Source organism: Eumetopias jubatus, unplaced genomic scaffold (assembly GCF_037043125.1).
Source record: "Eumetopias jubatus isolate StellerSeaLion01/CBP00866 unplaced genomic scaffold, mEumJub1_p1.0 scaffold_5, whole genome shotgun sequence".
Lineage (NCBI taxonomy): Eukaryota > Metazoa > Chordata > Mammalia > Carnivora > Otariidae > Eumetopias > Eumetopias jubatus.
Genome location: NW_028274811.1, coordinates 96,457,504 through 97,610,936, shown reverse-complemented (window position 1 = coordinate 97,610,936; position 1,153,433 = coordinate 96,457,504). Strand labels below are relative to the sequence as shown.

At 40.1% G+C, this 1,153,433-nt stretch overlaps 1 protein-coding gene and 3 pseudogenes across 6 annotated transcripts; 1 reads left to right on the top strand and 3 right to left on the bottom strand.

The window, feature by feature from the left end:
- Window positions 1–215,121: 215,121 nt before the first annotated feature.
- TENM2 (teneurin transmembrane protein 2) lies at window positions 215,122–1,139,848 on the top strand. 6 transcript variants are annotated; one of them, XM_088023679.1, is made up of 33 exons: window positions 215,122–215,347; window positions 291,131–291,406; window positions 367,502–367,510; window positions 521,519–521,545; window positions 544,059–544,087; window positions 631,024–631,042; window positions 770,927–771,136; window positions 846,769–847,003; window positions 877,243–877,481; window positions 928,857–928,979; window positions 941,630–941,835; window positions 963,637–963,832; window positions 969,721–969,822; window positions 992,840–993,034; window positions 998,310–998,510; window positions 1,000,194–1,000,406; window positions 1,030,463–1,030,609; window positions 1,054,253–1,054,463; window positions 1,058,415–1,058,534; window positions 1,061,718–1,061,979; window positions 1,062,775–1,063,042; window positions 1,068,477–1,068,620; window positions 1,069,269–1,069,518; window positions 1,077,334–1,077,354; window positions 1,080,300–1,080,532; window positions 1,081,754–1,081,908; window positions 1,083,143–1,084,017; window positions 1,091,373–1,091,548; window positions 1,093,043–1,093,278; window positions 1,124,176–1,124,472; window positions 1,125,909–1,127,523; window positions 1,137,278–1,137,408; window positions 1,139,087–1,139,848. In XM_088023679.1, exons 1-33 carry the CDS (start codon window positions 215,122–215,124, stop codon window positions 1,139,846–1,139,848), a joined length of 8,409 nt encoding a protein of 2,802 aa, XP_087879805.1. The 6 variants fall into 6 exon arrangements, with proteins under 6 accessions (XP_087879805.1, XP_087879806.1, XP_027958527.1 ...); XM_088023680.1 differs by lacking the exons at window positions 367,502–367,510; window positions 521,519–521,545; window positions 544,059–544,087; window positions 631,024–631,042 and adding an exon at window positions 287,616–287,690; XM_028102726.2 differs by lacking the exons at window positions 367,502–367,510; window positions 521,519–521,545; window positions 544,059–544,087; window positions 631,024–631,042 and having other exon boundaries at window positions 1,000,194–1,000,379.
- Window positions 268,172–268,637, bottom strand: LOC114208651 (ubiquitin-conjugating enzyme E2 L3 pseudogene; annotated as a pseudogene).
- On the bottom strand, window positions 449,136–449,350 carry LOC114208652 (phosphatidylinositol N-acetylglucosaminyltransferase subunit Y-like; annotated as a pseudogene).
- Window positions 1,041,804–1,042,280, bottom strand: LOC114208712 (small ribosomal subunit protein uS17 pseudogene; annotated as a pseudogene).
- Window positions 1,139,849–1,153,433: the final 13,585 nt, after the last annotated feature.

The following is a 1,153,433-nucleotide window of genomic DNA, read 5'->3' as shown; positions in this document are numbered from 1 at the left end:
CCTTTGTGCTTTTGAGCTTGAATGGATATCTTCTGTTTGTAATATGCATATTTTTTAATAATTTGTAGCATGAACAATTGACGGATACAGCCACTTATGTCTTCCATATATTATGACAAAATATATAACTCATTTATAGATGATGCTTTGCATTTTAACCCCGTCTTAACTGTTTCTCTTATAATCATCAACTATATCAATGATCGTTATTTAGAAAATAGGTAGAGGAGGAGAGATGGAGAATACCCCAAGAATAGAATTACACTAACATTTATGATTATGTGACACCTTGAATTCCACCCAATACTTCAGTTTTACTTACTCCCTGAACTTTCACTATTAATGATATTCAGGCTGAAAAAAAAAAAGGTTGAAATGCCAACATCATATTGGAAGATAAATTTACATTTCATTCCCAACACCGTAATTTAATAAAAGTTTTATGGTGTTATGGGTACTTAATTATGCTCAAAGCAGAGCTGGAATTTAACAGTGTTCCACATACAGAAGAGTTGGTGGTGCTTTATTTAAAAAAAAAATTCCTTTGAAAGAGCATTGTAGTGTATGATATACCAAATATGCTGCGTTTAAAATACACTTTATAAAATGCTGAATTAGTTAAATTATAGTTCATTTCTGTTGCAGAAAATAAACTTTTATAATTCACTTAAGGTGATATATTATACTAGGTTACTGGATTATCAGGCTTTGAAATATTCATTCCTCTCAGAATTGCAGCTACGTTAATGGTACTGTGTATGTAGCTTTTACATTTTAAGTCCCAGGCATGAGTTTTCTGACTTTTTTTCTAAGTAAGCATTATTAATTCTCCTGGGCACTCTTGGTGATAGTTTTTGTCTATCTACCCCCTTCCCTCTTCTCTTATCTCATCAAAGTCCTGTTGATTAGATCTTTTTAAAGCTCATTGAGAATCATGTTATCCTCCTCTGCTTAAAATTGTTCCAAACCTCCTTCCTCAGTGTTGATTGAAAATCTAGTCTAAACTGTCATTTACAATTCTACAGTCTGGCTTCTACCTACTTTCATTTGCATACCTCACATCACAGCCAAACTCTAGTCCTTCGAACAGGACCCCTTTCTCACTCCCTTTACTTCATGCTGTTCCCTCTGGTAGAATTCTCCCTTTCTTCCCATTTCCACCTGGTGATTTTTTCATCTTTCAAGACTCAGTCCATATGCTACCTCTTTCCCAGACAGAAGTTTTTCTTCAGCATTGGCTTCCTTTACTATATACTTTATTTTCCTTTACATTTAGACTTACAAAATGTGTTTTTTTCTTCTACATGTGACATTTCCCTGTTAGCTTCCACGATCCTTATTAGAAGGTTCTACATCTCATTCATCCCCTGAAGCTCTTGTACAATGTGTAGTACATAGTAGCCACTTACTCAATGTTTGTGCAATGAATGGATTCACTTTTGGAGGGGATGTTTGTATGTGTTAGAAGTGACTGAGGGGTCACACCTCTTTTCCTCCAAATACATTTTATTTAATGTCCCAATTTAAACTGGTTATAACCTCAAAAATATCAGCTGTAAACTACCACCCATGTCTATCCATGAACTCTTCCACCACTAGGAATTCCTACTTGGTTGGAAATATCAATTTTTCCATCCACTTTAAACAACAGGGTACTTATCTTTTATGTTAACCACCTCATCATTTTGTAGGGTTGCAGTAACTTTGGTATTCCCAAGTTTCCCAAGTGTAGCACTTTATTTTGAGAGTCAGAGCTGAGTTTTTTTGTTTATTTGTTTTAGTTAGCTAACTTTATTTTTAAGAGCAAATTCAGTTTCACAACAAAATTGAGTGTAAAGTACAGAGAGTTGCCATAAACTCTCTGTCCCCACACATGTATAGTGTCCGTTTGCTGTCAACTTCCCACATCAGAGGAGTGCACTTGTTAAAATTCCATGAACCTAGATTGACCTATTACCACACACATTAGAGTTCACTCTTGGTGTTTGACATTCTTTGGGTCTTGACAAATGTATAATAACATGTATCCACCATTATAGTACCATGCAGAATAGTTTCACTGCCCTAAAAATCCTCTGTACTCTGCCTTTTCATCCCTCTTTCCCCACTAACCCCTGACAATTACTAATCCTTTTACTGTCTTCATAGTTTGGCCCTTTTCTGGAATGTAGTGTGAAGTTTTTTCAGATTGGTTTCTTTCATTTAGTAATATGCATTTAACTTTCCTCTATGTTTTTCCGTGGCTTGATACCTTATTTCTTTTTACTGCTGAATAATATTCCATTGTCTGAATGAACCCCCATTTATCCATTTACCTACAAAGGACATCCTAGTTGCTTCCAAGTTTTGGCAGTTATGAATAAAGCAGATGTAAACACTCGTTTCAGGTTTTTGTATGGATATAGTTTTTGGTTCATTGGGGTAAATATGAAGGAGTGTGAATGTCATATGGTGAGTATAAGTTTAGTTTTGTAAGAAACTGATAAACTGTCTTCCAAAGTGTCTGTACCATTTTGCATTTACAGCAGGCATGAATTAGATTTCCTATTGTTCCGTATTCTCACCAGCATTTGCATTCTAATAGGAGTAGTGTTATCTCATTGTTTTAATTTGCAATTCTCTAATGACATACGACATTGGACATTTTCTCATATACTTACTTGCCATCTCTATATATTATATACATTTATAATATATATGTATAATATTATATACATATAAATTTATATATACTTACTATCTATATATATCTGTATATATTATATACACCTATATATATACACATCTATACATATATATGTATATAATATACATATATAGATGTATATATATAACATTTTTTCATATACTTGCCATCTATATATATATTATTGTCATCAATGTATATATTCTTTGGTGAGGTGTCTGTTCAGGGCCTTTCCTATTTTTTTTTAAAATCTGGTTGTTCATTTTCTTATTGTTGAGTTTTAAGAGTTCTTTGTATACTTCTGATAACAGTCTTATCAGGTGTGTCTTTTGCAAATACTTTCTCCCCAGTCTGTGACTTCTCTATCATTTTTTTGACACTGCCTTTCATAAAGTATAAGTCTTTAATTTTAATAAGGTCCTGCTTATTACTTCTTTCATGGATCATGCCTTTAGTGTTGTATCTGAAAAGTCGTAGTCATACCCAAGTTCATCTAGGTTTGCACTAAGCCTAGGAGTTTTATAGTTTTGTTTTATCATTAGTTCAATGATCATTTTGAGTTAATTTTTGAAGAGAGTAAGATCTGTGTCTAGGTTATTTTTTTCCATGTGAGGTCCAGTTGTTCCAGTACCATTTGTTGAGGAGGCTGTCTTTGCTCTGTTGTATTGCCTTAGCTCCTTTGTTAAAGAGTAATTAGCTACATTTATATGAGTCTATTTCTGGGTTTTCTATTCTGTTCCATTGATCTGATTATCTATTCTTTCATGAATGCCACACTGTCTTGATTACTGTAACTTAATGAGAAGATTTTGACTGGAATTCCATTGATTCTGTAGAACAAGTTGGGAAGAACTGACATCTTGAGTCTTCCTACCCATGAACATGGGCTATCTCCCCATTCAATTAATTCTTATTTGGTATCTTTTAATCAGAACTCTATAATTTTTCTCATATAGCCCTTGTACATATTTTGTTAGATTTATACCTAATGATTTTACTTTTTGGAGGGGACGCTCATGTGAATGGTATTGTGTTTTTAATTGTAAATTTCAGTTGTTATTTGATAGTATATGGTAAAACGATGGACTTTTGTATATTAATCTCATATTCTGCAATCTAGCTATAATCACTTATTAGTTCTAGGAGGGTTTTGTTGTTGTTGTTGTTCTTGTTGATTCATTTGGGTTTTCTCCATAGATCATCATATCATCTGTGAACAAAGTTTTATTTCTTCCTTTCCAATCTATATAACTTCTTATTCTTCTCTTACTGCATTATCTAAGACTTCTAGTATGATGTTGAAAAGCAGTGATGAGAAGGGACATCCTTACTTTGTTCCTAATCTTAGTGGGAATGCTTCAAGTTCCTCACCATTAGTATGATGCTAGTTGTAGAGTTTTTGTATATTCTTGATGAAATAGAAAAAAATCTCCTTTGTTCCTAGTTTCCTGAGAGTTTTTATCATGAATGAGTGTTGGGTTTTATCAAATGCTTTTTCTGCATTTATTGATATGATTGTGTGATTTTTCTTCTTTAACCTGTTGATATAATAGATTACACTAATTGATTTTTGAGGATTGAACCATCCTTGCATACCTGGTTGAATCCCATTTAATTGTGGTATACAATGAATTCTTTTTATATATTGTGGATTCATTTTACTAGTATTTTGTTGAACATTTTTGCATCTGTGCTCATGAGCAATATTGGACTGTACTTTTCTTGTAATGTCTTTTCTGATACTGGTATTAGGGTAATGGTGGCCTCATAGAATAAGTTAGAAAGTATTTTCTCTGCTTATATTTTCTGGAAAAGATTGTAGAGAATTAGTATAATTTCTTCCATAAATGTTTTGGAGAATTCACCAGTGAATTTATTAAAGTGTAGAGTTTTCTGTTTTGGAAGGTTGTTAATTATGGATTCAATTTCTTTAATAGAGATAGATCTATTCAGATTGTGTATTTTTTGTGTGTGTCGGGTTTTGGCAGATTGTGTCTATCAAGGGATTTGTCCATTTCATATAGGTTATCAAATTTGGGACATAGTGTTGTTTATAATATTGCTTTATTATCTTTTTAATCTCCATGAGATCTGTAGTGATGTCCCCTCGTTCGTTCTAATATTAGTAATTTGGGTCTTCTCTCTTATTTTCTAAGTTAGCCTGGCTAGAGGCTTACTAGTATTGTTTCTTTCAAAAACAACCTTTTTGTTTAGTCAGTTTTCTCTATTGATTTCCTCTTTTCAATATCATTGATTTCAGCCCTAATTGTAATTTTTTTCTGCTTACTTAGAAGTTTATTTGCCCTTCTTTTTATAGTTTGTTAAGGTAGAAGCTTAGATTATTGATTTCAGATCTTTCTTCTTTTCTAATAGATGCATTCAGTGTTAAAATTTTACTGTAAACATTGTTTTTGCTGAATTTTCATTTTCATTTCATTCAAAATCAAGGTGACCTTTGAACAACACAGGTTTGAACTGCATGGATCCAATTATGTGTGGATTTTTTTTTGTCAAATACAGTACAGTACTGCAAATGTATTTTTTTCTTATGATTTTCTTAATAACATTTTCTTTTCTCTAGCTTACTTTATTGTAAGAATATAGTATATAATATATATAGAAAATACATATTAATCAACTGTTTATGTTATGTTATCTTATGCTTCCAGCCAACAGTTGGTTATTAGTAGTTAAGTTTTGGGGGAGTCAAGAGTTGTATGCAGATCTTCAACTGTTTGAGGAGTCAGTGCCACTAACCCCTGTGTTGTCCAAAGGCCAACCTTACTTTTCAATTTCTCTTGAGATTTTTTTTCTTTGACCCATGTGTTATTTACAATTGTCTTATTTAATCTCCATGTATTTTAGGATTGTCCAGATATCTTTCTGTTACTGATTTCAAGTTTAATTCTATTATGGTATGAAAGAAGACATTGTATGTTTTCTGTTCTTTTAAATTTGTGAGGATGTGACTCAGAATGTGGTCTGTCTGTGTGGATGTTCCATGTGAGCTTGAGAACAAGGTGTAATCTGCTGTTAGTGAATGAAGTAGTCTATAGATGTCCATTTTAACTAGTTGATAGTGCTGTTGAGTTAAACTATGTCCTTACTAATTTTCTGCCTGCTAGATCTGTCGATTTCTGTTAGAAGAATGTTGAACTTCCAGCTATAATAGTGGATTAATCTATTTCTTCTTGCAACTCTAACCAGTTTTTGTCATGTATTTTGATGCTCTGTTGTTATGCACTACACATGAAGGAATGTGTTAATCCCTTTATTATTATGTAATGCCCCTCTTTATCCCTATAACTTCCTTGTTCTGAAGTTTCTTCTCTTCCTCTATCTGAAATTAATATTACTACTGCCACTTTGTTATGATTAGCATGTTAGCATGGTGTATCTTTCCACACATTTACATTAAATATATATATTGTAAAGACTATATAGTCTTATTTTTTTATTCACTCTGGCCATTTCTGTCTGTTAATTTATGTATTTAGACCATTTACTTTTAAGGTAATGATTAATACAGATTAATATATATTCTATTTTTTGTTCTTGTTCTTTATTTTTTTGTCTTCCACATTTTTCTGCATTTTGTGGTTTTAATTGAACATTTACATGATTTCATTTTCTTTCCTTTCTTAGCATATTAATTGTGCTTTTTTTTTTTACACTTTTGGTTTTTTTAGTGAATGGTTGCCTAGAGTTTGCAATAACATTTACCATATCCAAGTCTGCTTTCAATTAACACTGCATCCCTTCATGAGTACTGTGAGTACCTTAAAATATATATATATATATGTGTGTGTGTGTATATATATATATATATATATATATTTCTAATTCTTTCCTCCAGTTCTTGTATCATTTCTGTCATTCATTTACTTATACATAAACTTATATAAGGACCAAAATACGTATATATGTATATATATACATATATATAAAAGCATATATAATCAAATACATTTTTGCTATTATTATTTTGAACAAAGTGTTATTTTTTAGATCAATTTAGAATAAGGACAATAATTTTTTTTATTTTATTTTCATTTATTAATTCTTTAATGCTTTTCTTTTTATGTAGATCCAAGTTTTTAACCTATATACTTTTGTTTCTCTATGAAACATTTCTTTCTCTTTTTTATCATTTCTTACAAAGCAGATCTACTGGTAACAGATTTTTATTTGATAAAGTCTTCAGTTCTCCTTCATTTTTGGAGGATAATTTTGCAGAGTATGGAATTCTATATTATTTTTTTCCCTCGTAAAACATTAAGTTTTTCACTCCAATTCATGCTTACATGGTTTCTGTGGAGAAGTTGGACGAAATTCTTATTTTGCTCCTCTGTAGGTAAAGTTGTTTTTTTTTTTCCTTCCCTCTAGCTTCTTTCAAGATTTTTTCTTTATCTTTGATTTTCTGAGGTTTGAGCCTTATATGCTTAAGTGTAGTTTGTTGGGCATTTATTCTGTCTGGTATATTCTGAGTTTCTTGGATCTGTGGTTTGATGTGTGCCATTAATTTGGGGAAGTTCTTAATTATTGTTGCTTCCAGAACTGCTTTTGTTCTTTTCTCTCTATTTGTCTTTTATTCCCATTACACATATGATATGCCTTTTTAATTGTCCCACAGTTCTTAGATATTCTGTTCATTATTTTTTCTAGACTTTTTTTTTTCTCTTTGCTTTTTAATTTTGGAAGTTTCAGTTGTCATATCCTCAAGTTTAAAAATTCTTTCTTCGGTTGTGTCCAGTGTAGTAATGAGCCAGTCAATGGCATTCTTCATTTATGTTAGCATTTTTTATTTCTAACATTTCTTTTCAATTCTTTCTTAGGATGTCCACCTTTTTGCATGCATTGTTCATCTATTCTTGCATATTGTCCATGTTTTCCATTAAAACTTTTAGCATATTAATCTTATGTTTAAAAAAAAAAAACATGGTTTAATAATTCTAACATTCTGGCCATATCTGACTTTGGTTCTGATACCTGTTCAATCTCTTGAAGGTATGCTTTTTACCTTTCAGTATGCTTTATAATTTTTGTTGTTGAAAGGCAGACATGATGTGCTAGGTAAAAGGGATAGTGGTAAATAGATCTTTAATAGTGTAGTGGTAAGATTTAAGAGGAGGGAAAGTGTTTTGTAGTCCTATGATTAGGTCTCAGTAAACTTGGACTCTGAACCTCATCAGTGCTTCTCAGTTTTCCCATCTTGGTGGAACAGGATGACTAGAGGGTGCTTGAGGTATGTATTTCCCTTCTCTCATGTGGAAGCCTGTGAAGGCTGGAGTTGGGTATTTCTCTTCCCCCAAAGGTAGGCTGGAGGGAACTGGAATTGGTTTTTCCCTTTCTACAGATAAATTAGATTCTGATAAATACCTGTCAGGTTAAGCTCTGGTAAAATACTTTCTCCTGAGATCAGGCCCTGTTAAAAATTACAGAATGCTCTGGCATATTTCAAAATGGTTCCTTTAATTCTCCTTTGCTAGAAGCACTAGGAAATTTTGCTCCTGTATTCACTGTGAGAACCTGATAGAGCTCCTAGAGGTAAAAGTCACAAAGGTGTGTGAGACTCTTTATGACTGAGTGCCCTTGGAGTTTTCAACTGTGAGAATTGTCCACACTGAGCCTCCAGCAATTTGTTAATTTCAGTTAGCTCTTCTTATCCTGGCCCTGGTTCCCATAGAGATTTCTAATTGTGGGTTTCTGCTCTGGTTAAGTTGTGATTCTCTGTATCTACTTCTCTGTTTTTCCAATATTTGAGGGCAATGATTTGCCTTTGACCTTATTTCTCTGATATATCTAAGAAGAGATGTAATTTTTCAGTTTGTTCAGTTTTTACTTGTTGTCAGAACAGAGTGGTTACTGAAGAAATTATATACCAGAAAAGAAACTGGAAGTTGAGTCAGTTTTTAATTTTTGTTGAGGCTATCATTATTTGAGTAATGACCTCTATCTGTGCTCTTAATATGAGAGCAACATTTTGTTGAAAATACTGTTTTTTCAGAATTTAATAAAATGCCTTAACCATCACAAGAAATTTTAATCATACGTTAATGAATAATAATAATAAATAGAATAGAAAAAATTTAGAGGACACTAATCATTTGAGACCCCTATTTGAGAGAGCCATGATATTAAGATATATCTATAGATGAATATAGGATATAAGATATTTGAGAGTACTGACTTGAATATATAATAAATATTCTATAAATACCTGTTGACTGTCAACTGATTGATACCATCTATGCTAAATGTCACTTATCCAGTGGTGCAATATACGATGACTTTTATAAACTCTAATAATTAAAATGTGTTAAAAGAAACAAAGCGTTAAATAGCTATTGTATTAGGTGTATTCTTTCCCTTAGAGGGTTTAAAATTTTGCCTTTTACTTTCTAGACCATTTAAAACTATACAGTCCTACAGTTTTCAAACTGGGCTGGAGCAACTGTGAACCTCAGCAAACTCACTTGGAATCTATGAGATATTTTAAACATTTAAAAGAAAGCTAGAAACATCCACGTAAACTACTACTATTAAGTTGTTTGGTTCTAACTACTGAATAACTGGAACTGTTATGTAATTCTCTTGCCCTAGGGGCACCATGAAAACATCACCAAGACACTAAGGGTACTGTGAACTGAGAATGTTTGGGGGCCTCTAATATAATCCATCATCAGAATATAAGTATATAGCATAAAAGTCGGGAAAGTCAAGATTGAAATTTGCTTATCATCATTAAACCATGTAAAATTCTATGAAATAAATGTATGGACCTCACTTTAGTAGAATAATAATGGATAATTTAGGAGTATAGGTAGTCATTCATAACATGTTGATTTCAGAAACTTTAATTTATGTCAGCACTTTAGAATTCATAATACCTTGGTCATAGAGAGAATAGTAGCAAGGGTGATTATGTTCCCACCCACCCATACAAATCTATTTATCTCATTATATAGTTATTGCCGGTTAAAATAATACTGGATTATACTTAACACTTTTCTTGACAAATATTTCTATTATTCTGTGAATGAGGCACAAAATGAAAAGTCATACTTTGTGGTGGGCTGTAGAAACAGTGTCCATAATACAAATATACAAACATACGTATATTATGCTTCAAGGAAATTAAAGCAAACACCAACCACACATGGGATTTGATAATCATTGAATGCTGGTTAAGGATAGTTAATGCTTTTGTTTGTTTGTTTCACTAAAAAAAAAAAAAAATTGATGTAGAAATTTATTGATGTGGCAGTTTAGTTGATGCATATATATCTTTGTCAAATTTCTAAAAATATTCAAAGAAATCTTACATACTAACACTGTTGTTATATGTAACTTGGTCCTGGTCTTAATTTAGAATTCTTTCACTACCTTTGCCTGGGAATTAAAGTATTAAAACCTTATTAAAGTATTAAGGAATTAAAGTAAAGATACTTTAATGCTCAAAAGAAAAATAAGTCCACATAGAAATATAATGTCCAATAGAAATATCAATATAAGCTACACATATAATTTAAAATTGTATAGTACCCACGCTAATAAAAGATAAAAAGAAATACATGAGATTAATTTTAGTAATATGTTTTATTAAAGTTAATATATCTAAAACATTATAATTTTAACATATAATCAAAATAAATTATTAATAAGATATTTCATATCCCAGTTTTCATACTGAGTCTTTGAAATTCAGTGTGTATTTTTTTACATTCAATACATGTCATTTTGGACTAGCTGCATTTTAGAAGCTTAATGGCTATCATACTGGATAACACAGGTATGAACTGTCTGTAGTAGAATCACCTGTTGCTGCTTGTTAAAAATTCAGTTTCTGGACCTCATCCCACAGTTATTGAATCAGAGTCTCTTAGGAAAGCCTAGTGATGTGATATTTTAAAATTTTCCCAGCAGATTCATTTGCATTTTAACATTTGAGAACCATTTTACTTTTTTTTTTTTTTTTTTTAGTATTTTATTTATTTGACAGAGAGAGAGAGAGCACAGGCAGGAACACAAGCAGGGGGAGTGGGAGAGGGAGAAGCAGGCTTCCCGCGGAGCAGAGAGCCCGATGCAGGGCTCGATCCCAGGACCCCAGGATTATGACCTGAGCTGAAGGCAGACGCTTAACGACTGAGCCACCCAGGCGCCCCGAGAACCATTTCGCTTCTAAGGGTGGTAAATAATTAACCCCTTCCCATGTCCTCATATACACCTAGCCCCTCCCCTGCTACACACACATATTGTGCTAATCTCCTGGAAAAGAGAGTAAATGCTCTTTCTTGTCCTCTTTCCCAGATATGTAGTGCCAAAAAAAAAACAAACCCAGAAAACAAAAAACACACACTGTGTTGGCTAGTGATAAAGACAAATAATGTGACAATTTATAAATGGAAGGAATACTAACAAATATATCTTAGGTCAACCTGAATTTTGAGTAATTGTGAGTCCATTTTATATTTTCAAAACTTAAATCCATGTAATTTTTACTATAAGAATACATGACAGTCGTTCGGTGACTTCATTAGAGTGCTTTTCTATTTTAACTAAAAAGAACTCAGATGGGGCTCCTGGGTGTCTCAGTCATTAAGCGTCTGCCTTCAGCTCAGGTCATGATCCCGAGGTCCTGGGATGGAGCCCCGCATAGGAATCCCTGCTCCACGGGAAGCCTGCCTCTCCCTCTCCCACTCCCCCTGCTTGTGTTCCCTCTCTCGCTGTGTGTGTCTCTCTCTCTGTCAAATAAATAAACAAAATCTTAAAAAAAAAAAAAAAGACTCAGAGAATAGACATCACAGAACAGTGGTGGCTAAGAACCTGGGGTTTGGTATCAGATCCAGATTCAAGGTATGGCCTTGGACATAATGTTCAATAATTCTGTGCCTAGATGTTCTCATCTTAAAATAGGAATGGTGGGAATTCTAACCTCATAGATATGATTGTATCAATTGAATGGAATAAAATGAAGACATGCACAGTGTTTTAACATGTCATGGCTCTTATATGGTTAGCATATCATCCTTTTTTTTCCTTTATGCCAGACAGTGAAAAAATAAACCCTAATCCTCTTTTATACTTGTAGTTATTTTTTTTGAAATATATTTGTTGGTAGAAAGAATTCACTTGTTTTCTTGAAAGAGTTCAAATTCTGAGAACCTCTGCTAGACAAGAGCAGCGTCTCAGCCATGCTCAGCTGCTGCTAATCCTGAATGAAGTTGGGCAGTTCTGTTCTAGTCAATCGGTGGCTACTTAATGGGATTTACAACGGACACAGATAATTTAACAGACACAATTTATTACACCCCCTTTTTTAAGTGTTAGAGCATTTTCAGTCAATTTTATGCTTAAGGTTTTTCAGTCATTTTGCTTAAGTCAATTATGCTTAAACATTTTCAGTCAATGTTTATGCTAAACATTACTCAGTACTTCCTGAGCGGGTCTGGGACACACGGAGAAATTGTAAGGATGGTCATAATATTTTTTCTCAGAGATAATTGATTATCACATCCCCAGAAGTGACAAATGGTAATGAAAGTAGAAGAAAAGAGTAAAAATATTAATGTCTCAAAAGAATCATCCAGTCACTTTTCTAGAGGCAGGTGACTTTTTACACACTTCCTGTTGGTGAAGCAAATACAAACTGAATTCTTGTGTTAAATGTGTTTACTTTTGCACCAAAAACAGTAATACCGACAGTGTGTTTCAATTAAAAGGAACCCTGGAGCAAAAATGTGTTCCAGTCAGGGGTAGAAGCAGAGTGTATCATTATCTTGTAGGCACAGCAGTCAAGATAATGAACAGCTAAGAAGACTGGACAAGGGAAGGTGAAGTATGACTTGTCATGAAACTGTCAATAGAATCTGAGTTCACTTTCTATTAGTAGGTGCCATGAAATTGCAGGGATGTGCTGAGCAGCAGAAGAAAAAAACTCAAGTAAAAGTGGCCTGATACTACTTAGTAATTTTAAGCCCGATTTAATATTTTGCCATTATTATCAAAAGCCTTAAATCAGTGATTTCATTGTTTAATTCCTCTTATTCTGAGTTGATGGCCTATGTTTTTCCTCTGTTGCCTTGACCTTGAAACAGAAATGCCTCAGGTACTTTTCCTTTGAGGGGATTTTTGCTGTTGTTGTTCTTCCTTAGTAGTAGGTGGTGTAAGATTTGAATAAGGTTTGGAATTCTGTCCCTGCTGAGGGGCAATAGGATATTTTATAAATTATAGGAGAGATGGGCAGAAGATGTATTGGGCTTGCATAAAAATGGATTGCTGCTGAACTGAGTCCAAGTGTAAACATCCTCAATGAATAAAGCTAGATAGCAGATAGGCCAAAATAATCTTGGAAGAGAATCAGGTTGGGCTTCAAATGAAAAAATCACTAATACTATAAATCCAAGAAGATACATTGAAAAAAAAATCCATGTATGGTGATAGAAGGGATCAAGAAATTTTAAGTATAACTTTTTTTGTCCACTGATGTATTGATTCAACACGTATTTGGATACCCACTTCATGCTAGGTGTGTTTCTAGGTTCTGGGAACAGGTGAATGATAGGCAAGGCCTCTGCTCTGATATAGGGAGACAGATACACAAATGAACACAATAATTTTATATAGCAGTAAGTGAGATGAGGAAGATGGAACAGTGAGAGGGAGAGAGTGACGGGGGTCCAGGACAGCGGCTCAAGGACATCCTCACTGAAGAGAATATTTTCATTACAGAGGGAGAGGAAGCTAGAAGAAGGGAGAAGGTCTAAACTGATTCTAGTGCAAATAAAGGAAGGAATGCAGAAAGAAGCTACAGTCTTCCCAGCTTCGTCCTTATGCTTAAATTCAATCTTCTTCCCCTAATCAAGTCAGAGTCCCTCCTGGGCATAGATGCTAATACCTTTTGTAGGAGGCCTGGTGGTTTCTTCCTTCCCAGATCTTCTTTTTTTTTTTTTAAAGATTTTATTTATTTATTTGAGAGGGAGAGAATGAGAGATAGAGAGCACGAGAGGGAAGAGGGTCAGAGGGAGAAGCAGACTCCCTGCTGAGCGGGGAGCCCGATGTGGGACTCGATCCCAGGACTCCAGGATCATGACCTGAGCCGAAGGCAGTCGCTTAACCAACTGAGCCACCCAGGCACCCTTCCCAGATCTTCTTGAAGTGTCCAGTTGGTAGACATTTTGTAAAATTCTGGAAAGTATCTCTGGGTTTTTTCATTCCTTTTAGTTTGTGTATAAGAATCTCTCTGCCCTCATAATATTAGGCAGCCTTCTGTCTGTACCTAGAGCCATGTATTGACTCTGTGGAGATAAATCCTGGTGTCTTAGGGATTCTGTGTATACCAAATGCCCAGTGCCAGGCACAGGGTAGACACACTATAAATATTTTCTGTGTAAAACAAAGAATGGAAAAGAAAGTCTCAAAAAGTCAAGCTGTTAAGTCATGTTCTCATGAATAGTTCCTGAATATGCTGCCAGGATATGCTCAAGGTCTAGGATTGATTTCAAGAGAATTAACAAGGATGTTTTCAAATTCCTGGGTCATACCCTTGGAGTCTCATTCAGGGGCTATGGAGTGACACCTGTGCAGATGATCTTTTGCTTTAAGTTCTCCAGTTGACCCTCATCAGTAAGCAATTTTATGGGGCAAGGAAGAAACTAAGATTTACTCTTCCCATGGCTTCTTTGACTTTTCTTGTCCGTTTACTAATTTTTACTAAGTGGTGTATTTGAATTGTAACCAACAAGCAAGATTGTTCTTACTGTATTTAAGAGTATAGCAGATAATGTGAATGTAAATTTTGTTGTTTAAATTAGAAGTGCAGAATGCAGGTCTTCTCTTGAAATACGAGCAAAATCTGCCCATCTGTACCAGCTTTCAGTCCTACAATGAAATCAGTTCTCTTAATAGCCAGAAAGTTAGACATGTTGAAGCATATTTAATAGTAGATACGCTCACATCCTGAAAGCTTTGGATAGTTAGGATTTTAGATTAGAATTCCACTTTTTCCCCCTATTAAATGCCAGCCAGGCTAGATGCATTAATGACTGTGGTTATGTTTGAATGTAAATGGGGGACATCTGGCAATATCAGGAGATCAAACGTTGGGAGTCTGCATGATGACTCTCATCTGTTTGTCACCCAGCAGGTGTAATGGATGGCAAGCATGTGGGCTCTTTGCCCAAGTTAATGTACAGACCTAATATATGGAGGGGAGAAGTTTTTAATTTGCGATTTTAAAGGATCACAGCTCAAGATAGGTGTTTGGGGTGGGGGCAGGTGGAGTAGCTATTTTCCATTGCACCAATTTCTTTAGTAAAATCGCCGCTTTCTAGCCTACAGGCATTTCCCTTGTCCCGTTTCAACAAACTTCCACAGCCCAATTTGTTATTCAAAAATTTATGGAAAATGTATGTTAAAGTGAAAAGGGTACATTGTGCAGAAAAGGGAAGCAGCTTGTAAGCATATCATTATGCGTGAGCCATGGGGCCCGCAGATGGCACTTCTACTCAGAAACGAGAGTGGTGCCAAAAGCTAAACTCTAAATACATTTAAATCACATATCTTTACTTAAAAATGGAGTATTTTGGAAGGAAAAGCAGATGATATTTAAGTACACAAGTGGTATTCTTTTGTTCCTCATATAATAGAGCCCTTTACAAAAGTCCTTGCCTTCTAAGTGTGCAGTAAGCCTTTGATTCCTCAAATTCCCCAGAGGATTTAGTCGCAGTGCATGGCTCAGTTCTTAATAGGATTAACCATTGAGGTAGTACCTTGCTAGGAGAACAAGTCTTCAAGTATCCTTACAGTTACTGAAAATTAAAGGATTTGTTTTGATTACTATGTTCAGTGCTAATAGCAAACCTTTGTTTGGCACATTAGAAATAGTAACAAAAAATTATCATGACATACGGACTTCTTTCTTTAATTGAAAATAAATTTAGTTCTTAGACTGTGCCAATCTTTAATTAATTAGGAGGAGGGTAACGGAAGGGATAAAGACATTTGTTTGCTACTTAATATAATGATTTTGTGGAAATAGATGCTTTTTAATACAGTAATCATGCTGATTTCTTGTTTAGAGAGTGGTTATATTTACACTTTGTGGAAAAATTATATTTTAAAGGACACAGTTCATGTTGGTGAGACTAACACAGTAAATAACCAGTTTGTTTTTATTTCTTCTTTTGCAAGAGTGGCATTGCTTCTGCTAGCACCTGATACAATGAGTATTTTACCTCTGAAATTGTGAATGTGCATCCTTAATTTTTATTGATGCCGTTAGATCTGACAGCAGTATGACTAAAACAAGCATTACTTATATTTAAAAATTTAGAACAACCTTTTATTTTAATATTCTAACAGCTTCATCTGTTTAGTGATTGTACTTTTAGGAAATCCGAAAGTATAATTATTTCTGTATGACATTTGATATATGGGATCTTTAATTTTCAAAATATTGCAAACACATATTATTTCCTCACTTCTCTACCTCCTTTTCCACTCTCGTATTCTGAAGTACTGAACATAGAATAAATCCCTGCCAATTCTAATGACCTGTATTGAGTTGACGTGTATGTGTGTGGGAGGCAAAAAATACGTGTGTGCATGCGCGTGCATATGTGCACACCTCTAAGTAGTGTGAATGAAGGGGAGAAGTATGAATTGTTTTTTAAAGAAATGCATTTTCATTGTTTTTAGCCAACTACAAATAACAGATAGTGATGGTTGATAATGTGATGGTAAATAGAAGTCCACTGGTAGTTATTCTTGATGCAAATATATGAAGCAATTATGAATTTTAATAAATTGATCATTTCAAACTGAGTACTGATAAAGCAAATTTAAAGGTGCTTCAAAAGTTTTTGTATGCAGATGGGATAGCTGTTGATTCTGTTAATTTTTTTTTTTCTGCACAAAAATTCCTTGTCTTTACTGTGAAAATTTATCATAGACCACGACTGGTCAGGTCAATGTCCATGCACTTGGCAACCAAATTCCTTATAAACCTAATGCCTCAAGCTTTTTCCTTTATATAGCATTTGGTGGAATGCTGTGGCTATTTGTATTCTGTGGTAGTTCATTGTTCTGGATCATGCTCTCACCAACAATGACTGTTGATACAAAGTTCAGATAGTTGGCTCACTTTACCACTTGTTTATGTGCTCTCTTGAATAACCCTCCCTGAGTGGTGAGGATGCAGGCCCATGAGTGAGCAGGGAGAGGTTCAACTGTCCCTATAGCAGGGAGTGAATATGATGAATAACCAGGTAACCCTTGGAAGGTATTGTGGGCGATAGTTGATATGAACAATTAAGTAGTTTGTTCATGGACAGAGGTCAAATATGATAATTACTATATCACAAAACCAACTGGGTAGGTTAGGGTATCAGTTAAGAGATGGCTACCATACCCAAAGGTCAGACTCTTTTTCAAAAGTGTTCTTATTCCATGGGTTAGTTCTCCCTCTCTCCATAATTAAAAAGAGATGATGATAATTTTACAAAGTTCTTTATATGTTTCAGTGCAAATCCAACACCCCAGAATGTTTCAGTGTAAATGAAATCCCAAGCAATGTCTTTTCGGCAAGTTTTTATTTTTTTTTTAATGATCTAAAAATTTCTCAAAAGGACCCATGTACATTCCTCAAAACAAAGGAAATAATCAGTAAGAGATTCACAGTTTCTGATGTGATCTACAGGTTTCTGCTTATACCATTTTATCTTCAAAACAGTCTATTGTATTCTAAAGCTATTCAGCAAATAAAAACAGTCCTTATATGATCTGATACTCTTTTGCTTGTACTCTGGACTTCTATATGAGTACTGTTATATACTTTAGCCAAAGTAAATAAACCCCAACTGTCTATGAATTAATTATAATTAGTGACTGATTTAATGTTTTCTTTTGCCTTCTTTTTTATATGTATCCCTTTGAAATATGCTAGACTGTAATACACAATTATTATTAGTTCAAGTTGAAGTGATTCTGTATAAAATTGGCCTCATATTTATTCATTCAGAAAATGAGCAGGGACAGAGTGCATATTTTATAAAACTCCAGTAATTTCTGTATCAGATTACCCTTAAGCAAAATAAGATTTGACCCTTCCAAAATTGCTTAATGAATTGGCATTACATGGAGTATCTTTTTAAACTTCTGTAATTTGTTTTCCTTTTATTAAAACCTTCAAACATAAGCTTTGGACCACAGATCCTGCATTTAAATGTTGAAAATATGATTGTGTTTTGATTGGTTTAGTGCATCTTTATGATAGAAACCATTTATTTGGAGCAAAATTATGCCTGAATTTGACAGATTATTGTGGAAATTTCTGTGTGAGAGATAAAATGACTTAAATTAATTGAAATGTTATCCTAAAGAGTGAAAATTCAAAGATTCCATATAGAAAAGAAGACTTCTTTGGCCTGAAATGGCTTTGGAGGGAATAAAACATACTGTAAAAATAGAGATAAGTTATTTTAAATTTATTCTAAGCATACCTTGTCGTAACTATTTGGCTGCTGCTAATTTCTTTGTGATGTTGATCAGAGCCACCAGAGATAATACTCTGCTAATTAATCTCTACCATATATTTGGCAGTTCTGTAATCTCTTTGTCACAACCACAGTGGGCCTTCAGATCCTTAGGGAGGCTCTGGGGACCTCTGGATGTTTTGAAATGTTTTCTCCTGGCTCCCTCCTAAGATCCAACTTAGCTTGCTTGGGGATATCAGTGGATTTCAAATAGCATTTGTGATGAGGCTGCTCTCTTGATCCATTGTGCAAATTTGCCATTAAAAGCAAATAAAATATGAGCTCCTCATCCCCCTCCTGAAGGCTGAGAAGCACATCCCCAACCCCAGCAGTTGCCGAACAGCAGATTGGCCTAATGCTCCCCTCATGATAAAAGAAGTGAGATGTATTGAACAACCATAACTTTATTAGAGAGATTTCTCTGCATAAAGCAGTGTTATATTTTAGGTTAGTGTTATGTAATGGCTTTGTGATTATGTGCCTTTTCCTGTCTTTCTGGTGCGTATTGCTATATGGCAGAATTTCAGGGGTTGGCATGCACCTTATACTTTAATGCACCTTCCTCAGCATCTGACACAGGTCCTTGAATGGCATTAGTGCATGACTACAAGCACACAAACATGAATACAAAGACCTGTTTTCCTTATTAACCATTATTATCACCTAGAAAAGGGCTGTCCATTAGAAATCAAATGCAAGCCACACGTGTTATTTGAAATTTGCTAGTAGGCACATTAAAAGTAGTAAAAAGAAGCTGGTGAACTTAATTTTCTTAATATATTTAATCTAACTCAATATATCAAGTAGTATTTTTCAGTGTGTGCCCAATATAAAAATATGATTGAGATAGTTTATTTTGTTATATTAAATCTGTGCAATCATGTATGTGTTTCACATTTATACATGTCATTGCAGACTATCCACGTTCTAAGTGCTCAATAGTCCGCGACCACTGGTGGCTACTCTATTGGACAGTATAAACCTAGGGCTTGAAGTAGTTTCTGGAATATGGGCACCACTCAGTTAAATATTAGTCAAATAAGTAAATGATACTAGCTGACTGGTTTTTGTATATCCAGATCAATTAGTAATTTTCTATGTTATAAAATCATTTTATTGCTGGTCTTAGTGCCTCATTGTCAAATTGCCTTGTTAAGAAACAGAGAGATCGTTTATTTGGACTTAGAATATTCTTTTTTCGAAGAAGGCTACAGTTCCTAAACAGTTACATGAGTACTAGAATGCAAAATGGCTTGCATATTCTGAAAGTCATTCATTCTAACTCGTCATTTCATTTTCTGCTTTGTGGAATGAAACTCATATTTTTATGTCTCTGAAATCTTTATTTTTCTTCATTAGAAAGAAGTCAATTAATTTGCATTTACTAATCTCCCATTCCTCACACCAAAACATCATTCTCTTTATATCTAAAGGGAAAATTGTTAATATTTCTTTTATGCCTATAAACTTAATTTCCATTAAGCGAACTGGTAGTTTGAATGAAAATACAACATCTTGCAAGTTTTATTCCTATTGTCTGGCTTTTTATAGGTTTGTCTATATCACTTCATTTTGTTGTACTTCCTATTGTGTAAAATATGTAGGCTGGTATTTGCTTAATTTTTCTGGTTTATATGTTTAATGATAGAAAAGTGTATTTAAAAGACACAAATTGAGACAATCCTAAATTATTCCTCAGATGTCAGTAATATTTAGTTAAATAGTTCATTTTTAATACTTTTAAATACGATATTTAAATTTCTCAAATATTTGATAAACATTAAATGAAAAGTTAAAATAATTTGATAGAATCAAAAGTGGACCCAGATTAACTGCATCAGTAATCTAGAAAATGCATTTCTATTATGGGAAAGGGTTTGGAATAAAAATAGGTGGCTGGCATTGTCCTATTTATGCATAATTTTGTCTCTTCCAGGTAATTTTATTTATAGATATCTAGAAGGATGCCCACCAAAATGTAAGCAGCAGTTACTCCTGGCTGCTGTGCTCTTGAATGACTTTTACTTTGTTTTTATTTACTATACAATTTTTTAATGATGATGTGCAAAAGAATATTTGAAAATACAGGTCTTGTAGTTATATAAAATCCCATGTGTAAAATCTAACAGAAATGTATATTTCAGAAAAAAATGTAGTTTGAGTTTTTAGTTTTATTATAATTTAATAACATATTTAAGTTCAGTCAATATGTGTTTTATCTGATTTATCTTAATGTAGATGAAAACCTAATAAATAATAACATTGGCAATAAATCTATGCCTTAAAGCATGCATCATTTGTTACTGAATATTTGATGAGTGACATACACTCATTTGACAAATATCCATAATACATATAACAAAATAGGGGGTAAGTTCCATACTTCAGAAATCAGTGCACTTTGATGTAATCATATTTTACTAATAAAAACAAACAATAATAATAGCTAACATTACTATGTACCACTCATTAAGTGAGTTATGTATGCAATCTTTATAATAACCCTATGAGTTAGATACTGTTATCATCCCTATTTTACCCAAGATTCTAAGGAACAAAGAAGATTAAAAGTTGTCTTGGACCACGTGGCTATTCAGTGTTTTCCTTCCCTAGGCTGCAGAGTGTAGCAAGGTGATCATTACGTGGCTGTCCAGTGTTTCCTTCCCTAGGCTGCAGAGGGTAGCAAGGTGATCATTACATGGCTGTCCAGTGTTTCCTTCCCTAGGCTGCAGAGTGTAGCAAGGTGATCATTACACGGTACCGAATATACTCTGTATACTGACCATACCTGTTCTTATTTTACATTCCAGCAGTGGGCTTTTCGATTTACAATTAACATGATGTAAAACAACAAAGCAAGTACCGGATTTGTTGCCTAAAATTTACAGCTGTCCTATTATAGTCTTGTTATTATAGAGAATTCTTAACTTTAAAAATACTTTTGTGATCTAGCTGAGACAAGTATCTGACTCAAGTGCAGGCTCATCTACAGGTCCAAAGAGGAGGGTTAGTGACGAGCCCAAAGCTGCACAGCAAGTCAGTGGAAAGGCATAGAAGCTTTCTACGCTTCTATATTGAGGCTTACTTGTATGATTTTGTACTACTCCTAATTATAAAAGAAATTTTTAGATTCAACCCATTGGTGAATCTTCTTCAAAATATTCTTGCAATTCTATTTAGTAATAAAATTGTTAAATTGTGGCTTTTTATAGCATTAGAAACTAATATTCAGGAGAGATTAAAGGATCAGAACTGCACAAGTGAGTAAACAGACTTGATTATAAGGACACCTAATTATTACAAGGTAGGATATAATTAAGTGCTAAAGTTGTGCGATACAAAGACTTTGGCCGCAGAGTTTCTCAGGAAGGAATCAAAGAACCATATTGCTTTGCTGGGCTCTGATTGCCCAATTGAAAAGTTGAAAAAAAAAATTTAAACAAAGCAAGGTGACATAAGGTCTTATAATTCTGTCTGGTCTTGTCAGTTTGTCAAGACACACGGTCTTGATTAGACAATTCTATTTCCTTCCCTTATAATCAGGTAATCAAGCTTCCATCATAAGCAAGATAGCGATGACAAGGAAAGCAGAGATTGTGATTAACGTTTGTTGTATGCCTACTGTGTGCCAGAGACATTCTTTCCTTATTACTCGATGTAATAGGTGTTTTATCTCTGCTCCCATTTTACAGATAAGAAGACTGAGGCTCAGGGGTCTGAGGAACCTCGTATGAGGTTGTACTTATTAGTGAGAGAGTCACAGTTTAAACTCAGGTCTGCTGTGATTTAAATTCCATACTCTCCACTGCATTGTACCAAGCCTTCTTACTGTCTGCAAGATCAGGAGGCTAGTGCCTAGTATTTAATACACATTTCCAGGACTTTTTGAGGAGGGCAGAAAGGCTTTTCAGAGTGGTCAGGAAGATAGAGTCATCCATCTGAAAATACTGCTTTCCCTTGTGAGGAGGGTGTCCAGAAGTGTGTTATCCAGCAGTGGCCATATATGGGAGCTGGAGATGGGCTCAGCCAGACTGAGGCTCCAGCTCACCAGGGGACCTTACACCCTTCCTTAGCATCCTGGTTGAGGAAGGTCTCCTTTGTCCTATATGTGAAGGCATACATTTAATACCCAAGATGAGAATGACTTGAGCAAAACTTGGCGATTAAAGCTATTTGTTTTCAATTGTTGTCACTCCTTCTTTGTTGACCTCTTTTCTTTTTTGCACTAACACCAATCCCTTTGTGAACTTAAGAAATCACCCCTTGCCTCCCTCACTTGTTCCAGTTCTCCTGGCCAGGGGAGAAGAGAACATAATGAGGACCCAACATCTTAGCGTGGATTCACTTAATTATGTGGACTTTTTTGGTGGAAGGAAAGATGTTTGTATTTTTCAAAAGAGTTAATCATTAGGATGTGAGCTCAAAATCTCTGTTGATGCCATTCCAGGTATAGCATTGGAGTGTTGGTAACAACAATGACAGCAGTGACACGTGATGTGTGTTGAAGGGGTACTATGTGCCAGGCCCTGTACTAAGTGCTTTTGATGGATTTTTATGTTTAATCATCACAACATTTCTATGAAATAGGGGCTATTATATCCCCATTTTAGATGATGAAAGCTCAGGTTATTTGCTCAAAGCAAGTTGTATTGCAGTCAGGGGACTTTCCTGGTATATAATACTACTCCTGTGTTCTGTTGACCATGGTACTAATTAGCAAGTATTTGAATTTAAAAGTTGGCCAAATAACGCTTAAATCGTATGGATGAGCAAACTGTAAATTTGAAGATGAAACAAATCATTTGTAAATGTGAAGAGCCGCTTAAAATCTATTGCTAGAAAGATGCGCTTAAACTATTCTCCCATTCTAATACTGTGTATTTCGGTGTTTAGATTACAAACAGCATCACAGTTGAAGGATAACCAATGGGAATAGTATTGTGGTGATTTTATATCTTAACGATAATGGTGTGCCATAGTCAAAATGACTGATTTAATTAATATGTGTTCTACCATATTTTACATTTCTCTATTGAAAGGTATTCTAAAGGGTAAGGTGTGCAGTTTAGCTTATTTAGCTCCCAATTCCAACTTTCCTACATTTGGAAGATATATGGTATTTATTTGCATTTTTATTCTTTTTTTGTTTTATGTGCTCATTTGAATCTTATCTATTTTCTTTTCTTTTCTTCTTCTTCTTCTTTTTTTTTTTTTTTAACAGTTACATCCAGCTTTTTATCGCCTAAGCAGACTGGGGCTTGCTTCGTCGCTTGACTTTGCTGTGGCGCACTCCTGTAAAGCCAGCTGAATTGCACACTGAAGATCCACCCTTTCGGTAAGTGTGGAATCATAGCTACAATTTTGTGTTTTGCTCTGCCTCATGTTGTTTGTATTGTTGACCAAAGTGCTTTGATACAGAGCACAAAAATAGTGCTTTTCCAGCTCTGTGCAGGAAAACTGGCTTCTTTTCTTTTTCTTTTTTTCCTTACGGACACAAGTAATTTGTACTGTCATTTTCTCTCTCTGAAATCTGCTATTGTCTCTCTCTCTCCCAACCCAACTGAATGACTACAATTCTTCACTCATGCATCTGCTTCTTCTCTACCTGGATGTGTCCCCCTCTGGCACCCTTTCCTCATCCCCTGGCCTCTTCAAATAATTTGGTTATCACATTCCGTATTTGCTGTGTATGCGTGGAAACAAAAAGTGATAGTTGTGGTCAGCTGGATCACATAGTATTCCACTGTAATGTGTAAGACATTATAGATTAAAAAAAAAAAAACTTGGCCCCCTTGATCTGTTTCATGTTGTTTATCTGTGCATGTCGTAAGACAAGCAAAAAGGAAACCGGCAAGCCTTTCTGATGTTCCTAATAAAATCCTCTCTGTTTTTATTGCCCCTGAACTGGCATCCTCAATATATTTCTACAGCATCTAGTACCATATATCAAAGGTCTTCCCAAGGCTTTTCTTGGACCTTCTGCATCCATTTTCCCCAAGTCTTTTGCTTTTCAGATCTTGCTTTTATATTTTTAAGGTCACGTATTACCAAGATGATGCACCTTGGGGAATGAGGCAATTAAAGGGTCCTATGGGTACAATTATAAATACATTTTGCAGTTCTAATTTGGAGATGGATCACCTGACTTAGCTAAAACCTCAGTTATAGAATAATTGTAGTAATTTGAATATATATATGGAGCTATTGTGACCAAGGATAGGGTATGAGAGGAGGTATGGTGGACACTTATAAGTGATTAGATGGATAAAAGGAACAGGTATCTGGATTAAATCTTTTTTTTCTTCTTTCTTCCTTTTTATGTCTGGCAGAAGTTTTGTCTGTGTGTGTGTGTGTGTGTGTGTGTGTGTCTGTGTGTGTGTCCTGTGAAAATGAGGCAGTGGCAAAGGGAATGAGAATGGGCTTAAGGGCAAGGGTGTTGACATGAATACTTTCATGAAGGTGTGCATAATGCAGTAATCAGCCTGTCTGGAACAGTCAGTTTAGAAAGTACTTATGAAACAGATAATAATGTCTGGATGGGAATCTCATGAGGCTGTGGTGAGAAGTAGATGATGCAATTAGGTACTTAACCTGGTACTTGGACATGTAGTTGGAGATAAATGAATGTTATCAGCAGTTCTGGTTCCATTTTGCTGGTGAAGAAACTGAAGTCCAAGCAACTTGTTGGAAAACTACCTTTCTACTGTGGCTAGTTTTCCACATTTTTTCTTTCCGTCCCCATATGTTTTCTTGGGTATGTGGTCTGAGCTGAGAGAATCTTCTATTAGGGTAGTAGTGACTTCTTTTTGGATTATATTGTTCTTGGATTCTGAGAAAGGCACTCAGTGAGATAATGCTCAGCACACTTTAACTTTCTCTGAAGCATAGATGTTCCTCATGTCTTGGAGGTCACATCCAAACTAGGCTGTGTAAGGAAGGCTCGAGTTTATTATAGCACATCTCTGACGTCAAGGACGCTAGCACACAGATCAGGTGCTATCCTCTCCTAGAAATATCCCCCAGTACCACTTTCCTTCTTGGAAGCTTGGACCCATCATTGTTTTTGTTCTTAAGGAGATATCACTGAGTGCTTAGGAAATCCATTATAAACATAGAGTTGTCAATTTTAGAAGAAATTGGAGGGTGTATGGTAAAACAGACCTAAGACTCTGAAATAGCCTATGCTCACCCATTTGTCCTCCCCCAAAGCAAATAATAGATCAGAACACTGCAGAGGAGGAGGAGGTAGGTTAGGTGGGGCAAGACCTGGAAGAATAGAACCTGCCTTGAAGAATGATGTCCGTGTTGAGATTCCTAGAGGATTTTCCTGAACTTGTTAAATTCATTGGTCATCCCATTTTTCTCTTTGTTGCTCATCATCCTAATCTTCTCATCTAATTTAATTCTGTGACTCCATTTCCTGGAAAAGATGGGTCTTTGGTACATAATAGGAAAATAGGTAGAGGAAAATGAGGAATATTGTGTCGATGTGGGAAGAGAGAGAAAAGGCTACATGATCTTAGGAACTACCTTGATAAAAAGCAAATCTTAGAATGCCGGTGATTTGCCTAACATGCTGGCCGGAAAACTCAATGAGAAAACTCAACACTCTCATCAGGTTTTGCCATCATTTAGTTAAGATGATTTACTATTGCAACCACAAATGTTTTGAATTTTGGCTAAATAACAAGGCCGCCAGTGAGGCAGGGCTTGGCTTGCAGAAAACTGCTGTCAACTTTCAGAAGTTCTTCATGCTAACTGTCTGGCATTGTATTTACATTCTATGGAACCTGTTCCCAAGAAATACCTACCTACTTTGAAAAGAGCTCTGCAAGACTTCTGCCCTCTGCTGTTCAATTTAAAGTGTCATTTTCAGCCCTAATAGAATAAATAAGAGTGGCTTTACTAGGCAATAGGCTTTAGCAACATTAACTGGTGTTTGCCCAAGTTTTTAGTTCCCATCTGTACCATCTCTAGCTCCTTTTCTTTTCACTTAGGCTTATGCCTGAAGTTTTAAATGCTACTCTCTTTGCTTATAAGAAGAAATAAATATATTTATTGTAATTTATGTAATTAATTTACTAAGTAATAGCTTATCATACCATATTCTTAATAAAACCTAGGCTTTCTCTAGAATCATCCCATATTTTTGCTTGTTCACAATAGTTCAATTAGTGCATCAGTACCTTAAAAATTTCTATGCAAATCTTTTGCTTAACTGGAAGAAGTGTATAAAATGGTTTTTACTCTGTGTTGAATTCATAGAAAACACTAAACTTAAGTGTAGATTCTCATAGTTCTAGGATGGTCATATCTGCTTTCAATCAGAGTAGGATGAAATATAAGATATGATTCTGCCATCACTAAAATATGTTTTTTTTGGCTGTTTTTTTCACTATTTAAGAAATGAAGATAAAAAAGAAAGAAACTTAAAAACAATAGAAAAAACCCTGATACTTTGAAAGATTGCCATTGATATGGGAAAAGTAGAACAAATGTTTTTCAACTTCTGATAGTATTAAATTGAAACCCTACTTTAGGTAGAAGTTTTGGGAAAATCAACAGATCTACATGAAGGCTGTGTTTTCAGCAACACATCCTGCAGTGGGTGATGTGTGGATTTAGTTCCCTATCAGTGGAATACAACTTGACATTTTTCACTTTCCTTCCCATTTTAAAGAGTTTGTAATAATCAGTATGTACTGAATATATAAGTGACCTAGTCTCTTAAAAAATAAGATTAACATTTTTTACCTCTAGTTTAAAATTCACTTCTGTGTAAGAACTGAACTAGTAGCACCATGTTGAAAGTATTACCTTGAGATTTTTTTTTCCCTTTTTTGCCAGTATAGAAACACCCTTTAATACTTACCATCTAACCTTTAAGATGAGATCATTTTGAGATTTTTTTTTTTTCTACACTACATGCCTGAATTGCCTCTTAACATCGTGAGATTTACGACAGGTTTTCTTTAAACATTACAAATTCTCTCATATAAAGTCGTGCAACATTATATATTTCACAAAATATTTCCTTGGAAATTTAAAGACTAAAATAGAACTTATGTAACCAGAGCTAATATATGATGTGTGTGTGGTGTTTTAATATAATAATTATGAAGGGAGTAAAAGTAGAAAGGAACAGTTATTAAATACCTGCCATGTGCTACATTTAAACATTTTTTTCTCTGTAATGTAAATCATTTTATTTAACATAAAAACAAACTCTTCTTTACTCCTGAAAACTGAGGTCCCAAGAGGTTAAATATCTTACTCAAGTTTGCTCAGCTAAGAAGAACCATATTTTTTAGCCCAATCTATTATTCCAGATACTGATCCACTAATTGAAATATTTTGAACAAGGAAAAACATGGATGATTCTAGAGAAAGCCTAGGTTTATTATGAAGAATATGGTATGATAAGCTATGATCTAGTAAATTAATTACATCAATTTTTAAAGTATGGATTTTTTTATAAACTGTTGTCACTTAGGCTAAAGTGTGAATAGTGTGCTTATCGATGTTTGCCAACTATTATTGGATGTAGATTTTGGTTTTCAAATCCCCGAGTACATAAATAAATGAGATATTTGTAACACAGAATAAGAAAAGTAATTGTAAAATGCTATTTAAATTTTGGAGTAGCTCATTTGGAAAATTGGGTGGGAATATCTTTGAATGGCTTAGTTTACTATTACAGAACAGTTACAAAAGAAGAAAAGTAGTCTGTAGAGGTTTGTTGTATCATTAGAACTATGTAAACCAGGATGAACAAATAGAACAGAATTTGGGTAAAATCAAACATTTTAATGGGGTACTGAGAAAATATGGAGATATTGTAGGTTCAGTTTCGGACCACCACAATAAAGTAAATATCACGATACAGCAAGTCAAATTTAGTTGGTTCCCAGTACATATAAATGTTATGTTTCCACTATACCGTAGTCTATTAAATGTGCAATAGTATAATGTCTAAAAAACCAATGTACATAATTTAATTTAAAAATACTTTATTGCTAACAAATGCTAACCACTATCAGCTTTCAGTGAGTCATAATTTTTTTGCTGTTAGAAGGAAGGTCTTGCCTCGATGTTGATATGTGCTGGCTGATCAGGGTGGTGGCTGGCAAGGTTGAGTGGCTGTGGCGATTTCTTAAAATAAGACAATGACATTTGCCACCCTGACTGACCCTTTCCCTAACAATTTCTGTGTAGCATGTGACGCTATTTCATAGCATGTTACCTACAGTAGAACTTCTTTCAAAATTAGAGTCAATTCTCTCAAACCTAACCTTACCACTGCTTTATCAACTAAATTTATGTAATATTCTAAATGCTTTATTGCCATTTCAACAATCTTCACAGCATCTTCACCAGAAGCAGATTCCATCTCAAGAAACCAGTGTCTTTGCTCCTCCACAGGAAGCAACTCCTCATCCATTAAAGTTTTATCATGAGACTGCGACAATTCAAATATAATAATGAAAAATTTGTAAATATTGCAAGAATTATCACAATTTGACAGAGACGTGAAATGAGCAAATTTTACTTGGAAAATGGCATCAGTAGACTTGCTAAATGCAGGCCTGCCACAAACCTTCAATTCATAAAAATGTGGCATCTGTGAAGTACAATAAAATGAAATACAATAAAATGAGGTGTGCCTGTATAAGGAAAATAAGCCATTATATTATGATGAGTCCAATTTGCCTGAAAAACTAACAGATAAAAATATATTAAGAGGTCAATTTAATATAAATAAAATATCATCATAATATAAATTATAAATAAGTCAAAATATTACCGTTACGGTATTTGAATGGATATTTGCTTGTGTGTGTGTGTGTGTGTGTGTGTGTGTGTGTGTGTGTGTAGGTCTGTGTGTGTGTATTGTACATCTGCATGCCATATCTAGGTCCATAGAAAACGGGTTACAAATGTAGGCATCTTAATAAAAATGTAAGAACATAGAGCCACAATCATACAAGGAATAAACTATCAAGAACATAGGGAAATAAATATAACAGTTGATCCTCCTTCCTTGTGGTAGTCGTGTTCTATCAAGTTGCTGGACACTGAATTAGCAAATACTGAATCATTGCCCCAAGGGGAAATACAGGATTAGATAAGTGCAAGCCTCAAGTCCCAGCATTTTCATCAACCAATCAGCAGATCAATGTGTAACCTTGTTTTATGTGTGTTTCTGTTTAAGAACATCTTATTTAATATATGTTGTTGATTCATTAACGTTGAACTCATGGCGGACAGCACTATAACTCCTGCCTGACCGAAGCTTCTCTAGCACATGTATTTTCTCCGTAAGGCACCTGACAGCCTTCTTGCACATGGGATCACTAAACAGCACTTAAGTACTATGCTTGGGAGTCATTTAAAACAGCAAAATCAGCAAGAAAAAGCACAAAAATGTATAAAATGTGGCACCATATAGACAATGAAAAGGACTTGTTTATAATATGAGCACTGAAATAAGAAGGCAGGGCATCTCATTATTACATATCAACCGGGAACGTGTATTAGGCAACTCAAATTATTCACTGCTCTGCATGACTGTAAAAGTGCTGGGAGTCTTGATTATGGGATTACAAATAAAGAAACGCCCAAAGTGGATAATCCTCTGGTCAGTAGTTAATGTTTCAATATTTTATCTTATTTGGAAATAATCTAGATATTCAATGAATATCCAATATTTAACTTATCTCAGTATACCTTTAAAGTTTTTAGTTACCAAAAAAATTTTGGAAACTATTTTTAAGTAGACGTACCATAAGCATAAATATTATTGAAAAATATATTTATAAACTTTCATGTTACTTATATCTTTTATTTGTTAAGAATTATGGTTAGGTTATTTATGAAAATTTTATGAGATATTAAATGTCTAACCATCATCTTGTTCTGTTATCTTTCTTGCTGACAAATTCTGTAACAGAGACAATATGAGACTGACTTTTAATAAATCTGGGTAGAATAAAAGTATTATATTTAATGCTGATAACTCTTAAGACAGGCCTGTTTTAATTACACCAACAAACTTAAGTTAGCTTTTATTTACCAAACATTATCCTAGATCACATGAACTCAAAAATCATTTGGGTTAGTTTCTACATTTATGAGAATATACTTTATTTATATAAATGCTTGTTTATAATCAATTTTGGTAATACCATCTGGAAGTGGAAAAATATCATATCTATAACATATATACATAGACATATGTAATATGCAGACACGTACAGGGATCTCAGAGCTTTGATTTTAAAATTTTAGCAATGAGACAAGTATGATAATGGAAAACTCACTAGTTTATAAAAGAACAGTTGAATCCAAAGTGTGTTCTGGCAGATAGAATAAGTTAAAGCTACCTGCTCAGATGGCTAAAAGCTTTTACTAATATTCGTGGAAAGATTTTTAAAATTTTTTATTCATCTAATTTCCATATAGCTTTCTCCCTTCCCTTCTCTTCCCCTCCACTCCCCTTCTCTTTCTTTTCCTTTCTAAAAATTTCCTCCTTGAAGTTTGCATATTAAGAGATGGCTCTGGGTTCCTAGCGAAGAGCAGGTAGAATACCCATATCTCAAAGGCACAGAGAAAGTATGTAAATTTCTCCAAGAAAGGCTTTGTTTCTTAAATCCAGATCTTTCACAATATGTGAAAGCCTTTTGAGATGAGTAGGGGAGATTTGGGGATTGGCAAAAAGGATAGGTGGTGTTTGAATTGTTTCTAGAATCATGTTTCTGTTTTTATAAAGACTCAATTTGTAAGACAAGTACATTTTTTAAGTCCTCAAAGAATTGGGTTTCAACCTGAATGATATCCAGAAGCTGACCACAGCCATCTAACTACATTATCCTTAATCTGCTTCTTCATATCAGGGAGAAGATCTTCAACTAAGATCAAAATCAGAAGATTCCTATATTCTAGATTTAGAGCTCTTTCTTTAGAATGGTTTGATAAATCCTTCCACAATGGCTTCTGAATGTTTTTCTTTTCCTCTGTGTACAGATTTTCATTTTAGTTCTGGGGAGAAGGCCTAAAAAAAAGTTCCTATCAGGCTCTGATATCAGCTTCCAATTTGGCCAACTTCTGATTATAGAGCTACTTAAAAAAATCCTTTCAAATATCTTGCTAGGTGTGAGCCAGGACCAACAGTAAATATTCCTGACAGTATTGAACAACCCCATGGACACAAGAAGTGTCCCCAAAGAAAGTACAAAAGATACTCCCCTCCCAATGAAGCCGGGGGAGCGAGGTTCTTGTCTCACAGAGTCTAAGAGTGAATCTCATAGACAAAGGAGAGTGAACAAAGTGATAGAGTTTTATTAAGCAAGGATACAGAAAAACCTCTTAGGAGTTAGAGGGGTCCCAACCGCCTTGCCAATGAGGGCTTTTCATCTCTGGCCTTTTATTAGGACTTTAGCAGGAAACTTGCCAGTGGTTAGGTCAGTGGCCTGGAGCTAGACATGACGCTTATACCTTGTGTGTGAGTTTTTGTCTCTGTGACATCTATGATCTATAGATATGTTTTGCTAGGTCTGGTTAATCTCTATAGTGAACTTTTCCTTCGAGGCCTCGTTAGTTTCTGTGGTTATTTTTATTTTCTGGGGTTACAGTGTAGTTAGTAGAAAAACATTTTAACCCTAAGAAGTGGGATAGGGTGGTCTAAATTTTCCTGATCTTTGTTCTGTCTCAAGGTCTGCGTACCTGAAATAGCCTCAGAGCCTAGTTGGGGCCCCTCTTCTTTCCCTACCTAAAGTCCCATCCTTTCCCTATTTACCAAGATCCGGAGCCACTCCCGAAGATAACCAAAAGAAATACTTAAACAATTCCCCTGGAGAGTTGGCAACACTTGGGAGGACCCAAGCTGAAATTGTAGTACAATTCACATCTCTATCTAGCTGTATTTTGGGGACGCCCCTCCCCCAACCTCATGCTTGCCAAACCAAGTTCCTAGGACACAAAATCAGACAAACAAGGCAGTAGCTGTTCCTGGGTAAGAAAGGATTGATAATCCTTATCTTTTCCTGCCAATCTGAATTTGGAAAGGAACAGACATGAAATTTTACCTTCTCTCTACCAGGTCCACAGGTGGAAATCTGGGAGAGCTGAGTTGTTATTTATTCTTACCCTTTGTAGGCTTCTGCCAGTTTTCCTAGAATGCCGCCATCTGCAGGTTCCAGAGAGAATGGGGTGTCCCAGTGAGTCCTTGTCTTGGTCACCAGAAACGATAGAGAAGGAAAAAATAATTTTCCCTCTATCCCTTATAGTGAGTGCTTGGCTGAGACCCCTTTCTCTCTAGGGCACCTCTTAAGTGGATAAGCTTATCTGGGATGGTTAAATGTTCTCCACTGTGGCCTCTGTAATTCAAGATTACCTTTGGTAAGATGACCTACTGGTTTAGCCTTAAAACAAAATTTTATTCACCTGTGCCCTCATGCTCGCCCCAGACCTGCTTAACTCAGACCCAGTGCAGCTCCAGTCCCAGTCTGGTTTTTAAGTCAGACCTGAAATCCGTAGGGTTGCTAAGTTGGACCTGGTCCACTCTGTCTGATTTTCGGAACACGTGGCACGAGTAGGGGTAGGGGGAAGAAATCACACGAATGAACTCTGAAAGCTCATAGCGCAGAAGCTGCAGACCTAGGATCCAAGAGAGATGTTCTTACCACCCCTGCAGCGGCCAGAAGCATCGAGAAAACAGCCAGCTCAAGGGGCCAAACAGGTAGCTATGCCAGGTTGCTCATTGCTTCCTGGGGACTGTCAGGGGTCTCCTTTGGTTCCGTGTTCTGACATCAGAACTGTTGAAAGAGAAACTGAGGCACATTAAAAATTTGAAGAGTTTGAGTAAAAATCAACTTAAATTGGGCAGCGCCACAGCGAAAGTGGGTAGGAGCACTCTACCAGCCGGAGCTCAGGGAATAGAGAAAAGGCAGAAGCAAAGTAAGGAAATTATTGATCGGCGATAGTGTAAAGCCTAATTGGCTGTTGGTGACTGGGGGTCCTTAGCATTTTAATTTTGTAACCTTGAGGCATTTATAGGCTTAGAGTTTGGTTTGCTTGTGTCACTTGCCACAGCATTAGAGCCACGCCAGTCTTATGTCCTCCTTATGTAACTAATTTAGTACTGATCATCTTCCATAGATGAACTGTTTTTGATTCGGAAGTCATTTTTGTAAGCTGCTGCAGAAGATAAAATGTCAAGAGCACTGATACTGTCTGTTCATGATTAAGCAGCATGTTTTTGAAAGTCCGTAAAGCATGTAATACCAGCATTTGTCTTCTAGGCAAATTACAAAAGATTTTGAAAACTCACTGTCCTTGGTATTGGCAAATGTGTGGTGTTGGGGGGGTTACCAATCACTGGGAGTGGATAGTGCTGAGGATCTTAAGAGGCTTATAAGGTTTGACCCTCTTCCTACACATTTAACCTTTTATGCTAAGAATTATGAATTATCACTGGACAGAAAGATACATTTGGAAGGATGTTACTTAATGAATCATTTAAAATAAGGGCCATTTAAAAACAATTGTCTACCAATAACAGTTTAATGACATTCAAATGTTGAAATACTTTGCAGCCCCGAAAAAGTAATCTTTTTAAAGAACATGTAAGAATAACGGAATATTGTATTTTTAAAAAGTATATATAGCCTGATCCTAGTATACTTATTTTTTAAATGTACCAAAGAACATTAAGAAAAGGGTGTGAGGGACATATGAGGAAATGTTAATAGTGGCTATTTCTGGGGGAAGAGACAGCAGATCATTTGTATTTTTTTTATTTTCTTTCTGTATTTTTCTAACTTCCTACCATAAATTTATGTTACTTTTGTAATTAGAAAGTAAATAAGGAAGAAAACAACTGAAGAGATATTAGAATGTGATACTCCATCTCCAGATGCAGTCTTAGATGTTAAGCCATCTTATTCTTACCAAAAATATGAAGATCTTCTTGTTTATGAGGATTTAATATCCTCCAGCAGAAGATGGTGCTGTTTATATCAAGTATTACGGGCAGCCAACATGAAGGGGAAAAAAATATCCTCAGAAAACAAAAGACAGTTTATTTTTTTCCCCTACTACCTAGATCACCTTTTTAGATTCTGTTGATGAAACATTTCTCATTTCATGTAATGATTAATTTAAAAAAAAATTACTAAATGTTTTTGGCCTTTTAGGCAAGTACAGTGTGTTAAATAATTTGTGGTAAAAAGAAGTTTGTGAGTCTTGTTTTCTAAAAGCTTCAATTACTTTGGAAGAACAAGTTGGTTCTTTAAAAAGAAATGAAATAAGTGATACGAAATTCAGAGGAAAGAGTTATCATTGTAGTTATCATTGTGGGCAGAACGCATAAGGGAAAGCATCAGAGAATGGATGGCACAGAATGAGCCGTGAATAATGGCTGGGGATTTGATAAACACACTGCAGAATAATAACAAGGACTGCTTATTGAGGGCCTATTACATACCAGCTACTGTGCTAGACTTTCACTGTAGCCACTTCAAACATTTACCACAGTTATCCAGGAGCTGATATCATCTCATTTTACAGATGAAGAAAAGTAAGACTCAGAGATACTCAACAACCTTCCCAAGGTTAAATAGCTAATGAGTAACAGCAGAAAGGATTCAAATACCACCCTCTTCCTGCCCATCCCCCCTCTCCTCCCCCTCCTCATTGAGTCCTAATGCCAGGCATATGTTTTTTGGTTGTCACCTCTCAAAATGTTGGTTTCTTCTGCAGAAATGGTGTTAAAGTGGCTTGCCCAGGGATGCAGAGTGTCTGGTGGTGCTGGGAACAAGGTGTGTTTGACTTAGAGCTGAGGTTTGATTAATGACGGCTCTTAGATGTGACAGCTCTATGAGCTTGAGCAAGTTACTGAACTTTTTAGGGCCACTGGATCCCATGTGCAAAAGTGCTTTCTTCATGGGTTATTAGGAAGAGTCAATTCGTTATTATGTGTAAAAGTGCTTAAAACAGGGATATAGAAAGTACTTGATTACTACTTTCTTAAGTGATTATTATTAGCAGTGGCAACAGTAACAACATCATCATCATTATTAATGTTATTACTGTAGCTCTGTTACCAAAAAAAGAAATGACTATCACCAGTGGTACAGGAGGACATTTCAGTAGCTAGTAGAACAGTGAAACAAAACAGGGAGAGGTCGCTCCCATTTTACCTTTCTCTGATACATCCATTACTTCAAGAAGAGCATCTTGTGGGGCGCCTGGGTGGCTCAGTCATTAAGCGTCTGCCTTCACCTCAGGTCATGATCCCAAGGTCCTGGGATTGAGTCCTGCATCGGGCTCTCTGCTCCGCAGGGAGCCTGCTTCTCCCTTTCCCTCTGCCTGCCACTCCCCCTGCTTGTGTTCTCTCTCTCTGACAAATAAATAAACAAAATTAAAAGAAGAAGAAGAAGAAGAGCATCTCGGTTTATGTCTACGCTGAACTTAACCACTCTCTCACACTTGCTGATTTCTGTTGTAGGAAAAAGCGGACTCAGACTCAGCTTTCATTAGCCACTGGTAACTGGTTTGAAATTAGGAACATTTTAAACATTACATTTGTGTATACAGCTACCTTCTAATCATAGCCAATACTATGTTTTTTTTTATTTAAAGTTTTTATAATTGACTTTTAAAATAGTGTGCTTAAGAAACATTTCATTAAGGTAAATAAAAATACTAAGGAATAATGCCAATGGTGTGAGATGGTGGCCATTGGGAAGAAATGGAGTTGGAAAATACCACACTATAGGAAGCTGGCAAACAATGGGAGTGAGCACCCTCCGGCGGGGGGGGGGGGAACCACTGCCATCAGAATGGAGGGTTTACATGGAGAATGAGTGGGATAGAAGTTTGGTAAAGCTCTCATATTTCTCATTTCCCTCTGGAGTGCTGAAAACATGGGTCCCTGAGACAGCATGGGTGTGCAGGCTCTCACTGGCGAGTCTCGTCTCTAAACCACAGCACTCAGGTGAGGCCTATATAGTGGCCACTTCTCTTTGTGACTTAAATTCAGGAAATCTTTTTGGAATAGCCAATTTTATTCAGGCTTTCCACATTAGGAATCACAACTCCTGGAGGGCAGCAGCTGTGTCTGAATTCCTTTCACTTAAATCCTCAGTGCCTAACCAACTGCTCAGGATGCAATAGGTGCCCAAAAAGTATTTTTTCTGAGTGAATGAGTAAATTCTATCCATTGAGGGTCTTTTACCGAATTCATTTTACATTTATGTGAGTATATCTAAGGACTTCGATGGGATTGACATAAAGAGAAAAAGTGAATTAATTCAAAATGTAATAGCTATTTGACCTTCACTAAGGGCAGCAGTGCCACTGTAGAAGTGTTTTGGAGACCCGCCACTGTCAGATGAAACATCAGTAGCACAAATTGAGATATTAAATCGATTCAGGAGGCCCAAAGCACATGTAGTTGTCACTCCTAGTGTGACGTATAAAGGGCTTGAGGAGAGGAAGTGTAACTGACCACTGAGTTTCCTTAAAGAACCAGATCAGTTTTAATCATCAGGAGTCTTCATGGATTAACAGCAGTGGGGTGGGAAAACATGTCAATAGGGTAATGGAGAGCAAAGAGATTATGCTTCCACGTAGTGACATTGCTATTTTAACCAACTCAGAGTGGGATGATTCACGAAACAATTTTGTACTCTACTGTGTGTGTGTGTGTGTGTGTGTGTGTGTGTGTGTGTGTGTGTGTGTGTGTGTTCCAAGTTAAGGTTGTCAAGGGAAATTCAGAAAAGTTACTTCGGGGCTCTAGTCTATCCCTCTAGAGCTTCCTCTTTCCATAAATCACATACTAAGGTTCATCAATTTAGAAAAGGACAGGTGAAATTAGCCATTTATAGGACAATTCTGCTTTTGGTGTGCTTCCTAATTCAGGTATAAGAAATAGTAGTGACTTTTGGTAGGGGGTGAGGAATGTTACAGATATTTTGTAATAAAAGATGCCACGTCACACTTTGCCAAATTCTTTGTACAGTGGTAAGTTCCAACTGCCACTATTAACTTTGTCAAACAAAACCCTTATGCCTGTACTGAATGTTTTGAAGGTGTATCTCTATGAAATCCAGGATTTTGCCTCCACTATGCATAGGCTCTGAGTTGTGGGATTGCTTCAGAGAGCCATTTTAACTCTTTATGTATACAAAACAGATTGAGACTGTTCTCAAAATGTAAATATATTTTAGACTAAATGTTGAAATTCAATGACAACAACAATAATAATAATAAAATCTGGAACTTAATAATAGGTAACATATAGAGACTACATAATATCATGGGCCAGCTCTGATAAGGACTAAATGTACATCTCATTTGATTCACACAACACTTGATGGGACATTCCAGACTCAAAACTTCTGTACTCCCTAAAGCTTCTCTTGATCAATGAGACTTACCTAAATATTTTCTCAGCTTCTGTCTCCTAAGCTGGACCCAGCATTGAAATAACACTTATTTTACAGTGTAGTTCAAGGTAGCATTGTATTTAATACAAAACAGAAAGACCCAAATTTGTGTCACTCTCAGAACCCAGACTGATATTACGTATTGTGTATGGTAACTTTCTGAATAAGTGATACCCACTCAATGAATGTCTTGATCAGACATTCAAGGAAGGGGGGGGAAAAGCATTGTACATACATTTTTATTGTATGAGGCTCTTAGTCACAACATCACCTACAACTTCTTTAACATAAAGGTCCTAGTAAATAATTTGCCTGACTCATATACGATAGAATTATTTATTATAAAATTTATCAATTCCAGATCATGAACTCCAAATTGCTCTTTGTATCCTTGAAGGAGACTTTAAGTGATAAAGAAAATCCCCTGACCTTGGAGTGACTCCAAGAGACAATTTAAAGGCAAGACACAGCAGCATTCAAGAAAAGCTCAACATAAATTTGAATATACCCCAAAGAGGGGGTCATTGTTGTCACCATGGTTATTTTATTCTTTCCTGGACTGAGCTCAGGATGAAAGGGGAGGAGTTTTCAAAGGAGAGATGCTGACATAGGTGAATCAAAAATCTAGACACAATATCAAGCTGTTAGTAGAAATTTGGTGCTTGAAGTTTTGAGTCCATGTTTGGGATCAGATACTCAATTAAGATATTTGACTATTAGGTTGCCTGAGAAAGCACCATTCTATCGTTAAAATATTTGTAAGTAATTAGAAAGTTATCTTATTATCAATATTGGCTGAAAAGCATTATACTCACACTGGTCTTCAACAAACATTTGGAATGTATATTATTCCTATGCAATGTACTAAGTGTGTTACATCCATTATTTCACTTAACACTTAAAAAATATATGAGGTAGAGACTATAATTATTCCCATGTTAAAGATGCAGAAGTTAAGGCAAATGAAACATAGAAAATTTCTTTTGACTTTTGGTTTGGGTCTGATTTTAATCTTTTTTTTTCCCCCAATGACATATCCTTAGAAAAAATCAGGTTAAAAATTCCCATCCTCATGGAGCTTGCATTCTAGTGGTTTGCCTAGGTCACACAGCTAGTAAGTAGCCCATGTGAGAGTCAAACCCAAGTGGAAATTCATAAACCCTACCGTAAATAACTAGAATCTGCCTATCAAAGCATATATAAGTATGATATGTTGTTAGAAGCTCTGTTTAAGAATGGCCAAACCTACAAGTCAAATTTTTGAATGATACAGGTAGGGAGACCACTGGCATGAGTCTGGAGTGCTCACAGCTATCATTAGTTGTGTGCCCTATTATGAGAATTTCAGGAATCAACTACCAAGAAGGTAACTTCTTTCCACATGACCCAGAAGCCTATCTGGACTTATGGCAATTTCTGTCAGCCACAAGTGGAGCATGATTCTGTTCTAGTTAGGAAGGGCCTTCTCTTAAACTGAGCATATGAAGCAGAAATTTATCACAACCAACCCTGGCTGCCATTGTGGTGACAGATGTCACAGCTAGACCTCCCTCAAACAATCCTGGAATGACTCTCTGGAATTCTGCATGTGCCAACAGTCATTTTCAAACACAACAGTTTTTTGCTTATGCTTTCCCTCTTGCTTTCCATGTGACCTTCATCACCTAATTCTTTCCTCAGTTACTCTGAATTCTGACTTTTGAAATTGTGGTTTTTCTTTTAGAGAAAAACACTGAGACTCCGGCAAAATGATTATCTTGGTGATGTTTATCAGCATGTGGGCACACTGACCATCTTGCTCATGGCCCATAGGTCCTACAATTGTTCACCTCTTAACCAAAAAACAAACAAACGAACAGAAAAAAATCCAAAATCTTCCTTTGTTTCCTTTTCAAATACTTTGGAGAATTCCTAGCCAGTATCTTCATTTCCCTGAAGGAAATGCATGGGAGCCAGCTGCTAAGGGCTGGTGTTTGCATGCACCTGTTTGTTTATTTTTTAAAATGTAATTGGGAATATGCCTAGAACCATGAGTTTGTTTCTGTAGTGCACTCTAAGCAGATTTAGGCACACAGAAGACAATCACAGCCTTGTATTGTGCATTTATTGCACACATAGTTCTCTAGTTGGCATTTTGCAAAGATATAATGATCAGAAATGCCTGGAACACAAACTTTAAATGGGGAGATGAGGTACTAAAAAGTAACTGAAAACATTAATAAAAAAAAAAATGTAACCATAACTCCTTATCAAGGATTCCAACACTCTTTATCATTGGCTTTTAATACTGGCTGAACTTTAGTATCATCTCGGAAACTTGGAACCCGCCCCCCCCCGCAACACACACACAGCCTGGAATCTACCATTAGTGATTGTGATTTAATGGGTTGGGGGCATGGCCCACACATCCACATTTTGCAAAAGCTATGCAGGTGGGCGTTATGGAATTGGGCCTGGAACCATCTTGATGCCTACCTCTCCCACCTCATCTCTGGGCATCTGCCCCTATAGTCATGCACTGTGATCAGCTGTCCTGCCTTGTGTTTGAGCATACAAAGCCCTTTCCTTCTTTAGAAACTTGTTCTGTCTTCTTCCTGCTACAGAAATGCTCATTACGTAGATCTTTGCATGGCCACTCCATTTGTGCCATTTGGCTCTCAGCTCACGTGTCATCTTATTGGAATCTATACGAGCAGCACATTCTGGACCTGTGCAGTCCCAAATGAGGGTGGCCATAAATAGGGCACCATCTTTCCTGTCAGTACTCTCTCCAAGTCCTCTCAAAACAACTGGTTTTATTTTTTTCCTTTTCTAAGTTACTAACTGAAGCCGATTTGTTTACTCGTACCACTTGTATCACTAAAAGGTAGGGACCAAGAGAGCAGGGACTTTCTCTAACATGTTCAGTATTGTATTTCTGGTACTTAGAATAGTACCTTGCACCCAGTAAACATTTGTTAAATGAATGGTCTGTGTGTGATATATGAAGCTGAGAATCTCTGCCATCAGTCAATAATATGAGGTAGTTGAAGTTCCTCAGGAAATCTTAATAGCTGAGGTGGGGTTCTAAAATTTTAAAAAAGAAAGAGTGGTCTTGATAAGATGTTGGAAGGATGTTCTGTTAGGGAAGCGGTATCTCCTAAGAGCCAAACCTAGTCACCTCAGAGTGGAGCAAGCTCCTTAGCTTGGCTAGGATGAACAAGTTATGATTAAAATTAACCCAGTCTCATGATATGATGAAATCATCCAAAGTGAAGACAGTCTTTGGAAATAGACCACAATTGGTTTCTAATGCAAATATTTCTGAATAATATGATCATAACTGTCATGGAGAGCATACACTGTCCCCAGTTCTCATGAAAGGTTGGAGAGCTATATTTGCTCTTTAATTAATATTCTCAGAAAAGTGAGAAGCAGCTAATAATAATGATGATGATAATAGCAGATAACAACTGCCTTTGATGGAGTGCTTCTCAGTGCTGGACACTGGACCACGTACTTACATCTGTTGTATCATGTTAGCCCTCGAAGCGGGCTTAGGAGGTGATTAATATGCAGTTTACCACCAACAAAAGTGAGACTTAGGAAAGCCAAGAAATTGAAGTCCCATCCCATGTATGTGGTTGAAATGTGATTTGAGGGGTGCCTGGGTGGCTACTGAGTTAAGCGTCTGCCTTCGGCTCAGGTCATAATCCCAGGGTCCTGGGATCAAGCCCCACGTCGGGCTCCCTGCTCAGCGGGGAACCTGCTTCTCCCTCTCCTCCCTGCTTGTGCTCTCGCTCTTTCTCTCTCTGTCAAGTAAATAAATAAAATCTTTAAAAAAAATGTGATTTGAGCCCAGAATTTTGGACCCACAAGCTGCGATATTCATCCAAAATGCCACACTGCTCCATTTGGACCCAGTTTCATCCAGTGTGACTCTGATGATAGTCTGTCTTCCATACTAATTGCATCTAAGTTAGAATTTTACTAAAAAGTGCAGAAAGTCTTCACATTAAAAATTCTTGTAAACTTTTTTAAGTCCACCATTTGGAGCTCAAACTATGCATTCACAAAGGAAGACTGTTAGGAGTAGTGCTTAGATCACCAGGCCATAGAGGCCAAGTGTTGTATAACTTGAAACATTTTCTTAAATAGGAAAAAGAAAGTACTTTTATCTTGTATGTTGTTCTATGTATTATAGGTGATCTTTAAATTATGGCAATAGCATATAACATTTAAAAACAGGTAAATAGTTTGCCTCTGTTTTAATATACTATGCTGATATTTAAGCAAAATATTACTAACCAAAAAGGCCCAAAAAGTCCTCATTCAACTTTTGGTTTATACTTAAGCTGAATATGGATTCCCGGTTAAGATTTAATTAGAGCAAGTATAAAAGATGTTCGGGTGATTTTGGATAGATGCCAAAGTAGATTATGGGCTCTTTCAAAGAATTTAGGTGGATTGCAATTGTTTTTATGACGTGATTTCCTTTCAAATTTGATTAGTTTTTCTTTTCACGTGAAGGTATCATTCCTCTTAAAGCATGCTGATAGAACAAGTAGGTTGCTGGGAGGGTTTGAACAGGACGTGCATGCCCAAGATACATGAAAATGGGAGTGCATCAGGTGTATTCTCAAGCATGAGGCACTAAAGACGGAGGAGGAGGGGTGAGCATGGAGAGAGATTGTAAAGAAGAAATTTGGCTTGAGTTAGGCCCAGTTGCCAAGCTGTCTTGTCTTGGATCACTTGTTTTCCAGAGTCTGGACTACTGGCCAGGGAGGGGGCTGCAGGTGAGACTGGAGCTAGGTGAGGAAAGGGCCTGAGCTCTCCCAGCTCTGCAAGCAAGGCTTGTCTGCAAGGCCCCAGTGTTTCTAACCAGCGGGAGGGGCTGCTTTCTCTTTAGTTATAGAGGATTGACAGATCCTATAAAAAGGCAATTCCTGTTGAATTCAGGTACCAGTACAAAGAAAGTACCAGTTTCTGATAATCAGCCTCAATTGATATTGAGTGCACAGGTGGGCCTATTTTTCTTTTCTTTTTTTTTAATGATTTATTACTGTCAGAGAAGAATGATAATAAACCATTCTAATGTATTTCCTTTAAAAAGTAGAGCTACTGCTGGTTTGTTTTTAAAACAAATAGTTAATTCAAAACTAACAGAATTCTCCTTTTTAAAAAAAGATGGTAGTTGCTTATTTACTTCATTTCAAAGGTTTTTTTTTTTTTTTAATTCAGTCTCCCTAGCAACAGAGACATCTGTCTCTATTCTCTTAGTCATTAAAGCCAAAGAAAGTAGCTGCTTCAAAAATAATAAAGGCAATTTCTATGAATTGGGTAACTGTTAATTGTTGCCAAGAAATCTTAGTGAGATAATGAGGCATACAGCAATTGACAAAGATCTTTTCATTGATGTATGAGCTTCCAGCTAGCCCATGGTGGTTAGCTAATATATACAGTACCATCGATGAGGTATTGTGTGATTCACTATGTAACACAGATAGAGAAGTGATCTTTACTCCTTCTGATTTCTTTCAGAAGTATGCCTTGCTGTGATTTTTCTGATTGCTTAGTAACTAATCATAACTCGGGATTCCAGGGAATGTATTTGCCCATTACATTTCATGAAAGTAGAAAGGTTTGAAGCATTCACAATGGAGATCAATGCGACAAATGTATAGTAGTCGGTGGTGGTGTTCAAACACAATATACTTTTTATTTGAGTTGTAGATTCTGCAAAACCATTTGAGTGAAAATACTTAAAATTGCACTCGATTCTAAAATGTATATTGGCATTTGTGCTAAAACTGTTTGCAGGCCCCTTATAATGAAACCCCAGTCACCTTCTACAATAGCTTCACTAATAAACACAAAACAGTTTGTCAACGCTTTCTGCTTTCCCAGCAGCCAAGGAAGCAAATTATATTAAGTCAGTATTTTTTATTATTGGCCCTATGTTTGGCACATGCCTGGCTGTATGTGAAACTACTGTTAAATGGGTAATAACAGAAGGAGAAACCAAGCATATAAAAACAGCTTTTTGTGATTTTTTTTTTAATCAGGAAATAGGCCTCCAATAACCAAATGTGTAATAGTTCATTGAGTTATTGGCCCCATAAGCCTATTTTAGTTTCTTAAAGGGAGGTGGGGGGAGGGAGGATTACAAATGGGAAATGTAAAAAATGCTGAATCTTGTCTCAAAATTAGGATGTTTATAAAATTTACATATGTGTGGATAACTATCAAAAAATATAATGGATATTAAATGCCTATCAATTTAGTAGAAACTTGGATCAGAATTTTGCTTCTCTTGGGACATGTTGTCATATACTTAAAGTACCGCTAAGAAACAGAGGAACTAAAACATGTTTTTAACCTCACAATGACATTTGTTTCATGTCAGACTGTAGGTATATATAGTTTGGTGCATTATACAAGTAATTAAGGCATCACTGGTTGGAAATTGGGTAAGATTTTGGAATAAAAATGTAGACACAGTTAAGCAAATCTTTTTAGTTTAGGGATATTTTTATCATTTGTGAAGTATTTTCTTTAAAAATCTTCTAAATACAGATATTTCTAGTAAATGCTTATGAATATAAATGAATAAAAGACATTATCTTTTATAAATTACAGTATTCATCTGCATAATTTTGCACTGTTAAGGTGACAAACTGTTAATTTCCTTTCAAGATGCCTTTAATATAATGAAAGTAGAAAGAATTTTTCTAACAACCAAGTAGAAATAGACTTGACTAGCTGTTGGTGACTTTTTGTCAAAAGTTTAAAAAATTCAGTGTAAAGGAAATCTTGGCACTTGGTGTAGCATTTATCACATACTCTGGAGGATCTCAGAGTTACAGTACTGGCTTTGTTGATCAAGTTGTACCATATTGTCTATCAGCATGTCACTTAACAGCAGGTGGAGGCCTTGAAATGAATATTTGCCTCACACAATGGGCATATATAGGATTTATCTCTTTCTCCAGTTGAGAGATTAGGAAACTGTGGCCTGTGGACCAAATCTGACCCACAGTCTGTTTTTAAACAGTCTATGAACTAAGAATTATTTTTACATTTTTCAAAGATTGGGGGAAAAAAAGAAGAAAAACATTTTATAAAATGTGAAAATTAGAGAATTAACATTTCAGTTTCCAGAAGTGAAGTTTTATTGGAACTCAGCACACCCATTGGGTTATATATGGTATGTGGCTGCTTTAATGTTGCAGCAGCAGAGGTGAGTAGTCAGGCAGAAATGACTGGGGCTACTGGGGTGCCTGGGTGGCTCAGTCAGCTAGGCGTCTGACTCTTGGTTTCAGCATAGGTCCTGATCTCAGGGTCCTGGGATCGAGCCCCCTTTTGAATCCCTCACTGACTGAGCTCTCCTCCCCCTCACCCGTTGAGCATCCCCATTCTGTCTCCCTGTTCCTTGAGCCCCATTCAGGTTCTGTGCTTACTGGGGTGTCTGAGGATTTCTCCTTCTCCCTCTGCCCCTCCCCCCAAATAAATAAATAAATCTTAAAAAAATAAAAAGAAATGATTGGGGTTACAAAGCCTAAAATAGTGACTTTGTGGCCGTATTGAGAAATTTGCTGACATCTGCTCTAGGTTTAGTTTATAGTATCTGAGTGAATCTAACAAAATATGACTAACATATTCTAATAGCTAATACATGCAGCTAACATTTCATGAGAACCTTGTTGCGCCAGGGAGTGTGCTAAATATTTTGTGTGCCTCTTCACCTGGAATTTGTACAACAGCTCTGTGAGGTAGACACTGCAATTATTCCCATGTAATAGATGAGAAAACAAACTTAGAGGAAAGGCTTGTGCAAAGCCATACAAATAAGATGTGATGGAGCTAGGATTTGGAACTAGGTTTGTCTGCAGGCAAAATGCCATATTTTGACAAGGACACTGTAGTCATTCCTAAAATTGTGAGCCCTTACAGATCATGCCAAAGAGACAAGCACTTGATTAAAAAGCAAAACAAAACAAAACAAAGAACAAAGAGAATGAGCAGACATTTCCTCAGTGAAGAAATACAATTGCCTTCTTTCCTACATAACTGTTAATTTAGGAAGGAAGGTGAGAGAAATTCCTGAAGCCCTATATGGTTTTCAGACTTGAAACCTGAATTTGGATTTCTTTTCCCCTCAAACTATGGTTAATAATTTGGCAGGGTCTCCAGAATTTCTGAAATATAACCTTCAGGTCACCACCCTGGCATTTCCGCTGACTGGAGCTTAATTGTGTAAGGTAGCAAGGATGGGAGAACTGTGTTACTCTAGTAGACTCTTCTATGAAAGAGAATTCACTGGGAAAAACAAAGTTGCTATGACAAGGAAAAAGAGTGGTCCATAGTGGTTCATAGTAGGACATGATTCTGTGGTGTTGGGGAAGTCACTTAACCCAGATTCACTTTTATAACCTAGGGTTCCATGGAAGCAAGTGCTCATGGGAAAGTTCTAAAGGTCGTAGGTCACTCCTTTACTTATCCCCCTTTTCTGGTCCTGTGCTTTATGCCAGATTGTCTTTGTATGAACTAGAATTCTAATTTATAAGCAACCTAAACAGAAAAGGAACATATTGGAAGAACGTGAGGTCGTTTCTAGAATCATCAGGAAGCCAGGAAAATAAGGTTGATAAAGGAGGTAAGAACAGAAGATTTGGCAACAAGAGCCATAAGGTTGGCCTGACCAACTTTATGGACTGATTGGGACAGTGTCACTAGTATTAATGTTGCCAAATGCTGCCACCTTGATCAACTTTTGACCTCTTCCTCCACCTTTGTGTCTTTTGTAAAAATTCACAGTCATGGATGGTAATAGTGAATTGTCCAAGTTGTTGACTAAGTGCCTTATCTTACTAGCCAGGTGTAAGAAGGAAGGACCATGTGGACTCCTTCCACTTCCAGAGTAGGAGGAAAGGGGTTTGGATACCATGTAGACAAAATGGAAGTGAATTTATCACTATATTTGGTGAGAGCCTGGAATGAAAAGATAATTTTCCTGGTCCTTGCTCATAGGAGAGATTGATCCATAGTCATCAAAGTGTTGTATCTCTGGACATTGTTTCTTGGAAAGTGCAATCAAGGGATTGCTCACTGACCCTGTGGATGATAAGAAATGCCTTCTGACATCTTTATGAGAGTAGGGAATGGTGAGGCCTCAGCTGAGTTTCAGAGGGTAAATAAAAATATACAGGTGAAAGAGAGGAGGTAATAATGCATTGCCGCAGGCTATTGGCAAATATCAGTGTTTACAAAAATTAAAATGCTGCTAATTTGATGGCATATTTAAAGTTTTAAAAAATCATTCCAATGGAGACTTCCTAGTTTATTTTTCTATATTATGGCTTTATTGAGGTATAATAAATTAGACCTATTGAAAGGGCATAATTTGATGAGTTCTAATGAATATGTATACTCCCATGAAACCATCACTATAAGCAGTTCCGTTACCTTCAAACTCTCCTTGTGCCCCTTTGTAATCCATCCCTACCTCCACCCTCATTCACAGGAAACCACTGTTCTGCTTTCTGTCACTGTGTGTGTGTGTGTGTGTGTGTGTGTGTGTGTGTGTATATATACATATATATATATATATACATACATATCTGCACTTTCTAGAATTTCATATGAATGGAATCATTCATTTTATACTATTTTGGGGGATGTGTGATCTGGCTTCTTTCACTTGTGTGAGGAGATTGGCTCATGATGTTGTGTGAATCAATAATTCATACTTTTTCATTGCTCTTAACAATGCTGACAGAAGAAATGAAACAGGAAGCTACATCGCTGGTCACTATCCAAAATCTAAAGCTAATTTTTTCACATGTTTATACAGTCCACTGAGAGTGAATCACAAAACTCCTCCAAAACTGATGATCTGAAATGGTTTGATTAAGCATTATGCTACTTGTGTGGGTCACCTGGAAGGAACCTGAGTGAATTCACTGCAGGTTGAGTTTCTTATCCTTTTAAGTCAGGAAGCCAAAGCTAATCCGCAGGTGGGGAAAGTCCTTGTAAACCTCAGCAGCTATGATTTAAAATTAGCTAAATCAGTGCATTTCTTAGGGGCAAATGAATTTCCTTACAAAATGAAATATTCTTGGAATTTATTGGAGAAGGTGTGTTAAATCTAAATTTAAACATTTATAAGTTCAGCAAGCATTTCATGGGCTTCTAATATGTGCCAGGCATTGGGTTTGGTAACAGAGATATAGAGATGACAAATAGATGGCCCCTGACCTGGAGAGACTTCTAGTGTAATGAGGGTACATGGTTAGAAAAGGTGTATATATTAATTCACAAACAACATTTTGTTGAGCATCTATTATATGCCAAGTCCTGAGTTCCACTCTGAAAATGGCCACCTCCCTTTAGTCACAGAGCTTGCTTTCTAGTGTAAGAGACAACTCAGCTCATAAATGAGCAAGATTCATCTAGATTGTAGAAATTGTATGATGGAAATAAACAGGGTGACATTTTTCTAGAAAGAAATCATTAACTGTTTTGCGGCAGAGCAGGGGAGTCGGGGCAAGAACGTTCCAGAAAGCACGGAGAATTGCAAGCACAGAGATTGAAATGGGCAGGGCTTTCCTGGTGAACAGGACCCAGAGGAGGAGGACTGGGCTGGGAGGGATGGACGGGTGAAGGGTGACTTGAGGTGAAAAAGTTAGGCAGGGGGAGATGCTGTAGGGATTTAGCAGCTATGAGCAGGATTTGGGTTGTTGTTTTTTATTTTATTGAGGGGACTAGGGAGCCCCTGGAGGAATTTAAAGGAGAGTACCTGACTCCCCCCATCTTTTAATTGTTATTTCACAAATGACTTCAAGGTAATGCAATAAAATCAATTAAATTTATACAATAAAATTAATAGATCTTATGTGTTCAGTTTGAATTTTGACAGTTGTACACAATTTACTCCATAACCACCATCGAAACCAAGATATAAGACATTTCAATTCGAGGGAAGTTCCCTTGTTGCCTTTTCTGATTTGCTTTTACAAAGATCAACACTGAGGATTTGGTATGGGGTTCATTCACCTCCATATTGTCACCTGACTAGCATTCTCACTTTCCTCTCCATGATCATGCTTTTCAGGGGTCACCATTCTTCTTTTTCTTTCTTTCTTTTTTTTTTTTTCTTTTCTTTTTTTCTGGACCCAGTGGGCCACGGGCCTTTGGCTCTGATCACTCTCTTTCATATATTCTTAGGTACTTTATTTTCAGGGTCACTTCCTAGTGAGATTTTAGTCTCTACCTGACCAAACTCTATAAGCCTTACCAGCCTCTGCTCAAACCCTACCTTTTCATAAAGCCTGAAGCCTATCATTAATCCATTTCAGACTGGTCTGTGTTCTCTGAACATGATCATGTTTCTCAGCTATTCCATACTAAGTTTTTTATCCTAGGGGAGGAGTAAAGAGAAAGAGATGGCTACAATGAGAATGAGTATAGTAAATAATTTAGAGAAAATAATCATGATAATAATATAGAGAGGAAAAGCAGGTAAATTCTATCTCAGTGCAGCCTTAAAGGGAGAGTCTTATGCAACATGTGTAGACCTGGCCCAAACACATTGCTGTCTTGGTTTCGCAAAACTGCTAAAACTGTTTGGGTTTTTTTTTTTTTTTTTTTTCCTTTATCTTGCACTGTGAGTCGTTTTTGTCCGCAATCTAGTCAGCCAGTCATGAAGGCTTACACACTCCAGAGAACGCTGGATGCCTTTCTGCCGGGTTCAGACTTCACTGTCTGCTGCCTTGTCATCCATCTAAATGCTAACTAATGCCTTTCTTCTAGAAAGTCAAATGCTCAAGGCATTGGCTTGTCAATGGTGGGTGTTTGCCTGTGCTAGTCCTGTGGCCTGCCGAGGTAATGGATCAGCAGGATTTACTTATTTTAAAAATGATTTGATCTAGTATGTCTGTGTGGGTTGATGTGTTAAAACTTCAGGATGCTATTTACAAAGAATTGCAGAGAAACCAAGGGCAAATGGGGCCTTGGCCAAGATTCTCCTCTTTATTGATGCTGCCATCACAAATATTTAATTGGCATCAAGGTAAATATTCAAAGGTTAATGTAGCATGCTGTTAATGGATAATGAAGGTGTGCAATCCTTACTTTGCTTACTGCCTCACTTTGCTCTTGGAATGTAATTATCAGTATAGGGATAGTTAGATGTGGAAGCTGTGTATCATCTTTTGGCATTCACCTACAAGTAGTGTGCACAAGAAATGGTGGTTATTATCCATTTTGTGTATTTTGATGCATTAGTCACAGTGCGTTGTTTGCATTTTTGTGTGTTTAAGATCCAACATCAGTGAATTAGATTGTGCTTTTTGGCAGCAAGACAACAATGCTGAAGATTTATACATTTACTTTAAAGTGGAGTTGAATTTATTTCTTTTTTTTCTTTTTTATTTTTTTAATAATTTTTTATTGTTATGTTAATCACCATACATTACAGCATTAGTTTTTGATGTAGTGTTCCATGATTCATTGTGCATAACATGGAGTTGAATTTATTTCTAATGCAATTCCCATCTTTTGCATTTCAGGGCAGCGGGGGGTGGGGAGATCTTTCTAAAAGTTCTTTTTCATGGCATGTATTTTTATTTTTTATGTTTCTCACATAACAAACTTAGAGAAGAGCCTAGCACGTAAGTGCTTAATAAATGTAGCCCATGACCCCTCCTATTTTCTTGCTTTATTAAGTGATTCCTTTTTTTTTGAGAGCCTTCATGCAAATGATTTGTAATTTTCATTGGTGTTATGGTTGCAGTGACAACTTTTGATTGACATTACTTATCATAAAAGTATCATGCCAAGATTTTCCCTCTATTTTTCCCTTTTAAAAAATTCTCTTAGTCTTAGAATTCTATTCCACACAAATGAATTATGCTGAAATATATTACTTTTATATGGTCATCATCTGGGAAATGAATACAGAGTTAACTTACGCTATTATTTCTGCACGAATGCATTATTTTTAAAACACTTAACAACAATCATGATAAATAACATGTGGAAGTAGGACTATGTGATCTGATGAACCCTACAAAATCTAAGTGCAAGTCACACAAATGACACGTTGGTAGAAGAGAATGGTTATGACCATACAATTCTCCTTCCTTTGTTTCTTGTTTTCCACTTATGTGTTGGTAATGAAGGAGAGCTGGTTTTGAATGGTCAGTCTTAGCTATGCCTCTTTAAACTTAATATTTATAAGAAAACATTGAAATTTGAAACCAGAGGTTGCACGTTTGGGCCACATACCCTGGCGGAACATCAGCTGGGGCTCCTGCTTCCATTGATTACTCCAGCCTTGCTCTCATCTCTCTCAGAGCTTGTCATCCCTGTTGTTTCTGCCTGTTTTCTTATTAAAGAAGAGATTAGCAGCTGTTAAATGCATATTAGAACCCAACTGAGACTTTATTTGAGATGAAAACAGAAAACTTGAAAACACACTGAGCAAAGGGGAGCCCCTGAAGGAGGGCATGGTCAGTTTTAGAAGCATTTTGTCTAAAATAGATTGTTTCTAAGACCCAGTTTTCATGCTTGGGGAGGTTTCTCTATCAATAGATATGAACCAAAGTGATGCAAATTAATTGAAAACAACACTGCCTTGGTAAGCATGACTTTTTTCATTCTGTACCAACTAAGCAAACTCAGTGGTACTAATTCTCTAGCTGTGTCTATGTAGTCCCTCTGCATGAGCATCCCCCTTGGGGATGCTTGTCCAGTACAGACCTCCAGGCCTGCACCAACCTGTGCGAGTAGGACCCCTGTGGTCAGGGCCCAGGGCCCACAATCTGCTACCTGAGATGTTTTCTAAAATTTCTGTTGAGAGATTTCTTTGTCAAAAATATGTATCTTGTGACTTTATTAATATAAAACTGTTAAGAGTGTGGGATGTGGAGCCTGACCAGTGGGTTTTGTAACCCCACTCACTGAGTGTGTGACCTTGTTCCAGTGACCTGACCTGTCACTGTTTTCATCTCTAAATGGGAGATGCGATAGGACCATCACTTACAGTTCTTTGGGGGCTTGGGTGGGACAGCCCCTGTGAGGCAGTTTGCACAGTGCTTGGCAAATATCAAGTGTGCTGTTCAATGTTAATTATAAACATTGCCATACCAGTTGAGGTGTTATTGTTTTATTAATAATAGTAAAAACAGTCACATGGCAGCTCACCTGTGACAGATTTGTGGGACACTAACAGACGCTTCATCTTCTTTTGAGGCATCAAAATTTCAACCTTTGTAGCTCTCTCTCAAAAGGCACTTGAAAATATAAAAATAAAAGCGAATGAGTTTTCTGCAGTGGGCATTTCCTTTCAGTGGCTCTCAGGAAAGACATTCTAGGATATACCTGTAGAAAGCTGCCTCAAGGGCAGGATGACCAGTGTGGAGTGAACCCTGCTGTAGTGTTCATTGACCGAACCATCTGGCAGATCTCCCACACTTCATCTTCCAGTGCCTTCACCTTTGAGGATGGCTCTGGCCAAAACCTGTGAACAGCCTTCCACCCCCTCACACCTGCAGACTGAAGGCTGTCCGGTTCTGGCGATTTAAAATGTGCCCTTCACCTTTCCCCCTACAAAGATGGCCTCACGCTTTCATTGTGTACGTTTTCAGCCAAGTTCCTACACACTGGGTTTTTGGCGATTAGAGGGCTTTAATTACAGCTATTAGACAGACAGTCTGAGCAAATGACAGTGTTTTTCCTCTGTCATGTAGCAAACACTTCAAAGGGGGAAGGCACAGATGGAGATGGTGTGTGAATGATTCCTACTGTTCAGATGCCAGTGGCACCTGGGTGATGTGAGTTGGTGATGCTGTTTTTCTTCTGGTCCCAGGGCACACTGGCCACTGTGTTTCTGGTTAGCACAAGTTGGTTGTGACTGCCTCCAAAGACTCCCTTTTTTTCTATTGTTCTCCTTGCTGGTAGACCACTTTCATTTTCCTTGGGGCCATGTTTTGGAAGATCGTGAGGGCCCTCCAAATTGCTCTTGATAAATGCGTTGAAGGCTCTGATCCTTGGGCTTTAATAGTTGAATATTTTCTCTTTTCTCCATGTAAATAAAACATCTTTCTTTCTTGCCCTTTCTTTTGCTTCTGCCACATCATTTTAACATACCTAAGGCCTGAGAAGAAACTTCTCAAATTTTTTTTTGGCAACAAAATAAGTTTTCCTTTAAAATTATAAAATGCTTCCCTTGTATATCTGTTATAAACAGCAATCCAGAGAATTAATTCAGGCTATTTTCAGACCTATTTCAAACATTTTGATGACTCAGAATCTGAATCAGAGCAAATAGAACGCGATCTAAATACTACAAGGTGACACAAATTCAACACAAGTAGGAAAGGATTAAAAAGGCAGTAATTACAGTTATTCATCTTTAATTAGTTTATATTGAGAGAAGTAATGCTGCAGTTCTGCAGATAGATGTTTAGGTATCACTTGCATCATTTTTCAAATATATAGTCCTTAGGATATAAAAATAACTAAAATTTATGGACCCTGTAACCAAAATACAGAGATTCTCCTTGCTTGAAGTTTTGAATGTCGTTGTTCTGCAGTTAATGAATTCAAGATTTAGATTATGTCCCCACAATAATCAGCAGTATTATAATTGATCTACTTTAATTCTAATAACTTTTTGGCTTTGTTCGGTATATAGAAAGACTATATGGTATAATCCCTGCCTTCAAGAAGACTCTAGTCTAGTTCTGAGGAGAAACTAATATGAAATTGAAACTAATGTGAAATTGTTTGTTTATTCAATAATTATTTATGGAATACCAACTACATCCCAGGCAGGGTTCTACTACTATTTATGTATGAACAGAGTGTTGAAGATGAAATGAGTTTTACACAAATATCACTTGCTGGGAGATTGTCTTTTCCAAAGACAAGGGCAACAGTAATATCTCCCATCCCACATGCTCTTCTGCAATGTGGCCTGACCACTGCCTGTTCAAGAGGTGGAGTGAATTCCCCATCGCCATGATCGGGCTGGTCTTAGGGACGCACTTATAACCAATGTGTTTCTGAGGCTATGTCAAAAAAGGTCAGGCAACTTTTACCTGGCTCTTTTGGAATGCTTGCTTTCCAGACACTCCCTGTCAGGGAATGCCGTCTTAGAACCTGGCTACCATATTGTGGGACATGAGGTTACATGAAGGGGCCCTATGGAGGTATTCTGGCTGTAACTTTTGGGTCTCCTCTACCTCACAATTAGACATAAATGGAGATAAGTTGAGACCCCAGATTTACCAGTCTTCCCAATAAGGGTACCAGACATTGTGGAACAGAGACATTCCAGCCCCTGTGCTCTGCCCAAAATCTTGACTCACAGAATCTGATGTTGTTTTACACCACTAAGGTTAATTTGCTCATGCCAATTTCTAAAGATAGAGTATTGAGCAAAACAGAGATCGATAAAAGAGATGCTGATAATAATAATCAACTACTAAAAGTTCCTACTTATTATTATTGTGTGCCAGATTTGATCGGATGCTTATATAATCCTCACAAGGACCCTGAATTTGCATTATTTCCCTTCCCCACTTTCTAGATGATGGAACTAAGGCACTGGGAGGTGAAATAACACATTCACATAGTAAGTGAAGGAAGAGATGTGGAGCCTTTATGCTTAACTGCTTGTTTAGATGGTATATCTAAGGGCTAAATATGGTGCAGTCTAGCACTGGTGCATGAGTTCAGAGACTGTATCATTCTGAGGTGGGGTGGTTTTAAACTTTGTGAGGTTTTGTGAGGAGATAAAATTTATACTGAGCCTGGTCAGGTGTGTAAGGTTTAGATAAGCTGAGTAGAAGAGGAGAGGCAGGTATTTAGTGTGGAAGTAACCATGGGAACACAGATAGAAGTGAGAAAAGCATTCATGAGTGCATAGATGGAAAATAAACAGGTAATAAGAGAAGCTGGGGAGAAGCATGGTGCAGGGTGTTGGATGGCTTCTTTAAAGATGTAAGCATGTGGGGCATTTGACCTGGGAGGAGTATGTCTATAGATTCATACTTTAGTGGGAGCTTACTCTAGTAACAGTTCCGAGACTAGGCAAACCTGAAGGGGGTGGGCAACCAGAAGACAAAAGAACAGCTCAGATGCTATTTCATTAGTCCAAGAGAATAATATGCAGGTGGCAATGGTAATAAAGATGAAGGCTAAATTTAGAGAAATTTCAAAGAAATCAATGGTATAGCTTAATAACAAATTGAATATAAGTGTTGAAATAATAGGAAGTAGCAAAAATAGCTTCTAGCCAATGAGGTCAGAAGCGTCATAAAAAGATCTTTTACATTCAAATATTGCCAGAAGTGATTAATGCTACTGAAGGCCAGCGTTAAAGGCATTAATGTTAAAATTGCAAGAATCAAGTACTGCAAAGTTGAAAAATCTTACACAATAATATCATAATACTTTATGATTATATTGCCTTGTATCTAGAGGGCTCTTCACTTTTCTTTATGTGACATGCAACTGCACTATTTAATACTCACTACAAGACTATGAGATGTGTAGGACAGGTGGCTATCCTTGTGCAGAGGCTGCAACTGAGTATGGTAGAGGTTGAATTACTGGTTCAAGACCCCATGATAGAAAAGACCTCATCTTGGGACCAGGTCCTTTGACTTACGGTCTACTGCTATTTCCATTTATAATAAAAACTGCCTTTTTGAAAAGATTTTGGACTTGTATAGGTATTTTTTTTTTCTGAGACAGGAGCATGAATATTTCTCACTATTCTGTACTTGTATAATATCTTGTGGTTTCTGATTTAGAAGATCAGCCTTATACAAGTTCTCATTATGTAAGTGGACTTGGATTAGTGGGTAAGTGAAAGAGTAAGTTTTGAGGAGGTTTTGTGAACTCATTCTGTCTGCAGATTAAGTTCAGAGACTTTAAAAAGCTGTAATTATCTAGTTTTCAAATTTTGGTTACTCAGAGCAAAAGCCCAGAAGACACTTTACTTCTTAACCCTTTATGTGCAGTCCTGTTCATTTCATGTTCTAATTATATCTAGAATCTTTGCATTCTTGTTATTCATATTACTACTACTTTTGCGTATACCCTCTACATGTTTCTTGGAGTAACTCAGCAGGCTTTGAATTTGTGCTGTCTTAACTTGGCACACCTGTGATACCCATTCTCTATGTAAATCTGACCTTGTTTGAATTATCAGTGGTTTTCCCAATATTTATATAAGGTTTTCCAAGCTCTTCAGCATAGAAGTCCCCACAAGGCCCTGTCAACCTCTTCAGTGTCTTCTCTGGCAGGTCCCCCTCATAATTTACACTACAGTATTATTGGTAGAATGATGGGTTTACACACACACACACACACACACACACACACACACACACACACACACTCACTTCTTTCCTCTGTATTATAACACCTGTTTTTCCCTTCCTGGAATGCCTTTCTTCATTTGGAGAACTTCTGTTCAGTCTTTAAACCTATTCATGTCAGCTTATCAAACACATCCTGCTTTCCTCCAGTTTAACCATGTTAATGCCTCCTGCATTTGTACTGTGTGTGGAGCCAGCACAAACTTCATATGGTTTGTATCAGCCTGTGTTGTAATTATTTATCTTCATGCCTATTCTCCCTTCTAGATTGTAAACCCTTGAAAGCAAGGACCGTGATTGTTGACCTCTGTATCTCTTGAAATTTGTACAGTGTGTGGCACATTGTAGGTCCTCATGAAATGATTATTGACATGAAAAAAGGCAACATGTTTTGGCAATAAAAGATTTTTGGCTAGAAAAAGTCATTACCATTGTGCCACAGTCATGGATTGATTAAACACCTGTTTTCATAAAGCACTGTGCTGAGTGCTCCTCAGAACAAATTATACAGATCTGCTTCTTGACCTCTAAGAACATATTTATAATTTAATACATATATCAGGTCTGAGGGCAAATATGAAAAGGAAGACAATAATTGAATTATCAACATTAAACAGATATACAAATAGGTTAGATTAAATATTTACCTTGTATGTGTGTTACCCTGTAAAGGGTAATTTCATTTTTAGCAGCTGACAGGTATATGCAAAACCATTTGAGTTTAATGTTTAGACAAAAGGAACCTATCATAATAATTACAATGTAAACTGAATTTCGATGTTTTTTGGCAAAGATGGACATTAATATTCCTTCTGATGTTAATTTACATTATATTGAAAGAAGAAGTCATATACTTAGGATAGAATCCAAATCTAGACACCCCTGACCAATTTAGAGCAAATGGAGCTTATCTGTAGAACTCCACCATTTAAAAAAATATGGATTCCAAAAAATATGTGTTTTTCATCAAAGGCAGGAAATAGGGTATTTGACAACTTGCATTTGTCTACTGAATGTGATGGAATATGTGATGAAATATGTTTTGTCAATAAAATAAATTGCCAAACAAAATGTAATCCTTTCTGCAAATGCACTTAGTCTCCAAAATGAAATAAGCTACTTCCACAAAGCACACTTTTTCTTTGAATTCTTTTAGATCTGCTGCCTATCAAAAACTGTGGAGAAAATGTGTTTTGTCAGACACTGTATTTCCAGGTATATTAAATATAATATATTCAATTAGAAAAAAAAAGCCTCAGTAGTGGAGGGTCAGTAAATGCTTTTAACACCTGGATGTAGTTTAAATGAATCTGCAAGTTTTGGCTGAAGAGGCTAAGTCCTCATCCGGGTGTTGGTTATATTCTTGAGGATGTTCAAGTGATACCCTTGATATTCCTTAAGCATATTCATAACCCTTTTATTGTATCATGTTATCACCACATCACTGAAAGAGTTAATTACATGGCTAATTAGGTTCTTTTTGTTTCATTCTCCTCCTGCACTGTGAATTGGTGCTTTGCCCCAAGCCTCCTGAGGAATCTTAACTTACATAATTAATTAATACAGTTTAACCCTTCAAATGTGACTCTAACACCTCACCTAGTGGAACGTAATTTTAGATCTCTGGTTAACAGCCTGTGGTGCTATACGGTGGACAACTTCAAGTCAAGTAATTAAGTGTTGTTAAGTTCGGAAAAAATACAATGTTTAGAAGTGATCAAAGACTTAGTAGGCGTTGAGGCAGCTTGGAGGAGAGGGGAGTATTATAGATGGTAATGATGTGAACAGGAAGGTTTTCTCTTTTCCTTTTCTCTTGTTTCTTGTTTTTTGTTCTTTGTTTTTTAATAAGAATACACTTACGGTATCTGCTTAATCTTTAAGGATCAAAACAGATAATATCCATAAATCTCTTGGCTCTATGCCTGGCACTATTGCTATATCGATGGATAGTTTTTCATTATTAAATAAACATTGTTCAAACTGTTCTTTTTTTCTGGGTAGAGCTCCTTTATTTCCATTTTATGGAAAAGTAAACTAAGTTTCAGAGGGTCGTAGAGTGATGGACTGAAAAGAGGGATCCATCCCTGCTGCTGAGTGAGACTGTCTTAGAGAAGAGATGACCTTTGAATTCCATCCTGAAAACTAAGGAAATAAAAAGGCAGGAACTACATGGAAATGATGAATGTAGGTAGCATGTTGACTGTACTGACAATAACCTGTATTGCTAGGGAGAGGGCTTAATTTACTGGGAAATGGGCTAGAACAGTAATTTGGAGTCATAAAGTACCTAACGGGCTAAGGAATTTTGGCTTAATTTTAGGGGTACAGAGAAGCTACTGAAAATGTTTGAAGCAGGTGGCTGACATGACTCAACTTATATTTTGGAAAATTAGCTTTGGGGGTGTGAAAAGGGATTAGAGCCGGAAGAATCCAGTGGGCAGGGAGTGTGTTCGTGTATCAGTGCTTGTACTCCAGGTGAGAGACAGTGAAAGCCAGTTTGGGGCTGTGGCAATAGAGATGAAGAAAGTGGGAGAGCGATTTAAGAGATATTTCTCAGGTCTAATCAGTGAGAGGACATGTGTGGTAGACAGGGTATGGGAGAATTGGGGAATAACCACAAAGCTGCATGGGAGATGAAGCCACTGAGATAGGTAGAGAACACAAACAAAACAAACAAAACAAGTTGACGTCGGTGAAACAGATACATTTGGTTTTGAATATAAGGGGCATGTCTGCAGGATCAATAAACAGATGTGTTGTAAATGTGAATCCTGTGTCTGGGAAAGAGGCTGGAAGGAGGAATAAAGATTTGGAGGGTTATTTTATTTGTTTTTGATATTGCTCCAATATATGAATGAAATGCCTTTATGAGAATTTCATTTAATATTCAAAATAATGTATTGAATGAAAGTTAAATATGAAAGCCTAAGTCCCTTATGTTCCTCTCAGTTTTACTAGGTAATAATTCTTGAGAATGTTCCAGGCTCGGGCTTAAGATGTTCATGAATTACCATAGTTAATTCAAAAACCTTGGAGAAAACTGGAGGACTAGGTATCAATATTCGTCTTTCAGTGAGAGACCGAGGCTGGAGAGATGAAATTAAGTGCCCTGTAGAACAAGAATCTAACCCTTGTTTATCTCCACTGTGGTCCTTGTGAACCACACCCATATGGAAACATTCGAGTCCAATTTATCTTTAAGGCATCCAGTTCTTGTTGGTGACTCTTGTCAGGCTTTCATGGATAACTTAACCTCTTCTTTGATGTGAAATTATTCACAACTACCCAGCAGAGGACTTGACCTACAGAAGGCAGCCAAGGGATATTTATTTCTCTCCTCTTTTCACCCTTATCCTTCCCTCTCTCTTCAGCCTTCTAGCACCCCTTCTGGATATCACTTAAGACCCATCATTCTCTCTACCTTCAATGTAGACATTGGGAGAATAATCTTCACCTTTCCCACAACAGCTAGCACAGGGCCTTGCACTGTGCTAAATGCTCTACTTTCATTGCCTCATTTGTAATCCAAAGAAGTTATACTGTATCTCTGCTTTTAGAAGAGAAATATGTAGCTCAATCAGAAACATGCCCAAGGACTCCCAGAACTGAGTCATGGATGAGGATATGAACATCTGTCTAAGCAAGAAGAGTGCTTGGTGACTAGTTCTTTGCACATACTAGGTTTTCATCTTTGTAAGAACAAATGAAGAAATGCAGTTTCCATAGGCAAAACTTTGGGGGCATGAGCATAGTTCCACTGTACTGTAGGTTTTTGTTTTTTTTTTTTAATCAGTGCCCATGGTAATAGGATTCTGCCTAATATGACTCATTTCAGAGTAGGCTTGAATAAAGGGGTTCCATAATAATGCCCAAAAAGAAATAAAACGTTAAGTCAGTCTTCTAGAGTATCTGAAAGGCACACGTTTGTTCCTTAATCTCACCAATCCAAATAATGAACAGGGGAGTCCACAACAGAATTACAGAGATTGTTCCAAAGCTTAATAGTTAATTTGATTTTGTATGGAATGTTAAGACAGGGTTTTAAAGAATTTTTAATGAAAAGGCAATTAACGTTGAAACCTTCATTAATGGAGAGTTGAGAGGAAAAACTGGATTTCTTGCTGAGTTTTTGACTTCACTAAAAGCAAAAGTTTGTGGTATTTTTACTGTATATTAGAAAATGGCAAGGCACTATCTATTTAATACAGCTAAACCTTATGGGCAAATGGAACATTTTTAAGGCTTCTAATTTTTTTTTTAAATAAAGAGAACAGAACCCCCAAGACCTAATTATGATTGAACCGCTCTCATTTGATCTCATGGATGCAGAGTAATGAAATGTTCACCAAGAAACAGTAATTTTGACTCAGCCTAAGAGATTCTTGAAATTCTTATTTGTTCCCCCCCATATTAGCGTACACCGACCAATGTTGCATACAGTAGAAAATGGACATTTTATAAGAAAACTATAAAGAGTAGTCCTGAGCATCAAACAACCACCCAACAGATACTGCTTATGAATGTTGGTTTGCCTGAATCCACGTCCTCTAAACTCTTTAAATAGAATTAATTTCTCACTTTAACCCTAATGATTAAAGTGAATAGAACATCCATTCTTTGGTTTTTCAATATTGAATTTTGGTAGCAGCATTTCCCAAACTTCGCCCTATAAATGCTAATGACTGTCATGTTCCCCACACCCTATCACGTGTGTGGTCCATAGGGCCTTGGAGTAATGGAACTGAAGACAGAAGTCTTTTGGCTGGCAGATTATTAGAGTTTTATTGGCCATATGGTATACCCTCATTCATAGAGTTAAGAAATAATTTTATTTCTTGTCTTTCAGAGCAGTTTAAATAAAGAGTTTTTATAAACTCCAGACTTAGAATAACTTCCTAACTTGTGTTCCACCAATTTCTTTTACCTTACCTGGATAACTAACCACCATATAGCAAGACCAAGGGGTAGGGAGGGGTGAAGAGGCTGAGGGCCCCCAAAGGAGAGGTAGTTTGTTACCCAGCCTTTGCCCTGTGGCTAGTATTTTTCTATGACTTATTGCCCACCACTGAATCTGGTGACAAGTCACAAACATCCTAAATTTTAGAGTTGATATATCAGAAAAAGTAAAACAGTCTTTCTTGGCCTTTTTCATCTCTAACTGTGTTTACTGGGGGGAGGGGTGGCAATGCAGAGGGACTGGAGGCATGTTCCTTGAACCCAAACAGTCTAATTTCATTTGTTGACAATAAAGAAATAAAACAAGAGGCATGTGCCTAACCAGTCAGTGCCATCCCGTCTTGAGAGGATCCATAGTAGGAAATGAAGAAAGAATTGATGTTTGAAAAGTACCCCCTCCCTCTGAGTTCACTGCTCGTTATTTATCAATTATAGAATTTATTTAATCTAATTATGTTGCATGTTTTGGGTATTCAACATATCTATTTCTTTTCTTTTTAAAAAAAGATTATTTAATTGAGAGAGAGAGAGAGAGAAAGCACTGAGCAGGGGGGAGGAGCAGAGGGAGAGGGAGAAGTAGACTTCCTGCTGAGCAGGGAGTCCAATGTAGGGCTAGATCCCAGGACCTTGAGATCAAGACCTGAACTAAAGTCAGATGCTTAACCCACTGAGCCACCGAGGCACCCGACAACATATTTCTAGATTATCTGGTTAATTGATTGGTCAGTTGAGTATATCAAATCCATGAATTTTACAGAATAAATTGGAAATAAGAAGATCTGTGGGCTGCACCTGTGCTACTTACCAGCTTTATTACCTTGAGCATTCTTTAATATATTTTTCTTTCACTTGGAATCTTCATTTTCTAAATCTAGGTTCTCATGAGCTGAAACTATACTGTCTTTTTTGATTCTAACCAAAGCAGTTTTGGAGGCTCAGACAAAGACAAGGGATTTCTACTCAGTGGAAAATTTGTATACAACCATTTTTCATATACCTATTTTCCTGTATTTGAGAATTTGTACTTCAATTCATTATAAGAAAAAGAAAGTTGGTAGAAAAGACAGAAATGTGGCAGGCAAATGCATTCTTTCCTTTGATTGGTTGTTTTGCCCTAGCATAGATTCTTCTCCGTTTTTTCTCTCATATTCTCTCTCTCTCAAAAGAATAGGAGTGATTCCTTGAATAGCCTTCTTTGGGAAGATGCAAACAAACGAATTTTGGCTGACAAAAAAAAATTGCTGAACTTATGTTTTCCAAGAATGTTTTGAATGCATTTTATTATTTTAAATAATTTTGCAGGAATGTTTCTACAAACATCCTCCTCCTATTCTGGTTTATTTATATTACTGTTCTCACTTATGAATAATGTCACTAATTTATGTGCTGCCATTCTTTGATAATCCAGAAGAGGAAAATATTACACTTTGGACCTTGGGCAAGGTTTGGTGATGTTGATTTTAACTATTGATGAGTCTAAGGAGTTGTATGATAATCTGTACTAAGGAATAACTCTTTTCTTTCCAGATACAATTATTATTATTAATATGAAAGTCTGGCATATTCATTAAGTTGCAAAGAGCAAAAAGAAACCAAAGTAACATCTTATGTTGTCAACTCACTTAAAGATCAGTGTTAGAGGAAGGGCTTACTGAACTAAGAAAACCAGTAGGAGTTCATAGCCATTTTCTATGGATAAGGGATTACCCAAGTCCTTTCTCTAGGCTCAGGTTTGTCATCTATCCTATGTTTGGTGTCTACATTTATTGTTTGTATTAACATATATATCCAGCCTGCACTCCAACAACAAATGTAGATTTGGGTACTTTAGTTTCTTTCTTAAGTCACCGAATTCATCCACAGGCTTTTGAGTGAACCTTAATGCTCAAATATAGTCTATTTAAGTGGACGAGGTGTGATAATTTTATGAGACCGTTTTATACACTTGTACAATATAATTACTGAATTAACTTGTCTGTATCAGGTCCTTTATTATTATTTTCATTCCCTTTTACTATGCCTTATCCAAATTACTAATGTAAGTAATGTGTCCCTTTATTTCTGCATTAGATTTATTAATTTGTTCACTTGTCCGTATGTTTGGATGTCTTGACATGAACTGGATATCAATTCCCTTGTCACTTTTTTTTTATTCTGCCATATTGTGAGTTGACACCAAAATACACACTGCAAAATGTATGTTAGGCTGGGACATTAAAATGATTGACAGTGAACTTGCAGGGCAAGGAGGAGGCTAATCCATATATGACACACAGAAGCTGTTTTCCTGGCAACAACTTCATCATTGTTTCTAAACATGAGAGATGAGCCAATGTACCTAGAAAATCGTTCAGGTAAACAGCAAAGAATTTTGTTTGGCAGGGCATGAATACCATAGTCTTTCTCCTTCTCATTTCACTGTGGTAAATGGAAATAGATTGTTCCCACTTAGATTAATAGCTGTTTTAACTCAATAAAAGATGTGTAAATTGTTGGCAGTTTCCTATTGAGTCATATTCAGTCCTTTTATATGTCTGTAATAACATCTCAGAGTAGTTAAGATATAAGTCAGGCCCTTGGGAAAAAAATGTTCGTGTACATTCAGAATGTAGGCTAGATATGTAGACACATTTGGGGGGGAGTAATAAATTGTTTTGAGAACAAGCTGAAATCTGATGATAGCTTCTATCAAATTTTTAGGTCCAATATCTCATAATATTCGATAGTTCACTTTACATGAAGGAAAGAGAAAATAGGAGACTAAGTTGGTTCAAAAAATTATATGAGGCCTAAGAAAAGACTGTTCCCAGATGGAATTCACTGAAGACTCTGTTTCTGTGCATTTTCATTATAATTAATTCTTTAATATTGCCAGTTGAATCTCACGAATTGAAAGTGTTCCAATCTATACAATCTGGCATCATGCTGCTCTTCTGAAATTCCAGGGAGCTTTCCTAAGGGAAGATTGGGAAATTCACAGTATGAATGGAGCAATTAGAGCAGAGGTGCGGCATCAAGAGATATGGGCCAAATTGATATAACATCATGATGATGGCGTCTTTCCAAATGCACCCTAGTCAAATTAGCACATGGTAATAAGAGTAGAAGAAAGAGGGAGAGGGAATGCTGCTCGTTGGAAAACAGTATAAATTAAAAAAAAAAAATTTTAATTCCATGATCTCCAAATCATATCCTAAAAGAGATGTGCATCTTAGGGGGTTGGAAGCAGCATTAGATGAGTTGTCAAAATATGCAGTTTCAGGCAGGGGTGCATAAGAATCATCATGGGAAACAAGGAGGGAGACAAGTCATTGCCTGGAAGATAACTTATTGACCAAGGACCTTCAGCCTTAACTGGGATAGAGAATTAGCAAAGATGGGAACTTAATGGCATGTGACCCAATATGGGGGGAGAAGAAAAGCGTGAGGCACAAAGGGGCTCACATATGCAGGCAGTGGCAGAGCCAGGGTCCATTACTTCATGTCTATCTCTAGGATTGCCCCAAGGCCTGGAGTATTCACCCTTTCAAGAAGTTAAATCCATACGAAGTGTCAGCTTCCTTAAATCTTATGTAAAATTCATGTAATCTTTTATCTTACCTATGACATTTTAATTGTAAAAGTAATCCATACTCATTGTTGAAAACTTATAAAACTTTTAAGGGAATTTTTTTCTCCAAAGACAACCATGGTTAACTGTCTTATCCTTGGTCCTGGAAAACTGGGAATGAGTACAAAGATGGTGGGAATAAAACTCATAGACAACTATCCAGTTTTATTTACAAGCTTTATGAGACATGAATAAGGTTCTAAAAATCAGTATAGAGAAAGGCTACATCTGAGCAAGCTTGTATCCCCATTCTGTTCCTCAGAGGGATGTGGCCAGAGGCATGATTAAGATCTGTATCCTTTGTTAGCCCCAAACAAATGATCCCCAATCTTTAAACATCATGACTCTCTCCCTCCCTCAACCCCCACTAAAGAGCCACCTCAGTTCCCAGAAAGACCATTTTCTTTATTTCCTATTTCTGCCAAACTTTTTAATTCTATCTCTTTACCTATCCATCTATCCATCCATATTGACAAGATCAAACTGATAGTGTATATGCAGTAATGGACTCTGCCCTTTTCATTCATTTAATACTTTATTTCCCATATCAGTATGGGAAAACTCTTCAGAAACATGACTTTAAATTATGAGCTTAATTTTACAAAGGCAGAGGTGGACCCAATTAGATTTTTATTTACTTGGGAAAAATCAGGATTTGATTTAGAAAATTCTCATATTTATTTTTGTTTATTTTTTATTTTTTTAATTTTTATTGTTATGTTAATCAGCATACATTACATCATTAGTTTTTGATGTAGTGTTCCATGATTCATTGTTTGTGCATAACACCCAGTGCTCCATGCAGAACATGCCCTCTTTAATACCCATCACCAGGCTAACCCATCCTCCCACCCCCCTCCCCTCTAGAACCCTCAGTTTGTTTTTCAGAGTCCATCGCCTCTCATGGTTCATCTCCTACTCCGATTTCCCCACCTTAAAAAAAAAAAAAAAAAGAAGATAGCAGGAGGGGAAAATTCTCATATTGAAAAACTCAATTGCCAAGTTGTAAGGGCTAAATTTACTGAACTTCCCACTTGTATTATCAGGAAAATAATTACTAATGTCTGCTAGAGGAGATATCTGTTAAAACTGACTGTGACTGTGAGAGTTTACCTCTACAAGGAAGGAACAAATATGCAGAGGTTTCACTTACATAAGTTAGAATTCTTCATGAAAAAAAATCCACATCTAAATGTTTCTGATTTCTTCTTTGCTTTTTTAAATTTGTTTTCTTTCTTTTTTTTTTTTAACTTTAGCTTCTCTTTTCTCTTGAACCCTCAACAGCATCTGTATTATGTACTAAGTCATGTTAATGGATTCCATAGGTAATTTCCAAAGGTTGAAAAGGCCTTTGGCTTGAGAGAAACTGAAGTAATTTTGAAAGAAGCCAAAGAGGTGTATATTACAATCCTCCCCATGCACATGAATAGTGAGTGACATTTGAATTTGACAGAAAGAGTGAAAAGATCAAGTTGAAATGTGGCACTAGAGAAGGGAATGCTGCCTTATCCGTGCCTTCTCTGTTTGCTGAGAGAAGGTATTCTGAAACTTTGAATGAGAAGTAAAGGGCATTAGCATCAAGTGAGAGTACAGGAGTCAACCTGCATTTGCAAATAACAAAGTCATACGGCTAAACTTCAGGAAGACCTTGAAGCTGAGATCCAAGATCACAGGCTTAAAAATAAGTAACTTTTGTTAAAGAAGAGTGTGTAGGTGACCAAAGTTGAATTTGCACAATAAAGGAGAGATCACAGAAAGGAGACTCTGAAGGAGTAAGGCTACCCGGACTGGTTCTGGGAGTCTAACTCAGGAGGCTGGGCTAGTCTCAGAGTCTATAAAAATGATTTCTGAGAGGTGAGCAACTTACACTTCGGCTTTAAAAAAAAAAAAATCTGAGGACACCTACATAGACATTATCTCCTTTAAAGGATGGACTCCTCACTGCAGTTATATATATTTATTCTTAATAATAAGGGCTGCATTTCCCCTTGATTCTCTTCTTTAAATTTAGGGCACCCGTGGTTCACCACTTATTCACAGCTGAACACCAGGATTCAAATTGTAGGTTCAGATATCACAGAACTAGACTCACTTGGAATGAAGAATAATTCAGATAGGGAACTACTCATTGAAATTTACCTCCTCGAAAGCCATGGTCAGTAGTTAGTTGGTTATAAATAGTATTTCTGCCTCTGTTTTGTTTGATTCCGTTAGAATAAGAACACGTTCATGTATTTGGAAATCTAAAAATAAGTTTAAAAATAGAAAATAAATTATAGTGCAAGAAAAAAATAGCACAGTGGTGCTGAAAAAAGAATTTTAATTAGGGAATGAATTAAACATGCTTTAGTAGTAATGTTTACCTGCAATAAATAAAATCGTTGGGAAAGTGTAGCATAGTGGTTAAGAGAACTTGGGTCTACTGTGTCATACTGTCTAAATTGAAGCCTAGGTTTGCCAGGAAATAGCTGAGAGATCTTGGGATAGCTCTTCATTCACAAACTCGGAATAATAATACATGCACACCTAACAGGGTTGTTTTGAAAATTACATGAGATACTTATACAGGAGTTAGCACATGGCATGGCACATGGTAAGCCCTCTGACAGTGCTTATTCATTTATGAAGCAGAAAAGGCCTGTGTTAGCTCATATCCTTTGAGGAGCAGATGCTGATATGGGGATTATACATGCAGGAGATTTATTGAAGGGAACATCTGTGAAGCATAAAAGGGAGGAAGCAGGAGTAGTAGAGAAAGGCTTCAGACCATAATGTAGGTTTGACACCTATGAAAGAAGAGGAGGAAGGAAGGTAGATTGAGTTCCAGGAAAGTTTGGGTAGTTTGATGCAGGAGTACTCAAGCCAAAGTCATCTGTTGGAGGATTCCTGTCCCACAGCAGTGAACTTGTGCAACAATTGGCAGGGAACATTCCAGGAGAAGTAAGGGCTCTGTGTGAATGTGGTAGTGGATCCAGAGAGACAGCGGCCAGGGATGTTGGGCCTGCAGCAGGAGATGTAAGTGGTCTGTTTCTGTGATTGCCACAGGGGCATGCTTGAGCTAGTACTTTGGTACAATAGCTATAAATCATTAGACCTGATTGATGAAGGCATTCCATCAGTCCAGTTCTCTGGCAGTGTTGGTTCAGGGTACTCTGTCTCTGAACCTTGATTTTATGACCTATGAAATGGGTTAAATAAAAAGCATTATACACTTATTTCAGGATGGATTTAAAGATGTGAGATATTATGTGTAGAATTTTTTTAATGTGCTTTGGGAAAGTAAAATAGCACAAAAAATTCCTTTAGATATTTTATAATTCAAAAAATGTATTTCTACTAGTCTGGCCTTTCAATTAGCCTGACTTTATAAGACTTTATTATAATTAATTCCACATGAAAACATGCATCTGTGAAAACAAATAGACTCTCTTATCTTTGAAATTACTAAGAATTTAAAGTTTACCACCAGAATGTTTTATTTGGTAACTATTATAAGTATGCATGATAGCAAATTGGCCTTCAATGTTCAGTAGACAGCTTGTGGAACCTGAAGGATTTAACCCACTGAATCCAGAAACTAGTTTTAAAGGTGCTGTAGTTCGGACCTCAGGAATACTGTTAAGTGATGTGTCAATTGCTCATAACTATATCATGGGGCCTCACAAAATGATCAGAACACAGAAAAGCTCTCAATAAATATTTGTTGAGTGATCCACTGAATCAGTTAACTTCTTGCCTTTTTAAAGGTTTGTCTCTGTGACCTTTCCTCACAGGGATTAGGGACCCTAAACATAGAAGAAAGCATGATGAAAAGCCAAATCCCTAATGCTTATAGAAATGAGAGAGGTATGGATCTGGTATTTGGACCATACCTCTTAGAATCACAAAGATGGTAGAATCTTTGGATCTTATTTAATCTGACTTCATTTTAGAACAGGTTTTCCCAGTATGGGCCAGATAGTTCTTTCTTGTGGGGAGCTGCCCATGCCTTGAGGGATGTTTAGCAACATCCCTGGCCTCTACCCACCAGATGCCAGTAGCATCCCTCCCCCTATTCTCCAGTTGTGACAATAAAAATGTATTCAGAACTGATAAATGTCCCCCGAGGAACAAAAATCATCCCCAGTTGAGAATGGCTGTTTCAGATACTGGATGACCAATGAAACCTTGGGCATTTAAATAAGTGACCAAAATTCTTGGCAAAGTGAGTATCACAACTCTAATCCTAGGACTAAGTGTCCATCCACTTCTTTTTCTACTATCTGATACCACCTCTCTGGTTCAGTATATGATTGAATGTGCCTCCAACACAGTTGCTGTTATTTTATCACGACTATTTGTATTTATTCATGGCATTTTCCACTTTTAGGCTGTTTGATATTACACATTTTATTGCATGAAAGGCAAGGCTTGATATTCCTTTCTGTACTGGGTTAAAAATGAAGCTCCTTCTGGAGGTGAAAGGGGCATGTTTTTGAAGCCCAGAATTGACAGGGGAGAGAGAGTTCAACAATCTTTCTCTTAGGGACTGACTTGGAAATGCATTATGCTTTCTTTGCCAAGCTTACACTAATATAGAAAAATATATCTTTACACAAAGATTTATTTAAAAAATGCCTGCCAAGTCCAGAAGACACCTCTCTAAAGTGGCAGAGAACAAAATGATCTCGTAGGGATGGTCGAGTGTAATTTCAGATAATTCTATATCAGGTTTCTGAGAACCCTTTTGGAAAGCTCTGTTATGTTAGCGCTGGTTCTCAAAGAAATGGAAAATTAGTATTTTCTTTCTCAGCCTACAATTTATTGATCAAAGAAAACTTATTTTTGGCTTTGTAGTGTTGCAACAGTCTGAAGCATATTAATAAAGAGAGTTGCTTCTTGGGGAGATAACCTTGATGACTGTAATTTTTCTCATGAGTATCACTGCTGCTTATGTGCCAATATATCACAAGTGAAGGGGAAGGGAGGGGAGCAGATGTTGCCTAGCGAGCGAGTACCGAGTTCTGTGTATTTTGCTTTTTCTTCTTCCAGCCTTTCTCAAAGAGCTCTCATCCTTCACTCTTTCTTCTGGAGAAGGTCTGGAAGAGATAGTATTTTAAGAAAGGCTTTTTGAATATAGAGGTGAAAAGAGCTGACATTGATCATTGGTTCTGCCCGATGCAATCTTTGGAGGACTCAACCATGGTTTATTCCTATATATAATGCATGCTTCCGTTCCAAGAGCCACGCGGGTCACATCCTGCTCATACTGCCTTTTCACTGTGTCACCCAGGCGAATGACTTGGTCTCTGTCTCCGTTTTCTCATTTGTAAAATGAGGGTATCAGTAGTACCTAATCCAAATGAAGTTAAAAAATGAATGAATGTTTTAAAAGTATATAGAAAATTGTCCGGTAAATAACTTTGTGTTTATTACATGGAAATAATGTGTTTAAAATTCATTAATGAGTATATAATACATAATGAGTACTCTGCTAGGAGTTGGTGACTTACTACAACAACAGCAACAACAAAAAAAATCTTCATAGAAAGGCCGACCCCCAAAGTAGGGAACTGGTCACATTTTAAAAATTTACGTTTTAGTTCATATTTATTAAACACCTGCTTCATGAAGGCCACTGTGCTAGCTACAGAGGAAGCAGGGGTAAAAGTCAGCATTTCTGTTCTCTAAGAACTCTGCCTAGTGGAGGAGGGAAAATGAAATATAATTATAAGGTAATGTGGTAGGTGATAAGCATAGACACAGTGTAATGTGATTTCATAGAAAGACTCACATCTCTGCCTGCGGATGGGGTTAGAGATGGAGAAGACCCGAAGGGGAGGTGGCCTGTGAGTCTGGTCTCCTTGGCTGAATCAGTCTGGTTAGGACAGGGAGAAAGACACTGAACAGAGAGAGAAGTGAGCCTTGGAGCATGGGAAGGAGGGAAGGAGAGAAGGAGGGAAGTACCAAGGCGTGCCTACATCAGAAGGCCTCAGTGGATCAGGGTCAAGAGTGTAGGCACCACCTTGAAAGAGATAGGAAGATATTGAAACATTTTCAGTTGGGGAGAGATATGGTCCGAGAGGCAAGGATTTTATCTGATAAGCTGCAGTCTCATGCCATGTGGAGGAAAAGTTGAGGGGAGGCCGGACTAGAAAAGGCTGAAAGCCCAAATTGGTAAAGCTCTGTGGAGAGATGATGAGGCTTGAACCTCATCACCTTGAGAGAGGTGAGAAAGTAGAGATGGTTATGCAAACAGTTACTAGTAGGACTCCAACAAAGTCATACTGTTATCCCAGAATGGGATTGGAATTGGAAAAAAAAAAAAAAAAAGCGTGACTGTTTCTTACGATAGTGATAAGTCTTATGTGGCCTTTTTAGACCTTCAGAAGAGAAGGAAAATATGTCATTGGTTGTCATCAGGAGGTGTCTTTCTGAAACATTCATGCCATCTTGTGATGGTATGAACTTAGATTTCCTATTGGTGCCTCTTGCTGCCCAAGGCCTTGGTGTGTGGCCCTCATTTTTTGGCACTCTTGATTTGGCTTGGGAGAATTTTCATATATTACTTTTGACTTAGACACAGAAGTAGAAGGGCCTTTAATGTAGGATTTTCTTTGGCCCTTTTCTTAAATCATAGATATCTGAGCAGAACCTGTGAAAGTATCCTTGGAGATCATCTAGTGAAGTGGTGGCAGAAAACGTTTTATCTCAGATGCCATCAGCAAAGTCTTAATAGTGGCTGCTTGGAGAGCTGTGTTGACAAAGAATGTGAGGCCCATATGGTTTGGTGGAAAAGTGACAAGATCAACTAAAGATGCCCATCATGGGTGCAGCAGGGCGGAGCAGAAGCACATATGCTTCATGTATCCATTTCTAGGACAAAGATTCCAAGCTCTTAGCATCAGTGGATTTGACAAAGGTCACAGATTTAGTTAGGAGTATAGCTGAAAAGAAAACCAGGTCATGTGGCTCCCAGTGCCAAGATACTTCTTTCATTTCCTCAGTAAATATTTGCCAAGGTTGACAGGGTCCAGATCACTTTTTCTTGTGTTTTTGTTTTTAGTGCTGGATTTTCAGCCTTTCGCAATGCAGACCAGGTCCCTGCTTTTGTGGAGATCATCTTCCAGTGGGAGGTGGATAATAAATAAATGAATAAGTAAGATAAGATCAGATGGCCGTTGAAGATTAAGGAAACAATAAAAGCCTGGGTGTGGTAGTAGGAAACAAAACATGGCAGTGGGGCAGCCAGTCGGTGAAAATTGCTTCAGAAAAGAGGACTTTTTAGCTGAGACTTGAATGAGAAGAAAGAGCCAGTGAGGCCAAGATCTGACAGAGGGATACACCAGGCGGTACGGATAGCAGGTGCAAAGACACGAAAGCTGAAAGTAGCTCGAGTGTTTGAGGAACAGAAAGAAGGCCTGCCGGGCCAGGGCACGGTGAGGGAGCGGGACAGTAGTACCTGGGAAGATGGGAGAGTTACACAGGGGCCAGATTACGTATCACCATCTGTTGGGGAAGGGAGTCTTAGGGTCCTGCTCAGTGGCCCCAAGCACTAGAAAAGTGAGGGGCTAGACTGTAGGTCTCCAGTTTCTTAGTGCAGTGTTTTTGAAAGTCTCTAGGAGTGCGTAGCCCTTTCTTTCTTTTTATAGGAAACTCCTTGATTATAACTGCCAAGATCAAACAGCTGATAAGATCAAAAACCTTGCTCTATATAGATTAGAGTGGAAAATAGAAACCTGGAATAAATGTGTTTCCTTCAGGTGACCTTAGTAAAACATTCATGGGGTGCTGACAAGTACTTTGAATTTATACAATGGGGAACACAGTTTAAATACTTTGATATATTGCAAGCAGCTTCTACGGAATCTCAAAAAAGATTGCGAAGCTCATTTAAATCTTGTACCAACCCTGTGAGAATTGGTAGGAAATAGCTATAGCTATTTTTTTTCCAGATGGATAAAATGAGGCAGAAAGATTAAATTATTTGATTTCATATTTCTTCCCATAGTCTTGCATTCAACCTAACGGTTACATTCTACACACCTTATAAATAAATCTGTGGTTGAAATCCAAAATGTGGTAAAGCATCACTAGACTCTTTTGGGTTTTTAGTCCCAAGGTCCTGATTTGTGTATTTACCTTACTAATTATGAGTAACGAATAAAATAAAATGAATCTTTCAGGATTCATGGACGTGAGCAATATGCTGAGCCTGCTGAATTTATTTTATTTGGCAACTTGTTCCTAAATATTTTCTACTAGGGGTTATAGTGGTCAAGTTTCAGGCTGCCCCATTTGATATGTGCATGTATTCCATTAACTGCATTGTTCTTTTCCTTCCGTCCCTTTCTTCACCACTCTCCCCTCCCCAGGCTGATTTACCTGTTCTATGCGTTCTGTTCCTTGTGGGCTGTGCTCTCAAGTGACAGCTTAGGAGCTTAATAAATCCAGGCAAATGTGTAAATGGATGTTAATGGTCCACACTCCCCTTCAGCATAACATGTATACACTTTAATGGTGACCTTTGATGGTTAATACCTAACTCAAAGGAATGACTAATGACAGAATTAGGAAGCCAAGTAGATTTGGAGGTCAGCGTTGTAGCTAATTGAAAGTAATACATTTGGGGGAAGTCAAGGACTTTGTGTGCCCCTTAGATAATCAAGATATGCCTATTCCCAGAGCCAGCTCTCCTCCTAAAAGGTGGGTCTCATTATACAGGATTTCATGAACCTCAAATGGTTTTTCTGATGCGGATATATAAAGGTGTGAGCCGTGCCTAGAATGTTTCTCAACAAACTAACAGAACTTTATATTGATGTGCAAAGTAATGTGTGGACAAGAAGTGAACTTCAGAAAGAATGTAATTATTATCTGCAGAATCGTTTCTTCCTCCTCTTCTTAGAAAATAATTGTGTTTTTAATGAGTCTTTTGTTTGCTACCATAGTCTTTCTATAAGCAGGCCAGATTCTGGTCCTTCTTTCTTCTCTCTTGTTGACCCAGGATCTTAAAGCCTATTTCAAGTTGCAGTGAACCAGGGATATAACTTACAAGGGAGGAGTCCAGAATAAATGGACCTTGAGTTTTTTTTTTTTTTTCAGTGTATCCCTGACGTATAGCACCGGGCTGGATATGTATAGGAAAACTCATCCTAAAGGGACACCTCACATTCTACTTTAAAAATATATCTATTTAACTAAGCTCTCAAAATATTGAATTTCATAATCTCCCTGTACAATATTTTCTTCCTTAAAGGAAGATAAATGAATCTTTAAATCTGCTTTCTATATAAAGGTATATGCAGGTATATGCAGAGAGGAAATGATTCTGCCAAAAGTACAGAAAAAGAAAAATTATATTTATATCCAGAACAAGTTAGGCCATCTTCCAGAGCTTTTAATATCAGCAATGCATGTTCTAATTCTCTTGAGAAAGGTAGACTTGTTAGATCATATTATTCTGAATAAATCTGGTTTGAGCCCTTAGTAAAAGGATTTTTTTTTTAATTTAAACAATGTAAATATGTATCTCTAGGACTGCTATAATTCAGACCAGTAGTGTCTGTATGGAGACTAGCTTCACCTGCCACCACTTTCAGTGGTTAGTAATAACACTAGTCTAGCAACATAGTTTTTTTAAGAAGATTCACTTTGTGATCTTTGGCTCTTTACTTTTCACAGGACTTCGAATTCCTCATCCATAGACCAAATGGTTAGGGAAAAGTTTATTTTCAGTGTATGTCTCATTGATAAAATTCTAGGATTCCAAGAAATAAAGGCAAAAAATATAAATGTTTTTGTAAGGACAGAAGGAGATTTTGTGATGTACTATCCTGGGACCATCTCCCTAATACTAAGTTGTGACTCCCATAGCAATCTGTCTGTATTGTTTTATTTTATGTCCATCTTGGGATATAATTATTTATATACTTGCCTTACTTCCCCTCCTAGATTGCAAGTGAAAATTGGTATAAAATATGACTTTATATAAAACTTTGCCCCTGATAGGCATTCAGTACATCTCTCCTGGAAGGTTACCTCCCACATAATGTTTTTGTGTGGCTTATAGAAAGGGGCACCATTGCTTTATTTTTAATCTCCGATATGGCATTCACTGCTTCCTTTGGTAAAACTTTCCTGAACATGTGTTATGAACAGAGCACTGTGCTAGATGTTATGAGGGTTATAAAGCTTCTGTCTCCTATCCCAGGGAGTTTATAATCCAGTGGTAGTACATGAACACCTGCAAATGAGAGAGTTACCAGTGTCAGGGGCCTTGGCAATGCCTAGCAATAGCCAGTGTTTAATAAGTGACAGCTGGTTTCTTCATTGGCTGCAAATACAATTTCTAGTGTTATTACTATTTTCATTATCTTTAGAATCTAAGGTAATTAAATGTGAAAAACAACAAGAACATACTATCGTGATTAGACAGTGTTGGTGTATCATCATCATAGGCATCTGGATTTGGTTAAAACTGCTTGGTAGTACCTTGAAAAATATATGGCATTTCCTCACAGTGGAACTAAATAGCTCTACTGCTTTAAGGACAATGCACAGTGTGGTTCCTAGAATAGTAATAACACCATCACCTAGGAACTTGTTAGAAATGCAAGTTCTCACTGAGTTGAATCAGAAATTCTGGGAGTGGAGTCCAGCAGTCTGTGTTTAAAGACATCTTTTGGGTGGTTCTGATGTGCCCTGAAGTGTGAAAACCATCTTTCCAGAATGGCTGCAGAGACGTGGTAGATGTACGTGGGGAGTAGCGTGTGAAGGTGAGATGCCAAAGATAAAAATTGGTTAAAAGAAGAGGGATTTCATAACCCCTACTCCCAGAGAGTTTACAGCCTAGTGAGAAAGCAAGTAATCACTAAGATAAGTATGCAATCACAAACTCGGATACATGTTGCAAACACAAAGAGCCCATGCAATCATGACCTGTACCGGGAGAACTGAGGAGTATAACGTTTAGGCAAGACCCACTGAGGAATGAGTTTGAGCAGAGTTTGTGCTGTTGATGCTGTATAGGTGTCAGGAGGTGGCCTAGAATCAGTTATGGAGCCTATTTCACAAAATGCTTTTGTGTGGTTCTTTTCCCTGTATTTTGTAATTTTCTTGGAGTTAGTGGCCATATTCTGATTTTTCTTAAGCTGACCCAGTATTTTAATTATTTACACAGCTATGTATAGATACACATATATACGGAAATATTTGTTGATGACTCTATTATTCAGTACACAACCTGCTTTGTACTAATTGGAGACAATCTGTATTAGGTACCGATGGTGTACTACTCACTGCCCTCAGTCCTTTACACATGACTTTTAAATCGACTTTCACAATATTTCTTCAAGTAGGATTGTTGACTCTATCTATGGTAAGTAAAATGGCTTTGTGAGATGAAATCAGCTGCCCCAGGTCACACAGCTAGCAAGTGACAGAGCAGGGTTCAATCAGGCAGCCTTGTTCTAGATTTCTCTCTTTCAACCACTACATAGAGAATTCATGGGACAGAATGTTTCTTATTAAAAGTATGTGCACAAAAAGGGAAGCTCTGCCTCACGAATTTCTATTTCATCTTGACCTGTGATTTTCCTGTCTCACACTTCTCATGACTTGAAGAGAAGATATCAGGTGCTATAGTTCATTGGATTTGAAGCAACCTCATAAAACCTCAAAAAACATCATATGCACATTCAGAGAAGCTGGGAATTTTAACTTCTACAGATATAGAACTTGAGCCATTTCTGAAAAATGGCAAACCAGGACATAGATATGAGGATATGAGCGTGGGTTTGGGGAGAGGAGCAATATAAATAGATGATCGGGCATATTTCAGGGCAGCAGCCCCTGGGGAAGAAGGCGGTGTCTCTACCAGCTGGCAAAAAGTAGATCCTACATCTTCCCTCGCCAACTTCCAAATTTTTCTCCATTTCTTGGCAAATGGTTAGGGTGTCCTTTCTATTTTCACATATTTCCCTCAACCGGCCCTTTTATGATTCCCCCCTTTCTTTAAATACCCTTGATATTCATTTCATCTTTATGTTAAATGATATAAATAAAATTAGAGGGGTGCCTGGCTGGCTCAGGCAGTAGAACGTGCGACTCTTGATCTCAGGGTTGTGAGTTCGAGCCCCCCACTGAGTGTAGAGATTACTTAAATATAAACCTTTAAAAAACATAAAAAATAAAATTAGAAAGATACATGGTGTATATTGTCCCAACTGCTAATCCCTCTTTATCGACTTAAGATGGAAGAATTATAAGCTAGAAAATAACAAAAGGAAACTTATTTATTTCTAATAGTAAGAATGCTGACGGCATAACAATAATAATAATAAAAAAACAAATACCAGGATAATGACATTACCTTCTGGAACTGCTTTGAATGCCTTGCAAATTATAATTTGTCGATTTAATTTCCAAGCTAACACATATCTGTTTTATTTAAGCTTACACACTGCATTAAGGAAAACCCCAAAGATCATCACTTTAAATTTCAGATGTGGAGTTAAGGAAAGTTTTAGGCAGCCAAGTTTCCCTGGAGTTCCTAACTTACTAAGGTAATTGTGTAAGATCAACTTCTGTGAATAGGTATGGCTCCAGACTACTGTATTAATATTTTGACTTATATTTTCATGCATAGTTATTTCAATAATCTCTAAAATCAGTGTATTTATAGTGGAACCATAAATTCACTAGATGTAGCAACAAATTCATAGGTGCATTTTCTTTACCTGCCTTAACATTTAATTGAGAACTGCCCTATGGCCGGAAGCTTCCCAAGTGGGGTGACATGTAGCCACCAGAAAGACATCTTTAACCAAATAAAACTAGTAATTTTGATTTGGGCTGAGAATAAGAATTTATTTAGTTTAGTGGAAACAGAAATATTTCCCAGATGTGTACCTTCTCTATGAATGGTCCCTTTTAAAATCTAAGCTCTCAGTGAGAATTAGGGATTTTTGAAATGAGCAAAAGCAGTTGTCTATAGGGGATTCAAAAAGCAGTTTGTATGCAGCATTCCATACACTAAATAACTTTAGTGAAAACAGCACTGCTTTTATCCGGTTTCTTTAAATATGCAGGTTATTAATACATTTCAAATTAATCGTTTAGAAAATTTCATACCCTTCCATAACTATTAGTTGGATAGTACATCTCTACCTGCAAGAGTGACTTGATGCATTCATTTTACTACAATGAAAGTGTCATTTAGAAAGCCATTTAAACATAACCTTAAAATTAACATTGTGACCCTACAAGGAAACATTAAATGGGTTGAAAAGGAATGATCTTGAAAAGGAAAGGCCTGCCTTTAGAGTCCAAGTTTAAAAAAAAAGAAAGAAAAAAAAGCCACTAATGAATAATTACTTTAATGAGCTTCTGGTCTCCGAGCCACTCACATTTACTTGCATTAATGCAAGTAATGTTGGATGGTGTGAACACATCAAAATATTCATTTTATTCCATTTTTATACAACAAAGCAGTGGCGTATCTGAAACTCCTCCATGAGGCACCTCTTTGGCAATTAACCTTGTCATCAAAATACTTATGCTGTCCAGGATCCTTCTGGAGGAGTTTCCTAAAACACTAATAGGACCATGGATTTACTTCAAACCCTCTAGCATCTTAGTACCCTCACCCGAGACCCCAATGCACAGGACATCTCTCCATAGAAGGCATTTTAGCAAAGCATTTAATACTGAAGCCTGTGGTGTACAAATATTACTTTTGCAATCTGGGACAAATCGCACAGCCTTCCTGTGCCTCCTAGTTTATGTATGTTAAATGAGCAAAAACATAGTGGTAGTATAAGGACTTACTTTGAAGGGTGAATGAGATGACCTAGGTGCAAGCTTGGCATAGCACCATCTTAATAAGAAAACAGAGACTGTGATTAGCTTAAGAATGATATTTCTCAGCATGGCTTATAAGGCCCCCTGTGAACCGGCCCCAGTTTATTATAGAAGGTTATTTCTTGTCATTTCCTTTTCATCTCTTGCTTCTTCCTTTATGTTCTGGCCCAGGAGAGTCTTCAACTCGAGGGTGCATCACAAGTATCCTGGAGGGCTTGTTAAACACAGATTGCTGGGCCCTGGCTTCAGAGTATCTGAATCGGTAGGCGGGTGATGGGGTTCAAAAGTGCATACTTCCAGCAGGTTCACAGGTGACGTTGATGTTGCTGGTGTGTGGACCATACTTTAAGAACCACTAGTCTAGTCTACCGTTTCTAGAAAATGCCACTCTTTGTTCCCTCACCTGGAAAATTGACACCATGGCCCTGCTCACAGGTACCGCATCCAAGTCTTCAGCCAGAATTGACTGTTCTGTGCTTTGTACCTTTGTAACTGTTATTTCCATTCACTTTCATAGCACTAATCACCTTGTGCTGTAATTGTTCAGTTTGCGTGTTGCATGTTTATCTACCCACCCGGACCATGCCCTCTTCTTCCAAGGGCAGAGACCATGTCAAATTCATCTTTGTATTTTTAGGGTCATATGTGCTACTTTGGTACAAGGTAGCTACTAAATAAACATTGCCTCAATGAATGAACAACTAAACATACACCTCGTGACCTTGGTTTATTCCCTTGCCTTCATAAGAGTAGTTTTGTCCTTCAGAAATGCTATTATTGAGCCTGATAGTCCTGGTCTGTTCTTCTAGACCCTGTGCTAGTACATATTTTTAAAGTCACAAAACCTTCTCTAACTCGCTGGAATAGGCACTCCTTCCCCTAGGCACTCATTGCTCAGAAGTTTTGTTCTTTTCCCCCTCATTTTGACTGAGTTTTGTTAGGACTACAACTATGCCTTGTTGATCTCACTGCCCCCAGAACCTGGTAAAGTGCCTGGAATGTAGTAGACTCCAGGGAAATGTGTGTGGACTAATGGCATGTTGAGAGAGCATGCTCCAGGCCAGAGAAGCCTGGTCTGGGAAGCTGACTGAATCTCTCACTGGTAGCCCCAGCTCTCCACTCCTTTCCTGGGACCCTTTCTTAAGATCTCTCAGAGTCTGACTTTCCACCAACTCTCCAGGCCATAGAAGACATAGAGAGTGCAGTTAGGAAGCTACCACCATAGCTCAAGCAAAATAGGATGAAACCCCAAACTAAGCAGTGGTGCGAGAGCAAGGTAGAGAGGCTGAATGGGAGAGGAGTCATGGGAAAGTGAATCTCTAAATTGACCAATTTGGAATATTGAGCCTCAGGCTCTGGGATGAAAATGACCTGTGTTTGAATCCCAGCTTTCCTACAGATCTGTACTGTAACTTCCTGAGCCTTTGTTTCCTTATCTGTAAAATGGGAATAGCAAATTAGTACGAGTATTAAATGAGTTGATACATGTAAGCTAGCACAGTGCTTGGGATATGGAAAGTATGCAAGATCTAGAACTCTGTAGGGTAACTGCGATAAATTGTCAGTGCTTACTGGGCTCAGGCCGTGTCCTGTACACAAAAGGTATGTGATGTTGTTCTTTATCCACAAATGATTTACAGCAGAGTTGGGTAGGAAAAGCTGATCACACTCGAAGAATCTTTTGATCATGTGTCATCTAATATTCATTACCAAGGAAATAATCCAGTGCAGACTTTCATGTGGTTGGAGTTCATAAAAGATATTGACCAGTGTTGGACAACCTGGACAACACTTATACTCCGTAGCTTTGAAGTAGCTGGGGAGCTGAAGTTTAACAATTTGTTGAAAACATGGGAAATAAAAGGAAGGATCTGGGACCTTAGTAGAACTTTCTTGTATGTAAGGTTCATTGTATATTATAGCATATTGCTATAGGCATTTATCTCTTAAGGTTAAGCAGTGTAAATTCAATTAGATGGCTAGGGCACAGCTAATAACTGAGTTATCTGAACCCAGTGTACAGTCACCCCATGTGAAGAATGACACAGGAATTTTAATGGGCTTATACAGACATAGAAATAAAGATCAGTGTGTGTATATGCGTGTGCTTTTATAATCTACAGATGGTGCTGCTCATGAAGAGATTTCCTAAACATCTTAGTTTGGGCAGACAAAAATAATAGTAGCTAACACATGTAGTGATGACTCTGTGCCAGGCCTAGTTCTGAGTGCATTTACATTTATTAAACCGTATCATCCTCACAACAGTATGTGGTAGGTACTATAATGATTCTTAATTTGCAGATGAGCTAACTGAGGCACAGAGAGGTTGGGTCATTCACAAGGTTCCATGTGACCTCAAGGCATTGTGGCTTCCAAGGTTATGCTCTCCGTCAGATGTCATTGGCAGTCCTGATTCCTGTTTCCAATCTGGAAAACTCTGCCTGCAGCCTGCCAGGGTTAGCGCAGCCAGGGTTAGTCAGGTGGACCACACCCAGGCCCTGTTTGTCTCCCGCCACACAGTGTCCGAGTAGTGCCAGTGATTCAGTAAATCCTGTGCTGAGTTTTTATCACCACCCGGGAGTTTTTATCACCTCCTTCCTCGGGATACCGCACATTCCAAATGCTAGTCCCATCCTCTTATTTGCTCAGACAAGTAGATTTGTCACTTAAAACAATCTTTTAATTGCTTATTTTCCTCTGGCTTCTCTCCAGGGCTTTGTAGCCAGTGTTAAATGCTGTTTAAAAAATGTTTTTCTTCTTGTGGAATAGGTTAGCATGTGTGTTGGTTAACTGCTACATTTTGAACTTCCCACTTGGTAACTGACAGCCCGTAATTAAGCATAACTTGAACTCTGACTATGTCTGCATGTAGTTTTGTAGCCTGTCACCAAATTTCTCTCGAATATTCTCTGTGAAAATGGCATACAACAAAATGCTTCCTGGCTTAGCAGTATCTCAGTGTAGTTAGGTTAAAACCCTGATGAAGGGTTAGATATCTAGAAATTCTCTTACCATGTTACAAATATTTTTATTTCTTCTTGAAAACATAGTTTTTATATAATGTGTCAGTTACTTATTTTCCTTAGGGACACAAACGCTCTAATCAAGGAATAGAAGGTGAAGAGAATTGACACTTCTTGAAATACCTACTACATGCCAAGCTGTGGGCAAATTGTTTTCTTCAGTGTAGAATGCGGTAATGGGGTAATGTACCTCCTACGTGGCTGTTGGTGACAGTCCTGATTGAGAGCCTGTGTCCTAGCACCTTTGACAAAGCATATGGTTCCGACTTGGGGATTTGTCTCCGATACTGCTGTGATTCCTAGGCCACAGTCACACCTATCCTGCACTATAGGGAAAGGTACAGACCAACCAGATCTTTCCTTAGGGGATCCCCATCCCAGTTACTGAGACCCTCTCGAGTAGCACTGAGAAACAGCATTTCAGATTTCTGAACCAACAGTGAAATAAAAAGGTAAGAAATATTAGATCAGAATATCACCCTACTTACTGATAAAACTGATATTAGAAAATAGAAATGGAAAAACATGCCCTGCCAGGGCATAGGCAGAATTTGGAACCCCATAGAAATGCCTTAGGGGGGAAGAAATACCAAACCCCTCTTTTTTAAAATTTTAGTTTTTTGTTATTGTTATTGCTTTTTATTTTTTTACATTTACAGTGATGTATGACTTACAAAAAGTCAAAAATCTTCAACAGCTTGATAACATTTTATATGTGTATGTCCGTGTGTAGCCACCTCCTAGACATAGCACTTTTCCAGCATCCCAGAAGGTTCCCTCCTGAAGGTAAACCCTGTTCTGACCCTCTATCACCATACACAGACTTTGGACAGACCCTTTCAAACATTATGGTCTAGAGAAACAAAGTAGCACTGTGAGAAGCTTGTGTTGGAGAGAGAAAGAGAGAGAGAGAGAGAGAGAGAAAACAGGAGAGAGAGAAAGGGACTGAATGATGGCTGAAAAGGTGTTCCTTTAAAATCCACCAAGCAGATTAAGTCCCTCTAGCCTCCCCTGGGAAGAAATTGGGGGAGGGGTGGTGCTCACATTTGGCCAGGCAAGTTATGCTAATAGATCACCCTTCACATGGGAAGAAATACCAGGATTGGAAAAGTCGACCCCTACGTGGATAAGTGAATCCCTAGAGAGTAGACGATGCTATAAAAATATGCACAAAATATCATAGGATTAACATGACACATCTTCCAGGAGCATCAATTTCACTCAACAAGTTGGGGGGGATATTATTTTAATAGTAACACAAATATGGAGATATTTATGGAACAGAATATAAAATTCACATGAATTTTTAAAACAAAACATAATACCTTAAAGCTCTTTTAAACTTGCTTTGGGCTGCTCTGGGCTAAGCCCCCAGGTCCCCCAGAGGTATATGTTCTTTCCTCTGCCTAGGGTAACTTCAGTGGAAAAAGTCTGGAAGCTCTCCTAGGACCCTGAGTGTGAAACCTTTGTTAAAGCACCGGCATGAACTTGGCAGTGCGAGCAGATTGAAAAGCAAGGAAGAGAGGGATTCAGAATCTGGGGGAGACAGTCATCAGAGAGTCACATGGCCCAGGAGGCAGATACACAGCAGAGCCCCAAATGGGTAAGCTGACTAATGGCCAGGAAAGAAGGGAAGAAGGAACGGAGGATGAGAGAGAGAACATTAAGTCTAAAGACAGAGAGTGGCCAAGATAACAAGGGAAGGGAGAAGGACTTGAAGGTCAGGGCTAAGGCAGAAACAGGCATCCTGTTCTGTCTCCTGCTTTTATGGTCCGGGGAGCCTTGCCTCACAACTCTGCCCGGCTCTGTCAGGGATGCTCTCTGAGTGAGGGAGGTCACCTGGGATTTTGTTTGCAGAATGGTGGTGCTCACTCATGTTTCCTGGCAGTTTAGTTTATATATACCTGGTGGTCATATCCAGCCACCCCATAGATTAGAAGAGAGGAGACCAGAATCCTGATCCTGTCAAGTGGGACTTGTTGCCGGAAGTTGAAACATAGGTTCCTGTGTGGTATGGTATGGCTGCCAGGTGTTATTTATTACAAATGCCAGGGATTGTGTAAATTTGAAGGCGGGTGCATGGTTTAAAGGCATTCAAATGGAAAAACAAAGGAAAAAAAAAAAAACAAAAAAAACCTGGCTGGTTAGCCAGTTCAGCTTTTCTGCTGTATTTGGTTTGCTGGACTTCGGTTTTGTCTCCCTGTCACCTCTAACAGACCTATTTCCCTGTAATCTCAACATATAGGTTTTTTGTTTTTGTTTTAATGCCCCTAATCATCAATGGAAGCCATGCCATTATTCACATTTTCCAAAAAGAGAAATCAAGACCCAGAAATTACGTAATTTTCCCAAGGCCACAAAACCTGTGAAAGTTAGGAACAAATTAGAAACAAAGATCTTTTATTTTTTTCCAGAAGTTTTAAATTGTGATATGCGCTTTGGAGCTTCCAAACCTCTCAAGAATGTTTACTACAGACCATAGAGGTAGAAAGCCATGATCTTCTACAGAAATGTGATTTGCAGAATATTTATCCATCAAATAGTTATCAAATATAATAGTGCTATTTAACAAAATACTGTGACAACTTTACTATTTTAAATAACATGTTTCAAAATAAACAATAACAGCAAAGCTGGGACTCTTGAAAGTCAAGAGAAGAAATGGTTATTGATTTGGAAAAAAATAATTGCTTTAACAGCAGAAACATTTTAATATGAAACTTAAAAAGAAACTGTCAGCTGATGTGGTCAAAGACATTAATAGACAAATATTGGACAGCTTTTTCACTAACTATTATCTTGGTGACATCACTTTATATAATGAATTTTGATTTTTTTTGGCATGTGTGTACAAAATCCAATGAAACACTGAAAGGAAAAATGATAAAAATTAGTGAAGGTGAATGACTTCTCTAACTAGGTGATTGTTCATAGCATTCATTATTAGCAGTAGATTTTTTGCAACTTACGCTTGTTAGGTTCTACTTCATGTTTTATTTGTCTGAGAACTCTTGTCATGAATGTTGATTTCATTCAGCAAGTGGAGAGTTTACAAAATGCCTGTCAAAGCGGAATCAGATTCTGAGCCGGACCTGACTGATGTTGCATATTTCTTTGACTTAGAAGTTGGAGACCTATCATTATTCAACTTTCTTTGATCCCTTTCCCCACTGTTTTAGTAGCCAAACATAGGTTTCTTTGCCTAGTACCATCACCATCTTGGTTGAAGAAAGTATCTTCTAAGAACATATGTCCCCACCTGATTCCCAGCTTTTGGTACCTAGAATTTAAGAATAATAGTATAACTCCACTAGCCACAGAAGCCTCAGTAATGACTTTAAAACACCCCCACAAAAAATTATCTCTCTCCTGGATGTGAAGTCACATAGGAAAAACATTATTGTACCCTCACACTTGTGAACAATTCTGTTGTTAACGATGGTATATTAAGCTGGTAGCCTTATTCATTAATACAAAATACAGCAGAGTACATTTTCAAGTGTGTGCAGTGAATTGCATACACACTGCACATTATTGTTATCAGCGCTGTGCTGAGGGAATTTAGCAAAAACTCTTTAGAGGCACCCCATAATAGTTGTCTGTAATTGTTTCAAAATTGGTTTTCTGGGGTTTAGAGCTCGGTTTTTATTATTGTTGTTATTTATTAATCTCATTCTATGACTGTCACAACTGATCCTAGTTTTGCTAACACTTTCAAAACAGGAACACTATATGATTTCATTTCATCAAATAATTTCAGTACTACACTTCACCTTTAAGTAAGTAGAACCCTCATACACTTTTGAGCTCTTAACAGAATTCCTTACATTTGGCATAGGGTTATAGGTCCACTGAGAGCAAATGTTTGCCAATAAATAGGAAATGCCATTCTACCTCATTTATCAAAGTTCTCTCCCTCTCTCCCTCCTCCCTCTTTCTCTCTCTCTTTTTCTTTCTTTCTTTCCTTCTTTCTTTCATTAGGTAAATCCCTATATCCTTGGTTCTTGAAAGAGAAAGAAACAAATGGCATGTATTTTCACAATTCTTACAGAAGCATTTAATGAACTTGGTTATTTATCCTGGTTCATTGAGAGTACTGTAAAGCACAAGGTAAAAAAAAAAAAAAAAAGGATTTTATTTCTAGTTTATTTCTGGTATTTTATGTTAGTACATAACAGTTTTCCATTTCTTTAAGAATTATTATTTTTAAGTTATCTCTCTACCCAATTTGGACTCGAACTTAGAACCCTGAGATCAAGAGTCACATGCTCTACCAACTGAGTCAGCCAGATGCCCTAAGGGTTTTCCACTTTTAATGAGCTTCCAACTTCACATCCCACCCCAGTCATTAATATATTACACAAACATGGACAACTTCTGAGCTCTGTATTTGATGGAAGAGGGTTTTTAACCTTTAAATGTATTTATTAGTTATATTTTATGTTTTAAACACTTGCCATTAAACCAGTATTTTCTAAATTTAGGTCCTTATGGATTACTTTAAATATTTATCAGATCTGCATATCAATCCACCTGAGCTATTATTCAATTTGTGTTTCTATCTCGTTCCTCCTCACTGTGGTCTGAACCCTACTGGTTGAACTAATCAACACATTGCTGCCATTGCTCCAGCCCCCAGCCTTGGTCCTCAGGAAAGGGAGTCCCAATTCCTTCCCAGGCACTGACACTAGTAGAATGGATGAGAAGTAACAGAATTGCCATTGGGTTGGTTTCTTGGTACTGATTGTGAATAAGCCAGTGGAAGTAACTGGAACACGACAGTTCAGAAGCTCTCAGGGATATAGCCATGTTAAATTCTTTTACTCACTTTTTTTTTTTCTTGTCCAGATTTCTCTCCAGTCTTGCCTTTGGGATGGAGCTAATTAAGATCAGATGTTGCCCCTCCCCTATTTCTTCTTCATTTCCATGTTGCTTTTTTCATTGTAATGGGAAAGGGTTCCTGCTACTAAGATGACCAAGAGTGGTACCTGCTCAGTGCAGCCTCAGGGAGTCCTTCTTCTATCTGATCAGATTTCATTTGAATTCTTAGCTCATCCCAACCTCATGGTGGGCAGTTCTCTTCCTCATATTGTGTCCCTCATCCCAGAGTGTTGGATATGCTTCTCTTTTATATGTGTCCTCTAAATTCTCTGACTGTATTAGTCTTACTGGGCTACTATAACAAAATACCACAGACTGAGTAGGTTAAACAGCAGATACTTCTTAGTTTTGGAGGCTGGATAATGCAAGATCAAGGTGCTAGGTGATTTGGTTCTTGGTGAGGGTCCTCTTTTTGGCCACTCTCTGGCTTGTGTCCTCTCAGGGCAGACAGAAAGGATCTCTCTCTTCCTCTACTTCAAAGCCGCTAATTCCATCATAAGGGTGCTACCCTCATGAACTCATCTAACCCTAATTGTCTCTTAAAGGCCTGTCTCCAAATACCATCACTGCACTGGACGTTAGGACTTTAACTCATGAATCTGGGGAGGGGAACACAATTCAGTCCATAGCACCGACCTGCTCTGTTTTCTTGGTGTTAACTAACCTTGATCTCTTCCCCACCCCTTTTCAACATTACTTAGTGCTTTTACTAAAATTGGTTCCCTTCTTTTCCTTAAAATACTTTTAAAAGGAAATTTTATGCTGGTACCGGAAGTAGAAGACTAATACCGTTTGTCATAAATAAAAGGTGAATTCATAAGTATAAAACTACGGGGGCCAAAAAATATGTGAACCCTTTTCTTAATCTTACATACCATACTCGGGGAACACCAGTGAATAAAGAAAACAGGTGCAGGTTCTAAATTTAAGAATTGCCCCAGGTGTCCCAGATGGGTTACTAATATAGCTTGATAGTTGGCTCAAGCCACGAGGTTTCTGTATGACTGTACTAAAGACCTCTAGTTTAGAACATCTCTGGAGTAGGGAAAATAAGGAAGAATTGTGATTCATATTAATTCCATCACTTTTCCTTTCTGAGTTCATATTTATAGTTGTGAGTAATATATATTTGTTTCTTGATATGAGCTGTAATGGCTACTGGCTTGTTAACTTTAATTGGTGGAACTGTGATCATTTAGGCTATTAACAGAAACTAGTCATGTGTTTTCAAAGAAACTGGTATAAATTAGAATCTTTCATTAAAGACCAATCAGCCATTTTCACATTTCAAAATTTGATGCCATTGCCTTCTTGATGGGGTAGCAAACTGGCCAGAAAATTCATCTAATCCATTTTCTAAGGGTAAGAGTCAAGAAAGTAAAAGTCTATTCATATTAATAGCTTAAAATATTTATATTATCAATTCTGGAATAACTACTTCAAGAGTAAGATTATAAAGTGATTTAGCCAATGTTGCTTGAAAGTTAGACAAGGAAAGCAGCAGCAGAGTCCGCTTCATCACTGTCTGTTCAGATCTCTAATGTTTGCTTTCAAAGATGTAGAAAAGAATCAAAGAAGCGTTTACCTAAAAAAGAATCAAAGAAGTATCTGGCTGAAGGTAAAGTGGCATATCTTGTGTCCCTAAGAACAAGATACAGCACTTAAAAGATAATGAAAAAAATTCATGATTTTTTTTTTAATTGACTCAGAACAAATTTCTTAATGAAGCCCAGCAGTGACCCAGGACTGGCATGATGGACAGGGAATTCAGTGACTTCCTGGAAATGAGTTGATGTTTATATAAAAGACAATTTGGTTGGTTGCAAGAACCTTGAAATAATAGTAGACCGATGCCTTATTAATCCCATCTGCCACTTAGAAACTCTGATCTCAGGCAAGGCATTGAACCTTACTGAGCCTCAGTTTTTTCATCCATGACCGTACTTGTATGGCCAAATTGCTGTGATCCATTGTGCACGTTTATTTTCCCTTTTTCACTTCTGCTATATGTGATCTGCTTTTAAGTGTTGACATTTCCTCAGTCGGTACCAGAGGAAGACAATAAAGAATTAAGATAGTTTTCCTATATTGTAGTTGTTTTGAAAGAAGGGTTTGTAGAATATGTTTTATGTGTGTGAAAATCTGTTTTTCTGTGATCTCTATACCCTCAAACTGTATGATACGTAGATCTGCATCTTGGGTGTATAACCAAATGTCTGAACTTCAAAAAATTCATAAACTTCTGGACACACGCCCTCCTTGTTGTCTGTAATGATCTTGGTAAAATAAATTTTAGGAGGCTTTCTGACACATATACCATATATATACATAAGATAAATGTATTATATGAGAATCACTTTTCCCTGAGTGAAGTCAATCACTACCTAATGTTAGTGTATTATTTTTGTCAAACAGAAAATTTTATTGAAATGTTCTCTAATTCTTTATGTATAATTTATCTACATGATCTATAAAAGATTTACTGCAACTGACATAGTGAACTTTTACAACAGAAGTTACAAATATGAAAAACTCTCTCTCAGGGTGAGGGAAATGTAAGACTGAAAAGTCAAAACCAGGAATTGTAATGACCTCAGAAATGCCATTGATTGCTTTCATGACAGTTGGTTCTGTATTGCTATTACTGGTCAGAAAGAAAGATGCTTGTCACTTTAACGTTAGCTTTACATTTCATCCTAACACTAGTATCATGAAAAGGATTTCACTCTTTCTTTTCCACAGGTGATGAGACTTATTTTTATAAAGGCTGAATGACTTGCCTCAAGTGTCCCAGCTAAAACGTGGCAAAATTCTAAATTGAATGCAATGCCAATTCCAGTGGTGATTTGACATTTGACACACATGACTACACAATAGCTGATTACTATTAATTCACTCTTTATTTGCCCTCTTCACTCCACAGCTAATGCCTGCCCCTCACAACCATGGTTCCCTTATGTAGTTTTAGGTTTTTAGTAGCTGGGGTCTAAATATTTCACATTAAGAAAATCTCAGATTTTGCCTGAGACATAAAGTGCTGTATCATATTATTTGGAGAATATTGGGGAGTTTTGTAATAAAAAATACTTTTTATAGAATCTAATACAGGGTGGGGAATGTGGTAGGCATGCTGACAGAATTGCTGTTGGGCTCTTATAAATCAGAGTGAGTGTCCCCAGCTCTGCTATTTGATTCTTTAGCCAGGCACCTTCTGATTCTTTAGGAATCAGGTGGCTGAAGGGCAGAGTGGCAGCAGATGGGAGCAGGATATATATATATAGTGGGAATGCTTTTAAAATGCTTGTTAACAATGGCTTAATAAAGAATAAAGACAAACACTTAAAGTCAGCATTCAAACTTTGTTCTATGCCTGCCATTAAAACCAGGTGAATTGTAGAGGGCATCGGGGCAGGACTGGGATGTAGAATTCGGCAGCAGTATCCCCTTCCGTATTTACATTGGGACACCTGTTCTGTCTGTTTTCTGTCTCCTTCAGCTTCCGTGTAATGTAGTTTGTAGATGTTTCCATTCAGTTGAGTCAGACTGCCTTTAGAATTTGTATCAACCAGATTCTCCCTGTGTGGGAATGTGATCAGGAGGGAAGGAAAACCACACACTGCGATTTGCTTTGTGCATACACAGCTCTATTTTTATTGTATATCTGTCAATGGAAATTAATTGCTAATTATCCAAACATTCCTATGATAATATTTCAGGCTCTCTTGTAGCAGATGTGGCCTAAACAATATTTGGAAGAGAGTAGATGGTATTGTGTTCCTTGATGGGAATGACTGGGTAGGGCTTTAAAATTTTTTTTCACCATTTTTTATTTTAAAAAGAAAAATGGTTATCATTTTTTTGTAACATCTGTTAAATGTTCATACTGACCAGAGTAATTATGCACTGACTATCTTAGCAAACATATAACTCTGTCAACTTTAATAAGTTGGGAAATTACATTAAACAGGTTGTGGATAATATATTCGGTTATGTGCTCATACAGACATACAGCTTGTTTAAATAACTGACACCATACTGCATTTACAGTCATCAGCGGTGACCGACTTCTCTTATTTGGGGGCTCTCATGCTGAATTGCTCTTTTTTATTGTGTTAGATGTCTGTCCTTCAGTGTCTGAACATTGCTTTTTCATTTCCCCTTTATGAATGCTAATAATATACTGGATAGAGTACTGGCTATTTTTAGTAATTCAGCATTTCCTTATATTTATACTGTGAACAAACTTGAGAGAGTTTAGCTCTGATTGAAACAGATCATTTTCTTCTTTTTAAAAAAGAATAATGTGGGACTGATACATAGCGAGGACAAAAGGAATTTGATGGGCACGGTGTCAAAGCTTAATTGTGTCAATAATTATTTGTGTATTAGTGCCAAGTTTTTAATGAGGAGTACTCACTTGTGTGTAATCATGATCAATGACAAGTAGTTAAAATATCTTCATGAAGTGGCAAATTGGGGAAAAAAAGAAACAATGTTAATACTGCCTACAGTTCCTTATATATTAGCACATCTGAACTCCATGAGCAGAGTTAGTATTAAAGCACTGAAAACCCCCATAATCATGTTACTGTGGGTGTTCAGATACATATGTTTATGTAAGATTTTCCCCTTGCATTCTAAGCTTGTCACGGCCTCTTTGGGGGAAAGACTTGCCACCTTGCTTGCCAAGCGGTCGCTCCTGCCCAGAAACCTAGCGTTATCTAGGTATAGCCCCACTGCTATGCTAGCATAAGAGAAGTTCTTCTTCTCTTCACCTGTTTGCACTTTCCAAGTCATTAGGACTTGTCAGCCACCATTCTGAGAACCTTTGTTCCACTTCATTTAATGTCCTGCCTCTTTCTAAGTGTTTTGCTCTTAACTTTTATCCATACTTTTCAGCTAGCAAATCTGAGTGGCCCACACTGCAGTAAGTCTTGTTGAGAAGGAATGAAGGAACTCACAGGAGTCTGGAGCACCAGTGGAAGGGTTGAGCCCAGATACCTGTGTTCCGTCTCTGCAAAGTGTGATGTGAAGTGTTAAGATGCAGTAGTCACGTGGCAGAAGCTCAGAAACTTGTTACTTAAATCTTTGTCCACACTCTGTTTGCTTGCTGTCGTTGTAAGCTTTAGTTATCTGTATCAACTGGCCTCAAATTGTGAATGAGGGAAATCCAGATTAATGTAGTCCTGTGGCATTGAATGAACTGTTATTTACTGATGAGCATGATGAGGCTTAGATATGACATGGATATGTGTAATTGAGACAATAGCTATAAAATGGTTTGCTTGGCAATAATGTGCAAACAGAAACACAATTTATGGATTTTCCTAATTGTGTTTGCTTTCACCTGGAATTCAAAATTAGCAGTAGTGGGAAATCATTAATGTTTTTTCTATGCCTTACTGCCATTTGGTGGAACGCCTATATTTTATGTCCTTTATTATAATTTCATTCAGTGTGATTTTTTTCCTTTGTGAATATTTTCTGGAGCTGGAAATCAGTATCATATATATCGTGAGATTAAAAGGAAGAAAAAAAATTTTTCACTTCATTTGGTATCTTAACAGTGAACTCTTTCCTGTATGAATATTCACTGAGGGGGAAAAAAAAAAACCCACACCAACCACGAAGTGGTTGCTAGTAGCAGATTTTGAGTAGGCCTTAACCACTGAGTTGAAGTCTGGAGACTTGCTGACATTTTGAAAATAGTTTATAGAACAAAATGTCAGATGATGGGAGCTTTACATCATGCAAGAGTAACGTGTGCAGCTGATGCTAACGAAGCCATATGAGGATGGATGACCACTGTGCTTTTAAAAGAACCAAATATATCCACATATATATATTCAACACTTCACATTTCGCACATGTGTTGCTCTGCCTGCCTTATATATGAGCCACAGTTGACCGACACCTTTGTGGACCAATGCAGTGCTGGCGATTGAGCGTTATTTTTAAAAAGGACCCATTGAATGTGAGACGTCATTACATATTCCAACTTTGAACCAATGGCACGGCCAGCCTTCTGTGATCACTCATCAAGGCAGCTGTGCTGTATTCACATTGAAATTAGGAGATTTTTAAAACCCAAGCAGCTGTATTATTCATACTTAAAATAAAAGCTTAGTTTCCCCAAATGGGTGTGACGTAAACATCTCATTAAATATTTTTAATTTTGAAAAAAAAATATTTTAAATGGCAGTGACTACACCGGCGGTGGCAGCAGTTTGCATTCCTGTGTGAGCTTGGGGGAGGCTTTTTCTTTACTCTCGCACTGCCATAGGGTGTTCTCTTGCTCCTCGCCTGGGGCTGAGGGGTAAAGCTCCAAGCGGCAGGTGGCAAGAGATTCGGAAACGTGGGCTGCACATTCCAGCTATGTGTTAAGTTTTGATGAGGTCAACTGTTGTCTGAGAAGGAAACCCAGGTGCTTTGTTCTGGCCCCTCTTCATTCTCTTGAGTTATGATCAATGTACAATAAGCTATGGCTAAAAAGGGGAAGTCTAGAAAGTTTCCGTTCTCTTAGGTTGTTTCTTGGTTTCTCTCCTCAATGAATTAGGTAGCCTTACGTGCTGCTCATGATTTGCCAAACGGTTAACACTCCCAGCAGGGTGACTCAGATTCCGTAGACCCAGAGACCAACGGGATCCATTAGGACCTCATCTCTTACCCGCAACCTTTGTGAGGAAATTGCTTATTAGTTCCCCACCCACCCAGTTGTATGCTATTAAATAGTTAAATAGAGGTGGCCAAGATGACTTTTGTCCCTTAATGCAAGAGCAGCCTGTTTGCCTGGTCATCGGTTAAGAAAGCATTGCCACTGGATGTATTCGTTTTCTAGCGCTGCTATAACAAATCATCACAAGCTTAGTGATTTAAATAGCACAAATGTATCCTCTTACAGTTCTGGACGTTGCAAGTCCATAATGAGTCTTAGGGAGTTAAATTCCAAGCGTCACCAGCTCTGTTTCCTTGTGGAGTTTTCAAAGGGAGAATCTGTTCCTTGGTTCCTCGACTTCTAAGTGCTGTGGGTGTTCTTTACCTCTTGGCCACATCACTCCCACTTCTGCTTCTGCCATAGCAGTTTCACCTCTTCTCTAGAACCTTCCTCTGCCCCCCTCTTAATAGGACCCTTGTGCTGTTGAGCCCACTGGGAAAATCCATGATCATCCTCCTATCTCATCATCCTTAATCACATCTGCAAGGTCCCTTTTATCTGTATGGTAGCATGCTCACAGTGCCGGGGATTCAGACATGGACATTTTTCGGGGGACCATTATCCAGCCTACCATAGGGTATGAACTGTGGAGTGAGTTGGATCTGGACATGAATTCTTTTATTTCATATTTATGTTTTATTTTTTATAATTTAAATTCAGTTAGCTAACATATAGTACATCGTTAGTTTTAGATGTAGTGTTCAGTGATTCATCCATTGCATATAACACCTGGTGCTCATCACATCACGTGCCCTCCTCAATGCCCATCACCCACTTACCCCTTCCCCCACCTACCTCCCCCTCCCAGAGTCAAGAGCATATTTATTTTTAAATTAACGATACAGGTATCACAGTGGTTTCAATAGTTTCATGTTTACAAGTACTGCATGATTTCTGCTGAAACAGTTCATCTTTCTTTGATAGGAGGTGTTCTTTTGCTTTTAAATAAAATGTTAATTCTAAAAAGAACCCAACAGAGTACTCTTCCCTTCCCCCCACGCCCATCCATCAGGTTTCTCTTTCCTTTCCTTTCCTTTCCTTTCCTTTCCTTTCCTTTCCTTTCCTTTCCTTTCTCCTTTCCTTTCCCTTTCCTTTCCTTTCCTTTCCTTTCCTTTCCTTTCCTTTCCATTCCTTTCCTTTCCTTTCCTTTCCTTTCCTTTCCTTCCCTTTCCTTTCCTTTCCTTTCCTTTCCTTTCCTTTCCTTTCCTTTCCTTTCCTTTCCTTTCCTTTCCTTTCCTTTCCTTTCCTTTCCTTTCCTTTCCTTTCCTTTTTTTAAAGTAAGCTCTAGGCCCAACATGGGGCTCAAACTCACAAACCTGAGATGAAAATCACATGCCTGGACATGAATTCTAACTTTGCCAACTGCCAACCGTGTATCTTTGGGGCAGTTATTCTCCCCGTTTCTCACCTCTACAGTGGAGATAATACTGCCAACTCTACAGATAACGTATGTAAAACAAGAGGCTTTACGTAGCAGATGTTCCATGAATTTAATCCACCCCCCCAACCTCCAAGAACTAAATGGAGAAGGAATGAAAAATTTCACAGTTCTATCAGGCCAAGTTATCGGTCAATAGAAATGGCTAGTCTTTTATTGTTCCTTCGGTGGACTGGATATTTAGAGAAGTATTAATGCACGTAGGGGGTTTAATGCATAATCAATAATGCACATGGGGGTTTAAGACATTCTTATTTTATTAGCACTACTCTGAACCCAGGGCATTTTCACAGTGCGCCTCCCCATATTGGGTCAAGCGCACTAGTGATTTTTGACAGATTCTTTCTGTCACCCAGCTGCCTTGTGTCACGGGATGCCAATGGCACTGAAAATCCTATGACTGATTCTGCCCCTGTCGAGAACAATAGCCATTTGAATTTGATTTGCCCATCTTCTGGGAAGACAGTCAAAGTTCCCCTTCAGTGCGACCGAGTTGACAATAGGCACCCCTTGTACTCTTTACAGCTCGTTCACCTATTATTATGATGATGTCATTATTCACATTATTGCTCTCATCATTATTATTATTATCCAGTGACCTCTGTCCTGGGGTGGGACTCCCTGTGACAGATGGGAGCTTCATTTATTGGACTGCTTTATGCTGCACAATTCCCCTGCCATTCTGAGTTTATATTGAGACGGGCTGCTTTCCGAACAAAGGCAGCCTGATCACAATTTGTCAGTGTACATGGTAGCTATATATCACCAAAGCTCTCTGCCAGTCCTTCTGGGACCCAATTATTTATGGAGCTGACAATATGGGCTAACTTGTCTTGTTATGAATGCCACTATTATAATGAAAGCTTTGCTGTCTTGAATGGTCAGGCAACAGGAGTTCTGGTTGGTCAAGAATTCCATCAACCAAGAGTTAATTCACATTGCCCTCGGGGATCTCTTGGTGCCCCAAGTGAGTTGATGAGATCCATGAAGGTTCCATTTCAATATTCTTCTCCGGTCAGACTTGGGAGATCTCTTGATAACTTTAGTTTCTGTGGCTTCTGTGTTAAACAGCTTGGGTTTTTAAGCTTGGACATAACCTTTCTTCTGAGTACACTATGGACACAGTTTACCAAGTACTGTGGGGAGTAGAAACGAAATGAAAGATTGGGCTCTCTCTGTAAAGTGCTTATAATTGAATAAGGGAACAATCCAACTAGAATCTATATTTACCAACGCAGATGATAGAGAAATAAAATAGTCGCGTCCAGCTCGACTGCCTCAAGCTTGAAAATGGACTCTAACGCCCCAAATGCCATTCCAGTGAAGTGACTCCTTTATTCTCCGATATCCTTCACTAACTCTTGTGTCACACTGATTTGAAAACAAATCCCTCATCTCTGCTTTTAAGATGCCTCAAAAGAACACTGAAGAGAAAGGAAACTAATTAAAACTGGAAGAAATTAAAGTGAAAAAAAAAACACACAAGGAAGAGATAAACAGAAAAATGGAATAGTCATCATTTAATATTAAATATAGGGTATTGTTTTTAGGAGTAGATGGTACACTTGTGGCATTATGAGGAATGGAGGAACCCATTTTTAGTGATACATCATTTGAATTTGATTTTTTTGACTTAGGGGCTTGGCAGAACCTAAGTATAACATCTGTATTTCAAATATAGAGCATATTTACTGACACACCTTTTCCTAAAACATGTGCTTCCACAAGCTTTGATTGTACACAGAATTATTTTTATCCCTTTCTCTTTTATTAAAATGGTCTTTGAACTAGGCATTGTGCTTAAAAGATTAGATCTTATAGGGAAACATAACATATTGTATTTAAATATGCTAATCTCTTAGAGGAAATGAAGGATCTGAGCCTGCTCATTAAGAAATAAATTAATTCATCACCATTGCATTCATCATCAATCATCATCCAGTTGTGTCCAGTTTTCAATTAAGTTTTTCCAAACTGCTTTGTGCCTTTACCAAAAGAACTGATTATCTCTGATGATGATTTTTTGTGGGTATTCGGATGTTGATGGCGGTTGAATTGGCATAAACATGCTGAATGTCTTTTTTATTCAAGTGGTTAAGCAGTAGCTGTTCAGTGCATACAAATACATTATGATGACAAGTAAAAAATTCTTACTTTTAAAGATGTATTTTAGTGGCCAAATATCCAGTTTCTCAGACTTACAGGGAATAGTTTCCATGAGCAAAGCTAACACCAACATACACGTCGAGCGTTTATAATACATCCATTGTCTGTGAACTCATTCATGCATCATTCGCTGAAACATATTTACTAAACACCTATAAGTTTCTAGTACCGTGCCAGGCGCTGGATATACGAGTCAGTAAATGCAATTGATATTACTCCTGCCCTGATGGAGCTTCCGATCCATTTTATTTAAGTTTCCTTATTCTGAGACATATTTTTACTAGATAGCGCATTTTCAATTGTAGTGACTATACACACTCTCCCTTGGGTTGTTCTTTAAAATGAACACCAAAAGCCTCGATTACTTCTCCAGTGACCCTTCAGGTATATACAAACCTCCTTATTCTTGGAGTTAACGAGAATGCCAGAAGAGAACAATTTCTGACTATCTCTTTAAGGTTTTCATGCAGAATGAGGATGTATGAAAATGACTCACCATGCCTGCCACTTATCTCTAGATTCCTATAACATGAAGATGATCACAATCTGCCATCGTGCTGTTAAAATGATGCATAACCCTACCAGCACTCTGAAATGATCGAGTATTATTGCAGCCTCTTACAAGTTGGGCACTGAGATAATTTGGCTAGTGTTGGAGAAAGAATGTTCCACAACCCCTGTGGCTCACCCTTCATTGAATAAATATGGCATGCTGCTGCTTTTGTTCTCCTTGTGTATGGAGAAGCAATTAATGTGTCAAAAAAGAAAAATCACAAAAATGTGCAGACTTTTTTTCCCCTATGATAATTGCACGACTATGTTCAATCTGCCTTAAAATTATTGTACAACATTACAGGATGTTGTTATCTCTGAAATATTAGATAACTTGTGGTTGGCATTACATTTCTTATTGTGGTTTCATGACTTCTCTGTCCATTAAGGATCACATATTGTGTTTATGTATTTCTTTAAAAATGCCACTGGGCTACCAGTGTTTACATAGATCCCTTGATGTATTTTTTTTTTAATATAGATAGTTTAAAGGAATCATTAAAAAATGCAAACATCTGTAGATTTTAGTTAAGAGAAGGGATCATGAATATGACCAGACTGCTGCAATTCTTGCTTTCTAATCAATTATTTTCCTGATACTCAAGTGCATTCTTAGATTCATGAAATCTTTATGATGAGACAGGAATCAAAGATTGTTTTTCTACTGCTAGTATCAGAGGAATGAAAAGGGGAAAAAAAGGAATTCAAAGTTTTTCTTTGCCCATGTTGTTTATGGTTGTAGTCTAAACAAGTCAATTAATTTAATATTCTGTACTATAGTAAGTGCTCAATGAGTACGGGTGAATTGAACGAATAAATAAACTAAATCTCAGCAGTAAAACTTATCACTAAGCTTAGGAAGGAACTTAGTCCCTAACAAATAGTCAACTAATTCACCAATTCTCCTTGATAGTTTAAATTAGAACTACTTCATTATTTTAAAATGAAAATGAGTATTTTCATTTTAGGCTGTTGAACTGTATCTACGTATTTTTCCTCTCTCCTTCTAGGTTATAAGCTCCATCAAACTTGTCTTGTTTACCCCTGGAACTAGTGCCCAGGACGGTCTGACACAAATTAGGTCTTTATTATTTATCTAATAGATTTTTCAGCCAGAAATATGACCTAGTGTGTTTCTGAAAAATGTACATGTTCAAAATTACTAGATGTTTCTGCTTCTACATTATATTATGTGGGAAATTTTAAAGAACAGTGTGTGTTGTCTAAACTCTTGAGCACATTCACAGAGTATGGACAGGCCAGCAACATGGACCTGATTCTCAGTGCCCTACACGGGTCAGTCCAGCACCATGGACCTGATTCTCAGAGCCCTACGTGGGTCAGTCCAGCACCATGGACCTGATTCTCAGAGCCCTTCGTGGGTCAGTCCAGCACCATGGACCTGATTCTCAGCGCCCTACGCGGGTCAGTCCAGCACCATGGACCTGATTCTCAGCGCCCTACGTGGGTCAGTCCAGCACCATGGACCTGATTCTCAGCGCCCTACGCGGGTCAGTCCAGCACCATGGACCTGATTCTCAGCGCCCTACGCGGGTCAGTCCAGCACCATGGACCTGATTCTCAGCGCCCTACGCGGGTCAGTCCAGCACCATGGACCTGATTCTCAGCGCCCTACGCGGGTCAGTCCAGCACCATGGACCTGATTCTCAGCGCCCTACACGGGTCACACAGCTCCTCAGTACCCTGCCTTTGTCAGCTTGCCCCTCTGTGTGGATCACCTGTCATGCTCTCCTGATCCCTCTTCTCCTGTGCCCACAAGCTAATTTCTACTAATTCTTGAAGACTCAACTCAAATCAATTCCTTGTTCAGACATCCTTCTTTATCTCTCCTTCCAAACCTCCTCATTCTACTTCTTCCACATTTTTGCTTCCATCTGTGATTATCTGCCTACTAATTGCATTGGCTGTGACGATCGGCTTGTGTGCCAGTCTCGTCGATGTGTGAGGATCTTGCAAGCAAGGACTGTGTTTGATTGACTGCAGTAGCTCTAATGCCTATTAGAGTGTGTGGCACAAGGGAGCTATTGTCAATGCTGTATGGGAGGGAGGGAAGGAAAAGAAGGAAAGGAAGGGAGGGAGGGAGGAAGGAAGGAAGAGAAAAAGGAAACACTCAAAGAAAACTCTGAATTGACTATTATAAAGAAGTCTCCACTGGAGAACAACCATAAATTAGAAAGGGAGGAAAAAATACAGGATTAAAAAAAATTACTCAAGGTGTTATGATTCTTTATATGAAATACACTGTCCATTTCCTTCTATCTTCTCTTGGGCCTGCTCATTTCTGATCATGCCTGTCCCTCCCTTTTCTTGGGCAACCTTTACCATAAAATCTCAATGCACCTTAATGGTCACCTATATTGTTAAAGTAGTGGCACAGTCTTAATTTCTGCTATTATTAAGATTGTTGGAAGCTTCTGACCGTTCAGAGAAAAATCATCATTATGGGGGGGGAATTATTGCTATGTAACAAGCTTAAATATTCAAGCTTGGGTCCAATTAAATTTAATTAGCGCATCATCTTGTTTTCAAAACACATCTCAAGGCCAGAACAGTGTTATGGTCCTAGACCTGCAAGTCTCTATGAACTGACTTCTTTAAGCTCTCACAATCCTAGCTGAGACTTACATAGTACTTACTATCCCGGCAATTCCTCTAAGTGATCAACTCGTGTGATTCTCACAGCAACCTAATCAAATATAGTTTCTGTCTTTTATAGATGGGGAGACTGAGGCAAATAGAGGTTATGTGATTTGTTCAGCGTCCTACATCTTATCTGGGGTTTAGTTGAAATTCTAACTCAGGTAGTTTAGATTTCAGAGTACCCTGTAAAACCTCTCATAGGATTTTATTCTGCATCTGGATGATGTAAAAGTTCTTTCATGGCCATGTTTGTCAGTACAATTATGTGTAATATAATAAGCCAATATAGTATGATTAAAATATAATTTCCAAGAAAATTATGGTTTAATGGTAATTTTCAGATTTTAATACATAAACACATGATTTAATGTAATTATCAGAACAGTCTTCACAGATTGTTGATAATCTCCCCCAAAACTCACTTCAGAGTAACTCAAGGTCTATCAGGTGTTTGAACCAGGACTATAACTCGGATATTCTTGGAGTTTCTCCTAGTTTATTTTACTAATCTATGGATTTAAAGTTTATTTTAGCAAATCCCTCCTCCAATAGAGATCACTAAGTATTGGAAAATCTTTTATTCCTGCAAAGCAGATTGGGAGGATGGAGAGCAATAAAGGAGATCTTGGGAATCTATGCCAAGTAGAGATCAATTAAAAATGGAAAGTAAGGGAATTTCTGAGCAGTATTTTATTTTTCATTTGGGGAAGTTTTATGAACATGCCTGCTTTCGACAAAGTGTACATTGAGTGAAGTGAGGTGTACCAGTAGATAAATAAGGAGCTGACCATGTGATGCTCTTAAGCTCTTAATTAAGATCTCCTTTTTACCTACACAACACTTCTGTCACCAAATGTGTGGGTTTTCCACACCAAGCAATTCTCTCATTCTCTCTGGACGCAAATGGAAGTATTACAACTTAATTCAATTCTGACACTAACCACCTGGAGTTAGCACAGACTCCTAGGTGAAGGACTCAGTCCCATAAGATTGTCCCTCACTGCAGATGCCAATGGCAGTTCTGGGTCTTCTGTATTTCTGACTGAGGAGTAATTAATTAGGAGAGTCACACAATCCCCTCCTTGGGATTGATAATTTGCTAGAACAGTGCACAGAACTCAGGAAGACAGTTTACTTACTATTGCTCGTTTGTTACAAAGGATGCAACTCAAGAACAGATGGATGAGATGTATAGGACAAGATTCATGGGTAAGGGTACAGAGTTCCCAGGTCTGTCACCTTCCCGGCACTTCAGTGTGTTCACCAAACTGGAAGTTCTCCAAACCCTGTTGTTGAAGGTTTTTGTGGAGATTCCGTTACACATGCATGATTGATTAAACTACATCATTTAAGATTGAACTCAAATCTCCAGCCGCTCTCCCTTCCAGTTCAGAGTGGGATTGTAATCCTGTGGTCGGTTCCCTTGGCAACCAGCCCCACCCTATCCTTAAAGACTTTCCAAAAATCACCTCATTAACATAAACTCCCCTGTGGTTGCAAGGGCTTGCTATGATTAACAAAAGATACTCCTCTCACCCTTATCACTTGGGAAATTCCAAGGGTTTTGAAGCTCTGTGCCTGGAACTGAGGACAAAGACCAAATATAAATTTCTTTTTATATCACAATGGCACAGTGACATTTGGCATTTATGACTTGGGAGGATAATTCGGGGGGAAGTGGAGGAGCACTTGTTCTGAAGCTGCTACCTAAGGCCCATTTTCACAACTTTGTAGTACTAGCTAAAAAAGCCAGCTCTTTTTTTTTTTCTTCAAAAACGTACCTCACACCCTTCGGTAATATGCGGTTGATTCGCTTTACATTCGGCAGCTCCAAGTAAAAGAAAAAGACACCATGTCCATCCAGGCATCTCACACACTATGGCTTTTTCGCATGCTCCATTTAGATACTTTAAGAGTTAAGCCAGTGTAGTGTGTGGGGCTCAATTTTCAAACACTGGCAGGGGCACTTTATACCATGTTTGCTGCTTTTTGTCGGGGAAATAATCACATTGGAAAAACAAGACACTGTATACATGCTCTCAAGCTGTTCTGATTTCTTCTACTTATTTTTGTACCATGAACTCTATTTTTTTTTTTTATTTATTCCAAGGAAACTTACATGGAATGGGGCAGAAATTTTATTATGAAGTTTATTCATTTTTAAGAACGTGAATAAGTGAAGTCTTGGCAACAGCATAACTGAACTTCAGATATCATTAGGATAATAATTTTATGTACATTTGCACACATGTGGTTCAGACCCGCTTGTGAATTTTTCCAGCCATTTGTCGTATGAAAGACTTTATGTAACAGTAAGGTGAAAGCTAATGGGAAGGAGTTTCTTGCCTCTCAAACTGGAAATTATATTTCAGTGTTCAGTTTTATGGATCCAAAATAGGGGTACAGCTTTAATATAGGCCCGGAAATTTTTCAGCTGTTTATACAGTGTTTAACTGAAGAGGAACTTCTCAGATATAGTCCATGTTAAGGACATGTGTGTTAGACATTTCTAGACATGCTGAAAAAGTCCCAATGCAAATAATGTGTCCTAGTTACCAGAGATTAGTTTGCCTTCTCTTGGGAATATTTAGTGACTTGGACTACATTGGAGTGTAATTATTTTGAATGATCTGGACATCACAGCAAATGCATACACAGATGTATTCCTTTTAGCTGCAATATATATATATATATATTTAACACATCAAAATCTGGATCATTTTGACTCTAAGAATGAAGATAGAAGGGTTTTCTTTTTGGTGTTTATTAGACATTTATTAGATAATGAAATGTTTAATCCTCTTTCCCAATTTGTAAAAGACCTTAAATTTTTTTTTGTTGAAATTAATGCAATTATCAGACTTTCCAGAAATTTATAACATTTCCTAGCATTCATATTTTCATCTTTTCTGTTTTAAAATCTAAGTTTTACTTTTAACTTCATAATATCACCAGTGTTTCTACCACTGCTGTAGAAACTGTAACAAATTCAGTTCAACGTGAAATCAATAAAAGCTGCTTTCAGCTCCGTGAAATACAAGGGCAAGGTCTCTTTGTGCATGAAATGAGACTGAGGGCTGAATTTCTTCTGGAGATGAATATTTCTGTTTATATTGACCAGACCAGGCATAGTCTGCCAATAATCAATTGATCTAAAGCTAAATGATAAAGATGACAAATGGATCTGTTCTTGTGGCTATGTGCTAAAGAATAGGGCCTTTGTTTTGTATGTGAAAATTACACTTATTGAAGTGAACATAAGCCAATGACAGATTTTGTTTGAAACATGTATTTAAAAACGTGTGAGCATTTTCCATGTGCTGAAAATATTTATACTTTTGTACTGTACTGGTGGGTCATGAACCACACAGGTAATTATAGAATTGACCACGCCTCTCCATTGCCTTGTTAATTTGGTGTGAATCTGGGCATGTGAATGAAGGAAGTATGTGTGAAAGCACAAAGGATGCTGATATTTCTACTACTGAAAATTACAAATAAAAAAATCACAATAAAGCATAGTGGGGAAGTCATAGCAGCTGATAGTGGGTAAAAATGTTTGACTGATAAACCAATGACAAAAGTCAGATGATGTCTTCCAGAAAGAATAGAAGATTCTTCAACTAAAATAGGGAATTTTCTTTAGGATTAAAATGCTTGCAAATTCAAATCCATAGTCATGGCCAAACTAGACCTGCGTTATCTTTTTTCCATTGTGTTATTTACTAGCTGTGGGGTGACCTTGTACAAGTTACTTAACTTCTCAGTTCCTGAACTGCATTATTTGTAAAATGGGGGAAAATTAGAACCTAATTTTATTTTGCCTTTAGGGACAAATGAAATACTACATATAAAGTAATTAGAAGAGTTTTGGACCCATAGAAAGTGCTGAATAGATAAAAGCTGCATTTATTAAATATCCCAGTCCTATTTGCCTTTAAAAGCATAAAGGTCATGCATACTGCCTTGTAATCTTTCATGGTTTCTTATTGGAGGAACCTAATTACATCATAATCACCTTGATTGATAGTAAAGCTTTTGTCATCTTCTTTGATACTGCTAAGGAAGTGGTCAAGATATAACTGGTTGTGTAACAGGGTCCATTTTGTGGATCCAACAATTCCCTGAAATGTACATAGATTTTGCTCTGTCGAGAAGACCACTGCAAAAAAATGAAACAAAAAGCATTTAATTATTTTGAGACCTGCCCTGTTAGGACATGCTACAATATCTTTATGCTACATAGAGCCAGACTTTCCAAACTGTGGTCTGAGGTATATTGTATCCAAATATAATAAGAAGAAGTCCCCCCCCCCAACCCCAAGTGTTCCATGGTCAAATAACGTTGAGAGAGTAGATTAAACAAGCAGCTCCTGTGATTCAAGAATTCTCAGAACCTTTTAAGGCACTAGCTTGCCCTGAGATAATTCAGGAAGGGGAGGTAGCAGGTTTCAAACTTGTCCTGAAGCCTTTTTTGAAGGGAACCTGAAGAGCATCTTTGCGCTTAATATAATGAACAAAAGGATTTGGGAAGCGCTGCTCTAAATCCATGACCATGACCAGAGGCACAATCCTGGGCTTCACCAGTGATTCCACAGTGCCTTGACAGTGTTCTGCACTATGAGGTTTCCTCAATTAAGTATCGAGATTTTAGAATGATTAACAAAAAGGAAGATAAAAACCGACTCAAGGATATCTCTGTAAGGCTGTCACTGTTACTAATTTACATTTCAGTACATTTACCCCTTGAGTGAAAAGCAGGAATGTTTGGGAAACTGACAGGGATTTTGCTGCCCTTCCGTGGTCATACAGCATGTGTGGAAAATGACGATATGCCTGAGTAGCACTGGACTTCTCAGGCTCTTTCCTTTCGAAATGATTCCCTGGGCCCTGCATTTTACTCACTGCTTCTGTTGTCGCTCTTGCGTTGTCTGGGTAAAGCTATAGCAAAGCACTTTAATTTTATGACTTTCAGCTGTCTTGTTAGTGGGCAAATGAAGTGATGGGGCAAGTGGGTTTTGTCTAGTTGCTAAGGAATAAAAATAACAAGTGCCTTTATTACTTTGCTGACAATCTATTTATAAATTTCTGAAGGAGGTGCCTGCAGAGAAAATATGCATATGTTTTGGACATACCTGAGATTTCTCAAATAAGATGATTTATTGATAGCCCCTGCTCTACACTACTTAGGTGGCATGCACAGATATTGTTCCTGCACTTAAGGTAAGCTTCAGGCCTCGTGGTTTGGTGGCCATTATAGAAAAGACATCCGGCAAAGGCTGTTCCATTCACCTCTTTTTTGGTGTTACACATACTGAATTGCATATGGGATTTCCAAATATTGTAGTGTTGTCACTTCAACCACACAGAATGGGAAAAGAGAAAAGAGGCAAACCTTTCTTTTCTTTCTTTCTTTCTTTTCTTTTTTCTTTTTTTTTTTTTTTTTTAACATTTGCCCTAACCAGTGGTTATTCTGTAATGGAAATTAACCCATGAAGTTTTTCTGTGAAAGCTGTGAGAGTTTTCTTGGTTTTCACATGTTACCGTTCCTCCTCACAACTAGCTCTTCTTGATTTTCAAGTCAGAGAGCAGCCCTTCAGTGATGGGTGCATCCAAACCTTCTACTACGTTGTCAGAGGTTGGGGCCTCACCCTGTGGGGAAGTGGCTAGAAGAGCATTGTGGGGACCGGTGTGCCAATGAGCACTTCCGGTCAGGTCTGTCTCACGCCCTGAGAGACCCAGAGGGCAAAATATGCTTCCGTGGCTGCGTACAGTAAAATGACTCTCAAAATTCCCTGGTCTATGAGCATTTTCAGTAGAGATGGCTAGACTGGACACCTCTTGGTGTCTTTGAAATATTTAAGTTGCATGTTTGTTGTATTTTAAGGGGGGTTAAAACTGAAGGGAAAAGAAATGATAAAATATGGTAACTTGTTATTTATATTTGAGTACTGTAATATTTCTAACTTCTGAAAATCCACATTTTTTTCCAACTAAGCACTGCCATTTGTTTTCATGCAGATGTGATTCTTAATATCTCAGCATTCTGAGTTAATAAAGCAGTTTTGTGGACTCATATACTGTTGATACTGTGATAATTTGGCACTCTGTTACAGTAGGAAAAATATCTTATATAGTAGCCCCAGTAGTTCCATTTACCTTATACAAAGAATGCCTTCCATCCTACTGTTGTTCTCTAGTGTTTTGGTTTCAAAAGGCCTTTCTTTGTTGAATACAGAAAGATATCACATGTTTCAAAATAGAGTAAATCAAAGTGAAATGAGGGTGGTTTGTTTATTGATAAGCCCCTCATTGAGAGTGAGTTCCATTACCTGCTTAGCAGGTAACAATTTACATTTTCGTAGAGTACTCAAATATGAAGTATCCCAATTTCTACCAAATTACTATATCATGAGAGTGTGAAAAGAATTTGTGCTCAAATAACCAAAGATGGCATAATCAAAGAACCTGGAGATTTTCCACAAGTGAAAGGTCTTTCACAATCAGTAAGGACTTTTAGACTTATATGTGTTCCCTTCTGATGTCTGGGATAGAAAAAGGTAGTTAGGGAAGTATTTTATACCTTTATATTGTACATATGTGTTTTGTATGTACACACACACATGAGATGCTGTAGTTAATTACTTATTATCATATTAAAGCCTATCAACTATACTGTAGAATTACTCCTTAGAAATTAAAATAAGGAATTATAAAATTAATTGTCCAGTTTGAGAGGTAAGATTTTTTATAATATAAAAGTTTTAACAGGAATGCTTTCCTGTTGCTCATTTAATTTATACTTTTGTCTTGCTGTGTCAAGATATGGGGGCAGCTAAGTAACATATACATTAATTAAACTCTGTAATGAAATAACAGTTTAATTAGTGATTTATGATATGCAATTGGAAAGGAGAGAAAAATTCCACAGAAAATATGACACTATCATTACTCTCTCTCTCTCTCTGTCTCTCTTTATTCCTATTGCAGGACAAATCAAGTTATTTCGTGAAACCTGAGCTCTGTTTTGTTCTTGACTTTGAAAATTTGTGTCTTGGCCTTGACTGAAATAACTGACATGTAAAATTTATTATTTGTTTGCTCATAATTTCTTCTTGTTAATCATTTATTTTAAAGTAAAACACAGATACAGAACTGAATGAAACAAATATATAACTTAATAAGTTAATAAGAGGCAGCACCCTTGTAACCACCACTGAAGTCAAGAAGAATAATTTGGCCAGCCCCCCCGCCACCCGAACCCTAAGTCTTACACATGACATACCATCACATCATAAATCCCTGGCATTCCTCAAAAGTAACCATAAATCTGACTTTGTACTATCACTTCCTTGCTTTTCTTGATCACACAGAGATGTCTTCCTAAATGCTGAGGTTTAGGTTTGTCAGTTTGGGAACTATTTTTAAGTCTCTTAAATCCACAATTTCCCCCTGCATCCTTTTATTGCCCTTCCAATTAATTTGTTGAAAAAAGTGGATCATTTATTTGTTTTTAAAGCAGTGGTTTTTGACCTCAAAAAGGCCAAGTATCCAAACGGCCAGCATAGAGACTTTCTAGGAGGTGCTTTGTAATTATTCAGTTAGTTTCTGGTGTTCGCTCTACCGCACACCCCCTGCATTTCAGTTCTGCTTGGATAGTCAAACACATTTGAACCCCCAAATTACCATGGTGACACCCTGCGCAATGATGGGATTCTGAATTCATAGGACAAAATTGGTGCTCTATCTCCCACCTGTCCCCGGGAAGGAGTGGTAGAGTAGAGGTGTTCCCTCTGCATGTATTCACAGTGTAGCCCATTTGAAATACAAACAGTCTGAAGAGGCTGTAATTCAGAAAGCTGGATGGAATGCACAAAGTTGGGAGTGGGCAAGTCAATGCAGACCTATGGAAGTCTCTAGATGTGTTTGGCTCCATGTCTCAGGAGAGAAGTGTGAGCAGGAGGCTCCATTTTGGCCCCGTCTCTGCCAAGCTCTTATGTAGGTTTTACCTCTTTCCTATGACAATATGACTTAAGAATTAATACCTAGTCTTGCAGATGAGGAATCTGAAATCCTTATTGAGAAACAATCTTCTAACCAATCTCCTTGTTTTCCATGTACAAACTTTTAAAAAACTTAAATCAGGTGAAACCACTCCAATATCTTTTGCCCTTAGAGTGAAATCCACACTCCTTCATATGAGTACTGGGCAACTGGACCTAGGTCTGACCCCTGCACATTTCATGGCTCTCAACTGCCCCTACTGCTCTCCCACCTCTGCCCCCAGCACTGTGTCCCATCCTAACTGGCCTTCTGGCTGCACCTTGGATACAACAAGCTCATCCATCCAACAAGATGAAGAAAGCTCTAGCTTGGTAGGTTTTACGTTTCATATTTTCTCTCTTGAGGAAAGTCAGCATAGACTCATTCAACACTGGTATGGAGGCCTTCACATTTGCTTTTTTCTCTTTCTGAAACATTTCACTGCCACATTTGCTTAGCCAGATCTTACATCTCTTTCAGGCCTCAACATAATTGTCACTTCCTCGGAGAACTTCCCTGCCCACTCAATCTACATTAGCCTTTCCCTGTAATTATTTCCTCCTCTTTCTCTTTTTTTCCTTTCTGGCCCTTATCAACAGTCTAATTATACATGTATTTGTTTAACATCCGTCTCTTCTATGTGACCCCAAATTACCTTGAGGGTGGGGTACGTCTCTTTCGTTTACTGTGCTGTTTGTTCCCTGTGCCGAGATCGCTCAGGCCCCTGGCACAGCATAGATTCTTAATAAAAATTGGTTGACAAGGAAAACTGAAATGGGTATCAGAGAGGTTAAGTAACCTGTCCAAAGTCACACAGCTAGTGTGTATCAAAGCTAGAGATTTGAAAACACAACCTAAAACCCATGTATTTCCAACTATAATTGGTTTTTCCAAACTGTGTTCCTTCAACGCTAGTGTCCTGATTAATCTTAATAGATGTTTCAGGAAGGAAAGAAAGATCTATGTCCAAATACATTGTGACTATAACTGTTTTTTAAAAAATTGAATATATTTTTTTTCCTGGAAGACATCCAAGAGACTTTAGTATGCAAATATGCATTGTGATTCTCCAAGAAACTGGTAAGGTATTCAGCATTTCTCACTAGGGTTGGGCCATGATTTACTTCTTTCACTGAAACTAGTATCTTGTGGGACACCAGTATTCAGCAAAAGCCAGGATGGGAATCACTCTTATACACTATTCCTCCCTAAGAAATGAGAGAAATTTCTGTTGTAAATTTAGTCTAAATATTCCAGTATTTTTTAAAAAAAGATTTTATTTATTTGAGAGAGAGAGAGAGACAAAACATGCACAACACAAGTGGGGGGAGGGGCAGAGAGAGAGGAAGAGGGAGAGGGGAGGGAGAATCAGACTCCCCCTGAGTGTGGAGCCCAATGCAGCTGGACCCGTGGCTTGATCCCAGGACACTGAGATCATGACCTGAACCACAAATCAAGAGTTAGACACTCAATAACAAGACTAAGCCACCCGGGCTCCCCTACAGTATTTTTTTTTTTTTAATTTTTTGCTTCCTGCCCTCTTCTTCCACTATGAATATTTGGGGAGATTTATCTTAAGAAAAATAAGATTAGAAAGTAGAAATTGAAGAAAGTGAAGTGGCTTGTGATTTGCACTACTGTGGAGAATATATGGAATGCTGTATTTTAAGAAATAAATGATTAGAAAATAAAAACTAAATAAATTAAGTGGCTGGTAACTTAAAATGGTAAGCATTTTTTTTTCCCCACTTCAGCATGCTATTAAAAATGACTGAGATGATCTTAAATGCTGACTTCCCTTAATGGAGAAAGTATGAAATTACAAAATAACCAATGTAATCACACCTTAATCTAGTTAAATTGAAACACTGTAATCTACATTCAAATTTCACATATGGTCAATCTTGCAAGAGCTGGGTAGATGAGCCAGAGCACTATTTGGAATTTTAAATAGAGAGTCTTTCATACCTCTCCAAAGTCCATTTACTCCTGTATGAGAAATATTTCCCTGGGACTGGGGGGAGGGAACCCCAGGCCACAAACAAAGCAAGTAATTTTTTTTCTTTTTTATAATTGAAGGGGAAAAAATAAAGTTTATTTCCAGAAGCCTGACACTCATGACCAATTCCATCATAAAGAAAGCAGAGTGCACTTCAGAGAAATGTGTAACTAAATGAGGAGAAAAGAATTTTCAGCTATATCTTGCCAGAGCCATATTACAATCTGTTGATAGACATGATTTTTAAAAACAATAGCTAAAGTGAAGTGTTTTCATCCAGAGCTGGCTGAATGTGCCTGTCAATTGAATGGGCGTGATATGCTACAAAGCCCTAATCTAGTCATGCATCACACATTTAGGGAGAGTTTCAACAGTAGAGTGCCCACATTTGATTTGAAAAATGGTAGCCCTTGTTCGGTGGGACTACCAAATGAAAGACACTTGAATTTCTGGTGGCCCTTCTGCCATACCTGGCAGATACAATCAAATCATACTGGAAATGTACGTGACTTAAAAAAATTCTTCTGGAGAGAGAAAACTTGAGAATTGTAATAACGAAAGAATAAAAGATAATTCATTTGTTAATTATCTGGACTTTTCTATTCTACCTGTTACAGGCCACCGTACTGGGTTTTAACACTTCCACTGGTAACTTGGAAAGTTACTTTAAGTCCACACTTCCACGGGGATTTCTGAATATGGTAACCACAGGTTATGCTAACTGATGCTCCCAACTACAACATTACCAGGAAGATTTGGCGATTTCATTCGTTTCAGCTGGCTGTTGCTTCCCAGCAAGTCACTTGTCTCTGGAGTATTTTTCTGTGTCTGTAATAAGACATAACAAAGCTTTTTTCGAAGATTTCAGTAGACATCGTCTCCATAGCCAAGTCCTCTGGAGACCCGGAGGGAAAGAAAGATGAGACAAAGCTAGGTCTCCAAATCCTCTGTGAAATGGATGCTCCTGGCATAGCCTTCCTCCTTAGCCTTCCACCTACTGAGAACTTTTAGGGGTTCCCTGCACTTGTACATCCAGCACCCTTGGTGTTAGTGTGTAAGTGTGATTGCCTTAAGAGTGCTAGAAAAAGTAAACCCATTTTTTTCAAATCGGAGAACTGTGTGTCATAGTGTGGCAAGTATCCCAGCTTTAATAGAAGAACCTCTGTTATCTCAGTTGTCACAGGGACAAGCACCCACAAAAAAGGGTCAGAAGATGCCTTCCTCAGTTTAGGAACAGAATCCTGTGTGGCTTTAGGTAAGCCACAGCATCTCTCAGACCCTCTGTTTTCTCTTCTATCAAGTGGGATTGTTGGGACTTCAAATTTTATTCTAAGAGGACCTTAGAGATTATATTTTTATGATGTACCTCCACTATATTTTAACTGTAAAAGGCATGTGGCCAAGTATGGAAAAATAGACTCAATTTCTGAATTGAATGAATGTGTTCTAATATGCTTGATATTATGCTCTGAGGCTAAAATATCCTATTGCTTTTGAGCTTACATAAGCTGACCTCATTTATTATGGGAACATTTTAAGTATTTAGGAATACAAGGGTAAGCACCATAGAAAGAATAACTCAACCTAGATATAAGAGACTCTTTTTTTAAAGCTTCATTAACTGATAATTATTTGAGTGCAAAACAATGCCCTACTGTTTGACATTTTAAATGAATATTAGCCACATGTCATGCTGATAAAAGTCATGACAGAACTAGACCCCTTTGCATTTGCGGGAATTTGTTATTTTGATGCTAATGGATTATGTTCATTTTGGTTAGATAGATAATCTCGAATGACTCAGCAGGACTGCCTTAAATTAGATTTGTCCATCCATGCTTTGCTTATTAGTATGTCCTGAATATCTTGATATCAGTCTTATATTACAGTGTGTGCTTCATAGAATTTATCTATCATGACCTAAAGATTTCTATGATAGGAAAATTTGATCATAAAAATCATTATTTGGAGGGTTTTTATTTGAAAGGGCAGCATTGTGGGGCTTTTCCCCGCTCCCCAACAAAAATGTATTCTCAGAATCAGCAATATGAAATAGCTTATTAAAATCTCTTCACAATGTATACTCTTTTGGATCTGTTGAATATTAGTTCTTTGTAGATATTAGCTTTTTATAATGGAGAGTTGTATTAGTCTGGGTAGGCTAACAGCTGTAATAAATAACCTCCACATCTCAGTGGCTTCACATCATAAGGGTTTCTTTATTGCTCCTATCACACAGTCCAGTACAGGTTGGTGGGAGCGGGGAATGGAGTGGGGAGTGCCCATCATGTGATTCAGAGACCCAGGCTCTTCCTTTATTGTGGCTTCAACCCTTTCTAGGTACTTGGGGTATTATTTATTAAATGGGTGGCTGGGAAAAAGAATGGGAGGTTTCCTTAACTTTCTCAGCTTGGAAATGGTGGGCCCCATTTCTACTCAGTTCCCATTGGCTGAATCTCTGCCATGAACTTCAGGAGAGGAATAGCACGTGGTGTGGCTGAGTGACCGCCAAGAGGAGAGAACAAACAGACTAATGAGCGTTAACTGTCTCTTCCACAAGACCTAGACACCGAATGAATGTCAATTAAAGATCGGTTTGGTGAACACAGTACGTGAAAGCCTTACCCTGGGCCTACCAGAAGTTTGTTGTTGTTGTTTTCCTGCTGTGTTAGTGAAGAGACTAAGAAAAGTAAGGTGTGGAAATAATCATACTGTTAATAAGAAGTAGAATACAGCTTGGCATCCACAGGAGTATGAATACCGTTTAAGGGAGATTAGGGGAGGGGGACATTCTAAATATTCGGGAGAACTGGGATGTTTTCCTGCCATGGGGCTGACATTGGGCTACAAGTACCAGAACTCCAGCTGCCTCCACATTTGCTCGCTACAAAATCCTGAATGAAATTTCTGGACCTCTCTTTTCTTGTCTGTAAAGTAAACATCATAATACCTACCTGTTTCATGTTATGAAAATGAAGTTTGTATTAGGCCGTGAATGGAGAAATATTTTGTAAATGGTCGTTCACATATCAAATTAAAGCTGTTGCTATTATTATTATTATTTTAATTCCACGGTATAAGTGGGACTTATGTCTACAAACCCTGTTTTACACACACACACACACACACACACACACACACACACACCTTCAGATAGAAGGGAAAAAATCAGATGTTCTCCACACCCCCCGCCCCCGCCAGTAGACACCTAGATATTTGGTTTCCTGACCACTGGTAATTTTTGCATCTGTACCAATTTTATAACCTGTCCTTGGAAAGTACCGTCAGTTATCTGCGTCGGCTAAGATAGGCTGGACATGAAAATCTGTCCTTTCTGCCTCATAATATTGTTAAGAGCTTTGGGCAAAATTAAGTTTGTGATTGTGTTCTTTAAACCGTCAAGAAATAAATATATGGAAGGGAGGTTTATTATTTTGATTGTTTTAAGTTCCAAATCTTTTTCTAGTCGATTGGAGTCATCTGTATGAAAAGTTATTTAAATCACACCTCCGTATAAACTTTTTGCCAAAATGTGGTGTACTTTAAATAACACATTAAAGCAGCAAATATGGAGGAGGCATTCAATATCTGCTTTATTTTTGTTAACCTTCTTATTACTGACCATTAAATACCCAAGTAGCCTGTTCTCAGTGATATTATAATGTTCCTCTCTAATAATTTCACATTATTCTGGAGGTGCCAGGCAGAGGGAGTTGGAGTCAGTGAGTAGACATTTCTCAGTAATCTTGAACCTAGCGTGGCTGGTCCTCAGAGTCTAGGATTAGTAGAGACATGTGTCTAGAATCATTGACCAGGATCTAGATCAATCAAAGCCAGGTCATGGATCTGGCCTAAAATTCCTATAATTGGCAAGACCAAACCTTCCTTATCGTTTCTTCATTTTCCACCTGTGGCCACCTGGATGACTGTTTAAGACAAATTCTTGACTGACAAGTTGTCCGAGTTAACACCTGGGAGGTAAAATGGCAATTCTTTAGCTGGCATTATTGACTCAGAGCTGGGAAAATACAAAAGGATAGTGGTTTTTTGTTTTTTGGGGTTTTTTTGAATCAGCAAGTTCTACCTCCAAATTCTGACAAAATGTGGTGCCTTCGACTCTCTAGGACTAGGGAGAACATCACCTGATATAATTAGATAATCTTTTTAATAATAACTTTAAGAAGTACATGGATTTTTTTCCGGTCAGTTTCTACCCCTCCACTACTTAGGTCTCTGTCTGTGGTTTTTCTAAACTCAAATGTAATCACAGAATCAAGTTCAGACACCCTGTGGTAGCTAGCCCCTCTTGATCACTCCCCTGTCTTCAACTCAGCTCTGGATCATTCTTTGTGACAGTTACCCAGATTCCCAGGCATTTGGACATCCTTCACTCTCTGTTAGGAATATCTTTTCCTTTCTGAGCCACCCGGAGAATGGCTACTTATTTTTCATACCTCAGTTAAAAATTCCTTTCTCTGGAAGACGTGGCAGAATGCAGCAGGCCGAGTGAAGGCTTTCTTATGTGTGATCACATAGCACCCTGTATATAGGACTGTTACAGCACTTCAGCCAGCATATTGTGACTGCTCGCTTTTCTATCTCCCTCAAGCAGATTGTGAGCTCTTTAAAGATGGAGATGATATTTATTTTTGTATCTCTAAAGCCTACCACCTGGCCTGACACTTTGTAGGTATTTGGTAAACAACGAATGAATGAACGAATGAATGAATGTCCCTCCTAGCAGGAGCAGGGGAATCATAAGGTCAAGTGACTGGTATGTGTGCCTACTCTGAAAAAAGTTAAGAATTACAAATTTAGATCCACACCTTGAGTAAATGGAAAAAAAATACGTGGTAATTGCAGAGGGAGGGCAGCTAAGCATGTGGCTGCTTTGGCTATTTACTCATCAGACCAGACTGAAGCAGCCTTAATCAGGGAAAATCAATCTGCCTGTTTTTCAGTGTAAGCATAAACATGCTGACAGGCGCTGCCATATAGGTGTTCTGAAAAATCTTACATCAACCCTCAAGTTAGTTGTAGCTTTATTTACTTTCTCTGTATACGTTTGAATTGTTTGTACTTATCTAGAACAGAGCATTTATCTTCTTCAAGAAGTGTTTCATATCATCTCATGGCTGAGGTCAAACATCTCTTCATTTATAGAATACGGTCCACACTCTGCTCATATTTGAACTCGTCTTCAGTTTGCACTGACTCCTCTCTGGGTTTGCCAGCTGTCTTTGCTAAAACTGTCCACATGTCTTTCTGCGTATTCTTTTTTTTTTTTTTTTTTTGAAAGTCCACGTCTCTTCTTGAAGACTGACTGAAGTTTCATTCTGGAAAATTGTAGTACAAATCCCCAGTGAGGTCTTCATCCCCTGAATTTTCTTCTCCATTCAAATAATCACCTGCTTACTTCTGATATGTTCTGAATATTTTTTTTTTAATTATGTTTAACAGAATCAAACCATAAGCTTTTGTGCTTTGTTTTCCTAGCTTTAAGAGTAATGATAGAAGCAACTTCAGGTCTTTACATTCAATTGTAGCAGCTAGCACAAGGCCTTGACCATAGTAAGTGTGCTATAAATGTTTGTTGATATTGAAAATGATACCTGTGTTTAATAATAACATTAAATTAAGCTTTGGAATGGAAGCATCTGTGCAGTGAGATATGGTGCTTTCTTTGGAGTCAGAAGAATTGGGTTTAACTTGCAGTTCTGTTCTCTTGGCAGTGAAAGCCAGGGCAATCTACTTTGACTCTTTATGCCTTAATTTTCTCATCTGTAAAATGGGATGATAGTAGTTGTAGAAAGGAAAATATGGAAATAAAACCATGTCAAGGTTATACTTCATGATAAGTATCCATTAAATATGGGTTAGTATTGGGGCACCTCGGTGGCTCTGTCAGTTAAGCGTCCAGCTCTTGATTTCAGCTCAAGTCATAATCTCAGGGTCCTGGGATTGAACCCTACATCTGGCTCCATGCTCAGCAGGGAGTCTGTCTGTCTCTCCCTCTATCCTTCCCCCTACTTGCACCCTCTCTTTCTCAAATAAATAAGTAAATCTTTAAAAAAAAATAAATATGAGCTAGTATTATCGTGATATTATATCTTGTAGACACTAAGGTCAGCCTGCCAGCATTCACATCCCAGCTCTGCCACTTAGGTCTCTTACCCTGGGCAAGTCACATTAACCCCATGAGCCTCTGTTTCTTTCTGTAAAATAAAAAGGGTAGGAATACTCTCCTCACTCTGTCATTTAAAATAATAAATCAGACTATATGTAATATATTCAGCACAGTGCATAGACCATATTGAAGAATCAATAAATATTAGCTGTTGTTCACAGTATAAGCTATGCTAATTAAAAATTTCACTTTCCCAGGGGCACCTGGGTGGTGCAGTTCATTAAGCAGGCAACTCTTGGTTTCGGCTTAGGTCCTGATCTCAGTGTTGTAGGATGGAGCCCCATGTCAGGCTCTGTGCTCAGTGCAGAGTCTGCTTGAGATTTTCTCTCCTTCTCCCTCTGCTCCTCCTGCTTGTGCATGGTCTCTCTCTCTCTCTAAAATAAATAAAGAGATCTTTGAAAAAAAAACATTATTTTTCCAAAAAGAAATTCCCATTATGACTGATATCCCTTCCTCTTGAAGGGATAAAACTCAAATGGGCTGGGGTTAGAGTTAATATGAAAAGTGTTTGTTGCTTCATATGTTTGTTTTGTGCAGTTGAGCATCTATAGGAATGAACTCCCTATAAAAGAGTAGCCTTGCCTAAGTGATTTATATGTATTTATATATTTTATATTATTTATATGCTTAGCATACTCTTGGTGGATAAGGACATCTATCACCATGGAAAGTCTGTAGACAGGCGGCAGGACACTGCTTACCCACACTAATCAGATGTGGTTAGTCTTGATGCCTCCTCCAGTGCCCATGCCATCTACCTACGACAGGGCTCACACATACTCTTGCTTACTGTTCACATAAAAGGAATGTATATATTCACTGAAGTATTTACATGCAATCTGATTTCCTCTTCTTAGAGAATAGCCTATACTGTTTTTAAGGAGGGATAAAGACACTACAGAAGTCCTTGTAGGAAAATTAACAAATATGATTCTTTTAAATTCCTTCTCAGGGGAGAAATGTACAATCAATTTATTACTACTCTTTTAAAAACCTAGTAAAGCCTCGTTGGTGTGCAGGTCAGCCAATTCTAGGACCGTGAAGGCTCCAAGGAAGGAGAGGAGAGGGAAGGCAGACTGGGAAGAAACGCCCTGGATGTCCCCTTCCCTTTGAACTCTTGCTCTTGCCTCTCTTTAGCTGAATCCAATAGGGCAGGGGTAGCCAGAGCTAGAGTTGAGTTTCCTAGCTTCCAGAGCAGAGCAGGAAAAGTAGAGAATGGATATGGGGAACCAACAAAGACAAACCCACAGAGGATCTTCAAGAGGGCTTATTCTCATTTGGCACTTGGAATTGCAATGTCACACCCCAGGGAACTATTACAAAATCAGTATTAAGTATTGTCACCTCCATTTTGGTAAATCAACCTCCACAGCATCCAAATGAACATGGGCTGAAATCACAAAAAGCCAGCATATCTTCTCCAAACAGCAGGAGTGATAGTCAAAATATTTAACAACATTATAAACAGGCACTCAAAAATCAAAATAGTAGCCCAGCAATTGAGAACAATATAGCATACTAGAATATATAGCGCAGTGTTCAATATACAGCAAAAGATACCAGAATATAAATATTGAAAGGAGAGATCATTCCTAAGGATATTTGAGAAAATGTGCCTTATATCTAGGAATTTATGTGATGCCTGTGACATAGGCACTGTGCTAAGCTCGATGTAGAAACTATCTCATTTAAACCTCTAACAAGCAGACTCAGTAGGTCCTTGTCATTTTTAACATTCATGTGTTTGGATCCCGAGGCTCAGTGAAGGATAATTTTGCCTAAGACTACTCATCCAGCTGTGGTGGAACCGGGACCCACACCTAGACTGGGACTTAACATCCAAAACTCTAGTTCTTGTGTAGTCTTAATACTGGGACTGCCTCCGAGGTGGGGTAGTGGTGGTTCAGGGGCAGAAACTATTACTATTTTTAGCCTTCATTTTTTATTTTTGCTATTCTTAAGAGAAATCCCTAAGAAAGTCTTTTTTTTTTTTTATTTCTGGCATGATTTTTATCTTTGAGAAAGCAATTTGATTCATTTGGATTCAACCAAAATCTAGAGCAGAGTCTGAAGATACAGTATGTTTCTCCCTCTGACCACATCCCTTGCCTCAGTCTCTGTATACAAAAGGTACCTAAAGTATACATGTGAACTGTGGAAATAGATTCCGTTTTGGCTTATTGTCTCTGATGTGGGGCCCAGATTTCTGAAGTGTGAATATTTATAACAGGTGGCACGTAACACTGTTTTGACAGAGATACCTGTGAAGTGTGATTGCTAGGTAGCTTGGAAAGTGCTCTTGTAGAATCTATGTACCACCTTCATAAAACAATTGACAAACCTGAATTTTATTACTTCCCAGTGTTATTGCTACCTTTTTAAACCCCAAATTTCTGCTTCTTTTCTCTCTGCTTTACTACCATCGGTGGCTAGAATACCAAAGAAAATTACTCATTCAAGCACTTCCTTTGCAATAATTATTTTGAATCCTTAAATCCTGACCCAAAGCTGTTGGGGGTCCCGGATGGGCTAGGCTACCTGTGTGGATAATTGGAAGACTCCTCTGGGTACTGGTTTTTCCATCACAGGTTATAATATCTTTGTAAAAATGAACAAACTTTGTGGACTAGAGGAAGCAAAGATGATTATTATGACCAGGAGCATGTTGGAACGTTGTGTTTTTTTTGTTTGTTTTTGTTTGTTTTTTTGTTTTTTTGGTGTGTGTATATCACACTTGTCTGCCTAAGTTAATGAAGGAAGAGTGAAGACTTGCTACTTATCATTTTAATACAGTTTTGAGTTTCCCAAGAGAGAATTTCTTGTTTGTCTCAAGGTGATTTGTGTGTGTGTGTGTGTGTGTGTGTGTGTGTGTGTGTGTGTGTGTGTGTGGCATACTTAAGTTGTCCAAATGATAAATAGTGCCCTAGGTAAGTTGCAGGCTGTATATGTAAGAAAAAGTAATATTGCATTGGAAAGTTTTCAGATAAAGTCGAATTCAATTTTGTTTTGAAAAGCTATGATAAATGTTAACCACTTTTTTGCTGAAATTCTTTTCAGACATATCTTAATCTTTTTTTAATGATCCATATGTGATTTTTTAAAACATAAAATGTATAATGAGGTAGAGAAATTCTGTTATTAATACCATTTGAGGGAATGGTTTGTTCTTGAATTCTTTTCTCCACTCCCTTGAAATAAAGACAGGGCTAAGCATGCAAGGCTATAACGTGAACCGAGTTTTGTAGTTTTTTTCCTTTGTTACTAGAGTTCTGCATCTGAGAAAATTATTTCCCTACTTTCCTCACAATGAAATGCCACATGCTTCATTCAAAACAGCAATAATGGAAACGTACCCTGCATGTAATATGTCTAAACACCCACAAATAAACAGTGATTGAGATTAATGCCACCTTCAACTTGGGCTTATTCTTATGTACTTATGTAGGCATGAAGATTTAATTTTCTCTGTCACATGAAGCAAATGCTTCCTCTCAACGGGCGGATTTGTTTTGGGGTACTCCCTGGTGCCCTCACTTTCCACACTGCTGTTTTGACACATTGTTAGTACTGTTAAATACAGACCTTGTTTCATGAAATACTAAAGAACAATGGCTAGTAAATAAAACTAACATGTGACAAAGTTTTATTTTGTGACCAGTGTAAATATTATAGATGCCCTGTTGCTTTGTTTTAAGATGGACCCTGAGTACTTTCATCCTTTTTAAATTAATTTTTTTTCATATTTGAAAACTATTTCCCCTATATCTTAGATTCCAAATATACCCTGAAACATATTAAGCATCACAGATATTCTGCTTATTTGGAAGTTCATTTTTATCAGTAAATTAATTTTCAGATGGCCCATGGTAGGTCAGCTGGCTTTTTAAGTTTTCAACACTGTAATAGATTTCAGTGAGTGCCAAGCTGACTTATGTGATCCAAAAGCTAATAACGTCTCCAGCACTTATGATTCTTTTCTGTTTAACATTTTGTCACGTTCTTAGATGTCCGCACTTGAAATGCATGTCCTTTTTATTTCTTCCCTTCTTCTGCCATACCCCACATCCAATTAATTGCCAAGTCCTGTATTTTCTACAACTTCAGTGTTTCTCCTCTCGGTCATGTTTTTATTCTGACTGTCATTATTCTGATAAAAGGCCCCTCTTTCCTCAAGCTTAAACTATCCCTGTGCTTCCACCTGCTTGTTGGAGGTCTTTCTCAATTCCAAACTCTTGCATGAAGTTGCCAGATTACTTCCTAAAGATCTGGTAAATGTCTAAAATATTCAGAGATCTTCCTTCAAATAAATAGTAAGTCTTTGGTGATCTTCCCTCAATGAGGCTTTCTCCTAGTGGCCCAAACTGATCATCTAGAACATGCTTGGGGGGTACTTGACATTAACATAGAATGTAGAACGTAGAATAATGTAGTTATTGTTGAAGGTGCCTATTTTTCCCCCTGAGACTCTCCCCACCCCATTCCACGTACCAAACCCTTTCTTTATGACTAAATACAGCCCTTTACCTTCTGTGGTATCTCCTTTGAACCCCCAGCCAGGTAGGGCTACCCCCCCACCTCCCAACTTCACTGAACTTGTCCTATCATTTAAGTATTCTACCTCACTGGGCTGTGTGTTATAATACCTTTAATTATTAAAATAGAAAATATTAAATGTGTATTATTTGGAAGCAATGGACAGGAGGGCTCACAACTGTATCTCATTTGTTCCTCAGCCATCTTTGTAAGGTAGGTACAGTTGTAATTCAGAAATCCAAATTGGCCCTATGCTTCCAAAATAGCAAAGGTCCCATGCTTATCTGACTTCAAAACCTCTGTTCTCTGAAGTGGCCAATTACAATCATTTGTATGTATGACTTCTCTTCTCTGTTAGATTTTATGTCCTTTTGACGGCAAGCCTTACTCTTAGGATTCTATCTTCTATTCAAGGTGTCTTACATGTAGTCTTATATTTTCTGAACACCATACAAAAGTTATCAATTTAATAAGTAGGGGAGAATAATAGCTTTCAGAATGGGAAAGAAAGCAGTCTCTGTGTGATCCCTGTGGCTTGATCTGGATGGGGGAATATATTTTTAATAATTCCCCTCTCACTTTCAGAGGCTGTAGGTAGCTCGACCTAAGAGTTTTATCTGGGACATGGTAAAGAGAAACTGCAATGTTGAAGCTTTTGTAAGTTCTTTTAATTTTTTTTTTAAGATTTTATTTATTTGAGAGAGAGAATATGAGAGAGAGAGCACATGAGAGGGGGGAGGGTCAGAGGGAGAAGCAGACTCCCCGCCGAGCAGGGACCCTGATGTGGGACTCGATCCAGGGTCTCCAGGATCATGACCTGAGCCGAAGGCAGTCGCTTAACCGACTGAGCCACCCAGGCGCCCGAGGCTTTTGTAAGTTCTTAGCATGGCTGAGGGTGTCGGCCCAGGGCAGTTGTCTCTTTAGTTCATCATATTAATGGTACTTTTAGTTATAAAAGTAACAACCAGGTGTAGTCCAGCCAGGGAAAGTTAAGACAAAGGGGAAATAAATTTGTTCTGCCTGATAAAGTGAAAGATCTCTTTTCTCTGGTTTTCCATCTGGCAGCCTCTAAGATTTAATGAGTGGATTTTGTACTGACTGGGTGGTAGTTATATATTACAGTATCATTTGAGATATGTGTAAATATAAGTTACAAAATATTACAACACAGGGGCTTAACTAGTAAGGGAAATAGGTAATTATACTAAAATCCAAAACCTACCCCTCTCTCCTTCTAGAATGGAGAAGGGTTCCCCCAGTTGTTTGAATCTGAAAATGACATATTTAAGCTCATTTTAAATCCCTTGAAGTTAGTTTGCTTAAAGAGTAAGGAAATAAAGTTCTTTGCAGAACCTTCTTTACTTACTTGCACGTATTGTAGAGGAAGGTGTCTGTCATTGTTTGGGTCAGTTATGAAAAGGTACAAGTGACGTGGTTTCATCTTAGGGACTAGAATGGGTATCCAGGCTCAGAGAAAAGATGAAGTCTGATGGGAGGAGTATTTGACATGAGGAAGGACAAGTGGCAGGCAGCTGCCCATTTTCGTATCAGAGAAAGTAGGTAAAATGTGGCCTGAAAGATAATTGGGGCTCAGAAAGGGACTTGAAGTGAGCTGTCGTGTCACAGGGCCCTACATGTGAATTTGTATTACTTAACACTCCCTTTGCCAGAATAACAAAGTGAGGTCTATTGAATTAAATGAAACTCTCAGGACACTTACTAGAAAAAAAAGAAGTGCAGCAGATCCATATTGTCCCTGCTGTACAGCACACAAAGCCTCAAAGAGCGTTTCAGCTGCTCTCCTGTGAACATGGATGGGAAGAGTGTGATCATATCCTTGCACTTTACAGCACTCATAACCACAGAGTTGTAACTTCACTCTTACAGTGACAAATGAAAAATTAAAAACATTTCATTTGGAGGCAAATTTAATGTATTATTCCCTAAGTCTACTTGGCAAGTGAAGGAGGCAATTAATATAAGCTCATTACATTGCAGTGTTGCCTCCCTGCAACCACAATAGTTAGCTTTTTAAAATCACAAGTGACATGTTGAGGTTGAAGAATTGCTACATTTATAGGCCTCCTGCCAAAGTGAAACTTCCTGAATGATGCATACACTTGTCTGAATGTCAAGGCCTATGCCCTCAGACTTCAGGGTGTTTATAGCTTTGTCTTTCAAATTTGAAACTCTTTCTTACGGCATCCAGATTTTCTCCAGCTTTATTAAAGCAGCTCCCGAACAAGGTGAAGGAAGTGAGTTTCTCATCCTCGTTGGAGCTCTTGGTCCATAACTGTGTGCTTTAGTGCACTCCCAGTGGGTAAGGATGGAGTGTTAGCGCAGGCAGCAGCGCTAAGCCGGAATGTCCTGCAGAGACTCACCATCACAAAGGGTAATACTACTTTATCGATCCTTTCCACACTGCCTCCAACCGTTGTGCTAAGCCTGTGGCGAGTACAACCTTTACAAAACGAGATCTGGAGATATGACTTACTTTCTAACTTGAACGCAGACTTAAAAAAAAAAATGGATAAAAGTGTGTTTTGTAGGAATGGCATGGTGTTGGCATTTCAGAGCATAAATGATAAAAATAAAATCAAAGCCAAGTATCTCAACAGAGGGGAAAAAAGTCACATTGAGACTTGCACACATGCGTATAAAATATGACCACTGTCTTCCATTTAAAGCAGAAATATCTTAGATTTGACCATGCTTTATCAAATAATCCAACATTTACTTGTTGCTTCTAGAAAGGCAATACTGTTAGCATTCATTTTTAGATGTTAGATGGTTATTTTAGTCTCAGGCATTTAAACAGGGAACGTTATGTCAATGAGGTTAGGAGAGGTTCTCTACATTTCAAATGAGACCAATAGATTGATTTCACCAGAAATATTGATGATTTATAAGCCATTATACTTTGTGATTCTTTTCATCTTAATAAGGCATTTCACTATCAAGGAGTTAAAAAGAGCATTTGCTGAGAGCTGCACAGAGACGTGTTTTTAATTGGCACTGTCACCCTTCTAAGTATAATGGGAAAAAGCTTATACTTCGCTTGCATGATTTTTGATTTTACCTTTGTTTGTTACAATGCAGAATTAAGGGGGAAAAATTGGCCGTGAGGTACCTTTTCTAAAAAGGCTTTTCCTTTCATTGTACGTACTAATGGGATGAGAGAGAAGTAAAAGATTTATTTTTATGTTTAATCAAGTCCAATAATTATTGCATTGTGGTTACTGCTTTGAGCATTACGTTTTCGGTTAAGTAATTTATCAGCTGCATTCTTTTTTTTTAATTTTATTTATTTATTTCTTCTGGAGAGGATTAACAGTTACCATAGGATTTATACACTGCAGGCATTTTTCTTCCCCTTTAGTAAATAAGGCTTATTGATGGCGTAGGCTTCCCAAGGCCTCCCTGAACTTCTGGTTATATACTTAGACCATCAGTTTTGACTCCTTTTTATTTCTCGCCCTGATTTAATTGAGAATGTGTGAGCACTGGGACCTGAGCACCAGAGAAGAAATGCATGGTTGGGTAGGGTGACCACCTTGCCCCAGTTGTCTGTGACACTTCTGGCTTTAGCCCAGAGAGTCCCGGGTCCCAGGAAGCTTCCTCGTCTGGGGCAGACCAGGACAGCTGGTCACCCTGTGGTTGGGGCCCACTGTTGAGGTTAGAATGTCCTGGTAGCGGCTTCATGTGGAAATTTTTAAAATAATAAAGGTGATACTCTTCCTAGATGGGAGAACAGGAGTGAAGGATGAGACAACAGAGCAGATGTGAAGGCTACTCATCGAAGGCAGCTTTGGGAGAGCTAGAGAAGGAAGTGCTGGAGTCCAAGGCTGTCAACCTGGATACCATCTGACTGGATGCTCTCGCTGGTTCTCCTCACCTTTCCCTCTTCCCTGGCACTTCTCAGATGAAGTGCTTATCTACAATTCCTCTGCTCCTTCCTTTCCTCGCCTATCCTTTACTCCCTCTGGAGAAGTAAATTGTCTGAGCCCGACATGCCCACTTACCTACAGCATGGTTGAGTTTTGCTGTCAGTAGGTGTTTCATTTCCTCAACCCTAGCAATTCGTAGATGCGTAAGGAGAGTCTTCAAGCAGATCAGCAGAGAGATTGGCTGGAAATAACCACGGGCTATATGTGAGCAATGGTTTTCCTAAAAGATTTTGTAGGAGGTTTGGGTATAGCAGCCATAGTATTTTAGAACCTGAGACAGCAAAAATGCTGAACTGGTTGGCCTGATTTTCCCTGAAATCAGACCATTAATGTTATAGAAACAAATCTAGTGTTAGCCCTTTATTCATCTCTGTTCCTTACCATGATGACTTTTCCTTCCTCCCTCCTAACTTCCCTTTTCCCTTTCCCTTCCTTCCCTTCATTCTTTTAAATCAGCAGGAATGTTTGCATTTTTAAATCTTCGATTTTTCTTAGTTCTCAGGTTTTTCTAGGAAGCAGCTCATCTGCATGTGCATGCAAGTATGTATATGTGTGTGTGTGTGTGTGTGTGTGTGTGTGTGTGTGTGTGTGTGCGTGATCCACATATCCTACCTTTAGGTCAGAATAGGTAACTAACATACTGTTGTATAAAGCAGGAAAGATCTGTATGTGCGTTTGGTTCAACATGGGTAAAAGAAATATTAGTGCTTAGATAAAATATCTAAATGAGTTCCTACTTTTGCATATAAATATATTAATGGAAACATTAAAACTCTACATAGTCAATTCTGTATGTAATAAAAATTGTGAGGTATGTTGGAGTGATGGACCAACACGTTAAAGTAATTTTTCATTGTAAAACAGCACACATACAACAATATGCATTGCTTGCATTTTTTTGTCTTGTTGTGACACTCAAAAAATCTACATACTGCATTTTGCCTGAAATCTGGATTTCTTTAGAAGGGACTTAGAATTAAAACACTTCTCTTTACTCTTCCTGTCTAGGTACTAGGTATAGGTAGTCTCTGTTTCTTTCTCCAAAAAAAAATAATTTTAAGTAGGAGATCTTATTTGAGATTTCACCCATAATGCAAGTTAAATTAAGGAAGATTTTTGTAATTTCTGGTAACTAACAACCCCTATCAAATTCAATATGTAGGTGCAGTTTTTTTTTTTCTCAAAATTTAAATAAAGTAGCAAACATTTCAGTTAAACGTTATTTTAGCATTTGCTATTTAGATGCTTACATGGGAAACAGCATTGTTAGTGATAGTGATTTAAATTGGAAAAAAAAAAAGAGTTCCTGCATGGGAGAAAATTCTGCTAATATCTGTATATTTATAATGATTTTTTTGAAATTCATTTGAGTGAATGTGAAATTATTCTTCGAAGATGCTGCGTAGTTCAACGCATCCACTAAATGTTACATAAATCTTTCTTATTTTCTTGAAAGACTTTTGTTGCTTTTTAAAAGTACTCTTTGAATTGTTTTGTATTTTTTTATATTTAATTTGGAACTTCATTCTGATTTTTTTCTTCCATGTTCTACTACACTATTTTTGACAGTATAGAGAAAAACTTGTTCTTTAAAAAATTTTTAGAAATCTTTGCAAAATATTTTCTTTATTTTTTTTTCCTTAAGATTTTATTTATTTATCTGACAGAGAGAGACAGAGCGAGCGAGGGAACACAAGCAGGGGGAGTGGGGGAGGAAGAAGCAGGCTTCCCGCTGAGCAGGGAGCCCGATGAGGGGCTCGATCCCAGGACTCTGGGATCATGACCTGAGCCGAAGGCAGCCGCTTAACCAACTGAGCCACCCAGGCATCCCTCCAAAATATTTTCTAAACTTTTTGTGTTCTTTTTGTTTTTACAACTTTAGAGTATTCCTAAGTGTAAAAGAATGCAGAACTTCTAATTTTCCATTTGCCTTTTTACTCTATCCCCAAATAAATTGTCAGAGAAAGGTCTTCTTATTTTTTTAAGTGGAGGTATGGAAATAAAAGGAGTTTTCATGCAAGTCTACCAACTTCCTATGTTGCTGACATTTCAGACATAAGGTAATCCATGATTCCCTTTCTCCTCTGTTGCTTTTACAAGGAAATCATCCCCAAATTAAACATAATAATAATAATAGCTTTAGGCTGTCTTGCAGTCAAAACTGTTTAGGTGTGCAAATAGTGAAAGGTGTATGAAATGTGTGCATTTCCATTAATATGGATGCATTTAAAAATATACCTAATTTTAGCAATGTGAACATTTTTTTCAACTCAAAGAGATTCTGACAGTAAAGTGTCCCTCTGTTTTGCTTTGTTTTGTTTTTAAAAAAAAAACAAAACCTTATCTCCCATTAGGTCTTTATTTCTGTCCTTCTGCCTCTTTACCACAAATTCAAGCAAGGAGAACTAACATTATTTATACAACTTAGGCAAGGTTGCATTTAAAGGCCCGTTATGTTATTTTTCACCGTGATTTGCTGTAAATCATCACTCATTGTTGTCTATTTTATACCTCACATTCACACACATGATTAGAGGTGATGGTACAAAAGGTCAAGCATGAAAATGATGCTGTTTTGATGATGCATTCAGCTTCACATAACCGATATTTATCCTGGTCCTGACTTGTACCCCTTACTTGATATACGGTTTTTAGGAAATCATCTCCCTTCAATTTCCTGGTGTGCAAATCTGATAGGTCTGATACTTGCTAGTAAACAGTTGTTTAAATTGAAGTTGCCCTGTTAGCAGCATATTTATTTACATAGTAAAGACCTAATAACGTGTTGTTAAACATCTTCCTTGTCAACGAATACTTTCCTTAATTTTGATCATTTATGTGGCCATATCATTGTCTTTGAATACAACTATGTGCCCAGACTCAGGCCAGTGTTTCATACTCAGCAATTATTTGTTGAATAAATATACCATGTTTAGGCTTCTTGTTATTTACAGACTCAGCTGTTGTTTGATTTCCCATTTTGGGGACACTCTTTCCTTCCCTCAAAAATAAGGGATCTGTAGCTTATTTTAGAGATTTTTGCCAGCCTTCAGATTCTATGATTCTGTAACATATGTATTTTATATGTAAGTGGCTCATATCCAAGCAGGCTAACTTGCAGAATCAGCAATATGAGCCACCTGAACCATAAAGAAAAAAATGGCCAGTTACTGAATTTTTAAGACCTATTTCAGATACAGAATTCAGAAATGGAAAGGGTACCAATATAATTAATTTACTACAACTAATCTGGTAAGTTAATTATTAAGTACCCATCTCATTTTACACAGTTAAGGTAATTTTGCATTTTCTTTTTGACTTACAAAAGGACAGAGCTTCCTCACATTTATTTTTTGCCCAGAAGTACACATGCCTTTGAAATCTCCGTGTTCAGAGAAATAGGGTATTTTTAGACCCATTTCTGGCCACTCAACCCGTGTACACAAAACTTACTCAGAAGAACAGATTACTTGGTGTTTTCAAGAATTATACTAATTCCTGTTGTCAAAACATATCCTTTGAAGATATTCAAGAAAATGAATTCTTGGCTCTGAACATACTTTTGAACCCAAAAACAGGGAGGAGAACGCAAGGGGAGGAAGAAGTCAAGTTTATGTTGTTGTAACCCAGAATAGGCAATTTCCTTTCAGCTTTTTTTTTTTTGCCCTGACTGCAAAAACCGAGGTATACATTTTTCCTCTAGCTGAGGCTTGTTAAATACAAACAATAGTTAGCATTTATATAGCACCTTACAGGAAGTTAGGGAAGTGCAAGAAATACCGAAAATGCCATTTATAAATAATACATAAACGTAGTGATGGTAACAAGTTTTTGTTTTCCTTTTTTTGGTTGGAGGGGGTGGAGAGAAGTGTCCCATTTTTCCATATTTGAGTATCTGGGGCACTTAAAGGACTGTCCATGGTAATAGTAGACATGATCAATTTGCATTGATTTGGGATCACTGTGTGCTGCCACTTAGCTGTTCATCCTACTGGACGCTGTTAGCAGAGTTGCTCTGAACTCACAGACCCGAGGAAGCCAACCCATCTCCCCTTCTTATGTCCTCACCTGATTTATGCTTTCTGATTGAACGCCAGTCTGGTCTGCAACCCTCTGGATACCATCTGGTGACTTCTGCCACAAGCTGAATTCAGAAGGGTCCTGTCTGGTCGTAAAGGTCTGAAGAGTAGGCCTTAAAGCTAAAACCTAGAATTCTATCTTGGTCTTGCTAGATAAGATGATGCAGAAATCACTTTTCCCATGCTTGGTTTCCTTGACTCTCTCATGGGAATAATGCTCTAATACAGCCAGGAGCTCAGTTAATGGTGCCTATGTAAAAGAACTTGTATATTAAACATTTTTGAGCATGCACACCAAGCAGTAGAACAATTAAACACACTCGCTAATTGTGTTATATATAAACTAAATACATGTATAACTGTACTAATCTATATTGCCTCTTCTTAAATAAAAATGATTATTTTTCTCAAGAACAAGATAAAGAATTATAAGTAAATAGTAGTTTTCATCTTTTCTCCCCTCCATCCCAGTGATTTTCTTGGGCCCACACTTGAGGCACACCATCTCCTTTGGAGATCGCTGTTTTAAATAATTTGGAAAATGCAAGGCATAAGTGACTTGGTCATGTCTGGTTTAGCAGGGCTGCACACTGAATTCCAAACTTCAGCTGCTTCACTGATTTTGTTGGGACACATAAGTGCTTGTCCACTTCTTTAGCACTCCAAACAGAATTCAGAGCACAGATTCTGCCAGCCGGTCATTAGGCTGATAGAGGAGCAAGCAAAAGGGACTCCGGGACTTCCTGAGTTTTTATCCAATCTGAATGTTATTACAAGTCTGCAGCCCTTTGTAAAAATAATAGCTGACATTCTTACCACACCTAAAAGTCTTCAGATCTCTTTCAGACACATTAACTCATTTAATCTTCCATATCTGCCTGTTAGGTACATTCAACTTACTGATTTTATAGATGAAGAACAGAATCTTCCTCGTTTTCTGAAATACCATCTAGTGCCCATGGAAAAGGTACTGCCTATGGCATCTTGTTACCTTAATTTTTTGCCCCCATTGATTATTTAAACTTTCAAATACATGGATCAGAATCAGAAATCCTTTCTTTGACTTCCTTCCTATGGTAGCAAATTGAGCAAAGCAATATATAACCCTTTACAACTTCTCTACTTCTCTTCCTCCCCTCCCCCCTTTCAGTGTTTCATGATTGAAGCTTTAGACAGAGAAGGTTGATAATCAGGGCTCTTTTCTTGTGTACAATAACCCATTAAATATACCATTTTCCTTCTGCATCTTGAAGCTAAATTTCAAGACCAAACTAAGCTAGTTTGATTTGGGGTTTTTAGTGTGTTGGTATGGCATTGTAAATGAGCAAAATAAGTTATTTATATCTTCTACAGTGATTCTTATCTTTGCCAAAACCCTGAAGTAGTATGCACATCATTATGTATTTGTGAGTACCTGCAATTTTCTGGAGTGAGGTTTTTATATGTTTCTCCAGATTCTCAAAAGCTCTATGACCCACAAGCAGTCACTGTCTTAGGATTCAAGCTCTTCCATGAAATTCCTACCTATTCGCTGTGGCATAAACTTTATGATGTAGAACCGCATAAAAGGCAAGACTGGAATTTCATTTGGTTCCATCTCTTAAAGATCACTTGTGGGCTGCAGTTGCTTAGAAACATGGCATGTGTTCGGATTAACCATAAACCTCCATGCTCCTTTCACCCCCCTCAGAAACCTCCAGAGTGTCTTTGAGGGGCACAGGCAAGGTCCCTCTCACTCCAGATTTGAGGGTTTTGCTATGGTGACACCTGTGGTCTCACCTATGCTTTGTACACATGAAATGGTCCCCGGCTGTTCCCACTGAAGCTACACTGATTGCTGTGAATGTGTCTTCAGACCCCTTTGGTGGTGGTGGGGGTGATTCTTTAGCAGAACATCGGTGATGTCTATCTTCTTCCCACTTTATAGTTTAGGGCATTTATAATTTGGGGTAAGAAGGAGAAACATTTAACAGACTGGAATTCAGCAAATGTCCCAGAGTGTGGCTTTTATGATTATAAAGTTCAATCAACCCTTTTAAAGATTCCTTTTTCTCCCCCTGAATTTCTCTTTGAACATCTATTTCAAGAGGAATCTTTACTTCACTTAATAATACTCTCTAAAGTATTTCAACAAAGAAAATAAAACAGTAAAAAGAAGAGGAGCTATGAATTCTTATGGGTTGATTGTCTGTTATACACTGCATTTCAGGGAGGTGTCGCTCGCCTTTGACATTTAGGCCAAAATTCGAGTTCAGGGGTGAAGAACTGGACATGAGGTGAAGGAAATGATTTCTAGTATAATACAGATGAAACAACAGCTGCTTTCCCCCAGTCTGCCTTCAGTGAGGCTTGCTGAGGCAAAGAAGGAATCAGGTGTTAGAACAAATGAAGCTGTGAAAATGGGTCGGTATTAAAGCAAGCCTCGAGGAGTTTCGCGAGCTTTGGGAGACCAAATTTGGAAACAGCCCTTGGGACAACGTGTGGTTGGCTTCTCTGTCAGTCACGGCAAAAAGCGTGGGTCTTTACAGGCTGACAATGCAAATGTGGGGCATAGCGTCGTGTCCTATGTGAGGAAATAACCTGAATAAAAAAAGAAGCAGGAAATCTAAATTGATGATCCGACCCCTGGCTAGAGATTAAGTTACAGAATTAAACAGATTGTGACTAGAAAGTCCAGTTGTGTGAATAGAAACAGTCGTTGTGAATAGGAGATGCAGACGGTCTGACCTGCCTTGTTTCTTTGAGAAGCCGAGTGTTGATCTTATTCCCGTGCATCAAATCATCTTTGAAAAGTTCCTGGAGAATAAATGATGTGTCTTCTGCTAAACAAAAAAAAAATTTTTTTTCTTCTGTGATGTGAATAATGCTCCCTCACCCTCAGCCACGGCTTCAGACACTTAGTTGTCATTTAACTGGGTTTTCTTAGTTTCGTAGATGTGTCAGTGAGGTTTAGCAGAGAGAGGTACCCACAAATTTTTAAGCAGTCATGAGAGAATCATTCTAATGCTTTGATACCTCAAATCTGCTAGGTGTCAAAATGCTATTTCAGCATACATTTTAGATGTTCTGTGAGACTCAACTATTCTCGGTGAAGTGCTTTCTGATTTAACAAAACATGTCCTAATTAGTGCCTTGCCTTTCAAGAAGCGGATGGCCAAAGGGATGACTGACAGGGGACCACACTGGTCTTCCAGGGCTGCCTCCTCTGATGCTGATGAACAGCACTGGCCAGAACGGCGCTCCCTCACGTGTCCAGTGAGGAAAGGCAATGCCAAGGATATTGGAAGATCTTAGCTTGCTTTTATATGAGACATTTGGCTGTGTCTTCCATCTTAGCTGCACATGACAGATGTTAGGGGCTTGACATTTTCTCCAGCTCAACCTAAGTACTGGTCTGGGGGCTTTTGCATTTGTTTACCGTGAACCTAAAGGTAAGAAGCCAGACCTGATTGTTACCTGGGTCTCTCTTTTCAGCGTAGGATGTGAATCCACAGTCCCATCAGCTTTAGCTATTAGGATTCCTCCTCCTCCTCCCCATCATCCTCCCCATCCTTACCCCAACTTCTTCCACCCTCCTTTCCTTCTACCTCACCCTCCTCCCTTTAGCTGATGTAAGTTGAATTGAAAAGTTAGCAGCAGTGGATTTCTCATCCAACCTGTTCTCCTGGAAACCTGGTTGTTTGGAATTCACAGCCATCCCTGCCGTCCCTCCCATCATAAGGAGGGTCGGGGGTGGGGCTAGGGAGGATTGCTGCGGCTCCTAATTTCCAAGAACAGGTGAAATACATCCTGTTGTGAATAAAACACACCAAGCCATAACTTTTGAGGCTATTTTACATTTTCCCCCCTGGCAGAGGCTGTTGTGTTTTGTTACAGCAGCACAAGGAGTTGTTATTAGAGTGTTATGGAAACCAGGTGTTAGAGCTGATTAGTCACTAATCTTCCATCTCTGGGAGCTTGGCTCCAATCTTCTGTTCATCAGAATCATTCTGTTGCGTTAATTTATTCATCCTGGCTCTAAGAACCTTGTCAAATCAACATGGTGGTCTCTGCTGGGTCCCTAATGCACTATAGCTCAGATCACAAACCTACTATATGACACATAATTCAGGATAATTGGCAGTCAGTGCTCAAACAGCTCTGTGATTAAATGGGTATGGAGATTGAAATAGCCTCTCACCTATTAGAAGGTAGTCTCGCTAGGCCGATGGTGTTCTTCTGCGGAGGCTACTGCTGGAAAGGGCTGCGTTACTTTTCCAGCGTTGTGTGGTTTGTGATTGATGAGATAGCACTTCTTTATCCTCTTAATATTTTACCTCTCAAAACACAAAATGAGCCACTTAACTTTATATTTCCTTTTTTAGACTCCATCTCAAAGTCTTCATTAGTAAATCTTAATGACTGCTAAAATTATAGGAAACCCTTCACTTGGTATAAAAGGGAAATAGACCATTATTTTCCATTTTTTATGCGGCTTTTGCAAATAGCTCACTTTTGCAACTAACTGTTTATAATGCTACAAAGGGAAGAGTTTGACAAGGTTTTAATTTTTGACAAGTAATACGACCAGTTCTATATGCCTTGAAACAATTGCTTGTGATGAAAATAATTTAGCAGAGCCAGAAGGGATCTTTAGGTGGTAAAGCCAAGTTTATGCTCACCCTGAACATTATTTCTTATGCCTGTGTGGTTTTTTAAATTATAGAAATAATATCTTTTTGGAAATTTGGAAGATAGAGGCAAATAAGATAAAAAAAAAAAAACCATGCTACCTCACTGTGCAGGGTGAAATTATTCGGCATATTTTTCCTTGGTCCATTTGTACATAAAGTGAACCCTTAGGATTTGTAGGTCAGATCAATTGTGAATGACCCAAGGATCCCAGATGTTTTTGTTCTGCTGAGGTTTATGTATTTGCTTTTTTAATTTCAACACTTGTTTGTGTTACTCTTTACTCATCTTCATGTATGAAGCAACTCACATCTATAAAAAATTTGTCTCTTTGAATTATTTCCTTCACACCTGGGAAAATGACCACAGTTAAGAAAGTCAGTTGCTACAGCTTGAGGTGGAGTGACAGTACAATCAAGTGGCCCAGGTAAATAAATAAATGAATAAACTGAGGCTTTTTTGCCAGAAAACTATAAACTATTGTAGTTTATAAAATCACCAGTGGTCTGAAGGGGACTTTAAGTTTCCCATTTACATTTACTACAAAGTGAGGGAAGAAAGTATCTGCAATTGCAGTATGTGTGAGTTTAGTTTCCTAGAGCCACAGGGTACAATTAGGGGTCCAGTTTATTATTTTAGAGCTTGTTGAATTTTCTCACTTTATGTTTAAATGTTCACACTCTCAAATCACAGAACCTTAGATCGTAGGATTATTAATGGATACATAGTATTTGCCATATATAAGTACCAAAATTTAAATACCCATCCCCCTATTTAGAGGTGTGAGTGTGTGTGTGTGTGTATGCCTGTATGTATGTATGTGTGTATGTATTTCCTTTTATTTCTCTTTTTCTTTTTCATTGTTTACAGTAATACCTTACTAGGACCATGGGGTATAACTTTTCATTTGTGATTTGAGTTATTTGTGTAGCATAAATTCTCCACGTTTGAATCTGGTGAGACATAATAGTTCTACCAAAGTCTAAAATTAAAGAGATAATTAACAGAAATAAACTAAAAAGAACTTCCAGTATAGCACCCTTTACTTAAACTTTGTCCAAATTCTTCGAGGAAGGCTGCCTTTGAATGTTTGACCTTTGCCTAGTTGTAATAATTTTACATTGGCATGTTTTAGTTCTATTCTTTTTGGCTAATTGAACTGGAATGTCTCTATTAAAGAATCATGCCCCAGATCTTGGAGCTGGGAGGTTATAGCCTCAGAGGGTTGCCTTGGATGGTCACAGCCCTCAATCAACAAGGGTATTAGTGGGAAAGGAAGATAATAATGGTTTCCCTGGGGCAGCTGGGTGGCTCAGTTGGTTAAGCATTGGACTCTTGGTTTGGGGCTCAGGTCACGATCTCAGAGTTGTGAGATTGAGCCCCTCCCTTCCCCCCTGCCCCCTTGGGGCTCCATACTCAGCAGAATCTGCTTCCCCTCTCCCTCTCTTTCTGCCCCTCCTCCCGCCCGTGCACGCTCTTTCTCTCTAAAATACATAAAAATCTTTAAAAAGAATAATAGTTTCCCCAATGTAAAGTATAAACTCTGTGATCTAGGATGTTTAACATATGGCATATGGTATCAAGGGTGAGAAAATTCTTTTTTGAGCAAGACCAGGGTTGTTCTTGAAAGCCATAGCTCTTGTTAAGATTAAGGTTCTCTCCACCTTTCAGTGAAGCTCCCCATCCCCTTTTCCCATGCCCCCTTTAGATAGGGGTGCTAGCAAAGGTACAGCAGGAGAGGAATGAGATTTCTAGGAGGGGAATTTTAAACTTACTATATGTTTTGACCTTTTAATTTTTGACAAGTAGCATGACCAGTTCTATGTGCCTTGAAACAATTTGTTGTGATGAAAATAATTTAGCTCAGCCAGAAGGGATCTTTAGGTGGTAAAGCCAAGTTTATACTCATGCTGTACATTATTTCTTATGTCTGCATGTTTTTTTAATTATACAAATAATATATTTTTGGAAATTTGGAAGATTTATTATTATTATTATTATTATTATTATTATTTGCCAAAATCTTTATCCTTGAGGCAGGCTGGAATCTGTATTTTGCTTGATTCTCATGGTGTGATGTAAGCCATGTGACCAGTAAGATCTCTGAGAATTTATCTAGAGAACTTATTTTTCCCCTTAATATTTTACCCCAGGTTTCTAAGGACCATGGCATGAGAGGAAGAAGGAGCCAGATAGCCTAATACAGTTTCTAGGTCAAAAGCTATAAATATTTTTAAGGCCCACTCACTTCCTCTTTGCTTCACTGTCAGCATCAGTGTTTGAGGGGGCCCATAGCAGCAACTCATACCAACCCATATGTGCTCATTGTTAAAAAAAATTGCTAATTAAACAAGTAGGCAACGCTGTCTCTTTCATATTATTATTTGAAGATTGAGTCTTTCTGCATGAACTTATTAACTCCTTGTGAAATATTTGTTGTGCTTCAATTTTAAAAATCTATACATGTAGAAATATGCTTAAATTACTTTTATGCTCTTCTGTTGTATAACTGGTGATTATTTTTCTGTTTTTCTTTGATTTGTGTTTTGGGCACAATAGTACATCAATAAATACCTCCAGGAATACATATATATATATATATATATATATATATATATATAATACACATATACATGCATATGATACATAGATACATGTACACTTTTGTGAGTGAGATTGATTGCTTATTGAAAACTCTATTTCTGATCATTCCTGGTATTCTTTGCTTAGTATTCCGTTTCTTCATGTGGATGACCATTCATGTGCTTACACATACACTTGAAGTAAGTAGGTTTCTAAGATAGTCCCTAAAATTCCTGCCCCCTCATATATACATTCTGTATAATCCCTTCCCCTTGACTGTGAGTGGGGCCTGTGAATATAATGGGATTTCACTCCCATGTTTAAGTTACCTTCTGTGGCAAAGGTGAGGGGTTTTTCAGACGTAATTAAAATCCCTAGTATGTTGACTTTAAATTAATTTTGGAGTGCCTGGGTGACTCAATAGGTTAAGCATCTGACTCTTGTTTTTGGCTCAGGTCATGATCTCATGGGTCAAGAGATTGAGCCCAGCCTTGGCTCTGCACTCAGCAGGGAGTCTGCTTAAGATTCTCTCCTTCTGCCCCTCACCACCACTCACTCTCTCCCTCTCTCTCTCGTTCAAATAAATAAATAAATCTTTAAAAAATTAATTTTAAGGGAGATTAGCCTGGGTGGGTCTGACCTAATCAGGTGAAATATATGAAAGAAGATCAGGAGAGCAGACATTCTCCTCTTGCCTTGAAGGAATAAAGTGTCATTTTGTGGAGAAGGCTAGGTGGAAGGATACTGCAGGTAGTCTCTAGGAACTGAGGGCCTCAGTCCTACAACTGCAAGAGACTGAATTCTGCCAACAATCTGAATTTGGAGAGGACCTCAAGCCTCAGATGAGATTTCTGGTCCAGACACTACCTTGACCCTAGCCTTGTGAAACCCTGAGCAGAGTATCCAGGTTATGTCCAGACTCTTGCTCCCTAGAAACTGTGAAATACTACATGGTTTGTTTTAAGCTGCTAAGTTTGTGGTAATTTGTTACACAGCCATAGGAGACTAATACGGTTGTCATCCCTAATTCTCCTTCGAGGAATTTCTTGATGAAAATTAAATTCAGATACCTATAACTAACTCATAATAGTTCCTTGCTAATTTAGTGGTTTTTGTACTTAGAATGATCAAAGACCAACCGGGAAGGTAGAAGTCCAGTAAAAGGAACCTTTTTATTTGAATAGAATTCTTGTGTCAGTATTTTTTTTTAATAGCAGCTAATATCCTAGGATAAGGTTTTTTTTAGAGATTTATTTGAGAGAGAGAGAGAGAGAGCAAGCAGGCGGGAGGAGCAGAGGGAGAGGGCGAGAGAGAGTCTTAAGCAGACTCTACGCTGAGCATGGAACCTGACATGGGACTTGATCTCAAGACCCTGAGATCATGACCTGAGCTGAAACCAAGAGTCAGACGCTTAACCGACTGTGCCACCTAAGCACCCCTGTAGGATAGGGTTTAGATCATGGGCACCATCATATTAATTTTATTGTCATCTTTCCATAGAAGAAAATAATGCATATTAGGAGAAAATTATCATTTTGATAACAGGGAGATAGGTGTAGCTGAAGTGTATACAGCGTAGGCAAGGTGGCAAAGAACAAGACATGGAATTTTTGTATATGACATTTACATATGTATATGTATGTATATTATGAAAGATATGCCACTGTGGCAGTAATCTCTTCATTTTAAGGACTTGCAAATACACTTCCAATGGGATCAGATTGGTAATTTGTTCAGGTGTGCCTCTAAAGCAGGGAAGAAGTGGGTGAGACTCAACACATGTGAAAAACTATCCTACCTCTTAATACTTGAATTCTGATTCTTTTACACAGAAATAACATGACAATGTGTCAGGGATAGGGAAGGTGATCTTGCTGGCACACTGACGTGTTTCCAGATCCATTAGTAACATCCATACCTGGCTTCACAGGATTGAAAGTAGTAGTTTTATTCTCAAGAAAAATTCTTTAGTAGCCCTCAATGTTCAAGTTGCATAATACGTTTTTCTGGGCATCATTCAGTTATAACCTAGGTACAGCAAAGCTGATGCTCACTGCTCCCCCTCTTTCCTCCCATCTGAGTGCAGGCAGTACCCCTCAACCATGAGGGCATTTCTGCTGAGTCCAGGTGGCACTACTGGAATCCATTCAACACAGTGATCCACAGAGTAACTATCAGTGGATTGGTGTTGGTAAAAGACATGAAAACTTCAGGAAAAAATTTTCAAATCCATTTACTCTAAGTGTGAAGACAGTGAGGTCTGGGTAACACAAGGAAATTCCCCACATGCCCACAGCTAACCACGGCAGAGCAAGGAGTCCAAACTGATTCTCCAGACTTCTGATACAACTTGCACTGGTCAGGACAAATCACATGAAAAGTATAGTCTTTCCCTGTATCAGTGAGGGAAGATAATGAAGGAGCCTAGTTCTGTCCTGTGGGCTCTGACCACTTCCACCATGGCTGGGAAATCGAAGTGCATTAACACTTTGCTGAGGTGTGAGAGGTAATGATGACTTCTGACTCTGTGGGTTGTACCAACGTGGAGTTTTATTCAGGAAGGTAATGAATGCTGATGCCCTTTGTACCTGTCTGACATTATGGGAGGTTGAAGAAAGAAAGAAAAACAGTGCTATAGGACATTGGTACATGCAGTGGCCGTGAGGGGGAAGGCATGTATGGGATCCAGTTTCCCTTTTGGGCAAGGCTGAGATTAGTAATGGAAAACACCCACCTTTAAATCTGTGCTGTGACCACAGCATAGCGGCAAAGACTGAGCATTTTTCTCTCAAAGGGGAAAATGCCATTGTTGGGCGGGGGGAGTGTGGAATGAACATGTAATATATCTTTTCAGAAAAAGTGTCATTTTAGTGTCAGTTCCTATTTCTTTTAAATCCATTAAGATTCGTACACTTCAGTTGTAGTGAGGAAAGACAGACATCATTATACACATTGGTTCCTGACACCTTGGGGTACATTTTCAGCATTGCGCCCCTGGGAAATCACTGTAGGTGTGCAAGTCTTGCGACTGTTAAATGGAAGTGTGAATCTGATTCCCTATGTACACCCGGGAAACTTAGGCAACGGAAATCTTTATTTTCTTAAGTGTTTCAGCTCACTTTAAGTGGAGCCTGTGAATTCTTTCCTTTGTACACAGCCCGAGGAATCTCTCTACTACACAATTCGGATCAGACAAAAGGTGGGGGGGAAATCAAAACAAAAACATTCTTCTCAACATATAGGAAAGGCTTCTCCATTTTCACATACAAATCCCTCTAACCTTAGTCAGTCAAAGGCCCGAGGGAGGTAGAGTTATTTGTAGGTGTGGGTTTAACTTGTGAAGTTCATACTGTCATTTGAGCCTATTACTGTTTCTATTGGAGGTGTGATAGACGATGAGGTCTATAAAAGTAATTTTTGATCTTGTCGGTCAGCTCTTGATGACAACAGTGACAATGAAGGTGGTGAGGATGATGATAACTGCCCTTTACTGAGTGTTTACTGTATTAAAGTACTCTTCAAGGACCTTCACAAATAATAAGTTTATTTATAGCTTACTTGACAGAAATTGTGCAATGCGCTTTACAGGTACCATTCTTTGTCCTACCAACCATTATTTCTAGCTCTTTGGGAGAGGAGACTGAGACTTAGAAAGGTGAGGCAGTCATCTCAAACCCAAGTTCTTTGCACGCCATCTCCAGGTACGACCACCTCACTGCCAAGGCCACCTCACTGCTTTTGTGTCCAGTGGGAAGGTTTTACCAAGTGTTGCCCCTGGGGCGATGAAACCATAGCGGCCCCCACCACCCTTTGCTAAAGTTGGCATCCTAAACAGGATGCCAAAATCATGGGAAAAGCTGCTTTCCTGGTGATCTTTCAAACCGTTATGTACCAGTGATACATTGGAACATGTATCAGACTCATCTGATTCACAACCATTCCCCTCATCATAAATAATAGAAGATGACACATGAAGCAAAATATCTTCCTTCTCCCCAAACTCTCTGAATTTCTTCTAGTTCAGCATGACCCACTTTAAGCAAGATTTCCACTAATGAACACATAAGCTAGTTTCTGATTTCTAAATGTACATTAAAGCTCATCTAATGCAAAATTAACCTATCTTTATTACTGGAACTGTAGACTATTAAGATAGCATGCAGAGTTACCGAATTATAAATTTGGAAGAGATTTCCATGTGAGGCACCTGTGACTTTATGAAAGCTGTTCCCCTTCTTCTGAAATTGGGTTTTGAGTCAAGGATTAACGAAAGAGAGAAGGAACGGGGGATGGGACAGGGAGCAGCTCTTGAAGGTCACACACACTAACTTTTGGTCCCTGGACAAACCCAATTTAGCAGGGATCATTATCCCTGGGAGGTACTGACATTTGCAACACAAGGTGTAAAAATAGTAATGCTCCATAAATGTTAGCTGTGATAAGCACTTCCTTCGCAATTTCTTATTAATCCTCACAAAACCCCTGAAGATGAATGCTGTCCTCATCCATCCATTGGAGATAGGAATAGCTGTATAGTATACAGCTATTTACTAACAGCAAGGAGTGAGGTCTGCTAGTTGCTAAACACCACGCTCTTAGCAACTATACTATATTCCCATCGCTTATTTCCTAAAAGGGTTTAACTCTTGTAGAGAATTCCGGCTAGCCTATGTGGGCTTATGATATATTTATGCTGATCCGTGAAATTATAAAAATAGAATAAACACCAAGAGCAGCTGGTGGGATGTATTGGAGGAAGTCAGTAAAGACAATCTCAGTGGGGAAAAAAAAGTCCCCTACCACAAAAGAGCTCTGTAATCTTACTTCCTGGAATTGATTTATTAGCTGTGTCCTTGTGCTAACATTTGCATTTTAAGGGGGGCTTTTAGTGTCTTATCTGGGAGTGGTGACATATTAAACCATTATCAGCCATTAGTAGCTTAAATTAATGTGTCCAATTAGTTCTCAGTCACCTACAAGGGACCTGAGGGAACCGGTCTTTTATACAGGAAAGGTGGAAGTTTTTATTGAGCATATATTATGGCGGGAATAAAGGTAGATCAGGGATCTGCAAATTACTTATGTAAAGGGTCAAATATCTTTAGGTTTTGTGGGCAATACAGTCTCTATAGCTGCTCCTCAACCCAGCGTTTGGGGCATGAAAGTAGCTACAGACACTACATAAAGGAATGATGTGTTCTGATTAACCTTTAGTTACAGAATTAGGCAGCAGACTTATTTTTGATAAATGATAGCTATTATCAGTATTATCAGTAGTAGTATTGTTTCATAAAAGAATAGGTATTTTAATATTCAAAAATAACAAAAATCACCTAAGACAAAAAAGATGATCCTTTAAATTAAATGAAGAGTGAATTTAGCTTCATGAAGGACTCTTTATATCTTCTTATTTTCTTGATTTTCCACAGTCTAGTCTGCACACCTGTACTTGGATACCAATTTTTGTTTTATTATTTACAATTTTTATTGCAAAAAAGTTTAAATATATTCTAAATAAACTGAATAGAATAATGAGTCCCCATAAACCCATCATTTAACTTCAACAGTCATTATTATTCTGCCATATCATCTGTATCTCCATTTAGTACCCATTCCACGTAATTATTATTATTTATTTATTTACAGTATTTTATATATACACATATATAAATGCAAAAATCTTAACTGAATTCTGACTGCATTTAATACTCACACTCCTTTGATGTCTGTAGCGTGTATTATCATGCACCTCATGAAGCCATTCGCTGACTTAAGACCGTGAATGCCAAGATGAACGGTAAATTCAGTGAGATCCCACCTGGAGTCACCAAGGAATGGGGCAGTTGCTTCTCTTTCTACTTTTCTAATAGAGAGGAACATTATTTGACCATTTTCATTAGTGTTCTGTATAAGAGCCAAATTATGTAAACTCAGAGAAATTAAGTGATGTGACAAGGATGTGCAGTTATCAGTGGCAAGACCAGGCTTCTGACTCACATCTGTCTCATTCCAAAGCATGGGATTTTTACAGTCTACAGCAAGGGTTGCTAGAAGCCCTAGGTGCATTCCCATGATTTCTGGTGGTAGTAAACCAGATAAACCAAGTAAACCCACCGAATCCATATTACTTGTAACTGGAACAGAACCTAGCTGTAGTATGTGCTCAATCAACATTAGTTAAAAGGAAGAGAGGGTTGGTCTTCGGAGGATACAGAAATTAGATTACAAGGGTCAGTCACCCTCTTAATATTTGTGCCTGGTGCTGGCAGACTTCAGTAGACAGAGTACGTGGGAGCAGAAGCTACTCCTCATTGTAAGATACATTTCTGCTGCATCCCCAGGCAGCAGAACATCAGGACATGGACAAGGAAAATGAATAAACTGTGTCTTGGGACTTCTCTGGTCACTAGCTCAGTACTGTGTACATGGTGAGAGCATATGAATATCTTTCTGTCCATATAATTATAAGCCAGGCAACCTCAGCCCAAACACCTAGAGCTCTTTAAAACAGTTATGTCAGCTTAGACATACTCTAAGTCCCGTTCTATATTATCTATTAGAAAAGGGACTCTCCTAAAGCATTTGTTTCTTCCTGGGCTGTGAAGGGTGGGGGAGAAGCAAGGAGGGACAAAGTAAAGAAAGAGGGAAGACGGAGACTTGAAGGTGTCTGAGAAGGCACTTGCTCATACTGGAATAGTCTCAGGTGATTTAAACTGTTATGATTATCAGATAATTTCCACAGGAGACTGCAGCCTCAACTGTGCAGGGGCTGAGCACAGAACATTATTGGGGGTGTGAACTGAGCGAAGACATGGGAACCAGAGAGCACGTGCATTTCTAAAAGGGACAGTGACTCCTCTGCTCTGGCCAATTCCACAATAGGCCACCGAGGTCCAGTGCTGTGCGTGCATCTCATTTTTAAATGAGAAACCAGATATCCAGATGTTCAAATGAAATATTCTGCTTTCTGAAAGTCAGCCAATAATTTGTGTTTTTGGAAATTTCATAAAATTTTATGCCGTTTACAGGACCAACATTACATTGGCCAAAAGAAATGCGCTGAGAAAGAGAGTTAAGCCCAGGAGCTGCCAGTTTACAGTCTTGGATCTGGGTGTGACTCCTCCCTACTCCAGTCCTGTTGACACAAGGACTAGAATGGGAAATGGCTTGCAGGAAGCCACAGAATGAAGCGGCAGAGTCAGGACTAGAATTTAGAGGACTTCTCTTTCCATATTTTCTTCTTTACAAACAAACAAAAAGCAAATTTCTGGTAGCCAGAGTTTGCTGAAAGAGATCCAAAACAACATCTTATTCTGTGCCCCCTGCTTTGCGAGAAAGATCACCCCCCCTCCATTTCGCATAGGTGGGCACAGGACGCAACTCCCCGTCCCATCCCAGCTGTGCCATTGATCATCCGCCACTAGCCTTGTAGCACACACAGTTGAATTGCTTTTCCCTGAGGGAAGCAATGCCTCCAGGTGTGCTAATAATAAAATTAATAGCTTAGAGAAACTGCTTGCTACAGCAACAGCGGCAAGGAGAAAGGCAGGATCGATTTCAGTGTTTAACTATCCTAATTCCATAGTGTATACCCCACCTCAGCCCCCTGTGAGCTGTGCTGGGTCTCACAGTTAATCAATAGATGCCTGATTTAAAACAAAGAACCAATTTCAAGATTAGAAGTCTTTGTGAATAAAAAGATGTATGGTAAAACTGTCAAAATCCTTCAGTTCCCATCTTAACACTGCAACTTAGAGGGTAGTCACTAGCTGATATGAAAGGAAAAAAATCCCATGCATCGTATCTCCTTCTGCCTATAAACAAAAGAAGGAAACTATCTAGGCATTGCTGCTGCTGATGGCATCACATAAATAAGAATTTATTGAGTTGCTCTGTGTTTAAAGGACTGTGAACATAAAGACATGTGAATACTTTCAGTTGCACGGAGAGTAATATGTTTCTGCTTTAATCGGCCTGCTATCTGGTGGTTCAATTTATACCTTCTTGTAGCTGGCATTCTCATCTTTTCCCTGGAGGGAAGGATCAAATTCATGATCAACTTCTGGGCCACTGTTTGAGTTACCAAGATCTATTGAGTTTCCCAAGCCCGGCACTTAGAGAAGCTTTTAATTCCATATTCCTCTCTCCTCCCATGCACCAAATCTGCCTTCCATCTCCATGACGGTAACTGACTGGATACTCTTGTCATTTTCAGGGGGCGGTGGGCTCCCACTTTCTGTGTTTGGTCTTTCTCAGTATCTGCTCTTACTTCGACTGGCCCGTCTGACTCTTCCACATTGTGTCCTTTCCCTTACTTCATATTTTCTCCCTTCTGTGAAATAAGCTTATTGAGGGTGGTGAGGATTGCCTTACCTCCTTTTGACATGATTCTCAACCAGCTGTCAAATAAGTCCTTAAATTATAATATGAGCTCCTAGAAAGAAGGGACTGCATTCTTTTTCCTTGTCTGTTTACTGTTTTAAATGTCAGTGGAATTTCTTTTAGGCAGCCCTAAAAATAGCCCCATCCCTACTTTGTCCATGGTGTGTAAGTTGTACTTGGGTTGAGGTACAAATGTCTTTCCTTTGTACACTGCTGAGTAGGAAGGGGGATAGACCACTGGTCTGGAAGGTGTTGGTACTTTGAGGTACTTTTGTGCAAGGCTGGTTTATACCAGGCTCCATTTTCCTCACCACCCACTGCCTCCTATGAGGGTGAGCCAGCCATGAAAAGGGTTGAATCTTTTCTCTAATTCAAAGAGAGTAAAGCAGAAATGTCTTCCAGCAAACCTCCCCCCTCCCACCCTTTTTTCTTTTGTGTGAATTCTCCAAAGGCAAAGCATTTAGTTTGAAACCAAAAAGTGGCATTATGTTGGGTGGTGGTGGTTGTTGTTGTTTTTCATATTTATTTTTTACAGTGATGGTGGGAGTTGATTCCCACTATGGGTTCTTTTCAACTCATTTTCCCAGCATGAGAGACGTTTCCATATTAGTTCAGTCTGAATGGAGCCTTTCACTTTCGAGTGAGCCCTTATTTCTGTTACCATTTTATTGCATTAAGTTCTCCCTCTCTTTCTCTCCCTCCCCTGTGTACAGGAGGGGTCCAAAGGCAATGCCAGAGAAACTTTTCTGGAATTTTCTCTCTGCGAAAAGTGTCTCCTAAATTTGGATAAGGAGTGGGAGTGGAGAGTTGTTACATAGAACCAAGGTCTAAGAATAAGACTTCCCCCAATATATAGGATCTTATGGAGATTTAAATCTCCCTTTTTGTTTAATGTGTTTAATTAAAACTTGTCTCCCCAGTGATGCCAAGCAGGGAGAGGCATAGCATGAGAATGAGTGCACACGGGGCAATCTAAGTGCCGCAGGATTACATTTCAGAGATTTTTCCACTAGGTAGTATCTGTCGGAAGGTATACATTTCCTTTTCAGAATCCAAAGACTTGTGAAATTAAAATTAAATTTGTAAAATATCTTCTTTGATTATGAGAACCCATTGGCATATTGAACCAATTTCATTTACACACCAAATACCCAGAAAAATTGGGAAGGCACTGAGGTCCGAGAACCATGCACATTATATCTCAAAGGAATCCTGAGACAAATGAGAAATTCCAGGGAAGGAGGAAAGGATGAGGAAGGAGAGCACAGAGTATTATGCCCAGCATTCCATTAACCTTCCTGCCAACTTCATTTCATCTTCACCAGTGGTTTTCAGTTTCTTTTGAGTATTTTTTTCCCTCTGTGATGAAAGAAGTCAGAGTGGAATTGGGATGTACCTAACAAAAGTATTCACCTTCTAGCCAGATTTGTCAGAAAGTAGCTATTGCTTGAAGTGAGACATACTTGTATGCAGCCGATCAAGCTAATGGCACCTGAATTTTGTTCCCAATAACATAATATTCGAGTAAAGGTAAAACTGTTATTGTATGCCAAGTATTTGATTGGAATTATATTGCCTTTTAAAGACGTAATGCTAGGTAAATGAAAAAGAAAAGGAAAAGTCCAACTTTAATGACCTTCATTTCACATCCTGAAAACGATGGTAATAACCAGAAAATAGAGAAGTTCCAGTGAGTTAGGATTCATAAATATTAAATGTAATGGAGGAAAATCACAAATTTTTAAGAAATTAACTTGAACAAATGGTGATTTTAGTTACGATGTTGTCATTTTGAGTAATGGTCATTAGCACAGTGGATTGTAATGGGTATGAGCTTACTGTATAGAAAGAATGCCTTCTGATTAACTTGGGATTTTTTCTTGATGCTTCAGCCAGTTTACAACTGTACTGTATATCGCTTCATTTTGGGCTGTGATTGGCTCCGGGGGCTCTTTGTTTAGAGATGCGTGTGCTCTATTTTCATGATTAAGCTTTTTTATGATTAGTCTCCATTTTCTTTTTTGTTTTAACTTTTACTCGGAATAATATGCAGTGCCTTGGAGAACTGATTGGCTGACTGATATAATTGAGTTCAGATGCAGTTTCCTTTCTCTCCCCACTGTTTCCAGTCTCTGCTCTGTTCTGGGTTGTTTCTGACTGCCTGGAGACCAGGCTTTCAGAGATCCTGTTTAGCATTTTCTTACAGTGAACTGGTTTCTTGCACAACCCAAATATAATTGTCTTCCAGGCAGGCAATTGTTGGAAGCAGAAAGGGGGCCCCCTCAGGTCTCACACAGAACCTATTCCCTCCAACGCACACACTCATACACACCCCAACGTTCACTCCTAAAGATGCCAGTTGAGGATGTATGTTCTATTGACTTTTCATGGGAAGAAATACCACGTAGCAAAACTCTCTGAAAATTCTGGTAAAGATTTCTTGGGTTCCCCAAATCTCCTCTCTCGATATGGTGGTCATGGCCTTCTTGGACTATTTCCTATCCTTTCGGGTTCTTTTTCTAGATCTTTCTCCAGAATCCCCTCACGTTTCCCTTCAGATCTGTTCTTCCCTACCTCTTTTTCTGTCTGCCTACCTGTCTCTGGACATATCCCTACCACATGGCCACCCCCTCATTTTGCTCAGCAAAGAACCTACCTTCCCCAGGATTCACTTTTCTCTGCAGGGGAAGTGAAGGGATTTAAATGACTAATAATGGTTAATTAAATTTCTTATCAACTAAAATTAACTTTGTAGTTATGTTTAGGTGTCCTGTAGAAGAAAGCAAGAGCTCTTCTTCATTTGCTGGCCTAGATCATCATGTCCACAGTGGAATTTATCCTCCTGCTTTCCTCCCCCAAATTCTACCCATTGACAAGCATATTTCAACTGATGACTCTCGCATTCTCCCAGTCATCAGCGTGGCACCTGGGAGTAGAAGAACCCTAGCGCCCTTGCTTTGGATCAAGTTATCTCTGAGGTGTAACTTGTATTATAGAATCACCTGGGAGGATGAGGTTGAAGCTAATCTCTTTGGGCTTAGTCTGAAACCTTGTTGGGTGTGTTCCCTTTTCCTCTTTCTTGGGGGAAGGAGACAAGTCTCTGCTGGGAGAGCTTCCTTAAGTCACTTACATGTGACTCTTCCTCTCAGGTCTGCTTCCAGGGGACTCGAACCAAGACAAATCCTATGTAGTATTATTTCCACTTGAGGAACCTGAGGTATAGTGATTATATGTAATTTGCCAAGTGCCACACACATCTTATAAAGGGAGAAATTGGAATTGGAACCTGCGCCAATCCAATTCAGAACACATATTCTTTTCACCACACAATATCACCTCTCGGTGCCACTTGAATAATTTTCTGTAGTGTGGTCTTGACTCTGCTTGAAACATTCAGGGGTCCCTGTTTGCTACATTCCTTTCCTTGCCATTCCACACCCTCATACTTTCTGGCTGACGTAATTTCCTCGTCTCGAGTTCTATCGCATCCCTTCTGTTACCCTTTCTTCCCACGTATGAAGGACTACTCCGTGTTCTTCAGATATGGCTTCTGCTGGTCAAAAGCTGCCCCTCTTTTGCTCACACCACAATTTCTCTCTAAAATACCTTTCCTATTCCCTATCTTCCACGGCAGTTCAAGAACTAACCCTATATTCCCCCTCAATAGTGGAGCTCACTTGTCACCTCTTTCATGAAGCAGGCCCGCATCTCCCCAGACTGAAGCAATCGTTTTCTTCCTTGAACTACTGTAGACATTCATGACTTTCTTTCATGTCGGTCAGGTAGGAAGGAAAGTCCTCTGCATTTGAAGAGAGTGGACAGTAGAGACTCTCCTTAATAAAAGGTTAAAGACCATTGATTTCGATAAAGCCCTCAGTGGGTTAGAATATGTCATGCTATCATAACAGGACTGTAGCAAAATGTTATTGGCGGTTATCTTGGTCTTTAGGATTATGGATTTTTTTTTCAAATTTTATTTTTTATACTTTCTTGTGTTTTCTAAAATATGTCAAATAAACACTTTACCTCTGTAGGCCAGATGAAAATAGTGCACTTTACATAAAGAAGGAAAGAAAGAAAGGCAGAAAGAGAAGTAAAGAATAAAGAAAGAGGAATGGAAAGTTAAAAAGGAGCGAGGGAGGGTGGAAGAAAAAAGAGAATTTTAGAGCTATAAAATGTAAGGAGTTATAAAATCTAGGAAAAGAAAATCTGCCATTTTTAAATAATGAGGAGAGGTTAATATTCACAATAGAAGGAGTGAGTAGGTAGTGTACAGTTTTGCATCACACTGTCTTCACTGCAGATGTTATGTTCTCTGTAAGTATTTGCTGATGTTAGAGATTATTATAGGGCCTGAAAGGAAAAAAAAAAAAAAGGCAATTGAATGGAACTGAAAGAAATAAGAAGTAATGGCCTGAAACTAGGGGGTGGAGGGAAAGAGGAGGGTGGAATAAATTAGATAACAGAAAATAAAATTAATAGTAGGTCAATTAGACAACAGAATAATATCCCAAAAAAAGTAATTGAAGCAATAGCATCCAAGCTGTTCAAAATGAGAAGAGATAAATCAGTGAGAAGATTAATGTGGATAAACCACAGTGGAGCAAGATGGACCAGAGTGTGAGAAAATCCCTTTAGCTTTCCAGATGAAATGCACACACAGATTTCCCGGAGCAGATGCCAGAAGATTCTTGCCCCTCGACACAGGAATTAGAAATGCATAGACATCCTCAGTGGAATCCAATTTAGGATTGCTAATCTTCATTCTGGACTTCAGAGGGGCCACGTTTCTAGCATCAGGCACCATATGCTGCAGTGGTCAAATTTACTGTGGTGCCGGGGCCAGGGAAGCTCGGTGTCCTTGTCTGAGGACATTGCTGCAGAGAAAATGGAATAATTACTCGGGGAGAACTACGCCTCCTGCAGATTAGGGTCCTGTTTGCCAAAAGCTTTCTTTAAAAGCTCAAGAATTTTTGTTTCAAGCAGGGCTTTTAAAGTGACCACTCTTGCTGTGTACACATAAATGCAGACAACTATGATCTGAACAACAGACCTCATGCATATATTACAAATGAGCCACAGGAACTTCCTCATCAGGATGACCTGAGTTATTTGAAAGCCTATCCTGACTTGCCCACTGATGAGCTGTTGGTCTTTGACCTATCGCTTATACCTATCAGCCCCAGTCTTCTCATCTGCAAAACGGGAGGAATAATATATCTCTTCCACCACTTTGGCATGATGATTAAATAATAATATAAAGCCCCTTGGGAATGCCCAGTACAGAGGGAATCTTTCCACTAAGTGTGTTTGTTTTCCTTTCAGTACCAGCTCTTCCTTTTTCTCATTTCTACCCCCACTTTAAATAAATGTTAATCTTCAACTGACACATCAGATTTACGTGTAGATAACTCTCCTTTTTTGAACTGCAGGGTGCTAGAGAGGATGAGGAAGAATTTTTTCCTTTACATTATCCCCTAAACTTCTTAATTAAAATGCCATTTTCGTATTCTACTGCTGCCTAACAAGTGAGTGTCAATTTAGCAGATCAAAACAATGCGGGGCACGTGGGTGGCTCAGTCGGTTAAGCGTCTGCCTTCTGCTCAAGTCATAATCCCAGGGTCCCGGGATCAAGCCCCGAATCAGGCTCCCTGCTCATCAGGAAGCCTGCTTCTCCCTCTCCCACTCCCCCTGCTTGTGTTCCCTCTCTCGCTGTCTCTCTGTCAAATAAATAAATAAAATCTTAAAAAAAAATAAAATAAAAACAATGCTTATTTATTATCTCACCATGTCCATGGGTCAGGGGTCTGGGCACAGTATATCTAAGTCAGATCCTCTGTTTAAAGGCTCACAAGGCTGAAACTAAGATGTCAGCAAGGCTGCATTCCTTTCTGGAGCTCTGGGGAAGAATCCACTTCCAAGCTGATCCAAGTGGCAAGGGGAATTTAGTTCTTTGGGGGTGTAGGAGTGAAGTTCCCATTTCCTTGACATGGGGCCCACTTCATCTCAAGCCAGTGATGGTGCTTCTTGGGATCTTTCCAACGTCCACTTCTACCCCTCCTTGGACTTTTTCTAGTCTCTCAGCCAGAAGAAAGCTCTACTTTTAAAGGCTTATGTGAATTATACTGGACCTACCTGGATAATCCAAGATAATTTACCTATTTTAAGGTCAGATGATTAATAACCTTACTTGCTTCTTCAAGGTCCCTTTGCCATGGACTGGATTTGACATGACATCAGTGCCTAAGGGTGAGGGGAAAAGAGTTCTGCCTACCATTGTTACTCACACACCCAGCTGCTCTGCCTAGATTTCAGTGTCCTCAAACCTTATCCCCCTCAAAATGGAACTCATCATCATTCCTGACATGTTCAAAATGTTTCTGCCTTTATGTTGTCTTTTTCTTCTCTTGTCCCCTTTTGTCATGGTACCTATGACACCTTATTTTATTATCTCTCTGCTTACCTTCATCACTAGAAAAGGTCACATGAAGAAAGGGACTGTAAGCTATTGGTTTTTGGATCCCCAAAGCCTGCCACAGTATCTGATAAAATGCTTGGGAGGGGACTGTTTTAATCTACACTAGAGAGAACTAGGCAAATCCCAAATTGATGAAAGATAATTTGGGGCACCTGGGTGGCTCAGTCGGTTGAGCAGCCAACTCTTGACATCAGCTCTGGTCACGATCTCAGGGTCTTGGGATCGAACGCTGTGTCGGGATCCGTGCGTGACAGGAGTCTGCTTGGGATTCTCTCTCTCCATCTCCCTCTGGCCTTCTGCCTATTCTCTCTTTTTCTTTTTCCCTCTCTCTCTAAAGTGAGTAAATAAATCTTAAAAAAAAGATAATTTAGGCAGATCATGTGTCCTGGAGCAAACATATAACTTAGAATTTTAGTTCCAAGCTTTGACAATTGTGCAGTCGTACTAAGTCACTTAATTTGTTTAGGTCACAGCTTTCTCTTCTGTATTCCATAAATGAGGCATTTAAAAAAGTTGATGTTTCCCAATCTTTTCACTAATCAAAGGTTTCGGGGAGGGGGGTTTTGTTTGTTTTTCTTTTGTTTTGTTTTGTTTTTTTAATCTCCCTGGCCAGTTTTGGAAATATTTTTTAACAAGGAAGTATACTCGGTAGTAAATAGATTTCCCCCATGTTTATCTGACAAAATCATGTGTTACTTTAAAGCACACATCATTGAAACATTGATTAGCAGCAACTATAATTTTAGTTACTGTGACTTGAAATAATTATTGCTACATCAAAAAAATAAAGACGAGCCCCTTGAAGATGTAAGATATAAAGAAGAGTATTAGAATCAAAATTTTAAATAAGACAATTTTGTATTAGAAAAAGAAAGCCAATTTAGTGCATTGGTAAATAGATTTTAATATTGGAAAAGCTCAAGGAATTGACTTTTTAAGATTGTCCCAGAGCCCTGTAATACTTGATGGTAAACTTTGAGATTGAATGGAAGTCTATTCCAGTTCTAAAATTCTGATTCTTAAATTTCAGTTCTGCCTTCCATATTCTCTCTTGATGGGACATTGGTGACACTTCTCCATGGACTGGGAATCTTTGTTGTATGACACATGATCAGTGCAGTGTCTAAATTCAAATGCCTCAAGGAGGCTGCACAAAATAAATGGGCAAAGCCAAAACGAGGGAGAGAACACATGAGTGCGGCTACTGAGCACCCGCTCATTGTTCTCTTGAGAGATGCTAGTCTGGTGGTGTCAGATCTTCTGATTTTAAAGTGAACTGGACATAAAGATTTTATTTATGTTACAAAAAAATTGTTCTTAAATATTGGCAAGGAATTCAATTTTTAAAAATTATGTGTGGACCGTGTAAAACACAGCTGTAAGTCAAATGAGGCCTGTGGATTGTGGGTTTGCAGCCAGTCCTGAAGTCAGACGACTGGGGGCCCCTTGGGGCTTTCAGTTACTTAGAGTTCTCTCTGTGCCAGGTGTTCTCAAACACAGGCCACACAACTTCCTCAGACTTGAGTTTCCTTTCAGCAAAATGAGACCACAGGCATAAGCATGCTTTCTAAATTTCCAAAGGGCTGCATAAAAAACTACTAAGGGATATTCTTATTTAAGTCTTAAATTGCACTTAAGAATGAAATAATTTCTTTTAGGGAGTAATATCATTTTTTAATTTGAAATCAACTCATGAGAGAGATGGACATTCTTGGAAAAATGTGTGTGTGAGAGACAGAAAGAGACAGGGAGGGAGAGAGAGAACCGATAGAGATTCTTGGTTGTCTCTGATATTCATGGCAAGTAAACATTTGTTCTTTGCAATGATATATGATTGTCTAAGATAAACTGATACAGCTTAGTGTGTATTTTAATCATTCTAAGCTAATAGTAGATGACTGAGCCTTGAGAAACTTAGAGTAAAACCCTTTACAGTACCAAGTCCTGGAGAAAAAGCAGTTGAATGGTCTCATAAATTTGCTACCTTAGAAGTGAGAAGTGCTGTAAAATAAGTCAGGCATGCACCAAAGAGCTCTAGAATCACATGGACATAATTAATGTTTTTTTAAGGCATAGAGAATGCATATATTACCTGAAGATTTAGATTGCAAGTCAATTTATTTTGGTGTATTGGCTTGAATTAGAGCTCTTTTAAAGCTTTTCATTCAAGATGTAAAGGTACAGGATTTTGCTTAGAGCCTCACTTACCGGCTCCTCCTCTTGAAAATACTCGTGTAATGTAAGGTAAGTTAACGAGGACTTTAATGTTTTCCCATGTCTGGGTTTGTCTGTGTTCTTGAGAGATCTTTTGGCCCTGTAAATGTTGCTCCTGATATCCAAATGTACCTCAGATCATGCTAACATTGAGTGGGAACATGTAGCCTCTGTCTTCCATTTTGGAAGCCATTTCTCTTTGCTTTTTGTTCTATTCAAGTCAGTGGTCAGAGTGGGAACAAAGTTGCTCTGTGGAGATTTCTTTCAGCCTTGGGTAGGAGGGAACAGTGAAACCTAGTAGCTTCTAGTTTTATCTAAGGGGACTCAAAAGGATGAAGGAGAAAGCAATGCCCCTTGCACACAACTTTCTTCATAACTCCTCATGTTGCTCTTACTGGGTTCTTAGTAGGCAGTCATACCCTCTTGGCACCTTGGGTGAATTGCTTATGTTCTTCAGGTTTCCTTTTTCTTATTTATAAAATGAGAGTAAGAATAGCACCTACTTCATAGCACCATTATAAGGAAAAATGAGAGAATGCATATGAAAAGCACTTAGTTTTCCTGGCATATGAAAGAACTCAATAAATGTTATTTTTAGTAATATTATTATTCCTTAACTTATATTGACTGAGTGATTAAGGTTTCTAATTTATGGCAGCTAATGATTTATTTTTACAGTATTTCCTGCTTTTTGTAAAACCACCTTTTTTTCCTCACATAATTCACCCAATTCAGTTGAAATGCCAGAATTTGAAATCCTGTTTTTTTCAGGGTCCAGGAGTAACCCAACCACTAAAAAAAGAGAGAAAGACAAAAAGCAAGGTCTGGTTTTCTGGATAATGTCTGATGCTAATAAGGCTCAGTAAGCATATGCTTCTCTTCCCTTATTCAACTATATCAACTCTCAGCGGCCACTGAATTAATATGGCAATTAGTCGTATGCAATAAACTTTTTCCTTTGTGCCTTCCTTACCTGGTATATTGCAAACTTCTAGGAGTAGGAGATCATGCTTTAATGTCTTAAACTTCATGCAGTGAATAGCACAGTGCTATAAATATAATAGTTTCAAATAAAATTGATGGCCAAATTTATTTAGTACATTGCATGGATTATTTTTCATTTATCTCACATGAGAGCTCCATGAAGTAGGTATTATTGTAGGTATTGTTCCTATTTCACACAGTAGGAAGCTGAGGTTTGGTGATATCATCTACCAGAGATCAAGTAGCCAATAGTGGTGGACATAGGGCTGAAACTCAAAACAGTTGAAACCAGAGCCCATTTCTACCCACCCTGCTATGCTTCTTCCTGAGAGGTGAGATGAGTGAATGCATGCATGAAGGGAAGCAATCATATTGTATGAAGCAGTTCTAAATATTAAAATATTTGTCTAACCTGAAAAGAAATAAATTTCCCTTTTCTTAAATGAATACTCCTTCTTGAACTGCCAAATCTGTTTGCACTTGCATTGCCTTTTTAAATGCCTGCCTTTACACATTTTTTCTATGAAGTTTGAGCAATATAGTTCACACTTCAATTCAGTTTTGTAACAGTATATGGAACAAACACCATGAGTGAAATTGTATGTTAGGCAATATGGGAGAAAATACATAAATGAGAATGTATTACCTTCCCTTCACAAGATTGCAATCTAATAAACCCGGATAAGTAACTAATGATAAGATAAGGTAGACTGTGGTAAGTACTGCAGTCACAAATACCTATGACAACTCTGTGAGGGGGAAAGACTTGGGGGAGTTCCAAGGAGGGTTTTGGGCTTTAAAGGACTTTAAGATTCCATTTCAGTCTCTCTTTTGAAATAATCTCTTGTCCCCTGATTAATTTCTTCCTCAAAATAAGTATCTCACAGTTCTGCTTTTGGTTAAACTGGTTTCCTAGGCCCTTCTGGAAAAAGAAAATCAGTGGCTATTGTGTCTAACTTGTAATCAACCTACTAAGATTTTATGAATATTTTTAATAATTACATCATTTCAACCAACAGGATAAAATTTGGGTGATTGATTATGAATTCTACATTGGCCTAACTCTGAGGATAAGATTCTCTAAAATATTATAAATATTTATGTAAGAACTGATGAAATTAGATGGTTTGATCATCATCTATCACTGAGATATCCATGTGGACTCAGAGAACAATAATTTTTAATGCAATTGGGCATAACTGATGCTGGAGCCCATACTACAATGTGAGTTTCCTTAGAAATATATTTATTATTCACAATGCTGTGTTGAAGTGTACTTGGCTCAGGAATGTGTTTTCTTCACTCTTCCACCTGTATGATAACATAATAATAACTATTTCTTCCATCCAATGCTAAACTGATAAATTACCCCATGTCCCAAAGACTGTAATCCCAGGGGCGGTGGGTATTCTATATTTAGTACTTGCTCGAAAGTGATTTATTATTGACAGCTCTATGCATAGACTGACTGACTGGCCATGATGCTATGAGATTATAGTTTGTTTCTCTTCTTAATAATACTAATGACAGATGACATTAGATTGATTTATATATTATAATATATGTCATATATATGATATATTAGCTGGTGATATGCTTTTCAGTTACCATTACTTTGTTAAGAACTTTACATGTTTTATCTCCTTTCCTCCATAACAGTCTCATGAGGTAAATTTTATGAGTCCCATTTTACAGAGAGTAAAACTGAACAGATTATAGAAGTTACGTCTCCAAAGCACAAATTCTTACTTTCTCAATTTATAGTGCTTACACACCAGAGCCCTTCTTTCTAATAGTTTCAAACATTTATGTCTCAGTGGAACTCCAAGTTTTGTTGAACACCATAGAGAAGTTTGCTTTTAGCTTTTTGGCTTTATAGCCAGGAAGAACATAGTAGAAATTATTCCTCAAGTAGACTAGAAGAGAGAGAAGCCGCTCAATTCAAAGGCTTTCCTTGAAAAGCTTCCACAGATCGACCTGTGGCAGCAGCTCCAGGTGAAAGGATTCTCTCCCCAAGAGCCGCCTCTGCCTCCGCCGCCGCCCTGCCATTCTCTGGGTCCCTGTTCATTAGTAGTCAAGGTTTTCATTGTGCTCAGCAAAACAGTCACAGAAAATAAATGTGCCGCACAGATGGGCCCATAGAAAATCTACTTGATGTATTCTTGAAAATTCACAGCTAAATGACTTTGAAGAGATGGGGGTTATTGTGTCCATGATTAAAATGAGGTGTGGCATGAATCTTTCAGATACAACGCTTCCAACGCTTCCCCTGTGGAGCTTTTTAAGACTGATTAGGTACAAAGTGGTAACTGGCCTTTGGCTCATAGATGTACCATGGCTTATTGAACCATTCCCCAGATGATGAAGTTCATTTCAAGTATATTTGCTTTATACAGAGTTAAACTTGAAGAACTGCATAAAAATAAACCTGCTTTGTTTTATATAAGCTGAAGCCTTTCATTTAAGGCTTTTTCAGCTTGGGTTTTCAAAAAATAGAGAAATTACATCAGTGTTTCATTGGACCACCTATACCACCCATACCAGAATTTTCTAATGTTATCTGAGCTGCTTGTCAAAAATGCACTCTATCCCATATATACGTTGGAGTAGAAAACAGGAATCTTCATTTTTAACAAGTATCCCAGTTTATTCTGACGAGGATGCTACATTTTATGTGAATTTGAAATAGTATAGTTTTAACATAATAAAACAAAATGCATATTGTAGGCAAAATTTGAAACAATGTGATTCCCTCAAATTATAAAAAATTACAGTTGAGATTTGCAATTTTAAAGCTGGCAGACCAGATGAATTATAAACTACCATCAGCAATGCTAGTTTAGTTGGTAATTTCAAATACCTATTTTTTTTTTTTGTATCATCAGACCACATTGGTTTTTTTTTTGTACAAATAATGTTGGTAATTTTTGCTATATCATTGCTATATTCACTGTTCCTTTGTATTTTGTATATTATAACCATGCCATCCAGGTATTCATTAAATGGTAATGCTCTCACTCATGCTGAAAAATGCTAAGCACAGATTTTGAAAAGGGAGTTACATGAGATGATAGTTTTGTTAAAAAGATCTAACAACCACTAATGTACACTATATTATTAATGTGGGACACTGGCCTCCATAAAATATTAGAGGCAATACTGAGAAAATTAAAACTGGAAATAAAACCCATTTATGCTACTAACAGTTGCAGATGTATATTCCTATGGGAAAATTTACCTTGAATTGTATGTCTTGAATTATATGGGGTCTTCAGGAATCACAATTTGTATAAAAGTGAAGTCTTAGTGCATTAGAGTTTGAGAACTACTGCAAAGCTGGTGGCCAGTGTCCTGCCAATTTGGCCACTATAGGCCATTTTTACGAGGATTAATTTTTTGGACAGAAATGGAATAATAAGCCTACAATTCTGGCAAATAAACATCACATAGAAGGATGCAAGATCATCATTGTGATCAACTCAGGAGGAAAATTCACATGGTAGTCTTAGGGGGAGACATTCACATTGGAGTGCCTGTGGATGGCATGCCAGGCATGTCCTCAATGTGACTGGGGTCTTAATGATGGGACTAAGACATAGAGAGGTTAAGCAATTTGTTCAACATCACATGTCTAGTTAAAGATAGAGCCAGAATGAAAAACCAAGGTGATAACATTCTAAAGCTCCCGTTCAAAACTAGAGCCAATCCAGTGTTCCTTTCCCCCATCGTGTGGGAGAGGATTCAGTTTAGATAAAAAGTACATGGATAGATTTATCCCCTGCCCCCAGCAGATCATTTATAGGGGAAGGGTTACACTGGGAGGAAGAAGGAACAGAGGCAAGTCTCAAAGTCTTTTAATCTTCACTGAAGGCTTACCCTGGCCTCTTGAGTCATTCTGTCCAGGCTGCTATGCGCCCTCTTGCAAGCCTCATACTTATTTTCTACCTTGTCGATCTGGTATTTAGTTTTCTCCTTCTATAGTGCAATATCCTTGAGTACAAGGACCATGAATTAAGCATCTTTATTTCCTTCATTGTGCCTATTGCTATACTTAGCCTACATAGTAGGTCTTCATAGATCTTTAGAACAAACAAATGAATAAAGGGTTCCTGTTGATGCTACAGTATGACACCTACACAGCAGGTATTCTAGATTTTTCCACCATTAAAAGATTACTGGTGGGAGATCCGTAAAATTACATATGCATGATATCATAAGTAACAGAAAAATATAGCTTGTTTTATCTAAATAACACATTTTCTGGTAAATTATGGGTATTCGTTTGGTCACTTTAAAAATGCATAATATACACGCTTAGATTAGTCTTGTTTTAGGTTGTTTTTGAAAAATACTGACCTTCAAGTGGCAAAGGCTCTGTCATGACTTCTTGATGAGTTTCTAAGCAAGAACTATGAGTTCCTAATGTATTTTACTAATAATTATACCTTATGATCGTATTTAGAAAAGTCGGTGGCGTGACTCACAAATTCTAGTGGAATCCTTTCGAGAGTTTTAATTACACAGCACTGCCACCTAGCATCAACCACACAGACTTTTTTTTTTTTAAGAATTGAAGTTTCTCTGTATATTATTAAGGGGATCCGTCTGCAATTTTTTTTTTAAGAAGCACGGACTGAGATTACTTCAGGAAGTATTTGCAGCAGCCTCCAACCAGCGTTGTTTACTTGAAAACCCTTGTGATTGGGAGTGAATTGGTGTCAATGAAGAAAGGAGTTGAGAAATCTGCTGAAGAGTTTCAAATGTCAGAGCTGCATATTCATGAGTTGCAGGCACCTGTGGCCGCGCTGTCTTCCTGCTGATTCCTAGTGCTGCAGTCTTTAGAAGGGCACTGGAGGTAGTTTCCAAATGGCATTGTTGTTGATTTGCATATAAATAAATATGTAAAGGAAATAGTGGGGACTGGAGAATGAACACACATGAAATTATTCCGGGGCAGGAAAAAAAAAAAACAACAAAAACCCGTCCTCTTTCAGGAGAATGCCAGCTTGAGCTGACACCCTTCTGGGGAGTTGATGGTGGGTGCCCATTTCGAATCTGGATTCCTTTGGTTGATGGTGTGGTTAAGTGCATTTCCTCTGCCAACCTGAGAAATCAGTGGAGGCTGACTCTGGGGGAGAAGCAGAAGCCATTAGTCTTCTTTGCCATTTCTGTTGGGTGCCTGGCGGTGTGATGGACCATGTGATTGCAGGACCCCATTCTCAATCTTCTCAGTTCCCAAAGTGTGCTTTAAAAAACACATCACAAAAATCGATAGTATTTAAGGGGTGGGGGAGGGAACATCACACTTAGATTGATGCTTTACATAATGAGCCCTTTATGAGATGTAATGCCAACTGTTAATCAATAGACATGCCAGAACTGCCTCTAATACAACCTTGTAGAGTTCTTTTTTAATTAATCCTTATTAAAAATATTGACTTGTTGTGACTTGCTGGGGCCGCTCCCGGCTCTGTTTTTTATCCTAATTAGGAGGTTATGCTACACTGCTTAGGCTGCAGATAATAATGTAATGATTATTGTCTTAAAACCTGAGAATCAATATAAGATATTATCAAATTGTACCAAGTGTCACAATTATGAAGATGACTTGAGATTTTGAAGGTTTACAAGAGCAAGTTTTTTTTTTCTTATACTTTTTTTTCCCTGTTTGCTTATATCTAGTTTTCTCAGGATTGGACAGGTTCAAAAGTTTGTGTGTGTGTGTGTGTGTGTGTGTTTTCCAAAAAGGCTTTGTCGAATCATTATATTTTGGCATGCCATCTTCCAAGGGAGCTGCCCTCTTCCTTGATGTACTCCTTTCAGAGAACCCCCTCTCTCCAGTGCCCCATACCTCAAAAGGCATTTGTGTGTTAAACCTGGCAAAAGTTCTAGTACAAAAGGAAAAACAGAGCAACTGAAGGCTTTACTAAGGGGCTCCACTAATCGAAAGACACGCAAGAGAGAAAGAAAAATAAATGAATAAAAGTGAGAGAATACGTCATTGCTTTCCCAAGAAACTCAGAACATAAAAATGGGAGCGATGGAATAATAAGAATAATAGTTAAGATGTAGGCGGTACTTCCTTCCACCAACCGCATGTCGTTCTGAATTCTTTACGCACATGAACTCATTTTAACACTCCCTGTAGTCTTAGAGGATTGTACTCTTTTCCTGCTTTGCCAGCGAGGCAGTTGAGGCACAGAGAGTTGTATTTCCTTGTCCAAAGTCACTTAGGAAGTGGCAGAGCAAGAACTATGAAGCTGAACCTCTGGCTTCCGTGTCTGTCTGTGCTATTAACCGCTGTGATAATTAAGACCATCTGTCAAGCACAGCCTCCTCATTTTGCCACCGAGGAAGCTGGGTGGAGCTCAGCAAATTAAAAGACTTCTCTCGAGGTGTCAGCCAATAGTAAACTGTTAGATATCCCGTGTTACATAAATTACACATCTCGATCCCCTCCACTGTGCAGGCCAAAGGCTTTATCCCCGAAGGGGTTGAGACCAGTTGTGCAAAGCCAGTGAGTCTCAGCCTCCTGAGTCACCCTGGCATCTGTGTTCCCGGTCTCCTCATGGCCAGCTCTTGACAGAGCCATTGTTCCTATGAAAATCAGGGAGGGGTGGTCATGGAAGGGAGCCCCACTGTTGAGCTCTATGTTTGTGAATAAGGAAAATGTTTTCCTTCTATAGCCTCTTTAGAGACAATTAAGCATTAGCTTTTGTTGGATGCTAAATTATGAGTGAATTTAGTTTAAAGTATGTGAACCATGCACCCTTTGAAATTTGCCTGAAAAGGCTCATTATAAAACTAATGCTATGAAAAAGCACTCCCTTTCAGATTAGGGAAAGCACCTGAATAGTTTTCATAAGTGGCTGCGCATCATTTGAAAGCATTCTAGTGTTGCCTGAAACGCTTTCAACACACCTTTCAACTGGGAAATTTCACATTCAGCATATCTGTAGTTCTACAAGACTTTCAATAATATTTAAATTGGTTAACTGTATTTCTTTTATATCTGTTTTAATGCTTTTATTGATTTGAGGTAGATAAACTTGATTGTGCATGAAATCTTATTTTTCCACACAAAGGAGATATGATTTGAGTGTATGCGAGGAGAACTGTACCTCTAAATCAGGCCAGACCTCTGAAATGCAAGGGTTTGGGTCAGGAACAAGTTTCCTGAGGTCATCAAACTATACTGGTACTAACTCCAACGTTTGTTTCCCCAAAAACCAGTGCTGCGAAAGAGGCCCTGAATGACATCTCTTTAGTAAAGCTCACAGAGAAAAGACTCTCAAATCTCACTATGAGAAAAATGAATGCTTCTTTTAAAAACCCAGAGTTTTTTTCCCTCTCTGTTTTTTGTTTCTTTTTGTAGCTCATAGACACTACGATTCTTACAGTCAATTGTGTTTCTTTCTTTTTGTAGCAAGGAAGCTAAGAACCAAATTTGTAGACATTTCAGCCAATATGCACAAGAACACAGTGTGCAGTATAAATTGTTTTCTTCTAAATACTGTGCATTTTATAAGCCAAACCTGGGACATGGCTCATTTTACTTACGCTCACACATATAAATCCAATTAGATTATCGTATCACAAATAAGAATGGATGTGTGACACATGGAGCCCTAGCTGCCTGAGGGGCATCTAGGTTATTGGAGAAGTTTGCATCATATACAGGGCAAGTAATACATAACAGGGTCATGAGAGCTCTGTAGAAGTGGGTTCAAATCTTAATTCTGCCCCATTAGCCTCATTCCCTTGTTCAAACTGCATCCTCTCTTGGAGCCTCAATTTCTTCACCTAAAAAGTGGGGATGATAACACTAGTGTTATATGAACAAATGGATGAGAAACTCTGTTACAGCTCTTTATTGAATGCCTACTATGTGTCTCATACTTTACAAAGGTTTGGGGAGGCAGCTGCAATCCCAATGGGCATGACTTCTGCCTTCCTGGGACTTACCCTCTAGGGGGGAAAGTGAAATGTGAAGGTCAGTGCCTGCAAGCAATGTGGCAGATCATAAGCACGCAATAAATGGCCAGCTACAGCGAAAGAAAAGAAAATCCATGAAAATAATGTTTTGGAGTTAGGGATGTATTTTGTACTTTATGCTTAGGACTGAGCTGATAAGGTAAGGGCTATGAAAATAGAGCCACCACGGCACTCATGTGCAAAGGTGAGGCGAGAGGAAGAAATCAGATCTCGTGTGTGTGTGTGTGTGTGTGTGTGTGTGTGTGTGTGTGTGTGTGTATACCTACAGGCAGCCGCTGTCCATTGAGTCATAAGATATCAAGCTTTCCTCTCAATCTCTGTGCTAGTGTTCTTTTTAAAGAATCCAAAGAAAAATAAATACCTGCAATTAGCAAGCATTTTATGTATTACAAAAAATGTTTAGCAACAATGCTAAGAAAAATGGTGAAAAAGAGTAAAACACTAATTTTGCATGTGAGGAATGGATTTGCTCAGGGCCATGCAACCAGTGAGTGGTGGGAGGCAGAAATTCAGTTCTCCAGAAGTCTTGAGCTCTGCAGCTTCTCTCTTTTCTGTATCCAAATCCTGTACTTTTGGTTTAATCTCTTAGATTAAATGTACTCACTAAAGACAGACATATACAACATGACCAGATATTGTAGGTCATTTGGAGGTGACCATCACCTCTAGATTTCTATCTGAAAAGCCAGGAAGGAGAGTAAACATAGTAGAATACTTATTGAAACTTCATATTTAAGGGAAAATTCAGTACATAGCTCAACTCTAGGGAATTTTAGGTTATACAATAAGTAGTATTCCAATGTTAAAACTGACTAAGAACTGTTTTCTGAGAAAAAATTTGGCCCACTCAAAGGGAACTTTCTTTTCCAATTGCCACTAGAGAAATGGGGTTTCAGCATCTCTAGCATGTGTCTGAATTTGAATTTTTATTTTTAATAAAAACACCAGATCTATCCCTCTGCACAGATGATGGTCAAGTAAATGACTTTAATTAGCCATAGAGAATATTGACACAACAGACTCCATGTTTGAGGACAGTCTTAAACTTTTACAAATCATTTTAAAAAATACAGTCGCAAGAAATACTATTTATAGAAGATTAACTGAAAGGCAATCATTCTCTAAAATTTGCTTCCCGAGTCATTGAACAGTTTAGGCTCCTTGTCGAATCACTTTTGCAAAATGTTGTGTTGTCATCGTGCCAGCAGGCAGCACTGATGGAAACTTTAAAAGAAATAATGGGAGAAAATACACTGTTGTTTGTAGGGAAGACTGCATGGGAGATGTTGCCTACCAGAGCTACAAGTTCTCCTTTTTATAAAGAGCCATCAGTGTCTGGAAAAGTGAACCACTTTAATATCATGGAAACTGTACAGCAGCAGTGTTTCTCTCTTTGCTTTGGCTGCGAGGAAACACAGAGTTAACCAAATTTGTGGACTGCCGTATGCCTTTAACAGGACACCATGCCTTCCATTCTAGTTTGCAAACATTACCTCCTGTCTTTCTGGAGTTGCTTATTTTCTACCCTCATGTCCCTTCAGCTTAGTTCCCTCAGTATTTGTTTAATTCTAAAATTGTTTTCAAAGCTGCTTTAAATCTTTTTGTAAAGCAGTGTGGGAAATGCAGAAATAGGTCATCTAACATATTTTTTGTTTCATTCACATATTTAATTATTTAAATATTTTATGAAATATTCTATTCACATATAAATTATAACCACTTGATCTGTCTGCGTGTGCCATTATTTCATGTGTGATTTAATTAATGTGTAAAGTCTGAAAAAAATTTGAGGAAAGAGGGGGGGAAAAGGCTATATTGGCAAGAAAATAGTGTATGATTAAGTTTTTCAATAGTTTTCAAACCTGGTCGCACATCAGAATTGTCAGTAGAGATTCTTTTTTAAATGCAGATTTGGGGTCCTATCTCCAAATATTTTGATATTTTAGATCTTGGGTGGGGCCCTGGCATCTTCATTTTTTTGTTTTTAAGATTTTATTTATTTATTTGACAGAGAGAGACACAGCGAGAGAGGGAACACAAGCAGGGGGAGTGGGAGAGGGAGAAGCAGGCCTCCCACCGAGCAGGGAGCCCGATGCGGGGCTCCATCCCAGGACCCCCCGGGATCATGACCTGAGTCGAAGGCAGACGCTCAACGACTGAGCCATCCAGGCACTCCGCATCTTCATTTTATAAAGCTTCAGAGGCAATGTTGATACAAAGCCAGGATGGAGAGCCACTGACAAAAGTGTTTAAGGAGTATAAGAACCTCCTAGAAGAATAAAATATACACAGGGGTGCCTGAGTGGCTCAGTTGGTTAAGCATCTGCCTTCGGCTCCAGTCGTGATCCTGGGGTCCTGGGATCAAGCCCCTCATAGAGCCCCATGTCTATACACAGAAACGTAATGTGAATTAGTTCAATAACTGAATACCAACTTACTTGGACTGTAAGAAAATTGCTTAAAATTAACCAGACATATGCTACGTTCCTATGGCACACAGAGCTGGGTGGTAGATTATAGCAGAAAATGTTCAAGATGCCTTCGTATAACAGGGCACATTGCATAATGCCTCCCCTTTACTGCATCATCACCACCATCGTCCAAAAACATATGTTGAAACTACTCTAGCAAAACCCTTTGCTGTGTGGTGGAGATGTAAAGTGTTTTAAGATACTGCCTTTACGGTCAAAGAGAGTCAGCTATTTGGACAGACAGGACATGTACATAAAAAAGATAATTAACAAAGCTTGGTAGCATACGCTAAGTGCCACGTCAGTGGCAGCAAGAATAAATACTCTGAGTTGGGGGAGGCTGAACATCATTGCTGGCTCTGGGGTTGGAAGCCTGATAGAGAAGGTGGAACATAAAAGCTTGACCTTGCTGTTTGTGTAGGAATTAGATAAATATTTTTCTAAAAGTTCGTATAACTGCAGCTGGCTGCCTGCTTGTGCAGATCTACTGCAACTTGATTTTAAACTAGAAGGCCATATCGTTGTCTGTGTAACTGTGGGTTTTAGCAAAATAATGTCCCCTCCTTCCTCGTCCGCCTTGTCATCAGCGTCCTGCTCCTCCTTTTTCTTGTTCTTCATTCTTCTTTTTCCACTTATAGCTCAGTGTCTGAAGTTATCAAACTTGAAACCAGTTGGAAATATGTATTCTAGGGAATCCATAAAGCCCTGGCCTATCTATGAAATTACATGCACCTATGAAGAGGGTCAGCATTTTCCCTGGGATTTCAACCCCACCTTGGGTTGACTGCTATTTATCAGAGTTTGTTGTATTTCAGTCTGAAAGCAAATCTGCTTTATTACAATTAAGGAGAGTGAAATAGTGCTTAACAATTTTTTGCCATTATAAAAATAAGAAAATGCTTGTTAACATATAATGCATTCACTTATTATGATAAGAAAGCACTTGATTTCATTTTTCTCCTAAGTATAAAAAGCGTTTGGAAGGAGTTGTTGTTTTTTATGGTGACTCAGAAGAAAATATCACAGCCAAGGTTGAAAGCTAGCGTCAATGATTATGAGAGGGAAACATAATTTCTAAGTTTTTTTGGGGGGGGGTGGGGCTTGTTGTTATTTTTGTTTGTTTGTTTTGTTACTCTGCAAAACTTTCAATGTGTGTATGACAGCCTGATAGGGAGGACATGATTTATAGAGTGATCTGAAAATTAATAAACAATTATATCAGGAAGTGAAATGGTGCTTTAAAAAAAAAAAAAAAAGAACCTTATGGTTTTTTTATGAGCATGGGTAAAAATCCATGAAAACACTCAAGAATGCCCAGATGCTTTCTATCAAGAAAGTAAAGAGCACTTTAAAATGTCTCTGATAGAACTCGGTACAGAGAAAATAGCATTGGTCTAACTTTAATAAGTGGAGAGTTGGAAATAACACAGGAGACTGGTTCCCTCGAGTTACCAGCTCCAGCTCGGTCTTTGTGTATCCAGATGAAACATGAAGAAGTTAGTCCGTAATGAGTCCTCACACCCGAGCTAAGGACAAACAAACACAATTTTTAAAATTCTGTTTCAAACGGAAGTTTCTTCTTTCTCTTCCTTTAGCTTCACTTTTACTCTTCTTCTCACTCCCAGACCTGAAGGACTTCATTACAGCAACAGTGAGGAGCATGTTCTTGAGGCTGGGAGGTTTTTGAAAGTTCAACAATTGAGGCTTTTTTGTCGCCGTTGTTTAAAGGCCAGACTATACTTTGTTTCATCAGTGCTCTGTTGTGCACAGACCAAACAGAGCCACATACCATTTTGAAGCAAAAATCAACAATAACCTAATTCTTAGAAGCCAGGCTACTTGAAGAGACCAACTTGAAAATGCCAGATTTCTATCAGACTGCACATCACAATTGCAGGGCTCTTGTGAAAGAAGCTTATTCCCTAAACTTAGCAGGGAGGATTGATTATATTTAGCAGAATTGGGTCCCTGATACATTTCAAAAAACAAATAAGTACTTGGAGACTTGAGTCACAGTGTCTAAACACCGCGCAGTGTGGCTTGTCCTCCCTCATGGACAAAGATATGTGTAAAAGAAGACAGAATGAGACAGAACCAAATCGTGATGAAGGTGACATATGCCATGTCCATTTTTTGCATCCATTTGAACATACTTTACACTATCCCCTCTACCTTCATCTTTGACCGCTTCTGCATGGCCTGATCCTTTATCCATGACGGTCATTCTTCCTGGGAACCTGCCTCTATTAGTTTGCTAGCACTGCCTTAACAAAGTACCACACTCTGGGGGATTGACCAGAAATGTATTTCCTCACAGTTTTGGAGGCTAGAAGTCTAAGATCAAGGTGTCAGTAGGGTTGATTTCTTCTAAGGGCCTCTGTCCTTGGCCTACAGATGTCATTGTCTCCCTGTCGTTTTATGCTCTTCTCTGTGTACATATCTGTGTCCTCATCAGCTCTTCTTATGAAGACACCGGTCATGTTGGATTAGGGCCCACTCCAATGACCTCATTTAACTTTAATCACCTCATCTTATCTCCAAATATAGTCACATTCTGAAGTACTGGGGGCTAAGACTTCAACATACGAATTTTGAGGGAAATAATTCAGCCCATAACAGTACCCTCTGGCTCCCCAAAAATCGATCTTCTCTCACAAGCACTGCCTACACACACCCACTATGAGTAGTCCTTTATATGCAGGAAACAGAATATAATTGAATCTGGCTTTAGTAAAAAAGGAAAGCTTTTGACTCACACATCTGAAAAGTTTGAGGTAGATTTAGTACAATTTCAGACACAGCTGTATCCAGATACTCTAATGATTTTTATCAGGTATTGATCTCACTCTCCATCTGTCAGTTCTGCTTTCCTTTGTGATTGCTCCATTCTCGGGCTTTCCCTCATGGTTACAAGATGGCTGCCATCTGCTCCAAATTATAATCTATTCTATTGGTAACACCAGAAAAAAAAGACTGCTTTTTTCCACGTCTATTTCAGTAAAAGTCCCAGATTCAAGTCTCATTAATCTGACTAAAGTCTTCATCCATTACTAAACCAATTCTGTGGTCAGGTCAGTGGGATGCTCTGATGGGTGAGCCCAGGGTCATATGTGTGGCTCTGAATCAAGGGTGGGGTGAATCTCATGGAACAAGAGTGAGGGAATGGTGAGATCTCTCAGGAAATTGAAGTTGCTGTTATTAGAGGCAGGAGGAAAGACCACAAACTAGGCAAGATCCACAGATGTTTGTTCCACCAGCCTTTCTCCCTCTTATACCATAAACTCCCAGTTATTTCTATTCAGGCATCTCCTCTTCCCTGAGATCATTTCTGAATTTCTTCAGCAGAGGAAGTGTCACGTGTTACCTTATCCACATCTTAATTATTACATGCACTTTTGGCACGCTCTCCTTTCTGTCTGCAGCATAGAGTCTTTAAGGGGAAGACAATCATCATTTTATCTTTCATACATCTAATTCCAAGATAGCGTTTGCCATTCAAGAGTGATATATATGTCTCTGCATGTGTGAGTGTATACAAGTGTCATCTCTAGAATAAACAATAAAAAGTGGCTGTCTAGGAGTATCTGAGACAGAGATGTCATTGAATCAGTGGCCGAAAGACACTGGAGTTGTAATAATCAAATGATTCCATTGTCAGAGAAGAATATACGACAGGAAGAAAGCTGACTGTTCTTAGGCAATTTGCATTCTGTCTCTGGGCCCCGGTTTCCCTATTTCTAAAACAATCTGAAGCTTGGATTAAATTTTGGAATTCTAGAATTCTTTGACGATCCTTTGAAGAGGTCCGTTTGATAATTCTGTGATGATAGTGTAATATAGCAGGAAGTAGGCAGGAGTACCAAATCCAGGAATGTGCATAACATAGGGATTGAGTGGTCCATATCTTAGATATAGGCAAGAAAGTTCTAGAATTTGGGAAGATAACAGAAGCTAAAGGAATATCCATATGGAAGTTAGGATGCCTCCAGTTCCTTTCCACATCACCAGCTGGCTGGTATTAGCAATGTGTCTCTCTCACCCAGCCTGCCTCTACTTGTATACTCTTTTTCTCAATCTGAAAATAGAAATGCCTTGGTTCACTTAGTTTGGTCTGCTCTGATTTTTCTTTGCTCTAAGTGAACATTATCTTAGATTAATATATCTGTTTATTTCCAGAAACCTCTCTGGTTACCATTTCTTCTGCTAAGGGTAGATGGTATCTTGGCAGAATAGCAAATTTTCTCTTGCAATTCCTAGGACTTCTCTTGATCAAGAAATACCTTGTGAGAAACTAGAAACTCCTATTTATGATTAGGCCATAAACTCTAACAGTATATAATTTTAGATCCATGAGTTTCTAAGTCTGTGATTGGAGAAACCCATCCATCTACTTGATCATTTTATGACTCTTATCCATGTGCCTGTCACATGGTAGATACTCAATAAATATAATTTTTAATGACTGATTGAGTAAATAGACAAATGAATAAGTGACTTCCATTGGGAGATCCATATTTCATCAGTTTTAAGAAATTTATATTTTTTACATTTTAACATCCCTGAAACAATTGATGGCAACATTTAATCACTTCACCGAAGACCATTGTAATGGAATTGTCATAGCATACACATGGTAAAAACTTTGATCAAGTCTTATACACCTGAAACTAATATTACACTGTATGTTGACTAACGGGAGTTTAAATAAAATCATAAAGTATGAAAAAAAACTTGTTCAAGTCATGTGCATTATCAGTAATATATGTTGAATTTAATTGCCATCTGCATTTAAATGCAGCAACTTGACATTTCATTTAGGGAACATTTAAAAAGGGAACATTTATCTTAGTTGTTGCCTAATAATCTCCCGTTTAAACCTTCTCCTAAGATCAAGAAAAGCATCAACAATAAAACTTAGAGAATGGATGTCAACAGCTGAGAAGAAAATCACCAAGACCACAGTAGAACTCTGTTTTCGGAGATGCCAAATCATCAACTTTCCAGCATAGGGAGGTTCCATTTGTGGAAAAGCACAGATATTTATGATTCTTAATCAAAATACTAATTCTAAAGAGTGGGATTCCATATATGAAGCAGTGTTAGAAATTTTTTAATATTTGCCACAAAATAATAATACAATAAAAATCTGTGTCTAAATAAGTATTAGGAGCTCTTTCTTTTTTCTTAAGATTTATTTATTTATTTTAGATAGAAAGAGCATGAGCAGGAGGGACAGAGGGAGAGGGAGAGAGAGTCTCAAGCAAACCCTGCACTGAGCGTGTAGCCAAATGTGGGGTTCGATCTCATGACGCTGAGTCACAACCTAAGCCAAAACCAAGAGTTGGATGCTTAAATGACTGGCACCAGGCACCCTCAGGTCTTCCAATAAATTAAAAAAAAAAAAAAGTGATAAAGCACTAGTCTATAGTTTTGTTTTTTTTTTTACATTTTTTATTAGTCATTTGCAAAGTAATGGTAGATCATACAATCAATAGAAGTTAGGTCCTATGAGAATAGGAGAGATATTTTGGGGCCAAGCTCTCAGTTATCATACCTCAAATCTCACCATATATAGAATATTTCCTTTAGTCTCCCTGATACTGAAAGAACTTATTGTCTCTGAAGATAAGCTTGGAATAGACCTGAGGGAGAGTTTCTACAAAGTTAGAATATTCTAAAAAGAAGAATTAGCTATAGAGGGAGGTTGTGAATTATTCACCTCTGAGATTTGCAAAGGAATTTTTTTTTTCCTGTACCAGGGATGGTTAGGTTCTGCCTATGTTTTGTTTTGTTTTGTTTTGTTTGTTTTTTATTTTTTTATTTTTTTAAAGATTTTATTTATTTATTTGACAGAGAGAGACACAGCGAGAGAGGGAACATAAGCAGGGGGAATGGTAGAGGGCGAAGCAGGCTTCCCGCAGAGCAGGGAGCCCAATGCGGGGCTCGATCCCAGGACCCTGGGATCATGACCTGAGCCGAAGGCAGACGCTTAACGACTGAGCCACCCAGGCGCCCCTTGTTTGTTTTTTAAAGATTTTATTTATTTATTTGACAGAGAGACAGAGAGAGAGCACAAGCAGGGAGAGTGGAAGAGGGAGAAGCAGACTCCCCACTGAGCAGGGAGCCCCACGCAGAGCTCAGTCTCAGGACCCTGGGATCATGACTTGAGCCAAAGACAGATGCTCAACCAACTAAGTCACCCAGGCACCCCGGTTCTGCCTGTTTACTTGCATAGAGCAGCTACCTTTTTAAAGTGGACATTTACTTTCATGGAATGACTAGGCAAACTGGCCTTGCCTCCTTCTGATTGCCTAGGCCCAAGAAAGAGAGCAACTGAAATAGTAAGAATTGGAATTTAACAGATTGTCTTAATCAAGGTATCAGAAGCCTGTGAAGAAGAAAAAAATTCAAGTTGTTTGGATTCTCACTCCACTGATCATGAAAAGATGTTCTTGATCACAGATGAAAGTTGCTTCAGTTTCTATTTTAGAAAAGAAGAGGCTGCTATTTGCTTATGATTAGTTATTCTGAGAGAAACGTTTCTGGGGGCCCATTGTGCATTGTATTGAGGTATATAAAATGTAATTAGACAGCAGTATTTGCATACTTGGTTCAGAAACAGAGCAATGGCCTTATGTGCCTGAGTCTATAAGTTTTCCTATAAGCAGATAAAATAAATCCCACAGGAACTGGTATCTGTCATTGCCTTTCACAATGAAAACGAAAAGATCTGGTATCTTCAAGGTGTCCTTGAAACATGTCTTGTCATGTTCATTTATCTAACCATAATTGATAATGTAGAACACCATAACTAATAGACACTTTTCATTTCTTTTCCAATTTGGACTGGGCTGATTGGCCTCTTGTAGACTGAGGGGCAATATGTAAGAGCACCAATTTCAACCAGAGGTAGAATCCGGTTCAGGATACAAGAGTCACACTTCATACTCCAGAGCTATATCACACATCTCTCATTTCTCTGTGTTTGTTCCTTCTGCCAAGAACTTGCTTTCTTCTTTGCCTGTTCTTCCTTAGACATCCAGTTCAGGCATTATTTCCCCAAGACTCTTTTCACGTGGCTCCACTCCTCTAACATTGTGTAGGATAGGTGCTGTAGTGCCAGTACCTGAACCTACATTTGTCTCAGGATTAACCAGACCGTGGTATACCTTTTATTAGTCTGTCTCCCCTACTAGGAGTCTGTAATTTGAGGGCAGGCATGTTGCCTAGATCCAGGATTAGGAAGTGCCTATAATAAAGGTATCTCTCAATAAATGGTGAAACAGTTGAGAACTACATATAAAGTTACATCATATTTATTCATGGGTAAATTAATGAACTTATTCATGGTATTCCTTATTAGAATTTTATTGAGGTTTCTCTCTAAAAATACATTTTCACAGACTCTTATTTTCTGGCACTGGGGCTTCTCTTACGTACTATTGTTCTGATACGATTGAATAATGTGACCAACATCACTCCTCTGAGGAACAGGATAGATAACTAAGTGACTGATAGATGGCTTTTGTTTTTTGCCTTACTTGTCCCTATTTATACTATTCTTTCTAATCATTAACCATTTCTTTATAATGCTAGGTCATTTGTTGCTTCATTCTTCCTATTTTTTTAATGATATTATTCTTACAGTGAACTTGTCCGTTTTCTTAGTTTTACTCCCACTCAATTTCCAAAGCCCTTGCCTTATGCGTATCAGGTAAGAAGTCTTCACCCAAAAGGAGAGAAAAAATTATGTATATAATTTATTAATAGGTTTATTGGGTCATACCAAGAAATAGCAGAACTAAGAGGCTTCAGGGTTTATTGACCCAGCCATTCATGATGTAATAGGAACCCAGGTTCTTACTATCTTCTGGGTTTGTTATTCATACGTTGCCATTTTTCCAAGCATGACTTTCCTTTGGCTGTGCAGAGAATGATCAACGGTAGCAATTAAGGCTATGTGCTTCCTCCATCATGTTCAACAGGAGAGAGGGCACATCTCTTCTTACTGCTCTTTGAACAAGAACACTTTTCCCATATTTCTTAGGAAACCTTCTCTTTGTGACTTCTTGCATTGGGTTGGGCCTCATGTTCATTCCTGAGCCATTCACTGTTGCCACTGAGTGTATTGTACCAATTAGCTTAGACCTGGGCTCACAAACAAATCTCTGACAAGAGGGAATGAGAGTAACGTAAGTAGCTTACTGCTTGAGGGGAGGCCAAACCACTAAGTACTATGGCTTCTACACCATGGAAAAGGGGTAGAGTGGATATCAAGAAGAAGCCACATGTCTCTATCAGTGTGCTATGTCTTTCCTTTAGATGTTTCCATGATAGCTCAAATCAAACATGTCCCTCAAATGGCTCACAGTATTTCCTCCTATAGCAAGTCCTCTTCCAAATTTTCCTGTACTATGAACTTCATTGAAATTTTCCTTCTCACTCACTTACTCCAAAAGACAAGGAGTTACTTTTGACTCTGTCTCATTCAGTCTCAAACATGGTCCAATAAAAAGGGAGCAAAATACCTAGTTCATTTATTTAGCTGCTGTTTACTATATATCAGGCACTAGGTATATAATTATATACAATGTCATTACTGGACAGATTAGTAATATAAGGTTGGTATATAATTGTTAAAAAAATTCAAAAGTCTTATTCCTCACAAACATTAAACAAATTTGCACATATTATACAGATTTGTGACAAAGATTCTGGATGCAAATAGGGTGTCATGAAATAAAAATTGGAGTTCAGATTAAAACAAGTAGATAGAAAAGACTTCTTGGAAGAAGTGATATGTAAGCTCATTCCTGAAGAGTAGGAAGCATATAGGCTGACTAAGAGAAAGGATGAGCATTGCACACAGACAGAATTACATGCAATGGCATAGTAAAGGAACTGGAAGAATCTCAGCCAAGAGTACGATACAATAGAAGTCAAGGGAATTGTGCTTCAAGGAGAAAGGACTGACAACACAGTTAAATACTGCCAAGGGTCGAATGAGTTGGGGACTGAAGAGCAGTGGTTGGATTTGGCAACATAGATATTTTTTGACACCTGAGCTGAAAGAGATTTAGTGGAGTGATGGGAATAGGAGCAAGATTGGGGGGTTTGAAAATGATTGCAAGATGCCAAAGTGGGGATATTATATGTACACCACAATCTGAAGGAGTTTTTCTAGAAGTAGAACAGAGTAATGATTGGTAGCTGAAGAAGACTGTGTGGTAATGGAATTGGATTGTTTTATTTTTATTTTTTGTTTTGTTTGTTTTGAGATGAGACTGGAATTAGCACTAGCAGAGACTAGAACTCCATGGGATTTTTTTTTTTTTTGGTCTGTTTTTTTCTTTTTAATTTATCTATCCCTGACTTATAGAACACCTGATACATAGCAGATACTCATCAAACCTTTGATAATTAAATGAATGATATTCTTGATTATGTTCATGTGTGAGTGAGAACTATCAGTTATAGAATGCGAGACCAAAAGTGCAAAAGAGAAACCTTTCAGGAGTAATAGGACACAGATCCTGTGCACATGTAAAAGTTTTGTCACTTAATGGAAGGAAGAAGATTTTTCTCATTGTAATAAAAGAGCAGGAAAAAAATGGGTGCAGACCCAGTTAGTATCTAGATTTGAAATGAAGTTCCCATCTCATAGTTTCTAGAGATTCTTAAAAGGAATGAGGCCAGATGATCAGATAAAAGTAAGGAGAAGGTGTGAAAATGCTTACCATATTTGCTGAGGGTAGAGATGGAAGATAGCAAAGAAACGTAGTAAAATTTCTGGAAATTTGAAGGCCATGTCTCTTGGATTTATCTCTACATCTTTCTGTCTTACTGGGTAAGACCCATCATTGTTAATGTGCACGGATGCAGTAGGGGTGGGAAACACCTGATGGCTGATTGTGTTTACCCAGGGTTTTGCCAAATAAATTGAAGGGCAAGGGAACTGAGGCTATTTCTGAGGATATTATTCTGGTGGAGCAGGAAAAGGAATGAAGCCTGGAGGGGACTACAGAAGAAGAAAAATGGGTCCTTGGAGATCCGCTCAGAGAATTATTGTAGTGCGCCGAGAGGACTGGAGGTTGTGTTCATTCAAGATGCTGGGCTATCTGAAGTTGTGATTTTGAAGGCTTCATTACCAGTGTCACTTAGTCACCTAGTCTGGACAGTCCATATTTCTCCCAGTATCTCTCTAACCTACAGATTTTTCTCCATTTCCTTTGCCCCCACTTTGGCCTGAGCCCTTGTTACATTAGTCACCTGCAGGATCCTTCTAACACACCTCCATGCCTTCAGGTTCTCTGCTTTCACCTCTTTTTGGAAGTGAAAAAACCCACTTTTTTCCACACTGATACCTGATTGATCTTAAAACAGTGTCCTCATCACACAACATCTCTGCCCAAGGCCTTCATTCTGTGTCTGAGGCATGTCTTAAAGAAACCTTAGCTTGACATTCAAGTCTTCCTATCATTTTGTCCTATTTTAAATTTTGAATTATTTTCTTATAATTCCTTGACAGGAATTCACTTTGCACCCACACTGTTTCTTTATCATCCACTCCCCATCCCCCATGACTTGCCTGGCAACTCCTTCCTCTTTCTTTCCATCAGTGGAAATCATTATTGTGGTTTTAATATAAATCTTCTTACTATTATTTATAGTTTACTAAAGATACAGTTAAGTGCACTTTGTCTGCCAAGGACTTATTTCATCTTTTATGTCTTTTAATGTTCTGATGATTATATCAGAAGTCTTAACATTAAAGCTTAAGAATGCTTTTCTTTTTACATCACATTTTAATGATAAACAGTAATCATGATGATACCTATAATAACAAGGACAACTTCAATTGTCCAAATATGGAAAAAAATGTTCTGTATGATTTACCTACAACTGCATTTATCACATGTTAACCTCACTCCCACACAACAGAACATTAATTATATTTAAAGAAAAACAACACTGCTATTTTTGGTGCTTAGAACTATCAACCATATGGAAATGCATTTTTACTATGTGATCCATAAGCAGTGAAGTGGTTACATTCCTGATGTGTTCATGTCAGGGATATTTCTGCTTTCCGTGAAGATAATTCTCACCCTCCATAGGTGTAACCTTCAAGGAAGTGAGAAACCTAAGAGGTTAGTTGTTCTAGGAAGCCCCTTGCCAGCATTTCACATGTGGAGACAAACAACCAGGAGAAGCCCTGGGCTTTTAGAATGGAGAAAGCTTAGTCACTAGAAATTCCTCCCATGGATAGGTGCTGGACTTTGAGTTAGGGCTAAGGAATAGTGTCTATCAGAACCTCTCAAGGGACAGAGAACCTCTTCCAGGGGAAGAGTGGTACTTCATCATTTGTATGCACCCAGAGTGCCATCCTGTGGCCTAAAATTTGAGCTGTGTTTGTGTGTAGTAACTGCCTGTGGTATGTTAAGGAGTTTTATGAGAAGTGAAAGTATAGTGGAGGTGAGATTTATCAAGGGTTCCTAAAAGCATGACCAAAAGGAAAAAAGAAAAAAAGAAAAAGAAAAATGCAAAGGAACACCTTATAATTCTTGTCAGATTGGTTCCAATTAAAATCCTCATCTGGCCTATTGCTGGTTCTATTCTGATGCCTAATTCTTCCTTGCCATTTTAATTCCTCTGCTGGTTTCCATGGTTTCTTTCTCCTTCCTCCCTCAGATGTACATTAGCAATGATGTTTGCTTTTGTCTTAATTTCAAAACAGGTTTTAAAATGCTAATATTTGTTAATGTCAAGAGATTAGGTAACTTGATTTAAGGAAATATGGCATTTCACACTTGGGCAAACTGTAGTCAAACAGTGCCTTCCAAACAAAGGATGCAGCCTGCCTTTTTTTCCACTACCTAAAGTATGTAAAATCTCAAGAAGTGAAATATGACATATTGTTTTAATTCCATTCCTTAACTCTAGTAAGTGTTCAAGGAAACAGGCACTCTCGTTTACTTGTAAGGGAAGCACAAGATGACCCAAACTTTCTAAATGACAACTTTGCACAGTACTTTAAAAAAATATTTCAAATGTTCACAAATGTTGACCCAGCCAGTGTTCTTTTAACAATTCATCCTCAGTAAATGAAGAGAATGGTATAGAAAGAATACAGTATGTTTATATTATTTGCAAATTTAATTACAGCAACTTAATTTTTTAAAATCCCAATTATTGGGCCCCTGGGTGGCTCAGTTGGTTAAGTGACTGCCTTCAGCTCAGGTCATGATCCTGGAGTCCCGGGATTGAGTCCCGCATCGGGCTCCCTGTTCAGTGAGGAGCCTGCTTCTCCTTCTAACCCTCCCCCCTCTCATGTACTCTCTCTCTCTCTCTCTCTCTCTCATTCTCACTCTCTTAAAATAAATAAATAAATCTTAAAAAATAATAAAAAATAAAATAAAATCCCAATTATCTTATATAAGAGGCTCAATAAGGTATAAAGCATCATACAATAAAAATGCTGAACAGAAATTAAAGATGGAGTTATGGAGGAAAGAATATTTAATGACAAGGGAAAACATTCTTAACATTATTAAGAGACAGGCATCTTGTAGAATAGTAATTTGGATCTCACAAAGGGCATATATAAAGGACCAAAGAATAACCCCATTCTCTTCTCTCAAACTGAGGTGGAAACCAGCAGTGAAAGAGCCAGATAATGGGGCTCAGAATATCACCTTCATAATATTCTTTGTCACCTGTTGAATTTCCCCTCCCCCAGTGAAACCCAGGCCCTCCATCACAAGTAGACCCAAACAACGCGAGGCCTCCCCTGGCATGACTGGAGAGAGAGTGCCCTTTGTTCACTTCCTTTTCCCATTTTCACCAATTAGATGAGTTAGTCTTCCTTCCCTAAGGACAAGTCACCAAGGGGTTGGGAAGGGGTAGATCTGGTTCCTGGAACTAGATGCCTTTTCCCTCTGGGATGTGGACGTTTCTTCTTTTCTACGTCTAGAAGGGAGTAGGGACATAGGCTTTGCCATTTAATACTCTGCAGCTCTTAACTGCTTCTTAATTAGTTTAGGACTCAAGAGAAAAAGAAAGGATTGTTGTTATTGCTACCTCTGTAAACTGTAATAAATATACATTTATTTATTTATGGGTTACCAAAATTTTGCATGGGTGTACTGCTTTATAGGGAATGGCTGGAAACATCCATATATTCATGCACAGTATTTTCTACAACGAACGTTCGCTGCTTTTATGGACTTTATATGTATGTATATAAATATATACTATATGAAAGAATATATATTTATATATACTTTTATATATTATATATAACATATAAATGCATTTAATTACCCTAACCTATCGAACATTACAGTTTAGCCTAGTCCACTTAAATGTACTCAGAACACCTACATTATCCTACAGTTGGGCACAGTCATCCAGCACAAAACCTATTTTATAACTAAGTATTGAATATCTCATGTATTTTTATTGAATACTATACTGAAAGTAAAATGTGAATGGTTGTAAGTGTATAGGTTGTTTATCCTGAGGATCGCATGGCTGACTGGGAGCTTCTGCTTCCTGCCACTGTCCAACATCAGAAGAGTATCAGACCCACACATCACTAGCCCAGGAAAAAAAATCAAAATTCAAAGTACAGTTTTTACCGAATATGAAAGTCAAAAAATCATAAGTTGAACCATTGTCAATTGTGGGCTATCTGTATTCCTTTATATATTTCTTTATAGTGTGTTATATTTTATTATGTTTTCATGTTATGATATTAAATACATATATCTAAATATATATTTCAGAAGAAAAATAAAAGGTATAATGACTAAGTTAAACTGATACATATCATGGCCTAAAACTCTGGGATGTTTTCAAACAAGCAAAGGCAAGCATTCCATGTGGTGTAACCAGGTACCCTTTGTCTTTTAGGTGGAGAAAGTAGTCAGGAGAGAATTGCATGTTACCCACAGATTCCTGAGCAGTAGGGACCTTTCTGCTTACTCGTGTCTATATGATGGAGAGAGTTTTTTTTTTGTTGGAGATGTGGGGTAGGCAAGAGAGGAGCAGGTGGGGGGTACCTGTAGATAAGAATGGATGATTGCTGGTACTTCTTATCCTCAACTTCTCAAGAAAGCTCCCTACTCTAATCTTCTTGGACCCACCCACTAATTTGTCCAGCCACCTATCCATCATTCATTATGACAAGTTTATGGAAAATCAGCTAACACCAGGACAGCAAGTATTAATATACTTGTCCCTAACTGAAAGAACTTCTTATCAAGGCATCATTTCAGAGATCAACCAATTATTAAAATCATATCCCTAAGTATTTGAAACCATGTATCAGGCGTCATGATAGACCTTTTACATGAGCTGATTTATTTGATCCTTGTTAACAACAATCCAAGAGCTAGATAAATTTCCACACACTTGCTATAGATGATGAAATTTAAATATAGAGTTTAAGGAATTGCTCAAGGTCATCTAGTGAGTAAGTGACAGAGCTGAATCCATACCTATGCAGTTTGACTCTCAAGTTTATGCTCTTTGCTACCATGTCAAACAGCTTTCACAGCCTAATCCTTCCAGACATGACATTAATTAACTTTCTGAAGTCATATTGCGGTTTGGGGATGGAAGGATACTTTTGTTTAATATTTTGAACCTTTTGGAGAACACTATAAAAGTTCAAGGGTGCCAAATGATTTTTATTAAAAATAATTAGAACAATATCCTAGTCATCAAGAATACATTTGTATTGGAGGAAAAAATAAATGACTAGTGCTTGAAATAGAAACCCCAAAGCAGTATGTAATCACATACAAAAATAACATGAGGATGCCAGCCCGACTCATGTGATTCTTCCCCTCCTCTCCCCCTTGTGATTCTCGGTTTATCTTATAGTTGAAAAGAACAAACCCCTGGGATAAATCACCTCATTCCATATCAGTTCTTTCTGCTTTTTTGAATTTAAATTTGAAAATGTGAAGCCTGAGAAATCCTAGAATCTAGTCTTTTTAATATGAAGTTTAATTTAGGAGATGGCACGGAAGAAGAGCTGTAGAACCTCTAATGGGTTTTTTTTTTTCTCTGAAGGAACATGAAATTAAATATTGGTAATTATTTGACACGCTTTTAAATGTAGATTCTAAATCCATCCTATCATAGGAACTTCCAGATGTACCAAGCATTAGTGTGACAATTGAAATGGTGAAATGCTTAAAAAATGATGAGAAACCTCATTTTCAAAACCAGATGACAGATACAAAAAGTTGGCAGTATGTCTAAAAGAAAACATAGCATGCGGAGGGAGATCTAAAAATACTATAAACAAAAACTGAAAGACAACTTGGAATCTGATTTCAGAAATGTTGTAGATTTTAAAATAGCCCCAGTGACTTCTTTTCCCCTTTACAATGAAATTTGATGGATTTTCAATTTAAGAGTTTGGGTCTTTTTTTTTTTTTTTTTTTTTAATGCCTGTGCCATTCTTTGTAAATTTCATTTTAGTTTATAGTTTTATTTTTTATCATTTCAAGATTTAAATATGCTCTCTAAATACGTTTCTTTATCATGATACCCTATTTCATTTCCAAAACATAGTGTCCAGTGAGTTAGCTCACTTCTGTTTCTGATAATGTTGCACCCTAGCACAAGGCGAGAGGTTGGCTGAGAGCAGTGCTTTTTAAACTCTGCATCAGAGTGTACACCAGACTCCCCTGCAGGGCTCCATAAAACAACAGATTGCTGGGCCCCATCCCCAGATTCTCTTGATTTGGTATGTCTGGGAGGTGCCTGAAGATATGTATTTCTAACAAGTTCCCAGGTGATGTCTGTGCTGCTGGTACCTGGACCACACTTTGAAGACCCCTGAACTTCCTAGAGAAAGGTTGGGGATGGAGGGCTGCAAAGTTTCAGCATCGACCAACTTAGCTGAATCTGTAGATTGCTGACATAAATTAGACAATGAGTAAAATACGGATTTAGAGGACAGAGATGAAAAAACCCAGTATACGTCATAAAACATTTTGAAGTTTTTGATTGAAACATAAATTTGAAAGTGCATGATATGCATAGATGATATGTTCTAGCAAAAACTAAAAAAACAATAATGAAAAAATCATTGGCCTAAAAAAGGAATTCTGGTGATTAAGTCAGTAAAGAGTGAATAGGCCACTGGAAGGAAATATCAGCGTATCTCTGTAATTAGAGCTAGGTGTGAGCTGCTTATAACCATTCTGTTGATCCTTGGCAAGATGACAGTGGTGAAAGTGAGCCAGCTCCTTTTGAATGCATATTATACAATATAAACTAGATAAAAAAAGTTTTTAAAATTTACTGGAGTGACTATAAAATATATAGCCCCTTCATACATATCTTTAGGACACAACCAGGACTGAAGCATTGTTGAGGTAAATCCAGGAAAACAGCAGATGAAATACAAGGTATAAAGTACCGATTCTGTGGAGCTTGGGAAGATTCAGAAAGGGGTGAATATAAATAAGGTAGAGAATGGTAAATTATGGCACCTAGCTATGCCATTTAGCTAATGAACATCATTGATAGAGTTGCCTCACCTTCTACCAGTTTATATCTCTCTACCGCTCTCTCTTCCTTTCTTTCTTTCTTTCCTCCCTCCCTCCCTTACTTCCTTTCTTCTTCCCTCCTTTCTGCTTTATGTTCAACAAGTATTTCTGCACATCTACTCTGTGCCAGATACAGAGTGTGCTGGGTTGGCTTTGGGATGCAGCAGTGAATGAGATGTTATGTTTGCTCTCGTGGATCTTTACAGTCTATTAAGGTAGATATTTGGCAAATGATTTAAATTGGGAAACATCTTGTGAAGGAAGAGTGTGCACAATAAAAGCATATGACAGAGGGACAGGTCCTATCAAGGAATCAGGCCAGGCCTCTCTGGGTAAATGTTTGTGCTTCCATGCTTTGAAAGAGAGATATTGCCTTGTCCATTCCTTATCCTTTGACCTTAGAACACTGCCTGGAATATTGTGTTCACTTAATAAATATGTGTTGAATAAATAATTCTGAGCTCTGAGTGTGAATAGGCCTAGCTAGTAGAGGATTAAGTGGTAATGGGGATCATTCCAGGAAAGTAGCACATGATGTTGTTCCCAAACATAAAGTTGGTTGTCCAGTATGGTAGCCACATGCGGCTATTTTGCATTTAGAATATAGCTAGTCCAAGTTGAGATGCACTGTGAGTATAAAATGCACAGTAGGTTTTAAAGACTTAATATGAATAAAAAGAATGCAAAATAACTTACTAACAAATTTTAAAATATTGATTGCATGTTGAAATTATTGTAGTTGAGATATACTGGGTTAAATCAAATATATTATTAAAATTCACTTCACCTGTTTCTTTTTTAATTTTTAATGTGGCTACCAGAAAATGTAACATTACATGTGTGACTTATATTTGTGGCTCCCATTATATTCTGTCGCACAGCACTGATACATAGTATGGCATCCAGATGGCTTTATTTGGTGGGAGTATTATGTGAGGGGAGTCTGGCATGTATTGCACCCTTTTGCTCTCTGATCTGAAATACGAGACCATTCCATCCCACTTGTTCCCACACTGAGGCAAGTCCCTGTACAGAGAGAAACATGTCTTGCTGAAAAGCTATTGCGTTGTAAAAGCTTACTGTGTTGACCTGTTATTTGATTGTCACATTGTGCATCTCAATACAAAAATTTTAGCATCTAAGAATGCTGCTGAGTGAATAGATTTAGTGAACAGCTTCTGAGAACTGTAGTGATAGATGTAAATGCCAACCATATTTCTTTCATGAGTCCCATTCCTAGTTTGTTTGCTTGAGAGGTTATGTTGATTGGACAGTTTTGGGTTTATTTGGCCAAGTGGTGATATACCGAGGCAAATTGGTTCTCTCTTTTGAGGAAGAATAAACTTTGAAAAATGGAAATAGAATGGGGACCATTCTCTATGGATACAACTTCAGCTTGTAGATGTTTTAAATCCCTGAATAGGAAACAGTGCTGATGATTAGAATCTTTATATGCTGAATATATTCAGAAGGACTGTGGCATCTGGAAGGAACAGGAATGTGTTGTAAAAGTTAATTCCGAGGTCCAGCTTCGTGTGCCCATGCAGCAATAGAAGCATGAGAACTGGCTGTATATTTGCAATTGCTTTCAGTTGAGAGGGCTCTTTGGTTTCAAACAAATAACTAAATTCAAGAAGAGTGATAGCACACAAAACTATATAAATAAAACAATGATACAACACTATTCTATAGGGAAATCTACAAACACAAACATTAATGTTAATAATCTAGGGGTTAAAACAATGAAAATGCATGCTAATGCCTAATGTTATATATGTGCTATAATTTTAGATGTTTTTACTGTCTCGTTCTGTCCTTCATTCACTTGGAATTGGGAGGGGCCAAGAAGGAGTATTTTGTTTGATTTTTCTTAATGAGGAACAGACACAAGGTAAGGTGCTCTCACTGCTTCCAGATTAACCATTTTGGGCAAATTCATGATATACAGTTTACATTCTCCACCAGTGCCAAAAAATGGCCAAGTGTCTGGGCCTACCTCATCTTAATAAAAGGTGGAGGACATCTCAATGACCCTGTGAATTTTACCTGTGATTTTTCAGTTTGATTAAGAAAATCACATTGACTTCGGACCATAGTTCAGTGAGGCAGTATACTTCTTTGCCCATTGTGTAAATTTTCGAGATTTTGTTTGCTAGCTTTACTTTGGGTATAATTTGTCTTTTTTTTTAAGATTTTATTTATTTATTTGACAGAGAGAGACACAGTGAGAGAGGGAACACAAGCAGGGGGAGTGGGAGAGGGAGAAGCAGGCTTCCCGCAGAGCAGAGAGCCCAACATGGGGTTCGATCCCAGGACCCTGGGATCATGACCTGAGCCGAAGGCAGACGCTTAACAACTGAGCCATCCAGGGGCCCCTGGTGTAATGTTGTCTTGATGTACAAAGCTATAACACTGGAACTTTATCTCAGTCTTCTTGAAGACCTGAAGGATAAATAAAATTTGATAAATATTTGAATGCCTACTATGTGCCAAGGTAAATCTCAGGTTAGCATCACAAGAGATAAAGCATTATCCGCACTTGAAATACAGAAAAATTCTCAGCAAAGATTGCTTAGGAAAGCTAAACAAGGTAGAAAAATGTATTCAGGGCCAAAGTCAGGCCTTTTCTCGGGGCCTAGTGTGATGGAGTTCTCCTGGCATCTGCTCACGTAAGGGTTCATAAGGTTAATTTGCTCCATGCTTCTGAAACACAAAACAGGAAATTTTAGAGGGCTATGAAATACCCTCTCTGAGGTTAGGGAAAACTTTGCAGAAACCAAGAAACCTATAGAATAGAAGTGCCAAAGGTGATAAAGAAAGGTATTGAGGAGGAGGAGGAAGAAACGTTGAGCCCAAAGCTTGGGGAAATATTAGCCTTCCATATAGTTCAACAAGTATGATGGAATCTAGTTGTATTTGTTAAGGTAGGCCAACTACTGTTGTAAAATAGCTCAAAGAAATCATTTATTCCTCAATAACAATAGTAGGCAGGTGAATAACAGTGGGTGGTTTTCTTTCATACTGTTTTGGAGGAGGAAAGGACCCAGGCTGAGAGAAACTCTGCCATCTTCAACACATATCTTCCAGAATCACTTTCGTTTTGGCCTACTATGCAGGGAAAGGAGCATCTGAGAGATTTTTATGGGTTTTGCCTGGGAATGGCCCATATCACTTCTGCTCCCTTTCTATTGGTAGATCTCAATTATACAGTCACATCTAATTGTAAAGGAGACAGTGAAAGATAATCTAGTTGTGCACTGAGGCAGAAGAGGAGAACCTGGAGCAAGGCCAACAACTAGTGATTCTGCTAGATTGGTTCAACTGAACATTGATTCTGTGCACCCTCAACACAATCTGATTATTGCCTTTAGATCGCTCATTTTTTTTTAAGATTTTATTTATTTATTTGACACAGAGAAAGAGAGAGAGCACAAGCAGGGGAGCGGCAGGCAGAGGGAGAGGGAGAAGCAGGCTCCCCGCTGAGCAGGGAGCCCAATGCGGGGCTCAATCCCAGGACCCTGGGATCATGACGTGAGCCAAAGGCAGATACTTAACCAACTGAGCCACCCAGGCGCCCCACCTTTAGATCACTCCTGAGTAGAGTTAACATCACACCTCATGCCAAGTTAACACTTATAACATTTCAGTTTCTCCCAAGTATTTTACATATGTTCAGCTGGATGATTAATTCTGACCTCAAATGTCATAGCTCTCTGGGAAGAAGTGCAATTCAGTATAATATTACTTAATTTTTTCATATTGTGACCATATAGGCAACCTGATGAATGCAAAAAGCATGTATTTTGGAGTTAGACATGGGTTTGAGTCCTTGTTCTTGACTTCATAGTAGTGTATGCTTGGGTAAGTGTCTTAACCTCTTTGAGGCTTAGATTTGACATCTTAATAAGAAAAACAAAACAAAATGAAAATCCTTCTTTCCAAAGTTGTCAGGAAAATGAAATTATTTTTAAATGTAGAGGTAATAAAAAATTAAAACCTTAGCAATTTTTTCATGTTAAAATAGCTGTTGAAACTTATTTCTCAAATAATATATATATTTTTAAAACTAAGAGTAGAAGTTTTCTTAAGTGATGTTTTAGCATCTGTGATGACAGTAATAGTTTCTTTTCTACTCATTATGATGAGTAATATATTAACAATCACTTATATCCTCCCCCCCAGTTTTGCCAACTATGCAGTGTCTAGGGCCATGTTTAGTGCACAGTTAATTGGTGCTCTTTAACTAAAACTTTATTATCTATGCGTTTCCCCAAGCTGCAAGCACTGTTTAACTTTAAATTACATTGTGCGTACACAGCTACAGCAGTTTACATTTACTCAAGAATATAGTTGGTGCTCTTTAAATGCTTGTTGAATGCCTGGCCTCGAATCAATATTCTAGAATTAACAACAATCTAAATTTATTGCAAGATAAAACTTTGAAGATTCTGCTATGACCATGATGTCTACTTTTTCTCCCTCAGATGGGATTATATACAAGGGAAAGGAACTTGGATAGGCACATTTAAAGCTTGCCTGCCAAATCAATTTAAAATAAAGTTGGCAAATTATTTTATCTCTTGCTTTTCCTTTCTCTGAGATTTTTAGTACAAGTTGCTTGATTGACGTATAGGGAAAAGAAAAGACATGTTCTGCACTTCAGTAAGGATTAACCAGGGAACAGTTTACACTCCTAAAGATCAGCTGGCATGGTGACCATGAACTTCCGAGCTTCCAAGGATCACAGTAAAAGTGTGCAGAACCAGGGAGAGAAAGGGTGACAAGAGAGAAAGGGCAGTTTCAGGAACATCTGCTTCTTCAGATCTTTCCCACCTAAGAGTTTCCTCATTCAAAGTCTTCAAACAAAGCTCAGGAAGAAAGCCATTTGTGTCAGAACCATGTTTAGTGCTGAATGCGCAGAGAAAGGGCTCTCCTCCCTGCTGTGCTCCACATGGAGATGAAATGGAAGCTCTCTATTATGCATCTATGTCAAAGTCATTCCTTCATCCAGCTATCCTACTTCCAGGATAGGGTAGATTCTATCTGGGTCAGCCGATTAACCAGCCCTTGTCTTAAATTTTTCTACCTTCTCTTATGCAGTCTGCAAGTATTTACTGGACTTGGAAAATATAAGTCTCTTTCTCTCATGGAGGTTACATTACCCACCACCCCCCCAAAAAAAAGGGAAGGATCTCAGCAGTAAATAGAAAAAAATAAGTGGATTATTAGGGAGAGTAATCACTACTGATGATGAAGTAATAATAATAAAAGGCTATCTGAAAGGAAGTAAGGAGTGAGTGTTGAATTTAGATAAGGCAATCCAGGAAGGACTTTTCTGTGCAGGGGGCATGTGAGCTGAAAGCCAAATGGTGAGGAGTCCAAGGAGCCACCATACATAGCTCTGAGCTCAGACCCCTTTAGGGAGAGGGAGCAGTTAAGTGCTAAGGCACTGTGAGAGATTGTCCTTGGCTGGTTCAAGGAACAGAAAGAAGATCCTTGTGTCCAGAGTGGAGTCAGTATGGCTGATGGGATGGTGTGAGACAGAAGATGACAGATTAACTAGTTCCTCATAGGCCGTGGGAACGAGTGAATTTAGATTTTATGCTATGTGATAAGAAATCATTTGTTCCTACTAAGAAATTATTTATTTTTGTTCGTTCCATGGGGTTAAATATTCTGTGCTGTGAAAGTTCTTTTTCTGGTCTCTTGAGCTCTGCACTCAAAATCGTAGTCCGTAGGTCTGTCAAATTGCAGAAGAAATGGAGAATCATTAAAAGATTTTTAATAATATTTATTGACACTTGGAAATTGCGCACCCGTGAATGGCAAACTTTATTATTTCTTTGTAATTTTTCCACACTTAGAGTAAAGTAAAGGCTAAAATCCTTTTTTTTACTAGATGATTGTAATGAGGACTTTTATTTAATGTGTCAAAAATTACACCATTATGAAGGTCCTCTTTCCAAGGGTGATTACTGAAAGCCATGTTCTTTCTTTAAGGCATGTTTCCCATTTAAAAGCACTTATCTTTGCCAGAATGAATGAAATAGTTTAGGGAATTGGTGCTAATTGGGAATGACAAGCTGACTATAAAGTCCTGTTCCCTTTTACTTCTTGGTCTGTTTCTCTGTGAGCTTTATGCAAACCATTGGTACTTGTAAATTCTTTCCATTTCAAATAGATTTCAATTATGTGCTAGGTTGATGTTTATAGCTACATTTGTTTGAGGCTTGTCCACTTACAAGGAGTAAAAGTGTCTTGAGAGAATAAGAAACTATAGGCTATTTCAGTTAAGGCAAAAACCTCCAACTAGCAAATGTAGAATATGTCGGTGTTGATTTAAATGAAACACTATCTCTGAGGTATATGTGTTTGCAAGTTGAGATTTGGTGTGATTTAAGTTTTATTTTTACTTTGTACTTTGTTCCTCATTAGGTATATGGTGATGCCATTGGGATGCATGTATGACAGTTTTGTTTCTCTGCAGAATTGTTTGGAACTCTGGATTATTAAAGAGATGTTAGGACACAATGAGTTTTTGATCGCAGTTCCTAAAATGTCTTGGGAAACTAGATGAGGCTTGTGATTGCTGTTTTGTTAAATGCTCTTTATTCCCATTCATTATGCATTCTTTTGGCTTTAGCTTTGGCTTTGGTTTTCAGTTTTTGGACGTGATCCTACACTAAGTGGTGCCCACCTTGTATGTGATGAAGTGCCTTTGGGTATGTTTTCTGGAGCTGGCCCACTTGCACTGCATGAGATGCAAGTGAATGAGCTAGATATTGTCTGTGTGGTTTTGGTATTCTCATAGTCCCTGGCTACAAATGTTGCAGGCATTCCGGGTTGGTGACCCTTGACGATGGGTGAGTTAAAACTTTTCAGAGTTAAAACAACTCTCCGGTGCTTGAGGAATAAAATAAATTGATCAAGCATGCTTTGTCAAGAGTAACTGATCCAAACCAAAGAAACAAAGGGCAGAGATGATGGGTGCTTCCCTTAATAGAGCAGTGGGAATAATGGAAACTGCCAGGGAATTTCTGCTGCTGGCATTTATCTTTTTTTTTTTTTAATGGATTACAAAAGTAAGAGATGTTTATAGAAGTCGTAATTGGTACTAAAATTAAAGTATTGTATTAACCTCAAAGTATAATGTAATATAAGGACCATTAGTAAAGTATAATACAGATGTTGAAGAACCAGTGAAATTTTTTTTATAATCAGAATATTTTTTATTATGTTATGTTAATCACCATGCATTACATCATTAGTTCTTGATGTAGTGTTCCATGATTCATTGTTTGCGTGTAACACCCAGTGCTCCACGCAGTACGTGCCCTGCTTAATACCCATCCCCGGGCTGACCCATCCCCCCACCCCCCTCCCCTCTAGAACCCTCGGTGTGTTTGAACCAGTGAAATTTATTCTTTGTCCTCCTATCCCCTTTCTGCCACATTGGTAAGGGAGGTCTCTTGTTTGACTGCTTCTCTATCAAAATTTGCGGAGATATAAGTAGACTAAACAGAAAGAGAATAATGTATTTAGATTGATTTACTTAGTGAAAAAGTAGCTAGAAAGGGAAGGGGACATTAGGAAAAGAGAAAAACACAGAGATAGGGAGAGAAGTTTTGGAAGGCTTTAGGGGAAAGAAAAGAGGAAGTGGAGTAGCTGCTATGTGGTGTGAGATTTGGGGGAGATCAAGTGGTAAAACAACTTTTAGAAAGTTTTCCTCTGTGAAAAGATAAGGAAGTTTGCTGAATATTGTAAGATGCAATTTTCCATTAATACTTCCATATACTCTGAAAACATCTCAGTAAAGATACCTACATTTTTCTTCAATGCTCTCAGAGTTAAAAGTCGTGCTTCTATCTCATGCATCATCATGCTGAGATGGGATCTTTCTATTTCACAGGCATATAGATCAAAATTTTGATGGAAGAGCTTAAGGCACTATATCAATAAATTAGATTATATAGATAAAATAGAATATGCAAAAAGGGTAATACAGCTTTCCTTTATTACCCACCATGAAATAAGATCAGACGCTATGTAATGCCTTATACCCTGCTTTTTCCACTAGCTATACATACAGATATATATCATTGCATTCCAGGTGAAGGTTGCAAAATATTGCATTGTGAGAGGTATTATAATTGATTAATTCATTCTCCTATTTTTGGATAACCAATTGTTTCCAGACACTTGGTTATTATAAACAGTATTGCAACACATATCCCTGTAGCTAAGACTTTGGTTATATCCTAATTCGTTTTGGTAGGACAAGAATTGGTGAGGAATGAATTATTTGGAAAGAAAAGAATCAAGTCATAAGTATCTAATATTTTCCAGGGGTGAAATGCCAAACTAATTGAGGCAAAACAAAACAAAGCAACCAGGCAACTAAAAAAAGTGAAGAGTTTCATTATACAGAAATGAAAATTAAGCAAAGAAAACTCAGAAAAGTATTAGAAAATAAGTCAAGAAAGGGTTCACAGTCATAAACTCTTTCCTCAAGTTTATGCTATAGTTAAATGGACCAGTGAGATGTAAATGTGTCATAAATAAAATGGAAAATATACATAGTACACAGAAGTACAAAGTCATGTAGTAATTAAAACTTGTCAAGAAAGGAGCTAGACAAGACCCAAAGAAGGGCAATAGTTAAGATCTGTGAGAGTAAGTTTCTTTATGGATTCCCAAGATTATACTGTTGCATTTTGAAAGATAAAGACTGAGAGTTTATATGGTCAAAATTAATGGAATTTGAGCCAAGGTGAGGTGAAGAGAAATATACACCCATTTGTTTTCCATATTTCACAAAGCAAGAGATTAAGAATGCCCTTTGAAACTTGATACTGATAATTTTAAGAAAAGAAAGAGGAAATTCCATAGTCTTTTACTAACCATAATTTGGAGATAGTATGTTTTATATGTTTTTTGTATGCAATTTTTTAAATCTTTTTTCATGTATGTGGTGGATGCAGTGTCCATACCAGTTAGGAATGTGTTAAGCTGCAAATAAAACTCAAATGAAAGACCCTTAAAAAATAGAGCTTAAATTTTCTAACGTAACAAAAAGTCCAGAGAAATGTGGCTGCTGATATTGGTTCAGCTGCTCATAGATGTGGTCAGATACTGTGGCAGTCCGTTGCATTGTTGTCTCCCCAGTGAACCACCCTTGTGCTCTCCACACTCTTGTGGCATCCCCTGCTGTTGGATCTGTGCTTAGCCTATGAGGAAGTAGGTGAAGAGATGTGGAAGTGCTACAAAACATTTTTGTCTTAGACTTTGCTGTTTAGAATTCCATGGTATCAGAAACAGGCTCTTACTTCCTCCCTTAGCTTCCTTCTGTCAAAAAAACACTTTGCCATTTAGAAATATGTATAGACATGGATGAAACTTGATCATCGTAACTATTAAAACTTCAACTGGAATACAGAAAACCTAAGCAATAGAGGGTAGTGGCTTTACTCAGGAGACTATGTTCTGTCCCTTTGTTTCAATTTGTGCAATGGAAATATTGCTACAACCGACAAGAACAAAAAGGTTTTTGCTAATGTCCCTACTATTATTGATCCTTCATAGGTTTCTGGAAATGAAAGCAAGCCAAGAATAAATAAGCATCTTAAGGCTTGGATATGCAAGAAGAATGTGCTAGACTAGTGATTCTCAAACTTAAATGGGCATCAGAATCACCTGAAGGATTTGCTAAACACAGAGCGGTGGGTCTTATCTCCAGAGTTTCTGAGTCAGTAGATCTGGGAGAGGGCTGAGAATTTGTATTTCTAACAAATTCACAAGTGATGCTGATGCTACTGGTCTGGGGACCATGCTTTGGGAACCACTGTGCTAGACATATAGTAGCTCAGGGTAAAAAATGTAAATGTCAACAGGAGTCAAGCAGGTAATGTAAATGATGAAATAGGATTGAGTGTCAGACAATAGAGAATACATATAACTAGAGATCTGGAGACACAAGTCCCTGCTTTTTAAAAGGGAACAGCTCCCAACACTGTTCTGCAGATTGTATGTTATGGGTTCAGCATTGCTAAATGATCTGATTTCTAAAGAGCAGCTGGAAATATATATTTTATAAGTATAATTTCTCAATTTGCATATGTTGAACACTACAATATGATTTAAGTAATATGTGAGTCAAATAAATGTATCTTCAGGCTGGCTGTGGCCAGGTAGGTCACTTGTTTAAAACCTCTCCAATGGGCAAAAGGTAACTCTGTCAACCCTACCTCTTCACTCCCCTACCCCATAATAACTCAAACACTTGCTTTGATTGAATGTAGATACTGAAATTTTTGCAGCATTTGCATAGATACAACCTTCAATACCTCAAAGAATCTATCTTTGGTAACACTATTAAAAGAAAGAGTAGCTATAAGATCATGTTTATTACCATCTTTAACTCATCTTCTTTGATTTTTTCCTCTCTTCATACTTCCTGGCCCCTAAAATGTTTTAAAAAGAAAATTCCAGTACATTTCTTCATTAATTCTGATGATTTTAAGGTATTATAGATGGCTAAAGATAACAGTGTTCTACTATCCTTCAAAGTCTCATGCACCTGCAAAGTTAAAGAGTTGGTACCATTTGGAAGCAAAGAAGAAGAAAGCCTGTTGATTTCCATGGGTTACGTTCGGCTTTCATTTCTTGACTCAGTAAAAATGTTTTATTAACCATATGCTCACCTACAGATTCAGGAATAAAACAGTGCCAAAATACATGAAGAAATCTTTTAAACACTTTATATAAAAGAATGAAATAAAACCTGGTCAGTTTATCCATCTTAATTAATGATTCCTTAGATAGTTTTCTTTCCCCACTATGACTAACAAGTATCATCTAGTTATGAGAGGCCATTATACAAAATCATTAAAACATGCTTAACTGTACTGTGTTAATTATGCAATGATAAATTATTCTTTATTTCTTCATTAACAGTATTGTAGCAGTAGAATTAGCATTGTTTGTTCCTTTTTGAAGAAAAAAATCATTAATATTAAAAAATGAAAATTCTGGAAACTTAATGTTGTGGAATGACAGTTTTAATTTGATTTTTAAAATCCTATTTGCTGCTCCCCTCAGCTATAAAAGTGTAACCATTGTGTCACTGTAATTACATTGGCTGTTTATCTCCTCTTCCATGGGTACAGCTGTGTCTGTGCAACAAACTGAGGGCTGGCATTAGACTCTGAATCAGGAGACCTAAGGGATCTTACTAAATCTTCTGCTAAATTGATTCTAATAGTACAATTTAAGTCTCTTCTAGATTCACTCTTTGCTTTTGAATCATTTCATTATTAAGCAACAGTTTAATAAATGCTCATGGAGCACTGTGCTAGGCACTATGGAAGACAGGAAAACAATATAAATTGGCATTTGTTTGCTGCCTTGTAGCATTGACAATATATCATGAAAGTTAAATATCTATATATGCAACATACAGTGAAATGTAATCACTGTACCATCATGTGATGGCACAAGAGCAATATTAAGATGCAGAAAGAAAAATTATTCTGGTTAGATTATTTAGAAAATTTGAGCTTGGCCTTAAACAAGAAAAACAACAATAATGACCAACACCAGAATGTGTAGATCATTTACTCTGCCTGAGATGCTAGCTCCAAGAGCTTTCCATGCACTAAGTTTTTTAAATACTCCCTGGATCTCTATGAGTTTGGTACTAGTATTCTCCCATTGGCAGGTGCAAAAACCCAGAAGATTTTATTACGTGAATGGTTCTTAAAGTATGATTCTAGGACCAGCAGTATCAGCATCACTTAGGAATTTGTTAGAAATGCAGATTCTTGTGCTCTCCCTACCCCACACTTACTGAGTAACAGAGAGTGGGGACAGCAATCTGTTCTAACAAGCTGCCCAGGTAATTCTGATGTTCACTGAAGTTCAAGAACCCAAGCATTAGGTGAAGAGGTTGGTAAGGACAGTGAAGTATATAGCATATGACACATAGAGGTTACAAATAGTGAATTGAAATATTAAAGCTTCAATTTTTATATCCTTCAAATAACTTCTTTGATTAATCCTCCCCCATGGATTCTGTGTGTGTGTGCTTTCCTTGAACATGTATGGATGTAGCCTGTCCTGAATAAATTCTCATTTTTTTAAATGTTACCCTGTAATTGCTCCAATTTGAAAGATACACATTGTATCTCCCTGGAATAAATAGCTAAGTCCCGTGGGCCTCCCATTTCTTTAAAGTTCTCCAGTGGGAGAGTTGAACAGCGCCTATTCTGTGAATCCCAAAACTAGGTTCCACCACTCATGAGCTATTTGACTTTGGACCCCAGGTTCATCATCTTTAAAATGGAATGGCAGAAAACATATTAAAAAAAAAAAAAAGGATTATTGAGATGTTTGATTTAACTTTCAAATTCAAAATAGGGGGATCTTTGGGTGGGATTGTTGAGGATATTGGAAGAGATAATGCAAAAGAAGCTCTTATCTCATTGCCTGGAAGATAAGAAGCTCCCAATAATGATTACCTTTTTTTTTTTTTTTTTGCATTGTTTTCCCTGTCTTTTGGTGCCCAGTGAGTTAAAGAAGGATGCCATTCATGGGTTTGTGAGATTCTGAAATGGTGCATCTCGGCAAGGCAGGCCAGAGAGGCAACGGTGTGTAAATGCCAGTTCTTTCCTTTGCGTTTCCTAGGTGATAAGATGTGTATACACTGGTAGTGGATGAGGATAGACGAGGATACCGTGGGGGAGATAAGAGGGGTGGAGGGTCAAGAGGCAGAATTGCCACAGACCCAACAGCTGCTTAGCAAATCTTGGTGGAAAAGGGGGTTAAAAGAGATATATTTTCTAGTCTCAAATATACACTGGGAAAGATACTCTGGGAACCTTACTGAGTATAATGCAAGGCTATAAGTTTCCTGAGTAGTGTTATGTCTAATGTCTTTTACAGTCCAGTTATGACTTTGGGCAAATTGCATTCACTTCCCTCTTCCATTTTGTTTTAAGTACACGAACAAATTAATGTAGACTTGCTAGCATGTATGAATGCGTACTCTGCATTAGGCACTGTGTTAATGCATTGTAGAAAGGTCTCTCTTAAGTCTTTATAATGCTACCCAGTAAAGTGAGGATTATCATCCTCATTTCACAGAACAGTAAAGAGAGACTAAGACAGGCTGAGAATTTTGCTCAGGGTTCATGGATAACAAGGGGAATTCAAGCTGGAATTCAAACCCATGTGTGTGGAGTCAGAGACTGAACTCCTGCATATTACCCCGGGGGGAAATGAGCAGACTGAAGCAGAGAATTGAGTGTTTTCACGTCAGATGAGAATTCTGTAGATTCCACCCACCCACCCATTTTTACATATCCTACTTAGATTTTAAATATATTCTGGAAATTCCCCATATGCTAAAATAATACATTTTCCATCAATCTTATATTACCAATTCTTGAATATTTCTTTAACACCCTTTTATGTGTCAGCCTTCACCATTCTGGTATCTGCTCTCCTGATTTATAAAACCTTCAGAAATGCTAGGGAATTCTCCTTTTGCAGTGAAGAATAAAAAATATTTTCTTAGTTCGTACTGCATCTGTGGTGGTTGGGACTAGGTCAAACACAGAATTCCTGGTAGCCTGAGTGTCTATGTTAGATGCAAAATTGAAGGTCTCGTGTTCTCCCAAAGGCTTATTTTGCGGAAGGATTGGTCTGAAAATAAAGAGGCTGTGTTTTTATGTTTTAGATATGGTTATTTATTTTGCAGAAGGAATGGAAAGATTGATATTTGGCTATAGGGCTAGCATGGAAATGTTAAACTTGTGAACTCATGCTACTGGCCCAGGGGACATGTTCTCTCCCACCTCCACCCACATCCTCAGCTTCCTTTTTTTTTTGTAAATCTTGATGTGGTAGACGAGATGGGGCATACTTGAAATAATCTGGCTGTGAGTGCATATGGAAATATATTCATGAGTGATTTAGGAAATGTGACAGTTGAGTAGTGTGTGTTTTTTTTTCCTAAACTCTGGGCTGTTTTCCCGTGGAGTATGTGTCACATCCTCCAATTCCCCTGGCAGCTGCAAAGGAATACAAGCCCTCACTGGGGTCTTGGATAGGGAATTGCCACACTGCAGGATCTTGCTCATGACTGACGCAAGCAAGCACTAAGTCAAGATGTTTTTACCTATATGTTTCCTATATGTCTTCCCCTATTCCTATATCCCCCAGTCCATATATCTTTTCCATCTGAATATTATTTCTTTAGTAGTATATATATCACAATCGTTTAAGGTTGTTAACGTTTGCTTAGCAAGTGAAACTGGCAGACAGACTTGTTAGAATCATCAAATTGTACTTAGGCATCTAGATGCCCAAGATGTGTGCAGGGTCAGATAGTAAATGGGTTCCATAGCTTTTGCAGCCCAAGATTGTATTTTCTGAAACAGCTCTTATGTGAGCCAAGTACAAAGGAAAATGGTAAACACTTCTTAAGAAGATGAAGACAGAGTATGGATAAACAAAGGGAAGAGTGGGCATGATGACCATTTTAAAGGGCTTTTGCTAGCAGGGTGCTAGCATATTGAAGATGCAGGGTGGGTTATGAAATTATCAATAATTTTACTTTCTGTAAGTTCAGATGAACTTCTTAAATTGAACTTTCTGGGTTCCAAATATGTGAAACTAACTCAAGGTGGTTTAAGCTGAAATGGGAGATTTACTCTAAAGGTATAGAGGTATCTCTGTGAATCCAGCTGCAGATTTATACCCAGGCCTGGAAGATACTAGAACTAGGAATTGGAAAATTGTGTGTAGACTCTCCATCCTATATCTCCAATTTTGTAGACATATCCATCCTTCTTTATTCTTCTCTCACTCTTCTAATTGGCTTCTTCTGTATCTGCTTATCTGTCAATGAGTAGGGGTGTCTGATCTCACATTTTCCAAGTATGTACATTACAGGTCCAACTACCAGAAGATAGCCTGTTTTAATTAGTCTCTCCTCTACCTCCAAATATTTCTGTATTCCTGGAGAAGACACTTTATTCTGATTGGTCTAGCTTGGTTGATGTGGTCACTCTTGTTCCAGTCAAACTGCAGATATAGGGATTGGGTAACCTTTACAATATGGTCAATATGGTCTTTCTCATGGAACTGACATTGCAATGAACCTACATTAATGATCTGTGCTTGGGCCTGGCTCCCGAGGAGTGGGTGAGATTCTTGGAACAGTCCATGTCTTACTTGTTTTCTGTCCACTGCATTTGGCATAGTTCCAACTTTTTTGGAGGTACATAATAAGTGCTTGTTAAGTGAAACAGCATAGAGACTGAATGAAGTTAAGTCCCAGTTATGGAATGTCTGACTCTTTTCCTACTTGAACCAATTGAGCCTCTCCTTTCAGCATCTCCTTATTACAACGATCATTTATCATGATTGTGAGATTGCAAATTGTCACTAATCATCTCAAGGAGAGGTGCAAAATTCCCCTGGAATGAATTTTAATTCACATTTAATTTTTTATCAAATCACATAAAAACACTTGGGTATAAGGGAAAGGGGGTTAACATAGAAAGAGAGGTCATGGAATTTAACCTTGATTAAGAGTTGGAAGATCATTCATTTATTTTTGAAGTGTCTTCTTACTGAAGATAAAATTTAATTTTCCAAAGTTTAGATAATAAGAAGTAGCTGTACATAGGGTACTTTCTCGGTTCTTGAAATTTGAGATCATTTTTCACATTGTAGAAACTTAACCTGTTGTGAAACAATAGTGGAATACACAGAAGAGAAGCTATTTCCCTTTGTTGGGAAATCTGGATTTAATGCCAGATATATGGATTCACATCCAGCCTCCACTGTTTTTATGTAATCTCAAGCCAAGTTTGTTATTTTATTCCTCATCTGTAAGATGAAGACACAGGTACCTGAATAAAATGGCTATTGTGTTGCTTGAAGACATAGGGGATATGAAATCCCTCACATGGTACAGTCATTGGGACCTTTTCCTTCCTATAAATAAAGGGTTTCAGATATCCAAGTTCATAGATGAATGATAATTCATTCTAAATCATAATCAATGCTAAATCATAAAATGTGAATGTCTCATGAAACATGGTTCACCTTTTATAAGTAGGGACAGTTTCATCCCATCTGCAGTCACTTCACCTGAGTTTTGTAGGACGCGTGTTGCTCTCTTTGTTCTTCCTGCAGTATATTTTGAGTTGCCTCTGCTCTCTGTCATCAACTGGTCCTGCCGGCCAAATCAACCTGTTTCTTTTTAAAATCCTGCTGTTTCCATAAAGTGTTATGAAGTTGTATTTGAGTTCCCACAGAAAATTGCACATCATCCTGCTGGTGAATCTGGGAAGGCATTTGATAGAATCTGCTGGCATTCAGTTCTGGTGTGTGCCTTTCTTTTGTTTGCACGTTCATGCTTGCTTTGGGTCCTTAGCTGTTGTTCCTGACAATCCTGACTGCTTAGGGTTTCTCATAACCTCTACTGAGGACCATTACTAACTTGTCAAGCATGGGCTTCTTTTCCATTTCCAGGATTGAAGAAGTGTATGTCTTCCTAGGGGTTTTGATGACTTCTTTGTGCCTTTCTTTCCCCCACAAGAGTGACCCTCCATTTCTGTAATCAAAAGCCTGGAAGAAGCTAGATTCACTTTCCAGGCAGTTGTACTAGAACACAAGCATTTTATAACACACGGGATGTTGGTAATTGCTTTGGGAGGGAACATTCCCCTCTCAAAAATCAGACACTACCTCTATATTTTAAGCAGTTCATCACAGCTGTCTCCCGTAGAGGATTTTATCTGCATGTATGGAAGAGTTTACACTGTTGTAACATTTGATACTATATTAGACAACAGAGGGTAGTAGGCAAATGTGAGAGACTTTCATTTCCTTGAACCTCTGAGTGATTACACCATTATGTTTCTGGTGAATGGCAGTGCTAATGGCTGTAAAAATATAATAGTATACCTTGAGGGATCACTAGGAAATGCAGGAATGCAAGTACATAATTTTGAGATTGATGTTATTGAGTTATTTTTAAATTTGCACAGTATTTTGTATCAGGCTCTGCATTTTCTAATCTTCTCTATCAAATCACCTATTGATTTATAAGCAAACTATAATAGTAAGCAGAGGCTACAAAGCGTGCTTTTAATAAAGGTGTGTATAAATGAACTCTTAAGCTATTACCCAAATTCTTGCTCTTTACTTCTTGATAAATACCCTTTTCAAGCTAGAATGAAGATGAGCTTCTTTTGGGAGTTTGTGTTCTTCTGGATCTTGAAACTTGAACTGTCAACATTTTTGGTCATTTGGTAAATTGATTATCATCTTCTGTCTCATACATGCAGAATAAGAGAAACCTATAAAACAAAAGAAAGAGTGACATAAGGGGGAAAATACTTTGATATCATCATTGGTGCTTCTTATATTCGCTGGCAAATCTAAATGCCAGAAAATAATTGGCAAAGTAATAATTAGCCGGAGCAGTCAAGCAAGAGCTAAACACATATTATGCAAAAAGGTCAAATTTCAAACTATTGTCACAAGAGCAGTTAACTACAAGTCTATCATCTCAAGAGATGCCCAGCTTTGGCTTGTAACCTAAGACACTGTATCAATTTCAAATCAGCATCCTCCTAAATAAAAGCAATTTTCTCTAGTTATATTGTAGTAGTTATTGCTGCCACACCAGAAATGTCTTGTTTATGTTATTTCCATATTGTCAGAAAGTTTCTGGTCAGGAATTCTGGGAGATCCTTGGTGAAGCATGGTTAGTTTAAAGCTAATAATTAGCCAGAATCCCAAACTTCTTTCTTTTGGTCACTCCCTGTTTACCTATAGCAAGGGCTGTCTTACTGTGGTCTGCTGGTCAAACCAGGCTCTCTGGATGTTTTTGGAAATAAAGTTTTATTGGAGCACAGGCACCCGTTCATTTAAGCATTTTATATGACTGCTTTTGTGCTACAGTGCTAGTGACTAGTTGTGACAGACTCTAGATGTGGAAAAAATTTACTGTCTTGATCTTTATAGAAAATGTTTATTGACTCCTGACATATAGTCATGCTAGGCCTCTACACATACTTTCCAAAACAGAAAGATGTTTTAAAGGTAGGCTATTGATTCTTCTTGTCATAAGAGGGGCTGGTTCCTATTCTTTGAGTACTACTTTAAAATTTCCAAAGCAGTAAGCAATATTTATATTTTGCTTCCTAAAGGAAGTAGGGGCTGTCTTGAAAGAGAACACTTATATTGTATTTGTTTGACAAAGCAGGAGGGACTGTATCACAAAATTTGTATGAAAGTTCTTACGTAAATCGTGCAAATTAACAATAGACTTGAAAAATATGTGCAGAACAGTTAAACACTAAGAAAGACCAAAATAGCCTAAGCCCTTTTAAACATTTATCCCGGGGCACCTGGGTGGCTCAGTCATTGGGCATCTGCCTTCAGCTCAGGGCATGATCCCAGGGCCCTGGGATCCAGCCCCACATTGGGCTCCCTGCTCAGCAGGAAACCTGCTTCGCCCTCTCCCACTCTCACTGCTTGTGTTCCCTCTCTTGTTGTCTCTCTCTCTCTGTCAAATAAATAAATAAAATCTTTAAAATAAATAAATAAATAAATAAATAAATAAATAAATAAATAAATAATAAACATTTATCCCATTCTTTTCCTCAGATGCCTCTATGTAAATGCATAGTTATTTTTAACAAAGCTTTATTGAGTGTTAACAGTGGGTCTCTTCCAGCTCCTGGAGATAGATTACTGGCCGGAGACAAGGTCTTTGCCCTCAAGGAGCATCTCAGATACAGAATAAAATACTGCCCTTGTTCTCATCCCTTCCTGGATTTCATACCTCATTTCTCATACCATGTCATCATTGAAGTAAGCCCTTAATGAATGCTGTCTGCTTTCTTATAGTAGTAAAATAAAAGAAAATTCTGACTCCATTCTCACACACACACGCTATCAAATTTATAACAAAAATGTTGAATGTAGATTGTGCTGTGAATGCCTTCCCCCCAGTCTTTTTTGGGTGAGGGCATGGGGCACAAAGGGTTAACAACACCCAGTTAGCATTCTACTCTGAAAGTCCCCAGGGGATAGCTGCATTCTCCACTCCCTCTCTGAATATGTCTCTTTTACATCCTTCCCCATGTGATGTTTAGATTTCTCTGGGTCCAGTTCCTGCACTTACCTCCTCCCTAAGACCTTCTCGCATCTCTCTTTATTATGCAGAGTACTTTAGAGGTATCCCAAATTCCTCAAAGCCTCTATCTCTACATCCAACATCTGGCAGACCAGTTTCCAGTTACCAGAATCTACTCTTCTGGCCAGCGAGCAAGTTCATTATAAACAATAAATCCTTTTTGTGCCATTTTCTCCTTATATGTATTATCATTTCTGTGGTGAACTTAATATGGTCTATTTAAAATGTGGGGCAAAGTGCACCTGATTTGCTAAAGAATGGGGTGGGGTTACATCATCTCAATTTCACATTTTCAGTGTCAGTGAACCTGTTTCATGCAGCCAAGGTTGAATGCTAAATGAGAATATTAGTGTCTGCGTGTCCATCCTCAGAAAGTGCTAACCCTCACAGATACTGTTTGGAATAGTGGTACTTAACACATACTTTGGGGATCACTAAGCAACAGCTACTGTAATTTTTTAAAAAGATTCTATTTATTTGAGATAGAGAGAGGGCACGTGTGAACGCACAATGAGGGGAGGGGGCGACAGAGGGAGAGAGAATCACAAGCAGACTAAAGCTGAGCACAAGAGCCCAACGTGGGGCTCAATCCCAGATCCCTGAGTTCAGGACCTGAGCTGAAACCAAGAGTTGGACATTCAACCAACTGAGCCATGCAGGCGCCTCCCCCCACCAAACTACTATAATTTTTAATGGCTAGAAGATATTGATGATTGATGGTAGTGATGAGAATGATGGTGACGGTGGCGAAGTCTGTCACAATTTCAACATCTATCATTAGGAGATTCACATGTGCCAGTTTGACATTTTCACATTAACGCTTCAAAGTAGGCATCTTATTTTCATTATCCAGATGTGGAAACTGAGGTCTCTCCCTCACATCTTTCATGAGAATTCTCATGATGTCTCTCTCCTTTGTTTCCATTGTTCATGATATATAAGAGGTGTTTATATATACTGGTCAACTGATCAGATGTTTTAATTATTTTTTAAAGATGTATTTATTTGAGAAAGAGTGTGAGCAAGAGGAGGGGCAGAAGAAGAGGGAGAGAGAATCTCAAGCAGACGCCCTACCACCAAGCACCGAGCTTGATCTCACGATGCTGAGATCATGACTGGAGCCTGAGATCATAACCTGAGCTGAAATCAAGAGTCGGATGCTTAACTGATTGAGTCACCCCAGCAGTCCAGATGTTTTTCTTATTGGATACATCAGGATTGTGATGCAGTTAGTGACTCTCATGACGCAGTTCCATTGGGTTCTCAGACAACTACAAGTGCAATGTTCAAAAGGGACATGGCAGAACATTTTAAGACTGCCTTTTCCTCTGAGTTACTATTTTTGTAATGAAGGTAGGCCTCAGAGTCAGATAGCTCTCAGTCCCCATCTCAGCATGAACACCTATTAGGTATATGGAGTTAGCAAGTCATTTAACCTCTTAGAGTCTCCATTTCCCCTTCTGTGAAACATACATAAAATAAAACAAAACAACAACAACAACAAAAACTATGTTGCAGGATTGTATAATTTGTGATAACTTATATAAAAAGCCTAACTCAAGGCCTAGCACTTTGTAGTCATTCATTAAATAAGAGTTCAACTTGACAATGATTTTGACTTTGGTGTTTTGCCTAGAAACCTGTGGTCCAACATCCCTTACACCCTTTGATGATCTAGTGCTGCTTTTAGTCTCATGTATGAAGAGGACACACTCAACAGGATGAGCAGAGAGTGTTCAGCTGTTTCCTTCATTAGGTTTTGAGGCTGCAGGCTCCTGTGTCTGCTCTGCTGCCTTCCTGAGCTCTGCATGGTAGGGAGGTGTGGAGGGGAGGGACTGTCTTTCCGGTTACGGTAACTTAGCCAGTGCCTAAGGTACAGCCATCTGTTCGACTTCTGATCTCAGGAGTCACATAGGAGAATGGGAAGAGAGCAGAGGGGTCTGTGTGTGGGGAAGGTGGAGCTGAGGAGGCAAAGACTTCACTAAACTTCCACATTTCACATTTAAATTTTAGCAGGAGGTGTAACCATGCTGACTTTCTTGAATGTTAAACAGTTTGGACCGGAGTGGGGGTGGAGGCACAGAATTGGATTAAATACCAATCTGACATAGACTTTGGATTTTTCATTGCTATTCAAATAAGAATATACACAAACATGTAAGCTTGTGCTATGGTGGCAGATCTCTAGACTTATAAGGGTGCATTTTTAACCCTTTGTGGTTTTTGTTCATGGGAACTGCTAACACACAGAATATCTTTGCGTTTCACGATTTATAAAATCCGTAGAGAGCAGGTCTTGGTACTGCTCTCACCATTTCCTGTGCACATGGTTCCAGGGACCCTAACAGATTCTCAAAGGCAGCAACATGTAGCTCTGAAGCTAGAGAGCAAAATATAATTGTGAATTTGCTTATCCTTTCTTGCTCTGGGCATTAACCAGAGTTGGCTTTTTATCCCCAGACATATCAATATAATGGCACAAGGGAACAGAAAGCAAATTGCCTTTGACCTCTTATTTACTAGTGCATTAAATTACTAGGGCGCTGTCTTCCACTTTTGTATATTTTAAACCAGATTTTCTATGGTCCACCCAGAGGTCACAGGGACATTCTGTCTCTAGATATTTTGGAGTATATCTATGTTCAGATGTTCTTAAATGTTTGTAGGAGCAGAGACTGTATAAATCTTTGAGTACATACTCTAGTATTCACACTCTGTCTGTGGGAGCCCTATTTCAGGGTAGGGGTGCAGGCAAGTGAGTGGGGCTCCAACTCCCTCCCCTATCTCAGCCTCTTTCTTTTATATGTGAGGTTCTATATTATATTTCATTTGGTGCTTTAAAGATTTTTTATAAATAAGTAAATAAGATTTTAAAATAAACTGCTTTCATAGAGGAGTTCTAATACACAGGAAAGTAATCTGTGAATGCACTGTTTTTAGGTTGACTTAGCATTTGTGCTTTTTGTAATGGGCAAAACTTGCTGAAGAGTTAAGGATAAAGGGGTCATGCATTATCCATTACATCTTTTTAAACATAGAAACATGGCTCCTGCAATATTTAAGAAACAAGTAGGCAATCCAATTAACATGTTATCGGAAGGAAGAAAGATATTCTACAGGAGCTTTCTGATTGAGCTTTTAAAAAATGTATTTTTTTAACTGCAAACATGCTCACGCAATGAAACTTTTTACTGGATTTCTAAAATATCTGTGACACCAGCTTAAATTAGGAAACAAGACTATTTGATGTTCATGTACTGACTCCCCACTCCCTACTGGACAAATTTATTCAGTGATGTATCATAATTTGAAATGAGGAAGAGAGGTGGTCACATTAATCTATATCAGAATTGACAGAGTCCCAAATCATGTGGACATTTGGAAATGGTTGGTTTTCCTGGTACCACACCTCTCAAAGATCTGCAGTTAATTTATGAGACACACATATTGGAGCACAGTGAAACAATGCCCAGGGTGTGATCAAAGATCAATGATGATGAGAGTGAGGCAAGTTTAATCAACTGCCTGCAATATTAGTTGTAACAGGGAAGGAGTAGCTCTCCATTGGGCGTCCCTAAAATTCACCTATGTATCATTCATGCACACATTCACATACATACACAGGTGCACTCACAAATACAGTAACACACACATCCACACACACATCTCAAATGGTCTGTCAGTGATTAACAAGTCAGCCTCCTTAAGTAGTAGGATAATCTGAAAAGTTAATAGTGAACAGTGTTACAGCTCATAGGATTAGTTAATTAGACTAAGGCTTGCAGGCAAGATCTCTGTAGTCTGTTCTGCTAAAGTGATGGAACCCACTTAGGCAACTGATGAAAAAAGCAGTGTGAACACTCTTCAAGGGAGCAAATGTGGAATGTAACAGAATAAAGCCTCAGCATAGCAGTAACGAGCTGGCAAAGGCATTGCCATCCAATGATTGCCATTTGTCAGTGCCGGAAAAAGCAGAGGCTTGGGGAAAAGATTTATAATTTTGGTTACCATCTTTTCTACTGCTTCAAGGCAATTTTAATTACTTTTTAAAATCAGTCTCTAAACTTGCATTTCCCCACGTGAATTGTTGACCTTCACTTTCAAGGACGACTATGCAAAGAGTGCTTGTCCATAATAGGAAATATGTGCACTTTATTAGATAAAGGATGGATATTTAGCCAGATTTGGATTAAAACCGATATTCTATTACTTTAGAATTGTCTTAAGAAAAATATGTTGGCAAATGCTTCTTCTCACAGTGTAACTGGCTCTTTGTGATCCTTCCCAGTGGCTACAACAATGTTTCTTTTTTCTTTATACTAAAAGTCATGAACATAATGACCTGCATTTTCCAGGAAGGGAGTTCAAATAAGGGAAGTGGACTGGTGATAACATTAAAAGGATAGTAAAATGATAATAATAATGCTAATAACAATGCTAATAATACTAACAATGAGTAATCTCACAGATTAGGTATTTGTTTTCATGATGGACTTTGAGCCCAAGTTTTCTGGATTGCCTGATTAAAATTTAAGAAATTAGGCTTTTTACTTCAATGTAACTGAGAATCAGGTGCAATTTGAAGTAGTACAGAGACATCCCATAGTACCCTTTAGTCAATTTCCAACAATAACATCTTCCAGAGTGTAGTACAGTATCACAACCAGGATATTGACATTGATAAAGCCAAGATACAGAATATTTCCATCACCACACGATTCCTGGTGTTGTCCATTTATAGCCATACTCACTTCCCTCACACCCTCAATACCCTCTTTAATCCTGAAAACCATTAATCTCTTCTCATTTCTCTAATTTTGTCATTTCAAAGCTGTTATAATATCCCAAGTAACCTTTGGGATTGGCTTTTTCACTCAGCATTATTCTCTGGAGATTCACCCTGTTTTTTTTTTTTTTTTTTGTATATCATTAGTCCATTCCTTTTATTGGAGAGCAGTATTTCATATCATGGGTATACTAGAGTTTGTTTAACCAGTCTCCCATTGAAGGACATCTGGGTCATTTCCAGTTTGAGACTGTTATGAATAAACATTCTTCCATAAACATTTGTGTACAGGTTTTTGTGTGAACACAGATTTTTATTTCTCTGTGATAAATGCCCAGCAGGGCAGTTGCTGGGTTCTATGGAAGTTGCACATTCAGTGTTTTTTAAAAAACCATATTTTTCCGAAGAAGACATATAGGCAAGTGAAAAAATACTCAACATCACTAACCATCAGAGAAATGCAAATCAAACCACAATCAGGGGTGCCTGGGTGGCTCAGTGGGTTAAATGTCTGACTCTTGATTTCAGCTTAGATCATGATCTCAGGGTCATGAGATTGAGTCCCTCATCAGGCTCTGCACTGAGATTCTCTTTCTCCCTCTGCCCCTCCCTCCCCTCCCTTGCATGCCCTCTCTCTCTCTCTAAAAAAAACACAAACACAAACAAACAAACAAAACCCCAAGATCAGGTATCATCTCACACTGATCAGAATGACTAATCAAAAAGACAAGAATTAACAAGTGTTGGCAAGGACATGGAGAAAAGAGAACGCCCATGCACTGTTGGAGGGAATGTGTATCAGTGCATCTACTACGGAAAACAGTATGAAGTATCCTCAAAAAATTACAAAAATAGAATTACCATACAATCTGGCAGTTCCACTTCTAGATATTTATCCCCTGCCCAGAATGAAAACACTAATTCAAAAAGACCCATGCACCCCTTTGTTCATCACAGCATCGTATACAATAGCCAAGATATGGAAACAAACTAAATGTCCATCAGTTGGTGAATGGATGAAGATGTGATGTACATACACACTGGAACATTACTAAGCCATTTGCAACAACATGGAAGGACCTAGAGGGTATTATACTAAGTGAAATAGGTCAGACAGAGAAAGACAATGCCATATGACTTCACTATATGTGGAATCTAAAAAACAAAACAAACAAAACAGAAACAAGTCATAAAGAACAAACTCATGGTTACCAGAGGAGAGGTGGGTAGGGGGACAGGGGACAGACAAAATAGAAAAATAGACGAATTGCTAAACTGGTTTCCAGAGTGACTTTGCCATTTTATATCAGGGCAGCAGTGCATGAGTGATCCAGTTTTTCCACATCCTTGTCAGTAAGTCATCTTGTCACTATTTTACTTTTTCTTTATTTTTTTTTTAATTTTTTAACCGTTCTGACAAGTCTGTAGTAATATCTCATTGTGATTTTAATTTGCATTTCTCTAATGGCTAATGATGTTGAATGTGTTTATTTATCATTCATATGTCCTATTTAGTGAAATGTCATTTCTTGTCTTTTGCCAATTTTCTAATTGGATTGTTTGATTTTTTAATAGTTTAATTTTGAGAAATAATTACATATTCTCAATACTTATCCTTTATCAGATATATGGTTTGTGAGTAGGTTCTCTTAGTCTGTAGATTATCTTTTCATGCTCTTAACAGGATCTTTTTCAGAGTAAGTTTAATTTTGTTTTGTTTTGTTTTGTTTTTTAAAGATCTTATTTATTTATCTGACAGAAAGAGAGACAGCGAGAGATGGAACACAAGTAGGGGGGAGTGGGAGAGGAAGAAGAAGGCTTCCCACGGAGCAAGGAGCCTGATGCGGGGCTCGATCCCAGGACTCTGGGATCGTGGCCTGAGCCAAAGGCAGACGCTTAATGACTGAGCCACCCAGGCACCCCCAGAGCAAGTTTAATTTTGATGAAGTTCAGTTTATTAATTTTTCATTTTATAGATAATGCATTTGGTGTCAAGTCTAAAGATTTCCTCCTTTCTACTCTCCAAGTTTTATGGTTTTTTCCTAAACCTTTTCTAAAAGGTGTAGGCTTTATATTTAAGTCACCAAATCTATTTTTAGTAATTTTTTATTAGTAGGGAAAAAAGTCAATTTTCTTTTTTATTTATTTGTTGTTTGTCTGTTTGTTTGTTTTGCTTACTGATGTCCAACTATTTCAGCACCATTTGTTGAAAATGCTACCTTCCCTCTGTTGAATTGCTTTTGCATTTTTAAAAAGAAATCAGTTGAGCATATTATCAGTGGGTGTGTACTCAAGTTCTCTATGGTATTCTCTTTAATTTATGTGTTTGTTCCTCTGCCAGTAACACACAGGATTGATTACTGCAGCTATAGAAGTCTTAAATTTGGGTAGACTGATTCCTCCTACTTTCTTCTTATTAAAAAAAAAATAACAAAAAAACCTTTTAGCTATTCTAGTTCCTCTGCCTTCCTATATAAACTTTAGAATAATCTTGTCTATATAAAAATTTTTGCTGGGATTTGATAGGAACTTCATTCAATTTATATGTAAATTTGGGGAGAATTGATTTTTTTTTTTTTTGCTATATTGATTCTTCCAATCCATGAACATAATATGTCTCTCCATTTATTTAGGTCTTTGATTTCTTTCATCAGTGTTGTGCCATTTTCACCATAGAGTTTTTGTACATGTGTTGTTAGACTTATATCTAAGTATTACTCTCTTTTTGAAAGAAATATTGTAAATAGTATTGTATTTCGCATTCTGGTGTCCATGTGTTCATTGCTAGTATACTGAAATGCAGTTCATTTTTTTTATTATGTTCAATTAACCAACATATAGTACATCATTAGTTTTTGATGTAGTGTTCAAGGATTCATTAGTTGCATATAACACCCAGTGCTCATCACAACACGTGTAATTCATTTTTCTTTCTGAATGTTTATCTTGTATCCTATGACCTCATTAAGTTTATTTATTCTAGAAGTTTTTTTGGGATTTTCTGCATAGAAAACAAAACCATGCCATCTATAAGCAGGGACAGTTTTATGTCTTCTTTCTGCTCTTTAATTTCCCTTTCCTATGTCATTGCACTGGCTAGAGGTTCCAGTTTTGAATAAGAGTGAGGACAGCAGACATCCTTGCCTTGTTCTCATTCATTACCATTAGTGTAATATTAGCTGTAGTTTTTATGTTGTTAAGCCATTACCAAATTGAAGAAATTTTCTCTATCCCTACTTTTCTGAGAGTTTTTATCATGAGTAGATGTGGGTTTTTGCCAAATGTTTTTTTCTACATTGATACTATTGTGTGATTTTTCTTCTTTAGCCTGTTAATATGGTAGATTACATTGACTGATTTTAGAATGCTGAGCTATCCTTGCACCCCCAGAATAAACCCTATTTTGTTATGGTATATAATATTTTTATATATTGCTGAATTTTATTTGCTAATGTAAGGATATTTGCATCTGTATTAATGGGGAAATACTGGTCTTCAGGTTCATTTGTGTTTATTTAGTTGTTTTTGTTTTTTGGTCTTGACTTTGTCTGGTTTGGCTAACAGGGTAACAGTAGCTTCATGAAATGAATTGTCAAATGTTCCTTCCTCTTTATTTTCTGGGAGAGATTTTGTAGAACTGGCATTAATTCTTCTTTAAACATTCTATAGGATACTCCAGTGAAATCATCTGGGCCTGGAGATGTTGTATGTGTGTGAATTTTAAAATTACAAATTAAATTTCTTTAATAGTTACAGGGTTATTCAAATGATCTATTTCATATTGGGTGAGTTGTGATACTCAGCTGTTTGAGAAGTTGATCCATTTCATCTTAGTTGTCAAATTTATTTTTGTAGATTTCTTTGTGGTATTCTTTAACAGTCTTGTTCATGCCATCAGGGTCTCTAGTGATCTACCATTTCATTCCTGATATTGGTAATGTGTGCCTTCTTTTTTTTTTCCTTTGTCAAGCTTGCAAGAAGTTTGTCAATTTTATTGATATTTTCAAAGATAAAACCTGTTTCATTGCTTTTCTGTATTGTTTTTTCTGTTTTCAGTTCCATTAAATTTGGTCCTTTATTATTTCCTTCCTTCTTACTTTGAGTTTATTTTCTTTTCTTTAGATTCTTGACATGGAAGCTTAGATTATTGATTTGAGGCTTTTCCTATTTTCCAGTGGATGTTTTTAGTTCTGTAAATTTCCCTCTCAGCACTGCTTTTGCAGTTTCTCACAAATTTTGATATCTTATATTTTCATTTTCCTTCATTTTAATGTATCTTTTGATCTCACTTGAGATCCTTCTTTTACTCATGAATTTTTTAGGAAAGTGTTGTTTAGTTTTCAAGTATTTAGAGATTTTCTTCTTATCTTTCTGTTATTGATTCAGGTTTGATTCCAATATGCTAAGAGAACATACTCTGTATGATATCAATTCTTTTAAAATTTTTAATTTTTGTTTTATGGCACAAGCTGTGTTCCCTCTTGATATATGTTCCATAGATACCTAAAAAGAGTATATAATCTGCTGTTGTTGGGAGGGATATTCTATAAATTTTGAATAGACCCTGTTGATCGATGGTGTTTTGGGGATTCTTCTATATCCTTCTTTATTTTCTATCTAGTTGCATTATCAGTCAGTGGGATTCCAGTGTTGAAATCTCCAACTGTAATTGTGGATTTGTTTATTTTATTTTTTTTTAGTTCTATCCCCATTTTTTATTTCACATATTTGCAGGTGTTTTTTGGTGCATACCTATTTAAAGTTGCTATTTCTTCTTGGAGGATTTATCCTTACATCACTCTATAATTTCCTTCTCTGGAAATGTGTTGGTTTATTTCTGGGCTTTCTATTCTGTTTTATTGATCTATGTGTCTATTTTTTTAACTTAAGAAACTTTTTTTTTTTTTTTTAAAGCGAGAGCGTGCAAGAGAGAGCAGGGGGAGAGGCAGAGGAAGAGGGAGAGAAAGAATCTTAAGCAGACTCCACGCCCACTCTGGAGTCTGATGTGGGGCTCTATCTCATGACCCTGAGATCATGATCTGAGCCAAAATCAAGAGTCAGATGCTTAACTGATTGAGCCACCCAGGCACCCCCATGTGCCTATTTTTGTGCTAGTACTGTACTGATAAATTATCGTAGTTTTTTCTTCCTCTGAGATGCCATGTTTTCACCTTCATTCTATAAGGATATTTTTACTGGTTGTTAGATTCTGGATTGAAACTTCTTTTTTTTCAGCATTTGAAAAAAAATGTGCAATTTCTTTCTGACTTTAATGGTTTCTGATGAGAAATCCATTTTCATTTAAATTGTTTTCCTCTGTAGGTAAGATATTATTTTTCTTTCACTGCTTGCAAAATTTTCTTTGTCTTAACTTTTCAGAAGTTTGACTGTATGTCCTGATATGGATAAATCTGGATTTATCCCACTTGGTGTTTGTTCAGCTTTATGTCTTTTGCAAATTTGGATGCATTCAGCTGCTTCTCACCCCTCTCTCTTTCTCCTTTCATTCTGAGACTCTGACAACCATAGGTCTTTTGTTACCATTCTACAGGTCCCTGAAGCTCTTTGCATTTTTTTCCTAGGCTATTTTTTTTTAATCTGTTGTATAGTTTGAGTAATTTCTATTTAATTTTCAAGCTCCCTTATTCTTTAATCCTTCCATTCTGCTCTTGAGCCCATCTATTGAGTTTTTCACTTTAGTTATTTCATTTTTCAGTTCGAAAAACTTCCATCAGAGTCCTCTTTATATCTTTTTATTCATTTGCTGAGACTTCTTACCTTTTTTATGAGTCTCTAGTTTTTCATTTGTTTTAAGTGTGACCATAATTGCTCATTGAGGATTTTTATGATGGCTGTTTTAAAGTCTATGTCAGATAATTCCAACATCTTGTCTTCTAAGTGTTGTCATCTACTGATTGGTTTTTTGTTTTGTTTTGTTTTGTTTTGTTTTTTCCCTTCGGTTTGAGATCTTCCTAGTTCTTGGTATGACAGGTTGTTTTGTTGTTGTTGTTGTTGTTGTTGAAATCAAGACATTTTGGGTATTATGTTATGAGATTCTACATCTTACTTAAGTTTTCTGTTTTAATTGGTTTCCTCTGACACTGCTCTGTCAGAAGAGAAATCCCACCTCATTCCTGCTAGATTGGAATAAAAGTCTTGGTTCCCCACTCAGTCTCTGCCGATACCCTAAGGCAGGGATCCCCCTATTAGAAGCTGGTGGGTAGAGAGGAGGTGGGGGAGTTCTGGCTCCCCACTAGGCCTCCACTGATATTTCCCTTGGTGGTTGGGATAGGAGTGCCTCATTACCTGTCATTACTCCCACTGACACCAATATCCAGTGACCCCGACAAACTACCAACAAGAGGCAGAAGGACTGGTTACCACTGGAGATAGTGAAAGTCCTAACTCCCCACTAGGCTTCCTCCTATACCACTCCAGGGGAGGAGAGTGACATCTTACTACTACTCCATGGGAGTGGAAGGCCAGGCTTCCTATGAGGAGAGGATGGCCTCATTATTTTCTGGAAGGGATGAAAATCCTGGCTCCCTTCTTAGCCTTGTATGAAACCACTCTATGAGATTGGGAGGCCTTGTCACCTCAGCAGCTTGGAAATCTAGGCTCCCCACTTGGCTTTTGCTGGTGAAGGTGGGACTGGGACTACAGGTTTTTCCATGTTGTTTGGCTAGAGGGAAGTTGTTACTATCTAAACATTTTCTTTCTTGTTATACTGCCTCTTTGTCCTTTGGCTAGGGGAAGCCTGCTTTTGTTGGGGCTTTTGTTGTCTGTGCCTATTGATGTTTCTGGGTTGCCAGTGTCTTTAGCTCCAAGTCTGAGATATATAGGGCAAAAAGAAATCTCAGGAATTTGCCACAGTATTGTTGCTTGGGTTCTAAAGGCCCTAGTTGGTCTGCCTTCTCTTTCCACCTATCGTATTTTTCTTATATTTGTTTTATATATAATATCCAGGGGTTTTAGTTGTACCTAGTGGGAGGAATAAGTGAAGTACTTTTATTACATCTTTCTGGAAGTGGAAATTTCCAGACTGCCCAGATTTTCATGATAAGCTGGAGATCCAGATTGTAATATAAATTCTCCTATTTTATCTTTTTTAATCTTGAAAATTAATTTTTAAATAACAGGCAGGCTAGGATCAGAACATCTTTTGGCCAACAATCTGTGTACTCTGCTCAGTTCCTTAAAAAATTAGCTTTCTCTGACTAAGATTTGTCATATTTTTTACCTCCTTATATGTAAACGTCTATCATCTGTCCAGAGATGGCATTGCTGACAAACTTAACTATCAAGGGAATAGACAAAAAAGAGGAATTTAGCAAGAAAAGATCACTGGACAACCAAATTAGACGTCAAAATGTCCACCCACTATAGTTCTTGTACTTTATGAATAGGTAATAAGCCTTTAGGCCCCCACTTAGAACATGATTTTTTTTAAATATGTGAAATAAAATCACATACCCACACACAGAAAGTCAGCCCGCTTTCTAAAGCATGATACAAATTAAAGGAGATAGGATTTCATGAGTCAGGAACACTAAAGACATTAAAAAGTAAAAACTTACGGTGAATCAGGAGAGAGAAAAATTATAAAATTCACTCAAAACACCCAACTTCCCAAAGAAACACTGTGATTCTTCAGTGTTGGTGCATACACAATCTTATATACCTTTAATAGGGGCTGAAGGTCTCCCTTTATCTGTGTGTAGTTCAATATTGATATTTATAATTAGAATTTTGAATTCCAGGGATTTATATTATTGTTGCCACCCTCTGTCTTATGCATATCTGTAACTACTTAGCTAAGAAAAAAATTTTCAATTATTTTAGAGGAAAAAAACCTATTTCTTATAGTCTCTACCATGTTTTAGACAACATATTAGGAGCTTTACCACCGTGTTTAATTTTTATAAAAACTTTATGAAATAGATTCTGTTATGTTCCATATTCACTGGTTGAGAAATTAAATTTGAAAGTCCAGGACTAATTTTACAAAAGCTCTGGCTAGTCAGTGGCCATGGTAAGGTTGGCATCCAATCAAGACTTCAGTGGTCAAGCCCCTAACCAGCCTGTAATATGAATTCCAAAATGCTGAGATCACATGTTGTAAACTAAGGAAGGTGATTTTTGGCATCTAGAAATTGCAGTAGTGTTAAGATACTTGGATCAGCTATACAGCCACAAAAATTTCCATGCCAATATTGAGTATTTGTGTCCTTCAAGCAGGTCCTGGGGTCTTGACTTGTAACTCACAAAGATGCTTCTCAGCCTCCTGAGTCAGGAATTGTATGATCTAGGAAACTAAAGATTAGCTCTTTTGTGAGTGATCGTGGCAGCAATACCACTGTGCTTGGTTCACAACAGGTGTACCCTCTTTTTAATTGTCAGTTTTCAAACAAAACTGTCCATGATTATAAGCAGTATTTGATAAAGTATACAAATAATATAGATCAGGAGGATTCATGAGATCCAAAAGGGACGCTTAGTGTAAAAAGACAAGGGAAGGATAACTTGGCTTCTGCCATCTTGAGACAGATGCCATGCACATAGCTTTGCATACAGGCTAGTTCTTTGGTATGAATAGGCATCGCATTACAGTGTGGTAAATAGCCAAAGAAGAGCAGAGGAGTTCAAAACTACAGATCTGCTCACCAAATATTTTCTGACATATTGAGGAGGCAGTGAGCAACAGTAGCCTGGAGAAAAATCATTACGCTGGCTCTGGGTTGTATTTTCCATTTCAATTAAATTTCATATTTGTCCATTCTGTCCAGGCCCTGGCCCTATGGTCCATGCTATTTTGCATGGCCAATGAAATCAGTAAGAGCCTATCATTTGAAACCTGGAAGCATCTAAGCAATTTTGTTGTATTTGCTAGGCAGAAGGCTAGTGTTTTCTGAGTGATGTTTGGCATACACTTTCAGGCTCAGGGTGTCAAGTGACAGACTGAGGGGCTCTCTGGTTGCCAGTTCATATGTTAAAGAGATTCCTTCCCATCAGTGTACCTCTTGCATTCATTTACTCTTCCCCATTTTTCTTTTCAGCATTAGCTAGCCCAGCAATGAAGCCCAGCAGGCTTAGGTTGATGATCAGGTGGTTGTGCCAGTTAGACCTCTTGTGAGCAGTATCTCCTATTGGTAGATAACTAGGGAAGGGAGTGGCCTAGTGTGTTCAAGACACAAATTTGCAAAGGAAAGAAAACTGATTAGGAGTTTGCTGAAGGTTCATTAAAAAAATCAGAGGAGCCGGGTGCCTGGGTGGCTCATTCAGTTAAGCGTCTGCCTTGGCTCAGGTCATGATCTCATGGTGCTGGGATTGAGCCCCATATTGGGCTCCCTGATCAGCGGGAAGTCTGCTTCTCCCTCTCCCTTTGCCTCTCCCCACTCGCTCTCTTTCTCTCTCTCCCTCTCATTCTCATTTTCCCTCTCAAATAAATAAAATCTTTAAAAAAAAATCAGAGGAGGATTGTTTGCATGTCAAGAATGGCTTATATTACTATTCTTGAGACCCAGCTAGGCAATTTTATATTAGTCAGATATGACTTGGTACCATTGCAGAGCTTCAGTAGCATATATGTATGCTTCCATGCACTTTTTTTCTTTTTATTTATTTAATTTTGATATTTGCTTTACCACAGCCTCTCTATAGCAAAAAGAGAGTGCAAGTAAAGATGGGTAAAATCAGTTTTGCTTTGAGCCACTTCACAGTAAAATCTTGCATTAGTGACAGACTTATGTCATCTGTGTACATATAGGAAAATCAAAACATGAGTTATTTTAATACTATTTTTTTCTCAAAATCTATTAACCAGCAAAAGATTTAATTTACTGTATCCAGTTGTTCTATTTAGGCTGATTGTTTAAGTATGCATTAAACATTTAGAAAAGAGATTATACACTACTGACCAAATTCCCTTTATATGTTTTTATCTGAGTCAGAGCATGAGTCAGAACTGAAGGCAGCATTTCTTATCATCACAGTCTTGTTCTTTTCCTTTGATGTTTTTAGGTGGCAAAGTGACAAGTGCCAAAACTCAGGCCTCACTTTTCTGAAAGTGTCGACTTTCTGTCGAACCCGGAATAATGGATGTGAAGGACAGGCGACACCGCTCTCTGACCAGGGGGCGGTGTGGCAAAGAGTGCCGCTACACGAGTTCCTCCCTGGACAGTGAAGACTGCCGCGTGCCCACGCAAAAGTCCTATAGCTCCAGCGAGACTCTGAAGGCCTATGACCATGACAGCAGGATGCACTATGGAAACCGAGTCACGGACCTCGTTCACCGGGAGTCAGATGAGTTTCCGAGACAAGGTAGGTAGAGCTGACCCCACTGACTTTCTCTGAACTGCCTTACATTCTTGGACTGTTGCGTGTCGATCACTAAGGTTGGTAAAACTGGAAGCAAAGCTTGCTGGCATCATCTCTCCTTTAGAGTTTAGTTTAAGAGAACAATCCTTTTATCGACCCATAGCAGAATCCGGTGGGAATGACAGAAGAGTCTCTTTTGTCCTGGATGCTGAATTCCTTGACAATTTGGTGGTTGCTTTGGAGCCCCACAATGGTAGGTTTTGATAAATGTAACATAACAGCAAACCTTTGGCTCTGTAATGGGTATTCCGGAGACCATTATGAATCCCTGTCCTGAGGAACTCAAAATTATCTGTGGCTTTTAAACTGCTCGAATTTCTACTGTTTTACACATTGAGCTTCTCAGTTAGATTCTCTTTGAACAAATGCTATATTGATTAAAGTCTATTCGAACCTCCCCTATCCTGTGTAATATATAATTTCTTTCCTCCTCAGATGTGGTGTTAATTTTGAGTTATACATTTGTCTTTTTGTGTTTCAGAGCATAGGTGAACTGATATATGTTATTACCCAATTCCACAGATATAATTCTCCCTGCTACTTTCACCAAAACTTATTTTTCTTTCGGTATTTTGATTTCTTTGGGGAGGAGGTTATTTTTCTCAAGCACTAACAGTTGGCGTTCTCTTCATATCCAATATCCATGAGGAAGTTTGTTATCGCTTGTCAAGGGTTGCTGTAAATGTATGGACATGTAGACTTAAAGCAAAAACAGTGCTGGGAGGCAGTATGGTGAGGTTGACTCATGAGTTCCATGTCTTGTGCTTTGTGGACCAGCCTTGCCATGTGTGATTTACATAAACAGCTTAGCAAAATTACAAGTGAATGCACAAAACCACAGGGAATCTATCAGCAAGGGTCACTCTGCCAAGATTTCAGGCCCTGCCTGGTAGGTTATTGCATCATTTGTTTATTACATTGATTCTTTATTTCTCGTTCCTTGTTCCTGTTCCTGAATATTGCAACTAATTCAATTCCTCATGAGATACTTTAGCTTGTGTCTTAGTTCTTTCTGGCTGCTATAACAAAATACCATAAATGGGTGGCTTATAAACAATAGAAATTTATTTCGTATAGTTCTGGAGGTTGCGAAGTCCAAGATAAATGTACTAGCAAATTTAGTGTCTGGTGAGACCTAGCTTCCTGGTTTATTGACTGCTGTCTTTCCCTGTGTCCTCACATAGCTGAAGAGGGCAGGGGCGCTCTCCAGGTTGTCTTTTATAAGGGCATTAAACCCACATGAGGGTTCTACCCTCATGACTCAAACACCTCCCAAAAGCCCCACCTGCAAATACCATTAGGTTTCAATATAAGATTTTTTTGGGGGGGGATCACAAATATTCAGTTGATAGCTTGGAATTCCATTCCTGGTGAAAACACCACACATACGTATTCTCTGTCTATGTATATACACACATACACACACACGCACAAATCTGGAGTCCAGTGTTTGTTCTAAAAAACATGTTTTTGTATGCTCCCAGTTAACCTAGCTCCAGTTTTTATATTTAACAGAATATTTTTTAAAAAAATCAGAGAAACAGTTAAATTATATTTCTACTACAATAGTAGACCCTTGCAGGATACAATTTTTATTTAATCTACACTCTCCTTTTCTGAGTTATCTTCATATAAATAAAACACACTTCAAACGGGGAGGGTTGCTTGAAAATTGCTCTGTATCAAATGTTTTTGATCTGTGAGTACCTTCAACAAATGTTTTACTTCACTAAGTTCTCTCCTGACCCCAAAGTGCATGAGTGGGAATTGGGGAAAACAATATGAAGAATCCCAGCTTAATTAATTAAGAGACTGTTTAAATTTCCAATATAAAGTATTAGGGCACTTGTTATTTCCAAGAGCGTCACTAATACAAGACTCAAATATTTTGAAAGGTGATGCACGTTCAGCATGGTTAGAAGCCTTTCATTTTTCTACTATATTTTTGGTTTTATTTACAGTGTTGCTGCATACATTTTTGTTTCTTATGATTCTGTGCGGAAATGTTGAGCTTTCTTCCTAAGTCTCATTAAAGGTGCATCCTGGTTTCTGGATCATTGTGCACTGAGCTGTCGATCCCAGATTGTTGTTGAATTGTGGATTGTCCTGTCACCTTTTCCCTTATTAATATTTACATAAAATGAAACCAAATGCTTGGGATTTTATGTTCAAATATACCTTTATTCTTCCTGTTTAATCTTGTTCCTCTCCATTGATAATAATGGAAGTTGCTTGGCCATATCAAACCCATAGCTTTGCAATTAACAATTCACACATGCCGTGTGTTGTTATTGAGCCCATATTTGTTTGTGTAATGTGTTTGCATGAATTAAAAACTGCAGGCCAAAAGTAGAAATGAAAAGGCATTGGAAAGTATTTGCATATGCAAGTACAGTTCCTTCTGAAGACATCTATGAATTTATGCATGAAAATGTAGTCAGAGTCTGAGTGGATCTACTTTGATGGGTTCTAAAATTGAACTCAGGAAGTAAATAAGCACATATTTAAGGAGAGGAAGAACAGGAGATACAATCTGGCAGGCATCATAGTCAACGTGAAACTTAGCCACTACAGAGAGGGTTAAAATAAATTTTACTCTCAGGAATAACAATAATTTTTAAATGTCATGCATTTCCCATTTTATTTTCTTATTCATGAAATCAAAGAGCAGGATCATCTCAGAACTTATTAGCCTAGAGGTACATTAGCAAGGATCATAGCAGGATCATCTCCTGTGGTATTCTTATTTAAAACCCAAGACACTGATCATAAAACAAACATGCTTCTCACATTCAAGCAAGTTTGGCAAACACAGTTGGATGACTCTCCAGATGCTCAGAGTGGAAAAGAATTGCCAGTTACTAAAAGTGGTGTGGGGCCAGGGTCAGACCCTGTCCAGTTCCCCTGCAAGTATCTGCAAGTCTCACATGTGAGAACCTGCCAGATCCCAGCAGGAGAGAGAGGCTAGGTGTTCCTATGAGAAGTTTATGGAAGTTCCCATCAAATTATACCTTATTCGCTTGCTTTCAACACAAGATCAGCCTCTGCTCCTAGGAAGAGACAATGCAAATTACCTGTCTGGCCTCTATTATGCTGGATCCTCCTGGTGTGAAGGGAGAAAATTGCTGACCTTAGGTCTGTGGCCATTGGAGTAATTAGTAATTAGTAAATGACTAATTCTGCACTAAATAGCATCCTAGTGGTCTGAGAGTTAATGCACCTGACAAAAGTGACCAGTGGTCTAATCCCCGGTCAGACCCAGCCCCGGTCTAACCTGTGAAATAGATGCCACTTCGGATAATGAAGGTCAGCCAAGTGCCCAGGCAGATTGTATAAGCTTGTTCTTTGGGACCCTGAAGTTAGGGTGTAGAGCAGCGTGATACACAAGACATTCCCCCATGGCTTGCGAGCCTCAAGTTAGACTTGAACTCTGCTTTTGCATATTAATGTGCCTGTGACTCTGGTCTACATTTTGTGTTTCACTGGGATTAGTACACCATTTTCAGATGTATTAAACAAGAACAATGAGAACAACAAAAGAATAATGGCTAACGTTCGTTGAGCACTTTCTATATGTCAGGTGTCAGTCTAAGCATTTCGCTGATATTAACCCAGGGGAGTGTTCACAACAGTGTTGTGAGGTGGGTCTTATTATTGCTCCCTTTTTGCTGGGTAAGGAAACTGAGGCATGAAGAGGTTAAATAAATCATTCCAAGGTCACAAATACAGGAATTGGTGAAGACAAGTTTTAAATCCCAGAAGCTGGATTCAAGAGCTGTGTCTTGAACTTGAACTACTGTGTTTGATGCCCTCCCAAATAAATAAATAAACAAGCTCTTAAAGCCTAAGTCAAAGGCTGTGAAGTTCAGTTTATAAACCTTTTTGGTATCAACACCTTTAAACATTTCTTACTGTAGGAACTGCAGTTGCTACCTTGAATGTCCCGTGAGCTGCCACCAGCACTGCTGATCTTGGTTCCTGTGCTCACCCATTTGCCGCCATTTTCACAACTGTCCCAAACTCCGTGTAAGCGTTCCTACCTACAGTAGCTCTCCACCAGCCACCACTGCAGGAAAAAGTTCCTGCTGTCAGAATGCGCGCCAGGCTGTCAGCACCAATTCTTTGCCCTTCCCTCTAGTCATCATCTTTTCCCACAACCTCTCAACCTGGAACACTAACCAAGAGAGGTGTTGCTATCTAAATGATATTGCTCAGGAAAGCAGAACCGACTGGTTTCTGTGCTAGGCAAGGCCCAGTGGGCCAGAGGATTCATCCAGGCTTCTCATGCCTCAAAAAGCCCTTCTTTCTAGTTAGTAGCACAAGTCTCTGGAGAGGGGGCCAAGATTGAATTCTTTCTCTGCTCCTCAGGCTGTCTCTTTGGGTTAAGGATGGAGAAAGAATTGGGGGAAGATTGGATTTTTGAAAATATGCTTGCATCAGTTCTGTCAATCAGTTCTAGCACAGAAATAACTTGCACCAGCCCTTTGATGCACTTAAAAAATACGTAAAGATGTACACACATACACTTATTAGACTAGGTTTGATTTTGGTATTTCATAAACCAGTTTTCACTCTTGTGATCTTTAAAATAATTGGGGCAATATATTTTACTCTGTGTAATCGGGCATAGCATAAATTTAAGCTGTGTTAATGTGCTAGAAATTCATGAGCCACTATAAGCTAAAATGTTAACTGTATTCATTCAGTCAATGTATATAAGAATTGGTGAAATACTTTGGAAACCTGTGAGCATTTCTGCCTATACCAGTGTCTTAAAAAACTTATTTTTACACTGTACCCAAAGCAACAGTTAGAAAGATTCTGTATTGAAAACCCCAGCCCTTTACCTACAAAGAGTTTTAGTGAAGTTCAAAAGTTTGTCAGGTCAGTATTTGGAAGGCTAAAAAGTACCTTGAAAAGATTGTTTTTAATTTATTTTCCCACCTCTAGGCAGGACTTCTTTTCATAACTCAACTGAGAATAACATGCTGCTTCTTATTCTTTGGTTGTGTTGTTGATTTATTTATTTATTTTTTTAAGAAAAAGAGAATCTACGACATTTCAGTGTAATATGATCCATTGTCTTCTTGCTGGCTAATTTGAATCCTTCTTGCTTCATTTGAGAGGTACATAGGAAAGCAGTTAAGAATGCAGACCCAAAGTTCAACTGTCTGTACCCCAGTACTGATGTGTTCCATCAGTGTGAGCTTGATCAAATTCTAGAATGTAGAACCTCTGAATCTCATTTTCTCCCTCTGCAAAAGTTCCCACATTATAGTTATTGGGATAATGTTTTTATGATTATGCATTTATCATGGTATGGATGCCATCTTTCCTTTAATAAGTGCTGAATAGGTGCTAGTGGTTATCATTATTGTCATTTTAAGTCCATTGCCAGCAAAAGTGGTCATCATCAGCTCTCCACCTCTCCTAATACTGTGTGCAAGAGAATATTTTTCCCTTGGATTTGTTTCTTACGACTTGCAAAAATTCTGACATCTTCAAATCCAGAATTTTTCTTCCAGTTGTTGATAGTGTGTTTGACTCCCTGTGCACCATACCCTTTGCTACCAAAGACGAACATAACTCACACATTAATTCCCTATTTTTAGAGAAAAAGGAACAATACCATCTAACAACTGTCAGCTGATGCCAACACACTGTAAGAGAGTTTCTAGTCAAACAACTTTACAAGTAAGCAAAGAAAAAGGATCAGAAAAAAATGCTCTAAGGTAGTGTCATCGGATATGGACTTCGTTTTAAAGATGTGCATTTTATAGCATAAAAATAAATGTGAATTTTAGGGCCGGGTTTAATTAAGAGAAGGTTTTATCCTTATAAACTCTGGAGAAAATTAATCCATTCTCATCACTCTTTAGGTAATAATTGGAAGTCCTTGCCACTTAGTGATTCAGTCTTCTCTGGATTTTCTTTGTTGTGTTCACTGCCCTTCTGGTATTAAATCTATACTGTTCAAATTTTAATCTTTGTGCTTGCCCAATTATTGCCCGTTAAATAATTACCTGTTGTCAGTTCTGCGTTCTACTTTTGATCTTTCTCTGAATTGAATTTCTTTTTTTGCTCTTGTCCTGTGGTTCTTCTCCTGTTTCGTCCTTAGCCCTCTGTTCTTTCTTTTCTGTGGCACTTTCTTTGTAACAGTCCAGTTCCTATAACTTCACATTCACTGTTTCTACTTTTCAAGACTTTTTCAGTTACAAGTGAAAGTAAGATAATATTCCGACTGAAACGAGCTTATGCAAAATATGTGATGCCTTGTGTTACATCACTGGAGAATCTAACAATGCATCTGGACCTACACGTACCGTCTCTTATTTCTCATTCTCTGACTTGACTTTATTCTTTGGAGAGAATCTATTTGAAGATGTCTGTTGATAATCCCACTCTCACATTCTCTGCCCTCCGTAACATTGTTGGAAAGGGTCAGATCCAGATAGGCCTCGCAGGGAACACATGCTGATGCCTCTATCACTCTGACTTTTCTTGGCCATGTCTTTGACTTAGGTCTGCTCTGTGCCTGGAGATGGCTTATGGTGAGCGCCTCCTAAACTGGATGGAATGAATTCCGTATTGGAAAGAAAGGTTCTGGTATCAGAAGTGGGTGAGGAATACTGACTGGCCTCATACAAGATGCTCCCAATCCTGCTGATACTCAAGTCTAACATAAATGGTATTTCCGAGCTCCATTTCTACTTTTCTAACTACTCCTGGAGTATGTCTTCTTAAATAGTCCAGTAGAAAACTTAATTGTCTTTTCCTCAAAATCTGTTTCCATTTTTATTTCCTAGCTTTTGGGAATTGGTATCACAACTCTTGCATTTTGGTCTTCCAAGGAGACTCTTTTTTCTTTATATTGATGTTCATCAAGTTATGATGGTTATTCTTTCTTAATTTATCTTTTGTCCAAGTTTCTCATTCCATGGGAACCTTCCAACATTTCAAGACTGGACAACTACTTCACCATTCAAATTGCCTCCTTCCCTAGTCCTTCCCCTGGCACTTTTTTTTTGGGGGGGGGTATCATAGTCTTGAATTTCTAAAACATTGCCCTATTTTTGCCCCTTCACTCAAATTAACCCAAATATATTTTGGGGTACCCATGAGGCAACTGTGTTAAGTTATGGTGTATAGCAATGAATAAGGCAAACATAGTCTATAACCACACAAAGCCTGGTGATCCTAAAAAGGAAAGATATAATAGACATGTAACTAGGTATGTCTGATAAACACCAAAAAGGGAAAATATCGTGTAATTCTGGAGAGGCATCTAACCCAGAATTGTGCATCAGGAATGTCAGAAATTGTGACGTCCTTTCATACACTTGAAGGATGAGGAGTTGGGTGATCAGATTGGCAAGAAGTTGTCAGGCAAAAGATGTAGAACGTGCAAAGGTCCAGAGATGACAAAGCTTGGTTGTTCTAAGAATCTAAAAGAAGTTCAAGTTAGCTGAATGTGGAGTGGGGACAAATGAGCTAGAGTAGTAGGATGAAAGTGGGTCATGATGCTTTTTGAAGAGATAATGCTGACTTGGGAGACAAGATGCTCAGTGAGGTAGGTTAGGAGAGTGTATTTCATGGAGGCAAGGGAGCTTAGTAGTCTGACTTGGGATGATGGAGATGCTTGAAAAATGTTGGTAAGCCACAAAGATTGTTGTCCTTTTTAGGACTCTGTAAAAGTGGAGGCAGATATATTGTTCTGGGACTCTTGGGCATTGGGAAATTTACCTTTCTGATGTTGAGTTTACTTAAAGAGACCAGGAAAGGTCAATGGTTGTAATTAAGCCCTTAAATGGAAGTGCATAGATTGTTAGTTCAGGTTCCCCTGGAATGGTTACATACGCCTGAGTATAAAAATGTAGCATTGTTACAAGAGTTTAGATTTTTTTTCCCCACAACCTTGTTAGGTTCCTGCCTACATAAAGAGTGGCATCAGCAACAGAAAACCTCCTATGGATCCATGGCAAGAAAAATGCAGAAAAAAGATTATGTTTTATCTACCTCTTTTCTGTGTGACAACAGTACCTTATTCATTCTCTGTCATTGGCTTAATAAATCAGAGACTCAGCATGTGTGTGAGGGGTATGTTGTATGTGCAAGTGAGTATGTATTGTATTCCTGCCAACTGGTAACTTGACTAGCAAAACTGAGGATGTTTAGAATGTGGGGTCAGTACTTCCTGCCAACTGACGCAAGGTGAGGGAGAGAAGAAGATTCAAGGACTGAAGTTTCTGGTTATGGCAACTGTCTCAATGTTAGTGCTAGTCGCTGGGGTTTGAAACATAGGATGAGGTGGTTTGTGGATAAAGATAGGATGTGTAAGTGTGGACCTTTTGAGTTGGAGATGCCCTTAGGCCATGCACATGTAGATATCTAATAGGCAGCTAAACGTACAGGCTCCGAAATTCTGCTGAGAGATTTGAGCTGGATAGAGATTTAGGAGTTGACAGCTAATAATTTCTTGGGACTCAGTGTGATCATCCAGGAAAAATGTACAAGGTAAAGAAAGAAGAAGCTCGCATGGGAACACAGGTAACCAATGGACAGGAAAAGGAAGAAGAAAATCCTGCAAAGAAAGTGGGGAAAAAAAAAAACTTCCTTTACACGTTCTACTCAGTCCTACCTTGACTGCATATTCTAGGCATAAGTAAATCAGACAGGGCTAATTTTATTTCCCACTCCCCTACTCAGAGGTGACCTCCTTTTTATCCCCTAAATCAGAGGTTACAAAGTTAATGCACACAGGCATACTCAGCCCCTACATACGTTTAGTCTGGCTTACAGAGTGCTTTAGAAATGTTGAATCGAGTGCCTGTGGCCAGTCCATTCACATTCCAGTTTGCCACAAGCCACATCTCTTGCCTTTTGTCTTCTCCCAGTTCTCTCTTCAGTCACTGACTTTCTCTACTCAGCCCCCGAAGGCCATAGCAATAGCCGGAAGAGCATGTACTTTCCTCTGCCCATTTCTTCTTTGTAGAATACGTATCTGCCTATTCCAAATCCTTTCTTCCCACAAGGCTTAACGTATGAACCACCTCTTTGGTGAAACCTCTGCCTTCTGAACTCTGGTGACCCTTCATGAGCTGCTATTGTGACCGTTAGCCTCAGTCTGAGTGACTCAGCATACAGGGCCTGTGGATTCAGACTCCCGCGAAAAGGGAGATAAGCGAAGTTCTCTGCAGTGACTCATGGTTGCAACTCCAAGAGAATTTATTCTTATTAGCGGCTTGTTTCCTGTTCCAAGAAGAAGAATTTAAAGCACAGTTCAGAAAAGGAACTTAGAACACGTGGGCTGTGTGTCTGTCCAGCGTGACAGTATCAAATCCCACACTGTGAAATGCCAGCTTGCAAGAGTTTTCTCCAACACACTCTGACATTCATACATTGCACTAACATTTGCTTTCTGGGAGTATTGGTGATCCACTCTGAACTTTCCTAGGCTGGCGCCACGGATTGCAGTTGTGCCTCTGTAGGGACCTACTGTGTCATATGTGTAGGAGGCCTGTGGTGCAATGGGATCTGTGACAAGATATAATTCTGACCGGGAGCTTTAGAGAAACTGCTGTGCGAGATGGAGTAATTGCCAATGTCGGGCTCACCATGCCTTACGGTGTGGGTCCAGGAGGGGTGCCGCCCCACCCACTGATGAATCATTGCACTGATATTATCAAAGGAGACATTACATTTTCAGTGTCATGTTTTAGGTTTATAATTTAATTTTCAGCTCTGGCAATTCCAGAAGCATCCCTATGGACGTATGAAGAGGAGGGGGCTAGTATGTACCTGAAATGAATTCATGTTCATTTCTTGAGCACCTTAATTGGCATGCATATCTCCCAAGCCCTCTCTCCCTGCTGCAGCCAAACTCCCTTGCACCAAGTTACTCAATATTCCTCCCGCACTGATTGCTTTCCTTTTCACTCAACCTCAAGTCAGATCTACTTTAGCAATAAATCTCTGCTGGGAGCGATTAGAACAAATACTGAGTGTGTGCAAAGATATTAAAAATAAATGCAACACAGACTTATTTAATAATGTCCACCAGTCTTTTATAATATTTGGAATATTTTCCCCAAGTTATTATGAGCATTATCTTTAATGTATTTTCTCCAAGATAGAAAGATCTTTTTGGGAATTAAAACAACAACAACAACAACAACAACAACAACAAAAAGAAGCAGAGAAAATCAGATGGGCTCCGTTGTATTCTCAGCTGAATCTGTTATTCTCCCTCCTTTTCAGGTCTTTTCTTTGGCCAGAGCCACAAAATGTGAAGCTTCTCTTTGTTCACCCTGATTTATGAATAGTAGGCATTGGGCAGTTGCTGTCCCAGTGGGATGCATTTTATTTTAAAAATAGTTTGAAGCACTTCCTTTTAAATCCCCCCACGTCTGCTGCCACCTTGGCTGTATAATGTGTGCTTCTCAGTTCGTCCTTGTACAGGTAAAGTCCGCTTCACGTGTGGGAATTAAAGCACTGAATTTATCTGTAGCGCTTTGAACCAAAATGTGGAATTTATTTAGAGAGTAATTCCAGTGGATTAAATATGTTTCTATGGATCTGTTGGCTGGAACATTGAGAGAAGGGAAAAATATTACTTTAATATTCTAAAAAAAAAAAAAAAAAGAAGAAGTCCAGTCAACTGCAGGGTGAATATCCGTAGCCCAAACAAATTCCTCTCAACATGACTGCCAATCCAGGTGACACTGTCAACTTTAAAAAGACCTTGGTTCATCTGGCAGCCTTGGGTTCAAATTCTTCTTAGTTCACAACGACAATTCAGTGAATGCTCACACTCCGACCCCCATTTGTATGTGTTGCAAAAGCCTGGCCTGGACATGACCCACTTCACACTTTCTGCTTCACAAACCCAGAGGCTGAGCAGCAGGGAGGCTACAGCAAGGTGCTGAGCAGTGAGGGGACAGCGAAGGTGGCCACAGCCCCATGCCATTTCTGTCTCTGGACCGGTGGCAACTCGTTAGACTCTTCTGGGGAGTTCTGAAAAGTCCCCATGCCCAAACCCTGCCCAGGACTAATTAAATCTGAATCACTGGGAGGTTGGACTAAGGCATCAATATTTTTATATAAACATCTCAAAGGATCGAGTGTCACTAGATGAACTCTATGGAATATAACTTTGGTAACTGATAGCCTTTCAAACATTCAGGGCCTCATGCTTAGGACAGTGACTTGGAATCTCACTTTTCACGCAAAAGCCCATAATTCTGGTTTCAATAGAGCTTCCTAATTCCTAGAGGGCTTTGCTTAATAAATGCCATGTTGCTGGGAGCTCTTTATAGAGTATTTCCAAACCAATAATGAGCAGCCATTTGCTTGCATAATAGTTGTTGCAAGTCCTTGGTTGTCAGGGTCCACCTCTTTGTTCTGAGTCCGAGGAAGCAAGTGGACTGATTCTTTTAGCACTCCTACTTCCTATCTTACATTCTGCTAAACATTAAATGTGAGGATTTAATGTGAGCATCTGACTTGGAATATAGCACGTAATCAATTAATTATATCCATTGATCTAACATCTTCAACACCAAAGCAGTAATGATGAATTGAAACCTACTATTGGAAGAAACACAATAAAATTATGTCTATTTTGAAAGATGAAGCCAGGGAGGAAAGATAGTATTAATAGTAAGTCCCTGCTTGCTTTTCACTGTGAATGTTTATGAAGTCTAAGAATAGTTCAAGTCAGGGCGAAAAGTCCAACATTCACAGGAGAAGGCAGGTAAGCTCAAGGAATGAAACAAGCTGGGTTTTCAACTATGTGTCAGGGATGGGGACTGTCCTGATTTGGATTATGTAGGTCCAGGCAGTGCCTCTCAGCTCTGGCAGTTTGGTGCCTTTGGGGAATTCAAGTCTAGTGTTCTAGATCTCACAACTTATCAAGAAAATGAGAAATCTGGATTTTTTTTTTTAATAAAATCCTCAGGTTTGAAATGTTGCTGTAATGTACTCTTGGAGCTCTTTAAGTAAGCTCTGCACGACATGCCAGCCTCTTTTCCTGCCCTGGAATTTTCTGACAATAAGGTGCTAAATGCCCTTGAGGATGAGGACAATCAAGTGTAAGCCATCCCAGAATCAGCACCTATAGGGCCACCTTGACCAGTGGATTCAGAAGACAGTGGATAGGAAGCTAATGTCAAAAGCTCCTCTCCTTCATCCTGAGAAGTATAGCCTAAGGCTCCTTGGAAGGTCCCAGCACCGTCATTGCTAGGTTCCCACAACAGTGGCCAACTCTATCGCTCATCCTTATATTGGCTCTTCTCTGTCCTGTTTTTCACCCTGTCCCTCTCTCCTACTCCTCTGAGTCACTTCCCAAATAAAGTAATTATTCACAAGAATTCTTCTCAGCCTCTGCTTTTAGGGCATGGTGGGTCAAGGCCTTTGGCAGCTAAATCATTTGGAGATACACTGTGTAGGCCAAAAGAACACTGTCCCATCTGGGAGACATAGCTCCCAAAGATGCCAGCGTAGGACTTCTTAGTTGGGAATTGATTGATTGAAAAGGAAGGCACTGAGCTTGTGTTCCAGATACGGCCTGGTATTTCCTAGATTTTAGAATGTTTGTGGTTTGTTTTTTATTTTGTTTTACATAAGAAACACTATGATTTCTGTTTGGTTGGTTAGTTTTTTTTTTTTTTTTTTAATGGTAAACTTTTAATTTTAGAATAGTTTTAGATTTGTATGAAAGTTGCAAAAATATAGAAAGAGTTCCCTCGTTGGTTGTCTTTGTTGTTGTTGCTTTTAGTACATGTGCGATTTCTCACTACATGCCTAGGAAACATGGTAGTGCTTTTTCCCCTTAGAAAGCCATCACATCAGATCGCCGTGCAGAAAAGCAAGCTGTAAATATACCCTGTAGGTTCCTTGAGGATGAAGACAGTGCCTCATTCATCTTTCCATCCCCCTTAGTACCAGCTATAGTGCCATTCACAGAGACATTTAATAAATGTTTGCTGAACAGAGATTCTCATCATACATTAGAATTTGGAGGGATCGCATCTGGTCCCAAAGCTCTCCCCCATCCTCCCTTACCCCCTCTGTCCCTCCCCCTAGGGCATCTGTTTGCCCTGTGTTCTTTCAGTTTGGCCACAGTAGATTGGGAAGGAACACTGGAAGGCACAGTTTTTTTACTCAAAGCTGACTCTGCCAGACCCCCTGCTCTCTGCATGATCAAGTGATCTTTGTTGCCAAACAAAGCCAGAGCTGCCTCTTGGCCGCCCCCAGTACCATGTGAGCTTTCTAGGACATGCCTGTGTGCTGCATGTCGGAATGTATTTTTAGCCAAACCCTGAGTGAAAGCCAACGTGCATTTTGTTTCTTTTTTATATCCTCTAAGCACACATCTTACTTGTGTTCTGGGTGACTAACAAAAACAGTAATAATAACACATGCTCTAATTTCAGCCTCAGATTTCAGAGACCTTCAGGAGGTCTTTCATTAACCCTTTTGAGGAAACTCAAATGGCTTGATCTCAGAGTCGTAAGAGAGAGAATTAATATCTGTGTGAACAACTTACTATTTGTTCAACCTCAGTTTACATCTCGGGAGAATGATTTGTCATAGAATGTTTAATTCTGTAGCAGCTTAATACTGTGAGGTACTTGTTGTCGGTCTTCAACAGAATTAGAAGGATTCAGGATGCTGTGGCAGGGACTCAGCACATTTTGTAAAGGGGCTGAGGCAGGGATGAAATGAACAGAAGGAATCTTCTTTCACAGAGGTTTTGTTTGTTTGTTTAATGATAATACGTTACTGATAACACATTGCATCATTTGAAGTGGCACATGCTCAAACCGAAATACAGAGATCATGATCAGAACCAAGAGGACAGTGGAAGCCATTTGAGGATTTTCAGCTGGAGAGCAGGAGAATATCATTACGGCACAAAGAAGTCACTGAATTCTCAGTGAGGAAACAAATCCTAAGGTGGAGTGTAAGCAGGAAGAACAGGTACAAGCCATCCAGGATTACTTTAAGGGGAAACAGCATCCCAAGTCCTAGAGGCTGGTTCAAGTGTGTCTGACAGAAATTTGTGAAGTCTCTGAGTTCATCTATACATGGAAGGCAATAAGCTCACTCCTTGTATTGAATTTGCTAAGAATTACAGAGATGAGCAGTGGATGTTTTGCGGATCACGAAGAAAGCACATTTCAATCAGATCATGGCCCTTATCCCTAAGTCTCGCTTTCTGGATCAGAACAGTGCGTCCAGTCCTTTTTTGCTTTATCTTAAACCATGTATCCTCCACTAGTTTCCACCCCTTGCCACTTCCCTTGGAAGGCATGGTGAATATTGACTTCTTGTTCCTCAGTCATCCTTAGTGGACAGTGATTCGTTCCTTGGCTTTTTAAAGGTGGTTTAATTTAGGTAAGTCATAGTCCTTTTTTTCTTAAGAGGGAAGAATCTTTTTTTTTTTTTTTTTTAAGATCAAAAAACCCTCTGTCATACACAAACATACCCATCCTTGGTTGTATGGAATATCATAGCTTCTCATTCACAGATAGCTTTCACAGGTGGATGCAGGGATGCCAGCTAAGCTACGTGTTGAGGAAACAAAGCAAAGAAGTGGATAGGAGTTCATCTTGCAAATCACCCATTTATGGGACTTATTTAGCCCCCAAGCCAATTATTCTGAGAACTCTGTCTTTTTTGAAGCTTTTTATTACCTTCATCTATTTCTGCAATTCTGTATCACGCTAATGATTGCCTTCTCTTGTCTAACACAGAGGCAAAAAAAAGGAGTAATAGTAATGTTAATAGCTAAAGTTACTGAGGTTCATACCTTAGTATGTGTGCCTCATACCTATGAGGTTCGTAAATAAAAATCACCACCATGCTTAAGGGGAACCAAGGTTTTGAGAGGTTAGTTACCCTACCCAAGGGCAGGCAACTTGTACAGAAGTGGTGGAAAGAAAATCAAACCTAAGCGATCTACCTGTAGTGCTGCTGTTTGTAGGCGCTAAGAACCGTTTGTTGGTTGACTATATAACAACCATTCTTCCCTCAATACTTGCTGGAGGGAAGAAGTCAAGTCCAAATATTGAGATGGTCTGAACAGACAGGCTGCTGAAGAGCAGAGTATCATTACAACTATTAAGACAATGCAGAAGGTTATTTTGGTGCACGGATCTGAGCAGCCAGATGGAAATCATAGTTCAACCTTAGTGTTGTCAGACAGCAGAGGCTGTGGGCAAAGGGGAAGGCATGGGTGAGTGATTTTTGACTGTTTATCTCGAATGTGTGTGGCCAGTGTCACTCCCATCTCTGATGGCTGTGATTTATTCTATTATAGTGTCAGGATTAAACCACCTTTAGCAGAAGAAAAGTAAAGGGAGGGATACAAATACTGTGTCACTGATGTGACAGGTACTATTTCTCTGGAAGCCACAGATGATGAGCGTATGGTAACTCTCCCAAAAGTGCTGGGAACGTAGAATATCAGAACCACACAGACCCTCAGGGCTGATCTATTTCAAACCACTCGCTCGACAGATAAGGAAACTGAGGTCTAGAGAGCGTCTGAGGTGGCCAAGGTCACATAGAGCTTCCAAGTTTAGAGCTGGGATTCTAATTCAGAATTCATCCACTAAACCACCTGCTGGTCAGGTTCCTTGTTCTCTCCCCAAAGTTCGCGGGGTTGAGTTTACATTGACTAAGGAATCTGTTTATATTTAACAATTGTGAAGCGGGAGACATGGGTGGGAAACTCAGTCCTTTGCCTCTCCAGTGTTCATTTAAACATAAAAACCATGGTCTTTAGCTGTCCTCACTTTGTGTGTGTGTGTGTGTGTGTGTGTGTGTGTGTGTGCTATTTCCTTTCCTTTCTCTGAACCCAGAGGAGATAGTTCTCCCCTCCTCACCCCTGTTAAGTGATGGGCTGGACCATTCTCTGACTGCTACAGCCTCCAGCTCCTTGAGGTGTCCTCACCCATCTTTACCTTAGGTTCATCATCCCTGTGTCTCTCTCTCCTGCTGTTTCCCGTGTGAATAAATGGGGTGAATCAGAGCAAGTCAGAGTTCCAGCCTGCCGAGAAAGCCACCTCCTGCTTCCCGCTTCACTTGTTCCCTTGCACACATTTCCAGCAACTCAGCAATTCAGGACACAGAATTTGAAGTAGGGAGACACAGCTTCAAGCCTGTGCTGGACCATGATGAGTCGTGTGATGCTGGGCAGGTCTTGGGCAAGACTCCCTGGGGCAGATGTATTCTTCTGTACATTCAGTGTCCTAGGACCTACTCCAAAGGTTTACGTGTGGGGTGAAGTTTATTAATGATGAAATACTCTGTAAGCAGCATTTGTTATCACCAAATTGTTGAGGTGGGTGAAATGCCTGACAGATTTCTTTGTCAACTCCACAACTCTATTTCAAAATCACACGGGCTCAAACACATTCATGTGTTCACAGCGACCTCCTGGATATGGTCTAGCCCAGGAGACTGAGCCCAGGAGCCCCCAAAACCATGAGATTTCTCAGGTACCAGAGGGAGCTGTGTCCTCTCTCGCCTCCCAGCCCACCGGAGCCGTTCTCCGTCCACCCAGGGCCAATGTCTTCCCCTCTGAATTCCAGTCACCGCTTGGTGGTGAGGCAGCATTTCATGTGGCCCAAATCTCACAAAGTCCCACTTACCAATCCGCCATCAAGCTCTGCCTGTAGTGTTCCTTTTCTAAGAGAAACCTGCCATGGAAGCTTAAAGTTGAGATCACGGTGTTCCTGGTTTCTAACCTGGGGGCAGACACACAAAACTAAAACCAAGGGAAAACCACTGTGGAGGTGAAAGCAGGGACAGGGACAGTGGGGATGTTCCTGCTTAAACAGAGTTCACACTCAGCTCAGACCAACCTAACTGCTCAATACAGTTACCTTTAGAATTGCCTAGAGTTCTAAATGATCTAATTTTTAGGGGCTTGAATCTTTATCTGTATGGGGGGAGGTTTACATTTAAAAATCACCTTTCTGAGAGAATGTTCCTGTCTCCCCTAATAAGTCTCCGACATTGTGTCCCTTACCTGGGGCAGGTAAGCCTGCTATGGATGTAGTACCACACAGGAAAACAGGAAAAACGAGCAGCGCCACTCTCCATCTCTCCGCGAGAAGAATAGAAGCAATCTCTTCCAAAGCTCGAACCAGGGTGTATCACTCAGAAAAATGAACATCTGTAAACAGCTTGAAAGCCTCAGATGCTGTTCGCTTTATTCTCACCCCCATGCAAACCTTAGGACTGTGGAAAGGATTCAGGACCTCAAAGCCTGTCTAGGGACTTTAAACCATGGGGGATCACTCAGTCAATCATCAAAAACTTACCTATGGCTGGCTTTGTCCCTGGTTTTGTTTAAGAGCTAGAAATATAGACATGGAAAAGGTACAGTCCATGCTCTAAGGAAACCCACAAGCTAATGTGAGGGCGATAAAGAGAGTATAATGCTAGCACCACACAGAAACTACCATGGCAAACAGAAGCACTGATTAATGGGAGCAGAAGGGAAGGTTTCCCGGAGCCCACTGCAGGTAGAGATTCTACACTATGAGTCAGGGTTGAGTTTGCTAAAGGTTTCCTAAGATCCATTTAGGTTTGTTCTACTGTGAACTAGATTACTGAAGTAGACAGAGAAAATAGCATCCCGATATTTAAATATATGATTACCCTTTCTTTATGAGTACTTAGCTGAAAGTGTCTTAGGATGAATACTAAAGCGCCTATCTGTGAATGTACACCATATTGGAAACAGATTTACTGTCCCAAAGTGTAATGCTTACTCAGCCATCTGATGAGTTCTGAGCACTGAACAGTTTGAGAGGGATGCATAGAGCTGTTTTATTACAAGATGCTGTTATGAGTTATAGCAGCTTTCCTTATGCTATACGGCTGTCGCCAAACAAGTTACATGAATATAAGCAGTTTTATTTGCAATTTTTTGCTTACATTTTCTTAGCATATTCGGATTATGGCTTCTCACAGCCCAACTCATGCTCCTGTAGCAGCCCCGGTATATTACTTTATTCAGAGCCAAAAGGAGCCTTTAAAAATATTTGTAGAAAGACCTCCTTAGAGTAGGCGGTGTTTGTGTATCTAGAGGCTATCACCTGGCACTTGCTTAAAAAAAAAAAAAAAAAGCATTTTCACTCTTGCATATATGTGTTTATTTCAGAGTAGGCTTAATAAACACATCAATTAGCCTTTCATTTGATGCAACTGCAGTGACCCCTGAGTAGGAGGTTTTGTGTTTTAGGAAAGAAATAAATAGCATTCTGAATTTCATTTGATCAGGACTGAACCCTAAACAACTAAAAAAAGAAAGAATTAAATTCATATGAGAGATGTACACCAGGCTTGGTTGTTACATACAAATTATAGGCTGGAAAATTAGTGTTGTTGATTCCCCTTGAATGTGTGAAAGTAAATCAGAGAAATTGATGACGTTAATAAAAATGATAATAACAGTAAATTAGTTTATACTAAATGTAAATAATTGTTTCACTGGGACCTGAATGAACTTTAGACAGTGAAGGACTTAGTTTAAACCACATTTATTCTTATTTTATTAAGTATCCTTTTCATTAAATTAATTGCATTATTAATAATCAGAGTATTTAACATACAATGCTCAGTACTAGAGTCTGTCTTCATTTCGCTCTATTTTTAGAAAATAGTGAGTTCGTTAGTGCCTGGTTTGGCTCAGCATTTGGGGGACCCTGGATGTTTGAATGTGGCAGCATAACCAAGCTTCACAGAGAAGGGGTGTAGGGCTCAGGTTGCTTCTTGGGGTTTTGGATAATTTGTGAGTCAGTCTTTGAGAGTCTTTTTAAATTACTTTGATTGCATTTCTTTTCTGATTATAAAAACAATGCATATCCATTGTAGAGAATTTGAGGATGACAAATATATAAAGAAGAAAATTAAAACAACCGATTATCTTACCTCTCATTAGCAATTGCTATTATCATTTTGGTATGTTTATTCTCTAGCCTTTTAGCTGCTTGTGCACATATGTAACATATTTTCAAGTATGGAATTATATGAACTTTTAGTACTTTGCTCTTTTTCCTTATTGTGTCCTGAATTTTTTTTTTCTTGAAATATTCTTCTGGAATAAGATTTCTTCAACACCCGTGTGTCATTGCCATGTGGCTCTGTCTATGCTATTCCTTGCACTTAATCTTTTTATTCCAGTGGAATTTTAGTTTTTACTTATTTTTTGTTACTATAATGCTTCAGTGATCATTCTACATAAATCTTCGTGCAGGTTACTAACTTGCTCAATATAAATTTGTGAGTATTTTAAAATTATGCTAATGTAGAGAGAAAAAAAAATCAAGTAAGCTGGACTTTAGTATAAATCTAAATGTTTAGGGCATGCATCAAAAATCAAAAATACTTCATAAGGGGCACCTGGGTGTCTCAGTCAGTTAAGCAACCGACTCTTGTTTTTGGCTCAGCTCATGATCTCGGAGTCCTGGGACTGAGCCCTATGCAGTGGACTCCATGCTCAGCAGGCAGTCTGCTCAAGGATTCTCTCTCTCCCTCTCCTTCTGCCCCTGTGCCCCTGCTTATGCACGTGCTTGCATATGCGCCTGAGCGCACTTGCGCTTGCTCTCTCAAATAAATAAATCTTAAAAAAATACTTCTTAAAACAAAATAAAATTCTCCTTACAAATCATACCCCAGTGTCGTAATCTATAATGTATAATTTTGTTGTACTGATATTTTGTTAAGCCAATTTTAAATTTTATGAATGTAGGGATCCTATGTCTTATTTCTCTAAAGCCCAAGTAAAGGGAGTTATATAAGGCCAAATGACTACCCCTGAAACTTCAGGTTTTTTTGCAATGGCATTATAATTACTAAATCCTACAGTATTTGGAATTGTAGCATTATTATACTTTTAATTTTTTTCAATTGACCATACACACATATATATAGGGATATACATATGCAAAGTACATAAATATTATATATGCATGCTTGATAAATCACATAGAACATATTACATATATTAAACACATTAAAACTTATATATTTGTAAATTTATAAGTACATAAATAAATTTATATATTTATGTTCATGACTATACACAAAAATCGTATGTACTAAATATGTGTTAAATTACTTAAAGAGTTTGTGCACAGAGTTAAGTGATTTGATTGGGTCTGATTGTGGTATATTTTAATCAAATGACCGTTAGAACAAGGAACAATAAATACTGTAGGCTGTGTAGTAATCGGGTATACTATTAGTGTCCATTTACCCTAACTGTAAAGTATTGCTTAGATTTATCTCAAAAGGAACTCTTGCATCTCAGTCCCAAACACACAAATGCCCAGAACGGAAAAGATGGGAGTCAAGAGACAAAGGCAAGATTTGCTGGATTTTTCTATCTCATTTTGAATGTGTCTGTGGGCAGGTTTCCACCTATAGAACAAATCATCCCTAGGGAGGGCAGTGTCATGATATGAGAAGGGAACAAAAAATGAAATGATGTCTGATTCCCATGGGAAAAATAGGTCTTATGTGAAAATTAATCTCAGTGTGTTACAATGTTTGCTACATAAACCTGAACAAAAGAAAAAAAAACTTGCACGAGATGCTTTTTCCCTTGGAAGCTATCTTTCATAACCCTCTCTAGTTTTGGGTGACAGTGCCAAGGTGATGCAGGATAAAGCGTGACATTCTTGGAGGATGCAGCAGCTGAGCAGTGAGCATCTACACTGCTGGACAGGACCCTGGCGAGAGGACAACACTGTCCTCCTGAAGCCTCGACCCGAACTTGGACTCTGATGCTAATTTACTTTGTCACCTTGACATGTCATGTCACTTATCCTCTTTAAGCCTCACTTTTCTCTAAAATGAGGCCAAGGAAGGCATGAATGATCTATCAGACCCCTCTCAGATCACTCTATCTCTGCTTCTGTGTGGACTTAGTCCCGGCTCTTCTGTTTACTTGCTAGATCTTTAACTATGTCTGCTCATATTTAATTTCACATTACTAATACCATAGATTGTGAAATCTGCTGAGTGAGAACTAATGGTGAATGCCATTTGAAGTAAAGAACCTCCAGACTTACCCTGAAGAGAGTGTCCTTTCTTCTCCACCCACTTCCCGCCCTATTGTCATTTTCATGCTCACCAAGATCCTCTACCAGATTATGTCTTCCCGCATTTTTGATCCAAGTGGGTTATGTTTACAAATACCGAGGGACTGACATAGCCTTTCGGTATTACCTTAGAGTGGCAAATGGCGTTGAAAAGACATTGAGCATTTTAGAAAAAATTATATGGATGTTAATTATACACAGGAGGACTCAAAACTCTCTTTCTTTAGGTTTTTACTTCTTGCACTCCTGAGGAATTGGTTGTTTTTTCTCTTATTATGCTTATCAGTAAATTCTTAATTTTGTTAAAGAAAAAAAAAATCCAGGGCAAGTGCTTACATTATCACCATCATCTGCTCGAAGCCTGCATTTCATTAAGTAGGTTGTTAATAAAATGAGGAATGATATATCACAACTGCAATGCTGTGTCTCCCAAAGTTAATGAAGAGTTATAATTTTCTAGACGACAAATTAAAAGGCTGTTAAAATGGTTGGTAAGACTGTCAACGGATTTAGCAACATTCCAATTAAAATAGGGCATTAAAGACAATTAAAATCTTGAATTTGGAGAAATGAGAAAATATGTTTAATATGTGATTTAATATATTTAGGAGCTCTGAAATCTTTACATAAGATGAGATAGATATCATCTTAAAGATGACATGACACAGTTAACAAAAAGTGGGACATCACAATCTAATACAATTTCCTGGGCTTGGTCCATAATTTGCGTGCCTCAAACATGAAAATTATATTTTTAATTGTAGAAATAATATTAGAACAATAATAATAATGTAGCACATGAAATTATTTTAGTACATAAATTATCAGATACATATTACATGTGTAATACTAATATATATATTAATGATATAGACATCTTTATGACACCCATTCATAACAAATCAAGTTTTTATTTTTTTCATTTCATTTTAGCTCCTATCTCATCCATCTGGATACATTTTTACATAGAATAGTTACATTTTTACATCCTTTTATTCTTCAGTTATCCTTCAGACTTGCATACCCTCAGTGATTTTCTTTTTAATCACCAAATACCACACATTGGACTAATATATGAAATTTTACTTAACCATTCCTTGCATGGTAAGTAATTAGATCACTGCCATTTTTTTTACTAAAATAAATAAGATTCACTAAACAAGTGTACATACATTTAGAGTAAGTTTCTAGAAATAGGATTCATGAGTGAAAGAGAATGAACACTTCTGTGCCTCTTGAAAGAGCAAACTTCTGTCAAATGGCTTTTATCATTTTACACTACTACCCATAATTTAGTTCCAGTTGTAATTCAACTACAAGCTGGACAGCATTAGATGGCATCATGATTTTACAATTTTTGCAAAATTAATAGGTAAGATGGTACCATATGGTTGTTAACTTATTTTTAACCAATCTGCCCCAAGATTTCCACAGGTAATTAGAGAACATGACCATTTTTCTCCATTAATTTGGCTTTCTCTGTCTTATTCTTTAACAAGTGGTAATATGTAGGGTGACCTGCATATGATGCCATAATTTTTCATTAGCAGATTTTTGAGATAGTCACAGAATTGAGATTAAGCTTAGCTCAAATGTAGGTACTCATGGAATGAATAGCTCTCTGTTGGCAGGAATATTTAATGGACTAAGGCAGGGATGCCTGGGTAGCGCAGTTAAGATCTGACTCTTGGTTTCAGCTCAGGTCTGATCTCAGGGTTGTGAGATTGAGCCTTGTGTGGAGCCCTGCATGGAGCCCCGCTTTCGGACTCCATGCTCAGCATGGAGTTTGCTTGGATTTTTCTCTCTCTCTCCCTCTGCCCCTCCACCCTGCACTCATGCCTTCTCTCTTTCTCTCTCTAAAAAAATTAAAAGAAAAAAAGACTAATGCAAAAAGTGTTTAGAGAACTATTACAAAAGTCAATAACAGGCATAATGGGGATGATGTTTTTTCAACTGGTACTAAACTTAAAAATTGACCCTTTGTTGATAGAGGGAGGTGGGTGGGGGGTGGGCTAAATGGGTGATGGACATTAAGGAGGGCACTTGTTATGATGAGCACTGGGTGTTGTATGTAAGTGATGAATCACTGAATTCTACTCCTGAAACCAGTATTACACTGTATGTTAGCTAGAATTTAAATAAAAATTTGAAGAAAAAAAGTCGACCCTTCCTATTAGTATTTCAGAAGCTATACAATCCCACCTGTTCCCAAGCAAAGAGGAGGGAAAAACAAAGAAGAGCAAAGAGGCTAACAAACAGAGGGCGTAGCTGGAGTGGACAGACCATCCCTGGGTACATGCCTACCTACTCTGTAAAAACTAAAAGCTGCACTAACCTGCTTGACACTCACTCTCTATTTCCCTTTATCCTGCTTCATGCTTTATATTCTAATGTGTGCTTAGTGTATATACATAGGAATGTAAACTCCATAAGGACACAGTTTGGGGAGGGGTTGTTTGTTTCTGTTTTTATCTTTTTTTAAAAAAAAAGATTGTATTTATTTATTACAGAGAAAGAGATATTAGGGGGAGGAGCAGAGGGAGAGAGACAAGCAGACTCTGCGCTGAGTGTGGAACCTGGGAGCCTGACAGGACCCTGAGATCATGACCTGAGGTGAAGCTGAGAGTCAGATGCTTAACTGACTGAGCCCCCCAGGCGCCCCTTATTTTTATCTCTTAATCACTACGTACCCTTAGGACCTGATAGAACAATGCCTGTCCTCTAATGCATGCTTTGTAACTATTTGCTGAGTGAAGGAATGAACAAATGAATTGTGGAAAATCACAGATGGAGAAACTGTCCAAACTCTAGTTGTCATATCAAATCTGATACAAACACATGACCATTCCAGTATCGAGTTGTATATAAGGAGATGCAGTTTGGGGACCATGACACTCTGCAGAAAATGATGCAGGTTAATGGCAACCAGTGAAGCTGAAGACAAGATGGATCCTGTAGCTTCCTCTAAGTGTCCCTTCATTTCTTTCTGAGAAGGGATCGGAGGCAGATGGAGAGGCTCACTGTATATGATTTTCAGTTAAGTGTGGATATACCTATGTCTCCACATATACTTATGTATATGTCTAGAAATGCGTCTAGCCACAAGTATATATCCACACACATACATTTACTCACACATATGTATGTTCTGGAGTGTATTGTTCAAGTGAACTTTAGTAAATCCTGTGGGGGGTGGTATCAGGTTGAGTGAAGTTAGGTAATCCCAACTAATGTTTTCCTGTCTTTTAAAAGTTTTTTAAAGAACTTTTTGAGATATTGCAATGAAGAGAAGCATGGAACAAGTGAATTTCAATTAATAATTGCAGTCAGAGTTCTGATGCTCATGCTGTGTAGGCCAGAGGTAAAGCATCCTATGAATAGTCATGCTTTTTTAAAATTTTATTTTATTATGTTATGTTAATCACCATACATTTCATCATTAGTTTTTTTAATTCTTTTTTCTTTTTTTTATTATGTTAGTTAATCACCATACATTAGATCATTAGTTTTTGATGTAGTGTTCCATGATTCATTGTTTGCATATAACACCCAGTGCTCCATTCTGAGAGTGCCCTCTTTAATACCCATCACCAGGCTAGCCCATCCCCCCACGCTCAGTTTGTTTCTCAGAGTCCATAGTCTCTCATGGTTCATCTCCCCCTCCGATTCCCCCCCTTCATTTTTCCCTTCCTGCTATCTTCTTTTTTTTTTTTTAACATATAATGTATTATTTGTTTCAGAGGTACAGGTCTGTGATTCAACAGTCTAACACAATTCACAGCGCTCACCATAGCACATACCCTCCCCAGTGTCTATCACCCAGCCACCCCAACCCTCCCACACCAATGTAGTGTTCCATGATTCATTGTTTGCATATAACACCCAGTGCTCCATTCTGAGAGTGCTGCCTATATATATATATATATATATATATATATATATATATATATATAATAAAGAGTGTCATGTGGTGATACCCCCCTTCCTCTGCACACCCCTTATTATCAATGTGTTACTATCAATGTGTTCTTATAGCTGTCTTCTCATCATCCATCGGTTACTTTTTAGGCCTATTTTTTCCCATTATGTCGATGACCTGGGGTACCATTAATCCTTGACCTTCATCCCATCTCTAAACCCCCTGACCCAGTAGACTTCCCTAACTTAAACGGCATGGTCATCGATGGCAGAAAATCTCCTTCCCCTTAGCAGTCCATAATATAACCAGAAAGGATCTCTTCCATAGGCTCATGATTCTTCTTATCCAGGGAATGACCCTTGGTATTTTGCCTTTAAAACCAGTTGATTTTATTTTCATATTTGATTCTTACTCATATTTTAAAAGTTTCTTTTTTCCTACTAAGCTAAATCAGCAGTAAACTGTCTCTGTGGTTATTCTGTAGCTCTTTTTCTATCCTCCCATAGTATTGAGAGTGAAAATGCTGGAAGAGACCAGTGAAAGATCAACTCATCAACCCTACTATTAATCACAAAGTGAATTCAGCTCTTTCACCATCTACCCTTCTACCAGGAAATAGATCCCTGAGCATCTGTCCATTATTCCTTTTGTGTGTTGTGCTGAACAGAAATTCTCCATACCTCCGTTTCTGTGACTCTGCTGTCAAGGGCAATCTCTTAGGCACTGCCTGTCATTGTGATTATTGCCAATATCACTGAATTAAGGTAATCAGGCCACATTCATTGCATGCACTTTGAGCAGAAGCTGAAACCACAGGTAAAATTGAAATGCCCAGTAATGGCCATTTCAGTGTCGGTTTCCTGTTCTTTCCTAAAGTGCATTTGCTTTTGCTTTTCCTTCTTGCCTGCTGAGATCATTGTGTGGGTGTGAGCGTCTGAGGGCTCAGGTTGATAAGTTGCAAAGGGAAAGGGGGGAAAAAAGGCCACACAGCTTGAATAAATAAATACATAAAAATATATGGTACTCTAGCATGCCCTACTGCCATGTCTCCATCACTACACAAGGATGTCCTCACATACTAACTTCAGCATCAGAATTCTGAAGGCAGGGAAGCAAAAGTAGCAGCTGTGGGAGCTCCCTAAAGTGGAGCCGGGCATGACATTCTGAATTCTGAAATTGCAAACCCACAGTTCAGTAGGTTGCAGCAACATAGAATGCAGATGGCGTGTTCCTTTGGGTTGTCAGTGTAGTTCTACCGTATATATAAATGGCTCTGGTTCTCTCCTGTTGGCTCTGTCACTGCCTTTTAACACCAATGTGTCAGTAAAGCCATGTTGCAGTGACAATCATATGTTGGTAATGGGGCTCACAGGAGACTACCTTGGGAAAGTTTGAAATTAACCATTTCAGGATGGAAGACTCTTAAATATGTTACGTGTTAGAGAAATAAACAAATGCTTTACTACATACCTTAGATGACTCTAATAACGTGGATTCATTTAATGTATGTCATGGAATTGAAGAATAGATGAAGTAGTTCATTATTTTCCTTTCTTAAATACAAACGTGTGTATGTTTTTCCCACAGCATGAATAAAATGAGATAAGTGCACATTAAAACCACCTCAGTGATTAAACCATCTTCTTTTCATCTGTATAATAGAGTCAGAGTAAATATAAGGCTGTAATTAACTTTAAGGCCTCTGCTGATATATTGTAAGAATAGGGCCTAACTACTTTTCCAATGGCAGCTGAGCCAAAAAGATTTCTATTTAGAAATCATGTGTAGAGGCGTCTCATTTCAAGAAACATTCGCCTTCTCTCCCCACACAGCCTCACTGGCCAGTTGAGAGAATTAGGTCCCTGTTTGTGATATCCCATGTTCTCCTGAGTGTCCCCAACTTATCAACTGCTTTGTGACTCAAATCTAACAAGTGGGACCTGTGCATGTGAGACTTATTTAGAAAGTGATTTTTTTTTTAATTGTAAACTACATTTTTGAGACTGTCAGCCTAGACTGACTGCAGCTTCCATTAAGCGGAGGAAGAGAGGGGCAACTGGAGAAGAATAAAAAAGTAGTTTCTCAGTAGAATCATTAGCTATGTCTTGTAAAGCCATCTTGTCCATTAAGGCTTTCTTGTGTGGGAAATTGGAACGTCAGTAGCCACACTGCACCTGTCTGGGGAGGGGGGTACTCATATGTACACTCATACCTACAAGCAAATCACACCCATACATGTTCAGAAATGTAGATACTTATTTATCAATCTGTATACAGTTGGCTAATTTAGAGGGATGACTTTACTTCATTAAGGACCAAAAGGAGATTGAGGCCAAGAGTATTTTTGTGGCACAGGCAGAAATTTGTTTCACTGTTGTAAAATACACTGTAGTTAAGTATATTTACTATGAGGTCAGATGTCCTAGATTTGCTTTTTAGCTATAAGACTATAGGCAAGTTAGTAAATGTCTCTAAGTTTCACTTTATTTTTGTTTTTTTGTGGAGATATTAATAATACAGATCTCCCTTGACTTACCATGGGGTTACATCCTGATAAACCCATATCAAGTTGAAAAGATCACTAAGTTGAAAATGCATTTAATACACTTGACCCACTGAACATCACAACTTAGCCTATCTTACACTCAGAATATGCTCAAAATATTTGCATTAGCCCACAACTGGGCATGATCATCTCACACAAACCCTATCTTATAATAAAGTGTTGGCTATCTCATGGAATTTATTGAATGCTGTACTGAAACTGAAACCCAGAATGGTTGTCTGGGTGCAGAAGGGTCGTAAGTGTATAGGTCGTTTACCCCCATGATCACGTGGCTGACTGGGGCCTGCAGCTGCTACCGTGGCCCAGCGTCATGTGGGAATATTGTATCACATATCACTAGCTCAGGAATCAATCAAAATTCAAAATTTGAAGCATGGTTTCTACTGAATGCTTTCTCACCATCATAAAGTGGAAAAATTGTAAGTCAAGCCATTGTAAGTCAGGGAGCATCTGTACTTTATATTGGCTTGTTGTTAGTGTTAAATGAAAAAATACATGGAAAGGCACTTAACTTGCTGCCTGGCATTTAGAAGTCCTCAGACCATGTTAGCAATGATCATTATTGATCGTTACGTAAATGTAATTATGTTAATTACATTTCACCCATACAGCCTAGGAAAGCTTATGGAGGGAAAACCAAAAGCAGATTTGACTTCCCCATCTGCATTTTGTAAAGGCCTTATGGAATCTCACTATGAAAATGATTTAAAATTACAGGCAGTTAATGCTAGAAGGAAACATCAAGAGTTAGTCTAACCCTCCTCATGTTGTAGTCAAAAAAAGGAATGTTCAGGTAAGTCCAGGAAGTGACTTTTCCAATGTCCTATATCTATTTGGAGGAAAAAATCCTGTCAGGTGCTGGCTTTTCTCCATTCTGGTGTGATTTGTGCTATTACACATGGTTCTCATAAATACCAACATATAAATTAACTGGATTTTTTTAAGTGCTTGGAAATAGCATGACTTGAGTATCTACCTCACTTTATATGCAAACATACCCAAAACCTATTAAATGGCTGAACCAAGGGACCATTTAGTGCCATATAACCAGTTGTAATGAGCAAGGTCACTACCATGGTAAATACTATATGCAACCAGTCTTTGACCATTCACTTTGCAAATATCTATTAAACCCCTGGTGTATGCCAGGCACTCTGCTAGCAATAATAATAGCTAATACCTATTGAACATTTATGATACTTCGGGCCATAAGCTAAGAAGTTTGCTTGTATAATCTAATTTGATTCAAACAGAAGCCCGATGGATTTAGTACTGCTGTTATTTTTATTATATGAAGAAAAATCAAAATCAAATAAGATACAAGTCCTCAGTCTATCTTAATAGTGTTTGTCTTCTGGCATGTACGTGATGCTCACTAAAATATTTGTTGAATGGATAGGCTTATTATAGTCTAATGGAAATAATATGTGTATGAAAAAATGGATGGATTGAAACTGTTCTAAGCAGTATAAAAATCAACCCACCAAAGTATAATTAGGGCTCAAAAAGTAAATGGACTTCATTCAGGAAAAAACCTGAATAAATAGATTCTTAAATATACAGATGAATCCTGTCTTAAAGCACATCACAGTTTTGCTGTATCGTTCGGTAGACACAGAAGCAGATCATTCAGGGTGTAGCCCTATAGGAACAGCTTCTTTGGGGGTGGTTCAGACCTTCATTTTCCAGTATCCCTTTTACTTTTAGAGAGACCTCTTCCTCTATTGACGAAAAGACATCTGGAACACATCTGCAATCCTGATTCCCTGTTTTACTCTTTTAACTCACTTGCTTAGGATAAATAGCTCCTCCTCTCTCATTATTTAGGGTCCCTGAAATAAATTCTCCATTTTCAAGTGAGAAGGAACTAGAAAGTTCCTTCCATGTATTGTTTCATTTAACACTAACAACAAGCCAATAAAAAAGACTTATTTTTAAAAACTGATACTCTTTACTAGAGATTATATGACAATTCTAGCAGTGATCCATATTCACAAAATGAAAAAAAAAATGTAATCCAGGAGTAAAATGCAAACTCATTTATTTGGCCAATGCATCAAAACAGGCAAAGAAAAAAATAATAGGGCATTTTGGGGGCATTCGCACCAGCATGGGAAAGGAAATGTATGTCATTCTTAAAGTTTCTCTCTCTCCAGCCTGCTCTTTCCTGTTTTCTATCTGGAGACTGACAGACAGGGATCATCCAGAAGTTATACTGAAGTTAATGTTATGTGGAGTGGGGACTTTTTTTTTTCCCTTTTTGCCGACATGAGCCTTGCAGGATTTATCACAGCTCCCCGGGGTGAGAAGATTCTTTGCCAGGAATTTGTCTGCTCTAACTTTCCTTGACTTTGGTTTGTCTGCCAACTGCTTGCTCCTTGTTTCTAGGCCAATGATTAGGTTATTTGCTAAGGTAGACAGGAATAAAGGCAGCTAAGGCTGGGATGGCCAAGTTATTCTGTTATCCATGCCTTCTTTGTGTTATGCTTTCCTCGTATTTCAGCTCCAGGTGGCATTTATTGGTTTATTTCCCCTTAAAGTCAGCCTGGACATTGAATCTCTTGCCTTCGCTTTTATGTCTTCTTGACTCTCTTTGATTTACTTGTTTATGATGCTCATTCATTCAAGTGCTGAAAAATATTTGTGAAAAACAAATAAACACACTCCCCCCCTCCCCAAGAGCATCTCTAAAGGTCCTACGGTGTGTTATATCTCAGCCTCAGGAGATTCGGATCTCCTGTCCCTTTTAGCCATCAACATCATGGAGAGGGAATGTCAGCATTTTTCTCTTTCTGCGAAGCATCATGAAAACACGGGCTCTAGGAGAAGATAGATCCCATTCAAGTTTCACTGCCTTACTCCCTGGCTAAGTGACCTACCTCAGTTATGCAAATTCTCTTTACCTTTTCCTCATTTGCAAAATGAAGATTAAAATGTTCTTCTTCTGTAGTGTTGTGAAGACCAAATACCATGGCTCATATCAAATGTTTAGGCCCCTTCTCAAGAAATTTTAATTCCCCTTTCACTCCCTTTGTTACTCTCCCCATTCCTCCTTGAAGGTGGAAAATAAAGCCCTGTTGCCCAGAAGAAAAACAGGACGGGTTGAAGGATTCGATGGTTCAAACTGGAATTCGCCTTTTATGTACTTAACTAGTGGGTCATTCAAGGTACTTCACAATTTGTTGAGAGAACCATTAAATACCATTAGTAGGTCATCTGCCACTGACTTCAAAACTATAGTCTTTAAAATTCAGCCAAATAGGGAAATCATTTTAATAGCTCCGATCACTTTGATTTGGGCCATAAGGCCATGGTGACAGATGCAGTAAGCATCTCATAAATACCAGGGTATTTCCTTTAGCTGGCATATTTGCAGAATGGAAATGGTCATGTGCTATCATTATGTAATATGATATATTTAAAAATGCAAAACTGTAGCGGGGGCGTTTTGATCGAGTGGCCCCGAAACTGTAAGCACCTTGTTGAACACCCTTCAGTTTGTTCTGGTCTCATCTAAATGACCCCTAGAAAAATACCTGACATTTGGCCTTTTTTTCCTTCAAATCCTGAGAGGAGGATTTACATTAGTACACTGTATAGAGCTGGACTGAACTTTTGAGACTATCTAGTCTTTTAAAAGTCCTCTAACTATGAGATGTTTGATTCTAGCCCAATCTTTTCAATGTACAGATAAAAGAAGATTTGAAACACTGAATTTACTGGGGACGTTGGGCTGAAAACTGAGCTTTTATCTTTTTTTTTTTGTAGATAAGGGTGTGTGTGCTTGCACATGTACACATACATACATATACATATATATATATATATATATATAACATGTATGTCTGTGTGTATGTGTTCTCCTCCCTAGGAAAGGTGCTGAGATGTTGACACCTTTGTAAATGTCACACTTGGGAGGTTTTTTGTTTTATTTTTTCCTAAATGCAATCAGCTTTCTATTTGCTGAAATTAAAAATTATATGTGCTGAATTTTTAAAAGTCAAACAATTTAGAAGAGTATAACAAAAGCTGAAATTCCAGAGATAATACCTATAAATATTTTGATATATGTTATATTAATGTATCTTAAATTTCATGGGAGTATATATAAAACTCCTGGAATAAGACCAGTATTCAGTTGGTCTTGCTACAAGGTTTTACATTCTAACCAAGAGCATGATATGATGTAGGACAATAGTTGTCCAAATGTGATCTGGGACCAGCATACCTCTGAACTTGAGAGAAATGCAAATCATCAGGCCCCACCCAAGATCAACTAATCAGAAACTGTGGAAATGGGGCCCAGTAATCTGGGTCTTAACAGGCCCATATTCTGCTACAAGACCAAGTTAGATAACCTTTGGTGTAATGGTCAGAAAGATCTGAGTTTGAATTATTCTTCACTGTGATCCTATTAGATTGTGACCTCGAGTAAGTTAGTCACCCAGTAAGCCCTGGGTTTTTTCATGGTGAAGTGATGATAATATTTACCTTGAAGTGTTGTTGTGGAGATGAGAGATAGATTGTGGGAAGTGCTAAATACAGTGACTGGTCTGTTGTAGGCACTCAATTAGTGTTAGCCATTATATGAGCCATCGTAGCTTTCATCCACAGCTCAGTTATACACCTCATGTGTGAGTGATACAGGTGTATGCGCTCTAGAAGAGAAGCACACTGTTGTTGGTGTTTAGCTTTTACAAACAGCAGGGCACCCAGAGCTTTGCGATTGCTTTGTATTTCACAATTTGTACTCCTCAGACACAAGTGGATTCTTCTTTGCCAGTTAAGTCTCCACTTAAAGAAGGATAGCTATTTTTTTCTAAATATTCTAACCTGTACATGTTGAGCTAGTAAGCATGGACGTGAGATTCTCCAAGGAGAACTCTAATTTGATCATAAAAACTCTCAACTGCAGATATGGGAGCGTACGGGATTTCATCCTTCTCTATCTGCCACATACAGAAAGACAGAAATGGGAGAATTAAGAGTTATTTGACCCACACTGTATTTGGGTAGAACCAAGGAAGATATTATTTAAATAAATATGAAATATAAATAAATATGACTGTAAGTGATTTCCATTTTATTTGCAATGCCTTAAGATATTAATCATATAGGTATGACAAGGTAAATTGATCTTAAGAAAGATGATTGAAATAAATTATCAGATAAAGGAAAGAGGATAAACTTAGTAAGATGCCAAGTAACTTCTCTCTAGCTCTCCAGAAGGGTCAAGATGGACTGAATTTGGCCTAATTTGGCGTAAAATGTCAAATTTCAAAAACTGCACCTTTCACCATTATTTAAGCTCTTGCCTGGCTCTAGCAGCCCCTGCTGGCAGTTAGGTATAGTGATGTTTAGTAACTCTGTAGAGGGTTTCCCTCCCATTCCTGCTTTATGTATTTTAATCACCTTAAATCGAGAATGAATTGCTATTAGGAACTTTCAACAGTTTCAGAAAGATTTTTAAAAATAAACCAATAAAATGAAATAACGCAATGACAATGTTTAAGTAGGAATATTATGGCAGATAAATTCTTGGGAGGTTTACTGCTAATGGCCACTTGACATTTTTAAATAGAGCATTTCAGTAAATCACTGGAAATTAGCTGACAAGAATTTATATTCATCTATTTAAATGATACTTATAAATAAGTAAACACGGTTTAAATATAGTTTGAGTGTTGCTGGAGTTTATAGCAGCAAATGTCCTACTGCAGGTTTTTGTTCTAATTTCAGGTCAATTCAACGAGCATCTATTGTAGATTTCCTTTAAGCCAGGAAATGTGCTGGTTCCTAGAGACCCATATAGAGGAGAAAAGCCCAATTCTGCAAATCTAGTAACTAATTGCCCATATTAGGGTCTATTACCCTTCACCCCAGGAAACCTCCTTTCTTCCTTGAGTAACATCCCATACAAGGGGACTTATATGACTTCCAGGTTAGAGTTGAGAATTGTTCTACTTTTCTATTCTTAATCCCATCTTGTGGATTTTGGCTTACACACAAGAGTTGTACATTGGCTAACTATTTGTAATAATGCTAGTGGAGTATTTTTATTATGTATGCATTAATTCATTCATTTCAAAAATATTTGTTATGCCCATTCAACTATATGCCAGACATTGTTCTAGGCACATAAGATCTTAATAGTGAACAAACCAAGATTTGTGCTGCATTAATCTTATATTCTATGGGGGGGCACATCAACCATGACTTTGTAAGTAAATAAATAAAATAATTTCAGTTAGTTGTGTTAAGGGGGAAAAAAAAGAAATAGAGATCTTATAGAGCACTTTGGGTAGGAGTAAGGAAAAGACTCTTTACACAGAGCTTTCTGTAAAGACCTCTCTAAAAGGTGACATTTGAATTGGAACCTGGAGGACGAGGAACAGAAGCCTGCGCTGTGGGGATAGGGCTGAAGAGCATTCTGGGTAGAGGAATGGTCAGTATACCAACCTGAGGAGGGAAGGTACTCAGTTCAGGACTAGAGAAAGGCCAATGTAGCTGGACCTCCATGAATGAGGGAGGAAAACCGCGCCACAAGATGAATTTGGTGAAGAAAGCAGGACATATTCTGTAGGCTTCTAGAGGTTCTGTAGTTTTTGAAATTATAATGGGAAGCCCTTAGCTTTGAAACATGGAAAGTGCATCTACTTTGTTACTATACTTCTGAAACTGACCAAGAATCTTCGTAATTTTATACATATCCTTTTAAAACGGAATAAAGTCAAGTCTCCCAAGACACATTCAGTTGAGCTACTGGGGAAAACCTCAAAGTTCTACCCAGTCATCATTTCAATTCAAGAAGTGTTAATACTTATGAAACTACTAAGCTAGTCTTTTTGAAAGATACAGTAATGATAAAGTAATAGTTTCTGTCTCAGATTAAGTACATGCTATTGAAGAAAGAGCTATTGATAATTACCTGTGATATGAAATTTTAATGAAATAATTTCTACTATAGAAGCCTAAAGGAGAAACCAACAAATTCTAAATAACATTATTCATGTATTCTACAAATGTTTTTTGATTACCTGTCACATAGCAGAAAAAAAAATGCAGTGGTGAACAAAACACACACAGCTCTTACACTTAAGGACTTTGGGGTCCAGTTGGGAAGGCAGGAATTAAATATGAAATACAGTCACAAATTAGAATAAATGCAATGAGAAAAGAATAGTACTTAAGACAGTATCTGGCACATAGGCACTTAATAAATATCAGTTAAATCAATGAATGAATGAATGGTGTATATTAAAAGAATAGGGGGTGACAGACTTTAGATAGTATGTTCAGAAAAAGCCTCCCTGAGGAGCTATCTGAAATGAGAAGGAAGTGAAGGCACTATCATTTCAAAAGACTAGGAGGAAGGGCAGCCTCTAGGTAGGGGGACAACTGCGTAAAGGTCTAGAGATGAGAAAGAATTCCAGAATATGTCAGAATGCCAGGGAGATGATACTAGAAAGGGAGAAAATGGCGAAATAGGGTAAAGCATTTCAGGCCATAAAGAGTTAAGTTATATTCTAAATCAATAGGCTAGCCTTTGCAGGGCCTCCTATATTTAACTGATCATCCTAATTTCTGCAAAATGAATTGATTAAGTGGGGACAAGAGCTATGATGGAAAACCATTTATGATGATACTGTTTTAAATTAGATAAAAAATGATGGTTTAGGCTAAGCTAGTGAGAGTGTAGATGGATAAAAATGGATACAACCCAAGGTTTTACAAATACAGTCACTGGATATAATGGGATGTTGTATTTTCCTTCTTACAATGTTTAAGCTAAAAACTTGGAGTTATCCTTGTCTCAGCATCAAGTGTAATCCTGTTTAAAAAAATAATCAGTCTCGTTTCCCTGTTCAAAGCTTTCCAGTAGTCCTCCATTTCATTCAATAAAATATGTAAATTCTCAATATGATTTACAAGCCCCTAAATGTTTTTCACCCATGTGAGCCCCTGAATCAATTTCCTGCTAGTGTCCTCCCCTCTCAATCTAAGCTAGCCACGCTGGCCTCCCTGATTTCAAAACACAGTAATGCCTCCACCTCATGCTATTCATTTCCCGTTGCTATCCCTTCAAGATGGAATTCCATAGGTAAACATTTGAAGCAGTCTTTCACTTTCTTTGGCTCTTGGCTCAAATATTACCTTTGCACTGAGATCTTCCCTGGTTGTCTACCTACATGTTCAAACCCTTCTTTCTGATATACTGTATCCTTTATCTCTATTTTATTTTTCTTCTTAGTATTTCTCAGTACCTAACAAAGTATATATTTTATTTATTTTTTTAGTTTTTTTTTTGCTTGTTTCTCCACTAAAAGAGAAATTCATTGAGAACTGTGTCTCTTGATTTTTTCTTTTATTTCATTACCATATCCCTTTTGTCTGTAATAATGATCAGTGCACATTGGTTGAGTGAATAAACAAATGACAGTAGTTGCAGAAGGAGTTAGTGCCTCTCAGGATAAATTTTATCGCTAAAGTTTATTGACCATTTGAAGTATCAGGAATATGAGTTTATTGACTTTGTGCGATAACAGCCCCTCTCAGTGTAAGAGTATGGGTAAGTAGATTTGGGACTCCTTGAAAGAATCTTAAATAGCTTGTCAAAGGGCTTAGACATGGTCCTATAGATATTTGGGGTTCAAGAAAAGGAAGATGGCAAATTCTGTCCTGTGTTTTATGTTAATAGTTTGACGAATGGTGTGAAGGAGGAAGTAGGAGTGAGTAGACTTTGGAATTAGGAAAAATCTATTAGGAAATTATTGAATTAATCCAGCTATGTGGTATATGTCAAATGTTCAAACTTCAGTTTTGAAAATGGAAATGTAAAGAAGAGAAAGCAATATGGAGGATGGAAATCATGGGTTCTTACTGAGAGTAGAGATCACTGTTGGTTTTAATGAGCTTCCCCCTCATTAAGACAATTTGTTTAGTTTTTCATAGCCCTAATTTCTCACAAAGCATTTGAGTCAGTTAGTCATTTGGAATATGAAAATCTACCTTAAATCCTGTGATACCACTTATTATAGGAAAAAAAAAAACACGTTATTTTCCTGGCTAAAATATTTGGAATTTTCCTGAATTGTTTCATAATGACAAAGTCACTGGATTTTTTTTTTTAAGATTTTATTTATTTACTTGAGAGAGAGTGAGAGCAAGAGAGATCACAGAGGGAGAGGGAGAAGCAGGCTCCCCACTGAGCAGGGAGCCCGATGCAGAGCCTGATCCCAGGACCCTGAGATCATGACCTGAACAGAAGGCAGATGCTTAAAGGACTGAGCCACCAAGGCACCCCAGAGTCCCTGGATTTTTAGGATATCTCAGTTCTTACTATATTTCTATCATCAACCAGACATATGATCTTGAGCGTGTCACCTCTCTAAACATTGTTACCTGATGGTATAAAAGAACATCATGGAAAGAGAACACCAGAGAGCTGTCTTCAAGATCTTCATTTGAACCCAGTCTCGCTGACTGCAGATCTCATGCTCTTGACTACATAGGCATAATCCATGTGGCCCCTGGGGTAGAAGCAGAATACTCATAGTTCCAATTCCATACAGGGAAGAACTTTCAAAATGCAGAGAGGTAGAGCTGTGACAGTGATCTTCCTGTCATAAGAGAGAATCAAGCAAAGGCGGGGCATCGTGGACATCTAGCACGTTCACTCACCAAGTATTGTCCAACAAGATCCAAGACAAAATAGTAGCTGACTTCTGTGGTTTAATTTTTTCATGCTCCTACCCCTAAGTCTGAGAACAAGGGGTCAGCAACAGTTCATGTTTCCACTATCCACCATCATTTCTGTTTCCTCGTCATTCCTGTAACTTTAGGGTTTTTATCTGTGTCTCCCCCTTAATTTTGAGGGCAGGGATTAGACTGCATTCTTCTTCATGTCTTCTCCAATGGGTAGACCCAAACTTTGCTCAAAATAGGCATTTAAATCATACTTTGCATTTATTATATATAGAAGGATATTAAGAAAAAATAACTCCTTCAATTCGACCTAAATGCCAGTTGAAATAAATTATTTCAAAAATGTATATCTAAAAGCTTCAAGTCCAGTCAACTAGGGACTTTTTCAAAATCGAAAGATAGATAGATGGTGCATAAAAAATGAGACCAATATGACCACTCCCTGCCTGCAGGAGTGATGACACGGGGAGTCCGCACCTCCATAGCCACACCTGAGAAGGATTTGGTTTCAATACATAAAGTTCTGTCCTTGTAAGATAACCAAAAATTATCTTTTTCTTTGTTGAGAGCAAAAGAGAGCATATTTTGTTTTGGGTAAAAGAGAAGAAAGAGAACCTCTTCCATTTGAAAGATGTATTTTTAAAGAGTCTCTGAAAACAGTGGATGTAAAAGTAACCAGCAAGGGAACCGTGGTTGAAATAAATGTGGTAAAAGTGAGACCCGTTAAATGTGAGCACCACTGAGTCAAGCTGCCTATAATTATCATAGAAGACAATACCCAAGCAGAGAATGTTCTTAATGACTTGTCGGAACCCAAGTGGTGTGGAAAACAACGTGGAGTGCATTTACTCCTCCTTTTATGTAGCCTATCACAATGTAAAATTGAGGGGGCACCTGGCATTAAATACTGTATTTACAGAAATGCAGTAAAAAAAAAAAATCAAGATAGCATTTAGTGTATTGTTCTTATACAAAAGAGAAAGAAGGAAAAAAATTGCCTTTATCGACCAACATTTCCAATTATGATGTTTTATTTAAATAATCACAAATGGGCAATTTGTTCAAACTTATTTCTGTATTCCCAGCATGAAATAATTCCCTATCCACTCAAGTTTTTCTATGAATCTAAGATGGGATAAGTAGAACCATAATTACAGGAAAAAATTGGGGCGTTGCAATTGCAGTCCAAAGTGTTGGGGCATTTGCTTTCATGGCCTCTGTGGTTCATTTGTCTTTGTTGAGGCTCTGTTTTCCCCCTCACTTTAGCTATGGTTTCCTTATGGTATTTTAAATTAATTATCAATACCTTTTATGCTTTTTTATGTTGTTGTTCTACATTTGTATAGATAGCTCTTGCTATTCTTTGTCAAAATTGCTTCCTTTGCCTCTAGCGCGTCTAAACTGCCCTTGAATCACAGTGAGGGCTTCCTTTGCTGGTAGCTGCACCCGCCTCAACAGAAGCAGGCTTTGTTCCCTGGAGAACAGCTTTGTGACAAGGCAACCGGAGGCTTCTGTATCGCCGGGAAGGGGGTCAGGAGATGAGAATTCATTTTTTCTGGCACTGGATGCTTGGCTTTGCCTCAGTTTCATCCCCATGAGTAGCTTGCATTCATTCCATAGGATGCTTCATGTGACCTGTCACTTCAGGAGTATCCTCTGCAGTATGTTATTTGCCTGTACTGGGTTGAGTTCATAAACAGTAATCAGAAAAAAAACTAATTAGCTCAACGGTGAAAATGGAAGCACTGAACATCTTATGAACAGTCTTTCAGGGTTTTTGATCCAGTTAGTTATCTTGTGTATTTCATGTCCTACATATTGCAGTCAAATAATAATATTCTATAGAGATGCACTTATCAAGGAAGCCAGGAATAGAAGGTCCTGCGTATAGGCGTTATGGCTGAGTCCCAGATTGAGGAGGAAAACTCATCTTCTGAATGACGTGCAAATACAAGTGTAAAACCAGGTAAGGAGTTTGTTTAAAAGGTAGTGTGAGGCTGAGGAAGAAATGGATGTGATTTTAAACTCCAGAAACAATTGTGCACACAATGGAAACTCCACAAGGAAGCAATAGATCATTAACAAAGATAAAAGAAATCTTGTGTCAGTGATAGAGGCCATAAGTAAAATGGATGAAGAGAGAAAATGTAATTGGAGGAAGCCTTCCCTGGGGAACAGGAAAACTCGGCTGAATTCCTTATGGATTATTGAGGCAAATCCAAGAAAATGGGAGAGGGAACATCCTAGTGGCTTCAGGGCTCTGGTTTCCTCAATTTCGAGCTGTGGAACCCCCAGAACTGTTTACTTCTCTTCTTAGCCTTAATTTCCCCTTGTATAAAGTGGGAATAATGGCATATCACCTTGTAACCTTGTTTAATGAGGTAATCTTTACATGAATTTTTAAAGAACTACCCAGTGTATATTAAGTGGTGGCTGTTGTTGTTGTTATTAATATCACCACTTATTTTCTGTATCTTTGGGCTAGCTAATATACGGCACAGCCTTTTAGGGCTGCATGGTGGTGCTGGAAGTAGGTGGAGTGCTTCTAGTGGGGTTAGAGAGAGATGAGTCTGTTGCTTTCTATTTGGTGGTTGTGTGGAAATGTTTAATATTCTTGCCCCTTTGCTCCAAGGTCAGGGATATAGATCCACTACACAGTGGGGAAAATAATGTCCTTAAAAGTAAGACTCTAAAGAGCAAGGCTGGAATAAGCTTGGTCTCTTCAAAAATCAAGGAGCTTTAGGGGCGCCTGGGTGGCTCAGTCATTAAGCGTCTGCCTTCGGCTCAGGTCATGATCCCACGGTCCTGGGATCGAGCCCTGCATCAGGCTCTCTGCTCCGCGGGAAGCCTGCTTCTCCCTCTCCCACTCCCCTTGCTTGTGTTCCCTCTCTTGCTGTGTGTCTCTCTCTGTCAAATAAATAAATAAAATCTTCAAAAAAAATTTTTTTTAAAAATCAAGGAGCTTTAGAAAATCTTTGTGAAGGTACACCTTCAAGGCTTAATAATCTAGTGGTTTCCTTGGCTTCGCTCTGTAAGGTAGCAATGTTGGAGAAAATAATTTCAATCTAGTTAAAGTCATTAAGTCACTGGTACGGTCTGCCTTATCTACAGCTGATGAGTTGATGTATATACATATTTTATAACAAAATACATAACATTTAAAAATATCTGAACTAGAGCTCTGCTAATAATTACAGCTTATATTTATTGAGTACATACTATGTCCCTACTATGTTAAGTGCTTTTATGAATTGTTTTATGTATTACTTCACTAAAACCTATAATACAGAATGCTTTAATTATCCCCATTTGGCAATAAGAAAACTAAGCTGAAGATAGGGTAAGTAACTTGCAAAAGTTCACATGGTTAGAAAAGAGTGGAGTTGGCTATGGAAAACAGTACGGAGGTTCCTCAGAATTAAAAATAGAATTACCATATTTTCCAGTAGTTCTACTAGTGATATTTACCCAAAGAATGTGAAAACACTAATTCGAAAAGATATACAGACCCCTATGTTTACTGCAGCATTATTTTCAATAGCCAAAATATGGAAGCAACCCAAACGTCCATCTACAGATGAATGGATAAAGAAAATGTGGTATATATATGCAAGGGAGTATTACTCAGCCATAAAAAAGAATGGAATCTTGCCATTTGCAACAACATGGATGGATCTAGAGGGTATAATGCTAAGTGAAATAAGTCAGAGAAAGACAAATACCATATGATTTAGCTCATATGTCAAATTTAAGGAACAAATCAAATGAACAAAGAAAAAAAAGAAACAAAAAAACAGACTCTTAACTATAAAGAACAAACTGGTGGTTACCAGAGGGGAAACAGGTGGGGGGGGGAGGGAATCGTTGAAACAGGTGAAGGGGATTAAGAGAACACTTGTTGTGATGAGCACAGGGTGATGTATGGAAGTGTTGAGTCACTCTATTAAATACCTGAAACTAATATTACAGTGGATGTTAACTATACTGAAATTAAATAAATAAACAAAAAAAGGAGTTAAGTTCTAGCCCAAGAAGTCTAATTCTGGCCCCATAATCTTACCCAAACTTAAAACAACAACTGACCTTAAGCAGATCAGTGGTCACCATCTGGACTCAACTGACAGTGGAACTTCCTTAAAATTCCTTAAATGTACTTGATGAACTTTATAATATGCCTTCAATGTTAATATTAAAAGTTTGTCTTTTGAAAATAAAATCATTGATGTCCAGATACATTTAATGGTATAAAATTATTAAGTAGCATATGCATGAACCCCCATCCCTTTCTCTGAAAATTGGAGTTAAGTGGTACTTTTTTGACTTGGCCAAACAAGCAAGGCGCACTTCCTATTCCAGGAATTTCCCTTCAATAATGCATTCTCCTCTCCTTCTTTTCCTTCCCTCCCTTTTCTTTCTTTTTCGTCTTCACTTCTTTTTTTTTATTCCTTTCTTCCATCGTGTTTATAATTTCTTTCAGACCTGTAACTCTCTGTTAAGATGCTATTAGGTATGTTTCATTTTAACAGCCAGGGTTCCCCTTATCCTACAGGCTTCGATTTACAGGTCATGTTATTTGCAGTGGCAATCTCTGCTGGGATCTTAAAAAGACACTGAATTGAGGCTCTGATTTGCAAGCATTTTGCAATTGTCACCAAAACCATATTTGCCTTTTGAAATCAGAATTTGTGGAGGGCTGGGAGATTTTAAATCTAACAGGAGAGAAAGGTGACAAAATCCATTGTTGAATAGAAATTCAGCTCATGGGTGTTGCCAAATTGGAGCCTTTCAGGTTACTGTGAGCAGGGTTTGCCTATTTTAACTTGGTTGGCTAGCAACCTTCTGCTCTGTGACACCAGTTTTATGAGCATGCCCACTCCCTCCTACCTCCATCACTCCTACCACTTCATTCTGCATACAACATAAGAAAGTCTGGTTTATCCCAGAGATTCAAACCTCAGTGCAACAGATGAGACCAATTGCTTTAACCCCTTTAAAGATGAGGGAACCAAAGCCAGAAGAGTGGTTTGTGAAGGATAATAGAGCTGCTTAGAGGTTCGGCCATGCCTCAAATTCTCCTCTTCCAAATTCCATCCCAGCTATTTCCCCCATATTATCACAACACAGCAAACAAGTCAAACTATTATTAGTTGCTAGTGTCATACCAATGGTGATTAACAACAAAGGCTCAGATCCTATGTATTTGTCTAAGGGGCCAAATAACACATAAGCCTCAGTGGGAGTGAGGTATGAGCTCTGTGCCATGTTCTGTGTTCAGTAGCACACTGAATCACTTCAGCAACATTACCGGGAATCTATCAAGATCCCTTCACCTTCATAAATGAAGAAACGAAGGTTTAACAGGTGAAATAACTTCCTGAGATTCACAAGTGATGGAGTTGGCTTGTACGTCCCTGTCTTACTGATGCCAATCTCTGTGAAGCACTGCCCCTGAAGCGTGTTCAATCTGTTTCTCCCCGCTCCCAAACTGGAACATGTGTAAACATGTATTTGCACCCACAACAGTCTCTCCACGCTCTCATCTGATGTCAATCCTTTTGGTTTCTCCTTTTTTTTTTTTTTTTTTTGTCAGGGTGGGGACCTAGCATCTAGAGTAGGTGCAGTAATTTGTAGTTGCTCTGTTTTTGCTGGCCGTGGTAGCCAGCTGGTCTGGACCATCCCTACTTGGGAGAGCTGCTTGGAGTGTGTGCCAAGTTTAGCCTTTGATTAAGAGCATGAAAAGGCATCTCTGGTCCCTGGCTTTCTTTTCTGCTTTTGTTCTTGCCCACAGGAGTGTTAGAGACGGAGAATGAAGAGGTTCGGTAGGCTGGCTGTGAAGAAAGTTGAGGAAAGCTCCTTTATTACCTAAGGAATATAAATCACATGTCAGAAGTTTGCAAAGGGAAATCTGGACAGAACTGTAAAGACTTCTAAGGCCCCTTATATTCTTTCTAATCAGTGATTACAAAGCATAGTCCAGCAAACTCAAATGCTAGTATACCTAAACTTCCTGTGTTACTTTTTTAAAAGATTTATCCATTTATTTTAGACAGAGAGAGAGCAGGGGGACAGGCAGAGGGAGAGGGAGACAGAATCTCAAGCAAACTCCATGCTGAGCACAGAGCTTAATGTGGGGCTTGATCTCAAGGCCCTGAAATCATGACCTGAGCTGAAACCAAGAGTCAGACACTTAACATACTGTGCCACCCAGGGACCCCTAAACTTCCTTGTGTTATAATACCAGGTATAACAGAATAGAGACAGGAAAAATAAAAGCAAGTAAGCTGACAACCTGTTTCCCTTTGATGATTAAGAAAAAAAATTAAACATTATGAACATAAGTATCCTTTGTTAAGTATCCAACATTTTCAGGCAGAAACAATTTATAATTTGACACTTTCACCCAATCATTCAACAAGTATATTGTAGCTACATAATACAGTGAGAGATGTTTTCAGCTCACTTAGAATTCAAAAATAAAATGAACAGACACATTAACAGGTAAATTATAATTAAGGGGAATAAGTGTCTTAATAAAGGTAGCCATAAAGTGATTTGGAATCTAAAGGAGGAGATAATTGTTGCTAAAGATTTTGGCCAAGATTTTTCAGAGCAGTTGACATGTGGGTGAGTCTTGGAGAATGAGTAGTCATCATCCATATGGGAATGGGGGCAATGAAAACTTTAAGGCAGAGGATGCCCATTGTGTAAAGAATCAATGTTACAAAATAATGTGGTCACAGAGGGAGAGGTAGGTTGTTCACCATGGTGGGGTGACTTCAGAAAGTGGCAATGAGGAAGGAAACTAAGTGTTAGCCTTGGGAATATAAAAGGTTGAGTTATAAAAGGTTCACAACAAAATATGACCAATTTGAAATGTCAATCTTAGTATGTGTTAGGATGTTTTATCATAAATCAAGATTAATCTTCTGTTTACCCTTATAAATAATGAAGACTTTGCAAATAATGTTAAGACTAGATGAAATCGAAATGCTGTTCCAAAATTATCTTGGATCTGGATATTTTTCATAAAAATGTTAAAGCATAAAATGAAATTTTGTGCTTCCTCAGTAGACTACCAAATCTGTTGGTAGTTAAAATATCTACATCGTTGGGCGCCTGGGTGGCTCAGTTGGTTAAGCGACTGCCTTCGGCTCAGGTCATGATCCTGGAGTCCCGGGATCGAGTCCCGCATCGGGCTTCCTGCTCAGCAGGGAGTCTGCTTCTCCCTCTGACCCTCTTCCCTCTCGTGCTTTCTATCTCTCATTCTCTCTCTCTCTCAAATAAATAAATAAAATCTTTAAAAAAAAAATCTACATCGTTACAAAGATCAATACATTTTTATTTAGTATTGTATCTCTAATATATGCCCACTGTGGTTATTCTGTGAGCTACAGCAGAGCATTACAAAGTTTGTTCTTGTTTGCTTCTCCTTTTTCCCTCCTGTAGGACTAAGGGTTTTTTATTTGTTTGCTTGCTTGCTTTACTGTTTTGTTTTTCTTTTACTTTTTTTTTTTTCCTTGCAGAACTAAGTTTGCTATATCAGCCTTAACAGTGGAAAGTCTCAGGGACATAAAACAACACATGTTTATTTCTAACTCACACTGTTTGTCCATTGTGGGTTGACTAGCGTCTTTGTTCCTCATTGTCCTCACTCAGACATATAGCTGATAAAGACCTGACCATCTGGAACACTACAGGTTGCAGAGGCAGGAAAAACAAAACATATGGAGAATCACGCCCTCTTTCTTATTAAAGAAGCTCGCTGAAATTGACAAATGCCACCCTTGCTGACATTTCATTGGCTACAATATATAACTTTTCCTATTTTTAAGGGAGATTTGGGAAGTACAATCTTAACCATATACCTTGAAGAAAGAGAACCCCAATTTTATAGGAGCCACTCTAAGTGCCTGCATAATATATTAGTCAGCATGGGCTGCCATAACAAAATAACGTAGATTGTGTAGCTTAAACAACAGCAATTTATTTTCTTGTGCTCTGGAGGCCAGAAGCTATGATCAAGGTTCCAGCAGAGTTGGGTTCTGGTTAAGAGCTTTTCCAGCTTGCTAACAGCTACCTTCTTGCTGTGTCTTACATGGTGGAGAGAGACCCCTGGTGTCTCCTGCTCTTCATCTAAGGGCACCAGTTCTATTGGACCAGGACTACACCTTTATGACCTCAATTAACCTTAATCATCTCCTTCAAGACCCTGTCTCCAGTTTAAGCACATGAAGGGTCCAGGCTTAAATATATGAATTTGGGGGGGGGGGGAACACAACTCAGTCCACAACACATAATATATTTTTTATCAAGTTTGATTGAATATAAACTTTGAGAATGACACTATCAAAATTATTGGGTGCATATAAAAGGTGGATTGGTGCTACCATGGCATAAGCCATATTGACAAATTATTAAACTATGTGCTCTAAAAATTGTGAGTAAATACTGTCAAGATTGATATCCTAAAATACGCCTGTATAGGCTTTTAAAAATATGTATTTCAACAAAATTCCAAGAAAGACAAGTCAGAAGGACGCAGACATGGGAACTTGCTCAACTGTCACTTCTCATCTCTCCTCCCTTCCCTCTCCAATTACAGAATGGAGGCAGTTCTGCTGACATGCCATAGATTCTTATTCAGTATGAGGCCATCCCTGAAGATCCTGTCAGTGAGCTTCCTGGGTCTCTGCTATTCCTGTTTGGGTCTAACTTTAGATTAGTGGTAGGTGTGCACTGTTTCCTCATGATCAGTTCATGGCAAGCTCGCCTGTGAGTTGTTCTAGTTCAATTGTGTGCTTTATTTTTTCCTTCCCTCTTAATGTTTTAAAATTAGAAAACAGGATTTTATTTTAGGTCACTATTTTAACTATGAGTCATTGGCTTGTCCTAAGGGTAAATTATCTTTCTTCTGTTGCTCCTGATGAAGTATTTTTTAGGGTCCCCTCCCCAAAGATGCCAGGATATCACTAGGTGTATGTATTTAATATGTTTAAACTGAATCATCTACCTATTCATCAAAGAGTAAATTTAACTGCTTGGTTTTTTTATTTATTTTTTGTTATTGTTTCTTAATTTTTCTGTGAACATTTCAATCATCTGGTTACTCCTATGCTGTTAAATGATTCATATGAAGGCAGTACATGATCTTTGATGAAGTACTTCTCATTTCGGGTGATTGAGGAAATCTTCTGTCTTAAATTTCATGAAGGAGTAATTGTGTGTCTATGTGTTATTATTTAAGATGACATGTAGATCTCTTGTTAACCAAAGGTTGGCTCCTGTGCTTGGAGGCTAAGTAAGGAGACATAATTTGGCTAAGTTAGCTGTGGCTTTAAAAAGAAAAATAGAAGAAGAAGAAGAAGGAGGAGAAGGAGAAGGAGGAGTAGGAGGAGGAGGAGAAGAAGAAGGAGAAGAAGGAGAAGAAGGAGAAGAAAGAAGAAGGAGAAGGAGAAAAGAAGAAGAAGAAGAAAAAGGAGGAGGAGGAGGAGGAGGAGAAACAAAGTAAAATTTATATTTCACCAAATAGTTTCTCGACTTCATTTCCCTAAATACTGATAAATTTCCCCCTTTTCTATCACTTTTTTTTTCTTTTTCTGGATGGGATAAAGTTGTAGAACACATTTGGATGAAAAATTTTAAATAAACTTTTTTATTTTAAAAGAATTTAAAATTTTAAAGTGTTTTATTTTACGGATTTATTACAAAGATAGTACAGAGAGTTCCTGTATACCCCAATTTTCTCTATTATCAACATCTTGCAATAGTATGGTACATTCGTTACAGTTAATGGAACAATACTGATACATTGTTATTAACTAAAGTTCATATTTAATTAAAATTTTCTCCATTTTTCCCCTAATGTCCTTTTTCTGGTCCAGGATCCTATGCAAAAATACCACACCACATCTAGTCATCGTATCTTCTTTAACTTCTCTTGGGTGTGACAGTTTCTTAGACTTTCCTTGTTTTTGATGACCTTGGCAGTATTGGGGAGTTTTGGTCGGGTGTTTTATAGAATGGCCCTCAGTTGGGATTTGTCTGATATTTTCCTCCTGATCAGAGCGTTATAATGTCTTTTTAGGAGGAGGACTACAGAGGTAAAATGCCATTCTCATCATCTTATATCCAGAGTACATTCTATCAACATGACTTATCACTATTGATACTAACCCCGATCATCATTGTTTTTCAAAGTTCTCTACTGTCAAGTTGCTGTTTTTATCTTCCTTTCTGTAATGTATTTTTTAGAAGTCATCACTACACACAAATTTCTTTTAAAGTGTTTAGAAGAAAGTGACTTACACTTCAGGATTGAGGAGTTATATTCCACTTCACTGAGTGCAGAGTATCCACATAAATGATTTGAAATTCTTCTGCATGAAAGAGTTGTCATCCTTTGTATTTATTTATTTATTCAACTTTTCATTTACATCAATACAGACTTGGGGGTATTTATTTTACACTTTGGGTTATAAGACAGTCCTACTTGATTTATTTTGCTGAACAAATTGTTCCATTTTGGCCACTGTGAGTTCTTTTTAGTTGGCTTTTGGGTCCCTGGGATACACACAGATCATTGTGGGTTTTTATTTTGTTTTGAGCACTTTCTCACTCTCTGGAGTTACAGGATACTCCAGGCTTTTATATATTTTTTGTTCCAGTCTTAGAATCAGTCATTTCTTCAAAGGGACTGTTTTTTTGGGTTGTTTCCTTGTTTCTTTATTTGAGAAGAGTATTAGAAACCAAGATCTAGGTATGACTTGATGTCTTCAATTCTCTGTTTTAATTCAGCATTAATATTGGCTGGCCATTGAGAGCTTGATGTTTCTCCCACACAATATGGAAATGTCATGTTTTGTTTCATTCTCATTTATGTACTCGATAAATTTTAGATTTTGTTTCCAGATGTTTGCCTTTGCCTACCAAGACCTCTAGAGCCGGATTGATTTAACCATAGCAGAGCTGTGCTTTTGCTGTAGTTCAAGAGAGCGTAGCTTTCTCCTCCACTCTACCCAGGTATGAGGAAAATATCAGAAATCGAACTAGAATTGATAACGAAATGCATTTATTGAATTTTTAAAAATGAACTAATAAAAGGAATTTGTTCCATAATAAAATCATTATTAATTAAATCAATTGTCTGAGATAATTATATTTTGGCTTCATTTTTCTTAAACCCTAAGTTACACTGATCTGCCTTTTGTATAAGAGATGTCATATTGCAGAGGGCATGGGATGGCAGTATGACTGAGGCAAAAAATACTTATCATAACAATTCCTGTCATCATAAAATTTATTAATTTTAGACCTGAAAGGAATCTTAAAAACTATTCTTTAACTGAATCATCTTAATATTGAGTAAAATGGCTTATGTAAACTCATCCATTTAGGTAGCTGCAAAACTCGAACCAGAATTCAAGTGTCCCCGGATGCAGATTCTATCCAGACTAGAAAAAAAAAAAAAAAAGCAATTAATTCAAGAACTTATACATATATATGTGTAATTGCAGAGAGAAGAAACTCATTTGATGAAGCATTTTGGTGGCTGAGGGCATGACCATCTGAATTACATTTGCTATTTTTGCCTTTAAGACTCACTAGGTAGAATCAGGAAATTTTGAAAAGAAATTCAACTCAACTTGGAACTCAGATGTACAAGGGGACATTCATTATTATTAATTAATTATTCCTTTATTTAAAGGAAAATAAAATAGATAGCTTTTGATGATTCACCAAGAATATATACCTTTGAGTGGCACTAAAAATGAAACTGAAGATTTCCTAGGGGCGCCTGGGTGGCTCAGTCGTTAAGCGTCTGCCTTCGGCTCAGGTCTGGTCCCAGGGTCCTGGGATCTAGCCCCGCATCGGGCTCCCTGCTCGGCGGGAAGCCTGCTTCTCCCTCTCCCACTCCCCCTGCTTGTGTTCCCTCTCTCTCTGTGTCTGTCTCTGTCAAATAAATAAAATCTTAAAAAAAAAAATGAAATTTTGTCAGAAGTGGAACAGAAAGACCTGTCCTATTGTCAAGGGACTTCTCTCCAAGTCTGCCTGTCCATCCTTCCTCCCTTCCATCCCCCCTTCCTTCCATCGTTCCTTCCTTCCTTCCTTCTTTCCTTCCTTCTTTCCTTCCTTCTTTCCTTCCTTCTTTGATCCATCCATCCATCTACATTTATGTATGGAAAACCTTCAGTCTATATACCCAGCACTGTTGTGGGTGCTGAAAAACACACAAGTCAGTTAGACAAAATACTCCCCTTGTGGGGCTTAGATTCTAGTCATCAGCTCCCATGCATACGATGCTGTAGGATTATGGTAGAATGAAACACTGAGTGCTACATGAAAGAATCCACTGCAGTACTCACCATACATTTCCTAATGTCCTCTTGAGAACATTTGAGAAGAGAGGAAAGGTTACCTCATCCCAAACTCTAGTAGCAGACAAAGAAATTTCCCCATCTGCCTTTTAAACTTTTTAACAGACTGGGGGTTTATTATTCAGGAATAACTCCATTATGCTGGTCCTGCTTAGAGTTTGGGGAAAATTGTTCAAATCATATGGGAAGTGGTTCTTTGGAAGCCCCAGTAACATGAAAAAAAAAAAAAAAAAAAAAAAAAAAAAAAAACCAACCAGGAGATTTACAATCCAAAGCCAGACTTAATAATACATAACAAATTGCAGCTCTTTTGGGGACTCTCCCTAGGTACCATTCCTAGGGATTCCAAGTGTTTAATTGAAATTTCTTTGGGGACCGTAGTAATCATTCACTTAAGCATTATATTTATATTTGTGCATGAAGGAAGGAAGTCAAAGAGCTAATAGACCAAGTGAGCAGAATGGCTGCTTTTCAGCTGCAGGCCATGACGAGCTGGCAATTCTCGGAGGAGCGCTTATCCCGGAGACAGCTTGCTTCCGTTGTCCTCCAGGGACTGGAGGAGGACAGAGATGTGACTGACAGCTGTTTCTTCCTGGACTGAGACAGAATGCACGATCCCAGTGCAGCCTGTTTAATCAAACTATTTTCAGTCTAGAGGATTTAAATACCTCAAGATAGAAAAGTATTCTGGTATAGATTTATTCTTAGAAAGGCTATTCTTTTTACCCTCATGGTTAGCCTGGTGTTTTACTCCCAGGAGAGCTGTGGCTTCATGATTTTCAAAGCAGAGTTAATGAGTAACTATTATTCTAGGAATATTGTAGCTGCTAACATTTGTGATGGAATCAAAATAAAAGTCATGCTGTTACAATGACTCTGTTTCTTTGCATAGTCAGAGATCCCACCTCCTTTCAATTCATATGAGAATAGTAGATTAGCTTCAAATAGTTCTTTCCACATTCGGTAAATCTCAAGTGTTGACTCTATTGTTGTTTTCTGGGCTTTGCAGGTGCAATTTTCACCTACATGCATAGAAATACTTGCATGCAACTGGTTTAATTTTTTAACAGCTTTATTAAGGTATAATTTACAAATCACAATGCTCCCCTTTCACGTGTCCAGTTGCATAAATTTTAGTAAATCAACAGAGTTGTACACCCATCATCACAACACAACTTTAGAACATTTCTATCCTCCCCAAGGGATTTCTCGGGCTCATTTGCTCTCAGCTCCAGTCCCAGGTAGCACTGGTTTAGTTGTAACCTACTTTGTTATAAGGGTTTATGTTCATCACCTGAACGTCTAGGTTTAGTTTCCTTGGATGTGGACATTAGTGTGTATTTTTTAATACAGGTAGATGTTTAGATTAAAATATTCCTTATTTTATAAATGAGGAAATAGAAGTTTAGAGAAGCCAGGACAATGACCCCCGATCCCAGAGCAACAAAGCTGGAGGATTTGAACTTCATTTAGTCTGATTCCAAAGCCCCTTTACACTGTGTTGCATGATCACTCTTAGTTTGAGAGTGAGCTGGTTGGGCATCTTAACAGAAGTTGGAGATGAATCAAAGATGATTCTTGTTATTCTTGAGCATGTGTATATCACTTTGCTTTTCTAACTTCTCAATTCTCTTATTATTTTCATTACTATATATACATATATACTATATATGTACAGATTATATATATACACACACACTTATACACTAGCATCTCTCTTTTTTTAAAGATCTGTTTATTTAAGAGAGAGAGAACACAAGAAGGGGCAGCGGGAAGGGGAGAAGCAGGCTCCCCACTGAGCAGGGAGCCCGATGTAGGGCTCGAGCCCAGGACCCTGGGATCATGACCTGAGCCAAAGGTAGATGCTTAACCGATTGAGCCACCCAGGCACCCGCATATCTCTTTTTTTATTTGGGGTTGCATTGGGGTTTGATGTCTGACAATTTTCTGATGCTAACTTATGTGATCATTGTCTTCCTTCCTGTTAAAAAACTGTGCTAAAGATTCTGCTATTATCTCTTTTCTCATATGTATGAAAATATCTCATAAAAACATTTGTTATTGAAGTATAATATTGCTGCTATTAGAATACAATATAATGTTACATATTGACCAGGTAGTTCTTTATGTCCGAATGTTTACTTGGAGATACTTGGATTAGTCAAAGCTGTTTTTTTTTAAATTCATAATATAAATAATTAGAGATTTAATATCTGACATATCAGAATGATGCTAAATTTTATTTTGTTGGACTGGTAGGAATTTTAATAAAATCTTAGTCACCAACTCATGATACTGCAACAGAAATTAGTGTAGGGCTGTGAGAGCTTTGTGGAACTGCCAAAATCTGAGTCCAAGTTCCTGCTTTTCTTGACCATGTCCTTCAGCAGTTTGTATCATTTTCCTGCTCCTACAAAATAGCTCTCACTGAATAGTAGTTTCTTTTCATTAACAACTTCCCAACAGAAAGTCAGTGTTTTATGTTTTGAATCACATAGTAGTGTATGTTTCCTATAAAGCACAACTTCAAACAATTCAATATTGGCTGCATTATTTTAGTTAAATCTAGATGATGAGACAAGGAAATTCAAATATATATAAAGGATCAGCCACAATCAAAATTAATTTTTTTTTTTTTAATTTCTGTGAAGCCCAGAATCAGGAATGCTGATGACTGGGTTCATCTCCTCCAGGGGATGACTCTGGAAACACGGTTTCTTTCATTGGTGGCGCCCCCATCTTGAATCTGTCATTGCCGGATCTCCTGCATCACAAGGGAAAGAGAACATGGAGGGGGATCATTTGCTTTTTCAGCTCTCTGGATTTTATTTTATTTTATATTATTTATTTATTTGTTTGTTTGTTTGTTTGTTTGTTTATTTTAGAACATCTTAAATTTTTAATCCTTTCTTTACAGGTTACCTAGACCACTTTTGATTAAGAAAAATGGAAAGTTAGTAACTACCACAAGCAAACGCCAGGCGGCGGCACGTGTCAATTTTCTAGAGTCCTGCTTTGCGGGGTGTCTGACCGCGCTGCTCGGGGTCTCCGCTCACACTCGCTGGAATCGGTCGCGGCAGTTTAGTCCACAGGTCGCTTCTACCCCTATTTCTTTGTAAACTCTTCAGCGCTCTTACAGAATTTTTTACAGCCCTTAGAGTTATTCTTCAGCTAGGTCAGCCCGAAGTGGGTGCTTGGGCTGGGGGTCGTTCACCAGTGCTATGAGGGACTGGATTACTTAGTCGGTTTTGGTTGCTGGCTTCCAGTTTTCGGCACTAATGACTGGCAGAGAGACCTGCCCCTTTTCATCGATGTTCAGGTGATAGATCTTTGTTTTAAATGTGATCTTCGGTGGTTTGAATGGGTACTCTGCTGGAAAGTTGATTTCGATTCTGAAGTCCCCCTTATCATATGGAGGGTTGTCAGGAACAATAAGCCCTTGCCAAGTCAATAAATTAGCTTCATCAACCTGGATGTTAGGGAAGTTTTTCATTCCACATTTGCGGATTTCTTCAAGCTCCTTCATCAGCCTCCTGCTGGCGGCCATCTTGGATCTGGTGCTGCTAGCTCTCTGGATTTTAAATGACACACATCACTTCTGCTTCACTCGGTTGACAAGAACTAGACATGCGGTCTGACCTAGATGGCTTGGGAACAGGGAGTGATCATTCCTGGCTGGGCAACCACCTTCTAGTAGCGGTTCTATACCATGGAAAGGGAAACACTAATTTTAGTAGACAGTTAATTCTCTGTGACTTTCAAGCTAAATCTCTAGGCAGAAAATTAGAGGTGATCTGACTCTGAAACATAAAGGAATCTTGAACCCTGGGCCAATTAGGTGTCTATGGGGGAATGGTGGTAAGTAACTTGGTAACTCTCAGGTGAGGGGATGGTCCCAATTAGCTGTTTTTTAAAGTATCCTGGCCCACACCACTGTATTAAATTTAAAAATTGCCGTTGCTCTGGTTAGAGGGACTTTGGGAAGGGACAGCTCTAGATGGGTCCTTCTCACTTACTGTAGGCTCTCAGCAGAATCCCTAGGGATTCTGGAAAGGTAGATGAAAACCACTAGAGTAGATTAGCTCAGAATCCCTTCCTCTCTCACCATTCTCTGATTTAAGGTTTTTATTCTCTCTCCCTTTCTCTTTTACTTCTTAATAAAATCTTCTTTAAATGATCACTATAGAAAGTCTGGAGCAGAAACTAAAGACTGGCAGCCCAAAGACCTACCTTATTTGGATTGCACTTTTTTAAAATTACATTTTTTGGCCATTATTTATAAATAAGTAAATATTACACAGAGTCTAGATTTAAGGCTTTTTTAGAAAAAAATGCAAAACCAGGCAACATTAGTTCTATCTTTGTGGATGGCAGATATCTACTGGAGTTAACAACTGCCTTACCAAAATTCTCATTTTTCTACAAGCCCCCACTGCTCCTTAATGCCCTTTACACTGGGTGACTTAGCTCCTTTGTGTTAACTGCCTAGCTTCTGTAAGTCATTTGAATTTACAAAATGCGATCTAGTGGAAAATAATATGACCTCATTGAAATTTTTATCTTTTTCAGGCAAGCAGATAGTTATTAAAAACTTGTGAGCAAGATTAAATTGAATCTCCACTTTCAATTGTTCTTCAACCTATTTTTCATAGAAAGTTCTACTGCGTGATCCTCTCCTTTTTGGAAGACATTTATTTATAAAATGAATTTTCCACAATAATTATTCCCCATTGCCTCTGTTACTCCCCATAGCCTTTCGGTCTACAGGATTTTAGACTTCTGCTTTGAATTAATTTAAGTAGTGATTTTCTCTTACCAGACAAAGGGTCTATATAGCAACAATATATATGACAAAAGACATAATGGCACTTTTTTTTTTTAAATTTGGCAATCTATTTCTTAGAGTTGTCGCTAATAATGTCTTTCTGAGGATGTGTAGTGAAACTTTGACATATGTCATGGTTGTCAAAGTCAGCATTAACACAAAATAATAAGTTATTTAATATAGGACTCAACTTTATTATTTTTTCAAGTAAGCTGTCTATCACCAAGTTCTAAAGTGGATTTCTTTAAAGTCTCCCTGTCTCCAGAGAAAAGGGGAAAAGGCAGTGTGTCCCTGGACAGGATCTATGACTCATTATGTCAATCAAACCCCACTTCAGAAGGGAATAAAGAGATTTGTATCTCAAAGCTGTGCATAACGACTCCTCGGCTTTTCATTTCATATTTATGAGCGGTTTACTTTGAAGTGTTTATCAGCCAATGCGCAGAAACATGAGGGAGCCTTGCCTGAAACCATACTCACGCGTCTAATCTGTGAAATGCTTGCTGAGCAGACTAGCTCATCAGCGCATGCCATGCAAAAATAAATACATAAATAAACTTTTTGTTATTTGAGGTCTTGGAGCCATGTCTTTATATGAACTATAAAAAAGGGATAAATGGTGCTGAACATTTGGAAATCGGTGTAACACAGGAAACTTGGCTCTGTGATGTGCAAAAGGAAGAGGGGGTGGATAATTTCTTGCTTGAAATAAAACCTGGTAGAATGCAGAGAAATAAAAATACACAGATATTTGCATATACTTCTCAGATGGTCTAAGGCTTTGGGTCTGTCCAAGTGACCACATGATGGCAGTGAATAGTATAGGTTGTTTTGTTTAAAAATATACATACAGATATATATTTTTTGAAGACAGAATTCTCAGAATGGTTAGAGAGATGGCACTGCCAAGGTGTCAAAAGCACTAAACAGAAAGCTGTTTTACATATTTTATCTGTATTAGTGTCCCATGTGTATTTTAAGATGTATAAAATAGGTAGAAGGAAAAGTCAGAGAAGGTGAAGAAGGGGACGGGTGCATAGAGTTAAAAAAATAAAAGTATACATTCTTGATGAATGACACTGGTACATTCTCTCTATTTTTAATCTACCTCTCTAACTTTCTTTAACTCAACAAATGTTCATTGAGCAGCTACTACACTAGATCCTGATCCAGTGGTAGAGATCAGTCAGCGTTGCTGAGAAGGATCTGGCATGTTGAGCGGGGCTGACAAGTTGACAAGCTAATGTTACTGTCACACATCAGTTTCTTACTCTGACCAAGGGATGCTCAATTCCCTACTTCTTGACATCGGATCCCTTATGTCTGTGCTTCCTTCTCAACTCTTCATAGCAAAAAGGGTGTTTAAAGAAGTAAGCCTAATTCACTTTTATAACCTGTAGATTATTTCATTGATTTGAACAGTTGGATGGACATAAAGGATGGGAATTCAGAAGCCATTCTCTTATAAAAGAGTTAGTTTCCTGTTTTGCCCTTTTTTGTGCAGATTCCCTTCAGTATTCTAATTGGGAAAAGTGTCTCTGATGCCTAGACTCTCACTAGAAATATCTTATAGTCACTTGAAGTTTAAAGCGGAAAGTCTTTAGACTCAACTAGAAAGCATGACAGGTGAGAGAGCACCCAGGCTTGGGAGCCAGAAGGAGAAATGCACTAATTGGGGCTATTCTATCTACTCATCATATGGCCTTAGAAATGTTATTTCTGTCTTTTAAGCCCATACCTTCCTCCTCATTTTGTCTTGAGGATTATATGAGAGTTTACATGTAATGTGTTTATAACTCAGTCTTGACACATACAACACAACCAGTAACTATTAAGCCATAAATGTTTGTTGAGTGACTGAATGAAGGATGCCAACCCTTCTGATCCCATCCTTTTATTTTCAGAGAAAACCTGAGGAGTCAGGGGATGAAGGGGCTTACCCAAGATTGTATGTTTGCCTCTCAGGCTTTCTAGAGAAAAAAAAAAAAATAGAGAGAGTTATCTCCCCCACTGCATCTGCCTTCCCACACCCACCAATGTAGGTAGAGTGAAAAATAAAGTCACCAGGAATAGAGCATGATATTGGCATTGTATATGTATATGTTTATCTTGTTTGTTAGCCTATGGAGATCACCCAAAGCAGGGACACAGCTTTTCCATCTCTGTATCCCTGGTTGGTTCCTAGCACACCTTTTTGTCTGTTTGTAGAACTGCATTGAACTAATCAGTTTGAAACATAAACAGTGGGTGCCCTTGGGTCTCTGTGAGCCATATAATGGCATTGATTCTGAGGAAGAGAGACTTAAGTACAAAGAAGCATAAAACCTGCCAGATATGTAGGAATGTCAACCAAAGCCTTTGTGGGGTGTGTTCCTGATAATGCTGATGGATAGGTTTTCTGAAAAGACTATTTTGATTTTCTTATCCGAATGGAGATTGAGTACACTGCACACAAGAGAAAATGATTTGGAGCCAATTCTAAGAGAGAGGAAATTGAAGCAAGAAATAAGTGTTTGAAATAATAATCTGCTGCTGATCCCTAAACAACCTGAAATGAGAGCACAGGAATTAATGAGGCTCCTAACCCCTTGTGACATAGGCATGTGGGACTTATGCCAGTGAAACAGCAATTTCCCTGGTGGTCTGTTCACAGGCTATGAGCGAGCAAACAAAACCAATGTCCCCTTTGAAAACAAAGCTATCTTAATAAGGGAAAGGTTCTCAGAGGAAGGCTAACAAAGTGCCAGGTAGTGCAAATGTTTTTCATAAAGCACCTGGAAAAACCTCAGCAAAGAGAAACATCTCAGTAGAGAACAATTAAGTGTCACATTGGATTTCATTGCCCATCATTCCAGAGAAGTAGCAGTTTTGCTGGAAAAAAGTTGGCTTTCTATGAAGGAAGCAGTCTACCAGGAGTGACCACTGATTTTTTTTTTTTTTTCTTTTTAAGGCAGGGAGAGGCAAGAGAGATGCATCTCAGTTCTCAACTCTGTCAGAGATATGCTTTGTGATTTCTGGAAAGCTCAGGAACCTCCCTGCTTTTCTGCTACTTGGGGGAGATAATTCTTGCAACTTTCCATGGATGATGTTGATTCCTAAGGCAGTTTGCTTCGAAAATCTTCAATAAATGTGTGCCCTCTGAATACCAAATGGAAGAGATAGATAGTATAATCACTGGATTCTGGGAGATATTTTGGGAAAATGAGGAATGCCAAGGAAGTGGTCTGTAATGACTGAACAGTTGTTCTACTAATTAGAAGAGGCAGGATGATATTAACTCTGGGCATAGCTTTGCCAGAGCACCTGAAAACGGAGACCAGGCACTTCTCCTGTGCCTCTGGAGCAGTCAAGTGGCCAGAGCACTTGATGTCTGTGCAGGGGAAAATGTTCTTTGTGCATTTCAGGATAGGAACACTATTAGAGCACAGTCCTCATTTCATTTTAAAATGCTTTGAGGAGGTTGATGTTTTGATTCATTGTGATTTTGGCCTTCCATACATGGGAAAGGATTTCATGGAGGATGCAGGGCTGCACCATAACTTTCATGGACCTTAGGCACTATTGCCTTTGTTGGCCCCTTCCTCCCGAAAAAAATATTTGATATTATAGTTACAACTATGTAATATAAAGACAAACAAATTATTATTAAAGATTAAAACATTTTCTACAAACTAAAGGTTTTTTTTTCTGATTTTAAAAGAAATTAAACTATTTCTGTGGGCTCTTGAAGGTGTTATGGCCCTAGTGACTGTGTCTGTTGTACCTACTGTGTAAGTTGGCCTTCGGGCTATTGAAATTGACATGTCTTTTTGTCATAGTCATCCATGGATCTAAAAAAGTGAATTTCAGTATTTTGAGGCAAAGACTTCTTGTCTGAAAAAATGGTACAACCATCTGATGAAAAGTAGAAGTTTGTGATATAATGTGAATTAATTTCTATGGGTTCAGAATTTATAGTTACCATTTACACATAAGGAATAAATTGGTCCACATATAACACATCACCCTAATTGCTCTACTTTTCCCCCAACATAAGAACCATTCATTTTAATAACAGTGTTTTTACATTGCATTTAATATTTTCTCATTTTTAAGAACTGAATATAGTCACCATAATGTAATTTTTATGCAAATCAAAGCAGCCCTAGTGAATGATGAGTTCATTGTTACATGTGCACCGTAATAAATTTGTCCCAGAAGTTTTGGAAGTTTGTTAAATTTCAAGTGGTCCCTTACTTCTGCTCTTCAGTTGTACTAAACTGTCTGATCTATGCATGGCCTCACACTCTTAGATGTCTGCTTTATCTCCCCCGCTCTCTCCTAAGCCCCAGGCACCTCCTTCCCATCCTCAATCAGTGGCAAACTCCCAAATCCACATCTACCATCTACCCACTCCCACCAGCTGCACCCACAGGCTCTGCCTTCCTTCCTATCACTATAAATGAACAATCTCTACTCTTATCCCAGGTGAAACCCCCACTTGTATGCAAGGTCAGTGTCCTACTGATCTACTCAAGAATGTTGCATCAAGAGTTCTCCCAACTCTCTTTCCTAAATGAACCATTCTTTCATTCCTACCAGCATACACACATGCTGTGACCTTCCCCCAACTTCTGTTCACTTACTTTTTCCATCAGCTACCACCACATTCCTTCACTCCTTATTGTAGCACATCTCAGATGATGTGTTTGTCTTATTGCCACTGATTCTTCTCCCCTATTTTCTTATAAACACAGTCCAATCAGATTATCACATATACCCCTCCACATAACTCTTTTTGGTGTTTGTTTTTCACCAACATCACTAGTGATTACCATATTGCTATATCTTCATGTCACATTCTCGATTCTCATCTTAGCAATCTATCAGCAATGTTTGAAACAGTTAATTGCCCCTTACTCTGTGATACACTTTCATTACTTAGATTCTGTTCTAGCATATGCTCGTGGCTTTCCTCCTACTGCACTGGTTGTTCATTTTCATACTCCTTTACAGCTTCCTCCTCTTTGCTCCAAACTCTGAATATAAAAGTGACTTAGGGCTCAGTCCTTGATATTCTTTTCTATGTAGAGTTATTCCACACTGCGACGTTGTCCAGCTCCATGGCACTAAACAGAATCTACATGCCAATGACTCCCAAATCTATATCACTTACATATCTATATCTTTTATATATCCAACTGCCTACTCAGCATCTCCATTTATATGTCTAATATGTAGTTCAAACTCAGATATCCAGGATTGAAATCTTGGTCTGTATGTGTCTTCCCCATCACAATTGATGGCAACTCCTTCTGATTTTCAGTTCAAAAACATTGTCACGGGGGCACCTGGGTAGCTCAGTCATTGGGTGTCTGCCTTTGGCTCAGGTCATGGTCCCAGGGTCCTGGGATCGAGCCCCACATCAGGCTCCCTGTTCGGCGGGAAGCCTGCTTCTCCCTCTCCCACTCCCTCTGCTTGTGTTCCCTCTCTCGTTGTGTCTCTCTCTGTCAAATAAATAAATCTTTAAAAACAAAAACAAAAACAAAAACATTGTCACATTCAACTCTTTCTGCCATACCCTACATACAGTCCATTAGGAAATCCCACTCTGCCAACCACTTTGCTCCTTACAACCAGAATAGGCTGTGATCATCTCTTACAAATGCATTCTGAGTGGTCTCTTTGATTCTGTTCTTATTCCTCTCCTTCAGTATTCTAACCTAACAGAACAATCCTTTAAAAATGAAAATTAGACAGTGTCACCCCTCCCGAAAACAATGCAATGGTTCTCTGTTTCCCTCTTGGTAAAGATAAATGTCCTTAAAATCACTCTCGAAGCCCTTTAGAACTCAGCTCTCATTAACTCTCTGACCCTTTCTTATAAGATGGCATCTTTGTTCACTGCATTCCAGCCACAAAGTTCCTCTCGCTCTTCCTGGGACATGCCAGGCACACTCCTGCCTGGAACCTTTACACTGATGGTTTCCTTTTGCCACAGGTATTGGAAAGGCTGACTCTTTCGGCTTCTTCAAGTCTTTGTTTAAATGTCATCTTCTCAGTAAGGCCTTCCTCGATCAAATTATTCAAAACACAAAAGGCTTTCACCCCTCTATTTTCTGTTTTCTTTTCATAGTACTTACCACCTTTGAGGGTACTACACACTTATTCATTATGTTAATTGTTTAATATCTGTTTGCCCCAGCTAAAATATAAGCTCCACTAGGACAGAGATCGTTATCTCTTTTGTTTTCCGATATATCCCAAGCCTGCAGAACAAGGTTTAGCAGTTAATAAGCACTTAATAAATATTGAATGAATGAATGAATGAATGAGTGAATGAATGAATGAATGAGGCTCTTTACCTTTGTTCTACTTGCCTAGATTCCCTTCTTTTAGGTTTATGTCTCCTCTCATGTTTTCATGTGTCTGCTCCCATGAAGTTAGCGGTCTCCATGGCCTTATGAATATAGATATTATTAAACCTATTTTATTGATGTGGAGACTGAAGATCAAGGGTGGAGGAACTAATTAACTTGAACATCATCAGACCATAAGTGGTGGAATAGGGATTCAGATTCTGGATTACTTGCTTCTGGTGTGTTCTTAATCACAAGGATCTAGAGTGTTTCTCCTAGGGAGAAGAGTACATCAGTTTCCTGGCAGTATACCTGTCATGTAATGATTTGTTTGCATGTGCTTTTTTTAAAAAAGTTAAGAATATTTTGTTAAAACAATTATAGGTTCACAGCAAAATTGAGGGGGAAGGAACAGAGATATACCATATACCTCCTTCCCCCACACATGCATAGCTTCTTCCATTATCAGCATTCCCCACCAGAGTGATAAATAAACATTTATTACACCTGATGAACCTGCATTGGCACATCATTATCACCCAAAGTCCATAGTTTACATTACACTTCAGTCTTGATGCTATAAGTTCTATGGGTTTGGGCAAATGTAAAATGACATGTGTCCATCATTATAATATCATACAGAGTATTTTCACTGCCCTAAAAATTGTCTGTGCTCCACATAGTCATCTCTCCCTGCTGAATCCCAGGCAACCACGGATCATTTTACTGTCTGCATAGTTTTGCCTTTTCTAGAATGTCATATAGTTGGAATCATACAGTATGTAGACTTTTCGGATTGGCTTCTTTTACTTTGTAATATACATTTAAGTTTCCTCCATGTCTTTTCATGGCTTGATGGCTCTTTTCTTTTTGTTCCCGAAAAATATTCCACTGTATGGATGTATCGGTTTATTTATCTATTGGTTGCTTTTACTTTTGCTTCATAACTTTCTTCCTGATTGGCTAGATGTTAAATAGACATGCAAGCAGAGGCAGTTCTTTGTAGTTTATTTCAAAATGTAACCATAAAAATGTTGAATGACATGACTTAATAGAAAAATTATGATTTTGCAAATATTTTTAAGTATGTGATAAAAATAGACTGTCCAAGACTTCTATTTTTCAATTATTTGAATTTTTAGAAAAAAAACCTTTAAATCAGAGAAAAGTACAGAGAATAAAGTACACAGTACTCATCCCCTGTAATTAACAAGTGTTAATATTTTCTCAAATTTGTTTCAAATCCTCTTTCCTCCCTCTACTCCCTCCCCAACCACTGCATTCTCCTCTCTGTAGTGACAGAAATAATTGCTATGAAGAATTTGGTGTATGTTTTTCCAGTTCAGATTTATCTTGTTAGTATTATGTATCTAAAAACAACATAGAGCAGCCATTATATTTTTCTTATTATGCTTTTGTAACTTGACAATTGGATTTTGAGGTCTATCTCTATTAAGACCCAAGGCAGTTATTTCTATTAATTCTCTACTCATAAAATTGCCAATATGTGGCTAATGGTGAACAGTATTAAAGGTTTGTATCTCTTCTTGCTGGTTTCTCAGGAGACTTATTTCCTCCAAAAGTAAGCAGTGTATAAACTAAACTACTTGACACATCTAACTTTGGTAACAGTTTTGAGTGGATAGTGTGAAGATTTTGTTTTTAAAGAGTTACCAGTTGATGCCTCTAGATATGCTAAAATCCTTGTAAAGCTGTTGTCTCCATTGTATGTGAATGAATCCATCACTTGTTAAAAGCAATGCTTGTAAGGCCCTTTAGCTGATGGCTCAAACCACATTGGGAATGAAGTATTTTAGTGGCGAGTTAGTCTCTGGTATTGCCGAAACTGATTAGTTACAGCATCACTCACACCATGAACATAATAGTGCTGATGGTAGAGTATTTCAGCTGTGATGATATAAGATTTTTTTACTCCATTGAGCAAGCTTCTGCCTTCTATTCCTGAATTTCCTTTTGACTTTGAGTTTATGTGACTCAACAACTCTCTGTAAGTCAACAGCTGCCAGATGCTAAATGTAATTAAGGCTTTACATGTACTTGTAACCTACGACATGTGTTTGGAACACAGGAAGCAAGGTGGGAAAGGAAGAAAAGGAAAACTCTTGATTCAGTTTCAATTATCCTCTCCCTGTTTAATGATGCTAACAGGCACTAGGAAACTATGGTCTTGCCATTCTCTACAAGCTGTGTGTCTGGATGCTTAACATAGTTTTAAACAAGAATCTAAATCCTAGCAGTAATTGGTAATGAAGCAGTTGATTTAAAGGAATTGATTTACAAACAAGAGTATATCATTAACATTTCTCCCCAATATTTGTGGTCACAAAGTAGACTCTGATTAGTTACTGAACAAAATGTCTGCTGTACATATATTCACCTGGTGATAGACTGCAATCTATCCATCTCACAAGATGTCAGGCTATAGATTAGTTAATTAACTCTTGAGATCTAGAATAATCCTTCAGTGATGGGAAAGTCAAAATGTTTTCAAAACATCAAGTGCATGATAGAGACAGGGACCTTCATGAGTGCTGAGAATGCAAATGTCATGTCTTTGTCAAAATTTAGTTAATGTTGGTAGCGTCTTTACTGATAAATCAAATATTCTCCATTTTCCTTTAAGAAACTAGAATGTTACCTTAATTAATAGAATAAACATTAATTATATCTAAATAGACTACAGTTTAACTGGAAAAGTATTCTGTTTGTGTAGAGGTAGGAAAAATTAGAAAAGGGAATCATGTCCATCATTTTGTATTTCTTTGCTTACTAGTAACATGGTAATAGTAATATTAATAATAGCTAATATTTATTGACTTTTGACTTTGTTCTGGAATATTCTAAATATATATATTCTCTGACACAATGCCCAGAGGCAAGAACTGCTATAATTTCCTCCATTTTACAATTGCGAAAACTGAAAAATAGGAATATTGAATAGCTTGATCAAAGCAAAAAAAAATAGCCCTCACAGTAAGTAAGGCAAATCTCCAAGCAGCTAAAATAAAACAAAATAAAAACCAAAAATGAAGTAAAGCCAGAAATCTGAAGCTTGAACTGCAAGCTTCTGGTAGGTCTTCACTGAGAGCAAGGACTAATACCAGACCTGCATTTGGGACATTGGACCTTGGACTTAGAGCAAGAGGGACATGAAACTGAGATTCTTGCACTAACCAGGAATCCTAAAAAAGGTATGTGATTAATACTACCACATGTCTTAGACAGAAGCAAATACAAATCTTCATCTGAGGCCCTTGTGATTTTAAAAAACTAAAATAAACCAATGTCAGCTAAAATAAATACAATTAAGTACATAAGAAAACAAACCTTCATAACTAAGCAATTTTCATCTTTGAAGTCCTAAAACATTATAATTTGTTGGATCTGTACTTTCAAATGTATAATATGCAAATTAGCAACTAAGATGATAATAGAAAAACTGAACAGAAACATTTAAAAAGCTATGTAAGTTTTATAAATGAAATACATAATTGTTGTTAAAAATAGTTGAGTTCATACAGTAAATATGAGATTAGGCACAATTAAAGAGAGAATTAGTCAACTGGAAAAAATAGCAAGAAGAAATTAGCAAGAGACAGCACAGAGAGAAAAGAGATTAAAAATATAATAGAGACATTTAGAGAGAAGGATAATACTTGTTTAATTAGTGAAGAGAATAAACAGTATACAAGTAAGTAAATATTTAAGAAGCAATGACTGAGAAATTTTTAGAATAGAGAAATGATGAAATCGCAGAAATTGAAGGAACAGCATATTACAACTCTGAATAGACTGACAAGGCATACATATTATAATCCCTAGAGAAACTACTATAAATTATTTGAGGAGATAACTACAATATCAATAGAAAAATTAAAATGAAATTTAAAAAAAATTATTAACCCAAGTGAAGATGGGAAAGGAAATATAGAAAGGAATGGTAAAAAAAGGATGGATAGAAAAAACGTGGCAAAATGATGAACTTACATCCAGCCATATCAATAATTACATTAATATCAATGGACTGTCATACCAATGAAAAGGAAAAGATTGTCAGATAAATAGCAAGTCCCAAATATATGCTGTCTACGAGAGACATATTTTTAAATACAAAAACACAGAAAAGTTGAAAGGAACAGAAATAGATGTACAATATGTTTACTACATACAGTAAACCTAAGAAAGCTGGCTTGAGTATTTTCTATTGGGAAAATAGGCTTTAAGGCAAGCAGTATTACAGAGAAAAAGATGGATATTGGAATTGATAAAAGTGTCAATTCACCCCAGAGATGTAAAAGTATATGTGTCTAATAACAATTTGAAAAAGAAGAGAAAAGAAGAGGAGGAGGAGGAGAAAAATTGACAATTGTAAACGGAGAAAGAAAAAACCCATACTTTGTTACAGATTCAACCCTTTCCTCCGTAACTAGTAGAAGAACTAGCCCAAAATTATCAGTAAGGATCTAGAGAACAACATTGTTATTCCTCTTGACCAAATAGATATTTATAGAACTCTATACACAACTGTAGAATACACTTTATCTTCCATCGAAACACTCAGCAGCATATACTGTATTCTGAGCTACAAAGTAGGTTTCAGTGAATTTCAAGAGGAAATCCTAGAGAGGGTGTTCTCTGTCTGTCAAGTACTTAAGTGAGAAATAAATAATGATAAGAAATCTAGACAAATCCAGATATGTAGAAATAAAATTACACACTTCTAAGTAACCCATGTGATACAAAAGTACAAGAGAAACTAGAAAATATTTGGAATTGAATTATAATGAAAGTACAACATATTCAAATTTGTGGGATATAGGTGAATAGGAAGATTATTAGGCTTGATTGTTTAAGAAATAGTTTTTAAATCAGCGATTTATATTTCTACCTCAAGAGCCTAGAAAAGGAAAAAAAAAAACTAGAAAAGAATGAACAAAGAAAACCCAGTGTTAGGTTAAGAAAAACAGTCGAGATAAGAGCAAAAATTAAAGAAATAGAAAATAAACAATAAAAGAAAATACTAAAGCCAAAAAGCTTGTCCTTTGAAAAAATTGATAAACCCCTAGCAAGAATGATCAAGAAAAAAGAGAGAATATACAAATACTCCAAACCCAGAATAAAATAAGGGCTATTGTTATAGATCCTACACATATTCAAAGGTACTGTCATAAACTATAGTAATTTAGATGAAAGGGACAAAGTCCTTATAAAATATAACTAATACTAAAATCAGCTATTATCTCAAGAATGTTTATTAGAGTCACTACATAGTCATGATAATCAGTAATTGATGGGTGATCAATAATCCACCAGAAAGCTATAATAATTCTAAACCCAAATACATCTATAATAGAGCCTTAAATAGACAAAAGCAAATATTGATAAAACTATGGGGAGAAACACCATTATAATAGGAAATTTTATCATATCTTTCAGTTAGTGATAAGACAAGCAAACAGCAAATGATAGACAAGAATTAGTACCATATAGAGGTAGTGAATACATGATTAATAATTTGGTCTAATTGACATATCTGGAATATTACACTCAGTAATTAGAGAATCTGTGTTCTTCTCAGATACATATATAATACTTACAAAGTTTATCAGTCTATAAAACAAATTTCAAAATTATTCAAAGATTTAGTAACATAAAAATTTTGCTCTCTACCCAAATACAGTTAAATTAGAAATCAAAAACAGAAATATATGCAAAATATCACAATACATTTGGAAACTTAATAAATAGGTGCAGTAGATGTATAAAATCTTTAGATCTAAACAACAATGAAAATACTATGAATCAAAACTTGAGAGATGTAGTAAAATGGTGCTTAAAGTGGTGCTTACAGAAAAATATATAGTCTGAAATATTCATAGTAAAAAAAGAGTGGCTGAACACTAATGACATAAAGATTCAAATTTTAGAGCTATGGAAAAGAACAGTTGAATAAGCTAAAAAGAGGGGAAAGGAATAATTTCTATATATAAGGGTAGAAGTTAATAAATTAAAAACATACACAGAATCAGAAAAGCAAAAATTTGGTTTTTGAAAGACAGAACCAATCATTGGTGAAACCAATTAAAAGAAAGAAAGTACATCCATTTATTGATGGACATTTAGGCGGCTGCCATGCCTTGGTTATTATAAATAATGCTGCAATAAACACAGGGATGCATATATCTTTTCAAATTAGTGTTTTCATTTTCTTTGGGTAAATTCCCAGCAGTGGAATTATTGGATCATATGGCATCTCTAATAAGGAAGATGTGGTGTACACACTCACACACACACATACACACACACACACACACACACGCAAGAATATTATATAGCCATTATAAAAAGGATGAGTTTTTGTGTTTTTTGCCATTTGTGACAATGTGGATGGCTCTAGAGGGTATTATGCTAAGTGAAATGAATCATACTGAGAAAAACAAGTACCGTATGACTTCACTCATGTGTGGAATCTAAAAAACAAAATAAATGATAAACAAAAAGCAGAATCAGATCTATAAATACAGAGATCAAACTGATGGTTCCCAGAAGGAAGGGGGTACGGAAGATGACCAAAATGAAGGAAGGGGAGTGGGAGATACAGGTTTTCAGTTATGAAATGAATAAGTCACAGGAATAAAAGGTACAGCATAGGAAATATAGTCAATGATATTGTAATAGTGTATGGTGACACACGGTAGCCACACTTGTGGTAAGCAGAGCTTAACACATAGAGATGTTGAATCACTATACTGCACACTTGAAATTAATGTAATGTGTGTAAACTATACTCAAATGGAAATTTTAAAAAACATTTTTAAAAAGAAAAAGCACAAATAAGTGACATCAAGAATGAAAATAAAGACAACATTCTACAAATCTAGCAGAAATTTAAAAGGATTCAAAAATACGTGGATAACTTTGTGCCAGTTCATTTGAAAACATAGATGAAATGAGCATATTCCTAGAAATATAGATTTTTCCCAAACTTTCTAAATCAACTCAAGAGAAAATAGAAAATGTTAGTAATTATAATTAAATTATAATTATAATTTTAAAATATAAATTATATAAATTAAATTATAAGAATTATAACTAAAAAATAAAGTTTCTGCGTCTGTAAACTGATGATTGTCACAATAGCTATGTTTGTTATAAAGTTATTCTATGGCAGGCAATATCCTAAGGAGCATTTTTACCTGCCTTGTCTAATTCATTGCTCACAACAGCCCTATGAAGGTGAGTGCTATTTTTATGTTTATTTTATGAATGAGTAAATGGAGACTCATCAGAAGAAATAATTCTAAGAATTTATGGTCAAGTATTTTTAAGACAGACTCTGGAATTCCCACTTTAACCCTTGCCTATATAGTGACAATTTTATAGGGCTGTCATCCTTATTAATTTGAAAACTGTACATGAAAGCATGTAGAACAGTGCCTGCCACACTGTGAAGTCCTCCATAAATGTAAGCTAATCTAGTAGTTGTTCCCAAACAGAGGACAGCTAGACTATTGCAGCTAAGTCACCATTGTCCTTTTATTTATTTTTTTTCTATCCAAAAAAAAAAAAATTTTTTTTTTTTTGTTTGCAGACATGGTCAGATGACTCTACACCTTGGTAATGCTGCTGTTATATAGGGTAACTGATAGGTATAGTCTGTAATACCAGAATTCAATTTTTATCTGGTTGGAATTGTCATCAGCAGAAAAGAATCTCCAGCTAGCTAGGTTACTGGTGTTTCATTTCTATTTATGAACTGGCAGTAGTCCAGCTGAACCTTTTGTTGTGGCTGCTTTGGGTTTTCCAAATCGGGCTTTGTTCAGGCTGGAGCAGTGAAAAGGCCACCATATCAGAGGAGAATGCCACATTCACCTTTCTCTTTGAAGTTATAAAGCTTACAGAGAAACCAAAGATATTGGAAACTCTACTGTCGTCACTAGCTATTTTGATGTTTCCTTGATTCAGAATGTGTTTATTCACACCGGAATGATCCTAGTTAAAAATTATGAAAGTTGTGACATATCATGCATTTAGGGAGAGTTTAAAATAATCTGAAAGTTTAGAATATCAAAATATTAACATGTTAGGAGCCATACATGAGAGAAAAGTGTTATTCTTAGGGTGAATTTTTGAAATATAAACATTTGGCTTAAAATTTTATGAATAATAATGCATGTACACCTCCTCTGTAGTTTTAAGCCACAGGATTTTTCATGAACAGTTTTGTCAACATTTGGGAAAATATCTGAATATGTAAAATCAGATGAACTTTAGAAGGGCATTAAGAAGGAGTTTATGTGAAGAATTTTAGTATACACAAGCATAAAACATTCGAATTCATAAGTAGTCTCTTCAGTAGTTTTCAAAATTGTTATCAATGCATTTATAGATATGTAGATTTTAGATTGCTTGAAAATAATATTTTAGGTAATATTGGTAAGTTTTTGGCAAGTGATTATTTTGTGTAGCTTGAACATATCAATAATTTCTCAAATTTCAAGATAAGGTATTGATATTAAATATAAGGTAACAATTTGGTGGTACGTTTTTGATTAATCAAAAATAAAAATTATCACTTATAATTGCCATATTTTTCTTGATAACTTTCTGTTGCAGAAACTTAGGGTATCAGATCAAATTACTCCACTTACTGTGATAAAAAAAGAACTATAACATTATAATTTATATCATTTTCTTAAATACTTGCTGGAAAATTTGGAATTCATACTCATTTCCGACTTGAAAATATAGACTCTAACATTTGCTCAGGAAAGTGGCCCATGTTTATTTACAGGAGATTCTCTTTTTCTTAGGATAAATGACGCTGAAAAAAGGCCACTTAAAAATGGAATCAATGTTGAAAAAGAATCAACTTTATCTTCAAAAAAGAAAATTGATTATCAATAGTGTATTTTATTTTATGTTTATACAATTTATTATTCCAACTATGCTGTAATTATTCAAAAGGATAAAGAATAACATTTCTTGTGCAAGGCATAATATACATTTTATGGCAAAATTGCATGGATGTACAATACATCCTTCACTTTATATTTGAATTTTACAGCATGATCACAGAGAGTTGTATTTTGCAAAAAAAAAAAAAAAAAGGATGAATTCATTAATTTTCCTAAGGACTGTTCATTAACCTTTTATTTAAATAATTATCAGTCCTCATTCAAGTTGAGATTTTCCTGATTCTTGGTATGATGAGTAATTTTGTATTGTATCCTGGCTATTTGTATTATGTTTTGAAAATCTGGATCTTATTTAAATCTTCTGTTTCAGCAGGCCTCCTCTGACACCAAGCCAGTGGGAAAAATGGGACACTGAGGCTTGACTGCCAGATGGAGGTGCAAGTCCAAGTTGGCCACTTGGCCTACTTTGACAAAGCAGGGCTGGGGATGGGGGATGGGGGGTGAGCGGTAGTGTGGATTGAGAAGGGATGCTGTCTTTCTGCTGAGCCAAGTTGGGATTTTAGAGTCTTCACTAGGGCTCTGCAGATAGCAACCTGGTTGAGAGGGAGAGGGGCACCTCTTTACAGTTCCTCCATGAATCCTTCAGGTGGTGGTGAATTTAGATTTAACATTAATTCTTCTCTGAGACCATCGGGGAGAGGAAGGGATGCCTCATTACCACTGGGTGGGGATGGAAGTCCAGGATGCCCTTATGGCCACCAAAGACACCTTCCTGTCAGGTGTCTCGGAAGGCTCATTCCTACTGGATGGAGATGAAATTCTGCTTTATCACTTGATTCCACCCTGGGGTGTTTGTGGAGGTACGGAAGGACTCTTAACTTACAGGAGGCTTTACTCTGGGCTTATTTTGCCTGCTTCCACTGGTGTTTTTAATTTGCAGATTTCTCCAACACCAGGTCTGGGGCATATAAGGCAAAAAGAAACCCCAGGGAACTCACAACCAGGCCCTTACTCAGGTCCCGGGATCCTAATAGGTCTATCTTCTTTAGACCCCTTTTAAACTCTTTCTATGTAATTGTTCTATGTACTGTCCAGGGGGTTTAGCTGTACTTAGTGGACAAGTAGAGAGACATGGGGAATTCTATCTTGATCCAAAACCAGAAGCCCATCAAGTCATCTTTTGAAGAAGCCATCATCACGCCAACATGCATTTCCATTTTTTTCTTGTTCACGGGTTAATTCTGCCAGATCATGGTAATTATGTGGCCTTGCTTATGATCCTAGTGTTTCTTAGCATCAGTTGTATTGACTTCACAGAAATCTGCATCTTTACAAGCTTTACAACTTAAACTCACATTGGCACCATATTACTTTCTGTTATCAGCAACTAACTGATGATACAGATGTTGATAGGGTGGTTGATATGAGAAGAGATACTAGCAGTAAGTGGGTGGGGATGGTGGGGATTAATTTTATAAGTGATTGTTAGTGACCATTTTCATGTTGTAACAACTTTTGCTCCCATGTGTAGAATTTCATCTCTTAAATTCAGGGGACTTGCATACTGAACATTTAGGTAATACAAGTTTTCTATATTGTGCTCCCCTATTACTAAGTTAACTTTTATCTTCCTGCCCTCATAGTAGAAAATCTGTTCAAATGCTGACATTTCCAGTGCTATTTGTATTCCCTGGTATTACCATGACACGATAATTCTGACTTAGCGACATATGTGCTTCTCCTAGTTAAAGGTTATTTCAAAGTGTGAGAAGTTGGTAAAAACTTAGGAGATAAAGCCATGATCACAATACGCTGCCATATCTTTCCTTTGAATTGTGTCCCCAAACCAAACTAGTTGGTCAAAGGCTGATTTTTGATATTTCTTGCCAAATTTACCTCCAAAAAAGTTCTGAAGAGGATCTGGGTTAAGCACTGAAGTTATGGTCAAGAAAAAGACAACTCAAAGACAAAGAGACTTACCAAGAGAATCATTTTTAAACACTTGCGTTCTGCTATCGTGGTCACCTAACAGTTTTTAGACATTAATGTTCTCTCCCAACACCCTAAATTATACTCCAATTCCATGCTATAAATATGGATTTTTTAAATAAAAATAGTGGCTTTGGCCTTGATAATATAACATGGGGCCACACTGGGCAGTTTATTGGCAGCGACCATAAAAAAAAAAAAAAAAAAAAAAAAAAACCTGAGATGAAACGCATTTGAAACATCGTCCACATTAATATGGTATCAGAGAGACTGGAGGCAGATAGAAGGTAAACATAAGTATATGAATACTGAAATATGATGACTTTCTATCTTTCTGCAAGAAAGTAGAGAAAGAAAGAAATGTTGACTGCTTTCCACTAGAAATCTTAGCTTGGAGAATCACACAATGACTAGTCTCTCTCTTCCATTCAAAGCTGCCATGGAGCTTAATAAAGACATAATTATACAAGATGAATTAAAGCAAAATCAACCTTCCATCAATGAGCAAAGTAAGTGCAAAACAATAAGTTGACATGGTATTAAAACTCCTCTATGCTGTTTACATTCTGAGCAGAAGAGTATGACATGAGGGTTTTGTGCTGTAAGAGGAACTACGTGAAAAACGTTTGTCGGAAATCAATGTATAATAGGGGAATGTTTGGGAGCAGTATGGTAAGAGCAAACTGAAGAGGGCCTAATAATTTCCTGGAGTAAATTCGCAGTCCCTCCAAGTAGTGAGTCTACCACTAGATGAACATCTGCTGGCCAAGCTGTGAGAGGATGAACAGTTGAATCACTAGATAACCTTTCATGGCTCCTTGTCCTTTTCCTATATGGTATTTATCACTTTTTAAATTGTACTTTGTTTATGGGATTCTTTGATTAATGTCTCTTTCCTGATTAGACTGTAAATGTCATAGGCTCCATTTTTATAAGGCTCACTGTTATATCCCCAGTGCTTAGCACAGCACTAGGAACAATGAATATTTGTTGAATGATTCAATAAATGATAGATCCGTTTTTCCTTTCCACTGTGTATGTGGCTCACCAGCTTCATATGTTAAGCCAGCAAACTTGGAAAATGCTTGGGCCAGAACGTCTCCCAGGTACTTAGAATTAAGATTTCTATTCTTTGAGTTAGTTGAGGACAAAAGATACCAAACTAGGCATTGTGAGGAACGGGTAGCATTGGGGAACTGTGGTTCTATTGGAAGATGAAGATGAGGAGTTTAGAAGGTAATATTTTTGAGGAAACTGTTATGAATTTAGGTGAAAATCTGGCTTCCTATAAGCCATTGTGAACATAGTTACTTTTTCCCCCCAGTGGATTCAGTACCTTACCTCCAAGTTTCTTTACAATGTTGCTTGTTTGTGGCTTATGGGGCTGTAAACTTAAAGTTGAAACTCTTGAAATATGCTGTTTCTTAACATTTGTGGTTACTTTAAAAGTTGTGCAAATTTTACCTGATTTATGATGATCTCAAGTTTGTTTTAACAGAAAAAATAATACTTTAATTTCTTCTCATCAAGGAAATTTGATAACCAAAGAAGGGGGACTGTATTTATTCCATGGCTTTCCATGCCCTAGGCTTATTGCCTAGGACTTCGGGTACCCAGATTGAAAAGCACATGGGATGCTCTTAAAACTGAGGCTTCTTTCCTCACACAGATGTTTCTCTTTTCCTGAGGAGGTCTTTGAAGCTAGTTCCCGATAATGAGATGTGGGAAAACCATCAGGAAATTTGCCTTAATACAGACACACTCCGTTTCAAATGGAATCATATAGCTAAAAATTCCCACATGTGGAATAAAAACATGTGTGTTTTTGTTTGACTTGTTTTCATTTATTGTAGGAAAAGGAAACGTTGTATTTCATGCCTGTCCAGAGCAAACATGAGCTCTAAAAACAAGATGGGAGAATGCTCATATTCATTTACTGAAGACTGAGAAAACAAAAATAGAAAAGTATTGTAACATCAGACATATACAAACTTAACTTTCATTTTATAGACTACTAAAATATGCACTTTAGTGTACAATGATGAGACAGTACCTAATTACCAAGGATGCAAACTGGAACAGAGTGCCTGGGCAAGGGATCTCAGACAACATGATAAAATGTGCACAGGGAATAAATAATAGCACTTAGGACTGTGCTGGTGGCCATGAGGACTTCCCTCTTCCCTGCACAGTGAGCAGGAAATCACCCCATCCCCACAGGAAGTTTTGCTTGGGTTAGCTCTCCAATGAATAGGTTTCACTCTGCAGAGGCAATTATGTGTAAAATTGGGTTTGATCCCATTTACACAGCTAACTAAAGAAGGCTGTGGGACTTCAACGTGTAGCAAAGTTGGGAAGTAAAACCTCAGAATAAAAATACATGTCTATTACAAATTAAAGTCACATGACATTAATACAAACAGTTGCTTAACCCTTTCTAAAATAAAAGCTGAGAAATGATGCCATGTATGTGGAGTACCATAGAGTAGTTATGTTACATCGTAAGTTTGGAGATATGATTGATAGGGAATGACCCTAATATAATCAATAAATACAAAGTAAACCAGGGGTTTGGTGTTATTTATAAGGTTTTCCTCACTAATAGTACAAAAGTGCATTTCTTCACTGCATTTTCCCCATTGTCTATAACTTGGTTAAAGACGAAAAAATAAATCAGCTTTATATGTCAGTATATAGAATGTACCACATGATTTCATCTAATTTGCATCGAAAGTTTAAAATTTCTTGTAGGAAACTGTAAGAGTAAAGAACACAGATAGATAGAGCGTTCACTGTGCCAAAATGTTGCCAGGCTGGTTTTTGATTGAGACTGTTTCACACTGTAGAATGTGCAGATGCTTGGAATCTGCAGATGAGAGGTGTATCCTGGATCTGGATCTGCCACTTGCCTAGGAGTGACCTTGGAAATGGTCAACGTCTAAACTGCTGGGCTATTATGATATTTAAATGAGATGTAAAGCCTATACACGGTCTGCCCATGCCAAACACATGGTAACATATAAATGGTCAATAAATGCCTATTTTTCTGCTTCCCATTTGCGCACACATTCACTCTCCATGGGCAAAACCTACTTGTGGTTTTAAGTTGGAGACACTGTTTGATAATCATTTAAAAACATAAGGACTGACTCTTCATCCCTAGGATGCTGAATTAAATAATACATTACATAGTTTATTTTTTTTTAAAAGTTTGGTGTATATTATCACATGGAAGATACACAGTAATCCTGAGAGGAATTTAAGAGATTAATACCAAGATTTTACAGATGAGAAAACTGGGCTCAAGGAGTAGGAGACTTGCCACAGTGAGACTTACCAGTGGGAAGCTGGGACCAGTACCCAGGTCTCCCGGCCACCACTCACATTTATTGGAGGATTAAGGTTCTTTGACATGAAGACAGACTGCTCAAGGATCAGATCCATGTTTTGCTACAATCTAGATGTATGACCTTGGGTAAGTCACTTAAATTCTCTGTTCCTCTGTTCCTCAGTTTCCTTACAAAATGATTACAATAATATTATCTTCTTCATAAAGTTGTTGTAAAACTCAAGAATGTAAAATAGAAGTTGCCAAACAAAAGATGCCCAGAGCAAAGTAAGCGCTTGGTATACGTTCGCTATCGCTATAAATCCCATGTTTTTTCAGCTACATGTGCTACCTAGACAACAGTAAATGCTGTAACATTTTTGAAACAAAATCTGAGCATTCTGGCCTAGGGTTAAAATTAATCTCAGATGTTTACTTTTTTGCTCTCAAATTTACCCCAATATCCTCAACACTCTTGCTCGTATATTCCTGTATGCCATGGAAATCTGGTAGATTTTTTTGGATGGGGAAAAACACCTGTCTGCTCTTTGTAAGAATAAATTTCCACTTTGTAAGGCATTTCACAATTTGTAATCAGTCTCTCTGTTGCTGTCACCTTAGGAACTAACTTCACCCTTGCGGAACTGGGAATCTGTGAGCCCTCCCCGCACCGAAGTGGCTACTGTTCTGACATGGGGATCCTTCATCAGGGCTACTCTCTGAGCACAGGGTCTGACGCCGACTCCGACACAGAGGGAGGGATGTCTCCAGAACACGCCATCAGACTGTGGGGGAGAGGGATAAAATCCAGACGCAGTTCCGGCCTGTCCAGTCGTGAGAACTCAGCCCTTACTTTGACCGATTCTGACAACGAAAATAAGTCAGATGATGAGAACGGTAGGCCTGCTTCTTAAATACCTTTTCATGTTCTGGGTATGGCACAGTGTGGCGTTTGGGATGCCTGTTTTTTTAATAAAGAGGAGTATAAAACCATTCATTTTCTTTTAAATCGACCTTGTTTACCCACTCCGAGCTCGGGAAGAATAAACCAGGAAAACTCAAGCACACAAGAAATGAGGATAGAATTTTAAAATCACATTTTGACGATAACACGGTATGCAGGTATAGTCAGTTGGTCTTATTAGCAACTAAATTACATTGCAAAAGAGACAACTTGATAAACTATGACCTATACCTAGAAGATGTCCTCTCACCACAAGTTTCTAGGTCTTCGTATTGATTTCCCCTTCCCAGTAAATAGCAACCTGTTTTTTTTTTTTTTTTTTTTTTCCATGAAGATCTCTTAAGAATCCTACCTTATCTTAGACTTTCATTTCCAGGCGGCAATGCCTCATATCCGTATTGAAGATCAAACCAGGAACAGATGCTCTGGAGTTTAATAATGACAAATAGGAAGAGACTTGTCTTCAAAAAAAGTATTCTCTTCTCTCTTTACTTTTCTCCTTGGTACCCTATGTAGGTTAATGGCTTCCCACATCTTCTATCACAAATCACTATTGCTTATCCATCAGCTTTGTAGATGGGTTTTAATGAAACTTTGAAAATTAAATGCTTCCGATCATTAAGCAGTAAATATAGGGAAGCCTAAGCAAGTCATTAAAGAGATAAGGTGCTTATTTGTGGATTTCTTCGCGACTCAGAACTGTGTTTAGTCAAGAACATCTTTTAAAAGATAAATTGCATTAGGTACAGCTGATTTATGAAGAAAACATCAAATGCTCTGTGGTTTGTTATGAATATATTGTGTGTTTGCTGAAAGAATTGCCATTAAAATGTTTACAAACAGATCAGTTAAGAATGTTTATATAAAATATTATAAACTTCTACTAGAGCAGCTTTAAGTATTTTCTTGCATTTAAAAAAAGAAAAAGAAATTTGCAGGCGGACAGCTTGTTGTGAATGCGAAAGCATAGCTAAATATCATTTAATCTCAAAACTGTGTTGAAAAATACATCATTTCCTGGGTAAGTCGCATATATTCAAAAAGATGTCACTTTGTGGAATTTAAATTTGTGTTTAATTCTGAAATAATTTATTCTACTGTGGGGACAAGGAGATGTGTCTTACTTATGCCTCTGTTCATGTAGCTAATCAAGGTGTACTCTCAAGGAAAAATCTGTACTTGACTCCTTTTGAATTTTAACAAAATTCTGACACTTGGCACATTCAACACTCTAAGGCACTTATTTGATAGGAAATTACTTTTAGAAGTTTTCATAAAGGCATACATTGAATCCATTTACTGATGTACTTTTTCAACTCCGAGTGTGTCAGATACTATTTAAGTGGAGGCAGTATGATTGCCTAATAAATAAAATCACTTGCAATCCAAGAATTTATGGCACATTTTAAACAAGGTATTTTGGCAAATCTTCCATGGTGGCATTCTCAGTGGTCTCATGGGAACCATCTATACAAAATTTATGCAAATTGATAGACTCCCCACCCTCTCTTTTTAGACCTATATACATCTTAAAAACTTAACTGATAAGGAGTTTTCCAGTGAAGTAAAGGGAGCAAAAAAAAAAAAAAAAAAAAGCTTGCCTTGAATTCACCTAGAACTGTTTGGATAGGTGAATTTCGTAATGAATGATGTATTTGGTAGACCAAAAGTAGTCTCTTTTTTTTCCAATATTATTTGAAACATCACACTTGAACAATTTTCACCTCTGAGGAGTCTATGTAAATCCCTATATATGGATAGGAACTAACCCCTTAAATCTAGTGTCTCAATTTTTTCCTGTAACGCTAGTTATAAGGCAGTCAGAATCACATCAAGAAATCTGTACTCGGAAGTACTGAGCGATTCTTTTGTGCCTGCATCTGGCAGAGCACGAAGGAGGTAAGGAAGCCAGAGTTCAAGCTTCGGTGCTGGCTGGTTATTTTTAAATGTACAGATAAAAATGTGTTTCCTTTTCTCTTTTTTAAATGTTTCAGTATTCCACATAATCAGAAGATGTACATAATGCATGTTCGCTTCTCATTTGGGGCCAAGAATAAAAATAAGGAATCTGACACTCTTTAAGCAAATAAAAAGTGAGGCACAAGCCACTCTGCAGGCTGAGGTGTTAATTTCGGTAAACTTCTTGCTCTTTCTCTTTGATAAATTCGGTTTGGCTCACAAAGAAATCAATGCATTTTCACATCACTGACTTTATGAAGTTTGGGAATGTATTATCATATAGATTGACAGTTGCCCCACTGGTTCCACACCACAGCGTGGACACTTACAAAGCCATCATTAATTTCTCACACTTGTACCCCGCAATGGCTTCCTCCATAATAAACACTCTGTCCTTCAGAACCCAATCAATAACCTTTTAGGTATGTCTCTCTTGGAGAGGAAGTTAAAGAATCTATACTTTGAGAAAGAAACTCTCTGATTCAATTTTAGATTTTAAAGGTATGTGCTCACAAAATGCATCTTTTCTTTGTATCCCAGATATTTTCATTTCATGTTTATGGTGGGATCTTGGGATACCTCGATTTTCACAGTGCTTATTCAAAAATTGCCCTTAAAACATTCCAGTTGTGGTTTTGCTAAGCAAAGTTAGACTGTGAAGACAGACCTCAAAAACCAGATTCTCTTTCTATGATGTGAAACATGTATCCAGCCATCAGACGCATGTAATAAAAACTCTGCCTGCCAGAAGTTCTTCTTGCATGTGCCTGTGACACAGATAACCTACTAGGAGCTTGAAAGTCCCATCACACTGAACACATGATAAATGTGTCCTTTTTTTTTTTTCTTCACAGCTTGGCATCTTACAGTCACTGTATGTATGGCCCCCAAATTAACATTGTGCTGGCTGTGCTCGCTTTAAATAAATAACAACTCTCAGGTTCAAGTGGTTTTAACAGGTCATTTAACTCTATCTTTAAGTTAAGGATGGCTTAGTTAGAAAAGGCAGTGAGAGTTGAAAACAGCTAGGCCAAGTTTTTGCTTCTGTGTAATTTGACTGCATCTATAGAAAGAACTTCCTCAGTGACTTTAAATTAGAATCATCCCTTTTTTGGGGTAATAAATGTCCTACTTAAAATATGTCCTCTCTGAGGCCCTTTGTATCACCTGAGTTATGAAGAAAATGGGGCAGTCACTAATACACAAGAATAACTAATTGCCTCTTTAAAAATGCAGAATAGCACACACTGTAAAAAATCTGGTCTATGTACTCTTGACTCCCTTAGGCGGTTTCTTCACCTTGGGGACTTAAAATATCCTTGAGTATTTTTTTTTCAACATAATTCTAGTTTTAGTTATTTTATTAGGAATCCAGAAAGAAAAAAAAAAAGGAAAACACAAAGAAAAGTAGCTTGTCTATGGAATAGAGAGCCAGAAATTATAGAAAACTAAATCTGGCCTTGGTTAAAGAAGAAAATTTGCCTTCCCTTACCCTCTCTGCTTTCACCCAAAGTAAATAAGGACAACGTTCATTTTCATCTCTTGTCAATTGGGAAATTTATAATTCTCATAATATATTTTGAGTTTGAAAATATAAATGTTGGGTTAATTTCATTGCATTTCACAAAATGCATTTATAAAACAAGCTGGCTCTTGGCACATAATGAATTTGTGTAAAGTGCATTTGTGGAACATAGATTCTGTTAGATTGTGAGTCCTCTTGGCTGAGGTCTGCAAGTGTTCCTGCCTCTTGAGGAGGGCTTGAACCCATCCAGGTACTCACTGCATGTTAACTGAGGTATGAGGAATGAACTCCGAGGGGAGGAAGGATTTTCCTTAATACCAGGGACAATATCTATAGGTTATTGCCACCAACCACACTGCATTCCTTTATTTGTCATGTGAGGTAAGTTTCTCAAGTCTTCTTCCTTTCTCTTCAAAAAGCAACCCCTCAATAAATTCATTAGAGTGCTCTGTATATAAGCACATCCAAGACCTGCTAGTGGGTTTCTATTTCTGACCCACTCTATTACACTTACAGACTTTTAAGTTTATTTTGTTTTATAATCCACTCTACTCCTTTCTTCTTCCCCATCATCTCACATGTAAAATTTACAGAGAATGCCTGGAACAGATATAAAGACTTACTATAAGCACCAGATAATTATAGCCAAAGGCTCATAATTTTGCTCTTAAAGTCGAGAATAAGAATATTAAACAAGCTACAGAAATCATGCAGTAATACTTGACCGTACTTTTGATGTAGATACAGGGATGATTTCTTTTCCAGCCAAACTTTATGGAAAAAACTTCCATAGAAAGAAAATATTGTTTCAATTCCTTAAAAACAAAACAAAACAAAAAACATGGAAGAAAACAAAACAAACTTTAAATCCATTTTGATGACAATTATTTCAAATGGTATTTTTAAGCTTTATTTTTTTATACTTGCAAATTTGAAAGAGCAATATTTGTAAGGAATGTGAAGTGAGTCATCATAGATTGAAAAGTTAAAGACATGAGAGAGAAAAAAATCACCCATCAGAAGGTTCTCATCTTGTCTATTCCTAAATGAAAGGATGATATGATTTTAATAACTGCTCAAGTCCCTAAAAATTCAGATATTAGAGGCTATAGGGGCACCTTATTTTATGAAAGGTTTATTAACAAGAGTCTTAAATATATGATCATCGCAATGCTAAAATACAGGTGATAATAATATAGAACCAGGCGCAAAATTTAGGAATATCACATTGTCACTTGGCTTGGTACATTAGGAAGAAGTGGAAGGATGGATGTTTTGCAAAGGGACCTGTACGAGACTTTAGAGATTTAGGTTTTTGGCAAATGAAAGCAATGCTTACATTACTTAAAGGTAGAACAGATGACTTGAAAGAGTGTCAATACTACATGTTCCAGATCATAAACTTTAGTGGCATGGTTTTTAGTTATTTATATATTTCTTTCTTTCCTTTGGTGGTTTCTTTCATGTTTGTTAATGCTCCTGGGGGCTATCAAGGAATGGCACCATTCAATAAATACAATAAATAAAATGAAGCACTAAGCCTTACTTTTGGCAAGGGCAGCCTGATTATTACACGTGTAATCTCTAGGCCTTCAGGGAGACATTGCGCTTGGTGGATAATCACTCGGTTTTAAGCTGCTGAGTTCCTGATATCTGTACTTTCACTTCAGTTAAGCAGCAAAGGCAGTAACCGGGTGAGAGGCAAACTGTTTTTGTCACTTCACCATTGAAAGCCTCTCCACTCAGAAAACTCTTCACTTTTTTGCTTATTGTTCAGTGACTTTTCAGTTTAGTTGTTGTTCATCAAGGATCAAACTAAATTTACATTTGGGGGGAGAGACACAATCAAATACTAAAGCCATAAAGACAATGAGTTAAAGCTAAGGAAGTTGATAGTATAAATTTTCTATGGACAACTGCATCTGGATGAACCTGCACAAAATAAAATATGAAGCTAAAAAGGGGTTGTGAAGGTGTATGAGAAGTAATGAGACATTTCACTTACCTATTCTGAAACTAGGCCACAGTGAGGGGAAGGAGAAAATTTCAAGTAATAGATTTGTAAGTAGCATAGAAATTACGGACATGTACGTATGATGTATATATACTTATACCAAAGAGGAAAAATGTTACTTGTGTTTAATGTTGAGTATTATCTAGTCTAGCCGAAAGAACTACCTTGAAAATTGTCCTTCCCAGTTTCCCTAAACTCAGTTTGAGGGATGTTAAAGGCGTCCAAGTTCGAGGGAAGAGATTCACAGAATGGTCATTAACATAGAGGCTATGAACTGTAGTTCATGCGTTGTTTTATTTAGTCAGTCCAGTGTTTTAAAAATTTGACATTACGAACCAACATTTTTAAGTAGAAATTTTTATTGTTGGCTTCTTTCGAAGTATACAAGATCCAGTAACACTTGTCCAGCTTTCCTTCTGGACAAATTTGGTTAGAAATAGTCACCATGGTAGTTCTAGATGGGCCCATGTCATCTGGTTCACCTGGTTCACCTGAGTTCCCTTCAGTTTACTCCACTCATTTACAGTCTGCTTAGCCTTTGTAGCACTTGAGTTACCAACCTTGACCTATGTGCACCCTTCAGGGAAACCACAGACAATAAAAATGGTAGAGAGAAAGCCAGAAACCAGCAGTGTTAGCTTAATTTCATGTGTGCTTAAAATAGGGATATTTCTTGTTCTTTGTTAAGTTTGACTCATCTGGAAGATGGGCTTAATTTTGCTAGACCAAATTTCTAAAGTAATTTTAAGGTGTTCTTATAAAATTAAATCAAATGAAAATCAATTTAATGTGGAGATTAAGAAAGTAATTGTATGTGTGTGGGAGGGGACGGTGAGTGCATGAATCGCCAACCCCATCTTCTGCTATACTAAGAAGTTACAGTCAAAATTTTTGATTCTAACACATATACTTAAAGTTATTCTAAAGTGAAAGTATCTAGGTGGACTTTTAGGAAAGAGATGGAGGGAAAACCTACTTTAAAAACTTTAGCTATTTCAGCTGATTGAGGAAAACCCCAGGGCTTTTTAGGAGGAAACCATTTAAAGAGGAGGAAAATGACTTTGTACTAATTATGTTCAGTTTTGATCCGGCAAAGGGTTTATGGAGTCTGTTACAATGAAGTGGAAGACAATAAAGCAAAGGCTAGAAGAGGAAAATGCAGTGATATACAAAGGCCTCCAGTGCCCCAAGAGAGAAAGACTTGGAGCAATGTTGGATAATGCTGAGCTGGGAACAAAAAGTGGAAAACAGTGCTCCACTAACTCAGAAATGCTCCTCTACAAGTGGTTAAGCAGGATCCCTGAGTGTTGTTCAGGGATGGCTCTTGCTCAGATTGTAGTATACTCCCAGTTCTCGTAGCATCCCAAAGATATTTGCAAAGGAGAAAAAGTAATTGAAATACAAGCATGTTTACTAGTGGAAGGGGCTGAAATATCTCAGTTGGCATTCTTCGGGAATTCCATTCATGGAGGCTTACTCTGGCCTGAGGGGAATAGGAAAGATTGACACTACAGCAATATCTCTGCTTGTGTTAAACGTAAAAAAGAGGGGCATGGACTTACACAGAGAGTCCAGGCACAAGAGAGTTGGGAAGTATTTATTTTATGCAAGAAATACGCCATCACACATACACTGATCCAAAAGGGTCTTTGAAATTAATTTTACAAAGACAAAAATTGGTATTTATAAAGTAATGCATATTGGTTAAATATGTATATTTTTAAAAACACACATATAGGATTCTGACAAAACTATGTTCCTTTTTAATTAGAGTTGATGAAAAGTAGCTAAATAATCTCAGATGAGTGACAGTTTAATTTGGAGGATCCCTCTTTTATTTCTGAAAAGATTTAAGGATGGGCTGCTAGATGCTCAGCATTTCACAAAACCACTGTGTGTGTCTCTTTGTGTATCTGTCTGCCTGTTTTGGTTTCATTAGAGGAGGGGGAGGTCACTTGGGAGGAGGGCTATTATTGAGAAGGATAGACATCAAGAAATACAGACTGATCAAAGTCCAGGGAGATGATCACATAAGGCCATACACTAAAATGCCAAAATGAGTACTCTTGACATTGGGTAGTAGACAGTGTTAGGGGAAGGAGAGAAGGAAGACCTGTGCTGACCCTCTTTTGCCTTGAACTCCGATGGTCTTTGACCAAGGAGCATTCCCTTTAAAGCCTCAAGCCACTGTTCAGTTATGCTCCTGTCCACTCAAGTCGGAATGCATGTAAAAGGACCCGCTTTCTCTCTGTAAGAACTCTTCCCTCTTGGGAGCTCTCAACCAGTAGGAGTCTGTCAGAGGTATAATGTTTGCTTTGGTGGGGAGGCTGATTTTTTTGCAACCTAAAATATGTTCTTCTATGTCATTCCTCTCTTCCCAACCCTGATCTCTGCCCTTAGGACTTCAGGCTCAATCACCGCATCGGTGAGCTAATTTCTCTATTATTTCATTCCACCCTCTTGTTAAGATTAGTAGGATTAGGTTTTCAAAATCTGATTTGAGCATCATGGTTCATTGGGGTGCAAAAAATATTAAAATTTCTATTTATATTTACTTTTCTGTACATTTATCCTTTAAAATTTCTATTTTTGAGTATGTTTTATGCTGCATATATTAGTATATGTGCACATACACACACACACACACACACACACATGCACGCGCACGCACACACACACGATAGGTTATATAAATGCAAAAGGGTATACCTTGGATGTGCCTCCAAAAGTTTTATATTGATATAGGTGTGTGACAAAATGTTAAGTGAATATTGTTTTAGACATTTTATTTCCCAGGAGATGAAGTCAAAGCAGCCAGACTCTCCTTGGAATATTTGGAGAATCCATTATCTTGTGGCAACCTGTTAGATTGTCTTTCTTATTGTTCATAGCTATCTGTTCTGATCGTGCCTTACTATTTTTTTTTTTTGATGCCATTCCTCTTTTCTTCTCTCTTTCCTTTTTTTTGATGCAACTCCCTGTGCCAACTTTCATTTCTTATATGGATAGATAAAAATATGTACTTTGCTGTTTATTGAAGAAATCAAGCACCCCTATGCATTTATAGAGAAAATTTCCATCGACTACTTAGTAGGGAAATAAGAAAATAAACATTACCTGTGTCAGCAGACTGGTATAATAGGGACAGCTTTGAGGAGGTGGAGTTTTAATTAGGTTGTAAATGAGGGTTAGAGTTTAAGTGAGTGGAAATCAGATGATGGATATTCCCAATGAAGAAAAACCAATGTGTATGGTGGCTGGAGGATAGGAAGGTGATGTAAAAATGATGATGATTTTTCAGGAATATTCCTTTCCATCAAATTCCAACTCTAGTCAGACTAATGGGAACATAGTGATTTTTACTGGACTCTAGTAGAAATATATCAACAGATATGTAGGGACTAGATGACCAAGAACTTTGACTTTCATCCTAAGGAAATAAGGTCTGACCAAGAAGACATGAGAGAATTACTGGAAGTCTCTTCAAGCAGAGACTGTTATGTTTTAGGAAGCATCCAATTAAAGCGCACATGTACACACACAGATGTTTGGACAGGAAGGTAAAAAAATTACTGGTGATATCAGAGAAGAGAACAATAATCCAGGTAGGAAGCCATAAGAAATTCCTGGATTACAGAGGTTCTGGTTCCTGCTTTTTGGTGTTTCCAGAGGAGAAATTAACCCCTGACTAGCGACTAGCATATGAATGGCGCCTATAGTTAAAATACAAAAATTTGAAAAGCATCTAATTTGAAGCTCACGGAGTACAGGGAATATTCCTGATGGTTGTCTATGGTGCTTACACACACAACACAGTGTTACAACAGTCAGATGCAGCATTTATACTACTGAGTCAAATGATCAAATAATAGCATCTAGGGGCACCTAGGTGCCTCAGTCGGTTAAGTGTCTGACTTAGGCTCAGGTCATAATCTCTGGGTCCTGAGATAAAGCCTCATGTTAGGCTCTACACTCAGCGGGGTGTCTGCTTGTCTCTTTCACCCTTCCTCTGCCCCTCCCCCCCCACTGGTATTTGTGCTCTCTCTCGCTCTCTCTCAAATAAATAAAATCTTTAAAAAAACTAAAAGCATCTAATATTGTTATGTACAAGGAAAACAGGTCATAATGTTATTCTTACAGGAACAGGTGGTGTGTTGTTGTTGATTAACAGTTTCTTGAAGATTCTTTCTGTTTCTATGTCCATATTGCTTCTCCTGGAGTCATATATTCATATACTTTGTTATAAGTTCTCTTGTAACTTATAATAGTGAAGTGATGTCTGCCTTCTCATCCCTAAATTTATGTTTTTATCTCGGGGCACCTGGGTGGCTCAGTTGGTTAAGCGACTGCCTTCGGCTCAGGTCATGATCCCAGGGTCCTGGGATCGAGCCCCACATCGGGCTCCCTGCTCCGCCAGAAGCCTGCTTCTCTCTCTCCCACTCCCCCTGCTTGTGTTCCCTCTCACGCTGTCTCTCTCTCTCTCTCTCTGTCAATTAAATAAATAAATAAAATATTTAAAAAAAATAAAAAAATAAATTTATGTTTTTATCTCTCAGATCTTTTAAAAGTCAGACTTGACAGGAATATATTTACCTTTCTTTCAAGCTTTCTACTTGTCTTTATTACTCTCACTTTTTCTTTTTCATTAAGTTCATTCTTTATTTTTAAATTCCCTCATTTTTAACTGTTAAAGTATATTTTATTGTTTTTGTCTAGCCTTTTAATATGGGTACTAAGTTTTAGTACTTTCAGTCTTCCTTATTTAATAAGAATGAATATATTTGCCAGGTCTGTAACAAGAAGTGGTGTCCTGTCCCATGCTTTCTGAGGAGTCCTAGCCATCTAGACTCCCGAAATAAATCCCAACATTACCAGTTTTTCACTTTAGTACTAATAATTATTGAAGGCCAAATTTTTATCATTAATATTTATGATGTCCAGAGTAAGATATATATATTTTTTTTATATGGTTATATAGATTAACATATTAATACAATACATATGTACTATATACAAATATATATGTCTAAAATACATAACATAAATATGTAACAAGTAAGAAAATATGTTGCGTATGATATTAATAATTTTGTAGAGCTGGCATCATGATTTGCATGCCCTACATAGCCTTACTTTTTTCAGTAAATATAAACATTTTCCCATGGCATTAAATGTTTTCTGCAATAATTAAGGGATACATAGTACTCCTTTAGCATAATACCTGTTTTTCAAATTTCTTTTATAAGACATTTAACTTATTTTTATTTTAGAAGCAGTAAAGAACAGTGTGATGAATAAAATCCTTACAGCTAAATTCCTGTGCACATTCCTAATTCTCATCTTATAATAAATTCATGAAAAATTTAGACATACATGGCTATGCAAAATTGTAATTCTTTTCAACAGTTTCCTGATAGGAAAGTTTATGCTTGCACCAGCACTGTCTGAGAATCATGTGGGACACAGACTGGTGCTCAGGAGTCAATGGAAACTATCTCAATATTTTTTCTATTTCTTGATGAAAATATATTATGGTTTTCATTTTTCTGAGTACGGGTGAGGCTGAGCAACTCTCCATGTTATATTAACTGTTTGTATGTCTTATTTTATGATTTGTATTTCTTCTCCAGATGAGACTATGTTGGATTATTCCTCTCATTTTTTAGTTTGTCTTCATTTTTACAACCCACAGAGTAAGTCCTGTTGTACTTTGTTATCTATACATATGGCTTAAAATCTTTATTTACAGGTGTGAAAATCACTTGGCTACATTCTCAAAATTATGCAGCTTGGCAACTTGTTTCCTATAGGATGGAACACTACATATATATATATATATATATATTGCACACATACACATACATATATACATACGTAATCTTGACCTGGAGATCTCAGAAATTCATTTAATCCATCAGACTAAAGCTAGAAAACAATTTAAAATGGTTGCATTTACCAAAGAAAAATAACTAGCTCTTTGTAGGATAAAACATTTTTTTCCATATTAAATATTTCAGCTGTTGTTCAGAATGCAGGACTTTATTTCAGATTGTTAATTTATAACAAACCGAGGATAGAATTGCATTCTACATGATGAAAGGAAATTCACATCTGCTAAGACAATCTGCAAGGCACCTTGAGGAGATAGAATCGAGTAAATGATGTATTAAATATTCTTAAAACTTTCTCCATCTATATGGTGCCTTTGATTCAATGAGGATAGTAATCATAAACACAGTGGTATCCCAGCTATTGGTATTTTTACAAAATAGGTAGTTTTGCATGCAAGATAAATATCTCAGTATATAAAGAAAAATCTCTGAAAATAATCATGTGGAAGCAATTACTATTATAATAAGCATATGGCTCTGCTAATATAGAGCATTGCTTAATAATTGATGTTATAGAAATAAAAGAGTAGAAAAAGTTCTATATTCTGGGGCATCCCTTTGTACATTCAGAATGGAAAAGACCCTAGTGAAATGCAGAACAATTAAGAGAATACAGGCTGTCTTCCACTTCCGCTGATACACATCTATGGCTATGAACAAAAAGGCACATTGGGAAGGCAGGAAGTATACAAATCAACTTAATCTGTCCCTTTGTGGTATTTCATGCCCTCCACAATATAGTCCAATTTTATGTTTTTAGCCCTTGCTCCCACTTCTCCTCTAAATATATTTTCAGTTCTAGCCCAACTGGGCTACGTATTTTTTCCAGAGCATATTCTTTCCTCCTCTGTGTCTTTGTTTGTACTGTTGCCTTTGCTTTGACTACTGTCCCAAACCCACCCACCTATAACATTCCCATACATTGTCAAAGAATTATCTAAGAGGCCAAATCCTCTTGGACTTGGGCTCAAGACCATTCTGGTCTCTTTAACTATATGTGAACTCCTACACCTTTGGATTCTTTAGCATTTCATTTATCCATTTCTTTTGGAAGTTGGGGGAAATGGTGTAGCCTTTACCAAGGTAGAGAAGTAAATGATTTGAGATTCATTTGAGAGATAAAATTTACAGAACTTGCTGGTGGTTTGAATGTAGGAGATGATGGATAAGAGCTGTCAAGGATTTCTGACTTTGGCAATTGGATGGATACCTAGGTATTCAGACAGGAAATACTTGGCGAGGATAGAATTGAGGGGTTGACCACGAGTTCCATTTTGGATATTGCTAAGTAACATGAGATATTCAAGTAGAAAGGTAATGTGGATAAATGTGTAATTTTTAGGAATGGAACCTAGAGGAGAGGTCTGAACTGGAGACATCAATTTGAGAATGAACATCAGAACAGTGGTTTATAGATATCTCTGGAAGTAGATGAACTCACACAAGGAGAAAGGGAGAGAGAGAGAGAAGAGTAGAGGACCAGGAGCAAACTGAATAGCTCTTAATACTTGGATGAAAGACAAAGAACATACAAAGAGACTGAAAGCATACTGACTTGCACATAGTTCTGTATTCATTCTTGCTTACGTAATTTTCATTAAGGCTCCTAATGGATTCCAGTTTTGGTGTGGCTGCATAATCTCTCAACCCAAAGTCGTTTTGTTTCTTTTCTCTCCATGACTGCTGTTTTAATTAAAGGGGGCAAAACTGGATGAGCTTATACATTTCAGGGGAAAGAGAGAAAGAAATTCATTTAAAAAGGGATAGTGGATCAGGAACATAATTAAGTGAGATAGACTTCCCCATATGCGTGGTAAACAGGTCTCTAGGGTAGTTTAAATGTGTTGAGTAATGAGTAGCAACAACACTTAAGTATAAACTTTTACTGCATTCAGAGTATTTATTGAGCACCTACTATGTATTATGCTTAGGATATATCAGTAGCAAACTGGAAAAAAATTCCCTACCCTCTTGGAACTTTAATTTCACTTGGAGAGATAAACAATAGAAAATGACTGAATGAATGAGAGAGAAAGAAAAGAAAGGAAAGCAAGGGAAAAGGAGGAAAGGAAAAAAGGGAGGGAGGGGAGAGAGAAAGAGAGAAGGAAGGGGAAAGAAGGAAGGAAATAAAAACTATACAAAATGCTGACAAATGTTACGGGAGTCTGTGTTTGCACTTTTGCAGTATTAGACTGGGGGGTGTCAGAGAAGGCTTCCTTGAAAAGCCAACATTTGAACAAGCCAAAACTTAAAGGAGTCAAGGAATTTAGCTGTGAGGGAATATTGACTATGCAGATTTCTGGGGATATGGAATCCCAGGCAGATAGAAGAGCTAGTTCTAAGACCTTAAGGCGGGAGTATTCCTGGTGCCTGCAAGCAAACCAAGGTGATTACACCAGAAAGCAAAACTGGGAAGAATAGTAGGACGTGAGGACAGAGGCAAAGGTGGAGCTAGCTCACATAGAGCATCATAGATCATTTTAAACTACGGCCTTTATTCTGAGGAAAATGAATATCCATGCAGAGTTTTGAGCATAAGAGTGACATGATCTGACTTGCCATTTAAAAATATCACTCTGGCTGTTGTGTTTAGAAGAGAGGCAGGGGTGGGGAGACCAGTTGGGAGGCTATTGCAGTGACCAAGACAAAAGATGACCGTATCTAGGACCAATGGATGTGGTGATAAATGGTCTGATTCTCAACATATTTTGAAGGTAGAGGTAGTAGTATTTACAGATATATTGGCTGAGAAATGTGTGAAAAAGAGAAGTCAAAGATGACTCCCAAGTCCTTTGCCATTTTGTAATTGGGTTATCTGGTTTGGGTTTGTTTGTTGATTGTTTGTTTGGTTGTTTTGTTGTTTTTCTATTGAGTTGTAGGAGCTCTCTATATATTTTTTATATTATCCCTTATCAGATATATAACTTGCAGATATTTCCTTCCACTTCATAGACTGCCTTTTCACTCTGTTGATAGCTCCTTTGCTGTTCAGAAGTTTTTTTTAGCTTGATGTAGTCCCATTTGTCTAGTTTTGCTTTTGCTGCCTATACTTTTAGTATCCTCTTCAAGAGATGATTGCCAAGACTAATGTCATGACTTTTTTCTGTATGTTTTTTTCTAGGAGTTTTACAGTTTCAGAACTTATTTTTAAATCTTTAATCCATATTAGTTGATTTTTGTGTATGGTGTAAGATAAGGGTTCAGTTTCATTCTTTTATATGTGGATATCCAGTTTACCCAACACCATTTATTGAAGAGACTGGCCTTTCCCCATTGTATATTCATGGCACCCTTATCAAAGGTCAATTGACCATATTTGGGTGGACTTACTTCTGAGCCATTGTCTATATATCCATCTTTATACCAATACTGTAATGTTTTAATTACTGTAGTTTATATTTTGAAATCAGGAAGTGTGATGCCCCCAGCCTTGTTCTTTCTCAAGGTTGCTTTGGCTAGTTGGTGTCCTTTGTGGTTCCAAATGAGTTTTGGGATTTTTTTCTATTTATGTAAAAATTATCATTGGGATTTTGATAGGAACTGCATTGAATCTGTAGATTGTTTTGGGTAGTATGGACATTTTTTAAATATTAAGTCTTCCAGTCCATGAACATGGAATGTCTTGCCATTTATTTGTGTCTTCTTTAATTTCTTTCATCAGAATTTTGTAGTCTTCAGTGTGTATATCTTTCACCTATTTGATTAAGTTCATTCCTAAGTATTTTATTCTTTATGATGCTATTATAAATGGAATTATTTTCTTAATTTCCCTTTCAGATAGTTTGTTGTTAGTATATAGAAACACAACTGATTTTTTTCATCTTCATTTTGTGTCCTTCAGCTTTCCTGAATTCATTTATTTCTAACAGGTTTTTTTGTAGAGTTTTCGGCATATAAGATTATGTCATCTGCCAACAGATAATTTTACTTCTTCCTTACAAATTGGATGCCTTTTATTTATTTTTCTTGCCTAATTGCTCTGGCTAAAGGTGAGAGTGGTCATTCTTGCCTTGTTTCTGATCTTAGAGGAAAAGCTTTCAGTTTCACCAAAGAAGATATGCAAGCCAACAAGTATATGAAAATATGGTCAACATCACTAATAATCAAGGAAATACAGATAAAAATCACCATGGGATATCATCTCATACTTGTTAGAATGGCTGTTAGCAAAAAAACAAAAGATAAAAACTGTTGGCAAGGATGTGGAAAATTTGAACAACTAAAGATTTGAACAACCAAGATTCAAACAAAAATTTGAATCTTATACACTATTGGTGGGAATGGAAAATGGTATAACCTCCATCAAAAACAGTGTGAAGTTTCCTCAAATAATTAAAAATAGCATTGCCATATGATCTGGCAATCATACTTTTGGCTATTTGCCCCCCAAAAATGAAAATCTGTATCTTAGATATTTGTGCCCCATATCTGTTGCAGTATTATTCAGTGTAGTCAACATGTAGAAGCAATCTAAATGTCCATTGATGGATGAAGGAATAAAGAAAAAGAGCCACGTAGATATAATGAATATTATTTAGCCATAAAAAATAAGGAAATCCTGCCATATATAACATGGATGAACTTCACAAACATTATGCCAGTGAAATAAGCCAATTACAGGAGAAACACTGCACGATTTCATTTATATGACGTATCTAAAAATAGTAAAACTCATAGAATCAGAAAATAAAATAATGGTTGCTAGGGCCTGAGGGCAGGAAAAATGGGGATTTACTGTTCAGTGGGTATAAAGTTTCAGTTATGCAAGACGGATAAATTCTAGAGATCTGTTGTACGACTTTGTTTTTATAGTTAATGATACTGTTCTTTGCACTTAAGGATTTGTTAAAAAAGTGATCTCAAGCTATCTGTTCTTACTACACTAAAAAATAAATAAATAAAAGAAGAAGATGATGCCTAATTCTTTGGCCTGAGCAACGAGATGTATGGATTTTCTGCCAACAGAAATGGTAAGTTCCATTAACTGAAACTGGAGTGAAACAAATTTTGGAGTGGAAAGTAGTGAAAGACTGGATGTGGTGGCATTAATAGAGAACAGGATGACAAGAACTAAAGACACAAATAAAAACAATTTCCATGAGTTTTGCTCCAACTGTAGGAAGGGTCAAGAGAGTTCTTGTTTTCTTCCTAAATAAGAGAGAACTATATATGTGTGTAATGGTGAGAATGATCCACTAGAGAATGAAAGATCTATTGATAAAAGATGAAAGGATAAGATCTCTTTCATAAGTGCAAGAGGATAGAAAATTCATCTGTTGTAAAGGGAGAGAGCAGTTTATGGTAGATGGATAGATACATGATGGAATTCTGTGGAATTTCTCCAGTGATTGCTTCTGTCTTTTCAGCAACGTATGACCTATGGTCATCAGCTGAGACAGAGGATGGAGAGGGAGGTGTTAAAGAGAGAAGTGTAAAGAAGTTACTAACAGAGGACACTGTTCTTCACTACTCTTCATGGTCAGTGTGTGTGTGTGTGTGTGTGTGTGTGTGTGTGTATTTTGATCCATATTTTATTAACAAGTACAGGCACAAAGTAGGTAGAATTTGATTTAATTGAGGCTATGGTTTTTACCAAGCCAATACCAAATACCAAAAAGCAATAGAGGGGCAAGTGAGTACAAGGAGTAATTATAATGATTACAACTCACCGTGAAAGTTAAGCTAAGGATGAGAAGTGGGTGAGAGAAGGTCATAAAATAAGTTGATCAGGGATGCCAGTGGGTATCAAAAGACTAATGAAGTCAGGTTCATTAGTTCATACCCCTGAGCTTGGAAGGTAGACAGTGGGGATTAGAGAGTGGGTTGAATGAAATTGAGATTGAGGAGGGATTGTAGTTATCAACAATGAGAAGGTAAGACCATGAACATGCGTAGCTGAGTCTGGATGGAAGAGAAGAGCAGTGGCAAAAGCATTTCAAAGAAATGAAAGTGAAGGTTTTAGAAGATGACCTACGTGTGTGCTGAAATGGCCACCACAATGGTAAGTGACAGAGAGCCAGGAATTGAATTTATCCAGACAGAGGAGGAATAATGGCAGGGCTGAGATATGGTATCTGTGAATGAAGGATAATGTGTGTTATGATCAGATGTCTAAACTCAAAGTTGAGGATATTTGCAGAGCATTGAGGGAATGTGGTTTACCAGTGACAAGGAGCAAGTCCCTTTTCCCATCTGCAGTCCTAGTAGTATGAGGGCACAAGAAAGAACAACCGCTACCACTTGAGCACACTTCAGGGGGAGCAATGTCCTTAGGGAGAGTAGGTTTTCTACTGGAGCAAGAATGTGAAAGAAGCATTTGGGGAAATGGTTGAATTTTTTTTCACTAATGAAGTACATAAAAAGGGTTTAAGGTAAATAATGAGGGCAAGGCTTTGGATGTTCGGGTAAGGAGAGGTAGATCTCTTGAGCCTCTCTTAATCCCTGATGATGGGATTAGATGGATCAGGAGAGGTATGGTTTAATCCCAGTGTGTAGGGTCACTGTTGATCTTAAATAAATATTTCTCTCATTTAAGGCAGTGATCAACGTGTGATGCTGGAGAAAGCACAGGGTCACCCCTTATTCAAAATAAATGGTGGTCCTTGGGAAGTACACACCATTTGTAATACTTTGTATCATAAACTCTGTGAGTCTAGGACATGTTGGGGGCAGGGTAGCGTGGCTATTAAGTACAGATAGACAAGGGTCTGAGACCTAGCTCTGTTTTTTATCAGCCCTTGCCACATTACCACTAAGCTCTTGAAACCCTTGTATCTTTTTCTATAAAATGGGGATAATAGTTGTACCTCTCCCTTATTCTTATAATTATTAAATGAGATGAATTATATAACATGGTTAGCAAAGTGCCTGGCACATGGTAGACACTCCATGTCTACTACTGATTATTCGTATATTAGTGTTTTTAAAACAGTTTTCTTTGTCGCCACATTTAATCAATTTAGACTGCTTTTAAAGCTTATAGATTTATCACATGCAAGTGATTTGACATGATTTCTGATGTCTCCTTCATAACCCTTGGCTATGGTCATTGGATGCAAATGTAAATCCCTGTTCTTACATTGATCCTGCAGTAAAAGTGATGGGAATTAGATCATTTTCACTTAGCGTAGCCATCCTCTTTTTCTGGGAACCTGTCATGAGTGGGAGATCTGCCTTGTATATCAAAAAGGGACGATAAAGGGTGATTTCATTTGTGCTTTCATTTTGTTTTTCAAGGAAGGGGAGTTAAATATTAATTAAGAAGTCTAATCCAGTAAATATGGAGATGCAACCATCCTAGATTCACAGAATTTATGATAAAAGGAGCTGTGAAAAGGATCAAAGCCAATAATAAGCCAGGATGAGCAGAGTGAGGGGCAGAGCAAGATGCGGGATGAGATCAAACCATGCAAGACACCCAATCAGAGTCTGCAATGCTGAGTACCTTTAACTACAGGAGGGCACTGTAGCACCGCTCCTCCTGAATACCAGTCATCAAACATTTATTGAATATCTACTACATGCTGGGAACTGGAAATAAAAAGATAAATTTCACATAATCCCTGCCCCCAAGTAATCCACATCCTAGCAGGAAGAAAGAGACCTAAATGGTGACAAGAGGTGGCATAGCGCAGTAATTAAGCACATTTCTTTGAAATGAGACTGTCTGGGTTTAAAGCGCAGTTCTGCCACTTCCTTGCCTTTGGGACATGGAAAATTACTTCATCTCTCTGAACCCGAGTTTCTTTATTGGTAAAATGGAAGTACCTACTCATGGATTTGTTGTGAAGAGTAAATGAGTAAAATGTTGAAATGGGCTTAATTCAGTGCTTACTATCTAATATGGGCAATAATACATAATATTATAGGCAGTAATACATATTTTTACATGAGTAAAGATTTCACAAAGAAGTGAATATTGGGGCTTGGCTTTGAAGCTAGAGGAAGATTGTTCCAGTCAGCAAAGAGAGTGGGTGACATCTTGAGCTGAGGGTACACTAGAACTGTAAATTCAGAGGTGTGACTACACTGATATGGTTAGGGAATGAAGAATGGCCTCATAATGGAGAACAGAATAGTGGGCTAGGAGAGAAATTGTAAGTAAACAAAGAGAAGACTGGCAAGATCGGCATGGGCCAGCTTTTGGAAAACAGAATAGCATGGCAAAGCATTTTGACTTCACCATATAAGCCAGTCGGGGGCCCCTGGAAGTTACTAACAAAAGAGTGGCTTGATCAGATTTGTTTTTTAGAAACACCGCTCTAAATGTAAAATCTATATTGGGAGAAGGAAGGCTTGGGCCAGAAAGAGGAATGAGAGAGTGAGAAGGCTGTCAATAACAGTCCCACCTAAGGCAGTGAGAGTGATGGGAAGAAAGTGTGAAAGCAGAGTTCCCCGACATCGACAGTGGTGAACAACTGACTGGAGTGGGCAGAGCCGGGCCACGAGTGGGCTGATTCAAGCATGATTCGGAGGGCAACTAGGATAGGTAAGTTAGGAGAAAGTCCATAAATGACACAGAGGCAGGAAGGGGAGAACATCTGTCGGGGAGACAAGTTGAGTTTGGGAAAATATGGAGGTTGGATTTTCCTGGACTACTGTATGAAGATATGAAATAGGCACTTAGAAGAGTTTTAATGTAAATAAGGCAGAGTGTGAACCTGGAAACAGAGATAAGGAAACTATCACCCTCTCTCAACTGTCAACTCTAAGTGGGGCTATGTCAGGGGGGTAAGCTCTCTGGGACAGGAAATGTAGAGTGACCAGGGCCAAGGACAGGAATTTAGAAATGCTGCCTTTTAGGGGACAGTCCAAGGAAGATGAACCAGCAAAATTGATGGAGAAAGGGTGCTCAGAAAGAAGAGGGGTGAATCTGTTCTCTTCCTGGAAGAAGAGACCATGAAGAAGAGCAAGGTCAACTCTGCCATAAGCTGCAAAGTGTTTAATTAGGTTGAAGAATGAGGAGAGGCCTTTGGTTTTGGCATTGATAACATTTGACGGAGCATTCTGGAGTGAGGCAGTTACAGATCCTTGATTGGAATGGCTAATGGAGAGAAGAATGTAATGTTGCCATTTGCAATAATGTAGATGGAGCTCGAGAGTACTGTGCTAAGTGAAATAAGCCAGAGAAAGACAAATACCATATGATTTCACTCATACATAGAAATAAAACAAACAAGCAAAGGGAAAAGAGAGAGAGAGAAGCAAACCAAGAAACAGACTCTTAACTGTAGAGAACAAACTGGTGGTTACCAGAGGGGAGGAAGGTAGGGGGATGGGTGAAACAGTTGAGGGGATGAAGGAGTGCACTTGCCGTGATGAGCAGTGGGTGATGTATGGAAGCCTTGGACACTATATTGCGTCCCTGAAACTAATAATTACACTGTATGTTAACTGTACTGGAATTTAAAGAAAGACAAAAAATTAAAAAAAAAAACTCACTAACAAATTACTTTTTGTTGTAGGTAGTTTTGACTTTTTTTAGTTCTAACTAGAGTTTATCTTTGTCATTTCTCTAATGGTAGAAACTAAGGTGGACATAAGTGAACTCTATAGAGAGTTCTCCTTTCCACTCCAGCAAATGCACAGTTAATGACCCTTCCCTCCTTTTTTTTTTTCTTTCGTTAATAGAACATGCCCTCTGTTTTTACAGCTTTTTAGTAATTCCCCCTAAAATAAGACAAGATTGGTAGTACCATTTTTTAAAATAAGAGAAGTAGGTAAAATAACACAAGAGAATATAAATACCTATTCTACAAGGTTGTTGTGGGGATTATGTAAGCTAGTGCATTATATTGTCTTTGCATCTTCTTAGTCCTATATTCAACCAAGAGGTAACATCATAACCATGTATAGAAACAGTCACCCCTGAAAAACCCCTCAAACTGGCTCTAAAGTAAAGAAGGCACAGGTTTGTGCATGCAACCCTATGTGGTAATAAGTACGTATAATAATTTAGTGCTTACAAAAATACACAGAGCATAGGATGTAAACATGTATCAAGCAAGGATATATTTAGTGTATCGAGACACACATATGGTGAGCATTAGGGAGAAATGCCATATCTGATGTATGAGCTGAATCATGCCTCTCATTTCACACTCTCTCTGAAGCATAGATACGCTCTTTCTCCTTCTCCATTCTCCACCAAAAGGGAATTCTCCAATGCACATAATGGGATACCACTATGAGCCAAAGGCATACTACAGTTCCTAGCACATATTAAACACTCAGTAAACAGTCATTACTATTTTTAATGTCTTTGGTTCTCCTAACAGAAGAGTTTTCCAAACAAAAACTGCTCTCTAGCTTACAAAGGGTCTAAAGAGCCTCCTTCTGAGCCAGCAGTATCAGAACCCTGAGACAAGCAGCCTTATTGCTTAATCCACCCTTGGGTGACCATGCTCAGACAATGCAATGCTGCAGTGTGATTGGGCTGCAAAATGATCATTTGACTTAGTTTTGATCTCTCTCTCTCTCTCTCTCTCTCTCTGAAGTCTTCTGAGAGCCTCATAAAAGGAATATTTCCTTAAAGCTAATACAAAGGAAAGCCTAAAAGCCCCAAATTGTGCAGCTTTTGGTGGATTTGAGATAAACCTTTTACAAGGAACAAGGGAGAATGGATTTGGTCACGGTTCTAGTTCCTTTCCTCAAAGAAGATTTCCCAGCCTAGACAGTGTGTATGTATGTATCCATGCATGTATGTGTGTGTGATGGTTTTTAGCTTTGGTTAATAAAATTGCCTTAGAATAATACGTCCTTGATACTGAGAGAATAATGCTATGACATCTGGGTGATTTGTGATTGTTTTCACAAAGAAGCTTTTTGGGACGCCAAACCAAGCTGACATGTCTGCCACCCTTGATTTGGGGAAGTAAAGGACAGTTTGAAGTACCCTAAAGACAGAAACATAAATCAGTGTTGTTCATGGCTTACTTATGTTGTGCTAATATATTTGCCACGGGCAAGAACTACTTCTAAATATTAAATTAACTTTAAACCGTTAGTTTAAGAGTCTGGACATTCATTCTAATGATTCCACCAACCTAAGTTTTGTCTTAGGGTTGCACGGGTCTTCACATTTTGCACCCAAAAGTATGTGTCATGATAAATAGACACAACAAAAAACTTTGATTTTTTTTTTTTAAATGGGAGTCAAAGATCTTAAACCTTGCTTCATACTCTGCTGTTGATTTCTCTGAGGAATAAAATATACGTGGCAACTTCTTCAGAAAGAACATATTAAAGTTGAAGTATAAGGATTTTTATATCAAAAGGATAATGATTTTTTAAAATCTTTACTATGTGATAAATTATTCTGAAGGCATTATAAAGATGTACAAACTGGAACTAGGGAATAACACAGAAAGTTGATAGTGACTTTGAAATTAGTATAGACATCATACTAACCTCCTGCTCTCCTTGGCTGAATTTGTTTATTGCATGATACTGCTACTGTTTAAAGCAAAAAGTCATTTTCTCATAAAAATTTTTTTCCTTTTCATTTTTAAGCAAAATTCATGAGAACAGCTGCATGTTTTAAAACATGTGAAACAGAATGCCCTTGCCAACAGTTTCCTTCTATTTAAAAATAATGGTTTCATAGAGCATTGTAAATTATTTCCATCCTTTACTTACCTTTCATGAAGAAAATGACACCTAAATTTGAAACCAATTTAACTCTCAAAATGTACCATCTGTGCCTTTCCTCTTGTCTCCAGGCCAAGAGAAAGTCATTAAACTTGAAGATGGGTAGAAGAGAGGAATAGCAGGGAGAAACACTATAGTGTTTGAGAGACATGAGGGGAGATGAAAGGCCTCTGAAATTGGAGAATTTCCTGGTGCATTTCCCTGAGAAAGAACTAATGATGGTGATTTGGGGTTATGAAAAGTGACTGACTATCCATCAGCATAGGGTAAGATCAGAAGATGCTGTCATTACAGTGAATGCAGGATTCCTGCAGGCAAATATTATGCTTGACTATCACTTGGGCCTCAAGCGGGGTGAGTTCAAGCTAGTGAAAATGATCAAGCTCCCGTGTAGCCCCTTCAGGAGAGAGAAACCTTTGAAGGAAGTCCTTTTAACCACTCTGGTCAGCAAGGCCACAGGGACTCTCTCCGAAGTTTGTCACAATTACTCTTGCGTGAAACTACGTATTTTCACCACATTCTCCAGTGAAGGGAAACCCAGTGCTGCTGAGTGGTGAATTGGATAGTGACCCTCTGTATGGCTGTTGGGTATTATCCACTCACTTCTTGGTGTCCTTTACCAATTGCTCATGCTTCTTTAAGTTGCTCCTTTACCTTTTTTTTTTTTTTTTGGAACAGCATTATTGAAATATAATTCACATGGCGTAGAATTTACCCATTTAAAATACGTAATTCAATGGCCTCTAGTATATGCAGAGTTGTGCAACAACTGGCACAGTTTTAGAACATTTTTGTCACCTCCCCAAAAGAAACCCAGTACCCTTTAGCAGTCACTCCCACTACCCTCCCCCCCCCACCTCACAGAACCCTGAGCCATTTGCAACCATCACTCTACTTAGTCTACATGGATTTGCCTACTCTGGACATTGCATTAAATGGAATCGTGAAATTTGAGGTGTTTATGATTAGCCTTCTTTTGCTTAGCATAATATTTTCAGTTTATTCATGGCACAGACTATATCAGTATTTCATTCCTTATTGTTGACAAAGAATATTCTGTTGTATGGCTATAGCACATTTAGTTATCTATTTGTCAGTTAATCAACATTTGGGTTGTTTCCACTCTGGCTGCTCCTATAATTTTTGATCATTGGCATCATGCATGATTTCTGAATGATATGGTGTCAAGAGCACAGGGGTTGCCTGCACTTTGGCTCAGAGCCCCGTTCTGCTGCTGATTATCTCTGAGTTCCTGGTCAGGTTGTATCGCCTATGTGATCCTTCCATTCCTCATTTTGTACAAATAGGCATCCTTTGCCACACACTTTGCCACTTTGGCTTGATGTGAGGATTAAATGAGATGACTGTTGAGCAGCTATCCATTTCTTGGCTAGGAAGTCACATAGCATGAGCCTTCCCATGGAACTCTTGTACATTTTATATAAAAGTAATCTGAGTAATGCCAGGCTATTACACTCTGTTTTAAATCAAGCAAGCGAAGACTTCAGAGACATCTCATGGTATTGACAGTGTGCTCTACAAAAGATTCAGCAGAGCTCCACGAGAATTGTTTCTGCTCGTCTTCTCCTCACTCATCCTTACCCTGTAATTCCAGGAAGTAAACCCCGCAAACCTTTGCCTTAGATAGAGTGCAATTCACAAAAGCTAAATGCCGGCAACCAGGGTAAAGGAGAAACTGGCGTGGGTCTTCCCATTTCATAGCGTTATCTGTTGAGGCCAAGAAAGAGTAATTGATTCACTAGGTAATCCAGGATTTTCAAAAACCCAAGAGCTAAGTCTTTTTACATCTTGAGACCTAAAGTGTTGTTTATCATGTGCTGTTAAAACTCTCGCATTTTAATTTCAGCCAGAGAAGAACACACGGGATACAAACGGGACCCTTTGAAGGAGTGTGAGAGTGTGCCTAGAGTTTCTTTGGTAATTGAGTCAAAGATAGTGGCTCGCCAAGTCTTTAAGTAGAAATGCTGGGCCTAAATAAATGCTTCTAAATGAGGTTGCAGAAAACGAATAGACTTTTGTTTAATTAAACTACATTTGCTTGTAAAGTTTGCTTAGAGTGCATAGTAATTCACCTTGTCAGTTCTCATCCAGGGTGTTTCATGACGGGTGTGCTTTAGTTTCCAAATCAAAATCAGCTTCTCCTTCTTTACAGCCTGACATTAGGCAGCCTGTAGAAATTTCATTATTCTTCACATGAATATTCATAGAATTAAGTATTATCGATGGACTTAAAGAGCTCAGTTATTTTTTGCAATTGCATGCTTAGTTGCATATGCTGAAGTACAATAGACTGAATGTTTCAGGGCCCGGTCAAATCCTTGAAATATAAAAAGAAAATGAATATCAGCAGGAAACCACCATCCTTGCTTTTATCAGTTGGATTTTTAAGACTATTACCATCAATATTATTTCTTGATTTATAGCTCACAAAATGTCTTAGATTATAATGAGCACAGTCTTTTCCTCATAAAACTGTGAACAAAAAGTATTTTACAAATGAGGAAACTGACTGCCTTCCAAGAAGGATGTCTTATCTACCATCACACACTTAGTGATTACAATAGCAAGGTTAGGATCTGGACACTTCTGACTTGTTCTTCATTACATCTTCTACTCCCTACTGCCTGCCTGGGGAATGCCTTGTTCCTGTAGGTTTGAAGGTACCTACCTAACCTGAGGTTTTTGTCTTAGCTTGTGTGTGTATATGTTCTGGTATTGTCAATTTAGTTGCCCGGCCACTGAGCCACATGGACATTTGGTAGTGGACAGAATGCAGCATTTCCTGACGCCAGGTAAATGTAATTCTTGATTAATAATTTAATAAAAAAAATAAGGTGTTTGTTTACAATATTAATTAAACATTCAAGAAAAATACACACCAGCAATTCATTTGAGAAAAACACTGAATGCAAATAGGCAAACAAAAGAAATGAAGATAGGTTAATTCTATATGCATTTGAAATATATCACCTGCTTCACCCTTGCTTCTGGGACATTCAAGTTCATCTTCTTTTCCAGGATTATTGTCATTATGTCGAAGTATTACTATTGTAGTGATGGATGGTGGTGACTGGTTTGTAGAAGATATAGGGTACTTGAAAACAGTAGTCTCAAATTTAATATTATCTACCCACTTCCTATAAGCATTTAAATGACTGGGTATATGGTGGTCATAGACACATGTGCTGCATGTGTTCTGCCAGTGGTGGGAACTGTAGAAAACCGAAATATGTGTACTAGTTAACGGAGACGTCTCTTGTTCTGGTTGGTCATTGCCACTTTGACATTAATGTCTGATTTTTCCAGATCTTGTGATTTTCAAATAAGGACAGGAATTAATATGTCTTAAAGTCATAAAGTCTCTTAATATTTGAATTAATTAAATTTAATGAAAGGAAATTCTTTGCAGGACAAACAAAAAGCACAAACTGGCAGGCTTTGGCCCGAAGGACATTCATTTTCAACTTTCACCTAACTGAATTTTCTCTCTGGAGAGAAAACCCATTCCCATTTAATACTGAGGTACTATAAGTGAAAACATTGTTAGTGCTTACATTCTGATCACTTTGGTATTCAGAAATTCATACAAAGAATCAGACTTTATCAAACCTTCATTCTTTTTCTGGGAAACCATCTAAACTCCATTGAATCCCCTTAATTCCATTGTGGCCCACTGTGATTTCCTGTAATACGCAAAGACATCAAATCTAACAAATTTTCATGAAAACCAAACATACAGGGGGAAAAAGTGGAGAAACATGATAGAGAAAATAAATTAGTCTCCACGAAAGTATAATCTTTAAAATTGTTTCCACTCTCAAAATCATGGGGAATCTTGGAACTGGAGTTGTTAAGGAATGTACTAGGAAAAAGAAATGCAATAAATATTGCTCTTTCTCAAGAATGTATCTGTATGTATATATATATATTTGTGACTTACTTCACTGTTTGAGTCCGAGTATTGAATGAACTCGGGATCTTTTGGCAAGAACCGTTAGTAGATAAGGAATCCTTACTTTCATTCTATTTCTCAAGGAATGCCCCTACTTCTTGATAACATTTCTAAGGTGCCAGAGATTCAGGTGACAAATGACATTTTTATTCCTGACATGCTACTTTTTATTATATCATTGAGAATAAAGTTCAATAAGTGACTTCTGATAATACTTTACTGCAGTCTTTATGAAAGATCGATTCCATTAAGTAGGTACATTTCAGTTGCTATTACTTCAAGTGATGCCATAATGTACTTGAAATGCAGTCTTTAGTTAATAATAGCAAGCTTACTGAGTGTGTTAAAGATGTGCTAAAGTACTTACTTTTGGGCCAGGTATCAGCCAAGAAATAGTATTTTAGACCTCTATGCTCTCCGTGTATTTTCCCAAAAATCTAATGCATATGTAATTAAACAAACAAGTATATATGTAATTATTTTATAGGGCGTGAGATCACTTAATGTAATGAGGTAATTTCATCAAATAGACCTTGAAAGACAACTATACTCACAAGTCATTTAGGAAAGATCTTCATGGTCATGCTACTCAAAAAAACGAACTCACATCTACCTACCTAGGTAGGACCTCAGAGACGTCATTTGAAAAGCATTAGGTAGTAAGAATAGGTAACTGAACCAATTCTATTTTTTTTATTTATTCTTATTACAAGGAGTAACTATTGATTGTGTGTGGTGAAAAAAGATGTAACTTCTAGCTTTTAGTGCTCAATAAAAAAAGATGAGGGTGCCTGGGTGGCTCAGTCAGTTAAGCATTTGCCTTCAGCTCAGGTCCCGATCTCAGGGGAGATCGGGACCTGACCCCAACTCAGCCCAGTTGGGCTCCCCGCTCAGCGGAGCGCCTGCTTCTCCCTCTCTCTCTGCCCCTCCGCCTGCTTGTGTGCTCTCTCTCTTTCTCAAATAAATAAAATCTTAAAAAAAAAAAATAAGGTGGAAAGGTTTAGGCAGAACAAAGTGGATAAACTTACAGAAAAGTTACAAAAACAGTACAAGAAACTTCCATATCCTGAAGGGGCAATTTTAAAGTAATTGTGAAATTTTAATAACATAGGGAAGTGCTCACCCATCTATTGTTAAGTTAATAAGCAGTCTAAAAATTGGCATGCCCATTATAGAACCAATTAAGCTCCAAAAAAAAAAAAAAAGATAAACTCATGTGTAAAGCAGACTAGAAGCATGAGTTCAAAACTATTAACAGTGGTATGCATACACAATAGGGTATAGGATTATGGATGATTTTCCGTGTGCTTTTCTGTTTCTCTGATGTGTTAAATAATAAGAATATAATTCCTTTATATAGAGGAAACATTTTAAGTAAAATTATAAATATATTGGGGGTATTAAATGTGCTTATACCATTTTTAGTCAAGTAGGCGTCTTTTGCTGTTTGTTATTTTTAGCACATTGATAGTAAGGGAAATGCTAGTTGTGTGAATGATCCTTGATGAAATCTCTAACACTGATGATGACATTTCCTAATGGAATTTTCTTCCACTTTTGAAATCCCTCTGCTTTGGTTGGCATTTTTAAGTTAAAAGATTAGGTCACAAGGAAAATACCAAAGAATAATTTGGAGGTTAAAAACTCATAATTAATATTAATTTCATACCCCAATTAAGCAATGTATAAATCTATGGTTTTGTTATAATGTAACTTCATTGCTTTGGCATGGTTTCTCTCTTCCATCAGGAAATAAAATTCCTACATTTTCCTTTCTTTTAAATTAGGTATTTATGTCTATATGTATATATTTTTATTTTAATCCCACTGCTGTTAGCATACAGTGTTATATTAGTTTCAGGTGTAGAATATAGTGTTCAAGAATTCAATACATTAGTCAGTGCTCATCGTAAGTGTACTCTTAATCCGCTTCACCTACTTCGCCCATCTCCCCCACCCACCTCCCCACTGGTAGCCATCAGTTTGTTCTCTAGAGTTAAGAGTCTGTTGTTTGGTTTGTCTCTTTTTTTTTCTTTGTTCATTTGTTTTGTTTTTCATTTGTTTTGTTTCTTAAATTCCACATATGAGTGAAATCTTATGGTATTCGTCTTTCTCTGACTTATTTCACTTAGCATTATACCCTCTAGATCCATCCATGTTGTTGCAAGTGGCAAGATTTCGTTCTTTTTTATAGCTGTAAAATTCCTACATTTTCAGCATGGAGTGTGTAGAAATATTTGTGGACAGCAGGAAAGTCTTTCAATGATGATAGCAGCAAACATCTCCAAGATATAATGTCAGATCTGGTTAATCAGTACAGTAAAATATATTAGAATTGGTCTTGATTAGGAAAATAGCAATCAAAGCATTCGACTCTTTTCACTTGTTGGGACAGATGGCCCATCTTTATGAAGGCAAATATCCAAAAACAACAACCCACTACCTTATCTTTCAAAATATGGTGCTCAGAATCATCTTGGAAAAGAGCTATTTAAGCCTAATAAGCCATATGCTCAATGAATTGATTTATTCCATTCTGTGGTATAGACATACAACTCTTCTTTGCAATGTCTTTATTATATCTGCATTCCCTGCAACTCAATTATAAAAATTAACAAAGTTTCCAAATAAGAAGTAAATTATTCTAGAGAATTCAGCTTTTGTATGGGGGGGAGTAGAGTTAAATGCATTTTAAGTGAACAGTCTCTGATTTGCCAAAGATTCTCCCCATAGAGTTCACAGTATGTTTGAAGATCAGATAAACTGACAGCTTCCTTGCTATACATAAAGCAGGCCTAAAATTATTCTAGAAAGAATCCCTGAGAGGAATGCAACTTCCCTGTCATTCTTATTTATTTAAGTTAGAGGTTGACCATGGGCTCAAAAGGAATTTACAGTGTTTCTGGGTTCTTAAACAAGAGAGTTCATTTAATTTCTAATTTAATGTATTTTAAAGTACATTTTTAGTGCATCATGTTTAGTATTGTAAAGCACGGCCCATCAAAATAGGCAGCTACATGTGTATATGATTGAATGGAGACTGCACCTGTGAAACTCCAGCCACGTCAAAGTGATCCAATATTTGAAACCCAAAGTTGGCTAGGTGCTCCTTTGTTTTAAATATTGTGTTCCCCAGAAAAATTCTTAAAAGTGTAAATTCCATGAAAAGATGAACTTGTTTAGTCAATTTAGGGAAGTAGTGTTGTGAAATGAGAGAGAGGCAAGATGGATTCCAAACCTCTGTCCACCATTGGCTTAACTGTGTGAGGTTGGGCAAGTTACTTGAACTCTCTGAGGCTGAGAGAGTGTAGGAAAGCATGTGATGTAAGTCCTCAAAACTAAAGTAAAATTTTAACATAAATTATATTTCACTTTTACATGTATAAATGTATACTTACATAAATGTGGCTATTTCTGGTAAGATAAAACCTAGGGAATTCGATGTGAGATTAGTAGATCAGTTTTTAATTCCTTTGCCCCTAGAAATACACAATATTTGAGAAAATGTTTCTTTGGCTTTTAATTGTATAACACAAACAGAAATCTAATCTTTCTGGAGGATGTTCGGTCTTTAACTGAAAGAGATGGAATATTAGTCTCAGAAGCAAGATCAAGAACCTGATCTACATTATTAGTTTTGGAAAGCTCCCATATTTGTTATCCCACTTGTATCTGTGTGTGAGACAGAGGGAGTGAGAAAGGGAGAGAATGAATGATTTCTCCATGAGGTTCCAGGAGATTTGAAGAGTCAAAATTACGAAGTAATCTAGGATGCATTAATGACTTGCTTGAGTATCAGTCTACTCAATTATGTTACCAGAATTCAAACAATTTGGCAAGAATAATCCTCAGTGGGTAAAATGCACCTGAAAAAATGAGGAATTAACTTCTCATGGCTCGATTATTAGGTGCTCTATTTGCAATATCCACATGCTTATAATATGTTCATATTTAAATGCATCTGTTTTGACTAAGTTACCATTGATCAAACCATATATATGTGTGTGGAAAAGGACAAAATATAGAAATGTAAATGCCAGGAAAACATTTCACTCTTAAGTGTGAGTATTTTCATTAAAAGACATTATCAGAAGGGTGACCAAGGAATGTTTTGTGGGTGCTTGATTGGTACATACATCTCCAGCCGCCAAATTGAGTGTAGTGGGATTTGAAATTTCACCTGGAAGCTATATTGAAACTTTATTTAGCTCTAACAAGTGATCAGAGTCTCTCCAGGTCAGCAAGTTTTTCGAATTTCCAAAGCTCTTACACCCTGACCAAATTTTGTTTTGCAAAATAGTCTCACAGAGGGAGAGGAGTTGCAGTTACTGGGAAGTGTTTTTAGCAGTGGTTCTCAAAATATGGTCCACAAGGCAGGTGGGGCTTAGGTCTGTTCACCAGGGCATTGGTTAGAAATGCACCCACCCCAGACCTCCTGAATCAGAAACTGGGGATGGTGGGGGGCGGGGAATGGGTAGTAATCTGTGTATCAACGAGTTCTCCAAGTGATTCTGATGCTCACTCAAGTTTGAGAACCACTGACACAGTGTCAGTCTTGTGAATGAAATACAAATTTTGCAAATAAAACATGTTTTTTTTCTTCTTTCAGAACCATTTGAAAGATTCCTGAGAGATAGCCCCACAAAAAGCTTCACAGATAAACTTTCAGTAGGAAAAGTGATCACTGGGTGACTTGTACCTAGGTTTGTATGTAAGGTCAGACATTTTTGTTAAAATGAGATTATCTCTTATCAATTTTGGAAGCAATGGAAAAAAATATGAGATACTTTTTAACTTTGTTTCTCCCTTGAATTGGAAATCAAGGAAATAGCATACCAGGAAAAATAGAAAGGTCAGGCAATTTATACTTCCCAGTGGTTTGAAAAAAAATAGTGGCTCTTATGTTTCTGCTAAATGCTGCTAAATCAAAATTGATCATACTTTTGGCCCAACCTAGCATCTTTCCCTCTGAAATGTTTTGTCACGTCTGTCAGTTTAGTCATAGTTTAAGATGTTACATGTTTAACTTAGAAAGATGAGTGCAGAGACTGAAAATATGTCATCAAAAGGAAAAAAAGTGACTTCAATTTACGACAAAAATATAGTAGAGGGACTAAATAAGCATCTTCAGAGAGCATGAGTATTTGAGATCTTGCCAAATGTTCACCATCTGCAATAGAACTAATGGTTAAAAATCTACACTGGAGTGATATCTCTCATGTAGCTGAGGAATACCATTTATATAAAAAAAATTATTATTGAATTTTGCACCATTTTGGCATCTTTAAAAAAAAAAAACTTTTACCCTGGGATTTTTTTTTTTTTTACTGGCTTTGATGCTCATTATTAATTCAGTTCTATCAGTTTTCCACATAAATAAGAAGTTGCTCTATTAGAGCATCGATCTATTCCAATGTTACAACCCATTTTATGGTTTCAAGGAGGTGATGTTGGTATCTATTCTTATTTTTTTAAGCCTTGAAATAAGGTAAGGGTGTCAGCTTAACAATATTATACAACTCTCTCCTAATGAGGTCCTTCCCTTTATATTTACCCAGGTGGAGCCATGTTTGTGTGACTCTACTCACTCACCACAGAGTGAGACCGTGAACTTGTAAGAGGTCAAGGTTCATGCTAGTGATGGCACTAATGTAAAAGGTTGCCAATTTGTGACATCTTGCTATTGCATTATTATCCATGCCTCTGAGGCTGGTTGCAATGAGTTGTCTAATTCAAATTTTCTGAACCATGCCTTTAAAGCTCACAGACCTCAGGTATTTATCCAAACACACTGTAGGTTTACCTCCCTCAAATATCCAGCCATCCATCCGTTTCCTTCTGAGCAGAGCAATAAAAATCAAGCCAGACCCTATGCTTCACGTATGGAACCAGTATGATTTACAGCCAGGCTGAGTATAAAATCATAAAACTTGCAGTACGTGGTTAATATATAACCATCAAAATAACAGAGTGCAATTCTAAATTTATGAGGCTGAACTTAACACTGAATATCAAATAAGAATCACATTGATCTCTGTAGCGGATGACTTAAAAACACATTAGGTGGCATAACTGCAAGACAGTACATTGATTTAAGCATAAAATGCATAGCACTCAATACTTTACCACCTAACGTTTCTCAGTAATGAACAAAGCTGTTGTATATTGATGAAAGGAAAATTATTTGTTTTGTTATATCACAGTGCTCATGGAGATGCCTCGCATTTAGGCTAAGCAAACATGATTTGAATCACATTTAGCGGAGGGTGACATTGGGTGGACATTTTACTGAATTTACACTTGTTTCTCAAAATAGCTATACAGAAGCATTATCATGATGACAGTTCTCACCTTTTTTTTTTTTAACAAAGAGGAAAGATTCATACAAGGTAGGTACTGATTTTCTGGAGAAATACATTTTGCTGTAAATTTTCTGATGCTGATAAAAGCAATCCCACATGGATTTTTAAGGTCGATATCTCTAAATACTTGAGTCTATCTTGTAAAATTATCATCATAGTCAGAATATCTAAAAGCATCTTTTAAAAGAGAAGTAAAAATCTTATGATAAATACATGTTTTATAAACATCCTTGCATTAGAAGAATCTTTGAGTTTAAAAAAGTTTGGCTTGAGGAGAATTTGGAAATTCTAGTAGTTGCAAGTCTGAAGGTAATGTAGATGACATAAATGGATAAATTTGTTTCTATATGAGATGAAAAGTGGTAGTTAACACTCAGCCATTGATTTATGAAGCCGTTTGAGAGTGTTAGGGATCCTGGGTAACTGGAGACTGAATGCCCCACTTCTTGGCTTTGCCATAGAAGGCATACATACAGATTTTTATGTGAACTCTCTTGATTTTAAATTACTAAAAGCAAATTGAAATGCAAAATAAGGGGTACAGACAAAATTTAACCCATCCTAAGTCCATTCTCAGGAAACACGTGGTTGGTTTATGTTGTCTCATCAGGGCCTTTGAGAACATTACTCCATATTGAGGACCAAGAGTCATCCTTTCTGTTGGTAGAAAAATCAGTGGAAGGATCAGATCTATTCCAATGTTCATAACTTACAGGGGAGATATTGCCTTGATAAGATATCAGTTATTATTTTACTGAAAGGACAACGTATTAAAAGTTTCCATCAAGTGAGTGGTAACTTCCTCACTCTCTGGTGAGAAAAGCTTCTTTGCAAGCCGATTCTCCTTCCTTACAAGTCTGTACAGGTAAAGAATGTCAGCAAGACAAGTGAGTAGCACTTAATTAATCCACATGTTAATTTCAAAGCAAATCTAGATGTAAAGTTGGCTGACAGACCTACTGCACTTGAACTTTTCTGTCAATCACTGTTCTAACTATAGGATAGCTAGGCAACTTCTTTTTCACAGAAAGGTGTTCAAGGGAAATCATATTATTCCTTTAAATAAGTGTTCTACAAAAATAACTGCAGCTTTTACTGTATACTTGAATAAGTTATATATGGATACTTGTGACATTTATTTTACTTGTATATTTTCTAGCATTTTCAGGCTATTTTTCTTCATAATAAATTAAGTTATTATTCTTCATGACATGCAAGATGGACTGTGATGTTAAAGAATAATGTTTTCTAATTATCATTGACATTTTCAGAGAAGATTAAAATTTAATAAAATTAATTGTCCATCCTTGAATGGTTCACTTTGCAGTTAATCATAGAACTCTGATTTCTCCTACTCATATGAAAACTTCTGAGTTTCATGTCTTATTAATTCCTAAAATAAACCCTGCACTTAGAAAGAGTTTGGTTTTTTTCCTGTTGACTTGGTTAATACATTTTAGGCCAAACAAAAAAAAAAAAGTATTGATTTTGAAAGAAAATTATGTGGTTGTGATTTCCCAACTGAAATATTCACAGATAACCTCACCTACCTTATTAGACCAACCTAACTTCTGGAGGTTATGTTGAATGGCAAGGAATGTATCCTCCTCACCAAGGTATATCTCTAGTAATATAATTTGAAGTGCCAGGGCCCCTTGCATCCCTTCCTGAATCTATTACTAGTTGATTAAATTAACGGGCTTGATCAGTACAGTGAGAAGAGACGCAGTAATGATATTATAGAATTAGTATGCTATGATGAATTGTCAGGAGAAGTAACTGTGACAGCCCTGTGGCCCATATGCACTTAGCCATGCAATTTATAGTCATTTGGAGAGCCAAGGACTTTTCAGTTTGGGTTAGGAAATTTGTTCCTGCTTTTGACATAGTTTGAGGGATATGTGTGTAAGAGTGAGGGGGCGCTTAGTGGCAATTCAAGATGAAATCAAAAGTCTGTTGTTAGACACTAGCATTTGGGTGGTTTTCAGAGAATAAACCACAGTGTATGGATGTCTTTATTGTAACGGTGCCAATTCCTTTAAATAGATTTATATGATAGTGCAGTTTCTTTATGGTCGCCCAAGATAATGTCACTTTGGGTAAGATAAAAGTAAATGCAATCTGGTATCACAATTTCCCTGGTTATGGAACACTGTAAATTCTCATCTATGTGTTGCATTTACAGCAATCCTGAAAACATTGTTGGGGTTGTTTTGATTTAGATACATTTGGGGCTCCTAATTGCAAGTGGTTTTTAAGCAACTTAAAATATAACATTACTTTTTTTGCTTCGCAATGATTTGCAAGATAAACGGATTGTCAGATGCCTCTAAGAAGCTTATGATGACAGTGGTTGATGATGCAAATACTGGCATAACATCACATTAGGCCAAATTTATTGCAGGATTACCAAAACATGTACAACTGTGAAGTCGCCTCGGTAGACACTCTTGTATGAGAATTATTCCCTTGCTGTTTTTGTTTTAATGATTACTGAGATCATATTCAGTAGTACAATAAAATTGAGTACTCACATTCCTACTCCTAACCAGATTCATGGAGAAAACTACTTTTTCTTTAAGCGAGTTATAGAAATTTGCCATGTGTAATTGATCCCTTTTATTTGTCAAGCAGGATTGTCATTTGAGCACCAAGCATAGTGTTCAATTTTTGCTTCTCTTATAGTCATTGCTCAATCGATCTCAAAATTTCAAAGCAAATCTATAAGAAAATGTAGTCTTAGTGTCTTAATTTATGCCTTAGCCCCTTCACCTTGTCCCTAATTTTAATTAACTATAATTACGAATTTAGAAGAGCTTCTTGATGACACTATCAGTTGGATATTTCAAGTTGAAGGGAATAGGAGGACACCTATTAATCTGCCCCCCCCCCCCCCGCCGCCGTCGCTGTCAGCGGTGTTCTTCTGACCCCTAAAGCTCTTATCTGGGAGTTATTTTTGATTCTCCTCCTTCACTTTCCACATCCAACTTATCACCAACACCTGCTCACTGCTTCCCAGGAGAGTCTCTTAGATCACCCCTTCTTTTCCATCTCTGTAGCTACCATCCCTGTCCCCTTCCATCATTCTTCTGCACCTGCACAACTCTGCCACTCACTCTCCTCATCCATCTTCCTGCACCTCTCTCCGCATGCCAGTAGAGCCTAGGCATGTCACACTGCCAGATGGATCTCTTAAATATTGACTATATCCATTCATATTGCCTCCCCACAGCACTGGGCCTTTTGCTTATTCTTTTTTCAGCCTAGGGAACTTGTACACTCATTTCTTTCCCCACTCTTCCCCTTTCCTTAGCACACATAATTGCCTAATTATGTTTGTCATTTATAATTTTTTGGGCCACACACTGTGCTAAGTGTTTTCCATATATTATCCAGTTTAGTCTCCCAGCATTCCTACAAGATAAGTGGAATGATGTCAAGGAAAGAGGCTCAGAGATGTCAAACAACTCACCCACCAACATACAGCCAGAAGAGGGAGAGCCAAGGTCCAAAGTAGGTGTGTCTGACTTCGTAAGGGTATGTTCAGCAACCCCATACAACAAGTCACCCTTGTTGGATGTGGCTGGACTGCCATTACCATTTTTTTGAATTTGCATTCAGTGCTCATTTTTCTGATAATTCGTCTGCCTTTTCACTTTGTGCACAAAGACTGATCCCACTTTTCATTTGGCGTTTCCATATTTCTTTTTACTGCATTAATTTGCATTGGATAATATATCACTTAATATTTGTGCTCATCCATGTGCATCCTAACCCCTCACCCCCATCAGATTAAACTGTTCTGTAGAAACATATAAAATCAAAATATTGTCCATTCTCTAATACAGCACTCTGTACCCATAGTCCCTGATAGAGGTGAACATCGAACTCACTGATCGTGCCACTTTGTTAAGGATGGCTTTGATGCTATATTAATGTTTCCATTTGGTAAGCCATAGACTAATTATATTTTATTCCATTTTGAAACATGAGAAAAGCAAAGTTTTGCAAACAAATCCCTAACCATCCAACCATATCCAGAACAATAAGCAGTACATAAATAGAATCTGTGACTATTTGGAAGACATGGAGATTTGGATACTTCCAAAATTCTATATGATTAATGGTGGATTCAATCTGTACTTTTCTATACTTTTTTTTCCCATTAAAAAATGTTAATGTGTTTTTGGGAGGAGGAAAAAGTTAATTATTCTTATGGTTTGGTTTGTTTTGAAAGGTCAAAAATGGGGAAATCAAACTTGGTAAAATTAATTGGTGATGAGGATGAGAAGTAAATTATATACTGATCTTTGGTAGCAAGAATGAATAAAACAAAAAAGAAGAATGAATATGAATCATCATATATATGTATGAATAAACACACTTGTGTCATTTTTTAAAAGTTACAATTGCTGGAGCACCTGGGTGACTCAGTTAAGCATCTGCCTTCAGCTCAGGTCATGATCCCAGGGTCCTGGGATCGAGTCCCGCCTTGGGCTCCCTGCTCCGTGGGGAGCCTGCTTTTCCTTCTGCCTCTGCCTCTGCTCCTCTCTCTCTCTCTGTCTCTCTCTGTCTCTCATGAATAAATAAATAAGATCTTTAAATTAAAAAAATAAATAAAAGTTACGGTTGCTTCAGAGTAGTTATTATTAAATAAAATGAAACATTTTGCAGAAATTAAATAATTTGAGTCATGTAGATAACCATGTTAAACAATCCAAACTTAAAATTTTATATATAAATAAATTATATATATAATTTAATATATAAGTAAATTACATATAATTATATATAAATATGAAAGATATACATAAATGTAAAGATAATCATTTAAATATGTTGATACCTAGTTATCTACAAAGGTAAAATTTCATAAACATCATTTTCCATTTTGCTTAGTGCTCTGAAACGCTCTGCTCAGTCAGAATGACTGAAACAAAGAGATGGCTTTTGTAAAGTTTCATTACATATTTTCAATGTATTATATCCCCTGCCTAACATTATAGGAATTGCATTCATTCAAAAGCCAGACAACCTAAGTTACAATCCTGAATTTTCACATCACTTGTTCTGTTTCTCTGGATGAATTATGCAACTTCTCTTCAGTAAACTATGGATAAAAGTATCTATGTTATAAGGCTGGGAAGCTTCAAGGAGAGAGGACCCAGCTTTCATTGGCACTGAAATCAGGTTAAAGGACAAGTTGCAAGTAACAGGAGAGACTCACTCCAAGCTCCATCAGTAGTACTCAGGGCAGGACTTTGCAACAGAGAACATGGTCGGGACATTTCAGTGGCTTTTTTTTTTTTTTTTTTTTTTTTTATGGAGAGAGTTCGAACTAAGTTGAACTTTGAAGGAAAAATACTAGTTAAAATAGTAGATGAAAAGAGTAAAAGTTAAGGATGTAAGAGTACATTCTGTACAAGTACAGAATTTTACATCATGCCAAGTAAGGCTGGTCACATAACAAGTAAAGACACTGGAAGAAAGAGTATTTCACCACCTGGACAGCACATCCAGTGAAAAGTTTTCAGCTAAAGTGTTGCCCTGTGAGAATGAAATTGGAGTTATCAGATTCTCTGATTCTTCTAGAGAGTCCTCAACTTCAATTTTTGAAAACTCCTGATTTTGAATAATGTTCACTTGTTAAAGCATTGTGGGACCAAATAGAATAATTGTGTGGACCACCCTGTGACTACCTCTCTTTATACTGTGAGGACCATGTCTACCTGTAAGAAGCATAATGCACATGTGGTTTAGCTGTCTTTGCAATCTTTTCTGCACTGGGACCCTAGGAGTTCTGTGACCTCACCTTGACCTGTCCTCCCTGCTCCTCTCCTTTTCAGTCATGTTATCTTTTAATGAGACAGACCCACTCCAACTTAGGGAATTTTCTCTAAATGTTCTCCCTGCCTGGAATGTTCTTCCCCCAGACACCTTCTTGTCTAGCACCATCTCCTTCAAGTTCAGATGTCACCTTCTGAATAAGGTTGTTAGGTACAAATTTAACTCCACTGCCACCTCTGCTTTGCCATCATATCCCTTGTCTTTTTTCTATAGTACTATCACCCTTGAACCTACTATATAATTTATTTACTTAATAATACTGCTGCTGCTTATCTGTCTATCCCCACTGGAATGTTCGGGGGCAGGAGTCTTTGTTTTGTTTACTAATATACCTAGAACATAGGTTGAACATACTCAAAATATCAGTTGCAGAAGGAAATGAGTGAATGGGTTTATTTATGGTTTAAAAACCATCAGAGAAAAAGATAGATGTATGTTTTTGAAATTCAAGACTAAACTAAATTAACCAGAGTACAAAGGACCTTGAGATTTAGGACTAGAGGGGCCAGAATAGTAAGAACTGGAAAAATTATAAAAGTACTTTGAGGTCACAGTTAAACAGTAATAATGTCTATGATAAAACTTAAAGTATTTTCTAATTAACTAAACTCATGTTTAAAAAAAAGCTTTGTTGACACCTCAAAAGAAATAGTTTGATTTAGGCCACTGATTCATGCTATTCAGTGTTGTTTTCCTGACAATAGCAATAAAGATAATTATATCTGAGTATTAATGGTTGTTTTGTAAAACATTGTTCTGACAGAGTAGTCATTTAAACCAAAATTAACCTTTCCACTGTATACAAATTAACCTTGCTCTCAACCAGCTAAAATGAAGTACCTATTATAGCTCTATTTAACTAGAGTTCAGACTAGTCTTGGGGTGGACATCTTATCAGGTGTCATCCTTGATGTGTTTAAACAGAGTGAAGTCTATTCAATAGGTGGCCCCTATTTGAAACTTCAGAGAAAGCTTCAATTAATACATAGAGAAATACTCGATGAACAGTTGAATGTGCTAACCCAGAGCACAGACTTTGGAGACCAGTAGTCTGGGTTCAAAATGGTTCTTTCTCTTCCACTAGTTCTGTGAACTCTGTGAACAGTTCCTTGTGAGATTCAGTTTCCTTATCTATAGTAAAGATAATGGGAAAACCTACTGCAGGGGATTATTATGACTATTACGAGCTGATGCTTATAAAATTCCTTAGCACACTGTTCTCAAGTACTGCACTATGCTTTTGATAGTATTCTTAGGAATGTTAGAATTACCTGCTCCATTGACAGAGTATACTCATGTCTTTAATAAGTAATCATCTTACTTGCTTGGCATTGTGATAGTGGCGATGATGGTTTGATGATTAGAAGAGTTATTCTGTTCCAGCTGGATGTAACCTAATATGCTAGTTTATATATATATAAATATATACATATATTTATGTGTATATAAAATATATATTTTTTATATGTGAAAATGTATACATAATATACATGTATGTGTGTATATATGTATGTATATGTATATATATATATATATATACACACACACACATGTATAGATATATGGCTAGCAGTTTCACAATATTCAGAATACTATAGAAGTCCACAATATGCAGTTCAACATCATAACTTTTCACTTCTCCAATTAGCATCCCAGGAGATCTATTTAATTGAGCAAATCAATATATCCATGACTTAAGCTGTGAGCCTTCAGGAACTTCAAAAGCCCAAAGCTAATAGGTGGACAGATATGTACATGCCTTTTTAAGGGATTTTCAACTCTCAATATCTTATATTGCAAAGGGGCTTTGCAGCATTCAGTTACCAGGCAGCCTCTCTGTCCATACTAGCGTGTTCTCTAGAGTGGTTCTGTTTATTTCACATTTCCCTTTGCTGTGATAAGACAACTTTGGTGGAGAGAATAGGGAGATACTAGGATGCATGGCACTGATAGCAATAGTCTATTTGATGTGCTTTTCCAGAAGAAAAATGTAAAGTGGAATGGCTAAAGACCTTCATGTGAGATGCCCCCATGAATCCTAATGTGTCCACGTGAATCCTGGCGTCAGAGATGCAAGGAGCGTGCTGTCAGGGTACAGAGAATGAAGACCTCTCGGCTTTAAAGTTTAAATGCCCTGCTCAGCAGGGAGTCCAGAGAGATTTGTTCAGCTAAAATGAGTTTATAATCAGGCTTTCATCCAAAGATAAGGAAGGACAACATCCAATAGTTTTATGATGCACTCTTACCAGGAAAACACAAATAGATTTTTCTGTGTTGACTCCTGTACAGCATATTTCAAACTTCAATCATGAAAATTTTCCATTTTGGACCACTAAGAAGAGAAAGCCACAATTTGAAACTAGATTTCCCTTTCTTTCTTTCTTTCTTTCTTTCATCCCCTCCCTTCCTTCCTTCCTTCCTTCCTTCCTCCCTTTCTTCTTTCTTTCTTTCTTTCTTCATTTCTTTCTTCCTTTCTCTCTCTCTCTCTCTCACAACAAACAAGGAATATATATTGTTAGTATCTACCATTCTCTTTTATCTTTCAGTTTCTTCATATGATTTGGAGGGTATTCTTTTTTTTTTTTTTTTTTTTTTGGAGGGTACTCTGAACACTTGCAATCATTCAAATAAAATTATGTTAGCATTTTTAGCGGTTGTGGATACATTTCCTCGGCCAAGGTAGCTAGCTTGAAAGATATAAATTAACTGCTAATCAGTGTTTAATGAGAGCTTTATGACATGATGTGTGAGTGCTTGTCTGTATGAATGTATCGATTAGCCAAGCCACCTTTTGGACTTAACTCTTGGTAAACTAGGTTGATTTCTGAGGTGGACAAAGTGCGTAGCTACATATTCTGTCCACTGTGCTGTTGTCAGGCTGTTGCATATCACAGGGTTTTAGTATTCCTAATGAACTGTTAACAAGCTGTCAATTATGGTGTTTGTGCAAATCAGGGAAAGAGACAGTGAAGGATTGATGTGCCTAGAGTTAAAAATGCCTCCTTGAAATATTACAAAGTTAATAATTCCCCTTTTAATAACTGTCCTTAAACATTTGCTCTTTTCTACCACTGAACCATCCCCATGATGTGCACAGTGGAAAAAGAACAGCCCACTTGCTCTTCTCTGAGTGATGCACAGAAAGAACGGAACACATCTATCTCTAGGAAGTGTTTTTGCTTTACGTTAGCAATTCTGGAATCATTTTCATTGAGCCTCAGCCGTAAGTGAAGTTCAATTTTAAGTGTTCTGGAATCCACAGGTAACTATTTTATGTTCTCATGTGGGACATCCATTTCTCCCTCTCTTCCCACTGGAGAATGTCTACTATGGTGAAATCATCGCTCCCCCCACTCCCAATTCTTCAATGCCCCGCACTAGTGGTAGCTATCCCAAATCCCTTGTCTCTTTGTAGGACTCGAGACTGTATCTCTTTAGTACAAATCCTTTTTGTAGTTATGGATTGTCTGACAGGAAATATTTCTCTGAAAAATCTTTTTCTCTGCACAGAGCCCAGAAGAAATACCCCGTTAGCGGCCAGTGGCCTAATTCTTTTAATTTTCTTCATCTCATATGCTCTTGAATTTGTTGACCTAATACACTCGCATGCATCCTTCAGGGACCTGTACAACTGTTGCACTTTCCCTGTAGTTCTTCCTGCCCCCTTCCCCAGGCAGAGGAAATCAGTCTCTTTTGCATTGTCTCCAGAGTACTTTAACCGACTTGAGTGTCCTCTACCGTCACCCTCTGTCCCCCTTCCCACACACAGACTGTGAACTCCCTCAGAACCCAGCCTGCCTCTTGGCGATTTTAATGAATTACGTTTCTCCACGTTAGGAAACAGCCACCTCATGACACTTTTGAAGATGTTCTGTTCAGACAGAAGTTTTATGATAAAACTAAGGTTATTAAATGGTTTCCAATATTTATAATTTGCTGCATTCTCATCTCTTTTATTTTGAATTGTTCTGATCAGAATACTGTCCAGACACTTATTTTGAGAGAGCAGTCCTTGAAGAATGCTTCACCTCACAGTACAATTAAAGTAGACATCTTTTAAAGGCTCTTAATATTCCCCCGGAAATGCAAAATTACATCTTGTTTTGTTTTGTGAAAGTCATGTTTTGATTATATGAAATTGGTATTTTATGTGAAAAAAAAAATCTTCTGTTCAGCTTTGAGCGTGGAGACTTGTGCAGTTGTTAGCATATTACTCATTCAAAAATTATTGAAAATATTTTTCTTGCAGTTTTTTTTAACCTCATACTCTCAGCTCTGGGAGTTAGAGTGTTTCATAAAGGAAGTATCTTTATCTACAGAAAAAATCATGCATTCATATATAGTTGAAGTGATGGATTAAGCTCTTTTATTATAAGTATATCAAAAATGCAATAAATATTTGCCAGTGAAATGTAGTTATCATAAGGTTTTGCACAGTGCAATTTCATGTTAATGTCCAAGAAGAATATAGATGGCTCTATATGTCTGGTTATAATACCTGCTCTGTAATTTGAAAAATCTATTTGTAAGTGTTGAAAATGTAAATATAAGAGCCAAGTATCTATGAGTTATTTCTAAATACCACTTAACTCCTCCCAAGACAGATGAGGGCAGTATAAAACTGTAATTCCTGTGACTGATAAAACAAGTTGGGCAATGAAAGGAAATAATCCAATAAACTAAAAGAAAAAAGTGAATTGGTCTTTTGAGAAGTAGGAGGGCATGATGGAAATTGCTGGGCTCCAAGGTCAACAAGTGTGTTGACCTCTCAGGTCTTTGTGCCTTCATCTCTAAGTGGTGGGAATAGTGCCCGGCTCTTAGGATGGCCCTGTGGATTTGATGGGTTAATCATGATAATAAATGCTTACTGTATGCCAGGCATTGGTCTCATGCATACTTTCATCTGTGTGTTTTAATCTTTACATAGCATACAGCTGTTGATATCAGATATGTGTTCTTGGTTTTTTTCCTTCCCCTTCGTAGACACTTTTAGATTACTTTCCTGAGCATTTGTGCATGCGTTTTATGTAGAAATAAGGTACAGGTACTGTGTTTTATTAGTCCTAATTCTACAATTTTATAACTGTATAAACTTGGGAAACTTCTTTAATCTCTGTGTCTCCGTTTCCTCAGCTATGGAACAACAGTGAGCGCAGCCGCTGTACATGATGATAGTGCCCCTTTCACAGGGCTGTGGGGCAGATTCAGCCTTGTAATCCCTGTCAAGTACTGGGCACAGTGCCTGACACACAGCAAGCGCTTAGGCACCTGTTGTTATTGTTAGTTGCAAGGTCCTTAGCATTGTTATTACTATTAAGGATTGTATGATCTTTAAAAATCTTGCCAGTAGGTTTCCAATCTTGCCAATCACATTCCTCTCATATTTTCTTATTCGACTTCTAATCTTAGCATTCCAGCCTTCAAAACATGGAGGACAGGGAGAACCTGGAGTAACAGAGAGGTGAGCCAGCCTGTTTCCCCCTTGTCCCACAACCTTAAAACCTTTAAAAGTCCTGGGTAATAGTAGCTTTGTCCTTGCTTCCTCTGCCTTCATCATGCTGGTAGAAATGGAGGGGGCTTCAAAATAAATTGAAGAATCAGGACTCCCTTTGGGCTGCTGCTGAACACTGCATCTCAGAGGAGTGCCCGAAAGTCCATCTCTAATGTTCTAATTAATCTACATTTTTTTAAAAGTGTTTTTTAATCCACATCACTCAGACTTTCATGAGCTTCTATACTGTTAGCTGTCGTATTTCCAACCACATGTTTATAGTGCCTCTTATCTATTGACGACACTTCTCGATCCTCCAGGACTCTCAGGAGCTCTAAATGCATCGTTTCCTGCTTACAATGGCACCATTTTCTTTTCTCTTGATCTCTTCCCACAAGTCAGATGAAGAAATTGTTTTTGCTTTCCTCAGCGACTCTTGTAAACACCAGTTCTCAAGGACGACTTATTAATCTAGTGGTTGTTGTAGCTGTGAGATTTTATATCTTTCACGCCAGTGGAGAGACGAGCCCAAAGTCAGCCTCATTTCAGGATTTTCTTTAAACATTATCAAAGACTTCACAAGTTTACAGAATGACCATGTTATGAAAGACATAGTAGTCATGTGGGAGGAATAATGCAAATGCAAGCCATGGGAAAATGTTTACAAAACAGAATCACTTGTTTTTCTGTATATCCTGAGGGCCACAGTCATCCACTTTCTTCATTTACTTTGTCCAACACATGTGTCTGACTACTGAGTCAACCAAGACTTAAGTTCTTCATTGGGATCAATGCTATACTAACGTAACCCAGTACCATTCTTCTCTGCTACTCTTACACCATCTCTCATGTTGGTGTTTTATATCTTCATAAATGGGGGTGAGCCTTAGCCCCGCTACATTAAAAAAGGCATATTACTAATAACTTCTTTGCATTTTATATACCTCTCATCTATCTGCCCGGTATAGCTTTTGCAATGCAGTACTTTTGTCTGAAGAAGATAATATTCCACAAAAATAAAATATTGTCCACAGAGCTGTGATTTATAAAGAGATTACAGGGACTATTCTATTAATGAACCAATTTTAGTCAAATAGTGCCTGTCTCTAGAATCAGGCTGATTTGGTTACAAATTCACTTTGGCCACTAACTTGCTATATGATCTTGGGGAAGTTCTTTAAACCTCATCTAAACTTCTCATGCTTCATAAGTACTGTAGTATTGTACTTTTTTACACATTACCTGGCTTATAATAAATGTTTAATAAATGCACTTATTATTATTGCTATCCCCAAATGTTGTTAATGTGATTTTTCCAAGAATTATGCAAGTCTTTTAGTATCTTTGTGACGTAAATAGCTAGTTACTGTGAGTATTAAATGCTACAAGTCTTCCGGTAGATTTCTAGATTTTTCTAGAATCCTAATATTTGCCACACCATTTAAAATGGCACTACAACATCACTTCAGATATTTGCACTGCTATTCAAAATAATATTTTTTAAAAATCTTGCAAATGTTTTATTTAGAAATATCTAACTGTGAGGATTTTGATAATGTTTCAAATCACAACTATTGTTTTCACTGCTTTGGCATGACTGGGATCCATTTTGCATTTTATTAACTTAGTGTTTAACTGAGCTGATTTCTCAACTCTATCAAAACACAAGCAGTTGTCAATACAGGTGGAACTATTTGTCCCTTATACCTTGAAGCATTTCCTTTTAGAGTTTGTCAGCAAATGTTCATTGAGAATTTGGAGACCTGGCAGCAGGTTGAATTCTAGAAAAAGGGAAGTGTGTTGTAGATTAATTTTGATACATAAATGATTATCTCAAAGATCATTTTCACTACAAAAAGCTCCACCAGTCACATAAATAGCTTGTCCTTTCAAGATCCTAGAATAAAAACCACAGGGGCAGATGTGTTCTCCTTGTCATTTTCCAGCTGGGGCTCTGGGAGTAGCAGGAGTGGGGAGAGGGCAACCTTCAAGCGGGGTGTGTTCACGGTTTGAGTTTTATTTTTAAAAAAGAGAGGGAGAGAGAGAAAAGGAGGGGAAGAGGGATGAGCAAGGGAGGAAGGAAAGAGGGAAAGAGGGATAGAGAGAGAAGAAATGCACTCTAACAATCTCTGCTTTCAACATCTGGTGCTCTGCCGTACTTTTCCACCCACATACACTAATTGAAAATTTTCTCTGTGCTGTTTTTTTTTTCCCATTTCTATTAATTTTTGCAAGTCTTCTATATCTCAATTTTGAGTAAATGCTTTCTCCTTGAAGAAGACAAAATAGTATAGAAATAGAGATAATGCTGTCTCCCAGATAGACGATGGGCTTTTTGAAAAAGCTTTTTTGAAAAAGTTCCTCTTACTCTTATGGCTACATTGAAATGATCAGTAGGAAATGGATCCCAACTGCTCCTAAAGTAATAAGGCCCAAGTGCCTTAGTAACTCTGTGTTTTGGATAGGCACAACCAAATTTCACTTCAGTATTATATTTTTGCACACTTTGACAGATTATTGCAATTCCTAACAAATGTCACACCTCTATTTTGAAAAAACAACGTTTTGGTCATTCAGCACGTGTGTAATCAGTAGCACTGATTCAGGTCAAATACCTGAAATGTGCTAGCAGACCTATGAGCCAGGGTAGCAGCTCAACTTCTTTTTGTATATCATATATGTTCATCCACAGTTGACTACTTAAAGAAGTTTTGAAATTGAGAAAAAAATCATTTGAAATTTCACATGTGCCTTTGCAAAAAAACTAAAAAATGATTAATTTGCCTGGGATACTTTTCCAGGGCTGTCATATTGAAGTCTTGAATGATATATCTGATTTTATCTTGAAATTGAGTAGCCTTGTTTTAGTATAAAACCCTGAACAGTGGAAAAAAAACAAAAACACATGTTCTTTATCCCTGGTCACCCTTATAAATGATATCCACCTTGAATAATTGTTCAATCGAAGCTGAGCTCAGTACATAGAAAAGAAAATATTTCCTCTCTTTCTTAACAGTGGTCAGGTCCTCCAACAAGGTTGTTCCGCATTTTGTTCTTTTGGACTCCTTAATGTTCTTAGTAGTTAGCTGATAACAGATTCCATCACTAATGAAAATCCTTCTTCATCAGTAATGTCCTCTAGGTGGTAAACCCATAACTTTCCACATTCACTCAAAGTATATACACATGCGTATTTTTTTCTCTCTCCTGGCAAATCTGTAAGTGGGATTTTTCAGTGGAAAGCCTCTGATATAAATATCTTTGAAAGCTTTCTCAGAGCTTTACCTGCTTTGCAATCAGCCGTTTTCTCCTTCAGAATCAATGCCTCTCATTAAGACTACTTCTGGCAGGGATGAAGGTCTAGCATCAGTTTATAGAAAAGTGGTCATGATTTTGCCTCTGGGTTTGTTTTAATTGTTCTTCATGCAGCCAGCTTTGTACTTTGAATAGTAGAAAATTCATTTGCAAGCTTGCTTCCTACATTTCTCAAAATATTGTTGTGAGAACTAAATTAACCCATCCCAGACTACCGACTGCACATCTACTCCATGCCAGGCCCCCCTCAAGGTGCTGGAGACATAGGTGTCAACAAGACAGTCCCTGTGTTCCTGGGGTTTCATTCGAGTGGGGGAAGACTGAAGATGAACAAGACAAAAATCGCAAGTGAGGACTGCAGAGTAGAAAACACACTCTGGTAATGTGTGAGTAGAGCAGTGGAGATCTTCTTCAGAGGGTCAGGAAAAGCCCCTCTAAAGATAAATCATTTGAGCAGATAGGCAGATTAAGAGAAGGAGGCAGCCATGGGCAAACCTGGGGGAAAACAAAACATGCCCCCAATTTTGGGAGAAGAATGGATGTGGAGTGTTGGTGGAGGGGAAAGAAAATCCGATAACCCTGACTGAGCTGGATGATGTAAGAGATGAGACAGTTGAGGGGACAGACAAAATCCCATAAGACCGTGATGTGTCAGGAGTTGTAATTTTATTTTAATAAATAAGATAAAGTGGTTAGTAGAGGGGCTTAGGGTGGGAGTGGCATGCTGGAATTTACATTTAAGAATAGTAATGATGTCTGCAAAAATCTACCAAGGTTGAATCCTGACTCTGCCATTTACCTCCCCAAGTCACAATTTTGTTATCTGTAAAATGGGCATTTTTATGATCATAACTTATATGTAAAGATGAAATCAGACGATCATCATAAACCGCTCCATCAATGGTAAGCGTGGTGCAGATGGAGATAGTCAAGAAAACGCTTAGGCCTCTCTTAAGGGCTTCCCTTGGTTCTCTAGCCTGGACCATTCATTAATTTATTTTGTGCTCTCCTCCTTTCCCTTAATATCTGAAATTTTTGACGATTTTCTCTGAGATTCCTGGCATTTGGGCCTCTGGTGATGGCAGGGGGTCTGGTTTACTGTCTGTTAATTTTAGCTCTTCTCTGCTGGAAGCTCCATCACAAGTAGAATAACCAGAGAGAATGGGAGGTGGTGCAGCCTATTAAGTGGCCCCATGGGGCTGCCCTGGCAGCAAAAATCAAAACAAACAAACAGCGTCCCAAAACAGGTTTGGGCTTTAGGGGCTTTAAAACGGACATTTTCCCATTAATAACTTAACAGTTAAACTCTAATGTGACAGCTCTCAAAAAGTTTCTTCTAACAAAAACCATTTCAAATCCAGGCAAATCACTCATTTTGCCTACAAATGTCAGAGCCAAGCAACACTTAGTAGATAATTTGGCCCACAGTTTTCAAGGGTACAGGTAATAGCAAGTAGAAATAAGTGACCTGCCCTATTTCATGCCTCCAGTCTTCCTGTACAGGCTAACCACTTCATTGGACCTGAAAACTTCAGGAGTTTTTAATGATCCAAAATATCTGGTTGAGTGTTTTATAAAGAAACATACACAAATGAGTGAGAAATGTATTTTTGCTTTCTGTTTTATTCAAGGAGTCCCAAACCTAAGGCCTCACAGAAAGAAAGAAATTAAACATTTAAATATGAAACAAATTTTTATTGTTAGCTCGGCCGTAATACTGCTATGAAATTTTTAGAGTGAGGGCATAACATTTAGATTGCAGGTTATTAAGACAAGTACTAATGTCTTTTTATCTGAATCATTGCATACACAGGCAAATGGTATACTTCATTTCAATGCTTAGTTAATATCAGACTATGAAAAAGATGGAAATTTTCAGGAGAGAATTGTAAAGTTGATGAGGTTGGTTTCCCCATGTTTAACTTGATGGCTAGGGTGGCAGGAAAATTTCAGTGGAATGTTAGACGTGAGACAAAATTGTATCCTAATGGTTAAGAAAAACAGTGGGGGAAAAAAAACATTAAAAATCTGATGTAAAGTGAAGAAAATTACTTGAAAAAATGGGATTCTATCTTTACAAACACAAGATTGAGCAAAAAGTTTAAAAGAAACGTAAGACAGTTGTTTTGTATTACATTATATTTCTCTTTCTTCCTTGCCTAGCTAGGGTTTTCTACACAACAGATTGCAACTGATCTTGAAATGCACATGTATACTTCCCTAAACACTTCTATCCCTATGCCCAACTACACATTTATCAATTTATATATCCATGTACATATTTATCATAACTTAGGAAGTATAAGATAAACTCATTTTGCCTACCACCTACTATTTTTAAAAGGACCTTCTCATACAGCCTGCCTGCAAATAATCTTTTCAGTACTATATCACAAGAATAAAATAAGGGTTTTAAGCATTTATGTTATTTACAGTGAGAATCATTACCACTTTACACTTAAGTTATGGTTCTGGGATTTTTTTTCATTATATGTTTCTGCAAACTGAAAGGTTAAGTGTATATCTACACTCGAGGAAAATAATTGCCAGGACAAGAGAAAATATATAGAAGTTACATCCTGATGCAATAAAACCTCCCCTGGAAATAAACTTTTACCCCTGTTCAGTTACTCACTTGCCACTGTAGATTTTTATGAGACATTTCTAGTTTCAAAAAGCACAGTGAGTGGTTTATACCTACAAAACAGCTCATCCAAGGCAGGGACTCACTGTATTTAAGCCTGAATTACGAACATTTGAGTTTTGCAGCATGAAGCAACAAAAGATTGAAAAGCAATGGTTTCTAATATCGCTCTAAATTATCATTTCCACAGATACAGCCCTTATCACTTCTTCTCTGCGCTTAAAAAATAAAAACCGGTGAAGGTAACCCCACTGCATATTTTTCTTCTGCTTGTTGTACACTTCACAGTCTCCAAGTGAATCAGCTTTGCTAAACGTACTCATTAGTGCCCAATTTGTTTCTCTTCGTCTCTTTGAAGAAACCTTGCAAGCAGTTGGAACACTTATTTTATTTTGATTCCACAGTGGAAAATTGTATTCACATAAGTAAGCATATACCAAACAGCAATAAATCATTATTTCTCAGATGACCAATATCAGCGGGAATCTCATATACTTCTCTGCTGGAGTTGATTTCCAAATTCATTGAATAATTATTGGTACTGCTTTTCATAAGTGAAAAGCATTTTTTCCTTTCTATTCCAGTTAACTTTTAAATGCTACCTTTCCCCCTCATTTCCTCAACACTTCTGAGAATTATTTGTAAAGGAGGGGGAAAAAAATGAAACTTTATACTCAGCAAATGTCAAGGTGGTTAGACAGACTGTACTCCTTCACAACTACTGCCCAGCCCCTGAAGTTTAAACTTTCATATTATGAGCCTTTGGACAAAGACTGAATCTTGTGTTAGCCTGTCCATAAATGAAATAAATACAAATTAATGCCTTGATGTTTTAAGGGAGATCTGAGAATTTATTAGGCTGTTCTAAAATGTGATACTTAGATTGGTAAATTTCTGTTTTCTTTTACTCTGCCAAGAGAAAAAAAAATACATTGTTTTACTTCCTGAAGGATTAATTGAATATTGCTAATAAACACTGAGTAAATTTTGAATAATAGGTATATGCATTCCTGCATCTTCCCCCCTTAACAAACTTTATTAACAACAAATAACTCATAATCTTTGCCCCTAAAGTGAATTTGTAAGATACTGACTGCTTTCAAATCAATTTTACCACAGATTACATACTGTAGCCCCATTAGAGAAACTATGAGAGTTCTGTACTCAATTTAGAATTTGAACGAACATTTTTTAAATGGCTAGTGTGCACAGTGTATTATGTTAGGCACTATTGTAGGGAAAACAACCAAATAAGGCTTTAAAATTAAATTCAGAACTTAGATTTGGGAAGGGTAACGGTAGGAGGTTGGGATTCTGACTTAATATTTAGACACTTTGTGTTTATACTACTCCTTTGAGGAATTTTTCTCCTTTTATGCTTTTGGTTGATGTTCTTAAATTTTTGAGCTTCTAATTGGAAGGTAATTTGAAGCAATTTAAGAAATGTTTTTTACTAAACTTATTTTTTCCTTGCGTTAAAGCTTGAATATGATTAACACTTGAACATAGAACAATGTAACATTTGTACTATTAGCATCTTTCCAGCAAATAATCTTTATGTTTAGTTTTACATTTACTTCCAGCTCCTAAAGTGAGAAGATAATATGAATATTAACATAATTCAAAAAATAATAAGATAAAGTCTAAGAAATATTTTGGTATAAAATATAATACACATTATGATCTTGCCTTTTTATTGAAAAAACTCCTAATCTTTAAATCAGTGTATTTGCAAAAAGTACAATATAGTCCAGACCTTTGAACCATCCAGGAATAATTCACATATGCTTGTTTAAAATTAAAAAGGTATCTATGTAGCTACAGAACTATCAGTGTGATAACATACCTTTGAATTATTTTGCCTTGGAATCCCTTTATCTCTTTGCCAAGAAAAAATTTTAATATGAATATGAGTTTTAATTAACATGATGGACAGGGCACCTTTTAGATATTCTGAAATATCTTAATATAAACAGTTATTAAATAAAAACCTATTTGAAATTACAGTAATGCATTAAGATAATCAAAAATTTAATAATACATGAAAACATTTTTAAACTACAAGATATAATATTTTTTCATTAATATTCTATTCTCAAAATATGCAGGACAAATTGTTTCTAAATAAGTCATTATTTAGTATTTCAGATACAATCTCAAAAAATGAATTTTTGTTCAATTACTGAACTTTTGAACCTCATAAAACAATTATTTAAAAAAAACGTAAAAATGATTAAGAAATCTGCAACACAAAATATTTTACCCTGAATTTTATCCAGGTTTGGTATAATGAAGACTCCAGGTGTATTGACAGGACATCTAATTTATGATTCCATATTAACAAAGTCGCTGACATTACAATATATTATTATTTGCTGGCAACATCTACTCAAACACAAAAGGGATGTTACATAGTTAGATGAAGTTCTATGAGTTTTTCTGACCTGGGAGCGGGCGGGGGGGCAGGGTGGAGAAAAGTATAGATAAGTAAAGATTAATTTGAAGGTTGAATTGAATATGCCATTTGACTCAAATACTCTCTTGTCCGAAGGTTAGCAAAATAGCAGATAGAGCCACCTATACCTGTATAGAGGTACTCCAATCTAGATGATTCTTCCATGTGTGTCTCACTTATTGTATAACCTTTATTTTTTTCTTTAAATTTTGTATTGTTATGTTAATCACCATACATTACATCATTAGTTTTTGCTGTAGTGTTCCATGATTCATTGTTTGTGCATAACACCCAGTGCTCCACACAGAACGTGCCCTCTTTAATACCCATCACCAGGCTAACCCATCCCCCAATCCCCCCTCCCCTCTAGAACCCTCAGTTTGTTTTTCAGAGTCCATCGTCTCTCATGGTTCGTCTCCCCCTCCGATTTACTCCCCTTCATTGTTCCCCTCCTGCTATCTGCTTCTTTTTTTTTTTTCCTTAACATATATTGCATTATTTGTTTCAGAGGTACAGATCAGTGATTCAACAGACTTGCACAATTCACAGCGCTCACCATAGCACATACCACCCCCCTACCACTCTGGCAACCCTCAGTTTGTTTCCTGAGATTAAGATTTCCTCATATCAGTGAGATCATATGATACATGTCTTTCTCTGATTGACTTATTTCACTCAGCATAACACCCTCCAGTTCCATCCATGTCGTTGCAAATGGCAAGATTTCATTCCTTTGACAGCTGCATAACATTCCATTGTGTATATATACCACATCTTCTTTATTCATTCATCTGTCGGTGGACATTTTGGCTCTTTCCACAGTTTGGCTATTGTGGACATTGCTGCTATAAACATTGGGGTGCACGTACCCCTTCAGATCCCTACACTTGTATCTTTGTGGTAAATACCCAGTAGTGCAATTGCTGGATCGTATGGTAGCTCTATTTTCAACTTTTTGAGGAACCTCCATACTGTTTTCCAGAGGGGTTGCACCAGCTTGCATTCCCACCGTTAACAAGTCAGGAAATGACAGATGTTGGCGGGGATGCGGAGAAAGGGGAACCCTCCTAACTGTTGGTGGGAATGTATAACCTCTGTTTTTAAACAATTTTCCATTAGAGCAGTTTCCCATTATGTGTCCTATGAATTGTATCATGGGAGGAAAAAGGATGGTATGATCAGAGAGATTTGGGGAATACTATGTATTTAATACCTTCAATACTTTGAAGTTCTCAGAGTTCTGAAAGAGAAGCCATCACTTTAACACATTGTCTTCCAAAATATTTACCAATCATTACTTATTATATTTCTATGGATTAATACAGTGTATAAAATTCCTCCACATAAAATAGAGTCTACTAACTATCTACCTGATAATCTAGGCTAATTATAATCTTTCTTAAATCTCTTTTCCCAATTTTAGTTTCATCAAGAAGTTTGTACTCCAAACAGAATGAACTGTATGCTTTTTTCTTCATGAATCCCCAAGATGTTCTTCTTGCGTGCCTTTGCTCATGTTACTGCCTCCTTGTAGAATGTGTATTGCTTCTCCCTTCTGACCTCTGCCTGTTCAAAACCAAGTACATAGTAGATGCTTCCTCATATGCATACATAAACAATTTGCCAGTATAAGGTTCTAGGTGTGCGGTGATGCAATCAACATATCAAATGAAATTTGAAAAAAAAATTTAATGGCTTCTGAGGAAAATGTATTATGCTGGACATTGTTATGAGAAAACAACCAAATAAGTTTTTATATATGTACCACATGAGAGGGTCAGCACTGGGTTTTTCACAGGAGGCAGAATGAGTGAATTAGGTTTTATGGACAGGATGGGACATAAGTTATATCTCAACAAAATAATGTAGGCTGACAACTCTCTGCAAATGTGATCTGAAGCTCTAAAATCGTAGGACATCTGGCTGTGGTGAGTTGGAAGACTTGGAATGGAAATGGTGTGCTTTGTAAAGAAGGTCTGCCTACTTTTGTGGTAAGGGACATGAATCTCCATGGGTTGCTCTCTGAGCTATGATTTGATGATACAGCAGCTATGAAGAGCACTAAATCCAGTGGTGAAAACACTTTCAACTGAATCCTGTCTCTGCTTATTGTGATACTAGGAGACTTACTTAAGCTTCCTAGGCTGGGTTCTTCCCCTGAAGACTGGAACCATGATACCAGTTTCCTAGAGTCCATGCATGAATGATAATACACTGTGTAAAAATACACAAAAGATTGGCATATGGTAAGTTATCTATAAATGGAAATATTATTATTAATAACATTACCCCTCTTCTTCCTTTTGCTATTCCTTCTTTTAGACTAAGTCACAAAGAATTCTATGGCATTTCATGAATATTCACCACTTTGAGAATCATGAAGCATTCTTAACTACCTATATTTTTCTTGAAAAGAATAAAATATTAAATCATTACCAAGGCCACATTTAAAAAGATAGAACATTTTATCTATAATGCATTACTGCCAATTCAAATTCAGTTACAGTATAACGGCATTATCTAATTTAATTTATATGTTAGACCATCTCTTGTGGCTAGGAGGAAAGTCCTGTTTTACATGGTAGCTCTAACCCTTCCCCAATTACCACTGTCTGGTTTTCAGACATAATTTATTTGCAGTAAATAGATTTTATTTTAAGAAATGTCTACCCAGCTCTTTATATGTTATAACCAGATCCTGTTTTAATGAGATAACTACAGATAACACAGTCATATTTTCATGTCTCTTAAATAATATATTGGGATCATTCTACTTATAACTATTTAATGAAAATGAATGTTTTTTTTTTTTGTTATTGAATAGAATTTCCATAATACAATGAGGTTCCTGAGATAAAAGCTTCGATGCTAAGTGAAATGTAGAAGTCAGACAGTGATCCTAATGGGGAGAGGACAGATAAGCATCCATGTAGTGCGCCAACAGCAGCCCATTGGAAATGGCTTCCTGGCTCCTTGCAGTGGGAAGGATTATGAAGCTTAATTCAGGCTTACATACCAAGAGTGCCACAGTGGTTGTCAGTCTAGGAGTGGGATATGGTAGATCTTGAGCCTGTGTTCATTTTTTCCTGTCCAAATTAGACATATGTGTAATATCTATAGTTACTGGGGAAATATAAAATAATGAAATACCTAGAACACTTTCTCTTCAATATCGTAGTGATTATTCAAACCCCTGACGAGAAAAAGGCACAATGCAGTATTAATCATAGGCAGACCTCTTTCCCTTTTTAGTTTTTTTCCTCTTATGTCTTGTATCTCCATCCTCTCTCCTATTTTTTCCTTCTTTTCCCCTTTGCCTACTCTGCTTTTAGATGCCCTTACCTTCATTTTCTCCTCTTTCATTTCCCTTCCGTCTTCAAACATTTTAAGCATCTACAATGTGCTTACATTTTTAGCCAGGTGCCCAAGTAAATCAACAGCCTGTGCCAAATTAGAGTAGTAGCATTGTTTGGTTGTATCTAATTGGTCATTTGTAATTAGTCCTGATCACACAGAGGGCTCCAGCTAGCTTTTCCTGACCAGCATATGGATGGATGTTCCAAACTGCTATTAGCTATCCCCTCCACAACTTCCCAGCAAGCTAATGACCCAGGAGGCATCCATTTCCCACCCCATTCCTAAAGGTAATCGAGAACTAGCCACTTTGGAAAATGCTGCATGCTCACCCACGCATATAATCTTTCCAGGACTGCTCTCTTTCATGGAAAGTTAATTGCCCTTTGGGCTTCCTAGGTATTAATCTAACATTTACTTGAATATTAACTCTTTTGCAAACCCAGCCTAACGACAGTTTTTGCCATAATGCTGATATGCTGAAAAGTCATGTTAATAACAGAGATCCTTTGTTTTTGTTTGTTTGTTTGTTTGTTTGGGGGGGGAGGCGGTCCAAAGTAATATTCTAAGGCAGTTTAGCATTAGCCACTGGCTATTACCTGTCTCTATATTAGGCAGCACTGATGATAATTTTCTATTCTGTAGACTCTCTCAACTCTTCATTTTTCAAATAAAACTGCTATATAACTCTATCTATGGGTATTTTTGGAACTCACTCATCAAAATAAGTATAAAACATATTATTATGCCTCTTGCACACTTTATCAACATGTGCTTCCTTAAACGTAATTTGGGTTTATTCAGCTATGTTTCTATTTTACTATCAACTGAGCCCCATAAATCCCCTTTTATTATATTCTAATGAGGAAAATCAATTGCAAAGTACTTTTGTTCTCTTTTTCATCAGCAGATAAGTTGCAGTTCTGTGGTATGGTTTTAACCTTCCCTCTTAGGTAGAAATGGGAGGGAGGAAAATGATCTCCACCTCTCATTGGTTGCGTTGGGGAAAGGTGGGAAAAACCTTTCTCTTAATGAACAGTGTCTTTTACTCTACTTGATAATAATTTTATTTTCCCCTTCTGAAAAAGTGATTCTGTGAGCGTCTTGTAAATATGGGTAAGGCAGTCTCGGAGAAAAGTTAGTCTACTTTCTCTTGGAAGGATGTTACAGCTAGAGAGAAGGACCATGCTTTTAACATCACCGGTTGGGTTGGCCTCAAATCTGATGCCTTTCCCGCCACTTACTGACATGTGTCCTCAGGTCAATCTCTTAAGCACCCTGGTCTGCAGATTCTTGTTTTAAGAATTTAGTTATAACAGAGGAAAAAAAAAGGAATGTCATGCGTTCTTCTTTTTTAAAAAAATCATTAAACAATCTCTTCTACTCAGAGAACCCCACATAGGCAAACTCAAGCCCTTTCCTCACTTTGCTATAGCTAATCATATTTATAAATCCCTGTCATTCTTTGACTTGTTTTTTCATCTAATAATGTTTTCTGAGAGGGGGTCATGTCAAAACTAGACGGGGAGAATACATCCCTACGTTTATATCCCTTTTAAATATGTACAGCATTACATCGCATGAATGAATAATGTTTTATGTAACCATTTACTAATGACAAATGTTCATATTCTTTGCAATTTTTTATTATACAAAATGCTGTGATGAACACCCTTGCACACATGTGTGGGTGGCTCTCTAAGGTTGATAACTAGAAATAGATTTGCTAGATTATAAGAATGTCAGTTTTAAAAAATAATAGATATTGTCTAGTTGCCCACAAAATAGCTAGGTCACTTAACCTTCCACCAATAGCATAAGAGATGTCTGTTTCCCTAAATTCCTACCAACACTTGATATTATTGATCTTATGAAAGTTTGACTTTTTTAAATCAGAAAAAAATAATAAAATTTTACTAGTATTTTAATTTTTCTTTTTTTAACTTAATCTAATTTTTATTGAATGCATACAAGAAAAAAGAATTCAAAAGCTGCACATCCGATAAAACCCTGCCACCAACTTTGTCCTTGATCAGTTCTTTTTTTTTTTTTTTTTTTTTTTAAAAAGGGCATGTTCTGCATGGAGCACTGGGTGTTATGCACAAACAATGAATCATGGAACACTACATCAAAAACTAATGATGTAATATATGGTGATTAACATAATAAAAATTTTTTTTAAAAAAGAAACATCTTTAGTATTTTAACTTTTCTAATAAAAAGAATAAAGGTTAGGGGCACCTGGGTGGCTCAGTCGGGTAAGCATCTGCCTTCAGCTCAGGTCATGATCCCAGGGTCCTGGGATGGAGTTCCGCATCGGGCTCCCCACTCAGTGGGGGGCCTGCTTCTCCCCCTGCCTGCCGCTCTGCTGCCCCCCACCCCCAGCTTGTGCCCTCTCTCTCTCTCTCTTTCAAATGGATAAATAAAATCTTTAAAAATAATAATAATAAAAGTTAATATTTTTAAAGAACTTAAAATATATTAGAGACTTAGGGGATCTCTGAGACATTTTTCAAAAATAGTATTATTTGCATATGTCTTGGAATTATTAGGTGGGTGAAAAGAGAAATTGACAAGGTAGTCAAATTTTCAATGAGAGCTCTCATGTCTAACCCCTTTAGTGTGATGGTCCTGTTAGTTATGCAAGCATCCTTGTTACTGTAAGTCAGTTATGAAGACATAGGAATCCTACCTCATATATTCAGATTTCTTGACTTGGAGTTGTTCAAGTTGCTGATAGAGGAATGGGTTATTAAACATTATCCTTTCTGGGTTAAAAATGAAGTCACTGTGTGTACGGAAGTTTGCAGATGCACAAGAGGTCATACTGATTGATGACCTTTGAATATTGGCCATTCAGGTCAAGGAGATGAGGATTAGGTTTCTTAGTCTGTGAATGTCTTCCCAGTGATCAGGACATTTCAACAGCACGAGTTCTCCATCCATTCCACACTTGGAAACAATGAGGCATGAAACCCAAGAAAGTGATAGCTGATAGCTGATAACATGTAGTAACAGCTGTCTTCCACATGGATTTGGTGATGCTGGTCTAGTAGTGGTCCGAAATTTACTTCCTGGGTGCCAAACCCACTCCAGTGCTTGTTTTCATAAATAAAATGTTAGCAGAACAACTAAGAAAAGCCTCCTTGTTTATGTACTGTATATGGCTGCTTGCCCTACAGAGGCAGAGTTGAGAAGTCACAGCTGTGAGACCATCTGATGCAAAGCCTAAAATATTTGCTGCCTGGCCCTTTACAGAAAAGGTTTTCTGACCCCTGATGTACTATATACATAACCTGAAATAGACTACATTCTGAAAGTCTGAGAACTAGTTTGTGAATGGATACATGGGTGTATCCATTCACAAACTAGTTTTTGTTACTTTGAAACCTTTGTTTTTGTTACTTTGAAACCCTTAAAGAACCTTTAAGAATTCTCTTGGCAGATGGATCATAAGTGTGGGAAACTTAGAATCAAATTGTGTTTAGAAAATATTTTTGTTTGTCCTAAAAAAGGTGAAGATTAGAGTACAAATACTTAAGAAAAACACCTTAACAAATTTAAAAAATGCCTTTTGTTTACTATTTCTAATATATTAGTGAAATAATACTTCCTTTAATTTGAGAAAAAGGAGATTATACATAGTCTCTCTTTAGCTTTTAAAAGTAAAAAAAAGTTAAATTATGGTTTATGCATTTTTGTAGTGTTTTATTTAATGGTAAAAAAACCTGTCTTACGATTACTCAAAACATCTGTCTTTTTATCTCAGTAAGTTAAGTCATTAACTTCAAAAACTTACTCAAAATAGCATTAAAATATTAGCATATTTATTGGCAAATAAATGTTTAATAATTATATGTAATATATTTCCTTAATTCATAGTGGCTGGTATTGTGGTGGTAGATAAGATAATCTCAAGAGATTTTGCTAATTCAAGAAAATACTGCCAGCCTCATATTTTTAACAGCATGTCTTAGTCATAAAGAGGAACCACAAAGTGTCAAGAAACGTAATATTAATTTTGTCTCCTATTTCTACACATCCAGTGTCCAGTAGCTCTGTCCCAAAGTCATACACATATGTACACACACACACACACACACACACACACACACACACACACAACATTAACCTTAACTCTGTCTTGGAAAAAAAATACATTGGTGACTTTCATATATAGCAAATGAATAAGCTCTCAACCAAGAAAAGCTAAACATTTGGGGACAATCAAATTTCAATATAAAACTAATGAAATGTCTGGAGACAAATCAGAAATTACTGTTAACAAATAACTAAAATAAAAGCAGAAGTAATCACATCTTAAACACATGCAAGTTAAAAGAGGCAGCCCAGTTTACTCCTTGTGTAGACCAAGAACTTGTCCAGATGTAGGTTACTGCCCCAAAACGAATAAAAGTGGATTTCTCTTCCAGAAGTTGTTACAATTCTACACCTTCCACTGGTTCCTATCATATTATTGGCAGTAGTTTTATTCAGAGAACACACTAGTAAGAGTTTATGCTGACCAGGAAATAGGAGGGGAACTCTGTATCCTCTCTCATCTATAGCCGAAATACCTGCCATTAAGTAAAAGCTCAGTCAACTTTTGCAGTAAATGAACATTTGAGCAAATATTAAAACAAATTACTGAAAATAATTCCTAGAGAAACAGCGACAAAATCAGTATGATCAGACTCCTTACGAACATGGAATTGTTCATGTCTTTCCTCATTGATATTTGTGATCATAGGCTTAAACTTTCTGTGCCTGGGTGTCTCCATTTGGAAAAAACTGGTGTAACAGTGGCTACTGTCTTGTAGGGTTGGGATGAAAATTAAGAGTTATTTATATAAAGGACCTAGAAAGCCCTGCTATATGGTGCTCCATCAGTATCACCAGCTCACAGTGGCAGCAGCATCTCCACTACTAGCAGTAGTAACAACAGGAGTAGTACTGGTTAAAGTAAAATAGTAATAGTGGTCAGAAGCGCCTTTGGATGTCCCCCGATTTCCTACAGTATGAATAACAATACCAATACTAACAAATACATTGCCCCGTGTCTTCATAATGGGAGACAAATGTAAGCCATCCATTTGCGTCTTCATTCTAGAAACACTAAGTAGATTTTGTCCCACTCCTTAGAGATAAGCATAGCTGTGAAGTTGTTTCTACCCTCCATGAGTCTACAACCCAAAAGGGGAAACAAATTATACACAAACGATTTCAAAACAGTTCTATCCAAGACAGAGGTAAAAACTATGAATCATAACTCAGTAGTGAATAACTCGAATCTCTTGTCAAGGGGGCCTTGTACATACATTTCCTCTCAGCCACTCTACAAGGTAGGTCCTGCCGTCCCCGTTTTACGGGTGGAAAAGTCTGAGAGGTCAAGTTTCTAACCTAGATTCATGCAGAGTTCAAAAAGTCTTCAGAGTCCAAAGCCCATGGTTTTCCCACTCCTTAGCCACTGCTCATCTGGTTCAGGAGACCGAGTATGTTGGCGGGGACGTGGCATACTCCATGCCGTGGCTGCCCAAATCGTCCCTCGTCTGGACACCACAAATGGAGCATAAAGAAAAACGGAGAGAAACCATTTCATTTTAGGACTCTTGACTGCAGTCTGTTCAGTCTGGCCCGGTTTCTTCTCGGTGCTTATGTACATGCTAATTGCTGTGGCTAAATGATGCCATTGTCAATAATAATGCTGTGGTGAAACGTTTAATCTTCCCTGGGGTTTGGTGGACATCTTCAGCTGCTGGTCTGGTGATAAGCTGAGCAAGGGGAGTGTAGATTCTTCCTGTTCTCATGTAACCAGTTGTTGCCAATATTAATTAACGACTGATATTTAAATAAAAATGATTGGAGTTGGAATGAAATAATATACATAAACAGTTGTGAAGTCTGCTTTATGCTGAGGTGGGTTTTTTTTGTTTGTTTTTTCCTTTTGGACTCTAAAAATTGAGGGGACATTGAAAGGCCATTTACCTCATTTTTTTGTTTATTAACTGGATCCATTCAGACCAGCCTGAAAAAAAATATGTCTAGTCCACTTCAGCCTTCCCTCCTGGTGCCCTACCTCTAAAGCCCATAAGAGATCTACAAATATAGACAGTGGCACTTTTCCCCATCTCTTCTGTTTGTTTGGCATCAGTTAAATCACTCCACCTTCCAATTTGGAAAGTTTGTAACTTAAAACTCTATCCACACATCTCCTGAGCCAGTTAAAGTGTGTTAATTTCTTATGCTGTTCTAAATATATGACTTGGAACTGGTACACTGCTTTCCACCAGCAGTGTTGCAGGCAGTCCAGAAACCTGCCCTCACCTGCCTTCAGTCACATTCTGCCAGAGCTGTTAGCCCTAATAAGTCCTCAACTTCTTAGTGTGACTGTCTTCAAACATACAATGATACTGTAAAAATTATGCAGTGAACACTAAACTTGTTGAAGAGTTGATAACCATTTGATGCCTAGCTTTTGTGACAGCTATCAGCCTCCTTTTCTTCACTCACCACATCTCGATCTTTAAACACACGTGTGTGCACAACGATACTCACAGGGATTAGAAACAACAAATGGACAAGAGTGTGGGCTTTAGAAGATATGAGACCTGGTTTTACAGCTCACCTGGTGTAGCTCCAGGTAAGCCTGAGAACCTCTCCGATTTCCTACTCCATGAAATGGGCATAACAAACCCCACTCCAGAGATGACTGTGTGGGTTAAAGAAGGCAGCATGTGTTAAGAATTTGGCACTCTCCCGGGCCCATAATAGGTGCTTATTAATATGTGGTAACTTTTAAATTATTACTGCATGACATGTACTTAGTCATTTAAGTAAGATAAAATTACATATAAATTAGTCTGCATTAATGCATGTTCAAATAGTTTGGAGCTGAGTGTTTGGGGAGGCTTCTTCCCCCTAGTTAACAAAAATTTTGATCCCTACCAAGCTACTGAGGTGTTACAACCCAGAGTTGAGCAGGCATCTCTGACCTGAGGCTCAGCAAGTAAAATTTTACTTCCACTAAAGGGGACCAGGGAATGCTTTGCAAACCAGCACCTGACCTGACTGGAATCACATGGAACTGCTTCCCCACGAAAATTCTGGGCTTTCTCCCAAATGCTTCATTTGAAGGTGAAAGCCTTGTGCAAAATGCCACATATGTGACTCTCTGTACCAAACAGTTAATGTAGAATTAAAAAAAAAAAAAGGCCCTGCCCTTGCTGTCTTTCTTAATATATTGTGACAATGCACTAAATTAAGCACAATTGGCCCAGCGTCTCTCATTGTGACAGAGGCGTTTCCACCGAGAAAAGCAGCAAGGGTACTCTGAGACTGTGGCTTGTCCAGGGCTGAGTTTGATTTATGAAATGAGACCTAGGAGCCTGGATTGAACAGATTGGCTTGCAAGAGACAGCTGTACTGGAGGAGCTGCTGCCAGGTATGGGTCGTGGAAATAGAGAAAAATGAACAGTGGGATAAAAATTCCTTTCCCGGTCCCTACTTATCAACATGAAACATCTGTTTCAGCTACAGTGGTTCCCAGTGGCAGTCAGAATTATTGATATGGCAAAATCGCTGTTTCTATGCAGCGCAATGGCATGCCCCCCCCCCCCCCCGGCTGCATTGTAATAATTCATTACTGTGCTAGTGCTACCAAAGACGCGGGGCATGTGTGAGGGCAGCAGTGCTGGGCACTTGTGCAAATGGGGAGGGTGCGGAAGCAAATTTTCCCCAGGAGCAATATATTTCTGCCTGTGGTTCTATTTTATTGTGGATGAACACAGCGGTTATACTGGTTGGAAAATAAGCAATAAGCTTCTGTCTGTCTCCAATTGTTTTTAATATTCTTGTTTAATGGGAGAACGTAGCTTGTATTTAAACTAAACATAATGGATGCATTTTAAGATTGGGATCTTTTTTTTTTTTAATCTTGCCTTCTCATATGTTATGTAAGCACATGCGGCTATAAATAGGAAAACAAATATGCTTAGTTCAGCTTTTTGTTAGACAAAATTTGATTAGGAATGTGCAAAAGCTGATGCTGTCAGCCAACACAGAGCACCAGGGAGCAATACATACCATGTTAGAATGAAAATTAAATGCATTTGTTATCAAAGAAACTGGTTTTGCAGAAACATACCAAGAAAGTTTACATGCTCAAATAAATACCAACTAGAATTCCTTAATTTCGGTAATATCACTTTATAATGCAAGGTGGTAAACTCACATGGGAGTTCCCATGGCAGCTGAAGGATGATCAGAAGGAGATTGACTAACCAAGTTCTTGTGCTTCTTAGGCTATTCTGAGTAGCAGAACGATGCAAAAAGATAAAGAAAAAACAAGAGCTCACCATTTGTAAAGAGGCTTTTCTCTCATTCATATCCTAATTGCCCTTCATCCACAAAGAAATTCTATCTGCACCTTCTTACTTGACAAGGCATATATATGTGTTTAACAGGTGTGGGAAAATAAAAATTTTTAAATTAATTTCCCAACTAAAACTGTTCTGTGACCAACTTAGATGTAAAAGCTCAAAACTATAGGCAGTGCCGTGGCATGTGTTCACTGCCTGTAGTGGGGTACTTAGTACTGGTCTTTGGGATGAGAAGAAAAGAGGGTTTGGTTTTTCAGACAGCAATGAAATGAAGCTTTGGCAAATTAATAAGCAGCTCCTGCCTGTCAGCCCGGGCACTGAAGAGGTTAAGAGACTCCAGTGCTGACAACATGATAATGAGGATTTATGGTGAGCAGGAGGTGAAGGTGGGTGGGATGCTCCCAGGCTCCCACGTGTGGTGGCTCCAGGCCCTTTGCAGACACAATACCTCAAAAGGATTGAAGGTTACTTTCTTGATTGTTAACAACAGCTGAGCTTGTCTCCATTTGTGTCTGAGTGCATGCATAGGAAAGATATATGTGGAAAGGAAAGACAAAATAAAATATTCTCTTTGTCTAGAATAAGACATATGGATGGATGGATAGATGGACGGACGGATGGACGGACGACGGATAGAAAAGGCAGTTCATACAGCTTCCAAATATCTTCATATTCTGGCCCTTGCCTACTTCTCTCACTTCAAATACGTCACTTCTTCTTTTCGTTCACTCTTTAAAACCTATTTTTATGTATAAAACACTCCTTGTATTTTCCCCCAAAATGCAAGCTCTTTTTAGCCCAGGGACCTTCATACTTGCTTTTGCCTATGACTGAACCACTCTTCCTAGCCTTTCCTGAGGCTTGTTTTGATCAAACAACCCACATGTCTCTTTCACAACTTCCTTATCCCTTAACACAGGCAATCACATTTCCCTGCTTTATTTTCCTTAAAGCTCATTATTTTCAAAATGTATCGTGTTTGTTTATCTGTTAATGACCTCTCTCCTGCTAGAATATAAGTCCCACGGGAGTGAGGACCCTGTCTAATTTCCTGTTAGTTCACTTGTACCGAGAACTGTGTCTTTCATTTGATATGTAGTAAATATTTCTTGAATTTATGAGGGGTGGATGCAGAAAGTTAGGCTCTGAGAACCATAAGCTGTTCTCTGACTTTTCCATCTGTGTGTACTCCTGAAGTCTCTGGGTTCTTGTAAGCTGGTAATTTTGAAGAAATAGCTGGTGGTGGGAGCATTAGGGAAGAAGGGAAGTAGCAGTGGGAAAGCAAATGATCTCTGCTCACCAGGGGGGCTCAGGTTTGAAGCAGAATGTGTGTTCTCAACTTTCCCCTCGTTCTCAGCCGGCATTAACTCAGTTTAGTTTTCATGACTTTCACTCTGCGCTAAATTAGATACCTTAATGGGTGGTATGACTTATTAGTCAAAAGCTAAGGATGTTTCTCTGTGGGATATTACTATTAATATCACATCATATTTCACTGTTCTGACTCTTTAATGTGGTGATACCCGTTGTTAATGTAGTATTTTGCGAGAATTTAGGGTTTCCTACTTTTTATTTTAAAAATCACTATTTTAAACATTATTATAATGGCCACCTTTTATATTGTAAAACGAATCACTGAACTGTTTCATAAAATGTATTTTGTCTTCTATAGAGGGTGTCAACAAAATCATAAACATGTAGTTGGGGACAGAAGTATTTATCCACACACACTAAATTCACACCAGTTTTGTTTTCCCTGAGGAAGCAAGTTCGTGTGTCGTTTCACATATTTAAGCGACAATACCTTGACCCCAAATTGTCAGAGACTCCCCACAGGACTCTGCTATGAGATTACTCTGGAGAAGCCTGTAATGAGTCCTGTGCACACACCACATGGTTTCAATTACAGCTTTATATGATCAGACAGTGTGGTGCCAGAAAGGAACGATTGGAAACTAGGCAAAGGGTCTTTGTCTTCATGGCTCATGTACCTGGGCCTCTGTTTTTAGGATCTTCTTCTACGTATTATTATTAACGTTTGTTTTATCTGTGTGAAGGCCAGTCTCTGAAGTCAGGTATTCTGTATCGAAATAAGAGAAACTGAAAAGAATAGACCAGGTCACTATTCCAATCCGGTCCTGCTTTTTTCCTTTACTTTTGCACTTGTCGGAGACCTCTAGGATAACACTGCCTTTCTCAAGGGTGCTTTTGGGAGCAGGCCCAGATAGCAAGTGTTTTCCCACAGGCTGTGGTTGGTGAGCATTTCCTCAAAATTTGGGAGGGGGGATGATATCTCTTTCTATGACTTAAAAAGAATTAAATCAGAGCATAAAACACTACCTACATAGTTCTTTGGAGAAGTATATTAGGGACTTATGAAAAAATACAGTTTGGGTTTAATAAATCACCTAATAGAATTGAATATATTAGCTCAAGTCTGTTATGTGCTTGCTTCTGGCTTCTGGGTAACGTGGCTTGTTGTTGTTATTGTCGTTGTTTAATTTCAAAATTTCCTGAAAAGTTGACTCCTTATAACATACATGCATTGAAAATTAGAGCTTGATGTAAACCTGAACTGGAAGGGTCCATGAGGGAAGGTTGCATTATAGCTCTCTTGTGTTCTCTCACTACTGAATTACACATGCCCAGGACAGAGAAAGAATTCACCGAGTATTTGTCAGATTTATGAGTAAATAAAAATGCCCAGTTTAACTTCTTTTCTTATGGTTGGGAACAGAAATCCAGAGGAAAGATATGGGTACTCAGGGTGACAGAGCTCATTTGTGGCTAAAATGAGGCTAGAACCAGATATGCAGTAGATTTCTACTACATCAGTAACCACCAATGTGTGCTGACAGTGTAATGTGAGAACTGGATAGTTAGACATCCCTCGTTCAAAATGACCTCCCTGTGGTAGAACCCTGATGCATGGATCTGTTTAGCTTCGCACGTCTGTGCTGATATTAAAACAGATTCACTGATAATAAGTTCAGATTCTTATTGTCACAGACCAATATGGCAGCTGTGGAAACGCAAATGAATTTCTGTAGGTGAGTGGGGAGCTGAATGAGAAGGTGAGCTTTCTGACAGCATGTCAGATTTCCATGGATGGAGGAAGAGAGAGAGAGCACAAGAAAAGTGGGGTGAGAAATTGAAAACAGCCCAGAGAGAGAATTTGACAATATATTGTGACCGCCTTTGGAAGCTTCAGTTTCTTATATAACTGAATAAAATAGAAGCTGGGAACAACAGGTTAAATGATTTTTTAAAAATAGTGTTTTAAAAGCTTCTCAGTTCATGTAGAGATTCAGAAATCCTCTTTCTAATGCATTTGTTTTCTTGAAATGGACCACTCTTTTTGTCTCAGAAAACCCATCTTCCACCTATCTGTCATCTTCCCTAATTGAAGAAAGAAATGGCTAAGCATACCCAGTCACTGTTGTTTGAGTAAAAACACATATCTATCCTTTTCCCTTGGTAATGAAACACAGCATTCTGAATGTCTCTGAATCTCATTATGAAAACAAAAGACAGGAAACTTCTGAATGACTTTCATTAACTGGTTGTGTGACTTTGAACAAATCATATTGAACCTTTCCTTTCCCTCAGTTTCTTCATTTCTAAGAGAAATCATTAAATTAGAGTCTCACTGAGGTTCCTTTTATCTCTTAAAATCCTCATGTAGTTCATAGGCTGGGGAGAGAACATGCCCTAGAGTCCAAATTTGCCCTTAATTCAGTATCAAAAGAATGGCTAATTTAGGGACTAGAGTCATGAACTGTAAATTGAGCCAATGCAGAAACATCAAACTCAGTTCAGCCGTCCACCCAACTAAGTGTTCAGTTTTCTTCTATGTAAATTTCAAAAGGGAAGTGGATCTTTTGGTATGGAGGAACTCTGATTCATTTTGGAATATTCACTAGGTGAATCATGCTTTACCAGTTATAACATGTTTTAAAGTCTTCCTCCATCCCTATCTGTAATGGTTTTAGGCTATATAATTTGCCATCTCTCCACTGCTTGGGGACATAGGTAATCAATGAAAATGTGTATTTTAAGAAAATGCTTGTCCCCCAGATTGTAGTTTATCAAAGTCACTTTGAATCATTCCAATTGAATTTTCACTTCTTGTAAATCATCAATGTCTATAATCATATTACAGGGTCACAGGGGATCACCAAGAAAGGTATATTAAAGGAATGGCAGGGGAGTAAGCACAATGCCCTTGAGTGATTCCTCGGTAATGCAAGAATAGAATCTGTTCTTGGAAAGCTGATGGGGGTGGGAACATTCCCTTTCCTTTTCAGCAGGCATACTACTCACTCTCAAACCTCAACAGATACTGGTCAGGATGTTTACTGTTTCAAATAAGGGGAACTGCAGTTCAAACTAGCTTAAACATGAAAGAGAATTTGTTGGCTCATGTAATTAGGAAGATCAAGCAGTGAATATGGATGGCTTCAGGCATGGTTTGAAATCGGGGTTCAAAGAACAATGATACCGAGAATTTCTCCATCTCTCTTCTTCTTTTCCTCTCTCCCTGTCTCCCCCATCCTCTGTCTCTCTCTGTCCCTCTCACCCCCCTTCTCTTCCTATCTCTCTCCTACCTACCCAGCTATTGATTCTATTTTCTTCTATGTTACCTTTTTTCTCAGGCTGGTTCATCTCTGGAATTTTGGCTAATAGTAACATCAGAGCTCTCTTCTACAACAGTTCCAGCAAGAACCCTGGCAATCTAATTGGCGTGGCTTTAGGCAGTTCTCATCCCAGAATCACAATGATTATGATCATCTAGGCTTGGGTTAAATGTCTATGACAGCAACCTGCAATAGAATCATCCCTTCCCAAACACTGTTGACTAAAGTTGGAGAAGGGATGCTTCTTCAAAAAGACCTGGAATGCTGTTAGCAGAAATAAGAGAGGAGATAGAGGAAGAACGAACACGTCAACTGCAATCGTTTCCCTCCAGGAAATAGAATCTGTGTTTTTGGCCCATAGTAGGGTGACACAAAACAATGTATGATCATTAATTAATCCATAGGTCCCTTTCTAACCTTTTGAATTCTCAAAATTATCTGTTCTTATATCCATGCTATCTTTCCAGGTGTTACATAGACTCATTAATGTTGAATTTCTTCCTTTTGAGAAGCCAAAGAAATTCCTACTTATATACAGTTTCTTATTCACTGTGTAAACACCAGAACAAAGGAATTTCTAAGTAGTCAAACTCAAAACATACAGTTTATCATTTAGGTTCTGTTTGGATCTGTAGAGTGAAAATACTGCACAGTAGTCTCTGCTTATCTGTGCTGTCATTTTTCGTGGTTAGAATTACCCATGGTCAACCGCGGTTTGGAAGCGCCCGATCCTCCTTCTGCCATATCGTCAGAAGGTCAGTAGTAGCCCAACACTACATCACAATGCCTACATCATTCCCCTCACATCATCTCATCATGTAGGCGTTTTACTAGCTCACATAATCACAAGAAGAAGGCTGAACACGGTACAGTAAGACATTTAAAAAGAGAGAGGGACGACATTCACGTAACTTAATTACAGTATATGGTTTTAATTGTTCTATTTTATTATTGTGTTTGATCTCTTGCTGAACCTCATTTCTAAGTTAAACTTTAGCATAGCTATGTACGTATAGGAAAAAACACAGTATATGTAGCATTTGGTATGATCTACAGTTTCGGGCATCCACTCGGGATCTTGGAATGTATCCCCCACAGATAAAGGGGGACTACCATATAGTTCTTCTTGGAAACACCAGGTATCTTGTGTCCATCTAATCAAAATATCAGATTTCCTGAAAAAGCCTGTACAGACGGTCTCAGACTTACGATGGTTTGACTTATGATTTTTTCAACTTTATGATGGTGTGAAAGCCATATGCATTCAGTAGAAACTGTACTTTGAATTTTGATCTTTTCATGGGCTAATGATATGCAGTGATACTCTCTCGTGATGCTGGCAGTGACAGTGAGCTACAGCTCCCAGTTAGCCATGCTTTCAGGGGAGTAAACAGCCAATACACTTACAACCATTCTGTACCTATACAGTCATTCTGCTTTTCACTCTCAATACAGTATTCAATAAATTCCATGAGATACTTAACACTTTATTATAAATCAGGCTTTCTGTTAGATGACTGTGCCCAGCTATAGGGTAATGTAAGTGTTCTGAGTATGTTTAGGGTAGCCTACACTCTGATGTTTGGTAGATGAGGTGCATCAAATGAATTTTCAACTCACGATATTTTCACCTTGCAATGGGTTCCTCAGGATGTAACCCCATCCTAAGGCAAGGAAGATCTGTACGTTGAAATGCTTCATTTCTAAATGTCAAAGGCATAGCTTATCCATGTGTTGCTGATATATGTGTATATTTTTCAAATGTATCTCCTGGGAACATTAAAATAAAACATTTCATTATCCATCTTCTTTTTATTTTTTTTCCAAGTGATGTCTCTGCCAGATATGGAATGCATGTAATTCACTGTTGCTTTTAATTTGTCAGTACATTAATTTTAGTTGATAAAGAAGTTAACTGAATCTGCTGTCCCAGTTATCTTTGATAATTCAAGTTCATTTGGCTCTTGCTTTTAAAGGCTGTTCTGTGCCTCCCCAAATCTCCTTGGGTTTATATAGCTTTCAAGTTGTCATTGACCCAAGATCATTCAACGGTGATTATGGTTTTCAAGCTTGTTTGTATACCACAGCCATGACTTTTTTTCAGAAGTCACCCCTGCTGCTCTTAGCTGCACCTTGACCTCCAGCAGACATTTATTACAAATCAATCTCATAGATTCTTCATAAAATGATGTAGAGTGTCTCTGGTAGCAAGATGGTGAGAGAGCACCAATTTATCATCCTTAGGAGGTTACAAAGAACAACTGGATCATGAATTTTGAATGAGTTTTGAGTGGTCTTACTTTTTCTCACTGGCTGTACTTACAAGGGGCCATTGTGCCCTAAATTGGTGGATATCTCTAGTAGATGTAACATTGATCTCTGGGCAGAATGGAGCAGAGCTGTTCATTCTTTGGTTGACAGCTCTGCAATCTCAAAGTTGGCAGTACGAAGTAGGGCATGTCCTTGGAAGAGATGCCCCACGATATCTGGTGGCTTATTTATGCTGTAGTCAAATGGGGACTCCAGACTGCTTTGAGCAACCAAGGGAAAGAGATGAGTGATTTTTGTGGTTTATTATACGGCAGGAATTTATACATGGTAGGTGCCTGATATGTACTGATAAATTGAACTAAATCCAACCTGTTATTCTTTTCCAACTCTATTATTTTAGTAAGTACATTTCTAGTTATGATGTGCACGGGTGCACACACACCTGCACACACACATGCACGCACACACACACAGAGGCTTGTGTTTTCTATGTACTATGTTTTTGTTCCAGAGGTTTTCCTGTGCAGTTGAGGGAAAACATCATTTTCAAACACAATGTAGACTAGATAGAGGTAACTGGGCTTTAAAGTGTTTATGCACTAGGATATTAATTCCCATTTCAGAGTATTCCCTCTTACACAAGATGGATGTTCTGCTTTCAATTTATTAGCTACATAAATGAGCTTATCTATTTCCAATTTTGACTTAATATAAAAAGCATCAAATTTTAGGTTTCATCCATCTAATTTTCATTTTGTATAATTATTTGTGGTAAGCTGATTTTAGTTTATGCCATCTGTTCATCAGGTTCAGGCAGATAATATTAAAGGTACATATTCTCCAATATCTGAATATACACATTCCTAAGTCATGCTGCATCCGAGAGAAACACTATCATTGATTCTTAGACTGCTCCCTAAGGAATACTATTACCAGAGCAAAGCACAAGAGAGAATCCCTCTGTCCCCTCTGCTGTTTCTAGTTGTGTTTTGAAGCATATGGGTTCTTCTCACGGACCTTTCTTACCTTAGGCAAAAATGTAAAAATTATTTTGATATTTCTCCTTAGCCTCCGAGCCATCTTGGAAAGCTCTCTTCTCTCTCCTTTGATATCTCTATCAGTTCACTCTGAAGTGGTGGAGGGTCGAAAGCCTCAGCTACATTAGCCAGTGATTCAGGTAGTAGCATTTCAATCACTTTAAACAGTATGGAATCATACTGCATAGGTGAAAGCTTACACGATTTAGATAATTCAAGTTTATCTGCCTCTTGCTATTAAAGGCTCTTCTCTGCCTCCCCAAACTTCATGCAAAATTGGTAAGTCCTTTTTGAAAGAACCTACTCTTTTTCTTATTAACATATAATGTATTATTTGTTTCAGGGGTACAGGTCTGTGATTCATCAGTCTTACACAGTTCATAGCACTCACCCTCCCCAATGTCCATCACCCAGCTACCCCATCCCTCCCACCCCCCACCACTCCAGCAACCCTCAGTTTGTTGCCTGAGATTAAGAGTCTCTTATGGTTTGTCTCCCTCTCTGGTTTCATCTTGTTTCATTTTTCCCTCCCTTCCCCTATAATCCTCTGTCTTCTTTCGCAAATTCCACATACCAGTATTATGCAGCCATCAAAAAAAAAAAAGAAAGAAAGAAAGAAAGAAATCTTGCCATTTGAAAGAACCCACTCTTCAGTGACTTTGAAAACAGCCTATTTTATACCATGTACACCCCCGCCTTAAAAAAGGCAACTTTTTTTTTTTTTTTTTTTTTGGTCAAGCGAATGAGCATTTGCTTTCGAGACCTGCCATTGGGTTAGTGTAATGCCTCTCCTTAAGTCATGGCATTTTTCCTATTTTCCAAGAAATTTTCAGGAAAAATATTTAGTAAACACACAGACCTCCATAATGGCAAGAGTTTCAAGTGCAATCATTGAAAAAAAGAGGCACTTTAAGTTAAGGCAACTTGAATTTTTTGTTTATATGATGTATCATTTTACTGATGGTCTAAAACTTGACGATATCGTTAGTTCTTCAGGTCACAGAGGTCAAAGTAGGTAGGCTTCTGCAATGACTTTACATTCCCAAACTTCTAAATTATTTTAAAATACATATTGTTTACTACAATTAAAAAAAAAGAAAATAGGAAAATATTCCAGCTTTCTTATTTTAGAGCAATCACCCTTTTTACTTGTAATTGTGAGCAAATTCAATGGCAAGCAAGTTGAAAGGATAGCATTGCTCTGTCTAAGAAGATAAAGCTGACATCATGTAGAAAAGAAGATGTCTTAGCTGAATTTTATTTGCAATATAGCTATAATAGCTAACAGCAACACTTACATCACAATATTTTCCAGATATCTTTCTAAATGCTTTACTATATCAACACCTTAGCCTCACAACAATTCTATGAAGAGAGCACTATTACTATCCTCATTTCACAGATCAGAAAAAGGAGTCACAGAGAACTTAGAGAACCCACTCAAAGCGCACACTGTGGGGGAAAGTTGGAGCCACGAGGCAAAGGCGGGCAATCTCGTTCCAGAATCTCACCACTATGAAATGCTGTTTCTCTAAGCATTAAAAACAACTAATACATTCAAGTTCAAGTCAGATTTTCTTTTTTCAATATGTATTTATTGGCAAAATATACAGAACATAAAATTTACCATCTTAACTATTGTTGAAGTGTGCAGTTGAGTAGCAATGATGCATTCACATTGGTGTACAACCACCACCACCATCCAGCTTCAGATTTCTTTTCATCTGTACCCGTTAAACAGCAACTCCCAATTCCGCCCTCCCCACAACCCCACCAGCTACCGTTCTGCCTTTTGTGTCTATGAACTTGACTATTATAGGTATCTCATATAATTGAAATCATGGAATATCTGTCTTTTTTTCTGGCTTATTTCATCTAACCTAATGTCCTTAAGGTTCATCATGTTGTAGCAGGTGTCCAAATTTCCTTCCAAGTCTGAATAATATGTTTATCCATTATCCATTCGTTTATCCATTCATCATTTGGTAGATACCTGGGTTGCTTCTACCTTTGGCTATTGTGAATAGTGCTACTAGGAACATGAATGTATAAATACCACTTCAAGATCCGGCTTTCGGTTCTACTGGGCGTATACCCAGAAGTGTACTTGCTGGATCATATGAAATTTCTGTTTTGAATTTTGTGAGGAACCACCATACTGTTTTCCACATTATGCCATTTTATATTCCACTGAGAGTACATAATCGTCCCAATTTATCCACATCCTTTTGCAACACTTGTTACTTTCTTTTGTTGTCATTGTTATTGTTCTTTTTAATAGTGGTCATCTTAATGCATGTAAGGTGGCAAGGTTTTTTTTTAATCAGTCACATAAACTGGTGCACATACATTGACAATGTAGCCACTCCAAAATAACTTTCCTAAATATTTTTCTTCCTGTCTGTCCTTTGCAAACTAAATAGGCCCCCAGATCACTCTGCATATCCCTGTATATGAAGATAAATATATCTATATGCAAACATTATATATATAACATATATAAATAACATCATATATTTCACTTTTTATGGTATATTTATTAGATTTCGTATTATATATATATATACGTTAGACTTTTGCATCTCATGGAAAATAAGACTAATGTATTTAAGCATATAGCTTCACTCCCATTTCTGAAGTGTGGAATTTTCAATTTGGAAGGAGTGCTAATAGATACACCCCCTCTTATGTCACAGTTGAGAAAACAAAAGTCCAGGCAGGTTGAATGGCCCCAAGATGCAAATCTAGTAGAGCCTGATCCAGCCTGGAATTCCCATCTCGCAACTCCCTCAATCCAGCACCCCACCCAGCCTCTATGAGGTATTATAATATCTGTAACATCTTATTATAGTATCTACAGTATATAATGTCATGTATTATATTATAGAAATTAATAGGATACTGTCAGTTTAAAGTCCTTTCCTTCCCCCATCTGGAGTTCACATGTGTGCTCTCTCACGCCACTTGTCCAGCTATCTTATTTGCTAGAGGTGTGCTTGTTTTTGGATTTTGAATTGAGATGCATACTTCAGCTTAAAAACTGTGAAAGATTCTTTTACAATTTCATTTGCACTGAAGATGCTGAGTGTGAAAGACATAAGTTCATCTCTATCTTAACTCTCCATAGTTCTTAACGTAGAGATGATGACCCTGACATGTCACTGATATTTTTAGAACTAATGGCAAAGTGTCTTTTTTTTTTTTTTTTCTGCTGAATACACCACAGACAGCCATAGTTCATTGGGCTGGAGAGTTTCAGCTGTATAACTAAAAATAAATTCCTCTGTAAAACACTAGCAAAGACAGCATCACTTTCCCTAAACCAATACCAACAAAAAATGTGCTTTAAAAAAAAATCTACTGAATTTCAGTTGGATAAAATCTCTGTTTTGTTTGCCTCCTGGCTGGGCTTTTATGGGACTCCTTTTATTTTAACACCTTTTGTTTTTCAAATCCATCACTTCAGGAATGTGTGATTTGTACAACTCACATTATTAAAATAAACTACATTTGCTCATCCACTCACAAATAAGTGAAATTGTAAACTCGGCTTCCGTTGCAGTCCACAAATAAGCAACAGATAATTTAGTGCAATGCACCTTTTGGCAGCAGGAAAGCCTAGACTGAATGCAATGTTTTGTTACCATAACCTGAAAATCCTTTAGGCTTATGGTACTATATTAAGCACTATGCGTCACTACTGGTATTTTGTTGTGTTATTTTGGTGAGGAGGGTATAAAATTTTTTAGTCCAAATATGTTTTTGTATTTAAAAAAATTATTAAGATTTGTAGAAATCCAGAAAGTCTTTCTTCTTTCACTTTCCTTTTTAAAAAAAAAAAAGATTGTATTTATTTATTTGACAGAGAGAGACAGCGAGAGAGGGAATACAAGTAGGGAGAATGGGAGAGGGAGAAGCAGGCTCCCTGCTGAACAGGGAGCCCAATGCGGGGCTCAATCCCAGGACCCTGGGATCATGACCCTGAGCCAAAGGCAGCTATTTAACTGACTGAGCCACCCAGGCGCTCCTCCTTTTTTTTTTTTTTTAAGATCTTATTTATTTATTTGAGAGAGAAAGAGAGAGAGCGCACACACAGGGGGATGGGACAGAGGGAGAAGCAGACTCCCCACTGAGCAGGGAGCCTGATGTGGGACTCAATCCCAGGACCCTGGGATCATGACCTGAGCCAAAGGCAGATGCTTAACTGACTGATCCACCCAGGTGCCCCTCACTTTCCTTTTTGTGATACTTGGAGTCCCTTCAGAGATACCTTTGTTCTTTTCACACATTTGGGAGAGAACAAAAGAGAGATGTGGCCTCTTTCCTTTATAGAAGCCACATTATATTTCCTTTCTTGAGTTCTGTGAGCTAGATGGCCTCAAAAGACATCCCGCTTCTGGGAGATTCTTTAGCACATAAATGTGCACCCAACACACGCTGAAGATTCTCAGAAATGCCTACTGAAGTGCACTGTCATTGGAGAATGGTGTGACATCATGATGCCAGTGTGTTTGTTACACTCCAGCAAATTCACCCTTTCCTAGATATTTTATTGAATGCTTGTAGGAGGTATTATATTGCCCTGAGCCTTGGTTATTCAGCACCATATCATCATAGATGGGCATGCAATAAAAATTTTACTGTAAATAAATGTGGTACTTGTACCACATGTGCCATACTTACATCTCAAATACGGTATACCACAATCAGTAGCCAAGGTTTTATGTGGGAGAAATAAACACAGGACAAGTATGGTACAAAGCCTAAGCAAATGCGTCACTATTATAAAATATAAATTATCTATTTCTGGTAATATGGTTCTAATTCATGAGTTTTTTTGTTTACCTAAAAATTAATATTCTTGGTAATTTCACTCATTGCCTACTGATTATGTAGTGTTTTACATTGTACTTTTTTAAAAAGATTTTATTTATTTATTTGTCAGAAGGAGAGCAAAAGACAGCAAGCACAAGCAAGGGGAGCGGCAGGCAGAGGGAGAAGTAAGCTCCTGCCGAGCAAGGAGCCTGATGCGGGCCTGGGTCCTATGACCCTGGGATCATGACCCAAGTGAAAGGCAGGCGCTTAACCAAATGAGCCACCCAGGCGTCTCTTTACATTATACTGGAGACAAATTTATGCTTAACTGATTTGAGTGATCAATAGCCTGTAAAAAGCAGAATAGTTGTAAGTTAGTGATAGAAATCTGCATAGCCCCAAAACAGTGGCTTCTAAAAAAACAGATATGATAGTCAAGTTTCAGAGCTAATTGGTCGACTACTTTCACAGATACACCCACACACATGTACATACCCACTTTCCTGGGACTTTCTTTACACTAGTGCAGTCCACGGGGTACTGAAATAATGAATGCCATGAATCCTTTTGGATCCAAAGTTCCAAAAGTATGAACTATAACGTGCTACTCTTTCATGGACAAGAGAAAACATAGAGGAACAGACCACCTTTTCTAGTTCAATATCTACAGGACATGGATCCTGAAGCTCAAAACAATCAATGGTAGTTTTCCTTTTCTCAGTTTTACTGTCACTTACTGCAAAATAACCATGCATGCCTGCCTCCTAATAATAACGGTAGCTAACATTCATTGATCATGTGCTATGTACCAGGCACCTTGATAAGCCCTTCACATGGATAATTTCTCTCTCTCTCTCCCTCTCTCTTTTTTTAGAGAGAGAGGGAGTACGTGCCTGCGTGCACACATGCACATATATGAGCAGGAGGTGAGGGGGGCGGGTGGGTGGGAGGGACAGATGGAGAGAGACAATCTTAAGCAGGCTCCATGCCCAGTGCTGTGCCTGATGCAGGACTTAATCTCACAACTCTGAGATCATAACCTGAGTTGAAATCAAGAGTCAGACACTTAACTGACTGAGCCACCCCCACACCCTCCCGTGGATAATCTTATTTAAACTTTGTTCCAGTCATGTGAGATACTTCTGTTGTTTTTATCTCCATTTTATACATAAGGAAAACCCAGCTCAGAGATTCAGAGAGTCCAGCCCAGTGTCATAAAGATGGCAAACAATAGAACCAGAATTCTCACCCAAAATTATTATTTCACTCTGGATCATCTTTGCCCATTGTTAACCATCTAGTACTTGCCCAGAGGACAGTGTTTATTCTAGGGTAACTGTTTTGAACTCAAAAGTAAGTGAATGTCTTTTTAGTAACATATGTGTATAAGAGTATTTTTGGATTTTAAAAGACACTTAATTTTGTGCATGGTACATTGGTTTCATTTCAATTTCTCAAGAGTGTTAGTTATTTGGCTCCTTTCTCAATTATTAGAAGGTTAAAGAACTTGTATTTCATAAAAGAGAAACATTTAAAGTGTGAATCTAGAATGTTTACTGTGTGGGTAAAGAATAGGCAGATGCCTAGAAGCTCTGAGTTTGGATCTCACTGAAATTTTAAATGGGAAGGATGAAGATGTACATAAAGTCCCAGGGAGATGCTCCAACTCACTGTTGAATAAGTAGGGGTCAGAACTGCTCTAGAGGATTTAATGGCAATTTTTCATCTTCATTGTATGTGGTCTCATTGCTGACACAGAATAATATTTTTTCTTGGGAGCTTTGCTGCCTATCAGAAATGAGTAAAGAGTTCAATCTATGAGGAAAAGTACAAGTTATCTGTAGAAAAAAAGTGCCGTAGAGAGAGAATATGCATTGTTTTCTTTTCTTCTGTCCCTCTTCTAAAGGGATTAGTGCAGTGTTCATCAGGTAAACCCAAATTCCATCTATAATCTCATGTTCCTGAAGAGTCTATCTTTGACAAGTATGTATCCTTTTTCTATAGATGAGTAATAAAGAAATTAGCATCTGTTGCAATCTAATCATCTATCTGGATACACAGTTTTCATAGCAGTTAGAGGAGAGACAAAAAGTAAAACGCTTTAATGATGAATTACCAATGTGAGCCTCTATCATGAATACAACATTAGGTATTTTTTTTATGTTTCCTGTTATCCAGTATTACTGACAGAAGACTTTGAATTGAACCCATTTTCATTATAACATTAAGGTGAAGAGCCACAAATATGCTCACTGCTGTGAGGGAGACCAAATCATTTACAAGCCTGTTCTGCAAAAATTGAAGACAGACCCTGTCCCTTCACAACAGGCCTGACTGTATTAACTTATAGGAGATTATGGTCATTCACCCTTGTAGAAAAAGATTGGATACCATTTCAGCTTTCAAATCCCTTTTATTGGTATTAGCAAGAGACTCATTTCTCTCCAAGTAAATTCTCTGAAAAAAGCATATAACTGTGCATTTACTGGAAATGTGCTGAACTATTCAAATTTAATTTAGATAATCAGCATGCATAGTTCATACAGTTGAGTCTAACTTATGATCCATAACTTTCCCAATAAAGTGTCTCAAACCTGCCATGTGACATTGATATGGTTACCATGGGAAATATCTTAAAGCCCAGATCCCCCCACATAGTCCACATCTCTCTAGTTTGGATAATCATGCCTTACTAGACGGGCTTAAGTTGCAGCTGATATGGAGTATAATTTCTCTCTGGTATCCGTTGTAAGCATTTTCCATGTTAGGTGCTAACACATAGCCAGTACTGTGGTTTGGTAAATGTTTACATGGGCATTTATTTAAGTGTTCTACATGGCTCTTTTCATGAGGCTGAGTTGTGGAATTAGTGTGGGAACTTACTGAAGGTGAATTTATCTTGTTTTGTTGAAATAAAAAAAAAATCAACAGTTCATATTTTCTCCTTCACACTTTTTGTCCTATTGTTACATGAGGAGAAGAGACAGTGAAAGGGAGATGAGTGAATGGAGCTCCTATCTTGCACCACGTTCTTGCTGGACAATCTGCATGATTTTACTTGAACTTCACAACCCCCCACAAAAGTGTTATTATTCTGATTGATAGATGAAGGCAGCATAGGTAGGGAACTTGCCCAAGGTCACAGAGCTACTAAATTACCAAGCTGGGGCTTATCAGTATTTGTCTTAATCCAAAGTCTACAAATGTCCAGGGCTCATGACTATGTAAAAATTCTGGTTCTTAATGATATTGATCTAAATGTGATCTCCCCTAAGAAAGAAAAAATCTAACGTGATTTATTTCACATCTAGACCTCCCGTTTGGCTATATTCTCTCTTCTGTCAACTATAAGACCATCAAATATCCTTGCAATAGAGATGAGGCTGGAACTTTCCAATATGGTTCCCTTTTCATGGTCCACTGGATCTGAAAATTCCCTTATTTAGGGTAGTTTGACATTCCAGTGTTCAGAGACAACTGAACTCCTTCTCCACTTCTCATTCCCCTGACACAGTCTTCTTGTACAGCCCAAGATTCCTCCTCCCTACCTACTGTCATGATAGCACAACCCCACTGCTCCAAGTTCAGTTGGTTTCTGGAGAGGCAACTCTTCATTACATCCAAACCCAGACTTATAGCTCCACAGTGTCTGTGGAGAAAAGACTAAAACGAATTAATGGAGCCCAAAAATGTACATGTGTCTCAATACATGCAATGTGACAAATTTTTGGTGCACTTTTGTCTCTGAAAACTCATTTATTCTAATTATAGTAGTCAATGACATCTTGCATTGTGATGACATCTTCTGGGGAATATATTTACCAATAATAACTAAGTATATTTTTACTATTCCTGGGGCACCTGGGTGGCTTAGTTGATTGAGTGTCTAACTCTTGATTTCAGCTCAGGTCCTGATCTCAGGGTCGTGGGATCGAACCCCATGTTGGGGTCTGTGCTCAGCACCGAATCTGCTGTAGATTGTCTCCCTCTCCTTCTCCCCCCACTCTCTCTCTGTGTCTCTCTCAAATAAATATATAAAATATTTAATAAATAAATAAATACCCAAATACATAAATAAATATATTGTTACTATTCCTGTTAGGTAAAAATAGATAACCAAATATGATAATTTTCATGTATGAATGTGTTGACTTTCAGTTTTCCCAAAATACTGTTTTTAATGGAAAGTGATCTTTCAAAAGCATCGTTAACTTTCTCTTGCAGGATCATAAAAATTACTTATTTGTGTTTTAGCCAAATTCTGACGTTGTAAAGTGTCACTAATGGTTTTCCCATTTGAGCAGAGGCCCCCCCATCCCCCTTGACTGTGTACAAGGAGGTCTCAGCTGCATGGGGATTCATGTAAAGTAGTTTGGACTGAGGGCATTTTGCCAGTTTTATCCACGTGTTATGTACTGTAATCGAGGCAGGAAGCACACAGTGAAACAGAGGTTGCCCAGGCAGTTCTGAAAAAGTAAATGCTGATTTTGGATGCAGCAGGAAGTTCAGTAAGAATCTTAAAGTTTATTCTCACCATAGGTAAAATAGAATGTATGAAAAGAAAGGAAGATAAGATAGGCCATTCTTGTTTGAGGGGGAAAAATGTGACCTGTGCTTTTTCAGAGGAGACTTCATAGATACCTTTTAAAATACCCACCCCCCTTTCTAAATAGATCCCCTCCTAAACTTCATGAACCCTAGAGAAAGTATCTATTCCATTTCATAGTCATTAAAGCAAAAATAAAGCCAAAATTATAAGATAAGATCATATTTTATAGAATACCATGATACTGAATCAGCTGAAATAAAATTTTATGTGGTGGGTTATTCTACTGGCCCTGCTTGATTTATGTATATGGTGGCAGTTTTTGTACAATACGGCATTCAGAAATCTGCTTTAAAGTTGATTAAATATTTGGTCAAATCTTGTATTTTTGGCTATTTCTGCGGTTCACTAGAAACTTGATCAGAAATATAAACCCATAAACCAGCACTTATTCTATTCACATTTCATTACAGGAATTTTTTCTGGAATGATGGCCCACTATGAGTACCAACAGGGCTTCTAGGAGGTCCAGAATTTTCAGGAATAATAATAGTCTACCTTGCAACACTAGAATGTCTATGCATGCTATTCTAGGAAGCTAAACATAAGACGATCTCTAAAATATTATAAATGGGGGAAAGGAGCAAAAATAAACTTCCATGTATTCAGAGACTGTCTACATTATATTAAAAATCTGAATGAAATAAAGAGGCTCTCTGTAATACATTTACATATATTTTTGATAGCTAGAATAGTTTGCCTATGAGGGCATCATTATTATTTTTTTCATAATTCTTAGAAGTAGGAAACCCAGAATCTACAGAGCTCAGAAAACTATTAGGCAAAGTTATGTTTAATCTTCTTCTAAAATTTGTAGCAATTCTCTTCTTGTGATGGATTCAGTCCTCAAATACAACTATGTACCACTCTGATACCACTTTCTCGCTTAGGCAATTTATAGGAACCTGAACTTCGAATCATTGATTCTTGAATGGAGTATGTGCTGTATGCATTTCAAATTTTTCTTTGTAGTACTCAAATAATTCGGCAGTCTTAACATTTAATATGCACAGAAAGAGCAAGCAAATAGTACTTAAAACTGGTGACACTTCCGCAATAGGAAACATTTCTGTTACTCAGTTGAATGGTCTGCCTTTGCCATATTCAAGTGATGCCACTTGTAAACATCTCTGTCCGCCCAAAGGATGCATAATTCAGTAACTTTAATTCTTTCTGTTTTCCTGTATTAAAAATGAGAAGTGCCTTTGGATTTGCATAGGAACTTTAAACACGATCCTAATCAAATCATCCCATCAGACACTCTACCAGGAGTGTTTAATCTCAACAACAGATAAAAAAGTAATAAAAGTTTGTGTGTGTGTGTTTGTGTGTGTGTGTGTGTTTAATCTGAAGTTAGGGTGATAGGAAGATCATCAAACTAGGGATTAGTCTTCTTAACACTGCATCAAAATGCACATTTTATGTCTGTGTAATTAGGTTTTAATAAACACGTTTGATGGTTACTTAAAAAACATATTTTTCAATGTAGAAATAGTATCTTGTAAACTACAGTGAAAAGAGACTTTTGCAAGACTATTTGTTTTTTAATTGTAGTCTGATTATGATAAGCATTTGTTATTTTCCCAACTGAAGATTAATGTTATAAATCAATTTTCTAAATTTGAAGCTTAAATGCAATATGTTAGACACAACTCTGAATGTCTATTACAGTAAAGCATGGCTTTGCTGGCATTTTCTAGAATATTTATTATTGTGTGTAACCTTTTAATTGGGGCCACATTTTTTAAAGTGCTTACGTACATGGTTTATGATACAAATGTTAGGTTTAATGAGTCATTAGCCATTAGCAAATCACCCTGTGGTTATTTTTCTGATTGCCAGTTAAAGTTTTATTTCATTCTTAGCCCTTTACATTTTTACTTATAATCATTTTTATTGGCAATTGAAAACGATTTTAGTAAAAATATAACATCAGGATTTTTTAGCTGTGTATGTTTATCAGAAGAAACTATACAGAATAGCAACTTGGTATGGAGCATTCATAACTAGAATCTTATGTTTATTCTCCTAAACAAAAACTGTCTTCTATTTCAGAAAAACTGTCAGTGTGTTTTGTTTCATCATAATTCTATAATTTTATATTTGTAGTGTTTGTTACCTTCCTTTCTACTTCTGTCTATACACATGTAATATTTTCTAGAAATCACTCAGTTTACCTAAATGATCTTTACAATTTTATTGTTAAAGTCCTGTTATATCCACAATAAAATATTGCAATGACCAGTGAGTCCCAGTCCACTGGAAAAGATTATCTGTGTCAGTCATTTGTGAATATAAAGCTTTCTGCATGGACTGGAACCAAATGGGCATTCAAATCCCTGCCATAATAAAGCTTTAATAAGCCAGTGATAGAAGGTTTTGCAGTAATAGATGATGACCAACACATAAATTAAGTTAGCAGATATTAAGCACAGAAATTATATTTATCTATATTGACAAATTGCTTATTTTGTATGGCTGCAATGCAGTCAAATTTGTCCTTCCAAATATGTTAGTAGACCCTTTGAAATTCTAGCATGATTCTGAAATTCCATCCTGTGATGCATTCGGAACTTAAAAGCAGTATTCACAGTGCCTTTCTTTTGCTTTTTTTTTGCGAGGGCGGGGGCGGTGTGTGTCTTTCAAAACCTATTTGCAATTGATTTGGTTTGGTTTTTATTTTTGTTTTTCAACTTAAGGAATAAGATTCTTTCTCCCTCAATTGCAAGACTAAAGAACCTAATGTAGAATTTTCTAGCTAATCTGAGAGGATATAGCCCTAAGAATGGTAGTGTATTCCATGGAGGGGAATTTAGAGGAGTTGCCTTAACTTAGTGATCTAAAAAGAGCCTAGGCAGTGCCTTGGTATTCCATCACCACATATCACATTGCCTGTCTTGGAGGCTCATGGAAGCAACACAAGATGCTTAGCCATTTACAATTGAGGAGAAAGGGTCCCTATAATACAATTCAGAAGCTATTCTTTTAAAATTATTTATAGAGGCTCAATGAAGGAACCCCACTGAAAAAAACCCTTCTGGAAAGTGTTTAGCGGTTCGGTTGTGGAAATTCAATGAAAGAGCAGCTGAATGATTGTTAAAGATTCTGTGTTCTGTTTCTGCTGCATCATTAGAATGCTGAGTGATTCAGAACGAATTCTTTAGTATTGCCGGGGCTTTGTTTTCTGAGGAAAAGGAAAAAAAAATGTACCTGGTTTCTCTGGTGAGGATTCCCTAACCCAGAAAGCATGTAGTCCATATTATGAAAAAACTGCTGCTTCATGGTGTCACCTTGTTTCCAACTGTGTATATTGGTGCTAGTTCTTCCTTGCTGTGTTATACACATTAAGGGGGAACGGGGTATTTGAGAGTTAGACTCATAAGTACAGTCATGGTTTGTTGTCTCTGTGGGTATGAGCCAGCCCCCTTTCCCATTAAGTGGGGTTTTCTGAACATTTGTAAAGAAGGAATGGATCTTTAGTACTTTTCTAAAGAGGAAGAAAATAAGATAAGAGCATGGTGGTGGGAAAGAAGGAGTTAATATAGTAACAAAACTAAGAATAAAAGTAACAAAAATGTACATTCCTGTAAGAATTGGAGTTCAATCAGCTACACTGAAGTGGCATTCTTGATTTAAAAATTTCAGTTCTGACGTCTACAGAATATTAAATTTGATAAGATAATTGCAATTTTATTATTTCATGATGGTTGTCACCTCTTAGAAGTGTCAAATAATTACCGTACACATTCAACAGAACCGAGTAGTGAACTATAGAACATGCACGCGCCCTATAACATTGCCACCGCTCTTGGTAGATGGGGAGGGGTATGGTGATAAACATGCAAGTCTGGTACCTACAATGGTGAAAAAGGCAAGAGAGGCTTTATGTTGAAAATGCAGAGGAGGGAAAAAAGTAATGTCCAGTTCACAGCACTGTGGTAATGTGGAAAAGGAACTAGATTAAGTGTCAAGAGGCTGTGGATTGGGTCTCAGCCGTGTGATATGAAGAAAGTTATTTTCTTTGTCTGAGCCTCAGTTTTGAAGAATCTCTTCCTTGATATGCACCTCCATTCCCAGAAAAGCAACCAATACCCTGGTTGCTCACCCATCTTTTGTTCTTTAGACCTTTTGCGGCTTCTGGAAGTTGATGGTAAACCCACCACACTGAGAAGTAATGTCTCTTCTTTTGCTATCTTCCCTGTATTTTCTTTTTCCCTGAGGACATCCAGTGTGGAAATTCTAGTCCCATCCCTCTGTGGCCCTCCTTTGGGCATGTGGTTCTTTAATGGAATGGCTGTAACAGATAGGCTTAAAAGAAACATCTCAGAAGTAGTAATTCCCTACACAGTTTTCACCAAATTCTCTTTTTTTTTTTTTTTACCTCTGATTGGGAATTATAGATAGTGTTTTAAGTGTAAAGTAAAATACTGCTCTGAAGCCTCCTTTTACCAGCCCGCTATTTTTCTTGCTGCAATTGTGTAATCTTGTTTTGACAGTGGACAGAACATTAGAATTTGTTGGGCTTTTATTTCAAATTAGCAACTGTCTCGAATAAAATTTTGTATCTACTATCCATCATGCCAATAAATGGGCTGGTTTGCTTGGCTGAGGATCTTGCAATATCAGTTCAGGAGCAGAAGAGGTCTTGCCATGGTTGCCTTATAGGGCTGGTCAAAGAAGATGGTGGCGGTGACAGGAAGTGATGGCTTCCTCCCTTCCCGTCATATCTGTAATGTTCCATTTATCTTCCTATAAAGGCTGTATCTGGAGAAAAATTAAAAGTTAAAAAAAAAACCTTAAGTGCTAAACAGACAGTTTAATTGGTTCTGCTATTTTTAGAAACTGGAAGATAAATGCTACGTGTGCAGTTAATAAACCATAATTGGAATTTGCTTAAGAGCATACTTTCAGTCCACATGGACCCATATAGTGGAGGAAGCAATAGGACCTAGCTGGGATTCAGGAATATACAAGCCCCTTTCCCAAGAACAGCCGTGACTTTCTGTGTGACCTTGAGGAATTTAATAACTTCTCTGAGTCCCCACTGGACAATAAACAAATTGGAGTGGGAATTGAAAGACAGAAAACAAACACATTAACCAAAAACTGAATGCTTTTCAGTTCTTGGGTGATCTCACTGTCATGTGTGTGTTAACATTTGCCATTTTCCCACCTCTGTGTAGTACTTGCTCCAACATAAAAGACCTTAATATTTTTGTGATTACTTTTGAGCTGTGTACCTACAGAGACCTATCGTTGTGAACAATATGTACCCGTTAGGTTTTGCATGTGATGAAGATATGAATGTCTACCCTGCTCAAATTATTTAACAAATGTATAATCATTCTCACTGTGTTATTGTTGTTAATAATATAGTGTGTGTGCATATATATTTATATATAATAGATGCTGTATATTATACCATATATACTATATATATACACTAAGTCTATTTATTCATAGGTTATTTGTATTGTATATTTATATATTATCTCTGGGATTAAGAGATTCATTCCTCTCCACATATATAACTAAGTAAAAATACATTTATATATATTTACCAGTTATATATGTAGAGAGGAATGAATCTCTTAATCCCAGGCATGACCTGGCACTTTCAGTAACATACAATTTTTTCCCTCAGAGTGTTTTCCTAACTTTAGCTAAACATCTAGTTTTTTTAAAGAGCTAGGAACCAAATAAAGCTCATGCTAAACATCAAGTTTTTAATATTTAAAAATGCCATTTCTGGGGCACCTGGGTGGCTCAGTCATTTAAGCATCTGACTTTGGCTCAGGTCATGATCCCAGGGTCCTGGGATTGAGCCCCACATCGGACTCCTTGCTCAATGGGGAACCTGCTTCTCCCTCTGCCTGCCACTCCCCCTGCTTGTGCTCTCTCTCTCTCTCTGTGTCAAATAAATAAAATCCTTTTTTAAAAAATGCCATTTCTGCTATACTTTTACAGGTGTATACTTGAATCCTTGAAAAAAGTGACAAAATTTCCCATCTGATACTTGTTTCATAGAAATGACTCTGTAATGGCAGTGAGATTAAGCAGATTTTAAAAGCAGTACAAAGTAAGCCAGTAGAACATGGACTGTGAAACCAGACCAGGTTCAAATGTCAGCACTGCTGATTACTGATCTTGTGATTTCACATGTGTCAGTTTTCTTATTTAGTAAGTAGAGCCAAAAGGTTACCCATCCCATGGGTTCTTGTGAGAAGTTATATGTCGTGTGAATATGTGGTCCAAGTTCTGTGAGAACAGTCCCTGGACCATAGGACATACTTCATGAACATCAGAATATAGAAGTATCCTTGGCTTTATAGAGTGGATTAGGCTCCAATCCCATTTTTCATGCTAACTAACTGTGCAAGTGTGAGCAAGTTCTCAAACACTCTGATCTCAGAATCCCATCTGGAAAATTATTTGCCCTTCGAAGGATTTGCAAAGGATTAGAAATCTTGTCTATCCTGGATATAAAGTGATCTCAAGGAAAAGGCTGCCCCATTTGCCAAATAATGAATTTTTTAAAATGTTTTTGGCCAGGTTTATTATGAAAATATTGAAAGACATAGATGAAATAGTCAAATGTTAATTTATAGTCTTTATTAATGTAGCTTTGCAAAATTTTAATTGTGCTGTATATTTGTTGAAACTATAACACAATACCCATGAGATAATTTCAATTTCACATTCATATTCAGTGTCAATGTCTTTGTTACCTAATGCAGGTTTTCAGAGCTTGCACCTTCACCTCAGTCTGAAGGTTTGGGAATATAGCAGTTCATTAATTCATGCACAGTCTCAATTTTATTCCAAGCCACAAGAACCCAGTACAGCTCAGTTTTTTCATTCATTCTATATGCAAATGTTTATCTTCACAGTGAGTGGCTACTATATTGTTTTTTGTATTTTTTAAGGGTTTATTTATTTGAGAGAGAGAGAGAGTGTGTGTGTGTGTGTGTGTGTGCGTGCACGTGTAGTGGGGGGGGCAGGGGCAGAGGGAGAGAGAGAGAGAGATTATCAAGCTGACTCTCCGCTGTGTGTGGAGCCCAATGCGGGGCTCGATCTCATGATCCTGAGATCATGACCTGAACTGAAAATCAAGAGTCAGACACTTAACCAACTGAGCCACCTAGATGCCCCACTATATTGTGTTTGAACTGTGGTATTAAAAAAAATTTATTGGCATGCTTATTTGCAGGCTGTATAAATCCTGGGAAAATCTACATTCTTTTAAAATTTTTGTTTTTTTTTTTTAACCTGATTCCAGTGTAGTTAGCAGACCTTCAAAAGTTTGCAAACCTAGCATAGTTTAAGTTGTTTCAAGCTAATGTATCTTCTCCAAACATATTGTGTTGTAAAAAATGATGTAACTGATGGAGCACGCCCATAAAAATTATTAGTACAAATCTACACAACACCTGTTATCTAAGGGGTATTTCTTTTGGCGGGGACTTACCTTATACTTAGGTATGTATAGAAATATGTTTAATGCAGATGATGTAACTTAAATAATATCTAGACTGTTAAAGAAATAAATACATAGACTATTGCTTGTACCTAGAACAGCATCCCTCAAAAATTTAGTTGCAGAATCCCTTTACACTTTTAGGAATTTTCAGTCCAGAGATTTTATGTACATTATATCCACCAATATTTACTGCATTAAAATTAAGACTGAGAAGTGTTTAAAATTTATTTATTCATTTATTAACTTAGAAATAGCAACAATAAACTCATTACATGTTAACATAAAAACATACTTCATGAAAAGTATTTTTCCAAAAAATTTAGTAGGAAAAATGACATTGTTTTATTCTTTCTAAATATCTTTAATCTTGACTTAACAAAGCTGGGTTCATCGCTCTGGCTGAAGAATATCTGGCCCCCACAGATATGTAGATAGGAAATGGAGACTTTATTAGTTTTTTTCAGTTAATTATGTATATTCTTATCTGAGCCTATACAGAAACTCAACAAATGGTAGTTCCTTAAAAATTAAATAAATTAAAAATTATTTACAGTATGGAAACTTTGAAACCATATAATCAATTATTTTACTCCATTAAATTAAAATCCATTGGCCTTTTTTAAAGTTGGAATGGATCTCTTTTCTAATATAATAACTTACAACATCATGCCTTGGTCATTTGAAAAACATTGGTTCACTGAGATGTGCAGATCTTCACAGATGGACACATTTCATTTAAAAATGTCAAAAATCACATTTGTAAATATCACCATCCATCTCATCAGGAAAAAAAAATGATGTGTTTGAAGTGTTGGAAAGCTATTGTGCTTGTAGCAGTGCATTTGAGTTTTGCACGATGCTAATTTTGCTTGAAAGCTTGAATTTTATCATTAGCAATAAGTACTATTATTGTTGCTTTCCTTGAGGTGACTAAGTCAGTTCATTCATTTTTCTGGAGAATGAGAGAATGTCCATTGAATATGCAAATCTGAATAACCATAGGTTGTCTTTTAAGTAGTTATTTTAAGTAAACATAATGTTCCATAAAAAAGTAGTAGTAGTTCAGCCCATAACTCAAACAATTGCACAAATGCTTTTCCTCAAGACAACTATTATTGGTTTTAGCAGAAAATGTTTCATGCGTCCTTGCCACTTCATTACATAGAATATTGCAAAATGTATTGAAGGGTCTAAACTTAATAAAATTAATATTTTTACCATTTCATCTTCAGTGAGACTAGCATTTCTTCCCTGCAAGTAGATGGTGATGCAAAACACAGTGGCTGCTAGCATGGTTTGATGCCACTGCCTTGATTCATACTAAAACACCAGCAGTTTTACCCTCCATTGCTTTTGCACCATTAGTGAAAAAGATAATAATTTGAAAACATTATGATCAAAATAGGTCTGATCTCAGGGAAAACCACTGACAGAAGAAACTAAATAAATGATATTCATACCTCATAATAATCATAATGACAGCTGAAATCCATTGTTTACATGTACTCTGACATTATTGCACTTTTAAATGTTGATATCTACAAAATAATTTTGGTTACCTAGCCATCTCCTTATTATCATTCTGTATTTCTATTCAGTCAAGTATTTTGTTCAAGGTGTTACCTGCACTGGGCCTTTGTGTCAAAGGTGTTCATTTGTGAGGTTCTATTAGACTTGTGAGTAAAATTCTTTTAAATACCACCTTGACCACACACACAAGATGGTAGTTGATAGATGGGAAGGATGGATGGATAGATGGATGGAAGAAAGGAAAGAAGGAGAGAGGAAAGGAGGAAGAAAAGGAGGGAGGGAAGATGGAAAGGAGGGAGGGAGTGAGGAAGGAGGGAAGGAAGGAAAGAAGGAAGGAAAAGGAAGGAAAGGAAGGAAGGAAGAGAGAAAGGAAGGAAGGAAAAGAAGTTAAGAAACAAGGAAGGACAGGCAGTAAGGAAGGAAAGGAGAGAAGAAGGAGCCAAGGCAATAATGAAGAAATAAAAGATGTGGAAGAAGTAAGGAATTAAGATGAACACTAGGATGCTTTTTATCTGGGTTGAAGCTAAAAGTTGGTCAGAGAGGTCTTTGAAATACTGTTTGTTCAATTCAATAGCTACTCTTGATCATTCTGCTGAATTAAACCTAGATGTCATGTCTGTTATCCCATTAAATATATCCCATTAAATAGGGGAAATATGAAGCTGCAATATAAGGTCCTTGTATACTGTCAGAAGAACAAAAAAGCATCAGTCGCCTTTTTTTTTTTAATACAGACTCATACTTGGAAAAAAAATTCTCTAAATGAAAACATGGCTTGTGAGAGCAGCTTCTGCTCTTTGTCTTCTTTTTTCATTGTTTATTTTTACATAGAAGAATATAGCCGTGGTTAAAATCATTGTACTAACAACTGCCAATGTGTGCCTGTAACTGAACTCTAGGAGAAGGCTCTGCCAGGAAACAGTCTCCTAATGATATGATCTGCATATTTTAATGAGGCTGGAAATGTAGAAAACTGCATAGACTCTGACTCTGCTCATTCTGGGTTTTTCCTTGTCCTTGTAGATAGCACACTGTTTCCCTTCATTAACATATGATAACTGGAATGGGTTTCCTATCACCATCCACCAGCCCTATATGGCTTGACATTTCCAGAGTTCAGATGAAACACTAATAACCTTTCTGTGTTACTCTATTTTGTGCTTATTCTAATGATGGCTGTTCAATCAATGAGAGGATAGCATGGCTACTACATTACATAGCATTGAAGCAAACCTGTATCTAATTATGAGAAAAGTAAAGCTATTTCAATATATTAGGAGTAACCTTTCCTTTTTTTTTTTCATTTTTTTACCTTCCTCTTTCACTTTTCTTATCTGAGTTCCCAATTGTTTGTTGTTGTTGCTGTTGTTTGTTTGTTTCACTCTAACCTCAAATCCCTCAGTTTCTTGCTCTCCTGCCCTCTCTTTCTCTCATTGCTACCACCATTGTTCATTGAGCAACTTCTGTGAGCAAGGCGCTGTGCTAACCTTTGTATAGACATTATTTTATCTTCACAGTTTTGCAAAATAAGCCTGATTACTTATATGACTACTTCGTGTGTGTGTGTGTGTGTGTGTGTGTGTGTAATGCAGTACATGGTGCATATGTGTGTGTATCAGATATGCATGCTGTTGACAGAATTAACCTGTACATTACAAAATCTCATATAAATCTCTTATAGTGAATAAGGTTAAATAAGCTGTGTAGGGACACACAGCTAGTAAATTAGATCCTGAGTCAAACCTAGGTTTATCTAAACTTCTGAGTTATCATGGCCTCTCTCTTAGACCAAAATATTTGGAAATAAGAACTTCTGTTGTGCTATATTCTACTTAACCCCCAAATTATTCACTTAAATTGAATACAGATTGAATTACAGAACAGGAGGACATTTTTTCATATGTTACTGAACATACATATAAAAGTATGTCCGGAGTTCTCCTATCCCAAACTATCTAATAAGAAAATTCCATAAAGAAAAATCTCTTATAACTGGAACTTTTTACCTTTTTTTAATTTAATTTTATTATGTTTTGTTAATCACCATACATTATATCATTAGTTTTTGATGTAGTGTTCCATGATTCGTTGTTTGTGTATAACACCCAGTGCTCCATTCATTACGTGCCCTCTTTAATACCCATCACCAGGCTAACCCATCCCCCCACCCCCTCCCCTCTAGAACCCTCAGTTTGTTTCTCAGAGTCCATAGTCTCCCATGGTTTGTCTCCCCCTCCGATTTCCCCCCCTTCATTCATTCTTCTCTTCCTACTATCTTCTTCTTTTTTTTTTTTTTTTTGTAGTATTTGTTCCAGAGGTACAGGTCTGTAATTCATCAGTCTTACACAATTCTAAGATAAATAAGTCTTGGGATATAATGTAGCACAGTAGCGCAATAACTATAGTTAACAATATTGCTTTGTATGTTTGCAAGTTGCTGAGAGTAGATCTTAAAAGTCATCACAAGAAAAAGAATTGTAACTATGGGTAAGTTTGGATATTAAGTACACTTACTGTGGTGATCATTTCACAATATCTACATATATCAAAGCTTTATGCTGTACACCTGAAACTAATATATTATTATATGTGAATTTCATGTCAATAAGAAAAACAAAGTTTATAAAGGATAAAAAAAACAATCTAGAATAGATTAAGCCTTCAAACTAAGAATCAAAGGATGGACTCATTTGTATCCAGAAAATTTTGATGTAAATTGTTCATAGATTGCTTTTTAGAAACAGCTTCAGAGATAAGGTCAAAGTAGGTAGACTTCAGTCATGAATAAATAATTTTGGATTAAAAATATCATTACCTAGGAAAAATCATCTTAAAAGAATAGATCTTAGTAACCCAAAGGAAAAGAGAACTCTTTACCTGAAATTAACTTTTTTTTGTTTAAGTTTTTCAGAGTTTTCATAGCATCTTGAATTAACTGATGTCACATTTAACACTCTGAATTGTGATAGCCGATTTATCTGCGTTTCCTTGTTAGACTTTGGACTTGTTAGGACTAATACTGCAAGTTCATTTTTTTATCGTGTATGGTGTCCTTGACCATATAGTTCTCTAAGCAGTTTGTTGAATGAATAAATTAAAGAATTTTAACGACTCAAAACAAACATTGGAATCATGTGCCCAAGGAGTGGACCATTTTAACACATTTTAATACATGGCCAACCAGATGGTTTAAAATACACATTTCAGGACACACCACAGAGATTCTGAGTCAATAGGTCTGAGATGATTCCAGGAATCTGAATTTTTAAAAAGTACTTCAGGTATTTCAGACTATCCTTGAAGGAATGTGTTTGTCTTGAACAGTTTCCGGGACTAATTTGGAAAGTTTCTGTTTTGTAGTTAGTTCCAAATTTTCCTTTCTCTGCCGTGCACGTTTGAATGACTGCCCTAGTAGATAAGCCTTGCCCTGGAATACTTAACTCCAGCGGCCACTTGAGTCTTGTTTTCCAACCTAACCTGAGGCTTTCTCTGGCTACCTTCCTTAACTGTGACTGCACACTTTCCTTCCCTCTGCATCACTGATCCTAAAACATCCCCATGGTATGTGTCATACACATGGCTGCCTGAAATAAGCATTGATAGCTTTTTATAATATTTTTGTAAGGATGTACACCTTTTGATTAGGCACCAAAGTGATTTTCTAAGTATTGTCTCTTTTTTGAAAAACTTTACACCTCCTAAGGAGGTGAGTAGAAGAGACAGATTATGTATGTAAATTACTAAAGAGGAAAATCTAGAAATGTTATGCTATGTAAATGAAAACCATACAACATTTGCCTGAAACAACTTCTGAAGCTCTAATTCTCCAAATTCCATGCTTTTGAAAACACCTGGGACCCAGGAATCTGCATTTTAATGAGGAACTCTGATGATTCTGATGTAGATGGTTCATACATTGCTTTTTGGGGGAACTTTGCACAAAAGATATGGCTGAAGGAGGCAGTTAATTTATTTTAACACACTTTTCAGCTTCTTTAAGCTTCCATCAGATATTTTCCTGCTTAAAACTCTGACTAATCTTTCAGAACATCTCTTGTGTTCTGCTTAGGCCTCAAGTTGCCGGTCAGGGGAAAAACAACATATGAACATAAAGTAGGGGAATGGAATTTGTCTAGCCTGGTAGCTTTATTGTACGTTTAAGATTCTAAATATTTGATGTTATTTCTTAAAAGGCTAATATAATGGGTTTGTTTAGCACAGTTTCTGACAACCCAGAATTTCCATAAAAAAATAGCCCGAGGTCTGGTGAATATAACATCGAGTTTGGATATCAGAACCTTGATCTTCTTTCTGATTCTATAGATGTTTCCCTCGGAATGTCCCCATAATGTTTTTCTCTGCCTGGTTGTGTCATTTCTTTACCCACAAAAGAATTCATTCATAGAGAGTCTAGAGACATCATTTTTACATAAAGATATCTTAATTTTTTTATAAAGAATATGTTGATATATCCAGTGCTGTCAGAGATGGTTGTTGCATGAAGTTTACGAGAGGCGTACCTGCTTCTAGAGTAGGATGGTCAAACTTCAACCCGCAAACCAAATATGGCCTGCCATCTATTATCACAAGGTCCATTAGCTAAAAATGGATTTGTCTTCTCATTTAGAACCCTTTATTTTGAAAATGTTTAAGCTTTTACATTTATCAATTATTTAAAATTCAAAAGCAGCATATTTTGTCACGTGAAAATTATTTGAAATTCATGTTAATGTCCCATAAATAAAGTTATTGGCCCACAGCCACACCCCCTCGTTGACGTATTGCCTGTGGTCATTTTCCTACTACAAGAGGCAGGGTTCTGTAGTTGCGACAGAGATCATATGTGGCGCTCGCTTCTTGGCGCACTATAAATTGCAGCGAAGCAGTTACAACTCGACAGTGTTTCAAGTGCCACACGTGTCACCTATCTGTGCGAAGAGCCATTTTTGAAGATGAAATACATAAAATCTCATCATAGATCAGCATTAACTGATGAACATGTGCCATAAACCTGGATGATAGGAAATGCTAACTTTGAACCCCAATTCAGCAAAATGTTATCCACACACATTCAAAAATAATTTCAGTCTTTTTATTAGTAGATGTATATTACAAAAAAAATTATATTTGAGTATTAGTATTGTGTTTTGAATTTTGCCAATAAATACAAGGACGTTTGTTTTCTTTCTTGTTAGATATCAACAGAATATCCTCAATGTTGCTGTTTGGTCTGCGAGTCTAAAATATGTACTATCTGGACCTTTACAGAAAAAGCTTACTGACTCCTGTTATTGAGCATTGACTGCACATAAATTATGAGATGGTTATTTCAATTATGAAAAATATTTCATTGCCATAGAATTATCTTTCACAAATATGATTTGTCCCTGATTATATAAGTAATATGCACTATTGATATGAAATTTGAAAAGGGCTGCAAAGTATAAATGGAAACCCCTTCCCCCCTCTTAAATTTATCTATCTGGAAGTGAATAAACCCTGCTAACATGTCAATATATTTTCTTTCAGACTCTTTTTCAAATACTTTTACATATTTAAAAACTTACTTTAAAAACAATATTCAGTATCACTTAAAACTTTATGAGGGGTAGCTTCCCATGCTGTTTGCAAATCTTTGTAACTGCTATTTTTATGATTTAAAATTATTCCTTCATATGGATGTGCCACAATCTTGATCCTCCTTTAATAGGATCATTGAAATTTGAGGGTTTGACTTTTTCCCCTTTTTTAATGCTATGATGACCTATGAATAATTTAGTTGCTCAAACCTCAGATTATCTTTTTCAGAATTTTTTAAATGATATACTACCATCATTCATTTAATATATATTTCAGTTGAGGAGTTTGGACACCATACTCTAATTTTCATAAACACACCCTATGGGTAAGTCAAGCTACCTATTTGTTGTTTGGTCAAATAAAGTTTGCTTTATCCTATTACAGCCTAATAGTAAAATAGTAGTTATGATGGAAAGAATGAAGGGGGGAAAGTCGGAGGGGGTGACAAACCATGAGAGACTGTGGACTCTGAGAAATAAACTGAGGGTTCTAGAGGGGAGGGGCGTGGGGGGATGGGTTAGCCTGGTGATGGGTATTAAAGAGGGCACATTCTGCATGGAGCACTGGGTGTTATGAACAAACAATGAATCATAGAACACTACATCAAAAACTAAGGATGTAATGTATACTGATTAACATAACATAATAATAAAAAAATAAAAAATAAAAATAAATTTAAAAAATTAAAAAAAAATAGTTATGACACAGCCTGCAGATTAAGCTAGGGCCTTGAAATCCCAACTGTGTGACCTAAGTAAAATTATTAAGCTCTGAAAGTTGGAGATAAGAGTAGAATCTATCTCATAGTATAACTGTCTTCACAGTTAAATTAAACAACATAATATACCTAAAGTGTTTAGATCAGTGTCTGGCAACCAGTAGCATCTCAAGAAGTGTTAGCTACAATGTAATAAAATAGAAATATCCCGCCCTCTTCTCTCACTTACATTGAGGAATACACATTCCTCAAGAAATACCTATCTGACTTTGGAAAGGAAATCTTTCTTCTACTACATTAAATTCAGCTTCTTCCTCCTTCACACTGTCAAATTTTCAAAAACTGCCCCAACACCACTTACGATATTTATATCCCTACCCAGCCACTGAATCTCTATTGAATTCTCCTTTGCCTCACCTTTACTAGATTGTTGTGAGGATTAAATTAGATAATACATGTGAAACACTTAGCCCACCAGTACCTTACTGCATACACCAATAGTAACAAATATGTAAAGGCTGTCATCAGAAAAAGATGCCTCCTTGACTCTGGTGGCCTTCCAGAAATTTCCCTCATCCCGCCCCCGCACCCCCAATGGAGAGTGGCCCACAGGGTTTTACTGGAGCAGTGGTAGACTCAGCTGAATAACCACGAGTGGGCTTTGCAGACAAGCTGGCTAAATTAGCTGTGTGTGTGTGTGAGTGAATTTTAAAAAGTGAAAAAGGAATGTAAATGGGTCAAATGGAAGACATTTAAACTTGAGGCCCACAGCTGTTCTCTGCTACTCTTGGCTTCTGACATCAGTTCCTCCTAATAAAATATTAATTGTTCTGGGTTTTATGCACAAACAATGAATCATGGAACACTACACCAAAAACTAATGATGTAATGTATGGTGATTAACATAACAATAAAAATAAAAAAATATATTAATTGTTAATAAAAAACATGTTAAAGCCACTACTAGTTTTTAAGTCAAGTTCCTTTTATACTTCTGTTTCATTCAAACAGGCCTGTGGTCACCTTCCTATTCTCCTGCTCAACTTGAAATAGTTGCAAACAAATAACCTCTCAAAATGTTTAACCTCTCTGAAATGTATACTTCAGGAATAATAGCTCACCTTTTTTTTAAGCAAAAAAAAAAAAAAAAAAAACAACCAAAAGAGCTTTATTATAATTTGTTAATCTAACTTAGCTGCCAAGTTGACTGTTTTATTTAACAATAAATCGAATACAAAAGCTCCCAGGCAGGTAGGGTACGAAACTCTGAAAGTTTGGCTGTTTAATTGACATTTCCTAGTAGCCTTGTGGGGAAGTCAATTTCAGTGCTGGTCATATCTACACACTTGGTGGCCGCATGGCGTAAGGCAAGTGTACATACATATACATATATCTGTCTTAAGGATTATACTACAAGTAAAGTAAGAGTGATTTTGTTTCTTTTATATATACTCCTACCTGGATCATAAACAAATTCATTTTAGAATTGTGAAAGAAAAAGCTAATCTTTAATGATTTTTGCAGAGTGTCGCTCTTTGGAAAGCTGTATTTTTAAGCTGGGTGAATGACACCAGAAAACTGTTTCACATCCTGTTATGGTTGGAAATGTGTCTCCCTAAAATTCATATGCTGAAGTCCTAGCCCTCATTATCTCAGAATTGGCCTTATTTTGAGATAGAGCTCTTAAGAAGTAATTAAGTTAGGGGCGCCTGGGTGGCTCAGTCGGTGAAGCATCTGCCTTCAGCTCAGGTCATGATCCTGGGGTCCTGCGATTGAGCCCCACATCGGGCTCCCTGCTCAGTGGGGAACCTGCTTCTCCCTCTGCCTGCCACCCCCCTTGCTTGTGCTCTCTCTCTCTCACTCTCTCTGACAAATAAATAAAATCTTTAAAAAAAAAAAAAAGAGGTAATTAAGTTAGAAGGAGGCCATTTGTGTGGGCCTTAGTTCCATAAACCCAGTGTCCTTATAAAAAGGGGAACTTGGACCCAGAGGCGTGCCAGAGAGGAGATGGCACAATAACATAGAGGGAGAAAACAACAATCTGCAAGCCAAGGAGAGAGGCCTGCAAGGTTCTTCCCTCATGGCCCTCAGAGCAAACCAACCCTGTGGTGCCTTGATCCTGGACTTCTACCCTCCAGAACTGTAAGACAGTAAATTTCGGTTGTTCACCTGCGGTACTTTGTCCTAACAATCCTAGCAAACTTGTGCACACTGCCTTAAAGGAAGTGTAATGCCTTACAACAATAATCTACATTAAAACACACTAAGGAAAGACAAAAGAGTTTGTTTATATGTATTGAGAGACATTTGAAAAAAAATTAACATGTGTGAAATGAGTCTTAAATCACCTTATAACACAGAGGCCACACTCAGGAGTCACAGTCCATCATTAACTTCCATCAGAATGCCTCAGCCTTCATAAAGTGTTTAAAATAGGAGCTATGGAAGATGCTATGTGTCAAATGAACCAACTTTTCTTTAAGATAAAAGAAAAACATCTCCCAAACATGCTGAATTACATTGCACATATTCCATTGCCTATATTCTAGTAAAAAAAAAAAATGCATCCCTAGTATTCTGGTGAGTACAGTGTAGTCTGTAGCTTAGGATTCATAATTTTACTTGGGGCAGTTTAGGTCTCTTTAATATTTCTCCCTCAGGGTTGAGGCCTTCATCCATGCTGGTGGCCCTCTTAGGATGTCGAATAAAGGATCGTGAGGCTTTCTAAGTCCTAATGTTTTGGGGGCTGATAATTCATGAGTAGTAGATGCAGAAACCACAGGGAAAATCTCAGAGCACCAGGAGAACTAAAGACAGGAAGACAAGAGTCTCTACGAGCCTCCAGATTAATCTTCCCAGGAAGGAGCGGAGACACTAATGCTTGAGGAACATAAAAACAGACTACAAAAAGCGGTAAGGATAAAACCACATTATAGCTTTTACTTATTTTGTTGGACTTTTATTTCCAAATCACACAATTGTCTGAGATGATTTAATGCACAATTACATAAAAAATGAAATTAACATGTTTTTAAAAGCATAAAAGCAACTGCTAAATAAAGCCATAACATTTTTCTCTGCGCTACCAAGATAATGAACCATATTTTTCATCTCTAACTGTGCTTCTGTGTCATGAGTATGGAATTTGGGATAGGAGGGGGGCAGGGAAATAGACCTCCTTTACTGAGAGGCTGTCTCACAGCTTCCTGGGAAGTGGCTTTTGTCACTTCCAAAGTGCAATAGGTTGAAGAACGAAACAGCAAGGCCTGGGAAGAACTGTGTCACTATGACATGGAATGCCTAAATACTCTTAAGTTACAGGGGGAAGATAAGAGCAAACTGAGGCTGTACAGGGTACGCATTTTGAATCTCGGTACCTATTGGGTTGCAAAATGCTAACTATTGACTCCAGACAGCTTTCCTTTTGATATAGGGTATAACCACCTTAATAATGATAGATACCTAGGTACACAAATATGCACATGTGAACATTGATACAAATTATATATACAATACACATTTGTAAACACACTCATATTAAAATTTTTCCTAATGTCCAGTTGAAATGCCCCCTTATTATTGTTATCTATAAGGTATCCTTCAAGTTTCTGGAAAAAAAAAAAGTAAATCATGTCTTATTTTCAGAATGATTTTTTTTATGTTAATCACCATACATTACATCATCAGTTTTTGATGTAGTGTTCCATGATTCATTATTTGCGTATAACACCAAGTGCTCCACGCAGAACGTGCCCTCTTTAATACCCATCACCAGGCTAACCCATCCCCCCACCCCCTCCCCTCTAGAACCCTCAGTTTGTTTCTCAGAGTCCATAGTCTCTCATGGTTCGTCTCCCCCTCCGATTTCCCCCCCTTCATTTTTCCCCTCCTGCTATCTTCTTCTTCTTCTTCATTTTTTTTAACATATAATGTATTATTTGTTTCAGAGGTACAGGTCTGTGATTCATCAGTCTTACACAATTCACAGCACTCACCATAGCGCATACCCTCCCCAGTGTCTATCACCCAGCCACCCCATCCCTCCCATCCCCCCACCACTCGAGCACCCCTCAGTTTGTTTCCTGAGATTGAGAATTCCTTATATCAGTGATTTTTATAGAAAGCATGGAGTAGCTTAGTGATAAATGAAGAATAATGTTTGCATTCAGAGGATGAAAAACCATAAACATACAAGAGAATCTACCATATTCCAGAGCTATGCTTGTATTTTTTTTTATTTTGCTCCCGCACTCAGAGAGCTCACTCTCTGATTTTTTTGTTTTTGTACCATTCTTTAAATAATATCTAATACAAGTTCCCAGTGCATAGATATATGCCAAGAGAATAGATAACTAGAGGGAAAAATATAATTTAATGTCTTTTTTTCTCTGCTGCTCAACTACTGGATGGTGTTTGGTTTAGGAACCTTTACAACCTATACAGGGTAACAACCCCATCACCTACATTATATGCTCTGCCCATGCAAGATGAGCATTGATCAGAGGACTAAAGCAGCGCCTGATGTACACCTTTTTATATTTTCCATGATTTAAAATGGATAGGGAGAAAAAATATCAAAAGAGCAATTATATTTCACATCTATGAACAAACTAATGGAAAGTTTTTTGTAAAAGTTCAGAAAAATATACACATATACATATGTAAATATCGAGAGATTGTTTTATTAGTTCAGCAGGGGCAACGTAACATACTAGTTAGACTGGAATCCTGCTAGAGTGACCAGCAGGCCTCTCATTTCATGAATTGGTTCAATGTAGTGGTTTGTGGAGATATTTTCTTTGAGGATTCAGTCCAGGATCTAGTCTAATTTCAGTTTTCTCTGGTTTGGGGCCTGAGTATTTGTGTCACTTCAGGAAGTTCTCTGTGAGAATCTTAGTTATTAAGGATAATATCTGAATTTGCACAAACCTGTGGGAAATGGTATGTGAGGAAAGGAAGCACCAGAGAAAACCAAAGACCTTCAGCCGAAACCAGAACTAGACAGACTTGCATGTATCTGTGTGTGTGAGTGAGTAGACATGCTTCCGTGTTTGTGTACGTGTAGGCATGGATGCATGTGTTTGCAGGTATTTATGTGCATGTTTGTATATGTATCTTTGTATGTGTGTGTTTACATGGATGCATGTGGTTTGTGTGTGTTCATGCATGTATTTTGTTGTGTGTAGTATGTGTATGTGATTATGTTTGTGAGCTCTGTGTATATGAATGGGGTTTGATGCCTTTTTAGCAATCTTAAAGTTTTATGTTTGTCTCTTCTTTTAATTAACTGTTTTCGGTCTGTTTGGACTGCTATAACAAAACATCACAGGCTAGATGGCTTAGAAGCAGCAGAAATATATCACTCACAGGTCTGGAGGCTGAAAAATGAGATCAGGGCACCAGCATGACTGGGTTTGGGTCCTCTTCTGGGTTGCAGACTTCTGGTTGTATGCTCACTTGATGGTTGATGCTCACCTGATGGGGGTTGTATGCTCAGCCTGGAGCCTGTTTTGTAGACTTATGACTTCATGATTTAAGCACCACTCATAGGCACCCTCTACTAACACCATCACCTTTGAGAGTTAAGATGTTAACATGTAAATTTTGGAGGGACACCACCATTCAGACCATAGAATTAACTAATGGTATTTCTATTTCCACAAACCAGTTCTGCTAAATTTTTTGGCTAGTAAGTACCCAAATATAAAATGGTAGACAAAAGTGTAGGATTGTTTCTTAGTTGTATTACTCTTGAAAACTTCAGGTGGAACACCATACCGAAGTCTGGGTTACCAATTGTGTGTTCAATCATTCTGCTCTACATCTGTTGCAACAAGATACAATACAAAATTTAAAGAAATGCTCGGTGCTTTCTTACTCATTATTAATATAATATCTTCTCGTCATAAAATATATAATTTATAAAATTGTGAAAATATTGTGAAAAATAGAAAAAATGGAGCTTACATGAGACCCCACAAAATTCACAAATAAATATTTGAATAGGTAAATAGAATTGTAATCACAGCAAAATAAAATGAGCGTTAGATCACATCCTCTTTCTCCTGCTGAATAATGTCACTATAGGAACTTTCCTTTCTCTCCTTTTCATCATAACTTCTCTTTTTCTTGGATTTTAATTCTAAGTATAAAATATGCTGTTATACACAAAACCAAAAGACAACCAACAGAATGGGAGAAAATATTTGCAAATGACATATCAGATAAAGGGCTAGTATCCAAAATCTATAAAGAACTTATCAAACTCAACACCCAAAGAACAAATAATCCAATCAAGAGATGGGCAGAAGACATGAACAGACATTTTTCCAAAGAAGGCATCCAAATGGCCAACAGACACATGAAAAAGTACTCAACATCGCTCGGCATCAGGGAAATCCAAATCAAAACCTCAATAAGATACCACCTCACACCAGTCAGAATGGCTAGAATTAACAAGTCAGGAAACGACAGATGTTGGCGGGGATGCGGAGAAAGGGGAACCCTCCTACACTGTTGGTGGGAATGCAAGCTGGTGCAACCACTCTGGAAAACAGTATGGAGGTTCCTCAAACAGTTGAAAATGGAGCTACCATACGATCCAGCAATTGCACTACTGGGTATTTACCACAAAGATACAAATGTAGGGATCCAAAGGGGTACGTGCACCCCAATGTTTATAGCAGCAATGTCCACAATAGCCAAACTGTGGAAAGAGACAAGATGTCCATCAACAGATGAATGGATAAAGAAGATGTGGTATCTATACACAATGGAATATTATGCAGCCATCAAAAGGAATGAGATCTTGCCATTTGCAACAACGTGGATGGACCTGGAGGGTGTTATGCTGAGTGAAATAAGTCAATCAGAGAAAGACATGTATCATATGACCTCACTGATATGAGGAATTTTTAACCTCGGGAAAACAAACTGAGGGTTGCTGGAGTGGTGGGGGGTAGGAGGGATGGGGTGGCTGGGTGACAGACATTGGGGAGGGTATGTGCTATGGTGAGCGCTGTGAATTGTGCAAGACTGTTGAATCACACATCAGTACTTCTGAAACATATAATGCAATATATGTTAAGAAAAAAGAAAGAAGAAGATAGCAGGAGGGGAAGAATGAAGGGGAGTAAGTCGGAGGGGTAGACGAACCATGAGAGACGATGGACTCTGAAAAACAAACTGAGGTTTCTAGAGGGGAGGGGGGTGGGGGGATGGGTTAGCCTGGTGATGGGTATTAAAGAGGGCACATTCTGCGTGGAGCACTGGGTGTTATGCACAAACAATGAATCATGGAACACTACATCAAAAACTAATGATGTGTGGTGATTAACATAACAATAAAAAATCAAAATAAAAAAAGACAATAAAATATGCTGTTATATTGCATCTTTTTAAAAATCTATTCTTGGTCCCACGTCCAAGGTCCTAATTATTCCCTTCTCTTAATGGAAATATGCCTTGAAATCACTATCGTACACTCACTCTTCTGTCTCACTCTTGAAACACACTCTATTCCACTAAAACTGACTTTATAAAGATCATTAATGATATCCATTTTGCTAAATCCAATTTTCTATTCTCGGTCTCGTCTTACTGGACCGATAAGTAGCATTTGACCTAGAAGATCACTCCCTACCCTGAAATGTTCCATCTCTTAGCTTCCAGGATGGTTCTGCTCATAACTCGTTAACTGCTCTTGCTCAATTTCTTTTGCTGTTGTCTTTCTTCTGTCTGACCTTTGTGTGTTGGTGTTTCCCAGGGCTCACTCACTGGAACCTTCTTTTTACTATGTAATATCTACCTGCTTTGGTGGTCTTACCCAGATTTGTGTCTCTCTTTTTATCAGATCCAACTTTAACTTGATATTTAAATAGTCAACTGATTACTTAATATTTGCACTTAGAGGTCTAAGAAATATCCTAAACTTGACATGTTCAAAATTGAATTTCTGATCTTTTCTCCCAACTGGCCCTAGCTACAGCCTTCCCCATCTCAGTTAATGGTAACTCCATCCTATTTTCTCAGGTCAAAATCTTTAAAGTAGTCCCTGATTCATGCCACACCACTCCCATATCCAGTTCTCTCAGTTATTACAATTTAGAAACATCTCAATAATCTAACCACTGCTAACCACTTCTACTGCTATTACTGTAGTCTAACCCACCATCATTGCTTCCTTGGATCATTGCATTGGTTTTCTTAACAAGCCTTCCTGATTTTACTCTTGGCCTCCTTCAATCTGTTTTCCAACATGGCAACCAGAATGATCCTTTTAAAGATAAATCAAACCGTGCTCCCCTTCCATTCAAATCCCTGCAATGACGCTCTCTGTTTCACTCCAAGTAAAGGCCAAGTTCTTACAATGACCCATGTGGTCTGCCATCTGCGGGACTTCCAGTACTGTTTCTCATTTCCTCTGCGCTCCAGTACACTGGCCACCCTGCAGGGCCTAGAAATCTCCAGGCATGCCCTTCCCTCAAAGCCAGTGTACTTTCTAGTCACTCTGGATTACTGTTCCTCAAAACCACAAAGCTCACTCCCTCTCTATCTTTGGGCCTTTGCTTAAGAATCACTTTCTCAGAGACCTTTCCGGACTAAGCAGTTTAAAGTTGCTACACCGTTCTCCAGGATTCCCATACTCCCTATCTCCTATCCTGCTTTATTTTTCTATATAAAACTTACCACCTCCTAAGGTACTATCCAATATGCTTGTTTATTGCTTTTATTGCACTCTAGACTATATGCTCCATTAACACAGCTTTTTTGTGCATGTTGTTCATGCTATCGATATCCCCAGCGCCAACTACAATAGTGCTCAATATACGTTCTTTTCAGAAATGAATAATAACATAATTGGCATTGTACTACATATATTACATGATGACATGCTTTTTCTCCACCCACTATTACCTGAGAAAACTCTCATTTTGCTAGGTATTTTTACCTACTATGGTATGATTTGTTTCCGGTACAAAATAGTATTCCATTGTATTAATGTTCCATCATTTATTAGATCCTTATTACTGGATATGTACTTAGCTTGAATTTTTTTAATATAATTCTTTTAATATAAAAGAATACCACCTACATAAATATTCACCTACATAAATATCTATACATTCTTCATATTATTTTCTAGGAATTATTTTTCTGGAAGGAGTAATTTGGGACAAAAGTGCTGATTTTTTGGATTTAGATATATTACCAAATTAACCTCCAGAAAGTTAGCATTTCTTTACTCGGCCATCACAGCTTATAAGGGTACCCTTTTCCCAGCACATTGAGCCACATTTTATATTGCTATTAAAATAATCTTGCCAACTCGATACACAAAATGTATATAGTAAGTTTTTTTAATTAACTTTTTATTCTGAAATAATTTTAGACTAGAAACATTACAAAGATAGAATCTTCCCTAATGCTAATACCTTACGTAACCTTTATACATTTGCCTAAACTAAGAAATTAGAATCGGTATATCATGTTTAACTAAGTCTACTATTAATGTTTTGATTTATTTTTTTCCAGCTGAATCCCACCTTCCCGATTTGTCATTTATATGTCTTCTTTCATGAAATGTAACTCAATGTTGCTTGTTAGTTTTTTTATTGTATAATGTATTTTTGATGAATTAATAGTCTTTTAAACATGGTAGACTAAGATCTAGTGAATGCAGTGATCATTATACCCATGTCTCAAAATGTCTATCGTGTTATCACTAATCCCTCCAAAATTTTTAGATGTTATATGACAAAAGGGCTGCATCATCATAAATATTTGGAAAACATCAATATATAATGTAGTATAAGCCTGGCTTTTTAACCAAGATTAATTAGATTCAAGTTATTTTTTGATCTATTAGTTAAATTTTTCTGTTGCCAGTGACAAAACGTCTAACTCAACATGCTTAAACACAAAAGACAATGAATCCTTTGATATAATGGGAAGTCCTAGAATAAGGTAGCTAGTTTCAGGAATCCAATGTTATCATTAGGACTTAGCATCTTGGTATTTCTCAAGTTTGTGCAGTGACTTCATTTGTCACTATCTGCAGGATGCTAAGAGGGCTTTGAGCAAACATCTTAAGGATCACTTATTTGTTTCTGAACCAGTCACAGTGACACAATGAATAAATTATGTTGAATGTTTATTTCCAGGGACAAATGTCCACTCTTAAAGGTGGATGGAATCTCATATACTCAGATTAGGAAGAGAAGAGGCATATCCCTAAATTCAAATTGTGAGCTGTTTACTGGAGTAAGTATAAATGTCCTGAAGTTAAATAATAAATGTCTACTATCGTTAGATATCACACACGATCATTGAGAAATCGACTTCAATTTCAGATGAGACAGGAAGTATCCCAAAACTGTCAGGAACATTGTTTCCAATTACCAGTGAAATAAGTAGGATAAACGCCTTTCTAAGTTTTTATTTTAATTTCTATTAGTTAACATACACTGTTATATGAGTTTCAGATGTGCAATATAGTGATTAGACACTTCCATACATCACCCTGGGCTCATCATAAGTGCACTCCTTCATCCCCATCACCTATTTCACTCAGCAACCCACTCCCCTTCCCTCTGATAATCATCAGTTTGTTTTCTATAATTAAGAGTCTGTTTCTTGCTTTGTCTCTCTCTTATTTTACTCATTTGTCTTTTTTCTTAAATTCCACATATGAGTGAAATCATATGGTATTTGTCTTTCTCTAACTTATTTCACTTAGCAAAATACTCTCTAGCTCCATCCATGTCATTTCAAATGGCAAGTTTTCATTCTTTTTTATGGCTGAATAATATTCCATTACACACACACACACACACACACACACACACACACACACACACACACATATCACATCTTCTTCATCTTCTTTATTCATTCATCAATCAATGGACACTGGGCTGCTTCTAAATCTTGGCTATTGTAAATAATGCTATAAATGTATGTTTATACATAAGGTGCATGTATCCCTTCGAATTAGTGTTCTTGTATTCTTTGGGTAAATAAATACCCAGTAGTGTGATTGCTGGATCATAGGGTAGCTCTATTTTTAACTTTTTGAGGAACCCCCACAGTGCTGCACCAGCTTGCATTCCCACCAACAGTGCTCAAGGGTTCCTTTTTCTCCACATCCTCACCAACACCTATTGTTTCTTGTGTTGTTGATTTTAGCCATTCTGACAGGTGTGAGGTGTTAACTCATAGTTTTGATTTACACTCACTGCTGATAAGTGATGATGAGCATCTTTTTGGGTGTCTGTTGGCCATCTGTATTTCTTCTTTGGAAAAATGTCTGTTCATCTCTCCTGCTTTCAGTTTTAATTGGATTATTTATTTTGGGGGTATTCAGTTTTATAGGCTGTTTGTGTATTTGGATCTCACCCTTTATTGGCTATGTCATTTGCAAATATCTTCTCCCATTCTGTAGATTGCCTTTTAGTTTTGTTGTTTCCTTTGCTCTGCAGAAGCTTTTTATTTTGATGTAGTCCCAACTTTTTTTTTTCTTTTGCTTTTGTTTTCCTTGACTCTCTCCCTTGCTTTTGTTTCCCTTACCTTCCCATACCTAAAAAAAAATTGCTATGGCCAACATCAAAGAAGTTACTGCCTGTGTTCTCTTCTAGGATTTTTATGGTTTCAAGTCTCACATTTAGGTCTCTAATCCATTTTGAATTTATTTTTGTGTATGATGTATGAAAGTGGTCCAGTTTCATTCTTCTGCATGTAGCTGTCCAGTTTTCCCAATGCCATTTGTTGAAGAAAGTGTCTTTCTCCCATTGCATAGTCTTGCCTTCTTTGTCAAAGATTAATTGATCATATAATTGTGGGTTTATTTCTAGATTTTCTATTCTGTTCTATTGATCTATGTGTCTATTTTTGTGCCAGTACCATACTCTTTTGATTACTACTGCTTTGTAATGTAACTTGAAGTCTGGAATTGTGATGCCTCCAGCTTTGCTTTGCTTTTCAGGATTGCTTTAGCTATTCAGGGTCTTTTGTGGTTCCATACAAATTTTAGGAAAACTCTTTTTTTGCCCCATTCTACCTATGGGGGAACTCAGCTCAATGACTAAAAAGTTAACTGGTGTTAAAAGCCATTTTTCATTCCTTATTCACTGATTATTCTTTCCATCAGTAACTGCATTACTTATAACCATTACTTGTAACCACAGAGAAATTTTAACACTCAACATCAGTATTTACAGTGGTATATCAGCCACTATGCCAATTATTAATGCCTTTTGTTCAAACGTTCTAATGACCCACTCTCTGTGGTGTATTTTGTGAACACATCTGAAAAATTTTGAGGCTTTTGCCAAAAAGCTGTCAGCTGTTACTCCAACGATCTACTGCTTAGATCTCCTACTGTGAATCTCCTGGTCTTTCTTTTGTTTTGCTATATACCCACACTGTTGTCAAGGATACTCAGCTCTCTATGCTTTTGTCTAAACAGTCCATGAGGTGTTGTATTGAAAATCCCAATTAAATACGTACAGCCATTCACCTGTATATTCATCTTGTTACTCCCTTGCCCACCCACACTCAACTAACTACCTGGTCTAAAGAATACCAAGGCGTCAGAAGTCATCAGGAGAATGAACAAAGTTTGTGGGATCTCTTAGTATCACATAATAGCTGTGGCAGTGTTATCTCAAGTAATTACTGCCCTAGCAAAGCAAAATAAAACTAAATAGAAAAGATGTAAATAAAAAGAGCAAGAAAGCATGGGGATAATGGACAATTTTTTAATTGTATGTCTATAACATTGTTAGTATTTTAAAGGCTAAATGAGTATTTTCAATGTAAACCTTATTGCTTTAGGTAGAGCAAGAGAGAAGTTAGTGAGATAGCAGAGATGCCTTTATATCATTATAAAATTGTAGAAATCTTTGAAATTCAAATTGCATTATGTACTTAGTAAACATCTATATATCATTTTCAATTAACGAGGCAGTATAGAGTAGTGGCTAAGAGCATAGGTTTTAAAATTAGAGAACTTATTGTTGTTGTCATTCCCACTCACGACTTGAACATCCTTGAGAAGCACATAACTCTATTTGGGACTGAGTTCCATGATCTAGAAAATGAAGTTACCAAAATTATTAATAATAGCACCTACATCATGACATCTTATAAAGATGCAATAAGATAATGCATGTAATGGGCTGAGTACAGCCTCTTCACAAAGTAGGAAAGAATTTATGTTAGCTTTCATTAAATAATACATAATGCTACTAAGGAGGTTTTGAGCAAATAGCTCTTTTTATTTTATATTTAGCTTTTGTAATTTTGTAAAATTTACATGGCTATTTTTAAAAATTTGTACAAAGCTTCACATTATTTTCCAAGAAGCTATCCCTGGTGCTATGCAAAGGTAAAAAAAAACAGTCAAAAGACCTCGGGTTGCTTAGCCTATGGAGGAGAATTCCCAGTGAGATGTGGTGCTAGCCTTTGTGAGGAACTTCAATTTTCCTATGTGATCTCAGGGAAAAGGAGTAGCTATGTGAATGGAATGTTTGGGAAGGCAGATTTTGCTTCATTATAAAATAATTTTGACTCGCTTGAAAGTTCAGAACTATCCGGCAATGCCAAAGTCCACTGCTAGAGCAAGTCCACTCCTTTTCTCTAGAGGTTTCCCAGCAGAAGCTGGACAAAATCTTCACCAGGAAATCATAGAGGAGATGTACTTAAAGGATAGGGATTGGGCATGGGTTAAGTGAGGTGATTGATAGGAATCCCACACCCTTCCTGGTGTGGGATTCCATGTTCTGATTTGTGAAGACAAAAATAAGGTATTTTTGTCCTTGATAGATTCATATTCACAAATCTCATTCACTAAGGAAACCTTTATTGATACAATGGGAAATGTCACGGGACTATGCTCATTAAGAACATAGATTGTGGAGTCTAATATACCTGTCTTCAATACTGGCATTGACATTCAATTTCTTGTGGCGTGGGCAAGTGACTTGACTTCTCTGCAGCCTTCATTTACTCATTTGAAAATGGAGTAACAGTAGTTACTACCTCACAGAATTCTTGTGAGTATCCAGTAAAATCACCTTAGCACAGTTCCTGGGATCTAGTAAACACTCAGGAAACGTTTGCTACTGTTACTGTTGATATTGAATGAATGAGAATGTGAGATATGCAAGATCAAAGATGAATTACCTACTGTCTTAACTTTTAAGGATTTTGTCAGTGAGAAAGATTTGAGCCAAATATCTAGAATCCAAGGGAGTAAATAATATTTGTATATGTTTCTCTAGGAACCCACTCATTTATTGAGCATATATATTTATATACTTATAAACAGGAAATCAATGGTCCCTGAACCATGGAATTGGTGTGATGTTTTAGTGGAAGAAGAATATCAAACCAAAAAAAAAAAAAAATACAAAATAGAGTAATAGGCATAGACGGTGACATGAGTGTAGAAGGTATGGTCAGGACCCACCTGACTAAGGAGGCAACATGATCTGTTACTTGGGTGATGTAAAGGAGTTTAGAGGGAAGAAAGATGATTTCTAGGTGGAATAATTAGGATCACCTTTATGGGAAAAAATGATATTAGAGTTCATTCTTAAAGGATTATTAGAATTTCATGACCCATCCCTTCGTTGATTCACTCCACTAGTATTTTGCGTGTGTATGGAAGAGTCGCTATAATTAATACTGGAAATTCCAGAGAACATTCTCCCATGGAGCATATGATAGAGAACAGGCAGCTGCCTCTATCAGATTAAAGAGAGCAACAGTGGTACCAGAGGTAAGAAGGTATACTTCTTGCAGAAAATTTAACAATTAATTGCCAAGAGAAAAGGCTAGAAAAGAAACTTATGTAAAGTTTTGAAGGTTTAGAGGATGTAGAACTTCACTTTTAGACAATAAGGAGTTAACTTAAAATCTTTTGAATAAGGAAGTAATAGAACTGAATGTTTGGAGAACCAACTCAGAGGCAGTTGGGAAACTCTTTCAATATTTATGTGTGATATATGATTTCTTGTTGATTCATTCATTCATTTATATATCATTCCTCTGCCAGTGACTGATACTGTGTGTCCAGTCCAGAGAAAGAGGATTAGTAGAGGGTTTCCCTACAAATAGATAGAGTTATAAATATAAATCAGTATAAAACAAACATGTTTGAAGCCAAGACATGAAGAGGACTATGATTTCAAGTGAAATGAAGGTTTAAAAAAAAAACATAAATGTGTTTTCTCTATTCTTCATTAGAAAAATAGAAGATTCTTTTTAAAAATCCAATTATGCCATTTTTCTAACTGTCTACCTTAGTCTGTTATGAGCAAGACTTAAAGTTGGACTGAACAGATGACCCTAGATAAAAACACTAGGATAAGAAAAACCTAATATATTCAACCAACTGCAATAATTCATATTTTTAAGATTTCATTTAGACTATTATGAATAATTTTAATATACAGTCTCTAAAATTGTTGAACTGTGGTTAGATGACATTTTCAATCCACAAAGGCAAATGAATTTATTTAGATGATATACAATCTTTATAATGGTGGAACTTTTTAATATAAAGTTTTTATTTTAATACTTTAAGATGAACACCACACACATTTGTTGAGAAGGCCTCAAGGTCAAAATTTTCAAATGCCACCATCAGTTTTCTTAAGCTAATGCAAACTCATAGTTCAATAAACTGGCAAGTAATCATGCTCCTTTTCTTTTAAGACTGCAAAGTAATGTAAAGTGTATAAAGTTAACTGTTCATAGATTTGATAGTGTAGACAGTGAGAATTGACATAAATCTGAAGGCAGCATTGGCCGTAGTGAAATGGGAGTTGTGCTTGCAAATTCTTTGTGGATGTTTCCCTAGCCTACCATATCAACTTCTTCTTCAGCATGGTCTCTGACCATAGGATCACACAGGTGGGCCTAGAATAGCCACGTGTGTTTTATGACCTAGCCTCCCTGGCCACAGATTATTAGAACAGAAGCAAGGTGTGCAACCCTGGCTGGATTTAGCAGCTTGCAGCAGATGTTCTCCTGGAAATCTGGATAATGGGAGTTGGGATGTAGTGCCTATTACGGAAGTTCCCAGAATGTCTGAAGGCAGTACTCTGTGGCAGTGCCTTGGTTGTCCTCCCTTCCTGAATTCCTGATTGTTCCTCTTTCATGTGGGTCCTTGCAGGGGTCCAGCATCCTTAAAATGAACTTCCCGTGTTGTTTAGGATGACTTAAATTAGTTTTTATTGTTCACAACCTAAAAACAAAACAAACAAAAAGAACTTAATCTTTACAGTTCTTTTACAATTACAGTCAATAACAATTTGAATTTGTAAAGTTTTTCTAACATTATGTAGTCAGTATCAAGTGTTTTTCACCTCAAGAAATAATAAGTCATTGGTTGAAAACTGATTCTTGTGACCCCAAAGCCCATGTTACATAGGTTCTCTCCTACTTGCCTCTACCATGTACTAGCCCAGAGTAAAGAGAATTCCTAGTACAAGCAAAGGAAATGCAGCCATGCCACAAATATAGATGATCTTGAACTCTAAATCAATTGGAATGGATTTTAAAACAGAACTAGGACAAGTCCTTTTAGAAATGAAGTTAGGGCAGAAAATAGTACTTCCAGGGTAGCATTGTGATCTTGATGTGATTCATTTCAGCCTATTGCTCGAAATACTCACAAAATTCTCCCTCCTCATTTAGTTCTCTGAACTGTTCAAGGATATGTTTATCAGCAGCAGGAAGAAATGCCTGGTAGCTTTAGAAGATTGCCCTGTCTCTTTGTATTACTTCTTTCAACGCTGATGTTTACTTCGATTTTTTAAATGACACTGAGGAGATCTGGAGGTTCAGATGGATTTTACTAAGCTGAAACAATGTCACAGAGACCAAAACTCTTCCCAAATAGCAGTAATCGGTTATTAATCACTTTCTCTTTGTCCATTATATATCTTCCTTTTTGTTGTTGTTATTGTTTTTCTTTAGTGCCACATATTAAAAATTAATGGCTGCGACATGATTTTAGAAGAGCATCCATTTTTCTTTTGTTAACAGGTGTAATTCAAGAAAAGTATACTGAAGGAACTCACATCACAGTGCCCCTTCCTGACAATTCAATTGAGAGATGCTATTACTATTTATTAATTGCTTGGGCTGCACTGTCATGGTTTATGATGTTAGCACAGACCCTCGATTGAGTTACGTTCTGGTATTCAATTAGAGACTGTGTGTTATTGTACATGTTAACACTGTAGAACCACAGATGCTAGCCATCTGTAGATTTGATTTTTTTTTCCCTCGTAGCCCTCAAAAATGGAGCAATTTAAATCCTAGAGAGACTTACAAAATAAAATAAGCGCATTAGCACATCAGTTGCAGATTTAAAAACAAGAGCAGTGTAAAATTTAAATTTGAAAGACTATCAAAAGTATTTGCATAATTAGAATCTTGGGACATTTTAATCATTCTAGGTGGTCACTTCAAGCTGAAGAGGAGGAAGTGCTGGTTTCTCCAGCCAAAACATTATTCTCTGGCTAAATGAGGACACTGTTACAATGTTACAGGATCAGAGTGAGTAAGTAGGATGATAAAATCAAAGGGGATAAAACTCCTCAGGATGAAAAAAGATGCATGAGTAGCAAACCAGTCCTAGCAGAGCACTTAAGAGAGAAAGAACCTGCTCCTCACTTCCTTCTCCCCTGATGCCTGATGAACTATTGACACTTCCCAATATAAAGCAACTTTTCATAAGGGGGCAGAATAGAAAACATCCCTGGCTTGCAGCAGGGTCTAATTCCTCAGACTCTTTTCATGAAGTATTTCAAATAGATGTTCTCCTACAAAATAGGTCCTTACTAAAATACCTCAGTAATGCATTATCTTACCGGGGCAATCATTTATCTTTGACAACGAAACATTCACCGTGGTCAGTTTTGTCACTTAATGTCAATGTGGATTAAGGATCTCCCACTTTTGCATAATCATGACCTCTTCTTTGAAAACATGAGGCGTACACCCCATTGCTCTGGCCAAATTCCAGGTTAGGTAATTACATTCTGTTACCTAAAGACCCCCTGTGGTTTCAATTAGAAAAATCATTTTGCCTCCTTCTTCTACCTGTGGTGTTGTATAAGATGGGTGCTGCACCGCTAAACAGCAGACTCGTCTCACCCCAGAATGAGCTGCTCTTTATCATCATCCTTAATTAATATTTATCGGGTACCCACAAGGTAAGTGGCTTGGGACGGGGTGACTTGGTAATTAAGTATTCCCGAGTGCCAGTAGTCTCCTTTGAGAATGAAAGTGGAGGACCCAGGTTTGAACAGTCTATTCATTATCACAGAAACAGCATCTATCATTGTGATATGGGGCTACCTTACTGTCCTCTGATATCTGTCAATCTGGTGCTCCTCTAATCAAAAATATTTTTCAGATCATTAGATCCTAATAGCCTCAGGATTATGTCAAGAAGCTGTTTGTGGAGGCTTATCAGAGAGTGTGAGTTGGCCTTTTAGTTCTGACCAGTTACAGATTGCAAATCTCTGCTCTTCTGGGGGTGGGGGAGGGGGTGAGTCTGTTGTCCTAATGAGCCACATGCTTTGAACTTTGAAACATGACCTCTGTTTCTCCGATTACATTGTCATCCTTTCCACCTGCTCTTCTTTTCTTGCTGTATAGCTCTGTTCACAGGATGCAGAGGCACTTGTAACTCTTAGAAAGAGTGGGCTTTGGGGTTTTTATCCCCACATTTCTCCCCACATTGTCTTGATTTGGAGCCTGATTTTAGGTCTATTGAATGACTTTGTACTTCGGTAATCATACTTACTTTTTGCCATGTTCCTAGCACTTTGCTACATTTTCAAGATTTCATGTTTTATAGTAGAACTTCTGAGGCGGTGTGACATTGCTGTGAGGAGTAAGAATTGCAGGGATTATCTTTTTCAACCAAAGAGGGTTCATCCTTCTCTTTGAGACATCAACCATCTGGTCTGAATCCTTTGCGGCGGACAGTCGCACCCTCACGTATGCTGACACAGGCTGGTGCTGGGCAGGTGCAGAGAACAAGCAAAGCAGTGGTTCTCTGAAAGCTCACTCTCTAGCACTAAATAAACAACCCTCCACAGAGAGCCTTTGGGTTCTCTCAAGAACGATGGCAAAACATGAATTCAGAAAAACCACACCTTTCATGTTTTTTAAGTTGTATCCCAAATTTTAAAAAGTCTCACCATCTTCTCTCTTTGATTTCAAGAGAGGATAACTTGTGTGGGAGTGTCATTAGTCAGACGATGAAAATATTCTCTATACTGGGGAGTTACCAAAAAAAAAAAAAGTACCATCATTTCTGTTTTGTTACAAAACCAAGATTGAAAGCTTCATTTACAATTGTTGTGAAAGGTTTTGCTTTTAAAAAAAATAAAATTGAGTCTAATGCAAAACAAAAATTCTGCAAGTGTATGAAAATGTACCAGAGCTGTCAGCATACAGTGACTTCTATCCATGTGCTTTCACCCCGACTTCAACTGATTCCCTTCCTCGCTTGTCTTCATCCTAATTCCCCTCTTCTCATCCCTTCCACTCTGTCCCTATGAGCCTCTTAAGTAGCTTCTCTTCCTATTAGAATCAATTTCATACTTCTTCAGGATGATATCCAATCTACCTTTCTTTTTTCTCTCCAGCCATGTTTGTTCACATGCAGGCTACAGATACTCAGCACCTTAGTAATTTGCTTCTTAAACGTACTGCTTCCGGTCATTTCCAAACCATTTGGAGCAAGTTGCTCTTCCTCCCTAGATGGCCCTTCTTTTTCTTCTTTGCCTTACGAATTCTCACTCATCTCTCTTGATCCAAATCACGTGACCCATGTTTCATTACACGTTAGTTGGGAATCTCTGTGGGCTGGCCTTTACAAACAGTGTCACGATCAGTGAAAGGTGAGAAAGTGAGCTTCTTGAGGGTGGGGACCATGCCCTTCACCTCCACATGTCCTCTCTCCCCTGGCCACCAGAACTGTATGACCCAAACCATGTGATCACTCATTGCAGACACCCAATCACACATGTATTTTCATTTCATGCAATGGTTATATGTTCATTTTGGTTGTGGCCTTTGTATAGATGCATTCACAAAGTTGTCCTAATGGATATCTTATTAGTGTTTTGGTACATTCTCATATTTCATCTTATACTCTGTATTGACTTCTCCCTCCCCATCCCTACACCCCATATATTTCTTCCATCTCCTTGTTTCTCCTAACGCTTTGATAGTTTTCATCTTACCCACCTTCTGGTTGGGAGCTCTTTGGTTATTCTGAACTGGGTTGATACAATGTGAGGACTTGTTAACTCAATTGTTTTCTTCTTCTTTAATGAGGAAGATTTGAGGATTTGGGTTAGCTGAACTTGGACACATACACACCCTTATTTTGGATTTTGGGTGACAGTTCTTAGAAATGAATATTTATTGAATGAATTAATTATTACAGCAGAAGTATTGGGGTAAAAAGGTGAAATAGAAATATGTCAAGAGAAAGCTTGGTTTTTGCTATTATTTGTGTAATTGTCACACCCCTAAAGAGGAACTATTTTTCCAAAGTTGACATTTGACGAAGATAGTAGGGAACTTGGAAGCAAAAAATGAAAAATAAAAAAAAAAGTACTAGGTCATGTTGCTTGCTCTAGATATTTTTGGCATGGCTAGGATGTGCTAGGAATATTTCATTTTTGACATGAACTCTGACCACTTTTCACTTGTAAATGGCCAGAATGCATATATTTACTCAAGACAGGATAGGGTTTGTGATAACGATATTGTGATGCACTGTGACCATATTAAGGATTCGAGTGACTTCTTTGAGCTGAGTGCATCTGCAGCCTCTGGTGTAAGAACTTGAGTGACCTATTTCTTCTTTTTTGTTTAAGAATCAGGGCTATAAGCAGTCAAATTATGAATCAGGAGCTAATAGGATGAATAGATGCAAGAAAACAGCATGCAACAATTTAATGAAAGAAAAATGTGTTATATGCTCAAGACACAAATAAAATGCCACTTTCAGATTACAGTTTTTGCAATCTATTTATTTGCTTCATTTTCTTTTACTGCTATTTCACTCAACTACAACCTTTAATATTCATTGAACAAATGATACAGAAAAGCTCGGTTATTTTCAAATCTTTGTTGGGCTCCTTCCAACATATTTTTATATTTCTCTGTCTATAATGGAGTATTTAATTATAATTGGACATTACATTTTGCATGGTTAAGTTATTTCTTTTCTTTTCAAGATATCTAAGAATATTAGCCTAGAAAAACATGCTGGTTAAATGGTTGATTTTAGTCAAAAATCACTGAATCCCCATTGGAATCCACTGTTTTATGAAGTATGGTCCTTGAATAATTTTATTGGTTTCAGGTGGGAACTCATGCTAAAAATGCACATTCCTGTGTCAATTCTAAAACCAAATGCATTGAAATGTGTGCTAGTGAGCTGAGATCTGGATTTTTAACAACCTCACAACTTTTGAAGACTCCAGGTTTAAGCAGTGAAGGTAATAGTAGCTCCTAATTTATCAAAGTAGGAACTAGCTTTTAAAAATCACTAACATATGTCTGTTGGCCATTTGGATGTCTTCTTTGGAAAAATGTCTGTTCATGTCTTCTGCCCATTTCTTGATTGGATTATTTGTTCTTTGGGTGTTGATTTGGTAGGTTCTTTATAGATTTTGGATACTAGCCCTTTATCTAATATGTCATTTACAAATATCTTCTCCCATTCTGTCAGTTGTGTTTTGGTTTTGTTGACTGTTTCTTTTGCTGTGCAAAAGCTTTTGATCTTGTTGAAGTCCCAATAGTTCATTTTTGCCCTTGCTTCCCTTGTCTTTGGCGATGTGTCTAGGAAGAAGTTGCTATGGCTGAGGTCAAAGAGGTTGCTGCCTGTGTTCTCCTTTAGGATTTTGATGGACTCCTGTCTCTCACATTTAGGTCTTTCAACCATTTGGAGTCTATTTTTGTGTGTGGCGTAAGGAAATGGTCCAGTTTCATTCTTCTGCAGGTGGCTGTCCAATTTTCCCAACACCATTTGTTGAAGAGACTGTCTTTTTGCCATTGGACATTCTTTCCTGCTTTGTCAAAGATTAGTTGACCATAGAGTTGAGGGTCCATTTCTGGTCTCTTGATTCTGTTCCATTGATCGATGTGTCTGTTTTTGTGCCAGTACCATAGCTTGAAGTCCGGAATTGTGATGCCACCAGCTTTGCTTTTCTTTTTCAACATTCCTCTGACTATTCGGGTTCTTTTCTGGTTCCATACAAATTTTAGGATTATTTGTTCCATTTCTTTGAAAAAAGTGGATGGTATTTTGGTAGGGATTGCATTGAATGTGTAGATTGCTCTAGGTAGCATTGACATCTTCACAATATTTATTCTTCCAATCCATGAGCATGGAACGTTTTTCCATTTCTTTGTGTCTTCCTCAATTTCTTTCATGAGTATTCTATAGTTTTCTGAGTACAGACTCTTTGCCTCTTTGGTTAGATTTATTCCTAGGTCTCTTATGGTTTTGGGTGCAGTTGTAAATGGGATCGACTCCTTAATTTCTCTTTCTTCTGTCTTGTTGTTGGTGTATAGGAATGCCACTGATTTCTGTGCATTAATTTTATATCCTGCCACTTTACTGAATTCCTGTATGAGTTCTAGCAGTTTTGGGGTGGAGTCTTTTGGGTTTTCCACATAAAGTATCATATCATCTGCAAAGAGTGAGAGTTTGACTTCTTCTTTGCCGATTCGGATGCTTTTTATTTCTTTCTGTTGTCTGATTGCTGTGGCTAGGACTTCTAATACTATGTTGAATAGCAGTGGTGATAGTGGACATCCTTGCCGTGTTCCTGACCTTAGGGGGAAAGCTCTCAGTTTTTCCATCAACGTCACCTTTTTTAAATTTTAATAAATCAATCCAAGCAAACCCTTCCTCCCTGATTTTGGAGGATCTATTTTATTTTATTTTTATTTAAATTCAGTTAGCCAACATATAGTACATCATTAGTTTCAGATGTAGAGTTCAGTAATTCATAAGTTGCATATAACACTCCATGCTCATCACATCACGTTCATGGAGGCTCTATTTTAGACTCTTAGTCAAACCAACTTTTATGGGGCTGGTCCCTAAACCTGTTATGTCTTTTATTTCAGCAGTGTTGTTTCACTCTTCAAAGCCATTCTGTGTCTTCTCTTTCATTTTCTGATCAAATGTCCAGCTGTCTGATTAATGCAAAGCTGTGATCAACCCACCAACTTTACTTTCATTCTTTCCACTCCTTAAATCAACGCTCATTACTTTATTACATACATTTTTATGTAAGGTGTTTGAGACTCGGGGGCAGAGGGGCATACCTAATTTAAACTTAAAAATAAACATTTGAGAGTTTATATATTATTGTTATTTACTAATTGAAATAATACATTTTACTCTGGGAAATTTGGAAATATAGTAAATGAGAGTTAAGAGTAACTCAGTACTTGCACAATGGAAAAATCTTTACCATTTTTTTAAGTTGAAAGCACATAATTAAAAAATATTAAGAATATAATGTATATGCAGTTTTGCATCCTCCTTTTTGCTCACTTAACAAACCTAAAGTATAACTGTGACAGTGTCATGGCAGAAATTCACTCTTTAGGGAGCAAGGTAAGATAGGGTCTGAGGCAGTAGAGAAGAAGGAGGGGAAGGAAGACGAGATGAGAAGGGGGATGGTGGCAATTTGCAAGTTAAGCCAAATGTGTGTGTACCTATACCTATAGAATAACACCCTCTCCTCCCCCATCCACCCCCCGCCCCTGCTTTTTTTTTTTTTTTTTTTTTGGTGTTTGGCAATGAAGTAATTTGAAAAACTCCACAAAAGATTGTGTGAGGCACTAAAATCTGTCAAAAGCCAGGTGTCTCTAGGTTTGACAAGTACTTTATATTAGAGTTAAGAACAAACCATTGCAAAAGTAAGGGCCCTGAAGTTGATAGCATGCTTTGGTTTAGTGTTCAGGTTCGTTTTGCTTTTCCTTTGCAAAGTTAATTTGGGAACTTCTTCACAGAACTTACTTTGCATGCTTAATATGGAACAGAAGCAGTTTCTGTCAAATGAAAGCAATACTTGAGCTCTTCTAATGAAAATTGTTAAAGTGCAGACTATTACTATTCTGTTATTAGGGTTATATTAGGCAACTGGCATTATTCATTATTTCCAAATAAAGTGAAATGTGGACCCCCATGCATGAAGATATTTATTACTTATTGATATTTAAAGGTTGTTAAATTAATCTTATTTAAATTACTCCTACTGCCAACCACTGTTACAATAATTTATTATATAGTATTACTTGAGGGTTTTCTTTTACTTTAATATAAAACTTGCAGAAGCAATATATTGCCTGTAGATTTTTTCCTACACTTCATTGTAACTGTGACTAATTCATCACAGCTGTTTAGACATGCAAAATCTATAACACTTCACAATGTTGATTTTCTGTTTCTGTTTTCTAAGACTGGAACTTGATTTTAAACCATATAATGAAAAATTACATGCATCTCACTGGAAGAAATATTGCTTTAACCACTTGGAGGCAGAAGACCAGGAACAGCCATGTGATTCTGGAGAGGAAGGTTGTGTACATGCAAGTCTGATAACTTCTCTGAACTTCTTTATATCTCTCCAGAATACTGAGAATAGACCTGCCTTTAATTGTTCAGTCTGGATCCAGAATTAATGTCTAATGTCATTGAGTTATCTTTCCCGTTATTGGCAAGTCTCTTCTAGGTGGCTTAGAGTTTCTTCCAAAATAGAATTCCCCCCCACAATATCTAGGGACCTGATATTCTCTGTGAGTTACCATGCCTCCTCCCTCTTCTGCGTTCCTTCCTTTTCTTCCTTCTCCTTTTTCATAGAGGACGTTATACTACTTTCAGTTACCACTGTTCAAAGAGGTTGGGCAGAGGAAAAAAAAAAAAGCCATAGTTTCTGTCTTCCCACATCTTAGCAGATATTATAATGGGTTAAAGAGAAAAATAAATCAAGGGTAAAGTGAGACTTTGCATTTATTGGTGGGGACGGATTGTATCTATTCCATTAGCATGGATGATTGAATGCTGCCTCAGTATCATTGTGTTTGATATTCAAACTGATGCTATCATTTTCTTTGTGATGATTGAAAGCTGCCTCAGTATCATTATGTTTGATATTCAAACTGATGTTATCATTTTCTTGGTTTGCATGGGGAAAAGACTGATGAATTATTAGTTACATCAAATCTTTAACATGTGCAAATTAGTCAAATGCAAAATATGTTTATAAAATTCATGGTTATTATTCTATCATTAGTATTATTTTTGAGGTTTCATGCAAGGGCAGAAGAATATGTGATGGTCTTAGCTGCTACTTGGTTATGTAGAGTTTAAATATATAAAGCACAGGGACCCCAGAAAAACAAGGGATGCATATGGGTACAAGGAAAACTCGACAAAGGATACCTTGTCAACCAAACCGTTGTTATACAGAAGTTAATGGTAATAGAGTTGAAGATTGCAGGTAAACGTGTTCCTTAAAAAAAGTCAATTTATTTGGACTCTGGATATTTTATAAAGTACATAAAAGACAGGAGTGGTACAAATGGAGTATCCAGTCATTCATTCTTCCAAAAAATACTCATTTACTAAGGAAATATAGCAATGCATAAAATAGAACCAGTCTTTGTCTTCATGGAACTAGAAATGGCAGACATGAATTGAAAAAAACACAGAAGACGTATACTCATTAGTTGTGATAGGTCCTATGAAGGAAAATTAAGGGGGTGATGAGGAAGTATTAAAGGGGGCATAGCCTATATGACCTTAGACAAGGGAAATCTGTTTGAAGAAATTGATATTTAAGCACCGGCTTAAAACATGAGTAGGAATTGACCAAGGGACCAGAGAAAAGAAAAGCATTCCAGATGGAAATGTCAGCATGGCAATGATTTACTCTGATAAGAGTGCCTTAAAAGAGCACTCATGTTTTATGTATTGCATGCTTTGTCCTGTGCTTTTAGAGTAGCCTATAGTCTTTCCCATGGATCCTCTAGCAAGACTCCATGTAAGACTGAATTGACTGTCCTATAGTAAGAACAGTGAGATACATACAAATAATTTCATGCACTTGTACTTACTCTTTCTACCTACCTACAAACACCTTCATGGTTCTTTGAAGAAGGTTCCACTGTGAAGGACATGGAGAGGACTGCTTTAACAAAAGCTAACTTTGTGAAAGTTGGTCTTTGGTCCAGGCTGGAATACAAGATCAGAAAGCACATGTCAATACTTTTCAAAAAGGAAAATAATTTGGTATCTTACTGTTACAAATATGCTGATGTCTGAAGTCATATTTAAAGCTATTTTTAGTAAAGAAGACTCAGCAATCAAGTCAGATTTGCTGGCATAGAGTTCATGTGGTGGAATCACACTTAAGTGTTGCTTGACTTCTGGTCCATTTCCTGATGCTCAGTCCCATCATTAAGGTAAGAGAGTGTGGAAAGAAAAAGGTGACTCTAAAACTATCCATTTAGTAGTTTTGCTTCATTGCATTCTTGCTTAATTTCTTGCAGAACATGAGTGGTTGTATATTGAGGATCATTCTTAAATGGCACATAGAAGTATTTGCTGTACAGTATTTAAAGATCTTTCTAAAGATGAGTTTCTGGTTCTGAAAATTATCTATCATCTAGTGTCTGCTTTTTAAACGTGTCTAAATTAAATCCAAATTAATTTGTTTATGAATGTTCTATCTTCACTCACATAATTAGTCATCAGACTCAAACAACTTTTCTAGTGTAAAATGTCAGTTAATTATTAATACATATTATTAAAGCAAAACAAGTTGCCAGAAGCATTTTTTGAATTTGTAATTGGATTTCTGTATGTTGTTCTTAAGTATAAGAACTCAACTATCAGCTTTCTTAATGGTAAATTAATTGTAATTTTAAGTACGCCATGCTTTCAGATAAACAGAAGAGCACCTACATCTCAAGAAATCAAAAGAAAAAAAATAATTCAGTCTTAGTCTTAAACTGTATTATTCCCAAGGAGTTTTAATTATTTACTTTTCTTAGAGTATCTCATTGGCCATGAGATGTAGTGTCAATGCTTCGTGTCACTGCTCACTAAAGATAAGATTTCTCATCTTTTGATAGTACTCTATCAACATGAAAGGTATAGTGTGTTTATTAAAATATTAAAAATGCAATGTAATCCAGCAAAGATATCTAAGAAATATATGGCGGAATATACGTCTTTTACACAAAATTCCTAACCTCTATAAAAATTAGGACATAGATTGCTGCAGTGCTCCCAGAAGTACCTGTCACCACTACATATCTTCAATTCAGGATGAATGTAGGCATCCCATCCCTAGCCTGGGCTGAGTGACATCATGCAAATTGTGGCATTAGTGTCACAAGTAATAATGGCTTCCCCTTCAGTCCTGTCAAACAATATCAGGTTGCTAAGCTCTAACTTCAGTTGCAGAACTCAATGAAAACTAAAAGAAAAAATAAAGAGGTTGCCGTGGATAGGTTAGTGAGTGATTCACCAACAAATAACAATTACCATAGGAGTGATATGGAATCTGAAATTTTTTTTAAGAACTACATAAAGTTTTTTCTGTGTCGATTTTTTCTTTCTACTATAAAATTAGAACTTGTCACTCCACTATGGAGATCTGACAGTTAAATAATAGTTTGCAAATGTTTAGTAGAATAAGAAATTACTGCCCATAGAAAGCACTCTATGACTCAGCAGATAAAGATACGCAACTCAAATTTGCGAAGGAAACCCCACTGAACACGCAGGAAAATAAAGGCAGAAATAATGTTTTCTGTTGATGCACTCATGCCAGTTTGTTAAACTTCCCTTAATTATCAGAATAATTTTCACTTGGAACTTAAAACCAACTGGGCCCAACATATTTCACTTGAAGCATTTTCCTTCTTTGAAAGGGGATGAGTGAATTACACTAAAATGGCTCTCCACACCCCTTTTCTTTCCTCCGATTTTCTTTAATGGAAAAGGGAGACTGGTAATATCCAGCTATCTTGCTAGTACAGCTCCAAGTACAAAGAAAGGACAGTAGGGGTGGTGATTTTAATTATCTATGTAAATTAAACTATGTGCTACAATCCTGTGATTGAAACTCATTACTTTAACTTTATTGTTTAGTTATGAGTGTAAACCTCAGCTCAATTAAATTATAAACCAGATCCTGATGGCTCCACATATTCACAGAATTTGAAGGAAAAAAAATACAGTCGGGACAAGGGAGTACTTCAGCTGTCTTTTATATGTTATCATGCAAACATATCACTAAAAGGCATAGACTGGCAGGACAATTTAAACTTTTTTGTCACCTGATAACAGTGCGATAGAAATATGCCAATGTTAGGAGCTGTTTCTTACAAATTTAAAAAAAAAAAAGTATGGTAGATGTTTCCCTTTTGTTTTGCCAATTCTACTAAACAAATAGTGGTCTCATGACCCTCTCTCTCAAAATTATGTATGAATTAGAACCTCAAGCTCATTTTCCCTAATATCTGACATATCTTTTAGTATTTTAAGGTGTACTGTTTCTCAGTGTGACACATAAAGGTCATTCTTGTCTATATTTTTGCTACCTCAGGGTATTATCCATAACTGTCAGATTCTGTAAGCTCCATTGACTGTAGACTAATTGTCCTTAAATTAAATATATTAACATTTCTAATTGTGGTGAGAAGCAATGCTGTATTTCCCCTTGAGTCATTGTTGGATCAGTTTCCTCACATGGGAGATTTACTTAGAGATAGTTTTACTTCACTTGAAATAATTGAGGACACTCAAAATGCCAAATTTATTGGATTAACTTGAAAAGTTTTTACTCTGCAGATTTATTTCAAATACGAGGTTTAAGGTAGATGCTTTAATTAACACTTAATTAACACATTTACTTTTGGTCAATTCTTTCTTGGAACTATATTTATTACGCCAATTGTCACATTTTGATTTGCAACAGTTCTACACTTGAGAATCTAGCAATTTGGAATTTAATGGGTAATTAATTATTATTAATTAATTTGCCTTTTCTAGCAGAGGTTATTATTATTTGTGATAATAGTAATAGTAATAAGAGTGAACATTTATTGAACACTTACCATGTGCCAGGAACCATGCTAAGCACTTCACAGGCATTGCCTCACATGGTTTTAACAGTAACACTGTTAAATTAAGATATTCATTATTGATCATCCTATTCTAGGCCTAGGAATGTGGCTTCAAAGCTATTAACTGGCAAAACAAGGATCAGACCTGAGTCTGACTCCCAAGGATAAATAGAATGAAAGAATAAGATATCACACACCTAAAGTACAAATGAGGGTCACTAAAGAATGATATTGAACTATCATCATATTTATCTGCCTTTCCACTATCAACATATTTTTCACTAATTTGTTTTTATTAGGTTTTTTATGGCTTTATTGAGATATAACTGACATACAACATTGTGCAAGTTTAAGGTATACAGTGTGTTGATTTAATTCACTTACATATTGCAAAATAATTACCATCCTAGTGTTAGCTAACATCTGTATCAAGTCACCTAGTTATTCTTTCTTTTTGTGGTGAGAACATTTAATACCTACTCCCCTAGCAACTTTCAAGTATATAATACAGTATTATATTATTATAATATATTATAATAAATATATATATATATACTTATAAATAAAATATATTTACTTATAAGAAGTATTGTTAAGTATAATACCATGTTGTACATTAGATCCCTAGGACATATTCATCTTATACCTGGAAGTTTGTACTCTTTGACCAACATCTCCCCATTTACCCCATTTACTGCCCCTGGTAACCACCATTTACTCTCTGTTTCTATGAGTTCAGCTTTTTTGGATTCCACATATAAGTAATATCATACAGTGTTTGTCTTTTTCCATCTGACTTACCTCACTTAGCATAATACATTCAAGGTCTGTCCATACTGTAAATGGCAGGATGTGCTTCTTTCTAATGGCTAAATAATATTCCCTATATATATATATATATATACATACTGCATATATGTATGTGTGTATATATAGTATACCATATACATCTCACATCTATACATATGTATGTATGTGTGTTTGTGTGTGTGTGTGTATATAATGTGTGTGTGTGTGTGTGTGTGTATCTCACATCTTCTTTATCCATTCAAATGCAGGTCAGTATGTCATGTAAATTTGCATCCAGAGCCTAGCACAGCACTTGGCACAAATAGGCTCTCTATAAATATTTGTTGGAGTTAAGTTAATTGATGTTTATTTTTAATATGTACTGAGATATAAAATGTATTTGCTCAGTTTGGAATGTGCTCTATTAATGCATTAGTAATGCAGCCTCCAAAGTTTACAAGTTAATAATGACTTTCGTTTTCTTGTGTCTTCTAAATGCAACAATATGCTTGCTAACATCTTTCCTAAAACAATTTGGCATGTACCCACTAGTGTGAATTTCTATGAAATAATGTCTGTGACTGGGCCTGTGGCACCTTGTGATGCAATTAGTGAATTTCTAATTTATACAGAAGCAAGCTATCACTAATTTGTAGAGCTCACCTTATTCCCTTTGAAGATGCCATTGCTTCTGGAAGGACACTTTGAATGAAAAGGTAAGTAGGTATAGACGATCGGCATTTTATGTCTTATGTTTTATGTTTGTGTTTTGTGAATATGTCCTGATAATTATTTTCCCCAAACTGTTATTGTAGGGGAAAATATCCTATGTTCATTAAAAGAAAAGATGTTGATGATTTAGCACAGTTTAGTTGTTATTGTTGTTCTTTTTCTTCTGGACTAGGGGACTCTATCTCTGATCATAACTATGTCTCTTAAATTATAATTGCAATACTTTCAATGTATTGTTACATACATATATAGTCCTCAGTCCCATTATATTTATAAATACAAATATTAAATCACTGCCTTTCTTTATCTTTGATTTTAAGATGAAACGGATTCCAAGTAAAGTACTCTGTAGGATGGGAAGAAAGAGAGAGAAATGGTGTTGGGGAAGGAGGTGGTATCATATTTGAACATGGCATCAGTTCCTTCTTGCTTCCATCCCTTCTTTCTTCCACATTTTGTTCTGTATCATTTTTTTCCACAGACGTTTATTGAACATATTCTATAGTTGAGGCACTGTAATAAGGGATTAGCATAATTCCAAGATAAATAAGAATAGCCCTATATCCTTACCTAATCCACAATGTAGTAACAAGGAGACAAAATATAGCCAAAGACAATATTAACTGTCTTCCAAGGAGGAGAGAGAAAACATTGGGAATTCAGAACTAAAGAGTGGGAATTTAGAACTTTGAATTTGGAGACGTTCAAAGGGTAAGGCAAAATTCCAGTGAGAAAATAAAATGTGAGTTGGGCCGTAAGGAAAGAGTAGGGTTTGTGTACTCCTGAGACGGGGAGATGCCAGGAGCAGTTGCACACTGGCCCGCTCCTTCTTCTCTGCTCTAGAATAGAAACAGCTTCTTTCTAATCACTGCCAACTGCTAAGCAAACTTAGTGCCTCTTGGCAACCAATTCCAATTAGAGGACTTGCCATTAAAACAGTCTTAAGGACTCTGCCATTAACCAGGTTTGTGGCAGAGAGGAATTCCTTCTTGCTGAACCTCAGTTTTCTCCTTTATGAATAAGAGAAATGGACAAGAATTGGGATCGCAAGTACCAGCTCCAACCCATTAGTCATGACTGCCTGATATGCCTGGTAGCCTGTGATATTACCATTAGGAGGCCAAACCTAAATCAAATAAAAGAGATTGATGATCAATTAATTATGTCTGCCTTTGGCATAGAATGAAGGAGTGATGGTACATTTGCCATATATATCCAACCACACATTTAATCAGCTCAACTAAAGTGAGATTCCACATTTTGGGTCACAAAATCCCAAGGAAAACCTTTATTTCAAACTTTCTCCATGAGGAGTGAGATTTGAGGTAGAATTTCTCAGTTTAAGCAGTTTGTAAAGGCAATCTCAGAAAGTCATTGTCAACCTTTATAGACAACACACCTAGATTTTGTTTTTTATTTATTTTTATTTATCTTTTTGTTGTAGTGTTCCTTGATTCATTGTTTGCGTATAACACCCAGTGCTCCATGCAGAACATGCCCTCTTTAATACCCATCACCAGGCTAACCCATCCCCCACACCCCTCCCCCCTAGAACCCTCAGTTTGTTTCTCAGAGTCCACAGTCTCTCATGGTTCATCCCCCCCCTCCAATTCTCCTTCTTCATTTTTCCCTTCCTACTATCTTCTTCTTTTTTTAACATATAATGTATTATTTATTTCAGAGGTACAGGTCTGTGATTCATCAGTCTTACACAATTCACAGCGCTCACCATAGCACATACCCTCCCCAATGTCTATCACCCAGCCACCCCATCCCTCCCACCCCCCACCACTCCAGCAGCCCTCAGTTTGTTTCCTGAGACTAAGAATTCCTTAAATCAGTGAGATCATATGATACATGTCTTTCTCTGATTGACTTATTTCGCTTAGCATAATACCCTCTAGTTCCATCCACGTCATTGCAAATGATAAGATTTCATTTTTTTTTTTTTTGATGGCTATAAAGCAAAGCTGAAATACTGAGCACTTGGGGCATGTGATCCTTTGTTTTAGAGAGAGTTTACACAGACAGGTAACCCCAGAATTGGATTGGGAGGCTCTAGATTTGAAAGTCCTTGAATATCATTTGGATTTGTTTATAAATAACTCAAGAGATATCTTGATGATTGGATTACTAGGTAATATAAGGACTGTGACATGAAAATACAGAAAATGCCCTTAAGAGTATGCATACTTGTGTATTCAGATAGTTGGATGTATCCAACAAGAGATCTCTGATATAGACTGAGATATATGTGTGAGTTGCTAAAAGAATTTGGCATGGCCCACATAGCTATTTTGGCAATTCTAAATCTTGCTTATTTAAATTATGAGTTTCATCAGCACTGTTTCAAAATAGTTCATTTAAAATGAATGCCCTGACACCAGATGCTAAGGTACATGATGGTGCTTAATGAGCATCTTTATATTACTTTATACAGACTACAATCCCTACACTTCCAGGGACACACTGAAATCACTGGCTGTAATGGATTTACGGCATAAACACTATCAGTTCCTCTAAATAAGCAGAAAGTAAGAACATCTTTTGTATATGTTTGTTTTCCTTTTACTGATGTTTCTTTGGCAGTATATTTAGCCTCCTAACTACACCTCTTAGGTTTAGAAGTGGGCTAAGATTTATTACAAAATTATTTTTTAAAATATAGTTTATCCATTGCCCTCTAGTGACACCAATGTCAGAATTACCTATGGAACTCCAGGAAATGCAATGTAATTCTTCCTGTGCCTGAGCCTTTCTGGTGTCTGTTTTTATGAAGTAGTTTTCTTGTGTTTTTCCCCTTTTATAATTTCTAAATGGATAAGTTGCTGTATTGCACCTTCCATTGAAGCAGGGATATTAAGAGCGACCACATGACACTTCTAGTTGTCAGTGCTCTTAAATTATAATTGATTAGGACACGAATAAAGAATTGATAGGGGATTGGATTTTGAAGGAAAATGGGACTAGGTATACCTGGTTTGAAGATATGATTTTATTGTGGAAGAGTTGAAACACAAAGGTTTCCCCAAAGTCTCATTTTTCATAGACATGAGATAAAATCTGTAACTCTCATTCCACTGGGGTTTAGGCCATTTGTTGGCTTTAATTTAATTGGATAGAAAGCAAGGAATAATGGTTTACTTTGAGCTCTCTTTTATCTTCCTTAGTAACATGTCACTTACATGACCTGTGGACTCAGAGTTTCTGAAAATACCTCTTTAAAGTATGCCTGTACTTATTTGGGCACTAAAATATGTTTTACTTTGAGATGTTCAGGGGCAATAAAATATAGAATATTATTTTAAATAATAGAGTAACATTCAGTGAAAAGAAAGTAAACAGCAATAACTGAGGTAATGAAAGTGAAGCTTGCTTCCCAGAAGTTAAAGTGCTCTTTTATAGTAGACATAGAAATGCCTTATGAGCCTGTTGGGTAAGAAACACTTAACTATGTAGATCTTCTGTGAGACCTCATTACTTATGTTTCTAAATTTTTGTTTTGGCATGTTGTGCTCTGTCTTTGATATCATGTCTTTAGCAGAATCCACTGGAATGGCCACTTTAGAGCAGGTGTACTTGACTGGATGAACTGAACACACATTTTTTATCTGCTCTAATGAAGTGCACTTATTCTTAGCCTGGGGTAGTCAGTGATGTTCTTTGATTCCTCCGTATCCATTCAGTAGAAGCTTTCCTGTTTCTCAAAATATCTCACCCTAGACATTCAGGAGCCACTTCTATGGGAGGAAAAGCAGTTTAGCCTTCACTGAAATCCTATTGTTAGCTTTGCTATTGAGTTGGCTGACAGTCATCATCCTGCTGACTAAGTCTCTGTTCTCCTGGGTCTCACCATGGTCAAATCAATGCCATAGTTCTCTGGGAAGGAAGAATGATAAGGCACCTAAGTTTTGTCTCCTCTTTAATCATCTACCCTCTGAGCTGTTTCTTTAAATGTCCAGATTACCTGTTCTTTAGGCTGCTGCATTATATAGCTAAGAGTATGCCTCTAGAAAGCCTGCAGATAGGGTTCTTCCTGCTCTTCAACTCACTGACCCCATGACATTTTAGCTTATTAAATCTTAATATTCCCTTTTACTCATTCCAGAAGCTATCATTAAGTATCAATCCATATTTAGTAGGTATTATCCAAAGTACTGGAGATATAAACACATTTCTACCCCACCCTTAAGAAGACAACCAACTTGTAGAGAAGCAAACAGCCAATTAGGACCGGGGCCACACCAGCTGCTTGAAGGAACCGTCAGGCAAAGAAGGCAATAAATGGGTCAGTCCTTCTTTTTTTTCCATTTCCATTGAGAAATAATTGACATATATCACTGTGTAAGTTTAATGTGCACAGCATACTGGTTTGATTTTACATATGTTGTGAAATGATTACCAGGGTAGGTTTAGTTAACCTCCACCATCTCATATTGATACAATAAAAAGAAAAGAAAAGAGAAGAAAATCTCTCCTTATGATGAGAACTCTTAGGATCTACTCTCTTAACAACTTTCCTGTATATCATACAGCAATATTAATTATGGTTGGTGCTTCTTAAGCCCTCTACTGACATATGAATTTCAAGAAGTGTCTGTGGCAATAGTAATAATAATAGGAATTTTTTTCATCCCAACAATGTCTTAAGGGTTTGAAATTTCATTAGAAATACTAGGATTCCCATAAAAAATAAATAATGGCAATAGTCATTTAATAAGAAATGACAAGTGATTGTTAGAAAGTAAGTATTAGAAATATCCAGAGGGTCTACAGCCATACCACCCTGAACGCGCCCGATCTCGTCTGATCTTGGAAGCTAAGCAGGGTCAGGCCTGGTTAGTACTTGGATGGGAGAAATATCCAGAGGAATGAGACATCCCATTGCAAGTTTGGGGAAGGCTTCTGAGAGGAAGTACAGGATCTGAAGGAAACCTTATATAGGTAGCAAACCAGGGGAAAAGCATTTCCTACAACAGGGACAACATATGCCAAAGTGTAAATGGAAGTAACTCATATGAAATGGTAAGGAGAACTGGTCCAGCAAGTTCTTGAAGGTAAATATTGGGAATGAGAATTGGTTATTTTGACTCTCATTCTCATGGTACATAGTTCCTTTTTAATCGCATAGCTAATATGTCATTGGCGAAGTGCACTTAAGCCTTAAACAGCAGCTGTATTCACTTCAGACTATATGCACAGGAACAGACTTGGTAAAGTTATAATTTTTTGACTGACTTCAAAGTGTAGACTACAAGTAAAATATCTCTATAACACAAATAAGAGGAAAGTAGCATTACTTATATCACAGCAAATCTTATAGGTAAAGTACAGCATTATTTTATTCATAGATTTTATGATTCTTAAATCAAGAGACATATAGTTTAGAAACCATATTGTAAACTGCCTTTTCATTTAGTCTTAATATTTTTTTCAGAGTTCTGTATCGTGCATAAACATTTAGTGCTTTTATTCATGCAAATGAATCTCAGTGGAATATTTCCACGGGCTTTGGAGCCAGCACTTTGCTAAATGCTGGGGATACCAAGGTAGATATCTTCAGAGCCCTGCCCTCAAAGAGCCTAAAGTCAACTGAAGAATATAAATAAGGAAACAATAGGGCTTTGTTTACCCTATAAATATGTGGGGCAAGTTCATTTCCAATTTTCTCATTAATTATGATTATTTGAAAGGAAATTTCATCCGTGTGAAAGTCTTGTCCTTTTGATGAACTCTCTAGTAACCTTTGCTTGCTCTGAAGTAGCTAAAAATTAGCCTAAGGACATAGATTTTTTTTCAGAAATTTTTCTTGATAATGACTGAGTATGAGTGTCAGCAAACATTAACAAAATGATAGACACTGGGGAGGGTATGTGCTATGGTGAGCACTGTGAATAAAACAAACAAATAAATAAAATAAAATAAAAATACAAAAAGCAAAAAAATGCTAATATTTGTATCTGAATTATTGATATAAATTATATATAACCATCTCTAAAAAGCGGGGGGGGGTTCATGTAGAGGGAAAGATGTTAGGAAAACCAGATATGATCTAGATTTCTGTTAAAGAAACTAGATAACAATTTCATAGTTAGTGTAAGATACCATGTAACTTAATAGCATGGTCTTTACTTCCCCACAGTGTAAGAGCTGCCTATTTGTAGACTAGTTCTTTCTTTTCAAATTCCATCATACACCTAAAACTCTAAGTACCTTTACACTTGCAGATCTTCTCTAGACATTTTAATGAAAAACAAAAGGTAGAAAAGTATGGTTTCACAAAAAAATCTCTATATAGAAACCTAATTAAAGAAATGGATCATTATTCCTTGATGCCATACTCCTGAGCCTTTTTCCATCTCAAATGACATCTCTGCATCTAGAAGAACTGTGGCTTTTGCTTTCTTGTGGTCTTGACTAGTAACTTCATGTGGCAATTAAGACACATTCTTTGTATATTTGCATATTCACAAAGACTTGGATGTCCTTTCAAATTATACCTACCTTCTCCTTAGGCCAATGCTATATTAAATTGCATTGAAGTGCTAAGGCACCTCAGTGTAATGATTTCCCACATCCCATTTACTTGTTGATTATTAATGAATGCTTTCCGCGTTGTGTTCCTGCTATTTTGTCTTTAAAACTACTTTCAGGGTTTTAGCATCATATTCAAGAGGCCAGTCAGAGTTGTGTGCTTGCAGCTTCATTAAAATTCTGTCCTACACATCATCTGACTCACACTTTATAATCTATCAGAACACCTGTTTTCTTTACAATGGCCACGAGGCAGCTCAAAACACTGTGGTATTTAGCATTTAATAATGAGCACAAGATATGTATTTTTGACACTTTAAATTTTCTTTAGAAAAGTGCATGGAAGAAAGCCAAGTTTGAATGAATTATCTAAACTTTTGCAATTTCATAACATGAATTTTAACCAACTTTTAAAAAAATGTGTATCAGAAAGTGCCTTCTCTCTTTGTCAGTGGGCATTACATTGGCTACTAGGAAAGGATGTAGAGGGAAATAACTTTAAAATGTCACCGCATAAACTAATAGTGATATAGAAAGTATTTTAAGAAGAGTCTGTGCATTATTACTTTCCCTATTTACATACCAGGCTCACAGACACCTCATTGTAATTCTCCTTCTGAGAGGAAGCTGAGAAGCTTAATGTCACTGTTAATATCTAGATATGTTTATAATTTGGTGACTTAAGTAAGTGATGGGATATATACATATATATGTCACTTACATATATACCCCCCACAAATATATATAAGAGCATATAGATAGATGAGAGAAAGAAAGAAAGAAAGAAAGAAAGAAAGAAAGAAAGAAAGAAAGAAAGAAAGAAAGAAAGAAAAAGAAAGAAAGAAAGAAAGATGGATGGATGTAAATACACACACACACATACTTTTAAGTTCAGACATTGTTAAATGGTCCTCAGTGTAATTGTATCTATTTGAAATACTTCAAGAAAGGAATAGGGAGATAATGGATGGTCTCAGAAGGGTGAAAGTCTGTCACTATATTATGTAAATGAAGAAACATCTCCCAGTGCTTATGAACTGCTATAGTTTTAAGCACTAATAGAGGACATACTGCAAGTTGATTATTGTAATCCTACAGCGTTATCTCATCAGTGAGCGGATTAAGGGAGCTCTCTCTGCTGAGGGGTCTGAATAAGCATTTTCATTTACTCCCTGCTGGGTCATTGACAAATGGAGGCTGTAACTGGGAACAGTTAAAAGCATATACAGTAAACAAACCTATAGTTTCTTGAGTAGCTTCGGTCCTTACTGGATTTGTGCTACTTTGGGAAGGCTGATGCCATCTAACCTAGCAGTCAACTGATTTCTGTTGTGTCCCCCAGAGAGTGTTGTGTGCAGGCTGTGGGAAGGGTAGGGAGGATTAAGATGGAGAAAGTCAGGCCTGCCCTTTACAGAAATATTTTATAGTCCTATTTCTCCTCTCTTTCTATTCCTTGTTCAAATCCACATGCTCAGTAATGACATTCACTGTCTAATGACCCTATTAGACGTGCCAATAAAACTTATCTCCAAAACGTGGATTTTTGTCTACCTCGATCAAATTCAAAACCTGCCTTTTATATCCCTACTTCAAAATCCCAAGAGACCACTAACTCTATTCAATTTGATTATAAGATTGGACAAAATATAATAATGATGAAAAATAGATTGATGCAATGTTAGGTTGAATAATATAAAATTGTCATTTTTGTGGGATAAAACAGTTGAATTTTGGTAATTTCATATAGCTCAATCTGAAGTTTTCAGCTAATATATATCAGTTAACTGGGTTTTATTGAGGACAGGAGGTAAATAACATCTGATGACTAGGAAAATTCACACACTCTCCACAATACTTCATATATGTTCCAGGTGATTGTCGTATAGCCTATCATTTAATCTTCTAACAATCTTACTATCAACTAAAGAAAACTAAGACTGAGTAATCATCCCAGGGTCACGCAGTGAAAGCAGGAGGGCCAGGTTAAAACTAAACTAAACTTTTTATGACCTTAAAGCCCACATTTATTTTATATTTTCTCAAAAACGATCCAAATGATTGAATGGTGCACCTGATTCAGGAAAGGCCGAAAGGGAAACCATTTGGAGGATGGGAGAAGAGAGGATTCTTGAGGCTTGAGAATCATATGTGTACGCAGTAAGGCTGTCTGTGTTTAGATTCAGACTTGAGGAAGAAAACTCATATGACTTACAGTGGTGGCTTATTTTATGCAGCGGTGTTTCTGTAGAATGTAGAGAGCACAGCACTTTTTTAACTCACAGCCTTTCCTGTGTCAGTGTAGGGTTCAGATCCATAATGCTCCCTCCTCTCCCTATATAGGATGCGGTAATTTTCCTGCTCTGACGTCTAACAGTTTGTACCCAACAGCCATCCATTTAGATATATTTTGTCCTAGGTCGTTATCTCATGGCTTCTTATACTTAAATATTATCTCCTTACCCAGGTTAGAACCCCTTCCAATGAAGAAACAATGTCTTATCTTGACTTTACATTTTCTACAGGCTTTGTTCCAGTGTTGAGTATATAACAGGTCACTAAATACATTTTGACTGGTTGATCAGTTAAGGTCCTTGAACTAAATTTCACTCCCAGATCTACCATTGATCCCTTTATACAGGAGGAATATCAAGGGCACTAACCATTAACATCAGAATTTCTAAGACACTGAATCATTCAACCTAGAATATCTTTCTCTATGCTAAAATACATTTTCTTGAATAAGGTTCTGTGTGTGTAATACACATTTATTACATGTTGAAGTCAAAGTTTCAAGAGCTAAAATCGTTATATTACTTTCAAAAAAAGAGAAAAATTCAACGTGCCCCAAAGCTCATTGTTTAATCTCATATAACTTTTAAGTAAAAATTTTAGTTCACTAAGAGAAGACAATGGAGATTCAGAAAATTTTAACCAATTCATCTAAATGTCAAAATTGTCTGAATTTATCATTTCTTAGAAATTATTTTTGACCTATAATTCATAACCAAAAGGTGATTGTTTCTTAAAACACACACAACATGGGGCACCTGGGTGGCTCAGTTAAGCATCCTACCCTTGGTTTCAGCTCGGGTGGTGATGTCAAGGCCGTGAGATTGAGCCCCATGTCCACTCCGAGCTCAGCATGGTGTCTGCTTGAGATTCTCTCCTTCCCTCTCCCTGTGCCCTTCCTTCTGTTTGTACCCTCTCTCCCTCTCTAAAAATAAATAATAAAAGCTTTTTTAAAAAAAGCCTGCTGATGGGTATTAAGGAGGGCATGTACTGCATGGAGCACTGGGTGTTATATGCAAACAATGAATCATGGAACACTACATCAAAAACTAAAGATGTAATGTATGGTGATTAACCTAACATAATAAAAATAAATAAAATAAATAAAATAAATAATAATTAATTAATTAATTAAAATAAAAAATAAAATACAAACACACACATGTGCACACACATATCTATACACACATAGCTAGTTTGGATTTAGATAAGCACTCCCAGAAACATGTCAAATTAAATTTTAAGTTAATTTTAACTTCAGTATGACATTTACATGATGAATCTTTTAAGATGTAGTAAATGAGTACGTTAAGATGTTTAAAACCACATAGAAAACATTCTGAAACTGAAGAATCATGTTACAAAATGTTGGAAATTAGAACCTTGATTCACCATTTTGTGAGCGTAGACTAAATGGAGCCTAAACATTTAATTGAAGTTAAAATTAGAGTTAATGATACCAGATATTTAATCAACCAATGCCTTAAAATACCCAGCAAGGAGCAGTTTGGGAAGTGCACATTTGAGCTTTAAAGTATTTTGGTATTCTTTGTAGCCAGTATGTGTCTGTGTTAGGTTAGGTCTTATTGAGCAATGCATATCAAGATGCCTATACTTTAGATGCCCATATAACATCAAACAAAGTGGTTATGAAACAGCAAGACCTCTGCAGGAAGCAAAGAGATATCTCAAATAGTACATAATCAAACCTGGAAAATGGTACATCATCAGATGAATGCTTAAGTTTATATAATGTTTTTAGTTAATCTCTCTCTTGCTTGCCAGAAACAGAGTCATTCATGTTCCTTCAGTAAGGCGTGGGAAGGTGGGATTTTATATGAGAATAATAATATGGAAAGTTGACCCATTAGATCTATGGATGATGAAGATAGAGCTGTTATGAACAAAGGTAGATTCTTCTAGGGACAGACTGTCCTAATTACAAAAATGTACCAGAGACCTCTGCCCAATAGAATTCATGCTTCATCATCCTAGTGCTTTGACCATGATGTAGGAAGCTTGGCTTCTGTGTGTGTGTTCTCTCTACTCTTTGCCATGATTCACTCTTATCTTTTCTCTACTTCATGGCATTTCTTACTCACCGTTCCTTTCACATGGCCTATTATGGTCTGACTAGTGTCTCAATTTGACCTCTTACCTTCAACTCCAATTCTTAACTACTTAATTCTTTTCCTCACATGAATTCAAATTCCCAGAATAGTAGCTCAGTTACATTTTTTTATTGTTTGTTTTTTGGTGCCAGATCTTTTTGCCACAAACTGCCTATAAGTCAGGGCTCACTTCTAGTTAATTAGCCAAGATTTGGTGTGATAGAGATGATGTAACAGTCAAATAGGCAATAACATTGTCAAATAAACCTGAGCATTTGAGAGGGACAGAAGGTGACATAGACAATCATGTGCCATGATAGATAGGTTTCAGAAGCAAACAACATCCAGGCTATTCATAGCCAGAGACAAAGTTTGCCAAAATTAATTTTCAGTATCTCAAATTAAGTGGATTAAAAAAAAATCCCTTGCCTGAGCCAGTAAAAAGCAAGTATTTCTATACTCAGATATTTGATTTTTTTTTTTTTTGCCTTGAGACAGGGTCATGTGGTTTTATCTCTAGTACCTCTGCTCACTAAAAGAGAGAGAGATAAATGAGACTCAGATTCTGAATATTCTGGACTTTGAATAAACAGGCTGTGGCATGGCTAGAACTAGATGTGGCAAAAGCCAATGAATTTATCCAGGAACTCTGGAGAAGCATTTATCATGTATGGGTTATAGTAGGCATTAGTGAATTAAGCTTATCCCTGGGTATGGTGGGTTCTTGGCACAGTCAAATATTGCCATGGCATTTTAGTATGCCTTCTGACTGGTTGCAGAAATCCTTATTATTTCATGAATTAGTTCCAGCAATGCAGATTCCATGTGTTTTTAGGGAGCTTTGGGCTCAGCATTAAAGAAAATATTGCTGTTGTGTTGGAGTGTGAAATTTATGCAGAATAGAGTCCAAATGTGACTTGGCCACCTGAGGCTTAGAAAGGTGTAAAAGTTAGCTAATGCAACACTCTATCAGTCAGCTCTTGCCTTATTGGAGTGTCTGTGATTGCTCTAAAAAAAATTATCTTTAGAAAAAAAATTTAATTAAAAAGCTTTATTTTTTTCATATATCGAAAGAACATTGGTACATGATATTAATTTATAGTATTCTTTGAGTGCTGGACTCTCCATATTCACCCTCAGTTTGTATGGCACAATTGTGTTTTTCATGTTTTCCTAACACTTTTCAAATCTTTCTAATAAGTGGGTTAGGATATATTCTCTTGCATTTCTCTCTTGCCTTAAGAAAGTCACCAGTTGAGTTGTTCCTGTCAAATTTCTTTTAATATCCCTACCCTTTAGTGTATTAGACACTACATATATCATGATGAGACCTTTTAATAGCTAAACATGAAGTGACTTAAATGTTCTGGATAAATTAATTTGCTTAGAAAAAAAGTCCTAATTGGAGCTGGACTTAAAGCATTTTCTTTCGTAGACTGAGGGCATGTCCATACTTACTTTTGAACAAAAATGGCATTCTACTAATGGATCTCACAGTCAACCTTATTTCAGTGATCAAAAAGTAAGAGTTAGGGCTCAGATGGTCATGAAAGGGAGATGGGATGTGAAATGAGCAATGAACCTGGAGTGAGAAGGTCTATGTCTAACTCTGCCCTAATTATCTCTATGACCTTGGGTGCCTCATTTTTCTCCCTGGGTCTAGTTTTCCCCTCTGTAAAATGAAGTCTATAGATTTCTCACTCTCCAAGGATTATTTGCCTATATTATTTATTTCATACCTGATGGGAAATACATTCCTTCTGGCAATTTATAAAGTTGGAATATAAAAATATAAATCTATCTGAAAGCCCAACTTTAAAGTAAGATAACAGTGTCCTGGCAGAGCACAAAAATGAACAAATCTCAACTAGATCTATTCTAAGAGATAATGCCTTGATGTGGAGGATGCCATGCCCTAAGAGATAGGAGTTGTTGCTATAATGTCCCATTTTGTCCATTTTATCCAACAAAAATGTCTATGTCCTAATAGAAAAATGAATGATTTCACCTGTGCAAATCCATGGGCATCTATGTGCAAGTGGTGGTATATTCGTTTCCTAGAGCTGCTATAACCGAAGACCACAAACTGCGTGGCTTGAAACAACAGAAATTTATTCTCTCACTGTTCTGCTGGCCAGGAGTCCAAAGGCAAGGTGTCCATAGGGCTGTACTCCCACTGGAGGCTCTATGGGAGGATCTGTTCCTTGACTCTTCCAGGTTCTGGAGGCTATTGGCATTCCTTGGCTTGCAACTGCATCTCCCTCTGCTCCACCTTCACCACCTTCTCTGTGTGTCTGTCTCACTCCCTTTCTCATGTAAGGATACATGTGAGGGCAGGGAGGGCCCACCCAGATAATTCAGGATAAGTGTCTCCTCTCAAGATCACACTTAATCACGTCTTTAGCTCTATGGGGCAACATGCATTATTTTACCATAAAAGATAGTATTTGCAGGGTCTGGGAATTAGGACACAGACACAGATTTCTGAGGGCCACCATTCAGCCCACTATAGGTGCGATAACAGGTAACTGGTTAGCATGAGTTTCACTACTGTGTGACTACCCATGCAGTACTGGATGATTATTGCACATAGGAACACAGGCTCAGTGTTGCCAGATTTTCAACTTTAAAAGAAAAGCTAGAAGCCTAGATTTTATGTCTATGTGTTTATAAGTTAAATCCCCTGATCCTTGATGTTGGCTCATTGGGAAAGAAGAAGTCTACATGTGCCAAATAAAACCCATGTATGGGCCACATTCATTTCAAGAGCTGCCAGTATGCAATCTCAAAAAAAAAAAAAAAAACCCAGAGTAAAATTTCCTTTGAAAGGGCACTTTGTATGCATATTCATTAACTCAATAAATATTTCTTTAGCACCTAATAGAATAATATTTATTTTTGATTGACCAGGGGAGACCTTGCTGCTTTGAGAAAAGAACCCCCAAAATGCAAAATGCAACTCTCATAGTTCTTAAGAAGAAAAGAAAAAAAAAACATTAGCTCCATATTTCCTTTCTGGGGATGTTACTACCTAGGAATCTGTGGCCTTCACTGAGATCAACGGGGCTTCCTGATCCTGGAATGAAGTTAATATTAAAGTTCAAAATCTTAAATCTGATCTGATCCTTGAGTGCTTTGGAGATAGCAGTGTCCCTAGGTTGCCTAATAGCTTACATTTATTGGGTATTCATCTTGACTATACTGATTGTGATTTTTTTTTAAAGATTTTATTTATTTGACAGAGAGAGACACAGCGAGAGAGGGAACACAAGCAGGGGGAACGGGGGAGGGAGAAGCAGGCTCCCCACGGAGCAGAGAGCCTGATGTGGGACTCGATCCCAGGACCCCGGGACCATGACCTGAGCCGAAGGCTTAACGACTGAGCCACCCAGGCGCCCTGACTGTGATTTTTTTATAGATAATGATGGCAAAACCATTCACATTTCATGTAGACCTTCACTGCTATGGAGTCAGCATTGCTAGCTTAGGCCAGCAGGTTAAAATGTCAAATGCTTCAATTTCATTCATCATTGGCTGCGAAGCTGTGTGTTTTTGTTTTTGTTTTTGTTTTTTTTAATACAGAGGAGAAAGTTCTTGCAGGTGACCAATCTGCTTTCGGTAGCTGTGAGACCTTGCTCAAGTTCCCTCGCCTTTCTCATTCAAAAAATAGAGATAAACAGATATATCTTAAAAGTTTTCATCACAAGAAAATGATCTGTAACCATGTGTGAGTTGATGGATGTTAACTAGAGTTCCATTCCAATAACCTAATTACCTCCCAAATCGCCCACCTCTAGATAGCATCATATTGGGATTAGGGTTTCAACATATGAATTTCAGGGAACAGTCAGTCCATACATAACACCAGGGGAATCTAATATGCTACCAGAGTGGAGAATCATTCTCTTACTATATAAAAATTTTCACACCTTCCTGAAAATTGGGGTAAAAAGAAATTCCAGGCCTCTCTATTATGAATTAAATCCTCATCCCACCTGGAGGAAGCTAGCAGCACAAACAATAACACATCTGAAGTGGTGCCCAGGGCTAGTCTTACAAGTGTCTAATGGGAAACACAATATTTTGGTATTTCCCAACCTTGATGCTATTAACAAGAATCATCCCTTGTTTGGGTTGGTTAATCAGCTTGATGAGCAGTTTCTGTGTCGATCTTCCCAAACTGTGTTGGCCAGTTTCCAAATCAAGTGCATAAATTACACACTGCCCTCTCTTCAAGCTGCTCACCACCCTTTAGAATATCAGAAAGGATTTTCTTTGCGCAAATCTGTGTAAGTGGATTGCTTAGACTGGTACTTTGTGGGAGTTGGTCTGATGTGACACCATAATGTGTCACAATATTATGACACTGTGATGACATATTTTAATGCTAAGGAGTAATATTTTGACCAATATCCAAATGTCAGTCTTTTTATAGGTTAGAATCTGCTATATAAGGGTGTTTCCTCGAGGAGTTATTTATAGGTCTTGAGCTTCCAAAGTACCAACCTAAGCACTCTATTCCAGGAACTAAGGGGTAACATATGGCTCAGCTCTACTGGGATTCGCTATCAAAAAGAATGCAAGAGTATGCTGGTAATTCCTTAGGAAAAGATTGAGTAAAATCAGATTTGAAGAACAGAGAAATTTCTATAGGGTCAACTCCTCCTCTATGTGAAAGACACCCTGGGACTTAGAGGACCAATTCTAACTTTCTTCCATTTCTATATGAACTCATGGCAATTTCTCACTGGCTATCACCTTTTAGACTGAGATCCTTCTCTATTCTCATCTCAGGAACTCTAGTGTAGAAATCACCTTGGACCTGAAATTTCTACCAGATTATAGTCCTCTTTGAGAAGCATGAGGGGAAAATAGGGAAGCAAATAGTGAAACCTACTTATTTATATTCCATAGCGAATATTTTCAGTAGTTATGTGACTTGGTTGACACTGTTAGAAGGGTTTAGTTTGGGGGTTATTTTTATTAGTAGTATTGTATTTCAAAGTATGTCTGTTTGTTATCTCCGAATTATAAGTCATGGATGGGGGGAGTGAATGTGTGTTTCTGCATATTCAAAATGACCAATCCACCTAACAAAGGAAAAAAGACCTGTCCAAGGAATAGTAAATTTATTCATGGCCTTAAAAACAAGAAGAAAACATGAGCAGTAGCCAATATTTGCATAACAGCTTCTCATGCCTTCACGAACAATAAAAAGATACCTCTACTGGAGTAATCCAGAGTTTTAAAAATACCAAAATAGATAAGTCAGTGAGTTAGGAACAGCAGAATAGCAGGGAGTCATCTCTAAAAAAAAATATACAAGATGTGGATGCATACATCCAGATAACAATGTCAAAAACAACCTATGTATTTCTCCCTATCTACGGAATAAATAACACACAGACACACACATACACACACACCCCCCACCCACCCACCCCTACAGACACACATACCTAGAAAAGAAGAAAAGAAGGATGGAATATTCTGCAACAGATTGCTAACAGTGGGGTAGTGGGAATACATGGTTCTGTATTTTTTAAATGTTTCATAACAAGCCTAGATTACTACTTATATAATCAGAAAACAACAAGAACAACTGTTGAATGCTTTGGAAGTACAGTTTATGTTTTTCTTCTTTTGGCTTGTCTGTACTTTGTGATTACTTCGTAGTCAACGTTTATTGTTTTATATCTCTTCCTAAAAAAGTTACTGTAAAAATACCAACACACTTAAAAAAAAACCCAAGAAACATAGAACTTCTCTGAGTCTCTGTCTTTAGGAAGTTAGATATCCTTCTTTCTTATTCTTATTCATTGGCTAATCGGTTGGCTTATGCCCTCTACCATGGAAAATGCTTTCTCTATTAGCATACATTTGGAGCTTTTATTTTCTAGAATAAATCTCAGTCAGTGTCTGTGGAAATCTGCTCCTGAAACGTTCACAGATCTGTCATGTAGAGAAATAAGATCGTGGAATCTTGCTGAAATGTTTATGCAAATATTTCTGAGGGCATATGCTCTACCCTTAAATAACCCACAATACATCAGAAAAGCACAGAGCCCACATGGATTCAAATGCAATCAATCCTCTGTCTCCCGGCATTAAGCATGAACTCTCTGGAAATAGAATCTTTGATCAAGAGTCCCACCCATCTCCCTTCTTATCTGCCTCCAATCCCCATTATCTGAATTGGAAGGAGAGAATTGTCCTTTGCAAAAAGGAGCAACTGAAACTTTGCATTCTCCCAAAGAAAAAAATCATTCTTGAATGTAACTTTTTGATGCAAAAAGGGTATATTTGAAATATTACATAGGCCCCCATGCATAGGCAAGCCCCAAGATCATGTTTAGTCGGCCTAAAGAAACAACAAAGAACAGCAGCTGCCCCAAAAGAAATTCAGCAGACATTCATCATAACTTATATGTACATATTTGGATGATTGAAATCTCATGTTATGAATTTTTCCCTTTTTCCTGCAGTTGTATGACATCCTTTCAAACCTACCATTTTATTTCCCATGTTTTGCATTTCCTGGACTCTCAATATCTACGCTGCTCCCCCTGTCTAGATTGCTCTATTCCTTGTCCCACTTGGTAAACTGATGCTACTACTTCAAAGATAGAAGAAAATGGCTCCTTTTCTCTTAGGGCCTTCCCCGACCCCAAGATGGAAATTGTCGCTTACTCACCTGTGATCCCATAATATTTTCTGCACTTCTCCTGATGATATCTTTTCATTGAATAAATGATTTGTGCCTTATGAATTGTAGGTTCAGAATTCTGTGAGGGTGGAAACCATGAATACTTGTACTCCAACCATAGTGCATAGTAGGCATTCAGTAAATGTTTATTGAATGAAAGTTTAATCTGATGACATAGTGTTATCTTGCTCTGATAAGAAGAAAACAAAGTTTATCTTTAGTGTGCAAAAGGGATGCTTCTGCCCTCTCAAAATGACGGCATCAAGTCACCTTGTAGCTTTTCTAAAACCTCCAGAGAAATCCATCCCTTGGGGGGCGTGGCGGGGAGTAAAAAAGTTTGAGTGCACGTCTATTAAATATCTTTTTCCAGTTTTATTGAGAAGTAATTGACATACACCACTTTATAAGTTTAAGATACACAGCCTGATGATCTGATTAATGTATATCGTGAAATGATGATGATAGGTTCAGCTAACATCCATCTTTTCATATAGCTACAAATAAAAAGAAAAAAAAGAATAAAAGGAAAAAATTTCTCCTTATGATGAGTACTCTTAGGATTTACTCTCTTCACAACTTCCTTATAAATCGTACAGCAGTGTTAGCTATAGTCATTGTGTTGTACATTACATCCCTGGTGTTTATTTATCTTGTAACTGGAAGTTTATACCTTTTCATTAAATATTTTTTAATAAGCTCATATAAAGTATCTAGCATTTGCTTTGATAGCTGTACAAAATCAGTCTTCTGACAAATTTCATGGTGACTTTTTTTTATTTAGATAAACTTCAATAATTAAAGTGTCCAGTGAAATTCTGACAATTTGGAGAGCTGTGAATTAGGAAGCAATGTTGAATGATGCAATGTGACAGCAGTATGCAATAATTGGAAATGTATTCATCTTAGATAAGAAAGGTCATTCCTTCCCAGTTCCACTAGCTCATTTGGAAGTCAAAATGCACGGCAAAATACCATGGGCTAGGCATGAGTGGGGTTTAGTTGAGTATCCTGCCCCTTGCTGCCAGGAGGAAAGGGTACTGGAGAATAAAGCATGGGCACTGCATTCAGAATTCCAGTTTTGTGACTTATTCATTATATTAACTGAGCTAAATTTCTTAATCCGAGTGTGGATAATTTCTTCTTTAAATTTGAGTTATAATAATACCTATTTTAGAAGTTTGTTGAGAGGATTAAATGAAATCATTCATGCATAAATCTTACTGTAATATCTGGCATATACTAAGCCACCTGGGATTTAAACCTCTGTCTGTCTGTCTAGCTGCGTAAATGGACAAAATTATTTAACTTTACTGAATTTCATCCTACGAATCCATCATACACTGTATGGTACTTACCAAAAAATATGATGACATTTATTAAGTGCCCAGCATTTGTAGCTGCTCAATCAATGACTGATATTACTATGTATTAAAATAATCTCTATTGAACTCATTCAAATGAATTGCTGTAAGCTCTTCACAGTCTTGTCTCTTCTTACGGTATGTGTGTAGAAATATCTTAGCCCAATTTGGCTGTCCTTTGTTACCGACAGCTATCTTCAGCCTTTTTGAAAGTCTATATTATATATTCCCATATGGTTTTTCCTGAATTTTTGTTTTTTCGAGTAAGTATTGTAGGAGTGATTGAAGTGGAAGGATTAAAAATAGGAGAAAGATTTCTCTAACAGTACACTTTATACCTGTATCTAACAATGGTAAAGACAATAAGAAAGCCTGGTCCTGACTCGACTTGTTTCATCTGGAGAACTCTGTTCTCTTCTGCATATAGGATTATATAGAGTAGGTGTTGGTAACTGAGTGAATGGAAAAAGGTATATATTTTTTTCAATTTTATAAGTCGGAATCTTAGATGGAGAAAAAGCAATCAGTCAGCAATGGTTTCTGTTTAATCACTGCCCTCTTCCCTTCTGAGCCAGATTCTTGGTCCTGCTGTAGAACGACTCTTGCCCCTATTTTAGTTTTGACATATATAAATAAGGAGATTGAGCGTGATCTTCAGGAGTTTCTTTAAACTTGAACAATCTGTAGTCTTATAATTTTAAGTAATGTTGCCGTAATCAGAATTCATTCCCATGCTTCCTGGTTTAGTATCTCTTTTACATTACATCTTAGTGTATTACCTTCTGTACTTGGGAGAGCTTCGTGTCTTTCATAGAGTTCCCCGCCTACAGCTGAAGCCCAGGGTGTCTGAACACATGGAGTAGACGCAGTAGGAGAGCTGAGATGAAGAGTAGTTTTGATAGGAGGAGCCTCGAAACCTTTTAAAAAGTGTATTTACAGGTACAATCATATAAAGAATTGATTGGGTTCTGTTGATTGGTACAGAAATAAGTGACTAACTGGGCTAGCTTATAAAAGAACAAATGAATCACAGATTTAAAGTTAAAATTCCCTAATGCTGAAAAGATTTTCTTAGCCCTTGTAAACTCTAAAATATCTGTTGTGAGGATCAAAAATACAAGTGACAGAAGTTACAGCCTCCACAGAGCCCAGTATTTGTGGGTCCTCTGGAAATATCCCAACATATTTGAAGCTGAAGAGTGGACTAGCGAAGAAGGGAATGGCTACTCGTCTAAAATTAAATTAGGTGGGGTGCACTTTGTTTGTCACTGACTTTATCTATCACGAACAAAAATTTTTTTATGGTCCTTGACCATTTTTTCGAGAACAGTCCTTTGTACTAAGCAATATAGAATGTACCTGAAATATTGTTGCTTAAAGTATGATCTGCGGAACAAACTGCTACCAATCCACAGTAATATATAGGGAGAAACTCAGAATATTAGAAACTTTTAGAGCACTTTGATATTACCAAGATACCCATTTTGCTAGTAATTCATTTTTTATTTTATTTCTGTGTCAGACTGGAAACTTTAAAAAAAATTACTTCACACAGATAATTTGAGAAACAATGCTCTACAAGGAATAAAATTTAAAAATAAGGAATAAGAATCAGGAACGAAGCTGGAAAAGGCTGGCTGAGTGTTTGCGTGTGAATATCTGTGCCTATGAGCAGTGCGCGTGCGAACTTCAGGCACTCTTTATTTAGTTTTGACTGTCAGGCCCTGAGCACACTTTATTTCCAGTATCTCTCTCACTCCCTCTCTCTCTCTCTCTCTCCCCATTATGATTTTTAATCCTCAAGGAATTCTGGGTGATGGGTGCTTTTTAATTTTTTCGTTTTGGCCCAAAGAGGATTTTCTCACAATACAGCAGTTATCAGAAGAAAGGCCTGATGATTTAAGTTTTTACTCTCATTGCATCAATCTCGTGTTGTCAAAACGGGCTCGTGATCCGTGAGCAAAGTTCCCTCCCAAGCGCGCCCACTGGGAGCAATCCGCCTGGCTCAAGACTCCCATTCCGGTGGATGGAGGCCCCAGCGCGCACGAGTGCTGTTGAGGAAATGGACAGATTTACGGTGCCGTCGCTGCCTTGGGTTTCAGCGGGGCCGCGCGGCTTCTCTGCCGGCAAGCGGACTCAGATGTCTGTTTGTAGCTGCCCTCAAATGTGAGCCCTGCTGCTGATGCACGTCACAAATGGAAGTAATAGCATTTGAAGTAGTCCGGCCAGAAGCCCAGGAGCAATCTAACTGCATTAACTCCCCCGGCTGCGTGGAGAAGGCTGAGGAGGGTACGTGGCTCCACTGAGCTGACGTGAAGAAAGCAGCAGTACGCAAGTCCATGACAGCAAGGAGCGTGGGAGCCTAAAGAGGTTTCACTTACTGCCCTCAAATAAATGACCCCGGAGTATCACAGGACGCCTCATAGCATGGTTGGCAAACCTTGCTAAACATTAGAAGTAGTTCCCTTTATTTTTGAGGGGTTTCTACCATTTTTGTTTCTCCTTCCTGCATCTTCGCGCCTGGATGACAACTGCTTTAGGCACAAGAATATGCTGTATGTATTTTTACTGGTGATTTCAAAGTATGGGGTGAGACCTGAAAGCTTCCTTGATATTGTTTTCAAAGACTACAGTCTATAATTGTTATTAAAAAATAAACTGAGAATCAAAGTCGTTCCCAGTTTATTATAATAAATAATGGCCCAACAAGTTTTCTTGTAATAGTTATTAGAAATCAGGCACTTCGCTCTCTGAATTTGAACTCCAGGAAACCTCATTACCCAGCACTTTGTCTTTTCACAGCCTTGTTTGTGCTGTGAGTTAGATCACATTTCCTAGGTATAGTGGGTACCTAGGTATAGAGTACCTCTCTACCAACATCTTTCATTTATTTAGCACATTTTTACTTAGAATTGTCTTCAAACAGAGCTGTTAAGCTGCCTTGGGTGTTTTGTGTCATTCACTCTCATGGCCACACCATGAGGTGGGAGCTAATATTCTCCCCCATTTGCAGGTAAGCAAACTGAATCCCTTAAAAAAGTAAGTAATTTGCCTAAGATCTAAGGACCATGAAAGTTGTTTTTTGTCTCTTTAAGACATTGAGACATTTATTAGTTAACAAGACATGTGAAATGTTTAGTTTCAACTGATGAGAATTGAAATATATATGTATATACATATAGATTCATTTGTGTATTCATATGTTGTGTATGTGTGTGTGTGCGTATCCTCTAAAAAATGGCAGATAAGCTAATCTGGACAGTGCAAGAAAGGTAAGATATGGAGACCATGGTCCCCAACTTTCCCAAAGTGTGTATCCAATAGGAAGATCAAATATGTATCCAGAAAATGAATGTGCACACTGGAATATGATATGAGATGAACTCTGAGGTCTTCCTCCCAAACTCAAGGTTCTATGACTTCTGATTAGGATAATCAAGGAAAGCCTTCTGAAGGAGATGAAATATGAATAGAGATTAAAGACCTTGATTGTTCAGGATGGGAAAGCAGAGGATTACCAGGAGACAGAACAGGGAAGCAAGAAATGGGAATATTCAGAGAAGATATGACTTGGGTGGAATATGCACACAATAGGGATTCGTATGAGTTAAAGCAAAATAGTAGATGGGGGTCAGAGAATCAACAACCTAGAAAAACAAGCCAAAAATAAGCCAAAAATAAGGTAGGAAGGAAGTTTCCTGAACTTGCAGGGACCACGTTCATGGTGGTTGTGGGGAGATTTGTGATGGGCTTGAGTACAACTGGGGGCCGAGGCTTTGGAAAGACACTGCAGGCAGAGAAGCTGCCCTGGTGGCCATCGCTCCTTTATAGCACATAGTGGGGTGGAATGCATAGAGACAGAAAGGAAAATTCGAAGGAAATTCAGGAAGGGTCAAATCAACAAAAATCAACAGCATGGTTTAAGAATGACACACACTGGGTCTTAATTAAGTCCAAAACCTGCTCTGTCACTTGCCAGACTTGTAGTCTTAGACAACTATTGAACCTCTCAGGGACACTAAGGCTTCAGGTTTAAGCCATGTTGAGTCTCTGACTATATCTGTAAGGAAGGACACATCTAGAGCATGAATGGGCAGACTAGGATAACAACTGAGGTCTTAACCCCAAATGCCACCCTACCAGCAGTGTCAAAATGTTGATAGAAACAGCGTATAGGTATTTACCAAGTGTCAAATGAGGAACATATACATCTCACTGATGTAATTTCTCAGGGGCTAAGTATACTCACTGAGGACTGTGATGTAATACTTTGCTGGATATATAGAGAAAAATAAATAGACATTCCAGGTGAGGGTGCCAGTAGCAGCCTCACTTGGACACCAGAATATTCCTTGTGAAACTCACAGGGCAAGAAAACCACTTCAATGGAATGCAAGAAGATAAAGCTCCAAAGGGAGATTGGGACCAGATTAGAAATGCCTTTGAATTTGCAGATTTAGCAAATAAAATTACAGGATACCCAGTTAAATTTGAATTTCACGTAAACAACAAGTAATTTTTGGCATAGCTGGTCCCAAGCAAAATTATTGTTTATTTGAAATTCAAATTTAACTGGGTATCCTATATTTTATCTGGCAGCCCTACACTGAATGCCATGGGAAAGCAATTGGATTTGATTTTCAGTAAGAACCCTTTGAAGGGTATTTGAGCAATACTATGACATGATGAAACAATTTCTAGGATGATTAATTTGGTGTGCAGGGTAGAGGCGAGACTGTCAATAGGGAGGGTACCTATGATGGTCTAGGGATAATACAGATAAGAGCTGATGAGACTTTCCTGTCCACCTTCTCTTAAACCCTGTTTCCATGCTTCCCTGTCACAGCTGTTGTTCCTTGTTCCTAATGTAGTATCTACCTTCTCAGAATACCTAAGACCTGAACAAGAGTCCCTTGAACCCAACATTTTCTTTGTCTTCAGGATAAAGTTTCTCTCTAATATGATTCCTTCTTGCCCTTTTTTTTCTTCATATTTTGGACAATTAGAAGCATGTTGTTAACATGGCTGTTCTAGGTTAAATTATCACTTCTCTGAGATGAAAATAACTGTCAATTTTCTTTTTAAAATTTTTTAAAATCCAAGTTCAGATGACTTTCCAGTTTCCGTTTTGGTTTACACCAGTGCCTTCTGGATGTGCCTTTTCAGAAGATTCCAGTGAGAAGCCCAAGGGGTACACAACATTTAAGTTACTGTTTCCCTACTCATTTGATCTAGCCACTCTGGCTTAAGTGGGTGGGTAGAATTACTCAGTCTCCCCTCATTTCCCCTCAGTTTTATTGACAGTTGATATATATCACTGAATAAATTTAAGACATACATCATCATCATGATGGTTGATTTACATATATTCTGAAATGATGACCAAAATAGGTTCAGCTACTTCCATCTTCTCCTATAGATACAATAAAAATAAAAGAAAGAAGAAAAGAATGAACATCTCTACTTGTGATGAGAACTCTTAGGATTTACTCTCTTACCAACTTCCCTATGCATCACACAGTGGTGATAGCTTATAATCACCATGCTGTCCGTTACATCCCCAGTACTTACTTATCTTATAACTGGAAGTTTTCACCTTTTGACCACCTTCCTCCAATTCTTCCTCCCCTGACCCCCCACCCCCACCTCTGGTAACCATAAATCTGATCTCTTTTTCTGTGATTTTTTTCTTTTAGATTACACATATAAATAAGATCATTCAGTATTTGTCTTTGGCTTATTTCACCATGCCTTCAAGGTCTATTCATGTTGTTGCAAATGGTAGAATTTTCTCATTTTTATGGCTAAATAATATTCCATTTTTATATCTGTATCTCTATCTATATATATAATCACTCATCTATCTTTATTCATTCATCTATCTATGGACACTTAAGTTGTTTCCACATCTTGGCTATTATAAATAATGCTGTGCTGAACATGCGGGTACAGATAGCTTCTTTAGTTCATGCTTTCCCTACCTTTGGATATAGTCCCAGAAGTGGAATTTCAGTAGTTCATTTTTAATTTTTTGAGGATCCTCCATACTGTTTTCTATAGTGGTTATACCAATTAAATTAAAATCCCACCAACAGTGCACATTTCTCCATATCCACACCAGCATTTGTTTTTATCACCTGTGTTTTTGTTAATGACCATTCTAATAGGCATGACATGATATCTCTCTATGGTTTTAATTTGCATTTCCCTAATGGCTAATGAAGGTGAGCATCTTTTCATGTATCTGTTGGCCTTTTGTACATCTTCTCTGAAGAAATCTATTCAGGTCCTTTGCCCATTTTTTTGTTCATTGGGTTATTTGGTTTTTTGCTATTGATTACATGAATTATTTATGTTTTAGAAATTAACCTCTTATCAAATATATGGTTCACATATATTGTTCCCATTCTGTAGGTTGCCTTTCATTTCGTTGATGGTTTCTTTTGTGTGCAGAAGTTTTTTTATTTTGATGCAATCCTATTTGTTTATTTTTTTATTTTATTCCTTGTGCTTTATGTGTCATATTAAAAAAAAATCATTACCAAGACCTATGTTAAGAATCTTTGTTCCTATGTTTTCTTCTAGAACTTTCATGTTTTCAGACCTTACATTAAATCTTTAATCCATTTGGAGTTAATTTTTGTGAGTTGTATGAGATATAGGTCCAGTTTCATTCTTTTACATGTGAATATCCATTTATCCCAGCACCATTTATTAAATGACTGCCTTTTCTCCCTAGAGTACTCTTGGCTCCCTTGTGAAATATTGTTTGATCATATTTGCTTGGGTTTATTTCTGGGCTCTCAATTCTGTTCCTTTGGTCCATTTGTTTTATGTCAGTACCATACTGTTTTGATGACTATGGCTTTATAGCATAGCTTAAAAATCAAGAAATTGATAACTCCTGCTTTGTTCTTTCTCAAGACTCTCTGGTGATTCAGGGTCTTTTCTGGTTCCATATAAATTTTCGGAGTGTTTTTAGTAGTATTGACATTTTAACAATATTATTTTTTCTAATGGATGAGCATGGATACCTTTCAATTTATTTGTCTCTTTTTCTATTTTTTTTTTCTATCAATGTCTTATATTTTTCAATGTAGAGATCTTTCTCCTCTTTAGTTAAATTTATTATTTGGCATTTTATTGTTTTTGATGCTATAGTAAATGGGATTAATTTATTTCTTTTTCAGAAATATTGTTGTTAATGTATAGAATTGCTACTTATATTTGTATGTTAATTTTGTATCCAGCAATTTTACTGAATTCACTGCTTGGATCTAACAGTTTTTTGATTGAGTTTTTAGGATTCTCTGTATATAAAATCATGTCACCTACAAATAGAGACAATTTTATTTCTTTCTTTTCGATTATGATACCTTTGATTTTTTTTTTTTTCATATTTGATTGCTCTTGCTAGGACTTCCAGTACTGTGTTGAATAGGAGAGGTAAGAGTGGGCACCCTTGTTTTGTTCCTGATCTTGGAGGAAAGGCTTTCATCCTTTCACCATTGAGTATGATGTTAGTTGTAGGCTTAACGTTTATGAGCTTTATTATGTTGAGATATGTTCCGTCTGTGCCTAATTTATTAAGAGTTTTTATCAAAAATGGGTATTAAATTTTGTCAGTTGTTCTTTTCTGTATCTATTGAGGTGATGATATGATTCTTTTATTTCAGTCTATTAATGTGATGTATCATACTGATTGATCTGTTATGTTGATATATTAAACCATTCTTGAATTCCTGGGATAAATCCTGCTTGATTATGGTGAATGATCCTTTCGTGTGCTGCTGAATTCAGTTTACTATTGTTTCATTGAGAATTTTTGCATTTATGTTTATCAGGAATATTGGCCTGATACATAATATAGTTTTCTAGTAGAGTCTTTTTCTGGTTTTGGTATGAGGATAATACTGACCTTGTAAAATGAGTCTGGGAATATTCCCTCTTCTTTGGGTTTCTTGTTTGTTTGTTTTTGGGATTTTTTTGGGGGGGAGGAAGGGCTTGATAAAGACTGGTGTTAATTCTTCTTTAAATATTTGGTAAAATTCACCAGTGAAGCCATCTGGTCCTGGGCTTTTCTTCATTGGGAGATTTTTGATACTGATTCAATCTCCCTAGTGGCTATTGGCCTATTTAGATATTCTATTTATTTTTCATTTAGTCTTGCTAAGTTGTATGTTTCTAAGAATTTTTCCATTTCTTCCAGGTTGTTCAGTTTGTTGGTGTATAGTTGTTAATAGTAGACTCATGATCCTTTGAATTTCTGTGTCATCAACTGTAATGTCTCCTTTTTATTTATGATTTTGTTTATTTGAGCCCTTTCTCTTTTTTTCTTGGTCAGTCTAGCTAAAGGCTTGTCAATTTTATCTTTCAAAGAACCAACACTTAGATTGGTTAATCTTTTCCATTGTTTTTCTGTTTTCTATTTCATTTCTTTCTACTCTTCTTATTTCCTTTCTTCCACTAACTTTGAGTTCAATTTGTTCTTCTTTTTCTAGATCCTTAAGTTATAGAGTTAGGTTGTTTATTTGGTATTGTTCTTGCTTTTTAGTGCAGGCGTTTAGCTATGACCTTCCCTCTTAGAACTGCTTTTGCTGCATTCCACAAATTCTGGTATGTTGTGTTTTCATTTCATTTGTCTCAAGAAACATCTTTATTTCCCTTTAATTTCTTCTTTGATCAGTTTATTGTTCAAGAGGGCGTTGTTTAATTTTCACATGTCAATGACTTTTTCAGTTTCCCTCTTGTTATTGATTTCTAATTTTATGCCATTGCAGTCAGAGAAGATAGTTGGTATGATTTCAGCATTGTTGAATTTGCCAACTTTTGTGGCCTAACATATGGTCTGTCCTGGAAAACGTCCCATGTGCCCTTGAGAAGAATATGTATTGTACTATCATTGGAGAGAATGTTCCGTATATGTCTCTTGGGTCCATTTTGTCCATAGTGTTGTTCCAGGTTCCCCTCTTTGCTGTTCTTTTGCATTTCTGAGGGCTGAGTGAATACAGGTGTAGCTCAGAGATATTATGGGTTCAGTTCTAGACCATAGCAATAAAGTGAATATTACAATAAAACAAGTCAAATGAAGTTTTTGATTTCCCAGTGCATATAAAAGTTATACTGTACTCTAATCTACTAAGTGTGCAATAGCATTATGTCTAAAAAAACTTACATAATTAAAAAATACTTTATTGTTAGAGAATGCTAACCATCATCTGAACTTTCAGCAAGTCATAATCTTTTTACTGGTCGATGGTCTTGCCTCAATATTGATGGTTGTTGACTGATCAGGGTGATGGTTCCTGGAGGTCAGAGTGTCTGTGGCAATTTCTTAAAATAAGACAACAATGAAGTTTGTTGCATTGATTGACTCTTCCTTTCATGAGTGATTTCTCTGTAGCATGCAATGCTGTTTGATCACATCTTACCCACAGTGGAACTTCTTTCAAAATTGGAATCAGTCCTCTCAAACCTGCCTCTGCTTTATCAACTAAGTTTATGTGATATCTAAATGCTTTGTTGTTACTTCAACAATTTCCACACTATCTTCACCAGTAGATGCCATCTCAAGAAACATTTTCATTGCTCATTCATATGAAGCAACTCCTCATCGGCTCAAGTTTTATCATGAGATTGCAGCAATTCAGTCACATCCTCAGACTCCACTTCTCATTCTAGTTCTCTTGCGGTTTCTACCACATCTGCAGTTACTTCTTCCAATGAAGTCATGAACCCCTCAAAGTCATCCACAGGGTTGAAATCAGCTTCTTCCAAACTTCTGTTCGTGTTGATATTTTGACCTCTTCCCATGAAACAGAAATACTCTTTTTTTTAAATGAAAAAGTGTTATTATTACTTATGTAAGCATTTGATGCCAAAGAAACAAAGGTAATTTTATAAACTCAGAATGTTTGCAAGTGCATGAAATTTCCATTTTATTGTAGTTTTCTATCACCCCAGCTCAAATGCATTTCTCTACAACTATTCCAGCATAGCTCCTTTGGAATTATGTCAGTCATCCTTAACATGTGACTCTGCCAAATACTTTGAATCTAAAATAAACAAATAAAATTTTAATGATTAACTGTTTTATTATTTCTTAATAAAGTCATCAGGTGATGGTTGGGACCATTAATTTCCAACAAGAAGCTTTATTGAAATGTTTCTCCTGATATGGTAGTTATAAATTAGAATTTTCAAAAAACAAGGGCAGAACAAAAGTACAATAAAAGAAGCTTCTGCAGCTTAAGCTTCCCATAGTCCTAAACCTCTGAGAGAAGCAAGGCAAAGTACCTTTCCTGCAAATTAAGTGGGTTTCCAGTATTTCCATGTAGTTGGGCTTTCAGAGATAGACAGTCAAGACATATCATTAATATATATACTATCTTGGCTCTGGTTGTATTAATTATGCCTGAGGAGTTTAATACCCATCCAGGTCCAAAGGTGGAAGAATATATAAAATGGCATGGTAATCAGCCTGAGCAGACTGTAAAAGCACAGACTGGTTGTGCTAGTGCAGCCTCTGGGACATTTTCTTCCACGGAGGCCGAGGAGAACAGTCCTGCTAAAGAGACCAGTGGAATAAGGGCAGTCAATGTAGGAAGAGACAGCAACATTCTTCTCCCCCACTTATTACCTGCCATTCTGACTTTTTAAAAGGTAAGTGGTATTAAGAAAATTTAGTTCTGTGTGTTGTTTGTTTTTTAGAGAGAGAGAGCTCTAGCAGGGAGGAGGGTAGAAGAAGAGGGAAAGAGAGAATCTTAAGCAGGCTCCACACCCAGCATAGAGCCCAGTGGGGGGCTCAGTCTCACACCCCTGCGATTGTGACCCTGAGATCATGACCTGAGCCAAAATCAAGAGTCAGATGCCTAATCAGCTGAGCCACCCAGGCACCCCTGTGTTGTTGCTTTTAAATATGATCTAGGGCTGCTCCATTTCTTCTTATTATTTTCATGTGTCATCCTAGTTGCCTGCGGTATCATATTAGGAATCCCATCAATAATTGGATAGGCTATTCCCAACTCTTCATTAATCAACTCATTTGTCAGTACTTCATATCTAAGTGTCTTCTTGAAAAACGGGCACACCAGGAACTTGAGCAGTGCCAGGTCGAAGGCAGGGGGCTGGTCCCCCATCCTCTCGCTCTTCTCTGCCCAGCACCACCACCCCGACGCATGAAGGCACCTACGGGCGGGCAACCACGGACAGTGGCACATGCGTACCCTGGAGTGCTGAGGTGGAATCCAGCTGCACACTCTGCTCAGCATGGTCAGGCAGCCCGTGACCCCACTGCCTGGTGCCCTTGGCCAGCCCGGGTGCTTCAAACCCAAATATTCTTAATGGCATCCAGAATGATGGAATCCTTTCCAAAATGTTTTTGATTGGCTTTGCTTAGATCCATCAGAGGAATCACTATGGCAGCTATAGCCTTACAAAATATATTTCTTAAATAATAAGAGTTGAAAGCTGAAATTTCTCCTTGATCCATAGGCTGCACAATGGATGTTGTGTCAGCAGGCATGAAAAGAACATTAATCTCATTGTACATCTCCATCACAGCTCTTAGGTGACCAATTGCCTTGTCAACGAATAGTAATTTTTTGAAAGGTATCTTTTTCTCTGAGTAGTAGGTCTCAACAGTGGGCTTAAGATATTCAGTAAACCAAATTGTAAACAGATGTGCTGTCTCCCAGGCTTTGTTGTTTCCTGTAGAGCACAGGCAGGGTAGATTTAGTATAATTCTTAAGGTCCTTTGGATTTTCGGAAGGGTAAATGAGCACTGGCTTCAACTTAATGTTACCAACTACTTTAGCCCCTAACAAGAAAGTCAACCTGTCCTTTGAGGCTTTGAAGCCAGGCATTGACTTCTCTCTAGCTATGAAAGTCCTAGATGGCATCTTCTTCCAAGAGAAGGCTGTTTCATCTACACTGAAAATAAGTTGTTTAGTGTAGCTGCCTTCATTACTCATCTTGGCTATGTCTCCTGGAGAATGTGCTGCAGCTTCTACATCAGCACTTGCTGCTTCACCTTGCACTTTTATGTTAAGGAGATGGCGTCTTCCTTTAAACTTCATGAACCAAACTCTGCTAGCTTCACACTTTTCTTCTGCAGCTTCCTCATCTCTCTCAGCCTGCATACAATTAAAGAAAGTTGGGGCCTTGCTCTGGATTAGGCTTTGTCTTGAGAGAATATTGTGGCTGCTTTGATCTTCCATTCAAACCACTAAAACTTTCTGCATATCAGCAATAAGGCTGTTTCACTTTCTTACCATTCATGTGTTCACTAGAGTAGCATTTTTAATTGCCTTCAAGAATTTTTCCTTTGCATCCACAACGTAACAGCTTTTGGCCTATCTGGGCTTTTGATGTGCCTTCCTCACTAAGCTTAATAACTTCTGGCTTGAGATGTGTGACTCTTCCTTCTACTTGAACACTTAGAGGCCATTGTAGGATTATTAATTGGCTTAATTTCAATATTGTGCCTCAGGGAATAGGGAAGCCCGAGGGGGGAGAGAAAGAAGGAGGGAATGGCTGGTTAGTGGAACAGTCAGAACACACAGTATGTATTAAGTTCACCATCTCATGTGGGCATGGTTTGTGGTGCTCCAAAACAATTATAATAGTAACATCAAAGATCCCTGATCACAGGTCACCATAACAAATATAACAATAATGAAAATGTTTGAGATATTACCAGAATCACCAAAATGTGAAGCAGATACCATTGGGAAAATGGTGCCAATAAGCTTGCTTAATGCAGGGTTGCCACAAGCCTTTGATTTATTAAAAAAAAAAAAAAGGCAATTTATCTGCAAAGTGCAATAAAACCAGGTAGGCCTTTTGGGGGGGGGGGTGTTGCTGAGGGAATTGAGGCTTGAGAAACAAGGAGAAGTATGGCAGAGGTAGTCACAGTGATGATCCTTAGAGGAAGTCTAAACCCTGCTTGTTGAAAAGCCAAAATCACAAGTGAGAAAACAGTGCCAAGGAGAAGGTACAAAACATGAAGATGTTCAGTGAAGATGAGGTTAACGCAGAAGAATTGGATAACAGAGTGGTTGGTAAGCTCAACCTGCTTATGGTTGTGCATGAAGCTTGACCACGGAGAAGAGCGAGCCTGAAATCTAGCTCCTGATCCTCTTGCCCAGCAGTTTGCTTCCAACATGAAGGAACACCTTTTAGTTTTTAGTATATAGATGCCCTCTGGGCTAGTAGTGGGCCTGGACAGAGTAAGGTCTGAATCCTGCCTGTTTGTTGGATCATATGCTCTGATACCTGACTATCCTGAGCCTAAGTCTCTTAACCTGCAAAATAGGATAATAATAGTGCCTACCTGGCCTTATTTTAAAGTTTAATAGAATTGATAAGCTAAAGAATATTTTCCACAATGTTTAGAATGCAGCTACAAATAAATAATTATCACTACCACAAACAACCTAAAGCCAGCAACACATACTGTCTGTACAGAGCTATTTAGGACTCATGGAAAAGACCTTGAAGGGAAATTTAACTTTCCTTCATAAAGATCAGGGGTCAGCAAACTTTTACTGTAAAATGCCAAAAAGTAAATATTTAAGGCTCTGTGGGCCATAATGTCTCTGTCACATAGTCTTTTATTTTTTTAAAACAACACTTTAAAGTGGGGGAAGCAAATTCTTAGCTGTGGGCCATACGGAATCGTTTGCAGACTAAATCTGGCCCATGAGTTATAATTTAATGACTCCTGATAATGATAAAATGTGAGAGAGGACAGAGGCCTATGAGTTTGGAAACTTGGGGTACATGTGATTTTAACATGGATCCAGGCAGGAGATAGAACTCATCAGTTACTTGACCTAAGACCTCAGACCAGCTCCTATAATTGGTTTACGTTGTCTTTTTGGCTCAAGATCAGATGCCCAGCCTCATCACAGTGGTCAGCATGCTATATGTGTTAAGTAAATACTTTTGAGGGAATGGACTGAAATGATTTAAAGTTTTCTGAACTGGGTTTCTTCATCTGTAAAATGTAGACAACAGTGTTGTCAGGAATAAATGAGATACTCTATAAAGTATATGCATTACAACATCAATGTCTCCTGTCAATGTGTGCTTAACGATCATTTCAAATTAGTATATCAATAGTTCGATTTGATATAAAATAAAAAATTAAAAGTTCTAAGGATAGGTTGACTAAAAGTAGAGAAACAGGAGCCTCATCCATCAGGAAAAGTCTGGTTTTCTCAGAATGATGATGATTCTTCTTTTTGAAAAACAAATAAATGAACAACAACAAAAAAAACAAGACCACCACATTCTACCTCTGAAACTGAGTGAGAGGACTTATGTAAGCGCTTACTAACTCCCACGACCTTTGTCCTTGTCCATCTTCCCGGGCACATTGCAAAGATTAAAATCTTAGGTGATCCTTGGGGAAATGTATAATTACAACCCAGGTGGCTTTCATTAGGATGGAATGTATGAGGATGAAGATTACAACTGAAATAGATTTCACCAAGGAATGGGATGTATTTGGATCTCAGGTAATTCACACTGTAACATACCTCCTTGATATACCTGCAGAAAAATAAATGGTGATAACAAAACCATGATATCTGAACTATAAAACCAGCAGTCAGTTGACACTTTAAGGAATGAGGAGATCTTTTCCAATGTTTCACTGTAGGATACGGTAGGTAATGGAAAGTTTCCCATGAAGAGGCAATACTTACAGTCTAAACTGTTCACTCTATGTCTCAGTTGCCTCATCTGCAAAATGGGACAATTGGACCTAACCTAGCTAGTGGCATAGATTTTTTTGCAAATTACTTCCAAGTGAGTATCAGTGAATCTCTGATCCTTTAAGACAGCATGTACCATAGGTAAATGAAAAACAAATTTGAGAACACGTGTATAGTTTGGAAGGTGATTTTAAATAATTGAGACATATTTATCCTCTATTTTTGAAATACAGTTCAGAGCTCAGCTGGAATTACAAGTCTTGTCAGATACTTTGAACTTGATACAATTTAAATAGGCTCGTTTGAGCAAGGTACAGAGCGTCGTACATTTCCCAGGTTCAGCCAGTCTGCCTGCTGGATTGACTGGTAATATCTTGATTGGTATGATTCCCCTTGACTCATTTCTCTGTTGTTGGTAATTAAAAGCTGTCTAGTTTTATTCTCATTTAATCATAAGTGAAAGGGTAATGTCTGCCAGACTTTTCCCCTTCATTTCGTGTTTGCAACACGACAGAGGCTTGAGATCACTATGAATTCTAAGCTGAAGATCCTTATAACCGAGTATCAGTGCAGATGGTGTATTGGTGTTTTGCATCTGGGAGCTGATAATCAATCTCCAAGCTCGTTGGAATACACTCCCCAGTGCAAATGGGGAAATTGGCCTGGATCACCTTATGTCCTCTGATTCCAGCTTTGAAAAACAGAACTTCGGTGAGTAGGCAGAAAACACTGTCTATCAACTGAAGTTCCCACAGGTCTCTGGGACTAGAGCAAGTACCTAATTTTATGCTGGCCGGAGAACTCATACTGAAGAGGCAGGATTCAAAATGATAGTTGGCCTCTCTCTAGTCTCGGTATGTTTTGTTCTGATTCTTGGAGCTTTTCCTTCATTATGGTTTTAATCATCTCGATCAGCATTATTATAATCACAAAATGTCAGCCTAAGAAAACGATAATCTCATCGTCATTATGTTTCAATGTCACCTTTGTCAACTTGTGCTTAGCTATCATTTCAAATTACTGTATCAATGCTGTAATTAGATATAATTTGTGATATGACCAGCATTCACAGGTGAGTGGTTTTTCAAAATATCCCACACCAACTGAAATAGTTTATTATTATAGGTCTTTTCTTTCAGAACCAAATATGTTTAATGTAGGCTTTCACTTGAGAAATATTCCAAATCAAAATGTTACATTTTTATGAATACAACATGACTTAATATTTATGACTTGAATATTACAGACTATGTGTGTGAGTTGGAAGCACTGAAACCTCTATCCCATTCTCTACAGTTTCTTTCTTCTTCTTCTTCTTTTTTTTTTTTTTTTAACTAGGATGGCATAAGGAGGTTTCTTTGGATTGTCTTCACGCATGCAATTAATGAAATTCAAATGTCTCTCTTTTACTAGTCAAATTCCTTATTGAAATTGACCATTCTATAATGATTTTTATTATTTCATTGCACAGAATCATAAGTTTAAGATATTTTCCATTCTATTAAGTTTTCTTTTAAACCAAGATGAGATTAGGGTGTAAGAGAGGAAGAGAGGTGATGATTTGGAGAAAGATTTTCTACCTTCCCTTATGGGAAGAAGTAGTCTAGGTTAAAAAGTAGAACTGGTTGATCAAGCATAAAAGTGATTCATGAAATATGACATCTCTTTAACATTGAGGGGGAAAAGTGCTTTCCTTCATTGAGTGCTTTCTCCCATATGCAAAATATTGACACATCCCTATTATATCAAACAAAAGCCTTCGTTCAGAGAGATAATTTTATAGAGCGGCTGGTATCATGTGATCTTATTAATATTTATGAAATATGATAATAATATGGAAAAGGGGGAACTGGAATACAGCCCTATCTTCCTAGACCCTATTCATTTCAGCTTCAAAATGTTTTTTCATTTCACACATCAGACGCTAATTAGCAAATATCTAATTAGTGTTAGAAGATTAATCGCTCATGGGAGTTGTTGAGGCTTTGAGCTTTCATGCATGCAAAAGCAGTGCCACTTTAGGTGCATTTGTTAAGGTACAGTAACTTTAAATGATACAACTTTTATTTTTCTTGGAAAAAAATTTCAAATTACAGCAATGGAGTAAATTTAGGCTCAAGTAAAAAAGAGAACAAGGAATACACAATTCAAAAGATAAAAAATGAGACCATTGAGAACCACACTTTCAGTCCAATCATCAAATGTTAGGCAAGAGCCTACTCCGTTTTAGGCACTGTGAGGAGGTACTCACAAGAGCCAGAGAATCAAAAAATGTAGCCCCTGGCATCCAGATGCTAAAGGAATTAAAGGAAGGGTTTGCAGACTAAGGCCCCTGGACCAAATTTAGCCAGACAATTGGTCTTATATGGCTATAAACTAAAAATGGTTTTTACGTTTTTAAATGGTTGAAAAAAATGAAAGAAGAATGATATTTCATGACATATGAAAATTAAATGAAATTCAAATTTCAGTGTCCATTAAGAAAAGTTTTATTGGAACACAACCATGCTTATTCATGTATGTAGTATCTATGGCTGCTTTCACCTACAAGAGCAGGGTTCAGTAGTTGCAACAGAGACCATATGGCCCTCAAGACTAAAAATATTTACTCTCTGGCCCTTTGCAGAAAAAAAAAAAAAAAATGCGCCCACCCTGAATTAAGAGCTAAACATTTTGATATAGTAGGATCGTTTTTAGCATCAAGTAAACTAACACAGTTCTATAATTTGTTAGCTTGTGTGACTTTGGGTAGGGGATTTAAAATTTCTAAGCCTCAGTTTATAATATAGGAATTATGAATCTCTTCAAAAATATATGAAAACTGAGGCTTTGAGGAATTAAATAGGATTACTTAAATAAAGTGCCTTACTTGGTACTTGACTCGTGGTAGATAATCTGTAAAAGTTACTCCCCTGGCCCCCCTTGCCTCCTGGAGACAAAGTAAAGTTAGGTTTCTCTATTAGTTCCCCTCACCCTCCTTAAGAAGATTTCTAAATGGAAAGGTGAATGGCCCAGGATGGGTGGCAATACTATTTTTCACCCACTTATGAATAAGATGGAAAAGGGGATAGATACTAAGCTAAAATGATCTCACTGGAGATTTTCTGCTCTAATATTGTGGTACATTATCCCCATCTTGTCCCTGAAAGCCCTTAAGCATCAACTCCTTCTTCTAATAAAACCTGAAGGAAGGAAGTAGCCAGGAAGAATTTATTGTTCATGTAAGTTCCAATGATGTTGTTCTTATTTTTTTACTCATAAAATCTCTGTTTATATCAAATTCCTATTTACAATTCATGGCTGTCAGAGCTTTCATTTAAGTACACACATATTAAATTTATTGACTGTATCCTGTGGAGTTAACGATGGGCAACTCATTAAATGCCACAGAGAACCTGTCTTTTATAAGCAAGACTTTTCTTTCAGAGGGTGAGTGTTTTGGGGGAGGAAGGTTTGGGGTAAATTAAAAACTTTAAAAATCATTCTCTAAACTGAGAAATCTCTGTGTTTTAGAGCAGCAGAAATTTTAATCAACACACACAGTCATCAAAGTTTAGTTCTGTAAATAGTAAGATTGGCTTCTAGAATCAATATATCTACATTGAAATTTGACCATAATTCAAATTGATTTATATGTTCTTGTGAAACAAGACTGCAAACTACTAAAGGCATTTAAAGTGAAGCTTAAACTGAGGATATAATGGCTTCCATTTCATCTCTCTGAAGGTTGTGAGCAACATTAATATGTTTTCTCTGAAACCCTGTGCATTAGCAAAATATTTTGAAATTATATTGATTTTAGATGACAGATATATAAGTCAATAATTTAAAGAATAGGATCACAGTCACATATAACATATAATCACATGTTGTGATATATATTTTGTTTACAGATTTTATTTATTTATTTGACAGAGAGAGACACAGCGAGAGAGGGAACACAAGCAGGGGGAGTGAGAGACGGAGAACAGGCTTCCCCCTGAGCAGGGAGCCCAATGTGGGACTTGATCCCAGGACCCTGGGATTATGACCTGAGCCAAAAGCAGACGCTTAATGACTGAGCCACCCAGGCGCCCAACATGCTGTGATATATAAATAGGAATTACTTTTGATGATTGCTATACTGGGGAGGGGGGGAGAGGAAAAGCTGGTGTTCTGGAATAACCCCATATTACTCACTGGTCACTCTGTGTATTTGATATGCCCACTCAGTCTTGAGGTGCTCTGGGATGTGGGCAAGTTTTATTTAGGGAGAGTGACAGCAGGCGGGTTGAGATGGAGTGGGATGACCTAGCAGTAGACAGAAGGATCTACCACCAGTGCATAAAGTGAGCCAGAAGCCCTTAAACCCTCTTAGCAGAGGGTTTTTTACACCATCTCTTAAAAGCTAAGTAGAGAAGGAAGAAGGAAAGTGATTATAACTGCAAATAGAGGAAATCAGTCATAAAGAGTGCTCTCTATATTGAAGAGAAGATGTTCCCAACCAAACAGGTGATTTAACACATTTTTCAAGAGCTTTTCTATATTTGAACTCTGTGAAGGTTTATTAACATTGTCCGGCCCCCAGGAACTTACCATCAGGTCTTTCCTTGGTGTCTGTGGACCTCTAAACCATTTCAATAAGAACCACCAGGTATGAGGGTAGTTATTTTAAAAATGCAGATTACTGGGTCCTTGTCTGCCTCACTGAATCTGTGAGGGGTCATGCTCTGCAATCTGAATGTCAGTGAGCTTGTCAAGGGATGCTTAAGCACGTTAAAGTTTGAGAAAAATATCTCTGGGTCATTGTCAAACAGGAAAAATTAATTGTTCTGCATATGTCTTGCATTGTCTTTACCCATTCCTACATACATAAAGCCATCTCCCTTGTTTTGTTTTCACCCAAGCAAGAACTTCATCACTGCTTCTCATTATATTCTCTAGTTTTCTTTCTGTTAAGCACAAATGGCTTTGTAGTAAAAACTTAAAAGATGTTATAAAACCAATAATAAGTGAGGAGCCAGAAAAACTTGGTGTCATTGTTGTTTCTCACTGTGTACCAAACCACCCCATAACTCAGGAGCTGGTGGGTCAACTGAGAGATCTTCTGCTGGACTTACCTGGGATCAGTCACATGACTAGAATAACCTCAGGGCTTAAGTGGAGGCTGGTTGGTCTGGGGCAGTGATTTTCAAACTGTGGTCACTGGACCAGCACCATTAGCATCACCTGGGAAGTCCTTAGAAATGAACATTCTCAGATACCATCCCAGGACTACTGAATCAAAAACTGGGAGTGGGTTTCAGCAGTCTGTTTTAATAAGTCCTCTAGGTGATTCCAACGCACACTCAAGATTAAGAACTCTTATATAGGGAGCATAAGATAAGAGGGTTTGTCTCTCTTCCAAGTGGTCTCATCCTCCCACAGGGTGGCCTGAGCTTCCTTAAATGGTTGGTACCACGTTCCAGAAGGATGAAAACAGAATCTGAAATGCCTCCTGAGGCCTAGACATAGAAGTTGTCCAGTGTCATTTGTGATATATTCTATCAGGTAAAGCAAACCACAAAGCTAGCCCAAATTCAAGGGGAAGGAAAATTAACTCCACTTCCTATTAAGAGGAATAGCAAAATCACATAGCAACGAGTTATGGATATAGAAACATGAATAAATGTTTTGGCCATCTTTGCATGCAATCTATCATATTAAGTAACAATTTAATAGACCTGATGCCATATTATCAACAAGATTCCCCAACATTATCCTAAAGGATTTTTTTTCTTCTGTGCAAAATACAATGCCAATTGTGTAAGTTTCACAGGATGGACTTAACAAAAATAACCAGATGGCTTAACACAACAGAAATTTAGTTTCTCACAATTCTGGAGTCTAGAAGTCCCAAGTCAAGGTGTCAGTAGGACCATGCTCCCTCTAAAACCTGTAGGGAGGAATCCTTCCTTGTCTCTTCCTAGTTTCTGGTGATTTGCTGACAATTCTCACTTCAATCCAGGACATCCTCCCAGATTTCAGATGGGTAGTTGACTATATTTTATAATATTTAGAATCTAGGAGTAACTCTGTACTAGGAAGAGAGGTGGATTTCAAAGAGCTTCATTCACCTCTTAATTTGCCACATGGCTGTGTTTATGTGGCCCTTTAGTGTGAATAGATACATAAATGTTTCACGGTTTAGTGATCTTGACCTAAAGCCCAGGAGAGAACGCCAGCACGGAATGTGGTACTTATGTATGTTATGATGGAAAAGCCACAGAAGATAGTTTCTTCCTGAGCTGTGTGTTTTAAAGTATCCTTTTACATAGCATGAAAATTAATGGTACCATTTAGAAGGATAATACCAGGGGCACATTTAAAATATCATGTTATAGCTTGGAGATAGTGATAGCTGCAATGGAATATATGTAGTGGCAATTGTGTAAAGGGAAGGTTTTATATCATCTTCCCTGGCACTCACCAGAGATCGTTTTATTCTATTATATCTCTTTGTATAATGAGACTTTGGATTTTAGAACACGTAGACCTGTCTAACCATGTGTATTTATAGATAGGTATCTGTATCTATATATTCATTCATTCACTTATTCATCCATCCATCATTCATCCTTTCATTAAACAAATGTAGACTGAATGCCTACTGAGGAATCAGAAATAATGAAATAATAATGAAACATTGTTTTGCCCTCACCTCCTGAAACAGATATTAGAGAGGGGGACCTAAAATTTTATAAAAAAATAATAATAAATATACAGCATAGAATAAAATTGAGGCAGCCAAATGTGCTATGAAGGAATGTACATGTAATCGGGTGATAAAATTAACATTTATTCAAATAATCTAAGGGATATTTGAAAGCATATTTTATAAAGGTTTGTTTTTCAATATAGTAACATCTAAATACATGGTCCACCATGATCAAGTATGATATAGTCATTGTTCAGCGCCCCTTTGCAAGTTATTGGGAATATTTTCTAATTGACACTGATGGAGTTTAATAATTGAGCTGGTTGGGACTGTTGTCATGTTGTATGAAGAGCATGGATTTGATCCTAAAAAACTTGGGTTTGATCTGAGGCTTGGCAGTATGGTTATTTACTGTCTCTGTGTATAGTAAATGTTCTCATTAACTGAAGATAGTGCCTGATTCTTAGGTTGACCTAAAGCTTACATGAGATAACATAGGTGACACTGCCAGCCATGATCTTTGGCAAGTAAGGGCTTAACATATATTTTTACATGTGTTTAATTTTTCTCTATAACTTCATTCAAGCAATTTGGTCTTTTTGATGGTCTTTGAAAATGGCCACTGAAAAATAGTCTTTTGCGGACAGATCAAAGATCCCCTTCTCTAAAATGATATCACTCGAGTACTTAGTGCACCATGAAAGTCCAACTTTGAAAAAATGGTCTTGCTGGATAAACATATTTCCCAAAAGATTTAATTGCTGTTTTCTACTCAGATAAAGAAAACAACCATAGTTAATTTTTACATCTTCAAAAATGTATGGTTTTCCAATGATGTGTTATATGTCAAATACAATAAAAGGGCATTAACAAAAACCACTTACACTAAAATCTGATTCATGCTTTCACATAATATTTATGGTTTTCTACTTTTATGGGTGCATCTAAAGTTTGTGAATTTTTAAAAAGCCCTCCTTAAGTACCCTGCATTAGGACTGCATTTTATCTTCCTACTTTGGACACAATAATCTTAATTATATCTGCTGCACATGCTGCTGGACAGGGCTCCCTTTTGTACCCTCCATGCGTAAATTATGACCACACTTGTAGTCTTGATAGGTCATATATACCAATAACAGCAATAATCTTGGTAGTGAACAAACTTGGTACTGTCATGTAGGATGCGTCTTCAAATGTAATAATTATTATTTGCAAATGATACAATTATTAGAAAAAAGTTACTTGATACTTACCACGTATGAAGTTGTTCAATGTTCAGAACAATCCCATGAATTAGGAAGTGTTATCATCACCTTACAGATGAGCAACTTAAGACCATGAGAAATTCAATAACTTATCCAAATATGTAAGTTAGAAAGTGAGGAAGCAGAGACCTGAACCCCATAATTCTTCCAGCATCTATTTGCTTCATCACCGTGCAGTACAGACCGTCTGAGGGAGAACACATGGGGCTAAGTGATTCGTGTCACTTGTGGTAGAGCTAGACCTGGAAGGTCCTCAATTTTTTTTTTTTAAATATTAGAAGCTAGTGCCTGGCTTTTTAAATTCTTCTATCGTGAGTCACTGTCTTCTGGAATTATCTCCTATAAATATCACGATCTGCCCAGTAGCCTTACAGTGTGAACTTTATACTGCTAATGTTTCAATCCCTGACCTAAAAGGAAATCTTTATTCAAGAAATGGATCCTGGTGCTTCTGTTATCTCAGAGCTCCCCTAGATGACTAACACTAAGTCTTTGCTAACTGCTGAACTGAACAGTTAAGTGACAGAAGGTTGCACAGAAGGTAAATATTCTTTGAGATGTAAGCCTAAATTAGGAAGGAACGGGTAGGATTGATCATGAATGGGTGCCTACATTTGATAGTCTCATGATTTAGGTGTCCTACGGAGAGATGTTGGCAGGAACTCCAGTTAAAAAAGGGAGGGGTCACTCTTCGAGGCAGAAATAATAACAACTAAGCATCTGATATTCCACGGTCCCTTGGCTTTCTTCCACACTCAAAGACCGAACTAATCTCTCTGTCAACTCCAGTGTGGTAATTTACAACTTAACACCCTTAGGCCATATTTCTATCTCCTTCCCCATAACTGACACCTCAGTCATCACGCTGGCCTTCTCTCTTGGGTAATCTGGGTGCAGAGGCCCCACTTATCTCACCTTCAAAGGGGCAGTCACATCGACTGCTCTTGATGCATTTTTCACGTGTCAGTCCAAAGCACAGGGTCATCTGAATGGGACTTACACTTGAGATCCACTTATTTTGGTAGACTAGCATCTGTCTGGCAGTGGGCTCCAAATTGGAGTATTTGTTCTTCAGGATCTGTTAGGAACAGTGGCATAAGAAGGAGGAAGAATGGTTTTGACATTATAAATGCTTCTCAGCCACATTTAATTTTTGGAAATATTTTGAAATATTTATCTTAGATTTATTTTTTCTTTTTTATCATACAGATACATGCCAAAATACAGAAACCATGTTGGCTATAAATGTGGAGCCACACAATAAATAGTAGAGCAATCAGGGACTTTAGAATTTATAGAATTTAACCTTCTCGTTACAGGTGTGTAAACTGAGACCCGGAGAGGTTATATGCCTAGTCCAAGGTCACATGGCTAACCAATTGTAGTTTCTTATAGTATTCCCTAAGACCCAAAGATGTGGAAATATCCACTAAACTCGTTTTCTCTTTGCACTTTTAATTACTTCTATTTCTCTGATTTATCATATCCCAACATATTCTTCAGTCCTTCCAATTAAAGGGATGAGGGAAAAGGTGGAGACAAGGATAGGAGCAAGAATACATTAGCATATATTAAGATAATTTACACCAAATCAAAAACTTACATTCAATTCATCAGGGCACTTTCCCAGAGCAAATCACAGAATTTTCCCCTAAGTAATTATAAAACAGGTTAAAGGAATAAGGACTCTGGTCATTCATCGATTCCTGATTTTTATTCCCAGACTTATCACTCCCCAGGATGAGAGGTTTGAGAGAAAAGATACATTTGTAAAATGACTAGAATAATTTTACCCACCTCAGGGATTCAGTGAGTGTTTAATACCATAAAGGGCTCGGAGATAGTCAGATGAAAGGTGCTTTAGAAGGCAGACATGATTACTGGATTAGAATTTCAGAGAGTGAGAAAGGAATCTTTTGTGTTGACAGGTTTTTTTCTTACTCTTTTTGCAGTCATATAGTGGTTTAATTTTTTTCCCTACCAATTTTTTCAATTTCAGATCATGTCCTTGACTTGGTACAGCTCTCATGAGAGGGAATGTGTGTTGGTGGAAGCTGTCTACCTCCCTTTTGGATTTTCTTTTCCAATATGCATTTTAGCCTCCTTGAATTTGCAGGGCTAATTTTCCTCATTTCCCATGGTTGTGATGTTTATAAAGTAAAATGGAATTACCTAGGGACACTGTTCTCTAACTCAGTATTTATTACATGTCACAGAGGCACACGCGCGTGCACACACACATGCACATGCACAAGTATACGCATACACCTCCCTGTATTGAATTGTTTGGAGACCAGCCCAATTTTGTTTCATTCTCCAAAGGTTGCCATCATATCATTAATCTCTCTCAGCCCTTAAAAATGGCCTTTTGCTATATTCTGTCAGAAAACAAGATATAGACCATTTACTTTAAATACCTAAAAATAAAAATGCTGAATCAAATAGTCACACACACACACACGCACACACACACACAAGCTATCTAATGTATTTTCGATTGTTCGAAATATCTGTGCATTGGGTAGGGAGGAGCAATAGAATTTGCAGTTTATTGAGAGTGAAATGTTTTATTACATTGGTTGTAAAATGTTCTTTGTTATTAAAGTAAGAAGTGCTAATTAATAATCCTGCAGAACTGTAGAGCCACCTTTGAATGGCAAAAATAAATACTTAATCTTTTGTAGTGGAATTCTCCTCTTCCTTTCTCTCTCCCTCCCTCCTTTTATGTCTTCCATTCTCCTTTCTAGAAATATTTATCACAATAGGAACTGTGCAAGGGCCTGTGTTTATAGTGGTATTTGAATTCAGCCAGTCATACTAGAATAACCTTATGGATTCTACCAAAGAATGAATATCAACATATCTTTTGGTGTGGAAAGACTGAGGATAACACCAATCCAAAATCTGTAAGCTTTGTTTTACTTTACATAGGCTATTTCCCCTATGAGTCATGAGCATTATATCTAGTACACTTGAACTTTACAAAGCTTATGAAGATATCTGTGGCCTAAAAACTAAAGTGTATGGGCTCCAAAATGAAAGTAAAATGACAAAATCCAAATTAATTAAGTTTAATTAAATAGCTACTGAATGCCAAATTTAGCATTATGTCAACTGATGAACTGCTACCCAAGTTAAGTTTATGGGCTTATATATAACTTAGATCTTTATATAACCCTTAACTATTTATCTACATATACTAGATATACAATATATATTATATATTATATTTTATATATTTATATAGAGCTGGAGGGCTAGGGCTTTTTGCAAAGACGCATTCTAGGAACAATGAAGTCTTAAAGCATCCTTTTTCTAAAAATGACTTTCTTTTTCAGACAACTTCACAGTAATGGCAAATTAGATATGATGTGTATGTGTAATATATTTGCAAAAAGAACTAGTTACCACTTAACAGTATGGAGGACGGGGGTGATTTTCCCATACACAGTAACTTTGTGATGTGTTAGCTGTTTTTGCAGTATGAATACATTTCTTCCTGCTTTCTCTCTCCACTAAAAAGTTGCTGTGAGCTGACTTTTGTTCCATTATACCTCGGTGCATTCATGGACTCCTCCTTCAAAACTATTGCCAGGTGTTAGCATCTTCCCTGAGTAATTTCAGGCGTTTTCCTTTGAATGAAAATGGCTCACTTGGAAGGTTGTGAAAGGCATATCCATGTGGAATTGAGAGGATTTTGTGTTGCGATGTGGTAAGAAGACTTGCCAGAAATTGCCCGTTTCAGGCTGATGATGCAAAACTAGACATCTGTTAAATTAACATCTACCTAACGTTTTGCCTTCAGTCAAATGCATTTTTTAAAAAAAATTAAATCTCTCCCACTCTCTCCCGCTTTCTTTTTTTTCCACTGTCAAAACAATCTGTCACAAGATATTTAATTTCTGTGTAATGGGTTACTTAAAGAAACCAGCATATGGCTCAGTGTAAGTACCTAGCTACAAGTGACAGGCAATGGTGCACACTGCTGGTTTGCTCTTCTCCTGAAACATATTGCACCCAGCATCGATTTTATTATGGTGCTGGATTCCCTCGGCTTTGATTTACATTATTGCCAGAGTCTCTCACAACTCTTGCCTTACAGAATTAGAATATCCGTATAAATATTCTTGTTCCACCAAGGAGTCAGAAAGCGCTTTCTGTTTTGGTTAAGTGGTGGTCAATGTATGGCTCTAACCGTTTTGGGGAGGGAGAAAGTGTAACCTCATTACACACAAAGCTTTACACACCCCTGCTTCTGTGCAAACACTTGTTAGTAGACCCAAGCTGATGTGTAAGCTGATGTGTAGCCTGGCTGTTTGCTGTAGAGGGGCTGGTCTTTGTCACAGTGACAATACTCGAAACATCATGCTGAACAAGGGCATCCCTGTCGATGCTAGTAATTTCTACATAGTGAATAACCTTCTTATATAGTGGAGTTGCCCTATTTGGGGAAAAGAGTCTAAAGTCACCGTCACCATGGAGAGCAAAGATGAAGCATGATCAAAATTGCCTATACAAGTCTCTTGAGCCATCCATAAGGTATAAATGGTTGTGTGGGTGACTCCTTGTATAGTAATGCATGTGCATTTATGTGTGGTAGAGTGTAAAGTGCTTATTAATTCAGCAAATAGTGTTCACTATGTGCCAGGCACTTTTCCAGGCCCTGGGAATGAGATATGAGCAAGAAAGGCAAGATTTCTGCTCGCAATCTGCTCATATTCCCATGAGAAAAACCCAATAAACACCTAAGAAATTAGCAACCTGTAAACAAAATATAAGGTTATGGACTATTTTATCTATCTGTCTATTTATCAGTCTAATCCATCGGTAAGCAATAAACAAACATATGTATAAATATATATCTTTTACGATAAACTAATAAACGAATCCATAAACAGAATATAAGTTTACAGATTATTTTATCTGGCTATAAGAATTAAATCTCTCTCTGGGGAACTATAGATATGAATAATATCTAAATTAACACATAAAATATAAGCTTACAGATTATTTCATCTATCTATCTATCTATGATCCGTCTCTGTTTCTCTCTGTGTCTATCGATCTGTCGATCTAATTTTGTACAAGTTAATATTTCACAAGCCTACTCTATTGTATACCTTCTTTGAAGGGCAAAATGTTTATTTCTATGAAATTTGAAAAGTCCTCAGATTGTTCTTCACTGGAACTACTAATCGCAATCTCTGGAGAGCTGGTTTAAAAGTGAGGTCTCCCAAGTGGGGTTTGACCTCTGGGCCATTGGTAAGGAAACAGGAAGTTGGATAAACCTCCGTGAAGCAAAGCACACACCAGCTCCCTGGTGGTTGCTGTCTGATTGTTCATTCACTAAAAGGCTATGTTGGGAGTTTTCTAAAAGCATGATAAAATACCTGCAAAAACTTACTTCAGTTTATTACTTATTAATTCAAATTCTCAAGTGCCCAAGAAAGTATCTCTAGGTCATTGTTAGTGGAACCTTACCGTAAATGAAGGTGCTAGGCAGGGCGACAAATCCCTGGTCCACTTGCACCCAACAGCTTGGAATAGCTATGTGATTAATCAAAACATGATGTCCTAAAGTGCAAGCAGCGTATAGATTGAAGTATACATTAGGCGAGCCAAGAAAATACAGTATTTCTTTTTAGTTCAACAAGAAATTTCAATGGTCACACTTAAGATTATTTTCAAGAATTATAATTCTTTCACATAATTTTTATTGTGATTCTCCGAAGCCTCTCGTATCGGTCTCTGGTTAGAAAGCACTGGTTAGACAAGAGACTGTTAATTAGAGAGGACAAACTGATGGTCACCAGAGTGGAGGTGGGCTGGGGGGATGGGTAAGGTAGGTGATGGGGATGAAGGAGTACACTCGTGGTGATGAGCACTGGACGATGTATGGAAGTGTTAAATCACTACATTGTACATCTGAAACTCATATAACACTGTATGTTAACTAACTGGAATTAAAAACTTAAAAAAAAAAAAAGAAAGCACTGGTTAGAAATCCACCATGTTTAGCTAAAGCTGAATGCCACTGAGATTATTAAGAACCAAAGACAGACCTTTATCCCTTTATCCCCCATGAAATAAGGGGGGGTGTGAACATTATACAGAACCCATTGGCCTCCTAGCCTTGCAATGCCTATTCCCGGTGGTGGAGTTTGCTGCTTTAAGCTTCTAAGATGATTTGCATGTTCCACTAATGTCTGTTGTATATAGGACTGAGATTTCTTCTCGTACTGTCGTTAGGGAGATCAAAACTGATAGAGAAATAGGAGAATTACAAATTTAAACATCCTAATACCATAGCTCCTTGTGGTGTCCTGATATTCATTTCATGACTATTTAGTAAATACTGGCTAGTTGCCAAACACTGTAACAGGTGCTGGTGTGCAATGGTAAGTTAACAGTGAATGAGTGAATGAATGAATGAATGAATGAGAGAGATATGGGTTCCCGCTGATGGACCAGTAGAGAAACAACATTAATCAAATAAGCAACAAATAAAAATATCAAAACAAGCTGAGGAAAAATGCTCTGAGAGACAGAAACATGATTTTAGGGAACACATATCCAAGGAAGCTGACCATAATTGATGGGATCGGTGATTACTCTGAGGAAGTGACTCAGGAGCTGAAAACAAAAGAATGGAGATTGAACTATGTGAAGAGCAGGGAAGAACATTTCAGACATGCAAAACAGTATGAGCACTGACCTGGGGATCAGGGAGCCTGGGGCCACCCCAAGAGCTGATAACAGGGTGGTGTAGCAGAAACACAGGGCTGGAGGAGAGTGGTGTGAAAGGGGCTGGACGGGCAGGCAGGAACTGAAAAACTGGATGCCACGTCAGTAAATAATCTTGATTTTCAAAAGCAAACTCTGAATATATGAACAGGTGTAAAAAGTGTGTGAAAGCACTTTGAGCTCATTGACCCTCACGTAGCTCTCACGTCTGTGTCCAGTTTTGTGCGAGGCCATAAGAGGAGATGGGAACCAGGAGCTCTGTGTTCGTTATGAGCTAGAGTGGTAGATAATGAAACCTTTAAGAAATGTTAAAGGGATCATGGACATCATATGTGATGAAGAAAAGATTGGGGGTGGGGGTCGGAATAAGCTTTCAGGATCAGCATGCCTTCTGCCCAGCTGAACAGTGCCTGGCTAATTTCCCTTTCTAATGAGACCAGCACAAAATCCATCCATTTAGGCTATTCAGCTTTTAGGTAAATGTACCAAGCTGTTGGGGTAGAGGGGAAAGACGGGTTGACATTGATGGATGGAGTTAAATACCAGAGCCCCCTCTTTCATCCAGACTTTTCTAAAGCAGTATTGTGACCAAAAGGCCTGGAAGATTCCAGGTGGGCAGGGTAGGCTGGACAGAGCCCAGCTGTCCCCCTCAGAAGGGGAGGAGGAGGGCGAGATGGGGTCTCCTTCTGTCAGAATGGAAGGATCCTCTTCAGATCTGGCAACAGCGCGTGGTACACGGGGGCATGAGTTCTTCACACAGGGTTTACTTCTCATCAGAACAGCTCCGGGGAATTACTCAATGGAACAGATGGGCTTTCCCCTGACATAATTGAATTTTTTGTTCAGAATTACCACCAGAGCAATATCCACTTCCTCACTTACCTCTGCGGTACCGCCCTCTGCCTTTTTGGACAATAAATTGTTATTTCCCTTTATTCTAAAACAGAATGACATTGCTCTGGACCTGCCTTGAGAATGGCTAAATTGAAGTAAGGAAGGTTACCATTCCTTGACTCAGGAGCTGGGTGTGTTATCCTCTAAACATAAAAGATGTTCACTGAGTCCAGCTCCTTGAAAAGACTTGAGCATTTGTGTTTTTAAAAGGGGTGATGATTATTTCCCATTAGTTTTCTGACAGTTGTTCTGATCAGATGCTTGGAGTCAATGACCTCACTCTGCAGTTTTCAAATGAATCCAGTGGCAAAGGAGATTGGGGGTTGCGGTATTGTTACCAGGGTGGATGTAGCATTGACAGGTACATTCAGAGCTGTGGATACTCAGCTATGGATGAGAGGTATTTAGAATGCTTTTAGCTCTTATAATGACCCTAGAATGTGTATACTGTTTTTTTTTAATTTTTTACATTTTACAATTCAGGAAACTGAGGCACAGAGCAGTAATTTGCCCAAAGTCACTAAGCTGGTAAACAGAGCAGCTGGGATTCAGATCCAGCCAGCCAGGACCTGCATTCCTAATCACTAGCTATATCACCAAGAAATGGGTTGGGTTGAGAGGGTGGCAGAGATAAGAAACTCAAAAGCAGTTGTTTATTTTCAAAGGAGCTTCTATCTTGCTGTTTCTCCTCTTCCTCCTCCAATCTATTCCAACAGCTCAGAGAAGACAGATGCTTGGGGGGGGGGGGGGTGAGTAGCAAAGCAAATCCTTATAAATTATTATTTTTTTTAAACTTAAGGATTAAAAACACAAATTTCCCATCACTTATTTTTGTGGCAACTAATAGGTGGCCATCGAACTGAATACTTCCCTTTCTCCCTCAGCACATAGACACAGGGGCACACACACACACACACACACACACACACACACACACTCTGAGGGGCACTTGGAAAAGGTTCTATGGCTCTCTCTACCCTTTCTCAGATTCACGTCACTTGGGGCTGGCTATGGCAATCAAATATACAAGCAACCCTTTGGAAGACCCCAACAGTTCAGGCCTTAAAAATGATTTTGAAAAGTGAATTTAAAAAAAAAAGCCTTTCTCAGAAATACTGACCAAACAGCACCTTGGTATTTAAAATTTGAAGCACACTGTGGTTCATTCTCTTTATCTTTTCTTTTGCCTATTTACATATTCCATTTTTAATCACATTCAATATATTACATTTAATACAGACTCAGGTGGCCATCCTGCTGTCTGTCAAACCTTGGAAGGGCATCTTAACTTGTAATATTGTCTTCTCCCCACAAACTTTGTTTTTGGACAACCAGTGGAGTCATTTTCCACTTCATCCTTGGAGAGTCAGGCTTCCTTCCATAGGATGACTGCTAGGATAAAAGTAGCCAGCTTGTGTCGTCACCTTGAAAGATAGAGGGGGAAAAGAATGTTTAAGTCAGTCGGCTTGTTCTTTTCCAACATCTTCAAGAGAAAGCACCTCCATTTTGCTACTAAGGAGAATAAATCCTTCCTTGACCTGTTGGGTGACAGTAACTCCTCCAATCGTCAAAGATGGCCGATTACAATCTGACTGACTGTTAGTTAGAACACCTACATTCCAGGCTGGCTGGAGTGCACAAAGACACACAGCACCTTCTGAATGGAGTGTGGACTAGCCTTTTCAAATTCCTTCACGGGAAAAAGAAACTTCAAGGACATGTTTACAACAAGAGGACAGAAAAGAAAGGAATCTTGCTACTAGCATTTCAATCTGCAGGATAGGTTCTGAAATCCTATGTTTGGGGAACCCCTAATGGCTAAACTTACACAAGCAGAAGGAAATTAAATGCCCTTATTAAATTTTCTATGAACATATTTGAAATTGTCCCTTTCTCCTGTCTCCATGTCTCAGACTTTGAGTCATTTTGCCTCTCTCATCTGTTTCCAACTCAGTTGAGTTACAACCAATCAGATATGAGGAAAATTAGATTTTAATGGAATATTTGATTTTCATTGCTTAATTGATTTAATTGCAAGTTTCTATTTCAGACTGGTAGAAATGCAAAGATTTTCAGTCAAATGGAGAAAAGCTCCCATTTTTCTGTGTTCAACAATGACAAAGTTATTAATTCAATGTTAGCCTGCATTCTAAGACTTTAGAGGGAGGAAATAACCGGTGTCTTTCCAAGTAGTTATTCTTAGACTCTATTTCAGTTTCTCTCTCGTGTGTACATATTCCATATCAAAAGCTTGTGTTTACATTTGCTTATTCTGTTTGTATTATTTTCATCTTTGTGTATGAATTTTTGTTTATCAGGGGCAACAACATGTGTGTATCTACATATACCTATACATTGTTTTCAGGGGGCATTTAATGCCACAAAATACTTCTTTTCACTGCTGGTAAGCAGAAGGACGGGTAAAAGAATTAGTTCTCAAGCTACCACAGTAAATGAGTGGGCTTGCCCAAGTGCTCTTATACTAGCCTTGACAAATGGATCCTAGACCATGTCAATGCCTATTATATATATCGGCTGCCTAGGTTCAGTAACCAATGGGGAGTGCAACAGATGCCCCCCTCTTGGTCCTCATCCCTATTTTATTTTATTGATTATTTATGTATTTATTTATTTAGAGAGGGAGAGACAGGGGCGGGGCAGAGGGAAAGGGAGAAGCCTAAGTAGGCTCCACACCCAGCATGGAACCCCATTGGGCTCCATCTCACAATCCTGAGATCATGATCTGAGCCAAAATCAAGAGTTAGACACTTAACCGACCGAGCCACCCAGGCACCCCTGTCATCACCCCTATTTTAGGTTACCATATTGACCCCAGCCTGATTACCCCAACACTGCATCTCTGCAGTTCCTGATTTCCCTAAACCCCCTAGCATACCAGTTCTTGCATGATGTGCATTTATCTGACGTGTAAAGTTCTCAGTGTTTAAATCTCTATCAGTTTGGGGGAAGTTAAGATTTTTCTAATCATTCTGAGAAAAGTGTGTGTGTGTGTGTACACAAACCAGTGGCATATCAACATTTAATTACAGATGATCTATATTTGAATTTCCTATCAGGTACCTTGTATACTTGTCAGTCTCTTTAATTGGGATATAATTTCTCCGTATAAAAATCTTAACCTATGGTGTGTTATGGAATTTTTCAATAATCAACCCGTATTAGGATCATCACCATGATGCCTAGTTTTGCAGAGACTTCCTCCTCTCCAAAGGTAGGAAAACCAAAGGGCTGAGAGCTTGAACTTTAGAGACAAACTACCTTAGAATCATGGCTCTGCCACTCACTGATTGTGGAATTTTCGGTAATTTGTTTGACCTCTCTATCATTTATTTTCCTCATCTGTAAAATGGAAATCATAATAGGGCCTAGCTCACAAGTCATGTGTGGATCCAACAAGATCATAGAGTTAAAGCACTTAGAAGCCTGCCAAGCCTATAGTAAGCAATTAATAAGTGAGGTCATAGTATGGGAGGTCATAATATGTGCCAAATACAAGGCTGAGAAGCTTACGTGGTTTATTTATTTAGTTCAGTCATATTCCACTGGCATTGATTGTTTCCCCCAGAAGACATCTGGCGATGTCTAGAGACATTTTGGATTCCCAAGACTGAGGGTGGGGGGCTGCTACTGGCATCTGGTGGACAGAGGCCGGGGGTGCTGTTAAATATACCATGCAGAGGACAGTAGCCTGCAACAAAGAATTATCTGGCCTACGATGTTAATAGCAATGAGATTGAAAATCCCTGATTTAATCCATGAGTTGGGGATTATTAATATTATGCACATTTTACAGAAGAGAGAATCTGAAGCTTGGAAAAAAGTATAACTTCTTATGCCACAGATTCAGTGTCTCTAACCACTATGCAATAGTCTTTTGGAGCAGAAGGATTTATTTTTGTTTTTTGTTTTTGTTTTTGTTTTTATTTATTTGAGAGAGAGAGAGAGAGAGAATGGGAGGGGGAGGGAGATAGAGAACCTCAAGCAGACTCCCTACTGAGCACAGAGCCCGACACAGGGCTCAATCTTATGACCCTGCGATCGTGACCTGAGCCGAAATCAAGAATCAGAAGTTTAACTGACTGAGCCACCCAGGAGCCCCTATCTTGTTTTTAAGATGAACATGTACACTCTCTAAAACCCCACAAAACAGAAGCCTTGAGTGTTTTGTGGAAGCAAAACAGTTAAGGGAAGGGGTCACACCAGTCAGAACAGACACTGTCCAGAGTATAGTATTGGAGTACTAGAGACCCCCTCCTGTACCAGGCCTGACCCCTGTGATGTGTTGTCTGAATCACTGGCAGGAGGATCTGGGAGCTAAGCCGGGTTGGCTGGTGTGGCAGTGACCACTCCCAAGCTGGCGCAGGCTTCATGTGCCAATAGTCACAGAAGTGAGTATATGTTAGTAGTTGAACTACGGGTTTGGTCAGCCTTGAGAAGCAATTCCAATATATAATTTCATAGCTATCATTGCTTAAGATGAGGCCAAGTTACAACTGTGAAAAGTGAGATTTTCTTAAAGAGAAAATATTGAATAAATACCAGAATAGGCAGTAGTAGGTAGGGCAAAAATCATGAGGGTGTGACACAAATGACTCATGAATGATAAACACTTGATCCTAGCTGACCCTTGAGGACAGGGATGACGGTTCCTCTCTATGTCCCAAGGTCTGACACATATCAAGTGCTCAGGAAACACATGCTTATTGAATGAACCTAAGTTCACAATCTTATTCCAGGGGTATGATGCAATCTGAATGGTGGTGATACCTGTAACTTCAAATATATACAATCTTTACCCACTTTATATCTGAGTATTAGCAATAACTGGGTGGTTCCAGCTCTTAGCCTCTCAGCCTTTGCTTCAATATGGCTCCTCTCTACACCCCAGGGAATCATTTCACTCCTGTGTCCTCCTGAAATCTGGTTGGAAAATTAGCTGAACGTGTCCCCTTCCTTATGACCTTACGGTCAAACCCAGATGTCACAAAGCAGTGCATGATCTGCAGCAGTCCCTGGGGTCTGGGTGAAGAGGTCACAACCGATAATGGAGGTCAGTTCCTAAACCATTTCTTTGTGAATGTTTATTACAGGATTCGATTCTGTCTCTCTGAGCACAGTTAAAATAAGTGGCGGTCTAGTTTATAATCCTCATAATTGTAATTTTAATTGTGACTTTCAATGGATAAAAAAAAATCCCTTTTTGGTTTTGGCTTCCTATATACATAATTTTTCCTTGTTGCATAAGTTCTTGGCCAGTTGCAGTTCCAATAGTCATTCATGTCACAGAGTCTGGAGGGGGAAATGATGTATGTTATGTAGCCGACAGCCTAGAAGGTTGAAGAGAGAGAAGTATTCTCTTCCGAAAGTAAAAATTCGATCATAAGAATGTAATCTGTTTGCAGAAAGAAGCTATGTTCAATGGGTAGGTGTTTTCGTGCTTCAAATTAATATTTGTCCTTTAAAATGGCAGATGTTTAGCTGCATATGTGGGCAGTCAACATGAGTAGGCATACCGTCGATGTTCCAAGTGAAGTGCTGAGAGACAAGCAAGGCTGTCATGGCCAAGGCAATCCCCACTGCCTCCGCCTACCCCTTCCACTCTGTGGGGATGATTTCTTGGCATGTCACATATACACTGTTGGGCCTCACTTCTCAAACGCATTGAAGCTACATTTTCCTAGCACAATAGAGACTACCGGCTCAAAGCAAGGTCCTCAGACCAGCTGCCTCATCACCCAGGAGCTGGTTAGAAATAAGAATCCCAGGGCCTAGTCCACACTGGGTCTGAACCTGCATTTTAATACGACCTCAGGTGATTCCTACGCACCCTGAGGTCTGAGAAGCACTGACCCAGAGCACTCTGACCTCTGCTCTCTTTCTGGTGGCTCTTACCCCATACTTCTCTTATTAATGTCTGTATTATACTTTCTATTTTTCATACTTTATTTGAGGGCAAGCATTGTCTTAGGTTTTTAGAACTTTTTAGCTGGTAGGTGAATTTCCTAAACGTAGTGGTGCTTAATCAACTCCTAAATTTAATTTAGATACTTAGATTATAACCACAAGGAGAGTAGGCAAACCAGAAAGAGAGGCTGGTGCATGGACCTCTGGGTCTATGCATACTTAATTGTTCCACTTTCCAGCTCAGGAGTCTTGGGCAAATTATTTAACCCCTCTAAGCCTCAGTTCCCTTAACTGTAAAATGCAGCTCATAACAACTACTTCATAGGTTTGTTTTAAGGATCAAATGAAATCAAACATATAAAGCAATTAGCATAGTGCTAATTAGTGAGAACTCTAGTGAGTTCTCAATACCTGTTAGCTACTATTATATTAATTACCATTTAAGCCAGTCAATTCTATACATTTCAGAATCCCAAAATGACTCCCCACCACCACCCACCATTTTTTCAGTTAACCTTGTGGTTCTCAACTAGGGTTGGTTTTGCTCTCAAGAGGCTATATGGCAATATCCGGAAAGAGTGGATTCTCATGAATGGCGGGGGGGGGGGGGGGGGGCAGGGGGGATGCAGGGCGGGGCTCACAGGGGAGTGGCCAAGGATACTGCTAAACATCCTACACAAGGCAGCCCCCTACAACACAGTGTGATAGGGCCCCAAATGTCAATAGCACCAATGTTGAGAAACCCTCTATTACCGACAGAGGGACTGAGGTAATCAAATTAACCATTTTTCTTAAGGATTCAGGTACCTCAGTCTATTTATTCTCTCAACCAATTAACATTGGTTCCCGTTTTCAGAATTCCTTGACGAGGAATCCAGTCCTTTGCTTTGGAACAAAACCACATTCTGGAAAACCTGATGCAGGTCTGATTAACCTATGAAAGGCCAGAAAACAATTAACAATTACATTGCACATTCCGTTCTTTAATATCAAAGGGAGCTAAGTTCTTTGAAATGTAAAACATCATAAGTGAAAGAATAGTGCCTGCAATTTCCCCGGGAGCACAAGGTCATTGTAGAAATAACACTGCTTTCCCTATTAATTTGACTCCATTTCAGGACATGCAGGAGGCCACAGTCGCTGGGAAGAGAAAAGAGGCCAAAGAAGGCCAGACTCTTGCTGCCGGTGACTGAGGTCAGGCAGTGCGGCTGTGGCCCACAGTTCAAATGAGAGGCTGGAAACAGAACAAAAGAAATGTTCCCACAGTTGGTAGAAGGATCAAGCACGAAACTCCTATCTCTTGTTTCCTGAAGAAATCAGAGATGCTGCAAGAGCATATATAAATTTCCCAGGTACTACTTCAAAAATCAGGGCGAGGAGGCGAGTGTTAGGCTTTATTCCTACTGTGAACAGATTAAGCAGACACCAATTTACACCTCGTTGTTAAGAGTAACTTTTTTTTTCCCACCAGTGAGACCACATTTACATCTTTTGTAATTAAGTGAAAGGGATTTTTTTTTAAATGGCATTTCCCCCACCACAAATCATGAAGTAAATATTTTACATTAACTGGGATCAAATGCTGGAATATATACATGAGACCCACAAAAAAAGAAAAAAAAATGATACTGAGTCCCAGCACTACCATCAGCCTCCTCATCTGCTGGGCTGGCATAATCGCTCTGCCTGTTGGTGTTTTGGTTCTGGAAAAGGCTATGAATGACTAACTGAAGCAGTTAAAGAGACAGTGGGTGGGGGACTGACAGCAAGTGCTCCCAGACATTCAGGGGGCACCATCCATCAGCGGGAACGTGAAGCTGTAGTAGCATCCAACCATACAGCTCCTGCATACTTTGCTTTTTGGCAATTTTCATTTTTAGGAAAATTGAACATTGAGAGCTGTATATTAAGAGCTCTAAGAGACCAACATCCTTTATTCCCCACACAAGAGAATCTAGTTGGGCAAAGAGGCATTTTTTTCCCCTAACAATAGAATTTGTATGGCTCCTATAAACAATACAATTACTGAGCCAGATAATAAATAATTGCAGAGCAACAGGGAAAATGAGGTGTGGGCAAGGAGGAAAATGGATGGTTTCGGATGAGATTTGCACAAAGATTGAGTCAGTGAGGTGAAGTGAAGTCATCCCGGGTCCTGTCTGTTCTGCACTAACTAAGGTAAATTATTGGCCGCACACCTGTGCTGCAAGCTGGAGGCCGCACTGGCAGCCCAGGCTGAGCCTTTGTAAGATGGACTTTTGCACAAAGTGGACTCAAAGGGAAGCCTCTGACAGGTGCTTGGCCAACTTTGTGATCAGTCAAATCAGGTGCTAGCTTCTTAAGAAAACGGTGACAAGCCTTGTAATATACGTGTTTACGGAGCATCAATGCCAGTGCATCCTGTCGCTGGGCATGTGCCGGAGTCCAGAACAGTGTTCTCAGGGTGCATTCTCTACCCTGATATCGACATGAAAAGACAAAGCCTCAGATGTGTTTCTCTTTATTTTTAGGCTTTTCCTGAGAAAGATACAAGCACAACACAAACTTTGGCTTCCAAAAAAAAGACCAGATTTACCCTTTGGATGCATCTTTCTCCTTGTACCACTTGCTTTTTCGATTCAAGCAGGCTAGGAGAGTCTGCTTTACTTCCCTTCGGTTCCTCCTGAGCCTTTCCTGGGTGGCTATCCTTACACAGAGTCACTTCTCTTTGCTTTTCATTGCCTGTCTCAGTACCTGCCGAAGAAACCCCCCGATAAAATATTTCCCAAAGAACCTTCTTGACCTTCTCTTTCCCTTGACCACAGGCTACTTCTGTGCTCCGTCAAATGATGTTCCATAAATCTTTGTAAATTGCATCAGCTGTGTTCACTTACAGACTCTACTCCCTCTCAGTATCATCATTAAATATAGAAACCAATCTGTAGCTCTGGGCACCTTAACCTGGCAGGATTATTTTGTAATTTATCAAATACTTATTGATCTATCCTATGCGCCAGGCATGATACTAGGTGCTACAAATCCAACAGTGAACCAACTCCCTGGCCCCTTGGAGCTTATATTCCAAGAATCAGATGACAACCGGGATGCCTAGGTGGCTCAGTCGGTTAAGCATCTGCCTTCAGCCCAGGTCATGGTCCCAGGGTCCTGGGATCGAGTCCCACATCAGGCTCCTTGCTCAGCAGGGAGTCTGCTTCTCCCTCTGCCTGCCGCTCCCCCTGCTTGTATGTGCGCGCTCTCTATCTCTCTGGCAAATAAAGAAATAAAATCTTAAAAAAAAATAATCATATGACAACCAAAATAAGCAAACTCTATAGTGATTTATTATTGTTAAGTGGATGAAAGAAAGAACGGTAAGGGGAAGGGGGATCTTGGGGGGAGATGGAATGATGCGGTTTTAAATAGGGTGATCAGATTAAGCATCACTGAAAAAAAATGATGTTGTAGGAAACAGTCAAGTTGGGTGAGAGAGTAATCCTTGTTCACAAGGAGGAACATTCTAGGCAGAGGCATGCCATAGTTGGTGGGAAGAGAATGGGGGAGAAATTAGTAGGATTTGAGATCTTGTAAACTGTGGGCAGGACAAAGCATGTCAAATCTTTCAAACACTGGGAAGACTGGTTTTCACCCTGGGCGAGAGAAGGAGCTCTTAGAGGGTTTTGAACAGAGGAATGAAGTTATCTATCTGGCTTATATTACAAAAAGAATCACTCTGAGTGTAGAACTGGGAATAATCAGTAAAGGGTCATATCAGTTATCTGTTACTAGATAACAAATTATACCGAAGCTTGGTGGCTTGAAACAAGAGTGTTCTCTCTCCAATTCCAGTGTGTTTTCTGGGCAGTTCTGCCAGGCTTGCCTGAGTTCACTCACATAGTTACATCCAGCTGCTCGTTCAGGTGGGGGCTGGACTTGAGCAAACGGTTGGGCCTCTCTCTTTCTCCGTGTGGTCTTTCATCATCCAGGAGGCCAGACAAGGCTTTCTTTTATGGAGGTGGCACCCTTCCAACAACACAAGCCCCAATTCTACAAGTGCTTAAAAGTGCTTATCATGTCTTTACTTGTGTGGTGTTTGCTTCTGTCCCATTGGCCAAAGCCAGTCTCAAAGGCATTACCAGAGTCAGTGTGGGAGGGCTACGTAAGGCTATGGCCACGTAAAGGTAGGACACATTCAAAGTCCTTAGTGTAGTTGATCAGCCCCAGAGGCCCAAAGTGGAAATCACAGAGAGCAATTAGGAAGCTCTACAATAATCCAGGAAAAAAATGATCATGGGTAGCACCAGAGTGATAACATTGGAAGTTTTAAGATTCTGATTATAGTTAGAGGGATGACCATATTTTTATTCTCCTAAGTCACTAGAATAAGGCTATTAGGTTCTAGAGATTGGTTGATGTTCTTATTATGCATGAGATGATATCACAATAAAGTAAATGAGGTCAGGGATAGGTTGTTTTATTGCTAATAATTATTCAATGAATTTTCTGGACAATTTTAAACTTCGAAATTCACTTAGTGCTGTGACTATACACGGCACCCTGTCAATATCATCATCAGCTTATATTTATTGAGCATCGTCCAAGTGCATGGTATTGCACTCGCTGTAACAGAGGTGAACTACATTAATTCTTTCAGCCCATGCAGGAGCAGTGAGTGGTTTATTGCCTCAGTCTATTAGTTGGTGCCCCAGCAGCCTCCAGAAAAGCATTCAGCTTCCAGATTACAATTCCTTGTTCCCTTGGACTCGATTTAGCTTTAGCAGAATCTGACTGCATAAGGAAAATATGCAGAACCTTCTGTCTTTATGAGTCTGCTAATGCTTTTTATGAGTCTTATTATCAACAACTGGGAGATATTAGTCCCATTTAGCGGATGGAGAAGTGGAGGCAGATAGTGGTTAAATGATTTGGCCAAGGTCACGTACTGAGATGGTGGCAGGTCTGGGCTTGAAATTCGTAACTTTTTCTATTGCATTACACTGCCTCTCAGTGGTGCATGTTATTCCCATTTCTCTCTCACACTAATACACAGTCATGAAAACTCCACCTAAAAAGATTTAACTGTCATCTGTGTTCTTCCAGGGAGTATATGACACACTGTTCTTTGACATCTGCATAGCCTAATCACTGGAAAAGTGGTTTGTTTGTTTGTGTTGTTTTTTTTTTTAAGCCCCTTATTATAGGGGATTTGTCAGCTGTTAAAATCAACACTTTTTTGTGTTAGTTAAATTCTCATCAGAAAGATGTTGTTGCTTTCAGAGAGCATCTAGAGATTTAGGAACCAGCACATAAAATAAACTATTTAATTGAGATCCTTACTTTCGTTTTATTCTGGAAACGGTTATTCAATGGCAATTGTCTTTTTGATTGATCATTCTTTTGGAGGGTTCTACCTTTTTTTAATGAAAGAGTTAAATATGGAGCTAAGAAAGGCTGTGAGTGGACAGGGGCAGTTTTAATGCAGAATTTGCTTGTAAATCTCAAAAGTAGCACCATTAGATGTCACACACTGAGATACACTTGAGTGTGTACCCTCCAGAATGTCTGTTTGTTGTAATTCCATTGCATTACATATTTTAGTGCATATCTCTTCCTAGCAGCTTCCAGAGCTTTTCAGATATTCAGCATCAGAAATTGCACTGTTTTATCCTGGATTTTACAAATAGCAACCAGATTATTGTAAAACAGAACTATCTGATAAGTGAGGTTGTGAATTGCTTTTGTGATTGTCATGGGTAAGAGTATTGGAGAAACTGGCAAACAGTGCAGTACACTGGTTACTGTAAAAATCAAGCCTGTAACAGTGAACGTGTTTTTCTGATGAATACGTTCAAGGCTGTGATCATTGTGCAACTTCAGGTTGGATGCTTTCAAATGTTCTGTATTGAAAAACATCAGTAACAAGAACCAAATAGTCCACCAAAACCTGTATTCAACGCAACAGAGAGGAACGTGGATTCTTACTTAGAGTTTCATTGAGGCCAACTCTATTCGGTCCACCACGGGAAGCAGAGATTTGAGGTTCCCTCTTGATTTGCTTTCCATTTTTACTTTATGATTAGGTGGCTGCTACTTTGGTTCTCACTTAAGCGAGGGGTGTTCCGATCACTACACAAAACAGAAACGGAACACAGACAGGATGACTTCTGTTCAGCAGACAAAAACCAAAATGCCAGAACAATGGTAATTAATGTAAGCAATTTTATAAGCAAAGTAATTTGTTTTAATTGGCTAAATAAGATCTGATATAATTATAGTATTCGATAAACTGATTTCAGAAAACTATATCACCATCTTTTAATCATATTATATACTCAGTGCAATTTTGAAAACAGATAAGAAGATGAACCTGAATTACCTCTTCTTTACAAGTAAGAAGGATACATTAAGGGCTTTTTTGAAATGTTAAGGATTATGTCCTTTTTTTTTTGGAGATTTTTTTTCTTTTTGAAAAACAGTAATTTACAGACAATTCCAATGTCTTGAATCCCCATCGACTACAGATAGAAGCACTATGAGGGTGAAAAGTCTTCCTTAAGAAAGCTCCTTTTGTCCAAGGAGTAAGGCTTATGAGGGTGAGGGGTCTTCCCCAGTGTTCTTTCCCATCATTACCCTCTATGGAAGAATAAACCTCCCAGAATAAGTAAGTGTATAATTGGGCTCGGAATGACCCCATAGGTGAGACCCTATGGAGTTGAGAAACCTTCTCTCTAAGGATTAGTTGTTGATGGGTCAACATAAGCTGACTTCAAACTAATGTGTAAACAACTGAGGAAAAATGATATCCTTCCAGAAGACAGTTGCTAATTCTTCCTACTGTGAGAATTTCAGTTTGTTGGAATGAGTTAATGTTGACACGAATTGGAACACTGGTTGACTTTGAACATGTGCTCAAGTAAATAATGAAGAGCCTTCCATACCACCTAAGGGGTGAAAAAGCTACAAAAAAATTCTATGCATCTTTGCCACTAGTCTAGCAGTATTCTAACAACAGTTTTCTAAAGGCCAGGCCTTTCACGTAATTTCTGAATGTTAGAATTTTATACCTTCAATACGTTCAGTACAAACACCAAATACACACACACACACACACACATAAGCATACTCTAAGTACAAGGTAGTACCCAAAGAAATAGCAATATATTTTATATTTTTTAAAAAGTAAAGACAGTTCCTACAACCTTCAGTAAACTTAAAATCGATGTGAGGAAATAAGAGTGACCTGCAGATATTAGAAGAATAACAGTTCACCAACAGTATGAGATATCCAAAGGCAGGACGAGATTAATTTGGAAAATTATATGTAATAAAGTGTTCCAGGCAATGGGCTCTTTGAAATTCAAGAAAAGAACATTTACCATGAACTAATACAATTTAGAAAGGATTCTTTGAGGATGAGGAATTTTTATATAGAACAAAGGGTAGCACACATTTAACAAAACAAATTTCATAGGAAATAACAAACGGATGTATTTGGATGTAAATAAACCAGTTGGGTGGAAATTTTTAAAAAATCGCTAGAAATAGATGGATTTAGGCAAAATTGGGGGGGCGATTCTATTCACTCATTCGTTATCAAATATATATCTAATGAGCACCCACTGTATGCTAGCCACAACTCCAGATACTAGGAATATAGCATAAACTGAAGTTTATGTGAATATCAAAAGACTGGTATAAGACAACAAGAATTTGATACCATTGATTATCCTGTGTGGGGCACACAGGGCATTTCTCTTTTTAGTTCTCTTGCTTTTCACTTGTGCACAGGCAGGCAGAGACCAAAAAAATATGTATGTATGTATATGTGTGTGTACATATATTCATGTATATATCTTTTACATATATATAAGTATACATTTATATTAGTAAACACATTCAACTTGTTAAATATTCAATGACATTGTTTATCACCATGTACATCTAAAACCATGCTATTGGTTGGCTGAATATTTTATACTATTTCAGGTTACTTTAGCATTGTGTAGACTTAGCTAAAAGGAAAATAAATGAGGATATAATTATTGCATTTATTTAAAAAGAAAGAATTAAAGGTGACTGAACACTGTGGGTATGTGAGTGGTTATTTCTGCTTTTCTGTGTAACCTTAAACAGATGACTTTCAGCTAATAACCTATACTTTTCCATGCATGGAATGGGTGGCCTGAGGGGCCTATCTTCAAGCAGAATATAAATGCCAAGGATGAGGAACCAAATCAAATTGATGAGTATCACTTTCTTACAGTTTTTTTTTTTTTGTGGAGAATGTCATTCATTTCTATCTGCATGCCTCATTCATATGTAATGTTTATCTTTTATATTATTTTGTATAATTATGAATTTTTTCATAGAAAGGATGATGAAACCATTTCCTCAAACAACAGTGGCACTGAATTTAAATAGGGTTAAAAACTTTAATCCCCCTGAGCGCAGATGATCAAGCAGTCAACAAACATTTACCAAGTAGGCAAGCTACTTTGTTTAAAGATTTATGGGAGATACTAAAGATCCAGAGATGCTTTAAACACGAATGTTGCTTTCATTTAGTCTGTAATGTAATTGGAAAAATAGGGCACAAACCTGAAAACCTAGATAATAAACCAAATACAATATAGGCTACGTTGTAAATGATCGTGTGGATAAAAATAGCTATAGGAGGTTGAAAGACTAGGGTTTATATCCTGGCTTTGCTGCTTGTTCCTTGTGTGACATTGGTTAAGTTAATTTTGCTAAACCTCAATTTCTTCTTCCCGAAAATGGTTCTAATAGCAGTGATTTAGTGGGTTGTCCTGAGGTTTAGAAATTAGAGGCAATGAATAAATCTTGGCCATTTAATAAGTATCTATATTATTATTAAATATTCTTTTTTTATTATTACAAAATATTCTTTACTGTGTAGGTGCTGGTTCTATACTAGCTATTATGCTAATCGCTTTACGTTTATTAGCTAATTAAATTAAGTCATCACGGTATTTTTCAGATGAGAAGAGTGAGAGGGAACCAGGAAAGGGATCTGATGGATGTCCCACAAGGGGGAAGCAAATTTTCAGGGTCAGGAGTTAGGCTTAGGAACAACTCCAAAGCCAAGCTCCTACTTACACATAACACCTTTCCAGGAGCATTTGAGCAGCTAAAGCAATTTCACCACCGTAAACTTCAGAAGGCCAAGGAAGTCTTTGTGGCAGACAGGTAACTTGTCCTGGGCTTGGATAAAGAGATGCATAAAGAGTTAAATCTGTTCTGATGAAGGAGACAGGAATATTCTAAGGAGAGCAAAGAATGTGCCAGAGGCCCTGGGAGGGATGGGTGTGATCAGGCTGGGGGAGCCTCCAGCTGCCGGGGAGGAGGTGATGCAGTGAACATTGACGTGGATGGGTTGGTGTCAGACTGCAGAGGTTATTGAATATGAGAAGAAATAAACCTGCACTCCATTCTCTAAAGAATTGTGAAGCTTGGGGGATTTTTTTCTTGGAAATACTAATATTCATTTAGAATGAGAGAAGTCACAAATTACAAATTTTAAAAGGCCCATAATCACAAATATTACAGTGGCCAGGAAAGTAACCTGATCCTTTTATTATCAGCCTGACGCACCTCTTCAATTGTTTTCCCTACAGTTTTTTCTGTATGCTCTTTGTTTCCTCAGATGATAATGGCTTTCACTATCATTTTTTTTAACCTTTGATGGTTTTTAAGCTGATACCTAAGATAATGAAATAAAAGACTTTCAATCGCCCAATCAATAACTATTGGGAATGGATGTCATTCAGAGTGGCATTTTAAGAAGGCTATTCTGGCTTGCAAAGGATGAATTGGAGAAGAAAAGAAAACCTCTCAAAATGGTCATTTTCGATAGCCATGTCATGACAGTTGGGAGAAGCGTCACAACTAACAAAGTACTAATAGTAAAAGTATTGGTTTGCCGAAGATGAGCTGTTTTATCCATTAGAGCAGACTCAAGGTCATTCCTAGAATAACGTCACCCTCCTTCACTGAGATTCCAAGTTCTTTCTGGTGAGAGGGAAAGGTGCCGGGTGTCACAATTTGGTTTGGTCTTTGGCAGGACCCTAGGAGTGTCCCCAGAGGACTGAGTGCTGCGTTTCATCACCCTCTGTGTGTCTCAGGACAGAAATGCCTGGGGAAGTGCTGCATCAAGGATGATTGCCCCAGTCCAGGCCAAAGTGCCCAGACTGAAAATGTCCTACAAGTCTGGAAATGAAATAATAACTTTAAGAGACAGGGGTTGCGTGGGATGGTATTTGATAGTTATTGATAACTGAGTGATGAGAAAGAATGGAAAGAAAGGTGCTCTGGATGACTCCTCACACAGGTGAGGAAATGGGAAGAGCTACAGCTTGCTTTGAGGAGCAGGATCATGAGTTTCCTTGTAGAACCTGTTGAGTGTTAAGTGTGTTATCCAAGATGGAAGACCCAGAAAGCAGTTTGAATAACTAGAACTTTACGAGGAATGTTAGAGTGGGAGGAAGTCTTCATGAGTCGGCTATTTTGAAGTGATAAAATATTGTCTATCTTAGCTATTAAAAAAAAATCTGTTGGGAGGACTTCCTAATAGGGGATAATATTTATGAAGTACTAGCTATGTGCCAGGAACAGAACTCACAACAGCACATGCATTATTCATTCCACAATGACAGCCCTGTGAGGCAGGTATCATCATTACACCCACTTTAAGATAAAACAGCCACAGAAAGGCAAAATAACCTGGTCAAGGTCACACAGCAAGCTGGCTGTAGAGCTGGGATTCAATCCCAGACAACCTGGTTCCAAAAACCAAGCACTCAACCACCACAGACTCCACAATATAAACACGTGAACATAAAGCTGTCCCACAGAGAAATGTCTTGCAAAAAGTCACATTCTATTAAGAAATGTTACCATGACTGGGGCCACCTTTGGCACCCCATTGAGCCCCCTTCACTCAAGATCTCTTAAGAATAAATCATATATATATCAAACTACAAGTGATGCCCACTCAGGGTACCCACCTCCTCACTAAGGAAGTGGTAAAAATAAGCAACAACACTGACAGCCATTTATAGCTTTTGTAAAAAAATCTTTTTGTCACCTTGATTTGTTTTTATCTTTCCTCCACTATGTCTTGCTGATCCTGGTCAATAAGCCCCAGGCCCCTCCCTGCTTTTATGGCACTGAAATAGTTGTATGCTTGTAAGAGAGTCTTTATTTTTATTGGCAGAAAATTCTCAGTCTACTTACTCCCTTGTATAAAGTTAATTTTAACTATAGAACCTGTATCAATAATGTCGTTTAAAGGAGGCTGCTTCCAATACACTCTGTGAAATGTCTGCAGAGAATTTCGGATTTATCAGGGCACATTTCCCTCGCTACTCGCGGGCCCTGCAGCATCCTTTCTCTTCTACATCTGAGCATTCTCTGTTCTCTGGCCAGCTGCCTTCTGTTCAGCCCCTGTGTGTTCTCCATCCTCTGCTCTGCCTTCATGATAAGGAGGGCTTCATCTTGATCACATTGCAGCGGGGGAGGGGGGGGATTGTTAACTTCTTTATTTGGGTCCAAGCTAAAACCATATCCTCCGATTGGCAAACCACAAAAATTATGACACTTCGAGTTTAATAAGATCAAGCAGTCCCTCTTTGGATAGAACACTGTGACCGGGGTGGAGAAGGATCTTTTTCCTGGACCGGTTCTCTACTCTGCATCTGGTGGCTTACGCGGGATCTCCAAAATACGAGAAGCCTAGGGTCCATGGATATACTGGTGGGATGCACAATAGGTGAAGCGAAATGACTGGGTGGGTTTTTATTTTTAGAGAGAAGAATAACTGTTATAAGTAGGACACATGGGATTTATTTTCCATTATTAGAATTGCTTAATTTCAAAAATATGGTCAGTCAAAAGCTTGGGTGTCTCCTCTTCCTGCTGGCTTACTACCGCGTTAGCTCAGGTTACCATGGAAAGCAAGCAGTTATTTTCACCCTTAACTTAACTTATACCAAACACTTGACCTTGGAATCAGTAATTTACATCCTTAGAAGAGAGGTCACTTAGGGAATTTAACTGTGTAATCCTAGCCCCCATGTGGCAGAAGATGAGTAGAAATGGAACAGAGCTGGTAAAACACCGTTTGAAACAATATGATTTAGGAAATCATTTCTTTTACTTCATTTTTAAAAATGGAACCTACTTTAAAATGGTACAGGAAGGCAGAAGGATGCAGGAAAAGTCTATAGAAATAGTGACTTAAAAACTCTGTTCCAGGACTCAAGAAGGCAAGCCTGTTGTCACATTTGGAGGGAAACCAGAAAGAATTTAGGTTTTCACTTTCCTAATAGCCTCTTTTCCACCACCTTTCCTTCAAACATCTTGCCCTCCCTTTTATCTTGCCCTTATTAATACAAACTACTAGAGAGAAATCGCCTTTCAAACTTTAACCAGGAAACAGAGGTTTTGCCAGTACTAATATTTTGGTGTGGGCTTCTTCTCTTAAAGACAATTATCAAGACGAAGCATTTGTTTCTTCTTTTGTTTACCCATGGCAGTTTGTCAGCAGTTATGATAAGTAGAGTTCCATCTGCCAGTAAAACTACGTTGCAAATTGCCATAGAAATTAGCAGCTTTCATTTTTGCCTACATAAATAAATATGCGAAATAAATTGCACATAAATGCATCCTAAAAAATCACAGGTACACCGCACAGTTAAATGCCAATCAGACAAAACCAGAGACACATTGCGATTATCTCAGTTTTCAAACCTGGAAGATACACGAATGTGTTTCTAAATGAGAGAGGCAGTGTATCATGCTCACTGAGATAAAAACAGAAGCTGCCAGACACTGCACTGTGGCTTTATTCTCAGAATCCTTTGCCTGAAACCCGCTCTATCTTTTCTCCGTGTTCTCCTCTCTCTCTCTCTCTCTCTCATCTCTCTTTCTCTGTGTGTCTCCTTCTCTCCCTCCCTCCCTTCTTTCCCTCTCTCCCTCTCTCCTCACTGTCTTTTCCCTCGCTCATTGTTCTCTCTCTCCTCCTGCCTTTGATGCACATACGTTGTCACATTCCATTGACTCTCTCCTCTTCTCTGTTCTTACACTCAAGCCTAGCGGTGCTTTCGCCAGGCAGCAGCAGCCTCTCCTGCGAGTTTTAGTCATGTGTGCAGCTCAGTTTGATCGAGCGTTCCTTTTCTGCCTTTTCACTCTTACAAAAGATTAAAAGGTGGCGTCACATTGCTCCCCTGTTCCTTCCCGCAGGAGGGACTTAAAAGGGACAACAAAAACTAATCACTTTCAATAAGCATTTTCTTGCTAGGGAAAAGAAAAAAAAAAGAAAGAAAGAAAGAAAGAAAGAAAAGGAAGAGAGAGAGAGAGAGAGAGAGGGAAAAAAAGGCAGGGGGTGGATTTAGCGGTGTAATTGGAGACCGGTGGTGAGGATTGGGGCGAGCTAGAGATGTTGCACGCTGCTAACAAGGGAAGGAAGCCTTCAGCTGAGACAGGTAAGAGCGCCCATCGGAGGGTTTGACCGAGTGGCTTAGTTAAATCTCTGTTTTCACCGTTTTGTAATTGAGAAAGGCATCCGCAGCAGAAGCCGATTTTTCAGTCGGCTTCCTTTTGTTTAACATAGAAAGTACCTGTATTAATTTTGATGAATTAGAGCATGCAGCAAATTCAATTGAAAATAGATTTGTATAGTAAATGCATTTATACTGAATGATTTCTCCTCCGTTTTATTTAAGGAGAGAGATGAGAAAGATGATTTTGATCCGAATAGCACTTTGCATTATGTTAAATTCTAAACAGCTAACGGAGGAAAATAATAATCCAATTGATCCTGTTTTTGAACTCCGGGACTTAAAGCCTGGGAGAGAGCTGGCATTTGAAATTTTTCTTCTAACTGAACTTCTGATGTGTTATAATAATTTTTCACTAGAGGTTTAAGCAAGGGTAGAGTTTATTTGAGTCTAGTTGCTGGGGTGTGTTTGGTTTGGATCTTGTCAGTGAAGCTATAGCTCCTTAACCTGTGTCAGGCTGATGTTTCATAAATGGAGATTAAGTGTTGTCCCAAATGAAATATGAAGTTAAAACATCAGGTTAGGGCATGTTTTAGAAAAGGATCCAGTAAATAATTAGGATAACTGAATTATGACAGTTTGAGATGGGAGTTAACTCTGGAGGTGCTGTTTGGTAAGCCTTCCTGGCTTTTAAGCAGCTCAATAATGAAGGGGGCTAATTATCAGGCTCAAGTTGGAACTTTGCATTAGGACCCTAAATATAGAATACATGTGGACGTTCACCATAGGTGGCTTTTAGGAAGCTGTCCCTTTTGTACGCTATGAATGAGAGTTGTGGATTATATTTGATGGCATTTCTCCTTTAAAGAGCTTTGGGATGAAGCTTAAAAGGCTCACATCTATTTTAACATTGACCAAACACAAAATGCAATATACTGTAGTATCCCGGTGCCTGATTTTTATTGCTGCTGCTGTTGTTTTAAGGTTTTGATAATTTGTTTTTAACCTCAGTCTTCGTTGATTTTGTGTTCATTGCCTCTGCTGCTAAAATATATTGCTGGCATGAATAAACTGAGATTTGGGAATGCAAAAAAAGAGAAAGAAAGAAGAAAGAAAAAAAAAGAAAGAAAGAAAGACCACTAACTAATTAGCCAGAGTTTTTATTTCAGGATAACAGAAATCCAAATTATATCCAGGTTTGTTACGTAGGATGTTACCTAAAAGGTTTGAATTAATTTTTAGGTAATTTTGGGGGGATGGGAAAATCTGAATATTAAAAGTGCAAAATTCTGTTAAAAGAATGCTTTCTCTGGAATGAACTATAGAAAGGTGACTTTAATGCCTACACAAGGTTTGGTCCTGGAAAGAGCTGCTGTACTGTGTGGCATCGTTGAGCCCAGCAACCATGAACAAGAGGATATTTTATATTTTTATTTCATGATAAGATTTTTTTTTTCTTCCCGACTTTCCAAACTGGACCTGCTCCTCCATGCCTCAGTCTGGCGTGCCTCGCGTTTGCCAGACACTCCTGGCATTTTGTGGGTGCAGCACGTGAATCCAATTTTACAAGTGTACACAAGGAGCTGCTGAATTGGGGGGAATGGAGACCACACAAACGATGGGGTCTCATCAGACTTTATCATGGAATGATAGCCAGTGGAAGTTCTGGCAGAAGACCCCTCATACAGGTTGTGGGGAAACTTCATTTTTCCATCATGGTGAAAAGAGCAGAGAAAGATGTGGACAGGGGCAGAAGAAACTGCTACCGCATGTTGATGGAGTCATGCTGGTGGTAGCCTAGTGGGTTTTTAAAATCACATCACCTGCAGTTTTCTTTCTTCAACTTAAGAAACTTTGCAGAATCTTGAAGTAGTTCCTCTCAGATTCAGTCCGTGTCTCGACATCACTTTCTCTCGTAAAATCTCTTCTCTGCCTCTCACTTTACCCAACTCCTCAGTGTCGGGCTGCCACTGATAATGATGGTTGTTTCTTAAAGAAGTGACAAGTGTTGAGAAGATGGGCCAGGAGAAATAAGTTGTCTGCGTCGCACATGTGTTTTAATTTTGTTTATGAAAATGACTTCTTCAAGGTGAGGAGATGATAAATTTGAAGTTGCGGCTTGGCTCTCTGTATCAGTGAACCACTGCCCTTCTCCTAGACAGCTCCTAGAGCTAACGTGGGCAGAAATAATTTGGTTGTAAAACTGGGTGGTAGTGCAGCATGCACTTTTTAAGCATGTGGTAACCAAAACTATCCTTACTCAAACTATCTGATTCATATAAATAGCATTTTTCTGACTTTTCCAGTAGATGTTGCTGGAGAGCAAAGAAAAGATCATTCTTTTTTACAGGAAAAAAAGAAATGCAGTAGACTTATAAAAGCCAACAGAAAAGATCCTTCTCCCCAAACTCCACTGATAGCATTTTGCATAATTTGCTAATTAATGAATTATATTGAATCATTACCTTTTATGATGTTCTATAGAAAGCTATTAAAACTTGAGTTAGATTTTAAAATTATGGGATTGTTCTCTTTAGTCCCTATATATAATGTCTGTTTGCTGTTTTCCGTTTTTAAAAAATCAAGTTAACTGCACATTACTATTCAGAACATTTCATCCCTGAATGCTAAAACCCTTTAACATGCAAATATGATGTCAGAGGAAGAACTGAAATAGAATACTCTGAGAAGAGTAATGATCAAACGCATTATAAAAATATGCACCAGTTGCCAACATGTAATGAAATATTAAGAAATTAAAAGCATGCAACCTCTAAAGTAATAGAATTTCATTGCTCTGAGACTGTTTTCCCACTGAATATTAAGTGCTTAATAGATCTATCCGTAAAAAAACAATCAAAAACCTACATGGTTTGTCACTGAAGTTCTTTCATTATATGATTTTGAAAAATTAGCCCAATAGGATTTTCCTCAGACTAGGAAATGTAATTAACATTGGATATTAAGTGCCAGATTTCCAAAGCAAAAGCCACAAAGCTTGATGGAGAAAATAGGAATGCAGAGAGCAAGCATCAGCACTACAAGCCGAGGGGACCCACACTAGAACTACTCTGCTCGTAATCACTCTGATAAAATGACAAAGATGTCCCAGAGGAGCCTGGGATTCTAGTACCCAGACATGAACTGATGCAATTTCAGGCAACCAATGACCTCTATCTGTGGGAATATTTATTTTTGGAAATGATCAATTAACTGATTTCAATTGTCAACGAAAGTGTATGTATTTTTTTTTTTCCCAATGCACAGGGAGCCTTGGATATTACAAAAGCACATTCAGATAGGACAAGTGTACAACCTATGTGGTAGAGCTTTTGGTTTTTCTTACCTTAACCAGTCCAAGCTCTTTTCTGGTGGATTTTTCCCTCTGTATTGAAGCCCTTCTTTGTCAGTTTTCATTCCTGAGGTATGAAATGCTCCAGAGGATGTTTTGATTTAACATCCATTCGTTTCTCTTTTCTGGGAGGAAAAAAAGCTTATCTTTAGAAGACAAGAGTGTCCACTACTCCTATTTTGTAATTAGCACTGTAAGTCCACTGGGTAAGAATGGTCCTTTTTTTTTTTTTTTTTTGCTTTGATTCAAATACATTTTTTGTGCTTGACCTAGAGTGGTTATTTTTTTTTTTTTCTGTCTTTAAATAAGAAAACCTTTACAATTTGTTGGGAGATTTTGGTTTCTCTTTCCGGTTTGTTTGCTTTTCACTTTTGGTATTCTCTGTTTTCATTACAGCTATCAAGCACTGACTATGCCCAAAAACACCGAGTTAAATGTGCCAAATGGTACTTCAAACAACAACAAATATCTGTTTTCTCTATGAGAACTTTAGGAAGACAAAAGATGTGAACCATGCCTGGAGAATTGCCTAGTGGGTTAAAATGTACTCGGTTCTACCTCCTTCCTTAAGAGAACAGAACAGAAAAGGTCACTGCAGGTTGAGGGGATCTTGAGGGTGGAAGCCTTTGAATTAGGAGTGAAAGGTCAAGATACAAAATAATCTTGATGAGCAAAGTGAGGGGTCATGTGGGATGTAATACCGGCCAGAATGAGTAATGCCAATATGATTGAGAGCTTTGAATGGCAGGTCAAGGTATTCAGTAGCCACTGAAAAGATGGAATCTGAAAGCTTCTAGAAGAGTTCCTTTGGAAACAGAATGGGGAAGGAGTGGAGTAGTGGGTCCATACTATACCCCTGCCCACCCAACAGACACTGAAATACCTGTCTAGGGTCCATCTGCTCTCCCTTTATGTTGTGGCCTGAGGAAGCTATTGTTACTAGTGGGATATTGCCTTACTTCTTAGGGATGTTGTTGAAAAAACAATGATAACCCCTTGTCTAGAGGCCAGAAACCAGTGGCTAATCTATTGCATTAGCCTAGACCTAGGTGGAAAGGTTGAGAAACACTGTCAAGGGGAAAGAGAATGGCTCTGAGAAACACCTTCCTATTATAATTACTGCAATTTCTTGTATGTACTGTAGATGTCATGGCCTCATTAGGCAAGGATTTTGTGTATATGCATTTGTTTTCATAAGAAAAACCTTCACCATTTGTCAGAGATGAGACCTGTAATTTAGAAGGTGTGATATTCTCTGCATACTATTTGGATATAATCAATTAATGTTATTTCATTTCCTGTTTTCTGACATTGTTTAGGATGGATCTTTTATGATCTTTAAGGGTTTTCATCTCTCTGAGAAGGTATATACTTTATTTGTTGAAATTAATTACCTCTCTGAATTGCCCATTTGTCAGTTACTTTCTATAAACCCTGACTAACTTACCTTGAACTCTTAGATGCGTAGAGTATTTGACTGACAAACTCAGCTGTGGAGACTCCCTTAACTATATAATAAAAGTTTATATGTTAACATTTAAGATGTTTTCTTGTGCCCAGTAGACTTCATAATGAGAAGGAGCAGAAAGAATTATTAGCACAGTTAAGTAAGTAGAGTGCCACCCTTTTTCTCAGAAATTGATTTAACCAGACTATTTAGGTGAACAGGGTTACCAACATCACCTTGGAACCAAGCTATAAATGATTGTCTCGCCTTGTCCTCCAACCACTTTAATCTAATTTGTTCCATTTACTTCTCTAAGCTTTTTATCTTCCCACCATTTTAATACCATCAGAGATGGGGGCTGCCCATGACATTCACACTTGACATTATCAAACACAAAAGGCATCACTCATGCACTTGACTGCATTACAATGCAAGGGAAAAAAATAGATTCCCAAAGGCTTAGAAATTATTGTTTCGTACCTTGAATGTAGGTGGGTTTTTTTTTTTTCCTGTTTCCTCCAGCCTGCCTCATTTGACTGTTTTTGCTTCTGCATGTTTTCAAAGAGTTCTGAAAACCCTGGAAAAATCGGCACTCACGGATCCTTAACATACACACCCTTATGTTCACTGGAGGGATGCATAGTAATACAATGGAAATTTACAACCCTATTATTAACGGTTATTTGCTAGGAATCAACCACATTTTGATGCAGTACCGAAGTTGAGCCTTGCACTTGAACTGTTTTTTTCACCGTTGACTTCAGTTCTTCTGACAGACAGCTGTGGCCAAACCTTTTCCTGACTCACACATTGGTGGTCATTGCAGTAACTCCATTATTGCTGCATAGACCCAAAACATTTTGAATCTATAGCAGTCCTGAGTTTGTCTACGCATGAAATCTTTGTGTGTGTGTTAGGGTGGGGGGGGATTCTTAAAGTTAATATAGATTTACTTATACCTTCCTTTGCTTACTATTTTGAATTTCCCATTCAAAGACAATTCCCTCCCTCCCCGACACATATAGGACAACATTTGTGAGTTGGACAAATAGTGTTATCAGATTGTGGTGAATTGCTTCAGTAGTATTACATCATGCGTCGGGATCGCGTGTGCTGTAAAGCTCTGTAAAACAGCCAGCTACATGGTATCCTACAGGTTTAATATACTTCTGCAGCCTTGTACTTGGGAAGGATTTCTGTAATTGGAGACAGTCTAGCAAGGAGAACTTTTTAAGCCATTGGAGGCCGAAATACAAGTTTTTGAGAAATGTGACTTTATAGGCTTGAAACTGAATGGATTACAAATTTCTCTTAACTGTACAGAATCATAATTGCATATATAGTACAGTCCTGATTATCCAGGGTTTGCATTTCCAGCGTGGGGATTATCCAGATTTCTTCTCTGACTCCCCTGTCTTTTCTCTAACTACCTGACGTGAATCATTTCTCTAATCATTGGCACCTCTGCTAATGGTATGGAAGGGCATATTTGAGCAGCAAAATCCAAACCAGTGAATTATCTTTCACAAGACCTAATTACGTAAAAAGTCTGAGTGGCTAGGTTTTTAAAGCTATTCACTAAAATTTAAATTCACTAAAATTTGAAACTATTCACTAACTAAATTTCAATTTTGGTGCCCTCCTTCTATTTACATATTTACTATAGCTGTTCATATACCAATATCTTACCCTCATGTTTAAGAGGCAAAAAGGAAACCAACCTGCCTGAATGATGTCAAGTAATCGGTTTCATTGTTCTGGCTTACATCATCCCCCTCACCTGCCATCCAGACCAACTACCATTTTGAATTAACTAGTTGGATATTGTACCTAGTTGGCATTTTCTAAGGCCACTTGGGGCAAGCCAGTGTACCTTGTGCAGGTTGTCAGGGTTCTGATTAGCATAGTCCTCCAGGATTAAGTACAAACGTGGATTAATGGTGTCCAAACCCTGCTGAGTTAATCTCCAACACCATTTCTAGCCCATTTCCATCATCAGCTCACTGCCAGTCACTCCTTGATAAACTATTTATATTTAGGATTTGTCTCCCTGGAGGTCTTCAGAGTCCCAGAGGACTTTAAAGACTTTAAAGCCTCTTAGATCCCGGAATTAGGCTGAAATGGTGAAATTAGTGTAGGAAGTGTAGCTGCCTTTTCCAGAGAGGTTGGCATTCCCAGCCCCTTTCCAAGTTTACAGAGTGGGGCACAGGATTCCACCTACTGGAAATCGCTACAGAACTTGATTTCCTCTCCTTTTCTTATACACCAGTTGTGGCTTGGACATTTTAAAAATCTTGTGGTCATATCATATGTTTTAGCCAATAATTGACTCTTCTCTCATACTACCCTTATTTGACAAATGTGGCTATAAATAATTGGCTGCTCCTTAAGATGCCTAATCAAACTTCGTAAGATGTTTCTGTTTCTAAATCTATTATGTAACATAATGTAAGTGATAAAATATATACTATGTAATCTAGTTAACACAAATATACTGAAGGGCAAAAAATGTTACAGTTCTCTTGATACTAAAAATACTATCACTAGATTAAAATTGAGTATGTTAGAAAGACATTTACTTGGAGTTTTTAAATGCTGAGCTGTGGTTGATGATGTAGTGTAATGACCAGTAGTTTTCCACCCATATTTTATTTTTTCCACCCATATTTTAAATGAGAATTTAAACAGCAGTATAGTACACAGTACTGAGAATAGAAAATCTCAATGACTACTAGAAAAACCATTGGCAAAGCTAGTCATGAGTTCTGTATCTATAGGAAGGGCCTCATCATTTTTTGTATGTGTGCACATTTATGTGCATATATATCTATACATACATGCATACATATATGTTTCCTCTCTCTAGATATGTAAGTACTTCTCTCTCTACCTCTGTATCAGTATCTATATCAATATCTTTATCTACTATATCAATATTCAGAGGGAGAGAGAGAATAAGATATAGTGTGGCTATGTGCCTGGTAAGATATTGTACTTTTCTCCAGCTGACATTATTCATTTCCCACAATCTGATGTTCAGTGTGCTAGGTAGCAGGGATGCCAAGGCAACCCAGACATAACTCTTAAGGAGTTCGTGATCTAGTCCTGAGTTAGAAAGTATTTTAATGTTGACTGTTTCACTCAGGAATATATTTAACGATTGGAAGCACAGGAAAAAAAAAATTCAAAGTTTACCAAGCCATCTGAGCCCTCACTAGGTACATCTAAATTGGACATGCTTTGCCTGGTCAGGAGGAGGCCTGGAAAAGAAATACAGCAAGTATGATTTGGGGGCAGAATATCCTCACATAAAGTGATCTAGTCTCAACTAGAAATAAATTTGGCTTTATGGAAAAGCCTGGCCAGTGTGCCTGAATTCTATATTACTCTTTACTGCTGGCAAATCACAAAGCAAAGATAGGGTTGGTTTGCTTGAAATTCACTTTTCAATGAATCCTATACAAGTGAGAACACAGGGGAAGTGCTATCAACGTGCTTATTATTAAACATGTACACCTAAGGGTCTCGTGTGAAAATGTATGTAAATAATATGTGCATATTTTTCTACAATGAAATGGGCTTATGTGGTTAAGATCCCTTTATTCTCAGTCTGTGGCATTTATGATGTATATGCTGTATGTGTTTATAACCACATATTGTATGTGATTTATAGACGTCCATATAGTCTCTAGAGGTCAGTAGAATATAAGAAATGGGCAAGCATTCACATCTAGTTAAGATGTAGAGATTCTGGAGACCATTTTGCAAATGGCAAAATGATAATAGTCTACTAATGACATTAGGAACTAAAATCATTAATCGGTGTTAACAAAAAAGTCATGTCATTCTTGTTCCCGAAATGAAGCTAATCTATTTGTTTTAAGCAAATTTCAGACAAATGAACATTCACATGGCAAGAACCTTGACAGTGACTCAAGTTATAATTACTTGTCTGTGGTCTGTTAGGAAACTGTGATTCCTTAGAACACTTTTTTGAATATATTTTAACGTTACTGGAACCAAAGGGTGAATTGTTTTTAAACATTTGACTATTATATCCAAAACTTATTTCTGTTTTAGCTGCCAATTCAGTTTGCCCAACTCTTACAAATGAGTGATTTGATGATTTATATGTTGTAATTCCATTTGTTCTTATGAACTAAATATTCCTGATGTTGGAAAATGTATTAGAAAATTGTGATTTGTTTTATATATAAAGTGAAAAATGTTGACAGTTCAGCAAATTGCTGCACAGTTGAGCATGTTTATCAAGTTTTTCTCTAGAAAAGTCATGCGCAAAAAAGTGTAGAAACTGATGGCATGTAGCTATGAACTATCTGACAATAGTATCAAATGCCTCTTCCACACCATCCGGCGTGGTAGAGAACAGTGCTGCAGGGCCGCGGGTAGCATCTGAGTTTAACTTGAAGTTTCTTGATGTTGAACTTAATATGTCGTGCCCACATTAATATCACTCACCCTGGGAACTAACTTATCAATAACGTATTCCCATATTTCTCTGTTTACACCCTAGTGGATTGCATTTGAAGCTCAGTTTCCTCCATGATAAATCCGAATCCGGGGTGGCAAACACCAGTGCTTAGAGGGATGTGGTCAGAAATAAGACAGTAGGAGGTGATGGAGGGCAGTGAAAGCAGTACAGTTGTAAACACATACACACAGAGCAAAGAAACCAAAAAAACCTACTAAGCATTTTTGGAAAGTGATCATGTGAAGTATTTAAAAGAACTTTAGGCTAGAGTGGCTTCAGTCATCAATGAGAGATAATTGATAAGTATTGATAGAGCACTTCCAATGGATAATCTACTTGCTTGGGGGCCAAATTATTGAATGAGAAAGATACAGTATATTTCCTGTTCTCAAGGAATTTACAATATAATTGGGTGCTGGCCCTGCATCATCTCCCCTGCCTCTGTGCCCGCACATCCCCTCTCTCAAACTGCTACATTCTCTGTTCCATCCCTTTCAGTTCTTCTAACTTTCATAACTGTGTCTCTGCATATGCTCATCCTTCTTGTCTTCTTCCAACATTCCAGCTTGACCCTGGCTGACTCCCATTCATCTTTCAGGTCTCCATTTAAATGTCGCTTCCTCTCAGATTCTTGGACTCCTACACCCTGTCTAAATTAAGAGCTCCCTTTGTGACCCTCCAACAATGTATTTCCTTTATTATAACACTGTTCTCAATTTATGTAACTGCAAGTTTGTCCATTTCCACATAAGGCTTTAAGCTCACTGGGGGCAGGCACCTTGTGGCTAGCTTGTGTACGGATGTATTATGATACCTAGTGAGATACCCGGTAGCATAAAGCTTATTTAACGTGTAACTCTTGAATGAATGTTTAAATACACAAACAATCACAATGCACTGATAAAGTTAAAAAAAAAAAAGAAGAAGAAGAAGATATCACATTTTTCAAGAGACTGGGAAGGATTCACATCCTTGCTTGGACTCGAGTCTTACTCAATGACAGGTTTAAAGTCTTAGGTGCCGCCTTTCTTCTGCCTCTTCTTACCTACCTTGACATCGATCCAGGTCCCTAAGTAGTAGAATGGAACCATCCTCTTAGTTAGATGGAGTTGTACACTTTTTATTTATTTTTTAATATTGTGTCAGGGAGGCTAAAAAGAGGAACATGTAGAGATTAATAATAAATAAATCCTATCTTCTCTGGTAAAAATTTAAGAACTCATCAATCAAAATATTTTCCTAAAAATGCATTGTCTTTGGGGTGCCTGGGTGGCTCAGCCAGTTAAGCGTCTGCCTTCGGCTCAGGTCATGATCCCGGGGTCCTGGGATCGAGCCCCGCACCGGGCTCTCTGCTCGGCAGGGAATCTGCTTCTCCCTTGTCCTCTGCCCCACCCCCACCTCACTTGTGCTTCTCTCTCTCTCTCTCTGTCTCAAATAAATAAATAAAACCTTTTAAAAAACACACTTTCTATATTATACAAAAACATCAACAACCTTGCAGCCATCCTAGAAGTTCTCTAGATAACAATTTAATACAAATTTTAATCAAACCATTACGTTAAGTTATAGTAGTAAACATTAAAAAGCTGGTCAGTTTACTGTGCCCCTGGCAATATGCAGATTAAATGATTTGAGTTCACAACTGTAATTTTTATTACTTTTTTTATTTTTATTTTTTAATATTTTACATACACCCTGACCCTAGTTCTTGCTCCCATGAAGATGATGTCAAGATGTCCATTCCTTTCCCACTCTTCTTTTCCTTCTCCAAAAAGTGTCCTGTTAAATCCCCTCGTATATCTTTTGTAGATACTCTTAAAACCAAAAATAGTTTATTATATTTCTTCTTGAATGAGAAAATATTTTTTAAGAAAAAAAGGTAATTCTTTGAAAAATGGAACGTACCTGCCGTAAGAAGATAAGTTCCGTTTGTAAAAAATGATAACCGCCTTATAACAATCACAATATCACTCCTTTCCAAAGTGTTCTGGAATGAGAAATCATCAATATCAGAGTAAAAAATATATATATTTCAATTTAGTTAGATGATTTTACTTACAAAAATATATAGAGTTATAAAAAATAGAACTTTGACTCTTAACAGGTTTATTTTGCAGTTTTGGAAGTGCTTGTGGATTTCTTAATGTTAAATTGGTAATTGTTGATCTCTGAGGAGGGGTGCAGTATCTTCAGTCTGAGCTTATTACAGTGTAAAATATGGATTGCCTTTACCCTAATGGCCTCTGAATCCTATTACCATCCCATTAGAGAGTGTGGGATTTTAGTAATTCTGTTGTTGTTTCCAGTGGGCAGTGAATATAATGGGGAAGGGCAGGGGTTAATGCAATTCATCTCTTTTAATACGTGTAACTCTGAGTCCCTTATCACTTACTATGGTTTCATTGGGGTTTCTCCCCACCCCCCCTTCTTTCTGTTATCTCTAAGGCCCAATATATTTCTATAAGCTTTTCTCAACCAGGAGAGTTTAGAGAGAGTGGTGATTTGTGATTTTTAAGTTTAAAAAGAATTTTAGCCATTAGCTTTTCATAAACTGAAGATAAATAAATAAGGTGGTGCATCAGCTTGTTGTGAAACCGGCTGTAGCTCAGAAAGGTTTTCAGTGACTGTCATTGTGCCAAGAATAGTATTGAAATAGCTCTTCAATCAAGATCATTTATAAGGCTTTTTGGAAGGAGAAGCATGAGACAAGCGGGCCGGATCAATGCCCACTAGTGTTCTGGGTATAATGTTTCCATGTGCTCTTGGAGACAGCTGTGTCCCAGGTCCTAGTAGTGCTAGAGAGAGGAGTTGGGAAAGATTTCCAAGTGATAGAAATTAGATTCCTTTAAAGAGAAGTTTATGAGCAATAGTTAATTCCCTACATATCAGACATGCTCAATAGATGTACATGTCTGATTATGTATCCCTGGTTTTATTCATGAAATTTGTTTTTAGCTAATACAGCTTTTTTCAGAATAAATACGAACATCAGATTATTTCTCAGTATGTCAAAACAAATTAGTTTCCCACAGTGATGCAGTGATAGGTGTAACTATTTTCCCTTTTTATATGTCAGAAAGCATTACTGGGACTGGGAAATTCCCACTTTTCTCCCCTTAGCCCATGAGTCTGGTGGTTTGCAAAAGTCCGGTTTAATGCACGAGCATGGTCACCTACAGCTCCAGCACCCCCCTCTGCTGCCATTAATGAGAATCGCATGCTGAGATCCAGAGAGGCAGGGGTCTATACTCAGAAAAAGGCACGGAATGGCAGGAGGTGATCAGACCATTTCAATCTGTTGAAAGTGAATGATATTCCCAGGGCTTATTGTTCACCTTCTCAGAGAATTAAGTTTCCATGTTTCATCATAAATGGAATGAATGTGCAACATAATTGCAACATGAAAATGTCTACTGGATGACATAGTAGAAAACCAACATTTGGGGGGAAATTTCTTCTTGTCTCCATAGTCTACATATCTTGACTGTCCACCTGGTTAAAGGTAATAGCCTAAGCTGGGTGGCAGTGTTTAGATATGGTGCCTTGGTATAGAATAGTTTGCATATTTATGCTGCATATTCATGCATTGAGTTTCTCCTTAATTTGGGATATCGCTTACCACATTTCCAGACAGACCGTGATTGTATTATTTCTTTCCATCAGTTGGATGTGTTGAGTGAAATTCATTTTAGAAGGTAATTATGTAACTACAGATACAATTAGTCTTCATTCTGGTGAATTGATACAAATAAGCATTGTTAAAAGGAATTATTTCCTTTTGATTCTTAGTTATGGATTACCTTTTCAAAACATTTTTGTGGCCACAATCACTTGGGAAGCTCAAACAAGCAAACAAAAATGAAATAAAATAAAATCTACCTTAGGTATCTACTAATGTGATAATCTTTTTTTATTTCTAAAGCACATATATACCTGAGACCCTTTGCAGAGAATTACTGAAACCGTAAAAGAGACATGTAAAACTTATGTTGAATTACTTAAAGGACAATATAGGGGATGCTGGTTATTCAGCAAGTGGAGTTTGAGCTTCTATTTTTCATTATGTTGGTCCCACTTAATTTGTCTTCTGTCTTTGTTCTTGAAACTTTCCTTCGGATCTGCCAAGAAACATAAAAATCAGATGACACTAATGTTTCTCTCAATGAGAGAATGATGTATCATCTTTACTATCTTCCTAAAGCTATGAACTTGTCATTTGTTGTCTCTCTCGGTGTTTCCTTGATGCACAATATACATATTTAACATTTGTTGAATATCAACAAATGAATAATGAAAATATGACTCTTTGTAAGATCAGGTAGTGTGTTTTTTGTAGTTGTTTTTGTTTTTGTATTTTTTGTATTTTAAAAAATTGTTTTTGTATTTTAAAAAATTGTCTCAGAATTCAAAAGTAAATGTGACTCTTATGGAAGACACAGGGATGCCGAAAACCACATTTTATACCATATCTCATCCCTTGCTTTTTTGGAAGCACACTTTCTGATAGGACTCTCCAATAAACTCTCCAAGGTTATGATAGCAATAGAAATGAGCACATTTTATTTAAATATGTATTTTATAACTCTAAAAGTATAGAATGGACTTTGCAAGAAATTTGGAAAATTCAGAAAAAATTAAACATAATAAAAATCACACATAGTTTCACTCAAATCTGTCCTAGCCTATTTAAAGAAATGAATATTTTAAAAATCAGGATTTTGTTTCATGCATTTGTTTTCATACTGTGGGAATTCTCTCATGAATTAAATAGCACTCAAAAACATATTAATATTCTACCCAAGTGTATGCCTTAAAAATACATCATGACTTTAAAAAGTAACTTGTATTAATTTTATAATTATAAAAATCTAATTACATGTTTATTGTAAAATAATTTGGAAAAATAAATAAGTAAAAGTAAAACTATTTTACTATAGAAAGATAAATACTACCAATCATTTAGTGTGACATTTTTTATCATTTTGCCTATATAATAAGTAGTCATTTTGCCTATATAATAAGTAATAATAGTAATTATTTTAAAAACTTATACATTAGTTATTTCTGTTGCAGTTATACACTTAATACCTTGATCTGCCCACTTTCCACTGAATTTTCTGCTTGATTATATTTTCCTAAAACAATGTCAGATTTTTTAAAATTTATAAGTACTCTTAATATTTTTAAGATGTAGTAAATTTTGATTATTATATTCATTATTAATATTTTACCCCAGTAGCTGTTTTTATATTGTTTTTCACATGAAGGTATTTAAAATGTAGTAAGGTCTTCTAATATTTTAGGTCTCTTGAATTGGTTCTCAGCTTTAAAGGAATTCCCATTATAAGTTTCCATAAATATATACTATTTTCTCCTAGTAATTTAGAAATGCTGTTCTTAAAACTTTTTAGTCCATCTAGAAATTTATATATGTGTCACATGAGGATCTATTTTTTTTCCCAGAAAGTTAATCATTTTTAGAACTTTCATCTATATTCTTTATTAAATCTCTCTTGTGCCATAGAGTCTATTTCAGGACATTTTGCTCTATCAGATATGCATATATATATATATATATATATGATAGATTTATTTTTTATTATATATATATTTTGCACTGTTACGCTACTGTTTTGTTATACTACGTTTATAGTAAGTTCAATGTAATAGAGGAAGGCTCTCCTTGTTTTTCTTCTCCTTAGACTGCCTTTTTTATTCTTGTTCATTTATTTTTCCAAATAAATTACATAATTATGATATTAAAATTTTTAAACATCCATTTTTATATTAAATTCAACTTTATTAAATTTTCATCTTGATTATTCAATTGTATGTCTGTATAGAAAATGAGGAAACACTACCATATTTACCAATATTTTTCTGTTTAATTTGTAGTTGTTTTTTTTTCTTTTTTTTTTCCCAATAAAACATTTCTTTCTTTTGAGTATTTGGGTTTGGTATTTTGACTGATTTCTTCTGTGTCTTTTTTTTTCTTTTGTGTTTTAATCAGGCAATATTTCCTACAATTGCATAAAAAAATTCCTTATTTATTTGCATACAATGATGCAGGAAATTTCTCCCACATTACTTTCTGTTCTTCTTGAGAAAATAATGTATGTCTGTTAAAAAGTAAAGCGCTCATTATATTAGTCTACCAAGGGCCAAATTACGTTTTCTGAAACATAGCTGCACAAAATAAAATGCTGATCTAACGTAGTTGGTCTTTCTACATTTGTGTGTCAGCAATAAAAGCACTAGCAGTCTAAAGAGCTCTGATTGCTTAAGCTTCCCCAGGGTGGAATTTTGTAAAACATAATCCATAGAAAATCAGTCCAATACGAAACTCTACTAAGAAAGTGTTCCTTGGTGGAGTAAGTTTGAGAAATAATTCATATAAAAGCCTCTTCTTGGCACTTCATAATAACTATTAACATATTAAAAGCCCTAACAAGTTCTACAATAAAACCTTCTTTGATTTATTTGAACTTAACTTCTCCCAGATTTAATCAACAGCATAGAGATCTGCTTTTTTTTGAAGGGGGTGATTATTTAGTTTGGTGGTTTATTTTGTTGTAGGGCAAATGTCATACCTATTACTCAACCAATGAATTTATACTGAATATTAATTTCATCGAGGCATTTTTCCAACCAATTTCAATTTCCAGTGAGTCTTGTTTCTTTTAGGTGTAGAATGAGATAGTTCTACTCAGATCTTTGGAGGCAGGTCTCAAAGCATTTCACTCACTGACCATTTATTTAATGATTAGTACTAGTTGTGGCTATAGTAGGTAATATTATACAATCATCATATGTAGTAGCTTTATGCTACTTTGTAAAATAAACTTTTTGCAGATTAACCTTTGTCTGTAAAATGGGAACGGTATCTTGCAGGAGGTTATGAGTAGCAGCAATACTACATATAGAGCCCTTAATACAATTTCTACAGAGTAGCCACGTATAAGATTATAGCTGACATTACACTTAATAATCATTTACAAGAAGAATGAATAAGACGTATTCCCTGTTCCCAAATGCCCTAACAGTGGTGCAATAAGAAGTAACAATTTCATAATACTTTGTAATTTATGTATATTTTAATGTGTATTGTTGAAAGGGTGAGCATCCAAATAAATAAAGAACAGAAAAATGCAGTGAGGGGGCTGAAATCAAGCGATATAGTGGTTCTCAGGGGGCAGTTAGTCTCTGTAGTATATGCTAATCCAGAATGAGGAGAAGCACCTGTCCCTCCTATGGGAGGATTTTACCCATGTGGAACCTCATCAAAGGCTGTGACACAGTTTGATGGAACCGAATCAAAATCACTTCTAAGTTCAGTGATGTCGCTCCAAGTGCTTGCTGAGTGGGGTTTCTTTTCGGATAACCCTTCTATGGAATGTGATTTTAAAAGCATTCCAAAGCTATGAGTGCCTTTGTGTCATGTTGACATCTGATTCATCAATGAGTAAACATCCTGCCATCATTCCTGGAGCATTGTTTTATCCTTGTGGCAGCGAAGCCCCAGCTCAGCAAGAACGATGTGGAAATGTTGGTAAACCCCTTTATTACTTTAAGTCTAGACTACTGTAATTCTCCATGTGTGGGTCTTCTAAACTACGTTATTTATAGGATGCAACTTAAGGGTATAAGACAGCCCAGATCCTTCCTGGCATTTTGTCACCTCAGCATTTTAGAACCATCAATTCAATCCTCGTATCGGTTACCCATAACATTTTACATTGATTGTGAAGTTGTTTTACTCACACAAATGGTGCCTCAGAGATGTGGTTTCATTCTGCCTGTCTCATGGATTTTTCTTTCACCAAACTCTGATCACTTCTAAAGACTTAAATTTGGAAGATTTTGATATGTCCCACCGGCTTGAGGTGAATATATTCATGGTTATATTGGCAAGTTTTAGCTTTTGTTATATTTTTTAACAGAAATTCTTTATTACTTCAACAAAAAATATATTCTTTATAGATTAGTAAATCACAGGTGTTTTAAATGTTTTTTTTTTTTTTTCTGACAAATCCTAGTATCCAATATTGTGGAGAAAATATGGGCTCAGATATTTTTCTATGCATATACTATAAAATGTTTAAAAGATGAGATTTATATCATACTTTTTTATTTAGAAACCTACTTTTTAAATTGATGTTATTGTGCTCTTTTTCTGTACTTTAAGAATTTTATTTTAATGATTTTGTAATTTTTCATCTTGTGAAATGTGTGATTTTTTTCATTTAACAGTTACTCTTTAAATAAATATTTATTAAGTTCTCGCCCTTTACCTGGTCCTGCCCTAGTTTCTGAATATACAGTAACAGATAAAACAGACACAGCCCATGTCCCTGTGGAATTAACCCTCTACTGCTGGAAACTGGAGCTCCTTTGATATTGGAACTATTATGATTTTTTATCTTAATTGAACACTCGTATTTGATCTGGCCCTCTCTGTCTATTCATGCTAAGAATGTAAGAGTTTTATAAAAAGGGTATATAGCCTTGGAAAAGCTTTCTATATTCTGCCATCCTTTGTAGAAATTCTTCTAGTGTGTACCCCTAACTTGATCATCTTCATGGACATAAATTCTGCCTCTCTGGGCACTTCCAAATAAGACTCTATTTGAATTGCATTTGGGGGGTTAGAATCTCCACATTCTTTGCCAAATCCCATCTATGCCTGAGATTGGTCAGTGTCCATCATTGTAGATTCTGCATCTCTGAGAAGACAGGTTGGGAATTAACAGTTAAATGAAAGCTGTACATGTTTGTCCCTCTTTTTCACTCTAAGATTTGTGGACTTGACTTTCATCGATAACCTACACATTATTTTCTTTAAGTCTGACCACTCTGTTCATAGAAACACTCCTGAAATTGCAAAAGATGCCCCTGGTCACAGCTGTTTCCTTTAGGATTTTGAGTTAAACCATCATTGTAGGCCTTTGCATTACTTGTAACAAGCATTTCTGGAATGGGTCCTTGTATAGCAAGAATGCTTGCCACTGTCTTCTCTCTCACCTCAGGGAAATGTGCAGGTTGTTGGCACACCATGTTAATTGTATCATGCAGATGTCATTGGGTGACAACCATATGTAGATTTCGAGGTGACCAGGGTACCTTTCTTTGCTGAAATGTGTCTTTTCTCATGTGTGTCTAGACTTCCATGTACATTCTTTCAGTTACACGGTCCCTGCCTGATAAGAAGGAATATTGTATAAAATTGAAACAATTTAAAAATATACAGTACTTAAGAAGAACTTAAATTCTTTAAATCTGCTAGTAGATTAGAAATCTGGCTTGATGCATCTACTGCTAAAATTAAACTGCATTAAGATCATATCATACAATGCCAGGTGCCAACTTTCGGTTTCCTTCTGTCTTTAACCAGCCAGTATAGAAGTTGTTTAGCCAGCCAGTATAGAAGTTGTATTTCTCATTGATACAGAACAGAAGACTTTGCACCTAAATGCAATATGTGAAATGCAAATTTGAGAAAGCACATGGTTTTTTTATTTTAATCTTTAAAATACATAATCTATAAAAATATAATGCTTAGTCTAACCCACATGGGAATGTAGTAATTGAATATGGTTCTAGAAATCAGAATTGCCATGAAACAACTCTCTCTCTTCTAGATATTAGAAATCAGGTTCTATCAAGATAAGAATCAATTTAGAAATAGTGTTTGCAACCAGCTTCCTTCTACACAGATATGGTAATTTCCATGTGTTTTATTTCGTATAAAGATGATGTTTTAAATATTTTTTAAAAAATACTTTTAAGGGAAGCCTGGGTGGCTCAGTCAGTTAACTGTCTGCCTTCAGCTCAGGTCATGATCCCAGGATCCTAGGATCGAGTCCCACATCAGGCTCCTTGCTCAGCGGGGAGCCTGCTTCTCCCTCTCCCACTCCCCCTGCTTGTGTTCCCTCTCTCGCTGTGTCTCTCTCTCTCAAATAAATAAATAAAATCTTAAAAAAAATAATTTTAGGGCCTAGAAATAGAATTGAATGCTGTTAAAGTAATTGCAATTTTGTGGCATGCTTCAGTATTTATTTCTGCAGAGCCAAAGGTTCACATAGTGGAGACAGAGAGCACTGTGTACCTCAGTGTCTTTTCATATGGAAAGATCTAACCTCAAGCAGTGATTATCTGTTTTTGATCATATGCTATCCCAGATGATGGAGAAGAAAGTCTGGTCAGTTCACCTATGCCACACTATTTTTGATACACCGAAGCCCTTGCAATTTTACTTACAAATACAGATTAGGAAGTGAAAGACTGATGGACTCTGGCAGTCTGAAATGCATTATGTTTGTTCTGACCCCAGCTCAAATGAAAATAGAAGGATTCCAAACCCTGGAATGGTCCTGAGACTGAAATTACTCATTTGGAACTGCCAGGACTGATCAGTGAAGATCGGTCCTTTTTGACTCCTTCATTTAGGGAACATCAATTTCAAGGATTTAAGATAATCATCTCACCTTATTATCAGATAAATCTTCCTTTACATGGGCAGCTACTATCTCTCAAGACAGCCCCTCACTTATTAAAAACGGAAAGAAAAGATAAGGTACCAGGGGACTAAGTGATAAAAGAGGAATTAGTAAAACTGAATCAAAAGACTGTAAGCAATAAAATTACATTTTTGCTAGTCACTTAGAATCACAGAAACTCTAAGGCCAAGAAATATTTATTCTAAAGCCAATTTTTGAAATCTGGGGAAACTGAGGCCCACAGATTGGAAATTACTTACACAGCAAGTTAGGACTAGGCGGTTGATGAAGACTCACTCTGGTTTTTGTCCCTGATCAAGATTTATGACATGAAATCTAACATCACTAACATTCACAGTAAATAGACCTATTCTGAAACAAAAGGTTAATTTTCAAACCAATTACTTTCTCAAAAACTACTAGCCCCGAAGCACTTGTGAAATATTTCTCGTATTGCTGTTCTCATTAGGGAGAATAAACAGAGAACCATTTGGATTTCTTTAGTTGTTTAGTATTCCTTCAGCAATTTCAGACTTATTTGTGTCTGGAGAAGGAAGCGTCTTCTATCGGAACATGACATATCAGCTAACTGCTGTTTCAGGCATAGAACTTCAGGTCTAATGTTGGTAGAAGTATTTGTACTTTAATGTTTGTAACATACAAATAGATCCTCGCTTAAATCTGTGGCAAGAGCAGGCTTGTATAAACCCTTATCTGTCATCTGTCCCCTCACCCCCGCTCCCTTAAGACATAAAGGAAGAAAAACTCCTTTGCACTCACCAAGCATTGGGATTATTGGAAAGTCGGAATGAGTGTTTGGTTTAAATGTAATTTCAGTGTGTAAATGTTCACATCTGCCTAAGGATATTGTTAACAGAAGGCAAAACCTCCCTATCTGTATTTGGGCTTCCCCTTTTGATTTGCACTATTCCTTAATGCTACCTTGCCCAGTGTCCCCCAGTCCTCTTCTAGTGTGATGACAAGGGTCTGCTAGATGACTCAGCAGCTCTTGAGAGCACCAGAGGAATAACAACATGGACTTAGTGCTAATTATATGCAGACTGTTTATTGTCATTATCTCAAGTAAACCTAAACAGTGAAAATAAACATCATCCCGATTTTCTAGATGAGGAAACGGAGGTCCGAAAGCCCAAGTAGTTTCTATGGTGCCCCACAGCTAGGAAGCAGGAAGCTTGACTCTGATCCTGCCAAACCCCTATTTCCCCATTCTCCTGCACTGCCTTCTCCAGGGAAACCCCCACAGATACTTAGTTCTAAGAATCTCTTAGGCCAATTCCCGTGGATTTCATTGAGCCACTCTTGGTTGTCCTATTGGTAAATTCTGTGTTAATGGTGAAAAATATTCAGAGGCATTGAATTCCCTGAGGAATTCTGTGTTAGATTTGAAGGGAAGGGTCCATGGTTTTCTCCAGTTTACCTTAGGAGGACACAAAATAATGCTAGAACTAGAGCTCCCAAGAATCCACGAAGAGACCAGCTCAGAGCCCTGCTTTTCCACATATAGCTGCTGCTGCTGCTGCTGCTGCTGCTGCTTCTTCTTCTTCTTCTTCTTCTTCTTCTTCTTCTTCTTCTTCTTCTTCTTTGTCACCCATGGGCGAGGGACCTAATGTGCATTTTTTTTAAATTAACATATAATGTATTATTTGTTTCAGGGGTTCAGGTCTGTGATTCTTCAGTCCTACACAATACACAGCGCTCACCACAGCACATACCCTCCCCATTGTCCATCACCCAGCCACCCCATCCCTCACCTGTAGCTTCTTAAGGGAAAATGTGGGCTTAACCCTCTGGTTGTCAGCCTCCACCCCCTTGGAGTTATGAGTGTTTCCTCTGGCTGAAGTAATGAAACTGGGGCATCAAATGCACATTTAAAATGTCCCTTGGAATGTTCCAGGAATGGTTCACTTAAACAGAACCGTGAAACAGGCATTTGACACCATAGATGGGGGGCGGGGAGCAGGTGAGAGGACAGTGGAGAGAGTTAGAAATCATAGTATTATCTTCCTCCTAATATATATGTACTAGGATGTTATTACATCATAGTGTTTGTTTTGTGACATTTAACATTATAATGCTCTAGTATTATTTTTAAGATTATACATGGTATTCTGTTTCAGTATTTCTATAATATTCTGTGCAAATGTCTCCCACCAGATGCACCACGTTCTTTCATCATCACACACATGCGTATATTCTGCTCCCACTCTGCTGTGCACTCCTTACTCCATGCTCTCCACCTCTATTCCCCATTGCCTGGCTTATTCTATGTAGATAGGAAATGTTGACTGAAAGAATGAATACTCAAACCTATAAATGACAGGATGCAGCGAGATTACACCCACATTCCCTGAGTTTAGATGCATTAACCCCTCTTGCAGCTGAAGAGATTGGTTCACGAGAGATCAGTAAAGCAAGAAGGACTGAAGTAAACCAGGCACATGGACGTCATATGTGGGCTACTGTCTGTTAACTTTCCATTTTTACTTTACATACTAGGAGAGCAGATTGATATTGCATTTTAATTGTGTATATTAGCGGAAGGCATATGGTTACAACATTTTCTTATTTACCTCCTGTAACATGAAATTTGTCATTTTATTCCCAAAATAAAGGATTGAAGGGAGAGTGCCTGCTTTTTACACAAGTTCAATTTTCTCCAGTGCGAAAGTCTCCCGAGATGTGTAATGAGTTGATGCCAAGATGATGCTGGCACCATTTTCTTATTGCCATGGTGATCTCCAGCTCTCCTGAAATCTCAAGGGAAACTATGGTATTTTAAAAGCAAGTTGAATTTTGGTAATTAAAAAGGCTGGAAGGAATCATCTTTCTATATTTTGCCAGCTTGGGTAAATAGGGAGAGCAAATGATGTCTGGAGAGGAAGGATATTATTGCTCTTTATTAGGTGGGTCACCCCATGTTAGAGGATGGAAAGCATCATGAAAGTTATGTCTGGGGTATTTATGACAATTCAGAACCCTACTGTGAATCTTAAAGTACGTCTAATCACAACCTTGCTGCAAACAGCTATTCTTTTTCCTGGAGTCGTTAGCATTTTAACTTAGAGTTGAAGGTATGATTGTCAGAGTATTTTAATGTTGGAAGCACTGGGTAATATATGTAAATGTTGGCAGTTATCAAAGTAACAGGGAAAAAAAGTGATTCTCTTAAACTGGAAATTAAGTTAGACAAGCCTAATTCAGACTCTAGGTTAATCACACACTCCCCCCATCAGGAAAGTTCTTACATTAGGAGTTCTTTTGAACTTCTTTGGAGCAAGGGCGCTCTCCTAGAAAAGCCTCGAAGATTAAAGGGTTTTGTTTCACTTCAGAAGACAGTGGAAATTTTTTTAGGCGTTCCTTTTGAGTTATAAAATGAACACTTGGAATAAATGAGCATGGAAGCAAACATTAAAGGGCAAAAGATGTATAGGAGAGGAGCCAGGGCTGGTGGAAGGCAAGTGACTTGTTATCTTTGTGCATAACTTTGTGTTTAGCCTTAGCCGTGGAAAGTGATAGGCAGCTAAGGAAGGGCTTGGAGTTTTTTGTGCGAGTGTGTGTCCTTCTATTAGGGCACTGAATTATCAAAGGCAAAGAAAGAGAAAGGGTGGAACAATGCTCTTTAATTAGGAACTTTATACAAATGCAGATCCCCAATTTGCTGATGGGCATTTTAATTGATTTTTACAAAACCACCTACACCTAATGTTTCACAGTTAAAAATAAACCATATAACTCTCAAGTGCAGCCTCTTCCCCATAATTAAAATCTGATTATATCTGAACATTATCACCAACTTGAAATTAAGAATTTTCTTTGGATCAGTTTGATTCCGTCGGGGAAAATACTGCCAGCAAGAAGAGTTTGGTGGCCTCTGTGGCATAACTTACAAACCCTTTTACTTGTTTCAAACTCTTCAGGGTGGGAGCAGTACCATGTCATTTGCAATCTTCTGTAATGCCATTTTTAGCAGCTCCGACCTGAAATAGAAATAGCCAGATGGCTTTGTTGGAGTTTTTATTATTTGTTTGTTTGATTTTGTTGTGTGTTTAGCACAGAGACTTGGTGATTTTTTTTTTAAATTGTTCACTGTTTTTTTGATTCCTGAAATGTCCTTAGGATAGCTGACAAATAACTTGCTGAGTATGAAATCTCAGTGATGTGACTGAGGATCTCATTAAGAGCTTCCTTATTTGTTTTCATTTACAGATATGTAGAATCCATTAAAAAAAAAGAAAAGAGTACCCCCAAGTCTATCTTATTGCACAAATATGTTCATGTTCAGTCTAAGCTAATAATTTTTTCCTTGTATGTACTCGTTAATGGTATGTTCCTATATTTAGTGTTTTAATTTATGCATTTTGCTAGATATAGGATTTTTACTTTTTTTCCAGTGATATGTTCTTGAAATTAAAAATGGAGATTGATTTGGGGAGCAAGTTAGAAAGTTTTTTGTTACTAGAAAAAATATTAAGTGTTAATGCTTGTTCTTTTTTGTATAGGGGAGATTTTTTGTTTTTACCCTTAATTTTAAGCACAGTTCTAAAAGAAAAATCTACACCATTTAAAAGAGAATTTTAACATCCCCCACTGAGTAGTAGTTTTTCTTTTCCTGAAAATAGATCCACAAATGTCATAAATTAGTCTGCAGATTTTACCTTATTATGCTTCCTCCTTCAAAAAATATGCAGGAAAGTGATTATATGTGGTGTTCAACTCAAGGCTGATGAGTTGGTTATAATTATCAAGGCAGACATAATGAGATGAAAACAACTCTTTCTCGAGGGCCTCCAAGGAGTTTTCAGTCACTATCATAACCCTGTCACTCTGGGTTAACTGTTTTCTGCCCAAATGGATGTCAACACAATTAATTTCACAGTTTTCTCTACTGATATGGTTAGGGTTCATTTGCTCATCTAGGCAAGAAGATCCCCATATGTTAAGGGTGGAATTGATTTCTGGGTTCTTCATAAGCAGATAAAACAATGAGGAAGAAAATAGGCCCTTATCTGTATTTATATGTAATTAAATGGCAATCTCTCTTTCTCTCTCTTGTTTTGTCCTTGCACATACATTTGTTGTAATTATTTGCCACTGCCACTTGATATTTATTCCATCATTCAGTCACTCAACAAATATTTATCGGGTGCCAGCATTGTATAGAGCCTTTTGCCAGGTTACCATGCTCTGAGGTTACTGTGAGAGCAAAGCAAAACAGCCCTTGTGAAGTTGACTATCCATTAGGGAAGCAAGACATTAGTGAATAATTGCACCAATATATGTAATTAACATAAAAATGTGATAATCGGCAAGATAATTCATATAGTATTTGTAACTTGTTCTTTACCCCTAGCAAATAAATGTTTGCCATGAAAGGGTGTTCAGTAGAACTTTCCAGAGTTATAGAAATATTGTATATCTGCATTTTCCAGGACATAGGCTCTAGCCACATTTAACTCTTGAGACCTTGCAATGTACTTGGTCTGATGGAGGAATAGAATTTTTAGTTTTATGTAATTTTATTTAATTTACATTTAAATATAAGCAATGACATGTGGCTACCATATTGGACAATGCTGGTGTAAAATGCATCATAGTATTACTTGTATCTTTGTTTGAGTTTGAAAATGACAGTTGGTACAGCCTAAAAACAGAACAAGGTAATATATGAGTTTGGTTTAACACAAACAATATATAGTTTGGTTTAACACTTATTCCATGAGCTATAAGGAGCACTTTGGAAAGACCAAGAGAATCCATAAGGGAATGACTATGTTTTTGCATATTTGATAAGAAATGATGAAATAATGTCCTTGATCTTACCATGCAAGTAGATTACAAATTAATCTTTAATTTATGTCTTGAATTCTATACTTAGGATATTTTCCAAATCCCAATCTTATATTTGTTATTGTTACTGAGACTGTATATTAATTTAGTTGATTAATATGATTTATTACCATAAATCTTCACTTTTAATTTATGCTGCCACATAGTAAAAACTACAAACATTATTACCCAGAGTTACATTCAGGATTATCCCACTGTAACAGGTTTCTCATTCTCATTTCCTAGTAAGTATGTATTTCTTAATGATGGGAATTGAAAGACAGGAAGGAACTGGGGTGGAGAAGGGTGCAAAGAGGAAGAGGAAGGGAAAAGCAAGGAGGGAGAGAGAGAAGGAAAGGAAAGAGAAAGGGGTGCTGTAGAATTAAAACAACCCACAGAAGGTAGCCTTTGTTGCCAGGAAACGTGGGAATCCTTTGGCCGTGTGTACAATTATGATCATTAAAGATGCCATCAGATTGGGCGCCTGGGTGGCTCAGTCATTAAGCGTCTGCCTTCGGCTCAGGTCATGATCCCAGGGTCCCCCGGATCGAGTCCCACATTGGGCTCCCTGCTCGGCGGGAAGTCTGCTTCTCCCTCTCCCACTCCCCCTGCTTGTGTTCCTGCTCTCGCTATCTCTCTCTGTCAAATAAATAAAATCTTTAAAAAAAAAAAAAGATGCCATCAGATTTCTTTCCTCTAGCATTTTTATTGCTCTCCAGATTCCTATTCCCTGCAGTTTTGTAATATCAAGAATAATCAAGTGTTTTTGGACCCTACATTCCTCAGCTGCTTCTTGTTTGTTTCTTATTCTATTTCTCGCCAAAGAAGGAAAAATGAGCCAAACAATTTTCTGCTCCTTCTCCTTTCCAATTGATATCCAGGACCTTTTAACTCACTGCGTCATATGAAACCCACTGCTGGCCATCTGTAAGGCATGTGTGTGTCACCTCTCCACTTGGGGTTCATGCCTTCATATTGTCTCACCATCTGTATTTTTTTATTGATGAGGGCAGAGCAAAGAAAAAATATTTCTCTATCAATTTCTGCTGAAGATTGAGTGTTCTGGGTCATGGTTTGGGTCAAGAAAGCTTAGGGGGTGTGGAAGAGTATATGTTGTTGAGACTATTTTAGACTATTTGCTCAATTCCATTGAAGAGGAAAAATAAGGTCCTCATGAATACATTTAAACTCATATAAATGCATGTACTTTTTCACTTGATATGAATTCAGTGCATCCTATGCACTGGTTTTCCTAGATTCTGATAACAGAAGGAGAGAGAAAGAGAAAGAGAGAGAGAGAGAGAAAAAAAAAGACAGACAAGGAAATTTTGCTAAATGGACGCGGCATTCTGTCAGGTGGTAGGGCCTGGAAGGGGAAAGAAAATAAATACAAAAATAAGAGTAAACAAGAGACAAAAGAAAACTTCATTGAGATGAAGCCTATAAAATAAATAAGTGCAAAGGAACATTATAGTAACTGACCATGGGGAGGGCTCCCTCAAAAGAGTTTCATCATGGAAAGCCTCGTGGAAACAGGGACGTTTGAACTGAGGCTTGGATGATAGACAGAGCCTGCCCTGGGATGAGCTGGGCAAGGCTTTTCAAGGAACTTCAAGGTCAAGGACCCTGAGATGGACAGGATCCTCATATTTCAGATTCTCAGGGGTAGAAAGACACAGAGAGATCCACTGGGCTAAAGAGCAAGGGTAAGAGACAGAGTGGTGTGAGAGAAGCTTGTAGAAACTGAAGTATCACTAGATGCCCAACCACGTACAATGCCACTGTTCCCATGTTATGTTAGTTCCCATGTTAGTAATCCATGAACAGACCATATGGCTTCTTAAATTTCAGTAGATACTGTGAGGTGAGAATATTATTTCAGGTTTTATTGTTGAAACTTAATCCAGAGGTGTTTCTTTGAATTCATGTCATCTGTTTTCGGGAGAAGGTTCATGTTGGTGTTCAGGTGTCACAGTTCATTTCTAAACATTAAAAACAAGAAAGTCTAGGTTAAGAAATACTTGCAGGATCCTTAAAAGCATTCTTTAATACCTCAGAATCAGTATGATGAATATAAATGAAGAATTGAACTTACACTGTTGTGTCTTGCTCATCAACGGTGATATAGGGGAAGAAGAAATGATCTGTATCTCCAAACCTTGCTAACAACAAAGCACTTGCAAGCAAAAGCTAGTGGAAGAAATGGGAACATCACAGTGTGAAATGAAAGGGAAACTATATAGAAGTGCTGTATTTTCCATAAAGTACCTCCTTTCATTGATCTGGAGTTTCATGTAACATATGTCTCTGTGTTTTGGTGTGTTTCGGGGGCAAGGTATGAATTCCCCCATTTTCATAACCTGAATCCTGATTAGAGTGAAATAAAAGAAGACTACCCTGGTTTCTTAAAGCACTGAATTCGAAAAGACAAAGAATTGTAGATGATAGTGAAAGAGAAAGAAGAGACAAACATAAGGAATGCGTGGGTGGCTCAGTCGGTTAAGCACCCAACTCTTGATTTCAACTCAGGCAATGATTTCAAGATTGTGAGACTGAGCCCCATGTTAGGCTCGTGGAACCTGCTTAGGATTCTCTCTCTGCTTCTCCCACTGCTCCCCTATCCTGTCTTGGAAGGAGGGAAGGAAGGAAGGAAAGAGAAAGAAAGAGAGAGAAAAGAAAGCAAACAAACCCGAAACGTGAGTGAGAACAGGACCTCACAGTCTCATTTGCTACTAAAATAATGTCTGGCACATAGTAGGTGCTCAGGAAATATTTGTCAAAAATGTTAGAAGGCAGAGATAGGAAATGAGTACACACTCTGCGATTAAAATTACAGCAGGTAAAATAGCTTAAGCCTTAACTTTTAGCCTTGACACTTAAAGAGTTAGTGAGTTACCATTTCATTGACAGAATGGGGGTAGCTGAGCATTTTTTTCAGTCTCCTCCTTTGTATTGCAAATTGATATTGAAAATTAGTGTTGTTTTGATCATCATCCAGAGGCTTTGTTTTAAGTGATTTAGTCTCTGTTAATCTTTTGAGGTGGCTTTCTTGTGATTTAAATACCCAGTAGGTCTCCATGTCTATGAGTAAATTCTTAGGTTGGATTTGTGTTTCTGTAAAGGCTTCTCACTCAAAATTTTCCTACTATTTTCCTTGCCTGAGAAGAGTGAGTCCTCTAGAGTGGTTCCTGACACCTAGGGCATCAGGATGGGAATAAGACATATTGGTGTGTTAAAACAAACTGGTTTTGATGGGTGCTTGCAATGACCCAGGTCTTTTGGCAGAAAGCAGGGCTGTAAGTAAACTTACAACTAAGCCTCTAATAGCTTATAGACTTTAGGGAAAGAAGATGTACACTCTGAAGTGGTATAAGGTGCTGAAGACATCATGAGTACACTCTGTTGATGATGCAAAGAGAGAAGGAATGATTAATTCTATTTGGACAGATTGAGAAAGATTTCATAGAGCTGAATCTTGAGAGGTATGAGGAAGCAAATAGGAGGACGATATTCCAGGCAGAGGGAAACAGTTGGATCAGAGACTTGGAGGCGTGCAATAAGGTGTGTTCCTTGAACTGCAATTAATGACAAGGTCATCCCTTGTCAGTGCAGTGAAAGATGAAATCAAAGATGTTGTCCAGGTCAGATCATGCATATGCTCCTGGAATATACTGAATGTTTCCCACTTTATGCTTGAGGGCACAGGGAATCATTAAAGAATGTTAAACAGGAGAATGTAATGATTCTATGCTCTTCTTTATTTTTTAAAGACCATTTTGGTAAACAGGAGTATGGAAACAGCAGTAGTCAATTTTTAATTTTTTAATATTTATTCATCACTCAATATTAAGAACTTACACTGTGAATCGGGTTTTGTCTATACACTGGATATAAGAATATGGACATTGAATAAATATTCAATGTAGGGCACACTGTGACTCTCAGAGGCAATGATTAAAATAAGTTACATTATCCAAAAAGAGCCAGTGAATAACTGTTCATCCCAAAGTGGTCCCTTTAAATATAGCCGTATGTCCCCACTGAGAAGTCCTCCCCTGGGGTTATTGCTACTGAGAATAATTAGGCCACCTGCATGTGTGCTAGAGGATTATGTGTTCAATAAGTCCTTCTCTTCATTGGGTAGAACACATATCACATGGTGGTCATTTTCCACATCAAATCCAGTGTTGCTCTCTAATGGGAACTCAGTTTTGAATGGCATGTATGTAAATGTTTGGTATAACCACATCCTCTTACTATAATTGTATCTATTTGGACACAAGGTACATTGCCATTTTTTCCCTCACATTTCTCATAGATTGTGAGCACTGGAGGGTCTTCATCATCTCATGCAGTGTTTCTTTTCTTTTCTTTCTTTCTTTTTTTGGGAGGGGGCAGTAGTTCTTAACCAGGAATGCATATCAGGATTGTGAGAGAAACTTTTTTTAAAAAAAAATGCATATTTGGGTGCCACTCAAGGGGTTGGAATCTCTAACCCCAGATAAGTAGTAGGACCTATGGAAGTTTATAGTGTTAAAAGCTCCTCTGGCAGATTCTCATATTTACCTGCTTGAAAAACCATGGATTCTAATCAGATATCCCTTACAACACAACCAAGGCATGCATTGTTAGAGCTAGGACTAGAAGCTCAATCCCCTGTGACTTAGCCCAGGGCAGTTCCCACAGAATACACCTCATTCTGTGTCCATGCAGCCTGCCCTGGACCTTGAGCCAAGACATTTGTGGTTGCATTGCTTTAATCTGACAGGTGGTAGCAGGAGGAGAATGGTAATCTACGTACATTAATTTGGGCAGCTTTAACAAAATACCACAGACGTGGTGGCTTAAACAATAGACGTTTATTTCTCACAGTTCTGGAGGCTGGACGTCTTGAGATCAGAGTGCTGGTTGGGTTCTTGGAGAGGGCCCTCTTCCTTGGCTTACAGACAGCTACCTTCTTGCTGTACCCTCACATGGTAAAAGGAAGAAGGGGGAAAGCAGAAGAGGGTGAGAGGGAGAGGGAAGGAAGGGAGAGAGAGAGAGAGGGAGAGAAAGCCTCTCTGCTCTCTTCTTATAAGGGCACCAATAACATCACAAGGACCCTACCCTGGTGACTTCATCTAGACCTATCTACTTCTCGAAGATCCCACCTACTACACCTACTAATACTACATCAGGAGTTGAGGCTTCAACGTATGCATTTTGGAGAAATACAAACATCAGTCCATGACACTAAGAAGGTGGTTCTCACCCCTGGCTGCTCATTAGAATCACTTGGGAGCCCTTAGGAAAATACCAATACTCTAGTCCTAGCCCATGAGATTCAGACTTAATAAGTTTGCTGGGCCTAACTCTTCATCTTGCTGGTGGTATAACTTTACTTAAGGCCTTAGTTTTCTCATCTGCAAAATGGGAATGGTATTACTAGCTATGCCAAAGATTACATGAGATTACAGATATCAAAAGGATGGGTTAACTCCAAAGTATTGTAAAATACAATTTCCAGTCTTAACTAACAGTCTTAACTAATTTGATGAGCAGCTTCCGATGTCATCAGTATGTTAAATGTTGTATATCAGAGCCTGCAAGACCCAGATTTTCTGGTAGCCCTGAATTGGAACCACTGCTGCTCTGATTACATCAGGAAGGTGATGCCACCAGAAAGCATAGCGCAGGTGTCGCAAGTCCCAATACCCCCCGGGCCAGGGAAGATCATGTAAATAGAAAGAAAACGGGCTGACTATAGGGAAAATCATTCAGTGCTCTGAGCCTCTTTTGACAGAAACATGGTAGACAGAAATATCTCCCTACTACTAGAAAAGTAGTAGCGCAAACATGGTGACAAATGGCAGCTTGCATTAGCCTCTCAGGACTGGGGAAGCTGGAGTAAATGCCATCTGAAGGGGGCAGCTAGTTGTATTCTGTGCAGCTCTACCACAGTTTCCCCTCAGAGAATCCAAAATCCCATGCTTTTAGGTAAAAGCTTCCAATATTGAAATGTTAGTAGCTAATTAAAACACACACACACACACACACACACACACACACACACACACTCATGCATATGCAGTAAGCATTTCACAGGCTAACATTGCCTGGTATAAACGAAACGTAATTGTAGTCTGAATTTTGCCTATGTGCCCAATTTGGCCTGCATGCTACCAGTTGAGGACCATTCCTTTGGGCCTTAGGCTCCATCTCTTCCATCCACTAAGCCATTGTTTTTTATGTATATTGTTCATCCACAAACAAAAAGCAGCACCCAGTTGGCCATCTCTGGCACGGATCCTTATTTCCTTTCCCTCAATGTTCTGGCATTCATTTTTATGCATTATATTCATTCATGCTATCAATATTTACTGAGCAGATACTGTGCTGGACAATAAAGATACACGATTCAGGGATACGTAGTCCCTGCCCCACACTGCTTCCAGTCTAGTCTAGGAGATAACACCCAGTGCGATGAGTGAGGACTGCCTGGAAGAATATGACAGGAATACGAAACCAAAACATCTAACCCAACCTGCTCTAAAGCGTCTATTGCTTCTGGGTGTTTTTATTAATAATAAAAAATGTCCATCCTTTTACCCACCTTAAAAAAAAACGGGGGCACCTGGGTGGCTCAGATGGTTAAGTGTCTGCCTTCGGCTCAGGTCATGATCCCGGGGTCCTGGGATCGAGTCCCACATAGGGCTCCCAGCTCAGCGGGGAGCCTGCTTCTCCTGCCTCTCTCTCTCTCTAGCTCTGTCTCTCATGAATAAATAAATAAAATCTTAAAAAAAAAAAAAAAACGGTCAATGCATTGAGCCCACTACACAAAGACTACATCTAACCTTTGGTTCTACTGATGCTTAGGAGATATTCTATGCCCAGAAGCTAATGACATAAAACTAGATATGATATAAAACCACAAAACTCTATTACCCAATGCAGTGCTAATGACTACTCCCATCAACATTTTATTTAAGATGCAGAATATGTGATAGCTGTATTTGGCCAGGAACAAAGACACCCGGATGCTGTTAGTTCACATGGGCTCCTGGCTTTTCTGTATAGGACCTGGGTTTTTGGCACTCAGTGATGCCAAGTGGCCCACCCTGGGGACTGTTTCTTGTATCAGGCTTCTCTCCAGGGGAGTGTCTCCCAAACCCTGAGATGGTTATCTGTTAATAGAAGGAAAAACAAGTTGTGAAAGTAGGCCATGCACATCACCAATAAACATGAAAATTTCATTGGCGAGAGCCCTCCTCCCCCTGCCAAAGTGACCTTGGTTGGCGCAAAGATGACAGAGTGCTTCCCTGCCCGGGTCTGACAGCATTGCTATCACAGCACGTTTGACAAATCGTTCGCATTAAATCGGGGGGCACTTTCGGCAGCGCCGACGTCCCCTCTCCATCACTCCTGATTACCACACAAACGTCAACCATGGCACCAAGCACATTTGTCAGAAGGAGTAAAAAGCAGTTGTTAGTAAGAGCGCTACCTGTCATCCTAATGGACTAGAGCTTGTTGCTTTGTGTCTCACAGGAGCCTACAGATTTGCAAAAAAACAAAACATTATTTTTTTGGAGGACTGTCCAGCATTTCTTCAAAACGCTTTTGTGCTTTGGTGGAGAGAGGTTTGGAAAGCTTGTCAGACAGGACACCCAAATGTCTTCTCTTGGAAGAGGAAATAGATTCTTTTCGTTCTTTTAATGACTTTGCTGTTTAGTGACTGCTCTCATTTCTTTGTGGCCAAAGATGCAATTGTAAGTTTTTTAGCTGAGGAAATGAATACCCTATACACTTTAATTAAATTAGTAAAAAAAATAAATAAATGGAACAATTCTTGGTTACTTATGAGTGAATATTCTACCCCTGTCTTTAAATTTTAGGAAATCATTTGAGGGAGATGGAGGGTGAATCTCGTTCCTTCTGTCATCTTGTCCTTCGTTATAACCCATGCTTTGCATGATGCCTTATTTAATATTTGTGTGCTTTGTTCAGAGTCCAGCCATACATCCCTTTGAAGTAGGCCAGCTATGCATTACCATTTCCATTTTAGAGATGACAAAACTGAGAATCAGAAAGTTTGCTTCCCAGAATTACATGAGTAGAGTCATATTTCTAATCCATGCCTGTTGCCTCAAGTCCACAATTTCATTAATTTTTGGTTATCCAATAAAGAATACGCCATGTGTTGAGATGATTTTATGTCGGCAGCACATGGCTGCTCCATAACTCCACTGCCAAGCCATTCTCTTCTCCCCAAGCCCTCTTGCTTTGCTCAGTTTGAATCTGATTTCTGCTCTTCTTTAAGGATGCAAAAAACTTTACTTAGAATTTTTTTTTTTTAGAAAATTGGAGGGAAAAGTGAAATAAAAGGAAGAGACAGGGTTAGAAACTTTTTTTTTAAAGATTTTATTTATTTATTTGACAGAGAGAGAGAGAGGGAACACAAGCAGGGGGAGTGGCAGACAGAGGGAGAAGCAGGCTCCCCACTGAACAGAGAGCCGGATGGGGGGCTTGATCCCAGGACCCTGGGATCATGACCTGAGCCAAAGGCAGACGCTTAACCACTGAGCCACCACGTGCCCCAGGATTGGAAACTTTTGTCTGGCTGTACTTTATAAGGTAGACTCAGCTACTTTAAATAATGGTTTGAGAGAGTGAATTTCTGGTACAGCAAACAGATGGGATTGCTGTGTTAGAATCTGAGAGCCCTTGCTATGCTGTGCTATGCTGTTCTATTTAGGCCAGTTAGGGGCTTGTGAATTCACTCTCTAAGTGATGTAACAGGCTGGAGTGATAAGCTTGACACAGGCTAAGCTGAATAAAGTAGCGTTTGTTAAGTGATTCCCTTGCTTGTTTCATTCCAGAAGTCTTACTTAGGTGAATGTTTGCGGATACTTGTGCTGGTTCATTTCTGATGTGTTAGTTATTGTCAATAACCTTTTCATAGGAAAATATGTGATCGATATGTAGTTCTTCATTACAGTCTTCTTAGATCCCTGAATGAGGAAATCTCAATATATCAAACCCTCTCTGATTCATAAGGAGATAATCCCTCATAAATGCATTCATTCATCAAATTTTATTACACACTTACTATGTGCCCAGCTCTGGACTAAGCCCTGGGAATAACAAGGAAATCTGGGCCTCCTACTGGTTGAATGTGAAATATTTTATAGGTAAATGATCACCTGCTTTGGGCATGCCCACCAATAACTGTAAGCCTTCCCAAAATATCTGCCTTCACAGTAACCCTCTGACTATACCCCAGGGCTTTGCATTGCTGAATCCCATTCATTCCTTCACTCTTATTCTTAGGGAGCTAGTACCTATCATATAACCCTTTCTTTTTTAGATTATAGTGTCATTTAACATATCAGTATCAATCAGGATTAATATCTCTAAATTTTTTTTTCTTTAGCAGCAGGTTTTCTTCCATGTGGCAATATATAAAATAGGTCAATGAAGAGCATTCATGGTTCAAATAGGGGTGCGAGGTCCCTATTTGGTCTGGTCCACTGGGTGCCTCCCTAGAACATACAGTCCTACTAGAATAAAAAGGGGGAAACCGTGGTCCAGGGCTGCATGCAGGTAGTGCCACAGAAGAAGGCTGCCTTGTGTCAGAGATGCCCACCTTCTCTTTCTGGGTGTGCCTACTTGAGCAACACTGTGGCAATGGGAGGTTCCTGCTAGGAGGAAGAGAGAGTGTTGTCAAAAAAGTCTAGATGAGGAAGTAGTTTGAGAATACTTAATATGTACATTGAATGATACATTCGTATCATGTTCTAGATACTCTAAAGCAAATGTATATATGTTTACCTCAGTTGACCAAAGTTCCCCCTCCATGAGTTTGTTTCAGTGTTCATTTTATTTTACAAATAAAAAGCAAAGTCTCAGTGTCATGTCTGAGGTTAGAATTAGTGAATTATTCTTGGAGCCAGGACTAGAACACAAGTTCTTAGAGTCTAGCCTTGCCGGCTTCTTTTGCATCCCTCCCACACAGCTCACAGCAGCAAAATGCCATCCTAAATAGAGCTGTCTTCATCGTCGACTGCTCTCTGCTTCTGTTCCCTCCTTCACTAAGCTTATACGTGCACATTTCTACCTGTATCAGAGTTTCCATCAAGACACACATTTCCATAGAAATGAACACACACCCAAAAAAGATAGGTGGAAGGTGGCATTTATTTAATTTTCATAAGATGCCTTGCCTTATTTCCTTTATATCTAGATATACTGCATGTTTTTTTTTAAGACTAGGAAATGTGGCCCTGTGTTAATTTCCATGGCTACACTCCCAGTCATCCAACAGTGGCTTGGTGGCATATGATATATTCAATACATTTTAAACACTGCTGCATTTAAAAATAACTTTAAAAGGTTGTAAATGTCAAATTGAGATTTGAAATATGTCAGATAGCTGTCATTTTTACACCCTTCATTAATTTCAATTGGACTCAGTGAATTGTATATGACAAACTGTTATCATACATTGACTACAAGCATGCTACATTTATGTAGCACATCCCTGACGTACAGAATGTTTTGAGGGGAACTTTAATATATGACTTCTCTTTGACCTCCTAGATGACATGAGACCATCAAATGACAAGTGTGGCAGCATTCAACTCTAAGGTTTTCCAAATGGTGGCATTTGGAAAATCTTCAAAATGCTTGTTCAGAAATGGAAATGTCCACTGGAGAGTTTCCAATAACAAAAATAGACACATTTGCTCTAGGTGCAAAATTGCAAATTTTGGACTACAGCTAAGACAAAAGGGTCATGAATAAAAATTTCCTTTTGGCAGATCTGAGCAGATAGAGACATGGAAGATCAGGTCTGGTTATAAGAACAATTTCATTATTAAAATGAATAGCGGGGCGCCTGGATGGCTCAGTTGGTTGGGCGTCTGCCTTCGGCTCAGGTCATGGTCCCAGGGTTCTGGGATGGAGCCCCGCGTCGGGCTCCCTGCTCCGTGGGGAGCCTACTTCTCCCTCTCCTTCCTGCTCATGCTCTCTGTCGCTATCTCTGTCACTATCTCTGTCTCTCTCAAATAAATAAATAAAATCTTTAAAAATAAATAATTAAATGGATAGCAACTATCAACTATTAAGTGCTAGACACACTATTAAGAGCATGACACAAAACCTAGTGGTTGAAACCCCGGGCTCTCGTGTCAGATGGTCTAAGTCCAAATGCTGGCTGCACTACCTACTCCGTGACGTTGGGCAAGTCCCTTGACATCTAGGTGCCTTAATTTTCTAATTTGTAAAACCAGAATAATAGTATTACTTACCTCATAGAGTTACTGTGAGGATAATCTGAGTTCAGTTAATGTTAGCTATTATAATTATATAGGAGGACTCTATGAGGTACTTTGTACATATCCATTTAATTGTCCAACCACACTATGAGATGGATGTTATGAGTATTACTATAAGTTACAGAAGAAGAAATGGGAACTTCAAGAGAGGCTTATTTTGTCCAGAGTTATCCATCTAGGAAGGGGCAAAGATAGCAAGTCAGGTAACTGACAACACCTTTTAGGTCAGTTTGTTCATCTGTAAAAGGTGGTAGGTGATTGAACTTGAAGGTCCCACCTATGTCAACCATTATTGGATGCAGTGACATCAGGAGCCAGCCCACTGTCATTCACTGAGAAAAATAAGCTATATAAATCCAAGGACCAAAACACAGAAATCTAAGTTTATGCCCTGCTAAAACTGGGCAGTTGGTTTTTAACACACACACACACACACACACACACACACACACACACATACACACGTCCTCAGATTTGCGCCTTTTTCTCTCTTAAGAGAATAAGCCAAGCTTTGTGTGTATAGATGAGCATGCCATAGTTTTAACACAGCTTTAAAGAAAACGTCAATAAGTTGATAACTGGCTAACTATGTCTTTAAAATGCAACTGTGGAAGAAATTTCACCTAAAAATGACCAATTTTGACCCTATATTGTTCTGAACAAAGAAAATGGTTAATTTTTATTGTTCGTTGTCTTTAACTTGGTCTTTAGCTTTAAAAAAAAAAAACCTGAAAAATCAAACAATAATAAATCAGAGTTTATTTAATTTTAAGAATCTTTACAGACTATGAGTCCAGAGTTCTCAGGTACATCAGATGTACTCGCTCTCGTCTAGACCCCTGAATGACAATCAGAGCGCCGGGAAGGCACAGGCTGCTGCACAGGGGCCAGCTGATACGCCCAATAGATTTGCCAGCAACAACATCTTATCTGACTTTTATGAGAAAGTTCTTAGTTTTTGAATGTCGTTAACCAGTTCAAAAAATGTATAAACATTGTTGTGGGATAAACAATACCTGCCTGTATTTTTTTTGGCCCATTGTGGGCCATTTGGTGACTTTGATTTAATCTGATCTCCACATTTTGCATATGCAGAAACCTTCACCCAGAGAGAAGGTCAAGGTTATCTTCTGACTTCTTCAAAAGCATTCATTGAGGCGATAATGATACCAGACAGGAACCCAGGCCCCCACACTCCTGTGCCTTGATTACTTTCACTAAATTTTTCTGCCACTTTTTCTTGTTAGAAGACAAGAGTAAAGTTGTGTGGTCTGTTAACTCCTGCAAGAGAGGAAACACTATTTTGCATTTCTATATGGGAAGTGGAAAACACTTAGGTTGGGTTCCTAGGATTCACTTCGTAAGGCTCCTAAGATTCACTTTTAAGTGGGATTCACCGGATTGGATTTAAGGCTTGTGGAAAATAAAAGAAAGTTTTCCAGCCTATGGGTTTCTGATTGCATGAGGAAAAGAGAAACACACCGGGATCAACAGGGACTTGTGGTCCACCCGTATGACCTGCAAGAATGAACAAGGGGCAGTGCAGAATGCTGGGGAAATTGAGGCAAGCCCCTTACAGGTTCATGCCAACATGTCCCAGAGAAGTGGGCTTCTTAAAGCTCATCCATTCTTCATCCTTCTTTTTCCTTTTACTTTCCCATAAAATAAGCATAACATCCTCATAAAGTATGTGAGAGGGTGATCTGGCTTATCTGTATGCTTCATCGTCATTGATAGCTCCGACTAAAAGCAAATGCTGCCTTTATCTCACCGTGGGGGTTCAGAATCCTTCATATTAGTTATTTTATGTAAACAAGGGATCTAAGGGTGAAATTATAATTTATGAGAACTGCATGGAGCTTCTGACAATACTCATAAACATTCTAAACAACTTTATCTCGTTTCAGAGCAAAACATACATTTTGTCACCTAAAAAGGATTTTTATTATAACAGTATTTCTACTGTGTACTGCCCCGTTACTGTGCCTAATATGGGATGGGGCAAATTTTTTGTCCTCCTGTGTTTAGAAATATCTGCTTATGTCTATGATTCTTCTTTAAAGATTAGTGGACAGTAAATATTATCAGGTGACCCTACCCTTATCAAACCTCACTGATTGATAATTGGCTGCCAGTATCTTTTGGAGCCCAGGTGTTATTGTTGGTTGATTGTTCTTGTTTTGTTTTTAACAAAGTAATTAGCAAGTTGTAGATCCTTGATGCAGAGATTGAGACCCCTTGACTCATTTGGGCTTTACTGCCAGTCATTATTCATTGTAATATTGCTTCTGCAAAAACAAAGAGCAAGTGATAGTTCTTCAGTTGTGTTATGATTTCAGAATAGGATAGATTTTCTAATTGACATCCACAGATTTAGATGGTGGTAAGAGAGGAAACTGAGAAGTGTAACTTGGCAGATTTTTTTTTTTAATCTTTAGTGTCATAAAATAAACAGTTGAATAAACAGTCCTACTATCTTAATTATAATTAAGGGAAACAGCCAACAGTCCATTTTCTCCCAGAGTCGCTCATTACTTAAGAACAAAAAGAAAGCCAAGCAGAACTCTCTAGTTAGACTGAAACTTTATCCCCTTAGTATTTCTTATTCTGGTGGTGGGAATAGAGACCAAAATCCAGCTCATTTCTTTCTCTAGTACTCGATTTCTACTTTTGATTAAAAAAAAATCTACTTTTTTTTCCCTAGGAAATTTTGAACAAAAGGCCATTAGATAGAATCTTAGCTTTCAGATTTAAATGCTCATCTAAGGATAACCAGTGTAATCAGCTGAGCTTGCAAAGAATACACAATCATAAAATGATTTAATTAAATTCCATCAATGCTGTTTGTTTTGGCGCCCATTTGGGTATTAATAACACCGTTGCTGTTTTCAATGCCAAAGGTTTACCACTTAATTATTATCTTTGCTTATTGGAGATGTTAGCCTCAATTTGTAGGGTTCCATAATCACATACTGGGTGTTGCTTCAGCAGATATTACACGCTTCCCAGAACTAGAAGTCCCACAGCCTGTGCTTGATATGAAGATGAAGCCGTGGAAATCAAATGAAAACATTTGTTAACTTGTAAAAATGAAACACAGAAAATAAGAACAGTTATTCAGACTGTGAGTAAATTTGATGGGGTGTGAACTGATCACTTTATTGCACTCTGTTTATAGCATCCTTGCCATTTTCTGAGATGGCAACCCAATGCTTTTCATTGTCTTAATTAGATTAAGAATGGATTAGAGGAGCCAAATCTATTATTAAAAAGGCAATTCTGCTGTGTTCCTGAAAACCCCCTTTTGGTTTTTAATTTCTTAAATTCCACTGATGCAAAATAGCAAATGCCTTACTTGTAATTATGAGCATGTATGCATTCATTTAAAAGGCTAGCAGAGTATTAGAAAAATCATATCTTCCATTTTTTTCAAAATCATTTCTGAAAAAATAAGGAAAGGAAGAAAGGAGGGGACTGAGGGGATGGAAGGCTGGGTTTCTTTTTGCCATGATGAGGAACATGGGAACACTGTTCTCTTCTTCTTTTGGTTGACTCAAATATAAAAAGGACAGTGCATCCTTATATGAGCTGAGAATCTCTCCAAGTACATGTGGGTTTTTTTAGTTTACTTCCATACCTGAAATATTTGCGAATGTAGATTTCTCATCCTTCTAACTCAGACTGAGCATTTGTTCTGTGGGAAACCTTCCAGGGTGATTATCCGGTTTTGCATTTTTGCATTTGTTCCTCTTCTCCTTGTGCCTGTGCAAATGCAACTTTCAGTTTAAAGCTTTTTGTATAATCTGTTATAAATATTATGCAAGCATTGCTTTGAACTTCAGTTGGAGCAGAGTTGCTGTGTTGGAGACAATAGTGTTTCATTTTGTTTTTCCAGTACAACAATTTAGTTGCTCTAGTTTTAATTTTGGGGTTTCCTCCCTCTAAACTGTGTCACTTTGAGATGCTATTTGTTACATACTTTTTCCACATTTTAAAATTACTATATATATATACTATGTATACTATATATATAGGCCTATGATAAAATTTCATAGCATTATACACACACACACACACACACACACACACACAAATACATGTAAAAACTGGTGAAATTTGAATAAGGTTTATGGCTTACTTAATATTATTGTACCAGTGTCAATTTCCTCATTTTGATAATGTAAGATGGTATCACTAGAGATATCTGGGTAAAGGCTACACAGGAATTTTCTGTCCTATTTTTGCAACTTCTTGTGGGTCTTAAATTATTTCAAAATAAAAAGTTTAAAAAAATTAATGTGTAGTTTTAGTCCATTAACTCCTAACCTGCTACCAACAAATATCCATCCCTACTTAATCTGCATTAAATTAATTTTGTTTCAATTACCAACATTCAGATATCACCAGCCTTTTATACACTCATAATTCTCTTCTTCTACCTCTGTGTACATTGCAGTATTTTCTTCCCACTAAACTCTAATCTCCCTTAGCATAGGATCCATATCCAAATGGTCTTTTTAGCCCCAGAGCCTAAAGGTATCTTTGGACTTGATGTTTTGGTGTATTTGATTGTTGACTATTCTAATGGGAAAATAAGTCATAGGGTGATGCTTAAATGAGTTAAGAGCTGTTATGCTAGCACAATGCTTGCCATACATTGAACACTCTGTACATATTCCGAATGAAAGAATAAGTTAATTAATTAATGTTGTTCATAGTGAATTTTGTACCTTAGCAAAATAGGATTCAGTTCCTGCTGAGCCATCTGTTCTTTTGAGTACTTTGTGATGGGCTCAGATTCTGAGATCACTCATTAACTGTCATTGTTTCACTGAGGTGCTATGTTTGGGATTGGAGGTCTTGAAGTGATACCTAATTTAGGAGGACTGTGACAAAATTTATCACTAATTACCTGTCCCTCAAATGGGAATCAATGCCATCAGCAACATATGATGGTGATAATGGTTATCATTTATCGAGCGATTAGTATTCTAAGCACTTTACATGCATTCTCTCATTTTAATTTTACTCCATTACTAGCTTAGAGTTCAGTACAATAACTTGTCCAGAGTCACCCATAATTGGCTTGTGAGTGGCAGAACTGGGATTTGAACCCAGGAAACCTGACTTCAGAGGACCTAATTTGGTCACCCTTTCATACTCGTGCTCTCATGCTATTAGATGGTGAGCAGTTACCAACCCTGGAGATGTATTAGAATCATCTGAAGATGTCCTCTTGGACCTGCTTTTTTAATTTATCTGGGGGGCATTTTGTTAACGTTCATGGTGATCGTAATGTGCAGCCATGGTAAACATCACTCACTTAGCTGCATGTCAGAACTCACTCAATGTCTGTGAGGAGTGGAAGCTATTTCTTCTCCCTATAAGTTCATTTTGTCTGGGCATAACCATAGCAAAGCATAGTAGTTGTCCTAGCCACTTACCTTTGGAGAGATGGAGCTGGGAGCTCGATCTTCTTTGCAATAAATTTCCCACCTGTTGTTAACAACCTGCTTTTCATATTCTCAGCTACAGGCTTTCCATATCCAGTCCCCTGCCCCCCGACCTGCCACTCATGTTCATTTTAATAGTATTTCACCTATATAAGGTGTCTATGTGCCAAAAAGAAAATGAAAAAAATAAGAAAGAAAGGAAAAGAAGTTCTACACCAAGAATCCCAAAAATTTACCTGTATAGGGGAGCTAGGCAGACTAGGTAAATAAATGAAGTAAAGTCTGTTAGTAGTGAATATCTCATTTTTAAAAGACAGAAGTGGTTATCACCAGGGCAAACTGGGAAATATACATGCCATTTTTAGACGTTCTCGCTACTCTAAACTCACAACGTAGCCACCGAGAAATGTGCTCAGTATTCTGGATCTTCAGGGGACTTTAAAAATCTAATTTTTGGTTTGCTTTGTTTTTCTATTGCAAAATTACTTACAGCTAGTTTGATTTGTTTCTTTTCGACACTGTGCAAGTGAGTATTATGTCACCGAAAACAACACCAAAGAACTTGTGTATAGCTCAAAGCAAAGAGCTGCCTTGGTCCACTACCTTTTTGCATTTTGAAAGACATACTTTATCTTTCCTCACTACCAAGTGCACTGAATTCTAATCTTTGCCCAAACCTGGCATTCTGTCTTTAGACAAGGCATAGAATTTTGTGGACCATGTTTCATCATTTGTAACACTGAACCTTAGAGATGGGCATTATGCAGTTAGACGGGGCATTAAAGGCACAGGCTCTGGATGGGACCTTTTTACTACTACTTATCAGCTCCATGATTTTAGGTGAGTTATTTTGCATTCAGAGCCTATGTTTTCTGATCTGAAAAATAGAGACATAAAATACTGACTCTCACAGTTGTCCTGAGGATTAAATTAAATTGTGTATATACAGTGCTTAGCAGTAAAGCACTGGTCCTAGTAATATAAAAGATATAATGAGTGTAATGTTTGTAATAGACTAAAATCTGGCAAACCATTGCTCATGACTTTGTCTCATTGCTCTTGTTGGACTCGTGCATCAGGTACACCTGCTTGCCCTCCTTTGCTACTCCTTCCATTGACATTTTATGGCCTTTCCCTATTATTTCTATCTTTCAAAAGCTAGCAGGACTGACAGCTTTGTGGTGATAGACAAAACTCCAAGTCATGTTACTCTTTCCTACCTCCTCTAATGTGGACCATACTGATCGGGAGGTTACGCTTGTATGCTTGTAGAACCAGAGGAAATCTCTTTGGGATGATTAGAAGTAAAGTGTGATTAATAATGAATATATGTATGTATTTTAAGAGTAGGGTTGTGTTAAATGTGAAGAGTCAATAAACGCCTGTTAACCTTCTGAGAGGTCAACAGTCAGCCGGGTGGCTGGTTATGCAGGGCAGCCTGAGCAGCTGCAGCCTAATTCAGACCTGCTATTAGATCTGATGATGGTACGTGCAATTAGGAGAGTGTCTCTGTAATAATGATAATCGGTTTAAACCAAGAGGACAGGGCACAGCTGTGGGGAGCACTTGGAGAGAGAAATCAGAACAATTCATATGTTCCTGAGACGCAAGCCTCAAGCTAGCCCTTTTCAGTACGTCTGTGGTAGCTTTCAATACCCTCTTGATCATAATTTACTAAAAGACATTTTTAAAATAAGCATGTGACTCTTGGGCCAAAGATTGTTCATAGTCCATTATTTTTTTCAACTTGTAAATAGGTTGGGATTGTGTATCTTCCTTTTTAGCAATGTTATTGTGGATTTAAATATCTATCTCAAACCATGTTTTATACAAATTTTGTGTGGTTTTTTTTTTCTTAACACCTGAGCTCAAATTGTGCTATAAAAAAGCTGTGACTTTTGAGGACATATATTAATTCAGCTTTGCCTTACTTGAAATACTGGTATTTGTAGATGAGAGGGCTACCATGCCTAGAACAGTATCTAGCACACACAGTAACTTACCTCCCTTCGTAGTACCCTTCCCTCCTCTTTCGGTTCTTAAGAGAAGCAATCTTGAGAGAAGAATGTTTTTAGTGATCTTTGATTTTGAGAGAAATTTAGAGTTCTGGTCTATCTCCATGTCCCAAGTTATTTTTCTGTCTTCACACCCCACCCCATTCTCCTGACCCTTAGTTAATAGAAAAGCATTCCTTGGCTTCTCCTCATAAAGAAGGTAATGTCTCAATTCACAACTGTCTGAATAATTAATAATAATAGCGGTCTGTGACTGTTTTGCATTTATGACTGCTTTCAATTTTCAAGTCCCTTACATCCCGTTTTGTTTTGTTTTGTTTTGTTTTGCTGATCTTCATGTCAATACTAAGAAGTCAGAAGAGAGACAGGATGGAAAAGACTGGGGGTGTTCATTTATTCTTGCTCTGGTTGACTCAGCAAGTATTTAATAAGTTACTATGTGTGCTAGATATTGTTCTAGGAGCAATGTCTGCAATGTGAAAAAAAAATACAAGGTCTTAATGCATTTTATTGGGAGGACCAGACAGTAATTACTTAAGTGAGTGAGTAGAATCATTTTCAGTAATACTTGCTATGAAGAAAATAAAACAGGATGATGTCTTTGGAGGGTGTCATCTATTGTTGCTTTAGATTGGGTTGTCAGAGAAAGTTACATAGGGGTGGTGATATTTGAACTGAGACCTAAATGACTGGAAGAATACACTGGTGAGGCCTGGGGAAAGTATGCCAAATTTGAAGACCCTAAGGTGAGAAGACCGATGGAGTAGGGACAATGGTGGATATGCGGGCAAAGGCAAACAGAGGCAAGGTCATCTCAGATCTTCTACATCATGGTAAGGATATTAATTCAGAGCCATTACTCCACTGCCTATAATCTTTCTAAAAGAATAAGAATGTCACCAGTGCCCTTCCCCTTGATTTGGTGTAGAAATGGAGCAGTCATACAAGCACAAGAAGATTCACACCATTGCCACCAGGACACTGTGAGCTTATGCAGTAAAGGCTCTGCCTTGTTCGTTTTTGCATCCCTGGACACCTAATATAGGACCTGGTGTGTAATTAGCAAATATGTTTGAATAACTGAGCTGGAGTCTTGTCAAAGTGTGGCCATGACCCACCTACATCAAAGTCATATAGGGAGATGTGTTGAAATGGAGATTCCAAGGCCTCACTCCAAGCTTATGAATTCAGACTTTCTGGGAATGGAATTCTTAATCTGCATTTTCAACAAGCTCATGAGCAATTCGTATGCACAGGAAATTTGAAAATTGACCTCCTTTTTCATTTTTCCAAGATGTTCCTACTATATTATAAACATCTCAGAGGCAAAAATATTTAGGCTAATATGTGTGTATATTTATGAGAGATTTCTGCTGATAGCTGTATGTGTTTACACTATTTTATATACTGGATCTTAATAAGATTACGTATGTTAATTTTTACCATACTTACAATTTATCTTTATTAATTCAAACAAAATGAGTGAAATTGGGAAATTAATTCTATTTCTACATTTGTTCTATTCTATTTACTTGGTTTTTATTATCAAAAAGCAAACTTGTGCTTGGTTGAGGAAGACATATGACAAGGAACAACCTCTTTGGGCAGCCTGTGCCAGCCAACGTGTAAAATCCAAGAGTTCAGGACTAAAAACTCAGCATAAAAACATAGTGACACAAAGAAAGCCATGTGTTAAAAACACATATTGCCTTGGGATGCCTGGGTGGCCAGTTGGTTAAGCATCCAATTCTTGATTTCAGCTCAGGTCATGATCTCAAGGTTGTGAGATTGAGCCCCACATCAGGCTCCATGCTGAGTGTGGAGCCTGCTTAAGATTTTCTCTCTCCCTCTCCCTCTGTGACCCGCCACCCTGGCAGCTTGCACACATGCTCACTCACTCTCTCTCTCTCTCTCTCATAGATAGATAGATAGATAGATAGATAGATAGATAGATAGATAGATAACATGTATTGCCTTAGTGAACTAACGTTTAAAAGAAAAAAATTGGATAATAATAGAACAGTGGGTCACCATTTAGAATGAACTTTGGTGAAGATTTACGTTCCTTACTTACCCTATTCAGTTGTTAGAAAGATGTCAGAGGAAAAGATTCAGCATTAAGATTAAGCCATACCACACGGTTCAAGTGAGAGGGACTTGTTCCTGCTCCAAGTACATTGTGTTTTTGAAAATCCTTCAAACACTGTAGACATGGCAATCACTTAAAGTAGTGTTTCCAAGGATGAAAATGACAGACCCTCAGCCAGGAGGAGGGACACGGCTTCAGAGCTATTTTTGCTATATGTGTATTCCATTCCAAACAGCCAAAGAGGAGGCCGGAAGAGTAGAAATTCCTTCATTTCATCTTTAGAGGTTTTGTTTTGTTTGCTCTTTTATGATATCCTGCTCTTTCCCTGTCTTGCCAAAGCTGTACATGTCATCAATCCGTTGCTCTTGCTGCTATCTGTTTCCTAACAAAAATATACCATTGTGTGTCTTTGTGGCAGAGAAAACAAACAAACAAGAAAAGGCAGATCATTTTTAAACAAAATTCTTGTAAAATCTTGCCCAAAAAATAAAATAAAATAAAATGACACTGTGAGACACTGCATAAGATGGCAGAAGGGTGAAATTTGCTTTGGGGCTCTTCGCCCAAGAAATAGGGCTGCTAGTTCTTGTCTCAGAGCCAACTGATTTTGAATGTAGATCATTTAGTCAAGTCCTCTCATCCTCCCCTGAAAACACAGGAGACCGTATTTCTTTCACTTTCTAATACCAAGTTCTACCTATTATTATTTTTGTTGCCCTGTTTTATTCAATGACATGATTTCTACAGAAAATTACCAGAAATGATTGAATCACCTTTTCCCAGCTGGTCTGGTTTCTCTTTATCATTAAAAAAAAAAAAATGAGAATTTTCTTCTTACTTTCCTTCAGATTCTCTTCCAGCACCTCTAGTCCATTTAGCCAGGAAATTTTAATTTCCTCCTTAACGCTGTGTTTGCCACCACACCTGACATTATTGCAGTCTGGCACTCTGCAGGCTACACTGTGGCCAACAGGATTTTGTTTAGCCAGCACAGTGATTATTTTAATTGAGTGTGAATGCCTTTAGATGAGCACACTCCCCACCATTCACAATTGCCTCACAACTGGCTGCTTCACACATTGACCTCTGAAGGAATCCTGGCAAGACCAACTCTGGTCTTGGTCTTTTCCACCACCTCCATCTTTTTTTCTGTTTGTGCAGCTGCTAAGTACTGGGGAGAGTGTTTGTGTGTATGTGTGTTGATTGCATTAATATGTGTCAGTGGTGTGTGTGTTGATTGTCTGTGTCTATGAGTTAGGTACAGAAGTTGTATGTCAGTTATGCATATTTCGGTTGTATGTGTTAGTTGTGTGTGTGTGTGTGTGTGTGTGTGTGTGTGTGTGTGTGTTGTTGTTGTTGTTGTTGAGTGGGCATGTTGGGAAAGCAGCTAGTTGTTTGGCTTTGTTTCTTTCTTTCCTTCCCCAACTATAGCCAAATAAAGTCTATCTCCTTTGGGAGATTTCAGTAATTATATGAAAGCGAAGTAGTTTCATGTTTTATTTGCCAATACTTATCATATAACTTAGGTACTACTTCTTAAATGCTCCAAAGACAAAATCCTGATGTAACAAGTTATTCATCCAGTTAAAGACTATTCTGGGGTGCCTGGGTGGCTCAGATGGTTAAGCGTCTGCTTTCGGCTCAGGTCATGATCCCAGGGTCCTGGGATCGAGTCCCGCATCGGGCTCCCTGCTCCTTGGGAGCCTGCTTCTCCCTCTGCTTCTCTCTCTCTCTCTCCCTCTCTCTCTCCCTCTCTCCATCTCTCATGAATAAATAAATAAATAAATAAATAAATAAATAAGACTATTCTGGGCCTCAGATATTTGACTCTGTCCATTAAGACTATGAGATTCAAGAACCTTTCTTTAACAACAGCTGATGGCATTTTTTAACTTAGGACAACATTATAGAAAATTTGCTGGGAATGACAAAATATGAATTTCTATAATCTCATTATCAAACACTTAGCTGAAGTGTTTATCTGCAGATACATAACATGATATGGTATGTAACATAAAAGCTATAAACAAGGTTGCTTCTTGCATTTACACTCATCCTGTTTCACTAAGGAACCTTCGTTCCCTTCTTCACTGTTTGCTGATTGTCAGTGTTCCGTTCCTTGCAGTCTCATTTAGCAAATCACTGCTTGAATCATGCCTGGTTTACCAAAAACAGAGAACTCTCCCATTACCTTTTTACAGGTTTACCTTTCAGGTTCAGACTTTTGGCACTCATCTTCCTCCCCTGTGTTCTAATCCTAGCCTCTGTTCTTCCTTGTTTACTCTTTGCAAAATAGTTGCAAAGCTAGAACTAAGATTTTTCATATTGTCTACTGCAGCTGCCTGTTATTCCCAGTGAGTTCAATGTGCTATGATGTGGCTTTGTAAATTATAAGAACTGTTTCCTGATTAAAATCTCCCCCAACGTTCAGATTTATCTTTTAGTTTGTATTTACCTTAACTGTTTTATTATCATATACCACCTCACTGAAGCCATCCAAAATTTTATTTAACTATTACTCATGTAGTTTTTTAGAGACTATACTTATGATAATGCTTATGAATGATGAAGTATTTACTGCTGTGTGTGATATTTTTTTTGTGTCTGTGTATCTCAGATAAGGAACATATAAAGGTAGAGGTAAAAACAAATATAAGTTACACAGGGAAAGTCCTCACAGGTGTATCAGTTATCTGTTGCTGCATAACAAATTATCCCAAAATTTAATGGCTTAAGACAGTAATATGTGTTTAATAATGCTCATAGTTTTGTGGGTCAGAAATTTAGGAGTGGATTAATTTGGCAGTCCTGGCTCAAGACCTCTCATGAGGTTCCAGTCAAGATGTGTGCCCCAACTGCAGCATCTGAAGGGTTTACTGGAGCTAGAGGATCTGTTTGCTAGGTAGCTTATTTACATGGCTGGCAGGAGGCCCATGTCCTTCCCCGCTGGGTTTCCTCCACAGGTTGCTTGAATGTTCTCATGACATGGCAGCTAATGTCCCCCAAAGTGGGAGATTCAAAAGAGAAAAAGGAGGAATCTCTTTTATGACCCATCTTTGGGACTCAGTGTTATTTCTACCACATTCTGTTCATTGGAATGGAGTCACTATGTCTAGACCACATTCAAGGGGAGAGGAATTAGAACTCTGCCTTTGGAAGAAAGAAGCATCAAAGAGTTTGTGAACATAATTTAAAACTACCACATCATATTCCTGTAATTTTTAACTTTTATAATTTATATCACAAATTCATAGATTGTCAGTATTTTTTCTTTAAATGTGATCAGAAGTCCAGTGTGGGGACAAGGTTATTCCAGGTACATGGAATGGTCTCAGGTTGGACAATCATATGTGGTTCTTCATGCTGTGTATTTCTGGCATGGCTTCTCAGATTGGTTGATATGTTTAATAAAATTAAAACCACTTATTGATGTCATATATAAAACAATTCAGCCTTCCCTACTCATTTGTCTAAGTGGCTGTTTTTTAATAGAAAACAAAAACATGACTAGGTCAGTGGTTTATAAACATAGATTTTGCATATATGACTCACCTGAAGCTTTTTAAAAATAAAGATTCCTGGCCATAAGCCCAGATCTACTAAATCATAAGTTCTAGGGAATAGAGCCCTGAGAATTGTTATGGTTTTTTAAAGATGACTCCGATATAGCCAGTAAGAACAGTGTTTGGGAACCACTGCCATACTTAACCAAATCTATTCACCAACTAAAATCACTTGCAAAGGATGACATCAAGGAAAAGGGAAATCACTGACACACTCATGATAATCAACCTTACTTTGCTTTCAGACAAAGCTCCGTCTTGGTTTCTAGGTACTTTCCCCATACCAGCCCCGTGACTGACAATGACTATCTGGTTCTGTAACTTCGTTCCCGAAGGCAGTAACACAAGGGGCCGTCACAGTGGTAAGGGCACTGGCCCAGAAATGCATTGTTCATGCTTTCTGAAGACAATGACTCTCTTTCTGATTAGAGTTGTCCTCCTTTTACCCAAAGGCTTTCCATGCAACCAAGGGAGCATAACAATGACATGAGGGCTTGGAAAGGAACTGTCTTCATTGATTTTTATTTCATGAATTGGAACCTCCATAAAAATGGCATAGGCTTGTTTTACAGTGTCAATTTGTGGAATTGAGGGGAGGACTGCTAAAACCCATCCATTTCTCCAAAGTTTAAACCACCCTAATGAATTAATCCATAGATAATGGATTGAATTCAGTGCAATTACCCTAGTAAGGCTTGTTAAAAAGAGATAAGGCAACACACTAAAGAAAACAGCAATTTCAGCTATTAACTGGATTTCATCTGGACTCTGATTATTCAGTATATGAGTTTCCTTGGAAAAGGAGATTGTGGGGTCCCATTATCAATGTACAGACCAAATGTTGGCATTCACCTGTTGGTATCACACTGTGGAAAAAGACAATAATTCTAACAACCATTTTTCCAACAACCTCAATATCCTCAGCCTGTATATTTGATATGCCCCAGTAAATCTTTATGAGGCTTTGATTCCTCAGGACAGGAAGCTCATCTTTGCTCCAACTCCACCCCTATTACTTTAAATTATGCTAGTTATGTCTAGAGAGATCCACATTTTTTGAATAGGCTGCTAAAAATAAAGTGTCTATAGGTGTTACACAAAATAAGGATGATCCCGAGAATGCCTTGTATTTCTAGACATCTTTGCAGGTAAAAAGCACTGTTACATATCAAGTTTCTCTGCCCAGACGTTACAAGAAGTTTAACACACAGACTTAGCCCTCATAAGGCTGCCCCTAGCCAACTTGGAACCTGATTCTTAGTAGTAGCTCCTCTGTGTTTATCTTTCGGTTCTAACTTCTACCATTGTATTCAGGTCTTTACTCCTCTTTTTCTGTTTACTTTAGAAAGTTCCAAAGTGACTTCTCCTTCTTTAGATTGTATGTTCCTGTCATATGGATTGTTTCCAGAGACTATTGTCCTCATTTTACTGCCCTAGTCAAAAATCTCAGTTGTTTCCAATACTTGGAGAGGTGACCCAAAAGCTGTAATTTAACATTTAAGGTTCTTCCTGGTCTATTGCTCCTTCCTTACATTTTCAATGTTGGATTTCATTATCTTCTCTCATAGTATTATGCCTTATATGAGCTGTCTTCTTCGCTCATGATCTGACATTTCTCCTAGTACGCTGGTGTTCCACCTCCTGAAAATATGCTCTAGGTCCGAGTCAATACCTCTTGTTTCTACAACATTCTTTTCCTTCTCATACAAGCTGATCCCCTCCCTCTCTGAGTTTCTATGACTGTGAGAAGCAGATGGCTAAGTATAAGGTGGTATAAAGAATGTAGGCTTTAACTGGGTGTTATACACAAACAATGAATCATGGAATATTACATCCAAATAAATAAATAAATAAATAAATAAATAAATGAGGGTGGGAAAGAATGCAGGTTTTAGAGTGAGCTGGCCTCAGCTTAAATTTTGCCTCTACTCCTTGCTAATTGTATGACTTTAAAACAAATAACCTCTCTGGCCTGAGTTTCATTTGTAAACAGGAGGTGATAATACCTTCCTTTTAGGAACATGATGGGATTAAATAAGGACAGAAAAAGCCTTTAGCGTGGTGTTATGTTGCTAATATTCTGCAGTTGACCTTATACCCTGATATTTCTCACTGTGTTTTAGCTATACATTGCTTGTGTTGTGTTCCAAATATATTGGCAACCATTTAAAAGAAGCTTGTACCATTGGATCTTCACAGATGAGTGAGGCATAGAGCTTTGCATAAAGTACTGATATGGATAATTATCATAATTTATTAAGCACTTACTACAAGTCAAGTACTCTGCTATATTAACTCTGAAAAAATCTATGAAGTAAATCCTATTATCATCACCATTTTCTATGTTAGAAAAGTTGCACTTAGACATTCAAGGTCCTATAGTATAAAAGATGTCGAACTAGGCTAAATGGTTTAGTGTTAAAATTTTCACTTTTGAAGAATGAAAAAGAAAGAAAGAGAGACTGATCAAGAAAGAGACCTAGGTTTAAATTCTGGTGTACCACTTCCTAGATGTATGCCCTTGAATGAATTTCCTAACCTCTGTAAGTCTTAGTCTCTATCTGTAAAACGAGAATATTAATAGTCCTTACCTCTTAGGGTTCTTGTAAAGTTAAATGAGATAACCCATATTATAACCATGCAGTTAAGGCTCTATAAGTACACTTTAATCTTATGTGTATGCTTTGTTTGGTACAAATTTTTCAATTGACTGCTATACCACAGTCTCTCTGAACCAAAATAGTTGAATTAAGTCATAGAAAATCCAGGACTGAGCAGGTACATGAATTGACTTCACACTAGAACATAAACCAGGATGGTGTTTTTCAGATTCAGAACACCTTCAAGGCTTACTGATGGGGTGATAATAACATTCCATGATCACCTTTGCAGTGTCCAGTAAATACACTGTTACGTAGAGAGTCAACTATATTAAGGCAATAAGACTATCTGGGATTTGGAGAAATTATTGTACTTCTTGTGCCTATGAAACCACCCAGGATGTGTTATAATCACCCAGAAATGCACTGCTTGTTATATCTTGTTGTGATTCAGTCTCGGTGTAAAAATTTAAAAGAAGAGGAGGGGGAGGAGAAGGAGAAACGGGACAATGCCGTGGAAATCCAATTCTACTCCTTTGGGGGACCTGGAGGATCCAGGCAACTTGTGATTTCAGCAACAATTGGTCTTGAAAATATCTCAAATTAAACCTATCACACTTCCCTAAACATTTATTATTTAAAACGGAATCACCTTTTCTAGTCTATTTCAAGGCAACCTGGAATAGTATTCTAGGAATGCAGTTCTAAGAGTGTAACTGCTGAGAGGGGAAATTAGGAAGGTAGAAACACACAGAGCTATATACTTTCTCTATTGGGAAAACCCCAGAGTGGGAAATCATCTCCTGAGGCAAAATGATGAAGAAGGTGGATATATAGGACATGTTCAGCAAATATTTGTTGATCCTGTGTATGTGTGTGTGTGTATGAAAGTGCTCCCAGTCCTTGTAGAACCATAACAGGGTTTTGGATCACTGGCACAAGTACTTTTATAGCACTTGTGCATATACTATTGCCGCTGCTCAGGATATAAGATAGGTGAGATCCTGCCCTTTTGTTGCTTGCATTAGAGTTGGAAAAGACAATCAGTAAGCTTGAAAGGAAATAAACACAGTAACTTTAGCTAGTGATTTGGGTTATAAACACAGTAACTTTAGCTAGTGAAAATACAATGAAATTGTAGAATGGGGGATGACAAGAAAGGAGGCTACTTCCTAGAGGGTCGTCAGGACAGGTCTCATTGAGCTGAGGCTTAAACAATGAGGACATACCAGCTATGGAAAGATCTGGAGTGTTCCAGGCAGAAGAAATAGCTACAGCATGGTCCTAAGATAGGATTCAGCTGCATGTGTCCGGAAATAGAAAGAAGTTGTACATGGTTGAGGTATGAAGAGTAAAGAGCAGATGGTAGAAGATGATGCAGGAGAAGCCAGATTATATATGGTCTTCTAGGTCCTAGCATTGAATTTGACAGAATTTATTACTGCCTCTTCATTGGGGAGTCTCTGAAATTAGAAATGAACTAAATTTATTGAGCATTTGCAACATACTTACTACTGTCCCAAGCACTTTACATAATTTATTTTATCCTCACAAACTTGCAAATTATATATTTAATGCCCATTTTACAGATGGGACAAGTGCAATGCAGAGGGGTGAAATGACTGCCCAAGGCTAGTAATTAATACCTAGAAATGGAGCCCAAGTCTATCTGACTACCTAGCCCATGTATTTCCACCATGCCTTCCTGTCCTACCTAATTGCTGAATTCATGATACATATATTCATTCAAAAGAAGTGGGTACCAATTAGGTTACAATTCACACGAGTATTGATATTTTTAAAAAGAGGAAGCCAATGTTGAGAGCAAAGGAATGAATGACTAATGGTAAAGTTTAAAATAAAGATGAGAAGAACTTTTTTTTTTTTCATTCTGCGAAGAGCAAAGTGGTTTCCAGGCATGTCTTTTGTTTTCTTCCCCATCATTCCTTTATTCTATCCACCATCAATTTTGGATGAATGTATCTTCTGAATATCCATCTCCTCTACTGTCCCTATGCACAGCTGCTACCCCATCCAAGTGGCCATCAGCTCTCACCTGGATGCTTGTTGACGTACCAGCTGTTCTCCCAGGTCCACCCAGCCCTGCCAATCACTGCTCTATCTTGCAACCAGAACAATCATTCTCAATAGGAACTGGATCACTGTACCTGTATTGTGCCTTCTTAAATAACTCAGCAGGGACTTCCCAATGTCATTAAGCAGAGAACAAGTTGCTTAACATGGTATGAAAAGGCCTGGCTCTTCACTCTTCAGAAGACTCATCTTAGTCTCTGAGCTCCTGCCCAGGGACCTTCTCTTTTGATTGGCATCACTTCTTTCCAGTTTAGTTTCATCTCACCTTTCTAAAATAGCTCTCCTACATCTCACCCCTTTATCCTTTGCCTGTTAACTTCTATTCCTCCTTTAGATTTTGTTTCAAATTCAGCTTCCTCAGAAAAGCCCCCTCCATTCCCCACTACCCCAGACTAGGTTGGGATGCCTGTCATACACTCTCATAAACATTGCGGACTTCCCTTTCATAAGCAAATTGAAGATTATAATTATTTACCCATCTGATTATGTGTCTGTCCATCTGTCTTGATTATGGGCACTGTAAGGTCAAGAAATGTGTCAGTTTTGCTCAAATTGGACCTTCAGCACCTACCATGATGTCTGGTATATAGTACATGTTCAGCAAATATTTGTTGATCCTGGCAGTATATTCACTGCCAGAGAAATGACTGCAAATGGGTCTAATTCTACTATCTCACTTTTCAGTGGTGAAGTGGGAGTTTTAAACAGACCCTGTAGATGTTGCCTTACCCATCCTCTCAGCCCTCAATGGGACCCCATTGAAAGAGCTCTAAGAATCTCCCTGTCAAGGAAAGTAAAGTGGAAAGTCTTTGCCCTACATGCAATACTAGTCCTACTGATCTGTGAGACAGCACATCCTGGATCCAGATACACCAGGTAACTCTACAAGAGAGAAAATGCTCTTAGAGAAAATTGTTCTGTATTCTTTGTGAATAAATTGGCTAATTACAAAATATGTGAATACATGTAAATGTAACAAAATGCCAAAGTGACACTAGAGTAGAAAGTCAATAAATCTACTTAGCACTACGTGTTGAATCAGCTTTTAACACATATTTGTAAGGAGGCCACCAACTGGAGCCATATTTAAATCCAGCTAGTTCAGAGAAATAAATCAATTATGGGTCCTGAAGTGATTAAGTTTTTCGCCCTGTACTTGTGAAACAATCCCTGTACTTTGGACCCAGCATAGGTGACTGGTATACATGCACACACACACACACGTGCACACATGTGCACGTGTGTGTGTGTGTGTGTGTGTGTGTGTGTGTAAGGTAAAGTATCCAGCTTAGTACTCAGCATAAAGTAGGTACTATACAAATCTAGCTATTTTTATTCAATATATTTTTTTAAAAAATACTCCATGAAGGGAAATGCCTCACTCTTGATCACATTGACAAAAAACAAACAGAAGTTGATATGGCTTGACAAGCATTTTATTGCGTTGAAGTGTGATTTTTCTGCCATTATCCTGTATCATTTTCTGAGGTAGAATTGACAGAGTTTATACACTGCAAGTAGGGAGCTAGCAGAGGGAGAAATTGAGTATACTTGCAAGGCTTCTGGGTTTTGTAATAAAGAACATCACTGAAAGAGCAAGTGTAGGAGAAAATGGAAGTTTAATTTTGGATATTTTGAGTTTGAGGTATTAGTGTTATATATATGTGAAGATGTCTGGAAGGCAATGGCTCAAGTAAGAAGTTTAAGCTAGAGCTCAGTATTGGGAATCCAGCAGAGTTTAGTAAATATAGCTATTAGAAAAGGTGATAATGCAGAACCTGAGTAGGTTCTCTAAGTGATTTGGAGTTATACAGAGATTTATCAGGTGCGGCCACTCTGCTCAAAGAGCCTACACTCCTCTCAGGTTGACAAGATATACTTACTTGTCAACACAGAATTTCAAAAAGTTTTGAGAAGAAGAAATGTTTAGGGCTAGAACTGTTGGCACAAGCTTCCAGGGGTTGGGGGTGGGGGCATGGGACAAGATGTGAATTGGCCCTTAAAAAATGAGTGGAATTTAGAGAGGAAAGTTCTTAGAAGGCATTCAGGGAAAATTAGAACAAATCAGTCAAAATATTCTTGAAAACACATGGCAAATGCTGGATTTAATTCAAGCAAATTTACTTCATAATAACAGGTAGAGTTTCATTTGAAGCTCTCCAAGTGTTAGCTTCAGAGATCTTTCTAAAACAGAACTGACTTGGTGGTGCCAATCAGCCTAACCATCGTGTGGTTTAGCTTGGCTCCTGGAAATACAGTCTTTATACATGAGCTCTACTCCTGCTCTTCATCCTTTCTCTCTCCCTCCTTTTCTTCCTTATTTTTTTCTTTTCTCCATCTTTACACAAATATTAACAGCCTCATATGGTTCAGGTACTGTACCTTCCTATATGTAAAATTCTTCAAAAGAGAGGTTTGGTTAATCAATGGAAATCCATTCCTGGAAATATATCTCAAAGAACAAAATAAATCATTTTGTAGTCCCAATGTGAAAGGCAGTATTTTTTTATTACCAACAGCAATTCTGCTTTGGTTCATTGACTCAATCCTAAGAGAGAAATTTCCTCCTGTTATAAGGAATGGTTGGGCTTTTCCTGAGCAACTGGTTTGTTTCTGTATTATGAACACCATGGGTGTTATAACTGCTTGGACTTCCTCTTTGAGTCGGCTGCTAGCAAATTTGGGGTTTGGAACAAATTTGTGGCTCAGATGTACAGAATCATAAACGCCAAGGTTGGGACATGGGATTCAGAAAAGCTCAACAAGTGATTCTGATGATCCAAGAAATCTGAAAACACGGAATTTGAAAACCTTGGCATTTGTTTCTGTTTGTAAGACACTTACAGTTTATAATGAATATTTGGCCAATGATTGCATTCCCATATAGCCCAAGGAAGCATATCCAGACTGCTGTTACAAGCAAGGCATTCTGCTGATATTTGGCACAGACGTTGCAAATGACTTAAATGTTAAAATCCCACAAAGTTAGAGAAAATGTCTAGGAAGTTAGAAATTCTCTTTTTGGGGTCTTAAGAGATGCTCAAAGTATCAAGGTTAATATTTCATGTGATGCTAGGGGCGCCTGGGTGACTCAGTTGGTTAAACAACTGCCTTCCGCTCAGGTTGTGATCCTGGGGTCCTGGGATCAAGCCCCGCATTGGGCTCCCTGCTCCTCAGGGAGCCTGCTTCTCCCTCTGCCTCTGCCTGCCGCTCCCCCTGCTTGTGCTCTCTCTATCTCTGTCAAATAAATAAATGCAATCTTTAAAAATATATATATTTCACATGATGCTTTCTTATTATACCAAGCATGGAGAAGAGGGGCCATAAATGTCTGAGGAGTTTGGTTGATTTTTTTTTTTTTCAGGGAGATGCAGAAAAGTTGACTGGCTTCATCAAGGTCATCTAATTACTTGGTCACAGAATCACCTATGGTGCTAGCACCCACATGTTTTGATTCATAGTCCAATGTTCTCGCTGTAGTCCCAGCTTCATAAAGAAAATTGATGGCTCTGTAAATAAAGTTCTTCCACCATGTACTTAACTTTCAGCATTCCCACCTGAATCCCCTAAGTTCCCCAACCTAGCAGGAGAGGAACCATTAAACAAACCTTCAGTACCTCAAAAGCCTCCCCAAAGCATTTGTTCGTCCTTGAAAAAAAAATTGGGGGGCTGCAAAGAGATGAGAAACAAAAAGAGATTTTTTAAAATGAAATTAACTAAAAGATTTAAGCATTAATTTTAGTTGATGGGTCCAGGGTTAGGCTTTGACAAATCAGAATGTTACAGGTTACTGACATGTTGAAGTCCCAGTGGGGAAATTCTATATTTTAAAATATTGACATTGCTGTTGCCTGGAGTGATGTTTCTCAAACATGGCACAAAAGAGCTATTGAGCATCTTCTCACATATTTTGTTTATCACACCCTTGTATATGTTCTGGACATTTATTAACATGTGATGCAAAAGTATACAGTTTATAAATAAGTATGGAAGTAGTGTGGGTTTGTGCCTTTTTTAAAAAAAATGATATGAACGCATCAGTAAAAAGAGAATTCAGACCACTGATAGAGTTCTGGAAACTAGCTCTTCTATTGCTTCTCTTCAAGGCCACTGAGAGTAACAGGCCACCACATTGAGTGTCTTCCTTCCTCCTTCCTTCCCTCTCTTCCTTTTCTTTATTCCTTTGTTCCTTCCTGCCTGCCTGACTGCCTTTTTTCCTTTCTTCCTTTTATTTCTTTCTAAGCATGTTTTCTAAGTGCTTATCTGTATTCTCAGTAGGCCAGATTCAAGGAAGCAACCCTTTTGAAGTTGATCAAATCACCAATCACATAAGTAGTTCAAGTAATTTCAGCCATTTTCCAAACTCTGTGGTTTTATCAGCAGTTTATCTCAAAATATTTTCTGAAACATCAGATAATTTCCCTAAGTATAAGAATTCTACTATTGAATTATTGATACAGGTTTCTTGAAATCACATTATCAACTTTAAATACTTGGGAAAAAATATATGAGAAACAGGATTTTTTTTTTATTGACCAGTTATTTTAATGTATGTTTCAACCTACTTAAAAAAAGAAAGCCTACTTAATTATTTTTTAAAATGTTTAATTCACCTTCTCACAGGAGGATTTCCACATATTTAAAAGCTTTCTTTTTTTTTAAGAAATAAATAAATGTTTTAGCTGATTATGGAAAATTCTAAGTATACAATAATTAGATTTAAGAGGATTCTCTTGGAGCTGCAATTTAAAAATTCTAAATGCGTGATACTTCTGTGAAAAGCATAATAATCACCTATACAATTAGCTAAATGATTCTCTTGAGTTCAAGAATATAAATTGGTGAGTGGCTATCTGCATTAATCAGATAATTTCCATGTTTTACTTCGGGATGTAGACTTTTAAAAATATTGCTTTGTGGGTTTTATTTTAAATAATAACTCATTGAAATGGAAGGAAAAAGTTGATTTAATCCATGCTTCAGTGGCTTAATATTTGTCTGATTTTTGAGGGATTTAGCACTGTGCCTCAGGGAAACATGGAGGAAAGTGAAAAGCCCATCCAGAAGCTTCTTGGATTAGGTTTGTTCCTTCATTTTATTCACTCATTCATTTACTTAATATTTATTGCAGGCTTATTCTGCACTGCAGCCATGTATTTGAGTTGCAAATTCATGCATAAAAGTTGTGATTGCTGAATGATAAAGCAGCAACCTAAAATAAGAGACTGACATTTGACATAAGAAATAAAACAATAAACATATCAGATTTATTATTACATATACATTATTTTATAATATTTTTATTGCATATAATAGCAAGAAAATCATTACTTCTTGAATTATGTTTGAGATACTATGCCAGGCACTTTAGTTTTATTCTAATGCTTTCAACTCCCCTGCAAGATTGGCATGGTGGCACAGTATAGGAGTTCAGAGACTGGACTCTGAGGCCACACTGACTGGGTCCAAAATCTGGCTTAGCCCTCTTAATGTATGAGTGATTCATAACAAGTTATTTGATCTCTCATTGCCTCTGTTGCTCATGTGCCAGATGGGGAGAATAAAATCACCTATGTAAGAGGGCTATTGGAAAAATTAAATGAGATTATAATATACAAAAAGCTTAGAACAGTGAACAGAGAACTTAGAATAATTTAAGTGTTTGCTATCATTATGGTTGTTGCTGTTTCTATATGCATTTTAATTGATGAGAAATAATAGTATTAAACACTGAGTTTATGTACATATTGATTTGCCTGGGATAGAATGAGGCAAGCCTTTTCATAAGAAGAGATGTTCATTTAGTTCTGGAAGGTTGGATGGGATCCTAATTCAAGTAAGGAAGAACATTCTAGGAAAAATAAATGAAATGGATGTAGGCATAGATGTATAATAGTCCGACATAAGTTTGAAGAAAAATTAGCAATTTGGGAGTCTGGAATGCAAGGTACATGACAACAAGCATTAAAAGGCCAGATTGTAAAAGACCTTTAATGCTATGATTTGCTCTATATAGGCAGAATGTATGTGTGTGTGTGCATACATGCATGCACACTGGAGAATTCACTGACTCCAGTGGTTCTCTGGAGAGACCTTTGTTCTCAAGTTATTATTTTCCTTTTGAATTGTCCTCATTAGTTAATCTTAGTACTTATCAAAAGCTGATCTGAAAAGGAGCCTTAGAAAGAAAGGAAATAACTTTGGTACAAATAATCGATCACTTCGTTTATGCTCAGTAGCACTGTAAGTCAGGACAGCAGCCATCAGTTAAATAGACCAAAAATTAGACTGAGATCAAAATTGCCAGCCCAGGCAGAATATTCATTTTCTGATTGATTATAAGTAAGAAGAAGCTATTGGGCATAGCCTCAGTGGTATTTCAGGGACCCTGTACATTTCTTCTAATTTATAAAGTATAATAAATGAATCTCCAAGAAAGGAGAATTAGTTGTCAGCTATAAGACAGAGTGTGAAGGATGAAGCACTCCTGTCTTCTCGTGATGTCAGTTGATCTATTAAATTAACAAGCGTATAGATAGATTATTTAAAGATCAATTTAGCCAAGAATTGCTTTCAAATGAATACATCAGGCATCAAGCCTGTTTTCTGAGATCGTTTTGTAATTGGAATACATATTACATGCAACCTCTCATCACAGGGCTCAAGCAGTTTCAATCACGAGGCTTTGCTCTTTCTGCAAAGTGTGTGAAAATCAAAAATGAGCAGGTCCACTTCATTATGTATAATGAGGAGATCTGTAGTTACTCCGTAAGTAATCGCCAAAAAGAATTGCTAGAAAAATTTTCCGTGCTCACATTACTGGCACTGGGCTAACACTTCCCTCTTTAAAAATCTTTTCAGCATGAAAGTTTTGGAATTAAGTTCCTAATAAACTTCAGAAGTCCAACAGCTGTGAGTAATTATGATACAAGCATATCAATCCATGTGCAAACAGATTTATTCGGTAAGCTCCAGTCCTCTTGCTAACCCTTCACTGCAATAATTAAGCACACTCTAATGAGTTTGTTAGCAATTTCCATATGATTTTCCCCCTAATTATTACTTGAGTTGCCCATGTTTATAATACTTAGTAATATCCTTAAAGTATCAATGGTGAAGGCATAGTTTTGGCTGGTGTATTAATTTGTATGTTCTCATTCGTATGCTAAATAAATGGGGGAAACATTTGTTTAAAGGTCAAAATTTTTGAAATCGCTTTTTATGTGTGTGTATGCTCACTTTTATTCACTTCTTCAATATGTATGGAACCAGGGAATCATCTTAGCCTGAATCAGGTCATGCCTTTCTCTGCTTAAAGACCTCTAATTTCTTATTGTGGCCTTTAAGACTCTAACTGATCTGGCTCTATCTATCATCCCAGACTTTGTCTCTTACCAATTGCCTACTCACGGGACTCCAGAATCCTGAACTTCTTCCTGTTTCTCACAGAAGCCAAGCTGGCTTACATCACAGGATCTTTGCATTTAAGACAGCCCTGCCTAGAATATGCTTCCCCCATCACTTTATGTGCCTGGCTCCCTTTTGTCATTCAAGGGACCACTAACATATCACTTCAGGGAGAACCTCGATGAGTCTAAGCTTCAGTAGCATTTTAGCCAGTCTTTTTCTATCATCTAACCCAATTTTATTTTCTTATTAAATAACATCACTATTTTAAGTGAGCTGGTTTGTGAATTTACTCTTCTGTCTTGCACCTAGAATGTAAACTTCATGACATATAAGAAGATCATGTCAGGTATCTTACTCATCCCTTTCTCTTCAGGTCTTAAAACAGGGCCTGGTGCATAGTAAATTCTTAATGCATACTTACCCAATGAAAAACTAAATAAATGAATAGGTTGAAACAGAAAGGAATATCAGCTATCTGGTCCACCCCTCATTTTATAGATGAGTCAACTGAAATTTCTTTGTGTCTATGATTTGTCTCCAAAAAGATAGAGCCTGCTAGAGTAGCCTGAGGAGATTAGGTCCCAACTTTTTAAATTCCTGGCCCAATGCACTGTTAACATGATACTTGCCTTCATTTTTTTTTTCCCAATCCTTTCTAGCTATATGGATGAGTCACTTAACTGTCCTGAGCTTTGGCTATCTCATTTATAACATAGTGGTAATAAACTAGTCATGCCCGATCAATCAAGTGGTTATGAGAATCAAGTAACAAAAAAAAAATTGTAAAATTATGTGGTAAATGGGAGAAGTGTACTTTGAAATATTAATAATCAAGACCCAGATGCCACTTAGTAATGTAGTATAAAGCAGAGTCAAACTCTTGGTGTTGCTACTTTTAAATGGGTTCAGATACTGAAATTCCAGAGAAATTGTAAAATGCATTCTCAGCAAGATTCCTGGGTGGCTCAGTCAGTTAAGCATCTGCCTTTAGCTCAGGTCATGATCCCAGGGTCCTGGGATCGAGTCCCACATCAAGGTCCTTGCTCAATGGGGTGCCTACTTCTTCCTCTGCCTGCCACTCCCCCTGCTTGTGCTTTCTCTCTCTCTCTCTGACAAGTAAATAAAGTCTTAAAAAAAAAAAAGAAAAAATGCATTCTTGGCTATAGAAGGGAGAGATACTTAAATACATAGACATTTCTTCTTTCCTTTCAGGTAGTGGTTCTCACAAAAGGGTCCCCAAATCAGCATATCCACATCATCTGAAAACTTGTTTGAATTGTAAAATCTCTGGCAGACCTCAGACCTACTGAAGTAGAAACCATGGGAGTTAGCCAGACAATCTGTGTTTTATCAAGCCCTCCAGGGAATTCTGATTCACACTCAAGTTTGAGAACTTTTACTATAAATGATTTAATAAGATAAACATGATGATAACTCTTAGAATTATGAAGCCTTACTGTGTTAGTATATTTGTTCACAGAAGTTAATTATGAAACCTAGAAGTTAAATCTGCATTAAAGTATGTCACCTACTTATTTCCATAATGGCTCAAGGACCAAATAAACCATGGAGAGTAGTTACCCATAATGAGATAGGAGACCAATAATTGATCACCTACATATCATGGTTGATTGCAGAAGGAGGTCATAGTAATCACAAAGATATGCCTCCCAATTAGGCAGTGCATTGAGGAAGTAAGGAATTTATCAGGATGGTTCAGAAAACAAACAAAATGTGTTTGGTTTTCTTGAAAAGATGGTCCCTCTTTTTGCCTCCCAGAATTCTTGCTGTTTCATCTCTCAAACAGTCCTTTTGGAGTTGACGAGAGAACAGAACACCTTGCTGTAACAGTTTACTAAATCTTACTAAGATTGTAAAAGTTAGTGGGCATCAAAATCAATTTTAATTATGAAACAAATAGGTATTCAAGTCAAATCTGTCTGCTTCAGTTACTAGCTCAGTGAACCTGGGCTAGTTAGTTAACTTTCTCCAGGCTTCCTCATCAGGGAAAAGGGAATGATAAATCCTGCTTCGGAGAGTTGTTGCAAGGACCGAATAAGATAATAGCAAGAGAGGACCCATCAGCATACCACCAAGCTGGGCACCAAAATGACCCTCATTCACTGGTGGCTTCCCCTTTCCCTGCTCCCTTAGCCAGAAAGCAATCAATCTGTCTTTTTCAGCATCCATATCTTTTTCCCTTTGGCTACACCCCAGATTTCTAAAATATCAGGTATTGAAGAGATGAGAAGTAGACAGTGGACGTGAAAAGAGAGACATGATCTCAAAATACAGTAACTTGTATCAGTATAGATGGTATTTACACAATTTCTGGTGAGATGACTGTACACTGTTGACAGAAAGACTTAAGTAGCTATTCCAAAGATGTATTAGAGTCTTGTTTCATTCCCACTTTTCATGTTCCTTACACACAAGCATTTACACATATGTGTTTCTTCTCACAGGCTCACAGATTCTTGCACACAAAATTGAGTCTATTGTGTGCTTCTATTGCCCATGTGATCTAGAGCTGTTGTTTAGGAGCATTCCTTGCAAGGATACCATAAGTGTCAGAGTCGAGCATAAGATCAAAATATTGAAGACAGGAAGAAAAAAGATATGATAGAACTGTAAAATTACAGGATTGGTCATACAGCATTGTTGAACGGAAGAAATGCAGTGCTTAGCAAAACTCATTGAATTAAAAAAAGGGATCAAGGACTTATCTTGCTATCGTCTGAGTTTGTGCATTAAGTTTGTAGATACTAAGCTCATTTCAGTACACACTGTATGGATGCCATATGTGAGAAAGTGAAGCGGTGGGAAGGACGATGTCTTCTGCCGAGGAGAGTCTTAGAAACTGCTCTGCAAGTAAACCATGTGGCTTCATCTGTGACTGGTCAATGCCACAGTGTTCAGTGGATAAGTTAAGTCATCAGAATTCCCAGATATCCCTATGTATCCCTGCAAAATGGGATATGACTTTGTGATGGCAAAAAGGCAGAAAGTTCCTCTCTCTCAAACAGCCTGCCGTGCAATTAATTTCTGATCATGTACGCATTAGTTGCAGCTTCCCGGTTGTTCGGTTTTTTAACAGCTTTATTGAGGTATTTTACATATCATAAAATTGTCCCATCTGAGTATACAGTTCAATGATTTTTAGTAAGTTTACTGAGATACCATCATCATAAGTAAGTTTTAGAACATTTATGTCCCTCCAATAAGATGTTCATGCCCATTTATAGTTTAATCCCCATTCCCGCCTCCAGCCCCAGGTGATCATGAGTTTCCTTTCTGTCTCTATAAATTTGCCTCTTTTGGACATTTCCTGTCAATGCAATCATACAATACATGGTCTCTTGTATCTGACTTGTTTCACTTGGCATACATTTTTTGAGGTTCATCCATGATGTAGACTGTGTCAGTAATTCATTCCTTTTATTGCTGAATTATTAAGCCAAAAGCTTCTGTCAAAAAAATTTTAAAGACCCATAGTTATTTAATCCTATGTATACAAAAAATGAAGGGAAAAACACGTTTCTAAGGAAGAACAAGTAGATCCAGCCTCAGAATATTGTTCTCTGTATCTCACCTAATGGCTGTGGCTGATTATACCTTCTTTGCCATATATTTGTTCATCTTGTAAAGAAAACATCACATCATGGGTTGACTATTGACTGTCCTGTTGCACTTCTTAAATTTTCAGAATAGTTGGTTCGAACCCAGAATGGTGAAAATATAAAAGCAATTTCTGGTAAACCACAGTTGAGAAAAATGTGCCAGGCATTCATTTGGAGAGTGCTATGATGGCAATGTGTTATAATGTAATGGAGTTAAAAATTATCATAGTATTAAGATGAGTCATAGGAATCTGAAAAAAAGTAGAAGATTCATTACTTTTAATATTTGAAGGTAAATTAATTCAGTATCTCATAGTTTTGTTGATTTCATTTTCTTTCATATTCTAATATCATGTCAGAGAGATTGCTGCAATATTTACATATTGTCTTTGCTCATGCAATATAGTTACTCTCTCAAATTATCCACCTGGATCCATTTAATTTCATAATGGGTTCCTTTGGAAGTTGAGTTGTGGAACATCATAAATGTTCAGGGAAAGCATGCCACTGTGGACGCAGAAATTATATAAAAAAGCTGCCAGTACACATGCTAAATAAAAACGGGTCATATAAAGTTTATTAACTAAACAAATTAAACCAGCTTGGTAATGGGGGATTCACACGAAATTCCCGGAGCAGCATAAATGTACTTTGCAACCTGAGGTTTGAGCTCCTGTATTTCTCACATACCATGTGCATTTTTCTGCTTTCCCCTTTTCTCTTCTATGTGGGGCAAACACTGTGTTCTTTTCCTTGGGGCAGGAGAGGTCTTTCCAAAGATAGTGTGGATTGAAAGAGTCAAGCAGGGGCGCCTGGGTGGCTCAGTTGGTTGAGCGACTGCCTTCGGCTCAGGTCATGATCCTGGAGTCCCGGGATCGAGTCCCACATGGGGCTCCCTGCTCAGCGGGGAGTCTGCTTCTCCCTCTGACCCTCTTCCCTCTCGTGCTCTCTATCTCTCATTCTCTCTCTCTCAAATAAATAAATAAAATCTTAAAAAAAAAAAGAACATGCAACATCTTTAAAAAAAAAAAAGAAAGAAAGAGTCAAGCAATTCTAGAGGACTGGAAAAACAGTCAGTAGGTGGGTTTGTGGTGACCAAACAGTAATAGTCAGGATGGAATTATGTTCTCAATACATGGGGTAGCCGCTCATGTATCACACGCTCTGCTGTGGACATTGGGAGCATTCGGTAAGATAAATCCCTTAAAAATGCGGCTTCTATCATTATTCCATTAGACAAAAGAAGAAACTGAGGCTCAAAGAGGTCAAGTAACTTCTCCAAAATCACTAAACCAGTAAGTGTCAGAGCCAGGACTTGACTCTGAACTCTGTCTAGAATTCCCACATGAAAGCCCATGCTCTTAACAATTATGCTAAACTGTCTCTCAAGACAGCAGGCAGGAGACCTGCCCCTCCCCACCCCTGCCGGCTCTTCAGCTACATTAACAAGGCAAATGACCTCTAAGGTCTCAGTTTATTAATCTAAAGGATGAGAGGTTCATTCTAAACCAGGTCTCTCTCCTTGAGCAGAATCAAATTTTCATTTCCCTAATCTCTTAAGATGACTGACTCATGGCTGGGGCGAGGAAAGAATGAGTGTAAATTGCCTGTTGGGATGGAAAGAGATGGCAGCTATGTGTAAACACAGAGGAAGGGTGGGGGAGGCAAGAGGATGGTGGTCACCAACACACCAGACCAGGGCTGTTGCAGTCGCCACAGGGAATCATAACATAACAAGCACCAACCAAATTAAGCTCGGAAATCAAGCAGAAATTCTTCTTCAGCGTCCGAGGCTTCTTTGATGCTCTTCACAAGATGAACTGGTGTGTTCTTTTCCTTGCGTCAGGGACATGTCATTTAGAAAGCAGAGATTTTTATTTTTGCGGGGCGGGGGGGGGTTATAAAAGTGAATGATGAAAAGGAAATAGACGATGCAGCTTTTAAGGAATGCATTCCTGAGCCCTTCCAGTTACATAAGAGTTTCACAATGTTAGTTTACAATGCTAGTTTAGTGCAAGAAAGGTCAAAAAGTTAAACTCTGATACCTTTATTTTTTCACAAAAGTCATTCCAAAGGGAGCTATATGTAAAAAGAAAAACAAAAAAGGATATATATTATTACAACAACAACACCAACAACAGATCCTTTCCTGTATTCATTCCAAGTAATGGGTTTCACCTCATAGCTATTCTTTTCTGCAAAAGGTTTGTGTTATTATCCTTGGGTATTATTTTCTGACGGTATCAGTGTAGTGGGTCATTATCAAAGAGCTGGCTTATTTCTGAAAGATGTTATTAAATGCTGTGGAGGTATGGTTATTTCCATTAAAATGTCAGAAGAAAGGAGAAATGTGAAAACACAACAGGTAATTCTGAGGACACCAAGCTGAACCTTAGAAAATGAGACAATTTGGTGCTAAAACTTTGAGTTGTGGCTAACTTCTCCTTCGGGGTTAGCCTATTCCATTTCAGTTACACAAAGGCCATGGTGGAGGAGACACAAACTCAAGTGTACTGAAGCTAAGCAGGTAGCATATGTGAGTAGACCAGGCTGATTGGTGACAGAGACCTGGGAGCAATAAGAACATTCCGTATTTCCCCTCACCTTGTGATAAGAAAAATAATAGTACAAGTGCAAAGTTAGAAAGTAAGAGACATTCAACCACAGTGTCAGACATATAATTCGGAGTAGACAGACTATGGCCAGGCAGATGGTTCATAAAAAGGACACAGCTGTAATTCTCAAGCCAATTGCTCCTTCTTTTTTTTTTTTTTTTTTTTTTGAAAATCTGGGTCAAAAATCCAGAGGAGGGTAAAGGTTGCATGCAGCTGAAGGGAGAGAACATAGCAATGAGGAAACCCTTTAATACCTGGATAGGATTTAGAGATACAGGACAATTTCTCTAATTTATTTACCTCCTGGAGGTGGGGTGGAACTCTCAGCATTCCAGGGTTGGGGTGTGATGATATAAAAATGTAACATGTGCAAGTTAATCAGTCAGTGCTGTGTTCAGGGGTTTGTAATAAGGAAACCAATCCTGAGGCATTATGGTCTACAGAAATCAGTCATGAGGACTGAAATTAGCAAAGTAGCATTGCAAACTAATAGATGCAAAATTTGTGGAGTTGTTGGATTCAGGATAGAAGGGAAAATCCAAGAAGGTATAGATGTTGATGGAGACTCTCAAGAAAGAGGTTGGTTCCATGATAACATAGTACCAGAAGAAAAGGAGCATGTTTCAAAAGGTCAGAGGTGGGGTCCAATCGGCACATAATGAATTATTTCACATGGGCCAGCATTCCCACGCGCAGGAACGGGAGAAAGGAGACGTGTATATTTGACCTGGAGTTGCCCCATGAGCTGACCCCCTTCTGCAGGAGGTGCTTGGAGGTCCAGTTTCAGGTATTTTGAGTTTAAGATACTGACAGAGCCCTTCCCACTTTAGAAATTTGAGCTCTATCCTGACGTTTCCTCTCATCCTTCTCCTATGTTCAATCCTTAGGTACATTCTGCCTGCAGGTCACTCTAAACTTTTGTTTCCAAGAGTCCCCTGGGAAACAAAATCTGTGAAAGTTTGGGCTACAGATCTTTTCTGTCTGAAAGGCAATCTCAAGGATCGGCTCAGGTGCATCTATCCATGTGCACACCTTTGTGGAAAACCATGGAAACTAATCAGCAGTATGAATAAGAGCAAGGGGATCCAGACTAATTAAGGGCGTTTCAGAATGTCATAGAACAATGCCTCAGCAAGTGCGTTACAGAAAACAGACCGTTCTGCACCCGAGACTGACCAACACTGACAGGGTTGTGTCCAGCATCTGGCTTAACCAACGTGCAATACTCCTTTCTTTTATATGATAGAAATACACACACATGCGCACACATGCACATACATATACACAAACACAAAATTTTTGAACAAATATAATAATTCAGCGTTCTACTGTTTGGTGACATGCAGAAGACAGGAGTTAACATTTGCTGATCATGTACTGTGTGCCAGGCACTACCCAGGTTTTCTTTGGTGACCTTGTTTTGGGTTCTGTCCCAGCATCGAGGACAGCAGGAATGAATATTACAAACCCAGACTGTCCTAGAAAATCTGGACCATATGGTCGCATACCTGTGCCTTTCTCATTTTCTTCTAACAGAGCTTGAACACTCCAGCAAGTTATTTGGAAGTCTGTTTGATGTTGGTCTCTAGTGAGAAGTAATGTGACTGTTCACTTGCTGCAATCGGATGGATGTCTGTCTGGGAAAGAGGACGGAGGGTAGATGGGGTGCAGGGGGACCCCTCACCACAGGCTTTGATCTTCTTTGACTCCTCCTGGGATATCTCACCTTTTGATGTTGGGAATCTGTTAATTACTAGTTGAAATTGGTTTGAGGGACTAGGAAACAGTTTGAAGGCACTGTTCTCAAACTACATGTACTTTGATCTGAGAAACTTTAGGGCAACTTTCCAGGGATCTCAGGCAAATGAGAAGGGCTCAGTCCTTGGCCCCTCCCCAGCAGTGGCCCCGATTTTGATCTTCTTGTTCTATCATGGTACCATCCTTATTTAACAGACTTCTTCTCCTTCAAAGCCCTTGTGGTTTCCTTGATAGTAAAATGATAACTTTTAGAATCAGATTGTAAGTATCTTTCACACTGCAGAAAGCAAACTTGATAATTCCCTCCTTAGATCTTAATTTGAAACTTCCCTCCCTCTTTAGCGTGTAACTCCTGGCTAATGCTACCACAAATATCTCTTACAACATAATCTTGATTTGTAAGACAGTATATTAAATTAATAGGTTTGGAGTCAAATTTCCTGCCCTGTCCTTTGTTGATGCAAGTTAACGTTTTCCAAGTTGACCCAAAAGGCTGACAAATGCTCAGGGGTTTGACGGGCAGGTGGTGCTGGAAAACTCGGCTCTCCTTTCTCCTCCAAATAAGGCAACACAACCTGGCACCCTGCCTAGTAATCCAATTCTCCTAATGAACACGTTTCCCTCATCTGAGGCCTTGCATTGTGACCATGCCACTGGGCTGACAAAGAGATAATTTTCAGTGCTCAGAAAAAAAAAAAACAAAAAAAACAAAAACAGAAAACAAAAAAAAACCACGAGGAAACCTCTTAAGAGCATGTTTTGTTCTCCTCTCACGGCCCATTATGGCATTTTCATTTTAATTGCACACAAAACCCATTTAAAGAGGTGTTATAATGTGACTGTTCCCTTGGAAAACACAGACAGGAGTGATATGGGTCTGTTTTAGAGAAGCCCGCTAGTTACCTAGGCTGTCCGCATCATACCTTAAGGGTGCTAACATTGTATTGGGTATCTAAGTAAATGCAATATATTTGATCCTCTGGTATAGGAATCCCTTGTCCTTATATAAGTGGTAGATTCATATCAAAGTATCTCAGGCAACAGAGTACTATTCCTATTTCAAAGACAAAATATGCGTTGCTATGCATGGGCATTTTCTAGTTTTTCAAATGGAAATTAAGCCATATAGATAAAACATGCATACATTGTGACACTGGAATTACTCATTTAAAAGAATGGTTGAGGGAGCCTGGGTGGTTCAGTTGGTTAAGCATCTGCCTTTGGCTCAGGTCATGATCCCAGGGTCCTGGGATCAAGTCCCACATCAGGCTCCCTGCTCAGTGGGCAGTCTGCTTCTCCCTCTGTCCCTCCCCACTGTGTGTGCTCTCTCTCAAATAAATAAAATCTTTAAAATAAAATAAAATAAAAAATAAAAGAATGGTTGATAAGGTTTTGTTTTTTCTTTATTCTCACACTTACCATGGGCAGTGGCCCAAACTTCAAAGAGTTTTAGGGCTTCCTGACCTTCTGTAAGTAATAATGAAAATCCCCAAGGCAGAGAAATAAAGCCATAGGGTCTTTTCCATAAACTAAACTGTGTTCCCTAAGTCTCAATTTCTATACCCTTCTGTAAGAAGCAGGTCTCCCAACTGGAAGAATTTCCACATTGCTTTCACTTTCCCCGCTGTGGTCCCTTCCTTATTTAGCAGACTTCATTCTATATGCATAATTGGGAATTAATTTTCTAATTAGGTTCTTCACATTTATGAAGTTGTTTGATGGGGTGTCTGTTCTTATAACATGGCCTAAAGGCTAAAGTAGAGGTAATAATTCTTTTTTTCTGGCTTTGCCCCTAATTCAGCTAAGGTTCCTAGGAAATATATTTAACTTTTATGAGATCCCAGTAATACATCTTTAATACTGATCTACCTTTGAAAGGGTGTTAGGAGCATGCTAAGGCTTTAAGACTCATTACAATATGGTTGGTTTTATTTATAAGAGTCGCTCAAACAGAATGAAGCTATTTCTTTTGCAACAGGAAGGGAATTTAGAAAACCAGGACCAACAACAGCAAAAGTAAAACCAGATGATGCTGGGAGGCAAAAGAACATTGAATTGACACTGGAGAAACAGAGGTGACACGGAAGATTAATGGCTGATATTTTTACTGTGAATGTATAAATAGAACTGGATAGAGGCACCTGGGTAGCTCAGTTGGTTAAGCGTCTGACTCTTGATTTCGGCTCAGGCTGTAATCTCAGGATCATGAGATCAAGCCCCTCATTGGGCTCCACACTCAGCAGAGAGTCTGTTTGAGATTCTCTCCCTCTGCCCCTCCCTCTGACTCATGCATGCTCGCTCTCTCTCTCTCCCTGTCTCTCTCTCAAATAAATAAATAAATAAATCTTAAAAAAAAAAAAAACTGTATCAGGTAGGGGCTCTAAGAAATGGTTACCTGGATTCTCTGTGACTTGCCACAGGTAGAGAAATTGACAGTCTATGGTTCAACCACTCTGTGATCATGAAGGCAAGTATAAACAAAACCATCTAAACAGTCCTTTTGCTTGCTAACCATTAGTCTTGAAATAAACTAAATCATGATGTCCCAAGTTTTTCATATAGCGAGGACTATGTTACTTATTATTATAGGTACACAGTAGCATGTGTATAAGGACAAGGGGCAATGACATTGTATATTAACAAAAGGACATCCTCATTTCATAGGAAATCACTGTCACTAACCCTACTTGAAATTTGAATTTAAAAAAAAAAGTAAAAAAAACCCAGGATACTCCTCAGCAGCCTCCAAATAAGAACCACCTCTCATATGGATTTCCTTTGAACATCCATATTTATTTGAGTGAGCTCATTCGCATGGATGTCAGGGCCAAGCAAAAACTTTAAGAACAAAGCGTGAAACTAATAAAAGATTTTGTCCACAACTCCAAAAAAAAAAGAACAAAGCATGAGTCTGAATATACAGTGAATAGTAAGTAAGTAATGCTCAGCCTTAGAAAAAAATGTTTCTTTTACTCCTGGCCTATTTCACTCTTTACCATTTAAGTTACCTTCTGGGTTTGTGTAGCTTCTGAACACATGACCTCCTACTCTAAAAGTTCCCAGTTTACAACTACAACCTGTAACTCTCAGGATCCAGCAGGGTATCAGCCTAGAAAGGAGGCCAAATGACAGAGTGGGAAAATGGGTTTACCCTGAGGAGCTCAGGAGGTCTGTTTGCTGTGTCCACCTCTCACTCTGAGTACCTGTGTGATCTTGGACAAATAATCTAAGACCTTTGTCCCAGTATAAGTCAAACAAAGAGGTCTTGGTGTTCTGAAATCGGAAGCATGTAGCTTCTAGATTTTTACCTACCACAAGCATAACCCTGGTCAGTCCAACATCTTAAGCAATTAACCTGCACCCACCAGGAGCAAGTATAGCAGAGTGGTTAAGAGCAGAAGCTTTTGGTGTTGCATGTGGGTGTCATCATTGCCACTCAGTCCCCAGCTACTTAATTATCTCAGCCTCAGTTGTGCAGCTGCAAAGTGGACTAAGGATTCTACTTCAGTAATCTTTTTCTCTTCCCTGCTGTCTTTTCCTCCTCCTTTCAGTTCTTAGCAGTAGAGCTTTGTTCTGATGTGTTTTGTTTTGTTTTAAAAGCCTGGAAGAAGGACTAGAAGGAGGACCTTAACTAGCTAGCCTGGGTTGACAGTGACAAGTCAAAGATATGGATCTATCTCTGGGACTGGCCATTACTTGACCTTAATTGTACTCTCTGTATAGCATCCACAGTCTTGTTTCTCACTGTACTATATTTGGAATAAAATCCAAACTCGTTACCATATCCAAATAGTAATTTTTTACTATGGACTCCTTCCTTTCTTTCTCTTCCTCCTCACCACTTCTCTCCTCTTCCACAATTTCAGCCACCTCCTCCTCATCTTCCTCCTCCTGGAGGAGAAGTCTCTAGCCCCACAACTGTGCTGAGTCCATGCTTGTATTTCTAACAGCTAGTGGAACATATGCCCCCTGAATTCAGGTCAGCATGTCGATATCATAATTCATCATATCCTTCCCCAAACTACCAAACAACTAGGGCTTCTGACTTCTGTTAATGGCATCTCTGTTGTTAACAGGCAACCAGATTCATAATGTCATTCCCTTTGGCTCCTCTCCATCCCTTTTTCTCTTTAATTGCTTACCAACACACACACACACACACACACACACACACGCGCACGTGTGTGTGTGTGTGTGTGTGGTGCTTTCTTTGTTTGTACTTTCTCTTTCTTATTGCCATTGTTGGCTCTCAAATCAGGTCCTCAGAACCTGAAATAATGCAATACCACCCCAACAGGTCATCAACACCTCCTTCTTCTTTCTCTCCTTCACTTTAGGTTATGAAGCTGTAAGATTAATTTATTTTATGGCGTACAGCCCTAATCATTTGATGTCCATGCTACCAAACATTTATTAGCCATATAATAGAGTTTGAACTCTTTAGCCTGACTTTCAAAGTTCTCTACTTCTTTTCTAAGGTAGTTTCCTGCTTTTCATTCATTATTCCATTTACTCATCCCTTTATTTTTTCAATAAATATTGATTGAGTTCCAATAATATACAAGATCCCAGGAATACAACACTGAACAATTTAAGTGAGAAATTTTCATTCTGATGGAAGAGAAAGGCCCAAACACACACACACACACACACACACACACACAAACACACACACAAGGAAGTGGTATAAAAGAAACAAAGCATACAACAAAAAGTATTAGAGAAGTAACTCTATATTTTTAAGTAATACTTAAATATATCTTGCACTTGACCTATATTGGATAACTTATTAATTCTGAATACTGCCTAGTATTTTCTGCCTGTTTTTCTTTGCTTATGCTCTGTCTTCTCAGGATGTGCTCGTCTCTAATAGTCAATATCTGATAAAGGCATATTTATTGAAGTTTTCTTGTTACTTCCCCAGTGTCAGCTTTCCCTGGCTCTACCCCTTCCACGTCCTCGATCCAGCTCTTGTTCTAGGAGTGAGTTATTTTCTTTAACATTTTGTTCATCTGGCATGGCTGATCCCCCCCTTTTTTTAACCTTTGCCTCTTCACCTCCAAGTCATTCATCAGTATATGATGATTATAGGGAGGGTTTGTTGATGGCATGACTCTACATACCTCTAAATCCCATTTCCCAGCAGGGAGATGAAGGAATAAATCTACTAAGCAGTATATTCAGAAATAACATGGAATATAGGAGGAAAAGGGTTGAATTTTCACTCATTTATTTATATTTTCATAGTTCAGTATCTGTTGTCGAGCCAGAATTATACAACTCATTATCTAGGTCAATCTAGTAAGCCACCATGCCAGCACAGATGTGCTACTTTTGCACTAGAATTCTCAGTGGTACAGTTGCTTCCAAGCTGGCACCTATTATTAATAAAAGTGTTAAATAAATAAATTAGAGAAACAATGAAATCAACAAAGCCCATGTGATAAGCACAATAGGCTCTAAACATGGCATCTTCATTTTCTATGAAATTCTGTTAGTTGCTTAAAATTGTGGGAGATCAATAGCCACTTTGTGCTGGTGTTGGTTCATTGGTTATAAGCAACAGAAACTGACTCCAAATGAAGAAAATGTTGTAGAAAGGAATGTCAGATCAAACGAATAAACAGATTCAAAAGAAAGGTGTTGGAATGGGCTGGAGAACCGGATAATAAGAACATATACTATAGTCTCATCAGGTCAAAATAGGATAAATCTACACCCACAGTTTTCCTCACATGATTCCACTCAGTTTTTGCTTTGCATTATTCTGCTCAAGACTCATGTCTAGGATGGTCCTAATCCTTCATTTCCTAGTTGTAATCATATGTCTACTCCTTGACCAAGAGAAAACAAGGCATTCTCTTGAAAAGTTCCACCCGTACTGTACACAAACAACAGATGTCCATTACTTTGATAAGCTAGAATCTGAAAACCTTCACTGTCCTACTTCACAGATATCCTGGGCCAATTGCCAATTTGTGTTGAACATACGCAAAACCACTTTATCATGATGCTTTGCTGTAGTAGTCACATCACATTTGCTCACATTTTGGAAGCATGAAGCTGTGTTTTTAGGCATGTGGGTGAATTTGGTAGAAAAAAAAAGATTCAGTGTTGGTGTATTTTAGTTCAACTATTTGGCTACACAAAGCTTATACTGCCATGTATTAGCAAATGAATTGTACTAATCTGTCTTTGAGTTGTGTTGGAATGATTTTGCCAAAGATGTGGGGAGTGACAATGTTCAAGACATAGATTTGATTTTTTTGATTTTTTTAAGATTTTGTTTATTTATTTGACACACACAGAGAGAGAGATAGTGAGAGAGAGAGAGTGCACAAGCAGGGGGAGCAGCAGGCAGAGGGAGAGGGAGAAGCAGACTTCCCAATGAGCAAGGAGCCCGATGAAGGGCTCCATCCCAGGACCCTGGGATCATGACCTGAGTTGAAGGCAGACGCTTAACCGACTGAGCCACCCAGGCACCCCCAGATTTGATTTTTAAACCCAAAATTCTGTCTTAGACTACCCCTTGTCCCCTTGGAGGATTCTTAGAGAATGTGTACACAACCCAGATAAGCTAGGCATTGGGACACTTTATTAGTAATGTGGGCATTGACTCCGGTTACCAATGTAGAGCTCCACTGAGGTGGGCTAGAGCATATAGAAGACGGGTTTGTCTGTGGATATTAGGGCTAAGTAACTTAAAGCTACTGCATGCTGAAAGTCTTGTTTTTCTACTTTTTCAAAATTACAAACCTGATCTGAGTGTCAAGTTCAAGGAAAGTCCAATAGAGATACTATCCTTCCCAGTCAGAGGATAACAAAGGCAAAGAAAAAAGAGCCTAAGATTTGGCTCTGATACTTAGAGTTTAGCTGCCCCAGGTTGCCCGATGAGGCCTTTGCAATGATTCAGAGCTGCCCCCAGGATAGCTGCATCTAAGCCCCTCTGAAATACCCACCTATAAAGAGAGGAACCAAGGCTAGTGTCATGGGCTTGTGACCTTTGCAGTTGCCCTGTGCTCAGAAAGACCCTACACTTGGTTTAACATACTGCTGTTCTCTTGAAGTTATTAACAACTTGAAAGGCCTGCATTTTCATTTTGCACTGGGCCTTGCATGTTATATATCTAATCCTGAGCAGGACAGAAACAAAGGAAGCCAGAATAGCTTGCAAGTGGGAACACCTAAGCCACAGGTGCTGCAACTTTTAATGTCTTGAAACAAATGTCATCTCTTGCTACTGTAGTCAGGTACAAAAATCCTAGAGTTTGTGCAATCCATATTCAACACATTTTCTCCTGAGGAAGGAGACAGGTAAAAATGATAAAGAAGAACCATAGCATTCCCATCATGTGAATAGGTACTCATCCCACACTCTTTGTAACTAGACCTCAAACATGTTGATTTATCCAAGACAGATCACATTTCTGAAACCTAAAATATATTTGACAGGTAAAGGGTGGGCAAAATGAGTGAAGGGGGTCAAAAGGTACAAACTTCCAGTTAAAAAAGAAATCAGTCAGGAAATGTAATACACAGAATGTTTGGTTGTTCACTAACGATTCTGTATTGCCTATCTAAAAATTGCTAAGAGAGTAGACTTAAAAGTTCTCACCACGAGAAAAAACATTTGTAAGTATGTGTGGTGACAAATGTCAACTAGACTTAATGTAGTGATCATTTTACAATAGATACAAATATCAAATTATGTTGTATGCCTAAAACTAGTATAATGTTATATGTCAATTATATCCCAATCTTACACAGCTGGCTAGATTGATACAGGTACAGATATCTATAATACATAGATATATAGTTAGTTGTTCTTCCAGGGTGAGTATTAACTCCTGGAAGAAATGGCTTTTTTGTTTTTATGAAATAAACTTGTTCTTAATTTATTCAACCATTTGTTACACGAAGCAAAGCATTTTACTAGGTTCAAGAAAAAATATAGCTTGATATCAGCCATTGAAGGTTGACTTAGAATATGGATACGTACAGAATGCTGGCTCTCCTACAAGGGTGGTGCTCTGTGAAAGCCAGCTGTTGGAACATGTTATTTATCTACTTAAAATCTTTCCATATATTCCTAGTGCAGAAAGTTAAATAAAAAAACAAAACAAAATTTTTGAATAAAGCCAACTCATATTTAGATCTTGGTATAAATGTCACTTGCTAAGAGAAGCCTTCCTTGTTTTTGAAACCAAATCAGGTGTCTCTTGTTATTCTCTCTAAGGACATCTGTTGTTTAACATTATAGCATTTTTTTAATTTTATATTGCAGATTTTGTGTATTTAGTTATTTGATGTTTCTTTCCTATATTAAATTGTAAGCTTCTTAAGGGAAAGAACCAAACTTCTCTTACTCTCTAGTGTATGCCAAGCATTTAGCATGATTCCTAAGAACATAGTAAATGCCTCATAAATATAAATTGAATTTTTTTTAAAAAAAGCATGAGAGTACCTGCCCTGTTTTCAAAGTGGCATCAAGTGCAAAGACTCTGAGGTATGAACAAACATGACTTCTTTGAAGTGCCTGCGACACAGTGAGCAAAGGCTTATGGGTAAGAAAGAAGAAATGAAGCCTGTGAGGGACATAGGATCCGTGTCAAGTAAGGGCCTGTAGGACAGGGTGAGAAATTAAATGTGACAGGAAACCACTGGAAAGTTTTAAGTTGTTGAGAGATATACTGAAATGACATGCATATTATAATACCATAATATTTTGGTACATTAATTTAAGTCTGAAGTACAAAATAATACAATACTATTTAGAGCAGAAATGGGCAAACATTTCTGTAAAGGGCCACATAGTAAATATTACAAGCTTTGTAGACCATATGGTCTCTGTCACAACTACTCAACTCTCATTGTAGTGCAAAAGTAGCCACAGACAATACTTAAACTAGTACATGTTGCTGTGTTACAACAAATCTCTATTCAGAAAAACAGGCAGCAGGCCAGATTTGGCTCACCAGCCTTAGTTTGCCAATCCCTGAACTAGTAGAACGTGGAAACATTTGCATCTATTTCAAAGGGGATGCCTATTAAAAATGCAGATTCTTGTGCCCTCCACCAGGCACACTGAACCTAAATCTCTGGGTTTGAAGCCTAAGAGTCTGTGTTTAACAAGTTGTCCTAGAGAATTGTGTGCATGATTAGATTAAGAGCCACTGTTCTAGAAACCCAATCCATTCCCCCTTGGACTAGAGTACTGGGAAAAATGTAACTGATTGACCTGCAATAGCACTTTCTCAGTGTAGAAGGACTAATGTTGGGACATTCTGCATTCAGTTAAAGGCAAGAGGCAGGTTGTAAGAACTGGTCAGTAAATTGGAATAGTGTGCCAGGAGGCTATACGGGAGAACATATTGTAGTAGCAAGGGAGAAAGCTCTGCTTAGATAAGGCTGAGAAGATCAGCCCTCCCTTTGAGTTCCCTGGTTTTAATTATTGATGCTAAAAATACATTTCCCTTAATTGTTTTGTGAAAATAAGTTAAATAAAGAATAAAGCTGTTCCATACATGCACAGGCAAACATTACACTCTTTTCACATAAACACTGGGATGATTCCTCAGAGTGTTCCTTTTCAAATTTGGTTGCAAAATAACACCCACAGAATGTATTTCCAACCACAAAATACTGTGACAGTAAGCAGACAGCACAAGAGAGCCTGTTATGCTTTATAGATTGCAATGATTATATTGCGGGAGCAGTTGATGCATTTGTTGGTGTTCATTCTATTTCACATTTGCATTTAAATTCCTGTGGAACAAAGATAAGATAAAGAGGGAAACAAATGATGCTTATTTGTTGTTGTATTGAACTCCTATTATAAGTATTGCTTTAAAAGAGGGTGAAGCTTTGCAAGAAAGCATTCCACGTGTTCTTTACAAAACATCAAATACACATTCAATCATCAACTAGAAATATGCAGGAAAACATATCCCTAGGGCTTTAATAAAATCATAAATCAATAAAGAATAACCCAAAATGTGGTCGAATACAAAGGGCAAATGAAATACTCATACTCTTTGACATATTCATCCACATTTTATTGATATATAAGAATTATAAAATTACATTTGAGTTTTCAAACACTATCCTTTTTATTGCAGGCTTTCTTTTAAAGCATGACTTGATATTCACAAGTTTCCTTTTTCAAATAATCTGTGTATCCACAGCATGATTCTTTGATGAATTTATGCAGATCAGTTCTACATCCAGGGTAATTCTTTCTGCTCCTCTAAGCTCTCTGTTTTGTTGGGATCCAAGGGGGGAAAAATCTCTTTGTAGAGTTTAATTGTGCATCCTAGTAAGTAGCTGTTGGATTCCTCTATCTCTGCAAGAAACACACCTGCCTCCCCATATAATGTGTTTGCCATTATGAAACCCAGAATGGGAAAATGCCGCCTCTTTCTTCCAAGTTGCTAAGTGGCATATCAGTTCTCTGATTATTTAAACTATTATTTTAAATATCACACTTATTTCTGTAAATACACCTGATCATAAATAACAATCAATAGTTCAATGACAACAATTAATTATATGAATATATCTGAACTCGTAACAAAAGTTTCTCTGATTTGTCTATGCTTTACAGTACATTTCTCAAAGAAAACATTAGTCAAGCTTGTCTGGATATTGACTGTAAGAGTCTGGGAGTTCTTTCTCAAAAGTGGGGTCTGATGACCACTCTTCATAAGTAAATTAAATGTGATCATCAAATCAGGAGAATAATGTCTAAGAACCACTGCTTTGCTTGTTTCCATTCTTGGATATTTAAAGGCATACTGACATATTGAAAGTTCTGAGAAATTCTATAGGAAAGACATGTATGAAATTTTGTTTTTCCAAACTGTTCAGAGAACATATTTTTTAAATCTAACACCTGGCATTGGAATGTGTATTCCCAGGAAAACCCTGGTCTAAGTAGTAACCTAGTAATTATCAATAAGTACATTCTTCTGTTTTTATTATGCTTTTTATAGCCCCTCATGCATGTTTCTTAGTATATATTTTGGACGTGTTTATTCATTTGTCATTCATTCAGCAAATATTTGATGAACTTCTCTGTGTCAGGGACTGTTGGGTGCTGAAAACACATCGGTTCAATAGTATATTTTAATGTTGTTTTCAAAATATATGATAACAGTTGCTAATATAAATAACAAATTATATTTTAAAATCAAAGTATTGCAATACAGCAAATTTAGACTATTTTAGAAACTTCAGGGTTCAGAAAAATGCAAAACAATAGATATTTTTCCATATATGTCATTAGGGCACCTTGAACCGAGCAAGTACCTTATTTACTGTTGTGACTCTCCCTGGAATACTGACAATGATGCACTTAAATAACCCATAGTTATGAGATTTAGAATCGGAAGCAAAGAAATTCAAAAGCATTAATTCTAGCCTCTTGCTTTAGCTGAATTTCTATGATCTAAACCAGTTCCATCAAATGTTTTGAAAATCAGATCATAAACAAAATCATACAAGCTGCCTATCTTAGAAGGTGAACGCAGAATTGCACAAACCTGGCCCATTTTTCCAATTGTGAGGTGAGTTGGGTTAGAAAATCTATTTTTAGAAATACTAAGCATTTTGAAAATTCCAAGCAGCTTCAAGCTATCGATTTGAATAATAGTACATGGAAAAAAATAATTCCAAGTCTCATTCCTATGTATCTGGTACCACTTCAGTCCTGTCACTAGAGATGAAAGAGACTGCCAAGTTAACTTGGTCAAGGGTTTTTTCACAAACTGCACATCTTATTAATTATCCCTTTCATTTGCTGGTAAAGAAACCCAGTTCAAACTAGCTTAAGTAAAGAAGAAAAACAGCAATAATAAAACATAAATACCAGGAGATGGTTTAGGAGATTGTTGTCTCACTTAACCTCAGAGAGCAGGGGTACAATTTGTTTCAGGCTTAACTGGATTGAATGGTACAGACCATGTCATCTGGACCTCATGTGTGTGTGTGTCTCTCTCCCTCTGTTTTGGCATGGCTCTCAGACACTCCCCTCCACCTGCTGATTCCCAGCAGCTGCAGGCTTACAAAAGCCTTACAACTAGAAAATCCAACGGGAAGAGCCATCTCTTTTTAGTGTTTCTCATAATTGACTCTCACTGGGCTGTCCTGACTCATTTGCTTATTGCTGCAACCAGTCATAGTGATCAAGAGAGTAGAATGATCTGACTGACCAGGCTCAGAAGATGTTTCTATTCCTGGAGTTGGCACAGACAAATAGTGGATGATAGGGAGCAGGGCAGGTGTGGTTTTCCCACAAGGCTATTGAAGCTCAGCTACCAAAAGAAGGGAGAATAGATGCGAGGTGGGCAAAATCAACAGGTGCGCATTATATTATTTTCAAATGAACATTTAAATAGAAACATAAAGTATAAAATAAAAAGAGGGAATTTCTCATCGAATGGTCCTGGGGGTGGGGAAAGGGCCCAGAGACCTGATTATTCATCCACACCATACAGCTCTTGGGGGAAGCTGACCATCTGTCCTGATTTTCCTGAGATGATCCTGGTTTGCCAGCATAACTATTAATAGTACCCACTTTTACTTGTGAAACTGTTCTGCTTTGCTTGATAAAATTTAGGATTGCTAGATCCTGGGGAATTTCGGAGATCTATTATTGTCCCTCAAACACAGTTGTAAAACTCTTGGTCTTCACCAAGGCATTCATTCTAATAAATATATCTGTGATTCTTCTGAATAACATGAAGCTCTTGAAATAGTTTAACTCTGATTATTCTCTTTCATTTTACTTGCTTCTCATACAAAATTAAACGTTATTAGTATAATTTTATACAATTAATAATTGTGTAGAGTTACCCACATTTGACAAATTCTGTTTTCATTATTGCTTCTTGAATCCCAATCTTTCTCCTGAGATAAATTTTCATCTCCCTAAACTATTCCTTTGGAACCTTGCTACTTAAAGTATGGTCCCTGGACCAACATCATCAGCATTACCTTGGAGCTTGTCAGGAATGCAGAATCTGCTCACTGAATCAGATTCTGCAGTTTAACAAGAACTTCAGATGATTTTTATACACATTAAAGCTAGAGAAACCTGATTTTAGGACATTGAATCTCCACACTGGCTGGGCATTAGAATCTCCTAGGTGGCTTGAAAACCTAAGTATACATATTTAGAGAGAGAGTTTTATAAACCCTAAGTTCCTTCCTCAGACAGCTAAATTAGAATCTTTGAGCATAGACCCACTGTTCTAAGAGGTCCTTTATTTAAGATCAATTGGTGACAGACTCAATTTTGTTTTTTTTGAAAAGTACTTATTATTCATTACTGAATAATAGTTTAGCCAGTTATACATTTCGAGATTGGCATTTATTTTCCCTCAGTGATTTAAGGATTTAGAAGATCTTTACTCTTTTCTGGCTTCACTTGCTGTTTCTGGGAAACCTGTTGAGAATAAACTCTTCCTTTGTAGGCAATCTGAGTTTTTAATTTCTGGTTGCTATTAGATCTTCTCATATTGTACAATTTTACTACATTGCATATTTCTTACTTATTATTACATTTAGGATTTATTGTGTTTTCTTAATCTGAGGATTCGCATTGTTCATCACTTTTGAAAAATTCTTAGACATACTATTGTCCCATATTCTATTCATTCTCTTTTTTTATGGAAAGTAAGTTAGACTTATGCAAAGCATTTGTATTTTATCTTCCTAGGTGTCTCTTATGCTCTCACATTTTGATCTTCTTGTCTGTCTCTTTAGCATTCAGGATAAATTCTTTATATCTTTCAGTTCTAATATGCTACTGAACATATGTACTGAGTTTTTGTTTTGATGCTTTTATTTTTTCACTTGTTTGAATCTCCATTTAGAATATTTCATTTCTAGAAGTTCTTTTTATAATCTGACTTGTCTTTCTTATATAGTATCTTTCTCTTGCTCATTACATCAATTCTTTAAAAAATATTTAAACATAGTTATGTTACAATCTGAATCTCATAATTCCAATATCTAAAGCTTTTTCTGTTGTTTCTCTTGATTACTGCTCATGGACACCTGTTTCCCTGTTCATGTTGCAGCTTTGGAGAGTGAGCTTGTGTTATCTGGAATTAATCTGTAGATGTTTTGTAAGGACTGAGTGGAGGGTGCATTCCATCTTTGTAGAGACATCCTATCCTTGTGGAGAAATTTGTGTTGGCTTCTTCCAGGTTCTATAAAATACAACCAAGTCATGACCACTTTGAATTTGTGTCTTGGGGTTTCCTGATATATGCTGGTTATGTAAATTTCGAATCCCAAATTTGCCTGAGGACAGGCCTGTGGTGATGAATTTTTCAGACGGTACTTATTTTTCATCTAGAATTCAGCATTAGGTAAACAAATTCCTTTGCCTGTTTCTTTGCTGACTGGTAAATTCTTCTCCACTCTTTCCCTGGGGGGAAGCACCCCCAAGTTTCAAGTCATTCATTCTGTTAATGAGTAAAGTGAAGCTCAGAGTCTGACTAGCTCAGGGTCACACAGCACCTGGGAGGCAGACAGGAAAAAAGAACCCAGATCTTCTCATGGTCCATTTTCTCTCCAACAAAACAAGCTACAAAAATAGTAACGCCTTCTTCTAATAAGAAGGGCTTCACCTTTCCCTCCAGTTGGACAAGTAACAGCAAGATTCATTTATTCCTCATGGTTAAGTTTGATGAATTGTAGAAATAGGTTACTTAGATATATTTTAAGAATCATAAGAACATAAAAAAGTCATAGGGGCTAAGACTTATAGTCCACACTTTTCAGTATTTCGTCTTTTATAGTAGCGCCAAGGGACATTGGTGTGACATGATGATAGTTCCCCTTCATGATATTGTCCTCAAAGAGGGCATCCCTAACTGGGAAAGATCTATCATCCAAGAATTTCTCTAAACCCTTCTTGAACTCTCATTATATTTTTGGTTTGTACAACCTTAAGGCATGGCTTTGTATGGAACTGATCTTATACTAGTCAGGACATAGACTAAATAACCCTGAGGTCCTTTTAAAATATGATTTTAAGTATCATAAATCTTGTTGTGTAAGTAGACTCTACAAGTGGAGGGCATATAGTAGAGTGATGTAAAGCTTGGACTCTGAAGTCAAATAGGCTATGTTCAAATACAGGCTTTCTCCTTGTAATCCTAGCTGTGTGACCTTGGGCAAAATCTTTTCCCTATTCTTAACCTCTGTTTCCCCTCGTGGACGTGGGCAGTAATTCTAGGGTTATCATAGGGTTACGGTGAAAAATATGTAAGGTAAATGCATATAAAATTATATCTTAAGGCTTGTGGTAAACGGTCAAATGAATCTATTCTTAATATAACATTGATATGTTTATTAATGTTAGTGGATGAATATTAACTTTATCATGGTCACAAATGTCACCAAGAAGTGCAAGGATCCCATCTCATATTTTTAAAAACAAATATCTGGATAGTGAGGGGGAGAATAAGATATGAGCAGGATAAAGTTAACACATATACCCTCAAACTATTTAGATTTTTATGGGTGATAGCATGCACCCATAAATAAATCACTGACCTTTCAGAAAATAATCATTAAAATATGTTTGGATGTGTTATTGTGGGACTCTTGTATTTTGAAAAAGAGAGATATCAGCTAACCAAACAAATAAGGTCACTTGCATTTCCATCCTGGATTTTACTCATATATAAATTGACTCTGATATTTGGTCATTGAGTTCCCTCAATTATCTTATTATTACTTTTTTTGTGCCCAAAATAAAACAAAACAAAAGGCATGTGGTATGTAATAGCTCTAATGTTAATAAAATTGAATGGTTTACCCTGGAAAATGGCCTCTCCACTCTTTCTTAAATGTCTCGGTCTGCCCCGACATTTACTTTGCACTAGTAACAACACTCAATTTTCATTGACATTATCTTCTAAATACAATCAGATCAAAAATCGCCAGCATCATTCTCATTCCTCTCCTGCAAGCAGATAATACAGGACAGGGTCTCACTGATAACTTCCACTTCGGTAACCTCTGATTCCACTACTTGAAATGCTCTGTGTGCTTTTCCCTGGACCAGAGTCAGAGGTATTCGTGTAAAACAGGTGATTCCCATCAGCAAAGATGCAAGATGTGACATTTGCCATTAATTGGACTTTCCTCCTGCTGAGTGCGGAGACTCTGTGAATAGGTAGGACCCTGAGGCTGACTTGTACCAACTAGAGCCTACACCAGCAGGAACTTCCCCAGGCACATGTTTTTCATTTTCTCTAGGGGCTTGTGCTCAAATGTGTAGGTTGGAAGGAATTGAAGTGAAACTTTTAAGAAATGGTAGTGAGCATTTAGGATGTTCTAACTCAGTTCACATAAGTGTTGACTGTGTTTTGAGACACTTTCAATTGCAAACCAAGTCTACTTAGGTTTGCTCACAAATATTGGGAATTGTTCTTTAAACCTGTACCATCTGAGTGATCTTTGGCAGGTGAAGTAAGCCTCAGTTGCCTCATCTATAAAATGGGAATATATATATATATATATATATATATATATATATATATATATATGAACCTATATATATGAACCTATATATATGAATCTATATATATGTGTGTGTATATATATATGTGTATATATATGTGTGTGTGTGTGTGTGTGTGTGTGTGTGTGTGTATATATATATATATATATATAAGAATTACTCAAGAGTTAAATAAGATCGTTCCAGTATGTCACTTCAAAGGTCTGGCACATTTCATAGATGCATGTATATGTATTTGTGATATTAATCCTAATGTTAACCTATAATAGATTATTCCCACAAATGGTCTGAGATCTCCATTCCTCAACTTATATCTGGAAAGCGAAGTGGTCAGTTGAAGACACGACTTTAAATTCAGGCCAGTTCTACTTGCACTTGATATGCCCAGATGTTTGAAGGAAAAAAAAATAGTGTTGAATTATCTAAATAATTTCTCAATTTAAGGGAGAATAAATTCTATATGTTGGGTTTTCTTTTATACATTTAGGGTAGCCAACCATCTGGGTTTGCCTGAGACTGAAGGAGTTTCTGGGATGTGGCACTTTCAGTGTGTACACCAGGGCAGTCCCAGGCAAAGTGGATGAGTTAGTCACCTTAGGTGTTATAGCCCCTAGGAAAAACTGTAAAGCACTCATATCTGATGAGTTTTAAACAGTATGTAATTGTGTAAATTTACAAAGTCCTTTGGTGGAGAAAATGTTGAGAGAGGGGCAAAGAGAGGAGGAATATATCCTGACAGCCACTTTTAGCTTCAAAAATAACTCGATGCCAAACTACAAGTGGCTGAAAATAATCGATCTTCAAGTCTGGAGGTAAGTGGTTTCTGGATTGGTTCAGTAGTTCCATAATGTCTTTGAGGACTGGAAAATCTTTGTGTTGGTGTTGGCCACGTTTGCTCCTAGAGTCACATTCAGCTTCATCTTCAAGCATCTCACTCTCCCATGACTTTATCCAAACCAGGAAGAGCAAACATGGGGGTGGGGCAACCTCAAGCATTTCTTTTTTATCTCCAGAGAGTAAAATTATTTTCTGAATCCAACCCAGCCTGGTTTCTCTTCTGTTTCCTTAGACGTAGCTGGGTCATCTGCTCACCCATCAGTCAATCAAAATTAAGCAAGTGCATGGAATTACTCAACAGTTAGAGAAAGCATAGTGCATCAACAGGGCTGAGAGAAGGGCAGCCTTCTCTGAGCACCTTTCAGAATGAACAAGAGAAGGATTCTGGTGAGGAAAGAAAGAGGGAAATTGGAGAAAGAACTGATGGCTGTTGAGTAGCTAATCAATGGTATTTGCCATTGCCTGGGAGAGGGGGAAGTCTACCTCTCTAATATCCCCTCTTTTTTTTTTTTAATCAGCCATTTATCCCACTGATATGAGTGCTTCCTACTGTTAATTTCCCAGGAACTTGAGGAACATGCAGATGTGCCACCATCTAATGGTGGTATAGATCATAAGGCCCAGAGAATTCATGTGAAACTTGTATATATGTCATAGTTTCTCTGTCATTTAAGATATGGCCAGGAGCCTTCTAAACTGGAAGAGTCTAACTAAGGAAAGCGCAATAAAGGAACTCTCCATTCTGAAATTTATTTCTTGCCTGCAAACCAAATAAGATATTGATCTTGCTTCTCAGGAGAAAGTCTTTCATTGGAAATTTGATGCACCAATTCTCATGGCAAAGTCCCCAACACAGAAAATATGATCTGTTTTTTTCACTTTTGAAAATCTTTCTCAACTCCCCGGGTCACTGTCTTTATGTGAGCTGAAAGTTTACACTTTCCCTCCTTCTTGGGGCTAAGCATGAGAGTTCAAGGTCACTGAAGCAAATCTTCCTTAGCTCCATCAAGACCTGCTCATGAAAATACAGAACTTTAGCTCTTGCATAAATGATGAAACCCTTGCTTATTGAGACTTGCCTTGTGCTTTCAAGTTTTGTTGTCTCATCATACCCTTTATGTCTCTTATGAGGGCGTTATAAGGTTTCATTAACTAATGATTATGATGTTTAATACATTTTAGAAATGTTCCACAAATGTTAAGTGCTATTATTCCTTGGGTCATTCCCCATTTGCATTAATATGACTTTGAGTATCATCAATGCACTGTAATGGGGGAGTAGGTCCCTTGAGCATTGCCTGGCTTCTTTGAAATGGAAAAAAATGCCAGTTGCAGAGTAAGGTTTAATTTTCTTTTTTGTTTTTAGATGATTTTTAAAACCTTTCTGAGACAACTTGAGTGAGAATGATCTGGAAAACAGTGACTTCTGGTAGTAAAGGCCTAATGTATAAAATATTTGATTAGGAGTTAAAGAATAAATTAGCGGTCATACCGCCCTGCATTTTAACTGAGCATACATTTAGCACAGCCATAGACTGCTCCTTCCATTTGGAATCCCCAAACTGAATTTAAGAAATAGAAACAGTGGGAATATTTCCAGGAAATCGAGTCTGATTTTGATGGGATTCTACCTGCCATGGTTTTCAACATTTTTGTGAATCCTGTGGTGCATTGCTCTATATATTTCTATCACTGTTTGTGATTTCTATCTGTGTTCAGATGCACAGTGGGTAATTTGTTTGGATATGGCAAAAAGAGTTATCTACTTTAAAATTATACTGTTTTTAGGTTACAGGGAAAGTTCTTAATAAGAAGTAAGAAATTAGAAAATCTTCATTTAATTGGTTTGGTGAATATAGCTTTCAGTCAAAAGAAATATGTAAACATCTCTTGCCCAAGACAAACAACACATACAGAAGAGAGAACACATCAAACTGATTTGTTCTATCCCCTAAAGACAATAAGGTGGGGGAAGCATAAAGAAAGTGAAAGACACGGATTCGCATTAGATGGCACAAAGAAGCAGTTTCAACAAAGCTTTGAGCATCCTACTCACAAATATTCTATAGGGCGATTTTTTTTTTTTTCTGATATGCCGCCCTCACCACTTCATCTCTTTCCTTCAAACTGCGGTCACACATCACACCTGCTGAGCTTCCTTGCCTCCCAACTCCAAAGTGTTGGAAAGTCAGCTTCACACCAGTTGTAGTTTGTTGGGGATAGGGGGCAGTGTGGCAGGTGGGGGAGTGAGCACCGGTAATTAAGCATCATAGTTTAAACTATAGCTTTCAAAAGAGGAACATTCTTAGACAAACCAGTGGTTGTAGGTCATAGGCTGTGCTTTCCTTGCTAATAATTGCAAAACCTAGTGTGGTCCCCTCTGAGCTTTTTTTTAATAAAAGACTATTAAAACTGAATAAAAGCTTAATAAGTAGATTAGTTAGAACAATAGTCCTCAGGAGAATGTTTTGATTCTGAGTATAGCTGCTAAAGATAACCCTAAATGCAATCAGGTTTAGCTCCCTGCATGTGTGAAAGGAAGGTAATACCCTCAGAGATTTTGCCAACAGATGACATTATTTTTTAAGTGTCTCTTTCTACATTTAAATTAGTCTTTCCTCTGGGCACTGGCAACAAAACCTTTGTTAAGAATCACCAGAGAAACAGAGCTCTGAATAAATGCTCAGTGGAAAATTATTTTTGAGAATTTGGTTTTAGATGTTTCACATCAAAAAGATGGATGCCAGTGCATCCAAAAGGGAGTACTTTGTGATCCTTCTGTCCTCTTTGTAATTTTAAGGATCAAAAACTCCCAAGGTGGCCAGAGATAAGGACAAAGGAAGTGGTGCAATTTTACTAAACATATACACGTTATAAAGGGCAATGTGATCCAATGTCAATGATGGTGTATCCACAGCCTGTGTACCCTTCATGTCAATTTATTAATTTCATTCTCTTTGGCCAGATATATCTATATTACCTCTCTCCTCTCTCTGTCCCTCTCCTTATCTCTCTCTCTCCCCCTCCCCCCACCCTTTCTATCCTATTCTCACCCCCCCCAACAACAATTTTCTCTGTATGCTAAAAGACCTCTGTGACACTCAGAAAAGTTGATCCCTGGACTTGATCATTCAAATTATAGTATGTTCTTCAGACAAGATTAACACAGTTAATACTCATATTTTTTTATTACTTCCTATGACATGCACATTCAGAGGGAGGTCGCCTTCTACCTTCCATCTCCACCCTTCCGTTTCTTCTTTGAGAGGGGTCTTCTTTCAGATTTTCCTATGTTAGTAACCTCTAAGTTACGCATGCTATTCTCAACAGCCGGCTGGGCAGCTCTATCATGTTCCAAAGAAGTCCTCGGGTGTTCCACTTCTCCATCCTTCTTTATCACATGTCTTTTCACCTTCATCCCAGTACCTTGTTGCCTCCAGAACCATTACATTCACTCAGAAACTTAGTTTCTGTTTGAATAGGAGAGACTGTGAAATCTAGCACAGTCTTGAGCATGAAAGTTTACAAAGTCCTCTGTCACCAGATTATGAACGGGACTCTCATTAGTCTGTCAACACTCATCCAAATATGAAAGTAAGTGAGAAATCTTTAACAGTTTTTCTTTTCTTCCATCTTTTGAGTTAAGCCTTTGGCCTCAGTTATCAAAATGTAGGAAGTATAGATGCAAGACATCACTAACGTGATTTGGTCTCACACACATACCCACCCCACAGCCCTGTAAGTGGTGACTGGTAGACTTCTGCTTTGTAAAGATAATGTGAGCTAACATGAAATTTATTTTGAGACTATTCTATTATTTTATAATAGCTTTGAAATAACTGGAGAAGCATTTAAGAGGCCATTAGCCAAAGAGTAAGCTCATATTTATTAAGCATAGTCATAAAACTGGTTGGGAATTAGCCACTCTATTATTTTACAAAGAATTTCATAATTAATGTTTTGACATTTTTTTTCAAGCCCAGCTAAAGTCAGAGTCATCTGGAGAGCTTTCTAGAACTACATAGACTGGGTACCATCCCAAGTCTTCTCATCAACAACCTGGCTGATGCTTCAGCTGGTATACATTTTTAAATTTCCACAAATGATTCTGACATCCAGCCAGATTTAATGACCATGGACCTGTTGTATATTATGTTGAGATTTTAATGTATGTTTGTATGAACCCCATGTGCATATGTGTGTGTGTATCTCCATTACATTATACCCATTATCATATCATGTTAATTCCTTTAGGACATCTACAATATATATTATACATTATATATATGATATATAAATCAAATCTATACCTATAGATATACATTCCCAGAAATATTATAGGCAGAATGGCCACAAATATTTCCCTAAAAATTATTTACAATTTCTGAATGATTCACTCTGCCTATAATAGAGAGGTTACAAATTACCTTCCTGAGATATGTCCATGTCAAGAGTCATGATAATTATCTTTTATTGAGCTTACTCTTGGCACTCTTACTCTATGTGCCAAGATAAGTGTTTTTCATCCATTATCTAATTTAATCCTCACAATAAACTTGTGAAATCAGTGCTTGCATTTTTGCTCTAATGCAATGTATGCATTCTTTAAAAATCTTGCTTATTGCAAAATCATGCACTAAAAAAATAAGATGATTTATAGGAAATTTAGGTTGAGGCCAACCATTCAAAGGCTTATACAAACTTGGTAACCAGAGCATCAACAAAATAATGACAATCCTAAAAAATGCAGCACTAGCAGGGTATTATTAAATTTCTAATTTGTGTGTGTATACATGTATGCATGTGTGTGTGTGTGTATACATATATTTACCTTTAATAAAAAAGTTAAAGGCAAATTGATTAAAGAGTATGAAAGGTAAAGATTGCTGACCTCTGGAAATAAGAGCAAGATACACAGACATCAGGAAGAACCATATAGTAAGTCCTTCCAATACAGAACACAGCCAAAATGAGCCAAAGAAAGAATGTGGGGTGAGTGGAAGTCAGGGAGTTGCTACTTCACTCTTCTCTGACATGTTGTGTTCAACCATGTTTCTAGTTCTCTGCTGTCATTTCTAACATAACACATTAAGGTGCAGGGAAAAATTATGTATTAACCAATGAAATTCTAAATTGTACTGGCAGTATTCTCTTATTTGCCAATGGCCTATCACCCGATGCAGAATAATGAAACACCTGTCGTAGATTACAGGATTATAGTACTAGCAACATCCCGCTGATGGGGAAATTTTCATCTATGGATAGCAGGCATTCTTGGAAAGGAGGCATTTCACTCCCTCTGCCCTTCTCTATCCTGCCCTGTATTTCTGGCATTGAGAATACATACAGGGAAGTCTCATTGAGGAAGAGTGTGATCGCTAGCCAAAATAGCGATGTGCAATTGTGTTTTCCATTAGGCAGCCGTGTAGAAATTAAAAGAGATATATGCTTAACACAATTATAAAGCTATACAAAGACTTTCTCTTATTCTGAGATATCTTTTATCTTTACTGGGCTTTTTCAGTTGGTCACATGTTACCTCAGCATTTACCTTATTTGATGTTCACTATGGCCCTGTTAAAACTATTAGAGGAGGTGGCACTAAGTCTATGTTAAAGATGTAATGATGAAACCCAGAGAAGTATTCTATGAATTAGGAGTGACTGAGCCTTGGTTTTACCTCTTTCCCTCAACCCTGATTCCAGTATCTGTGGCACTCCACTTCTAAGAAACAGATACACATTTTCAATTCTAATTAAGAAAACTGACAGCACTCTTTCCTGCAGGAATAATACTGTGACTTGGTATTGTTGAAATGACTTATTATTACTAAAGATAAAGCTCTGTGGTTTTAAAAGGACTCTGTACTTGGACCTGCTTAGCTTCAGACAAGAGAGATCGGTGGTTTGAAATATGAGCTTTGGATTGAGGAAGACTTGGGTTCATATCCTAATTCTACTTTCTTAGTCATTTGGTTGTTTGTCTGGCTTCATTGTCCTAATCTATAAAATGGGGATAATAACTTTTCCAGATAGAATTGTTATAAAGAACAAATATAGAGATGAGGAAGGACACTATATCCTACTTAAAGAGTCTATCCAACAAGAAGATCTAACAATTGTAAATATCTATGCCCCAAACATGGGAGCAGCCAATTATATAAGGCAATTAATAACAAAAGCAAAGAAACACATTGACAACAATACAATAATAGTGGGGGACTTTAACACCCCTCTGACTGAAATGGACAGATCATCTAAGCAAAAGATCAACAAGGAAATAAAGACTTTAAATGACACACTGGACCAAATGGACTTCACAGACATATTCAGAACATTCCATCCCAAAGCAAAGGAATACACATTATTCTCTAGTGCCCATGGAACATTCTCCAGAATTGATCACATCCTAGGTCACAAATCAGGTCTCAATCGGTACCAAAAGATTGGGATCATTCCCTGCATATTTTCAGACCACAATGCTTTGAAACTAGAACTCAACCAGAAGAGGAAAGTCGGAAAGAACTCAAATACATGGAGGCTAAAGAGCATCCTACTAAAGAATGAATGGGTCAACCAAGAAATTAAAGAAGAATTAAAAAAATTCATGGAAACCAATGAAAATGAAAACACAACTGTTCAAAATCTTTGGGATACAGCAAAGGCAGTCCTGAGAGGAAAGTATATAGCAATACAAGCCTTTCTCAAGAAACAAGAAAGGTCTCAAATACACAACCTAACCCTACACCTAAAGGAGCTGGAGAAAGAACAGCAAATAAAGCCTAAACCCAGCAGGAGAAGAGAAATCATAAAGATCAGAGCAGAAATCAATGAACTAGAAACTAAAAGAACAGTAGAACAGATCAACGAAACTAGGAGCTGGTTCTTTGAAAGAATTAACAAGATTGATAAACCCCTGGCCAGACTGATCAAAAAGAAAAGAGAAACGACCCAAATCAACAAAATCATGAATGAAAGAGGAGAGATCACAACCAACACCAAAGAAATACAAACAATTATAAGAACATATTATGAGCAACTCTATGCCAGCAAATTAGATAACCTGGAAGAAATGGATGCATTCCTAGAGATGTATCAACTACCAAAATTGAACCAGGAAGAAATAGAAAACCTGAACAGACCTATAACCACTAAGGAAATTGAAACAGTCATCAAAAATCTCCCAAGAAACAAAAGCCCAGGGCCAGATGGCTTCCCAGGGGAATTCTATCAGACATTTCAAGAAGAATTAATACCTATTCTCCTGAAACTGTTCCAAAAAATAGAAATGGAAGGGAAACTTCCAAACTCATTTTATGAGGCCAGCATTACCTTGATCCCAAAACCAGACAAAGACCCCATCAAAAAAGAGAATTACAGACCAATATCCTTGATGAACATGGATGCAAAAATTCTCACCAAAATACTAGCCAATAGGATCCAACAGTACATTAAAAGGATTATTCACCACGACCAAGTGGGATTTATCCCTGGGCTGCAAGGCTGGTTCAACATCCGCAAATCAATCAACGTGATACAAATACATTAACAAAAGAAAGAACAAGAATCATATGATCCTCTCAATAGATGCAGAAAAAGCATTTGACAAAGTACAGCATCCTTTCTTGATCAAAACTCTTCAGAGTATAGGGATAGAGGGTACATACCTCAATATCATAAAAGCCATCTATGAAAAACCTACAGTGAATATCATTCTCAATGGGGAAAAGCTGAAAGCTTTTCCCCTAAGGTCAGGAACGCGGCAGGGATGTCCACTCTCACCACTGCTATTCAACATAGTATTAGAAGTCCTAGCCACAGCAATTAGACAACAAAAAGAAATCAAAGGCATCCAAATCGGCAAAGAGGAAGTCAAACTCTCACTCTTTGCAGATGATATGATACTGTATGTGGAAAACCCAAAAGACTCCACCCCAAAACTGCTAGAACTCATACAGGAATTCAGTAAAGTGGCAGGATATAAAATCAATGCACAGAAATCAGTGGCATTCCTATACACCAACAACAAGACAGAAGAGAGACAAATCAAGGAGTCGATCCCATTTACAATTGCACCCAAAACCATTAGATACCTAGGAATAAATCTAACCAAAGAGGCAAAGGATCTGTACTCAGAAAACTATAAAATACTCATGAAAGAAATTGAAGAAGACACAAAGAAATGGAAAAACGTTCCATGCTCATGGATTGGGAGAATCAACATTGTGAAGATGTCAGTGCTACCTAGAGCAATCTACACATTCAATGCAATCCCCATCAAAATACCATCCACTTTTTTCAAAGAAATGGAACAAATAATCCTAAAATTTGTATGGAACCAGAAGAGACCCAGAATAGCCAGAGGAATACTGAAAAAGAAAAGCAAAGCTGGCGGCATCACTATTCCGGACTTCCAGCTCTATTACAAAGCTGTCATCATCAAGACAGTATGGTACTGGCACAAAAACAGACACATCGATCAATGGAACAGAATCGAGAGCCCAGAAATGGACCCTCAACTCTATGGTCAACTTATCTTTGACAAAGCAGGAAAGAATGTCCAATGGAAAAGAGACAGTCTCTTCAACAAATGGTGTTGGGAAAATTGGACAGCCACATGCAGAAGAATGAAACTGGACCATTTCCTTACACCACACACAAAAATAGACTCCAAATGGTTGAAAGACCTAAACGTGAGACAGGAGTCCATCAAAATCCTAAAGGAGAACACAGGTAGCAACCTCTTCGACCTTAGCCGCAGCAACTTCTTCCTAGAAACATCGCCAAAGGCACGGGAAGCCAGGGCAAAAATGAACTATTGGAATTTCATCAAGATAAAAAGCTTTTGCACAGCAAAAGAAACAGTCCACAAAACCAAAAGACAACCGACAGAATGGGAGAAAATATTTGCAAATGACATATCAGATAAAGGGCTAGTATCCAAAATCTATAAAGAACTTATCAAACTCAACACCCAAAGAACAAATAATCCAATCAAGAAATGGGCAGAAGACATGAACAGACATTTCTCCAAAGAAGACATCCAAATGGCCAACAGGCACATGAAAAAGTGCTCAACATCGCTCGGCATCAGGGAAATCCAAATCAAAACCTCAATGAGATACCACCTCACACCCGTCAGAATGGCTAAAATTAACAAGTCAGGGAACGACAGATGTTGGCGGGGATGTGGAGAAAGGGGAACCCTCCTACACTGTTGGTGGGAATCCAAGCTGGTGCAACCCCTCTGGAAAACAGTATGGAGGTTCTTCAAACAGTTGAAATTAGAGCTACCGTTCGATCCAGCAATTGCACTACTGGGTATTTACCCCAAAGATACAAATGTAGGGACCCGAAGGGGTACGTGTACCCCAATGTTTATAGCAGCAATGTCCACAATAGCCAAACTGTGGAAAGAGCCAAGATGCCCATCGACAGATGAATGGATAAAGAAGATGTGGTATATATACACAATGGAATATTATGCAGCCATCAAAAGGAATGAGATCTTGCCATTTGCAATGACGTGGATGGAACTGGAGGGTGTTATGCTGAGTGAAATAAGTCAATCAGAGAAAGACATGTATCACATGACCTCACTGATATGAGGAATTCTTAATCTCAGGAAAGAAACTGAGTGTTACTGGAGTGGTTGGGGGTGGGACGGATGGGGTGGCTGGGTGATAGACATTGGGGAGGGTATGTGCTACGGTGAGCGCTGTGAATTGTGCAAGACTGTTGAATCACAGTTCTGTACTTCTGAAACAAATAACGCAACATATTTTAAGAAAAAAGAAAAAGAAGAAGATAACAGGAGAGGAAGAAAAGGGGAGTATGTCAGAGGGGGAGACGAACCATGAGAGATGATGGACTCTGAAAAACAAACTGAGGGTTCTAGAGGGGAGGGGGGGAGGGGATGGGTTAGCCTGGTGATGGGTATTGAGGAGGGCACGTTCTGCATGGAGCACTGGGTGTTATGAACAAACAATGAATCATGGAACACTGCACCAAAAACTAATGATGTAATATATGGTGATTAACATAACAATAAAAAATTAAAAAGAAAAAAAAAAGAACAAATATAATACTTACATTAAATATATAAATAGCATAGAGCCCTGTGTTAGTGTTTGGTTAATAGTAACTATTATTATTAGAATGTCCCTTTAGAAAAATAGATGATAAAGTCCAAATAGCACACTACACTTACAGAACTTAAAATTGAAAATCTCTTCATAAGGTAAAGAATATCTCTATGTGTTCATGTGTATTTGTGTAAATTATCAAACTAAATTATCTGCCAAACTGTGTAAAATAAAATCTTTGTCCTATATACTGAATTTCCCAGGAATCATGTGCATGTGTCTGTATAAGCCACATGCATGTCTATACCATCCATCATTTATAAACTCTCTAATAAAAAACTATAAAGAAGTGAGAGAACTTAAAATCAGTGACAACAACACAACAACCAGTATTAATTTTTTTACCCCCTTGCATAAAAATGTCTAAAATAACTACACTATAAGGTATATTCATCAAAGTAATGAGATAGAGAATAGAAAACAAGATGGGAAAAAATGGGCTGTGAATATATCAACCAGAAGGATCAACATAAGTGCTTATATTTAACTTCAGTGTTAAACTCTGAATTTCTCAGTGTTATTTATTAAGGTCTTTGTACTTACATAGTTTTTTTGTTTGTTTTCATTTTTTATCAGAATGGGCTTAGGGGTTAGAGAAATATAGAAGTTACTCAAGAAGACAAAAGTCTTCCAGCTATCAAATTTCAAGATACATTTTTCATGCCCAGCTTTTTTTTTAGATGGGGGATGTAAATTGATGGCATAGGCAATATTCTCCATGGCCTTCCTGATAACAAAGACTCAAGTGGGTTTTGCATGCACATAGCTTATAATGTCCTTTGATAAAAGACAGAGCATTAGAATCTCATTCTGTATAGATTCATTCCCCTTAATGAAAAACTGAGGTCCAAGCACATGACCTTCTGGCCATGTAACTTCAACTGCTAAAGAGGTGAATGGGGCACTTATCCCACAGGCAAGCTTTCTGACCCATCATTTCTCTCAGTAAAGCAAATAATCATAGACACTGCTGTCTGAAGAAGGCTTGGCATGGTGCTATGCTCTCTTAGTTACTGAGAGTAAATCTGTATGATCTGAAAATCAAACCAGGTGCTAATACGTTGGATTCTGAAATGGACGTTTATCTTTATGGATGTGAATATGAGTATACACGCAGGCATGTATTTCTCTCAGGAAAGGACTTTAGGTAAACTACTGACACAAGTACCCAAGAATATAAATAGTAAGAATAATAGCATGACAGAAAACCTTGCTGAGGAAGGTTACTGAAAAGCAAGTCAAAAATTAGGCAAAGCTGAAGGAAAGATGTGATGATTTGTTTGACTCTTATCATCAGAAGAGTTATGCTGGTTTCTCAAGAGATACCAAGTCTTTCCCAACCCCTTAATGCCCAATGCATAGAATTCTAAAAGATACTATACTCTGTCTACAAACCTTGGTATAAAGAGCATTAAACAGCCACGTCTGTTATGACTCAGGTATAGCTCTGTAACCATTGGGTAGATGCCACTTATCACGTGGCCACTTCTATATCAATACCCATGGGTACGCCTCAATAAAATAATTAAATTTTATTTTATTACTTAATGTCTTGCATGTTTTGGGTGATAGAAAATGTCTATATTTTGTTTTTTGGTATTGTTTCAATTTTGCAATGTGTGTATGCCGCTTTCATAATAAGGAAAAATGAAGTTGGGCTAATTTTAGAATAAAATATGGTTCCAGCTAACCCTTTCACTTGGCCCCCATGCCAAAGCAAGTTTTCTCACTACTGATTGAGAGGAATGTTGGTCCTCATGGTTGCCCACTGGGGAAGTTCTCTGAAACATAGACTGTCTTGACCAACCCCCTGCCATTTGTTCCTTTACCTATGATGTACTGAGCACCCACTAGGTACACTGTATTTCAAGTCCTTGAGATCAGTGGCAAGAATGTGATGGGCAGACTTCAGTTTTTAGCATAAAAGATGCTTGTGGATGCATTAGAATATAATATTCAATCATTGAAAGGAAAATTCAAATCATAGTTCAAATACTGACTTCCAGGTCGGTGGTCTCTGAAAAGCAGTGAAGTTGAGAGAGACTCCAATTGAATCTGCAGCTTCTATTAAATTTGACCCCTAGAGACACCTTCCTGCAAATACCTTATTTTTTTTTTTTAGTGTAGAACAATTCATATAACATACACCCTTCTACTGACCTGTCTCTTTGAACCCTGCAGGCACTTGACAACTGATGAATAAAATAATATTGTGTGCTCTTGGGGCTACTGCAGTCCCTTTTGTGTCTATAAAAGCTCTCAATTTTTCCGACATATGGGAGAGGATACAACGTGGAGAGAGGCTGTGTAGAATAACTGAGATCGCATGGTCTAAGCCCCAGGGGCACTAATGACATTGTATCCACAGAACAAAGTTAGAATATTCTATAATGATGTCATTAGACTCCCGAAAAAGCTAACTTATTGCTGAGTAGAATTTCTGTATTCCATTCTCTTTAAAAGAGGAATAAACTCCAGGGTGTGTGGTTGTGCATGGATATTGACATTGAATATCTGAGCGTCCAGTCACCCTACTGAAGCTGTCTGACCTTCCCACATGCAGTGTAGTCAACTCAGCTGCCCTTTTGATGGAGACAAATGAATTTCCAGAATTATGCAGGTCAGGTCACTGGGGGTCAAAAACTGATTATTCAGTTGTGCCATCACCTTTGTTCTACCTTGGCGTCTTTGAACATTTATTCTGTAGGTGTTCACCTTTGATTTGGTGTCCCACAATGTTTATTCCTGTGAAAGTACATATGCAGACAGAAACCTAAAACTGACGCCTTTAACACATTCAAAACCTTTCCTATGGAGGCAGACACCCCAAACGGACAGTCCAAAACATTTATTTGAAAAGCAGAATTATAATTGGGGAGGCGGGGGGAGAAAAGGCAAGACATTAAAAATGTGTGACCAAGGTTCTGCTGCTTATTGGCCATGTGACTCAGGGCAAGTTGTATCATCTCTGTATGACACAATTTCCTTACCTGTAAAGTGGGGGCATTAATAGAACCTCTCTCTTAGAATGGATCAAGTGAGATAAATACATAAAACCCTTAGTAAGTGCTCAGGAAGTGGTAGTAGCATTGATCGATGCAGGTGCAGGAATAACTGTATCTGGGCTTTTATGAGAGGAGCATCAGTTAACAGAAATGTAATCATCCTAAACCTAGAATTTAGATTGTGTTTATGTACTGGCTGGTCACATTGTCAGCACTGCAGCTTTTATAAATGTCTCCTTATCAAAACACTGCAATCTTTATGTTGTTGAGCTCTGTTTAAGCTCTAGCCCCAGACAGCTCCAAATTTGCATTCCCCACATTTGCATTCTGTATTTCACTGTCTCCAAAAACGAATGCAAGAAAGTAAATCTTCAACTTAGAACACCTATTCTGTCAAACTGACGTGCTGTCCAATGAATGGTGGAAAGAAAGAATCACATCACCCCAGTACTATGTAAGCTCTCTGAAATTATCAAGTAAGCCCAATGCCAATATGATATAATGAGATTTTTTTAAAAGTGATGTAGTCTAATGAGATTGGCATGGTTTATTAATGGCCTGTGCGCTTTTGAAATGGGAAGATAAAGCATCTTGTTTCCTGTTGTTTGGTGTGACACACAAAGACTTTTGCATACCTGCTGATATTTAAATAAACCGGAGGAGGTGGAATTTGACAGTAAATTGCCACATGAGGCTCAGAAAAAGAGAGAAAGGAGTCTATGTTCAAGCAATAGTGGTCCTATCTTTCCTTTAACAATATTTGGTTCTAACTCATATATATCCACAGCACATCCTTGCACCATGTGTTTGATCTGTAACTTGGAGAATCATGCCTGAATGTTCCACTCCATGCCATTGCTGTGTCTGAGTGTCACTAACATTGCCTCCATTTAATCGTGGCATCCCTGGGGTTGAAGATGACTCATGTTTACAGAATCTTAGGATGTTTTCTTGACCACAGTTTAAGGACTTTAGGTGAGAGACAGTCTAGTGTCCTATATACAATTGTTAAGGGGGTAAGAATCTCAGTTCTGCTACTTAGAATTTGATTTTTCTTTAGAGAATGTATATTTCTATCGATGTAATTGGAAAAAACATTTGTACCTAGCTCAAAGGGAGGAAATGAGATCTAGCCCATGTTCATTATTCAATAAGCAGTGGCAGAAAGTCACACTCTCGTATAGAGAGTACCGAACAAATATTGTTATATCCAGGTAAATACTTATACAAGAAAATTTTCTTCCGTCTATGTTTCCCCATTGTCCCAGTGGTTGTATACTTCTTTAGGTCACCTGGGTAATATAGAAATGTCAGAGATCAGGCTGACTTTCCAAAACCTTTGAAGCATTTACTGACCCCGTTGATACTTGACAATAACCTGGAATAGGCAATGTGAAGTCTTGAGCACATTCAAGAAGCCAGTTTTGAAAAAATCCTATTGTCTAAGCCCTATATCACTACATCAACTTGTTATATCTATTTACATGGCACTTTTTTTCTACATATGGTCAATTTTTCCAGAATATTAATATTACAAGTATCACCATTTTAGTGATAGGTCCATTCTATAAATCTTTGATTATATTGTTTCCACCTCTGTTATCTTCAATTCATACTTCAGCCTTTTTCTTTTTAATCCAGATGTTTTTCCTTTGAAATTAAACTTCTTTGTTGACTTAATAACACCCTTTTTCACTCATTCTTCTCTGCATAGTGCTAAACATTTTACCCTATAAATTAGCCATCAAAAATAAAAAATAGCAGACATGGCTCCTGGTTTACTTAGGCATACGCAGTGCAGGTTAAAAAAGGAAAACTCAGCACACCTGCACTTTATACTTATTTCTAATGCCTGGTACTCAGGAAGACTTTGACAAACTAAGTGAACTTGACAATGTGTACAAAGCAATATAGTAAGTATAAAATTATTCTGTCATGTATATAGGATACATACATTCATGTCTGCCTAGGAGGAACATGATCATGGTTGAGGAGTATCAGTCAGGGAAGGCTTCCTGGAAAAATGGCAAATGACTCCACTTAAGAAGCTGAAAAGGGAACTTTGGGATGACAAGTTTTATGCAAAATGACTGCTCCCTGAAGCCTTACTCATATCTCACAAATAATATGTTTTCAGTAATCCACTATATCCTACGCTGGAACCATGCTTCATAGAATTAAAAATACATTTCCATCACTCCTGAAATGCCCTTTAAGAAGTTGGGATTATACTAGGCCTTTTTATGAATCTAATGTTTTTTGTCGTCGAGAAAAAGTCAAACTAATTAAACTATGTGATAACAGAGTACCTGAAAATGACCTCTTAACGTCAGCTGTTGTCTGTAGGTAATTCTCTCAATTAAATGTATGCATATTGTACAGTAAGGGCACCAGGCAGTCAGTGGCCTTCCCACCTGTGCTCTGTTCAGACTTTTCCACTTGCCTTTCAACATGTGGAGGACAAATAAATGTCATCAAATCTCTTATTCAGCTCCTAGTATAACACTGTTTAACAATATTTCAGTGTTTTCAGATATCTCAAGATATACGATTATGATATATGAAATGATTCCCTAAGTATAGTTTGTTTTAATCATTCTTAATAATCAGTAAAATTTTACAAAAACCTATAGTTTTACAAAGACAAAAAAATTGCATTTACTTTGACTATGTTATTGAAGATATCATTTGTTACATCACACAGATCTTTGTGAAGTTCTGCAAGAAAAACACTTCTCATGACTTAGTATTGGAATAGATAGATTAAAAGTTATCAAATAATTACTACTTGTGTGACTAATATTTTTCTGTTTCTATTGGTTGATAGGCAAATCAGACCTAAACTTTTACTCCCTTCCAGCAAAATCTATAGATATTTATGGCAAATATTCTGTGTACTAACCTTATCCCTCTTTTCTTCATGTTTTCCAACACTTATTCACCACCTAAAAAGCATCATTATTCTTTAAAATTTACTTTTCAATGTGAAGCCTTATAGAAAGCATCAATTTTCTTGGACCATATAGTTGCAAAATATGGCTTAAAATATAATAATGACTAAAGAAAATACTGTAAATCTATTTATTGATAATATCAGAGATTTTAAGATAAATTTGAACAGAATATGCTTAAAATGATTAATCTCCCTTCCCAAATTTAACTGATCCAAGATTCTACATTGTCTATAATGCAGAACAGGAAATAGTCTGCATGTTCATCAACAAGCGTTTGGTTCAATAAGTTGGTATACTAATGCAATCAAATAATATGTGACTATTAAAATCATGATGTAGAACAACATTTAAAAATATAGACTAGTATTTGTGATATGGTATAAAATTTAAAATTGCAGGCTACAAAATAGTCTGTTTAGGACTGTTCATGTTATGGGCAAGAATAGCTTTCAATACAGACACATAACAGAAACATATGTACACCCACAAAAGATTCGAAATATATGAAATAAAATTCTGACCATCTCCAAACAGTGACATTACTGATGAGTTCTGTTTCTTTCATTTTTGTAATTTTTTTGTGTTTTCTAAATTTTCTACAAAGAACATGTGTTATATTTTTCACCAGGAAAAAGTATTTGTCTTAAAAAGCCAGATATGAGACATTTATTATTATCACATATGGCAGATAAGTCCTGCCTCTCAAAATAAGCCATAAAAAAAGGATCCCTGCATACTCAGTGCAGAGCCTTTTTCACTTCAATGGCAATGGCATAGTTTCTGGAGATTGGTAAAAATAGCTAATGAGTAGATTCTACATTCAGTGTCATTGTTTCCTTTCCTCTGTGTTCCCCCAGTCTACATTCCTGCGGTAGCACTTGCCACTTTGAAGTCCACTCCTTTGTTTAGTAATCTTTGGTTCCATACCCAACCACGCATTAAATCTGCATCTCATTTGAGGGAAAAGGTGATTCACATTTTTAGCATTCCTTAAATGCCTGCGGAGTAAGTACGTGAGTGACTGAGTGAAAGTTAAAAAAAGTAGAAACACTTGCTGCCAATCTGACCAGGATAACAGCAGACAAGGCACCTTCTTTCACAGCCAATTTTCTCGCCTGACTTTGTCTGTATAATTGCTTCAAATCTGTATTTCCTTTACCTATCTAGCTTCAGCCTAAATGTTGAATATTGTATTTTCCCTCAAAGAATGTCAATAAAGATTTTATTTTTTTCAATTACTGTTGCAGGGAATGTTCCCCTTTAGGAAATCTAAAATTTAATAACTTTTCTTCAGCAAAGTTGACAATCTCTTTATTCTTGCCATGATGACTGTAGTCAATCAGTAGTCAGTTGGAAGCCAAGCTGAACATAAAGTGATTAAAAGAAAACCAAAACACAAATGCACCCTCTTGAAAACCTAATCACATTATGAAGCTCTGAGCATGAGTTATGAGGTAGCTGTGGCTGGCTGGGTTTTGATGAAGTACCTATAATTTCATATCAGCTGCCACAGGACTATTTCCTATAGCCTTTCTGACTTCTAAGTTTAAAATATGATTTACCTTTTTATCATCTACTTATACAGTCTTCAAGATCTACCTAGGAAAAAATAGTATTAATAATATGTTAAACTGTGTTGCTATAAGATACTTATTTTTCCATATTCATATGATGAAATGCAAGTGATAAAAATAAAATAGGTAATTCATTAGATTTCAAAGCCCTGGCTGTTAAAATAAAAGCATTTTCTCAATTCAGGAATCCAGGCATGAATTTATATGTTATCAGCAAGTACTATAAATACACTTCTTTTGAAAATATGTACATTATTTTTATTCAGTTTAGATTAGGAGTAATTAGACTTATTTAAAGTTAAGGGGTTATGATTATATATTTAATTTCAATATATTATATTCATAATTCAACTCTTAACCAGTTTTCTCTATTGATGCTGAAAGTTAAATTTTTATTTTAGAAAGGATCATTTAATAAGGAAACCTTAGAAACTAATTTGTTAGGCTGTTTTCCTGAAACATGTTATTAGAAATTGATACTCTCTGACATTTTAAGCAGTTGTGATTTTTATTCTAGGTCACTATTCTGCAGAAAGAATTTGATTATATTGATGACGACTCTAAAGTGTAGTCTTTGTCTCTACATGTAGCAAAAGGAAAGCCAAACCTTTCTGCAGTGGTCACCTAGGGTAGGCTGGGATCTTTTATGGCATAAATAGCATTTATGGCTTATGCTTCATCATGGTAGCAGCTCTTTTTAAAAGTCAGCTCTTTTCATTGGCCAAGATAGTCTTTATTTTTAAGTGAACACAGATTTTATAACCACCTGGTTAAATATCAAAAGTTTGTCTCTGCATTGCCTTTGTCTTCTGTTTGTCATTCTTTGAGACACAGGCTTTGGAGAAAATATCCTCCAGCTAAAGTGGACTTTCCTTTTCAGTGCTCCCATAGGCTTTGCAGCCTAATTATTTAATTAATCACTCTATTCCTTCAACCAGTGCTGAATCTGTTTCATGATGGGTACAGTACTGGGCACTGGGAATGGTGATGAAGAAAGAAATATTCCCTGCCTTTATATGACTTGCAGATTTATAGAGAAAACAAGAACAAATAGCTTTAAGGGAGGAAAAAATATAAGGGGAACGCTAATAGGTTAAAATAAAACTCCTTAAGAAAACTATAACAGGGATAAATCTAAAGGATAAGTAGGAATTCAGCAAAAGAGTTGGGGAAGAGTTTTCCAGGCAAAGAGGAGTTACCAAGATTTGGGGCAAATGAGAGAGTGGTGATTTCAAAAACCAAAAGTCATGGGCAAGAAGAAGAGCAGAAATGAAGTGGGAGAGCTGTAGGAGGGTGAGAGACCAGGAAGGCCTCTAAGTTATAGTTCTGATGCTACGTTAAGGAGAGAGAGAAAGAGATTAAGCATATGCACAGGGACATGCAGTGATCCACAGTTCAGAAAGCCCAAGGTGGGGAAAGCCAGAGGACAGGCAGGAACTAGTTAGGAGGTTGTAGGTACTGAAACTGCATGGGGATGGTGGCCGGGCCAGCATGAGAGCCTGGGGATGCACAGCACTGGACAAGTGCTAGTAATGCTTAGGAGGCAGAAATGGCAGGACGTTGAGATCCAGGTATGGATCTAGTAATCACCCTTGTCATTCTGAATTACAGTGACTTATTTTGCTCTCTCCCCTATAAAACCGTGAGTCTTTTACAGGCAGTTTTTAATAAATCTAGAACTTAACTCTGCTCAACATGTTTTAGGTGTTTGGCACACATTCAGGAATAAATTTTAATTGATTCTATGTTGTAAATTGTCTTGGAATGATGTTGTTATTATGTTCATACCTCTAGAAAAATTTCACCTAAAATCATAACCAAAAGAAGTTGTGCCTTCAGACCCTTAACTCTAGAGGACAAACTGATGGTCACCAGAGGGGAGGTGGGTGGGGGCATGGGTGAAATAGGTGATGGGGATTAAGGAGGGCACTTGTGATGAGCACTGAGTGATGTATAGAATTGTTGAATCTCTATACTGTACACCCGAAACTAATAGAACACTGGATGCTAACTATACTGGAATTAAAAATTAAAAAAAAAACAGAAACAAAACAAAAATTTGTGATTTAAGTTGCTATGTAATGCAGTTTTTTCAAATTCAGTATTCTATTTTTATTTTTTAAAACAATAATGAAGTTAAACTTAGAAACAACAGTTTTTACCCTCTAATTTCACATACTTATAAATTGTTGGGTAAGCTCCCTAAACCCACAGTCCATATTACACTTCCAATAGTATTATTTGAATTATTTCAGAACTTTTCTGGGATGTACACACACACACACACACACACACACACACACACACACACACACACAGTTTTTCTTCTTTTCTTCTTTAAATAAAAAGGTGATTATGCATTACATAGACTTCTGTAACTTTCTTTTTTTCTAATAACATAGCATGGATAGCTTTCCATTTAGGAAATGTTCCCTAGCTCATTTCCTTTAACAGGTGCAGCTTGTCCAGAGATGCAAGCATATGAGTTTATTATTCCCCCACCAGTGAGCATTTATAATTGTATCTATTTCATTCACCATTATAAACAATGCTGAAATGGACATCTTTGTACAGATAATTAATATAGGATAAATGTCTAGAATTAGACTCTCTACAGATCGAAGGATATATATGTGTATTTATATGTATGTGTATATACTGTCAAATTGCCTTACAAAGAGTTTGTGCCAATGAATTCTACCACCAGTGGTATAGGAATATGTGTCCTTTGCTTTTTGAAAGTTCGCATTATGCTGCTTTGCTTTTATAAAAGACCTGCCTTAGTATCTGTTTTCGCTAACTGAAAGAAATCCGAAGAGGGTTTTCACTTTTACAAAAAAAAGGCAAGAAGCGAAAATAGGGTTCAGTGTTTGTTTTGCAGTACATCATTATAGAGGCAGCGGGCTTCCTGAGCAGCAACAGTGGTGCTGCCAAGCTCCTTCCCCCCAAATTATACTCAGCATCTCAGCGTCAAGCTGCCATAGCTTTGAACCGTGTCTGTGAGCATCTGGGCTTTCATTTTGTGCATCCGTTAGCAAGATGTGTCGTAAGGTATCAGAAAAGCCTAAGAGAGGTAACTTTTTGGGTCTGCGAATGCTCAAAAATTTTGTCATATAAATTAATGATAACTGCTTCTTATGTTACACCATTTTGACTTATGAAAGTTTTCATAGGCATGCTCTCCTTTTGGATAGCAGGGAAACCTGCACCCACATCCCCATCAAAACTGGCCAAGATGAAGGAGACATATTTTCAACTCTTTCAATTTTGAATTATGTCTAGGTGATTTCCTAGGCTTTATTTCCTAAGCGCTTATTTACTCTTTAGCTATGACCTTACTGCCATTTTGGAATCCAAACAAGGTGTGTGTGTGTGTGTGTGTGTGTGTGTGTGTGTGTGTGTGTGTGTGTGTGTGTCTGCTGAGAGAGAAAGAGCACACACACAAAGAGAGGATTTGCATAAAACCTATTGTTATGGGTACAATATGCTTTTTTACTTCTCTGTGGTTAATAATTATAAACAATTTTCCTTTGAGATAGGCATTTCTCTTGCTTCAGAAATCTGATGTTCCTTATATATGGTGATTCTTTATTGACTATTTGTATGTCTATATACAGATTTTGAACGGCATGGAGATCATCAGCACCCTTGTAAATCTATTTCCCTGGGAGAACTCTCTGGAATGGGAGCACTAATTCCAGGGCTCAGTAGTTGAGAGATAAGTGATGCCCATAGCCCTTTAGGCAGAATATGTGTGGAGTGTCAGACAAGTTGGGGGCCCTGGGCCTAACAGCAAGACTCATGAACTTAGATAATAAAATGTGATCAGATTCTTTGTTCATAGCTTACTTTGGAGAGAATAATTTTACAATTGTTTTCCCTTTGTTGTTTTATTAATAGGTAGACAAATAAATAACAAAGGGGAAAACATAATTCCTGATTTTCCCATATGGAACCTTTCAAACGAATTATATAGAGATATATATATACGTATATATTGCTATTGCTATTGAAATACATGGCATCTTTCTAATGTGTTGGATGTTTGTTAGTATAGTCTTTTGTACTCATGGATAATAATAGTAGCAACTACACCTATTTTTTTCATAGCAGTTATCATGATATGTATTAATTGTGTATATTTGTCAGGTTGAATATTTATTGCCCGTCTCTGCCAGTACTCTCAGACAGGCAGGACCACATCTCTCTTACTCACTAAACATCAGAGATAGGGAAGTCAAGAAAACACACATTGCCTTGGCTGCCATCTTTATACTAGTATGTCCTAGTTGCTCAAAGGAAAGATGATCTATGATTCATCTGACTTCCTGGTTGCACAACTATCACTAATCTCTTAGAAGAACGCTGCTCATGTGAAATAGAATAATGCCCATTATGTTTATCATTAAAAACTAGAGTGTGTTGATGTTGTTATATAAATATCCGGTTGACTGTAATGGAGTCCCAAAAGCTGCTGATAACTGGGTTTATGTGAGGAAATAAACACAACGAGCATTAGAAATAACATTGTCATTTTCTCCATGCCCCAAATAGAATGGTTTCCTGAGATAGGGAAAACCATATTTGTCAGACATGAAATTATGTTCCTATGAAAGGGGCACCTGACATTATAATGAAACTCACAAAAGCATGTAAGGCGGTCTGGAAGAAAACAAAACGTTCCAAAGTGTAGAAGTAATTGATGGAATCATAATGATGCTAATTTTAATAACAATCAATCTATGAATGGCCAGCTAGCTTCACTCTCTACCACACTGTATTCTTATTCATGATGATTCTAATGTCATTGGAAGTATTTTTAAATTAAAAATGCATGAAGTGGGTGCCTGGGTGGCTCAGATGGTTAAACGTCTGCCTTCGGCTCAGGTCATGATCCCAGAGTCCTGGGATCGAGTCCCACATCGGGCTCCCTGCTCCTTGGGAGCCTGCTTCTCCCTCTGCCTCTCTCTCTCTCTCTCTCTGTCTCTCATGAATAAATAATAAAATCTTTAAAAAAAATAAATAAAAATGCATGTACTACTTGGATAAAAGAAATTTCCTTTGGGTGGCTGGGTCACCATTTGTCTCTGCCTGTGGCTTCCCAAGCTTTTGAAAAGGACACACCACACTTTGTGTGGATGTGACGGTAGGACAAACCAGAGGGTCTACTCCTGCAGCCGGCAAGGAGATCAGCAATGCCGGCTCTTGTTCTGCAGTTGTAATTTAGTAAAAGGATCCTGACCAACACTCAAATTTATTTTGATGAAGAATAGCACAAAGTGCACAGTCAAGCCTCTCTGATGAGGTCTTTAACACTGGATTCTTCTCCATGAGACAGATGGCCTCAGCCTTGGCTACCTGTCCCAGTTGGTGATGGTCTTCCCAAATGATGCTACCTGGCTCTTGAGTCTCATGTGGGTATGCACATGAGGAGCCTTTGTCTAGATATTGGCAGAAGGCTTTTGCATTCAGGAAACTCCCAGTTCATTCCCTGTACCTTCGGCATCAAGAGTGCATCAAGAATTATCAGGAATAAGGGCACACACTGCCATGTCATTCATAGTACAAATGACTAAGCTGGGAGAATGAGTCTGCAGCAAATAAAGAAATTGTGTACCGCCAAACAGAGCTTAGGTAATATTTAAGAAAACATTCCTCAACACAAATAGTCTTGTCCATTGTTCTACTCTTGCAAGGTGAAATCCAATGGAAGAATTTAGTTAAAATATTTTATTGTAAGAATATAGCATGCTATGTGCATGCTATATAGGAACATTATTTATTTCCTCTGATTACCAAAAGTCCTTTCCCCATTAATAATAACATTAGTAGTAATAGTTATTGTAACTGTCATAAGAATACCCATCTTAATTGAGCACCTGTTATACTGAACCATCCTCATATACATTATCTCAGTTAATTCATGAAAGTTCTGTTAATAAGTATCCAGGTTCTATTAATATCACCATACTATAGATGAGATAAACTGAGTCATATAGCCTAGAGCCATTAGCTCAGGGATACATGGCTGGCAAGTGGAGAGGTCAATTTGGGACCCAAGTGAGATCTTATGAAATCTGTATCATCAGCTCTCTACTGGTACTCAGTGCTTTCTTGGTGGTTCCCATCCTAGGCTGACATTTTAGAAACAAACTCCTTGAAACCTCAGGTGGAATCACTAGTCATCAATACTTAAGCCTTCCTTTTCATTACTGTCCAACTTTGCAGTTTCAGAAACCAACGTTAAAATTGTGGAATATTTATACTATTGAATATAAATTATATTTTTGAAAAGTGACTCAAGTGTACAGTTTAACAAGGAAAAAAACATGAAACCATCTGTGATGGTTATCTCTTCCTTTTATGGCCACATACCCCAAATCTGCAATGCAAACATAAACTCTGCCCTTGTGTTTTCATACCTCAAGTACATGTAATTCTGGGTTTTTACATTCCACCTTGAATCAATCAAACAAGCAAGCAATATTCTCTCCCTCTTGCTCCTTTCTTGCTCTCTCTTTAATTTACTTTTTCCTAGGGAATCCCTGAGATGATCTTTTAAATACTATTGGGAGGAAATGCATTTTCAGTATCTCAGCGGTCGGTACTGCCAGTTCATGGCTATGTCAGTAATTTTTTTTCAGAGAATTTTCATTCCCACCTTACGCATACGGGCAGCTACCTGGTCCCAGTGCTTACAAAAGTCTTGTGAAAACATAAAAGCTGTTTGGGCGCCTGGGTGGCTCAGTTGGTTAAGCGACTGCCTTCGGCTCAGGTCATGATCCTGGAGTCCTGGGATCGAGTCCCACATCGGGCTCCCTGCTCAGCGGGGAGCCTGCTTCTCCCTCTGACCCTCTTCCTTCTCGTGCTCTCTCTCTCTCTCATTCTCTCTCTCTCAAATAAATAAATAAAATCTTTAAAAAAAAACATAAAAGCTGTTTAAGTTGAAATCTTCATCATGGTTTAATTCTAAACATTATCTAAAAAAAATACGTAGTTGAGGTAATTTATGATAGATAGATGATCTATAATGATACACAGTTGTCTGTGATAGATGATCAAAAAATAAAAAGCTGTGTCCCTGTTGCTAACTACAGGGTACATTTACCTTTCCAAAAACAGTTAAAGGGTATAGAGGGAATGGAGCACCATGGCTGGGTAAGAGAGCCCATCAGGTGTTTCAATAGAGTGTTAGGACTGGTTACCCCCCTCGTAAAAGCAGATAATATCAGCTGGTGGGATGAAGTAAGCTGAGTTCAAATCTAGCATGGCCATCAGTAGTAGTATTACCTTGAGCAAGTCACTTACCAGCTTTTCGCATCAATTTCCTCATCTGTAAAATGGGAATAATAAATGTATGTTTCTCATACAATTGCTATAAAGATTAAACAAAATAATGCATTAAAGCATTTAGAATAGTGCCTGACACATAATAAGACTTGGAATTTATTGATCACTTACTAGTATTTGCCACAATCCACTTATCCATCCCATGACAAGTGACGTCTTTATAAAGGACACATTGAGTATACGAATGTGGAAAGGGTAGGCCAACTCCTTATTAAATGCTTAAGCAATGCACCTTCATGCTTTAATGGCCCCCAAAAAAGGTTTTATGTAGAGCCTATGACTTTTCTTATCCTAATGTTTTAGATTAGAGATGGAAAAATCTGCTATCTTGGGTGAATAATGATGCATGTCTTTATGACTTAAGTGTTTAAAGGAGCTGTAGCACATTTGTTAAGATTTATTTCCTCTCAGGCATCTATTCCATAGCCCAAAGGTTGCTGTGTGTTTCTGTGAAGGGCCTATTTTCTCCAGGTAGTGTCAGCCCACCAGTCACTTTGATTGAACAAGGGCTTTAAAAATGAAAACATGTTTACAGATTAGAAAGGGAGGCAAGTCTTGGCATAAGTGGGACTTGATGAGTTTCTATGGTAACCTCATTCAGTATCACAAGGGCCAATCTCATGGGATGAGGTGATGTTCCAAGGTGTGTTCTGGAATTTTCTTGATCGTCAACCTAACTATTAAGACTAAGAAAAAAGTAAAACTGGTCTATCACTAAAGCTTCGCCGGAGCCATTAAAGGATACTGAAGAGTATGGAACCTTAAGAAGTGAAGCTTGTGACATGTTGGTATGTGGGAGATCTCTCAGCTTAGGAGCCCCATTCCCCATTTACCAAGTACCTGTTGAAATTCTAGGGGAAATAGATAAAGTCATAGTCCAGAGCAGTCCCAATCTCATCACCAGATTCCCACTTGCTGAAAATCTATTGTTAGATTTCTTAGAACACATTGTCAGACGTGTGTAACAAAAAGGATACCTAGAGCACGGGGGATGTTCTATCTCTGTTTTAATTTTATCCTTTGGCATTTTGCTACTGAGCTTTAGTGATGTGTTCTCTGCTAACCTCAGAGAAAGTGTACTACAGGGTACCAAGAAACAAAGTTAGATTTCTTCAAGTCATTTTAAATCAAATGGCACATATGTAATATTTAATTTATTTACATAATTAGAGCATATAGACATATATAACCAATATATTTATTCAGTATAATTGTCAGTCCATTTTTTTAAATTTTGCATATGCAGAAAGGTTACAGGGACCACTGTTTCCTGAAAGAAAAAGAAAAGGCTTGATTGCCATCATAAAGTAGGGAAGGATGAAACGGAAGCATTGGCAAGGGAGTACATTTATTCTCCAACTTATTTATCAGGGAAAATCTCTTTTTTCCATTTACCTAGTATTTTCATTTTGTTCCATCATTGCATTGACTGGCATATGATTTTGTTCACTAACCGTGCTGGCACTGAGGTTGAGAGTTCACTGACCTTTTAGTTAAGGTGTTTAAGAAGAAATTCTAAATGATCAAGGTACTTTTAGTTTAAGGCTTAAAAACATTAAACCACTTTAGCCAATTACACACTTTTTTTAATAGCAGAATTTGGTACAGCAAAAACCTGTGAGAATTTTCCTCCTGCTTCTCCCTCTCTCCTTTCTTTTTTTCTTTTCAAATGGTACATTTTGGGATGTGTGAGAAAACATTAGAATAAACAAGTAAGCCACGAAAAAAAAATCACTTGAAAATCATTTGCAGTCTTACTGTTTAGCAAGAATCACTCTCAACATTGTGAGATATGCTTCCAAGTCTTTCTCCACAATTATATGTAATAAAAATTAAAACAATAATAATAATGTTTCTATTACACGCTGTGCCAGGAACTGTAAAAAATGTTTTATATTTAATCTTCCAAAGAGCCCCATGAAATAGGTACACTATTACTATCACCCCTGAAGTATGGAGAAACTGAAACAGACAGGTCAAGTGATTTTCGCAAGGTTGTAAAGGTAGTGAGAGAGAGAGAGAGAGAGAGAGAGCCAGGATTTACTCTCAGGCAGCCTGGCTCGACATTACCTCTCCTAGCTACCCTGTTAGACTGCTTCTCAGTCTGTGCATTTTGAAAAGAAGAAAAATGCCATATTTTACGTATTGTATTAGGATTTTTTTCACTTCATGTATTGTGAGCTTTCCTTATGTAGTCTTCTAATGCATCTTTTTTTGTGTGTGTGATTCTCCTTGTGACTCCATCTAAAGAGGTGTGTGATAATGTATTTAAATGATCCCCCATTGTTGGGCACATAGATGGTGTCACATCACAGAAGGCTGTTTAATTGAGGAATTTCAGTCAACTAACTCATGTACCAACTTTGTTTGAAAAACAAAACAGTTTGTATGTTGCAAGACAGAGCTGCTGGCAAAATACTCCATCGTGTCAGATTTATACAAACCCATCTCCTGTGTATTGCACCATGTCCTAGAAAACTGAAAACCATGAAAACAACTGCTCATATTTTAAGGGTCTCAATGACAGCTGATAAAATATTGCATTTTCTGTAGCAGTTTTTACATAAAGCTTCCACCTTAAAGGAATGGATTTGATGGGACTAGATGGCAATTTTTTAACACAAGCAGTGACAAAATAAACACCATCTGTTAGTATTGACTTATTCCACAGCATTCTCATGCTGGGTGATTTTATTTCACTTTTTTCAGAAATGGTTAATGACACATCTGGTAGTCAGTGAAGGTATACTTTGGGTGATTAAATGTGGTCATAAGTTTACACAAAATGCTAACAGAACATTTTTTCCCTTTCTATTATAACCAATGGAACATGTCTGAGTCCCCAGCTAGTTACTCATCTTAAAGCATGTGCAGAATTATCGAGTTGGCAATGGTTAAACTTTTGGAACAATGTTGTGTTATTTGGGGTCCTCTGAGAAGCAGACACTAAGACAGGATTAGATATGCCAAAGATCTGGGGGGAGAAACACCTGTGAAGGCTAAAGTGCAGGTGCAGAAGTGGGGAAAAGCCTTCAGGTGGCAATGTGAGTCTGACACCAGTGGCAGGAGAGTGGGAAGGGAAGAGGATTGGGAAGGAGAGCCCCCAGACTGCAGCACATTCTATAAAGGTGTCAGGCAGGACAATGACGAGTCCAAGGGCCAAAGATGCCCATCAGAGCTTTCCTGCATCCCGCAGAAATGGACTTGAGTTAGTTTCTCCACTGGGCTCAGTCATTGGCTCAGAGCAGTGCATGGGAAGCCTGGCCTCCGTGCAGATACAGTGGTGGGTCCAAAGGTGACAGCCACTGTAGCTCTCAGTCACCTCTGTTGACACAGCAGGAGATCTCAGGGGCACATTTTCATGGTCACCACAAATATCTACACAGGTGATGACAAAGAGAGTTGAGATGACCACTGCATTTATCTATCCCTGTGGATCTTTTAAAAAAGAAAACAATATTTTGAATGATCTCTCCTCCCCCAGTGTCTGCACTGGTCTCCAGCAGAGGGTTAGCATAGTTGGAGAAGTAGGTCCTGTTTTGATTAAATTCTATCGGCCTCTGGAAAGAGAAGAATGCTTAACTCAGTTCTTATCTATTCATCTGCTCTTTTAAAAACTCTCAGGGGTTCTAGTGCTACTACTACTCATTTCCTTTCTGTGAAAAGTGTTCCTGAGGTGTGACATAATTCTTGGCCCATGAACTTGGGAACCCCACCTCCTATTTGAATGGGAAACTCATCTGGGCATGGGAGAAGTGAAATTTGAGGAAAGAATACATGCTTTCCAGTCGTTCAAATCTCAAGACGTATTTGGAGTGGCAGGAGTTAGAAATGAATGCTGCATTATATGGTCTCTTTCCGTGAGCCAGGCCTTTATATTGTCATGTTCCTCAGTCTTTACAGCCTTTTGAGGTAAGTGGGGTGATGTTTTTGTTCTCATTGTTGGGTTGGTTTCTTCGTTTTCAACAGATGAGGAAAGTGAAGTTTAGAGAGGTGTGGTGACTTTTCGTTGGCACACAACTAGAAAGGACAGCCTGTTCTTTCTCTGCTTTTCCTGAGTTGCTGGACAGAATAGATTTGTTAAAAATTTTCTGGATCCTGACAGTTCCTTTACTGTGCTTGTTTGGGAAAGACTTCTAATATTTATACTGATAACTGTCTTCTGATATGCATACTAAATTAGCAGTTGCTATCTTAGTTGTGTGGCTGTGACTTTGTTCAGTTATCTGGGCTTCAGTTTTGTTTTGTTCTGTTTTGTTTTTTGTTTTTTGTTTTTTACCTGCAAAGAAAGGGGGTTGTGCTAGATGGTGCTTACCAAACGTCAGCCACTTTTCATAACCATGATTTTTGCCACATCTATGACATTACCTCCCATTTATTTTCTTGATTTTTATTTAAATTAAATGTAGTTAAAATGAAAACATTACATCACTATTTGGAGTGGAACACCAGAATAACAAGTAGAATTTTAGGTATGAATACAATTTTTTTAATTTTATATATATATATATGTAAATATATACATAAAAATATATGGCACATATATGAATATGCACATGAATATAAGATAAGGTGTATGTAAAGAATGAAAGGTATTAAATAAAGGTTAGCAGCAAACAGGCTTTCTCCTTAATGTCATCAGAAAGGTTGATGGAAAATTGAAAACAAGTTATTTCTAGTGAGAACGCTATTTGACACATTTTCACACCTAATATCATTTCATGGGTGGCCAGAATCCTACACCTCGGGATCCACTGGAAAAATTTATCTATTCTATATCCATTCAGTCTCATGCACTTGTGATTTCTTTTCTCCCCCACCCTCACCTACCTGTGGCATATCATTTCTCCTCATCTTTTCAATTGCAAAATTTATAAGAACTATTAGTCCTATGACTGCAGATATGCTCTCAATGCATCTTGACCCACAAGTGGAAAAACTAAGACCTAGAACAAATAAGAACATTCCCCTTTTTTTTCTTCTGGAAGGGTTCAAGAGAAGGAAGTAGGCAGAGTCAGACAGTCAAGGCCCGAGGCAAGACCCGCTGTGTTTTCCACCAGCGGGCATTTCACTCGTGAAGATCAGTTTAAAGTGAATAGTGTGAATGACCATGGAGCTGAGAACAGGGACCAAGAGTTTTCTGTTGTATCTCATTTCTCCAATCCTATTGTGCTGCCCCAACCCCCAATAACTCCCACCAGTTATTAATCCTTTACTCTATTTCACCTTATGGTTTTTAGAAAGAGCACAGGCATTGCCATCAAAGAGAACTTGGTTCAAAGCCCAAGTCCCCGACATCTAGGCAGAGATGCAGTGGTTCCTGGTGAATGGGAGAACTGGGGGTCTTCAGGGGGGTCTCTGGGGAGATGACAGGGGCAGAGCACCACAGGCAGAGGAAAGATTAGAGACACCCCAGCCCTGGTGTCCAACCAGTTGTCCCCAAGACATTGATATGCAATGCAATGATATGCAATGACTGATCTGTCCTAAATTCTAAGTCCTGGGGATCTGGGGATCTGAAATCTGAAACTACCTGTGTGGTTAATGTCTGAACTATTTTTCTAGCACCATTTGGGAGAGAGGGAAACCTCTTTCTTGACCCTTTGCCTTTCTTTTCGATCCAACTATCTGCCTCCCTGATTCACCACTTAAGAACTCTATCTTCTTTGCTACTCTACCAGCCTGCAATGCCACTACCTGAAATTATCTCATTTATGCATGTATCTACTTGCTTACTGCTGTTCCCACCTCACTAGATTGCAAACTCCTTATGACGAACCTTATCTGCCCTGTTCACAGCTTGTTCTCAGAGTCTACACAGTGCTTGGCACATAGTATTAGGTCAATAAGTATTTATTGAAAAATCAAATGGATTGGTTCGAGGCAATTGTCCCCATTTGCTCTTACTTAGTGAATTCGTTCCTAATTTTGGCTATGCACTACCATCACCTGGGGCTTTGTTGGAAACACAGTTTACAGCTCATCACCCCTGGATAGTCTGATTCAGTTTGTCTAGCGTAAAGCTTAGGAATCTGCATTTTTAATTAGCATCTCAGTGACTGGACATAGCCAGTGCCTGGACTGATACATGGGAATTACTCCCATGGGGACTATTACTGAAGGCAGAACTTCATTGTCAGCATCACCTAAACCACATTTCCGGAGTTGCAAGCAATTAATTGTGTATCGATGATTTTTAAAATATATACCTCAAAGGTTTATCCAGTTTGTGTAGGTGTTTCCGGCAGAAACAATTGTATTAATTCATAACCCGTTTACAATAAGGTAGGAAGACCAGGTATCCAGTCAGGTGCCTCCTCCCCAAGAAAAAGATCAATTAGGTTAACAGTAAAAATGGTGAATTGCTGAGAGTTTGCCTAAATGGCCTTGGGCTTTCTTGTAGAATGGCATCGATACACCACCGCATTGTGGCAGATAGACGGTAGTATGGCATACCCACATGTGCTGGGAATGAGGCCATTATGAGATCTTCCATCAGTGCCCTGAAGGGCTGCTTGGTGGCCCTGCATGTATCCAGTTGGCAGTATAGAGACTGAGAGCCCATGCTTTAGAGCGAGACAGCCCTGGTCTGAATCACAAAATGACTACTGATTAAACTGTGATATAGGGCATAGCCTTATACATATACATACATACATAGCCTTTGGGAGGCTCAGCTCTTTCAGCTGTAATTAGGGATAATAATTGTCTAACTCATGGGTTTGTAATGAGCTGTCGGGACAGGACACATTTTGTGTATATGGTGCTCAGTGACTGCAAATATTGTAACCTCTGGGAAGATTAATTCATATCATTCCATTGCCAGAAATTGCCCTACCAAGTCTCCAAAGTCTAAGAAATCTTATCCTGACTGGTCAAGAGGGTGATCAGCCAAAGGTCTTTGACTGGGTGTGGAAAAAGTGAGAATAATGAGACTTTAATGTTAAAAAAAAAAAAATCCCTCTGCCAAATTTCACTTGGCATTTGCTCTATTTAGTTAGGATTTTAATAAATGAATTTTTAAATATATAATTTTCCTTACATACAGATTGGGTTCCCAGAAGCAAAAGTTGAACTTGATTCAGATGACTTCAAAAATTAATCTTCTAAGAAATAGTTTCAATGGGTAAACTGAGGAATTGTTGCTGGAGGACTGGGTAACTGTCACATGCCAACAACTGAAGCTCCTTCCCCTGTCATCTGCCTTCTAAAAACCTTCTAGGTAAAACTAATGTTGATTAATGCAAGGATTATTAAGCACAAGTCAGGGTGAAGGGATCTGGGGTTGATGGTGGAAGAAAGCACGGATGATTCCGTACTCAGCAGCAAAACCAATATGCAGATAGACTCCAGTGCCTTTAGTTTGATTTATATCTCAGAGTGTACTGACTAGCATGTACAGAAGGTGGTAGCAGTGTTATCATCACCATATGTGACAGCTAGTCACTTAGGGGAATATCCTTTACTCTGGGTTCCTGTTCCCCAAAGATTTAGCTTTCAGGAGGAATTCAAGGAACCCGGCATAATCATTCCTTTTAACTTTTAAAAATAACTTAAGTCATGGAAACAGAACAGATTAATTAGCTGAATGAACTTTTTACATCCCATTAAATGAAGATTTTTAGACAGGCACTATAAACCCGAAGTTCAGATCTTAGTATTATCAGAGATCTACCAAACCATCAGCCTTCTAAATCGGTATGTTCCTAGAGTTCCCTTTGTTCATTCCACCCCCTCTGCACTTGATCAACTCAATTTCTCATGCCAAATGAGCCCAGTTAACATCTTGCAGGCAGCGGGGCCCACAGTAGGATAGTTGGCGAGCAACGATTCTCAGCTGTGGCTGCCCATTGACGTCACCTGAGCGTCTCCACAAATCCTGGTGCCGGTTAATTGGTTGGGGGAGTGGCCTGGGACTCAGGCTTTTAAAAGCTGTAAAAGGCGGTGCTTCTCTTGCACAACGCACTCTGGATCCGAAACCCCCGTCCGAGAGAGGAGTATCCCTTTCCACACGTCTAAAGGTGACTTAGTTTTATTTTCTGTGCCTAACTTTGACGGTCATACCCCTGACTGCTTTTGCATAACAATTAACACAGTCTTGTTTTCATGGGAGAAGCTCTCATGATGCGTTTATTCACTCTGTCATTGCTTTGCTGCCTTAGTATGTGGTGAGGTAAGTGAGCTTAGCGATGGTGGTCTTGTTGGTGCAGACGGAGCTTGCTAATCATTTTGTTCATTGCCCATACTTTTGACAGTTGAGTCATTTTTTAATTTCTAGGTGTGTGTGAGTAGCTCTCATGAGTTGTGGTAAGTGCAGGAAGTGAAACTTTAAGTACGTTCACTGAGATTGGACTCGGGTGATCACTGTGTTCATCAGAATGGATTTTACATGTTTACGTGGAGAAAAAAACCACATCACTGTTATCACAAGTAGATGATTACCCCATTCTTACACAAAAGAACAGCAAACAGCCCCCACACTTATTTCTATTGATTTTCCAGTCGGACTGTATTGAAGAACCAGAAATTTGGATATATCCTGTATATTGTACAATATTCATGTACTCTTGGTTTTGATGTTGTCATTTCCCAAGGGATACACATCTCTCTGGAACTTGATTGCTTTTTTGTGGGACGAAAAACCCCCGTCTTTTTTTTTTTTAATTTTATTTATTTATTTTGGCCAGAGAGAGAGCGATAGAGAGTGAGCTCCAGCAAGGGGGAAGGGCAGAGGGAGAAGCCCACGCAGGGCTCCGTCCCAGGACCCTGGGATCATGACCTGAGCCGAAGACAGCCACTTAACTGACTGAGCCCCCCAGACTCCCTCAAAATCCCAGTCTTGAGCAATGTTCACTCACAGAGCAGAATTTTCCAGCATGAGAACTATATATACCACAGGTGGTACACAGTGATTCTAGGTACAGCCCCTGAGGTGGATCACAGAGGAGAGGGGACAAACATTTTATTTTAAAAAGCCAGATTAAAAAAAAGAAGAAGAAAAAGCCAGAGAGTAAGTATCTTAAGCTTTGCTGGTCATGCGGTCTCTGGAACTACTCGGTTCAGCCATTTTAACAAGAAAGCAGATGTCAACAATACGCTACAGCACCAGAGGTAATAGCTGTGCCTCCAAAAAGCCTTTCTGTATGGACACTGAGATTGCAGTTTCACTTAATTTTTACATGTCATTAAACAGTATTCTTATTCTGATTTTTTTCCCCAGCTATTTAAAGAGATAAACATAATTCCCAGCTCACCGTTTGTACAGAAACAATTGCCAGCCCAGGTTGCTGACTCTTGCCGTAAGAGAAGCTTCTGTGTGATGATCGATTTGAATGCTTCTCTAAAGCCTGAGAATTTCACTTTTTTACCCAGAGGCTTCATGTTGGTCTCTTTATCAGACAGGAATATTTAGCTAGAATTTAACCACATTGCATGGGATCCCTTAAATTTTATTTTTTAAACTACCTTTTATTTATGTCTAGTTAAACGGATGGTGTGTTTAGGACAGTGATTAAAAAATTATTTACAGAAAGATACTAAGAATCCAAGCTGATACGTGAATTGGCAATGATCATGAGATGCGTATTGAAGGGTTAGTATTTGGGAAGTTGCTATCTAGATTTGATTATCTGACTGGGCTTTTTTTTTTTCTTTTTTAAAGAATACCTGTGTTTCTGGAGGGGGAGAAAAACCAATTAAACACACAAATTCCCCAAACACCTACTCACATCAGAGCCAGTTAGATATGAAAACCAAAGTAAAATAAGGTTAAAACTTAAGATGACTCTTGAAATACACAGAGCAAGAGTAGTTTAATTGCTTCCCTTAATCATCTGTGGAAGAATACAATATAATCTCATGTCATTTCTTACCACATCTTTTATCTTAACCTTTTAATGCTTAACATGTTCATACTGTACCATCAGGAGTTGACTTACTCATCTGTATCCAAAATGGTGACCTTCCCTTGGCTTTACATGAAAGTGCTCCATAAATGTTTAAACAAGTCAACAGAAATAGGAAAACAGATGGGGCAAAGATTGTGAGGTATTGTTTTGAAGGAAAGTGGATTAAACTTTCTAAGTAAAATGATGAATTGCTCTGTGATGACAAATGTCTCCATCAATGCAAAGGCTTCGCTTACATTTAGCACCACCATCTCCTCTTGATGACTCCCTGGGCTCTTCCCTTACTTTTCACCTCCTTGCCTTACATTCTCACTCAGCTGCCTGTAAGACCTTAAGTGAGTGAGACTGTGCCTGTCCTGCTTCAGTACCTTGGGAGGTTCACCACAGCACTGGGGGAAACCACCACCCACACTGTAAGCCTGTGAGCCAACCAGACCCTTCGATGTCGTCCCTGCCATTCCAGGGCCTCAGTTCAGGCTCCCACCTCACTCCAACCTCTGACCTTCCTTTATTTTCTCCCCTTAGCCTGGTTCTTGCCAGCTCTGAGGCTTAAGGCAGAGATGCTGTTCCCGCTAGCTCAATTTCTCTACCCTTGATACTACTGACATTTGGGCCAGATAATTCTGTTAGAGGAGGCCGACCTATGCATCACAGGATGTTTAGCATTCTGGGCTCGCCTCACTGCGTCCCACGCCCCCTAGAGCAATCAGTGCCCCTAGATGGTGCCAGGTGCCTTCCAACCGCACCCCCCCCCCCCCCGCCGAGAAACCTGGCTCCACTGGAACCCTGTCCCCTTATTTTTCCTTTTCACCTCTGAGAGCTCAGCATGCATTGTACTTGGACAGCTGCCCTGACTTCTAGTAAAAGTCCTCTCATGATCCTTTGAGTTGACACTTTACCTTACAAGTGCTTGGCTCCATGGTTGATTAGCTTAATGTCTCTACACATTAGAGGAGAAGCTCCTTGAAGCCATGTTCATTCACTCATGGCCTTAATTGTAGCACTTGCCACAGTGCCTGGCGCATTGCGGTATGTCCGTAAATAGCATTTGAATCCACAAAGTGAAATTTTCATTCTATAATCATATGTTCCTAGTACTGTGTTAGCATAAGCACCGTCCCCAGCTTTGAGCATTTGGGTTACTTCACACAGAAAAATCCTGAAACTCTAAATATAATAGCCCAACAAATTCTCAAAGTGATTAAATTGCTGTCATATTTCAGGTACAAAAAAGTGCTCTAGTCTTTGCCTTATTGGTGACATGAAAATACACCTAACTCCAAATGCCATAGAGAATTTTTCTCATTATATGAGCTGTTCTTCTATCCAAAGCTGATTAACCTGGACAAAGAGCCTTTATATGCAGTAATTTGACAGAAAAAGCTACTCTTAATATTCCTTTTACCATTACCTTGTCCCTCCGCCCCCAGGTGTTGCTGTTTTTTCCCCCCCTTTAAAATTATCTCTCAGGTATTGCATTCTTTTTCTAAGACAGTGGCTTCTGATGACCTTCTCATTTTTGTGTCTCCCATATTCCCACAAGCCCAGCCCACTCTACAGTGTGCTTTGCTGTTCTGAAGGACATAACATTTCCCAACCAGACGATGGTATCTCTCTCCATCAGGCTTTGGCGGCGCTCCTCCCTGTGTTAGAACATTCTCGTCCATAGCCTTCTCTAAAAACAATTCTTTGATTTCTAGGATTACATGTCTTTTCTACCCACCTACCCAGCCAGCCCCTGATCTTCTAAGGGTCTTTGTGCTTCAAACAGTACAGCTGCCATCACCTGTTCACTGGCCTGCCCCCACCCCACATTGCTGGGAAATGTGTAGTGGGAGGAATAGAGACGGACTTCCATAAATATTTTTAAAGGTTGTAAATTCCCTGAAAGAATCCATTCTATTGTTAGCTAGTTATAAAAGATGAAATGTAGTGAAAAGAAATATACATGGTTACTACAGATGACAGTCCTAAGAATTCAAGATCTTTCAACACAGGGATGGCATGTAAGTGAGGTTCTTCAAATCAAAACTCAAAGGGTTGATAGAGGCTCAACACATTGGAATCCTGTGTTGAGTAGGATTCTGAGGTCTCATCAACCTCAAAAAAATGTATATATATATATATATATATATATAGTTAAATCCATCAGCAAAATGTACTGTGAACATTGAGCAGGGATGGCCACAGGTATAACATCCAAAGTCTGGAGAGGTAACTAAAAAGAGAAAAATCCTAACAAAAGTTCTGCCTATTTTACCTTGTCTAAATCAGAGAATCCTGTACTTCAAGAGACCTTTTACGACATCCCTGAATCTAATCACTGTATTTTACAGATGAAGCTGCTAAGGTTTATAGAATCAGGATGCTGAGCAGGTCTCCACAATAGCAAAGATAGAACTAGAACAATGCCCTGCTGATTATCTTTCTAAGAATTCTGAACCCTGCTGAGTTCATGGGGCAACACTCTTGTGGCATGACTTGCAGTTTAAGAGGCTTCTGGATCTAACATCCCTCTGCCAGGGGCTGAGAGCTGCAGACCAGCAGCTAGTAATGTAGCAGTGATTTGTTTAGTATCAACTATGAGCCAGGCTTTTGCCAAACACTTTGCTATGCAGTGTCTTCCTCGCCGGGCCCCAAAATGCTTGGTGGTAGGAATAACTAGCCCCGATGTACAAATGGGAAAACTGAGCCTTAACAGATGAACTTGGGGAAATGATAACAGCTAAAAAACGGAGACAGCTGGATTTGACCCTGTCTGGCTCCAAATTCGCTTCTCTAAATGCATTAATACATTGGGGTTGTGGGGGAATTTTTATATAGCACATTTGAGGACATCCTGAGTTCTTCAGACCTCTTCACAGACATGATAAATCATAGAAACAATGAAATTTGCAAAGACAGTTTAAAAAGATATAAAGAGTACTTGACTCAAAATTTATAAAATCCCCTTGCTCCCTTGATAGGGAAATCAGATGAAACGTGGACCACAGTACTTAAGCCTTTTAAATATTGGAATGTGGAACTAGAAGCTATAGATGACATGTGCTAAGATAAAAAATAAATAAAAGCGCGAACCTTCCCTGGGGACTTACTACATTAGGGGCTGGGTGAAGTGTTTTAGAAACCTATTGGCTCACATCCCCACAACCCCTGAGCAGACTCTGTATGTTCTGAATGCTCACTGTACAACCCCAAAAACTCACCATTCATATACACTCTGACCTTCATGGTAGCTTTGGGTGTAGGGCAGTATGGTGGCTCTTCCTGTGAGGTGGTGAATATCTTCCCACTTATTGTTGAGATGCAGACGCTTAGTGGTTAGTTTAGGCTTGATGTCGCTAGAAAAGGACTGAGCTGGGATCTGAACACAAAGCATCCTCCTTCAGAGCTCTTGCTCCTTACTGCTCTTGTGCACCAATATGCATATCAACAAGCATCTGGGCTCAGGGCAGAGAACAGACTGCTTAAATCCGCATGGCCATGCTTGCCTAGCTTATATGAAACCAATCTTCAGAAGAAGCACAAAGCCAGCCATTAATGATTTGATACTATTAGCTGTTGATTGTGGCTATCACAATTCAGCCCATCTTGAGGGGATAGGTTTTAAAAGCAAAATAAACAGATTCCATTTGAATATGTATTGATTCTATATTCAGTACCATTATCCTGCTTCCTAGTATAGCTTGCACTGGAAAAATAAAATCGCTCTTCAGAAATGTACTTGGTTTAGCACCAGCACACACAGTTGTTCCCTGCCTTTAAACAAAACAAAACAAACGAACAAAAAAAAAAAAAAAAACAGGTGAGTTTTGAGGGGAACTCGAGGGAAAACAATATGAATTATTTCAAAAGAAGAGCAGGAATTAGGCAGGTAGAAGTATTTATGTTGCTAGGACTGAACTGCCACATGATCACTGTGACCACTTCCTAAACGACAGCTGTTGGAGAAATGAGGCAGTTCTATGGAAAATGTAATATTTGTATTCTAGCTATTTTTTTTTCTCAATCATTATATCCCCCCCACACATTCTCACTCTTGGAGGATGTGGGATTTTTGCCTGCGTTGCAAATTCATGGTTCAGTGAGGCCCCTTTTTGACTTGGCTGAAGCTGTATAAACATGAAGTTAGGAGTAGTCCGAACTGGTTCGAAAGGTAGAACCGGAAAATAGCAACATGATCATGATTTTTTTTATATCCGTTTCAAATTACTGTGCATGAAATTAGCATATGGTAGCAATTACTCTTTAACTCCCTGTAGCTTCTGCAGCTTCAGTGAGAAGGAAAAATAACATAGATTCCTGGCAAATAACATTTGAGACCATTGGCTTTGGAATCGGGCCGACTTTGGTGCTGTTGCTCACAAAGCACTTGTGAGATTGTGGGCAAGTCACTTGCGCTCTGGTTCTGTGTCCTCCTTCGGAAGAGTGAAATGATCAGAGTCCTCACCTCATTCACGGTTATAAGGGTTCACTGAATCTATGTGTAATAAAGTGTTTGGCAAAGTGCCTGAGTCCTAGTTAGTAGGACACTTAATTGTAGCTTTCATTATTACTGTATTGTAGTTTTCTCTGCTTTGCCCTGGGAAAGGATCTGCCTGCATCACTGTATAAATATTTTCTTATTTTAACGAATTGTGTAATAAACTTGAACTATACTAAAAATAAATACTTCTTTAAATGTTATTACCTACAAGTCCCTTTTTTAGAGCATACTTGCTTTGGCAAATAGAGGTATTATAGCCTGCTTTCTCAAACGACCAGGCTTATTCTATTTGAGGAATTTTCAAAATGTTTTGAACACTGCAACAGTTAAAGAAAACTATAAAGTATGTTCCCTGCCTTTAGAGAGATCTGGAGAAGGCTTATCGACGTCTTTTTATGCAGAGGAGGAATCACCCTGAAATAGCAAAGGAAGTTGTAATACACCTATCACTGATAGGCATGCTGACTTAACTATTTAATGAGCAAATCCTATTAACTCTGCCCACCCATTCATTCACACAAATGAAATAAATAGCACCTGAACTTCCACGTGTGGGTGATTAATCCCATACATAAGATAACGAAGGATAGAAGGGTTTGGGCTTGAGTACCCTGTCTTTGCTTGGGAAAGTTCTGCCTTCTCATTCCTTCCATGTCCTCTCTTGACAGAGTACGTCTCCACCTTGCCAACATACTTGTTTATACACTGATGTTCTAGTTTGGGTCTTGCTTCTCTCTATGGGGCCATGTCCCTCATTGAATTTCACTTTGTTTTAATGAAGAAGGGGCTGGTTTTGCCACAGTGTGAATCCTTTAAAGCCTAAATGTTTTTCCAAGAACTGTTGTTCTTATTTCCTTCAAAGGTCTTTATTTGTGCTTTCTCGCTCACTCCAGCTTCAGCTCTGTTTTGTTCTTTCTCTTGCACTCATGTACAAACACACATATACCCACGTGCATAGAGCCCTTTCAGCCTGCTTTCTCATAGTGTCAGACCATGTCCCAGAATTGCCTTGGCTTCAATTAGTCCAGAAACTTCCAATCCAAAGCCATGTGTAATACATGCCAGATGACACTGTAAATAGTATATGGCGTTAAGAAGAACACATTAAATCCTGATTTAAGCAACAGGTGAATTGAGTATTTTTTTTTCAATTCAACAAAGAGTTATCCTAGGATTACTTTACCTCATTTGGAAAAGTTTTCATTCCCCCCCCCCACAACTCCCCAGACACTTAGAGTAGAACCCAACAAGTAGTACAATGGATTGGTTCCTAGTCTCATTGACTTACTCATTTTAGGAAAGTTTTCAACAACTTAGGTCTTTGTGCTGTAGCAAACAGCATTCTTTTAGGTTATTGGGGGAAGGTAAAAAGAGGCAAGAATTTGCTCTTCTCCCTCCAAAATTTATGTTTTGCTTTTTGTTGCTACTCTTGCTGTTTGTTCCCTCTCTCCAGCCCCTTCTCTTGGCCAGAACAGACAGAAGGAATAGAGCAGGAGACAGAAGGAACTGTGTAACAGTGTAAGAGAAGAGATTGCTTCAAGGTGAAAAGTTATTTCCGGGCAGTTCTGAACTTGGATCCCTTAGAGAACTTTGTCATAGCAATTGGCTGCGGAGCTAGCCTTTCTGCGCTTACTCTGCTTGAAGCTTTTGTTCCCTCAGTTGAGTGTGGCCATGATGTAGTGTGGGCAGAGCTAGCTGGGGGGAGGTTTACCTGCCCTAGCTGCCTTGCAGTGGGCAGGGTGGTCATCCTCTTGATCTCCTCTGTATTCTGGGCCCTTGTCTTGACAAAGGACACCTATTTGTTACAGATAAATTCTCTGGGTACAAACCTTACCCAACTTTGATTTTACTTGAAAATTTTATTTTTTAGAGAGCTGAGGACATCCTACCCAGTAGGAGCAATCCCTACTAATGAATTCATTTAATACAAAGCCCATAATACAGAAATTAGTACTCTCAATGAAGTTGTTCTTTGTGGGGAAAAGTAAATGCCTCTCATAAAGCAATGTTCCACCCTCACCTCTCACTACAATTAGGAAGATGAAATATATTCAAACAGGAGAGTTAACACCAATATTGGATATAGAAATACCAAGGACACAGAGGAAGAGGGCTGAGCAGACCAGAAAAATATCAAGGGAAAAGGAGGCTTTGAATAAAAATTGGCAGAGCGTTAACAGAGTCGCAGTAACTTTGAGTTTACTGGTCTTGGTTCTTGCTGTTGTGTTACAGTTGAAAGAATCAGCCTTTCTTATTTGTGTAGTTTAAATTTTTTGTACAGTATCTCTGGGCTAGAATTTCCTAATGCTGGGAGAAATCTGATGTCTTCTAAGCTTTCTTCCTAGGATGCCAACAAGTGGCACCTGAGGTAGAAGAAAAGGGCTCAGGTTTGGTAGAATGTAATGGAGGTAGATGGAGCTTGGGTGTATTGTTGGCTTATTTCGAGTCCATTCTATGGCATGCATTATCGGCCATGGAGTTTGAATAGCTTGCAGCTGGTAAAAGTCACTGTCAAGAAAACATGTTACTTTGAGTTGGCAGAAACACTGGAGGAAGAAAACGCCTTACCATGCTGACTACCCCTGTGCTTTCTGTGTATCAGAATGTGAAACGTGATAGAAAATTTGAACTTAATTTCTTAACAGAAATATTTAAAGGGAAAACTTTGTCCCTGTAATAACTCTTTTAGCAGTTCTGGTGATCATGTTCCTGTTGCATGTGAGTGGAACTCTGCTGAGCTCAAACTAGGTGGTCCTCTAATACCAATATAAAAGCAGCTAATAGATGAACACATATTTGAATGAAACAGAATAATACCTCATCTTATAAGTAATTTTTGAATATAGAATAATTGATAGAAATCTGTATATCTGTATTTTATTTTCTTCCTGCTGATTGTTCTGGATGGAACTTAAGAATATTTTTGATTACCTTTGACTCTACTACTGGCATCCTTCCTACCATTTGTCTACCTCTATAGTTTATTTCTGAATTTGTAGCTAAAAAGGCATAAACAGCAAAGCTTTGTGTTTATTGGTTGTGGTGGGGAGGGGGATGTTGGCTTTTTCTAACACTAGGTTAGAATTAATTGATCCTGTCCAGGGTAGTACACCAATTGCATCTTCTGCTCTATGCTTAGCAGTGATTTAGACTCTAATGCATAGAGGTGTTGTTATTAAAAGTACACCAAAATTAATAGCATGAATTGTACTTGATAAACTTTGAGAAAATCTAGAACCCAATACTTGATCCCTGCCTACATTCTTGAGCATTTTAACTGCTGTATTCCATTCCATTCCAAGCCTTTCAGTGTGGAAGTCCAAACCAGACTGAAGATGCATATGAGCATCAGAATAGTTTATTTCTTTGGAGGACTCTGAGCCACCATAGCCTTGATAAAAGTCTTAAAATAGCTCTGATTTGTAGATGCTCCCCATCATGCAGGGAAATGGTGTTCAGAGACCTATCAAAAGGCAAAATATAAGCTACAATTGAACAAAATAGAAAGGAAACGGTGATGCTGGGACAGTTTTCTGGACCAGCCATTTCTCTGCTCAGCGAATGTGATCAGGACTTTCTTGCTGTCTTAGTAAACTTGAAATCATTGTTGAGATACAGTCTAAGGTTGGAAAGACATTTTATTTCAAGTTCTGATTCCTATTGATGGTTAGTGGTTGCCTAAGGTATAGGTATCGTCAGAAGATTAGGATGTCATTATACATGGATTGAGTGAAACAAAAAGTCACAATGAAGAGTATTTTATGCCATGGCAGGGGGAGGTAGATGTAATGTATTTTACAGACCTATTACTATATATGTGTATACCATATTACCAAAGCGATCACATATGCACTTTTAGTTGTGAGAAGTCATTGCAAGAGTAAAACTGCACAACACAGGTGGCAGATACTTGCTAATTGTTCATCAGCCCATTGTCCCTTTTCCTCTTGGGCAGACAAATGAACTACAATTTGAGCCTCTCTTGAAGTTAAGTGTAGTCACATGTCTGAGTTCTGGACAACGGAATGTGTGGGAGGAAACAGTAGTCACCATTTCCAGACCTGGAAAATAATCTTTGTACAAATGATCCCCTTTATATTTCTCCATGCTCAGGCAGAAGGAATGGAGAGGACCTAAAAGAGCCTGCAGCCACAAGAATGGCTGTGTGGATCTGAGACCTCCCCCACCCCCAACCCACCTGCCTTTTGCCTGCAACCTGTACTATCCTACAATGAACAAGAAATACACCTTGTGCAGTGCCACATAATTGGGGTCATTTGCCAACCTTGATTAATACTGTTGATGTCAAAGCTTTTCATAAAATGCAAAGCACAATGGCAATAGAGATGAAAAAACAGGAAAGCAAAAGACTGTTCCCTTTCCATACATATTCCATGTATTTATATCTGCTAAGAAGTTTCCCCAAAGCATTCTTTGCCTTACATTAAATGGGCAAGTTGAGCACTTCCCTCCCTTCATGAGTCAGACCTGTGCTTCAAAATGTCTCTCCAGCACAGTCCTCCCTGATGGTGAGGGTGTCAGCATTTGAATCCAAGTGCAGCACCCCCACACTGAACCTGAGCTCTGGAGACCCTGGGGGTGGGCGAAAGTGGACAATTGTCCCCTCCCTCCTGCCTGCATACCCTTGACCACATTGGTTTCCTGTTTGTACTTCCAGTCTCTTCCAATGTGGGTTCGTGGTGTGGCCTCCTGAACTCCCAGGTGATTTGATCTTCTCTCAATTTCTCACCAGCCCTTCTCTACTTAGATTTTTATAAAATTTATTTTTTCCTTTTCTAAGCATAATTTTTGGTATCAAATTTGAATTTCATTTCATGCAGTCCCTCCAATGCATCCAAGGCAGTTTGGATTCTAAATGTATTATGTCTTCCCTGACAGTTGGGTATTCATTGCAGATGAATGAAGCAAGTACAAATACTTGCTTAGCTCTGATGTCCACACACTTATAAATAGAACAATCTGGGGTGGATGTCAGAGATGGTAGCTGCTCGTGAAGTTAGTCCGATTGGTACTTGCTTGTTCTTGCAACAGGGCAGCTAGAACAAATGGAAAAATGACACATAGGACACATTCTCTTTCTTTGTCTCTGCATACCTCCATCATTCTCTGCTCTGTGCAGACCCATTTTCCTTGATTCACAGTTCATACGGCAGAATATCACTACCCACACCCTCGAGTTTTACATTGTCTTTGAGAAATTGGCTCTGACTTTTAGAAATAGTTCAAAGTAATAGAGCAAGTGAGCAAGAGGGAAAAGATGAAGATACTCTGCCCTTGGTCAGGTGTCCACAGCTGGTCCAATAATCTCAAGCAGAGAAAGCCAAATTAGATGGTAAAATCTGTGGCATCCCACACCCATGGATAAGTTAAGGGGAGTCTTTCTGAATCAGGCACAACCCCCAAAGGGTCTACTACAGTGGTAGAAGTGAATGGTAGAAGGACATAAAGAGATAGATGAAAGAAGGAAGAGAAATAAAAGAAACAGAATTTAACTTTTTTTGAACCTTAGATTCAGAACTTGTTTGTGTGTGTGTATATGCATGTATGTACACACAAATGCGCGCACACAAATGCGCGCACACAAACACACAGACTGGGTAAGAGCGTAAGTTGTAGGGAGGGAAAAGGGGGCAGATTTTAAAGAAACTTGTCAAGGTTAATAAATCCAGATACTAACCTAAGGACATTGGGAAAGCATCAGAAGATTTTTTATAAGCAGAAGGGTGACATAGTCAAACTTTTGTCTTACATAAATCACCTGGCAGACATGTGGAAAATAGATTAGAGAGGAAGACCATCTGGGAGACAGGGAGAATAGTGAACAAACTTTTGCAGCACACTAGGGGAAAGATGATGGAGATGTAAAATAAAACAGAAGTACTAACAATATAGCTATCAAGTACTTATGAATTCAACAAATAGCTACTAACATTTCCTAAGTGTTATGCGCTGTGCTAGGTTATCCTACGCGATCATTTTATTCAGTTGTTAGAAAGGGCCTATGATGTCAGGTGCTGGTATTACAGATGGAAACGCTGAGGCTGAGAGATGAATTACCTGCCCCCCCCCCAAAAAAAAACATTAAAATGCAAGTCCCTACAACAGACTTCAATAATTTTAACCACTATCCCAATGGCATAGTTATGAAGAGGGGATACAGTTCAGGAAAACTGAGGATGTATAATTGTCCAGACTGGATAGTGGACCAGGTTCTGAGACTGAGAAGAATGCACAAAGCTAACAACCACATTTGGAGCCTGGGGTAGCGTCCGGGATGGTGGATGCTGAAGGACTGAGTTTTATCCGTATTTGAAAAGTTTTTCAAGTTCATTCCATTTGATGGATCACCTAAGAACGAGTCATTTTGCGACATCACTCACTCTAGACCCTTGTCCTTCCACGTTCTGTGGTTAGTCACTCTTTCCATCCTTCTTGCCTTGAGACCGAATACTGGCCAGTATTTCCAGCACTGTCCTTTACAGTTCCTTCAGTTGCTTTGTGCCCTGACCTTTCAGCATACCTACCTTGTCAGCCGCTTTCTGTGGAATCAAACCAGCTGCCCGGTTACCCTGTGCCAGCTCCTGGAAAGCCTGTAAGTGGTGCCTGTAAATATCAGCTGTGTCTCATATTCCCACTCCCCCTTCTCCTGTTCCTCTTCTCCCATCCCCCTCCCCTCCTGTCCTGCACTTAGCCCATCTCCTTACACCCTAACCAGTCACTTGCTCTTTGAGGGTGACTTTGCCACTGACTTTGGGTATCAAGGTCATGCAGGTTGAGGTCTCTCAAGTTAGTTGCCCCCCTAACACACACACACACACACACACACACACACACACACACACACACACACACACACACACACACCCCTGCCTTTCCATTCCTTCCCATTCTCTTCTCTCCACGGAGATTTCAGAAGAACAAGTGGTTTCTTTTCCTGCCACCACTGAGCTTTGCTTTATCTGTTGTGTGCAAATTATTTTCAGTGCATTGTTTAAAATTTGTGCATGGTTCAAATTTAGTACTTTAAAATTCTTACCTCTATAAAAAAGTTGTGTGTGTGTGTGTGTATATATATATATAATTTTTTTTTTTTTATGAACACAGCTTTCACCACCCTGCAGTAAGCCACGAGAAGGGCTGTATTTCCTCACCCATACATCACTTCAGGATGAAGTGGGTGAAACTCCAGTCAACTACATTTTAGCGCTTAAATGATACTTTACCTCCCCATTTCTATCTGTGTCTTAGCTAGTGAATTCATGGATAGAAAAAAGTTAACAAGTAAAAAAAAAAAGCATCATTAATATCTCAAACTAGGTTTTTTACTAGATATTAAACAAGTTTTGAGATGCCACCAATTATTAAGATATTTGTAATAAGGGGATGAGGAGGGGGAATTAAATGCATGAATGCAAATTGAATCCCAGTTTCAGAAATGTAAATATGAAAATGTAGGAGTATTTTTCAGCTAACATGCCCATTCCTACGTTTTACTCCCATTCCCTGGTCCTCCCTTTGGGTTTCTGTGTGAAAGCTGGCTGAGACTGCTCTAGTTATGGCTTCCTGTTGAACTTGCCTTGTACTCTCTTCCTGGTGAATTATTTTGTTAGTTTGGGCATAGGGTGCTGATCTCATGTACCAAACACACAGGCCCACACATACGTGTTTACACAGAAGCACAGACACACATGCACCTCCCCACTTGCAAATGTGTGTGCATATCCGTGTACCCACGTGCACACATACACATGCAGTTACGCACATATATGCGTGTACACCCTTGTGTGCATATGTGTGCACACACACTTAGTATAAACACACTTGAACATACCTACAGGCACACCCTGTATGCACACATGCAAGCAAATGCATATGTACACACATGTACACATATGCACTCATAGATTGGACACCATTTCCATACCTTTCCCACCTCAAATTTTTCCTTTGCTCCCATTTTTCAATTCCCATTTTCCCCAGTCTTGAGACTCTTAAGGTTATGGTATAGTTCACCATTGTTAAGAATATGAAATTTCTCCTGACAAGGCCTGGATTTGTCTTTTTACAGGATCATTGAGCAGTCCTGTGTACCAGGTATGGAAGTTTTCATAACCTGCCTGAGTGGAAGAAACATCAAATTATTGAAGCTTAACCCTAAAGAAACAAGGGTCACCTTGGCCTTGCCTCCTGACTGGGGCTGTCCATGCTGTAGTAAGTGAGGGACATGGAACTGAGAGTTTCACACAGTCTTCTCCCCTATAACTGGGGTGTAATCACATGGAGGGATTTCCACATGTTTTCTAACACTTTTCTGCCATAACTTCCTTGTGCGGGATCTTGGTTTTCATGTTCCAACACTTCCCCAGTGCTCCAGTATTCTTTGCATTAGACCAAGGAGAGAGATTTTTTAAAGTCATTTCTTCTGCCACGCACGAAGTATCACAGATCAGGAAGTGCTTCATTGCTCTTCGTAGATCTTATCTCTGCCCCATGCTGCTTTGGTTTCATAAATTGAGAAAGCGCATCTCCAGGTCTGATCTCTGTTAAGTATGTGGAGAAGATGGGGGCAAAATGAACAAGAGGAGGATTATCTCCTAGCTGAATTCCCCAAGTCCTTTGCATCCTGCCTTTCTTCTTTTGGGCAGAGTTGGGCTTCCCGGGCCTGTGAGCTCAGGGTTCTGAGATCTGTCCCTTTACAGCCCAACAAGCCACTGCAGTGCAGGTCCCTGAACTACCGTAAATAAGAGGAGCTGGCTTTTGTAACAAAAAGACACAAATGGAATAAGCTTATTAGGATTTCTTAGCCAGACAGAGGAAACTTCTGCCAGTTCAAATCCTGTAAGATACTTGGGATGTTTTCCCAGGCTTCTGCCGACCTCCCTCTATCCTCTGACACTGTCCCAGAGTTCATGTCACTGGGGTTGCCTCTGTGGAGCCCTACACTCCACATCCTGCTGTTTGTCCCCAAGATGGGTGGGCCTGGGAGCACAACGTAAGTGGGGCTTCCAAATGATAGCTCAAAAAGGCCTGAAGTAGTGATGTATGTAATTATAAACTTTCTACCCCTGTTTATGATCTCTAAACAGCATACTCACTCTTTATTGTGAATAGACCTTTAAGTGTTCACTTCATACTCATTGTAATGATGTTGTGACAGGCTCTAAGGATGCCAACGTAGCCCCTGACCTCCAAGATCTCATGTTCTTGGAAGAAAGAGACCAGAAAATTAATATTACAGAGAATTTGTATAGAAGTAGATAGTGATGGATGGATAGTGATGGGGGAGGCTAGGGAAATGATACCAGGAAGGTAGCTGGCTTGGCAGTATGGGTCCAAGGAGATTAACTATATCTTAGGAGAAAGAAAAGGGTTCATTAATGTAGTTGGGATGATAGGTCCAAGCAAAGGAAAAAAAAAAGTGTGTGTGTGTGTATGTGTATGTGTGTATATATATATGTTGACCACCTGCTTCTCTAAGGATTTTTTAAGTCTGCCTCTGGAGACTTGAAATCTTGAAAAATTTTACCCACTCTGGAGGTGGGTAACACATGCTACTTGTGGAAACCCAGATGGAGAAGGGGCTAGAGAGCCATGACAACCCATTTAAATCCAAAATGAGCCACTGAAGGATTTAAAGCAATAGAATTAAAACATCATTTTTAGTGTTTTGACCCCTAGGATGTTTTGACATTATGGTTATGAACATAGAAATTTTCAACAGAATTGTACCAAGATTGATGAATACTTAGAATACTTCCTAGGGACAATACGATGAAGCCAATTTAATTTCTCAATCAATTTCCTATGCCTTTCCATATAGAACCCATTTATCCAGAGTAAATGATGGGATCAGATCTTCTTTGGTGTTAAAATGACAGAGAAGAACAATTCAAAGTAGTAAAAGAACAGTGGTGAGGTCAAAACTTCCTTTTTTGGGTTCTCATTTTATATAGGTCATGCAAGCCGCTAAATACAGAATATATTTCTGCCACATTCTAGTATTTGTTTGTGACACATAAGGGATCCACTTTAGTTTGGGGATTCAGTTATTTTAGAATGCTTCCATTAGTGGAGAAATTTTTAATTTTCTAATTCCCTCTGAAGTTACTGAACATGTTTCATGTGGGACTTTAAAGAGGGACTGTGCAAGTCTAGCGATGAGGCACACTGTGCTTGCTGTCATAACACCAAAAGAAGTGGAGCTTGGAGGGAAGGTCTGATACTTCCAGCCACTGTACGCACTCTGGGCCAGCTGCCAGTGTGTGCTAGGAGCCCTTCAAGGCCACTGAGGAACATGGTGTCCCATTCATCCCAAATCCCAGCCCGGGAACACAGGAACATGGAGAGGTCCTTTGTAGTCAAAACAGTGACTCCTGTCATGAAAGCTTGGGAACAAGTCATCTGAGGGTTGGTGATGACTGGGAAACTGTATTTTGAAGTATCCCAAGATATCTCTTTAACATTCATGCTTTTTCCAGCAATCTGCTAGTCTGTCGACTTCAGCTTTCATCTCCTTGAATACCACCCGGTTCTCATTGTTGTGCCATGTCTGTGAAATGTCCATCACTCCCCTGCCTTTCATCTGAGAGTTTATTACCAAGATACAAGTGTTCATCAGCAATGGGTTAACGTCGGTTCAAATTAACAGCAGTTTCACTCATTGGCTTCTATTGTTAGTATTTACATAACTTCCAGATTGTGGCCTTTGGGTAGGGAGAAAATGGAATGCAGAATGAGCCAAGGTCAAGAAGCTCAGAAAGTTGCTTCTTTCCTTTTTTAATTGTATTTTATTTTTAATTAATAAAATGAGTTGAAAAGCTTCTAGTTAAACTGATAAAAGTGAAATAGAAGGTTTTGTTTTTATATAAGTCTTAGCAATCCAAATGGATATGAAGTCCTAGTATCTGAAAAAAGTCTGGAGGTAAAGAAATCAATTTTAAGTCTTTTTCATTTCCTTTATTTTCAAGTGAGTGAAATTTACATAAAGCCATCTTCATTCAAATTTTGTACATTTTCCAGCACTACCAGGGCCACACTAACCTTCTTCCTTTAATTTGACCATCAACTCACTATTTTGAGAGCTTCATCCTTAAATATATACTGACCCCTCCTACGTCTTTGGTTTTAAAGTCTCAAAGTGAGAGGACTTAGAAATAGGTTGAAGATGATCTTGGATATCCTAAAATAACGCAAGAGTTGTAATTGAATGATTCCTTTGGCACACACTTCATACTCTGAATTTTTGGCCTCTTTGAATGCCTAATTTTCACTAGCATGATAGTTTTTATACCATCTATCTTTTTAGAGATTTCATTAATGTTTAAAATATTAAGATTTTTTTTGCTCCTTGAGGAAATCTTATTTTCCCTTTCTGGTTGAGAGGATTCCAAGCAAAGGAAAGGGTATGCTCTCTCTCAGGATCAAAGCTGCATCATTGACAGACTTGTACCCACCCTTGAGTTCACCACTCTGAGCCTCAATTTCTGAATCTGCAAAATGGGGATTAAAATAAACAAGGACTATAATCTCATGGAGGGAGGGGCAAAAGCTGCCACAGGTACCGCTCCCAGGGGGGTTTCAAGTAAAGAACTTAGCTCTGACAAATCAGTGTCTTTCAACTTGGAATTCCGTTTGACATGTTCTACATTTGTCAAATCCCCTTACTTTTCCTCTTCTGAGATTTTAGCCCTGATAATTTGCAAAGGAGTTTTAATTTTAAGTAGGTGATTTCTAAAGTTTTTGCTGTTCTGAAATTCTGAACATCCATGATCCACGTATGAATGTGATTTTAGACATACTATAGAAGTGATTTCCTGAATCAAAGGGACACAGTTCCTCTCACATAACTTGGAGAACCTCAACTCTCTTTGCGGAGTGAAGATCCCGAAAGCCATCATTCAGTTTGTCTGAGTATATTTTATTTTTTTACTTGTCCTCATAATCCATCTTTCTCTCTGTCATGGTAGAACTGGTCCAGCTCTGAAGACCTCGCCTAAAGCCATGTGTGTAAAGGGAACCTTTTGGGGTTTATTGTCTGAAAAATTGGGTCCCGTTGCTGGACCACTCACAGAAGAGCTGCTGACCAGGGCAAGTCACAGCTTCTCTCTTGCTCAGTGTCTGCATCTCTAAAACAGGGCAATCACCCCGTCCTCTCTGCCTTACCAGAAATAATGTCTGTTAAAGTGCGCTGAAAAATCTCCTGGGATGAACAAATCCCAGATGAGCCACTGATGCTAATGAAAAGCCCAGAGCCTACCTAACCCTTGGGGACTAAAAGGGGCTAACGTCAAATACGTAATTCAAAGGTTGAGTGAGGTTTGATATCTGAATTATTTTATCCATTGTATGGCAAAAAGAATATGGGTTTTCAGGTCATACAAATTAGAGAGAAACCAATTTCCAAGCACAACAAAGCAAGCTCCAGTGAAAGTCTAGTGCGAACCAACAGTTTGGTTTAATTTTTTTTTCTTCTTTCCTTCAGAATTTACCAGTTTTGTGACCTTTGGCATTTCACTCACCGTCTGTGAGCTCCAGCTCCTCATGGGCACAGCAATGATACTAATTTGCCAGTTTTCAGTGTTTGTGTGTGAATTAGAGACCAAATATGTAAAACAACAAGCAAAATCCTGGAGACGCCCAGGCCCTAAAGAAGTGTTGCCTATTGTTTCTAGTTTTTATGTTCTTAAACTCCACTAGATGTTCAACTCCATTCTTGTGTTATAAATTGTTTTGTAGGTACCCACAGGTATGTAAATAAAGGAAGGATGAAAAGAATTCTACCCCAAAAGGCAAGTACAGGTTGAAAATGTAAAACTAGAAGAGATGAAAGAAATTATTTGTCAGGTAGGAGATCCCATTCCTAATCACACATGCACCATCCTTCAAGGTGAATTTGAGAATGGAAACACTTTTTGAGATTAATTGGCCTACACGCTTATGACGTTCCCACTGGACCCAGTTCTATTCTCGAGTCCATACCCTTGGTCTCAATGACTTATCACAGAGGACTAGATAGAAAAGACAGCTCTTTGGTGACAAGTATGGAGATTTTTAGACAACACTAAGATGTAAGAAGAATTGCTAAAGGTTGTAGCTCAGAGGCTCCTGAAGTGCAGAGGGATGCCTTGAATAGCTTGAATTCCCTTGGGGAGAGACTGTGTTTCTCAGGAGGTGAAAGGTGAAGTGAATGTTTAAAGAACTGAAAATGAGTGCAGAATGACAGACAAGAAGTAGCCTATGCCATGGATGAGGTCTGGGCGTAGGGCGAAGGGCAAGAAGGAAGTAAAAAATACATAACCAGAATATTTGCAATTAAGTACACAAAAGATCGTCTTTCCAGTAACTTAGCAGATCCTCTAGGACAGTAATTCTCAACCAGAGGGTAATTTTGCCCCCAAAGGACTTCAGTGTCTGCAGACATTTTTGTTTCACACTGCTGGCATCTAGTGGATCGAATCCAGGGATGCTGGTAAGCATCCTGCGATGCCCAGGGCAGCCCTGCCCCCGACAAAGAACTACCCGTTCCAAGATGTCAAGGGTGCCCAGACTAAGAAACCTTGTTCCAGAACAGCATTCTTCAAACTGAATTCCAGTGGCATGCCACAGGATAAAAACACATCTGAGAGGGGGAGAAAGAAAGGTGCTTGGGGAAGGGAGGTTGTGTGTCCCAGTGAATTCAGGAAGCTCTGTGACCCACAAATGCAAATTGGTTTCTTTGCTACAGAAGGCTTCCGAGTATTTAATAAAAGGAAAGCATCGTCAAAGCCAGTTTTCCAAGAAAAAACTTTAGTGAATTGAAAATGTTCCACAAAACATGGTATGTGAAACACTAATCACTTTTTCATATTAATGACTTACTAGTGACTTTTGCCATTGTATTTATTTGAAAAAAAGTAGACTTGGTTGACCTTAAATTAACACACACACACACACACACACACACACCAACCATAAAACCTAGCCAAGTATATAGGAAAAAAAAAATCTGAGGGTACAGAAGATTGCATCCTGATAAGAGTGTACTTTGTTTTGATGGTTGGGGCAATGGCAAAACAAAAGAATCTTCTAGTCCATAGCTCCTTCACAGCATCTCTAGTAATAAGAATGACAAAAGTCTAACATTGCATCAATATGCCAGGATGCTAATACAGCCTTTTCCCTAGTAGGCACTCAGTACATTTGTTGAACTGAATTTATTGTTGATACTTAAGTAATTCTCCCCACTCGTGTTTATAAGGGAGTAGTTAGAGCAGATGCTCACATCTGATTACTTTGTTGGTAAAAGGATTCTATTCACTTGCATTTTTCCTCTGAAATACTGCATGTATTTATTTTAGTGCATCTCCTTAGAAGATGTATTCAAAATAGGACGAGATTAATGTGTGCTCCCTGGTTGAATGTGGGGCCATAATTTAAATAGAGGTGTCGGGCTGAGAGTGGAGCTTTTGAATGAAAGTAGAAGCCTGGAAAAAAAGAAGGGGACAACTCGTTATTCTTCACAGACTATATCAAAGCTCTAAGTTCCCTTAGTTACTCAAACGTAGTATGTGTTACTCAAAAGACGATCTGGAATGAGCTCAACGCAGAAGAGCAAGTAGGGCGTGTGCTGCCCCGAAATGGAATCTGCAGTAATCTATTACAAATGGCAATTTATTAGGAAATAGGCATGTGTATCTAGCATAATAAATCCCTGAATTCTAGTAGCCCAATTATTTAATTTTCTCGGAGAAAACTTGTATCTCCTCTCTTTTGATCCTACTTACCATAGTATTAAGGGATTAAAAGCCTTAGGACCTTTTGTCCTTCAGTCATTCATTAGCTTGATGTTACACCTAATCCCCCTTTCCATTTGTAGAAAAGTCAGTATAATCAGCTATCATTATTTAGCAGGTTTTAAAAAAGGTAATACATCACTTGAATGATGAAAATAAAATGAGTGGCTTGCTTTGTATCAAACACAACTAGCAACCTTACGTATTAGTTGCTGCCATAACATTATCACAGATAGGGACGCCGCACAAATTTACTATCTTATAGTTCTGTAAGTTGGAAGTCTTCCGTGAGTTGAGCTGGGTTAAAATCAGTGTCAGCAAGGTTGTGTGCCTTTCTGGAGGTTCTAGAGGAGACTCCGCCCCTTGCCCTTTCCAGGTTCTCGAGGCTACCTGCACTGCGGGGTTCGTGGCCCTCTCTTCCATCTTCAAAGATTAGCAATGCAGAGTCTCTCTGACCCTGATTCCATTGTCCTATTTGCCTCTGACCACAGCCAGGGAAGTTTCTCCACTTATTAGGGATTCATAGATTAGATTGAGCCTGTCTAGATAATGCAGGATAGTCTCCCCATCTCCAAGTCCTCAATCTTCACATCTGCAAAGCCCCTTTTGCCAATGAAGGTAACATACTCAGAAATTCTAGGGATTAAGACCTGGACATCTTTGGGAGTTCATAATTATGTCTCCCATGACTTATTTCATCATCTCCAATATGATTTGAGAGAAATTCCAAACGATTCGCAAAAATCAGAAAAGCATATTTCAAACTGTATTTAAAACAGGAGTCATTACTTCCTCAGCTTTAAAATTAAATTAACCCAGACACGAAATCCTCAGCTCCGTTTTTTTTCCCTATTCATGCTGTAGAAATAAAATTCCCAAAGATACTGAGTAGGATTTGTCCCAGGACTAGAGATAAGTAGAAGTTCGTGGAACATCTCCCCTGTCAACTTGCAGCTATGAATACCCATGTGTCACCTCATAGCTTGTGTGTCTAGCTCAGTGAAGCTCAGCTGTGTCATTTCTGCCTTCCCTCAGGCACTGAATCCTACAAGCAGACAATTACTGGTGTCAGCAAGCATGTGGCTACGGCTGGCTGCATGATTAGCTGTTAATATTTGGTAAAAAGAAATCATTTGAACCCCATCAGTGTACCCATTGGAGATAAACTCTCTTTGAGCATATCAAGCCAGGCTTTCTAATGTGAAAGATGCTGTGGCCAGAATAAAGTATTGCTCATTTTCCATGAAAGCTGTGGAAATGGACCCTTGTTCATTCATGGGTACTTATTGTAGATTTAAAAGGAGGAGAAGGGGCATGTCCGGAAGAGCTGAAAAATTCTCAACTTTTTATCTAATTTCTTAAAAATGCGTCTACTTGGACCTTAGATCTCTTTCTCCGAAATTACACAAAATACACGTTTCCATTATGACTAGTCGTGGAGAAATGAGGCAATTTATTGGTAATGAGAGTGTGATAAGGCAGCCAACTACAAAAACCATCTTTGGAACTAGAATGGTAGTATTCGATTTCTTTATCCCTGAAGGACTTCAGCACTGTAATCACTGCATCTGTCATTAAATACACATGAGGTTGTGTGTTGAGTAATTATGACTCTATTGGCACGCTTTTTAAAAATTAAGGCATTTTTGTAGTCCGTGCTTATAAACCACATTTTGCTGTCCCGCTCTTGGCTCAGGCCAACTGAGCAAAGAAAAGCATTTGAAAGTGAGCCTTGGCCTAAGGCATATGCTGGTTTTATAAAAAAGATCCTTGCATCTGAGGCTTTCCTTATATTCAGCAGGAAATCCAGATGCCCTGCCTGATTGGACTCCCACATGCTCATCTCCTGCCGCTCCCGGCCTTGATCCCTAGTTCTCTGGTCACACTGGGCTTCTTTCTGTTTCTGGAAAGTGCCTAAGTTCTCCTATCCCTGGATCTTTTTGCACTTGCCCTTCCTCCTGCTGGCAAAACTTCTTCCTCTCCTGCTTCATTCATAAATGTTCTTCACACAGCCGCCAGAGGGCGCTTGTCACTCTGAATGGTCCCAGCTGCCTCACAGCCTTCCAAAGGCCTCCCATCTCACTGGGAATACAAACCAAGGTGTTTACCCTGACCTCAAAGACCCTCCATAATCTGGCCTCAGTTGCTTCTATGGCCTCCTCCTCTTCCCACTCTCTCTTGGTCACACTTAGATTTTTCCACATTCCTCAAATAGGCTGAATATTCTCCCATCTGTAGACCTCTGCCTTTGCTGTGCCTTATCTTAATGCATTGTCTTCCCCTGGGTATATGCACGGCTCCCTCCCTCACTTCCCTCATTACTACCGTACCTTCAGGTTCTAAAACAAGCATTTAGTAGGTGCTCAGTATCTGCTAAATGAATGAAGGCGCAAGAGCAAACATTACTTGTTCATGGAGCCCTTTTCTGACAGCCCTGTTTTTGGAACTACCTGCATTCTACAACTCCTCACACTATTTATTTCCTTGATAGCATGTATCCTACATATCTGTGGAGTTTTGTGTCTCCCTTAAAAAAAAGTTAGCTTGTAGGAGCAGGGACCCCAACTAACTGCTTCATTGCTGTGTTTTTAGCACTTCATACAATAATGCCACATAATTGGGATTTGATACTTATTTGAAAAGTCTGAAAGAAAACAAACCTTTATTTACCAAAATTGGATATATACCTCACTAGGCGGGAACTTGAATATATAAAAGTCAGTGTCGGGGAGGCTGTAAATTTCTTTGTTAATACTCACTAAGGTATAAATATGTAAATTCTGCTGTCCTCCTGACTCTGCATTTGGCACTGCTTGACCAGAAGTGAATTTCCTGAGTACTTTGTAATTTAACCCCAATAGTTGTTGCCGTGAGACCAGAGATAGGTTCCTTTCTTCTTGTCCTTTCTTGCTTTATGTATCTCACTGCATCTTACATCAGTAAATAGGAGTACAAATACCAAGTTCTTCACTCAGCCCACCTGTTCATCTTCGGTGTGACTTACCTTCCTCCCCAGCAGCAGTCTTGTCAATTGGAAAAGACCCTGAGGGTAAAATAGTTTTTCCATTCACTTGCTGTGTGACTTTGGGCAAGTTTCTTAACCTCTCTGAATCTCATCATATATGAAGCAGGATTCTTTAAAACAAACAAACAAACATAAAAACTCTGGGGCACTTAGTGGTTCAGTAGTTTGAACATCTGACTTTTGGCTCAGGTCATGATCTCAGGGTCCTGAGATCAAACCTGTGTTAGGCTCCATGCTCAGCATGGAGTGTGCTTGAGAGTCTCTCCCTCTCCCTCTGCCCCTCCTCCTGCTCTCCTGTTCTCTCTCTTTTTCAAATAAAATAAATAAATCTTAAAAAAAAAAAACTCTACTCCCTAAGGTTCTCATTAATTCAAGTAATAAGTATTTTATGGAACACCTGTTATGGTCCAGGCATTACCCAAGTGCTAGAGGAAGAGTGATGTATGAGGCAAATAAGATGCCATTCTTCATGTAGCTTTCGGTCTCTTGGGGGGAGGGGGTGACAGACAGTAAAGTAGGAAGGAGGTAAGAAATTTGGTAAGATATTTCCAGTGAGTGAGAAGGGTTTTCAAAGAAAAAACAACAACAAAAAAAAAGCCCAGAGTGATGGAACAGAAAAGAGGTGTATCCATAGGAGAGAGAGGAACAACTTAAGGTGGAATTAGCAGGGAAGATATCCCTTTGTGCTGAGGCCTAAATGCTGAGAATAAACAGGCATACAAAGATCCCATGGAATACTGTTCCAGCCAAGGGTAACAGTAAGGTGTAGGGGGGCAGGGAGTTAACTGAACCTGGGAAAGCAAAACCACAGGTCAAGGGGGACTAACTACTGTACTTCCTGAAAGCCTACGTGAATCAGAAGAGGCTCTGAAAGTCGTCTTTGGCAATTCTGTTTTCATCAATTTGGCAGGTTGATTTGTTCTCCCAGTGAATACTGACTGGTGACTGTATTATGTCTCCTGCTGAATGGTTGTTAGTGACCACCAATGCTGTGGATTTTGCAGGCTAAATACCTCTGGTACCCGTACATTGTTTTATCCCTGCAAATACGGCTGTCTGTCTGTCTGACTCCCATCCTTCCTTCCCGCATTCCCACAGCAGCTGCACATTTAGCTATGTACCTTTCTGAGTACCTCTCTTACAGCACTCTGAATGCCTTCCTTTCCTTGGGGAAGCCTTGCTCTCTTCCTCTCATGCAGTAGCTTTTGCCTGAAATGCCCTCCCTCCACCCAACTTCACCCCCTCTGCTGCTTCCTGACTCACAGTCACTCATCCTTTAAGGCCCAACCTAAGGCCTCTCCCACGGACTGCGGGCTGCGTTCCCTGTCCACGCCCATCACCCTGTCTAGGGATGTGCCTCCCCAGGTGCCCCACAGCCTCTATCTGTATCAGAATGATTCTCTGTTGTCATTGCTGCCTGTCTAGCCACCCAGCTCGACTGCTAGCTGATGGGAGCAGGCAGTAGGACTCTGAGGTCCCTCTCTAAATCCCCAAGGCCAGACACACTGCATGGCACAGAGCAAGTATACTAGGGAAGCCTTTTATTTAAAAGGTGCCTTTTATATCACATGCCTCTGAAAAAGTGGTAGATTAATTCCTCATTACTTGAAGTCTAGTTTATGATCTACAATCAAAAAGTTGCTTTGATGAGCCCAGTATTTAGAAGTAATAGCAGAGGGACTTCTTTCCTTTTCTTGCTCTTTCTTTCCTTCCTTTTTGGAAAAAATTGAGTCCTTTCAAATTCTAAAAATCTCTGCCAATACTGCACCTTTCATTCTGTGGGCTTGCCGATGACCAGAGATGCCTCTGACAGTCTCAAACTCCCCTAACTTCAATTTTATCCTGTAGAATTGATTGAGTTGAATTTCTGCTGTTAGTCATTAATTGAAAGAATATGTCTTCATGATGGATTAATAAATATGTTTTATTGAAGAAATCCCAGCTGTGAAAATGCAAAATTTGTATGTTTTAAATTTTAAATGGTTGGCCCAAAATGAAGCCTCGAACTCTACCCAAAGTCAAGCTTGCAGACCCAGTAATAAGTCCATTAATTTCTTGACATTGCTGTTTGTGTATCTTGCTGGGGCTCCCATAGGCATCTGCTGTGTCCCACCTGAATCAAAGACTAGGTCATAGATCTGCAATTTATCGACTGGGGCAGGGAAGTGGAGAGGCTCCCAACTCTTGTAATATAGATAAATGCTTGTTCCTATCCTCCTTGATTCTGAGACTTTTCAACGTTTCTGGACAAAGTTTGAATTCAGATTCCTCTAGCAGGTCATGAACACATTTTGTGCCGTTGAATGGTGCTGGATACTCACTTTTCATGAGGAGCTTGTTTTGAGGCTGTGGGCATGCATTTAGCTTATCTGGCTTGACTCACGGGCTGTGTCAACGTTCTGGCTCCAGGTAGCATGCCAGGTAACAGTTTTAAACCTAGATGACTTGGAAAGAAGACTGAGTTGACTCGTGGGATGAGGGCCAATGCTGTGATGCAAGCCTTCTGCGCACACTGTTCCTATTCCTATAATTCTTTTCCTCCTCTCGACTTCATCCCCCACCCCTTCTTTCTGGCAAGGTTTATCTCCAGAAGGCTGAGGAAGATGAAGTTAAGCTGCCTCACTTTATTTAATCAAGAATCATCAGTCCTGCTTGTTTAGAAGCATTGGATGAGGCGTCTTAATTTTAAATGGAGTGGCCGAGCGGGAGTGTGCTCCATTTTGTGTTTCATCTACAACCTAGAAGCCCGGAGCTCTATTGGTCTGTACACCACCAGCATCCCCAACAAAACTGAGCCCCAGCTCCATTCCTGGGACAGTGTAGGTGGAAACCACCAGGACTCCTGGGAATGCCCAGCCCCTTCAACTGAGGAGGAGATCCCAGTAAAATCGATGCGACCAAGGCCAGGCTGGCCATATGAAAGAGCCAGGCAGTGCCCAGGAAGAGACCCTTGTCACGCTGGAATGTAGATATCAAAACAAATGCTTCCCCTTTCAACAGATATCTCAGTTTGGCAGCATCTTTTCAAGGACAACCCCACTTTGTTTTGTTTACTTTCTGTTACCTTCCCTTGTGCTTTACCTGAACATCCTTGTCACTGTTGCACACTCACCAAACTGCTCTATGGCAAAAGCATCATTGAAAGAAAACTAGGCGCCATTTTCCACCTCTAAGTAGCCTCTCGGTACTCCTGAAAGGGGTCTCCTCCTCTCCCTTCCTCTCCCGTGTTGGCTCCTTGTCCAGGTGTTGATGCTGAAGCCTATTGGACGCTGACTTACTTCCAAGCCCTCACCTCTCTAATTTCACTTATTTCTAAAATATAAAGACCTATTATTATTAACTTTTTATCAGGGAGCTAAAGTTTAGTTTTTGCATGTGAATGGGCCACTATTCTCCTTCCTGTATTAGAAACTGCCTTTTAAAGCTCTTGTGTTCTATTAAAATAACAATATCAAATTATGTAAATGTGCTAATTGCTTTATTGAAATTAATACCCTTATTTAGCAAGTTAAATCTTGCAAAATGGCCATTTTTATTAAAAATTATGGAAGTGTGCTGCCTGTTTAAAGGCTAATGTAATTGGGTGAACCCAACAACTGGGAAATGTCAATTAATGGGAGATTGTTAAATAATATTGTTTAAACAATCCATTTTCTCCTGTAGATTGGAATATGGTCCTGGTAAAGTAATAATGACTGTCTAAGGCCTAAGGGAAGGTTTATGAGTGTTTTCTTCTGCCCTGTTATTGAATCTGTCGTATTTTCTTTTCAGTTTGTCAAAACTAGGTTCTGTTTAGTAATAGAAATTTCAATTTAGCAGTTTATTGGAAATTACACTCAAAATATTTCTTCTCTATGAAGGTCTTCATGGCTTCTCTACTCCCATGCTGTGGGCACCTGTAGAAATATTTGAAGATATTTCATCCCCCCCACCTTTTTTGAGATAGTTTTCCTTTTAGAAAAGGATTTTGAGATTATAAAGACCTCTCTTTGCTCTTGAAGCATTGCATTCTCTCAGGAAGATAGGAAGTAGTCCTATCATGGGTCTTAATTTCTTAGCTTCTCCACCACTGGAAATAACTGTATGAAACAACCTAAAAATCCATTGTCTTCTCAATAGCCTTCAACTGGAACTGCTCATGGGTCTCTTCTTGCAGTGTCAATTTATGAAAATATCTTGTGGTTTCCAAATAGTTGTAGGGAAGGGAATTTTTGGTCACTTATGCAATTTACAGAATTGAGGTTAACTGAGGATGTTAGGATAGTTCTGACTGGGGCTGTGAAGACAAAGGTAATTGTAATACTCGATCTCTAAGCTCATTTCTTACCGCATATTGTTTATGAGGCATTGGCTTTGAAAACCAGAAGAGAGCCTCACGTTTCAGAGTTTCTCTGTAAACACTTGTTCTTACTGTCATCCAACAAATTTAAAGTAATCGTTGTAGGTGGTGGATTATGTATAAATTTCTGGGACTTTTTGTGATGATGAGATAAAGTGTTTATTATATGATAGGACACGGCTCTCCATTCCCCTTCCCACCCCATTCCCCATTCAACCTGGGACCAAACCATCAGAGAGTTTAATCTATTTAAATTTTCCTTGTTGATGTTGGGTATGTTTTCAGTTTGTTCCATGGACTTCTATAACCAATACTAGAAGTACTAATTTTATCAATCCAGTTGTTGGTGAACAAAAGCTTGTTTTTTTTTATTTGCTTGAACCAAAAGTAACATAATAAACTCTATCTTAACAGACTGAACTCCCATTTCCCCCCTGAGGAATTGAGCAAACTGGCAGTTGCATTTATCCTCTACTATATTTATATTGCATATAAATATATGCAATATGAACCGTAGAATAATAAGTATACCAATACACTTGGATTCTTAACAGTTTCAAAGAGAAAGCTCTCACAGGAAAATTGTCTGCTAAGTTACAAGATATTCCACACACTGTTGATACACAGTCTGGTGACCATTTAGTTTCACTCTGATTTCTACATCCTTTCAAGGATTCTTTTGACAGAAATACCTAGTTCCAACGTCCAAAGACCCTGTGCATGCAGTTAATTGTCTTACTGGAATCTTTTACTTCTGGTAGCAGAATACCAGATGAAAATCCAATGCCCATTGCCTAAAATGGGTTTTTATCCTCAACTTTTTTTTTTGCCAGTTCTATTGGGAAGAGTTCATTTTTTAGCTGTATCAATAGAATTTTGTGCGAAATGAAAGATGTTTGCCTCTGTTAGTTTCATGCGTTCCATGGAGCTGAAATTTGCTGGCACCTGCTGAGTGAGATTTTTCTGGTCTGTGTGCTAACATTTTTTTTTCTAGTGCATGATCATCTATCCAGATTTTTGAGATCTACAGCAGGTTAGTCTTTGATCTTGAAATTACCCTGAACTTCCTAAAGGTTGAACCAGGTTAGATTAGGGTAAATCTCAGCCCTCTAGACCTTCAGAAAGTAATCCTTTTGGTAGCTTAATTTTCTTCATAACAAAAACATTTTTTTTTAATTTTAACTTTTATTATTTGAAGGTAGGTTATTTTGCTTCTACCTTTCTAGAATATTTAGTATAATTGAATCTTTTTTCATGGACTCTGGGTGGTCAGTAAAGCATCCATCTCTCAGAGCTTTTTTGAGATAGGGCCATTTGCTTGTCTTCTAAGTGGTCCCAAACTACTGCTTTTAAACCCTTATGTCTTTTTTTTTTTTAATTTTATATAATGTTGCTTTCTCATTTGTTGCTTTCATGGTATTATCTTGTCACAATGCCTAGTGAATAGTAGGTGCTCATTAAATATTCAATGAATAATTGTCACTTTTTACTTCTATTGTAGCACATCTGGTTTCATACATATGGTTATATTTCTTCTTTTTTCTAATAGTCTATTTGTAATTTGTTCAGGTTTTAAGAAATCTAATAGACATATATATGACAAATTGATGCGCAAGTTAAGATTTAACAGTGTGTGAATAAGGACTTAACTCATCTGAGGAATAAAAAGTCATCAAGGGCTTGAACTTTGTGGCATCTGTTTTGACTGCTGAGAGGTCACTTTGAAAATGCTTCCTGATGTGGAACTGAGCTCTGAAGCCGCAGAATTGTGAGGTAGTTGAATTCCGGATAGGTGAGGTATTTTGTATTTAGCTTTCCTTCAGATGGTCGTTACTAGCACCTAGGAGGACTGCCAGAGCATGATATATAAAAATCACTAGGCCATTACGGTGTTTGTGCTTATTTTAATTAGGTTTCTTCTAGATTTTCTTTTTAAGCTGTCCAGGGAGAATTGTGTCCCCTGTGAATGTAATGTCTATTATGTAAAACTTAAGTGCTCTGAGGGTTTGGAAAGTGTAAAATTTACACTTAGGGCCCTGTTTGATCAATGTGATGAGATTTAAGATCAAATAGAGAGGGGAGAAAGAACTGAATGCATTATTTTTAAGACTTAAAAAGATAATTTTTTTTTTCGTGCTGCCAAATGGTTGACAGTTTGCTTTTTGGAATTTCAGCTGAGCTTTTAGAGTTTGCCAGTCAGATCCACTTCTGCCACTTATTGTGCCCCGGCTGGAAGTGTTGGGAGGACAAGAAAATTTCTCATTAGTGACGTGTAGTGACACTTCAGTTTATTGTGCACGGACGATTTTCTGACAGAGATAGATGATCTGGTTCAGGTTTCCAAGAAAATGTTATTCCATCACGGAATGGAGAAGTTCTGAACCAATCTTTCCAGTCTACAAACAGACTGTAGGCGCGCCGTGACTGACAAACTGATGTTGAACGTGGAGCCTTGAAAAACCGAAGATGCTTCCTTGTTCATTTTCGGATGTCGAAGGTTATAGGTGTCTGAACACATGAACAACACCATGTTCTCACGGTTCGCCACATAGTGAAACGTGTAGGCTACATAGTCCTGAGTGTAACCCTCTTCATTCCTTTGCATTTTTTTGATGCTGGATTCTTCTTTTCCTAGCAAAAAGTACTTTTCTGGAGCAGAAAGGGCAAAATAATTTTCTCTGTATTCTTTAACACCAGCATCTTTTCAGATTGATTCCTCAAATTGGTGTGCAGGAGTCCGAGAAAGGCATATTCCTAAGCATTTAGGAACATCTCTTGGTTACCCCCTAACCCTCGGGAGCAGGCAAATCTCCTTACTCCCTTGCCAACAGTGCCCAGTTTCTGTTTGGAAATAAAAGTCAGGAAGGGAAGATTTAGGCTAAGCCAGTCATTGATTCTATCCTTCCAGCCACATGGTCATGTGACCTAAGCTGGGCCAGTCAAAAATCCTCTTAGGACTTCGAACTCGAACTCTGAGATGTAGCAGCTCAGAGTGGGAGTCAGTGGGGTATAAAGGTATGAGGACAGAAACTGTTGCTGCCAGTTTTAGCTGCTAAGAGAGAAGCCAGCCTGAAAATGAAGGGAGCCCTCAAAAAAGGTAGAGCTAAAAGAATCTCAAAGTAGTGTAGGCCGGGTTCTAAGCCTTTGAATTAAACCATCCCTGAAGCCTGCCTTACTTCTAGACTTTCCGGTATTATAACCCAGTATTTTGCCCTTATTATTCAAGATCACAAAGTTGAATTTCCCATTGTTTGCAATCAAAAGATACTAAGTGGTAAAGCTACACAATCGGCCTTTTTTTTTTTTTTTTTTTTTTTTTTTTTTACCACTTGGTGCTATTATAAAACTGCAAACGGTACAAATGAAGTGTAAGGTCAAGATGGTTAGTTCTGATAGAATCTCTAGTCGATACTGTGCTGGTAAATGGTTAACAGCCTCTGGGGGGGAGAGTGGGGGCGGGTGTGTAGCAGTTGAGGATTTGATTTTCAGGGTGTAAACATTCTCACCATGGCCCATGTCAAGCTATAAATGTGATGCTGAATGTGGAATTTGGAAGAGATACTAACAGCTGGATCTTACAAGCCTGTAATAGTAACAGCATACCACTACCTCTATCCAGAAGCTGCTGTTTTACAGGTAAGAAAACTAGGATCCAAAGGAGTCCAGAGGCTTTCCTGAAATGACACGGAGAATGACCTGAGTCATGCCTGTCCCCTGATTTCCAAAGTCTCATTCTTAATAAGCTGATGATCTGGTTGGTGTATGTTTACACATGTAGCTGCTAATGCAAGCACATGTACTCCTTCTAAACAGAAGGGCCCCTGGTTTTCTGCTGAAGACCAGAAAACCATCTACATGTACACAAAGTTAATATTTCAGACTTTGCTGTCCATTTGATGAAGAAGAATCCCATTGTTTCATAATGGAAGCGCCTACCACTCAATTTACATGATCTCAACAGAACAGACGGGGAAGAATTCCTCTTTCCATTTTATACATGAGGAAATGAAGGTTCAGAGAGGTAGAAACTTGTCCAAGATCACATCTCATAAGTAGTAAGGGGCAGAGTGGGAACTTGACCCCAGGTTGGTCTGACTTCAGACATCATTTAGACTACCGCACACTGGGTGTATTGTTCTGGAGAGATCATGTTTCCACTACGTGCTTATGGGCTTTGGGGATTTTCCGTAACTTAGGAAACACTTGTAGGGAACAAATTACAATACCAAACAAAAATACAGATGGAAGCAAGGGCCATGAACAGCATTCATGGCCCCTTTGGGGTTCCAGTCATAGTTCTTCTTAATTTCCTTATCATGCAACCCATCACATCATCTTTGAGATTTGGTAGAGCTAACGCTTGAGGACTCACACAAGAAGACTCATGTCTTGTCTCAAAGGCCTTTCTATAAAATAGAACGGGAAATACTCACTTCTAGAAATAAATGGGAGTAATTGGAAGGTAGTTAAAATGTAAAAAGCCGCAGGATTGCTTATGATAGATGTCACTAATTATAGTTAAGAATGAGGCTGGTTAAGGAAAAGAATGCTCTGTTTGATCATCTCATCCTTCTCGTATCAAACAGATACTGTTCGTATGACTTCCGTGGCTTTTCAGTGTGCTCTGCCTGCATCATTCGCAGTGACTCTGCAGCTTTCAGTAATGTATGAATTATTTAAGTGGGATGATTAGCATAATCTGTACTGCACCCTTAAGAATACGGGGGCAATTAAACACTGAGCTTGACCTACTGCTCTCTTTTGTAGGGCAGAGAAGGATCCACACAGCAGAGGTGATTGCAAAAATCAGTTCTGTTCATTCTCCCTTTCTCTCCTCCTCTCCCTCCCTCCCTTCAGCTCTTTCTCCACATTGCACACACCCAATTTTTATCCTTCGAAACTGGTGGAAGACTGATTAACTTTGTTTCAGTCTTCATGGCATTTAGACACTTTGAATGAAAATTGAAAATGCTAGTCAGATACTGTCTCCGAGTATCTAAGCATCTGGATGTTTAGTGTGGTATAGACAGATTAACCAAGTATATCCACTGTGCCTCTAGCTCTTCCTGGAGTCTGCAAAGACAACAAATGGCTATAGGTAAGGAAAAAAAAAATAACAAAACAATTAGTTCTCTTACAGTCATACTGTGGAATGTTAGGCAGCTATATCCGAGGTGATTGAAAACTGTGGTCCAATTTGCTATAATATTTACACTAATTCTTACCCACTCATTCTGTGTTGGATTCTCAAAATGTACAGCTAAACAAATTACATGGGGCGCCCAAAGCCATTTCAGTATTTCAAAAAGCCAAATAGAAGTAGTACTCTTCTTGGTACAGGCTAACGTATCAAATTTCTCTTGGTTAGAAAATGGATACTGAATGAATGCGGTTTGGTAAACAAAATGTTTTATAGGTAGAAATACTTTGGAGATTTTCTTTCAAAGGAGAGTTGGGCTTCACATGGGAACTTATGACCAAGAAATTTCTATGAGCCGTCCCTAATAGTTCATCAGTACCTAAGTAAGGGCCATGCAGTGGTGAGCTGTAGACTGCGCTCACGGTGCTTCTATCTAGTGGGGAAGGAGAGAAAAAATAAATTGATAAATTAAATGAATGCTAGGAAACGAACTTGGAAATAACCACTTCTGCTTCTAACCAAAAGACATTTGAACACAGAAAAGCCATCTACCTATAGTCTGTGATTTTTATAGGAACCAAGAATGCAATGTATCTATAGGTAGCAAAAAAAAATGTGTTTTATCAAACCAGTTTACAAATCCTCGATCACTCATTTCTTTGAGTTAAAATGTTTAAGGTCTCAGGAAAAGATGCTATCTGCTCAGAGAACACGTCAAGTTGGGACGAAACCTTTAGAATTTTGCTCGAGTCTGTTGGTTTAGCAGCCAGTCACCTAGAACCTCTGTAGACCCAGGGCCCGGGACAGAATCCCTGGAGGTGTGATACAGGAGGGCTTTAGGAGAGGAAGGAGCCCCGAAATGTACCCGTCGAGTGAGGCCACCCCAGAGGGCTCCTGAGGAGTGTTGTTGCAATCTGAAGGCCTTGAGGCTGAAAGAATTGGCAAAAGGAAGGAGGAGGTCCTGGAGGGGCGGGGCAGGGGAGGGGGGACGAAGTGGCCCCACTACGGAACTCCAGTGAGGAGGCCTGCCTTCCCCAGCCACAGACAACCAGGGCCCGGTAAACCGCCACTGGCCCCGGCCGCAGAGAAGCTCCCCGTCTCCCTGCTGCATGGTAGCGAAAGTGAAGCCGAGTTTATGAGATTTGCCTAAGGCCACAGAATCCATCCGTGTCACACCGGGGATTAAGATTCAAATCTTTCCGCCTTCCAGAAAGACAACTCCTGTCGCTCCCAATCATGTCCTATTTTTAAGTTCATTAGTTAACCTCTGGGTACTTAGCCAGTACGTCAAAGCATTTTAAATGGACAAGTCTAAAGTGATCGTCCTCTCAGTGCCCACCGCCTCCCTGAGCCCCTGCAAAGCCCCTGTGCTTCCTACGGAGGCAGGCGGCTCATCAACAAGTTTCCCTGGGAGGTGGGAAGCCTCTCTCCTCTAATCAGAACATGCCTGTCACAGAGCGCCCGCAGCTACTGAACAGTGCCTGCTCGAAAGGGCCGCTGCCCTGGCCCAGGAGTCCAAAAGTCCGTCTTTTGGCAGAGGCTTAACTATCTGGCTGCCACTTCGGAAGGTCCATGCTGGTACCTCCCAGGAAGAGAGAACCCAGCTGGGAAGCTGGCAGTTGCAGGCAGTCTTCTCCTTCATTTCACTCAACAAATATTTAATGCGTTCCTGCTGAGGGGTCCGGTGCTGTGGAGTCTGTAGCCCTCTGGGGGTCTCCAATCGTGATAGGGAATCCAGACACAAAAGCGGGAGGCAGCCAGATGATGCATGGAGGCTCCACATAATGAAGAACTCGGCAGTCAGGGCTGCGGGAATTAAGGGATTTTTCAGGCCTCTCGATGTAGCATGGCTCTTGCAAAAAAAAGACCACTGGCAGCAGTGAGCAGGGACCCAAAGAAAGTGTCCCTACCCTGTCAGGGTTCTCTCTATCCCTTAAAGACACAAGCAAAGTATAAGGCAACATTGGACTTCGGGTGAAGGGAGACCTCCTAAGAAGATGAGGACCCCTCTGATGCATGAGATTCTTTTCCAGATAGTCTCATGGGGGCACTAAGCAGATCCGGATCCCTCTGGCGTCAGAGGGAAGCTGCGGGAGGCCCCAGCAGGCCTGGAGGCTGTTAGTAAGTCCTTCCATTTGGAACTCCTGGCTTCCGTTTGCTTCTTGCTCACTCAGGTCCATGGATGATTTTATTGATACTTTTGAGCATCTGTGAGCACCCCTAGGATGCCTGGCTCTCCAGTCTGGGCTTGGAGGGGCAGTGGATGCCGATCTGAGAAGGTTGGTTGCTGTACGTGACTGCTCATGGTCTGGCCATACAGCAGCATGGGAGAAGCTTCTGGCTCTGTGAAATCCTAATAGTGCATATAATAAAGTAGGATTAGGAGCTAGGAGAACACAAAGTGGTATGTTGGGTTTGAGTTTATGTTGTGTCAGGCTTATCCATAAGTCACACTTTGGATATGCTCTCGCTTCCTAGAAGAGACTTCCTGAGCTAGGTGCCTGGCTTTTAGAAGACGTGTCCCAACTCTAAATAACCATTAGGAACATAACTTGCCAGGTGTCTTTCCCCCCTTATAAAATGACAATTCCCACAAAGGCACTGAAAACATGTGCATTCTTTCTCATTGTGTTTTGAACAGACTTGTATGAATTAAGTGCTCAATAAATAGCTGTTAAAGGGATTATATTAGTTTGCTAGTCCTGCATAACAAAATGCCGCAGGCTAGGTGGCTTCAGCAACAAAAATTTACTTTATCACAATTCTGGAGGCTAAAAGTCCAAGATCAAGGTGTTGGCAGGTTTGGTGTCTCCTGAGGCCTTTGTCCTTGGCTTGTGGATGGCTGCCTTATCACTGTGCCCTCAACATGGCCTTTTCCTCTGTGTGCCCATCTCGGGTGTGTGTGTGTGTGTGTGTGTGTGTGTGTGTGTGTGTGTGTGTGTGTGTGTGTGTGTGTGTGTCTCGTACTAAATTTTCTCTTCTCATAAGGATGCCCATAAGATTGGATTAAGGCCCACCCTAATGGCCTCATTTTAACTTAATCACCTCTTTAAGGGCCCTATTTCCAATTACAGTCACATCCTATGGTACTGGAGGTTAGAGATACTAGAGCTTCAACAGAGAAATTTGAGGAAGACCCAATTCAGATAGCAGGGACGAATGCCATAAACAGGATGAAGTATATCACAGAAAATTAGTTCATGTTAAAGTGGAGAAATTGGAGAATAATGTCCATAGATATTACATTAAAATGCGTTGTTATTCCCTGTGATAATCCCACTCCCCCTTGCATGTTTCCTTGAATAGAAAGAGAACATGGTGTTACAGCCCAGCAGGCAGGAGTGGGGCTAGCTGGGCTAGCTCAGAGATTATCTCTGTAACTTGGGACCGGTCTTTCTATTTCCGGGCCCCAGTTCTTTAACAAGGAGGTTGGAATCATTGAGTCCCTCTGTGATTCTGTGGAAAGCAGACCAGAACGGAAAGACTCCTTCTGGCTATTCTGTTGGGCTAAGGACAAAACCTTCAGTGGTTCTCTTTCTCAAAGGCTTGTGGAGAGAAAGCAAAGTCTACCCTGTTTTTTCCTTGGTGGCATTCCAGTTTCGTGCTTCTCTACTTGGAGAAGCAGAAGTCTCTGCCTCAGGATGGGTCCTAAATCACAGCTTTGAAGCAACTTTAAGCAACCTCCTAAATAGGAAGAAGCCTGCAAATGTTCCGGGTGTCTATCTCAGTGACTGGGAATAGCTCTTTGCTGCCTTCCATCCGTTTCTTCCTGTGTTGGTGATGCTTGCCTTTGAGGGATACAGTGGTCGAGGCAGCAGGAAAGGCCTTAGTTCAGCAACCATAGTTATTAAACTTTAGTCCCCCTGCCAGCCCTGCCCCAAAGCTCGGAGTCAGTAATTGGTACAACAACATGAAGGATTGCTTTCCACCCTGTTCCCCTGACGCTTCCTGTGCTTTTCTTTTTTGAGTGCTTAATTGGGACATTATCTCGACCCATGAAATGACAAACCAGAAACGCATGGAATGTTCTCCTCCACTACCTCCAGTGTAGCCCCCAGGCAAACTGCAGTAAGTAATTTCTTGTCACCCTCTCCTACCCTTGTCTCCTGGGAACAGGTGTTCCTCTGTGTCAGAACTTGCAAGGATGCTACTGAGAGTACAGTCCCGGGACAGTGAACAGATACAAGGGTCCTAAAGCCTTTCATGAGTGAGGCGTGCTAGTCTAGAAGCCTGTCGTCTTGCTCACCATACTCTCTATGGGCAGGGTTGTAGCTGCCTTTGGGTTTGCAGATGTTCTCCCGTTTTCATTTTCCTAAGCAATCACCTATCGGAATCAACAATGACTTTCCAAATTCATATCTTTGCCTTTCCAGTTGGTGCCTTCTCTTCATTTAGTCAATCACATAGGGCTACAGAAATAGGGATGCAGAAACATTTGCAAATAATCGTGATTTCAGAAATTCGGGACCATGTGCATTTCAGTCTGAGACAGTAGCTTCTGAAATAGGCCGAATGGAGCTTGAGGAATCTTGCACACCCCCACCTAAGAGAAGGCCTCTCCTGCCTGCTCTTGGATTGTGCAGCCAATTGACATTTTGTTGACTCTACTTCCCTTCAATCTCCCTTTCTATATAACTTCAATTCTCTTTCTGCTAGGATTTCCCGTTTCTAGTCCCAGTGGCTTTATACCTCAGCTCAGCCAATCTTTGAGAAACAATGTCGTGCATCTGTCTTATTTCTTTTCCAGTCCATGTCCTACTTGATCCCTGTTCTACCTGTGCAAACACAATGGGGATACTGCCATGATAAGAACCACCCTTTAGTCTCCATTACTGGGCCCAGGGATTCACAAAAGGTACCCAACAGAGTTCAAACAGAAGTTGATTCTGTGTCCTTATCCTTAATCTTGGAGAAAAAAAGCACAATCTTGATTTTTCTCCTAGTGAGAAATAGCATCCCTGACCTGTTTCTTAATTCCCTCTTGATGATGTCTCCTTCCACCCCCACACTCTGACCTCATCAACCCCCTTCACGTCCTTCACCTCCCCCACCCTCTGGGCGCCAGCCGCACAGCCTCCTTTAGACCTTAGACCTTGCAGACGTGCCGAGCTCTTTCCCATCTCAAACCTTGGCACCTGTTTCTTCTTTCTGGCACACTCCTTCCCAATAGCTGTGGTGCATCGTCCTCAGCAACCTGAGAAGTTCAACGTGAGCTTCTCTCCTTGAAGAAATCATCCCTGGCCACCCTAGGTGCAATCATGTCACCATCTCCACCCTGTCCCTATCTTTTTCATTGTCATATTCTACTTTCTCCTTAACTTTCTTACTATCAAAAGTAAGAGCCATGTATGTTAGGATTTGCTATCATGGCCTCTTTTTTTTTTTTTTTTTCTCCAGCCTCTTTACCTATACCTCAGATGAGATACTCAACAAGTATTTGTTGAATGAATAGATTTAGAAGCGGGGTGTAAGGAAGGATGGACTGGAGAGGAAAACACATTAATGATCCATAAAAGGGAACCTGGAGAAATTGCCTTGTTCCTTGAGGGGTTAGCACTGAAGTTTGTAGTTCTTCAGAGGTGGCCAATCATGACCCATTTCTGAGAGGTGGCCAACCTGCTTCCGACAGCCCGGCCACACAGGGAATGCCCAGTGAGACCTGCCACCTGATCACAGTATCTTCTCTCCTGTCTAGGTTCTATCACCTCAGATTCAACCTACTGAAAACATTATCCTTACTTCTGGCCCAGCAGCTCCATTTACCTTCTCAACTACCATTGCATTGCCTCTCACTGCCCATCTTCTCATCTCCCCAGAAGAAAAAGAAACCAGATCTCATTGACACTTCACCATCTTTTGTCCCTCATTCTCAATAGATCAGAAAGGTGTTGTGTTACTTTAAATTAAACAGTAATGTATTCATTCAGCACCTGCAGTTATTCCTAGCAACTGTGCTGAGCCTATAAACAAACAGGACCCCCCCTCCCCACCCCCGTCCCCCCTGGAATGTAGTCTCCCTTTTGTGTTTTAATTGGATGAGAAAAAAGTGAAGGAGCGCCACTCTCTGGGGCCTGGCCCTCTTCACATGGAGCTTCCCTTTCTTCAGCAACAATGTCTTAGCCATATCTTGCATATTGTTGCCAAACTCATCATCCGAAGCAGCAATCAATTGTTCTCCGGCCTCTTCAGGAACCTGAACTAACTCCACTGGGGATCTAGAATTTTCTTATGCTGAGCTTTTGAAACTTCTCTAGTAATCTATTGCTCTAATTTATTCCTATGTTTCTCTAAGAATTCTTTCTCAGCCAAGCTATTCGCTTGACTGTCCCTTTAAACTGTTCTTATTCCTATAATACCTGGCATAGAATTTAGATTTGGATGAAACCTTAAAAATTATTTGGCCCAACTATTTCATAGTATTAAAAAGAAAATGAGGGGCACCTGGGTGGGTCAGTCGGTTAAGCGTCTGCCTTCGGCTCAGGTCGTGGTCCCAGAGCCCTGGGATCGAGCCCCACATCGGGCTCCCTGCTCCAAGGGAAGCCTGCTTCTCCCTCTCCCACTCCCCCTGCTTGTGTTCTCTCTCTCGCCGTGTCTCTCTGTCAAATAAATAAAATCTTTAAAAAAAAATGAGTTCCCTGGCTGAAAGTCAGAAAGCTAGTCATATAAAAATGACTCCCTGATTTTTAAGGCTCTCTACCCAGCACACTTCCACTTGCGCTTGCGAGGCGTGTCCATGTGGCTAGTGTGTTAGCAGCGGCTACCAGAGCCCAAATAAAATTTCCAGTGTAGGTGGGGACTGAAGGCAGAGGTTTTCTCCAGGGACCTGGGGAAAGAGGACCTTTGTAAGAAAAGGGAAAAGAGGAAGTAGACCAAAGAGAGTCATGCTGGCACATTTGAGTACCTTTGTTCTCCTGCTCATCCACATTTGCCATGTGGCTCGTCAGAATAGGACACACATTCTGAGCTACCAAATTGTTAGCAATCCATATCCTTGAGCTCATCTCAACACTGGAGGAAAAAACACAAACTGCACGTAGGTCACTTTTCTCTTTCAGTACAGGGCCTGGGTGTATGCTTACTGGAGGGATAGCTGAGACCAGAGTTTTAAAGTCCAATAATTGTTGACTAATGGTGCCTCAGTGGTAGTTCCAATATGCCAGTTAATGTTTCATGTCTCCTTACATGAAACCTCATCAAAAGCTTTAAAGCTGCTGGGCCCCTACCACTTGCAGAAGAAAACCTGGAGACCCAGGGCCTCAGAAAGCAGGGCAGTGTGAGCACATTGACTGGACGGGCAAGACTTTGTTTAATAAGACAAGGAAGAGGCACCATCCTCAAAATGCACTGTGTTGCACAGACCGTGATTCATAAATGGTGTGTAAGGTAACTATCTGAACTGACAAAAAGGCCAGCAACAAATAAATAAAAGAAAGCAGGCTTTTCTTTTTCTCCTCTGTGTTTGAAACCTTCCCATTAAGAGAACACAACATGCAACTGCAAACAGGGATCAGCCTCATTAAGGAGAAAGAAAATTGTTTGAAATAAACCTCAAAGAGAAAGAAAAAAAGCTGTCATTTTCTTTTAGGACACTATTATGTTCTTATTGACAAGACAAAAGAGTAATAAAGTTAAATTAGAGCAACAATAAGCTTGATAGTTGGGTTGGAGGAAAATAGAACAACCTTTGCTATTAAAAAAAAAAGAAAGAAAGAGTGGATGTTTTAATCAGCCTCTACTGAAGCAATGACGGCTGACCTTCCCCCTCATTGAGAGCATTCGTGAGTCTGCTCCAGGGGAAAAATTCTTACCTCACTGATACAATCTAGGAATATTAAAACTAGAGGGGAACTTGAATAATCATTATGTTGGAATATCTTATAATGGGAAGAAATGATGTCTAAAGCACTTCAGTGACTTGCCCAGGCTCACCCAGCTTTTGAATTTCAAGGTTACGTTCTAGAAAACAGCAGGAACTGAAACTTCCTGTCTCCAGACCTAGAATGCGTTTAGTCAGTCCTAGTGGGAAGGCATCATGCTGAAAAGAAATTCACGGACATTATTTTGGAATCAATCCAGAAGTGTAGTTGGGGATTCTGAGTATATCTGTGAAGTTCTTGAAAACTGATGGTCCCAAAGGGTCAGTCTCTTCCTTATCCGGCTGAGGTGTTGGGCTCCATCTTTCCTCCCTGCTGTACCTTAGCAATAGTCAACACCGTCTACCTCTAAGCTCTCCTGGTTGGATCAGAAGCAATTCCTCTCTGGCCCCTTTTCTGAAAAGAATGAAGCAAGATGACCCTGCTAGCCATGAGCAAGCTCTGAGACACTCCAGCTCTGCAGCGAGAGAGACCAGACACCTTGGAAGTGACAAGCTGTCCCTTATAATACGAGGGACAGAAAAAGAAGATGCAATACGAGTTCAGAAAAAGAAGATGCAATAATTTCTTAAGTACTTTGGGCCGTTTTCCTCTCCTGCTTCCCTCCCCGAGAAGTCTGGACACCTTTCTATTTGGAAAGGTGCATTGTGACATTTTCTATCATTCCCTCCACCTATTAATAGCTCTGGCTGCCCCAGGTGCTCATTTTCAAGACGCCCTCGGAGAAGGGGGACTTCTGGCAGCCGCTCTGCAGCTGACAGCTTTGGGGAAATGGCAGGTTTTAATTGATGTATTGTGGGCACCGTGCTTTCTCTATCTCTCTCTTTAGAAAAATGTGATGGGTTTAGTAGCCTCCTAGGACCTATAGATTTTAATATGTCAATTATTCCCCTGTTTTTGGAACTAGTGTGTTTGTGGCTGACTGATGGTCTTCTGGGTACCTTTTTGTCTCTGGGTGACACTGTGCACCAGTGTCAACATCACCTGTCTCTCTTTGAATAACCTCTCTAGACAGGAAAGAGCCAGCAAGCCCTGTAAAGATCCTCATCAGGACAGCAAGTCCCACAAATACTTCTCAAATGAGCTGCCTGCCATTGGTTAATAATTACAGTGAAATGAGATTGGAAAGCAAGGCTGGAGAGCAGGAATGTGAAGTACCCCAATTTCCCATTCCAGCAGGTCTCTGGCTCCCACTCAGGGAGACAACAGTCCCCAGGCCAGCAATTCCGTGAGCGTTGGCTGCAGGAGCTATCCCCGGTGATTCTGGCTTGTGGCCAGCTCTGTGAAGGCATCAGGGTATTTCCCCGGAGTCTCAGAGGAGGCCGGCTCTGCCACCATTCTGCCCAGTGAAGCCACCACCTCCATGTCCACTTCTGTGCAGAGTTCCATCTTAAGCCTGAGACTCTTCTCCCCATTTGAAGTTTGTGTGTGTGTGTGTGTGTGTGTGTGTGTGCGCGCATGCATATGCATGCATGTGTGTTGCGGGGGGGTAGGCGGGGGCCTGCGTCGTGGTTGCTTACTTCCTCAGTTTCCCTTAGCATTCTAATAGACCTTGAAAAAAACTGCTTCATTGAGATATAACTCACATACCATAGAAATCATCCATGAAAAGTCTACAGTCTGACTTTTCATCAAATACATGGAGTTCTACGTCCATCAACATCCTCCACGTTTAGAACATTTCCATCATCCAGAAGTACCCTACTGTCCATTTGCTCTTAATCTCGGCCCCATTTCCAGCTCTAAGCAACCACTGATGAATCTACTTTTTATCTCTAGAAGCATACCTTTTCTGGGCATTTCTTACCAGTGGAATTAGATAATATGTAGTATGATGTTTTTAAAGTTCATCCATTTTGTACATGTATCAGTAATTCATTCCTTTTTATTGCTGAAGAGTACTCCATTGACATGGATATACCACAATTACTTTATCCACCAAGTGATGGCTGTCTGGATTTTTTCCAGTTTGGGGTTATTACAATCTTAGGAACTTTCACATAACTTTCTTTGCATGGACATATGTTTCTAAGTTCTTAACTACCACCTAATAGGTGCTAACATGCCCCCCCAAATTATGCTAATCCCTTTCAACACATTATTTTGAGACCTTACAACTGTTGAGACTAGAATTTTAATTGGGAAAACAAGGCTTATGAAGAAACAACTCATTTGAAGAAATGTTTCTGGGGCCAACATTCCAGCCCAGGGTCTTTGCCCTATGCCAGGTAGTCTCACTAACAGAAAAGCAGGCTTTTGTGCTCCATTGCCCTCCCCCCTCCAGCCATAACAAAAGTCCCCAGTGTGGCCACTTTAAATGGATTTGAGGTTTGCTAATCTGCCCTAGGATTCTTTCATGTGGAAATATTCTCTTCTAAATTACAGCAGCCCCAGAGGTCACTTGCGACCCAGTTTTCACATTGATACATAGGTCAGCGCAAATGTATTAATTATCTGCTTTATGCTTAGCACCGGGGTAGGCACTGTAAGGATGCAAACAACCATGGTCCCCTGAGGGCAGTACAATGGGAAGACAAGACACACACACACACACGCACACACACGCACACACACATCTAAATTACGTAGCACCGGCTACAAATGTCCTGAGAGCTTTATTTAAAAACGTGCTAATACCCTGACCACTTACAATGCACATAGCACCTGCCTATTTCCTTTTTGAGTTATGTGGACACTGTGGGGCTAAATTACTAAAATAGAAAGCCCGCCCCTACGCAATTAAAGGAGCTACTGAGAAGATATTCTGTGGAAACATAAAGATGTTAACATCATTTAAGGCAGTTTATTTTTCATGTTTCCTAGGTAGTAACTGGGTAATCTAGTTTTCTCCAGAAATATATACACACATCTCATAAACTTTCATGAAGCACCTACAGTGTTCCAGGTACAAAGTGCAAGGCATGCAGCTTCAATAGGGAGCAAAAGAGAGTTCCCTGACCTCCTAGAGCTCGCACTCTTGGGGATAAGATGAATGCTCTGTGCTGAATGTTTTTGTCCCCTGAAATCCATATGCTGAAGCCCTGATCCCCAATGTGATGGTATTTGGAGGTGAGGTCTTTGGGAGGTCATTAGGTTTGGATGAGGTAATGAGTAGGGAGAACCCATGATGGGATTAGTGCACTGAGACCAGACCTCCACACTCTCCTGACCACATGAGGACACAGTGAGGAGGTGTTCGTCTACAAAGCAGGAAAAGGGCCTTCCTTAGAACACAACCAAGCTGGCACCTTGACCTCAGACTTCTAGCCTCCAGAACTGTGAGAAATCAATGTTGGTTATTGAAGCCACCCAGTGTAGGGTATTATGGCAGCCAAAGCTGACCAAGATGGTGGATAACAAATACAGAAATCATCAGAAGTTGTGGAAAGAGCTATGAAAAAAGAGGATGTCTGAGGACTTTGATACATCTGTTGGGGGCAGGAGGTAGTGGTCTCATGCCCAGATCTGCATCAAAACAAAACCTAACCAAGGAAAACAAAAAGTCAGAACACAACCCCTCAAGCCACTGTGTAGAGGAAGCATTAGCAGGGGGCAGGTGATGTATCCCAGTGGCTTAGAATATGAGGCTGGCAGGAGAGATGGAAAGAAAGGTACATTTAAAAACATAAAGCCCTTCCTTCTGTGTCTTTTTTAAATATTTTGCAAATCTTCCATAAAGATTGGCCATTTCTCTATCAAGCCTGGGTAACCTAATATATCAATTCTCCGTTTTCCCTGCCCAACTTAGTGATAACATATCTTCCATTAACCTATGCTGAAAGAGCCATTTCTATTCTAAGAATCTATTTATGTTCTCCTATAACTTTCTTACAGATATGCCTCTGGGCTGTAATACCTCAAGCTTATACCCAGCTGAAATGTGAATACTTTTGCCAAATTTTAGTAATATCTATTGGGCCTTTTCTGAGTCATTTGATCATGGGAGCCTGGGGATGACTTCCCTGTGGGGTAAGAAAAATACCCTTCTTTTCATTTGAGAGGACTAAAGCTGATTTGCTTTTTGGTCACTTGCCATCGATTTGGCCTTCAATGTCAACAGTATTCTCTGACTTTTATTTTCAATTATTTCATGAATTAACAAAACAACTGGTAATCCCAGTTCTGAAATTTCTTTTAATTATGAGTGTATGTTCCTGTCCTTGTTTCTGCTTTTTATAATCTTAAGTGAGGTACTTCTTTTATTTCAGCTCCTTTCTGTATATTTTCAATCCTTTCTACAATTCTTTATGAAGCTTTTCTAATTATTGGTACTTTCCAGTTGTCAGAAACCTTTAGTTATGTGATCATTTTTACTTAAATATTTCTAAGATGAAAGTGAAAGTCTAGTTTTACCTTTCATACTCTTCACATCTTATCAAACTGGATTTTTGAAAATGTGCTATCCTGTACTACTTCCTACTGAAAAATTAGTTGTTCATTTTCCTTCCAATTGACTGTCATCATTAACAAAAAATAATTCCCATTGGTCTGTCTCCTGTTTTTCTTTAATTCTCTTCTCTCATAAAAAGGATATATAAAATTCCCCCTACCCCACACTGAGATTAAATTATTTTATGATATGTGTTGAAAAGCTTTTATAATTCCACTAAGTTTCACTGACCTACATTCAAGGTGTTGATGTTTAAAGAAATTTCAATCTGTAAAGGCTGCTGGATTTTCATTTAAAAAAGAACAATTCACATGTTTGTCCATGTTTCTTCATTTTTTTTAAAAGGAGCCAAACAATGATATTGATTTTACATATCAGTTGGAATAATTGAATATCACTTTTACTGGAACTCTAGAGAAACTGAGACAAAAGTGAAAACAACGCTATTTAGGACAAAAACCATAGAAGGCATTACACTAAGAACTAATGGAAATAAAGTGATAAATAAGACCTGAGTCCTGCCTCTAAAAGACTTACACTTGAGGAGGTTAGGGGAAAAGGATGTTCACATACCCATAATAAGATGAACTTAAGAAGTTTAAGTTCAAGGGAAAGAGGGCACTTCAATGGGCTTAGTAGTTCCAGGAATCCTGTGTGGAGTCCTGTGACCTACATCTCCCAGGTCTGTGTGAGAAGAAGAGAAGCACAGTTAAGTCAGCCAATGACTGCGCATTCATGTTTGATATCTGTATTTTTGAATGAGTTTCTCTGCTTTTTACCCTAAATCTCTTAAACTATGTATATTAGATCAGTAAGGAGACCTCCCCTGCCTCCTTTTCTGAGGAAGGAAATTTGGAGAGGAACTTGAGATCTGGAACTGGCTTGGTCCCTACTACATTGCCATTCAGATGAAATCAACATTATAATAATCTCTCCTTTGCTTTGATCAGGTGTATTAGGCTTTGTCAAAAGTAACAGAGATTATTTTTTAAGCCAAAAAGGCACACAGGGGTTAATTGCAGTATTGATTCATTATTCAGGAGGAAAGTTATTAGCCTACCTGGAGAATTCTAACAAAGGAACGAGAGAGCCAAGTGACAAGTAGAACTAAATGGCAAACTAGATATCAAGCCCCTAGCAGAGGAAGTGGCCAGAATAGATGCTCAGTGAATACAATTTTCCATCCTTCCCCTGCTCCCACTCCACAATGATTTAGTCCTATGCTCTTATGTGTTTCAGTTGGTATTTTATTTTTAAGATTTTATTTATCAGAGAGAGAGACAGAGACAGAGGCAGGCAGAGGGAGAAGCAGGCTCCTTGCTGAGCAAGGAGCCCGATGTGGGACTCGATCCCAGGACCCTGGGATCATGACCTGAGCCGAAGGCAGACGCTTAACCGACTGAGCCACTCAGGTGTCCCTCAGTTGGTATTGATATAAACATGTGAGTTAAGAGTGTTGTGGGCTCTAGGGCCACCCACAGTTAGGATGTCTGATTCTCAGAGTTGCCGTGTTTCTCTTTGAACTTGATGTACCAAAGAATTTGGGATAAGAGTGTTGGCTTTGTGATCCTGTAGTGGTCCTTTTCTTTTGACCTGAACTTTTTCTGAAGTTTTGAGCCTGATTATAAAGGGAAGGAGTCCAGGTGTGGTACATACCTGCTGGGATGATTGATAAACCACAGAGGTAGTTTATCAAAAATGGCCAATAGAAACGTTGTGGGTTTTTTTTTTTTTATGTTAGTCACCATACAGTACATCATTAGTTTTTGATGTAGTGTTCCATGATTCCTTTTTTGTGTATAACACCCAGTACTCCATGCAATATGTACCCTCCTTAATACCCATCACCGGGCTAACCCATCCCCCCACCCCCCTCCCCTCTAAAACCCTCAGTTTATTTCTTGGAGTCCATAGTCTCTCATGGTTCATCTCCCCCTCTGATTCCCCCCCCTTCATTTTTCCCTTCCTTCTCCTAATGTCCTCCATGCTCTTCCTTATGTTCCACAAATAAGTAAAACCATATGATAATTGGCTTTCTCTGCTTATTTCACTTAGCATAATCTCTTCCAGTTCCAACCATGTTGATGCAAAAGTTGGGTATTCATCCTTTTGATGGCTGAGTAATATTCCATTGTATAAATGGACCACATCTTCTTTATCCATTCGTCTGTTGAAGGGAATCTCAACTCTTTCCACAGTTTGGCTACTGTGGACATTGCTGATATGAACATTGGGGTGCATGTGGCCCTTCTTTTCACTACATTTGTATCTTTGGGGTAAATGCCCAGTAGTGCAATTGCTGGGTCATAGGGTAGCTCTATTTTTAACTTTTTGAGGAACCTCCACACTGTTCTCCAAAGTGGCTGTACCAACTTGCCTTCCCACCAACAGTGTAAGAGGGTTCCCCTTTCTCCACAACCTCTCCAACATTTGCTGTATCTTGCCTTGTCAATTTTTGCCATTCTAACTGGTGTAAAGTGGTATCTCGATGTGGGTTTGATTTGAATTTCCCTGATGGCTGATGATGATGAACATTCTGTTATGTGTCTGTTAGCTATTTGTGTGTCTTCTTTGGAGAAGTGTCTTCATATCTTCTGCCCATTTTTTTGACTTGATTATTTGTTTTTTGGGTGTTGAGAAGTTTTTTATAGGTCTTAGATATCAGCCCTTTATCTGTATTGTCATTTGCAAATATCTGCTCCCATTCCATGGGTTGCCTCTTTATTTGTTGATTGTTTCCTTTGCTGTGCAGAAGCTTTTTATCTTGATGAAATGAACCAAAAGTTCATTTTTGCTTTTGTTGAAAACATACTATAACATAGTAATACAACTACACTTTGATTCTCTCTCTAGACCTTTGGGAGCTTCTTAAAATATTAAACTCATTAAACAGCCTGGTTTTTTTTTTTTTAAGTAAAAATGATGTGGGTAGCTGATTAAACATTATGGTAGATTCTAACTCCCTCCCCCCACCCCAAAATATGTCTGCATTGATACTTTGTTTTCAGGAGGGCGATACAATTCCTCCTTTGATGATATAGCTCCTTAGACGGTTTCTGAGAACTTAAGATATAATATTTTCTGATACAATTATGTCCTATTTCATTAGTGTTTCAGGAAATATGCCTTCACAGGGTCTTGGAGAAAATTTATAGGATAGGATGATAGCATGTAACATCAGGGAAACTTGACTTGAATATGATATGAGGAAAGGCTTCCCTAAAGAAGTGAACTGATTTATAGAAGGTAATCAGAGGAAGGGGTTGGGGGAGGAAGGGAGAGAAGTTGTATGTGTGGACTGGGAGGGAAAATCATGGGTTCCAGGAACTAGAAGAAGGACGGGGTTGCTGGGGTAGAAGGAGGGAGCAGGAGAGAGGAGTGAAACATGGTTAGAAGTGGGCACGGAACAGATCCTACAAGGGTTCCTGGATCATCTGAAATGGGTAAAAAAATCTATCCTCAGAAAAATGGAAGTCAGTGAAGGTTATAATGATCAGATTTGTTTTTGAAAGATCATGTCCGCCTGCCATGCAGATGAAGGATTAGAGGAGCAAGAATGATATTAAGAGAACCAACAGGAAGTTGTCAAATTGGGCAAGATGCCATGATGGCAGAAAACAACATGATGATTGTCCTTGTCCCTCAGAAGCTTACAGTCTGGTAAGGCAGTGGACATATGTACACAGAACTATTACAGTATAGTATGTGAAGTGTCATAGAATTCAGCAAGATCAATTGAGAAGAGGAAGAGGTCATTTTTAGTAGAATCAGGGAAATATCCTCTTACATGTTGAGCAGGATCCAAAGTCTCAAGTGACCTGAGATTTGTCTGTCTTTGGTTTTTGTCTGTTTGTTGTTCTTTTTTAGTTACAATTGCTTTCAGGATAAGAAAATACTTTAAAAATAGCACTTCTACTTTTTCTGGTTTTGTTTCTTTAAAGCCACAAATGCACAAATGTTATATTCAGGTTCACATTATCTTAGGCAAGGTAGAAAGCAGTTTTTTATTAATTTCCTTTTAGGAGGGAATAAATGAAATACCCATTTCTTGCTCCAGGTCATCTGTCAGTATAATCGGCAAGGGTCTTAGAGATAAAGCTTCTCTTTTTGGAGAACATACTGCTGCTGAGTCAACAGCTGGGATGCAGAGGCCCACACTAATGTCTGTGCAAATGAACAAAGACATGATGCCTTTACCCTGAGAAATCTGGAATAGATTGCAATTAGAAAGACCTACGCATGGTTCTCCTATAGCTCTTGGGACCCCTTCTTGAAACACCATTCTGAAACACACCTGTAAGCCTTTATCACTGTCCACACCTACATATGGCTCAATTTTAATAGGATGACCCATCAACTGCTCTGATTGACTGTGATGGAAAAGCTATTGAGCTCCCCTGGTGAATCTCTTTTGAAGAGAAATAGGCCGGGTTATACTGACAGCATGAGAAAGAAAATGCTGGTTGGCCACGTAGAGAGGTATTAGGCAAGCACCAGCCCATGATTTCACATTGTTTAGACTCTCAGCTCCATCTTTTTGTGAGCTTGGGGAAGTTATTGAAGCTGGGTGTCTTTGGAAAAATAAAATAGTTAGGCTGACTGATCACACAGGTGCTTCGCAAACTTAGTTCCAGATGTAGATTTCCATCCCGGAGAGCTGTGAACTGATTTTTCAGAAGGTTCTTTAGCCTCAGAACACTGACAAGTATTTAGTTATATGGGTCTATACACAAGAGAGTGTCTCCTTCATACTGATGTCAGGGAAGAAAAAAAATCTCCTTTGGAGCTCTATTTGAAAAACATATTTTGGGCCAAGCGAATGAGTGGCTGGCTATTTGACTATAAATTCTGAAATTCCTGATTGCTTCTAAGATCGAAGAAATGGCATTATCTGGCCTAAGAAATAGTCTCTTATAAGCTTGCATTCTTAGAACACAGCCAGAAAATTCTGTTCCATTTGAGATGATGCAACTTAAAGACACTGACAAATATGAAGCAAAGAAAGGTGATAAAGATGAAGAAAAATGTGACCATTGCCATATGAGGAAAAGTTGTTTAAAACTAACTTGGCTTGGTCTTTACAAGACTTAAGGACACATTACCGCTGTCTCAAATATTGTGAAGAACTATCAGCAGAAGAGAAATGAGACTTTCCTGGCTCTGCCTTCCCTGATAGACCTGGGGTAAATCGATTGAAATTGCAGGGAGCTTAATTTGTGCTCAATGTAGAGATGAAACTTCGGACAATAGTATCTAACCAAGAATGGAATGGGATCTAGTCTCCCTTGTGTGTGGAGTAATCAGGAAGAGATTGACTCATAATGATAAGTGAAAGCAATGATGGAGGTGTTTTTGCATGTATTACCTCACTATTCAAAACAGTCCTTTGAGGTCGACTCTATTATCATTCCCGTAGCACAGATAAAGAAACCAAAGCACTGTATGGTTAAGGCACTTACCTAAAATCACCCAATGAATAGCTGACAAAGCTGGGATTTGAACCTACTTGGTCCAGTTATGGACTCTGCAGGCTTAACTGTGCTGCTATATTGCCTCTAGGCATCAAATAGAAATGCTCTGGATAGATTTCTGCCTGAGCTTCCAGGGTGGTCTTTGAAGATTCTACCAATGCTAGTGCATTTTGTGGTGCCTCACCTAGGCAGATGAGTGGTGGTACAAAACACGTGCACAGTTCCTACGCACATGCCTACTTGGTCATTCTGCTGTAGCTCTGCACAGGCATCCAGTTGCCTTCCCTACACCATCTGGCATTGGGGTTCATTGTCTCTTGGGAGAATTTTTTTTTTGTCTGAGATACTGATGTCATCTGTGTAATCCATTTCAGCAGCCATGCCGTGACATCTTTAAAAATAAAATCATGAAAAATATCCAAAAACATTGCAAGAAAAAAAGCTCTGCTTTCTTAGTAGAAGGGATACAACTAGATCTTTCTTCCAAACACGATGGATAGCTGTTTGTTCTCTGCTCCATCAGAAATAGCACCTTGTGTGAATGTTGGAGAGAGATCTTGACATCATCAGCCCTTTGCCCATTAGGAAACACAATGAGAAATGGAAAGTGCTTTCCGGGACAGGAAAAGAGAATCCCTTTCCAACCTGATAAGATCTATATAAAGGTAACTGACCAAGAAGGAGCGCTGACCCCATTTCATATACAGGTTCCTTAAAATAATTTGACAACAGGTAGTTAAAATGTTAAGTATGCTGTGCTGTCAATCACACCCTGTCCTTCTGGATTTTAACGCTTGTTTTTCTTGAGGGAAGATGATATTTGAACATTTTATGGCATCCATCAACAAGAATGTGCACATGGTTTCAAATAAGGGTTTTCAGGCTTCTGAAACCAATTACTTCTGCCTAAGTGGGAATGCCAAAGCAGTGATGTGTCAGCAACTAAGAGTAATTTAGAATAATAATAATAACAAATACATGCCACGATGCTGTGAAACAATAGAAATCGTACACACATACAACACATGCACATATGCACAAACCTTTTAAAGAGGTATTTCAAGAAGTCTGTGTCAAACAATGTTAAGCTGGAGCGATGCAGAAATGTCAGACACATTACATGGGCAGGACGTGCGGTTGGCATTTGGCTGCCAGCGGGGGAGGCATCCTCCCGCAACTAATTCCTCAGGAACCTCATGCTGAGTGTGTCTACAGGGAAGGGAAAGAAAAAGGGAGGAGGGGAGAGCAGATATTGCCTATTATGTTCTTCCTTCGCAGCTGGAGAAGGCCTCAGCTGTGTCGGGCTGGGACTGCTGGTGATTTTCTGTAGTTAGAGGGGAACACAAAAGGAAGAGCTTTCCTTTCCCAGCCTGTGCCCATGGTGAGCCAGCCTCTCTTGGTCATCAATGTGGCCGGCACAACTGAACGCCAGCCAAGCCGCCTCTCGTGGAGACTCGCCAGCGCCTCGCCTCAGCCTGTGAGTTTTGTCCATGGGAAGGTTGTGATGGAGTCTCTGGGTAAGGATGACCGAGGTGCATGCAACTGGGGCTTGATGAGGACCTTTCCTAATTGACAGAGTAGGTGGAGCATTTACTTGGACCTTTCAATGAGTATCCAGGAAGAGGTGGGGGACTTGGCAGTGACCCTGGTTTTGCTCCACAGCACCTTGAGTAGCTGTGAATCCTTGTCACTGAGTGTAATTTCGACTTCCTAGCAGGCTGTCGATCTGAAGTATTTTTCTGCTACCTTCATGATGGCTGCCAGGTATTTCACCAGAAAAAATATTCTGTGAAAATAGTTATAAATTTATTAACTGTAAACATCTGTTAAGTCAAGCGTCTTGTGTCTGTTGCTGAAATACTCTTTCAAGTTACTCTCTGCACATCTGTCACATTTTTTCACCCTTCAGAGACCTATTTGTGGTAGTTCTCTGCACACTGATCGGTTTTACCCTTGATTGTGGCTCTGTGTTAAGACATTTTTAAAAATAGGCAAAATGAAGGGTGGAGAAATGATTCATTCTATTAATTGAACTTCAAAATGTGGCTTATTCCTGTGACCTGTATCTGATATTTAGTATGCTGAACAGATTTTTAAGGAACTCCTGGTGTCTTTGCTGCAGGTGGCTGGGTTTGTTGACAAATCTTCAGGTGCACCATTTGCCTTCAAAGGGCATGCTGCTGTCACATCAATTTAAATGGAGTAATAATAATCCCTTGCATTTTAGGGTAACTTATGTTTTACAAAGTGCTTTTACTTCTATTATCCTAAGTATTTGAATTGATCTCATTTTATCACATCGAGCCTGTGTGATAGGTATAATATTTTCACGAGGTCCATTTTTTAAATGAGGAAACCAATGGCAAAGTACTCATGCAAGGTCATCAACTAGTAAGTGAACATGTTGGTATTTCAACCCACTCCATGTCTCAAGCTCTTGTCTTCTTGTGCAGATGACCTACAGGCGGCCTAGACACAACCACATGAGAATAGGTTCCTACTTGCACATCGTTTATTACATACATGTATATATTTGCCATTTTCCTATTTTTTTGCCTCCTTCCTTTTTGTTCTTCAGGCCATGGTGGGAACAGTTTTGAAGTAGAACAAGTTCAAAATGAGCATACCCCGCCTTTCTATAACACATGTATACATCCTTGGCCCCTGAGATTTAGGGGTCTTGAGATGATGCGAGTTTCCTCTCATTAAAGAAGAAAATCATCAATAAACCTGAAAAAGGGTTAATATTACCTCTTGTGAGTCAAGTCAAAACAAAGGGATGATTCTATAATGGTGCAGTTCCACTTCGATTTATTTGAGTAGTAGGGATGGGGGAGGCAGGCAGAAGATTCCAACATCCTTTAAATGATCACATATCAATGACCTCAGCCTTTGAGAACAAGCAAGTGTGTCTCCAGAAGCTAAGGAGCCTGTGACACTGTCACTTCAGACAACAGACAACCTTAGTGCTCCCTCAAGAATCAACCAGACACCTTGAGAACTATCAAGAACCTAGGAGCAAACTTCAAAGGCTACTTAGATAAGCCTCAAATGATTCAGGAGAATATAATCCTCTCTTCCCAATCCCACCCCCGTTTTTCCCCCCTACCCTGACCAAGGCCTTCCGTCCCAACATTCACATTCAGTGCCCAACCACATGTGTCCATTGGTTCTTGATGAGAACACAGGCATGGGCTTCAACTGTGATGACACAGACTCCCATGAAAGCATGTGAGACACCTCTTTCCAGGTTCACCTAGTATGCTTGGCAGTACTTTCTTCTGTACCTTTCTTTCTGAGTCAGAAAGAGAGCAAGGGATTTCCTGTTACATCAGTTCCTTTGCCAAGACAGTTTTCATATTCTCCAGCCTTTTTCTTTTCCTTTTCTTTTTTTTTTTTTTTAGGTCACTTAGCAATGTTCTTGTTACCTTCTAGAGAAGATAAATGCCTTCCCACCTCAGCCATGGTCTACCTTCACGCTTTCATCAAAACACATGGGCAGAAGTGTTGCAGAATATCACTAGAGTTCGCATTGTGGGGGCTCTGTTGTAGTCATTATTTTTTGAAGTTATTCAGAAAACCTCTTGAGAAATAGGTAGAGGGTGGATTCATAAAACCTTGAAATGTCAGAGCTGGAAGACAGTGTAAATTACGTGTGGTCCAATTGTCTCATAATGATGAGAAATTGAGTCCCAGGAAGGTTGAGAATTGTCCCAGTTTATCATGAGAATGACATGTTACATATTTCCTATTTGTCCTTCATGTTGCCCTGACCCCTTTAAGACCTTGCTCTCTGTCCTAAAAAATGACCATGTGGGCTGCATCGATGGGTGCCCTTGTCCTCTAACTGCCAACTGGCTTACTCAACAGCAGGAGATCAGAGGGCTTTGGAAGAGGAGGCTGGGGGACCTATTACTAGCTTCCTCCTTGTCCTGGTGCCAGATGCTGGCTATTTGCCTGTCCCGGAGACTCATGCCTTCTCAGGTGGCCTTCTCCAGACAGTTCTATCTTTCTGGTTTCCTCCAGTCACTCCCTCTCCTTGCCCCTGCAGGGCTACCAATGGCAACAACTTCTCTATTTTGCTAGCCCTGGAGCATTGTGCCATCCTTTTTGGTTTCCCAAACCCTGACCACAACTTTTAAAAAAGCACCCTTAATAAACTCTCCTCACATTACCCAGTTTAGGTACCATCTGCTTCTATGCTGTGACCTTGCCTGGTCCAGCAACAACTCCAGCTAAAACTGCAGCCCAGCTGGTTCTCCATCTCCACAGCCCTACTCTAAGTCTTTCTACCTGTAAGGTTTTTACTATGGATAGCTTAATACTTTGTACAAGTACATCTTTTATAAATATGTAAGGCTTTTCATAGTGAGTAGCAATAGGCTGTAATACTTAAAAATATGGGTTCAAGATCTTGGGTTCAAATCCTGGTTCTGCCACTTACTGTTGCTTAACCTCTATGTGTCTCAGTATCCCCTTTCATAACTAAAAGGCTATGGTGAAGATAAAAAGACCAGTGCCCTCAGAGAACTTAGCACATACAAGTGTTCATAAGTAAATGTTCATAAATGCCCCCCACACGGCAAGTGTTCTATAAATGTTAGCTTTTTTTTTTAAAGATTTTTAAAAAACTTATTAGAGAGAAAGATAGCACAAGCAGGGGGAGCAGCAGAGGAAAAGGGAGAAGCAGCAGGGAGCCTGACCGCGGGGCTTAATCCCAGGACCCTTAGATCATGACCTGAGCCAAAGGCATATGTTTAACCAACTGAGCCACCCAGGTGCCCCTTTTTATTAGCATTTTCAATCTTTTAGGACTCCCATCCTATACATGGAAATATTTATTAGGATTCTGGTTCTGTAAATGGAAAAAAATTGCAGATTTTCCTGATCCTGGCACAGTGTCATAAAATTTCCTGAGGATAGAGTCATCAGTGCCCAAGACCTGAAGAGTGATGAGGAAATGGAGAGATGCAGATTTGTGGGGGTGTGAGTCATGGGGCTGCGAGGACAGATAGAACAGGAATGCAGACAGCCCCGTGACGGACAAGCCTGGACGTGCATGGAAGCTTTTGCTCTGCCTGGGAGGGACGTGGATCGGCAGGGTGGGGGTCCGGTTCCTGGCTGGCTGACCCGGGAGGAGACCATGGAATGTGTTGCTTGCGATTACAACCTGAGCCTGGGTGTTCATGCACCAGTAATACCATAGGGGCCAGTTTCCAAAAGTATTGATGAACCCCCACCTAGAGACTGGATTTCTTTAGTTTCAAAGTGTAAAATAAAGCACTGTGTTCCTATTTTAAAAAAAATGTTTTTCATATATTAATTCTTCCTTTTGAATTATTGATGAATATTCAGAGATGTGAAATCGGTTATACTCGAGCTTTGTTATCCTGGGGACTAGCCAGGGGTGTTTGGACAGCAGAGCTGGACCGTCTTCTACTATTGGTTCCCGTAGAAAGTGTCACACAGCTCTTTGCCCTTTAAAACTCCACGTGGCCCTTTTTACCCGCAATGGCTTTACCCTTTGTCTCCCCAAGGGTGTGGTAAAGTGTGCCTTTTCTTACCTAGATCTAGTGCTTTTCTCCTATCTTTAAATACAGCCCTGGACATGCCTCTGAAAGAAAAAGAAATTAAGTCATACCATCTCCTGTTGCTCAGGACAATGACAACTCTGTTACTACTTGATGTCAGACAAGGACAGAATTTAATACACTGTTGGAGGCCATGGGAACATAGAAGGATGTCCATGTGCTGGGTAGTTTTTGTGAGTTCGACCTTGGTGTGACTATCTGAATGCAGGCAGCCCAGGCTTCTCCCACTCGCTCCCTTTCTCCCTGTTTTCTCTTTCACTTGTCTTGTCATTTCGATGTCTGGCCCAGAAGGTAATTGTCCCTAGAGTCAACCACCAATTCGAGTTTCAGTAGCCATTAATGGCGGTCATGGGTAATTAAATGAGTGTCCAGCACAGGGGGCTTCTTGTCGCTCTGTCCACGCAGCAGTGCCACCCCTCCACCCAAAAGTTACCGGCGAATACCTCTGTAACACAAATGTCCAGAACTATCGATGACTAAGATAGTGAGGGAACGCGTCTTTCCTTCTGCACTCCGTTTGCCCTCTTTTAAGTCATTTTGAAAATGTAGCCTCTCCATGAGCCCTATGCCAAACATGTTGTTGAAAAGTAAAAATCACCCTTTCTCCCATCACCCTCCTCACTCTAAAACCCCCTTCACCTGTTAGGATTTTTGTTTTACTTTGTGTTTTTGTTTTTGTTTTTGTTTTTTCATGGCACTTACGAGTTTTTAACCTGCTATGGAATGCTTCTTTATATTACTGTTTCTTTGGCCCACTAACACGTAAGTTCCACCAGGGCAGGAAACCTGATCTGTTTGTTCACTGATAGATCCCATGGACCCAGAACGATGCCTGGTACATGGCAGGCTCTCTGACAGTATTTTGCACAATGCGTAAAAAAATGTCACAAAGAAATTTAGGGGCCTACATTTCTGCAAGAAATTTCTTAACTCCAGGAAAAGGCCCAGTGCTGTTTCCCCACCTTGAGGAAAACTCATTGAAAATGCAGTCTATGAAAATCACGGTATCAATGCAAAAGAAAAGTTTGTCTTTATAACTGATAAAAATTTAAATTTAGCTTTAGATTATTAACAAATTGAAAAGTCAAGACTAAAATCACCACGTGGCACACGACCCCACCAATTCCTCTCCACACAGCAGAGGACCTATGGCCTAATGCAGAGAATCAGCATCCATCCTAGGGGCCCTCTAAGGAAACTGGACTTTCCCACTTCTCTTCCTGAGCATCCTGACCCATTCCGAGCTCAGGGGCTTGCCATTCCCCCTCCCACTATAGAGGCGTCCTACGAATATCTTAGGCCATTGGGCCAGAGACAGGAACACAGAGACAGTGCCAGAAGGGCCACGTCCAGCAATATCACTGACTGGAAAAGTTTAATCAACTTGGAATCCTCCATAGGCTTGTACCAAGGAGCTGGGAGTGTCACAGGAACCCACTCCTCTGCTGGAAAGAATGATGCAGATGCACAAGGACTGCCTAATTTGGGGCTACCCTGAGGAACACGTTGTTCTGGATTCTCAGATGGCTTTCAGGAAGAGCATCAAAGTGACGAATTTTCAGTCTCTCCGTCATGCTCACACACATGTGCACCTGCATGCATACACAGATCTAAGATATCCTACAAATGATTGAACCATCTGACCAGCTCTTCAGGAGGAAAACGATCCCCTCCTGCCACATCCCCAGACACCCTTATTTTACTCTTAGGTGGGAGTAAAACACAAGAAATTAGCTGCATCTAAGCATCTGTTTTTTCATCTGCACATAGCATTAGAGCTTCTTTATCAGAAGAAATTACGTGAAAGATGAAAAAGAATAAGTAATGTCTATAATGGCCAATCATTTTCCCAGAGAGTTGCTGGACTCCCTCTCCTCTTTCCTGCGTCCATTTATTTTTCCTCTACGGGATGTCCTATGACTTAAGTGGGTGCCCCAAAATGCAGAGTTCCTATTGTCACTGTGCAATGGGGAGGTTAGGCATGAAAAGCCCATTTTAAGTACTTCCTGCTATTGATCTCCGTTTATCAGAAAGGCTTTTGCTGTGCTGGTTCACTGTTGTGCTTAGGCAAAGGTTTCTACGGATTTACTGCCACAACGTATTCAATCTGTTATAAAGTAGCATCAGCGTTCAGGGTGCCGTTCTCCTTTCTTTGACCCAGTTTTAAAAACCTCCAACTAAAGTTGCTTCATTAAGATTACACAGAGATTGCAAAGTGATCAGAATTCTTCCTACCATTGCTACCAGGCGAATTACTGTAAGGACTCTACATCCTACCCTCCAAAAGCTGTTGTCTTTCGGTCTGAAGAATGACTGCCATACAAGAAATACTTTACCAAAATCCAGTGGAAGTGTTGGAGGTTTTTTTCTTCCTCCCTTTATTCCTTTTCAATGATCACTGATTATCTAGCTTATAAATTCCAGGATTACACTTTCTCTTTGGCCTGCCTTCTTGCAGAGCGATTCCAGAAACCAGGACAGTGGCCCCAAGGCAGACACTATTAAATATTGGCACTCAAAGTTGCAAAACGCGTGTATTCCAATTCTCTCATCGAAGGCAGCCCGTGCAAAGCTCACTGCCTAGACAAAAATACGGTCCAAGCCAGTGAAGGCTTTAAAGGCTCTTTTAAAAAAGTATTTCTTGAGGTAGATTGGTTCATGTTCTATCCTGTCTGGTAGGCTGATATTTCTTGACTACCCAGACCATAGAAGGCACAACTTTTACCAACAAGCTCTTCCTGGTTCCCAAGTCTGTGCTATTTTGTTCTTTGCCTTCAATTCTTTATGCTGAGAGTTTGAAATTGCAGCCTTAAGCTCCCAAGCGATTGGCAAATGTCAAGTATCCCCAGGCATAGCAACCAGCTGAGATAGGCACTGCATGCTGAATGGGGATTGTGTTATTATTATTATGCTTCTGGTGGGATGGGGAGGAGAAGAAAAGCAAGAAGAAGGAAGATGACTTTCATGGGCACAAACACCTTACCTTCAGTTGCTCAGCAGCATCTTCTAATGACCAAAGTCATGCTAACACCACATTTGGGGGCAGTTTACTAACTCTGTTACCACCTGTGCCTTGAGTAAGTGATAAATGGCAGCGGGTACCTCTAACTTTTCATTTATGTTAATACCTAGAATTTTTCTCCCATGTAGGATGAACTTCTCCTTACTTTAACTTGTCTGCTTACTTTAATTAAGACTTCACCAACTCTCCAAACTTTGAGCTTTACAAACAGTAATTTACTGCTTCCCTCCCCCTTTTCTTTCTCTCTTTTTAACTCTCTCATCCTTTTCCAGCGAAGAAGCCAATGAACAACTGACAAACAATGTGTTGTTATCAGGCCTCTCTTTGGGGAGAACCCTCTTAATCGGTGGAAGTCAGACTTTCCAAGCCACTCTTGCTGATGGTCTATGTTGTGTCTCTTTATTTGGCTTCTTAGCGTAGGTATCTTTAGATAGAGTCCGGCCAAGAGGGAGATGCTGGAAAATTCTCAACTTGACATCCCCGCTCCAGCAAAAAGCAAACAATAGATATCACTGTGGTTAAAATCGAGGGACTGCGGAGTTGTCCTTCCCCTTCTTCCACCCTGATTTTATCCTGCAGACTGTTGTTTCTCAAGTCTCTGTCCAACTTTTACTTCTCCTGGGAAATTTTCAGTGACCCCCGCCCCATGCCACCCACAGAAGGTTCCCCTTCTCTGCTCTCATGGCACCGTCTGTTTTTTCCACCACAGAGCTTCTTATATCCTATTTAAATTAATTTAGCAATTTAATTTAAATTGTCTAGATTATCAATTCTCCAAGGAGCGAGATGCTGTCTTACTCATTGTCAGATTCCACCCGGTAAGGAGTAGCTTCTCAAGAAGTAAACCTCTGTTGGCTGCGATTTTGTGAGCTTTGCGATCTGGAAGCTGGAAAGAGTGTGCTTTCTTTCCTCTGTGTTTCTGTCAGTCCACCGAGTCGCACGTGGCAAATTTGCCTGCCTTCTTAGATCTAAAGAGAGCACTTTTTTAAGTGGAACTTGGAACCTATGGGCCACAAGGATTGCCTCTTCGCCTTCTTCACTCTATCACCCTCATGCAGAGAAGATGAGGGCCAAGATGCATATTTATGATCTCTGGGTGAATGTGCCTTCTCTACCTGCCTGCGGGGAGCTCTCCCGCAAGTCTCCCCTCCACCAGCCACACTTCTCTGCTCTGATGGATGGACTGACTGGCCAAATTGCTATGCCGATGAACTGCTCAGCTACCTGCACAAATGTTCCAGAGAGATCTCCGGGGATAAACCACATTTTAGAGAAGGATTCATCCACAGCTTGGGGTGAGCCTTTTAGCCCTTAGCTAGTTGAGTATGGCAGGCTAAGGAAGATAAAAGGACTTTCGTATCAGTGCTCACTTTTTAGCAACCCAAGCGCCTCTCCTTGGGCTGGTGAGAGGCATTACTGCATTTTTCACTTTTCCCAGAAAGTTATTTATATAGAGACCTAGAGGTCTGGGTGTCACTGTGTTCATTGAAAGAGGGAAACCAAGAAGCTGAACTGAAAGCACTTAAAGGAAGGATGCATTACCTTAAAATATGCAGATGGAAAACTGACATTATTGTCAATGTCAGAAGTCACCTTTCTGAATAAACAGTCACCTCTGGGCAAATGTGGGGATGTGTTTCTTTCCGTTTACAAATGACTGAGTATGCAAATGCAGGGAGGTGGAGTTGAGCCCCTAACGCAGGGTTGTCTTCTTTCATCTATCCCTAATGAGGAACACGCAGGAATCTGTCAAGAAAGGCATCACAGGCTGATTTGTGCCTTCTGAATAGAGGGGATTTCAGTGGTAAATCTGCCAGCTGGTTTTGTGCCTGAGTATTACATCAGTCTCTTGTATGATCTTGCATCCTGTGTAAAATGCAATATTTTGGCCTAATGGGCAGGATTAGCAAGAGCTGGGAAGCCATAAATGAAAGTTTCTTGTTTCTAGAGAGCAAGTTAGAGCTTTTATATTATCTGCCGCAGAGCTCGGTGAATTTTAATGTATCTCTTGGGCTTTGGTAATATTCGTGTTAATGTCAAAATTGATCCCATTGTTATTGAGATGTGTGGGTTTTCAGGCCAAAGACACACAGTGCCTGTTGCCAGGGCTGATGAATATCTGCATGGGATATGTTCCTTCCAACCTTTTCCCAGAACTGAGTGAGGTTATCACTGGGGCCTGCTACCGAGTTCTGTTTGTGGGCCTGGATTTTTCTGTAATTCACTCATAAACGTAATTGGACATTCACTGACTACCTATTGTGTGCCAGGCACTTTGCTTGACTCTCGGACGTAACAGTGAACAAGAAGATCTGGGCTCTTCTCCCAGAGGATCTCTACCTAGGTATGGAGATGAACAATAAAATACACAAGCAGAAAAAGCGTAATTTCACATTGATCCTAGTGCTGTGTAGGGGAAGAGCAAGAAAGGAAGAGAGGGAATTATGGAGAGGGAAATCACTAGCTCTCTTGGTGATGAAATGGTGTTTAAGCTGAGACAGAAAGGATGAGGCCAAGCCAGCCTTGGAAATAGAGGCAGAAAGAGTTTTTGAGATGAAGCGATTAGTATGCACAAAGATCCTAACCTGGAGAAGAATCCGACATGTTTGAAAAATTAAATGGAGACAAGCATGTCTAGTGCAAAACAAGGAGGCCAGTGGGAAGAGATGGAATTAGAGGTTTTTGCAGAGAACACAGCACCTGGGGCCTTGCAGCCATGCTAAGGAGTTGACTCTTTTATCCTAAGTGCAGTTAGAAGCTGGGAAAGGGAGTTTTTGCGTTCAGTTTCTATCTTTAAAAACTGTATTAAAAAAAAAATAACAAGTGTGGCAAGGTTGTAGAGAAATTGGAATCCTTGTGATTGCTGGTGGGAATGTAAGATAGCATAGCTCTGGAGAAGACAGGGTGGTGGCTCCTCAAAAAAATTCCATGTGGAATGACCATCTGATCCAGTGATTCCCCTTCTGAGTATATCCCCAAAAGAACTCCAAGTAGGGACTCTGATATTTGGACGCCCGTGTTTTAGCAGCATTATACACAATAGCCAAAAGGGGGAAATCAACCAATTGTCCCTCGACAGATGAATACATAAGCAAAATGTGGCATATACACACAATGGGCTATTATTTAGCCTTAAAAAGGATGGAAATTCTGCCACATGCCTCAACATGGTGAACCTGGAAGACCTTTGTGCTAAGTGAAATAAGCCAGATGCAAAAACAAAGATTAGAGGATTCCATTCTTACAAGGTACCTAGAGTAGTCAAGTTCCTAGAGCCTGAAAGTAGAATGATGGTTGCCAGGAGCTGGGGGAAGCAGAATGGGGAGTTAGTGTTTAAATGGAGACAGAGTTTCCATTTGGAAAAATGAGAGAGTTCTTGAAGATGGATGGTGGTGATGGTCGTACAATAATGTGAATTTACATGGTGCTGCCAAACTGTACACTTCATGGTTAAAATGGGAAATGTTGTGTCTATTTTATGTTCTATTTTACCACAATAAAAAAGCTACCAAAAAAAAAAAAAAAAGCAGCTCACACTATTTTATGCTGGATAGGACCAGTAAGGCAGACAGATAGGAGCTTATTGCTCTAGTTCCGTATGAAGACAATGGTGGGCTAGTGACAATATGGATGCAGAGGCTCTGTGGATCTGAGACCTGTATTAAAGGGAAAAGCTACAGGATATTGATGGATAATATCACAGTTCTTTGTAGTTAGAATACACTTGAAGCCTTTAGACCACACTTATGGGGGTAAAGACTGGCAAAATCCCTTTGACTGGCAGATGTGTTTAAACTTGACATCTTGGTGCATGACAGGGAGAGCTTTATTTTTAAACTCTTCAGTAGTCTTGGATAGAGTATGGGAGCTATTGCTGTTGACATGTGAATATTTGCACTGTCATATAGCAGTCATATGTTCTGTGTGAGCATGCCTTGTCTTTGTAATTTGCAGTGATAACTAGCGTGTGGCTAGAGTTCATTCTCTTCCTTATTAGTAATGCACGTCTTCCATTAGCATATGCAACTAACTACTCCCTTTCCCCTGTGCAGTGTTGACATTCATTGTAATGATTTATTATCCAAGCTAAATAACCCTCAATATGAAACAACAAACATGCCTATGTTTGTGTTTTCCATTTGTTTTGCTTTCTCTTTCTTGCTTCCGCATAAGTAGGTAGTTCTTTATGTGATAATTACGTGGTACAGAAACAAGCAGTTGGAAAGCCCACTAGAAAGGTTAAGAATGTTGATAAGGTTTATTTTTTAAAAACTGAAAATCCACCCGATTTTAGGGGCATCTCACACTACTGCCTTAGAATTTGAAAAATAACTCTATTATTAAGAAAATGTTTGTTATGAGCAAACACTCCATATAAGACTTAATGATCTATGGAAGGGCCATATTTGGGCTTCTCATGGAGCCTCCAAAACCCACAGGAGTGTAGTTTTGTTTTTTGGGATGTTGCCAAAATGGTCTGAACCATTTGAGGTTACAGTGTGGTAGAGAGTAGTGGCTGGGTCCAGAACTCCACAGTCCAACTGCTTGAGTTGTATCTCAGCAAAGCCACTGCCTGGCTCTGTGACTTTAGATGATTTACTTAAGCTCCCCAAACCTCACTGGCCTCATCTACAAAATGGGGACAGTAGTTAGACCTATCTCATGAGGTCCTTGTGACAATTAAATAGGATAATAAATGTAAAGCACTTGGGGCACCTGGATGCTTCGGGTTGGTTAAGCATCTGACTCTTGGTTTTGGTTTAGGTCGTGATCTCGTGGTCGTGGGATTGAGCCCCGTGCCAGGCTCCACATTCAGTGCAGTCTGCTTCAGATTCTTTCTCCCTTTACCTCCCCCTCTGCTCCTCCCTGCTCACATGTGCTTGCTCTCTCTCTCTCTCAAATAAATAAATAAAAATCTAAAAAACAAAAAGCTCTTGGAACAGTTCCTATCTTAGAAAAAGTGCTCAGTAGATGTTAGCTGTTATCATCAGGGAACCACAAATAATATAGCCACGAGTAAGACATCACGTATGAAAATAAATGTTTGTAAAGGCATCATAGAGAGAGAGATCTATACACTGAAGTCATTTTTGTATGAACATATATATGTGACAGTGAAATCAACAGGCAGAGTGATGTATAATTTATGGAGTGCTTGGTGCCCATGATAAATTTGGGTAGTATTTTACCCTGTACAAATGATGAGAAATCTTAGCCCATAACCAGTTCGATGTTTAACAAAGGCATATCCTCACCCCTCCCAGTCATTCTATTTCTTACTAAATTTGTATTGTCCGTTTTAATTGCTGTGACCCCCCCCCCCGAACATCATTTTGGAAATGGGAGCCTTTTCACTGGCTAATGACAATTCCCATATCTTAACATCACAGACAACTAATTGCATTATATTTCATCCAGTTAAAGTTACCTTACCTGGCTTACTACGGTAGTTTTGTTTTCTAAAGAAAAAGAAACACTAATTTTTTTGTTGAGTTACAGCTTAAAAACCTAAGCAGGTTATTCTTGCCGCAGGCTTTTCCCCAATAGAAAATTGTTATTGATGTTTTGTAAGTATCACATTCCATTCAAAGGTAAAAGGCTGCTTCCACTTGCCATTTTTCTAGTGATTTTTTCTACCCTGTGTCTGCAAGTCAACACTCCTGGGCTCAATTAAAATATGTATTTAGCCACTGGATTTGCAGAGAGATGATCTAACTTGAATACTAATTCCTGGGCTATTGCCTATGAATACAAGGATGGCGCACCTTGAGGGATGGCTTTCAAGACAATGGCCAGTGAGCCCAGCATGCCTGGCAATGATCACAGCTCAGTACAGGTGTACAGTTGGATTCTGATGAAATTTGTGGCAAACAGTGCTGCTCATTAAAATCACAATTTGATGGAGATCATGTCCACCTGAAAAATTCAAAGCCACCAAAACTACGCCACCACTTGCCTTCCTAGTGCCTAGCAATCCCTTAGCATAGACGTGAGTTTTCCCCAACCTCTGCTCTTAAGACCTAACCCATAGCATCATGATAGCAACTACTATTTATGGAGTTCTTACTATGTTTCAAGTCCTCAGCCCCTAGCTGGGAATGGAATGGTGACCAAAGACAGGCACAGCCCCTGCCTCACACAGCTGCCATTTTAGGGACTAGAGAGGAGGTGATGTCATCACAGGAATCCCGGAAGCTTTCCTCTGAGAAAGGGCCACCTGCACAGAACGGTGAAGACTTAGTGACTAGGAAAGAACATCTCAGGCAAGAGAAGGAAGTTACCTCTGGCTGGGTGACAAGTGGGCGTGTGGCCAGGTGAGCAACTGAGAGAAGTCCTGGGTGGCTGAAGCCAGGGAAAGCCAAGTCCAAAATCATTCTCAAGAAGTGATCAGGATGAGTTTACCTAGGATATGGTAGGAGTTTCGTCTTGACTTTTCAAACCAACTCTAGTCCAATAGTGGGTACTATGGATACTGTTTTCCTAATGCCTCGGCACATTACAGCTTAAAGTGGTGAAATAATGTCATTCCTCAGGTAGGAAGTGGCAGGTATAAGATTGAGACCCATAGCCTGAGCTTATGACCAACATATTGTGCTTCGTCTCTAGGACACATCCCTTACATTTTTCAAGGAGTTTTGACTCAGTGTTGTCATCCGTTGCCAATGTGGTCCTTCTGTAGAGTCTCTTCTTTAAGGCCAACATTGGTTTGGTTTGCATCAAAAGGAATCTAAGCCAACTGCTGGAAGACTCAAGAGGGAACACGGATGAACTTTGACACAGCCATTGTCACCTTTACCCCAAATCTTAGGTCTCTGGACCTCAGGCGGAGGCACAGAAATGAGGGCTTGAATGTTTTTTGGTCACACTGGGCAATGCCATGGCTGAGAGAGGGTGGCATAGCTTTTTCAGCTGATACCAAGTAGTTATGCCAAAAGAATTTAAAGGGAGCAAACACAGTATTATATTTAAAAATGGTTTCAAGGTATTTAAGGAATAAAAGTCATCCCCTGATTTTTAAGAGGAGAGCAGAAAAGGAAAGGAAAGGGGGAGGAGAGGGGAGAGGAGAAACACTGGTACATTATAAGCCCACTTCAGTCTGTCTGTGCCTCTCTCCAACTTTTGCTTTGAAGCTAAACACTTGATAGATGGGCCCAGCACTAAAGAAAATGCCCTTTTTTTATGCGCCAAAGCTTGGTAATTGCTGCAGAAAGATACTTAGTGGCTCATAATATTCATATAATCAGATTAGTTGTGAATCCTACCTCAGCGGAGGATGTTGGAATAATCCAATTCGTGCCTGTTTACCTTGTCTGTGTGAGCACTTCTTTCTCTCATTTTATCCTTTCTGTCAGCCTCAATGGGTGCTCTCAACAAAGCTACCCCAGTATGTCTGAGAAGTCAATTACCAGATGAAAAAAAAAAGGGAAAGGTGAAGAAATCTTCACCATGTTCGAAGAGGTGTGGGGTTTTGTTTTTATGTTTGCTTTGTTTTTTGTTTTGTTTTGTTTTGCTTTACTTTCTTGGTAGCAGTTGAAACAACTGTGAGGCTCTCGATCTATGCTACTAAAATTTTGTTGGGCAGTTAACATCTCAATCCATGGACAACTGCCTCATGACCAATCATCTCTGAGCTTTGAACATATGGCTCTGTCTGATGGCTTCGCTGATTTCACGAGGGAGAGTTTTATAAGATCTCTATTTGAGGGAGCGGCCACTACACAGATGAGTGATACACTCCTGGAATTAATTATAGCTTGCCAAGTTTGAGGATTGATTCATTCTAAGCCCAGAGCCAAAAACTCATCTTAAAGCTGGCATGTTTTTGATTGTCTGGGTCCAGCGCTCCTTACAGTTCCTCGAACCCACTGCCATTTGTATTCTGCTTTTAATCGTGAACTTTGTACTGGAAAAGTCCTTAGTTTAAAATTCACTTTCTAATCATAAATGCCTAAATGTAGTGGGGACCATACATTGTCAGGGACTGATAATTAAGAACGATTTTACCTTACAACTCCAGGCTTCCTCTTAGCTGTGAAGGCTTTCTTTCTTCCTGAAATGAAAGTGGCATTTCAGCCATCTGGCATAGGCTGCTGTCAATAAAGGAATCCAATCACATTTACCCACATTATAATGCATGAATAATGAGCTTGGTCTTTATAAATAAATATGTGCTCCCTGAAATAGAGGAGGGGCCTCCAGTGTTTCTGATCTTTCCTCAAAGAAATAATACTTGAACAAATAATATATCAAAAAAAACCTAATAATTCCTGGAATCTAATGGGAGAAAATAGCATGGATTACCGGTGATAGCTGCCTGTCAGTCTTGGAAATCTACCTAAAGGCTTGTCAACTGTGTGAGGTTTTCTTCTTAGCAATGTCTCACTATCAGGACAGCTCACTTAACGGCTTGATTAGTTGCCTTTTTTTTTTTTTTTTTTTTTTTTCCTTTTAAGGCATCATGGCTCTCTACTGGAAGTAAATCCTAATGGGTGTTCTCCTAGTTTTCTGTGAGGAAAGAGTACAGGGCAACTTCTCTCATTTGGTGTTAGGCCTATGCAGTCTGATGTTTTCTGTTACCTGCTAGACGTGGTATTTTCTTTGAATAAAACACTTCCCAAGTATCAGACCGACTCTTCTACAGGTTGTAATACCAAAAGTGCCCTATTAATAATTTGCTTTGGCTAGATGGCCAGTGTACCAGGTGTCAGCACCTCCTGTAGTCAGGCTTGCATGTTAAGTAGAATTCATATCCTATCAACCAGAAGAACGAATAAAACTATTCTCCATTTTCTATATGTTTAGCCACTTGGAAACAACTCACAAGTCTTCTATTTCAGAAGCATATTTTACAGAGAAGACGACTTCCTAAACATGATTTAATTTTTTTTTCCCTTCAGAGAAAAAGGATTTAAAACTTTTTGCTTATGCCCTCCAAAAATGGCTCAGCCAAACCATCAAAATATCCCCACAGTGAGAAAAGATGCTGTATTGTTTCAGAGTCCAGATCTGCCTTGTGTGATTAAAGAGATTTAAATCCTCACTATTCACCCAGTGCAAGCCAGTCTGAGGCATGGAATATATTGAAATGATAGAATGCTTTTAAGTTAAGCATTTTTTGTGTGTGCTCTATGGTTGGAAATTCTGTTGGAGAAATATGGTTAGACTATTTTGACAATTTTTAACCTGCTTAAATTGGATTTTTTAAAGTGCACAAATTGATGTTCTGCCTACTTGGAGAATGTTTTAAAGATACCAAGACTTCAAAGAAAAACAGTGAGAGTAAATCAGATGCAAACATCCCTGTATCCATCCTAGCAAAATTAGTTTAGGATTTCCCAGGGCAATGCTAAATTAGAATGATTCTCAGGCGTCAGGGCAAGTACCATTGGTAATCATCTTTTTTTTTTTTTTTAAATGGGGGGGGCAGTTGTTGGCTGAGAGATATTTTCACATTTTGTGGGAATCACTAGATGACATCAACTTCATAGACTTTCATAGACTTTTTCAAGGATGCAATTGGGAATTCTACTGTCATGGTGGATTGTGTCAGTTTCTGGTCCATTGGAATTTGGGGTATCAGGTAGCCTTCCTTACCCTCCCTATTCTTCCCTGCCTTCCTATTTGGTCATCAGATATCTTTCTCTTTCTTACTGCAGGAGAAATTAGGTCTCAAAAACAGCAACATGTATTAGCTACGATATCAGCTCCAGAAACTGAAAGCATTTTTTAAAATGAAGCCAGAGAGATGGAGTGATCTGCTTGATAATAAAGCTTAGCTTTAATGCCAGCTCCATGCTGTTACAGCATATTACTAAACAGCAAGAAATGTGGCACAGATGTTGTGGCGGCCATATTTTACACCATCCAAAAGGTCATGTCGCTTGTTATTACATTCAGAATCAATATTAAGTGAGCGTTCCAAATTTCAGCTGTCAGTTGAATTTATTGCTGCAAACCAAAGCTGAAGGTTTCTCGACTGTGATTCAAGCAAGCTAACAAATTAACTAATCTAAGGGCATGCCTAGAAGAAGCAGGTGACCCACATGCCAACAGCAGAAGCTGGGTTCTTACAGAGCTGTGACAAAAGACTGCCCCAATTGCCAATCAGAACAGTTGCCACCTTGATATTTTAAAAAGGGAAGGAAGAAAAGGAAGGGAAGGAGGGAAGGAAGGAAGGAAGGAAGCAAGGAAGGAAGTTAGGTTGGTTGATTCTCAGGTGGATGAGATATGAAGGCAGCTTCTTTAGATGAAGTGTGATGTACACATATCTGTCTGACAGTGCTCAGGATAGTTAGCACACTTTGGAGATAACTTGACTTTCATTACCAAAAGTTCTGGGTACCTAAGTTTACTCCATAGTCTTCTTTAGATGTAGTTGGAAAAACACCAAACCAGGTGCTAACTGGGCTATATTCTTCATCTTGCCACTTATCATCTCAGTAGCTGTATCAGGGACCATCTTTTTTAGCTGTAATCATCTCTAGAGGAGGTACAAAAATACCTTACAGATGGACATCCATTGTATTAGTACATGAACAGCCCCAGTTGCCTAATACAGTTTATAAAAGGGCATTAGGAAGTCACAATTGACTGAGAAGAAACTCTAGGTAATAGCCAATCATTGGATCAAGAGGGGTATACAAAGTCTCCGAAATGTCATGTCAATATATTCTGCACGGAATGGTGGGTGAGAAAATGGAGAACTCTCAGCTGCAGTCTGCAAGCCTGTGAGTCCAATTACCCATGATTTTCTCTGTAATGACTTCTAAAACCTATCTTTAACACTGTATTTCTGTGGTAGTCTCCCCAGTGCATCCTATGAGAGAATGAATGTTGCCCAATTAGCAAGTGGTCCAGAGGGACACACTGGGGCTTCTGTCCAATGTGAGACCTCCCAAGGTCTTCTCACCAGGAAAAGTGAGCAGGACACCAGACTGTGTGGTCCCTCAGCAGATAGAATTTCTATCCTGAGAATTTCCAGCTCTTTCTGGAAACTCTCCTGAGATTTGGGATGCATTGCTGAGTTTCCAAACTGCTGGTAACTCAGAACTAGGTTTAACTAAAGCCCTCAGATGCATCCTTTTGACAAAAGGGGTTTTCACTTTGGGTATTTTCTCTTATCCTGCCTTCTGTTACAAATGCAAGTAATGATTTTTAATTGACTTTACTAGGAGTGTTTAGGGGAAAAAAATCTGTAATTCTAGTAAATAAGTACTTCAGTCAAGGACTATTCATTATTCAAGACTCAATAAACATTTTTTGAGTACCTACTCTGGGCACAGTCTATGTTCAGTGCTGTGGGAGAAAAAGATAAACAAGACATGGTCCCTATTCTCAGGGACCGGGAGAGAAACAGGTATATTGGAGTAAGTATAATGCAGTATAGCAGTATACAGTTTAAAATTGTTACCTTTTGAACCAGGGGGTTTATTTCTAGGAATTTATCCAAAGAAACAGTGTTCAAATTTATATTTAAATGTCTCTTAGTTGTTTCATGGTGACTGGCAGCTAAGTAGATGCTCAATGACTATCGAATAAATGTCATGAACTATTTATAAGAGCAGAAATGGGAAATTCTAAATGTGCAACAGAGAGAATTGGCTAAATATGACATCTACAAATTAAAAGATTTTGAAGAAATTTTATATTTTGTAAGAATATTTAATGGCATGGAAAAGATTTTCTTTTTTTTTTTTTTTTTTTTTTTAGAGAGAGAGAGAATGGTAGAGAGAGAGCATGAGAGGGAAGGAGGTCAGAGGGAGAGGCAGACTCCCTGCTGAGCAGGGAGCCCGATGCGGGACTCGATCCTGGGACTCCAGGACCATGACCTGAGCCGAAGGCAGTCGCTTAACCAACTGAGCCACCCAGGCACCCGAAAAGATTTTCTAAATACATTCTTAAATAAAAGCAGCTTACCAAGGAATGTATGTAGTATGTTCCTAGTTTTGTGAAAAGAAAACACACACACACACACACACACACACACACACAAGAAGCCTTTATATTCTACATGGACCAAATCAAGTGATTGATGGCTTAACTAAAACAGTAAAACAAAGAGTGGGGGGGGGGGGCGGAAATCACTCCATACATAAGCTAAAAGTTTAAAACCTAGAAAAGTATGTTTTTTTCACTGATCTTAAGGGGGAAGGCCAAGCTTTTTCTTAGAGTGTGGAACTGTTTCTTACATAGACTACGCCCATTATTCAGCACATATAATTCCTATTTGGGTTCTTCAAAATAAAGCAAAAATTAAAAGGCTTGCAAAGAAGTCTGAATCCTGAATCCTTCTAGATGTTTACATATTCCCCATCAATTTTCTTCAGTTGTATCCATACCTAATTTGACAATATTGTTTGGAGAAATTTGCATGCATGGAGTTTTTTTCCAAAGCACAGAACTTAAGAAAATGCTCTGTGTTAACACCATTTTATATTTTTATATATTTTATATATATATATAAATATATCAGCTATATTTAACTGAATTGTGAAATTAGATTAAAATGCAACTGGCATAAATAGGTTTGGGACAAACACAATTTGCAGACGCAAAAGGGGAGAAAGTTATTATAGAGCAGCCTACAAGCTGCATGGTCTGGGTATGTTGGTATGTTTTACAGAGGGGAGAAGAATATGGGCTAATCCAGCCAGTCAAATTCAAGCTGATTAGGGGAGCTCCAGGTTGGTCCCTTAGCAGGGGGAGAGAGAGAGAGACTGAAAAAATAGATAGCAAAATAGTGCTTCTCTCTGGAAGCAGAAATTCTTTCTCTCCATTTCTGTATTGTTCAAACTCTTTACAATGAGTAAGTATACCTTCATAAGCAGACAAATTACTCATTAAATTACTTTTTAGTAAATTTTAAAAATAAGGGATGAAACGTGCCTATGTTTGTATGACATAAAGAGTGTTTGAGAGGCAATATGACAAGTTTGTTAGCAGCACTGTCTTTGTAGTTGGGCTCCCTGGCTTTGAATCTTAGCTCTGCCACTTTTTACATGTGCAACTTTGGGAAGGCTCACTTCAAGCCCTCTCTAGTGCCCCACTTTATTTAACTGCAACATAGAGATAGTAGCAATAAAATCCAACATCCAGGATTGCATGAGGATCAGATAAAGTGTACCAAGATTTTAGAAGAGTGCTTGACACAGAGGAAGCGCTTAAACATTAGCTTGGTCTGGTTTTAGTCTTATTTTCCTATGTCATCAAGGGGCTTAATTTCTAAATTGTGAACCAAAGCTGAGCTTTGCATGTCATTCAAGGGAAAATGAAAGTAAGTGAATGATTGAGAGCATATATATGTTTGTCTTGTTGTAGGGAAGGGGTTGGCCCATGGACCGAATCTGACCTACTGCCTATTTTTATAAATAAATCTTTCCTGGAACACAGCCACACTGTTCATTGATTTATTGTCTATGGCCCTTTTCAAGCTGTAACAAACAGAGTTGAGTAGTTGTGGCACAGACCACATAGACAAGAGAAGCTGAAATGTTTACTATCTGGCTTTTTATAGAAAAAGTTTGCCCATCCCTGCTGTAGGGAATCCATCGAGGGTAGTATCTTTGTAGGCTGGAGTAAAAAGAGAAGACTTTGTGAGCTAGAAAGGGATGGGTGAACAAGGATACTCAGATGGGTACCCATATCATATGTGTGAGGAACCTGCTGAAACCAGTAAGTGTTTAGGTGGAAGACTAGTGTTCAAAAAGAGAAAAAAAAAAAAGTGGCTGAGTTGAGTAGGATCTTTGTCCACAGCAACAAAGGTGTTAAGGCCTAGTGTGTTGGGCAACAGGGAGCCATTATAGGTTGTTAAGCAGGACAAACATATGAATATTATGGCTCAAAAGAGATTATCTGCCTGTGGGGTATGTGCGGGGACTTCAGAAGGTAAACCTATAATGGAAGAGTAAGTAAGTGCCTGTGAGAATAACTTGGTGATGAGGAAATAGGGTCTCCACAAGAGTGATGGTGGGAGGGAATAGAAAATTCATTTTCACACAGTTCTTTAATCCTTATAAGAACTCTCTCCCCCATTCTCACAAAGAAAACCCCATGGGTTTCTTCTCAAGCAATAGGCTCAGTAGTATACAGTGAACAGTAGAATTTATCCACATTAGCAAAATAGCACAGTCTTTCCTACAAAAGGAATTAAGATAATAATTCTAAAATGGGATACTTAATCTGGATAAAAACCTAGATTAGGCTCACCATGCCTTTCTTTAAAAGTCACGTATACATATGTGTGTAGGCTGCCTAAGCGTTAGTCCAGGGAAACAACATGAAAACCATCTTATTCCATGTGAGTTCTTTGATGGCAAAATCTAGGTGTTTACCTGGCCAGGTATTAACATCTAATCTGACTTGCACTCATTTTAGCCCTTGGCCAAGGGTTTCAACAGTGTTAGTGTGTATCAGGCTGTCACCCAGAGCTTAGGCTATCTTTAGAGTCCATTATTGTTGTACAGAATTTCATAGTGGTAATGAAGTGGAAAGAAGAAAGTTTGAATCCTAAATGTAAAGTGAAAAGAACGCATCCAGCATGCAACCTTTGAAATGCCAAGTAGACCCACAGGGGTAGGCGGCCACATGGCCTGCTGGCTGGAGGGGATTTTGTGCTTCATCTCAGAGGTCCTCTGTTAATTACAAAGGCTTCGTTGACAAAAGGTCTTTAGCAACTCAGAACCAAGAAACCAAGAGACGTGATGTTAGAGGAAATATTCACTGCCCTACCAACCAAGAACCTCTACAGAATTCAATAGAGGGGTGAGGCAAGAGAGGTGGACATGATCCTCAGTAGCCTATACTATACACGGTGAGATCTCAAATGCACTTTCTTGGTATCCAAAATTCCCAAGATTGGGTGGGCACTTGTGCTGCAATCTCTTGTGAAAAGTGAGAACATATGACTTCCTATTGTCCTGTATACAGTGACTTTACTAGGACCCACTCTTCTGTTGTAGTCCTGGTACCGGCAGACTTAAAACAACATAAAGTAGAGCAGAATTAATTGAATATGTGAGTTTTAAGAGGTGTATTAGTCACTGCCCTCCTCTTGATGTTGGAATCAGGTAACACACTAGGACAAATGTGGCTTAGAAAGACCAGCTTTCTTGGGATGCTTTATAAGCCCTGGCATTACAAAGATTTTCTACAATTGCTGCTCACAAAATCTGTTCTGCTCCCAGCACAACTCTCTAGGCCACATCAACTGGAACTGGGGCAGCAGGGGAGAGAGGGAGAAAGGAAAGAAACTTAGCCACCTTTATACTTTGCCATGGAAGGTTGAGAGCCACCTGTCAGTGTTCTAGAGAGGCTGGGGCCAAGCTCCCAGAAGCCACAGACCCTCTCAAATATCCCAAATTTATAGAGATAAGGGAGAATTTCCCAAATCCTGAGACAAGTACCAGGGGTGTGATACTCCAGGGGAATAGCTGGGTCACACACTTGGTATTAAGTACATTGAATCGCATAGCAAGAGCAGTGTTTGGTGTTTATACTCTTAGAATCTTCTTCATTATCTCAAGGAGAAACCTTCCATTTGATATTAGTATGACATATGACTTCATAATATAGTCGATCCTTATTATTCATGGATTTCGTATGTGTCAATTTGCATCCTCCCTAAAATGTATTGGTGACCCCAAAACCAGTACTCGTGGCACTTGGATCATTATTCAAGGACATGTGCAGAGCAGTGAAAGATCAGAGTCCCTGCTTTGCCTTCTTGTTGCAGTTCTCATGAAATTAAAGAGTGTCCTTTGATGGTCCATTCAGTGCCAGGTTTTCTACATTTTTGTGCTCTTTGTTGATAACCCTACTGTTTAAAATGGCCCTTGAGTGCAGTGCTGGAGGGCTATCTAGCAATGCAAAGCACAAGAAGGCTGGGATGTGCCTTACAGAGAAAGTGTGTCAGGTAGGCTTTGTTCAGGCAGGAGTTACATTGCTGTTGGTCATGAGTTCAATGTTAATGAATCAACACTATCTATTAAAAAAGATGTTTTTAAGCAGAAGCACACATAAAACAAAAGTATTTATTGACAAGTTGATGAAAATTTGGTGACCAGAGACTCCCTAGGAACCTAACCCTATATTTCCTGGAGGGGGAGTGGTTCAGCATCCCCTAGTCCAGTGTTCACGATGATTTATAAAACCTAACTACCACAAATCATGACAATCGTACTTATAATTAGCTGGCAATAGCATTTCGTATGATTTTGTAAACACTTCTGTTTCCAGTTGTTTTTCATACCCTATATTTGTTTTTGCTGTTACCTTCTATTTACGACATAAATACTATCGTAAATTTTCCTTGTGTTATAAAGTAGAGATACAGGGTTTTTTTTTTTTTCTCAGATAAATTTAAGGGAAATAACGGAGTTAATTTAAAGAAGAAATACTCAGTAAATGATACTATGTACTAGGACATATGGCAGTAAATATACAACCAAAAACAAGATGTGAAGGAGGCAGACACAAAAGAAGTTCTGGGACCCTAGAATTGGAGAAAGCATTGATTCTTAACCTTCCCTACTTACGGCCTCCTCAGAGTCCAGTTCTGTAGCAGACAGCAAACTGAACAGAGGTACTGGGACACGGCTCCCTGGGAATGTAAAGAGTAAAGAGTAAATGAAAGGGACTGCATAAGTGCATGGCCAGTCTAAACTCAAGTTGAAGCTTCAACTGTCTCGACAGAATTTATGAAGATCATAGATGAGGGATTTTCTGTATTGGTTCTAAGTTTTCTTATAATTAATAGCAGGCTTCTAAATTACTGTTAATAATACAGTTCACCAGGCTTGGCCTTTAAAACATGAATTGGCCAATGGCCCAAACAAGCTGATTCTCCCACATGCAGCCCTGGGAAGGGAGTAAGCTCACACCACACCTTAGTAAGACATTGAGATCATTTCCAAGTTCAGCTCTTTGCAGCAAACTGTTGTGTAACTTGCTTTATCATAAATGCAAGAGGAGGGAGGCTTTTGGCACTTGGAGCAAAAGATGTAAAAACAAAAAAAGTACAAGGGAGCAGTCAAAGTGAAATGAGAGCAATTAAAGAGACAAAAAAAATCCCCTTAGCTGCCTTTTGGGGACTTTTTTGATCTTTTCACCAAGGAATTGGTAGCTTTTAATTTTCCCCACCTCAGCTTAAAATACTGCTGGCAGAAAAGAAGTGAACATTATGGGAAGGCTGCTGTGGATTAAAAAGCAAATGTAGGTGAGTCAATCAAGCGGCTGTCAGACTCTGTGAACACAGGGTATGCTCAACCAGCTCACTGGCCAGATCTCTGCTGGACAACAAAAGTCCCCAATACAGAAGCACTTGTCTTCACCGTATTTCTAATCAGATGCATGTCTGCACTTGGCTTGACTGTTCTTAGCATCATCGGACTTGCAGCTTCTGCCACTTAATAGGGGGAAGGTGATTGCTTAATTTTCAAAGCTAGTAGAAGGACAGTGCTTTTGGAAATTGAATGTAAGCTCGGGTTCTGTGCGCACAATGGAAGATGAAACATTGATCGGCTCCAACTACAAACCGGAGAGGTTTTTCCCTCTCCCTCTCTCCTGTTTTTCCTCATTCCCCCAAGATTGTTGTGTTCACCAGCACACACCCGGGTTAGCTCACCCAGGAAGTCCAAGAGAAGGGTCACACTAGTCTGGGAGATGGTGAGGGCCAGGCCTGGGCCTTGCAGGGCAAGAGTGAGACGTGTTTGTGGATGACCACTGCATGCTGCAGGGCAGGCCCACGTGGCGCTGGCTGCAGCTTGCACTGCTGGGAGCCAAAGCACATCATTTCAGAGGGAAGGGTTTCTGAACTCCAGTTTAACAAGCCCTCCACAGCTCCACTTCCAATCCCCAGGAAACTCATTAATGCAGTTGGATGCCATGGCAGTGTGTGCTTAAGGTAGAGAGGAAGTATAGCCACTCTCCAGCCCCACCAATGCCAAGGAGGCTCCTCCATGCATCACCCCAGCCTCTTCCACTACACTGACCTGACGGAGATACTTCTGGCCTTCCGAGAACTGGCACAGGCGTGATTCCAATCCACCCTGTTGTTTCTAACGTTACAAAGATGTCAGCCAACATATGAACGGGGTTTTTTGCCTACCAGCAGATCCCCTGGCCCTAGTGAGAAATCACCCAGATTGAGCAAGGCTTTGGTCAGGCTAGTGGGTACAGTAATATATCTGGCATATAATGAATAGAATGTGAGAGGGAGTAAGTGGAGAGAGGAAGGAATTCTGGGAATTCTGGGAGTAAGGGAGTAAACCACAAGGTGACGTTAACTGGCCCATAGGTTATAACTTTGAGGAGTTTTTTACAACCAAATTCACGGTTAATTTAATAGAGAACAGCCGACCAGAACCTCAACAGTGTCATAGTGAGAACAATAACTGTAAGATTAGACTTAAGAATCATTGTCTATTTCAAATTCTGGCTCCATCACTTCTTAACTTTGAGGCTTTGGACAAAATTATGTAATCCCCAAAGCCTCAGTTTTCCCTTCTGTAAGATGGGAGGGGGAGATAATGGCAACTTGAAAGGTTTGTTTATTGTTCTGGGGGGCCTTATTTTGGTAAAGAGATAAAACAATGTGTGAGTAGGATTGACACAGAGCCTCACCCATAGAATGCAGTGGAAGTTCAGGGTTTGCTGCTTCCTCTCCTCCCCCTCCTCCTCTTTCCTACTCTTCCTGTGGTTAGATCGTTTGAAGCAGGAATTGTGGTTTTCACAGAAATCACTCACCCTTCCAGTTTAGGCTAAATCATATCCTAAAGTAATGCGATCTTTAATAGTAATCACGGGTGTAGTCACTGGCCAAAGGTTGGCATAGTTTCTGTCTTCCAGGAGTTTATAATCCTAGCACCCTCTGCTTACTTGCTTTTAACCTTCTCCAGCCTGAGGAGTTAAGTGAGTTTTGGGTGTCAGAGAAATATAAAATTATATTTTCCTTTTAGCCAACCAGTGAATAAAAGATTGCACACATTTGCATTTGTCACTGTAATTCTTTTGTTCCGAAAAGGGGTGAAAAGAAGGTCAAAAAGGATGTCATACATTGGAAGGAAATATCAAAATGTGTACCACCCTCTCTTTAGAACATCACATGAAATTGAGAGTTTGTGTTATTTGGGTTTTAATTCAAGGTAAAGAATCTAAAATACCAGAGACAAATGGTTTGTGACTCCTATTCCATCTATTCAACTCCAAACTATTTCAATAAATCTAGGAGTTCATCTATATCCTGTTAAATTAAGGTTTTTCCATTTGGAAGGAAATAGTACCAAATTGATAAAGTCTTTTGAATTATTCTCTCTAAATATACTTAATCTTCATTAATGCAGCCCTGCATGGTATTTTGAGCCAATCTGAATGAACAGGAAACTTTTTCATATATCGAATGCTTAAAAAAGATAGCATTTCTTTCCCCCGCCCTCCAGCTATACAGTCTGCCAAAGAATGTGTGTATAGAGATTTCATATATGTTCAGAGTTTTTCTCTCCTGTCTCCTGGTCTCCTGTCTCAGCCCACCCTCATCTCTGGATATCATGTGATATAGTTTAATGTAGTCACTGAATTTTCTTTATTTTTCCTAGTTTTCCTCAGTGCTATGGGAAAATAAATCAACTATTTCTTAACATGTACTTCATGTGGGGAAGTCATTGAGGGTAGCTCATTTCTTTTTGTTTTTCCTTGCTGATGTGGCTAAGGAAACAATGTGCATTTCAATTCCCAGGCTCCCCGGATCCAAACCTAGAGAGTAGCTAACACACAATTGATTTCTAGCCCTGCAGGAAAAGGGGAAGCAGTAGAGAAGGCGGATGGATTGATCGCTGAGATACAGGCCCTGTGGGATGCTTCTATATCATCCACATCTTGAATGTATGAACAGTCCTCTCATCAATAGGAAAATCCCCAGGAGAGTCACTTTCATAGGGTTCAAATAGAAGTTTAATTGACAGGTGTGCTACCCTCTTCATCCCTCTTCAGGTATGTCCCAACATAATAAACTGCCAAACTTACAAATTCAGGCATGAGAAATAGGCAAATCCAAGGTGGAAACGTCAAATGGTGGTACTAAAAGAGCATTAGTCAAGGGATTGCAAACCCAAATATCTGCGAGTACCAGGCAAGCAGATGTGAGACAGTTAATGCTAAAGTACTGTTATTTTTGCCTAAGCGTAACACCTGCCTACTTACTTTCTTAAAAGGTACACTAGGGAGGTGCCTGGGAAGCTCAGGCTATTAAGCGTCCAGTTCCTGATTTCAGCTCAGGTCTTGAGCTCAGGGTGGTGAGATCAAGCCCCACATGGGGCTCCGCACTCAGTGTGGAGTCTGCTTGGGTTTCTCTCTCTCTCCCTCTGCCCCTTACCCCTGTCCTCTCTCGCTCTCTCTCTCAAATAAATAAATCTTTAAAAATAAAAATTAAAAAAAAAGCATGCTAGGGGTAAAGGAAATATAATAGCCAAACAAGACATATTCATGGATCATCTTGGCCTACAGGCTGCCATTTGTGAACCTGAATTAGTGTCACTCCTCATTTTATAGAAGAGAAAACATAGAACGTGGCAAGTGAGACCCCTTACCCAATGTGTCACACTTAAAATTTTCTAAACTCACATTTTTTTTTTCTGTCCCCAGTGCCATGGTCAGGGACAATGGTCAAATGCCATGCTTAAAGTTCAAATTGTAGCTTGGAGAACTAGCCCCTAACTCCTCAGGTCTAAGCTCTCTGGAATGCTTTTGCTTGCATGATTAGACAGAATGATCTCCCTTAAAAATGACAGCAACTGAACTTCACCTGGCTTTAGCAAAAATTAAAGGGAAATGCGTTGCCTCATACAACAGGGAAATTCCAGTTAAAGGCATGGCTGGATCCAGATACTTAAATCGCTTAAGACACACTCTCTCCATCTCTTGGTTCTTCTCTTTTTTTCTGTTGGCATCATTTTTAGGATGACTCCAGTTATGGTGACAAGATAAGTTCCACTAAGTCTAGGCTTATATGTCTACCTGTATAACAACCCAGCCAAATTGTTGTAGAGCCTCTCTTTCCCACTGGATACCAACAACAAGGTCCTAAGATGGAATCTCATTGGAATAATTTGGGACATATACTCTTTCCTGAACCAATCACTATGGCCAGGAGAAAAGAATATACACATTGGCCAAAAGGTAAAGTTTCCCCAATGAACCTCCTGGCCTGGGAATGAAGAGGGAAGATGGAGACTATGCTCCAAAAGAAGGCCATGGGAACTAGGCAGGCCAAAACCATAGGTATGGATCATGCTTCCCCTGAATGCTCTGTTCAGAGCTTGTCTCCCACCCAGAAGCCTTAGCATGGGGCAGAGGGGTTTGGAATTTGTAGGCCCATGTCTTGGAGTCCCCTGAACCTACCAGAAGGCACATACTAGGGAGTAGTATAATTCCTAGTGACTCAAATGCCAAAGGTTAACCTCTTTCTTGTCTCGATTTTCTCCACTTTTTGCTTTAACGTGTCTTATTAAGCACTTACTAAATATCAAGTACTTCATCGGGTATTTTCTCACAACAGTCTCACACAGCACAGGGAAGATAATTCCCAGTGGCAAATAGGGAGCATCTGCTGTTCAAGGTCCTGAATGGTGTTCTAGTGAGACTTGAGGTTCCCTGTACAGGAGGGGCTGGGAGAATAGAAGGGGATAGATCATGGGCCAGCCCTGTCTCAACCACAGCAGCTCTTTTGTCAGTCTTATATTTTTAAGTTTTGCATACTAATTTTTTAAAAAGCCATTGGCACTGTTGAAAAGTGAAAGTCACTTAGCAAGTAATGATTTTACTGCTGAGTATTCATATGATTACAAATGACAGAACTTCAATTTAACCTCAAAGAAAAGACAAAATGTGTTGCCTAAGATGATAGGATAGAAAAGTCCAGGAAGGGCTGTTTGCAAGGGTTCCTATCTTGGATCACTTCTGTTCAGGATCAGTTCTGTTATTGGACTCCATATGAAAGCAAGATATATGTCTATCATGCTTCCCTTTCTCTCTTTGTTTAGAGTCTACCTCTCCCCCAGGGCAGCTCCAGGCATTCATTTTGTCTTCTGGCATTCTCAGTAGAGAAAAAGCTTCTCTTTTTCCAATAGTTGGAAGAAACACCCTGTCATTGAGTTTTATTCGATCTGTGTGACCCAGCTTATATTGCATGCCTATTTGCGACCTCTGTGTCCAAAGGAATTCCATACTCTGTTTGGCTATGCTGAACTCAGGTGCCCACCTGTGCACCAGGGCATGGAGGCAACGCTTGGAAACCACATGGGTCTAGAGTATGGGAGAGATGGGAAAAAGGTAAGCCAGGGGATTGTTAGTGGAAGGTGGTAGGCAAGAACGTCCACCAGCACTGTAATAGATGGAGCTGGAGTCACAGACCTTTAATTTCAAATGAATAATATATGGTGTTGCCTCTCTTTTGTCACTGATATGCCTTAAAAGTGGTAACTTGTGTGTTAACTTTTCACTGAATTCTTTTTATTCTCCCACGGCAATTATGAGAATATAAATAATCTGTGGTGGGTTCATGGTCCATGGGGATTTCTGTTATGCCAAAAGTGGATTCTGTTTTGCCAAAAGAACACAAAAGTGTTCTTCACTACACTGAGAAAACACAGGTATAGTAGATGTCAGGTAATGGATTCAGATCCTGGTCACTATTGAGCATCTTTGTGTGACCTTGAGCCAATGCTTTGCTCCAGGTTTCTCCTTCATAGGATTTTGTCAGGCTAAATTGAAGCAGTATGTATGTGCGCGTGTGTGCGCACGTGCGCGCACACACACACACACACACACATGTCTTAGTATAGTGCCTAGCTCATGGGAAGTATTGCTTTTCTCTTTTTCAAGTGATATACCCCCCGGGGACCTTATAAATTAAAAATTCCTTAGAATATGTGAACCCTAGATTAATTTATGGTAAAGGAATCTATTAAAATATTTCCTATATTAAATCTATTTCATCAAGAAAAAGACACCTGACTGATTTCATTGTGATGAAAGTATTATTAGTAATTGTTGGGAGCATATACAAGCAACAGTGAAATATCAAACAAGATCTTGAAAATAAGGGAAATATTTAGATCTGAGTCAAAATAGTTCATCACAGAATAGATCTTCAAAAGCACTTTGCTTATGGATTGTATATTAAGGTAATGGTAGCTATGGTAGCAGAAAAGCTTGGATCCCCCTCGTAGTTTAACTTAGAAGAATAATGTATATTTCATCACAGTCCAATGGATTATTCAGGAAGCCAAACTCCTTCTAGTTGGTGGCTCTGCATTCACTTTGATCACCAACATCCTCTCTGTCCAACCATGGGAAGTACCACTGTTTCTTGATCGCTGACCCATCACTTCCTCTCTCTTTACGTTAATAGTTATGTGGCCCTACATGGATGCAAGTAAAGCTGACTAATGGAGTCCTAGGAACACCTCTTGGCAATGGAAGGGGAGACAAAATCTAGATCCTCCTGCCGCCCTAGATCCTACTGCCTGGTACAGCATCACAGTCCCTGATTTTGTGAGCATCTCGAGGAAAGTGCTATGGCTCGTTGAACATTGCATCCTTCTTGTCCAGCATAATACCTACATAAAAGTTCCCTGGTTGAAGAAAGGAATTAATGAAACAAGGCAAATAATCAAGATCGGCCTTAAAAATAATTCCTAGGCAAATAATTGCAAGCATTTGAAATCCGTATTTTCCTTTTCTTATTCTCCATCCTACCTTATATTTGGAGATAAAAGAGGACTCCTGGAAGCAAGAGCTACCCAGTGCAGAAAGCCAGAACCAGTTGTAGGTCAGTGACCGTTTTACCTTCCTCCTAACTGCTGGCCTTTCCACAAAGCTAAGCCCACCTCATTCTCTGTTTTGTGGAAGAGGAGCCAAAAGTAACCCTGAGCAGGTGGAAAGAGCAGATTGCAGTGTTTCTCCTCTGGACAGCCCAGCCAATTCTGGCTGCCCCGGGCCATGGGTCTGTCATTTTCCAGGTTGGTTGGACATTTTGAATGTCTTGTTATTAATGATTATTTTAGCATTCGCATAAACTAATTTGAGTTGTCTTTGTTCCTTTTCAATTAGATTGTTCAGATTCCAGCCAACCACCTTAAATAAACCATCTTAGTGTGTGCTTTCATTTGTTTTCTCAGGCCGACAATGTTCTTTGCCTGTTGGGCAGTTTTCAGGAGTAGTTAAGAATATGCTATCTGCTGTCAGACTGCCTTAGTTCAAATCTTGGCTGAGCTACTACCAGAAGGGTAAAATAGGGCTTTAATAATAGTTCCTACTCTAAAAGGTTATTATATTAGAAAAAAGTACTTAGCACAGTGCCTTAGATATCATATGTCCTTAATAAGTGTTAACCAGTATTATTTTATTGTAATTACCTAGGTATTCATACTTGAACATTTTTAAAAGGGGACTAGATCCTATTATAGTTTACAGATAAAAGAAATAACATCCTGGAAATTCAGTTTCTCATTGCCTGGTTTCTTGATTTAACCTCTATCTCAGCTCTTTGAGTGTATTTTTTGTTATTAACAGACAAAATAAAAAGAGGACTTTTTTTTTTTTTTTAAGATATGATGAAGCCATGCCCTGGCTTTGATTCCTGTATAGGGCCTCCATTCATGTCAGTGTGATTTCTCTGCACGGATTGATGGCAGAATCCGGTCTGTTTCTAAGACTGTTTAAAGCAGGGCACAAAAGAAATCACACTGGTAGGGTCCACAGCTGGCAAAATGGGAGAGACTAAGCTGGTGAAAGAAGCTGTTAATACAGACCAGAAAATTTTTAAGCTAAAAAAAGGAACATGCCCACTGAAAGTCTGAAAGCAAAAAGTTTTATTTGGGTAAAGCAATGTTCGACGCTGCATGATTCCCACTTAGAAAATGCACACGCTTGCCTTCTCCAACTGCCAGAACATCATTTTTTAACACAGAGGAACCAAAATAGAGAGAGGAATAATGGGCTTTCAGACAGTCCCTGCCCAAAAACAAACCTAGAAACATAAATGCTGAAGTGCCTGGGCCAGTCAGAGTGTAAAAGAGGGGGTCCCTATAACCCCTCTATCTCAGAGCTGATCTTCCGCTGACTTTGACCATCCCGTGGGAAGCAATATAAGCAAGATTTCCAATACGGTTTTCAAGAGACGGTACTGAGGTTCCGAGTCACTTGTCAGCGCTCCTTTCTCTGTCCCTCTTACCAGGTCCCCGCAAAGACCTTTTTGCCCAAAGCCCCCAAGTGACAGTACACCCATCAGACAAACATTGTCTTAAAACACGGCTTCCTCCATCAAATGCTTTCCATATTGAAAATGCTTCTCCATCACTGGTGGAGCAGACATCCCGCAATCACAGTGATTCTCCCTTTTTTGTAATCAGTGAAAAATAGAACTTCGCCTTTCATTTTTCACTCCAACCCCTGGAATAGGACTCAAAATTTCATGGCCAGTCACGTCTCTACCAAAAGTTCTTATTTCTCTGTGTCTGTACTTTATCAGTAACTGCCCACAAGGATGCATTTGGCTTGTGATTGTAGACCCCAAGTGTGTAAGCATAGTCTGTCGGATATCCTTAGATTGTATCTAGTAAAGCATAGGTCTTTATAAAAGCTCTCTAGTGAAAAGTCAGTTGTCATATCTCAGTTTTTGCATAATCTTTTTCTTTTAGTATATTATATACTAAAAATGGATTATATCATCTATGTATGCATGTGCATGTATTTTTATACGTCTGTGTATTTTGTGTATAAAGCGATACATACCCTATATATGGAAATAGGGAAATACTCCACAGAATATGACAATAATGATTGCATAGCACACAGGGGAAGCAACTGGAACCCTAAAGATGAGCAGTAATTCCCCAATTTTGCAATTAGGAATCAAGAAGAGAGTTATGGTGTTGATTTCAACCCTCTTTTACTATTTAAGGGAGCGAACCTATTTTTTGTGACCTATATAGTGCTTAAGAAAACTGGGAATAGCTAGCCTACAATTAAAAACAAAACAAACATCGAGATTGCCACTTCCTTACCTGGCAGTTTTCCTTCAAGGAGAAAACTGACATGGTGACATCATTAGAGCCTACCCAGACCAGCCAAATGAATCAAGAGACGGCCATGAACTTCCGACTCGAAGGTCATGATGTGTCTCCTGGGGGCAAGTTGAGGATGAAGGCACAGCATGGTGGCACATGTCAGAAGGACACTCCACTCCACCACCAATTCCCCAACGTGGCTCATGACACAGGTGCAGAGAAGTGTTTGGAATGCGTCCCAACCAGAAGCATGCATCAGGAGAGGAGACGGTTCCTGTGCGGGTCCAGAGGGTTGCTCAAGAAGAAGACAACCTGTTCTGTCTACCTCACTGACTATAATAGTTCCTTGGGAACCACAAAGGGCAGTTGTCTACATCCTTAAGTATAGGGACTTCCTCCAGAGCTCCTGTTTCACTCAGTAGAACGTAATGCCTCCCTGGGAGTGGTTACCAGAGGTCATAGGAATCTGCCTGTAGGTCTGCAGTGCCTTTTTTTGTTTTTTTAAAGGTGATTCATTTTTACCCCCATGAGGTATCCTGCTGTTAACAGGCATTTACATGATAATAGCGATGTCAACATGTGCGGTGTTACAAAAAGAGTTTTGTTGTAGGTTGAGTAACGTTTTCACAGTTTCTGCAGGAGCTTTCTCCTCTGAGGCTTCTATCCCTGATTGAGTTTTCCAATTTGTCTCCTCCTTTCTTTTTCAAGTCCTGCTGCACAGAAAGCAGGCAAGGGAAGAAAACCATTGCTTTTTACACACCCACTTTTCCTGGATTCTCCGGGATGTGCAGCAAATATGCATTGCTGTGGGCTTTTAGAAATAGGCTGGGGTGAGAATCTCTCCTTGTTAAAACCTCTCTGCTGCTTTGCTCTACAAAGGTAGAATTAAATCCCAGTCTGGAATTACATATTCTCACCTTCCCTTCTGAGGGGGTGTAGCGCAACCCAGGCTTCAAGATCAAGAGAACAGCACGTTGTACCACTTCCTATAGTATGATTTTGGGCAAATGACTTAAAGTCTCTGAGGCTTGGTGATTAACATAACATAGTAATAATAATAAAAAGTCTCTGAGGCTTTCTCATCTGTAAAATGGGGATTATAATAGTAAGTTTCATGAGCTGATTTAGAGAATTAAGGGAGAAGAGGACAAGCACTGTATAACTGTATGTAAAAATTATGGTAAATGCTTAATAAATACTTATTATTTTTCAACTTCTACCTCTTCTTCGCCATTCCTTTTCTTCCTTTCTCTTTGGTAAAAGCATGTGTAAATAGGTTTTTTGTCTCAAATCACAGTTTCTTCTTAAAAAAAATACTTTTTTTATTTAGCGAGAGAGAGCACAAGTGGACAGGGGGAAGGGCAGAGGGAGAGGGATAGAATCTCAAGCAGACTCCCCACTGAGCGCAGAGCCTGATGCGGGGCTCGATCCCACAACCCAGGATCATGGCCTGAGCTGAAATCAAGAGTCGCCACCCAGGGCGCCCCAAAGCATAATTTATTCTTAAGAAACATCAGAAGTTCAGTAAATGTGACCAACTAGAGAGTGCAAAGTGTTATAATAACATTACTTTCTATTACTCTTCAGTTTCACTTCTGTATCCACCTCTCTGTTCGCTTGGAGAAAAATATTAGAAAAATGTTAATAAGCCCTAAATTTGAGAAATAAGAATAGAAAAGTGATAGACAGTGAGGAATATCGCTTAAGGCTTCTCTCCCCAACAATTATTATTCCTGAATATTTAAATTCTATTTCTATCCACCTATTTAATTGAGGAATATATTAGAGTAGATGTGTCACCACCAGTCCACTCAGAACCCAGATAAAATCTAAACTGCTTCTACAAACACACATTATACAAAAGCTACAAGTGGCACGCGTTTGCCAAATAAAACACTTGTTTGAGAAAAACAAACATTTTCTTTGGGCATGACAAATTACACGTGTTTATTTCAAATGTGTTGCTTTTGCTGGGGAACCTCAAAGGGAAGCAAGTTGTTTTGGTCCTGGCAGTTTAAGGGGAAGAGGTTAGCTGTTCCGAGTTTCGAGTCTTCGGTGGTCCCTTGAATAGGAAAATGAGGGCAGGGCGGGGGGACTTAACATTTGGAATGAATCCTTGTCAACATGTATTTTCTATGTTCTTGGTTAAAAATGAATCCGTGAGTGTTTCATTCCTTCTGTGTTAGAGGTACTGAGGTTGATAGGAGTATATACAGCAGGGGTCAAACTAATGGACAAAAGAGGAGGCTCTGGGGGAGTTAGAAGGAAAGAGAAAGAAGCAGGTAACCATCCCGTGGAGAGGTTTCACATGAAAGATGACTGGAGCTAGATCCATGGCACAAATGGAAATACCAGGGAAAAGAAAAAAGCTGGAAGGTTCACAGGGAGAAAATTGGCGGGGAAAGGAGACATTACAGCAAAGCCATGGCAATGGAAATTTAAAAAGCAAGTGTGCTAAATGCAGTGTGGTATCCTGGATTGAAGCCTGGGACAGAAAAAACTGGTGAAGTCTGGAGTTGCATTACTGGTAATGTGCCAGTGTTCGTGTCTTATTCTTGACAAACGGACCATGATGATCTACAATGTTGGTGTTAGGGGCCTGGGTAAAAGGCATATGAGAACTCACTGGATTATCTTGGCAACTTTTCTACAAATCCAAAATAATGTATTTTGTAAAAGAAAACCAAGGGTGAGGGATATTGAGTAGAGCAGTACATTAAGCTGACCTGGGGTTTGGGGAGGTGAGGGAGATGCACAGGAAGGCTGGCACCCTATCAGTGAGGACTGGAATGCTGGGCTGGGGAATCTTCATCCTGGTACAGATGGACAAGTTAGAAAGCTTTTGAAGGAAACCGTTCGGGGGGGGCGGCGGGGAGATAATATTTTATGTTTGTTTTCCCCCCTAACACTCTGAGAATGCAGTGATGGTGGCAAATAAAATCACATCTATCTTCCAAGGGATTTGAGACTTATGAGTGGATTTGAGAAGATAAGTTGAGGGAGAAACCCACATGGAGTTGGCGTTTGATTGTGCAGGGGAGTGACCCTAAGAAGAGTCATCCACGGACCTCCCTTTGCCAGAAATCAACAGTGAGGAGTTACAAGGGAGGGGGGAAAAGCCTTGAAGGCAACAGAATAAGGAGGTCCAGGAGCCAAGAGAACAGCCATGAGGCTACATGGCTCCAGAAGTCAAGGGAGGAGAGGATTTCAAGGTGGGTGTGGACAATACTGTTGAATGCATCAAAATCCAGCAAGTGAATGGGAGCCATACAGATGTCACTAGGGAGGTAAATAATGGCCATCAAGACAGCCACGTCACTGAGGTGATGAAGACAAAAGCCAGATTTTCTCTTTGAGAAGAGAAGAAATAGATGCAAAATGCACATTCCACCTTTATAAGAAATTTTTCTTGAGAGAGAGAAATAAGATGTCAAATAATGGATGCCTCTGTATAAGGAAGAAGGCATTTCGTTGTTGTTTTAGTTGATTGTTATTCTTAAAGACAGAAGACTTTTTTGTGAAAGGAGAAAGGAAGGAGGAGACACTACAGATGCTAGAGAAGGCAATGGAAAGGAAAGAGTGCCCTATAGGAGCCAGAAAAAAAATAGAAACAAGGGCACCTGTGCAGGCATTGGCTTTGTCTCAACCAACACCACCACCATTTCTCATCCTGAGCTGTGATAGCCTCTAATTACATCTGTTCACATCTACTTTACCCCCCATCCCCGTATATTCACAGTTCAACTGAAATCTTATCATGGGGTACCCCTCCCCCTCTGAAAACCCTTTACACCATTGTTCTTTGGATACAGATCAAAATCCTACTAGGGACTGTAATCTAAACTCTTCTCTGCCTCTCCAGCTTTATCTCACACCATCCCCTCTCCTCTGCTCTGCTTCCAACCATACTGGCTTGCTTTCCATTTCTTGAAAACACTATGGTTCCCTCTTCCACAGAGTCTTCGTAACATGTACATAGTGCTTACTCTGTCTTGCCCTTGTCTTCTGTCTTAATCCCCTCATTCTGTAGATCTTTGCTCAATTGTCAATACCCAAGTGAGGCCTAAGTTAATTCTCCCATTTATATACTCCTATACCATCTCCTTTTGTTCAAAAGCATATCTTGCAGTTCATTCAGCCTCTGTGTGTCTATGTGTGTGCACGTGCGCATACACCCGCACACAGAATTGACTCATGTCTGTCTCCCCCGTTAAGTTGGAAGTAGCCCAAGGCTGTTGGTATGCTGTGCCTTCTCTATTCATTCTCTATAGCCTGGAAATAGCATCTGGAACATGGAAGTTGTGCATCTATTGGAAGTTGCTACTAAGATGGGTTGTCCAAGTTCAGGTGTTTTTTGTAACACCTCCGGAATTATCTTCTCTAGCCATCTTTCAAGGTCCTGATGCAGCTTGCATTAGCCATTTCCTCCTCAAGAGTAAATTTTATATCTCATTCTTTTCTCATTCATACTATCAGGACAATATTTGCCAACAGGAGACATAAACTCCACTGCCTGCAGGAAGTAAACAGGATCTGCTCTCCGGTTTGTCACAATTTCCTATTAAATACCACACAGAGAAATTATTGGTGCTAACAAGGAAGGGGAATCTCTTTTTGTTAATCTTAGCCTGACATTGACAGGTGTTTGACCATTTTGCTGTAGTGGGACTTAGCAATGGTTGACATGTGAAAATACATTCTCAGTGTTGTCAGGTCTCCTGATTTTTGAGCCAAATTCAGCCCTGTGGCTCTAGTCAGACACATGGGTATGTGGGAGGTGTCACTTGACCCCAAGAATCCTGACTTCCTTTTTCTTATGGCATCTTGCTTAAAGCTTTCTTGCATTAACTAGGCATCCCCTTTAATGAGTGGAAATATTTGTCCCTTTTAACTGAAAAGCTTGTAGAAGCAATCAGCATTTAGGGAATTTCTTGTTTAGAAATAATGCCTGCATCAGGTTACCCATTATGGACTAACTTGAAGGTGGCAGATAGATGCTCGTTTTTCCCTGGGTTAGCACCTGCAAGCATTTCTGGCAGTGGGGCTCATAGCAGCTTTATTGTGAGGCGTCATATTTCCTTCATATGAGAGAATGGCAGGTAAATAGAAACCCCTCTAACATGAGCATTTTCTGAGGAAGGAGATTATATTCCTTTCAAATTGCTACTTACCTGTCATTTCGGATCTGAAAGTTAAGTATGTTTTGCGTGTTATAATTAAATCTCCCATTGCCTTCGAGATCGCTGCCTTTTGGCCACTGTCTGGGAGATGTAGAGTGATGCCATGTGTCAAAAATGAGCACTGTGTCAGGAGAGAGAAGGAGAGGAAACATGCTGCTGTCTGAGAGCTGCAGGAGGAAAAGTCTCCTCTATTAATTGAGGCGGAAACATGGGTGCCTCGAAACGAAACGTTCTTCCGACCTCACAAAAGCTACTCATGCTTGATAGGGGTCATTCTGATTAATGGGTGGTTCTGACACCATTTTTTATAATATGGATATTTGATCATACAGATAATAGCAGTAAAAGTTCATGTTTATTAAATTCTAGGGACTGTGCAAAGTCTTTCCATGATTTATTTCATTGACTCCTCCTGACAGCCCTATTTACTGATGAGAGAATTGATGTTGAGATTCACTTAAATGCTTGAGTTTATTCAGCTAGAAAAGAGGAGTGCTAGGATTTGAACCCAGGTGGGCTAACTCCAGGACCAGAACCTCACCACCACCACCCCATAGATGCTACCTTCTCAGTCACCTGTTTCAAGACCTGTTGCTACCAAACCCCCTCTTCTTCCGCTTTCTGTAACTTACAGATGGTAAGTGGGTCACTCCTTTGAAAAGGCCCTTGTTAAGAACAAAGAAACCACTGCCAGCCACCTGCTTCCAGAGCAGATCTGTGTAGCACAGAGCGAGTGTTCTGGTGGTTTAGGACACAGTCCGCATGTTCCGAAAGCGGAAACAGGACGAGAGCTTGAAACCGTGTAGCACAGAACCAGGCACTGTATCCATCCTTTTAGGAAAGGAGCCGAAAAGGCCTACTGTGGACCAGGGACAGGCTTTGCCCATTTGCAGGAAGCTCTTCGGTGGGTGGGCGGCATGACCCATGTGGGGACAGAGCCCAGGAAGCCAGGAAGGGAGGGAGACGGGGCAGGGGCAGCAGTATTCCAGGGGATCCGCAGACTCTGCACTTTTGCCTGAGGCCGGCCCTGCTTCAAAGTGAAACTTCCACAGCAAAACTAAATAAAGGAAAGAAAAGCCAAACAGAACAAATTCCCATTTAGTCAGCTTTTACTGTCCTCGGAGGCTCTGTGTTTATGCTAGATCTTAATTATGCTGCTTGTCAAAGACACACTAAACTCCACTGTGGTTGAGGGAGCTATTTTATCTTTTTATCTTTACAGTCAGAAAAGGACTTAGTATGCTGAACCCTACCCTTGATGCACTTCAAACCTGGAATAAAAGAAGATTTCTTGTTCTCCTTCCCAGTTGTCCCCACCCATGCCTGCCATCCGTGGACACCTAATGAGGAGGCTTGGGCAGTCTTATGAATAGCAGAGCCTGGGTGGCCTTGGACAAAACTGGGGAAGTCCACGGGGGCTGCATGAGTGTCCCCTGTACAGCCCCCCATGAACGGCTCCCAGAGCCCAGACCCCATGCATCTGTCCTCCACACATCCCTCCCCAGTGCTTATAACCCAGACTTCCTGGGGGGGGGGGGGGCACTTACCTGTACCCTCCCGTCAGCGCAAGGGTGGGGAGCGTTCCTCTGGGCATGCTCAGGGTAATATTGGGGGGATTACTTGAGATGTTGGATGCACATCGGTGTGCATTAAGTGAATCTCACAAGGACGTTATTCCCTTTTCAGCCCTGTTATACCCCGTCAGAGTAAATCAAGGAGAAAGTCTGCAGTGTTTTTATCATCTTCCTTTCTTTTCATTGTATCTATTTTTACCTTTACTTTCTACTCATGGCAGGTGACACTTGTTTTACATTTCTTGTGGTGATATAAAATTTTCTTGTTCAATTAATGCATGTAGGGAAAAAAAGTAGATGTAAGATCTACTTAAAAAGTGGATTTCAAGATAAATTAAGTCAAGGGGAGTACACAATAAAGCAAAGATTGTGAGAGTACAGGAAGGACTAACTTCTGACAGAAGTTTTAAGAGGGGGGCACTTGGGTGGCTCAGTCGGTTAAGTGTCTGCCTTCGGCTCAGGTCATGATCCCAGGGTCCTGGAATCGAGCCCCACATCGGGCTCCCTGCTCTGTGGGAAGCCTGCTTCTCCCTCTCCCACTCCCCCTGCTTGTGTTCCTTCTCTCGCTGTCTCTCTGTCAAATAATTAAATCGTTAATAAAAAAAATTTTAAGAGGCCCTGAGTTATGCCTTCCTCTCACGCACTGTGAACTGATCTGTATTGTTTATGCAAATCCCTTCAGAAGAATGTATACGTGTATATTTTGAGGGAAAGTCGAAAATTGTGACGCATCCTTAACACTAATGAGTAGGTCAAGCAACAAGTTCAGGCTCCTAAAGGCAGAATCGGTAGGAAGATACTTTGGAGCAGCTACCTCCATCCCCAGGCCATAGGTGTCAGAGCCCATAGATAACCATAATCTGTGATAATAGTGGTTGGGGATCAGACTTCTGGAAGATTTTGGCTTTGTTTTTCTTTACCAAAATTCAGATGCCTGGGCCCCACCCCCAGAGATTCTGTTTCAGTGGGTCTGGAGTGGGGCCAAGGTAGGTGCATTTTAGTAACTATCCCAGATCACAGATGAGCACTCTCAACTTAGAATTTCCATGGATAGAATTTGGTCAGTGTTGGTACCCAATGTCACGTGCAGACCAAAGTGAGAAAATGCACCTGACTACATTTTTGTAAACACACAGCCTTCCAATGTTGAGAGCCCATACCATTTTAAGCGGTGTTACTGCTTCTGATACTAAATAAATAAATGTCTGAATTACGCAGCCTGTGTCCATCAAACACCGAAGTGGCTCCTCAATCCCTCTGGCCCCTCTGGACCCCAAGAACATTTTTTGGAAAATTGGAATGATCATATTTACTCATATGGGGGTAACACATCTGACTGGACAAAATCCGTGGAGGTCCCTTTTTTCTGCGTAACGTGTGTGTGTTTCTATGCCCAAAGTAATCTCTTAAAAACTTGTTCTTACAGCCACTGATGTCATATAAGAACTTTGCCCGTTCCTGTTCAAGGCAAGTGTTGAGTCAGGTTTTACTTCCCAGATCAGAGGAGCACCCTACATCCCCCTGGTAGGAGTTTGACAGCCTTTCTCTTCACTGAGCCTGATGAATCTGTTTACCTTCTGGTCTCTGAGAAAACCAATGGGGTTTGTCATGGAACCCCCAAGTCCAGAACATGCTATGATTCATTTCTAATCACTGACATTATCCAAGTGACTTGCTCAAGCCTGGCTTACACAGAGTTCCCTTTCAGCATAGACGTTTCATAACTAGCATTATCCTGCCATACCCAAAGCCTTGTGAAAATATTTTCAACAGTTAACAAGCAGAGCCTGCAGTTATAATATGCTCATTAGGGTGCATGTTAGTTTTCAAGTCTTGCAGCACACATAATCTGCTCCTTGATTTCCGTTGAATTTCGGTTCTGTTGGGCATCAGCACAGGAATGTTGGCAGCCCTGTGGGCTTTGCCAAGGGCTGCTGTCTTTATGTGTGTTTTCCACAAGGCAGTGCTGACTGGAAAATAACATGCCTACCCTATTTGTGTCTCCAGTCACTCTTTGGAGGTCCCTTCAATCATTGCAGGGACTTCTTGAGCCCCTGGTGAATGAATTCTTTCAGGGACCAAGTTAATTTTGGAATACACTGTGAAAGTTATATCCAGTAGTCCCAGTAGATGAATAGGCTGATTTCTAGAGTTTCTTAGATCTTCCTTTATGCTAGACCTCACTTCTGTGTGTCTCAAAACCACTGCCTAGAAAAAACAGGGCTCTAATTCCAAATGATCAGTTTTCAAATAAGGAACTTGCAGCAACTAAGTGCAGCACTTTTTTTTCTCTATATTTTGAAAGTCCTGCATTTGGGGAAAAATATTCTGTACCCCAAGTCAAAGTGTGCCAAATGCTACAGGAACTGAGAATATGTTGGCATTTTCTTATTTTGTGAAGAAATGGTTGTGGTTGCTGTGAAGGAGTTTTTGGGGGTTTTGTTTGTTTCTTGGTGGCTGGTTATATAATAAAAGATGATGTTTATTCATCTCTCAGTCACTAAGTTAGTGCCTGCAATGTGCCTGGCAGGGTGTTATGCCTTGAAAGTGCAACAGTAGATAAGACCTGCTTCATTTCCTAATGGAACTGACAGGAATGCCAGTCTTCTATACAGGTAAATACAATGGAGCAAGATGAGTGGCGCTAATAGAACTGAGAACAGAAGGTAAAGGGATGGAAAGAAGGGGGCTAAGACAAAGACCTGACAGATAAATGAGACCCTTTGCTGGGGAGACCCAAGAAGAGTTGGTGTTGAAACTGACGGACAGAGAACCAGAGATCCAGGAAAGGAAGAATGAAGTAAGGCAGATTGGACTAAAAAAGTGTTGGGGGTTGGGAGGGCTAGGATTGTGTCTTAAGCGATGATTACGAATGTGGCTCATATGTAAGATTTGTTTGCGTAGACTGCTAGGGATATAATGCTTTTGTAGATTGACCTAGCTTAGCTGGGTGGGGCTTACAGATAGGGCAAGGGTGAGGATAATTAAGTTGAAGAGGAAAAACCCCAGGAAGTGTCAGACCCTTCATTGTTTAAGACCCTGGAGACCTCAATGAGGAGCGTGAGTCAAGACTAATCATATCTTCATACTTGATGCATTTCTTCCAAAACATTTCTTGACCCTTCCATGACTCATCCGTGAAAATACCTTTTTCTATGGGTTACTGGGATCATTAAATGAGATGATGATGTGTAATAACCACCTAAGAGCTGAGGATAGCAAAACAACTAATTTGACTATATCCATTGAATCCTTTCAGTTCCTTAAAATGTGTGGTTTTCTTAAGAACGAATTGAGCTTTAGACTTTCCCCTTTGGGCATCTCAAAATACTTGTTGAGGCATGCCCAGCATGTTCTTTACAGCTTGAGATAGTAAACCAGTTATGTACCGTGCAGTGTATACATTGTTTGAAGCTTCTAATGGTCAGCTTCTGTAATGCATCTTCTGATCATTGAAATGGGTTCTTGTTGACCCCCATCAGAGTGATCAAGCACTGATGATGGTTTGAGCAAGTGTAGATGCATTGTAGTGCAGCTAATGACGTGTGAACAGGGTTTACACCTGTCAACCTTCATTTTTTTTCACTATGAGAGTAGCACTTATTTCCTGGGATGCCAAATATTAGCTTGCATGAGACCTATGATGGCATATTAACCCTGTATATCCAAAGACAAATCGAATGAATACCAACTGCAGGCATGTGCCACCAGAGACTTGAATACAGACAAAGCTAAGTACCTGATGGAGGAGGCATTAGGAAGAGCCTCAAGCATAGACACGAAAAGCAGCAAATCAGTTATTGCCCAAAATCACTAGTTTAAGCCTTAACAAATTTTCTGCCTCTTAGACCATCAACATCAAATCCGCCTCCCTGAGCCAGGTTTCTTTGAGGTGGTCATCAAAGACTAGAGGACGCCCTACTGCTCCTAGCATCATGGCCTGGCACCTAAAATTCTACCCATCAGGGGTCCTCCAAGGAGGAATGACCTCCTAAGCATATTAAGCTCTGTCTACCCTTGCCTTACTTGTTTTCTGTGTTTGTTTGAACAGATAAATATTTGATAGCAGATTTTGATCAATGAGAGGTTTAAAGGAAGTGTTAGGACATCTTTCAGGAGTCAGCCAGGGAGAAGAGTCTTTAATGGAGCCAGAAATGAATCTGTGGTAGTTTTCCCACTTTCCACTTTTATTTCCAGGAACAGCTCTGCTTTCTGTGCTAATATCAGACCATGAAGCAGGAAGCACCAGACCTGTAGACCTCCTATGGAAATCCAAATTTTTCATTACTCAGACACAGATCTGATACTTCATAGTTTATGGAAATATTATTATTTAGAACAGACACATAAGTACTTAGGATTTAGAGACTAAACCTCATCTTTCCTTTTTCCCTTTCTTCTTCCCTCCCTCTTTAATTTTTAAAATTTTAGTTGCCATCTCTCTTTATGAAGGTGTGATTTACATACCAAAAAATTCACCCGTTGTACATGTACAGTTTAATGATTTTTAGTAAATTTATACAATTAAGCAGGCATCCCCCAAATCCAGTTTTAGAGCACTTCCATTGTAGCAGAAATTTCCTTCATGCCTGCCCAATTTATTTTTAATTAGCATACAAAACCTTCTCCAAAACTGGCTGATAGATAATATTCTTTTACTTGAAAACCAAGGAAGCATGTTTTGTAATATCTTACTCTAAAAAAATGTATTTAAATTTATTTTTTTAACTTCTATTATGCTATTATAATTACTGTGGCATGAGAAGAACTAGAGAGGGGAAGAAGACGGTCTTTTACAGCTGTGAGGTCTGGTTTGCAGAGCTGTTCCTTTCACCATAGCTTGATGTCCCACACTGAGACTTCATGAAATGGAGCTTGTCACTGGTGGCAGGAAGAAGAACCTATTTCTTGGGTTACATGAGCCTTAAGTTATTAAGCCTTTAGTTGCCGGTTAATTGGAACAATACCGGTAATCTCTGCTACTTGTTGACCATATTCTATGGTGTTTTCTTTAAATGTATTGTTTCCTTTAACTCTCACCCTGGGCTCCCTCCCTTTAAAAAGATTAGGGAAACTGAGGTTCAGAGAAATGAAATGCATTTTTCAAAGTCATTCTGCAGTAAATGGCAAAGCCAGAAATCAAACCCAGGTCTCTCTCAGTGCCCACACCCCACCTCTTTAAAAGTTACCCTTTATCCCATCTCTGGACAAATGAATCAAGGGACAATCTAACTGTCAGAGCTCTGCTTCTATTGCCAGCAAAGAAAAATTCAAAACATATGGCCCTAGGGGAAAAGTAAGCCAACATCATACTTAACCACCCAAAAATGATGGAAATTAGGGAATGATTTCAGGCAAGAGTGCTTATGGCCTTGGAAGTTCTGAGACGTTGTCTTTTGAACTATGCAGTGTGTGAGGCTGCATGAGAGGGTGAGTCTGTGTTTGGACAAGCTACTGCTTGACTCACCTTTGCTGATTCTCCACCTGGGAATGAACTTCACCGATCTGTGGTAATGTTTGGGGAAGCATCATGATTTGGTGGCTTGAATAAACTTGGAGTAGGTCATTATTATATGCCAACTCGAAGGGTGTAAGAGGGACATTGTCTGCAGTGATCTCTCCTTCAGCTAACTCCTCAGTGTATCCCTCATTTGCCACCTGGCAGATAAACACTGCCTTGTACTCGATTGTTTTCGTGTGTACGTGTTTTATCATCTATCCCTGTGGCTCTCAAATTTGGTTAAGCACAACAGTCACGGGAACCACTTATTAAAACAGGTTTCTGGGGGCACCTGGGTGGCTCAGTCGTTAAGCGTCTGCCTTCGGCTCAGGTCATGATCCCGGGGTCCTGGGATCAAACCCCGCATTGGGCTCCCTGCTCCGCGGGAAGCCTGCTTCTCCCTCTCCCACTCCCCCTGCTGTGTTCCTTCTCTAGCTGTGTCTCTCTCTGTCAAATAAATAAATAAAATCTTTTTAAAAAATTTATAAAAAAAAAAAATAGGTTTCTGGTCTCCTGAGAAGTCTTTGATAGAATTGTCTTGACTAAAGGCTCAGATACCTGTATTTTTATAAGGCTTTCCTGGGATTCTTGGAATGAACCATATTTGGGATTTGCTGGTCTTTAAAACTGTAGCTCTGTAAGGGCATTTTATTTCCTAATATCTGGCTGAATGCTTGGAATAGAGTTCGGTAGCTATTTGTTGACCAAGGGAGGGAATGGATGGATACTGTAAGTTTCTTGAGGTCAGTGATGATGCAACTTACCTCCCACAATGCTAGTAAATAGCAATCAGTAACAACTTACTGACTGATTAGTTTTAAATCTCTGTCTTCTCCTATACCTTTGCCAGCTCTAGGGAGATGCCCATGAATCTGCTTAAAGTCTTGTGTTCTGGAAAGCCTGGTGGGTGTAGCATCCAGGAACTGATCTGAGTAGTTTCAGGGGTTCGCTTCTCCTAGACACCCAAGGAGAAAACCAATTCCCACATTTTGCAAGTTTATTTTGCTGTAGTACAATGAATAATTGTCCTGAGGGGACTAGATGGCATCAGAGAGTATTAATCTTAGATTTTCATTTCCTGTAAAATAACTTTCCACTTATTACATTCAGTGAGAATACTCTGGGTTTCAGGAAATATGCATATTTTATCACAGACAGTCCTAAGTGTGCTCCCAAATGTATCTGAAACTCTGGCATTAAGAGGGGCAGGTGCAGGCAATTGAGCGAGCGAGGATGCCAGTTTAGGCTGTGAGAGAGCTGGAAGTACAGGTAGGACCCACTCGCCTGGAGTCGGCAAGGCCAGCACATTGCTGTCTAACTTTCGGCTCAGTGAACTTCTAAAATTGTTTTTTCAATAGGAAAATATTAAAAATAAAAATGACAGTAATAACCATAATGAATAGGCTAGCGTCTTTCAAACCCCTGACTATGTTGCAGGTATTATACTAAGCTCTTTTGTGTATCATGCTATTTAGTGGATTCTTTATGAGAACCCAATGAAGTAGTATAGTAAATGACACATGTGAGCCTCTCAACTAAGACTGAGGTTAGGAAAAAAAGAAGTATTTTGGTCATAGAACTGGGTAGCTCCAGGAGAGTTGGATTTCTGAGGCTCAAACAATATCACAGGACCCTTCTTTTCCCAGTTGGCTTTTTCTGTGCTGATCAAGATCAACCCCAGTAACTCCAGCTTATATTCTCTGAAGATCAGTTTCCCATGAAAAAGAAGATTCACTTCCTGCAGAATCAGGGAAGCCCATAAGACTTCCCTCACTTCTGACACCCATTGCCAAGTTCAGGGGACCCCAAGACCACCATCAGTTTTAGTAATTTGCCAGAAGGACTCACAGAACTCACTGAAAGCTATTATACTGATAGTTATGGTTTATTATAGTGGAAGGATACAGACTAAAATCACGGGAAGAGACTCATAGAACAGAGTCCAGAAAAATTCAAGTAGCAGAGTAACAGTGTGTGACGGTACACACAGCATGCCCACCAGGAAAGTGCTCACAAGCCCTGGTATCCAGAGTTTTTACTGAGGCTCAGTCACAGAGACACAGTTGACCATCCATGCAGCTGATCTTTAGTTTCTAGTCCCTCCAGAGGTAAACATGATTCACATGGCTCAAACTTCCCACCATAAAACACATTGTTAGACTATCCATTATAGCCTAAGGCCGTCAGGTAACAAAGATGCTAATGAGGCAGGACATTCCCAGGACTTAGATATTACTCCTCTGGAGCCCAGGGAAAAGGCTGGACTTCTCTTTGCATAAAGTTAATTCTTTACTACACAATTCTGCAACTTTGCCAATGACAGCCCTGGCCTCCAGTGTGGTCCCGGGTCCATCCCTGAACCAATTTTTCTGGCTTGGAGAGGAAATATGCTGACTGGCTAGGCCTAGGGGTAGGACTCTTCGGCTGGCCCACTACATAAACCAAGACCAAGGAGTGTTGGTCCTCAAAGAAAGTTGGACATTGATCAAGCTCTTTTCAGTAGTAAATAAGAGGATGAAAGTCTGTGTTAACTTATGAAAAGACTCCACACAGTAAATAAAACACCAAATTCCTTTTATTTTGATTTAATGGTAAGTAATTAGCAAGTCCATGGGAAAATGAACTAATGGTGACTTAATAAATGTAGTTTTTTAAAAAGAGAACCTCTTAAAATCCGACACGTGGGACTTAAGAAAGAGGCTGAATAGTAACACGTTGATGAGGAGGCTCTGTATGTGATTGCTCATGCAGTTTCCCACCAGGAATGAGTTGTCTGTCTCATTTCCCTAGAGCAACATGAAAACCTCCTAGTGCTGTGGTTCCCAAGCTTGAGATGCATTAGAATCTTCTGGGGAGCTTTTAAAATCCTAATGCCCAGTTCACACCTGATACTAGTGAAATCAGAATGGCTGGAAAAGGGATCCAGGGATCTGTATTTTTGTAAAGATCCCTGGGGCTTTCCATGGGCAGCACTTTGGAAACCACTGTCCCAGAGTATTAAAACAACATAAACTCCACTGCTCTGTACACTGGCTTCTAGTATGACCACATTTACCAGATGAAATGAACATGCCCAGTCACTAGTCGGAGGAACTGCTCTTGAGAATCAGCAGGTTGTAGGGCAAAATCCGAGTTGGTCGTGTCTGGGTTCAAATCTGGCTTTACATTTACTATACGTTGGGTCTTGAGCAGGTGTCTTAGCCTCTGTAAGGTGTTTCCTCATCTGTGAGGAACCTCTACTCCAGGGAACTTCTGAAAGAAACAGAGGATGTGGCTGGCACAGCAAATGTCAAGTCCTTTCCTTCCACTGTTACATTTATTGTCAGAGAGAAACCCCTAATCTTTTTCTCCCCCCTCCTGCTTTTTAGACTTTGTTGCTTTGTGTTGTTGTTGGGTTTGGTTTTTAACAGGTCTATGTAAGATTTTTTTTTTTTTTTAATTCTATCTCAGTCAATGATGCCAAGGTTTGAAGTTTTCTTTGTTGTTAAATATATTTGTTCCCTTAAGTATTGAGTCCCTACAGGGGATGCCCCATTCAGTCACTTCTCCAAGCAAGATGGAGTAAGTATCTATGACAATATTTCATCAATCCTAAAATACACTCACTTGCAAAATAACTCACTGTTACTTTACGTATGAATAAGAGAGGAAAAACCTTTGCCAATGACACTCTAACATGCCATCAGTTCCAAGAGGAGTTCTATTTCATAAATGTTAAAATGAACAAGGAAATGTACATTCTAGAGTCAGTGAAATGTGGTATCCTCCAGGAGCTCAGGAGTTGAGACACAGAGCTATACACACTCCTGATTCAGTCATCAGAGGCTGGGAAGGACCAAAACCCATAGATGGCCTCAATCCTCTCTCTCCTGAGAAGAGAATTGATTCCAGTTTGATGAGGAGAAAATTCTTTTTTATGGCTCTTTTAGATCAATAAATGTCATACACTGATCACTGTTTCACCTTTGAGAAATATAGTGCTCCATTCGAATGGTCCCCATTTTAAAATCACATTTCTTTAAACACAGCCAGTTTTAAATGGCTATACGTCATCCCACCCATGGATGGGAGAGTGAAAGTGGCTCATTATTTCAGCAGATCACATAAGCTATGATACAGGAAGGCAGGAGGCAGGAAGTTAGAGGGAATTCAGTTTGATGATCACATGATCTTCCTTTCTCAAACCTCCCCATTCAACTGAAGATTTTATGTTGTGATCCCAAATGGGTCAAAATGTAAGCTTGGGAAAATTTATTTTTTGAATAGGCCCTTTGCTTTCTTTATATATATAAATAAAATTTTATATATAAATAAAAAATTTATATGTATATAAATATTTATATTTATATATATATATATATAATACAGATCTGTCCATTTCTCTCTCCTTACATTAAAGCCTGCTTGCCCAGAAATGTGCCTACATTTACAATTTTTTTTTTCTTATGGAGCTGCCTAAATATGTCCCCGAGGAAAGGCAAGGTGTTTGGAGCGATTTGGGGGACAGGTGAACAATCAGTGATTCTGACTCAACCCGTTGAAATGAAATCTTTGTATTTAGTTTGGGAAATTAATTTTTTGAAGACGGAAAAATATTGCAGAAAAAAAATTGCAGACAAAAGAACACAAGACAAAAAATAATAGCCACTTCAAATCCAAATGAGAATCCTACTAATAGCAACTTGGTATGCCATGCTGGGGCCCCGCTCCAGTCAACAGAGCTTTTCTTTTGAAGGTAAGCAATTTAGAGAATGAATCTACTCTACTGTCTGGTAGGAGGATGGGTGCCAAAGTTAGATCTTTAAGGAAATAATCTTATTAGCCCCTCTTATTAAGGAAGCCTCAGCAGTGTGTAGACTTTGAACCTGCCTGATAAAAAGTAGGTCTTGTCAAACAGCTCACAGCTCCCAGTGAAAAGGTTGAACTTTGTTGGTTTAGATCATCCAATCCAAATGCAAACATGTTTCAAAGCTTCTGTTTGCATACTCTGGGAGAAAAGAAAAGACTTTCTCATTTTCTCCGACTCCAAGGAGATGGCATCTCCCGTCGAAATTACTAAACCTCTATGTTAATGTAGGCATGCACAGAAAGGCAAAAGTTTCCTGCAGAACCTGAAATTTAAAGCTTCCCATTGTCATAGTATGGGACCTTTTATTTCTTTGACTCTTTTTTTTTTTTTTTTTCTCTTAACGGACCCTGGTCCTTGAGTTTCTCTACCATTACATTTCCGAGCTGACCCCATCTGAAGTTGTAATGCTGAGATTTTGACAGCTTTGTCATTTTCATAGCTGTGAGGGTTGATGTCAGGCTTACAGGATTATTGCTCTCCAGGAAGACTTCACTACATAATCAAGCGGAAGGTCAAGAGAGATAGACAAAAAAAACTCCAATTAAATCAGGAAGGGCTGACTTGTGCCTATAAAAGAAAAAATTAAAAAAATAAAAATCCTGCAATTTCATGCTTGGATCCAAGTGCAACAATTGGCCGCAGTCAGGGGCCTCACTTGTCACAATGGACAACAAAAAATTGCCATTTAAGTGAGCAGCTCCTTGAAGAAATAGCTTCATTCTTTGCTTCCACTATGCTATTAAGGCTCTTCTCAAATCAAATTAAAGAAAGGCAGAGTAACACATAGCTTGATTAGAGGAATAGAATGGGGAGAGCGAGCTCTTTTCTGGCATCTGCTGTTTTTGCTCCAAAGACATGTGGCTTCTGGGTACTGGCCCAGTATGTAATGCGTCTGGACTGTAGTAGTGCCCAAACAGAATTAAAGGAAAGCATAAGACCTATTCTCCTGCAAACAGAATGGAGAAGAGTCTGACCGCTAATTTTTGCGTGAAGGCTCACTGGAATAAGGAACCAAGCACCTCATGGAATTTTCAAATTACTTGAATGCGTTTTAGTTCAGCACATCCTATCTGAGACCTACTATGTGCCAAACATTAGCTTGACACTAGTGGTTCAACCAAGTCATTGGCAGGAGCTTCGTGGCTACTGGGGAGAGGTGAGCAAATACTAGAAATGTATGACAGTAAATACAGTGAAAAGGCAATACTAATAGCTTTTTAAAATTGAGCCCCTACTATGTGCCAGTTACGGTTCTAAGTGCTTTACAAGGGACAACTCATTTAATGGAAAGGTTAGACTGTGATGCCTGGAGCACAAAGGACATGAAAATCCCCTGAAAGATGGTGTCTGAATTGGTTTTCAAGGAAGTATAGGAATTATGTCCTATTTTGAAGAAATATGGGAATGAAAGAAAACCCTTGCTAAATAGAGAAAACTTCATCTATAAAGGCTTGAAGTGTGCCATAAGATATCATCCAGGACATAGGGTATTCCTCCGGCAGCATTAAACAAAAGGCAGGTGGTGGAGAAAGAGCTGAAGATACTAGAACAGAATGAAGGCTTTGTCCTATGAGTTATGGAACCAGTGGAGAATTTGTAAGTAGGGATGATGTTCAGATTTCAGTATTAGAAAAATCACCCTAAGATCCAGAATTGCTTCTGTCCCTGTTGAAGTAAGAACAGTGCAAGTTTGAGCTATAGGCGTCCCTTGAAACCTCCTCTCCTGCCTCGGGCACTTGTGTGGAGCTCTTGGGGATCAGACATCCAGACTTTCCATTTGTTGATTAAAAATGAAAGGAATCAAGATTTTTATTTATTGGTGAATCCTGCTCATGAAAACATAATGCTTCTGTATCAAATCTACTGCTCTAGGATTTCTTAGAAAGCATCGCCTTCTTCAAGAAACAACCTGAGTGTATCCCACTAAGTGTCCGACTATGTCTGCAGGAATCACGCCCCCTGGACAGTTGGCTGGAAATCACATTAACTCCTACCTGCCTTCCCACTAGGCTGGTGTGTGAGGCCATCTGTGTCTCATACTTACAGGTCAAGGAAAACCATCTTGCTGAGAGATGCCTATCTTTGATGGCCAAAGCATGACTGAATGACAGGGCAAAGGAGAAAGGCAGTGGTGGGGAGGGGGACAGAGAGGCAACAGTAATGTGTGAGCCACACTGAGGTGTCTGGGTGGGCACCCAGACTGGTGAAGATGTCCCCAAGACTTCCCACTGCAGGAAGGGTAGGCCACCGGGGATGAGATGATGAGCTAATATGTGTCAGGTTAGAAAGTGATACTCATTTCTTCCATAACCATTTTGCTACAGGTTAAACTCTCCTTCGTGTTTGTGTAAACAAGGTGCTGGAAATACAAAGGTTTGCTTCCTGCCCTGGAAAATAACTGATTTTCCTTGCCACCCTTGCTATGGTCAGTGGCTCCCATTTCTTGATGAGCAAGGGCTGGGCACTGCATCCTGAAGAATGCGGCGTGCACCCCAGTTAGTGGGAATGAGGCTGAAGTTCTAAGACAGTGTAAGTCTCCAAAATGTGTCCAGTAGTGAAAGGAAAGGAGACATACCAACCTAGCTTAATGACTTGGAAGGCCTTCCCAGGATGGAGGAATATTCTGTAATTGTCCAGGGTTCTGAGAGGGGCTTTACTAAAGAGTTGACCAGTTGTACGGTAACACACCACACAAACACATGCAGAACTGAGCAAAGCCCTGGGAATCACTGTGCTGTGGTGGAAAGGGTGGTGAAAGAGCAGGGATGATAGACACCTGTTCCAAACTTGAATTTTGCTGCTGAGCTTACAAGTGGGACAGCACGTTCTCTCTCTATTCTTTCAAACAGTGCCATGGTATGAAACGAATCTTCAGCTGATCATAAGCCAGAGATTTGCGGTCTCTACTTCACTGGCTGAGTCTGCAGCCTGAGCAACAGCAGTTGCACGCACACACACCCCCGCCCCAACCGCCGGCCCCCACTCCACAGATTTCTCAGGAGCAGGGGGGCTCTGGCCCCCTTGGTCATTTCAGGCCTGTAGAGCCTTCCTAAGTTCTAACCACATATCAGCTTTCTAAACTGAGAAGGTGATGAATTTTTAAATTCTTGAACCTGCACTGTAATAATATTTCCATCATCCTACACATTACAATGCAAGAAGGCAACAGATACATTTTCTTATGACGCTGAGACCATGAAATATTGATGGGGGAAGGGAGCGTGGCTGTGGTATTGAGGTTCGCCTATAATGAAGGAAGTGCTTCTCCTCCTGGCTTCTCATTCTCCATCTTTCTCTTCTGACACTGAGGATGGGAAGGAAGCCCCAAACCCACGATACCCAAGGCTAGTTCAATGAAAGCTCTTAAAAAACTGTGCAGTGAAATCTGTCTATAAAGGTCTTTATCAGGTCTCCAGGGACCAATTGCTAATGCAGCTAATACACATTTGATCTATACAGATGATTTTCCCTTTGTCCCCAAGGGAACCTCTACAAACACTTTGGATTTACATGGTGCCAAGCCCAAGTAGCCTGTCGGAAAATAAATAGCATTTTAACACATTCAAGCATCAGTTCCCAGGATGAAAAGTAGCATGTGGGCTCTTCTCTGAGTTTTCTGTCTGTGCTATAGGACATAATCAAACTTCGTTTTTAGAGCATTTCTTTTCCTGGTGACATTTCACTCGGCAGCACTGCATTCTGAAGAGAAAAGGGCACAAAGTAGAGACTTTGCTGGTTCAAAAGAAAAAGAATAACATTTCATCTTGGACATTATTTCCAAACACACGTTTGAGTGTCATGTGGGGACCAGTAAGAGTGGTGTAAATATGCAAGACATCCTCAAGGGGCACCTCTTTGAAAATGTAATATTGATCTATTTATTGTAATACATATTAGAAATTGTGTGTGTGTATCTGTACACACACACACACACACACACACACACACAGAGTTGTGGTTATATATAGCTAACACTTCTAAGTTGCAATTTCATAGGTATTATTAGCTAGGATGAGGTAAAGTTAGAAACAGTATTTTTCTCCAAATGGACTTACTAAATGAGTAAAGAGCTGAGGGCTGGATGGAATGGTGGCTGCCGTAGTTTCGGGGAAGGACTGGATAGAGCCCAAGTCTGGGAGGCAGTAGGAAAATGACTCACACTTGGGAAATGCTGATCTAGGGAAATTCCCCACCTATCTAATTAATAGGAGAGTCAGGGCCAGCACTGCCCTTCCCTGGCCAGTGGTGATGAGCTTGGATCGATGTGCCTCTGTCCCCAGGCAGAAACAGACCATAACTGATTCCCTGTGGCTCAACAGGATTTGAATCATAATTCCCTAGTTATCAGAAGTCCCATTTTCCTTGTGGTTTTAAGCAGAAAATTGCATGTTCATGGTACCTCAATTGGATGTATCATATCAAGCCTCCTCAAAATGAAATGATGTAAGACAGGATATTGCAGGTCACTCAGGAGACAGGCCATTCGGAGAGGGAGTCCTCCAAATGAGTGGACTATGTCCTGGGTTCACAAGTGCAAGGAGAGAATTCGTAACTCTCTTAGGATGTGTCTGAGCCCATGATAGAAAAATGATGATAGTCGTGCCTAGCTACTGAGTCTTCAGTATCAGCCAGCCACAGCACAATAAACTTCAGGAAAGCTAGGGGAACCGGGTACCATTATTCTCCCTGGTGTATTTACCAGGGGCTAAAGTTAGAGATACACAACAGCTAGGAGATTCAAATCTAGTTGTGTCTGACCCAGAGGTTGGATTTCGTTCGCAAGTCAAAATAAGAGGCCACTCTCCAGCTGTGAACACTATGGGGGAATGACTGCTCCTAGAGCTGTGGTACTGTTCAGAATGGGCATTTGAAAATCCTACAAAGCCTTCTTTAGAATATTGTCCGGATTTAAACTTCGTCCCTGGCAACAGGAAATCACAGAATAAGAAAACGTTGACCCTGATCTTTTCTCAGGTATGGCAAAGGGTGGGAAAGTGGGGAATGGTTGGTATAGGAGAAAGAGAAGGAACAGAAAGTAATAAATCCATATAAAAAAAGGAATTTATGTGCCAGGGTTGTCTTCCCAGATCCATAGTCTTAATGTCACGGGGCCTATGACATAGTCCTGATGACATGAGTAAAAAAAAAATGCATTCTCCTTGATCTTTTTCCTCACCTATATTTATAAGGGTTTTGGACTAAATGACCATGTAAGTCCCATTAAAACCCTTTGAATCTACGTTAAAGTAAAGGTAAAAGTAATTTATTTTGGTTTTGCCTTTGATGTATAGTAGCTTAGAAAGAGTTGGGTTAGACAGTGGTTGCTAAAACACGGGGGAAACCTTACCTTCACAGGTGACTCCGTCTGGAAGAGGACATAGAGCCACAAGATAAATGATTCCAGGAGAAGTTATGTAGGGTATCTCCTTCTGGAGCAGGGAACAGGGCCCACATTCTACCCCATTCCAGTCCTCCCTCTTTGGGCCCTGTACCAGAAGCCGTTGCCTTCTTGTCCATGCATAGACCTGGAATGTTGTGGAATCAACCAGCTTTCTCAACCAGCTTCTGTACACAGCAAAACATTATGAGTCCTCTCCCTAAAGAGCTTAACTGCAATCTTAAAGAATACGATAACTGCCTTTCTTTTGCTTCATTTGAGAAAGTTACTCAGATGAAGATCATACAGTTTCTGAATCTTCTCTGCCACTTTAATTCTTAAACCACCAATTTGAAGATAGCCTTAAACAATGGTCTGTCTTCTGGACACAGGAAGTCAGTGGCCTAGGCAATTACTTGTGTTGTTCTGGAAGCAATGATAGGTTCTCAGTTCTGCCAACAAGACACACATAGGCCTCTTAGGTAGTCTGAACAGTACATATTTATGGATATTCGTCATTAGGAATTGAGTTTGAGCTTCCACAGGGGGAAAAAAAATAGAATTTAAAGACCACCAAGAGTATCTTCATATTATTTACAGAGACAGAGAAAAGCCTGTGTAGTAAGACTAGCATTCTAAACCCACATATTATAAAAGTGCAAAGGGGCCAGCAAAGTCAGAGTTACCCTCAGATGAAGTATACCTGGTAAGAGAGGAAATGTTCAACTCAATGCTGGCTAATTTAGTACATACCATGGAGGGGAAAAATAAGGGAAATGTTAACTTAATGAAGAAAAAGCATGACTTGCATCAGAAAGTGATTAGCTGTGGTGATCTGTACAGTGAAATAAAGCCAGGCCATGTTACAACTTGATTTGGCTGATGTGTTTCAGAAGGACTCATAATTCATGTTTCAACTGGAGAAATAGCTTCAGCAAATGAAGCAACATACCACATTTTTGTTCAGGTGGTTTGACAAAAAGCAAAAGATGGTGTTGTTTGAAACTCTGCCTGAGAAAGGGTCTTGATGTTCATGCAGTCCAGCTTTTCATCAGATGTTGTCAAAATGTGTGCGGGTATTTCTCGCAGTGCAATGTGGTAGACCCTATTTATATTGAAGATTTATCAGTTGGGGAGCCCTTGTTTACATAAGCAAACAGAAGTGATTTGTACTTAAAAATAACTGCATGTTCAAGACCTCTTGTGATTGTTTATGTAGAAGGAAGACGTAGTTATTTGCTAACCAAATCATTAGAGGAGAGATTCATGGGCAAAACTCTATTTTTCAAAGATATTAATAACATGCAGCCTTTATAAATTATGAAGTTTGAAGTACTGTTTTCTCATTTGAAAGATTTAGAAACTTCTAGCAAAACCCATAGGTGGTAAAATGGCTTAGCACAAACTGTAGAACCTTATTTATTGAAAAACTTAAAATCAAAATTTGAAGTAATCCCTTTCTGAAAACAAAACAAAACTAAGTTCATCATAAGCACATTATTAAAGCAAAGAGACTGGATTGGATGGTGAAAAAGAAACTGGCTGTGAGTTCCATTGGTTTTACCTTTAGCCTTTCATGGGGATGAAGGAGCATTTGAAAGTCAGTCAGACCTCTGCATTCTAGCAAAGCTATGCTGGGTAACATGAAATTGAGTGAGTCCCTTAATCTCCCTGGTCCGCCTTGTCCTTTTTCATTAAGATGCTAGTTTCCTATTAGATTGAGGCTCTCAACCTCTGTTGCTTGTAGCTTGGGGAAGGAGGGGTGTAGTTAAGTGGATTCTGGAGGATGTGACTTCAGCCCTCCCCCACCCCACCCACCATCTCAAGCAGAGCAAGCCCTTTCTGGCTATCAAAATATCAACAGAAAGGTGTTCAGTTGATTTTTAAATTGTTGGAATTTCCTTTATAAAAAACAAATCCCCTCTTAATACTCTGTTTTTATACTCTTTAGTTTTTATTGATCTCTGTCATGGGGCAACAACTGTGAACACATTTATTGAAGAAGGTAAATGATAATGATGACTGCAGCATTTTGCGCACAGATTATTAGTAATGATCTGAGTGCTCGGGGAGCACTTTGAGATGGGGTTCACGTATCTGTGAACCAACCAATGTAAGTTTTGTGCCTTTGATTGATAATCTTTTGAAAATTCATAATAACCAAGATTTATTATGAGCTCACAAGGTGCCAGGCACCGAGTTAAGTACCTTATATTTCTGACTGAGTCCTCAAAATTCTAGAAGTAAGTTTCATTACCCATAGTTTCCAGATAAGAAAACCAAAGCTCAAGGAGGCTGAACAGCTTGTCCAAGGTAACAGGTAAGCAGATGACTGACAGAACCTAAGGCCTTTCCCACTTTGTAGCTCTGCAGGGTAAAAAGAGGGTCCCCAGGGGACCCTTGCTGAGACTTCTAGTCTTCAGTCAGCCTCTAAGTTGATTATTGCTTAGTTATTAGAGGAATAAATTATATTCTGGAATGATCTTCCTCCCAAGGAATCATCTCTGTTCTTGTCACTCTAGTTAGTTGCTTCTGAGTCCTTTCCAGGAAAATATTACAACGTATGTTGTACTCCTTAGCGGCAGGAATGAGAGGAACCACCTGAAGTTGAGAGCACGGTTGTGCCCACATGTGCCCAAGGCCTCCTGAAGGGTCAGTGGACTGGATGACCCAGCATTTTGGGTATGGGGAGCCAATACTACAACTTTGAAATCATCTGACAGGGCAACTTGCATTTGCTTTTCCATGCATCAGATCCTTGGGCACCTGGGTTGTTGTATGACTGTGTGGTGTGTGACTGTGTATGTGTGTGTTTGCATGTGTGTGTGTATGTGCACTCTCATGCTACCTCTCATCTGTTTATCTTGAGGGATGTTTTGCTTCTTCACACACTGTAGCAAATTCCCCGTTGCTTTGTGACGGTATGTATCAAAGGGTGGGTTTGTCCCCTTTGGGCTCTATTCTACTGACCTACACTGTGTGCTCCACCATAATTTCCATCTCAGACACCAATTTTCCATCCAAGTTATCTCCGTTGGGATGGACTAAGCCATTGGAAATGACAGTCACTTAAAAAAAAAAAAAAAAAAAAAAACCTGGCAAACACGGGATTCAAGGGAAGCCTTTGGAGAGAAGCAGCTTGCTCTTTTCTCCTTGTGTGAGACAACTGACTTTGCCCAAGCTCACTTCTTGCCTAGATAAACTGACTTAACTGTGAGGTCCTGCCAGAGGTAGTTTCATTAAGCAGTGCCTGGGGCTTTCACGAAGTGAAGTCACCTCTGCCTGCCCAGCAGGGACTTTCTAGCTAGACACCAGGGGAAATGCATAGCCTTCTCACTACTCCTGCAGAGGAGGAAGTTCCTGTCATCCTTCCTTTGCTGTACCGGCGTACTGTTCTTTCTGCCTGTGGCTAACATGCCCGGCTCACAATGTGTTGTCGAGCTACTGACAAGAAGGGAAATGGTGGACTGCGACTTGGAGAATTGTTCGTTTTGCTGAAGCGGAGACCTGGGGACGGAGTCATTGCTCTACTTGGCGAAATCAGTGGTCTTCCCATCTAATGCTGTGACTTGGATGGGGCACCAAGGAGCATTTGTTGGGTGAGCGTGATTGCTCTGCATCCAGCTTGGAAGGTTAGTCGTGTTGCCAAATGTGCCTTACTTCCCTTAACAGCCCATTCTAAATCAATCTTCCATGAATTCATCAAAATGTTTTTTTTGTAGTGCCTGAACTTGGCTGCTTCCATATCCGGGCCCCTGACCCGGGGGCGGCCACTTGCAGGGCATTCCCTGAACTGTTCTCTGACCTTTCCTCCCTGGAGTGTCTGTCTGCTCCAGGGAAAGTGTCCTTCCCTCTGGCTCTTTTGCCGTCCTGACCATATTTCAGTGCTCTCCTGGCTCCTAATAGATGAGCTGGGACATGCCTCTAAGTGCTCCTCTTTCCTCTGAAAGAGGTTGAATCTGGGAAGGGGGGGGCGGGAAATATATGTGGGAATGGTTTAATTGTATCCATGAGGATTCTTAGTAATCAGGATGCCAGTGTGTGTTTTCCAGAGCCTAGAGCTGACATAAATAATGTAGCGTACCTCGCTTTGTGCAGGCTTGCTGAGGAATGCTGATGGAGAAAAAGCCAAACTGGGATCTGAAGCTCCCGTCTCCCGGCACAGCCTTTAAAATCTTTTTATTGAGTAGCAGTTTTGAAAGTGCAGCCAGGGCCTTGGCGGGCTGTGTATGCCAGGAGAAGCGGATGGAGGAGTCACTTTGGAGGAAGGCACCTCACTGGGTTTTTGGAGAAGGAGAATCTAGTGCAGCTTGGGCGGCTCCAGCTAACAATTGGTTAATTTCATTTTGCCTTCTTAATCCCAGAAGGACGAGGACAGCTCTGTCGAGGCCCTGAGAGCCGGGTAAGTGTGCAGCTGTGGCTAACAAGATATGACTGGCCCCTCAAACATTGTTAAAAGCATCTTGCCAGCCTTTTAGAGCCTCTTGCCTTAATGGTAAGAGCCAAATGAGCTTTGCGGGACAGCTAACCCCAAATGAAGTCCTGCAGTTTAAGCTCATTTAAAGGCGAAGTATGCACTGGGGAGAACAAGGGGGGCCACAAACGCCGCAGTTCATTTGCAGGAGGGAAACAAATGTGTCTTTACGTGGGATTTTTGCAGGAGGTCTGCCAAGCCAAATTTCCAATTGAAGCATCCTCCAGATTTTGATTTAAAGTGTAACACAAGCCAGTTCTGGGGCACCAACGATATAAGTAAAGGAAAAGATGGGTGGGGGAGTAGAAGGGTGTTAGAAATAATTCTCTGTTGTTCATGGTAAGGGACAGGTTCTGGGCACTGAGTGAAAAAGTCAGCTTTTACTCCAGTGGTTTAGAGAAGGACCTCAGGGAACATTTGTTTTTTGTTTTTCCTTTTGATTAAGGCATTTGGGGTCTAGAAAAGAAGATTAAAGCAGGATCCGTTTAATTTATTTAGTTTGCCTCACAGACATGAAGCTTCAGAATGGTAAGTATCAATTATCTTCCTACGGGGTGGGGATAAGCCGGGAGAGGGGTTCTCAAGTGGGTGTTCTGAGCAAGACCTGTTAGCAAATCCGGGCTGTTGTATAGCTTTCTTTGGCCAGTGGTAGGAGTTGATGTGTTGATACAGAGAAAGCACTGGTGACAAGTTTGGTTGGACTGGGAGGGTCTGTGCAGCTTGCCCCTTAGGGGATGGTTCTTTCTGCTCTTGCTGGTTTGACAATAAGGAGACCTCGTTTGGACACCTCATTTACCCACTTAGATCATGAGAAAAATGTAAAAATACTCAGATACTTTCATCATGGAATGTGTGTATTTTTTTCCCTTTTAAATTGCTACATAGTTGTTTTGGCTTTTCTTTACATTTAGAAAAAGTATCATCTAAATATGTTGTATAAAATAGTACTTGGAAATTTTGTCTGTGGTATGATCCTCTGAACGTATTACTAAGAACTCTCAAACTTTTAGCTATCTGGTTAAACTGGTGGAAAAGAAGCACTTTGTGTGTGTGTGTGTGTGTGTGTGTGTGTGTGTGTCTCAGCCTCATTCCATCGTCTCCCAGTAGTCCCCAGATTTTGTTTACTTGCCACTTTAAAGGGTTCCTTCAAAATGTGTGTTCTGTAGTCACTAGAGGCCCACATCCTCCTCTCTGCTTATGCAAATGATTTCTTTCCCGGATCAGAGTTACTCTGTCTTGTTTCCCCTGCCAGTTTCTGTCAGCATGGGAAAGGGAAAGGGGATTGAGGTGTCTTTAGTCTGAAAGATCTCTCTCAACAGTTTTCTAGCAATCCTTCCATTCTTTAGGCAATAGCATGCACATCTGTGAAATGGGCTTGAGATCCAATGAAAAATGTAATACCTCGGCTCTCTGGAAGCTTCTTGGTCATGGTTGCGAATACTTGAAAAAAGTTGTAGGAGAGATTTAGTTAAGGGGTTGTCCGTAACCTGTTCTCTGTAAGCCTGAGTTGAGGAAGACTTTAAGTGCCTCCCCCCCAAAAAAAACTGTTTGCTTATTGGTTTTTATTTATAAGTGCATTAGAAGAAAGTACATTTTAACTGCAGAGAGAAATACAATACTTCTAATAAACAAAACTCAGTTTTTATAACCTAAGAAGTGACCTGAAGGAATGTGAGGAATTGATAGAAGGCTGTGGTTCTTGGGTGCAAAGTCACGGCTTCATGTTTAATTTAACAAAACATTAAACATTTCATGTTTAATTTAATGAAACATTAGAGCACTAGGATTTGTCACCTTCATGACAGAATGTCAGAAATGTGGGATAGTTTCAGAATATATGTTCTTTCTGCAGAATTCACATATGACACTGGAAATGTTTCACAGCTGAGGACCTATACATTTTTCTAGGGGTCTTTTTTCCCCCTCTGATAAAAGCAGGAGAAGCAAAAAAGCAAGTAAAACAACAAAAACAACACCACATTAGGCATGCACTACTAGTCTAGCTAATTTTAGGGGGACTATTAGCAGGCATTTAGGCAAATCTATTAACATTTAGCATCAGCACAAATGGAATTGCATTTCTACTTTTTGTGCTTCTGACAAAATAAGCACAAGGATCTTCAGGACAAGAAAAGAATGGATGTCGGAACCATGTGTTGGGTGGTCAACTTTATTAAACCCGTTTGGATTTTTTAATAACTATTCAAGAAGGTAGGGTGAGATCTTTGGAAAAATTCAAGTAAATCTCTCAGTTTGACGAAGATAATTACTAATGAGGAGAGGCAGTCTGCGTTGCTGGCCAGGTTTTTTCTTAGTCTGGAAAATGTGGCTGGAGGTTGATAGTGCTAGTTTGCCTTTGGATTGTGATGGAAATTTTCCCTTTTTGTATTTCAAAGTGTTGAAATATAGATATGCCCGACCTCTCTGTCCATATTTTGCAGGTTGGTGGGACTCAATTTGTATCTGATGCTTAAAATGGTTAGCTCTTTCTGACAGAAAACAAGACTTGATATCTGAGCAATGCAGGTGATTACCAAATCTTAAAACATGTATGTATATGTGCACACATATGCATTTATACACACACACACACACACACATACACACACACTACACAGGAAAACAAAAGCTCCCTAAATTCTGCCTCCATTCGTTTGAACTATCTCCTCCACCATCTCTGGATGCTGTATGAAACACAACATAGTGTTTTATTTTGTGATGGCAGGAGTGCAAATACCTCTTGGTGTTATTATGTACTTGGTCTGAACGTGCAGTTTCCTTGTGTGCCTTTAAGTGGCCAAGACCAGATGCTTCAGAGAGAGATGTCATATTAATGCAATTCAGAGGAGCATATGACAAGAGAAAAATCGTTATGACAGTTACTGACCTGAAGAGCAAGTAGCTTTTTTAACCTTTAAAAAAATTGTTTTAACTCCATTCTAAGTAGCAGCCGATACTTTATTTAGTTGAATATTTTTTAACTTTCTTGTAGGTTACATTCTGGAATGGGTGTGCAAAAGAGTGGCCTGGAATTTTGGAGAGCCCTATTTCCTCTGGGGTGGGGCTAGGGAGAGTAGTGAAGCCCCCCGGTTGGGGCTCCTATTCATTCCCCACTCCCTGGGACTGCCTCCAGACTCTGGGCCTTTGGGTCTGGGGCTGAGATCCATCACGGTGGGATCCAGCTTACCTTGAACTGCCTTGGGATGGCACCCCCTGGCTTCTGCTCCCCACCCCGCCCCCAGATGAGGAGGTCTGAGCAAAGCTCACCCCATGTGCTGTCCCTATAGCCCAGAGGCATACCTAGCTGCCCAGCAACACTCGCTGTTGCCTCTGTGATCCCTCTCTAACCACCATCCTGACCTGTGTGTGGCTCAGAGGGTGTGTGGCTCAGAGGTTGATGACCAACTCTATTAAATTCAAGAGGCCTCTTTTGAGCCCCCTCTATATGCCCAGGACTCTGACAGGCCCTGGAAGAAAAGCAAATGAGACATGATTCCCATCTTGAAGGAGCACCTATCTAATGGAGAAGTTGTGCTAACAAAAACATGTAAGGCATAGTCGTGGGTGCTGTGGGGACTGAGGAAGGAGAGCCTTTCCGTGGCCGCAGGTACCGGGTGGGTGCCGAGGAAAGGGCAGCTAGTCTTCAGACAGCAGGTCAGGAAAGGTTTCATAGAGGCTATTGGTCAAGAGAGGAGCCTGGAAGTTTCCCCAGGAAGACAGCAGGCAGAGCCTTCTGAGCCCAGAAAATGGTTGACTTCGGGTGCCAAGTCCAGTAATGTTCGCTAGTATGCAAGGAAGGCAGAGGATTGTACTAGAATGATTAGCACAGCCCTCACAGTGAATGGCTTTCCACACTGTCAGTCTCCACCGTCCTATGGGAAGCCTGAGACAGCCGGGCAGTTCATGGATGTGCAGACGGCAAGGGCCAGGCATCAGAAGAAAAAAAAAAAAAGAGAGAGAGAGAAAGCAGCGCATGGGTTTATGGGAGAGCTCCAATTTCCATGTCTAATTTGACTTCGAGAGAACCTTGTGCTAGCTGCCACTGTGTGGACCAAACAATTAAATGTGAAGGTCCCAGATGGAGCCTGGGGGCTGCTAGCTTGCAACCTTTGCAAATGGACAGCAGGTCCCTGTAAAGGGATTTCATCCTCTGGCTAACTTGCTTTAAACCTGAGAAGATTTTAGAGGAGCTTTTACCAACAGAAACTGTCTTTGGAGAGAAATTTTCCCCCCAATTTTGCAATTTTCAAGCGCCCCCACTTGGAAGTCTGCTTTTGGAAATAGGTATTAAAGACCTACCTTTGTTTACATCTGGACTTACATGTACAGGTGTGCATGTGTGTGTTTATATAATGGCAGGTATGTTTGGATTCCTTCATAGAGTCAAAGCTTCTGGAGGTGGGAACAGAAGTGCAGGTTAAAATGCCGACTTGGTGGATGAAGACACACACCATTAGTCTTTCGCGGCTAATGGGTGCCTTTTTGCTTGGTCAGTGTGGTACAGGGTGTGGGGGTCTTTTCTCCTTATTTTTAATCTTTTTATTTTTCTCACCAGTAATGTGACTGTCTACCCCATGGTCACAGCAGAGATGTTTCCACTTCTTGTGGAAAGCCCTCAGGGGTTCCACAGGCCTATCTTTTGAGAAGGCAGCCCCACTTGGTGTTTACTTGGGATGGTGGAAGGGAGGCGGACAGTAATCTAGATCTTCAGTGCCGTTCCACTGCTTGCCCCTCAGGGGGCCCCAGGCCAGGAAGGGCTGTTGCTACCACCCATGGCAGTCTGTGGGCAGCACCTTCTGGCTAAGACCAGTCAGCAGGACCCCACCTGCTTCCCACGGGCTCTGCCTCCCCAGCTGTCACTTCGTTAAGCACCAGGTTGGCAACGGGAGACTGGGATCGGGCAGAGCCATCTGACTGCTTTTGAGTCAGAGTGCTGGGCATTTACCATTTACCATTTGCTGAAGTGACAAGTGACTGAGCTCTCACTGTCCTCATTTATCTGTCTGAAGAGTGGATGCTAATATTTCTCAACTCTATGGGAATAATGGTAATGATGATAACAACAAAAAAAAATTATGACTAAAGCATCAGCTCAAATCCCTATTCCCTGACTTCTATGTGTTTTCTAGGCTTCTGTCCTTAGACGCACCTTTACTTCTAGATGCTGCTCTGAAGCACCAAGTCCTGATGGCCTAACAGTCCATCAAACCCTGTGCTGTTCCTTTCTCTCTACTTCACACTGAGCTAGTTGCGGGACTCGGCCCCTTTCCCTTCTTAGGCACGGACATCAGATCACAAGGCAGCAAACAAAATCATCTACCCAAAACCTCGATGCTGAGCAGACTTCACTGAAAGTTTGAGAAAAAGGAAGAGTTTCCTAGGCCAGAGGTAAAAAGAACTTGAAATGAAGTATCTGATGGCCTCCTTATTTCTTACACGGTCTCTGCTGTTCAAGGAAGAAAAGTCAGTAAAGATCTATCCACTTGGGGCTCCACCTCCCTGCAAAGTTCCTCTCTGAATCTCTCCGGCACTGGCCAGAAATTCGAGTGTTTGTCCCACAGTATTTATGCAGAGCAGCTCAGCACGCTCCACCTCTGCGCCCAAAGCCAGTGCTTTTGTCAATACACTGGTGGACAGAAGCCAGTCTACTCTGTGTTTAGCCTTTCCCTCTATCCCGACACACTCGGCTGAAGGAAGACAATCATGTAGAGATTGATTTCCCGACAGATGCGAATGAGACTATTTCCCATCACCAACCTCCAAGCCAGAAGGCAAAAGTTGTTAGGGTTTTGTTTTAAATAAGAGTTTTTCTGACACACATTCTGATTTAAATAAGAGTTTTTCTGTATTACGTATTTCATTATGCGTTTCAATGTCCTTCCTACACGGATGATTGATTGAATGTCTGATGGATCAGTTAGAGAGGCAATGTGGCCAAAAGGTAGGAGTGCAGTCTTGGGTGCCCTGCCACTTACTAGCTGTGTGACAGCAAGTTACTTAAGTTCTCTGAGCTCCAGGTGAAATGAGGGCTAATCATGGTACCTCCCTGACAAGGGAGTTATGTGATTAAATAATTCATGTGAGGGTCCTTAGCTCAGAACCTGGCATTTGCAATTGTTCTTTCTTTTGTGCTCAGTTTTATCATTTCATTTCATTGGTCCAAATTTCATGATCGGGCTTTTCCTTCTGTTTCCAAAATCATTTCAGTTTAAGTTGGTAGGGTACTGGGACTGTGGCACAACCCAGAGCCTGCCTCACTCCACCAGGTGGAAATTGGCACACAATTACTGACCCTCCTGGGGCACCTGGGTGGCTCAGTCAGTTAAGCGTCTGCCTTCGGCTCAGGTCATGATCCCGGGGACCTGGGATTGAGTCCCGCATCGGGCTCCCTACTCTGTGGGGAGCCTGCTTCTCCCTCTCCCTGTGCTCCTCCCCCTGCTTGTGCTCTCTCTCTCTGTCTAAAAAAATAAATAAAATAAAAATTACCCTCCTCTTCCATCTTCAAGACAGAAGGGGACAGTCAGGCTACCTCCCTCCAGGCTGGCTTTGGGGTTAGGTATGCTTCTCTGAAGTAATGTCCTCCCTGCTGCTATTTACTAACAAACCCAAGGTGGTTCAGACTAACCGGAATTAGCTGAACTTATTTTTTTTTTCCAAGTAGAGTGTTATGGGAAACATTCAGAAATATCTCATTCATCTTCGGTGGCAGAGAATCCAATTGTTCAGTCTTGGTTTGAGTCCTCAACAATTATTGCAACTAAATTTTAATCAACAGTTTCAGTAACAATATTGAATTTTCAAGTTCCTAGCTACTAGTTAGAGCATGGCTTAGCTCGTCCACGGGCAAATCAGTCATTCTGTGGTGATTAACATCTATTCAGAACAGAGAATGTATTATGGGTACTAAATTATCATAGGAATTAATGCAGTCTTTTTAAAGGGCTTAAAATATGTTAATAAATACAGTATTCCAACACCTGCAGCTCAAGGAACCAAAGTCATTAAGTTATATTTATTATTGCAGGGATCTAGGTGGGGGGGGGAAATAGTTTAATGAGCATGAATGAAACAGGGGTTCTTTATTTAAAATTTTTTACCTAAAGAAACTGTTCCCTTTGAGGGGTTATATTATAGAATCATCTGCTATGCAAAAAAATCAGAGACAATAATTTTCTGGCTTTGGAGAGTGAACTTGAGGGGTCCTCTCAAGTTGAGGGGACATGGCAGAACTCTCCACATTCTTCCCATTGAACTTGAGATTTAACTTCCCTCTTCCCTGCTGCTTCTCCAGCTTCAGTTCCCACCACCTTCTCACTTATGCTCCACCTAAGAGCCACACCCTCCTTGCAGTTTCTCAACTGTACCCAGGTCTTGTCCACCTCAGGGCCTTGGCACATGCTTTTACCTCTCTCTTCATGATACTTATTTTGCAGCAATCCACTGGTACATTGCCAGGTTTTGTCTTAAACAAATTGTAATTACTAGCTATTTTAATCCTTACAGCAGCCTAATGGCCTATGTTCCCTCATCATCCCCATTTTACAGTTGGGGAAATGAGTCAGAGGGCGGTTAAGTGCCTTCCTTGCCCTAGGCCCTGCTGACCTGAGGTCTTCTCTTCATCGCAAAGTTCTGCCTCTTTGGAAGGTCAGCCACCACGGTCCCTCAGATCTCAGCTCAGTTGCTGATCCTTCACCTTTATCTAAAATCATCCCCACCCTCTTTTTTCTCTTTCATGATCCAGGTAACCCTTTGCTGTGTGCACTAGCACAGTTTAGAGCCATTCTATGTCTATGTATTTTTAGTTGTCTTTTCGCTTCTCTGGCACTACTACCATGTCCATGAAGGTAGCAACTGTTTTTGTTTGATGCTATATCCCCAGCTGTATTTAAATAACTGCCATTTCATAAATACTGAATAGATATTTGTTTAATGGGTCCTTGAACCCCCCGTGCTCACCATTGGCTATCTGTAGCCAGAATAAACAGTATTTTTCATCTGTCTATCCGGATAGACAGATGAAAAATATTTTTTTCAAATTTTCAAAAAGGAGGGGCTAAGTCTTTTTGTGATTATTTTTTAAGTCAATTGATTACAAAAAATGACATCCCAGCATAATCATTTCTATATGAAATATGGACCTTTATACCTAAAAGATTGGGAAATGATGACCCAGTGTAAGTCCTATTTGACAGGTAAAGAATTCGAGGAGCTTGGAGGAGAAGCCACTTGGTCTCAGTAAGGGGCTGGTCAGGATAGTGTTCAAGAGCAAACCCCAGTGCTCTTGCATGTGGCCCAGCATTGTTTCTGCCCCTCTGCCTTGCTCATACAGTCACCCAGGCTGACAGCATCAAGAGAAACCCATCACAAACAGAGAAGCTTTTTTAGACTGACTTTTGCTGTTATTAAGAACATTGTGCTTGGCAGGTCAGAAGCAGTAGATTGAAGCTCTCATATTTTCTTAAATCTTGGGGGTGTTTGAGGTGAAAATTAACTGTCTGAATATCTTAGTGGTGGAATGCATTTGAAATGCTATTTCCTGTTATGAGGTGGAAGAAGGAGAATAAACAAACACACGTTGTGTGGAATTAAAAACGGAGGTCCCAGAGCCACACATCATGCCAAGAGTGAGACACCAGCCTTAGAGAAACTGCCTCATTTTCCTGATTTGCCAGCTTGTTGAGGATACACTCTGACTACTAAAAGCCTCAACACCATGGTTCTTTACCACCTATGAGCCATGGGCCACATTGAGAATCTGATTAAAGTTTTGGGCTATATGCCCAGAAAAAATGAATATATACAAACGTGAAACATTTTGCAGATTATTTCAGGGAGCTTATGGACATTCTTTTGTCCATTTCATGAATCTCTACAGGCCCATGGATTCTAGTTTAAGAAGCCCTGGTAGCATATAATATTAGTTAACTATAATAGTAGTATTAAGCTCTTACTATATGTCAGACACCTGGCTACCTTTATACAAAGGTATGTGTATGTGTGTGTATATATATATATATATATATATACATACACATATATATAGAGAGAGACATATATGCATATATGCATATATAAACACATACATATTTGTATATATACATATGTGTGTATGTATATTTTTTACTTAATCCTCAGGTATTACAACTATTCCCATTTTACGGTGAGGAAACCGAGGCTTAGAAAAGCTAAAGAAGCCAGAAAGTATTAGAGCCTGGATTAGAACCCAAGTGATCTGATGTCAGAGCCACAGAAAGGCAGGTATAAAAAGTTTGCATAAGGTAGACCTTCCCCAGCTTAGATGTAATGCCATGATAAATCCCACGGTAGAAAATAAAGGCTAAACAGGACATCTTCAGAGTGCCACTACAGTCTATGAAGGAACAGGGACTCCACCTCTAGGTTTTTGAACTCCTAGTGGAGAGGCAGTTAGAATGGCTTCAGGATATCTCCTCTTTCCAAGAACTGCCCTCGACCCTCCGACACATTGAGGGACAGAAATTCCAAGGGGTTTGACATCCTTAACCCATTGGGCTGTAACTGGCAGTTCTTGTGGTTTTATTATAGCCTGAATTCAGATTATTTTCAATTTGAGAATGTCTATTGTCAAGTGGGCAGATGGGTCCTGTCTGAATGTGAAACCCTCATAGGAATATTCAGACCAACTGGATTGTCGACACACTTTATAAGAGGCTATTCGTGTGAGGTGTGTTCAATTATTTCTTGCTTTTCCCAAGAGAATAAACAGTGAACCCATTAGAAGTTGCTTAAGAATGTTCCTTTGACCAGTTTTTTCTTTTTCTTTTTCTTTTTTTGAAGAAAAAAGTCATTTTTATGTAGGCATGGGTCTTCCTAAGTTAGAACTAAGACCTTTAATGGGTTTATGTACTTCTAAACGTTTCTTTTTCATTCATGGGGCTTATCTGGCCATTTTATCTTATAATTAATTTCCTAAGCACTTGCTTTGGTCCAGTCCCCTGTCTGGACACTGAGAATAAAGAAGTGAATCAGATAAAGCCTCTGGCCTCAAGGAGCTTCCAGTCTAGTAGGAGAGCAGGGTATGTAAACAAATCAGTGTTGTGTGTTGTGGTGTGTGGTCTAGTATGCAAACAAAGGACAGAGTGGTCAGTTCGTGTTTAAAAGGTTATGACCAGCTGCAAGGACAGACTGAAGAGAACCAGCTAAGGAAAGTGTATTCTGTAGAACAAAGATTCTCAAACTTCACTGGGCATCAGAATCCTCCTTGTTAAAGGAGGACTTGTTAAAACACATTTTTGGGCCCCAACCCAAATTTCTACTTCAGTGTGTCTGGGGTAGGTCCCCCAATTTGCATTTCTAACAAGTCCTCAGAAAGCAGTGTTGCTGCTGGTCCAGGGGACACACTTTGACCACACTCTTCTAGCCCTTCCAGTGCCAAGATAATACAGAAAATCCTCCTTTTCAGTTTTAGGTTTTCATCCTCCTAATTGGAAAATATTTCACTTTATGCTCTCTCTCTCTTGCTCACTCTACGTTGTGATTTTCCTTATGAACATGTGTGTTTCATGCTCTCCTTTGAAATTTGAGCTCCATGATGTTCTGAAAGCTTTCCTCTTTTCTTCCTTTTTTAAGTATACCTGACTGACTTCTTATAGGTAGGAACAGCAGGATACCAAGAAAAATGATAGGCCACTTATATGAATTATGAGTTGTATAAATTCTTACGGATGTGAGTCTGCGGGTGTGCCTTTATTCTGAAGCCAACACCAAATAGCATTGTTTCTCACAAGGTCCCCTGGACCTGTGGCTGGACAGTTGGTCCAATTTCAGATCCGCTCTTACATACCCTTAGGTCATCTTAGATCCCATAGAACCTAAGTTCTGTTCCCTGGGGGAGCGAAGAGAGGGTTGGAAGCCAAGGGGGCACCCCAGACAGCCTAAAACAGCAACAGTGCTATGGCCTTGTCATAAACAGAGTCACGTTTTTGGTTAAATGCAATGGAAAATATGAATTATGAATTCATGTCAGAAAACAAGACCAAGTTCCTACATTAATGATCCTGTCTCTTTTTCTTTATTCTTTTGGTCCATTTTGCACAGGAAATAAGAACCTTGCGGACAGAAAGATCATCATTTGTCAATCCTTTTACAGCAATTTTCCCAGCGTTCTTTCAGCTATAAATGCTTTTAGTATTTGTCAGGATCCTATAATAGCTTTAATGGGAGGGGACAACAGCAATGACAATAACAACTATTTGCTGCATAAGAATGAATTGAGTGCCGCTCTCCTTTCTGGACCACAGTGCAAATGATGGTTCTGTCCATATGTGGGTTTCCACGTGCAGCTGTGCAGTTATTGTTTGCACTTAGACCTTAAGTTGTCTGTAATTTTTATGTGTGTAGGAATGATGCCAATTGACAGAGAGAATGGACCAAAAAATATTTAGCATCTCGGAGATGAGACAAGTCAATAAACAGCTTGATTACTAATTCATTCAGGAACAAAAATAATGGCTTTCTAAACTGAAACGACCAAATCCAATAACTAACTGTTTGTCAGGGCAGTAATAATGGTATTTGTATCTCTTTTAATTGGCTTTAACCTTTCCCTTCATGTGTGCAGTATTAAAAATTTAAAGAGGAAAGTATTTAGAGGCATAGATTTACAGCACTGCGTGGATTACATGCTTTTAATGAGGTCAGGACAATAAACCATCTGAGCAAAACCTGCTGCCCAATGATGAATTACTCCCTTTTACAAAAGATAGACTGTAGCGAGCATGTGGCCACACACGCATGCTCCCAGGCTTGTCTGTGTAGACCGAGGGATTCTCAGCTTTGCTCTGGAGCTAGCACAGGGTGTTTCCAGTGACAAGGAGTGTGTCAAGAGATTTTCCAAAATGCAGAGCCACAGTATGCCGTGTGAAAAAGCGAAAGTTGCAGAACAAAATGCACAGTGTTCACGCACGACACTGATTCACATATGTCTGTTTATGTATAAGTATATATGGAGGAGGAAGGAAAGAAGGGAGAAAAAGAAAGAGATCATTTGAAGGGAGCACACAGTGGTGTGCTAGAGACAACTTGCACTGTCTCATAGAACGGATCATACAGCACCCTTGGCCCAATTCCACCATAACCTTATCCTGAAATTATAGATGGTGAGAATATTTACTCCACGGAAATCAGCAAATGCTTCAAATCAGAGCTTTTTATTTCTGCAGAGCCAATTGTTAAGCTTTGATCAGTGTTCTACTGGACACATAACAAACCATCCAGAGCAGTTGTAGCTAGAGTGGGTTTACTAGGAGGGGGAGACAAAGCATGAGGGTGGTGAGGAGGAGAAGCCATTGTTCCTCTTTACAGCTATCCTTATTTGTAAAGGTCACTAAGCATTTCTTACATTCTTATACATTTAAACATTGTGTTCTATTTTAAAATTTGCAAGCATCATGACAACTTTTTTAAAATATAAAAATAGAACCAGTCACTTTTACCTTGTAAGTCAGGTACACAGCATTTATACAAGGAAAGGAAAAACAATTCAAATGCTAGAATCAAAGGGTCAAAGGACTTTAGACTCCACCAGAAGTGTGTCCTTCCATGGTGACGACTTCAAAAGCAGAAACACACACAAAGTGTTAACTAGATCAGTCCTGAAGAGTGGAGTATCGGCAGTCAGAACCCATCCCACAACAGATTCTAGTAGAGAAAGTCACCGTGGTGCTTCCGAAGCTCATCTCCTCCTATGGATTGATGGACCTGAATATTAGCATAGTCTTTTACCTAATCAGCAGCCTTGAGTTGGCAGTGTGAAACATTACTACTGAAGAGAAAAGCACTCTCCTCCTGACAACAGAACTGCAGTCCCACTGAAAAACATACCATCCATGTGGGCGAACAGTCTAGCACCAACTGAAGAAATGTTGATACTTCCTTTCTGCCGCTTTGAGCTGCTGAGAGCTCTAGGCAGCCTCAGGAAGGGGCAGAATGAAGAGACCTAGTGATTTCCCCTTCCTTTCTAAATCCCTGTGATGATGTCTGTTGTTCGGTCTCTAGGATAGCCACCAACTCCAGGTGCTATTTCTACTTAGGACCTGATTGCCCTTACTTCTTAGGACTCTTACAGATGCAAGTCCATTCCTAGAAGCCCATACCTGACCATTCGTGAAAACCGATGCCTAATTTTACAAACATCTCTTCATTCATCAACAAATACTTATATGCTAGGCACGGAGTTAGGGATGAGGATACAGTGGGAAACATGTCAGACAAAGACCTTGCTTTCCATGGAGATGACATCCCAGAAAGCAGAGGTAGGCATGAATAGGTAAATCAGCAAAACATCAGTGTGAGTCATGTTTGAAAAACCATGAACCTAGGGGTGTGTGAGACAGAGTAACAGGTACTTTATACCCCCTACTCTAGAGGTGCTGGAAGGGAAAACGTTTCTGAGAAGGGAAATTTGAACGATGATGTGAATGACAGCAAGAAGCCAGCCATGTGTGGATCTTGTTACAAAATGTATATGCTAAGTACTCTTTCTGGAGATTTTTCTCCTCCCATTGAGAGTACACCCACTTTTAAGACACAAGTCCGAGAAGGACAGACTGTAGATATTTCTTTCTTTACTGATGAGTATTTTCAAAACAAACTCCTCTGCAGTCTTCATTGCTCCAAATACTTTTGAAAAAATGTTCAAAATCAGGATCATTTGTGTATGCATAGCTGACTCCATGTTCTTAAATATCCCTAAGATGTTCACTGGTCAAGGTAGTGGGTAGCATCCTTTCCCTGAAAGAAAGAAAAATACAGGGCAGTCATAAGTTGAGATGTCATAAACTATGACAGCTCACAGTGCGCATGTCTGTACAATTTCAACAGAGAGACCGTGCATTGGAGGGGAATGTATGTAGATTTGGGACCAGAAGTATCTGGGTTCAAATGCCAGCATTGCTCCTAACTCAGTGTCACTCTGAGCATGGTAGGGACCCTCTCCGAATGCTCAGGACCCTCCGCTGTGACATGGGGATAGAAAAAATGCCCACTTCATGGGGTGCTGGTGAAAATTAAATAAGGTCATGTCTATGAAGTGCCCAGGTCAGAGTAGCCTAGAGTGTCCCTTTAGAGAAGTTTCTGGCAATATTGCTGAACTGTGTCTCAGCAAAGTGAGAAGATCATTGCAGGGGGATGGAAAGAGCTCATTCTTGTCTTTGCTTCAGTCTTTCCATTGGATGCAGAGCTACAATCTGGGACTTAAAGTTGTACTAAGTTTTCTTGCTTGGGCAAGAAGATTGAGAACACAACTGTCATTTTTTTTCAACAGAATCCATAACAGTAGACAAAAGAGGCATTTTCAGGTGGCACCCAGCAAGAGAAAAATCCATTCTTTTAATCCTTCAGCTATTTAAGAGTCCTTCCCATGCTCCTTTCTCCTTGTCTCTTGCTTCTTGTATCCCTCTTTGGTTCTCCCCGAAGCACCAGAAATAAAGCTTGGAACCAACTGGTCAGAGTCCTTGAATCCCATCCCATGCGCGGTACAATTTATACAGCAAACCGCACTGCCTCAGAATAGAATTGTAAGGATGTGCATGAATGCTGACTATATTCCTAAGGATAATGGGAGCTGCATATGAATATAAAAATAAAAAAATCAAAAACCTTGGAAAAAAAACAAACATGACAGAAGCAGCAAGATAATGCTTTTATGTTTTCACCTTTAATTGACTAAAAATATCAATACAACATATTCCTTGGACAGTCTCCCCAACCCCCCTCCCCTCTTTTTAATGGGAGCACGGAGGTGGTTGGGAGGAAGAATACTCACTGAATTGATAAAACAATGGTTTCCCCTGGGAAAGTGCAAGCGGAGGGCCAGAAACGGCCTTTCTCTTTTAAACCCATTTGCATTGTTTGATTCTGTTTCACACCAGCCTGCACTACCTTTTAAAATTAAGACTCTACCTTTTTAAAAACTGAGGAGGGAGAGAGAAGAGTTACTTTCTGCCCAAGATAGCTGCGTTGTTTTTAAGTAAGTTTTATTAACAAGTAACAATTACTTTTTTATGATACATTTAAGATAGTGAATTATGAATGACTGAAAATCCCCTCCAGCCTAATTGAGAACCATTATGTCTGGTAATTGCCACTGATTTCTGCAAACAGTCATTTTTCTCTGGCCTATTAACATAATTTGAATTTTTAATTGCCCTTCATAATTGTCTATTGGAGTTAACAAACAGTCCCATTCACCAAAGTGTTTCAGACCAGGCCCGACCCCCACAGAACTCACAGTGGAGACATCTAAGACCACTTGAGGACACCATGAGGAGTTTGTAGACTCTCAAATTGAGGTGGCAGCCACTTTGACAAATGTGACATCTTTTGAAGGACCCACCCAGCTGTGGGATGACACATTTTCAGGTTTCTGTATCATTGAGTTGGCCCACTCTGTTTTGAAGCTGCCTCACCACAAAAAGGAAGTGTCACACTTGCAACAATTTTAACCAGGACTTTCATCACAGTGCTTTATCTGTTGTACTGTGGTAAGTGTGAACATTCTGGCAAAACAGAACATGTCCTATTGTGTCCATTTCCTATAGGATTTGTGGGTCGGTATAATTAACTCTGTGACATCAGAAAAGGGCAGGATTCCCAGTAAAGATGCATATGTATCTTAATATATGTATAATTATACACACACACACACTACAAAAGAATCTTGTGTTCACTTTTTTAAGTTTAAGTAAATTCAGAAAGGTAGAAAGAGAAAAATATAAAGAAGAAAATGAGCTACAATCCTAATAATATATGGTATTTTTTGTATAAGTACATAGATATGTATAATAGTGTTTATATTTTCTCACATGACTTCATATTATTCTAAAATACTATTTTGAAGACTACATGTGATGGAACATACAGATTCACCATTGGTTATTTATGCATGCTGCTCCTGTTGGATATTGAATTTCTCAGTTTTTACCATTATAGAAAAAGGGATAGAGTGAGCTATGTACCCGTTTCATGTCCATCTTTGATAACGACCTCAGGAGAATGTCCTGGAAGTTGAGTGATTCAAGGTTGTGAACAAACTGTTGATTCACTCTCCAAAAAAAGTTGTATTTCCATATATACTCTCCTGTTGCTATATGAGAGTGCTGAATTTCCCAGACTTTTCCCAGCATTAGATATTACATTTACTAAAATCTGGGTCTAGTTGCTAACTTAAAAAAAGTACATCCCATCATTTTTTTGAAAGTTGCATTCGTTTGATCAATAGCGAGGTCAAATATCTTTTCATCTCGTTACAAGTAGCTGCATGGGTGTGCATCTGAGAAGTCCATGTTCACCTCTGCCTTGCCCATTTTTCTATTGAGGTATGTATCTTTATCTTACCGACACAGTCGAGATTTTATATTCTTCATGATTTTTCAATCTCTGCCTCAAAGCCACCAGGTAGTCAATGCCAAAAAGCAACACACTGTAGACCAGGGCACACAACTAGTTGTGGTGCTATGTGAAATGGGCCTTATCTTCTGCCTACCTATCACATTTGTAATAGGTAGGAAGGGTTCGCTCATCTTTCATGAAACCATAGCAACACGAACCATAACATGAAACCATAAACAAAACTGTCCCAGGGAGCTCTGTGGCTCTCTTCCACCTTCCAGGGCCCCTGGGTTCCTGTCTTGGTTCCCCTTAAAACGTCCCCATGAAGCCCTTTGGAACTTGCACCTAGTGTAGTATTGAGGCAAAGAGAAAATGCACATCAGAAATACGGACGTGAACCACTAGTCTGAAATACTAAATCAAAAGCAGTCATCTCCACACGAGTGTGTAGTGTCCGGCATAAAGCAATTTCTTATCAGTATATGGGCGAGGAGTCTGAAGCTTAATGGTGCAAGAGGAGCCACAGAGATGGTTGGCAATTCTGACGTGAATATCTGATTAGCAGACTCAAGTCTGTTTCCAAAGTTGGGAGCTCCAGGGTCCATTGAAGTACCTTTATTTATTTTTTTTTTAAGATTTTATTTATTTATTTGACAGAGACACAGAGAGGGAACACAAGCAGGGGGAGTGGGAGAGGGAGAAGCAGGCTTCCCACAGAGCAGGGAGCCCGATGTGGGGCTCGATCCCAGGACCCTGGGATCATGACCTGAGCCAAAGGCAGCCGCTTAATGACTGAACCACCCGGGAGCCCCTGAAGTACCTTTAAAGAAAGTTTCCAGCTGAGATATTTATGGGATGCGCTACAGGCAGCCGATTTGCTGGAGTGAGGGGGAGTTCAAAGCTGAGACATTTGTCCTTGCTTAAAAACTGTCAGTGCTATTTGTACGAATGCATTCAAAGTGGCCATGATTCTTCATAACTTTTTGGATGAGTTCAACAGGGACATCAAGGAAGGGCACTGAACTGATTCCCTACATGGAAGCTTCCAATGTCCGATGTCTGCTTGTGCCTCTGAGGGAGACATTTATTATAAAAAAAAAAAAAGCAATAGCTAGTTATCATTCCTGACATATTCCATGCTTCCAAATTGAAACTAACAATCTTATTACTCTTCTCTCACCTCCCAGAAGGAAGTCCAGTGATGGCACATTGTTCTCTGCTTCTGATCTCAGCCCTATTCTTGGCATATTTTGTTTCAAACTCAGTTTTCTCAGAGGAGGAACTTGAAAAATCTGTTTTCTTCATCACCTAAAAAGCATTGTATAGATTTAAGGTAACATGAATCAGGTTTTCAACCATTAACTTGGGCCCTGTCTTTTTTCGAGCTTAAATAATACACGAGGACTTCTTGGAGCAGGTGTGGTTTCCTTTGAGGAAATCTGTAGGCACTTGATGGCTGAGGAGCTCAAGATATGGAGTCAGAAACCGGCTGGAATTCTGGGTTTCCCCCATTCTGGCTTCAAGAAGTTGTTGCAGGTGTAGGGAGATAGGGTTGTTGGCAGAATTAAATGAAATGGCATGCATATACAGTATGCACTCAACTGTTTCTAAAGGTTGTCATTATTAATAAAAGTTGACAAAAATTATTTTATCCAACATTCAAGACACCTGGGGATCAAGTATTCACGTTTCCCTCGCTTAGGCCTCAACATTTATGTTCCCAGCTGATTCCTGCAGGCCCAGTCCTGCTTTTGTGTAGAAACTGAAAGGGAGAATATGGAATGACTTAAAAGATGCCAGATGAATCCTTGCCCTGAAGCCAACTGTTTATTCAGCTCATTCAACTAACAAATAATTTCACTCGTGATTTATTGTTTTTCTCAGTGAAATTTTCCTTCATACATCCATAATTAAAAAGGGTGCAGAGCAGTAAATCGGTGAACCTGTCATATAACATTTGTTAGCATCGAACACCAAAGCATCATAGCTTTTAGGAAAGAAAAATGCAGAGGGTAGATAGAACCTGAGATAAGTTGTTTTTTAATAGCATTTTATTTTAGAAATGAAATACTGTGTGTGTTCTTATTCACATGCGAGCATGCGTATGTTTAAAGAATTGAGAGCAAAATATAAAGTAAATGTAATACCATATCCTCCATTAAGATGGCCTAATTTTAATGAGCACATGCAGTGTTTCTAGTTTCTTTTAGAGAAAGAATACTTTTATTTTTTTAATGACGGGATAACTTTCCAAGGCTGGGAAAGAAATTGAATTACCCTACGCAATTCACAAGATGTCCTTATTTAAGGCATATCAAGCACATGCCTTGCCCATAAGGAAGTGCAAAAAAGAACAATAGGTAAGCATTTGAATCCCAAAGGCTGACTGTAGGGAAAGAAAAGTATAACTTCGCCTGGGAGCTCAGAGCAAAAGAGTTGCAGCCCTCACTTTTATGCCAAGCTTAAGACACAGATTTGGAATTCTGTAGAGTGTGATGCATGGATCTCATAATGATACTTCAAAAATTATGAGAAAGGATAGGAGGCATTAGAGACGAGTGTGTTTCTCCCCGACAGGTTCCACTATAACAGAAGGATTCTACAGACATAAAAAATGAACTTGGTACAAACTATCTCGTTGATCCTGGAGCACCCTACCTCTTCTCTCTTCCTTCCTCTCCCACACCCCCATGCTAACTAAGAACCAATAAATCAGCAAACAATATAGAAGCCTCATTAAGCCTCCAAGCAGTGCCTAGTCTCACAAGAGAATAGCATTTTGAAGGAGACAGAGAGTAACAACAGATAAAATCATGAGGAAGATAAACACCAGAATAAAAGAAACATCAATAAAATATACCATGCACCATTAAGGACCACCTCCAGATAAGATACTCAGCATCACAGTAAAAATCACAAGTGAATTAATGTCAAAAAAAAGAATGTTTGGTCTATCAGGCTGTGTCAGACTGAGTTGAAATTCATGTCCGCCTAGGGAACTGTCAAGCTTTCCCAACCTCCATTTGAGGGGTAATTGTGCCAGTGACTCTGAACGCTGAGAGAGACCTTGCCACATCACTTTTCATTGCACAAAACACCCAATTTGTTGGAGCAACTGTGTGCCACCTCGTCGGGCTGGCCATTCATTTCAAGAACCAGTTCACTTTTATTTTAAAATTGTCACCCTCACTTCTGTAACTTTTTATTTTGGTACAGTTTCAAAATTACAGAAATAGTGGAAAGAACACCTGTACACCCTTAGTTAAACCAGGCTCACCAACTGTATCTGTTTGCCCCATTTGTCATTTGCTTTATCATTCTCACCCCCACTTCTCTCTGCCTTGCTCGGTAACACTCACTCTCTCTGCCTCTCTCTCACCAGTCCCCCACACATTGTTTTTTCCTGAAACAATTAAGAGTAAGATGCCTCCACATCAAGCTCATTTAACGATGAGTACTTCAGTGTGTGTTTCCTAAGAACAAAGACATTCTCTTCCATAGCCACAGTCCAATTACCAAAACACAAAGTTAGCATTGATATATGATCTAATCCTCAGTCCATATGTAAATATCATCCATTGCCCCGAATGTGCTGGTTTCAGCTTTTTTTTTTTCTCCCGGGCCTGTGTCCGTTTCAGGATCACACGTTGCATCGTGTTTCAGGTCTTTTCTTTCTCCTTTAATCTGAAGAATTCCTTTACCTTTGTCTTTTTTGATTGTGACATTTTAAAACTTTTTATTTAAGTGTCTCATATATACATATATATGTATATGTATACACACACACACACACCTAGAAAGGTGTACATATCATAAATGTACAGCCCAGTGAATTTTCCAGATGGATCACACCCATGTTACCAGCTTCAGAGCAAGAAACGGAACATAAACCCAGCACCCAACAGCTCTCCTCAGCAATTAACTTTTGCAGTGCTTGCTGTCTAGCAAAAAGAAATGTAGAAACGTGAATTCTTTCTTTCTGACCAAATTCAACTCTTTCATCCTAGAGTATCTCTCACAGTGAGGGCTCTAAGTGGCACTGCTCTGATGACAGCCCACACATCTTACCCTCTCAGACCAAGAAGGGGGCAATGCTGTCTCCTATGGCCTAGATGAGGCCAAGTGTTTGGCTTAATGAACGTTAGATGGGGGGAGGGTATTGTTTACATCCTCAGATCAGAACTCCTCAAACTGTGTGCAGTAAAGGAGGCTTTTATTCTCCAATTCTTCAGGGACCCTTTAAATATGGTCTTTCTGCGCAGAACCTGTGTGCAGCATGTACCGGGTGTGACTTCCCATGCAAGGTTGACCTCGCTCAAACTGGTCTCTGACTCATTCCTACTAATCAGGTGCTTGACTGTGACAATGTTCGGTTGCTATAAAGTTTCTAAGCATTTTCTTACAACCTCTGTATTTCTCTCCTCAGACACTGAGTGATTGGGGCTCATGGACCACACTTTGAGCAGCCCGGGGCTAGGACGGGTAGCTCTGATCAGAGTTGAGCTGGTTTATATCCTCAAAGAGCATTCCTATGTTCCCAGCCTCCTTTAGGCCACCATTCAGTGGCCTTGCACAGCGCTGATCTCGGTTTGTAATAATACTTTTATTTGTTGAGATGACTTCATTAGTGTCTAACACCCTGACCTGACTCTGAGCTTCATGAAACAGGGAGTTTTTCCGTTTTGTCCACCCATTGAGTCCTCCATGGTGCCTGATGCATAATAGACACTCAAGAAAAGATAGACAGATGGAAGAGTGACTCCATCAATGGTGTCTTGTGACTAATGATGAAATAAAATAGGACTATGGGCTAACACAAGATCTGTTGACCCTGGTGGAACTGTATTTGGCATGAAAGGAGAGGGATCATTCTTGCTCTAAGAATACAAGAATATTTTGTTTCGGTTCTTTTTTTCTAGGTGGAAATGGGAGAAATCACACTTTTGAAAACACTGAGCTGCGTCTTATATATAATAGTAGGCACGTAAAAAGCATTCATTTCTAATTAATCATTTTGAGAGCATAGCACTACTTTAGCAGTTAAGCTGCGTGTTACTATTTTCAGGAAGTTCTATATTTGTCTAACTGTATTTCTTTCTTTCTTTGAGAGTCAAATTTAGCCAGGCCTCGTTTCAATGTTTATTCTTAACATATGCAGGGGTGGGGTTGCAAAGTTATATTTTACTAAGCAACCAGAGCTGGATTTATTCAGAAAAAAAGAGAGAGAGAGAGATTATAGATGGTTTGCAGGAAAAATGAGGTTTTGAAAACAAAACCTGTGAGCAGATTGTTTTCAAGAACTTCAATAGGCTTTGCTGCTTCCTCCATGCATCGGAGGGGGAGACGAACCATGAGAGACGATGGACTCTGATAAACAAACTGAGGGTTCTAGAGGGGAGGGAGGTGGGGGGATGGGTTAGCCTGGTGATGGGTATTAAAGAGGGCACGTTCTGCGTGGAGCACTGGGTGTTATGCACAAACAATGAATCATGGAACACTACATCAAAGACTAATGATGTAATGTAGGGTGATTAACATAACATAGTAAAAAAAAATGATAATAAAGGTTTAAGTTTGATTCATTGGGAATTATCCCCAAAATGTCCTAAGACTCTCTCAACTGTAGGGCCTGATCACTAGGGCAAACACTTGAAATTGCTTGCCTTGTGTTTCCAAGTTCTGCTGATTGGGGGTATATGGTCTGTGCTGTGGGGCCCTGCCTTGGATCAGGGCATACTCGTGTCAGCAAGACCCTCAGGAGTGTCTTTCAAGGTAAGATATCTCTGCTTGGTGAGTGAATCTTGAATAGTGCAGATAGGTATCTGAAATACACATCTTCTCACCCCTTTCTCAACATAGTTTTCTCAGTCTCCAGGTGGCTTTAGTTGGGGCTTATAACGCAAGGGTGGCATTTTAGGAGAACCATTAGGGGAAGAAAAGGTAGTGTAAATGTAAAAGATACAGCTTATTCGGTCTTTGAAATTGTTGGTGTGAAAAAAGCTCAACAGTGTTTTGTTTAAACAAGGTCAGCTTCGACCTTGATTGACTTGCAGTAAATTGCCTGGTACAAGAGGCAAAAGGAAGTGGAGAGAAAAATGGCAATCAGCACCAAATGTTTCACATATTGATTGACAAGCACCAGAGATGTGCTAGAGTAAGATAAATTGGCCAACAGGGCCCATCTTGACAGCTCCTGAGATGGGAAAATTATTCTTGTTAATTTGCTGCGGGAACCTTGTCATTTACGGAATGTGCACGTGAGTGTCTCCTAATTGTGTAAACAAAGTTCAGATTCCTAGGCAGCCTCCTTCTGTTTGGTAATTTTTGGGTCTGCATCACCAGAATGCATTTGTAAATGGCTCTCAAACTAGGGGAGGAATAGGGGAAGCAGGACCCCTGCTTTAGGCAGGCATTTGCAACTGAAATACTGGGAATTTCTGGCCAGACATGTTCCACTTAACAGTCGGTTTCAGGCACACTCCATTGTATGAGCTCTCCTTCTACCCATGTTCCATGGGTCCCTCCTGGCATAATGGGTCTAATTGGCTTTATCTCACTTCCATTTGAGTTTGGAGTTTCCAAATATGTAAAAGATAATGTTTTAGAGATTGGAGGATGTCCAAAAAAACCTTCTCACACTTCTCTTGTCTTTACCCTTCAGTATCTCCACCTTTCACTTTGACTTCCCTACTTGCTTTTCTAACATCCTTTCCCTCCCCTCCCGCCATGCTGAATTCATGAATACCTGTTGTCTCTAGCCAACTCCTTATACCTCTTCCTGTAAAATGGACTATATTTTATATCACATATTGCAAGACTGCCAAAGACCATCCATCTAGAAGTCGACTTTCAGGTTTGTTTGCCATTTTTTGCAAATTAGGTAAAAAAATCATTTTTACTTTAAGAATATAACTTAAACAATAGAAACAGAAGTTTCTTTGTTTCTATTTTTTCAAGTAGAAACATTCCCCTTCATAACTTTTCCTTCCCTCCCTCCCCCCCCCCCGTGTCTGTCTGTCTGTCTCTCTCTCTCTCAATTTTTCAGACCATTTCTCCATTCTTAATTGGGCAGGAATGATATTTACTTTCATTTAAAAGGATGGTATGGAGAAGAACTAACATCAAAGACCTGTTCTTAATCACCCTCGGTAATGTCACAGCTCAGAATAATGTATCATTTTCCCACTGTCTAAGAGAGAGATCCAGACGCAAACATATTCACACTTCCCACATTCCTATGTGCAGACTGCTTTAATATTAAGTTGTTCTGGTCTTAGGTCGCAGAGGTTGGAAGCAGCCTGGCATGTCAAATAAGATGAGGAGCAGCTAGGATCCGAAATGACCTGGAGAACATAGACCCTCCTGAAGGCATTCAGTATTATACCTACAGACCAAGAGACCATGTTCTGCAGGCTGCACAGTTTGTGATTTCCAACCTAAATTTACTACGAACTTTTCCCAGACAGTATCCTCTCATTTGTTAATTTTTTTAAAGATTTTATTTATTTATTTGAAAGAGAGCGCACACATGTACACAAAGGGGAGGAGGGGCAGAGGCAGAGGGACAAGGAGACTCCTTGCTGAGCCCCATGCAGGGCTCCTTTCCAGGACCCTGAGATTATGACCTGATCTGAAGCCAGATGCTTAACTGACTTTAACCACCTGAGCCACCCAGGTGCCCCAACCACTCATCTCTCATTTTTGTCTTCAAAAAAGTCCTGGGAGGTAAGTACATGGGATTCTATTTTCCCCCTTCTTGCTGGAAACAGAAGCATCAAAAATTCAACTCTGTTGTTAGGTGGAGGCAGGGGAGGGCCCCAGATAGCTAGTTCTGTTTGCTCTTCCGATGGCCATTCCACGTGTGACTTTACACCACTTAGCATCATGCAGGACCTCCTTCCAGCCTCATTCTTTCAACCCCAGCTACTAGTGATGTCTGTTCCAAAAGTGTCTTCGCTTTGCATTTGTCATCAACCCCTCCTTCCTCGGGAAATGTTAACTGCCCCTCTTCTGGGTTCCCCTGCCCCCTTGAAGCCGATCCCTTTGGTAGCAGTTACCACAGGGAAAATTGAGCCGCCTACTTCTGTTTCTGTGTCCCTCACCAAAGTGTGAATTCCTGAAGGGCGCAGGCCAAGTCTGGTTCCAATGATGTTCCTCCTGTCTAGCCCAGCCCCTGCTGGGGGTCAGCCCTCAGTGAAGGTGGACAAATGAGGGTGAGTGTTAGTGTTCACTCAGGACAGCGCAGCAATTCAGGAAAGGGTCAGATCCAGCATCCCTGCACTCAGCTTCTTTCTTCATCTGCATGTATCTCCAGCACCTGACTGGCGGATCATTTGATTTAAAAATTCTCCTGAGTCAGAAAAGAGGAAAAGGGAGACTCTGGCCTGTCAGCAATGCTTAGATTGCTATAAAATGTTCACCCCCCAGTAGCCTAACAGTGCTGGGGAGTCTTTTTTAGACTGTTCAGGTGTTGTTTACAAGATGCCAAGAATCTTTTAAATTGTTGAGAACAGATGAATCCATGGAGAAAAACGCTACAAATAACATTGAAAATTTAAATGGTAGGATATTTGGGGTCTCTTTGATGAACAAATTAATAGCCTGGGACGTGCTCATGAACCACATTCCCAAGCCTAAGGTTCACCAGGGACTCATTTATTGGAAGAGAAAGTCCTTTTGGATTGTCCCTAAGTGACATCTTTTGCTCTACATAAATGAACTTGATCTCTCCCCTTCTGCCTCCAGTGGATCACAGTCCCAATTTGTGTTATCTTAAGGACAGTAGGGCCCTAGTACCAGAGAATCTTGCTTTTGTATTAGAACACAGAAGCCATCTTATCCCATTTTTATCCATACATAGATTTCCTCCTTTCCATCCCCTCTTTGGGCCATCTAATAACCGTTTGAACACTTCCACCCACAGTGAACTCACTCCCCCACAGAAAGCCTGTTCCACTTGTGCACTAGTCAGATCATTAGAAAATATGTCCTTCTATTTAGCCAGATGCTTTCTCTTATCTCCTCTATTCCTTGGCCCCTATTCTCCCCTCTGCAAAGAAAATAAATGCCAAATTCCTCCTTTAGGATCAGACTAATCTGTCCCTGTATATATCAGACCTTCCCTGCCCATCTCTGATTTTCCTAGCTAAGCATCTTCATTTTCTTCAGATCTTCACCTGATTCACATTTACCCCCAACCCAACACCATCCTGCCAATTTTCTTAGGCATGTCTTCCCCTGTACAGATGTCCGTCTTGAAAGGTTACTGCATCCATGAGTATGGTCTGACTATCTTACAGTAGAATTTGAAGTATGGTTTCTCTTGATCAGAACCTTGACTTCTATTAGTGATTTGTTTGAGCCAAACACGTCAATCAATGTGTTGTACCAAAGCTTCTGATAGAAAGCTCCAAAGCCTTTTTCATATGTGCGTCTGTGGAATCCTATTTTCCTGGCTAGTACTTGTGTAGGTTTTTTTTCTTCTTTTATCCTAAATGCAGAACTTTACAATATACCCTCTTAGATTTCAGTTGGGATGATTCAGATGTGTTTGGATCTTCATTCACTCTCTTGTCAAAAATACAAGCATTTAATTCTAGCACTATGTTCTCTACAAATATGTTAAGACTATTATTTGTATCCTTACTCAATTTTTCACTGAACACACTGAGAATGCCCAACAAGAGAGCCCTGTGGCATATTACTGGGAACGTGCAGAAGGTAAACATTGGTGGGTCACAACAGACGATTGAATAGGTCATGAGTACTGGATAGATCACAAAAGTTGCTTCAAGGTGTTAAATGGTAAATGCATAATAATCAAGTCACCACAGCTCTTACTCTTAGATTGAAAATTCAAGTGTCCCTAAGGACCAATTGGGTCATGTGAATGAATGAAATAGCCAGGGTCAGTAAGAGGGAATGGTGAAGACTGTGGTAAATTGGAGAGCATATATTTTAATAAAGGGCATTAAAATTCAGTTAAAAGCAAGAAAAAAATCCACTACTCTGGTCAAAATATATATGTCTGTCTGCCAGATGAAACTAGTGGGCTGCCGTTGGACAGGCTGTGCTCTAGAGAACAGCATGAGAACCAGGGAATGGACTTGTATATTTCTCCCATGTGACCATAATTCCCAGGCTCTTAAGGATTCCGCAGATACTCACTGCTAAAAAAGCTACTTATTTAAGCACATTTCCTCCTTGGGTAGTTAAAATATTAGTTGATTCACTAACTGGTGACTTTTTGCTAGAACTCACAGAGACAGTGTTATTTCTGCTTATTGTTGATTTGATGGCTCTCAGAGAGCTAAGTTTCCTGGCTAAAGAATTTGGGAGCAAGCTAGACATCTTTCCCACTTCCACTCATTCCAAGCACTCTGCTATGCATGGTTCTGATACTGGATAAGACGAAACACTTAGAGCAGATCTTCCTTAAAGCCATGTTGTTTACTGTGTTCATTTCCTATTACTAACCTAACAAATTACCACCAGTTTAGTGGCTTAAGACAACACAGATTTATTACCCTATATTTCTGGAGGTGACAAGTCTAAAAGCAGTCTGAGTGGACAAAAATCAAGGTATCAACAGGTCAGCATTCCTCCTGGAGGCTCTAGGGAGGAATCTGTTTCCTTGCCTTTTCCACTTCTAGAGGCCACTTACATTCCCTGGCCCATGGCCCCTTCTTTACATCTCTTGACCTTTGCTTCTGTGGTCACATCTCCTCCTTGAAATCTGACCCTCCTGCTTCCCTCTTGTCTCCCCAATTCAAGATCCTTAATTATATCTGCAAAGTCCCTTTTACCATGCAAGGTGGCATATTCACAGGTCCCAGGAATTAGGACATGGATGACTTTGGGGGTCAGTATTGTACCCACCGCATGTGTTTATAACTGAGTTATAATGATGGCCACAAGGTCAGCTGGAGGGAGGAAGCACTCCGCTTTGTAACCTTCATTCTCATCAACTGTGGGAGCTGTAGGCAGGAGAGGTTCATTGAGGAGGAGGATTTCACTAGGACTTAGGTGACTATCACAGTCTCTGTGCTGTGAAGACTTTCTCTCCTGAGCTGAAAATTTAAAACAAAGTTGTTTTCTCCTCCCACATTTAATCCAGAGATGATGTAGCATATTTTCTGAAAGTAAGCAACACCATAAATAAGATCCAGGAAAAGATTGGTAGTTTATATCCTGGGGGCTACTTAGGAGAATGGAAGCCATAAAGCTAAGACTTCAGTGATACTTGAGGAGGAACTTCTCTCCAAAGCACCTGGGCTATGAAGAGAAAGCAGGAAACCTGGACCTTCAACCAGTCATCAAGGGCTGACTTCATGTCCCACCCCCTTTGCCCCCCCCATCCCCCAGTTAGCTTGCAGGGAATTAATAGTAGGTCTGTAGTGCTGGATTCAGAGATTGGTGTGATGTAGATGAGGTTTGGCATTAAAAATGCTAAATAATTGCAACTCTGAATTTTCTCATGTTCATTCACGAACGTGTGTGATCTTTCCCACCTAGTTCTATCACTGTTAGAGTGCATGAATCCCTAATTGTTACCCCAATCCCAGGAGATGAATTTCTCTGTGGAACCCAGCAGCAAAGAACAAAGCCTTGAAACCTGCTTATGAAGAACTCTGTCAGCCTTTGTGTGGTGATCTCCATTTTCACAGCTTAGAAATTATGTTGTTTGTAGTAAGTGGAAGCTTCACAAGGGTGGGGGTTGCTTATCGGTGGGAAGATCTACTGGAAATGGAGGGCAGTGGTGGATAAAGTCTGTGAGAGACCCAAGCTTATCTTAATTTGGTCTATGACCCATGATTCCGAGACCTGGTATGAAGTTCTTTGTCTTAGACGAGACGATACCTGCTTAATTCTTGTGTGTATAGTCATTAATTTTAAAAAGAATAGTGTATACATACATATATATCCAGATTTATCATAGTCACCAGTGAGATTAAGCAAGGATATCATAGTGCCAAATACTACAGAAATATTTGATAAGGCATGAGAACCTATCATCTGTTTCCCTTCTGGATGTTTTATCATCTACTTGTTTTAGGGTATAAAAAGTTCCTACTGATAATGCAAAACTGACTCCAAAAACGGTATTTTGTAAACTTTCAAAAAAAAAAAAGTTCCTATTGCAAGGCTTCTGATTTTGGCCTTGGATATAATACCAGAGCTCAAGGGTAGACTTTTGACTGTAAAGATAGCTAGCTAGCTAGCTAGATAGATAGATCAATCTAGATATGTCTGTTAAAAATGTGGGTAGTCGATGTGCTTTTCAACTTTTGTAGGGTTTTGCAAGTTTAAACCATTCAAGTCAAAGGCAGAACTAATAAGAGCACAGTTGAACTTAATATATTATGTCAAGATTTACAGTAACAAATTATTGTTTTTCAGCTATGGAGATATCATTAAGCATGTGCTAAGCAATCAGCACATGACTGTAATAGGTTCATGAAGGAAAGCTTTTTCTAATCGTATTCAGTGGTGTTTTTCCCAAGACAGCAACAGCTTTTATAAAATGATGGTTATATCTCCTCATTATAGAATCTAATCTCCCCAAAAGACATTCAGCAGCTGCAAAATGCTAGCATCTTTTAGTTGTAAATTGTTTTTTATTATTTATCCCTATTTAACTAAAGAAGAAATGGCCATCAGATGATTTAATAAGACAAGAATTTAGTGGTTTTAACATTTGACAGCACCCAATTGTTAGCCCATGCATTGATCTCTTTACATCTGGGCTTAATGGTAATTGGTGTTTCTTTGCTTTCATGCCTTTACTGTATAAGCTGAGTATGAGTCTGATTAGAAAGCAAATGTGCATGATCGGCTCTTTTACATTTTTCATTAGCATGGAATTCCAAGTTATGTGTCCTCCTCATATCATTTAAGAACTTGCAGAATTAGACAAAAAAGGAGCCCATGTGCCCAACATGTAAGTCACATTTCCATAGCAGGTGTCATTATGAACTGGATTTGTTACCTACAAAGTGATATAGGAACGTTGGAAGATAGAAACCTCGGCTTGAGTGATGGGCATTATGATTTACTGGTACACTTCCCGTGGTAAATGATGCTCCACAGTGGGAGCACTTTGGGAAGCGATCATGCTCTGTTTGAGGCTGTTCTGTGGAATTTAAAAATAAAATGGCACTAATGAGTTTTCGCATCACTCCATTGGTAGAACTCTCAGGGGACAACCAACCAATTTAAATAAATAAGGTTCCATAACCCTATGGGAGATTACAGGGCTAAGACATTCATTTTAATCGAGGCTCCATTTGAGAAGAGGAAATTTCACTCATAACATAGTTTTAAGTCGACGGTTCCAAGGTGATTTTGTGGTGATGTTTCCTTTGTTGCTGTGTTAAGGAAAATGTTAGCCTTCCTTTACAGGATTTGGCATATTTTCCTGGAAAGGTTTGAAGCAGTTTCTCCACCATTAATACTGCATGCCAGTCTAGAATGGCGGGTCACTCAGAACCAATTAAGCAACTGTTTCATTCCATAGACTGTTACAATTTGCTTTTCACTTACTCCATGCAGACTGAAATTGTATATTTGTGGCCAATTTCTATCCAGGCTTTAGTTTTTCAACTTTATAGATAGAAATTCGTCTTCTAGTTCTGTAATAAAATAATTCAACTACGGTAAAATTCAAATAAGACAAAAAAAAAAAGGACAACCTTACAGAGCTTTACATAAATAGCCACTTCCTTATCATGATAACATGATAACTGGGAACTTTGTACTGTTGTGAATCTACATTTCTACTTACTCAATAATTGTACCCTTAATGCTGTTTACCATTTCATTTATATTATTTATATACCAACCAAAGGGTATGAACACTAAAAAATAATTTCACATCACCTATCTTCCATTTCTTTTTATTTTAAAAGCCCTGAAGATATAGTTCTCCTATAAATAATAATAAAAAGGTGCTATATTAATATTTCAGCAAAGATCCCCATCTATTCACACACACGCACAAATACATACTCTCTAATATATACACACACCCCTCCCTACAAATTAACTGTGCCTGAGGCTTGCAAGAAAATCAGGTCAAGCTAAAGGAGAAATCGGAGAACAGGACCAAAATTAATTTACTACTCTGTACCACATGTGAATATGAGTTTGCAGGGGAAAATGGCTTATTTTCTGGACTGTTTCTATGCCTGCATATGTTGAGAAATTTTAAATCTGAGTATGTATAGCATTGTCTTACCTGAACAAAGATGAAAGTTCAACTCTCTCAGCTTAGATTCTATTAGATTTCCTTAAGTCAGACAAAAGATGAGTGTCTGCCTTGTCAGTTCTTTCTGTTCCAGATGATCTAGAAGCCCTTTTTTTACCTTTTTCTTCCTGGGGGATATTTTTTGATAACATTGTGAATGAAATCATGATTTGCCTATCTGTCTGGGAAGGATCTTCTAGGCAACAATTAGCATCACTTTCCAACATTTATAATAGTTTTCGATCCAGTTTTGTCTTTCATTTTATATTATGCTACAGCAAGCACATAGCCTAAAGTGGGAGGACTCATGCCTCTGTTACCATGTTTATTCAGGCCCCAAACTGAGTTATTATTGACTCCTCTCTTGCTGTCACACCCGCATTAATCCATCAGCAAAACATGTTAGCTTGAGCTTCAAAGTGCGTCCAGGTTCTGATCTTTTTCACCTTTGTCACTACCACCGCCTCTCCAGTCCAAGCCCCAATAATCTTTGACGTGGATTATTGCAGTCACCTTTTAATGGGTCTCCTTGCTTCTGCCCTTGCCTTCCTTAGGCTCTTATCAACACAGCAGCTGAAGTGATTCTGTTATACTGAACATCGGACATGTCCCTCCTTCCCAAGAACTCTCTAGCAGCCTTCCATCTCACTCAGAATGGAAGCCAAAGAATTCATAGTGGCTCATAAGATCTCCCTCTTCCCCATCTCTCATTGCAGTGCAGGCTCCCTGACTTGCATGGTATTCCTGAAATGCATCAGGCATGCTGTCAGCCCACAGCCTGTGTTCATGCTGTTCCTTGTGTCTGCAATGTGCCTCCTCCCAGATACAAGCATAGCTCCCTCTCTCACTTCCTTCGGATCCCTGTTCAAATGTTACCTTACTAGAAAGGTCTTTCCCAATGCCCTGACATTGAGTAGCATGCACCTCTTGAACCCTACCCTGCCATCTCTATTCTCCTTAACCTTTCTCTCATTCCCCCTATTGCCCATATATACATGCATACTGACATGTATGTGTTTGGATATGTGTCTTTAAATACATGTATTTGTTGTTAGTTTTTGCCATTTTTTTTTTATTGGTTTTCCTCTCTCCCCACCAGAATATAACCCCCGTGAAGGCAAAGATTCTGGTTTTTCACTTTATAGTCCCAGCCCTAGAACAGTACCTGCATTAGACCCTCAAAGAATATGTGTTCAATAAATGTAGAGAAGGGAGGGAGGAACAGAGAGGAGAAGGCAGGGTTCCAGAGTCTTTTTTTATGATGGCTAGTCTAGGAATTCGGATGAGATTTCCCCACTAGTCCTTTTAGCTTCCACGTAATCACTTATTTCAACTTCTCTTATTCTGGATTGAAACTATTTTAGTTTAAGTGCACATATGCCAACTCTGTGCTTAAACAAATGTGACTCGTTTACTGGGATCATAGAGAAAAATAGGTTGGAAGAAGGAGCCCGCCATTTCACTTTTTGCCTGGACATTGAGCAGTCACCCCATCCTACATCCACTTTGCCAAATGAGCAGAGCAAATACACCCTTACCTCCCAGGTGAACGTTAATTACTGTCTGCACCATGCTTTGAGATCCACAGATGAAAGCAGTCGTAAAAGCAAAAAGTGTTATTACATTGCAAATGGTTATAGGCTTTCATTTAGTTCTGGAAACTGATCAAGCAGGAATGTTGAAACATGAGACTAAGGTTGGCCAAATATTACACTTGTTATAATTAATTTGAGCTTAAGCTTCAACACAGTGACATGTTTCCTTTAAATAAAGTTAAGTCCTCTAAGGATGCATGAATCTATATGGGTCTCACTTTTCAGCTGGGAGCTAAAATTTTTCAGATATGCAGAAGGCAGGAAGACAAATGTGTTTCTGACTTCTGGTAGGGCCGGGAGACTCTCTGGGCAGACTGCTTGCTTTTGAGCCATCCTCGAAATGATCCTATGTCTCCTTTACTCCTAGGGACAGTGACAAGAATGCTCAGAGATTTATAGGGATTTAGAGCTGGAGCTGAATTTAAAAGGCCTATAATCTTTCCTCTCACTGAATGCCAAAACAGTCTCTCTGGTTTTACTGACAAGTGCTGCTCGGGAATACTTGCATAATCTCTGTAATGAGAAGCTTATTACCTACAAGGATACCAGTTCTGATGTTACTCAGCAACTGTTGTTTGCACTCTTATCCATTTTTGTCAACAGATACTTATTAAACACTTTCTATGAGCAAGTACTTTGTTAGGTGCTCTGGGGAATGGAAAGATTAAGAACAACACTAATAGTGCAGATTCAGCAGTCACCTAGGGCAATGTCCTGGCCTGAAAGAGACCCTGGAATGTAGCAGTTATTCAATAAACATGTGTTGAATGAGTGAAAGAGTAGATGACACTCTAGGAAGAATGATAAACCACATGCCTAAAGAACCATGATAGTAGGTGGAACTCATATAAAGGAGAGGCGTAGATAAATGCAGTAGATATTGACCTGAATCTGCCTCTGTTAACTTTTATCATTCCTGGAACTGACACCTGAACCAATTAATAAAAGTCCATTTCTTCTTCTATGGGTCATGGCTCATTTATTTGAGGATTATTACAACTTTTCTTAACCCTTTTCAAGGCTCAAGACCTTTGGGCCTATAACCTATTAGACGATATCTAGTGCAAACATCAGTCTGAATTTCTGCCCTTGGGTAAATCCAGTTTCTCAGCATGGTTCTCTGAGGTGGTGTAAACCTGGGATGGAATAGATCAGCTAATCCAGATGTGATCACCTGAGCATAGACTATAGTGGAACTCATTTTCTTATGCTTCTCATACTGTCTCATCCTGCACAAACTCTTTGGTCATGAAACCCTTCTTTCCTGGGACACATGTTTACATACTGAGAAAACTCAGTGTTCTAAAGAACGTAGTTTGGAAAATAAGAGTCTAATGTTATATGCAGGGTTTTATTTGGGGGTGGTACCTGTTTTACACATCTTGCATTAGATGTGTAGGATTTTAGCCCATAAATATGATTGTCTGTGAAACCAAGTTTTCTTGATCCAAACTTAAACTTTGGTCTATTTGTCCTTCAACTTGAGTATTACTAAGAGGAGTGTAATTTAGTGGACAAAGCCTTGGACTAAGGTTACTAATTCACTGTGCAGTATGGGAAAAGCCACTTTCTCTCCCTGAGCCATAATTTTGTCATCAGTAGAGTGAAATGCTTGGTCCAGATATTATCTGAGGTTCCTTCTATAGATAGCATTCAATGGTCTTTAGCCAAACCTTTCTTTGACTTTAATCCAGATTGTTATATGAATTTTACTAATCTCAGAAAAAAAGAGCAGCAAGAGATAGCAAATTAGCAAAGAGGATGAGCAGCAAGTTAACCCTACCCCCAGCTTCTAAGACTTACTGACATTGCAGAATTACATATTTTGTGAAACAAATGGAAACTATTAGCCACAATTGTCTTCGTTTTTTTTTTTTCATCTGTACAATGTGGCAAGTTTTCATAAGAAAAGACAAAGCTTGAGAATTCTTGCATATGTTAACTTCAATCACATCACTTCCACCATGATGGGGTTTGCTAGTTGCCCACGCAAACCTGTTTGTTCATGCCCCAAATTGCACATCGTTGCATCACCTAACATACAAACTCAGTTACCTTAAGTCTTCTGGCATTTCAGCCCTGGTCGGCAGTGCTACCTTTCTTGGCAACTGTGATTATTTGAAAATAATGTCAAAACAAATCATTTCCTTCTTTTACCCCCTAACAATTACTCAGTGGCTATGCCTATTCCAGAGTCTCTGCCCTTGTCTCTCTTTATTTACTCCCTTCTTTTTTCTCTTCTCCACGGATTCCCTCATTTAATTTAAATTTTCCCCAGGAATTTGGGCATCCATTTCTCAGGGTTGGGGGGAAAGAAACCAGTTCCTAGCGCGTGGTGATGTTTCAGAACCATGGAGAGCGGTTCTGGGTGGTAACTCGGGCTAATCCATTATCTTTGGCCCTTGCCTGTGGTTTCCTTTTTATTTTATTTTATTTTATTTTATTATTTTATTTTATGTATTTTTGCCTGTGGTTTCCAATTCTCATTTGGAATCCCACAGGTGGCGGAGATGACAAAACTCTACAAAGAAGCTTCACAGTAAGAACCGTACTCCCCAGAGCTTAGGAACTAAACTCTACACCATCACATACAAAGAACAGATTGCATCTGGGCCCTGCTGCTGTCCTAATGTCAGCCCGCTTGGCATTTACCTTCCTTCCCCAGGCTGACCTCTGAAGATGGGGGCAGAATCTGGGGGCATTGTTCTAACCGTATGAACGCTACAGCCATTGTGCCGGCATGGGAGAGCTGCCGGTTCCTTCCCAGCCCAACACTGTAATTTTATCAACTCTGGCTCAGAGAAACCTATATTTATAATGCTAATTAGGAGGGCGCACATTTAATTTGAGTGGAAGACTGTATCTCGCTGAGCCTGGTAGCACAGGGCTCAAGCGACAGCAGTCAGAGGCAAAGCAGGCCTTTCTCCCTTCTCCAAGTATTTGAAACAGGGCTTACTCTTGCCAAACAATTTCTCTGTTGGATTAAAAAGAGGGAGGGAAGGTGCTGAATATGCTGGAGCTCAGAAAACTTTGCCTTTATCTCCCGCCTGCATAATATATTTCTCTGTGCACTGAGAAAACATGCCTCTTATGTTATCTAATTGTTTCCTGACACATTTAGCAACATTTCACACTCTTTAAAGTGACATTAACATTGCTGACAGTGGAGGTGCTTTCATTAGATGGGCTTTGAATTGTAGCCAGGATGCACTGCAGGTCTTCAAACAGGCTTGTAAAAGGCGAGAAAGGCATTATTTATGAAAATAGAGACTTCGTCAACAAGGCCTGTGGGTGCGTATTAAATGCTGAGTCTAGTCAATTTAAGAACGGTTGTGTGTACGCATGTGCACACGCATGCACACACAAAACAACTTCTCATGAGCTGAACTAATACACTTTGTCATCTGACTGACCACTAGGCTGCCTGGACTTCGAGGAAACTCTTTGAAACCTCTCTCCTTCCACATCTTTTCAACGACACCATAGCACTGTGCTATTTCAGACCCAAATCTGTCACTATGTGCCCAGTCCTGAGGCTGAGTAGCTGAGAGGCTGGTGTGCTTGGTAGGCATGATTATCATGCTCCCAGGGGTGGAGTTAATTCTCCTTCTTTCCTCCCTTAATGCTTCCAAGAGGAAGCATCTTGCCCCTTCTAAGGCCTTTTTTTTTTTTTTTTCATATCTCCAGCTGTCTGGATTAATGTATAGTTTTCCCTGAAGGCTGTACTAAGTGAGTCTTCAGAGATCAGTCCCATGCAGCAGCTGCCTTTGCAGGACTGAAGAGAGAAATTTGAAGATTCATTCTGACCTTCATGAAGAAAGGAAGCCAGGCTTGGAGAAGATGAGGAAGGTGGGAGTCAGGTTGTGAATTCCTGCTAGGGTACAACCTCATCTGTGATCTTGACCTGATTATTGATCTCCATACTTGCTATGCAGGCAGAATATTTTGAAATTGTGGACTTTTAGAGCTGAAGGAGAGCTCCTACAGATTGTTGTGTTATGCCCAGACTGCTACCTCTTCTAATCTGCCTTCCCAGCTTATCCCAGCTGGAATTACCCACCCTTCTCTTTTGACATCTCTAGTGTTGCAAAAACTATATGTGTTTAATCAAAGAGATCTGAATTAGCATCTTGGCTTTGTCTGTTACTTGCTGTGTGACCTTGGTCAAATCCCTTGATCTCTATGAGCTTCAGTTTCCTCATCTGTAAAATGGGGATAATAATAGTACCTTCCAGTATTGTTGGAAGCATTACATAAATTTTAAACCAATAAACATATTGCCTAGAACATTGTAAATGCTCAAAAAATTTTAGTGAACACTAGCCTCTTCCACTGGAATACCGAATCAGTGTGGGTTTGATGTGGCTGACATATTACAAGTACAAAAATAAAAGTATGTCCTGGGTACCAGTGGGTGGGGTGATCAGGAAAGTCTTACTCAGAAGCCTGATCACCTTTAAGGAGATGTTCAGAAGAAGTTGAGATTGTCAAGGAGAAGAGAATACCTTCCATGCACAGGAAAGGATGTGAAACTACATCATCATAGTTCTTAAAAGTACTAGGTGCTATTATGTGTTAGTGTGGTAACATTGCATATGTTAACTGAGGCCTGGTGAGGGTAAGCAGTTTGCTCTAGGTTACAAAACTAGCTAGCATCTAGTAGCCAGAATAAGGAGCCCTGGTCTCTTAACTCTAGTAGTCCAACTATATGGTTAGTGGGTTTTGTTTTGTTTTGTTTTGTTTTTTCGGTACAAGGCAATGACTGTTCAGAGAAGGAATGAACTAATGTGTATGACATTCATGGCCTAACAAACTAGACCTAGTACCAGTCTAGTTTACATTGTCCATTCTGGTTTCAAAACATTTCTCTGTCTTCGATGGGGAGTTTTTCAGTCTTCCTGTTGGTTATGGGTGGTTAGACTCCCTCTGTATCTCATCTGTAGCATCTTATCAAGGACGGATCAATGAGAAATAGGTAGGGTCATGTGAGCCTAGACAGCAGAGAGATGAAATGGTCCAAGTATCTGCTGCATGGAGCCCATGTTTTATCTTCGTGGTCTCTTCAGCACATAGCAAAACACAGGCTTACAGTTCAGAACTGTTTGCTCTCTGCAGACAAAGCCTTTGGAAAGGAAAGCTTCCGGTAATGAAAAAGAAAACAATTACCATTTGCAGAACACTTCGCCATTTGCAATGTCCATACATGTTCTTATTTAATTCTCAAAATGTCCTGGAGGAGGACTAGGACAACTATCTCCTACCCTTCTAATAGATGATGATAATACTTACCATTTACTTCAATGTCTTATTTAATATTTATAATAATCTGTGATATCTATTTATACACATTCTGCTTATCAAACACTTGAGCACAGAAGAGTTAAGTGACTTGCCTAAAGTTCCCCAGCAGATTTGTGGCAGAGTCAAGATTTGAACTTCAGTCTGGTTCCCGTGCCAACCATATTGTCATCAGTGATTGGTACTTCATCATTACAAAGGTTAATTAAAGTCCATTGTCATTTCCTGTACAGTGTGGTATGAGCTTTAGAGCCAGAATGCCTAGACTCAAATTCTTCCTCCCAGCAACCTATCTCCTCTTAATTCAGTCTTACCTTCTTTAAAATGAGGTTAATATTACCTATCTCAAATGGTTGTTAGAATATTAAATAAAATAATACATGTAAAGGTCTTAAAAGTAATGCCTAGCACATCATAAGGACTCAGTAAATCTTAGTGAGTGGATATTGTTATTTCCATATACCATGAACCCAAGAAATGAACACAAAAGTAAGCTAGATTCCATGTGTCATGGGGGAGGTTTTCCAAGGCCCTTTGAAAATTAAGTTTTAGCATGAACATACAGTTTCTTTAAATCTTTCTCCAGCAATTTCCCCCCGTCATCTAAGCTCTTTTGAGAGAGTAATGTAGATTCCAGGTAGGCAAGGAAATTTAATATTTTAACATATCTTCTGCATGTTATTCAGCTCAGACAGACAACTCCATAAGGGACTGCAGTGTCCACACAATTCAGCACTCTGATCTTGTGTTCCTAGGTAGTGTTGGGTCACATCTCCCCATTACTTCCCTAGGTGGGAAACTTTATGGTTAGAGTGGAGTCACATCTTACACAGGGGTTAGGTTCTAAGCTCAATAGCTGAGCCAAAAAATACAGGCACACCACCACCCTGGAAAATTCTCTAGAAAGGTATACCTTGGAGACTGACATATTGTCTCTGTATTAATCTAACAGTAAGTTTTTCCTCCACATATGTCAAAGACTGCTAGATCTTCATTTGAACATCAGCTGAAGTCATAACCTAATACTCTAGCCACTTGATTAACAAAAGAAAACATAGATTTAAAATCAGAATCCCTTCTTTTCAACAAAATACTTATACATTGAGAGGCACCTAATAGCCAAGACCAGCAGGCGCAGCGGCCTGCAGTGAGGCCAACGCCACGTGCATTTGATATATATTTAACCAATATTGTGGAGTGAACTGTTGTAATCAACAAATCATACCGCTGTTTTGTTGCATACAAACTCTGGTCTGGGTGCTAGGATACAAAGGTATATAATCCACGCTTTTCTCCCCAGTCACTCATAGTCTCATGAATGAGCCAGACATTTAGAAAAGTAGGCTAACATATTACAAGTACAGTTAATTCAACAACATGGATTTGAACTGCACAGGTCCAATTAGGCACAGATTGTTTTCAGTAAATACAGTTCAGTACTGTAAATATATTTTCTCTTATGATTTTCTTAACATTTTTTTCTCTAGCTTACTTTAAGAATATAGCATATAATACATATAACATACAAGATATGTGTAATTGACTGTTGATATTATTGGTAAGGCTTCTGGTCCACAGTAGGCTATTAGTAGTTAAGTTATAAGTATTTAAGTCAAAAGTTATATGTGGATTTCTGAGGTGCCTGGGTGGCTCAGTCAGTTAAGCTTCCAACTTTGGATTTTGGCTCAGGCCGTGGTCTCAGGGTCATGAGATTGAACCCCACGTCAGGCTCCACACTGGGTGTAGAGCCTGCTTAAGATTCTCCCTTTTCCTCTCCCTCTGTCCTTCCCTCCCCCTCCCCCCCAAAAATATGTGGATTTTTGACTGTGTGCAGTGTCAGCTTCTCAAGGGTCAGTTGTACAATGATAAAAGTTTGTCCTGGGTACCTCTGGCTGAGGTGATTAGGAAAGACTTACATAAAGGTTATTTTTGAGCTGAGTCTTTAAGGAGGTGTTCAGGAGGAAGGTGAGACTGCCTATGAGAAGGGAATACCTACCATACACAGGGAGGGAAAAATAGATATTCAGTAATATAGTAGCTTTGATGTGGTTGGAGTATAGGGAATGGGGAGGCCTGGCAAGAGAGGATTGCCATACAAGAGTTGGAACCTTTTTATGTAGGCAGTGGGTAGTCTTGGGAAAATTGAGAGAAGAAGCATGATGTGAGCAAATTTGCACAATCAGAAATATGTTGGCTCCTAGACAGAGGGGAGACACATAGGAGCATAGGAGATATCAGAAACTGGGAAGCTAGAGCCATAATCTAGACTGTACTGCCCAGTGTGGTAACTACTAGCCATATATGGCTACATTCCAAGGGCTCAATTGCTCCATGTATTAAACATGGTAGACATAGATCATGCCCCTCATCACAGAAAGTTCTATTGAACCTCACTGATCTAGACACCTACGCATCACCAAAATAACAATGGCATGTCATCTTGAAGGAGCTGGGGGATGTAATTAGGGTATATGTATCAAGCAACTGGGAATTTCTGGCCAGAAGGTATTTAAGGATTCATTACCCTTTGGTGGACAGTTATGTCGCTGCAGGTAAAGTGGATTTGTGTCCTCAAAAGAGGAAGCTGCACAGATTCACTGCATTTCACCTCATGAACATGAAAGGGCTGGCATTAGAAAATGACAGAAATCATATTAGTTCAAAAATAAACTCCACCTTCCATCTCTAGCCTGAACTATATTTGACACCTTCCAAAGTGCAATGCTTTCAGGAAGATGTGACATATAAACATGCAAGTTGTTAGATGTAATAACAACACCCAAATGCACGGAGCCCCACACCGTGAAGACAGTTCATGCCAGTGCTCCTGAAAGAGGCCCTCTCCCTGGGGCAAGGCCAACAGCTCATCACTCTTCCAGTAAATCATGTATAATAGCTGGTGCGCAATCGGGATGGCTTTGTCAGGGCCATCTGAAAACACTTTGTTTCCAAGAAATGCTTAGCTGGGCTTTACTGAGTTCAGAGAAGTGTGAGTGAGGAGAGCAATTAGGTCTTCTGTAAAAATAAAAACTTCGAACGAGGTGATATGGAATGAGTTAGGTTGATACCACCTCATTGACAAGACACGAAGGGTCATCATGAAAATTCCTCAGGTGAGGTTCAGTAAGCTACAACTGAGTTGGAACACTCTTCCCTGAATCTCTTGCCTCTATGAAGAGAGCCCAACTATCTCTTGACAAACAGGTCTTGCCTGGCTCCGGAGAAAGGCATGTTGTAACTTCCCTCAGTGATGACTTAGACTCTGCCTGAGGAAATTTTCCTGCCCTCTAACAGAAATTCCCCAATAACAGTGTAAGCTTATTTGCTTAAACTTTTCTTGGGTGGGGGAAAGAGCTGGCTTAATCAAATTTTTCACTTCTAATATCCAATTCTTATCAACTGGAAAAAAGAGTTTAAAGATGGACCACATAACATCAAGTACTAATCTAAAGCTATCACTCCAGCAGACTCAGGGTTTCTCAACCTCAGCAATGTTGACATTTTGGGCCTAGAAATTCTTTGTCATGGAAAACTATTCTCTGCATTGTAAGATGTTAAGCACTGTCTCTGGTCTCTACCCCCTACAGGCCAGTAGCATCCTCTCCCCACCCCAACAAATTGTGACAATCACAATGTCTCTAGACATTGCCGAATGTCCCCTGGGGAGCAAAATTGTCCCCTGCTAAGAACAACTGATCCAACCTAACCTCAGCGCTAAATATAAGCAGGTTGCTACAGGGAATATATATATTGTGATAACAATATAAAATATGAATGTATATATGTCTGTATTTTCATTTTAAGATGCTATATTCATTGTGGTCATTTTGCATTCTACAATTATAATCGAGACTACTGTCTCTGTTCTTTTTTAAAAATGTAAGCTGTAGATAAGAAATTGAATCCCTCTCACCCTACTCCAAGATCTGTGTGGTGTATGTAAGGCCCGGCACCAGCTAGAAGGTAATCTGAGTTTCTCTCCAAAGCTGAGGACAAACAGCTGCTGCAGCGCATGCTTGATGGGTAACAAGTAGTCAGCTACCTGCCCGTATCTCCTCTCCTCTCCTCTTTAGTGCCCACAGTATTCTTATAAATCTAGATACCTTCCACCATAAGTGGTTTCTCTGGGACCCCACATGTATGATTTATTGTGATTTAAAAGGAAGGGAGTCAGCTTACAGAACATGAAATTCTTAAAATACTGGAGACAGAAAATCTGGAATCTGTTTTCAGTTCTAAATAACCGTGTGGCACTGGCCAAGTCATTTTCTCACTTGGGCTGGATGATGAGTTTTAGGCAGGACGCATTTGGTTCTAAGTGACAAAAATCAACTCAAGCTGGCTTAAAGAACAAAACAACAGCAACAACAAAATGAAGGTAGGGTGGAGAATAAATTAGTTCATATATTGAAAACTTAGTGGCTATGTTGCCTCAGGCCTGGCTGCTTCCAGGTACTCTACTGACGCCATCGGGAATGTCTCCCCCTTCTTATCACATCTCCGCTTGCCTCCCTTTTGACTCCATTCTCAGGCAGCCTCTTCCCTTGAGTGGTCAGATGGCTGCAGTGGTCCAGCCTCAGCATCTCTCAGAGCCTCCCTAACTATGGCACAGCCATGCACACACAGCAGGTGCTTGTGAACGAGATGGAAACAATAAGCTGAGAGCCTCATTAGTTCCATCCAGGCCCTTGCACCTACCATGGGCGAAACACAATTCTAGGGACCTGATATGTATTCTCTCCGGGATTCACAGCAACATGGGAAGTCAGCATTGTTATTATCAGACAGGCCCAGAGGAGTGAAGTAGGGCACTCAGACACAGAAAGCAGCAGAGCTCAGTCAGCCTGGCTTCAGAGTCTGTCCCTCTCTGTTCCTCACTTGTGCTTTGGAGGACAGACACACTTAGGCTAAGAGGTTAGGGATGGGGTGCATAGTGCAGAGAAATACCGCACGCATGAGGGCAGAAACAAACATTGGCAAAGGACAGGTGATCGCATCCATTGGAGTCCAGGGTTTCATTCAGGGCAGGGTAAAAATTAAGAATGGGATGAATTGGATGATGAGGCAGATTAATAAGTAGATTTCGGTGCGAGGCAACTCCAGGCTTAGGAGTAGCCCATTGTAGTGTTGGCAGTTCATGAACCTGAGTGCGCATCTTGGTTCTGACCCTTGGGTGTGTGGTCCACATCCCTGAGTCTCTGGACAGTGTTGCGGTAGTTATAGAAGGGGCAGAAATAAGATCCCTGAGCTAGATACTTAGCTGAACAGATGTGCAGTGATTTCATCCATGTCCCTTCAGCTGGAGGCACAGAGTCCAGCTAAAGTTCAGGGTATCTTGTGCCTTTTGTGGTGGTAACGTTGGCTGCCATGCCCCAGTGCCCCACTGGAGCCCATCATACCTTGAAGAATGTTCTGCCACACAGCCCTCCACAAACCCCATGTGCAGAACACTTCAAAAATCTGATGCATTTCCTGAAAAATGTTCTCATGGAACTCAAAAGCAAGTCGGCCCATATTTCTAAAAAATTCATTGATTACAAGCAAACGGAAGGTAATATCTCAGATATTGACATTATTTTTCTTTACACAAATAGGTACCTTGCTTTTTAACCCCATCAAAAATACGGGCTTCATAAACCCCAAGCATTTGGGGAAGGAAAATGGTTAGTCAGGTATCTGAATAAAGTATTGGGGAATATCATTAGGATGGTTGTTTGAATTCGCTAACCAACTGTTTTGCCTATGTTAATACTGTTATTTTGCAATACTCAACTTTAACACAAAAGCTGTGGGGTTTTTTTTAATTTTTAATTTTTGAGAGAGAGAGAGAGAGGGGTGGGGAGGGGCAGAAGGAGAGAGAGAATCTTAAAGCAAGTTCCATACCCAGTGTGGAGCCTAACACAGGGTTTGAACTCACAGCCCTGAGATCACTACCTGAGCTGAAATCAAGAGTCTGAAATCAAGAATTGGCCATTTAACCAATGGAGCTACCCAGGCACCTTTGTAAGTTCAAGAATTATTAAACTCTTGAACTTACAAAGCCACAGAGGAATTCCAGTTTCTGGTTTGAGAATTGCTTTCTCTCCTCACAAGTCATTTGTTCTACGTGATTGGTCACTATGGCTATTTCTGGGAGGAGACTTGATTCTACCCCTGGTTAATTACCTCCCCTAAGATGGCCTTGGTAGTACATTCCAGAAGGAGACCAATGAGTGTGGGCTTCACATCTCATTCATTTTTTAGCAATTATTCTTGTCTGATTTGAAAATTGTAGAATGAACCATTCAAGGCTTAAGTTTTGGAGTCAGAATGCCTGGATTCAAATCCAGCCAGTTCTGTCTCTTGCTACCAGTGCAATGATAGGAAAGTTGGCCCATCCAAGCCTCAGTTTCTTCATCTGTAAATGGGGATGATAATAATACTTTGTTCATAGAAAAGTTGTGGGTGCTAAAAGAGAACAATACACACAAAATCTTTGCTCAGTTCTTAGCATGAAGCAAGATCTCATTTATAAGTAGTAATATGGTCATTGAAATTATTATTTTGGATTTGATCATTCCTGGTACTGGGTTGGTGGTTGGTGGTTTTGTTTTGGTTTGGTTTTTTGGTGTTGAGTTTTTTTTGTTTGTTTGTTTTGGCTTTTTTGTTTGCTGTTTACTGTCTCCCGAACACATCTCTCTCCTCCACCAAAAATCCTGACACCCTATCACTACCTAGATCAATTACGCATTGTCTACACAAAACATTTTAATATCTGCTTGACATTAATCTTTTGAATGAAAAAGGAACCAGTTTTTTTAAGTTAATTTTGGGCATTGATCGGCAACATGCTCCCTATCTTAAATTAGTGAATGTGTTAACAAGATATGAGCCGAGCAGCAATTTCATAGATAACATTTACCGCTTCAGGGATGGGAAGGAGACTGTGGCCCTTTCTTGGAGAACTAGAGTTGGATCCAAGTCAGATTAAGGAGAAAAATGGTGCTGTAATTGAGACAATGGGAATTAGAACAATGTGACTTCAACCACAGGTGGTGTAGGATGAAGTTTTCGGGTATGGCTAAAGCTGTTGGTGAATGAAGGCCTGGAGCAGGGCTGGCAAATGAGAACTCGGCACCTGCTGCCTTACCTCCACTCCTGGTCCGTGATTTTTCTAAGTGATCACGGCATTGTTTCCCACTGAACCCAGGGCACCCCAGAATCCTTCTCAACGCAGCATTCCAAACAGCGACTACCCATCTATCGGAATTAGCAAGGGAACTGCTTTGTCCAGCTGTAGGTCTTTTAATCAGAAATATTTCACGAGTGGAAACTATCTCAAAATCTTATTTGGAAAAAGATAAATTAGTAAAATCTAAATTAGTCTCCCTTTTCAAGGTTGTGGGGGAACCCAGTCACACAGATAATTAGTTAGACTTTGATTTACATGGGGATCTTGGAAAAGACACACACATACACACCCACACATACACAAGACCATATGAGTTTAATGAATGACATATTGCTGCCTTTGCATGTTTCCTCTTGCTTTTTTAACAGATTAATTAAAACCGGTTTTCCCTATATTTGCCGGGGACTCTATACACATTCCAAATGGAACTCCAAAAATAGTTTGGGGGTCAGGGAGCCTCTGTAGTGCATAAAGTAGGAACCAGGTAAGTGCAGAGTCCCTGGTCACATGCCCATCCCACACTAGGTATGTTAGTAAGAACTCATGGTCTATAAAGTGAGCCTGTATAAGTTCCAACTTTTTCTCCTGTACTTTGGAACCTGTTTGTGTCTGTACAGATGGTCTCTGTCAGTTGGAAGTCGGGAAAAATGTAGCATAAGTGAACAAAATTAGCAAATGACATAGCAAACAGAGAACACCATACAATTTGATTGGGGGCAGATCTAGGGAGTGAGAAATTTCCAAAGTAATGGGAGGTACCATCAAGGAGCTTAAGGAGTTACCAAAGCATGGATTTAAAGAGGCCAGGGGAATAACAGGAATCACACAATTCTGTGATGTGTATTTCAGTACATTGAAGTAACCCCAGTGCTTTCATTGTGTTAGGAGTGCTCTTCCATTGTCTGTATTTGTATAAATTAAAAGGCAGTTCTGTCTGTACTATATGAAATGAATTCATGCTGAACAAAATTTCAAAAAGTTCATGTAAAGAGTGATTTCACAGCAACTATCATATCAGGCTCCTGGAAAATTGCACTTGAACTTCAGTTCCACCTCAGTCACTCAAAGGAATTTAAAAAATTGGCTTCTAGCCATTCTTGTTCTTCAACATGCATTTCCAGATATGCCTCAATAATACAAACACTAAAGCCTATTGATTGTGAGTTAAAATCTGTTCCTACCAGAGCCTTGCTGCTAAGTGGACGTCAACACTGACTTCACAGGGCCCTGGTCAGGACACCTCTACATTCAGGGGACTAGAAGAAGGCACAGGGTAACACCGCTGTGAAGGAGCCACTTTGAACTTCATAACAAAATTACAAGAAAAGCTTTGAACTCTGCCAGATGATAGTTGCTATAAATAACCATTTATTCAAAGAAATGTTTCTTACTTGAAATCTTTTTTTTTAAAGATTTTATTTATTTATTTGAGAGAGAGAGAATGAGAGCACGAGAGGGAAGAGGGTCAGAGGGAGAAGCAGACTCCCTGCTGAGCAGGGAGCCCGATGTGGGACTCGATCCCGGGACTCCAGGATCATGACCTGAGCCGAAGGCAGTCGCTTAACCAACTGAGCCACCCAGGCGCCCCTCTTACTTGAAATCTTGAGAGTGCCTTGGGACTGGGAGATGGGAAACTGGAAACCTGATTTGTAAACCAACCTTCCCCACTCCTTGTATGTCTTCCTCTTCCCCGCCCCCCACCCGCCATCTTGCTGTTAGGGCAAACACCATGCAGAGTAGTGAGAGGGTGGATTTTGGAACACACAAACCTGAGTGTGACTCCTGGCCCCTGCACTTGCTAACTAGGTAATTTTACTGCTCTGTGCCTCAGTTTCCTCATTTACAAAACGGGGATTATAATAATTCTAACCTCAGAGAGATACTATATATAAAGGGGCAGATAGTCATTGCCCAAAAACATGAGCAGTTAAAATAGTAATCATGATGATAGTTAGTAAAGGGAGAGCTATGGGAGAAATGTGGATTAAATGTTAGCCCCAATTCTGATGAAACTCTGATTTGTCCAGGCTACTTTTGCTGGACCATCCGGCAAGAACATTGTGCCTTACATGGCTCCCAGACTGTTAGACATAAATTGAGTCTTTCAAGCCAAATTCCGTTTATCCATTGTTCTATTTCAGAGATGATGATTCTTCATTTGTGTTACTGGACAGGAGCCCCAAACATTTGAGCTGTAGGATTCTCTTATTCCCTGTCTCTTTCTGCAACTCCTACCCTCAAAAAAGTAACAGACTAGTGCTTGGTGGGTGGCTCTGTGCTACCCGTCAAGTTTCCTCTTACCAGAAGTCCATCTCCTTTTCTTTCAAAAACTTCTCAGGCATCAACTTCCCCAGGAATCCTTGTTGGACTGTCTACCCTTACCTCTCCCTGGCCGGGCTGGACCAGGTGTCCCTCTCCCTGCCTCCACAGCACCATGTCTCCACATGCCACTGTCCTCTTTATTACCTGGTACTAAAATGATATACTTACCTGTCTGCCTCACCCACTCGACTGTGAGCTCTCTGTGGGTAACAGTGATGTCTTGCTTATTTTTGTATTCTCAATATCCAGCAGAGTATACATAAGAGGCACTCCCATTTTATTGAAGGAAATTGATGTATCAGTAACATTTAATGCACCGAGGACTAGATCAGGAAAGACAGTTATAAAAGTGGCAACCAAAAAAATGGCATCCATCTGAGGTGCCTGGAAATGTATTTGCATATGTAGTATATTTAAAAGCAGGAAAACATATTTCTTCTGACTCTGACACTTCGTGCCTGAGTTGAAACTCTAACTGGATTCTTGAGTTTGCTTTCTCAACACCTTACCCTTCTTTCCACACCTCCAGCTTTAGGGCATATCCCATGGGCTGCTACTCTTGGCTCATTTTTCTGAGCTTCCCAAATGAACACACCAGCAGGCAAGCAATCACAAGGACCCCAACACGTAAGGGTGAATCAGGTGAAAGTACACACAGCAATTATCTTCACTCAGCAATTTGGCTGCCAGGAGCTCCCTGCCATGTGAAAGAGAGGTTGCAGCAGCCTTCTGTGTGGAAGGAGAACTTTTTGACCCAAGGACAACTCCAAGTTACTGCCCACCACCTGCCAGGCTGGCCACTCCTCCTCATGGCCTGGAGTAGCTGTGCTTTGTAGGAATTCCCCTGTGATACGCAAAACAAAACAAAAACAAAAACAAATGGTGGTCACGAGAATGGCGGCATTGGCCAATTCTTTAGGATGCACATATGTGGCCCTTTCTACTTCTACCCTAAACTGATTAATTTGGTTAGAGTCTATCTTGTTAATTTGCTCATTTATTCAACAGGTGCTATTCGTTAGGAAAATATCGAGGGTACAGGGGGAATAATGTAGACAGATGTCCACCTTCAGATAGTAATAAGGACTGTGAAGAAATGTAAACAGGCTAATAGGATAGAGTGCACGGGTGAGAAACTTGGAAGAAGGCAAACAGGAAAAGTTTCAAGAGAAAGGGCTTATCAGTGAGGTGGCAGGTGGGGAGGATATTCCACATAGAGGAAGCGGGAAGCATAAAGAGTTAGAAGACAGAAGGGTGTGGCATGCTGAAGCAGCAGAGGTAAAGAAGGCCACGCTGGCTAGGGAATAAGGGGCTGAGTGAAGAGTGGTAAGGCTACTACCGGGGGCAAGGTACGAGAGGCCTTTTGTGCCAGAGAGGCAGAACATCATCAGAAGGAGTTTCAGTTTCTTTCCGCGTGTAATGGGAAGCCGTTGGAGGGTGCCAAGCAGGAGAGCGATAGCACCTGATTTCTTTGGAGAAGGGATGCAAACAGTGGGGATTAGACGGGTGTATGGCAAGAAGGGAAGCAGGGAGAGCAGCAAGAAGATGATGGGGAATTATAGTAGGACTGGGGCAGGGAAGCTAGAAAGAGGTGCGTGTTTTCCTGACTGGTTGCATTTCAGCCGTCTAGATGGATATTTCCACTCCTGCCCATTTGGTGAAATGCACAGCTACCCACAGTATGAATTTGGACATTTGGAGAAACATCAAACCACTTGAAAAAAATACATCTGGGGCATTTCTTTCTCTCTTTAATTTTTTAGATATTTATGTTGTGAGGTGGTTTCAGTGTAACTTTCTCTGGATGCTCTCATGACACTCATTGCTGACCTTTGACCCCTCTGTCCTCTTTCCCAGGTCGGCCCATTCCACCTACATCCTCGTCTAGCCTCCTCCCATCTGCTCAGCTGCCTAGCTCCCATAATCCTCCACCAGTTAGCTGCCAGATGCCATTGCTAGACAGCAACACTTCCCATCAAATCATGGACACCAACCCTGATGAGGAGTTCTCCCCCAATTCATACCTGCTCAGAGCATGCTCAGGGCCCCAGCAAGCCTCCAGCAGTGGTAAGGAAACTGTGGTGTCTGAATGCGCGCTGTTGTCTGTGTGACATCCTCGAGTCTCTGGCAAAATGACAGCCCTGAATCCAGGGCTGGGGAGAAGGAGGTGTGGGGAGCGTCAGGTGAAACACGCTTGTCACTTTGTGGCATTGCAACTCCAGGACACATTTATTGGAGGTCACAATTACTGACGAGGTTTTGCTTATCTTAACAGGGCTTGGGCCTCCTTCCGTGGGAGGAATTTGCCCACTGCTGCACGTTGAGAGCATGCAGGTCTCAAAGGTGAAGTGCCGAGAGACAATGGAATATTGGATTTTGTATTACTACAATTCTGGTCATAGCCGAGTGACCTCGGACACCCTCACGTGCCCAATTTGTGTGCATTTCAGATCTCTTGGTTTTTGATGGTTGGCTTCTGACTTTTTCTTCCTTGCTTGTTTAGATGATTTTGTGATTAAAATGCATTCCCTTGACATGAATACCGAATGCCTTGCCAAGTCTGAAGTGTTCAGGAGGTGACCTCTCCTATAACCCTCTGCGTGTGCCACTGCACTTGAATTTAACAAGCTGATCGCATGGTACCATGATAAATCCTGCCTCTAAAGCCTGAGTTCTCACTGTAGTTTTCAATTGCACCAAGCAAAGGCACTGGCCGCAAGGTTCTGTCCCACCTTTGAGGATTTTGGGGTTACTGTCTCAGCTCCCAATGTCTAGACCTTAAGTAGAATTGCCCCAGGCTCAGCAATAACCATGCCTTATTTTGATTTGCCTTGTTGGTGAAATGTTCACAAAACATATGAACACAGGAGTGGGCCACACCTAGGGTTAAGTACCTATGACCCAAGGAGAGACATTTGCAGAAATTAATTGCTCCTGACCCAACGGCTTTGGAGTTATCTTCTGAATTGGCCCCTCATGGTATTCATTAACATAACCCATCAAAGGCAGTACAGAGCTTTCCATGCCAAGAGTGTACCTTGATGAGACTGGGTTTTGGCTTCACCCATGAGAATATGCCACCACTGGCCTCAACCTCTACAATTAGAAAGGACCTCCCAAATGCATTGAAGATGATTCATTCTGAAGATGGAATGATGGACTGCTACTTATGATGGCCCATGCCCTTCTTCAAAGCCAGGCCTGATATATTTAGTAAACTCGTATTCTTTTTCAAAAAAAATTACCTAATCAAATCTCTCATCAAATGAGCAATCCATTGTTGATATTATGAAGGCCTTTAATCTACCATAAATCTTTATTAGAACTCATCAGAGTTTCTAGTTTGAGAGAAATGTGATTATGGCACTCTTAAAATGACATTACATCATTGGGGTGATTGGTTTATCATTTGGAGAAGAGACATCAATCATAACTAGCATAACCACACAGTAAATGAATTCAACCTTTCTACCGCGGAACAATGACACTGTAATTGCTCAAAATCAGGCTTAAAATGAAATCGGAAAATGCTCTTTCTTCAAATGTGATGTTAACTTAATGGAATATATTATGAAAAATCATGTTTGAGGAAATTCTATATAATTAAAAATATGTGGAAATATATTCCCTTTTTTCTTTCATCGGAACCTGATTTTAGCTACAGAGCCATTTCTTTCTTTTTTTTTTTTTTTTTTTGGCTGCAGAGATTATGTTGCATTTAATTGAACTATCCTCGCTTATGTTTTGCTGCTTTTTATTTCATACTATGTAATCGTGATGAATATTGTATTATGAAGGACAAGAGGCTTTTGAAATGAGGTGCACCTGCTGATAGCTTTTTAAAAACAGACAATTATTAGGGAGAAAATGAGCTTTTAAAAACTATATCCTTTTATGCATATATGGATAGCCGGGCAACAATGATTTCCAGAAGAGAGGTCAGTTCGTATCTGAGGGCCGTCCAGAATATCTTCTCAGTGATAACACTGAGAGATTTCTTTTCTTTTTGACATTGTATCAGATTATAAATTGTTGGTAGGGTATTTTTGTTGGCTTTCTGCCTAATCAAGACCTCATTTTGGTGGACACAACAGATCTGTCTGTTCAGAGTCAAACTTAGCCATTTTTTCATCACTCACCTCAATTTGTTCAGCTCACTTAAGATTGATGGCTATTTAAACTTCGGTAACGGGGAAATACTGCAGAACATTTGAGGGTCCATTTTCATCCCAAACAAGAGCTGTGTGATATGATGTCTTCACCTGAGGGGTGAATACCCTATTGTACAATACCCTTGTTTTCAGCAGGTACTTCTCTGAAAACTTGTTACAGCTCTGGCCACTGGGCAGTCTTTCAAACTTCTTGACTGAGGCTTAGCTAAGTAGGTGCAAATCAAGTGCAAATATGTGTGCTCCTAGGTGAGTGCGTGTGTGTGTGTGTGTGTGTGTGTGTGTGTGTGTGTGTCTGTGTCTCCATGGAATGGATTTGGGGTCCAAGGCGAATTGGGGATCCTATCAAGATCAGAATGCAGTTGCCATGAATTTAAATTTGACATAAAGGATTGAAAATAGAGTTTGACACAGAAGATGCAAAGTACAGAGCTGCGCCTGGGTGTTCTGAATTGATTGTAATGAAAGGGGCTGGATTTTTCCGTAGGCATCTTGGCACAAATGAAACAACTGTGTGAGTGGTTGTGTTCTGTTTAGCTGGTTAATTGCACAGAATTTTTTTAAGTTGGTCTCTTGTCAGTGACCTTGTGTTCTGACGATCTGGTCGCAGTTTGATCTCTGTCTCTTTCTGAGGTGAAACAAAACCTCTTCCAGCATGTCCAGCCCATACTCGACAGTAAAAAATTTATTTGCTGCTGCCCCCTTATCGTTGCTGTTAATACGTGACAACAGTGAAGCTCATCACTAAGGAGAGTCACTGCACACGAACATTTCCTGCCCAAAGAGCCTCTGTTCTAAAGAGACAAACTGGACATAAACTACACAACTAAAATGTTTTTGACAACATGAAAACATCCTCAAAGCAGCAACAAAACTTCACCTTTATGACTTGACTGTCATTATTTTCTGTGACTGTAGCACATTCTTTAGTGGACGGTACTAAAACCTGGGCACCTCTGGAGCCAAATTGCTCTAACGTTCAATCTCTGCCAGTCGAGCAGATATCCAGGAACAGCTATTGAGATGCTTTGAAGAGTGGCATTTTCCCCTCCCTTCAAGCATTTTCTTCCAGGTAGCTGAGCTCTCCGTGTTCTGACCTTCTGCCAGGGCGGGTGAGCTCCAGAGATGTTTCTTGTATACAAAAGCATAACTTCAAATCCTATGAAATAACTCATCTGGAAAAAAAATCTGGATCCCAGCAGCATAATGGAGGCTCCTGCAGATGGAGGACTAAGACTTCCAAATCAGAATACACATGCAGCCACATTATAATCTAAAAACAGTGGCTCACCTCCCCTCTTGTAATTGGTTGAGTTTTTGTTTTTGTTTTTCTTAAGTCTAAGTAAAGGGTTTGGACCTCTCAGTAGTAACATCAAGCTACAGAGAAGAAATGTAATTTGGATGCCTCTGCCAGGACACTTTCAGTGGGTCCTATGTGCCGAAGGAGCTGTCCCAGTTGGAAAGTCTCCGTTTGTCACTGAGTGCATGAAAGGTGTCCCGAGCCCTTTAAAAAAAAAAAAAGAAAAGAAAAGAAAAGGCAATGTCTTAATTATAAACAAAAATAGTACATCAAAATCAGCAAGCTTCAGGTTTCCTTGAGTGGTCCAAGAATTCAGTTGCCTTACCTAACTTAAGGATTGTCTTATTTATTTAGCATCATAAAGCAAAAGCTTCCTTTATTCATTCATTTATTCAGCCAGCCAGCCATTCGTTCCTCTTCTTACATCTCCACCATAATGTGTGACAGCTTAGAACAAATCTCTCTAACTGGAAAACTATAATTAGGTGACACAGTAAAGGTGAAGGAAAAAAAATGTAGCAGGGTGGGAAATAGACAAATAGGCTTATATGTAACGTCCCATTTCATTATTTAAGATAGACAGAAAACTTGATTCTGAGCTTCCTAGAAACCAAAGCGAAAAGGGAAACACAGATAAGATACATTACATTTGTGAGATAAAAACAAATCAACTGCTTTCAGGGAAATTCTATGAATCCTCATAGGGAAGCCAGAAAGGAATCTGTCTTAAAGGAGATAATGTGTGCATCCCAATGACTGAATTCTCAGTAACTTGCATAATACATATGCTAAAGAATTTCCTGTCAAAGTTTCTTGTAAACACCCTCCACATAAGCCATACAAAACACTTTGAGTTAAAAGGAAATTCTACAAATATCCAAACATTGCCTAGCCTAGGGATAAAACTTGATTTGATCCATGGATCAACCTTAGTTTTACTAATGGGCCATGTACACCGTGTTCCCATTGGCAATGGGCCTTAAATATCATTGCTTGTAACTAAATTTTTATGGGAATTAACTGACTTTGAGGTTGTAGTCAGACCTCTAAAAACACGTTCTAGGTTACAGATTTGTCTTGACAGCTATAGTTATGGAAGAACTTCGATCCTCTGATGAACACTAAAGCCCAATGTTCTGGGACAGCATTCGCTCATCTGGGCCCCCTCCCCAAAAATCCATGGGGCTGGATTTGAGACGAGCAAGAAGAGGGTCCCCAGAATTTTTTTAAATTAATGAAACTTCTTCTCCTTATATATTTTGAGTTTGGGGAGATTTTTTTCCTCTAGTATATTATAAATTCCCTTTTCCTTCTTAAGCAGCTACTCTCACTGTAATTCAATTTAGTTTTGGGTTTTCTGAAGAGCTCACAGCAATTACTATGCACATTGATGATCGTACTGTGCTGATGAGACTGACTCATTTTTTATAAGTCTGTACATTGTGAGGAGATTTTGCCACCTCTCCTAAAGTACTGCATATAAACGCCATCTTCTGTTTTCTGTGGGCTTTGCTCTCTCCTCTCAGCTCCACTCCATCATGCAGAGGCCTCCACTGCAGGGTTTCTGATCTTGCATTCATAGCAGATGCTCAGTATTTATTAAACAGGTTAAGTAACCAATATCTTTAGTAACTACCTTCATTTTATCAGTTTACTGCTTTTCATCATGTACTATGGAAAAAATGGATAGTTTCAGGAGGGACGGCAGATCGGAATGTCCCAGCATGGGGAAATATACTTATTTTACAAAATAGATTCAATATACCTATTTTGTATCATGTCACGTCTGTTTTTAGGTACTTTAGAACTTTATAGTTCACCTTTAAATGAGAAGGTTCCGAAAAACCCTGCTTCAGTACATCCCAAAAGTAGTGGCAAAGGTCAGTACGAAGAACCTGGTGGGAGCCCTCGGTAAGCCTTGGCGGCTTCTCCTCCAAAGGAGTTCTCAGCCCACTGGCCAGTGCGGACAAGTCCAGGATGCTGTCTCAAGGCTGTGTAGGTCACAGGGACAGCACCTGCTCCTGCCCCAGAAGCACAGCCACACAGGGTTTGGCTGTCTGCCTGAGACCCTTTTCCTCCCTTCATGTTAGCTGTTAAGCTAAGCACTTTATATACCTTGCTTCATTTACTTTCATTTGTCCCCACCACATCCCAAGGCAGTAAACTCTTGCTATCATACCCATTTTATTGATGAGACCACTGTAGCACAAGATTAAGTAACTTGCCCAAATTACAAAGCTGGGAAATGAAGGATCTATGTTTCTTTTTTTTTTTTTTTTTAAGATTTTATTTATTTATTTGTCTCAGAGAGACCACAAGCTGGGGAAGCTGCAGGCAGAGGGAGAAGCAGGCTCCCCACTGAGCAGGGAGTCTGATGTGGAACTCTATCCCAGGACCCTGGCATCATGACCTGAGCCAAAGGCAGATGCTTAACCGACTGAGCCACCCACGCATCCCATTACCTGTGATTCAAATCCAACCTTCCTAATTTTCCCTTGCCCCTCTCTTAAATGTTACCCTCTAAAATAGTTGTATAGCTATTGAGATACAAAGGATACACTGAAAACATTGTATTAAGGGGCATGGTTACAGTTTTTAAAAGGTTAAAAAAATATACAGCATCACAAAATACTCTTCCCCTTCTTTGCTTGAAAAGGACACTATTATCCTAGACTTTGGTTCAATAAATTCCAGAAGGGTTCAGGAACTGTGATTTTATGGCTCCCTTAAAGTGATTCTTCTGGTCTCTTAAGTTTGGGGAGCATGAACGTAATGGGGAAGCTCCAAAGTGGAAGTTGGGGAACTTGGGTGTTCTCTACTCGGTCTCTGATTCACAGCTTGATCTTTGGCAAGTCATTCAATTATCCTGTGCTTCTGCTTCTCTACCTTTCAAGGTTGGTCTTTGGCCCCAAGGGTCCATTCTTGCTCTACCATTCTGTGTGTAAGTTCCTTGTGTCCAGCTTGACCACGCTGTCCCAGCTACAGGCAACACCCCCAACTCCTCTTCCTGGATAGTGTGGATTTCACTCCACCCTCTTGGCCATTAGCAGAACAGACCTACAGGGTCATGCAAAGCAGCTCCTGGCAGTTTTCCTGCAGAAGTTGAGAAACGTGATCTGGGGTCCTATAACACTTTACTGAAAATGTTGAAAGCACTCCCAGCAGCAAGTGGAAAAAGCATAGTGCCTCCAGCATTGACCCAGGCTCCTTGAGATTCACCCCAGCCTCCGAAACAATGTTTCCCATGCTGTGAATTGGGAATTGATGGTCCTCAGGATTCTCCTGACACTGGTAACTGACTCAGGAGTATAGCAAACAGAGATCAGACTTTTTTTTCCCCCATGTTGCAACACAGACACACTTTTTGATTGAAGGTCCAGCAATTTCCAACAGCTAGGGTTGGGACCGCTCTTCTGTACCATGGTGCAAATGAGCACACAGGCAAGATGGACAGGTAATTCCTTTGGAGATGCGCAGCAGAGAAGTGACATATGGCACAGAACTGCTCCTCTTCAGCAAATAATCTTGCTATTGACAAAATTCCCAAGGTCGATAAGCATTGTGTACATTCTACCTCTCCATCTCTGTCCCAGCTCCTTGGTACATACAAAAAGATGTCCTGGGCAAGCCCAGAAAATAGGAGCTATATGCCACATCTTAACAGTTTCCTGCCCTGACAATTTTTATCCAGAGCTTCAGCTTCTCCCAAATTCCCTTAAAGACTGCATTTAAGCCTAAGCAGCTTCCTTCAGACTACTGAATAGCCATTTTAAAATGTGACGCCAATCCCTTATTAGAGATCTCTCATTCTCTGCTAAATGAAAAGATAGATTTCTTTTACCAGTGGGCAGTTTCAACGGAAGTTATAGCCCTAGACCCTGGTAATCTCTTGCTCTCTCCCCAAAATAATAAAGAATAACCATATACTTAAGAGTTGGACTCTAATGTCCCTACTACTTGGATTCAAATTATAGCTCAGCCTTAGTCACTTTCTAACTTTCATGATCTTGAACAATGTAATAAGTCTTCCTTTTTTTAAGCCTATAAAACAGTAATAAAAGTAATAAAACTTCTAAAGCTGTTATGAATATTAAATGACATTCTTTTGCATTAAATATCTTAAAAAGAAACTTGGAACAAAGGTCAAGTTTGATATTATTTACTTTTTAACTTAGAGTTAGCTTATTATAATAACATATATAACAGGAAATTTCCCATTTTTACCATTTTTAAGCATACAGTGCTGTGGCTTTAAGCGCATTCACATTGTTGGGTAAACATCACCACCGTCCATCCCCAAACATCTTAGTCTTCCCCACCAGAAACTCTTCACTCATTAAAAACTAACTCCTCCCTCCCCTCCCCTGCTCCAACCCCTACCACCACTGTATTATTTTGACTCTATGAATTCGACTACTCTAGGTACCTCCTAGAAGAGGGATCATACACTATGTGTCCTTTTGTGACTAACTTATTTCACTTAGTACAGTATCTTCAAGATTTATCCATGCTGGGCATGTGTCAGAATTTCCTACATTTTTAAGGCTGAACAATTTTCTTTTGTATCACTATACCACATATTTTTATTCAATCATTAGTCAATGGACACTTGGGTTGTTTCCACCTTTTGGCTATTGTGGATGCTGCTGTGAAAATGAGCATACACCTATCTGTTCTAGGACGTGCTTTGATTTCTTTTGGGCATATATCCAGAAGTAGAATCACTGAACCATACAGTAATTCTATGTTTAATTTTTTGAGGACTTGCCATACTACTTCCCATAGTAGCTGTACCATTTTACATTTTCTCCAGCAATGCACAAGGATTCCAATTTTTCTACATCCTTACTAATGCTTATTTTCTGTTTTCTTTTTTTATTAGAATCGCCGTTCTAATGAGCGTGAGGTGATATATCATTGGTTGCATTTTTCTAATGATTAGTGATCTCAAGCATCTTTTCATGTACTTACTGGCCATTTGAATGTCATCTTTGGAGAAATATGTACTCCAGTCCTTGCCTACTTTTTAATAAGGTGGTGTATTCTTTGTTGTTGTTGAATTGGAGTTCGTTATATACTCTGGGTATCAATCACTTGTTAGAAATACAATTTGCAAATATTTTCTCCCATTCTGCAGGTTGCCTTTTCACTCTGTTGACTGTCCTTTGATATTCAAAGTTTTTTTAATTTTGATGCCCACCTTCCTATTTTTTCTTTTGTCATCTGTGCTTTTAGTGTCTTATTACAAACATTTTAAGGCAACCATTTTGCTGATTTGTTTTATATAAATGGTAGCTCATTTAATCCTTACCACTGAGGCATAGAAAAGTAGCCCTTAGTGCTTGGAACCAGCCTGACGCTAACATCTAGGCAGAGGAGCTGTTAGGAACTAGCCTGGCTTTCCTGGCTGGGTCATGGTGTTCTCTCCTTGAACAAAAACAATCTTGGAGAACATCAACACTAAACAAGGCCACTCTGTAACTAGGATGAATGAAAATAATACCACTTTATAATATTGCCTAAACAGAGACAGAAGCAGAGTTACTATCCCAAACACAAAAATTCAAACATTCCTCTCCCCAGCCTAAGATGAATGACTGTTCTTTCTTTACCTATTACAGTGTTAGCCTCTTCTCTTTTTTTTTGTTATTATTATGTTATGTTAATCACCATACATTACATCATTAGTTTTTGATGTAGTGTTCCATGATTCATTGTTTGCGTATAACACCCAGTGCTCCATGCCCTCTTTAATACCCATCACCAGGCTAACCCCTCTCCCCCTACTCCCTTCCCCTCCCCTCTAGAACCCTCTGTTTTTCAGAGTCCATCGTCTCTCATGGTTCATCTCCCCCTCCAATTTCCTCCCCTTCATTCTTCCCCTCCTGCTATCTTCTTCTTTTTTTTTTTAACATATAATGTATTATTTGTTTGTTTCAGAGGTACAGATCTGTGATTCAACAGTCTTACACAATTCATGGCGCTTACCATAGCCCATACCCTCCCCAATGTCTATCACCCAACCACCCCATCCCTCCCACCCCCCACCACTCCAACAACCCTCAGTTTGTTTCCTGAGATTAAGAATTCCTCATATCAGTGAGGTCATATGATACATGTCTTTCTCTGATTGACTTATTTCGCTCAGCATAACATCCTCCAGATCCATCCACATCGTTGCAAATGGCAAGATTTCATTCCTTTTGATGGCTGCATAATATTCCATTGTGTATATATACATCTTCTTTATCCATTCATCTGTCGATGGATATCTTGGCTCTTTCCACAGTTTGGCTATTGTGGACATTGCTGCTATAAACATCGGGGTGCACGTACCCCTTCAGATCCCTACATTTGCATCTTTGGGGTAAACAGGAGTGCAATTGCTGGATCATATGGTAGCTCTATTTTTGACTTTTTGAGGAACCTCCATACTGTTTTCCAGAGTGGCTGCACCAGCTTGCATTCCCACCAACAGTGTAGGAGGGTTCCCCTTTCTCAGCGTTAGCCTCTTCTTGTCAGCCCTTCCTATAGATACAATATATTGAGAAGGCCGATCATGGAATCATCCCTTCTCCCTGACAGCACCAAATGCAGAGTGAACCCATTTCCTTGAGACTTCTCTAAAATCAGCTAACAACAGCCCTTTGTAACACCCTTCTACTAAAGCACTCCCTGGCTCCCCATTGTGTGTCTTTATCCTCCTTGCAGTGAGTTAATAAACTCAACTTTGACCACAGTATGCTTTGTGGTGTTTTGTCTGGAGGATGTTGACGCCATTACACTGTGTATTACTGTTATCCATGTTTTACAGAAGGGAAAACTATAGCACAGAGAGGTTAAGTAACTTGCCCAAGGATACGTAGCAATTAAGTAGTACAACAGGAACGTGACCCAAAGGAATCGGTCTCCACAGTGATAAATGCATAGAAATTAAAGTAAATTATAAAAAGACAACTCCAGAAAAAAATATTCAAGAAATTAAAAAATACTCCTCATTTACTACATGTTCAGCTCTGAATAGCATTTACATGGGTAATAACATTAATGTTGAATAACAATCCAAGCATTATCGAAGAAAGATGGGGAGATGGAAAAGGTACATATGTGGATTGGGCAGGTAGAGCAAAAAGTCTAGATTGACATCTTCTGTAGTGAGAAGTTACTAGAGATTGCCTAGAATTGAAAATGCAAGAAATAGCAGCAAAGCATAGTATTTATAGACCTAGAGATAAATATCAAAATAATCAGCTAAAAAAAAAAGGTAAATGTGGTTGCCTCTGGGAAGGAAAAACTTGGCAGTGATGGAAAATGATTGCTATTTTTGAACCAAACATTGTATAACTATTTGATTATTTAAACTCAGTTCATTTTAAAAAATTTGGATGAAAAGAAAAAAAATTCAAAAGAAAGTACAAAAGATGAGGCATGCAGAATCCTTAATACAATGTCAGAAACTCCAAATGGTAGCTGTTTAATATTCTCATATTGTCATTCAACAGATGGGTATTGATTAGGAGCTATGTGTTTGAGACAGTACCAGGTGTTGTGAACTTGAATGGTTAGGCACTGGAGCATCTTCATCATATCTGTAGATCTATTTCTGCTTCTGTTGATTAGGGAGCCCTGTGGAGTTGTTAGGGCTTTAGCTCTTTATCCCAACCCAGCCCCCAGCCTTACTAAAAATCCCAGGCTTAGGAAGGCACGAGCCAGAGAAGATAATGTAACTACCGTGCTTCCTCATGACTAACCCAGCATCCCTCCCAGCACAGGCCCCATCTTTTACCTAAAGATTTCCCAACCAGCTCTGCCCAACTAGAGCCAGAATCAGAAGTGCATAACAGTCTTATAGTCTGCCTTATTCAATTTAGCACCTCATTACATTCTGATTTGTAATATTCTCTTGGTATTTCATGCATATAAGTCACTTGTGTCAACATTAAATTGTCACGACTTAAAGACAAGGGTCATTTCTCTGGTCTCTGTATCATTTAACATTTGGTGCAGGTTGAGATGCATTCAAGACACCCTTATTGATCCAGCTTTAAAAGGACAGTGGTAGACAGGAGCAGTAAAAAGGCAGATACATCCTCAGTAGGGCCTTCCTACTTGGGCCTGTTGATTGCAGGTCACTGTAATGTTTTTAGACCTAAGATCATCTGTGATTGTGGGTGTGAGCTTGATCACTGTTAGAGAGAACAGAAGAGGTTACCATATGGTGTGATGAGAAAAGATGCTTGTTGGTCTAATCTATTGTCTTCCTTGGATCTAAGGAATATTTCTTTTTTGTTGTTCTTTTTAGTAGCTGCTGTCCCGAGTTGATGGTGCCTTTGATTTAGTTGCCTCTAATGCTGAGTTTTGGGTGGTACAGCCATAATCTCTAGGTATTGGCCTAGTAAATGCATGGTCTTGGCAATCTGTATTAGTCTCCTATGGCTCTTGTTACAAGGCACCCCAAATGGGATGGTTTGAACAACAGAAATTTATTCTCTTACAATTCTAGAGGTTACAAGTCCAATATCATGGTGTTGGTTGGTCCACACTCCGTCCAAAGGCTCTCAGGGAAAATCCTCCTTCCCTCTCCTGGGTACTGATGGTTGCCAGCAATGCTTGGCCTTCCTTGGTTGTAGCAGTATGACTCCTATCTCTGCCTCCACCCCTCCATGGCCTTCTCTCTGTGTGTGTCTCTGGGTCTCCAAATCTCTCTCTCCTTGTAAGGCTACCAGTGATTGGATTTAGGGCTCACTCTAATGCAGTATAATGTCATCTTAATTACATCTGCTAAGACCCTATTTCCAAATAAGATTACATTCACTGATAACCAAGGGTTAGGACTTCAACATGTTTTTTCAGGGACACAATTCAACACACAGCAGCAGCCAGCTGAATAGGAAGTATGACAAAGCTACTAGATGTTGGATGTGGGACTAGAGCTCAAAGCTTCCTCTCATATTTCTGCCACAGTGGGAAAAGCATCATCCCTCCTCTTTCCCTGCACTTGTGTTCTAGATCCCATCGGATCTCACCTTCTTCCTGTATTAAGCATCCCCTCTCTAGAGGATCTTTGCCAGCAGGACTTAAATATGTAGGGAATTATTCCTCTCCTTGAAAATTTTCTAGGAAGTGTTTTCTACCCTCTCACTCCCCACGTACTCTGCAACCTGTTGTCTTTACTTACTTGTTAACTACTTCGACAACGTTCCCAAAAGCCTCCTATTGGCTCAATTTCGTAAACATTTACCATCACATCTTACACTTCCCTTTGTGACTGTTCCTTCCTCCTTCAAATGCCCTTGCCTTTGGTATCTGTGGTTCTACATTCTTCTCTTCCTCATTCCTTCGTTCCTGACCATTTCTGTCTTCCTATGAATACCTTTTCTCTGTTTATCCCTTAAATGTCAAGGTGTCTAGAAGTTAAAACCCAGACCCTTCTCCCTTTACTTTTTACACATGCTCCCATGGGGATACCATTCACACTCAAAACTAAAATTACTGTTTATGACTTTATGGCCTTGCTATCATGTCTCCAGGTCAGATTTTTTACCTAATATATCTAAATGTCCCTGGATAGTTCCACTGAGATGTCTGATGGACAGTTCAAATGCAACAGTTTCGAAATGAAACTTAACAGATTGAAACCCAAACATGTCCCTCCATTCGATTATTCCCTGGTCTCCTTTATCTCAGGGCATGGCCCATCATCAAAACATGAGCTCACATCCGAAACTTAGAAGGCATCTTTCCCACCCCTCAATTCTACCTAGAATAAATTGCCAAACCCTATCAACTTTGACTCAGATATTTTTCTGTCTCTGCTGCCACTGCCCTAGCTCAGATTAGTATTATCTTTGGCCCAGAGAGCTAAGTGGTTCTGACTGATTTGTCTTTCTTTTAGTCTGTCTGTCTACTAATCCAGTTCACAATTCAGTCTGCAGAGTCTCCATAAAATGCATACCTGAAAGAGCGTCTCTGCTACTTAAAACTCTTCGGTGGGGGTGCCGGGGTGGCTCAGTCAGTTAGGCATCTGCCTTCAGCTCGGGTCATGATCCCAGGGTCCTGGGATCAAGTTCTGCATCAGGCTCCTTGCTTGGCAGGGAGTCTGCTTCTCTCTCTCCCTCTGCCTGCCGCTCCCCCTCCTTGTGCGCTCTCTCTCCCCCTCTCTCTCTCACACACAAACACACACATACACACACACACATACACACACACACACACACACATAAATAAATCTTTTTTAAAAATTTAAAATTAAAAAAAAAACACAAAACCCTTTGATGGGACCCCCTTGTTTCCTGGATGTAGTCTATACCTCTAAGCCTATCATAAAAGGCTCCTGTGCCCCTCCCCACCCCCATCTCTCACCTCTCATCCCCCTCCACACACAGTCTCTACATGTCACAGCCGTGCCTTTGAATCTCTGCGCATGGTGCTCTTCTCTCCAAGAGACCTTTCTGATCTTCCCAGTCTGGGTTAATCTCCCTTCCTATGTCTCTCTGTTATTGAACTCCCTGTGTTACTTGACTGCCTTCAGCATTGGATTTACGCTCTTTGAAGACAAGACTCAAATCTCCCTGTGTTCTGTTTTACTCTATGCATTTAGCTAGCATAGAGTCTAGCACATAGCAGACTCTCAAGAAATGTCAGGTGAATGAACAACAAATAGTAAATAAGGTCAAAGGATGGACCAAAGGTGGGCGGAGGATGTTTTCAGTTTCTAAAGAATGGCCCAGCAAAGTAGTGGGGGCAGAGCCTGGCTCGCAAGCTGTCTGCCTCATTCTGGAGTTGAGGAGGTAAGGAATGAAGAAGAAGGCATTGCTGGTGGATGGTATAGAGCAGCGTGGTTGGCAAAGAAAGCCCAAAAGCCAGACATGGGAGAACTATGTCATGTGGCACTTTAGAATGCCAGCACCAGCCCTTCCCGGATTCCCCGCAGGCCAACACTGGCCCTCTCTTGTGTCATTTTCTATCAAGTCTTTTGTTTTATGATTTCTGTTGCTTGTTGTCCTTATTTCCTGGCTTATAAATCCAAAGATGAGAGGATGCACGCATTCTTGATAGTGAAGCATTTAGGCAGTTATCACTTAAATTAATGTTTTCTGCTAGAGTTTTATTTTAGTGGAAAACAATAATTGTTTCTAAGACAGCATCTTGGAGTTGAACCAATTCTATCAGTGAACACTCAACCATGGGAAGCTAACAATAAAGGCAGTGATCAATTGTTCCCTTCCTTGAACCCCGTCCCCGCCCTGTCTTCCACTCCAAAGGCAGACTTCGCATCCCTTTTCTTAAATTTTAAAAATAAATAAACTAAGCCAATAGTGTTGCCTCTTTTTAACACCTCAGCATAACAGTCAGTGCCCCTATGCAGAAAGACCCCTATTTTATCTTTATCACATTTCCCCATCCCTCATCCTCACTTAGGATTTACAAAGATTCATTCGTGTAAGTGATGACCTTACAAATTCCTACTTTTGAATTGTGTTGGTGTCCAACCGTGGGCTGAGGAGTGAGGACAGGACTCCCATGCCTTCTTGCCAGCTCCCCAAATAGTTGTACAATGCATTCGGTGGCATTCACACTTGACTAGAATCGCATTTCAATCTGTTCCAGATGATTGGATACTGGGTTTGCTTCCCATCTGTGGTAATGGAGCACTCTTTCCAAGTTCCCAAGCTTATTTTCATCTGAATGACCTTTTCCATCTCCCTGGGGCACCTCACCATTACCCACCCACCCCTCCCACTCTGCCTGCTTAAGAGACCGCTTTACACATCACTCTTTCTGCAGTAACCGTTGCCTTTGATACATTTCTATCAGAGATTGTGTTGCTGCAGTACAGGACCAGTGATCTTTACCAGCTTATGAGCCTGCACCTATTTCTGGGTGGGCTCTTCTCATGGGCTTGTCACTCAGGTCAAGCAATTTGCTTTAAAAAATGGGAAGAGATAGAATGGGACACCACTTATTTAAATATTAGGATGCTGGTATTATGATTCCTTTTGCTAACCTGTGCACCTTCTCTTGAAGACTGAAAACTGGTTAGAATGTAAGAGACTGAAGATTGGTTGTGAAAATAATTCACAGGGAGGGAAAAAAGTCATATGACACTGGGCAGATTTGGCCTTTTCTGCCTCTCTTTATTGATCTCAAATCGCCGAAAGGGTTCAGAAGATAAAAAGAATCTGTAAAACAAAGAAGGAAAGTCATGGTAAAAAAAAAAAAAAAAAAGAAAAGACCCCTGGAGACAGTGGGGGCCAGAGAATCAGACCTGAGTCCTAACTCTCCTGAGAGAACTCACCACGTTAGGAGGGCAGTCACCTGTCCCCTGGGACCCTTCGTTGTTTCTTTTGTAGTTTTGGGAGAATTTCTTTTTATTGAAGTGTAATTCATATATAATATCCAATTAGTTTTAGGTGTACATCATAGTGATTTGATATTTTTGTCCATTGCAAAACGATCCCCGTGATCAGTGTAGTTACCATCTGTCATCATACAAAGTTATTACAATGTTAATAACTATATTCCCTGTGCTGTACATTCCATCCCATGACTTGCTTTATAACTGGAAGCTTGTGCCTCCTCATCGCCTTCACCTGTTTTGTTCCCCTCCCCAACAGTTTGTTTCTTATATTGGAGTCTATTTCTGTTTTCTTTTGTTTGTGCATTTGTTTTGTTTTTTTAGATTCCACATATGAGTGAAATTGTATAGTACTCTTCTCTCGCTGACTTATTTCACTTAGCTTGATACTCACTAGGTCCATCCACGTTGTTGCAAATGGCAAGATCTCATTCTCTCTTATGGCTGAATAATAATCCATTGTCCCTGCCTTCTTTATGCTTTCATCTACCAGTGGGCAATTTGGTTGCTTCCGTATCTTGGCTACTGTAAATAATGCTACAATCAACGTCTATATCTTCAAATGGTTGTTTTCATTTTCTTTGAATAAATACGCAGAAGTGGAGTTCCTGGCTCATGTGGTAGTTCTATTTTTAACGTCTTAAGGAATCTCTGTACTGTTTTCCCCAGTGGTACTGTTTTCCCCAGTGGCTGCTTCAATTTACATTCCCACCAGTAGCGTACAAGTGTTCCCTTTTCTCCACACCCTCACCAACACTTGTTATTTCTTGTCTTTTTGTTAATGGTCAATCCAACAGATGTGAGGTGACATCTCCTTGTAGTTTTGATTTGTGTACCCTGATGATTGGTAGTGTTGAGCTTCTTTTCCTGTGCCTTTTGGCCTTCTATATGTTTTCTTTGGAAAAATATCTATTCAAGTATCCTGCCTATTTTTTAATCAGATTGTTTTGTGTTTTGTATTAATATTAACTCATGTTGTGTTCTTACTGGATGATGTGCAAAATTTTCTCCCACTCACTAGGTTGCTTGTTCATTTTATTGGGTTTTTTTCTCACTGTGCAGAAGCTTTTTAATTTGATTTAATCCCATTTATTTACCTTAGTATTTGTTGCCCTTGCCTGAGAAGACTGATCCAAAAATTATTGCTGAGACTGATGTCAAAGAGCTTACTGCCTATGTTTTCTTTTCTAGTTTTATGGTTTGGGGCCTTACCTTCAAGTCTTTAATACACTTGGAATTTATTTTTGCATATAGTGTGAGATAGTTGTCCACCTTCAGTTCTTTTGCATGTAGCTGGCTAGTTTTCCCAACACTATTTATTGAAGAGACTGTCTTTTCCACATTTTATCTTCCTCCTTTTTTGTCATAAATTGGCCATATATGCATGAATTTATTTCTGGGCTCTCTGTTCTGTTCTATTAATCCTTGTGTCCTTTTTTGTGCCAGTACCGTACCGTTTTGATTACTAGAGCTTTATAGTATAGTTTGAAATCAGGACACATGATACCTCCAGCTTTGTTCTTTCTCAAAATTGCATTGCCTATTCGGCGTCTTTTGGGGTTCTATACACATTTTAGGGCTCTTTGTTCTAGTTCTGAGAAAAATCCCATTGGTATTTTGATGAGGAGTGCACTGGATCTGTACATTGCTTTAGGTAGTGTGGACCTTTTAACAACATTCTTCCAGTTCACGAATATGGTATATCTTTGTAGTGTTGGGAGAACTGGAGCCAGATGTCTTGAGAGGTCTCTTTCAACTTTCAAGTGTCACAATTCTAGGAAAAGAATAAGAACTAAGCATAATATACTTCATTTTCATAGATGTCTTGAGTTGCCAAGTGTGTCAGCTCTCTTTAGAAGCACAGAAACAACTTTTCCCAAAGATAGGAGACCGTGCCCCTCTGGGGCACCTGGGTGGCTCGGTCATTTGAGCATCCAACTTTTGATTTTGGCTCAGGTCATGATATCAAGGTTCTGAGATCAAACCTCGCATCCTGCTCTGTGCTAGGTGTGGAACCTGTTTAAGATTCTCTCTCTCTCCTTCTCCCACTGCTACCCCTGCTCCCTCTCTAAAAACAAACAAACAAATAAACAAACTCTTGCCCCTCTGGATTGATGATGATGGTGATATGATGATATTAAATAATAATCATTTATGTTATTATAACATTTTCTATTTCAAGCAATAAGCTCATGTACATTATCTCAGAGGTAATGGACAAATGAGTTTACAAACCTATTTGGATTTGTTATAGCTGGTGTTTTTAAAATGTTTTTATTTAGGTAACAACATTGAAAAATCAGGATATTTTATATAAACATTTGTCATTCTTTTTTGAAATAACAAATCTAGTATTATCCTCCTGCATTATATCACGGCCACAAATAACTGGAGCCAAGCAGAGGATGCCCATTTTAGAGGGGGCAGGCATTTACTATTTACTCCTTTTCTCCTAAATTTACTATTTACTCTATTTACTCCTTTCTGTGATTTCTCTGGCTTCTGTAGGTATATGAACTTGTAGTCCCAGTTATCTAGCTTTTGACCTTGATGTTGGTGATGAGACCATAACCATTGTCATTAATAATAATCCCTGTTGACAAACCATTTTGCCTTTAGAAAACACTGTCATGTACAGTATCTACTTAAAAGCTCCATTACTACCTTGTGGTGAGGTGCCTATAAAGAGTACTAATATCCCTACTTAACAGATAAGACATTTGAGGGTCAGAAAACTCAAGTGACTTGTCAGTGGGCAGTGTTTCATCTCTGATGGTCTCAAACTTCCCACCACCAAGGTCTCCTTTTATTATTTTCCCCCATGTACCCAATGTTTTTGTAGGATTTTGCCTATCTATTCACATATATTAAGTCACAGTTTGTTTTCCTCATTTTGTGTTACACACTTATATAGATGTTTCAAACTACTGATTTGTTTTCTCACACTGAACTAATGAAATTCTTACACCCTGAACTTACACTGCCCCCAAATATGCTTTTACCTTCATAATTAATTTCTCTTGGTTTCCCCTAAGCTCCTGGTAGCTTTATCATCTACCTTAAGCTACTGTCTTCCCTCTACTCCCAGTAATGAGTTTAACTTATTTACCAAGTAAGATCATAACTTCTGATGGACAAATTCTTTGGTTCCTTTGCACAGTTACTCTGGTTTTCTACACTTCCCTAGGTGGACTTACTAACAGGTACATAGGAAGGAAAGCTTACTTGGGTCATGAAAATGTTAGGTGAGTTTTAGGGAGCCTGGACCAAATATCTTTATAACACAACTGAGTTTTATGCTGGTCTGCTAAGGTCACTGCTGAGGAGCTAGAAGGAGAAGAATTCAAAATCAAGTATTTTTGTTGTTGTTATTTTTGACATGGGAGTATGCAGTGTGGAAGATTGCCTCACCTCTGGTTCTGATGTTAGCCATGGACCATCAGCACATCTTGATTAAATATCCACAGTTTGTCCATCGTGTCACAGGTGCTGGGCATTGCCTGGATTGGAAGGGCCATCATCATCACGCCAGAGCCAGCTCCCCTGGCTTCCTTCTGGCAGTCTGTCTGACACTGGTGAGTTCCACAACTCCGAGACTCTGCTGGCCCTAACTTGCCCATGTTCTCATAGCAGCACAAGATCAGTATGAGTTTCCTTTTTCAAAATAATCCAGAGGCTTCTATGGTTTGATTTTAGTCTAGCCTGCTTTGGAAAAGATTCAGACTTGTACAAAGTGAGACTTCCTATGCTGAGTGAATTCTATTTATATTTCATTGTATTTTGTTCTAAGATGCCTCAAGTCCTTTGGTGAAAGGGGCTTGTGATAGAAAAAATAAATATGATATACTCTTGATTGTAAGCTGATATCGATAGTAAGCACACTATGGACTGGATTACCGCATTTCGTGGAAGGAAAAAAATCAGTGCTGCTTTAAAAGTGAACAATAGGGCGCCTGGGTGGCTCAGTTGGTTAAGCGACTGCCTTCAGCTCAGGTCATGATCCTGGAGTCCCAGGATCGAGTCCCACATCGGGCTCCCTGCTCAGCAGGGAGTCTGCTTCTCCCTCTGACCCTCTTCCCTCTCGTGCTCTCTATCTCTCAGTCTCTCTCAAATAAATAAATAAAATCTTTAAAAAAAAAATAAAATAAAATAAAAAAATAAAAGTGAACAATAATTATGAAGTCCTAATTTCAGGAACATTAGATGTGGAAAACTTTCCTGGGATGGAGGAAGTACGGTACATCTATTAATATAAGCCAAATGCAGTTTCTTATACATGTATGGAAAATGTATGCCCACCTCATATCCACACCGAGTTGCGTGTTTTGAACAACCTGGATCAAATTAGGTTGATCTAAGAAACGTTCCCATGTTGCAGTGCAGCCAGGATAGGCGAGGGCCTCTATTACAGGAGTGGTTTTCCTTCCTGAGGTGGAGAACCAATAGCGCAGCACGCCCTGTTGTCAGGATACAGAACCAAAGCAGAGATCACATGGAAAGAGCTTCCACAGGAAGGCATGTGCCATCCAGAATCCATTGCGCAGCTACGTGGGGCTGGCGGTGCTTCTATTTTCAAAACCTATTATGTTTCAGAGGGCAAGGCCAGAAAAGGAGTTTAAAAAATATTTCCTCGGCAGGGGAAAGTAGGAGTCCATGGCCTTATTTTGCCTCCCTCACAGCTCTTGAAAAACCCTCTCTTAAGAGCTCCGGAGTCTATGCCTTATTCCCTTTTCCATTTGGATTATTGTTACCTTGGGCAAGTTCTTTAATTAACTTCTCTGTGTTTTAGTTTCACCATTTATAACACAGGGATCATTATACTTCAAGATAATGTGTGGAAAAAATAGTCTCCTTTGCACAGTGAGAAAGAGGCATGCCAAGTTATCATTATGGTTTATTAATAGTAATGACACCATTTTACCTGGACAGTAAAATCAAGCACTCTCCCCCAGAGAACTTAGAACCTTTGTCCAGACTTCCTCATTAAATCTGACATTGACTCTGAGCTTCCTCTGGAGGCTCTACAGAGGTAGAACATCACCTCTTCTTGGATTTCTTTTTCTCTTGCTGGCTTTTTACTGTTCATCAGCACCGCCTGTAAACAACTGGGGTTGAGCTACTCAGAACTCACTCACTAGAAGGATCACAAGAGAAATTCAAAAATGGAACAATGAATGAGTAGTTGCTCAGGCCAAAGAGTTGGCAGATTCTAAAAACTATGCACAAACCTCAGATTTAGTGTTGATACGTACATTTCCATGATCCTTCTCCCTCCAAAATTGGTCATTCCAGTTCAAGGTTGAATGAGAGATGTGAGAAAAGCAATTGCAGAGAAGTGGAGCACATGCTTTAGCTTCCTACATTGTTGTAGAAAATTCCGCCCATAAAACAAGTAAGCACAACTGCTCGAGACCCCTGCCGTGTCCAATTAGACTTCTTTATAAAGGAACAACCTCTTTAACTTTGTGGGTTTCTGGGGGCTGTTTGTCTTTCCTCTTGGCTTATCACAACTCTTAAATTACTTTAGCATATGCTTCGTTGCTAGTATTTTTCTTCCTTTCCTTTGCCACAGGAAACAGAAAAAGGTCTTTCAAGACATTTCAAGAAAGTGTTAGAGGGGGAAAGAGGTTGGTTAATGAAATAAAGAAGGAAATAATTTCCAAGGGCTTTTAAAACCATGTAGTAGGACAATCATTCAAGAACGGGATCAACCACTAAGCAAGATTAGGTCTTAAGCGTGACAGAGGAACTTAGTTTGATGTGTCAGCTTTGAATTCTTATTACCCTAGTTTCTGTGTTCCACACAAATTCACGATCCAAACAATTATGTTTCACATGCCTTTGAATATGGTAAAATAACACATTGTATGCAGTATATAATCAGAGTTGTGTGGTGTTTTGTTCTACCCAAAGATTTAGCCCCAATATGCATGTTGACTCCCCCTGAGAAATATGGCAAGGTCATTCAATGCAATAAACATCATCATTTATACTTCTACCAGGCCTCTTTCACATTTTAAGTATTTTATTAGATGATCAATTCCTTGAGAGCGGAAGCTTCGTCTTCTTTACCTTTCTGTATTTGTTATTTGTTAAGCGCAGTGCGTAGCATGCGAGAAGCCAGGGTTGATGCTTGGAGGGAGTGGGAGGGTGGAGGGGTGAGGGATAGCTGAGTGGATGGGTTGATGGAGAGAAAATACTTGGCTTTCTAGGTGTTTGAAGTTTCTGTGTCTCACCAGTGAAGACCGAGAATATAGGGCAAGATTCTCCGGCCTAAAAAGTAGGCCAAAGCAGCATATTTAGTAAAAGAGGTTTTCACTGCCCTTAGAATAAAATCAAACCAGGTACTGAGGCTACCATGATGTGATCTGGCCAGCGTAACACTCATAACTTCTTATCTTTCTATTGTTTATTCTCCTCACTCTGCAGCAACACCAGACTTCTTTGCATTCTTCCAAAGCACCAAGCTTTTTCCTTTGACAGCCTGGCTGCCCCTGTTCCAGATGCTTAGATCTTTCGCCTTCTCTCCCCATCGCTGACTTGTTCATTCACTTGGCTCCAATTCTGTCTCCTCAGGCGGGACTTCCTGACCCAAATTTGTTCTTTCCCCCTCTTTCTGGATGCTCAACACCCAAGAGGGCACCTGACATTTAGTATGTAGTCAATGAATGTTTGTTGGCTGATTGCCAAACAATAATTCATGCTTTCCAAACATTCAGTATGTCACCAAAAAATTCTTGAGGTCCTTCTTCTTCGAAAATTCCAGTAAGAAAGCAAACAATATAAAATACAAATCCAGGGTAGACATGTTCTGTTTGTTTTGTCCTCCTAAACAACCAGAAAAGAAATGTCTGCCTCCTAGTCACCTCTACCCGCCTCCCCCACCCCCACTCTGCCCAATACAAAGGAAGGGAGAGAGAGGAAAGAGAAAGAAACTCCCCCCCAGAAAAAAACCTTGGAAAAGATTGGATCAAAGTTTTAAAAAAAGTTGTAAGATTTCTCAGAGTCTTTAAACATGCTTATGTGAACTGAGAATCTGAAGAGATGAACAGATGTCTTCCTTCTCAGATACTTGACCAGGCAGCATTGTTGTTCTTCTTGCTCCTCCTGAATGTTTTTGGGATGAATCTTTTTTTTTTTTTGAGATTTGCTGGGTTTGTTTATTTTTTTTATTATTATGTTCAGTTAGCCAGTACATAGTACATCATTAGGTTTTTGATGTAGCATTCAATGATTCATTAGCTGTGATGAATTCTTCGATGGCAGACTTTTTGGGAAACAATAAGTTAAGAACAAACATCTGCTAAACGTTTTGTCCCAGACACTGTACTAGGCATTTTAAGTTGGCCACTAGCTTTGGTCCCCTTGCCTTTTGTTGATGAAGAAAGTGAGCCTCACAGAGTTTGGCTAACTTGAGCAAATCCACCTAACCATCAAAGCCAGCAGAGCAGCTAGGATTTGAACCACTTCTGCTTAATTCCAGTGATCTTGCTGTTCCCACTGCTACATACTTCTTCCCCAAATAGTGCTTCTAATTAATTAAAGCAGATGTTCTTGCTAGCAAGCCACTCGAATCCCCTTGAGAGCTGATAAGGTACAGATGTCTAGGCCTTGTATCAGAATTTGTGATTCAATAGTTCTGGGGTGGGAGACCTGAAATGTTTTATTTCTATCATGTTCTGAGGTGGTATCTGATACAGCTGGTCTGAGCCATTCTGAAAACCACTGGCTTAAATGGTGACAGTCGATGTTTAATGTTTTCTGTAATAATGTTTTTAGAGGTCTAAGAAGCCTCTTTCAGGTAGTTTTTACTGCCTTCAAATGATACAGCTAATCCATTTTGATTCCACAAATACTTATTGAGAATCCACCATTACCGACACATTATACAGTATACAGAGAGCGAGCCATTACCAAGACCACGTACGTGGCCTCAGGGAGACCCTAATCTAGTTTGTGACAGCACAAGGTGAGGAGAGAATGACACAACGAGGCCCTCCCATCCTGGGCTGGAGCCGGGATTGGGGAAACTCGTCCACAGAGCCGGCACCTGCCTGGAATCCTAAATCATGACTAGTCGTCAGCTGGGGTGGGCAGGTGGGTTTTCAGGAAAAGCCAACAGAAAGTGTGAAGGCATGGAGATATGAAAGAACATGGTGCCTTTGGGGAAAGCTTGAAATGCTGATGCAAAGACCAGCATGCAGGTGTGTCCGGATTCAGGCAAGGAGGGGGAATGACTGGCCAGGAGGGTGGAATCTGGTGGGCAGGGGCCTTATCTGCAAAGTGTGGCTTCTGAATGGGAGGCAGAAAATTAAGAAAGCTCACGGTGGAGGTATGTGATATCTGCCATTTATTCCTTCATGGATTCATTCAGTAAATATTCTTGACCTGGTGCTGGATGATGGGGGCAGTATAAAGGAGGCGTGAACTCTGAATCCGTCCTCTAGAAAGACAAAGAAACATTTACAATCTGAAGTCCAACACTGACGTGAGAAACGTGCCCTTATGAACGGATACTGGGACAGAGGATGCAAGTTCCAGAGTGGCATGGAGGAAGAGCTTACTCGCTGGGAGAATCACGAACGTTGCATTTGTGGTGTCTCATAAGGGAGTCAGAGGTGGGAGGCCAAGCAGGTCCCCATTATCAACCTTTTGCAACCTTCCTGGATACTTCTATGGAAGGCTCTCTGCTTCACCGCAAAAAGTGTAGGGATAGAAGCTGGGAAGTGTAAATTCCAAGGCAGTTAGAGAGAAATTGCTTTTAGAATCATGCCTGCTTTTTCCTCCTTGCTAAACATTCAGAAAATAGCTAGCATGTGCGTTTCCCCAGCCTGATTAAAGGGTGGATATGCAAGCCTCTAAATAATTGCTGCATGAATCTTTATAACCACCCAAAATGAGCTGAACTCGGTTGGTCTGTGATGGCAGAAAGGCTTATAATGTTGGGCTCATCATTCTATCATGCTTCAAAGAATGGGAGGCAGGGGCCTTGCTCCATTCTTTCCCTTGCTTCCTGATTAATCCACACTTTTAGAATATGACTAAGGACTGACTGATGAGCTGGTTTAGTTTAGCTTTGTAGGATTTTTACCCCAATTTAGCAAGCAATGAGGACCCACGCTATTTCTACTCTTTCATTTGGTTCTTAAGTCTCATTTGTGCCATTAGCTCAACTGGTACAGCTCATGGTACCTTTTTTTCCCCCTCTGCTCAGAATTCAGAGACTCATCCTTCTCTTATAAAGTGCTCACAGTCAAGACAGCTCTGGTAAACTTTGCTTTTCGGCAGAAGAACAATATTAGCTAAAGAGCTGGTCGTAATACAGATGCTCAGAAAAGTAGGGGGAAAATCAGGCCTTGAAAAGATTTATAAACTCCATTCCAGATTATATTCATCATCTTTCTTGCTTGCTATAAAGTCTCAAGAATTCGGGTAGGAATGCTATTTACGATGATCTCTGTCAGGAGATGTTGAATACAGATTTATCTGCCTGCCAGGTCAGAATTACCTTTAAAACCTAAATGAAATGAAAAAGGAGAAACCACATTCTTCCCAGTAATGGGATATTTCTGTAATTGCCTTGTTGGCGTCCATATCCTTTGCCACATTTGTGGGAGCTGCCTTGGGCTAGTCCAAAGGTCCTTATTTTTAGAAGCAAGATAGATAGATAGATAGATACATAGAGAGAGAGAGAGAGAGAGAGAGAGAGAGAGAGAGATGGATAGATAGATAGATGGATAGATAGATAGGTAGATAATGGTTGACAGGCAGTTAGATACAGGTAGGATGGTAAGTAGAGCAAGAAACAGAACTAAACTCGTGAGCCTAGGAAATCCCTTCGGAATTTGAGTTGGAAAATCACACACAAACAATCCATGCAATCCATACCATGGGTTTTTGCTTATTTGTTTTGCATCTGTTGGGCACCTGGCACCACCCTAAGTATTGGAGATGGAGTCAGAGCATTAATAGTCTTTTCACAGTGGGCAAAGTGATTGAGAGATAGGGGATTTGTGAACCAAAGACGTGACTACCTCCTTTCTCCTGCTGATTGGGTTCATCTAGGAGCCGTTTGGGGTAGCATTACTTAGGACTCCTTAGTCTACTCTGACCTAATGAAGCGTGACTTCACTCTCAATGAACTCACTTTCAGATGCCTCCAATAGAATAGTTTAGTGCATGGTTCTCAAAGTTTGGTCCCCCTAGGCCAGCAGCATCAGCAGCTCCTAGGAACTTGCTAGAAATACAAATTTCAGTACCACCTTCTCTTTCTCCAGACCTGCAGAATCAGAAATTCTAGGGGTAGAGCGCAGCAATCTATGCTTTACCAAGCTCTCCAGGTGAAGACCTGACCTTGAAGCTGAGGGTTGCTCAGCTCTCTCTTTCAGCTATACTTGGCCATCGGGGTTACACACACTGGAATCACCTCGGGAGTTGGAAGGAGTGTGGATGCCTGGGTACCAGCCCAGAGATTCTGATATCATTGGACTAGGGAAAGGCCTGGACACTGGGGTGTTTAAAAGCTCCCCAGATGCTCTGGAGGAAGGGTTCACATGGAAACAGGTGTAAGACTAACTGGGGAGAGGGGCTGGAGAGGGGCTGGAGACGTGCAGAGCATTCACTGGTGAATGCAAGACATAGCCCAGGACCTCAGCCGTGAGCTCAGCACACACTGGGCTGTGTCTCACCGGGGGCTGGGAGATGCCAGGACCATGGCAGGGAAGAAGCCAGAGACACTGCATGTTGTGTGAATGTGGAGGAGTGAAAGAGAAGGAAAAATCAAACGTAGCGCTGAGTTCTTGAGCACGGCCCGGAGAACCATGAGGCCCTTCTTAGGAAAGGAAAGACTGGGTTTGGGGAAGGAAGGAGATCTTTGTTGAGAGGTGGGCAATACATGTGACCCTCATAAGTTGTGTGTTGCACTGATGGCCATGTCCCGCAGGGAGCTGTTTTTCGGGTCCGGGGTTCCAGGAGGAGAGACGGGAGGAAGACGGGAGGGAAGGGAAGAATGGACAGGGAGGGAAGTGGAGTAAAGGGAAACAGAGACCGTGAGAACCACTAGGCAATATTGGGACTTTGCGGTCACTGCACAGAATGCCATTGCTGAAAGGGGGGGTGGCAGTGGGAGGCAAGAGGTCTGAGGACACAGCCTCCAGCATGATCAGAAAACACTAAGTAGACGGGGAGATAACATGCGGGGCAAGAATTGGGAGAAGGATCACGTGGATTCAGCGTCATGGAAGCTGAATTATGAGTAGGTGGGGGGATGGATGCCAAAAGTGGCATCACCCACGGTATCAACTGCTAAAGACTGGCAGGGGGCAGGCGCTAGTTCAGGTAAGAAAAAAGCTGGCAAAGCCCTAACGTTGGTAATAATGATCAGAAGTTGTGGTTCCCACCCACTTAACGTGAGCCAGGCTCTTGGCCAAGCGCTTCACATGAAGTCACCAACAACCCACGAAGTACTAGGGATCCCCATTTCACAGATAAGGAAACTGAGGCACGGAGAGGCAAGTACGTTGCACAAGATTACACAGAGAACAAGTGGTGGAACCTGGGCGAGAACTCGAGGCAGACCGACTCTAGACACCTGGCCTCTCTGTGGGAACCGGTGTGACCCATTTAGAGAGCGACCCTTCCTGCTGGGGGAGAAACCAGCGGCGGCTGGCGGGCTCTGTCCCAGGTCGATGACAGTACCTCCCAGCTTGCTCCAGCCAGAGTGGCACACAGAAGGGGGGTTCTCTTGACCCAGAGAAGGTCACTGGGCCAACAGGAACCCATCAGGATGGAGGGAAACAGCACACTCGATTCTGACAAAACATTGACATTTGAACAAAGAGAATTAAATAAAAGAGAGTACGTTAAATTAATTTGAAAGGTCTTGTTTAAATCCACTCACCCAAAGGCGTTCTCAATTAAGGCTTTTTTCTACCCTTGGCTCACCTGCCCAGGTTTAGTGAGCGTGGCAGCTCAGAGCACATTCCGGATGATACCAGGGAAAGTTCATTTCACACCTGAAATGGTTAGACCTCATGCCGTTTCTTACGGTGTCTTTCTGTTTGTTCCCTCACCCCACTAAAAAAAGAAGGGGGAAAAGGGGAATGATATCTTCCTCTGGAAACATCACAGGGAGGCAGACCTTTCACTGTGGTGCATTAGGAAAGCCTCAGATGTGAGGGGCCAGAGAGATTTGAAACAGCATTGGCACTGCCCTTGCAATTTAAAAAAAAAATCATCAAAGCTCTTTACATACAGGAAACCACCAACACATATGCGGGGGAGGAATTATTACCTGTGTATCATGAAGGTGGAAATTGTGGTCTTGAGAGGTTAAACGATACTCCCAGCAGGCAAGGAAAAAAAAAAACAAAAAACTTTCCCAGGCCTGCAGGAGAACTTCTATATTTGTATTTGTTTTCTAATTAGGGCTGCTCTGATGATCCAAAGTAAAATTTGGGAATTGGGGTAATGATTTATAAACACAAGGTTTTTAAATATCATTTCCCATGTTTGGAAGTGAAATTTGGCTGTGAGAAATAATTGCAAATGAGCTACATAGAAGAGGCTGACACAGATTAGTTTTTGAAGGGAACGGATTGGAGGATTGGCCATTTTCAGACGGTTAATTTTCTTGTTAATCATGGGGTTGGTTAATAACTACCTGGTTATGACTGTGGCAGAGAGAGAATGTCTGAAATAGGTCATGCCTTCAGTCAGCCGGGAGTGTCCTGTCTTGATGGAAGGTTCGAGAAGCACAAAGGCTGGAGTGGTGGGAGGGGCAGGCAGCTGGGATCCATGGCACCTTGGCCAGTGTTACTGGGGAGGGGAGGATGGCAGTGACAGCCCCTGGCGGGGGTTCGGGGGGGTGGGGAGGCTTTTTCTGGTGGAGATTGGCAGTTCAGGACACATGGGGAGCCCCCAGGGGGACAGGAGAGTAAAAGCATCCTGATGTGTCTTTTTTGAAATGTATGTGCCTTTTAATTCCTTGAAATTTTTTTCGTTAGTGACATGAATTAACTATGCTCTTCTTTTTCTGTGTTCTATGAACATAGGAGAACAATGGGCATATATAGACAAGATTTAGGAAGACAGTTTAAAAAGATCCAAAATCACACACCAAGCGATACTAGTAACCTTTTGATATATAGCTTCTCTCTCTCTCTCTCCCCACCCCACCCCTCAATATGCATAAGAAACAGTAAAATGTAGTAGTTCAGAAAAGACATGTATCATATGACCTCAGTGATATGAGGAATTCTTAATCTCAGGAAACAAATTGAGAGTTGCTGGAGTGGTGGGGGGTGGGAGGGATGGGGTGGTTGGGTGATAGACATTGGGGAGGGTATGTGCTATGGTGAGCACTGTGAATTGTGCAAGACTGTTGAATCACAGATCTGAACCTCTGAAACACAAATAATGCAATATATGTTAAGAAAAAAAAAAGAAGAAGATAGCAGGAGGGGAAAAATGAAGGCGAGTAAGTCGGAGGGGGAGATGAACCATGAGAGACGATGGACTCTGAAAAACAAACTGAGGGTTCTAGAGGGGAGGGGGGTGGGGGGATGCGTTAGCCTGGTGATGGGTATTAAAGAGGGCACGTTCTGCGTGGACACTGGGTGTTATGCACAAACAATGAATCATGGAACACTACATCAAAAACTAATGATGTAAGTATGGTGGTTAACATAACAATAAAAAATTTAGAGGAAAAAAATTTAAAAAAAAAGAAACAGTAAAATGTAAGATCCATAAGAGCAGGGAATTTCTCTTCATTGTTTATAACTAAATTGCTAGCACCTAGAATTGCTCCTGAGCACATAGTGGGTGCTCAAGAAATATTTGTTGATGTAAGGATGGAAAGAAAAATGCATTTGATTTACTATATATAATTATATATGATACACATAATTGCATGTAAATTCATAGTCATACCATTTTTAAATCCCAGCATGAGATGGGACTCTACACATTACCCCCTTTTATATGGCAACATACAGCACCACGAAGCAGCCCACAGGAACACTGTGGTTCAGGATTTGGGCTCTGGAGTCAGGCGGGTTGTGTTGGAATCTACATTCCAACATTTAACTAGCAGGGTGACCTTAACTAGTTGCCTAATTTCTTTAGATCTCAGTTTCTTAATCTGTGAAGTGAGAGCCATAATAATACCTACAGCATAGCAACCTTGTGGGAGAAGATAAATTAGTATATATAATGCGCTTAGCACTATGATGAGCATGTTCAAAGTTGCTCGTAAATCCTGGTTATTAAGATTATTGTATGTTCTTAAATATTATTCTGAGCATCATATGCATGTTGTTGCATCATGCTGATGTATTATGTCAGGCATTTTTGCTCTTTCAACTTTGTGGTGGTTAAAAAATCTCACTGCAAAAATCATCCTGATGCAAAAATTGCTTTGTATATTTATGATTCTTATGATAAAATCATAGAAAGGTAAACAGAAGATAATAGGCAGTGGGTCTTTTTGTAACTTTATATATTGCCAACAAAATGTCGTAGCAGTGCAGAAACCACCAACAGGGTGTGAACCAAGCTGCTTCCTTTCCACCACTTATGCAAGTTCTCTTTGAAGAATAAATTCCCTTCCATGTTTTCAGGCCATCTCGAGATGGGCCAAGGCGTTGCTCTGCCAACAGGCAACAGGTGTTTAGGAGCAGGTCCTGGGTGTTGGTGCATGTGAGGCGGCTGTGGGATGGGGGCACATAGGTATGAGAAGCTGCAGGAGGATCAGAGAAGAACCAGGCTGTCACCTTCAATAAATCTAAGTGCTCCAAGCAAAGTATAGAAAGTGCTGTGCTCACGGTGTAGGTGTAGACCAGGGCTGGAATCTCAAGGATGAAGGGAGGAACTCTGCTGTTGTCATTGGTGCACTTGGTTGCCTTGTCATTTTCATGACCTTGCCCTTCTCAGGATTGCCGATGCGAGGCCATTCCAGCCTCCTTGGCCTCCAGCTTCTGTGACACAAATAATATAACTCCCTTCCTGGGGCTGCCCCTGTGTAAGAGGATTAATCCCTCCTATGGAGTTACCTCCTCAAGAGGAAAACTGATAAGATGGTTGTAAAACTCCTCAGAGGAAATGGAATGAGTTGTATAAATAAAGTGTTATGGCAGCCGACTCATCGAGAATGAGACCCGATGTCACTTAAATGTTTTGGAACTCTCTGTATCTTATGAAGGGGAACCTGTTTTCATATTGCGATGCTTCAACTCTGCCTGGAAAGTGATCGTGTGTGACAGTTTGCTTTTGTACTCCCCCAGTTTATATGAAAGGAGCGAGGCACTTAGGTTGGCTGTATTTGTTCCGAACAGGAAAACAAATCTGGCATTTTTACATATTATTCTGTACTCCTGGGAAAAATAGCTTTGGCAGCCTAAGGGAAATACAGTTCAAACTGTAGCAATTCCCATGAATGTTTTGGTGTAAAGTAAATCCACCATTTGACGGGGTAGCACGTTCATTCAGCTAATAAACACTGCACACCCACCACCAGCCAGCACTTTCCTAAGCACCATGGGCCTGACAGTACCTAAGAAGGACGTGGCCCCTGCCTTCGTGAAGCTTCTACTCTAAAGTGGAATTTAAAGTCTCGGACTGATAAAAATATGATGACCAGTGTGAGCACTGTGACAAAAACATACCAGATGCTAAGATATAAAACACACACACACACACACACACACACAAACACACATACACACACCTGCTTAGAAGAGAGAGGAAGACTTTGGAAGAGGTGACTTTAGCCAAAATCTGAAAAGTACAATTGAGGTCACCATGTAACAAGGTTTGAGGGGCTGGAGTGGATGATGGGAGGGCTTTTGTTTTCCTACAATGAAAAGGCAGGGAAAGCTCTTGGTTCTGTTGCAGAACCAGAAGAAAGTTGGTAAGGCTGGAGTGTAGCCAGCCCAGTGCGGAGAGCCTGAGATGAGACGGCAAGGTAGATGGAATTTGGACCCACAGCATCCACAGTATCTGGGAGCTGATTAACAGTACAGAATCCAGGCCCCACCCCAGACCTTCTGAATCAGAACGGACTTGCACTGGACTGAATCATCAGGTGGTCTGCGGGCCGGCACATTACAGTCTCTGAAGCGCTGGCTCAGGCAACAGTATGAGGGTCAGGTTTTGTTTTCACGAAAGTGGGAAGTTACTGGTAGACTTGAAGCATTGTGTGGCATGCCCTAACTACATCTTTAAAGACCACTCTGGCTGATGGGGAAGGATTGGAGAGTAACAAGAACAGAAGCTGGAAGACTAGTTAGGTGGTTGTAAGTAGCTCATTTGAGAGGTGAATTTAATCAAGACTAGATTACAGAGAAATTCCAAGCATCACTGTGTTCCTGGGAAACCATTCTGCTGTCCCAAGAGTATAAGCAAACAGAGAATAATATGCCCATTTATGTCCCCCAGGCAGCAAAGTAGAAAATTTGTTTTCCTAAATGAGATGCTTTGTCTTCAGACTCCCAGAGAATCAACACCTCCATGGGGGTAGATAAGCCATGACTGTCCTTTCTAAAGTGTCACCACATAGTTAAGGGCATGGGCTATTGAAACATCGGGATCTGCATCGCCGTCTGCCTCCCCAATCCCTTACCTGGGGCAACAGCGACCCTGTTACCTAGACTGTCTAGGTCCTGGTTTCCTCGTTGGTATAGAAGGGATAACAGTGGTGTAACACTTCCCCTAGTAAGATGGTATGTGTATTAATTGAGAAAATGCATTTAAGTTACTTAGCAAGGTAATTTAATAAGGGCTCTATAAACATGAGCTATTAATATCAGTAATACTATTTCACAAACATGTAATTGAGCACCTGCCACAGGCTGGATAGAAGTGCTGGAGCCTATGTGGAAAAATATTCCCACCATCTCCCGCACACAGAGCTTGCAAGCTCATTGGGAAAACAGGTAAAGAAGGTGATTAAATCCAGGTTTGAAGGCCGCCATTTTTATTTCTTTTTCCTCATTGCCCACTCGTATCTCTGTCTCCTACTCTGACATCTCAGAACTTAGAAGGAGCCCAATGTAGAAAACTTCTCACCTGTATGTTTCCCTGTTGAGAGACAAGTTAACTTCAATAGTAGGTAGTGTGAACAACCAACCCAGTTGGCCAGGGACTGGCCTGGTGTTAACCCCAAAAGGGTGGCGTCCCAGGAACCCCTCAGTCCTGGGCAAACTGGGGCGGCTGGTCACCCTGACCACAGGCATGTTGGAAGCCAAGAAAGCTCTCAGTTTGATGGCCACAGATCGATATAAGGCCGTGGGCCACTCTTCAACCTTCAGTTTCTTTATCTGTAAAACTGGATATTCATGTCTAGCCTGCATTTCTCAGGACATGATTGAAGGATGAAATGGCACAGCATTTCAGACAGTATATCATCGGGAATGTTGAGTCCCGACCACTTCACGGTCCCAATCATTATTATTAGGCTGACTATATGAAAATCCTCGAGGTACAAGGGAAAAAACAAATCCCCAAATCCGAACATCACTGTTTCCTGGAAACCCTCATTGGTCTTCATTCAGTTTTCAGACAGTCAGAAATACATAGGTAGAAATATAGGTTAAAAAATAAAATAAAATCAGCTTTACAGCCTCATCATTTTGTGTTGCAAAAAGGGGAATCGGTGTTATTTAGGAGGTGTTTGGGATATAGCGAGTTGCTGCTAATGAGATGAGAGGTTCGACCTGTTGAATGAATAACAATGAGCCGTCATGAATGACGACTCTGAGAAGCTAGATTCACACCAGCTCCTGGCAGTGGCATGCTGTCTATAGCTGGGCCGAGGCTGAGATTTTTCAATGAGAGCATCTGGCTTAAAATTTCCACAGGAGGGGGGTGGGGGTGGTGAAAGAAAATTCAAGTAATCCCTAGGAGACCTTTTTAAATTTAGCACTCAAGGCACTAATATAAGAATATACCAGTGAGTGGATGAGAGAACGAAAGAGTCTTTACGAATAGGAGAATTCGGGATATCTGTGTTTGAGAAATTCTTTTGGACAAAAGCAGAGAAAATGACATTATCTGTAATTAGAAATAATAATGTGTAATTGGTTCATTTGCCATATTTCTACAGTTCTGATTTAGTTGAACAATGTGATCATTATGCCACCAGTTTTCAATAGAGGTGTCACAATGAAAAATAATTGCAATATTCCACAATATTAACTGCACCCTAATTGCAAAAGTTTTGAAATATAATTACCATGAAAGCTAATGCGACAGGGAACATTAAGCATAATTAGTGTTTTTTAAAAAAAGGAAAAACTGTTAGGAGCTTGTTATTGTCTAGTAAGGTAGCTTCAAATTAGCTGGCTGTAGAGCACTTTCATCTTGCTTTTCTATAATTTTCATTATTAGCACAGACTGTAATAAATTTATTTGACATAGCTCACACCTGCCAACCCTGCAGGAGATAACTTATAATGTGCGCCAGCCCCAAGATTTCCCACTGAACCTGTCAGTGCTTCCTACAAGGAGGCAGCCAGGAGTGAGGTTATTTTAAAAAAAATAAAATAAAATAAAACCCTCAATTGCACATTACACAGTTCAGATTTAACACTTAAGCTGTGTTTTAAGTAATTTCCGTAGAAAGCCAATGCTCTAGGAATGCAATTAAGAGCCTCTTGTGGGTGGTGCTAAACAATCAAATCAGTGAACATTTCAAAGAGCTCCTAAGGTGCAGGCCAACTCTCCAGTGGCTAGCAAACTCTGCCGGGGAGCAGACAATTAGCTGTGCACCTGTTTGCCCGAGTACAACCCTTGATTTTCTGAGAAAGGCACCACTACCCACCAACCCCGAACTCAGTGGCCATGATCAAACCCCTCAATTTCTCCTTTGACAAAACTGCTCAAGGTCAGCGTTTTGAAGCAATCATCTGCACCTCCTACCCACTCTGGCCTCAGTCTGTCTGTAATGAGGCTTAAGAGTCAAGATCTTGATTCCACACGGACCATCTGATTCAGCTAGAAGCGTGCGCAGCACAGCAGGGCGCACAACTCCAGGGGGAGCCATTTACATTGTTCTCTATGTAAAAGTTGTGCATTGGGGGTGTCCAATGTGAACGATGCCCCGTGTTGCTTCTGATTTCTCTTTTGAGGCTCTCTGCTGACTGGCTACATTACATTCCCTTGATTAAGAAAAAGAGAAGAGAAAAGCTAGGAAAAGGAGGGGGAGAGCTTGGGAAGTAGGTATTTTTGAGAGAGGACATAGAATCCCATTAAATAGATGCGCTATGCTAGATGCATAACCGATGACATCGCAAATGAAAGAAGAATATCAACTTCAGAGAGCGTAAATCTAAAATGTTAAGCTCCATATCCTTACATCGCCATTTTAGAACTCACACACCCTAGTTTGCAAAATCCTGCATCAGAAGTTGAACATTGTCACTTTTGATGTTGTCGCTGATGAAGCCGACTCAGTAATAAAAAGAAGTATAAATAAAAGTAGGCAAAAAAAATTTTTTTCTGGTCAAGATGGTCTTGCAGGTTTTAGTTTGCTCAAGTCATCCTGAAAATGAAAATGCATACTTTTGTAAATGATTATGGCATATTCATAGACCTAAAAATTCAGGAAGAGGTGTTCTTCCACCTTTCCAACCCACCTTCCACCTTCCATCTTTTCTCGGGCTGCCCCACCGTGGAAATTAAAGCATCACCAATTTAGTATTAATAGCTGTACAACCAATTTTTAAATATGATCCTGCCCTAATTTAATGAGATCTGATAGGGCTGAACCACTGATGCTCTTAGGAAAACATGAAGTTCTCTGTTGCATAAAGACACCATGTGCTCTAGCAAAACAACCACAAGAGAGCAAGTCACCTGTCAATATACCTCAGTTTCCTCATTTGTAAAATGAGGATGTTGAACTTAATGATTTGCTAGGGTCCTTTCAAGAGCTCAAATTTTCTGTCTCAAAATTAAAATTAGTTTTGAATGGAGCATTTTCTTTGATCACAGGTTTTGTATTTCTGGCCAATTCTTTATTCTCAGAATCACCCTGTTCTAGGCTTTCTGTCCTTAGAACCACACGTTCTGTTAGCAACAGATGAGCCTTAAAGTGTTGTCTGGCGATGATGGGCAGGACTTCAGCAGGAAAGAGAAAGTCTGTATCCACATCTCTACTCCACTCTCCTCTTCATCTGCCTCCCTTCCTCCCTCCCTCCCGCTCCTCAACACAGCCCATAGCATATAGGTTCTCAGCAAATATCCCCTGACGAAAGAGAAAAGGAAGCCCAACCTTGGCAGTTCTCCAGGCTGAGCGTATTGCTTGCTTGGAGAGAAAGCTACCACGGATCAGAGTTAATCTTTAGGTCTACAAGGCATGGGCATCTTAGGAGCTTCCCTTAGTTCAGCATTTGAGGCCCATAATCTGCTGAATACAGTGCCTTTCAATTTATGGAAAGGGGTCATATATTTTAGTGGTTATGCATGACTTAAATAATGCTTAATGCTTATTATGATTCCTCAGTGTGACATTTCTGCTGAATTTTATATTTTCCTTTTCTTTTCTCTTTTTTTTTTTAAGCAAATATTGAACTAGTTTTATTCTTTTCCAAGGGAGAGAGTTCCCTTTTCTAAGGAGAGGAGAGAAACAAACTAGAAACTCACAGCATAAATCTTTAAATCTCGGATGTCACAGATAAGTGTAGTTGTTCTTGTTTTTGTTTTGTTTTGGGAGGTTTTGTTTGTTTGTTTGTTTTACTGGATCCTGTGTCAGAGTTTAAAGTTGGACATTGACCTGGAAAGGGTTAGTGGACTAAAGGTCTGATCGTTGTCTCGCTTTCAAAATAGTAACTACATTCCCTTTGTCCTGCTGCATAATGTAATCATTGTGTTTAATCTCCTTTCCTTAGAGCATGAAGAATTATCAAAAGTATTGTTGCAGTGTCACTGTAAAATTACTCTTAAAGAGATGTACTTTGTCAGTATTTGGCTCTTGGCCTTCATTTATAATTGTGTGGCCAGTAATTCTTACTTGGCAGTACTCTTTAGGTTCAAAGTTCTCTTTGAGCCTTAAGGACCAGCCTTCATTTAGCCATCAGTCATCAAATCTGCATTTGCAAAAGTTAGAAATTTAATTTTTAAGTAAAAAGTACACCTAGTTGGGATTTGAACACAAAGATTAGGTGTTGTTCTATCACCCAAATGATTGGGCTTTATCATGCAAACTAGAAGTAGGATTTTGAACAAATAGGTTTATTTGGTACCGAAAAATAACTTGAGGAGAGCACTTCTATCACAGATGGGACAAGAGCCTATGGAAGTCAGGTAGCTAGGGAAAATTAAGCCTTCTGAAGTTCACGCCTGGATTTACGTAGTAAAGTTTTCTTCCCAACACAAACTATATTTGTACAGAATATTGGACTTTGTGCCAATACATTTTTTTTTTTAATTTGAGGGCATACTGGGGTCATACAATTACTGACCAATGATTTATCTTCTCAGATTCCCATAGGACTCCATTTTGACTTCTATAAATACCTGGCCCATTCGGATGTGTAGCTTAATTTATTTATCTGTAATACCAGCACAATGAAAAATTCTCTCTCCTGGTTTTGGAATTATATTCATTTTGGCAGATACTAAGCACACGTGTTACCACTTCTCATTCTTGCACCCAGGGCAGACATCACTAATCGATCACAGCCCTCTTTCCTGCTGGGAGCAGAAGCAGCCTGCCAATACTTCTCAACAGTCCTCTAAGCAGCCACTACTAATCAATCAAATTGGCATGCAAGATGAAATGCATTTGCCTTTCAGGGCAATAATCATGTAAAATGGCAATCTCACAGATGTGATTCCCTGGGGTAGCCAGGATGCCAAAACTTATTATAATTGCCTCTTCAAAATGTGTATTTAATACTTTCTTTTCCTCCATTATAAATAAAAAGAATAAAGATATGCAAAGTAGGTTCTGTCTGGGAGAAAAACTTCTAACATCCTTGCATTTCTTTGTGGATCCAAGATCCTAACTGTTCTTGCACAAAAGGAGCCATCACTGAAATCCACTAACTTACAGTTCAGTTCATATCCATTTCCTCCAAAAAAGGAAAAAGGAACCCTTACAGTACAATTTTACTATTATTAAATCACTCTTCTTTGGGCACATAGTTCTGAATTCTTAGCATCCTTTGTCTTGAATACTGATACTAAATCGTGTCCTTCCACAGAATGAAATATTCTGAAACTTGAAAGAGTTATATTTTTAGAGGAATAATTTATCCTAAGTTACATTAAAATAAGTAAATCCATGGCAGCACAGTTAAATTCATAAGAGCAAGAACCTATCATTACTCTCAGATTCTCTTTAGATCTCTGCTAAATTGAGGACTATGCAATTTATGAATACATATTTTTTTGGTTAAACAAACCCTAGGAAAAAAGCATGTTTATGCATCAAAAACCTGTTATTAAGAGCTCAAAATATAAACTTCTTATTAGAAGATTTGAATTTTTTTCCAACTGCAACAATCTCTAGAATTAAGAGTGATTTTATATTTCCTTTTGTGATAAGGGACGATCATACCATGTTTTACTTGATATAAATATAACTGCCTGTGGTTTTAATTATTACTGTAGAATGGAGCCATTTCACAGAAATGGCAATTCATGCTGTAGAGTGGGGAGTGAGGTGAGAAATACAAATGAGATCAACAAATACCTGTTGAGCGCCTCCTCCGTGTTAGGCACCAAAACTGCAACCGAGGGACCTTTGGTTAGTTCTGGAAGCACCAACGGGAGTGCCCATGATGTGGTGCAGGAAGTAGTGGGCAGTCAGTCCCCAATGGTCACTCATGCAATGAATACTTATTGATGTTTTCTTTGTGCCAGACAGTGCCCTTGCCTTCCAGGGGCACTGTCAGACTACGGAAATATGTACAACCAGGAATGGCGGCTTACAACCCATGAATGATTCATTTTCAGTTTCTCTTGAATGAAGTTCTTTGGGGGCAGTCACCATGCCCTCTCTAGTTCACTGTTGGGTCCCCGGCAAGTAGCGAAGTGCTAGCACATAGTAGGCACTGAGTAAACACACGCTGATGAAATGAATTATGCGAAGGCAGTGGGAAGAGACAGTGAATGCGTTAATGTGATTTTGCGCATTCCTTTCACAGACAATGAGCTCCCTAAGGGCAGGGCACAAGTCTGCTATCTCTGTTCTGAGATCTCAGAACCTCATAGCCATGCAAAAAATGTCACAGAATGATTTCAGAGGTAACCAAGGAATGAATCAGAGGTAAGTTAGGTGTTAAGAAACAAGGATAGGAGCATAAGGTAATTTGCGTCCAGTGTGGTTTTTGAAAATGGAAATCCCAGGTACCTTTTCCTTCCCTCAAGAGCAAGTGGGAAGTGGACATGTTTTGCTCAGAGTACATGTTCTGATCATTTTTCCTTGTGGCAGCCACTGGTACACCCTCGGCAAAGGCAGAGAAAGGAGAAGGTGTCTCTCCAAGTGGAACAGGACTGACCAAACAGCCAGGGAGGTTCAGGCAAGCATGAAGTGTTGGATGAGAGGGTATCTCTTAGAAGGCCTGGAGGCATTCAGTCCTTAGGATCTTTGCATTCCAGCAGAACTCTGCAGCACCCTCAGTGAGATGGAGCAGCAGGGCCATGATGCTGAGAACCATGAGAACACCCACCTGAGCTCCCTGACTGGCCAGCTGGTGGAGTACTTTAACCCTTCACCCACCCCCCCACCCCCCCCACCCCCCCCCCGCCTCTTCTTCTTGCACAGCCTGGAGCCTTGACTATATTTGGATGTTCTGAATGCCTCCTCTTTGCCTGGGATTTGAGTGTGTTAACTCCAAGCCAGAGATCAGTGGCTTTTATAAACTTTGGTAAAGCAGTGGAAGCAGCAAGTATCACATACTGTCACCCATCATATTTTAATATCAAGCAGGAAGAATAAGTTTAAGTGATGTTACAAGGCATATTTATTTATACAGACGCTCTTTTTATCCTTTTCTCGACAGGATATTGGCACCACAGTTGAAATGGGGCGGGGGGGAGGAGGAACATGTTCCCATTTCTCAATCCCCTTACAGCCAACTTTGAATTGAGACCAGCATCAAGATTTTGAATGTCTTCAGCATCGATCTACTACTAGTTTGCCGTGGAGAAATTAAAACCATAGAAGTCTTATACTAAGATAGATGACACCTTGCAATGGGCTTGTCCTCTCCAACGTTCTCACAGGCAGAAAGGGGAGAGGGATTCCGTGCTCTTCTCCGGCTTGGTCTGGCCATCCCCTCCTCAGGGAGCCCATGTGTTCCAGGGACTTCTGATTCCCACCCAGTTGCCATTCCTGTCCCTTGCAGTCAGGGCTCCACCACTGACCATTGTCAAGTTTGTCTTGTTTTTTGTTTTTTTTTTTTCATCTCTTTTGCCTTTGTTTCCTCATCTGGTAAAAGTGGAAATAAGGACAGAACCTAATTCTAAGATTGTGGCAGGGATTAAAAGAGATCGGGTATGTGAAGTGCTAAGAACAGTGCCTGCATCTGGTAAGCAGCTCTTCTCAGTATTGCAACTCCTGTTACATGCGTAAGAAGAGGCCAGCCTCCAACTGAAGGGCCAGGAGGCAGAAGGGGGAGAAGTGGGAGCTCAACCAAGATTGAGTTTTCCCTTTTCTCTTGTACTGTACTTGGCCTGGGGCGTGCTGAGTTTTCCTTGCACCAGTTTCACATCACCCCCTGTTTTAGTTCCCTTTGGCTACTGTAACAAATTACCTCAATTCAGTGGCTGGACACAACACACATTTATTATGTTGCAACTGTGGAAGTCGGCAGTCTGAGATAAGTTGATGAGGCTAAAATCAAGGTGGCTGTAGGGTTGCATTCCTTCCGAGGGCTCAAGGGAAGAATCTGTTTTCTTGTCTTTTCTAGTTTCTGGAGGATTCCTTGGCTCTTGGCTCCTTCTTCTATCTTCAAGACCAGCAGTGTTGGGCTGAGTCTTTTTCATACTGCCATCTGTCCGGTTCTCTCTCTTCTGCTTCCCTCTTCCACTTATAAAGACCCCTTTGATTACACTAGCCCCCCTCCCCCAGATAAGTGAGAATAACTTCCCTTCTCAAAGACAGCTGATGAGCAACCTTAATTCCATCTGCAACCTTCATTCCCCCTTGCCGTCTGTCTCACTTTCCTAGATCTGCCATAACAAAGTGCCACAAACTAGGTGGGTTAGAATAAGAGAAATTCATTGGCCCACAACTCTAGAGCCTAGAAGTCCAAATACCAAGATGTCGGTAGGACCATGGTCTCTCTGAAACCCAGAGAGGAGACTTTCTTGCCACTCCCTAGCTCCTGGTACTTTGCCAGAAATCTTCTGAGCTTCTGGGCTTGCAGCTGCATAACTCCAAACCCTGACTTGATCGTCATTTGGTGTTCTCCCTGTGTGTGTCTGAGTCTTCACATGGCCTTTTCCTTAAAAGGACACCAGTGTTATTGGATTAGGAGCCCACTCTCCTCCAATATGACTTCATGTCAACTAGTTATATCTTCAATGACTCTGTTATCAAACAGAGTCACATCTGAGCTATTAGGGATTAGAACTTCATATTGGGGGTGGGGAGGACATAATTCAACCCCTAACGCCATTAGGGTTAGACCATGTAACTGATCATGGTCATAAGCTCTGGGGATGAAGACATGGGCATCAATAAGGGTTATTATTCCACCTTCCAACCCCTCCTTCAGGTCACCCTCATTCCTGATTTGGATGAGACAAAAACAGCATGAAGTGATGGGAAAAAGAAACTTCTGTTTACTCCTAGCCCTGAGATGCTAACTTCTCAAGGTCCATTAAGGCAAGAAGAGGTAGACCCCAAATTACATATGAAGGACAACTAGACACAGTGTTGTCAAAAGTGATTTTAGTCCACAGTGACAGAGAAGGGAGTTGGAGAGATAGGATGAAAAGGAAGAAATTAAATCCCTGACAACATATGGTCACATCTCATCCCAACCGGGCTTTCATTGAAGGTGTCTGAATCCGTTCTTGGAAGTGTCTTTTCCCCTCCTGTTGGGTGAAGTTTGCTCCATATTGAATTTCTTTTCTCCTCTACACCCCCACCAGCCACCAGCTCCCTTCTGCTGGCATTGGCCTCTTTTCCTCCACTGGTGTTCAAAGCGTGTGGCTAGATCTCACTTTCCCAGCAAAATCTTTTGTTCCCCTGTATTGATTCACCAATTATCCACTAATCCCCACTCTCCAGTCCCTCCCCTTACTACAATAACAACAACAGAAATTAAAAGCATAAACCAAAAGAGCAGCCCTCATAGCATCCCTGAGAGAGAAAAACCTGTGTACTAACAAGAAAGACTATCTGTCCTCTATTTCTTTTTCTAGAGGACAACACACTCGGGATTTTATTTTATGAAACGCCAGTATTTCCTTAATTTGGAGGGTATTAATTGCTCTGAAATGGACTTGACTGTTAACTGTTCTTGCCCTGGATGCAAGGCATATGGTCTATAATGTGAAATGTGGGTTCGGATTCTGATAGGTGTGCTTTCGATTATTTGTGCCGCCATTTAATCGGACCGACCTTGGGGAGCTAACTTAGTCCACTTCTTTATCGGTAAAATGAGGATAAAAAGGTACCTAATCGGCAGGTGTGTGATGAGGATTAAAGAAGCTGATAACTCATATTGAGCACGTGCTATGTGCCAGGCACCCTGCGAGCACTTTTCGTGGATCATCACATGATGCTGTACGCCACTTAGCAGAGAGTCTGGCACATAATAAACAATGAATGGGCGCCATTTCTGTTACTGCATGCCTTATCCAGTGTGCCACAGAAAGCAAAATATTCTTACTGTCCTTTACATCCAGGCCTGGAACCTGCTCAGAATCTGTTGAAAGAGCCCCAGTTTCTCTTGGGGTTTGCTTCAGACTTTATTGTACTACATTTTTGTTCAGCAAGTAAGAGCCAAAAGACCTGGTTAGTGAAAAATGTAAATCAGATCGGTGAGAGTCAGCAATCTTCATCTCCCCCACTGTTCGGCTCCCCACCTTTGCCACCAGGTCAGGGAAATCATCAGTCCCGGGGAGCAACTACAAAGCTGTTTCCAGAGCCAATTTCCTGCTGAACTGTGTGTTACACTCTTAGCAACATTCCAAAAATTATACTCACTTCAAAGCCGGCTTTGATCTGGACCCCCTCCCTCCCTTCTCCCCCAACCTTTGCCGGGAAGCACATCTCCAGGAGTAGGGGCTCACCTTGAAAGGTTGAGACGCCAATGTGCAGAGTTAGGCTCTTCCTGAGAGGGAGGGAGGCACCGGAACGAGGGGTGGAGGGGGAGAGAAAAGAGAAAAAGAAAATCCATGGGAGGCCTCACTTATTCTCAGTGGTCCACTGCCCTTAACCGGGCAGCTCAGTTCCTTCTCGGGGTGAGCGAACCTCCAGCCTCGCCTTCTCCCATCCACAGACTAGCAGTGGCGGCGGCTATGATTTCAGCATTGCTGGCCTCGCTGGGGTTGTTACTCTGAGAAGGAGCTGAGCTGGCTTCTCGCTCAGGGCCCAGGAGCAGAGGTGTGTAGGAAAGGGGTTAGGAGGGGGTGGGAAGGAAAAGCTTTTCCTGGAAGGGGAAATACTGCACCAGTGCCTTTCAAACTGAGGAAGGGCCATCTTTGATCCACCAGGCATCTCAGAAGCACCCAACAATTCTATTTTGAAAGGAGGAATTCTCAAAGGAGCTTTGTTTGCCTCTTCCCCCTTTTCCCTCATTCCTAAACTACAGTGTGGAAACGGAGATATAGTAAGAGACTTGCTCACACAGCAAGTTGCCCGTAGAATCAAGGCTGATTTGCAAATCCCTGTTCTACCCAAGAGGCCAAGTAAAGGGAGAGGGACAACTTGATGAACATACTTCATCCATTGATGAGGTTTTGGAGTCTCTGAGGCCTCTGAGGATTGAGGGCTGTAAACCCAGTAGATATGTAGTATTATCTTCATTTGTGCAGTGTGAATCTCAGGGTGTCCCTCGGCAGGAATTTTTAAATAATAGTTCCTAAGTTGAAGGACTTTATTTCCAACTCAGACAAGGGAGTGGGAAGAAGGACATGTAATAACAGGTGGGGGCAGGGAGGGCATAAAGCCCTGTTACCTGCTTGCTGGTGACCTTGAAATACTTACCTCACCTGTCTGAATCTTAGGTTCCTCACCTGTAAAACAGGGGATTTGTAGTGAGAATAAATTATAACAATCCATGTAGAGAGCTTCAAGCAGTGCCTGACACTGTTCACGCCCCACAGAGTTGAAAGCCCAGTAGGGTAACAGGCAGGTAACTGCAAACATCCACTCTTGTTTGTCTCCCTGTGCCTAGCACATTGCCTGGCATTTCATGGACACTCAGTATACATGGACTAGATGCACTGGACCTTAAAGATAAATAGTATTTTTAATATGCCCAGGAAAGCCTAGATAAGGGAACCTTGTGACAAATTATTTTGTGAAGTGAAGAATTTTTTGTAACCACCCCAATATTACTCTGTTATCACTACCATGGTTAGTGTTGTGATTATTACTGACTGTAGAGGACAGCAGAGACAGCTACTATTTACTGGTATAGAATATTTAGTATAGTACTTAGCACAGAGTTAGTGCTCAAATGAAAGTTGAGTAGTAATGAAACAACACATAGCCTGCCTTTCGAAACATTGATTTCTGTATACATTTGTGGCATTGCATTGGTGAGATAAAGAAGGGTTTGTTTATATTTCTCTTTTTTATTAAAGCAAAACAATTAAATTGAGTGAATAACAGCAGTTACCACGAGTCCTTAAAAAGAGGTGCTGAAATGTATGTTGAGCAAACGCAAAACATTTCCAGAATGCAGCCAATTCCCCGAGCTCCCCTGCATCACGCTGACCACTCTGGTAATTAATAACCACCCTGACACTTGAAGCCCATCAGGAATGAGCTGCTGCCCGTGTCTACAAGGATTGTGCCACCTGCACACCTCCCCGTAAGCTCTGCCTCCTGCATTAGCAAGCTGCGCCGCTTCTATTAGATGGAGCCACAGCTGAGCCCGTGGTTTGATATTTGTCACCATGAAGACAGGACAAGAAATGATGCTAGGGTAATTAGGAATGAACTCTCAGAGCTTGACTTATCCAGCACACTGCCAGGGAGGGAGGTGGGAGCCGTGTGGCAGTGTTTTGGAAGCTGAGATCATGACCTTGCAGGTTGACCTCCCTCTTAATCTTTCTATCAGAGAGACCAGGGAGCCTTTGGCCAGACTCTCCCGTTAGGCTGACAACCAGCGCAGTTCTGTGTGTGTGTGTGTGTGTGTGTGTGTGTGTGTGTGTGTGTGCGCGCGCGCGCGTGCGTGTGTGTGTGTGTGTGTGTGTGTGTGTAGCCTGTAGGCACTTAAAAGAAAAAGAAGCCAATATGGGAAGCAAACTTACCACGGGGACAAAATGTTCTTCCGAGCAGCTTGAAATGAGTATAATTTTGGAGAATTTCTGCAATAGCCGGTTAATTCATAATTGGATTTGCTGAGCAATCAACAATGTGTTACTTGTATTTTCATATGCTGGGAGCATATGACTCGGCGTGCACGCACGCGTGTGTTATAAGGCTCCAGTACTTTGATACTTCACTAATGTGCAATCTCGATTTCTTGCTTTTGTCTGGGGGCCTCTCATATTACATTTAGATTGTATCCTTTATCATCCCAAATTGACATTTATGCTTTTACTTCTATTGTTTCCCTAGCTTCTCCCTGGTATGGATCAACAATTTGTTTTAATCTGTGTCACTTCTCTTATCTCCCTTGCCACAGAGGAACAGTCATTTTGCACCGCCATCTGCCTACAGAGGTTGTGTCATCAGGAGTGTGGTGGGGTCCCACACCCTCTCCCCACTATCTGAAGTGCTGGCGAATGTTAATTGCTTTTCCAGTTAGTTTATAAGAATGCAGAAGCCGCTGAATGCAGCTTGACTGGTTTTGATGAAAGTAATGGAATGCTAGCACCTATGAATAAATAAATCTGATTTACATAGAGGACTATTGTGGGGCTGGATAGGAAGCTGCCGGATGCAAGCAAATTATAGTTTAAGGACACATTATTCCACAGCTTTTATTCTAAGTGAGGGAGGAGAGCTCAGGTTTCCCTGGCTTCCCAGAGCGGGAAATGGGAGGTGATCCCTTGACCTGAGAGAAGCAGCATTGTTCTGAGGCTGCAGGGGGACCCATCTTGTTTGGAAAGAAGCTGCCTTTCTAGGTCTACTTCCTGAAATCCCCTTACAGAAGGCATAGAGAAGAGAAGGTGGTAAAGAATTTATGAGCAGTAAACTGAAAATGTTTGAGTGCATATCAGAGTGTTTGGTGATAGATCCAGCAAGAGTTCTTGGAGGGAGAAGGGATCACAACCGTTTCTATTTCAAGTTTATTTGTGTTTCCTAAATTCCCGCAAGATCGTGGTGACTCGAAGTGGAATAAATCAAGACACTCTTTTTTTCAGATGATTCAAGGCAAATATGAAGTAGCTCTCTACTGACTGAGTACGCTGCTATCAGCTTACCGCTGAGCTGTAGAGGTGGAAGTCAGGGGAATAACATCAAGGGGTCCGCATTTCTGAGGTCTGGGGATTGTTCTGGGATGGGTTCATCTGACGGGAAAGATCTGGGGGGAGGAGCTTAGCAATTCAAGTTGATACCCAGACTGAACAAGCAAAAGTGCTGTGTTTTCATGGTGACTCTTTTGGTGGCTTCTGATAAACGAATGAGAATTAAACACCAACATTCAATCACCCAAAAAATATTTGTTATGTGTCAAGTATTCTAGGTGCTGGGGATACAGCAGTGCATCAAGCAAAGTCACAGGCTTTAAGGCATATATAGCCTCACATCCAGCTCTTGGCAAATTCTACAGTTGAAGAAGACACATTACTTGAGGGAGATCTTGAAACTCGAATATAAGGCCTTAATTAGATAAAATTTCCAGAAAAGGAACAGTGGTAGTTTGTTTTCTGTTATGGTTTTGGTTTTGGGTTTGCCTTTGGAGCCATTCACAACATGCCAACATCCATACTGCTTAAGAAAACACCCCAAAGGGGCCCCATGTGCAAGTGAGGAGTTAAATAAAAATTATCAACAATATAAGGGGAAAAAAAATACCTGACTTATTTTGCCCATCCCAGGGTCCTCTGTCTATAAACATATTTGGAATTAGGTTATTATCCACAACCACCCATGCTTATCTTCCAAGCTCTTCTTAATCATTTCTCAGGTCCTGATGATGTATTGATAGGCTATAGATTAAATATGAAATTACTACAAATCTCAAGCACCCAAAGATTTATGGACCAGAGCTTAGGCCTTGTATCAAATCAACCATCTAGGAAAATATATGATTTCACCATAATATTAAAAATTACTGGCAGCGTCTTCATCTTATCCGACTTGTGTTCCTGATGATAAGCCACAGTAAGCAGAGGGAGAAATTGTGTGATAAATTATGGAACAGACATTGAAAAATATATTTATTGCATTTGGATATGCAAGGATTTCCTCGCTGTGTACGAGATAAACAGGACTGGGTTTTAGTGCCCATTTCAGTTCCAAGTATGTTCAAGTCTCAGAAGACAAGGTAAACTTGAGTTGGCCCCATTCACAGGAGTTAAGTGCTTTGATGGGGAAGCAAAGGGTGAAGTTACAATGAAGCTGTCTGTTTCCTGGTCAGTGGGAATGATATACAGGAAGAAATCAAAACTGGTTACAGTCTGCATTTTGTTCTCCTGTCTACAATTGTCTGGAGAGTCTAAGTCCTTGTTCCCTAAAGTGTGGCCCCCAGACCTGCACATTGGCAGTCCCTGGAGCTTGGGAGAGATACAGCCTCTCAGGCCCCCCCCCCAGACTTCCCAAATTAGATTCTGTATCTTGAATTAGACAAGATGACCTAAGTGGTTCCTGTGTCTTACAGTTCCACGAGTGCAATTTGAGAGGCAAATCACACTGTCCTAGACAGAAGGCCTGGAAGGAAGAGGGAAGTTCTTCATGTATCTCAGAAAAGGTGCTAAATAACCATGACACATGATTATAATAATAATAATAACAACACACCCAAATAGCAAGACAATAAAAAGAACAGTGAACATTTATTGAAGACTTATTATGAGCAAGACATTGTACACAGGCTATTATATACAACCCTGTGAGAAGAGTAATCGTAGTATGCCCACTTGACAAATGAGGAAGTGAACACAGAGGGCATCAAAGAACTTTCCCCTGGCCTCAAAGCTTTTAAGTACCAGGCCAGGATGGACACTCATATCTGTCTGACTAGAAAGTCCCAGTAGACGAGGGGCAGCCATGGAGGGAAAGACTCTGATATTGAAAATGAAATAAGTCATGAAATGGGAACTGTCTTCACGGTGAAAGAGAAAAGAAAGACCAACGAATGGTCTTTTAGCTTCTATTAGAATATGCTCCCTTTGAGTTCCCTGGCTAAAAACCTGCAGTCCTCCTTGCTTCTTCCCTTTCCCTTATGGCCCATAACCAGTTCACCTCCCACTTCTGTCACTTCCCTTCCTTGGTATCACTTAACTGTTCCCCTGGTTCTTCAAGTCTGCTCTGCTGTCCTAGTCCAGACCTCATCATCTGTAGCTGGGTCTAGAGAAACTAGCCTTCCAGACTCCAGCCTCCCCTTTTTTCCAGCCCATCCACCGTATCACTGTTAGTCAGCACTATCTTCCTAAAACCCAATTCAACCATGTTATTTCTCTGTCTGGATCTGTGCCAGACTCTGAAACACAAGAGCAAAAGAAATATGTATTCTGCTCTCAAGGAAGTGACAAGTCCATGGAAAGCCCTCACACTCTACTTGGTCTACCTGTTTGATCTCTTTTCTGTCGCCCCACGTTCAAATACAACATCCCAGCCACCTTCAGCTTCTCATCATTCACACTCTTTGCAGTACCCAGGGCACTCCTTTTCCCTCAGCTACCTAGTGAACTCCTATCATTCAACAGCCAGTTCAGCTGTGAAGTCTCTTACTTCCCCTTACCCAAACAGAAGTACTTGCTCCTTTTGCTTATACATACCACTTTTAAATCAGTCAGCATTTTGCTTAAATGTTTACTGCCCCTTCCAGATCAAGATGTGTGTTCCCACCGTGTTCCTGGAACAATGAAAGAATGGGGAAATGATAGAATGGCTCACAGGTCCCAAAAACTGGACTTCAAAACTTGTTACTGGGTTTAAGACATTTTAGATGCACTCCCCCTGCCACACACACACCCCCTCACCCAGTACCTGTCTCTTATACTCTCACCAGAGCTCTGTGAAGAGAGTGTGCAATGTTTGCAGGCTTTCGTTCATGTGAAGATACCACCTGGCCTATCAGCCACCTCTTTTGCAACAGCCTTGTTTGCATCTGAATAGAAATAGGTTTAGTTGATGCATAAATAATTTAAGTTACCTATATAATGTCAGAACCTCTGCCAGGGAGGTAGAAAGACAGCTTGGGTGACTTCAAACTAGAATTATGTCCCCATGGAGTATGTTGTCAGCTTCAGTCCACATCTGAGTCCTAGTAATGTGGCCGGCTGCGAGTTAGATGACTTCCACAGGTTATCAGCTCATTTATTTCTTGCAGTAGCCCTATAAAATAGGTGTTGCAACTTCCATTTTACAGATGAGGAAAGTGAGACCCTGAATATGTTAAATATTTTGCTCATAGAGCTCCCCTCGTATGGCTTATAAGTGGGGAGTTTGGGAGTTAACTTGCAGGTGGCAAGCCCGGTGTTTCCCACTATGCCATCTGCCTCACCCCCCTCTCTCTCTTTACTGGCCATCCTCTTGCTATCAAATCTTCTCAGAGTATATGTGTACCTATATAGAGACACAAGGTGTGACTGTAAAGCCGAAAGATGTCAGAATAAAACACCCAGAAAGTCTATCATAATGCTTTACAATCATGCCTATTACGTAACCATGCCCCTGTGTTTATCCATGTGACCAACTGTGTGTGCTGGTAGGGTCTCCATATTTCTGTTTCCTTACCTCCTAAATGCACCCTGTAGAGTGAAGGGTGCTTCATTCTAGCTCAGGGATCTGATGATAGCATCTCTCCACATCAAAGCTTGAGTAACATATTTGTCTTTATACCGATTCTTTACAGGTGAATAGGATCCGCTGTGCAATTCTTGGCACTTGGGCTTAGTTAGCTGAACACAGACAACAGGCGAGGTGCTCTTGCTGACTCCTGTGCCGGTGTAGGGGGGACTAGCTCTGATCCATTTCTGTCCATGGGTTCTTGCCAAGAACCATGCAGGCAAGTCAATAGGATGCCCATTGATGGGCCAAACGTTGTTTTTCTCGACAGGAGCATGCAGAGTAGGCGAAAGTGTCCAACTGGCTGGTCTGACCTGTCAGCCAATTTTTATCTCTCCTGGCAATAGCATAAAAATGGTAAAATATTTAGAGTTCATGACATAAATTAACCCTTCTTTTGACTCAAGGCAACCAAAGCGTGGAGAAAGTATTCATCAGAACCTAAAAGGGGCTCCACTGGAGTGGATACATCAGAAATACATGAAACTTACTCCCCAGTGCTGTTTGTCAAAGTGAGGTTGGAAGCCCACCTGCATTAAAAACACCTGGAGAGCCTGAGATGACATGCTTCTTCTGGTGTTGCCAGCTAGATGCTGGAACCGGGGCTTTGACTGAGATCTGACTCCAAGTCTACTCCACACATCGGACTGCAAAATGTACCTCAAGGCCCGCTTTTTCCTGTGTCTTTGGGTAGAAAGAAATAAAACAGGTGTCGCTTCACACCTACCAGAATGGCTAAAATTCAGAACACTGACAACATCAGTACTGGCCAGGTTCAGGAGTAGCCCACATACGGTGGTGGTGAGGGTGGAAACTGGTACAATCACTTTGGAAAACGGGTTGTGTTTTCTTATATAATTAAACATATACCCAAGTGATCCCCCTTCCAAATACTGACATAAAGAAATAAAAATAAGTGTTCAAGAATGGACTCATGCATGCATGTTAGTAGCAACTTTGGTTCTTAGTAACCACAACCTGGAAACAAACTCAAGTGTCCATCCTCAGATGGGTGGATAAGCCAACTCTGATATTATCACACAGTGGAATATTATTTAGCAATACAAAGGGCTCAGACACACAGCATGGATGAACCTTGAAAACATGCTGAGCAAAAGAAGTTATTTACAAAATGTATGCTTACCATCTTCTAAGTTTAAAACATGTAAAACTAATTTATGGTGGTAGAATTCATAGCATGGCATAGAGGGTTTGGAGATTACCAGGACAAGGGCACAAGTGAAATTTCTGGGATGATGGAAATAGCCTGTATCTTGATAGTTAGGTGGCTGTATATATGTATCAAAGACTTTCAAATTGTAGGCTTCACATTTGGGTGGGTAAGTTTCAATTTTTAAAAAGAAGGATGGGACCGAAGTGGGTATGGCTGCAGAAGAGCAACATGAGGGATCCTCCTGGGGTTGGAAATGTTGTGTATCTTCACTGTGTCAGTGTCACTGTCTCAGTTGTGATATTGTGCTATTGTTTCACAAGATGTTTATTATCACTGGGGGAAACTGGATAAAGAGTACTTGGAATGTCTCTGTATTCTTACAATGGAATGTGTATCTACAATTCTCCCAAATTGAAAAGTTTTAATTAAAAAACAAAACAAAACAAAGCAACAGACATTTGGTCTGTCAGCTTGGGATTTGAATTTTCTTGTAAGTGACCCATTGTGTTTGAATATACATGTTGTGTGGGTGCATGTGTGCATTTTATGGGAAAGAGAAAGGATTTTTAGGTATTTTTACATTTTTTTTGCCTTGAATTCTCCTTTTTTGTTTTTAGTTTTGTGTGCTCATGATTAAACATCCACCCCTTCAATGGGGCTGACTTCATCAGTCCAAGGTCAAAAATCTCTCTATCACTCGACACGTCTTCCCAGTGTCTTACAATTCCAAGGTTGCTCTGCAATACAAGGAACCCCTTTCTTGAACATTCCATTATTCCGGTCCCATGGTGGAGCAAATCGTGCCTGTGAGGCATCTTTGCTGCTGAGTGGGGGGAGATGTCAGCCACATGTGATTTTGCACATCTCCCGGGTAACACAGTAGTGCTAATGTAGTCTCCTGGATGCAGGGACACCAACTGGGTTTATGTCACTCCCCCTGGGGGCCTTAAGTGCATAAATCAATCCTTATTTTTTTTTCAATCCATACAGAGGGCTTCCTCTTGTGTGCTGCACATAGGGAGGGAGGGAAGGATGCCTCCTTGAGCAAATGGTTTATATTTGAAGAAAGCAAGTGATGCATGCGATATCAGAATCTAGTTTTGGGGGTGTTTTTATTTCTTTAACTCCCCTGGGACAGCTGCCCTGGCTTGGATGGAACTAGGAATGAAGGGATTCATCAGCTGGAAAGAGGTTGATGTCAGTCAGGACAAAAACAGGGGACCTGCCTGGGCTTGCCTGGGGCTGCAGAATGGCATCCATGAGTCTCCATTGCTGGCCTGTCTCCTCGTGCCTGCCCATACCACTCTGAAAGGCACCTCGCCTTGTGGATTCCGCCTCAGCCAAATATCTGCTCTAGTAAGGCTGATACTCTGAATTACAAATGCCAGTTGATTGCAAAGGTATACTTTAGAGAGGCTCACTGCCTTTTTTTTTTTTTGGGCAGGGATATCACCAACATTATCCCATTATGCCCACTGATGTCCACAGAGTGGGTTGGTATGGTTTATTCCATTTCAAAGAGAGGAATATCAATCACAGCCGCATCTCCTTATCTCCCCTCTCTCTTCCTGTTCTTTCTTTTCCTCCTTCCTCCACCTCCTCCTCCTCAGGAGGGGGCATAGTAAGAATCTAAAACAACTGTGTATGAAGATGATCTTTGTCTTTTCTCATTTCTTCTATTAACATTTCTTTATCCTTTCAAAGAACCGCTTCCCAACAATGCCTGTGGTTCCCATCTCATTTTCAATCCAACATCAAAACTTACCAATTCTAGTTTCTAGCCCCTCAGGCCCCCGAGTCTTGATGAGACACTGAGCCGTAATTAGATTAATCGGATAACATGAAGCTCTCACATGTCAGGAAGGCACTCATTTCCTTAGGCCCATCAAGGATATTCCTAATGTAATGCCAGGCACCATAGTAAAACTGTGGGAGAGAGATTTTTAGGCAGATAGAGCTTTCATGTTCCCCAAATTACATCCAGTGTGAAGAGGAGCACCTGTAATGATTCAGTAATAACTGCAGGCAGAGTGACGTCCCTGTCTCATCCCTGGGCACCTAAGAGACCCCCACGTGTGTGTTGGGAGAATCTGTGAGAAATGGCGGGGTCATTCCTAAACTTTTCTAGGAGCATTTAAGAAATACCTCTAACGGGATATTTGAGCTTACAAATTTGAGAACTACCTCTAACGGGATGTTAGAGCTAGAAATTGCTCTAGAGAGAGCTTGCCCATGAAGTCGCTCTAGACTCGAGAGAAAATTCTGAATCCATACACAAGTTCCTGAGTTTTGATTATGCTGTCATCATAAGGAGATGCTTCCAGAACACCCTGCACTTTCCCCTTTCTTAGCACTTCAAGGTCCTGCTGAAGGTGTCTGTCCCTCCTCGCAGACCACCTGAACACCTCAAGGAGGAGGACTAACTCGTAGACAAGGCTGTGTTCCTAGCACTGAGCCCAGGCCCAGGTGCAAAATAGATGCTCAGTAAATGTCCATGGAACTTATCAAGCATATCTCTGGCAGCTGCTCAGGACACGTTGCCCACAGAATGGGGCGTCGGAGGAAGCCGGGGTCTGAAGGGGTCTGACAGATGTTCTTCAGTGATCTTAGTTCAGGTCCCTTTGAATCCTTATATGGGACATTGGATTCTAATCAAGGTCTGCTGTGGGCCACAGGTAAGAATAGAGACTGACAAAACTGGTAGCGAAAGATTTATGGAACTTGCCTTTATGGATCAGGGCTATGTTTTCCCACAAGATAAGAGTGTTGTCCCTTCGACAGGAGCACAAGTGAGCAGTGCAGCTCCGCCTCTCTGCCCTCTGCTCTCTTCCTGCACCAGTTCTCAAGACAACACTGTCATCGCGCCAGAAAGTACAGCCCAGAGCATTACAGATGTCTGGTACAAGCGGAGCCCATATTAATGGTTATTGCTTAAAGAAGAGGCATGCTCAGATCTCTTTACTGTGCTCTGGGGACATAGCGGTTTTTACTTTCTTCCAGAGAAGACCAAAGACATACAAAGATCAATTGGGTTTGGCCTATCCCAGAGAGAGGAGGCTTTTTTAGAGGTAACTTACATGACAGGTCCGAAGTGACCTGAGACACATCCCCACAAATACAGATATCTTAACAATTTTTATTAAGGTTCTGATGGCTGTCGAGATGCAAAATTTTCCACTTATCGTAGGAACAACTAAGTTTGCGACATCGTAGGATGATTTAATGAGTCAAAAAAAGGGGGGGATTTTTTTGTTTTTACGACACAGACTATAGGCTCGCTCCAAAAATCCTCATTTTGATGTCTGTTGACAAATGACTTATGATTTCATTTAAATTACCTGAATTTTTTTATCTTTTTTAAAAAGATGCTTAGGCAGTTTCTGACAGTGAGCAGATCGTTTCTAAAGCAGAAAAAGATTTTTTTTTTTTTTTTGGAAAGAAACCTCTCTTTTCAAGATGCCATTAATTGAACCAAACTGGAAATTCATTAAATGACCTTTTAAATGGCCAGAAAAAGCTACTGTTTTTGCTCTGCTAGAGAATGACCAGTTTCAAACACTTACTGACAGAAACATTCACCATACCATAAACTCTGTAACACAACTTTAGCCATGCCAGCCTTAGCTCAGCGGGGGGTGGGGGGGTGGGGAGTATTTTCCTTTGATTTCTACAAAGCAAAAGATCCCACAGTAGTGCCACAGTATTCTGACCATGCCTTACACTATATTCTCTGGAAATAAAATAGCACATTTGCCCTCTGAAAAACATTGCCATTTGTAATCAGCCCAGGTCCCCGGCTAGAGACACTGTCAATGGCAAGAGAAACTTTTGAATTGCTTGCCTTTGATGAAAATGAAAATGTTATCCAGGAAACATCTCTAAGAAAATAAATTCAGGCCTGATTGCTTCTATGCAAACAGATATATACAATATCTCCCTGAATCAGCTTTTTCTCATCTGAAATGGAACTACTGTACTTTATTATGATGTCAGAGATTGAACCTGGGCAAGAATGCACTTCTGATAATTAAGATCATATCAGGTTTGGAAAGCTTAAATTCCTAAAAGGAGATGAAAGTGTCCTGATGGTGTAGACTCTGGACACTTGTGAATTGGTCATAGCAGTATAGGGATGAGTTTGAACATCCTTACTGCAGAAATGTGCAGATAATACCAGAAGGGAGAACACCCCATTCCCCTAAGCCCATTTGAAAAAAAAAAAAAAACACGAAACATCTCTTGGAACAGGCAGGTGGTGTATCATATGTTCCCGGGGTGGAGAATGAGCTTCTTGCTTTTAAAAGTAATTGATTTTATAGTGAAACGTGTCAAGAGCACTGGTTTTCAAAATGACTCTGTTCATGAGTGTCGGGAAATAATACATACTGCTAATTGCTTCAGAGATAGCTGGATTATTTAACTTGGGTTTTGACTGTGGTTAGAAGGAAGATCTCACACCTTTGTGCTATTTCACCTCTCATGGATTAATAGCTGTTTTAAAACTGTGTCTGCTTTTGCTGTTCAGACATGAAATCTGCATCCCCTCACTTTTTGTCTAGGGCATCAGCTACAGTGTTTTTTAGTTCAAACTCTCTGAGTGTTCTAAAGATAGTAGTGTGACATTTCTGTTTCAATGAAGCTCAAATAGTAGGCGAGATAGAAAACACCAGAGAAGAAAAAGATATGTTTGCCGATTTTACTGTCGTCCCCACCGAGCTTCCTAGGTGAACAGTTTTAAGTGGGGAGGCTGATTGCGGGTGGGGAGGGGAAGGAGGGAGTGTTAACTTCAGAGAGGTGTAATTTATTGGATGCTTAGCAGCGCACCCCTTGCGGTAATTCCATATTTGAATGTATCCATCCTGTACAGATTGATTGGGTATAATGTGGAACCTGAGAAAGGAAACTCAGTTGTTTCTTTGTTTTACGTTTTGTTTTGTTTCAGTTGTTTCCTCAATGAACTGATATAAATGTGTCTGATTTAGACACATTCTGCTCAAGGTGTCAGTTCAGTGGAGTGAGCCAGAACCATAGCCTGTGATCAAGACTAATTGAACCTACCAATTATACCTGTTTGTTTCATCATTCATGCAAACAAACATAATACACATATGTGTATAAGACTGAAGCAGACCCTGATGAATCTATAATGCAACAGTTCATATACCCCTTCCTCCAGGAAGTCTTCACTTATCCTCTAGACCAGGGGTCAGCAATTTTTTTCTGTAAAGGTCCAGATAGTAAAGATTTTAGGCTTCACTTTCAGAGCCATATAAAGTCTTTATCACGTTTTTTTTTTCTTTTTCTTTCTTTCTCTTTCTTTTTTTTTTACAACCCTTTTAGAATCAACAGAACAGTCTTAACTCAGGGGCTGAATATGGTGAGTCGGCCATGGTTTGCTCAAGTCAAGTGTCCCTCGATTCATCCCCCATAGCAGCCTTCACCTTGTGTTGAAAAGAGCTAAACTCTAAATTCCTGGAGTGGAGGCTCTTCTTCTTCTTCTTCTTCTTTTTTTTTTTTTTAATTAACATATAATGTATTATTTGTTTCATGGGTGCAGGTCTGTGATTCATCGGTCTTACACAACACCCAATGCTCACCACAACACATACCCTCCCCAAAGTCCATCACCCAGCCACCCCCTCCCCCTCTCCCCTCCAGAACCCTCAGTTTGTTTCTTAAGATTAAGGGTCTCTTATGGTTTGTCTCACTCTCTGGTTTTGACTTGTTTCATTTTTTTCTGGAGGCTCTTCTCTTTGCAGCCCTGGCCGAAGCACTGGCAAGTGTTCATTTTCCAAATATACAGGGATCTCCACCTCCCAGTTTTATATTCCAGCTGGGAAAACAAGATCCTGTATAAAAACTGGTTAAGTAACAATTCAGAACACAGTGAATGTTCTTGACAGGACCTTTGCAACTCTGGCTGTCTGGAATAGAACCCCAAGTTGAGAAATAAGTTTTTAAAATGCCCTCTTACATTCTCAAAGAGCTTTAAGAAAGACCTTGCTCCACACTTCATTAGGCCTTAATCCGGGGTCTTGTTTGTTCTTCCTTAACATGCAATCTTTAACCAATTTAATAACTTTTTATAAAGAAAAACTTACGGGATACACAGAAAATGGAGGGGCAGGTGTGGTGGTGCAGAACACAGCAGTAGGCCCAGAGACAACCCCAAGACTGACACCTGACAGCCTGACCTCAAGGAGGGAGACAGAATAAATCAAAAGGAGATACAGAACTATACGACTGCGTAGTACAATTATGCTTGCTTTTAATAGGTTTGCAGTCATTAATTAACTGTTGAATAATGCTCATTATGCTCTCTTTAAAAATGCAGCCAAATTTAGCTTCCCATTTTGGATTATTATATCCACACAACATGGTTAAAATAAAAATATCTAACACTTACGGACAAAGAGTTTTGCTTATCTGGAAATTTCACTCATGTGGACCTCATCGTTGAGGAATGACGTGTGATAAAACACACGTTTGTGAGCAGGACCACCTAGCATGAAGAGCAAGGGTTATGGAGTTTGCAGCCTGGACCAGTTCTCCCTTTCCAGCTATGCAAAGTGAGGCAAGTCACAACCTCTCAAACCTCGGTCTCCTGATCTGTATAATGGGCACCTTCCCTTAGGGTCCTTGTGAGGACTAAGTAAGATTATCACAGTTAGATAATCTTGTTATTGTGTGTTAAGTAGCTAACCATCTTGTCATAATTTATTATTCTGTGTTAAAAGTGAAGTTCTTAAGATGGAACCTGGCACAAAGTGAGTGCTCAAAAAAGTTAGCTATTAGTATTATAATTATCAGTATCATTTATGAGTAAGCACACATATGATGCTACAGGAGACTACCTAAGAGTATACAGTGAAGACATCTGAGATTTCACCTTAGACAAGGTGCTATTGATCTATAATTACCAAACCAATTCTAGAAATCAGGCTCACATGGGACTAATTCTGCCAGATCACATCTTACCCCTGGACCACTTTCTTTGGTTAGGTTGAAAAAGGCTGTTTTCTAGCATAGTAAAATCCACCCATATAGTATTGCAACAGATCCTACTATAAACTCTCAGATGTTTTGAATTTCTAGCATCCTTTCACATTAATTGTTATGTTCTTTTTTTATTTAAATTGAATTCCAACACATAGTACATCATTAGTTTCAGATGTAGTGTTCAGTTCATCAGTTGGCTATGACACTGGGTGATGGGCATTAAGGAGGACACGTGAGGTGATGAGCAATGGGTGTTATAATTGTTATGTTCTTAAACAACAGGAGAAAGAGAGCGTGGATGTGGAGTGGGACAATTGCATATCAATTACCTCAGAAAACAAGACCTCCTCCTAGAAGAAGGGGAAAGTTTCAGGTTTCTCTCACACCATTTTGGCTTCAAACCACACTTCATTTCATAACCAAAATGTAACCCAGTGGGGATGCAGACATGCCACATGGGTTGTGACCTTTAAAAGCAAGGACCTGAAAAGGGCTGCTTCCTTCTGGAAAACAAGTACTAATGACAAGTCTAGCCACTGATGTAACACAGAGAAAGGGCTGGTTCAGAGGAGGAAATTGGGACAAGGGAGTTTGGCTGGAGCAATGAGAAACGTCGAGAGAGCCTTTGGGTATTAACCAGACTGGCAGAGCAATCCCTGAGCAGAAAGACAAAGATAGCTCCCTCCTTTCCGACTCCGGGCTTGTCCATAGCACTGACACTCTCCTGCCCTCTCGCAAAGCTCTCCTCATTCAGCACACAGTCTCCAGTGAGGGAGGACCTCGGCTCCAGCCCATACAACAGCGGTTTTTCGGGGCCTGGCACTGGTATCCTCAGCTCCACGGTCAGCTCCTGCAACTGAGGAGCCTTAGCTAATTAACGAGTTTGGCCAGAGGGTTGCGCAGGTGGCACTGCCTCAAATCGTCCAGGTAGGCAGAATAATGGTTGTTTTTTTTTTTTTTTTCATGGATTTTCCCTGAGATTGGAAGTAAAGAAAAGGGGTGGGAAGTATCAAGGCAATTTGTTTAGCTGGGTACTCACGAGCGTTTGCGGGAAACTTCCGAACACCTAAGGGGCGAGGACAGAGCAAGGGAAAGAGTGTGCCCAGCAAAGGTGGAGGAAATAAGACATGTAATGCTCTATAAACTGAGAGAGAAACAGGAGCAAAGAAGAGCAGTTGTTGCAGCGGGGCATCCTGAGTTATTTGTCAGTGGCTAGGGTCCCCTTGTTAGAATTCTCACTGCGCACACTGTGCCCTCGTGCTCTTCCCGGGACCAGCCCTCCCAAGCCACAGTCCCTGTTGTGAGCCCAGGCAGTGTCATTTTCCCGTACTTCGCCCTCCTCTCTGCTAGTGCCCAGCCCCAGCTCTGAAGGACAGGACTGACGTGGGTCACAGGTGCTGGAACTGTCAGACAGCTATGCTAATTACACCACACCTGTTTCCCCAGGTTAAGCCGTTGCTATTGGAAACCTTGATAGCCATTTTCCTTCATCTGTTTACCAACCAGCAGTTAGTGTGCTGCTTCTCCACCCCATCATCCCACGGACCCTCGACCTGGGGCTTAGACCCTCACGCGAGGGGACAAGGACAGTAAGGAATGGCACGTGGGAAAAGAGCACCTGCGTGTGATACCCAGAGGTTGTGAAAGAGAAGAGTCCAGGCCCCCTGCAGGGCAAGAGAGTGGCCAGGAAGGTATTTCAGGAGGATGTGAGATGTAAAAGATGAGATGAGCGTTTGCTAGTCGTTGGCATTCACAGCACAGGGACCAGGACAAGCCAAGCCATTTTAGATGGCTACATAAATTGCCAGACCTGTATTCAGCACTGCTGGTATTTCCTACATTTCTAAAGGTGTTTTTCCAATAAATCCATGGCATCATGCAGAGCTGTGCCATCACATTAAATGAAACAGGTATGCTTTTTCCATCTCTCCAAGCTTACGGTCTATATCTCTATCGGACATGTTGCTGAGCTGTGAGTGCCCTTAGGAGGTCTTTCTAAATATTTTTAAACTTTCTTTTTCTTATTTTACTGCACTTTTTCGATCCCAGAATTGATCCCTTCTCCTGTTTGAAATTTCATACGACATAAGACAAACACTAGTTTCTCTTCCTGGGTAGCAATTTCCATTCATGAAAAATTGCCTTGTGCGCATTCAGGAGGTATAGCAGGTTGGGAAGCTCTAATTTGTTTCCCATCAACTAATAATCTTATTGTGATGAATAATGTAGTACTGTTAATGTTTCTACAAGGTTAGAAATTGTGTTGAGTGTCAGTAGAGATGCTGACAGTGTTGGGCAACAAAGCCATTCTTTCTCCTTTTTGCATAGTATAGTTTCTTAAACAGCTTGGAGTAGATGCGTGAGCTTTAGCAAGCCGTATTCATATGAATCCAAATACAGAAACGATGAGCAATGCGCCAGTCGAAGATTTACACAGATGTTGATTCTGTTTTTGTTTTTTTCTACTGCGCTTTTTTTTTTTTTTATGTTTAAGGATGTGACCTCTATATTGGAAACAGATTTTCAAGTTTTGGGGTTGATTTGTTCCCTTGTTTTCCAGAGAACAACCTGAATGTCTCTACCTAGAATGGCTCACGCTCTGATGCAAGTCTGTCCCCTTCAACACCAAATATTCTGTCCTGTTCTCAACAGCCATCCACATGTTTAATTTTTATGGGTTTATTATATGCTCTTTAAGTAGCACACAGTGAAATGGTCTTTACTGGGTACAGCTCTATGAATTGTAGCCCATGCATAGACCACCACTCTCATGATGCAGAGCAGGTCTGTCACCTCAGAAACCTCCCTCCTGCTACCCATGGGTAGTTACTGGCAGTCACTGATCTGTTCTCAGTCACTGTAGTTTTGTCTTTTTGAGAATGTCACATGAATGGAATTATGCAGTATATAACCTTTTGAAACTAACTTCTTACGTTCAGCATGGTGCCTTTGAGATGTATCCAAGTTGTTGCATTATGTGTAGTTTGGTTCCTTTTTATTGCTGAGTAGTATTCCATTAGACAGATTACCCCACTTTGTTGATCAATTCACTTGTAAAATATCTGGATTGTTTCTAGTTTTTGGTGATTATAATAGGACTGCTATATACTTTCATGTGTAGGTTTCCAAGTGAATGTATATGAATTAAAGTGTGTATTTCCATTTCTGTAGGGCCAATACGTAGGATTGGGATTGTTAGATGGTGTGGTAAGTGTAACATCATAGGAACCTGGCAAACCTTTCCAGAGTGTCTGTGTATTCTGCACCCCCACTAGCAATGTATGAGAGTTTCTGTCATGGTATTTTGATTAGCTTTCATGTCTGTGGAAACTATGTTCTAGCATAATACTCTGTTTTGTCCTGTGCTGTTTCTAGTTGATTCCACAGGTCATTTGTTTTTTTAGTGCCCTAACGAGACAGCCCTTAAATTTTCGTCAGTTAACTTAAAAAAAAAAAAAAGGCATAAAGTATGTTTGCCTGTTTTTCTCAATGCTGTTTATGGCTTTTTTGGTTTAGACTATATCTGTTTTAATTAGAAAAACATATAAATGATAAATGAATGGTCTTTCTGTTATTCGTAGAACCGGGGTGATGATGTTCACATCACTTGTAGATACGCAGGTAGATGGGAATGGGACAGTTGGAGTAAACTCAAGTGATGAAACCTCTTCATTTATCCCACTCCTGTTTTCACTGCATGAATCTAGATGTCTCACTCCACTCTATGTGTGCAAAAAGCACCCCAAAGGCCGTGTGGATCCTACTGGTGCAACTGAGAACCCGGGGCAAAAATTCTGAGTCTTAATCTTGGTAGGAAAGCAATACAGCATATGAATTCCATGTATGTAGTAGAGGCTTCCAATTCACCATGCTCTATTATCTAGAATTAAATATAAAAGACAGTTGATAAATACTACATTCAGTTGAAAATACAAAAGAATTAAAATGGGATAGTTTCTCTCCACAGGTAATAATCTACATTCTTGTGAATTTCTCTGTGTGCCATGGAGCATCCTGTAAATGGTATCCTAGCACAAAACCTTGCATATTGGGAGATACATGTATGTAGACCCAACAGAAGAATGAGTTCACCTTGGGAAATAATACAGGGGTAGCGACCGGGGGAAAGTGTTCATGTTTAGTTTAATGATAGACATCTATGAAAACTTTTCAGAGCATGTGTCATAATGGCCCTTATGAGATTGCTATACATACGCTGAAACGTGAATAAAAACATATGTGGGAAAGTGAAGCATTTGGATAGTTAACAACCAGAAGGAAAAGAGAAGAGTGACAGTAGGAACTTTGAGGCTCAACAAAAAGGTCAGAATAGGATGTGAGTCTTTTTACCTTCCTGGAGGCCAGAGACTCTGGGACCTCAAGAATCCACCAGACCGAGTGTAGATGCTCAGGAATGAGTTGCCAAGTGAGTGAGTACATGAACAAAGGAAGACACGGGTGAAGGAATGAATCAGCAAACAAATGATTGAAAATGATTTGTCACAAGTGAGCTTAACTTATAGGCCACTGTTCTCGTGTCAGAATTTAATCAGCAAGAAAGCAAAAGGAATCTTATGGAGAGAACGATCTCTCTTTGGGTTTCTCTCGGGGAATAGGAACGGCTCGATCAAGTGGGTACTTGCACATAATTTTGCTAGGCTCCATACTAAGAAAACGCCATAGAATTAAAACTCATGGGGCGCCTGGGTGGCTCAGTTGGTTAAGTGTCTGCCTTCGGCTCAGGTCGTGATCCCAGGGTCCTGGGGTCGAGCCCTGCATCTGACTCCCTGCTCAGTGGGGAGTCTGCTTCTCCCTCTCACTCTCCCTCTGTACTTTCTCTCTCTCTCAAATAAAGAAGTAAATAAAATCTTAAAAAAAAACAACAACTCTTTCCAATGATATGCCACATAGAAGTGAGAAAGGTTTATAAAGATTTGATAGGTTAAATATGGCCAAATGGAGTCATTCAATATATAGTATTGCCAGTGTTAGTTCCAATGTTAGTCCTAGAACAGAGCCACCATAAAATATCTTACATATGTCAGCCCAGTTAGGAAGCCAGTGGACTTCATCTAATCCAATCTGAAAAGGCTTCCCGAAGGAGGAAGAATTCCATATATCCTGCTTTTGACTTGCAAACCCTCTACAGCATACCCTGTGTCCTTGCCACATCCTGTTACTTTTCCTACCACCAACTGCATGGATGAATTCGGATTCACCCTGTTCCGGTGAGGCAGTGGCCTGTAGCAAAGATCCTCTAATACGATAGATTCATGATGGAAAGCGAACATTTTCAAGTGGCACAGAGAGCCACAGGAGATCGTGTTAGTCGGAGTTTGGAAGTGAAATGTGTCTATTCCCACTTGGGGTGTGTCAGAGGCCTCTGCCATCATTAGTTCTTTGGGGATTTCTGCTTGTAAGGCATTTCTTGTCATGTTTGGGTTACTGCAGAAAGAGAAAAAATTGCTACAGTTTGCATGAGATAGAGCTGTGTTGTGGCAAGGATGCCTGCAATAATTTTTTTCTGGCACTTTAGTCAAGTTCAAGCTTTTGAGATTTGTCTCAGATGGCACCACACAGCAACCCCTTTGAAAGACCTTCATTTCTGTTGGGATTTGGACTCTCCTCTTGACTCACTTGCTCTTGCCATACTTCTCAATATGTGATGAATTAATCCATTAATTCAGAAATCCTCTATTGTACCTACTAAGTGTTTGAGGAGCCAGGGATTCAGCAGAGAATAAAAGAGTATCCTTACCTTTAAGATACTTACTTTCTAGTGCAGAAAGACAATTACTGGAAAAAAAAAAAGTGATGATGTGTGCTTCAGAGAAATAGCATAGTAAGGAGGATAAGACTGCTGAGGTTGTCTGAAAAGGTGTGTCATAAAGGGAAGATTTGAGCTGAGACATTCCAACATTAAAGGAGTGAGCCATTTAATTATCTGTATCCCCAAGCCTAGTGTATGGCAAGTGCAAAGGGCCTGGGGCAGAAGGCTGCCTGGCTCAGTTCCATACCAGAAGCCAGTGAGGATCAAGACCTTTCCTACTTGTCTCACTGTTTTCTGTGAGAAGTAGGCTTGTAGTTGAATGAAAGAGACGAATCTAGGCTGACATTCTGGCCAACCCCTATACACATCCCAGAATTAAAATGTCTTTGTTCTTGCTTTTCCCTCTGCCTAAAGCATTGTTCCCCCAGACATTGGAATGTCTCTCTCCCTGTTCCCCTTCAGGTCTCTGATCAAATATCATCTTATTGAGAAACCTTCCCAGACCACACTATTAAAGTGTCAGATAAGCAGCATTAGAAATGGAAATTATTTTCTTCTCCAAATCTGATATTTCACAAGAGAGATTACTCACTCCCTACATTATGGGATTAAGAATGATCCCATTTGAGATGATAAACGCTAAAAAGTTTCAGTAACCCAAGAAGCCCTGAGAAACAAATTGCTAATTCATGACTTAAACCATCCAAATGTGATGAATAACTCGGGACCTCCGTGAGCTGCTCAGTGGTGAATTTCAGGGATAGAGCAAACTGCATGGCTCATAGATGGGCATGAGCAAAAAAATAAAACAAAAACAAAATCTTGACTTTACATTGAGCTTTTCTTGGGAAATGGGAGCTGATGCTAAATAGGAACATTGGGATTCAAGAAAAGCTAGGCCTTCATTATGCTGATTTTCATAGGGAATAAGAGAATTAATAAAAAGTAAGCTAATGTAGGGCCCTTCAAATTGTCTGACATCAGGTGGTTTTATTTCAATGTATTAAGTTGCAAAAGGTGAAAATGAAAACCACTGATTATTTTGGCTGTCTATAAGACCTACAGCTACTTACTCTAACTCATAAGAAGGAAAAAGGATCCTTAATTCATAATGGTGCTATTTACTTTAAAAATATCTGACAACAGGAAGTTTTCCAAGTCATTACGATAATAATCTTTGAATCACAGGGTCTATTTCACTCCTCTCTCCACAACCTCAAGAAAGAATTAGCCTGTTCAGGCAAAGATAAATAAATCCTGACATTTCTTAAGTCCTTCCTATCTGTCATGCATCTTCTAAACACCTTTACTTAAAATGTCTTACCTCATTTAACTTCTTACCAAGTAGGAACGGTAGTCACTACCTTTTTTGGAGGGGGAAACAGAGACACAGACCGGCTAACTGCTCAGTAACTCTGATCATCTAACTCTAGAAGTCCTTCAGGCACAACTGGAGAGGTCAGTGTCAAAAAGACCGAGAAAACCCTGAAAATGGCATTCTGCATCGTGGCTAGGAAAAAAAATCCTTGTTTCCGGGGGGAGGGGGCAGTGGGAGACACTGATTCCGCTGCTCTTGTGTCCTCTTCTTCCACAGAACTGAGATCTGCAGAGCACGCTGGCCCCCCACGGGTCCCAGTTTTTTCTGAAAGTTATTTGCATCCTGGGCCTCTTGGATGGGGTGGGTGATAGACTTCCTCATCTGTCTCTGCTCGGCCTTGCCCTGGGTATTGCTGCTCATCATCCTTGCTACGTGATGGAAATGGCCATGAACACAGTCTCATCCACTTCAATTGGGAAATGCAAAGCAACTTCAAGACACCTTTGAAAGAAACTTATGAACAGTTACAAATAAAAACCAGAGGGCCCTCTTTCTGACAATACATGCACCATGGAACCCTGAGTGGGGGATGTTTCTTCAGGAAGCTCTCAGATAATTTTCTTGAGTAAAAACGTGTGTGTGTGTGTGTGTGTGTGTGTGTGTGTGTGTGTGTGTGTATTTTGAAGGCAGAAAGAGTATCCTGAAAAGATCTCCAGCAATACGCCCTGTATGTCCCATTACATCAGCTGTCACTTGACATGAAACCAGATGCAGTTCAAGGTCTGACATTCAGCTGACTTCTGTTTATATAGCATGGAGAAACTTTTGTTCCCTTGTCCTATAAGGCATGTACCATGAGAGATTTGGGGAAAAGGTCACCCAGATAGTAAATAATTCTGCTGAGCTTTGTAGTAAAAATGCTCCAGGAACCTTTATTTCGTCCTTGCCATTTAACTGGTATGCTTCAGTCATTCTCGGTGTTAATGAATGGTGTAGATCAGAGCTTGTCTCCATCGTTCTGTTCATCAGAGACTCAACCTAAAATCAACATCATATTTTATCTTTGCTTTGATCTCCTACCTGTGTTCAGGGGAAAACATTGTGACCATCCAAAGGGGAAAAATTTAAAGAATGAAATACACCCCAACAAAAACCTGGTTAAAGAGCTGAAGAATGGCATCTTGATGGAAGAAAATTGCACATGTGATTTTTATTTTTCAAAAAAAATAGTCTGGGCTGTGAAAAACATATTAGCTTTCATAGGTAGGGAAATACCCAAATTTTGCCCAGACTATTTTATAATAAGACCTTGAAAAGCTAGGCGATGAGCTGGAATGAGAGGAGTTTAAATTTTTGATGCAATTCTCTGCTTGGGAAAGTGATAATGCAGCTCAAATAACAGAGTATTTTCTGCTACAGTGCAACAATCAACATAACGTCTGGGCATATTAATAATTTCACTCCTAAACTTCTCGACAGGGAGAGCATGGGTCTTAATAGCATTGTCAAGATCCTTAGGGCAATTGAAAACCCAAAATCATTACTTTCTACTGATAGGCTTTCCTCTCCCAAAGGATGCCGAAATACCTAGGGTAATGTAGATTTATTGAAATGCTCAGATAGGCACTGCTCAGACATAACTTTGCAATAAAATCTTCTCTTTAGAAGGGTTCCTCTCAAGTATTTCAAGTGGTCTTTTTTTTTTTTTTTTGTCTTTGTCACTTGGAAAGTAGCTAATGGAGTTGACATTGATCTCAAGTGATACTTTCTAGATGATTTAAGAACGCGAAGAATGAGTATGGGGGTATGGTAAAATGATACAGCACCTATGATGAAAATCCCTTTCTGACCCATCATGTGTGAGAACCTGCCCAATTGGGGCAGGAGGGTCTTAAACCTACAACTGCTATTCACGTCATGATTCAAGTGCTGCGGCTGGTTGCACACCCAGTTCAAGAGTTCCCTCCCTTGTTTTTCCTCTCCACCCAGAGTCCCATCTGGGTGTGTTTGTTCTTTAGTTGAACAGGAATGGCTCTCTGCTGTGATTACAGCCATGCTCAAGGTAGTGGAACAAATTCCAGGATCCCCCTCAGACCCTCAAGTATACAATTGGCTCTCAAATGGCCATACCTAACAAGCTCCGTCTGAAAAATATCAACAGCAGTGCGGTGCCAGCCAGAAAGCTCCCGTGAACACCAGCTTCAGGTTGCCAGGGAAAGATATTTTTAAGTGGTATGAAGTGTGCCCCATCTGAGATCTAAATTTGATTGGTTCCAGCGAGGCTCTGCAACAGACATCGTGGTTATAAAAAACAGAGGGAATCACCATTTATATGAAATGCCCAGAATAGGCAAATCCATAGAAACAGAAAGTAGATTGTCGTTTGCCAGAGGGGTAGGGGAGCTGGGGAGTGACTGCTCATCGGTATGAGGTTTCCTATGGGGGGTTATGAAAATGCTCTAAGATCAGACAGTAGTGATGGGTGCACATCTCGGTGAATATAGTAAAAAAAAAACAAAACTGAAATGTACACTTTTAAAAGCTGAATGTCATTATATGTCAGTAAATCTGTTGTTTAAAAGAGAGACTAGGTAGTCAGGCAGAACCAGGAAAAAACAAGCAAATAAAAACAAAGGGAAACAAAGTCACCTTCTCCCTGGGTCCAACTGTCTCCCTGTTGAAGGACCTGTGAGGGTAATAATTCAGGCAATTGGGGGAAAGGCCCATCAGATTCTGGCGGTTGAGAATTGCTCAAAGCACAGGGCAGAAGTCTGCTCTGAGTCCCCTCTGCTGAGGTTCTCCCAACACAACCCCCCCACCGCCCCTGCCCCAGACATGATGTGCTCCTCCCCTCATTCATTCAGCACTAGTTCTGGGCTAGGCACCATAGCCTTGTGCTGGGGATATAAAAACAAGAGAGATGGTCTCTTGTGCCGAAGGAGCTCACAGTCTAGCAGGAGACACAGGAGAGTCCAAAAATGATATAAAACCATGTGCCAAGGGTGATGAAAAAGATGCGCCCAGTGTGCACTCAGGAGGGGCCCAGCTGCATTGCAGTTAAATTCAACATGTAAGGAGAGAAACTCCTATCTCTTAATGTCCTGCACCTCACTTCCTTCATCTTTATAGTGGAGAACAGTATCTACTTCAAAGGTTATTAGAAGCTTAAATAAGGTGAACTATTTGGAGGGCTTAACATGCAGCTGGTGCTTATTAAATGGGAACAGTTGTTCTTCGATGATCTGAGGTGTCCCCCTAAACCCTATTTTTTTATGAATGTAGGTAGAGCTGACAAAACTTTGGTTTCTAAGCCTGCAAATGATTGCTCTTTGTGACTGCAATTCCCATGCTTCTGCCATGCAGTGTTGATCCGTGTGTCATTGTGAATGCACTCAGAATGCTTTTTCTCTGAGGTCATATATTTTGTGTAAGCAAGAGAACTACAAATCATTCCTTACAAGTGAGCACAGCCCTTGCCTTCTCTGCTGTTCAGCTCAGGCTGAAGGGGGCCTTTCCATCAAGGGCAGCCCCCCCAAATCCAGGACTGTGCACTCCCGGCCCAGAGGCACTGGCCAGAGCCGTCACCCCACCCCAGGAGATAAGAAGGAGGTCGTAACTTGGCTCATTCCTTCATCCTTCCTTCTCTTTTTCTCCTCCATTCTGGAATGTGCAGCAGGGCTCACGGCTTGCTCCGGTGGTGGCCATATCCGAGAAACACTGCGGATCACTCACGGCCCTGCAAAGCCAGCAGTACCACACGGGGGTCAGCACCAAAAAAAATAAAGTCTGCTCTTTAGAGGACGAATCACTCAGTAGATGCTACGACAGGGGAGGAGGGAGCAAGCTGAATGTCCACGTGTCTGACACTTAGAGACAAGTAAATCTCTTTCCATCTCTTTTTAAACATGGGAGGAGGCTGGATCTGGACTCCCCCCAACCCACCACCCCCAGGCTGTTGGCAAAGCACCTTCAGTCAGAGCAGGAAGGATGAGCTGGGACCTAGTGTGCCCTTGTTTCTGCCTCCAACAGACCTAATTGCTGCTTATCCCTCATGCCACTTATGGGAGCCAGGGATGCAGCACGGAGGAGGAAGTTAGAGAAGGGCCTTTTGGGAAGACACAGAGAAGAAACTGCACTGCAGTTTGGCTGTTCTGGCCTATTTCTCTGAATCCAAGCAGCATCGTGAGGTACAGAGCTGTGAGGTGGGCGATTCCCTCCAATTTCTCACAAGATTTCATTCTGCCATTTAAGCCAATGTGCACCAAAGTGAGTTAAGGCCATTTTCCTCTGTATTTGCCGGGGTCAGTATAAAGCAGGGCAGGGGTCTTGCTTCTCCCTCTGTGTGAGTGCCCTCTGGGGCCCCGTGCTCTTTGGCATAGGGCAGAATGGGGAAGCAGCCCTGGGATCAAAAAGCAGCCGTGCCACTTACTAAGCTCTCTGACCTTGAAGGCTTTACTTAACCTCTCTGTGCCTCACTGGCTGGATCTGTAGAATGGGGATGATAAGAGAACCTGTCCCATAAAAGTGAGTGGTAATATGTTGAGATAATTTATGGACAGCACTTCACACAGGACCAGACACACAGAGCTTAATTCCTAGCAGTCGGTCTCTTTTTTTTTTAAGATTTTTATTTATTTATTTGTCAGAGAGAGAGAGAGCATGCACAAGCAGGGGGAATGGGAGAGGGAGAAGCAGGCTTCCCGCCGAGCAGGGAGCCCTATGCGGGGCTCGATCCCAGGACCCCGGGATCATGACCTGAGCCGAAGGCAGCACTTAATTGACTGAACCACCCAGGCATCCCAGCTCCTAGCACTCTTGTCGGTATTATTTCATGGTCCTTAACGTCAATTGTTTTGTTTATGGAAATGAATACTTCTGAATCCCACATTCCATTTCCACAAGCTCTGAGAGAGATGCTCTTGAGACTGCCCGTAGTAATGTCTGTGCCATGTCACTTAGTCAGAGGTCCTTCTGCAGACAGCATTTGCAGCTTGAGGGGGTCTGAGGTTGGTGATGGTGCCTTTCTATGTGGATTTGATATCATCCTCCAAAAACTCCCACTCAAAAGAGCTAGGAAACCTCGAGTTCCTGAAAAGGTATTCATCATTTTCCCCAGAGCCATAGTTGCTATTACTGTTATTACTGTTATCAGTATTATTTATTATAACACATAATATATAATAATAACATTTATTAATACTTAATATGTGCCAAGAATAGTGGTAGGCTCTTTAAAGATGTATTCTTGTTTGATGTTCCTAACAACCATATGAGAAAAATAAAATGACTCTACCCATTTTACAGATGAAGAAACAGACTCGGGAAAAAAAAAACTATTTTTCAGGGGGTCACACCGTTAGTAAGTGGCAGTGGCCATGTAGGGGTTCAAAGCCAACGAGCCTGGTCATCAGCAATAGACTCCTCCTTCTAACTAGAGGCTTTTATTCTTGAAAGTCTTCACCTCTGATTCCCTCAGCCTCTCATGTGAGGTCAGATCTAAACAGCGTGTCCTGGTGCCAGTTTTCACCACCCAGAGACTCCAAAATGTCTGCCCATACCCACTTCACTTCTAGTATCTTCAAATTGCTGTCAAGATGTAACTTGCTCCAAAGACATGGTTCAGCAGAAGGAGGCAGAGTTTGTGGTTAATTCATCATCTCAGGGTCTGAAGGGTTAAAATTTTTAAGACCAGCAGTTGGCATGCCATCTCCAAGAATGAGTGAATTATTAGCCGTTAGGCAGGCCTCTACTTACATTTTTTGTCTTTCATACATTTTATCATTTTTAATCACTAGGAAAAAATAGTGTGGACTATAGAGCAAGACAAAGCTATGTTAGTCTGCCCCTGCCCTCCTACTCTCCGCACACCCACCCTTTCTTGGCAAGGGTAGACCTAGCCTAAATGCCTCACCCACCTGTTTATTCAGGAAGAGTGTAACAACAATAGCCAATTATTGAGAATTTACTTCCTGAGCTCCAAAGAAAATCCTTCCTTTATTGACAATGTGAGCATTGGTTGTTTCCACATGCTGTTTGAGCTGTGCTAGTCTAGTCCCCACAGGAGCTGATACTCCAGGATTTTGCAGTCCCCGGGTCTAACTTTGTTGGAGCTGATATCGTTACCCAACAAAGATGCACTACTTTATTTTTCTTATGACTCCACTGTCAAGCAATTGGCATTTAGGAAGGACAAAATATGGGAATGGCATCCCTGTCAGGACCAAAATTTCTGGCAAGAGCAAATCTCAAGCATAATCTTTTGGGGCAAACAGGACAAATCAAGCACTCGCTCAAGCACTTAGTTTTTAAACAGACCTTCTCTCTAAATTCACTTATCCTTGCTAGGAGTCCTACCTGTCCTGCCCCTAGTGGGGCCAGTGTGCTATTCCCCCTTCCTCAGACGAAAAGCCACAGGGTACCTAAAAATAAATTCTGGGTTCTCAACTTCAGATAAATCAGGTACAAGATAATAGGTTAACACTGTGATTGTAATGGCAGTTGCCTTTTGCCTGCTAATAGCATACTTATTAAGTTGATAGTGTGTAAGCATTTATGTTACATAGTTATTCGTGGCTCAATTGCATTATTATGTGATTTCATATTTATGCAATAGAAGAGCCATTAATATGCACATTAATTAAAGCCAATAAATGTGTGGAACTCTGAGTGGACGTGAAGGTTCCTTCATCAAGCTAAGCTGTTAATCATTTCTGTTTCAGCATCTATTGAAGACATGAGTTGCCTTTCAGAAGGGCTTTTTCATGTAATTTGGCTTCATGAAAAGCAGTAAGGCATGTTGCTAGCCATTGTTTGCATTTTTTGAAGTGGAAAACCATCACATCCAGCAAGCTCATTGGATGACTACAATGAAACCCGATAAACACAAAAAGTGCTTGAGATCATTAGTCGTAACAGGGGTGTTGTTATATTAGAGATACATTACCCACCCAGAATACTAAGGTACCACGGAGGAAACCAGAGGTCAAAAACATAAATGCCTACCAGCGGTAGCATAAATGCATACATCCAGCCAGATTAAAATAACAGGGATTGTTAGGGTTGATGGCAAACCAGAAAACCACCCAAAGGCGTTCAGCTATATCCAATTGTTGCCACGAGGGTATAGACTCAGTTGTTCTGTTGTTCTGTTTTTGTTCTCAAGAGAAGTCAGTGATCTGGAACACTCTATAAAATCTGGACTCTGAATTTTTGGTCAAATCCAGTTTGGGGGCTGCCAGTTTGTGAGTTCTGCCCTAGATGGTGGAAGTCTGGGTTTACGTCCTGTACTCAAATCTGGGCTCCTTGAGAGCCATAGTTATGTCTTATTCATGCTTTTATTCCTGAAAGAAGCGAGGAATGTTCCACGCACATCGTTGGGGAACTTGCCAGCCTCGGGTGGTGTGCTTAGCACTCCCCGTTCCTCTTCCCACCATCTTCCATGTTGATACATGGGTACTTAGTGCTGTTGTCACCAGTGGTGGATGAGTCCTCAGAGGATTACACAAATGGAGTTGTAGGCCCAGGTTCATATGACTCAAAAGGGGCAGACCCAGTCCTTGAACCCAGTTCTTTAGATTTGTATCTCCTAACCCCTGGCTGAGTACCCCCCCAGATGCTGCCCTGTCTCTCTATACACACCCCAGTGGTAGCTTTACCACTCTGTATTCAGATTGTCTTTTCTAGTTCTTACACCTAGTTGAAACATATGATCGTTAGAAGGATAGATAAATGAGCAAATATCATCCACGTCACAGTGGAAATGAGCAACAGTAGTGAGGAAAATATCTTCTAATACTGAGGATGCTGGATAGTTGTTGTTGTTGCTATCAATAATGTGATTTATTTGCAGTGAAATAACATGCTTTTTATAGGAGGGCAGGGTGAGCAGAGAATTACGTCTTCTTTCATCTCCTTCATGAAGCTCCAGGCCTTCTCTTTAGCAGCTTGACATCTCTTCTAGCTAGCTGAAAAGCTCACCGTCCACTTTATTTGGACTACACCACATAGCACCTGGGTCTGTGGTTCCATTTCCCCCTTAGCACCACCCCTGGATATCATCAACAAAAGGGAAACCACAGGCATTCCACCCACACAGAACACAGATGGGCAAGGAAGGGCCACACAAGTTGGAGTAGGCAAAGAAACCTTAGCTTGGGATGAATAGACAGGAAGCAGGAGGGTCCTGGTATCTCATTTAGTGAATTAAATACCTCCCATGGCCTCTTTGTACTTTGGGAGAGTGTGTGGTCTGGAGTGCTGGAGGCGGGGGCCAGGGGCTGAGGGAGATGGAAAGTGAGGGCTTGGGGCTGAGGAGGGTGGGTTTTCACTTGTACACTTATTCATCTCAGCTTCCTGAGGCAAGTCTCAAGATTACCTAACTAATGGAGAATAATAACACCACTTGGATGGGAGCTGAGAGAAGGGAAAGGAAGGCATGTGAATTCATTAACCCTGTGTGAGGGGCTTGGCTAGCATCTCAGAAGGACCATGATTACATCATTTCACCCCCTTTTCTCACTTCTTCCTACTAATACGAGACAGACAAATGCTAAATAACTGTATAATAATACATTACTAGACAGACAACAATGCCAGGAAATGTAATAGCCTGCTTCAGCTATGAAACTCCCTCAAAGATATATTTAAAATGTCACTGGTGCATAATGTAAAATATGAATTGCAGGTTCATTTGGAGGACGCGATTTAAAATCTGTACAACTGTACAGTGGCATTTCCCACTGGGATTTAGCTTTAGTTGTCTTTCTCTGAAGACCAAAAAAAAAAAAAAAAAATCCCCCCAAGTAATTTCAGCCCAGGGACACAAACTTCGAGGAACCACTTTTCTCTGTTATTTTTCCTTCTTGTTTTCCTTGGTCATGATGCTCTTCAAACCTAGTATCTTCTTGACATGTTATCTTTCTTTTGGAATATTTCTGCAGGTTTCCCAGAAGCCACGGAATGTAGATTACACCTTTTGGAGATGTAGCCCGACCACATAAGGAGACAAGTAGTTGAAATTTGTGTCAAATTGCTTGTTTAAATGATGTGAGCCAACTTCTTAAAGCCAGGACAGCAGGGGCTGAGGATTTTAAAAGTTGGCAGAGGCCAAAATGACAAGGCTTGGCAGTCACCTGGTGAGCTGCCAACCTCGACTGGAGGCTTCAAAAAAGGACACAAATTAAAAGTCATGTTTCAGCAGCCATTAAAACCAAATTATAGGCTTACATTGCATAGTGAACTACTTTCATTTTCATTATGCTTAAAATATTTCATTTTGTAGATTGAGAACGGGTTGCTAGGAAAACCCTATGTGGAGTTGTCATCTGTGGTCATATTTACAAGGGGATACCTGCAGAGGTATAGTTCTCCTTTGTGCATTTTTCCTGCAAGGAGAAAGGATTTCAAGAGAAGAAAACAGGATGCAATTTGGAGTAGTGTCATGGTTTGAAAACATTAGTCCTGATGTCTGAGCAGGCTCACAGGTATTTTCTTAATATATATACTCTTAAGTCTTATTTAAATATATATATGCATATATACATATGCACAAAACACATACACCTTTTTTTAAAATTAATTGGCAACATCTTCAAAACACAAGAAATTTTATCTAAAAGTTCAGATCTTCAGCTTTCCTTAAAAAACTAGAAGATCTGGCTTTCTCGGCCCCTCAGCCCCACATGGCCACAGGGGCTCAGATCCGAGGGAGGGCTGCTTCCTGCCCTTTCCAGATCACTTCAGTCCACAACTAGCCCACTTCACTTTCCTGCCTGGCCCCCACAGGTATTTATATATGCTACCCTCTAACTTAGAGTGTACCATATTCTTGTTACCTTTAGAAGGAGGAAATATTTGGGGCACCTGGGTGGCTCTGTCAGTTGAGCGTCTGACTCTTGATTTCGGCTCATGTCATGATCTCAGAGTCATGAGATCGGGCCCCATGTCAGGCTCACACTTAATGCAGAGTTTGCTTGTCCCTCTCCCTCCCTCTCTGCCCCTTTTCTCTCTCTCTCTCAAATAAATAAAATCTTAAGAAATAAAGAAATAAGGAAGGAAGGAAGGAGGGAAGGAAGAAAGGGGAGAGAGAGAGAGAGAGGAAGGAAGGAGGGAAGGGGAGGGAGAGAGAGAGGAAGGAAGGAAGGAAGGAAAAATATTTGTAAAGAATGTATGCAGTGTACTGGCTTACCAGGAAACGGTATAGGGACTTGTAACGACAACGACCAGCCCTGACTGTCATGTGATTTCCACTTTAAGATTAGTATGTTCCAGTCTGGTTTTACTAACCTAGTTTCTCCTTCCTTCAAGGCCTACAGAAAAAGGCAAATAAAACCATGTTATTTATGAGTGACCAACCCTGAAATTCGACATCTGCAGTCTTATCTGTGTGTCTAGTCTGTGATTTTCAGCTATTAACCCACATAGAGGCGTGGGTTCTAGGCTCTGCTCCGCAGGTTTGCAGAGCCTTGGCGGCTAGATTCTGCAGCCTCTGATGGCCGTTTCTCCTTCCTCTCTTTCCAGGTCCTCCAAACCACCACAGCCAGTCGACTCTGAGGCCCCCTCTGCCTCCTCCTCACAACCACACTCTGTCCCATCACCACTCGTCTGCCAACTCCCTCAACAGGAACTCGCTGACCAACCGGCGGAGCCAGATCCACGCCCCGGCTCCCGCGCCCAATGACCTGGCCACCACGCCAGAGTCCGTTCAGCTTCAGGACAGCTGGGTGCTCAACAGCAACGTGCCACTGGAGACCCGGTAAGTGCTCATCACCTGTCACGCCCGTTGCCCTACCAGAGCCACCCACACGGAGCCACCGGGTGGCTCAGGGTTCCTGTCGGTGAGACAGTCTTGGTGTAAATAACAGGCCAAGTTTACCACCTCTTTGTTGTTCCCCTGGTAATTTGACCCTGGATGGTAGGTTGATAGGTATTTCTTTGTTCACATGTGTCTCCTTTTAATGCTTGTTTACTCTCTTAGACAGCTCTTGTGTACCCAACTAATAGAATTAGCATAACATATTTTTACTCAAAGACTCATGGGAAACATGCTTATAAGGGTATATTGACTGAAAGCTGCTGATAAATTATGCATTTGGCCTTTCCTGAAGTAATAAATGAAGACTCATTTGAAATTAAGTGTTTGGGGAGACCTTGAGAAACAATCCCTGATTCCAGACTGACAGAAGTATAATTTTAATTTATATTTCATTCAACATACTGTCTCGCTTTAATCCCTCCTGTACACATAACAGCTAGATGCCTGAGGGGCAAACAAGAATGTACAAAAACAAACAAGAAAGAGGGGCAGGACTTAGGTTGGAGTGAAGAGTTTCAAAGTGATCTCCGGGTCTGGCCTTGTGTTGTTCTGCCTTTGCTTCTGTCCCTTTCTTACCTCTGCGTCTGGTCCTCCGAGACCATGCTCACCTTCATGCCCTGCAGGAAGGGCCGTGGGTCGCAGGGCTGCAGGCTGGGGCAGAATGACCGCGAAGGCTGTGGGGGAGCCGCTGGATGGGAAACGGCCTTGTGCTCCAACCCCAGACCCTTTCATGCTTTGGGTGCTCCAATTATTATTGTTTCCTTGTCCAAAATAACCATGAAGGGAAAACAGAGAAAGGGGATAATTCACTTTGACCCCTCAAAAAAAGTTCTCACTGAAGTTTTTAAACTTTAGTAAGTTAGGTTTGAAGAAAGACGAAAGGAATCTGTCATCTTTCTGGTAATGGCCAGAGAATTTTCTGCACGCCCCTGGAAGCAACTATGCAAGCCATAGCATTTATGTTGTTTCTTACTATCATTTTTTTTTTTATAAGATCTTGAATAACCTGTGCACCGTTGTCACTGTGGTCATTCTAAACTTTAATAAAATTTGTTCTCTGATGATTCTAGGTTATTTTTAACCATGCCTATAGTCTTAATCTCTGAGGCTTAAAATAGGTAAAGTCAGTAAAACCTATATGCATATATTATATATAATAGATATATTGAAACATCTGCACTGATATAGTAACCTATTAATAAACAACTTTGCTGGGAAGTTTCCAGGCTGAAAGCAGACTGGTCCATAAGGCTGGATTTGGGATATTTCATAGTTGATGGTGATCTTTAAGGCCTGTATAAAACTTTCTCTTTTTCCTCCTTCTGCCCATAGAGTGTGCTGGGCGTTAGCTTCTTTTTACACTAACAGACTATGGTTTGAAAAAGAGTTTCTGGCCATCAAGGCTACATAGAGTGGACGAGATGGAAGAAGGAAAAGGGTGAGGAGAAAGGGAAAGAGAAATGTAGTAGCTCTTGTAGAAAAAGGAAGAGGGGAAGGATGGAGGAAGAGAACTGTTAATCATCAGTTTTTACCATGCACTTTGTGTGTGCCTGGAATTCATTCTTTACATGCATTATCTCATGTGAGCCTGAAAGCAATACAGTGAGGTAGGAAGGAACCGTTATTTCTACCATTTTAAAGATGGACAATCTAGATGTCGAGGGGCAAAGTAACTTGAAAGAGGTCTAGTGCTTCAGGGGACATTTTGAGCCACACTGGATGGAACTCTAGTGGTTTCCACATACAAAATAAGGTGGCAAGATGTCTGATGAGTGAGTTACTACAAAACTACAATTATTGCCCTAATTGTTATTTTTACAGGGCAAACTCCATCAGAGTGTTTGCTCCTCACAAAGATTCTCCCCTTGGTGGTTAGAATGCATATGCTGCATGAACTGTCCCCTCTCTCCCAGCTTCTGAGGAAAATAACTGGCTTTCCAGGAGATTTACTTTATAAAACCATCTGTAGTCAAGTGTCATCTTGACAAGAATATGGTAGAGAGGACCAACAAAGCCAAGCCTGTCACCTTCCTGGTTTTCTGAAGTAAGCTTTCCTAGAATTTGTATCTGATCTGTAGAGTCCTTCTGCAGACCATTTGGATATTTGTCATTTCTCCAAGGAGCAGGGCTTCTCAGTGGTGCTTTTGGAGAAGGCAAGTTAAATACAAGGCTTGAAGAGTAGATAGGATTGCCAAAATGTTGAAGTCAGTCAGAAGGAAAAAACAAGCAAGGGCAACATCTGGATGTTCTTTGATCAGTGCATTCAAGGGCCAAAAATTAGAGAATGTAAGGCCCTTGGGATTGCGTTATCACCAGAAGACAAACATAGGGTGCGCAAGTCAGCAGATATTTGAAACTCCATTCATGGAATTCATGAATACGTATAACTTGGATGTGCATCTGGTCTCATGTATGAAAACCTCAGCAGTGCATCTGGTCTCATGTATGAAAACCTCAGCAGTGCATCTGGTCTCATGTATGAAAACCTCAGCAGTGCATCTGGTCTCATGTATGAAAACCCCAGCAGTGCATCTGGTCTCATGTATGAAAACCTCAGCAGTAATTAATAGAATTGCTGGGCTTTGTGTTTCTTTTAAAAATATTATTCATTCAGTCTCTTATTAGCAAATATTTACTGAGTCCCTCGTGTATACCAAGTGCTATGTTAGGTGCCAAGAAGATAAGGAGTAACACATAAATCTTGCCCTTAAAGCTCACACAACCTAAAGGAAGAGACAGGTACATAAACAAAAGGATAGTGCAATGTATACAGTAAGGGAAGTGTAAGGTGACTGCACAGTGGATGAAGTGATTAACTCTCCCAGGATGAGCAGGAAACATTTCACAGCTGAGGGTCTGTTTGAGCTGGATTTTAGAAGGATAGGAATTTGCCTAATAGATAAGTAGAAAGACGTCAAAGATTATGGCATATTGTTTGTTCCTATAATCTATTTTTTAATATAGTCTTGGAAACTGTAGAACTGAACAAATTCACTTATTCAAATGCTGAAACATTTTGAGTTTCATCGGATCCTTTTCTTACCCACAAGAAAAGTATAGGTCTGAAGCTCTTCTTTTAGGGGCATGTTGCCATACTGGGATTCCCATTCTTATTTTTTGGGGGGGAAGCCATTTTTTTATTAATTTAATTTTATTATGTTAGTCACCATACATTGCATCATTAGATTTTGATGTAGTGTTCCATAATTCATTGTCTGCGTATAACACCCAGTGCTCCATGCGATACATGCTCTCCTTAATACCCATCACCAGGCTAACCCATCGGGCTAACCCATCCCCTCCCCGCCTCCCCTCTAGAACCCTCAGTTTGTTTCTCAGAGTCCATAGTTTCTCATGGTTCGTCTCACCCTCCAATTTCCCCCCCTTCATTTTTCCCTTCCTACTATCTTCTTCTTTTTTTTTTTTAACATATAATGTATTATTTGTTTCAGAGGTACAGGTCTGTGATTCATCAGTCTTACACAATTCACAGCGCTCACCATAGCACATACCCTCCCCAATGTCCATCACCCAGCCACCCCATCCCTCCCACCCCCGACCACTCCAGCAACCCTCAGTTTGTTTCCTGAGATTAAGAGAATTCCTCATATCAGTGAGATCATATGATACTTCTCTTTCTCTGACTGACTTATTTTACTTAGCATAATATCCTCTAGTTCCATCCATGTTGTTGCAAATGGCAAGATTTCGGGTTTTTCTGATGGCTGCATAATATTCCACTGTGTGTGTGTGTGTGTGTGTGTGTGTGTGTGTGTGTGTATATACCACATCTTCTTTATCCATTCATCTGTTGGTGGACATCTAGGCTCTTTCCACAGTTTGGCTATTGTGGACATTGCTGCTATAAAAATTGGGGTGCACATACCCCTTCGGATCACTACATTCATATGTTTGGGGTAAATATGCAGGAGTGCAATTGCTGGGTCATAGGGTAGCTCTATTTTCAACTTTTTGAGGAACCTTCACACTGTTTTCCAGAGTGGCTGCACCAGCTTGCATTCCTACCAACAGTGTAGGAGGGTTCCCCTTTCTCCACATCCTCACCAACATCTGTCATTTCCTGACTTGTTAATTTTAGCCATTCTGACTGGTGTGAGGTGGTATCTCATTGAGGTTTTGATTTGGATTTCCCTGATGCCGAGTGATGTTGAGCATTTTTTCATGTGTCTGTTGGCCATTTGGATGTCTTCTTTGGAAAAATGTCTTCTGCCCATTTCTTGATTTGATTATTTGTTCTTTGGGTGTTGTGTCTGATAAGTTCTTTATGGATTTTGGTTACTAGCCCTTTATCTGATATGTCACTTGCAAATATCTTCTCCCATTCTGTCGGTTGTCTTTTGGTTTTTATACCAAATAAGGAATGATTAACTACATCCAGGAGAGAGAACCATTGAAGGCAGGTCATGTGGAGGCTGATTATGATCTATTCATCAATTTTGAAAATGCAGTGGAAATTTACAAACAGCCTCACCACCTCTACTCTCCCTAATACAGACTTCTGGGTGTGATGGAAGAATTTCATAACTCTGGAAGGTGATGAGCAGGCATTCTACCACCCCCAGAGACTCTAAACCAAGTCCAGCGTGTTTCTTTAGACCAGTGAGGAACAAACCTTTGCCTCTCTGCATTGCTTTTTGATGTTCCCATCAGTCTTAATGAGGCATATTACATCTTCTCTGGACTGTGCTTTTTTTCCATTTTTTTTTTCCTGTGGCAAGTAGAATTAAAGGTGCTGATGAAGGAGGCATAGCCCAAAAATAGGACGGTATGAATTTGGAATTTAACAAGACAGAAAAAACCTACAAAGAAAGTTCTGTACCACTGTTAATCATGTAAAAGACCAATGCATATAAATTTCTACTACCAAAACCAGTCCATTCATGTATAAACCATAACATAATCCAAGGAAAAATAAACTCAGGGCAGAGGAACTAATTGCAAGCAGTTTGTACTATCTTTCTCCAACATGGTGTGTCACAAAATCACTCCATCACCATGTTTTTCTCAGCCTCCTTAGGTCTCAGAACAAAATTTATGGGCAATTCATGGTTGATACCACCTCTCTACTCCTTCGTCTCCTGAGAGCCACAAATTCAGGGATCTTCCTGGCCAGCAGCCATTCTTGGGGAGTTTCTGAAGTCAGCTTCTCTTGACTAAAACAATACAAAGTAGTTCGATGACTAACTTTCCTTCGTCTTTGTGTTTTGCTGAAGCAAGCTTCTCTCTCTGAGTCTCCTAGCAGGTCACTAAAGAGAATTCCCAAGCAGGACCAAACCTCCCTCTGATTTTACTTTTTCCCTGAAATACCAGAAGCTCTAATTTTTTTTTCAGTAATGCCTTTTCTGTCTTTATAAATTTTGACACAAGGGGAACAGAAAATAAATACATAAAAATCTCCATCAGATCCTCAGTTCCAGAAACCTTCATTGTAACCATCAAGATCCTCACACTACAAACAGGTTTGCAAGTTGATTTGTAAGATGGTCATCTATTGTTCATTCAAGTAATATCTGTGAAAACCTATCACGTGCCAGGCACTGAGGAGTCCTCAGTGAAGAAGAAGAAGAGCAAAATCCTTGCCCTTGGGGTAATTCCAGGCTGGATGTAGACAGATGTGAACAAATGATTAGACACGTGCCCACCCCCACCCCCACCCCAATGACAAATGTAATATGTGCCGTGTGAGGTATAGAGAAGTCAGATGTGTGAGAAATTGACATTTACGCTGAGCCCTAAGGATGATAAGTGTTAATTAGACCTAAAGAATGTTCTAGATGGCAAGAACAATGACCCGCTGGGGAGAGAAACACTAGGATGCCAAGAAAGGAAAGCAAGCTAGAAGGGCAGGTGAGGGCAGCATGCTGCAGAGCACTGGGCTGGGTGAAACGTCTCGGACTCTGGCCCAAGAATAATGAAAAGTCACTGAAGCATTTTAAATGGGAGAATAAAACAATAAAATAATATTGTTTTGTTTTGAATTCTGGTAGCTGCCATAGGGCGAATAGGCTGGGAGTAAGTTGGAAAGTCCAGCAAGTCTAGAGGTCCAGCTTCGAGAGTGTTGTAATGGTCAAGATGGAAGGTGCTCTGGTTTCCACTGGGGTCGTGGCAGCTGTAGCCCTCATATTTGACTTTCTCCTACCCATCTGGCAAGAAGATGAAGATTAATAGATGTCAGGTGTATTTTGAAGGTACAGTCAGTAGGAATGAATACTGTGTGGCTCAGTCAGTTGAGAGTACAATGACCAATTTTTTGACTTAGGCTGGATAGTGATGCCACTTCCTGAAGAAGGAATCAGTTTTGTGGCAGAAAACAGAAGTGCCATTTCAGACGCGTCAAATCTGTGGTGCAGTGAGACTTAAGTGTAGCTATTTGGATTCTAAATATTTTGATTCCAAAATAATAGATGTAACATGGAAATTTATCCATTTACAAATAACAGCATATTTAGTGTGTTCAAAGCTCTCAGCAATTGATTTTTTTCTCTTTTTAAAAATAACTCGCCAGAAATTTTGTTCAATTTAGCCGTTAACTCTACATGATCATATAAGCCTGTAAATCACAATTTTTCTTTATCAAATACTTTTTGCTTGGCACTTAATTTTTGCATACAAGATCCCATTTAACCCCTTAACTTTTCTGTTGGGTATATGTTACTATCCCCATCTTAAATAAAGGGAACCTGAGGGCTCGGGAAAATTAAGTCACCTACAGATCTGTAAATGAATAAGGGACAGAGCTGGAATTTGAACTGGGTCTGACTCCACATGCCATGTTCTTAACCACCACATGATAGCGCCTTTGGAACTAGAAAAACAAAACTATGCTTATTCTGATGGCAAACAACAGATTAATTTGCCAGGCCATGGAAATGGTGAAGTCAATACATGATAAGTGACATAAGGCAAGAAATGATCTATGGGATGGATTCCAGCCTGTTACTGGATATAGACTTAGTCATTGACAAAATCATCAGCCAGGCAAGAGGTAAGGGACTCTTCTCTGCAGCTCTTTGAGATTGGTGGCAACCAGTGTGGTCAGTCTGAGGCCTCGCTGCTCCATGGCCCGGGCAGCAGAGGGTCCGTGTGAACTGATGACAGATACTCTGCCTCTTAGAAAATGCGAGAGCAAATTGACAATGCAGAAATAAAAGCCCTGCTACTTCTTCAGCTCCGTGATTTGTAGAATTGTTCTCTCCCAAACAGAGCTTTGCCACTAATAGGAGAAAGCCAAACAGCCAGCCGTACCGTGGCTGACCATTTGGTCACACTTAGAGTACCATGATTATTCCTTTCAGCAGGAAGTCGTGTAAGGGCTCTGTTAAAGAAAGGAGCACCTTGGGCTTGATGAGCAGCATCTGAAAAATCTAATTTTGGTATCAGAATTTCAGAAAACACACTTTTTGTCTTCATGAGGAAGTAATCTTTGCCTAATCTAGATGCTTTATTGGTAGTGCGTATTTGGGAATCAAGACACAAGACCTTTAGTAAATAAGGTTTTCACAGAGAAGCAACAAGATTATTGAAACATCCTCACCATACTGAGCCCGAAGACTATTCCAAACTTGTTCTCAGATTGATTTTTCTACCTAAGGATTAATTTTCTGACAGAATCACTAACAAGCTCGATCTTGAGAATATTAAACCAAGGTAACCCGTTCGGGTTTGTGTGTGTGTGTGTGTGTGTGTGTGTGTGTGTGTTTTCTTTTTTTTAATGTTTTCAAGTGACGTTTAAAACTAGAATTCATTCTGGGTGAACCAATTGCATTCAAGCACTTTTCAAATCAATAGGCAGCTTGATTTCTCCATATTGCAAAACATTATGCCCCCTCTAAATTCTCATCAGAGGCAACATGGAAATTAATGAGACCTTTAGGTTAGCCTTTCAAGCTCAGCCTTATTTTATAGCTTCACCTTGCCTTTTTGACACAGGGATCCCGCCTGGCCACAAGCAGCATTTCACGTTGCAGTGCACTTTAATTTTATAGTTTTCGTAGTCTTCCTTGGAAACTGGCAGCTTATTAATCTCAATAACTGAGCTGCTCAATAGGCAAGCTCTCCAATGAGAAACGAGGCTGTGTCTTTTATTTTTTTCTTGGCAGATGGAGACAACGGGTTGGTTGTTGGATGGAGGCAAGAGGTGGAGTGGGGTGGGGGAGGAGAGAGGAAGCCAGTTAGAAGAGGCACCTCTGTACCCCACATCACTTTCTGACAATTGGCAGGAAAATAAAGAGAACCTAGTCTGATCTACTGCTCTGCAATTTACAGCTTGTGGTGTTAAACACACTCAAACCCATTAATAAGAAAATAAATAAAGTGCTGTGGCACGTGTGCAAATTACAAGGTGCATTAAGAAAGAAACAAGCATTCCATCTTATTTAAGACCACTCCAAGCCTGCTCTTGGCGTGGTTTGCAAATTGGGAAGCGTCCTTGAAGGTGCAGGTATCCAAGGAGAGGCTGTCTTTTTCGAATTCAGCTCCCACTGTAAAACTAAAGCCTTATTAAGTTTATTAAAGCTTTGGATACTTGACCTTCTTACTTGTAAGTTAACCACAGCTAAGGTACTAACTAAGTAAGAGAACTTGCAACCTGGACGATGGGGACCCAAATCCCGATTGAGGCCACCTCGTGGTTATGCCTTGTAAGCGCAAGACTCTGCCCCAAGTCTGTGTAAATTGTCTTGGGTTAAGTTCACAGTTGAAAAAAGCCAAATATTTCCATCTCTGTCTGTGTTCTTTCACCGATTCAGCTAATATCAGCTGTCACTCCCTTGGGGCATTTCCTGAAGCCTTCCCAGAGGATATTTTATCTGGCTCAGACAAGGAGAGACTTGATGAAGCGCAAGTCTTTTTCTAATTCTGGCTCCCCAGTGATCCTTTTCACAGAGGCCAGATAAGGCATTCTCGGCTCTCCCAGGCAGGGGCAGTAGGCTCTGCAACTTTTCTGCAGCTTCCTTTGATTTATTAGTCTCAGCCTCGCCTGCCTTTATAAGGTGGAGTTTTGTGTCCCCAGAATTGCAGTTCTGTACAAGGCTCTCAGCCAGATTGCTCCCCTGGGGCTGCATCCTCCAGATCATAGGAGAGGTTTAAGAAACTTTTTCTCAGACAGCTTTCTTCCCTCCAAAACCCACCAAACGATTTCAGGCTATTTCATGAGTCATGTTTGCAAATAATCATTTTTAGAGGTCATGACAATGCTAACCACAAAGGCTCACCCTCAAAATTGTGTATTTTTAAATCCCTTAGAGAATCGCTTCTCACCCAGAATGATTGAGCAATCAGCAAATGCCCCCAATTTCTGTCATCATTGTTTTAGTTGTTCCTGCCTTATCTTTTGAAAGAGAATGAATAACACTTCTTTTTTTATTTGTGAGATTGTATTGAAATTAAAGCTTCAGTTGGCTACAAACATCCATTAAGTCCATTTCTCCACAATTAGTCCTCCTGTAAAGACATTGCACACCAATGATACCATGATTAAAAGCTCATTTTTTAAAGTTCTTTGAATAAATGGATTTAAAATTCTGCACTTAGAAGAAGGTGAAAGATGTTGCTCTTCTTGCATTGGTATGTGCTTAGATAAGAATTTTAAATGGAAAACTTAATCTTAGTGACTTTTTAATCTCTTATCAGCCCAGACTTTCTCTACTAGGGAACATGGGTAAGAAGGCATAAGGTGATATTGGGACCTATTTAAGCATTTGATGGGGCCTGGGGAAATCTACCCCACCCTGGCTTCAGTAAAATGAGAATAAATATGCAAGCCCTCTGGGAGTGGGACAGTGCTTTGTACCCCTGGCTTTTGTGGGTGTTTTGTCCTCAGCTTCGGGCTGTTCTCTCTTGGTATATTAGTGTCCTCCAGGAGTATACTGAAGGCAGGGGACTGCAAAGATCATCTTCTCCGGCTTCTAGACTTCAGAATCCATGTGAGGAGAAATTGTGGCCCTATTAGATATCTTTTCACTTCCTGGAAACAACTGAATGTTCTCTTTGGTTTTGTTTTTTAGACATCATCATCCCTTAAATAACTGCTTTGTGCCAAGTATCGTAATAGGTTCTTTATGTTATCTGAGTGGAAGCCTGTGGGATAGATATTATTGTCCTTTTTTGGCATGTCGGGAAGAGGGAACTTGGGAAGATGAAGGGCCTGGGGCAAAATTAAGATTCTGGAAGAACTGGATTCATGGAAATAAACTCAGGCACTAGGAATCTGTCCCTCAGCTTTGCTTTTCTCTCTTTCCCACCCTCGTTCTTAAGCAGCCATTCTTTTGTGAGACTTTTGTGGGAACTTCAGGCTATGTTCTCATAGCTTAGAAACCTAACAGAGAAAGGATATCTTCTTTCTGATATTTCAACAACACCCCCTTCATTAAATTTCATTGAACTCAATGAGGGTCACATACCCACAATGGCCCCAATCCCAAAGGTCTGGAGAACAGACCATGTTGATTGGCTAGACCTGGGTCACGCACCCATATAGAGCCGCATAGCAGGAAGAACAACATGGTCATAACCGAGCACCATGATTTAGGAGACCATAAAATGGAGGTCTGGCAGGCAAAAAAAAATCAAGTTCAATGCTGGTTTTGCCCTAGCCCGGCTGCCTTCTCACATTGCCCGATGATAGTGATTTTCTCCTCTGGGCGCACACAGTTCTGGCCAGGATGGGGGAATGGGAGAATTTTAGGGCATCAGGTTATCTCACTTGCCTGGGCACAGAGGGGGTTTACAGCTGATTCTAATATGAAGTAGAAAGAATAAGTTCCACTGACTAATTTCCATCCCCTTCTGATTCATTGCCCTCTCTGGTTCACTTCTCAAACATCCCACGACTTTACCTTTGAGTTCACTGTGGCCACTTAATGCATTTTAACTTTTATTAGTCTCCTGATGTCTCTTTGAAGCTATCATCTTCTTTCCTGCAAAACTGCTTGGATTCCACATTTTCTAATTAAAACATGCTCATTTATTGTCTTACTAACCAGTGCTCTTTACGAGGGCTCATGATGAGAAAGTTAACTCAGAACAACTCGATGCATTTCCCATCTCCTGAAAATGACTTGGGATGCAATTTTACTTTTATAAAGCTGAATTACTTTGGACAATTTTTGGTTTTGCTTTTTTAATAAAACCATGAAAGGAAAACATTTAACTCCATGCTTCAAGCTCCTGTTCTCAGCAATGCATTTTATCCTCTTCATGGTGAAAATCGTAGGTGGGACATTTTGCAGGGGTCAGTCAGCTCCATAATGGACCACAGTGTAGCTAACAACTGAATAGTTCTACATTTAATTAGACAAAAAGTTTTGTTCTAAAATGCAACGTGTCCTAATGTCAATAATTATGCCCATCACTATTTACACTCCTATGATTTAATCTGGCATTACTAGAAGTACTCAAACTCAGTGTCGTAGGGGAAAAGGTAGCACACATACATTTAAACCCACCTAGAATTTCATAATAATGATGTGGCTGGGAGACAAGTTGCCAGGACATAGTCAGCGTGTGTCTAGATACACTTTGTTTTCTGAGTCTTCACCATTGTTGGCCTCATCTAGAAATGGGGAAGCAGTGAGCAACCTCCACATGTCCTGTCTCTAATATGCATCTTCAAGTTCATGGTACCATTCAGTTTGGGAAAGAGGAATTGTAGAATTTGCTACAGAGCTAAAGCCAAAGGCTGTTTCAGGCAAAGAGGGAGAGTCAGAGTCAGAGAGGAAGAGACCGAGAAGGAAGGATCTGGTGATGAGAATACAGAAATAAGAACACGCCATCTTCTAGGAAGTGGGTCTCTTGATCCTGACCACTATCCCAGAAGGCAGACCAGGAGAAGGGATCAAGGTAAACATGATTGAGATTGGCTTGATTGTTTAAGAGAATTGGGAATCATTTGGCAGCACAGAGGCAGAACTTTCAAGCCGGAATCCATTACCTAGTATAGATTACCTAGTATAGTCCAATATCTATTTTATAGATGAGGGGAGTGAGACCCAGATGACTGGTCAAGGCCTCGCACTCTGAATGTCTAAGTGGTGCTATACAGCAGGCCTCTGGTTCGAGCATACCTCACCGGACTTCGCTGTTCCCAGCATGATTAGGGGATTTTGTTGCCTCTTCATCCTGCACAGAATCTTTTCTCCATTTTCTTCCACGAAGGAATTGTCAAGAATTTAAGACAAAGATCAGAGCCCATAATGCAATAGATTTGGTCTTTCCACTCCTATATTACAAAATGTATACATTCTCTTGGTAAAAATATTCATCAACTAGGAAGATTGAAAATGGAAAATAATGTTCCCTGCCCTTCTCCTTCTATTTTCAAGGAAATCTCTTTTGAAGGTTTATTATTTTAGGCTTCCCAAAATGTTTATGGATGTCTGAGCATATTTTTTTAAGTTTTAATATAAATGGGACCGTATTATACGTACCATTTGGCAACTTCCTTTTTTAACTTCATGAAATATGATGGAAATCACTTCAGGTAATTTCATGTGGACCTACCTCATTCTTGTTTTAAAGTCTGTGTAATATTCCAGAATGTCATAATTTATTTAACCAATCTCTTCTTTAGGGACACTTAGATCACTTTCACATTTTTTGCTATTACAAACAAAACCGTAATGAAGAGTCTTGTGTATATACCTTCCTTTGCATACTTACATGATTATGTTTAAGAATCAAATTCCTGGAAGTGAAATTTCTAGATCAAAGGGTATGTATAATGTTAAATTTTGATAGATTGTGCCAAATTATGTTCATCTCAATTCAAATGCTACAGTCTCTCTTTATTCCTCCTTTAATGGGCTGAATTTTCTTTTATGGGCTTAAAATAAGAGCCCTGAAGTTTACAGTACTGGATTTTTTAAACACAGAATTGAAAGAACTTTCTTTTTCAAGGAACAATGTACCAAATAATACTAGAATACTCTAGGAACTCAACTCCCCTTCTGAGGTGCCAGGTGCAGTATGAGGAAGACGTATAGATGTGGGGAAAATCTGACTCACTCACTTCCCGTGGTTCTAGCTGTAGGGCCCTTCTCTTTATTCCCAAATTGTGCCGCAACGTGGCCTACGTGAGTCAAGATACCTAACCTTTGCTGCCTTTTGTTTTCTCATTTATAATTTGGCAGTGTTTAAATTTGCCTCTTCTCCCAGTCTATCCTGCCTCTACCCACCTAACGGGGATATTATAGGAATATCTAAGACGACTTAGTCAAGTTTCTGAGTCCCCAAGAGAAATGCCTAGTACAGCAGTATTATTGTTCTATTATGGGAGAGTGTTTATGATCAAGGGCTTGAAAATCCAGCAAAGGAAGGCAGCCCCTTTTGTCAAATAAATATGTGAGGGTTCTGTCAATAAGAGGCCCTCAGGCCAAACTTATATCATTTCTTTATCTGCAACTCCGATTTTATGCTAAATAAGGATTTTTGTATTTCCCACCTCCTGTTGATAATCCCATTACCAGCTATGTTCATAGGACTTCGGCTTAATGCAGCCAACAGTTATGGTGGTTCTATTAGGGGCTGACCACCATGCAAGGTGCTGAGAGTAAAGGTGAAAAAGACGTGGCCCTTGTCCCCCAACAGTTACAGTCTTGTGGGAGAAAGACAGCTAAGGAGATAATTTATAGTAATATAAAACACTATTATATGGCCATATGGGTGGAACACAGGGTGGTGGGGGACACCCCATCTACCCAGTCACGGAAACCTGGCTGGCAAGAATGGTGTCTGATTCCCTTTCTGATGGAAAAGTATCCCCCATCCAAAGGGCACTCCAAGAAGAGGTAAAAGAAGAAGGCCAGAAAAGCAAGAGTGTGCAAGCATTCTGATCAGCTGGACTGGAACTTGGGAGACAATGCTAGAAAGGTCTTGTGGCCTGTGTCAGGGCCACCTTCTGGGCCCAGTGAAGCACCTTACGGTCTGTTCTGTGTGGGACGGGGAACCTGCAAAGGTATGTTATGGTCACATCTACAGCAAGAAGTAGGAAAAGCCTCAGCTGACATACCAGAAAGACAAGAAATAAAAGTTCACAGCAGTTAACCGAAGGATCTCATGTTGAAGAAAGGAAAGGAGAAGGGAAGGAGGGGAGAGGGGGCTGGACCAGAAGGAACGATCTATCCTCCAAGGAGGCCCTTTATGGGATTCATTGATAGGTCTCTCCAGAACAATAAAAGCCAGCATTTACTGAGGGTCTTCTCAGTGGCAAGAATGTGCTGAGCCTGTTTAATGCACTTAGTATCCCTATGCAACATTTTCAGTTGTTTTCACCCGAGGAAACCAAGATTCAACAAATCATTTCCCCAAGTCTGCCCAGGTTACCGGGCTCTGAACCCCACTTGCTGCGAATAGTTCACCAGTTCACCACTGCCCTGTTCAGTCTCCTAGAAAAAGCAGGTGCGATGCCAGCCTAACACCGACCTTGACCCTCCTCTTCCTTCTTGGTCTCTGCCCTCTCCAACCACTGCTCTTTCCCCGCCTCTCACTGCCCTCACAGAAATGTGGACCATGCTTTGCTTTTCATGTAACCACTTAACCTCTTATCAATGCAAAACCTAAGAGCCGGAAAGGACCCCAGTTCAAGTCCAAGCCTCTGAGATGTCTGCAAAGACAGCCTCCCCTGACGAGACTCTCCTTTAGTTTTGTTTAATTCTGCCGCTTGCAAAGAAAATGCCTGGAGGCGGGCACCTGGCTGTTAGTCTACATGCCACCTCCCTGTCAGGCAGCTTTCAATTTACTGTGCCTCGGCATGTCCAACCGTGTCTTCGTCAAGACTTCCAAGATGGCAGTGACAAGCTTTTCGGGTACTTAAGGCAAACAAGCATGACAGTTTTCCCTGACACTTGCATTTTTAAAAAGCCTTGCCTGGGGCCCTAGGAAATCCAGCATTTAGGAAACTGGGGAGCCTTTCAAGGAAGCCAAGCTTTCAGAACCTGCTTCCCTGGGACTTGTTTTGTGACAGGAACACTGCAGGACCTGCTTGAGAGTATATTAAGCACCATGGCAATATTTACGTGTTGATGCTAAATGATGGTTGCCTTTTTTGATGGCATTTTTTGACAACTGAAATGTATGGATCTGTTCAGTGCATTGTCAGTGGCTATGTGGCTGGCCTACAAACACACTTAAATGGCACACTTCTGCAAAGCATTAATTTCTAAGTGTCCAACAGATATATGTAAGCAGGCAGACATGTCACAGGGGTTGCAATAAAGCTTAATTAATATCCCTGAAGAGCTCTTATATCGTTTCAAGAAGAGTACTAAATAAGAAGAAAACATTGTACCTATAGATATTATGCATAGAAAGAAATGTGGGTGAATACAGGGATAGGTCTTTGTATACTTGCTCGTGTCTCAAAGGGTCTGATGTAAATTCAAATGGGAAAAGAAATCGTATTAAAGGTAACTATCTTTTATTTGAGTGTTAAAAATAAATAAAAGCCACGGAATCCCACACTTAAATGTTAGAAATCTCTACACAGTATTGATGTGGAAGCAACTCTCTAATACACAAAAATTAGTAGTAGTTTTCTTTCTTTGTCTCTTGTTTTCCTTCTCCTCTGCTGGTCCCCACATCTCAGATTGCTTGGGTGGTGCAGTGGGTTGAGCATCCAACTCTTGATTTCAGCTCGGGTCATAATCTCAGGGTCTTAAGATCGAGCCTCACATCAGGCTTATGCACTGGGCATGGAGCCTGCTTAAGATTCTCTCTCCCTCTCAAGAATCATTCTTAGCTATGCAAGAATTCCAATAAATCAGTTTTTTCTTTCTAAGCCTTGAAGAAATCCCATGAAATACTTTATTTGTCCCTTTTCATTTTTATGTCATAATACAGCTTCCTTCTTCCCCCTTCTGTCTTCCTCCCTGCCTTCCTTCCCTCCCACCTTCCTTCCTCTTTCCACCAAGGGACTAGGTCTTAAGAACCTACAAAAATCTATGAAATAATAATTATTGGTGCTTTTGTTGGTTTGCTTTTAATTTCTTTCTGGGCCTTAGTGTACTCATTTAAAAATAGAAGGAAATGAATTAGAATTTTATTTCTCAAAGGTGTACCCCATGGAATACTGGTTTTATGCCTGGGAAAGTCGGTGGGTATAAAACTAACGTGACCAAAAAAGCAGAATGATAAATGTTACATGTAGAGTACTGGGATAGTTAAGATATTAAAGGCTTGTGCAGATCCTGTAATAATCCCTTAAATTTTCTTGACTACAGCATTTCACAGATATCGTGAAATGCTTTCTTTACCTAAAGCTAGTAATATACGAATATACTCGGTCATCCAAAGAAGATACCTCAAGATCTTATGTTTTAGACTCTCTTTGATCTCATGACAGAAGAAGGAAACCTAGGATTTCTTCAAACCCTTGCTAGAGAAGGACTCTTTGAATTTGCCCTCTGAGCTAAAACATAATTTCTCTCTAAGCACCAAAACTTTAGAAATTCATCCATGCTCAGATTCATTCATCAAGTTCTGCAGTATTTGGGCCTGGTGAGTAAGTTCTGTTTAGGGCCAACAAGAATTTGACCTTGCTGAGGAGTTGAAGGTTGATCATTTTCTACATTTAGAAAGCAGCTAAAGGTTCCCCTAAAAGTTTAACATAGAATTACCCTATGGCCCAGCAATTCTCCTATATAAACCCCCCAAAATTGAAATCAAGTGCTCAAATATTTTTACACAAATGTGCAAAGCAGCACTATTCACAATAACCAAAAGATCAAAACAACCCAAATGCCCCTCAGTGTATGAACAGATAAACAAACTGTAGTGTATATATATTTGTACGTATAACACATACACACACACACACACACACACACACACACACACACATGCACACACACAGGAATAGTATTCAGCCTTAAAAAGGAATGAAATGCCTAATGGTTACCAGGAGCTAGGAGTAGAACAGAGATATGAGAATTACTGACTAATGGGTACAGGGTTTTCTTTTGGGGTGCTGAAATTATTTTGCAACCAAATACAGGTGGTGGTCGTACAGTATTGTAAATACATTGAATGCCATTTAAAATGGTTAATTTTATGTTATGTGAATCTCACCTCAATAGGAAAACGTTTTCATTAATTAAGTAATTAATTAACTAAAGGAAAACAACTAGAGGATCAATGTATCCCCCTTGGTGTGAAAAGTCTACTCAAAGGAGAGGCAATAAGATAGTTAGGTTGGAGAATCCATCTCTTTCTCCGATCTTTTCCAGGAAAAATGCTAAGAAAAAATGTGTTTCCAAAACATGCTTTGGAATGGTTAACTTTGAAGGCACTACACAAAACACCAGTACATGTGATTTGGTTAATACTGATAGATGGATCCAAGGGTGCAGTGTGTTACCATCTGGAATTGTCAACATGATCCCCATTCAGCATCATGGTAAATGCAACTCATCAGAGTTTCCTGAAGTTGTTGAAACACCAAAGATAAGGAAACAAAGAAAGGTGTATCAGATAGGACCACTTTGTTACGGAGGGGGAGGGGGAGAGAGGGTGGAGAAAGATAAACGGATTCTTCTCTGGGTGGAGGAGGGTATACATGAGATTTTTCAGAGATGAAAACTATTCTTCTCATATTCTTTTAAAAGTGATTTGGAAGAGAAAACGCACCATGAAATCTTTATGTTTGCAGAGATATCAAACCTATGAAGATAAACTGCTCTGTAGGTGGGCAGAGAAGTGACAGATAAGGAGCAAGTACATTTACCAAAAAAATCCTTCCAGGCTTATAGGAAGATTATCTCTGAGCTCCTGGTTACAAACCAGAAAGTGGCCCTGAGATTAGTGTTACCTAATGCCTGAACATACATGTCCTTTGGGTTGCTGAGGACAGAGAGGAGGGGAGGGCTGCAAAATGCAAGGCATCGTTAAGTAGAATCCTAGAAATTAATCAAAAGCGCATTAGCACTATTTTCGAAAACTATTTTGAGTTCTCAATGGAAATATTCCATGTGATTATAGCTAACAGGCCTCAAGAATGACAGAAAAGTTAAGGAGAATTCCAACTTAAAAGATCAAGAAAATGGGAAGGCTCTCATTAAAATGTGCCAGAGCCTCCTCAGAATAGAAAGATGCAGGTTTCTCAAAGGATTTAAAATAACCATGTGTAGGCATAATGAGAGAACATGGTCTTGTTTACCAAAATCTTGAAACCCAGAGTGACAGGGCATCCCTTGAGGAGGACACCTCAGGATAAATAAATAGATGTGTTGGATCTGAGAACAGATAGAAAAGTTTTCAAAATCTAGATCAGTTCATTCTTTTATTCACTTATTACTAAAAATGGATCGAGCACCATACATGTGCCGGGCACACTTCCAGGGGCTGGGGCTACAGTGGTAAGGAAGACTAAATTGGGCTCTCAAGGAAAGTGTGTGCCACTGAGGGAAGCAGATGGTAAGCAAGGAGAGAGCTACTCGAAGGGTAAGTGTGGAGCAGATGAGAAGCCAGGATCTTTATACCAATGCCATCACTCCACCTCCCACAACAACCAGTCGCTGGAGGTGGGCAGTCCCTGGGCTGCAACCTTGGTCAAGGTAGGGTAATAAAAAGCTGATCAAGAAAGACTTTCTGAGAAAAATGAGCTTTGAGGGGAGACTTGAAAGGCCTGAGAAGGAGGAAACTCAGTGTGACTACCCTGAGGTGTGGAGAAGCTTGGCATCTTTGAGGGACAGCAAAAAGTATGGCAGAGGCCTCAGGAACATAACCAGTGGAGGAGAGGAAGGGATGAGATAGACCATAATGGGGTGTTTTGTAGACTTGGATAAGGAGGTGGGTTACTTTTGAGTATAAAGGAAATGGATGGTTTTAATCAGGAGAGTAATATGATTTGATTTGTGTTTGTAGACAATGACTGGCTCCTGTGTAGAGAATGGATGTAAAGGGCCAAAGTGGGAACAAGGAGAGCCATTTGAGGCTGCTATAGACAGTAGGCCAGGTACAAGGTGTAAGTGGTAGGAAGAGGATGGATATGTGTTGGAGGCCAAAAGAAGTCACCTGATGATGGATCAGGGATGAGGGAAGGACAGGAACCATAGTGAAGTCTAGCTAGATAAATGGCATGGCGCCCAGCCAGAGGTCACATACCAGGACTGGAGCACACATGTTTTCCTAGTTGCTGAGAATGTTGGTGGACCACACACATCTCCGCCAAGTTCCTCTCTGCAACTGGACTTCAGCTGGAGACTGGTCCATAGGTTTGATATGGCCCTACCCTCTCAGATCAAATTGGAACAACTCTACAGAGCCATCCCATGACCCAGGCCCAACAGCTCCAGAGCTCCCCATGAGATTGACCAAGGAACCCTTACAACAGCATCGTGGTTCAAGCTTCTCCCTCTGCCCAACCTGCTTGCTTCATTTCCTCACAGGTGCTGTTCCCAAGAGCACTTTCTAAGAAGCTGCCTGCATGCCTCTTTATTTCTCAGAGTCTGCTTCCTGGGGATGGCACCTGCACAACAGATAGGCCATGACTCCGTTAACCAATATGGTGAGGCCTGGAATGGAAGGACAGTGTGGAGTGAAAATCAAGAGTTGTGCCTGGGTCATGTTAAATTTGAGATGTCTGACTATATCCAAATGCAGATAGAGTGATAGGTGCAGTACTGAGGGTGGCTCGAATATTCCAGACAAAAACCAAGACCCTCAAGGCAGAGCACAAAGAAGACCACCAAGCCTTTTTATCACCGAAGACTGGACCAAACTCCCAATGAGTCTATCCTATCCTACCTTAGTTCTTTTTTAAATTGAATGCTCCTAAAGATCTGTCTCTCTTTGCTCAAAGAGAAGACATAATTTAAAACCCTTTGTATTTGCACTAAAATCCAGATTCCATGCCCTCAAAACCATGCATAATGTAGTTGTCATCATGCCTACCTCTCTCCCACCACTCACCCTATGGGTCACTGTGTTCCAGCCACATGTTTTTCTCTCACAGAGTCAAAAACTAGAACTTTCCTACTGCAGGGCCTTTGCACGTACTGTTTCCTCTGCCTGGGATGCTCTTTTCATCGATCCTTGGATGATTAACTCCTTATCCTTAGACTTCCCCCTTTTGATCAACTCAGAGAGGAGTGACCATACTAATATAGTCCCAGTTTTCACTATCTTAGTCCCTTTCCCTTTCACGGCACTTCTCACGATTTGTAATTTCTCCTGTACTTGTTGGTTTACCTGGACTTGAGTTTTGTTTTTTCCGTCTGTCTCTCCAATTAGTAATTCTCTATGAGGATGAGGACTTAACATTTTATCCAAAGTGTCTGGCACCATGTGATACATATTCTGTGCTCAATAAATACTGGTTGGCTCATGACTTCATATTTTAGATTTTGAATTGTTTCAAAGGAAAAGGGGAACGTGGCAGCTGTGTGCGTTAGACACCTCCTGCGGGTCAGCCTCTGTGCTCACAGATTGTATTCATGATCTCTTTTAGCCCTTCCAATGGTTCTGTAATGCACATACTGTTATCTACCCATTTTTTGGAAGAAGCATCTGAGGCTCAGGGAGATTAATTAGCTTTCCCAACATAATGCAGTTCCTGGTGCTGTTGCGATTTAAGTTCAGATATGCCTGACTCCAAAGCCTGTACATTTCCACTGTTCCTTAATTGCTGTGTTCCTTCAGTAGATATTTGTGAGCACCTACTATGAACAGAGAAAGATACCAGGAAGCAAAAGATATAGGACCTGCTTTTGAAAAGCTTGTAATATGACTGGGGAGACAAGGCAAACACACAGGACAAATGTGGTAGCATGAAGCAAAATATGATAAAGGGACATGCCCTAAGGTTTCTTCCAGCTCGAATATTCTTTGACTCTCTGAATGGTACAGGCAATAAACTCAGTGGGAGAAATCATTCTGCTCGTTGATTGTATCTGATGGTGGGCATTCTTTCTTCATCTACCTCTGGCTGACGGTGAACACAAATGCAAGTCTATTTGAAATGGCCGTCTCTACACTCCCATATTATAGTGTATGGTGAATTCAAGGTCAAGTTTGAAGTCAAAGTCAGAAGTCTTTGTTTTTTTTCCTCTACTATATCAAGACTTTTACCAATTAACTTGAAAAAAGTCAACAAGTTAACAACTCCAGGGGAAAAAAAAAAAAAAAAGACTCCTCATTTCATCCCAAAGACTCTGAAATGGATTTGCTCACAAAACACCAGGTTTCTTTAGTGACCTCCAGAGACCTTGCCTGTCACACTGAGCAGTATATCATTTCATGGGGGAAAAAAAGAAGTTTTACCATGAAAAATGCTATGTTATATCACAGTGTGACACTATTTAAATATCAAGAGTCTAAGCTTCTATTTAAAAAACGGAAGGCAATAAATTGAGTTGCTAATTATTCCAGCTGTGAGTATTTTTGGTATGACTGCAAATTTTGAAGAGGGCAAAATAGAGGATTTTCCTGTTGTTCATGGCATATGCAAATGTAGTGATGGTCCCCTATGATCTAAAAGGTTCAGGGATCAGAAACCTTGAAAGCCTATTTTTCATAGCATCAAAATTGGTTTGAGTCTAAGCTTAGGGAATCGTGAAATGAAATGGGCTTTTAATTATACTAATTGGGTTACTGGCTTCTTCTTCAAACTTGGGAAGTAGCAATTTTTTAAAAATATTTTTAAAGTTTTATGTTAAAAGCAACAGTTCACTTCTCAACCCAAGCATAAATTCCCAACTGGAAGAAGAGAACAAGCACATTAGTAATATCTTCAATTCCTTCCCTTCCTAATAAAATTATTTTTAGGGGGTTGGGATGCCTGCAATGTTCCACTCACTGTGCTAATTAGAGTGGTTTATGCATTCAACAAATATTTTAAATGAACTGGGTACTGTGCTAGGTCAAGGAGCTCTAGTAAAGACCAAGATATACACGATTCCTGCCTTCATGCGATTAATAGCCATATTTATTGACCATTCATTGGATGTCAAGCTCGATGTTAAGCATCTCACATGAATAAAGTCACCCAATCCCCCTAAACAAGCCCATGAAGGTACTAACGTTCTCTAACTTTACAGGTGAGGCCACCTAGAGAGGATAAGTAACTTACCCAGTGTCACACAGTGATAAGAATAGAAGCCAGGACCCAAATCCTGGTAGTCCAAGTCCAGAATCAGCAGGCTTAATCCTGCCTCCTTGGTATGATCCTATTGGTTTCAAAAATAATAAGAATAAAGGAATGCTTATATATAGGGAAAAAGTCTGACTCTTAAACATCAAATATTTTACTAGTCTTTCTCTCAAGAGGATAGAGTTTTGCTCTCTATTTTTAATTTATGATTTGATTTTTTTATAATGTATACATTTTATATTTGCAAATAAGAAAATAAAGACAGAACACTTAAAAAATAACTTAGTTTTGCTGTTCAAGAAGTGACTGAACAGTACAATATCCAACAACATCTGTCTCATTACCTCTTCTGCTTTTTCCATCCCATCCTGTATGTGTTTCCCTCTCTCTCTCATTCTCTCTCTTTCTCTTTCCCTCCATGCCCCGGGTCTGTCTGTGTCTCTCTCAGGAGCCTACCCATCGAGTTTCCCCTCTACCACCATCATTCCTTCTCGTACTGGAGAGTGTAATAATGATGCCAGAAAGTGTGGTGGTTATTTAACCTCTCTCTAACTAAATGTTTTATTATAACTCCTGAAAACCTAATTACAGTAACTTTACATGCTACAGTACCCTTTATGGGCTGCCTCTTTATTAAACTTACTCCTTTAGAGACAATAAGCCGGATGCTTTAAAGGGCAGAGCCAGGACCAGTAAAATGTGATGAAATCTCCCATTTTCCAGTGCACACCTGATCTCCCTCACTGATCACCCCATTCCCACTCCAGGTGCATTTCTGCTTCTGTCCTTTCTCTGGCTTTTTATCGAGTTTCAGCAACTGCATGTATGATATTAAAAATCTTTTAGGGATTAATGGGCTGTGTATCAGTATTTTCATCCACTACTCTGAATACCTGTGAGTTCATTTACTGGGGAGGTCAATTTTCTCGGTAGAACAACAGTCAACACCTGGTTTCTCTGATAACCAGAGCTGCTTTTTTGCACACGGCGCTATGTTGAGACCATTCAAATAGTTTTGCTTGATATCAAGGAGAATGTTTCCTGCAGCTGACTTCATGAGCATGAGAGAACTCATCTGCACCGTTAGTCATTTGTTGTGGTTAAGCTGAATGGTACGCTGTGAAGAAATAGTGGGAAATAGATTGAGAGGGAGGAGAACAGAGAGGAGTGGGGGTGGGGACAAAATTTGACCTTTGGAGTTGAGGCAGTGCAATGATTTGTGTAGTACATTTCTGTTTCAAAGCCCTGCTGGGATTTCCCCCTGGGAATAAAGCCAAACCAATAGAAAATAGGGAGACTGCCTCTCAGGATCCCACTGGTTGCAACCTGAGAAATGGTACTTGGTGTTAAGGGATTTTCTATGTTTCCTTTTTTGGTAGGGTTTGAGGTTAATGAGTGAGTTTACTGGTGATTGACTCAGAAAAAAAGGAAAAGGAATCTTTTGTTGGAGTCTCAAGTAGTTTAACCAGCTGCCACTTCTCAACGCTTCCACCCTAGATTAGTCAAGCTCCTTCTGTATCATAAGAATAAAATAAAAATTCACAGTATTTTGAATTGATGGGGTCCTGCTTACATGGGTGCTATGCGTGAGTTTCTTGTTTGTTAGATATCTTTTTAAAATTTTCCATGGTTGTTTAATCAGAGAAAATGTATGCCCTTAATTTTCTAAGCCAATTTGAAGCAAAATCCTGGTTTGCCAAGATTCTGCCTCAAATACACGTCTTTGCTGTCATGTAAAATTCATGGGAGAATGATTGTTAGACATTCTCTCTCTCTCTCAGTTTTTATTAGATGGTTTTGTTTTCACATGAGGAAAAGTGACATTTACCAAAAAGATAGCTTCAGGTGAAGTGATGATCACTATATTCTTAAGAACTCACTGGGATCTAGGGGCCAGAGCTGAGGACGCAGAGCCACTGTCCTTCCTTTGCCTTGCTGTTCAATTCCATGGCCATTCGGAGCCCCTAACCTGGGTCAGGAAGGATGCTGGGCGCTAGGACTGAAGCCCACATGGCTAAGAAGGGAAAGAAGCATGCAAGCTCTTCTTTTATTTTTTTGTAAGACATCAAGGACTGGTTTTCTCTATCCCTTTGAGTGTTAGCAAACTCCAAGGACAGCCCTTTGGGGGCCCCTCATTTGCCTTTCCTTTCCGAGGCACAAGTGGCCAATTCTGAGAGCAATTGAGTTGTGCTTGAAAAATGTCAAGTGCATTTGGAAACTACACATTTTTGCTGACGCCTGGAGTCCTGAGCTGAGCTACTTCCATGACCGACCGCTGGGAAGAAGTTCAGTTGGGGCATCACAAATGATTCATCAGAGCATACTGAGCAGGCCCCTGACGGGGAAAAGCTGTCTTAATAGCCAGTTCAGGGAAAAATCAGGAGAAGTCCCCTAAGCCCCCTTGGTCCTCCCAGTAACCATCTGGCCAGACCATTACCTTGTAGGTCTTGCTTCATTTTATTTATCTTGTTTTTTACCCCTGCAGCATGTGACAGCAATCCTTGGGTGAATCAAGGCTTGCATTTTTTTCAACTTGTGATTATGAAAATTTTCAAGCATACAGAAAAGTTGGGGGAATAGTACAAAGTAAGAATAACCACGTGGTTTCAACAATTGCTATCATTTTGCCACATTTGCCTTATCTATAAAGAGACCTAGAGATCTTTCTGCTGAATCATTTGAAAGTAAGTTGTAGGCTTCTTGACTCTTCACCCCTAAAGACATCAGCATTCAAAACTCTCATTTAAAAAGATACATCTGGGGCACCTGGGTGGCTCAGTTTTTAAGCGTCTGCCTTCAGCTCAGGTCATGGTCCCGGGGTCCTGAGATCAAGCCCCACATCGGGCTCCCTGCTCAGCGGGAAGCCTGCTTCTCCCTCTCCCACTCCCCCTGCTTGTGTTCCCTCTCACTGTGTCTCTCTCTCTGTCAAATAAATGAATAAAATCTTTAAAAAATAAATAAAAAGCTATGTCTACTAACCATCAGACACATTTGAGAGGTGCAAAAAGGTTAAGGTAGAGTTTCTTAAACTTCCAGATACATTAGAATCACATAGAAAGCTTCTTAACCAATAAATGCCAGCCCCCCAGCCCTGGGTCTGGTTGGAGGCCAGAAAGTTGTACTTTCCTAACAGAGCACTCCTGTGATCACAAAGCAGGTATTTATGGTACATACTCTGAAGATCACTTCTTTAGAACCTGTTTATTTATTTATTTGTTTGTTTATTTATTTGCTGAATTTAACCCCCTAAAGATCTGCAACAGCAGGTATAGCTCTGTTGTGAAGAAACAGGAATCTACATCATCTTTGGTACTTTGGTTTAATCATTTTAGACATCAGAAATTAGAAAAAAAGGATATGATAACCAAATGAGTTTCATTTAGCTAGGATCATCACAGATACCACAACAGCAAAGAGAGGGCTGAGAGCTATAGTCCGCTAGGGTTAATGCAGTCCTGAAAAGTACATGGTGTTTATTTGTTTATTTTTCCTGCAGAGGGATCTGGGCTTGTATGTATAAATATAAACATCTTCCTATATGCACATACCCAAACTTGTAAATCTGGAAAACAGAAGTCAACCTGGTGGAAGGAATCCTCCTAAATCTAAAATTAAAAACGTTCACAGTGCTGTCCTGTTAACATTCATGGTTTTGGCCTTGGAAAGTTTGTAGGTCATTCATTTAACAAAGATTTGCTGAGTACCCACTATGTGCCAGGCTCTCTTCTAAATGTCAGGGTACAATTTGAACAAATGAGACAAAATACCTGTTTATTTTAAATGTCATAGACATTCAGATCTAATGGTGGAGATAGATAATAAATAATATACAAATACATATATAATTTAGAAAAAAAGGGACGCCTGGGTGGCTCAGTCGGTTAAGCGTCTGCCTTTGGCTTAGGTCATGATCCCCGGGTCCTGGGATGGAGCCCCGCACTAGGCTCCCTGCTCAGCTGGGAGTCTGCTTCTCCCTCTGTCTGCTGCTCCCCCTGCTTGTGTGTGCATGCTCTCTCTCTAACAAATAAAATCTTTTTTAAAAATTTAGAAAAATAAAGCAGTTATAGCAGGATGGAGAATGACAGAGAAAGAAGCAGGGGGAGGGCAGGGAAGATCTCCCTGGGAAAGTGACACTGGAGCAGAGTGGTGAATGATGTGAAGAAACAAGCTGTGAGGTATTTCCAGGCAAAGGGAACAGCATGTATAAAGGCCCTTAGGTGAAAATGTGTTGGATGTGATATGATGAGGAATATCAAAAGGACAGGTTAGCTGACAGAGTGAGAGAGACTCAAGTGGTAGAAGGTACAGTTGGAAAGGCAGCCAGAAGGCAGATCATGGCAGGGCATTGTAGGCCATGGGAAGGACTTGTGATTTTATTTTCATGTTATTGGAAACCTTGATTGATTGATTGATTGACTGGGGGAGGGGATCAGAGAATACTGACATGTGACATAATCTGACTTCCTTTTTCGAAAGACGTGTGGAAAATAGACTGAGTTGTCAGGAGACAATTTTAGGCTCTCAGGAAGGAATCCCATACCAAAAAAAATAATCATTTCCTTCTATTTCTTACAAATGAGTGCATTAAAAATAACATTAAGGCAGTTAAACTTTTTCATCTTCATCTTGTGATTTCCCTGATGTTACCAAAACATTGTTTCCAATTAACTGATTCTGTCCACAAATATGACATGTTCAGGCACCAGGCACTGGGGCAAACACATGATAGATAGATAGATAGATAGATAGATAGATAGATAGATAGATAGATAGATGATAGATAGATAGATAGAGGTAGATTGGGAGATAGATATAGATACCCAAGTGTATAATAGATTCTTGAGTGCAAAAAGTGATAGAGGATGGTATAGATACCAAACCTTTTGGAATAGTTTTCCCAAGAAGGTGGTTGGAAGGTGAGTAGGAGTTGGCTGGGGTGGGATGGGTAGGGAAGCCCAGGAACAGCCATTCCCGAACATGGCACGTCATTCCCAAAGGCATGGCAGCATGAACAGCCAGGTTAAGGAAAAATGTGTCTTCTGGTGTGGCTGAAGCAGAGTTCAGGGATCAGGGAGCACAAGGTTAGAGACAAGGATAAAAAAGTTGAGTACTTGTTGTAAAGAGTCTGGTCCCATATTGAGATTTCTTCTTGCGGGCATTGGAGGATCAGCCAGGATTTATAAGGCAGAGCACGATGACATTTGTGGTTTGGGAAGAAAAGTGGCAGGAAGGTTGAAAGGGGAGGTTTGATGGAAGAGGTTTTCAGAAATAAAACGGATAGGATTTTTTCACCCATTGTTTGGGAGAAGGTGAGGGGAAGGAAGGAGGTAAAAAATGGCTGCAGTTCCTTAGGCATCTGGGGATAACAGGAATGCAGGAAGAGTGTGAATGGGGAGGGGAAGGAAAAGAGTCCATGCTTGGCTGTAACTTGTGCAATACAGCTATGGAATGGAGGGAGAGAGAGAGAGATGCCCAGTATACAGCTGGAATGGGAGTCTGGGCCTCAAGAGAGGAAGCTGATTGGAAATGGATACCTGTGGATTTGAGTCATAGGATGCCTGAAACCATGGGAAAGATTGAGATCTCTGTGGGGATGAGACCTGGTGCCCCTGCATTTCTAAATATTTATCAATAACGGCTTGCAATGTCTTTCTATTTCTTGGTTTTAGTTTGATATCCTATTTTCACTACCCACTCTTGGAAAATTGTTCAAGAAATACATTTGAGCTAGTTCTAAATCAAATTCCAGCATTTTTCCATCACCCTGGCTTTCTGGTGTGCATATGTTCTAGCTTAATGATAAGACAATGGACTATTATTTAGTGATTTGGAGAACTCTTCAGGTGTTTGTTTGACATTTGTCAGGCTTTAAATTAAAACTCATGTTTCAGTCTCCTTATGTTGTTCTGAGAATTAGTAATAAAAGCTACTCATGATGCACTGAGCACGTGCTATGAGACACACCTTTGGTTAAGTGCCTTTTCTACATGATCTCGTGCCTACGCTGTCACATGAGGTACCTGTCATCATTATCCCCATTTTACAGATGAAGAGATGGAGGCTTTTAAGAACAGCATTGTGTAACTTATGTAAGCTTACTTGTCCAGGAATGGTTCTGTAAAGACTCCCATCCAGGTGAACATTGCTCCAAAACCTGCTTCCAAACACTGTGCTTCTTGCCACCTCTTCCAAAAGACACTTTTCATCTGGAGCTCTAAAAGCATACTATTGGACAAGGAATACAAAGGCTTATTTATGGAATCCAACCTCTTGCCTTTATTCAGATTATCAAACATACTTAGAGTACAAATAAAGTTTTTAACTATCAGTTGTTTGTTTTAATGTTAGCTGTGGTAAATCATTCACTAATCAGATACTCATTTTCTGACATGATTCTCAGTCATCTCAGGTTTGTTTGATCTTTGTCAAGGATTAAAATACTTCCAAGGTTTTGTCTGGAAGCAGCCAAGATCCAAATATTTGTAATAGTGATCCTGCCTTAGAACCCTACCACGATAGCCCACTGAGTCCCATAGGCAGGAGCAGTGTGGTGTAAGAGGTCCAACTGAAGGATCTAGAGTCAGGCAGATGGAAGTGGTAGTCCCAGTGACCCTGCTTGCTACCCCCGAGCTTCTGTTTTCTCATTTGTAAAACTGTGGTAATAACATAGGGTTGATGTGAGGTTTGGATGCAAGTAAAACTTTTAGCATTGCAACTGACACATAGTATGTGGTCCATATAGCTGTACCTACTGAAGGCTTGAGGAAATACCTCTATGACATTTTGGACTCTTAGAATCTTAAATTCACAAAACATGAGGGAGCTCCATTCAGTCATTCATTTGTTCCTTCATTCATTCACTAAACTCTCCCACGCATGCTGAACTTTGAGTTGGGTACTGGGAACATAAAAATGAACAAGGTATAAAAGAAGACACAGTCCCTGGTCTCTGGCTGCTCAAACTCTAGACACTACCTAATCCATGCTTTAAATCCACTATCTATTTCCTGGAAGACAATTCATCCTTTGAAACAAGGTGTGGTGGGGCACCTGGGTGGCTCAGTTGGTTGGGCGACTGCCTCCGGCTCAGGTCATGATCCTGGAGTCCCTGGATCGAGTCCTGCATCGGGCTCGCTGCTCAGCGGGGAGTCTGCTTCTCCCTCTGGCCCTTCCCCCTCTCGTGTGCTCTCTCATTCTCTCTGTCTCAAATAAATAAAATCTTTAAAAAAAAAAAAACAAGGTGTGGCAAGTCACGCTTGAAGTCTTATAAATGGCACCCATAAGAGAGAAAAATCTGTCAGAGAATTTAAGGTCCTTGAAGTGTCCTTGGAGAGACAGCCTCCTGACCCTGAGGAAGGGTTATATTAGGTGTCAGGAATAGACCCCATTACGTTATTGTCACACTGTAGCCCAAGAGACCAAGAGCCCCTTGTTTAATTGGCAGGCAAAGATGTTGCCAAAGAAAAAACACGATCCCATGAGCTAGAGAGGCAGTCTCAGGACAGGAAGCAAGATGGAGGGGGGCAAACAGCCCAGGAAGAAGGCTCAGGAGAGACAGTTGAGGGTAACACTCTAGAGCACAGACTTCTGCATGAGATAGAGCTCCGAGTTCACATCCTTGGACAATTGCTTGACTTTTTCAAGCCTGATTTCTCATATCTTAAATGTATGGATATTTTAATATATCGTTTTAAGTAGTTGTGACACTATATTTCTAGCGCCTTTACTTATTAGGTTCTACCACATGACATGGCTTCGTGTCCTCCTCATCATCATCCTCATCATCATCTCCAAGTGACAACCAGTCACCCAGTTTCCATATTTGCTTTGAATACTTTTCAGGATTGTTGTCGAAGATAAGATCTAGATGTATATGGGAACACATGAAGTGATGTGAGTTTATGGAATTAATGTATATGGCCATCAAACGAAATATTTGCCCTTTTGTCCATGACAAGGTAGAGCAGTGTGCCAGGACTCTTCTAGAACTGTATAAAGCAGAGTGAAGGACAAAGCAGCCGGATGTCCCCCAGGAGCCGCCCATGTCCATGCTGACTCTTTCCCTTTTCCTTGCCAGGCACTTTCTCTTTAAGACCTCCTCGGGGAGCACGCCCCTCTTTAGCAGCTCTTCTCCGGGATACCCTTTGACCTCAGGAACCGTTTACACGCCACCACCCCGCCTGCTGCCCCGGAATACCTTCTCCAGGAAGGCCTTCAAGCTGAAGAAGCCCTCTAAATACTGCAGCTGGAAATGTGCAGCCCTGTCTGCCATCGCCGCAGCCCTCCTCTTGGCGATTCTGCTGGCATATTTCATAGGTAAGTCAGGGCAGCCTGCTCCATGACCCTGGCCTTGAGGAGGTTGGGACATAGGCCATGGGCTTATGAAGGGAGAAGCCCTCTTTTGTCTGGACACTTTGCTTGTTGGCTCCTGAAAGATGTAAACAGTGAGTAAGGGATGGGAGCGCTTTTTCTCTCCTGAAATGTATTTAAATCTGATGAACTGCTTTCTCAAGATTCTAAATAATATTTATCAGACGTGTAAGTAAGCATCCCTACTGTATTCTTTCTTGGAGGTGAGCTGAAAATTGTTGTTTCTGCAAACCCATCCCTCATTCCCGAAGTAGCCTGCTAGTCTCTTCTGTCACTGGATTTTAACCCAGGTCTGTGCTTGAAAATGCCTGCAACATGGGTTAACTTCAGCCAAAAACTGAATAGAAGAATAGTGACCAGCATGTCTTGGAGGATCTTGATTCAAAGCTAACATCTAGCTAAGTAGCTAGGTTATTTCCAGAGTGTGGAACAGAAACAGGATTGAGAGGTCAGAGCATCCAATCGGGTCTCTGTGTGGAATCAAGTCACCTAGACACAGTGGATCTTGCCCACATCCTCTCCTTTGCTTCTGTCCCTTTAATCTCAACTTGAATTGCACCACAGTCGTGAACCAGGTTCATCTTTCATGCCAGCTGTGCTTCTGGGCACTCAGGATATAACTTAGGGTAGCAGATTGGTGAAGTTGCTGGGGTGTCTTTCTTCCTATGCCAGGGATGTTGGTTTGCATCCATGAGGTGTAGCCCTGTAACTATGGCAAGCAGCAGGTGCCAAGAGCTCGGGGGCAGGGTGCCCCACGCATGTGAGCATCCTGGACTGGCCACAAAGTCTGCTCACAGCTCTTGGCCCCAGCAAAGAGCCCTGGTGTTGCCACTTGTGAACTGAGCTTGCCAATGGCAGAGCTCCTGGCCCAGGCAGAGGCCACAGTGATGTTTGTTCAAGTGCATTTGAAACACTTGATGGTTCCGGCTTGGTTTCAGGGCATCTGTGACAGGCCTCCCCAGATGGGCTGTGCCATGTGGCAAAGCAAGCCTCTAAAACACCAGCAGAAAGAGGACGACTCCAAAATTCTTCTCAACACTTATGCTGAGGAAAAAGGGTAACCTTGATCATTGTGACTTTGTCCCTTCTCCCTCAGCCGTGGGGCTTCCACACCTCCTTCATCCTCAGGCAGCCAGCGTGGTACCTTCCAGAGAAGGAATTGGTTCAGGTCTTCCCAGACCATTCTACCCAAGCTTGCCTGATGGTGAGAGTGGGTGACCATGTGGCCCTCGTGATCTGGGGCTCTCCCCAAGGCCATCACAAGCCAAAAACTGATGTGAAGTTTTCACTGTCTCGCATAAGATCGCTATGCTCACCTTAATACAGAAAAATCTGTTTTTACATTCTTTACCAGTCACGTCTCCTAGGAATGCCCTCCAAAAGTGAGAAAAGTGACACTCTGGGGAAAGGTACCATGTTTATCTGGAACTTTGCAAAAGCCTTGGTGCTATAAACCCCAGCCTCACATGGGCACGGAGATCTGACACCCATGTACCCGTAACTTAAAGTCATGCCTGCTTCTCACTTGCTCTTGATGAAGGATGAAGTAATGGATTGACTTGAGGGAGGGGGAAAGGTGTCCACTGCAATCTCAGTCACTTGACATAGAATCTCTTGTGTCATTAGAGGTAGTTTTGTGTACTTCCCCAGGTAACTGTTCAAGGAGGCTTGGTAGAAGTAAATTGAATTGCCTTCAGGGTCTTTGCATGATTTGGCTTTGTGTCAGAAACTTCAAAAAGGGTCCATGAGCTCACTTCTCAGGCTTAATGTTCTGCTGAGCTGGTGGGCACTATGGGGAGCCCAGATACAGAAACTGAGGCACTGCTCACCTCTGCAATACCATCCCCAGTGTACCTTCTACTCCACTTGCCAGAGAGAGATAGATGGCTACTGCCTGATGTACTGAGCTTGATAGTTAAAATATAATAGCTTTCCGTAGGGCGATTACATAAGTGGGAAACCATATAGTGAGAGTTTAATGTTTTAATTGGGTGTGTAACTTGTAAATGATGGATTAGGAAGCATATTTATCCTCTGTCTGGAGGCTACTGGAAGCTGGACCTGAGCATCTTAGGATGGTTTATTAGATTATAATCCATCATTTTCTATTATGTATGCTTTGGGTAAGATTATCCTTTAACTCTGGAGTATTAAAGCATAGTCTATGACTCAAAATGAGTGATGGTAGGGTCCAGTTTCCCTGGAAGTAATGGTAGTGAGTGTGGAGCCAGAGGGCTACTCTCCAGAGGGGACGGCAGCTCTGCAAGCACCATGAGGGGTCATGGGCTTGAATGCTGATCTTGACCCAATGATCCCTTTCTCCTTTGCCTTGACAAAGTTGTTTTCCTTCTGGGTCTTGGTTTCCTAAGTAAAATCTGGAAGCATGATGGTTATTTATGTGCAGAAACTCCAAAGTATGGTGAGGATTAATTAATGTGTATAAATCACTTTGAAGATGAAAAGCAGTATATTATTAATTACAGAGCTGCAGGGGCATAAACAGTGTATTATAAACACAGAGAAAAGTGTTTATAATATAAAATATAAAAGAAAAAATGAGCTCTTGTGCCCACCGAGAAGACAAGCCATCAGGGAAGAACAGAAGGGCAACGTAAAAATTAAAGCCCTCCTGTTAAGGAGACCTGCATTTTTAAGACCTGAGCTCATTCTGGTTCATACATGACTCCGTGTTCCACTAGAACAGGACAAGTCCTGAAACTGAAGCAACAGCCCTGAGATATTTATGGATCGGCACTAGGCTCAGGCCTGCCAGGAGCTGTGACAAATCGGTCAAATTATCTCCCTTGCATGTTCAAACCCGTGAAGAGAAGACTCCAGAAATGAGCAATCTGGACTAGTTCAGCCCCATGACAAGTTCTTCCTTACATGCAGCATGTGAGTGAGTTTGAAAGCAGAAGAAGGTCAACCCTTGTGCACATGGGAAGACGTAGACCTTTGCCAACTCAGGAAATGTCCCCCGGTTCCTCCTGACATAACTGGGGACAAAGAACTTTTATGATGTACTCTTCCATCAGATTCTTCCTATGCCTGGTGCTTCCAGGGTACATAACATCCCGGAATAAATTACTCTGGAAAGCTGCATAAACTCCTAGGGGACCATTTTGTGCATCACTCAGCCCCTGGCCCACGTGGTTCCTAGGGGGTACTGGCTGTGAAATGCAAGAGAGCTTCCCTCTCAGGAAGTGGTCTTACACCCTGGGGCAGCTCAAGCGCTCTCATTGCCTGCAACACTAGAAATCCCTCTAGATCCCTCAGTGCCTGCATCATGTAACCAATATAACATTTCTCACCTGTTTTATGCCAACTCTACTGTGTTTTTATCCTCATAGTATACATAACAGTAACTGATTGGCAGCTTTCATTTGCTGAGAACTGTCGGCTTTCTCACTGAAAGCACCTTTATGTAATTATTAAATTTGAACCCTATCCCCAGCCCCCACCATACGCTCCAGCAGAAAATAAAATTGGCTTCTTACAGTCGTTTCACAGAGTTGATGCTGAAGCCTAGAGTTCCTGCAGTCATGTGGCTGGCTAGTTGCAAGGGTAAGACTAGGTCCTCGGTCTCCTGATTACTCTCCTGATTATTTCCAAATGCTGCATGAGACCTCAGTGATCCCTTTTGTAGCATCAACTCCCTGTATCTGATTTTGTCCTTGTTAACAAGGGAGAATAATTGGTTCCTCTCCTTCCCAAACCATACTCTGATGATTCCCTCAGTGGAGAGAAACCATCTCTCTTCCTCGGGCTCCTAGCCTGCCCTTAGGTTGCTGTTTTCCCAAGCATCTTCTGTTACAGAGGTCAGCAGACATTTTCTGTGCAGAGCCAGATCATAGATGTTTTTGGTTTTGTGGGTTGTGCAATTTCAACCCAGTTGGTCCACTCTGCCGTCCTATGGCAGAAGCAACCATACCCACAGCCATATGTGGCTCTGTTCCGGGAGACTCTAAGTATGGACACTGAGATTCGAATTTTACATACTTTTCCTGTGTCATGAAATATTATTCTTTCGATTTTTTAAAAAACTTTTTAAAATGTGAAACTATTCCTTAGCTCATATGCGGTTTGAGACATACAAACAGGTGGCAGACTGGATTTGGCCCTCGGGCCATGGTTTGCCAACCCCTCTTTGATTATATTACTGTTCTTTTCCTAAAAATACCTTTTCAGAATGTCTCCGTTTTTACAGAAAAAAAAGAAAGAAAGAAAGAAAATCTGCTTTCAGCCTGGCTAAGAGTCCAACCCTCTGTCCCCTGTAAATGGAGCCGGTGATTCTTTTCTGAGGCTGGCAGTCCCACTTCGTAATGAATGATTACACCTGCCTTTCTGAGCCATACCAAAAAGTAGAAAAAGCAAGCCACTTTTCTCTTTGAAAACTTGCCAGGGGATAAAACTGTCCATCCTGATAGGCTTCATGAAACAGTGCCTCAGCTCTTAGGTGGTGTGCAATTGCCTAAAAACTTTGCCAGGTCCTCCCTCATCCTCATCTTCAGTTATCCCAGGCTCCTCTGCAAGATCTCTGCCTGCTTTCAAAGGTGCCTCGGCCCCTGGTGCCTTCTTTGTTGGGGTTTCCCAACAGGTTTTAAGGGTGCAGGTTCACTGAAGGGCATCTCTGCCTTCTTGTCCTAGGTTAAGGTTGGATAGATCTAGTTTCCTTAAAAGGCACCAAAGTTCTTCAACAGGCTACCCCACGTCAAGGAAGACAGACGCTGGAGATGGATGACTTCGCTGTTGAAATCCAGATAATCCTAGAAATTCTAAGATGAGAGGCAACACAGTGGTTCACCATGACACGGGACTCAGACCATCACCCACGGGTTAAAGACAATACGGAACATACGCTGAGTTTCTGTCCAAATCCCTTCTCATGGTTGGGAAGGGAAGGGGGTGGAGGGAAAGATAAGAGCATTTATGTCATCCTGAATTAGTTTTTAGCTCCTCAGATCTCTGCCAAACTAAAATACATATATATATTAGAAAGTCACCTTGTCTTTTTTCACTACAGTAATTCCTGCCAAATATGAAATACTGTGTTTTAAGTAAGCTGCTCAACGCTCTGTCTTCTGCCACTCTCACTTTGATCTGGGAAGAACGCGGGCCATCAACATGTCAGGATGTTAAAAGTGTGGTAATTTGGGGTGCTTTCAGTTTCTTTTGAAAACAATGAGAGATTATTTTCTACAGAAACTAAAAGCCTACAATGTATTTAAAGTTACTACACTTGAAAATTGATATGTTGAGACTCCTACTGATGAATCCTGTGTTCAGAGCTGCTATTTTGTGTATTCCCATCTCACTGAACAGAGCAGATTTGGGGAAAACATAAAGAAAATGACAGAAAAATGATGAGAACAGTACACTTACCCGTCATCCTTTGTGAGGATACAGCCTAGGAAAAATTTTGGCCCTCTCATTCAGACTCACAGTCCTTTGACTATCCAGACAGATGCTAAACCTTGACCTCTGCATGAATTTGACATTATGGATTTACCTCCCATTATCTAAAATGCAAAAGGCTGGTGATTAAATATGAACAATCCTGCAAGTAACATTTCCACCCAACTCCCCTGACCCAGATGGTCAAAGCTCATAGTTAGCCCCACAGAGAAGAAGAGAGCAGGCCACAAAGAAGTCAGGGGACCCAGTCATGTTGTCAGCTCTGATGTTAGTAGCAGACTTTAGATATGCTAATGTGCTCTTAACCAGATAATAAAGTCCTGTCAGCACTGACACACTGGTGAGTCTTCGGCAGTGGGGCTCCCTTTTCATAAGTGCACACCCAATTTCAGAAGATCTGTCAATTTATGGAAAGTGAATTAAGTCATTAGCTAGGTCTCCATCACCTGGCAGCCATGTGACAGCACGTGTATCTCATGTTTGACATTCAGGGACGTTCCTTTACCGAGGCGAGGTATCTTTGCTTTCCGCTGCAAGGCACCTGTCAGAAAACAAGGTAGTCATCCAATACAGGGCTTTCCCACCCTCATGGGCATGCTCCATGGATGAGGAAGAGGAAGCATCTCTTGGTCCTTACTCTGTAGACCATCTTAATGCAAAACCAGGGGAGAGTGAGTAGGTGCTACAACCCCACGCTCCTCAAGGACCACGACAGGGAGTTAGGGCATCAGTATGATCTGCTGGCCCAGGACTTAGTGGCTCCATGGAGCATGTGTTGGGTGAATGCGTATGGAGGGTGCACCACCTTTAACTCACCATTCAGGCCTTTGTCCTGAAATTTTTCTGTGACAGTGATCTCTCCAGCAGTCATCAGTTCAGAAGCAATAATGGGATGCTATGACATTATTGTGTCTCTCTCCACATGCTCAGTTTTTTTGACTGGATCACTTAGGGTGGTCACCAAGCTCACAGATCCTTTACCTCCCACAGGAAGCCTTTAAATTCCTCATTTCTTAAGTCTTCCATGTGTTTGCTTATTTTTACTTGTTGCATGATTTAGAATTCTGGATACAGCTTCTAATGTACTATAAATAAGTATTATTTCATTCTACGTTTTTAACCTATTACACAACTGCAGAGGCTCTTGCTGTGGTAAATAGAAGAGTACCAGTTGAGGTGCCTGGGTGGCTCAGTCGGTTAAGCATCTGACTCTTGATCTCTGCTCAGGTCATGATCTCAGTGTTGTGAGATCAAGCCCCTCATTGGGCTCACATATTGAGTTCTCTCTCCCTCTCCCTGTGCCTCTCCCCACTCTAGAAAGGAAGGAAGGGAGAGCGGGAGGAAAGGAGGGAGGAAAAAGAAGAAAAGGAAAGGAAAGAACCAGCTTGATGTAACGCAAAGCACATGCATGGGCTTTGGTGTCAGAGAGACCTGAGTTCAAATTCCGATATGTATACGTAAAAGCTGTGTGACTTGGGCTTGCAGTTTAATCTCCCTGTACCTTAGTTTCCTTATCCAGAACAGTGGAGTAGCTCCTGCCTTGTAAAGATGTGTCAGGTGTCGACTGAAATTATATATGTGTACAACTTTTCTGCAAATGCAGTACGTCATCAAGTATGAGCAATGTCATTATTGTACGTATCCCCAAAGTACTGAGAAGTACTTAACATTTATAGTTTTTATTTTGTAGTTTTGGAAAGAGGTAGCCACAGACCACTTGGAATGATATACAACCATGTGAATAGATGGGTCCATGGTCAGACCGGCAGACCAGCGTGCTGCCTGACCAGCCACGATTATACAGAAACACCAGTTTCTGGTTTCAGAGAGATAAAAAGGTGAAAACCTCTGAGTTTTAGCACCAGTGAAGTGTGGTGGTACCTGGCACACAGTAGAAGCTTATTATGATGATTGTATTGGCTACCACACTCCTCGACCAGGCCCATCGCAAGGTATAAACGAGGTTCTTCGATCGTTGTATCTCCAGAACAGTGCCTAACACCTTGTAAGCATCAATAAATATCTTTTGAATTAGTAAGTGCTGATTAGGGTTAGGGCTGAGCTGGATCATTTGTTGACAACCTTATCAAGTACCCAGAATCCTCGATCCCTAATTTCACTGGTACCCTCATGTAAAGGGAAGTTTCTGATTCCCTGATGTTGTAATTGCCTCTGTTCCCAAATTGCATTTCCAAGTTAGAAAGCATTTAGGCAACGGAACAGTTAGGGGGGATGTGTAAGCACCACATTTAAGCCCTCTAGCAGGAATCTGTGATTCCCTGAAATCGAGAGAGCTAGCTGAGTGAAACTGGGAAGTGTTTGTGTCTGGCATAAGGCCACCATTTGGCACTCATATTACAAAAGTATAGCAGAATTTAGTTGGAGTTCAAGGTGAAGAAGCAAATAATGGCATAAATCTGAAAGTCTGTTGGCTGCTTCCCTGTAAATGAGGATGTGCTAAGAAATGAAGCAATTGCTACAAGGCACCAAATAGAGAAAAGGACTATTATGTGGTGAATTAGGTCTGTGTACACAAGCCATGCAGAATCTTTTGTGCTCTGAAATGCCCTCCTTAGCTGTGTAGCTTCATACATGACAGAAATTTGACCCCTAAGTGAACTTTTAGAACATTCGTATTTTTCTTAAGGTCACCTTAAATCATACTTCTTGTGCCCTTTATTGAAAATTCCTTTCTAGAAAATTCACATTTTGATTGTTAAGAATAGACACTCAGAATTTTTGCCTGAGACCTTTTCTCATCAAATAAATCATTTATTAAATTGATGTCTCATATTAAGATCCTCTGCATTAGGAGAGCAAATGGTCCATCAACTACATTAACATATTTAATATTACCATAAAAGAGAGGATAATGCATTGCATGTTCCACTAATTTCATTTTTTTATTATCAACTTCTAGCTTTAAATAAATATGTAAATATCAGAATGTCTCAGAAAATACAGCAGTCCTCAGCTACATGTTGATAAGAAAAGAGTTTTGCCGAAGAAAATATTGTCCTCCCTTCTTGGAAAGAGAAGTTTATATGATACATAATATGTACCATCTTTCAAAGGCTTTTTTCTTTTCCCCTAAAAACCAAAGGGAGGATGAGCTTTGCCTCCAATTTTTGCCTTTCTTTCATCATGACTTGCTTCACAGCTGTTAGGGAAGGCCCTTCCCTTGGGATGGGTTTTCAGTGGAGTTAGGTCATTTGTGGGAAGATTTGTGCAAACATGTTTGGCACTCCCCTAGGGACTCTGATCTTTATAAAAGAAAGGCATATTACCTTGCTTTTGCCTTTGCGGTCATGATGCAATCCTATCAGTTTGCTTACTTATATTACACCATGAGCGTTTTAGAGGCACGTTAATGAAGTTTAGATTAGACTTGCTTATATTCCACAGGGAGAAGTAAGTGGCAGTGTGTCAAATACATTCTGCTCTTCAGGCCATGATAAACAAGATGACATCTTGCAAAGAAGTTTGGTGCGCCTTTGAATTAAAAGCGTTGTTGAAACTGGTTTTAAGGCTACCTTATGCCCCACATTTTACAAACCTAGACCACTAGGGCATTCACTGAATTAGAGTTCATGTGTTTAAACTTTCTTTTAATAAGAAGTTTAGTATACTTCCTTGACAAAGTTCTCTCTTCTCTTGAGAGAATTGTAGGTTAAAGATGTTTTTCCCCCATGAAGAATCTTTGTGCAACTTTGTATATTCATATAATGTATTTTTTATTAATTTAAAATATATTAAATTTATTAATTTTATGTTTTTCCATTGCACAAGAAATGTTCTTTAGGCAAGTGATTGGCTGGTCACATTATATGCTGGAACCTGCTGACCAGCCTCAGAATCTAGGACGTTTTTACTCAAAATTTTTTCCTAGACCTAGGGTCTCATAAGCAACCCCATAAAATAGTACACTTAATAGGAAAGCCGAGAGAGCCTAGGTAAGTTATGTTTTGCATAAACGACCTGTGCCATGATGTTAAGACATTTGCATTTCATTTTTCCCAGACCCATCAGGGAACAGAAGCTTTTATACTAAAAAGCTTATTAACTCATCGGCATGAACAAATGGTCAGCCATCCTTTTCTTCCCCCTAGAAATGTGAAGTGGTCTAACCATTACATAATAAGAAATTGAGGAGATTTGTGTCTATTTTTAGCCAGTTTGTTTTTGTCAAATGAAGGCATTATCTCCTCTTGAATTTACTTTAAAAACTGTAAAGCTTCTCAAACAAAGAAGCTTGCCTGTGATTAGCTTATACTTCTAAGGAACACAGCAGTGAAGAGCCAAAAAAAAAAAAAAAAAAAAATACCAAAAAGAATGGGTTGAAGTTAAGACAAAAAGTAAAGGAAAAGGCGTCAGAAGCTGTGAACAGAGTAATTAGAAATGCTCGTGAGTAGTGCCAGCTATGAGATGCCATCCACTAAGCAGGATAAAACATGGAACAATTAGAAGACACCAGAATGGGGGGAAAGTGACACCCAGCACATCAAATGACACATAATCTTCTGCATGATTTCTTGAGCCAATAAATCCAACCAAGGTAATGAGATGAAAAGCAATCCTTGAGAATTGCTTGGAGGTGCTGTTTCACCCCCTCATCTTACATCATTAAACTTTCGGTTCCCTCATGAACTACTTAGATAAATAACAGTGGACAGCTCAACATTTATCCAAATAAACCAGAAAGCCACCATGATAAAGGAAATTGAATTTATAGACACAGCAGGCCCTTGCCTAATAGATGAGAGTAATGTGTCTAATGTTGAACATCCATCTATATTTCAAATACAGTGTATCTTGGGGGGGGGGGGGCATGAAAATCACCTCCTACAAAATCATTTCTCACTAAGGTTAGTTTATCTCCTGTTAGGTCTAATTGATACTCATGTAATTCCACTATAGTCTTTGCTACTACAAATGATATAATAGAAGGAAAGAATGAATATGCCTTTTGGCTCCCAGGGGAGCATTGAAAGTTAGGCTTAGAAAAATCACCTTTGTCTTCAGATGTATTGTCTTTAGAATGACCCTTGAAGCCAGGAAGTATATTTGTTTTTTAATCAAGTGAGGGCATTCACGAAAGTCTTCTATTCGGTCTTGATCAGAAATGGACAGGAGGGAGGAGAATTATTTTATACTACATCCTTTCTCTGCCTTATTTTCCTGTCTTCGTGGCATAAAGGAAGGTCCAGTAGGAATATCTGAGACCTGACAGTTTTAACTCCCAACCAAATTCAATGGACTTACGAACTTCTAACATTTGGAAAGGTTTCCTAATTCCTAATTGGGCATGTGTTGGTCTCAGATAGGACATGGGTTTGCCCAGGCTGATAGCAACTTACTACTCACCCAAGTCTGGAGGTGGGGGGGGGGGGGTCAGAGGGGAGTGGGGCAGTGAAAGAGAAGGGACAGGAGGTCAGCCCCCCTATTTAGCATGTGTGTGAGTAGTGCTCCCGCACCACTGCTCCCACAGATCCTGCCCCAAATGTTCTGGGCAGGAACAGTCTTCAATATGGGTACATTTTTTTAAAACACTTTTTTTAAAAGATCTTATTTATTTATTTGGCAGAGAGAGAGAGCGCACGCACAAACAGGGGGAGCAGGAGAGGGAGAAGCAGGCTCCCCGCGGAGCAGGGAGCCCGAGGCGGGGCTCGATCCCAGGACGCTGGGATCATGACCTGAGCCGGAGGCAGACGCTTAACCGACTGAGCCACCCAGGCGCCCCCATGTGTGTACGTTCTAATGAAACGTTTTGATGGGTACATTTGGTCTGACTGGAAGGAAACCAGCTTCCAACCCTGCTTCCAAAGGTTTAGTCTCACACGGTGCTTGTTTGCATCCACACAGATGTGGACGTTGCTGCTTCTTCCCCTCCCCGCCCCTCCTATACGGTCTACCGTTCAGTATCCTTAGAGCAAGTCCGGATTTATCCTGCTCTGTCCGGTTTAATTTTTTAAAAGGAATATACGTACATTACCGTTCATTTAATGTTAGACTTTTCAAAATGTACTGGTGTGCCGATGGCAACTTTATCCCTCTTCTTGTCCCCCTGACCTCCGCCTCTCCGCCTTGGCTCTTTAGGTGGGGGGTGGTCAGGGCAAAAGTGTACCCAAGGGCTCGTGGTCTTGGCCCTGTCTGGAAGAAAATATCTCTATTTCTTTTGTGGGGATGCGGATGCTGATTGCATGGTATTTTATTCTTCTCTTCAAAACTGACAGGAATTAAGCCTTTGGAAAGGTCAGCTGACCCAGCAGTGCTCTCTGTATTGTAGTGAAATACCAATGGCTTGTTTTAATGTCAGAGGCAAATTGGAGAGTGGACCTGACTGAAGTATCTGTGACTAAATTTGTCCTGAAGGAGGAAAAAGAATTGTGTGTTACGTTCGCATGACTAAGGGGTTTATTAAACAAGCTGTTGTGCACCCCACCCAGGGAGAAGGCTGTCAGAACATGAAGGGGGAAAAAAGAGAGAGAGGGAGAGATCACACGGAAGCCAAGCCTGAACGCTTCTCATAACTGCATGTCTGAGTACCTTGGCTAATTTGCCCACGCCCCTTGTAATTCTTTCTTGATCACACACTACTGCTGCCTCACCCTGACCAAAAACTTTCCTGTGCCTCTGTTTCCCGCAGTAGCATGAGACAAAATGACAGAACACGCCAAAAAATCTGGCTCATGGGGAAGATACCCAGAGTGGCCCCAGTTGGCTCTGGGCTTGTGGCTGCACCCTTCACCACCCAATTACCAGGTCAAATGGACAGCAGGGGTTTTCTTTGCAGGGCTAGTCCGACATCTCTTTCGGTGGAAACACAGAGAAGGACTCCAGACATGGAAAGTGATTAGGTGTGCATTGCAAAACAATAGAGAAGATTCTTCACATTGTGTAAATGCTGTCACATTTTGGCTGATTTTCATTTGTGTGATAGGCCAAGGAGGTGCAGACCCTAATGGCAGATAACCTTCATTGATGCCGAGGGGGAAACAAGTATCACGAGAAAAAGCAAGTGTGCACAGGGACAAAAATACAGGCAGGCATTCCTTTCAGTAACTATAGCATGTATGGTGTGTGTGTGTTTTTCCTGGGCATATAAAAGGAGAAGGGGGCCCAATGAATGATGAGAGACAATTACACTTTCCACTGGCTTCTATAGAACCAGAAGGAACCACATGTTCACCATGGGCCTAGTGAAGAAACAGAAGCTCAGACTTCGTGGTCAGCTCAGAAAATCCTCTGACTTAGATTAAGCCAGTTCTTATTTTTCCACTGGAGGATGAGGCTACAGGTTTAGCCCGTCTCTTCACACTTCTGTCCTCAGCATCTTCAGAGACACTATCCATTTATCTTTGAAAACTAGAGAAAAGAACATGGTGTGAGAGGAGGGAGTAAAACCAGTGGCCCAGGGAAAGATGACTGGGAAGCCGGATGGGGAGGGACTTAAAATCTCCACCCTGAGCCACGTGCTCATGGCAGAGTCCCGAGGTTCTAGCCCACCAGGGTGACCGGGGGTGGGGGGGGGGGACCCTGGTGTCTTGACTGAAGGCTTGCCACATATGCAGAAAGGTTCCCTGCATCGAAAAGAATTTTTGATTTGGGGCTTTAATGCCTTTTGAAAGCGCATCAGGAGTAACACTGACATGCCCTCGCCACAGCCTTGGAATCCTAAAATAAATAATAGAAAAATTGTGATTTAAAATATAATTCCAAATACTAACTGGGCCCCGCTGCCTAGATGAGTAATAAGCTTCAATAAATGTGTGACAGGCACAAGGCTCTTCAGTATGAAGAGTAGTGAGGCCTCAGAAATAGAAATAGGTTTTTCATTACATGAGGGATTATGTTCAGCCTGACTGTGGAGCCTGTTCTCGGGGCCACAGCTGCATCTTCTGCCTGCAGACGTATTAACGGGTAATAGTAAAGCGGGCCCGCACAGCCTGAGACGGCGATTTGTTTTAGGGAAGGGAGAAAGGTCGCTTTCTCCCACTTAAGTCAGGATTAGCATTGTTTACTACACACTTTCCCTTAAACTTCTATTCGTCTGCGCTAATGAGCTGCAATTGGAGTCAGGTTCCACCTGGGTGCCTGCTCAAATCTGCAAGGAAGCCAGGGGTGGAGAAGTCGGTGTGGTTTGGGGTGCTGGTGGTTGCTATCTTATTTTGACCCACGTATGCACACCAACACACACGAGTATCCTTCGCTTTGAAGATCGTACAAAGTTTTATTGTTTAATTTCAAGCAAACTCAGCTATTCCTTTGAGGCTTTCCTAATATAGGAACTCAAAGTCAGCCCAGGCACACTCTGGCCTCGCTTCTTTTCGGGCCTGAGATGTGGGTGTCAGGAAACTGAATTGGGCCCACCCTGCCCCTTTGCAGCCAAGGAAACTATGGGGTCTTGGGAGATGAGTTTCAGGAGGAGTTTGAGAAAGGTTTGGGGGCTTGGGTGTAGAAGGGCACCCATGATGAGGAGAGTTGATTTCAATTTGAAATAGGTTTTCTTTGGCACATGTTATCGACACAGAATTCCCAGCCTCTGTTCCTTCTTGACCTGAATAATGACTCATTGAAACTTCATACTTCCAGCATCATTGTTTGCCTGGATCAGGGAACCTGATTTCTGGGTGTGGTGGTTCCTCATTGTAGGGGCCAGCTGGGCATTGGAGAAGTCCCGTGAAGAAAGCCCTGGATTTGGCTTGGCTAGGTTGCCATTCCAGCCCTTAGTAACTGCGTGCTTTGGGGAAAGTCAATTTAATGCCCTCAGCCTCATTTTTCTCAACTGTAAGAAATGATTGATAACAGTTATGATGATGACCGTACCTTTATCATAGTCTTCCTATGTGACATTTAAAGCAGATATTGGTATCTATTAATACTCGTGCTGTTTGTGCATTCATCCAAAAGAAAAAATACACAGACGCTAAGGTGCAATTTAGGAATTAGGCTATTGAAGTTCAGAAAAGGGAGAAACTCCAAAGGACTGGAGGAGCTGAGGATGACTGGGTGGATGCAGTTCCAGGCCCACCCAGCCCTGGAAGGGATGGAGAGAAATGGAAGTGGGAATGGGTTGAGAAGCATTTGTAGGCAGCAGGGTAGGGGAGAGGCCAGAATTAACAGGATATGGTGCAGGGGAGTTGAGGGGCTCAGCCGGTGAGGAGAGAGCTGCCTAGTGAAGAGCGGTGGAAAATAGGAGGTAAGGTAGAGCAGGACCAGATGATGGATGGCCTGGAAGTCTGGCAGAAGGTTTAACTTGATTAGTTTGGCTATAGGGAGGTACTTAAAAGTTCATAAGCAGGAATGTAACATAAAATTACGACATGCTATCGTGTCAGTTACCTAGCAGATGCTCCATAAATATTTATTTGCTAATTGATTGAGGATTCAGGATAGACTGGGAAATGGGACAGAAGACAGGGAGACTTATCCAAAGGCTCTGACCATAATCAGTGGGTATTTGAATTGGTGAGGGCCTAGATTAGAAGCGGAGCCATGGAAACAGAGAAAAAGAGTGAATCTGTGAGAGACTCCTTCCAAAGAAGAAAAGGCAGATTTGTGATATGCTCTGTATTGTGTTGACTGTGGAGATGAAGAAAACAGAAGTATCTGATATGTCCTTCAGGTTTCTAACCGGATCTATAGAGGAGTAGTGTCAAGAATGGTGAACTGAAAAATTAAAAATTAACCCACCATCTTTAAATCACTACACACTTTTCTAAAAGCATGGTTGGCCCAAACATTTTTTTTATTGGCGTGTAATTCTACCGGCCCTGGCAAGAAGCCTTTCTTTTTTTTAAATGCACTCAGTAAATCTCTGCGCGGTTTCTTTATTATGAGAGGGCCCTTTGATCCAATAAAACCCATCAAGACCCCTTCTGAGGCATTCACTCTGGATTTTGTATGAAAGTCTGTGGAGAAAAAGGAGAGCAGAACTGGGTTAAAACTGAACTCTAAAAGGCTAGCGAAATGCCTCCGTAACAGTGCTCATACATAGTGCAAATTTCGTGAACCAAAAAGAGGCATCAGGATATACGTTGAAACTCAGCATACCCACTTATAAATAGAAAAGCACGCTCCAGGACTTGAAGGTCCTTGCCTAACAAATGCAGAATATGGTTCCGGGAGTCTGTACCATTGCCCTTTTTGATTTGGAGCAGTGAAGCTTACAAATGAAAATCTTCAAAGAAGAAAGTTGCCTTTTGATCAGCTGGTTAGAGGCAGGTTTGAAATTATGATAAATCTGCTGCATATTCACTGTATGAGCAGGTTTCAACTCTAATGCAGTTGCCTGTGTCTCTGCAAATGAGGCTGCCTCACTGTACCCAGGCTGACGGGTCAGATGGATGAAGTCGGCTTGTGGGTTTATGGATCCAGGCAGAGAGGGCCAGACATCAGGGAACCCGCCTGCGCCCTCCTCCCCCCTGCCCTCCCTCTGCACCACGCCAAAGTCTCCATTTATTTTCTATGCTTTAACAATTGGCTGAAGTGCATGAAATACCCTCTCAGACGCTAGGTGCCCAGAGTACAGTATAAAACAGTGTGCTTACCTGGGGAATTTTAGAGTTAGCTTCCAAACTAACCGAGAGAATTTAGGCCCCAGAGGCATTATCTGGATTGACTGTGTGGATGAGCTTCACTTTAGTAGATAATTATGTCTCTGTGCTTTCTTTTTCTCCCTGCCCTACTTCTCACCTCTTCTGGTCTCCTTTCTGCTGCAAGGGAGTGGGAGGTAAGGCTCAGGCACAAGGCTGGACATCCCATTCTTGTCCAGTTTTTGACCCCAAGCCATGGTGCTGGTCTTTAGGGACTCCTAAATCAGCAACCGTTTTCCAGGCTCGGTTGGGTTAGGACAGATGTCAGATCTCCACCTTCTCCACATCACCCCATGAGAGGCAATACCATGGTGCTCTCATGAGCCCACCCTTAAAGCCTTTGGAGTCCTCCTGCACCCTCCCCGGGGAGGGAGATGGGGGGGTCGGATATCACGCTTATGTGATGATTAGTTGTGGGGTGCATCCCCAACATGTTCATAGCTCAATCATAAATGTGGAGAGTTACTTTAAATGGCACTTAAATTTAGTCGACTTATCAGCCAGTTAGAATAATCACAAGATCATATGACGTTATTGTCTAATAGCATTCCTGTAGCTGGTGACACTCTGAAAGCCTCTTTAAAAGAGAAAGGAACCTGCTCTTAGGACTCAAAGATTGGTTGAGAGTTGTAAGACATCCAGGAGAAGTTTAAAGTGGAGTTTGGAACAGAGTGAACAGGCTCTTAACCATGGGTAAAATTGTAAGAGAACATCTTACACTATTCTTGCAAACCAACTTGTCATTTCTCAAGTGTATAATGAAATAATGTGTATGAATATTTTCATGCAGAACAGCCTTTCTTCCAAGTTTTGCCCTCTTCAGTGCTTCGTGGTACATACAACAGAGTCTTTTACAATGGTGTTTTACAAACTCAAGACCAAGGGCTCCCAAAAAGGTCCTGAGAGAAGTGTAAATGGGTAGCAACTGTCTCTAAGACTGTGTTTTTATAAATAAATGATGAAGGATAAGGAGGGATGTTCATGGGGGAAGAACCCTCTAAAAATCATTGGGAGTAGTGGAGAACGAAAGTAAAATGCAAATGATCCTATTCTGCAGCTACACCAATTAGCAGATCTTTTATAGTCTGGGTGTGTGAGATGAGCCGAGGGCTTTGCAAATGCTGCCCATGTAACAGGAGGGATGCCCTTCTGTATTCAAGTCGGGGGTGTGTCTAGAAAACAGGGATGAGACTCCTTCTTGGGCTCCACTTCCTTTTCATAACTGTTCTCCCCGTGATCCTTTTTGCTGTAATAGCGCTTTGTGTGAAAAGGATGGATTGGAACCCGCTAGGTCTTTTTAGAGAATATCAAATATTTTACCCATTAAGCTGACTTGATTTGAAGAGGTCCTTGGCACAGATTGATGAAATAGTCCAAATATTATCACTCCTTGTTCTGCAGTCTCGATAGAGTAATAACCAGTCGCCTGGACTTTTGCTCATTAATGAGGTGGTCAGGGCTCAGAGATGTGCAAAATTCTTTCCTTTCTTCCTTTGCTATTTTTTACATTATGCAGGGTTACAGTGCATTGGGAACCACTTGCTTATCGACACCAGTAACATTATCCCAGAGAGACCCTTTTGCCCATCAGCACTCTATTGCCTTTTGCTCTGACTCAGCACACCCCCACTCCACCCCTCGGAACAGTTGACAATGTCTAGAGACATTTTTGGTTGTCACAAGTGGGGGACACTATGGGCACTACTGGAAGCTAGTGGGTAGGGGGCCAGAGATGTTGCTAAATGTATAGCACAGTCCCTCACAACAAAGAATCATCCAAACCAAAATGTCAGTAGTGCCAAGTTTGAGAAATCTTGCTCTCCTTGACTTATAATCATGTCTTTAGGTGTATTTTTTTCTCCTTTTACCACCAAAATTAAAGTGAGATCTCAGACCTACTTACTGCCCCCCCGTGGGTCAGCTTTGGTTCTGTGTTGCTTATTCCTCTTGGTGCTATTTTTTCATGCTCAAAGTCCTCAATCCCCTTTATGCAGGCAAGCTGTGGTGCTAAGTTCTGAGAAGCTATGTGACTGAACTGGTGAAATGTGTGCTCTGAGGAGAGGATTCACTTGAAGAGGTGTAATGACAAGTACCCCTGAATGTAGATCTTTCCCAAAGGACAATGAAGTCAGCCATTTCTTAAGGACCTACTGTGTCTAGGAACTTCACATTCAAGGTCTGATCTAATCTTCCCAATGACCTGACTTTCCTATTTATAATTAAGGAAGGAGATTCAGAGAGGTTGAATAATTTGCCCACAGTCACACACTGGTCAATAGTTGAGATGTGGAATTTAAACACAGGTCCATTTAACTTCCAAGTCCATGCCCTCACCCGTATGTTTACTGCCATCAACTTATAATCATGTGCCTGGTGACTTTGACTTCATGTATCTCCAACCCCCAGAAGTCCTTGCAACTACTCTTAATGACAGTGCTACCAAGAGAAGAGCGAACAGAGTCCCTCTGGTCATGTAAACACTGGCCAGCTGCACCTTAGCCTTGTCCTGACAGCAGAAAGATGACACATTCCCTAACCAGTTCTCTACATCGGGGCTCGTGGGGAAGAGGGGACAGGCAGAAAGAAGTAAGAAATGAATGAAATGCACTTCAAAAACTGAAAGTCAGAAGGAAAGCTCAAAGTCCTGCTCAGGACAGCCAGCCAAGATTGCGCTTCAATTAGGGGAGGCATTCAGTCACAAGTTATCATAACTGACAACCATAAGAATCCTAATGGTGGCTTACATAGCTATTTTCCTTACATAGCTAGCTAGATATCCAAGGTTGGCAGAAACTGGCACCATTTATGCTGCTCAGTGTTGCCATCCAGGACATGAACTCTTCCTATTTCTCTGCCTTGCCCCTCCCAGCATTTTAGGATTTTTCCCCTTGGTTTTGCTGCCTCATTGTGACGAGATGGCTGTTGCAGCTCCAGGCATCACATCCATCTTCAAGAGGGGAAAAAAGAAGGGAGAAATATTCAAGATCTCTGTACATTTTATCTAGAAAAGCCTAAATTACCCCCTCCCTCCCCTCCCCCCGCCCCGGCACACACACATACCAAGAGGATTTTACTTGTATCTTATTAGTCAGAACTGTGTCACATGGCTGTCCTTTGCTTCAAAGGAAGCCAGGGAAGCTTCTCTAGACTCCTTGGAAACAAGGGAGAAGAAAAGAAGGTTGGAATTGTCTGATAAATCCAAAATCCAACAGTGTCCTTTTATAGTGATTTTTACACTTGGGTTTCTACTTTTCTGAAAATAGATAAAACAGCTACTTCTAAGAACTCTCTTTTAGATATTTGTCCACTGCAGCACTCTGAAAGAGCATGTCTTCATTTGCTGGAACTGCCATAACAAAGTGCCACTAAGTGAATGGTTTGTGACAAAAGTTTCTTACCTCACCCTTCTGGAGCCGAGAAATCAACAAGTAAAGAGTCAGCTGAGCCATGCGGGTCTGAGCCTGGTCTGTCCCAGGGCTCTCTTCCAGCTTCCTGCAGCTCCTCGGCTGTGGGAGCAAAACTGCAGTCCACACATGGCACTGTGTCCATGTGTATGTCCATCTCTGTGCCCAAATTTTCCTTTTTCTTAAGGACACCAGTCAGGTATTGGGTTAGCCGCCCCCCCTCCCCCCAATGAGTTCCTTGTCCTTGATCATTGACAAAGAAAACTGCTTCCAAATAAGGCCACATTTACAGATCCTGGCACTGAGGCCTTCAACATCTTTTGTTGTGGGGGGACAACTCAACCTATATAACACCGGATTTCTCAGAATCCTTCACAGATCTTCCTAGTAAAGATGCCAGGTGGTATTTTTGAGCATTTACTATATGCTAAGTAGTCCATATAGGGATTTTCTCATTTAATCATACCACTACCACATGAGGTGAGTGCCAGTGTTATTCCTATCTCCTCTCATTTAACCATCAACCACACGGACTTCACAGTCATTTACATCCCTGGTACTACATGTTTCCTGCTCATCAGTGCTAGTAAAGGTAGACAAGTTGATTTCCCCTAAAGCTGGGCAAAAAAAAAGTGGTTTTTTTGTAGCTGTTGTTGTTCTCAGAAGCTTTCTTTGCTGCCTTAGAAACACAAAACACTTCATTCTGCATTGGGCATGATGGTTTCCTCTTACTCAAATGCAGAACCATCTGCGCAAAGTACTTCATCCTTCCTCAAAAGTTCACTGAAGATGAAATCGCCCTTAGAGGAATAATTCCCATACTGAAGGCAGATGACATACAGAAACCCAAATGTGACACCTTTGAGGCAAAAACAGGGGCCAAGGGGCTGGGGTCCTGCCCAGTCTCATGGGTGCCAGTGGTTCTGCTCTGGCACCCCCGGGGAGGGGGGGGTCTGAGGGAGGAAGAGGAAATGGAGCTATTGACAGTCAAGCGCTGCTTTCACACTGTCCTTCTGACCCTTACCAGACATCGGGCACCTGGCATTGATCTGTATGGTCTGGTGCAGCGTCACCCTGCTTTATACTCATTGCTTTGGCTAAACAGCCCCGTAACGGATCTCTCCCGCCATGAAACAGCCTTAGTAGCCACTTACAGTTGTCCAGTGCTTTGCTGACATCCTCCTTCTGTAACAGGACCACACGTGGAAGAGAAGGCCGCTCCCTCTTAAGTAAAGTACTGGGGACTTGGAGGGAAATTTGGATCTTTAAAGGCAATCACACCAGTTTCTCATTTCCTCCAGACTAGAGGCAGACAGTGCGGGGAGAAATGATAGTGAAAAGCAAGTAATGTTTTATGTTTATGTGGCATCTCATGATTTCATGTGGTGGGCAGGCATTATTGTCCTCATTTGACAACCACAGACTGAGGCTCAGGGAAAGGACTTGTCCAAAGCACACAGCTAGGCAATGACAACGGTGCGGCTGGTACCCGGGCAGTCAGTTTCCAAATACAATGATATTCTGCACTGCCGCAGAAAGCTGGAATGCAGTGCTTCTGACTTGAGCTGACAGAAGCTTCTAGAAGAACCAGAAAGGGAAAAAATCCCGCATAGAGGACTAAGGCACTTATTCGAGGTGCTGTGCCTCAAGGAGAAGTCGGTTTAGTTTGGGAGATGAGATTAATGGAAGTGACTTCTGCTGGGTGGCTTCCCTTAGTTTGGGCTTTGTCCACTCCACACTTGCTTCTCTTCTGTGGGGGGTGTTTCCCACTCATTCTCTGACTCGGCAAACAACCCTGAGAAAAAGATTCTTCTCATTCTTATTCCCGAGGATAAGATCTCTTTCAAATCCAAATGGAAGGAAAAGCTATAGCAGCTAACATTTAGTGAGCACTACAGATGCTTCAGGTTGAGGGCTTTACTTGAATAGCTCATTTAATTCCCCTCTCACGGTAGAGGTGAGAAGAATTGTCCCCATTTAACAGATGGTAAAACTAAGCCTTAGAAATTGTAAGTAGTATGTCCAAGGTTGCACAGTTGAGAAGTAGCATGAACCAAGAGGCCTGTGTTCTGTTCCTTCCTCTACCGTTAACTTGCAGTGCAACCCCGGACATGCATTTCCCTTCCTAGGCCTCAGTTTCCCCACCAAAATAATCAGAGCATTTATGCAGCACTTACTATGTGCAGGTCACTGGGCTTTGCCTACATCATCTCATTTCATCTTCACAACAAACCTTAGGGTCGTACTGTTTTTATGTCCATTTCACAGATAAGCAGCTGAGGCTCAGAGATGTGAAGTGACCTGCCCAGGGTCCCACAGCCAGGAGTTACCTCAGCAAAGCATCCATGTACTTAACCATATGCTCACTGGGCATGGGTCATCCTCAAGGTACCTCAGCCTCTAAATTTCTGTCAATCCATTATTTTATCTGACTTATTAACCTTAGTATGTACTTTTCCTCCCAAGTGTAGCAGCAGCTCTATAGTGAGTTTTTGCAATATTTCAAAGAACATGTATTATCTTCGTTTTATTCCCACTTTACAGATGCAGAAACTGAGGTGCAAATCAAATAAGATGCTTAAAGAAATACAATCAATGATGGGCAGGAGTATCTTCCAAGTCAGACCTCCTGAATTCCAGTTCCCAGGTTAACCTAGATCCGGGGGAGCTGACACTCCAGAACCACGTTCACTGCCTCTTAAACTTGAGAGTTTTCCCCGAGTGTCTTCTCAATGGGAGATGAAGAAAGCAATGTGCTTAGTGGCTAACAGCATGCTCTGGAATCAGAGAGAATAGGGCAGGAGTCCCCACTCTTCCAGTTACCACCCATACGACTTTGAGCCAGTTACTTAACCTCTCTGAGATTTGTTATCTGTAAAATAGTGATAATAAAGGCACTCATCTCCAAGAGTAGCTGCAAAGATTAAATCAGATGTTGCATGCACAGCTTTTGGTGCAGTGGTTGGTATAAAGTAGGTGCTCAGTAATTGTTAAAAGGGATTAGAGCGCACCTCATAGGGTCACCAGGCTGAGCCAGCCCAGGATGGTACCCAACATTGCCTGGGGCTCCTTCTGGCAGGCACCTTGTTTATGCTCCTTATACCTGCGTTGAACATTTAGCAGCTGCTTCTCCTGCCCTCAGGATTTCTTCACTCACTTTGTCCTGACCCAGCTAGAGGGGCCTCTAAAGGAAAAGAGGTGGAGACAATTCATGATCAATTTTAGAAGCAGGGGACTGAGGTGGAAAGAATGTGAATCTGGATCTGTTCAGGCCTGGATTCAAATTTGGATATTATTTAAATCCCCTCAGCTTCGGATTATCATTCTAAGACAAGAATAATACTGCCCATTCCTGCAGAATTATCATTAAGACTAAGTAAGAACACAGCTGTAGAGCGTGCTGGTCTGTAATAGGAAAAGGAGCATCATTTTTCAATTAGCCAACCTGTTTGCATTGGGCAGGTTGTGGTGAGCCCATGAGGAGTGGTCTGAGTTCTATCAAAGTTCTCTGCTCGTTTACTTGGCACTGTTTGTATTCTGAACTTCTCCCACTCCACCTGTGACTGGTAGGTCTCTTACAGCATGTGATCAGCAAATTGATTTTGAATAATGTGTAGCTGTTTAATTTGTATTGATCAGAGAAATATGTTATCACAAGAAAAGCAGGATGCCCATCAGGATGGTCAGAAGCACTCAGCCCAGGGTTGGAGCCTCTGAACCATCCATCCATGGGTTCACCTTCCTAAGAATCAAGAGGCTCCACTGGCTCAATAATTTCTCTATTTTTTTCAGTTACGGGTATTTGAGTAAGAGGCTTCGTATCTCAACAGCACAAAGCAGAGGATGGCTTCAAAGTTTTTCATGCCATTTTTGCCATTCATTGTTGATGAATCTTCAGGCCCCTCCTGTCACTTTCTTCTGAACATGTTAGCTTTCTTTACTCCTTCTCCATCTTTCCATCATGTTCTTTCTCACCTCTCCCTCTTCCTCCATACCTCTCACTTGCTAGCCCCAACTCTCGCACCAATGGGTGATGGAAGACTTACTTTATTTAGCTTCAACTTTCTCTTTTGCCTTATGGAAAAATTAACTGCCTACCAGCATCTTGGAATTGGTTGTAACATTCACAGGAAGTAATACATGCTCAGTGTTTTTAAAAATTCTACTTACTAGAGAAATGCAAGAATTACTAGTCTTTCTCTCTTTTTCTTCCTTCCTATTCCTCTTCTGCTCCCAGCATTAAGTCTGATTTCTTCTCTTTCTCAATTTATCCAGCTCACATAATTTGCCTTTTCATTTTGTGAATGGAGATAATTTGTGAATAGAAATTACTTCCAAATGTTTCAAAAATATTTTCTAGGCATTTGCTTTAACATGGTCTTGTGAGCTTCTTTTCCTCTTTCTTTTTTCCATAAAAAAAATAAGTGTTTCCAGCAAAACAGAGCCTGGAGGAGAAAAGGATCAGATTGCCCTGTGTTCTTGGGTCTCTTCCATTGATGACAACTTTGGGTCCCTGATCACTGGAGTAACTGCAGATAGGGACATTCTTACCCTTGGAGGAGGAGGGCAGTGTTATTTGGGTCCTTGCCCCAGAAGTCCCAGAAAGGAATTGGACAGTGGGGAGGAGAGAGGAGGAAGCGACTGAGTTGTGAATATAGAGCTAGTCTGGCAGCTGAGGGCTTTTCAGGTGAGAGAACCCCCACCTCAGTATTTTAATTTTAAACCCCAATTTCAAGCTTGAGTGGATTCTAGGGTACCTCCTGAGAACTGACTCTGTCCTTTATCCATTCGAGCAGCAAATGTTTCCTGAATCCTTCCTTCTGTCGAAGTGCCAAGACCCCAGCAAAGCAGAGATGGGTAACCAAGGTCCCTGCCCACCAGCAGATCCTCGTCACACAAAGAGGAAAAACAGAGGTGCAGACAATCCCTTATACACAACACTAAGGGGACCCTACTGTGCTCTGTATGAAGTGCGTGGGGAGAGGAAAAGGAAGACTTTATCTGAAGCTATCAGGGTATACTTCAGAGAGGAGGTGCCATTTAACTTCTACCTGGAAGCATACCTGGGAGTTTGGTGGAAGGACAAGGGGGGAGAAGTACATTTCAGGAATAAAGAACACAGTGTTTAAAGCCCAGGAAAGTATGATGTTGTAGGGAACCACATATCATTCACACTGAACCAAAAATATACAGGAAGCTGAGGTATTAATGGAGATGGAACTAGAAAGAAGAGACAGATGACAAAGAGCCTTTCCCTCCATACAAATGTATGTTTGGATTTGATTCCGAAGTGATGTGCAACCTGCTGAGAATTCTGAGTACGGGGAGCCCAGGGCGTTCTGGCAGCCCGGTGCAGCCTGAGGGGGGCGGGTCAAGACCAGAAGCAGCGAGAACTGAGGAGGCTGTTTCAAAGCCCAGGAAGCAGAGAATGTGGACAGACAAGGGCAGAGCAGGGCAGCCCAAGAGGAGAGCAGTTATGAGAGAGACACTTTGGAGGTTGCATGTCCAGGTTTGGTCACGGACTGAATTGGGTGGGAAGATGATGGAGACACCAGGCATGACTCCATGAAACTAATGAGAATTTTGCTCTGTCCTGGACAGTCACTTGAGACCAACCTTGGGAAGTGGGAGAGCTACAAGAAGTTTCCCTGGTCCTGTAATGTAATTCATAATGAAGCCTGATCTGTCACATCTGTTACATCAGTGCACGTCCGCTGGACTGGATGATGCTGGAGGTTCTGTGACAAAGAATGTACTTCCTAAGTTATTTTCACACGAGTCATGGAAAAGTTAGGAGACAGTAGAATTAGACTTAACAAAATTTCCCGTTTTGTCACTGAATGATCTTTTAAGGACAGTAGGTGTGAGGGGAAAGAAAAGGCTTAACAAGCCCCTACTCCTCCTTTTCGCTGAAAAGGACACATTTCACCTACCTGGTGATCAAACTGCCGAAGAGTAAGGAACAGTCCAGGTACAGGTGATCTGAGCTGGGCTTTATGTAGGAAGGGGTAGGGATTTCTGCTTTTGCAACAATTACATACTGGGTCATCTGAGGGTTAGGATCCACGCTGGGCAGGGTTGAGAGTCGTCCGGGATTAGATTGTTAGGATTAACATTCAGTATCAGATTTGGGGGATAATGTCGAGGATAGAGGTAGGATAAGTTGATTTAGACCTTGCCCCACACAAATACACACTCACCACTTAGCTACAAAAGACAGGGCTGGGGGTTATAAGGTGACACCCAAGACATCTTTAATGGGTGTTCGGAGTCTCTCATTCTCCAGAGATAAGTAAGAAAGAAGGATTCTCAAAAAGCCCTCCCTTCAGGAGACAAAGGCACAAGCCCTATTCTTAGAGGGAAGTTCTTGGAATAGAAGATGCCTGATTCCTGCTCTCGTTTTTCTTCTTAAGGATGTTAGTTTTATGCTTTTGCAGAGTTGGCGGGGGGGTGGAGGGCAATATGCTCCTATGAGGCATTTCTCAATCATACTATGTTTGACCTTACCTGGTTATCATAGTTTTTGTATGTTTTTGGCAGCAGGGTTTCATTTTGTTTTCTTGACAAGAGAGGGTTGCCTGCCCTCTGCAAACCATTCAATTTTGGCAGCTTGAGTAGCAGATCCTGAAAATGATGGCCATTTTCACCTTAAGGTGTGTCTTTCAGTGATTGGTGGTTGGGTAGGATGGAGCTTCTACCAGCCGGCTTCCCGAACTGAAATGTTGGCTTTTCTGAACTTCAGAAGTTGCTAAGATACTGTGTGTCTTTGGACACCATCCAGGCTGTTTCCTTCCATGCTCACAGCTTTGACGGAATATTTCCTCTCCCTGATATCGTTACAGAGGTGACATGCCAAACCAAAGTTAGAACCGTTACAAGACATTTCTTTGAGTGCAGTTTCCTTGGTTCGCCCATTCATCTGCTGTGCTGGAAGAAGAAAGTAAAATCAAAAAATCTCCATTAAATAGATATGCCAAGTAACGAGGAAAAACAGAAAAGTTTCTTCAACTTTTATATGCTCAGAATTGTCTCACAAGCATATTTTTGTTCCTTTCCTCTATTTAAAAATTGATAACCTAGAAATAAAGTCAAAAGCAGACTCGAAATGGTTTGTGGCACAAAAGTGGCACCTACTGGTAAGCGTTGGCGGAAATCTGAAGTTTAGATTTGTGCATGACCTTGACCAAAGTTATATCCTCCTGAGAAGGCTTCCTAATGATTTTCTATGTCTGGAAGGGCAAACCCTCTTTAGATGTATAAATATTAAAAAGCACTTCTTAGGCATGAGGGCACCAGTTTCAGGGCTACGGAATGACTTTTTCAGCTTGTAATTAAAAACATCTACTGGATAACTAACCAGCAGCACTGTTTGCCCAAAGGAGCAAATGATTTAAAAACTGGCTGGGCTGTACACTAAAGGGGTGTGACCTGTGGGTATCTGTTCTTACCTCTGGTCTCTGGAAGCATCTACCCAGGCCCCTCCAGCCATTGGGTTCTTGACATCTGCAACCTTCCTTTACTTCAATCTTTGGGGTTTTTGCTTTATCCTGGTGCTATTTATTTTACGTTTTGGTTTCTATGTCCTTACTCTGTATCTGAGTCTACAGAACTAGTCCTTAAAGGAAAATCAAGGCTCCTTCATTTACAGTGTACACTTGAGGTTCACAAGAGATACTACGTTGAGTAGACAAAATAATTTCTTTTGAAGGGCTACAAAATTTTTCAAAAACAGAGGTTCTCCTACATATGTGAATTCTTTTTTTCCTGTTTAAAAGGCAGACTTCATAGCTGGAGGCAAAGGGAACATACATTATCGGGTACAAAGATTTGTGACTTATCCAGTAGGATCCATGGCAAGGAAGGGCTTGACATCTACCCCTTTGAAATGGTAGCAGGCTTTTTCTGTTCATTTTCTCATCTCTCTTTTTTTTTAAGATTTTATTTATTTATGTGAGAGAGAGAGAGAGAGAGAGACAAAGCATGAGCAAGGGGAGGGGCAGAAGCGGGGGGGGGGGGGGTAGGGGGGAGGGGCAGACTCTCCACTGAGCTGGGAGACTGGGGAGGGGTTCCATGCAGGGATTCGATCCCAGGACCCTGAGACCATGACCTGAACCGAAGTCAGACAGTTAACTGACTGAGCCACCCGGGCGCCCCTTCTCATCTCATCTTTATTTTTTTAATTTTTTTTATTTTTATGTCTCATCTCATCTTTAAAACAATCCTACGTAACAGGTAGTTAAAGACATTTTACAGTTGGGAAAACGGAAGCCTAGAGGTTATTTATCCAATGCTGTGGGACAATTAAATGGTGGCCATATTAGGAGTCTTTCTGACTCTAAGACCCGTATTGCACCCTGGGTGACCTAAGACAACAACCATATTCCACAAATACTCAGCAGGTACCCCTTAGGGCCAGGCACGCGGCTGACAGCTGGGGTGCACTGCTGAGGAAGGGCAGACGGGCGCCCTGCTCCTGGGAAGGCTGCGGTGGTGTCACTCCTCAAGTCCCAGTTTGCTCTTTGCTCTTAGGGTTTGTTTGGTGATTTTTTAACCCCTGAGGGGAGGAGTTGACAGATTGTGAACACCAGTAGTTATTGAATTGGTCTTGTCCCAAGGCTTCTTAAAAATAGTTTTCAGTGAGTGCCAAGCCCTAAATGTCTCCCAAGTCGTCCTGAAAGGAATGAGAGCAGGTTGTACTTGGATCGTGGAACCTCCCTCGGCCTGGAGATGCCCCGGGGCGGGGGGGGGGGGGGGTGTTCTCAGTAAGCCCGTTTTTCTCCACAACTCTGCAGTCTTCTACCTCTGGGGTTAAGTTCTGTTTTGTGCATTTAAAAGCTGTGCCTTCCAGGCATGGGGGTAGCAGGCTTAGAATGGAGGCGGGGTGAGGGAAGACAGATGTTTGGAGCTAGAGGAGAGACTCCATGAGCTGAAGGGCTCCCCGCTTCACTTCAGTCATCTTAGGGCATGGATCGTGTTTCTGTTTTTATTTGCCATCGTGAAGGGCAGGACGTGGGGGCACAATTTGACCTTGGGGTCGCCCCTGCCCACTCGGCCCGCTCAGGGCCATAGGTGAGCACCTGCGCCCTGTAAGCAGCCCTGCGCGTGCCGACTTCTGTGTCCTGGACCCTTTTGCATCCTATTGGACACCCCCCACCGCACTCCCCTCTCTTTCTTCCGTCAGCGGAGAAAGTTTGCTTGCCCACCACAGCCTGACTAGCAAGGGACCTGGATTAGCCGAACAGCTTTCCCCACTGTCAGCATGGGACCTAATAGGGTTGGTAGAGAGGGTGCTTTAGAGGCGCTGGACCTGACAAGGAAAGCTTCTGTAATCTTGCCTTTGTTTAGAAATATGAACTTCGAAACCCTACTGCAGAGAGTGTCAGCAGCCACGCTGATCCGAGGCCTTGGGCAAATTCATTTGAATTGCTTTGAAATTGGATATTCAAAATTCAATAAAAATAAGCCAGCCTGATGGTACAGCTGCAGCATTCCACCCATCCAGCTGGGTAAGCCGCAATGATTTCCAGGCCTCGGACTAGCAAAGCCCGAGCGTGATGGGAAGATGAGTGCCGGAGCTGCCAGAGAACTCTTCCTGGCAGCCCAGCCCGCCGACGGCTCCCCGCCAGCCGACTCACGGAGCGGGGCTGGCTTTGGCACCAACAGGCTCCTCTCACTGGCCTGCCTCAGTCGTGTGGCCAGGGTCCAGGGGGAGGGAACGCCTCAAGGGCAAATGGATAGGGTGTCAGAAAAACAATAACATCACAACACTCCAGTTGTTTGGAGAGGGCCTGGACTTCCCAAATACTCTGCCACAGATCCAGGGCCATCACACGTAGGCGGGTTTAATTAAATTGTGTGCAGATGTAGACAAACACCATCATTTGCCCTTGAGCAAATGCTACTGCTTTTGCCTATTAAGGGGGACGTGGCAGCCTGGGAAGATGCTGTTCCTACCTACTCTGGAAGGTTCCTCTTCACCGTTGCCCATTTGGAAAGGCTGTTTATTCTCACTTTCCCCCAAGACAGAAGCTTGAGCTCCCTTCTTCGTGTTGGGGTATTGCCGTTATGAGTAAAAACTGTGAAATGCCTATTAGACATAGACATATGCAGAAGGAGATAGATGCAGACACATACAAACATATATGTACGTACACACTGATACACACCGGTGTACACATATACACAGACATTTATAGATAGTTAGACCAACCTGGGAAGAGAATTCATCCGTAAAAAGTGTGTCTCGTTACCCCTAAGAAACTTGCTCAGTTTTCACAATCAGGCCCATCATACAGCCTTGCGTGAGTCCAGCCTCTTTTCTTGGTTGGAATGTGTGTGTGTGTGTGTGTGTGTGTGTGTGTGTGTGTGTGAAGCGCCTCGAGTCAGATTCCAAGAGAAAGACTTCCGTTAACCTTCTGATGGTCGTGGTGTGCCACCCACAGTACCGTACCTAAAGAGGGGTAATTGGAGCGCCTGCTTGCAGGGACATTGTTAGCGGCCCACTCCATTGGCCTGCGTTACGTATCGCCAGCCACTCAAGGGCCAGCCGTGAAATTTAATTTGGAGTTTTACAGACACATTCTGAATCCGAAATCTCAATAATAACTTTCCCTTTGCTCAGCCTTTTAACTGTGAAATTCAGTTGGGGAGTTTCGAAGCAGCAGGTAATGTCACAGCACTCCAGAGGGATTTTGCCAGAATTCTACTAAAGTGCTTGCAAGTGTCATTTCCATATTTAACTAATTTCAGTTTTTAATTAGCTCCATGTGAAAAATGAGAGTTCACGCTGAGCTCCTCTGTCAGCACAGACGCTTGTTTCCTTCCTAGGATCTCAGGACAATTAAGAAAAAAATAGTTGATGCTACAGTGAGTGTGATCATGCACCACTCTCTCAAGCCCTAACACTGCTCACTGACAGAGCGTGGCACGGGCCGGCCTGCTCGCCAGACTGAGAGAGAGCAGTTTGAAAAGGGGTTTTATTTTTTTTTTAATATTTTGTTTACTTATTTGACAGAGAGAGACACAGCGAGAGAGGGAACACAAGCAGGGGGAGTGGGAGAGGGAGAAGCAGGCTTCCCGCGGAGCAGGGAGCCCGATGCGGGGCTCGATCCCAGGACCCCGGGATCATGACCTGAGTTGAAGGCAGACGCTTAACCGACTGAGCCACCCAGGCGCCCCTGAAAAGGGGTTTTAGAGGCAGACCCACGGATCCCAGATCTGAATGGTTTTTAGCGGCAGAGAGTGTATTCTCGTCCCTGCGTTCTCCAAGATGACCCGAGATCCGTCTTTGAGGGAACTCTGGATGAAATAGGTGGCTACCAAAATGGCGTTGCTAAGGGAAGACAGGTTTCCCAGATGCCATCTGCGTGCTAAACTCTGGGCATCCAGGTGACTTTAAGGTCATTCGATTTCAGATTCTTAAGGCTCTTGGCATCTGAAAGTAACTTCTTTCTGATTAAGTTTCAAAATGCAGTTCAGACATGGAAATTTGTTAATCCTACATTCAAAGTGTAAATTTACCACTTGGGACCAACATGCAAATGAAAAACTACATAGTATTCAAAAAAATGTATTGAGAGGTTCTGTTTTGCATAAACTGAAAAATATTTGATGTGATCAGATTTCTGAAACAATTTCAAGGAAGCCAAACAAATGCAGGCCCTGCATTTCATTTGCATAGCATCCATGCTAATGGCATTATTTGTTTAAAAGAGAAGATTCATTAAAAGTTTTAAAAATGATTGAAGTGGAGAAGTGTGTGACATTTGTCTTTAGTAGCAATTCCTGGAAATTGGTTTGGAAAGTAGAATCCTTCTTTTTCTTTTGTTTTGTTTTGTTTTTGTTTGTTTTGCTTTTTTTGGTTTTTGGGGGTTTTTTCCATGTGTTTTAGTGTTGGGTAATTATTCCCCATGGGCAGTGGACATTAACAGATGATGTGTTGGTGAGAACACTAGATATCTCCAACAGGAATTGAAAATTGGAATCTCTGTGCTGAAAAGAAGCCTCGGGTATTGGTCTACGTGTTTTGATTGGGAAGCAGAGTAGAATGCAGGTCGACTTTTCTTCCCTGTTCTCTTGTCTCCTGACTACGCAGGAGTTACAAAGAGCAAACAAATTTGTGGATCAAGTAGGCTGTCTTTTTGGTATAGAATTGAGAAGCACGTGTCCTATAGATTGGCAGAAATTCCACCATTCAAGACTTCTTTGTATAAATTACACATGAAAAGATGGAGGCAAGTTTTTGAACATGAAGAGACCACCCAGAAGTTGTTTAAACTAAAATAACTGCCACAATGAGTAGCATTATCCAGCAATGAAGGCTTAATTAGCCAGTGAGTCTTGAGGTTCGGATTTGATCTCCCAGTTTGAGACAGCTCCCACCTTAGCTCAGAGGGTATGATACTCCCCTCCCCAGGCTGTGATGGGGAGTGGATTAGTAAACTGAGAAAAAAAAAAAAAATCTCCTAAATCAGAGTGGTCTGTGGAGTTATCTGGAGAATGATTACAGTTTGGATCTTTTATATTTCTTGGCTCTTTTCATGGTGTGAACTCAGTTAGACCTCTTCTGGATCAGTGCGGGGTAGCTACAGTAACAAGAAGCTTGTCCTTTCGTCAGGGGGTTTGGCCTACAGTTCCTTTGAATGCCGAGGACCCCTCTGGAAATGCAAAAAGCATTCAGGAGCGGTGTCCCCCTAAACACTTATCCGCCGACACAGGGATGAGCAATCAGCAGTCCCGTAACAGGGAGTTCATGTAATAGAACTGTAAGAATAACGCACATTCTGGAGGGTGAAGTCAGAGAGAGCAGCAACGGATATGGAAGGTCACAGACTTGAGTCAGAAGGATAAATGCAGAAATGGACAGTACTTTTAGAGAATTTTATGTGAATTCTGGGTCTGACAACTAAGGGTAAAAACCAAGGTTTTGTCACCAAACCCTTTAATCTTATACTTAGTAGTCGTCCGCTTATTCATTAATTTATAAAACGAGTATTTTCTGTTGCCAAGTAAGAGCACAGGCTTCAGAATCCGGACTGCTCAAGATCAAATCCCGGTTTTTCTGCTTACTAGCTACGAGAGCACAGGCAGGATACTTAGCCTCTCCCTATGACTTGGCTTCCTCCTTATAAAATGGGCACAATATTAGTTCTTGTCTTACAGGGGTTTTGTAAAGATTAAATGAGATCATTCTTAAAAAGCCCTTGGCACAGTGTTTGGCAAAGGAAGGAGCTAAATAAGACTTTTTACTATGCTAGGTCCTGGGTGTACAATAGTGAACCAGACATTCTTAATCATTACCTTACCAGAATGTACAGCAGTATATCCAAATAGAACCACTCAGCATCCATTCAAGGGTCAATCAAGCTTCCAGTTTCTATATGAAATAAGGATATCAAATTAGGAGTATAGGATGGGACCATCTCAGCAAAAATAAACTAATTAGCTAAAGCCACTTATAAAAATAATCCCTCCCATGGACAAAGTAGTCCCATGTGCACTCGCCAGGAAATTAACTACACCACATGCACATGAGCACACGAGTGTGCACACACACACGTGCACACACGTGAGATGACCCTGAAGCACATTTCCCAGAAAGACTATAGAGAGCCAAGTCACTCTCACCCAATGAGATTTGGCTCCTGATCATGGTATGAAGCACAGGCTGTGTGGAAAGGACGTTGAAGGTCAACTCTGAGATCATTGGCACTTCATTAAGGAGTTTATCCTAAGTGCATGGGGCTTTCCCAGAAAAAAGAAATACAGCCTTCTCCTTAAGTCCAAACATGCTGCTGCTGAGAGGCCACTAGATTGGCTTTTTACTTCACTAAAGCTGTCATATAATTTACCCAAAGTTTTTCAGGCACCATCACTTCTGTTACCAGATTGGAGAACACAAAGGAAAAGTTGCCTAGCTCTACATCTTTCCTAGAACTGCCCTTGCCCCTGCACTAGCTTTGTGTGTCCTAAATCTGAGCTTGGTTGGGTATGTACCCCCTAGGTCTGAGTTCTTTCTCAGATACTTGGTGCCGCAAAATTCACTCCTGGTCACCAGAATAAGAAAGTGTTTTCTAAAGAAAAATAAAATTGAACCATTTGGTTTTCCTACTTTAGGAAATATAACAGAACCTCAGCTTTGGAGGGCTCCATCTTTTGTTAAATATTTTAGCAGAGAATAAATCTCTAAGTTTTGTTTGTTGTGTTGCATTTGCTTCTGGTTTATTGTTTTCCTCCGTGTGGAATGTTTCAGTAACAACTGTTTGTTCTTGCTGTCTAAGAAGTTCAACACACAGGTACTATAGCAGATTTATGTGGTAGCAAGAAGACATCACCTATTACTTTGTGTAATAAACTTCCTTCCAGAAGGAAGAGAAAAAATGGCTGTGCCTTGACTGCAGAGCAAGTTTAGTAAATATTTATAGGAATCAACACTGCCAGCAAAAATGGAGCTTGCAGAGATCTTTAGGTTCCAGATGTTTAGCCAAGACTGAGGAGGAGCAGGCCTTGCAAACTGGTTGCAGTGAGGCTGCCAAGAGGAGGGAACCAACACCCAGCCTCAGAGATGGGCACCGACCGGCGAGTTAGCCTCACGCTGACTCTCTCAATATCACATGTCTCCAGGAGCTTGGGCAAGAGTGGAATCACAATTTGATCCTAGTTGAATTTTTTTATAAATTCCTTAAGTCCCACCCAGGAATCCCTTGTACTATACAGAGCGAACAGCCGGGCAGTTTTGACACTTTGTGGAAAGTTTAGTTGCCTATACAGATTCTCATCTGGGCAGAGAGCCATCCCAGCACATGGTGGAGAAGGGTCTCAGGGGTCCCTCTGGGCATGGACAGTGTTTTCCTCTGGAAAGAACTCTGTACCTCTTCATGGTGTTAAACAACTTGTGGTAGACACAACATGGGGAACCTGAGTGACTCATATCAGTTCCCTTGGTGACAGGGTTGGCAGATTCAATGTGGGATGCCCAGGTGAATTTGAGTGTCACACCAATAACAAATAATGCTTTTAGTTGAAGTGTGTCCCAAATATTCCATGGGAAATTCAAATTTAAGTGGCATCTTGTATTTTTATTGGCTGAATCTGGCAACTTTGCTTGGCAGCTAGGTCTGTACTCACAACTCTTCACGTCTTCGTCAAGTCAGACCTTGCCTGGGATGCCTGGTGGCTCAGTGGGTTAAGCGTCTGTCTTCGGCTCAGGTCATGATCCCAGGGTCCTGGGATCGAGTCCCGCATTGGGCTCCTTGCTGAGCAGGGAGCCTGTTTCTCCCTCTGCCTGCCTCTGTCTCTCTCTCTCTGATAAATAAATAAAAATCTTAAAAAAAAAAAAAAGTCAGACCTTGCCCCCAGAGTCCACAGTATTATCTTTCCTTGCTGGCCACAGTGACTGGCCCAAGCAAGGTGGTGACCCCCAGCCAGGATCACCAGAGTCCTTGCCTAGGATGTCTATAAGTGAATTTGTAAAAATGAAGTGTTCTTTTCTTTGGTGGTCCAAGGGCGTGGGGATAGGAATCTGGCATTGTTTATGGCCATTGTCCCCACCTCATGGAGAAAGCCCATTGACAGAGAATAAAGACAGGGCTTGACTGGCCAGCTACTCCTTTACTTCTATGAGCTATCTTCACAGCCTTCTAGTAATTTCCCTTTTCTACTCAAGCCAGGTCAAGCTAATCCCTAATGGTCCAAAGCTAATACATAACTCAACCTCCTGAGTTCAGCATCATAGACTATAGACAAAAAGCACTTTGCCCTGGGAGTGCTTATGGACAGGTATTTACAATAAGATGCCCCCCACCACTGCTAGCCTGTGGATCATCTGGTTTTGGGTGGCTCTGTGCCTGATAGCAGGGAAGGGGATGCAGTCGTCCTGCCAAACAGAGCAGAGATCCCCCAAGGCCCATCTGCCACTTGTCAGCACCCCAAGCCAGGGCTGACCGGTGAGTGGAGGGGGGTGCCTGCCCTGCTTGCCATCTCAGACCTGCTGTCCAAAATACCTGCTCTCTAGAAATATCTCCCCTGCCCTAAGTGGCATCATGCCCAAAATGTCCACCCTTAGAGTTTATACGTTTGGCTGAAATCATTAATCTCCTCTGTAATTGCACATCCATCAATGGTAGAAAATGTGCAGTTGTTGTAGGGAGGGCTGTGGATGAATCCATCTATCAAGTTCCAACAGATTTAAGTTTTATTGAAGTGGCTGATAGTTTGGGAAGCACAGCTCTGAGAGAATCGAATGGGAGTCCAGGAACCTGCCAGTGTGGTGGGAAGGCATTAGCACAAGTGGCCCTGCTGAGCTGGGAGGTGGCCGTGAGTCTCTCTGATAACTGGTCACCTTGGGCAGGCAGAACAGATACAGAGCAGGTGCTGGGAGGGGGGCAGACATGCTAAGAAGACATGCTAAGAAGGTACCTGCTTTACCATTTCGCTTTGGCCCAGGTCTGGGTCTGGCATTTTTTCCATCTTTCCATCCTGGCTTGGATGTCTCTTTTCCATATGACGTCTCCTGGACTGTCTCTGACATCCTGCCCGTGTGGGCAGAGACCTAGTACACCTGGAGAAAGGGGTCTGGGCTCGCTTACTTTCTCCACGCTTATGGAACTAAACAAGGGGAGCTTGTTCCTTCCCTTCAGTTTCCTTCTCCCTAATTGCTGTCAGCCTTACTTCACACAAGACCAGTAGTGCTCAGACCTGAGCATTCATCAGAATCACTGACAAGGCTCTTGATCCATAGATACCTGGGCCCCACCCCTGCTGGAGTTTCTGATTTGCAGGTCTGGAATGGGGCCCGATAATTTGCATTTCTAACAAGTTCTCAGGGGATGAGGATGGTGCCCGGTCTGGGAACCACAGCCCGAAACCCCTGGCCTGGACTGTGAGCTTTTTGAGGGCAGCAGTGTCTTAGTCATCCCTGCATCCCCAGAGCCTAGCTCAGCACCGGGCACAGAATAAATTAGGAAGCGCTTATTAACACAGCTCTCCCACAAGACACAAGCCTTTGTCCTGTTACGGTGTCAAGGCTCATTACATGAGCACCCTGAATTTGCAGATATCAGGTTAAATGCAGAAAATATTGACATTTAATGTGTTTTTATGCAGTGGCTCTCTGGAATATTAACAGAGGATTCAAGGTGGCAATCTCAGTAGAGAAAGGGAGGTTTGGGGCTTTTCTGGAAGCTCTATTTGCATAGGAAACACACAGTTTTTACTTAGACTGTATATCCGTGGTTGCTTTGGAGAAGGTTGGTGGAAATGATTAAGAATTCCCTTTCCCACCCCTACTGCACCTCCCAACCACTGGTTGGTGTTGCCAGTGACATCACAGGTGCACGAAATCCGTGATTCAGGTCAGCAGGTCTGAGGCTCCTCTTTAAAGCATCACTCCAAAAGGACAGCTTCAAGTCAGTGCAGTAAGGTGGAAGCGAATCAGATCGGGGATCTGGGCTTCTCAAAAATGATGCGTGGCCTCCCTGCTGAGGTATTTAACCCCTCTGCGTCTCTGGAACCTCTTCTGTAAAATGAGCCTGGAGGACATGATCCCTGTTTTTCTACACAGGATTCTATAATTTTAATTCAGAATGCAGGCCATCTCCAATTTAGGAATGGCCTATTTGCTTGTAACCTAACGATTTGGAATCTGAAAGATACTTGTCTCCAGGTGGACAATGTTATTTCTGACCAGTCCATAGAACCACTGTTGCTGGTTGAGCTCTTAACTCTGTGTCCAGCTGAGCTAAGTGCTTTGCGTGCTTGGTTTCATTTAGTGGGACAACCCCCTGTAAGGGAGGGAGTTTTAACATTCCCATTTGGCAGATCAAGAAACTGAGGGTCTGAGAGATCAAAACACAAAAAGCATACTTTCCCAGAGATTCCCAGAGACTGAGGGCCAGGGCCTAGATATGGATTTGAAGTCAGGTCTGCCTGTTTCCAAAGCTACTCTAACCATCATGCTCTCTTGTTTCCACAAAAATATGCTTTACCCAACATGCTGAAATGTAGAGTCCAGCCCTCAGGTACAAGACAAAAAAAAAATTTTTTTTTGACACTTGTTATAGAAGAGGCAGAAAGCATTGCAGTTAAGAGCTCTGAGCCACAGTCCCCAAGTTCAAAGCCCAGCTCTCCCACTGTTGACAGAATGACCTTAAGCCAGTTACTCAATCTCTCTCCCATAGTTTCTTCAGCTATAAACAGGTATAATGAAAGCATTTGTCTCTAGAGCTGTTGTATTAAGTGATTAATATATTTAAATTAGACCATGTGAAGTTACTGATATTCTAACAATATTTGATCTACCAAAAATGAGAATTTCATGTCTACATATTTGAAGTTTTTAGAACAGCGTCTAGCATACAGTAACATTGCATTAGTGTTGGCTGTTACTGAAAATTGCTTTGAGGGTTTGCAGTATCTGAGGTAATAGTAAGTAGGTGCTCAACGACTGCTGGTGAATTTATGAATGAAGTAGAAGCTGTGATGCCCAAGAACACATCTGTGGTGGTGTGGGCTACAGAGACCCTTCCCCCACAGGACTGGGTAGAAGGCAGGTGGGGAGGGTGGGGTTCTTGGATTCTAACAGATGCCAGACTCTCTTGGCATCACCTAGCCTAAGACAGGAGAGCTCTCAGCAGGAAAGACTGACCCCATGGATGCAGCCTCTTTGGAGCAATGTTTGATCCTCCAGCCCTGAAGAAGTGAAGAAAAATCCACAAAGTGGAAGGGGTGGGAGGTTAGGCCTTATGTTTTGCTTATATTTTGCTTTTATACAGCTGGAAATACAAGACAGGCATGGGGAACCTTCTTTCCAGCCTGCTCCTCTATATCTACTCCTCTGTTAGACCACCGTAGAGGACAGAAAACACAAGTAATGCTTGCTATATGGGGACGGAAAGACAAATGTTGTAAGTTCTCATTTCCCCAAATACGGTAGGCATACCACTAGCAGCATGCACAGCTGATGACCTTGGGTGGCATGTGAGTAAATGGCTTGATTTCAGTAGTTATGTTTACTTTAATGTATCACAAAGCCTTATAACTAATACATCAAGTGTTTTATTTCACAGATATTATTTTGGGATGAGGCAAAATGGATTAGATTTTTTAATGTGGTAAGGAAGTGATCATATGCGGGGAGCTCAGATTTAGTAAGAATCGTGAACGTGGTCCTTAAAGACTGAGGTGAGGGAGACCCCAGTAGGGGTCTGTGAACCATCTGTGCATGCCTGGCTCTGGCACTTAGCAGCTGTGTGAGAGTGGGCAAGGTATCTCTCTAAGCCTCAGTTTCCTAATCTGGTAAATGGTAATAATAATTCCTACTTCCAAAGGTGATTGAGGGCAGGGGGTAGTGATCAAATGAGAAATGCCTCAAAAGCAGGTGGCCATCGAGAGCCTGGCACAGCACAAGAATGCCATAGGTATTGATTAGTACTATTACCATTATTCCTCTCATCCTGGCACACTGTAAGACCTTGGTTAATTGGATGTTTTTAAACACAAGTTTTCAAACCATTGTTCCATTCAGGAAATAGTTCTTGAACACCAGTGTTTAGACCTGGTTGCTGGTTGCTGGGGCAAATTCAAAACAGAGGGATAAAGATTCACTCTCCCCCGCCAAGGTGCTCCCTGCCCAGAGGTTGGTGCAGGGAGAAGTAGGTTGATCAGTAAATAAGACATTATCATCTAAAGCCATAAATGCTGTGAGACATGTGGATACAAAATATGCTGGGAGCACAGAGGAGGAGATGAGCCTAGGAGAATCCTACTAAGCCACAGTAGTCTAGAACTACTCTGTCTAGTAGCCACATGTGGCTACTGAGCAGTTGAAAGTACTGCACAGAGCGACTGAAGAACTGAATGTTTTCATTTTATTTAGTTGTAATTAATTTAAATTTTGAAACTAAAGCAGTAGAAAATATTTTTCTACTTAACACACTTTTATTGTTTTGGAAGGACCACATTTCATTTTAACCATTGAAGATTTAGCATCTGTGTTGGGATAGGCCCTCAGTATAAAACACAAACCAGATTTAGAAGACATAGTGCAAAAAAAAAAAAAAAGAAAGAAAGAAAGTAAAATACCTCATTAATGATTATTAGGTTGGATATATATTGAACTGATAATATTTTGGATATACTGGGTGACCAAACATAGTATTAAATTTGTTTTTACTTCTTAATGTGGTTACTAGAAAATTTTAAATGACATATGTGGCTTATGTTCTATTTCTGTTGGACCAGAAGCAGAATGCAAATGACATTCTGAGTCGAGAACCAGAGAAGTTCAGGGGTGAGACCCAACTCTGGTTCCCTTGAATGATTCTTTCCGACAGTTCTAGAGCAAAGCTCAGAGGATCTGAGGACACTGGTTATGAGGCTATTCCTGGGGCTGCAGAAGGACAGCAGTGTCTCTGAGAATTAGCCCTAACCATGGGAACTCAGTAGAGTAGCCAGATTTAACAAAATGTTTACAACGCAACAACGGACACCTCTCGACCCTGGACATGTCGCGTATCTGCACCAAGCCTCAGTCGCTTTATCTGTAAAATAGGGATAATAAAATACCTACCTCATTAGTATCCTGTATTAAAGATCAGCTGAAATCAGGTAAGACCAGTAGGGGAAGAGCTAAGTAATAAAAACAGGTGGGGGAACTTCATGAATGTGTTCACCTTACTTGAGCTCTGAACATGCAGGTCAGGGAGAATCTCTTTCCCGGGCTGGTATGAGAGGAGACGCCAGCCCCTACCTGTAGGTGAATTGGGTTATACCTGGTTTGGGATCTTCCAGAGATCGGGGCGGGGAGGGCCCACAAGCCAAAGAGAGGAGAGAGGTTAATAATGAACAATGTCGAATGTCTTTCTGCTGTCATCACAGTGCTTTTGTATAAGCCAAAAGTGCCACAGCAGTTACAGTGTTGCTACCTGATGAGAGAAATATGTACCTTTAGCAGCAAAGAGATGTGTGGGACTTGAGTGTCACATAAAACCCTTGAAATTAGCTCTATTAAGTAAATTGTCACAAACTCAAAATAAATCTAATTGTGTCATTTATCTAATTGCAGATGAAAATGTGGTTCTCTTTTTATGGATACAGGTGACTTGCATTCCAAAAAGGAAGTATCCTTTTTTTTTCTTCCAGACAAGCTCGCTCTCAGTAAGAAGTTGACCGTGTTGATGTTCAATATTTCAGAGGACCAGGACTACTGTATTCCTGGGATTTTTATTTCCTACTATGTCATCAGGCTCTGAGAGATAGAACTAATTTTTTAATGCAATGTTTCTTTCCATTAGAATCAAGTGTAAAATGTTTCTTGTTAGACATGTAAAATCCACTTGACTAAAAAACCAGTTAAGAGAAAGATCAAGCCCAATTTGCTAATACAAGATTTCTTATTTCTGAGTTAAAAAAAAATCCTTGAGAGAACCATGTCAAAAATTAAAAATTGAAAGGAACACTGGCAGATTCCCCGTGTGCCTAATTTGGCTTTGCTGAACAAATGACCAAATTGACATGAGAATTACATACAGGATTTGCTCAGCATCCTTATTTCTTTAACTCATTTCTCACTCCTGAAATATTGCCAGGTTCACGTGCAGGAGGGAGCCGTGTCTATATCGACCATGGCGTCATTGGACCAGGTGGAATTAGAAAAATGGTGATTTTAGATTCTTGTTGTGAATGAGCTTTTGCAGTAGAAGTAATTTGTCATAGAAACCCAATGTAATGAAGTCAGGATCAGGAAGGATCATGATGCCCCTTTTGTTGACTAGTTTATAAACAGGTTATTTTTGCTCACCGTTAGCAAACAGGAGTAATAAAAACCTTAAATGGGGGAGAGAAGAGGCTTCGCTACAGTCCCCTCATTTTCTCTGATAAGGCATTGCATTGCACATAGACCTCAGAATTCTCTGTCTTTAAAGAGAGGGAAGACGACAGCAGGGAGAGCATCAGTCAGGAGACCAAGGTTCAAATCCTGGCTTAGCCAGTCAGTGGTTGTCTTGAGCCTGGGCAAGTCATTTCACCTAAGTGAGGCTCAAGGTCACCATCTGTACAAGGCCAGACCAGATGACCTTTGAGCCCATAATGACTTTTGCTCTGCCATTCTGATGTGATGCAGAAAAAGAAGCCAAAAAAGTTTCTCTGAAAGGGGAGTCAGGCAGATGGGGGAAGAATATCTAGATGAATATACATCCCCAGTCTTCACTGGTGCTTGTCCTGCTATGAGCTGGAATGGTGCAGTGCTCCAGCGTTAGGTGTCACACTCAAGTTCAAGTCATACCTCTACCACTTACCAGTTGCCTGTTACTCCAGCTCTCGGAGCCTCAATGTCTTCATCTGCAAAACAGGAAATGAATAGACACAACAGATAAAATTGGTGCCTGGCACACACTAAAGGCTCAATTAAATGTTAGCCACCATGGCTGTCATTGTAATGACAAAATGACCCAAGACCCAGCAAAAAGTGAGACACATTTCTTGAGTGCCTCCTATGTGTTCAATACTGCCAGATTCCTGCCTCCTTTATACGGACAACACCCCCATAAGGTCTGTTTGATCACCCCTCTTCCCATAGTGACATAATTAGAGTGGCTGAAAGTGCACATTTGGTTCTATAACCAGCTGCCCCACCTACCAGCCCTATCTATATGGGTGAATTTCCCATACTGCCTCCAATGTCTCAGCTATAAAATGGGAATAATAATAGTAACTACTCTAGGCTTATTGCAAAGGGCAAATAAGATAATATGTGTAAAGTTCTTCTTCTTTTTTTTTTAAAGATGTTATTTATTTGACACAGAGAGAGCACAAGCAGGGGGAGCGGGAGAGGGAGAAGCAGGCTCCCTGCTGAGCAGGGAGCCCGATGTGGGACTTGATCCCAGGACCCTGGGATCATAACCTGAGCTGAAGGGAAACACTTAACCATCTGAGCCACCCAGGCGCTCTGCATGTAAAGTTCTTCACCCAATGTTAGACACCGAGCCAGTACTTTCCGAAAATGTTAACTTTTTGTTCTAGCTAAGGAAAGTTGAAGCTCAGAGAGGTCAATTCGTTTGCACAAGGTCATCCGCTTATGAGTAGTGGCATGGGAATTTGAACCCTGATGGGAATGAGTCTGTTCTCTCAAAGACCCAGGATAGGAAGATGGTTCCTCCTTTCCCCTTTTCCTAAGGCACCCCTCGCTTTGCTGCCGGTTTCAGGCTGCTTGGCAAGAGACTCCAGAGTTCCATCAGAGGGCTCACTGGAAGCAGTCTGATGGGGGCTGCCCGGGACTCAGGAAGGGAAATGAATCCAGACGCGCCTTTCCTCCTTTGCTGCAGCCAAGGGAAGCAACATGCCCTAGGAGTATGGCCAGTGCCCTAATTGCCACCTCCCTGACCCCCCGCCCCACTGCTTTTTGCAAAGCCTATTTTTCACGGGAGAGTTCCCCCTCTTTGTTCCAGCACACATTGCACATCTACCAATCGATATGACATCTTATCCTCTAAAACATTCATAACGTCTGCTTCCTATGATTCTAGTGGCCACATACCGCGTGCAGCCCTCATTGCCTTTCCTTTGTAGTAAGTAGTCTTTCGGACTGGCCCCCTCTTCAATAGGGCTGCTGGTTGCCGCTCTTTAAAAAAAGACAAATATTGTTTGGGTTGTCAACACTGAATGACAAGCTTCGGAGGGAGAAGAAAGATGTGCTTAGGTGTATGTGTGTGGATTGTGGGGCTGTGTTTTGCTATCACAAAAGCTCTTAAAATCCAAGACCATGATTTATTTGCTGAATAAAACCTACCGATATTATCATTCTCTAAAGGTATGTTGATCACATGGGTCCTTTCTTAGAGAAAGAAAGGCTTTTAATTTATTTTTTTCCTGGGAAAAATAGCAGCAGGAAAGGGGTAGTCTGGGTGGGAAATGATGGTCTGTGTGGCGCATGGCTCCAGGCATGTGTTTATCTGCCCGAGGATAAGCTGGCTCAGTGGGTAATGGGACGCCTGGCCAGCATCGCCAGTCCTCCAGGGTACATTCCGGGTAACTCTGCACAAGGAAAAGACAGTGGCTGTGAGCATGTGTGTCTGTCTTACGTATCGATCTGCCTGGTGATGCTGAGAGCAAAGGGCGTTGTTAGAGGTCACCTGAGCACACTGGCCACCACACCCCCACGGTGTCCAGAGTCACCACCTGCAGCACACCCACCACAGCAGCAGATGTAAGGGGACTCCAGGGGGAGGAGTTAGACCAGCAGGGGGGGTGGGGGGGTGGAATACATCCTGAAGCTGCAAGGAGCCCCATTTGTTTCCTCCAAACAGAGGAATTGATTAATCTCGTACCACTTCCCACTTGCTGCACTATCCTGAGCCTGTCATGAGAATAGATTAATGCGCCGGTCCCTCCATGTGGATTCCTCTTGTCTCGAGAACACACTGCTGCCCGGTCTCAGAGCTGCCTCACGCAACTGTCACCTTGTTCTCATGGCAGACATGCAGGAGGGGACAGAAAGCTTCCCTGCTTTTGTGAGGGACTAAAATTAGGAAAGCAGACACAAAATCCCTGTTTTAGTGTCAAGGCTAAAAGATAAGAGAGTGCAGATAGAAGTGTGAATGCAGGTGTATTTCTCCAAAGCCCCCTCTCATTTCCAGTGGTCCTGCCAGGACTCTCGTATCCTGTCTATGACTCACCCTTCCTCTTCTGTGTCATTCCTGGGCCCGTGAGCTTTGCAACCGCTTTGGAAGCTGCGAGCTGGAAGTTGGACACAGGCAAGTAACTTTTCAGAGCATTCTTGGGAGATAGGTACACAAATCCCATTACTAGTAAAGGGATTTGTGGGCATAACTTCCCCGCAGTGCTTTGAAAATTCAGTCCATTCAGTGTATTGCAATACAGTGTGGGGGGAATAGGAAAAATCACTTCACCAAGGTGGTGGTTTGAAAGGGATTTTTTTTTAACTCCTTTAAATTTTTTTAATTCCTTTAAGACTTAAGGCATTTCCGAGAATGTTACCCCACATGGTTTTGTTTGTATCTCTTCTTTTAGGCAGAAGGTAATTTGGCACTGACAGCATTCCTAAAAAGGATACCATTAATCCACTGCAGTAGGCCCCTTCCTCTTTGAGGAGAAAGCACCCTACTCTACCATACCCCCAAAGGATGATAAGCAAACTGACCAAGGAAAAAGTCACCAAGCATATTGATCGTTAGCCTGCCTGACTGCAAACTGAGGTTGCCAAACAGATTTATTTTCTATTGACATTCAAGATTCCTTTAAGTTAAATAGCAAGCTGGTCGCTGACCAAGGACAGATTTATTAGAGGACTAATGACTGCTTACAAAGGGAGGTGTCTATTGCTGAGTGAGCCCTAACAATATTTAGTAAGTAATTCTGTAGCCCACTGCCCTGTTCAGTCTTGGCTAAGTAGTGGTTCATTTAGAGAATTCAGGACCTAATGGCCTCCAGTGAGGACTTTTGGGCAAGTCACTAGCAGGACAGTACGGGGGTTGGGAGCTCTGACTTAGCAGTTATACATGTCTGGGTTTAAATTCCAGATTTCCTGGTTCCTGGTTGTGCGATCTTGGGCAAGTCACTAACCTCCTTAAGCTCCAGTTTCCTTATCTAGAAAAGGTAGATTACATTACCACATCACAGAGGGAGGATGGAAATAAGTGGGCTTTCATCCTCTTTTGAATCTTCCAGTACCATCTGATCTCACCCAGATACAAGGCAAAATCTCTCCAGGGGCACCCAGTCCCCACCAGCCACCTTCTCCACCACCCAACTTCCCCTCCACCCTGCACTCTCCTTTCCCACTGACCCCACTCCACCCTCAAACACAGTTCCCCAGATGTCAGCATGAATGGCTTTCTCACTTCCTTTGGGCCTTGGCTCAAGTGTTCCCTATCACAGACACCATCCTTGACCAGTCTACATCTAAACAAAAATCTTGCAACTGCTCACCCCTATGCCCTGGTATCCCCAACCCTATTCATACTCTACTTTTCACTGGTATGTGTGTAGTTTCTATGTCTCCCACGAGAATGTAAGTTCCATGAGAGCAAGGAACTCTTTTTGTTAACTGCTTTATTCGCGGAGCCTAGAACACACCTGACACACAGTAGGTGCTCAATAAACATTTGCTGAATGATAAGTAAGGAATAAATGATGCAATTAACATAATTAACCCAATCCCTGGCACATTGCCAAAATAAATGTTAATTGTCATCATTGTCATTGAGTAGGCTCATCTGCATGTGTTAATTTTCACTACTGCTTGCAAAAGTGTCTTTGCAGATTGCCTGTGCAAGTTCAGGGTGAGCATTTGTGCCTCTGAGCCCTGATTATTCCACTGTGGTTCTCTCCTCTCAGCAGTGGCACTTTTGGAATTGGCTACACTTCCCACGGGAGTCCTGGCACTGTTGTCTAAATTGACTGCTGCAGCAGTGGGGGTGGGGAGGGAGTCCCAGCCTACCTGGTCTCTGAAGGAGCTTTGCCATCATCTCTAAGGCCCTTGTGAATCTGGCCGCATGCTAAGCCATAAGACCCAGCAGGCAAGGCTCCCTCCTCCCACTTCCTAAGCTCTGCTTGGCCTCCAGGCTTCCATTTTCAAAGGGAAAGCCCAATCTCTTCCTCCGGTTATGTATCGACAAGCCTGATCTTTAAAGATACCCCCTGCTCCTGGAGGCTTGCTCAGCAAGCACAGAGCATCCGTGGCCCCTGTGTTTGCCCTCTTTGACAAGCAGGGGCTGAGCAGCTCTCTGGGAAGCGCTGCTGACATATTGATTGACTCTCTTGTCAGGTTGATCCTCTGCCAGCCAATGAACATGGAAGGTTCTAAGTGGCACCCAGCAGGGCCCACACATACCCTAATTACTATTTCAGACAGCCCCCATTCCAAGCTGCCACTTTTCAGGGCCTAACATTTCCTGTCCGGTGGTCGCTGGGGGATTCTGTTACATGCAACCAACCCCTCCCTCTTAATTTTCACTTGGTCCCCTTGGAGTATTTCTTTTAGAGCCCCTCTGGCATAAACACAGGCCGCCTCACTAAGGAAATACCACCCTAACTCCAAGTGGGTCTGTTTATTATTCTTGCTGAAGTCTGGGATCTGTGTGTGGTCTGTCCATCCTGCCTTGGTTCATTTTCAGCGCTTGATGAAAGTTTTCTCCAATTAGCCAGAGGGATACTCGCAGTCCTTGGCTGCCTATCGTGTTTTTAGTGGCTGATTTCCCAGCTGCCACCTGGATTACACGAACTTCCACTTGGAGCTTTTCCCCGTTCCATTCTTGCTGACCCATGGAGCCCCATTTGTTCCATCTGAGGGTCTCTCTGGAACAGAGCCTGCCAAATCATGATAAATTGTGCGTTTTGGCTGTCAGTGGGGGTGACTCACATGAAGGAGAGGACCTCCCAAACTCATTTCACTTCTGACCCTAGGATGGTCTAAACAAGACCTTTTGGGGATGAGCTGCTAGAGCATTTGTGGGGAGCGAAAGAGGGGACCACCCCACTGCATCCAAGGTGTCTCGTTGAAGAAAATGTAAGTTGATGAGGCTGGCGTTCACCCAAAATCTTGAGACTCTCTAAGTCTGAATCTGAAAGTGGATCACAGCTGGATATTTTATGACATGATATTTAAAGAGCTATTTGTGTTGTTGCTGTTCATAGAAGCAAGGGTAGTGACCCTAAGTACGGAGCAGTCCTAACTTTTCCTGGTTGGGTTTTATAAAGGATCCTGACTGAATAAATAAATAACTTGAAGGAATGAATGCACAGATGCCTGTTGTGTAAAAATGGGATGTCTTACTCTACTTACACGGTAGTCCTTCTCTGCGGTTTTGCTTTCTGAGGTTCAGTTATCCGTGGTCAGCCGTGGTCTGGAAGCAGATGATGCTCCTTCTGATGTGCGGTCAGAAGGTCAGTAGTGGCTTAACGCTATGTCACAGTGTCCGCGCCATTCACCTCACTTCGTCTCGTCATGTCGACATTTTATTGGCTCATACCATTGCAAGAAGAGGGGCAAGGACAGAACAGTGAGATACTTTAAGAGAGAGAGAGACCACATTCACATAACTTTTATTACAGTATATTTTTATAATGGTTCTGTTTTATTATTTGCTATCATTGTAATCTCTTACTGTGCCTCATTTATAGATTAAACTTTACCATAGGTGTGTATGTAGGGTTCAGTACTGTCTGCAGTTTTAGGCATCCACGGCGGGGGGGGGGGTCTTGGAACGTACACCCCATAGGTAAGTGAGTGGGGGCTGTGGTAAGTGAACATCTCAGTCAGGGAAGTCTCAGCCATACTGTTAAAACAAAGAACCCCAAACTCCCAGCAGCCTATAACACTAACAGTTTATTTCTTCACTCACACTGTGTCCTCTCACGGGTCAGCCATGGCTCTGAGCCATGTTATCTTCACTCAAGACTGAACCATGGCTGACCATGTGGCAGAGTGCAAAAAGGCATATAGAGTGTGTGCTGCTGGGTCATGTGGCCACATCCGAATCCAACAAGATGAGGAAATATAACCCCTTCATGAAGGGGTTCTGAATATAGAAGATGGTCATTCATCAACCACAGTGAGGTGATCATGAGTTTCAAGAAAGAGACAAGGTTTGCTGAGATCGCATTGCAAACCAGAATTGGTACCCAGATCACTGTGAAATATGAAGCAGATAATCACTTCCCACTGTAATCTTCCTCTGATTCTGAAATCCTCCCAGTGATCAAACCTCATAGTCAATAGTTTCTTCATCTATGAAATGGGGATTAGGACAGTACCAACCTGAATGTAAGCCGTGAATCTTGATGAAGATAGTATCTGTAGAGCATCTCCTACAGTGCTGGCCAGAGAAGAGGTTCGGGGATTGCAGCAGGCATTGATAAACCCTCCTCTGTGCAGACCCATCCCTACTGCTGCCAGCCCTATTGTGTGCCACCCTTCACACCTCTGTATTATGTGTTTTTGGTTTGTGAGAGTATAATGTCCTGCAGTCCAACCCCCCGTATCTGCTCCCATGTGTCATTATCTATTCTAATAAACATTTATGGAGTGCCTCCTAGATTCGAGACCCTCTGCTAGATCTCCGGAGGTGTTGTGGATGCTTGACCTCTCCCGTTCTCCCGGGCCCTCAGCAGCCCTTATTCCCCCTGGAAAGGGAAACCTTTTCAGAAGGTAAAAGGAGAGATGGATGGAGGGACGGATTTCTCAGCCCCAGCCATAGAGCAAATCAGTAGCAGAATAAGAAACAGATCTCTCATTAGTCAGGAAACTCATTTACTTCACAGCTCCCCTGGGTCTTTATCCTAAGGACATTTTAGTCCATCCCCATAGGCTAGAAAGATATTCTCATTTTCTTACTCAAGTAAGAGAGAAGGAATAGCCGATCAAGAAAAAAAAAAAAAAGTACAAACAAAAGCCTATTTCAGCCTCCCTCCCAAAAAAAAACAAAAGAAGGTGGTTATACCCCTGATATAATTCTCACTTATTTACTTAACGTTCAATTCAACAACAGAAAATATGCCCGAACTTGAGTTTCATTTTTGTTGCCTCGTTTCTGCTGGGATGACAGAGCTTGTGCTCAGCAGATTTGGCTTTTCCCCTTTTATCTCCCTCTCACTTTCTTATTTTTCTTTTCACTTCTGGGAGCTGTCTGAGCAGTTACTTGTATACTCTGACCCTAACCCTTCTCACCCCATCTCTAGTCTTCTTCTTCTCAGAATACTTTTTTTTTATTTTTTAATAAAGAGATGCTATGGAACCCAAAACAAAAAAGGAAGGGCGAGCATCTCTGCAAACAGAGAGAACACAGTTTCATGAATGCCCTCTTTCTGTGCAGTAAGATGAGGGTATTGTCTGCTTGCTGTTCTCTCAAAGTGGACAGCCGCAGTATGTTCCTCACCTTGGAGGGCCAAGATTGGGTATTAGAAGAGAGGAACAGCTTTGAAAAGAGATTTCACACTGATGGGGCCCTGGGGAGGTTGCCATTCTTGCCTGATAGACCCGCCGCTTCCTTCCGTAGATGAGAAAATCCGAGCTTTGTTAGGTCCAAGCCCCAGCCACACCAGCAGTACCTGTTAAAACACGGGGAGACCCTCCGTGAAAGAGCCACCCCTCCACGGCAGCAGCAGGCTGGCTCCAGGCAAGCCCCAAGAACCCAACAGCGACATTAAAAAAGGAATCATTTTAAAATAGCTAATTCCTTGGCTTCCTTCACCTGGTAAATTACAAATCAGAAGCTATCGTTATCTTGAAGCAGCCACGATTAGTTCTCATTTCCTGACCTCTGTACAGTGAAAATATGTCATTATTTGAAGCAATAGAATCCGGTCTCTTCAAGTGAGTGACCCACATATAACGGATAAACTGCAGGAGAAAATTAGGTGTTGCCTTGACAGAAAGTGTACAGTAAATGTCACTTATTCTTATTAGTATTTATCATCTCAAAGAGTTGCCTTGCACGTCAAAGTAATGTATAGGGGGGAAAAAACAACGTGGTTCTGAGATGGGGAAGTATGTAAGGAAAAAAGCAGACATACACCCAGGGACACCTTGGCACCTTAATCTGTGGCCATCAATCTGAGCTGTATTGTTTGAAGATAGGTTTTTAACCTTAATAGAATGCAGCCTGACTTTAAGTGGTGGTAGGCATGCAGAATTAATTGCTGTGTGAACAATTTCCTAAGCATTGTTAATCATGTTTCCTGTGGTTAATTGTTTCTCCCATTCTGCATCATACTCAAGAACCTTTCCCTGTCAACAGCCCTTTCTCTCCTGCAGTGCCAGAACCATAGCCACAGCATCAACCTGTGTCCGGTTGAAATGCCAGACATATTGTTTGAATGGGCAATATGCAGGGGAATGAACTCCTTATTTATTTGCAAATGAAGTATTTCTTAGATAGGGACTTTGAAAGAATACAGGTGTTTGGGATTTGCCTTTCACTCCACGTCTCCTTTGTGAAAACAACTCACCCAGAACCATGGGAGATGGGGTGAATTGAGCTTGCTAAACCACCTGGGAAGTGGGGAGCTGGCACAGGGTGATGAGGAAGACCGGAAGGAAGGAAGGAAGGAAGGAAGGAAGGAAGGAAGGAAGGAAGGAAGGAAGGAAGGAAGGAAGGAAGTTTGTGTTGGGAGGGGTGCAGTGCACAGGGAAGTAAAGCAGGAGTCAACAGGCTTGCCTCCTTAGCATAGCGCCTTGGCGCTCTGGCTCATTCGTCCTGTGGTAAAGTGCGGGTGTGGGTATGGGGTGTGAGAGAGAAGAAAGTGTCATTGTAGTATTTTCGGGAAAGGACCCCGTTCCACCACCACCCCCAAGCTTTTTCCACAGTGGGCTGAAGGGTACCCACTTGGCGGCAGAAACGGTTAGAAAGCTTGGAATGCAAAGATGAGCCTTCGGGTGGGTCTGACAGTACCTGCGGCATTGCTAATCCAGTGTAGCGGCGGTCACACCAGCAGACAGGTCCCGTTTGGGTAGCCTCGTTTTGAAGCCAATTTATGTTTTGAGTAGTTTGGGCAAAACTACCCTTGCCAATGCCCCCGGACCACCAGTCTAAAAACAACCGCATCCACAATGTGGGAGAAGCTGCACATGATGGAGCAGAATCCTTGACAGTGATTCCAAAGGGGCATTTCCCCCTCCTTGGTAGCACCATTCACAAGGTCTGAACTAGGGTTTCTCCTACCTCCTCCGCCCACCACCCAAGGCTGTGTGAACAGAGGCACAGAGAGAGGCGTCCTCACCACCCAGATCTCCTTGCTTTCCGTATTTAGCTAATCCCAGTGGCCTGGGGCAAGCAGGTTTTGAACTGCAGCTTCCTTAAAAGGCAATCACTTGGAAAAAGCACCTGGCCCTCCCCCTTGACATTTGCATTGCTGAATTATCTATTCATATTGTCATTACTTTGTCTCTCCTGCAGCAATGCATCTGCTCGGACTCAATTGGCAACTGCAGCCGGCAGATGGACACACCTTTAACAATGGGATAAGGACCGGTTTACCAGGAACTGATGATGTGGCGACAATGCCATCTGGAGGCAAAGGTGAGGTTACAGCTGCTGCGTGCCCTCTTGAGGTCATGAGGAAACTCTGAGCTCCCGCCAGCGGGCTCAGGTTTTCCAGTCCAAATCTTGGAAGGTACGCGAAAAGGAAAAGAAAGCGGGTAACAGAATCCTCACCTTTTCTAGGTGCCCCTGTTCAAAGCTGTTTGCTGTTCCTGTCTGTTAGCTGTGTCTGGCTGGAGTTACTGAGAACTGACACGGTGCCTTCGCAGTGCAGTGTGCATACCTGGGCTAAGTGGAGCGACCTGAAAGCCTCCCAAGGCCCAAGCGGGAACAGCAGGAGAAAGTCCTGCCTCATCAAGAAAGCTGAGAGCGGCAGGCCACACATGCCACTAGACCAGAGCCCTCTCCCCAGAGGAGAGATGCAGCCTCCCCAGGGAGGAAGCGCTGCCTGGCATGAAAGAGAGAGATTCTGAGCTGTTACGCTTTGGGAGAGAATAGAAAAGAGTTTTGACAACTCGGGAACAAAGCTCCTCTTCTCCGAATGGTAAAGGGGACAATGGAAATGTTTATTGAAGCAATCAAGCAACTGTATTCTTGCAGGAAAAAAAAATAGGTGCTAGCAAGGTGCTAAGAAGGAAGAAGGAAAACAGGACTGGGGGGGGGGAGGTGGCGGGTACGTGGGGCAGTTAATAAAACCACAGCAGTCAATGGCGCAGCAAGGCGCACGAGGCACGCTGGGCACGCGGCGGGCTGTGCTTAATTCAGGACGGAAATCACCAACAGGAGAGATGGCATGGAAGGGCTTCTCCAAACACAGACTCTTCCACTCTGCCTCTTGGCCCATCTGGGCAGTTTACCCCCACGTTTCTGAAAATACCCACAGAGATATTTCAGAGACAAGAAAGGAAGTAACGTTTATTGGGCACCTGGTGTGTGCCAGGCTTAGCGTTGCCTGACTTCAACAGTTTTAACGGGAGGGAAATCATCTCAGGGAAACTGAGGCCCAGGGTGTTTTAGAAACTTGCCCCAAATCAAACAGGTAGGCCTGGTACGAATTTAAACTCAAGTCTGCTGCCTTGTGCATCTTTGGGCAAGATGGTGGCGTTTCCCTTAGCTCAGTCGTTTTCCACAGAGAAGATTCCAGAATTCATCTTCCCTTAGAGGTGTACGTGAGTCATCCTGAAATGCTAATGTTACTTAAATTATTCTCCCCGGAGTTGTCCTAATGGCTTCGAGTGTGACTTTTTTTGTCTTTTTATCTAATCTTTAAGAATCGCTTTACTCATCTATCCTAATCATAACACTAAATTACCTTTAAGGAAGCATGAAAAGTTTTATCTGAGGATGAAATTATATGCCTTCCATTATCAGGTAGCTAAAACTAGACCTAAAAATGGAGAATGTATTTTGCCTTAATGGATCATGCTCTGCCTTAACTGACCAAAAAGCCCGGAGCCGGATCTGTTGGCCTCCTGCAGTCCGTTCCCCTCCAGTACTTGACACCATCAGCAACTCCCATTTCCTTTATGACAGTGGTTCTCTGCAGCGCGGTTTGGCCCCAAGGGGACATTGGGCAAGAGTCTGAAGACTTCTTTGGGTGTCCCAGTGAGAGGACGTGAAACTGGCATTTAGCCGGGGGAGGCTGAGCTGCAGTTAAACATCCTGCAGTACACAGGACATCCCCTACGGCGAAGAACGATACTGCCCAAGAGTTCCACAGTGCTGCTCTTTGAAAAACGCTGCTTTAAGGGGGTCTCTGCTTTGTTTGATCCATAAATGCCCTTTAATCTGCCAAGTCAGCAGCGCCCTGTCCTTTGAGAAGAATGCAGAACACACATTTGAAAGTGAACATGCATATGTGCTTATCAGGCACTGGGATATATTTCATATGTGTCTACGTTCTGAAGTTACATAAAAATGCTTTTTAAATGGCATCCTTTACCAAAGAGAATCACTGATAGACATTAACTTCGGTAAATTAAGGTCAGCCGCTCTGCACATTCGTGATTAAGCTGTGTTTCCTACTGCCACCCCCACTTGAGCATCCCACACCAGCAAGACAGAAGATTCCTGCAGAGAACAAGTCCTAACTAAGAGTACAGTGCCTCCAAATTAACAATTGAAGAAACACTTTCCATGGTGTCTTTGGAAAGACCAGAATTTTCCCCCTCCGATGCAACGTGCTCTTGAAAATGTTGTGTAAGTCGTATAATATCACCAGTTCTTTTCCAAGTGAGTTAGGAGACGGGGAAGTGGTGGCCAAATTGTTGTCCAATGAATTTTGTCAATAGGACTCTTATGAAAAAGTGTGAGAATTTAAAATTGCTTAAACTTGAAAGAAAACTGGGAACATCTCCTTTCTGAACACCAAAATAGTACTCTTCTTAAGACTGAAGATAGCATATCTCTTAAGCTGTTGTAAAGTTTGGTTTAAAAAATAACTAGAAAGATTTTCGTTTTCTCACACCCACCTACGTCTTCCTTTAAAAAGTGATCCCAGGTTTCAGTTTCTTTATGCAGGGACCTCCCTCCTCCCCACTCCCCAATTCTATACATCTAGATAACCTGAATCAATTCCAATCGACTAGTTTTCCAGTGTTTCAAAGAGACAATCAAGATATATTGGCAATAAGTTAATTAAATAACACCCCCTCCATTTTTTTCTGGTATACGATAATCCTTCACTCCGATAATGTTTTAATCAAGATACACCACACATTGCCAGGGAGGTTAATCTTATTAAGCAATTACTGGGTAAGTATCCAGCAGAAGCAAATTAAAATGTAAGCAAAACAAGGGTATGTGAGTTCCATCTAAGATGGCACATCAATAGAGATTTCATTACTTGGTCTTTAGGAGTGTTTACATTGCTCAGATTTGGAAAGGAGTCTAATAGACAGGGCAGCCTACACACTCTGATATGTTAGTGGAAACAAAGCACTTGATTAATTAGTTAGTAGAGTATGTTCTTTGGGCTTTGTCTTCCCTTTCCCATCTTTTGGTGTTCATCGTTTATTTTTTCTCCATTCTCTCTTTCAGTTAAACCTTAATATGGTTGGTTTGGTGGTTGGGTTTCACATCAAGAAAGGGAAGCCCACAGACTGCCAGAATCACTCACCATCTCGAGTGTATTTCTATGTTAAAAGGAATGAACTCATACATCTTCATTACAAGAGCACAGAGCACTTTTTCTATAGATCTGGGATTAGATAAGCCTTGAGAAGGAAGATTCAATACAGTGTTCTGACCTGGTCAGATAACATAAGGGAATCCAGTTTGATTGGCTAGGCCCAGAGGCAAAGAATACAAGAGCTTTTAAAGGGCACATCATATGTAGCCAATTTGTGCACTGATCTTAAGAATAAACTCCCAAGTAGAATTTCATGGATCATTCTCAAAACCTATCACTCATTTTAAATTCAAGGTGTCCTCTATATCAGGGGTCAGCAAATAACATCTCATGGACCAAATCAGGCCAGCCACATGTTTTTGCAAATAAAGTTTTATTGGAGCACAGCCATGTTCATTCATGGCCTATGGCTGCTTTTGCACCACAACAGTGGAGCTGAGTAGATGCAACAGAGACGAGATGGCCCACTAAAGCCTAAAGTATTTGTTATCTGACCCATTATGGAAGTTTGCCCACTGCTCTGTATCCTTTGCAAACCCATTTCTGTTTTCCTTGGACTGTTGTGCAACTACAAATTATAGAAGATGAGGCAGAAGAGACCAAACTCCCAATATATCAGCCTTTCCTTCTTGACCAAGTGATGGGCACATTTTTGGTAACATTCCATCGACAGATCCTCTGTAATAGAAGACTCTAGAGTTGATCCAGCTGGTTGTAACTGCCAGCTCCATCACTTAGCTGCATGAACACAAGCAGGTCACATGTCCTCCCTCAGCCACTGGTTCCTCATCTGTAAAATGGTACCCCTTACCTTCTTGGCATCCAGTATAAGTGAGACAGTGCTTATAAAACAGTGTGTGGTATCAGGCACTTAATAAGAGATTCATGAATATTAGTTGTCACTGACATCATCGTGACATGTCTCAGTTGCTCCATTTAACAAGCATTCCTCGGCTGCCACTTCTTATGAGGCGTCGTATTTTCCAAAGGTGAAGGCTGCCTTCGGAATGTCAAGGTAGACCATCATTCTGCTTCATCTTTTTCCTTCACCTTCTAAGAATTAGAACAAACCCAGATGTGAAGACTTCTTCCCAAGCATTTGCTTGATGAGGTCAGTGGGAAGCAAGACTTCCCATTCAAAAGGGCCAATGTGCAAAACAAGCTGGCCCGTCCCCCACAGCATTATTTGTCTCACTGCAGCTCATGTTCTATCACTGCCAGCCTGTCTGTTTTAAGCCCCACCATTTTCGGTTTATAACTCAGCTGTAAACATTTATTTGTGCCTGGAGCACATTTCTTTCCTACCCTTTGAAAAAAAAAATCAGAATTTCCAGATGGTATGCAAGTTGGGAAAAAATGGCAAAGACTGTTATTCTGTTTAGAAACATGTTTTTCTACACTTGCCCTTTCAGCAAAAACTTCATAATGATTTTTACTAGTTGGCTTAATGCACGGTACTAGGATCCAGATTACCGGGGAGGTTGGTAATTCTTCCTCTGGCTCTTATCAGCCTCTCAATGAACACAGCCTAGGGTTTCAAAATGATCACTTCCCTACATGGGGCTTTTTCAAAGTCAGTGAAGTTCCCAGAAGGGCGAGCGGTGGTTATGTTTGAGCCAACCATTATAATACTGCACATCTACTGGAAAATAAACCAATAGCCCGCTCACCAGTGCAACAACTCCTCTTATCTTGGAAGCCATCTTACTCTCCTGTTACAGATGAGTATTGCTTAAGCGCCTCGGCTTGGTGATTTTAGCTTCTGGTTGCTACCCACCACCCCCTTCTAAGTTGTATAGTTTCTGTTGGACATGACATCCTCGTGGCTTGACGTGGGTATTAACAGCGAGATAATCAATTTCCCTCCCTAGTGCATTTGTCCTCACTTGCGTTGGCACATTTCTCTTTCAGAGTTGACTTGAACACCCACAGGGTGGTCTCCAGTGTTTGCTTGGATACACACCTCTTTGTGTGTCTTGTACTTAGTGCAGCATCTGAAAAGCAGTCAGTGTAGTGGTTAGATACGTGGGTTCTGGAAGCAGTCGGACGTGGCTTCTGATCCCAGCTCCACCATATAAGAGCTGTGTGACCTTAGGCAAGTCACTGTATTTTCATGGTCCTCTAATCTGAAAACTGGAAAAATCATAAAGGTATCGGGAGATTACATGGCAGCAGTGACCACTCAGTAAATTATAGCTGCTATAAATAATGCTAATAAACTGAACTACATGTTAATGCAGAATCATGTTCACCTGAATGGTCAGATATATAAATGCCAGTTAACACCCTTAGTGGCCAAGAGTTGGCCGTTTTTATTGAAGGTGACAAACTGGGGTTTCGAAAGGTGTAAAGGCCACATGTAGTCCCAAGCACTGAAGGATTTTATAAAAATCATTATTGCTATGTGATGTTGTGAATACATCATGGGAGCAGTGAACACTTGCGATACGAATCTATTCCTGAGGAATAGCCAGCCAGCAGCAGGGTGAAGGCTGATGGGCTGCCGATGACTCAGACGAGCACTAATGTAAGGCAGTGAATCTAATGTCCTTAGGAGAATCTTTTTGCCTATCTCTTGGTTAAACAGAACCCTCAGATGGTTGTCCTGATTCCCAAATAAATGGAAACGAGGTGTAATGACTGAAGCAATATTCTGAATTCAACTTTATTTGCAATAGATAAAACTATGTGAGGCAGAATAATCTGCAAGGCAGATTTATGCCGAGGTGCCTCTGGAGTTCGGTTAAGTTTAGGAAGTATTAATATGAGGCTTCATTTCCCTGGTATGACTATGAGTCCGTTCCCGTTATCACTTGTTTGGGGAATAGTCTCGCTGTTTCCATAAATGAGTTATGGCAACATTTTCTGAAATGATTAGCTCCTAATGTGGCTATGGAAGGCTGTCGTTTTGCTCGACATCAGTCTTATTTAACTGGTTGGAATTTTCGGTACACGTTTCTGAAATAGGCAATAGCTTCACGTTTACATGAGCAATCTTCCGTGGAGCTAGAGAGGTGGCCCAGCCTGTAAAATTGATCATTAGAGTGTTGCCTCAAAAATCCCAGAAATCTCCTCTTTAAGCTGGAGATGAACCAGCCAGGACCATCATGAAACATCTGCTTCTTAGGGCCACACGATCATCCTCTCCACTTTTTGTCCTGAAGATCCTAGGTAGGGAGCAAAGTTTGACATGGAAGCCACGGTTCAGGGAGCTACAGGCGGGACCCAGACCTACTTGCCAGGACACCATGTTCAGTCACTACGCAGAACCCAAGGCTCGTGGCCAGACTTTCGGTGGATGATTGTGGAATGGCTGTTTAAATCTTCTTCTCCTGAGGCGACCAATCCCAGCCCACACAGGGTCCATGGGACCTTGCCCTGCTGTCCAGACAAGGGATCAGGGGAGTATGACATACATCCCAGCTTTTGATGTTGACCAAAAATTACCTAGTGCTGTAGTAGATGCTTGACAAATGTTTCTTACATGAAGTATGAATGAATGACCTACACAGCATTGCTCAGGACATTCATTAGTCATTATTAAATTAAGAAAATCCAGCAGCTTTTTGCTAATGCAGCCTGCACAGAGTTGTCCACCTGAGAAGCAGCTAGAGTATACATCAACACCTGGAATTTGGAGCACATGAACTTGTGACTTTGTTTTCTCTCTCCTTAGCAGCTTCCTTCATGTGACAGGTCCCTCCCTGTCTGTAGACATACTGATCACTCATTGAGTACTGATGTCAGCTGCCTGGGAAAGTGGCTTCCTGTTTCACCGAGTCCTACCCCACCCCTTGGCCCATTTTTAGTGCATCATGCCTATACTAGGCAGCCTACATTTTAATTAGACCATCACAAATTTATACTCCAAATCTGCGATAAATATTTACGGCTGTGTGTAGGCAGCACAACACCTGGGTAGAAAGATGTAGACGTACCATAAATTGGGTACTGCATCTGTTACCCTGGTTAATCCTCAGAAGCAACCGCATCATACAGATGAGTAGACAAACCCAGAGAGGGGCAGTGGTTCGCCCAAAGGCACACAGCTGGTAGTTGTCAGAGCTGGGATTCAAAGCCAGGGCTGCCGGCTCCACTGTGCAGCAGGCCTCCTGAGGTCTCTGGTCTTCTCGATAAGGGCATCCGCACTGGGGGAGGGTGGGGAAGATAGAAACCTTAATTACTTTGTTTCCTTGTTGTCTGTCTCTCAATGGCACCCTGTTAGGGATTAGCCATGTTTATGGTCCTAGAATAGCTAGCAGGGCCAGGGGAAGCCCAGGTTCAGACCCTCCTTTGTGGGACCGGGAGCCTGGCTCAGGGTGCTGATCTCTTTGACCTTCGAGAGCAGCACAGACCTTCACTCCTGGGCACCAGCCCAGGGACTTGCCCTCCCGGGACAGAGTCACAGAGATGGTTCCCCACACGGGCTCCAGCAATTTACAAAAGCCACCTTTCCTTTTTATCTCTTTTGAGACAGTATTTGCATCACATTTTTTTTCTTTTTTGTTCTTTTTAAAATTAAAAAGAAGTGTGAGTGCTGCACACTCATTTTAAAGATGTTTTGTTAAGTATACAGAAAAAGCTTTTTTCCCTTGGCTATAAAGAATGTCAGTGTAGGGCGCCTGGGTGGCTCAGTTGGTTAAGCGACTGCCTTCAGCTCAGGTCATGATCCTGGAGTGCCGGGATCGAGTCCCACATCGGGATCCCTGCTGAGCAGGGAGTCTGCTTCTCCCTCTGAACCTCTTCCCTCTCATGCTCTCTGTCTCTCATTCTCTCTCTCTCTCAAATAAATAAATAAAATCTTTTTAAAAAATAAATAAATAAATAAATAAATAAATAAATAAATAAAAAGAATGTCAGTGTAACAGTTGGCAAATTTGAATCAGATCTATAAATTAGAAATAGCATTGTATCAATGTTAACTTTCTGTTTTGGAGAACTGTACGATGGTTCTGAGAAAGAATATCCTTGCTTTTAGGAAAAAATGCATAGAAATATTGGGAGGTAAAGGAACAGTCTTCTGTAACTTAGTCTCAATGTTTCAGCAAAAAAATAGAATGATGGAACAAATGTATATTAAATTTATGGCATTTGGGTGAATGATATGCAGGACTTCCTTATACTATTTTTTTTTACTTTTTCTGTAAATCTGAAATTATTTCAAAATGAAGATTTTATATATAAAAGTTTATATTTGTGGACAGTAGTGAAAATTCCACTTTGCAAAAGCATAATTCAGTTGCAATCTGAAGAATTCAGTTTGAAAGTAGTCACTAGCTTTTAAGAGTAATGGTAACTTATGTTAAATGAATTGAATTTGTTAAAAGCGAAATCTCCTTCACTTGCTCATAGTCCCTGCTCCCTCTCGGAGGCAACACACACACACACACACACACACACACACACACATACACACACACACACCCTTACACTGTTTATAGCATGTACCCAGAGATGACCCCCACCCCAGTCGGTAGAACACAGTAGACTCCAGTAGAATGCCCCTTAAGATATCTGTGGGTCCATGTAGTTCAGGACACTGAGACCTTGAGAGCGAGATGGGCCTCAAACTAGCCAGCTGCTTAGTAGCAAGGAGGGGAGTTCAACCAAAGAGTTCATTTACACCCCTATTCCTTTCCACAGAAGGTCCAAGGTCATTAAGTATCAGGATTAAGACCCATGGCTTTTGGTTATTAATCTAAGGACCTTTCCACTACATTTCAGCTCCCCTGGTTTTGCTTATTTATTTATAAGGTTTTACACAAAAGATAAATTAAGAGTTTACTCGTGATTTTTGGAAAGGATCCACAAGGAAGTTTCCTTTAAATAGTAAATTTCCCCATAAAGCTTTAGAGCTTTCGATTTTATTTAGGCAAAAAAAGTCAATTTATATGCAACTTTTCAAAATAAATCTTCCTTAACGCTCCCGTTTTACCTAGTAGTGGTAGGGGTTGTGTTAAAATCCCCCATCAGATGGGCAAGTAAAACTTGATTCAGTTCCACAAGCATTTATAAATCACCTACGGTTTGCCAGGTGCAAACCACAGAGAACCCAAAGATGCATTTGCAGTTCTGCCTGACCTCAGGGAGTCCAGTGTCTAATATGAGAGACTTAGAAAGGCAGGCAAGATCAATTATAGGACTGAACAACAGGTGCTGGACCCCACAGTACACCAAAGTGAAGATGCTATGAGCACTGAGAGAAGGAGCCTATTTGTCTGGTGGTAGGAGTGAAGGCAGGGTGAAAAGAAAAAGGACATCAGTGCGAAGGTGCACCTGAGCTGGACCTTAATTTCAGTGCTACTCAATAAAGCAGGTTTGTCGATAAAATAAGCTAATTGATAAAGTGGCCATACCAGATTCTGGAAAGTCCCACCAAAAATCAGTAGTGGGAACAGATACTGACTACCAATTTTACACTTGTTCCCATAGTTAAGTCTATGTCAGTAGAATTCGACACTCTCTCGATTGATGGGTATGCAGATAAATAAATGTATATATACACGTATGCATGTATACGTATATGTTACATATCCATATGATGTTTCTTTCTTTCAGAAAATCCTTTACTCTACAAAGAAAGCTAGGCGCTTTCCCCTTATAGTTTTTCATTTTTTTAATTTAATTAAATGGAACTAACTAGCATCTATTTTGCAATTATTATGTGCTAGGCCCTGTACAAGCCCTCCTTTGTGTACTTCCATTTGTTGCTCCCACCCTGTGAGACAGTTACTATTATCATTTCCATTTTACATTTAAAAAAAACAAACAAAAACAAAAACGGAGGTCCAGAGAGGTTAAGCACATTGCTAGAGGTCACACAGCAAGGAAGAACCGGAGACAGAATTTTAACCCAGCCCTGTCTGGCTGCAAAACCTGTACTTGGTCACCCGCGTGCACTGCCTCCTTTAGTGGATGGGACGTGAAGGAGGGGAGCTCTAGGAGGAGGTGTGAATACTGAAAAGCCAGCCCGTCCTCACTGGTAGTAGCAGCTCATTTACCAAAGGCAGTGTCCTGAAGTTGGGTCTAGTAAGAGAACGGGGGATCCTACCACTACGCGAACCAAACCCCTGAGGCTCCTTGTCTGAATTTCTCCAGAGCAACTGCTCTCCGGCAGCTGGCTCCCTTGCGAATCTCTTGCATCCTCATTTGGCTTGACATTATCAAAATCCGTTTAGGTTTCAGCAGTAGCTTAGCAGGCTCATGGGTGCTGATTTCCTGCTTCTTTTTCATATCCTGTCATTAACCCAGCAACCCCTGAAAGCCCAGCAGACATGAAGGAAAGCCCATCTTATTAAGTTTAAAGATGAATCATTTCTTTAAAGTTCTTTTTTATTTTAAATGAATTTCTTTAACTTGTTGCCACACTATGATTGCTGGGGTTACTTTTGGTCTCTAAACTCTTCTTCCCCAGGGGTCCTTTTTATTACACCCCTTCCTTACTGAGTCCTTTATATTATAGCCCTTCCCCCAAAAGGCCTTAATGTGGGGTGGGGGAGGGGGCAGTGTGCCAACAGCAGCATTTTTAAGTACAAATTAGTTTTCAAATTATAATAATTAGAGCTTCTGATTAATGGGTGATAACAAGTGTTTCCCCCTGGACATGTCATTATTTCGGCAAAATAAACAACATTCTGTTTAGGCTGAGAGCTTTAGAGATAATAATAATAATAATAATGATAGCTAATTTTTATTTAGGACTTATGTTGTGCCTAAAATTATATTAAGAGCTTTGCATGGATTAGCTCATTAAATCCTCATAACAGCCCTGTGAAATAAATAATAGTGTCCCAACGATACAGATGTGGAGACTAGGGCGCAGAAAGCTTGATACACTTAGCAAGTGCCAAAGCCGGGATTTAGACCAGGGAAGTCTCAAGTCTCAGCCCAGAATCCCTGCTCTTCCATACTATGTAGTATTCCTTCCCCTACAGGGAAGTATTCCATGTCCAACATCCACATAACATGTTTGAGGAACAAACCATCTCGTCCCATCTAAAGGTCTGACCCATTCGGGACTTACTAGTTGTTTCTTCTTAACGATATTATGTGTTCAAAGCTTCCAAATTTCCCTTAGAAGCCCGTTCCCTGGTTTTATTATTCTAGAGGTCAAGAGTTTCTTTTTAAAGTCCAAATCATTGTTTCTACTGCTTTATTTTAAGCCCTTGTTGACTTTTTATTTGATCCACTATTGAGCTAAATAAAAATGAATCATCCCCTCTCTTGTTTAAAAGGAAGAAAAAAAAAACTTCATACCCTCAAGTCAGTCTGTGATTTTCTTTTATAATTTAGATATGGAAAACCTTCAGAGATCCAAAAATTTCACCTTTCCATTTTACAGTTGGAGAAAGTGGTACCAAGGTCATTTATGAGCCTTGTCTTGATGCAGGGGCTAGATAGTAACAGGCCCGGGCTGCCAAGTCAGATAACTTCACTAACCCTTCGTGCCAGTCTTCAGCAATCCCATGACCTCTCCTGACTATCCAAACCTTTTGCACTGAATTGCAGCCAAATGTAGATAAATATTTTCAGAAAAGCCTGTCTGTTACAGAATGCAGAGGGGAACTTGATTCCCATCCTTTGCCCATTGTGCTAAAGAAGTTTTCCGACCCACAAGTCCATCAAAGTGATTGATTACAAAGTGAAAAGACCCCCAGAACTTCTTTCAGAAGTTCCATCTGAACAATTCACAAATGACCATTATAAAGCTAGGCTCCACTTAGGTTTTATTCCCATTTAAGGGATCAGGAAACAAGGTTCTGAGAGATGAACTTGCTTTTTTTGGGCAACTACTAGTAACTCCCAGCTATTCCTTAATTCTGTGTTTGCAAATAAAACCACCCTCAGGAGTGTAGAAGGTACTGCCTGCTTCATTGTTATTAAGAAATACTCTTTAAAAATAGGTATTTCTGCAACTCCTTTTATTAAAGTTCTGAAGGAAGCCGAGTGTGGGCAACTAACATTTTCTATACACGAGATTTCAAATGCAACAGAGGTACATTGATGTCACCATGAGAGAAGTGTGATTTCCACATGGTGCTTAGATCCCTCCCAGGGAAGGAGTCACCCCCAATATTATGTCCATCTGAGATCCAGTCCTTATTTTCTATTGCTGTTTACTTTGGGCCAATGTATGTTCACTGTTGCTTCCTTTTTTTTTTTTTTCATTTGTGAAAATGTCAGTATATTGGACTTGTTTCTGGCTGGGAAGATAATTAAAGGCTACAAGAATTAAATTTGGTGCCAAGTTAATATCACTCTCATCTCCCTTGCTGGTAATTGTATACCCCAGCCCTATTCGAGGTTGTTAGAAGCTTTACACGTACTTCCCAGACTCCAGCTCCTACTGTATTTGATCAGTAAAGAGCAATCACAGAAGTTTAGAAAGCATTGTGCCAGTATTTCACTTGCCCTGGGTTATGAGTTTATACTTAAAGATGAACTTGCCATGAGTTTCATCTTCATTTTTTTTCAATGCCTGGCATGCAAATTAACAGAAATGTAGAACCAGCAAATGTGTACTAATGTCACTGACTTGACGTCACTTCCTGTTTTCCAGTGCTCTGGTCATTGAAAAACAGCAGCATAGACAGTGGTGAAGCAGAAGTTGGTCGACGGGTGACTCAAGAAGTTCCCCCAGGCGTGTTTTGGAGATCACAGATTCACATCAGTCAACCCCAGTTCTTAAAGTTCAACATCTCCCTTGGGAAGGATGCTCTCTTTGGTGTTTACATAAGAAGGGGACTTCCACCATCTCATGCTCAGGTATGACCATGTTCAATGGAACTATGAGTTTAAAGAAATTCCCATTCCCTACCCACTAGGCTGACTATAATTGAAAGTTGGACAATAACAAGTGTTGGCAGGGATGTGGAGAAATTGGAACATTGGTATATGGCTGATGAGAATACAAAATATTGCAGCTACTGTGGAAAAGAATTTGACGGTTCTTCAGAAAGTCACACCTAGAATCACCATGTGACCCAGCAATTCTACTTCTAGGTATATACACACAGAGAACTGAAAATGTTCTTTCTCATAAAAACATATACATGACTGTGCAGAGCCACATTATTCATAATAGCCAAAAGGGGGAAACCACCCAAATGGCCATGAACTGATGAATGGATAAACAAAATGTGACCTATGCATACAATGAAATGTCATTCAGCTATAAAAAGGCATGAAGAGTTGTTACATACTAAAACATGGGCGAATCTTGAAAGTATGGTACTAGGTAAAAGAAGCCAGATACAAAAGGCCACATACTGTATGATTCCATTTATTGTCCAGAATAGGCAAACCCACAGAGACAGCAAGGAGATGAGTGATTGCCAGGGAGGGGGGAGGAGGGAACTGGGACTGACTGCTGGAAGGTATGGGGTTTCTTTTAGGGGTGATATAAATGCTCGGGAATTAGATAGTGGTGACAATTGTACAACATGGTGAATATATGAAAAAACTACTGAATTATAAAATGCCAATAATTTATGTTGTATGAATGGTATCTAAAAAAAAAAAAAAAAGACATTCCTACCTGGTGCAGTCAGCTTTGCCAACCCTGGAGGTTAATCCTTGGGCATTTTCATTTCAGGTGTTCTAGTTATTGGATTAATTTTTACACTACCAGTAGGAGACATCCCAAAGCATTGTGTAAATTAACTAAAATTCAGCCCTTTCTCCGTGATTTCTACTCCTCCCTCTACTGAGTTCCTTGGGACGTCCATGGCACTATGAAAGTGAGATTATCCCCAGTGTTGGGAATGAAGAGATTGGATTAGATTATGGGTTTTATTGTTTTCCTCTCATCCATCCTTTAATTTGTCCTGGTAGAGATTTTATTATATACACACCACTGGAGACAAATTAACAGCCACCTAGCTTGGTTTTCTTTTCCAATAAGAATTGCGTATCCCAAGAAAAACCAAGTAGGACGTTCCTGCCTCATTGGCTTTCAAATCCAGCAAGTACATAAAGAAATACATTAGGAAAATACCCCAGTGGAAGGAAAACCTCCTTAACTCTTCATTTTATCCAGTCAAAGATGACTTTGAAATGTGCTGGAAAGGTATTCATCTAGAAAATTGAATTGAAAGAATTGAAAGCTCTAAACCCATTGGCAAATGCAAAGGAGTCAGGCCACCATTTCTTTGTCTTTGGCTCATGGCCGACATTGCTTATCAAGGGCTGCACTTTTTCCTTGGTGAGCTCAGTACACACATAACCTCCAACAGAACCCTCAAGGCAACCACTACCAACTGACCAGTGTTGGCTCTCAAAATGAAACTTGTTTGCAATCCCATCTTTACCACCTGAAAGTATCAAAGAATCAATATAAAGGACTAGAGGAGGGCTGTGGGACTTTTTGTTTTGTTTTCTGTTTGTTTTGTTTTGTTTTACCATACACAGCCCAGGCTGTAGGGACCAGTGTGTAAAGTGGTGATCAATAAATCCTCCATCCATCCATCCATCCATCCATCCATCCAGAAAAATATTTATTGGTCTAGGCATTGATTATTCAGAGATGAGTTAACATAGCCCCTGACCAAGCAGAACTCCTGATACAAAATTTGCATCTGCTCTTCAAAGAGATTCGCATCCAGAGAAAGAGAGAAAGTCAGCTGAGAGGCATCCCTATGGCATTTCTGTAACTTCTGGCCAGGCGGCAAGGTGCTGCTCTGGGAAGTTATGCAGATTGTGAGGTGGTGTCCTTGACCTTCAGACTCCACTGATTCTACTACAGCACAGTGAAGGACTTGCGGTGGTGAAATCTGCTTATTGGCCCTATTCGAATAAATATGAACATGCCTCTGGGAACAGCTGAGAATAACTTTCCCCTCAGTCGGTTGGATGCAAGGAGCTTTGCTGGAGAAAAACGCTTCCTCCCGACACTGTTCCAAAGCACTGTTAACCCCCTTCCCTTGCATGCTCTGAACACTTAATATCGTGGAAAAGCAAATGATCATGGCAAGTCAAGTCGGTAACTCCCTGGAACTGAGGGATAGTGGACAGCAGGGAGGAACACACTCTGCCCAGTTTCCCTGCTGTTCTGACATTCAGGACTCAAGCCCTCAATGACAATGTCTTTTCTTCTTTTGTGGCTACACCACACTGTCCATCTCCTGCCAGGCTAGTGATTGTTCTAGCGGCCGTCCTCTCAAAATAGCTCCACTCCAGGGACAGCCTCATCACAGTTCAAGGGAAGGGAAATGAATAGGCATGGGCTGATGTACGCTGAGGGTTTCAGTCCAGCGGCCAATTTGGGAGTTTAGCATGCGTTAGAGGGTCAAGTAAGCGAGACACAGTGCGGATGCTTAGAAATGCACAAGACAGGTACAATATAGGGGCGCTTCTTAAAAAAAAGAAAAAGAGAAAAAACCGACTCCCTACACAGGCTCACATTCAGTCACTGTCATTACGTGCATTCATGTCCATTTGATGAGCTACATTTCCTCGAGGAGACGGTGCTTAGCTCCTTGCAGGGATAGGTGACTAACTCACATCTTGAACCATTATAGAATTTCTCATTTCTATTGGCATATCCTATCAAGGAACATAAGTTCTATGGTGATTGGCAGTCTAGCCAAGGTGACTCATTTGAGCTGGAAAGAGAGAAAGAGAAAGAGAAGGGGAGGGGGATGACTATGAAATTCTATTGGCTGTGTTGCATGAAATAGCTATGCTTAAATTTTATTGAGTATCGTGCTTTGACCAAGGGCCTACAAGGTTTAGTATCCTTGTCCAAAGATATTAAATACAGAACAGAATCCTTTCTTACCTCAAGAATCAGAGTGAGTCCCAGTTGAATTTTTGAATGTGACTTTTTACAGTGATACAGAGAAAACGTGGCATGGGGGAGAAAGTCCTGGAATTGGAGAGTTCAGGATAGAGGCCCCGCTTATATTAATCAGGAGACCTTAGACTTTGTCCTTAACCTCTTTTAGCCTCAGTTTGTCTACCTATGTTACCTGGCTCACAATGCTGTTGTAATTACACCACCACAGCAGAGGTAGAATGGGAAAACATTTGTCCACTAAAGCCTACTATAAAGATAGCATATACAAGTGTTTTGTGGTACTAAGAAACTGTGTGGCCCTAGCAAATACTGTATATAGATGAGCAATTATGTAAATATAGCTTCTTAAAGTAAAATTAATTTTCTAGTGTGTTTTCCTTCTTATGGAAGAACAAATTGCATTTTCATTGTAGAAAAAAATTTCAAACAGAGAAACAAAAGGAAGCAAAAACAGCCATAATTTTTACCCCTTTTGGTGAATGTTTACATATGTTTTTGCTATAATAAAATCTATCAGTTTGCAGGGGCGGGGGGAACTAAGAATCTAAGTGGCTTAAAATAACAGAAGCTATTTTTCGTTTACCAGGGGTGATTTTGCCCCCAACGCAGATGCATTTGGCAATGTCTGGGAATATTTTTGGTTCTCACACAGGGACAGAGTTGCTACTAGCAGCTAGCGGGTCGCCCCTAGGGATGCTGCTAAACACGTACAGGACAACCTCCATGACAGAAAATTATCCCTCCCAGAGTGTCAATCGTTCTGAAGTTGGGAAACCCCACTTCACACGTTCACATGGATTAAAGAAGCTGTGGCGCAATATCAGCCTCATTCAAGGACACAGACCTATAGAACCTCCACTCTCAGGGAGATAGTAGTTCCTTGTAGCAAAAGGAAGGAGAAGGTGGTGAATTCTGGACCCTTCCCTGAAGATTTCTGCTTGGAAGTGACACGTGTCATTTCAGCCTTTGTCTGACGGACCAAAGCAAGTCCTATCCTAACTTCACTGGGGAGCAGGAAATACAATCTTATGTTGACCCTGAGACATGGAGCACCAGATCAATCCAGGAAAAGCCCTACTGACTTATAATAAAATGTTGAGATACCTGTCCTTGTGGCTAGTGTTTGTGTACACCTTTAATTCTTTCCGGAAAGTCAACCCGTGAGGACTTAATACGAATTGCCAAATTGTCCCTCTGAAAGTTTGCACCAGTTATGCACCCTAACCTCCTAGCTACCAGCAGCATGGCGTAGGTGCCCATTTTATTTACCTGAATGCTTACATACCCTGAGTGTTTTCATTGTTTAGTCTTTGTCCATTTGAAAGGTAGCTATTATATTGTCTTTTAAATGCAGCATTTTGACACCCTGTATTGCATGTTTTAAGACCTAGACAAAAACAAAAACAAAAGTCAATATAAGCCAGTCTCAACGGACCAATTCAAATTCTTAACAGGGATGGTGTGTGAGGAAGCCTAGTGCATCTTGCCAGGTAGTTGAAATCGGACAAACTGTGTCAGATTTGCTTAACCTCAGTTCTGGAAAGGAACTTCAGACTTGAAGCAATAATAATAATCTGACCTGGCTACAGTGCTAGGCATCAAAGGAAATTTCAGAGGTTGTTGCCGCAAGTCAGGGTCTTGGGTGGTTAAGGCGGTGAGCAAGTTTGCTTGACAGTTCATCACTGATTGCTACTGATATGTCAAGCCAAGTAAAATCCTTTGTGAGAACAAGTCAATAATTGGCAAATGAGGTACATGATTAACCTGAGACAACAAGATGCTCTTACCGCTTGGGAGCCCTGCTGAGACTCACCTTCTCCACAGTCCCATTTAGCAAATATTAAAAATGCCTAGTTCATCACTCAGACTGATGGAACCATGAGCCCAGTGATTTCCAGAGGCAACTTGGAAGCAGAGAGTGGGCTTGCAGCTCCAGCGGGATTCTTAGAGGGAGATGCTAGGGATTGTGTGGCACTGAGATAGAAGCAGATGCCCTCGAGCCCTGGGGCTTTACGCTGAGATGTGTCTGTGGGACAGGAAGCAAAACTAGCCACCAGACACATTAAACAATAGAGAACTATTTAAAAGACCACGAATTGCTCCAGGATCATAGGAAATACTCGCGAATCTGGGAGGTGGAGCCTGTGTGGACCAAGATAAAATGAGCTGAGCACACATTCCTATTTGTCTTCATCAGCAGAAAACCCCTATAATGACATTTTTTAAAGCAAATTTATAGATGGCGATTAGCGATGTTAGCTTTTGCCCCCTTGGGTTTATCCCTTTCTGATTCAGAGCCTTCTTTGAAAATGAACTCTCACTTTTCTTTGTCCCTTTTTCTCTTCCCCAAGTATGTAAACGGCACACAGTTGCAGTCCGAGGTGGGACTGGCTAGGTCCCTGGGACGTGGGGGCCCTGAGTGCTCTGAGCACCCTGCTTCTCTCCCCATGCTGCCATCTCCACGCCCTCGTGGTGCCCACTGACCAGTCAGATGGGCTCTCCCCGGACCTACCCCCCCTTCCTGTGGGGCATGAGCTTCACGCAGAGGGAATACCAAGGTATGCCTGTCAGCTTGCATAGCACATCACATAACAATTTAACTTCATTTTGGAGGGAGGCATATTTTTACAGGCATGTTTTTCAGACCTTTCCTTTCCCAAAGAATTTGAGGTATGGAGAAAGAGTTTGTCAAACCGAGAGAGACTTGGTTTCTTCCGTATTGTACTAAAAGTGCTTTTGGAAAGGTCTTTCTCAGCAGGCCCCTTGTGATTATCTGGTGCATCCTAACAGGAACCAAAACGGCCACTTAAATGAGTGGGTGCCCTCCTGGGCAGCCACCAAGCAGAGCTAAGGAGAAATCTCCAGGGATGCTTGAGTTTTACAAGAGAGCTGGTGTTGAGAGGGGTGCATGGGAGGACACTGTGGATGTTTGTCAGGAAGGGTAATGCTTGAGAACATGGAACTCAGGGAGAAAGACAGAAACTGGGAAGACGAGGATGAGTAAGAGGGGGCAGCACCACATCGCGTATTTAGACTGAGTAGACTCTCCGAGGCGCCGTAATTCAGGAGCTTGCAAATTTTCTAGGCAAAAGACCTTTATCTTCAAGTGAGATCTTATGTAGAACCCCATAAATAAAATGGATAAAAGTAACGATTTTATTAGCATAAATATAGTGTACAGTTCAAATCCGAGTTTATTATAATATTAATCTTGGTATATGTATGTTTACTGTTTGTGTAACAGAAAAAACTCTCTACACAGATAGAGACACAGGGAGAGGGACTAGACTCATGAGGACGGTCACCTCGCGGAGCAGGTACAGAGAACAGGACTGAGAATTAGGTTTGAAAAGCACTTGCTTTGATCCATAATAAAATATTAACAGTAAAGCGAACTCCCTCCCCATCTCCAGCACACACACAAAGATTGGAAACAAATGACAAATGCTAACATTTATGCATTGGAGTGGTTCAAATATGGATATTTGTTACCGCATTCTTTATACTTTTCTTAATTTTTGTAATGTCTCTCTCTTTAAGAAAAGTGAATTCGTGACAAGCTTGAATCTATTGTGAGTAAAAGAAACATTAGGAGGCTATGGATGGTGACTATAATCTTATATCACTCGCAAGATTCAATTTGTTTATATACTTTGTTTTCTTTGTACCGTTTTGAGAAAAATCACAATGAATATATATACGTAGTTGTAAATCACAACAGTATTTTCTTTAATCATTTCCCTTACGGGCTCTGACTACTCTTCAATTAAATTGATCCACAAGCTTGAAAGAAAAGCAAGAGGAAATAATTGTTTCAAGGCTAAGTCACTTACGATATCTAACAACTACTTCCATCCCTTGCCTTAAATACAGAAATAGACAGGTTGGCACCCTAAACTGAAAGTTAGCTTTGAAACCTCTGCACTAAAACACACACACACACACACACACACACACACACACACACACACACACACACACATATACATATACCTATAATATATATATATGTATATATATATATAAAACCTTTGTGGGACATGTTACATGTCCATTTGAAATTGCACTCCTGGTTTCACATTCTGGCACAAACTTGTATTTCTGCTCTACATGGCATTTGGTGGAACAGAATCCACCAGTGCATTTCTTATACAACTTTATCTGAGCAAACACACGCCAGTGTGCATTCAAAGAAAGCCGCTTGCAGATCGATAAGCTTCCTAATAAATGAGAGTTACAGAAGTTCAAGTCTACGTTCAGAGATATTAAGAAAAGCTTTATTCCAACATCTTCACAAAAATTAATGGCTTTTAAAATATTAATTGAAGCCCCTTTCAGGTTAAGGATGTTTCGTACAGAAGCAAAAGTTGTTATAAGACAAAAATATTCATTAATCATCTGATTACTTATGAAAATGTTCTCCACTCAGAGCTCCCTCCCCGTGTAACAGTAGTTATGGTTGTAATAGTCAGCATTAGCTGGGAGCTCAACGTGCCTGGGACTGTTTCCCATGAATTATTTTATCCTCACAACAACCCAGTGAGGTAGGCACTGTGAGGAGCAGTCCCATTTTACACATGAAAGAATAGAGAGCCTCAAAGCTGGTATGTCCGGGCTGAGCAGTCAGACCCCTTTTGTTCTCGTCTCTGGTAGGCGCTTTTTTCCAGGAGCAGCCTGCACAAAGTACGATGTAAACACCATCACTGATGGACTACAGTTAAAACTCATGCACAAACAGAAATTTTATTAAGTCAGTGACAGTGGTGCCAGAGATCTGCCTTAAAGTGCCGGGGGGAACGCCTTGGCAAACACGGGTCTGGCTGAGGTAATGCAGCTAAATGTGCAGCAGCAAGAAGTAACCAGGTGACAAAATTGGCGCTTCCAGGAGGGCGATTATAATAACATCAAGAGAGGTCCTAGGACATTTGACAGAGACAGCCAGTGTATTTACAGAAATATCCCTTTTGGTGGTGTTACACCAGTCAAGCTCAAGTGATGCTGCATTGTTCTCGAGTATTCCGTCGATTTGGAGATGCACATAATGCTCATCTTTGACATCTCTGAGACCAGGATGTGTTTTGCAATCGATGCAGCTGAGAGACAATGAAATGTTTACCATCACATTTTTTTTGTAGGGATGAAAACTAAATGTGCATTCACTGGGTGTTATGCACAAACAATGAATCATGGAACACTACATCAAAAGCTAATGATGTAATGTACAGTGATTAACATAACAATAAAAAATTAAAAAAATAAAAACAAATGGGGAAAAGGGAAAAAAAACTAAATGTGCATTCGAACAATCAGAGTTTGGTTTGTAATATAACCTGAATTTTCCTAAGTCTGAGATTAAAATAATTTGTTCATAATTAGAGCTTCATTCTTCAAGATAAAGTCCTAATCATGTTCCCATTTGTTAAGGGCATTCATTTTAAGTGGCCTTTTATTAATTCCAAACATCCTCAGATAATAGATCTTATTGTATATATCAAGTCAGTGTGGGGATTTAAATATAATTTTCAGAATATGTAAATACACAGATAAAAATAAAGCTTAAATAAACATTCTGCAGAATGCCAATGCTGTTGTTTCCAATACAGACAAGCATGCACAGAAAAGTACGGACTAGTCCAGGCTGTCTGGTCTTGAATTTCAACCCCTAGTACTTCGAAGCGGTGTGGCCTTGGACAAGTCACTCAGCCTCTCTCTGCCTCCATTACCTCATCTATAAAATGGAGACAGTAATACTACACGTTCATAGCATTGCTGTGAGATTTTTTTTTTAATATTTTATTTATTTGAGAGAGAGAATGAGATAGAGCATGAGAGGAGGGAGGGTCAGAGGGAGAAGCAGACTCTCTGCTCAGCAGGGAGCCCGATGCGGGACTCGATCCCGGGACTCCAGGATCATGACCTGAGCCGAAGGCAGTCGCTTAACCAACTGAGCCACCCAGGCACCCTGCTGTGGGATTTAAATGAGGTAATCTTTATAATGCACTTGGAACTATGCCGGCACATAGAAATAAAAGAAAAAAGAAAGAAAGAAATGATAGAAGCTACTATTACCATGTTTTTCAAAGCATCTATATAACACAAGCCCCCAAACAAGCAACACAAAACAAATTTCAATTTTTTAAAATGATAACCTTTATTTGTGTTTTCTCATTATAAAAGCAATATATGATGATGCTAGGAAACCTAGAAAACAACATTTTTTTTAGTATATTTTCCAGTTTTCTGTTCACATATAGCAATCGTTTTTACCAATATAGGAGTATACCACACATGCAGTTTTTACCCTGATTCTTTGCCTAAAGATAGGTAGGGAACATCTTGCTAAATCTGAATATTCTTCCACAAACTCACAAATAGTCCATTCTAAAGATTAAAAATTTTTGGAACCAATCTCCCTTTTTCAGCATTATAATCCTACTACAGTAAACATCTTTACAGGTTTATGTTCATGTATTTTTTTAATAATTTCCTTATGATGAATTCTTAAGAGTGGAATGGCTAGCACAGAGGATTTACAATATGTCAAGCTTTAATAACAATACTCATAGGCGTAAGAATAGCTGACATTGATTGCTTAGCGTGATGAGCCTGGCCTGACTCCTAATGGCCCTCAGAGGTGGGTGCCTTTACTATCTCTGGCTTAGGGATTGGAGAGTGGAGATTCCAAGAGCTGAAGTAACTTGCCCAAGGTCACACTGCTGCCTGGGAAAAGATTGAGACCACGCCCCGAGAGAAGCTGCCCGGTGCCTGCGATTCTGTTCCTCTTCGGTGCTTGGGAAGCCATTTTGTGACTGGACACATTCCCAATTCTCTCCCTCTCTTTGGGGATTTGATTCTTTTCACAACCAGCCCACATAAGACCCTCCTATTGATCTTGGGAGGGCAAGGAGCCCAATGTGACATTTTTGATAAGCCATTGGCTAAAGACCATTAGATGGGAATGTGCAGTAAATAAGAACTCACATCAGCAAGGCACTGAGAAGTAAAACCTCGATTTTCCTGGCCTTGTGAGAGAGGTTTTACACCTCTTGGAATAGCCTTGAGGTGTTCATCAGTTTCACTGAACTTGACGTCCACACTGTGGCTCACTTGGTCTTCAGAGCAATACCTTCCGCCCTTCTCGAGGGCTGGATCAAAAGGCAGCCTGACAAGGGCATGAGCTTGTGGGAAGACGAAGTATGAAATCCATCCATGCGTTCAGCAAATGTTCATTGAATGTCTATAGTGGAGATACAGAGATGAAAGGCATTGGCCCTACTTTAAGGAGATGGGGACCTGATAAGTTAAGTGACAATGGCAGCATGATGTAGGGAGGGCCGTGAGATGCAGAACCAGACACAAGATAAGAACTGACTCTCTGGAATTGGCCTGCTCTGGGTTTGAATCTTATCTCTGCTATGTAGTAGCTGAATGTTTATGGCCAAGTCTCTCTAGATTCAGTTTCACCATCTGTGAGATGAGGACTGTACCTCATCAGGTTGTTGTGAGTATAAATGAGATAATGCCTAGCAAATTGTAAGCACCCTGTGGAGATCCGTCAGTCAATCAATCTGACTGATCTACAACCCTTACAGCTCACTCACAGGTAACTTAGCAACCATTGGTCTCTACAGGGAGAATGGTAAGGTGTCTGGCAGAAACCAGCACAGGTGCACAAACTGAGGTTTAGCTGGTCCTCCTCAAGCCCCTAATCCAGATTGCAAAGATCAGGGTCTTCCAACTTGGTCAAGTGATTCCTGTCCCCCTCTCAATTGTGTAAATATGTGAGGTGGCAGGGAATTTGGAATACCTCTCCTGGGGCACAATGCACTCTGCATCCAGCCATATCCAGTCCAAGCACAGCTCTTCGTGGGATGGGAGAGGGTAGACAGCATGCCTCCTGCTAGCACTCCTCTCTTATATGTTTCCTGAACCAATGCCATATATAATTTACAGAGTTTGTGCTTGCCCCTTGTATGATAAACTGATTACATGTTAGCTATGATGATTATTAAGGAGTTGGGTACAGGAGGTTTACGAGCATAAAAAATAGGCCACAAGATGTAACCTGTCTGGGATTTTAGGAGAGCTTCCTAGAGGAGATGCTAAACAAGCAGCGTCTTGGAAGGCAAGTTATGCAGATAAAGGAAGAAGCAAGAGAAGGGAAGATCTTTCCAAGCAGAGGACAGTGAAGATACCCCTTGTTCTGTGCACTGTGTTGAAGCTTCCCATGACGATTGTCCTCTTTTTAGAAGCTGTGCTTTTCTTTAGCCATCGCTCACCAACGAGGATATAGCTTTTCCTCTCAGCACTGGATCTTACAAGACCAGGAGCCACCGAGGAGGACAGCCCGCTCTGGAGGTTTCGAGGCTGTGGCCCTGTGTGGAGTTGTTGCCATGTACACAGCCCAGCTAGGAATGCATGTTAAATCAAAGGAAAAAGTGGCCCCATACCACGAAGCTCTGAGTCACCCTTGTGAGAGGGAATAGGTACTGAGGGAAGGTCTTGAGAATAGGAGATCAGGACTTAGAATTTTCAACTATTTTGCCCTGTTCTCAAAAATTTCATATGAAAGGGTTAACAATCTCCCAGGGAGATTCTGTCTTCAGGTAGAGTCATCATTCTGCCAAAGGCAGGCCATAATGTTGGATTCCACCAACATTAGCTGAGCACCTACTATGTGCTGTGTGTCAAGGGGCTGCAACAATGGACAAGGCAGAGCTGATCCTGCCCTTGTGGGGCTAGTGGGCAGTGGCATTAAGACCCCTCCAAGAACTCCCAGGAAGGGCCAGCCACCAGGGAGTGCGTTGTCCTTGCCTTGCCCTGGCCTCATTGTTTAGGGATTTTCCCTGTTTGCCTGGGGAACCCACTCTGGAAGAGCTGCATGGGAGGCCAGCTGAGATGCTCACCACATTACTCTTTAGTAGTGGTAATTAGTCCATTTCTATTCATTTTTCATCCCTCCTTTTTCACCCCCCAATACCAGAGACATTCAAAACATACTCCTGAAAACCACCATTTTAGGCTTGATGCGTGGGGGAGAGGGGAATTGGCAGAACCCATAATCTGCTTATCTTCAACTGGCAAACCACCAAAGCCACTGCCAAGTCAAGAAGGCCTTCATAGGAGCCAAGCATGGTAAATGCACCAAGAGAGAAGTTCTGCTTCTTATTACAAAGAAGGCTGTGGTCTCAAATTTTATAACTGTTTGTCAGAGCACTTAGCCTCTGCAAATCTTCTACTGGCCTCCCATCATGCTAAAAGGAAAATCTGAAGTTGTTCTGGAATGTTCCACCCTGTGAGTGCAAAGACTGTTGGGTTGCCTGCTGGGTCTCCAGCGCTCATAGCAGTGCTTGTCCATAGTAGGTGCTCTGTAAATGTCTGATGGCACATCAGTCACCGTCCCTCTGCACGCTGGCCAACCAGCCATCTCCTCCTCACTCCCTCCACTCCACTGCCCTGGCCCTCCTGCTCCCCCCGGTCACGCCAAACTCACTGTCTCAGAGCATTTGCATTGACTGTTCTCTCTCTCTGGAATGTTCCTCCCCCAGGTAATCACATGGCTCCTTCCTTCCTTTTGTCAGGCCTCTGCCAAATACCATGTCCTCAGCCCTTTCCCAACAAGGGGGTCTAAAACTGGATACTCCTTTACACTTTATCACAGACCCTGCTTTCTTTGCCTCACATCAATTTAGGTGTAATTTACAAGCCACTCAGTGCCTACATTTTTAAGTGTACAGTTTGATTCTTCAAATGTGAAAACTGAGTAAGCACCACCACAGTCATGATCTAGAACACTGCCACCGCTCAGGGCTCCCTGTGCCCCGTGCCTGCCTCTTCCCAGCCCACCACTGATCTGCTCTCTGTCTCTAGAGATGAAATTTGTCTTCTCTACAGTTTCATAAACAGGGAACCCAAAGCTCTTTTGTTTCTGGCCTTTCACTCAGTCTAACGTCTGTGAGATTCACCCACGTTGTTGTGGTATCAGTGGTTCATTCACTTTATTGCTGAGTAGATTTCCAATTGTATGGATAGACTGTTAATTTGTTTGTCCATTCACTTGTTGATAGGCATTTGGGTTGTCTTTGATTTGCTTTCTGTTTTGTTCAAAGCTCTCATCACTCCCTGGCATTCTATTCCCCCATGGCAATGTCAAGCCCTGGAGAGCTGGAACCTTGACTGCAGGACTCACTGCTGGAGCCCCAGTGCCCAGAGCAGAGCCAGGCACATAGTCGGTGCTCAGTATCTGTTGAATGCACCAACACTATTACATTCATTTCCCTTTGTAACATAAGGCCTGGGCAAGGCACAGGTTTGTGAGCTATGCTTTAGATCTATCCCTTCTGTGAACCCCAATCTAGAGAACATTAGGCCTTCCAAGTGAAGTCAGATGTTAGCGGGGCTCCCTGCCCAACCACGCCTGGGCTAAGTGTGTGTGCGCCCTGTGAGCCTGCCTATGACTCTGAATTCCTGTGGCTTATTCTTCTTGCATCACTTGACTCTCACTTGCCTGCCCCGAGACATCCAAGAATGGTGCTTACTCTCTTTGCTAGTTTCCGTAAGAAATTTGGCCACCTCTCCCTTTGTTTTCTTTTCTCCTTGGATTTGGGAGTATGAGGAGGGAGTCACAGGAAGAGGCCATGCTGTGGCCTGGGGAGTCCCCAACACCTTGCTGTTCTACCCTCTGTTCCCTGTACCTCTCTCTAGCTCCCTCTGTTTCCTGTAACCAACCAAATTCTGCCTTTGTTCAGGAAAGTCCTGTCCACACCCACGTTCCTTGGTTTCTTACTTTCTACTCTAAATAGTTTGTTAAAGAGCTCTTTTCCCCAGTGAGATTAGTAAAATTGTTCCATCTCATTACACGTGGGCAGGTACCCACTAACCCATGGACACCCTAGTTTTTGTCTTAGCACAGCAGCTTCATGAGAGGTAAGAGATACTCTGGGCCAAAGACATGGGATTCAAAAAATAAGCTGTTTGTGTCAAATATGTTTCTGCTTATACTCCTATTTCTCCTGCTAGAAGCTCTGCAGTCTTCTTCGGAAGCCCCATTACATCATCAAATGTCTTCCTGCCCTTGACCCATAGCAGACTTTCTCCTTCCTGGGGAACAGGATAATAATGCCTCGCCCTCCCTCCAGACAAGCGAGGCTGGCCAACCCCGGGTACCGGCTGCCTGTAACGTAGCCTATAATGCAGTGGCTTAAGGGAATGCTCTCTGAAGGTGGTTCCCTGCATGTGGATCTCAGCTCCACCACTTACCAACTCCCGAGAGTTAAGTAACCTCCCCATGCCTCAGTTTCCGCATATGCAAAGTGGGGCCGATGAGTTCTATTCAGTAGGGCTGTTATAAGCATTCAATAAGGTAGTACATGTGAATCTCCTAGAACGGTGCCTGGCCTCATTAAACGTTCCCTTGTGGTGTCGTCTGAACAGTTAGCAGACAAAAATACTGGAAAACTGCAGAGTGTTGACTAAAATGTCCTAAAAACTTCCCTGCAGAGGTTACATGTTCTCAGTGGTCCTGTCACCAGAACCCCATTGTGTTGGTATAGACTTTACTCCAGTACCATTTCCCTTGAGCCTAAATGTTTTCATTCAGTCAGTCAAGACCTTTACTAAGCACCAACCATATGGCAGGCACTGGGGATCTGTGTTGAGTAAAACAGACAAGTCTCCCACTCTTCAGAGGTTTGTGTCCAAGAAGAACAAGATGGACTATCAAGCAAAAGATAACAAATTGTGGGTTTTTTTAAAGAGGGATGGGTCTTTGCTGAGGAGAGAAGCAAGCAGTGGTCGAGGCATTTGGATTGGGGATCAGGGACGCCCACTCTAAAGTCGCCATGCTTAGGCAGAGGCAGGACTGACAAGGAGCAGGCAGGTGTGGGATCAGAAGGAAGAGGAGACCAGGCAGAGAGAATACCTCGTGCCAGCACCCTGAGGCTGGGATGAGCTTGGCAGGTTCCAGAAACCGAGAAGAATAGGGTGGCTGGAATACAAGCACAGAGAAGTTTGGAGGTAGGCAAAGCGAGTTTTTAGGCCAGGGAGGGCCAAGAGCCAGCAAAGCCATCCCCATCTTTCCCGGCACCCTTTTCCATCTACTCCAGTGGGACATCTTCCTGTCCTCAGGTGCCCAGCCTGCTTCCAAGTCTGGCCCTAGCACCGCTGAGCTCTGCCTTCCTCCCCTTTCTCTGCTCAGCAGCATCTTTAGGACACTTACACAGCAGGCCAGCCACCAGATACACTGGCAGAGGCAGCCAGGTTCTTGGAAAACTTGAAGCGACCTCCCGTAGTTGTTAAAACTCGCACAAATCCAGCTTCAAGTCTGTGCTTGGCCACGAACTACCATCAACGGCATGGGTACGTTACTTTACTTCTGTCACAGCCATTACTCTCCCCTGAGAAATGGGGATGCAAGTTTTTAGGACATTTCTGGGAGGATGGAAAGAGATAACATATATCAGCACTTGCCCTCATGCCTGGCACATAGCAAGTGCCCAGAAACATAACAGACTCTTCATATTTTTGATGATTACTTTTCCCACTGCTGTGCAGGAGGACATGGGATGGAAGAATCAGGGATTTGACCCATGTAGCTGTGTTCTACCCCACTCCTTATTTTTCAGAACTGTGCTTGGGTCCTCTCTATCTTCCATCTGCTTGATCCCTACCTGTGGGGTCTTGCACAATGCATTGCTACAGTCCGCAGATCCAGGCGCCGTGTCCCATCCAGAATCTAGGGGCCCGTTCTCCTAGCTAGTGGATGAGCGGCCCCAGCAGCATGTGCTGCGGGGCCTAGCAGCATCTAGTTCAGTGACTCAGATGCTTTAAGTCGGAACTGAGCTGGCGTCCTGAACAAGGCAGGTGGGGCCACGCTAAGGGAAGCCAGCCCCCGCTGGAGAACAACCCTGCTGCTCTCATCCTTGCATGCCCCCCTTAGCACTCAGCCTCTTTGAAGCAGAGAAAAGAAAGTGTGCTGAGTTTTAATGAGGAATCAGCCTGGCGCATTTCGCCACGGGCCTGGCTGGAGGCAGAAGATGAACAGGCCCCTGTGAGTGACCCGCTGCTGCCAGTTGTCCCTGGATGTGACCAGAGACCCTGTGGTAATGTGGCTTCAAGTGGCCCTCACTCACACAATCCTACCGACTGCTGAGCCTGCCCTGCCTTCTGAGGTAGAATCAACATCTGACATTGGGAGGCCAGGGATGCTGCCAGCACAGGGGAAGGGAGCGGCAGGCCGTCCATGGGAAATGTCAACGTTTATTGCTTTTCCCGTCCACATCGACCCTCGGCAAGCAGACATTCCAAATGGCAGTAAAGTTCTTTCCCCCCTTCTCAGGGTCCTGGACCCAGTAATAACATCTTCCTGAAGGGCGATGAGTCTGTCTTTAACCTTGCCCTCTTTGGCAGGTGTGTATCAGTGTGGCTTCCAGAAGCATCTCCTGGCGGCATACTCCCTGCCTGTGAATGCTGTCCCTTCTGGGAGAGTGACAGGCCCTGCTCGATGGTCCAGGCTCCTTTGCTCTCTCCTGCAGCTCTTCCTGAAAACCCACTAAGTTATCTTAATTACCATTCCTCCTTGGTCTCTGCCAAGACGCGGGGTAGATTTATAATTGGATCAGTCAAATATTTGCTGTGGTTTATTTTTTTGCCTCTCAAGTGCTCGTAAAAGTTGCATTTTCCTGCCACTTTTGGTATGACTGATGACTCAAAGGCACAGTCCTCTCACTGCATGCCAACACAGGTTATTTTTCAAAGGCCAAGGGAAAAAAGAGAGAACTGGGGGTGGGGGGGTGTTTATTTTGGGTTCTTGCGCTATCACCTTCTGGGTGGCTTTATTGCCGAGTCAAGAGAGACAAGCTGCCTTGGGAGACAGACTTCCTCCCGCAGCCAGCCCATGCACACATCCATCCCCTACTGGGATTTGGTCATGTGCCTCCTAATCTCTTCCAAGGCTCTGGCAGATCTCTTAGATAGAATGTGCAACCTCTCAGTCATCCAAGTGCAGCATGATCTCCTGAGCATCCCTGTATCCAGGATTGATCATGATGGGGTCTTGGAACAGAGGAGACAGATGTCCCTGGTACTAAGCCTGAGTTATCAATCCCCAGTGCTGGGACATGAAAAAGAAACTCTGGCCAGGGCCTGTGCCATTGGAAAATGGCCTCCTTCTAGTGTCAGCCAGGCTGCCAAGCAAGCTGGCCAGACTGCAGTCTAGGAATCCGAGAGAGCAGAGGCTCTCCTGGACCAGATGGGCCCCCCTGCAAACCGGCTTCTTACTGAGCTCCTGCACTCCCCACCCCCCACCAGAAGGCCATCTCTGCATTTGGCTGGGTTGATCCACCTTGTGTTTCTAGCCTCCAACCCTTCTCAAAGTTACAGCAGCCGTAAATGATGCTCTGTGATGCTGCTTATTACCTGTCCGTCTGTGAGTTGGGGAACTATATATTCCAGACTGGAGCACTTTCTGGAGCGAAAGGAGGAACACGAGGTGTCAACTAGGACACCCCTGGGCAAACAGGGGTAAACACACACCCCACACATAATAGGTTGGGGCTTGACTCCATGGCAAGTATGCTGGAACCTACCATGCTCTTAGGGACTGAACTGGAAAAAAAAGAGAAGCATGATGTCAAGAAATATCTGAAGGCTGTGCTAAAGTGACAAGGAAGGCTCAACATTTCAGCAGCTTCGTTTAATAAGTGTTCATTGCTCACTCGTGTCATAATTTCTGCCTTCCTCCAAGGGCTCATGCTAGGATCCAGTCCATATCTGTCTTGTCGCTCTACCGTCATGGGCTTTAAGGCTGCTTGGCACCCTCCAGGGGCAGAGAGGGATGGAGAGAGAGCAGTAGGAGGTTGCACAGGATATTTTATGGCAGGGTCTAGAAGTGGAGCTCATCCCACAGCTTATGTTCTGCTGACTGGACACCACCACATGCTCCCACCTGGCACAAGGAGCTTGGAAAAGAGTGAGACCCTGATATGGACAAGGATCAGCCATCACTACCACAGTGAACACTAAGAAACTGTATCAAAGTGGGAAGGGAAGACAAAAGAAGGAACAGTCCAAGGGACGAAAGCAGGCATTGTACAGCATCCCACTGAGGACCAGAAAGATGATGTCATCATGGTCTGATAAAGTCACCTCTCAAATCTTGAGAGGGAATATGGGAATGTGCAAACGCCACAACGTCCCATCATATGCATATTCTGCACCGGGTGCTGCCTGATTCAGCCTCCCAGACTGGAATGCTACCCCTTCCTCTTTCATGCAAGAAAGCACATTAAGGAGTGCAAGTGATTATTATTAAAGACAAAACCTGGAACATATTCCAACTTTGTTTCTTTTCAGTGGAATTCATTTACAAATTTAGTATTTTATTCATTTGATATTTAATATTTACTGACCAGACTCTGCTTGAGATAAATGAGGGATAGCAGTGAATTACGACAATGATAGCTGACACCTTGAGGGCTTGTTTATCACACACAAAGTACGATTCTAAGCACTTTACATGAATTGATTCACTCAATCCTTACAACAGTGTTTTGACAGAGATGTGATTATTGTCCCCATTTTAAAGATAAGGAGACTGAGGCACAGAGAACTTAAATAGCTTTTGCGAGTGTGGCAAGAATTAAGTGGCAGTGCTAGGATTCCACTCTGAAGTCTTTTTTTCTCCAAAATTTTAATTTATTTGACAGAGCACGTGCATGCACAAGCAGGGGAAAGGTCAGAGGCAGAGGGAGAAGCAGACTCCCTACTCAGCGGGGAGCCCGATGCGGGGCTCGATTCCAGGACCCTGGGATCATGACCTCAGCCGAAGGCAGATGCTTAACGCCTGAGCCACCCAGGCGCCCCAGGTCTGAAGTCCTCTTAACCACTCTGCCATGTGGGCAAAACCCCTGCCGTCCTGGAGTTTACATTCTTCTGAGTAGACTGACAATAAACATATAAACAGATTATATCAGTGTAGAGAGTGACAAGTGCTTTGAGAAAAGCAAAGCACAGTAAAGTGTACAGGATTGAGGCACACTGGGCACTATTGTTTCATACCTGCATGTCCCCATGCCCTGTTTGACAGCCCCTGGCTTACAGAGTCTTTCTTTAATGAAAACTGCCCTCCATGCCGCTTTGGAGTGACTTGGAAGAACCAGCCAAAATAGATGTCTTCTCTCTCCTCTGACAATTCCTTTGCCCAGAGCCATTGATTGGTTGAACAGCGAGCAATGCTGCTGGTCCTAAGTCATTTCTGCTCTTGCCCAGCCGGCCGGCCAGGTCAGCGAGAGATGACTGATGTCCACATTAATAATGAGCAACGGCCCCACACAAGTAATCACCTTCCCCAAACTTGTCCTCATGGGGGTGATTTTCTGGACCCCAAATGAAGTATATTCTTCTCACCTCAGCACCAAGGGAGTTACACTCATTCCTCTGGCTGACAGCAATTTGTAGACATGGGTCTGGGTAGTTGGACATTTACAAGGTTGCTAAGAAACAAACACTTTGGTTACAAAGGTCTCCAAAAGCAGCACTGATTTGTTGTATCACTTCGTATCATTTATTTTATCCCATAAAGACAGCCGTGACCAATGGGATATGGGGTAGAGGAAAGCTAAATAACAAATACTCGTTTTCTGAGAGATGGGGAAATTTCCACTTCCTAAGCAACCACCAACCCCCCCCCCCCCCGCCCCGCAGATGGAAAAACTGGAACCATGTGCTTCTCTTCTCTGATCGTTACAATTTGCAAATAAGTAACTCACAGTCTCGAGGTACTTAGTAACATGGTTATTCCCTTCCATGCACTGCCCTAAGCATTATGTCATGTCATCCTTATAACATCTCCGAAAGTCGAGTATTATTATTCCCTAGTATGCAAACCAGGAAGAGGCTAAAAGTCGATTGACCCAACTTCAAACAATAGCAAGTAGCAGTCAGAATTCAAACCCAGCATTGTCCGATGGTAAAGCCTTTGCACTTCGGATTACAGACTCTTTGTTTTCAATGATCACGTTTCAGATGGGAAAACCTGGCAGTTCTGATGATGGGGAAGTCACATTAATAGATTCCTGGAGTTTAATTCTATGAAGTTCATGAAAGAGGTTATAGTCAATGTCTGTAACCTATAAAATCCCTTTTTATGGAAGGAAAGTGGTGAGAGAGAGAGCTTAATCCCACAGTAGTGGTTTTTATCTGCTGAAGACCTGCACTTTGAATGTTCTCTGGAATTCACAGTGCAACTGACTTTTCTTTGCAGTGATTTTGAGAGAGTTCATAAGATTAGCCCATTTCTACAGGTGTCTTATGGATTTCTTGTCGACAAGTAAGAGACATTGGTGTCCTCTTCCTTTTCCTTCATCCTCTCTGTCCAGCCCATGGTCAAGCGGTGTCCCTTCTTTCTTAAAAATATTCCTCCAAAGTTGTCTCCTCTCCTCATTGACTGTCCTGATCAAGACCCCTGTCACATCATACCTGGGCTTCTACAATCACTGCCCAACTGGTCTTCCTGGTTCTTTTCATTCTCCCCTCTGCCATATCCTGCCTGCAAATGCATTCCTCAAACCAGTCCTTTTATTGCATCAGTCACAGCTCAGGGATCGTCGGTGGTTCCTACTTGCCCACCAGAGGATTTCGCCATTCTCTAGGACAGAGCTCTCTTGGGTCACACTGGCTCCCTCCATTCCCCTCATCTTGGTAGCCTTCGTTGGCCACTCTGTCTCTCACTGATCACTTCTAATTAGGAGCCCAACTTCCACTGAAACAGAACTTCATACTTAATTGCTGGTTTATCTGAGAGAGCTAGGTCTAAGTTTTTGCTTGGCCACTTATTTGTTGTGTGACTCTTGACAAGTTGTTTGGCTTCTCCGAGCCTCAGTTTTCTTACCTGTAACATGAGATACAAAGAGTACTTATCTTTAGAGTTTTTGCAAGAGTAGAATGAAATGATGATGGTGGTGATGATAGCTAGCTAACGTGTATTTTGTGTTTTCTCTGTGCCAGGCACTGTTCTAAATATTATCTTATTCCTCACAACAACATGTAACATAGGTACTATTGTTTTCTGTTTTGCAAATGGGGAAAGTGAAGTACAGATAGGTAAAGTAGTAAGTGACAGATTCCCTCCCAGGTAGTCTGGCTGCACAGATCTCATTCTTTTTTTTTTTTTTTAATTAAAGTATAGTTGACATAATATGTTACATTAGTTTCAGGTGTACAACATAGTGAACACAACCCTCATTCTTAACTAATCTGCTATTCCACCTTCCCCTGGTAAATGATCAGTAAATGATAGCTGGTAATATGGGTCTATAACTCCTTATCTGAAACTCTTGCCAAGCCAGATGATTTTTGGAATCCAGAATTTTGGGAATCACAACAAAGTTATACTTGGCATATACGAGGTATTATATAACACCCCGGTGGAGACTGGAACAATAATCATCCTCCCTCCCTCCGTCTCTCTCTCTCTCTGTCTCTCACACAAGAAAAAACATAAAAGTTTTGGCTTTAAAGCCTTTTGGATTTCAAATAGCAGAAAAGGGATTGTGCCTATAGTAAGAAAACTATTAGCCGTAATTATAAGCATAATAAATGGTGACTTAATGTTACAACTTTTGTGACTCTTCTTTTTTACTGGATGAGCTCATAGTAAAATGTGCTCAAAAGTATTTTTCAGCTAACTAATGGGGTGGGAGGGGAAGGTGCTAGTCATGGGACCAGGTCTATAACCTCTTTCACACATGGAGTTCTCTCTCTTCTTTCCCTAGTATGACTTCATGGAGCGTCTGGATGGGAAGGAGAAGTGGAGTGTGGTTGAGTCACCCAGGGAACGCCGGAGCATACAGACCCTGGTTCAGAATGAAGCCGTGTTTGTTCAGTACCTGGACGTGGGCCTGTGGCACCTGGCCTTCTACAATGATGGCAAAGACAAAGAGATGGTTTCCTTCAACACTGTTGTCTTAGGTAGGTAAGGTCTCCGAGGTGATATGCCACCAAGGGAAGAATGGAAACGTTCTAGGTTTCTCCATAGAAGACACAGCTTCCAACGTAGTTTCTACTGAAACCAGACCAGAATCCTTTATTTAGGCCTCATGGTATTTTCCACCTAAAACTAGCCCCAATTAAAATAGGAAGACTGCTTACAGGATCCAGTCATGATAAAGAGCTTGGGTCAGACAGGCTGACTCAAGTCCTGGCCACAAAACTATGCAAATCACCGGACTTCTGTAGGCTTCAGGTTCCTCACAGTAAAATAGAACTAACTAGTACCCACTGTATAGGGCTATTGTAAGAATTAAATAACATAACAGTACATAAATCTAAATATGCAGTAGAGCCAATAAATACAGACCATTCACATCAGCTCCCAGAATTTCTCTTAAAAACCCAGGAAAGTTTAAAATCAAAAGTATGTATGTATGTATGTATGTATGTATAAATCAATCAATCAATCAATCAATCAAGAAAAGGATATAGACATAGGGAAAATAAAATCATATCTTTGTTCCCAAGTAGGTAAATCTCAAAATGCTTTAATTAGTATATGTGCTGCCGAAGCGAGCACTCAGAATCCTTTAATTAAACACTTGTCATTTTTGGCATGTTTTAGCCCTGTTTTTTATTAGCTATCAAAGGAGAAGCTATGGTTTTATTCAAAATTTCCTCTTATATTTGCATATAAACCCCCGAAAGGGCCATTAGTTTGAGAGGATTTTGTGAAGTTTTCTAAAGCAAACCTTAAGAATGTTAACAATCACATAAGCTACAGATACTTTCATTAAATTTATGTTGTCATTAGGTCTTTATCCTGACCAAGGATAACAGATCCTAGGTGGAATGTCCGTGAGTTGGGGCAGAGTGTTAGAAGCATTTCACAGAGGAATCTACTGAGGCTCAGAAAACTCAGTTCCTCCAGGTCCCAGGATGAAGGCATGGTAGAAATGGATCAGCTCTGGGCCTTCGTGCATGTCATCCGCACAGTGTTGAGTTGTGGATCTCGAGGTTCACCATAGGAGTGGTGTTGTGAGGAGAGACCTGGTGAGAGAGGATCAAATCCCAGCTCTTCTGGCCCACATCCTAACTGGGAAAGTCACTTACCTCCTGGAGCCTCAGTTTCCTTTGTGAAAAGGACCATGTCCCTGACAGGAAGGATGACGTGACTTTACATACAGATCATGTCTGCAGTGGAGCTGGTCGTCACAAAACAAGAGCAGATGGTTGTTTAGGAGCACATCTTGGACACCTGTTTTTCTATTGACCGCATTCTCAGAACTTCTTGACTGGCCTCATGGATTTCTCTGAGGGGTTCCTTGATTCTTGAAAGATCTAGGGAAGCCAATCTAAAATTCAGGGGGCAGATTTTATCAGTGGCCACAACTTCCAAATGGTATAAAATCAGGATTTGGTATTGACCGTAGCATTAAAGTTAAACCTTATTCCCTCTGCTAAGGAAAACTTGGTCCTATCAGGACTAGCCAAATGCTCTAAGGCAGGGGTTGGTACACTGTAGCCCATGGGCTAGGTCTGGCCCTCTGGCTGTTTTTATAAATAAAGTTTTTCTGGGGCACAGCCATGTTCTTCTGTCGACATATCATCTATGGCAGCTGAAACAACAGAGCTGAGTCGTTGCAACAGAGACAGCTTGGCCGACAAAACCTAAATATTTACTTTCTGTCCCTTTACAGAAAAAAGTTTCCCAACCCCTGCTCTAAACTAATGTCATAAACTTTGTATCATGGAAGCCACTGGAAAACATCTTCCACGGGTAGAGAAAATTCCCAGAATCAGATTATGTACCCATGGGGGAAAGAAAGCAAAAGGGATTAAAAACCAGCTCACAAAAGGAAAAAAAGAAGTTTGAGATGTTGAGATTAAAAGCAGTCTTTAGTTTAAGAACATGATGAGAAATGACATCCTTTTTGTCACCTCGTATTTAAGCTGAACATGCTCAGCACATACATAAGAGCATATGTCATAATCAGCAGCTGGCTTAGTTGGAGTCTACAGGGACTCGGTGAAATGGTTAATAACACAAACAATAACCACACACATTTATGGAGCACGGACAATGGGCCAGCCTCTGGATTAGGCCCTCTGTGGGGAATAGGCCGGCAAACCCATAGAGTAGTTATCATGAAATAAGTACTCCCAAAATTCTATTTTCTAGTTGAGAAGGCAAGACTGAGAGAAGTTAAACAACTTGCCCAAGGTCACACACCGTAATCGGGGGGTGGAGTCAGCATCCAAACTCTCCGGAGAACTGTGCTCTTAACCACTGGATTGCTTTGGATTCCGGCCAAATAAATGCCTTTTCCCCAGCACAGCAAGTTTTCTGGGGACCAGATTATCTAATAATGGCTTCTGCCCTCCATCTCCTTTATCCACATAGACACAGATGTTGTGGTAGTGAGATGCCCTTCCCCCAGGCCATTACCCTCGTTCACTTGTCAGAGATGGGAATAGCAATTCTCCCCAGAGGATTTCTCTCGTCTGGACTGTAGCTCAAAGAGAAAGTCAAAGGTAATCGGCCTAATAATTGGGCAGACATCTTGATAGAGCAATGATAGTAATTGGCCTGAAACGCAGGGAAAAGAACAGTGTTTTATTTGGTTCAGAGGTTCTCCCACACATATCTATTATCAGAACGTTCTCCATCAAGAGCAGCCAGGAGCGCCGAAAGCCCCTGTGATAGGAAACAGAAGGAAAAATGTTAGACGGGTGTCAACCAGCGATCACACTAAATATACCTTTGACTCAGGGAAGTCTTTTGATGTGTTTTGGAGAGAAGCGGCCTGCTTTCAGAAATGAGTTTCATCTCAGGGGACAACAGAGGGGCATACTTGAAGCAACAGTGCAGATTTAGTGGAGGCTGCCCTCTGCCTGTGTAAAAACCCCATTTCCTGGGCTTCCTCTCAGCACCTGCCATTGTTTCCTCAAGAAAACCTAAACCAGGCTGACAGAAAGGAAAACTGATAATATTGCCACCGTGATATGTCTTCGAGGATTGCAGAAGGGGGACCGGAAGGGTGGGCCCCTTTTAGAGCTCAGCCAGACCACGTGATTGTTCTTTCTCTCAAAAACTGTAGAAATGCTGAGAGAATGCAATGAAAAATACTCTTCAGTTTTTGCTTATTTTTGATTCTCCTACCCTCCTGCATACACACGTGTGCACACATGTGCACACACACACACTCTCCGAAAACAGTTTACCAAGGGCCTGCTGTGTAACAAGCATTGAGAATACCTCAGCGAATGATGCAGATCTGGTCTATTCCCCGTGGAGCCTGATGGGGGAAGACAGACACATGAAAAGGCAACTGCGGGAATTACAGGAACGTAGAGAAAGGGGTCAAAACCCTTCTTAACTGAGGGAAGGTGGGGAAGGAAGATTCTCAGGAGCTAAATATTTTCTAAACTGACATTGAAGGATAAATACCTCAACTGAAGGGCAAGAGAGGCCTTCCAGCCCCACAAAGAGCCCGTGCAAAGAGCTCAGTCCTTTTCCATGAGATTCTGGTGGGCAAAGAGGTCCCTCAACCTCTGCTGCTTTATCTCGGAAAATGTTAGGTTTGGGAACAGGGAGCTTTGAGTTCAGAGATGTCAGTTTCCACCAAACCATCCCCAGACCTAGATGCTGGTCTAGAGAGAAGCAATCTCTACCTCACTGTAGGGGTGACTTCTTAAAATGTAAGTTGGCCAGTGCCGTTTCTATGTTTAAAACTATTTGTTCCCATTGGTCACAGAATGAATATATAGATATAGATATAGATATATGTATATATATATATATAAGCCTGTATTGTCCATGACAGTGAAAATTCTATGAGGTCAGAGACCTTGCCTGGACACACCTGGCATTCACCAATGCCTACTATGGTGCCTTGCATATAATAGGTTTCTAGTTAATAAAGTGAGCCATACATCAGGAACTGTGACAGCTCTGAGAGCTCACCCTAATTGTAACCTAACATGTTAGCCTGCTAAAATTTCATAGATATTATCAGAAAACATGAGACTCCTGGGTCAGAGACAAGGGCCTTTATTACTCAGAGCAATGCAATATCCAGATACTGGTAAATGTTCCAGTCCCCCAAGCCCCAGTTCCCACAGGGCGATATCAACAGGGTCAGCTAGTACCTGCACATGCAATAGATTGCATTACAGAAAAGAAATCCTGGATTTATTGCACCTGAGTCTTTCAGAATGGGCGGTGAGCCTGCTTGTTCTTTGCTCTAGAGGAAGATACTATCCTTATTACACTGGTGAGTAAGTAAACCTGTCCTTTGCTCTGGAGACAGACACCCTATCTGTCTTCCAAGGTCATTCACTATGCAGACAACCTTGGAAAGATAGTCCAGAACTAAGGCAGTCGGTGTCTCAGCTCATAAGACATTGAGGAACACGAATGGAAGATTGGAGACATGGAGAATTGTCTCCCAAAACCATGTGAAATTGCTGATTTTGGGTCTGCCCAAGCAACTGTTTGGTGATTCAACCTAAAGCTTCTTGAATGAATGAATGCACGATGAGTAGATGGAAATCGGTAGCCACTTGGATGTTTCTCAGCCCACCTGTAGAGCCAACCTCAAGGAATTTCAGTCTGAAATGTTAATTGATAAACATTAAAGAAATTGACCTGATGGAGTCTATGGTCTTCTATCTGACTTTAAAGAAGCAAATATACTCATTGAGTTCTCCTCAGAGTACCAGAAACCAACTACCCCTTGGTTCTGGAAGAAGAGAGCGGAGAAAGGAAACATTGTAGAAAGAAAGCAATATGCAAGGTTTGGTTTTTCAGTCCAAAGTGGGAGTAAATGGGACATTTGGTTTAAAGGAGAAATCTTCACCGCTTTCAGATTACTCCATTAGGAGCCATCTGACTTTATAGTCTTTCATGCAACATCACCAAGTCAATGACCCCAACTCCCCAAGGGCTGTGTAAAGGTACAGCCTGGGCAGAGTGGCTTGCATTTTTCTTTTCATCATCTTAGTAATTTGGAACCTGAAATTCTAAATGTTTATTTTAATTTAAGGCAAAAAGTTAGGATAATAATAATTTTAAAAGAATATGCCTGTGTCTGTGTAGACCCAAATCAACATGAAAAAGTCCCTAAATGATCCCGCTGAAGTGATGACCTGAGAGTACACAGAGAAAGGTAAATCATGTAATAGGATGGCTATGCTGGTTAGAACGAATGGGAACTAATTGATTTTCATGAAAAATAAGATGTAAAAAAGGTAAGCATAAAAGGACTTTTGGACAAGCTAAAACCTACTACTTAATGCACCCCAAATCGTGCCTCCATTGGCCAGTCTTACACATTTGGATTTTTCTTTCCTTAAAGCAAGAATTTTTTTCTACTCTGCAAACCTGAGATCAGGAACATCCCCTGTCGTTTGGAGACTCATCCCCTGTACCCGCGGCTAAAGGCTGATATCCCACATGTCAAACCAAATCTCAGACTGAGAGTCAGATATTGGAGGGGCTTGGCGGGAAGGGGCCGGCATTCATGATGTTTTAAACTTGTCAACATTTGGACATGGGAAATTTCAGATTTAAAAATCAAACAAGTCGTTTCTTTTGAAAAAGCAGAAGTTGCAGCAGTACTAAACCCTGCATCTCTGCCTGGGTGCTTGTCAAATAGAGAGCAGTGGTTACTTCCTCACATCATCCAAGTTGCACTGGTCCCCTTAACTTCCCAGGCCCTCCACTCACTCACGCTCCTGCCAATCCCCTGTGGGTACTGGAGGTTTACTCCCACTGCTCTTCAGAAATGGCGGGCAGTTGATGACGAAATTGCTTCATCAGCAGGCAGAGGAAAAGGTAGTTGCTGAGTTTCTCTCTTTTTCAGATTCAGTGCAGGACTGTCCACGTAACTGCCACGGGAATGGTGAATGTGTGTCCGGACTGTGTCACTGCTTCCCAGGATTTCTAGGAGCAGACTGTGCTAAAGGTACTTGCCACTACTTCCAGGCTATGGCTGGAAAACAAAACCTAGGCTTCTTGGTGGGGGGGGGGGGGGTGCGAGGGTGCTCCAAAGCAGCCTCCCCCCAAAATTCCACTGGGACAACTTGTAAACTCATGCATGCTAGAAGCCCTAACCCTTGAGCAAAGAGCCGGCTTTAATATATGACAATTGGCCAATATACCTATAGGAGCATGGAGGTTCTCCTTGGCACCGAGGTGTGCTGAGAAGAAAGATTTGCTAAAAATGAGATGGTTGGATTTCCTGTAAAAGCAAAAGTGAATTACCATCACTCCTTATAATCATTAAATTCTATGTAATGGAAGATTAAGCATCTCAGGGTTAGTAAATTTCATTCATTCTGGCCAGCTACACTCTTAATCTAGGAAGCGCTATTTATCTTGGTGGAATCGGTTTTAAATTGTATTATTAATTTATCTACACTCCTTTGCACAGAATTGCTGGGGCCCTCGGATTCTTGGGGGAAAGGTAATATAAGAGAAAATGAACAGGGACTCACAAAACAGGGACTTAGGGGCTGCATATCTAGCTTGCAAGAGACCTTGAGCATAACCTTCAAGGGGGTCTATCAGAGGCAAGCGTAGTGGAGAGCAGAGCTTCCCACACTTTTTAGATACAGTGTGCACACGCATACACACGCACGTGTATGTTCTAGGTAAGTACAACTATAAAATTAAAATTAAACGTTCACAAAACTTACTGCTCTTTACTCCATAATTCTTTTTCTATTCTACTCTATTTCATTAAAAAAAAAAAACACCAGTGAAAACCAACTACCCTGATTCCTCACCCACCAGGAGGTCACACCCCAGTCTGAGAAGCAGTGAGGGAGAGGTTCAGGGCCCTTGCTGAGGAGCCAGCTGGGTGTTGAACCCCAGCTCTGCCACGTGAGGGTCTGTGTGACCTTGAGCGAAGGATCTAACATGTCTGAGTCTCTGTTTCCTCTTCTGGAAAAGTGGGGGGGTTCCTTCACACATTCATTGTGAGGATGGGATGAGATAAACACACCCAAAGCTCTTAGCAGAACATGTTGTGATCCCTCAAAGGGTTCATATTTACCATTTTTATTTATGTATATGACATTATATTTATTTACATATTTATATAATATTTTTATGTGCTCTCCTTTAAAAGACCATCCTGCCTTGATGCTCTGAGAGAGGCAATTATTAATAAAGCTACTCTGTAAATGCTGAATAGTGCCACCCCTTTTTCCCATGCTCACCACAGTTGCTGGGGAAAACTGTATTTCAGATATTCACAGTATTTCAAAGATGGGTGATCCCCAACTTTTGAAGTGCAGACTGCTGAGGGAATGGGACTTCCTCGTGCATGAAGTTCTGGATTTGGTTGTGCGTGTATGCGTGTATGAGACTAATTCCTAAATGACGCCACCTACCGACATATCCTCTATCACGAAATAATGCAAATGTTTTGGTAAACTCATCAGATACAAAAGGAAAAGAGAGCTAGAGGCCACCAGACTGTCGTCTCTGCACACTCTCCGCACACTCTAATGACATGTGGACACCTGACCGAGTAGACCGTGGAGCCTGGAGCTCCTACCCTTGAGTGCTTTGCTCAGTCAGGCTCTGAGGCACCATGTTGGGGGGCAGGTGGATGACACAGTGCATCCCTGTGCCAAGCACCGTTCCTGGTGAATGCTATAAAGGAGGGAAAAACTCAATATCGTTTGAATGGCCTTTCTTGCGTTATCTAATTTTCCTAGGAGCGAAGGCATTAATGAGAGGAAGGACGGAATGGTCCTTTTGCATGTGGCTGCAAATGGACTGAACCCGCCGCTGCAGGCCTGTGAGCTGTAAATGTATATTAACACTGACACACATCGATGTATTATTAATCCTAAAAACCATGTGTGCTCTGGCAGCACATCCTGTTACTGGCCTTTCAGCCCTAAGTATCTCAGCCATTTAAGAACTCCTCTCTCTAAATCCATTTGCAGATGGGCGTCCATTCTGCATTATGGATCTGTAATGGCGTGTGCATTTAGCTGCTTAAAAGGACTCTCGGTGTGTGTTTTGCATTCACCACCTGTACTGTGGCTGGGTGCACGCTCCAAGTGTGCATTAGCCATGGTATATAATTGATCCCTACGAAACAAATATTGAGCGGCTGTTAAGAGTAGTTACTCCTGCATACTCAGGAGCTGTTCCCGAATTCAGCCTTTGAACTTGTTGTATATTTTAATTTAGCTCTTCATGCCTACAGTGGACAAAATTGAAGTATTTAAAGAATAAAATTGTTTCCTCCTTGTCTGCCTATTTATTCCTGGCAAATTTGCCTTAAGAGAGTTAGAAGTAAACTGCCTCTTTGCCCTAAAGATACTTCTTCCTTAGTATTTTTGAAATGGACACAGTTTAAGCTCTTTCATTAACAACAATATAGGGAAATATTCCAAACCTTTCTTTCCTGAACTCTTTCGTGTACCTCCTTTATGATTTTTGCCAAATTCATGGGCCACCTATGTTATTATTTACTGAACATATTTCTTTAAGTCAACTCACTATGTTTGTTTTTTTTAAGATTTTATTATTTATTTGACAGAGAGAGCATGCGCACAAGCTAACACAAGCAGGGGTAGGGGGGAGGCAGAGGCAGAGGGAGAAGCAGGCTCCCCGCTAAGCAGGGAGCCTGACCTGGGGCCCAATCCCAGGACCCTGGGACCATGACCTGAGCTGAAGGCAGACGCTTAATGGACTGAGACACCCATGCGCCCCTCACTATGTTTACATAGATAAATTTCTTCTAAAAGGAAGAATGTCAAAATCCAAAATTTTTTAAAAAGAGAAAACTTATCAGTTGCAATAAGTAGAAGATGTTAGTGCCACCTTTGACCTATCAAGAGAGGAATATTTTCACAGTCATGAGCATTCAAGCCAAGTCAGCTTCTCACACACTTTTTCACATCAAGAATCCCAAAAGTAGACCTGAGCCCATGTGCACCAGCCTGGCTTCGAGAGAGACTCAAGCCTTGAACATCTCATTTTCTAAATATTAGCTCCTCAGAGTAACAAAAATCGCTAACTACACCTGTGTGATGAAGTGAGCAACCAGAAAAAAATAGGCACACAGATTTAATGGTACGAGCTTCAAGTGAGTAAATGTAATGATTAGCACCTGAGTTACTTGTGAGTTAAGCCTCCACTTTAGATTGTTTTTAAATAACAACTAATAGATATTAAGTATTAAACATCTACCAGGCATTGCAGGAAGTACTTAAAACATACCATCTTATCCTTTCTCATATCAATAATATGAAATAAATCCTATTTTAACTACCCCTGCCATGTTTTAAGGTTTTTTTTTATATTGAAATCCTTTCAGACTTGTAGACAGGTTGCAAAAATAGCACATAGAGCTCCCGTACAGAATTCACCTAATGTCAGCATTTTAAATTATCATGGTTCAGTCACTGAAACAAGGAAATTAACACTGAAACAATGCTCTTGACTAATTTACAGACTTTTGTTTTTTCCAATTTTGCCTTTTTTTTTCTGGTACAGACCCCACATTGTATTTAGTTGTCATGTCTCCTTTGTCCCCTCCAATCTCTGAAGGGTCCTCAGTCTTTTCCTTGTGTTTCATGACCTCGATCATTTTGAACAGTACTGGTCAGGCATTTTTTAGTATGTCCCTTGATGCGGGTTTGTCTGATGTTTTCTCGAGATGAGGCTGACGTACGTTTTTAGCAAGATGCCGTGCCCTCGTCAGTGAATCATATCAAAGACACATCTCTGGTTTTTAATCAGAAAAAAATTAGAATGTGGTTATGTGTGTGTGTGTATGTGTGCGTGTACCTTCCCACCAGAGCCGTGAGGCCCTACCCCATTGGTCCTGCACAGTTTGTCAGTGGCTATGACAGATTGCCACTCACAAATAGCTCCTGAGCGCACGAAGCTCCGAAGTGTGCGCAGGAGGTAAGTGGAGCCAACAGGGTGAGGCAATCATGCTCGCAAGCGCAGAGGAGAGACATCTGGTCCTGAGTCTCCTGCCACGCAGACTGGCACATGCCATCTCCCAACTGTGGCCCATGATCGCTTCTCTTCTTTCTTGATAAAAGCCTTAGGAGGGCCCAAGTCCCAAGTCCTCACTCAACACAAACTCCCGTTTGCTGTGTTCCCTCCCTGAAGGCTGTGCCCAGGATGCCTCCAGTCCTGCTAGTTCTCCTGCCAGGGGAAAGATTTGCCATGTTAGCAAGCGAGATTCCCATCACATCTGAGCGACCGGCTCTGTGTCCAAGTGACAGAAATATGGATTTACTCTCTTGACCTCACACTGCACCTCCCGTGCCCTCAGATGTGCGGTACAGACAGCGGCTCCTTGTCTTCTTAGAAACCTGCCAGTCTGCATCAGGCATCTGAAGACAGCCTTGCAGTGAATGGAGGAATCAGTCAGTATGAATTCGCTGAGCATTCATTCCACAGCCCCCACCGAGCTGGGGTCCTGAGGGGCTCAGAAGTCAAAATGGAACTGACCCTCACATCAAAAGAATGTGTAAGGGTTCTAACACATTGTTCCAAGTCAGCTGAGGGGACAGAACTCACTCGTGCATCCAACAAAGGCTTATTATGTGCTTGCTATGAGTCAGGTACTGCACTAAGCGCCAGAAATACAACGATGAGCCAGCATGCCAGGGCCCTGCCTTCTGAAAACTTCCAGTCGGCTGGATGCACAGGATCGGCGAGTGGGAAGTGTACATGTTAAGTCTTAAATGAGTGATGTGGACTTTGAATGGCATAGACATTATTTCTTTGAAGATTTTATTTATTTATTTGAGAGAGAGAGCGTATGTAAGGGCTATTAGAAATGACAGCCCCTGCCGCTCACAGCTGTCAAGGGAGGCCCAGAAATGCCACCACCATGGGAACATAAAGCCTTCTCTCTGGCAGTTGGTCTCATTTCCTACCCAGCTTCTGTGGAGGCTTGAGAAAAGAGAACAGGCATCTTGCCATTTTTCTCCTGTTCACTGGCAAATGTCCCCACTACCCAGTCCCTCCTGGGGTTCCAACACTCGAGTCAAACTCTTCCTCATCCTCATCCGTCATTGCTGACATTTATTGAGTTCCTACCCTGCGCCAACCACTGTACTAAGCAACCGCATAGTTATCTCATTTAACCATCAGTAGCCCTATTTTATGTATGGCTACTATATCCCCTTTTACAGATGAGGAAAATGAAGCACAGAGAGAGGTTTGATAACTTGCTGAAGGTCACTCAGCTAGCAAGTGGTATTGTTGGGATTCAAACCAGGCAGTCTGGCCCATGCTCTTAATACTCGACCATGAAATTCGCCTTGAGAGACGTGAGGCATAAGGAAGATGCGCTTTGCAAGCAGTTTGTGTCGTGGTTGCACACTAGGATTTGGGTTTGAACCCAAGAAAGCTCTATAGGAGAGGAGACTAGAGTTTACTAAGTAGAAAGTGCTGAGCCTGCATTCAAATCAAAGTCCATCTGACTTTGGAGCCTGTTGCTCAAGCCACTCTCTTCCCAGCTCCCAGAGATATCCCATCACCTCCCTCATCACGTCATTTGCCAAGTCCTGTTTCATCAACCTCCTCCATGCTCTGCTCCATTTCTCCTCTCTACCTTCCCAGTCACTGCCCTGTGCATGTGGCTACCAGCCTCTCTCTGATGGCATTCCCCCTTTCCACAACCTCCAGCATTCTGCAGTGCTCTGGGGAGTAGGTACAGGTATTACTCTCTTCAAACACCTTCAGGAGCCAGGTGCCTCCCACAGTGGCTACCAGACTTTGGTTTGCAGACATTCACGTGAGGAAGCTGTTACAAATGCATATTCCCAGGCTCGTCACCCCCATGCCAGCCAATTCTGAATCCATAGGACTGAGCTGGGGCTCAGCATGTGCATTTTTAACAAGCCTCCCAGGGGGCTGTGATGCAGGTTGCCAAGGACCATATTCTGAAAATAAAGAACATTCTTAAAGTGACATTCAAGTTCTTTCATGATTTAAGTTGCTTGTGCACTATTATCTCCTACTAAAGCCCATACACCATAAAGCGTCATAGCCCCAGGCTATGCTGCTTCTTCAGCTGGAATGTTCCCATCAATCCCAACCTTTCCTATCAAACTGCTGCTCACAAGTCCCCACCTCCCTGAAACACCCCTAGACAGGGCCCTGCAGTCACACAGGGCTTGGCAACATCTTGGCAGTGACCCTTCCTTCATGCTGTTCCAGGTTCTAGCTGGGTGATTCCCTCCGTTTCTCCTGCCAGATCACAAGTTTCTAGCCGTCGCCTTTATCACACCTCCTCGCACCCAGCTTGGTACCCAGGAAGCAGTGTGTGGTCTCTAAATGTTTAGTGACTTGCATTTAGGGGATAAGACTTGTAAAGATGAAAACATTGCCAGAAAATGTGCAAGAACCAAATGAGTGCTAGAGAACAGAGTTCTAATTTATCAGATTAATCATGCGGTGATGAATCAGCCAACTTTGAGGCACAAATTTAAATGAAGGCAAGGAGGGAGGGAAGGAAGAGGAGGAATGAAAAAAGAAAGAAAAAAAAGAGAGTTGACATTGATCCCGCATTTTATATGCATTATCTCAGAAGAGCACAGTGATTAAGAACAAAAGCAAGAATTTGAATTTGTTAGGATTGAAGCTGTGCTCCTCCAGTCAGCTGGACCCATTTTTAGGTGTCAAAGATAAGCTCCATGAGCCTTGGTTTTCTCATCTGTAAAATGGAGGCAAACAGTAATACTACCTGTCGCATTGCTGTGAGGACTAAAAAGTAAATTCATGTCAAGTGTGTAGAACCGTGCCTGGCATATATCAAATGCTCCATAAATATTAGCTAGTATTTGTCTTCATGAGTCTTTGAAATCCCTGTTATTTTCCTTACTTTACAGGAGAAACAGAAACTTAAGGAAAGTAAGCTACTTGCCCAAGGTCACATAGCAGGGCCAGATTTTGAGGCCGTGTCTGGCTGACTCTTGGCCTTACAGCCCTAATGGCCACACGGTATAGAGGCTTTGTAGGAAGATCCCCTGAAAGGGGGGCAGCGACAACTCCCAAAGCCCACATGGGCAGCTCAGGCTGTCTGACTGTCCTAGCTGGACACTGCCTCGTAACCTGCTTTCCCCATTAGTCACTCCCCTTAGCGGACTTCTGCATTCAGAAAAGGAATGACAAGCCCCTTATCTCCTCCCTGTTCGTGGAGGGTTCCTCCCCACTGCCCCAGAAACACGTCCCACAGAACTTTCTTGGCACAGAATCCCCCTCCTCCTTTTTCAGCTGGCCTCACCTGTCAGTGAAAGACACCCGGTCCACACCGGTCCTCTGCGGAACAAGCATGGATGCACCCTGTGTGTTGCTCCTTCAAACACTCTGTCTTGCACACCTGTCTCCCTCCGCTCCCCCCAGCTCCCCTCACAATCCCCATTAATGCACAAGGGCCAGGGGCCATGATGGCTGCCACAGCACATTGCGGTTTGATGGCTGAATCCCAACTCTCCTTCCTCCCACCCCTAACTGGAGAAAATGTGCGGGAATTCCTTGGCAGCAAGGGCCCAGGACAGGGGGCTTAAAGTAGATGCACTTGGAAAACACTTTGTACAAAGGGACTGAGGCACTATGCCAAGGGTTTTATATGATTATCTCATTTCCTCTCTACAACATAACGATAACATCATTATCATCCCCATTTCACAGCTAAGGAAACTGAGGCTCAGAGAAGATAAGGCACTTGCCCAGGTATGGCATTAGAACCATACTCATCAGAATCACCTGTTAATACACAGCTTGCTGGGCTCCCACCAGAGTTTCTGATTCAGTTAATAAGTAGGTCTGGGGTACTAGCCTCAGCCTGGGGAGCTTGTTGAATATCCAAACCCTGAGGCCTGATGAATCAGAATCATCTTCTGATTCCAGCCCTTCTGAATCAGAATCTGCCTTCTTATGGGATCCCCAGAAGACTCTTGTGCCATTCAAGTCTGAGTCTAGATAACATTGCCCTTGAACTCTGCTGAGACACCCCAAAGAGAGTTGTGACCAGAAGCAGCAACGTCACTTTGACCCCCACCCCGTCTCCCGGCTCGCGGAGGAGGAGGAGGCCCGCCTCCAGCGTGTAGAAGTTGCATTCCCCATTATGTAGTGGCCTCCTGTGAGTCCGTACCCACAGCCTCCAAAACTGGCTATTCACGTTTCCTGTGCTTGCTGTATTACCAAACAAATCACTTCTCGGGGCTTAAATCAGTGAGCCCTCCCCCAGGTTAAATTGCTTTGGAGGCCAAAAAGGTTTTTGTTTTTTTTTTTTCCCTTTGTAAGTGACTAGGTAAGTTGCCAAGCGGCCTTAGGAAGCAGAGTGCCTAACTAACCCTGGGGGAACTTGCTGTCAACAATGATGCAGAGTAGGAGAAGTAGTAGGGTTTTAGGAAAACCTTCTGTATTAGTAAATAAAGCAGTGTTAAGAGAGGAAGTCAGCTGGGATGGGTGATGTGAAAGAGGGTGCTTTACCCTTACCTGTCCCTTTATAATGGGATGAATCAGAATAATTTTCTCCTAATAAAAATGATAATAAAATCCATTTATAGATTTCTTATTATTTGCCAGGCACTGTACATAGCACTTTATAGACATTATCTCGTTTTACCCTCTTAAAAACACAATCAGGTAGGTACTCCTGAATTCTTGTCCCATTTTAAAGATAAGGAAATCAAGGCTGAAAATAGCATCTATTGTCACACAGCCAGTAAAAATGAAGGGAAATTCAGCTAACTCCTAAGCCTACACTATGTCTGGCACTGCTCTACCAGCTGGGGAGACAGCAGTAAATAAATAGACCCTCTAGGTCTTCTGGAAGCTTCCGTGCTTGTAGATAACAAGACAACAATAATTTGCAGACGCGTCTCATTGCTTGAAACACAATAAGTGAAAAGCGACTTCATTTCTGGACTTGAGCTGCAGAAAGGTTTACTGTGTACTGTGAAGAATTTAAATATTCATTATGTAATTAATGTTGTTCAGTCACACACACACACACACACACACACACACACACACACACAACTTAGACGTTTCTTAAGAACAGCTTAAGCACTTACCGATTGAGAACTTTTATAACTCTCAAAATGGAGGCATCCCCATATCTCTACAGGTATTTTAAATGAATTGAATTAATCATAGGCTTAAAAGTCTCTTGCGATCTTCGTTAACTTCCCTGGGTTTAATTAAAACATCTGTGCACTTTTAATTTATCGATTCATCCAACTCATATGTCATGTTTTTAACACACCCCAGCATGCTCTGCATCATTTTTAACCCGATTTCCACTTAACTAAAGCAATTAAATTCACCCCGGATTAATTAAAGCATCCATACTTTCGTGCTTAAGTCAGCGTGTGCGTCTTTCCCCACATGGCTCCTGAATGTCAGAGATCTGACACACCTGATGAGTTTTTTGTCCTTCTGGAAATTCTTCCCTGAATCGCTTTCTTGCTTATTAATGTGCCATTTGACAGAACAGGAACGAGGAAGTTGGTGCACCTGAACTTTGGCCCTCTGGGCCAGAGATTCTGCCCCTGTCTGTCAGAAGTGCCCTCTGCTTTCTCCTTCTCTTCGTGGGGGTCCTGCTGGATCTTGCCCCCACTGAGACCAACTAGCACTGGAATGTTCCAGGCAGGAAGTGGGGGTTGCTCTTTGGGTCAGAGGTGACCATTGTGATCAGAATGGCTGGTGATCTTTGCATTTGTACTTTTATAATTGTTCCTAACTTTTATTTTCCAACCTCCTCACTCTTCCTACACAAAGAGCCCTTTATCGCCCTGCCCAATTCCTAGGGAGGGAAAACTGAGGCACGGAGGTCAACAGGCTTCTCGGTTGGGCATAGTGAGTCAGAGAGCTATCCAGACAGTGACAAATTATCCCCAGCCCCAGAGAGCTAGTTTACATTTCTGCCCCCACCAGCTGTGTTTGACAGAGCCCATTTCCCCTCAGCCACGGCAGTCTTGGTGGTTATCAGTCTTTTGAATGTTTTTTTTTTCCTCCAATCTAATAAGCCAAGGATTATTTCTCCTCATTATTTTATCTATACTTAATTAATTGCTAGTGAAGCTGTGTGTCTTCTCATACTTTTATTGGCACTTTACATCTCTATTTATATGTTCTTTGCCCAGGTTTTCATTCATTCGTCACTTTTTACTGATTTGTAAGAGCTTTTTATGTATTTCAAATAGCAAACTTTATTCTGTAAAATGTGTTAAAAATATTTCTTCCTGAGGTTGCTCATCCCTTAATTTTGTTTAGGGCATTCTTTGCAGTATAGAAGATGTAAATCCTATGTAATCAAACCCGATCTTCTTTTCCTTCTCAATCTCTAGAATTTGTCTTCCTTACATATCCTCCTCCCAAGAAAATAAAATTAATCTTCACTATTTTTTCTAATGCTTTGTAGCTTTTTTTTTTCTGTTTAGATCTTTAATCTGTCTGGAATTTTTTTTTCAGTTTTACTGAGGAGTAATTAACATGCAGCACTGTATAAGTTTAAGGCATAGAGCATGATGGTTTGATTTATATAGATTGTGAAATGATTACCACAAGTAGATTCAGGTACCATTCATCTCCTCATATAGAGGTCTTGCTCATAAAAAGAAAAGAAAGGTAACACAGGAAAAAGTTTCTCTGCTTGTGGTGAGAACTCAGGATTTTACTCCCTTCACTACTGTCCTATATATCATACAACAGTGTTAGCTGCGGTCCTCGTGCCGTACATTATAGCCCGGTACTTACTTGTCTTATGACTGAAACTTTTGACCATTTTCCTCCAATCCACCCCCCCACCACCACCACGTCTGGTAACCACAAGTCTGATGATCTCTTTTTCCATGAGTTTGGTCTGTTGTGCTCTTTCAGATTCCACATGTAGATGAGATGGTACAGTTTTGTCCTTCTCCATCTGACATTTCACTTAGCAGAGTGCCTTCAAGTTCCATCCATATTGTTGCAAATAGTAGGATGTCCTCATTTTTTATGGTTGAATAATATTCCGTTGTGTATATACACCATAACTTCTTTATTCGTTTGCCCATCAGTGAACATTTAGATCGTTTCTATGTCTTAGTGGTGATTAACAATGCTCCTATGAATATGGGGGCACAGATATCTTTTTGAGTTAGTGGTTTTGTTCACTTTGAGTATATTCCCAGGAGTGGAACTGCTGTTCATGGTGGTTCTATTTTTTGAGGATCCTTATACTCTTCTCCTTAGGAGCTATACCAATTTACAATCCCACCAACAGTGCACACATGTTCCCTTTTCTCCACATCTATGTCAGCATATGTTAGCTCTTATCTTTTAATGATGGCCATTCTTACAGGCGTGAGGTGATATCTCATTGTGGCTTTAATTTTCATTTCCCTTAAGGGCTAGTGACGTTGAGCATCTTTTCATGTACCCACTGGTATATCTTTCTTGAAGGAATGCCTATTCAGGTCATTTGCCCATTTTTAAATTGGGTTATTTGCTTTTGTTTTTGTTTGTTTTTGCTATTGAGTTGTATGACTCCCTTATATGTTTTGGATATTGACCCCTTACCAGGTACATGGGGTTTGCAAATGTTTTTTTTTCCTATTCTGACGGTTGTCTTTCACAGTGTTGATGGTTTTCTTTTGCTGTGGAGAAGCTTTTTAGTTTGAAGTAGTCCGACTTGTTTCTTCTTATTTTGTTGCTTGTGCTTTAGGTGTCATATCCAAAAAAATCATTAGCAAGATCCATGTTAAGGAGCTTTGTTCCTATGTTTTCCGCTAAGGGTTTCATAGTTTCAGGTCTTACATTTAAGTCTTTAATCTATTTTGAGTTAATTTTTGTGAGTGATGTAAGAGAGGGGTCCAGTTTCATTCTTTTACATGTGAATATCCAATTTTCCCAGCTCCATTTTATTGAAGAAACTACCTTTTCTCCAGTAAATGCCCTTGCCTTCCTTGCCAAATATTAGTTGACCATATACAATTGGGTTTGTTTTAGGACTCTACAATTCTTTCTATTGACCTATGTGTCTGCTTTTATGCCAGGACCATACTGTTTTGATGACTGTATCTTTACAGTATAGCTTAAACCCAAAAAGTATGATATCTCCTGCTTTGTTCTTTCTCAGGATTTCTTTTTCTATTTGTGGTCTTTTGTGAACCCAAATGCCATTGGAATTTTGATAAAAACTGCATTGAATCTATAGATGACTTTTGGTAATACTGACATTTTAACAATATTAATTTTTCCAGTCCATAAGTACAGGATACCTTTCTATTTATTTGTGTCTTTTTTTATTTCTTTCATCAGTGTCTTGTAGCTTTCAGAATAGAGAGCTTTCTCCTCCTTAGTTAAATTTATTCCTAAGTATTTTATTGTTTTTGATGCTATTGTAAATGGCATTAGTTTCTTTCTTTTTCAAAAACTTTGTTGTTAGTGTATAGAAATACTACTGATTTTTGTATGTTAATTTTGTATCGTGCAATTTTATGGAATTCATCAATTAGATCTAAGTTTTCTGGTTGAATGCTTTAAGGTTTTCTCTGTATAAAATCATGTCATCTGCAAATAGAGACAATTTTACTTCTTCCTTTCCAATTCCAGTGCCTTTTATTTCTTTTTCTTGCCTGATTGTTCTTGCTAGTACTTCTAATACTTTGTTGAATAGGAGTAATGAGAGTGGACACCCTTGTTTTGTTCCTGATCTTAGAGGAAAGCTTTCAGCCTTTCACCATTGACTGTGATGTTAGCTATGGGCTCGTCATATGTGGCCTTTATTATGTTGAGATATGTTCCTTCTTTGCCTAATTTGTTAAGAGTTTTTATCACAAAAGGATGATAATTTTGTCAAATGTTTTTTTCTGTGTCTATTGAGATGGTATTATTTTGGTTCCCTTTATTAATGTAATATGTCACATTAATTGGTTGATGTATGTGAACCATCTTCACATCCCAGGGATAAATCCCACTTGATCATGGTGAATGATCCTTTTAATGTACCACTAAATTCAGTTTGCTAGTATTTTGGTGAGAGTTTTGCATTATATTTATTAGGGATACTGGCCTGTAGTGTTCTTTTCTGGTAGGGTTATTTTCTGGTTTGGATATCAGACAATGCTAGCTTCATAAAATGTATTCTCAGCCCCCTTGCCTGGGTGGGAAGATGAGGAGCCACTCTAGGCTACTCTGAGTTTCCCAAACAGGATCTCCAGTTGGAATTTTTTGGAAGAGTTTGAGAAAGATTGGTGTTAATTCTTCTTTAAATGTTTGGTAAAATTCACCAATAAAGCCATCTGGTTCTGGGCTTTTCTTCATTGGGAGATTTTTTTTTATTACTAATTCAGTCTCCTTACTGGTAATTTGTTTATTTCTAAGAATTTTTCCATCTCTTCTAGGTTGTCCAGTTTGTTGGTGAATAGCCGTTCATAGTAGCCTTTTCTGATTCTTTGTATTTCTGTGTTATCAGTTGTAATGTCTCCTTTTTCATTTTTCAGTTTGTTCATTTGGATCCTTTCCCCCCCCCCTTGGTTAGTCTAGCTAAGGGCTTGTCAATTTTGTTTATCTTATCAAAGAACCAACTCTTAATTTTGTTAATCTTTCCTATTGTTTTTCTGTTCCCTATTTCATTTATTTCTGCTCTAATCCTTACAATTTTTTTCTTCTGTTAACTTTGGGCTTAGTTTTTTTTATTTTCTAGTTCCTTAAGGCATAGAGTTATGTTGATTATTGGGGCTCTTTTTGCTTCTTAATGTAGGCATTTATTGCTGTAAACTTCCCACTTAGAACTGCTTTTGCTGCATCCCATAAGTTCCGGTATGTTGTATTTCTATATTCATTTGTCTCAAGAAATCTTTTTCCCCTTTAATTTCTTCTTTGATCAGTTGTTTGTTCAGGAAGATGTTGTTTAATTTCCATATGTTTGTGAATTTTCCAGTTTTCCCCTTGCTCTTGATTTCTAGTTTCATGCCACTGTGGTTTGGGAGGTTCTTGGTATAATTTTAATCTTCTTGATTTTTCTAAGACTTGTTTTGTAGCCTCACATATGATCTATCCTAGAAAATGTTTTATGTGTGCTTCAGAAGAACATATATGCTGCTGTTGTTGAGCAGAAGCTTCTGTATCTGTCTATTAGGTCTATTTGATCATAGTGTTGTTCAAATCAGCTATTTCCTTATCGATTCTCTGTCTGGATGATCTATCCATTGTTGAGAATGGGGTATTAAAGTCCCCAACTATTATTGTATTACTGTTTATTTCTCCTTTTAGCTCTGTTAGTTTTCACTTTATATATTTAGGTGCTCCAATGTCGGGCACATAAATATTTACAATTGTTTTTCTCTTATTGATGTATTGACCCCTTTATATAATGACTTTCCTTGTTTCTTTTTATCATTTTTAAAGTCTCTTTTGTCTGATATAAGTATAGCTACTCTGCCTTTTGTTGTTGTTGTAGTTGTTGTTACCATTTACTTGAAATGTCCTTTTTTCTATCCCTTCACTCTCTGTGTCTTTGAGGCTAACACAAGTCTCTTAGGTAGCATGTTGTTAAATCTTGTTTTTTTATCCATTCAGCCACTCTTTGTGTTTTGACTGGAGATTTTAATCATTTACATTTAAAATAATTATTGATAAGTAAACACTTACTATTGCCATTTTGTTAATTGTTTTCTGGTTGTTCTGTAGATCCATTGTTCCTTATTCCTTATCCTGCTATCTTTTTTGTGTGTTTTGTTGTCTTTTGACATCAGTATACTTAGATTTATTTCTTGTATTCTTTTGGGTAATTACTACAAGATTTTCTCTTGTGGTTACCGTGGAATTTACATAAAATATTATAAACTTATGACACCATCTTTTAAACTATTAACAACTTAATTTTAATAGATTCATATATTTTACACTTTTCCCACTCACATTTTAGATTATTGCTATTACAACTTACATGTTTTTTATATTGCATAACTTAGAACTAGAGCTAGAGTTGTAAGTTTGTTGTGCACCACTATTACCATATCGCAGACTCTAATTCTATATTTACCATTACCGGTGAGATTTACACTACCTTTTTATGTTTTTATGGTGTTAATTAGCATTCTTTCACTTCCACTCACAAAACTCCTTTAGCATTTCTTGTAATGCAGGTCTGGTGGTCATGAACTCCCTCAGCTTTTGTTTATTTGGGTAAGTCTTTATTCCCCCATTGTTTCTGAGGAACAGCTGCACCAGGTATAGAAATCTTGGTTGACAGTTAGTTTTATTCGATGTTCGGAATATGTCATCCCATTTTCTCCTGGCCTGGAAAGTTTCTATGGAAACATTAGTTGATTGTCCTATGGGTATTCCCTTGTATATAACTTCGATCTTTTCTCTTGCTGCTCTTAAAATTCTGTCTTTGTCTTTTACTTTTGACAACTTAATTAATGTGTCACAGTGTAGCCCTATTTGAGTTCAGCCTATTTTTGGTACTTTCAGTCCCATGGATCTGGATGTCCATTTCTCTCCCTAGGTTTGGGCAGTTTTCAGCCATTATTGCTTTAAGTATACTTTCTGTTCTCTGTTTCTCACCTTCTGGAATTCCCATAATGTGAATATATTTTCTTTTCATTGTGTCCTATAATTCCTATAGGCTTTCTTCACACTTTCATTCTTTTCTTTTTGCTCCATTGACTGGGTGATTTCCAATGTTCTATCCTCCAGCTCACAGATTCTTTCTTCTGCATGGTCAAGTCTACTACTTTTGAAACTCTCTGTTGAATTCTCAGTTCAGTTATTGTATTTTTCAACTCGAGGAATTTTTTTGATGGTTTTTATTTCCTTGCCAAACTTCTCATTTTGATTATACATCATTTTCCTACTTTCACTTAGTTGTGTTTTCTTATAGTTCACTGAACTTCCGTAAGAGTATTAATTTGAATTCTTTGTCTGACAGTTCATACATCTCCATTTCTTAGGGTCAGTTATTAGAATTTTATAGTTTCCTTCAGTAGTGTCATATTTACCTGATTCTTTTGTGGTCCTTGATTCTTTATGTTAATATCTGCCCATTTGAGTAATGGGACTCTTCTTCTAGATTTTACAGGTTTGCTTTGGAAAATACAGTTCCTCAACAGTCAGCTCATTTTGGCTTTCTGGGTGTGTCTAGTGGTAATGTCCTTGGGCAGGTGGGGCCTGCTATTATGGTCTGTTTGGGGGCAAGGCAACTGTTTGAGCCCTAAGGACAAGGCTGAGAACAGTTGAATATGACTGCTGGCTTGGTTCTCTACCCAAGTGAAGCTATAGGATAGGCTCCATGGTTTCCTGGATTCCCTGGTCAGGCTTAATAAATAGTCAGGACTAGGTATTATAGTCAGTAATGGACGGACTATGAATTAGTCAGGGCAGCAGGCCAAGACCCAAGGTTTGTACAGTTCATTGTTTGGGAGTTCAAATCAGGCCAGGGTATTCATTGAATTCTCTAGTCATATGAGGCCACTCATTTTGCTCTACAAACAAAGGAAACCACAGGCTGTGCTCTCTGTTTAAATGCCACTGTATGTAGGGTTGTTGAATGGGCTATGTAGCTTCCCATGTGCTCTGGTCAGTTTCCTTGGTCAGACAGGCTGAAGGTTGTACTCAGCAATGAGCAGGGATACAAATTAGATTCCCTGCCAGGGCACTGTGGGGAAGATGCTCTAAAACCAGTAAAACTCTTTGTTGTCTTAACACATGCCGACTTGTACTCCAAGTTCCAGGGCCAAACAGGTCTACTGGCTTTGCTCTGCAAACTGCTGGCTCTGCCTGCCCTACTCTCAGCTCTAGCACCACTGGGCCATGCAGTTTTCACAGTTTTTTTGCCAGCCCTGGCATATAGGGCCAAAAGTCACACTCCAGAGTGTGTGGGGCTATGTCTCAGCCCCCTTTCCTGGGGGGGCGGGGGGAAGGACTCCTCCAGGCTACTCTTGATTTCCAAACAGACTCTCCAGGTGGGAGGGCCTGAGAGCTACCTTCAGCCTTGGCTATGAATTAATCCCTCTACCTGTGCATAGCACAGAAACCCTCCATGCCTTGTACTAACTTTGCTTTAGGGGCAATCAGCTCTTCCTGTCTGCCTCTTAACTCAAGCACCATTGGGGCTACCCTGCTTCCAGGAGTTGTCACCAGCCCTTCTGGTCAGATAGGACTGGAAGACCCTCTCCCTACAGTGGGTGGGGCTATGATTCAGCTCCTTGCTTGGGTATGGGCAAACTAGGTTCTAGAGCCCACAAAACTCCTCTTTTAAAGATCAAAATCAGGGGCACCTGGGTGGCTCAGTCGTTAAGCGTCTGCCTTCAGCTCAGGTCATGACCCCAGGGTCCTGGGATCGAACCCTGCATCGGGCTCCCTGCTCTGTGGGAAGCCTGCTTCTCCCTCTCCTTCTGCCTCTGCTTGTGTTCCCTCTCTCACTGTGTTTCTCTCTGTCAAATAATAAAATCTTTAAAAATAAATAAATAAAGATCCAAATCAGGCAGGTCTGCATCCCACCAAGTCCCCTGATCAGAGTACACCCCCACCTTTGTTCTGTAGATGAGCAAAACTGCTGGTTGGGATACCCTTTGGGCCCTGCAGGTATGAACTTGGTCTGCCAAGATCCATGCACTAGCTGTGGCAAGCCCCTCCCCATGCTCCCTCGAAGTCAGATTCCCAGTGGTTGGGATTCCCCTGCAATCCCAAGTGGTTAGGATTCCCCTGCAACCCCCTGCAGTTCCCCTGAGATCAGAGTCAGGGCTCCCACATAGCAACCCTTGCCTGGGCTGGGTGGGAGGGGGAAGGGGCTAGGGGCTGGTTGTTTCCCCAGGGTTCTTTTTTCCCACTGGAGGAGCTGAAGGCTCAGGGAGATGTCTCCATGTGGTGCTGCCCTGGCATGGGGGAGAGACAATGCAATCAAATGTAGCCATTTATTTTACCTCTTACTGCAGTCTGTCTTTGAGCTGCAGGAGGGTCTTCAGCCTCACCCCCATGTTCTAGGATTTTCTCAGTGGTATCTTATTCATGAATAGTTGTTAGTTGTTCTTCCTGTGAAAGAGAACAAAGTCAAGGCAGTGTCACCATCTTGGTGACATCACTCTGGAATTTATTTTTGAATACATGTTCAGTAGATGTTAAGCTTTATTGTCTACCAAATATATTGCCATTTGCAGGGACCTAGCAAGAAGTGAAACCTACCTTTCCTAACACATTATGCTCAGCACCAAGCTAATTCCACAATCAGGAAAGACAATGGGACACTAGTTTTGATGTTAAAGACACTGAACTTTGCTTGCTTTGCCTTTGTAACCCAAATATTACATCCTCAATTGCTTCAGGAGAATCAAGGCATCCTTATTTCTACATCACTTTTTTCCTACCACCTAACCCAGCTACTAGCACATATTAGGTTATTCATAAATATTTATGGAATAACTGGGAAGTAAGGCCACCAATTGTTAGTGCTATTTTGACAATTTACCCAGATTACTAGGTTCAAGTCTTCTCAAGTCTCTTTTCCACAGAGCCTTTCAATCATATTTCAAATAATTTTTAAAAAGCACAATATCTGAAATTCCCTCTGTACATCTAGCCCTGCCTATAAATGACTTGGCAAGATGCAGATATTTTCCCTCTGCCTTATGAGTCAGCCTTTTCAACATCTCTACATTTTCTCCAGGTATTTCCTCTACTGCAAGCTTCAAGTAGATGGGACTTGTTTTACTTAAAACAGCAGACCTGGGTGGCTTGTCCTGTTACTTCCCACCGAGTAAATAACACTGATAATTCATTTCATCCCTCACAGAGAACTTTGGGAGAGGGGGAAAAAAAAAAAAAAAGCTCCAGTTTGATCATTAAAATGAGTTTTACACCATTTAGGTGAATCTAAATTTTGTCTTTTTTTTTTTTTTTTGTCATCAGTCCGTTAACTTGTCAGTTGTTAGTGACAGTGGTAATTTATTTTCCTTCTGTGTGAGTCTTAGAGCTTCCATCTACTAGATTTAGTAAAACAAGAATAGTAACTTTATACAAACATTTTAATTAATTTTAAATAGTAGCTTGAATGCACAGTGTGCTGCTCCTGTAAGCCTTAGAAAGAGGAGAGAGAGAGGCAGGGACGTAAAACACGCCACATGTGATTCCAGAACCACCTCCCACCCACAACCAGAGAAGATTAGGGGAAGAAGATGAGCTCTTTCCATTAGTATTATTTGAAAATCTTATGGGGGAGGTGGTGGTGGTGTGCGTGTGTGAGTGTGCGTGCATGTGCCCATACATGTGTACATCTGAGACATACTGCATTTTTAATGTTATTAACCCTTGCAGTCAATCTGGAGACTCAGTTCATCGTAAACCGTGTGTCAGCTACTGAGTCCTTGCACACGTAATCGCATTTAATGCTCCCCTCAACCCTGAAAGACAATATTTTGAAGGTAAACTTGGGTCTCAGAGAAATGCAGTAATCTGACCAAAATCCCAAAACTGGTCAGTGACAGGCCAGGTTTTAAAGCCAGATCTTTATGATACCAAAATCCTTGCTCTTTCCAATTCTGTTCTATGTTACCTCTGGGCAGGGTGTGTGGAGTCAGGAGTTGTTTGTCCTATAACCTGTCAGAAAAAAAATCATGTAGATTTAGTGATAGTAAAAATACAAGAAGAGTTATGAATAACAAGAGGTCCCCCACTTCACATTCAGCCTCTCAAATGAGGATCAGGCTGAGCCTTACATCCTGTGAAGCTCTGGGTTGAGTTATGTCTGAGAATGAGTCAGTTACTCCTGAAGGATGGTGCTCTCCGTGCAGGTCAGCCCAGCGACCACTAGAAGTCTCGCTTCTGGCTTTTGTACTCTGCCCCAGTGGCAAATGGATTACTAAAGAAATTCATTCCTCTTTAAGCTGCTTCCACTTTTTTTTAAGATTTTATTTATTTATTTGACAGAGAAAGAGACACAAGTGAGAGAGGGAACACAAGCAGGGGGAGTGGGAGAGGGAGAAGCAGGCTTCCTGCTGAGCAGGGAGCCCGATGTGGGGCTTGATCCCAGGACCCCGGGATCATGACCTGAGCCGAAGGCAGATGCTTAATGACTGAGCCACCCAGGCGCCCCTGCTTCTGCTTTTTTATGTGGCATCAGCCAAGCCCATCCAGTGCCCCGCTTTCCAGAGAACACCACAGAGTTTTGCATTTTTTACCACACTCCTGGTGAGCACACAGCAAACATATTGAAAGAAGGCTGCATTTAGAATGTGGAGAATTCTCTGACCTCACTATTCTCCATTTTTTCCCCTGAGTAATTTAAGTAGGTCACATTTTAAATTTGATTTCCCAGGCACCTAGTTTTAAATAAAATCCATTCTTACCTTTCAGACAATCCTATTTTTTTTCACCACGTGGAGTTTATGCAGAAGAAAAATAGTTTCAATATGAATAAATAAAATATTATAACTGCACTTTATCAATTAATAAAGACAGTACTTATTTGCTCCTTACTTTCTACCCTCTTCTACTCTTTGAGAGGAAAGAAGGTGCAGTGGGAGTCCAGTGGTGGTGATTTGATATAACTTTCTCTGCCGTTCATGGCAGCTTGTCCAATATAGAATCCTCAAGTCAGAAACAGCCTTGGAAGCTCATTTCACTACATGTGTGGCTGCCCTTCTCACTAGTTTCTTATTTCAGTGGGCGAGAGTAGAAGTGGGGTAAGAAATGGCGCCAATTCTAGTCTCTCCAGTAGAAGAGATACCTTTAATGTTACCTAGGTCAGAAATGGAAAGTGGATTTTCTCTCGAATGCCAACTTTGCCTTCTTGCAGGTCTCATTCTGGGCACTGCATTGAAGCTTTTGAGGCCCTGTCTAGGCTCTGGGTGACAAGATGCCATGATCATGCTCACTTGATGATGTCTGCAGAGGTGCAAGAAGGGCGAATAGTAGTTCATGTGCACACATTTGCCATTCCTGCCATAGAGCTTTGCATGTTCTGTGAAGCACTGATATGGAACAAGTTTACTTTGTCTTCAAAACCCTCCCAAAACTTTGCATAAGCCCATACTTTTTCTCATGCTTTTCATATTTGAACAGTTCCTAACCTGAATCTTGGGCACCCTGGGTTCAAAGTTTTCTTCTACCCTCTCTTAGACCATCAGTATGGGTAGCAACTCTGTCCAGATCTCTGCTTATGTATCCTGGGGATAGAAATCATGCTCCCTACATTTAAGGAGAGTCCATCCAAAATTCAATATGTGGCTTTGCTGTTCTCACTTTTGAACTCGTTATTTATTGTCCTCTGGTAGATTCAGAAGGATAAGAATTCTACTTGGAATTATACCCTAAATGATTTTCACAACTGTTGTATTTATTATAAAATGTTTTCAGGGAGGATATCCTTCAATCATACGTCAACTGTTGAGATGTTTTTGTTTCAAGTCAGTTTCCAATTAAGTTAAAACATGCACTTCCCCCCAGAAAAGGCACTGTGTGTGCAGCATGAGGTCTACTCCAGAAACTGTTTTGTTTCCACATTTTTCATAAATGTCCTTTTAGCGCTTGCCCATAACCTCCCTATTTGAGGATCTCTAAATATCAGGAACATAGGAGAAATATTTACTTACATCAGCATTGATGAATGCAGAGCTGAAAGGAAATCAACAGTGATGAACGTGGTCCTGTCCTCAAGGAGTTTAGAGCTCTGGGAAATTAGACACTCACAGAAGGGAAGTTAATTATTATAAAAACAAGACAGAAACCTGACAACAGGGGATGATTGATGAGCCAGTGTGGCACCACTGACCGCAGAGTGATCTGATTAGATGTGCCACTGCTTCATAGGACAGGGACACAGCATGGGCTGTACACACACACGTACATGTGCATTCCAAATCACGCGAGAACCAGGAGTCACTGAAATACCCCTGTTGGTCATTCCTGAAGGTCCCTGAGTGCCAGTTGCATAGCAGGGAGTCGTATCCTCCTTTTAGGCCCAAATGAAAGACCCAGTTGTAAATTTAGGTTCTTTACAAATGGATTCTGAAACGTAAAGCCCAAAGCCTAAAGGTGACCACTAAAATCCCACTCTTACTCTCTAAAAAATAATAAATTTTTTATAAATTTATTTATAATAAAATTTATTATTTTAAAAAAAGGGGTGAGTTGGCACGATTAAGGCAAAACTGGTAAAAACCATTGGTAATCTCATACCAGACGGTCCTCACTGATTTTTAGCCTTCTTCTTATCAAGGGATGCAGGAGAGTCCCAGCCGAAACAGGACTACTAGAGGTTTCCTATCTTCCAGCTGCACCCTCCTTCTTGCTCTTTTTTTTTTAATAGTCTAGGCATATTTAGTCTATACTTTATTACACAGTCATGCTTTGAGGTAGGCAAAGTTATCCCTTTGTGGTCTAGATAAGGAAACTAAGGCATAAAGAGATTAAGTGTGTAAACCGTGGCCTATCCCCTTTCCTTTTTTAATGGACACCAGCTTGTCAGGAATAGGAGCCATCTAACCAGAGGGTAAAATACCCAGCAAAACGGGATCTGATTCCCTGTGCCACTGAAAATATCGTGTGCGTCCACGTAGCTTTGTCAAGGGCGCAGCTGAAAGTTGGGCCAACCTGCTTTCCAAGGGGATTCCGCCTCTTTTGAGCTTTGTGACTTTGGCCACCTACCCTGACCAGTCTGTACCTCATGCATAAAATGGGCATCAGGATTCTAGCCTCCACTTCATCAAATAATTATGATGGTTAAGTAATAAATTGCACATAGAACATTTGATGCTGTGCCTGGCACATAACAAGCATAGAATTGGTGGTCGCTACTGTTATTAGTAGCATTTTTGTGGTTGTCATTGTGATGGTTACATTTGAAGTCGGCTGTGCACCTCCACAACCAGAGTCCCCAGCCTAGAACACTGCAAGCAAAGCTGAAATGCCAGGTGGGCTCTACCTTCTTAGATGCACGCAACCTGTCAGGCACTCCCCCCCGTGACCTGGTGCTCTGTCTCTGGTTTTTGCAGCTGCCTGCCCTGTCCTGTGCAGTGGGAACGGACAGTATTCTAAAGGGACATGCCAGTGCTACAGCGGCTGGAAAGGCGCCGAGTGTGATGTGCCCATGAATCAGTGCATCGATCCTTCCTGCGGGGGCCACGGCTCCTGCATTGATGGGAACTGTGTGTGCTCAGCTGGCTACAAAGGCGAGCACTGTGAGGAAGGTAAGCGCTGCAGGGCCAGCCTGGGCAGCAGCAGAGGTGGGAGGTGTCTGCAGGCCCAGACTTTTGCTAATGAGCCCAATCCAAGGCTCCGCATTTTGCAAAGGAAACTTCAATATTTTGCACAAAGAACTCGAAACACCTTGGCTTTCGTAGACTTCTAAGACTGTAGAAAACACAGGCCTGTGGAGTGGTTCTGGAAGGAATGCTTTGTTTTACCGTTCTTTATGTTAATTAGCTACTTTTCCTCTTTAAATTGCTTTCTCTGCCTTTGTCTTTCTGCTCTTTGCCTGGAACTCCTCCTCCTCCCCTTCCTGCTCCTTCTTTTCCTTCTTTTTCTTTCTTCCCCTTCTCCTATCTTCCTTCCTCTTTTCTTTGCTTTATTTAAAATCCTCTGATTTGGGAATTACTAAAGCTATCCAGAAAACAAAACAAAACAAACAAACAAAAAAACCACAAGAATCCTTAATCTCCCTGTCTTCCCTATAGCTGTGTTTGTTTTTTTTTAACTGTCCCCAGGAATCAGTGCCCACATATGTCTGTGTACATTTTAGCAAAAATAATGTCCATAGAAAGCAGTCAGACTTGCACTTCCAGAATATGGTCTCTGGTTGTCCATCTATGGTTTCTCTTTATATGAAGTATCAAGCAGAATTGGTAGGAAGGCACGAGCCTAGGTGCTGTCCATCCCAGCCCACTCCCCAACCTTTGAATTGGCTCAGTTGTTCTTTACCAGCTGAGCAGCTTTCCTCTACTTCAGTCTCCCGGGCAAACATCCCCATACAACTCAAAGAGCCTTTTCCCTCCCATGTTCCCAGTGGAAAAAGAAGTGTCAACTCTCCCAACAAACTAAGGGAAATGGTGAACCCCACAGCCTACCCCATGTGAAACAGCTTGAGAGGACCACTCAGGATGCCCGCCAAGAAAAGACTCTGTTAGACGCCATATCCTGTGTTCTCCCTCAGCTGCTCACTGCCAAGCTGTAAGAAAGGACCTCAGGTGCTGTGAGGTTCTCAGGTGTGAGGGGATCTGACCTCACATCCCATTAAGTTATGGATCTCCAGTGTCCTGTAAAACATAACCAATCATTGTAGCCTTTACCACAAAGTAATGACAGTAACTTATCCGTAGTAACATACAAAAGTTCCCCTTCTGAAATCTCCCATTTCATAGTTTTTAGAACTCTGGTTACAAAGAGGCCGCTTCCATGACATTATTCTTCTAAGGTTTTCCAATACAACAGTGGTAATGCCCTTAATGGGACCCAGAAGTCTGACCCCCAGATTTTCATTTGCTCAACACTCTATAGATTTTTTCCTCTATTATAAAAGGTAGCCTCCCTCCATCTGCATCATAAAACCAAATTGGGAGTTTGGATGGAGGAAGGACTGATTTAATAACCCTGCTTGAAAGGTTAAAGTTCTTAAAGATAAATGGATTACAGAAGGCAAAGCCGCATTTGCTGAAAACATGGGAGAGGCCAATAATATGACAAGAAAGGTTAAAACGACCTTTTGCATACATCATTTGGCGAGAACGAAATGATAGAGCAATGACATTGCCCGTCTTAGAATTTTTTCCCTCCAGTAAAGATTGCGCATATCTATATGAGTAGAATTTCAAGTGATTTCTCAACTTTCTTACTCTCCCAACCCGTCCTATTTAAATGTTCCAAATGAATTAACCATCCAACAAAACAAGGAAGCCACGTGGATCATTATGAAAGGATGAAATCTCCTCTATTGATTTCTGCTACCCAAAAAGAATGAACCGAGGTGATTCATATGCTGTTTTCAAAATAGGAAATGGAATCAGAAAGTCTGGATCAGCACTTTTTCTTCCATTTAGCTTTTTTATTTCTGATATTCATCATAGTCATAACGTTCAAACAATTTACCTGAAATGACCATGGCAACGAAATCAATAGTTGCCATCTTCCATTTTTGCTGCATAAACATTGTTGTACTATTAACAAATTTGCACAAGAAAATGAAAGGACGGATTCCCGAGGTTTCATTCAATGATGTCTGGGGGAGTGAGAAGGTGATGAGCGAGGAATTGACATATTAGTTTAAGTCAGCCATGTTTTCATGTCAGTTTCATGGTTGAGTCATTTTTCAATGACATTTAACTTCATAAATGTAATTCATGGTTCTTCAGGGGTTTATAGGACATATTGTTTGTAAAACTCCTTGACCTCTTTTTTTATCCTTAGGGATAGAAATTGCATTCACAACCCTTTTTTGTCAAACCTACAGAGGGCCCAAGACTAAATGAGTTCTAATGATTTCAGCTGCCGGGGGGCTGGTGTTGTAAGGCACATGGTGCTTAGCTGGTAAAGGCCACTGTCCCCCTTTTAAGTATAACACTGTTTCTATTTATAAAGCTTCGTAAAATGCCGTTGTCCCTCCTGCCTGCTGAAGACTCTAAGGATGTGGCCACAAGACCATCTTATGAAATTGGAACCAAATTTAAAATTCATAGTGAAACTGCTCTTCTTGAAGTCTGAATTTAGTTATTCCATCAGCTGCTGTAATTCTGTAGCACAAAGGGCATATTTACTGGTATAACTGAAAGAGTTAGCTCATATTTCTAGACATAATAAATGATTCTTTGGATGACATTCCACTCCTGGGCTAATAAATCCCAGTGGATTTTCCTCCTTTCTTCATATTATAATTTAAGATAGAGAAGAGAAAACTAATTTATCTGGAAGAAAAATGACATTTTCTTTTTGCTTTCTTTTGGGGGGGATATATTACTTTTTATTTCATCCTTTTAAGAAAAAGATTATGATATATTTTTTTGAATTTTTTGAAAGCTCCTAGCTGTTGGCACCTCACCAAACATTTTAAATAGCTAATTATAGATGGAGAGTAATTTTGAGGACACATAGCACATGAGATATCTTTGTGTCTATTTTGATTTTGCTGTATTAGAAAAAGGGACAGAGGAAAAACTACAACTTTGGGATTTTCTACTGTTAGAAGAACATGGACAAGATTGATTCTGAATGAATTAGTTCATATTGTGCAGATCCCAAATTACATAGCATTCCTCCCCAAAGCAAGAAATTGTTAGCACCGTTTCTTTCTTCTCAGTTCTTCATGGATGTTTGTCTCACTAACGACAAGTGCTTATAGCAAAGTCTGCCATTCATTTCTGTATCAACTGTGTATTGAACACTTACTATATTTTGTTAGCCATGCTAAGCATGAGACAGACACCAAAAGCATTGCACAGCCTCTTTGTAAATGTCTTCTATGTATTTGAAACTTTCGATTCATTTACCTCCAGATGCACTCCGCCATCCTGAGCAAATCTGAAGGTATCAGAAGGGTTCATATCGTCAGAAGTTATAGTCCCCAAGACAATGGATGCAACCTTAAAGTGATTGCAACCAGAGCAACTAACATCATCATAAATATCTCCAACTAATAATAAATCACTGAAATTCCCCTTTGTGAGAGTGTATTTTTGATTTCTGTTAAATCAGTGGCAGCTTCTGTTTCCCCATGGCTCAAATAGTTTTGAGCTGGTTTTCATAAATAATATCTTCCTGAGAAGATTCAATTGGATCAGCTCAGAAACATCTCCTTACACTGAAAATTCTTATTGTTGCCTCAAGAGAGCAGTGCTCTTTGGAAACTTCATGGAATACTGTGATTTCTAATAAATCCAAATTCCTGAAGTCTGATATCCCCCAAAATGAAACAGTTTGTGGCATGGGTAATCTAAATAATGTCATGTTTAGAGCCAAGATATCATCAATACCATTATTCTGTATGGTATAAGAAGAAAAAATATTGAGACTATGCTACAAAAAGCTGGGACCTCAAAGGGTTGCCATCTTGGTGTCATGGTGAATTATATAGACACCAAAAATCTTGCATGTTTCAATCTTGGCACTGGGCAGAGAGAGAAATCAAACTCTGAGGACTGGAACTACAAGATGGCACGCATGCACATGAGGGACTCAATTACACAAGCAGTGTGGTCCAAGAAACCTCAAGAAAGGAATTTAAAGTAGTCTCAAGCTGGCTGTGCCCCCAGGTGATGGCAGAAGCAAATGCTTTACTCTAGGCCGAGAGACCTGATTTCCAAGCTGTTAAAATGAGGAAAATGGGTGTCTTAGTTAAATAAGGCGACGAGACCTGCCTATTTCTCTGATCCACAAGACAGTATCTGAGCCATCTGCAGGAGCACCATTCACCATTCAGACCCCCACAGTGTGCAGTGTCCTCTTCTCCAAACATCTCTGCATCATTTTCTAGGAACACCTGAGGAAGTTGGTCTTCCTCTACAAAGCCCTGTTTGCCCAACTCTGAGCCTGGATAGATGTCCAAAGTTTGGGGTCACATTCCCATGCAAAAAGTCCTGTCTTTGAGAACTGGCTTTTGCAGCTCACACCTCTCCTCATTCTGAGTTGCTTCTACAGTGAGAATCTTCATGTTACCTACTGGATGCATATCCACTCTGAGTATTAAGATGGCCAAACAATCAGACCATGAAACTGCCAAGAATGACAGTGACCAGAATTCACTCCTCTGACTGACAGTCTGAGACGGTGTCAGCACCTCGGCCAGGCACTCACCCATTCAGGCGCCTCCTGATTATGTATAGGATGGTTACCTCTTTGGGGGCATTTCCACACCCAGGTTCACCTCTTCTATCCTGCTCTTTTACTAACTCCTGCAATAGATGTGTGTTTGGAGAATGAAACCTAATTTTAGACATAGCCTAAGTGACATTTAATTAGGAAAGTGACTCATTTATGAGTTTCACTGGTTTTCTTTGTAATCCTTTGTTACCTTCTGAAGGCAAGTATTAGTGAAGTTAGAATGAGCCTTCTTTTCCTCTCTGATAGTGAGGGATAATTGGGCTTGGGGATACATGTAGAGATATCACCAGCATTCATGTCCCGGGCTCAGAAGCTCTGATATGATTTACTGAAGGTACTAACATTTGTAAGTACAAGGTTCTCAGCATTGAATGACACACGTCTATATCTGGTTCTTCCTAACTGTGCTTGAGAAAGCCCCTCTTTCTCTTACCTTCTCTTCAAGTTTGAGATTCAGTGTTTTGGAAAATAAAAAAAGTCTTGAGTTTTTTATGGGTTGTTCTTCAAGAGACCACGTAAGTATTACCTGGGCTGCTCCATTTGCTTGCCAGGGGATAGGAGTTAGTGAATTACCGATTTCTAGAGCAGCAAGCTGGCATCTCGTGGCCCATCCCCCATGAGTGATCAATACTCTTCCTCTTTTTGTTTTGTTTTCAGTTGATTGCTTGGATCCCACCTGCTCCAGCCATGGGGTCTGCGTAAATGGAGAATGCCTCTGCAGCCCTGGCTGGGGTGGTCTAAACTGTGAGCTGGCAAGGGTCCAATGCCCAGACCAGTGCAGTGGGCATGGCACTTACGTCCCCGACACGGGTCTCTGCAGCTGTGATCCCAACTGGATGGGTCCCGACTGCTCTGTTGGTAAGCCAAGAGGTTTCCTCCTCACTTTTCCCAACACTCAAGCCCCATGCTCCTTCTGTGAGCCCAAATGGGTGGGAATCTACTCTTGACACTTAGCTTGGGATGAAGGGACATAGGGTAATTGCATAGTGCCTTTCTTACTCTCTCTTCCTCAGTCATGGAGTCTGTGATCCTGAGAAACAAACAAACAAACAAACAAAAAACACCACGGGTTCTCGTGCCTCGTTTGTTTCATCACTACAAACGGATGAGGGGCCCGGGAGGGATGCTTCCATTTGCATTATAGGTTTTCTTCTGTACACTCCCTCAAGGTACCAGAAAACAAAACAGAACAATTCAGTCCCAGACAAACTGAACGGAACGTCCTATAAAACAGAAAAGAGGCTCCCTCAGGGTGCCGTGTGAACATGTTATAAAACTCCGCAATACTCCAGTGACAGGAAAATAATGAAGTTGCGCGGTACACTTTATTTTCCTAAAATTAAGAGTATGTGTCTTACCTCCCGAGTGACCCTAAAATGGAACGGTTCAACAGTTCAAGCCAGTCCCAACCTACCCGAGAATGGTTCCATTCACAGTGACAAGTGCCTATCCAAGCAAGCGATCATCATTCCGCCCCCTTCCTCTGGGTAGTGAGACAGCTGTTAGATTGCCATGGCAATCAGGAAGGGAATATATGTGAAGCTTTGCCTACAATGGGAAAGAAATGAATATTTCATTCCAAAAGAAAAAAAAAGAGTCAGTTCAAATGGGCTATTTTGAGACATCTTCTCAGCCCACTCGCCTCTGGCTTCAACGCTGATGCCGGGGGTCCAGGCCAAGCTCTGCAGAGGATGGGGGAGGAGGAGCCCTCGATCCAAGGCCCAAGCTCGCTTCCAATATGCTGTGTGACTTCAAGTGAGTCACTGCCCCTCCTGATTGGGTTTTCCCTGCCCAGGCACGATGAGCCATGCCTCCCTCAGCAGTCTGTCGTAAGGATGAATGTCTTGGCACGTGCTTGTCCTCGAGTGAGAGGTCTGGAACGCCAGAGAGTGTATATCTGTCTGTCTGTCTCCTCCCCAAGCACAAAAAACTTTGAGCTCCTTTGAGAAAGAAGCTGTGTAACTGTAGCACAATTACAGCGGTCTTCATTGCCACAAGGTGCCGATCAGGCTGATGGCTGGGTTTGCAATCACTGTGGAGATGGAGCTGTGGGCTTCCCGAGTGACCTTTGGTCAGTTCAGGCTCTCAAAAGGGTCAAAATCTCAGCTGGCCAGGGAGTCAGGATCCACATGCATCTGTCTGACCTCTGCCTGGGGTGGCCTCAAGCTCTGGAACAGTGGTTCTCACACTCCGGTGCACATCAAAACCACCTGGAGGACTTGGGAAAACAAATTTCTGAGCCCCCCTCCCAGAGTGTCTGATTCAGGAGGTCCAAGCAAGGCCCAAGAATTTGCATTTGTCCCAAGTCCCCAGGGGACCGCGATGTTGCTGCTTTAGGGACCCAGCCGTGGGAACCGCAGCTCTAGAAGCCACATAACAGTTCGTACCCAGCCCGGTGGAGGCTCGGGCCTCCCCCCATGGGAACACACCTGCTGGGCTGTGGGGCCTGCTCCAGGGACCCAGGCCATGTGTGTGGTCTGGCCTCCAGTGGAGGGTTTTGCCAGCTGTGGTGTTGAGCTGTAATCATTGTTTTTCTTCCAGAAGTGTGCCCAGTAGACTGTGGCACTCACGGCGTCTGCGTCGGGGGAGCCTGCCGCTGTGAAGAGGGCTGGACAGGCGCCGCTTGTGACCAGCGCGTGTGCCACCCCCGCTGCATTGAGCACGGGACCTGTAAGGATGGCAAATGTGAATGCCGAGAGGGCTGGAATGGTGAACACTGCACCATTGGTAGGCAAACGGCAGGCACCGAAACAGGCACATATTGCTTTATTTTCATAAATCGTAGATCTATAGTGATGGTCGTGCATTGCAACGGGCTGTTCCTTCAGGGACACGGGTGCTCTACAACATTTCTGCTGCCTCTCCAAATCTCCGGGGGGCGAGGGAAGGGAAAAGCAAGGTCCCCAACTAGAAAACGCTTTCCCTTCTTTCCAGAACTCCAGATTGGGAGGCAAGGGACAAAACCAGATAAAATCCATTCAAATGACTGATTTGGGGAGGGCGAAATGCACACGCATGGGAAATTGTCAGGTGCCAAAGGTTTCAAACACCCCGTGTGACTGTGGTCTACAAGTCTCCCCTTTTTGAATACTCTCCCTGCTGGCTGGATCACTGGATCCCAGCTTGCTGGCAACAATTGAACTCACTTATTTTAGACCAGGTTAGATGCAGGCAGGACTCCCACGTTTCCTGGGGAGCCAGGGACCACCGGAAAATGTTTGCGTACCCTCCTGCTGTCCCAAGACAAGACGTTGTCCTTGGGCCCCTGACCCTCCCCATCACCGCCACCACCGTTCAACGGTCATTCCCATGTCATTCTCACTCAGCCACCTTCCTGCATAAGTTTCTTGACTGAGATTTTTTTTTTTTTAAGGTCGTTTTCTCTCCTGAGAAGTAACAGTTTCCAGGTTTCTTCAGTTTTGCTTTTGATTGCTTTTTGTCAGTGTTGTGGTTCAGGGTAGGACAATACTGGATTGAATGTATCCAGTTATCCCTTTGAGGAGATGGGAGCCAACTGCTCTTTAGTTTTTCACATCCCTCAGACAGTCAGAGTCACAAACTTATCAACCTGAGTATCCTTTTACCTCTAGTTTTTGCTTTTGCCGGATTGAGTTCATTGTGGAGCTGGCTAATCCACTCACTTGCAAGGAAATTCTCAGAGCAAACTACTGACTTGCCCCCTTAAAGTTACCTTTGAAGCTATCCATCAAGTTTGTGGCCCTCCCCTCTGTCCTAGCCCTAACACCTCAGTCAACAGATTGGCTACCTGGAGGGAGAGACGGAGTTAGGAGCTTGTCCAGGGCTGACTCATGAGGTCAGACTCAATTTCCCATGCTGTTCATTTGAGTGGTGAAGCAGAGATCAAGTATACTCTGCATTAGATTTACCCCAGTTCCGTCTAATTGGGCATCCAAGGGGCAGCGTGCCAGTCCAGGCCACGACTATAGCACTGGGACCCTGCAGGGACAGTCTGTTGGCAGTGAATTGTTTTTGCAATCTCTCAATGATGCTCCAGATCCTGCTCCCCTGCAGTTGCTTTCATCTTCTGTTCCCTGCCGAGTCTGGGGGATAATTCAGAAAACTCTCAAGGGAGGGATGTGCAGAGCCCACTACCAAGCCAGTTTACAATTTGTACCAATAGCTTCCAGTCTTCAGGAACGTTCCTCTTGATGGGCCTTTGCATGCCTGGGGTGATTTAAAGACTTTCCCCCAACCCCATACCTCCATTAGCCCCAGTCCTCCCCCCAACCCCACGCCTGGAAAAAGAGCTCTTGCCAACCATTAACCTTTAGGTAGAAAATCCTACTTTCTTTCAGTTCACACCATCCAGTCTCACCTCCTCTTTGTGCTCCCTTTCCACTCCTGCTGAGGGTTTGCTGGCCCCACAGTGATGCCTGCTGGCTCTCCCCTACCCACAACTCAGACTGACTCTGGGAATAGCTCACAAGAGCACAGCCCAGATGGATTGGGACAATTTTGGGGAAAACTATGGCTGAGGGGACCATAGCTGACCTGCTGACTATTTTTCTATGGCTTACAAGCTAAGAATCGTCTTTACATTGACGAAGTTAAAAGAGATATTTTCTGACACATGACAATTAAATGAAATTCAAATTTCAGTGTCCATTAAACAAAGTGTTTTTCAAGGACAGCCACTCCCTATCATTGATATGCTGTCAGCCTGCACACTCCATCTTAGTGCTGTGTCCTTGCCACAGAGACCACACGGTCCACAGAGCCCTGTGTTACCCGGCCCTTTACAGGAACAATTGGCCCACCCCTAAATTAGACAGTTGCACAGATTTTGTTGGAAAAAGAAGAGAAGAAAGAGGCTGGTCCACACTCACTTTAGGGACAGGTCCCCAGCTGTGGTTTGAAGGCTGTCAGAGGAAAGGTCAAGGTCCAGTGTGGGAGTGGGGAGAAAATAATAATTGAGTGGAAGTGTCTCTGGAGCCTTTGAAGATGAAATGGGATGGATGGTGGCACCTCTAGCCTGGGTAGGAGATGTTGAGTTTATGGCCAGCAAGAGAACATAGGAGATGTGTCGTTCTAGCAGCCCTGTGGGTGAGATGAATTGCGGAAAGGTGTTTCTGCTACTTGAAGTGCCTGGTTCAAGTCTCACATGCACATGCGCTAACATGCATGCGCTCTCAGGAGACATAGACAGTGTGCAAATTCACATGTCAGGTAAAGCTACCAAAATGAAGGGAGTTTCAGGTCCAGGAAAGTCTCTTGTTCAAAACTATGATCTCTTGGACTGTATGAGTTCACGCTACATAAGTTATAAAGATATTTATCACCAAAGTCTTTTCTTGTGAGAAATTGGGACTCCCTGGTTTTATTTGTAGGATAGGTGCTGTATCCTCAAAAAAGCCAAACAATATCTTGGCTGGTGAGATTTGCTATTCAGAATCTCAAGATGTTTGGTCGCACATAATTGCTTCTTTTGCTTTTCAACCTCTAGCCCCGGAGCTACTGTGCGGAGTTTTAGACTTTTATTTTGAGCAGACACTCCTGTCAATTCATTTTAAGTAAATACCACAATTTACAAGCCCAGGATCGGTTCTCCTCCTCAGGGATACTGACAGAAAGGAGAGAGAGGCTTTTTGGTCCTTTCCAAGCAGAGCCTCAAATGCTGTATTTTGAAAACAGAAAATAAATAAGAATGAAATGGCACCTAGTCTACAAACAATGCACTAGGAGATTTGAGGTGAGGCTGAGCCTGGGTGGTTTGTTTTGGGGTACTTGCGTTGTCTGCAGCCTATTTTCAAAGGGTTGTGGTGAGAGGTGGTTTTCTTAGGATCATTGCTAATCGTCAACTGAACAATTGACATCAGCACTGGCTGATCGAATTTATTGTGCTGAAGGAAGCAAGAAGATAGATGCAGGGGGCCTGGTGGGGGCGGGAATAAGGATAAAAACTGACTTCTAAAACTCAATCAAGTAGGATCTATGCACGTTTGGTCAAATGCATTTCTGGAATTTTCAACCGAATTATTATTTTTCTATATTTGGAAATTTAGTACATATTGCTAAAGATTTAAATATAAGGTATAACATTTCAATATTATCTGTTAGAGTTAACGTCTTGGTAGACTGGGTTCTACCAAGCAATAATTCTTATATTACGTTTTTCTAACAAGTTAAATGTAAGGTATGGCTAAAACCTACAGAATTGCATAGATAAGAAGCATGCTTTGAATCCAAATGAACTACAATTCATGTTTATCTTTGGAATATATTAGTATTATTTGGATAGCCTGCAGTTTACTCTTATGAATAAATCAGAAAGCGCATTGTGTGGTTAGATTAGTTTTATTCTTTAAACATAATCCTAAAATGGGTTGTTATTTCTGTCACCCACCACCCCTTACTGAACTGGGGATTGAACTTCAGAAAGCCATCCAGAGACTATATCCCCAAGGCATAAAGGGGCTACAGAATAGGTCAAAAATCACTGTGAACTGTAGTAAACTCCACTAAGTGTCTGTTGTAGAGTAATTGTTCATGTGCTCTGCGAGCGCAATAGCAGAGCCAAGTACAGGGAGAAATAACATTTTGTCAGAGAACGCAAGGAGGGAAACTAAATGCTAATTGAGGACTGTTGCTATTGTCTCCTGAATGTGGGCTGTCCAGACATCCGCTCTGAATAACATAAAGAAACTCACCCACAGGATAAATCCACCAACACTAGGCGCCAACCCTCAGTGAACTCTTTGATATCTGGGTAGTGAGCAATGCCAGTCATGGCGATTACAACTTGTTTATTTTGTCTGTGTGGTCTTGAACTCCAGTTGCATTTCAGAATCATGAGGACTCGATTTCTAGGACCATGTGGGGCTAAGTGACCTGCCATGTGCCACAAGTCAGAACAGTTTTCTTTTCCCTCTATTTCACTGGGGCCCTTCTATTTTTCCTCTTTAATTGGTTGGGGAAAGAAATAGGTTCTTGTGATATTAATAAGGAAAATGAATCTTTACCCAAGGTAAAACCAGCCGTGCGACAATCTGATGTGCTGATTAAGTGATTGTCATCAGAAGTAGACAGGGTCACAGTCCAAGAGGGAAAGAGCTTGAGAGCTACAGGGAACAAGATGGGAAGGAAGTGACTATCAAAATTAACCAACTTCAGACTGAGTACAGCTGCTTCTGCATCTCATTCCAGTTTCATTCTAAGTTATGGAAACATTTTTCTTGTAGCTTTTATCCTTGAACATTCGAGCTTTCATCACTCCACAATGAGATCAAGTTGAGATGAAATTAGGCACTGTGGAGCCATCCTTACCACCAGGTCTGTGGGAGCAGCTAATTCTCTGATTGGTTAATTAACCTATTCCTCTGGGGGCTCTTATTAGAACCTATGCTAGGAGCTCCGTTCTTTTTTGAAGTGAACACCTGAAGCGATGGTCTTTCACTGTTAAAGATTATGGGCAAACTTTTAGCGGAGTTACACTTCTGAATGTTTTCCCCACAAATTTGGCCAAAATGTGAGCCACCACGTGCCCAGAAGTTCTCTTGGAGTCTGGGTCAGGCAGTCTACCCAGCTTTCCTACTCACACTCAGAACGAGGACCAGAAGGTAGAAGTTACAGGAACACCTTTACTACTCACTCTAAAAAGTAGAATAAAATGAAAAGAGAAAAGTGCCTTGCAAGTAATCAGATTCTCATCACTCAAAGTGTTGACTGTCTCAGCCTGGGTGTTGAAGAAGGGCTTTAAGCATCAGTTGGAAAATAGACTACAGAGACAGACATGGGCTCACCTTCGTTTAATGGCTTGACCATTCTGTAGTTTAAATGGAAATTTTTTTTTGGTAATTTTTCCTATGTGATTTAGTAGTATGTGCCCATCAAAAAAGAAAAGGGGGGCGGGGTGCCTAGGTGGCTCAATCAGTTAAGCGTCCAATTCTTGATCTCAGCTCAGGTCTTGATCTCAGGGTCGTGAGTTCAAGCCTTATGTTGGATTCCATGCTGGGTGTGTAGCCTACAAAAAAAAAAAGGAGGAAGAAAAGAGGGAAAGGAGCCTCGATGTTTTAGTTCTGTGGGGAGACAGTGACTTCGAGTATTCATGTACCATAGGCTTACTGTTTTAGAGGATCCTATTGATATACTAGCCTGTGGCCCACAGTGCTGAGGCCAGACCCAACAAGTAAATAGCTTAGTATGAAGTGTTACTGACTTCACAAGAGCACAGAACTAAAACAGTTTGGAACTCTTAGGACAAAAACCCATGGGTAAGGGTTAGCATGAAGAAGATTCTACATTCAAAGGAAAACATAGAGGAATAAGAGCTGTTGAAAAAAAAGGAGGAGGGTAGATTTTCTACCCTAGTATAAGTAGTGATTGCTCCATGACTTGAGCTTTGGCAAAGAACCAACTGTTCAATTTACTAAGAACTAGTTCCTTCCAAGTTGGGATTCTTGGGTCCCACAAAATGCCCTCAAGACTTTACATTAGAAGGAAAGGAACACAAAGAGGGCCCTAGAGATCTGAGCTCCTATAGGTATTTGTGGTGGATATTTTCCCATCACTCACTATCTGATTTGTTGTGGTTTCATGAAAAATAGATTGATGGAGGTTGGAGGATATCTGTGTTCTGGGCTTGACTCTGCCACAAACATTCTGGGTGCTCTTGGAGTAGTCACCCACCTTCCCAGCCTCAGTTTCTTCCTGTGGCAAATGAGGGGATTGGACCACATAACTGCTTTCCAGAGTGTAGTCCCAAACATGAAATGCTTTTCGTTGGTGTACAAATATATTTTATTGAATGGTTACATAGGGTTTTTAAAAATATGTGTTTGGGAGAACTATGACTGGCTCATCAAACTCATGATTATACTGGTATTGCTTATAGATGTGGCAAAAGTGAGTAGCAATATTAGGCCTGAATGAATTTAAAGAAACATGTTAAGTAAATAACAGTGCAGATACTGCAAATATCACGAATGCAATATATGATAGACTGAATTTAGAACACAGTTGGATGAGATGATCTCTAAGGACTGGTCCATCTCCTGAATTTTTTTACTTTGATGCAAAATTATATGAATGGGCCACTCTAGTACAATCAAACCTTTCTCTTTTCTGTAAGGCATGGGGAGGACTTCCAAGTAGGATCCCATAATACAAACTTTACATTAAAGGACTAGACACAATGTAGTGTTGGCTCAGCTGATGACGCTTTTTTTGAATGGTTGAGGATAGTCAGTGGTACTTTTTTGTTTCTCCATCTGCTTATCTCTGGTCCAATTTATATCTGGTTTACCTAGGAAATTTTTTCTCTACATTGAAAAACTTCCTTCCATAGTCTGAATAATCAGAGTCCACTTTATTCCTTTATATTTGTGTTTGTTGGTTTAAAAAATGGTGTTAAGTAGAGGCTCATCTATCTATATCCACTTTACTTGGATTCAGGGCAATGCAAGCATAATGAAGCACTTAAGATACAGGCTTATATGTCAGTCTGCCTGAGATCAAATCCTGGCAGGTTTCCTCACCTTTGTATGCCTCAGTTTCTTTGTGTACAAATGGGAAAACAAGAGATGACCTACCTCATTGGGTTATATGTGAAGTATGGGCACAGTGCCTACCATAAAGTAAGAGCCAAACAAATGTGAGCTAATGTCATCATCATCATCATCATCCTCCAGCCCCATCACCACCACAATTATCTATTACCAGTCTAAGATAAGAACAAGGGAAGATCATCAAAATAAATTTCTCATTAAGACATTTCTCTTACTTTCAATCTCCCTTTCATATATCTGCTTCCAACCTATCAAGCAGTTAGCAGCATTTCAAAAATAATACCTACCCGCTATCAATTTCCCAGTTTTGTTCTGTAACTCACTGGCATCTTCTTCGTACAGAGAAATATAAACTGGCTCTCTTACCTGGAATTGAACCTGCTTATTTTACCAAACAGCCCAATTATACATGGAATCAAACATCTGAATATCCTCATGTTAATGGAGACTTGTTGTGAAATTGGGGTTTGCTACTTTCAACCAAAATTTCTCCAACTAGACTTCTTGGACATATTCCAGAGAAGCCAAGAGGTCTATGAGAATTTGTTTTTAATTCTGGGTTTCATTTTTATAATAAGTACTGTTCAAAAGAAAAGTCTTTTCCTTTGAAGTAGTGGTTTAGAATTATGTTATTATTGAATAGAATAAACCTTCAATTCTTTTAAGCCATCATTTCTCAAACTAGGGACCACAGACAGACTCTAGAGGAGTCTGGAAGGACACTGCTTCCTTTAAGAAGGAACCTGGCATTTCTCCCATTGAGGATGCCACTAGGTCATCAGTGTCTCTTAGAATACCTTGTCCTGGTCTCTCCTTTTCTGATTCTGGGTTCCAAGATTATATTTGTACTTGCTCTGTACAACAAGAAATAACCCAGGAGGCTCACCTTTGAACTCAGTTGAGTCACACATGACTTTTGGAGACTCAAGAATTGCACTGATTGTCCCTACTCAGCCCAATGAACTGCACAATTACCCTCATTCCTCCTGTGCTGCAGTTGCATTACTCCTTGGAGCAAAGCCCATGGGTAACATCTGGGGATTCTTTGAAATTCCTTTGCTCATCTCCTGGGTTATCAGGAGCCACACAGAGTATCCCAGATGTTCATGTAAGGAACAGATTTTGCATTTCCTCCCAAGTTGCCTGCCTAATGGGGTTCAATCTTATGCCAGCCACTTCCTTCATAGCACTCTATTTCACAAGCTCTTTTTTAAAGTCTTGTCTTTATTGCCTTTGGGAAACAGGGTACCATCATTTTGAAAACCCACCACAGTCAGGGTTTACTGGTTTCCTCCTCATCCTTTTCATCATGCATTGAATGCATCATTATAAGCAGACTCACAGAAGGCCACCATGTCATTGACCATCTCTGAGCTTTTCCCTTCGTGGGTAATAAGGAAAGAAACCACATGAAATAGCAACTAGGAGAAATTTAAGTATTTCATCATAACCATTCTCAGGATAATTAGAATGGATTAAGTTACAAGAGAAAATGCATTTAGTTAATCTTTCCTCTAATTAAAAAAATATCCCTAGTTTTAAATAAAGCATTTGTTTTTAAAAACATATTTTCATTGTAATCAGTAAGGGGGAGGCCTCTTTGGTCCTCAACGATAGCAGGCAATATCTGCAAAGTAATTAAAAGCTACTAGCCTGTGTTTTTTTGTTTTTTTTTAAGATCCTTAAGAAGCCTACTCCATCTTTTCCCATAGTTTTTGCTGTGGGATTCCCCGCAAACGACCTTATTCTGTGGTCCATGGTGGTATACCTCTCTTTCTGTTCCCAGATCTGTCAAGATGTGGTTGACTCCTCTTGGCCAACAAGTGTCAAGTGAGGAGATTAATGTAGTAGAGATTTTTATACTTTTCCAAGTGAGCTGGGATAGTAGTTGAAACAAGATGGGTAGGTGACACGAGACATTCATAAAATAGAATGGGGACACACTCTAGCCCTTCATAGGTTCTATTCTAAGACTGACAGAACCCACATCACCCCAAGCCCTAAAAATCTGTCTCACAAATAAGGAATCATTCACATCACCTCTCCAGTTTCGTGGCTCATCCCAACCACAAAGCTCACTCCCCCCTAGCATCCCAAAATTCCTAGAAGTTTCCAGGGCTGTCTCACATGCTTATGGTCAGCCCATTCAGATTCTTCAAGCTTGGTCCACTCACAGAGGCCTGCTGTTTACAAAATTCACTTCAGGGGAGCCCTACATTATCCCCCCTACTGCCGGAGGTGTGCCAACCAGCACCCTCAGTGCCCACTCAATCCAAGTTCTGCTGTGTTTCCACAGTGAAGGAGAGACCACCACACTCTCCCACACTGGGGATCTTTATCAGCTGGTTCCACGTTCCTTTGAGAAAATAGCTGTTCATTTTTTGCCTATAGCACCTCTCTCATCCATCAAAGTTTTTTCCCAGGACCAACCAGGCTCTAGAACAGGCAACACCAGATCCTTTGGTTTCCTCACCTTCCCTCACCCTCAGACACCCTCCATAGATTCAGGGGTGGGCGGGGTGGGCGGTGATGTTCACATGTTCTTCAGACACACCCAGGCTCTAAATTCCAACTCAGATCAGTTAGGACCCCTATTGTCTGCACAACCAGCCCTTTGAGAAAATCTCCTTGTTCCTTCTCATTTAGGTTAAGGGTTGCTTCCATTTTCAGCCAACTCAACCTCAAGTAAAGGAGCCCCTGTGATCTCCCATCCTCATACTAATTGTGTCGCAAAAGGAGTGGAGAGGCAAATGTTTCCATATCCCTTAGACTCCAGGTTTCCAGCAGTTTCTGGCATGGCTCATTGAGGTGGCTCACTCTAATCGCACATGACATCCAGCACCACACAGCACAACCTGTCCGTTACAAAAACTATATCCTGCTGGACCCCAGGGAAAGGAAGAGTTAACCGCTGTTCTAGAGACAAAAAGCCCCACAGAATTGCTGTCCAGGGGGATTTAAATTGCTCAGCATCCTGGCCCACAGATTCCACATTTAGCTGCAGCAGTGCCTGGTCAAATTAACAGTGAAGTTGGTTAGAACTTGGCTCCGAAGGGTCATCTGTCTAAAGCTCTAAGCAGAGTGATGGGCTCTGATAAGTGTGAATTGCATTTCTTTATTTTTAAAATTATGCTTTAACTTCAAGAGGGATTGCCAGACAGCCCTGTCTAGTTGTCTAGAAACAATGCCAGGGGGTGGGGGCTCTCAGAGATTATAAAATAAGCACCTTACAGGCACAGAGGAAACGTTTGTACCTGATTTTATTCCAACAAGTTAGCAAGCTGTCAATCACCGGTCACGCTACTGCACTGAAACATGCTCTCTCTAATGACATGAAATTCAAGGCAGTGGCTTCTGCTTTGCAGAGAGCATCCTGGCAACAGGCAATGAGACTGTTTGTCTACATTAGGTGTATGTGAGCCCAGGAAGCCCACATGTCACTGATGATAGCAATTCCCATGAATAGGGAGAGAGATTGAAGAAGATATTAGAGGTGGTAAGAGAAAGGAGCTTTTTCCTATTAATCCAGGGAATGCAGGCAAGTTGAGTTGGGTCCCTTAAGCATGCTGCTATCTGCTTCTCACCATACTTTGAATATGAACTAATTTAACTTTTTATTTCCATTCAATGGGACCAAGAAAAATCCGTATGCATTCACTTACAGACCTGTTCCCTGGGGGTCTGATAGAGGAAATGTTACCATATTGTACAGAAGCCTAGCACAGAAACTAGTCTACCCAGAATTAAACATCTTGAAACACATAATACACGTCAACACCCACTCCAAGCTCCCAGTATCTCCCGCGTTATGCTGGTAGAATGTAACGTCTTCCTTCCTCACTAACTATTAACACTCATTGTCAGTGCTCTACTAGTGTAATTATTGTGCATTCAGAGGGTGGGGCTGGAGAGGGGAAGTATGTAGCAGAGGGGTTCAGTGAATGAGTTTGGAATCAAACAGACCTGGTTTCCAATCCAGCCTCCATCAACTGTAAGTTGGCTGACCTTTGGCAAGTTATGTATCTTCAGTACCTCCATTTTTCCCACCTATAAATTGGGAATACTAATACCTATGTCCTACTTTTGGGAGCACTTCACTTATCAGTGAAGCATTTCACACAGTGCTTGATACTCCATAAACATTAGCTTAAAAATCAGGACCACCACACCTGCAGGCCCTTGCCAGAGGTGCACAAATGCATCTCTGTGGCGTGGGCAGTTAGCAGTAGAGGTGACACACAACCACACATGGAGCCCGGAACTCCCAAATAAGAGGCCAGGGTGCCAAACGTCCTGTATTAACCCAGGTGTCTGGGCCCACCTCCTGTTCCACTCCTACAAGAGAAGTTCACTGGGGCACCTGGATGCCATGCCTGCAAGAAGAGAGAACACAGGGAGCAAGAGCAAAGCAGGGAGAGATCTAGAAATGGCCCAGTGAAGATCTTGTCTGCCGGTTGGAGGAACATGGGTGTTACAAACATAAAGAATAAAGCCACACGTGTATCATTCCATGCCATGTGTGAGGTCCACACCTCCTCCGTGTGGTTCCAGCTGAGCACTGACAACTATATTCATTCCTTCATTTATTCATTCATTCATTCATTCATGAAACATTTTTTGAGCACCTAATGTGTGCTGGGTGCAGCATAATCTTCCCCTGGGTGAGTCCCTGGGGTAGCAGGGGTAAGAGAGGAGTGGTTGGCACAGGGGCTGGTGACGGTCTGAGGAACTGCAGACCTCGGCTGTCTCCTTGCCCACATGAAACTTTGCTGTTTTCTAACCCAAGACACCCTTCCTGGTGTTCCTGCCAATCATTTTTGGTTTCTTTTTTCAACATTGTTTCTTGCTAACAGCTTCCCAAGAAGATCAAGGGAAGGATGGAAGCCTTAAACTTCCAATGGTAGTTTAAATTCATTTGTAACACAATGTAATTACATAAAAAAAAGCAGTCAGGTATCAAACTGCCTGGATACACACAAATGACTACCTCATAAGTGTTAATATTTTCAACAGCGGAAGAAATTTAGTTAAATCAAATGAAGATGGCAACTCATTAAAATTTGATTTTCCCTCCTATTCTTTTTCTATCTTTTAATCCTCTGTATATGGCACAACTTGTTCTCTTAAATAATACTCATTAATTAAATCTCATCTTCTCTTAGCTATATCTGTATTTTTTATTTATTACAAAAACCTTCTGATGCTTATAATCTAATTTAGTTGGATTATTGCTCGGACATCTCTAAGTAAGAAAACCTTGAGGTTTAAGGTGGAATTACTGGCAAGGAAAGGAGTGGGATAAACCAAGTTCTCTTTTTGTCTCTGCCTGGCAGGAGGTGGTTGGGCAGGCCTTTCCTCTGTTAGGGGAGTTGGCCTAGATTTGGAGAATGAGGGCGCTATGAATTCAGTGTTTTTGTTGACTGTGGGAAGGGAAGTGGGGGGAGAACCTATAGAAAGAGTTGTAAACTCAAATACCCCTATGTGGATGAGGCAGGAACAATGTACATGAGTGTACTGGAAAGGGTGGAAAACAGTAGGGAGTGGTAATACACTGGAGAGTGAATGCCCCTTCTATGGAGGGCAGACGTGGCCCACCTCCCACTGAATGTTGCCATGTAAAAATGCAAACCTAGCTTTACCAAATTTTCTGATTTTTCAGTAGAAAGCCAGGTATCGGGATTGTTATGCGTACTCTCCCAATTTTCAAATGTTGGCAAGCCATTCAAAATTTGTTGAAATGCTCTACAAGCCATTCAAACAGGACTGGGGACCAAATGGATCACCCATATGTGGCCACTGACACTAAGCTCCAGTGCAAGATTAGTATTGAGCTAGGGAGCCTCATCTGCCTGGATTGAGACTGGGACAGCTTTGGCTTCTTTTCTTTGATGCCCCAACTCTCCTGGTGACTGGTTTTTGCTGGTGGGAGTCTCAGTGCCAGGGTATACTGGTGATACTTTGCACTTACAAAGTGAATTTTCTCCAAGGAGCTCAAAAGACTTTGTGTTGCCTCAGTCAACCTCACAACAAGCCCGTGAGGCAAGCAGGTGGCTATTGCCCCCAAACGTACAGGGAGCAGCATTAGAAAGGATTTTACATAGGCAGCTAGGTTGACTCATTGGTCTAAATGTATGGTCTACACAATTGGCAAATTACAGCATTCAGGAAGCACAGGCAGGGTTTCCCATTACTGCCGCCTCTGCTGCCCTTTTTGGCTTATCTTCCTTCCATCTGCTGCAGTGGACAGCTAAGCCCCAGATCTCCACAATATATACAAGCAAACTGAGCCAGTGACTAATTCCTGTCGTGCGTGTGAGTGTGTACACGTCTGTGTGTGCATGCATGTGTGTGTGCCCATCTGACTTCTTGGCAGGCCTAGCATGGTTCATCTGCACCCAATACAACACATCTCTGCATTGACCATTGGTGTGATGCCACGCTCTGAAATTCTACTTTGGCAAATGCTCAAGACCTAGAAATGCCAATGAGGTATCTGTAGGATTCTGGATATCTATATTTACTAACAGTGCCCAATTAATTCGTGCCTCTTGGGGCCCCCTATCTCCCTTCTCTCCCTTAAGCAGATAGAATTGCAACTGTGAAGGAGAATCCTTTCCCTTACAGAGCTGGCATGTGCACCCTCTCCTTGGCCACAGTGGATTAACAGGAGTGGCCATGGAAAGCCGGGATAAGGGTCAGAGCAGTTCAGTGGAAGGACAGGAATGAAGATCTTCTCTGAGTTGCCTTGAGTAGAACACCCAAGAAAGTCCCAATGACCAGCAATGATCGGAGCTCCACCGCAGTCATTTCCCCCTCTGGACTGGATTCAAGGGTTTTGCTACACCTTCCCCTCTGTCCTCCCCCCTTCTCCTCTGCTTAATGGTTGTATATGCTCTCTGTCCTGCTCTACTCAGGGGAGTTCCTTGGGCTTTGCAGGCATGACGCAGAGAGGAGACTCCAGTACTGCAGTGTAAACCTGTTGGTCTTTTTCCCAGGACAGCAGAGCACAAGTATCCCCCCATTTTCTAGATTGCCTTGCTCTTCCTTCCAAATTGTCTCAGATCAGTCTACTGATTCCTGGGAGCGGTTCCCAGCATGACATTCTACTACAGTCATTCACATTCTCTGCATGCGAGCATGCCATGAACATCCTTCAGAGGCAGATGCAAAACCAGAGAGACACCTGGCCGTTCTTAATGCATGTGTGGAAGAGAGGACTAGACTTAGTGACACTGGAACTGCAAAAGCTGCCATGCCCACCAGCTTCCCATCTGATCCCACAAATCAGGACACTCTTCTTTAGAGCAGAATCCAATGAAGCTGCCTTTTCTGCAAAGGAGAACTTTAAGGATTCCACAGAGGAGCCCTGGAAATCCCTTCTCGATCTAGTCGGAAGTGCAATTGATTGAGCATCCGGAATCAGCCATTCTGTCTTAGCTCGTCTCAGGAGATCAAAATCAATACTGAAATGTTTTTAAAGTATGTAGACAAAAAAAGCCATCTCTTTAGATCCTCAGGTATGTATTTCTTTATACCTGAGTATATAAAAAGGTAGCTTTTGTGCTGCCTTGGGAGAAATCAACTTGTGCTTTTCATTTGTTCAGAATGGAAGCTTCCAAAGGTCAGCCAAGGCTTCTCTTACTCTTCATTCATCATGCCTCTCAAAGTATCACACAGACAAATCACAATTTGTATTTTTCACATACATACACAAACATCCATTCTTGGGAGTTGCAGGGGCACCATGTGGGGGACATCTCTGCCATAATAGCCTCGGGTAACATTCTAAAAGTTCAAACTAGGGAAGTCACCATCATTCCCAGTGCTGCCAAATCCAGTAAAGCCTGTTGTACAGTGTACAGAATGCCAGTGCAGGTGACCTTCATGGTGGGTCTGCCAGCCCATTCAAGCCCACCTGGCTGAACCAGCCTTTGGGTTTAATTGACTCCTATAGGCAAACAGTGCAACTCAGAGATGCTCAAGCGAACAGACTCACTGGTCAGCAGGGACGTCAGGCACTGGAGGTTCCATGCTCACCCATGCTCAGGTTACAGAAGCCGAGGTGAAGTTCCAGGTTTAGCTAAGTACCTGGCCAAACCAACAAGTCCCTTTAAAGTTGCATCTGATTGATCTCCACACACTAGGACAGCTCTACCTTGACATGTAAGTTTCTGCTTCCACCACCAGTGATATGGGGTTACACTAAGTAAAGCAACTTTAAAATATTTTCTGAGCAGTAAAAGCAAATGACTGCAGTGCTGTAAAATCATGTCTTTCAGGAGATGTTAAAATGTGACTGATACTGATCACAGCGAGGTAAAGAGCCGCAAGCCAAGACTTTGAGGGGAAGGAGGTAGAGGCCCTGAAAACAGCATGAGGCTAATACGTAAAGAAAGTAATTAGAGCTGAGTGGGAGTGGATTCTGAAGCTAGAAATGCATATTGCTGGGGGTTTTCCTTTTAATTTGTTTTTCCTCCCAGGCTGTGCCTTTGCCCCTTTCTGTTAAAATCTTGACAGTGCCTCCCAAGAAAGATGACCTCTGGCAGGGACAACCCCTTTGGTTTGGCCAAGTCTGGCATTCAGCTGCAAAAGATAGTATCCAGAAAGAACCTAAATTATCCTCTGCCTCGGAACAGGAATACATCAGGTGCTCAGTAAGTGCTGGCTGGCTTGAGATTCCCTGGGCATGATCCTCCCGAAAAATTTAAGAGAAAGAGAAGCCACATTATATCTGAGGAGAATAGTGGGGAAGGATATAGTGAGAAGCCACCGTGAGTTAACTTCAAAAGCACTGTGTTTCTTAGCTGCCAAAATAGCCCATTTGTGAAAAGTCAAGAGCTAGATTTGAGGAAGAAATAGCAGAGGGAATAACCAGATACATGAAGGGTTTTTCCTGAGTTTTAGAGCATGAGGACTTGAACAAGGGATGTGTTGGCCTGTAGTCTAGTGCATACCTTCAAAATGAGGGCAGTATCACCACAAACAGAATGACATGTGGTTCTTTGGGCACGTCAAAAAATCTTACCCATTTTATGTATAAAACACAAATATATATATGCAATAAATTAACAGATATAGAGTGTATCTGTGGCATTAAAATTTCATGATGAGGAGAGGAACTAGGAGGAAAACATCTCAAATGGTTCATGGGGAAGGAGATAATGGGGGGGAAGGGAAGAAATATTCATCTGGTAGAAGAGATGATAGATTGGTTTGCTTCCAGAACTTCAATAGAAGTGGCCTCCGGTATCTTTACTGAAGACAAAGTCCTGCTTAGGAGATTTTCTGCCAGGTCATGTTTCTTTCTTTCTCACCCCCCTGCCTTCTGCTCCACATTTGTACCAAATCCATTTGGACCGAAATAACAGGCCAAAGAGTAGGTTTTGCCTATGTTTTGAATTCCCTCTTCAGGTAATAGCAGCTAGCAGTTATTGAGCACTGGCCATAAAACTTGCCAGCCCCGGGGCTAAATTCTTAACCCACCTTCTCACATCTAATCCCATATCAGTTTTGTGAGGTGGAAATTGTCCTCATCATCATACAGGTGAGAAAATTGGCTCAGAGAGGTAAAGCAATTGATGTAAGTCTGAACTGTCACTGACAGGGGGAGGTGAGCTCTAAACCTCGGTTTATTTGCCAGAGACCAGGTGTTCCCGTACACTATTTTGATCGCCTGCTTTGACCCTGGCTAGTTGTGGCAAGAGGCTTACTTTGGAGGCTAGCAATGGAATCAGAGTATGTGGGCACCTGGGAGGCACCCTCCTCTACCAGTAAAGTCACCACCTGCAGGAGTGTTTCTTCAGTGGTGGAGGATGGTCCCCTGGTTAGTATATTTTGGGGTTCTCTTGCTTTACCAACGCCCCCCAGGCCAAAGAGTGCACCAAGTTATTTCAGAGTCCCAAAATGATTCATCACGCCTCAGCATAGGCATAATTGGCCAACTTCCCTAAATTTAAGTTGACTTTCTATCAGAGTTCATATTTCCACCAACTTTTCATTAAATTAATTATTCAAAACAATTCAGAGTTAGCGTTCTCACAGCAACTGTAACTCTGTCACGACTATATTAAGGCGTAAATTGAACAGCATGTTTTGCAATAAAGTTAATTTTATATTCACCAGAGAACTGAGTTATAGTTGCTGTGGGAACCATCATTTCGAATCTCTTGACTTTGGTGCATTTAAATTCTCAACCACAGCCTTGCACACCATAGCATATTTTGCATGGATGCTTCATTTGCTTCACGCGCTGGCCTGGCTACCCTGAACTCGGAAGTCCTGTCAGAGTCTGGCAGATCAGCCTGCTAGTGCTCCCAGCCTTCCTCCTTATCCTGGTACCTCTGGCACTTTAGAGAGAAATAGCCAACAAACCCAACTGGTTTCCCGTTTAGATCTCAAAAATGTCTGTTTTGGGGGAGGTGACTCTCCTCAGAAGCACGGTCAGTGAGAGGCACCAAGGCTCAGGCAATGTCAACGAAAGCAAGCGATGCCATTGAATTTGTGAGGAGCCAGGATTCTCCTTCAGGGGTATTTTTGAATCCGTGTTGTATTATTCAGTACACACAGGGTGACCCCTGAAGGCTCCGAGTCCTTGCGTGTGCCATTAATCATGCAGGCATGCACGGCCATACATCAGAATGTATTGGAGCTCCAGAAAAGCTAAACAACATTTCCCAGAGCCACATAAAACCCAAGCCTCTCTAAATCAAGACGCATTGCAGGGCCTCTCTAAGAGATGCGTTCAGTAGAACTGGAATAGAACTCAGGGTAAATCCTGGTGGTATGGAATTGGTGACATGTACCGGGGTAGAGGTGGAAGCTTGTTTGGGAGGGATAGCAGAGGGAGATGAAACTCTGAGGTGGTTAGAGATGCGAGCATTCCATCTACAAGGATTATCGATTTTTTAGCTTTATTGGAAAAATCAGTCATGCTTTCTGCCTCCTGGAGATTGCTCTGCTGCAATTTGGGGGGAGAGTGTGTGTGTGTGTGTGTGTGTGTGTGTGTGTGTGTAAACTGTGCAGGTTAGCAGCTGAGTAGCAGCTCCCATTCACCATTCAATTATCCATTTAGCTAAAATGTGACTTAACAGAAACATACTGCTGTTTTGCATGTTTAAAATATATTTGAAAGGAGGGATTTTTGTTTCTCTGTAAGTGAGAGGATTTCGAAGAGGAAGCTCTTGCCTTCCTACGGGCACATTCATTGTGCAAAATTGAAGAATAGCACCTAACAATAGCATAGGCCATATCGTTGGGATTCTGACTCCTATTCTATATGCTTTCAGAAAACAAACATCTCCTTATCCCCCATACTCCTCCTGATCGAGACTTATCACAAAATTTATAAAGACCCCATAACAACCAGTGACTTCCCCTCAAGTCCTTGATCAGCTAACAATGTATTAAGAAAAGGACTAGAACAATACACGCAGATAGAGTTTCAAAGAACGGGATAAGTTCATGACTCAGGGTTGCATGGGTCACAAGGATGGGAAGGAGTGAATGACAGAAGGTGCTGGATTAATGAACAAGGGCGGGGCTGCCAGGAGACGCCATTTCAGCCAGAGGAAAGAAAAGAGGGTGAAGAAGCAAAGGAGAGATTGAAATGTTTTTATTGTCTCTGTACTGGCAGAAAGTAACATAAAACAAGATAAAATACAGCTAGTATATGAGGTCATCTGATACGTAGTGTTTTGAGAACAAGTCTTCAGAGGATTTGGAGGGATTTTTTGGTAAGGAAGTCTTGATAGATTAATAAATATAAATGTATGTATATATTTATACACAGAGGTAGATAATTGATGGGTAGATGGATAGATGATGGATAGATGGAGGATAGATAGATTCATAGATGCATAGCTAGAGCTCTTCAAGTGTGTTTGAGCACCACAATTCAGACGGGCCAAGCTGAACTATAGGGATGAACAGAATGCAGAGGGATTAAAAGTCCAGGAGTAATAACCTGGGAGGGCGTTTGGGGCTGGCCCAAGGAAACTCTATTGCCAAGAAGAACTAGATGAAGCTGGCAGACTCGATGCAGACTCTTGGTGTAAAGTCACGACATCAAGAAGGTCAGGGTGGTCCTTTGCTGGAGCTGTTCCATGTTCCATTATCAGTCCTAAACCTGGGGATAGAGCCTGGGTGACCCCGCAGTTCTCTGCACTCCTCCACCCATGTACCTTTTCCCTTCGCTTCTATCATGTTGCCTTTAATATGGAAAAGCAGCATAGAGGGAAGGGCAGAATCACCACAAAATCCAGCCTCTTCAACCTTGGTTATTTGCCAATTCCCAAATGAGCCTGGTCTACACTTGCACCTCACATGCCTCTTATGATTTAGGGGGACTTCTTTAGGTAACATGTCACATTCATTATGTGCTGATCTTACGCATGGAACTCTCAGGAAATTACCTCATTTTTCTCATTTCCATTTCAGTCTTTGGAGGGCATCTTCCTGGGGTCTTCGCCACACTGACGATACTGATCCTGTTTTCAGCTATGGCATACAGTCCCTCCTCATTGCCAAGTGCAAATCAAAGAATCCCCCAGGCTGTGTAGACCCTTCTGCTACCATTTGACTTTATTTTAAACAACAATAATAGCTGTCAGTTCTGAAATGTTTACTATGTGCATTTACTTACAATTTACACATCTTGCATATTACTAGATGCATTTGCATATATTTATACATCATGCTAAGCATGCGACAGGTATTTTCTCTTTTAAACCCCAACAACCCTCTGGAATAGGTACTTTTATTGCCCTGGTTTTACAGATGAAGAAAGTAAGGAATAAGGAGTTTATCATTTTTGCCCATGATCGTGCAGCCAAGGGGTAGAGCCAACATTTGAACCCAGGCAGCCTGGATTCCCAGCCCACTGCTTTCACATTCCAAGTTCTGCCCCATGGCTACTGAGCTGACCCGGTACTTTGGATAGAGGTAGTATGGGCCGGTATGTTTGGAGGGCCCAACATGCTCAAACAGGTGACTCAGCATAAAAGTCTGTGCCCTCCCCCTTGCCCTTGGAGACCTTGACCTCCATCCCCACCCTATACCTCTATGGTCACCAATCAAAAGAGCCCAGTGCTCACTCCCTATCCTCAATGATGACCAGATATCCCAGGTTGCCTGGGACTGAGAAGTTTCCTGGGACTCGGGACTTTCAATGCTAAAACCTAAGATAGTTTCAGGCAAACAAGGACAGTTGGTCACTCTAGCTGAGAGGAGAGGCCAAGGAGCCCGTCTGTCTCTTGCCCAGTCCTGGCTCTGCCACTCACCAACGCCACAACTTTGGCCAAGTCACTTAACTTCTCTGTACCTCTATTTCCTCACCTGTGAAATAGGGATAATAATAGTACCTATATTATAAGATGGTTGTGACGAGGAAATGAGCTAATGCCTCAAAGGCGCATGAAAGAGTGCCTGGCAAACAGACACGTCTACGCGAGGGTTTGATGTTACTGTTCTCATTGTATTAAAAGCATCCTAAAATCCAGAATTTAAAACCCATAGTCCTGGGGTAGGTTCCTGGCCCAGCTCTTTTAATATCTATTAGAAACAAACATTTAGTGATTTCCTTACATTTCCGAAAGTTGTGCTGCAAACAGCAACAACAACAAAATATATGGCAATTTATCACCGGCCTGATTTTACACTAGTTAAAAGAAAGCCGTCAGCCCTGCAGTAAGTAACGAGTCCGTGCCCACAGGCCTCCTAGATGTTATTTGTATTTTTATGACCCTCCTGTGGCTATAAGGATGCTCAGTGGGTGTAGAAATTGGATGGTTAAAAATAACAAATAAGAAATCAAAGTCGCGCTTTGTCCCTATTTCCATACCGGCTAGGTACCACATTCATTATTCGCTGGACAGCTGTGGGAATAAGAACACAATGTACAACAACTTGATTATCCTCCAAGAACCATATTAAACCATTGGACTTTCTTATTATTGTCATCCTTGCCTTTGTGTGACCCTTGTCCCCCTCTTAATCTACCAACATGCTCTCTTCTACCTCTCTGGGTGCTCTATTCTGTCTCTTTCAGTCGGGAGGTATCAGCTTCTTCCAAGTTGAAGGGCACGGACCTACTCCAGCACTCCTCGACAGCCGCTGTCATCGGCTTGGTTTTGGACCCTGTGCTGCAACCAGCTGTTTCTTTTGCTTGGGGACGTGCCATCCATCCAGGGGCTTGGGGTATGCGCCGCGGGAAGCTTTTACTTTTACCTGGCTGCTGAATCAAGGGCACAGTGAAGCAGCAGGAACGCTACACACGCGGTTTATGTATGCATTCGCTCAGCAAAGATCGTTAATGCTAGGCGCTGGGGTGAGCACTGGGAAAACAGCCATACGCCACAGAGTCGGAGTCTTTGCCCTCAGGAGGTGCAGAGGCTCCCAGGATGATGGGTGTTAAACCGCTGGTTCTCAATGTCAGCTGCACACAGGAATCACTTCTGGGGTGGGGGGAGGCGCTCAAAAAATAAAAATATTGATGCCTGAGTCTCCTCCTCGAAGATTTTTATTTAATTGGGGTGCAACCTAGCATCAGGATTTTTCAAAACTCTCGGCCAATTCTGTTCTAATGTGCAGCCAGGTTGAGACCCACTGCTTGAAACAAAGGATGAATTAGAACGGAGGCGGCGAGCGCTATAGGAGGAGGAGTGGGCGGTACCATGCCATCACTACTGGGGAGCAGCCCTGGGCTGGAAGTCAAAAAGCCTTCTGAGCAAGTACTGGCTAATCCCAGCATGAATGCCTTTAGCCCGAGTGCAGGGCACGTTGTTTAGGGACAGGGGTTGGCAAAAGTCCAAAAGGAAGATCCAGGCTCCGTTCTAGAACCCAGCGAGGCAGGGTGGCTGAAGTTCAGTGAGCAAAGCCTCAAGTGACATGATCTGAGAGGGAGAAGTGGGCAGGGCCAGATAATGCAGATAATGCGTTCCAGGCCCTTTTAGGGGTTCAGGACTTAATCTTAAAGTAGTGGTTCTCATACAGAGCAGACATCTGAATCCCCCAGAGGGCTGGTCAAAATGCAGATTTCCAGGCCCCGCCCCCAGAGGTTCTGATTCCTAGGTCTCAGTTGGAGCTCAAGAATGTGGCTTTCTAAACAAGTTCCCAGGTGACTTTGATGCTGCTGGTCCCAGGACCACACACTTGGAGAAGCACTGTTCCTATCTAAATCAAGGGAGAAGCCCCCGGTGGATTTTCATCAGGTTTCAACATGGTACGAGTTGGTTTGCCTTAGCACCATGGTGCAGTTTTCCCACCACTGGCCCACTACGTCCTCCTGTGGTAGGTGAAGCGGAATAAAGAAAGGGGATGTTCCAGAGGAAGAAAGCAGGATCCCCCAAGGGAAGCAAAGGCTTGTGTGAGAGCCTGGTTCTACTGGGTGATAATGATTCAGTCGTGAATTCAGTGAGTAATTGACATGAGCTCCCCCCCCCCCCACCACCCAAGAAGAGCTATCTCCAGTTACTGTCGCCTAAACTCTGTTTCCTTCCCCCGGTTATCTTCTACTGTTTTGAAAAAAAAACAAATGTGTTAATAAGAACTTAAAGCATCGAAATAGTAAAAAACAAGATATTCCTCTTTTTTTTTTTTTTAAGTTCACCATTTTCTCTGAGGCCAAGGCTAAGCCTACTGCCTTCCTTTTCCTGGGCAGACAGAGATGATGCTGATCAGTGAGAATCCAGGTGCATCCAGGAAACGTGTAGCATAGACAGCTGGATCCAAATTTATATCACCTCATGGAGGCTCTGCTGCTTCTGTTGCTGCTAGGGTGGAGGGGTGTGATTTCTGCCTTAGGAGCAAAAGACAAGCAGTGGACCATGGAAAGGATCACTGGCCTTCCCAGGCATCCCTACCCAGCATCCCCCATACGCTCCCCTATGCAAACCCTTTAAGACATACAGAGACTGTTGAAACCGAGAAAAACATCTGCCTCTGGATTTTCCGTGTCTTCTCTAACAAAGGAGGGGCAGCCATTCTAGCACAGGTTCGTGGCTGAGTTTCCATGCCAATTTGTACCTAGAAACAGAGTCCCTACACAGCTCCCTCCTCCTCGCCCAGGTGAGCAAGAGGGACAAGCCCTTCCGTTTGCTTCTTTGGCAGCCAGCTTCTAAAATTAGTTGGAGCTTTCCCCAGAGTGTCTTGAAGCACCAAATTAATTTTCTGAGTGTCTGCCGCTGCTGTTTAGTATAAATGGCCACCGAACCCCTAGTGATCCCCCGTCCCCAGCACCTCAGCTGTCTTTAATTCTAAAGAGTTCTGGAATGCAATGGAAGAACTCTATTCCCTATTTCCAGTGTGTATCTGCTTCTTAATTCCAACACTGCACAGCTCTCACTCAGAAAACAGGGATATTTAAAAGAGCTGGGAGAGAGGGGTTCGCTAATTAAGTTAACATGCAAAAGTACAATTCTGTCCAAGAGAAGAAGCCACCATTTATTCTAACTTCAACTCTCCTGCCCCTCAGAATTGCCCTTAGCGTCAGTGGGTTTCTCCTCTCTTACACAGACCAACTTGGCATTGCTAGACTCTTGGATGGTGGTCATAGGGGGAGTAAGGATTTCCTAGGATGTGATGCAGTCATACACTGAAGATACCAGAGTTGTGTTTTTTTGTTTTTTATTTTTAACTTGAAAGAGGATAGGCTTGTGGGTTTTTTTCCTGATCTGGAGTTGAGACAAAGAGAAATAGCCTGCATTTAAGACTGCCGCAGAGCAAAGCCTACCACTAATTGTAATGTTTGTAATAGCAACTGTTATCAACACAAACTACAAGAGCTACTACCTACTGAACATTTACAACATACCAGGTTCTATGCTCAAATCTTTACCTTTATCATTTCATTAACCCTTCTGGAGCCTGTATAAAATACCATCATCTCTGTTAAGTTGTTCATTCAACAAACATTTACAGAGTGTCTGTTATATGCCGACTGTTTTTCTAGACACTGAAGATATTTCAATGAACGGAGAGACAAAAATCCCAGCCTTCCTGCAGGTTATATTCTATTGGGAAGGACAGTAAATAAGATTAATTTGTAAGATATATAGTTGTACAGACAGGGGGAAGAGGTTACACTACCAGCTCAAGGTCACACAGACAACAAAGGGGCAAATCTAGATCTTAATCCCAGAATTCTCTGACCCCAAACCGGGGTAAGGTCTTCGCCTTGATTCAGAAGACTTTCCACGAGGGTTTATTCTAGGATGCAGTAGCTCTCCTAGTAGTCTCTGAAGCCAAGCGGGGATGTCTCCGTTCTCCAGCTTTCTTTGTCATCGTCTGCATTTATATGCAGTCTGATTAGTGTTTTCACTTGCATTTCTATCTGGGTGGGGCGCTGTCCACTGTGCTTTTCCAAAGTGTGCTCGATGTTGAATGTTAAAATCCCACTTCTCTTCCCGTACCCCTTATGTACTACATACCCCTTGTATTAGTCACTTATTTCTACCTCTAAATTGCTGCACATGGCAGAACATTCCTTGATTCTTTTTTAGAAAAGCCTTTTATGGTAATTACAGCTTTCTTCAAGCGCATTTATGCTCCCCTTTTTACTATGCTTTAGACATTATTTTCCTCATGCCTAATTTTTGGTAAGGCAAAAAGCCTGCCGACCTGGTAACTGTGTCATTGGAGTGTTTGTTGTTGTTTGGTTTTTGGTTTTTTTACTGTTTGGAATTTTATGTGTAGAAAGTCTTGGAGATGATCAAATTTCCACTCTGCCAAAGATGTTGGAGATTCTGAGTTCAGTCAGAAGTCATTCATTCCTTTCCCTATTTATTGAGTAGTAGCAATCCAAGAGTAAACAAGATTGACATGGCACCTGCCCTGACAGATTTACTTCATAACAGGAGTGCCCAGGGCAGCTGTTCAGTTGTACACTGCACAATTCTAGGAGCACCGTTCAAATTATTGGTGATTATGTGCACATTTATTATAATAATTTTCTAGCAGGTGACAGTAAAATGGCTTAAGGAATGGCTGCTACATGGACTAGCAAGTATCGAGGAGATGCTAGACAGTTGCGATACACCATAGTGGATAGGGTAGGCTAAGATGGGGTGGGGTAGGTGGTAGGCTAAGATGGGGTGGGGTAGGCTAGGGTAGGGTAGGATGGGATAGGATAGGTGAGGCTAGGAGAGAATAGGGCATGATAGGGTAAAGTAGGGTAGGGTAGGGCAGGAATAGGGTAAGGTAGGGTAGGGTAGGGCAGGAATAGGGTAAGGTAGGGTAGGGTAGGGCAGGAATAGGGTAAGGTAGGGTAGGGTAGGGCATGATAGGGTAAGGTAGGGTAGGGTAGGGCAGGAATAGGGTAAGGTAGGGTAGGGTAGGGCAGGAATAGGGTAAGGTAGGATAGGGTAGGGCAGGAATAGGGTAAGGTAGGGTAGGGTAGGGCATGATAGGGTAAGGTAGGGTAGGGTAGGGCAGGAATAGGGTAAGGTAGGGTAGGGTAGGGCAGGAATAGGGTAAGGTAGGGTAGGGTAGGGCAGGAATAGGGTAAGGTAGGATAGGGTAGGGCAGGAATAGGGTAAGGTAGGTTAGGGTAGGGCAGGAATAGGGTAAGGTAGGGTAGGGTAGGGCAGGAATAGGGTAAGGTAGGATAGGGTAGGGCAGGAATAGGGTAAGGTAGGATAGGGTAGGGCAGGAATAGGGTAAGGTAGGGTAGGGTAGGGCAGGAATAGGGTAAGGTAGGATAGGGTAGGGTAGAATGGGATAGAATAAAGGCACCATGACAGGTGTAGCTAGCCTGGATCTGGGAGCTTTGGAAAGGCTTCCTGGAGATGACTTCTGAGTGAGGATCTAAAGGATGCGTTGAAGTTAGGCAGATGAGGAAAGAGAAAAGGAAAGCCTGAACAGCTTTGATCTGGCCAAAGCCTAAAGTGGTATTGAGATGGGCTAACAAGAGAACCAGTTCATATAAGGTCTGTAAGCCAGGTTAAAGACCTCAGGCTCTCCCCTGGGGCCAATGGAAAGCTGTGGAAGTATTTTGAGCAGTGTCTTGAACAGAGAGAAATGGATGATGCCTAAAGACTGGAGGCAGGGAGGCCAGTTAGGAGACTTTCACAAGGGTCCAGAGCAAAGATGAGGAGCCTTGAGTTAATGCAGTGGCACTGTGGGTGGGAGCAGAGGGCAGATTCCAGAGATATTTAGGAGGAAGGACAGGTAGGACTTCTTATCATTAAGAGAAAAATCAGGCAGGAATTGTTTGTTGACTAAATACAAGAGGTGGTGGAGGGCAGGGGAGGGTATTAAAAATGACTCCAAGTTTTTAGTCTTGGGCATTAAAGTACGTCGAGGTGCCATTCCTTGATCAAGGGATCAGAGTTTGGGGGAGAAGGGGTAAAGAAGTTAAATTCTCTTGAGTTTGAGATGCTTGCTAGCAAACAGATGGAGATGTTGAGATGCAAATTGGAGTCCAGGTCTAGACATCAGAGGGCTGGAGATGAAGATTCAGGAGTCATCGGAATATAAGGGTGTGTTTGGGTTGGGTTTTTTCAATCCCAAATTTCTGCTTCAGGTCTAATTTTTTTCAAGGCAAAAAGCCCGCCTACCTAGTAACTGTGTTGATGGATTTTTTTTTTTTTTTTTTTTAGTGGTTGAAATTCTGTGTGTAGAAGTCTTAGAAATTATACCATTTCCATCCTGCCAAAGGCATTGGAAGTCCGATAGAACCAGCCCAAAACATAGAACCAGCCCAAAGATCCATTCAAACAGCTACCCCAAAACTTCTCGGATATTTGCCAGCTTCCTACTGATGCCCTTGAAAGTTCTCTTTTGATCTTTGAGAAGGAGGCCCCACTATCTTCTCATGCCTCTCAGGAGAGTTTATAGATAAGGCAGGCTGAAATGATCTAGCACAACCCGACTAAACATTCATTCAAACATCTAGAATGTGCCTGACACAAGGCCAGGCTCTGCAATCCAACAACAAACAAGGCACTCTCAGGTTTCATGGAGTTTGGGGTCTAAGGCAAGATTTCTCAGTCTTGGCACTATTGACATTTGGGGCTGTATCATTGTTGTGGGGACTGCCCTGTGCACTGTGGGATGTTGAGCAGTACCCCTGACCTCTATGCAGTAGATGTCAGTAGCATCCTCTCCAAGTTGTGATCATCAAAAATGTCTCCAGACCTTGCCAAATGTCCCCTAGAAGAAGAAAAGGGAAATAACTAGCCTCAATTGAGAATCCCTAGGCTAGGGTCATGGTAGAACCTGAAGTCTCCAGATAGCCAGCTGTCTAGCTGTGCAAAGAATCAAAAGCTGTGCCTTATCACGTTCTGTATCAGTGATCCCAGAGATGGACACTCAAGGAAATCAGCAGTGCTAGCCTGAAATCCAGAAGACTCCATATAGGAGACTTCTTGGATCCCCAAGGATGAGCCCATCAGCCCAATCCAACTTCAGTTAAAGGATCCTCTCCAAAGAAAGTTGCCACCTGACGCCCATTTGCCCTCCAGACTAATTACTTCCTACATGCTGTTTTTCCTTAAGCAGAAGCTGGCTTTGCACTTTACGAACACAACAAATCACCTCCTCAGAAGGCCACCAGCAGAACCAACTTGTGCTGAGGGTAGCTTGGGGTTGCCGAGCAACAGCACGCACCTGCCAAGGCTACTTTCTCCGTCTTCAAGCTAAAAGCAAAATCTTGTCCATTAATTCCCAGCTACCCCAAAACTTCTCGGATATTTGCCAGCTTCCTACTGTTCATGTTTTCATCTTCCTCATATGATGTGGAGAAAACCTGCTACTGTGGTCTGTTTATCTCCCTTCAGTTGGTTGGGAGGGGAGAAAAAAAATCAAGAGAGAAAGAGGGGGGAGAAAAAGCTTCATTTCAATCTAGGCGCACAGATATTTTGAGTGCGTATCTCTGACTGACATGCTAGTGTTCTTTGCAAATTTAAATTTCATGTACTAGACGTGGCTTTCCTACTCAATGAGGCTTCTGTTGAGACTTTGGGCGTGATTTTAGTCAAACATGAGACCTCAAAGTGGCTAAATAACAAAGCACATATAATAGATGGCATGCTGAGCAAATGTTGCTAGGTCTATCATTTAGTGTATTCTGTGTGATCCATTCAACCAAAACTCTTCCGGTAGAAATTGTAAAGCTGGACGTAGCTGGAGGTTGGAGATAGACTCTTTTCCTTGAAAACCTCTGTAATGTCCCTTGGGCTTTTCCTACTGAGTTTTATTTTGCTCCTGTAGAAATGTTTATGGTATTTCTCTGAAACTGGGGATGGCTTCTGCTCCCTGAACACTCTCACAGTATGAACAAGGGGGATGGCACTGGTTCTCCAGGCAGGGCCCCAGGGCACACGCGGGGGGGGGGGGTGTGGCGGTTGGCGCAGGCCAGGGGGTTGTCACCTCCCTGGTAAGGAAAGGAATGGAAATGTGAATCTGGGCTCTGTAAGGATGCAGCAAGTCTTTCTTGAGGTATGCAAACACTTAGGCTTTGTTTGCATCTGGATTTAGTGCTGGGCTAAGAAAACAAGTTCTCTGGTAACAGTCTCCTGCTTTCTCCTCTCAAGACAGTTCAGCTTCCTTACAGATACTTCCCCACAGAGAACTTCTTTTGCTTGCCCTCTTCTCTCAGGACCTAACCCGTACCACATTCTGGAAAGGATGGGAGGGAACAAGCGTTCAAGAGTAAGATATCTTAAATAGGTACATTTCAATTCACTTTCAAACCCTCCAGACCTTTCTTCCTAGGAGTCCTTTAAATTCCTACCACTGCCATGCGCGCAAATTAGGTTTATTGGCGTTCTCATAACGGGTTCTTGAGAGAAGAGAGGAAAGATGGCAGGCGAAAGCCTCTGGAACACTGGAGGGAGAAATAAGGGGAGAGGCATGCTTTGATTCAGAAGATTTGGGCCAGAATGGTTTCAAATCAATTACCTCCATCACTGCAAAGCTCTTCATGCCCCCACCACAGCCCAGTCCACCCTGCACTTCGTGTGGTTTAAAAAAAAAAAAATACACCACAAAAGCTGGAGATAGACATGGTCTGTCGAGAGGGAGAGACCGAATTATAGATGGATATTCGGGGAAGTTACTTCCTGGGGATAATGACATTAATGGTCATTTGGGGTCTATTTAAATGAAGTAAGAAAAACACCTAGATTGCACAACTCTGTAAATTTGCTGGAAGCCACTGCATTGTGCACTTAAAACAGGTGAATTTTATGGTATGTAAATTATGGCTCAATAAAGCTGGTAAAGGAAAAATGAGAACATATCCAGGGATTCTTGCCAGCAAGTAGGTTCTGTGAGGGTGGCGACATCCTACCAATTCTGTGCTGCTCTCCGCATCTTCTAGAGGATGACAGAGGCTCTGCTGGGGAGGCTTTCCTACCCCGCTTTAGTGCCCCACCCCCCGCCACCCTTTCTCATCTTCCCACCCCCACGTTCCCTGGGCCCCAGCTCAGGTCAGAAGGGTGGTAACCACAGTTGTTTTAGGTGCTAGAGCAATTAGGGAATTAGGCTGCTGATTTCCTACTTCTCTCCACCCCAAAAAAAGAAAGAAAGAAAAGGTTACCACAAAATAAGAATTACTCAAATGCCACCTCATTCCTCATGCACATACACATTTTTCTCTTTTCCCTGTTCACGGCACTGAGTACCTACTCCTTCCATGGCCCTCAGACTCGGCAGTATTTTTAAATCATGCCACAAATAGGTTGAGTGATAAATAGCCAACATTTTAAAGTGCTCCTTAAAGCTAACTATTACAAAAATATGAAAATAGCTCAGCAGAACTATCCAGTTCCTTGTCATAAGGAGCTTGTGATAATCATATATAAATATATCCTTAAAATTCTGAATGATGGCGGGTACTTTGCCTCCATCCTGGGTTGATAGGGAATTTCCTGTCTTCTGCAGAAGGTACTTGTAAGAAAAAAGAAAGGAAAGAAAGAAAAGATTTTTTTTTTTTTTTTTTTTTGAGGTAGCCTCGATCTTGAGCTACTGGCTGGAAATTCCAGCCTACCTAGGCTTGTAAGCTCAGAGCTGGTTTAGTTTTCTGGAATATTCCCCACTTTGGGAAGGTTGCCTCAGACCCCTTCACACAGGTCAGTGTCACTGGGGATCCCCTGCATCTGGGACCCCACTGTGTCTTGCAACTGCATGCATTGCCTGCTTCCCCGACTCTTTGGAAGGCAGGCACGGGCCCCACTCTGAGGCTGGCCCAGTGGCTGCCCTGCGGCCTTGCTCCCCTTTTGCATGGCTCCCCCTGCTGCCCCAGCGCGGCCTCGCGCCCCTCCTTCTCATCCTCTCCGTTTCTCCAACCAGATGGCTGCCCCGATTTATGCAACGGCAACGGGAGATGCACACTGGGTCAGAACAGTTGGCAGTGTGTCTGCCAGACCGGCTGGAGAGGACCCGGATGCAACGTTGCCATGGAAACCTCCTGTGCTGATAACAAGGATAATGAGGGAGGTGAGCAAGCGTCTTCTCATTCCCAAGCCCCTCAAGAGCAGGGCATTGTGTACACTTCTGTCATGAGTCATTTTTCCTGAAAGACCTCCCCTATACTACTGTCAAATGCTGTTGTAACATTTCTCTTGACGCAGAGGCAGCAGAGGACGGGCCAGTGGAGGTTCCTGGAGGCAAGGGCTGGAGGCCCTGGGGCTTGATGCTGGCTTTGGATTCTCAAGCACACCCCGCCACAGAGAGGTGGCTGGGCCCTGCCGCGGCCCCCGGGTGCCCGTTCCTGCCTGAGCCTCTGGGGCTGGGAGTTTCAAACGAATCGATGGTGATGACCACAGTATGTGGTTCACGCTGCCCTCAGACATCTCAGGCAGTCCCTTCATCCTTACGACCCTTTGAGTTGTTACTTTACAAATGAGGGAACTGAGGCTTAGGCCACAGTTAAGTAACTGTTTTAAGATAAGTCAACCACCAATAGTAAAATTGGGGCCCAAACCCAGATCTGACTCCAAAGTCCACATTCTGACCAGTGGCCGGCAAACAACAGCCTGTTGGCCACATCCAATCCACTGCCTGGTTTTATATGAGCTAAAAAATGGTTTTTACATTTCTAAAGTTTGGGGGGGGTAGGGGGAATCTAAAGAACAACAGTATTTTAAGATATGTGCAAACTGTGTGGAATTCAAATTTTAGCGTTTTCTTATAAAGTTTTATTGGAACATAACAATGCCTGTCGGTTTATGTTTCACCCTCAAAGACAGCATTGAGGAGTTGGACAGAGACCACATGGCTGGTAAAGCCTAAAATATTTACTCTCTGACCCTTTATAGGAAATTTGCCAATCCCTGTTCTGAACCTCTGAACTGGATTTTCCTGTGTTATTTCCTGATGGAGTGCTAAGATTCTGGGGCTAAATGGGGTTGCGGTAGCATATGGGCTGTGTGATTTCCTAAGAATATGGAGCAGTGCTCCCTTAAGGTGTGTGACCTTCTCTCGCCAAAATTACTAAATGGTCAGAATTCCCTCAGCGCAGGTTGTTTCAGGGTGTAAGAGGATCGACGTGTCCAACTATTAGATTTAAGAAAAATGTGTCTAGTCCCACTCTGTCAATCCCTGTGCTCTGAGAATATCAGCTCCTGCCCTCACGGCCCCAGAGGGTCGGCTTAGGTAGTGTCCAGAAAGGGGCGCAATCCATCAGGGTGATGGATGAAAGTATTAGATATTCTATTTTTATTTTTCCTCATCCTCCTAATAGACACTTGCAATTCCCTTAATCTATTATTGCTGTTATACGTGTACATAATGTGTAAATAAGCAAATGTACATACAATGGTAGGAGTACACCAATCAAAAAAAAGTTTATAGACCTGATGTAATTTACAGAGCTCCCATTCATTCATTTAGCTTCCTGAAACAGAGCCAAAATAGAAGCCACTTTAATTCATTTTTGAATGAAGTGAGCCATAACTGCATATATTCATACATTTTTTTTTTTTTTTCCCCAAGAGAGACAGTCAGAATTGCATTACTTCTCCTGATAAGGTTCTGTTTTTGCCTCTGGTCCCTGGTGATTTCACCTAGCAAAGTGGTTGCTTACACATCAGCTCCCTTCCTCTTCCAGAAAGGAGCCACTGTCCTGGCTCCCTTCCCCACTGCAGGTGTCAGCAGCTGAAAGCATAGCAAATGGCTGGAATGCTGCACACGTAGGGGAGGGGGACTGACTCAGTCTCCCCAACACGCCCTGCATCATCTCCATTCCTCTCCACCAGCCCTATGGCTGATGGCAGCTCCTTTCGGGAGAAAACCAATTTCCTGACACAGTAGAACTGGAAGAGGCACATGAGGTGCTCTTGGTCCAGGCCTGAGGACTGCACTGCAGGCACATACGGCTCAGGGTCCCTCCTGGTGGGCAGAGGCAGAGCGTCAGGGAGGCAAGGCACAAAAGCAAATGAGGCAGTGATTATGCTAAAGACAATAATGGCCTTGTTATGGGAACTATTAAAGCGAACCTCCCGAGGAAGTAATTAGCCACAAGGAAAAAAAAAAGGCTCTGCACAGTGTTTATAAAAAGAAACTCCCAGTTAATTCAGAGTTGCTTATGTCAGGTGAGTGAGGTAGACAGGGATTGTCTCTCACCTGGTGTAAGCAATTCACAATTAACTGAGTTCTTTTTTTGGAGGAGATTCCTCAGTGCAGAGTATCCTTTTTACGGTTAATTACTTCCCTAGGAGGTGTGCTAAGCACTTTGCTGTTTATTGATAAATATTAAAGTTGCTCCTCATCAACTCCAGATCCAGTCCTGCAGCACACTAATTATATCACTTTTTTGTATGTTTTGGTGGGGGTAGGAGTTCGGCCCCAGGCTCTTTCCTGCTTTGGGAGTTCTCAGGCAGGGCTGTGTGGTTTCTGACCCTGACAGTAGGTCAGAGGAGGCACCCAGGCAGAGCATGCATGTCGGCCCGGGGAGCAGCTGCAATGAACATATTTGTTATGAGCCTCATGAATGGGGAAATAATGGGGTGCTGTTCCAAAGTGGAGCTGGAAGAGGCAAATCACTTTTCCATCCGGGAACACTCTACGTTTAAAAAAAAAAAAAAAATCTCAGTTTAAAGTGATAGGTTTTTTTTTTTATTTTAGACTGAGATAGATATAGATACAAATATGGATACAGATATTTGAAGCCCTAGACAGCCTTTTTCAGCCTGGGGGAGAATTAAGCCCTGGTGCTTTGCGGCCACTAGTGGTTCAGAAACTGTAGCTTACAGCAAAACCCCCTGGAGGGCTTGATTAAACACAGATTGCAAAAACTTTTCCCCCGGAATTTCAGATTCCGCAGGTGTGGGGCGGGGTGCAAGAATTTTAATTTCAAGGAAATTTCCAGGTAATGCTGAGGCAGGTTCTCTTAGAGAACCACTGTCCTAAGACATTCATTATATGGAATGAATTGACGTGTCTCCTATGCATCTGGAACGGTACTAAGTGCCTTCCTTAGAAACGCTGAGAAAATTTTCACTCAGACATTTTCTGTATTCTGTGGTGCCTAGCTGAGAAGCCCTGTTGGAAAGAGCTGCCTACGAATATCCCCCAAAAAACAATTTATGCCAGTTCCCTACCTTCTTAATCCTGTCCCTTTCAAAGTCTCCCAACACCCTGCAGCCACGTGACCACTAACTTAACCTCAGGAAGCAATCGCTGATGCTGAAGGGGCAAGTTCTCCCTGCCATTGCCCCTGAGAAGTAGAAACAGTTCAGACAGACCTGCTGGCAAGCAGACTGCCTTTTTAATAGTGAAAGATCTTCACTTGAACTGCTCACCCCAATTTGAAAAAGAAGAGACTCAAATATTTTTGCTTACAGAAGACAAATACCAGCTCATTAAAGTCTGAGAATACACACAACATGTGCATCAAGTGACAGGCAGATAATATTTAATTATCACCACCAAGACAGAGGTGTGAGATTTAGTTCATCGCAGCCAGGGGTAGGAGAAAGGGTGTAGATCTCCTCTAAAAGTGGGAACCTCGAGGTGGAGAAGCGTTGTTAGACCGTCTGGCCTGGAAAGACAGGCCTTACTCCTTCCCCACATGCCTTTATCACCCAGAACTTGGGAGTCAGGAACCCCCGCCCTCTGTACAAAGACCAGCTCTCATCATTTCAAGCCAGCCTGGGAGTCTGTCTGAAGGGCCCGTGGAATCCTATCAGACACTCTCTCTCTCCTGTCTGTGGGTGGAGGCCTGGAGCGGAGGGGGTAGGAAAAAGCCCTTCTATGCTGAGCTTGTCCACAGTCAACAGTGCGTCACATCCTGCCTTACTGTATTAGCGAGCTGTCTGCGTCTCCCTCTGTGGCGTTAACATGGCACCAAAAGTTAGACTCTTGTTCCTTCTCCTGTCACTGCTCTGTTTGCTCAGGTGACACTGTCACATCATGATGGTTAAGAGCCTGGGCTCAGGAAGCAGTCTTTGCGTCCCACTTCTGCGAGTAACTTGACTCCTCAAGGTCTCAGTTTTCTTGTCTGTGTAATAGGCATGATAATGCCAACTCCATTAGCAGGCATGTGGTTTCACTGACAAAATGCAATACATTTTACTAGGCGCCTGGTTCATGGGGTGCCTTCAAGAGCAGCTTGCTGCCAGCTTTAATGTTATTGCTGGTACTGTTGCTGTTATTTCTAGAATGCATGCTGAGTCCACATAGATGGAGCCCAACTGGTAGTTTTCCCACAGTCCATAACCACTGAGGTTCTAACCAGTACTCATCAAACTTCAGCATTGCATGACCTCTCTGGATGGTTTAACAAACGTTCATTGAGAGTTTGCTAAATGTTAGACATTGGAAAGAGGCCTTTGGAAATTCTAGGACAAATACGATGCATGTCCGCAAAGAGCTCACATCCATTTGAAGAGATAAGATGTATAACACATTATTATAATTATTACAGTCAGAGCTGACAGGGTGGAAGACCCTCCTTCCATGGGAGCATAGAGAGGTGACTGTCATGGAGTGTGGGTGTCGGCCACAGGACAGGAAAGAAAGCCCATCACCACATTGAGTCCAACATCTTCAGTATCTCTCCTGGGAGAGTACTCAAAGCCACCAATCTGTGTGGTCAGTAACCCATGATGGGGGCTCTTCCACTCACCAGCAGCTTCTACACTTCTCTCCCTAAATTAAGGCTTCCACGACAGTATTTCTCAGCCCACCTCCATCTGTGAAGTTTGGTTCCTTGTTTTGCTCCAAAGGAGGCTGCCTTGGGTTAAGAGATGTGGATGCTGGCCTGAGTTCCAGGCACTCCAGCCAGGTCTAAATGAGGAGAAATAACACTGGAGTCTGTCCAAAGCACTTGGAACAGATGAAGCCCACCCCTTGCCCACGGCCTCCTCCCCCTTTCCCCATCCCATAACCATCCAAATTGGTTTGACATGATTCAGGGATGCTATTCCGGCATTTATCTCAATTGTTAATTAATAACACCTTGCCTGTGCATTTAGCAGAGCCAAGCTCAAGACTTCAGGGACTCTGGAAGAGTTATAGTTCTCAAGTCCAAATAGTCCAATTTCTTCATCCAATGAGAGATAAAGCTTGGTGAACCCATTGTAAATGCCTTGACTAATGTGTGCAAATCATGTTGATGGGTTGGTGGGGTGGGGGACAGCTTAGAAGTGCAACATTGCTCTATTAATTGGGTTGGATAAGGATTCCCCTTGCAGTCCAAAGACCTTGTGGCAAATGTAGTTGGAGCCATAAACAGAGTCCCCAATTAGCTCCCAGAGAGCAAAGCAATATATCTAATGCTTACGAGGGAAATGTGGCCTTGAGGCCACAGCCAGCTGGCCAGGCACTGGGTCTCTCTTCCTTGGGAGGGAAGCAGAACTAACCCCAACTGAGGGCCACACGGCAACAAGGGGCTGAAATTATTCTGGATCTTCCAGTGTATTTGACTCAAGACTCTTCTGTTTAGGAAACTGAGGGTTGGGGGGTCAGTTTTCTATTGAGGTTTTTTTAAAAAAAGTAGAATTCATTCTTTATCGCATAGAAAAACTATACTCAGTGAGATTTTTGAGAACTTACGTGCACCGAGCCCTGTTCTGAGCTTTGTACGCAACTGGGTAATGGGATAGGCAACCCACTGGTGGGCGCCTGCACCACGCTTTCTGTTCCTCCACTCAGCAGCCTGCGAGAGAGTTCTGAATTGTAAATCAGACCATGCCGTGCCCTCAAAGGGCTTCTCATGTAGTTAAAATCAAAATCAGATGTTTCACCTTAGCCTAGAGTGCCTTCTGTGACGTGCCCCTTCCTCTTCTCTCGCTCAACCCCCACCGCCCTCCACAGCAGCTCTGTTGCATCCACTCCTTCCAGCCCCTTGCCCTCACACGCTGAGCTTAGTCATACCTCAGGGTCTTTGCTGATCCAGGGCCAGAAATGCTCTGACCTGGGCATTTGGCATGACCAGCCCCTTGCAGCCATTTTCCGTTCTCAGCTCAAGCACCCCCTCCCCAAAGAGGCCTGTCTTGACCTACCTTTGTCTTTCCACCATCACCCTGTGGTGTTTCCTTCACAACAAATGGCGCACTCCTAAATTATCCCATCTATGTCTTCCTGGTCTGTTGTCTGTGTTGTCGCAGCGGACATACAAGTTTTATGACTCTGTCTCTTCATAGTTTTTCCATGCCATAGATAAGGATACAGAGGCTGGCGAAGGTAATATTCAAAATAGGCTTCCAGCTAACCACTCTGATAGACCGCTTGGCTACTTTAAAGGCAGAAGCTCATTTCTTCTCAAACACTAACAAAATTTGGAGACTGTTTCTGGAGAAAGTTCAGACAAGTACAGAATTGTTGTAAAGAGACCTCAGGAAAAGTAACCTCAAACATAGAACTTGCCCACTGAAGACCTTCTCACAGTAAATGGATTTGAGCATGGAATTTGTTTGGGGAGTTGGAAGAAGATGTTTAAAGTTCATGAATTTACCTAACATCACACCTTCAGTCTTCCCTAATCAAGTTTTTAGTAGTTTAAATGATTATTAAGTATCTCTTAAGGGATTATATTTTTCCCTGATTAGATGACAAATCAAATATTCATCATTAAATTGTGATTAAAATGGATAATTTGCAAAAAAAATGTTAATAATTTAAATCACTGTGGACTTATTTTAGGGAATTAAAGGATCAAAACACAAATTTAACTGGTGGCAAAGAGGTAACATTTATTTCCTTATGTCGGCTTCCCGTATTTTTGCGTTGGCCAGAGAAACTGCCTAGATTGTAGCAAGTACCCTCTTGGTTCCTGTGACCAGCCTTTGAATAAAGGTTCAAGGGCCCTGGTGCCAGGATTATCTCCTTTGCTCCCATAGCCCTCCCCTCAGTCCAGACCAGTGGCCCTCTACTGGGGACAACTTTACTCTTCAAGCGGGACATTTAGCAACATCAGGAGACATTTTATGAGTTACAGCAGGGAGGAAGAAAGGAGATGCTACTGGCATCTAGTGGGTAGAGGCCCAGAATGCTGCTAAAAATCCTACATACACACAACAGCCCCCACAACAAAGAATGATTGGGCCCAAAATGTCAATAATGCCAAGATCAAGAAATCTGGTGCAAGTGTTAACATCTCCTGGGGACATATCTGAGGGGTCCAGACAGTTCCAGAGCAGGGAGTGTCTTTGGCTTGATGTCAGGGGCCTGATGCATCTATCACTTACTAAGACTTTACCCACATTGCCCAAATAAATCATGACAATAGCCCACAAGAGCCCTAAGAGCCTCTGAGCATCCTTTACACAGAGGCAGATACTAAGGGCCAGACAAGCAGAGTGGCTGACCCAGGCCTCACAGCTAAAATGCAGCCATGCCAGGACTCAGAACCTAAGTCAAGAGCCTTCCTCATGGACCCCTCGCAGCAGTTGACTACTGTGCCGGGGATCCTAGCAGGGCAATCTGTGAGTGCTTAACACCCTCAGCCCCGCAGAAACACGAATTCTGCAGCATTCTGAAAAATAGCATTGGTGTTAGCTTCCCCCCCAACCCCATTTTGGATTTGGAATGCATTTTTGCCACAAAGTGCTTATGCATTGGAATGCCAGGGTACAAGCAGGGGAAAGTGGAACAGTTGGACTTTAAATAGCTAGACACTCTCTGCAGCACAGTGAGCAGCTGCCCAAGGTCTGTGCTCTTTTCTTTGACTTTCCATCCTCTCAGCCAAGAGTTCGGAGGACTGGAGAGGCGCCAGAACTATGTGGCCAAATGTGAATCCAAAGAAAACTGCAAGGTGTGCCCCAAAGCTGTGTGTGCAGTGCTCCCTCCCTCTCCAAGCACCGCAAAGACCAAACCTTTCCAGGGGAATTCCCTCCCTTTTCCTAAGCTCGAGGTACTTCATCATTGATCTGCCAACCCCATTTCCTGGAACTCCATGGCCACACACACTGAGGGACGCTACCTCTTTGATTCACAGGAATTGTGGAGTCCACAAATGTCAGATGCACAAAGACTAAAATATGGAGTGCCCAGCAGGTATAAAACCCAGAGAGGGGAAGTAACTTCTTCAAGGCCAAATAGCAGGGTAGGGCAGATCCAGGCTTCCTGGCTCTAGATTCAGTACACTTTTCTCCATGCCACGCTGTCCCCAAAGGGACCCAGTCACCCTCAAGAGATCGTATGGCTGACCTTACTGGTAAGAGCGTTCTGAGACCCAGGAACTAGATAGACTAAGATGAGTTGAGGCACCTGTGTACCCAAGAGTGAGCACCTTCTTTAATTGTGCCCGTAGACCAGCCTCCCTCAACTTTCCCTAGTCCCAGCCCCACCGATGGTGGCAAGAGCAAACACCTCCCCCGATGCCAGCCGCACACACACACACACACACACACACACACACACAGCCAGGCCACAGGAGTGAATGAGACTCAGACTCCACCACAAAGAATCCAAGGTCTGCTGGGGTGTGAGACATACGTGAAACCAGCGGCTACAAAGCTATATACTAAGGGCCCAGGATAGAATGAGGCCGAAAGCCTAGGACAGCCCAGAGAGGGGGCATCAAAGGTTTCCAGAGCAGGTAAAACTCGAATTTTGAAAGCTACAGAGGACTTAGATCAGGAATGCAGGGAAAGCATTGTGGGCACATGTGCAGAGGCAAGGGACAGCAGTGCGTATCTGGGGACCTCGGAGAAGATTGACAGAGAGTGGAGGAGGGTGACGCTGGGGAAGCGGGTCTGGACGGAGAGAGCCAGGCCTTGCATGCCACGCTGGGCAGAGTGAAGTTTACCCCAAGTATTTGCTTTGTCTTCCTGCATTCAGCATCTTGGTCTCCACAACTGTAGCCACACCTTTTCTCTCAGACAGAAGGCTGATCTATCTGCTTGGGTGATTCCTAAAGACATACGCTCACAGCAGAAAAGAAGGAGTGGCCTGCCTGTATGTTTCTTCTGTCGCACATGCGCAACCTTTCACTTCAAGGGGAGGAGACAGCCTGGCAGGGTGATCAAGATGCTTCGGGGCCAGGGAGCTCTGGGTTCACGTCCTGGCCCCACCACTGATGGGAACAAGTTGACCTGTCTCTGTAAGCCTCAGTTTTGTCCTTTGTAAAGTGGGATTAATGCTAGTTGCCACCTCAGAGAATACTGTGAGCTCAGATGAGCTAATACATGGAAAATACTTAGTACAAATGTTCTCTTAGGTCACTGGGCATCAGAATCACCTGGAAGGCATAATGAACAGATTACCCGACTCACAGAGTTTCTGGTACAGTAGGTCTGGGCGGGGCCAAGGGATATGCATTTCTAACAAGTACCCAGCTAATACTAACACTTTGGGAACCACTGACTTGACACAATAGGTACCATTTGGGGGGAACTCAAGTGCTGACAGAGAGTGATTCCTCCATGTGTGGCATCCCTGGGCCACCTGAGGGGGAGGACAGACCAAAAAGCTCTGCGTCCCAGGCCGTGGCAGCTTGATTGGCATACGGACCCACTATACTCACTGAAGCCCCTGCCACAGAGCTGTGGCTATGGAAAGGGGCTCAGGACCCCAACTTCCCAGGATCTTTTCCCCCTCCCCCCTTTCAAGAGCCCTGGAGTAAAGCACAGCTTGGTAGCTGGCCCTGGTCTCTCCCCCTTGTGACTTCCTGGGGCTTCTCCCATCGCCCTCAGGCCCAAAGTTGATGCTGTGCCCTTTTCGGCCGGGGTCTGCCAGCTCTTGGGTCAGGCCAACTTGTGTTAGTTCTGGCTCCAGTTCTTACTGGCTGTACTTCCTTGAGCAAAGCACCTGACCCGTCCGAGCCTCTGTTTCAACACCACCACCACTTCACAGGCCCTTTGAGAGGTTTGACTAGCCATTTTACAGAAAGCGCCTGAATGCCACCTTATTTAAATGACAGGTCTAATTATTAGTATCTCCCTGTGTAATGTGACTTCAGAGACTCTGAACACACACACTGTTCCCAATCAAAAGCTCATCGTATCAAGTTATGCACAACATTTCAAAATCAGAAATCCATCTTTGGGTCCCTGTTCTAATGTATGTTCCCCCGCAATCCCACACGCACTCATGCTGGAATGAGTGTATTTTCTGTCGCAGATCACAACCCAGGGATCTGCATGGCTCAATGGACGTATTGTCTGGTCTGCATAGGGTTAAAAAAAAAGTCCCTGAATTAGCTGCTGACATATAACAATAGAAGATTCCATTTAACCAGCTAAAAAACTGAGAAGCTAGAGAGTAGTTTGTTCAAAGTCAACAGTGAAGTGCTGGGATTGGAGCCTGGCTCTCCTGATCCTAAATGTCTGGCTCGTTCTCCTCCCAGACCTGTTTTCTGAAAGTAGTTCTATATCAGGTTGGCCAGAGAATCCAAAGCTGCTGGGATCTGGGATAAGGAAGGCAAGGGGAATCCGTAGAGAAAGGGATGCTGCAGTCATTGGGACAAGTTTCTCCTACTCCTACTTCTGCTATGCTTACTCATAAAGCACATGGCTCAGGGGGAGCAGATCCAGGGAGAAGTTTCCAGCCCACTGGGGCCCAGCACCCAAAGCACCCTTTGATGCACAACATCAGTGCTGTCACTTCCCAACTACCACATGGTCCACGGCAGTGGGCATTCCCAAATCTCTCATGTGCCCCCTTGTCTGTGAGGGTGGCTGCTCAGATTTGCAAGTGCACCTTTGGCCCCTCCATTTCTTCCTGACCATTAGAGCCATGGTTTCTTTTTTTTTTATTAAAATGTTTTATTTATTTACTCATGAGAGGCAGAGAGAGAGAGAGGCAGAGGCAGAGAGAGAGAAGCAGGCTCCCCGCCTAGCAGGGAGCCCGATGAGGGACTTGATCCCAGCACCCTGGGATCACGACCTGAGCCGAAGGCAGACGTTTAACCGTCTGAGCCACCCAGGCGCCCCAAAGCCATGGTTTCTTAATATCTTTCCACCTCCACCTGGATCATGCAACCAGTTTCACTGGGCTGGACCGTTGGTCCTCCAGCTTCCAGTCTATTCCACAAAGCGGTCAGTCAGAAGAATCCTTTAATTTTTATTTATATATATGTATATTTATTTTACATATTATATATAGTATATATTATGTTATAATATGTATTATATATTTATTATATTTATATTTATTTATATACATATAAATATATATATATTTTTTAGTTGTACCCATGACTAGGAAAATAACTTTATTTTCTTGGGGTTTGGGCAGATGTCCAGTCTCACAACTTCTGGAATTGCTTCCCGGTGTCAATGGCCTTGGTGACCTTGAGCGTGTAGAAGCACACAGTGTCGCTCAAGGGCCGGCACTCACCCACTGTGACAGTGTCACTGATCCGGACATCCCAGAAGTCGGGGGACAGGGGCTCACATGTTCTGGCGGCTTTTCTCGAATCAGTTGTACCTTCAGATATAGGGGATATATGGTCTCGATGGGTGACAGTGGTCATCTGCATCTTCATCTTGGTCACCACATCAGACAGAATCCACCTTCTGATGGACACATGACCAGTATAGGGGCACTTCTTCTCAAAATAGGTGCTCTCAGTGGCCTCCTTGTGTGCCCTGAAGCCCAGACCGATGTGTTTGTAGTATTTTGGGAACTTCTCCTTGCCAGTTTCTCCAAGCAGAACCCTCTTCTTATTCTGAAAGACGGTCAACTGCTTTTGGTAGGCATGCTCAGTCTGTATGTCCATCATCTCCTTGGATGCCTGAAAAAAGAAGAATCCTTTTAAAAGTCAGGTCATATGATGCCCCTGTGCAAACCTTCGCTGGGCATTGCATCTCCCACAGAATGTCATCTGGGTCACAACCATTGCTCCGCATTAGCGGGCTCTTGCTTCCACTCAGCACTTACATCGTCCTCTACTCATCTCCATCACCCAGCCCAACATCCAGCATCTTGTTCCTACTCTCAAGATACTTTTCCACCCTGGACCTTTGCACCTGCTGTTCCCTCTGCCCGGAATGTTCTCCCTCCAGAGGTTTCCAGGACTTGTTTCCTCATCTCATTCAGGCTTCTCCCAAACATTACCTCTGGAGGCTTCCCTGCCCCACCCCCATCTAAAACAGCAACCCTCCTCCTCCATCACTCTCCCAACCCTTTACCTGTCTTATTTTTCTTTAGGACACTATCACCTTCTCAAAGTCTGTTATACATTTCTTTGTTAATTGTCTGTTTCCCCCTCTAGAATCTAGGTTCCTAACTGCAGGGTTCTTCTCTGTCTTGGTCAGCTCATTATTAAATGAATTGAATGAATGGAAGTTTTAATGAGAAGTTTCTAGGACAGAAAGCAGTTGTCTTTTATTCAATACATTATTTTAGTATGAATACATTTCATTTTAGGACTAAAAAAACACATACATACAATGACACCCAAGTCACTACATACCATTCACACACTTTTATTAATGCAAAGAAAATCTAAAGGTAAGATACATTATTTCTTTTCAGTAAGATGTGAACACATGGTTATACTGTTCTTCGTCTCTATTGTCAGCTTGGCTCACCTGAAATGGGCCGGCGGCAGTAGGTATGCAAGCTCTGTAGGAAAGGCAGGGGCTGCCGAGAATCACGTTGGGTGAAGCCCGACCTCCCAAACCATGGCCAGCCTGGTGAGGCACAGAGTAGTGAGAGAGGTCAGCAGGTCTGAGGCTGGGCCAGCTGCGGGAGAATCCCAGCTCCCCCACTCACAAGCAGCTGCCTGACCTTGTCAAATAATGTAACCTCTCCAGGCCTGGGCTCTCCATCTGTAAAGCCAGAGTAAACAGGTGGTTGCTATGCACTAAATGTTTTTGCACAAGGCTTATTTACTTCCTCACAAAGGCCCTATTAAGCTAGTATTATTATTTCCACTTGACTGATGAGAAAACTGAGGCTCAGAGAGGTAAGCTAATTAGCCCAAGGCCACACAGCCAATATGTTGCAAGCACGGATCCTGTGACGTTAATTGGCAATCCAGTACTGGCCAGAGAGTGAATGTGAAGATGAAATGAGATCTCTGGGGTGTGCTAAGCACAGTACCTGAAGCGTGGCAAGAGCCATGTTTAGGAATTAGTACTTCTGATTTCCCTAATCTAACCGGAAGCTTGCATGATAGCTGAGTCTGGTCCCTTCTCCCACTTGGCAGTCTAGGGGTACTTCTTTATGCACCAGGAGGACAGGCATCATGCCCTCTGCTAATTCTCTCAGCTCAGGGGCCAGTCCTCCCACCTGCCCCCCAGGAGACAGGGTCTCTCTTCAGGCAGAAAGTAACTGTTCCAGTTTGTTGCTCCAAGGTGTCGGTGGTGACAGCCCCTTTTCTTTCTGAGGGGCCCAGCAGGTTACTGTCTGGCACCCCACCAGCCTGCCACCCCCTGCTGGGCTGGCTTCTGTCTGACCTGTCAGTGGGCTCTTCGAAAGGGAGGTTGATGGTGGGCAGGGGGGAGGGGCCAGGAACAGCGGGGGAGGGTGAGCATTTGGGGACATCCGTGGCTGAGATCAGGGACCCTTGCTCTCTCTTGCCAGTAGTTTTTGTAACAGAACAGCGGGGAGACGGCAGCAGCCAGTATAGAATTCCCCCAGGTATAAAAAACATGGCCCTAGGCTAACAAGAGTGAGGTTGTGCCAGAGAGGCCTGTCAGGGAATGTCCAAGGTGGGCAAACTCTCATCAAGTAAGATCATTAGTCCTGGAGACTCTGTCTGGGTTGAGGAGAGGTGGAGGGGGAGGGGGCGGGTAGTAAGAGAGAGAGAGGCTGAGAGAAAGAACAACTAGAGAATGAAGATGTTTTGTGAAGCCTCAGCATTTCCTCCCCCAGGTCCTACACCATTCACAGGGTACCTTTATATGGCCGTGACTACTCACAGTCTCCTGTGAAGAACTGAGGATAAAAGCCAAATGTAGGCTTTGGAGGTGGACAGCCAAAGCGTGACTCACTCCATTATTTACTAGCTGTGCGATTATGGGCAAGGCTCTTAACCTCTCTGAGCCTCAGTTTCTTACTCTGCAAAATGGAGATTATAGACACCACCCTCAAGTGTCCGAGTGAGTTTATAGGATGATGGCTGCATAAGGGGGCAAGGGGCAGGCTGCAGAAGCACAGAGGGGCTTCAGTGCTGGCAAAGGAACAGCCCTATGGGGTCCACCCGTCACGAGTAGGAGCTAGGACAGAGGGCCAGCTAAAACACTCTGCATCCCAGCTTTTCAAAAAATAAATCTCCCTCCAATATGTCTTTAAATTGTTCCTCTTCTGTTTGACATCATCCTGCCTCAGGTAAAAGAGCTTAGTGCAGGCACTACCATGTCATGGCGGCGGGCATAAGTGGCTCCTCTTTGCCATTTGGAATGTTCTACTCTAACCGCCCTTACAGGGCAGCCTCATATAGAATATGGCTTCGGAGTGCAGCGAACTGGGTCAAAAGACAGCCCCAACATGTAGAAGCTGTGTGGTCTTAGGCAAGTTATTTACTCTCTTCCTAATCTCTAATTCCTCACTTGTAAACAATGGGGCTAACGATCCCTGGAATTCTGGTGGTGATTTAACGAAGGGATGCAAGGTAAAGCACTTAGCTCAGTGCCTGAAACCTAGTAAGTTTTTCATAAGTGCCAGCCATTAGCTCTGATTAGACATGGTTGCCATTAATGCTTCATCATCCTACTGACTCCCAGGATGTGTCACCTAACATAGGGTCTCTATGCGGAAATATGCTGGCTTTGGGAGGCACTGGGAGGCCAAGGACAGGGGCTCTGAGCTTATGTGCTAGTAGTGATGATGTGGTTTGTATTGCATTTAATCACCCCCAAGCGTGCATTTTATGAGATCAATCAAGCATGGGGCTATTGAATAGATGAAGGTGTGGCTGGTCCTTCCAAAGATAGAGCTCCCAAGCCTAGCACTCTGTTCTCGTGAAGTGCTTCTCAACCTGGATTGTACTAGACTATTGTGGGGAGATGCTCTGGGCCAAAAGGGGTCTGTGGTCAGGAAATGCTGCATGCTCCATTGCAACATTAAATATTTATAATGCATATTCACCCATCAAAGGCTCTGAGAAGTCCTGCTGTAAAGAAACTAGTTTAATTGTTTAACCAATGTCTCTCAAGTTGTTTTTGACCACAGACCCTCCAGTGCCACCTCCACTTCTATGTTTCAGGGAACCCCCAGGAGACATAGTTCGGGAAAGCTCCTTTAGTCTCTCAGAGTCAGATGTACTGCTATGGATATTTGAGGGATGTTTTCAGTGATTCAGAGCAGGGGTCCTTGAGTTTTAGCAGGCAAAAAATCACCTGGGAATCTTCTTTAAAATACACACTCTCGGGGTGCCTAAGTGGCTCAATCGGTTAAGCATCCAACTCTTGGTTTCCGCTCAGGTCATGATGTCAGGGTCCTGGGATCAAGTCCCACACTGGGCTCCATGCTCAGCAGAGAGTCTGCTTGAGATTTTTCTCTCTCCCTCTCCCCATCCCCCCACTTGCACTCATGTATGTGCTCTATGTCTCTCTCTATAAATAAATAAATCCTTTATTTAAAAAATGCATATTCTCAGTTTCCACACTCAGAAATTCAGTAGACCTGGGTGACAGCAAGAATCAGCATTTTAAAATCACTGAGGTGGTTCCAGGGCAGGAGGTCAGGGAGCACATCTTGACCAACAGCAGTTTAGTGCCTGACTTCTAAAAATACAGTGCTCAGAACAGCAGCGGCAGCATCACCTGGAGACTTATAAGAAATGCAGACCAAAAGAAAGACCAGAGAATTAAAATCTGTATTTTAACAAAGTCCCAGGTTATTTCAATGCTGGTTAGATTTTAAGAAGCATTGGTTTTAAGGTTTTTATTGATGGTATTTGTTTTGGGTTTTTTTTTCCATTTGTTTAGTTTTAATAAACTCAAAAAAAATGGACACACACTGCAAGCTCACTGTCATAAAATTCCTACCAAACCTCACCCTCACCCCCATACGTGAGGGGTTGACCAGATGCCCCAGTAACTTCAAGGTAAGCCAAAGTCCTATTAAGAAGTGGTCTTACCTAGGTTATATCCCTGTTTTCAGTAACAGTGCCTGGGTTTTCCTCAGCAGGTTTTGCTTTCTTTGCCACATCCATCCTGAAGAGTAGAAAACCAAGAAAAAGCAGCTCTCAGTGGGGCCTCCCCTCTGCCAGATCTCTGGTCAGACATGATTGATCTTCCATTGCTAAGTCATAAGAAAAGCCAAAGGTGCTTTGGAGCAAGGATTTCTGGCCTTGGAACTCTGAGACTGTCAAAAAAAGAGTTGGCACGAAGCAAGAGGAAAGCTTCCAACAGGCCTTCTAGAAGGAGTGCAAATACAATTTCATTTCTTGCAATATTTAAGAATGGCGGTTGCTCTGGTCGGGAGGGAGGGGATGCCTGTGTAATGATGGTCCATCAGGCAGCCAGGGTATTAATGGCAGGTGAAACCTTCCAAATGAGCACCCTGTCAGCCAATCTATTGCTTTAAAAGGTTGGCAATGCGGGAATCCTAACAGAGGCAATGAAGAACTAATCTCATATTGCCAGGTTAAATCAAGTCAGCCTTGCCTGCTCCTTTCACTTTTTAGTTACATCAAGCCAGAATACTTTCAATTATCCCTCCTTTCCAACTTGTCAGCAGGCATTGGGTAAAATGCAAATGGAATAGTGCCTTCCCTGGCGGAAAGCAGAAAATATCATGAAGAATAGCCTCCATTAGTTGAGCTCTTGCTGTGTATTCAGTGCAACACCTTCACCATCTCATTTCATATGCACCATCTTATAGCATTTCTATGCTCTTTGGTGAAGTCGGTGCTATTGAGTCCATTCTATAGCTGGGAAAACTGAGTCACAGGAGGTCAGTCACTTGCCAAGTTTACATAGCTAGTGAATGATAGAACGGGTTTTAACCATTCTGACTCTAAAGCCCATCTTCTTTTGCTATATTCCGACTCTAAAGCCCGTATTTTTTGCTGGGCCAAGAACCCAGTGCTACTCTGGGTGAGTCCTTAAGCTTTGGAGTGCCCCCTCTCCTTGAAATTTTCTGAGTGCTCCCCCAGGGGCAGGGACTCGCCAGGGTCAGCAGTGCTCCCTATTTCTCCGTTTCAGGGTATTCTCTGACCCTCTACCATCCCTCACCCCAACCCCATGCATGTGAGGTTGACCAGATTTTCAGAGATGTTTGGGGATTTGCTTTTATGAGCTATCTCAGGGCCCAATGCCCAATCTTAATTCCAGTGGACATATTGGCAAGTAGATTGCTCCTTCTGGCTGGAGGAGTATTTTGCAAGATCTCGTAAGATCAGCATGAGAATGGTGCTGATATGTCAATTCGGGTAACTCAAATTGTTTTTATAGACAGGGGCCTGGCAAAAAAATATTTACTAGGGACCCCACACACTTTAGACATGGTCCTGAAGGAGCTCACCTTAAAAAAAAATAATAATAACTCCCAAGGCAAAAAGAATCCTAGGGTTGCCATATTTCTTTTTATTCCAAAACCTCTTTATGTGTCTGGCCATTCAGGTGCCTTTGGCCTTTGTCAGCCAGCCTCCACCTCTCCTTTATTTCCATCACAAAGAGCAAACAGCACAGGCTTCTTCTTTCTTGCCCCAACTTGTTGCCTGCCCCCTTTTCTCCACTTTGTTAATTTTCTACTTCCCCATCATTAACTGATCTCAAGAAGGGCCCTAGGCTTTATTGGGTCCACCACCTGGATTCCTTCTATTTTCCTTGGGGAAATGAGAACTTGGCAAATACCTCACTCTGTATGCCAAATGAACCTATATGATGCCAAGAAAAGAAGTAGAAAAGATTCACAAGTACGTACTAGATTACTAGGTGCTCACAGCTGTGCATCTACCTAGCGTGGATTATCTTAGTCCTCTGCTCCTGTGAGGTATCATCATCATGCCCACTCGGCAAATAAGGAAGACAGAACACAAAGAGGTTGGTATCTTGCCTAAAGTCAGTATGTTTGCAAATACATAAACTGCATAATCTTAAATACACACCTTGATGTGTGTGTAGCCAGGTGAATAAGATGAAGATCTAGAGCATTCCCAGCACCCAGAAAGTTCCCAGCCAATACCTCCCCATTCTTTCCCAGCCAGTACCTCCCTGTTAAGGTAACTACAATTTCTAACTTTTTACCATAATTGATTAACTTTGCCTGTTCTTGAACATCCTATAAATGGAACCATATGTACTCTTCCTAGTTTTAACCATCCTCTTGGCTGGATGATTAGGGAAGGTAGATTTGGTGGTTGGAGATTCCTCTCATCAGACCATGATCTGTAAAGAGTAGAGCTCATTTTTAAAATCTGAGCTGCTGACCAGTTTCCCAGTCAGGTCCTATGTGCAGACGCTAGCAGAGCTATCCGTGGCACCTAAAGTGAATTGTTGGAGTCGATTTGTGCCACCCTGTCACAAAATGAAACTAAGAAAAGTAAATTTAGATGTTTTCCTGAAGCCTTTAATACCCAAGAAAGCTGGAGAGTTCAGGCAGGTTATAAAGGGAAACACTTGCATACCAAGCTATAGGGAATAAAAGGCACGAAAATTGAACAAAATGCTTCCATCCGACTCTCCATAAGCTGCCCAGTTTACAAAGATCAAAGAGGAAAATAAATGAAATGAATGAAATAAACACCCTCTCATTCCTACAGACCTCCCTTCTCCGTAAGAGCGATGTGTCAACTCACGCAGCCTTTCCCGAACAGAAAAGATGTGCATGTCTCAGCCAACTCTGAGATACCCGGCATCTACTGTGGCTCTCTGCAGCCCCTCCACTGACCCGTGGCCTCCTCCCCACAGAGCATAGCTTCACTCGTATGTGTTCAGTGAAGGCTTTGAGGTTATACCTTTTGCCTCTTTAGGAGCTCCTTGAAAAATCCAACAGCGCGAACTAGGCCGGGGCTGGAAACCAATGGCACAAACTTGTAGCCAGCCCAGAAGGCAAGTGCCACCTTGTGCCAATGGTAAACAGCTGAATGGGGGTTTGAATCCCACAGGTAAATAGTGTGGTCCTCAGCAGCCTGTATTGCAGGGAATGAATTCCCAGGCATCTTGTTTCTCCTGTTGATTCCTTTCTAGAAACTTGTTTCAACCAGCCTGATTCTTTCCCAGCTGTAAATGTAGGCAGGCCTGCAGAAGTAATTAAATCTCGTGGCCAACCATATTTCCCCAGTTGATGGGTGTCCACTGCCCTGTTTTCAGACTCCCTTCGGGAAAGAAATATCTCCTCCTTCTGATAATGAAGAAGACAGAGGGTAAGGATCTCACTGGTTGCCTTTTCCTACTTTTTATCCAGAGCTGCTGCTTAGCCACTTGGATAACTTACTTAGCTTCTCTGAGCCTCAGTTTCCAACTCTATAGGGTGGGTGAAGGCATGATAATGGGCATAGCACATAGTTAACTGAGTGTTCACTGTACGGGGCACTGTTCCTAGTGCTGTATATGTAATAACTGCTTTAATCCTCCAAACAGCACTTTCTAACATCATCATCATCTTCATTTTGTACATGAGGTAACTGAGATGCAGAGCAGTTAATTGTCCAGGGTCAGCAGATGGGCAGCACCTGATCTGAAATTCAAACCCAGACACCCTGATCGGGAGCGTGCAGCTTAAGGGTTATATATTCTGCTCTGCGGGGTTGCCGTGAGGATTGAAATCAAGAGTATGTCTAAATCTTGTTCAAACTGTAATATTTATTATTACTACCAATTAACTTATCACTATGTGGAAAGTCACATTCTTGCCAAGATTCAACCTACCCATAGCACAGAGCAGTGAATGACTCCAATAGGGGATATTAATTTTACTGATATCTGTGTCCAGTTTTTATAAACCGAAAAAGCTGAAAACTTCGCAGAGTTTCTGGTTACAGTAATACCTACGGTTCACTGAACACATACTATGGCAGACTGACATCAATTCATTTGTTCCCCATCACAGAACCCTATGATATATGCACTATTATAACTCAGTTTTGAAAGCAAAGAAGTTGAGGTTCAGCAAGGTTGGTTATCTTTCTAAGATTACACAGCCAGGGACCAGAGGACATGAGCCTCAAACCCAAATCTCTCTGATTCTAGAGGCCAGGCTCTTCCCTCGGACACTGTGTAGGCTTTTTGGCTAAAATTTTACCTTAGAAACTCTAATTCAAAGGATTCCATTTAGCATCACCCTGATTTCTGCCCCGTGTTGCTAGACCTGTTAGGGAAGATTTTCTCCGATTTTCTTTATCAAAAGCGATAAAAAGAACACCTCACATACTGTTCCCAGAAAGTTTCTCCACATCCATATTTCTCTGAAATGGCCACTACAATTAGCGTTTGACATACGCGTGTGTGTGGCTTGCAGCCAGAGCTGTGGTTTAGCCTGCCTTCTGACAGCGCCTAGATAATTCTCTGTGGCCGCATCTCATGGAGTGAAGTACATGAGGGCACGCGAAGCCAACAAGCCACACTGCTACGGGGCCCAGTCAGGAGGGCCTGGGTCACTTTCCCCAAACGCTGAATCAGAATTGGGTCGTTTTCGAGGACTCTGCACACCTCCCTCTCCACCCTCCCTGGGAAAAAGCCCCCCAGACAAACAAGTAGGTGGATAAATAAAGAAAGAAACCATCCAGTGTCATGGGAGGGTTGTGCCGCTCCCGTGCCCCTGTTGAATAGAGACGCCTGAAGCCTCTCGGGTCCTGAACTAGCAATTCAGAACAGTTTGATTGCCTGCTTGATTGTTTGCGAGATAACTGCAAGATTGTCAGTGACAGGGTAATTTACTGAAGATTGCCATGTCAGACTCCACGCAAGGGGCTTGCTGGCATAAAGATGCGGCTCTCATGACTGACAGGCCACTGGGAGATTGGAGTGCCAATTTAAAGTTCACAGTGTCGTCGGGAAGCGTGCAGCACCAGCAGCCCATAATCACGCAACATGATGAGGTCATTACAAGCATAACGTATGCTCACACTTAATAACCGATAGAACCCCAAATGCGCCATCTCCGGAGCAGGTAAATGTAAATATGTGCGAGGAAATCATTTCTATCCTTCTTTTCTTTTTTTAGCATTTGCCATCTGCTATTGCTGATGTGTTTATAGGACATCTCCTGCCAGACAGGCCCTTAAAAAAAAAGCCCTAGAATCAACAAAACAGTGCGGAAATTTGAGGTCCACACTTTTGAAGAATTCACAAGCCCAGAACGAGTAGCAAATGAGCAGTGGTTGGGGAGGAAAGTGTTGAGTGCTTAATAGGAAAACTGTCCTGCGTTACTATTTGAGCCCGATGAGGTTCTCAAGCTGGTTATATGGAGGGGGTGGTAAATAGGATGTGGGGTAGGAGATGTTCCCAGCTTCAGGAGGGAAAGGCCACCAGAGACAGATGGAACTTCTAATGGGAAGAGACCAGCGGCCTTAAAGAAATCTATAGTGCTAATAGCAATGTGTTTCTTCTCACCTAAGAAGTTCCTGCATCTGCTGAAGGGAGCCCTGCCAACAAATCTCAGCGGGATAATTTTAAATCCAAAGCAGGCATTCCACGGTATTTTCCTTCTGTCTGGTGAAGGCAGTCCGCAGAAGGTGATGTTAAAGGCAGAGTGCTATGCAGGTTTTTTTTTTTTTTCCTTGTCTTTTTCTTATTCTGCCAAGGGCTCTGGGATCCACTATACAATCTGAACATAGATCTGAGACCATGCCTCAGCATCATCCTGCTGCTGAGATACAATTCTCTGGCCCTCTTTCTTGGGTCTGAGATTTGTGAACCTCTGGAGAGTACCCGATTCAGCCAGCACATCAGGCAGAGGTGTTTAGAGCCCTGACTTCGAAAGTCTCTAAATTTAAAGTGTGTGTGCCTGCTCACCCTCCTGTGTCTTCATTTCTAGGAAATTCTGTAAATCTAAATGTGTTACAAGGCACAGAAGCAACATTTGCCCATGTGGAAAATGAGAGGCTAGTTTTAGTAATTTAAAGCCAAGCAAAACACACAACCTCCTAATTTGTTTGTTTGCTAAAAAGAAAGTAATGCATTAAAATAATTGTACATTAATTGCTAAATTACAGTGGAACTTTGGTGAAATTACATATTTCAATTTCATTAGCAGAACCAAACAGAAAGAGTAATGCCAAAAAATTACATTGTAGTAAATTTAAAGCACGCAGGCAGGCCTCTGATTCAGTGTTCCAGTACATGTGTTTGTCAAGTCACAGCCCAGGGTTTGAGTACATGTTTCTATGATGTTAATTATGGCCCCAAAGTACCTTGCCATCAAATCTGGGAGGTGCAAGCAAGTTATTCTCCAAGGCTTTCTCTCTACTGTGTGTTCAGTCAATTCCCAGCAGAGTGAATAAGGATTGGCCAACTAATCCATTCTATTAGGGAATTCCAAGGAGCAAAGACTGCCCGAAACATTCCCATGCTCATCCCTAACACACATGCGAAGAAGGGAAAACATTCATGTATTCATTCAACAAACCTTTGTTGAGTAGCCAATTCCGAGGTTGGCGTTGAGTAAGATGTGAATATAGAAATGAATAAGATTCTGTTTTTCTCTTCAAAGAGCTCGTTTTCCAGACAGGAAGGCAAGCACACAGAAATAATTCTAGCACAAGGAATTTGGCATTCACAAGGATTTCTAAAACTTATTGTGCATTAAAATCACCTGAGAAGCATGTATAAAAGGCAGGTGCCAGGACCTGCTTCTGGATGCTCTCCCTGGGAAGCTCTGGGGTAGACCCTTGATTCTCCCCATGGGATTTTGATGCAGAACCAGTCTCTGAGAAACTCTGATTCAGGGATACACAGAGGAGGGCTGCCCTAACCTAACCAGAGGCATCACCAGGAAGCCTTCCTAGAAGAGGAAGACATACTTAGTCTGGGTCTTAGAGGGTGAGTCATATCTGTTTCCCCCCACTGTACTATCAGCTCCTTAAGAACAAACACCATCATTCTTCATCCTTTGTTCCATGTTTCATTTCCAGAACATGGATGGCCCTCAAATATTTGTTGTATGGTAGATGAATGACAGGAATCAGCCCAGGAAAGGGATGGTGGGGCAGGGATCTAGGCAAGTAAATCAGGATGTTCAGAGTGCTACAGGTGTGTAGCAAGGTAGCACCAGAAGTAATTGGGTGAACTGATAGTTTAATTTCTGGGCGCTCCAACTAAAGCCACTTCTCCACATTTCCTGGAAAATGTAGAACTCACCCCACCCAGTTGCCAAACTGGTCAGCAGTCTGAGAGGGAGTGGGGATGGAACATTTTTCTCCATTCAAGCAAGACTAAAGGGATCCCACACATTTTGATTATTGATGCGCCCATTAGCACAGGCCCCAAAAACCAGCTATGGATAATTTTTTTGCTATGCTGTTCAGAGCAAAATGTTCGTTTTTGTTTCCAACCACTCAAATAATACTTGCTTATAACCGAAAAAGTAGAAATCCTAGGAAAGTCTAATAAAGAAAGAGGAGCGACACACACTTACCTACTACCTTGGGGTAATCATTTGTCCGCATTTTCGATTATTTCCTCTCGGTCTTTTCTTTTCAATGCATATGTGCTGGAATTAAACTAGACCCATTGTGTGAGACCTGCCATTTCAAGCCCTTGTGAAGGGCTGACACTCTTCCTGACCAAGGTGCGAGCATCTCTCAGCAGCTTTGTGCCATGAAATGCCCTGACCCTGGCTCTGCCTCTGCCCTTCCAGATGGCCTGGTGGATTGCCTGGACCCTGACTGCTGCCTGCAGTCAGCCTGTCAGAATAGCCTGCTCTGCCGAGGGTCCCGGGACCCCCTGGACATCATTCAGCAGGGCCAGACAGACTCGCCTGCAGTGAAATCCTTCTACGACCGCATCAAGCTCTTGGCAGGCAAAGACAGCACCCACATCATCCCTGGAGACAACCCCTTCAATAGCAGGTGGGCACCCTTCTGTCCATACAGGCTGCCGAGGTGGCTGGGTTCCTTCCTGGTAGAGCAGGAGGAAGTGCTCCTGGTTTCTCTGTGGGCCTAGTTGGCCTAGAAACTACCCCATAAGGGCAGCTCCTCTCTCTGGTTCACAGAGGGCCCTTTCCTCTCTGTGGGATTTGGCCACCTTCAACCCAGAAGCTGCTGGAGACATCTGTGGATGGTCTGGTTTTCAGATCATTTTTATAATCTATTATTTTATGATATTGTTGTTGTTATTTTCTCTCTCTTTATAAAATACCTCTGATAGTGCCTTTTGTCTGATCATCACTGAAATATTTCATTCAATAGAGTATTTTTGAAAGCAGTTATTAACTGAATAACATTAATTAGAATGTATTGAGCACCTCTGATGAGCCAGAGACTTTATGTAGACCATCTCTGATCCTCTCTGCAACCCCATCAGTTGCACCTGCTGTTAGCCTGTTTTGGGCAAGATGTCGTGCTGGAGCATTTTATCTCTCTTTCCAAAATGATGGGGTTTCTCTTGAGTTTACTTTTGCTCTCAGTAGCTAATCTGAAGCAATTCTGGGGCAAATTCTGGGTTTATTTTATAGTCAGCTTGGCCCCTCCCTTCCTCCCAGGACAAGTTAGAACTGTACCCCTGGAGAGGAGAGCAAGGGGAGAGTTAACTTTGAGGCATGCCATCCCCTTCTCTCTCCTAAACACTGTTTCTGATTCTGGGGGTGACAGGAAGGACAGAGAGGCAGGGGTCTCCTTATGGCCCTCCTGCCTATCACAGATCTCTCTCTTGGTGGGTCTGGGTCCAGATGTTGATGGTGTCTGCAGATGTGAGGATGGCAGGTGTGGTCTTCTTGGGGTTGCCTGTCTCATCTCAGTGCTCCTTCCTGTGCGGAGATAAGAGCTGCTGGCTGGGTTCTCTCTCATGAAACCTCTAGGAACCTTGAGCTTAAGTGGTGGGCTTTGGGAAGAAACAGCATCAGACCACAACTCAGACTCTGCTCCTCCCCCTTGGGAGAGTCTGGCAAAGGTAGGATGAGGAGGTGGGAGGTAATGGTACAGCTGATTACTTCCACAGCCCCTAGGAACTCTCTGGGAAGCTGTGCAGCCCCAATTCCCGGCAGCAATTTGAATATGAGGGCTCCTAACATGGTCACTTCAGGCCAGCAACATTAGCCTCTCGCTGGGTCTTGCTTTCCTAAAAATAAAACAGAAAAGAAAAAATAGTCTCGGCCCTCTTCTGTTTCAGCCCTGACACCCCCTAGCCTGTGCCACATTAGGCAAGTTATTTAACCTCATAAACTTCATGTTCTTGAGTGATAAAATTAGAATAATATTATAGAATATACTCACACAGTTATATTATTACTTTAATACAAGAACCCCTCAAAAGAAACCACAAATCTTTGGCCACAAAAGTATTTGCTTGTTAAATCCTAGTTCTGAGGCAGGGATTCTATAGATATGTTTCCCTTTAATTACGAACATAATTCCTGTTGCCAACAAGTCACGAATGGCCCTTGCACCAGGCTGGAAGCATTTCAGTAGGGTTTGCATGCAGTTTGCTTGTACAGTAAATGCATCTTTGAAGGCCCCTGCTCTGTTCAGCTTCCTGTTAACATTTCATCTTTTCCACCCTAAATCCAGTAATTTCCCGATACTCTCCTTTTTGTCCCTTAAAATTCAGTCTTCTCTTCCTCATCAAAGTTATCACTTCCAGAAGGCACCTTGAGCTACAGCCAAGATGCAGGAGAGAAGGCAGGGACTCCAGAATATTTGGTGGGCTAGACCAGCCCTAGAGATCTGGGCGAAAGAAACTTGCTTCAGAGAAATCTTCTCTGGAGCTTTGAAAGTCGCAGTAGATAGCACCACTCACATGAGCCCACGCTCCATGTCGGCATAGATACATAATTCAGAAATACAAAATATTACTCCAAGACATAGGTTGAAGTTCACCAAGCATGTGAATTTTAGTGCATTATCCTCTGACAGAAAAATGAAGGAGAAAGCTAGGAGTAAAAAAGAAGTTAATTCAAGACTTCTAAGAAGGCATTTCCCCAAGATAATGGCATACAAAAATCACTAAAATGCCTTGACTCCACCACTATAATTTATAGAGCAGATCTCACTATCGAGATAATGTGATAATTGTTACACATCAATAATCATAAATAGAAATGAACTGATAGCATGTCTTAGCTGAGTCTTTTCTGTGAATTGTCTGCCTAGAAACAATATGAAGCCAGCAACAATGAAGAATTAGGAAAATAGAGGGTAGGAAGCCTAGGCAACCAGGCCCCTTTTATTTCTGTGATGCTCTGGAAAGTCTTATGCTATAGGAATGACTTAAAAGCAGTAGCAGTGGTACAAAAAAAGAAGGGGGAAAACCCCACTGCAGGACATACTCCCAATTTTGTTTTCTCATCACAAACGCTTTGTACCTTGAGGTCATCAACGCACATCGATTTTAAAATTGGGTCTCGGAAGGCATGAAAGAAATCTTAGTCTGCGCTAAGATAAGGAAATGGAATTGAACAAAAGAATTATTTTCATAATTTAGTTTTCCACTTTCAAAAGACTCTAGCATTGTAGTTGGAACCAGCTAAAAATGGGATGCATTTGTTAGGCAGCCAGTAACAGACAATTAGAGCTGTCGGTGGAACAGTCTAAACCCTCCCGAGATCATCAAAGGGTTGGAGTTGAACAGTTGGGGGTATTGCTAATAAAAAGAGAGGTACCTGGAGAAAGCATCCCTCCAGTTTTGGGGTCACCTGAAATGCAGAAGTAAGTGCATTCCAAAAATCGAGCAGACTTAGACAAGATACTGGCAAAGAACAGGTCACTTGATTACCTCATCCAGAAATTGGGACTATGTCCAGGAATCTGGAAACCTGAGAACCTCTCTGCCTTCAGCAAATGCCCAGGGGCTTGAAGGCTCACAATGCAGCTGCAGACCTGCCTGGTGGGCTGGGGGCTAAGTGCAAAAATGGAAGTTCTCATTAACCCATTTCTCTGTGAAATCAGAAAATTTAGGTAAGAGGAGGCCTTCTCCCTCTGTGGTTTTTGAGAGGACTGTTGTGGCGTCTCTCTTGCTTTATGGGATTTTGCAAAAGTTGCTCGTTGGTTACTGGCATCCTCGAGAAAGTTCTAGTTACTGTGATCTGGAGAGAGGAGAGCTTTCGCTGACAGTGGAAAAAAGTTGAGTGGGATTTCAGCCACACCCACCTCTGCCCCATCAAATAGCAGGAATTTGATACAAGGAAAATAGAGTTACATGGAATCCAGAACCCAAGATAGAATCCAGAAAAATGTATCTCCCATATTCTCTTTTCCTCAGGTTCTCATGGATTGAGAGAAATGTTGCTCTTAGAGGGCAGCAAAAAACAATGTATGTAGATGTCCCAGCCTCATTAAAAAAAAAACCTCTGTGTGCTTCCCTCCATTCCCTCTGACATTCCAGCCTGGAGGAGAAGAGTAGCATTGCCTTTCTTCAAAGCCAAAAAAGGAAATGAGTAGCCAGATGGGGAAGCTCTCACCCGAATATAATACTCTCTGTGCCAGACTAAGGCACAAGCATGAGTGATGAGGGGCAGCCTGAAGCTCAGGCCAAAAAAAAAGCCAAATGATGTCAAGAAATGGAGCAAGGCCAAGGCTAGAGGGAATGTGCACAGGAGACCCCATTGCCCATCTGAGTGGGGAGGCTGTCCGTGGATTTCACTTCGACACGTCACCAGTTCTGCTCCTCAAGGAAAGCAAGCGTTAAGACTTCCCCATGAGGTGTGATCATGTGAATCCAGAAATAAATGTTGAAAGTCTTCTTACCTTAGTGACCAAAGGAGGATGGATGGGGACAGCGACAATATGGAAGGAGAACTTGACACGGCCCTGGGGCTCCTTATTCTCCTCTGTGTGGCTCAAGATTTGTGTTTCTTTTTCTCTCAGCTTGGTTTCTCTCATACGAGGCCAAGTAGTAACTACAGATGGGACTCCTCTGGTTGGAGTGAACGTGTCTTTTGTCAAGTACCCAAAATACGGCTACACCATTACCCGCCAAGATGGCACGTAAGTATCTTTGTGAGCTCTACCTACTCAGGGCAGAGGGTGCAGGCTAAGAGACAGATGTTGCTATTGGCTTGGAACCACGTGACTTCCCCTTGTGGACTGCGATGCCCACCAGGTCAGAGCCCCAGTGAGGATCCCCCCAAATGTACTTGTTGCTTTATGATATGGTATCCAAAATGAAAAACAAATAGAAGGGCCAGCCTATCTAGGGCTGCCAATAACCATCATTCTCCTTTTTTTTCATGTCAGGCAAGTGCTTTTCTGTGTGTGTCCATGTGTTGGGTTGGAGCTGGAGGAGGACAGATTCTAGAAAGAAAAAGGCGAAGTGGCTCTTGGAAACTCACTCCTATTTTAAATCAAAGGCAGTGCAAGGTGACAAGGATCCACACGACATAGTGTCCTGTGGTGAACCCCTTCTGCTTTCATCTGTGGCTTTAGGAGCTGTGTTGTTTTCATGCCTGTTTTGAGGGGGTGGGGTGTAATCAGAGAAGTCTAATTAAATACATTTAGCTGTCACCCTGCTGTGTGAAGAACGCAACCTTCTCCTATTATCTTCTGATTGGAAACATGCACCCATGCAGCCCCCACCAAGATGAAAGCTATGTTATTTCCTTAATCCACTGGGCATGGGGTTGAAATTTAAAGAAGAAGAAGGAGAAGAAAAGGAATCTATGGAATGGGGAAATCACTCACCCACCCTGGGCTAAAAAAACCCACAAACTATTGCCTTCTATTCCAAATGAAAATGAAGACAGTTACTGTAAATCTGATGCAACACTTTTTTCTATAAAACTGGAATCTGGAAAATCGTGGACGTAGCATGTGGGTAAGAACTACGGCCTTGCCTTTCTCTGGTGAAGAGTTTGGCCTTACTCTTTCATGTCCTCGGTAGCCTTGCAGGTAGTTTCAAAATTGACCAGCCCACAATAACCCTATTCTCATATTCCCACCATTGAAACCCCAAGAAGACATCTGATGATTTCCATCAGACCTCAGTATTGACAGAGTTTCTGATATCTCCCTCATTCATTTCTCTTTTTTAAAGATTTATTTATTTATTTATTTATTTATTTATTTATTTATTTATTTTAGATGGGGAGAGAGAGTCAGGGGGAGAGGGGCAGAGGGAGAGGGGAGAAAGAATCCCAAGAAGACTTCCTACTGAGCGTGGAGCCTGACATGGAGCTCCATCCCAGGACCCTGAGATCACGACCTGAGCCGAAACCAAGAGTCGGATGCTTAACCGACTATACCACCCAGGTGCCCCCTTACTCATTCACTTCTGCAGCCAAATCTAATTATTTTAAAGCACTAGGACTGTAAATGTGTAGTATGCAGAACTATCCCAGCCCTTGTTCATTCTTAGAAGCCAGTGTTCTAGCCCTGCAAAGTCCTATGACAACACAGAGGACATTTCCAAGTCCTTGGCCTGCTGCCTATCCCTACCTTATGCTGTCCCATCCCTCTCAGCTGCTTCCTGACTAATTACAGCCCAAACCCACTTCCCATATCATCTATCCAACCTCCAGGATTGGTGATTCTTCAGCCTGTTCAGGTTGCAAAGCCCTGGAAGTAACAGGATGTATTTGTGAATGCTCCGAGGAATCACACAATCTGTTGTATAGTAGTGCATGCCACAGACATTGATGATTTGGTTCTATCATATCAAGACATTTGACTCTCTTCTGTGTCCTGTACGAAACCATCCCCAGCAGGATGCGTGCCCAAAAATAAGTCTACAAACAAGTTAATGTAATAAACTGCTGTACAGTGCATGCTCTGTTATTTACCTTAGTATTCATGTGCTCCTCACTCATGCATTTTATGTCTGTTAAAAAACACCAAAAGTAAACAAACAAGAACAGAAGTAAACAACCAAAAGTAAACAAACAAACAAAAACCCACCAAAAGTATTACCCAAATTGGGTGAAGCCAGTGGGTCTGTATATTTTCACTGAGTTTTTACTGTGATCCAGGAACTCTGTTAATTGCTGGGAATTCTGAAGTGAGCAAGAAAGCACCACCATCCTTGAAGCATTGAGATCCTGGTGGAGGAATAAAACTTAAAACTGGGAGACTTCTCTCAGTTAACCTCCTTCTTTTCTGTTAATTGGGAAAGAACTACCTTTGTTTTACTTTGCTAGTAATACCTTTATCCAGCTCTTGAGGAACAAACAGGAATAAGGTTTAAGAACAGTTATCAGAAATATCAGAAATGGGGCAAGATGGATGAAGGGTTCAAAAGGTATAAACTTCCAGTAGAAAATAAACAAATCCTGGGGATGTAATATTCAGCATGGGGACTATGGTTAATAACACCGTATTGCATATTGAAAGTTACCAAGAGAATAAATCTTAAAGGTTTGCATAACAAAAAAAATTTGCAACTATGCATAGATAGATGTTAACTAGACTTTTTGTGGCCATTATTTTGTAATATAGGCAAATATCAATTCATTACATTGTACTATACCTGAAACTAACATTATATGTCAGTTTTATCTCAAAAGGTAGTAAGGCTCTGTGAAACCAAATACATATCTCGTAACAGTCCAGGTAGATGAGAAGAAAGCTTTAATGAAGCCCTCCCATGACTTAGCATTGAGCATTATAACTCTATTTATTGAACACTTCTGTTAGCCCAGCACAATGCTAAGTGCTCTCCAGCAGGGGCAGGGGAATGTTTTCTGTAAAGGGCCAGATAGTAAATATTTTAGGCTTTGCATGCCATATAGTTTCTATTACAACTACTCAGCTCTGCCTTTGTAGCATGAAATCAGCTGGAGAGGATAAGTAAACAAATCAGCGTGGCCATACTCCAATAAAAGTTTTGTTTGCCAAAACAGGTGGCGGGTTGGATTTAGCTGGAAGGGCCTAGTTTGCAGACCCCTGCTCTGCACTCCTTGCATGTCATTCTCTCAGCCGCACTGGGAAGTTGGTATAATTATTCCCAATTCACAGATGAAGAAACAGACTCAAGAGAGGGTTAGTAACTTGCCCACAGCTGCACAACTACTAAGTGATAGAGATTGGGTTCTAACTCAGCCCATCTGCTTCCAAAGCCCATGTTCTTCTCTTAGGTGCTCCGTCCCTCCCACTGCCCTCAGGGGCAGAGTTCAGAGCCCCTGCCTTGTCTAACGGTAAGTTCATCCCTCTCAGTGAGCCCACTTACCCCGTCTCCAGGTTTGACCTGATCGCCAACGGGGGTGCCTCCTTGACCCTGCACTTTGAGCGAGCCCCATTCATGAGCCAGGAGCGCACTGTGTGGTTGCCATGGAATAGCTTTTACGCCATGGACACCTTGGTGATGAAGACTGAGGAGAACTCCATCCCCAGCTGTGACCTCAGTGGCTTTGTCCGACCAGATCCTATCATCATCTCCTCCCCACTGTCCACCTTCTTCAGTGCAGCCCCAGGGCAGAATCCCATCGTGCCTGAGACCCAGGTAAGAATGGAGGGTACTGGGGTAGGACTTTTCCATACCGCCCTCACCCTGACTGGCTGGCCAGCTTCCCCTCAGCAAATCTCACTCTCTGGGTGGGCCAGAAACTAATATGAAGGGGGAGGGACAAAAAGTAGGAACCACAATAGAATGTACGGTCGCTGGAGAGAAAACTGAATCTCTCCTGGACATTCCAGATGTTTTCAGATAGTTGTTCAAGGCTTTGGCAGTCATTGGAGCTTTTAATAAAATAAAAACAACATACATATGTGCAACCCACCTGCAAATTGCTTTTTATTCCTGTTAGTCACAGAGATACATGGTAAGAGGCACTTTAATGATCTACATCAGTGTTAGGACAGAGGGCATATTACATTATTGCCTCCCTGTTGCTTTATACCAATTGTCACTGGAAGTTGCAGGTTCATATAATTACAGCCTCTTGTGGCCTCCTTACATGCAGCTAGCAATAAAGCCTGCTGTTCTTATTTACATCTTTTGCCAACAGTGTGGTTTTTAAAAAGAAACACCACAGTGACCAGAAATAATTATTAATCCAAAAATCATAACCTCAGCCCCTTCACTCCATGGTATAGGATAAAGTTTTGTTGTTTTTGTTTTTGTTTCTCTCTCTCTCTCTCTCTCTCTCTCTCAGTCGTGGGAAGTGGTTCTTGCACCCCACATAAGGCATGATGCTTTGGTGAGAGGGGTAACAGACTGGCAACCTCAGGTTTGCAAGCAGCCCACTTGCCCAGAGTTCATTGGTTGCAGTATGTCTACCATGTGTCTCCTCTCCAGGTTCTTCATGAAGAAATTGAGCTCCCTGGTTCCAGTGTGAAGCTTCGCTACCTGAGCTCCAGGACCGCGGGCTATAAGTCACTGTTGAAGATCACCATGACCCAGTCCACGGTGCCTCTGAACCTTATAAAGGTTCACCTGATGGTAGCTGTAGAGGGGCACCTCTTCCAGAAGTCATTCCAGGCCTCTCCCAACCTAGCCTACACCTTCATCTGGGATAAGACAGATGCATATGGCCAAAGGGTATATGGACTCTCTGATGCTGTTGGTATGTTTCAGTTTCAACTCCTATTGACTCTTGGATTTAGTCATGCATTAATTCAATCAATATCGAGTTCCTACTATGAGTTCTACTGGCACTATCCTAGTAGAGAGGAATGCAGTAGTCAGTAAGGAAAACAAGAGTCCTATTTCATGGACCTTCTGTATTAGTGGGGGATCAACATAGTAAACACAGACTGGACAAGAAAATATCAAGCAGTGATAAATGCTAATATGAAAGTAAAAATAAGTGATATTTACTGGGAAGGAAGAGCAACGGCGGGTGGGCATTCAGGGAAGGCTCCTCGGCAGGTGACACTTCAGCAGGGGCTTGAATGACAAGTAGGAGCCATGTGAAAATCAGGAACAGAGCATTCTTTTTCTGACAGAAAAAGCAAGAAGAACAAGGTGTGTTTGAAGGACAAAGAGAAGGCCAGGGTGGCTGGAATGTACGGACAAGGAGAACGTTCGAGATAGGGGAAAGAGGTGGAGCAGGGGCTAGATCACGTTCCCAGAGAGCACTTGCAAATGGCACAGAATGCACCAGGAGAATCAGAAAACAGAGCTGGAGGGGATGTGAAAGCCACATGCCGTGTTTCGGGCTGTGCCTTTGAGGGAATCACACGATTGCCCACTGATGAAAGACTACCGTAAGAGAAGGGTCTGTTGGTTTATCAGTCTTTGAAGAATTGTGAGCTGTGGATGAGTGTCAACCTACCCAGTATGTTTTCCTATTTGTAGAAAGCTGTGTGGGATTAATTAAAATCCAGAATCCTGTATTTTCTTCACCACTAGGCTTGCAATTTCTAAGAACTAGAGTAAGTTACCAAAATAAGAAACCAGCAAACCTAGAAATTTTCACTGTAATTTGCAGCCAGTATTTATCAGACACTCCCTTTGTGCAGAGCACTGTGCTAAATCCTTTATCTTGGGTAACCTCTCAATAACCTTATCAAGGAGCATTCTCATATCCCCCATTGTGCAGATGGGACAGGATGGAGAAAGTAAATGAGTTGCCTAAATCCACGTACTTAGCAGGTTACACATGCTCAGGATATGGCCCTAGTAGTCTGCTTCATCAGCAAGTGGAGTTATTAACCTAATAAAGATAGCAAGAAGTTACTGAAGTAACTAACTAGTGCACTTAATATAAAGTGGCTAATCAAATATTATACCAGTCTTTACCATTATCAAAATATCAAAATAATATCCAACATCAAAAAGTAGTTTGAATATTATAATGCACCCCCATGCATCTAGCTTCTGGCATTATCAAGTCATGGTGAATACTGGTTTTTCCATTCTTTCATCCACCTCCCTGCTCCTGATATTTTTCTGAAGCAAGTCTCAGATATCACATCATTTTATCCATAATATTTCACAATGTATCTCTAAAGAAACACTTCAAAAACATGCCAACAGTTATCACAATTTTTAAAATGATTATTTCTTAATATCTTCAAATAGCCCATTATTCAATATTTCAAATGTCTTATGAATATCATAAAATATTAGTGCTTTGTTTGAATCAGAATCCAAATAAGACCCACCTTTTGGGATTTTGATTTCTCTTAAATTTTTTTAATTTATAGTTTTCCCTTCCATCTCCAGCTCCTTTTTTTAAGTTCTATATTTTATTTTGTACCAACTGCATTGTTTGCTTGTAGAATTTCCTATAGTCTAGTTTGTTTTCTGATTGCATCCCTGTGGCTGTTTAACATATTGCTTTGTTCTATAGCTCTTGTAAACTGAGAGTGGAATCTTGAGGCTTTCTAAGGTTCAGGTTTGATTTTTTAATCTATATCAACTTTATTTTTTTATTGAGGTATAATTGACAGGCAACATTATATTAGTTTCAGGTATACAACAGGATTACATATGTATATGTGTTGTGCAGTGATCATAACACATCTAATTAACATTCATCACACACATAGTTACAAATATTTTTTTCTTGTGCTGAGAACTCTTAAGATCTACTCTCTTAGCAATTTACAATATGCCATACAGTATCATTAACTGTAGTCACTATGCCATACATTGTTTCCCCAAGACTTGTTTATTTTATAACTGGAAGTTTTTACCTCTGACTCCCTTCACCCACTTCATTCACCTCCCACCCCCTGCCTCTGGCAACAAACCAATCTGTCTCTGTATCCATGAGCTTTGTTTTATTTTTTAAACATTCTACATAGAAGTGAAATCATACAGTATTTGTCTTTCTCTAACTTACATACTTAACATAATGCCTTCAAGATCCATCCATGTTGTCACAAATGGCAAATTTAATTTTTTATGGCTGAATAATATTATACACACACACACACACACACACACACACACACACACACACACACACACACACACACAACATCTTCTTTATCCATTCAGCCGTTAATGGGCACTTAGGTTGTTTCCATATCTTGGTTATTGTAAATAATGCTGCAATGAACATGGGTGCGGGTACCTTTTCGAGTGTGCGTTTTCATTTTCTTTGGATGGATAACTAAAGTAGAATTTTTGGGTCATATGGTAATTCTATTTGTAATTTTTTTTGAGGAACCTCCATACTGTGTTCCATAGTGGCTGCATCAATTTACATTCCCACCAAAAGTGCATGAGGCTTCCCTTTACTCCACATCTCTTCCAATACTTATAATTTCTTTTGATAGTAGCCATTCTAATAGATATGAGGTGGTGTCTCATTTTTGATTTGCATTTTCCTGATGATGAGTGATGTTGGGTATCTTTTCATGAACCTATTGGCCTTCTGTATGTCTTCTTTGGAAAAATGTCTGTTCAGATCCTCTGCCCATTTTTTAATTGGGTTGTTTGCCTTTTTGCTACCAAGTTGTACGGGTTCTTTATATGTTTTAGATATTAACCCCTTATCAGATATAGGATTTGAAACTATTTTTTTCCATTCAGTAGGTTGCCTTTTCATTTTGTTGATGATTTCCTTTGTTGCACAGAAGATTTTTAGTTTGATACAGTCCCACTTATTTGTTTTTGTTTTTGTTGCCTGTGCTTTCGGTGTCAAATCAAAAAATCATTGCTAAGACCAATATCAAAAGGGTTACCAACTATGTTTTCTTCTAGGACTTTTATGGTTTCAGGTCTTACATTCAAGTCTTTAATCCATTTTGCATTAATTTTTGTGTATGATGTTAGATAGTGGTCCAGGTTCATTCTTTTTCATGTGACTGTCCAGTTTTCCCAACACCATTTATTAAGGGGACTATCTTTTCCCCATGGTATATTCTTGGCTCCTTTGTTATAAATTATTGACTATATATGTATGGGTTTATTTCTGGGCTGTCTATTTTGTTCTACTGATCTGTATGTCTGTTTTTATGCCCATCCCATACTGTTTTGATTACTATAGCTTTGTAATATAGTTGAAATCAGGGAGTGTAATGCCTCTAGCTTTGTTCTTTCTTAAGATCGCTTTGGCTACTTGGGGTCTTTTGCAGTTTCATACACATTTTAAGACTGTTTGCTCATTTTTGTGTTTCTATGCTGTGCCATTAGAATTTTGTTAGGGATTGCATTGAGTCCATAGATTGTTTTGGGTAGTATGAACATTTTAGTGATGGTAATAATTCTAATCCATGAACACAGAATATCTTTCCATTTATTTGTGTCTTCTTCAATTTCTTCCATCAATGTCTTACAGTTTTTAGCATATAGGTCCTTCACCTCTTTAGTTAAATTTATTCCTAGGTATCTTATTTTCTGATTTTGTTTTAAGCAGGACAGCTGGATAGGTGGTACTGTCATCTTCCATCAGGAGGCACCTAATGTCATCTTGTTTATCCTTTTTTGATTTCAGTGGCCATTGATTGCTCATTGCCTGGATCCATTAGGTCATTAGGGATTGCAAAGTCATATTTTAATTTTGTCATTGCTTTTCCATTTATTAGTGGGAATACTTTTATATAGAGATATTTTCTCATTAACAACTTGGTTATTTGAGGTATAGTTCAAATAAGAAAGAAGGGACAAATGCCCAATTATTTCCCTTTATTTACTATTTTCAGTATAATAAGTTGGTCCTCTAACATCCTCTAATGGTGGCAAATTAATTTTCTAATACCATTATGAACTCATAGAATAAAATGTATCTTATATATTTCAATCCATTGAAGTTATTATCTCTACTAATGGTCAAATTATCCCACTTTTGGTCAGTGGAACACTCTTCAGGCTGACTCCCAGATTATTTTGACATAACCCTAGTAGATTTTAATTTCTTCCTTGCTATCTAGTATGATAAAGTGGCCTAGTCTCATCTTACACATTTCTTGCTCCAGCCATTTCTTCAAGAAGCCCTGCCTGATTTCCTTTTAATGAGAAATAATATTTCAAGGCCACAAGCTAGGCAGTAGCAATTCTCTTTGCTACTGAGTTGGCTGTTGTTTCTTGGAATTTTCAGAAGACAAGTTAGGAAATATATGTGGGTTATTGTTGGGTTTTTTTTAATAAAATGTATCTTCCATTCATATTGATGCTCCTATACCTCAGGATTTAAAAGAAGCCGTGGGAATCCTCAAAGGTGACACACCTAGTTAAGAATGTAATGTAGTATGAATACAAATAATAACAACACCTCATATTTCTAAAGCAATGGGCTGCAGTTAAAAATGTATGGCATCTTGGCATTTTTGTTTCATTTATCCTTACCACATCTCTCTGAGAAATTGAGGCTTCACTTGCTCTGTGTTACACATGGGGAAAACAGAGCCACGAGAAGTGTGAGCTAGAGCAGAGTTAGAACTGAAGTCCTTCATCTCCTACCTCCCTCTCCCCTTTGTCCATGTGGCAAATGCAGGATTTTTACAGTCTCTGGATTCTTTTCCCCACGGAATTGTCACATAATTGGCAGGCTTTGTCCCCATGTCTGCCTCGTCTGGCACTCTCTGGAATCCTGAGTGATCATATAAAGAGCCTTAACTTACACAAGCTGTTGCCTCCAGAATCTCCTTATAAATGAGCCACTCTGCTTCCATAGGCCTTCCTCCTTGTGAGTGAAAATAAATAACACTGAGTATAATAAATGCGTGCCATGAACAGCAGGCTGAGAGAAACAGTCTCCTGTCCATCTTTAAAGGAGAGTTGTATTTCATTTTTTAAATGATTCTTCTCCTCCTTCCACGTCACTAGGGTCATTTTTGAAAGCCAGCTGTTCATTGGAAAAGTCTTTCTATCCCCACAGAGTACTACTGTGTAAAGTTTCAAGGCTGAATTCAGCTTGAAATCTGAATTTAATATTGTGTGGAATCACAAGGAGAAAAGCAATCAACCCACCTCCTTGAGTGAGTTTCTGGAAAGGAATCTGTATTACCATGAACATGTGTTTCTCATTCCAGCTGGAAAGCTCGAGAGTAATCAAGGAAACTCTTCTCCACTCTGCGCCCCCCCCCCCGACTTTTATCTTTCAGTTTCTGTTGGGTTTGAATACGAGACCTGTCCCAGTCTAATTCTGTGGGAGAAAAGGACAGCCCTCCTTCAAGGATTTGAGCTGGACCCTTCCAACCTCGGTGGCTGGTCTCTGGACAAACATCATGTCCTCAATGTTAAAAGTGGTATGTGGGCACATTTTCTTTCGCAAATACAGCCCAGTCTCTCCTCCAGAACCTTCTCTGCAGCCTTGACATTTAAGTGGTAGACTCTCTTCTTCCCTCAGCATTTTTCATCGAATGTCCAACATACCCATTGGTTTTTCCACCTTCTCCTTTTATTTTTCTTTAAAATTTATTTATTTATTTGAGAGAGAGAACATGCTCAAAGCAGGCAGAGAGGGAAAGAAAGAGAATCTCAAGCAGACTCCACACTGAGTGGGGAGCCCGACGTGGGGCTCAATCTCACAACCCTGAGGTCACGGCCTGAGCCAAAACCAAGAGTCAGATGCTTAACCAACCGACTGAGCCATCCGTGTACCCTCTCTACCTTCTCCTTTTAAATGTCAAAGAATGTTGGGCTGTTTTTCCCTGACCATCTGCCTTAGTGTACCTCACAATTCTTCTTCAGTTACCCCTACAAACAAGATCTTAGCCTTGGGGGTCAGCACCCCATTACAGCTCTCCCAGCATCATGAGGTAATAGGGGAGTTCCCCAAAGGTCAAAGTCCTACTGTTTTTCTTCTCTCTACCACTGCCCCTCACCCTCTGTAAGCCAATAGATGTATCCTCCCCGGAAGGCTGCAGTAACCACCCCCATTTCCTACCCCTCAGGAATCCTACACAAGGGCACTGGGGAGAACCAGTTCCTGACCCAGCAGCCTGCCATCATCACCAGCATCATGGGCAATGGCCGCCGCCGAAGCATTTCCTGTCCCAGCTGCAATGGCCTTGCCGAAGGCAACAAGCTGCTGGCCCCAGTAGCTCTGGCTGTTGGAACTGATGGGAGCCTCTTCGTTGGAGATTTCAATTACATCCGGCGCATCTTTCCCTCTCGAAACGTGACCAGCATTTTGGAGTTACGGTAAGTGGCCACACAGAAAATCTTCCGCTGCTCTCTTGCTCCTGTTGCTACAAAGCTTCACTGGGTAAATGATGGCTATATTGGGGTTCTCCAGAGAATATATATTCCATATAATGGGATGAGCTTCAAACCAGAATCAAATCAAATAAGAGTTAGGAAATGCTTTTTGAATCTATAAGGGTTAGGAAATGCTTTTTGAATCTATAAAACACCACACACATATTTGATACAATTGTTAACACCTGACTTAAAAACAAGGGTGAAAGCTTTAGGTCATGGTGCTTGAGATGGGACCTTAGTAGCTGGGTTTTGTAAAACCTCCACGCGAGAATCTGATTCATACCAATGGAAGAACCAGGACTTCAAGCTGTGCATCTGTTTCAGTGACTCTTCTTAAAAATACAGATTCCTGGAGCCCACCCCAGAGGCACTGATTCAGTAAGTTTAGAGAAGATCCAAGGCATCTTTTATCTTTGACAAGCTCTATAGAATATGATGATGTACATCAGAGTTTGAGAACCACGGATGTTCATTTGCTAATTCACATGTTTATATTGAGTGCCTCTCTGCACTACCTTTCCATAAATTCTCTGGATATTTGCACACGTCTGACTTAGAATTACTGCATAGGCCTTGCTAGGTAACTTCTGGCCACACCTGGTAGATTTCTCCTGGTCATTGCTTGCTACTAAATCTGAAGTCCAGGCTCCTCTCTGCTGGACAAAAGTTCTTGTAAACTGTCTTCCCGGGAAAGTTGGCTCCAGGCTCTCAAACCTAGACCTGTAAGTGGAGGGAGAAATGAAGTCTATAAATAAGGGATCAAATTCTTGGTGACTGTTTAATATGTATCAAGGACTATCTGCCAAGGGAGGAGGGTAGGGGTGGGACAAGGAAAGCCTTAGTTGGATTTGTGGTCTGATGGGGAACTTAACCGTGTGGACAAATTAAAAAATAATAATAATGCTTTAAAGAAAACCTAACAGGGTAAAAAATTAAGGACTGTGGTGGGGGTTGGGAGGGATAAGGAGGTTACCTAAGATAAAGTAGTCACAAAAGCATTTCAGATTATGTGACATTTGAGATGGGACCTGAACGATGAGGTCAGCCATACAAAGATCTCACGAAAAGTATTCCAGGCAGAGAGAAGTTGTGCAAAAGCCCCAATATCAGCAAATAATCTGGTTTATTTAAGGGACTGATAGAAGTCCAATAGGGCTTGGAGTGTAGTGAGCTCAGGAGAAAGTATCTCTGAGGAGGTCAGAGAGGTCAGTGGGGGACCAATGCTTCAGCGTCTTACTGACCTTGTTGACAAGTATAAATTATATTCTTGTTACAATGCACAGCTATTAGAGGTTGAAGTAGGAAGTGGAGCAGAGTTGAAATGATCTAATTTGCCCTTTTTAAAGGTTATTTTGGCCACTGTGTTAATGAATGGACTATAGGGTGCAAGTATGGAGGCAGAGAAGCCTGTAGGGAAGTTGTAACAGTTGACCAGGATTTGGGTGATGGTGGTGGGTAGGAGGAGAGATAAGGTAGTGTTCCAAATGGGAGATATTTTCAAAGCAAATGTGATGGGAATTGATGGATCAGGTACAAGAAATGGAGAAAAGGAAAAAAAAAAAGAATCAAGGGTGATGACTAGGATTTCTGACCTGAGCAACTGAGTAGGTGGTGGTGCCTTCTGAAGTAGCCTCAGCTACCATGTGAAGGACTTAGAGGAAGCCATATGTTGCACTTGCCTTTATTTTATTTTATTTTATTTTATTATGTTATGTTATGTTAGTCACCATGCACTTGCCTTTTAGTGGCCCCTTCTAGGAGAGAGATCAGTGAACGGAACATCAGCAAGTGCTGCTGAGTATTCCTGGGAGCTGAGACTGTGCCAAGCACTGGGAGGGATTAAAGGAGAGAGAGAGAGAGAGAGAGAGAGAGAGAGAGAGAGAGAAAGAACCCCAGCTCCACCTCAAGAAGGTTACAGCCTCAGTGATCCAGTGGGCATTTACTGAGCATGATGTGAGCCAAGCATGTGCTGGGCTCTACAGGTCTAGAAGGGGATGAAACACAGGCTCAGAGAGCACCTAGGTGAGGGTGACAGATGGACACCCGGCAAGGAGAAACAATTCAGGCTGAGTGTTCTAGAAGAACCAACAACCCATCATGGAAACAAAGACAGGGAGGCCATGGGGTGGACTAGGCTATAATAATCAAAAGATGAACAATGAGAGGAAGAAGGAGATAAAATAGAAAAGGCTAGATAATCCTCAAGCTGTCAAACTGACCATCCAACAAACTACATCTCCTAGAGCTCCCCAACTAGGTCCCCTTCCCAAGATGTTGATTTCCCTTTTTATCCTAGGAGAGTCCTCTTCTCAGGAATCATGTGGGCAGTGGGGAACTATGGAAGGAGGCAGGGAAGGGGGTGAAGGTAGCATTCTGCTTTTCCATGGGGGGGGTCACACTTTTTTTTTCTTAAAGCTGGCATTTGTAACCAACCCTCCACATCTGGCCCTTACTTCTTTGTCGCAGCTCTAGGTACTCAGAGCCAAATCAGGACTTGCCCGCTACATCCCCAGCTCCAAAGTACTCATGCTACCCGCTCTACTTAAGTGCTTTCTCTATCTAATCTGCCTCATAGTGTCCATCTTTAAAGCTCATTTTGAAGGTCACCTCTTCCATGAAGCCTGACCTCTCTAGCAGAAATAATTCTCACCTTCCTCTGGGTCACTTCAACTCTAGTTTTCCACCAAAGTTGACTCCATTTACTGCCTTGTTTTTCAGTTATTTCCATGTAAGTCTTTAGGGTCCTAGTGTTTGAACTTATATAGCATAGACTCCTTTGGCATCTTCGCCCCTTGATACCTAGGACAGTGCCTGGTCCACACTGGGGACTCAAGACACACTGTTGGAGTTAAAGGAGACACAGACCAGTGTCCTGCCTTTTGTTGGAATTTCTCCTTGATTCCAGGGCTCTCAAGTCATAGATGCCATAACAATAATGAAAGGAGGTGAAGGCCTACTCAGGGCAAGCCACACCACACCCACATGGTGACATCAAGGACAGCTAGAGGGAGTGTAACTACCAATTTTCCATCAACAGCTGTGTGGTTTGGTTTGGTTTGGTTTTTAAACTTTTTAACTGCCTTTGGACCTGTTCTTGCTTTCATCAGCCAGGTATCCAGAGACGATTAGAAGTTAAGCTTTTACAAGAACACTGGTTTGATTTTTCTTTTCTTCCCACTACATACCTGAAAACAAAAGGCTGTCAATCCCCTCTCTTCAAAACAGTAACCAGCAGAGGGAGGGAGGAGGGGAAAGAGACCCATCTTGCTTATGTCTTTGCTCCATTGTGAGTTGGCAGCTGAATGATTTTGTTTCAGAAATCAGTCCCCATCCCGATCTCATTTACCCTCCCCAGAGCTGAGCCTCTGAATCAGAATTATATATAAATGTTCCCGTGGTTCCTTCACTATCCTCTCTTCTTCCTTCCTTTGCCTATCCAAAACATACAGGGGCAGAGTTCTACACACTCAGAAAACTTCTAATGTTAAAAAGAGCCGCCTTCTTAGGTAAAGTGGTTATCATTTGTATGCTTCCGTTCCATCAGCATTCAAGACATTTTCAACAGCCACTTCCCCAAAAAACCTGTTATCCCACCCTTAGCAGCCCATTTCCTTTCTTACAACTTCACCCTTTCCAGGTGATCCTTGGAAAACCCAAGCCTTATAAATTTGTCAGTCATTAACATCCTAGAGTGAATTTCTGTTGTGTGAAAATCTTTCCTTCCTCCCCAACTTGAGACTCTCTTAGGGATTGTATCCCAATGTAAGGCAATAAATTATAAGGTATGGGACAGTGCCTCTCTGCCTTTTCATAACTTGACCTCTTGTGCTACATATAAGAATCTCACACTTTCTATAATGTTTGAAAATCTAAAAAAAAATTATTTTCCAAATACAAAATTATATTATGATATTAAATATGCTCTTTTTTTTGTCCCCAGCTAAAACACTTCCCCATGCTGAGATTCTGATGGTGCTATTGAAAGTGGGCAATAGCAACATTGTATCAGGGAAGATCTTCAGGGAAGGAAATTGTCCAGTCCAAATGTGTTAGTGCTGGAGAAGGAAGAGTCACAAAAGAGTAGGAGCCTAGGAACAAGGACAAGGGCAGCAGAAGTTGGAAGAAACCTTCACCAAATATAAGCTTTGCCTGAGAATTTCAGTAAGAAGAGACCCTGCTTGAGACCAGTACAGAATATTAGGGAGGAATATATGGTTCTAGTTACCAAGGAAATGCTTTCCCTGTGTGGTCAGAGTATAAACACCAAGGTTATGAAACAAAATATAACACAGCATCCCTCCCCAGAATAACAATAATAAAAATATCCCCATAAAACTTTGGGCAGTTCTTGGCACTGTTTTCAAAGCTCTTTTACTAAGACATGTCCAAGTTTCGTGGAGCCTGAATCTTACATAATTTCAGAATGAAACTGAATATTATTCAGGATGAGAAAAGAAACCAAAACAAATTGCACATTTTGAAAAGCCAACAATTAGTACAAACATCACAAAATCCAGATAAATTACCTAAATTTTCTTATTCATTAACTACTATTACACTTCCATGTTACTTGTTTACCTATACTTTTTGGCTGCATACTCTTTGACCATCTTTTAATATGACAATGATTCTATAATGTCATTATCTGTAGAAAGAATAGAGCAGTAGTCTTTCTTTCCTCTAGGATAACTATGGTCAAAATGTGTTTCAGATTACTGATAAATTAGTAAATGTTGTCTCATGTTCACAACTGATTACTGGTGATATGAAAATTGTTAGAGTTGTAAAATTTTGGAAAACCTTTATCAAGCTTTTTTCATAGTATTTCTGGGCATTTCAGGTTTCCTTGTACAGTGAATAATCTAAATAGTCTTTGAGTTGACATTCATGAACCAACTTGTCATTGACGTCCTGTTAATAGTGAAATATTCTGTGTAAGTCTTTAGGGCGCCAGTGTGTGAGCTTCAATAGAGTAGGCACCTCTGGCATCTTTGCCCCTTGATGCCTAGAGTGGTGTTTGATCCACACCAGGGATTCAAGACACATTGCTTGAGTTAAAGGAAACACAGACCTGTGTCCTGCCTTTTGTTGGAATTTGTCCTTAGTTCCATGTCTCTCAAGTTGGAGACCATTAACATCAGTGGAATGAGCTAGGGGCCCACTCAGAACAAGCCAGGCCACACCCATTTGGTGACATTGGGCATTACACTTCTAGTAATAATGCTAGGTAAATCTGTACCATAAGGTGAGACTGTACCTGAAAAGCCACTTCTATACCAGAATCACCAGCAATAATCTAACTAGACAGTGAAAGAACTCCATTTGAGCCACATAACCATGTCCCCCTTAAATCTAAACTAAATTTCTCCCAACCAACTTCCCTTTCATTAGAACTCAAACAAAAAACTGTGGCCACTCCAATTCCACCCTGTTCTGTGCCACAGAGAGAGTTGGAAAGGAAAGAGGTAATAGCCTCAACTGATTGCAGCTTTGTGATTCTGAGCAGAACATAAGGGACTGGAACTAGTCCAAGGCATGGTCTGCCCAGCACTAAGGGAAGCAGCCTCATTCCTTCCTTCTGTCACTCAAGAACGCATTTTTGCCAGTCCCCACTCTCTCCAGGGCTCTCTACTAAGAATCAGCACCAAGGAGATGAGTATGTCATATCTATATTTACTTGCTCCCATTCACAACAAAGTGAGGAAGACAAACACACAGGCGTAAATCACAAGACAGCCTGATGAGGGCTCTTCATGATAAACTGAGTGTGCTTGGAGAGCCGTGAAGGCCTCACAGAGGACTCACTGAGACTCACAGTGTGCAGAGCTAAGCCATCTCGATTCTTTAATCCAAGACACCACTTTGCCCTTGAAGGCTGTGCCTGAAGGGTTTGCAATATTGAGGCATGGACACAAAGCCTAGGCCTGTCCTTTGTAAGTAAGGCACCAGTGCTGATCTACATAGACTGATTCACTGCTGTTATTTTGGGTTATTGGCCGCTAAGCACCCACCCTGCCAATGGCCCTGGACTGGAAGAGCGGTGACCTCAGCCTTTCTCCAAAGCTCATATCCATATGCTCATTTGACTATACCTTCAGCGACTTGGTCCCCCCATTCATGCCCTTCTCCTTTCCCCCAGCATAGATATTATATTAATCAACTTAAAGCAGATGTTCTTAGGAAAGAAGTAGGTCACGTCTGAAGACCCAAATCCCATCCAGTCTTTTCACAGAATCTTGACTAAAAAACTGGAATTGATATTGCAATAATTAAGAGCCAAATATGACTACCACTGGTGGCAGATAACATTTCACTTTCATTAAGCAATATAAAATAGACGCGAGAATTCCCGGCTGCCACCCCGACACACCAGGCTTTGCAGAATGAATCTTAAATTGCACTATGTCAGTCAGAGCTCAGGAGTTATCAGCATCATTTAATTAACTTTTTTTTTTAACGAAAACTAACACGTTGGAATAAAATATAAAAATGTAATCCCTGTGCAAACCCACTACTAATCATGGCCCCTGGCAGAGGCCCGGGCTGCACCTAAGCAGGAATCAGGGCATTAAACCCTTTTTGTCCCTTCCCTGAAGCCTCCTCCCTCAGCCAGAAGGAAAGAGGGCTTAGAGACTCCTTCCACCGTGGCCTTAGAAGCCTCAGGAATGGGGCGCCTGGGTGGCTCAGATGGTTAAGCGTCTGCCTTCGGCTCAGGTCCTGATCCCAGGGTCCTGGGATCGAGTCCCGCATCGGGCTCCCTGCTCCTTGGGAGCCTGCTTCTCCCTCTGCCTCTCTCTCTCTCTCTCTCATGAATAAATAAATAAATAATCTTAAAAAAAAAAAGAAGCCTCAGGAATGAGAAGCAGTTCTCTTTATCGAGGCCTTAGCCTCTCTCTTTGCCCTAATGTTATTAACTTTTAGCCACTTTCCTGTTGAAATTGACATGTATCTTTGTTCAAAAAAAAAAAAAAAACAGCAAAACTTTTACCATTTTTCCAAAAAAAAGAATAGTAACTGGAGTCTTTGGCTCCAATTATGAGAGGATGTTAACACCCATGAATTTCATGTATGGGTGTTTTCTGCAAGAGAGAATACATACTTGGGGTCCACACGGGCAAAGTGAGATAGGGGAGAAGGAAGGTGTCATGGAGCAGGGCTAAGAAATGGTTGACACTCTTAGGGTTCAACAGAATGATTGCCAAACTGCAGATGGATTTGGGAAGAGGCTTTCTTGGGTGGTATGGACTCTACCTGTAATGCACTCTACCCTTGTAATGGCAAACAGATGGCACAGGTGGCACCAGGCTCCCTCCCACACCCAGGGCAGACATTACCAATGAGTCACAGCACTCTTCACAGCTGGTCTTGCATTTGGCTTCAGAATCCTACTCCCGCACTCCTGGCAGCCATTACTAATCAATAGGTATTGGCACTCAAGAGGTAACCTATTTGCCATCCTTTCATTAGCCAGAAGACCTGTGCCACCTGTTGCCACCTGTGTCATGTGACAGCCACATTGCTGGTCAGAGAATTCAAGCATTCTTGTCTAGATTTTTCAATGGCCAGGAGGAGTCCAAAATCAGGGGTACTTCCCAAGTAATTGAGCCAGGAGCTGTCAGCTAGAAGGGAAGAAAAAAGAAAAAGACTGCCTTTTTTGGGCCCCATTATACAAGAAATGAAAATGTTATGTTTGCTTTATCATCAATTCTTCAGCTAACTGTTTGTTCTTTTTCCTTCTGTTTTCTTTCTATAAAGAAATAAAGAGTTTAAACATAGGTAAGACGAAGAACTCTTTCCCATATAATTTGATATGGTTCGTTTGCTTCCTTGTGTTTGCTTTTTGTTTTGTGCTTCTTGTGTAATGTGTATTTTTATGTACCAAATATAGTAACTTTTTTATGTGCTAATTGTGTGTTGTGGATATGATAAGCTTTAGCAATTATGAAATGCAGTCAAAAAGCAACCAAATAAGCTGACAGTAATTAGAATTTCCGGGAGATGCAAGTGCAAGATAATGAACCCTCAGCGAACTTTTATCCCGACTGCTCAGTGCGGCCCATAATTGGGCTAAAGAGTTGAGGCAAACTTCTGGCTTTTGTAAATGCTGGACTGGGTTCACAAAAGCTTTAATGAACTGGAAACGGGTCAAAAACTCATTTTCAACTCATTAATGATTTTCCCCCCTGGATATATGGTCATTTAAAAAAAAAACAAGTTAATTGACAATCTGCTGGTCAGAATGAATCCAACAGTCAGATGCATTGGGAATTTTCATGGAGTTAAATCACTTTTAAGTAGTTGGAAGGGTGTAGACCAAGTAGTTTTTGTCTAAATCCTTTGTCATTCAACTGCTCCAGGTTATCATTTAAAACCATATTGGTAAAATTCACATATATAGTGCACAACACACATATGTGTGCATATGGCTCTGGGAGCTTCCCATTACAAAGTTAGGAAAATGCCAGGTTGCTCTGAAATGGAAGAAAAGTGACCTTTTTTATTTGGAAGAAGAAAGAAAAGCAAAACGATGTATTTTAATACTCAAGGGAATGCTTCTTCTTGAAATGAAACATGGAAGGGGCTTCTTCCTGTTGTTACATGAGAATTAGACAGAGAGTGGAATCAAGTTGTACAAGATCGTCAAAGTCAGTGGAAAAGCCATGCATATGAGCCCTTGGCCGCCTCCTCCATATTCCCAAACTGGCTGCTTACAGGCACCCCAACTGGGACAAGTGAAAAAAAAAAAAAAAAAAAGCAACAGTGCCCTGGAAGGCCACCCCCCATTCGAATTCACATACCCCATTTGACCTTCACCACATTCACAGATGTGGAACCATGGCTGTCCATCTACCCAAGAGTCTCTAAGAATCTTGGTTGGGATGGGTATGACACCATGGGATAGAATAAGACCCCAGCAATAACTGACCCCACACCCTCACACATCTGCTCTTCTGCCAGAGTTTTTGAAAAGCCTCTTTGAATCGGGCTCCCTAGAAAGTCCAGAATTAATTATCTTGCTCATAGATAGGCACAGATGTGCAGTGCCCGGATCCTTCTGTTGATCACGCCAGCTACTATTCATTCAGTAACAAAGTAGAGCATCTAATTAAAAAATGGCATGGAGTTTTCCCTTTCTGCCCTAATTTGTTTTGCATATGTGGATATTCTCTGAAGACTTAATAGCCAAAAAAAAAAAAGAAGAAGAAGAAGAAGGAAGGAGGTGAAGGAAAGAAAAGGAACCCTGGTGGCCTACTCTTGTAAACTAGTGTTCTAGGCTGGAATTTTAGAAAGACCCTGACTTCTAGTTCACTTATGTTTCTTAATAGCAACCTGAGGAGAAGCTGGAATTAAAGATGGTCTTGATTCACAAATTGTTCCTAAAAATAACTTCCTAGTTCTTTTCTTCCTTAAATCGAGGAAGAACTCAAATGGGGGTGTTTTAATTAGTAATTTACCAGCTAATGTCAATAGGACAAATGCATCCAACACTATCATCACCCTCACCTTGCCTTCACCTCTTCCATCCCTTTCCTTCCCATAATTCCAAACTACAATGGAAAAATAACTGAAAAACAAAAGGCCTGTGCTCATTTTTGGCATGCAGCATCAAAACCTTATCTACCACACTAGGGCAGAGAGGCATTCACTAGTGGTATTCTAGAGGTAGTGACTTTAATAACCAGTAGAGGAATAGCATGAGCACCTATTCTGGTCTCAACCTCCAACAAGTGACAGACACTGCAAAGGGAAGAAACTGTAGGGTTTTGAGCCAAAAGGGACATGAGCGATGATCTGATTTCTTCATTATCCAAATAAGCAATCTAGGACCCAATATGGCCAAGAGACTTACCTCAGGTCACCAGCTGGGTCAGCACTGAGTTTAGAGTTTCCTGTGTCTTAGTCCTGTCCTAATCAGCAACATATAGGGCAGCTAGATACATGGCAGAGAAAGAGGTCCAGGTCTCTGAGGCTTAGTGCCTTCCTATTATATTTCTCACACACGAGGGTATTTCTCTCCTAGTGTAGCTTAGGGCCTTAGCAGATCTTGGTCCATACCTCTAAGCTCACCCAAAATATGAAAACTATATCTCCTCCCTCAGTAATCCAGATTCTGGGTATGATATCAGCAAGGCATCAAATTTCTTCCAAAAAAAAAAAAAAAAAAAGCCAACTTTATCCATATCCACACTAAAGAATATAGATACTGAGGCTGAGGACTAGGGATCGCTCTGGGAGCCTCCCATCACAAAGTTAGGAAAACTCTAGGTTGCCCCAGTCTTCATGATCTAGTACCCTGGAGGCATTGAGGAAGCATGGACTAAAAAGAAGACCTTGTCTCATGGAAGTGTTCCTCAATCCCCCTTGAGAAACAGATCAAACCCATAGGGGGAAGTAAAGAAGGCTGATACACACAAAACACGAACACAAAAGCAGGACCAGAGTGGGATCTTTCGTACCAGCTGAATGAAGCAGTGGCATTTTAGTACGATGGGAAACGATGAACTCGGCATAGCATGAGGAGTTTAGGTCCAATTAGAAGTCAGTAGCTAAGAGCCATGATGTGTTAGAACACTAAGCTGTTATGTTAGATTCTTTCCAGTTCAATAAAGTGGAAAGACACTGGAAATGGCTAGAGTCTTGCTAAGATTTTTGTCATCTCTTTGATCCAGTAGACCAGCTGCTTAGCCCCCTTCTCATTTCTCTTTGTGCTTCTTCTAAAGCAACAACCCAGCACACAAGTACTATTTGGCAGTAGACCCTGTGTCTGGCTCTCTCTACGTGTCTGACACCAACAGTCGGCGAATCTACCGAGTCAAGTCTCTAAGCGGAGCTAAAGACCTGGCTGGGAATTCAGAAGTGGTGGCAGGTACTGGAGAGCAATGCTTGCCCTTCGATGAAGCCCGCTGTGGAGATGGAGGGAAGGCCGTGGATGCCACCCTGATGAGCCCGCGAGGTAAAGGCTACCAAGGAAGAAAGCCTGTCCCCCAGAATAAGCTTGCCACAAGCTTGGCTCTCTTCTTAACTGAAAGTTAACTAAGCCCAGGCAGTCCCAAATACAGCTTTCCCTACAGTAATTTCACTCTGATAGGTTGCTTTGATGTGTGGGTATTTAAAAAAAAAAAAAAAAAATGTGTTTATCTGAAGTAAACTTCATCAGCCACATAGATTACAAATGGAAAGTGGGGTGAATTGCTCCTGGAGATTTCTGACTGCTGCCAGTCACACGGTGTCAGGGGGAAACTTTAGCTCCATGAGCCAGAGAGCCAGCTGGAGACAGAGCCCAGTGAGGGCCTCCAGCCACCCCCAGATGTTCATGTTCGACAGTAGTGTGCATAGTCTTAAGCACAGGGCCTGACATTTTTTAAGAGCCCAATAAATGGTGGCAGTTAAGAATGGGTATAATTTCCAAGGGTCTGGGATTGGCCGGCGAGGGGGGAGGGGGGTTGTTCTTAGAATCAATGGATCTCTATTTGAAAAGGACCAGGGTTACTTAAGGTTAAGGACTGATTGGTCCTTCGAAGGCCCAATTCTTATTAGCATTCTTAGCTACCACTAAAGGATCTGGCAGCGTGGATTAAGGATGAGGAGCCTTGGGCTTGGGCCTTAGGGTGAAGGTGCCAAAGAAATAGAAGCCACCGTGTGCATCTTACCAGGAGAGTGCTAGAACAGGTGTTCCCACAGGGCATACTGAGTAGAGTCAAGGCTTAATTGTGACTTTCCTGGAGGATATGTTTTGAATTGGGAGTCTGTGACAGCAAGAATCACTGTTTCTCAACCCCAGTGTTGTAATTAGTTGTGAAGGGTATTCAAGTAAGTTACTACCAATAATTTTTCAAGCAATGAACTTGGGAAATAACTTATTTTCTGAAGAGAGCAGATGCCAAGTTATTTCCCCATTCATTCATTTGCAGCCTTGGTTCATTTGCAGCCCAAAGTTCATTCTTCAGTTGGGTGGTGATACAGCCAGCACCCCAGGAACTATGCAGGTCTCAGCACAGTGCTCATGGGAAAGGGTATTACCTTTAAAGGTTGACAGCCACTGCTCTAAGCCTGTGAATCCATCCAGGAAGGTCCCTGGTCCAAGAAGGTAATGCCCAATAGGGCATCCCCACCTCCACCCCCACAAGCCCTACTCCTTGCCAAGAAACACACTCCCACTGTTTGTCTTGATCAGGTATTGCAGTAGACAAGAACGGGCTCATGTACTTTGTTGATGCCACCATGATCCGGAAGGTTGACCAGAATGGAATCATCTCTACCTTGCTGGGCTCCAATGACCTCACTGCTGTCCGGCCACTGAGCTGTGACTCCAGCATGGATGTGGCCCAGGTGGGACTTTCTTATTTCTCATCACTATGCCACACCTGGCTCTTGGCCTGAAGTTCTCACCTGCAGCCTGTTTGGGTTGAAAGTGGAGTGGAAGGAAGAGATATAGATACAGATTACAGGTTTGTTTGTAGAAGGCTTGAGATGAACTAGACAGCAAGATGGAACGGGAAATGTCAGATAGGAATGAGAGAGAGCACAAGAGAGAAAGGAAAGCGGGGGGGGGGGGGTTGGGGGGTGGTGGGGGGAGTTCTGCTCAGAAAGTGGAGCTGGTGACATACTCCAGCCGTGGCAGATTACAGGGTAGGAGTTACTGTGTAATTACCTCTCTTCTCCATCGTTATTGCAGGTTTGAGAATGTACTATACAGTGTTATATGTCAATCAGAACTTCCCTGTTAATCTGAAATGATTGCATCCTCACTATATAAACCTTTACTTTGTGCAGTAGTAAACTAGAGCAAAGCCATCTACAAGATTCCGCCAAGTGATATTCCGTTAGTATGGGCTCTTATGGGGGCAGAGAACAGAGGCTCACTCAAATGTACAGCAGGAGAAACTGGACTTTATTATATGGATCCTCAAACATCCCAAAATATGTTTGCCCTTCCTATAAGGGCCTTTTCAACCTTCAGTCAACCTCATTAATTTCAGCTCAAATTCCACAACATACTGACAACTTGCCACCAAGATGGTTGCTTCAGTTTTGCAGAGAAGGCCTAGTTCATTTCTTCAAGCAAATGCTCAAGTTGTAGTTCACTAGCCGGACTGTGCATTGGCGACCCTTGGGTCCAAACAACATGGCTCCTTTTGTGTATTAGATAAAAGTGCTGCCTCTAAATGAACATAGCCTCCTTAGGCCCATGGCTTGATGAGCAGAGGACGGGATGGATTACATCAGCCCCTTGTGTGGTGAATTACCTGTACAACTGTATATGATGACTCTGACTTTGGTCCAATCTTCTGGGACTGAGAAGAGCAACATGGGTAGAGCTGGTGACCTACTTTAGCCACAGCAGATGATATCACAGGAGATGGCCATATATTACATGGCCTCTTCTTCATCGTGTCCACTTGACATGGGCAGTGGGCAAGTGGTTTGGTGATGGGCACTTCTCATACATTGTGGGTAAAAAAGTCTTTTTTCCCCAGCTGCGTAAAACCAATATATGTGCCTCACAGTTAAACATTGGGCATGTTAGAGGCTGCTCCTTAATTTGATGCCATGTCATCCACAGGTTCGCCTGGAGTGGCCAACAGACCTCGCTGTCAACCCCATGGACAATTCCCTGTATGTTCTCGAGAACAACGTCATCCTTCGAATCACTGAGAATCACCAAGTCAGCATCATTGCGGGACGCCCCATGCATTGCCAGGTTCCTGGGATTGACTACTCACTCAGCAAACTAGCCATTCATTCTGCGCTGGAGTCGGCCAGTGCCATTGCCATTTCCCACACTGGGGTCCTCTATATCACTGAGACAGATGAGAAGAAGATTAACCGTCTACGCCAGGTAACAACCAATGGGGAGATCTGCCTTTTAGCTGGGGCAGCCTCAGACTGTGACTGCAAAAACGATGTCAATTGCAACTGCTACTCGGGAGATGATGCCTATGCGACCGATGCCATCTTGAATTCCCCATCATCCTTAGCTGTAGCTCCAGATGGTACCATCTACATCGCAGACCTTGGAAATATTCGGATCAGGGCAGTCAGCAAAAACAAGCCCATTCTTAATGCTTTCAACCAGTATGAGGCTGCATCCCCCGGAGAACAGGAGCTGTATGTTTTCAACGTCGATGGTATCCACCAGTACACTGTGAGCCTGGTGACTGGGGAGTACTTGTACAATTTCACTTATAGTGCTGACAATGATGTCACTGAATTGATTGACAATAATGGCAATTCCCTGAAGATCCGTCGGGACAGTAGTGGCATGCCCCGCCACCTGCTCATGCCTGACAACCAGATCATCACCCTCACAGTGGGCACCAACGGAGGTCTCAAAGTCGTGTCCACGCAGAGTCTAGAGCTTGGCCTCATGACCTATGACGGGAACACTGGCCTCCTAGCCACCAAGAGTGATGAAACAGGATGGACAACTTTCTATGAGTAAGTACATTTGTTAAGTATTTCTCGACAGCACCCTACCCTAGCCAGCGGCAGGATTGGCTATCCACATAGCTTTCAAAATTGTTTAGTCACATTGTCTTCCTGACTTTAATGTCAACTTGTGGCCTCAAGATACTCATGTCCCCTCTCCTTGACTTCTAAGTGATTTGCACTGTTGGGTCTATGATATTGAACATCCTCCCTATAAGGGCTGGCAATTTCTTTTGCCTGCTTCCCCTTCCAACTTCAGGATATTGGACATGCACAGCACCTGGGAGAGCAAGTGCTCATTAACTTTGCTGATTATTCATGTTTGCCATGGGTGCGGAAATTAGACTCTAAAAGGCAAGGTCCTGGTGGGACTCCTGTAATTGGCCCGTAGGTCCAGCAACACACTTGATTGCACAGACAGGTAGATAAACTCTGAATTTCCTCCTTAGCAGAAACAGATCAATACAGATAAAATGCTAGGTATATTAAAAGATGTGAGAGCTGGTCATATTACCCCTAACAATTATCTCATACTTAATAGTACTGCTGTTTATTTTGCCAAAAAAGCTGTTTTCCGTCACTCCTGTGGGCAGCGCTTGGTCACACTGCCCACTGCTGCAGGTATTAACCAGTGGGATGCTGGCTGGGGAAAATTGCTAAGGCGTGATCCCCCAGTCCCTGCCAAGACTGAGATGGAATTTGCAAGGATCTGGCTCTCCGCGATGGTGAAGGATCTGGTTAAGCTCACATTTGGAGTCCTTGCTTGCTTTCTGTCGGGGTGTCGCTGCTGGCTGAGAGCTAAGTTGGGGAGGGGTTGTTGCAGAGGGAATGGGGGACAAGAGAGAGAACAGAAAATCCCATTGTTGATCACTCCTAAGTCCAGGAATCTTCACTTCCAGTTGGTAGGCAAATGGGTTTGGGAGAATGGAAAGGAAGCTGTTGCCACCTGCTGGAAATTTCCTGCGTTGCAGAATTGCTTTCCCTTGCTCTCTTTCTCTTTGGGCCAAGCTATCCTCCTCGGATTTCGGAAGCATCCTAGCATCCTTCAGGGCACTAGGACTTGATCAAACTTTACCAGCCAGTGACTCTGCCTCTGTAGGCACCATCTGAGTGCCATCTTTAGCTCTCACACCAACTTAGGCTAAAACTCTACAATAACCCAAACACCTATAAGATGTTCACCTTCCCTTCTAGCAGTCTCACCTAAGGACCCAGTGCATTTCAGAGATAATTTGTTGGCTGACATGAGTGAGTACAAAACAATGTCACTCTCAGGAGGCCATTCTGAATTAGGCCTGACTTAGAGACCATAATAAAGAAGTTCAGCCTTAGGTGCACCTTTAGACACTAGCTCTAACTGGGGGAGTATTTTCCAGGAGGGGTCCCTAGTTGAATAAAAATACGGGCAGGATGCTTTAAAAAAAAAAAAAGTTCACAAGTTACATGGAAACTGCATGACTGTTTTCTCTCTTGAAGAGCTGCTTTTTGATAATGTGGATTAATCTAATTGTCACAAATTCTCAATTGTAAGAGTTCAAATGTGTTAGGTTTTCTTGTTGCTCCTAAAAAGATGGTGAATTCCTTTTGCTTTGCAGTACTTTTACACATGGTCAGCTGGGGAAGAGCAGCCTGTATCCCTGAAAGGCCCAAGACTTTACTTAAAATTACAACCACCCCTCCACACGCGCACTCTCTCTCCCTCCTTTATTTTAATCCTTACCACTTGTTACCATCTGACATACTCTATATTTTAAATCATGGTTTATTTTTGCCCTGTCCATCATGTGTACATCATGGAGGCAGGGATTTTCATTCATTTTGTTCTTAGTCATGTCCCCAGTGCCTTGAACAATGACTGGCATGTAGTAGGCACTCAGTAAATACTTGCTTAATAAATGAGTCAAAAGTACCCCTTTAGCCCCACACGGGCCAAAGCTGCAGTGGTTCCACTGAGTGGTCTTTGAGATCCCATTACTGGAACTCATAGCTCCTTGCAACTATGTGTAGACTTATTTGCAAAGAGACCTAAATCTGAAGATACTCCATGGGCAAGTAAGCACAGCTGTAGGAAACTCACTCTTCTTTGACAAAGAGAACATAACATGTTTTTCTTCCTGTGACCCCTGAGATCCTGGCCTCAACCCCAATCCTCTGTTCCCCAAAAGTAGAATCTCCAGTTTCTACTACAGTTCTCATAAGGAAGCACGGCACCAGGAACCATCATACGTGTCCAGGTGCTTTGGAATTAAATCTTTGCCTGGATCCCAGGTCATGGAACTCCTCATACAGTCCCTGTTCGGCTGCAGGAGTTGAGGATATTGTCTGGTACCAAGTACTCCATTAGGCGCCCCATATGCAAACACTTAGAAGTGTTTATTTTATTTTATTTTATTATGTTATGTTAGTCACCATACAATACATCATTAGTTTTTGATGTAGTGTTCCACGATTCATTGTTTGCGTATAACACCCAGTGCTCCATGCAGTACGTGCCCTGCTTAATACCCATCACCAGGCTAACCCATCCCTCCATGCCCCTCCCCTCTAGAACCCTCAGTTTGTTTCTCAGAGTCCATAGTCTCTCGTGGTTCGTCTCTCCCTCCGATTTCCCCCCCTTCATTTTTCCCTTCCTTCTCCTAATGTCCTCCATACTACTCCTTATGTTCCACAAATAAGTGAAACCATATGATAATTGACTTTCTCTGCTTGACTTATTTCACTTAGCATCATCTCCTCCAGTCCCATCCATATTTTCTTATTTATATTGAGGTAAAATTGATATATTTGTTTCAAGTGTACAACATAATGATTTGATATTTGTATATATTGTGAAGTGATCACCACTCTAAGTCTAGTCAACATCCATCATTTTACAGAGATACCAAAAATGTTCTTCTTGTGATGAGAACTTTTAAGATTTATTCTCTTAGCAGCTTTCAAATATGCAGTACAGTATTATTATCCCCATACTGTACATTACATCCCCATGACTTATACCTACCTGGAAATTTGTACCTTTTGACCCCCTTCCCCCATTTTTACCTATCTCCCATTTCAGGTAACCACCAAAATGTTCTCTGTGTCTATGAGCTCAGGTTATTTTTTCAAGATTCCACATATAAGATCATACGGTATTTGTTTCTAACTTATTTCACTTAGCATAATGCCCTCAAGGTCCATCCATTTTGTCACAAGTTGCAAGATTTCATTCTTTTTATGATCGAGTAATATTCCATTGGACATTTAGGTTGTTTCCATATCTGGACTATTGTAAAGAATGCTGCAGTGGACATGGGGTTCAGATATCTTTTTGAGTTTCTGTTTTCATTTTCTTTGGATGGATACCTAAAGTGGAATTGCCAGATCATGTGGTAGTTTTATTTTTAATTTTTGGAGGAAAGTCCATACTGTGTTCCATAGTGTTTACATCAATTTATATCCCCATCAACAGTGTGCAAGGGTTTCCTTTTTTCCACATCCTTGCCAACACTTCTTATTTCTTATGGTTTTGATAACAGACATTCTGATAGGTGTGAGGTAATACCTCATTATGGTTTTTATTTGCATTTCCCATTGATTAGTGGTGTTGAGCACCTTTCCATGTACCTGTTGGCCGTTTGTGTATCTTCCTTGGAAAGGGTCTATTCAGTTCCTCTGTATATTTTTTAATCGGGTTGTTTGCTTTTATGCTATTGAATTGTATAAGGTTTTTTTATATTAACCCTTTATCAGATATATGATTTGCACAAATTTTCTCCCATTCAGTAGGTTGCCTTTTCATTCTGTTGATGGTTTCCTTGGCTGTTCAGAAGCTTTTTAGTTTGATGCAATCCCACTTGTTTATTTTTGCTTTTGTTGCCTTTGCTTTTGGGGTCAAATCAAAAAATTGCCAAGACATGTCAAGGAGCTTACCACCTAGGTTTTCTTCTAGTTTTATGGTTTCAGGTCTTTAAGGTTTTTATCATTCTGAATAAATTTTTATGTAACGGTCCAGTTTCATTGTTTTGCATGTGGCTGTCCTGTTTTCCCAACACCATTTATTGAAAAGACTGTCCTTTCTCCGTTGTATATTCTAGGCCCTTTGTGATAAATTAAATGAGCATATGTGTGTGGGCTCCCTATTATATCTGGGCTTCCTATTCTGCTCTATTGACCTGTATGTCTGTTTTTATGCCCATCCCATACTGTTTTGATTACTATAGCTTTGTAATATAGTTTGAAATCAGGGCGCATGATGCCTCCAGCTTTGTTCGTCTTTCTCAATATTGCTTTGGCCATTAGGAATCTTCTCTGGTTCCATACAAATTTTAGGACTATTTGTTGTTTCTGTGAATAACGCCATTGGAATTTTGTTAGGGATTACATTGAATTGTGTGGACATTGTGATTCCTCCAGTCCATGAACGTGGAATTTCTTTCATCAATGTCTTATAGCTTTCAGTATAAGAGGTCTTTTACCTCCTTGATTAAATTTCTTACTAGGTTTTTTTATTCTTTTTGATGCAATAATAAATGGGATTGTTTGTCTTTCTGCTAGTTTGTTATTAGTGTATGGAAACAACAGATTTTTATATAATGATTTTTGTATCCTGCAACTTTACTGAATTTATTGGTTCTGTTTCTATATGTAATATCACACCATCTGCAAACAGTTACAGTTTTACTTCTCTCTGATTTGGATGCATTTCTTTTTCTTGTTTAATTGTTCTTTTTCCTGATATTAGAGGAAAAGCTTTCAGTTTTTCACTAGTGGGTATGATGTTAGTTGTGGATCTGTCATATATGGCCTCTATTATGTTGAGGTACATTCCCTCCATACCCACTTTGTTGAGAGATTTTTATCATTAATGAATGTTGAATTTTGTCAGATGTTTTTCTGCATCTGTTGAACCATCCTTGCATCCCTGGAATAAATCCCACTTTCAAGGTACTGTTGAATATGATTTTCTACATTTAATTTAAATATGAATACGATTTGAGTATTTTTGCATCTATATTCATTGGAGATATTGGTCTGTAATTTTCGTTTGTTGTCCTTGTTTTGGTAGCAGAGTAATGCTGGCCTCAGAAAATGAGTTTGGAATAGTTCCCTCCTCTTCTATTTTTTGGAAGAGTTTGAGAAGGATTGCTATTAATAAGTCTTCGAATGTTTGGTAGCATTCACCAGTGAAGCCATCTGGCCCTGTAGTTTTGTTTGTTGGAATGCTTTTGATTACTGATTGAAACTCCTTAGTAGTAATCTCTTATGATCCTTTGTATTTCTGTGGTATCAGTGGTAACATCTCCTTTAGTTTCTGATTTTATTCGAACCCTCTCATCTTTTTTTCTTGGTGAGTCTAGCTAAGGGTTGTCAATTTTATCTTTTAAAAAAAAAAACAGCTTAGGGCGCCTGGGTGGCTCAGTTGGTTAAGCAACTGCCTTCGGCTCAGGTCATGATCCTGGAGTCCTGGGATCGAGTCCTGCATCGGGCTCCCTGTTCGGCGAGGGGCCTGCTTCTCCCTCTAACCCTCCCCACTCTCATGTTCTCTCTCTCTCTCTCTCTCATTCTCACTCTCTCAAAATAAATAAATCTTTAAAAAAAATTTTTAAAAAGCTTAGTCTCATTGATCTTTTGTCTTTTTATTCTCTATTTCATTTAAATACCTTTTGTTTCTAATCATAAAACATGAAAGTTAGACTTGGTTGGTTAGAAATAATTCCTAAAATATGGGAACATACAAACACATGCAGAAAAACTATCGTTAATGTTGAGATGTCTGTATTTTGAGAGACTTTCTTCTACATATACTCATTTTTCACCCCTGTATACTATCAGGGGAACATATTCCTGTGCTCCACTCTTTCCACTCAATAATATATACATTTTTTTTCACTCTAACGGATAGAAATCACTGTCATCAATTTTGATGACTTTAGAGGTTTCTACTTTTAACAAATCTCTGATGAATGACCATTTAGGTTATTCTAATTTGTCACTCTTAGTAAATAACATCTTTGGACACCTGTCTGAGAGGCAGTTTCTTTAACAGAGAAGAGGACAAAAGGCAGTCCCTTTGACAGGGAGAGCCTGAGTCCCATCCATGTTTACCTGGAAAGCCCTGATGGTGTAACCACTCTAATGTAGTATCTGCACCACTCATTGCCTAGTGCTCGGGGCAAATGATAAGGATAGAGCCAAAAGCTGGGCTCCCCGCCCAAAGTTCTCCCCTCCCCACCCCCTTTGTCCAACTGGTCATCCAGCTTAATGTTCTGTTCTCAGCTTTCAAACATCCCCAGAAGCAAAATTTCTTATCACATTTTCTCAAATCACTTACCAGGTCTGCATTCCTTTATTCTGAAACCATTTGCCAAGCACCATCCATATTTGCTTTTTTTTTTTTTTTAAGATTTTATTTATTTGACAGAGAGGGAACACAAGCAGGGGGAGAGGGAGAAGCAGGCTTCCCGCGGAGCAGGGAGCCCAATGCAGGGCTCGACCCCAGAGTCCTGGGATCATGACCTGAGCTGAAGGCAGATGCCCAACAACAACGGAGCCACCCAGGAGCCCCCATATTTGCTTTTGTAGTCCTACGTGACAAAGTCAAATAAGCCACCATGGTTCTGTTCACTGGCTGTCCCACATGCTATACAAGCTCCAGTCTCCATCACTCAGAACCCACCAACTTTGTCCCCAGTCCAGAGGGACACACCTAGAGGCCAAGTAAACTACTTTCTTTGCTCCCCCTTCCTCCCCTCTCTAGTAACATCTCATCTGGGGAAGCTCAAGTCTCTTTCTTAGGGCCAATGGAGGGCCCAAGCTTTCTGACAACAATGTGGGGAAATATTCTACCAAGTGGAACAGCAAGGCTTTTTGCTAAAGGAGGTGGAAAAAACTCCACAGTTTAAGAGAAGAGTAAAGATGATGTACATAAAGAAGAAGGACCCAATCTCAGGCAACTTTCTAGCAACAGAACCGATCACTGGTATACCTAAACTTGGGTGCTAAGGTCAAGTGAGTCAGTGGGAAAACAGTCTAAGAAGGCTGCTTGGGGTGCTGTGGTTGGTTTGGGGCTATAAAAGCAGAGAAAGGGGTACAGGCGGCCAGATCAGCTATGCTTGAGGCGAGGCATGGAGGTGGCATTTGGCCCAGGCTGACTGTCCAAGTCTATGAAGTGGCAAGTGGGATGAGGTTATAGGAGTATGTAAGAGCAAGGACATAGATGGTCTCCAATGCCAGGTCTTGCTGATTGTGACAAGGAGCCTCAGTGTGATACACTACCCAGCCACTCCATCATCCATTCTCTCTGGCCCTTGTGTGGTTCTGAGTGGTGGGAAAGTCTTTGGCTCCAGTAACTGCGCTTCCAAACCTGTGTGTCTGTCCTCCAGCTATGACCACGAGGGCCGCTTGACCAATGTGACACGCCCCACGGGGGTGGTGACCAGTCTGCACAGGGAAATGGAGAAATCCATCACCATTGACATTGAGAACTCCAACCGTGATGATGATGTCACTGTCATTACCAATCTGTCTTCAGTGGAGGCCTCCTACACAGTGGTACAAGGTAAGCCCCCCGCCCACTAAACTCACCCATGGACCCCAGCCAAGCCTGGGAGGACTTCCAGAGACTGGGAGTACCCATTAGCTTGTTATTTTAGTCAAGTGTCCACAGCAAACAAATTCTACAAGAGGTCAGTCTTGTAGAAAATGACTTAATCAGATTCAGGAGAATGTCACCTATACTAAATGAAATGTCCAGAGCTTTGGGAATGTCTACATACTTATCTGAAAATGTCAGTTGTCATCCCCACTCACTCTTACCTTTCCATCATCAGCACTCCCCACCAACACAACACACAGAGGTACCTTCTCCAAGGCACTCTATCCTTTTGGGTTCATCTCTTCCTTTTTTGGCCCATTCTGATTCTTCTTCCAAGCACTTGTTTGTTGAATTGATTGTCCTGGAATCAGAGCCCTTTAGCAATCTCTTGCCAAGACCGGGATCTCAAAGGTTTCTGACCACCCCATAGTTACTAGTGCTGTTTGACATGACACACAGTCCAGGACAAGCACAGGAGCTGGCAAGAAAAGGAATTGTGCAGATTAATTTTTCTTTTAATTAAGATATAATGTCAGTGGGCTAGCCCATTGTCAGAGGATAAAAGTGTCCTCTCGGTAGATAAATGGTGACATTTCTGGACTATTATCCCACGACAGAGCCTGTTTCAATGACTCTATTTCTGCTCTGCCAAATGATTAATGATGTAGATTCTGTCTTTCTGCATGATGGCTATAGTTTCAGGAGTGACAGATACACATTTGCTCACTATCCCAAAAGCCAGCGTCTCAGAAGCCAGCCAAGCTGGACTCCTTTGCCCAAATAATCAGGAAGCAATATATCTGGAAAAGGAGTTTCACATTTCCTTCCTGGAACTTTTCGATAAGGAAAAAGGTCACAGGTCTGATTGACTAGTGTAGCTTTCCTTTGGGAAGATAAAAGCATGTTATCAGCACCCACTAGTTCAGTCTACCTTATGCTGTTTGAATCTCTTCAGAGTTCTCTTGAGTAGAGGTGGCATCATGGTGGAGTCAGCAGCAGAAGCATGAAGGGCAGGAAGGTTGCTTTTTCTCTTGAGCTGATCTGTAGCTAGACCATCAACTTCCAGGTTAGATGGTAGGCAAAAGGAAAAAAAAAAAGATCTTTTTTTTTTCCCTTTAAGATAAAATATATATGTTAAAGATTAGGGATTTGATTGACACAAATTGTGTAGGCAATAGATATCTTTAAAGGTACTATTAATAGTCTTCAGTGAGTAGAAGAAAAATATCACAGCATAATTATTTCTGGAGTGCCACATATTAATAATGTTTAACTTTCCACGGATCAGTAGCATCTCTGCTACTCACCTTAACATTGTATGTGTGCTAATTGAAGGCAGCCTTAGACTGACAGCTGCAAAGTACCATGGAAACCTGTAAAAATAGGGGTTCTGTTCTCTTATGACTAACAGAGTGGATAATTTCTTTCCCTATCCCCACCCCCACTTAATTTCTCCAGATCAAGTGCGGAACAGCTACCAGCTCTGTAATAACGGTACCCTGAGGGTGATGTATGCCAATGGGATGGGTGTCAGCTTCCACAGCGAGCCCCACGTCCTAGCGGGCACCATCACCCCTACCATTGGGCGTTGCAACATCTCCCTGCCCATGGAGAATGGCCTCAACTCCATTGAGTGGCGCCTAAGAAAGGAACAGATTAAAGGCAAAGTCACTATCTTTGGCAGGAAGCTCCGGGTAAGTGGTTCCACCCCATCTGTCATCTCTAAGTGGTAGGGGATACACCCTTTCCTCAGGAGCTGAGGCAATTTCCCAGGTCCCAAGCCTCCATTACTCCTTTCTTCCATGGGAAAGACAAGTCTTTCTCTCAAAAGATAGAAGCCATATCCCTTTGGGAAAAACAGTGTCTGTTTCCTAGGAGAGAACAAGGTGGGGATTTACCTTACGCTCTAGCTGGGATAGCTTCAGTCTTCTTGTCACACTTGCCATCTTCTCCCTCGACCACTCTTTGGCCAATTCAACAAAAACTTGGTGTCTACCGCACGCTGAGTAATGTGATGAATACAGGAAGAACAAAAATTTTATAATGTACTCTTTACCCTCAAGGAGTTAACAGTCCAGTAGAATATATAGATGCAGGATAATCCAGTGGGTTAAGTGAGTGGAGCATCAGGGCCTGGATGGAATCACAGAGGAGGAGATATCACCCAGCCTAAGGTGATCAGGGAAGGCTTCCCAAGAGGAAATCACAAGCAAACCATGGTAGAAAGTTTTAACCAACTGTAGCTTCCCCAGACTAGGCAGCTTATCCACAAAAAAAGTAACACACAACACTCATTGAGGACTTTCATAATACAAGTTCTATGTTAAATGCTTTACTTATTTTCAACAGCCCCACTGGGGTACTTACCTCTGTTTTTCAGATGAGGAAACACAGGTTCTGGGAAGCTACAGAACCTGTCCAAAGGCACCATGGCTAGAAAATGGCACAGCCAGGACACAGTCCCAGTTCCATCTTTGTTTCTGGCTCACTTGTCAATATCCTTAACCACCAAGCCCCAGAGCTTCTGGATTAAATTCATAGTCATCCAGATAATCTGGGTCCTGCCCTAGTCACTTATCTGGCACTAGGAGGGACCGATTCTTAACATCATGCTAACCCCTTCCCCAATGGCTGGGAATCCTAGGGATCCCAGTCCTCATCAAATTTAGCACGTATTTACTGAACACCTACTATAAGCCAGCACTGGAGATCTATATGGCACCCCAGGCAAAATCCCTACCCTCCTGCAGCTTACCGTCAGGGGTGGGGAAACGGACAAGAGGGGCAGATAGTCAGTACACTGGTAAGTAACTAAAGTAACTGCAGATTAAGATGAGTGTTGGGATGAGGGTAAATGGAGCATGACAGGGTTTAACCACTACTTTGGAATCACACTTGGGTAATAACTTTGGCCTGTTATTGGGTTGAAATCCCCCCAACCCCCGGTGTAGGCTACCTCCCGGCAGGGACAGGCCACTCCATATTAAGATTCTGCCTTTGTCTAGTTGGAGCTTCATTCCTCACATTAGGTTATCAGCAGTCTCCCATGTTTTTCTTCCTGTGCTGGTATCTGCAAATTCCTAAAGACAAAAATGAAATGAGATTAGTAGCTAAATCCTTAATGACTGGATTTCAGGGCTGTATAATTGATTTTTGATATGCTGCACTGTAGAAGTTGATTATAAGTAGTAATCTTGCTTTTTCTCTGATAAATCAGTTATGCATTTTGACTAAGTTTTCAAAATAAAGATAAATGTGGCCCTAAAATAAAATGGCTATAATCCCAACTCTGAATATTAAAAATCTTAATAATGATACTTGTGGTAATTAGCAGAAGTTAGGCACGCAAGTCTTATAACTGAATTTCTGCCAGGGTTAGATTTGCTGGCATCATGTTTATGCAAATCAAAACACAGCTTTATCTATCAACACCTCAACATTTAATTGTCTGGTGTTAGTTCCTGTAACAATAATCACATATCCATTTAGCTCTCTTAAATGAAAATCACTATGAGATTATAACAGGTTGAGTGGACTGAAAATGTAATTTGAAAATGAGGGAGAAAGCCTGGAATTTATTTGCATCTCATTTATTTTAATTCAATTCATAAATTGTTTAGTGAATGAAATAAAAGCAACTCCTGGAAATTGCAGGGGAGCAATTGGAAGAAGGTGTAAAAGAAAAGTGGAGCGTGCTGTGGATGAAGAGAACTGGGGAGTGTCCTTTTAGTCAGGTTCTCCGTGAGCCCAGAGCAGGGAGGTTTGCAGCCCCTAAACCACCAAAGGTACCTGTGGGTCCGCATAGGGCAAGCAGGCTCTTCTCTCCTCGACTCCAGTGCTGACATTTCTTTTCCCTCTATCTTGACTTCCATTGTCAAATGGGGCTGTGAAGTTTTTCATTCATTCCTTAGGGGAATGCTACATTTTACAACTGTCATCATTTTCCTGTGTATAACTAACTCGTTTGTGTTTTTTTACTTTCTCTTGGATTTAAGTCTCCTCTCTATTTGGACTGCAAATTAAACCAATATTATACATTTTTTTTAAATAACATGTTTGCTAAGTGCCAACTCTATGCCAAGCACTATGGAGTGAGTAGACTAGAAAGAGAGAAAGAAAACTAAATGCTTGCCAGCATGGAGAAGACAATGTGAATCGTGTGGTGTAAGCTGTAACAGAGGCAATGTTACAAGGAAAGCGATAGTGGGTTGTGTCAGGAGAGATAACAAATAAGCCCTACAATCTCAGGAGCTTTCCACATCACAGTGCAAATAAGGCAGGCGGCTCGTCCTCATGGTGACTCACTGCGGTTGCTGTCTTGCGATCCCACCACAGTAGGCAGATGACCTCTAAAGTTGCTCTGGAAGGACAAGGGGGCTGAGCAAGCAGAGCTCGGCATGGCCTGCATCACTTCAACTGAACCTCAAGACAGCCTAGGAGACGTTGTCTTTCTGAGTACCTAAGGAAAAAATAAATGAAAGAGTTGGTGAACACATAGCAGGGTCTCTACCACCTCGATCAGGAAGAGCTTCACAGAAAAGTTGGAATCAGTTCTGAAGAGCAGTAGGAATTAGCCTGGCAAAGATATGGGTAAGGGGTGATCAGATCAGAAATGTTGCCTGTGAAGCAACAGAGAGGTCAAAAAGGGGAAGAGCATTTCAGGAAACCTTAACCAGTTGGGCCAGAGGGAAGGCGAATGTGTTACACTGTGGTACAGAAAAAGAATGCATCGGCCAAAGGCAGCACATGGAAAGGAATAAGGAATATTTGGCTAGGCTGACATTTATCCAGAGGACTGTAGGGAGGGTTTCCAGGGTTTAATTAGCAGAGTGATATGTTGGGATATGTAGTCTTAGAAAGACCTCTCAGGCTTCCTCAGGTGTGGAGGAAGATAGATCAGAAGGGGACAAGACAGGAGGAGAGGGATAGCCCAGAAGCAATTGCAGTAATCCAAACAAAGAACTAAATCACTAACAGTAAAGAGAGAAAGAAGAAGGAGGGAGGGGTCTGAGAGATACCTTAGCACACACAATTAACAGGATTTGACAAGTAGCAAGGTTGCTGTATCAGGCTCTCCTTTTGAGGCTCCCTCCCCACAATCATATGGACTGGGAAACCAAGTGGCTGTCTAGGCTCTGTGAAGGAGAAAGGCTGGAGACTGAACCCCAAGACAGACATGTGACATTCTGGCAGCCCCAGCCCTGCCTCTTGGAATGGGGAAAAAAATGTTGCTCCTCCATGAAAAGCAGGGAATTTGCAGCGAATCTGTGGTGCAGCAACAGGGGATATCGAGCCTTGAAGCAAGCCGACTTACCTCTCCCAGGGACCATCAAGCTTCTAGGATTCTGGCCAGTTGAGTGATGTGAGGACCCAAGGCTGAGCCTCCCTAGAATTCAGAAGAAACCAAAAATTCCAATGAAACTACCAGGATAGACCAGTTTCCCAGTGAAATTCTAAACCTTCTTCCAGCAACCCAGTCAGGGAGGAACGTGTCGGCAGCATTTCCATATAGGCTGGTGAAATGTAAGATGGCGGACGGATAGACCATCAAAGAACCACATCCTTCCACCAAGAGCTTTATGATGCTTTGGCAAAATTTAGAGTATTAGTGTCTTCTTCCCAGCCCAAACTCAATGTGAGAATAATTTTCATTATGTCTCCCAAGGACGCCTCAAGGAATTTCATTTGAAAGAGTTTTTTCCACTCCACTCCTTTCTCTGTTCTCCCTGGCCTTTCAAAAACACACGAAACAGTTGCATCAGGGCATCTGTAAGCTCCATGAGCACAGGCACCACCTCACCACTCTATCTCTGGTGACAAGTGCCATGTGATAGGCACTCAGACAACACGTAAGCAGGGAAAAGGGGATGACCATGCCTCTTTAAGGCTCCTCCTTAGAAGGTGCACGTGTGTGTGAATTCCTCCCCCCAAACTCACCCAAAGCAGGCATGAGTTCACAAACACATTTCCCCAGTATCTGTCAGGAATCTTGCCACTGCAAAACACAGGAAGCCCACTCAGGCTAGCATAATAAGAAAGGGCATTCGTTGTCTTGCCTAATGGGCCCCCACAAGTCCAAATGATGTCATCAGGTTGACACCTCTTTTTCTCTTTCTCATGGTCCCCTTCCATCCCCCAGCATTACTTCTCTTGGCAGTTAGCCTAATTTTCTCCCACAGTAGACCAGAGACCTCGTCACATGGGGGAGTCAGGCAGAGTTGGCCAAAGGTGACTTCAGGCTGACATCAGCTTAGCTTAGTGAACCCAGAAAAACGGATCTCCCACATCACTTACATTTAAAAAAAAAAATCCCAGGTGACCAACTTGGTACAGAGGCAAATCTATGATTGGCCAGTACAAGGTCACATGGGAACGCATGTATCTTATGTTGGACATCTCAGTAAAACCACCTAAACAGGGGAAACCTTACAGAAAGGGGGTGCTGCACCCAAAGAAGGAGTAGGTTAAATCACTCACACACACACACACACACACACACACACACACACACACACACACACCCCAGATATATTCTATATCCTCCATCCCTCCAGAGCCTAAGGCAAACTCCTGGCCCTGAGGCTCTGTTCATATATCATCCCCCCCCCAACAACCTTCCCCACCAGCAAGTCTTTTTTCTAGATTTTTTGGAAGAGAGAACAGAAACCAACCTCTTCTACTGAGATTTAAAACTCCTACTCTTTCCTGAAATGGACTCAGTACATGATTCTCTCTGAAAAGGAAGCAGACAACCACCCTCTAGGATATTTCCTCCTGATTATGATTTACATAGAGGTTGCAGAAGCAAAAAACAACTACATGTGTAGGTAGCAGAACAAAAGAAAAATCACTTCCAAGATCATCTTCCATCATGATATTGGTATCAGTGTCCTTCCCAAGAAAAGGTGGGAGTTAGTAATTTTCTTGGGGCTTCCGTATGATTAATAGGACATTGCAATTACACATTGGCTTGTGTTAGTTTTACCTTTGTGGCAAATGACAGTGACACAGGAGCGAGGTGGGAGGCAGCTGTACATGCAAACACACACATATAAACTCAGTTCTGCATGGAGCCCACTCAAGTAGCTCTGCTAATATTCACAGTTACCATGAAAGCCTGAATTTTACCAGCCCCTTCCTGCCACAGTGCTTTCCTTCTGCACCAATATTTTATATTTCAAACATCTATATGTTGGCAGTGTACTAGGCACTCAGTATATAATGGTGAACAAAACAGACAAGACTCAATGTTATATTGTGAGCAGTGCTTGGGCAGACAGGGCTTGTGATAAATTTAATATCGGCTTAAATAATATATAATTAGAAGGGCAAGCCTCTGCAAACACATTAAACAATGTATTCCCCAGGCAAGTATTACTTTTGGCTGACTTGCTATTTTGGAAGGTGTGGTGGAAAAGTGGAAAGACCCTCATGCCATAGCAAAGGGAAACAGATAATAATCAAATAAATGAACAAAGAATATAAAGAAATTGTGCTGGGTGCCACGAAGAAAAATACAGGGTGCAGGTAAGAGGGAATATCTGATTCAGGTTAGGCCACTCTAAGAAAATGACATTTGAGCTGAGAACTGAGGAGTAGGAATTTTCCAGCCTTGGGATAGGAAGCAAGCCTCCTATGCTAGTGGATTAGCATGTGCAAATGCCCTGAAGCAGACGAGACTGTTGCTTATATCCTGAGCAGGAGGAGAGCTAGTGTGGCTGGAGCAGACTAGCTGGGGGCATGGTCAAGGAGACAGGCCCTCAGTGACCCTGGTCAGGATCTTAGAAATATACAACTCCTCCCCAGATGGACACATTGGTGGATGAAAAGGACCGTTCATCTGTAGACTAGACTATCTACCTTCCTTCCTAGAGGCTAGGAGATATGCAACATACTCAGATTCTGGAAAGTTCAGATTGAGAGGTGACAAGTATAAGCCTATTCAGGTCATCCAGGCTGAGCGTACATACCAGGTGCCTCTCTTCTCTGCCATATCTGTACCAACAGACCACCCACATCTACTAGAATATTCCCACAACATCTGAAATGAAGTTCTCTGCCTGTGCGGAGCCTTTGCTTACTACTAAAGTTTTCACTTGCTGACTTCCCCACCTCGAATATTCTCCCCAACTCTTTTCTTGCCCTCCCCTGTAAAGTCTTAGTCATCCTCCAAGCTCGCACTGAAGCAGCATGTCCTCTGGGAAATGGTCCTTGTAAGCCCAGTTTTAAGTGTCCCGCCTCCTTCCCATAGTTCCTTCTCTGTGTTTACTCTCATTATAGCAGTAGTTTTCATGGTTGGCTCACGTGTCTTTACCCTCCTCTGACCCGTAAGTTCAATGAGAGAAAAGACCATAAATGTCTTGCTCTATCTTGAGTGATCACAGTAATGAGCACATAGTAGGTGCTCAGTAAATATTTAGTGAATCAATGAATGAATGGGATTTTAAGTTGACATCATGAAAATCCACTTTCTCTAACCTCTATTAATTTCAGGTTTTGGGAACCTCCCAGAATGACTCTAATGGCTCTTTGGAATGAAGCCTTTTAGTTATTTGGAGATCACAGCTGTCCTAGTCACATTTTCTCTTTCCAGTTTTCCCCGTTAGAACTTTAGATCATCAGAGTTACCATGGTTCTTATAGTGGGTCTGATTCAACCCCCTTATTCACAATTGTTTGCTGAGTACCAAGCACTTTGGAAAATAATATGGACACTAAGAAAAATAAAGTCCCTGCCCACCAGAAGCTCACAGGCCATTACAGATAAGGAAACTGAGGCATTAAAGATGAAAGACTGCTTTGCAGTGACAAAGCTAATCAGTGTCAAAACTGCAACTCAAAATCAGGTCTTTCCACCTTTCTACCTCACCATCATCCAAAACAGCAAGTCACCCAAAAAATACTGTTTGCTTAGGGAATACATTATTTAATGTGTTTGCAGAGGCTGACCCTTCTAATTATGCATTATTTAAGCTAATATTAAATTTATAGCAAGTTGTTTTGTCTGCACAAGCACTGATCCCAATGTAGCATTGAGTCTTGTTGTATGGCAACTGGGGAGAGCTGCTTTATAAATACCAGAGGACTGACCCACAAAGGAAATGAAGATGTCCTCTAGGCCTGGCTTTCTCTCTGGGTAGGTGAATACCTAAACTCTCTGAGGCAGGAATTCAGCTTTCAAATGTCTCCAGCCATGGAAAATCTCATGCCCTCCCTCAGTCACCTTTTTGGGGTTTCCCAAAACATGACAGGCAAAGTATTCCTCTGTAAGTCTAACTGAAACCTCTCCTGCTGTACCACAATGCCTTTTCCTGGAGGGGATCCAGCCCAGTGTTAATTTCCTCCTTCATGTTTCTCAAATCACCAGCTCCCGTCATTGCCCCTCGAGCTAAGTTAGAGTCACTGGTTATGGGCCCAGCAGGGCCATTTTGACAACAGCGTTTCCTTTTCTTGGGGTTTTTTACGAGCCTTCTTGTGACAGGCGTGTACTTGGTGAGATCAAAACATTCTGGGGGGAGATTCCACAGGGGAAACTACTTCCCAAAGTCTGCCCTCTGCAAAAATAAAAACCATGCTAAATAGCTGAGTTTTATTAACTGGGGAAGCCAGGCTGAGGAAAATGCCCGATAATTAAAAATAATGGCTTCCTTACAAATACAAAATTGTATTAATTTAAAAATTGGTTTCTTTATCACTGAATACCTACCAAGCCGGCTGGGAAGGGAATTGTGCTGATCCTGGCAGTGAAAATAATTCAAAATAACTTTTATGTTCTCCAGGAAGCCTCAAGGTTAATTTAAATATTGTTAGATGGGTAATTTAATTCAGAATAAGAGAACACTGTGGCTAAATTAAAGCTGCTGCACACTCTCAACTGGGGGCAGATGCCCATGAAGGACTGAGCATGCCTGTCCAACCCTCCAACATCCCACACCCTACAGCTGAGGCACCTCCTCTTCACAAATGGCACCCTCATAATTAAAGATCCTTGATTAGGTTACACAACAGGCCTGAACTTCTTGGCTCAGCTGCCAGTAAATTTATCACATTTAATTAGTAGAAGGATTGGGCATTTTATAGAAATTATGCATTTCAAAAGTTAACTCAGAGTGACATGACCAAGATGGCAACCTAAGTCATTCCTGACTTTGTTCCCCCTCACAAGGATAACAACTACTGATGGACAAGACACCACGGTGGCAATCCTAGAACATGGGGGTGAGGCTGAAATTCTCCCATGACCACAGATACCAGGACAGACTGGAATAGAAGTCTAAGAGGAACAGCTACACATTGACCACATTATCCCCCCACCAGGCTAGTGTTGTACCATGCAAAGAGGTCTCCCCTGAGCCTTGAAGAGAGTCCAGAAGGGACATCCAGCACCCCCTACACACACACACACACACACACACACACACACACACACACACACACACACACAGAGCATTGTGGGTTACTTTGTGAAAGCCCCTACTCTGGTCTTGCCCCACATTGATTATAGGAGAATCTGCAGGGCTTGACCCCTAGGAAACTGATTGTGATAGAGAAGGAAGGAGAAGCTTTCAACAGCCAGCACACGGATCTTGACGGACCAAGTTCCTACCCACAGAGCCCAAATAGTACTCCCAACCAGCACCTCATCTGCAGAACCAAGTTGTTGGGGCAGTCTGACCATGGAACTCAGCAGGGTGTAAATCTGCCTGATTCAGGTCCACAAATGAAGAGTTTCATTGGCCCTGGAGCCCCTGCCCAGACAGGGGAACTGAACCATAACCATGCACTGCTGAGTGTGGCTCCCAGCCCAATCTGACTGGAAGGGCTGGTGGGAACACCTGGAAGCTGAATAGCCCAGTAATGACAAGCTGACAGGAAGGCAGACAGAGCCGATCACCCCCAGAGCAAAACCAGTACCAGACAAGGAGGCTTCCCCTGCTAGGTCCATGTAAAAGGAGTTAGTTCACAGCCGCACCCACTGTTTAGTATAGTTCCTGGCCATTCCCGACCAGAAAGCCCATTCAGAAAATTTTGGAGGTTCTTGGAGTGGGCCCTCCCACTTACCCAGGCAAAGGAGCTGAATCAAAGCCATACCCACTACTGAGTGTGACTCCCCACCCTGACTGGCAAGAAGGGGTGGTGGGAATGCCTGGAGGTTACATACCTCCTCAAGCTCCAGCTGAGAGGCAGGCACACAAGCTGACAGCCTACAGAGCAAAGCCATTGGCCCTATTCAGCCAGGGAACTCGGAGCAAGCATCAGCTTGAGTCAAGACCACAAAGAGCCTTACAAGCTTTGAAACTAGTTCTGCTGCACCTGGACAAGGAAATTAATTCATAGCCCTGCTTATTGCTGAATACAGCCTTCAGCCTACCCTACCAAGGCAGGCTTCTCTTCCAGGGCAGAGAAGCTAATTCATACCCCCATCTATGGCTGAATATAGTACCCAGTCCCATCAGTCTAGTAAGCCTGACCAGAGAACTGAGAAACCACGGAGCCCATCCTATAGCCTCAACTGGGCAAAGAACCAAGCCAGTAGTCCACTCCAACTGTTCTCAACCAGCAGCACACTCCCTCACCCCCGACCTCAAAGCTCAGGCAGTTGCCTTGCTCAGAAATTAACCCTGAAGCAAGATGCACCTGCCCAAGGACATTACCAGCAGGCACATCCAGGAATCCAAACTGGGCTGACTAGGGAAGAACTGTCTCTACCAAAGCAAATCTTTAAAGTTTTGAAGAGACTACTCACTCAAATGTGCAGATACAAATGTAAGGAATCAAGATTCACAATAAATCAGGTAAATACGACACCACCAAATGAAACTAATAAAGTTCCGATAGCTGACCCTAAAGAAATGGATATGTATTAACTATCAAAGAATTAAGAATAGTCCTGTTGAAGTTTAGAGAACTACCAGAACACCCAAATAACTAAACAAAATTAGGAAAATAGTGCATGAACAAAATGAGAAGTTCAACAAAGAAATAGAAACCATTAAAAAAAAAAATCCTAGATCTAAAAAATACAGTGACTGAAGAATTCAATAGAGTGCTTCAAAAATAGACTTGACCATGCAGAAGAATCAATAACCTGGAAGATAGGACATTTGAAATTGCCCAGTCAGAGTAATAAGAAAAAAGAATGAAAAAGAGTGGAGAAAGTTTACAGAATTTATGGGACATATTCAAAAGAAACAATACCTGCATTAGGGGAATTCCAGGAGAAGACAAAGAGAAAGGAAAAGTAGATGTAAAGCAATAATGGCTGAAACCTTCTCAAACCTGGGGAGAGAAATGGACATCCATGAGGCCCAAAGGCTCCCAAATACTTGACCTTGAATAGGCCAACACCAAGACACATTATAATTAAATTGTCAAAAGTCAAAGACATGGGAGTGCCTGTCTGGCTCAGTTGGTAGGGTATTCAGCTCTTGATCTTGGGGTCATGAGTTTGAGCCCCATGTTGGGTGTAGAGATTACTTAAAAAAAAAATCGGCGACAAAGAATTTTGAGAGCAGGAAGAAAAAAAGAAGTTACACTCAAGGGAATACAGACTTTCCTGAACAAACAAAAGCTGAGAAAGTTCATCATCACTATACCTGCCTTACGAAAAATGCTAAAGGGAGTTCTTTAAATGGAAATAAAAGGATGTTAATTAACATCATAAAAAAAAATAAAAATAAATGGGTGCCTGGCTGGCTCAGAGTGTGGTGCATGCAACTCTTGATCTTGGAGTTGCAGGTTCAAGCCCCATGCAGGGTGTAGAGATTACTTAAAAATAAAATTTAAAAAAAGAAGAAAGCATAAAACTCTTTTTAATGGTAAATATGTAGTCAATGTTAGATTCTATAATATGTTAATGGTGGTATGGAATTCACAACTCTAGTTTAAAAGTTAAAAAACATATGTAGTAAAAATACCAATAACTACAATAATCTATTGTTACATAAAATATGAAAACTATAATATCAATAACCTGAAATGTGAGAAAGAGGAGAAGTGTAAAGTTTAGGAATTCTATTAAAATTAAGTTGATATCAGTTTAAAGTACAGTATAATACTTTGAAGATAATTTATGTAAACCTCATGGTAACCACAAGAGAAAAACCTGTAGTAAATATACAAAAGAACATATTAAAGAAGTCTAAGCATACTGATACCAAAAGACATTAAAAAACAAAAAAGCAGTATAAGAAACAATGGATCAACAAACAGCTAGAAAACAGTCCTATAAATAATTACTTTAAGCATAAACATATCAAATTCTCCAATGAAAAGTCATAGAATGGCAGAATGGATAAAAAACAAAATTCAGTAATATTCTGCCTACAGAATACTCATTTTAGGCTTAAAGACACATACACATTAAGACTGAAGAGATGGGGGAAAAAAAGATTTAAAAAAAAAGACTGAAGAGATGGAAAAAAGATTTCAAGCATTTAGCAATAACAACAACAGAGGAGTACCTATACGACTGTCAGACAAAATAGACTTTAAAAATGGTAAAAAGAGACAAAATAGATCATTGTATAGTAATAAAGGAGTCAATCCAGCAAGAAGATATAACAATTATAAATATTTACCCAACACTGGAACACCTAAATATATAAAAGAAAAACTAACAGAACTAAAAGGAGAAATAAACAGCAATACAGTAATAGTTGGGGACTCTAATACCCCACTCTCAACAATCATCCAGACAGAGAAGCAAAAAGGAAAGAGCAGATTTGAACAACACTATTACTAAACAGATCTAACAAACATATATAGAACCTTCTATCCAACAAGAGCAGAATACATATTCTTCTCAAGTGCACATGGAATTTTTTTTTTTATAGACCGTACATTTGGCCACAAAACAGGTCTTAGAAAAGTCAAGATTGGGGGCACCTGAGTGGCTCAGTCCGTTAAGCATCTGACTTTGGCTCAGGTCATGATCTCAGGGTCCTGTGATCAAGGCCCGCATCAGGCTCCCTGCTCAGCTGGGGAGTCTGCTTCTCCCTCTCCTTCTGCCCCTAGCCCCACTTGTGCTCTCGCTCTCTCTCTAATAAATAATTAAATTCTTTTTAAAATTGTTATTAAAAAAGAAAATTCAAGATTGAAATCATAGTAGGCATCTCCTCCAACCACAATGGTATAAAACCAGAAATCAATAACTGGAAGAAAACTGGAAAATTCACAAATACATGGAGATTTCTGAACAATGAACAAATCAAAGAAGAAATCAAAAGAGATGTAGAAACTATCTTGTGTGAACTGAATATGGAAACAAAATATACCAAAACTTAAAAGTGCAGAAGCAGTTTCAATGGAGGAGGTCATAGCAATAAACATTTATCTCAAGAAACAAGAAAAGCGTCTTGTAAGAAACCTAACTTTACAACTCAGGGAATGAGAAAAAGAACAAATGAATCCAAAAGTCAGAAGAAAGAAAGTAAAGATTAGAGCAGAAACAAGTGAAATGCAAAAAAAAAAAAAGAAAGAAAGAAAAGAAAGAAAGAAAGAAAGAAATACAGACCAAAAAGAATATAGAAAACATCAATGCAAGTAAAAGCTGATTGGGCACCTGGGTGGCTCAGTTGGTTAAGCAACTGCCTTCGGCTCAGGTCATGATCCTGGAGTCTCTGGATCGAGTCCTGCATCGGGCTCCCTGCTTGGCAGGGAGTCTGCTTCTCCCTCTGACCCTCCCCCCGTCATGTGCTCTCTCTCTCATTCTCTCTCTCTCAAATAAATAAAATCTTTAAAAAAAAAAAAACATGTTAAAAAAAAAGAAAGTAAAAGCTGATTATTTGAAAAGATAAACAAAATTATAAGCCTTTAGTTAGACTCGCCAAGATAAAAAGAGGACTCAAATAAAATTAGAAATCAAAGAGGAGATATTACAACTGATTCAACAGAAATACAAGGGTCATGGGGCTCCTGAGTGACTCAGTCGGTTAAGCGTCTGCCTTCAGCTCAGGTCATGATCCCAGGATCCTGGGATTAAGCCCCACATCAGGCTCCCTGTTCACTGGGGAGTCTCCTTCTTCCTCTGCCCCTCCCCCAGCTTGTGCTCACTCTCTCTCTCTCAAATAAATAAAATCTTTAATAAAAAGAAATACAAGGATAATACTATGACCAATTATACACCAATAAGTTGGGCAACCTAGAAGAAATGGATAAATTTCTAGAAACGTGCAACCTACCAAAACTGGATCATGAAAAAATAGAAAATAAGAGCAGACAGACTGCTACTATGGAGACTCAATCAGCAATCAGAAAAGTCCCAACAAATTCCAGCTTCACTGGTGAATTCTGCCAAATATTCAAAGAATTAATACCAACCCTTCTAAAACTCTTCCAAAAATGGAAGAGGAACAAACTCTGCCAAACTCCTTTTATGAGGCCAGCATTACCCTGATACCCAGACCAGACCAGATGAGGACACCATAAGAAAAGAAAATTACAGGCAATATCCCTGATGAACATAGATGTAAACATTCTCAGCAAAATATTAGCAAACCAAATTCAACAATACATTAAAAGGTCATACACCATGAGTAAGTGGGGGGCTTTTTTCCAGAGATACAAAGATGTTTTGACATATTGAAATCAGTCATTGTGACACATTATATTAACAAAATTAGGGATAAAAAATCATATGATTATCTCAACAGATGCAGAAAAGCATTTAACAAAATTCAACATTTATAATAAGAACTCTCAACAAAGCAGGTATATAGGGAACATTCTTCAACACAATAAAGGCCATTTATGAAAAGCCCCCAGTTAACCCCAAATTCAGTGATGAAAAGGTGAAAACTCTTCCTCCAAGATCAGGAATAAGATGAAGATGCCCAATTTCACCTCTCTTAATCAAGATAGTATTGGAAACCCTAGCCAGAGTAGTTAGGTGAGAAAATAAATAAATAAATAGATAGATAGATGATGATAGATAGATAGATAGATAGATAGATAGATAGATAGATAGATAGATGGCATCCAAACTGAAAAAGAAGTAAAACTGCTGCTACCTGCAGATGACACAAAATTAAATATAGAAAACCTTAAAGAAGGGCACTTGGGTGGCTCAGTCAGTTAAGCATCAGCCTTCTGCTCAGGTCATGATCTCAGGGTCCTGGGATCGAGCCCCACATCAGTAGGGAGCCTGCTTCCCCACTTCTCCCTCTCTATCTGCCCCCCCTCATGAATAAATAAATAAATCTTTAAAAAAAAAGAAAGCCCTAAAGACTCCATCAAAAAATGAATAAACAAATTCAGAAATGTTACAGAATACAAAAATCAATACACAAAGATGTGTTGTTTCTATATGCCAATGAACTATCAGAAAGAAACTAAGAACACAATCCCATTTATAATTACATCAAAAAGAATTAAATCAGGTCGTCTGGGTCGTTCAGTTGGTTAAGCATCTGCCTTTGCCTCAGGTCATGATCCCAGGGTCCTGGGATCGAGTCCTGCATCAGGCTCCCTGTTCTACAGGGAGTCTGCTTCTCCCTCTGCCCCTCCTCCCACTCATTCTCTCAATCTCTCTCTCTCTCTCTCTCTCTCTCTCTCTCTCTCAAATAAATAAATAAATAAATAAATAAATAAATAAATAAATAAATAAATTTTTTTAAAAAGATTAAAATCCTTAGGAATAGGGGCGCCTGGGTGGCTCAGTCATTAAGCGTCTGCCTTCGGCTCAGGTCGTGATCCCAGGGTCCAGGACTCCTTGCTCAGTGGAAAGCCTGTTTCTCCCTCTCCCACACCCCCTGCTTGTGTTCCCTCTCTCACTGTGTCTGTCTCCGTCAAATAAATAAATAAAATCTTAAAAAATAAAATAAATAAAATCATTAGGAATAAATTTAATCAAGGTGGTGAAAGACCCAAACACTGATGCAGCACACTGTGGGACCCCCTGGCCCACGCCAACTCCCACTCCAACAACAGCCATCCTACTTGGGCAGCTCCAGAGCCAAGCACGCTGAGACCCCCCCCCCCCCACCGCTGACCCAGCCCATGCCTGCTTCAGCTCAACTGTCCTAGCAGGATAGCCCTGGCACAGAGTACCCCAGGACCTCCTGATCCTGGGGGGGAGGGGGAGGCAACCTAGTGAAAAAGAAATAAGTAATTTACGTGATAAAGAATTCAAAGTAATGATCATAAAGATGCTCACTAAGCTCAGAAGAAAAATGGAGGAATACAGTGAGAATTTCAACAAAGAGACAGAAAGTGTAAGGAAGTACCAAACAGAAGTCACAGAGCTGGAGAATGAAATAACTGAACTGAAAAATACACGAAAGGGTATTGACAGCAGATTAGATAATATAGAACAGATCAGCAACCTGAAAGACACCCAGAAAAGCAAACAGAAAAAAGAATTTTAAAAAATGAGAATAGTTTAAAGGACCTCTAGGACAACATCAAGCATACAGATATTTACATAGGGGTCCCAGAAAGAAAAGGGAGAAAGGGGCAGAAAATTTATTTGAGGAAATAATGGCTGAAAACTTCCCTAACCTGGGGGGGGGGGGGGGGAACAGACATCCAGGCCCAAGAATATAAAGTCCCAAACAAGATGAACCCAAAGAGATCCACACCAAGACATATTATAATTAAAATGGCAAAAGTTAAAGAGAAAATCTTAAAGGCAGCCAAAGAAAAATTTGTCAGCAGAAACTTTGCAGGCCAGAACAAAGTGATAGGATATATTTAAAGTGCTGAAGGGGAAAAATTTGCAAGCATGAATACTCTACCTGGCAAGGTTATCATTCAGAACTAAAGGAGAGATAAAGTGTTTCCAGTAAAGCAAAAGCTGATTACAAGTTCATCACCACTAAACCAGCCTTATAAGAAATGTTAAAGGGTCTTTTTTAAGCCAAAAGGAAAAGATCATCACAGGAAATAAGAAAAAACATGAAAGAAAAAGATCTCACTAGTAAATGCAAATATATAGTAAAAGCAGTAAATCAGCTACTTAAAAAGTCAGTATGAAGGTTAAGAGACAAAAGTATTATTAAGTAGTTAAGGGATACACAAAAGTAAAATATGTAAAATAATACATCAAAATATAAAATGTGGGAGAAGGCATAAAAATGTGCTTTTAAAATGTGTTCAGACTTAAACAACTATCAGCTTAAAATAGACCTATGTGTGTAAGTATGCTATGCATATATTTAAATATTCTATATATATATGTAAACCTCATGGTAACCACAAACCAAAAAACACTTTTAGCCAAAAAAATAAAGAGAAAGGAACCCAAACATAACACTAAAGAAAACCATCAAGCCACAAAGGAAGAGACCAAGAGAGGAAGAATTACAAAAACAATTAACAAAATGGTAATAAGTAAATACTTATTGATAGTTACTTTAAATATAAATGGACTAAAAGTTCCAATTAGGGCGCCTGGGTGGCTCAGTTGGTTAAGCGACTGCCTTCGGCTCAGGTCATGATCCTGGAGTCCCTGAATCGAGTCCCATGTCGGGGAGTCTGCCTCTCCCTCTGACCCTCTTCCCTCTCGTGCTATTTCTCATTCTCTCTCTCTCAAATAAATAAATAAAATCTTTAAAAATAAAATAAAATAAAATAAAAGTTCCAATTAAAATACACAGGTGGCTAAATGGATTAAAAAAAAAAAACCAATACCCATCTATATGCTGCCTACAAGAGACTAACTTCAGACCTAAAGACAAATACAGACTGAAAGTGAAGGGCTGGAAAAAGATATTCTGTATAGATGGAAACAAAAAGAAAACTGGTATAGCAATACTCCTATCACACAAAATAGACTTTAAAACAAAGACTATAACAAAAGACAAAAAAAAAATTAAAAAAAGACATGATGTAATGATACAGGGGACAATCCAAGAAAAGGATTTAATATTCATAAATATTTATACAGCCAAAATAGGAGCACCTAAATATGTAAAGCAAAAATTAATAGACATAAAAGGAGATATTGGCAGTAATACAGTAATAGTAAGGAACTTTAATACCCCACTTACATCAATGGATAGATTATCCAGACAGAAAATTAATAAGGAAATATTGGTCTTAAATGACACATTAGGCCAGATGGACTTAATAGGTATATATAGAATATTTCATCCAAAAAATACAGAATACACATTATTTTTCAAGTGGACATGGAATATTCTCCAAGATAGATCACATGTTGGGCCACAAAACGATTCTCAATACATTCAAAAAGATTGAAATCATATCAAGCATATTTTCCAACCACAGTGGTATGAAACTAGAAATCATTTACAAGAATAAAGCTGGGGGGAAAAAACACACGGAAACTAAACAACATGTTATTACACAACCAGTGGGACAGTGAAAAAAGGAAATTAAAAATATCTTGAGACAAGTAAAAATGGAAACACAGTTTCCCAAAATCCATGAGATTCAGCAAGGAACATAGTCCTAAGAGAGAAATTCATAACAATATCGGCCTACCTCAAGAAACAAGAAAAATTCCAAATAAATAAGCTAATTTTATACCTAAAAGAACCAGAGAATAAAACAAAGAAACCCAAAGGTAATGAAGGAAGAAAATAATAAAGATCAGAGCAGAATGAAATATAAACTTAAAAAATAACAAAACATCAATGAAACTAAGATATGGTTCTTTGAAAAGATAAACAAAATCAATAAACCTTTAGCTAACCTCATTAGGAAAAAAAGAAGGCCCAAATAAAAAAGGAAATGAAAGAGAAGTTACAACTCACACCACAGAAATGTAAAGAATAGTAAGAGATTACTGTTAACAATTATACACCAACAAATTGGACAACCTAGAAGAAATGGATAAATTCCTAGAAACACACATCCTTCCAAGACTGAACCATGGACAAATAGAAAATCTGAATAGATTACAAGTGATGAAATTGAATACATAATTTAAAATAAAACAAAAAGTCCAGGACCAGACAATTTTAAAGGTGAATTCACCAAACATTTAAAGAAGAGTTAGTACCTATCCTTCCAAAACCAGTCCAAAAAATTGAAAAGGAAGGAGTTCTTCCAAACTCAATTTATAAGGCCAATGTTACCTTGATACCAAAACCAGAAAAAGACACCTAAAGTATGTGCTATGGTGAGCGCTGTGAATTGTGTAAGACTGATGAATCACAGACCTGTACCCCTGAAACAAATAATATATTATGTGTTAATAAAAAAATTTTTTAAGTAAAAAATAAATAATAAATAAAAATTTAAAAAAAATTTTTTTCCAAGGAATGGGAGTTCAGACAGCATACAGTTAGGAATCCTTGACTGAAGGATTCTGGGAAGCAGGCAACTCTGTTTATTACACAAAGGACTGTGGCTTCCTTGCAATAAGAAGTCATGCTCAGGTTCTAATGGACATTCAGGGATCATAGTGCATTCTGCTTCTGCTCACTTCTTCAGGGCATCTTGACCAAAGACATTGGCCAAAGAAGCATGAAATGATAATCTGACCTCCAAAGAAATTTTGTGCAAATAATTTTAAGTGGTTCCTATCCCACAAAGAATAGTGAAAGGCCCTGGGTCCTGTTGTGAAAATAACTATTAAAGATGAATCGTGCTGGTTTAAAAAAAAAAACTTCTGATTAACATAGATGCAAAATACCTCAACAAAATATCACCAAACTAAATTCAACAATACATTAAAAGAATCATAAACTACAATCAGGTAGAATTTATTCCAGGGAGCAAGGATGGTTAAAAATATACAAATCAAGCAATGTGATATGCCACATTAACAACATGAAGGATAAAAATGATCATCTCAATAGATTCAGAAAAAGAATTTTAACAAAATTCAACATCTATTTATGACAGAAATTCTCAACAAAATAGGTATAGAAGGACTGTACCTCCATATAATAAAGGTCATCTATAACAAACCCACAGCTAACATCACACTCAATGGTGAAAAGCCACTTTTCTTCTAAGATGAGGAACAAGACAAGGCTGCTAACTTTTGCCACTTTTATTCAAAATAGTATCGGAAGTCCAAGCCAGAGCTGTTAGGCAACAGAAAGAAAGAAAATCCAAATTGGAAAGGAAGAGGTAAAACAGTCACTATATGCTGATGTCATGATACTATACATAGAAAACCCTAAAAACTCCACCAAAAAAACTATTAGAAAAAATTAACTCAATAAAGTCACAGGTTACAAAATTAACACAGAGAAAGCAGTTGCATTTCTATACACTAATAACAAGGTATCAGAGAGAAATTAAGAAAATAATCCCATTTACAATTGCATCAAAAAGCCTAAAATATCTAGGAATAAATTTAACCAAGGAAGTGAAAGACCTATACTCTGAAAACTATAAAACACTGATGAAAGAAACTGGAGATGACCCAAACAAATATAAAGATATACCATGCTCATGGATTGGAAGAACTATTAAAATGTCCATACTACCTAATGAAATCCATAGATTCAAAGCAATCCCTATCAAAATACCAATAGCATTTTTCACAGAAATAGAACAATCCTAAAATTAGTGTGGAACCACAAGACCACAAATAGCCAAAGCAACCTTGAGGAAGAACAAAAAACCTGGAGGTTTCACACCTCCCTGATTTCAAGATATAATACAAACCTATAGTGATCAAAACAGTATGGTATTGACACAAAAATATACACATAGATCAATGGAACAGGATAGAGAGCCCAGAAATAAACCTGCATTTATATAGTCCATTAATCCATGACAGAGGAGGCAAGAATATACAATAAGGAAAAGACAGTCTCTTCAATAAATGGTGTTGGGAAAACTGGACAGCTGCATACAAAATAAGGAAACTAGATCACTTTCTTACACATACACAAAAAGAAACTCAAAATGAATGAAAGACCTACGTGTGAGACCTGAAACTATAAAACTCCTAAAAGAAAACATAGACAGTAATCTTTTGGACAAGAGCCTTAGCATCATGTGTATGGATAGGTCTCCTTAGACAAGGCAAACAAAAGCAAAAATAAACTATTGGGACCACACCAAAATAAAATCTTTTGCACAGCAAAGGAAACCATCAACAAAGCAAAAAGGCAACATACTGAATAAGAGAAGATATTTGCTAATGATATGTCCACTAAGGGGTTAATATCCAAAATATATAAAGAATTTATACAATTCAACTCCAAAAAACTCCCAAATAATCCAATTTAAAAATGGGCAGAGGACTTAAAATGACATTTTTCCAAAGAAGACATACAGATGGCCAACAGACACATGAAAGGATGCTCAACATTACTAATAATCAGAGAAACGCAAATCAAAACCACAATGAGATATCACCAGTCAGAATAACTCGTATCAAAAAGCTAAGAAATAGCAAGTGTTGGCAAGGATGTGGAGAAAAGGGAATTCTTGGGCACTGTTGGTGGGGATGAAAATTGGTGCAACCACTGTGCAAAACAGTATGGATGTTCCTCAAAATTGTAAAAATAAAAATACCATATGATCCAGTAATTCCACTACTGGATATTTAGCCCAAGAAAACAGAAACACTAATTCAAGAAGATATATGTGCCCCTATATTTATTGCAGCATTATTTATAATAGCCAAGATATGGAAGCAACCCAAGTGTCTATCAATAGATGAATGGATAAAGAAGATGTGATAAAGAATATATATATATATATATATATATATATATATATATATATATAATGGAATATAGATATGTGTGTGTGTATATATGTATGTATATACTGGACCATAAAAAAGAATGAGATCTTGCCATTTGCAACAACATGGATGGATCTAGAGGGCATTATGCTAAGTGAAATAAGGCATACACATAAAGACAAATACCACAAAATTTCACTTGTATGTGGAATCAAAAAAACCAAACAACCAAGCAGAAACAGATTCATAAATACAGAACAAACCAGTGGTTGCCAGATGGGAGGGGGTGGGGGGTCAGGGCAAAACAGATGAAGGGGATTAAAAGGTACAAACTTCCAGTTATAATGTAAGTCATGGAGATGAAAAGTATAGCATATGGAATATAGTCAATTATATTGTAATAACATTGTATGGTGACAGGTGGTGACTACATTTATCATGATGAGCATTGGGTAATGTTTAGAATTGTTGAATCAGTATGTTGTACACCTAAACTAATATTATCTGTCAACTTCATTTCAATAATAAAAATTAAAAATAAATAAATTTTTAAATTGAAGTGAAAGAGATGTCAGGGAAGTTTGTATCAACATAAAAGTGCCATAATATTAAAAGCATCCTGGAAGGACAGCTACCTTGGAGAGTCTCCTGGACTTAGCCTGAATAAGAAATAAACTGCAGTCATTTTAAGAAAAAACAAAATATCTAGGAAAACAATTTAACCAAGGAGGTGAAAAACCTATACTCTGAAAACTATAAGATTGATGAAAAATTGAAAATGACACAAATAAATGAAAAGATATTCCGTCCTCATGGATTGGAAGGATTAATATTGTTAAATATATCCATATTACACAATGAAATCGACAGATTCAATGCAATCCCAATCAAGCTACCAATGACATTTTTCAAAGAACTAGAGCAAAGAATCCTAAAATCTGCATGGAAACACAAAAGACCCTGAAAAAACAAAACAATCTTGAGGGAGAACAAAGCTGGATATATCACACTCCTTGATTTCAAGATATACTACAAGGCTCAGGTAATCAAAACAGTATGGTACTGGCACAAAAGCAGACACATAAATCAATAGAATAGAATAGAAAGCTTAGAGAAAAACCCACACATATATGGTCAATTAATCTACAACAAAGGAGGCAAGAATATAAACGTGGAAACGACCCTCTCTTCAGTAAATGGTGCTGGGGAAACTGGACAGCTACGTGCAAAAGAATGAAACTACATCACTATCTTATATCATATATAAAAAAGTCAAAATGTATTAAAGATTCAAAGTGGATTAAGACCCCAAATCCTAAAACTCCTCAAAGAAAACATAGGCAGTAATCTCTTAGACATCAGCCTTAGCAACATATTCATGGATATGTCTCCTCAGGCAAGGGAAACAAAAGCAAAAATAAACTATTGGGACTACACCAAAATAAAAATCTTTTTTTTAAGATTTTAATTTTTTTAAATACTCTCTACACCCAATGTGAGGCTCAAACCACAACCGCAAGATCGAGAATCACATGCTTTACCAACTGAACCAGTCAAGGTGCCCCCAAAATAAAAATTTTTGTACAGCAAAGGAAACCATCAACAAAATGAAAAGGCAACTTACTAAATGGGAGAACATATTTGCAAATCAGACATCTGATAAAGGATTAATATCCAAAATATGTAAAGAGTTTATATAACTTAATATCAAAAAACAAATAAGCTGATTTAAAAATGGGCAGAGGACTCAAATAGATATTTTCCCAAAAGAGACATACAAGGCCAAGGTGCTTGAAAAGATGCTCAACATCACTAATCATCAGGGAAAGGCTACTGGAACCAATGAGATATCACCTCATAGCTGTCAAACTGACTATTATCAAAAAGACAAAAATATTAAGTATTGGCAAGGATGTAGGTAAAAGGGAACCCTTGTGCGCTGTTGGTGGGAATGTAAATTGGTGCAGCCACTATGGAAAACACTGTGGAAGTTCCTCAGAAAAATTAAAAATAGAACTTTACTATATGACCCAGCAATTCCACTTTTGGTTATTTAGCTGAAAACAAAAACAAAAACACTAACTTGAAAAGAGATATGTTCCCCCATATATTGGATTGGACACATGTTGGAAGGACAGCTACCTTGGAGAGCCAATATATGTTCCCCCATATATTGGATTACTATTTACAATAGCCAAGATATGGAAACAACCAAAGTGTCCACCGATGGATGAATGGGTAAAGTAAACGTGGTATTTATATACAATGCAATATTATTTGGTGACAAAAAAGAATGAAATCTTGCTGTTTGCAAACACATGAATGGACCTCAAGAGCATTATACTAGGTGAAATAAGTCAGAGAAAGACAAATACCATATGATCTCTCGTATATGTGGAATCTAGAAAAAAAGCTCATATTACAGAGAATGGATTGATGGATTGGTGTCGCCAGAGGCAGGTGATTAGAGGTGGGAAAAATAGGCTAAAAGAGACAAAAAGTAAAAAAAAAAAAAAAGTTTAAAAAGAAGCAAGAAATACCCCAAATATGCAACCTAACTCTATACTTTAAGGACTAGAAAAAGGACATCCTGAGCCCAAAGTTACTAGAAGGAAGGAAATAATGAAGAGCAGAAATAAATAGACAATAGGCAAACAATGGAAAGGATTAACCAAACTAAGAATTGGTTCTTTGAAATGATTTTTTAAAATTGACAAACCTTGAACTAGATCAATCAAGGAAAATAGAAGACCCAAATCAACAAAATTATAAATGAAAAAGGAGACATTATAACTGATACTACAGAAATACAGAGGCTCATTAAAAGCTACTATGAACAATTATATGCGAACCAACTGGACAGCCTGAGAAATGGATAAATTCTTAAATGGATAATAGGAGACTGAGTCAGTAATCAAAAATCTCCCAAAGAAGAAAAGATCAGACCCAAAGGTTTAACTAATGAATTTACCAAACATTTAAAAAAGAATTAACACAAATCCTTCTCAAACTCTCCAAAAAATCAAAGAGGAGGGAACACTCCCAAACACATTTTATTGAGGCCAGCATTATCCTAAGTGAACCAGATACCAAAGCCAGGAAAAAAAAGAAAACTATAGGCCAGTATCCCTGATGAATACAGATGTAAAAATTCTCAATAAAATAGTAATAAATTGAATTCAGCAGCAAGCATATTAAAAGGACCGTTCACCAGGATCAAGTGGGATATATTTCAGGGATGCAAAGATAGTTCAACATACACAAATCAAGCGATGTAATACATCACATTAACAGAATTTTTTAAATCATATGATCATCTCAATAGATGCAGGAAAACATTTGACAAAAGTAAATATCCATTTGTGATTTAAAAAAAAAACTCAACAAAGAGGGTATAGAAGGAATGTACCTCAATATAATAAAAGCCACTTATGACAAGCCCACAGCTGACATCATACTCAATGGTGAAAGATTGAAAGTTTTTTCTCTACTATCAAGACAAGGATGTTCACTCTTACTACTTCTATTTAACATGGTACTAAAGGTCCTAGACACAACAATCAGGCAAGAAAAATAAATAAAAGGCATCAGACTTAGGAAGAAGTCTGATGGTCTTTATTAGCCGATGACATGATTTTATATAGAGAAAATCCTAAAGGTTCCACCAAAAAAACTATGAGATTTACTCAATTAATTCAATAAAGTTGCAAGATGCAAAATTAACAAAATCTGTAGCATTTCTATACACTTACACTGAATTTTCTTAAAATAAATGCCCCATTTACAATAGCATCAGAAACAATAAAATATTTAGGAATAAATTTTAACTCAGGAAGTGAAAGATTTCCTTTGAAAACTGTAAGACATTGATGAAAGAAATCAAAGAAGGCACAAATAAATAGGAAGGTATCCTGTGTTCATGGATTAGAAGAGTTAATATTGGAAAAAAAATGTCAATACTACCAAAAGATGTGGGGTTTGGGTTTTTTTTAAGATTTTATTTATTTGAGAGAGTGTGAGCAAGCACAAGTGGGGGGAGGGGCAGGAGGAGAGGGACAAGCAGACTACCTACTGAGCAGGGACCCCAACAGGGCTCAATCCCAGGACGTTGAGATCATGACCAGGGCAGAAGTCAGATGCTTAACTGACTGAGCCACCCAAGTGCCCCCCAAAAAGCCATGTTTAGATCCAATGCAATCTTTATCAAGATTTCGATGGCACTTTTTATAAAAGTTGGAAAAAAATCCAAAAATTTATGTTAAACTACAAAAGACCCTCAATAGCTAAAGTAATCCTGAGAAAGAAAAGCAAGAGGCATCATACTTCCTGATTTCAAGTTATACTATAAAACTATAGTAATTAAAACAGTATAGTAGTGGTATAAAAACAGACAAATAGACCAATGGAACAGAATTGAGAGCCCAGAAATAAACCCAAGGATATACAGCCAACTAATATTTGGCAAGGGAGCCAAGAATACTCAATGGAGAAAAGATAGTCTCTTCAATAAATGGTGATGGGAAAATTGGATATTCACATGTAAAAGAATGAAAGTGGTCCCATATCTTACACCACTCACAAAGATTAACTCAAAATGGATTAAAGACTTAAATATAAGACCTAAAACTATAAAATTCCTGGAAGAAAACAGGAAGAAATCTCTTTGACATAGGTCTTGGCAATGATTTTTTTGTATGAAACCTAAAGCACAAGCAACAAAATCAAAATAAACAAATGGGACAAAACAAACCAAAAAGCTTCCACACAGCAAAAAAAACAATTAACAAAGTGAAAAGACAACCTACAGAATGGGAAAAAATATTTGCAAGTTATATATATGATAAGGGGTTAATATCCAAAATATATTTTTAAAAAAATAACTCATAGGGGCGCGTGGGCGGCTCAGTTGGTTAAGTGGCTGCCTTCAGCTCAGATCATGATGCTCCTAGGATGGAGCCCCGCATCAGGCTCCCTGCTCAGTGGAGAGCCTGCTTCTCCCTCTGCCCCCGCTTGTGTTCTCTCTCACTGGTGCTTGCTTCCTCGCTCGCTCTCGCTCTCTCAAATAAATAAATATCTTTTAAAAAAAAAACTCATACAACTGTGGGGCATAGAGATTACCTGAATGAATACATACATACATACATACATACATAATAAAAATGGACAAAGGACCCAAACAGGCATTTTCCCATAGAAGATAGATGAATAGCCAAAAGATACATGAGGAGATGCTCAACATCACTAATTGTGAGGGCATTGCAAATCAAAGCCACAGTAACACTGCATCCCTGTGGGGGTGGCCATCAAAAGACAAAGAATACATGCTGACAAGGATGTGAAGAAAATGGAACTCTTGGGCACTGTTGGTAGGACTGTAAATTGGTGCAGGTGCTATGAAAAACAGTGTGGAGGATCCTCAAAATTTTAAAAACAGATAATATATAATCCAGCAATTCTACTTCTGGGAATATATCCAAAAGAAATAAAAACAATGTATCAAAGATCTATCTGTATTCCCACGTCCATTGCTGCATTATTTACAATAGCCAAGACATGGAAACAACCTGTGTGTTCATCAACAGGTGAAGGGATGAAAAAGCTGTTTATATATTTACAATGGAATATGATTCAGCCATAAAATATGAGAAAATCCCTGCCATTTGCAACAACATGGATGACTCTTGATGACATTACGCTAAGTGACATGAGTCAGAGAAAGACAAATACTGTATGATCTCATTTATATATGGAATCTTAAAAAAATAAATACAAATGAAAACTCACAGAGAAAGAGATCAGATTTGTAGTTTACCAGAGGTGGAGGGTAGGTGGAAAGGGAATTGGAGGAAAGTGGTCAAAAGGTACAGATTTCCAGTTATAAGATAACAAAGTACTAGGGATGTAATATACAGCGTGGTGACTGTAGTTGACACTGCTATATGGTATATAGAAAAGTTTTAAAGAGAACAAAATCCTAAAAGTTCTCATCACAAAGCGAAAAATTTTTTTAAAGAAAAAAAAACATTATATGAGATGACAGGTATTAACAAAACTTACCAGGGATTTCATTTCATTATACTGATAAGTTTATTATGCTGTATAATTTAAATGTATACAGTGATGTGTATCAACTATATCTCAATAAAGTAGGGGGAGGAAGCTAATTTGAACCAATGCTGTAACAAAATCCCTTTCCCAAGGGCATAGTAAATTGGGCAATAAAATCCCACCTTAAATTATCAATGGCTAACATTTAGCACTTACTACTTCTTTATGATTGGTGCACCCAGGCCAGGGGTCAGAGGCCTTATCAACTCTATATAATAGCAATAAACCCAAATGTTGGCAGTCAGAGGTTAGGGACCCCTCTTCTGGTTTTGCCCATTGTTCAGTTCCTTCTGCAATTCTAGCACCCTCACATACTAATATAATTGTTACAATGATGGTCATGCTTATATATATATGATTTCCATGTTCTTTCCCATGGTTACATGTTGCAGTATATATTCATATATATATGCAGATACACACATGATTATATTATGGTTATATATATATGATTTGCCTGTTAGCCTCTCTCAGGTAACTGAAGATAGGGATTTATATCACTCCAACTGTATTTTAACCAAGAATATACATCAGAATCCCCCAGCTGCTATTCCCTAGGGGGCTGATTAGCAGCTGTGGAGTGCTTTGAGAGAGCATCTCAGGTGGTTTAGAATCACATGCCTGATGGAGAGCAGCTAGTCAGAGAGGTGGTACGGCCTAGAGGTGAAGACACTGAGTTCTGGACTGGGATCCTGGCTCTACTACTTATTTGTATAAGCCTGAACAGGGCGCTTAAACCTATCTGTACCTTGTGTGTAGAGTGGGGATCATAGTGCTTGCCTGGGAGTGTTGTGAGGATTAAATAAGATAAAACAAGGGTAGCTCTGAGAACACACTAAGCCCATTATAAATTCTCAGGACACATTGGTGTTGTTCGTCCCTGCTTTCCAGAGCCAGCACCAAACCTGACACTAGCAGAGATTTAATGTTCAGTAAATAATAAATGCACAGGGAGCTGTATGATATTAGCAAAGAGAAGCAAAAAGAGAAATTAGTAAGGAAAGGGAAGGAGGATAGAAGGATGATCAAGGAGATGGGAAATACATAAGCATGATAACCAGCAGCTGGCTCAAGAAACCCTGAAAATCCTTCCTCATTATTGCCACATTATTCATTCTGCCTAATAAAATGTTGGCAAGGTCTTCAACTGAAATTTTCAAACTCACAGGATTAAGAATCTTGATGGCCTTCTGTACTTGTCCCAGATGAAGCAACCCCACATAGCCAAACTTCTGTTTCCAGAGGAAGTGATCATTCTGACCCCAGCTTGTAGTTTGCTTTGAATATGATGACTCTCATTTGGGATCAAAAGCCTCAATAATTCCGACAGCATTAACTTTTGGACCTGTTTTTTTAAAAGATTTTATTTATTTATTTGTCAGAGAGGGAGAGAGAGAGAGAGAGAGCACAAGCAGGGGGAGCAGCAGGCAGTGGGAGAAGCAGGCTTCCTGCTGAGGAAAGAGCCCAATGCAGGACTCAATCCCAGGACCCTGGGATCATGACCTGAGCCGAAGCAGATGCTTAACCAACTGAGCCACCCAGGCATCCCTGGACCTGTCTTTTAAAAATCCTACCACTCCCCCTTTACTTTCTTGACTGTTCTTCCCCATGGCTGCCTGTTTGATTACACAAATCTTCCATTTGGAGTTGGGTACCCTGTAATCCCAAGAACCCACCACCTTTATTCCTATCTCCATGCTTTGATGCATTTTCTTTCTGAAATGTTCTATCTCAAGCATTTTATCCCCTTCTCTCTGAGATGACTCCATGGAAATGGCAATAGTTGGAGGAATCAAGTAGTCCTGGGTTCAAATCCAGCTTCCACCACTTGTCTAGATTTGTGACCCCCTCTGAGCTCAACTGCCCATGTATAAAATAATTTCTACATGTTGTGAGAATTAAACTGGGATAAGTTATGTAATGTACCTAGGACAGTACCTGTCAAAGCATGAGGGGCTTATATCAGTTTAGATTAGTTCCAACTGCTAGTAACAGAGATTAGAAATAACAATGGCTTAAATAAGATATGTCCTTATTTGTTATGACCTAAAAGGAGTCTAGAGGTAAGCCATTCATGGCTGGTATGGATGACCATTAGAAGATATGTAGGTCAACAGGGATCTAGACTTTCTCTGGATGAGCCATCATCCTTCCATCCTCAAAGTCACCCCATACTTACAAGGTGAATGCTGGAGCTCCAGGGATCATAGCCACCGTCCACCCAGGAAAAGGAGGAAAGTGGGAAGAACAAATCGGTGCCTGTTTCTCAGCAGAGTCAGTTTCCTTTAAGGTTCCCAGGAGACCCAGCTGACAACTACCACTTACATCATGTTAGCCATCCACTTCTGAGGAAGCTATGAAATGTAGTTCTTTGCCTGGGTACAATGCTGCTCCCTAGAATACAGATGTCTGTGGTGTTAGAATTATTCCATGTCTCCCCATCAAGCTATAATATGGAGCCCTCGGGGGCTGTGGCAATGCTTTACAGTTTCTTCATCATTTGACAAGTCAGGGCACTCAATGCATATATAATACAGGAATCAGTACAGCCGGTTAAATGTCTAAGTGGTTAAAAGTGGTTCAAGTGTGAAGACCTAAATTCCAGACCAACCCTACCACTTCATTGTTATGTGACCTTGAGCAAGTATGCGACCTCTCTGCTTCAGGCTCAGTTTCCTTATTTGTCAAGTGGTCCTTGTGAGCACCAACTCAGACAAGAAATGCAAATTGCCTAACACAATGCCTACGTACACTAACCCCAGCATGTGTTAAAGTTATTACCACCACCACTACCATCACCATCATCACTGTTATTATTAGGTGCTATTGAATTATTAAGTAAGCTAAGGAGGTATCAGACGTCTCTCACTTCTCTTTCTTCTGCCTGTTTACATCTTCCCTTGGCTTCAGTGGTCACCCCAGGGACATCTGGGTTTGCAGTCAATTATGTTGAAAGAGCCTGGGCTCAGTCGGCCTCATTTTATTCACTTCCAGCCATCCACTCAGGACTAGCTGAATCTCAAGAGTCCCTCCCCTTTGCCCCTAACCAGAGTCTAGTCACCCAGATCTGCCTTCTGGGACAGGCTCTCTTCTCTGATCAGATCAGCTTCTAAATAAATATTAAGTTATGTCTAGGTGTGTTCCACTATTCCTTTCAAATCTAAGTAAATCAGATCCTTTGTTGGAATTCCCCAGCCCTGTTGAGGTCTCCCCACTGATGTCTTGCATCCTTGAGAGTGGCAAGATTTTTCTCTAGATAGAAGTAAAGAAGTTCACATAGCAATAAGCCTTCCTATTCTCAGATCTTTGCAAAATATGGATTTCTAAGACATCCCCCCCACCCTCCTAGGTACCTTTACTTGAGGTTTCAGAAGAAATCTTGGCACCTACTCTTAAAGATCATTAGCTACTCAGCTGGTAATGTACTCAAAAATGGTTGAAAGTGTGCAAATATACAAATTATCTTGCCCTCTAAGGTGGCCAGGCAGGGCAGTCAGAACCCCAGTGTCCAGGGCTATTGTGTATGGCTAATTTATACAGTGCACAATTTTCACCATTCATATTTTCTATGACAGGATGATACTCTTTATAATTGTTCAGTGCATGGTCTACATAACTGCTCACAGCAGCCATGCCCAGATTAGTCATCTGTGACCATAAGCAGCCTCGTTTTTGTATCTTAGTGCCCTACAAATATTACCATTTCCTTTGTGTATCATGACATAAAGAAGTTTAGAAAACACTACTCTAAATAACTTCAAGTTTAGTTCTTCCTTGTTCCCTGGCCATGTCAGCCATATCCTCCACAGAAGCTAACATGCCCAGGTAATGTCTCTCAAACCAAGCCCATTGTGTTTTCCCAGGTCCATGGAAGAAATCTCTTGTCCATTGACTATGACCGGAATATTCGGACAGAAAAGATTTATGATGATCACCGGAAGTTCACCCTGAGGATCATTTATGACCAGGTGGGCCGCCCATTCCTCTGGCTCCCCAGCAGTGGGCTGGCAGCAGTCAACGTCTCATACTTCTTCAACGGGCGCTTGGCTGGCCTTCAGCGTGGGGCCATGAGTGAGAGGACAGACATTGACAAGCAAGGCCGAATTGTGTCCCGCATGTTCGCTGATGGGAAAGTGTGGAGCTACTCCTACCTTGACAAGGTAGGTGAACGTGCTGTCCCCACTCAGCTGGGGTTTTCCCTTATTCACACTGCTCTTCTTAAGCTGACCTGATATGCTTTGCCATAAGACATTTAACATCTTTACTTTGACTCTACAAGGTCTCCCCTCATGCTCCCATCCTCACTGGGAGGGAGGAAAATCGGAGGGAAAATGTTATTCATAGCTCATCACTATTACCATTAAAAGGGGGAAAAAAGTGCTAGACACTTGGTAATGGCAAAAAGAATGGATTGTCTGATTTTATTTAAAAGAAAAAATGCTGTTGAAGCAGACAGAATCATCCCACTGGCATCACGGCTAATCATTATTTATGATTTGGAAATGCAATGATTCATTTCTGCCTTACCCAAAATGAAGTCATCCGGGTAGGGAATTTTGCCTAAAACTCAAGCACACAGAGCAACATCCTCCTACTTGGCCTATAGGCTGAAACAGCCAGTGGATTCTTTCTACATAATTCCCTATGTCTAAAAGTGCCAGATTCAGGTCTCCATGTCAGAAAGGGTCCAGTTGGAGCAGCAGTAAAAAGAAGTCCCTTTGGGGCACAAGTCAAGACTTTTGAAGGCTGTCCTGGTCCTCTAAGTCATTAGATGGGGGCTTGCTCAGCTTGGGCCTCTCCCCTATACTCACCTCAACACAGGTTCCATTTCTCTTTCTTCCTTTCTCACCTGTCCATTACAGCAGTCACTTGCAGACAGAGCAGTGACCTCCTCCATAGGAGTGGGACTGCTTCCCTTTGGTCATCCCTGAATCCTGTTCTCATTATGCCATTAAATACTAGAATGGTTGACCAGAGGAAGCAAGAACCTCCCAAGTGCCTCAAGTTTGAGGCCATTTTTATCCCCCAAAATTGATGATTCTGGGTTATTTAATCTTTTTAATAGTTTGTAAATGGAAGATACGCTTTCTCTTTAGATGTAATCAGGGGTGGCCAACACACAGTATTGGGTGTCCCCTGCGGCGCCAGTGGCAGTCATTTCTAAACAATCTTAGGATTTCTTTTTGTTGAGTTAGAAGTAAACTCAATGTCCTTCCAGCCCTTTCTACTCAAAGTATGGTCTAAGCAACATCAGGATCACCTGGACACTGGTTACAAAAGCAGATTCTCAGGCCACCTCCCCCCTCATCCCTCATCCTCCACCAAACTACTAAATCAGAATCTGACTTTTAACAAGATCCCTGGGTATTTCACATGCACAGTAAAGTTCGGGAAGCACTGGTCCAGGTAGCCACCATAATCCATCAGAATTAGCATGTCCAGTGAAATCAATCTACTCATAATCTCTGGTCTAAACTTCCCCATCCTTCATGGCTTTTGAATTGCCATTTTGGGAAATGGAGTAGATTCTGTCCATTTGAGTGCTTGGTCTTAAAGAGCCAACTCATGCGTTCCTTCCCCCCCTTCCTTCCTCCAGTCTATGGTCCTCCTGCTTCAGAGTCAGCGTCAGTACATATTTGAATATGACTCCTCTGACCGTCTCCACGCTGTCACCATGCCCAGTGTTGCCCGCCACAGCATGTCCACCCATACCTCCATTGGCTACATCCGCAACATTTATAATCCCCCTGAAAGCAATGCCTCAGTCATTTTTGACTACAGTGATGATGGCCGCATCCTCAAGACGTCCTTTTTGGGCACCGGGCGCCAGGTATTCTACAAGTATGGGAAACTCTCCAAGTTATCAGAGATTGTCTATGACAGTACTGCTGTCACTTTCGGATATGATGAGACCACCGGTGTTTTAAAAATGGTCAGTCTCCAAAGTGGGGGTTTCTCCTGCACAATCAGGTACCGGAAGATTGGCCCACTGGTGGACAAGCAGATCTACAGGTTCTCTGAGGAAGGCATGGTCAATGCCAGGTTCGACTACACCTATCATGACAACAGCTTCCGGATTGCAAGCATCAAGCCCGTCATAAGTGAGACTCCCCTTCCTGTTGATCTCTACCGCTATGATGAGATTTCTGGCAAGGTGGAACATTTTGGCAAGTTCGGAGTCATCTATTATGATATCAACCAGATCATCACCACCGCTGTAATGACCCTCAGCAAACACTTTGACACCCATGGGAGGATCAAGGAAGTCCAGTACGAGATGTTTCGGTCTCTCATGTACTGGATGACAGTGCAATATGACAGTATGGGAAGGGTGATTAAGAGGGAGCTAAAACTGGGGCCTTATGCTAACACCACTAAGTACACCTATGACTATGATGGAGATGGGCAGCTCCAGAGTGTGGCTGTCAATGACCGCCCAACCTGGCGCTACAGCTATGACCTCAATGGGAACCTCCACTTGCTGAACCCTGGAAATAGTGTACGCCTTATGCCCTTGCGCTATGATCTCCGGGATCGGATAACCAGACTCGGAGATGTGCAGTACAAAATTGATGATGATGGCTATCTGTGCCAGCGAGGGGCTGACATCTTTGAGTATAACTCCAAGGGCCTCCTAACAAGAGCCTACAACAAGGCCAGTGGGTGGAGTGTCCAGTACCGCTACGATGGTGTGGGGCGGCGGGCTTCCTACAAGACCAACCTGGGCCACCACCTGCAATATTTCTACTCTGACCTCCACAACCCGACCCGCATCACCCATGTCTATAATCATTCCAACTCAGAGATAACCTCACTCTACTATGACCTCCAAGGTCACCTCTTTGCCATGGAGAGCAGCAGTGGGGAGGAGTACTATGTTGCCTCAGATAACACAGGCACTCCTCTGGCTGTGTTCAGCATCAACGGTCTCATGATCAAACAACTGCAGTACACGGCCTATGGGGAGATTTATTATGACTCCAACCCTGACTTCCAGATGGTCATTGGCTTCCATGGTGGACTCTATGATCCCCTGACTAAGCTGGTCCACTTCACTCAGCGTGATTATGATGTGCTGGCAGGACGATGGACCTCTCCAGACTACACCATGTGGAAAAATGTGGGCAAGGAGCCAGCCCCCTTTAACCTGTATATGTTCAAGAGCAACAATCCTCTCAGCAATGAGCTGGATTTGAAGAACTACGTGACAGGTGAGGACTCTACCATCTCAGTTGGGTAGTGGCTCCCTGTGGGGTGGTTGTCCTGGTAGACTGTCGGGAACTTCGAAAGAAGGTCTTACTTCTGATGATAGGGGAATCCTGGAGACCTATAAATTCTGGTCTGTACAGTATCTAGAACAGTCAAGTGACAGCAGTACAGAGCAGTCTTCAGATCTGTTTGAAGATGTTCTAACCATTTTCAAGCCCATTTAGTTGAAATAACTTTTATAAGAGCACTTCCTACCCCAAGAGAGTAATGCAGCCTTATGAAGGGGGAAATAATGGGACTCTGGTGTCAGATTCTCTCTTCTACTTATAAGCCAGACTTTGGACTAGGTTTCTAATCTCTCTGAGGTGCAGCTTCCTTCTCTGTGAAAAGGTACTAATAAAACCATCCCACAGAGTGATCTTGAGAAGTAATGAACTTATGCAGATAAAGTTTAGTGCCTAGCACTTAGACAGTGGATGCTCACAAAAGAGTATCTGCTCGTGCTATTACCATTATCATTACAAATGAAGCATTGAGTTAGCATAGGTATGAGATGACTGAGCCCCAGTTCCTGAGCTCACAAGCAGTCTGGCAAGATATAAACAGTCAATGATAATGCAAAGCAGAATTAGGTTTGTGCTACCATATAGGTGTCTGTTCAGTTATTTATTCAATAAGCATTTATGGAGTGGCATTATGCTAGATTCTGAGGATATAAATGATGAACAAGACAAACATCATTCTCTCAAAGGGGGTTGTGTATATATGTGTGTGTGGATGACTTCAAGTTTGAAAATTGTGACATAGTGCAGAAGGGTCCCATGTCAAACTGGGCCTAAAGATTGAAGGGGATCTTGATTGGCAGAAATGAGCTTAAGGCTAAAGAAAGACTATGAGTCAAAAGAACATAGGGAGCTTGGAGAAGGGTATGGATCGAGGGGCCAAGGAGGGCAAATAATCTACTGCCTCATGATAAGTGAGAAATTGGTAAAATAAGGGTCCCTATCGCTTATCTCATTCATATATCTCCATCCATCTATCCACCTTTTACCCACCCATTAACCCATTCAACAAATATTTTCATAATATCTAACATAGACTAATATCCATCTCCTCACCCACATATCTCCATCCATCTATCTATCCACTCTCCCACTTGACGAATATTTTCATAATATCTAACATATACTAAGTATTAGAGATGCAGTGGACAGGAAGATAAGGTCCTTATTCTCAGGGAAAGAAGGAAATCAGGATGGATGGACAGATGCATGCATGCATGCATACAGAGGCCAACTTTCAGCAAGAAAGCCAGCGTCATCCCACCTGTCCATGCATTGTAGAGGAACAAGAGTAGGGACCCAACTCCAAGGCCCCCAAGCTCCAGGAAACTCACAGCTCTTGGCCATGAGCCAAGGAGACATCAAACCCAAAGGGTCCCTACCCTCAGGTGACCAAGAGTCACTTGTCCACCCTCAAGAAAGGAAGCAGCAGCTGGCCAAGCACGGAGCTGCCCTGAATGTCCCATGCTACAGAAGGATGACCTTAAAGATCAACTTGTGGCCATGCCGTATCTCATCCTGACATTCCAGAGCCTTTTAAGTTGAACCCAGCATCCCCCTACAACCAAAGCAGCTGGTACCTTTTGAGCCCAGTAGCTATGACCAAGCTAGTTCCCTGCTGTTCTTCTCACCACACCTCATCGAGAGGCCCTGCCATGGTACTCTGCCATGGTCTCTCTTCTCCATGGCTTAGCATGACTGTTATCCCCCAGTTCACTGCACTTTCAAATTAAAGGACCTCTCAGGAAAACGTACACACACATATGTACGTACATAGTTTCAGGTAACAACAAGTGCTATGTAGATAAAATAGGATAAGGGGTTAGACAGAGAGTGATGGGAAGCACCTCCTATATTTAGGGTGCTCACAGAAGACTTTCTGAGGAGGTGGCTTTAAAGCAGAGACCTTTATGAAGCAAGGAAGGGAGAGAAAGTGTTCTAGACATAGGAAACAGTGTGAATGGGAAGGCAGACCATGCCTATCTTAGCCTTGGGAGAAGAATTCCTTCACCCTTCAGAATGTGCTTCCCGAAACATGGCTTGGCATTGGATAACTTAGGGATGAGTCAGCCAGAGTCAAATAAAAAGAAAGCCCTCGGAGTAGGCTGAATGGACACCAGGGCTGCAAAGGTCCAAACAAAATCATTCACAGAGCAAACACAAAGACCCCCTCAGCGACTTCCCTAGTTCTCCTGCAAAGGGAAAAAAAAAATTATCAGAATTTTCTGAACAGCAATATGACTTTCCTCATTCCAGCTCTTCACAGAGACTTAATAAATGGGAATCAAATCAAGTTGAACGAAGTCCAACAAAAGTGAATCCAGAAACCATTCGAAAGAGTCTAAAATAAAAGGTAGTGTTAGAGAAGCACGTGCAGAGGGCTGATGTGAGCAGTCAAAGCTGGGAAAGAAGGACCCAGGCAGAGCAGAGCGTCAGACCAGGCACAAGCCCACACCTGCTCCCCGTTCAACATGAGCTGCCCCCTGGAGAGAGGATCCTAGCAGAGAACACCAAATCATTCTCTGCTGTTCGAATGTTGGCTAATCTGTAAACCCCATCTAAATTAGTCTTAATTTGCCACTTAGGAGACGAGCAGAGTGGTTGAACTTGCCGCTCACAATTTAAGCAGAAGAACTAATTAAGATGTAGTCGGGAGGAACGCAGAGAACAGAACCTTCTCTCACTGGTGCTCAAAAAAAACATCATTGATGTTTTGGAAACAGAGCTTTCTGAATGCAAGAGGCAGCCGCTGAGGCTGGAGGAGGTTCTGCTTCCTCCTGAGAATGCAAGCACAAAGGAGAACAGCATAGAGTACCTGTGAGTTCAGAGGCCCCCAGGCAGCAGCAGAGGTGTAGCCACCAGGAGATGGTGAAGTGGGGCCAGAAGTGCTTCCTTTCCCACTCACAGCCTCCAAAGCAGCACCCTGCCCAACCGGTATTTTTTAAGGTAATATATTGACAATTGATACACCTGTGATAACCAGATATTAGAGGAAAGGATGTAGAAAAACAGACTGGGAGGCAGACTCCCTCCCCCCACAACCTGCAGGGTCGCAGTCTTTTCCAGTTCTGGCGTCGCAGGAAACTCCTCAGTCCCGGACAAATGGGGGATTGATTCCCAGCCCCAAGCCTGGCCTGTAATTCAGGCCAGTTCATCCCGATGTTAGAACCTGAGTACATCTCAAGACCCCAATGTTGGCCTTGCTAATCATTTGCTGTGTCACTTGGATGACACCTCAAACTTTCTGAGGCTACGTTTCTTCCTCAGCAAAATGGTGGTAATCATAGCACTCACCCCATGGGGCTGTAAAAAAGTAAATGTGTAAGGTGCCTAGCACAGTGTTAAGGCTAATAAATGTTAGGGATGCATTTTGCTACTTATAAGCAGCCATGGACTTGGACATGCAGAGGTCATAGATGAAGAGTAGAGATACCACCTCTGCGTTATTTTCTGAGGAATGTGGGGAGGGGTCTCCAAATGCACCCTGAAATGGATCCAAATTCTGGTCTAGCAGCACTGCTTTTGCAAACCTGACACCCCAGACAAATGCAAGTTAAGCAAACGTCCTAGAAATCATCTGCCATGACTTATATGTTCTCCCCACCCCTTCTCCCCAGCGGGTCTTTGGGCTTACAAACTCCAGGCACATGTGAGCATAGTGGGATTTTATGGAGTTGAATTTCCCTAAGTGAGGAGGAAGGCACAACCTCCTTCTCACATTAACCCTCTTCTCAGATCTACACTTAACACCGAAGATGCTGTTCTGACAGTGTTTTTGGCGACGGAGAGTATGCTCAGTGGCCACAACATCATCACATGCCCTGAAGAACATGAGAGGTGAAGAGTTAATGAGCCATTAGGAGGGGCCACCTCATCAGCTCCTGCCCCAAAGGCTCCCTCTCTACAGACTGTGTAGGGAGCCTGTCACCAGAAAACACTAATTACTTCAAAAAGGAAGAGGGGTATTTGTGTGGTGCCAGAAGTGCTTTCTGCAGAATGGAGGAGATGAGCAACTTGAATAAACATTCCAGAATAGGTTTAGACTCCGAAACTAAGCCAAGTTAGAAACTTTAAGGAAAAGAAAAGAAGGTAGAGGACATGCGCTATCGGCCTTCATGGAAGCAGCCATTAAAATGTCCAGTCTCAAAGACAGGGGATTCTCAACATCACCTCCTGAGTACTAGGGAGGAATCCCAGCAGTGAAAACATCGGGTTGGGGAGAGTCTTGGAGGGCAAGACCTCTCTTGTCTTTCTTGGAATTCCCCACATATCCTACATATCCCTGATGAAAGATGGGATGATTTTATATGGCGTACAGATGAGGTTATTAAATAAGATGGAAACACAGATGGGGAAAGTTTGCCTCTTTAATGCTCTTTTTCTTCTTCCAACTCAGTCGAAGAGAAAGTCTCCACCTCATGCTGGTATGTACTTCATACCTCATTAACACTTCCAATCTCCCCTTTTAACAAAGAGAGTAGGTCTGAGACCCCCTCAGTAGCAGGTAATAAAAATCTTGCTCTAATTTAATTGCATTGCTTTGTTTTCTTTGTTTTAATTTTACAGTTATTTTCTGTTTGCATCAAGTGAGTCTGTTTTCCCATTCATGGTAGTAACATGAAGTTTCTTTTTTAAAATGGACTTAGGTGAAACAGGCAAATTTATCTTTTTAATCAGTAAATCAGTACTACTACAGGTGGTACCTGGATATGGCAAAACAATCGTGATGAGTGACCATGAATATCCAAAGTTGGGAGATCCATCCTCTACAGCAGCCAGCACCTACCTCGCACAGAGTAGGTGCTCTGTAAATATATGATCATTGCTGGATTAGAGCCAGGCTCCTGTCTGCTAGATGCAGACACAAGGCAATTGCAAACCTGTATTCTTAAATGACTCTTCCATAGTAACTACACGTATTAGAGATAGCCAAAGTTATTGAAGGAACTAGTCTGTGGCCAAGGACAATGGATGGACTGTGGATCCCAGATTCCCTCTCATCAGAAGGTTCTTTTATGCCTACATGTTTAGTAGCAAAGTCAACATTAAACTCCTCGCAGCAGTCCCAGGGCAGAAGGTAGTTATACCTTACTTAACCTGTCCAGAAGCGTTCCCTCAGGCACCATTAGTTCCTCTGTTACACTCCTCAGGGTAGCTTTTGCCACATGTGTTCAGTGTTCTTTCATTCATTCGTTCCATGTATACTATCAAGCACCTATTTTGTGTCGGACATTATCATAGGACCTGGGAGGACATCAGTGGATAAAACAAAATTTTTAACTCCCTGCCTTAAAGGAACTCACATTCTCAGTGAGGGAGACGACAGTAAACAATAAATACACAAATGATACAGCATGTTAGAATGTGATTCCTTGGGGGGCAGGGGCTGGAGGATGAACAGAATAAGGGGACTTAGGATTGCTGGAGGTGGAGAAGGGGAGCGAGTTTTAAATGTGGTGGTTGGGTTTGCCTTATTCAAGAGGCAACATTTGAACAAGACTTGAAAGAGGTGAGAGAGCCAAAAAATACTTTTAGGGAAGTACACTCTGGGAAGAGGAGCTTGTCAGTGCAAAGGCCCCAAGATGAGTGTGCCTGGCATGTTCAAGAAATAAAGGGAGAGAGCAGGAGAACATGAGGTCAGACAGATCACGGACGAGTGTCCTTATAGACCAGTAGAAAGACTTTGGCCTCTTCACTGAGAAAAATGGGGGCTCCCTGGGTGTTCTGAGCAGAGGAATGGCATGGTCTGCTCCAGGTTTAAAGTCTCATTCTGGCTGCTATGCTGATAAGGTCTGTGGGGCAGAAAGGTGGAAGCAGGCAGCCAGTTAGAAGTCCAGGTGAAGAGGCGCCTGGGTGGCTCAGTTGTTAAGTGTCGGCCTTCGGCTCAGGCCATGGTCCCAGGGATCGAGCCCCACATCGGGCTCCCTGCTCGGCGGGAAGCCTGCTTCTCCCTCTCCCACTCCCCCTGCTTGTGTTCCCTCTCTCGCTGTGCCTCTGTCAAATAAATAAAATCTTAAAAAAAAAAAAAAGAAGTCCAAGTGAAGGATGATGGGCCAGGGTTGAGGTGGTGAAGTGATGACAAATGGACACAGATTCTGGATCTATTTTAAAAGTAAAAATAAAGGATTTAACCATATGACCCAGCAATTTCACACCTAGGTATGTACGGAAGCAAGAGAACTGAAAACAGGTTTTCAAACAAAAATCTGTACACAAATATTCATAGCAGCATTATTCATAATAGTAAAAAAATAAATAAATAAAAACAACCCAGATACCCATTAACTGATGAATAGGTCAACAAAATGTAGTATACCCAAACAATGGAATATTATTTGGCCATGAAAAGAAATGAACTCTATTGATATGTGTTACAATATAGATGAGCCTCGAATACATTATGCTAAGTGAAAGAAACCAGACACAGAAGGCCACATATTGTATGATTGTGTTTATAAGAAATGTCCAGAATAGGCAAATCCATAGAGGTAGAAAGCAGTTTGGTGGTTATCAGGGACTGAGGAGAAAGGAGAATGCAGAAGGACTGCTGATTGGTATAAGCCTTCTTTTTGGGGTGATGAAAATATTCTAGAATTAAATAGTAATGATGGTTGTACAACACTGTGAATGTACTAGAAGCCACTGAATTGTGTACTTTAAAATGGTTAAAATGATGAATTTTATGTTATGTGAATTTTACCTCAATTTAAAAGAAAGTAAAGGATTTATCAATGGATTTAGATGTGGAGAGTAAGGAAAAGAAAGGGGGCAACGATGGTGGCTAGAAGGATGGAGTGGCCATTATCTGGGATGGAAAAGTCTATGGATAGGACAGGTTTGGGGAGGAAGATCAGGAATCCAGGTTTGGACAAAAGTTTGAAATATAATTAGATATAGTAGTTTGGAGTTCAAGGAGAGGTCCAGGATGGAGATATAAATTTTGAAGTCAGCATCAGTATGTAGATGGTATATAGAGCCCTAAGGATGGATCAGATCACCATGTTTGTGAGAGTAGATAGAGTGGAGAAGTTCACAGACTGAGTCTAGGGCATTCCAACATTAAAGAGATCAGGAGGCAGATGAGGAGGAACCAAAAAGGGACAAGGAGTGGCTACCAAGGTAGGAGAAGGACAAACAAGTGAATGTGTTGTCCAGAGAGCCAAGAAAAAAAGGAGCATTCAACTTGTCAAGTAACATCAGACTTAGCAACATGGAGGTCATTCATGACCTTGACAAGAGTTGCTTCAGTGGAGTAGTTAGGGACAAAGCCTGATTCAAAGGAGAATGGGAGACAAGGAGTACAGAGAGTTATTTTGATCCTGAGAAGTTTTTGTCAAGAGAAATGGATGGTAGCAAATGGGAGAAGAGACATGAAAGATACTTCTTTTTAAAGTGGACATTTGGTAGCATGTCTGTATGCTGACAGGGTTGATCCATTGAAAAGGGGAGTAATTTGATGCCATGGGGGAGAGGGAGTTGCTGGAGTGATGTCCTTGGGTGCACAAGATGCTACCTACTGCACACATGGAGGGCTGACTTCAGCAGCTCATCTAGAGTAAACAGAAGACGGCAGGAAATATGGATACAGATGCTGGAAGGCCAGTAAATGTGGTGAGAGTTTAGGGGAACTCCCCTCTGGCTGCATTGGGGTTTTTCAGAATAGAAAAGAAGGTCAGCTGCTCTAGGGAGAAGGGAAAGCAGATGTCGATGGTTTTAGGAAAGAGAAGATGTAACATCACCCAGCAGAATAGGAAAATGACTAATAAAGGAAGGGAACAATGTCAGGCAGCAGGAAGGCACAACGGGGTTCACGGTCAGGAATTTGAAGGCGCCTGGGTGGCTCAGTTGGTTAAGCGACTGCCTTCGGCTCAGGTCATGATCCTGGAGTCCCTGGATCGAGTCCCACATCGGGCTCTCTGCTCGGGGGGAGTCCGCTTCTCCCTCTAACCCTCTTCCCTTTCATGCTATCTCTCATTCTCTCTCTCTCAATAAATAAATAAAATCTTTAAAAAAAAAAAAAGGAATTTGAAGGGACACCAGTCAGTTTGTTAGTTAGTTACATTACGTTTCTCCTTAACTATGTAACTACATTACATTAGTTAGTTACGTTTGTTTCTCCAGCCACATTCAGCTGCACAGGTACAAAGAAGGCATGGGCAAATACATGGATTTAACCAAAATTGTGATTTCACCAAGCAAGTGTGATAAAGTGAGAAAGGGACACAGGATCTGAGAATATATGCAAGCGATGATTCTAATGATTGGCCATGGACATGTGCTAGGTAAGAAAAGAGACCAAGATGTTGAGGAATAGGGACAAGAAGCTTAGGATGGATTGAAGAGCCTAGGGAGGAGGGGGAAGGATCAAGGAGCATGGGTGTCAGGTTACAAAAAGGAGTAAACTAGAAAGAGTTCAGGTAGTGGTCAGAGGGTGATGTGCAAGAAACTGAGATAATGAGGGATCATAATTATTGGTGATGACAGGGTCCAGAGGATGAACAAGGGTGGGGGCTGGGCATCAAAGGAACGAAGAGGCCAGGATGTTAGAAGGGTCAAGTGCTTGTATAATGGAATCACTAAGAATGAATTTAGGAACAGAGGTGGAGAGAAGGACAGTGAAACAGAAAAGCACCAAGAAATGCAGGTGAGTGAGTGGCCTGGGGGTTAGTAATGACTGCAACAAGGAGCACTTGTATCTCCACGCCCAGCAATGGTAGGAGAAGAAGTGGGAAGATGTAGGGCATGATGTTGGGGTGCCCATTTTAAACCGGGATAAGGAGCCTAAAAAGGGGACTCCTGCTGGACTCAAGGCAGATGGCATGGGTGAGGTTGTGAGTGCTGCAAGGGATGGATGTCCAGGGCTCTCTCCTGATCACTGTGGAAGGAGGCAAGGCAGCCTGGGAGCTGCAGTCTTACTCTGAGAGCAGGACCTGGGGGGCAAGAAGTGTAATTCCCAAAGCAAGGGACTCAGCCATGACCCTGGCAGGGGAAGGGAAGTCTTACTCTGAACACACAAGAGCACTCTCTAGCCTCTCTTTGAAGAGTGGGCATCCAGGAAAAGGGTCTCAGAAGCCAGAAGACTTTGTGCCTTCTGCATACTTTTGGAACCCCCTCTCCATAATGAGCGAGCCCCCCCACCCCTGCCAATGTCTGCACAGTGTTAATAATCATCCCTTATCCGTCTAGTTGATCATTGTACCTCCAGCTTCCAAACACATCAACTGGCCTATAACAAATGTTCCTTTAAATACTTGCCAAATGAAGGAGTTCCTATTTACTGAGCGATCTATGTGCCAGGCACAGTGACAAGGATTTCTCCTACTTTCACAACAACCCAACAACATTGGTTTAGTTATCATCCCAATTCACATCTGAGGAACCAAAAGCTTAGAGAGGGGCAGGAACTTACCCAAGGTCACACAGTAAGAGGAATCGAAACTAGATCTTACTCCAGCACTGGCCCCCTCAATCACTGCACAGGGGTTATCAAGTGACCAAGGTTGGAAGGACATCCTTCCCAGGACCCATGTAAAGCAGCTCTGGGTCTGGACCAGGAGACCCTCACAAGCTGTCGCCTCCCTCCCTTGCTGGACTCCACACCCAACCACCCATTTTGTTTTGTTCTCTCTCCAAGATCCTCAACTGCTTTCCATCCATTATGATTCAGAAATCTTTATTTTTGTTTCCACCCTAGATGTGAAAAGCTGGCTTGTGATGTTTGGATTTCAGCTTAGCAACATAATTCCTGGCTTCCCAAGAGCCAAAATGTATTTCGTGCCTCCTCCCTATGAATTGTCAGAGAGTCAAGCCAGTGAGAATGGACAGGTAAGCGGAGGTTCCTGCCAAGTATCTGAATGATTGTCCTCATTCCCTATTTTTTTTTAAATAATACATTATATGTCCTCATTCCCTTTTGCAAACGGAACCACATGGGAGCCAAGGGAATGTCAATAGAAGAGGCAAACATCGGAGCTGGGTATAAAAAGGTGCATGAAACATTGTGACTTCCCAGGAAAGCAAATGTCAGTGCTGTCACTTGTCTGACACAGCACACATTTCTTCCCAACCTCAATTATTACCTTAATTGTGGTATCATTATCTGTTCAGTATATACCCTTGAGTCACTCCTTGATTAACAACAGCACAGAGAAATCTAGCAGCAACCTACCATCTGCACTGCCTACAAGATCATAACCCTTTTGGCTTTTATGGGACGTAATATAACGGTGGTTTGCAGTTTCTATCCCATTAAAGAATATTTTTATGCCTGACATAAAACCTCAGCGTTTTATAGCCCAAATGTATACAGATTAAGTTTTCACAACATAATTTGTGCTTGGGTCTTGCAGCGAGGACCGAGAGGTGATCAATTTCTATTTGGGTGCTGCTGAGACGTCCGGCACGGTCCGACAGGAGGGGTGGGCGTCGGGGTTCGGATAACCCGTTACAGGACAGCGCCCGGCAACATAAAAGTCTAAAAGGTCTCAGCTGCTCTGAATAATCATGCACACTGTGTAACTAGAGAGAGACAAGGAGGAGCTGATGGGTAATTGAGAACAACGTTCTCTCAGTTCTGCCCTGTGGGGACCACTCAGTGGATGAATAGCCATCATTTCTCTCATTTATCTAAGTGCCGTTACCTCCCAAACACAGCCTCTTCCATTATCCCCGTCTGTCCCCCAACCACCAATTGAGATGAGTTGTAATTTGTGAGTAGAGAGTTCAAGGCCAAGGAGATAATGGTGATTTCGTCCCTCTGCAGAACCAGGGCAAAGATCCAAAGCAAATGACTCAAAGTCCGGGGATATTCCCTCCGGCCCACGATGCCAGAACCTCTTAGTCTGGTGCTTCTCAAACATTAATATGCACACAAACCACCTAGGGTGTGTCCTGTTAAGATGCAGCTTCTGACTCAGTAGGTCCGGAGTGAGACCTGAGATCCTGCTTTTCTAACAAGGCAGGTCCTGGCGATTTCTCTGCTGCTAGCCATGCTCTAAGTCGCAAGGTCTTAACCCAAGGAAGTTAATGAATACCCAGGGCATTGGCCTTGAAAAACATCTAGATCACAACAGCAGGGTTTATAGCTTCTCAAAGGAACCCCCCTGCCCTTCAGGTCAGGATATTCCTGGGTCTGAAGTGCACAAGGCAGCTGCCAAACCATCCGAGAGCAGAGTGACTCTCTCTTCTCAAATAACGGACACACATGGTAAGTGGGTAGGCCTAGGTACAGATGTCAGCAAGGTGGCGAACCTCTGCACCGTCTTTTTAGTCAGGATCATGGTTACAAGGAGACAGGCCACACCATCAGAGCACTGGGAACCAGCCAGCCTGGGCTAGTTTCAAAAGGTAGGACTATATTAGCTCGCGTCATTACCGACAGAAGACTAGTTCTTGCAGGGAGTCCAGGCATTTCCTTGTGGACCCTTTTTTAATGAGCTTCTCGGCCCACGCAAAGAGCTGCCAGGCCATCATCTTAGCCTTCTGTGTTTTCTTCTGCCCACAGCTCATTACAGGTGTCCAGCACACAACAGAGAGGCATAATCAGGCCTTCATGGCTCTGGAAGGGCAGGTCATCTCCAAAAAGCTCCATGCCAACATCCGAGAGAAAGCAGGCCACTGGTTTGCCACCACCACCCCCATCATCGGCAAAGGCATCATGTTCGCCATCAAAGAAGGGCAAGTGACCACCGGCGTGTCCAGCATCGCCAGCGAGGACAGCCGCAAGGTAGCTTCCGTGCTGAACAACGCCTACTACCTGGACAAGATGCACTACAGCATCGAGGGCAAGGACACCCACTACTTTGTGAAGATTGGCTCGGCCGATGGCGACCTGGTCACGCTGGGCACCACGATCGGCCGCAAGGTGCTGGAGAGTGGGGTGAATGTGACCGTGTCACAGCCCACACTGCTGGTCAATGGCAGGACTCGAAGGTTCACCAACATTGAATTCCAGTACTCCACGCTGCTGCTCAGCATCCGCTACGGCCTCACCCCCGACACCCTGGATGAAGAGAAGGCCCGCGTCCTGGACCAGGCGAGACAGAGGGCCCTGGGCACCGCCTGGGCCAAGGAGCAGCAGAAAGCCAGGGACGGGAGAGAGGGAAGCCGCCTGTGGACTGAGGGTGAGAAGCAGCAGCTCCTGAGCACAGGACGCGTGCAAGGTTACGAGGGATATTATGTGCTTCCTGTAGAGCAATACCCAGAGCTTGCAGACAGTAGCAGCAACATCCAGTTTTTAAGACAGAATGAGATGGGAAAGAGGTAACAAAATAATCTGCTGCCATTCCTTGTCTGGATGGCTCAGCAGGAGTAACTGTTATCTCCTCTCCTAAGGAGATGAAGACCTACCAGGGGCACTGAGGCCGGGCTGCTTCAGGATACCAAGTGGCAAGAAAGCTCACATTTTTTGAGTTCAAATGCTACTGTCCAAGCGAGAAGTCCCACAACCTGAAGTAGACTAAAGCCTGGCTGAAAATTCTGAGGAAAACAAAACAAACGAATGAATGAACAAACACACAAAAGGTTCCAAGTTCCCCTAAAATATGACCCACTTGTTCTGGGTCTACACAGAAAAATAACAAAATAAAACAAAAGGACGCAAAATGTCTAAAAGGAACAAAAGAACAAAAAAACACAACAAAATAAAAAACACAAAAAATGAAAAGCAAAACATACACACCGACCGAAAAACAAAGACCTGAAGACGAGAAGGCCTCATATTCTATTACCTCACTCATCCACACGTGAGCAACGCAGAGACATCCCACAGGGCCGGCGTCACAGACCAGCTGAGGAAACCGAATCAGACTGCTTGTTGGACAAATACTACAGACGTTTTCGTTTAAACAAATACAGGTGCATTTAAAAAACACGACTTTGGGGGTGATTTGTGTGTAGCGACCGGGGAGGGGGGGATAAAAGTGAAAGAGTGAGCACTGGAAATACTTTTTAAAGAAAAAAAAAAAAACTAAAAACACACAAAAAAAGGAAATGTCAAAAATCAAAGCGAAATAATACCATTCAGCACTTAACTCTCAGGTCCCAACTTAGTCGGCCTGAGCTAATTTATTTGAGCGCAGAGTGTAAAATTTAATTCAAAATGGTGGCTATAATCACTACAGATAAATTTCATACTCTTTTGTCTTTGAAGATTCCATTGTGGACAGTAATATGCAGTTACAGGGTGTAGTCTGTTTAGATTCCGTAGTTTGTGGGTATCAGTTGCAGTAGAGGCGTGGCATCGTGACACTCTTTTGCTAACGGGCACCACTTCAGATCACCCTGTACATACATAAGCCTCAAGGCACAATCACTGTTTCAGATTTAAAAATTATTAGTGTGTTTGTTTGGTCCAGAAACTGAGACAATCACATGACAGTCACCACGAAGAGAGAAAATAAAAAATTAAAAAAAAAACCCACAAAAACAAAAAAAAAAAAAATCCAAAAAAAACAACAAAAAAAAAGTCTAATAAGAACTTTGGTACAGGAACTTTTTTGTAATATACATGTATGAATTGTTCATCGAGTTTTTATATTAATTTTAATTTGCTGCTAAGCAAAGACTAGGGACAGGCAAAGATAATTTATGGCAAAGTGTTTAAATTGTTTATACATAAATAAAGTCTCTAAAACTCCTGTGGACACTGGTCTTCTGTGGAAATGCTTTGAGGTGAGGAAAAGGTAGAGGCTGCTGGAGGAATGGGGGTGCTGCCAAGATGCACAGGCTGAGCTGGTATCTCAAACTTTGGGAGGAGCTTTCGTTAGAAGCGGCTCAGTGCTCCCCAAACTGCTCTATGTGCTAGAGTGATCTCTGCCTACACCTGCAGCCTCCTCTCTGCGTGGAACAGAGGGGAGAGGAAAGCCTGGACCCGGGGCTGGGGAGCAATGAGGAGCCTCACACCCACCCACACATGGATGGGTCCCTCCAGCCTTCCAGGAACAGCTGGGCTTCTCCCTGAGGCCACGTTCTACCTCTGGGAAGTGCTGGGAGGAAGTGAGGGTAAACACTCTCGCCACACTGGGAGGCGTGCATGTATCTGTGGATGTCTATACTTTCTTCCAGATTCATTTTCCCCCAAACTTGCACACTTGGGGCAACCCAAGTAAGGAGAACACTTACGACTTGGACAAGTTTTTTTTCCATCAAGCCCCAAGTTAGAGTAATATTATCGTCAATAGCTAGTATTTATTGATGTTTACTAACTCCAAGAACAGTGCTAAGTGCTCTGCACGCAACATTGTCATTTGACCCTCATCTTTCATTCATTCAGCAGCAGTCTATGGAAAGCTTGTCTTGTGCCAGGTCCTGTGCTAAGTTCTGGGGATAAAGGAGGTGGGTAGACATCAGCGTGGGTCCTCGCCTCTTGAAACTTGGGTCAGGAAAGTAGACAAACAATAATCAAAGCATTACACTAAGTAGTGAAAATGGCAGGGGTGTTAAGCGCCAAAAGGCTGTATAAAGCTATGAAAAAAATAAAAAAACTGAAAATTTAAAAATTTGTTTAGAAAGATGTATAAAGCCATGGAAGCACATAAATGGAGAGGTCACCTAGACTGAGAATGGCCCAGAAGTTGCCGGGGTCTGAAAGTAAGCATTGATCTGGTGAAGAGAGAGGAATGCATTCCGGACCCAGGGCACAAGCATATGCAAAGGGCCAGTGGTGAGCCAGGCTGGAACACAGAAGAGGTTGGCAGGAATCAGAAGATGCACAGATTAAAGAGTGGGGGGTTCTTTCTCTCTCTCTCTCTCTCGCTCTCTTTTGTTTTAATTAAAAACAAAAGGGAGTCTGTTTTAATTTCATAAACCAGTGCTCTGGATGCAGCATAGAGAACAGGTGGGGGAGCCAACGTGGTCATCTACCACCTTGGATACGCACTCTCAGAACAGCCTCCAGCTGATCATGGAGTCAGCCTGAACCCTGGTTCGGTGGGAGCTACAAAGGGGTTAGCCACTGTGTTGTGTCTCCCTGGGTAGAAGGAGCCAGTGGGACCAACTATGACAGAGTTCATCACAAGGAAGAAGCCAGTGGGGAGCTCGCTCAACCCAGAGCTCCTCTGCCCCAACCAGACTCTTAGGTGCCAGGTAGACCCAAAGGGGTGGGCACGAAGTGTGGCGCACAGGGAATCCCATGTCACCGGAAATGCACTAGAGCCTGAAACTCTCCTCTTGCATGCCAACCATCTCTGAATTATTCATGAGTTTCCTACTACACCCAGCCCAGTCCAACCCCTCACAACACACACACACACACACACACACACACACACACACACACACACACACCCATGACATGGGAGGGGGAGACAGCCTTGTGTAAAGATCCTCTTCTGCCTTTCCTCAGGCTAGTCCTAGAATGACAGGACAGAATGCCTGACCTCTCCCAGGGTATTTGCACCTTGTTACAGAATTCTGGAAAGGCAGTGCAGGGGATCGAGTTGTGTACTCTGAAGTCAGTCTGCCTGGAAACAAATCCTAACTGGACCACTCACTAAACATGGGAGCTGGAGATGGTTATATGTATCAAGTTGGGTACATAGCAGAAACCCAAGATAAGTTAACACAGAAAACTTGAATCCTTACTCATATAGCTGTCCACTGGGGGTCAGGGGTGGGAATGGCTCTGCTCCATGCTGTCACTCAGAGCCCCAGCCTCCTTTCATCTTGTGGCTCAGTCTTCTAGGTGCTCAGAATTTTGACATCCTCTCCACTGAGCTGGTTGAGGGAGAAAGATCCAAGACCATGTGTGTGACTATTTTATTTTTAATGGACCACAACCTGACAAAGATGCCTAGCCCCCCACCTCCACCCTCCTATATCCATGGACCCACCTACTGCAAAGGAGACTAGAAAAATGTCAGCTATGGCCCTTAGAGGAGAAGGAGACTGGGTATTGGTGAGCCCAAGCAGTTTTTGGTATGTAACTCAATGTCCAAGAGCCTCCGTTTCCTCACCCGTATGTGGGGATGGGTGAACACAAGCCTGCTATGATGATTAAATGGCATATTGTATGTATCACTGACATATGCTAAGTCCTCGGGAAATGTTGGTTTTTATTATTTTTAAATCTTTGCTCCAAGCACGGGTTTTCTAAGCATGGAAATTGAGGACTGAGCCATCCGTCATATGGGAGAGATTTTTATGCAGGGGTTGGGAGGAGGGAGGAGGCCCTTCCCTCAAATCCCACTCCATGTGGCCGCCTCCCCTCTCCCAGGCCTCGGGAACATGAACAGGTACTCCCAGTGTGAGACCCTGGCTCACAGCCTCAAGGGCTCTTCAGAAGGGTTGACATTTGGAAGGCTGAAGGTCTCAGCCAGATGAAGACTGGCTCTCTGAGCAGAACACCCATTGGGACATCCACCAACATTCCATCACCAAGCACAATTTTGTCCCTGGCGCTCAGATGCTGGGCATACAAAGATAAGTCCATCATGGTCAAGATCTCACCGTCTAAGGTGTGAGGAGGAACAAGCCAATCAATGGGACACCGTGGGCTTAAGGGTACATAAAAGTGATGCCCAAAATGTGAAGCCCAGAGAATACTGCAGGTTCTCTCCACGAGCATTTGTGCTGAGCCTTCCCAGTTGAGAGAATGCCAGTGAGAAAAGCTAGAAGATAGTCTGGACTGAGGAAAGTGCTACATGTGGGAGGGAGAAGAAAAAATGCAAGTCCGCCGGGGAGAAGTTCTGAAAGCCTGGAACAGTGGTTACACATGAGCCCCCTGGCAACGTATTAGAATCACCTGGGGGCTTTCTAAACACACCCACGACCTCCAGATCCTGGGTTCTGGGCAAGGGCAGGCTTCCAAGTTGTAGGCTTCCTACAGCTAGGAAATCCTTCGATTAGCAAAGTGGGGAGATAAAGGGGGGGCAGCAGAGAAGCTGGGAGATTGCCCAGCCCAAATGTACCAGCCCAGACGAGGGCCTGAACTGGGGTGACAGGGTGAGGACAGAGGAGAGCTCCCCAGGACACCCATTCCAGAAATGAGGATGAGGTTGTAGAACTCCCTCAGAGGTGGGGACAGTGTCTGTACAAGGTAGAACACCAAGGGCGGGATCACGAGGCCGCTCTGCAGGGAAAGCCTCAGATACACCAACGTCCCTGCTCCCCACCTCACTCCGGCAAAAGGACACAACACCTCGGGAGAAGGGCTTAAGGAGAAGTCTAGCTGAGGCTTACCTTCAGGAATCCTCTGAGGGGCTCAAGGAGACACTTTCCAGGATAGTTCTGGTCTACCACACCCACACCCAAGTCCCCTCTTCTATCCTGAGGCAGCTGGGCAGCCTGAACCTCCTCCGACGCCCAGACCAGACACTCTGCCTGCACAGCAGCCCTCCCGAACCAAGGCTGCGCCAACTGGGGTCTCTTCCCCACTGACTTCCCAAAGCCCCACCTTCGCCTGATCACTTCGTCCTGGTAAGTGCTGGGCTTGCAGTTTGGCCACTAGATGGCGGCCTTCCCCGTAAAATCTTCCGAGAGCGGCGCCTGGCTGGTCCAGGCTGTTTTATATGCAAAGCACTCTGTAATGCCTTGCACTTAAGAAGTGCATATTGAATGGTAAGCTACTATTCAAGAAAAATAACGGAACATTTTTGAATTATGGTCTTTAGAGTCAAAAAAAAATCCACTTTAAATCCCACTGCTCTCCTTTCTAGCTAAGCCTGGGCTCTTCTGAAGACTCAGTTTCCTCCCCTGTAAAATGGGTGCAATGACATCTCGCAGGATTGTTGTGATGAACACCCAGTCTAGCACCTAGCACATGGGGATAGCTATTGGCTGATCACCACTGACTATTATTCTCAGCTTGTAAGGACTGAAGTTGGACCCCCTGCCCTGAGACTAGCTGCACACACATCCCAGTCCTGAAGCCTGACCTATGAAGGAGTCAAGCTTCCACTGCCCCCCACATCCTCCTACCACATACACTGCATAAAGCAAAAGGGCCTTGCTCTGCTAGCAGACCCTGCGGGTGGGAGGCCCGCAACCTGCCAGGACAACTTTCAGTGGCCATCCTGCCAGAGAGGAACTAGGAATGCCTGGCTTGGGTCCTTTATCTGGGTTCTCAGTTATGAGGGTAACGGAGATAGGACGTGACCACCTAGCACCTAAGCCAGCTCCACAGCCCTTGCCTGGTGTCCAGGGTCCCCAGGCCTGGGGAGAACAGAACGGAATCTCCTCTTGCCCGTCCCCACCTGTCTTTAGTGTTCTGTGGGGGTGGCCACCTGCATGAAGCATCCCCTTCATCCTCTCCCCCTCCCCCTTGCTTCTCTGTATCCTTTCAGTGATTCCCCACGCTGGTCTCCTTCTCCCTCTGAACCAGCTCCAGTGTCAGTGAAAGTGATCCCCTTGCACTGATGCATTCATAAACCCTTTTGCCCAAATTAATTGTATTTGAACTTCATCACCCCCTGAGAGACCGTGGGGAGCTTGGGGAGCTGAAGTGACCAGAGGCTACACAATACAACAGGACCCTCCCAGGTGGCTGGAAGTCCTCCTGTTCCCAGTCTACCACCCATTAGTTCCAGTCCCAGGCCACTCGCCACCCCCCACAGCCCCTTATCTTCATGCTATCTCAGCCAAATACAGATTTTATTCAAAGGCAGGGCCCCTGGCCAGAAGCAGTCTGCCGGGTGTCTGTAAGTCAACCACATGAGCTAGAGGAGATGGAGACCATGACCACTGCCTGGCTCTGCCCTCAGGTGGCGTCACTAGATTAATCCGGAGACTAGAGATGCGAGGTGACAGAACCCCAACTCAAAGCAAAAACTGGGAAGTTCAAAAACAGGATGGCTTCAGACATGGTTGGATCCAGGGACTCAAAAGATATCTTTGCTCCACCTCCAGTTCTGCTTCCCTTGGGGTGTGGCTTTATTCCCAGGTGGCCTTTCTCCACATGTGGGAAAGATGATTGCTGGCAGCCCCTCACCTCCATCCCTGTGGCCCCCATAGAAATGGCGAAGAGACTCTCCCTCTAACTCACAGAGAACTTGAAGGGGCCCCAATCCCATCAGGGCCTTAAAGACAGGGAAAGGGTGGTTCCCCCAAGGAAGACAACTGTCTAGACAGAAACGTGGGAGCTGCTGATATGATATCTACTGAAATCACGCATTTGCGCATTCTATCAACAAACAGTGCCCGACACACATCTTGAGTGTTCGGTTGCCAAAGCCAGGTGCTCGGGATACAAGGATGAATAAAACATAGCCACTCGGGAAGCACTGGGGAGAGAACTGCACAGTGCATGGTGGGGATTTAGGAGGAAGGACATGGATGTGTGCGTAAGTAGTGCATGGGAACAGAGATTGCATCTTAATAGCCAAAAAGGCATCCAGCCCCTCACGGCTTCCCACCCAGGTTCTTGCCCACCTACCATGGGCTGTCCCTTCCCCTGGGAAGACAGGAAGCCTCTTTCCAACACCAGCCTGGAGAACCTCTCCCTGAGCTGAGCTGTGTATAGGGGGCTGGAGGTCCCCCACTTCTTCACTTTCTCCCTCCGTCCTTCAACACATGGGGAGCATGACTTCCCCTCAGTGTCAACCATGTTCTGTAAGGGGAGGTCGTTCTGCCCATTGGACCAGCCTCTGCTCACGTGAAGTTTTCCTCAGTGTGGGCATCAGTAACATTTGGAGCTGGGTGGCTCTGGGAGGCGGGCTGGCGTGTGTCTTGTACAATGTGGGATGTTCAGCAGCAGCCCTGGCTTCTACCCACTAGATGCCAGTAGCGGCCCCCTGCCTAGCTGTGACAATCCAGAATGTCCTCAGACATGGCCAAATGTCTTATGGAGGGGGGAAATTGCCTTCAGTTGAGAACCACTCCACTAGCTCATTCTCACTCTAGCCCCCCCCCCCCCCCCCCCCACCGCCCGGCCGCCCTCATTCCTCCCTGAGCCCAGAGCCCCGGGCTTCGGAAAGGAGAAACCTCCGCTCTCTGGTTAGGCAGGCTAATTCTCCCTAAGGAGACATTTACCAGTACTCGCTGCTGTTCATCCAAGGAACACCGCCCAAGCCAGGCGTTCTGGAACTCGGTTAAAGCTCTGCCCTGATTCTCTCTTCTTCTGAGCTCACCACCCAGGAGTTACTCAGTAGCTGATTTCATGAGCCCAGTCTGGAGGAGAAAATTGATTGCTCTCCCCTACCCAGATCCTCCATCCACCACCACCCCTCACCAAACTTCCCTGAGGAGGTGCTCCTGCTCAGAAGAAGGCAGAGACACTGAGGATTCCTGAGATAGAGCCGCTGCAGGCTCTGTCTGCGGCAAGGAACAGCCACGTGAGTGTGACGGTGACGAGTGTCAGAGCATTGCACCTGAAAGCACCTTCCCCCAGCACTTGGGGGAAGATGCTAGGACCTGAGATGACTGGGTCAGGTTTTATTTCCTCCTTCCCGTTCTGCCCCTATGCTGCTGGCCACACAGCCCCTGAAATGGAGCATGGAGGATGTCCTAAGAACAGAGAGAAGGCAGGCCAACGACAGGAAGACCTCACCCCACTGCCTCAGGGCCTCAAACCCTGCTTCTCTCTGAGGACCCACACAGCCTGAACTTGGGAGGCGCAAGAACTGCTCTGCTCACAAGACCGCTATGTGGGTCTCTTCCCAGCCCTGTGTTCAGTGCCAGCACCCTGGTGGCTTGAAATGGGCCATAGTGAGGGTTTCTACATCGTGGAAAGCAGTACAGTTCCAGGAGACTGGGGTGGGGTTGTGGTAGTGGGCTAACAAAAGGGAATAAAAATGTCAAAGAGGCTTCCGGAGAAGAAGAGAAAGAGGTGATCCACGGGTTAAGAACTTTCTCAGTTGTACACGGAAACTAGTATAACATTGTGTCAACTACAATTTTGGAAAAAAGCTTTCTCTGTTGACTTCAAGGATGTGGGCACTTTGAAACTCAAGGGTCAGGAACTCAGGCCTGGCACCATTGTAAAATTAATAATAACTGTGGCAGAAGCAGCAAGAGAACGTTTTCTACATTCTTCCAAATTTTAAGGGTGTGTTTAATCAGCTCACAATGACATTGTTTGGGCCACAGTGGGGAACACCCCCTGCAGTGGGCACAGATCCCTCTGTTCCGGGACCCAGACATTCATTCCTCCCCCTTCCCTCCTCTTACCCCCAGTCCCTGGAACATTGCCTGTGGACACTTCAAAATAGTCCATCCCTGCCCTCCCTGAAGGGAGTTGTCTGGTAGGTTACATGTGGGGGGGGCGGGGTGGAGAGGGCTGTCATCCAGCATCGGGTCGAAACAGGGATACAAAGGCTGGCTGTGCCCCGTGCCCCGGTGAGGAGTTATCCCAGCTCCAGAGCTGGAAAGGGGACTGGCCAAGGCCATCCTCAAGGGGCCATCATAGCTTGACTTCCACCTCTGCCCAATCCTGGTGCCCAATCCTGGGACCTCACTCCCTCCCAGGGGTTCCTGGTGCATGCTCTAAGAAACAGCCTGCACGCAAATCTCCATCCCCGGGATCTTTCCCAGGGGAACTCAACCTAAGACACCCCCACCTGCTCTCACCTCTCAGGAGGGGTGCAACACGGCGTGTTCTGCAGGGGGTAGTTTTATGCACTGTATGATGGGAGGGTGCGGGGAGGAGAGGGAGAAACATGATGAAGACTGCGCACATGTGTTACTGTTTGTTTTCCAAGCCAGCATCTCTATTGAAGGGCACGGCAAGGGCACAGAAGAATATCACCTGTTTGTTGGATTTAGTAACACAGTGGACCTCTGCAGCCACAGCCCCCTGCTCTGTTGGCTCCCTAGAGATCTGAGCATGCAGATACACACAGGCTCCCTCCCTCCAGGCACAAAACACATGCGCTCCCAAACACACAGCCCACATTCCAGACCCTGGTTCTTGAGATGGGAAGAAGTCAGCCCAGCTCACCTTTAGTGCAAGAGGTGGAGCTAAAGAATGAGGCTTGGGATCAGCTCCTGGTCACAGCGGAATCCTAGCCTCTAGCACGGGTCACTCACTGGTGCATGACCCTTCGAAGTCCACAGAACACATTCATTCATTTGTTCCTCAAAGGCCCACTGGACTTAACTATTCACCAGCTTTCTGGCTCAGAAGCCCCATTTGTGATGCGAGCCCCAGCTGGCTCTTCAGCAGAGGATGCACAGATGGAGAGCTTCCCTATCATGGGGAAAAGGGGAGTTCCTGGCCTCCCCGATGACGGGAGGGCTCTGCTGAGCACACTCCAGGCCGTGGGCCGTGTCCACGCCGGCGGTTCCAAGTGGAGACAGAATCTGCCTCTCACCTCCCTCAGTGATCCCCCTGCCCAACCGAGGGCCTCGCTGATAGCGCTGGTGACCCTTGGCCCTCTTAGGGGCAACCAAGTTACTTATTAACGTGCTGATTGGAAGTGAGTTTCTCTTCTGAGGTGCTCCAGCTAAGCACGAGAACCTGTGCAACGGAGGAGTTTCTTATTCACGTGCCCTCACAGTAGCAGTTACACCATTCACCATTCAGATTCATCTAGAACTTTACCAAGATCCCACGTGCCACTGGACCCTTCTACATTCCTGGGGTGGGCGTTGCTTATGTACACAGGGTATGCCACAGTCTGCGTTTTCATGTCAGGCAGACCAGGGTCTGAATCCTGGCTTACTTAAATTTTGAGGTCAGAAGGAGTGCTGGATATGGCAAATGCCAGTTCAGCGCCTGGAACAGGGTAAGTGCTCAGTCAGTGGCCACAATCATCATTATTGTCCCCCAGAGAAGCCCCTGGTTACAGAGATGAGCCACCTTGGAGGCGAAGCATCATCTGCCTGCTCTCATCCCATCCTCTGGCCCATGGCCATGTCACAGGGCAGGCCAGTCTCTGAAGGCCCGTCCCCTTGCCTCAAGGGCTGCCAAATGTATGGGTTTCCTTTTCTGGGTTGGACCTTATGTTTGATCACCATGAAATGACACATAAGACACCAAGAGCCTGAGGCCAGAGAAGGGGCTCCACTTGCCCACCGATCCCTGCTAATCCCATGCAGGTGCAAGTCTTCAGCCTCCCAGGCAATTCTAGTGCCTGTGCTGGATCAGGGGGTAGACATCAGAGGGGCTGCATGCCACCTGCAGATGAGCTCTTAAAGGGACGTCCAGGGAGCTGGCCGAGAAGATGAGCCAGAGAGTGTCTCCATCCTTCTTCTGGGTCAGAAATTGTGACCCACAGTCACATCCAAACCCACATTTCTTTTCCTTAATTTGGACTACAATGGGCAAGTTTCTTCCCTATCTCTGTTTGTTGGCCTTTATAAAGACTTACTATAAAAATGTCAAGCTATATGAAATACATCTGGAGCTCAGACCAGTTGGCTCAACACGAGAGAGGACTGTTGGCTGGTTTTCAGTTACAAAGCTGCTCAAAGTCCAATATCAGAAGTTCATAGATAGGAAGGCAAGAGATCATCTTAAGCAACTCAGGGCACACTTTTAGGCAACCTAGTAGTTGTTCTTGCAGTTCAGCCAACATTTATTGAGGTGTATTCCATGCCAGATGCCATGCTGAGAGGAGAGTTGAAGAAAATATAAAATTCCGTACCTTCGATTTTATTTACCGATGAACATTTTTTGCCATATTTGTGTTCTCTCTCCTTCCCTCTGAAATGCTCAGATGGTTGCCAAATCTTTTGAAAGTAAGTTGTAGACATCATGACACTCCACCCTAAATACTCCTGTCTCTGCCTCCCAAGAACAAGGGTTATCCTCCTACATAACTATAGTACTGCGACCACTCGTGAGACATTTAACACTGACATAATAGTGTCTAAAATACAGTCCATGTTCACATTTACCCAACTGTCCCAAGGATGTCCTTTGTAGCTTTTTTTTTTTTAAGTACTCCAGGTTACATTCGAGGATCATTGCTTTTGGCTTCTTCCTCATGATTTGATGGATATAGAACTCTATAAAGAAAGTTAGAGAGCTCTCAAAGACTTTTGAGAAAGAACCTTCAGACTCAAATTAAAAAGCAAAGCCTTCCCTAAGGACCCCTGGGTGCTGCATTCTCATTCCTCACCACAGATGGGCAAATTATTTCATAGAGGGGCATATGGGCTCCTAATTCTTCCAACAGATTAATGCCATCTTCTCCCTACAAGGAGGAAAAAGAATGGTTAAAAGGTGGTGGCAAGGAGTCTTAGGTCCTGATCGGGTATGTCCTCTAGCACATGCCCGTGTCAATGTGTGCTGGGCCTGTTTTAGGCACTAGGGGAGAAAAAAAACAACAACCCTGTCCTCTCCAATTGGGAGAAAACGGGGGTGGGGGGGGGAGACAGAAAGAAAATAATAAGGCTAGATCACTAAAGGATAAAGTAGATGGAGGGACACATAACCCAACCTGGGACAGTGAGGAAAGAAGGCACATCTAAGCTGCCGGCTGAAGTCAAAGGAAGAGTATTCTGAACAGGAGAAATGGCCTGGAAAGCGCATGTGTGCAAGCCACATACTCAAGCTCAGTCCCACAGTGTGAGAACAGAAGGCATGGAACCGAGACTGGAAGAGTGCACTGGGCCTAGCCCAGACTGGACCTTACAACATGCTCTAAGTTGCTGGGACTTTATCCTAAGACCAGTGAAAAGCCACTGAGGGGTTAACATAAGGTGTCCTGGCACATTCTACAGAATGATGGGATAAGCGGGCAGAGGAAGGCCAGTTGGGAGGCTGTATGTGGTGCAGGCAATGGTGGCCCACACCTGAAGTTGAACAAGTGGAGGGGCGCTCGGCTGGCTCAGTTGGTTAAGCATCCAACTCTTGATCTCAGCTCAGGACTTGATCTCAGCTCAGGTCTTGATCTCATCATGCCCAGCATGGAGCCTACTTAAAAAAAAAAAAAAAAAAAAAAGTAGCACAAGTGCAGTTGGAGACAGCAACAGATATATACTTCGGTGATAGGATCCAAGGCTCTTGAAGGTAGAATGGACATGGGGAAAAAAGAAAAGGGAGTCTAGGATGACACCCAGGTCTTTGTAATTAAAATAATGTTTAGAACAGGGGTAGGTAAACTAAAGCCTGTAGGCTGGAGCTCTGTTTTGTAAATAAAGTTTTATTGACACACAGCCACTTGTTTACATATTGTCTATGGCTGCTTTCCGCTATAAGAGGTGAGTAGTTTCAACAGGGACCATATGGCTTGCAAAGCCGAAAATATTTATTATCTGGTTCTTTATAGAAAACATTTGCCAGGCACCTCGGTGGCTCAGATGGTTAAGCGTCTGCCTTCGGCTCAGGTCATGATCCCAGGGTCCTGGGATCAAGTCCCGCATCGGGCTCCCTGCTCCTTGGAAGCCAGCTTCTCCCTCTGCTTCTCTCTCTCTCTCTCTCTCTCTCTCTCCCTCTCTCTCTCTCCCTCTGTCTCTCATGAATAAATAAATAAATAAAAATCTTTAAAAAAAAAAGAAAAGAAAACATTTGCCAACCTCTGTTTTAGATCGCTGTATTCCAGAGATGCCTCAGGAAGAAAAAGGATATTTTAGTCAAATAAAGTTGGGCAATTCTATACCATTTTCTTGGCTACTCACTGTGGATGTAGGCGCACTGAAAGCTCTGAGAAGTCCTGCAGTGAGGAAATCTCTTTATTAAAGTCAACATTTTCCAAATGTATTTGCCTATATTTCAGCTTAACTCTGAAGAATGCACCTGTGGACACTCACCTTGGAAAGATTAGGAGATATTCTGGAGGGGCAAAGATTGGTGAGAATCCAAGTCATGAGATCAGTTAAGACACCATTCAAATAACAAGAATCAGACAAAAGGGCCTGAGCTAGGGCTTAGGTCAAAAAGAAGGAAGAGAGGGCTCCTGGGTGGCTCAGTCATTAAGCGTCTGTCTTTGGCTCGGGTTGTGATCCTGGGGTCCTGGGATCGAGCCCCACAT

Excerpts from the sequence above, each read along its gene's own strand:
- TENM2 (XM_088023679.1), top strand. The coding sequence starts at position 215,122 with ATGGATGTGAAGGACAGGCGACACCGCTCTCTGACCAGGGGGCGGTGT. Across the intron at positions 215,348-291,130 it reads AGATGAGTTTCCGAGACAAG|GAACTAACTTCACCCTTGCG; the intron begins GTAGGTAGAGCT and ends CTGTCACCTTAG. Across the intron at positions 1,054,464-1,058,414 it reads GACAACCCCTTCAATAGCAG|CTTGGTTTCTCTCATACGAG; the intron begins GTGGGCACCCTT and ends TTTTTCTCTCAG.